This window comes from Gossypium arboreum, chromosome 2 (assembly GCF_025698485.1).
Source record: "Gossypium arboreum isolate Shixiya-1 chromosome 2, ASM2569848v2, whole genome shotgun sequence".
NCBI classification, from domain to species: Eukaryota; Viridiplantae; Streptophyta; class Magnoliopsida; order Malvales; family Malvaceae; genus Gossypium; species Gossypium arboreum.
Window position 1 is genome coordinate 18495649 of NC_069071.1, and position 1153433 is coordinate 19649081.

The 1153433-nt window shown below is 37.1% G+C and overlaps 3 protein-coding genes, 3 long non-coding RNA genes, 3 other non-coding genes and 2 pseudogenes across 9 annotated transcripts; 4 read left to right on the plus strand and 7 right to left on the minus strand.

The window, feature by feature from the left end:
* The first annotated feature begins 174180 nt into the window (after positions 1-174180).
* On the plus strand, positions 174181-174287 carry LOC128289955 (small nucleolar RNA R71). Its single transcript, XR_008279595.1, has one exon. It is a non-coding gene; the product is annotated as a small nucleolar RNA R71 (small nucleolar RNA).
* Positions 174288-206317: 32030 nt separating this feature from the next.
* Positions 206318-207945, minus strand: LOC128285541 (uncharacterized). The gene is made up of 3 exons (XR_008275968.1): positions 207874-207945; positions 207321-207406; positions 206318-206504 (listed from the first exon to the last, which is right to left on the minus strand). It is a non-coding gene; the product is annotated as an uncharacterized LOC128285541 (long non-coding RNA).
* Positions 207946-212433: 4488 nt separating this feature from the next.
* LOC128289741 (small nucleolar RNA R71) lies at positions 212434-212540 on the minus strand. The gene has a single exon (XR_008279385.1). It is a non-coding gene; the product is annotated as a small nucleolar RNA R71 (small nucleolar RNA).
* Positions 212541-372853: 160313 nt separating this feature from the next.
* Positions 372854-372960, minus strand: LOC128289668 (small nucleolar RNA R71). The gene has a single exon (XR_008279313.1). It is a non-coding gene; the product is annotated as a small nucleolar RNA R71 (small nucleolar RNA).
* Positions 372961-443108: 70148 nt separating this feature from the next.
* On the plus strand, positions 443109-451641 carry LOC108466992 (transcriptional corepressor SEUSS-like). Its single transcript, XM_017767424.2, has 10 exons — positions 443109-443674; positions 444106-445465; positions 445553-445672; positions 445842-445890; positions 446116-446330; positions 446419-446487; positions 447088-447185; positions 448929-449022; positions 449708-449777; positions 450282-451641. The coding sequence occupies exons 2-10, from the start codon at positions 444401-444403 to the stop codon at positions 451253-451255; spliced, it is 2754 nt and encodes a 917-aa protein (XP_017622913.1). The 5' UTR covers positions 443109-443674; positions 444106-444400; the 3' UTR covers positions 451256-451641.
* LOC108466993 (thioredoxin-like) lies at positions 451588-452637 on the minus strand (annotated as a pseudogene).
* A 1296-nt stretch (positions 452638-453933) lies between these two features.
* Positions 453934-454724, minus strand: LOC128283405 (uncharacterized). The gene is made up of 2 exons (XR_008273743.1): positions 454503-454724; positions 453934-454348 (listed from the first exon to the last, which is right to left on the minus strand). It is a non-coding gene; the product is annotated as an uncharacterized LOC128283405 (long non-coding RNA).
* Positions 454725-900687: 445963 nt separating this feature from the next.
* Positions 900688-902311, plus strand: LOC128283812 (uncharacterized). Its single transcript, XR_008274223.1, has 3 exons — positions 900688-900765; positions 901230-901315; positions 902133-902311. It is a non-coding gene; the product is annotated as an uncharacterized LOC128283812 (long non-coding RNA).
* Positions 902312-1086706: 184395 nt separating this feature from the next.
* LOC108466378 (uncharacterized) lies at positions 1086707-1088023 on the minus strand. The gene has a single exon (XM_017766702.1). The coding sequence runs from the start codon at positions 1088021-1088023 to the stop codon at positions 1086707-1086709; it is 1317 nt and encodes a 438-aa protein (XP_017622191.1).
* Positions 1088024-1103885: 15862 nt separating this feature from the next.
* On the plus strand, positions 1103886-1108803 carry LOC108467138 (ubiquitin carboxyl-terminal hydrolase 2). Its single transcript, XM_017767675.2, has 6 exons — positions 1103886-1104188; positions 1104268-1104314; positions 1106357-1106403; positions 1107463-1107509; positions 1107589-1107691; positions 1107774-1108803. Exons 2-6 carry the CDS (start codon positions 1104284-1104286, stop codon positions 1108548-1108550), a joined length of 1005 nt encoding a protein of 334 aa, XP_017623164.1. The 5' UTR covers positions 1103886-1104188; positions 1104268-1104283; the 3' UTR covers positions 1108551-1108803.
* A 3513-nt stretch (positions 1108804-1112316) lies between these two features.
* LOC128289542 (small nucleolar RNA R71) lies at positions 1112317-1112405 on the minus strand (annotated as a pseudogene).
* Positions 1112406-1153433: the final 41028 nt, after the last annotated feature.

Sequence of the window (1153433 nt, forward strand, 5' to 3'; positions counted from 1 at the left end):
AGGGGAGTAGAGTTGTAACGCCCCGATTTTTGGGCCTAGAAGGTTTTCTTCTTCCTCTATTTTTCCTCCATTTTCTTTGTTCCTATTTGATTTTTCTTCTAGTCGAAACCTTCTGATCACCTTACTCACCTCCTCTGTCAATCCCATCCTCCACAAAACCTCCATAGCCGATTGCAATAAAAGCCGAAATCTCAAAAACTCACTTATTGTGCCGATTTCTCCAAGCAAAAATCCTTTACTTTTTTTTGTTCTTTCTTATCAACTTTCATCTTCTCTAAACCCTTAGTATCTGTCGGCAACATTACATTACTTCAAAGTTATAGCCTCAAATCGTCATCTTCTTCATCACTTAAAAGCCGAAATACCATAGATTTAGGGACTCATAGCCAAAATTTAAGATCTCTTGGATTCGAGTTCTACTATAATTTAGAGGATAGATCTGCATCATATCTATGTAGAAATCAAAGAGGAATAAGTGGTAAGTGATCATCACCTCAGATCTAGTTTTATTTTACAATTTAGAAAAGCCGAAGTCCTTAAACTCTAGGGAGGCTGTCGATTTGGGCATAGAGCTTTAAGGGTCTTTAACCAACGATTTATTTTGGTGATTAGTGTCTTCTAGAGGTTTGATCGAAGGCTTGGATCTTTGGAACAACTAGACTTAGATCTAGTCATCGGTTTTCAGTAAAAAGGTAAGATTCTAAAGGCCTTAGGGGCATGGTTCGAATTTGGGTTGTGGGTTGCAATCTAAGAATTGTGGTAATCAATTTTAGGACATCGTAAGGGATCTCAATAGCAGTCGTCGCGAAATAGGTATGTATCGAACACCCTCTCATAGCTCAAATCGGTAAAAGCTGAAATGCTGAAAATCCGACATTCCGTGGGCTTGTGAGTGTGCGAGTGCTCACAAAATGTTTAGGAATCATTAGATCTGAAATCGCAAAGTGGTAAGTTAGTTGTGTGTGAAATTTTGTGCGCTTTGGTAATTGGGCCTCGATAGGCTAAAACTGGGCCCAATAAGCTTACGGGCCAATACGAGAAAAAAAGGAAAATAATAAAAAAATAGGCAATAAGTATGTTCTGTTAGACTGTAGAATCGAAACTACTTAAACCGGTAAATTGGTCATAAAACTTGGATTAAATGGGCTTAAATTGCTAGTGGACACTGTAGCGTCCATTAGGGGTTTTAGGGCCCAATGGATAAAATTGTGAAATTGAGACAAATAAATTATTGCTATGAAAAATGGGATAGCAAGGACAGTAACATTCGTGAGAACCCTTAAAACTGATAAAATTACTGAAATACCTTTATAGGTAGCAAAATTACTGATATACCTCTAGGGTTAAGGTTGACCTGAATGCATGTTTGACTGTTACTATTTACTGCATGCCATGTTATTATTATCTGATGCATGGGACTGGGTTATTAATGGTGGAAGTATCGAAAGTGGTTTGTCCACGTCTCGGAGGCTTTGCCTCAACTTATCGATAATCGAGCAAAGAATGTCGCAATCGTGGAGAGTAGGGTGGGTGGGTTGAGTTATTCCCCACATGGAGTGTAGGGCTGGTACGGGTGGAATGTAGCGGTTGGTTATAGGCTGGGTTGGGCTTGCATACACGAATATGTCTGATCTGTTCTGGAATGGGCCTCTGGGCCATGCTGTTATCTAAAAATGGGGCTAAGGTCCAGTTTATTGTACTCTGAAAAGGGCTTCAGCCCAATACCCACTGTTATCTGAATGGTCTTAGGCCCAATGGGCTTGAGCTAACTTGGGCTTTGGATGGGTTTTCCTTACACACCGAAGTTTTCCAAACTCACCCTTTCCCTTCCTACCTTGCGGTGAGCCCTAGTTGGTGGACTTGGAGTCAAGGGATTCGAGTGGCCACGAAGATTAATTTCTGTATTATTTTGTTTCTGGTTTAAGTTGTAAGAAGGCCACTCTTTTTATTATTTTATTTATTTTGGGTTATTAAATTGGTTGGCTTTAGTGCGCGTTTTATAAAAGTTTCCTATTTTCAAAATATCACGATAACCGAGCAAAGCTTCCGCAATATAAACGTTTTCAAAGGAAATGAATATTTTAAATAGACTTAAACTTAATTAATTATTCATGGACTAGTAACCGGCTTAAAGTGTGGCAATGGATGTGTGCATGTCTAGGATTGGATCCATGAAGATCTTGGTACTTAAACAGTCCAACAGACTCACCTCCTCTTTTCTGGCTTCCTACCTGGTGCACAGCTTCCGTTCACTTTAACTTAAAACAAAACATTCTTCAAACCCTAAGAAAGATTTTTAGATAAAACATAACTTCTTTAGTAACTTCCCCCATGTGACACGCTGAATTCGGCCGTAATGTCTCGGCCGGGTTTGGGGTGTTACATTTAGTGGTATCAGAGCCCGGTTACAACAACTCGGCTGTGGATTGGGTCCTAAAAGGCTTTCGATAATTTTTAAACCTAATAAGGGTATTTTTGGAAAAAACCTAATTTTCTGGAAAATTTTTATTTTAAAGAGACTTTTTTTTCTTTCAAACTTATCTTCTTCAAAATACACATGTTTTGAGAATTTGATTTTAAAGAGGTTAGATTCTTCTAAGTTTTCTGAAATCTGATGTGGCACATTGAATCCCTGGCACAAATTCTGTAAGTACTTTTGCCTTAAATACTGTACTGTACTCAAACCTTACTGTAGATAGGATTAAGACTTTACTATGATACTATAGCTTGGTTGATACTGAAACCATAGAGACTGAGACAGAAGGAATTAAAAACCCAAAAAGATTGAGACTGTAGCTAGGCTATGATTCTGTAAAGAGCAAAAACTCTAAAATACTATCTCTGGATAAGACATATGAATAAATAGTAAAATTTTTTAGATCTTTGTAGTTATTTGATATGTGTACTGGTAATGTAGAGTATTGATATGGATTCTGAGGGTAGGCAAAGTCTTCCAACTTCGGGTAGCGGCAACTCGGAGCTTGGTACTGAGGCACTGGCTGAGTTAGTAAGGAAAGTGGTAGAGGAAGTATTGGATACCAAAATTAAGGAAATTAGGGAAACCCTTCAAGTAGGGTGCTTGGAGTGTAAGAAAAGGAAAGATCCTAGTTCTTAGAGAATAGAGCCTCGTTTTGTGAATCATGTTAAGACACGACCAAACTTTCTGACCTGCAAGAATTGCAACAGGCGTCATCCGGGTGAAAGCTATGGGAAGACAGAAGCATGCTTTAGATATGGGTCCAAGAAGCATTGAGCTCAGGATTGCCAAGCTTATTTTATTTAAGTGTGTGTTACGAGTTGTATGCGTAGTTGATAGATGTTTCTTTACTTTGGTAATTAGACATTCTGGTTCGTACTAAGAATTATTTTTAATTAGAGTGCGCAGTAGAAGCATAGTGGTTTGACTTGAGTAATACGATTAGTTGATAGTTTGAAAATTTCGAGGATGAAATTTCTTTAAGGGGAGTAGAGTTGTAACGCCCCGATTTTTGGGCCTGAAAGTATTGGGCCTTGAGTCTGGGTTCGAGTGGAAAATGGCTCGAATAATTTGGATGTTATTATTATTTCATATGTTTAGTTTAGTAATTCAATAAATTACGAAGGGTTTATGGTGTGGGAAAAAAAGGCCCAAGAGTAAATTTAATTTGAGGCAATTCCTGAATTTTAATTTTGGGAGAAAGGGTTCTGGCGATATGGGCTTTTAAAGTTGAGGTGGTAAAATAGGACACAAATAAGGCCTTCGTAAAGTGGCAAGGTGGCGCCACTAAGTTCCTAAAAAAATGGCGTCTGGGAAGGAATTAAAGGTCCAGGGTTCAAGTTGCAAGGTAAGCATATTGTTATTTTTTAATTTTAGGCATGTGCTGGGCATGTGATCATTTAAGTGAATTTCAGCAAGGGCCTTAGGGAGGTTGGGCCGATTGTTTTAGTTGATATTAGGGTTAAGTTCTTTTCTTTTTCTGTCTTGGAGAATTAGGGTTAGCCACCTGAGAGCTTTCACTGCCATTCATCTTTTCTAAGTTCTCACAAAAGCCGAAAACGCAAATTCCTTCTCCTTGGTGCCGATTTCTTCTTCCTCAATTTTTCCTCCATTTTCTTTCTTCCTATTTGCTTTTTCTTCTAGCCGAAACCTTCCGATCACCTTACTCACCTCCTCTGTCAATCCCATCCTCCACAAAACCTCCATAGCCGATTGCCATAAAAGCCGAAATCTCGAAAACTCACTTTTTGTGCCGATTTCTACAAGCGAAAATCCTTTACTTTTTTTTGTTCTTTCTGATCAACTTTCATCTTCTCTAAACCCTTAGTATCTGTCGGAAACATTACTTCAGAGTTATAGCCTCAAATCGTCATCTTCTTCATCACTTAAAAAGCGAAATACCATAGATTTAGGGACTCATAGCCGAAACTTCAGATCCCCTGGATTCGAGTTCTACTATCATTTAGAGGATAGATCTTCATCAGATCTGCATAGAAATCAAAGAGGACTAAGTGGTAAGTGCTCATCACCTCAGATCTAGTCTTATTTTACAATTTAGAAAAGCCGAAGTCCTTAAAATCTAGGGAGGCTGTCGATTTGGGCATAGGGCTTTAAGGGTCTTTAACCTACGATTTCTTTTGGTGATTAGTGTCTTCCAGAGGTTTGATCGAAGGCTTGGATCTTTGGAACAACTAGACTTAGATCTAGTCATCGGTTTTCGGCAAAAAGTTAAGATTCTAAAGGCTTTAGGGGCATGGTTTGAATATGGATTGCTGAATATTGGGATTGGTTGTTGTGGGTTGCAATCTAAGAATTGTGGTAATCAATTTTAGGACATCGTAAGGGATCTCAGTAGCAGTCGTCGCGAAACAGGTGTGTATCGAACACCCTCTCATAGTTCAAATCGGAAAAAGCCGAAATACCAAAAATTTGGCATTCCGTGGGCTTGTGAGTGTGCGAGTGCTCACAAAACGTTTAGGAATCATTAGATCTAAAATCGTAAAGTGGTAAGTTAGTCGTGTGTGAAATTTTGTGCACTTTGGTAATTGGGCCTCGATAGGCTAAAACTGGGCCCAATGAGCTTACGGGCCCATACGAGAAAAAAAGGAAAATAATAAAAAAATAGGCAATAAGTATGTTCTGTTAGACTGTAGAATCGAAAATACTTAAACCGGTAAACTGGTCATAAAACTTGGATTAAATGGGCTTAAATTGCTAGTGGACACTGTAGGGCCCATTAGGGGTTTTAGGGCCCAATGGCTATAATTGTGAAATTGAGACAAATAAGTTATTGCGATGACAAATGGGATAGCAAGGACAGTAACATTCGTGAGAACCCTTAAAACTAATAAAATTACTGAAATACCTTTATAGGTAGCAAAATTACTGATATACCTCTAGGGTTAAGGTTGACCTGAATGCATGTTTAACTGTTACTATTTACTGCATGCCATGTTGTTATTATCTGATGCATGGGACTGGGTTATTGATGGAGGAAGTACTGAAAGTGGTTTGTCCACGTATTGGAGGCTTTGCCTCAACTTACTGATAACTGAGTTTTCCAAACTCACCCCTTTCCCTTCCGTCCTTGCAGGTGAGCCCTAGTTGGTGGACTTGGAGCTGGGCGAGATTCAGAGTGACCACGAAGATTAATTTCTATTTTTTTTGTTTAAGTTTTGCGATTATTATTTGATTATTTTGTTTCTAGTTTAAGTTGTAATAGGGCCACTTTTTTATTATTTTATTTATTTTGGGTTATTAAATTGGTTAGCTTTAGGGTGCGTTTCACGATAACCGAGCAAAGCTTCCGCAATATAAACGTTTTCAAAAGAAATGAATATTTTAAATAGACTTAAACTTAATTAATTATTCGTGGACTAGTAACCGGCTTAAAGTGGCAATGGATGTGTGCATGTCTAGGATTGGATCCGTGAAGAGCTTGGTACTTAAGCAGTCCAACAGACTCACCTCCTCTTTTCTGGCTTCCTATCTGGTGCACAGCTTCCGTTCACTTTAACTTAAAAGAAAACATTCTTCAAACCCTAAGAAATATTTTTAGATAAAACATAACTTCTTTAGTAACTTTCCCCATGTGACATGCTGAATTCGGCCGTAACGTCTGGGCCGGGTTTGGGGTGTTACACTTATCATTACAAGGTCATACATAATTTCATTTAGTCATTTTCCCGTTGAACACTTCGAATCGAGTCTCTAATACTTGGTGGTTTCAGCGTGTAGTTCCACCCATCACATAGTTCGACTCTCTTGTACACATGGTGAACATGAACACTTAGTACCACCCATGTGACCTAGCCATTTTATCTTGTAGCTCTCTTGTCTACATGGTGTCCTTCACCTAGAACCACACATGCGACCTAGCTACATTTATCCCGTAGCTCTCTTGTCTACATGGTATACATCCCGTATCACACATGTGACCTAGATACCACATAGTATCTCGTAGCTCTCTTGTACACATGATGTGCACTTGGCACTATACATGTAACCTAGCTACATACCATCTATATCTTTCGATTTTGAAGGTTCAACCAAGAAGCATTTCACTTTCTAATACTTATTTCCATTCTTCCTATAGTCAATTATGATTCAAAATCAGCTGCAATATATAATATGATGAAATATAAAAACATAAATAAAGATAATGTATTATTTACATACAAACTTACCTCGGTGCAAAATATGGAAATTTTGCAATTTAGTCCAAAATCTTTTCTTTCCCCTTTTCGAGGTCGATTCCATGCCTTTCTTGATCTATAACAACACATTTAGTTCATTTAACACTCATACTATCTATTTCAATCCAAAAATCACATTATGGAAAAATTATGTTTTTGCCCCCTAACTTTTACAAAATTGCGATTTTGCCCCTAGGCTCGAAAATTTAATTTCAGCCCTTATTCTTATGTGTTATGACACGGTGAACATTTTTCACTTCTATGAAAACATCAAATTCTCACTCTAACATGTACTTATGAACATTAGATATTTTTACCGATTATGCCATTTTGCTCGTTTTCGCTAAAAATCGCTTAGAAAAGATCGTTCTCCTAACTTGAAACATTCATATTCTACCATAAAACATCAAAATACATGCATGTCATTCATGTGTAAATTTTTAAACATAAACCGTTGTAATAGGGAATAGAGGGGCAAATTCGGATAAGAGAAAAGAGAAAGTAATCGAATAGCCGTTGTAATCATTCGGCAACATTCGAGGTAAGTTCTTAAGTGTTTAAGCTTGATTCCATTTTATATGCCCAAGAGTTAAATTAATATGGTATTGGGAATGTAAATTTTATTTAGTTAATGTGCCGAATATGTAATGATTTAAGGCTATAAGCCGATTATGGCTATTATGCTTAAGTTGAATTAGATTTGGAAATTTGATGCACTAAATGAGTGTTACAATGAATAAACTATGCCGTATATGTGCTGGTGGAGATATCACGATTTGTGATTATTAAATACCTAAAGGAAACCATGATGTGTATAAAATTATTATTATTAGTCCTTTGTGATAGCCGAATATGGCTTGGCACTAAAGTAATTAAATGTGAACTTCGATGAGGTAAACCATTAAAAGTATGGTGCTATAAGACTATGGGCTAATACGATATGTGGATTCGTTCCGTAAAGTAAATTATTCAGGTATGCGATATGTACTTAGGCATGTTAAATCGATTGGAATTGAATCATGAATGTGAATTGAGAAGCATAAGTAAAGATGCCTATGACATATATGTGAGTAAGGGTAAAACCATCGTAAATTATTGATAGGGATGGGCTATGTGCGGAACCATCTTATAATTTCTAATTTGAAAGGTTGTGTGCGAATCAGTGAGCAATATGTATATATTAGATGAATCGTGACCTTTTGGTTCTACTTGAACTAAGTTGCGCGATAAATAATTTATGCATATGACTTATAGTCGAATGGTCACTATGGGTTAAGTTTGAATGGTGAAATGGAAATGTGATATGTGGAATGAGATATGTTAATATATAATTAAATATACATGATATTTGATGTGTATCCGGGCTTAAAGACCCGCAGGCTTCGTGTTGGTAAAATATCCGGGTTAAATCCTGCAGGCTTCGTGCTGGTATTATATCTGGGATAAATCCCGCAGGCCTAGTGCTGGTATTATATTCGGGCCTTCGTGCCTAGCGTGCTTCGTGCTAGTGATGTGTATTCGCCTTCGTGCTCAACAAAGCTTCGTCTTGATGATGTGTATTCGCCTTCGTGCCTAGCGTGCTTCGTGCCGCTGATGTGTATTCGCCTTCGTGCCTCAGCGTGCTTCATGCCTGATGTGTATTCGCCTTCGTGCCTAGCAGGCGTAATGCCGGTGAAATGATATGTTATGTGAATTCGGTGTTCCTTGTAAGATAAGGGTTTAGCCAAATGTTAAAGATGAAATGATAGTGTATTGTATCATGCTTATATGGCCTAATGGCAAGTATAACATGTTGGTAAATATGCAATGTGCTTTTATAATCGAATGATAAGTTTGAAATGAATGTGAGTGAAATGTTATGCATAAGCTATCAAATGTTAAGTGTGAAAATGAGATGAAAGAAAAGTGTTTGAGATGTATAATTATATATACGTTCAATGATGTTAGTACTCAATTGATATGAATATGTTATATGGAACTTGTTGATTTGATTATTCGCCTTTGAGCTTAGCGGACTATAATGTCAAGAAGATACTATTTGGGCTTTCGAGCCTAGCGTGCTATAAAGTCGGTGAAATGATATCGGCCTCGAGCCTAGCAGTGCTAAATGCCTTGATTTGAGAAAAGCCTATGACTAAGGTACCTCGTGCTAGATTGTCAAATAAATACATTTAATACGTAAAGTGGGCCAAGTATGCGGTATGTACTTATATGTGAGTTTGATTTGAAGTGAATCATAAGGGAGTAATGTGATACGACGTGAATAAATGTTAAAACTATACCTATGATCATGATACACCGGTCGGGGTGTGAAAGTATGTGAGGGTATTTGATAAAAATATGTTATATGAATTGATTAAGTGTGATAAGAATGTGAACGTGCATTATGTGCTTGTGTATATTCGCCGATGGCAATATCCCTAGAATTTGGCCTCTTAAGAAATTAAATAATCAAGTATAATTGCATTTATTTGTTTGCATTGCTTAAGACTTACTAAGCTTATGAAAGCTACTCCGTTGTTACATTTCTCTGCTTTATAGATTGTTGACTTCGCCATTCGCTTTCGAGTTGGAGTTCGCGGAGATATTATCACACTGTCGAGCTCACATTATCGGTGTAAGTAAATCCTAGTATTTCGAGTCTATGGCATGTATAGGGTTTTAATGTTTTGGACCTTATAAGCTCATATATGGGATAGATTGCATGTGAAAAGAAAAGTTTTAAATTGATTGAAATTTTTCAGCACGATTTTTGTGTGATTGACTGAGTTTAAGTCGGGTAACACCTCGAACCCTGTTCCGGTGAGGGATACGGGCGAGGGGTGTTACAGTGGACACACTTTCCTGAGCATACTTGCTGAGTCTTACAAATTCGCGTTCATACTCTGCCACAGACATCTTGCCCTGCTTCAATTCAAGGAACTCCTTTCGTTTTTGATCAATAAATCGCTGACTTATGTATTTCTTTTTGAATTCTTCCTGGAAGAAATACCAAGTAACCCTTTCTTTTGGCACCACTGCTACCAAAGTCATCCACCAATGGTAGGCCGAATCTCTCAAAAGTGATACAGCACACTTTAAACACTCCTCAGGTGTACATGAGAGCTCATCAAATACACGGGTAGAATTTTCAAGCTAGAACTCCGCTTTCTCGGGATCATCATCGATCTTTGCTCTAAACTCTTCGGCCCCTTGTTTTCGAATCTTGTCGACTGAAGGCTTGTTCATTCTTACCAAATCTACGCCTTGAGCAGCTACAGGAACCGTCTGAGGTATGGGAGGGGGTGGAGGAGGTTGAGCATTTGGGTTTGCTTGAATAAACTCAATATAAAATTGTTCATCATTTGGAGAAAGGCATCCCGAGCCTCATCTCCCTGTCTCATTGTCTCAGGTCTACTTTCTACAAGCGCGGTCCTTCATGGAGTCAAGCGCATTACTAGCAAAGATCATCGCTTGCGCCCGTGGATCCATTACTATATTAAAACAAAACACAGTTTAGAATAATGAGGAGTCACCACACTATCACAGTATATTTATGGCATGTATAGCTAGACTTTTACACACACTATATTATTTCGAGAACCGACTAAACCATGGCTCTGATACCACTAAATGTAACACCCCTTACCCACATTCAACACCAAAATAGGGTACGAGGTATTACCAGAACATAACACGTACCATTAAATAAAATCGAGACAAAAATATGGCATCCAATTAGATCACGAATCGGTATAACATATGCCTTCAACAATATTAGCCAACTTTAATGGCTTTGTACAAAAATAATCGGTCAAATACTATAACCAATATTTTAAACCTAGGCAATTATGACACGTAACAAAATAACTAAGCCTACTATACATGCAATAATTCAAAATGTTTAGTTCAAATACAAAAAGTATTGATAGTGTGGGTATATCTTCAACGATCTCTAACTCCTGTGCTAGCTGGATGACACTATAAGACAAAAGAGAGAAAAGAAAGTAAGCTTATAGCTTAGTAAGTAAGTATATAAACAATAAATAAGAAATCTAATATGTTTACAAAATAACTCAATTATATCTATTTTTAATTTCACTATTTACTCCAATTTGATCAAACTGTCCCTCCTGCGTCATGTTCACTGAATAAATCATAAATCGAGTTACGAAACTCGAAACTCAAATCTGTGAAATTTTCCTGAAACTAGACTCATATTAATTCTTACTAAAAAGTTTCTAGAATTTTTGGTCAAAAAAATTAGTATAGTTTATTTGTTAAAGTTTCCCCTGTTATACAGCTCGACTGATCTAACCTGTTTTCACTACGAATTAATTTTATCCATATACAAAAGTCAAATAGCCATCAAATTTGTTTCATTTAAAACAAGACTCAAAATAGGAATCTAAGAATATAAACTATATTTCTTAATTAATTTTGTACAATTTTTAACGATTTTTCAAAGTTAGAACAGAAGATCACATAGTCATTCTGAACAAGTCTCACAAAAATATAAATATCTCAGAATATAGGATTCCTTTACTTGCTCTGCTTATTTTACATGAAAATAGACTCATTAAGATTTAGTTTGATATCTCATTCAGCCTTTAACTAAATTCCTACTATTTTTGGTGATTTTTCAAATTCACGTCTCTATGACTGTCCAAACAGTTTTATTATCAATTTTGATCTTTCACACTTTGGTTGCATTCTTTGCTTATCCTTAACAATTTTTCCAACTTCCAGTCACATATCAAGTTTATTACTCATACGTTACACATGTGTATTCTTACACTTATCATTACAAGGTCATACATAATTTCATTTAGTCAATTTTCCCATTGAACACTTCAGATCGAGTCTCCGATACTTGGTGGTTTCAGTGCGTAGTTCCACCCATCACATAGTTCGGCTCTCTTGTACACATGGTGAACATGAACACTTAGTACCACCCATGTGACCTAGCCATTTTATCTCATAGCTATCTTGTCTACATGGTGTCCTTCACCTGGAACCACACATACGACCTAGCTACATTTATCCCGTAGCTCTCTTGTCTACATGGTATACATACCGTATCACACATGTGACCTAGCTACCACATAGTATCTCGTAGCTCTCTTGTACACATGATGTGCACTTGGCACCATACATGTGACCTAGCTACATACCATCTATATCTTTCGATTCCAAAGGTTCAACTAGGAAGTATTTCACTTTCTAATACTTATTTCCATTCTTCCAATAGTCGATTATGATTCAAAATCAGCTACAATATATAAAATATGCTGAAATATAAAAACGTAAACAAAGATAATGTATTATTTACATACAAACTTACCTCGGTGCAAAATATGGAAATTTTGCAATTTAGTCCAAAATCTTTTCCTTCCCCGTTCGAGGTCGATTCCACGCCTTTCTTGATCTATAACAACACATTTAGCTCATTTAACACTCATACTATCTATTTCAATCCAAAATCTCATTATGGAAAAATTATGTTTTTGCCCCTAACTTTTACAAAATTACTATTTTTCCCCTAGGCTCAGAAATTTAATTTCAGCCCTTATTATTATGTTTTATGACATGCTGAGCATTTTTCTCTTTTATGACAACATCAAATTCTCACTCTAACATGTACTTATGAACATTAGGTATTTTTACCGATTATGCTATTTTGCTCCTTTTCACTAAAAATCGCTTAGAAAAGATCGTTCTCCTAACTTCAAACATTCATATTCTACCATGAAACATCAAAATACATGCATATCATTCATGGGTAAATTTTTAAACATAAACCCTAACCCGAAATAATGGTAGGAATAGGTAGACCGAGCTACGAAGATTTCAAAAATGTAAAGAACATTAAAAATGGGGCTTGAATGCACTTACTATAGAGCTTGAAAGCTTGGGAAAACCCTAGCTATGGTGTTTATGAGAGTTTCGGCCAAGCTTGGTGAAGATGATTCCAATTTTGGCTTTGTTTTCCCATTTTATTATTTTATTTACCAAATGACTAAATTGCCATTCATTAAAAACTATGGTGTTTTATCTTCCTTTAGGTATTTTTGTCCAAACTAGTATAATGGTCTAATTTCTATTTAAGGACCTCTACTTAAAACCCCCATTTCAATCAAGTACTTTATGAACTAGAACACACATTTTTCATCTAGTTCAATTTAGTCTTAAACATCAAATTAAACACCCCAGTCATAAAATTTTCAACCTCGGATTCGTGGTTTCGAAACCACTGTTCCATTTTGGCCCTAAATCGGGCTGTTACAGAATAAGTATCCATTGCCATAGATTGATGATTTTTTTGATCAATTGAAAGGGGCTACAGTGTTTTCGAATATAGATTTGAGATCCGGGTATTATTAGTTGCAAGTTAAAGACTCCGACGTGCCAAAGACTACTTTCGGAATGAGGTACGGACACTATGAGTTTTTAGTCATGCCTTTCGGACTTACTAATGCACCTACTATTTTTATGGATTTGATGAATCAAATCTTTAGACAGTATCTGGATCTGTTTGTTGTTGTGTTCATAGATGACATTTTGATTTATACCTGTGATGAAACCGAACATGCCGAACATCTGAGACTGGTGTTACAGACTTTGTGAGATAAATAGTTGTATACGAAGTTCAGTAAATGTGAGTTCTAGTTAAGCGAAGTCAGTTTTTTGGGCCATGTTGTATCAGCATCGGGTATTCAAGTGGATCTGAGCAAAATTTCAGCTATACTTGATTGGAAACCTTTGAGGAATGTTTCTGAAGTCCAAAGTTTTCTGGGACTTGCTGGTTATTATAGATAGTTCGTGAAAGGTTTATCTATGATTACAGCCCCAATGACGAAGCTATTGTAGAAAGATGTTAAGTTCGACTGGTCAGAAAAGTGTCAAAAAAGTTTTGATCAGTTGAAAGCCCTTTTGACCGAAGCTCCAGAACTAGTTCAGCTAGAATCGGGTAAAGAATTTATTGTTTATAGTGATGCTTCTTTAAATGGTTTGGGCTGTGTTTTGATGCAGGAAGGCAAAGTTATAGCTTATGCCTCGTGACAGTTGAAGCCACATGAAAAGAACTATCCGACACATGACCTAGAATTGGCAGCTATCACGTTTGCGTTAAAAATTTGGCATCACTATCTTTTCGGTGAAAAATGTCATGTTTATTCTGATCAAAAAAGCTTGAAACACTTGATAACTCAGAAGGACCTGAATTTGAGACAACGCTGATGGTTAGAATTGCTAAAAGACTACGAGCTTGTGATTGACTATCAATCCGGAAAGGCTAATGTAGTTGTTGATGCTCTAAGTCAAAAATCACTGTTTGTTTTGTGTGCAATGAATGCACATATGGCTATGTCTGATGATGGTTCGATAATAGATGAATTAAAAGCAAGACCATTATTTGTTCAATAAATCTGTGATGCCTAGAAAGTTGATGATGAAATGATTGCAAAACATCTCCAATGTAATTCGAATGATGATTTAGAGTTTCAAGTTAATAACGAAAGTTGTCTGAGCTTCAGAAACTGAATATGTGTTTCGAGAAATCCAGAGTTGATTCAGATGATTTTGAACGAAGCTCATAGTAGTCAGTTAGCAGTTCACCCAGGTAGTACAAAGATGTATAATGATCTGAAACAACATTATTGGTGGCAAGGTATGAAACGAGACATTTCTGACTTTGTTTCAAAATGTTTAGTCTGTCAGCAAGTAAAAGCCAAACATCAGGTACCTTCTGGATTGCTTCAGCCGATCATGATACCTGAATGGAAATGGGACAGAGTCACGATGGATCTTGTATCCGATTTACCGTTGACACCTAGCAAGAAAGATGCAATTTGGGTTATTGTAGATAGAATAACTAAATCTTCTCACTTTGTTCTGGTTTGTACAGATTATTTGCTCAAAAAACTTGCTGAGTTATATGTTTCTCAGATTGTGAGACTACTCGGAGTACCTATATCCATTGTATCGAATAGAGATCTGAGATTTACATCGCGGTTTTGGAAGAAACTGCAAGATGCACTAGGTACCAAATTGTATTTTAGCACTGCATTCCATCCCCAGATAGATGGTTAGTCTGAGCGAATCATACAAATACTTGAGGATATGTTGAGATGTTACATTCTCGAGTTTGACGGTACATGGGAACGATACTTATCACTGATTGAATTCGCATACAATAATAGCTTTCAATCGAGTATCAAAATGGAACCTATGAGGCTTTGTATGGTCGTAAATGTCGTACACCTTTGTATTGGACTGAGCTTAGTGAAAACAAGATACACGGGTTGATTTAATCAAAGAAACATAACAGAAAGTAAAAGTGATCCCTTAAAGTCTGAAAACAGCGTCAGATCATCAGAAATCATATGCGGATTTGAAATGTAAAGATATAGAGTGTTTTTGAAAGTCTAACCATGGAAGAAAATTGAGTCTCATATTTATTGGGCTGTATGAGGTTATATAACGTATCGGGCTAATTGCTTATAGACTGTTGTTGCCACCTGAGTTAGAAAAGATCCACGATGTATTTCATGTTTTGATGCTTCGTAGATATCGATCTGATCCTTCACATGTGATTAGCCTGACTGAGATTAAAATTAAGCCCGTTATGACGTACAAGGAAGAACTGATTCGTATTCTGGCTCACGAGATTAAAGAATTGCGAAATACGAAAATTTCGTTAGTTAAAGTGTTATGGCATAAACATGGAGTTGAGGAAGCAATGTGGGAGCCAGATGATGCAATGAAAGAACGTTATCCAAACCTATTCACTGGTAAAATTTCACGGACGAAAATCCCTAAGGGGGAGAGTTGTAATAGCCCGATTTAGACCCTATTCGAAACGGTGGTTTCGGGATCACAAATCCGAGTTAGAAAAATATTTAAAAATTAATTTCTGTGTTTATTATGTGTGAACTTGTGTGTGTGAAATTTTTGTGATTTAATTTTGTCGTTTGAGTGCCGATTAAATAAAAGGACTTAATCGCGTAAAATATAAAAGTGACTGGCTATTTATTAGAAGTGCTTAATTGTTAAGGCTTATTAAAGAGAAGGTTTTTATGTTGTAATTTGACCATTAAAATTTTAGTGGAATTTCTGGTTTGGCATTTTGGTAATTATAAATATTTTAATGGATGGTTAGGTAAATTGATTATTAATGTTAAATAAATAAAACAAATGGCATGAAAATAAAGCCATTTTATCATCTTCTTGAAAGAAAGAAAAAATACAAGCTTGGGGTTCGACTATTGTTTCTTTTGATTAGGGTATGGTTTTGACTCGGTTTTTGATAATTTTTACATTTTTGAGATCGTTGCTTAGTAATCTTCAAGACCCATGCTTTAATTTTTTATTTTGATGAATATTTTGAGTTATGCCGTTGATGAGAGTTTGTGATTTTTGTTGTTTGGGATGAAAAATGAAAGATATGTTTTAGATTAACATGTTTTGTATTGGAGTTTTTGATGTTGCAAAAATAATAAATTGAGGGACTAAAATGTCAAATAAATTAAATATATGGACTAGTATGAATATAAGGAAGATTTGGCCTAGCTATGTTGTTGTGAGATTTTGCATATTTTGTGTTTCGTGCAATAGGGACTAAATTGTGAAAAATGTGAAATATCAGGGGTAAAAGTGTAATTTGCCCATTTGTGTGTTTTTGGATAAATTTGATTGAATATTTGATTTAACAAGTTTAATTTATATTAATTTAGATAAAGAAAAGAGAAAATCAGATTTAGATTCAGGAAAAACTAAAGTTGTCGACTTGCAGATCCGTATCGGTTTTTCATCATCCGAGGTAAGTTTATAATCAAATAGACGTGTTTAATTGTAATTAAATACTAGATATATATGCTGTTATGAAATGTATGGATTTATATTTGTTATGGCCGAATATGAAAAAGCTTGACTACTACATTTCTGAAATCGTTTTGACCGAGTTACAACGTCTGAAATTCCCGTATGAACCTTAGGAATAGTTAGGATACATATGTCATGACATAGGATTCCGATTTATGTGTGTGAGTAAGACCATGGCATCAATATTTATGACTCCGAATATGTGTGCGAATAAGACCCTGTCTGGGACAGTGGCATCGATATGTGATTGCATGTAAGACCACGTTTGGGACGTTGGCATTGTACTATATGTGTGATTATCCGAGTGTCCTATCCAATTTCAAATGGTTCAACCGGCAACGATAAGTGTGATCAAATGTGTAAAACGAGCTAAATGATCATGTATGAATTAGGTTGTTACTTATTGAATTAAGGTAAGTGAGTAGTTTGATTATTTGCTACAAATTGCATTCGATAGAAATGAAATACATTGTGATTATAATATGTATATTCGGCCAAATAAGTAATAAATATACATGATGTTATATTATGATTCTTGAGTTTGTGTATTGAGCATATGTATGTTTGGTTATTTAATGACATTTTGACTATGAAAGTTGAATAACATTTGACAAATTTGATCACTTGAACATTCGGCCAAGGTGGAAAGTGGAGTATGAAATGTATTATATATGTAATTTTGTAGTTTGAGATTAATGATGAGTTTAATATAATTTGGTTAACTTAAATGAATTGATTATATAATTTGAATTGTTTAAGGAATGATGAGTTTAATATGTATAGGCTGGAACATACTTTTCAAATCTTGACTATGGTTTATATAAGGCCATGCGAAAATGGCTAAATTTCCATGTTTGATTTTGGTTAAGTTTGCTTATGGATTAAGTTCATTTTGGTTAAAATGGTATGTGATTTAAATAAGTGTTGTTTGAGTTATGTGTTATATGGTTTGGAATTAGCTTGATAATGGTGGTATATATGTAATTGATCATGTTTGACTTTGGAGTTTAATTATTACTTTTGTGAGTTATATGCTTTGAACAAATTTGGTTAATGGGAATTCAGGTTTTGGTGTATGTATAGTCAATTATAAACATGAGTTCAGATGTTAAGCTTATTTAGGGTATATTTAGATGTGCATGATATAGGGTATGTTATGTTTTAATGAATGAAACTTGGTTTTGGTTATTAATAGATTAAAAATGTCAATGATTTATGTGTATGTTTGAATATGCATAGATTTTGTTGGTTCTGTTTGCATGAAAAATGTATGTGTACTTAAAGTGTTTAAATGGTTAAATAAATAGGTATGGTGAATGAAGTTAAATAATGATTATCTATTGATATTTTTTGTTTAATATGGTATATAAGGGAGACGATAATAAATGACCAAATGAATAGTGATTTGAGCAATAGTAAACCATAGGAATTATATGAGTTTTAGTGTAATGTAATTTGCATGTTTTGCATATTATTTAATTTACATTAAATTTATATTTGGCTGTGTGGCATTTTTAATATATATATATAAGGATTGGTTGGTTTAAATGTTTGTGCAAGTGCATATTTATGATTGTTTGAAAATTTTGTCTTGTCCGGTAATACCTCATAACCCTATTCCGACGACGGATACGGGTTAGGGGTGTTACATATCAATACATCATTCAATCAAATGCTCAAAACTTACCAAAACTTCTCAACATTGACCATTTCTTTTGGCCAACCAAAACATACCACAATTTCACATTAGCATCACATATCATATACCATTATCAAACTAAAAGTTCAAACACAAACTAGCCATATCAAATGGCTAAATATGTATACGTCACAAAACATAATCCCACAACTTCTAGCCTATACATGCCATTCACAAAACATAATCCCACAACTTCTAGCCTAAACATGCCATACTTTAATATATACATTTTCAAAGTACCAAAATAAGGTTCAATAGTGTGGTGACGATCCTCGATGGTCCTCGAGCTCATAGTAGCTTCGATATCTATAAAACAATGCAAACACACACAAAGTAAGCATTCAAAAGCTTATTAAGCCATATACAAAAAAACATATCATTCAAAGCAAAAAAGTATTATCAAATCATTTATACCTTGTATACTAATGTTAACACAAATCTCATATTCAAATACTTACCTTTCATTCTCAAATAGGCTAAAAAAAGTAAACATACCTGAATTTGATATGATTTCACAAAGTTATTCATTTTCTCAGAATGCCCGTTTGAACTATTCGGAAACGTAAGGATACGCAGATAGATCAGAAAGCATATACAATGCCGACATCCCAAACGTGGTCTTACATGTAATCAAACATCGATGCCGCTATCCCAGACAGGGTCTTACACAAAATTAGATACGATGCCAATGTCCCAAACATGGTCTTACACGCAAAACAAATATTGGAAATCCTATGTCTTGACATATGTATCCTAACTATTCCTAAGGTTCGTATGGGCCTTTTCAGACGTCAGAACTTTGTCAATACTTTCTCAGATAGCATATATTTAGCTTGGACATTCATTCATCACAATTCAACATCAAATGAATAATAATAATTCAATTTAAACAAGCTTTTTGTATATCGACTTACCTCGTAGGGATTCGGATAGATGGAATCGGTTACTCGACGACTTTCGACTTTCCCCGATCTAATTTCGTATTCTTTATTTCTTGATCTATATCAATTCAAATTTAACTTATTCAATCACACATTCATTCCAAACAATCCAGATACACACAATTAGGGCGTTTTGCAACTAGCCCTCACATTTTTACATTTTGACACTTTAGTCCCTAATTCACAAAATCACAAAATACATATAATTTGCTTGTACACAAGCTTAGCCGAATTTTCATAGCTCTCATACAAGTCCATACATTTCATTTATTTCACATTTTAGTCCCTCAAAATAACATTTTTACAATTTAGCCCAAATTACTCAATTTCATAAAAAATCCAAAGATAAAACATGTAAACCCAACATCAAACTTTCATTTATCAACAAATAACTTCACAAAACTCATAATTTCATCAATGGAACATTTCAAAATCATGATCAAAATCAGAAATTGAGGCATGGGTTTGATAGTATACGAAGCAACGATTACAAAAACGTAGAAATTATCAAAAACCGAAATAAAAACGTACCTAAATTAAAGCTTAATATTGCCAAACCCCAGCAAGCCTTTTTCTTTTCTTTCCTTTGTGTTTTTTGGTCATGGATGAATAAATTATCATAATTTCATAAGTTTATTTTAGTTATAATTCATTTAATAATTGTTTTACCATTTTGCCCTTTCTTTAAAACATAAATAAACCATTATAATAAGGCCATATATGTCCACTCATGCTTTTAATGGTCAAATAACATAATAAGGACCTCTCATGTATAAAGCCAAATCAAATAAGCACTTTTAACAAGTAGCAAGCAGCATTTACATTTTATGTGATTAGGTCCTTTTATCAAATTGAGCACACAAATAATCGAATTTTCAGACGAAACTTTCAGATATGCTAATTCACACATCATAAGCACGAAAAATAATATTTAAATATTTTTTGACTCGGATATGTAGTCTCGAAACCACTGTTCTGGCTAGGGTCAAAACTGAATTGTTACAAGTAGCAAGATGATAAAGTACGCATATGGTTATACAAGTTTAATTATTTGATTGAGGTGCCTTTTTGGGCATATTGGTTGTATGCATATGTATCTTATTTGGATAGCTTGATGTTGTATGGTTTGATGTACTTTGGGATGCTTGATGTGGTAAATTGGTTATAGGTCTGTGCATGAATGGGTGAGAAAAATGGCTTGGAAATGGCCTATTTTTCGTCCACATGACCAGGCGACACAACCATGTGTCCCCTGTAGGTTTTTAAAGGTTTGATTTCGAGAGTTACATGGTTTGGCACACGGGCAGGTGGCTTGGTCTGTGACCCAAGTCAGAGAGTTACACGTGCTCGAATATGGTCACATGTCCCTACTTCAAATGTCCACACAGTTTGGCCATACACCCGTGTGACCCTTGTAGTTTTAAAAATTTTCATCTTTTCTCAAAAAATTCTAAATGTTTTTGATTTAGTCTCAATTTGATTTAGGGCCTCGAGGGCCCGTACAAGGGGCAATATTTATGTCATTGATGGAATTTTCTATGATTGATGTTGTGAAGTAAATGATTTATATTTTTGATGGTTTTGAAATGTAAACTCTAGTAATGCTCCATAACACTATTCCGACGATAGATACGAGTTAGGGGTGTTACACTTTCATTCAACCAGATACTATGGCTTGCTTTCATTATCAAATAGAGTCACTTTTTTAGAACTCATTCGAGTAACCTTTTATCTCTACTTTAACTCTAACATATCACTAAACCTTATTTCTTCAAGTATACTCACATATTTGTGTTTCCTTAATAGATAGAGTCATGAAACATACCTTCCTAGGAGGGAGCTTATTGGTAGAAAACCAGAGTTCCAGACTTGTCTTTTTGTGAGGCATCCCCTATCTTTTTAACCCCTCTGTCCTTAAGAAGAAGACAACTCTCCTTAACTTAATTTGAGTGTCCTTTTTACCTAACTGAAGTTTTCATAAGGACTTGATAAATGTCACGTCAAGATTCAATTGTCGTATTAAAAATCTACCACTCCTAAGAAACTTACCTAGTACTCCTTTAGCCTTTATCTCTTCCAGTTCACGTTTGGTTTGTTCCCAACTAGTTTTCCTTACAAATCAACTGGAATGAGACCACATTGGTCACTAGAGGTATTATGCCTTCTTCCATGGCCTCATACCTCATAACCATCCTTTTCGTAACCATCACTTTCGTTTTAGTTATCATCCTAATTTGACTAGGAATCCTTGTCTACTTATTTCCATATTAGGGCCCACCTATTCTATACGCCAGAAATGCATTTGGGCAACTACTAGTAGTTAGTCAAATATTCCTCTCTACGATTCCTTAACTATTCCCATTACAGATGGTTATATAAATAGGGCATTCTTGGTTCATCTATTCTTACACCAAAATGGGCCTTTTCAGATGAACACTTCTTCGCCTGTAATTTTTCTATATAACTATACGCCTAATTCAGAGACTTATACTCTCTTACCATTATTCCTTGAATCGTTTTCCTTAACTTAGGCATAAGTTTCGTTCTTCCAAAATACACTAGACTAAGGCGTTAAAAACATGTTTAGATAGCAACTTATAGTTAATCCCGTCTAACATTGGACACTTAAAACTATCCTTTTAAGCCTCATTCCTATGGACTATATTTCAAACTTTCATCACTTCACCCAATAGGGTTCTCATGAACTTCTCTTTCTGAAATTGATTCATCGCTTTACTTACTTAGAAATCATTCTAAAATTCATACTTCTAGAACAACACCAGATTACTAAGGCTTCATTGAGCGAGATGTTACAACTCTTCTCCTCTTAGGAAATTTTGTCCTCGAAATTTTTCATTCTTCTAATATCTCATTTGATAGCATTAGCTCATCAGAGACAACATTACTTCCTATTTTAAGTTACCAAGTCCATTACTGGCATATCCCTTGAAAATCTCCTTGGAAATCTTCACTTATTTGCTTTTGAATACAAAAATAAATTCTTGGTGACCAAGCACCTGAGTGTATATATTTCACGATTCATTTGGAGAACTGTCAAATTCATATTAGAGAATTTAAACCATTGTCTTAACTTACCTTATCACTAATGATTACCCCTATTTTAGCCTGCCATCTCACACTTATTTCCCTATAGCAGTTCTCATCAACTTACTTAGAGAAGCCAAATAGTTGCCACAGGTTAAACTTCTTATGCAAATGTAGTTTTTGTTTTAAATTGGGCATACATAGCACTTACCATTCCTTGAACTTACTCAAAATCCTTTCTTTACTCTATTAAATTTTCCTTTCGCTTTCATCGTTCGTTCTATAGTTTTCTTTTCTTCTCACTTTCATTTCTTACAAAAAAATTGCTTGATATCCTTTCACCAGGATGTCACCTTTATTCCAAGAAAACTTTGCCTTTAATCCAAGGCTACCCTTTTATCAAAGAAAATATCATTTCTAACCTTTCGGTCCTATATGAATCCCTCAGAGCTTGAGGTTACTTTCATCAAGAATAAGGTTCTTATCATGAAACTAAATAGCCACTTGGAAGCCATTAGAGCGACACTACTTAAAGCTTTATCCATTATTCATTAGTGCCTCGAAACCAAAAGAGACTCTTCAGAAGATCATATGAAATCTCGATAAATACCATGCCACTTGGTGTAAAAAAGACACAACACGCCCACCATGTTGTTTAGTGGCATTTCCTCCCCAATAGCCTACTGGTTGTTTCGTTTCATTTTTACCAACTCTACACAAAAGTAGAGTTTGCGGTACATATTTGAGAGACTAAGCCATGCGCGGCGTGTTATGGGTATAAGGTTCCTTTATCTGCCTTCGTGATTTGAGAATTTTTAGACCATGCTCTAATTGTAACACCCCTTATCCGTGTCCGACGCTGGGATAGGAGATGAGGCATTACCGGAGTTAAGCATAAACAAACATGCAAAACTGGGCCATAAAATTTCTTTTAATTCAAAACTTTTCATACTCATACACATCATCCCTTATTTGGGTCTACGAAGCCCAAAACATACTTTAGAGAGGGTTCGGGACTAAACCGAGAACTTTGGAAAGTTTTGAGAAAACTTAGAAAATTTTACCATAAAAAAGAGTCACACACCCGTGTGGACACAGGGACACGCCCGTATGCCTTTGACACACCCGTGTCCTCAGGCTGTGTAACTCTTTATTTATGATGTCATCACACAAATTGAACCACACGGCCAGGCTACACACTCGTGTCTTTAGACCGTGTCCCTCACACAGTTGTAACACACGGCCGTGTCTCAGCCCGTGTGGCTAACACTTAGCTATTTCCCAAGCATTTATGTTACTCACAATCCTTTACAACCTTGCACAAATCCAAATCACAATTCATGGCATCATTTTAATAAGTAAACACTTTTTATTTAAGACATATTTATCATACTAACATATCCTTTTTCATATAATGCACTTACTCATGAAATACCTAGTCCAAATTCATTAATCCCCATTCATAAGACTTGTCATTTTGATGCCCACTTTTACCATTAAACCAAGGTCAACTTATCCATCAAACACTCATGTTTAACCATCATCATCTAATTTCTAAATCATGCAATTACTTCAAAATTATGACCATCTCGAATGGTCATAAAACATACATCCAACACACATGACATACTATCAATCATGCAAGGCAACCACATAGTTCCGTCATCACATCATAAACATTAAACATAGCATAATTAGCTAAACTTACAAACCATAATCAATATGAGCCACATCTCATGGCCATATACAAATAACTCAATATAGCCAACATATTTGACTAAATCATAATAACACATATCATTTGTCTAGACCCTATACATGCCACTCACTTGAAATTATTAAATATGCATCAATACTCCAAAAGAGGTGACTTGATAGTGTGATGCTGCCTCCGACGATCTCCAACCCTGAGCTGACCTGACAACACTAAGAGAAAAGAAAAGGGGGAGTAAGCTTTACGCTTAGTAAGTTTGTATGAAAATAATAAGCAGATTATTAACAAGTTCTTGCCAATTTCTCATTATTTATTCATATTCTAGTCAGGCTATTTCTCGAGTCACAGTTGGTAAATCATTTATATCTAGAGCTACAAAACTCCAATTTTAGATCTGCTAATTTTTCTAGAAACTAGACTCACCTATATTCTTACCATAAAATTTTCAGAATTTTTGGTTTAGCCAATTAGTACAGTTTATTCATTAAATTCGCCTCTATTTCGCTATCTGATAGTTCTAATCTTTCTTTACTTAAAATTAATTATCTTATAATACGAGACTCAGATAAGTTCCTATCTATTTCTCTTGAAAATAGACTCATTAAGAATTTCAAGCATATAAATTATAACTCATAATTATTTTTTTATAATTTCTAATGATTTTCCCAAATCAAAATAGGGTATTCTGAATCATTCTAACTCTGTCTCTTATAAATTCAAATTTCACATAATATGAAATTCTTTTACTTACACTGTTTCTTCTTTGCAAAACTAGGCTCGATAATTTTTAATTTCATATTTTATCCACCCTCTAATTCAATTTCCAAATTTTTGGTGGATTTTAAAGTCGACTACATCTCTCGCCCAAGGTCATTTTAGTGTCACAATGATGTTAACTAAGTTCATACACCTTCATATACATATACACATGAACACATACATACTTATACACATAAACACATATATACATACCTTTCATAAAAACATCATTTTCCAAAGTACTCACATGAATTCAAATACGTACCTGTGCCCGTTCGCACATAATCATTTAGTACACTTATTTACCATCGAATTTCATATTACTTTTCTCTTTCTTTCCCGTTGAACACTCGAAATAAAGATTAGATATTCGGATGTAATGCACCAAAGTGCCTGAATGTAGCCTTGGCTACCAGAAAGGATGTGCACCGAAGTGCCTCATATCATAGAATCACATGCCGCTCTCAACGAGGGCTACTCAAAGAGCTAAAGAGTATCCGAACACAACTCAGAATACCCAGCACTTGGACCCTAGCATGTATCACATATCAAATAAGCTCATAAATGCTACTCACGGGGCTATTCAAAGAGCTAAAGAGTATCCGACACACTCAGGATACCCAGCACCCAGACCAAAGCATATATCACATATCTATCCTAGTGACATGTCACTTGTATCATAAGCTATTCCTAAGGTTCAAACGAGATTTTTAATTACAAATCTTCGTCGGACATATTCGGAATGTCCATCTCATCTCACATAGCAATTATCATATATTCATAAATCATTGAAATAACTTTCATCACATTAGCATAGCATGTTATATCATCAAGTAATCATATAAACACATTAATCATATAATCATCATATATTTCATGCATTACTAGTCATGTATCTTTATTTCATATCATATTTCCACATCATATACTCATTCCATCAACTTTTCAATATAGTCCATCATACAATTTATGCCATAATAACAAGGGATTTAATTCATACATAATAGTGCCTTATTATTAACAGAAAAACTTACATTAAATACGAAAATAACAAAATTACCAATTTAGCCCCTAACCTTGTACTTCTTCGATTTAAGCCCAAATCTTGGTTTCCTTGATCTTACATTTCAAATATAGCCTATTTAGGACTCACATTATTCAAATTGACCCACAAATCATATTTGAAAAATTTATAATTTTACCCCTAAACTTTCACATATTTGCAATTTAGTCCGTAGGCTCGTAAAATGAAATGTGTTCAATTTCTTGGTTACCCAAGCCTAGCCGAACCATATTCAAGCTTATGGCAGCCTACATTTCTCATTAAAATATATTTTTAGTTACCCATTTTACACCTTTTTCAATTTAGTCCTTTTTAGCCTTTTTCATGAAAAACACTTAGTAAAAGATGTTAAACACAGTCCAATCTTTCATATTCTACAGTTAAACATTAAAATACTAACATGTAATGCATGGGTAAATTTTTAAACATGAACCCTAGCTCAAAATAATGGTAAAAATAGATAGATCATGATATCGGGACTTCAAAAATGCTTAGAACATTAAAAACTGGGTTTAGAAGCACTTACTATTGAGTTTGGAAGTTTGGAAACCCTGGCAATGGTGTTTTTCATGAGAATTTCGGCCCTTAGGAAGAAGATAGACACATTTGGCTTTTAATTTTGTCTTTTAGTTCATTTTACCCCTAAATAACCAAAATGCCCTTTTTACTATTCTTTCAAATTATACCCTTTCAAGCCCATTTTTGTCCAAAATTTTTAAAACTTGGTCAAATTACTCATTAAAGACCTCTAATTAATAATCCAATACAATTTCATGCAAAATGCTTCTAGAACACAAGTTTTACAAATTATTTGATTTAGTCCTTAAAGTTCAATTAGGCACTTTTCACATAAAATTTCCTCATGAAATTTTCACACAAGCATAGAAACATATCATAGACTTTATAATAATCATAAAATAAATATTTCCACATCGGTTTTGTGGTCTTGAAACCACTATTCTGATTAGGCCCTAATTCAGGATGTTACACTAATACCAAATCTTGTAACACTCTCGACCTAACTCAATCTATCGAATCCAAATCTCGAGTGTTACCTCCTTCTATAGATGTAACTTAAATTTTTTTCTTCCTTATTCATTGTTGTAAATGTCTCTATAAGTGTAACATAATATTTTATTGAGGTAAATTGTATGGTTACATTTACATTTCGCCTATGTAAAAACTGCTATCTATGGCTACTATAGAGTTTGTTGTAAAAAGACAATGTAAGGTTATCATTTCGACTCAATAAAATTTTAGACTTTCCTACTTTATCTCTTAGTCTACTGGATTTACATTGGGATACTACTTATTAAACTTCAGCATAGACTCAGACACGACATTTAACTTCCTATGTATGCATAACAGGCCAGCACGTGGCTTCCTTGGCATAGCCCTGGCATCGTCTCTCAACACATATTCCTTTACAAACTTGGAAATAGAAACTATTGTTGTAAGTTCGTAACAACTTAGAGAGTTAAACCTTAGAATACCTTTTCATTTATTCTATGTTGAATATGTTATTTTGCACATCCTTGGGGTATTTCTTGACCTTCTTTCTTGGCAGGTACAATACTAAGGCTACCATCTTTATTTCTTGTGAACCATTTTCCCCTCTGTCGAGCGTACTATACTTAACCTCTCTTTACTTTCTATATTCTTTCTTAAGTTTTACCTTATTATCAGACTTAATATCTTTTTTCCATACTTACTAGTCTTACCATTTTCTTCGATCGAGGTAGACTACGCCCAATACTTAACTCAAAATTTGCCCAGATCCTCCTTACTTTAGTGCACTCTCTATACATAATTTCAACATATAACCTTCCCTCGCTGCATACATTATGTCACATCCCAAAATTTTAATAGCTAATTTTAGTTTATAGACAAGCTTGAGAAGCAACCTAGTGGTTAAACACCTTTTGTAACTCCTTAGTGAACCAAGTACAAGTCTCCATGTTCTCAATTTAAAAAAAAAATTGATTAAATGTTGTCAACCAAGCAATGCAGCTGTCCATGCACGCTTGTGTAATTTCTATTTCAAATTGCTTAGTAACTCTTTTTTTTAAAATTCCTAAGAGTAACTTCCATAGTAAAGTGTTATTAACTTTTCTAACACCTTTGTCCCCTCTTGATTGTTTTGCTGGAAGGTTGCTCACCTTGTGTAGTCCCACCTATCATCTCACCGCCTTTCATTATTTTTTCAATTTTCATTCATATTTTCTCTCTTTGCTCCTCCTTATTCACCACTTTTCATTGCCTAAGTTTGGTTGCTCCTCCTTGATCTTCTCATTTATTTGCTTCATTTTACCTTAACAAAATGAATCACCACCCATCAACCACCACTATTTCATTAAATCACCACCACCGAACCACCATACCAACACCCTTCAACTACCTTGAAACACTATTTTCTTCTATAGCTTTTCTTATTCTTTCTTTTTTTTATTCCAAAAAATCATTGACTTTTTTTTCCTTTCTTTTTTTCCCACACAATATTACTGTAACACCCCTAACTCGTATCCGTCACCGAAACAGGGTTACGGAGCATTACCAAAGTTTACAGAATAATTACGGATATTTCACATCATTTACTATTCATGTCCGATACTAATCATATTGTCCCTTAAAAGGGCCCTAGAGGCCTAAAATAAACATTAGAATTAAATCGGGAATTAAGCAGGATTTCAGAAAATTTTTCATGAAATGTCAAAATTTTTCCTAGATGTAAGGCTCACATGCCCGTGTGGCCAAGGGACACGCTTGTACATCAAGCCATGTCCTACCCCGTGTAACTCTCTGACTTGCATCACACAGCCAAGTCACACACCCGTGTGCTAAGCTGTGTTACCCACACGGCTGAGACACACGCCTATATCTCTGCCAGTGTGCTCAGTTCTAAGCATTCTGTTTCTAAAATTTAAGATGCAGGGGACACACGGCCAAACCACATGCCCATGTGCGAAGCCGTGTGTCACACACGGTCAAGACACACGCCCGTGTGTCTTCCTGTGTGGACAAAATAAAGCCATTTCCTAGCTTTATTTTTCACCCCTTTTAGCCTTGCACCTATACCAACGCTTATACAAAATTTATCACATTCACCGGCCACATTTTCATACCAAAATTTAAGTCTTATACATGTCAATTTATACTCATATTTATCTAGATACAATGTTCACATTTGTGCATATTGTATCAAATATGCTAATTTAATTCCTTCATACATATCTCATTATGATTCCTATTAATCAATCGTTTTCAAACATATACCATGATATAGTATTTTATACATAAACACCAAAAACATGTTCATAACTAGCCATTCCAATAGCTAGTCATTAACAAATATTTAAATGCCATTCCTTGGCCAATTTAACCTATACATGCCATTATACCACGATTGTTTTACCTTATATATCAAATTGAGTCGATGGATAGTGTGGGTGATCTCCGTCGGGCTTCCAATCTAACGAGCTTACGATTTACTATAGAATAGGGAAAAATAAAACAGAGTAAGCATATAGTGCTTAGTAAGTTCATATAACTTAGTAATTAACTTAACAACGATCTATGTTAAAGATAAACATGTAAATCACAATCAACCATTCAATCTCAAGCCCTAACACATATTCTCATCACCCTTATTAGTAACTTATTTCATATAAACATCAAGAAACACATATATGAGTTCAACAATATTTGGATTCTCATACACATATGTTTTCCACATCATGTATTCATATAACATATATACAAATTATTTTCATATTTTTCGAGTACATTCTATAATAATTCATCTCGAGTTTTAGTATATTTCATGTTAGAACTTTGCTCATTATTCAACTGAAATATTGATAATCACATAGATAATACACTCAGATGTACAAATCTATTATCATAGATGAATGTATTCATTAAACAAATTTCCATGTTCATATATCGTAATTTCATACTTTTATATTTCATAAAACATCATTTTCATGTACTTCATGCAAATACATGTAAAAACCCATTTCTTTTCATTCTAGGATTTTACCTATTGAATTATTGAAAATATCGATGGTTACTCAGGTGATACACACAAAGTGTACAAATCAGTAAATCCATCAATTCATATTTAGGAGTACCCATTTGGGCACTTAACCAGGAAACACACTCTCGAGCCACATTTCATATAACGGGATTTCCAGTCCAGGCTAAATCCTTTCTGTAACATATGCTCAGAAAAGCTCAATTTGTAACACCCCTAACTCGTGACCGACGCCGGTGTCGGACACGAGGGGTTAACGGCCAAACCCTCTCAAGATACCAACCAATTTGACATTTCCAGTCAGGCTGGAAAACTGCATCACCGTCGCCTTAAAAATCATATCTCGAGTTTCAAAACTCAGAAACTGGTTTTGTAAATTTTCCCTGAATTTAGACTCATATACCCATCCATGGATTTATTTTTAGAATTTTTGGTTGGGCCAATTGGTACAGTTTATTAGTTAAAGTCACCCATGTTACAGGGACCGACTGCTCTGACCTTCGCGCGTTACAACTTGAATATCTCCCTGTACAGGGCTTTAATACTGGTGCCGTTTGTTTCTAATGAAACTAGACTCAAAATGGAATCTTTACATATAAGGCATGACTCCTAATTCTTTCTGGATAATTTATGGTAAATTTTCAAAGTCGCGACAGGGGACCCAGAAACCGTTCTGGCCCTGTCTCACGAGAACCTTAATATTTCTCAGTATACCGCTCATATGGTCGTTTCGTTTCATCCATATAAAAATAGATTCATCAAGGTTCAGTTCCATAATTTACTCACTATTTAATTCTACTTCTACTATTTTTAGTGATTTTTCAATCTCATCTCACTGCTGCTGTCCTCAACAGTTACTGCAGTAGACTATGCCAATTTCATGAATTTTTCCTTGGCCTTAATCATCCATCATACATGACACAAATTATGGCCACCTTATCAAGATTTGAGTTTCTAAGACTCGTGGCTATAGGTTCTAGCATCCCACTCGACGACCACATGGGCCATTTTCACATGGCTTAAAGTTTACAACCCACAATTCGACAAAATATAATAGCCTATACATGCCAAATGTTCTTCAACAACAAAAACAATACCACAAGATTTCAGCGGTGTGATGACTTCAACGACGGTCCCGATCACGCAAACAATACGAGTCCGAGAGACCTAAAATGGGTGACAAGAAAACACCGAGTGAGTTTACAACTCAGAAGTCATAAGCATTCATCAATCCACGATAAAGTTACTACAACATGAAACAATAAACGAGGCTAGGTACTCATCCATATCGAATCTATACCATAATTCCTCGGACCTTTCGGTCCAATCTCATACCAAGTCATACATCCACATTTCATATTCTACACAACAAGATATTTGAGGCATTTTCACACACTAACTCATTTCCACCACAATCATACAATTTCAATCATCACATAGATTTAAGGCTTACCAAATTCAACCCCGAGCATGAACATATTTTCTATTCGTCAAGAGCTCGAGGTACTTACCCGATCCGCTTCGGATTAGCTCGATAATGTCGCACACTCAGTGCCAATTGTAATGCAAGAACATATAGTGAATCCGCACACTTAGTGCTATATGTATTCAACTCGCACACTTAGTGCTATATAATCAAACTCGCACACTTAGTGCTGTACAATTTTAAACCCGCACACTTAGTGCCAATCTTGTCACCGTGTCCATTTATACCCGCACACTTAGTGCCGAGACCAATACCTTATGTATTTTGCTGCCTTTATACATTCAACAATGGCATCATTCCATACACATACATTTCCATTTACACACCAACTCATTTAAACACATTTGCATATATATATTGATCATTTAAATCAACACCAAATATACGCTTAATGACTTACCTTGTGTTGGGTAAAACAGTCCAAGTCGGCTACTCGATGACCTTCGTCTTTCCCTTGCTTGATTCTCCTTCTTTAACTCCTTGAGCTTAATCAATAAATCAACTAGTTTAACCCTCTTGCTAAACATTCATAATTCAATTACACATGCATATGTATGTTTGTATATTTGGCAACCATCCTCACTTATTACCCATTTGGTCAACAATCTAAGCCAAGATAAGGCTTCAATATGGTTGCCTCTAAACGAATACATGCACACCAATCTACTTCCTTTGGCCGAATATGCATGTCTATGTGGAGGCTAACTTTACACTTAATACTACACAAAAAAAAAAAAACAGCATACATTTTCCTAATTAACGATTACATATTGTAGTTCTATACACATCTCTCATTTATTTCATAACCAAACAACATCACAAGCAAATAGACACCTTAAAATAGTATACATGTCATACCAATTCATCATGTGCAAACATATATTCATGTAGGTGCAATGGCGAATTCTCAAGTGGCTTATATCCAAATATACACACATATCCAAAGCTTAAATCTTACTTACCATGCAACATGCATGAATCATACTTATGGATACAACATGGCGAATACCACAACACCATACCGTTTCAATTTGGTCATGGTTAAACAAAGAACTTAGTATCTCATTCAAAATGCTAAAAGAAAATCTAAGAATCCTCAATCCACCATCACATGAATCATTATCAAGCTTGATATTTAGCATGCAATGGCATTAACACCATATCCACTTTGGCGAATTTCATTCCCATGACATAACAAAGATTTGAACCATGGGCTAACAAGAACATCAAGCTAGCAACTAAAATATACATGAATCTCATGGCAAAACATCAAACTTACCTTAATCTAGGTACAAGTATGGCCAAACCTCCTCCTAAACCTCTTCCAAACAAACATGAAACAAGAATTCCTTCCTTCTTCCTTAGAATTTTCAGCCCAAAGGAAATGAAAATGATGAACAAAAATTCTTCTTTCTTTCTCCACACTCACGACAATGGGCATGCATGAGACCATTTTTTCTTTTTTTTTTGTTCCTTTCATTATTAAATTCCCATGCTCACTATTTTATTTTTTCTTACATACACCATTGTCCCAACATGTTTTATGACATGTTTTACCCATAATCTCTTGTCATGGCCGGCCACTAACTATTAGGGGGAAATTTGACATGCAAGTCCTCCCCTTTGACTACATGCACTATTAGGTCCTTATAGATTAGCCTATCACTTTTCAAAAGTGTCACACAAGTCCTACTAACTGAATTCACAAGCTATCGGCTAAATCGAAGCTTGAAATTTTCACACATTCACAATTACATATTCTAGACAATAAATATTACGTTCAAACATTTCGGTGACTCGGTTTAGTGGTCCCGAAACCACTTCCCGACTAGGGTCAATTTTGGGCTGTCACACAATTAGGATTACCAGTCCAAGCTAAATCCTAATTTTAACATATGCTCAAGAGGGATTATATCAGGATTACCCGTCTGAGCTAAATCCTATCTGTAATGAGGTCAATAGGATTACTCGTCCGAGCTACATCCCATTAGCAACAAATGCAAGACCTTATTCATTTCGGGAAATCACATATCCACTGATTTTTCATTTATTCAAATGGAATTTGACATTTATCAGGAAATTGTTGGGTATGTGATCAATCTCATATATTTATGCATTTATGCAATTAAAATGTTCACATTCAACTCAAGCATAAAAATAACATTCCTATCATTTATCACTTATCGGGTATTATCATTTATTTCAGGCACTTTCATTTATCGGGCTTTAACAAATATGTGATCATTTCACATATTTATGAAATTTATACAATTTACATAAACAACATTTAATTCAAGCATATAAACATATACAATTTAGTTCTATGAACTTACCTCAATAAGTGTTCGTGTACATAAAGTCTACTAATCCGTCATTTTCTCCTTTCCTCGTTCTAACTCCATATTCGATTTATCTGGATCTATGCGAGTAAAATTTAAAATCAATTAAATGTAATTCATACTCAATTTCATACTCAATTTAGTCCAATTTGCACTTTAGGTAAAATTACCATTTTACCCCTAAACTTTAAATAAATGATGATTTCGTCCCTAGACTCAGAAAATAAAATTCATGAAATTTAATCCATGTTCCGAGCCTAACCGAATTTTTCATGTAATATTTTCAGCCCATATATTTCATAAAAATCAGATTTTTTTTTGTGGATTTCTCATTTTTACAATTTAGTCCCTAAATCAAGTTTTCATCAAAATTCACTTTGTAAAAGTTGTTTATCTATCAACAACCTTTCATTTTGTACCATAAATTTCATAATTTCAGCATATTCATCCATGGTAAAAATTCTATACTTTGATATATTTTCAAATTGATCCCCAAAATAAATAGATTAAGTTACCCCGATCTCAAAAATATAAAAATTACTAAAAACAGGGCTTGAATACTTACCTAATTTGACCAAGTCCTAAGGTTTCCATCCAAAATATTTGGGGAATATAATGATAAATGATGATATTTTCATCTTTTATTATTCATCACCTTTATTTTTTTATTCTTTCAATTTTGTCCTTTTCTTTAATTTTATTTTCCATGGATGAATCATCATCCTTAATGACTAAGCATTTTTAATGGTATAATTACCATATAAGGACCAACAATTTAAATTTCTATAGCTATTTAATCCCTTTAGCTATTAGAACTCAACTTTTGCACCTTGTGCAATTTGGTCCTTTTTCAATTTAAGCATGTAATCGATAAAATTTCTTTACGACATTATTATCATATTATAGACCATAAAATAATATTAAAATAAATTTTATTTCCGAAATTAGATTTATAGTCCCGAAATCACTGTTCTAATTTCTCTAAAAATGGGCTTTTACAATTACTTTTGTTATTCATAGTCCAAATCTTTCTCGTATAATTTTAATCTGTATATTGCCGTTTCTTCTCTTCATCTTGGAGTGGTTCATCATCATTCATCATTTGACATCTTTGGTAACCATTGTATTTTTTGTATCACCTTCTTCTATCTCTTTTTATCCATCCTATTTTTCTTTTTACATATCACTTTCATTTGTTTAATTCTTTCTTTTCCACCAATGATTAGATTCTCAAAATCCATTAGATCCTCAATAATCATAACATCCCTTTCTAATTTTTGGAAATAAGTGTGCAAGTAATAAGAGGAAGTATGTTTTATGACTTCTAAAAGAAACTGTTAGTTTTTGTCCAAAAATTTCTAATGTCATTAAGGATTGAATAAATACAATCTAACTATCATAGATGTGATAGAGAGTCCTAACCTTAGGAGTTTGTTCTATTTATTTCCTTTCCATATCTCACAAAAAATTTTAAGGACTATTTTCATCATTGGACTTCACAAAATTAGCTATCATGCAATCAACTCAATAATGATATAACAAGAAATTCTTATTACTTACTAGAAGGCATGAAATGCTATGGCAATTAAGTATGTCTATAAGGATAACATATAACAACGAATGATGCAATGTTACACTAAAATTTAAAATGGATGCTATACCCCCAAATTTAAGGGATGCATCGTCTTCAATGCATGAGACTTAAAATTAAAAAAATGCAGTGTGATTTATTTATTTAATAGAGGGAAAAAGAAACTCGCTAACGACTTGTGGTGATGGTACTCACTGCCTCCGGGTTGATTTTCTTGCCATACACTTTTATCTTAGCTTTCTTTTAAATGACTGAATGGGTGGTTCCTCCTCTTCCTTGTTAGACTCGATGATCTCATCAATGATTCGATGGATTTCACGATCTTGTTCAAACATGACTTGTGTTGGCGCAGGTGGGAAAACTTCAACACTGTCCTTTTGTGGTGTAGGTGTAGGGGTGGTTTCATTTTGTTTTTCTTCCTCGCCCTCAGTATTCACAAACTATATTTTCTTTGGTTCCTTTTCGGCTACTTTCCCTTTTTTAGGATTTTATCTCACAGTTGTAGATTTTGCTTGTAGCATCCTATACCTAGCCTAGTTGCGAAGCCCAAATATCCGAATGCCACACCACCATCTCAGGTTGTACTTACAGTAAATTGTCACGTTATTAAGAAATCATCCTCTTTATTAGTGATCTTATAATTTTTGCAATCAAACATATATCAATCATCATTGAAACATGTCAAACATACTTTAATTAAAATTATGTTAATAATTAAACATGCATTAGGACAACTTACAAAAATTTCCAAGACAATCACATAGGTATCAATATTGTAATAAAGGTATCGATACTGTATGAAAAATTTGTACCAAAATTGTTTACTATTTCTTGTTTAAAAACCCAAATCTCGAAACCTACCGATACCATTGCCAAAGTATCGATATTTCTACCCTGAGTATCAATACTCGTGATAGGGTATTGATACCAATTACAATCAATTACAATTCTGACTTCCTGCACATTTCAAATCACAGAGGTATCATTTTTGCAATACGAATATCGGTACTTTTGCTTCAGACCAGAAAAATACAACACACATATACATATAAGTAATTCCAACATGTACCAAATCATCATGCTATCATATCATCATCAAATAAATGTCAAAATGGCTGTAATACAAGTCTTAAACATCGAAAGTACGTCTGAGCTATAATCAACATAATACGAAATGAATCTCATAAACTTTGGAGCATATAGTCTATGGAAGCATCCAAGAAAACATGACAAATATCAGTAAAAGTCTACCACATTGCCTTATCCCCAAAACATAAACAAATAAAAATAACACCTATGAAATAATGAAAAATGACTTTCCTGGATCACCCCTTGGAGCCACACCGCTTACACCGGCACATAACTAATCTACAATGGTTTAAAAGGAGTGGGTGAGCTTAACAAGCTAAGTGAATGCTCAGAATAACCACAATGAAAATAATTCATTAAGCATCAATGAAACAACCATATAGCATAACCTCAACAATTCCAACTCTAGTCTCATATTATACTTACTCGTGCATTATTACTAGTGCTTTTATATGGTAATCATATCCACTTTTAAGCATATATCACATTACAAATATAATCACATAACATTCAAGAATTTATCGCAATACTCATAAACTTGTTTACGGATAAATTGGATAATGGTCACATGTCATATAAACACATATTCATAATTTAAGATAATTTGCCACTTAAGCTATAAAACAAAAAAAAATGAGTTTTATTATCACTTATTGGATGCACGGATCTCTAACACACCAATTAGAGTCATAGAGTCAAACATGTCCCAAAAGTAAAGCATAAAGCTAACACTCTCCTTATTTCCCCTCACATGTCCCGTTGAATGGAGCTAAGCTCACATTCTAAACACTCACCAGTTACGCTTCCACCGAAAAGGCGAAAGCTCAAACTAGCTTTTCCTTACTTTTATCTCTACCTGTAGAAAGTCTTATGAATCCTAAAGTTCAACACAACAATTCACACAACAATGAGTTCAATGATTAGTTAAGAACACACCACAAGCAATCAAAAACATAAGCCTAAGCTATGTTCCCATGTAACCAAAACTTATAACATAGCAAACTTTAAATTCAAATATCTTGATCTATACTTAATCTTTTCCCCTAAAACCAATTCCATTCATCTTATAATTCACTAATGACTAATCCCCAACCTTTAAACTACAATAAAATACTAAATTCATAGTATCAACTTTTTCGACATGTTTTGTGGCTATTTTTCGAAAATTCATTAGAACTTAAGAGATCTTTAACGAAACTTCAAAATAAGTTTAGAAACTTTCTAATTACATCAAAACTAACTTAAAAACACTTCAAAACTATATTTTTTTCTGATATCCCAAAATCCACCATTAATGACCTAATTTTTTATTTTTATTTAAAACATGTGATTTAATGGCTAAAAACTTAGTTTTAAAGACTAAATAACATTTAAAACTATTTAGGATTTGAATTTTTACCTTAGACTACGAAAAACTAAGTGTTTGATCAAAAAATTGAAAAACTCAAAAACATGACATTACAGAAAACTATGGTGTTTTCGGTTTTTTTCTTGGTTTCAATGGAGTTTTATGACTATGAGGATGATAGAAATCAAAGGAATAGAGTTTAGGAATCAAAATTGATTAGGAGAGCCTCCTTCAAACCAAGGACGAAAAAATACAATAATAGGGAAGAGACTAACATGAAATTTATAGGTGGGGGATGAAATTAGAGTGATTTTTAAAATTTGGTTTAATTGTCTTTTAAAAACTCACAAATTTGACCCTTTTACAAATTAGTCCAATTTTCAAATTTGAAGGTCTTTAAAACTATTTTTTTTTAAAAAAAAATTGATTTAATTTTCTAAAATCCATAGTAAAAAAACATTATCGATGAGCCATGGCACGAAATTTTGAGCACTTTAAGGCTAAAATTCCTAAACTACCCTCGAAACTTCTAAGCCCAATTTTGGGGTGTTACAATTCTCCCCCTCTAAAATAACCTCATGTATTCTCTTTGACGATCGTCTAGGTGCACCATCAGAAGTCCTTTTACCCGATTCAGTTGCCACAGAATGAGCTGGCTCAGCCAAATTCTACTAAAAAACCTTGGCCTTTTACACTAACTCACCAAATAACTCAATGTTCTAAGCTACCAAGTAAACCCTAATCTCATGATTAAGCCCAAAATGAAACCTCTTTCAATGGTCCCTCTCAAAAGGAGCCATATCTAGAGCATACTGACAAAGTTGCACGAACTCAACCTGTGATATCCCAAATTAGGGCCTAATCGGAATAATGGTTTCGGGACCACAAATCCAAGATAGAAATAATTATTTTATGATTATTTTGAGGTCTTTGATATGATTTCATGATTGTGCAAAAATTTCGTGAATAAATTTCATGCATAAAGTGCTTAATTTGAAGTTAGGGACTAAATTGAATAAGTTACAAAACTTGCATTCTAGAAGTTTCTAGTATAAAATTGCTTTGAAATATTAATTAGGAGGTCTTAAATAGCAATTTGACCAATTTATAAGTTTATGGACAAAAATTGGACATGGATGGAATTTTTGAAAGTTTAGTAAGGAAGGGCATTTTGGTCATTTGAATATTAAATGAAATAAAATGGGAAAAATAACACAAAAATGATCATCTTCTCCATAAGTTGCTGCCAAATTTTGCTCTCCACCATAGTTAGGGTTTCAACACTTTTAAGCCTTGATTGTAAGTGATTTCTATGCCCGTTTTTAATGTTCTTTACATTTTTGAAATCCTCGTAGCTCGGTTTACCTATTTCTACCAATATTTTGAGCTAGGGTTTATATTTAAAATTTTACCCATGGATGATATGTATGAATTTTGATGTTTTATGGTAGAATATGAAGTTTGAGATTGTGTTAAACAACTTTTGCTAAGTGATTTTCGTAAAAACGAGTAAAATGACATAATCAGTAAAAATACCTAATATTCATAAGTACATGTTAGAGTGTGAATTTGATGTTGCTATAGAAGGGAAAAATGATCAGCATGTCATAAAACATAAGAAAATAGGATGAGGTTTAATTTACGAGCCTTGGGGCAAAAGTGTAAATATGTGAAAGTTTAGGGGCAAAATGATAATTTTGCCAAAGTTCGTACTAGGGGCTATTTTGATGAATGTGTGTATTAAATAAATTAATTTGGTGAAAAGAGATTTGAGTCGAGATCGAGGGAAAATAAAGTTTACAAGGAATAGGCTCGACTATTCTCATTTTGTATCGAGGTAAGTTCATATATAAATATTGTGATATAACTGTTATTTTAAATCATTTAATGCTATTTATACGATATTATGATTGTTATCATGCAATTCTATGCTTTGTGGTCATTGTTGGACAACATGCAAAAATTTTATGAATTATGTGAAAAATGTGAAAGACTACCGAAGTATCATCATTGGTATTCCAAGGAGAATGGTAAAAGAGTGCGAACGAGGAAAGTCCCGTTGAACTTTAGGAATAGATTCAGATATTTGGGCATCCGAACTCGTTGAGTTGAGTCCGAGTTCGTGAAATGTAACTAGGCATTCGAGCTCATTGAGTTGAGTCCGGGTTCACTTATGGATGCGAACATCCGAACTCGTTGAGTTGAGTCTGAGTTCGTGAGATGTAACTAGGCATCCAAACTCATTGAGTTGAGTCCGAGTTCACTTATGGATGCGAACGTTCGAACTCGTTGAGTTGAGTCCGGGTTCGTGAAATGTAACTAGGCATCCGAACTCGTTGAGTTGAGTCCGAGTTCACTTATGGATGCGAACGCCCGAGCTCGTTGAGTTGAGTCCGAGTTCGCTTATGGGCGGGTTACATGGTAGCTTGGATACATATGTGGCACTTATGTGCAGACTTTCCATGTATCCGAGTTATATTCTGATGTATTCAACGGGTAAAATTCTAGTGAAATGGAAGAATACTCAAGATGCAAGTGACGTATTGGTAAGTGTTGTGGAATGGGCACTTTGGACAGGTATGTACTTAACCCTCGGGTTGAGACTTGATACGACAACAATAATGTAGTAAGAGATGAATGATGAATAGAAATGTGATATATGTTTTGGTGATATTATGCTAATGTTGGTTGGTATAATTGCTTTGTTAAGTTATTTGTTATTTGCATGTGAACTTACTAAGCATTTATGCTTACTCCCTCCCTTCCACTCTTTCTAGTTTTGACAAGCTGGTTTGGAGATCAGGACGGTCGGAGGCATGCTTACACTATCAACGGACCATCTCAGTATGGTGGCTTGCATATTTTGGGAATATGGCATGTATAGCATTATAATCCTTTTGTGTATATAATCTTATTATATAGATCATGGATGGCATGGAAATGTTTGAGAATGATTAGCTATTAGAGTGGCTAATCGAGATTATATTTGATAACACGAATGCTTTATGTGCTAACTAATCTATGGAAATCCATAAAATGGTGAAATTAGCTATAAAACAAAATCACACAGCAGCAGTGACGTGAGTTTGAAAAATCACTAAAAATAGTAGAGATAGTATTAGATTTTATGGAATTGAATCTTAATGAATATATTTTCATGTGGAAGAAACAAAATAGGTAAAAGAGTTGTATTTTATGAAATATTTACGTTTTGGTGAAATAGGGTCAGAGCAATTTCTGAATCCCCTATTCTAAATTTAAAAATTCACCATAAATTGTAACAAAAACAATTAAGAGTTGTACCTTACGTGTATGAAATCCCTATTGAGTCTAGTTTTGTGAGAAATAAACAGCATAGTCATTGAGACTCTGGACAGGGATATATCTGATCCGTAATACACAGGGGTCGGAGTAGCCGAACCCTGAAACAGGGGAGAATTTAACTAATAAACTGTACTAATTGGCCAAACCAAAAATTCTAGAAAAAATTTAGTAAGTAGATATATGAGTATATTTTCAGTGAAAATTTATGGAATTGGATTTCGAGTTTTGTAGCTCGAGATATGGATTTTTTAGCGACTGTGACGCAGTTAGCCAGCTTGTCTGGAAATTCTAAAATAAATTGTTTGAGTTGTTTAATTAATGAATTAAGTCCGTTAACACCTCGTGCTCGACTCTGGCGATGGTCTCGGGTACGAGGGCGTTACACAACCTGTAACACCCCTCAACTGTATTCAACACTAAAATAGGGTTACAGAGTATTACCAAACTTATAAAACTTTCAATTCACATATAATTTCACATTTCATGCAAACATTATTCAAACTCAAGCGTAATGCTCCTATAATGAGCCTATGAGGCCCTAAACATGCTTTGGGAGCAGTTTGAGACTAAATCAATAGCTCAAGATATTTTTATGAAACTTAGATAACTTTTCTCAAAGATAACTTTTTGCAAAACAGGGGACACACGTCCATGTGGCCCGGTCGTGTCTCTCACACGGCCAACAGACACGCCTGTGTCACAAGCCGTGTGGACATTTCAAATGGGAGCACATGGCCGTGTCCCAGCCCGTGTCCAACCACGTGTAATTCTTTGACTTGGGTCACATGGCCAACACACACGCCTACGTGGCTAGCCCCTGTGTCTTAAAAAAAGGCCATACATGCATGTGTGCTAGGCCGTGTGCTAACCCGTGCCAAACCTGTTTGGTATATTGACTTATGCCACAGGGCCAAGTCACACGCCCATGTGTGAGGCCGTGTGGAGCATACTGACTAGATTTTAATTTTAGCACCAGGGAACACACGACCATGTAACATGACCGTGTGTCACACACAGCTGAGACACACGCCCATGTTTCTACCCGTGTGGACAAAAATAATCTATTTACCAAGCCAATTTGCCGCCCAAATTTGAATATACCTACACCACATCAATTTGCACCATTCCATGGCATAAATAGGCATTTAAACCAGCCAATTCAAACCTAATTCATGCATAAAATTTCTCAATACACACAAGTTGCAAAATAGATCAATCCATTCATACCTAAAATCTTATAAACTTAGATCATCTATATGGCTACTCAAAACATGCATTCTTTACCTTGATTGCCAAACAAATAACATCCCTAATATCAACATTCACTTCCATAATACCAACTACTAATAAGCATCATCAAAATCAACCTCAATTTACATATCATAAACATTATGCACATACACATATACACAAGTAAATTTACTCAAAATAAGCCAACTCTCATGGCTATTATATACAAACTAAGACATATACATTACAAGCCATTCCAAATGGCCAAAGTCATTACCAAAACATAACCAACATGGTCAAAGTTTCTATACATGCCATATACTTAAAATACTAAGGTTCATAGGTACCGAGTGATAGGTGGATAGTGTGAAGCGATCCCTGACGATCCCCGAATTTGATCTAGCTTGATAACACTATAAAACAAGGAAAAAAATAAACAAAGTAAACTATAAAGCTTAGAAAGCTCGTATGAAATAATCTTAATATAATCATATCCACAAACTCAACAATTGATTATAGATACATGAATTCACATCAACTAACAAACCTTTCAATTACTCATTCACAAAACTATATACTTTTTCAACATTTCTTTCGATTCAAAGCTAATATGGTTTATGCACATTCCTGTACCATCTCGTACCAATCTCATCTCAACCATATCATTCATTTACCCGTTGAACCATTCGGAATAGAAGTCGGATACTCAGGAGTCTTGCACACTAAGTACCTATACTATAGCCCGAAGCCAAATTAAGGTAACTTATTTTTGAAGTGCTGATATCATGGCTCGAAGCCAAAATTATTACCAAAACATAACCAACATGATCAAAATCCCTATACATGCCATATACTGAAAATACCAAAGTTCATAGGTACCGAGTGATAGGTGGATAGTGTGAAGTGATCTCCGACGATCCCCGAATCCAAACTAGCTTGATAACACTGTAAAACATAGAAAAAATAAACAAAGTAAGCTCGTATGAAATAATCTCAATATAATCATATCCACATAACTCAACAATTGATTATAGATACATAAATTCACATCAACTAACAAACCTTTCAATTAGTCATTCATAAAACTATATATTTTCTTTATCATTTCTTTTGTTTCAAAGCTAATATAGTTTATGCACATACCTATAGCATCTCATACCAATCTCATTCTCAACCAAATCGTTCATTTACCTATTGAACCATTTGGAATAGAAGTCAGATACTCAGGAGTCTTGCACACTAAGTACCTATACCATGGCCTGAAACCAAATCAAGGTAACTTATATTCGAAGTATTGATATCATGGCCCAAAGCCAAATTTTCCGATAATCATGGCTCGAAGCCAAATCGGTATAACTCGCACCCAAAGTGCTAATATCATGGCCTGAAGCCAACTCAATGTCTCTCCTAATGACATGTCACTAGTGTCCTAAACTATTCCTAAGGTTCAATTGGGATTTTGAATGCCGAATAACATATCCAAAGTCTCGTATTCACAACTTATACAATATCAAAGCATTTAAAATACACTTATAATGAAATTTATCACATACGAACATACCTCAAATGTGAAAATGATGGAATAAGTCGATTAGTCGATAACTTTAGCTTTCCCCCGATCTAGACCTGAAATTCGCTTTTCTTGATCTAAATATATTCAAAATTGACTTATTTCATAATCTCTCTATTCACTTTAATCCAAAATACTCATTTAAGCACATTTACACATTTGCCCCTATTATTTCACCACTTTTACAATTTAGTCCTTATTCCATAAAATCACAAATTAATGGAATTTAAAATAAACCCATGCTAGCTGAATTACTATTATTCCACTAGAAGCCCATATTTTTCATTTATTTTAGATTTTAACCACAAATTTTCAACATTTCTGAATTTAATCCCTATTTTTGTATTTTCACTGAAATCACTTAACAAAACTTGTATATCTATCAACAAGCATTCATAATCTATCAAGAAACTTCAAAACACATGCTATTTCATCAACGGAAACATCTAAAATCTTTAACAGTTTTGTAAAATAGTCCCTAGGCTAGCTTGACCTAGTTGCAACGATCTCAAAAACATAAAAATCATAAAAGTGGGACAAAAATCGTACCTTAATGAGCTATATAACCATGGCCGGATGAAAACCTAGAAATTTTGGCTTTTCTTCCTTCTCAATTAGTTTGGAGAAGATGACCATGAATAAAAATTGTTTTTTGTTTTATTAATTTAACCTTTAATAACAAAATTACAAAAACAACCTTAATAAACCTTAATTATTTCAAATTTACCAAGCCACTATCATCCAATATTATAATAATGGTATAATTACTACCTGAAGACCTTAAATTTAAGGTTCTATAGCTATTATACACTTTTAACTAATAGAACAACACTGTTGCACTTTACGCGATTTAGTCATTTTTACCTAATTAAGCATTCAAACGATAAAATTTCTAAACGAAACTTTCACAAAATTATATATTCATGCTGTAGACCTTAAAATAATAATAAAATAAATATTTCAACCTCAGATTTGTGGTTCCAAAACCACTGTTTCGATTTGACTAAAAATGGGTTGTTGCACAGCCTTATAATCAGCCACTGACAAATCTTCATAAACCAAATCCAGAAACTCATGCTTACGAGGCACCATATGCTGCTTGCCCATAAAATTCCTCTTAAAAACCTCGAGAAAGTAATTCCAAGTCAATCTATCGAAAATAGTACCTCTTTTAATTGTATTCCACCAACGATGAGCCTCACCATCAAGTAAAGACACAGCACAACCCAACTTCTCCTCGTCAGAACAGGACATCTACTTGAGGATCCTTTCAACTCATTCAAAATCCTTTCAAACAATACTCAACTACGACCGAATAAGTACATTTTACTCTAGAAAACTCTTTACCACCCAATGCTCAAAGACCTTCAAGCGATAACCCATGACTAATAGTTGCAAGATTGGCAGGTGCATGAGCAGGGTTAGCACTAGCAATCCGCTGAAACGCTCCAATCATAACTTTCATCAGAGGGCCTACACCCTTATCAAGTATGTTCATTCTACACAGTGACACAGGAGGTGTAGAGGATGTACCATCCTCTTGAGCACTAGCTTTCGCATTCACATGTCTAGGAGGCATATCGAACTAATCTAACATACAAAAACAAATATAAGAGGTGTGAGTGGTTGAGGCAATGATCCAACTCTCGTTCCTACAAGAAAATTTTATGATTAAAGGCAATGTGCTCCCATTCCTCCCCACGTGCAATTCAATCAAGACATTTCCAACTTTCTCATGCAATTCAAACAAAGTTATATCAGAATTCCAAGAAAATTGAGAAATTTAGACTCATGAGTTTCGAAACTCCAAACACTCAACAATCACCTAGGTTCGAGAGTTAATGATCTTAGAGCTCTAATACCACCAAATGTAACACCTTATATCTGGTCTGGTTGCCAAGCCCGAATATCAAGATGTCACACCACCGTCTCATGCATACTCACAGTAAATTTTCACATTAATAAGAAATCATCCTATTTATTAGTGATCTTATAATTCTTTTAGTCAAACATATATCAGTCATTAAAACATGTCAAGCATGCTTTAAATAAACTTATCTTAATAATTAAACATGCATTAGGACACTTAGCAAAATTTCCAAGACAATCATGTAGGTATCGATACTGTAACAAAGGTATCGATACTATAACAAAGGTATCGATAATTCTCTCTATTGGTATCTATTCTGATTAGAATATTGGTACCAAAACTACTTATTATTTATCACTTAAAACCCTACACCTCAAAAACTATTAGTACCTCTTCCCAAGCATCAATATTTCTATCCTGAGTATCGATACTCGTGATAGGATATCAATACCAAATTATGATTCTGGCTTTCTACACATTTCAAATCACAGAGGTATTATTTTTGTAGCACGAATATTGATACCTCTACTTCATACTAGAAAAATACAACATACATAAGCATACAAGTCATTCCACCATATACCAAATCATCATGCTATCCTATCATCATCAAATAAATGCCAGAACGGCTGTAATGCTCGTCTTAAACATCAAAAGTAAGTCCGACCTTTAATCAACATAATACAAAATGGATTTCATAAACTTTGGAGCATATAGTCTATGGAAGCATCCAAAACATCATGAAAAATATTAGTAAAAGTCTACCATGTTGCCTTATCTGGAAAACATAAAAAAATAACAATAACACATATGAAATAATGGCAAAGGACTTGCTTGGATCACCTCTTGGAAACACACTGCTTACATCGGCACATATCTAATCTGTAATGGTTTGAAAGGACTGGGTGAGCTTAACAAGCACAGTGAATGCTCAGAATAACCACAATGCAAATTATTCATCAAGCATCAACGAAACAACCATATAGCATAACCTCAACAGTTCCAACTCTAATGTCATATTATACTTACTCGTGAATTATTACTAGTGCTTTTATACGGTAATTATATTTGCTTTTAAGCATATATCACATTACACATATAACCACATAACATTCAAACATATATTGAAATACTCATAAACATGTTTATAGATAAATTTTATAATGGTCACATGTCATATAAACACTTATTCAAAATTTAAAATAATTTGGCACTTGAGCTGTGAAACATAAAAGTGAGCTCTATCATCATTTATCAGATACACGGATCTTCAATACACTGCATAGACTCATAGAGTCAAACGTATCCCATAACCGAAGCATAAAGCTAATACTCTCATTGTTTCCCTTCAGATGTCCCGTTGAATAGAGCTTAACTCACATTCCCTTATCCCTCCAACATGTCCCAGGGCCTCAACGCCTAAAATCACTGTACATATAGGTGAATACTTACAATCGTATGGCATGCCAACTATATCCAACAGTTTCAAGATCATAAGGCCAAAATATCCAAAACAAACACATATCACTTACCGATTATTTGTGCACTATCACTGCATATTTGCATTTTTAGGAAAGCACTATCACTAACATTTAACATATACATAACACGAACACATTTGCAGTTCCACAATAGGTATAATAACCACATATCACATGTTATAACATCTTTTCCCAATTCACATATTCACATTCACACAAGTACATAATTCACAAGATAAACATAGGTATGATAAAGCTTACACTCGAAATTTAGAGTAGGGGTTTAAGCTACTGTAACGCCCCAATTTTCAGGATTTTCGGGATTTCTGTGATTTTTAATGAATTTTAGAAATTCTTTGTTTTTACAGTCTGTAGTAGGTCTGAGTATGTTAGTGGGCCTTTAAAAGGCCCAAGAGTAAATCCAATTTGAGGAAATTTCTGAATTCCCAATTTTAGAAAGAGAGAGTACTAGCGTTGAGGGCTCATAAATTAAAGATGGGGAAATAGGGCACAAGGGACTTATGGTAAATTAGCATGTGACGCCACATAAGGTATAGGGGGAGTGGCATGTAGATGTTTAGGGGGAGCCAAGGTTCGAGCCACAAGGTAAGCAAAAAGGGTATTTATTTTTTGTGAACAAAAAGGGGATGTGATGGAACTCAAGGGGGAACTCTGTTAGGGAGAGTTTAAGCTGGTAAAGGGATTGTGTAAGGATAAGATAAGGGAGGAAATTTAGGAGCTGATCAAGGAGCACGAGTTGGCCAGCCAAGGGTCTTTAGCATAGGAAATTCGGCTAGGTCATTTAGTGTTAGGAATTTCGGCTCTTGGATGGGTGGTTGCCGGATTCTTTTTGTTCTTTTGCTAGAAGCCGAACTTACACCCTACACCTATGCTGACTCCTCCTCTTTAGGAACCAAATTCTTGTATCTTCTTCCCTTTCTTTCGGTCATCTGTATCCTTTTTCCCCTATAGCCGAACTTGGAAGCCCTCACTATGCCGTTTCTCCATAACTGAATACTACTTCCCTTCTCATCTTATCTTTTATTTCATCTTTTCTTTTTTCCATAGTCGAACCCATACCATTCTCTTTCTGTCTATTCCCTTATTTTCCTTTCTTCATTATTTTTCAAAAGTCGAATCCTGCTATAGCCGAACCCCTTTTCCCTTTTTCTTTCAAAAGTCGAAAACCTTCATATCTGTGGTGTAGGAAGCTAAATCTTTGGCTATTTGAACCTGTCTCTTCTGACTACAGTAGATCGGGATTAGAATCATATATAAGAACACTCTCTTAGTGTAATATCCTAAATTAGGGCTTAATCGGAATAGTGGTTTTGTGACCACAAATCTGAGATAGAAATAATTATTTTATAATTATTTTGATGATTATGATATGATTGCACGATTGTGTGAAAATTTCGTGATGAAATTTTATGCCTAAAGTGCTTAAATTGAAAGTAGGGACTAAATCGAATAAGTTGCAAAATTTGTATTCTAGAAGTTTTTAGTATGAAATTGCATTGAAATATTAATTAGGAGGTCTTAAATAGCAATTTGACCAATTTTAAGTTCATGGAAAAAATTAGGACATGGAAGGAATTTTGAAAGTTTAGTAAGGAGGGGCATTTTGGTCATTTGGATATTAAATGAAATAAAATGGGAAAAATAACACAAAATTGGTCATCATCCTCCTTAGTTGCTGATGAATTCTCCCTCTCTCCATAGCTAGGGTTTCTTCAACTTTCAAGCTCCATAGTAAGTGATTCCAAGCCCCGTTTTTAATGTTCTTTATGTTTTTGGAATCCCGGAAGCTCGATTAAGCTTATGCTAGCAATAATTCAACCTAGGGTTTATATTTGGAAAAATACCCATAGGTGAAATTTGTGTATTTTGATGTTTTATGATTGAATATGGGGTTTTAAATTATGTTAGACAACTTGTGCTACTCGGTTTTGAGTGAAAACGAGTAAAAGGGCTTAATCGGTAAAAATACCTAATAGTCACAAGTATATGTTAGAGTGAGAATTTGATGTTGCCATAGAAGGGAAAAGTGATCAGCATGTTATAAAACATAGGAATAAGGAATAAAGTTTAATTCTCGAGCCTAGGGGCATAAGTGTAATTATGCAAAAGTTTAAGGGCAAAAGTGTAATTTTCTAAAGTTCGTATTAAATGCTGTTTTGATGAATGTATATATTAAATAAGATTAATTTGGTATTATAGATCAAGAGAAACGAGATTCAAGTCGCGATTGAGGAAAAGAAAAGATTGTGGACTAAATTGCAAAATCTTTATATTTTGGTACCAAGGTAAGTTCATGTGTAAATAATGTAGCATAATTGTTATTTTTAAGTTATTGATGTTAATTATATGATATGTTGATTTATAATCGTGAAATATTATGCTTTGTGGTTAATGTTGAGTAATATGCAAATTATGTTTACTACTTGATAAATATGAATTGCTACCGAGTATCGGTTCCGATATTCCATGGAAGATGACAAATGTGAGATCGAGGGAAAAAGCCCGTTTGAACCTTAGGAATATATTAGGATACAAGTGACATGTCACTAGGATGGTTGAGCATCCGAACTCGTTGAGTTGAGTCCGAGTTCACTTATGGATGTAAATGTCCGAACTTGTTGAGTTGAGTCCGAGTTCGTGAGATGTAACTAGGCATCCGAACTCATTGAGTTGAGTCCGAGTTCATTTATGGATGCGAACACCCGAGCTTGTTGAGTTGAGTTCGAGTTCACTTAGGGGCGGGTTACATGATTTCTTGATTTCATATGTGGCACTTATGTGCAAATTATCCATGTATCCGAGTTATATTCCGATGTGTTCAACGGGTGAAATTTCTAGTTTAATGAAGAGCACTTAAGATATAAGTGACGTTTTGGGTAAGTGTTGTGAAATGGACACTTTGGACAGGTAGGTTCTGAACCCTCGAGTTGGAAATAGATACAACAACGATAAGATCGTAAGATGATGAATGATATTTAGAAATGTGATAAATGTTTTGGTGATACCATGTTAAGGTTGTTTGGTATGATTGTATTATTATGTTACTTGTTATTTGCATATGAACTTACTAAGCATTTATGCTTACTCCTTCCTTTCCATTCACTGTAGTTTTGAACAAGCCGGCTCAAGAATCGGGACAGGTCGAAAGTTTGATCACACTATCCAAAGGACTTTTATCTTGGTAAATGGCTTGTACAACTACTTAAGTATGGCATGTATAGCAATATACCTATTTTGTGTAAATAATCTTATGATATGGCCATATTTGGTTGAGAAAATGTTTGATATTGATAAGTCATGGTGATGGCTAATTTAGATCATTTTTGATATCATGGAAGTTTAATAGGTTATCTAGTTCATAAAAATTAATGGAAAGATGAAACTTGCCTTAAAACAGAATATTACTGCAGCAATGACATGAATTTGAAAAATCACTAAAAATAGTATAAGTGGAACTAAATGATGAGTAAGTTATTAAATTAAAGCTTAATGAGTATATTTTCTTGTGGGTTGAACAAAACAGACATATAAATTATATTTTATGAGATGTTTAAACTTTTGTGAAACAGGGCCAGAGTGATTTCTGGATCCCCTGTTCTGAATTTAAAAATTCATAATAAATTTTAAAAAAATAATTAAAAGTTTTTCTTTATATTTACAGATTCCTTATTAAGTTAGTTTTAAGTGAAACAAACCTCATAGTCATTGAAATTTTGTATAGGGAGATATCTGATTCGTAATACAAAAAGGTCAGAGCAGTCGAACCCTGAAACAAGGGAGACTTTAATTAATAAACTGTACTAATTGGCCCAACCAAAAATTCTAGAAAAAAAATAGTAAATATATATATGACTCTAGATTCATGGAAAATTTACGGATCTTAATTTTGAGTTTCGTAACTCGAGATATGATTTTTCTTGTAACTGTGATGCGGGTAGCTAGAAGGCTGTGAATGTAGAAACAAATGATTTGAAGTTCTTAATTTGATAAATTATGTTCGGTAACCCCTCAAGCTCGACTCCGGTGATGGTCTTGGGCATGGGGGCGTTACATTTAGTGGTATCAGAGCAGGTTTAGTCAGTTCTTGGACTACGTGTTGTATGTACGATTTTTTGCTATACATGCCATATGTATGAATTGTGATAGTGTGACGATTTCTGACCTTTTTAAATGATTTTTATATAGTAAATGGATCCTGATCTAGCTGTGGCAAATGAAGTAGAGAGTAATGCACCAGCTCCAGCTGAAGGGGTAGCGCTGACTGAAAACCCACCTCCTAATGTTGATCAGGGAGGAGGAGAAAGGGATCGGGAAGCCTTTCTCCAAATGATGAGTGCATGGTACACTGAGTTCGTTCGTACGAACCCAAATGTACGACCTCCCCCACCTCCCCCAATTCCTCAACCTATGCCTCCGATGCCTCAAGGATTGGATATGATAAAATTTCACAGAACCCCCGTTGATAGAATTCGTAAACAAGGGGTGAAGAATTTAGAGCAAATATTGATGATGATGCAGAAAGCGAGTTCGCTTGAAAATTCTATCCGGGTATTTGATGAATTATCTTGTACACCAAGAATGTTTGAAATGTGCTACATCTTTGTTGAGAGATTCAGCCTATAATTGGTGGAAGACTTTGATTTCATGGTACCGAAAGAGAGGGTAACACAGGAATTCTTTCAAGAAGAGTTTGAAAGAAATATATTAGTGAAAGATTTATTGATCGAAATGTAAAGAGTTTCTTGAGTGAAGCAAGGTAATATGACAGTCTCGAATATGAAAGAGAGTTTGTTCGATTGAGTAAGTATGCCAGGGAATATGTTCCTACAGAAGCCAAGATGTGCCGACGATTTGAAGACGGACTCAACGAAGACATTAAGGTATTTGTCGGGATCCTTGAACTGAAAGAAATGGTAGTACTGGTTGATCGAGCTTGCAAGGCTGAAGAACTACTTAAAGAGAAGAGAAAGGTAGAGGCTGAGACACAAAATTGGAAGAAAAGGCCAATGAGTAAGGCACCTTCACAGCAACCCGGAAAGTCAAGAAATATGATTCCTCGTTCCCAAGTTTCGGGTGGGCAATCATATGGAAATTTTAAGAAGCAGAATGTGGGTCCTAAATCTCAGAATACTTCTGCAGCCAGTCTAGGGAACTCGAGATTTGTCAAACCTGAGTGCCAGCGGTGTGGTAGAAATCATTTTGGTCCGTGCAATCAAATGAATGTTTTCGATGTGGTTCTCCAGATCATTTTATTAGAGACTGCCCAGAGAGAGCTGAGAAAGAAAAATTTCAGAGTGTAAAAGCTAGTGGTGCAAACTTGAGGGGAAAGTATCCGAGAAAAGTTGGAAGTGAAACAAGCAGTAAGAATGTAGCCAGAGATGCAACAGTTAGATCTGAAGGAAGAGCTCCGGCTAGAACTTATGCTATTAAAGCACGTGAAGATGCTTCCTCACCCGATGTGATTACCGGTACATTTTCTCTTTATGATATTAATGTTATTGCTTTGATTGATCCTGGTTCTACTTATTCATATGTATGCATGAAACTGGTGTCTAGTACGAATATACCTATTGAGAACACAGAATTTATGATTAGAGTGTCAAACCCGCTAGGCAAATGCATGATAGTTGATAAAGTAAGCAAGAAATACTCTTTAATGATCCGAGGTCATTACTTTCTGGCCGACTTGATGTTGTTGCTGTTTGATGAATTTGATGTTATTTTGGGTATGGATTGGTTGTCATTGCATGATGCTATAGTAAATTGCAAAGAAAAGGTTATAGAATTAAAGTGTGAAAACGGTGAAACTCTGTGGGTTGAATCAGATAAATCAGAGGTATCGTCTAGTGTGATTTCTTCGATGTCAGCTCAGAGATATTTGAGAAAGGGTTATGAAGCTTATTTGGTGTATGTAATTAATATAAAAGAAGTTGAAAAGAAAGTTGAATCAGTGCCGGTTGTGTGTGAATTTGCGGATCTATTTCCAGAAGAATTTTCGGGTTTGCCTCCAGTCAGGGAAGTAGAATTTGGTATTGATTTGATACCGGGAATAGCTCCGATCTCGATTGCTCCATATAGAATGGCACCAACAGAGTTGAAAGAATTAAAGTTGCAGTTACAAGAGTTGACTGATAAAAACTTTGTGAGACTGAGTTTTTCACCTTGGGGTGCTCCCGTGTTATTTGTGAAAAAGAAGGATGGTTCTATGAGATTATGTGTTGATTATCGGCAGTTAAACAAGGTGACAATCAAAAACAAGTATCCATTGCCGAGAATTGATGATTTGTTTGATCAGCTAAAAGGAGCGACATGGTTTTTAAAGATTGACTTGAGATCTGGGTATTATCAGCTGCGAGTAAAAGAGTCAGATGTGCCTAAAACTGCTTTTAGAACAAGGTACGGTCATTATGAATTTTTAGTTATGCCATTCGGGTTGACAAATGCTCCTGCTGCGTTTATGGATTTAATGAATCGCATATTTCAACCATACTTGGATAGATTTGTTGTGGTGTTTATAGATGATATTTTAATTTATTCAAAAGATGAGACAGAGCATGCTGAGCATTTGAGGATAGTTTTGCAAACTTTGAGAGATAAGCAGCTGTATGCTAAGTTTAGTAAAAGTGAATTTTGACTCCGGGAAGTTGGATTTTTGGGTCGTATTGTTTCAGGTGATGGTATACGGGTTGATCCTAGTAAAATTTCAGCCATTGTTGATTGGAAACCACCAAAAATGTAACGAAGTTAGAAGTTTCTTGGGGCTAGCTGGGTATTATCGGCGGTTTGTAAATGGATTTTCTATAATTGCTGCTCCTATGACTAGACTACTCCGAAAGGATGTTAAATTTGAATGGACGGAAGAATGTCAATAGAGTTTCGAAGAATTGAAAAAGTTATTAACTGAAGCACCAGTGTTAGTACAACCCGAATTAGGTAAAGAATTTGTGGTGTATAGTGATGCTTCTCTAAATGGTTTGGGGTGTGTCCTCATGCAAGAAGGAAAAGTGGTGGCTTATGCTTCGAGACAGTTAAAACCTCGTGAGAGGAATTATCCTACTCACGATTTGGAATTGGCTGCGGTGGTATTTGTTTTGAAGATTTGGTGACATTATTTGTATGGTGAAAAGTGCCGAGTATATACCAATCACAAAAGTCTTAAATACTTGATGTCACAAAAATACTTGAATTTGAGATAGCGAAGATGGTTGGAGTTATTGAAAGATTATGAGCTTGTTATTGATTATCATCCGGGAAAAGCGAATGTGGTTGCCGACGCTTTAAGCAGAAAGTTGTTGTTTGCTTTGAGAGTTATGAACACTCAATTGAAAATTTTAGATGACGGTTCGATTCTAGCAGATTTAAGAGCAAGACCGATGTTTTTACAAGAGATTTCTGAAGCTCAGAAAAATGATCAAGATTTGCTAGCCAAAAGAAAACAGTGTGAAGTTGATACGGGATCAGATTTCAGAATCAGTTCTGATGGTTGTTTGATGTTTAAAAATCGAATTTGTGTACCGAAAAATGATGAGTTGATTCAAAAGATTTTGTATGAAGCACATAATGGTTGTTTAACGGTTCATCCAGGCAGTACAAAGATGTATAATGACTTGAAGAAAATGTACTGGCGGAGTGGAATGAAAAGAGATATTTCCGAGTTTGTATCAAAGTGCTTAGTTTGTCAACAAGTGAAAGTTTGAACACCAAGTACTGCGGATTACTCCACCTATTACGGTTCTGAATGGAAATGGGATCGGATTACTATGGATTTTATATCGGGGTTGCCGTTAACTCCAAGGAAGAAAAATGCCATCCGGGCAATAGTTGATGATCGACTAAATCGGCTCATTTTATTCGATACGCATGATTATTCTCTTAATAAGTTGGCTGAATTGTATATCAGAGATTGTTAGACTTCATGGGATACCTTTGTCAATCATTTCGGATAGAGATCCGAGGTTTACTTCATGGTTTTGGCAAAAGTTGCAAGAAGCATTAGGTACAAAGTTAAATTTCAGCACTGCCTTTCATCCACAAACTGATGGACAATCAGAGAGAGTAATTCAGATTCTTGAAGACATGCTCAGATGTTGTGTATTGGAATTTCAAGGTAGTTGGGAAAAGTATTTATCGTTGGTAGAATTTGCTTATAATAATAGTTATTAGACAAGTTTGAAGATGGCACCTTATGAAGCATTATATGGTCATAAATGTCGGACGCCATTTTATTGGACTGAACTCAAGGAAAATCAAATTTATGGAGTTGATTTAATAAAAGAAACCAAAGAAAAGGTGAAAGTGATTCGAGATTGTTTGAAAGCTGCTTCAGATAGACATAAATCTTATGCGGATTAGAAACGAAAAGAAATGGAGTTTCAAGTTGGTGATAAGGTATTTTTAAAAGTGTCTCCATGGAAGAAAGTCCTTAGATTTGGACGAAAGGGCAAGTTAAGTCCGCGTTTTATTGGACCGTATGAAATAATTGAAAAAGTTGGACCGGTAGCATATCGGCTAGCGTTACCACCTGAATTAGAGAAGATTCATGATGTGTTTCATGTATCTATGTTACGTCGGTACCGTTCGGATCCTTTACATATAATTTCACCGACAGAAATTGAACTACGACCGGATATGACTTATGAAGAAGAACCGAATAAGATTTTAGCTCGAAAAGTCAAACAACTAAGAAATAAAAGTGTTGCACTTGTGAAAGTGTTGTGGAAAAAGCATGGAGTAGAAGAGACTACATGGGAACTTGAAGAAACTATGAGAAACCAATACCCACACCTGTTTACCGATAAGATTTTCGAGGACGAAAATCCTTAAAAGGGGGGAGAGTTGTAATATCCTAATTTAGGGCTTAATCGAAATAGTGGTTTCGTGACCACAAATCCGAGATAGAAATAATTATTTTATAATTATTTTGATGATTATGATATGATTGCATGATTGTGTGAAAATTTCGTGATGAAATTCTATGCCTAAAGTGTTTAAATTGAAAGTAGGGACTAAATCGAATAAGTTGCAAAATTTGCATTCTAGAAGTTTTTAGTATGAAATTGCATTGAAATATTAATTAGGAGGTCTTAAATAGCAATTTGACCAATTTTAAGTTCATGGACAAAATTAGGACATGGAAGGAATTTTGAAAGTTTAGTAAGGAGGGGCATTTTGGTCATTTGGATATTAAATGAAATAAAATGGGAAAAATAACACAAAATTGGTCATCATCCTCCTTAGTTGCTGCCAAATTCTCCCTCTCTCCATAGCTAGGGTTTCTTCAACTTTAAAGCTCCATAGTAAGTGATTTCAAGTCTCGTTTTTAATGTTATTTACGTTTTTGGAATCTCGGAAGCTCGATTAAGCTTATGCTAGCAATAATTCAACCTAGGGTTTATATTTGGAAAAATACCCATAGGTGAAATTTGTGTATTTTGATGTTTTATGGTAGAATATGGGGTTTTAAATTATGTTAGACAACTTGTGCTACTTGGTTTTGAGTGAAAACGAGTAAAAGGGCTTAATCGGCAAAAATACCTAATAGTCACAAGTATATGTTAGAGTGAGAGTTTGATGTTGCCATAGAAGGGAAAAGTGATCAGCATGTTATAAAACATAAGAATAAGGAATAAAGTTTAATTCCCGAGCCTAGGGGCAAAAGTGTAATTATGCAAAAGTTTAGGGGCAAAGTGTAATTTTCCAAAGTTCATATTAAATGCTGTTTTGATGAATGTATGTATTAAATAAGATTAATTTGGTATTATAGATCAAGAGAAACGAGATTCAAGTCGCGATTGAGGAAAAGAAAAGATTGTGGACTAAATTGCAAAATCTTTATATTTTGGTACCAAGGTAAGTTCATGTGTAAATAATGTAGCATAATTGTTATTTTTAAGTTATTGATGTTAATTATATGATATGTTGATTTTTAATCGTGAAATATTATGCTTTTGTGGTTAATGTTGAGTAATATGCAAATTATGTTTACTACTTGATAAATATGAATTGCTACCGAGTATCGCCCGATATTCCATGGAAGGCGGCAAATGTGAGATCGAGGAAAAAGCCCGTTTGAACCTTAGGAATAGATTAGGATACAAGTGACATGTCACTAGGATGGTTGAGCATCCGAACTCGTTGAGTTAAGTCCGAGTTCACTTATGGATGCAAATGACCGAACTCGTTGAGTTGAGTCTGAGTTTGTGCGATGTAACTAGGCATCCGAACTCGTTGAGTTGAGTCCGAGTTCATTTATGGATGCGAACTCCCAAGCTCGTCGAGTTGAGTTTGAGTTCACTTAGGGGTAGGTTACATGATTTCTTGATTTCATATGTGGCACTTATGTGCAAATTATCCATGTATCCGAGTTATATTCCGATGTGTTCAACGGGTGAAATTTCTAGTTTAATGGAAGAGCACTTAAGATATAAGTGACGTTTTGGGTAAGTGTTGTGAAATGGACACTTTGGACAGGTATGTTCTTAACCCTCGGGTTGGAAATAGATACGACAACGATAAGATCGTAAGATGATGAATGATATTTAGAAATGTGTTAAATGTTTTGGTGATACCATGTTAAGGTTGTTTGGTATGATTGTATTGTTATGTTACTTGTTATGTGACATCCCTAATTTGACCCTAGTTGGAAAGTGGTTTCGGGACCACAAAACCGAGTCATAAAAATAATTAACCGTCATATTCTATGTTTATTTTATGTGAATATGAATGTGTGAAAGTTTCATGCATTAATTTTGTCATTAGTATGTGAAATTTTGAAGAAGGGACTTAGGTGAGACTTTTGTGAAATAGGATAGGTAATTATAAAAGGATCTAATTGTGCATGAGGTTAAAAAAATGTACTTGCATGTCAATTAGTCAAAATTTTTGTTAGTGGCCGGCCATGTTATGGATTTATGTATAAAATAATTATTTTTGCTAATAATTAATATTACAAAAATGAAATAATGAATAAAGATTAATAAAATATTGGGTGAGTGGGAGGAGAAACCAAAGTTGGTTCATCCTCACTCCACCATTGCCGTAACTTGAGGTGAGGAAGAGGAAAAATTTCTTTGTTTGATTTCGGCTTGGAGAACATTTAGAAAGAGGTAAGTACTTTGAAATTCTTGAAAATTTATGTATAATTTAGGTGATTTGTTCAAATTCTATTCATTCCATGAGTTAAATTTTTGGTTGTTTGGAGGTTTGATATTCGGCCAAGTAGTTTGAAACTCTTGGTAAATATTTCTTTTCTTTCTTTCTTTCTTTATGCCATTAAAAGGGATGGTATATTAGGATATGAAGAGTGATAAATTGTTGTTAACTTGAAGGTTGAGATTAGTGTATGTTGAGAGGGAGGTGCCGAATTTTTTTTTAAAAAAAAAAGTGTAATTGAGGTTATAACATTCAGTTAAGTAATATGGGTGCTAGAAAATTTAGTATATTGTATAGTTATTAATTGTCTTGTATTAGATGCTTTTTGAAGGCTAGTAAATGGCTAATAAGATGTTGTTAGGAAATTTTAGTTAGCTATGTTGAAGCATTCGGTATTTCTTATAATAATAGGTATAAGATTAGAAATTATAGTAAGTAAGTTGTAATCCTATAGGAGCAAGATAGAACCGGTTATTGAAGTAATGGAGTGAATCGGTCATTGTGTCGCATAGATAAAACCAATATGAAATGGTTACATTGATCATGGAATGAAAATCTTTATATAGAAGTTAAATTTGTTTGGTTAGGGCCGAATGGGGTTTATAAGTTAATGACATGTTAAATATTTATTTATGTGAATCCGAGGTTGTGCATAAGACTAGTAATCATTCAATTGTGATAGTCACACATAGGCATAGATATACGAATGCCTTGTGTATGTACCTTGAGTCGTAGAGGCATTTGGATACATATAGTTAAACTTGTGTATATAAAGCATGGTAAGTTATGTAAATTTTTGTTTGTTTATGCGAAATGGATGTCGGTGTAATAGGCATAAAATAATAACAACAATCGTAGCCTATTCTATAAAACATATTATGTTTCGAAGTTATATAATTGTTTAATGTGACTTATCAAGTACACAAATTTGAAAACGAATGATAATAGACTTAAGTGGTCAATTGATTCAAATGAATTGGTTTTAAAATGTATATGGATGCCGTATGACTATGTTTGATTGGGAAGTAAATTTGTTTGATTTAGCCCAAGAGCTTAGAGGATCAAAGTTGGATAGGGGAAAGGAAAAAGTAATCGAATAGCCGTTGAAATCGTTCGACAACATCCGAGGTAAGTTTCTAGCATATAAGTTTAGTTATAACAAAGAATGATATGGAATACGGGTAAAGATGGGACTATGAATTGGTGTAATTACCTATAGTATAATGATAAGGAATAAGTCACTTCTATGAGCCTTAGCCGATTGGTTATTATAAAAGTGATATTTAAATTATGATTTGTATGTGATAATAAGAAGTACTTATATATGATGATATGTTTTTAAACTTAATTGAATTGGTTTCCTAAGAACATACACTAAGTTAAGGTGTGGCAATGGTGGTGTGCATGTCTAGGATTGGATCCGAAGGGAGCTTGGTACTTAAGCAGTCCGATGGACTCACCTCCTCTTCTCCGATTTCCTACTTGGTGCTCAGCTTCTATTCACTTTAACCTATATAAAAAATACTCTCTAAACGCTACGAAAGATTTTAGATAAAACATGAGTTTTTCAGTAACGCTTCAACGTGACACGCTGGATTCGACTGTAATGTTTGGATCGAGTTTAGGGTGTTACATTTGGTGGTATCAGAGCTCGATTGCAACAACTTGGCTGTGGATGGGGTCTGAAAAGTTTTTTGAAAAACTTAGGCCCTAGAAGGGTATTTTTAGAAATGGTTTTGAAAAGATCTTTTCAAATACATTTTACAAGGTGTACATGTTTTAAGGTTTAAACTGAAAATAGTTTAAGTTTTTCTGGGTTTTTGAAATTTGACAACCGAAGAGGTGGCACACCGAATCTCCGACGCAAGTCTGTAAGTATTACTCTGAATTTTTCTGAATATTCCTAAATTATCAGCTATACAACTGTACTGAAACCCTATGATACTCTAGTTAGGATGATATGTAAACTGTAGGAACTTTTGATAAGTGGGCTAAAGACTGTAGCTAGGCTACGTTTTCGCGAAAAACAAACCCTGAATTACTGTCTGTTCATAAAACATCTGTAATAAACACTGAATATTTAATGGATACATAAAATTCGTAATCAGATAATACAACATGAGTACGAGGGCAGCACGTGGAAGGGGCCGTGGACATGGCCGAGGTAGTACACAGGCTAGATCTTTGTCTTCAGAGCATATGCCAGAAGCAGATGCATCAGTACCACCGGCAACGGAGGTGGAATCTCATGATCGAGGTGCAGGGGATGACGCCCTATCACAGGCAATGCTTCGTGTTCTGGAAAGGGTTACCAGGGCAAGCACGGGTAATGGAGTTCGAGGATCTATTTCTGAGCGACTCCGGGCTAACAGAGTGGAGATCTTTAGGGGTGTATCTGGTGTAGCCCCGAATGTGGCAGAATATTGGTTGGAGGCCACGGAATGGATTATGGATGATTTGGACTGCTCTATGGAGTAGAAGCTAAAGGGAGTCATCTCATTGTTACGGGATGAGGCTTATTAGTGGTGGCTCACTATGAGAGATGGGACCCCAGTTGACAGGGTGACTTGGAAGCTGTTTAAGACGGTCTTCAAGGGAAAGTATGTTGGGGCAAGTTATGTGGATGCCCACAGGAAATAATTCCTGAATCTGGTTCAAGGAGGTAAGATAGTTGCTGAGTACGAGGCTGAGTTTCTGAGGCTGAGCTGGTATGCCGTTGGGATAGTTGCTATGGAGTATGAACGTAGTGTGAGCTTCGAGGATGGTCTTAGAGATGAGCTGAGGGTGCTAATTACTCCACAGAGGGAGTGTAACTTTGCTGCTTTGGTGGAGAAAGCTAAGATAGCGGAGGAGGTAAAGCGCACCGAAAAAAAGAATCATGAAAAGGATCAAAATTGTTTCCAGAGGGATTCATGACCCTTGGGTGGTGCAAATAGGAGTGCTAAAAGGGCAAGAGTAGAAGAGCTAGTTCGAGCAGTACCGATGAATGTTGTTAGACCACAAGTTTGTAGGGACTGTGGTAAGGTACATCTGGGCTAGTGTAGGAAACGCTGTGGTGCTTGTTTCCGGTGGGGGTCTATGGAGCATAAAGTCAAGGACTGTCCTCAGAAAATAGATCAGGTTCAGGTTGCGGAATGGAGGGTTGCTCAACCAGCGAGAGCTGGACCACAACCACCAGAGGACGTGGTCAAGGTAGGGGCGGTAATGGAAATGGTCAGGGACGAGGAGCACCTGGCAAGGGTGCTAGAAATGCTAAGGCTCGACAGCCGGTGTTGGTGTATGCAGCTTGTCGTCGAGAGAAGGGTGATGCAGCCGACGTCATAACTGGTACGTTTTTTATTTCTAGCATGCCGTACACTGCTTTCATAGATATTGGATATACTCATCCGTTTGTTGCATGTGCCATATCTGGGTCGTTGGGTGTGCACTCTGAGGAGACTATGAGTGGGGTATCAGTACTAAGTCCTTTGGGTCACTCGGTTAGGGTAGACAAACTGTATAAGGACATACATCTAGAAACTCAAAGTATGATATTCGCTAGAGACTTAATGGAATTACCGTTCAGAGAGTTCGATCTCATATTGGGGATGGATTGGCTTGTTAAGCATAGGGCAACTTTGGACTGTGAAGCTAAGCGAATGGTGTTAAAAACCTCGAAGGGTGAGGAGGTTATGATGGTAGGTGAACGAAGGGATTATTTTTCCAATGTGGTGTCGGCGTTGAGAGCCGAGAAGTGGATTCGTAAAGGCTGTTAGGCGTATTTGGCATTTATAAGTCAGTCGGAGACTAGAGGTTTAACGGTGGATAAAGTTAGAACTGATAAGGAATTCTAAGATGTTTTTCCAGATGAGCTCTCGGGGTTGCCTCCGAACCGAGAAGTTGAGTTTGGAATTGACTTGTTGCCTGGAATGGCACCAGTGTCCATTGCACCATACAGGATGGCACCGAAGGAGTTAGTGGAGCTGAAAGCACAGATTCAAGAGTTGTTGGATAGAGGCTTCATTAGGCCGAGTGTGTCACCGTGGGGAGCACCAGTATTGTTTGTGAAGAAGAAGGATAGGACGATGCGGATGTGCATCGATTATTGGCAATTGAACAAACTAACGATTAAGAATAAGTACCCTTTGCCAAGAATCGATGACTTGTTCGACCAACTTAGAGGAGCTTCGGTATTTTCCAATACTGATCTTCGATCTGAATATCATCAATTAAGGGTCAAGGAGGTGGATGTTCATAAGACGGCATTCAAGACTCGGTATAGTCATTACGAGTTTTTGGTTATGCCATTTGGGTTGACGAATGCTCCTGCAGCATTTATGGATCTGATGAATCGGGTATTCCAACCATTCTTGGACCAATTTGTAGTCATTTTTATTGACGATATTCTAGTGTATTCCGAAACTGAAGAGAAACATGATGAACATCTCCGCATTGTGCTGCAAGTTTTGAGGGAGAGAGAACTTTATACAAAATTTAGTAAATGTGAATTCTGGTTGAGGGAAGTAACCTTCTTAGGTCATGTTGTCTCTGCTGAGGGGATCAAGGTGGACCCTCGAAAGATTGAAGCAATTTTGGAATGGAAGCCACCTAGGTCGGTGTCAAAAATTCGGAGTTTCCTGGGTTTGGCAAGGTACTATAGAAGGTTTGTGGAAGGTTTTTCTGTGTTGGCAATACTATTGACAAAGCTTATAAGGAAATGAGCACCATTTGTTTGGACCGAGAAGCAATAGGAAGCTTTTGAGAAGTTGAAGGAAGTTCTGACCAAGGCACTTGTTTTGATTCAGCCGGAGTTTGGGAAGGATTTTACCGTGTATAGTGACGCATCACATGTGGGTTTGGGCTGTGTGTTGATGCAAGAGGGTAAGGTGGTTGCTTATGCATCGCGACAGCTTAAGCCTCACGAAGGGAACTATCCTACTCACGGTTTAGAATTGGCAGTAGTAATCTTTGCACCTAAGATTTGGAGACACTACCTGTACAGAGAGAAGTGTGTCATATACACGGACCATAAGAGTCTCAAGTACCTACTAACTCAGAAGGAGTTGAATCTGAGGGAGCAAAGATGGATATAATTGCTTAAGGACTATGATTGTTTGATTGAGTATCACCCAGGGAAGGCTAATGTGGTAGCCGATGTTCTAAGCCGTAGAGCTATATCTGATCTGAGAGCAATGCTCGCTCATTTGAGTCTGTATGATGATGGTGGTCTGTTAGCTGAATTGCAAGTAAGGCCAACCTGGGTGGATCAGATTAAGGAAAAGCAGTTGAAGGATAAGTCCTTGGTTGGTAGGTTCCAGCAAGTTGAGAAAGGGGAAACTTTCAAGTTTGGGTTGAATAGTGAAGGAGTTCTGTGTTTTCGAGGGAGAATTTGCGTTCCAAAGGACTCTGACTGTAACACCCCGTACCCGAGTCCTTTACCGGAGTCGAACGCAAGGTGCACACAGACTTAACTTAATTATTTTCATAGTCCATTTAAAAATTTTCCAGACAAGCTGGTTACTGCATCACTGTTACATTAAAAATCATATCTTGAGTTTCAAAGCTTGAAAATAAGTTTCATAATTTTTCCCTGAAATTAGACTCATATTTCCATCTACATGTTTTTTTCTAGAATTTTTGGTCGGGCCAATTAGTACATTTTATTAGTTAAAATCTCCCCTGTTACAGGGATCGACTACACTGACCTTCGCGCATTACGACTTGGATATCTCCCTGTACAGGGATTCAATACTGATGCCGTTTGTTTCTATAGAAACTAGACTCAAAGATGAATCTATAAATATATAGCATGACTCATAATTATCTCTGGTTAATTTATAATAAATTTCCAAAGTCGGAACAGGGGATCCAGAAACCGTTCTGGCCCTGTTTCACGAGAACTTTAATATCTCTTAACATATAACTCATATGACTGTTTCGTTTCTTCCATATGAAAGTAGATTCATAAAGGTTAATTTACATAATTTATGCACTATTTAATTCCATTCCTAAAATTTTTAGTGATTTTTCAAATCCACACCACTGCTGCTGACAGCATCTGTTTTCAAGGTAAACTTTACCTATTTCGTGGTTTCCATGGACCAACTAGAGTTTTGTCATACATAGGTCCACATATAATCATATTTAGCCATTCCAATGGCTGATCATTTGCCCAAAACTTCCATTCCAGTCCATAGTCACATCATGAAACCATACATATATACATAAACACAAATGGTCTAATGCCATACTCCACTTTTACGAGCCATTTTCGCATGGTCGTACACACATACATCACAAAACGCGTACTTGAAAAAAAAAACAGCAAAGGGTAGTCCTATACATGCCATATCCGAGTTCAACTAAAAGAGTACCAAAAGGGCTTTGATAGTGTGGATGACTTCGACTTTGATGATCCCAAATCCGATAGCTAACGAGCAAAATCTATAAAACAGAGAGCCAAAGCAACAGGATAAGCATTTTAATGCTTAGTAAGTCTCAAGTAATGAAATCAGCTTTGACTAAAGTATTACATTCACATAGCTAAATGAATCACTTTAGTAATGCACATTCTCATAATCATACTTACTTCACACTTCATCAACACATACACACACAAGGTATCAACCTATCTAAGAGTCGAAAGTTCGTTAGTCGATTGAACGAATACTATTTCAAACGAATCGACTTTTCCGATGCACATGCAAACATACCTTATCGTTTGGGTTTTTCGAGCGTATTAATTGAATTTATTGCAGCACAAAACGCTCACCTTCAAACCAAGTTTCTTCAGAATTTAGCCAGATATAACCACAAGCACAATTGCCTTCGGGTCTTAACCCGGGTATAGCAACTCGCACAAATGCCTTCGGGTCTTAGCCCGGATATAACAACTCGCACAAATGCCTTCGGGTCTTAACCCGGATATAGCAACTTCGCACAAATGCCTTGGTCTTAGCCCGGATATAATCACTAGCATAAATGCCTTCGGGGCTTAGCCCGGGTATCATTCAAATGCTCATGCACACATATATTAATAATCACGACACATCCATATTTCACTTTCGTTAGTAAGGCTCAAACACAAAACATTTATCAAACCTTTCCAATTTCGCTCAATAGCCACACACAAAGAGCATGATTTCAATTGACTTTACAACGTAGTCCCTACGCACATTCGGCTATCCGCCATAATATGACAAATCATTTCAATATAATTCAAGTAGGGTCTTTACTCAAGACTTACCTCGGACGTGGTCGGCGATTTAACGACTATTCGACTACTTTTTCCTTCCCTTTATCGGATTTAGCTCCCTTTGCTCTTGAGCTTAATTTAACAAATAAATTGATTTAATCATTTGAGCATCGAAGAGGAATTCAAGGTACTTAGCCCACATATTTTCATTAGACATTAAAGTCACATATGTACGGAAATCATGAATCAAACTCAACACATTTGTTAGTACTCTCCTTAGCAAATTTTCTAAGCCAAGAATAGGCATCAATATGCTTGCCTCTAACCGAATGCATGCACACCAATCCCCTCATGTGGCGAATATGCATGTCCATGTTGAGGCCAATTATACACTTAATACCACACATAAATGGCATACATTTTACTAACTAATGCATTACATATTGTAGCTCAATACGCATCTATCATTTACTCCATAACCAAACATCATCATATGTAAATATATACCTTGAGATAGTATATATGTCATACCAATACATCATGTGCAAACATATATACATGTAGGTGCAAGGGCGAATCTCAAGTTGCTTATAACCAAATACAAACATATATCCAAAGCTCAAATCTTTCCTACCATGCAATATGCATAAATCATACTTATGGATACACCATGGCCGAATACACCACAACACCATACCGTTTCACTTTTGGTCATGGTTAAACAAAGAACTTAATGTCTCACTCAAAAATGCTAAAAGAAAATCCAAGAGCCATCAATCCACCATCACATGTATCATTAGCAAGCTTCATACTTAACATGCAATGGCATTAACACAAAATCCACCTTGGCCAAATACCATCCCCATGACATAGCAAGGATTTGAACCATAGGCTAATAAGAACATCAAGTTAGCAACCAAAAACATGCATGAATCTCATGGCACAACATCAAACATACCTTAATCTTGATACAAATATGGCCAAACCTCTTCCTAATCCTCTTCCAAACCAAACATGAAGCAAGAATTCCCTCCTCCTTCCTTAGAATTTTCGGCCAAGAGAGAATGAAAAGGATGAACAAATTTTTTTCTTTCTCTTTTCTTCAACTCACGGCAAGGGGGGGAAACACTCACCATTCTCTTTTTTTTTTTTTCTTCCCTTTCATTATTCAATTCCCATGCTCATTATTTTATTTTTTTCTTACATACACCATTGTCACAACATGTTTTATGACATGTTTTTGCCCATAATCCCTTGTCATGGCCGGCCACTACCAATTGGGGGGGGGAAATTTGACATGCAAGTCCCCTCTTTTGATTACATGCACTATTAGGTCCTTATAGATTAGCCTATCATATTTCAAAAGTGTCACACAAGTCCTAATAACTGAATTCACATGCAATCGACTAAATCGAAGCTTGAAATTTTCACACATTCATAAATACATATTCTAGACAATAAATATTACGTTCAAACATTTCGGTGACTCGGTTTAGCGGTCCCAAAACCACTTCCCGACTAGGGTCAATTTTGGGCTGTCACACTGACTTAAGGCAGTCAATACTGAAAGAAGCTCATGAAGGACTTTGTGCTATACATCCTGGAGGAAATAAGTTGTACCACGACTTGCGAGAATTGTATTGGTGGCCTGGGCTTAAGCGAGAAGTAACGGAGCTTGTTGGGAGATGCCTGACATGCTAGTAGGTAAAAGCTGAGCATCAACTACCTTCCGAACTTTTACAGCCAGTAAAGACACCACTTTGGAAGTGGGAGAGGGTAACCATGGACTTTGTGAGTGGGCTACCCTTGACACTGACAAAGAAGGACTCGGTTTGGGTGATCGTGGATAGGTTGACCAAGTCTGCTCATTTCATACCTGTCCGCACTGATTATTCACTTCAGAAGTTAGCCAAATTGTACTTGGCGGAGATTGTACGACTTTATGGAGTGCCAGTATTGATCATTTCTGATCGAGATCCTAGATTCACATCTCGGTTCTGGCAAAAGTTGTATGAGGCGTTGGGAACGCGACTGAACTTTAGCACGGCTTTTCATCCGTAGACAGATGGTCAGTCGAAAAGGGTTATTCAGATTTTGAAAGAAATGTTGAGGGGTTGCGTTATTGACTTACGAGGTAGTTGGGAAGATTACTTGCCGTTGGCAGAGTTTGCATATAACAACAATTATCAGGCGAATATCCAAATGGCACCATATGAACCGCTGTATGGACGTAGGTGTCGTACACCTAGTTGTTGGACTGAGTTGGGAGAACGACAGGTTCTTGGACCGGAGTTGGTAGCAGATACTGAAGATAAGGTCAGGGTAATCAAAGATCGGTTAAAGGAAGCATCTGATAGGCAAAAATCGTATGCGGATTTGAAGCGTAAGGAGATTGAGTACTCAGTAGGTGATATGGTCTTCTTGGAGGTTTCTCCTTGGAAGAAGATATTAAGGTTTGGTTATAAGGGCAAGTTGAGTCCGCGATTCATCGGGCCTTATTGGGTTCTTAAGCGAGTAGGTCCAGTGGCTTATCAATTGGAATTACCTCCGGAGTTAGACAAGATTCACGACGTTTTTCACGTCTCCATGTTAAGGCGATATCGTTCTGACCCTACTCATGTCATGCCGATTGTAGAGATTGAGGTGCGGCCAGATCTGACTTTTGAGGAAGAGCCTATGCAGATACTGGATTGTGATGTTAAGGTTCTAAGAAGGAAGTCAGTTCCCTTGGTAAAAGTGCTTTGGTGTAATCATGGCAGAAAGGAAGTCACTTGGGAGCCAGAAAAGGTGATGCGACAACAATACCCTCATCTGTTTGAATCAGGTAAAAATGTCGAGGACGAAATTTCTTTAAGGAGGGTAGAGTTGTAACGGCCCAATTTTTTGGATTCTCGGGATTTCTGTGATTTTCAATGAATTTTAGAAATTCTGTGTTTTAACTGTCTATAGTAGGTCTGAGTATGTTAGTGGGCCTTTAAAAGGCCCAAGAGTAAATCCAATTTGAGGCAATTTCTGAATTCCCAATTTTAGAAAGAGAGAGTACTGGCGTTGAGGGCTCATAAATTAAAGATGGGGAAATAGGGCACAAGGGACCTATGGTAAATTGGCATGTGACGCTACATAAGGTATAGGGGGAGTGCATGTAGATGTTTAGGGGGAGCCAAGGTTTGAGCCACAAGGTAAGCAAATAGGGTATTTATTTTTTGTGAACAAAAAGGGGATATGATGGAACTCAAGGGGGAACTCTGTTAGGGAGAGTTTAAGCTGGTAAGGGGATTGTGTAAGGATAAGATAAGGGAGGAAATTTAGGAGCTGATCAAGGAGAAAGAGTTGGCCAGCCAAGGGTCTTTAGTATAGGAAATTCGGCTAAGTCATTTAGTGTTAGGAATTTCGGCTTTTGGATGGGTGGTTGCCTAATTCTTTTTGTTCTTTTGCTAGAAGCCGAACTTACACCCTACACCTGTGCCGACTCATCCTCTTCAAGAACCGAATTCTTGTATCTTCTTCCCTTTCTTTCGGTCATCTGTATCCTTTTTCCCCCATAGCCAAACTTGGAAGCCCTCACTGTGCCGTTTCTCCATAACCGAATACTACTTCCCTTCTCATCTTTTCTTTTCTCCATAGTCGAACCCATACCCTTTTCTTTTTGTCCCTTCCCTTATTTTCCTTTCGTCATTATTTTTCAAAAGCCGAATCCTGCTATAGCCGAACCCCTTTCCCTTTTTCTTTCAAAAATCAAAAACCTTCATATCTGCAGTGTAGGAAGCAAAATCTTTGGCTATTTGAACCTGTCTCTTCTGACTACAGTAGATCGGGATTAGAATCATAGATAAGAACACTCTCTTGGGCAGAACAACGATTGGTAAGTATACGAATCACTTTCGTTAGTTATTCATGGTTTAAGAAAAAGCCAAAACCCCTTAAGGATGACTAACGTTGGGACTACGGGCATTTTTGCCTTTATTTTGGCTTTGTATGCGCTAGCATGGACAAGGGGGCATACAGTGAAGGGCTTGAAGGTTAACTCAGTTGGACATCTAGATCTAACCCATATTTCGGCAAAAAGGTAAGAACTTTAGGGTTTAAAGCATTGTTGGCCGAATATGGTAAGGGGTCTAGTACGTAGCTTGCTTTTGATATTTAGATTGACGTTTTAGTAACTTGATTGTAGGAAACTCGTGTGTGGATCTCGCCAACGTATCATTACAGAATAGGTGTGTAAACGACACTCACTCACAGACTAGATAGGCAAAAGCATAAAAGCCGAAATGCAGAAAAGTCGGTATTTTGTAGACTTGCGAGCGTGCGAGCGCTCGTAAGATGGTTCGGTTGTTAATCCTAGTAATCTCAAGTGATATGATTACAGAGTGCGCAATTTCATGCACTTCAGTATATTTGAGCTTAATGGGCCAAAAACGGGATAATGGGCCAACGCGCTCAATTCGGTAAGAACGCTTGGTAAGTGTTTCTGTTGATACAATAATTGCTGTAGTATGTATGTAAACCCTAAAATAGGTAAATTTACTAAAATACCCTACCATTATGCCCCTAGATGCAAAATGACCATTATACCCCTAGGGTTGATTTTGACTGAAATGCATGATATTCTGATTCTGTATGTTGCATGCCATGACATGTATATCTGTTGCATGGGATATGGGTTATAATGATGGAGAAAGCGTTCTGGTGGCTCTGGCACAAATATCTGTTTCTGGTGGCCCTGCCACAATTATCTGTATCTGGTGATTCTGTCACAATATCTGTTTTGGTAGCCATGCTACATACTTGTGACTTGTAGACGGATAGGTGGGTCGAGTAGTCTCCCCACATGGTGTAAGGTTGGCACGGGGGTACATACGGAAGGATATGGGTTGGGTTTTCTGCATGCTTGAAATATCTGCTACATTTACATTATGGGCCTATGGGCTTCATTCAGATCTCAGATAGGGCTAAGGCCCAACCTAATCTGTTTCGTGGTTTGAACCGATCTGGACTATGGTTGGGTTAATTTACACACTAAGTTTCTCCAAACTCACCCCTTAATTTTATCCATGCAGGTAACCCCCAACCATAGTGGACTTGGAGCTGTGAGGGATTCGGAGCGGCCACACTTATTGCAAATTTGATTTTCTTCTTATAATTTAATTAGTTTTCATTTACTTTTATGATTTGGGTTTTAGTTGTAATAAGGCCGCTTTAATTATTTTAAATGGTTTTAATATGTTTTACTAGAATAGGTATGATATTAAATTAATCATTGGCCGATTAGTTTTAGGCGCATTTTCAAAAACAAGAATTGATTTTAAAATATCCGACAACAAAGCAAAACTTCCACAACGCAACGTTTTCCAAAATTAATCATTTTTCCTTAAACTAGACTTAATTGAATTAGTTTCCTAAAAACATACACTAAGTTAAGGTGTGGCAATGGTGATGTGCATGTCTAGGATTGGATCCAAAGGGAGCTTGGTACTTAAGCAGTCCGATGGACTCACCTCCTCTTTTTTGGTTTCCTACCTGGTGCTCAGCTTCCATTCACTTTAACCTATATCAAAAATACTCTCTAAATGCTACGAAAGATTTTAGATAAAACATGAGTTTTTCAGTAACGCTTCAACGTGACACGCTGGATTTGGCCGTAATGTCTGGGCCAGGTTTGGGGTGTTACAGGTACTACCAAATTCCCATATAAGGCATTGAATCATGTTTGCAAGTAATTATTCCAAACACTCACCAATTACGCTTGCACTGAAAAGTTGAAAGCTCATACTTGCTTTTCGCTGCCGTTATCTTTACTCGTAAAAGGTCCTATCAAATCCGAAACTTAAACACAACAATTCACACAGTAATGCATTTAATAATAAACTAAGAACTTACCACAAGCAATCAAAAACATAAGCCTAAGCTATGTTCCCATGTAACCAAAACTTATAACATAACAAACTTTAAATTTGAATATCTTAATCTATACTTATTCTTTTCACCTAAAACAAATTCTATTCATCTTATAGCTCACCTACGACTAATTTCCTGTGACAGCCTTAAATTGACCCTAGTCAGAAAGTGGTTTCAGGACCACTAAACCGAGACATAAAAATAATTGACCGTTATAGTTGATGCTCAATAAATGTACATATACATGTGTGAAAATTTCAGGTTTGGATTTTGTTAATTGTAAGTGAATTTTATCAAATAGTGTAACACCCCTTACCCGTTACCGTCGCCGGAACAGGATACAAGGTATTACCAGAATATAATACATACCATTAAACATAACCGAGATATAAATATGTCATCCAATTTGATAGTGCATCGTATAACATATGTCTTGAACAATATTAGCCAATTTTAATGGCTTGTACAAAGTAGCTAGTCGAGTAGTGTAACTAATATTTTAAACCTAGACAAATATGACATGTAACAAAATAATTAAGCCTACTATACATGCCATAATTCAAAACGTTTAGTTCAAATACCCTAAAGTATGATAGTGCGGGTAGATCTTCACGATTCTTAACTCTGAGCAAGCCAAGGACACTATAAGACAAAGAGAGAAACAAAGTAAGCTTATAGCTTAGTAAGTAAGTATGTAAATACTAATTAAAGAATCTAACATGTTTACACAACAATTCAAGTATATCTACTTTAACTCCACTTTGATTAAGCTGTCTCTGCTGCGTCATATTCACTAAATAAATCATAACTCGAGTTACAAAACTCGAAATTTAAATCCGTAAAATTTCCCTGAATCTAGACTCATAAATATTTTTGCTAATTTTTTTCTATAATTTTTGGTTCAGCCGATTAGTACAGTTTATTAGTTAAAGTTTCCCTGTTACACAGCTCGACTGATCTGACCTCTATTCACTACGAATTGAATTTCTCTCAGTACACAATTCAAACAACCCTGAAGTCTGTTTCATTTAAAACTAGTCTCAATAAGGAATTTAGGCATGTAAACTATATTTCTTAATTTGCTTTGTACAATTTTAATGATTTTTCAAAGTTGGAACAGGGGATCACGTATTCATCCTGAGCAAGTCACATACAATTGTAAATATCTCAAAATATAGAATTCCTTTGCTTGCTCTGTTTCTTTTATATGAAAGTAGACTCATTAAACTTTAATTTCACATCTCATTCAACCTCTAATTATATTCCTCCTATTTTTGGTGATTTTTCAAAATCACGTCACTGCTACCATCTAAAAACAGTTTTAATGCTAATTTCACTCTTTCACACATTCTTTATGCTAACCTCATTTTATCTTATATATGTATATATCACAAATCATTTTCACTACATTTCATTCACCATAAGTGTAGGTCCAAACCACAATATCACCATAAAACCATCCCGTTGAACAATTCGGATCAATCCTCGATATTTAATGGTTTCAGCACACAGCCCCACCATCATACTTCGTTTAGTTCGGCTCTCTTGTACACATGGTGAACACTTAGTACCACTCATGCGACCTAACCGATTTGTCTCGTAGCTCTCTTGTCTACATGGTGTCCTTCACTTGGAATCACGCATGCGACCTAGCTACATTTATCTTTCACGTAGCTCTCTTGTCTACATGGGATACATCTCGTATCACACATGTGACCTAGCTACTCTGAGGTGTCTCGTAGCTTTCTTGTACACATGATGTGCACTCAAGATCATACATGTGACCTAGCTACGCCCTCTATTTCATTCGATCTCTCCAATGTTCAACCGGATCTCTCTATATTTATTTCCATTCTTCCAATAGTCGATTTACATTTTAACATCAGCTAGTATATTTATATAATAGGCTGAAATATAAGAATGTACATGAAATTATTGTAATATTTACATACAAACTTACCTTGGTACAAAATGTGGAAATTTTGCAATTTAGTCCAAAACTTTTCCTTCCCCATTCGAGATCAATTCGCGTCTTTCTTGATCTATAATAACACATTTAGCTCATTTAATCCTCATACTATTTATTTCAATCCAAAAATCACATCATGGAAAAATTACATTTTGCCCCTAACTTTACAAAATTACAATTTTGCCCCTAGGCTCGGAATTTAATTTCAGCCCTTATTCTTATATTTTATGATATGCTGAACATTTTCTCTTCTACAACAACATCAAATTCTCACTCTATCATATAGTTATGAACAATAGGTATTTTTACCGATTATGCTGCTTTTACTCGTTTTCACTTAAAACCGAGTAGCACAAGTTATTTAACATAATTTAAAACCTCATATTCTATCATAAAACATCAAAATACACAAATTTCACCTATGGGTATTTTTCCAAATACGAACCCTAGGTTAAATTATTACTAGCATAAGCTTAATCGAGCTTAAGGATTCCAAAAACGTAAAGAACATTAAAAACGGGCTTGGAATCACTTACTATGGAGCTTGAAAATTGAAGAAACCCTAGCTATGGAGAGAGGAGAATTCGGCAGCAACTAAGGAGGATGATGATCAATTTTGTGTTATTTTTCCCATTTTATTTCATTTAATATCCAAATGACCAAAATGCCCTCCTTACTAAACTTTCAAAAATTCCTTCCATGTCCTAATTTTGTCCATGAACTTAAAATTGGTCAAATTGCTATTTAAGACCTCCTAATTAATATTCCAAATCAATTTCATACTAAAACTTCCGGATGCAAATTTTGCAACTTATTCGATTTAGTCCCTACTTTCAATTTAAGCACTTTAGGCATAGAATTTCATCACGAAATTTTCACACAATCATGCAATCATATCATAAACCCCAAAATAATTATAAAACAATTATTTCTATCTCGGATTTGTGGTCACGAAACTACTATTCGATTAGGCCCTAATTCGAGTTGTCACAATTCTCCCCCTTTTGAGATTTTCGTCCCGAAAATCTTACCGAAAGAGGTTTGGGTACTGTTTCCTCATAGCTTCCTCGGGTTCCCACGTAGCCTCTTCTATCCCATGTCCGTGCCACAATACTTTCACTAAAGCTATACTTTTATTTCTTAAGCTGTTTAACCTCTCGAGCCAAAATCTTTATTGGTTTCTCCTCATAGGTCATATCCGATCGAATCTCAATTTCTGTTGGGAAATCACATGTGAAGGATCGAACGATAACGTCGTAACATTGATACATGAAACACATTATGAATTCTTTCTAACTCTGCGGTAAAATAACCGATATGCCATTGGTCCAATTCTCTCAAGAATCTCGTGCGCCCAATAAAACGCGGACTCAACTTGCCTTTTCGACTAAATCTCGAATCTTTTTCCATGGTGACACCTTCAAGAACACTTTATCACCCACGAAATTCAATCTCTTTTCTTTTTAAATCGCATATGACTTTTGTCGATCTGAAGCGACTTTCAAGCAATCCCGAATTACTTTTATTTTCTCTTGGTTTCTTTAACTAGATCAACTCCATGAATCTGCTTTCTCACTAAGCTCGGTCCAATATAAAGGAGTCCGACACTTACGACCATACAAGGCTTCAGACGGTGCCATTTGTATACTTGATTGATAACTGTTATTGTAGGCAAACTCAATCAAAGATAGATATTTCTCCCAACTACCTCCAAATTCTAAAACACAAGATCTAAGCATATCTTGAGTACCGGATTACTCTTTCCGTTTGACCATCTGTTTGTGGATGAAATACGGTACTAAAGTTCAATTTTGTACCCAAAGCTTCTTGTAACTTTTTCCAAAATCTCGAGGTAAATCTTGGATCTCTATCGATATTATAGACATAGGTACTCCGTGCAACTTCACAATTTCAGAATATATAATTCGGCTAATTTATCAAGTGAGTAATCAGTGCGTCTTGGTATAAAGTGGGCTGACTTTGTTAATCTATCAACCACTACCCAAACAAAGATCCTTCTTTTTAGGAGTTAAAGGCAAACCGGTTACAAAATCCATGGTAATCTTGTCCCATTTCCACTCGGGCACCATTACCGGTTGAAGTAATCTCAAGGCACTTGATGTTCAACTTTTACTTGTTGATGATCAAACACTTGGTTACAAATTCGAAATGTCCCTTTTCATACCGCCACCAATACAGCTTTTTAAATCATTATACATTTTGTGCTACTAGGATGAACTGATAAACAGCCATTGTGCGCCTCATGTAATATTTTCGAATCAATTTATCATTTTTAACACACATATCCTGTCTCGAAACATCAAATAGTCATCCGGTCCAACTCGAAAATCGAGTCGTAACTCGATTCGCATTGAGTTCTCTTGATCCGCAACTCACTATCATTCTTTTAAGCATCACAAATCAACTGGAGAAATAACGGTTTAGCTCTCATCTCTGCTAAGATTGACCCATCATCAGACAATGCTAACCCCGTGTTCATGGCTCTCAAAGTAAAAAGAAATTTTCTGCTCAAGGCGTCAGCAACTACATTTGCTTTTCCCGGATGGTAATCAATCACTAGATCATAATCCTTTAATAATTCAAGCCATCTTCGCTGTCGCAGATTCAGATCCTTTTGATTCATCAAGTATTTCAAACTTTTGTGATCAGTAAAAATTCGGCATTGTTCACCGTACAAATAATGTCGCCAAATCTTCAAGGCAAAAACAACAATGCCGTTCCAAATCATGTGTAGGATAGTTCTTCTCATGCGCTTTTTGTCTCAAGCATAAGCTACCACTTTACCCTCTTGCATCAACACACATCTAAGGCCCATCAATGATGCATCACTATAAATTACTGAACTCCTTTCCGACTCGGGCAGTACTAAAATTGGTGCTTCATCAATCGTCTTTCAAATTTTCAAAGCTTTGTTGACATTTATCATCCATTCGAACTTAACATTCTTTTGCAACAACTTAGTCATAGGAGAGGCAATCATCGAAAATCCTTCAACAAAACGTCTATAATACCCGGCTAAGCCTAAAAGCTTCTAACCTCGGATACATTCTTGGCGGTTTCTAATCAACGATCGCGAAATATTGCTTGGATCCACCGAATACCATCACCGAGACTATATGCCCCAAAAATCCGACTTCACGAAGCCGAACTCACTTTTACTAAACTTGGCAAACAGCTTCTTTTCTCTCAAGATCTGCAATATAGTTCTCAAGTGTTCGGCATGTTCGACTCATCTCGAGAATAAATTAAAATGTCATCTATAAACACTACTACAAACTTATCCAAATATGGCCTAAGATCCGATTCATTAAGTCCATAAATATAGCTGGAGCATTTGTTAAGCGAAAGGCATCACAAGAAACTCATAATGTCCATACCTTGTCCTAAAGGCGGTTTTGACATCGGACTCCTTAACTCTCAAATGGTAGTAACCGGACCTCAAATCAATCTTTGAAAATACATGGCCCCTTTAACCGATCGAATAAATCATCAATCCTCGAAGAATGGGTACTTGTTCTTTATAGTCACCTTATTAAGTCGACGGTAATCAATGCAAAGTCTCATTGAACCATCCTTCTTCTTTACTGAATAATACAGAGCACCCAGAGAGAGAAACTCGGTCTCACAAATCCCTTGTCTCGTTAACTCTTGCAATTGAGCCTTCAATTCTTTTAATTCGATCGAGCCATTCTATATGGAGCAATCGAGATTGGTGCGATGCAAGCAACAAATCAATGGCAAAATCTATCTCTCTGTTCGAGGCAACCTAGGCAATTCCTCCGAAATACATCCGAAACTCACAGACTATCGATCGATTCAAATTTCAGTTGAGGCAACTCAATATTCATTACATAAGCTAGATAAGCTTCACACCCTTTTCTCATGTATTTCTGTGCAGACATGTGCGAAATCACCATAGGCAATTTATTTGATTCATCTGTTTCAACCCACAGAATTTCTCCATTTTCACATTTCAACTCTAGTGTCTTTTGTTTACAATCTACCTTAGCATCATACAATGTTAACTAGTCCATTCCCAAGATAACGTCAAACTCACCAAATGGTAACAGCATCAAGTTGGCCGAAAAACAGTGACCTTGAATCATTAATGGGCAATTCTTGCAAACCTTGTCAACTAGCACATATTGGCCTAAGGGGTTCGACACTTTAATCGTAAACTCAAGAAATTCAATAGGCAACTTTTATTAGATACTAAATTCATGCAAATATAGGAATGAGTGGACCGGGATCAATCAATGCAATAACAATAGTATCATAGAGAAAATGTACCAAGAATGACATCGGAGATGATGCATCTTCTCGCACGCATAGCATAAGCTCTAGCAGTGCTCTAGCTTCGATCTTGCCGTTAAATCTTTCATCACGCTTTTACTACTAGTCCCACCTCCTATATTTCTCGGTGGTCTACCTCTACTAGCGGTGGTATTCATCTAGCACTCAAATCTTTCTTCTTTAACCTTCTCCGACAATCTCTAATAAAATGCTCATGAGAACCGCACTGTAAACAAGCTCGCTCGGTCCCCAACACTCACCATAATGTTGCTCGCCACATTGTCGACACTCGGGCTTTCTAGGTCGCACATTACCCACACTTGCCACCAAGTAGCTTGAGCTTTAGACCCGAATATGCTCTACCACGATCTCTGTGAATCCCCAATTGAAACTGTCATTCGAGGGTTTGTCTCTTTGGACCTCTTTGGTTGAGATTGAAATGGCTTGCTTATCTGTCTTTTTCGACATCTCGGGCCTCAATAGCGACTTTTCTTCTTTCTTTGTTCAATTCTTCTGCTTTAAGAGCTCGATCAACCAATACTACAAATTCTTTCAACTCCAAAATTCCTACAAGCACTTTAATGTCCTCATTCAGCCCATATTCAAATCTTCTACACATAATGGCCTCGGTGGACACACATTCTGGGCATACTTGTTTGAGTCTTACAAATTCGCGTTCATACTGCTACATGCACATTTTCCCTGCTTCAATTCAAGGAACTCCTTCCGTTTTTGATCAATAAATCGCGACTTATGTATTTCTTTCTAAATTCTTCCCGAAGAAATCCCAAGTAACTTTTTTCTTTTGGCACCATCGCAACCAAAGTCTTCCACCAAGTGGTAAGTCGAATCTCTCAAAAGTGATACAACACACTTTAAGCATTCCTCGGTGTACATGAGAGCTCATCAAATACACGGTAGAATTTTCAAGCCGAATTTCGCTTTCTCGGGATCATCATCGACCTTTGCTCTAAACTCTTGCCCCTTGTTTTCGAATCTTGTCAACCGGAGGCTTGTTCATTCTTACCAAATCTATACCTTGAGCAGCTACAGAATCGCCCGAGGTATAGGAGGGGTGGAGGAGGTTGAGCATTTGGATTTGCTCGAATAAATTCAGATACCAATTGTTCATCATTTGGAGAAAGGCATCCGAGCCTCATCTCCTTGTCTCAATGTCTCGTGTCTACTTTCCACAAAGTAGCGGTCCCTTGTGCGGGAGCCATGCATTACTAGCAAAGATCATCACCGCAGCCCTCAGATCCATTACTATATTAAAACAAAACACAGTTTAGAATAATCAGAGTCACCACACTATCACAATATTTTTATGGCATGTATAGCTAGACTTTTACACACACTTTATTAGTCCGAGAACAGACTAAACCATAGCTCGATACCACTAAATGTAACACCCTTACCCGCTACTGTCATTTGGAACAGGATACAAGGTATTACCGAATATAATACATACCATTAAACATAACGAGATATAAATATGTCATCCAATTTGATAGTGCATCGTATAACATATGTCTTGAACAATATTAGCCAATTTTAATGGCTTGTACAAAGTAGTGGTCGAGCATCTTGTAACTAATATTTTAAACCTAGACAAATATGACATGTAACAAAATAATTAAGCCTACTATACATGCCATAATTCAAAACGTTTAGTTCAAATACCCTAAAGTATGATAGTGCGGTAGATCTTCACGATCCTTAACTCCCGAGCAAGCCAAGGACACTATAAGACAAAAGAGAGAAACAAAGTAAGCTTATAGCTTAGTAAGTAAGTATGTAAATACTAATTAAAGAATCTAACATGTTTACACAACAATTCAAGTATATCTACTTTAACTCCACTTTGATTAAGCTGTCTCTGCTGCGTCATATTCACTAAATAAATCATAACTCGAGTTACAAAACTCGAAATTTAAATCTGTAAAATTTCCCTGAATCTAGACTCATAAATATTTTTGCTAATTTTTTTCTATAATTTTTGGTTCAGCCGATTAGTACAGTTTATTAGTTAAAGTTTCCCCTGTTACACAGCTCGACTGATCTGACCTCTATTCACTACGAATTGAATTTCTCTCAGTACACAATTCAAACAACCCTGAAGTCTGTTTCATTTAAAACTAGTCTCAATAAGGAATTTAGGCATGTAAACTATATTTCTTAATTTGCTTTGTACAATTTTTAATGATTTTTCAAAGTTGGAACAGGGGATCACGTATTCATCCTGAGCAAGTCACATACAATTGTAAATATCTCAAAATATAGAATTCCTTTGCTTGCTCTGTTTCTTTTATATGAAAGTAGACTCATTAAACTTTAATTTCACATCTCATTCAACCTCTAATTATATTCCTCCTATTTTTGGTGATTTTTCAAAATCACGTCACTGCTACCATCTAAAAACAGTTTTAATGCTAATTTCACTCTTTCACACATTCTTTATGCTAACCTCATTTTATCTTATATATGTATATATCACAAATCATTTTCACTACATTTCATTCACCATAAGTGTAGGTCCAAACCACAATATCACCACAAAACCATCCCGTTGAACAATTCGGATCAATCCTCGATATTTAATGGTTTCAAAGACACATTTCCCACCATCATACTTCGTTTAGTTCGGCTCTCTTGTACACATGGTGAACACTTAGTACCACTCATGCGACCTAACCGATTTGTCTCGTAGCTCTCTTGTCTACATGGTGTCCTTCACTTGGAATCACGCATGCGACCTAGCTACATTTATCTTTCACGTAGCTCTCTTGTCTACATGGGATACATCTCGTATCACACATGTGACCTAGCTACTACTGAGGTGTCTCGTAGCTTTCTTGTACACATGATGTGCACTCAAGATCATACATGTGACCTAGCTACGCCCTCTATTTCATTCGATCTCTCCAATGTTCAACCGGATCTCTCTATATTTATTTCCATTATTCCAATAGTCGATTTACATTTTAACATCAGCTAGTATATTTATATAATAGGCTGAAATATAAGAATGTACATGAAATTATTGTAATATTTACATACAAACTTACCTTGGTACAAAATGTGGAAATTTTGCAATTTAGTCCAAAACTTTTCCTTCCCCATTCGAGATCAATTCGCGTCTTTCTTGATCTATAATAACACATTTAGCTCATTTAATACTCATACTATTTATTTCAATCCAAAAATCACATCATGGAAAAATTACATTTTGCCCCTAACTTTACAAAATTACAATTTTGCCCCTAGGCTCGGAATTTAATTTCAGCCCTTATTCTTATATTTTATGATATGCTGAACATTTTCTCTTCTACAACAACATCAAATTCTCACTCTATCATATAGTTATGAACAATAGGTATTTTTACCGATTATGCTTGCTTTACTCGTTTTCACTTAAAACCGAGTAGCACAAGTTATTTAACATAATTTAAAACCTCATATTCTATCATAAAACATCAAAATACACAAATTTCACCTATGGGTATTTTTCCAAATCTGAACCCTAGGTTAAATTATTACTAGCATAAGCTTAATCGAGCTTCCGGATTCCAAAACGTAAAGAACATTAAAACGGGGCTTGGAATCACTTACTATGGAGCTTGAAAATTGAAGAAACCCTAGCTATGGAGAGAGGGAGAATTCGCAGCAACTAAGGAGGATGTTGATCAATTTTGTGTTATTTTTCCCATTTTTTTCATTTAATATCCAAATGACCAAAATGCCCTCCTTACTAAACTTTCAAAATTCCTTCCATGTCCTAATTTTGTCCATGAACTTAAAATTGGTCAAATTGCTATTTAAGATCTCCTAATTAATATTCCAAAACAATTTCATACTAAAAACTTCCGGGATGCAAATTTTGCAACTTATTCGATTTAGTCCCTACTTTCAATTTAAGCACTTTAGGCATAGAATTTCATCACGAAATTTTCACACAATCATGCAATCATATCATAAACCCCAAAATAATTATAAAACAATTATTTCTATCTCGGATTTGTGGTCACAAAACCACTATTCCGATTAGGCCCTAATTCGGGTTGTCACAAATAGGACTTATGTGAGAAAATCTAGAAATGTGCTAGGCAATTGTAAAGTGGGCTATTAATGCATAATGTGAAAATGATGGGTTTGCATGTCAATTTACCCAAAAGTTAAGCATGATGGCCGGCCATGCTAAGAGTGGAAACATGTTGCAAACATGTTTCGTTAGTGGTTATGTTAGAAAGAATAAAATAATAAAAAGGAATAGGATGAAAACAAAGAAAAGAAAAAAGTGTCCATCCTTTCATTTCTTTGCTTGGCCGAATGTCCTAAGAAGAAGGGGAAGAGCTTGAGAAAATCAGCCATGGTAGTTGCTAGACCAAGGTATGTTTGATGTTGTCCATGAGATTCATGCATGTTTTAGTTGTTAGTTTGAATTCTATCTATCCCATGGTTGGATTTGGGGTTGTTGGAGAATTGGGATTTGACAAAGAAGCTTAAAATTTTAGTTGATACCTTGAAGCTATTAACATGTTAGTTATATGGATGTGTTAAGTTGCTTGGGATGTTAGCATGAAAGTTGGAATTGTTAAGCTAATTTGTTGGAAGTGCCGAATTTAGGACTAAGAAGAGAATGAGTATTCGACAAACATAGTGAAAAGGTAGGTGTTGCCGATTGTTAGATTTAGACCATGGGAGTGGCTATAATGGGCATTAAGATGTAGAACTTAAGAAATGTAGTTATATGTGAATTTACATGATGATACAAATAGATGTGAAAATATATGCTAGATTAGGAAAATTTGATTAAGTGTTCATGAGATGAAATTAGGTGTTTAAAAGATGTTATAGTTGACATTGTATATATATACATACATTCGGCCATCTCATTGAGTTTGAAGGTGGTGTTAAATCTAATTGTGATGCCCATTTGAAGTGTATATATATATGTATAAATATACATAAGTATGCTCGTTCGTGATGTTACCTTTAATTATGTGTATAATCGACTAAATGGGTAATTAGTGAGGATGGTTGCGAATATACAAACATACATATGCATGTGTAATTGAATTATGAATGTTTAGCAAGATGGTTAAACTAGTTGATTTATTGATTAAGCTCAAGGAGTTAAAGAAGGAGAATCAAGCAAGGGAAAGACGAAGGTCATCGAGTAGCCGACTTGGAACTATTTTACCCAACACAAGGTAGGTCACTAAGCATATATTTTGTATTGATTTAAATAGACATAATGTCTATGTAATTATGCCGAAAGGAATGATAAATTTATACACATGTATGTATGTGGTGATGAAAGTATTGAATGAAAAGAAAAGAGGTGAGATGTATTGAGTTGTTGATTTCGGCACTAAGTGTGCAGGTATAAACATTTGTGATCATGAGAATGGCACTAAGTGTGCGGGTTTAAAATTTGTACAGCACTAAGTGTGCGAGTTGGATCATATAGCACTAAGTGTGCGAGTTGATTATATAGCACTGAGTGTGCGGACTCACTATATGCTTTTGAATCACTATTGACACTGAGTGTGCGACATTATTGAGTTGACCACGGACAGCGGGTCGGGTAAGTACCTTGAGTTCATGGCTTATAGGCACTATGTTTATATTTGGAGTTGAGCTTGGTAAGTTTTGAACCTATGTGACAATTTTAATTCAAGTCACGTACATAAGAATTATCGTGGAATAAGTGAAAGGTCATGTAGTTGTATGATTGTAACGAAAACAAAATGGTGTATAAAAATGCCTCAAATATCCTATTGATTTGTATATGGAATGTGAATGTGTAACTTGGTATGAGATTGAATCGAAAGGTCTAAGGAACTATGGTATAGTTCGGTTTGAATGGAGTAATTAGCCTCGCTCCATTTTGTTTCCTCTTGTGATAATGTTATTAATGGTTGGTAGTGCATTGCTTATGACTTCTTCGAGTTATATACTCATTCGGTGTTTGCTTGTCACCTATTTTAGGTTTCTTGGACTCAACTTTTTGCGTATTCGGGACCGTCATCGAAGTCATCACACCGACTAGTAACTTTTTGGTATCTTCTTCTTAGATGGTCTAAGAGAACATTTCGCATGTATAGGCTATTATGTTTGTTTGAACTTTGGTATGTAAAACTTTGGATAGCCATGCGAAAATGGCTTATATACGTTTTAGCATAGCACTATAATCGTTTGTATGTGGATCACTAAGAGGTATGGAAATGTTGGAAACGATTAGCCATTGAATGGTTAATCATGATTATACCTTGTGCTATGTATGCAAAAGGGCTAATTGAATCATGGAAACTATGAAATAGGTAAAGTCTACCTTAAAGGCAGATGCTGACAGCAGCAGCGATGTGGATGTGAAAAATCACTAAAAATAGTAGGAATGGAATTAAATAGTGAATAAATTATGTAAATGAACCTTTATGAATCTATTTTCATATGGAAGAAACGAAATGGTCATATGAGTTGTATGTTAAGAGATATTTGGGTTTTCGTGAAACAGGGTCAGAACGGTTTCTGGATTCCCTATTCCGACTTTGAAAATTCATTATAAATTAACCCGATACATTTAGAAGTCATACCATATATGTATAGATTCCTTTTTGAGTCTAGTTTCTATAGAAACAAACGGCATCAGTATTGAAGCCCTGTACAGGGAGATATCCAGGTAGTAATGCAGGAAGGTCAGTGTAGTCGTACCCTGGAACAGGGGAGACTTTAACTAATAAAATGTACTAATTGGCCCAACCAAAAATTCTAGAAAACAATTTTTCGATGGATATATGAGTATAGTTTTAGGGAAAAATCACGAAACTGATTTTCGAGTTGTAGAACTCAAGATATGATTTTTAAGGTGATAGTGACATAGTTAGCCAGCTGTCTGGAAATTTTTTTTTATGAACGGTGAAATTAAGTGAACGAAGTCTGTTAACCCCTCGTGTCCGACCCTGGCGACGGTCTCGGGTACAGGATGTTACAATTTAATTGGTATCAGAGCTATGGTTTAGTCGGTTCTAGGACTACCATAGCACGTATGAGTCTAGCTATACATGCCTTAATGTTAATGTTTAAATGTGTGATGACTTACGGCGGTTAAAATTTTTGTTTTGATTAGTAAATGGATCCCGTAGAGAGAACCTTGGTGGATGACGTTGAAAGTGTAGCGGCTGCTCTCGCACAAGGGACGCCACTGTTGAACCTCGGTCATCTGCGAATAATCAAGGTGAGGGGCTAAACAAGCCTTCTTTACCATTATGAATGAATGGGTCGCGCAATATGCCCGAACCAATCCGGTACATCCAACAATTCCGAATTTGAATAATCCACCCCAAGAGCCCGTAATGCCATCGATTCATCGATCCCGTGAGGTGAGTAAGCAACTCAGTAGACTTGATTAGGAAGCGGGGCTGAGGAGTTCAAGGCCATAGTTAATTGATGATGCCGAAAGGGCCGAAGTTCGCTTGATAACACCATTCGGTGTTTGATGAACTGTCATGCACACCGATGAATGTCTAAAGTGTGCTATATCCTTGTTATAGACTCAACTTACTATTGGTGGAGGACTTTGATTTCCATAGTCCCAAACGAACGAGTTACTTGGGATTTCTTTCAAATGAATTTCAAAGAAATACATTAGTCAACAGTTCATCGATCAAAAGCGTAAGGAATTCTTGGAACTCAAGCAAGGCCAGATGACAAGATCTCAATCTGAACATGAGTTCGTAAGACTCGATCGGTATGCCCGGAGTGTGTGGCTGATGAGGCTGCTATGTGCAAGAGATTTGAAGAAGGATTGAATGAAGATTTAAAGCTACTAGTGGGTATTTTGGAGATAAAAGAATTCGTAACACTAGTAGAACGAGCCTGCAAGGCGGAAGAACTTGGAAAGGAGAAGAAGAAGGCTGAGTTTGAAGCTAGAGACTATCGTAAAAGATCGACGGGTAAAGCTCCGTTCTCGGCTGTAAAGAAGTTCAGAGAGGACACTAATAAATCGAGGATGACTGCGGGAATTTCCATTAGAGCACGACCATCGATGGACTCCCGAGCTACTTCGGTAGCTAGTGTGGGCAATAACCGTCAAGAGAAACCTGAATGCCCCCAATGTGAAAGAAGACACATAGGTGAATGTTGCGGTAAGACTACTACCAGGGCCTGTTACCGGTGCGGTTCGAAGGACCACTTTATTAGAGATTGCACGGAGCTTGATGAGAAGAATAGGATGCAAGGTGCAAGACCTAGTGGAATGACAGCTAGAGGTAGACCACCGAGAATTTCAGAAGGTAGGGGTGGTAGTCAGAGAGGGGCCTCTGATACGGCTGTTCGATCCGAGACCAGACTCTGCTAGAGCATATGCCATTCACGCACGAGAGGAGGCATCCTCCCGATGTTATCACTTGGTACTTTCACTCTCTTTGATACTAGTGTGATTGCGTTGATTGACCTCGGATCTACTCATTCATATGTATGTGAAACCTTAGCATCCAAAGAAGACTCTACCCGTTGAGTCTCTCGAGTTCGTAATTCGAGTGTCAAATCCTTGGGTCAATATGCGCTTGTTGACAAAGTGTGTAAGAGATGCCTCTAATGATCCGAGAATCTGCTTTTGGCCGATTTGATGCTTTTACCATTTGGTGAATTTGATGTTATTCTTGGTATGGACTGGTTGACCGTATATGACGCAGATGGTGAGTTGCAAAAGAAAACCATTGATTTAAGGTGCGCAAATAACGAGATAATTCGAGTTGAGTCTACTGGACTTAAAGGGTTACCAATTGTAATATCATCAATGTTGGCTCGAAATATGTAAGAAAGGGTGCGAAGCATACCTTGCGTATGTACTTGATGACAAAGAGTTAGAAAAGAAACCCGAATCATGCTTGGTGGTTTGTGAATTCTGGACGTTTTCCCAAGAATTACCGGGTTTACCACCGTCCGGAGGTAGAGTTTGGTATTGAGCTTGTACCGGACTACGCCGATTTCGATAGCTCCGTGCCGTATGGCACCAACCGAGTTAAAAGAGTTGAAAGCTTCGATTGCAAGAATTGACGGATAGAGGTTTCGCTCGACCAAGTTTCTCACCTTAGGGTGCACCAGATTGTTTGTGAAAAGAAGGACGGAACCATAAGGTTGTGCATCGATTATCGTCGCTAAATAAGGTGACAATAAAGAATAAATATCCGTTACAGCGTATTGATGATTTGTTTGATCAACTAAAGGGAGCCTCGGTGTTTTCAAAGATAGATCCGAGATCGGGTTATTATCGATTCATGAATTCGAGATTCGGATATACCCAAACCGCTTTCGAACGAGATACGGCCACTACGAGTTCTTAGTGATGCCGTTTGGGCTCACTAATGCCCTACGGTATTTATGGATTTGATGAATCGGATCTTGAGCGATGATTTGGACCGGTTCGTAGTTGTGTTCATTGATGACATCTTGGTCTATTCAAGAGATGAGACCGAACATCTTGAGCACTTGAGATTAGTGTTGCAAATTTTATGGGATAAGCGGTTATATGCTAAGTTCAATAAGTGTGAGTTCGGTTAAGAGAGGTTAGCTTATTGGGTCATGTGGTATCCGCGACGGTATTCGAGTTGACCCGAGCAAAATTTCGCCATACTTAACTGGAAGCCTCAGAAATATTACGAGGTTCGAGCTTTTAGGACTCATGGGTTACTACCGACGGTTTGTAAAAGGTTTCTCGACGATAGCCACACCCATGACGGCTACTTGAAAAGATATTAAGTTGAATGGACGGAAAAATGTCGAAAAGTTTTGATCAATGAAAACTTATTTGATGAAGCCCCAATTTTAGTGTAGCCCGAATCAGGCAAAGAGTTTGTCATCTATAGTGACGCCTCCCTACTTGGGTTGGGTTGCGTATTGATGCAAGAAGGTCAAGTTGTGGCCTATGCGTCGAGGCAATTAAAGCCACATGAGAAAAATTATCCGACCCATGATCTCGAATTAGCTGCCATCGTATTCGCTTTGAAAATATGGCGACATTACTTATTTGGTGAGAAGTGCCATGTATTTTCGGATCACAAAAGTCTCAAATATTTGATGACTCAAAGAGACTTAAATCTGTGACAGAGACGTTGGCTCGAGTTGTTAAAAGATTATGAGCTTGTCATTGACTATCACCTGGGAAAGGCTAATGTGGTTGCGGATGCCTTAAGTCGTAAATCACTGTTTGCCTTACGAGCGATAAATGTACACTTGTCTGTTCTATCCGACAATATACTAGTGGCGGAATTAAAGGCCAAACCATTGTTGATTCATCAAATTCGTGAAGCTCAGAAAGTCGATGATGAATTGGTTGCAAAACGGGCTGAATGTGTTCCGAATATGGAATCAGAGTTTCAAATTGATGATGACGGTTGTTTGAGGTTCAGAAGTCAGTTGTGTGTTCCAAGAAATTCAGAACTCATTTCAATGATTCTGAACGAAGCTCATTATAGCCGAATGTCAATTCACCCGAGGAGTACGAAAATGTACAACGATCTGAGACGTCAGTTTTGGTGGCATGGTATGAAACGAGACATTTCCGATTTTGTTTTGAATTGTTTAATATGTCAGCAAGTAAAGGCGGAACATCAAGTGCCTACGGGTTTACTTCAGCCGATCATGATACCTGAATGGAAATGGGATCGAGTCATGATGGATTTTGTGTCTGGGTTGCCAGTGTCGACAAGTAAGAAAGATGCGATTTGGGTTGTTGTTGATAGAATGACTAAGTCGGCTCATTTTATCCCCGTACGTACAGATTTTTCATTGGATAAACTGGCTGAATTGTATGTTTCTCAGATTGTGAGATTACACGGAGTACCGATTTCTATTGTGTCGGATAGAGATCCGAGATTCACCTCACGATTTTGGAAGAAATTGCAAGAAGCTTTGGGTACCAAGTTGCATTTTAGCACCGCTTTTCATCCCCAAACCGATGGTCAATCCGAGCGGATAATTCAGATACTTGAGGATATGTTGAGATGTTGCATCCTCGAGTTTTGTGGTTCATGGAAAGATATTTGCCTTTGATCGAATTCGCCACAACAATAGCTTTCAATCAAGCATTAAGATGGCACCTTACGAGGCTTTGTACGGTCGAAAATGCCGTACGCCATTGTTTTGGACCGAGCTCGGTGAAAGTAAAATTTTCGGAGTGAATTTGATTAAAGATGCTGAACAGAAAGTAAAAATAATTCGTGAAAGTCTAAAGGCAGCCACAGACCGTCAGAAATCGTACGCGGATTTAAAACGAAGTGATATTGAGTATTATGTGGGAGACAAAGTGTTTCTTAAGGTATCGCCTTGGAAAAAGATACTCAGATTTGGCCATAAGGGCAAATTGAGTCCGAGATTCATTGGGCCGTATGAGATCTCCGAACGAGTTGGCCCAGTAGCATATAGGTTGCTTCTACCCCCTGAACTCGAAAGGATCCATAACGTTTTCCATGTTTCGATGCTTCGACGTTACCGATCAGATCCTTCGCATGTAATAAACCCCTCTGAGATTGAAATTCAAGACGATATGAGTTATGAAGAAGAACTGATCCGTATTCTAGCCCGTGAAGTGAAAGAGTTGCGAAACAAAAGGGTTCTGTTAGTGAAAGTGTTATGGCTCAAACACGGAATAGAAGAAGCTACTTGGGAACCTGAGAACTCTATGAAAGAACGATACCCAAACCTATTTACCGGTAAGATTTTCGGGGACGAAAATTTTTTAAGTGGGGGAGAGTTGTGACAGCCTCAAATTGACCCTAGTCGGAAAGTGGTTTCGGGACCACTAAACCGAGACATAAAAATAATTGACCGTTATAGTTGATGCTCAATATATGTACATATACATGTGTGAAAATTTCACGTTTGGATTTTGTAAATTGTAAGTGAATTTTATCAAATAGGACTTATGTGAGAAAATCTAGAAATGTGCTAGGCAATTGTAAAGTGGGCTATTAATGCATAATGTGAAAATGATGGGTTTGCATGTCAATTTACCCAAAAGTTAAGCATGATGGCCGGCCATGTTAAGAGTGGAAACATGTTGCAAACATGTTTAGTTAGTGGTTATGTTAGAAAGAATAAAATAATAAAAAGGAATAGGATGAAAACAAAGAAAAGAAAAAAAGTGTCCATCCTTTCATTTCTTTGCTTGGCGAATGTCCTAAGAAGAAGGGGGAAGAGCTTGAGAAAATCAGCCATGGTAGTTGCTAGACCAAGGTATGTTTGATGTTTACCATGAGATTCATGCATGTTTTAGTTGTTAGTTTGAATTCTATCTATCCCATGGTTGGATTTGGGGTTGTTGGAGAATTGGGATTTGACAAAGAAGCTTAAAATTTTAGTTGATACCTTGAAGCTATTAACATGTTAGTTATATGGATGTGTTAAGTTGCTTGGGATGTTAGCATGAAAGTTGGAATTGTTAAGCTAATTTGTTGGAAGTGCCGAATTTAGGACTAAGAAGAGAATGAGTATTCGCAAACATAGTGAAAAGGTAGGTGTTGCCGATTGTTAGATTTAGACCATGGGAGTGGCTATAATGGGCATTAAGATGTAGAACTTAAGAAATGTAGTTATATGTGAATTTACATGATGATACAAATAGATGTGAAAATATATGCTAGATTAGGAAAATTTGATTAAGTGTTCATGAGATAAATTAGGTGTTTAAAAGATGTTATAGTTGACATTGTATATATATACATACATTCGCCCATCTCATTGAGTTTGACGGTGGTGTTAAATCTAATTGTGATGCCCATTTGGAAGTGTATATATATATGTATAAATATACATAAGTATGCCCGTTCGTGATGTTACCTTTAATTATGTGTATAATCGACTAAATGGGTAATTAGTGAGGATGGTTGCCGAATATACAAACATACATATGCATGTGTAATTGAATTATGAATGTTTAGCAAGATGGTTAAACTAGTTGATTTATTGATTAAGCTCAAGGAGTTAAAGAAGGAGAATCAAGCAAGGGAAAGACGAAGGTCATCGAGTAGCCGACTTGGAACTATTTTACCCAACACAAGGTAGGTCACTAAGCATATATTTTGTATTGATTTAAATAGACATAATGTCTATGTAATTATGCCGAAAGGAATGATAAATTTATATACATGTATGTATGTGGTGATGAAAGTATTGAATGAAAAGAAAAGAGGTGAGATGTATTGAGTTGTTGATTTGGCACTAAGTGTGCGGGTATAAACATTTGTGATCATGAGAATGGCACTAAGTGTGCGGGTTTAAAATTTGTACAGCACTAAGTGTGCGAGTTGGATCATATAGCACTAAGTGTGCGAGTTGATTATATAGCACTGAGTGTGCGGACTCACTATATGCTTTTGAATCACTATTGACACTGAGTGTGAGACATTATTGAGTTGACCACGGACAGCGGGTCGGGTAAGTACCTTGAGTTCATGGCTAATAGGCGCTATGTTTATATTTGGAGTTGAGCTTGGTAAGTTTTGAACCTATGTGACAATTTTAATTCAAGTCACGTACATAAGAATTATCGTGGAATAAGTGAAAGGTCATGTAGTTGTATGATTGTAACGATAACAAAATGGTGTATAAAAATGCCTCAAATATCCTATTGATTTGTATATGGAATGTGAATGTGTAACTTGGTATGAGATTGAATCGAAAGGTCTAAGGAACTATGGTATAGTTCGGTTTGAATGGAGTAATTAGCCTCTTCCATTTTGTTTCCTCTTGTGATAATGTTATTAATGGTTGGTAGTGCATTGCTTATGACTTACTGAGTTATATACTCATTCGGTGTTTGCTTGTCACTTATTTTAGGTTTCTTGGACTCAAATTTTTGCGTATTCGGGACCGTCATCGAAGTCATCACACCGACTAGTAACTTTTTGGTATCTTCTTCTTAGATGGTCTAAGAGAACATTTCGGCATGTATAGGCTATTATGTTTGTTTGAACTTTGGTATGTAAAACTTTGGATAGCCATGCGAAAATGGCTTATATACGTTTTTAGCATAGCACTATAATCGTTTGTATGTGGATCACTAAGAGGTATGGAAATGTTGGAAACGATTAGCCATTGGAATGGTTAATCATGATTATACCTTGTGCTATGTATGGAAAAAGGGCTAATTGAATCATGGAAACTATGAAATAGGTAAAGTCTACCTTAAAGGCAGATGCTGACAGCAGCAGCGATGTGGATGTGAAAAATCACTAAAAATAGTAGGAATGGAATTAAATAGTGAATAAATTATGTAAATGAACCTTTATGAATCTATTTTCATATGGAAGAAACGAAATGGTCATATGAGTTGTATGTTAAGAGATATTTGGGTTTTCGTGAAACAGGGCCAGAACGGTTTCTGGATTCCCTGTTCCGACTTTGAAAATTCATTATAAATTAACCCGAGACATTTAGAAGTCATTCCATATATTTATAGATTCCTTTTTGAGTATAGTTTCTATAGAAACAAACGACATCAGTATTGAAGCCCTGTACAGGGAGATATACAGGTTGTAATGCAGGAAGGTCAGTGTAGTCGCACCCTGGAACAGGGGAGACTTTAACTAATAAACTGTACTAATTGGCCCGACCAAAAATTCTAGAAAACAATTTGTAGATTAATATATGAGTCTAGTTTTAGGGAAAAATCACGAAACTGATTTTCGAGTTGTAGAACTCAAGATATGGTTTTTAAGGTGACAAGGATACGCTTAGCCACCGTCTGGAAATTTTTTTATGAACGGTGAAATTAAGTGAACGAAGTCTGTTAACCCCTAGTGTCCGACCCCGGCGACGGTCTCGGTTATAGGGTGTTAAATTTCCAGCCTTTCAACTACAACAAAATACTCAATTCATAGTATCGAGTTTTTCGACATGTTTTATGGTTATTTTTCAAAAAATCATTAAAACTCAAGAAATCTTTAACGAAACTTCAAAGTAAGTTTAGAAACCTTTGAATTACATCAAAACTAATTGAAAAACACTTTGAAATCATGTTTTTATCCAAAATCTCAAAATCCACCATGAAAGACCGAATTTAAAACTATTCAGGAGTTGAATCGTTACCTTGGATGATGAAAAACTGGGCGTTTGATCAAAAACCCGTAAAACACGAAAGGTTGACAATGGAGAAAATTATGGTGTTTTTTCTTGGTTTCAATGGAGGTTTATGACTAATAGGATGATAAAAATCAAAGGAATAGAGTTTAGGAATCAATATCGATTGGGAGAGGCTTCTTCAAACAAGGGATGACAACACACAATATTGTGGAAGAGACTAACTTGAAATTTATAGGCGGGGGATGATATTAGGGTTATTTTTAAATTTTTGTTTAATTGCCTCTTAAAAACTCACAATTTCGACTCTTTTACAAATCAATCCAATTTTCAAAATTGAAGGTTTTTAAAACTCTTTTTTCAGAAATTGATTTAATTTTCTAAAAACCATAAGAAGAAAACTTTATTGATAAACCATGATGTGAAATTTCGAACACTCTAAGGCTAAAATTCCTAAAATACCCTCACAACTTCTAGGCCTAATTTTGGGGTGTTACACTGCCTTGTCAGATGACACTTCAACTGATTCCTCCTCAGCACATCCAGCCTAAGGAAGTGGTAGAAAATCCTTAGGGAAATCAGGAAATTTAGGCATTGGCTTAGTAAAGTTCTTCTGCAGGGATCTTTTCAGAGCAATATCTCGATCATTCACATAGGACCAATAGAGTGCCTACTATTTTTGAGCCTTTGTCATCTCTTCAACAATTTGATATTGTTGAATCTCGAATAGTGACATTCTTTGCTCCAGTTGGTCTAAGGACTGCATCACTTTTTTTTCAATTGAACTCCAAAAAGTTAAGGCTTCTGCTAAAGCAAAGTGCCTGGTGGAAAATGTAGGTGCCTTACTTTGTTGGTGTTGTTTTGGTGTTTCTACTCCTTGGATTTTTGCACATATAGATCGTGATAGTCCACCTTATTTGGGGTAACATCCTCATTGGCATTCAAAGGGACTTTAACCATTCTATAGAGAGTAGTGATTAGGGAAGGGAAATTTAGACTGCCCGCATTCTTTTCTATACATCGATGTACCTCATGAAAAATAACCTTGTCGATGTTGAGTTTCCTACCCATTATGATCGAATGCAAGAGTAGTATTCGTCTCTTAGACACTATGGAATTGTGGGTAGATGGCATTAACCTACTCTTGAGGAAGTGATACAAGACCTTACAAATGGTGTTTAGTCAAGTCTCCTCAATTGTGTCACATTCTTGGCTGGACACAATCCATCGAGTTCCTTCAACACACAAGTCTTTAACACCTAATTTAAGCCTTCAGCATTAATGTTTTCAGTGAACGGGGTATGCTGTCTTGAACATCTTTCAACCCAAATTGAGAATTGATTCTATCTTCATCAAATGGGACCAATTTTCCTCGAACATAGATTAAGCGGTTATCAAGGGAAGTTATTTGTGCATAGAATTCTCGAACAACTTTTCCCAAGACATCATCTATGTAACACTCCTAATCCGCCTCTATTGCCGGATTAAGGTTACAGAGCATTACCGTACAATAAAAAATATTAAAACATCATAACATTCAATAATTTAAATATATCACAAACCATTCATTCCCATACATTTTGTCCCTAAATCAAGCCCTCCAAGCCATAAAAATAGCTTTGAGGCAATTGAAAACTAATTTGAAACAAATCAGAAAGTTTAGGAAAAGGTAACAAAAATTGGAAACAGAGGTCATAGGCCCATGTGGTTAGGCCATGTGGAATCACCCCGGGCTGTGTAACTTTCGAATAAAGGGACATATAGTCGTGTCCCAACCTGTGTCTTCACTTATGTAACTCACTGAGTAGGGTCACACGGTCGTGTCACATGCCCGTGTGCCAAGCCATGTGCTAGGTCGTGTAACTCACTAACTTGAACCCTAAGAAATCCTCAGATGACACACGACCATGTCGTCTGGTCGTGTAGCTCACACGGCTGTGTGACAGCTCGTGTCCCAGGCCACGTGAACCCAAAATTTACCTATAATCAAGCCAATTCGAAACCATTTCATGCATAACTCTCCAAACCATTTAAGCAAACATTCAAAGGGTTCAAACACCATCCAAACTTGCATAAATATACCATTTCAAGCATCCTAAATCACCTAACCAATATGCAATTCAAAGGTATCACAATTTACCAAAACAAAACGAACCAAACCAAGTCAACATTACCTTATTCCAAGGATTATAATCTAGTTCAATTACTTACAAAACATACCACAAATTGGCCGTTATCAAACCATTCTAAACATACCATAAAGAGCCTTATTTACAAGCCTAAGCAAGTGACCAAAAATAACAAAGTTTGGTAAACACTCAAGTGCGCCAACCAAACATAATCTTTAAGACATAAACATAACAAGGTACCACTATAAAACATCTTATACATTTCAAAACCACACATTTATCTATATATACATGCCACTACCCTAAGAGACACAATAGCTACAAGATTGATTCTTTCAGTAATCTCGTACGGCTCGATAAATCTTGAACTCAACTTTCCTTTCTTTCCGAATTGTATCACTTTTTTCTACGGAGAAACTTTTATAAATACCCGATCGCCAATAGGAAATTCTATATCTTATCTTTTCAAATTCACATACGACTTTTGACGATCAGATGCAACTTTCAAACAATCTCGAATAATTCAAATTTTGTCTTCAGTTTCTCAAATCATATCAATCCCTACCATTTTGGATTCGCTTAGCTCGAAACAATACAATGGCATTTTATATTTTCTTCAGTATAAAGCTTCAAACGGTGCCATTTTAATACTAGATTGATAACTGTTATTATAAGCGAACTCAGCTAACGGTAGATATTTTTCCCAACTACTCTCGAACTCAAGAATACAACATCGTAGCATGTCTTTTAAAATCTAAATTACTCGTTTTGATTGTCCGTCCATCTAAGGATGAAGTGCTGTACTGAAATTGAGTTTATTGCCCAAAGCCTTGTGTAGTTTAGTCTAAAATCTCGATGTAAACCGTAGTTCACGATAGGAAATAATAGATGTCAGAACTCCGTGCAATCTTAAAATCTCTGACACATATAATTCGACTAGCCTCTTAAGTGAGTAATTTGTTTTGATTGGAATAAAATAGTCAAACTTAGTCAATCTGTCAACAATCACCCGGATCAAATCTTTCTTTTTTAGAGTTACAAGCAAACTAGATACGAAATCCTCCCAATTCAACTCAGGAATCAAAACAAGCTGTAATAATCTCGATGACACTTGATATTCTTCTTTTACCTGCTGACAAATCAAACATTTAGCTACAAACTCACAAACCACATGTTTCATACCCAGCCACCAATTCATCTGTTTTAAATCACAATACATCTTCGTGCTACTAAGATGAATGGAATATGTACTTTTGTGAGCCTCCAATAGAATATAATGTTTCAAATTTAAATTATTTGGAACATAAATTCTATCACGGTAATGCAGTGTACCATCATCACTAATACTGTATTTAGTAGTCAAATTATCCTAAACCATGTTTCATTTCTTTATCAACTTTGGATCAACATTTTGTGACTCCCAAATTTGTTGTAGAAACAAGGGTTTAGTCTTCAATTCTGCCAATACAGAACCATCGACATTCAAAGCCAAATGAGCATTCAACACTTGGAGTGCAAAAAATGATGACTTTCTATTGACTACATCCGTAACCACATTAGCTTTTCTCGGATGATAATCAATAATCAAGTCATAATATTATAATAGCTATAACCAACGTCGATGTCTCAGATTCAGTTCCTTCTAGGTCATTAAATATTTTAAGCTTTTGTGATTAGTATGCACGTGACATTTCTCACCGTATACATAATCCCTCCATATCTTCAAAGCGAAGACAATCGCAGCCAGCTCAAGATCGCTAGTAGGATAATTTCTTTCATGCAGCTTTAACTATTGAGAAACATAAGCTACTACTTTCCCTAACTACATTAACGTAACCTAAACCATTGAGAGACACATCACTGTAAACAACATATGACATTCTACATTCAGGCAGAGTTAATACTAGACCTTCTATTAACATGTTTTTTAACTGATCAAAACTCTGTTGACACTTATCAAACCAAAAAAATTCGATGTTTTTCTTTAGTAACCTGGTCATAGGTGAAGCAATGATTGAGAAATTTTTAACAATCACCGATAGTATCCGGCTAATCCCAAGAAACTTCGGACTTCAGAAACATTCTTCTGAATTTTCCAATCAACAATTATAGATACTTTATTCGGATTAACCCTAATTCCATTTGCAAAATAACATGTCCCAGAAAATTAACTTCCTATAGCCAGAATTCACATTTACTGAATTTCACATATAGTTGTTTCTCACGCAAAGTTTGCATCACAATTCTTAAATATTTTACATGATCTAACTTGTTTAGTGAACAAATCAAAATGTTTTCAATGAATAACACAACAAACCAATCTAAATATAGTTAAGATATCAAATTCATCAAGTCCATGAATGTCACAGGAGCATAAGTTAAACCAAATGGTATCACCAGAAATTCATAGTGACCATATCTAGTTCTGAATGCAATTTTCTGTACATCTTGTTCTTTAACCCACAGTTGATAATATCTAAATCTCAAGTCAATCTTCGAAAACACTATAGCTCTTTTTAACTGATCAAACAAATCAACAATATGAGGTAACAGGTATATATTCTTTATGGTAGCTCCATTCAGCTCTGATAATCTATACATAGTCTCATTGACCCATCTTTCTTCACGAACAAAATCGGAGCACCCTAAGGTGATACGGTCAGTTGAATAAATCCGTGATCTAAAAACTCTTGCAACTGTACTTTTAACTCTTTCAATTCTGTAAGGGCCATCCTTCATGGTGTTGTCAAAATTGGAGTTGTTCCAGGCACAAGTTCAATAACAAATTTTACTTTTCGAGTTGGTGGCAACCTGAGTAGTTCTTCAGGGAAAACATTAGCATACTCTTTGACTATCGACACTTGCTCAATTTTTGATTTAGAAACTTTTGAATCAAGAACGTAGGATATATAAACTTCACATCCCTTTTCAATCAATTTTAGAGCTAACAGTGCTGAAACTACATTTGTAATATAATCAACCCTATCTGCCCTAACACAAAAAAGTTTATCATTCGGACGCTTCAAACTAACTTGCTTCCTTCGGCAACTCATGATTGCATCATGCTCAGACAACCAATCCATTCCCAGAATGATATAAAATCATCAAAAGGTAACAGCATTAAACTAGATGGAAAATTGTAACCTCTAACTTTAAGTGGACACAATCTGCATATCTAATTAACTAAAACACACTGACCCAATAGATTTGTAACTTATATAGTATATTCAGTAAACTCAATAGGTAATTTTTTTTTTGTTTACTAATGCAGTGAATATATATGAATGAGTTGGTCTAGGATCAATCAATGCATATACATTAATATCAAAGAGAGAAAAAGTACCCGCAATAACCTTTGAGGTAGTAACTTCCTACGAGCTCTGATTGCATAAGCTATAATAGGTGTTTTCCCTTCAGGTCATTCATTCATCTTGCTATTGTAACACCACAAAAATATAGGGTCTGTAATTTTGCGTGATTTGGCATAAATTCCATGTTTACTTTAATGGCTAGGTGATTTGGGTGTGTTTGGAAGTGTCTAGGAAGTCCTGGGTTCAAGCTCCTGCTTTTGCAGAATTTTTTATTTTGCTCTTAAAAGAATCTAGATACTGGCACATGGGCTTTATAAATAATTGTGTTTGTTTTATGTCACAAAAATCCTTAGTCTTAGTGGCAAAAAGTGTGTGGAGCATCTGAGATGGCATGGGTTCGAATTCCAGCTATTGCAAAAGGGATTTTATTTTAAGTCTCTGTGGCGTGAGAGATGGAGTTTGATTCAAACTCTGCAGAGGTGGTTGGAGACTTGGTCAAAAGAGATTTGGATGAAGGTTGGTAGGGATTTGGAGGAGGAAAAGATGGAGAGAGAAGGGGGAGAAAATCGTAGAGTTTGGGTGGGAAGGTGTTGGCCGAATTTGAGACTCTTTGGGGTGTGTAGTCGGTACTTTGGGGGAACACTTTGGGGGAATTTCTCTTTTCCTTTGGTGGTGCCGAATAGGTATAGGAACAATAGGGCTTTTCATTTGTTTTTGGTAACTTTCCTCTTGAGTTTTTGTTGTTTCCTCTTTTTGTTTTTGGTACCTTTCTGACAATTTGAGTAATTCTTCTCTCAACTTTACATCCCGATTGTTTTGCCGAATACAAGTTAGAGTGTGCCAAATTTTCTTTTAAACCTTTTTCCCTTTCTTCTTCACATTTCCTCTCTGCCGAATTGGCATTCTTCTTCTCCTCTTTTCTAAACCAAATACCTTAGACCTTCAATCCCTCTCTTGGTGCTTGACCTAATATACTATCTTGGGATCAACTCTGCTTCCGTCTTTCCCTCTCTTCCTAGGAAATAGCTGAATAACATGTGTTTTCCTCACATCTTCTAAAATTCTGACAAGCTGACCACAGCATTGGCCGTCTCATACTCTCATTTTGTCACCTCATTTCTATTGCGAATCTATCATTACTTTTCTCGTGGTTACCAAGCCGAATATTGGTGGTAAGAAATTAAGTTGTATTTTTGGTTGCTTTGCGATTTTCCTTTCTAGGATTTTTGTTACTTTTATCTAATGATCTTCCTTTGGTTTACTCTTTTAGATCGAACGCTATACTCCGCTCACGTGTGCCACCCCTTAAGTTAGTATTCGGTTCTGAGGGATACAGTAAGTTGTCCTCTGTCTTGCTGAAGTTGTTGTTGATGGGTGTAAACTACATCCTTAATCAACCCTCTAATGAGATATGTTGTTATGCAGTTAGGGGTCAATCGACAATTGTGGGAGTCTAGCCAAGCGATTTAAGGGTTTAAGGCTACATTCCTATTTATCAAGGTTAGTGGTATGGATAGTATAGAGATTTAGGGTTGTGAATCTTATTATTAACGATTTAAGGGCTGATTGAATATCTGGAAGAATCTAGGTTAGTACTTTTGGGATTTTCGCAAGGGGTCACTTGAAGGTGTGTAACCGTACACCCAGTTTGGCTATTATCAAAAAGTTGAATAAAGGTTTGTATTCATACCACTTTGTTACGGTGAATCGGCAAAAGCCGAAAAGTTAAAACTTCGACATTTGAGGCATCACGAGAGTGTGGTAAACCGAGCCCACAAATCACTAGTGAGAGACTGTAGAGGCCGCCATGAGCGTTCTCGTGGGCTTGGGCCGTTAGAGGCCTCATTAGGCCAAGATGGGCCCTACGGGACCAATGGACTCGTGGGCCCCACACGGATAAAATTTACGGTAAGTGACAAATAATAGAGTGGGCTATGGACATCGCATAGTCGCGACTTAATTTGGGCTAAACGGGCCACACAAGCGTGTAGGTCCACTTAGGCCCATTTACACAGTTTTGGCCATATGGGTTATCTGAGTCGTTAAAGAAGATTGTAGACCTTTTGAAGGGTCGTTTACTGTACCGAGACCCCAAAATCAGTTAAATAACTGAGATACCCTTAAGAGGGAAAATTACTATTTTACCCCTAACCGACGAAATGACCATTATACCCTTAGGGGTAGGTTAATTGATGAGTGTATGACATTTATATATGACTGGTTTTGAGTATGACATACTGCATACACGTAATATTTATGACATGACATACTGCATAGGTTTGGGTTTCTGATTTGGAGGAAGTACTGTATTATTGGCTTTGACACTTAATTACTGCTCTGGTGGCTTTGCCACTTAATTATCATTATTAGCGCTTTTGTTTGCAATATTATAATTTCACGCGATATTAGTGTGTTGGCTGGGTGGGTCGATTTAATCCCCACATAGTGTGTTGGTTGGTAAGGGTGGTGTGTTGGTTGGATTGGGGTGGGGTGGGGTGGGGTGGGGTGGGTTACATGACCGCACAATTCTCACACTGAATTGGGCTTAGACCCACACTGTTACTATATAGGGCTAAGGCCCAGACTTTACTAATACTGAATAGATCTCAGGCCCAGACTGTTACTGCATGCACGGTTTACTGTTTGGCTGATAAGTGGTTACACACTGAGTTTTCGTAAACTCACCCTTTCTTTTTGTCTGTACAGATAATCCTCAGCCTTAGACGATTTGGGCCTGCGATGGACTTGGAGGTGGCCACACGACTGTTGTGTCTTACACTTGTCTTTATTTAATTTACGTTTCACTTTTGGGTTTTTCATTTTGTAATAAGGTCGTTTGTGGGTTTTAAGTTTTAATTGGGTTTTAATTTCTAATTTTAAACTGCTAGTTTAGGATAACACGAGTTTTCAAAATCGTGACGGTTTTCTAAAGAACACGAGCTTTCAACAATAAAGTTTTCAAAATGCTTCTGCGGTATAAGTTGAATAAATGTACTAATGTTAAATAAATTAGTAAACAATTTGATGAGAACTAATGTTAAATAATAATAAAAGGATTTAAATTCAGTAACGGTTTTTTACCGAAGAGATCAATTTTAGAAAGACACTTCGATGTGACATGCCAGATTCGGCCATAACGTATAGGTCAAGTTTGGGGTGTTACCTTTAGTGGTATTAGAGCCAGATTACAAAACCCGACTGTGTAATCGGATTTTGAAAATTTGATTTTCAAACATTGTGATTGGAAATGTGGCACGCCAAGTCTCTGGCACAAAATCTATAAGTTTTCTGACACTATTTATTGTTATAGATTGAAATGTATTACCGAGGGAGTACTATAGGTAGTAAGAATACACTGAAACTCTTTAGTTATTGTAGGTTGAGGCTATAGAAGACTGAAAACTGTAGTAAGATTTTGTTTTGTGGAAGCAAACCCTAATTACTGCCGCTCATAACACATTGTTAATAATTACTGAAATTATAAATTGATTCATAAGACTTTAAAACAGATAATTCACTATCGAAATGATCACAAGACGTATTGGCGAAAGGCGTACACGAGGCCGCGGTAGAGGCCGCGGTAGAGGCCGGGGAAGTACTAGAGCTGGGTCTTCAGCATCGGGTCACATGCCTGCTAGGGAGCCACCATGTAACACCCCTATAACCCGTATCCGTTTCCGAAGTGGGTTATGAAGAGTTACCAATCCAAAACACTACATTTGTACATTCACATTTACATAAGTTCATTTGCAATTATACGCATAGCCAAACACAATCAAAAATCAAAATTTAGACTTATACTGACATTCAAAAGTTACCATATTCACATGGCTTATATACAACAACATCTGAAAATATCATTCACTTAAGTCTATTCTATACATGCCATACGAATTCCAAAACATAATAGTACCAAAACGATAGATAGTGTGACGTTGACGATCCCTGAGCAAGTGGCTGGAGTCAACGATCTATAAAACAGAAAAACATAACAAACGGAGTAAGCTTTTATAAGCTTAGTAAGTTTTAAGCAATGCAAACAAATATACTCAATTATAAATCAATCATTCAATTTATCAAATAACATTTTCTAAGTATATTTCCATTTGGCCGAATATACACCAACACATATTGTACATTTAGCATTTTTATTTTACTTGAATCTGAACTCATATAACATAGGTAAATCAAATACCATCACATAATTTCACATCTTGACCGGATGTATCATGATTATATATATAGTCATAACTCTTATTCACATATGCATCACAGTATACACTTATGGTTCATTTCAATTCAAACTCACATATAAGTACATGATACGTACCTGGGCAACTTAATGTAATGAATGTATTCAATTGTCGTTCTATCACGAAGCATCATACTCTTAGACTGTTATCAAATCACCGGCAATTAGCCTGCTAGGTTTTAAACCCAAATTCATCACCGGCACGAAGCCTGCTAGACTTTAAGTCTGAATTCATTCACCGGCATTTGCCTGCTAGGCTCGAAGCCCGATATTATTTCACCGGCATTATAGCCTGCTAGGCTCGAAGCTTGAATTCATCATACGATAATTAATTCACCAAGTTTCATGCATATCAAATCATATGTTACTTGATTTCACATAGCACAAACACACTAATAATTTATTTCCTTCATTTGAATAAATGCACATATCACACACCTTATCATCATGTCATAATTCTCCTATTATACATTTTTCATATTACATTCAATTATAAACTATGTTTGATTACTCAAAACTTACCTCGAATATTTTCAACAACATGGATCGGCTATTCGCCATTTTAGCCTTGCCCTTATCTGAATTTTCCCTTCTATGCTCTTGAGCTAAAATCAACAAATTTAACTTCTCAATCAAACACATACGTACGGCAACCATATACATTTCAAAAGCTAATTCATTCGCATCATTTGTCCACTTAAGTCTATCACCAATTCATTTTCAAATTCATGTACTTTGTAATTCACATTCAAACACTCAATTATACCTTAACTTATCCATTTCTTTCATTTAAACCACCCATATAACTCATTCATTCATGAACACATTCAGCACTATGCATCTTTACAAATATTTCATTTAAACAATTTTGGCCACCTTAAAATCCATTCATGCACTCACAACTTAAATAGATTCACTACTCCACAATCGGTCAATTAATTATACAATTAACCATAGCCGAATACCAATCAAGTAGATATTTTTTCACATTTCTTTAACACATATTTATCAACTAGTCTATGTATTAGCTTTTAGCATATTCGGTCATTAGAGCAACCTATTTAATTTTCATGCATTCTTTTCTAAGGTTACCAAGACAATCCTATGATTAAATATATACATCATCTTTCATAATACATGAAATTCCTATTAAAACTCTCATACATATACATTTGGCCTAATATACTTCACAACTATACCCCTAGGCTGAATATTCACAAAGTTCTCAAAACAAATTTACTCAACTTCCAAGCCAAGTTATCTAAATAGACCATCTATACATAAATACCAAGCCTCAAACTTAATTTATAACTATTTAAATCATTTAAAACATCCAACACCAAATTTTCTTTGTATTTCATACTATAGCCGAATGTCCATTCCAAGCAATTGAGGCGCACATAGTACAAATTTCAAAATTTAAACTTATAAACTTACAATCACATGGATTTTAGCATTATAGTCCATCAAACTTTCATTCATCAATTTCTATCATCAAATACAAATTTTTGCAATTTCCTATCATGGCCGAATGCATAATTAACCACCATTTAACAAAATAATTCATGGGTTTAAAGTAGAACCAAGAGAAGAACTCAAAAACATGAATTTTCAACCAAACTACCATGAACTTAAATTTATCTCCCCAAATGACGAAATATTCAAGAGCTTCTCTTCTTCTTTTTGTTTTCTTTAGTTTCGGCTAAGTGATAAAACTAAAGCTCAACTTTGTTTTTATCACCTCATTTTATGTTATAAAATAACATATATTATTTTATACCATAATTTAAGTTTATAATTTATTATTATATAAAGCACATGATGCATTAAAACAACCCCACTATCGTACACTTAAATAAAGTGGTAAAATAGACATGCAAATCCTCTACTTTAATAATTTACAAAATTAATCACTTGGACATTCACCTACCACATTTTCAAAGTTTCTCAAACAAGTCCCTTTTAGCTAATTCCACATTCAAATGACAAAATTAAGACACGATACTTTCACACATGAAACTTCGCATATAATAAACATAGAAAAGAGCATTTAAATAATTTTGTGACTCAATTTTGTGGTCCTGAAACTACTTTTCAAAAATCTTACCAGCGAATAAATTAGGGTATCGTTCTTTCATGGAGTCTTCAAGCTCCCAAGTAGCTTCTTCAACCCCGTGTTTGACCCACAACACTTTCACTAACGAAATTGTCTTATTCCGCAATTCTTTCACCTTGTGAGCCAAAATACGAACCGGTTCCTCTTAATAACTCAAATCAAACCGAATTTCTATCTCTGATGGACTAATCACATGAGAAGGATCAAATTTGTACCGACGGAGCATCAAAAAATGAAAAACATCGTGAATCTTATCAAGTTCAAGTGGCAAAAGTAGTCTATAAGCAACCGACCCAATCCGTTCTGTAATTTCATATGGTCTGATAAATCTCAGGCTCAATTTGCCTTTACGGCCAAATCTGAGTACCTTTTTCCACGGTGAATCTTTAAGAAACATTTTGTCTCCAACTTGATACTCTATATCTTTCCGTTTCAAGTTCGCATACGATTTCTAACGATCTGATGCTGCCTTCAAACTTTCGCGAATCACTTTAACTTTCTGTTTTACTTCTTTAATCAAATCAACTCCGTAAATCTTATTTTCACTGAGCTCGGTCCAAAACAACGGTGTGCAACATTTACGACCGTACAAAGCCTCGTAAAGTGCCATCTTGATGCTCAATTGAAAATTATTGTTGAATGCGAATTCAATCAAAGGTAGGAACTTTTTCGACGAACTGCTAAACTCAAGGATGCAACATCTCAACATATCCTCGAGTATCTGAATAATTCGCTCGGATTGACAATCGGTCTGGGGATGAAAAGCGGTGCTAAAATGCAACTTAGTACCCAATGCTTCTTGCAATTTCTTCCAAAATCACGATGTGAATCTCGGATCTCTATCCGACACAATAGAAGTAGGTACCCCGTGTAACCTTACAATCTGAGAAACATATAGTTCGGCTAACTTATCAAGTGAATAATCCATACGTACGGGAATAAAATGCGTCGACTTTGTCAATCTATCAACAACAACCCAGATCGCATTTTTCTTGCTTGGAGACAATGGCAACCCAGATACAAAATCCATCGTGACTCGATCCCACTTCCACTCAGGTATCATGATCGACTGAAGTAATTCCGAAGGCACTTGATGTTTCGCTTTCACTTGTTGACATATCAAACACTTCGAAACAAAGTCAGAAATGTCTCGTTTCATACCGTGCCACCAATATTGACGTTTCAGATCATTATACATTTTCGTACTACCCAGGTGAACTGACATTCAGCTTCTATGAGCCTCATTCAAAATCATTGGAATAAGCTCTAAATTTCTCGGAACACATAATCGATTTTTGAACCTCAAACAATCATTGCTATCAATCAAAAAATCTAAATTCTCTTTCGAAACACATAGTGCTCGTTTTGCAACTAATTCATCATCAACTTTTTGAGCTTCACGGATTTGTTGCATCAATAACGGTTTTGCTTTTAACTCCGCTACTAACACCTAATCAGCAGATACAAACAGGTGCACATTCATTGCTCGTAAAACAAATAGTGATTTTTGACTAAGAGCATCAACAACCACGTTGGCTTTTCCCAGATGATAATCAATAACAAGCTCGTAATCTTTAAGTAATTCAAGCCACCGACGTTGTCTCAAATTCAGATCCCTCTATGACATCAAGTATTTAAGGCGTTTATGATCGGAATACAAGTGACATTTTTCCCCGAGCAAGTAGTGTCGCCAAATTTTTAAAGCGAAAACAATAGCAGCTAACTCGAGATCATGAATTGGATAGTTTTTCTCATGTGGCTTCAACTATTTCGAAGCGTACGCTACAACTCTACCCTTTTGCATCAATACACGCCCAAACCATTCAGAGATGCATCATTGTAGATCACGAATTCTTTAATAGACTCTGGCTAAACTAACACTGGAGCTTTAGTCAAAAGGGTTTTCAATTGATCAAAATTTTTCTGGCACTTTTCTGACCATTCAAATTTGACATATTTCTGTAGCAACTTTGTCATCGGTGTTGCTATCATCGAAAAGCCTTTCACAAACCGTCTGTAATACCCGGCAAGTCCCAAAAAGCTCCGAACTTCTAAAACATTTCTCAGAGGCTTCTAATCGAGTATAGCTAAAATTTTACTCGGATCAACTCGGATACCCAATGCGGATACAACATGCCCCGAAAAGCTGACTTCTCTCAACCAGAATTCACATTTACTGAACTTTGCATATAATTGCTTGTCTCGCAAAATCTGTAATACTAACTTCAAGTGCTCGGCATGTTCAGTTTCATCGCGTGAATAGATCAAAATGTCATCTATAAACACGACTACAAACTGATCCAAATACTGTCTGAAAATTTGATTCATTAGATCCATAAAAACTGCAGGGGCATTAGTAAGCACAAACGGCATCACTAAGAACTTGTAGTGTCCGTACCTCATTCTGAAAGCAGTTTTAGGCACATCAGAGTTCTAACTCATAACTGATAATAACCCGATCTCAAGTCTATCTTCGAAAATACTGAGGCTCCTTTCAGTTGATCAAACAAATCATCGATTCGCAGCAATAGATATTTATTCTTTATCGTTACTTTATTAAGTTAATAATAATCAATACACATTCTCATAGTTCCGTCTTTCTTTTTCATAAATAATACTGGCGCACCCCAGGGAGAAAAACTTGGTCGAGCAAAACCTTTATCTGTCAACTCTTGCAACTGAGATTTCAATTCTTTTAGTTCAGTTGGTGTCATACGATACGGAGCTATCGAAATAGGTGCAGTCCCTGGTACAAGTTCAATACCAAACTCTACCTCCCGAACAGGGGGTAATCCAGGTAATTCCTCGGGGAACACATCCAGATATTCACAAACCACGGACACAGTGTCAAGTTCTTTTCTGATTCTTTGCTATCCAATACGTATGCAAGATATGCTTCACACCCCTTTTTCACATATTTCTGAACCAACATCCAGGATATCATTGCTAGTAATCCATTCAAATCGGTAGACTCAACTCGAATTATCTCATTATTTGAACATCTCAAATCAATTGTCTTTCGCTTGCAATTCACTACTGCATCATGCAAAGTTAACCAATCCATATCGAGAATGATACCAAACTCGTCAAACGGTAATAACATTAAATCAGCCGGAAAGCAAGAATCTCGGATCATCAGGGAACATTTCTTACATACTTTGTCAACTAGCACATAACGACTCAAAGGATTCAACATCTGAATCACAAACTCAGTAGACTCAACAGGTAGAGTCTTACTGGATGCCAAATTTTCACATACATATGAATGAGTAGAACCGGGATCGATCAAAGCAATCACATCAATATCAAAAAGAGTAAAAGTACCGGTAATAACATTTGGCGAATAAACATCCTCGCGCGCTCTTATAGCATAGGCTCTGGCAGGAGCACGAGCCTCAAACTGTACAATAGTATCTTTGGTCCCTCTCTGATTTCCACTAGCATTACCCGCATGTCTAGGTGGTCTACCTCATGTTACAGTGTTACTAGGTCTCCCACTCGGATCAGTATTCTGTTTAGCTAATTTCGGACAGTCTTTGATAAAGTGATCAGCTGATCCACACTTGAAACACGAGCGGTCATGAAATCTACAGCTTCCTGAATGCCATTTACCACAATTCTTGCACTCAGATCTATCCTGACGATCATTGCCGACACTGGCAACAGAGGTGGCTCGTGTACTTACAGAAGGTCGATCACGATCCCATCTGGAAAAACCCGAAGTATTCTTAGATTGGGCTGAGTCATCTCTAAATTTCTTCGATTACTGATTAAAGGATTTTCCCAAAGATCTTTTACAGAACTCTCTAGCTCCATCATCAGCTTTTCTTTTCTCTTTACTGAGCTCTTCAGCTTTACAAGCTCGTTCGACAAGCACTACAAACTCTTTGATTTCCAGAATACCCATCAATAGTTTGATGTCTTCATTCAACCTGTCCTTGAAGCATTTACACATGATAGCCTCAGATGAAACACATTCTCGAGCATATCTACTAAGTCTGACAAACTTTTGCTCATAATTGGTAACTATCATAGAGCCCTGTTTGAGCTCGAGAAATTCCTTTCGTTTCTGATCGATGAATCTTTGACTGATATATTTCTTGCGAAACTCGGTTTGAAAGAATTCCCAAGTAACCCATTCTCTCGGTACAACTGAAATCAAGGTATTCCACCAATAGTAGGCAGAATCACGTAACAGAGATATAGCACATTTTAAGCACTCATCGGGTGTGCACGATAATTCATCAAGCACGCGAATCGTATTATCGAGCCAAAACTCAGCCTACTTGGCATCGTCATTGTCAGTAGCCTTGAACTCAATAGTCCTATGCTTTCGAATTCTATCAATCGGGGGCTTGCTCAACCTAACGGGTCAACTACAAGAGTTACCACAGTTACAGGGGTTGTATTAGTCGGGGGTAGGGGATGTGAAACAGCCGGATTAGTTCGAGCATATTGGGTAAACCAATCGTTCATCAAAGTATAGAAGGCTCATTTAGCCTCATCATTTTGATTACTAGCATTCAGTTGAGAGTCCATCGGCGCTGTCCCGAGAGCGGGAGAAGGCACTACACTCTCTACGTCGTCAGCTACCGCTCGATCGGGATTGGAATTCATTACTATACGAAAAACAGATTTCAACTATCAGAAATTATCACACTATCGTACTAACACTTTATGGCATGTATAGCTAGACTCACACACGCTACGTTAGTCCTAGAATCGACTAAACTGTAGCTCTGATACCAATAAAATATAACACCCCTATAACCTGTATCCGTTGCTGGAGTGGGTTATGAAGAGTTACCAATCCAAAACACTACATTTGTACATTTACATTTACATAAGTTCATTAGCAATTATATGTATAGCCAAACACAATCAAAGATCAAAATTCAAACTTATACCGACATTCGAAAGTTACCATATTCACATGGCTTATATACAACAACATCTCAAAATATCATTCACTTAAGTCTATTCTATACATACCATACGAATTCTAAAACATAATAGTACCAAAACGATAGATAGTGTGACGAGTTACTGACGATCCCCGAGCAAGTGGCTGGAGTCAACGATCTATAAAACAGAAAAACATAACAAACGGAGTAAGCTTTTATAAGCTTAGTAAGTTTTAAGCAATGCAAACAAATATACTTAAATATAAATCGATCATTCAATTTATCAAATAACATTTTCTAAGTATATTGCCATTTGGCCGAATATACACCAGCACATATTGTACATTTAGCATTTTTATTTTACATGAATCTGAACTCATATAACATAGGTAAATCAAATACCATCACATAATTTCACATCTTGATCGGATATGTCATGATTATATATATAGTCATAGCTCTTATTCACATATGCATCACAGTATACACTTATGAACAAATCAAACTCACATATAAGTACATGATTTGCACCTGGGCAATTTAATGTAATAAATGTATTCAATTGCCGTTCTATCACGAAGCATCATAGTCTCAGACTGTTATCAAATCACCGACAATTAGCCTACTAGGTTTTAAACCCGAATTCATCACCGGCACGAAGCCTGCTAGACTTTAAGTCTGAATTCATTCACCGCTTTTAGCCTACTAGGCTCAAAGCCCGATATTATTTCACTGGTATTATAGCCTGCTAGGCTCGAGGCCTGATATTATTTCACCGGCATTATAGCCTGCTAGGCTCGAAGCCCGAATTCATCATACAATAATCAATTCACCAAGTTTCATGTATATCAAATCATATGTTACTTGATTTCACATAGCACAAACACACTAATAATTGATTTCCTTCCTTCGAATAACTGCACTTATCACACACCTTATCATCATGTCATAATTCTCCTATTATACACTTTTCATATTACATTTAATTATAAACTATGTTTGATTACTTAAAACTTACCTCGAATATTTTCAACAGTCGCGGATCAGCTTGTAACACCCCAAACTTGGCCCAGACGTTACGGCCAAACCTGACGTGTCACATTAAAACATTACTAATGTAGTCATGTTTTGTTTAAAATCTTTTCTTAGAGTTCAAAGAATATTTTTGTTTTAAATTAAAGTGAATGGAAGCTGTGCACCAGGTAGGATACCAGAAAAGAGGAGGTGAGTCTATTAGACTGCTTAAGTACCAAGCTCTCCACGGATCCATTCCTAGACATGCACACCACCATTGCCACACTTTAACTAAGCGATTGTTTAGAAATAACCATTTTGTTTTATCCGTTTGAAACACTTATTATCTTTTTATTTTTATTTTTTGAAAACATTTTTGTGACGGAAGCTTTGTCTCATTTCACGATATTTTGAAATCGGATAATTTCTTTTAAAACGCGCCCTAGAGCTATTCAATTTCAAACATTTAAATCAATATCATGCCTAAGCTATTAAAACAAACCAAAACAATTAAAAATAGTTAAAGTGGCCTTATTACAACTTAAACCCAAAAGAATTAAAGTAAATAAAAACTAAGAAAAACAAGTTTGCAGTATATGTGGCCACTCCGAATCCCTCACAGCTCCAAGTCCACTATGGTTGGGGGTTACCTGCATGGATAAAATTAAGGGGTGAGTTTGGGAAACACAGTGTGTAAATTAACCTAACCATAGTCCAGTTCAGTTAAAACCACAAAAACAGATTAAGTTGGGCCTTAGCCCTATACAGAATTCAGAATGAAGCCTGTAGGCCCATAACGGAGACAGAACAAATATTTCAAGCATGCAGAAAACCCAACCCATATTCATCCGTATACACCCCCGTGCCAACCTTACACCATGTGGGGAGATTACTCGACCCACCCATTAGTCTGCACGTAACAAGTATGTAGCATGGCTGCCAGAACAGATATTGTAGCAGAGTCACCAGATACAGATAATTGTGGCAGAGCCACCAGAAACAGATATTTGTGGTAGAGCCACCAAAACGTTTCCTCCATCATTATAATCCATATCCCATGTAACAGATATACATGTCATGGCATACAACAAACAGAATCAGAATATCATGCATTTCAATCAGAATTAACCCTAGGGGTATAATGGTCATTTTGCACTTAAGGGTAAAATGGTAATTTCCATACCTAGGGTATTTTAGTAAATTTTCCTATTTTAGTGTTTACATACATATTACAGCCATTAATGCATCCATAGAAACACTTACCGAGCGTTCTTACCGAATTGGGCCCGTTGGCCCATTTACCTGTTTTTGGCCCATTAAGCCCAAACATACCGAAGTGCACGAAATTGTGCACTCTGCAATCATACCGCTTGTGATTACCAAAACTAACAAACAAACCACCTCACGAACGCTCGCACGTTTGCAAGTTCATAAAATACTGGCTTTTCGGCATTTCAGCTTTTCAGCTTTTGCCAATCTAGTCTATGACTGAGTGTCGTTTACACACCTGTTCTATAACGATACATTGGCGACATCCACACAAGAGTTTCCTACAATTGAGTTACTAAAACGTTAGTCTAAATATCAAAAGCAAGCTACGTACTGGACCCCTTACCATATTCGGCCAACAATGCCTTAAACCCCAAAGTTCTTACCTTTCTACCGAAATATGGGTTAGATCTAGATGTCCAATCGAGTTAACCTTCAAGCCCTTCGCTGTACGCCCCCTTGTCCATTCTAGTTCATACAAAGCCAAAAGAAAGAGGCAAAATGCCCTTAGCCCAGCGTTAGTCACCCTTAAGGGGTTTCAGCTTTTTTTAAACCATGAATAACTAACGAAAGTGATTCGAATACTTACCAATCGTTGTTCTGCCCAATAGAGTGTTCATATCCATGATTCTAACCCCGATCTACAGTAGTCTGAAGAGACAGGTTCAAATAGCCAAAGATTCGGCTTCCTACACCGTAGATATGAAGGTTTTTAGCTTTTGAAAGAAAAAGGGAAAAGGGGTTCAGCTACAGCAGAGTTCGGCTTTTGAAAAATAATGAAGAAAGGAAAATAAGGGAAGAGATAGAAAGAGAAGGGTATGGGTTCGGCTATGGAGAAAAGAAAAGATGAAAGAAAAGAAAAGATAAGAAGGGAAGTAGTATTCGGTTATGGAGAAACGACACAGTGAGGGCTTCCAAGTTCGGCTATGGGAGGAAAAAAAAGAAAATATGAATGAAATAGAGGGGAGAAGGGAAATAATATTCGTCAAGTAAAAATTAAAAAGCATCTAAACCTAGCAGAATTGCCTATACTTAAGACCCTTGGCCGGCCAACTATTGCTCCTCAAGAGTCCAATATTCGGCCAACACCAAGTCCTTGATCAGCTCCTAAATTTCCTCCCTTATTCATCCTTACCCAATCCCTTGATCAGCTCAAACTCTTCCATCGATTAGCAGCATCCTTATCCACCCCTTGCACCGCTTCAGTATGCTGCCAGGAGAGTCCGGATCAGACTCCAACTCCTTCCCCATGCGTGCAGCAAAAACCCAAACCTTTTGAGCGCGATGTGAGACTCGAACCCCAGACCTCCGTCCGCCTTTATGCCTACGCCCGCGCTACTAGCCACTACACCATGCTTCCTTCTTTACTAATATACGATCACAATTAATTATAAACCATATCTGCTGAAGCTCTGGTTACATGTGAAATAAAAGGAAATTTTTCCTACTATACCTCTCAAACCCGTGACTTGCTAAACATACACATACATTGTTTGCCACTACATCGAGGTTCCTTCCATGACATAATCCTCTTTCAATTATTTTATAACCCTTACCTACTTCAGTTCTGGCCCGCTTTAAAAATAAAACGGAGTTTGCCCGTTCAAGGAATCAAACCCGCGCCCTCTCCGCGTGCCCAGCACACTGCTGCCACTGCGCCACAGGCTCTCCTTGTGTTAGATTATGCTTGCAACTCCTCTTAAACCCTATTCTAATCGTAACCTGCATACTAAAAACAAAACCCAACTTGTGCGCACCGTGCCTTGAACCCAGGCACCTCCCACGCCCTCCTAACGTCCTTAGCCACTGGGCCAGATGCCTGCTTGTGCTAAAACTCAGCCCAAGTTATTAATAAGGCCTATTGCCCAGATTGCCTTAAGAGGCAAAATTTAAGAATTTTGCTAAAGCTATGGGCCGAGCCCTGGACCCTTTTTCCCACACCATAACCTTTCATAATTTATTTAATTGCTACACTAAACGTACGAAATAATAATAAAAATAATAATAATAATAACATCCAAAATATTAGGGTCGTCTTCTACCCGAACCCAGACTCAAGGCCCAATACTTCCAGGCCCAAAATCAGGGAGTTACAATTCTACCCCCTAAAAAAATTTCGTCCTCGAAATTTCAAACTACCAACTAACCGTATTACTCAAGTCATACCACTATGTTTCTGCTGCTCACTCTAATTAAAAATAATTCTTAGTACGAACCAGAACATCTAATTACCGAAGTAAATAAACATTTATCAAGCACGCATACAATTCGCAACACACATTTAAATAGAATAAACTTGGTAATCCTGAGCTCAATGCTCCTTGGACCCACATCTAAAGCATGCTCCTGTCTTCCTATGGCATTTACCCGGATGACGCTCATTGCAGTTCTTGCAGGTTGGAAAGTTTGGTCGTGTCTTAACATGTTTCACAGAACGAGGCTTGGTCTTCTAAAAACTAGCATCCTTCCTCTTCTTACACTTTAAGCACCCTGCTTGAAACGTTTCCCTAATTTCTTTAACCTTGGTCTTCAATACTTCTTCTACCACTTTCCTTATTAACTTGGCTAGTGCCACAGTCCCAAGCTCCGAGTTACCGCTACCCGAATTTGGCAGACTTCGCTTACCCTTAGAATCCATATCAATACTCTACATTATCAGCATGCATAACAAAAACTACCAAGATCTTAATTCAAAAATTTTAATACTTATTCATATGTTTTATGCAGAGATAGTATTTTAAAGTTTCTATTTTCACAGAATCATAACCTAGCTATAGTCTCATGTATTCTAGAGTTTTTAGTATTATCCTAGCTATAATTTCATGGCATGGTCTCAGTTCTATCTACAGTAATATCTTAATACAGTGTAGTATGAGTGACAGGAATACTTAAAGAATTGGTGCTGGAGATTCAGTGTGCCACCTCTTCGGTTATCAAATTTCAGAAACCCTTAAACCATGTGACATCCCTAATTTGACCCTAGTCGGGAAGTGGTGTCGGGACCATTAAACCGAGTCTTATAAGTAATTAAAAGTTATATTCTATGTTTATGATGTTAGCAAATGCATGTGTGAAAGTTGCATGCATTAATTTGATCATTTCTATGTGAATTTATTAAGATGGACTTATATGAAACATTGTTGAAAGGTGATAGGCCAATCTTCAATGGTCTAATAGTATATGCATGCAAAAGAATGGTTTTGCATGTCAATTTACCCAAAGAGAAGGAAGTGGCCGGCCATGGTGATGAAGATGGGCAAAAGAAAACATGTCTTAAACATGTTTTGCTAGTGGTGGATGTTAGAAATAATAAAATAAGAGCATGGGTAAAGAAATGAAAAAAATGAGTGTGGATGCTTTCCCCCTTGTGCCGTACATGAGAGAAACAAAACAAAGAAAAAATTTTTTTGTTCATCTATTTTCACTCTCCTTTTGGCCGAAAATACTAAGGATAAGGAAGGAGTTTTGCTTCATACTTGGTTTGGAAGAGGATTAGGAAGAGGTTGGCTATACTTGCATCAAGAGTAAGGTATGTTTGAGGTTGCGCCATGAGATTCATGCATGTTTTTGGTTGCTAGATTGATGTTCTTGTTAGCCCATGGTTCAAATCTTTGTTATGTCATGGGAATGAAATTCGCCCAAGTGAATATGGTGATAAAGCCATTGCATGCTAAGTGTGAAGCTTGATGATGATGCATGCAAAGATGGATTGTCTACTCTTGAAATTTCTTTGTAGCCATCTTGAGTAAGACTTTGAGTTTTCTTTTTTGTTTAACCATGATTGAAGTTGAAAGGGGCATGATTGTGATGTATTTGGCCATGATGCATTCATGAGCATGGTTCATGCTTCTTGCATGATAGTTAAAATTTGTGTTTTGGATGGCTATGGGCACCTTGAAATTCGGCCATGCACATATATGTATATATATGTTTGCACATGATGTTTTGGTTATGAAGTAAGTGATGAATATGTTTGTTTAAAGAAGAAAATGTTGAAGAATGTTTGTGAAATTGCAAGTATAATCGGCCACATGAGGGGAAATTGGTGTGCATGCATTCGGTTAGAGGCAAGCATATTGATGCCTATTCTTGGCTTAGAAAATTCGGCTAAGAGGAATATTAACTAATGTGTTGAGTTCGATTCATGATTTCGTACATATGCGACTTTGATGCCTAATGAGTATATATATTGACTAAGTACCTTGAATTCCTCTTTCGATGCTCAAATGATTAAATCGATTTATTTGTCAAATTAAGCTCAAGAGCAAAGGGGAACTAAATCCAATAAAGGGAAGGAAAAAGTGATCGAATAGCCGTAAAAGCCGTTCGACAACATCCGAGGTAAGTCCTCAAGAAGTGACCCTACTTGAATTATGTGAAATGAAATATGGATGTGTAATGATTATCGATTTATGTGTGTATGAGTATTTGAATGATACCCGGGCTAAGTCCCGAAGGCGATTATGCTAGTGATTACCTTTGTGTTTGAGCCTTAGTAACAAAAATGAAACATAAATGTCTAATGATTATTGATGTATGTGTGCATGAGCAATTGAATGATATCCGGCTAAGTCCCAAGACATTTATGCTGAAATTATATCCGGTTAAGACCAAGGCAATTGTGCTAGCGGCTACATCCGGCTAAGACCAAGGCATTCGTGCAAGTCGTTCTATCCGGCTAAGACCAAGGCATTCGTGCACGTGGTTATATCCGGTTGTATTCAAGAAGCTTGGGCTGGAGGTGAGTGTTGGTTGCTGTAATAAATTCAATTAGTACGCTCGAAAAGCCCAAAGAATAAGGTATGTTTATATGTGCATTGGAAAAGTCGACATTGTAACACCCCGAACCCGAGACCGTCGCCGGAGTCGAACGCGAGGTGTTAACAGACTTCAACCCACTTATTGACAATTTTCAGACAAGCTGCCAATCTGAGTACTAGTCGCTCCAAAATTCATAACTTGAGTTTTACAACTCGAAAATCAGTTCCGTAAATTTTTCCTGAAACTAGACTCATATGTCCATCTAAATATTTTTTTCTAGAATTTTTGGTCGAGCCAATTAGTACAGTTTATTAGTTAAAGTCTCGCCAGTTGTAGGGATCGACTACGCTGACCTTTGTGCGTTACGAATTGGATATCTCCCTGTACAGGGCTTCAATACTAATGCCGTTTGTTTCTATAGAAACTAGACTCAGAGAGGAATCTACACATATATGGAGTGACTCCTAATTATCTCTGGTTAATTTACAATGATTTTCCAAAGTTGGAACAGGGGATCCAGAAACCGTTCTGGCCCTATTTCACAAGAACTTTAAAATCTGTTAACTTATAACTCATATGACCATTTCGTTTCTTCCATATGAAAGTAGATTCATCAAGGTACACTTACATAATTTATTTGCTATTTAATACCATTCCTACTATTTTTAGTGATTTTTCACATCCACGTCACTGCTGCTGTCAGCATCTGCCTTTAGTAGGCTTTACCTATTTCATACTTTCCATGATTCAATTGGCCCTTTTACATACATAGCACAAAGCGTGATTATGATTAACCATTCCAATGGCTAATCGTTTCAAAATAATTCCATACCTCATAAGGGTCAACATACAAACGATTATAGTTCTATGCTAAAACGATATATAAGCCATTTTCGCATGGCTATCCAAGTTTACACAAACCGGAAGGTACATGACCTTCAACAAAGGATGGTCCTATACATGCCATTTCAAAGTTCAGCCAAAATTTGTACCAAAATGGGGCTTCGATAGTGTGGATGACTTCGACTTCTTTGATCCCGAATCCGACAGCTAACGAGCGAAACCTATAAAACAGAGAGCCAAAGCAACGGGTAAGCATTTTAATGCTTAGTAAGTCTCAAGCAATGAAATCAGCTTTGACTAAGGTATTTTATTCACATGGCTAATTAAACCACTTTACTAATTCACATTCCCATACTCATACTTATTTCACATCACCGACCCTTATGTTCATACACAAAGAACAACTTGGCCCAAGGCCGGTAGCTCGCTTATCAACTTAGCGCATACTTACTTGTAAGAATTCAATTAGTACAAGCACATACAAACATACCTCATTGCTGGAATTTTCACAAGTGTATAAGCTGAAATTTTCACAGCAAGATTGCTCACTTCGAATCACATACCTTCGGATTTAACCGGATATAGCGACTCGCACGATTTCCTTCGGTCATAATCCGGATTTGGTGACTTGCACAAAGGCCTTCGGTCTTAGCCGGATATATCAACTCGCACGAATGCCTTCGGTCTTAGCCGGATATATCAACTCGCATACGAATGCCTTCGGTCTTAGCCCGGATATATCAACTCGCACGAATGCCTTCGGTCTTAGCCCGATATATCAACTCGCATTTAATGCCTTCGTCTTAGCCCGGATATATTTCCAATGTTCATTTACATATATATCAATATTCAAGACACGCCCATAGTTCATTTTCGTTACTAAAGCTCTAACACAAAATATCTATCAACCTTTACTATTTCGCTCAATGGCCACACAAACAAGGAGCATAATTTTTATATAATTCAAGTAGGGTCATCACTCAAGACTTACCTTGGATGTTGTCGGCGATTTCGACGGCTATTCAACTACTTTTTCCTTCCTTTATCGGATTTAGCTCCCTTTGCTCTTGAGCTAATTTACACAAATTTAACTTATTAAAATCTCATCATGATAGCTTATGGCGAATATGACAAGGAGTGTAAATGGTCATATGGCCATCCTTTAGCTCAAATACACAATGGTCATGCACATTTTACATCACAACAAGCAATTCAATACATTCAAACATCAACGTGAAGTTCAAAGTACTTGGCCCTTATATACATTAGGCATCAAAGTTGTATATGTACGAAATCATAAATCGAACTCAACACATTAGTTAATATTCCTCTTAGCGAAATTTCTAAGCCAAGAATAGGCATCAATATGCTTGCCTCAAACCGAATGCATGCACACTAATTACCCCTCATGTGGCGAATATACACTTAATACCACAAAAAAACAGCATACATTTTACTACTAACACATTACATATCGTAATTCATTGCACATCTCTTATTTACTTCATAATCAACACATCATCACAAGCAAATATACACTTTGAATTAGTATATATGTCATACCAATCCATCATGTGCAAACATATATTCATGTAAGTGCAAGGGCGAATTCTCAAGTGGCTTATATCCAAATATATACACATTTCCAAAGCTTAAATCTTACTTACCATGCAACATGCATGAATTATACTTATGGATATATCATGGCGAATACCACAACACCACACCATTTCAATTTGGTCATGGTGAAACAAAGAACTTAGTATCTCATTCAAAAAGAATGCTAAAAGAAAATCTAAGAATCTTCAATCCTCCATCACATGTATCACTTTCAAGCTTGTTATTTAACATGCAATGGCATTAACACCACATTCACTTTGGCGAATTTCATTCCCATGACATAACAAGGATTTGAACCATGGGCTAACAAGAACATTAAGCTAGCAACTAAAAACATGCATGAACCTCAAACATACCTTAATCTTGATGCAAGTTTAGCCAACCTCTTCCTAATCCTCTTCCAAACCAAGTATGAAGCAAAACTCCTTCCTTAACCTTAGTATTTTCGCCAACAAGAGAGTGAAAAGAGATGAACAAAATTTTTTCTTTCTTCCTTTAGGACATTCGCCAAGCTATGGAGGAAGATGGACACTTTTTTTTTTTTTCTCATCTACTAACATTAATTGTTTATTCCATACCCTTATTTTATTCTTTCCATCATAACCCATTTACTAAACATGTTTCATGACATGATTTTTGCCCATAAATCCTTGTCATGGCGGCCACTAGCTATGGGGAAATTTGACATGCAAGTCCATTGTTTTGCATGCATCCTTTAATTAGTCATCACACATTTCCCTCACACTTTCAAAGTTTATTACTAGGTCCTTTCTAGTGAAATTCACATCTATAATTCTAAATCAAAGCATAAAAAATATCACACATGAGTTAACACACATTATAGGCAATAAAATAAATATCAAATTATTTTTATGCCTTGGTTTTGTGGTCCCGAAACCACATTTCGACTAGGGTCGTTTTAAGGCTGTCACAGACATGTTTGAGCAACATTCGCTCAATCGACTAACGAATATCAACTATTGAAGTGGTTGATACCTTGTGAAAGTATATAATGATGAAGTGTGAAGTAAGAATGATTATGTGAATGTGTATTAATGAAATGATGCATTTGGCTATGTGAATGTATTGCTTTAATTAAAGCTGATTTTATTCCTTGAGACTTACTAAGCATAAAAATGCTTACCCCGCTGCTTTGGCTCTCTGTTTATAGATTTTGCTCGATAGCAAACGGATTCGGGATCATTAAAGTCAAGTCATCTACACTATCAAAGCCTCCATTTTGGTATAATTTTGGTTGAACTTTGAAATGGCATGTATAGGACTACCCTTGTCGGTTCAATTGTGTTGTGATGTATATGTGTACGGCCATGCTAAAATGGCTCGTAGAAGTCAAGTACTGAACTTAGACCATTTGTGATTTGTATATATATATATGGTTTCATGATGTAATTATGGATTGGAAATGGGAGTGTTGGTCACATGATCAGCCATTGAATGGCTAAAATGGTCATAGGTGAACCTATGTATGGCAAGACTAGTTGGATCATGGAGACTACAAATAGATAAGACCTACCTTGAAAACAGATGCTGGCAGCAGCAGTGAAGTGGTTTTGAAAAATCACCAAAATTTTTAGGAATGGTATTAAATAGTGAATAAGTTATGTAAATGAACCTTGATTAGTCTACTTTCATATGGAAGAAACGAAACGGTCATAGGAATTACATGTTAAGAGATATTAATGCTATTGTGAGACAGGGCCAGAACGGTTTCTGGGCCCCCTGTCGCAACTTTAAAAATTTACTATAAATTATCCAGAAAGAATCAGGAGTCATGCCTTAGATGTACAGATTCAATTTTGAGTCTAGTTTCATTAGAAACAAATGGCACCAGTATTAAAGCCCTGTACAGGGAGATATTCAAGTTGTAATGCGCAAAGGTCAGAGCAGTCGATCTCTGTAACATTGGTGATTTTAACTAATAAACTGTACCAATTGGCCCAACCAAAAATTCTAGAAATAAATCCATGGATGGATATATGAGTCTAAATTCAGGAAAAATTTATGAAAACAGTTTCCAGTTTTGAAACTCGAGATATGATTTTTAAGGCTGACAAGGACGCAGTTTTCCAAATTGACCGGAAATGTCAAATTGATGGGCTAAACATGTGGATTTGGCTTGTTAACCCTCGTGTCCGACACGGCGATGGTCTCGGGTTCGGGTGTTACAATTTTATTGGTATCGAGCCACGGTTTAGTCGATTCTAGGACTACCGTGATGTGTTTGGGGTCTAGCTATACATGCCATTAAATGATGAATCGATAGTGTGGTGATTTCGACAATTTGACTTTGTGTTGTTTATTGTAATGGATCCCGATCCCAACCGAGCGATAGCTGATGATGTGGAGAGTGTGGCGCTGCTCCCGCCAAGCAAGGACAGCGCCATGGACTCCCAACCTATGGCCAACAATCCGAATGATGAGGCTAGGCAAGCCTTTTATAGTGTGATGAATGAATGGTTTAACCAATACATTCGAACTAACACTACTGTTCCACAACCTCCATTCCCGACAAATGCAACCCCAAGACCTACAATACCTCCGAATCGACCAAATAAGGTCAAGTAAGCCCCAATGATAGGATTCAAAACATGGGGCCACCGAATTCAAAGCTACGGATGATGATGCTTTGCGAAGCGAGCTGAATTTTGGTTGGACAACACTATCCGGTGCTCGATGAGCTATCTTGTACACCGATGAGTGCCTAAAGTGTACCATCTCCTTGCTACGCGATTCCGCCTACTATTGGTGGAGTACTCGACTTCGTGGTGCCTAGAGAGCAAGTGACTTGGGAATTCTTTCAAACCGAGTTCAAAAAGTATATCACCGAGATTCATCGACCAAAAGCGAAGGGAATTTCTTGATCTTAAGCAAGGTTCTATGTCGCCATCGATCACGAACGAAAATTTGTGAGGCTTAGCCAGACGCGAGAATGCATTTCGTCCGGCTATTATGTGTAAACGCTCGAGGATGGGCTGAATGATGATATAAGGATGTTCGTTGGCATTCTCGAAATACGAGAGTTCGTAGTACTTGTTGAGCGAGCTTGTAAAGTCAAGAGCTTAGAAAGGAGAAACAAAAGCTGATGTGGGAACCGAGAATTCGGAAGAGGTCCTTGGGAAAGTCTCTTCAACAGCATCGAAGAGATTTTGAGATGATGTGAGCCGGTCTAGAGGCGCCGGCTTTTCTAGACGAGGACGCGATCGACCCCTATGACCACACGAGTCACTTCGATCGCCATGGTGGAAATGATCGCGAGAGAGGGCGAGGTCTCGCATTGTGGCAAATGGCATTCGGGAGCTGTTGGTTCCGTGATCGCTCTGCTATAAGTGTGGATCGGCCGACCACTTTATGAAGGATTGCCCGAGGATGCTTGAACAAAATGTAAGTCAAAGTGGAAAGCCGGTGCTACCACCGCCGAGGTAGGCCACCTAGAAATATGGGCAATGTCGTTGGCGGTCGAGAGGATCTAGAGATGCTACCATCGATCCGAGGCTCGTGCTCTCGCTAGTACTTATGCCATACGCGCACGCCGAGGATGCTGCCTCTCCGGATGTCATTACGGTACTTTCACTCTTTTCAATACTAATGTGATTGCTTTGATTGACCCGGTTCTACTCATTCTTATATATGTGAAACCTTAGCATCCAAAGAAGACTTTGCCTATTGAGACTCATCGAGTTTGTAATTGGTGTCAAACCCTTGGGTCATTACGTGCTTGTCAACAAAGTGTGCAAGAAAAGTCCCCTAGTGTTCCGAGGTTCTTGTTTTCCGCAGACTTGATGCTTTTGCCGCTCGATGAATTGACGTTATTCTTGGTTTGGATTGGTTGACCATGTACGATGCGGTTGTAAATTGCAAAAGCAAGACTATCGATTTGAGGTGCGCGAATAATGAGATAATTCGGGTGAGTCTACGGACTTAAAGGGGTTGCCACCGTAATATCGCAATGTTGGCCCGGAAATATGTAAGAAAAGGGTGCGGCGTACTTTGCGTCGTGCTCGATGACAAGGAATCGTAAAAGAAACCCGAATCTGCGTCGTGGTTTGTGAATACCGGATGTTTTCCTCAAGAATTGCCAGTTTACCACTTGCTCGGAAATAGATTTTGGCATCGAATTGGTACCGTACCACTCCAATTTCGATAGCTCCGTATCATATGACACCAACGGAATTAAAGGAGTTGAAAGCTCGCTTGCAAGAATTGGTGGATAGAGGTTTTGCTCGCCTGAGTTGTTCACCTTGGGTGCGCCGGTGTTGTTTGTGAAAAGAAGGATGGAACCATGAGGTTGTGATCGACTATCGTCGCCTTAATAAAGCGACGATAAAGAACAAATATCCGCTACCACGATCGATGACTTGTTCAATCAACTCAAGGGAGCCTCGGTGTTCTCGAAAATAGATTTGAGATCGGGCTATTATCAATTGCGAATCCGAGATTCTGGACGCACTCCAAGACCGCCTTCGAATCGAGATATGGTCACTATGAGTTCCTAGTGATGCCGTTTGGGCTTACTAATGCCCTGCGGTATTTATGGATTTAATGAATCGGATCTTCGCACCATATTTGGATCGATTCGTAGTCGTGTTCATTGATGACATCTTGGTCTATTCAAGGAATGAGACCGAACATGCTGAACACCGAGGTTAGTGCTGCAAATTTTACGGGATAAGCAATTATATGCTAAGTTCAAGAAGTGTGAGTTCGGTTAAGAGAGGTTAGCTTCTTGGGTCATGTGGTATCAGATCGGTATTCGAGTCGACCGAATAAAATTTCAGCCATACTTAATTGGAAGCCTCAGAAATATTACGAGGTTCGAGCTTTTTGGGGCTTGCCGATTATTACCGACGATTTGTAAAGGTTTCTCAACGATAGCCACGCCGATGACGGCTTACTCCAAAAGGATGTTAAGTTCAATGGACGGAGAAATGTCGAAAAGTTTCGATCAACTGAAAACTTATTTGATGAAGCCCCAATTCTAGTGCAACCCGAATCCGAAAGAGTTTGTCATCTATAGTGACACCTCCCTATTTGGGTTAGGTTGTGTATTGATGCAAGAAGGTCGAGTTGTGGCCTATCGTCGAGGCAATTAAAGCCACATGAGAAAAATTATCCGACCCATGATCTCGAATTGGCGCCATCATATTCGCCTTAAAGATTTGGCGACATTACTTATTTGGTGAGAGGTGCCATGTGTACTCGGATCACAAAAGTCTCAAATATTTGATGACCCAAAGAGACTTAAATCTGCGACAAAGACGTTGGCTTGAGCTGTTAAAGGATTATGAGTGGTCATTGACTATCACCCGGAAAGGCGAATGTGGTTGCGGATGCCTTGAGTCGAAATCATTATTCGCTTCTGAGCGATGAATGTGCACTTGTCTGCTCGATCCGACAAAGTGTGTTAGTAGCTAAATTGAAAGCCAAACCATTATTGATACATCAAATTCGAGAAGCTCAGAAAGTCGACGACGAGTTGGCTGCAAAACGGGCTGAGTGTGTTCCGAACAAGGACTCGGAGTTTCAAATCGATGATGACGATTGTTTGAGGCTCAAAAGTCGTCTGTGTGTTCCAAAGAATTCGGAACTCATTTTGATAATTCTGAATGAAGCCCATTGTAGCCGAATGGCAATCCACCCGAGGAGTACGAAGATGTACAACGATTTGAAACGTCGGTTTTGGTGGCATGGTATGAAACGAGACATCTCCGACTTTTTTTCGAGATGTTTAATATGTCAACAAGTGAAAGCGAAACATCAAGTGCCTTCAGGATTACTTCAGCCAATCACGATACCCGAGTGGAAATAGGATCGAGTCACAATGGACTTTGTATCCGGACTGCCATTGTCGTGAGTAAGAAGGATGCGGTTTGGGTCGTGGTAGATAGATTGACTAAGTCGGCTCACTTTGTCTCCGTGCGCATGATTTTTCAATGGACAAATTAGCCAATTGTACGCTTCTCATTGTGAGATTACACGGGTGCCTATTTCCATCGTGTCGGATAGAGATCCGAGATTTACCTCGCGATTTTGGAAAAAGTTGCAAGAAGCTTTGGGTACCAAGTTGCATTTCAAAGACCGCTTTTCACCCCCAAACCGATGGTCAATCCGAGTGGATAATTCAGATACTTGAGGATATGTTGAGATGTTGCGTCCTCGAGTTTAGTGGTTCATGGGAACGGTATTTGCCGTTGATTGAATTCGCTTACAACAACAAATTTTCAATCAAGTATTAAGATGGCACCCTACGAGGCTTTGTACGGTCGTAAATGCCGTACACCATTGTTTTGGACTGAGCTCGGTGAAAGCAAGATTTTCGGGTGGATTTGATTAGAGATGCTGAACAGAAAGTGAAAGTAATCCGTGAAAGTCTGAAGATAGCCTCCGATCGTCAGAAGTCGTACGCGGATCTGAAGCGTAAGGATATCGAGTATCAGGTGGGTGATAAAGTGTTTCTCAAGGCATCGCATTGGAAAAAGATACTCAGATTTGGCCGTAAGGGCAAGTTGAGCCCGAGGTTCATTGGGCCATATGAGATATCCGAGCGAGTCGGTCCAGTGGCATATCGTTTGATTTTGCCCCCTGAACTCGAAAAGGTTCACGATGTCTTTCATGTTTCGATGCTTCGACGCTATAGATCCGATCCATCGCACGTGATTAGTCCATCAGAAATTGAAATTCAAGCTAATATGAGTTATGAGGAAGAACCGATTCGTATCCTATCACGGGAAGTGAAAGAGTTGCGAAACAAGCGGGTTCCGCTAGTGAAAGTGTTATGGCTCAAGCACGGGATAGAAGAAGCTACTTGGGAGACCGAGAACTCTATGAAAGAGCGATATCCAAACCTATTTATCGGTAAAATTTTCGGGGACGAAAATTTCTTAAGTGGGGGAGAGTTGTGACATCCCTAATTTGACCCTAGTCGGGAAGTGGTGTCGGGACCATTAAACCGAGTCTTATAAGTAATTAAAAGTTATATTCTATGTTTATGATGTTAGCAAATGCATGTGTGAAAGTTGCATGCATTAATTTGATCATTTCTATGTGAATTTATTAAGATGGACTTATATGAAACATTGTTGAAAGGTGATAGGCCAATCTTCAATGGTCTAATAGTATATGCATGCAAAAGAATGGTTTTGCATGTCAATTTACCCAAAGAGAAGGAAGTGGCCGGCCATGATGATGAAGATGGGCAAAAGAAAACATGTCTTAAACATGTTTTGATAGTGGTGGATGTTAGAAATAATAAAATAAGAGCATGGGTAAAGAAATGAAAAAAAATGAGCGGATGCTTTCCCCCTTGTGCCGTACATGAGAGAAACAAAACAAAGAAAAAAAATTTTGTTCATCTATTTTCACTCTCCTTTTGGCCGAAAATACTAAGGATAAGGAAGGAGTTTTGCTTCATACTTGGTTTGGAAGAGGATTAGGAAGAGGTTGGCTATACTTGCATCAAGAGTAAGGTATGTTTGAGGTTGCGCCATGAGATTCATGCATGTTTTTGGTTGCTAGATTGATGTTCTTGTTAGCCCATGGTTCAAATCTTTGTTATGTCATGGGAATGAAATTCGCCCAAGTGAATATGGTGATAAAGCCATTGCATGCTAAGTGTGAAGCTTGATGATGATGCATGCAAAGATGGATTGTCTACTCTTGAAATTTCTTTGTAGCCATCTTGAGTAAGACTTTGAGTTTTCTTTTTGTTTAACCATGATTGAAGTTGAAAGGGCATGATTGTGATGTATTCGCCATGATGCATTCATGAGCATGGTTCATGCTTCTTGCATGATAGTTAAAATTTGTGTTTTGGATGGCTATGGGCACCTTGAATTTGACCATGCACATATATGTATATATATGTTTGCACATGATGTTTTGGTTATGAAGTAAGTGATGAATATGTTTGTTTAAAGAAGAAAATGTTGAAGAATGTTTGTGAAATTGCAAGTATAATCGGCCACATGAGGGGAAATTGGTGTGCATGCATTCGGTTAGAGGCAAGCATATTGATGCCTATTCTTGGCTTAGAAAATTCGGCTAAGAGGAATATTAACTAATGTGTTGAGTTCGATTCATGATTTCGTACATATGCGACTTTGATGCCTAATGAGTATATATATTGACTAAGTACCTTGAATTCCTCTTTCGATGCTCAAATGATTAAATCGATTTATTTGTCAAATTAAGCTCAAGAGCAAAGGGGAGCTAAATCCGATAAAGGGAAGGAAAAAGTGATCGAATAGCCGTAAAAGCCGTTCGACAACATCCGAGGTAAGTCCTCAAGAAGTGACCCTACTTGAATTATGTGAAATGAAATATGGATGTGTAATGATTATCGATTTATGTGTGTATGAGTATTTGAATGATACCCGGCTAAGTCCCAAGGCAATTATGCTAGTGATTACCTTTGTGTTTGAGCCTTAGTAACGAAAATGAAACATGAATGCCTAATGATTAATGATGTATGTGTGCATGAGCAATTGAATGATATCCGGCTAAGTCCCAAGACATTTATGCTGAAATTATATCCGGTTAAGACCAAGGCAATTGTGCTAGCGGCTACATCCGGCTAAGACCAAGGCATTCGTGCAAGTCGTTCTATCGGGCTAAGACCAAGGCATTCGTGCACGTGGTTATATCTGGTTGTATTCGAAGAAGCTTGGGCTGGAGGTGAGTGTTGGTTGCTGTAATAAATTCAATTAGTACGCTCGAAAAGCCCAAAGAATAAGGTATGTTTATATGTGCATTGGAAAAGTCGACATGTTTGAGCAACATTCGCTCAATCGACTAACGAATATCAACTATTGAAGTGGTTGATACCTTGTGAAAGTATATAATGATGAAGTGTGAAGTAAGAATGATTATGTGAATGTGTATTAATGAAATGATGCATTTGGCTATGTGAATGTATTGCTTTAATTAAAGCTGATTTTATTCCTTGAGACTTACTAAGCATAAAAATGCTTACCCCGTTGCTTTGGCTCTCTGTTTTATAGATTTTGCTCGATAGCAAACGGATTCGGGATCATTAAAGTCGAAGTCATCTACACTATCAAAGCCTCCATTTTGGTATAATTTTTGGTTGAACTTTGAAATGGCATGTATAGGACTACCCTTGTCGGTTCAATTGTGTTGTGATGTATATGTGTACGGCCATGCGAAAATGGCTCGTAGAAGTCAAGTACTGAACTTAGACCATTTGTGATTTGTATATATATATATATGGTTTCATGATGTAATTATGGATTGGAAATGGGAGTGTTGGTCACATGATCAGCCATTGAATGGCTAAAATGGTCATAGGTGAACCTATGTATGGCAAGACTAGTTGGATCATGGAGACTACAAATAGATAAGACCTACCTTGAAAACAGATGCTGGCAGCAGCAGTGAAGTGGTTTTGAAAAATCACCAAAATTTGTAGGAATGGTATTAAATAGTGAATAAGTTATGTAAATGAACCTTGATGAGTCTACTTTCATATGGAAGAAACGAAACGGTCATAGGAGTTACATGTTAAGAGATATTAATGCTATTGTGAGACAGGGCCAGAACGGTTTCTGGGCCCCCTGTCGCAACTTTAAAAATTTACTATAAATTATCCAGAAAGAATCAGGAGTCATTCCTTTTATGTACAGATTCCATTTTGAGTCTAGTTTCATTAGAAACAAACGGCACCAGTATTAAAGCCCTGTACAGAGAGATATTCAAGTTGTAACGTGCAAAGGTCAGAGCAGTCGATCTCTGTAACATGGGTGACTTTAACTAATAAACTGTACCAATTGACCTGACCAAAAATTCTAGAAATAAATCCATGGATGGATATATGAGTCTAAATTCAGGGAAAATTTACGAAAACAGTTTCTGAGTTTTGAAACTCGAGATATGATTTTTAAGGCGACAGTGACGCAGTTTTCCAGCCTGACTGGAAATGTCAAATTGATGGGCGAAACATGTGGATTTGGCTTGTTAACCCCTCGTGTCCGACACCGGCGATGGTCTCGGGTTCGGGGTGTTACAAACCATTTTTAGTTTAAACCTTAAAACATGTACACCTTGTAAAATATCTTTGGAAAGAACTTTTCAAAACCGTTTCCAAAAATACCCTTCTTGGGCCTAAGTTTTTCAAAAAGCTTTTCGGACTTGATCCACAGCCGAGTTGTTTCAACCAGGCTCTGATACCACTAAATATAACATCCCAAACCCAGCCCGGACATTACGGTCGAACCCGACATGTCACATTAAAACGTTACTAGTGTAGTCATGTTTTGTTTAAAATCTTTTCTTAGAGTTCAAAGAATATTTTTGTTTTAAATTAAAGTGAATAGAAGCTGTGCACCAGGTAAGATACCAGAAAAGAGGAGGTGAGTCTATTAGACTGCTTAAGTACCAAGCTCTCCACAGATCCACTCCTAGACATGCACACCACCATTGCCACACTTTAACTGAGCGATTGTTTAGAAGTAACCATTTTGTTTTATCCATTTGAAACATTTATTATCTTTTTTTTTTTTATTTTTTGAAAACGTTTTAGTTATGGAAGCTTTGTCTTGTTTCACGATATTTTGAAATCGGATAATTTCTTTCAAAATGTGCCCTAGAGCTATTCAATTTCAAACATTTAAATCAAACAAACCAAAACAATTAAAAATAGTTAAAGCGGCCTTATTACAACTTAAACCCAAAAGAATTGAAGTAAATAAAAGCTAAGAAAAATAAGTTTGCAGTACGTGTGACCACTCCGAATCCTTCACAGCTCCAAGTCCACATGGTTGGGGGTTACCTGGATGGATAAAATTAAGGGGTGAGTTTGGAAAACTCAGTGAGTAAATTAACCCAACCATAGTCCAGTTCAGTTCAAACCACAGAAACAGATTAAGTTGGGCCTTAGCCCTATACAGAATTCAGAATGAAGCCCGTAGGCCCATAACATAGATAGAATAGATATTTCAAGCATGCAGAAAACCCAACCCATATCCATCCGTATACACCCCCGTGCCAACCTTACACCATGTGGGGAGATTATTCGACCCACCTATCCATCTACACGTCACAAGTATGCAACATGGCTACCAGAACAGATTTTATGACAGAGTCACCAGATACAGATAATTGTGGCAGAGCCACCAGAAACAGATATTTGTGGCAGAGCCACTATATCAGATATTTGTGGCAGAGCCACTAGAACACTTCCTCCATCATTATAACCCATATCTCATGCAACAGATATACGTGTCATTGTATACAACAAACAAAATCAGAATATCATGTATTTCAGTTAGAATTAACCCTAGGGGTATAATGGTCATTTTGCACCCAGGGGTAAAATGATAATTTTCATACTTAGGGTATTTTATTAAATTTACCTATTTTAGGGTTTACATACATATTACAGCCATTAATGCATCCACAGAAACACTTATCGAGGGTTCTTACTGAATTGGGCCTGTTGGCCCATTTACCCGTTTTCGGCCCATTAAGCCCAAACATACCGAAGTGTACGAAATTGTGCACTCTACAATCATACCGCTTGTGATTACCAAAAGTAACAAACAAACCACCTAATGAATGCTCGCACGTTCACAAGTCACAAAATGTCGGCTTTTCGGCATTTCAGCTTTTCGGCTTTTGCCGATCTAGTCTATGAGTGAGTGTTGTTTACACAACTGTTCTGCAACGATACGTTGGTGAGATCCACACACGAGTTGCCTACAATTGAGTTACTAAAACGTCAGTCTAAATATCAAAAACAATCTACGTACTAGACCCCTTACCATATTCGGCCAACAATGCCTTAAACCCCAAAGTTCTTACCTTTCTGCCAAAATATGGGTTAGATCTAGATGTCCAACCAAGTTAACCTTCAAGCCCTTCGCTACACGCCCCCTTGTCCACCCTAGTGCATACAAAGCCAAAAGAAAGAGGCAAAATGCCCTTAGTCCCAACGTTAGTCACCCTTAAGGGGTGTCGGCTTTTTCTTAAACCATGAATAACTAACGAAAGTGATTCAAATGCTTAACAATCATTGTTCTGCCCAAGAAAGTGTTCTTATCTATGATTCTAATCTCGATCTACCGTATTCTGAAGAGACAGGTTCAAATAGCCAAAGATTTAACTTCCTACACCGCAGATATGAAGGTTTTCACTTTTGAAAGAAAAAGGAAAGGGGTTCGCTATAGCGAAATTGCTTTTGAAAATAATGAAGAAAGGAAAATAAGGGAAGAGAAAGAAAGAGAAGGGTATGGGTTCGGCTATGGAGAAAAGAAAAGATGAAAGAAAAGAAATGATAAGAAGGGAAGTAGTATTCGGTTATAGAGAAACGGCACAGTGAGGGCTTCAAAGTTCGGCTATGGGAGGAAAAAAAAAGAAAAAGAAAAGAAAATATGAATGAAAGAGAGGGGAGAAGGGAAATAATATTCGTCAAGAAAAAATTAAAAAGCACCTAAACCTAGCCGAATTGCCTATACTTAAGACCCTTGGCCGGCCAACTCTTGCCCCTCAAGAGTCCAATATTCGGCCAACACCAAGTCCTTGATCAGCTCCTAAATTTCCTCCCTTATCTCATCCTTACCCAATCCCTTGATCATCTCAAACTCGTCCATCGATTAGCATTATCCTTATCCACCCCTTGTACCACTTCAGCATGCTGCTAGAAAGTCTGGATCAGACTCCAACTCCTTCCCTACGCATGTAGCAAAAACCCAAGCCTTCTGCATGCAAGGTGAGACTCGAACCCCAGACCTCCGTCCGCGCTTGTGCCTACGCCCGCGTTGCTGGCCACTGCACCACGCTTCCTTATTTACTAATATACAGTCATAATTAATTATAAACCTTACCTGCTGAAGCTCCGGTTACTTGCGAAATAAAAAAGAAATTTTGCCTGCTATACCACTCGAACCCGCGACCTACTAAACACACACATACACTTCATGCCACTGCACCGAGGTTCCTTCCATGACATAATCCTCTTTCAATTATTTTATAACCCTTACCTGCTTTAGTTTTGGCCCGCTTTAAAAATAGAACGAAGTTCACCCGCGCAAGGAATCAAATCCGCGCCCTCTCCGCGTACCCAGGACACTGCTGCTACTGCACCACAGGCACTCCTTGTGTTAGATTATGCTCACAACTCCTTTTAACCCTATTCTAACCGCAACCTGCATACTAAAAAAAACCCAACTTGCACGCGCCGTGCCTTGAACCCAGGCACCTCCCACGCCCTCCTAGTGTCCTTAGCCACTAGGCCAGATACCTGCTTGTGCTAAAACTCAGCCCAAGTTATTAATAAGGCCTATTGCCCAGATTCCCTTAAGAGGCAAAATTTAAGAATTTTGCTAAAGCTATGGGCCGAGCCCTGGACCCTTTTTCCCAAACCATAACCTTTCGTAATTTATTTAATTACTACACTAAACATACGAAATAATAATAAAAAAATAATAACAACAACATCCAAAATATTTGGGCCGTCTTCTACCCGAACCCAGACTCAAGGCTCAATACTTCTAGGCCCAAAAATCGGGGCGTTACGCGGCTATTCAATTACTTTAGCTTTTCCCTTGTCTGAATTTGCCCCTCTATGCTCTTGAGCTAAAATCAACAAATTTAACTTCTCAATCAAACACATACGTACGACAACCATATACATTTCAAAAGCTAATTCATTAGCAACATTTTTCCACTTAATTCTATCACCATTTCATTTTCAAATTCATGTACTTTGTAATTCACATTCGAACACTCAATAAATCCATTTCTTTCATATAAACAACCCACATAACTCATTAATTCATGAACACATTCGGCACTATGCATCTTTACAAATTAAACAATTTTGGCCACCTTAAAATCCATTCATGCACTCACAATTTAAATAGATTCACTACTCCACAATCGGTCAATTAATTATATAATTAACCATAGTCGAATACCAACCCAGTAGATATTTGTTCACATTTCTTTAACACATATTTACCAACAAGTCTATGTATTAGCTTTTAGCATATTCGGTCATTAGAGCAACCTATTTAATTTTCATGCATTCTTTTAAAGGTTACCAAGACCATCCTATGATTAAATATATACATCATCTTTCATAATACACGAAATTCCTATTAAAACTCTCATACATATACATTTGGCCTAATATACTTCACAACTATACCCCTAGGCTGAATATTCACAATGTTCTCAAAACATAATTTACTCAACTTCCAAGCCAAGTTATCTAAATAGACCATCTATACATAAGTACCAAGCCTCAAACTTAATTTATAACTATCTAAATCATTTAAAACATCCAACACCAAATTTTCTTTGTATTTCATACTATAGCCGAATGCCTATTCCAAGCAATTGAGCCACACATAGTTCAAATTTCAAAATTTAAACTTATAAACTTACAATCACATGGATTTTAACATTATAGTCCATTAAAATTTCATTCATCAATTTCTATCATCAAATACAAATTTTTGCAATTTCCTATCATGACCGAATGCACAATTAACCAACATTTAACAAATTAATTCATGGGTTTAAAGTAAAACCAAGAGAGGAACTCAAAAACATGAATTTTCAACCAAACTACCCTGAACTTACCTTGAATTTATCACCCCGAATGACCGGATATTCAAGAGCTTCTCTTCTTCTTTTTGTTTTCTTTAGTTTTAGCTAAGTGATAAAAATAAAGCTCAACTTTGTTTTTATCACCTCATTTTATGTTATAAAATAACATATATTATTTTATACCATAATTTAAGTTTATAATTTATTATTATATAAAGTACATGATGCATTAAACCAACCCCACTACCGTACACTTAAAAAAAGTGGTAAAATAGACATGCAAATCCTCTACTTTAATAATTTACAAAATTAATCACTTGGACATTCACCTATCACATTTTCAAAGTTTCTCAAACAAGTCCTTTTTAGCTAATTCCACATTCAAATGAAAAAATTAAGACACGATACTTTCACACATGAAACTTCACATTTAATAAACATAGAAAAGAGCATTTAAATAATTTTGTGACTCAGTTTTATGGTCCCGAAACTACTTTCTGACTAGGGTCAAATTAGGGCTGTCACACACCAGCCTCACCAGTAACTGAGACAGGGTCTCATGACCGAGCAGCTGGGGATAATAATTTATCCCAAGTAATGCTGCGTGTTCTTGAAAGGGTTGCTAGAGCAAGTAATGAATCAGTTGGCCAAGGGTCAATTTCTTTGCGACTCCGGTGTAATGGAGCGAAAATCTTCAGGGGTGCTTCTGGTGTAGCCCCAAATATGGCAGAGTGTTGGTTGGAGGCTACTGAGCGGATAATGGACGGCCTTGACTGTACTGTGGAGCAAAAGTTAGAAGGAGCAGTGTCATTACTGTGGGATGAGGCCTACCAATTGTGGCTCACTATGACAAAGGGTATGCAGGCTGACCGTTTGACATGGGATTCCTTCAAAGCAGCCTTTTCAGGGAAGTATGTTTGCGCGAGTTATGTAGATGCCCAAAGAAAGGAATTTCTAAACTTGACCCAGGGGAATAAGACTGTAGCAGAGTACGAGGCAGAGTTTCTGCGGCTGAGTCGGTATGCTTGCGGGATAGTCACAACCGAGTATGAGTGCTGTGTGTGGTTCGAGGATGGCCTCTGAGATGAGTTACGTGTACTGATAGCTCCATAGAGCGGGTGAAACTTTACAGCCTTTGTTGAGAAAGTAAAAATTACTGAGGATGTGAAAAGCGCTGAGTGCCAAAACCGCAAAAAAGATAGGGGCAACAATGAGAGGGATGTTGGACTCTCGGGTTCTTTTGGAAGGCCTATGTGCAGGGCCAAATTTGATGGGCCAATCCAAGCGGTTCCTGTTATTGCTGCAATACCACAGTCTTGTGCTGATTGTAGAAGAGCTCACCAAGGTGAGTGTTGGAAACAAACTGAAGCGTGTTTCTGGTGTAGGTCCATTGATCATCAGGTTAAAAACTATACTTAGAGTCCTATTCAGATGCAAGCTGTAGGCCAGGGCCAAGTTCAGCCAGGAAGAGGTGGTCAGCAGCCACCGAGAGGCCGTAGACAGGTCAGAGGTGGAAATGGTTTGGGACGAGGTCGTGAGTATTGGGTTGAGGTACTGGTAACACTGAGGCGAGACATCCAGCCTTGGTCTATGCTGCTCGTCCCTGAGAGGATGGTGACACCCCTGACGTCAGAACTGGTACATTCCTGATTTATAATGTACCATAGACTGCTTTAATTGATATTGGGTCTACACACTCGTATGTTTGAAAATACTATTAGTGAGATGACTGGGTTGAGTCTACTGGGACAGACGATTAGGGTGAATAAGTTGTTCAGAGACGTGCCCTTAGAGGTCCAAAGGGTTGTCTTTCTGGCGGATTTGATGGAACTACCGTTTAGTGAATTCAATATTATATTGGGCATGGATTAGCTAATGAAACACCGTGCGGAATTGGATTACGCTGCTAAGCGTATGGTGTTAAAGTCTACTGAGGATGAGGAGGTGACTTTGATAGGGGAAGAGATTATCTATCTAACGTAATTTCAGCGTTAAGGGCCGAGAAATTGGTTCGCAAGGGTTGTAAGACGTTCTTGGCTTACGTCAGCATTCTTGATTCTAAAGGTCCTGTTAGAGATGTCATAACTGTTAAGGAGTTTTTGGATGTATTTCTTGAAGATCTTCCTGGGTTACCTTCAAACCGTGAGGTCGAATTTGGTATTGAGCTCCTACTTGGAATAGCTCCGGTGTCCATCGCCCCTTACAGGATAGCACCAAAGGAGCTGGTGGAATAGATATCTGAGATTTGAAGCTTTCTGGGTCTGGCTGGGTATTACAGACATTTTGTTGACGGGTTTTCACTAATTGCTACACCTCTGACTAAGTTGCTGCGTAAAGGGGTACAGTTTAATTGGACTGATAAGTAGCAAGAGAGTTTTGAGAAACTGAAGAAAATTCTGACTAAGTCCCCTGTTTTAAAACAACCAGAGTCTGAGAAGGAATTCACAGTCTACAATGATGCATCACATATCAGATTGGGTTGTGTGTTGATACAAGAGGGTAAGGTGGTTGCTTACGAGTCTCATCGGCTTAAGCCCCACAAGGTGAATTACCCCACTCACGACTTGGAGTTAGCTTTGGTGGTTTTCACACTAAAGATTTGGAGGTATTACCTATACGGTGAGAAAACTATTATTTACACAGATCATAAAAGCTTCAAGTACCTCCATACTCAGAAGAAGTTGAACTTTAGGCAATAAAGGTGGATAAAGTTGCTTAAGGATTATGATTGTTCAATTGAGTATCACCCAGGTAAGGCTAACGCGGTTGCTAACGCACTAAGCCGTAGGGTTGTATCTGATTTAAGAGTAATGTTTGCTCGTCTCTGCCTATTTCATGATGGTAGCTTATTGGCTGAGCTTCAAGTGAGACTGACCTAGACTGATCAAATTAAGGAGAAACAATTGTTGGCTGAGTCATTGGTTCCCCATTTTGGATTAGTTAAGAATGGAGAGACTGCGAATTTTGGGCTGAATAGTGGGTGAGTACTATGTTTTCGTGAGAGATTTTGTATGCCGAGGGATTCTAATTTAAGGTAATCTATACTGCAAGAAGTGCATAGTAGTCCGTATGCTTGTATCCTAGTAGAAATAAGTTATATTGAGATCTTTATGAGTTGTAATGGTGGTCGGGGCTTAAGCGCGAGGTTACTGATTTTGTGGGTAAGTGCTTGACATGCCAGCAAGTTAACGTTGAGCATCAACTGCCTCCTGGATTACTGCAGCCAGTAAAGATTCCACTCTAGAAGTGGGAGAGGGTAACCATGGATTTTTTGAGTGGGCTACCCTTAATGCCGACTAAGAAGGATTCGTTATGGGTTATTGTAGACCAATTGACTAAATCTGCCTACTTTATATCGATCTGCACAGATTATTCATTGTAGAAGTTGGCTAAATTGTAAGTGGCCGAGATTTTGAGACTGCATGGGGTACCAGTTTCTATCATTTCAGGCAGAGATCCTAGATTTACATCTCGGTTCTAGAAGAAGTTACACGAGGCTTTGGGTACAAGGTTGGACTTCAGTACTGCGTTCCCTCCCAAAACAGATGGTTAGTCAGAGAGGGTGAATCAGATACTGGAGGACATGTTAGGATGTTGTGTATTGGATTTTCGAGGTAGCTGGGAGGACTACTTGTCGTTAGCGGAGTTCACATATAACAATAGCTATCAGTCCAGTATTCAGATGGCATCGTACAAGGCATTGTATGGTCTTATGTGTCATACTCCTACATGTTGGACTGATCTGGGTGAGTGGCGAGTTCTGGGGCCAAAGATGGTTTCTAATACCGGAGAAAAGGTGAATTTGATTTGAGATCGTGTAACACTCCAAACTCGGCCTGGACGTTTTGGCTACATCAGGCGGTGTCACATTGGAATGCTTTTCGAAAACTTGTTCTTGAAGAAAACCTGTTTGGAAATGTACAGCCTCTTTGTTAATTCTCGAATTATTCTAGATTATTCGTTATTCATTTAAAATTATCATTACTTTTAAAAGTCTTATTATTGCGGAAGCATTTCAAAAGCATTGCAAAGATGTATTTTTTTAAAGTAGTTATCGTTTCGAAAAATCGCATTTTACATTCTCAACAGATATAAATCGTAGTAACCAAAACCCATATTTAAACAAGAAAATTAAAGAGGCCTTATTACATAACCCAAAATGATGTTCAATAGCAAATAAAAAGAGAATAGAAATAGTGGTGTGGCCATCACTGAGGTCCTCACAGCACCGATCCGCCTAAGCATTACCTGCACAGTTAAGTAGAAAAGTGTGAGTATGAAACTAAGTGTGTAATCCCTAGCTAATGAGCAGTCAAACATACAATATCAAAATAGTCTAGGTTTAAGCCCATATCAAAGGCAATATCAGTGTGCGCCTTAGCCCATTGTAGTACAGTATCAGTAAGGCATAAAGAAACCCTACCAACCATCCTCTACACTCCATTTCGTCCAGCCCTGCACTTCATGTGGGGAATAAATCGACCCATCCATCCCTACACTCCAGAACAAAGAACCGATTTTGGCACTAACAGTATTTGTAGCAGAGCTGCTAGTAATAGGCTTATAGCCTTTCAGTACACTTCATCCAATAATATATATATATCCTACCCCATGCAATGCAACATAATATAAATGTATATACGATAAGAATGGCATGCTCAAATAGTTATACATCACATATGGGTATTTTGGTCATTCACCTTATAAGGGTAAAATAATCATTTCAAAAATTAGGGTTTAGGTAGACTTACCGACCCAACAGTAGGTCTAAAGTCGTCTCGTGCGACCTGTACAACCTTTAACAGTTAAACAGCACAAATGGGCCCGAGCCCACACGCTTGTGTGGCCCATTAAGCCCAAATAATGGCCCTAGCTGTGTACAGAACACAACCGGCCTAATATTTCCCATAAATCTTGTAGTTTGCCCGTACGGGCTCATAAGCCCATGGGGCCTACACGGGGCATTTCGGCCCATCGTTGCCCAACGTCGGCCTAAGCCCATGAAATGTTCATAGTGGCCTTTTCGATCGAATGCCTACACTTTGGGCATTCGGCTCACCACTCGAGCGAGCATACGCTCGTGTGGTGTCAATAGTTTTATACTTCCGGCTTTTTCCGATCCATGTTAAAACTAGAAAGTGCAAAAAGTGAAAGAAGTAATTAGTAAAAGTCGAATAAGCACAAAGCAAAACTCGAAAGAAAACCCTTTCCCAACACTAATCGGCCAAAAAGAAAAAAAAATAATGAAAACAGCCGCTATTGAGCAAAACCTTAGCTGAATTTCCTGACAGCCAAAACCCCTCATTCGGCACACTTCCCTCAAACTACCCAACTCCCCACAATTCTCCTAAAATCTCTCCACACATCACTCCACCTGTTCACTATCCACATCCCTGCAATATCTCCTAGCTTCTCTCTTCTCAACCACCTATTCAAACTCATTCAAACACTTCAATTTCAGTCAACCTAGGACACTACCACGGCATAACAGCAAAAAAGAACATCCATGTGTGCTACAAGGCTCAAGCTCAAGACCCCCAGTTATCCCAACATGCCACCTACCACCAGACTAACAAGCTCTTTATGACACACTCTTCCCAGATTTATTTAAGACTCTCACCACTAGCAAACGGGGTTTATTCATTACAAAACCAAAATTTTGTACAAGCCCAAGCTCAAACTCAGGACTTCTCCAGCACCCCTCAGGTTACTCAACCATTGGAATAGACACTTACTTAAGCAGCACAACACATAATAATTAAGACCTTATATTTCAGGGTGATACAGGTTGATTAAAGGAAACATATGATAGGCAGAAGTCTTTTGCAGACTTAAAGCATAAAGAGATCGAGTACTCTGTAGGCAATTATGTCTTTCTGAAGTTCTCACAATGGAAGAAAATTTTGAGATTTGGACGGAAAGGCAAACTGAGCCCTAGATTCATCGGACCTTACCGAGTACTGAAGCGTGTGGGACCGGTCGCCTATCAACTCGAGTTGCATCCTAAATTAGACAAAATTCATGATGTGTTCCATATATCCATGTTGAGGTGATACTGATCTGATCCCTCATACATAGTGCCAGCTGAGGAAATTGAGATTAGACCTGATCTAACTATTGAGGAAGAATAGGTACAGATACTGGATCGTGACATTAAGGTATTAATAAGGAAATCTATCCTACTGGTCAAAGTGCTATGGTGTAATCATGATTCAGAAGAAGCTACGTGGGAACCAGAGCAGGTGATGCGACAACAATACCCTCACTTATTCTAACCAGGTAAATTTTGAGGCCGAAATTTCTTTTAGGGGGTAGAGTTGTAACGCCCCAAAAATATAGGGTCTGTAATTTTGCGTGATTTGGCATAAATTCCATGTTTACCTTAATGGCTAGGTGATTTGGGTGTATTTGGGAGTGTCTGGGAAGTCTTGGGTTCTAGCTCTGGCTTTTGTAGAATTTTTGATTTTCTCTTAAAAGAATTTAGATACAGGCACATGGCCTTTTTAAATAATTGTGTTTGTTTTATCTCACAAAAAGCCTTGTGGCTGCAAGAAGCGTGTGGAGCATCTGAGGGGGCATGGGTTCGAATCCTAGCATTACAAAAGGGATTTTACTTTATGTCTCTGTGGTGTGAGAGGTAGAGTTTGATTCAAACTCTGCAGAGGTGGTTGAAGAATTGGTCAGAAGAGATTTGGATGAAAGTCGATAGGGATTTGGGGAGGAAAAGGTGGAGAGATAAGGGGGAGAAAATCGTGGAGTTTGGGTGGGAAGGTGTTGGCCGAATTTGAGACTCTTTGGGGTGTGTATTTGGCGCTTTGGGGGAACACTTTGGGGGAATTTCTCTTCTCCTTTAGTGGTGGAAAATAGGTATAGGAACAATAGGGCTTTTCATTTTTGTTTTCGGAAACTTTCCTCTTGAGTTTTTGTTGTTTCCTCTTTTTGTTTGGTACTTGTTTTACCATTCGGGTCTTCCTTCTTTCAACTTTTCTTCCCAATTATTTTACCGAATACAAGTTAGAATGTGCCAAACTTTCTTTTGAACCCTTTTCCCTTTCTTCTTCACATTTCCTCTCTACTAAATTGGCATTCTTCTTTTCCTCTTTTCTAAACCGAATACCTTAGACCTTCAATCCCTCTCATGGTGCTTGATCGAATATACAATCTCAGGATCAACTCTGCCTCCGTCTCTTCCTCTCTTCCTAGGTAATAGTCGAATACCTTGTGTTCTCCTCACATACTCTAAAACTCTGACCAGCCGACCATAGCATTGGTCGTTTCATGCTCTCATTTTGTCTCTCAATTTCTGTTGTGTATCTACCATTACTTTTCTCGTAGTTACCAAGCCGAATATTGGTGGTAAGAAATTAAGTTGTATTTTTAGTTGCTTTGCAGTTTTCCTTTCTAGGATTTTTGTTACTTCTATCTAATGATCTTCCTTCGGTTTACTCTCTTAGATCGAACGCTATACTCTGCTCACGTGTGCCACCCTTTAAGTTAGTATTTGGTTCTGGGGATACGGTAAGTTGTCCTCTATCTTGCTCAAGTTGTTGTTGATGGGTATAAACTACATCCTTAATCAACTCTCTAATGAGATCTATTGTTATACAGTTAGGGGTCATTCGACAATTGTGGGAGTCTAGCCAAGCGATTTAAGGTTTTAGGCTACACTCCTATTTATCAAGGTTAGTGGTATGGACAATATAGATATTCAGGGTTCTAAATGTTATTATTAACGATTTAAGGGCTGATTGAATATTTAGATTGAATTTAGGTTAGTGCTTTTAGGATTTTTGCAAGGGGTCGCTTAAAGGTGTGTAACCGTACACCCAATTTGGCTATTGTCAAAACGTTGAATAAAGGGGTGTATCCACACCAATTTATTACGATGAATCGGCAAAAGCTGAAAAGCTGAAACTTTGGCATTGGAGGCCTCAGAGTGTGTGAATGCTCATGTGGTAAACTGAGCCCACAAATCACAGATCATAGACTTAGAGGCTGCCATGAGCGTTCTCGTGCGCTTGGGCCATTAGAGGCCTCATTGGGCCGTGTGGGCCCAATGGACTCGTGGGCCCCACACAGATAAAATTCACAGTAAGTGACAAATAATGGAATGGGGTATGGACATCGCATAGTAGACACGAGCTGTGAGCCCACTTGGGCCAATTTACATAGTTTTGGCCATATGGGTTATCTGAGTCATACGAGACAACTGTAGACCTTTTGAAGGGTTTTTACCTGTACCGAGACCCTAAAATTAGTTAAATGACCGAAATACCCCTAAGAGGAAAAAGTACTATTTTACCCCTAATCGCCGAAATGACCATTATACCCCTAGTGGTTGGTTAATTGATATGTGTATGACATTTATATATGACTAGTTTTGAGTATGACATATTGCATACACGTAATATTTATGACACGACATACTGCATAGGGTTGGGTTTCTGATTTGGAGAAAGTATTGTATTAGTGGCTTTGGCATGTAATTACTACTTTGGTGGCTTTGCCACATTTACTATTATTAGCAGCTTTGTTGCATTACAGTTAGTAGCTTCGCTGCGAAATTGGTGTGTTGGTTGGGTTGGTCGATATAATCCCCACATGGTGTGTTGGTTGCTACGGGTGGTGTATTGGTTGGATTGAGGTGGGGTGGGTTAGATGACTGCACTATTCTGACACTGTATTGGGCTTAGAACCATGCTGTTACTATATAGGGCTAAGGCCCAGACTGTACTAATACTGAATAGAGTCAGGCCCAAATTGTTCCTGCATGCATGGTTTACAGTTTGGTTGATAGTGGGTTACACACTGAGTTTTTATAAACTCACCCTTTCTTTCTGTCTGTACAGGTAATCCCTAGCCATAGACAATTTGGTGTTGCGATGGACTTCGAGGTGGCCACATGACTGCTGTGTCTTACACTTGTCTTTATTTAATTTACGTTTCACTTTTGGGTTTTTCATTTTGTAATAAGGCCGTTTGTGGGTTTTAAGTTCTAATTGGGTTTTGATTTCTTATTTTAAACTGCTAGTCTAGGATAACACGAGTTTTCAAAATCGTGACGGTTTTCTAAAGAACACGAGCTTTCAATAACAAAGTTTTCAAAAAGCTTCTGCGGTATAAGTTGAATAAATGTACCAATGTCAAATAAATTGGTAAACGATTTGACAAGAACTACTGTTAAATAATAATAAAAGGATTTAAATTTAGTAACAGATTTTTACCGAAGAGATCAATTTTAGAAAGACACTTCGATGTGACATGCCAGATTTGGCCGTAATATCTAGGTCGGGTTTAGGGTGTTACAATTAGTGGTATCAGATTCAGGTTGCAAAACTCGGCTGTGGAATGCATTTTTGAAAATTTGATATTTAAATGCTGTGATTGGAAATGTGGCATACAGAGTCTCCGGCACCAAATCTGTAAGTTTTCTGACACTATTTATTGCTATAGATTGAAATGTATTACCGAGGGACTACTATAGGTAGCAAGACTACACTGAAACTCTTTAATTAGTGTAGGTTGAGACTATAGAAGACTGAAAACTGTAGTAAGATTCTGTTCTGCGGAAACAAACCCTAATTATTGTCGTTCATAACACATTGTTAATAATTATTGAAATTATAAACTGATTCATAAGACTTTAAAATAGATAATTTGCTATCAAATTGAGCATAAGAGGTACTCGTAGAAGGGGTACACGAGGTAGAGGAAGTGCTAGAGCTGGGTCTTTAGCATCGGGTCACATACCTGCTAGGGAGGCACCAGCCTCACCAGTAACAGAGACAGGGTCTCATGACCGAGCAGCTCGGGATGATGCTCTATCCCAAGCAATGTTACGTGTTCTTGAAAGGGTTGTTTGAGCAAGTACTGGATCAGTGGGTTGAGGGTCAATTTTTGAGCAACTCTGGTCTAATGGAGCGAATATCTTCAGGGATGTTTCTAGTGTAGCCCAAAATGTGGCAGAGCATTGGTTGGAGGCTACCGTGCGGATAATGGATGACCTTGACTGTACTGTGGAGCAAAAGTTGAAAGGAGCAGTGTCTTTACTGCGAGATGAGGCCTACCAATGGTGACTCACTATGAGAGAGGGTACACAGGCTGACCGTTTGACATGGGATTCCTACAAAGCAGCCTTTCCAAGGAAGTATGTAGGCCCAAGTTATGTGGACGCCCGAAGGAAGGAATTTCTGAACTTGACCCAGGGGACTAAGATTGTGGTAGAGTACAAGGCAAAGTTTCTGCGGCTGAGTCAGTATGCTCGCGGGATAGTTGCAACTGAGTATAAGCGCTGTGTGCAGTTCGAGGATGGCCTCCGGGATGAGTTACGTGTGCTGGTAGCTTCGTAGAGGGATTGAGACTTTGCTGCCCTTGTTGAGAAAGCAAAATCTGCTGAGGATGTGAAGCGCTCTGAGCGCCAAAATCGCGAGAAAGATAGGGGAAAAAATAAGAGGGATTTTGGACGCTTGGGCTCTTCTAGAAGGCCTATGAGGAGGGCCAGATTTGATGGGCCAGTCCAAGAGGTTCCTGTTATTACTGCAAGACCACAGTCTTACACTGATTGTGGGAAAGCTCACCAGGGTGAGTGTTGGAAATGAACTGGGGCGTGTTTTTGGTGTGGGTCCATGGATCATCAGGTTAAATACCATCCTTAGAGGCCTATTCAGATGAAAGCTATAGGTTAGGGCCAAGTTTAGACAAGGAGATGTGGTCAGCAGCCACCGAGAGGCTGTGGACAGGTCAAAGGTAGAATTGGTTTAGGACGAGGTCGTGGAGTACCGGATAGAGGTGCTGGTAACACTAAGGCGAGGCAGCCAGCCTTGGTTAATGCTGCTCGCCCCCGAGAGGATGGTGACACCTCTGATGTTAGAATTGGTACATTTTTTATTTATAATGTACCATACACTACTTTAATTGACATTGGGTCTAGACACTCGTATGTTGCATGCATTGTGTCTGAGGCGCTAGGTATTCAGTTTGAAAATACAATTAGTGAGATGACTGTGTTGAGTCCACTATGACAGCCGGTTAGGGTGAATAAGTTGTTAAGAGACGTGCCTCTAGAGATCCAAGGGGTTGTCTTTCCGGTGGATTTAATTGAACTTCCGTTTGGAGAATTCAATATTATATTGGGCATGGATTGGCTAGTGAAACATCGTGCGAAATTTGATTGCATTGCTAAGCATATGGTGTTGAAGTCTACTGAGGATGAGGAGGTGACTGTGATAGGGGAGCGAAGAGATTATCTGTCTAATGTAATTTCAGCATTAAGGGCCGAGAAACTGGTTCACAAGGGTTGTGAGACATTCTTAGCTTATGTCAACATTCCTGATTCTAAAGGTCCTTCTGTTGGAGATGTCAGAACTGTTAAAGAGTTTCCAGATGTATTTCCTGAAGAGCTTCTTGGGTTACCTCCAAACCATGAGGTCAAATTCGATATTGAGCTCCTACCTAGAATAGCTCTGGTGTCCATCGCCCCTTATAGGATGGCACCGAAGGAGCTGGTGTAGTTAAAGGCTTAAATTCAAGAGCTATTGGACCAACGATTCATCCGACCGAGTGTATCCCCATGGGGAGCACCAGTGTTATTCGTGAAGAAGAAGGATGGATCCATGCGCATGTGCATCGATTATCGTCAACTGAACAAACTGACTATCAAGAATAAGTACCCTTTACCGAGGATAGATTATCTGTTTGACCAGCTGCAGGGAGCTTCAATTTTCTCCTTGATAGATCTTCGATCTGGGTACCATCAGCTAAAGGTTAAGGAGGCTGATGTGTATAAGACGGAGTTTAGGACTTGTTATGGTCACTACGAGTTTCTAGTGATATTGTTTTTGTTGACGAATGCAGCAACGAATTTCATGGATTTGATGAACTGAGTATCCAGCCCTATCTGGATTAGTTCGTAGTTGTGTTTATAGATGACATATTGTTGTATTCAAGAACTGAGGTGGATCATGATGCACATTTTCGAATTGTTTTACAAATCGTGAGGTAAAAGTAGCTTTACGTAAAGTTCAGCAAGTGTGAGCTCTAGCTACGAGAAGTGACATTTCTAGGTCATGTATTCTAGCTATGAGAAGTGACATTTCTGGGACACGTAGTGTCTGCCGAGGGGATTAAGGTTGATCCTTGAAAAATTGAAGCCGTATTGGATTGGAAATCACCAAAGACGATATCTGAGATTCAAAGCTTTTTTAGTCTGGCTGGGCATTACAGACATTTTGTTGAGGGGTTTTCACTGATTGCTACACCTCTAACTAAGATGCTGCGTAAAGGGGTGCAGTTTAATTGGACTGATAAGCAGCAAGAGAGTTTTGAAAAAATGAAGAAAGTTCTGACTGAGGCCCCTATTTTAAAACAACCAGAGTCTGGGAAGGAATTCACTGTCTATAGTGATGCGTCGCACAACAGATTGGGTTGTGTGTTGATGGAAGAGGGTAAGGTGGTTGCTTACGTGTCTCGTTAGCTTAAGCCTCACAAGGTGAATTACCCCACTCACGACTTGGAGTCAGCTGTGGTGGTTTTCACATTGAACATTTGGAGGCATTACTTATACGGTGAGGAAACTATTATTTACACAGATCATAAAAGCCTCAAGTACCTTCTTACTCAGAAGGAGTTGAACCTTAGGCAACACAGGTGGATAGAGTTGCTTAAGAATTAGATTGTTCAATTGAGTATCACCCAGGTAAGGCTAACGTGGTCACTGACGCACTGAGCCATGATTTGAGAGCAATGTTTGCTCGTCTCATCCTGTTTGATGATGGTAGCTTGTTGGCTGAGCTTCAAGTGAGACTGACTTGGACTGATCAAATTAAGGAGAAATAATTGTTGGATAAGTCATTGGTTCCTCGTTTATGATTAGTTGAGAATGGAGAGACTGCGAATTTTGGGCTGAATAATAGGGAGTATTATGTTTCCGTGGGATAGTTTGTATGTTGAGGGATTCTAATTTGAGGCAATCTATACTGCAAGAAGTGCATAGTAGTCCGTATGCTATGCATCCTGGCGAAAATAAGTTATATGATATCTTTTTGAGTTGTACTGGTGGCCAGGGCTTAAGCGCGAGGTTACTGATTTCGTGGGTAAATTCTTGACATGCCAGCAAGTTAAGGCTGAGCATCAATTGCCTTCTGGGTTACTGCAGCCAGTAAAGATTCCACTCTGGATGTGGGAGAGGATAACAATGGATTTTGTGAGTGGGTTACCCTTAACGCCGACTAAGAAGGATTCGGTATGGGTTATTGTAGACTGATTGGCTAAATCTGCCCACTTTATACCGGTCTGCTCTGATTATTCGTTGCAAAAGTTAGCTAAATTGTTCATGGCCGAGATTGTGAGATTGCATAGGGTACCAGTTTCTATCATTTTGGACAGAGACCCTAGATTCACATCTCGGTTCTGGAAGAAGTTACACGAGGCTCTGGGTACAAGGTTGGACTTTAGTGCTACGTTCCATCCCCAGACAGATGGTTAGTTAGAGAGGGTGATTCAGATACTGGAGGACATGTTAAGATGTTGAGTACTGGATTTTCGAGGCAACTGGGAAGACTACTTGCCATTAGCAAAGTTCGCATATAACAACAGCTATCAGTCCAGTATTCAAATGGCACCGTACGAGGCAATGTATGGTTGTAGGTTTCATACTCCTACATGTTGGACAGAGCTGGGTGAGTGGTGAGTTCTGAGGCCAGAGTTGGTTTCTGATACCGAAGAAAATGTGAAGTTGATTCAAGGTCGTGTAACACCCCAGACCCGGCCTGGACGTTATGGCAACATCAGGCGGTGTCACATTAGAGTTCTTTTCGAAAACATATTCTTGAAGAAAACCAGTTTGGAAATAAAAAGCCTCTTTGTTAATTCTCAAATTATTTTAGATTATTCGTTATTGTAACACCACGAATTTGGGCCTAGAAGTATTGGGCCTTGAGTGGGGGTCCTTAAGGAGGTTGTATATAGGTATTTAATTGTGCAATGAAATGAAACAATTAAATGTTTGCTTTAGTGGTTAATGGCTTTGAGAAGTGTTGGAGAAATCTTAGGTTTAAACTTGGGCTTTAGCAAAAATTTTGATATTAAGTGAAAAAAAACTTGGATGCTTGGATGAGGGCCTTTTAAATTATTGTGGTAAATAAATGACACAAGGAAGCATGTAGTCTAGTGGTTGTCTTTATTAAGGTTGTATAGGAGCACGGGTTCAAGCCTTGGCTCTTGCAATTTATTTTGGTTTTTAGGAACCTAGACTTTGGCCTTTAGACCTTATAATTAATTGGGGATAAAATATGACACAAAAAGCCTTGTGGTTTAGTGGCAAGTAGCATGTGGAGCATCTGAGGGGAGGCATGGGTTCGAATCCCATGGCAAGCAAGGCATTTATTTTGCTAACAGGGGGCGGCAAGAGTTGGTGTTGAATTTAAACTCTGATGATGGAGGGATCCCACATCGGGAAGCTAGCATAAGAGTGGTTGCGAAGCTGGCTTTAAATAGAGGGAACCATCAGAAGAGTAAAGGTACCTTTTCTCGGCTGATCCCTTTCGCTGTATGGCGTGCTCGTTTGGGTTGGGCGTCGGCTAAGAGTGCTCGGGCGTGGATTAACTCCATCTCCTATCGTGTGTATTTTCTCGCTACTCTAGTCAGAAGATGGCTACTTCGGGCCGCGATGGGCCGAAAGGGGTCATGTGGGCCTAATGGGCCTACGGGCCCAATTAGATAAGATGTTTGATTGTGTAGTAAATATTGGACTAGGCTAGGTGAATCTCATATTTGTGACTAGATTTGGGCTAAAAGGGCCACACGAGCGTGTGGGCCCATTTAGGCCGAGAATAGGCTTTAGGCCCATTCGTATTGTTACCCCTGTTAAGAATACTTTAGTTTACCAAATTACTGAAATGCCCTCGATTTGTAGAATTACCATTTTACCCTCCATTTATAGAATTACAGTTTCACCCTCGATTTACAAAATTATAGTTTTACCCTCGATTTATAGAATTACCATTTTACCCTCGATTTATAGAATTACTGTTTTACCTTCGATTTACAAAATTACTATTTTACCCTCAGTTTACAAAATTACCATTTTACCCTCGATTGTGAAATTACTGAAATACCCCTATAGGATAGAATTACCAAAATACCCCTAGTTTGTAAAATTACCAAAATACCCCTAGTTTCTAAAATTACCGAAATACCACTGGTTTGTGAAATTACTGAAATACCCTTAATTTGTAAAATTACCAAAATACCTGTAAGACCCCGATCCCGAGACCATCACCGGTGTCGGACATGAGGGGTTAACAAGTCAAGTCCACATATTTTGCCCACCAATTTGACATTTCCAGTCGGGCTGGAAAACTGCGTCACTGTCGCCTTAAAAATCATATCTCGAGTTTCAAAACTCAGAAACTGGTTTCGTAAATTTTCCCTGAATTTAGACTCATATATCCATCCATGGATTTATTTCTAGAATTTTTGGTTGGGCCAATTGGTACAGTTTATTAGTTAAAGTCACCCGTGTTACAGGGATCGACTGCTCTGACCTTCGCGCGTTACAACTTGAATATCTCTCTGTACAGGGATTTAATAATGGTGCCATTTGTTTCTAATGAAACTAGACTCAAAATTTAATCTGCACATATAAGGCATGACTCCTAATTATTTCTGGATAATTTATAGTAAATTTTTAAAGTTGCGACAGGGGACCCAGAAACCATTCTGGCCCTGTCTCACAATAGCTTTAATATCTCTTAACAAGTAACTCCTATGACCATTTCGTTTCTTCCATATGAAAATAGACTCATCAAGGTTCATTTACATAGCTGATTCACTATTTAATACCATTCCTACAAATTTTGGTGATTTTTCACATTCACGTTACTGCAGCTGGCAGCATCTGTTTTTAAGGTAGGTCTTACCTATTTTGTAGTCTCCATGAACCAACTAGTCTTGCCATACATAGGTCCACATATGATCATTTTAACCATGCCAATGGCTGATCATGTGACCAACATTCCCATTTCCAATTCATAGTCACATCATGACACCATATATATATATACAAACCGCAAATAGTCTAAGTTCATTCTTCACTTTTACGAGCCGTTTTGCATGGCCGTACACATATACATCACCACATTTTTAAACCAACAAGGGTAGTCCTATACATGCCATTTCAAAGTTCAACCAAAATTTATACCAAAATAGAGGCGTTGATAGTGCGGATGACTTCGACTTTAATGATCCCGAATCCGATTGCTATCGAGCAAAATCTATAAGACAGAGAGCCAAAGCAACGGGGTAAGCATTTTTATGCTTAGTAAGTCTCAAGGAATAAAATCAGCTTTAATTAAAGCATTACATTCTCATAACCAAATACATCATTTCACTAATATACGCCTTCGGGACATAGCCCGGATATGGTAACCCGCACCAAGGCCTACGGGACTTAACCCGGATATCACGATTGCACAAATGCCTTGGTCTTAGCCCTGATAGAATGACTCGCATACGAATGCCTTCGGATCTTAGCCGGATATAGCCACTAGCACCATTGCCTTGGTCTTAACCCGGTTATAATTTCCAGCATAATTGTCTTCGGGCTTAGCCCGGATATCATTCAATTTCTCATGCACACATACATCAATAATCATTGGACATACATATTTCATTTTCGTTACTAAGGCTCAAACACAATTATAATCATTAGCATAATCGCCTTGGGACTTAGCCGGGTATCATTCAATACTCATACACACATAAATCAATAATCAATACATCCATATTTCATTCCACATAATTCAATTAAGGTCACTTCTTGAGGACTTACCTCGGATGTTGTCGAACGGCTTTTACGGCTATTCGATCACTTTTTCCTTCCCCTTGTCCAATTGTGGCCCTCTAAGCTCTTGAGCTAATTCAAACAAATTCAATTTATTAAAACCTCATTGTGCTAGCTTATGGCGAATATGACAAGGAGTTTAAATGGTCATATGGCCACCCTTTAGCTTGAATACACAATGGTCATGCACATTTTATACTACATCAAGCAATTCAATACAATTCATTCGAGCATCAAGGAAAAGCTAAGGCCTTCAATAGGCTACCCAAGGCCGAATATTCATGTCCATGTTGAGGCCAATTATGCACTTAATACCTCACAAAAACAGCATGCATTTTACTAGTTAATGCTTTGCATATTGTAGCTCAAAACTTATATTATAGCATCAAGCACTCATATGTGTGCTAGGCGAATGTGCTTGCAATTTCACAATCATTCTTCAACATCTTCTTCTTTAAACAAACATATTCATCCCTTAGTTCACAACCAAAACATCATGTGCAAACATATATATACATATATGAGCATGGCGAATTTCAAGGTGTCCATAGCCATCCAAAACACAAATTTTAACTAACATGCAAGAAGCATGAACCATGCTCATGAATGCATCATGGCGAATATGACAATCATGCCCTTTTCAACTTCAATCATGGTTAAACAAAAGAAAACTCAAAATCTTACTCATGAGTAGACAATCCATCATTGCATGCATCATCATCAAGCTTCACACTTAGCATGCAATGGCTTTATCACCATAACAACTTTGGCCAAATACCATTTCCATGGCATAACAAAGATTTGAGCCATGGCTAACATGCACATCAAGTTAGCAACCAAAACATGCATGAAACTCCTAACACAACCTCATACATACCTTAATCTTGATGCCAATTTAGCCAAATCACCTTCTAGATCTCTTCTAAACCAAGCATGAAGCAAAAATCCTCTTTCTTCCTCCTTATGATTTTCAGCCAAAAGATGAGAAAGGATGAACACAACAAATTTTTTCTTCCTTCTTTCTCAACTCACGGCAAGGGGGGGATTTCCACACTCACACAAATTTTTTTCATTCTTTTCTTACCCATGCTTATTTGTTTATTATTTCTCCCTAATGCCCAACAAAACATGTTTCATGACATGTTTAGCCCATATCTCTTTGTCATGGCCGGCCATCACTTGTACAAAGGGAATTTGACATGCAAGTCCATTATTTTGCATGCATGCTTTAATTAGTCATCACACATTTCCCATCATACTTTCAAAGTTCACTACTAGGTCCTTTCTAGTGAAATTCACCTTTATAACACTAAATCAATCATCAAAAATGTCATACATGAATACACACATATTATAGGCATCGAAATAAATTTTAAATTATTTTTATGCCTCGGTTTTGTGGTCCCGAGACCACCTTCCGACTAGGGTCAATTTTGGGCTGTCACAACTCTCCCCCACTTAAGAAATTTTCGTCCCCGAAAATCTTACCGGTAAATAGGTTTGGATATCGCTCTTTCATAGAGTTCTCGGTCTCCCAAGTAGCTTCTTCTATCCCGTGCTTGAGCCATAACACTTTTACTAGCGGAACCCGCTTGTTTCGCAACTCTTTCACTTCTCGTGATAGGATATGAATCGGTTCTTCCTCATAACTCATATTAGCTTGAATTTCGATTTCGATGGACTAATCACGTGCGATGGATCGGATCTATAGCGTCGAAGCATCGAAGCGTGAAAGACATCGTGAACCTTTTCGAGTTCGGGGCAAAATCAAACGATATGCCACCGGACCGACTCGCTCGGATATCTCATATGGCCCAACGAACCTCGGGCTCAACTTGCCCTTACGGTAGAATCGAGTATCTTTTTCCAAGGCGATACCTTGAGAAACACTTTGTCACCCACGATACTCGATATCCTTACGCTTCAGTCCGCGTATGACTTCGACGATCGGAGGCTATCTTGGACTTTCACGGATTACTTTCACTTTCATTCAGCATCTCTAATCAAATCCACCGAAAATCTTGCTTTCACCAAGCTCACCAAATCAATGGTGTACGGCATTTACGACCGTACAAGGCCTCGTAGAGTGCCATCTTAATACTTGATTGAAAGCTGTTGTTGTAAGCGAATTCAATCAACGGCAAATACCGTTCCCATGAACCACTAAACTCGAGGACGCAACATCTTAACATATCCTCAAGTATCTGAATTATCCATTCGGGTATCGTGATTGGCTGAAGTAATCCTGAAGGCACCTAATGTTCCGCTTTCACTTGTTGACATATTAAACATCTCGAAACAAAGTCGGAGATGTCTCGCTTCATACCATGCCACCAAAACCGACGTTTCAAATCATTGTACATCTTCGTACTCCCCGGGTGGATTGCCATTCGGCTACAATGGGCTTCATTCAGAATTATCGAAATGAGTTCCGAATTCTTTGGAACACACAGACGACTTTTGAACCTCCAACAATCGTCATCATCGATTTGAAATTCGAGTCCTTGTTCGAACACACTCGGCCGTTTTGCAGCCAACTCGTCGTCGACTTTCCGAGCTTCTCGAATTTGAGGTATCAATAGTGGTTTGGCTTTCAATTCAGCTACTAACACACTATCGGATCAAATGACAAGTGCACGTTCATCGCTCGTAAGCGAATAATGATTTACGACTCAAGGCATCCGCAACCACATTCGCCTTTCCGGGGTGATAGTCAATGACCAGCTCATAATCCTTTAACAATTCAAGCCAACGTCTTTGTCGCAGATTTAAGTCTCTTTGGGTCATCAAATATTTGAGACTTTTGTGATCCGAGTACACATGGCACCTTTCACCAAATAAGTAATGTCGCCAAATCTTTAAGGCGAACACGATGGCGGCCAATTCGAGATCATGGGTCGGATAATATTTTCTCGTGTGGCTTCAATTGCCTCGACGCATAAGCCACAACTCGACCTTCTTGCATCAATACGCAACCTAACCCAAGGAGGGAGGCGTCACTATAGATGACAAACTCTTTGCCAGATTCGGGTTGCACTAGAATTGGGGCTTCAGTCAAATAAGTCTTCGATTGATCGAAACTTTTTGGCATTTCTCCGTCCATTCGAACTTAACATCCTTTTTGGAGTAACCGTCATCGGCGTGGCTATCGTTGAGAAACCTTTACAAATCGTCAAGAATAATCGGCAAGCCCCAAAAAGCTCGAACCTCGGAATATTTCTGAGGCTTCCAATTAAGTATGGCTGAAATTTTATTCGGTCGACTCGAATACCCGTCTGATACCACATGACCCAAGAAGCTAACCTCTCTTAACCGTAACTCACCCTTGCTGAACTTAGCATATAATTGCTTATCCCGTAAAATTTGCAGCACTAACCGCAGTGTTCAAAGATGTTCGATCTCATTTCTTGAATAGACCAAGATGTCATCAATGAACACGACTACGAATCGATCCAAATATGGTCGAAGATCCGATTTATTAAATCCATAAATACCACAGGGCATTAGTGAGCCCAAACGGCATCACTAGGAACTCATAGTGACCATATCTCGCTCAAGGCGCCTTGGGTACGTCCAAATCTCGGATTTGCAATTGATAATAGCCCGATCTCAAATCTATTTTCGAGAACACCGAGGCTCCCTCGCTTGATCGAACAAGTCATCGATACGTGGTAACGAATATTTGTTCTTTATCGCCGCTTTATTAAGTCGACGATAGTCGATGCACAACCGCATGGTTCCATCCTTCTTCTTCACGAACAACACCGGCGCACCCAAAGGCGAAACTCAAGAGCAAAACCTCTATCCACCAATTCTTGCAACCGAGCTTTCAACTATTTTAATTTCGTTGGTGCCATACGATACGGAGCTATCGAAATTGAGTGGTACCAGTACCAATTCGATGCCAAATTCTATTTCCTAACAGTGGTAAACCCGCAATTCTTCGTGGAAAACATCCGGTATTCACAAACCATGGGCGAGATTCGGGTTTCCTTTCGATTCCTTGTCATCGAGCACATACGCAAGGTACGCTTCGCACCCTTTTCTTACATATTTCCGGGCCAACATTGCTGATATTACAGCTGGCAACCCCTTTAAGTCCGTAGACTCGACCCGGATTATCTCGTTATTCGCGCACCTCAAATCGATAGTCTTGCTTTTGCAATTTACGACCGCATCGTGCATGGTCAACCCATCCAAACCAAGAATAACGTCGAATTCATCGAACGGCAAAAGCATCAAGTCCACCGGGAAACAAGAACCTCGGAACACTAGGGGACTTTTCTTGCACACTTTGTTGACAAGCACGTAATGGCCCAAGGGTTTGACACCGAATTACAAACTCGAGAGACTCAATAGGAAAAGTCTTCTTTGGATGCTAAGGTTTCACATATATAAGATTGAGTAGAACCGGGGTCAATCAAAGCAATCACATTAGTATTGAAAAGAGTGAAAGCACCGTAATGACATCCGGAGAGGCAAGATCCTCGCGTGCGTATGGCATAAGTCCTCGCAGAGCACGAGCCTCGATCCGATGGTAGCATCTCTAAATCCTCTCGACCGCCAATCGACATTGCCCATATTTCTAGGTGGCCTACCTCGGCGATGGTAGCACCGGGTTTCCACTCGACTCACATTCATTCAAGCATCCTCGGGCAATCCTTCATAAAGTGGTCACCGATCCACACTTATAGCGAGAATGATCACGAAACCAACTGCTCCCGAATGCCATTTGCCACAATGTTGACACTCCGCCTCTCTCGGCGATCATTTCCACCATCGGCGATCGAAGTGACTCGTGGTCACAGGGGTCGATCGCGTCCTCGTCTAGAAAAGCCCAAAGCGCCTCTAGACCGGTTCACATCATCTCGAAATCTCTTCGATGCTGTTGAAGAGACTTTCCGAGGACCTCTTCGAATTCTCCGGTTCCCACATCAGCTTTTGTTTCTCCTTCCTAAGCTCTTCGGCTTTACAAGCTCGCTCAACAAGTACTACGAACTCTCGTATTTCGAGAATGCCAATGAACATCCTTATATCATCATTCAGCCCATCCTCGAAGCGTTTACACATAATAGCTTCGGACGAAATGCATTCTCGCGCGTATCGACTAAGCCTCACAAATTTTCGTTCATAGTCGGTAACCGACATAGAACCTTGCTTAAGATCAAGAAATTCCCTTCGCTTTTGGTCGATGAATCTCTGACTGATATACTTTTTTTTCGGAACTCGGTTTGAAAGAATTCCCAGGTCACTTGCTTTTTAGGCACCACAGAAGTCAGAGTACTCCACCAATAGTAGGCGGAATCACGTAGCAAGGAGATGGTACACTTTAAGCACTCATCGGGTGTACAAGATAGCTCATCGAGCACCCGGATAGTGTTGTCCAACCAAAATTCAGCTCGTTCGGCATCATCATCATCCGTAGCTTTAAATTCAGTGGCCCCATGTTTTGAATCCTATTGATCATGGGCTTACTTGACCTTATTTGGTCGATTCTGGAGGTATTGTAGGTCTTGGGTTGCATTTGTCGGGAATGGAGGTTGTGGAACAGTAGTGTTAGTTCGAATGTATTGGTTAAACCATTCGTTCATCACACTATAAAAGGCTTGCCTAGCCTCATCATTCGGATTGCTGGCCATAGGTTGAGAGTCCGCCGGCGCTGTCCCTTGTGCGGGAGCAGGCGCCACACTCTCCCCATCATCAGCTATTGCTCGGTTGGGATCGGGATCCATTGCTATAAACAAACTCAAAGTGAAATTGTCAGAAATCACCACACTATCGATTCATCATTTAATGGCATGTATAGCTAGACCCCAAACACCTCACGGTAGTCCTAGAATCGACTAAACCGTGGCTCTGATACCAATACAATTGTAAGACCCCGATCCCGAGACCATCACCGGTGTCGGACATGAGGGGTTAACAAGTCAAGTCCACATATTTTGCCCACCAATTTGACATTTCCAGTCGGGCTGGAAAACTGCGTCACTGTCGCCTTAAAAATCATATCTCGAGTTTCAAAACTTAGAAACTGGTTTCGTAAATTTTCCCTGAATTTAGACTCATATATACATCCATGGATTTATTTCTAGAATTTTTGGTCCGGCCAATTGGTACAGTTTATTAGTTAAAGTCACCCCTGTTACAGGGATCGACTGCTCTGACCTTCGTGCGTTACAACTTGAATATCTCTCTGTACAGGGCTTTAATACTGGTGCCGTTTGTTTCTAATGAAACTAGACTCAAAATGGAATCTGCACATATAAGGCATGACTCCTAATTATTTCTGGATAATTTATAGTAAATTTTTAAAGTTGCGACAGGGGACCCAGAAACCATTCTGGCCCTGTCTCACAATAGCTTTAATATCTCTTAACAAGTAACTCCTATGACCATTTCGTTTCTTCCATATGAAAATAGACTCATCAAGGTTCATTTACATAGCTGATTCACTATTTAATACCATTCCTACAAATTTTGGTGATTTTTCACATTCACGTTACTGCAGCTGGCAGCATCTGTTTTAAGGTAGGTCTTACCTATTTTGTAGTCTCCATGAACCAACTAGTCTTGCCATACATAGGTCCACATATGATCATTTTAACCATGCCAATGGCTGATCATGTGACCAACATTCCCATTTCCATTTCATAGTCACATCATGACACCATATATATATATACAAACCGCAAATAGTCTAAGTTCATTCTTCACTTTTACGAGCCGTTTTAGCATGGCCGTACACATATACATCACCACATTTTAAACCAACAAGGGTAGTCCTATACATGCCATTTCAAAGTTCAACCAAAATTTATACCAAAATAGAGGCGTTGATAGTGTGGATGACTTGACTTTAATGATCCCGAATCCGATTGCTATCGAGCAAAATCTATAAGACAGAGAGCCAAAGCAACGGGTAAGCATTTTTATGCTTAGTAAGTCTCAAGGAATAAAATCAGCTTTAATTAAAGCATTACATTCTCATAACCAAATACATCATTTCACTAATACACATTCACATAATCATACTTACTTCACCATCCCAACTCTTAGGTTCATACAAAATAACGGCTTCATTAAGGCCGATAACTCGTTCCATCATAGGAGCGGATATGCATACGCTCTTACTCCTAGCGCATAAAGCACACACCACACTTACCTTGTTATTGGGAAATTTCACAAGTGTATTAGCTGAAATTTTCCAGCAAGCTATAATTTTCAAATCACATACCTTGAGCTTAACCGGATACAGCTACTCGTTCAAACGCCTTGGGACATAGCCGGATATGGTAACCCGCACCAAGGCCTCACGGGACTTAACCCGGATATCACTATTGCACAAATGCCTTGGTCTTAGCCGGATAGAATGACTCATACGAATGCCTTGGTCTTAGCCCGGATATAGCCACTAGAACCATTGCCTTGGTCTTAACCCGGTTATAATTTCCAGCATAATTGTCTTGGGGCTTAGCCCGGATATCATTCAATTTCTCATGCACACATACATCAATAATCATTGGACATACATATTTCATTTTCGTTACTAAGGCTCAAACACAATTATAATCATTAGCATAATCGCCTTGGGACTTAGCCCGTATCATTCAATACTCATACACACATAAATCAATAATCAATACATCCATATTTCATTCCATATAATTCAATTAAGGTCACTTCTTGAGGACTTACCTCGGATGTTGTCGAACGGCTTTTACGGCTATTCGATCACTTTTTCCTTCCCTTGTCCAATTGTGGCCCTCTAAGCTCTTGAGCTAATTCAAACAAATTCAATTTATTAAAACCTCATTGTGCTAGCTTATGGCGAATATGACAAGGAGTTTAAATGGTCATATAGCCACCCTTTAGCTTGAATACACAATGGTCATGCACATTTTATACTACATCAAGCAATTCAATACAATTCATTCGAGCATCAAGGAAAAGCTAAGGCCTTCAATAGGCTACCCAAGGTCAATATTCATGTCCATGTTGAGGCCAATTATGCACTTAATACCTCACAAAAACAGCATGCATTTTACTAGTTAATGCTTTGCATATTGTAGCTCAAAACTTATATTATAGCATCAAGCACTCATATGTGTGCTAGGTCAATGTGCTTGCAATTTCACAATCATTCTTCAACATCTTCTTCTTTAAACAAACATATTCATCCCTTAGTTCACAACCAAAACATCATGTGCAAACATATATATACATATATGAGCATGGCGAATTTCAAGGTGTCCATAGCCATCCAAAACACAAATTTTAACTAACATGCAAGAAGCATGAACCATGCTCATGAATGCATCATGGCGAATATGACAATCATGCCCCTTTTCAACTTCAATCATGGTTAAACAAAAAGAAAACTCAAAATCTTACTCATGAGTAGACAATCCATCATTGCATGCATCATCATCAAGCTTCACACTTAGCATGCAATGGCTTTATCACCATAACAACTTTGGCCAAATACCATTTCCATGGCATAACAAAGATTTGAGCCATGGCTAACATGCACATCAAGTTAGCAACCAAAACATGCATGAAACTCCTAACACAACCTCATACATACCTTAATCTTGATGCCAATTTAGCCAAATCACCTTCTAGATCTCTTCTAAACCAAGCATGAAGCAAAATCCTCTTTCTTCCTCCTTATGATTTTCAGCCAAAAAGATGAGAAAGGATGAACACAACAAATTTTTTCTTCCTTCTTTCTCAACTCACGACAAGGGGATTACCACACTCACACACATTTTTTTCATTCTTTTCTTACCCATGCTTATTTGTTTATTATTTCTCCCTAATGCCCAACAAAACATGTTTCATGACATGTTTAGCCCATATCTCTTTGTCATGGCCGGCCATCACTTGTACAAAGGGAATTTGACATGCAAGTCCATTATTTTGCATGCATGCTTTAATTAGTCATCACACATTTCCCCATCATACTTTCAAAGTTCACTACTAGGTCCTTTCTAGTGAAATTCACCTTTATAACACTAAATCAATCATCAAAAAATGTCATACATGAATACACACATATTATAGGCATCGAAATAAATTTTAAATTATTTTTATGCCTCGGTTTTGTGGTCCCGAGACCACCTTCCGACTAGGGTCAATTTTGGGCTGTCACAATACCCCTGATTTACAAATTTATAGAAATACCCTTGACTTTCTAAAAATTATAAAAATACCATTGGTTTACAAAATTACTAAAATACCCTTGGTTTGTAGATTTACCGAAACACCCTGGTAGGATGAAATGACTAAAATACCCCTAATAGGTAAAAAGATCATAAAGCCCCTGTAGGGTAAAGGACCGTAATACCCTTGTATGGTAAAATGATGAATATGCCCTTATGTTCCGTATGACTGATGTGCTTAGGATTTACATATATTGATATTAGAATAGTTAAGTTTGAGTGACAGGTGGTGGTTATCGTAAGTGATTGATTATAGAAACGTTTCAACTTCAACCCGTAACAGGTGTGTACTAACCCTCGTAATAGCTTAGATGGTTTGTAGCTGCGAGGGACTCAGGGATGGCCACACTACTATTTTTGTTTCATTTAATTGCAATAAGTAGCCGATTTATTTCTTTATAAGTTTTATCTTATTAATATTATTATTTGGTTTTGGGTTGTAATAAGGCCATTTTAATTATTTTTCTGGGATTATTTATACCCTATATTTTACTGATAACAATCCAAAATGGGTTAGACTTAGGCCGCGTTTTCAAAATGATAATTGTTTTCAAAATAACACAACGTCACGAATATTCGATTTATCAAAGATATCTACTCAAAGAAATTTCAACTCGTTATAACCTAGTGTGGCAATGGTTGTGGGCATGTCTAGGATTGGATCCAATCGAAGAGCTTGATACTTAAGCAGCCTTTATGGCTCACCTCCTTTGTTACGGATTCCTACCTGGTGCTCAGCTTCCATTCACTTTGTTAGCTTAACAAAAGTCAGTTTTTAAACACTAAAACGAATCATGGATTTTTAGACTTCTATGTGGCACGTCAGATTCAGCCATAACGTCTGGACCGAGTTTGGGGTGTTACATTTAGTGGTATCAGGGCCAGGTTACAAAACTCGACTGTGGTATGGGTAGCAGAAAATTATTGTTATTTTTTCTTTTCTGTTCTTTTTTTAAAATTGGGGTATGAAAAGGGTTTTTCTAAAATTTTGTTTTGAAATCTCTTAAGGAAACTTGACTTGTTTCTAAAAAGATGTTATTGGAGGTGTGGCACACCGAGTCTCCGGTACCAAATCTGTAAGTTCTCTAACTCTGTTTACTGTTATAGATTGAAATGCTATATTGAGAAACTACTATAGATAGTAGCACAATACTGGAACTCTCTAGTTAGAGTAAATTGTAACGCTTGAATTAGATTTAGTATTTATTTGCTGTGCGTTCTGGAAATGTAGAAATTGTTTGCATGTGAAATCCATCCGCTCCGATGGATAAATGCTTTGGGTGTATGTTAGTATTGTTAGTATCAGAGTGCGCAGCGGAAATGTGGTGGTGTACTCTGAGAATGGAAAATTTCGAGGACGAAATTTCTTTAAGGGGGTAGAATTGTAACACCCCGAATTTGGGCCTAGAAGTATTGGGCCTTGAGTTGGGGTCCGTAAGGAGGTTGTATATAGGTATTTAATTGTGCAATGAAATGAAACAATTAAATGTTTGCTTTAGTGGTTAATGGCTTTGAGAAGTGTTGGAGAAATCTTGGGTTTAAACTTGGGCTTTAGCAAAAATTTTGGTATTAAGTGAAAAAAAAAATTGGATGCTTGGATGAGGGCCTTTTAAATTATTGTGGTAAATAAATGACACAAGGAAGCATGTAGTCTAGTGGTTGTGCCGTCATTAAGGTTGTATAGGACCCTGGGTTCAAGCCTTGGCTCTTGCAATTTATTTTGGTTTTTTTAGGGAACCTAGACTTTGTCCTTTAGACCTTATAACTAATTGGGGATAAAATATGACACAAAAAGCCTTGTGGTTTAGTGGCAAGTAGCATGTGGAGCATCTGAGGGGAGGCATGGGTTCGAATCCCATGGCAAGCAAGGAGCATTTATTTTGCTAACAGTGGGCGGCAAGAGTTGGTGTTGAATTTAAACTCGGATGATGGAGGGATCCCACATCGGGAAGCTAACATAAGAGTGGTTGTGAAGATGGCTTTAAATAGAGGGAACCATCAGAAGAGTAAAGGTACCTTTTCTCGGCTGATCCCTTTCGCTGTATGGCGTGCTCGTTTGGGTTGGGCGTCGGCTAAGAGTGCTTGGAGCGTGGATTAACTCCAGTCTCCTATCAGGTGTGTATTTTCTCGCTACTCTAGCTGTAGGATGGCTACTTCGGGCCGCGATGGGCCGAAAGGGGTCATGTGGGCCTAATGGGCCTATGGGCCCAATTGGATAAGTTGTTTGATTGTGTAGTAAATATTGGACTAGGCTAGGTGAATCTCATATTTGTGGCTAGATTTGGGCTAAGAGGGCCACACGAACGTGTGGGCCCATTTGGGCCGAGAATAGGCTTTAGGCCCATTCGTACTATTATCCCTGTTTAGAATACTTTAGTTTACTAAATTACTGAAATGCCATCGATTTGTAGAATTACCATTTTACCCTCGATTTATAGAATTACCATTTTACCCTCGATTTATAGAATTACCGTTTTACCATTTTACCATTTAGTCAAAAGGATAAAATTATAAAAAGTGCAAAACTTGATCTCTAGAAGCTAGAGGTGTCTAATTGCTATGAAATTTTAAATTGGAGATCCTTAAATGGTAATTAGACCATTGGTTAATTTTTTGGACAAAAATGGACATGAAATAGGTGAAATAGAATATTTTTTAAGTTAGGGGCATTTTGGTTATTTAGTATTTAAAATGAATTAAAAATAAAATTAAAAGCCAATTTTTGTCCATCTTCAACCCCATGGCCGAATTTCACAAGCCCAAACCTTGGCTAGGGTTTTTCAAGCTTTCAAGCTCGATTGTAAGTCCGTTCTAGCTCCATTTTTAATGATTTTCTTGTTTTTAAAATCCTCGTAACAAGATCTATCTATTTCTACCGCTAATTTGAGATACGGTTAAAGTCTAGGGTTTTGAACCATGATGAATATGTGTGTATTTTTGTGTTTAATGGTAGAAAATGCATGTTTATGGTTAAAGAAATGACTTTTACAAAGTGATTTTCGGTGAAAATGCATAAAAGGACTAATTTGTAAAAATTATGAAATATGTCATAAAAGTGTGATTTAATGAAAATTTTGGGCTGCTATAAGAATAGTAGAGGTTTTGCTAGGCTTGGGAATCGAATAAATTGAATAGATTTCATTTTTCACTTAGGGGAAAAATATAAATATGTTAAACTTTAGGGGTAAAAATGTAATTTTCCATAATATGATTTTTATGTCACATTGAATAATTTGAATAATAAGTGAGCTAAATTTGATATTATAGATCAAGAAAAATGAGATTCGGGCCTAGAACGAGGGAAAGCGGGTATTTGACGGTTAGGTCATTTTCACCATTTTTGGTATCGAGGTAAGTTCATATGTAAATAATGCAATGTTGTGATTATTTATTTAATGTTTTGATATTTTATGAATTGTATATTTGATTCTATGAATACATTCGACAAGTTTGACAAAGTTCTGACAAAAGAGAAAATCTTGTTTGAACCATAGGAATAGAATAGGATACGAGTGACATGTCACTAGGAACCCACGTGATATTTGTGTTTATGTGATCCGGGTGCTAGTCATGTATGTCCCACCGGTGGCTGTGTAGTCTAGCATGTGTTGCGGATACCTGATAGCTTGTGTGAGTAGCCCATGTAGCTATGTCTTGACTGACAACTTGTGTGAGTAGGCTTGTGATTAGCTCGAGAACGAGCATTTATGTGATACTAGATGTCAGGTAGCTTTAGTTACATATGTGGCACTTATGTGCAAAGACTTTTAGTGTATCCGATTAGTATTCCAAGTGGTTCAACGGGTAATTCAAAGATTATGTCAAATATACGAAAAGATATGACTATGTTATGAGCTCGTACAGGTATGTACGTAAAGCTTATAAGCATTGGCTTCATGATATTATGAGTTCATGATCACTATGAGAGCGACCTTAAGTTAATCTTGTGAATAATTATTTATGTTGATGATGTGTAAATTCAGTTGAGAATCATGTGTTAGGCTTTTGAGCCATATCAAATTGAGAGATAAGATGTTTAGTTCACTTGATTTGTGATTCATTGGATATGTGTGAAAAATGAAAGATTTGCATAATTGCCAATTAAAATGGTTATGAAAGTATGTGAAGTTAAGAGTTTAAGTCATTGAAAGATGTTAAGCTTTGGGCTTGAAAATATGAATACGCATAATTAATGTTCATGTTACTATGAGGCTTGAAATGATTTGTTAATGACTATTATGGTATGTTATATTGGAGATATTATGATCGTTTGGAAAATTTTAAGATGTATTAAATTATGCTTATAAATTGAAGTGGGTAAGCATTGTGATTGAGTAAGTTATGCATATGAAGATTTAATGACGTTTATGTTATGTTATGTTATGTTTGTTGTATGACAAATGTATGACTATTGTTGTTTATTATTTGCATATTAACTTACTAAACTTTGTAGCTTACTCCCCTTCCTTTCCCATATCTTATAGGGTTGTATGCTAGCTCGAGTTAGAGATCGTCGGAGATGCTATCACACTATCAAGCTATCATGTTGGGTAAATGAGCGCTTTCCTTTGAGTCTATGGCATGTATAGGGACTTAGTCATTTTGTATATCTATCGTTATGATATGGCCAATGAATGGCATGTAAATATTCGATAATGACTAGCTATTGGAATGGCTAGTTATGGATATGCTTTGGTGTTATGTATGTCTAAATGAAAGTTAATACAAAGAAATCATGAAAGAGTAAAATTAGCATTAAAACAATTTTGGACAGTAGTAGTAGTATAATTTTGAAAAATCACCAAAAATTGTGGAAATCAAATTAGACGTTGAATAAATTATGAAATTAAAGCCTATTGAGTCTAGTTTTACATCGAAGAAAGGTGTAAGCAAAATAATTTCGTTTTATGAGATAATTAAATTTTTGTGAGATAAGGTCGGAATGATTTCGGGTTCCTCTTTTTTGAATTTGGAAAATAATTAAAGATTTTATAAAAATACTTGGGAGTTCAAATTTATATGTTTAAATTATTAATGCGTTTATTTTCAAGAGAAGAACAAGAACATCATCTGAATCTTGTACTAAGAGATAATTAATTTTTAGTGAAGAAAAGTCAAAACTGTCAAACAGCAGAACAAGGATGAATTTGAAGAATTAACTTTACTTATTGGCTAAACCATAAATTCTGAAAATTTTATGGCATGAATATATTTGAGTCTAGTTTCAAAAAAATAAGCGGATCTTAATTTAGAATTCTGTAGCTTAAGATATAAAAAATTTAGTGACTATGACTCAAGTGGACAGTTTTGTTATGAACAGTAAATAATTGTTTTGATATGTTTAAGCCTTGATTATTGTTGTGTTGGTAGCTTAATTGTGCCATGTTAAGTTCCATTGAAAGTGTGTATGTAAGTGTGCAAATGACGATGGAAAATGGCTTGGTAAATAGCCATTTGCTTGGCTACACGGACAAAGACACGGCTGTGTGTCTCAGCTGTGTGAAGGACACGGCCCTGGGACACAGGCGTGTAACTTGGCCATGTGACCCGAAATTGTACATGACGAAATAAACAGAGAGTTACACAGGCTGAGGACACGGGCATGTGACCCCTGTTTTAATGAAAAAATTTTTGAGTTCTCCAAAGTTTCTGGTTTAGTACCAAACCACTTCCAATGCATGTTTTGGGCCTCGTGGGTCCATATAAGGGACGATATGCATGTGTATGAATGGTTTTAAACTGGACGCATTTTTATTACCCAGTTTGGTATGAATGTTTATGTTTAAGTCCGGGAATGCCTCTACCCTGTCCTGGTATCGAACATGGGTAAGGGGTGTTACAGGATGAACCTTAGGAATAGATAGGATACAAATGATATGTCATTAGGGTTTATCGTGTTTTGGGTGCTGGTCTTGTACGTTCTACAGATGGTTGAGTTTTCCGAAAAGTGTTGTAGTTACTCGTCAGCTTTTGTGAGCAGCACCGTGTAGCTACGTCTTAACCGTCGGCTTGTGTGAGCAGACCCAGTGATAGCTCGTGTAACACCCCAATCCCGTGACCGTTACTGGAAATCGAACACGAGGTGTTACCGAGCTTACTTCATTTATTTCCCCCTATTTATTTTTTTTTTTGTTCGAGCAAGTCGGCTAAGCTGTATCGTAGTCGCTTTAAAATCATATCTTGAGTTCTGGAACTCGAAATCCAATTCTGTAAATTTTCTCCGAAACCAGACTCATATATCAATATGGGGGAATTTTTGTAGAATTTTTGGTTGGGCCAATTAGTACAGTTTATTCATTAAATTCTCCCCTGTTCCAAGGTTCGACTACACTGACCTCTGTACCTTACGATTTAAATATCTCCCTGTAAAGGCTTCAATGCCTATGCCGTTTGTCTCTAATGAAACTAGACTCGATAACGAATCTGTACATATAAGGAACGACCTCTAATTATCTCGATAAAATTTACGGCGAATTTTCTAAGTCGAAATAGGGGATCCAAAAATCGCTCTGGCCCTGTTTCACAAGAATTTAATTATCTCCTAACATACAGCTCATATGGTAGTTTCGTTTCTTCCATATGGAAATAGACTCATCAAGCTTCGATTACATAATTTATTCATTATTTAATTCCATTTCTACTAATTTTAGTGATTTTCAATCTCACATCACTATCTGTCAAAGATCACATTACTAAAGCAAACTATGCCTATTTCATGATTTTCCTTGATCTAACTAATAATTCATCATACATATTACAAATTATGACCATGACTAGCCATGCCAAAGGTTAATCATCACCGAGCATCTCCTACTACACTATTACCAAATCATGAATTTAACACCGAAAATAATCACCATGACATATGGCATAATAATCGAGTAGGCCTCAACCAATACTCAACCAAAACCGAATTACCAAGACTTGTGTCCAAACATCATAGAACCAAATCCAACCGAACATTATGCCATTTTCGCATGGCTAAAGTTTACATACCAAATTTCAACAAAACATAATAGCCTATACATGCCGAAATGTTCTCCTAGACCAACTAAAAGAAGATACCAAAAGTTGCTAGCGGTGTGATGACTTGATGACGGTCCCGAGTACGCAAAAAGTCGAGTCCAAGAAACCTAAAATAGGTGACAAGCAAACACCGAATGAGTATATAACTCATGAAGTCATAAGCTTTACACTACCATCCATTAATAAAATTTTCCCAAGAGGAAACAACGAAATGAGGCTAAGTACTCCATCCATACCGAACTATGCCATAGTTTCTTAGACCTTCGATTCAATCTCATTCCAAGTCCTACATTGACATTTCATACGCTATTCAATAGAGTAATTGAGGCATTTCCATACATCATTTTATTTTCGTTACAATCATACAACTAAACGAACTTTCACCTATTCCATGATGAACCTTATGTACGTGACTTCAATTATAATCATCACATAGGTTCAAAACTTACCACGCTCAACTCCAAATATAAACATAGCACCTATTAGCCATGAACTCAAGGTACTTACCCTTTCCGCTGTCCAAAATCGACTCGGTAAGGTCGCACCCTTAATGTAAATAATCTATAGAAAATACATAGTGGGTTCGCACATAGTGCTTAATAATCACCAGCGCACACTTAGTGCCATATACTTTAAACTCGCACACTTAGTGCCATGCATTTCAAGCTCACACACTTAGTGCCAATCTCTCAACCGTGAACACTTATTGCCCGCACACTTAGTGCCGAAAACCAGCCACTCTATACGCTTCACTTCTTTTTTTTACATTCGACAATTTCATCTCTACATACATATACATTTGTATACATTTCACCTCATTAAACACAATTGCATAGGTATTACGATCGTTTAAATCAATACCAAATATATGCTTAATGACTTACCTTGTGTTGGGTAGAACGGTTCCCACTCGGCTATTCGATTGCTTTCTCCTTTCCTTTATCTGATTTAGTTCCCCTTTGCTCTTGAGCTTAATTTAACAATTAAATTGATTTAATCATTTTGAATATCAAAGAGAAATTCAAGGTACTCAACCCTTATTTTTAATAATAAGACCAACCATACATCTATAATAACATCCAATTCATTAATTATTTTAGCACATGCATGGCACATAAGGTTAACTAAAGCTACATTCACTTATAAGATAGCACCCTTAATGAGCTCATACCATGACTATACCTAACCGAATTCAAATAGAGAATTTAGTACAATTACACATTCTTACTAATGTATAATTCTAGCATGCTTCAATATTTTATACACCTCATTCGGCCCTAACCATTCACTTAACTTATATGTACAAATTCCATCTCAAAATTAAGAGTTGCAACTACAATTAGGTTACAACAATGCCCATCAATGACCGAATGCTTAAGCACAACTATACTAAAAATTTATCCAACATCATTTTAATTTTCCCTTCACTATTTTTTTTCTAATCATCAAATTCAAAGTGATTTACATATATATATAAACCAACCTTGTTAGCACACAATATTCCTTAACTGAATGTCATAAACCCAAGCCACACATTTTGTTCATTAAGACCCTTCAATGACCACATTCGTACCCCCTTATGAACAAACCAATTTCAACCTTCAAGAAAAAGTATATGTACCAAGAGCTTCAAACTACTTGGCGAATATCAAACCTCCAAACAACCAAACTTAATCCATGGAATGAGTAGAACTTGAACTAATCACCTTATTTATACCTAAATTTCCAAGAATTTCAAAGTGCTTACCTCTTCCTAAGCATCATCCAAGCGAATCATGAACAAAAGAATTCCTTTCTTCTTCCTCCCTCAAGTCATGGCAATGGAGAAGAAAGATGAGCATTCCTTCATTTTTTCATTTTACCTTCTTTTACTAACAATATTTTATCTCCAATAACCCAATTTCTTATTATAATATCTAATTAACATATATATTGCCCATCAACAATCCATCTTGGCCGCCACTACAAAGGAATTGGGGAATTTGACATGCAAGTCCACCCTTGTGTCATCATGCATTAACAAGCCATTTAAAATTAGCCTATCATATTTCACCATGTCTCATATTGATCCTTATTTAATAATTTCTCATGCAATTGGAAAAATTAGAGAATGAAACTTCCACATACTCATGTACACACATAATAAGCATAGAATATAGCAATTAATTATTTTTATGACTCGGTTTTGTGGTCCCGAAACCACTTTCCGACTAGGGTCACATTAGGACTGTCACAGCTCGAGTGTGAGCATCTATACGAGATATAAGATAGAGATGGTTTTGACCATGTATTGACATTTGGTTTACGAGATACCCGAGTATTCGATGTTATTCCAAATAGTTCATCGGGCATAGTGATGTTACGAAAATATATGAATTTAATATAAACGAATAAAGGTATGTACGTGAATCATGTGAGAATTGAATCTATGAGATTTGTGATTTCATGTCTATCTTTGTGGATGAATATATATTAAGCGTGTGGATCAAATTGAGTTGCATTATACTATGTTTAATTACTTAAATTGTGATTAAATGGTAACTTGAGTTTTATGCTATACGAACTTACTAAGCTTAATTGCTTACTCTATTTATTTTTCCATGCTTGATAGTGTTTCGGAAGCTCGCTCAGATTAGAAGTTGTTAGAGATTGCATCACACTATCAAACTCTCCTTTTGGTACTTTTGAACTTTATGCAACTTGGTTATAAGGCATGTATAGGTCTTTTGACTAATGAAAGCCTATATGTTTTGGTTATGTAATTAGTCATTTAATATGGCTTGATTTGGTATATGTTGGTATGTATATATATGTGAGGTTTGTCTCATGTTATATGTTGTTTGGATTGCCATGGGAATGCTTTGATTGAGTATTGGTAGATAGGTACTTAATAGGTAAACTTGATAAATTGTATGCATGTTGTGTGTTAGGTACAAATGTGCATATATTCATTTGACCATTTAGGTAACTTTTGGAAGTGATATTGATATGGTTTTGAATGGCTAGTTGTATGCTTTTAAGTGGTTAATTGAATGTGTGGATATGGCTTGCTATAGACTTGAAATTGGTTAGTCTTGAATGCTTATTTATGTCATGGTTTATGTACATTGTTTGGCTTAGGTTGGTACCACATTGGGTGAGAAATATGGCTTGGAAAATGGCCTATTTTTGTCCACACGGGCAGAGACAAGGGTTTATGTCTTAGCCGTATGTGACACACTGCCAAGTGACACGGCCATGTGTCTCTTGATATTTATTTAGAAACCAAGTCAGCAGCTTCACACAGCCTAGCACACGGCCTGGCACACAGGTGTGTGAAGCCATTTGGAAGGGTACACAGGCGTGTGGTCTGGTCATGTGACCCAAGTCAGTAAGTTACACGGGGTTGGACACATCCATGTGATCCCATTTCGAATGTCTACACAGCTTGTGACACGGGCTTGGCCACACCGGCGTTTGTCCTTTGCACTTTGAAATTTTTTCATGTTTTTCTAAAAAACTCTTAAGTACTCAGTTTAGTTCCTAACCACTTCTAATTCTTATTTTAGGCCTTGAGGGCTCGCGTTAGGGACTATATGATTGAATTTGAATGACTTTTGTTTAGATATGAGAAATGAATATAAAATGTATGATTGTTTAATTGATTAGTTCGGTAATGCTCTGTAACCTTATTTCGGCGACGGATACGGGGTAGGGTTATTTTGAAAGCGTTGGGGAAATGATGGCGGTGGGCAAACTTTACGTTATAATGATTTTTTTGCCTGGGCATTATATATCTGAGTTTTCTTCAGAATTTCTTGGTCCAGTTTTCTTAGTTTTGATGCTCTCGAGTTGTTTAAGGGTTTTACTCGTAATTTTTTCTGAATTTCCTGATTCAGGAACAACATTCTTGTCAACTTTATCTAGTTGTGGGCAACTTTTAAGAGTGATTACTTTACTATGTTCTTTCGCATGTGTTCTTGTATTCTCGATACCACTAAGCAAAGTTCCTTGTGTTCTTGAGTTCAAAGCATTAGCTATCTATGCTACTTGATTCTCTAAAACTTGTAATGATGATTCTTGGCTTTAGACCATAGTTGTAACACCCTAAAATATAGGAACTTATTTTCTGTATGTTGTGTAACTCAAATGCATGCTTGTCTCAATGGTTAAGTGTCTTGGGAAGCACCTGAGAAGTCTTAGGTTCAAGCTTGGGCATTTGCAAAAAGCTTTGCTTTTAGGAAATTAACCCTTGGCTATAGTTAGTAGACTTTTAAATTAATGTGAGTAGAGCATGACAGAGAGGGCCTGCTGATCAAGGGGTAAGTGCTGTGTCATTATTGCTAAAGGTCTTGAGTTCAAGTCCTATGTTGCACAGGTAGTGTTTTATTTTGTTGCTATGTCGTGTAGGAAGTTGAGTATCAGTAGAACTCTAAAGTTAGTAGGCGGTTGGACTGTTTAAAGGGGAGGGGAGCATGTGGCCGAATTCTAGGAGGAGTTTGAAAGGGATTTGAATTGGTCAGTTTAGGGACTAGAGGAGAGATTTGGGGAGATATTCGAGGAGTAGATCAAGGAGTAGGGGAGTGGTGGTGCCGAAGTGGGATTCTTCTCAACCATTCGGCTTGTTGTGGATTCCCATTAGGAAAATTTAGTCATAGGCACTTAGTGCCGAAATTGTCTAGTTTTGCTCTCTTCTTTTTTTTGGTAGCTATTCCCCTTTTGCTTCGTTTCACTCTTTAGTTTTGTTGCTTGTGTGATAGCCGAATTCTACTTGTGACCATTCAGGTGCGTTTCTTGTTAACCTACTTTGGTTTTGTTCTCTAATACTGTATTTTGATTGATCAACTTTCCTCTCTCCATCACGTTTCTTCTCTTAGTTTTCTTTGCCTTAGCTGAACCTTTATCCTTCCTCTCTTCTCCCTTTCTCTCAATCGACTTTTCCTTTGATTGAATACACCTTCTTCCCACTCTTCTCATTTGGATATTTGGGCCAATTTCTACCTAGCTCTCTCTCCATTTGTTTCGATTTTTGCAGTTCTTCTTTGAATAATCGATTGGTGCCTGATTCCTCTCTGTTCTCTCACTCTTTTTCTCTGTGTTGTAACATTGCTTCTAACTTTTTCCCTGCTGTCGTTTATGGTTAGAGACGTGTTGGTGCTAGCTTGCTTGCCTCGGTTGTGTGGGTATCCTTTTTGGAGATTGAAGGCCAATTATTCCCTTCACTAAAATCGGTCTTGCGATTTTTGGAAAGTGCTATATGTGTTAGTTCAAACTGTTATACGAAAATTTTTTAATAAAGATTAATAGGTTTCGGTTTGAGTGCAGATGGTTTGTAAGAGGCAATAATCAATCTTCGGCAACAATTGAAGGGTGAGGAGCCTTAATCATTCGATCAAGGCAAGTGCTGAATTATGGTTTGGTTAAGTGTTAATTAAGGGATTATTAACCCCATTAATTAAAGGACTGACATTGGGTTATGATTGAATCTAGGTCTGGTGTTCGTGGAGACTGTGCTCTTTCCGAAAATAGGTGTGTAACCACACTGCTATAAGCGTAGATCGAAAAAAGTTGGAAAAGTATGACCATTGACGCTACACGAGCGTGGGCTCGCTTGTGTGGTAATCTGAACGCGTAAAATGTGGTTGTTTGATCGTAGAGGCCTCCATGAGTAGTTTCATGGGCTTAGGCTATTTTGGGCCACGTTGGGCCAAAATTAGATGTGTGAGCCCCATGGGCTCGTAGGCTCCACACAGATGTGTGGAGTTTATTAGGCCAGGCTATGTGGTTTACGCGACCACAGCTATTTTTGGACTTTCTGGGCCACACGGGCATGTAGGCCCACATGGGTCATGTTATGAGCTTTTGGTCCCATTTTCACTGTTTGACCATTAAGGTTGCATGGGTCAACCGAGACGACTATGGACCTTCTGTTAGGTCGGTAAGTACACTTAGACCCCATACGGATGAAATGACTGTTATACCCCTATGAGGTAAAATGATTGATATACCCCGATGATATGTATGACTGTATTTGAGCATGACATTTTTGCATACATGTATGAAATTATGACAAGACATGTTGTATGGGGGTGGGTTTGATATATTTAGAGGAAGTGTACTGTACTGGCAGCTCTGCTGCAAATACTATTTAGTGTTGCAATCGGTGTTATGTTTTGGAGTGTAGGGATGGGTGGTCGATTTAATCCCCACATGGAGTGTAGGGCTAGACGGAGTAAAGTGTAGAGGATGGATGGGTAGGACTTTTGATTGCATATCTGTTACTATTACTGAATTGGGCTAAGGCCTACACTAATACTGATACTGTATTGGACTAAGGCCCTAACTATTACCGGACTGTTAATGAAACGGGCTTAGGCCTAGACTGTATTTGCCCATTGTATAACTGGTTGTTTGTTTAATAAGGGATTACACACTGATTTTATATAAACTCACCCTACTGCTTCTCTGCGCAGGTAATCCCTAGGTGGGTCGATGCTGCGAGGGACTCGATAGTAGCCACACAACCGCACATAATTCCACTCTTTAGCTTTTAATTAATAAGTAATATAATTTGGGGTTTTTTTGTAATAAGGCCTTTTTAAGTATTTATTTTGATTTTGGGATTTATTTACTTTGAATCATATATGTTAGAAGTAGGCCGTGGTTTTACAAAGAGATAAATGCATTTCAAAAACACCACACTATGCAACACAGTTTTAACAGCTTCAGCAATAATCATTGTTTTTAAAATACAACAGCAAAACAATATGATTAACATTTTGTTCAACCAACCTGAGTTTTAACAACGAGCAAGTTATTCTAAATTTTTCATAAGATCACATCGAGGTTTCAATATAGAGCGGACTTTTCAATGTAACTTTGATTTCAAAGTACACTTCAGTGTGATATCGCAGATTCAGCCATAACGTCTAGGTCAGGTTTGGGGTGTTACAACAGCATTGTTCTTTGCCATATACTCCTTTAGTGGAGACTCAATAGATAAGGAAAAAGATGATGTTTATCTTTTTTGAACTCACTGTTGAGGCAATATAGACTAATTGAAACTAGGTGAAACATTTATGGTATTGGGTCTAATAGCCGTGTTGGAATTTCCAACTCCTTGATTCTTCCACCCAAAATTTGGGTGTTCTTTCCAACCAGGGTTATATGTGTTGGAATAAGGATTATTGTTCATATTGAAGTTTCTCATATAGTAGACAGATGTTGGGTTCAAGGGACACTCTTCAAACACGTGGTCCTTACCATAATAAACATAAGATAACCTAGTTGCTTTCAACTTTTTCACCTCACTAGGCATCTGCATGGCCTTTATCATGTTGGCTAAAGAAGATACCTGAGTAGTAAGTGAGGTAATAACATCAAGTTCGAATGATCCAATCACTCTCCTATTAGTTTCAGCTCTTCTTGTGGTGTATTGATTATCATTATTGGTGATTCTATCCAAAATCTCATAAGCTTTATTGTAGGACTTATCCAACAAAGTTCCATTAGCTGAAGCATCAACCACCATTCGTGTCTGTGCATTCAAACCATTTTAGAACATATCCATTTAGGTCTAATGCTAAAATCCATGCATAGGACATTTCCTAAGCAAATCTTTGAACCTTTCACATGCCTTATACAATGTTTCATCCTCTAGTTTCTTGAAGGATGTTATGTTATTTCTCAGTTTGGCATTCATATTGGGTGGGTTTTATTGCAACAAAAATATTTGGCAGTGATCATTACATGATTTTACTATTCCAGATGGTAAAGTGTTGAGCCATGTTCTAGCACAATCTCTTAAAGAATAGGTAAACAGTTTGAGTTTTAAGGCATTTTTGGGGACATCTTGCTGTTTGAAAGAATTGCAGAGCTCCAAGAAAAGTCTCAAGTGTAATATGGGATCTTTAGTTGGAAAACCACCAAACTAACCAATTGGTTGAAGCATCTAAAACATTACATGTTTCAATTTAATGTGGAGAGCTTGAATTTGTGGACTGACTATTCCAGGATTTAGGCTGTCTAAGATAGGCACTACATGCTCTCGAATTGGCCTATCCTAATAATCAAACATCTGAGCAACAGGAGGATTAACATTCGGAGCTCCCGGTTTAAGTTGCTCTTTCAAGTAGGTGGATTGTTACCGTCTTGATTCATTGCTCTTTGTTCTCTTCTTCTTCTTAGCAAGGTCCTTTCAATTTTTGGATATAAGGGATAGAATCCTTTAGCAAGAGTGCCTCTATGCATATAGCTAGTAACAAACTCGTTGAGATCATGAAACAAACAAATTATAAACTCAACTATAAAAATTGCAATAACAAAAACTAAATTTACCAATCGCCAATCTCCAGAAACAGCGACAAAAACTTGTCGCGTGTGAATATGTTGTGCGAATTGTGCAAGTGTACTATCGAATCAAGTAATAAAGTGATGAGTGAGTACCATTCCCATGAGGACTAGATGAGTGTTCTTTGTCTAAGTTATCACAATTGAACAAAAAAGATAAATGTATCAAAATATGTTTAATGAAATTAAAATGGGATTAACACATTAGAAGTGAGAGTAATGAAGTATACTAGTAGAGATTACCATTGCAACAATTCAAACAATAGTACTAAGGAATTTAGCACGATTGGAATATTGGTTGTGAAGGTTGGATTACTAATGGATATGCTCTAACTTGTGAACAATGCTATACCAAAACTATGGTGAACTTACTATTTGATTAGGTACTAATATGGTTTACCTCTGCCGAAAGTAAGACATAGGGTTAGTCACCTCTAAGGAACTATATGTCTATAGGCTTGGGATTAGCGACTACTACTAAAGCTCAACCCTCTAAATCATATAAGATAAGGCTCTATGTCTAGAGTTTACATGAGTATTTCACTCAACACTCACTTATATTACCCAACTTTGGTCTAGGTAACCTAATCATGTTAGTGTCAAGATACTTTAAGACATATTGAGCTTTCATCAACACTCTCTTAAGCATTTAAACAAAAACAACCTTTGGGTAAAGTATTAATATGAACCATATTAATCCATGAACATTAATCCGTGTGTGAGGCCGTGTGGAGCATCTTGACTTGATTTTAATTTCAACACTAGGGGACACACGGCTGTGTAATGTAACCGTGTGTCACACATGGCTGAGGCACACGCCTGTTTTCCTGCCTGTGTGGACAAAAATAGGCTATTTACCAAGGCATTTTGCCACCCAAATATTCATATACCTACAACAATCCAATTGGCACAACACATATCATAATTTGACAATTAACCCAACCAATTTAAGCCTAATTCATGCTCATTCTATACCATCATCTTCAATACACATAAGTCACAAAAATATACCATACCCTTTATACCAAAATGACATTTACAATTCATCTAATTATATATTCCAAATTATACATCATTGTGCTCAATCTCACAAACCTACATGTTCTCTAATTTTAACCATTTAGCATCTACCATAACTACATCCATAAGCTTCATAATTTAAGCTATACTCAAATCCATCCATGAACTTACAATACAAGCCATATATATACACATATATTTACATAATCCAACCAACCAAATTAAACCAACTTTCAAGGCCATATATATATATATATAAACCAAAAACATAACAAATCACAAGCCAACTCAAATGGAAAAGTTCACAACCAAAACATAACCAATGTGACCAAAGTTCTTATACATGCCATATACTCAAAACATAAACTCAAAAGTACCAAATTGATAGTTGGATAGTGTGACGATGTCTCCGACGATCCCCGAATCTAAGCTAGCTTTGAAATAACTATAAAACACAGAGAAATACACAAAGTAAGCTTTATAGCTTAGTAAGTTTGTATAGCATTTATATCAACTCATCATATAAACTGAAATTAGACTAGAAACATAACATAACATATCTCATAATAAATCATTAACCTACCACATTTGCATCCATTAAATTAGATGTAATTTCCATAGTTTTCATCATTTTAGTGTATTACCCAGTTCCTGTACATACCTGTACCTTTTTATTTTTAACTCATACTCATTCACATCTTTGACATATTCGTTAAACCATTCAGAATATTTTTGGATACTCAAAAAACTTGTACACTTAGTGCCAAATAAATAGCCGAAGCTATATCAATCTTGGACACTAAGTGCCCATACATATATAGCTGAAGCTATCTTGATCTCGCACACTAAGTGCCCATAATTAGCCGAATCATCGTCAAACATGACTGTAGTCTAGTATACACAATTTATGCAATATCAAAGCATTTAAACATAATTATAACACTGCTTATTATATACAAAGTTACATCAGATGCAAAAACGGCTAGATCCGATCTAGATCCGAGTTTTACTTTTCTTAATCTATATGATATCAAATTCAGCTCATTTAATTATCCCTCTAGTCAATTTAGTCCAAAACACACTTTAAAGCACATTTACACTTTTCCCCTAATGTTTCACACATTTTACAATTTAGTCCTTATTTCATAAAAACACAAATTAATGAAATTCAATGCTAACCCATGCTAGCCAATTTACACATTAGTCCCTAGCAGCTCATATCTACCATTTAGTTCACATTTTAACCACAAAGTTTCAACATTTCACTATTTAATCTCTAATTTGCATTTTCACTAAAAATCATTTTATAAAACTTGTATAACTCACAACCAACATTCATAATCTATGAAGAAACTTCAAAATACATTCTTATTCATCAATGGAAACATTCAAAATCTTTAACAGTTTTACCAAATAGTCCCTAGGCTAGCTAGACCTAGCTGCAACGATCTCAAAAACGTAGAAATCATTAAAAACGAAAAAAAATACAGACCTTGTAAGGATTGAAGATGGCTGAACCCTAGCTTAAGAGAACCATGTATTTTCGGTGGTGTTGTGATGAAAATGAAGAAGATGAATGGTTTTTACTAATTTTAATTATCATGAAATTACCAAATTACTATTATAACATTTAAAAACTTTAAAAATTACACAAAATACCAAGCCACTATCATCCGTTATCTCATAAATGGGCTAATTACCTCTTAAGGACCTTTACTTTAAAGTTCTATAGCTATTAAACACCTTTAGCTAATAGAACTCAAGTTTTACACTTTACGTGATTTAGTCCTTTTTATCAAATTAACTAATCAAATGATAAATTTCTAAACGAAAATTTCACACAATTATTCAATCATATTATAAACATTAAAATAATAATAAAATAATTATTTTGACTTCAGATTTTTGGTCTCGAAATCACTGTTCTGATTTAACTCAAAACGAGTTGTTACACCCAGTCACCATCTTATGGGTTCTGTAACACCCCGAACCTGAGACCATCGCCGGTGTCGGACACGAGGGGTTAACAAGCCAAATCCACATATTGCACCCACCAATTTGACATTTCCAGACAGGCTGGAAATCTGCGTCACTGTCGCCTTAAAAATCATATCTCGAGTTTCAAAACTCGGAAACTGATTTTGTAAATTTTCCTGAATTTAGACTCACATATCCATCCATGGATTTATTTTTAGAATTTTTGGTCGGGCCAATTGGTACAGTTTATTAGTAAAAGTCACCCATGTTACAGGGATCGACTGCTCTGACCTTTGCGGGTTACAACTTGAATATCTCCCTGTACAGGGCTTTAATACTGGTGCCGTTTGTTTCTAATGAAACTAGACTCAAAATGGAATCTGAAAATATAAGGCATGACTTCTAATTCTTTCTGGATAATTTATAGTAAATTATTAAAGTCGCCACAGGAGACCCAGAAACCGTTCTGGCCCTGTCTCACAATAGCTTTAATATCTCTTAACATGTAACTCCTATGACCGTTTCGTTTCTTCCATATGAAAGTAGACTCATCAAGGTTCATTTACATAACTTATTCACTATTTAGTACCATTCCTACAAATTTTGGTGATTTTTCAAAACCACACCACTGCTGCTGCCAGCATCTGTTTTCACGGTAACCATTACCTATTTCATGATTTCCACGATTCAATTGGCCCTTTTGCATACATAGCACAAAGTGTGATCACGATTAACCATTCCAATGGCTAATCTTTTCAAACAATTCCATACCCCATAATGATCATCATACAAGCGATTATAGAACCATACTAAAACGATATAAGCCATTTTCGCATGGCTATCCAAGCTTACACAAAACCGAAAGGTACATGACCTTCAACAATAGGGTAGTCCTATACATGCCATTTCAAAGTTCAACCAAAATTATACCAAAATGGAGGCTTTGATAGTGTAGATGACTTGACTTTAATGATCCCGAATCCGATCGCTAACGAGTAAAATCTATAAAACAGAGAGCCAAAGCAGCGGGGTAAGCATTTTTTATGCTTAGTAAGTCTCAAGCAATAAAATCAGCTTTAACTAAAGCATTACATTCACATAGCCAAATGAATCATTTCATTAATACACATTCACATAATCATACTTACTTCACACTTCATCATTATACACTTTCACAAGATATCAACCAATTCAATAGCTGAAAACTCGTTAGTCGATTGAGCGAATGTTACTCAAACATATCGACTTTTCCAATGCACATATAAACGTACCTTATTCTTTGGGCTTTTCGAGCGTACTAATTAAATTTATTACAGCAACCAACGCTCACCTCCAGCCCAAGCTTCTTCGGAATACAACCGGATATAACCACATGCACGAATGCCTTGGTCTTAGCCCGGATAGAACGACTTGCACAAATGCCTTCGGTATTAGCCCGAATTTAACAACTTGCACGAATGCCTTGGTCTTAGCCGGATGTAGTCACTAGCACAATTGCCTTGGTCTTAACCGGATATAATTACTAGCATAAATGTCTTGGGACTTAGCCGGATATCATTCAATTGCTCATGCACACATATACATCAATAATCATTACACATCCATATTTCATTTTCGTTACTAAGGCTCAAACACAAACATATCACTAGCATAATCGCCGGGACTTAGCCCGGGTATCATTCAAATACTCATACACACATAAATCAATAATCATTACACATCCATATTTCATTTCACATAATTCGAGTAGGGTCATTTCTTGAGGACTTACCTCGGATGTCGTCGACGGCTTCAACGGCTATTCGACCACTTTTCCTTCCCTTTATCGGATTTAGCTCCCTTTGCTCTGAGCTTAACGAATACAAGTAGAAGTATTCAATATTTTTATCAATAATGTTTACTTGTCAATCATATTCGACATCTCATATCATCTCGCTTTATTATAATTTATCATTCAACCTTTAAACCAAAAGCCTTATATGACCACATATACATACATCCAATATTTAAGCTCAAGAATTTTAATATAACATCAAGTACTCAAATTACTCATGTGGCCGATTATACATGGTCATAATACACAAAAATCAAAAATAAATTCCAAGACTTTCACATCATATATGTACTAAGCGAATCGTTGGCCAAGTTCACATACATTCTTCAACAATTCCTTCTTTAAACAAACACATCTAAGCCTTCCTTTCATATTATCAACTCCAACCATATACATTATTCAAGTATAACATTTTCATATTCGGCAATAGTATTACACATAATAGCCAATTCTTCTTACTTTGTATTTATGCATCTACTTGATCATTCGTTTAGTTCAAGCACCCATACACCAAGATTCATCAAGTTTAGCATGAAACATAACCTTAATCCTCAATAACCATTATGGCCAAAAGTTCTAGTCACCCCAAAATCACAATTTCTAACATGGGTCACCTAAAAAAAATACTTGGTAACTAGCTCAATTTCATCTAAAATTTCAAGGATTCATATGAATTTCTCACCTTATTTATGGCTTAGAAACCAAATGGTTGCTCTCTTTTCTCCCTTAGAATCGGCCAAGAAGAATCAAGAACAAAGACTTGTTTCTTTCACCCATTTCTAATTATTCCTTAAATCATAAAGGCAACAACCATTTCCCTAAACATCTTCCATGGCGAACACTTGTATTACTACCACCTTCAAAATTTTTGACATGGGCAAGTAAAGGACTTAGTAACTAGCTTCATATATGCAAAGATTTCAAAGACTAACATGGATTCCATACCTTAGTTCAAGCTCAAGTGACCGAATGCTAACTCTTCCCTTTTCTTCTTGAAGGATCGGCTAAGCTAGGAGGAATATGAACCAAACTTTTTTTTTTCTTTGCTCAATACACGGCAATGGGGAGAGGGCAACCACACATACCCATTTTTTTTTCTTTTCTTCCTACTAACACCAATATAATAACCATTCTAACATCAACCATTAGCAAAACATGTTGGAAACATGTTCCCTTTGCCCATAATTTGTCATGGCCGGCCACTAACCTTAGGAAATGGGATAATTGACATGCAACTCCATTTATTTCACTTCATGCATTATTAGGCCACTTAAAAATTCACCTATCACATTTTCAAGTCCTAACACATGGGTTCTTTCTTATAAATTAGCACCTAATTAATAAAAATCAAGACACGAAATATTTACGCATACAAATTCCACATACAATAAGCACAGAATATAACACCTAATTATTCTTGTGACTCGGTTTTGTGGTCCCGAAACCACTCTCCGACTAGGGTCACATTAAGGGTGTCACAACTCTCCCCCACGTAAGAGATTTTCGTCCCCGAAAATCTTACCGGTAAATAGGTTTGGGTATCGTTCTTCTATAGAGTTCTCGGGTTCCCAAGTAGCTTCTTCTATCCCGTGTTTGAGCCATAACACTTTTACTAACGGAACCCTTTTTTTTCGCAACTCCTTCACTTCACGAGCTAGGATACGAATCGGTTCTTCTTTATAACTCATATCGGCTTGAATTTCAACCTCTGATGGACTAATCACGTGCGATGGATCAGATCTATAGCGTCGAAGCATCGAAACATGAAAGACATCGTGAATCTTTTCGAGTTCGGGGCAAAATCGACGATATGCCATTGGACCGACTTCGCTCGGATATCTCATATGGCCCAATGAACCTCGGGCTCAACTTGCCCTTACGGTAGAATCGAGTATCTTTTTCCAAGGTGAAACCTTGAGAAACACTTTATCTCCCACGATGCTCGATGTCTTTACGCTTGAGATCCGCGTCGACTTCGACGATCGGAGGCTATCTTGACTTTCACGGATTACTTTCACTTTCATTCAGCATCTCTAATCAAATCCACCGAAAATTTTGCTTTCACCGAGCTCGGTCCAAAACAATGGTGTACGGCATTTACGACCGTACAAAGCCTCGTAGGGTGCCATCTTAATACTTGATTGAAAGCTTTATTATGTGCGAATTCAATCAACGGCAAATACCGTTCCCATGAACCATTGAACTCGAGGATGCAACATCTCAACATATCCTCAAGTATCCGAATTATCCGCCGGATTGACCATCGGTTTGGGGTGAAAGGCGGTCTGAAATGCAAATTGGTACCCAAAGCTTCTTGCAACTTTTTCCAAAATCGCGAGGTAAATCTCGGATCTCTATCCGACACGATGGAAATAGGCACCCGTGCAATCTCACAATCTGAAAGCGTCTGATTCGGCTAGTTTGTCCATTGAAAAGTCCGTGCGTCGGGGACAAAGTGAGCCGACTTAGTCAATCTATCTACAACGACCCAAATCGCATCCTTCTTACTCACCGACAATGGCGGTCCGGATCACGAAGTCCATTGTGACTCGATCCCATTTCCACTCGGGTATCGTGATCGGTGAAGTAATCTCAAGGCACTTGATGTTCCGCTTTCACTTGTTGACATATTAAACACCTCGAAACAAAGTCGGAGATGTCTCGTTTCATACCATGCCACCAAAACCGATGTTTCAAATCGTTGTACATCTTCGTACTCTGGGTGGATCGCCATTCGGCTACAATGGGCTTCGTTCAAGATTATCGAAATAAGTTCGAATTCTTTGGAACACACAGACGACTCTGAACCTCAAACAATCGTCATCATCGATCCAAACACCGATTCCTTGTTCGAACACACTCGGCCCGTTTGCAACCAACTCACCGTTGACCTTCGAGCTTCAAAATTTGATGCATCAATAATGGTTTGGCTTTCAATTCAGCTACTAACACGTTGTCGATCGAGCGGACATGTGCACATTCATCGCTCGTAAAGCGAATAATGATTTACGACTCAAGGCATCCGCAACCACATTCGCCTTTCCGGGTGATAGTCAATGACCAGCTCATAATCCTTTAACAACTCGAGCCAACGTCTTTGTCGCAGATTTAAGTCTCTTTGGGTCATCAAATATTTGAGACTTCGTGATCCGAATACATGGCACTTCTCACCAAATAAGTAATGTCGCCATATCTTTAAAGCGAATCGATGGCGACCAATTCGAGATCATGGGTCGGATAATTTTTCTCATGTGGCTTTAGTTGTCTCGACGCATAGGCCACAACTTGCCCTTCTTGCATCAATCGCAACCCAACCCAAGTAGGGATGCGTCACTATAAATGACAAACTCTTTGCCCGATTCGGGTTGCGGTGAGAATTGGGGCTTCAATCAAATAAGTTTTCAGTTGATCGAAACCTTTCGACATTTCTCCGTCCATTCGAACTTAATATCCTTTTGGAGTAACCGTCATTGGCGTGGCTATCGTTGAGAAACCTTTACAAATCGTCGGTAATAATCGGCAAGCCCTAAAAAGCTCGAACCTCGATAATATTTCTGAGGCTTCCAATTAAGTATGGCTGAAATTTTGTTCGGTCGACTTGAATACCGATCTGCGATACCACATGCCCCAAGAAGCTAACCTCTCTTATCCGAACTCACACTTGTTGAACTTAGCATATAACTGCTTATCCCGTAAAATTTGCAGACTAACCTCGGTGTTCAGCATGTTCGGTCTCATTTCTTGAATAGACCAAGATGTCATCAATGAATCGACTCTGAACCGATCCAAATATGGTCGAAGATCCGATTCATCAAATCCATAAATACCGCAGGGTATTAGTAAGCATAAACGGCATCACTAGGAACTCGTAGTGACCATATCTCGCTCAAGGTAGTCTTGGGTGCGTCCGAATCTCGAATTCGCAATTGATAATAGCCCGATCTCAAATCTATTTTGAGAACACCGAGGCTCCTTCAGTTGATCGAACAAATCGTCGATCTGCTGATAACGGATATTTGTTCTTTATCGTCGCTTTATTAAGTCGACGATAGTCGATCTGCAACCTCATGGTTCCATCCTTCTTTTCACAAACAACACCGGCGCACCCAAGGCGAAAAACTCAAAGCGAGCAAAACCTCATCCACCAATTCTTGCAAGCGAGCTTTCAACTCCTTTAATTCCGTTGGTGCCATACGATACGGAGCTATCGAAATTGGAGTGGTACCGGTACCAATTCGATGCCAAACTCTATTTCCGAGCAGTGGTAAACCCGTAATTCTTGAGGAAAACATCCGGTATTCACAAACCACTGCATCGATTCGGGTTTCTTTTCGACTCCTTGTCATCGAGCACATACGCAAGGTACGCTTTGCACCATTTTCTTACATATTTCCGGGCCAACATTGCGATATTACGGTGGCAACCCTTTAAGTCCGTAGACTCAACCCGAATTATCTCGTTATTCGCGCACCTCAAATCGATAGTCTTGCTTTTGCAATTTACAACTGCATCGTGCATGGTCAACCAATCCAAACCAAGAATAACGTCGAATTCATCGAACGGCAAAAGCATCAAGTCCGCCGGAAAACAAGAACCTCGGAATACTAGGGGACTTTTCTTGCAAACCTTGTTGACAAGCACGTAATGACCCAAGGGGTTTGACACCGAATTACAAACTCGAGAGACTCAATAGGCAAAGTCTTACTGGATGCTAAGGTTTCACATATATAAGAATGAGTAGAACCAGGGTCAATCAAAGCAATCACATTAGTATCGAAAAGAGTGAAAGTACCGGTAATAACATCTGGTGAGGCAGCATCCTCGCGTCTTGGCGTATGGCATAAGTCCTAGCAGGAGCACGAGCCTCAGATCTGATGGTAGCATCTCTAGATCCTCTCTGACCACCACTAACATTGCCCATATTTCTAGGTGGCCTACTTCGAGCAGTGGTAGCACCCGGGTTTCCACTTTGACTTACATTTTGTTCGACCAACCTCGGGCAATCCTTGATAAAGTGGTCGGCCGATCCACACTTATAGCAGGAGTGATCACGGAACCTACAGCTCCCCGAATGCCACTTGCCACAATACAGACACTCCGCTCTCTCTCGGTGATCATTTCCACCACTGGCGATCAAAGTGACTCGTGTGGTCACAGGGGGTCGATCGCGATCTCGTCTAGAAAAGCCCGAAGCGCCTCTAGACCGGCTCACATCATCTCGAAATCTCTTGATGCTGTTGAAGAGACTTTCCGAGGACCTTTTCGAATTCTCCGGTTCCCACATCAACTTTTTATTTCTCCTTTCTAAGCTCTTGACTTTACAAGCTCGCTCAACAAGTACTACGAACTCTCGTATTTCGAGAATGCCAACGAACATCCTTATATCATCATTCAGCCCATCCTCGAGCGTTTACATAATAGCTTGGGACGAAATGCATTCTCGCGCGTCTGCTAAGCCTCACAAATTTTCGTTCGTGAGTCGATGGCGACATAGAGCCTTGCTTAAGATCAAGAAATTCCTTCGCTTTTGGTCGATGAATCTCGATGATATACTTTTTGAACTCGGTTTGAAAGAATTCCCAAGTCACTTGCTCTCTAGGCACCACAAGTCGAGTACTCCACCAATAGTAGGCGGAATCGCGTAGCAAGGAGATGGTACACTTTAAGCACTCATCGGTGTACAAGATAGCTCATCGAGCACCGGATAGTGTTGTCCAACCAAAATTCAGCTTGCTCGGCATCGTCGCTATCCGTAGCCTTGAATTCAAGGGCCCCATGTTTACGAATTACATCATTGGGGCTTACTTGACCTTATTTGGTCAGATTCTGGGAGGTATTGTAGGTCTTGGGGTTACATTAGTCGGGAATGGAGGTTGTGGAGCAGTAGTGTTAGTTCGAATGTATTGGTTGAACCAATCATTCATCACACTATAAAAGGCTTGCCTAGCCTCATCATTCGGATTGCTAGCCATAGGTTGAGAGTCCGCCGGCGCTGTCCCTTGCGCGGGAGCAGCGCCACACTCTCCACATCATCAGCTATTGCTCGGTTGGGATCGGGATCCATTGCTATAAACAAACACAAATTGATTGTCGAAATCACCACACTATCAATTTATCACTATATGGCATGTATAGCTAGACCCCAAACATATCACGGTAGTCCTAGAATCGACTAAACCGTAGCTCGATACCAATAAAATTGTAACACCCGAACCCGAGACCATCACCGTTAGTCGGACACGAGGGTTAACAAGCCAAATCCACATATTGCACCCACCAATTTGACATTTCAGACAGGCTGGAAATCTGCGTCATTGTCGCTTTGAAAAATCATATCTCGAGTTTCAAAACTCGAAACTGATTTTGTAAATTTTCGCCAATTTAGACTCACATATCCATCCATGGATTTATTTTTAGAATTTTGGTCGGGCCAATTGGTACAGTTTATTAGTAAAAGTCACCCATGTTACAGGGATCGACTGCTCTGACCTTTGCGGGTTACAACTTGAATATCTCCTGTACAGGGCTTTAATACTGGTGCCGTTTGTTTCTAATGAAACTAGACTCAAAATGGAATCTGAAAATATAAGGCATGACTTCTAATTCTTTCTGGATAATTTATAGTAAATTATTAAAGTCGCCACAGGAGACCCAGAAACCGTTCTGGCCCTGTCTCACAATAGCTTTAATATCTCTTAACATGTAACTCCTATGACCGTTTCGTTTCTTCCATATGAAAGTAGACTCATCAAGGTTCATTTACATAACTTATTCACTATTTAGTACCATTCCTACAAATTTTGGTGATTTTTCAAAACCACACCACTGCTGCTGCCAGCATCTGTTTTCACGGTAACCATTACCTATTTCATGATTTCCACGATTCAATTGGCCCTTTTTGCATACATAGCACAAAGTGTGATCACGATTAACCATTCCAATGGCTAATCTTTTCAAACAATTCCATACCCCATAATGATCATCATACAAACGATTATAGAACCATACTAAAAACGTATATAAGCCATTTTCGCATGGCTATCCAAGCTTACACAAAACCGAAAGGTACATGACCTTCAACAATAGGGTAGTCCTATACATGCCATTTCAAAGTTCAACCAAAATTATACCAAAATGGAGGCTTTGATAGTGTAGATGACTTCGACTTTAATGATCCCGAATCCGATCGCTAACGAGTAAAATCTATAAAACAGAGAGCCAAAGCAGCAGGGTAAGCATTTTTTATGCTTAGTAAGTCTCAAGCAATAAAATCAGCTTTAACTAAAGCATTACATTCACATAGCCAAATGAATCATTTCATTAATACACATTCACATAATCATACTTACTTCACACTTCATCATTATACACTTTCACAAGATATCAACCAATTCAATAGCTGAAAACTCGTTAGTCGATTGAGCGAATGTTACTCAAACATATCGACTTTTCCAATGCACATATAAACATACCTTATTCTTTGGGCTTTTCGGCGTACTAATTAAATTTATTACAGCAACCAACGCTCACCTCCAGCCCAAGCTTCTTGAATACAACCGGATATAACCACATGCACGAATGCCTTGGTCTTAGCGAATAGAACGACTTGCACAAATGCCTTGGTATTAGCCGGATTTAACAACTTGCACGAATGCCTTGGTCTTAGCCGGATGTAGTCACTAGCACAATTGCCTTGGTCTTAACCGAATATAATTACTAGCATAAATGTCTTGGGACTTAGCCGGATATCATTCAATTGCTCATGCACACATATACATCAATAATCATTACACATCCATATTTCATTTTTGTTACTAAGGCTCAAACACAAACATATCACTAGCATAATCACCTTGGGACTTAGCCCGGTATCATTCAAATACTCATACACACATAAATCAATAATCATTACACATCCATATTTCATTTCACATAATTCGAGTAGGGTCATTTCTTGAGGACTTACCTCGGATGTCGTCGGACGGCTTCAACGGCTATTCGACCACTTTTTCCTTCCCTTTATCGGATTTAGCTCCCTTTGCTCTTGAGCTTAACGAATACAAGTAGAAGTATTCAATATTTTTATCAATAATGTTTACTTGTCAATCACATTCGCATCTCATATCATCTCGCTTTATTATAATTTATCATTCAACCTTTAAACCAAAACGCCATTATATGACCACATATACATACATCCATATATTTAAGCTCAAGAATTTTAATATAACATCAAGTGCTCAAATTACTCATGTGGCCGATTATACATGGTCATAATACACAAAATCAAAAATAAATTCCAAGACTTTCACATCATATATGTACTAAGCGAATCGTTGGCCAAGTTCACATACATTCTTCAACAATTCCTTCTTTAAACAAACACATCTAAGCCTTCCTTTCATATTATCAACTCCAACCATATACATTATTCAAGTATAACATTTTCATATTCGCAATAGTATTACACATAATAGCCGATTCTTCTTACTTTGTATTTATGCATCTACTTGATCATTCGTTTAGTTCAAGCACCCATACACCAAGATTCATCAAGTTTAGCATGAAACATAACCTTAATCCTCAATAACCATTATGGCGAAAGTTCTAGTCACCCCAAAATCACAATTTCTAACATGGGTCACCTAAAAAAATACTTGGTAACTAGCTCAATTTCATCTAAAATTTCAAGGATTCATATGAATTTCTCACCTTATTTATGGCTTAGAAACCAAATGGTTGCTCTCTTTTCTCCCTTAGAATCGGCCAAGAAGAATCAAGAACAAAGACTTGTTTCTTTCACCCATTTCTAATTATTCCTTAAATCATAAAGGCAACAACCATTTCCCCAAAACATCTTCCATGGCCGAACACTTGTATTACTACCACCTTCAAAATTTTTGACATGGGCAAGTAAAGGACTTAGTAACTAGCTTCATATATGCAAAGATTTCAAACTAACATGGATTCCATACCTTAGTTCAAGCTCAAGTGACCGAATGCTAACTCTTCCTTTTCTTCTTGAAGGATCGGCTAAGCTAGGAGGAAGATGAACCAAACTTTTTTTTCTTTGCTCAATACACGGCAATGGGGAGGGGCAACCACACATACCCATTTTTTTTTCTTTTCTTCCTACTAACACCAATATAATAACCATTCTAACATCAACCATTAGCAAAACATGTTGGAAACATGTTCCTTTGCCCATAATTTGTCATGGCGGCCACTAACCTTAGGAAATGGGATAATTGACATGCAACTCCATTTATTTCACTTCATGCATTATTAGGCCACTTAAAAATTCACCTATCACATTTTCAAGTCCTAACACATGGGTTCTTTCTTATAAATTAGCACCTAATTAATAAAAATCAAGACACGAAATATTTACGCATACAAATTCCACATACAATAAGCACAGAATATAACACCTAATTATTCTTGTGACTCAGTTTTGTGGTCCCGAAACCACTCTCCGACTAGGGTCACATTAGGGGTGTCACAGGTTCAATCCAACCATTACAATTATAATAAATTTTCAAATCCAAACTAGTTAGGTTTCTTACACTGGTTTGGTGCGAATTGTATGCACGGACGCCTATTGACTTCTCTGTTGATTTGGGGCATTTAAGTTGACACCTAACATATTTAAATACTTAAAAATCAATAGCTATTCCAAGATTACAATCTTTACTTTGATCAATTAATTTTTTACCCAACATCTAAACCGAAATTACACACTAGCCCATAATCAACCACACTTACACTTCCCAAATTATCAGATCTGAGTCACTGATTTATCAAGATTGATATTTGATAATTTACACATTAAAGGCTTATTAGGAAGGGTTCAAAAACCCAAGAAATTTTTGGAAAAAATATGGGAAAAATTAAAGAAACAACAACCTCCTTTCTACCCTTTAAGTGCACAGACCACCACCACCAGTGACTAATTTAGGGCTAATTTGAAACCACATTTAAAATCACTTGGAAGGTTGGGAAAACTCTTTAAATCCTTAAAAATCATCTTAATTCTAGATCTTAAAATTTTAGTACTCAAGTTACAAGATACATCAAGAAATTAAAAGTAAATAAGAACTTACACAAGCTAGGTGAAATGGGAGACAATGGCTCTTCTTGCCAACAATGGGAATCATTCTTGGAGATTTAGAATTTTAGATACGGTTCAAGAAAATTAAGAGAAAAATGGAAGCAAGATGAAGGAGAGGATGATGCAAGATCTTGTGGCAAAAGAAAAGAAAAAAAGATGGTGGTTCAAGGGGTTTGGGCAGCAACAACAATGGAGAAAGAAAGAAAAAATTGAAAAGAAAATGAGAGAGGAAAAAGGAAGGGACGACTAAGGTGAAGAGAATAGTATTAAAGGCTAATAAAATTTTATAAAATTAATATTTATGCTTAGGTTTAATTAGGAATAGGCAGCACAGACATAAAAAAAAAGAGAAGGGATTTAGCAAATTTTAATTATTTTGCAAGGGAAGGGATTCGAACATGGAACCTTAATCTAATTTCCATGCTTTTTCCATTTATCAATTAGACACTGGGCTATTTCCTTATTTTTGTAATAATTTTTCATTCTTATTAATATATAATTCGATATGTTACCCTCAGTCTTAGGGTAGATTATAATCTAGTAACTATTGAAAGGGCTTCATTGAAACCGAATAGGAAAGTTTGGTATCATTTCTTGGAAAGTCAACTTATGCCATCCATGCACAACACCATCGTTTCCAAGGAAAGGATGTTGCTACATTTTATTATAAAATGAAGAACGGTTAATGTGGGAAGGATAATTTTTTCAAGAAGTCCATTGTTGTGTTGAGAAGAACGTCAGAAGTTTGAATTTTCCTTCTTTCATTTTTGCTTTATGCAAGACTACTAATGTTCCTCTTATTGATGCTGAAGATATTACCCCTAATAAGGGTGGACTAACAAGGGCAAATTTTGCCAAGATTTGAGGCATTGATACTACCTCGGCAAACTCAACAAAGTTAGGCTTCTACTACTATGCGCGTTCCGACAGTAGCACCTTCAGTCACTCGGGGCTCATTCGATTAGCAAATATTGAATTCCCTAAAGTAGTTAGAGAAAAGCATGTCCTGTTTGAAAGTTAGCGATACCAACTAGCTGAAGAGTTGGTCTAGGCTAAAGAGCAGTGGTTTCAATATTAGTCATATGCGAGAGTAGGGATTTGGTAGTTAACCAACCATTGCAAATTAATTTTTTGGAATCAATGCCAGGACTCCCTATCTTCCCCATAGTTTTGTTTTCATCTGCTAAGTTTGAAGCAGAACCAGCTCTATCTACTGTTAGAGCTGACTCAAAAAATGAAGAGACCATTGCTATGTTGGACAAGCTGTTAAGGAAATCCAGATGTCAACATCCGTTGAGCCTGGGAAGGATAAAGAAGAATGAAAGGAAGGAAAGAATAACCCTACTACTACAACTCTTGCTACTACAAAAGGCTAAAATCATATACCACCATCTCCACCAACTTTTGTGACTGCACAGGATCATTCGATTGATTAGTTGAGTGATGATCTCATGAAAATTGATAAGGAAAGCGAAGATGTCAACCCTTTGAAAAGGAATATGAGGTACAAGTTAAGTGCCCACAAGTCCACTCGAAGAACTGAATAAAGTACCTACAATATAGCTCAAGCCATATAAGTTTATTTATTTTTTCCTTTTGACAATCATGCATTTCATTTCATTTTTCCATGACATTTGTCTATTAATAGCTATATTTTTGTTGCATGGACATGCATTAAGGACAATGCATCCCTTAGGTTTGGGGATGTATTGTGCATTTAGGTTGCACTTTATATAATATGGATGTTTTGCCACTGCATTGTAACCACCGAAGTACTGTTGGTTTATAAGACATACAGTTTATACTCATGATGTTCGATGATGAGTTTATATTTTTTTCAATATACCTAGAACATATGAAAGTGGATTGGGTGAATTTTAGCTTAGGTTAAGATGCTTGAAAATGAATTCCTAAAAAGAGGATGTCCTATACTCAGTGTGTTTATTTTTTTGGGAGATATAGTAGGTATATTGTAATGAACTTAGGGAATTTTAACGTCGAGCTTTAGTTATATTACCACAACATTATGTAATAAAGGATAGTAAGCACTCTACTGTTTAGAATTTCCAAGTAGGTCAACATCACTTTGTTTGCTCCATCATATTGTTGATTAGAAAGGTGAATATAAGCCAGTGTGTGTTTCATGAAAATAAAAATTATGGGCACTCCGTTATAGCAAAAAAGGACTGAGTAGCTACCGAGGTAGTTGTATGCTCCATCCATCCTTTTAGTAAAAAGTTTGAGCTTCATGGGTGACTTTTGGTATAAATTGTGATGTGATTGAGTACTCGGCAATTCGGTGTATGCTCCACTGTTATTGTCAAGTCAAAAAATTTCATGACATGCTAAATCCCTAATAATAACAACAACAATAAAAAAATAAAAAAAAACCCATAAATATGATTAATATATTCTGAGTAGGCTTGAAGTAAGTAACTTATGTGTAGGTAATAAATGAAATATGTAAATTAGAAGATGGTTGCTATAGGCGAAAAAGAGAAAATACATAAGTACTTTGGAGATTTTATGTTTAGGGAAAATATTTGCACTACCTTTGTTGAACAAGCCTTTGATGCTAGAACAAGTTTTAGGAAAAAGGGAGATTGCTGAGAACTGATGTACTTGTTGTTCTTCGAATAGACTGGTAGTATGAGTTGGATTGGTGTGTAGGCAAAATGTTTGCATTTATGCATATTTTGCTTGAGGACAAGCAATAACTCAGGTTTGGGGGTGTGATAACTCTTGAAATGATTTATATTTTATGCCTTTAGGCCTAGTTAATTACATGTACTTAAGTACATCTAATTGCATTTTAGGACATTTTATTGGTATATTTTTGAGCATTGCATTAGAACTTGGGCCACGTTTAATTATTAGTTCTTTTAATTGCTCGTGGAAGGGTTGTGTTTTGTGGTATTGTCAGATGCGGGATAAGGAATAAGAAATAAGGGAGTGAAGTTTTGTTAAGGTAAAAGGACTATCAGATTACTAGCCAATATGCCGTGGCAATGACAGGAAGGTGACCAGTCAGCATTCAACACATATTAGTTTCAGCCCAACTCTACTTGTACCAGATAAATCTACCTAGAAAAGAAGAGAAGATAAATCTTGGGTTGGAATTATCCTAAGAAAAATCAAAGAAAGCATTTTAAAAAGAGGCAAAGGAGGAAACCCTAAGGAACGAAACAGCGGGTAGAGTACCTTAGGCAAATTAGAAGGTAGCTACTGAATAGAGATAGAAAGAGGAAAGACGCAGGAAAGCCCTCTCAGCCACCTTAGGGCACTATACAGTTGGAGTGTAGATTGGACAAGTGAGTGTTGTCTTCCCAACTTTTGTCCATTATTTCTTATATGATCCTTCGTGAATTACAGCAATGAAAATGATGTTTGAGTTTAATTTTATTTTCCAACCTATGAGTTAAATCTCAGAAGGTTGGGATTATTTTGATGAAACTTTAATTGTCTTTAATGGCTGCAGTAAAAATCTAAGTTATTTTACTATTTCATTGAATTATTTTATTCTTTATAATGTATGTGAGCAATCCCTTGACATAGTCAATTGTGCATCATACCCTTAATAGTCAATTATGCATCATACCCTTAAATTAATCTAAATTCTAAAAAGGTTGGATTAGTTAGACCGTGGTTGAATTATATGAGCAAGTACTAGATAGATACATGTCGTAGACTCTACACGTAGAGCAGCGTTCATACAGAAGGAAATAGTGCAGGGTGCCATATTAAATGCCTATAGACACGGGTAAGGTGAGGTTTTTCCTCTCAAAAGAGGCAGGCCACTTAATAACTCTTCTGAGCAGCAGGTTAAGTATGATTTTGCTGAGGCATTGCTGACAGGAAAAGTAGATTCTTAGTAATCTCGACCTTCACACTGGACATTGTATAACCCTTATCTTTGCCATAGTAGCTTTGCCATAGAATTCTTGGTCATCTATTTATTCATTTCATTTTATTCACATAGTTATTCTCATAATTGCCAATGCATTTCCAAGTATTCATCAATTGCACATATTGCATACATCACTATTCCTTTAATTGCCACTGCATACTTACGATAGCTTTACCATAGCATTAATTGCATTTTATTATAATAACATGACCACATTAGGTTCTTAATCTGATCCTCGTAGGAATGATACTCTCTCAGCAATGTATTACTTGATCCAACGTGTATACTTGCCCAATTCGTATATCATATTCACACACGAAAATGACATCTACTGAGCAGTCATTGAAACCTTCCAAAAGTATTATTAGAGATACCTTGTTCCAATAGTACATTCAGCTGTTAGCCAAACAAATGAAGGATTGGAACATGCGACAACATGAAGCGATGGCTACATCGACTTCATCACAGAGGTTGACACGAGCTTAACAAGACATTAGTCAAAGTAGTCATCCAAAGATTGATTGGATGATACAGTGGATGCAAGAGTCGGGACCAATATTCTAAGAATTTGCAAGGCAAAATAACATCTAGGTCCCCAATTATACACCTGACATGTTCGAGCTGATGAATTCAGAATAACAAGAAGAAGTGCATGAAAGCGAGGATGAAGAAGAAGATAAGGATGACGATTGAACTATTTTAATTTTATAAAGACTTGTATTAATTCTTGGTTGATTTTAATTTAGACTTTGTAGGAGTAGGAATAATAAATACATTTTTTATTTTGTTGCACTTTGTTAAATTTTCTATATAGGAGCCCAAACCAAAGGAGAGAAAAAAATTTTGAGCTAACACGATCAAAAGAGGAAGCACCCACTATTAGCAATTGCAGTGACCACAATCAATCGGGTAACTTTCTTCCTTATTTATTTATGGGCTACATATTGAGGACAATGTGTCAGCTAAATTGTGGGGGGTAACATAGAAAATTTAATTCAAATTTTTACATTTTCTTTGATTTTTCTTGTCTTTTGTGAGCTTGAGCTTATAGAAATACAAGTGATTGGTTAGGATCATATACATAGGTCACTTGTGTTTATGAATAAATTTGGCATGATGATAGGTGATTTTAAACTTTTGATTATTAGGCGACTAAGTTTTATATGTTGTATTATAAATAGGTATTAAGCAATCAACTATACCAAGTGATATAGAAATACAAGGAAACAAGCATGCTAGTATGAATGATAAATAGTTAATTTTGTATTTTTTTGGTTGATTAAATTTGAGCATGTTAAGATATTTAGGGATGACCTAAGGCATTGTTTGGAGCACATCTAGAGCCAAAAATTTGTCCTAATTATATTTCATCTTTAGTACCAATTTTTGAGCCAGTTAACACTTCGTGATGAACCATTTTACAAACCCCGAGTCTGAAAACTTCAATTTCTATTTGCCCTTATTCATTGGTCCTGCACTATACTATTACAGACATTTGGTCACATGTATTGAGGGTTAAGAGTGAAAATGGAAATATTAGTGTGCTATGGGAATTATAGGTTAGCCTGAAAGTGCAACACAAGAAGAAAAATCAAAAAAGAAAATCCATACGAGTAGAAAATTACCTAAAAAGCCAAAAAGCATTTTTCAGTGAGAATTTTTTTTTTAAAAAAAAGTAGTGTCAAAGTTACAACAACAGAAAAAAAACTAGTTTATTAGTGCACCGAAACTCTTTTGCTAGCCGTAGTTACTATGTCATGCTATGATTTCCTATATGGAGAGACAAGGAAGGTGAGAGAAGAATAAATAATGCAGTGAGCAGGTAACGGTCACTAAGGGGGAAGAATAGGGATCAATACTATATGCCAAACTATTTTTGTGTTTGTAACCCATTTGATGTTTACTATTTTTGAATTCCATACCTGTCCTAAGCTTTAGAACGTTACAAGTTAAAAAGTCTTATGTAACCTATATATCCTTATACATGAATGGACATCATACTAGACATGTGCATAAATGACTATTTTGTATTCTGCTCGGATAATCAAAGTACTAGTATGATTTTTTGATGGATTCCTATAGGAGAGACCCTTAATACTTGTATATTTTGTAACATACTAAACTTAGATGTTTGAAGTCAAAGGTGGTAAGTTAACTATTCATCATGTTGAAGTTGTTAGTAAGCATGAAATGCCTAAGTCATATGCTCCAAAGTCAATACTTGTATCATACTTGCTGAAGGGTCATCATGTTTACTTGTCATCTTTGTTTATGTTACTTAAGAACAAGCAATGACTTAAGTGTAGGGGAGTTCGATATGCCAAAATTCGGTGTGGCGGATTAAACTAGTTTTCACACTTAAGGAGCCTAAACACAAGCTCTTTCAGTACATTTTAGTTAAGTTTCTTTAGTTTTACTTCCATTCAAAAAAATGTGCTAATTGAGTCTTTTATTGACCCTAAGGGCTAAATGAGGACTAAAGGAGAACTACCTTACTTTGTGAGTGTGCAGTAAACCATCAAAAGGCATTTTAGGACAATACTGGATGCTATGTTGCAACACGAAAGGACTGATGTCGCAACATACGAAACAAAATGAAAAAAACTCAAGTCTACCTTCAATGTCGTGACACAGACTGAGGGTGTTGTGACAAACCCTTGAAGAAACTACAAAGAAGTATATTGGTTGCAATGTCGCGACACATGTCTTAGTGTGTAGCGACATCGACTCTGTGATAGAAATTAGACATGAATCAGGGGTGTTTTGGTCTTCACAATCGAACTTAAAGCTTGAGAACGTAAGCTAACCTAGGGTTAAGGATAGCGGCTACTTGAAGGCTATAAATACTCATTTGGCACATGTTAAAGACACCATTTGATTAACCTGGTTTCTTACTTTATATTTAGTTTTGTTTTCTTAAGGTTCTAGAGTTTAGTTTATTTGTTTGTTTTCTTTCAAGATATTTGGATTATGCAATCATTCAATTTTGTGAATTGGCGCTTAATATCAATACAATCAAGCTCTTTCATTTACTCTATCTTATCGATTTAATTAGCATGTTTTCTCTTTATATAGATTATATATTATTTATGAACGTCATGAGGAACTAATCCTTCTATAGGGGATTAGCGAGTGGAGGTATGATCTGTTAACTATTTTGTAGGGTTACTCAACGAATCAGTTATTCAGGAAAGGGAGAACGTGAAACAAGCCCTAGGCCTGGCAACCCCAAGAAGTCATCAAGGTGGGAATTAACCCAAAATTGGCTTTGCCCATCCGCAAACACCTTAACCGCAAGTCAGTCTGGACTGTGGGTTGGAAGATAAGTAGTTTTTGCTGACTCGTTATGTTAGTGGAAGATTGGAAGATCCTGCTAGAGTAGCAACTAGTTGATTGACAAGGAACCTGAAGCGATAGTTGATGGAGATTACAGAAGTGAGCTAATTATCCATGATCAAATTTGATTTATTCTTCCTTTTTAATCTCTTGAGTTTTATCTTTTTATGCTATTTTATTTTCATTATTATAAGAAACCCAAAAATCCTTTATTATATATCCTTCGTTCTATAACTAAATTTAAAAGTATTCGCTAGATCTTTTAGTGTTTAGGCTAGAATTGATCTAGCACTCGCCTCCCTTAGGTACGATCCTCGGAGTACTCATGTAACACCCCTAACCCGTAACCAACACTAGATTAGGTTTACGAGGCATTACCAGACAAACAAAACATTTCGGACCAATTCAGAATCACATATATCATATATTATTAATACATAAGCATTCATCGCCAATTTATTTATCAATATGGTCTAAGAGACCTAAAACATACATTTAAGGAAAGATCGGAACTAAACCGAACCTATTCAAAATTTTTAGAACTTAACCAATTCTTCCAAACTGTTAAAGTCACACGCTCGTGTGACTTGGCTGTGTGTCATACACGGGCACTAGGCACGCCCATGTGAACCAGCCGTGCCAAAAATAGGTCCTATACTAACTTTTTCACACGGCCAATAGGCACGCCCGTGTACTATGGACATGTGATACTTAGCTAGCTACTAACTTTAGCCCAAGGCCATATGACACGCCCGTGTGTCAATACCGTGTGGTTCTTAGGAGAATACTGCTTCTCTTACACGGCGACAAGGCATGCCCGTGTCCCCTAACCGTGTGGCACAATAAAGGCTTGGTTTAAGCCAGCTTGTCACCCCATTATGGGTCAACCTAAAAACAAGAAATCAAGCATATATGTACAACCCAATCAACCATTCTTATACCATGAACTCACCAAACTTACCTTCTCCTTTACCCGATTAAAACATACCATAATTGCAAATTAACATCACATATCATAAGACACTATCAATTATGAGTTCAAACACAAATTAGCCAAATCTTATGGCTAACTATATACATCACAAAACATATTTCCCAACTACTAGCCTATACATGCCAAACTTGAAATTTACATTTTGAAAAGTACCAAAATGAGATCGATAGTGTGGTGACGATCCTCGACTATCCCCGAGCCTTCAATAGCTACGATAACTATAAAACAGACAGTAATCACACAGAGTAAGCTTTCAAAAGCTTAGTAAGCTCGTACTCAAAACATTAATAGTATATGAACATAAAATGATAACTTATGAGTATTTGCACAATTTAAATCCTTATAACTATATCAACTCAATAAGAGTCATATACATAACATCATCTATCACTTAGGCATTATACATACCTGGAGCTTCCCGTACTTATTCACTTTTGTACTTACCTCATGTTGAATGTTATAAGACTTTCCATAAGTTATTCATATTTTATACATCAGCACACTTAGTGCTATAAGGTTAGCTAAATCTAAATATTTCTGCACACTTAGTGCCATCCCAAATAACCGAGACTAAGTTAGTATCACACACTTAGTGCCTCAAATAGCCAAACCTAGTTAAATCACACACTTAGTGCCCAAGCTAGTTTAAATCGCACACTTAGTGCCAAAACTTCTATTTCATCACCATATTATCAAATGCAATTATATACAGCCTATGTATAATAAATAGATCAAAACATATTTAACATCATATTTTAAGTATGAACTTACCTCGTACTTGGAATTTGTCGACTCGGACTATCTTCACTATAACCTTCAACTTTCCTCGATATAAGTTCGAATTCCTCCTTTCTTGATCTATAGATTTTCAAAATTAACCCTTTTATTCACCAATTAATACAATTCCATCTATAAAAACATATTTAGGGCATTTTACAATTTAGCCCTCATATTTTCACGTTTTGACACTTTAGTCCCTAATTCACAAAATCACAAAATACGCATAGTTTGCATATACTTATGCTTGGCCAAATTCTTCTAGTACTCATACTAGTCCACACGTTTCATTTATTTCACATTTTAGTCCCTCAAAATAACATTTTCACAAATTAGACCAATTTACTCAAATCCAACTAAAATCCAAAGACAAAACATGTAAACTCAATATGAAGCTTTCATATTTCACCATTTAACAACACAAAACTCATGAATTCATCCATGAAACATTTTCAAGTAATTTAGAAAATCAGAAATTGAGGCATGGGCTTTATAGTACACTTAGCAACGATCTCAAAAACATAGAAATTATCAAAAATTGAAGTAAAAACGTACCCAAATTAAGCTTCCAATGTGCCGAAACCTAAACGCCTATATTCTTTCTTTTTTTTTTTCTTCAATTTCGGTGGATGAACACATATATGACATGATTTTTCTAATTTGTTTTCATATAAATTACTTTAATAAACATTTTCCTATTTTGCCCTTTTATAAACAATTATAAATTCACCTAACACATGCCCTTATAAGTCCATTCAAACTTCCAATGGTCAAATAACCACATAAGGACCTTTACTCTAGAAAGCCAACTCAAATAAGCATTTAAACATCTAGCACACAGCTTTTATATTTTATGCGATTAGGTTCTTTTTACAAATTAAGCACACAAATAGTTAAATTTTCACACAAGACTTTCACACATGTCAATTCACTTGCCAAATACACTAAAATTAATATTAAAATATTTTTCTAACTCGAATTTGTGGTCCTGAAACCACTATTCTGACTAGGGTTAAAACTGAGCTGTTACAACTCACCCACTTTGTTATAAAACTATATTACAACTAGACCCATATACTTATGGATACCGCCTTACAATTAGCACGTCTAGAGGTGGTCATAACCCTACAAAACAATTAATGGATCATACCTCCACTCGCTAATCCCCTATAGAGGGATTAGTTTCTCATGGATTTTGTACACAATATAGAATCGATATAAAACGTAAACATGATAATTGAATCGAAAGTAAAAAGTTTAAGAAAAAACTTGATTTGAATTACGAAGAAGAATGAATCCAAAAAATGTTTCATAAACCTTTAATTCTAGAAAAAGGGTTGATTTGTAATAGAGACAAAATTGTGAGAATTTATGTTGCAATTTTACCAATTTTTAAAATTGAACCTAAAAAATCACCCCCACTTATAGTTTTCAGGTTATTTATATTCTTTTGCTTGTTAGTGTTGCCCTTTGCTCTCCTAACTTCTCATCCTCAATTTTCTTTCTTAAATCTTCACTCTTTTGACTTCCATCATTCCCCAAGTATTAAATCATTATAAATCCACAAGAAAACATCCCAAAACGCCATAGATTTCATCTTCTTCTTCACATGTGAGTTTTTTCTGTTTTCGACAAATATCTATTTTTCTTCCATCAAAGGTAACCATTCGTCTGCCCATTAGTTTTTAATGTTAATTAGTATTTCAAACTAAATTATTAGCCATTAAATCGCATGTTTTGATAAAAGCCGAAAATAAAGTCATTAATGGTGAATTTTAGGATTTTGAGTAAAAACGTGACTTCAAAGTGTTTATCAATTAGTTTTGATATGATTAAGAGGTTTGAAAACTTATTTTGAAGTTTCGTTAAAGATTTCTTGAGTTTTAATAAATTTTCAAAAATAGCCATTAAACATGTTGAAAAAGTTGATACCATGAATTGAGTATTTTTGTAGTTTAAAGGTTGGGAATTAGCCGTAGATGAATTATAAGATGAACAAAATTTGTTTTAGGAAAAAAAATGAGTATAGACCGAGATATTTGAATTTAAAGCTTGCTATGTTAAAGGTTTTGGTTACATGAGAACTTAGTTTAGGCTTATGTTTTTGATTGCTTGTGGTGAGTCCTTGGCTGATTTTTGAATGTATTGTATTGTGAATTTATTGAATTGAAGTTCTAGATTTTCTAGGACCGTTTACGAGCTAGGAAAATATAGATTGAGCTTTTAGCTTCTCGGTAAAAGTGTATTGGTAAGTGTTTGGAATCGTTGCTCGTATACACAAGTCATGTGTATTTGGGAATTTAGTAGTAGCCTAAACCCCTACTCTAAATTTTGAGTGTAAGCTTTTTCATACCTATGTTATCTTGTGACCTATGTGCTTATGTGGTTGTGAATATGTGAATTGACATGAGATGTTATAACATGTGATATGTGGTTATGATAACTATTGTAAAAGTGCAAATATGTACATGTTATATATATGTTAAATGTTAGTGACAATGTTGTGTTAAAAATACAAATATACAATGATAGTGCATAGATATTCGGTAAGTGATATGTTTTGATTTCGGATATTTTGGCCTTGTGATCTTGAAATAGTTGGATATGGTTGTCATACCATAGGATTGTGAGTACTCACCTATATGTAAAGTGATTTTGGGCATTGAGGCCCTGAGACTTGTTGGAGAGATAAGGGAATGTGAGCTAAGCTCCATTCAACGGGACATGTGAGGGAAATAATGAGTATGTTAGCTATATGGTTCACTTATGGGATATGTTTCACTTTATGAATCATTTGGTGTGATTGGAGATCCGTGTATTCAATGTGTGGTGATAGTGCCCACTTTATGTTTCATACCTCAAGTGTCAATTTGTTATTATATGTGATTGTGTGAAATGTACTACATGATTAATGGAATGTGTGTTATGTGATATATACTTGAATGAGTATGTAAATGCTCTATAAATGAACTAATAAATAATGAATGAATATCTATTATATGACACTATGCATAGGAATATTGTAGTTGTATATATATGGTTGTTGTGGATGCATGATGACATGTTCATGTGGTGGCTATTCTAATCATTCACTAAGCTTGTTAAGCTCACTCGCTCTTTTCAATATATGCAGATTAGTGACATTTTAGTGTGGGTGGTGTGGTTTTCTGAGGGAGTGATCCAAGGAAGACTTGTTAATATTTTGTAGGTGTTCATTATTTATTTACGTCTTGGGGAATAAGGCAATTTGGTAGACCTATTTATAGCCATGTTAGTTTTGAAAATTTTTCTGGTTATTGTTTTTATTTATGAGGTCTATGAGTTATAAATATGATTAGGTTTAAAAACTTTGATGATGGCATGATGTTTCTTGCTCAAACACATTTTTAACGTTTTGAATTGTTAAATTTAGTTGTTTGGATGATTATTTGTCAAAGTATTTGATGTGTGATGTTTTGAAACGTGAACGTAAGTCGTATAGAGATTTGGTATCGATACCTTTGCTTGAGTATTGATACTAGGGGTAAATATATTAATACTATATGAAAGGTACTAATAATTTTCGACTGTATGATTTTTGAGTGAGAAACATAATGCAAGTTTGGTATCAATTTTCCAGGTGGTATCGATACCACTTAAAGAAAATATCAATACCTTAGGGCCAATCTTAATACCTACGTGTCTAACTTTGAAATTTTGATAAGTGGTCCAAATGCTTGAATTTTTAACATGGTTAGTTAAATTGATGTATGTCCAGAATGATTTAATGGTGATTAATGTATGTATGTCTTAAAAGTTGTGCAAATGCGAAGAATAACATGTTTCTTCTTTAATAAAAATGAACACTATAATGTACAAGTAGTGAGACGATGGTGTGGCATCTTTATATTTGGGCTCAATGCCAGACCGGGTATAGGGTGTTACAGGACCTTCAGTTAATAGCTTTCAAATTCAAAACTTTGCTAACACTTAACGAACCATTCGAATTTTACATCTTTCTGAAGTAACTTCGTCAATGGTGTAGCAATCATCGAGAATCCTTTAAAAAATATTCGATAATACCCAGCTAAACCCAAAAAACTTTTAATCTCAGTGATATTTTTGGAGGCTTCCAATCCAAAATAACAGATGTTTTACTCGGATCCACTCTTATGTTGTCAACCGATACGATGTGACACAAAAATCCAACTTCTTGAAACTAGAACTCACATTTGCTAAACTTTACATATAATTGTTTCTCGTGCAAAGTCTCCAATACTATTCTCAAATGTTGGGCATGCTCAACTTCGACTCGGGAATAAATCATAATATCATCAATGAAAACAACCACAAATTTGTCTAAATAAGGCCAAAATATTCTATTCATCAAATCCATAAACATAATAGCTGTATTCGTTAAACCAAATGACATAACAAAATCTCATAATATCCGTACCTAGTCCTGAAAGTAGTTTTTGACAAATCAGAATCTTTAACCCAAAGCTAATAATATCCAGAATAGATTTGAATTTTAGGAAATACAGTTGCACTGTTTAACTGATCAAACAAATCATAATACATGGCAACGAATATTTTTTTTGTAACCTTATTAAGTTGTGGATAATCAATACATAACTGCATCAATCCATCTTTTTTCTTAACAAATAGTAAAGGTACACCCAAGGGAGAAATAGATCGAGCAAATACTCTATCTGTCAATTCCTATAACTGTGCTTTCAACTCCTTTAATTCTATCGATGCCACTTTATACGGTACAATAAATTTTAAAGAAGTTCCCGCTACTAACTCAATAGCAAATTCAACCTATTTGTCTGGTGGTAACCCTAGCAACTCTTCTAGAAACACATCTACAAACTCACAAATAGTCAGAACTGATTCCAAATTTGATTCTAAAGCTCAAGTATCTAATATATATGCTAGATATGCCTCACAACCTTTTCAAACACAATTCTGAGTAAACAAAGCTAAAATAATATTTAGTGTCACATCTATCTAATTCAACTATAACTATCTCACTGTTCTGACATTTCAACAGAATTTGCTTTCATCTACAATTTACAATAGCATCATGCAAAGTTAACCAATCCATGCCAAGAATCACACAAAACACATCAAACGGTAATAACATCAATTCAGCCAAAATGTTGCAATCCCATATTTTCGGGAGACAATTTCTACAAACTTTATCAACTAATACATACTGGCCTAACGAATTAGTTACTTTGACCACAAATTTAGTTGACTCAATAGGTATTTTCTTATTCGACACTAATGTTGTGCATGTATATGAGTGCTTTGATCTTGGGTCAATCAAAACATAAACATTAATATCAAATATAAAAATTGTATCAATAATCACATCATGTGCTAAAGCCTCTTCACGAGCTCAAATTGCATACGCCTTACCTAGTGCCTAAGCATCAAATCAAATTGTAGAATCTTTTGTTCCACTTCGACTATTCCTCATATTACCACTGTTTCTAGATGGTCTCCCATTCAAAGGCATGTTACTTCACCCTGTGTTCTGAGCTTTATATCTGTTAGACCTTTAATGGCAATCTCGAAGAAAATGTTCGTATGAACTATATTTAAAACATGATCCCTTTTTCAGTTAACATTCTCCAAAATGTCTTCTATCGCATTGCTGACACTTAAGCTTGTTATTATGAACACTCCTTACACTCCTATAGATGTAGCCTAGGTCTTGAACTAGCTTGCTTTCCTCTATCTCTCCCAGAAAATCCAGATGGAGCTGACATACAACTGTGAGATTTTTTTCGATTTCTTTCCTGAAGAAGAAAATGATTTTCTCATCAGTCATTTACATATGTCATGAGTTCTAGAATCTGCTTTTATTTTTGCTTTACTGAGTTCTTCAGCCTTATGCGCTCGATCTACCAAAACCACAAATTCTTTCAACTCAAGTATCCTAACAAGCAATCCGATATCTTCGTTGAAACCATCTTCAAACAGGGTACACATAATAGCTTCAGTTGGAATACATTCCCTAGCATATTTGCTAAGATGCACGAATTCTCTTTCATATTCAACTACAGATCTTCGACCTTGCTTCAATTCAAGAAATTCTTTCCTCTTCTTATCAAGATACCTCTGACTAACGTATTTCTTTTTAAATTCTGTTTGAAAGAAATCTCAATTCATGCTATCTTTCAATATGACTACTATAAGAGTATTTGACCACTAATACGCTGAGTCTTTTAACAAAGATATCACACATTTTAAACAATCAGCGGAAGAATAAGACAATTCATCAAAAACTCTAACGGTAATATCTAACCAAAACTCAGCTTTTTTCAAATTGTCTTTAGCTGTACCACGAAACTCTTCTACCCCATATTTACAAATTTTATCAATCGGAGGCTTATTTACAACTTTGAGGAAAAGGGTGTACTACCCCTAACCCGTATCCGACATTGAAATAGGGTTACGGAGCATTACCAGAGTTTACATTTTAGAACTATCAAAAATTTTAAAACATTTAATTTATATCATCAATCACAGAAAAACCAATCAATAGCATACATATTGTCCCTTATACGAGCCCTCGAGGCTCTAAAAACACATTAGAAGCAAATCAAGACTAAATCAGAAACATATATAAATTTCAGGGAAAATATGAAAATTTACCATCTACAGAGGTCACATGGAAGTGTTGTAACGCCCCCACACCCGAGACCGTCGCCGGAGTCGAGTATGAGGTGTTACTAAGCTTAGTTTAACATTTTTAGAACTTTGAATTATTTGTTTCTACATTCACAGCTTTTAAGCTACTTGCGTCACAGTCACAAGAAAAATCATATCTCGAGTTACGAAACTCGAAATTAAGATCCGTAAATTTTCCTGAATCTAGACTCATAAAACTATCTACTAATTTTTTTCTAGAATTTTGGTTGGGCCAATTAGTACAGTTTATTAGTTAAAGTTACCCCTGTTTCAAGACTCGACTGGTCTGACCTCTGTTTACTACGAGCCACATTTCTCTCTGTAAAAATTCATATGACTATGAGGTTTGTTTATACTAAAACTAGACTCAATAAGGATTCTGAGGATATAAAATACACCACCTAATTATATCCTTACAATTTATGGTGAATTTCTAAAGTAGGAACAGGGATTCAGAAACTGCTATGACTCTGTTTCACTAAAATTAAAATATCTTCTAACATATACTTCCTTTACTTGTTTCATTTGTTTCATGTGAAACTAGACATAATAAGCTTCAATTTGATATGTATTTCACCACCAAATTCAATTTCTATGATTTTAGTAAATTTTCAAGCTCGCGTTAGTGTTGCTGCGGTATTCTGTTTATGGTAAATTTCATCCTTTTATGAGTTTTTATGCACTAAGTATCTTAATAGTTTTCCTTAACATCAAACATAATCTAAACTAACCATTTTCATAATTTATCATTATCAAGCATTTCCTCAACCATTTCACAACCATACCTTAAGATCATTTACACAAAATGGGTATATTGCTATACATGCCATACTTAATTTTACAAGCCATTTACCAAAAATCTTCTGGATAGTGTGACTGAGCCTTCGACCTATCCCGACTCCTGAGCTGGCTTGTCCAAAACTATAATGAGTAAGAAGGAGGGAGTAAGCATAAATTCTTAGTAAGTTCATATGCAAATAATAAGTAACATAACAAACAGTTATACCAGTCAACATTAGCATACATCACTAAAACACATATCACATTTTTAATCATTCTTCATCATCTTATTACTTTATCGTGGTTGTATCAATACTCAACCCGAGGGTTAAATACATACCTGTCCAAAATATCCATTTCATATCACTTACCAATACGTCTCTTTACATCTCAAATTTTCCTCCATTTGAGTAGAACTTTACCCGTTGAACACATCGAATATAATTCGGATACATGGATAACTTGCACATAAGTGCCACATATTCAATCAAGCAATCATGTAACCCGCCCATAAGCGAACTCGGACTCAACTCAACGAGCTCGGGCTTTCGCATCCATAAGTGAACTCGGACTCAACTCAACGAGTTTGGATGCCTAGTTACATCTCACGAACTTGGACTCAACTCAACGAGTTCGGACATTCGCATCCATAAGTGAACTCGGACTCAACTCAACGAGTTCGGATGCTCAACCATCCTAGTGACATGTCACTTGTATCCTAATCTATTCCTAAGGTTCAAACGGGCTTTTTTCTCGAACACTTATCCTTGCCGTCTTCCGTAGAATGCCAAATCAATACTCTGGTAACAATTATATTTAATGTAGTTCACATAATTTACATATTATTTGAAATTAACCACAAAGCATACATTTCATAATAAAATTCAGCATAACACATAATTAATATCAATAACTTAAAAATAACAATTATGCTACATTATTTACACATGAACTTACCTTGGTACCAAAATACAAAGATTTTGCAATTTAGTCCACAATCTTTTCTTTTCCTCGATTGAGGTCGATTCCACGTCTTTCTTGATCTAAAATAACACATTTAGCTTATTTAATACTCACATTATCAAATTAATCCTTAACTCAAATTTTGGCAAAATTACAATTTTACCCCTAAACTTTTGCATATTTACATTTTTGCCCCTAGGCTCGGGATTAAACTTTATTCCTTATTCTTATGTTTTACAACATGCTGATCACTTTTCTCTTCTATGGCAACATCAAATTCTCACTCTAACATGTACTTGTGACTATTAGGTATTTTTACCGATTAAGCCCTTTTACTCGTTTTTGCTTAAAATCGAGTAGTACAAGTTGTCTAACATAATTTAAAACTTTATATTCTATCATAAAACATCAAAATACACAAATTACACCTATGGGTATTTTTCCAAATATAAACCCTAGGTTAAATTATTGCTAACATAAGCTTTATCGAGTTACCGAGATCTCAAAAACATAAAAATCATTAAAAACGGGGCTTGGAATCACTTACTATGGAGCTTGGAAGCTTGAAACAAACCCTAGCTATGGAGAACCCTTGAAATTTCGGCCTAATGAAGAAGATGGACAAAATTGGCTTTTAATTTTGTTTTTAATTCATTTTAATAACTAAATGACCAAAATACCCTTACTACTAAACTTTCCAAAATTCCTTCCATGTCCTAATTTTGTCCATGAACTTAAAATTGGTAAAATTGCTATTTAAGACCTCCTCATTAATATTCCAAAACAATTTCATACTAAAAACTTCTAGAATGCAAGTTTTGCAACTTATTCGATTTAGTCCCTACTTTCAATTTAAGCACTTTAGGCATAGAATTTCATCACGAAATTTTCACACAATCATGCAATCATATCATAAACATCAAAATCATTATAAAATAATTATTTCTATCTCGGATTTGTGGTCACGAAACCACTATTCCGATTAAGCCCTAATTTAGGATATTACAAGTGTGGCCAGGTCGTGTGACTCACACGGCCAAGAGACATGCCCGTGTCTTAGGCCTCGTAGGCATTTGAAATAGGGACAGACGGCCATGTCCCAACCTATTTCTGTACTCGTGTAACTCACTGACTTGGGTCACATGGCCAAACCACATGCCTATGTGCCAGGCCATGTAAAACTTGACTTGCAACCCTTTGAAACCTATAGGGGGCACAAGGCTATGCTACCTGGCCGTGTGTCACACACGGCTGAGATACATACCCATGTCTCTACCTGTGTGGGTGAAAATAGGTTATTTTACAAGCCATTTTTCTCACCCTTTTCAAGACGTATCTATAATCCCTTTTACAGATATACCTAAGCCCTAAAAAGGTACCAAAATCATGTAATATCAAGCCAAACACATATGGTATAATAACATCCAACCTATATGCCCAAAGGTACCTCAAATGACAACATTAAAACATGTATAACCAAGTACTCAATTCGGCCAAAATAAATGATTAACTTCCAACTAAGTTTGCATCATTACAGATTTACCAAAACATACCATTTGGTACCAACTATACCACACAATCATTAGCATCAAAATACATATATGCTTACTATGGCAAAACACCAATTCACAACAAGTTATATTTCATATCTAATATGCACATTCAACTACTTTTCTATCTACCATCATTTAGCCATAACAAGTCATATATCATACATTACAAGGCTACATATATACGCCTTATAATACATATCATTTTACCAACACAAGGCCAAAATGCAAACTAACCAAATAGTCATTTCCACAACCATAACACATAGGCTAACATTAGCCAAAATACCTATACATGCCATTATAACCTTAACCAAGATATCTAAATCTACTGATATAATTGCTGGATAGTGTGATAAATCTCCGACAAGCTTCCAACCTGACCGAGCTTCTGATAGTTTGAAAAGTAAAGAAAAATAACTATGTAAGCAATGAATGCTTAATAAGCTCGTATAAACTTTAATCATATCTATCCATTTCAAATAAGAAATTTATACAATTTAAGAATAATCATATACCAATACCACAAAATTCATGAAACCAAATTCAACAATTCACAAATTGAATAATTCCACAGCATTACTTATACATATCATCCCTAACAAAGTAGGATTTTATAAAAACTTTAAGTCTCTTTCAATTTTATTCCTTTCATTTGCATGTGATTACTTTCTATTACATTTACTTTATTTAGCTTAATTAACATCATCAATTCAACTCATCATTCCCTTTTTCATCACTCGCTTCATATGCATAATACACAAGACACAATCATAACATCAACCATAGCCACAAGCTAGTGCATTTAAACATAGCTCTTTTAGAATTAATCACATCATAAACCATTTCATAAGAATTTGCATAACTTAAACCTTACCACTTTTTCATGAGTACAAGCATATTTTCATTTTAGCACTTACCATTTCAATACGACTTATAAGTAAACATAATAACATTCAACCAACAGCTTGGCACTTGCCTAAGCATCAAACAACAACACTTGTTAGCGCACTTGAAGATATTTCATATAAATTCAACATTGATAACTTTATTTTCTTAAAATGTCACACTTGAGTTCATTACTCGTCTCAACTTACATAATTACCATGTACCAACATATCAAAGATATTCATATATGTACATGTCATGATACATATCATTATCTTACTATTTCATTATATATCATCCATTTATCATTTCCATGTATTTCATGTATATACTTGTATTAGTTCGTATCGAACTCATATTGCCTCGTAACAACACATTTCCCGTTGAACCACTTAGAATAATATTGGATACATGGGAAATCTCGCACACTATGTGCCAACACATGGTCGAAACCATATTTATCTCATATCTCATATAAATGCTCACTCTCGAGCTATCACAAGCTGACGGTCAAGGCGTAACTACAGGGTGCTGCTCACACAAGCTAATGAGTAACAGCAACACATGCTGGAAATCTCAGCCACCGGTAGAACGTACGGGACCAATACCCAAAACATGGTAACCCCTAATGACATTTCATTTGTATCCTAAATATTCCTAAGGTTCAAACAGGACTCGATAGTCGTTGTACGTCGTTGAATTTCCCTCGTCTCATTATTAGCCAAATTGTATAATAAAATATATATATATATCGATTCATTTTCAATAAAATTTCATATAATAACATTCAATTTAATAAACAATATACATAGTATAGTTCATACGAACTTACCTGGCTAAATTGCAGAAATACCAAAGTTTAGAGGAATTTTTGTAATTTTCCATTTTCCTTGATTTCCCCCTGATCTTGATTTAAATTAATAATTTCATTCAATATATTAATTTAGACAATAAAATAATTCATTTCATACAAATTTTCCCCTAAAGTTTTACTTTTATTCAATTTAGTCTCTAAGCCCAAAACATGCAAATTAACCGTTTTTACCCCAAATTGAGTTTAGCCGAATGTTCATGGTATCTAAAACAGCCCATTTATGCAACAATTTCACATTAAATCATTGTACTTTTATTACTTTAACAAATTAGTACCTAATTGAAAAATTCATGAAAATCACTTAACAAAATACTTTTAAATATAAATCAACATTCCAAATTCATCATCTAACATCAAATATCACAAGATTCATCAATGGCAACATTCAAAATCTTTAACAGTTTCAAAATCAAAGATACAGGTAGCTAGACCTAGTTGCAACGATCTCAAAAACATAAAAATTTAAAGAAACGGGTGAAAAATGGCTTACCGTGCATAAATAAAACCATTGCCACACCTTACACATCTTCCATGGAGTTTTCTACTTTCAAATTCGACTGAAACAAAAAAATGTAAAAGATGATATATTTAATGTATTTTTTTATCATTTAATTTTCTAATTTACTTTATCAACCTTTATTATAATTAAAAATTACAACATTTCCAAACCGCTATCATCCACTAATACATTAATGGTCTACTTACCATATAAGGACTTGCACTTTAAAGTTCTATAGCTATTTAATACCTTTAGCATATAGAACACAACTCTTTCACTTTACACGATTTAGTCTTTTTTTGCTTAATTAACTATCGAAATGACAAAATTTTCCAACAAAAAATTAATACCACTTTAATTACATTCCGTAAATATTTGTAAAAATATTTACGACTCAGTTTATAAAAAATGAGGTCCCGATACCTCAATTTCTAAAACCAATTGAACTTAATAAATCGATTATAAAACAAAAATCACAATATCAAAAGCTTTTTTTTTAAAATTACAATTGACTCATAAATATTAAATATAATATTTACAAACTTACTTGTCGAGTTTTGTGGCCCCAAAACCATTATTTTCGACACCACTAAAAACCGGGCTATTACCAAGGGGGAACTAGTTGGGTTGGAGGTCATTGAGCCATTGGGTTTGTTCATACAAACTTGACAATCCACTAAGACATCATATGGAAGAAGGCTTCTATTTAATTTTTAACTTAATTAATTTTTCTGTGATTATTTCAGGTGTTTATGAGTATTGATCGAATTATTGACCTACTCCCTATAGACATTGAGATTGAACTAACTTTCCGAAAGTGAAGAAGACAAGCAAATTAGAGGACTGAAGAAATGAACTTTGAAAATTCAAATCAAGGAAACGGAGCAAACCCCTGCTCAAAATCCTGCCCTTATTGCTGATGATAGGGATAGAGCTTTAAGACAGTATGCCATGCCAGTGTTTAATGATCTTAAGCTGTGTATTTGGAGACCCAAAATTGAGGAACAATGGTTCGAGCTAAAGTCAGTCATGTTCCAGATGCTTTGGACAGTGGGCCAATTCAGTGGAATGCCTATCGAAGATCCTCACCTACACTTAAAACTATTTATGGAGGTGAGCAATTCTTTCAAATTAGCCGGAGTACCCGAAGATGCATTACAATTGAAGCTGTTCCTGTATTCACTAAGGGACAGATCTCGAGCCTGGTTGAACTCATTACCACCAAACTCAATTTCCACATGGCAAGAGTTAGCAGAAAGATTCCTTATGAAGTATTTCCCATCTGGCAAGAATGCTATGTTAAGGAATGAGATCACTGCCTTCCAACAAATGGATGATGAGTCCTTGTATGAGGCATGGGAAAGGTACAAAGAGTTATTATGAAAGTGCCCTTATCACGGAATTCCATATTGCCTCACAGTTGAGGCATTTTATAATGGTCTAAATGCTCACATGAGGATGGAAGTGGATGCTTCTACTAATGGTGCTCTCTTTTCTAAGTCTTATAACGAGGCTTATGAAATTATTGAGAGGATTTCCAGCAACAACTATCAATGGCCAACCAAGCGAGCAACGTTAGAAAGATAAGTTGTTAGAATACATGAAGTAGACACTCTTACTTCACTCGCATCTCAGGTATCATCAATATCCTCAATGTTAAAAAATCTTACTGCTAATGGGTCTAATAGTTTTGCAGCATAGCCACCAAATCAATTTGAAAGTATAGCCTGTGTTTTTTGTGGGGAAGGACATTTGTTCGAAGAATGTCCATCAAACCCAGAATCCGTATATTACATGGGTAACCAGAACCAAAATCAAGGAAGGCAAGAACTGCAACCCAATTTCTATAACCCATCGTGGCGAAATCACCCCAATTTTTCCTAGAGTAATCAAGGGGCTAGGACCAGTAACACTTATGCCCAACCTAGACCAACCCAGCCGCCTAGTTTCCCCTAATAAGTTCGAAAACCAACTCAAGCTTAATCATCCAATAGCTTAGAGAATTTATCAAAGGCATACATGGTGAAAAACGACGCCACTCTAAGGAATTTAGAGAATCAAGTGGGCTAGCTTGCTACTGAACTCAGGAATCGACCACAAGGTGCTTTACCTAGTGATACGGAGAATCCGAGGAATTCGGGGAAGGAGCATTGCAAAGCATTGACATTGAGGAGTGGAAAGACAATAAAGCCCAACACCATCGAAGCTGAAAAAGAGCAACCTGATGCTTAAGGTTCAGAGGAAGTTCAACTGAGTGTTGAAATTCTAGTTTCACAAGAACCAAAATCTGTAAAACCCGACAAGGTAATTTCAGAACCAGCTAATTCTGATCAACTAATAACTTTGTTAGATGCAGAATTACCACAGAAGATGAATCAACCAATTCCAGTAAAGAAACCACCTCCACCCTACCCTCAAAGACTTCAAAAGTAGAAGCAGGAGATTCAATTCAAGAAGTTCTTAGATGTACTCAAGCAACTTTATATCAAGATCCCGTTGGTTAAACTTGAGCAAATGCCGAACCACATCAAATTCATGAAGGATATCCTGTCCAAAAAATGAAAACTTAGAGAATTTGAGATGGTAGCTCTAACAAAGGAATGCAATGCATGTCGCCAAGACAAATTTCCCCCAAAGTTGAAGGATCCTGGATATTTTACCATACCTTGCAACATTGGAGAAACATATTGCGGTAAGGCATTATGTGACTTAGGTGCGAGTATTAACTTGATGCCTATGTCAATTATTTAGGAAGTTAGGAATAGGTGAAGTTAGACAAACTACGGTTACACTTCAATTAGAGGATCTATCCTTAGCATATCCAGAAGGAAAAATTGAGGATGTATTGGTACGTGTAGATAAATTTATCTTCCCTACTGATTATGTTATTCTAGACTTTAAAACAGAAAAAGAAGTTCCAATTATTTTAGGAAGACCATTCTTAGCAACCGAAAAGACCCTTATTGATGTGTAGAATGGTGAGCTTACTATGTATGCTTAGGATGATCAGGTAACATTTAATATTTTCAAGTCTATGCGATTTCCTGACACAATTGATGATTGTTCTACAGTTCTGATTTAGAGGATTTAATAGTGGAGAAGGAGCTCAACTATGTTGAGGATCCATTGGAACAAATTTTGACATCAGATCCTCTGAATGATGAAGAGGAGGATGAATACTTAGCATTGTTAGAAGCTAATCAAAAGGGATTTAATCCAAAATCCCATTTTGAATCTTTGGAATTAGTGAAAAGGGATTATGCCCAACCAAAAGCGTCAATCGAGGAGCCACGTAAATTAGAACTCAAGGTATTACCATCACATCTAAAATATGTTTATTTAGGTAACATTTCTACTTTTCCTATGATTGTTTCAACATAATTGACTACTAAGAAAGAAGAGAAACTCATCCTGGTGTTGAAACAATTCAAGAAGGCTATTGGATGGACTATAGCCGATATTCGTAGAATTAGTCCATCTGTATGCATGCACAACGAAGACTGAACTCCATTATGAAGGATATAGTAAAGAAAGAAATCATCAAGTTGTTAGATGCGGGTATAATTTACCCCATCTCAGAAAGTTCATGGGTAAGTCTGGTCCAGTGCATGGCAAAGAAAGGAGGTATTACGGTCATTGAAAACAAGACGATTAGGCGACTAGGAAAGATCACTTTCCTTGGCCGTTTTTGGACCAGATGCTGGATAGACTCACAGGGTGAGACTTTTATTGTTTTCTTGATGGATACTAGGGGTATAATCAAATTACAGTAGCACTGAAAGATTAGCACAAGACAGCATTCACCTTCTTATACGGTACATTTGCATTTAAACGCATGCCATTTGGTTTATGTAATACACCTGCTACATTTCAAAGATGTATGATGTCTATTTTTACTAACATGGTTGAGAAATATTTAAAAGTTTTTATGGAGTATTTTTCAGTATTTGGAGATACATATGATGATTGCCTATCCAATCTATCCAAGGTACAAAGGCAATGTGAAGAAACAAACCTAGTACTCAACTGGGAAAAGTGTCATTTCATGGTACAAGAAGGGATTGTTCTAGGGCATCGGATAACACGACATGGAATAGAGGTTGATAAAGCAAAGGTAGATGTTATTGAGAAACTCCCACCTCCAACATCTGTAAAGGGTGTTAGGAGCTTTTTGGGCTACGCTAGTTTCTATCGAAGATTGATCAAGGACTTCTCCAAAATTACTAAACCCTTATGCAAATTATTGGAGAAGGACACGACGTTCAAATTTGATGAAGAGTGCTTAAGAGCTTTCAACGACTTGAAGAGTCGACTAGTTTCGGCACCCATAATCGTCACACCAGAGTTGGATTTTCCATTTGAATTGATATGTGATACAAGTGACTTTGCGATAGGAGCTGTCATCGGTCAGCGAAGGAACAAAGTTTTTCATCCCATCTACTATACAAGTTGAACTTTGAAATGAGCTCAATTGAATTATACAATAACAAAAAAAGAGTTACTTGCTATTGTGTTTGCTTTTGACAAGTTTCGATCTTATTTTGTAGGTAGAAAAGTGACTGTCTATACGGACCACTCGACAATTAATTACTTACTTTCCAAGAAAGATGCTAAGCCAAGGTTGATCTGATGGGTACTTCTACTTCAAGAGTTCAAGCCAGATTAGAGCCATAAGAAGGGAATTCTCCACTTATTCCCATTCAGGAGACATTTCCAGATGAACATATAGTAAAGGTAAATCATGTCCATAATACCCCTTGGTTTGCTGATATTGCTAACTATTTAGCTTGTGGTTTGATGCGATTGATAAGACGTATCATCAAAAGAAAAGTTTCTTCATGATGTGAAGTACTATTTCTGGGAAGAGCCGTACTTGTTTAAGTGTGTAGATCAAATGATCAGGAGATGTATGGCAGAAGATGAAGTACATAAGATTCTATATCATTATCACTCAGCTCCGAGTGGGGGACACTTTGGAGGTACACGTACCGCATCCAAGGTATTGCAAGTTGGATTCTTTTGGCCAACACTATTCAAAGATGCATATGCCTATGTAAAGAGTTGTGATAGATGTCAAAGTGTCAGAAATGTTACCAATAGAAATGAGATGCCTCGAACAAATATCATTAAGGTAGAATTATTCGATGTTTAGGATATTGATTTTCTCTGTCTTTTCCCTCCGCCTTTTGGTGACAAGTACATCTTGGTAGTTGTAGGCTACCTATCCAAGTGGATTGACATTGAAGCCTATCTGACAAATGATGCTAAGGTTCTGATAAAATTTTTGCAAAAACATGTGTTCACAAGGTTTGAAACCCCAAAAGCCATCATCAGTGATGAAGGGTTTCATTTTGTGAACAAGTGGTTGAAATGGTTATTAGATAAACATGGAGTGAAACACAAGGTCGCTTCAGCTTACTATCTGCAGACGAATGGGAAAGCTGAACTGGCAACAAGGAGATCAAAGGCATATAGTTTGCCCGAACCGATGAGATTGGTCCAATAGACTGGATGATGCTTTATGGGCTTACAGAACAACATACAAAACACCTTTAGGGATGTCACCCTATAGGTTGGTCTTTAGCAAAGCCTATCATTTGCCCTTGGAGTTAGAGCACAAAGCTTACTAGGCCCTTCAACAACTTAATGTGGATCTTAAGCTTTCTAAAGAGAAATGGATGCTCCAACTCAATGAGCTAGAGGAATTCCAAATGTTCTCGTGCAAAAGTATCAAATTACTCAAGGAGAGACTTAAGAAATGGCATGACAAGCACATTCGAGTTCGAGAATTTGAAGCAGGTCAGCAAGTCTTGTTATTTATTTCCAGATTAAGGTTCTTTCCAGGTAAACTAAAATCACGTTGGTCTGGTCCATTTATGATTCATCGCGTCTATCCATACAGAGTTTTTGAACTCCAAGGTAAGGGAGGTAATTTTCAAGTTAATACTCAGCGTCTGAAACATTACTGGGGAGATAAGATTGAACAGAATCAAATTTCTTTCATTTTATCAGATGTTTAAATTTTCTTATTTTCCTTTTTTAATAAATGATTTAGGGTATATTTTCGGGATTAGTATGTTTAAATAAATTTTGTCTAGGAGATTGAAACTTAAGCAGGACCGCTTGTGACCCCTCCAATCTTTCCTGGGAATTGATTTTAACATAACTTTTCGAGAAATTATTCCCTAAATAGAAAATTTAATTTTTGGTTTTTCAAATAAAAGGGTCAATTTTGATCCAAGTTTTAAATTGCAACTCAATTTCAAATTTTCATTAAGTCTAGGAACTTAATTGAATTATTTTTAAAATTTGGTAAGTCTTTTCGTAAATAATAAAAATTAGGTGCCTCTTTTGTAAATATTTTCGAAGGCATCTAAAATAAATGTTTTTAATAAAAAATTACAAATAATAATAATAAGATGATAATCTTTAATATATAATTGTATCTATTATAATTTATATATTAATTTTTATCAACTTAGCATGGAATTAGGATTAGTTTAATTTTAATCTTGTTTTAATAAATTAATAGCATTAATAATTTAATAAGCATATATTTGATTATTAATTGTTGTTAACTTGAGTAGAATTAGAATTAGATTTTTTTAATTGTTAAATTATACCAAGAATTCTACTCTAATTCCTACTACTCGCACTATAAATTCCACCTTTAGTTCCCTCAATGCATTCATCACTCAAAACCCCAAAGCACCAAATCCCTTAAGTGCCGCAAGCCCCTAGCCACAACATCACCCACCAGTCGGCCAACACATGCCCAGCAGAACTCACACACGCCTGCCCGTCACGCGCTGCATTGTGTGCCTGGCCCTGCTCAACGCATGCTTTGGCCCCAGCTGCCCAGGCCGTGTCCTGCATCTGCGCCTAGCACCTGGACGCTCACACCAGGCCTGCTCAACGAGGCTCCGCACATGCTCGCACACCAAGCCTAGCTCCCGCGCGCGTTGCTGGCTGCTCCCACGCCCTTCCACCCTCGCACCTAGCAGCATTGCAACACCCGAGCAGCACAAACCTTCACCCATCCTTAGCAAAATCCTTCAAACTACCTTAAGTCAACCTCTTTTCTTGCTAACTATTTTTTATGAGTTCTTAAAAAAGGTGGTAAGACCGAATTTCTCTTAAATTTTAATTTTATTCTATTATTTAATTTTTCAATTTATTAAATCATTAATTATTTTTATTAATTAAATTTTTGAGAAAATAATTTTTCCCATCTTTTGTTCAGGTTAATCATGCCTCACAAGAGAACTCATGGCTGTGCCCAAATTGATGAAACACAGAACAAGTTCCATTGTGAAGAAACCAAAGCAAGATACAAGAGTATCTTCAAAAATCATCAGATGCATCTAGAGAAAGGCTTTACATTAAAAGAGAGCAACTACAAAGACTTTATGGCACGTATTCGTCAAGTTGCTGAAGCCCTTAATTAGGAATTGTTTTGTGAGAAGAGACCTAGTGTGGATGAGGAGTTAGTGTGTGAATTCTATGCGAATTTAACCTCAAGCGAGTTGACAAAAGTTCCAGTTTGTGGAATCAAGGTACCAATAACTTCAAATGCTATTATTGAGTTCTTTGAATTGCCTAATTTCTAAAACGATGATTATTCTTCCTTGATGAGCAATATAAGGCCTGAAAATTTGCAAGACATTGTGATAGCCCTAAATTGACCCTAGTCGGGAAGTGGTTTCAGGACCGCTAAGCCGAGTCACCGAAGTATTTGAATGTGATAATTATTGTCTAGAATATGTGAATATGAATGTGTGAAAGTTTTAAGCTTCGATTTAGTCAATTGCATGTGAACTTAGTTAATAGGACTTATGTGTGACACTTTTGAAATGTGATAGGTTAATTTATAAGGACTTATTAAAGCATGTAGTGAAAATAATGGCTTTGCAAGTCAAATACTCTTTTTTTTTTATACATAGTGGCCGGCCATGATGGAGTATATATTAGAATATGTGGTAAATTTCCATGAAGTGGTCATTATTTTATGTAAAAGAAAGGAAATAATAAAAGAAATACTAAGGATAATAAAAGAAAAAAAAAAGGGGTTATCACCTTGTTCTTCTTAGCCGTACAAGAAGAAGAAAAAGAGGGGGGGCATTCGGCCTTTTGAATGAAGAGAAGGTTAGTAAATTTTGTTAATCTTTCTTTTGATATCTTAGTTTGTTCAGGTTAATCATCATGTTTTTCTTACCTAGCCATACTAAAATTTTGAATTTAGAGTGTTGGATGGAACTTTCGGTTATGGTATGTGTGAGAAGAACTTGATTTTTTTTTTCTTACCTTTAAGTTTTGATGGATAAAGAAACAAAAAGATTGTTGATGAAAGAAATTAATGTGTTAAGAGATTATATGAAACTTATTCATGTTTATATATGTTATATGCATTGAAAATGGTTGATGATTTTGGATGTGATTAGATTGAATCGGCCATGGTATATCCATAAGTATGATTTATGCTTGTTATGTTACTCATGGTTAAAACGATTCGGCTATGGTTCATGTAAAAATAAAATATACATGTGAATTTGGTTAATATATTTGGTTGAGGTGTTATACATGATTTGGTATTAAATGATATTAGGTTATATTCGAACATAGAAAGAGTTTATTTTGATATGCTTATTACATGGTAGGTAAGATTTGTGTTTTGGATATATGTTTATATCTGGTTAATGATTTATTCTTGTGAAGTATAAATTTGTGACATGAATTGAGTTGGAAGTTATTATAATGTACTTGTGCATTCGGGTATATGATGAAAATATATGAGATGGTTATAATCAACTTTGTGATTCGGCTCTTGCACATATATATATATATTTGCACATGATGTATTGGTATGACATATATATTATCTCAAGGTATATATTTATATATGGTGGTGTTTCAGTTATGGAGTAAATGATGGATGCGTATTGAGTTATAATATGTAATGCATTAGTTAGTAAAATGTATGTCATTTATATGTGGTATTAAGTATATAATTGGCCTCAACATAGACATGCATATTCAGCCACATGAGATGGATTGGTGTTGCATGTATTCGGTTAGAGGCAAGCATATTAATGCTTTTATCTTGGCTTAGATAATCGGCTAAAAGAGAGTGTGGGCTAAAATGTTGAGTTTGATTCATGATTTCATATATATGTGACTCTAATGTCTAATGTATATATGGGTTAAGTACCTTGAGTTCTCTTTTTGATGTTCAAATGATTAAATCAATTTATTTGTTAAATTAAGCTCAAGAGCAAAGGGGAACTAAGTCCGATAAAGGGAAGGAAAAAGTGATCGAATAGTCGTCGAAATCGTTCGACAACATCCGAGGTAAGTTTTCGAGTAATGAAACTTAGATTATGTTATAAGCAAATCAAAATCATGCCCTTTGTATGTAGCTATTGAGCCGAAAATGATAATGCATGATAAGTGACTTGTATTTAAATTCTAGTTATGAAAATGAAATATAGATGTGTCATGATTTATTGACACGTGCATGGATATTCAGATGATAACCGGGCTAAGTCCCGAAGGCATTTGTGCTAGTGACTAATTCCGGGCTAAGCCCGAAGGCATTCGTGAGAGTTACTATATCCAGGCTAAGTCCCAAAGGCATTTGTGCAAGTTACTATATCCGGGCTAAGTCCCGAAGGCATTTGTGCGAGTTACTATAACCGGGCTAAGTCCCGAAGGCATTTGAGCGAGTAGTTATATCCGGCTAAACTCCGAAGGTACCGGGTTGGGAATGAGCAATCTTGCTGTAATAATTTCAATTAATACGCTCGTAAACCCCAACGACGAGGTATGTTTCATATATGCATTGAATTAGTTGATCCTTATAAATAGTATTCGCTCAGTCAATTAATGAGTTTCCGGCCTTTGGCTAAGTTGATTCCTTATGTGTGAATATAAGGGTTGGAAATGTGGAGTAGGACTGATTTTTAAGAATATGTGTATATGAAATTATCCGTTTAGTTATATGAATCCTATACCTCAGTTGTGCCTAATTTCCATGTTCGAAACTTACTAAGCATTAAATGCTTACTCCGTTCTTTGAATCTCTGTTTTATAGATTTTGGTTCGTCAACTATCGGACTCGGGATTGTCGAAGTCGAAGTCGTCCACACTATCAAAGCCCTTTTGGTACACTTTTGGTTGAACTCTAAAAGTGGCATGTGTGACAGCCCAAAATTGACCCTAGTCGGGAAGTGGTTTCGGGACCGCTAAACCGAGTCATCGAAATGTTTGAACGTAATATTTATTGTCTAGAATATGTAATCATGAATGTGTGAAAATTTCAAGCTTCGATTTAGCCGATTGCATGTGAATTCAGTTAGTAGGACTTGTGTGACACTTTTGAAAAGTGATAGGCTAATCTATAAGGACCTAATAGTGCATGTAGTCAAAGGGGAGGACTTGCATGTCAAATTCCCCCCCTCAAGTTCTAGTGGCCGGCCATGACAAGGAATCATGGGCAAAACATGTCCTAGAGATGTTATGTTGGTACATCATGGGAGAAAAGAAATAAACAAATAAGTATGGGTAATAAAGAATGAAAAAAAAATGTGTGTGAGTGAACCCCCCCTTTGCCGTGAGTTGAAGAAAAGCAAAGAAAAAAAAAATTGTTCATCTTTTCTCATTCTTTTTGGCGAAAATACTAAAGAAGAAGGAAGGAATTTTGCTTCATGCTTGGTTTGGAAGAGGATTAGGAGGAGGCTTGGCCATACTAGTGTCTAGATTAAGGTATGTTTGATGTTGTGCCATGAGATTCATGCATGTTTTTGGTTGCTAACTTGATGCTCTTATTAGCCCATGGTTCAAATCTTTGTTATATCATGGGGATGGTATTTGGCCAAGGTGGATTTTGTGTTAATGCCATTGCATGTTAAATATGAAGCTTGCTAATGATATATGTGATGGTGGATTGATGGCTCTTGGACTTTCTTTTTAGTATTTTTGAGTAAGACATCAAGTTCTTTGTTTAATCATGACAAAAAAATTATGGTGTTGTGATGTATTCGGCCATGGTACATTCATAAGTATGAGTTATGCTCATTGCATGGAAAGTAAGATTTGTGTTTTGGATTTATGTTCATGTTTAGTTACCATCAACTTGAGATTCGGCTCTAACATATATATATGAATATATGTTTGCACATGATGTATTGGTATGACATATATACTATTTCAAGGTGTATATTTGCTTGTGATGATGTTTCGGTTATGAAGTGAATGAGAGATGTGTATTGAGCTACAATATGTAATGCGTTAGTTAGTAAAATGTATGCTGTTTTTTTGTGTGGCATTAAGTGTATAATTGGCCTCAACATGGACATGCATATTAGGCCACATGAGGGGAGTTGGTGTGCATGCATTCGGTTAGAGGCCATCATATTGATGCCTATTCTTGGCTTGGAAAATTTGGCTAAGCAGAGTACTAACTAATGTGTTGAATTCGATTCGTGATTTCGTGCACATGTGACTCTAATGTCTAATGTATATGTGGGCTAAGTACCTTGAATTCCTCTTCGATGCTCAAATGATTAAACCAATTTATTTGTTAAATTAAGCTCAAGAGCAAAGAGGAGCTAAATCCGATAAAGGGAAGGAAAAGTAGTCGAATAGCCGTCGAAATCGTTCGACCACGGCCGAGGTAAGTTCTCGAGTAATGGAACTTAGATTATGATTTGATTAGATCATGCTCTTTGTGTGTGGCTATTGAGCTGAAATTGCAAATGTGATAAGTGACTTGTGTTTGAATTTTGCTAATGAAAATGAAATACGAATGTGTCATGTTTTATTGATAATTGTGCTTGGCTATTTGAATGATGTCCGGCTAAGTCCCAAGGCTTTGTGCTAAGTGACTATATCCGGACTAAGATCCGAAGCGTTAAATGCGAGTTAATAAATCCGGGCTAAGCCCGAAGGCATTTGTGCGAGTTACTAAACCCGGGTTAAGTCCCGAAGGCATTCGTGCGAGTTACTATAACCGGGCTTTGTCCCGAAGGCATTTGAGCGAGTCGTTATATCCAGTTAAATTCCGAAGGTACGTGATTCGAGAACGAGCAATCTTGCTGTAAAAATTTCAGTTTATACACTTGTGAAAATTCCAGCAATGAGGTATGTTCGTATGTGCTTGAAATTAGTTGATTCCTTGAATGATGTTCGCTCGATCAAGTAATGAGCTTCCGTATTTGGCTAAGATGATCCCTTATGTACGAATATAGGGGTTGGAATGTGAAATAAGTATGATATTGAGAATTTGTGCATACGAAATTATCCGTTAGCTATATGAATGCTATGCTTTTGTTGTCTTGGAATCCTTGCTCAAACTTACTAAGCATAAATTGCTTACTCCGTTTCTCTGTTTCTCGGTTTATAGATTTTGCTCGTTAGCTATCGGATTCGGGATCATCGAAGTCAAGTCATCCACACTATCAAAGCCCCATTTTGGTACAATTTTGGTTGAACTTTGAAATGGCATGTATAGGACTACCCTTTTGTTGTAGGTCATGTACCTTTCGGTTTTGTGTAAACTTGGATAGCCATGCGAAAATGGCTTATATACGTTTTTAGCATAGTGCTATAATCGTTTGTATGTTGATCATTATGAGGTATGGAATTGTTTTGAATGATTAGCCATTGGAATGATTAATCATGATCACACTTTGTGCTATGTATGCAAAAAGGGCCAATTGAATCATGGAAATCATGAAATAGGTAAAGCCTACCTTAAAGGTAGATGCTGACAGCAGCAGTGACGTGGATGTGAAACATCACTAAAAATAGTAGGAATGATATTAAATAGTGAATAAATTATGTAAATGAACCTTGATGAATCTACTTTCATATGGAAGAAACGAAACGGTTATATGAGTTATATGTTAAGAGATATTAAAGTTCTCATGAAACAGGGCCAGAACGGTTTCTGGATCCCCTGTTCCGACTTTGGAAATTCATTGTAAATTAACCAGAGATAATTAGGAGTCATGCCATATATGTATAGATTCCTCTCTGAGTCTAGTTTCTATAGAAAGAAACGGAAACAGTATTGAAGACCTGTACAGGAAGATATCGAATTCGTAATGCATAAAGGTCAGTGTAGTCGAACCCTGGAATAGGGCAGACATTAACTAATAAACTGTACTAATTGGCCTGACCAAAAATTCTAGAAAAAATATGTAGATGGACATATGTGTCTAGTTTCGGGGAAAAATTACAAAACTGATTTTCGAGTTTTGAAACTCAAGATATGATTTTTAAGGCGACAGTGACGCAGTAACCAGCTTGTCTGGAAATTTTTAAATGGACAGTGGAAATGATTAAGTCAAGTTTGTGTGCACCTTGTGTTCGACTCCGGTAACGGACTCGGGTACGGGGTGTTACAATTTTATTGGTATCAGAGCTACGGTTTAGTCGATTCTAGGACTACCGTAATACGTTTGGGTCTAGCTATACATGCCATTTTGTGATTAATTGATAGTGTGGTGATTTCGACATTTGAATTTGTGTTTATTTATAGTAATGGATCCCGATCCCAACCGAGCGATAGTGATGATGTGGAGAGTGTGGCGCTGCTCAAGACAAGAGAGCAGCGCCAATGACTCTCAACCTATTGCTAGCAATCCGAATGATGAGGCTAGGCAAGCCTTTTATAGCGTGATGAATGATTGGTTCAACCAATACATTCGAACTAATCTGGTGTTCCACAACCTCCATTCCCGACTAATACAACCCCCGCACCTACAATGCCTCCGGTAATCGACCAAATAAGGTCGAATAAGCCCCAGTTGATGTAATCCGAAAACATGGGGCTACTGAATTTAAAGCTACGGATAACGACGATGCCGAGCAAGCTGAATTTTGGTTGGACAACACTATCCGATACTCGATGAGCTATCTTGTACACCCGATGAATGCCTAAAGTGTGCTATCTCCTTGCTACGTGATTCTGCCTACTATTGGTGGAGCACTCTGACTTCTGTTGTGCCCCGAGAGCAAGTAACTTGGGAGTTTTTCCAAACTGAGTTTCGGAAAAAGTATATCAGTCAGAGATTTGTTGATCAAAAGCGGAAGGAATTCCTTGAGCTTAAGCAAGGTTCTATGCGATTCATCGATTCTGACGAAAATTTGTTAAACTTAGTAGATACGCGGGAATGTGTTTCGTCAGAGGTGTCATGTGTAAACGCTTCGAGGATGGGCTGAATGAAGACATAAAAATGTTCGTTGGCATTCTTGAAATCGAGAGTTCGTAGTACTTGTCGAGCGAGCTTGTAAAGCCAAAGAGCTTAAAAAAGAAAAACAAAAAGTTGATGTGGGAACTGGAGAGTTTAAGTAAAAGATCCTCGGAAAGTCTCTTCAACATGCATCGAAGAAATTTAGAGATGATGTGGGCGGTCTAAAGGCACTTCGGCCTTTTAGACGAGATCGTGATCGACCCACAATGGGTACACGAGGCACTTCGATCGCCAAAGGTTGGGAATGAGCGTCGAGACGAGCGGAGTGTCGACATTGTGGCAAATGGCATTCGGAAGTTGTAGGTTCCGTGACCGCTCTGTTACAAGTGCGGATCGGTCGACCACTTTATTAAAGACCGCCCGAGGTTGCTGAGCAGAATACAAATCGAGTGGGAAGCCGGGTGCTACCACCGCCGAGGTAGACCATCCGGAAATACGGGCAATGCTAGTGGTGGTCGAGAGGATCTAGAGATGCTACGACCAGATCCGAGGCTCGGCGCTCTGCTAGGGCTTATGCCATACGCGCGCGTAAGGATGCTTCCTCGCCGGATGTTATTACCGGTACTTTCACTCTCTTTGATACTAATGTGATTGCTTTAATTGACCTGGTTCTACTCACTCTTATATATGCGAAACCTTAGCATCCAAGAAGACTTTACCTATTGAGTCTCATCGAGTTCGTAATTCGGTGTCAAATCCCTTGGGTCGTTACGTCTTGGTCGACAAAGTGTGTAAGAAATGTCCCTAGTAATTCGAGGTTCTGTTTCGGGGAGGACTTGATGCTTTTGCCTTCGATGAATTTGATGTTATTCTTGGGTTGGATTGGTTGATCGTGCATGATACGGTTGTGAATTGCAAAAGCAAGACTATTGATTTGAGGTGTGCAAATAACGAGATGATCTGAGTTGAATCTACGGACTTGAAGGGGTTGCCACCGTAATATCATCAATGTTGGCCCGAGTGTGTAAGAAAGGGTGCGAAGCATACCTTGCGTATGTGCTTGATGATAAGGAGTTACAAATAAAACCCGAGTCATGCTTGGTGGTTTGTGAATACGGGATGTTTTTCCCAAGAATTACCGGTTTGCCACTGTTCGGAGATAGAGTTTGGTCTTGAGCTTGTACACAGACCACACCGATTTCGATAGCTCATGATCGTATGGCACCAACGAATTAAAGGATTTGAAAGCTTCGGTTGCAAGAGTTGGTGGATAGAGGTTTTGCTTTCCGAGTTTTTCACCTTGGGGTGCACCGGTGTTGCTTGTGAAAAGAAGGACGGAACCATGAGGTTATGCATCGACTATCGTCGACTTAATAAAGTGACAATAAAGAACAAATATCCGTTACTATCGTATCGATGATTTGTTTGATCAACTAAAGGAGCCTCGGTGTTCTCAAAAATAGATTTGAGATCGGGCTATTATCGATTCTTGAATCGAGATTCGGATATACCCAAAGCGCCTTGAGCGAGATATGGTCACTCGAGTTCTTAGTGATGCCGTTTGGGCTCACTCTGCCCTGCGGTATTTATGGATTTGATGAATCGGATTTTTAGACCATATTTGGATCGGTTCGTAGTTGTGTTCATTGACGACATCTGGTCTATTCAAGAGATGAGACCGAACATGCGAGCACCGAGATTAGTGTTACAAATATTACGGATAGGCGGTTATATGCTAAGTTCAAGCAAGTGTGAGTTACGGTTAAGAGAGGTTAGCTTCTTAGGTCATGTGGTATCTGCGACGGTATTCGAGTCGACCGAGCAAAAATTTCAGCCATACTTAACTGGAAGCCTCCAAGAAATATTCTTGAGGTTGAGCTTTTTGGGACTTGCTTTACTACCGACGGTTTGTAAAAGGATTCTCGATGATAGCCACACCCATGACGAAACCGCTTGAAAAGATTTCAAGTTTGAATGGACGAAAAAGTGTCGAAAAAGTTTCGATCAATTGAAAACTCATTTGACTAAGCTCCAGTAATAGTGCAGCCCGAATCGGCAAAGAGTTTGTCATCTATAGTGACGCCTCCTACTTGGGTTAGGTTTCGTATTGATGCAAGAAGGTCGAGTTGTGGCCTATCGTCGAGACAATTAAAGCCACATGAGAAAAATTATCCGACCCATGATCTCGAATTGGTCGCCATCGTATTCGCTTTAAAGATATGGCGACATTACTTATTTGGTGAGAAGTGCCATGTGTATTCGGATCACAAAAGTCTCAAATATTTGATGACTCAAAGAGACTTAAATCTGCGACAAAGACGTTGGCTCGAGTTGTTAAAAGATTATGAGCTTTTCATTGATTATCACCGGGAAAGGCTAATGTGGTTGCGGATGCCTTAAGCGAAATCACCGCTTGCTTTTACTGACGATGAATGTACACTTGTCTATTCTACCCGACAATGTGTTAGTAGCGAATTAAAGGCCAAACCATTGTTGACTCATCAAATTCGTGAAGCTCGAAAAGTTGACGATGAGTTGGTTGCAAAAGCAAATGAGTGTGTTCCAAACAAGGAATCGGAGTTTCAAATTGATGATGACGATTGTTTGAGGTTGAAGTCGTCTGTGTGTTCCAAGGAATTGAACTTATTTCGATAATTACGAGCGAAGCCCATTGTAGCCGAATGGCAATCCACCCGAGAGTACGAAGATGTACAACGATTTGAAACGTCGGTTTTGGTGGCATGGTATGAAACGAGACATCTCCGACTTTGTTTGAGATGTTTAATATGTCAACAAGTGAAAGCGGAACATCAAGTGCCTTGAGGATTACTTGACCGATCACGATACCGAATGGAAATGGGATCGAGTCACAATGGACTTTGTGTCCGGACCGCCATTGTCGTGAGCAAGAAGGATACGATTTGGGTTGTTGTTGATAGATGACTAAGTCGGCTCACTTTATCCCTATCGTCACGGATTTTTCATTGGATAAATTAGCTGAATTGTATTATGCGTTTCTCGATTGTGAGATTACACGGGTACCGATTTACATTGTGTCGGATAGAGATTCGAGGTTCACCTCGCGATTTTGGAAGAAATTGCAAGAAGCTTTGGGTACCAAGTTGCATTTCAGACCGCTTTCACCCCAAACCGATGGTCAATCCGGCGGATAATTCAGATACTTGAGGATATGTTGAGATGTTGCATCCTCGAGTTCGGTGGTTCATGGGAACGATATTTACCTTTGATAGAATTCTCTTACAATAATAGTTTTCAATCAAGTATTAAGATGGCGCCTTACGAGGCTTTGTGCGAGCGTAAATGCCGTACACCATTGTTTTGGACCGAGCTCGGTGAAAGCAAAATTTTGAGTGGATTTGATTAAAGATCTTTGAGCAGTAAAAGTAATCTGTGAAAATCAAGATAGCCTCCGATCGTCGAAGTCGTCGCAGATCTGAAACGAAAAGACATTGAGTATCGGTGGGAGATAAAGTGTTTCTTAAAGTTTCGCCTTGGAAAAAGATACTCGATTTGGCCGTAAAGGCAAATTGAGTCCGAGGTTCATCGGGCCATATGAGATATCCGAACGAGTCGGTCCGGTTGCATATCGTTTGATTTTGCCCCGAACTCGAAAAGATTCACGACGTCTTTCATGTTTCGATGCTTGACGCTATAGATCTGATCCATCGCACGTAATTAGTCCATCGAGGTTGAAATTCAAGCCGATATGAGTTACGAAGAAGAACCGATTCGTATCCTAGCTCGTGAAGTGAAGGAGTCTGCGAAACAAAAGGGTTCATTGGTGAAAGTGTTATGTCTCAAACACGGATAGAAGAAGCTACTTGGGAACCCGAGAACTCTATGAAAGAGCGATACCCAAATCTATTTACCGATAAGATTTTCGGGACGAAAATTTCTTAAGTGGGGAGAGTTGTGACACCCAAAATTGACCTTAGTCGGAAGTGGTTTCGGACCGCTAAACCGAGTCACCGAAATGTTTGAGCGTAATATTTATTGTCTAGAATATGTAATTATGAATGTGTGAAAATTTCAAGCTTGATTTAGCCGATTGCATGTGAATTCAGTTAGTAGGACTTGTGTGACACTTTTGAAAAGTGATAGGCTAATCTATAAGGACCTAATAGTGCATGTAGTCAAAGGGAGGACTTGCATGTCAAATTCCCCCAAGTTCTAGTGGCCGGCCATGACAAGGAATCATGGGCAAAACATGTCCTAGAGATGTTATGTTGGTACATCATGGGAGAAAAGAAATAAACAAATAAGTATGGGGAATAAAGAATGAAAAAAAATGTGTGTGAGTGAACCCCCCTGTCATGAGTTGAAGAAAAGCAAAGAAAAAAATTGTTCATCTTTTCTCATTCTTTTGGCCAAAATACTAAAGAAGAAGGAAGGAATTTTGCTTCATGCTTGGTTTGGAAGAGGATTAGGAGGAGGCTTGGCCATACTAGTGTCTAGATTAAGGTATGTTTGATGTTGTGCCATGAGATTCATGCATGTTTTTGGTTGCTAACTTGATGCTCTTATTAGCCCATGGTTCAAATCTTTGTTATATAATGGGGATGGTATTTGGCCAAGGTGGATTTTGTGTTAATGCCATTGCATGTTAAATATGAAGCTTGCTAATGATATATGTTATGGTGGATTGATGGCTCTTGGACTTTCTTTTTAGTATTTTTGAGTAAGACATCAAGTTCTTTGTTTAATCATGACAAAAAAATTATGGTGTTGTGATGTATTCGGCCATGGTACATCCATAAGTATGAGTTATGCTCATTGCATGGAAAGTAAGATTTGTGTTTTGGATTTATGTTCATGTTTAGTTACAATCAACATGAGATTCGGCTCTAACATATATATATGAATATATGTTTGCACATGATGTATTGGTATGACATATATACTATTTCAAGGTGTATATTTGCTTGTGATGATGTTTCGGTTATGAAGTGAATGAGAGATGTTTATTGAGCTACAATATGTAATGCGTTAGTTAGTAAAATGTATGCTATTTTTTTGTGTGGCATTAAGTGTATAATTGGCCTCAACATGGACATGCATATTCGGCCACATGAGGGGAGTTGGTGTGCATGCATTCGGTTAGAGGCAATCATATTGATGCCTATTCTTGGCTTGGAAAATTTGGCTAAGGAGAGTACTAACTAATGTGTTGAATTCGATTCGTGATTTCGTGCACATGTGACTCTAATGTCTAATGTATATGTGGGCTAAGTACCTTGAATTCCTCTTTCGATGCTCAAATGATTAAACCAATTTATTTGTTAAATTAAGCTCAAGAGCAAAGAGGAGCTAAATCCGATAAAGGGAAGGAAAAAGTAGTCGAATAGCCGTCGAAATCGTTCGACCACGGCCGAGGTAAGTTCTCGAGTAATGGAACTTAGATTATGATTTGATTAGATCATGCTCTTTGTGTGTGGCTATTGAGCTGAAATTGCAAATGTGATAAGTGACTTGTGTTTGAATTTTGCTAATGAAAATGAAATACTGAATGTGTCATGTTTTATTGATAATTGTGCTTGGCTATTTGAATGATGTCCTGCTAAGTCCCAAGGCTTTGTGCTAAGTGACTATATCCGGACTAAGATCCGAAAGCGTTAAATGCGAGTTAATAAATCCGGCTAAGCCCAAAGGCTTTTGTGCGAGTTACTAAACCCGGTTAAGTCCCGAAGGCATTCGTGCGAGTTACTATAACCGGCTTTGTCCCAAGGCATTTGAGCGAGTCGTTATATCCAGTTAACTTCAAGGTACGTGATTCGAGAACGAGCAATCTTGCTGTAAAATTTCAGTTTATACACTTGTGAAAATTCCAAAGAATGAGGTATGTTCGTATGTGCTTGAAATTAGTTGATTCCTTGAATGATGTTCGCCGGTCAAGTAATGAGCTTCGGTATTTGGCTAAGATGATCCCTTATGTACGAATATAGGGGTTGGAATGTGAAATAAGTATGATATTGAGAATTTGTGCATACGAAATTATCCGTTAGCTATATGAATGCTATGCTTTTGTTGTGCTGGAATCCTTGCTCAAACTTACTAAGCATAAATTGCTTACTCCGTTTCTCTGTTTCTCTGTTTTATAGATTTTGCTCGTTAGCTATCGGATTCGGGATCATCGAAGTCGAAGTCATCCACACTATCAAAGCCCCCATTTTGGTACAATTTTGGTTGAACTTTGAAATGGCATGTATAGGACTACCCTTTTGTTGTAGGTCATGTACCTTTCGGTTTTGTGTAAACTTGGATAGCCATGCGAAAATGGCTTATATACGTTTTTAGCATAGTGCTATAATCGTTTGTTTGTTGATCATTATGAGGTATGGAATTGTTTTGAACGATTAGCCATTGGAATGATTAATCATGATCACACTTTGTGCTATGTATGCAAAAAGGGCCAATTGAATCATGGAAATCATGAAATAGGTAAAGCCTACCTTAAAGGTAGATGCTGACAGCAGCAGTGATGTGGATGTGAAAAATCACTAAAAATAGTAGGAATGATATTAAATAGTGAATAAATTATGTAAATGAACCTTGATGAATCTACTTTCATATGGAAGAAACAAAACGGTTATATGAGTTATATGTTAAGAGATATTAAAGTTCTCATGAAACAGGGCCAGAACGGTTTCTGGATCCCCTGTTCCGACTTTGGAAATTCATTGTAAATTAACCAGAGATAATTAAGAGTCATTCCATATATGTATAGATTCCTCTCTGAGTCTAGTTTCTATAGAAAGAAACGGAAACAGTATTGAAGACCTGTACAGGAAGATATCGAATTCGTAATGCATAAAGGTCAGTGTAGTCGAACCTCGAATAGGCGGACTTTAACTAATAAACTGTACTAATTGGCCTGACCAAAATTCTAGAAAAATATGTAGATGGACATATGTGTCTAGTTTCGGGAAAATTTACAAAACTGATTTTCAAGTTTTGAAACTCAAGATATGATTTTTAAGGCGACGGTGATGCAAGAACTAACTTTGTCTGGAAATTTTTAAATGGACGATGGAAATGATTAAGTCAAGTTTGTGTGCACCTTGTGTTCGACTCGAGAACGGACTCGAGTGCACGGGTGTTACAATTTTATTGGTATCAGAGCTATGGTTTAGTCGATTCTAGGACTACCGTAAAATGTTTGGGTCTAGCTATACATGCCATTTTGTGATTAATTGATAGTGTGGTGATTTCGACATTTGAATTTGTGTTTATTTATAGTAATGGATCCCGATCCCAACCGAAGCGATAGTGATGATGTGGAGAGTGTGGCGCTGCTCCCAAGACAAGAGACAAATACCGGACTCTCAACCTATTGCTAGCAATCCGAATGATGAGGCTCGGCAAGCCTTTTATAGCGTGATGAATGATTGGTTCAACCAATACATTCGAACTAATCTACTGTTCCACAACCTCCATTCCCGACTAATACAACCCCGCACCTACAATGCCTCCCAGAATCGACCAAATAAGGTCGAATAAGCCCCAGTTGATGTAATCCGAAAACATGGGACTCATGAATTTAAAGCTACGGATAACGACGATGCCGAGCAAGCTGAATTTTGGTTGGACAACACTATCCGGCACTTTCGATGAGCTATCTTGTACACCGATGAATGCCTAAAGTGTGCTATCTCCTTGCTACGTGATTACGCCTACTATTGGTGGAGCACTCGACTTCTGTTGTGCCGAGAGCAAGTAACTTGGGAGTTTTTCCAAACCGAGTTTGGAAAAAGTATATCGATCGAGATTTGTTGATCAAAAGCGGAAGGAATTCCTTGAGCTTAAGTAAGGTTCTATGTCGCCATCGATTCGAGCGAAAATTTGTTAGACTTAGTAGATACGCTTGGGAATGTGTTTCGTCCGAGGTCATCATGTGTAAACGCTTCGAGGATGGGCTGAATGAAGACATAAAATGTTTGTTGGCATTCTTGAAATACGAGAGTTCGTAGTACTTGTCGAAGCGAGCTTGTAAAGCCAAAGAGCTTAAAAAGAAAAACAAAAAGTTGATGTGGGAACCGGAGAGTTTCGTAAAAGATCCTCGGAAAGTCTCTTCAACATGCATCAAGAAATTTAGAGATGATGTGGGCGGTCTAAAGGCACTTCGGCCTTTTAGACAAGATCGTGATCGACCCACAATGGTACACGAGGCACTTGATCCGCCGGTGTTGGGAATGAACGTCGAGACGAGCGGAGTGTCGACATTGTGGCAAATGGCATTCGAAGTCTGAGGTTCCGTGACCGCTCTGATAAAAGTGCGGATCGGTCGACCACTTTATTAAAGACCGCCCGAGGTTGCTGAGCAGAATACAAATCGAGTGGGAAACCGGTGCTACCACCGCCGAGGTAGACCATCCGGAAATCGGGCAATGCTAGTGGTGGTCGAGAGGATCTAGAGATGCTACGACCAGATCCGAGGCTCGCGCTCTGCTAGGGCTTATGCTATCTGCCGCGTGAGGATGCTTCCTCGCCGATGTTATTACCGTACTTTCACTCTCTTTGATACTAATGTGATTGCTTTAATTGACCCTGGTTCTACTCACTCTTATATATGCGAAACCTTAGCATCCAGTAAGACTTTACCTATTGAGTCTACTGAGTTCGTAATTCGGGTGTCAAATCCCTTGGGTCGTTACGTGTTGGTCGACAAAGTGTGTAAGAAATGTCCCCTAGTAATTCGAGGTTCCTGTTTTCCGGCGGACTTGATGCTTTTGCCTTTCGATGAATTTGATGTTATTCTTGGGTTGGATTGGTTGACCGTGCATGATGCGGTTGTGAATTGCAAAAGCAAGACTATTGATTTGAGGTGTGCAAATAACGAGATGATCCGAGTTGAATCTACGGACTTGAAGGGGTTGCCAGCTGTAATATCATCAATGTTGGCCCAGAAGTGTGTAAGAAAGGGGTGCGAAGCATACCTTGCGTATGTGCTTGATGATAAGGAGTTAGAAATAAAACCCGAGTCTGTGCCGGTGGTTTGTGAATACCCGGATGTTTTTCCCGAAGAATTACCGGGTTTGCCACTGTTCGGAGATAGAGTTTGGTCTCGAGCTTGTACACAGGACCACACCGATTTCGATAGCTCATGTCGTATGGCACCAACGGAATTAAAGGAGTTGAAAGCTCGATTGCAAGAGTTGGTGGATAGAGGTTTTGCTCGCCCGAGTTTTTCACCTTGGGGTGCACCAGTGTTGCTTGTGAAAAAGAAGGACGGAACCATGAGGTTATGCATCGACTATCGTCAGCTTAATAAAGTGACAATAAAGAACAAATATCCGTTACCGCGTATCGATGATTTGTTTGATCAACTAAAGGAGCCTCGGTGTTCTCAAAAATAGATTTGAGATCGGGCTATTATCGATTCTTGAATCGAGATTCGGATATACCCAAACGCCTTGAGCGAGATATGGTCACTACGAGTTCTTAGTGATGCCGTTTGGGCTCACTACGCCCTCGCGGTATTTATGGATTTGATGAATCGGATTTTTAGACCATATTTGGATCGGTTCGTAGTTGTGTTCATTGACGACATCTGGTCTATTCAAGAGATGAGACCGAACATGCGAGCACCGAGATTAGTGTTACAAATATTACGGGATAGGCGGTTATATGCTAAGTTCAAGAAGTGTGAGTTCGGTTAGAGAGGTTAGCTTCTTAGGTCATGTGGTATCTCAGATCGGGTATTCGAGTCGACCGAGCAAAAATTTCAGCCATACTTAATCGAAAGCCTCCAAGAAATATTCTGAGGTTCGAGCTTTTTGGGACTTGCGGTTACTACCGACGGTTTGTAAAAGGATTCTCGATGATAGCCACACCCATGACGCCGCTTGAGAAAGATGTCAAGTTTGAATGGATGAAAAGTGTCGAAAAGTTTCGATCAATTGAAAACTCATTTGACTAAGCTCCAGATTAGTGCAGCCCGAATCGGCAAAGAGTTTGTCATCTATAGTGACGCCTCCCTACTTGGGTTAGGTTTCGTATTGATGCAAGAAGGTCGAGTTGTGGCCTATCGTCGAGGCAATTAAAGCCACATGAGAAAAATTATCCGACCCATGATCTCGAATTGGTCGCCATCGTATTCGCCTTAAAGATATGGCGACATTACTTATTTGGTGAGAAGTGCCATGTGTATTCGGATCACAAAAGTCTCAAATATTTGATGACTCAAAGAGACTTAAATCTGCGACAAAGACGTTGGCTCGAGTTGTTAAAAGATTATGAGCTTTTCATTGATTATCACCCGGAAAGGCTAATGTGGTTGCGGACGCCTTAAGCGGAAATCACCGCTTGCTTCTGACGATGAATGTACACTTGTCTATTCTACCCGACAATGTGTTAGTAGCAATTAAAGGCCAAACCATTGTTGACTCATCAAATTCGTGAAGCTCGAAAAGTTGATGATGAGTTGGTTGCAAAAGCGGCTGAGTGTGTTCCAAACAAGGAATCGGAGTTTCAAATTGATGATGACGATTGTTTGAGGTTCAGAAGTCGTCTGTGTGTTAGAAGGAATTCGGAAATTATTTCGATAATTCTGAACGAAGCCCATTGTAGCCGAATGGCAATCCACCCGGGGAGTACGAAGATATACAACGATTTGAAACGTCGATTTTGGTGGCATGGTATGAAACGAGACATCTCCGACTTTGTTTCGAGATGTTTAATATGTCAACAAGTGAAAGCGGAACATCAAGTGCCTTCAGGATTACTTCAGCCGATCACGATACCCGAATGGAAATGGGATCGAGTCACAATGGACTTTGTGTCCGGACTGCCATTGTCAGCGAGCAAGAAGGATACGATTTGGGTTGTTGTTGATAGACTGACTAAGTCGGCTCACTTTATCCTGTATGTCACGGATTTTCATTGGATAAATTAGTGAATTGTACGTTTCTCAGTTGTGAGATTACACGGGTACCGATTTACATTGTGTCGGATAGAGATCCGAGGTTCACCTCGCGATTTTGGAAGAAATTGCAAGAAGCTTTGGGTACCAAGTTGCATTTCAAAGACCGCCTTTCACCCCCAAACCGATGGTCAATCCGGCGGATAATTCGGATACTTGAGGATATGTTGAGAGGTTGCATCCTCGAGTTCGATGGTTCATGGGAACGATATTTACCTTTGATAGAATTCGCTTACAACAATAGTTTTCAATCAAGTATTAAGATGGCGCCTTACGAGGCTTTGTACGGCGTAAATGCCGTACACCATTGTTTTGGACCGAGCTCGGTGAAAGCAAAATTTTGAGTGGATTTGATTAAAGATCTTGAATGTAAAGTAAAAGTAATCTGTGAAAATCAAGATAGCCTCCGATCGTCGAAGTCGACGCAGATCTGAAATGAAAAGACATTGAGTATCAGGTGGGAGATAAAGTGTTTCTTAAAGTTTCGCCTTGGAAAAAGATACTCAGATTTGGCCGTAAAGGCAAATTGAGTCCGAGGTTCATCGGGCCATATGAGATATCCGAACGAGTCGGTCCAGTTGCATATCGTTTGATTTTGCCCCCTGAACTCGAAAAGATTCACGACGTCTTTCATGTTTCGATGCTTCGACGCTATAGATCTGATCCATCGCACGTAATTAGTCCATCAGAAGTTGAAATTCAAGCCGATATGAGTTATGAAGAAGAACCGATTCGTATCCTAGCTCGTGAAGTGAAGGAGCTGCGAAACAAAAGGGTTCATTGGTGAAAGTGTTATGGCTCAAACACGGGATAGAAGAAGCTACTTGGGAACCCGAGAACTCTATGAAAGAGCGATACCCAAATCTATTTACGGTAAGATTTTCGGGACGAAAATTTCTTAAGTGGGGAGAGTTGTGACAGCCCAAAATTGACCTTAGTCGGAAGTGGTTTGGGACCGCTAAACCGAGTCACCAAATGTTTGAACGTAATATTTATTGTCTAGAATATGTAATTATGAATGTGTGAAAATTTCAAGCTTCGATTTAGCCGATTGCATGTGAATTCAGTTAGTAGGACTTGTGTGACACTTTTGAAAAGTGATAGGCTAATCTATAAGGACCTAATAGTGCATGTAGTCAAAGGAGGACTTGCATGTGAAATTCCCCCCCCAAGTTCTAGTGGCCGGCCATGACAAGGAATCATGGGCAAAACATGTCCTAGAGATGTTATGTTGGTACATCATGGGAGAAAAGAAATAAACAAATAAGTATGGGTAATAAAGAATGAAAAAAAATGTGTGTGAGTGAACCCCCTTTGTCATGAGTTGAAGAAAAGCAAAGAAAAAAATTGTTCATCTTTTCTCATTCTTTTGGCCGAAAATACTAAAGAAGAAGGAAGGAATTTTGCTTCATGCTTGGTTTGGAAGAGGATTAGGAGGAGGCTTGGCCATACTAGTGTCTAGATTAAGGTATGTTTGATGTTGTGCCATGAGATTCATGCATGTTTTTGGTTGCTAACTTGATGCTCTTTTTAGCCCATGGTTCAAATCTTTGTTATATAATGGGGATGGTATTTGGCCAAGGTGGATTTTGTGTTAATGCCATTGCATGTTAAATATGAAGCTTGCTAATGATATATGTTATGGTGGATAGATGGCTCTTGGACTTTCTTTTTAGTATTTTTGAGTAAGACATCAAGTTCTTTGTTTAATCATGACAAAAAAATTATGGTGTTGTGATGTATTCGGCCATGGTACATCCATAAGTATGAGTTATGCTCATTGCATGGAAAGTAAGATTTGTGTTTTGGATTTATGTTCATGTTTAGTTACCATCAACTTGAGATTCGGCTCTAACATATATATATGAATATATGTTTGCACATGATGTATTGGTATGACATATATACTATTTCAAGGTGTACATTTGATTGTGATGATGTTTCGGTTATGAAGTGAATGAGAGATGTTTATTGAGCTACAATATGTAATGCGTTAGTTAGTAAAATGTATGCTGTTTTTTTGTGTGGCATTAAGTGTATAATTGGCCTCAACATGGACATGCATATTCGGCCACATGAGGGGAGTTGGTGTGCATGCATTCGGTTAGAGGCAATCATATTGATGCCTATTCTTGGCTTGGAAAATTTGGCTAAGGAGAGTACTAACTAATGTGTTGAATTCGATTCGTGATTTCGTGCACATGTGACTCTAATGTCTAATGTATATGTGGGCTAAGTACCTTGAATTCCTCTTTCGATGCTCAAATGATTAAACCAATTTATTTGTTAAATTAAGCTCAAGAGCAAAGAGGAGCTAAATCCGATAAAGGGAAGGAAAAAGTAGTCGAATAGCCGTCAAATCGTTCGACCACGGCCGAGGTAAGTTCTCGAGTAATGGAACTTAGATTATGATTTGATTAGATCATGCTCTTTGTGTGTGGCTATTGAGCTGAAATTGCAAATGTGATAAGTGACTTGTGTTTGAATTTTGCTAATGAAAATGAAATACTGAATGTGTCATGTTTTATTGATAATTGTGCTTGGCTATTTGAATGATGTCCGGCTAAGTCCCAAGGCTTTGTGCTAAGTGACTATATCCGGACTAAGATCCGACGGCGTTAAATGCGAGTTAATAAATCCGGGCTAAGCCGAAGGCATTTAATGCGAGTTACTAAACCGGGTTAAGTCCCAAGGCATTCGTATGCGAAGTTACTATAACCGGCTTTGTCCCAAGGCATTTGAGCGAGTCGTTATATCCAGTTAAATTTCAAGGTACGTGATTCGAGAACGAGCAATCTTGCTATAAAAATTTCAGTTTATACACTTGTGAAAATTCCAGCAATGAGGTATGTTCGTATGTGCTTGAAATTAGTTGATTCCTTGAATGATGTTCGCTCACCAAGTAATGAGCTTCGGTATTTGGCTAAGATGATCCCTTATATACGAATATAGGGGTTGGAATGTGAAATAAGTATGATATTGAGAATTTGTGCATACGAAATTATCCGTTAGCTATATGAATGCTATGCTTTTGTTGTGCTGGAATCCCTTGCTCAAACTTACTAAGCATAAATTGCTTACTCCGTTTCTCTGTTTCTCTGTTTTATAGATTTTGCTCATTAGCTATCGGATTCGGGATCATCGAAGTCGAAGTCATCCACACTATCAAAGCCCCCATTTTGGTACAATTTTGGTTGAACTTTGAAATGGCATGTATAGGACTACCCTTTTGTTGTAGGTCATGTACCTTTCGGTTTTATGTAAACTTGGATAGCCATGCGAAAATGGCTTATATACGTTTTTAGCATAGTGCTATAATCGTTTGTATGTTGATCATTATGAGGTATGGAATTGTTTTGAACGATTAGCCATTGGAATGGTTAATCATGATCACACTTTGTGCTATGTATGCAAAAAGGGCCAATTGAATCATGGAAATCATGAAATAGGTAAAGCCTACCTTAAAGGCAGATGCTGACAGCAGCAGTGACGTGGATGTGAAAAATCACTAAAAATAGTAGAAATGGTATTAAATAGTGAATAAATTATGTAAATGAACCTTGATGAATCTACTTTTATATGGAAGAAACGAAACGGTCATATGAGTTATATGTTAAGAGATATTAAAGTTCTCGTGAAACAGGGCCAGAACGGTTTCTGGATCCCCTGTTCCGACTTTGGAAATTCATTGTAAATTAACAAGAGATAATTAGGAGTCATTCCATATATGTATAGATTCCTCTCTGAGTCTAGTTTCTATAGAAATAAACGGCAACAGTATTGAAGACCTGTATAGGAAGATATCCAATTCGTAATGCATAAAGGTCAGTGTAGTCGAACCCTGGAATAGGGGAGACTTTAACTAATAAACTGTACTAATTGGCCTGACCAAAAATTCTAGAAAAAAATCTGTAGATGGAAATATGAGTCTAGTTTCGGGGAAAAATTACGAAACTGATTTTCGAGTTTTGAAACTCAAGATATGATTTTTAAGGCGACAGTGATGCAGTAACCAGTTTGTCTGGAAATTTTTAAATGGACAGTGGAAATGATTAAGTCAAGTTTGTGTGCACCTTGTGTTCGACTCCGGTAACGGACTCGGGTACGGGGTGTTACATCATGTATAGGACTACCCCTTTTGATGTTGGTCATGTACCTTTCGGTATTGTACAAATTTGGATAGCCATGCGAAAATGGCTTATATATATATTTTGAGCATAATGTTATAATCATCTTGTATGTATATGGTTATTGAGAGGTGTGGATATGCTTCGCAATGATTGGCCATTGGAATGGTTAATCACGATCATATTTTGTGCTATATTTGCTAAAGGGTTAGTTGAATCATGGAAACTATGTAATAGGTAAAGTCTACCTTAAAGGCAGATGCTGATAGCAGCAGTGGTGTGAATTTGAAAAATCACTAAAAATAGTAGGAATGGAGTTAAATAGTTAATAAATTATGTAATCGAACCTTGATGAATCTACTTTCATATGGAAGAAACGAAAAGGTCATATGAGTCGTATTTCAAGAGATATTTAAGTTTTCGTGGAACAGGGCCAGAGCGATTTCTGGATCCCCTTTTCGAGTCTAGTTTCTATAGAAACAAACGGCATTAGTATTGCAGCCCTGTATAGGGAGATATATAAGTCGTAATGCATGAAGGTCGAGCGATGAACCTGAAACAGGGAGACATTAACTAATAAACTGTACTAATTGGCCTGACCAAAATTCTAGAAAAAATTTGTAGATGAATATATGAGTCTAGTTTCAGGAAAAATTTACGGAATCGGTTTTGAGCTTGAACTCGAGATATGATTTTTAAAGCGACTGTGATGCAGTTAGCCAGCTTGTCTGGAAAATTTTTGGACTGTGAAAATAAATGAGTTAAGTTCGTTCACACTTCGTGTCCGACTCCGGAAACGGTCACGGGTACGGGGTGTTACATAAATTCTCGAGGAACTTACAGTTCCAGGTTCTAAGTGGACTATGTCAAAGCAAGGAATCCATACTTGTCAAAGAGAATACCTGACACCACTCGCAAAGGTATGGTTCTATTTCATCCATTTCAGCCTTATGCCTAGCTCACATGGGACTACAATTTCATTATAGGGAATGGTCTTATTATACTCGATTTTAACTGGAAAGACCATTGATGTGGGAAAAATCATCCTAAAAGAGATGCGAAATTGTGTCGTTATACGTTCTGGCTACTTTCCTTTTATAATAACAAATCTGTGCTTGAAAGTTAAAATTCTTGCAAACGTAAAGACGACAGATTATAGCCAGGGCACAATCACAGATTGAGACCTCTATCAAATAGCTGGAGAATCTGTTCTAAAGCAACAAGTACAAGAAAGTGAGGACCCTGAAGAAGAAGAAGAAGATCCTACAATGCAATCAGCTGAAATCCCAGATAACGTGGAACCAATGGAACTAGAAGCTAAACCTGATGCAGAAACTTTAATGTTTAGAGCTCAATCACCTCGCCCAGATCTTCGAGATGAGCTGTCAAAATTGATAGACATAATGCAGCATATGCAATGGCAACAACAAGCTTACTAGAGATACTAAAAAATAAGGGATTGCTGGATGAGAAGTGCTCTAAAGAAAACTTACAATGACCCATTTATTTTTGTGCCTAAATTTCCATATTTTATATTTGAACCATGGAGTCCATTATTCAAGAAGGAGTGAAGCGATTCATGCAAAGGCAATAATGATGGAGCAAAAGATGAGTCGAATTTGGAAGGATCTGTAAATAAATAAAAGGGGGTATCTTGACTTTATGTTATTTCAGTTCTTAGGTCATTTTAGGATTAAGTTTAATTAGGAATTTTTATTTTTGCATAATAAAGTAAGAGATGGAAATCATGAATAATGAACAAGTTGCAAAGTATAAAGTGTGGCAATAGGTATATACATGTCTAGGATTGGATCTAGAGAGAGCTTGGTACTTAAGCAGTCAATTTGATTCACCTCCTCTTTTCTAGAATCCTACCTGGTGTATAGTATCTATTCACTTTAAACAATGAGAACATTGTTCATCTTAAGTAGGGGGGACCGAAAAATTGAATTATTTCCACTTAGAATAATTTTTTCTTTTAGAATAATTTTTCTTTTAATTATGATTAGGATATCTTTTGTTAATTGGAAATTTTGTTAAGTATGCAAAACTTCAGTATAAATAAAGTTCTATTATTTCAATAAATTATTATGTTAGCTTAATAATGTTATGAATGTATTTCTAATAAAGTATGCAAATCGTACCATAAATTTTTAGTTCCTTACAAAAGTTAGGCATGCATGAAAGTTTAAGTCTTTAGAACTAACTTAGTAGTTTCTTAAGGTGAAATCTTAGGAAGCATGGAACATTGAAAATGATTTAGGTAACTTTTGTCTGGACCGTTTGAGCCTTTCAAGCCAACCATGATGAAATTTTTATCTTTTGAAACCCAACTTTGAGACTATATGGCCTAATTTTATTTGAACCCTTGCAAATTTAGGCATCACTTCTCTCTTAACTATCTTAAAATTGTCCCAAACACTAGAATCAATACTATTCAAAGTATTCTTTAAAAATAAGTTTGGGGGAGTTGAAAAGAAATATCAAATGCTCTAAAATTGTAGTACAATCAGTAAAATGCTCGTGTTAAAAAAAAAAGCATGAGTTCTTAAAAGAAGATGTACAAAAGAGCATATGAAAGCAAAGTAAGTTGGTGTATTGAGGGAAATTATTCCAAAGGTCCAATTGAAGCTGAGTCTAGGGTTTAAAAGCCTAAATTTATCTATCTTTTACCTACCGCTAACCCAACCACGTTACAACCTTGTGAAAGACCTATTGATTCAAAGTTCCAATGCTACCTACATTAGTGGAGAGAAATTGTTACGTTCAACATATGAAGGCATAAGTTACACTTAATGATTGCAGCTTAATCTTGAATAAGGGAATAAAATTAAATTGGTAAGCTTTAATGTGACTTTATTAGGAAGCATTTAGTCTAATTTTTGCTATCATAAGAATGGTTGACATTAATTTTAACGATATGTATACTAAAGTAAGTATAACTATCAAATTTCTTATTTTTGAGCATAAGTATAATAAATTCATAATTCTGGGAAGAATGTTATTTTGAAGAAATTTTTCAAAGGTGTTTATGAGAAATTCTTTTCAATTTATGCATTACTTGGGACGAGCAATGAACTAAGTTTGGGGTTGTGGAAACACAAAAATTTACACACTTTTTCATACCCTTTTTAACTTAAATTCATGCGAATTAGGTTAAATTCTTGTCGAAAAATAATTAATTTTTATAAAATAATTAAAGTGCACTTAAAATATGTGCATGTTAAATTTTATTTAATTTTATTATTATTTTTTATGAATTTTGGTTATTTTCGACAGATTTGCACAAAGGGCGAAAAATGGCTTGACGGACACTACTAGAAGCACGAAATCGTGAAGCAATTTGAAGTATCAAGGCAAATTAAATTTAAGCCGAAGATAGTCCAAAATTATATGTATTTATTCATAATATAATTAATTTTAATTTTTATCCAATTTAATTTGGGTTAATAAATTATAGTAAAGTAATTATGAAGAAGTGGTCCGATTAAACCGAACCGAGTAAACTAAACCGGCCAAGAAAAGGACAGCCCAAAACTGTCCAAGTGCTGATCCAATTCAGCTCATTAGCTAATTATTTAAGCTGCAAAGAAGCCCTTGAATACTTGTTCAAATTGCAATTAAACCTTTCCAAAATTGGTGGTTTGTAGATTAGCCCCAAGCCATTTTTAGCAAAGTTGAAGCCATCAACTTTGCCACATAGGAGGCCGACCAAGGGGTGGCTCTTTGGCTGCTATTTTTAGCAAATTTCAGCTGCCACATTCAGCTATAAAAAACCCCATTGGCTGATCATTCAACACATCCCACATTCACATCTCTTCTCTCACAATTCTTCTATCCTCTTTCACTTTTTCTCTCATTTTCCCATTCAAAGTTCCTTGCTCTTTTGCCTATTTCTCCTCTTGAGAAAGGGATATTCTTCACACATTTTGAGCATCAATTGAGTGTTCATAGCAGCCTTGATCAGCAAGGACAACAAAGAAGGAAGAATGGAGCAACCTAGTCAAGCCACGGAAAAACACCAGATTTGATTCTTGTTCCTTATCTCTTTAAATTTTGTTGTTTTTGTGATGAACATATCTATGAATATTTATGTTGTTGGAATGGTTAATTTAATCAGTTTATCTTGAATTTAATTCGTGGTGGGTTGATTGCATTTCGTCCTCTCAAATTATTAAAATTGTGTTTATGCTATTATAGGCCTCGGTAAAATGCTTGATTAAGTAAAATCATGCCTAAGTTATTCTTACATTATAATTGTGAGGGAACTAATGAATTAATTATTTAAATGGATTGAAATTGTAATTAATTGACACAATACTTAATCAGTGCATGTTTATTTTTCTAAGGTGACTGAAGATTAAATTAGCATTGTATCTAGCGATACATTTGCTTTGCATAACTTGCAAGATTATTGTGATTAAACTATTTCAAGGTAAGGATACCTTGTTACCTCACATAGTCTTTTATGTGTTTATGTGATTTAATTAATCATTTGAATTAACATAGAAATATGCAAGAGATTAGTTCAATTTAATGAGTATGTATGTGCAATAGCATGTTTGCTTATTAGAATCTATTTAATCGATTGAATTAGCATATGGATATGTTAAGAGATTAATGGATTGTGTAGGTGAGTATGTTAATAAGTTAGCAAATTACCGAGTTCCCGTGAATTTATTCGTAATAACATAAACATGAGTTTAATAATTCTAAGTTAAAGAGATGTAATTAATCCAACACAATTATGTCATCTAGATTAAATCATATTTTGAAATCGTGCACTAGAACTTTTATTTTTATTTAGTTTAAAATCTTTTTTTTAATCACCTTTTTTAAAACAAAATATTTTTTTTCACCAAATTGTTTTAAATTGCATTCATAAATAATTCTTTCCATAGTCCCTGTGGGTACAATAACTCGACATTTACTTATCACTTCATTACTTGTTGCAATTGTGTATTTCCGTCATTCCAAGGAACCCAACATGAAGGAGGCACAAACAATTCAAGCTTTAATTAATCAAAGAAGGAAGCACCCACCAATAGCCTATGGAACTATCGCGATCAATCGGGTAACTTCTTTCCTTATCTTTCCACCATAGAAAATTTTTGTTTTCAACATTCATGCTTTTCTTTGATTTTTCTTGTCATTTGTGTGCTTGAGCTTGTAAAAATACAAGTGATTGGTTAGCAACATTTGCATATGTTACTTGTATTTACAATAAATTTGGCATGAGGATAGGTGATTTTAATTTTTTTATTATTATTAAACTACTAAGTTCTATATATTACACTATAAATAGGCATTAAAAGAATTAAATATTCCAAATGATATAAAGAATACAAGTGTAACACCCTATACCCGTAACCCATGCTGGGGCGGAGTACAAGGCATTACCTAACATGATGTCATGCATTGGAATAATCTCAAGTCACCGAGACTTGATCCAAGTTAAAACTATTTCAATTTCTACCTTAAACTTCTTATTATGGGTCTACGAGCCCCAAATCGACCATTGAAACTATTTGGAACCATTTCGGGGCCGTAAAGCAACCTTAAGAAATTTGCCTTTAGAACAGGGCACACACCTGTGTGGAAGGGTAACACGCCCGTGTGGGAGGGTAACACGACCTGCCCCACACCCGTGTGGAATTAAATTCTAAATCACACCTACAGGGGTTTTCACACGGCCAGACCCACGCCCGTGTCAATGGCCCATGTCCCTCACACGGCCATGACACGCCCGTGTCTTAGCCCATGCGCAAAAACTTGGGTATTCTGTTTCTGACATCAGCAACCCCAAAATATCACACGGCCATGGCACACGCCCATGTACTAGGCCTTGTCCTCCACACGGCTAAGACACACGGTCGTGTCTCTACTCGGGTGTTTATTATCATGCATACTGACTTGAAATTTTTACGTGCAGGGGACAGACGGCTGGACCACACGCCCATGGGGCTGACTGTGTGTCACAAACGGCCCAGACACACACTCGTGCACCTACCCGTGTGGACAATATAAGGCTATTTACCAAGCCTCATTGCCACCCTTGCATACCAATTTTCATGCAAATGCCAACCAACCAAATCAAGCATAATTTCCATAATCAAATCAGCCACAATAGAAATTTACTTAACCATGAGCATGCATCTTTTATAAGCCCAAAATAAATATTAGCCATCAGTCATAGCTCAATACAAAATGTGGGATCTATCCCAAGCCAACATATTTGGCCAATTCTCAAAGATCAAAATAATAAATTCTAACCGTATACATGCCATATTCAAAAATATAAATCCAACTATACCGATTGTTTTGGCTGATAGTGTGATCGATATCTCTGACTTCTGGTGATCCCTGAGCTAGTTAGGCGGCACTGAAAGGAAAGGGGAAGAAAAGGGAGTAAGCATAAAGCTTAGTAAGTCACATATAAATAAGCATACCACAACATTTATTCGTAATCAACATGCTCATAACACCAAAGTAGGCATAGGTGTAACTTACTCACTACCATCCATACAAGTCACATTATATATATATTGAGCTCATATCTCATACATACCAATTAGGTACCTGCATCATTCACAACACGGTTATACTTTCCTCATTAGCTCAAGAACATAACACTCATTGTTAAACCATTCGGAATATCACCGGGTATTCATTAAGCCTCAGACATGGGTTAAGTGCCAATGTCATGTCCCAGACATGGTCTTACACTGACTATTATCACTTAGCCGATGCATGTCCCGAACATGTCTTACACTAGCTTATGTCCCGAGGCCGGTGCATGTCCCAGACATGTCTTACACTAGCCCTTGTCTCAATGCCGATGTCATGTCCCAGACATGGTCTTACACTGGCTCATAGCTCAAGTCAATGCCATGTCCTAGACATGGTCTTACGCAGACTATCATCTCTTCGCCGATGTATGTCCTAGTCATGTCTTAAACTGGCTTACATCTCAAGGCCGATGCATGTCCTAAACATGTCTTACACTAGCTCTCGTCTCAATGTCGATGCCATGTCCCCGACATCATCTTACACTGCTTACACGAGTGACCCTAATGTCACAGCATGAACATCCAGTTTATTTCCTATGTTCAATGGGAGCTCTACTATCTCTATTATCATCCTAATTTCTCAAGTCCACAATCAAGCAATTCATGCTATATTAAATTTAAAAGCAAATTGACACATACATTAGCAATGTAGTTGCATCATTCATATACAACTTACCTCTGATTACAAAATGTACACGACTGGTTGGTTTAGTCGTTTTGCTTAGCTTTCCCCCGATGTAGGTTCGGATTTGGAAAATCTTGATCTATATTAGAAAAATACACTCATTTAATCACTAAATAAAATCAGGCAATCCAAAATTCAAGTATTAGGTAAAACGACTATTTTGCCCCTAGACCTTGGCAAAATGACTATTTTGCCCCTATGCTCAAAAATTGATTTTTATCGAATTTCATTGTATTTTAGGCCTAGCCAAACTCTTTTTACTCTTATAGCCACTCCAAAATCCTACTATTTCACACACTTATCACCTATTTTGCAACTTATGCAAAATAGTCCCTTTAGGTATTTTCATGCTAACACCTCTCACAAAAGTTGTTTATAACTCAACTAGGACCCATTTTCTTCTATAAAAACTCAACAAACACTACAAATCCATTCATGTAAAAACCCTAAACACTTAATCATTTTGCAAAATAAACTCCTCATTTGAAAGCTTATGCTTTAAGGAGTCCAAAAATCTAAAAATCATTAAGAGAGACTATCAAAATCACTTACTTGAGACGGCTCAAAGTTGCTGCAAATTTTGAATCTCTTAAATGTGACAGCCCTAAAGTGACCCTAGTCGGAAAGCGGTTTCGGGACCACTAAACCGAGTCACCAAATTATTTGAATATAATGATTATTGTCTAAAATATGTGAATATGAATGTGTGAAAGTTTTAATCTTCGATTTAGTCAATTGCATGTGAATTTAGCTAATAGGACTTATGTGTGACACTTTTGAAATGTGATAGGTCGATCTATAAGGATCTATTAGTGCATGAGATCAAAAGGGTGGACTTGCATGTCAATTTCCCCCTTAATTAGTAAGTGGCCGGCCATGACAAGGAGGGTGGACAAAATGTTATGGGTAAAACATGTCATAAACATGTTCTGTTAGTGATTTATGTTAGGAAAAATAAAATAAGGAGTATGGGCAATAAAATAATAATGGGAAGGTAAATGATGATGAAAAAAAAAAAGAAAGAAAAAAAACTCTCATGTTGTTCTTGGCCAAATAGAAGAAAGAAAAAGAAGGAAAAAGAGCTTTGAGGAAATCGGCTATGGTGGTTTGCTAGACTAAGGTATGTTTGATGTTGTTTCATGAGATTCATGCATGTTTTTAGTTGTTAGTTTGAGTTCTACCTAGCCCATGGTTTAAATCTTTGCTATGAGATGGAGATGATATTCGGCCATGGGTGTTGTCTTCTTGGTTGGTGTTTGATGTTGTGGTGATGAGGCATGAAGATGAGTTAAGTTTCGGCTAAGGTGGATTTGTGTTGATGTCATTTGCATGCTAAGTGTGAAGCTTTGTAATGATACATGTGATGGTGTTTGATGACTCTTGGATTTTCTTTTTGGCATTTTGAGTTAGACATTAAGTTCTTTGTGTAACCCATGACCAAAATTGAAATGGTATGGTGTCTTGATGCATTCGGCCATGGTAGGAAGTAAATGAGAAATGGTAGTAAGGTGAAGTGCAAAATGTTAGTATTTGATTACTAGTGTATATATGTGTATTAGCCGAGTTTTGAACTTGAAACAAAATGATATATAGTCAATACAAGTAACAATACTTGTAGGAAGTATTAAGCATATAATCGGCCTCAACATAGACATGCATATTCGGCCACATGAGGTACATTAGTGTTGCATGTATTCGGCTAGAGGCGAGCATAATGATGAATCTATCTTGACTTAGGTACTCGGCTCAAGGAGAATTTTGTTAAAGTGCTCAGATAATTGATATTAGGTTAATGATGTGTGTATTCGGTAATAAACGTGCACATGAGGAAATGTTAGATTAATTGTATTAAATTGCTCAATGTGATTAAAAATGCGTATGACCATTTTGTAGTTGAGCTAAAGGTGGCCATATGACCTATCAAATTCATTGTCATATTCGGCCATAAGCTAGCATAATGAGACTTTAATAAGTTAAATTTGTTTGAATTAGCTCAAGAGCTTAGAGGACCAAAGTTCGACAAGGGAAAGGAAAAAGTGATCGAATAGCCGTCGAAATCGTTTGACAACATCCGAGGTAAGTTTTCGAGTAATGAAACTTAGATTATGATTCGATTAGATTATGTTATAAGCAAATCAAAATCATGCCCTTTGTACGTAGCTTTTGTGCTGAAAATGATAATGCTTGATAAGTGACTTGTGTTTGAATTCTAGTTACGAAAGTGAAATATTGATGTGTCATGATTTATTGATATGTGCATGGATATTCGGATTGATAACGGGCTAAGCCCAAGGCATTTGTGAGAGTTACTATATCCGGCTAAGTCCCAAGGCATTTGTGCGAAGTTATTATAACCGGACAAGTCCCAAGGCAATTGTGTGAGTTACTATAACCGGTAAGTCCCAAGGTAATTGTGCGAGTTACTATAACCGGCTAAGTCCCAAGGCATTTGAGCGAGAAGCTATATCCGCTAAACCTCAAGGTACTTGGTTTGGGAATGAGCGATCTTGCTGTAATAATTTCAATTGATACGCTCGTAAAATCCCAATGATAAGGTACGTTTCAGATATGCATTGGAGTAGTGATTTCGTTTAAATATTATCCGCTCACCGATTAGTGAGTTTTCGGCCTTTGGGTAAGTTGATCCCTTATGTATGAATATAAGGGTTGGAAATGTGAAGTAGGACTGATTTTTGAGAATATGTATATTTGAAGTTATCCGTTTAGTTATATGAATGCTATACTTCAGTTGTACCTAATTTTATTGCTCAAAACTTACTATGCATTAAATGCTTACTCCGTTCTTTGAATCTCTGTTTATAGATTTTGGTGCGTCAGCTATCGGACCGAGGATTGTCAAGTCAAGTCGTCCACACTATCAAAGCCCTTTGGTACACTTTTGGTTGAACTCGAAATGGCATGTATAGGACTACCCTTTTGTTGTTGGTCATGTACCCTTTGGTTTTGTATAAATTTGGATAGCCATGCGAAAATGGCTTATATATATTTTGAGCATAATGTTATAATCATTTTGTACGTATATGGTTATTGAGAGGTGTGGATATGCTTGGCAATGATTGGCCATTGGAATGGTTAATCATGATCATACTTTGTGCTATATATGCTAAGGGGTTGGTTGAATCATGGAAACTATGTAATAGGTAAAGTTTACCTTAAAGGCGGATCTTGACAAAGAAGAGTGTTGTGAATTTGAAAAATCACTAAAAAAAGTAGGAATGGAATTAAATAGTGAATAAATTATGTAATCGAACCTTGACGAATCTACTTTCATATGGAAGAAACGAAACGGTCATATGAGTCGTATTTTACGAGATATTTAAGTTTTGGTGGGACAGGGCCAGAGCGATTTCTGGATCCCCTGATCTGACTTTGGAAATTCATTATAAATTAACCAGAGATAATTAGAAGTCATGCCATATATGTATAGATTCCTTTGTAGATGGATATATGAGTCTAGTCTCAGGGAAAATTTACAAAACTGATTTTCGAGTTTTGGAACTCAAGATATGATTTTAAGGTGACAAGGACGCAGCTTAGCCGCTAGTCTGGAAATTTTAAAATGGACTGTAAATAAGTGAATTAAGTCTTAACCCTCGTGTCCGACTCTAAACGGTCTCGGTATGGGGTGTTACAATTTTATTGGTATCAGAGCTACGGTTTAGTCGATTCTAGGACTACCGTAATACGTTTGGGTCTAGCTATACATGCCATTTTGTGATTATTTGATAGTGTGGTGATTTCTGACATTTGCAAATGTGTTTATTTATAGTAATAGATCCCGATCCCGACCGAAGCGGTAGTGATGATCTTGAGAGTGTAGCGCTGCTCCCGCACAAGAGACAATACCGACGGACTCTCAACCTATTGCTAGCAATCCGAATGATGAGGCTAGGCAAGCTTTTTATAGCATGATGAATGATTGGTTTAACCAATACATTCGAACTAATACGGCTATTCCACAACCTCCATTCCCGACTAATACCACCCCAAGATAGGACAAATAAGCCCTAGTTGATGTAATCCGAAAACACGGGCTATCAATTTAAAGCTACGGACAATGATGATGCCGAGCAAGCTAAATTTTGGTTGGACAACACTATTCGGTACTCGATGAGCTATCTTGCACACCCGATGAGTGCCTAAAGTGTACTATCTCCTTGCTACGTGATTCGCCTACTATTGGTGGAATACGTTGACTTCACAGCCCAAAGATCAAGTAACTTGGGAGTTTTTCCAAACCGAGTTTGAAAAAAGTATATCAGTCAGAGATTCATGGATCAAAAACAGAAGGAATTTCTTGAACTTAAACAAGGTTCCATGTCGGTTACCGACTATGAATGAAAGTTTGTAAGGCTTAGCCGGTATGATCGAGAATGCATTTCCTCAGAAGCCGTAATGTGTAAACATTTCGAGGATGGACTGAATGATGATATAAAGCTGTATGTTGGCATTTTAGAAATCCGAGAATTTGTGGTACTTGTCGAGCGAGCTTGCAAAGCCGAGGAGCTCAGTATGGAGAAAAGAAAAGCTAATATGGGAGCAAAGGAGTTTCGTAAGAGGTCTTCGGGGAGGCCCTATCAACAGTCATCGAAGAAATTTAGAGATGATTTGGGCCGATCTAGAGACACTTCGGGTTTTTCTAGACGAGACCGTGATCGACCCCTTGTGAGTGCACGAGTCACTTCGGTCGCCTGTGTTCGAAATGATCGTCGAGACAGAACGGAGTGTCCGTATTGTGGTAAATGGCATTCGGGGAGTTGTAGATTCCATGACCGCTCCTGTTACAAGTGCGGATCAGTTGACCACTTTATTAAAGATTGCCCGAGGTTGTCTCGCATGAATGTAAATCGAGTGGGAAACCTGGTGCTACTACTGCTCAGGGTAGACCATCTAGGAATACGGGCAATGCTAGTGGCGGTCAGAGAGGATCAAGAGATGCTACAACCAGATCTGAGGCTCGTGCTCCTGCTAGAGCTTATGCTATTCGCGAACGCGAGGATGCTTCTTCGCCAGATGTTATTACCGGTACTTTCACTCTCTTTGATACTAATGTGATTGCTTTGATTGACCCTGGTTCTACTCATTCTTATATATGTAAAACCTTAGCAACCAGTAAGACTTTACCTGTTGAGTCTACTGAGTTCGTAATTCGGGTGTAAAATCCCTTGGGTCGTTATGTGCTTGTCGACAAAGTGTGTAAGAAATGTCCCTTAGAAATTTGAGGTTACTGCTTTCTGGCCAATTTGATGCTTTTTCCGTTTGATGAATTTGATGTTATCCTCGGTATGGATTGGCTAACCGTTCACGATGCAGTTGTAAATTGCAAAAGAAAAACTATCGATTTGAGGTGTGCAAATAATGAGATGATTCGAGTTGAGTCTACTGACTTGAATGGGTCGCCAGCTATAATATCCTCGATGTTAGCTCATAAATATGTGAGAAAGGGGTGTGAAGCGTATCTTGCATACATACTTGATAATAAAGAGCCAGAAAAGAAACTTGAATCTGTGCCGGTGGTTTGTGAATACCCGGATGTTTTTCCCGAAGAATTACCGGGTTTACCACCTGTTCGGGAGGTAGAGTTTGGTATTGAGCTTGTGCCTGGGACTACGCTGATTTCGATAGCTTCGTATCATATGGCACCAACCGAGTTAAAAGAGTTGAAAGCTCAGTTGCAAGAGTTGACGGATAGAGGTTTCGCTCGACCAAGTTTCTCACCTTGGGGTGCACCAGTATTGTTTGTGAAAAAGAAGGACAGAACCATGAGGTTGTGCATCGATTATTGTCAGCTGAATAAGGTGACAATAAAGAATAAATATCCGACACCGCGTATTGACGATTTGTTTGATCAACTAAAGGGAGCCTCAGTGTTTTCAAAGATAGATTTGAGATCGGGTTATTATCAGTTGTGAATTCGAGATTCGGATATACCCAAAACTGCTTTCAGAACGAGGTACGGTCACTACGAATTCTTAGTGATGCCGTTTGGGCTCACTAATGCCCCCGCAGTATTTATGGATTTGATGAATCTTATTTTCAGACCGTATTTGGATCGGTTTGTAGTTGTGTTTATCGATGATATTTTGGTCTATTCGAGAAATGAAACCGATCATGCTGAACACCTAGGATTAGTGTTGCAAATTTTACGGGATAAGTAGTTATATGCTAAGTTCAGTAAGTGTGAGTTCTGGTTAAGAGAGGTTAGCTTCTTGGGTCACGTGTTATCTGCATCGGGCATTCGAGTGGATCCGAACAAAATTTCGGCCAAACTTAACTGGAAGCCTCCGAGAAATATCACTGAGGTTCAGAGCTTTTTGGGACTTGCCGGTTACTACCGACGATCTGTAAAAGGTTTCTCGATGATAGCCACACCGATAACGAAGCTACTTCGAAAAGATGTTAAGTTCGAATGGACGGAAAAATGTCAGAAAAGTTTTGATCAACTGAAAACTTATTTGACTGAAGCTCCAATTCTAGTGCAGCCCGAATCAGGCAAAGAGTTTGTCATCTATAATGATGCCTCCCTACTTGGGTTGGGTTGCGTATTGATGCAAGAAGGTCGAGTTGTGGCCTATGCGTCGAGACAATTAAAACCACATGAGAAAAATTATCCGACCCATGATCTTGAACTAGCTGCCATTGTGTTCGCCTTGAAAATATGGCGACATTACTTATTTGGTGAGAAGTGCCATGTATATTCGGATCACAAAAGTCTCAAATATTTGATGACTCAAAGAGACTTAAATCTGCGACAAAGACGTTGGCTCGAGTTGTTGAAAGATTATGAGCTTGTCATTGACTATCACCCAGGAAAGGCTAATGTGGTTGCGGATGCCTTAAGTCGTAAATCACTGTTTGCTTTACGAGCGATGAATGTACACTTGACCGTTCTATCCGACAATGTGTTAGTGGCAGAATTAAAGGCCAAACCATTGTTGATCCATCAAATTCGTGAAGCTCAGAAAGTCGATGATGAATTGGTTGCAAACCGGTGAATGTGTTCAAAATGTAATCGAGTTTGAAATTGATGATGACGATTATTTGAGGTTCAGAAGTCGTTTATGTGTTCCAAGAAATTCAGAACTCATTTCGATGATTCTGAACGAAGCTCATTGTAGCCGAATGTCAATTCACCCGGGGAGTACGAAAATGTACAACGATCTGAGACGTCAGTTTTGGTGGCATGGTATGAAACGAGACATTTTCGATTTTGTTTCGAAGTGTTTAATATGTCAGCAAGTGAAGGCAGAACATCAAGTGCCTAAGGGTTTACTCCAGCCGATCATGGTACGTGAATGGAAATGGGATTGAGTCACGATGGATTTTGTGTCTGGATTGCCATTGTCGACAAGTAAGAAAGATGCGATTTGGGTTGTTGTTGATAGACTGATTAAGTCAGCTCATTTTATTCCCGTACGTACGGATTTTTCATTGGATAAACTAGCTGAATTGTATGTTTCTCAGATTGTGAGATTACACGGGGTGCCCATTTCTATTGTGTCGGATAGAGATCTGAGATTCACCTCGCGATTTTGGAAGAAATTGCAAGAAGCTTTGGGTACCAAGTTGCATTTTAGCACCGCTTTTCATCCCCAAACCGATGGTCAATCTGAGCGGATAATTCAGATACTCGAGGATATGTTGAGATGCTACATCCTTGAGTTTAGTGGTTCATGGGAACGGTATCTACCTTTTATTGAGTTCGCTTACAACAATAGTTTTCAGTCAAGCATTAAGATGGTGCCTTACGAGGCTTTGTACGGTCGAAAATTCCGTACACCATTGTTTTGGACCGAGCTCGGTGAAAGAAAAATTTTCGGAGTTGACTTGATTAAAGATGCCGAAAGCGTAAAGTAAAATAATTCGTGAAAGTCCAAGGCGAGATCGATCGTCGAAGTCGTACGCGGATTTGAAACGAAAGGACATTGAGTATCAGGTGGGAGATAAAGTGTTTCTTAAAGTTTCACCTTGGAAAAAAAATACTCAAATTTGGGCGTAAGGGCAAGTTGAGTCCGAGATTCATTAGGCCGTATGAAATCTCCGAACGAGTTGGTCCAGTTGCATATAGGTTGCTTTTACCCCTTGAACTTGAAAGGAGCCACAACGTTTTTCATGTTTCGATGCTTCGACGTTACAGATCTGATCCCTCGCACATAATAAGTCCCTCCGAGGTTGAAATTCAAACCGATATGAGTTATGAAGAAGAACCAATTCGTATCCTAGCTCGTGAAGTGAGAGAGTTGCGAAACAAAAAGGTTCCTTTAGTAAAAGAGTTATGGCTCAAACACGGGATGGAAGAAGCTACTTGGGAACCCGAAAACTCTATGAAAGAACGATACCCAAACTTATTTACCGGTAAGATTTTCGGGGACGAAAATTTCTTAAGTGGGGAAGAGTTGTGATAGCCCTAAAGTGACCCTAGTCGGAAAGCGGTTTCAGGACCGCTAAACCGAGTCACCAAATTATTTGAATATAATGATTATTGTCTAAAATATGTGAATATGAATGTGTGAAAGTTTTAAGCTTCGATTTAGTCAATTGCATGTGAATTTAGCTAATAGGACTTATGTGTGACACTTTTGAAATGTGATAGGTCGATCTATAAGGATCTATTAGTGCATGAGATCAAAAGGGTGGACTTGCATGTCAATTTCCCCTTAATTAGTAAGTGGCCTACCATGACAAGGAGGGTGGACAAATGTTATGGGTAAAACATGTCATAAACATGTTATGTTAGTGATTTATGTTAGGAAAAATAAAATAAGGAGTATGGGCAATAAAATAATAATGGGAAGGTAAATGATGATGAAAAAAAAAAGAAAGAAAAAAAGCTCTCATGTTGTTCTTGGCCGAATAGAAGAAAGAAAAAGAAGGAAAAAGAAGGAAAAAGAGCTTTGAGGAAATCGACTATGGTGGTTTGCTAGACTAAGGTATGTTTGATGTTGTTTCATGAGATTCATGCATGTTTTTAGTTGTTAGATTGAGTTCTACCTAGCCCATGGTTTAAATCTTTGCTATGAGATGGAGATGATATTCGGCCATGGGTGTTGTCTTCTTAGTTGGTGTTTGATGTTGTGGTGATGAGGCATGAAGATGAGTTAAGTTTCGGCTAAGGTGGATTTGTGTTGATGTCATTTGCATGCTAAGTGTGAAGCTTTGTAATGATACATGTGATGGTGTTTGATGACTCTTGGATTTTCTTTTTGGCATTTTGAGTTAGACATTAAGTTCTTTGTGTAACCCATGACCAAAATTGAAATGGTATGGTGTCTTGATGCATTCGGCCATGGTAGGAAGTAAATGAGAAATGGTAGTAAGGTGAAGTGCAAAATGTTAGTATTTGATTACTAGTGTATATATGTGTATTAGCCGAGTTTTGAACTTGAAACAAAATGATATATAGTCAATACAAGTAACCATACTTGTAGGAAGTATTAAGCATATAATCGGCCTCAACATAGACATGCATATTCGGCCACATGAGGTACATTGGTGTTGCATGTATTCGATTAGCGGCGAGCATAATGATGGATCTATCTTGACTTAGGTACTCGGCTCAAGGAGAATTTTGTTAAAGTGCTCAGATAATTGATATTAGGTTAATGATGTGTGTATTCGGTAATAAACGTGCACATGAGGAAATGTTAGATTAATTGTATTAAATTGCTCAATGTGATTAAAAATGCGTATGACCATTTTGTATTTGAGCTAAAGGTGGCCATATGACCTATCAAATTCATTGTCATATTCGGCCATAAGCTAGCATAATGAGACTTTAATAAGTTAAATTTGTTTGAATTAGCTCAAGAGCTTAGAGGACCAAAGTTGGACAAGGGAAAGGAAAAAGTGATCGAATAGCCGTCGAAATCGTTCGACAACATCCGAGGTAAGTTTTCGAGTAATGAAACTTAGATTATGATCCGATTAGATTATGTTATAAGCAAATCAAAATCATGCCCTTTGTACGTAGCTTTTGAGCTGAAAATGATAATGCTTGATAAGTGACTTGTGCTTGAATTCTAGTTACGAAAGTGAAATATTGATGTGTCATGATTTATTGATATGTGCATGGATATTCGGATTGATAACGGGCTAAGCCCAAGGCATTTGTGAGAGTTACTATATCCAAAGCTAAGTCCCAAGGCATTTGTGCGAGTTATTATAACCGGACAAGTCCCAAGGCAATTGTGCGAGTTACTATAACCGGCTAAGTCCCAAGGCATTTGAGCGAGAAGCTATATCCGCTAAACCTCAAGGTACTTGGTTTGGGAATGAGCGATCTTGCTGTAATAATTTCAATTGATACGCCAGTAAAATCCCAACGATAAGGTACGTTTCAGATATGCATTGGAGTAGTGATTTCGTTTAAATATTATCCGCCAATCGATTAGTGAGCTTTCGGCCTTTGGGTAAGTTGATCCCTTATGTATGAATATAAGGGTTGGAAATGTTAAGTAGGACTGATTTTTGAGAATATGTATATATGAAGTTATCCGTTTAGTTATATGAATGCTATACTTCAGTTGTGCCTAATTTTATTGCTCAAAACTTACTAAGCATTAAATGCTTACTCCGTTCTTTGAATCTCTGTTTTATAGATTTTGGTGCGTCAGCTATCGGACTCGGGATTGTCGAAGTCGAAGTCGTCCACACTATCAAAGCCCCTTTGGTACACTTTTGGTTGAACTCTGAAATGGCATGTCTAGGACTACCCTTTTTGTTGTTGGTCATGTACCCTTTGGTTTTGTATAAATTTGAATAGCCATGCGAAAATGGCTTATATATATTTTGAGCATAATGTTATAATCATTTTGTATGTATATGGTTATTGATAGGTGTGGATATGCTTGGCAATGATTGGCCATTGGAATGGTTAATCATGATCATACTTTGTGCTATATATGCTAAGGGGTTGGTTGAATCATGGAAACTATGTAATAGGTAAAGTCTACCTTAAAGGCAGATGCTGACAGCAGCAGTGGTGTGAATTTGAAAAATCATTAAAAATAGTAGAAATGTAATTAAATAGTGAATAAATTATGTAATCGAACCCTGACGAATCTACTTTCATATGGAAGAAACGAAATGGTTATATGAGTCGTATTTTACGAGATATTTAAGTTTTCGTGAGACAGGGCCAGAGCGATTTCTGGATCCCCTGATCTGACTTTGTAAATTCATTATAAATTAACCAGAGATAATTAGAAGTCATATCATATATTTATAGATTCCTTTTTGAGTCTAGTTTCATTAGAAACAAACGGCATAAGTATTGAAGCCCTGTACAAGGAGATATATAAGTCGTAATGCATGAAGGTCAGAGCAGTCGAACCCTGAAACAGGGGAGACTTTAACTAATAAACTGTACTAATTGGCCTGACCAAAAATTCTAGAAAAAAAATTTGTAGATGGATATATGAGTCTAGTCTCAGGGAAAAATTACGAAACTGATTTTCGAGTTTTGGAACTCAAGATATGATTTTTAAGGTGACAGGACGCAGTTAGCCAGCTAGTCTGGAAATTTTAAAATGGACTCAAATAAGTGAATTAAGTCTGTTAACCCCTCGTGTCCGACTCCGGCAACGGTCTCGGGTACGGGGTGTTACATTAAACCCCAACAATGGCTGAAATTTTCGGTGGTGTAGGAGAGAAAAAAAGAGAAGATGACAACTTTACTTTATTTTTAGTTAAAATTAAGTCACCTAACACACCAAACTTAAAGATTTTGTCCCCTCTCTTTGACACTATGGCTGGCCAAGCACTTTCAAAAAGGGATTAATTGCCCTTTGAAAACCCCCAATTTTGGTTCTTTAACTATTTAACACTCCTAGCTATCAATTTAAAACTTTTTCACTATATGCAATTTAGTCCTTTTTTCGAATTGGCTCGCAAATGTTAAAATTAGCTCACCAAAATTTTCATGAACTAATATATTAATGCTAGAACATCAAAATAATAATAAAATAGTCTTGTTAACTTTGAATTTGTGGTCCCGAGACCACTGTTCTGACTAAGCCCTAAATCGGATTGTTACATTTCTCTCCCCTTAGGGATTTTCGTCCCTAAAAATCTTACCGGCGAATAAGTTTGTGTACTGCTCTCTCATAGACTCTTCGAATTCCCACGTGGCTTCCTCGACTCCATGTCTATGTCACAAAACTTTCACAAGTGCTATACTCTTATTTCTCAATTGTTTGAATTCCCGAGCTAATATTCTGACCGGCCCTTCGCCATAAGTCATGTCCGGAAGAATTTTAACCTCTGTCGGCTCAATCACATGCGAAGGGTCTGATCTATATCAACCTAGCTTGGACACATGAAACACATCGTGAATCTTCTCCAACTTTGGTGGCAAATCCAATCAGTAGGCAACTGGTCCTACTTTCTCAGTAACCTCATAAGGTCCTATGAAACGAGTACTCAACTTGCCTTTTCTACCAAATCTGAGAACTTTTCTCCACGGAGATACTTTCAAAAATACTTTATCACCGACATTGAAACTCAATTTCCCTTCTTTTCAAATCCTCATATGATTTCTGTCTATCTGAGGTGACTTTCAAGCAGTCATAAATCACTTTAACTTTTTCTTCAGTTTCTTTGACTAAATCGACCCCGTGAATTTGACTCTCTCTAAGCTCATTCCAATATAAGGGCGTTCGACATTTTCATCCATAAAAAGCCTCATAGGGCACCATTTTAAGACTTGTCTAATAACTGTTATTATAGGCGAATTCAACCAACAGTAGATACTTTTCCCAATTGCCTTGGAACTCAATGACGCAACACCTTAACATGTCCTCTAATATCTGTATTACTCTCTCTGACTGTCCATCGGTTTGCGGATGAAAAGCTGTGCTAAAACTCAACTTGGTTCCCAATGCCTCTTGTAACTTTTTCCAAAAGCTCAAGGTAAATCTTGAGTCTTTGTCTGCAATAATCGATATGGGCACCCCGTGCAGTCTCACAATCTCGAAAATGTGCAAGTCATTCTAGTCTCTCAATAAAGTAGTTGGTACGAACTGGAATGAAATGTGCCGACCTTGTTAGCCTATCCACAATAACCCATACTGCATCTTTCTTTTTCGGGGTTACTAGCAAACCCGTCACAAAGTCCATAGTGATCCGATCCCACTTCCACTCTTGGACCATCATAGGCTGAAGTAGACCAGAAGGTACTTGATGTTCAGCCTTTACTTGTTGACATACTAGGCACTTGGAGACAAACTCAGAAATGTCTCTTTTCATACCTGACCACCAATACATTTTCTTAAGGTCATTATACATTTTCACACTACCCAAGTGGACGGACAAACAACCACTATGTGCCTCTCTTAGGATCTTCTGAATAAGCTCATTGTTCTTGGGTACAGAAACTGTGACAGCCCAAAATTGACCCTAGTCGGAAAGTGGTTTCGGGACCACGAAACCGAGTCTTATAAATAATTAATTGTTATATTCTATGTTTATGATGTTAATAAATGCATGTATGAAAGTTTCATGCATTAATTTGATCATTTCTATGTGAATTTATTAAAAATGGACTTATATGAAACATTGTAGAAATGTGATAGGTTAATCTATGAGGACCTATTAAAGCATGTAGTGAAAATAGTGGTTTTGCACGTCAAATACTCCTTTTCTTATGCATAGTGGCCGCCATGATGGAGCATATATTACAATATGTGGTAAATTTCCATGAAGTGGTCATTATTTTATGTAAAAGAAAGGAAATAATAAAAGAAATAGAAAAGAAAAAAAAAAAGTGTGTGTGGATGCCTTTCCCCATTTGCCGTGAATTGAACAAGAAAAACAAAAAAATGCTCATCCTTCCTCAAATTTCTTTCAATTGCCGTGAGTGAGAGAGGGGGGTTTGGAGAAGCTTGGCCATACTTGCAACTAGAGTGAGGTATGTTTGATGTCATTCTTTAAGATTCATGCATGTTTTAGTTGTTAGTTTGAAACCTACCTAGCCCATGGCTTAGATTTCTTTGCTATTTGATGGAGATGAAGTTCGCCATGGAGGTTGTCTTTTTTGGTTGGTTGTTTAAATGTTGTTGTGATGAAGCATGAAGAGAAGTGAGATGAATGTTTAATAAAAGGAGATTTTTAGATCCTTGAGTTCTTGTTGTTATGTGTATGTGCATGAGTATTCGCCATGCTATAGAATCTATGTGCAAATGATAAATGCTTGGTACATTCGGCTACATGGGATAATGAAAGTTGTATTAAGTTAAGGTGCATACTTTAATCTAAGTGTTGAGAAGTATTCGCTAAGATAGCTAAAAGGTGGGTGTTGCCGATTTTAGATTTAGATTATGAGAGTGGTTATAATGGGCATTAAGATGGTAATCTTAAGAAATGATAAGTAGATGATATAATTGAAGGGTGAAGTGGCTAATAGGGACTTTTAATGAAATTATGTCAAGGCCGAATGTATCATGAAATAAATAAAAAAATGCTAAATTGTGCTTGTATGTGTGTTCGCCAAGGAAGTGTGATATGAAGCTTTGATAGGTTTGAAAGATTAATGACCGAATGAGCTATAGGTCATGTATGGGTTAATTTTATGCATATAGTGTGTGGCATTAGTAGTTAATGGCATTCGGCATTGTTTAACTAAAATTAGAAATGAATCTTAAAAGTTAAATAGGTTGCCCTAGTGGCCGAATGTGTTAAAACTAATGCATGGACAAATGATATGAATGAATTGATTTAAATGTGTATGGTTGCCGTATGTATGTGTTAGATTGAGAAGTAAATTTGTTTGATTTAGCTCAAGAGCAAAGGGGAACTAGATTGGATAAAGGAAAGGAGAAAGCAAACGAGTAGCCGATTTGGAACCGTTCTACCCCAAACAAGGTAAGTCATTAAGCACGTATTTGATATTGCTTAAATGATTGTAAAATTTATGCAATTGTGTTTAATGGGATGATATATATATATATATATATATATATATATATATATAAATTAAAATGTATGTGTATGGAGTGATGACATTTGTTGAATGTAAAAGAAATAGTGAAATGTGTAGAAAGTTTGCTTTCGGCACTAAGTGTGCGGGCAATACGTGTGTACGGTGATGAGATCGGCACTAAGTGTGCGTGCTGGAAATATATGGCACTAAGTGTGCGTGCTGGAAATATAAGGCACTAAGTGTGCATGCTGGAAAAATATGACACTATGTGTGCAAGCTGGAAAAATACGGCACTGGGTGTGCGAGCTCGGAGGGTATGGCACTGTGTGTGCGGGCTTAAATTACGTGGCACTAAGTGTGCGAAATCGAGTAGTAAGCACTGTGTGTGCGTACTCTATATATATGGAGGGTGTGTCTCCATTGAATTGAGTATGGACAGCGGATAGGGTAAGTACCTCGAGCTCATGATTTAATAGAGAATACGTTCATGCTTGGGGTTGAACTTGATAAGCCTTAAATCTATGTGATGATTGAAATTGTATGGTTGTGCTGGAAAATGAGTTAATGTGTAAAAATGCTTCGATTATCTTGTTGTGTAAAATATGAAATGTGGATGTATGATTTGGTACGAGATTGGACCGAAAGGTCCGAGGTATTAAGGTATAGATTCGATATGGATGAGTACCTAGCCTCGTTTGTTGTACATGTTGTAGTAACTTTATCAGTGGATTGATGAATGCTTATGACTTACTGAGTTGTAAACTCACTCGGTGTTTTTCTTGTCACCCATTTTAGGTCTCTCGGACTCGTATTGTTTGCGTGATCGGGACCGTCTCTGAAGTCATCACAACGGCGGAAATCTTGTGGTATTGTTTTTGTTGTTGAAGAACATTTGGCATGTATAGGCTATTATATTTTGTCGAATTGTGGGTTGTAAACTTTAAGCCATGTGAAAATGGCCTATGTGGTCGTCGAGTGGGATGCTAGAACCTATAGCCACGAGTCTTAGAAACTCTAATTTTGATAAGGTGGCCATAATTTGTATCATGTATGATGGATGATTAAGGCCAAGGAAAGATTCATGAAATTGGCATAGTCTACTGCAGTAACTGTTGCGGACAGCAGCAGTGAGATGAGATTGAAAAATCACTAAAAATAGTAGAAGTAGAATTAAATAGTGAGTAAATTATGAAATTGAACCTTGATGAATCTATTTTTATATGGATGAAACGAAACGACCATATGAGTAGTATACTGAGAAATATTAAAGTTCTCGCGAGACAGGGCCAGAACGGTTTCTGGGTCCCCTGTCGTGACTTTGAAAATTTTTCATAAATTATCCAGAAATAATTAGGAGTCATTCCTTATATGTACAGATTCCATTTTGAGTCTAGTTTCATTAGAAACAAACGGCACCAGTATTAAAGCCCTGTACATAGAGATATCCAAGTTGTAACGCACGAAGGTCAGAGCAGTCGATCCCGGTAACATGGGTGACTTTAACTAATAAACTGTACCAATTGGCCCAACCAAAAATTCTAAAAATAAATCCATGGATGGGTATATGAGTCTAAATTCAGGGAAAATTTACGAAACCAGTTTCCGAGTTTTGAAACTCGAGATATGATTTTTAAGGCGACGGTGATGCAGTTTTCCAGCCTGACTGGTAATGTCAAATTGGTTGGTATTTTGAGAGGATTTGGCCGTTAACCCCTCGTGTCCGACACCGGCGTCGGTCACGAGTTAGGGGTGTTACAGAAACTCTGTCTTTGAACATCATACATCCATCGGTACTAATACTAAAATCTGATTTAATTCCTGACTCACATTGAGTTCTCTTGGCTTGCAATTTCTCATCACCTTTCTAAGCTTCTAAGATCTCTTGAAGAAACGTCGGTCTAGCTCTCAACTCTGTTAGAACTGAACCATCATCAGACAAAGCCATATTGGCATTCATTGCTCTCAGCGCAAATAATTATTTTCTACTCAATGCATCTGCGACAACATTCGCCTTCCCTGGATGGTAGTCAATAATCAACTCGTAATCCTTTAACAGCTCTAACCATCAGCGTTGCCGCAAATTCAACTCCTTTTGAGCCATCAAGTACTTTAAGCTCTTATGGTAATTGAATACCCGACATTTCTCTCCATACAAATAGTGTCTCCAAATCTTCAACGCGAACACTACAGTTGCTAGTTCCAAGTCATGGGTCGGGTAATTTCTCTCGTGTAGCTTTAGTTATCTCGAGACATAGGCTATAACATTGCCTTCTTGCATGAGTACACACCCCAAACCATTCAAGGAAGCATCGTTATATATCACAAATTCCTTGCCTGACTCCGGTTGCACTAACACTGGTGCTTCGGTCAACAAAGCCTTTAATTGGGTCAACTCTGATCCCATCACACTTGACATCTTTTTGCAGCAGTCTTGTCATCGGCGTAGCTATCATAAAAAATCCATCTACAAATCGTCTGTAGTATCCGACCAAACCCAAAAAGCTTCAAACTTCAGTTACATTCTTCGATGGTTTCCATTCTACAATAGCGAAGATCTTGATTGGGTCAACTCTAATCCCATCACCCGACACAATGTGCCCTAGAAATCTGACCTCTTTAAGCCAAAATTCACTCTTACTAAACTTCGCATATAACTGCTGATCACTTAAGATTTGTAACACAACTCTTAGAGCGTGCTCACTCTCATCTCATGAATAAACCAATATGTTGTCAATAAAGACGACGACAAACTTATCTAGAAACGGTCGAAAAATGCAGTTCATCAAATCCATAAACACTGCCGGGGCATTAGTTAAACAAAAGGGCATGATGAGAAACTCATAATGTTCATATCTTGTTTGAAATTCAATTTTCGACACATCTTGCTCTTTAACCCTTAATTGGTAATATCCGGACCTCAAGTCAATCTTGGAAAATACTGTGGCTCCCTTTAACTGATCAAACAAGTCATCGATCCTTGGAAAGGGATATTTGTTCTTCACTATTACCTTGTTGAGCTGCCTGTAGTCGATGCATAACCTTATCGACCCATCTTTCTTCTTCACAAAGAGTACTGGAGTACCCTACGCTGAAAAACTCAGTATAGCAAAGCCCTTATCCATTAGCTCTTACAACTGTACTTTCAACTCTTTCAACTCTGTTGGAGCCATCCTAAATCGAGCAATCAAGATGGGTCTCGTACCGAGAACCAACTCAATTCCAAATTCAACTTCCCTCCCTAGAGGTAATCCGGGTAACTCCTCTGGGAACACATCTGCAAACTCACAAACTATCGGCACTAACTCAATCTTTAACTCAGTCACTTGAGTATTCAGCACAAATGGTAAGTAAGTCTCATATCCTTTTCCCAAATATTTCTCAACAATCAAAAATGATACTATTGCGGGTAATTTATCCGACTCATCTGGTCCAACCCGAAGAACATTCCCGTCTTCACATTTCAACTCAATAACTTTTCTCCCACAGTCCACTACAACACAATGCGACGTCAACCAGTCCATCCCAAGGATTACATCAAATTTATTAAATGGCAATAACATCAAGTTAGCTGGGAAATAGTGACTTCTAATTGTCAAAGGGCAATTTCTACATACTTGGTCCACTAATACATGCCTGCCTAAAGGATTGGACACCTTTATTACAAATTCAGTGGATTCTACTAACATACTCATATGAGGTATCAATTCCATATAAATATAAGAGTGGGTAGATCCCGGGTCAATTAAAGTAATAACAGATATATCATAGATAGAAAAGGTACCCGTGATCATATCGGGAGACTCTGCCTCTTCCCGGGCTCATATAGCATAAGCCTTTGAAGGTGCTCTGCCCTCAGACCTCACTGTGGTATCTCTTATCGTACCCCTACTGCTAGCCCTACTTCAAGGGTTCTTTTATGGTCTACCCCTCAATGGTGCACTACTTGCCTTCACTTCTTGCTTCTTTTCACTCTCTTTCATTTCAGGACAATCACAGATAAAGTGGTCTAGTGACCCACACTTGAAGCAGCCTCTTTTATTTCCTCAGCACTCACCGAAGTGACGTCTTCTACCTTACGAACACTCCGATTTATTTGGTCAAGCACTACCGACACTCGTGCCCAAAGCGGTCTGGGCTCTAGATGCCGTGTTATGCTGGGTGTTGTTTCTATTTGAATACCCCATTAAAGCATTCGATCGGGTAAAGAATTCCTTTGATTTCTTGGATGAGGATTGATGTGATTTCCCCATTTGTGTCTTCTTCGAATCACGCATCTCAAAATTCAATTTCCTCTTTTCTTTAATCAACTCTTCGGCCTTACAGGCTCTTTCGACAAGGGCTACATATTCCCATAGCTCTAAAATGGCAACAAATTCCCGTAGCTCTAAAATGGAAACAAACACTCGGATGTCTTCTTTGAGGCCATCCTCAAACCTCTTACACATGGTGGCTTCTGTAGATACGCACTCTCGTGCATACTTGCTGAGTCTCACAAATTCCTGCTCATATTCTGTCATTGACATTCGGCCTTGCTTTAACTCTAGAAACTCCTTTATCTTTTGATCTATGAATCTTCGACTAATATAATTTTTTCGAAACTCTATTTGGAAAAATTCCCATGTTATTCTCTCTCTCGGTACAACTGACACGAGAGTATTCCACCACTGATAAGCCGAGTCTGATAGAAGTGACATGGCACACTTTACGCACTCTTCAGGTGTGCATGACAGTTCATCGAATACCCTTATGGTATTTTCGAGCCAAAACTCTGCCCTTTTCGGGTCATCATTTATATTAGCCCGAAATTCTTAGGCCCCTTGCTTTTGAATCTTGTCTATTGGAGGTTTCTCCCTCTTAACCATATCCGCATCTTGTAGAGCTACCGGGGTATACTGAGGAATTAGAGGAGGTGGGGGAGGTGGAGTGTTCGGGTTCGCACGAACGAACTTTGTGTACCAAGCATCCATTATCCAGGGGTAGGCTTCTCTAGCCCCTCTGCCTTGGCACATAGTCACAAGCTCGCTCTCAACCGGTGCGGTCCCTTCAGCGAGAGCCGGCGCGTTACTTTCCACGTCATCTGTCGTGGCTACATCAGGATCCATTTACTATATAAAAACATAATTTATAATAGTCATAATTCATCATACTATCAATGTACAACTATGGCATGTATAGCTAGACTCGTACTCTCGCTAGGTTAGTTTTAGAATCGACTAAACCATAGCTCTGATACCACTAAATGTAACACCCTATACTCGTAATCCACGCTGGGGCGGAGTACAAGGCATTACCTAACTTGATCTCATGCATTGGAATAATCTCAAGTCATCGAGTCTTGGTCCAAGTTAAACCTTTTTCAATTTCTACCTTAAAATTCTTATTATGGGTCTACGAGCCCCAAATCGACCATTGAAAACTATTCGGAACCATTCCGATCATCAAACCAACCTTAAGAAATTTGCCTGTAAAACAAGGCACACGCCCGTGTGGAAGGGTAACACGCCCGTGTGGGAGGGTAACACTCCCGTGCCCCACACCCGCGTGGAATTAAATTCTAAATCACCCATACAAGGGTTTTCACATAGCCACGACACGCCCGTGTCTTAGCCCTTGGGCAAAAACTTGGGTATTCTGTTTCTGACGTCAGTAACCCCAGAATATCACACAGCCATGGCACACACCCGTGTACTAAGCCGTGTCCTCCACAAGCCTGAGATACACAGTCGTGTCTCTGCCCGTGTGTTTAGGCATTCATCGGGTGTGCAAGATAGTTCATCGAGTACCCGAATAGTGTTGTCCAACCAAAATTCAGCTTGCTCGCATCATCACTATCCGTAGCCTTAAATTCAGAGCCCCATGTTTTTGGATTCTATCAATCGGGGCTTATTTGACCTTATTTGGTCGAGCCACGGAGGCATTGTAGGTGCGGGGTTGTGTTTGTTGGGAATGGAGGTTGTGGAACACCAGATTAGTTCGAATGTATTGGTTGAACCAATCATTCATCACGCTATAAAAAGCTTGCCTAGCCTCATCATTCGGATTGCTAGCAATAGGTTGAGAGTCCGCCAGCATCGCCCCTTGTGCGGAGCAGCGCCACACTCTCCACATCATCGCCTATCGCTCGGTTGGGATCGGATCGATTACTATAAATAAACACAAACTCAAATGTCGTAAATCACCACACTATCAATTAATCACATAATGGCATGTATAGCTAGACCCAAACGTATTACGGTAGTCCTAGAATCGACTAAACCGTAGCTCTGATACCAATTTAATTGTAACACCCCGTACCCGATACCGTTGCCGGAGTCGAACGCGAGGTGCTAACAGACTTGATTACTTTGTTTTCACAGTCCATTTAAAAAAAATTTCCAGACAAGTGGCTAATCTGCGTCATCGTCGCTTTAAAATCATATCTCGAGTTCCAAAACTCGAAAACCGATTCCGTAAATTTTCCCTGAAATTAGACTCATATATCCATCTGTGGATTTATTTCTAAAACTTTTGGTCAGGCCAATTGGTACAGTTTATTAGTTAAAGTCTCCCCTGATTCTGGGTTCGACTACTCTGACCTTCATGTATTACGACTTGGAGATCTCCCTGTACAGAGCTTCAATACTCATGCCGTTTGTTTCTAATGAAACTAGACTCAAATGGGAATCTATAAATAAAAGGCATGACTTCTAATTGTCTATGGATAATTAATGGTAAATTTTCAAATTCGAAACAGGGGATCCAGAAACCGTTCTGGCCCTGTTTCACGAGAACTTTAATGTCTCTTAATATACTATTCATATGATCTTTCGTTACTTTCATATGAAAATAGATTCATCAAGGTTCGATTACATAATTTATTCACTATTTAATTCCATTCCTACAAATTTTAGTGATTTTTCAAATCCACACCACTGCTGCTGTCAGCATCTGTTTTCAAGGTAAACTTTACCTATTTCGTGGTTTCCATGGACCAACTAGAGTTTTGTCATACATAGGTCCACATATGATTATATTTAGCCCTTCCAATGGCTGATCATTTGCCCAACACTTCCATTCCAGTCCATAGTCACATCATGAAACCATATATATATACATAAACACAAATGGTCTAATGCCATACTCCACTTCTACGAGCCATTTTCGCATGGTCAGCACACACATACATCACAAAAGTACTTGAAAAACAACAAAGGGTAGTCCTATACATGCCATATCCAGAGTTCAACTAAAAGAGTACCAAAAGGGCTTTGATAGTGTGGATGACTTCGACTTGATGATCCCAAATCCGATAGCTAACGAGCAAAATCTATAAAACAGAGAGCCAAAGCAACGGGGTAAGCATTTTAATGCTTAGTAAGTCTCAAGTAATGAAATCAGCTTTGACTAAAGTATTACATTCACATAGCTAAATGAATCACTTTATTAATACACATTCTCATAATCATACTTACTTCACACTTCATCAACATATACACACACAAGGTATCAACCTATCTAAGAGCCGAAAGTTCGTTAGTCGATTGAACGAATACTATTTAAAACGAATCAACTTTTCCGATGCACATGCAAACATACCTTATCGTTTGGGTTTTTCGAGTATTAATTAAAATTATTATAGCACAAATTGCTCACCTTCAAACCCAAGTTTCTTCGAGATTTAGCGGATATAACCACACGCCTAATTGCCTTCGGTCTTAACCTGCATATAGCAACTCGCACAAATGCCTTCGGGTCTTAGCCCGGATATAACAACTCGCACAAATGCCTTCGGGTCTTAGCCCGGATATAACAACTCGCACAAATGCCTTCGGGGCTTAGCCCGGATATCATTCAAATGCTCATGCACACATATATCAATATTCATGACACATCCATATTTCATTTCCGTTACTAAGGCTCAAACACAAATCATTTATCAAACCTTTCCAATTTCGGCTCAATAGCCACACACAAAGAGCATGATTTCAATTGGCTTTATAACATAGGCTCTATGCACATTTGGCTTGTGACAGCCCAAAATTGACCCTAGTCGGAATGTGGTTTCGGGACCACAAAACCGAGGCATAAAAATAATTAAAAATTTATTTTGATGCCTATAATATGTGTGTGCTCATGTATGACATTTTATGTTGATTGATTTAGTGTTATAAAGGTGAATTCCACAAGAAAGGACTTAGTAGTGAACTTTGAAAGTACGATAGGGAAATGTGTGATGACTAATTAAAGCATGCATGCAAAATAATGGACTTGCATGTCAAATTCCCTTTTACAAGTGATGGCCGGCCATGACAAAGAGATATGGGCTAAACATGTCATGAAACATGTTTTGTTGGGCATTAGGGAGAAATAATAAACAAATAAGCATGGGTAAGAAAAGAATGAAAAAAAATGTGTGAGAGAGTAGCATTCCCCATTGCTTGCAGTGCAACCAAGAAGAGAAAACAAAAAATTTGTTCATCCTTGTTCTCTCCTTTTGGCCAAAAATACTAAGAGGAAGAAGAGATTTTGCTTCATTTCCTTTGTTTAGAAGAGATCTAGAAGGATATTTGGCTAAACTTGCATCAAGATTGAGGTATGTATGAGGTTGTGTCATGAGATTCATGCATGTTTTAGTTGCCAACTTGATGTTCATGTTAGCCATGGTTCAAATCCTTGTTATGCCATGGAAGTGGTATTTGGTCAAGGTTGGTATTGTGATAAAGCCATTGCATGTTAAGTGTGAAGCTTGATGATGATGCATGCAATGATGGATTGTCTACTCTTGAAATTTCTCTCAGAGCCATCTTGAGTAAGACTTTGAGTTTTCTTTTTGTTTAACCATGATTGAAGATAAAAGGGGCATGATTATGATGTATTCGCCATGATGCATTCATGAGCATGGTTCATGCTTCTTGCATGTTAGTTAAAATTTGTGTTTTAGATGGCTATGGACACCTTGAAATTCGCCATGCTCATATATGTATATATATGTTTGCACATGATGTTTTGGCTATGAAGTAAGTGATGAATATGTTTGTTTAAAGAAGAAGATGTTGAAGAATGCTTATGAAATTGCAAGCACATTCGCCTAGCACACATATGAGTGCTTGATGCTATATTATAAGTTTTGAGCTACAACATGCAAAGCATTAACTAGTAAAATGCATGCTGTTTTGTGTGGTATTAAGTGCATAATTGGCCTCAACATGGACATGTATATTCGGCCTTAGGTAGCCTATTGAAGGCCTTAGCTTTTCCTTGATGCCCGAATGAATTGTATTGAATTGCTTGATGTAGTATAAAATGTGCATGACCATTGTGTATTCAAGCTAAAGGGTGGCCATTTGACCATTTAAACTCCTTGTCATATTCGCCATAAGCTAGCACAATGAGGTTTTAATAAATTGAATTTGTTTGAATTAGCTCAAGAGCTTAGAGGGCCACAATTGGACAAGGGAAGGAAAAATGATCGAATAGCCGTAAAAGCCGCTCGACAACATCCGAGGTAAGTCCTCAAGAAGTGGCCTTAATTGAATTATGTGAAATGAAATATGGATGTATTGATTATTGATTTATGTGTGTATGAGTATTCGAATGATACCCGGCTAAGTCCCAAGGCGATTATGCTAGTGATTATAATTGTGTTTGAGCCTTAGTAACGAAAATGAAATATGTATGTCCAATGATTATTGATGTATGTGTGCATGAGAAATTGAATGATACCCGGGCTAAGCCCCGAAGACAATTATGCTGGAAATTATATCCAGGTTAAGACCCGAAGGCAATTGTGCTAGTGGCTACATCCGGGCTAAGACCAAGGCATTCGTGCACGTGGTTATATCCGGTTGTATTCAAGAAGCTTGGGCTGGAGGTGAGTGTTGGTTGTGTAATGAATTCAATTGGTACGCTCGAAAAGCCCAAAGAATAAGGTATGTTTATACGTGCATTGGAAAGTCAAGTCATCCACACTATCAACGCCTCTATTTTGGTATAAATTTTGGTTGAACTTTGAAATGGCATGTATAGGACTACCCTTGTTGGTTTAAATATGCTGTGATGTATATGTGTACGGCCATGCTAAAATGGCTCGTAAAAGTGAAGTACGAACTTAGACTATTTGCGGTTTGTATATATATATATGGTGTCATGATGTGATTATGGATTGGAGATGGGAATGTTGGTCACATGATCAGCCATTGGTATGGTTAAAATGATCATATATGAACCTATGTATGGCAAGACTAGTTGGTTCATGGAGACTACAAAATAGGTAAGACCTACCTTAAAACAGATGCTGCCAGCTGCAGTGACGTGAATGTGAAAATCACCAAAATTTGTAGGAATGGTATTAAATAGTGAATAAGCTATGTAAATGAACCTTGATGAGTCTATTTTAATATGGAAGAAACGAAATGGTCATAGGAGTTACATGTTAAGAGATATTAAAGCTATTGTGAGACAGGGCCAGAACGGTTTCTGGGTCCCCTGTCGCAAATTTAAAAATTTACTATAAATTATCCAGAAAGAATTAGGAGTCATGCCATATATTTACAGATTCCATTTTGAGTCTAGTTTCATTAGAAACAAACGACACCAGTATTAAAGCCCTGTACAGAGAGATATTCAAGTTATAACGCGCGAAGGTCAGAGCAGTCAATCCCTGTAACATGGGTGACTTTAACTAATAAACTGTACCAATTGGCCCTACCAAAAATTCTAGAAATAAATCCATGGATGGATATATGAGTCTAAATTCAGGGAAAATTTACGAAACCAGTTTCCGAGTTTTGAAACTCGAGATATGATTTTTAAGGCGACAGTGACGCAGTTTTCCAGCCTGACTGGAAATGTCAAATTGGGGGCAAAATATGTGAACTTGGCTTGTTAACCTCGTGTCCGACAATCGGCGATGGTCTCGTGTTCGGGTGTTACAATTTTATTGAATCAGAGCCACGGTTTAGTCGATTCTATGACTACCGTGATGTGTTTGGGGTCTAGCTATACATGCCATTAAATGATGAATCGATAGTGTGGTGATTTCGACAATTTGACTTTGTGTTTGTTTATAGCAATGGATCCCGATCCCACCGAGCAATAGCTGATGATGTGGAGAGTGTGGCGCCTGCCTCACAAGAAGGGACAGCGCCGGCGACTCTCAACCTATGGCCAGCAATCCGAATGATGAGGCTAGGCAAGCCTTTTATAGTGTGATGAACGAATGGTTTAAACAATACATTCGAACTAACACTACTGTTCCACAACCTCCATTCCCGACAAATGCAACCTCAAGACCTACAATACCTCCGTGGATCGACCAAATAAGGTCAAGTAAGCCCCCAATGATAGGATTCAAAACATGGGGCCACCGAATTTAAGGCTACGGATGATGATGATGCCGAAGCGAGCTGAATTTTGGTTGATAACACTATCCGGTGCTCGATAAGCTATCCCGCATAACCGATGAGTGCTTAAAGTGTACCATCTCCTTGCTACGCTGAGTCCGCCTACTATTGGTGGAGTACTCGACTTCTGTGGTGCCTAGAGAGCAAGTGACTTGGGAATTCTTTCAAACCGAAGTTCAAAAAAGTATATTAGTCGAGATTCATCGACCAAAAGCGAAGGGAATTCCTTGATCTTAAGCAAGGTTCTATGTCGCCATCGACACTACGAACGAAAATTTGTGAGGCTTAGCCAGATATCTTGCGAGAATGCATTTCGTCCGCCATTATGTAAACGCTTCGAGGATGGGCTGAATGATGATATAAGGATGTTCGTTGGCATTCTCGAAATACGAGAGTTCGTAGTACTTGTTGAGCGAGCTTGTAAAGTCAAGAGCTTAGAAAGGAGAAACAAAAGTTGATGTGGGAACCGGAGAATTCGAAGAGGTCCTCGGAAAGTCTCTTCAACAGCATCAAGAGATTTCGAGATGATGTGAGCCGGTCTAGAGGCGCTTTGGGCTTTTCTAGACGAGGACGCGATCGACCCCGTGACCACACGAGTCACTTCGATCGCCAGCAGGGAAATGATCGCCGAGAGAGGCGGAGTGTCTACATTGTGGCAAATGGCATTCGGGGAGCTGTTGGTTTCGTGATCGCTCCCGCTATAAGTGTGGATCGGCCGACCACTTTATGAAGGATTGCCCGAGGATGCTTGAATGAATGTAAGTCGAGTGGAAACCCGGGTGCTACCAACGCCGAGGTAGGCCACCTAGAAATATGGGCAATGTCGTTGGCGGTCGAGAGGATCTAGAGATGCTACCATCGATCCGAGGCTCGTGCCCTAGGACTTATGCCATACGCCGACGCGAGGATGCCGCCTCTCCGGATGTCATTACCGGTACTTTCACTCTTTTCAATACTAATGTGATTGCTTTGATTGACCCCGGTTCTACTCATTCTTATATATGTGAAACCTTAGCATCCAAAGAAGACTTTGCCTATTGAGTCTCATCGAGTTTGTAATTCGGTGTCAAACCCTTGGGTCATTACGTGCTTGTCAACAAAGTGTGCAAGAAAAGTCCCCTAGTGTTCCGAGGTTCTTGTTTTCTGGCGGACTTGATGCTTTTGCCGTTCGATGAATTCGACGTTATTCTTGGTTTGGATTGGTTGACCATGCACGATGCGGTTGTAAATTGCAAAAGCAAGACTATCGATTTGAGGTGCGCGAATAATGAGATAATTCGGGTTGAGTCTACGGACTTAAAGGGGTTGCCAGCTGTAATATCAGCAATGTTGGCCCGAAAATATGTAAGAAAAGGGTGCAAAGCGTACCTTGCGTACGTGCTCGATGACAAGGAATTAGAAAAGAAACCCGAATCTGTGCCCGTGGTTTGTGAATACTTGGATGTTTTCCCTGAAGAATTGCCGGGTTTACCACCTGTTCGGGAAATAGAATTTGGCATCGAATTGGTACCTGGTACCACTCCAATTTCGATAGCTCCGTATCGTATGGAACCAACGGAATTAAAGGAGTTGAAAGCTCAGTTGCAAGAATTGGTGGATAGAGGTTTTGCTCGCCCGAGTTGTTCGCCTTTGGGTGCGCCAGGTGTTGTTTGTGAAAAGAAGGATGGAACCATGCGGTTGTAGATCGACTATCGTCGCCTTAATAAAGCGACGATAAAGAACAAATATCCGTTACCACGATCGATGACTTGTTCGATCAACTCAAGGGAGCCTCGGTGTTCTCGAAAATAGATTTGAGATCGGCTATTATCAATTGCGAATTCGAGATTCTGACGCACTCCAAGACCGCCTTCGAATCGAGATATGGTCACTATGAGTTCCTAGTGATGCCGCTTTGGGCTCACTAATGCCCTCGCGGTATTTATGGATTTAATGAATCGGATCTTCGCACCATATTTGGATCAATTCGTAGTCGTGTTCATTGATGACATCTTGGTCTATTCAAGAAATGAGACCGAACATGCTGAACACCGCGTTAGTGCTGCAAATTTTACGGGATAAGCAATTATATGCTAAGTTCAAGAAGTGTGAGTTCGTTAAGAGAGGTTAGCTTCTTGGGGCATGTGGTATCTCAGACGGGTATTCGAGTCGAATTCAATAAAATTTCAGCCATACTTAATTGGAAGCCTCCGAGAAATATTACCGAGGTTCGAGCTTTTGGGGCTTGCCGGTTATAACCGACGATTTGTAAAGGTTTTCAACGATAGCCACGCCGATGACGGTTACTCCAAAAGGATGTTAAGTTCGAATGGACAGAGAAATGCCAAAAAGTTTCGATCAATGAAAACTTATTTGACTGAAGCCCCAATTTAGTGCAACCCGAGTCCCGCAAAGAGTTTGTCATCTATAGCGACGCCTCCCTACTTGGGTTAGGTTGTGTATTGATGCAAGAAGGTCGAGTTGTGGCCTGCGCGCCGAGGCAATTAAAGCCACATGAGAAAAATTATCCAACTCATGATCTCGAATTGCCGCCATCGTGTTCGCTTTAAAGATTTGGCGACATTACTTATTTGGTGAAAGGTGCCATGTGTACTCGGATCACAAAAGTCTCAAATATTTGATGACCCAAAGAGACTTAAATCTGTGACAAAGACGTTGGCTCGAGCTGTTAAAGGATTACGAGCTGGTCATTGACTATCACCCGGGAAAGGCGAATGTGGTTGCGGATGCCTTGAGTCGTAAATCATTATTCGCTTTACGAGCGATGAACGTGCACTTGTCTGTTCGATCCGATAGTGTGTTAGTAGCTGAATTGAAAGCCAAACCACTATTGATACATCAAATTCGAGAAGCTCAGAAAGTCGACGATGAGTTGGCTGCAAAACGGGCTGAGTGTGTTCCGAACAAGGACTCGGAATTTCAAATCGATGATGACGATTGTTTGAGGTTCAGAAGTCGTCTGTGTGTTCCAAAGAATTCGGAACTCATTTCGATAATTCTGAATGAAGCCCATTGTAGCCGAATGGCAATCCACCCGTGTAACACCCCAAACCCGAGACCATTGCCGGTGTCGGACCCGAGGGGTTAACAAGCCAAGTTCACATGTTTTTGCCCACCAATTTGACATTTCCAGTCAGGCTGGAAAACTGCGTCACTGTCGCCTTAAAAATCATATCTCGACTTTCAAAACTTGGAAACTGGTTTCGTAAATTTTCCCTGAATTTAGACTCATATATCCATCCATGGATTTATTTCTAGGGTTTTTGGTCGGGCAAATTGGTACAGTTTATTAGTTAAAGTTACCCATGTTACAGGGATCGACTGCTCTGACCTTCCCGCGGTATAAGTTGAATATCTCTCTGTATAGGGATTTAATGCTGGTGTCGTTTGTTTCTAATGAAACTAGACTCAAAATGGAATCCGTGCATATAAGGTATGTCTCCTAATTCTTTTTGGATAAATTATAGTGAATTTTTAAAGTTGCGACAGGGAACCCAGAAACCATTCTGGCCCTGTCTCACAATAGCTTTAATAACTCTTAACCTGTAACTCTTATGACCATTTCGTTTCTTCCATATGAAAATAGACTCATCAAGGTTCATTTATATAGCTTATTCACTATTTAATTCCATTCCTATGAATTTTGGTGATTTTTCACATTCACGCCACTGCAGCTGGCTGCATCTGTTTTTAAGGTAGGACTTACCTATTTGGTAGTCTCCATGATTCAACTAGTCTTGCCATACATAGGTTCATATATGATCATTTTAACCATGCCAATGGCTGATCATATGACCAACATTCCCATTTCCAAGCCATAGCCACATCATGACACCAAATATATACATACAACCCACAATTAGTCTAAGTTCATGCTCCCCTTTTTGAGCCATTTTCGCATGGCCGTACATACTTACATTACAACGTATTTAACAAACAAGAGGTAGTCCTATACATGCCATCTCAAGTTCAATCAAAAAAATTTATACCAAAATGGAGGCTTGATAGTGTGGATGACTTCGACTTCAACGATCCCAAATCCGATTGCTTCGAGCGAAATCTAGAAAACTAAGAGCCAAAGCAACGGGTAAGCATTTTATGCTTAGTAAGTCTCAAGGAATATAATCAACTCTAATTACAGCAATACATTCACATAGCCAAATGCATCATTTCATTAATACACATTCTTACTTCATACTTCATCATTATATAAGTTCGCAAAGCATCAATCAATTCAATAACTGAAATTCATTAGTCGATTGAGCGAATGTTGCTCAAGCACGCCGACTTTCCAATGCACATATAACGTGACTTTATCCTTTGGGCTTTCCGAGTGTACTAATTGAATTCATTTCAGCAACCAACACTCACCTCCAGCCCAAGATTCTTCGAATATAACCGGATATAATCACGCAGCACAAATGCCTTCGGTCTTAGCCCGGATAGAATAACTCGCGCACGAATGCCTTTCGCCTTAGCCCTGATATAGCCACTAGCACAATTGCCTTCGGTCTTAACCCGGATATAATTTCCAGCATAATTGTCTTCGGCTTAGCCCGATATCATTCAATTTCTCATGCACACATACATCAATAATCATTGGACATACATATTTCATTTTCAAGCATTAAGGCTCAAACACAATTATAATCATTAGCATATTCGCCGGACTTAGCCCGGTAGAATTCAAATACTCATACACACATAATCAATAATCATACACAACCATATTTCATCTCACATAATTCAAGTAAGGTCACTTCTTGAGGACTTACCTCGGATGTTGTCGAACGGCTTTTTCGGCTATTCGATCACCTTTTCCTTCCCTTTGTCCAATTGTGGCCCTCTTAGCTCTTGAGCTAATTCAAACAAATTCAATTTATTAAAACCTCATTGTGCTTGCTTATGGCCGAATATGACAAGGATTTTAAATGGTCATATGGCCACTCTTTAACTTGAATACACAATGGTCATGCACATTTTATACTACATCAAGCAATTCAATACAATTTATTTGAGCATCAAGGAAATGCTAAGGCCTTCAATAGGCTACCCAAGGCGAATATTCATGTACATGTTGAGGTCAATTTTGCACTTAATACCTCACAAAAACAGCATGCAATTTACTAATTAATGCTTTGCACATTGTGGCCCAAAACTTATAATATAGCATCAAGCACCTACATGTGTGTTAGGTCAATTGTGCTTGCAATTTCACAAGCATTCTTCCACATCTTCTTCTTTAAACCAATATATTCATCACTTAGTTCATAACCAAAACATAATGTGCAATCATATATATGCATATATGAGCATGGCCAATTTTCAAGGTGTCCATAGCCATCCAAAACACAAATTTTAACTAACATGCAAGAAGCATGAATCATGCTCAAGAATGCATCATGGCCAATATGACAATCATGTTCCTTTTCAACTTCAATCATGATAAAACAAAGAGAAAACTCAAAATCTTACTCATGAGTAGAAAATCCATCATTGCATGCATCATCATCAAGCTTCACACTTAGCATGCAATGGCTTTATCACCATAACAACTTTGCCCAAATACCATTTCCATGGCATAACAAAGATTTGAGCCATGGCTAACATGCACATCAAGTTAGCAACCAAGTCATGCATGAAACTCCTAACACAACCTCATACATACCTTAATCTTGATGTAAACTTAGCCAAATCTCCTTCTAGGTCTCTTCCAACCCAAGCATGAAGCAAAAATCCTCCCCTTTTCCCTTAGTAATTTCGCCAAGAAGATGAGAAAGGATGAACAAATTTTTCTTTTCTTTCCTTAGTACATTCGCCAAGCCTATGGAGAAGGATGAACATTTTTTTCTTTTTTTTTCATACTCTTATTTTATTATTTCAAACATGCACCACTAGCAAAACATGTTTAAGACATGTTTTCTTTTGCCCATATTCATCACCATGGCCGCCACTATAGTCAAATTTGGGGAATTTGACATGCAAGGACAACATTTCCTAGTGTGCATCAATAGGCCACTTCCACATTTGCCTATCTCAAATTCTAAATTTTCTCACACAAGTCCTTTCTAGTGAAATTCACCTTTATAACACTAAATCAATCATCAAAAATGTCATACATGAATACTCACATATTATAGGCATCAAAATAAATTTTAAATTATTGTTATGCCTCTGCTTTTGTGGTCCCAAACCACATTCCTGCTAGGGTCTATTTTGGCTGTCACAACTCCCCCTCTTAAGGAATTTTCGTCCCCAAAATCTTACGGTAAATAGGTTCGATATCGCTTCTCTCATAGAGTTCTCGGTCTCCCAAGTAGCTTCTTCTATCCCGCGCTTGAGCCATAACACTTTCACTAGCGGAACCCGCTTGTTTCAGTAATCTGAAGGCACTGATGTTCGCTTTCACTTGTTGACATATTAAACATCTCGAAACAAAGTCGGAGATGTCTCGCTTCATACATGCCACCAAAATCGGCGTTTCAAATCATTGTACATCTTCGCCTCCCGGGTGGATTGCCATTCGGCCTACAATGGGCTTCATTCAGTTATCGAAATGAGTTCGAATTCTTTGGGACACAGAGACGACTTTTGAACCTCAAACAATCGTCATCGTCGATTTGAAACTTGAGTCCTTGTTGAACACCGCGGCCGTTTTGCAACCAACTCGTCATCGACTTTACTGAGCTTCTCGAATTTGGTGTGTCAATAATGGTTTGGCTTTCAATTCAGCCACTAACACCTTTGTCGGATCGGATAGACAAGTGCACATTCATCGCTCGTAAAGTGAATAACGATTTACGACTCAAGGCATCCGCAACCATTACGCCTTTCGGGTGATAGTCAATGATCAGCTCATAATCCTTTACTAGCTCGAGCCAGCGTCTTTGTCGCGATTTAAGTCTCTTTGGGTCATCAAATACTTGAGACTTTTGTGATCCAGTATACATGGCACCTTTCACAAATAAGTAATGTCGCCAAATCTTTAAAGGCAAATCGATGGCGGCCAATTCGAGATCATGAGTCGGATAATTTTTCTCATGTGGCTTTAATTGCCTCGACGCGCAGGCCACAACTCGACCTTCTTGCATTGTCGCCAACCTAACCCAAGTAGAGAGGCGTATAGATGACAAACTCCTTGCCGGACTCGGGTTGCACTAGAATTGGAGCTTCGATCAAATAAGTTTTCGATTGATCGAAGCTTTTTGGCATTTCTCGTCCATTCGAACTTAACATCCTTTTGGAGTAACCGTCATCGGCGTGGCTATCGTTGAGAAGCCTTTTACAAATCGTCGGTAATAACCTGAAGCCCCAAAACTTGAACCTCATTAATATTTCTCGAGGCTTCCAATTTAGTATGGCTGAAATTTTATTGAATTGACTCGAATACCGATCGCGAATACCACATGACCCAAGAAGCTAACCTCTCTTAACCGAACTCACTTGCTTGAACTTAGCATATAATTGCTTGTCCGTAAAATTTGCGGCACTAACATAGTGTTCAGCATGTTCGGTCTCATTTCTTGAATAGACCAAGATGTCATCAATGAACACGACTACGAATCGATCAAATATGGTCTAAAGATTCGATTCATTAAATCCATAAATACGGCGAGGGCATTAGTGAGACCAAGCGGCATCACGAGGAACTCATAGTGACCATATCTCGCTTAAGGCGATCTTGGAGCGCGTCCCGAATCTCGGATTCGCAATTGATAGTGCTTAGATCTCAAATCTATTTTCGAGAACACGAGGCTCCTTGATTGATCGAACAAGTCATCAATACGTGGCAATGGATATTTGTTCTTTATCGTCGCTTTGTTGGTGATGATAGTCGATGCAGATCGCATGGTTCCATCCTTCTTCTTCACGAACAACAAAGCACCCAAAGGAAAAACTCGGGCGACAAAACCTCTATCCACCAATTCTTACTGGCTGAGCTTTCAACTCCTTCAATTCCGTTTGGTGCCATACGATACAGAGCTATCGAAAATGGAGTGGTACCGGGTACCAATTCGATGCCAAATTCTATTTCGAGCGGTTAGTAAACGAGCAATTCTTGGGAAAACATTGAATATTCACAAACCACGGGCGCAGATTAGGTTTCTTCTCAGTTCCTTGTCATCGATGCGTCGCATGAGTAACCGCCACTTTCTTACATATTTACGGGCCAACATCGGCGATATTACGGTGGCAAGCCCTTAAGTCCGTGGACTCGACCCGAATTATTTCATTATTCGCGCACCTCAAATCGATAGTCTTGCTCTTGCAATTTACAACCGCATCGTGCATGGTCAGCCAATCCAAACCAAGAATAACATCTAACTCATCGAGATGGCAAAAGCATTAAGTCATGTAGGAAAACAAGAACCTCGGAACACTAGGGGACTTTTCTTGCACTTTGTTAACAAGCCGTAATGACCCATGAGGGTTTGACACGAATTACAAACTCGGTAACTCGATGGGCAAAGTCTTCTTTGGATGCTAAGGTTTCACATATATGAATGAGTAGAACCAGAAGTCAATCAAAGCAATTACATTTGTATTGAAAAGAGTGACCCAAGTCACTTGCTCTTGGCACCACAGTGAGTACTCCACCAATAGTAGGGACTCTCAAGGAGATGGTACCTTTAAGCACTCATCTTTGGGATAGCTCATCAAGCACCGGATAGTGTTATCTAACCAAAATTCAGTTTCGGCATCATCATCATCCGTAGCCTTAAATTATGGTGTTTTGAATCCTATCTGGGCTTACTTGATATTTGGTATCAGGAGGTATTGGTCGGGGGTTGCATTTGTCGGGAATGGAGGTTGTGGAACAAGTGTTGGTTGAATGTATTGATTAAACCATTCGTCATCACACTATAAAAACGCTTAGCCTCATCATTAGGATTGCTGGCCATAGGTTGAAGTCGGCGCTTCCCTTCTGGGAGGCGCGCCTCTCCAATCATCACTATCGCTTTCGGTTGGGATCGGGATCCATTGCTATAAACAAACACAAAGTCAAATTGTAAATCACCACACTATCGATTCATCATTTAATGGCATGTATAGCTAGACCCCAAACACATCACGGTAGTCCTAGAATCGACTAAACCATGGCTCGATACCAATAAAATTGTAACACCCCAAACCGAGACCATTGGAGTTACCGGACGAGGTTAACAAGCCAAGTTCACATGTTTTTGCCCTAATTTGACATTTCCAGTCGGGCTGGAAACTGGTCACTTGGCCTTAAAAATCATATCTCGAGTTTCAAAACTTGGAAACTGGTTTCGTAAATTTTCCTGAATTTAGACTCATATATCCATCCATGGATTTATTTCTAGGGTTTTTGGTCGGGCAAATTGGTACAGTTTATTAGTTAAAGTTACCCATGTTACAGGGATCGACTGCTCTGACCTTCCGCGGTATAACGAATATCTCTGTATAGGGATTTAATGCTGGTGTCGTTTGTTTCTAATGAAACTAGACTCAAAATGGAATCCGTGCATATAAGGTATGTCTCCTAATTCTTTTGGATAAATTATAGTGAATTTTAAAAGTTGCGACAGGGAACCCAGAAACCATTCTGGCCCTGTCTCACATGCTTTAATAACTCTTAACCTGTAACTCTTATGACCATTTCGTTTCTTCCATATGAAAATAGACTCATCAAGGTTCATTTACATAGCTTATTCACTATTTAATTCCATTCCTATGAATTTTGGTGATTTTCACATTCACGCCACTGCAGCTGGCTGCATCTGTTTTAAGGTAGGACTTACCTATTTGGTAGTCTCCATGATTCAACTAGTCTTGCCATACATAGGTTCATATATGATCATTTTAACCATGCCAATGGTTGATCATATGACCAACATTCCCATTTCAAGCCATAGCCACATCATGACACCAAATATATACATACAACCCACAATTAGTCTAAGTTCATGCTCCCCTTTTTGAGCATTATTTTAGATGGTCATTTATTATACTATACATTACAACGATGCAATAAACAAGAGGTAGTCCTATACATGCCATCTCAAGTTCAATCAAAAATTTATACCAAAATGGAGGCTGATAGTGTGGATGACTTCGACTTCAAGCGATCCCAAACCATTGCTTGAGCGAAATCTAGAAACTAAGAGCCAAAACAACGGGTAAGCATTTTTATGCTTAAGTCTCAAGGAATATAATCAACTCTAATTACAGTACATTCACAGCCAATGCATCATTTCATTAATACACATTCCACTTCATACTTCATCATTATATAAGTTCGAAGCATCAATCAATTCAATAACTGAAATTCATTAGTCGATTGAGCCGAATGTTGCTCATAACGCCGACTTTCCAATGCACATATAACGTACTTATCCTAGGGCTTCCGGTGTACTAATTGAATTCATTTCAGCAATTAACACTCACCTCCAGCCCAAGATTCTTGAATATAACGGATATAATCATGCACAAATGCCTCTAAGTTTAGGGATAGAATAACTTCGCACGAATGCCTTGGCCCATGGCCGGATATAGCCACTAGCACAATTGCCTTCGGTCTTAACCTGATATAATTTCCAGCATAATTGTCTTGGCTTAGCCCGATATCATTCAATTTCTCATGCACACATACATCAATAATCATTGGACATACATATTTCATTTCACTTTAAGGCTCAAACACAATTATAATCATTAGCATATTCTCGACGAACAGCGGGTAGAATTCAAATACTCATACACATAATCAATAATCATACACAACCATTTCATCTCACATAATCAAGTAAGGTCACTTGAGGACTTACCTCGGATGTTGTCGAACGGCTTTTTTACTATTCGATCACCTTTTCCTTCCCTTGTCCAATTGTACCCCTTAGCTCTTGAGCTAATTCAAACAAATTCAATTTATTAAAACCTCATTGAAGTTTGCTTATGGCCTAATATGACAAGGATTTTAAATGGTCATATGGCCACTCTTTAACTTGAATACACAATGGTCATGCACATTTTATACTACATCAAGCAATTCAATACAATTTATTTGAGCATCAAGGAAATGCTAAGGCCTTCAATAGGCTACCCAAGGTCGAATATTCATGTACATGTTGAGGTCAATTTCGCACTTAATACCTCACAAAAACAGCATGCAATTTACTAATTAATGCTTTGCACATTGTATTAAAACTTATAATATAGCATCAAGCACCTACATGTAGGAATAATTGTGTTGTTTCACAAGCATTCTTCCACATCTTTTCAAACCAATATATTCATCACTTAGTTCATAACCAAAACATAATGTAATCATATATATGCATATATGAGCATTAGAATTTTCAAGGTGTCCATAGCCATCCAAAACACAAATTTTAACTAATATGCAAGAAGCATGAATCATGCTCTCAAGAACATCATGAATATGACAATCATGTTCTTTTCAACTTCAATCATGATAAAACAAAGAGAAAACTCAAATCTTACTCATGAGTAGAAAATCCATCATTGCATGCATCATCATCAAGCTTCACACTTAGCATGCAATGGCTTTATCACCATAACAACAATTTGCCCAAATACCATTTCCATGGCATAACAAAGATTTGAGCCATGGCTAACATGCATCAAGTTAGCAACCAAGTCATGCATGAAACTCCTAACACAACCTCCTACATACCTTAATCTTGATGTAAACTTAGCCAAATCTCCTTCTAGGTCTCTTCCAACCCAAGCATGAAGCAAAAAAATCCTCCTTTTCCCCTTAGTAATTTCGCCAAGAAGATGAGAAAGGATGAACAAATTTTTCTTTTCTTTCCTTAGTACATTCCAAGCCTATGAGAAGGATGAACATTTTTTCTTTTTTTTTTCATACTCTTATTTTATTATTTCAAACATGTACCACTAGCAAAAACATGTTTAAGACATGTTTTCTTTGCCCATATTCATCACCATGGTCGGCCACTATAGTCAAATTTGGGAATTTGACATGCAAGGACAACATTTCTAGTGTGCATCAATAGGCCACTTCCACATTTGCCTATCTCAAATTCTAAATTTTCTCACACAAGTCCTTTCTAGTGAAATTCACCTTTATAACACTAAATCAATCATCAAAAATGTCATACATGAATACTACATATTATAGGCATCAAAATAAATTTTAAATTATTGTTATGCCTCGGTTTTTATGGTCCCGAAACCACATTAGGCTTAGGGTCTATTTTACCGTCACAACCGGGGAGTACTAAGACGATAATGATTTGAAATGCGGTTTTGGTGGCATGGTATAAGCGTAGACATCTCCGACTTTGTTTGAGATGTTTAATATGTCAACAAGTGAAAGCGGGACATCAGTGCCTTCGATTATCAGACCAATCACGATATTCAGTGGAAATGGGATCGAGTCACAATGGACTTTGTATCCGGACCGCCATTGTCGCAAAGTAAGAAGGATGGTTCGTGGTAGATAGATTGACTAAGTAGGCCAACTTTGTCCCCGACGCACGGATTTTTCAATGGACAAATTGAATAATTGTACGCTTTCTCTGATTGTGAGATTACACGGGTGCCTATTTCCATCGTGGTCGGATGAGATCCGAGATTTACCTCGCGATTTTGGAAAAAGTTGCAAGAAGCTTTCTTTAGGTACCAAGTTGCATTTTAGCACCGCTTTCCACCCCCAAACCGATGGTCAATCCGGGCGGATAATTGAGATACTTGAGGATATGTTGAGATGTTGCGCCCTCGAAGTTTAGTGGTTCATGGGAACGGTATTTGCTGTTGATTGAATTAAATATACAACAGCTTCAATCGAGTATTAAGATGGCACTTTATTGAGGCTTTGTACTTACCGAAATGCCGTGACACCATTGTTTTGGACCGAGCTTGGTGAAAGCAAGATTTTCGGGGTGGATTTGATTAGATGCTGAACAAAAAGTGAAAGTAATCCGTGAAGTCTCGAAGATACCCGATCCGGGAAGTCGTGACGCGATCTGGGCGTAAGGATATTGAGTATCGTGGGTGAGTGTTTCTGTAACGCTTTTGAAAAGATACTCGATTGGGTAGGTGGGAGTCGAGCCCGAGGTTATCGGGCCATGAGATATCCGAGCGCAGTCACCAAAGTGGCATATCGTTTGATTTTTGCCCCCGAACTCAAAAGGTTCACGATGTCTTTCATGTTTCGATGTGACGCTTATAGATCCGATCCATCGCACGTGATTAGTCCATCGAAATTGAAATTCAAGCTAATATGAGTTATGAGGAAGAACGGATTCGATCCTATCAACGGAAGTGAAAGAGTTATAAACAAGCGTGTTCGCTAGTGAAAGTGTTATGGCTCAACACGGATAGAAGAAGCTACTTGGGAGACCGAGAACTCTATGAAAGAGCGATATCAAATTGGGGGCAAAATATGTGAACTTGGCTTGTTAACCCTCGTGTCCGACACACGGCGATGGTCTCAGGTTCGGGGTGTTACAATTTTATTGGAATCAGAGCCACGGTTTAGTCGATTCTATGACTACCGTGATGTGTTTGGGGTCTAGCTATACATGCCATTAAATGATGAATCGATAGTGTGGTGATTTCGACAATTTGACTTTGTGTTTGTTTATAGCAATGGATCCCGATCCCAGTAGAGCAATAGCGATGATGTGGAGAGTGTGGCGCTGCTCAGCGCAGGGACAGCGTGGACTCTCAACCTATGGCCAGCAATCCGAATGATGAGGCTAGGCAAGCCTTTTATAGTGTGATGAGCGAATGGTTTAAACAATACATTCGAACTAACACGAGTACATTCCACAACCTCCATTCCGACAAATGCAACCCCTTCTACAATACCTCCGGTGGCTGACCAAATAAGGTCAAGTAAGCCCCAGATCGATAGGATTGAAAACATGGGGCCCCGAATTTAAGGCTACGGATGATGATGATGCCGAAGCGAGCTGAATTTTGGTTGGATAACACTATCCGGGTGCTCGATAAGCTATCTGTACACCGATGAGTGCTTAAAGTGTACCATCTCCTTGCTACGAGTCCGCCTACTATTGGTGGAGTACTCGACTTCGTGGTGCCTAGAGCAAGTGACTTGGGAATTCTTTCAAACCGAGTTCAAAAAAGTATATTAGTCGAGATTCATCGACCAAAAGCGAAGGAATTCCTTGATCTTAAGCAAGGTTCTATGTCGATTCTCGACTACTGAACGAAAATTTGTGAGGCTTAGCCGGTATGCTGAAATGCATTTAAATCAAAGCCATTATGTATGGCAACCTTGAGGATGGGCTGAATGATGATATAAGGATGTTCGTTGGCATTCTCGAAATCGAGAGTTCGTAGTACTTGTTGAGCGAGCTTGTAAAGTCAAGAGCTTAGAAAGGAGAAACAAAAAGTTGATGTGGGAACAGGAGAATTCGAAGAGGTCCTCGGAAAGTCTCTTCAACAGCATCGAAGAGATTTGAGATGATGTGAGCCGGTCTAGAGCGTTTGGCTTTTTCTAGACGAGGACGCGATCGACCCTGTGACCACACGAGTCACTTCGATGCCGATGGTGGAAATGATCGCCGAGAGGGCGGAGTGTCTACATTGTGGCAAATGGCATTCAGGGAGCTGTTGGTTTCGTGATCGCTCTGCTATAAGTGTGGATCGGCCGACCACTTTATGAAGGATTGCCCGAGGATGCTTGAGCAGAATGTAAGTCGAGTGGAAACCGGGTGCTACCACTTGCTCGAGGTAGGCCACCTAGAAATATGGGCAATGTCGTTGGCGGTCGGAGAGGATCTAGAGATGCTACCATCGGATCGAGGCTCGTGCCCTGCTAGGACTTATGCCATCGCACGCGCGAGGATCTTGCCTCTCCGGATGTCATTACAGGTACTTTCACTCTTTTCAATACTAATGTGATTGCTTTGATTGACCTGGTTCTACTCATTCTTATATATGTGAAACCTTAGCATCCAAGTAAGACTTTGCCTATTGAGTCTCTTGAGTTTGTAATTCGGTGTCAAACCCTTGGGTCATTACGTGCTTGTCAACAAAGTGTGCAAGAAAAGTCCCTAGTGTTCGGGTTCTTGTTTTCGGCGGACTTGATGCTTTTGCCGTTCGATGAATTGACGTTATTCTTGGTTTGGATTGGTTGACCATGCGATGCGGTTGTAAATTGCAAAAGCAAGACTATCGATTTGAGGTCTTGCGAATAATGAGATAATTCGGGTTGAGTCTACGGACTTAAAGGGTTGCAAATGTAATATCGCAATGTTGGCCCGAAAATATGTAAGAAAAGGGTGCAAAGCGTACCTTGCGTCGTGCTTTCGATGACAAGGAATTAGAAAAGAAACCCGAATCTGTGCGTGGTTTGTGAATACTTGGATGTTTTCCACTGAAGAATTGCAGGGTTTACCACTGTTCGGAAATAGAATTTGGCATCGAATTGGTACTGGTACCACTCAATTTCGATAGCTCCGTATCGTATGGAACCAACGGAATTAAAGGAGTTGAAAGCTCGATTGCAAGAATTGGTGGATAGAGGTTTTGCTGCTTGAGTTGTTACGCCTTGGGGTGCGCCGGTGTTGTTTGTGAAAAGAAGGATGGAACCATGCGGTGCAGTGCATCGACTATCGTCGACAATAAGCGGCGATAAAGAACAAATATCCGTTACCACGTATCGATGACTTGTTCGATCAAGCTGAAGAGCCTCGGTGTTCTCGAAAATAGATTTGAGATCGGGCTATTATCAATTGCGAATTGAGATTGGGACGTACCCAGGCGCCTTGAGCGAGATATGGTCACTATGAGTTCCTAGTGATGCCGTTTGGGCTCACTAATGCCCTGCGGTATTTATGGATTTAATGAATCGGATCTTGAGACCATATTTGGATCAATTCGTAGTCGTGTTCATTGATGACATCTTGGTCTATTCAAGAAATGAGACCGAACATCTTGAACACTGCGGTTAGTCTGCAAATTTTACGGGATAAGCAATTATATGCTAAGTTCACAAGTGTGAGTTCGGTTAAGAGAGTTAGCTTCTTGGGGCATGTGGTATCACGCCGGATATTAGTCGAATTCAATAAAATTTCAACCATACTTAATTGGAAGCCTCAGAAATATTCTTGAGGTTGAGACTTTTGGGGCTTCTTAGGTTATAACCGACGATTTGTAAAGGTTTCTCAACGATAGCCACGCCGATGACGGTTACTCCAAAAGGATGTTAAGTTCGAATGGACGGAGAAATGCCAAAAAGTTTCGATCAACTGAAAACTTATTTGGTGAAGCCCCAATTCTAGTGCAACCTTAGTCCCAAGCAAAGAGTTTGTCATCTATAGCGACGCCTCCCTACTTGGGTTAGGTTGTGTATTGATGCAAGAAGGTCGAGTTGTGGCCTGTCGTCGAGGCAATTAAAGCCACATGAGAAAAATTATCAACTCATGATCTCGAATTGGCCGCCATCGTGTTACGCCTTAAAGATTTGGCGACATTACTTATTTGGTGAAAGGTGCCATGTGTACTCGGATCACAAAGTCTCAAATATTTGATGACCCAAAGAGACTTAAATCTGTGACAAAGGCGTTGGCTCGAGCTGTTAAAGGATTACGAGCTGGTCATTGACTATCACCGGGAAAGGCGAATGTGGTTGCGGATGCCTTGAGTCGTAAATCATTATTAAGCTTCTGACGATGAGCGTGCACTTATGCATTCGATCCGATAGTGTGTTAGTAGCTGAATTGAAAGCCAAACCACTATTGATACATCAAATTCGAGAAGCTCGAGAAAATCGACGATGAGTTGGCTGCAAAAGCGAAATTTGAGTGTGTTCGAACAAGGACTCGAATTTCAAATCGATGATGACGATTGTTTGAGGTTGAAGTGTCATGTGTTCCAAAGAATTGAACTCATTTCGATAATTCTGAATGAAGCCCATTGTAGCCGAATGGCAATCCACCCGTGTAACACCCCAAACCCGAGACCATTGCGTTAGTCGGACCCGAGGGGTTAACAAGCCAAGTTCACATGTTTTGCCCACCAATTTGACATTTCCAGTCAGGCTGGAAAACTGCGTCACTATCAGCCTTAAAATCATATCTCGACTTTCAAAACTTGGAAACTGGTTTCGTAAATTTTCCCTGAATTTAGACTCATATATCCATCCATGGATTTATTTCTAGGGTTTTTGGTCGGGCAAATTGGTACAGTTTATTAGTTAAAGTTACCCATGTTACAGGGATCGACTGCTCTGACCTTCCCGCGGTATAAGTTGAATATCTCTCTGTATAGGGATTTAATGCTGGTGTCGTTTGTTTCTAATGAAACTAGACTCAAAATGGAATCCGTGCATATAAGGTATGTCTCCTAATTCTTTTTGGATAAATTATAGTGAATTTTTAAAGTTGCGACAGGGAACCCAGAAACCATTCTGGCCCTGTCTCACAATAGCTTTAATAACTCTTAACCTGTAACTCTTATGACCATTTCGTTTCTTCCATATGAAAATAGACTCATCAAGGTTCATTTATATAGCTTATTCACTATTTAATTCCATTCCTATGAATTTTGGTGATTTTTCACATTCACGCCACTGCAGCTGGCTGCATCTGTTTTAAGGTAGGACTTACCTATTTGGTAGTCTCCATGATTCAACTAGTCTTGCCATACATAGGTTCATATATGATCATTTTAACCATGCCAATGGCTGATCATATGACCAACATTCCCATTTCCAAGCCATAGCCACATCATGACACCAAATATATACATACAACCCACAATTAGTCTAAGTTCATGCTCCTTTTTGAGCCATTTTCGCATGGCCGTACATACTTACATTACAACGTATTTAACAAACAAGAGGTAGTCCTATACATGCCATCTCAAGTTCAATCAAAAAATTTATACCAAAATGGAGGCTTGATAGTGTGGATGACTTGACTTCAACGATCCCAAATCCGATTGCTTGAGCGAAATCTAGAAAACTAAGAGCCAAAACAGCAGGGTAAGCATTTTTATGCTTAGTAAGTCTCAAGAATATAATCAACTCTAATTACAGCAATACATTCACATAGCCAAATGCATCATTTCATTAATACACATTCTTACTTCATACTTCATCATTATATAAGTTCAAAGCATCAATCAATTCAATAACTGAAATTCATTAGTCGATTGAGCGAATGTTGCTCAAGCACGTCGACTTTCCAATGCACATATAACGTACCTTATCCTTTGGGCTTTCCGAGTGTACTAATTGAATTCATTTCAGCAACCAACACTCACCTCAGCCCAAGATTCTTGAATATAACCGGATATAATCACGTGCACAAATGCCTTGGTCTTAGCCGGATAGAATAACTTCGCACGAATGCCTTGGGCCTTAGCCGGATATAGCCACTAGCACAATTGCCTTGGTCTTAACCGGATATAATTTCAACATAATTGTCTTGGGCTTAGCCCCGATATCATTCAATTTCTCATGCACACATACATCAATAATCATTGGACATACATATTTCATTTTTAGTTACTAAGGCTCAAACACAATTATAATCATTAGCATATTACGCCGGGACTTAGCCGGGTAAATTCAAATACTCATACACACATAATCAATAATCATACACAACCATATTTCATCTCACATAATTCAAGTAAGGTCACTTCTTGAGGACTTACCTCGGATGTTGTCGAGCGGCTTTTTGGCTATTCGATCACCTTTTCCTTCCCTTTGTCCAATTGTGGCCCTCTTAGCTCTTGAGCTAATTCAAACAAATTCAATTTATTAAAACCTCATTGTGCTTGCTTATGGCGAATATGACAAGGATTTTAAATGGTCATATGGCCACTCTTTAACTTGAATACACAATGGTCATGCACATTTTATACTACATCAAGCAATTCAATACAATTTATTTGAGCATCAAGGAAATGCTAAGGCCTTCAATAGGCTACCCAAGGCGAATATTCATGTACATGTTGAGGTCAATTTTGCATAATACCTCACAAAAACAGCATGCAATTTACTAATTAATGCTTTGCACATTGTGGCCCAAAACTTATAATATAGCATCAAGCACCTACATGTGTGCTAGGCGAATTGTGCTTGCAATTTCACAAGCATTCTTCCACATCTTCTTCTTTAAACCAATATATTCATCACTTAGTTCATAACCAAAACATAATGTGCAATCATATATATGCATATATGAGCATGGCGAATTTTCAAGGTGTCCATAGCCATCAAAACACAAATTTTAACTAACATGCAAGAAGCATGAATCATGCTCAAGAATGCATCATGGCGAATATGACAATCATGTTCCTTTTCAACTTCAATCATGATAAAACAAAGAAAACTCAAAATCTTACTCATGAGTAGAAAATCCATCATTGCATGCATCATCATCAAGCTTCACACTTAGCATGCAATGGCTTTATCACCATAACAACTTTGCCCAAATACCATTTCCATGGCATAACAAAGATTTGAGCCATGGCTAACATGCACATCAAGTTAGCAACCAAGTCATGCATGAAACTCCTAACACAACCTCATACATACCTTAATCTTGATGTAAACTTAGCCAAATCTCCTTCTAGGTCTCTTCCAACCCAAGCATGAAGCAAAATCCTCCCCTTTTCCCTTAGTAATTTCGACCAAGAAGATGAGAAAGGATGAACAAATTTTTCTTTTCTTTCCTTAGTACATTCGTTGAAGCCTATGGAGAAGGATGAACATTTTTTCTTTTTTTTCATACTCTTATTTTATTATTTCAAACATGCACCACTAGCAAAACATGTTTAAGACATGTTTTCTTTTGCCCATATTCATCACCATGGCCGGCCACTATAGTCAAATTTGGGGAATTTGACATGCAAGGACAACATTTCCTAGTGTGCATCAATAGGCCACTTCCACATTTGCCTATCTCAAATTCTAAATTTTCTCACACAAGTCCTTTCTAGTGAAATTCACCTTTATAACACTAAATCAATCATCAAAAATGTCATACATGAATACTCACATATTATAGGCATCAAAATAAATTTTAAATTATTGTTATGCCTCGGTTTTATGGTCCCGAAACCACATTCCGCTAGGGTCTATTTTGGGCTGTCACAACTCCCCCTCTTAAGGAATTTTAGTCCCAGAAAATCTTACCGTAAATAGGTTCGGATATCGCTCTCTCATAGAGTTCTCGGTCTCCCAAGTAGCTTCTTCTATCCGTGCTTGAGCCATAACACTTTCACTAGCGGAACCCGCTTGTTTAGTAACTCTTTCACTTCTCGTGATAGGATACGAATCGGTTCTTCTTCATAACTCATATTAGCTTGAATTTCAATTCTTGATGGACTAATCACGTGCGATGGATCGGATCTATAACGTCGAAGCATCGAAGCGTGGAAGACATCGTGAACCTTTTGAGTTCGGGGGCAAAATCAAGCGATATGCCCTTTGACCGACTCGCTCTCGATATCTCATATGGCCCAATGAACCTCGGGCTCAACTTGCCCTTACTGTAGAGAACACGAGTATCTTTTTCCAAGCGATACCTTGAGAAACACTTTATCACCCACGATACTCGATATCCTTACGCTTCATATCCGCGTCGACTTCGACGATCGAAGGCTATCTTCAAACTTTCACGGATTACTTTCACTTTACATTCAGCATCCTAATCAAATCCACCCGAAAATCTTGCTTTCACCAAGCTCGGTCAAAACAATGGTGTACGGCATTTACGCCCGTACAAAGCCTCGTAAGGTGCCATCTTAATACTCGATTGAAAATTTGTTGTTGTGGCGAATTCAATCAACGGCAAATCTGTTCCCATGAACCACTAAACTCGAGGGCGCAACATCTTAACATATCCTCGAGTATCCGAATTATCCGCTTCGGATTGACCATCGGTTTGGGGGTGAAAAGCGGTCTGAAATGCAACTTGGTACCCAAAGCTTCTTGCAACTTTTTCCAAAATCGCGAGGTAAATCTCGGATCTCTATCCGACACGATGGAAATAGGCACCCGTGTAATCTCACGATCCGAAAGCGTACAATTCGCTAATTTGTCCATTGAAAAATCCGTCGTCACGGGGGACAAAGTGGGCCGACTTAGTCAATCGATCTACCACGACCCAAACCGCATCCTTCTTACTTGTCGACAATGGCGGTCCGGATACAAAGTCCATTGTGACTCGATCCCATTTCCACTGGGTATCGTGATTGGTGAAGTAATCTGAAGGCACTGATGTTCGCTTTCACTTGTTGACATATTAAACATCTCGAAACAAAGTCGGAGATGTCTCGCTTCATACCATGCCACCAAAATCGGCGTTTCAAATCATTGTACATCTTCGCCTCTCCGGGTGGATTGCCATTCGGCTACAATGGGCTTCATTCAGAATTATCGAAATGAGTTCGAATTCTTTGGGACACACAGACGACTTTTGAACCTCAAACAATCGTCATCGTCGATTTGAAACTTGAGTCCTTGTTCGAACACACGCAGCCCGTTTTGCAACCAACTCGTCATCGACTTTCGAGCTTCTCGAATTTGGTGTGTCAATAATGGTTTGGCTTTCAATTCAGCCACTAACACCTTTATCGGATCGGATAGACAAGTGCACATTCATCGCTTCGTAAAGTGAATAACGATTTACGACTCAAGGCATCCGCAACCACATTCGCCTTTCCGGGTGATAGTCAATGATCACTCATAATCCTTTAACAACTCGAGCCAACGTCTTTGTCGCAGATTTAAGTCTCTTTGGGTCATCAAATACTTGAGACTTTTGTGATCCGGTATACATGGCACCTTTCACCAAATAAGTAATGTCGCCAAATCTTTAAGGCAAATCGATGGCGGCCAATTCGAGATCATGAGTCGGATAATTTTTCTCATGTGGCTTTAATTGCCTCGGCGCATAGGCCACAACTCGACCTTCTTGCATTAATCGCAACCTAACCCAAGTAGAGAGGCGTCGCTATAGATGACAAACTCCTTGGGGACTCGGGTTGCACTAGAATTGGGGCTTCGATCAAATAAGTTTTCGATTGATCGAAGCTTTTTGGCATTTCTCGTCCATTCGAACTTAACATCCTTTTGGAGTAACCGTCATCGGCGTGGCTATCGTTGAAAGCCTTTTACAAATCGTCGGTAATAACCTGCAAGCCCCAAAAGCTTGAACCTCGATAATATTTCTGGAGGCTTCCAATTTAGTATGGCTGAAATTTTATTGAATTCGACTCGAATACCGTCGCGATACCACATGACCCAAGAAGCTAACCTCTCTTAACCGAACTCACACTTGCTGAACTTAGCATATAATTGCTTGTCCCGTAAAATTTGCGGCACTAACGCGCAGTGTTCAGCATGTTCGGTCTCATTTCTTGAATAGACCAAGATGTCATCAATGAACACGACTACGAATCGATCCAAATATGGTCTAAAGATTCGATTCATTAAATCCATAAATACCGAGGGCATTAGTGAGACCAAGCGGCATCACCGGGAACTCATAGTGACCATATCTCGCTTAAGGCGATCTTGGGCGCGTCCCGAATCTCGGATTCGCAATTGATAGTAGCCCGATCTCAAATCTATTTTCGAGAACACCGAGGCTCCCTTGATTGATCGAACAAGTCATCAATACGTGGCAATGGATATTTGTTCTTTATCGTCGCTTTGTTAAGGCGATGATAGTCGATGCACGATCGCATGGTTCCATCCTTCTTCTTCACGAACAACAAAGCACCCCAAGGCGAAAAACTTCGGGCGACAAAACCTCTATCCACCAATTCTTGCAACTGAGCTTTCAACTCCTTCAATTCCGTTGGTGCCATACGATACGGAGCTATCGAAATTGGAGTGGTACCGGTACCAATTCGATGCCAAATTCTATTTCGAGCGGTGGTAAACGGCAATTCTTGGGAAAACATTCGGTATTCACAAACCACGACGCAGATTGGGTTTCTTCTCGATTCCTTGTCATCGATGCGTCGCAAGTACGCCGCACCTTTTCTTACATATTTACGGGCCAACATCGGCGATATTACGGTGGCAACCCTTTAAGTCCGTGGACTCAACCCGAATATTTCATTATTCGCGCACCTCAAATCGATAGTCTTGCTCTTGCAATTTACAACCGCATCGTGCATGGTCAACCAATCCAAACCAAGAATAACATCTAACTCATCGAATGGCAAAAGCATTAAGTCCGTGGGAAAACAAGAACCTCGGAACACTAGGGGACTTTTCTTGCACTTTGTTAACAAGCACGTAATGACCCAAGGGGTTTGACACGAATTACAAACTCGATGAGACTCAATGGGCAAAGTCTTCTTTGGATGCTAAGGTTTCACATATATATGAATGAGTAGAACCGGGGTCAATCAAAGCAATTACATTTGTATTGAAAAGAGTGAAAGTACTAGGTAATAACATCCGGAGGCGGCATCCTCGCATGCAGCGTATGGCATAAGTCCTAGCAGAGCACGAGCCTCGAGATCGATGGTAGCATCTCTAGATCCTCTCGACCGCCATTTGCCCATATTTCTAGGTGGCCTACCTCGGCGATGGTAGCACCGGGTTTGCACTCGACTTGCATTACATTCATGCATCCTCGGGCAATCCTTCATAAAGTGGTCGGCCGATCCACACTTATAGCGGAGGCGATCACGAAACCAACAGCTCCCCGAATGCCATTTGCCACAATGTGGACACTCGCCCTCTCTCGGCGATCATTTCCGCCACCGTGATCGAGGGTGACTTCGTGTGGTCACAGGGGTCGATCGCGTCCTCGTCTAGAAAAGCCCGAAGCCTCTAGACCAGCTCGTATCATCTCAAAATCTCTTGATGCTTGTTGAAGAGACTTTCCGAGGACCTCTTTGAATTCTCCAATCCCCACATCAGCTTTTGTTTCTCCTTTCTAAGCTCTTCGCTTTACAAGCTCGCTCAACAAGTACTCTGAACTCTCGTATCTCGAGAATGCCAACAAACATCCTTATATCATCATTCAGCCCATCCTCGGCGTTTACACATAATAGCTTGGACGAAATCATTCTCGCGTCGTCTGCTAAGCCTCACAAACTTTCGTTAAGTAGTCGATAACGGACATAGAACCTTGCTTAAGATCAAGAAATTCCCTCGCTTTGGTCGATGAATCTCGGTGATATACTTTTTGAACTCGGTTTGAAAGAATTCCCAAGTCACTTGCTCTCTAGGCACCACAGTGAGTACTCCACCAATAGTAGGCGGACTCGCATAGTAAGGAGATGGTACACTTTAAGCACTCATCGGATTATGCAGGATAGCTCATCAAGCACCGGATAGTGTTATCTAACCAAAATTCAGCGCTTTCGGCATCATCATCATCCGTAGCCTTAAATTCAGTGGCCCCATGTTTTCGAATCCTATCGATTGGGGCTTACTTGACCTTATTTGGTCATCCACCGGAGGTATTGTAGGTCTGGGGTTGCATTTGTCGGGAATGGAGGTTGTGGAACAGTAGTGTTGGTTCGAATGTATTGATTAAACCATTCGTTCATCACACTATAAAAAGCTTAGCCTCATCATTAGGATTGCTGGCCATAGGTTGAGAGTCATGGCGCTGTCCCTTCTTGGGAGGCGGCGCCACCTCTCCACATCATCAGCTATCGCTTTCGGTTGGGATCGGGATCCATTGCTATAAACAAACACAAAGTCAAATTGTCGAAATCACCACACTATCGATTCATCATTTAATGGCATGTATAGCTAGACCCCAAACACATCACGGTAGTCCTAGAATCGACTAAACCATGGCTCTGATACCAATAAAATTGTAACACCCCAAACCGAGACCATTGGGTTAGCCGGACAGAGGTTAACAAGCCAAGTTCACATGTTTTTGCCCACCAATTTGACATTTCCAGTCAGGCTGGAAACTGCGTCACTGTCGCCTTAAAAATCATATCTCGAGTTTCAAAACTTGGAAACTGGTTTCGTAAATTTTCCCTGAATTTAGACTCATATATCCATCCATGGATTTATTTCTAGGGTTTTTGGTCGGGCAAATTGGTACAGTTTATTAGTTAAAGTTACCCATGTTACAGGGATCGACTGCTCTGACCTTCCGCGGTATAACTTGAATATCTCTCTATAGGGATTTAATGCTGGTGTCGTTTGTTTCTAATGAAACTAGACTCAAAATGGAATCCGTGCATATAAGGTATGTCTCCTAATTCTTTTGGATAAATTATAGTGAATTTTAAAAGTTGCGACAGGGAACCCAGAAACCATTCTGGCCCTGTCTCACAATAGCTTTAATAACTCTTAACCTGTAACTCTTATGACCATTTCGTTTCTTCCATATGAAAATAGACTCATCAAGGTTCATTTACATAGCTTATTCACTATTTAATTCCATTCCTATGAATTTTGGTGATTTTCACATTCACGCCACTGCAGCTGGCTGCATCTGTTTTAAGGTAGGACTTACCTATTTGGTAGTCTCCATGATTCAACTAGTCTTGCCATACATAGGTTCATATATGATCATTTTAACCATGCCAATGGCTGATCATATGACCAACATTCCCATTTCAAGCCATAGCCACATCATGACACCAAATATATACATACAACCCACAATTAGTCTAAGTTCATGCTCCCCTTTTTGAGCCATTTTAGCATGGTAGTACATACTTACATTACAACGTATTTAACAAACAAGAGGTAGTCCTATACATGCCATCTCAAGTTCAATCAAAAAATTTATACCAAAATGGAGGCTTGATAGTGTGGATGACTTGACTTCAGCGATCCCAAATCCGATTGCTTGACGAAATCTAGAAAACTAAGAGCCAAAACAGCGGGGTAAGCATTTTTATGTTAGTAAGTCTCAAGGAATATAATCAACTCTAATTACAGCAATACATTCACATAGCCAAATGCATCATTTCATTAATACACATTCTTACTTCATACTTCATCATTATATAAGTTACAAAGCATCAATCAATTCAATAACTGAAATTCATTAGTCGATTGAGCGAATGTTGCTCAAGCACGTCGACTTTCAATGCACATATAACGTACCTTATCCTTAGGGCTTTCCGGTGTACTAATTGAATTCATTTCAGCAACCAACACTCACCTCCAGCCCAAGATTCTTGAATATAACGGATATAATCACGTGCACAAATGCCTTGGTCTTAGCAGGATAGAATAACTTCATACGAATGCCTTGGACCTTAGCCGGATATAGCCACTAGCACAATTGCCTTGGGTCTTAACCGGATATAATTTCCAGCATAATTGTCTTGGGCTTAGCCGGATATCATTCAATTTCTCATGCACACATACATCAATAATCATTGGACATACATATTTCATTTTTCGTTACTAAGGCTCAAACACAATTATAATCATTAGCATATTACGCCGGGACTTAGCCCAGTAGAATTCAAATACTCATACACACATAATCAATAATCATACACAACCATATTTCATCTCACATAATTCAAGTAAGGTCACTTCTTGAGGACTTACCTCGGATGTTGTCGAGCGGCTTTTTTACTATTCGATCACCTTTTCCTTCCTTTGTCCAATTGTGGCCCTCTTAGCTCTTGAGCTAATTCAAACAAATTCAATTTATTAAAACCTCATTGTGCTTGCTTATGGCGAATATGACAAGGATTTTAAATGGTCATATGGCCACTCTTTAACTTGAATACACAATGGTCATGCACATTTTATACTACATCAAGCAATTCAATACAATTTATTTGAGCATCAAGGAAATGCTAAGGCCTTCAATAGGCTACCCAAGGCCGAATATTCATGTACATGTTGAGGTCAATTTAGCATAATACCTCACAAAAACAGCATGCAATTTACTAATTAATGCTTTGCACATTGTATTAAAACTTATAATATAGCATCAAGCACCTACATGTGTGCTAGGCAGAATTGTTGCAATTTCACAAGCATTCTTCCACATCTTCTTCTTTAAACCAATATATTCATCACTTAGTTCATAACCAAAACATAATGTGCAATCATATATATGCATATATGAGCATGGCGAATTTTCAAGGTGTCCATAGCCATCCAAAACACAAATTTTAACTAACATGCAAGAAGCATGAATCATGCTCAAGAATGTATCATGGCGAATATGACAATCATGTTCCTTTTCAACTTCAATCATGATAAAACAAAGAAAACTCAAAATCTTACTCATGAGTAGAAAATCCATCATTGCATGCATCATCATCAAGCTTCACACTTAGCATGCAATGGCTTTATCACCATAACAACTTTGCCCAAATACCATTTCCATGGCATAACAAAGATTTGAGCCATGGCTAACATGCACATCAAGTTAGCAACCAAGTCATGCATGAAACTCCTAACACAACCTCATACATACCTTAATCTTGATGTAAACTTAGCCAAATCTCCTTCTAGGTCTCTTCCAACCCAAGCATGAAGCAAAAATCCTCCCCCTTTTCCCTTAGTAATTTCGGCCAAGAAGATGAGAAAGGATGAACAAATTTTCTTTTCTTTCCTTAGTACATTCGGCCAAGCCTATGGAGAAGGATGAACATTTTTTTTTTTTTCATACTCTTATTTTATTATTTCAAACATGCACCACTAGCAAAACATGTTTAAGACATGTTTTCTTTTGCCATATTCATCACCATGGTAAGCCACTATAGTCAAATTTGGGGAATTTGACATGCAAGGACAACATTTCTAGTGTGCATCAATAGGCCACTTCCACATTTGCCTATCTCAAATTCTAAATTTTCTCACACAAGTCCTTTCTAGTGAAATTCACCTTTATAACACTAAATCAATCATCAAAAATGTCATACATGAATACTCACATATTATAGGCATCAAAATAAATTTTAAATTATTGTTATGCCTCGGTTTTATGGTCCCGAAACCACATTAGGCTTAGGGTCTATTTTGGGTCACAACCAGGGAGTACGAAGACGTATAATGATTTGAAATGCGGTTTTGGTGGCATGGTATGAAGCGAGACATCTCCGACTTTGTTTGAGATGTTTAATATGTCAACAAGTGAAAGCGGGACATCGAGTGCCTTGAGGATTACTTGACCAATCACGATACAGAGTGGAAATGGGATCGAGTCACAATGGACTTTGTATCCGGACCGCCATTGTCGACAAGTAAGAAGGATGCGGTTTGGGTCGTGGTAGATAGATTGACTAAGTAGGCCCACTTTGTCCCGTCGTCGTCGGATTTTTCAATGGACAAATTAGCGAATTGTACGTTTCTCAGTTGTGAGATTACACGGGTGCCTATTTCCATCGTGTCGGATAGAGATCCGAGATTTACCTCGCGATTTTGGAAAAAGTTGCAAGAAGCTTTAGGTACCAAGTTGCATTTTAGCACCGCTTCCACCCCCAAACCGATGGTCAATCCGAAGCGGATAATTCGGATACTTGAGGATATGTTGAGATGTTGCGTCCTCGAGTTTAGTGGTTCATGGGAGCGGTATTTGCCGTTGATTGAATTAAACACAACAACAACTTTCAATCGAGTATTAAGATGGCACCTACGAGGCTTTGTACGGTCGTAAATGCCGTACACCATTGTTTTGGGTGAGCTTGGTGAAAGCAAGATTTTCGGGTGGATTTGATTAGAGATCTTGAACAAAAGTGAAAGTAATCCGTGAAAGTCGAAGATAGCCTCCGATCGTCGAGGAAGTCGTGCAGCGGATCTGAAGCGTAAGGATATTGAGTATCGGTGGGTGATAAAGTGTTTCTCAAGGTATCGCCTTGGAAAAAGATACTCGATTAACCGTAGTAGTGGGCAAAATTGAGCCCGAGGTTCATTGGGCCATATGAGATATCCGAGCGAGTCGATCCGGTGGCATATCGTTTGATTTTGCCCCGAACTCAAAAGGTTCACGATGTCTTTCATGTTTCGATGCTTCGACGCTATAGATCCGATCCATCGCACGTGATTAGTCCATCGAAATTGAAATTCAAGCTAATATGAGTTATGAGGAAGAAGCGATTCGTATCCTATCACGAGAAGTGAAAGAGTTGCGAAACAAGCGGGTTCCGCTAGTGAAAGTGTTATGGCTCAAGCACGGGATAGAAGAAGCTACTTGGGAGACCGAGAACTCTATGAAAGAGCGATATCCAAACCTATTTACGGTAAGATTTTGGGACGAAAATTTCTTAAGTGGGGAGAGTTGTGACAGCCAAAATTGACCCTAGTCGGAATGTGGTTTTGGGACCACAAAAACCGAGGCATAAAAATAATTAAAATTTATTTTGATGCCTATAATATGTGTGTGCTCATGTATGACATTTTATGATGATTGATTTAGTGTTATAAAGGTGAATTCCACAAGAAAGGACTTAGTAGTGAAATTTGAAAGTACGATAGGAAATGTGTGATGACTAATTAAAGCATGCATAAAATAATGGACTTGCATGTCAAATTCCCTTTTACAAGTGATGGCCGCCATGACAAAGAGATATGGGCTAAACATGTCATGAAACATGTTTTGTTGGGCATTAGGGAGAAATAATAAACAAATAAGCATGGGTAAGAAAAGAATGAAAAAAAAAAATGTGTGTGAGAGAGTAGCATTCCCCCATTGCCGTGCAACCAACAAAAAAATTTGTTCATCCTTGTTCTCTCCTTTTTGGCCAAAAATACTAAGAGGAAGAAGAGATTTTTGCTTCATTTCCTTTGTTTAGAAGAGATCTAGAAGGATATTTGGCTAAACTTGCATCAAGATTGAGGTATGTATGAGGTTGTGTCATGAGATTCATGCATGTTTTAGTTGCCAACTTGATGTTCATGTTAGCCATGGTTCAAATCCTTGTTATGCCATGGAAGTGGTATTTGGTCAAGGTTGGTATTGTGATAAAGCCATTGCATGTTAAGTGTGAAGCTTGATGATGATGCATGCAATGATGGATTGTCTACTCTTGAAATTTCTCTGTAGCCATCTTGAGTAAGACTTTGAGTTTTCTTTTGTTTAACCATGATTGAAGATAAAAGGGCATGATTATGATGTATTCGGCCATGATGCATTCATGAGCATGGTTCATGCTTCTTGCATGTTAGTTAAAATTTGTGTTTTAGATGGCTATGGACACCTTGAAATTGACCATGCTCATATATGTATATATATGTTTGCACATGATGTTTTGGCTATGAAGTAAGTGATGAATATGTTTGTTTAAAGAAGAAGATGTTGAAGAATGCTTGTGAAATTGCAAGCACATTCTACCTAGCACACATATGAGTGCTTGATGCTAAATTATAAGTTTTGAGCTACAACATGCAAAGCATTAACTAGTAAAATGCATGCTGTTTTTTGTGTGGTATTAAGTGCATAATTGGCCTCAACATGGACATGTATATTCGGCCTTAGGTAGCCTATTGAAGGCCTTAGCTTTTCCTTGATGCCCGAATGAATTGTATTGAATTGCTTGATGTAGTATAAAATGTGCATGACCATTGTGTATTCAAGCTAAAGGGTGGCCATTTGACCATTTAAACTCCTTGTCATATTCGGCAATAAGCTAGCACAATGAGGTTTTAATAAATTGAATTTGTTTGAATTAGCTCAAGAGCTTAGAGGGCCACAATTGGACAAGGGGAAGGAAAAAGTGATCGAATAGCCGTAAAAGCCGTTCGACAACATCCGAGGTAAGTCCTCAAGAAGTGGCCTTAATTGAATTATGTGGAATGAAATATGGATGTATTGATTATTGATTTATGTGTGTATGAGTATTCGAATGATACCCGGGCTAAGTCCCGAAGGCGATTATGCTAGTGATTATAATTGTGTTTGAGCCTTAGTAACGAAAATGAAATATGTATGTCCAATGATTATTGATGTATGTGTGCATGAGAAATTGAATGATACCCTGCTAAGCCGAAGACAATTATGCTGGAAATTATATCCGGGTTAAGACCGAAGGCAATTGTGCTAGTGGCTACATCCGGGCTAAGACCAAGAAGGCATTCGTGCGAGTCATTCTATCCGGTTAAGACCAAGGCATTCGATGCGTGGTTATATCCGGTTGTATTCGAAGAAGCTTGGGCTGGAGGTGAGTGTTGGTTGCTGTAATGAATTCAATTGGTGCGCTCGAAAAGCCCAAAGAATAAGGTATGTTTATACGTGCATTGGAAAGTCGACATGTTTGAGCAACATTAAGCTCGATCGACTAACAATTTCAGCTATTGAATTGGTTGATACCTTGTGAAAGTATATAATGATGAAGTCAAGTAAGAATGATTATGTGAATGTGTATTAATGAAATGATGCATTTGGCCATGTGAATGTATTGCTTTAATTAAAGCTGATTTTATTCCTTGAGACTTACTAAGCATAAAATGCTTACCCGTTGCTTTGGCTCTCTGTTTTATAGATTACGCTTCGATAGCAATCGGATTCGGGATCATTAAAGTCGAAGTCATCCACACTATCAACGCCTCTATTTTGGTATAAATTTTGGTTGAACTTTGAAATGGCATGTATAGGACTACCCTTGTTGGTTTAAATATCTTTGTGATGTATATGTATACGGCCATGCGAAAATGGCTCGTAAAAGTGAAGTCTGAACTTAGACTATTTGCAGTTTGTATATATATATATGGTGTCATGATGTGATTATGGATTGGAGATGGGAATGTTGGTCACATGATCAGCCATTGGTATGGTTAAAATGATCATATATGAACCTATGTATGGCAAGACTAGTTGGTTCATGGAGACTACAAAATAGGTAAGACCTACCTTAAAACAGATGCTGCCAGCTGCAGTGACGTGAATGTGAAAAATCACCAAAATTTGTAGGAATGGTATTAAATAGTGAATAAGCTATGTAAATGAACCTTTATGAGTCTATTTTCATATGGAAGAAACGAAATGGTCATAGGAGTTACATGTTAAGAGATATTAAAGCTATTGTGAGACAGGGCCAGAATGGTTTCTGGTTCCCTGTCGCAACTTTAAAAATTCACTATAAATTATCCAAAAAGAATTAGGAGACATACCTTATATTTACAGATTCAATTTTGAGTCTAGTTTCATTAGAAACAAACGGCACCAGCATTAAAGCCCTGTACAGAGAGATATTCAAGTTATACTACGCGAAGGTCAGAGCAGTCGATCCCTGTAACATGGGTGACTTTAACTAATAAACTGTACCAATTGGCCCGACCAAAAATTCTAGAAATAAATCCATGGATGGATATATGAGTCTAAATTCAGGGAAAATTTACGAAACCAGTTTCCGAGTTTTTGAAACTCGAGATATGATATTTAAGGCGACGGTGACGCAGTTTTCCAGCCTGACTGGAAATGTCAAATTGGGGGGCAAAATATGTGAACTTGGCTTGTTAACCCCTCGTGTCCGACACCGGCAATGGTCTCGGGTTCGGGTTGTTACATGGCTATCCGCCATAATATGACAAATCATTTCAATATAAATCAAGTAGGGTCATTACTTGAAGACTTACCTCGGATGTTGTCGAATGATTTCGACGGCTATTCGATCACTTTTTCCTTCCCCTTATCCAACTTTGGTCCACTAAGCTCTTGAGCTTAATTCAAACAAATAGAGCTTATTTAATAATTTATCAATTTAACAATCCGATTAAATACATTCATATTATACAATTAAGTAGCGAATAGCTTTATTGACTAGTTATTCAAGCATTATACATGTGCTCTACTCATGCACCACCGAATAATAGGACTAGCTTAATACCTTGCATATTCGAATTCATAGACATCATTTCGTTCCTCACAACACACATTTTGTCCCTAACCATCATAAGAGCCCAAGGCATAAACACAATGCCAATTCCAATTAAGTCTACCATCATAGCATTATCATATTTATGCACTTGGTAAGTTAACGTCGAACACATTCGGCACTAGGTGTCCAAACCAATGTTCCTCGAACATTAAACTCAATTTATAACCCATTCAAAATTCCTTAGCAACAATCATTTAACAACAATGTACTTAACCAATTCCTTAGCACACATTCGACAACATATATATATATATATATATATATATATATATGTCAATGACTAAAACACTTAGGCCGATTCTTTCCATTTTGTATCTATGCACCTATTTGATCATTAGTTTAGTTCAAACACCCTTACACCAAGATTCATCCAATTTAACATGAAACACAAACCTAAATCCTCAATAGCTACCATGGCCGAAAGTTCTAGTCATCCCAAAATTCAAAATTCTTAGCATGGGCTACCTAGAGGATTTGATGACTAGTTCAAATCTCAAACCATTTAACATACTTATCAAAATATATAACATTACCACCATTTTTCTTTAACCTCTACCATGGCGAATGTTCATATCACCATCCATTTCAAAGATTTCGGCATGGTTAAGTAAGGGACTTAGAATCTAGCTTAAAACCATGCTAAGATTTTAAAGGACTAGCTTGAGTTTCTTACCTTAATGAAGGCCTACCATGGACGAATGGCTCCTCCTCTTCCTCTCTTAGAATCGACCAAGAAGAAAACATGAGAAAGACTCCTTTGTTTCTTTTCTCTTTTCCTTATTTTATTTACTTATGTTATAAAATATAAGCTACTAACTAATAATTAATACATATTATGTGCATATAAGCCCATCATGGCGGCCACTACTTATGATATATGGGAAATTTGACATGCAAACCCTCATTTTTGCATGCATGATCCACTAGTCATCACACATTTCCCCATCATACTTCCAAAGTTTACTACCAGGTCCTTTCTAGTGAAATTCACATTTATAACTCTAAATCAAAACATCAAAATGTCACACATGAGTTAACACATATTATAGGCATCAAAATAAATTTTAAATTATTTTTATGCCTCGGTTTTGTGGTCCCGAAACCACATTCAGACTAGGGTCATTTTAAAGGTGTCACAACTCTCCCCGCTTTAGAAACTTTCGTCCCGAAAATCTTACCGTAAATAGGTTTGGGTATCGCTCTTTCATAGAGTTCTCGGGTTCCCAAGTAGCTTCTTCTATCCGTGTTTGAGCCATAACACTTTCACTAGCGGAACCCTTTTGTTTCGCAACTCTTTCACTTCACGTGCTAGGATACGAATCGGTTCTTCTTCATAACTCATATTGGCTTGAATTTCAACCTCGATGGACTAATTACGTGCGACGGATCGGATCTATAACGTCAAAGCATCGAAACATGAAAGACGTCGTGAATCTTTTCGAGTTCGGGGCAAAATCAAACGATACATAATCGGACCGACTCGTTCAGATACTTCATATGGCCCGATGAACCTCGGACTCAATTTGCCTTCGGCCAAATCGAGTATCTTTTTCCAAGCGAAACTTTAAGGAACACTTTATCTCCCACGATACTCAATGTCTTTTTGTTTGAGATCCGCGTCGACTTGACGATCGGAGGCTATCTTGGACTTTCATGGATTACTTTTACTTTACATTCAGCATCTTTAATCAAATCCACTCGAAAATTTTACTTTCACCGAGCTCGGTCCAAAACAATGGTGTACGGCATTTACGCCCGTACAAAAGCCTCGTAAGGTGCCATCTTAATACTTGATTGAGAACTATTATTGTAGGCGAATTCAATCAAAGGTAAATACCGTTCCCATGAACCACTAAACTCGAGGATGCAACATCTCAACATATCCTCAAGTATCGAATTATCCGCCGGATTGACCATCGGTTTGGGGATGAAAAGGCTAAAATGCGGTTTGGTACCCAAAGCTTCTTGCAATTTCTTCCAAAATCGCGAGGTGAATCTCGGATCTCTATTCGACACAATAGAAATCGGTACCCCGTGTAATCTCACAATCTGAGAAACATACAATTCAGCTAGTTTATCCAATGAAAAATCCATGCGTACGAGGATAAAGTGAGCCGACTTAGTCAGTCTATCAACAACGACCCAAATCGCATCTTTCTTACTTGCCGACATTGGTAACCCAGATACAAAATCCATCGTGACTCGTTCCCATTTCAGGTATCATGATCGGCTGAAGTAAACCCGTAGGCACTAGATGTTCTGCCTTTACTTGCTGACATATTAAACACTTCGAAACAAAATCGGAAATGTCTCGCTTCATACCATGCCACCAAAACTGACGTCTCAGATCGTTGTACATTTTCGTACTCCCCGGGTGAATTGATATTCGGCTACAATGAGCTTCGTTCAGAATCATCGAAATGAGTTCTGAATTTCTTGGAACACACAACCGATTTCTATACCTCAAACAATCGTCATCATCAATTTGAAACTCTGATTCCACATTGAACACATTCACTGTTTGCAACCAACTCATCGTCGACTTTACGAGCTTCACGAATTTGATGAATCAATAATGGTTTGGCCTTTAATTGACTACTAACACATTGTCGGGTAGAATAGACAAGTGTACATTCATCGCCCGTAAAGCAAATAGTGATTTCCGGCTTAAGGCGTCCGCAACCACATTAGCCTTTCCCGGGTGATAATCAATGACAAGCTCATAATCTTTTAACGACTCGAGCCAACGTCTTTGTCGCAGATTCAAGTCTCTTTGAGTCATCAAATATTTGAGACTTTTGTGATCCGAAAATACATGGCACTTCTCACCAAATAAGTAATGTCGCCATATTTTCAAGGCGAATACGATGGCAGCTAATTTGAGATCATGGGTCAGATAATTTTTCTCATTGTCTCGATGCATAGGCCACAACTCGACCTTCTTGCATCAATACGCAACCTAGCCCAAGTAGGGAGGCGTCACTATAGATGACAAACTCTTTGCACGATTCGGGCGCACTAAAATTGAGCTTCGTCAAATAAGTTTTCAGTTGATCAAAACTTTTCGACATTTTCCGTCCATTCAACTTAACCTCTTTTGAAGTAGCCGTCATGGGTGTGGCTATCATCGAGAAACCTTTTACAAACCGTCGGTAGTAACCCAAGCCCCAAAAAGCTCGAACCTCGATAATATTTCTCGAGGCTTCCAGTTAAGTATGGCGAAATTTTGCTCGGGTCAACTCGAATACCGTCGGGATACCACATGACCCAAGAAGCTAACCTCTCTTAACCAAAACTCACACTTACCGAACTTAGCATATAACTGCTTATCCCGTAAAATTTGCAACACTAATCTCGTGTGTCAAAGATGTTCGGTCTCATCTCTTGAATAGACCAAGATGTCATCAATGAACACAACTACTGAACCGGTCCAAATATTGTCCGAAGATCCGATTCATCAAATCCATAAATACCGTAGGGCATTAGTGAGCCCAAACGGCATCACTAAGAACTCGTAGTGGCCGTATCTCGCTTACGAAGCGCTTTTGGGTATATCCGAATCTCGAATTAAATCGATAATAACCCGATCTCAAATCTATCTTTGAAAACACTTGAGGCTCCCTTTAGTTGATCAAACAAACCATCAATACGCTGATAACGGATATTTATTCTTTATCGTCACTTTATTCACCGACGATAGTCAATGCACAACCTCATGGTTCCGTCCTTCTTTTCACAAACAATACTGGTGCACCCCAAGGTGAGAAACTTGGTCGAGCGAAACCTCTATCCGTCAATTCTTGCAATGAGCTTTCAACTCTTTTAACTCGGTTGGTGCCATACGATCTGGAGCTATCAAAATCAGCGTAGTCCTGTACAAGCTCAATACCAAACTCTATCTCCCGAGCAATGGCAAACCCAGTAATTCTTCGGAAAAACATCCGGTATTCACAAACCACCGGCACCGATTTGGGTTTTATTTCTAACTCCTTATCATCAAGTACATACGCAAGGTATGCTTCGCACCCTTTCTTACATATTTTTGGCCAACATTGATGATATTACAGCTGGCAACCCCTTTAAGTCCGTAGACTCAACTCGGATCATCTCGTTATTTGCGCACCTCAAATCAATAGTCTTGCTTTTGCAATTCACAACCGCATCATGCACGGTCAACCAATCCAAACCAAGAATAACATCAAATTCATCGAGCGGCAAAAGCATCAAGTCCATGGGAAAATGCAGGAACCTCGAATTACTAGGGGCATTTCTTACACACTTTGTCGACAAGCACGTGACGACCCAAGGATTTGACACCAATTACTAACTCGAGAGACTCAATAGGTAAAGTCTTCTTTGGATGCTAAGGTTTCGCATATATAAGAATGAGTAGAACCGGGGTCAATCAAAGCAATCACATTAGTATCAAAGAGACCGAAAGTCGGTAATAACATCCGGCGAGGAAGCATCCTCGCGTGGGCGATAGCATAAGCCCTAGCAGAGGCCTTGAGCCTCGGATCTGGTCGTAGCATCTCTAGATCCTCTCGATCACCACTAGCATTGCCGTATTTCTAGATGGTCTACCTCGGCGGTGGTAGCACCCGGTTTTCCACTCGATTTACATTCATTCGAGCAACCTCGGGCAATCTTTGATGAAGTGGTCAACTGATCCGCACTTGTAACAGAGCGGTCATGGAATCTACAACTTCCAGAATGCCATTTGCCACAATACTGGCACTCCGTTCTATCTCGACGATCATTTCCAACACTGGCGATCGAAGTGACTCGTGTACTCACAGGGGGTCGATCACGATCTCGTCTAGAAAAGCCTGAAGTGTCCCTAGACCGGCCCAAGCCATCTCTAAATTTCTTCGATGACTATGGGAAGGGCTTCCCGAGACCTCTTCTGAAACTCCCTTGCTCCCACCTCGACTTTTCTTTTCTCCATACTGAGCTCCTTGGCCTTGCAAGCTCGCTCAACAAGTACTATAAATTCTCAGATTTCCAAGATGCCAACATACAGCTTTATATCATCGTTTAGTCCATCCTCGAAACGTTTACACATTACGGCTTCTAAGGAAATGCATTCTCGTGCGTACCGGCTAAGCCTCACAAATTTTCATTCATAATCGGTAACCGACATGGAACCTTGTTTGAGTTCAAGAAATTCCTTCCGTTTTGGTCAATGAATCTCGACGATATACTTCTTTCAAACTCGGTTTGGAAGAACTCCCAAGTTACTTGCTCTCGGGGCAACAAGTCGAGTACTCCACCAATAGTAGGCGTAATCGCGTAGCAAGGAGATAGTCTGATTTAGGCATTCATCGGGTGTGCAAGATAGTTCATCGAGTACTCGAATAGTGTTGTCCAACCAAAATTCAGCTTGCTCGGCATGATCACTATCCGTAGCCTTAAATTGATAGCCCGTGTTTTCTGGATTCTATCAACTAGGGCTTATTTGACCTTATTTGGTCGGGCCATCAAGGCATTGTAGGTGCGGGGGTTGTGTTTGTGGGGAATGGAGGTTGTGGAACAGCTGTATTAGTTCGAATGTATTGGTTGAACCAATCATTCATCACGCTATAAAAAGCTTGTGACAGCCCAAAATTGACCCTAGTCGGAAGGTGGTCTCGGGACCACAAAACCGAGGCATAAAAATAATTAAAAATTTATTTTGATGCCTATAATATGTGTGTGCTCATGTATGACATTTTATGATGATTGATTTAGTGTTATAAGGGTGAATTCCACAAGAAAGGACTTAGTAATGAACTTTGAAAGTATGATAGGGAAATGTGTGATGACTAATTAAAGCATGCATGCAAAATAATGGACTTGCATGTCAAATTCCCCCTTTTATAGGTGGTGGCCGGCCATGACAAGGGAGGATGGGCTAAACATGTCATGAAACATGTTTTGTTGGTGCATTAGGGTGAAATAATAAACAAAGGTGTATGGGTGATAAAAAAATGAAAAAAAAAATGTGTGTGAGTGTGGTAACCCCCCCCCCAATTGCCGTGAGTTGTAGAGAAGGAAAGAAAAAAATTTTGTTCATCCTTTCTTTGAGCCAAAACTAAGGAAGAAGGAGGATTTTTGCTTCATGCTTGGTTTGGAAGAGATCTAGAAGGAGATTTGGCTAAGTTTGCATCAAGATTAAGGTATGTATGAGGTTGTGTTAGGAGTTTCATGCATGTTTTGGTTGCTAACTTGATGTGCATGTTAGCCATGGCTCAAATCTTTGTTATGCCATGGAAATGGTATTTGGCCAAAGTTGTTATGGTGATAAAGCCATTGCATGCTAAGTGTGAAGCTTGATGATGATGCATGCAATGATGGATTGTCTACTCTTGAGTAAGATTTTGAGTTTTCTTTTTGTGTTTAACCATGATTGAAGTTGAATGGAGCATGATTTTCATATTCGGCCATGATGCATCCTTGAACATGGTTCATGCCTCTTGCATGTTAGTTAAAATTTGTATTTTGGATGGCTATGGACATCTTGAAATTCGGCCATGCTCATATTGTATATATATGTTTACACATGATGTTTTGGCTATGAAGTAAGTGATGAATATATTGGTTTAAAGAAGAAGATGTGGAAGAATGCTTGTGAAATTGCAAGCACAATTCGGCCTAGCACACATATAAGTGCTTGATGCTATATTATAAGTTTTGGGCCACAATGTGCAAAGCATTAACTAGTAAATGCATGCTGTTTTTGTGAGGTATTAAGTGCAAAATTGGCCTCAACATGTACATGAATATTCGGCCTTGGGTAGCCTATTGAAGGCCTTAGCCTTTCCTTGATGCTCAAATAAATTGTATTGAATTGCTTCATGTAGTATAAAATGTGCATGACCATTGTGTATTCAAGCTAAAGAGTGGCCATATGACCATTTAAATTCCTTGTCATATTCGCCATAAGCTAGCACAATGAGGTTTTGATAAATTGAATTTGTTTGAATTAGCTCAAGAGCTAAGAGGGCCACAATTGGACAAGGGGAAGGAAAAAGTAATCGAATAGCCGTAAAAGCCATTCGACAACATCCGAGGTAAGTCCTCAAGAAGTGACCTTACTTGAATTATGTGGAATGAAATATGGATGTATTGATTATTGATTTATGTGTATGAGTATTCAATGATACCCGGCTAAGTCCCCAAGGCGATTATGTTAGTGATTATAATTGTGTTTGAGCCTTAGTAACGAAAATAAATATGTATGTCCAATGATTATTGATGTATGTGTGCATGAGAAATTGAATGATATCCGGGCTAAGCCTCAAGACAATTATGCTGGAAATTATAACCGGGTTAAGACCGAAGGCAATTGTGCTAGTGGCTACATCCTGGCTAAGACCAAGGCATTCGTGCGAGTCATTCTATCCGGCTAAGACCAAGGCATTTGTGCAAATCGTGATATCCGGGTTAAGTCCCGTAGGCCTTGGTGCGGGTTACCATAACCGGCTATGTCCCAAGGCGATTGATCGAGTAGCGACATCCGGTTAAACTCAAGGTATGTGATTTGAAAATTATAAGCTTGCTGGAAAATTTCAGCTAATGCACTTGTGAAATTTCCCAATGACAAGGTAAGTGCGGTGTGCTTTTTGCTGCTAGGAGTAAGAGCGTGTGAATATCCGCTCCTATGATGGAACGAGTTATCGGCCTTAATGAAGCCGTTATTTGTGTATGAACATAAGAGTTGGGATGGTGAAGTAAGTATGATTATGTGAATGTGCATTAATGAAATGATGCATTTAACTATGTGAATGTATTGCTGTAATTAGAGTTGATTATATTCCTTGAGACTTACTAAGCATAAAAATGCTTACTCATTGCTTTGGCTCTCGCTTTTCTAGATTTCGCTCGACAAAGAATCGGATTCGGGATCGTTGAAGTCAAGTCATCCACACTATTAAGCCCCATTTGGTATAAATTCTTGGTTGAACTTGAAATGGCATGTATAAGACTACCCCATGTTGGTTAAATATGTTGTGATGTATATATGTACGGCCATGCGAAAATGGCTCAAAAAGGAAGCATGAACTTAGACAAATTGTGGTTTGTATGTATATATTTGGTGTCATGATGTGGCTATGGCTTGAAATGGGAATGTTGGTCATATGATCAGCCATTGGCATGGTTAAAATGATCATATATGAAGCTAGGTATGGCAAGACTAGTTGGTTCATGGAGACTACCAAATAGGTAAGACCTACCTTAAAACAGATGCTGCCAGCTGCAGTGACGTGAATGTGAAAATCACCAAAATTCGTAGGAATGGAATTAAATAGTGAATAAGCTATGTAAATGAACCTTTATGAGTATATTTTCATATGGAAGAAACGAAATGGTCATAGGAGTTACATGTTAAGAGATATTAAAGCTATTGTGAGACAGGGCCAGAATGGTTTCTGGTTCCCTGTCGCAACTTTAAAAATTCACTATAAATTATCCAAAAAGAATTAGGAGACATACCTTATATTTACAGATTCAATTTTGAGTCTAGTTTCATTAGAAACAAACGGCACCAGCATTAAAGCCCTGTACAGAGAGATATTCAAGTTATACTACGCGAAGGTCAGAGCAGTCGATCCCTGTAACATGGGTGACTTTAACTAATAAACTGTACCAATTGGCCCGACCAAAAATTCTAGAAATAAATCCATGGATGGATATATGAGTCTAAATTCAGGGAAAATTTACGAAACCAGTTTCCGAGTTTTGAAACTCGAGATATGATTTTTAAGGCGACAGTGATGCAGTTTTCCAGCCTGACTGGAAATGTCAAATGGATGGGCAAAACAAGTGAACTTGGCTTGTTAACCCCTCGTGTCCGGCAATCGCGATGGTCTCGGTTCGGGTGTTACAATTTTATTGGTATCAGAGCCACGGTTTAGTCGATTCTAGGACTACCGTGAGGTGTTTGGGGTCTAGCTATACATGCCATTAAATGATGAATCGATAGTGTGGTGATTTACGACAATTTGACTTTGAGTTTGTTTATAGCAATGGATCCCGATCCCAACCGAGCAATAGCTGATGATGTGGAGAGTGTGGCGCTGCTCCCAAGACAAGGGACAGCGCGGTGGACTCTCAACCTATGGCCAGCAATCCGAATGATGAGGCTAGGCAAGCCTTTTATAGTGTGATGAACGAATGGTTTAATCAATACATTCGAACTAACACGGCTGTCCCACAACCTCCATTCTCGACAAATGCAACCCGCAAGACCTACAATACCTCCGTGAATCGACCAAATAAGGTCAAGTAAGCCCCAATCGATAGGATTCAAAACATGGGGCCACTGAATTTAAAGCTACGGATGATGATGATGCCGAACGAGCTGAATTTTGGTTGGACAACACTATCCGGTGCTCGATGAGCTATCTTGTACACCGATGAGTGCTTAAAGTGTACCATCTCCTTGCTACGTGATTCCACCTACTATTGGTGGAGTACTCATTGTGGTACCTAGAGAGCAAGTGACTTGGGAATTCTTTCAAACCAAGTTCAAAAAAAAAAAGTATATCAGTCAGAGATTCATCGACCAAAAGCGAAGGGAATTTCTTGATCTTAAGCAAGGTTCGATGTCAGTTATCGACTACGAACGAAAATTTGTGAGGCTTAGCTGGTACGCTGCGAGAGTGCATTTCGTCCGGGCTATTATGTAAACGCTCGAGGATGGGCTGAATGATGATATAAGGATGTTTGTTGGCATCCTCGAGATACGAGAGTTCGTAGTACTTGTTGAGCGAGCTTGTAAAGCGTAAGAACTTAGAAAGGAGAAACAAAAAGCTGATGTGGAACCGGAGAATTCGAAGAGGTCCTCGGAAAGTCTCTTCAACAGCAATCAAGAGATTTCGAGATGATGTGAACCGGTCTAGAGGCGCTTTGGGCTTTTCTAGACGAGGACGCGATCGACCCCTGTGACCACACGAGTCACTTGATTGCCGATGGTGGAAATGATCACGAGAGAGGCGGAGTGTCAACATTGTGGCAAATGGCATTCGGGGAGCTGTTGGTTTCGTGATCGCTCTGCTATAAGTGTGGATCGGCCGACCACTTTAGGAAAGATTGCCCGAGGATGCTTGAATGTAATGTGAGTCGAGTGGAAACTCGGTGCTACCATCGCCGAGGTAGGCCACCTAGAAATATGGGCAATGTCGGCGGTCGAGAGGATCTAGAGATGCTACCATCGGATCTCGAGGCTCGTGCTCCTGCGAGGACTTATGCCATACGCACGCGCCGAGGATGCCGCCTCCGATGTCTTTACCGGTGCTTTCACTCTTTTCAATACTAATGTGATTGCTTTGATTGACCCGGTTCTACTCAATCTTATATATGTGAAACCTTAGCATCCAAGAAGACTTTGCCTATTGAGTCTCTTGAGTTTGTAATTCGGTGTCAAACCCTTGGGTCATTACGTGCTTGTCAACAAAGTGTGCAAGAAAAGTCCCCTAGTGTTCCGAGGTTCTTGTTTCCGGCGGACTTGATGCTTTTGCCGTTCGATGAATTCAACGTTATTCTTGGTTTGGATGGGTTGACCATGCACGATGCGGTCGTAAATTGCAAAAGCAAGACTATCGATTTGAGGTGCGCGAATAACGAGATAATTCGGGTTAAGTCTACGGACTTAAAGGGTTGCCACCGTAATATCGCAATGTTGGCCCGAAAATATGTAAGAAAAGAGTGCGAAGCGTACCTTGCGTCGTGCTCGATGACAAGGAATCGTAAAAGAAACCCGAATCTGTGCCGTGGTTTGTGAATACCCGGATGTTTTCCTCAAGAATTGCCGGTTTACCACCGTGCTCGAAATAGAATTTGGCATCGAATTGGTACCGTACCACTCAATTTCGATAGCTCCGTATCGTATGGCACCAACGAATTAAAGGAGTTGAAAGCTCGATTGCAAGAATTGGTGGATAGAGGTTTTGCTCACTTTGAGTTTTTCGCCTTGGGTGCGCCAAGATTGTTCGTGAAGAAGAAGGATGGAACCATGCGGTTTGCATTGACTATCGTCGACTTAATAAAGCGACAATAAAGAACAAATATCCGCTGCCACGTATTGATGACTTGTTCGATCAATCAAGGGAGCCTCGGTGTTCTCGAAAATAGATTTGAGATCGGGCTATTATCAATTGCGAATCCGAGATTCGGACGCACTCAAGACCGCCTTCGAACGAGATATGGTCACTATGAGTTCCTAGTGATGCCGCTTGGGCTCACTAATGCCCTGCAGATTTATGGATTTAATGAATCGGATCTTTAGACCATATTTGGATCGATTCGTAGTCGTGTTCATTGATGACATCTTGGTCTATTCAAGAAATGAGACCGAACATCTTTGAACACCGCGGTTAGTGCCGCAAATTTTACGGATAAGCAATTATATGCTAAGTTCAAGAAGTGTGAGTTCGGTTAAGAGAGGTTAGCTTCTTGGGTCATGTGGTATTCAGATCGGTATTCGAGTCGACCAAATAAAATTTCAGCCATACTTAATTGGAAGCCTCAGAAATATTCTTGAGGTTCGGAGTTTTTGGGGCTCGCGGTTATTACCGACGATTTGTAAAAGGCTTCTCAACGATAGCCACGCGATGACGGTTACTCCAAAAGGATGTTAAGTTCGAATGGATTGAGAAATGCCAAAAAGTTTCGATCAATCTGAAAACTTATTTGACTGAAGCCCCAATTCTAGTGCAACCCGAGTCCGCAAGGAGTTTGTCATCTATAGTGACGCCTCTCTACTTGGGTTAGGTTGCGTATTAATGCAAGAAGGTCGAGTTGTGGCCTGTCGCCGAGGCAATTAAAGCCACATGAGAAAAATTATCCGACTCATGATCTCGAATTGGCGCCATCGTATTCGCTTTAAAGATTTGGCGACATTACTTATTTGGTGAAAGGTGCCATGTATACTTGGATCACAAAAGTCTCAAATATTTGATGACCCAAAGAGACTTAAATCTGCGACAAAGACGTTGGCTCGAGCTGTTAAAGGATTATGAGTGATCATTGACTATCACCGGAAAGGCGAATGTGGTTGCGATGCCTTGAGTCGTAAATCGTTATTCACTTTACGACGATGAATGTGCACTTGTCCGTCCGATCCGACAGGTGTGTTAGTGGCTGAATTGAAAGCCAAACCATTATTGACACACCAAATTCGAGAAGCTCGTAAAGTCGACGACGAGTTGGTTGCAAAACGGGCTGCGTGTGTTCAACAAGGACTCGGAGTTTCAAATCGACGATGATGATTGTTTGAGGTTCAAAGGTCGTCTGTGTGTCCCAAAGAATTGAACTCATTTCGATAATTCAATGAAGCCCATTGTAGCCGAATGGCAATCCACCCGGAGTACTGAAGATGTACAATGATTTGAAACGTCGGTTTTGGTGGCATGGTATGAAGCGAGAGATGTCTAATATGTCAACAAGTGAAAGCGGAACATCAGTGCCTTCGTGGATTACTTGACCAATCACGATACCCGAGTGGAAATGGGATCGAGTCACAATGGACTATGTATCCGGACTGCCATTGTCGCAAGTAAGAAGGATGCGGTTTGGGTCGTGGTAGATCGATTGACTAAGTCGGCCCACTTTGTCCCCAGACGCACGGATTTTTCAATGGACAAATTAGCGGAATTGTACGCTTTCGATTGTGAGATTACACGGGTGCCTATTTCCATCGCCTCGGATAGAGATCCGAGATTTACCTCGCGATTTTGGAAAAAGTTGCAAGAAGCTTTGGGTACCAAGTTGCATTTCAAGACCGCCTTTCACCCCAAACCGATGGTCAATCTGAGCGGATAATTCGGATACTTGAGGATATGTTAAGATGTTGCGTCCTCGAGTTTAGTGGTTCATGGGAGCGGTATTTGCCGTTGATTGAATTCGCTTACAACAATAGCTTTCAATCAAGTATTAAGATGGCACCCTACGAGGCCTTATACGGTCGTAAATGCCGTACACCATTGTTTTGGACCGAGCTCGGTGAAAGCAAGATTTTCGGGTGGATTTGATTAGGGATGTTTGAATGTAAAGTGAAAGTAATCCGTGAAAGTCTCAAGATAGCCTCCGATCGCCGTAAGTCATACGCGATCTGAAGCGTAAGGATATCGAGTATCGTGGGCGATAAAGTGTTTCTCAAGGTATCGCCTTGGAAAAAGATACTCGTGTTCTACCGTAAGGGCAAGTTGAGCCCGAGGTTCATTGGGCCATATGAGATATCGAGCGAGTCGGTCCAAAGTGGCATATCGCTTGATTTTGCCCCGAACTCAAAAGGTTCACGATGTCTTTCACGCTTCGATGCTTCGACGCTATAGATCCGATCCATCGCACGTGATTAGTCCATCGAAATTGAAATTCAAGCTAATATGAGTTATGAGGAAGAACCGATTCGTATCCTATCACGAGAGTGAAAGAGTTATAAACAAGCGGGTTCCGCTAGTGAAAGTGTTATGGCTCAAGCACGGGATAGAAGAAGCTACTTGGGAGACCGAGAACTCTATGAAAGAGCGATATCCAAGCCTATTTACCGTAAGATTTTCGGGACGAAAATTTCTTAAGTGGGGAGAGTTGTGACAGCCCAAAATTGACCCTAGTCGGAAGGTGGTCTCGGGACCACAAAACCGAGGCATAAAAATAATTAAAATTTATTTTGATGCCTATAATATGTGTGCTCATGTATGACATTTTATGATGATTGATTTAGTGTTATAAGGGTGAATTCCACAAGAAAGGACTTAGTAATGAACTTTGAAAGTATGATAGGAAATGTGTGATGACTAATTAAAGCATGCATGCAAAATAATGGACTTGCATGTCAAATTCCCCTTTATAGGTGGTGGCCGGCCATGACAAGGAGGATGGGCTAAACATGTCATGAAACATGTTTTGTTGGTGCATTAGGGTGAAATAATAAACAAAGGTGTATGGGTGATAAAAAATGAAAAAAAAATGTGTGTGAGTGTGGTAACCCCCCAATTGCCGTGAGTTGTAGAGAAGGAAAGAAAAAATTTTGTTCATCCTTTCTTTGAGCCAAAACTAAGGAAGAAGGAGGATTTTTGCTTCATGCTTGGTTTGGAAGAGATCTAGAAGGAGATTTGGCTAAGTTTGCATCAAGATTAAGGTATGTATGAGGTTGTGTTAGGAGTTTCATGCATGTTTTGGTTGCTAACTTGATGTGCATGTTAGCCATGGCTCAAATCTTTGTTATGCCATGGAAATGGTATTTGGCCAAAGTTGTTATGGTGATAAAGCCATTGCATGCTAAGTGTGAAGCTTGATGATGATGCATGCAATGATGGATTGTCTACTCTTGAGTAAGATTTTGAGTTTTCTTTTGTGTTTAACCATGATTGAAGTTGAATGGAGCATGATTTTCATATTCGCCATGATGCATCCTTGAACATGGTTCATGCCTCTTGCATGTTAGTTAAAATTTGTATTTTGGATGGCTATGGACATCTTGAAATTCGCCATGCTCATATTGTATATATATGTTTACACATGATGTTTTGGCTATGAAGTAAGTGATGAATATATTGGTTTAAAGAAGAAGATGTGGAAGAATGCTTGTGAAATTGCAAGCACAATTCGCCTAGCACACATATAAGTGCTTGATGCTATATTATAAGTTTTAATACACAATGTGCAAAGCATTAACTAGTAAATGCATGCTGTTTTTGTGAGGTATTAAGTGCAAAATTGGCCTCAACATGTACATGAATATTCGCCTTGGTAGCCTATTGAAGGCCTTAGCCTTTCCTTGATGCTCAAATAAATTGTATTGAATTGCTTCATGTAGTATAAAATGTGCATGACCATTGTGTATTCAAGCTAAAGAGTGGCCATATGACCATTTAAATTCCTTGTCATATTCGCCATAAGCTAGCACAATGAGGTTTTGATAAATTGAATTTGTTTGAATTAGCTCAAGAGCTAAGAGGGCCACAATTGGACAAGGGAAGGAAAAGTAATCGAATAGCCGTAAAAGCCATTCGACAACATCCGAGGTAAGTCCTCAAGAAGTGACCTTACTTGAATTATGTGGAATGAAATATGGATGTATTGATTATTGATTTATGTGTGTATGAGTATTCGAATGATACCCGGGCTAAGTCCCAAGGCGATTATGTTAGTGATTATAATTGTGTTTGAGCCTTAGTAACGAAAATAAATATGTATGTCCAATGATTATTGATGTATGTGTGCATGAGAAATTGAATGATATCCGGCTAAGCCTCAAGACAATTATGCTGGAAATTATAACCGGTTAAGACCAAGGCAATTGTGCTAGTGGCTACATCCGGGCTAAGACCAAGGCATTCGTATGAAGTCATTCTATCCGGCTAAGACCAAGGCATTTGTGCAAATCGTGATATCCGGGTTAAGTCCCGTGAGGCCTTGGTGCGGGTTACCATAACCGGCTATGTCCCAAGGCGATTGATCGAGTAGCGACATCCGGTTAAACTCAAGGTATGTGATTTGAAAATTATAAGCTTGCTGGAAAATTTCAGCTAATGCACTTGTGAAATTTCCCAATGACAAGGTAAGTGCGGTGTGTGCTTTGCGCGCTAGGAGTAAGAGCGTGAATATCCGCCCTATGATGGAACGAGTTATCGGCCTTAATGAAGCCGTTATTTGTGTATGAACATAAGAGTTGGGATGGTGAAGTAAGTATGATTATGTGAATGTGCATTAATGAAATGATGCATTTAACTATGTGAATGTATTGCTGTAATTAGAGTTGATTATATTCCTTGAGACTTACTAAGCATAAAATGCTTACTCATTGCTTTGGCTCTCGCTTTTCTAGATTTCGCTCGACAAAGAATCGGATTCGGGATCGTTGAAGTCAAGTCATCCACACTATTAAGCCCCATTTGGTATAAATTCTTGGTTGAACTTGAAATGGCATGTATAAGACTACCCCATGTTGGTTAAATATGTTGTGATGTATATATGTACGGCCATGCGAAAATGGCTCAAAAAGGAAGCATGAACTTAGACAAATTGTGGTTTGTATGTATATATTTGGTGTCATGATGTGGCTATGGCTTGGAAATGGGAATGTTGGTCATATGATCAGCCATTGGCATGGTTAAAATGATCATATATGAAGCTAGGTATGGCAAGACTAGTTGGTTCATGGAGACTACCAAATAGGTAAGACCTACCTTAAAAACAGATGCTGCCAGCTGCAGTGATGTGAATGTGAAAAATCACCAAAATTCGTAGGAATGGAATTAAATAGTGAATAAGCTATGTAAATGAACCTTTATGAGTATATTTTCATATGGAAGAAACGAAATGGTCATAGGAGTTACATGTTAAGAGATATTAAAACTATTGTGAGACAGGGCCAGAATGGTTTCTGGGTTCCCTGTCGCAACTTTAAAAATTCACTATAAATTATCCAAAAAGAATTAGGAGACATACCTTATATTTACAGATTCAATTTTGAGTCTAGTTTCATTAGAAACAAACGGCACCAGCATTAAAGCCCTGTACAGAGAGATATTCAAGTTATACCACGCGAAGGTCAGAGCAGTCGATCCCTGTAACATGGGTGACTTTAACTAATAAACTGTACCAATTGGCCCGACCAAAAATTCTAGAAATAAATCCATGGATGGATATATGAGTCTAAATTCAGGGAAAATTTACGAAACCAGTTTCCGAGTTTTGAAACTCGAGATATGATTTTTAAGGCGACAGTGATGCAGTTTTCCAGCCTGACTGGAAATGTCAAATGGATGGGCAAAACAAGTGAACTTGGCTTGTTAACCCCTCGTGTCCGACACCGGCGATGGTCTCGGGTTCGGGGTGTTACAAAGCTTGCCTAGCCTCATCATTCGGATTGCTAGCAATAGGTTGAGAGTCCGTCGGCGCTGTCCCTTGTGCGGGAGCAGGCCCCACACTCTCCACATCATCAGCTATCGCTCGGTTGGGATCGGGATCCATTACTATAAATAAACACAAACTCAAATGTCAGAAATCACCACACTATCAATTAATCACATAATGGCATGTATATCTAGACCCAAACGTATTACGGTAGTCCTAGAATCGACTAAACCGTAGCTCTGATACCAATTTAATTGTAACACCCCGTACCCGATACCGTTGCCGGAGTCGAACACGAGGTGCTAACAGACTTGATTACTTTGTTTTCACAGTCCATTTAAAAAAAAAAAATTCCAGACAGGCTAGCTAACTGCATCACTGTCGCCTTAAAAATCATATCTCGAGTTCCAAAACTCGAAAACTGATTCCGTAAATTTTCCCTGAAATTAGACTCATATATCCATCTGTGGATTTATTTCTAAAATTTTTGGTCGAGCCAATTGGTACAGTTTATTAGTTAAAGTCTCCCCTGATTCTGGGTTCGACTACTCTGACCTTCATGTATTACGACTTGGATATCTCCCTGTACAGAGTTCAATACTCATTCCGTTTGTTTCTAATGAAACTAGACTCAAAGGGGAATCTATAAATATAAGGCATGACTTCTAATTCTTTCTGGATAATTAATGGTAAATTTTCAAAGTCGAAACAGGGGATCCAGAAACTGTTCTGGCCCTGTTTCACGAGAACTTTAATGTCTCTTAATATACTGTTCATATGATCTTTCGTTACTTTCATATGAAAATAGATTCATCAAGGTTCGATTAAAAAATTTATTCACTATTTAATTCCATTCCTACAAATTTTAGTGATTTTTCAAATCCGCACCACTGCTGCTGTCAGCATCTGTTTTCAAGGTAAACTTTACCTATTTCGTGGTTTCCATGGACCAACTAGAGTTTTGTCATACATAGGTCCACATATGATCATATTTAGCCCTTCCAATGGCTGATCATTTGCCCAACACTTCCATTCTAGTCCATAGTCACGTCATGAAACCATATATATATACATAAACACAAATGGTCTAATGCCATACTCCACTTCTACGAGCCATTTTCGCATGGCTGTACACACATACATCACAAAAAGTACTTGAAAAACAACAAAGGGTAGTCCTATACATGCCATATCCAGAGTTCAACTAAAAGAGTACCAAAAGGGCTTTGATAGTGTGGATGACTTCGACTTCGATGATCCCGAATCCGATAGCTAACGAGCAAAATCTATAAAATAGAGAGCCAAAGCAACGGGGTAAGCATTTTAATGCTTAGTAAGTCTCAAGTAATGAAATCAGCTTTGACTAAAGTATTACATTCACATAGCTAAATGAATCACTTTATTAATACACATTCTCATAATCATACTTACTTTACACTTCATCAACATATACACACACAAGGTATCAACCTATCTAAGAGCCGAAAGTTCGTTAATCGATTGAACGAATACTATTTAAAACGAATCAACTTTTCCGATGCACATGCAAACATACCTTATCGCTTTGGGTTTTTCGAGCGTATTAATTAAAATTATTATAGCACAAATCGCTCACCTTCAAACCCAAGTTTCTTCGATTTAGCGGATATAACCACACGCCAATTGCCTTGGTCTTAACCGGACATAGCAACTCGCACAAATGCCTTCGGTCTTAGCCCTGATATAACAACTTCGCACAAATGCCTTCGGTCTTAGCCCGATATAACAACTCGCACAAATGCCTTGGCTTAGCCGGATATCATTCAAATGCTCATGCACACATATATCAATATTCATGACACATCCATATTTCATTTCACACTAAGGCTCAAACACAAATCATTTATCAAACCTTTCCAATTTCGGCTCAATAGCCACACACAAAGAGCATGATTTCAATTGGCTTTATAACATAGGCTCTATGCACATTCGGCTATCCGCCATAATATGACAAATCATTTCAATATAAATCAAGTAGGGTCATTACTTGAAGACTTACCTCGGATGTTGTCGAATGATTTCACGGCTATTCGATCACTTTTCCTTCCCTTATCCAACTTTGGTCCTCTAAGCTCTTGAGCTTAATTCAAACAAATAGAGCTTATTTAATAATTTATCAATTTAACAATCCGATTAAATACATTCATATTATACAATTAGGCGCGAATAGCTTTATTGACTAGTTATTCAAGCATTATACATGTGCTCTACTCATGCACCACCGAATAATAGGACTAGCTTAATACCTTGCATATTCAATTCATAGACATCATTTCGTTCCTCACAACACACATTTTGTCCCTAACCATCATAAGAGCCCAAGGCATCGCACAATGCCAATTCCAATTAAGTCTACCATCATAGCATTATCATATTTATGCACTTGGTAAGTTATGCTCGAACACATTCGGCACTAAGTGTCCAAACCAATGTTCCTCGAACATTAAACTCAATTTATAACCCATTCAAAATTCCTTAGCAACAATCATTTAACAACAATGTACTTAACCAATTCCTTAAGCACACATTCGGCAACATATATATATATATATATATATATATATGTCAATGACTAAAACACTTAGGCCGATTCTTTCCATTTTGTATCTATGCACCTATTTGATCATTAGTTTAGTTCAAACACCCTTACACCAAGATTCATCCAATTTAACATGAAACACAAACCTAAATCCTCAATAGCTACCATGGCCGAAAGTTCTAGTCATCCCAAAATTCAAAATTCTTAGCATGGGCTACCTAGAGGATTTGATGACTAGTTCAAATCTCAAACCATTTAACATACTTATCAAAATATATAACATTACCACCATTTTTCTTTAACCTCTACCATGGCCGAATGTTCATATCACCATCCATTTCAAAGATTTCGCATGGTTAAGTAAAGGACTTAGAATCTAGCTTAAAACCATGCTAAGATTTTAAAGGACTAGCTTGAGTTTCTTACCTTAATGAAGGCCTACCATGGCCGAATGGCTCCTCCTCTTCCTCTCTTAGAATCGGCCAAGAAGAAAACATGAGAAAGACTCCTTTGTTTCTTTTCTCTTTTCCTTATTTTATTTACTTATGTTATAAAATATAAGCTACTAACTAATAATTAATACATATTATGTGCATATAAGCCCATCATGGCCGGCCACTACTTATGATATATGGGAAATTTGACATGCAAACCCCTCATTTTTGCATGCATGATCCACTAGTCATCACACATTTCCCATCATACTTCCAAAGTTTACTACTAGGTCCTTTCTAGTGAAATTCACATTTATAACTCTAAATCAAAACATCAAAAATGTCACACATGAGTTAACACATATTATAGGCATCAAAATAAATTTTAAATTATTTTTATGCCTCGGTTTTGTGGTCCTGAAACCACATTCCGACTAGGGTCATTTTAAGGCTGTCACACACATGGTCTTACACTGGCTTACATGAGTGACCTAATGTCATGGCATGAACATCTGGTTTATTTCCTATGTTCAATGGGAACTCTACTATCTCTATTATAATCCTACTTTCTCAAGTCCACAATCAAGCAATTCATGCTATGTTAAATTTAAAAGTAATTTGACACATACATTAGCAATGTAGTTGCATTATTCATATACAACTTACCTCGGATTACAAAATGTACACAATTGGTTGGTTTAGTCGTTTTGCTTAGCTTTCCCCCGATCTAGGTTTGAATTTGGAAAATCTTGATCTATATTAGCAAAATACACTCATTTAATCACTAAATAAAATCAGGCAATCCGAAATTCACGTATTAGATAAAATGACTATTTTGCCCCTAGACCTTGGCAAAATGACTATTTTGCCCCTATGCTCAAAAATCAATTTTTATCGAATTTCATTGTATTTTAGGCCTAGGCAAGCTCTTTTTACTCTTATAGACACTCCAAAATCTCACTATTTCGCACACTTATCACCTGTTTTGTAACTTATGCAAAATAGTCCCTTTAGGTGTTTTCATGCTAACACCTCTTACAAAAGTTGTTTATAACTCAACTAGGGCTCATTTTCTTCTATAAAAACTTAGCAAACACTACAAATCCATTCATGGCAAAACTCTAAACTCTTAATCATTTTGCAAAATAAACCCCTCATTTGAAAGCTTATGCTTTAAGGAGTCCAAAAATGTAAAAATCATTAAGAGAAACTATCAAAATCACTTACTTGAGAGGGCTCAAAGTTGCTGAATGGCTGAAATTTTCGGTGGTGTATGGGAGAAGAAAAGAAAAGATGTCAACTTTTCTTTATTTTTAGTCAAAATTAAGTCACCTAACACACCAAACATAAAGATTTTGTCCCCTCTCTTTGACTCTATGGCCAACCAAGAACTTTTAAAAAGGGATTAATTGCCCTTTAAAATCCCTCAATTTTGGTTCTTTAACTATTTAACACCCTTAGCTATCAATTTAAGACTTTTGCACTTTATGCGATTTAGTCCTTTTTCGCAATTGGGCTCACCAACGTTAAAATTAGCTCACCAAAATTTTCATGCACTAATATATTAATGCTAGAACATCAAAATAATAATAAAATAGTCTTGTTAATGTTGGATTTGTGGTCCTGAGACCACTGTTCCAACTAAGCCCTAAATCGGGCTGTTACAATAAGGAAATGAGCATACTAGTATGAATGATAAATTGTGAATTTGTGGTTGTTTGGTTGATTAGAGTTGTGAACATTGAGATACCTAATGATGACCTAAGGCATTTTTTGGAATACAACCAAAGCTAAAAAGCTAACCCTGTTATTTATCCTTAGTGTAACACCCCTAACCCATGTTCGTCATCGAAATAGGGTTTCAGAGCATTATTAGAACTTTCAAAATATTTTACAAATAATTTATGTAAATTACTATTCATTTACCAAGATCATTCATATTGTTCCTTGATCGGACCCTCAAGGCCCAATACGAGCATTAGAATCGAGTCGAGACTTAATCAAGAACTTTAAGAATTTTTTGCAACATTTCAAAATTTTTCCAAGGTGCAGGGCTCACATGCCTGTGTGGTCCAAGGGACACGCCCATGTGACCCTGGGACGCTCCCGTGTTGGTGGCCGTGTTCGGACCCCTGTAACTCTCTGACTTGCACACACGACCATGCCACATGCTCGTGTGCTATGCCGTGTGGTTAATTAATTCAATTCAAAAATAGGTGTAGGTGTCACACGGCAAGACACAGGCTCGTGTTCTAGGCCGTGTGGCACACACGGCTAAGAAAAACGCCCGTGTGTCTGCCCGTGTGCTCAATTATGAGCATTTTGTTTCTCAAAATTAAGGCACAGGGGACACACAGCCTAACCACATGCCTATGTTGCCAGATCGTGTGTCACATACAGTCTAGACCTACGCCCCTGTGTCTACCCATGTGGACAAAATGAAGCCATTTCTAGCTTCATTTCTCACCCAAAATTTCACTCAAGGCCTGCACTTAAGACACACATCCAATACCAACCAATCCAAGCATTCAAATTAAACAATTTCATCATTCATCACGGCATACCATTACATGCATATGTGTTTATAAACTTACCTTGGATTAACTTAGGCATCAACATCATTTGATCACATATACTTAACTTATATTTAACCACCATAATATGACATTACAAGTATATCAAAACAACCATTACTAGCCATTCCAATGGCTAGATTACAAGCATCATTATCAAGCTACTAATGGTTAAGTCATCTTATACATGCCATTATACCAAAATGATTTTACTAAATATACCCAAAATGACTAGCTGATAGTGCGACGATGCTCCAATGATCTTCCAAGCTTCACAAGCTTCCAAGCATTATAAAACAGGAAAAATTAAATGGAGTAAGCATTACATGCTTAGTAAGTTCGTATAACAGAAACTAAACTTACAAATCTTGCTTATTAAAGCGAGGTATAAATGTTATGTTTCCATCCATTTTACTAAATTGCCTAATCACACACACACAATCAAACATGTTAGTCACCAAAATCTTCATATCAATCAAGTAACATAAATGAGCTCATGACGCAATACTCTTTCAAGATATTATCAATTCATCTCAAAGTTCTCATGCCATGTCTTTATGTCCATTGAATCATTAAATTTCGATGGATGTCCTTATTCAAGGGTACCCATTAGGGCACTTAACCAAGAAACACTCTCTCAAGCCACATATCGTATAACAGGATTACCACTCTAGGCTAAATCTTTTATATAACGTATGCTAAGATGAGCTCGATTAGGATTACCAGTCTAGGCTAAACCCTAATCATAACGTATGCTCGAAAGGTATTATATTAGGATTACCTGTTTGAGCTAAATCCTCTCTATAAGAAGGTCAATGGGATTACTTGTTCGAGGTAAATCCCGTCTACAACAAATGTAGGACCTTATTAGTTTCGAGAAAGACAAAATATACTCATTGGAAATTCAACATCCAATCGGGACTTAACCCCTTTTTCACCTTTTCAAGCATGTATCAATTTTCTATCATAGCATACAAGTAAAGCACATTAACATAAATCACATTACATACAAACACAACATTCAATTAACATAATTACATGCCCAATTAAGTTACACGAACTTACCTCGACCCATGTTCGCGTAAAAAATTTACTAATCCGAAACCTTTTCTTTCCCTCGATCTAACCTCGAATTAGTGTTATCCAGATCTATATAAATGAATTTAACCATCAATTTCACATATTTCATATTTAAATGGACTCAATTTACGTCCTAGGTAAAATTACCATTTTGCCCCTAACTTTTCCATAAATTCTTATTTTGTCCCTATGTCCGGAAAATGAAACTTGTGCAAATTGCTCCCTATTACAAGCCTAACCAAAGCCCCATTACAAACTTTACAGCACATGTATTCATAAAATTTTAGAATTTCTCATCAAATTTTACAACTTTTCATTTTAGTCCCTAAATCATGTTTTAATCAAAAATCACTTTGTAAAAGTTGTTTATCTATCAATAACCTTTCATTTTATACCTTAAATTTCGAATTTCCAGCATATACATCCATGGCCCATTTCTCATACCTTGATAATAGAGAGATTAAGATGTCTCGGTTTCAAAAATACCAAAATTACTAAAAACGGGACAAGGAAACTTACCCAATTAGGCCTTAAAAGTTTCTTTTCTCTCACCTAGGTTTTCCATGTGTTTTTAGGTTTGAAGATGATGAAAATAAGATGATATAATTTCTTTTCATGTTTTAATTAATTAGGTATTTTGTTATTTCTAATTTAGTCCTTGCCCTTTTTCTATAATTCCATGGATGAGTCACCAAGAAAAATCTACATACTTTTCTTAATGGTCTAATTACCACCTCTAGTTTTGAATTTTATAGCTATTTGATCCTTATAGATACTAGAATTTAACTTTCACATTTTATGCGATTTAGTCCTTCTCGTAATTAAGCACTTAATCGATAAAATTTTTGTGTCAAAATTTTCACACGACATTCCTATTATAATATGGACCATACAATGGAAAAAAAATAAACCTTATTTTCGGATTAGATTTGTAGTCCCGAAACTTATAACAGCCTGTTTTTAGGGTTAATCAAAACAGTAGTTTTTAGACCACAATCTAAAGTAAAAATAATTATTTTATTATTTTATTAATGTTTACAGTATGATAGAATTTTTGTGTGAAAATTTCGTAAAGAAATTTTACCGTTTGAATGGTTAATTCGGTAAAAAGGACTAAATCGTGTAAAGTGTAAAACTTGTGTTCTATTAGCTAAAAGTGTCAAATAGCTATTGAAAATTAAAGTAAAGGTCCTTAAGTGGTAAATAGGCCATTTATGAGATAGTGGAACATGATAGCATGGCAAATGGTGTAATTATTAAATGTTTTAAAGGTTAAAATGGTAAATAGGTAATTAAAGTTTAATTAATTAAAACAAAACCATAATTTTGGGTTATCATTGTGACAGCCCTAAAGTGACCCTAGTAGGAAAGCGGTTTCGGGACCGCTAAACCGAGTCACTAAATTATTTGAATATGATATTTATTGTCCAAAATAAATGTGTGAAAATTTTAAGCTTCGATTTAGTAAATTGCATGTGAATTTAGTCAATAGGACTTATGTGTGACACTTTTGAAATGTGATAGATCAAAACATAAGGACCTATTAGTGCATGTTGAAAAAGGGGGGGACTTGCATGTCAATTTCCCCCCCATCTAGTAGTGGCCGGCCATGACATTAGGGTGGACAAAGGATGATGGGCAAAACATGTCATAGACATGTTGTGTTGGTGCATCATGGGAGGAAACAATAAAATAAAGTTAGTAATAAAGAAATGGGAAAAAAAAAAGAAAGGAGAAAGAAAATGATGAAAACAAAAGAAAAAAAAATGTGTCCATCCTTTTTCCATTCTTCTTGACCGAAAATTCAAAAGAAAGAAGGGAGGAAATGTTGAAGAGATTTGGCCATGCTTGTAGCTAGGTGAAGGTAAGTTTGATGTTGTGCCATGAGATTCATGCATGTTTTTTTTTGTTAGCTTGAGTTCTAACTAGCCTATGGTTCAAATCTTTACTATGTCATGGAGATGATATTCAGCTAAGGTGGATTTGTGTTGATGTTATTTGCATGTTAAAAGTGAAGCTTGTAATGATGCATGTGATGGTGGATTGATGACTCTTGAATCTCCTTTTTAGCATCCTTGAGTGAGACATTAAGTTCCTTGTTCAACCATGACCAAATTGAAATGGTATGGTGTTGTGATGCATTCGGCCATGGTAGGAAGTAGAAGAGAAATATGTTGTTGTTCACGTTATTGGATGAGAAATGGTAGTAAGGTGAAGTGCAAATGCTAGTGTTTGATTTACTAGTGTATATGTGTGTATTAGCCAAGTTTTGAACTTGAAACAAAATGGTGTTTAGTCAATACAAGTGACCATACTTGTAGAAAGTATTAAGTGTTGCAATCGGCCCCAACATAGACATGTATGTTCGCCACATGAATGAGTACATGAGTTGATGTGTATGTTCGGCCATAGGTAGCCTATTGATGGCTTTAGCTTGACTTAGAAAATTCGGCTAAGGGGAAATATTAGCTAGTATGTTGAATTCGATTCGTGATTTCGTACATATGTGACTCTAATGTCTAATGTATATATGGGCTAAGTACCTTGAGCTTCTCTTTTGATGTTCGAATGAATTGTATTAAATTGCTTGATGTGATTAAAAATGCGATGATCATTGTGTATTTGAGCTAAAAGGTGGCCATATGACCTATCAAACTCCTTGTCATATTCGCCATAAGCTAGCAAAATGAGACTTTAATAAGTTAAATTTGTTTGAATTAGCTCAAGAGCTTAGAGGACCACAGCTTGGATAAGGGAAAGGAAAAGTGATCGAATAGCCGTTGAAGCCGTTCGACAACATCCGAGGTAAGTTTTTGAGTAATGGAGCTTAGATTATGATTTGATTAGATCATGTTTTAAGCAAATCAAAATTCTGCTCTTTGTATGTGGCTATTGAGCCGAAATTGCAAGTGTGATAAGTGTCTTGTGTTTGAGCTTTGGTAATGAAAATGAAATACGGATGTGTCATGATTTATTGATAAATGTGCATGGTTATTCGAATGATGTTCGGGCTGAGTCTCAAAGGCTTTATGCTAAGTGACTATATCCGGACTAAGATCCGAAGGCATTTGTGCGAGTTACTAAATCCGGACTAAGATCCGAAGGCATTTGTGCGAGTTACCAAATCCGGGTTAAGTCCCGAAGGCATTTGTGCGAGTTACTATAACCGGGCTATGTCCCGAAGGCATCTGAACGAGTAGCTATATCCGGTTAAATTCCGAAGGTACGTGATTTGGGAATGAATAAACTTGCTGTAAAAATTTCAGTTAATACGCTTGTAAAATCCCATCAATGAGGTATGTTTCGTATGTGCTTTGAATTAGTTGAGCCCTTACAAATAAGTATTCGCTCAGTTGATAAATGAGCTACCGCCTTTGGCTAAGTTGATCTTTGTGTAAGAATATAAGGGTTGGTAATGTGAAATAAGTATGATATTGAGAGATTGTGCATATGAAATTATCTGTTTAGTTACACGAATGCTATACTTTGATTGTGTCTAAATTCATGACTCAAACTTACTAAGCATTAAATGCTTACTCCGTTTCTTTGATTTTCTGTTTTATAGATTTTGGTTCTTCAGCTATCGGACTCGGGATTTTGAAGTCGAAGTCTCCCACACTATCAAAGCTCCTTTTGGTATACTTTTGGTTGAACTTTGAAATGGCATGTATAGGACTACCCTTTTGATGTAGGTCATGTACCTTTCGGTTTTGTGTAAATTTGGATAGCCATGCGAAGATGGCTTAAATATACTTTGATCATAGCATTATAATCGTTTTGTATGTTGTCCGTCGAGAGGTAAGGAAATGTTGGTAACGGTTAGCCATGGGCATGGTTATTCATGATCACTTTTGATATATGTATGAAAAACTCTAGTTGATCCATGGAGGATCATCAAATAGGTAAAGTTTACCTTAAAAATAGATGCTGGCAGCAGCAGTGATGTGGATGTGAAAAATCTCTAAAAATAGTAGGGATGGAATTAAATAGTGAATAAATTATGTAATCGAACCTTGATGAATCTATTTTCATAGGAAAGTAACGAAATGATCATATGAACAGTATATTCTGAGATATTAAAGTTTTCGTGAGACAGGTCCAGAACGGTTTCTGGATCCCCTGATCTGACTTTGGAAATTCATTATAAATTAACCAGAGACATCTAGAAGTCATGCCATATATTTATAGATTCCTATTTGAGTCTAGTTTCTATAGAAACAAACGGCATCAGTATTGAAGCCCTGTACAGGGAGATATCCAAATCGTAATGCATGAAGGTCATTGTAGTCGCACCCTGTAACTGGGGAAACTTTAACTAATAAACTGAACTAATTGGCCCAACCAAAAATTCTAGAAAAAAATATGTACATGGACATATGAGTCTAGTTTCAGGGAAAAATTACGAAACTGATTTTCGAGTTTTGGAACTCAAGATATGATTTTTAAGGTGTCAGTGATGCAGTATCCAGCTTGTCTGGAAAATTTTCAAATGGACTGTGAGAGAAAAATGAATTTAGTCGGTTAGCACCTCGTGTTCGACTCGCAACGGTCTCGCGTGTACGGGGTGTTACAATTAAATTAGTATCAGAGCTACGGTTTAGTCGATTCTAGGACTACCGTAATACGTGTGGGTCTAGCTATACATGCCATTTTGTGATTATTTGATAGTGTGGTGATTTCTGACATTTGCAAATGTGTTTATTTATAGTAATGGATCCCGATCCCGACCGAGCGGTAGCTGATGATCTTGAGAGGGTAGCGCCTGCTCCCGCGCAAGGGACAGCACCGTCAGACTCTCAACCTATTGCTAGCAATCCGAATGATGAGGCTAGGCAAGCTTTTTATAGCGTGATGAATGATTGGTTCAACCAATACATTCGAACTAATACTGCTGTTCCACAACCTCCATTCCCGACAAACACAACCCCAAGACCTACAATACCTCCGGAACTAACCAAATAAGGTCAAATAAGCCCCAGCTGATGAATCCAAAACATGGGGCTACCGAATTTAAGGCTACGGACAAATGATGATGCCGAGCAAGCTGAATTTTGGTTGGACAACACTATCCGGCACTCGATGAGCTATCTTGCACACCGATGAGTGCCTAAAGTGTACTATCTCCTTGCTACGTGATTCTGCCTACTATTGGTGGAATACGTTGACTTCTGTTGTGCCTAGAGAGCAAGTAACTTGGGAGTTTTTCCAAACCGAGTTTCAGAAAAAGTACATCAATCAGAGATTTATGGATCGAAAATGGAAGGAATTTCTTGAACTTAAACAAGGTTCCATGTCGGTTCTCGACTATGAACGAAAATTTGTGAGGCTTAGCTGATGCATGCGAGAATGCATTTCCTCGAAGTCGTAATGTGTAAACGTTTGAGGATGGACTAAATGATGATATAAAGTCGTATGTTGGCATCTTGGAAATCCGAGAATTTGTGGTACTTGTTGAGCGAGCTTGCAAAGCCGAGGAGCTCAAGATGGAGAAAAGAAAAGGCGATATGGGAGCAAAGGAGTTTCGAAGAGGTCTTGGGAGGCCCTTTCAACACCATTGAAGATATTTAGAGAGGATTTGGGGCGATCTAGAGACATATTGGGTTTTCTAGACGAGACCGTGATCGACCCCGTGAGTGCACGAGTCACTTGATCGCCAGATGTTGGAAATGATCGTCGAGACAGAACGGAGTGTCGGTATTGCGGTAAATGGCACTCGAGGAGCCGTAGATTCCATGACCGCTCCTGTTACAAGTGCGGGTCAGCCGACCACTTTATCAAAGATTGCCCGAGATTGTCTGAACAGAATGTAAATCAGAGTGGGAAACCGTGTGCTACCGCTTGCTCGGGTAGACCATCTAGGAATACGGGCAATGCTAGTGGCGATCGAGAGGATCTAGAGATGCTACCACCAGATCCGAGGCTCGTGTTCTGCTAGGGCTTATGCCATACGCGCACGCGAGGATGCTTCCTCACCGGATGTTATTACCGTACTTTTACTCTCTTTGATACTAATGTGATTGCTTTGATTGACCCCGGTTCTACTCATTCTTATATATGCGAAACCTTAGCATCCAAAGAAGACTTTACCTATTGAGTCTCTCGAGTTCGTAATTCGGTGTCAAATCCCTTGGGTCATTACGTGCTTGTCAACAAAGTGTGTAAGAAATGTCCCTAGTACTTGAGGTTCTGTTTTCCACGGACTTGATGTCATTGCGCTTTGATGAATTTGATGTTATCCTCGGTTTAGATTGGTTGACCGTGCATGATGCGGTTGTGAATTGCAAAAGCAAGACTATTGATTTGAGATGCACAAATAACGAGATAATCCGGGTTGAGTCTACGGACTTAAAGGGTTGCCAATGTAATATCGCAATGTTGGCCCGAAATATGTAAGAAAGGGTGCGAAGCATACCTTGCGTATGTCCTTGATGACAAGGAATTGGAAAAGAAACCGAATCTGCGCCGGTGGTTTGTGAATACCCGGATGTTTTTCTCGAAGAATTACCGAGTTTACCACCTGTTCGGGAAGTCGAGTTTGGTATTGAGCTTGTACCTAGGACTACGCCAATTTCGATAGCTCCGTATCGTATGGCACCAACCGAGTTAAAAGAATTGAAAGCTCGGTTGCAAGAGTTGACGGATAGAGGTTTCGCTCGACCAAGTTTCTCACCTTGGGGTGCACCAAGATTGTTTGTGAAAAGAAGGACGGAACCATGAGGATGTGCATTGACTATCGTCGCTAAATAAAGTGACGATAAAGAATAAATATCCGCTTCAGCGCATTGATGATTTGTTTGATCAACTAAAGGGAGCCTCGGTGTTTTCAAAGATAGATTTGAGATCGGTATTACCATTCATGAATTCGAGATTCGGATATACCCAAAACCGCTTTCAAAACGAGATACGACCACTACGAGTTCTTAGTGATGCCGCTTTGGGCTCACTAATGCCCTATGGTATTTATGGATTTGATGAATCGGATCTTGAGACGATGATTTGGACCGGTTCGTAGTTGTGTTCATTGACGACATCTTGGTCTATTCAAAAGATGAGACCGAGCATGCCGAGCACACGAGATTAGTATTGCAAATTTTACGGGATAAGCAATTATATGCTAAGTTCGAAGTGTGAGTTCGTTAAGAGAGGTTAGCTTCTTGGGTCATGTGGTATCCGCGACGGTATTCGAGTTGACCGAGCAAAATTTCAGCCATACTTAACTCGAAGCCTCAGAAATATTACGAGGTTCGAGCTTTTGGGACTTACCGGTTACTACCGACGGTTTGTAAAGGTTTCTCGATGATAGCCACACCCATGACGAAGCTACTTCAAAAGATGTTAAGTTCGAATGGACGGAAAAATGTCGAAAAGTTTTGATCAATGAAAACTTATTTGACTGAAGCTCTAATTTTAGTGCAACCCGAATCAGGCAAAGAGTTTGTCATCTATAGTGACACCTCCCTACCTGGGTTAGGTTGCGTATTGATGCAAGAAGGTCGAGTTGTGGCCTATGCGTCGAGACAATTAAAGCCACATGAGAAAAATTATCCGACTCATGATCTCGAATTAGCTGCCATCATATTCGCTTTGAAAATATGGCGACATTACTTATTTGGTGAGAAGTGCCATGTATTTTCGGATCACAAAAGTCTCAAATATTTGATGACTCAAAGAGACTTGAATCTGCGACAAAGACGTTGGCTTGAGTTGTTAAAAGATTATGAGCTTGTCATTGATTATCACCCGGGAAAGGCTAATGTGGTTGCGGACGCCTTAAGCCGAAAATCACTGTTTGCTTTACGATCGATGAATGTACACTTGTCTGTTCTACCCGACAATGTGTTAGTAGCCGAATTAAAGGCCAAACCATTATTGATTCATCAAATTCGTGAAGCTCAGAAAGTCGATGATGAGTTGGTTGCAAAACGGACTGAATGTGTTCCGAATGTGGAATCGGAGTTTCAAATTGATGATGATGATTGTTTGAGGTACAGAAATTGGTTGTGTGTTCCAAGAAATTCAGAACTCATTTCGATGATTCTGAACGAAGCTCATTATAGCCGAATGTCAATTCACCCGGGGAGTACGAAAATGTACAACGATCTGAGACGTCAGTTTTGGTGGCATGGTATGAAGCGAGACATTTTCGATTTTGTTTCGAAGTGTTTAATATGTCAGCAAGTGAAGGCGGAACATCAAGTGCCTACGGGTTTACTCCAACCGATCATGATACCTGAATGGAAATGGGATCGAGTAACGATGGACTTTGTATCTGGTTTGCCAGTGTTGGTAAGTAAGAAAGATGCGATTTGGGTCGTTGTTGATAGATTGACTAAGTCGGCTCACTTTATCCCTGTACGCACGGATTTTTCAATGGATAAATTAGCTGAATTATATGTTTTTCAGATTGTGAGATTACACGGGGTACCTATTTTTATCGTGTCGGATAGAGATCCGAGATTCACCTCACGATTTTGGAAGAAATTGCAAGAAGCTTTGGGTACCAAGCTGCATTTTAGCACCGCTTTTCATCCACAAACCGATGGTCAATCCGAGCGGATAATTCAGATACTTGAGGATATGTTGAGATGTTGCATCCTCGAGTTTAGTGGTTCATGGGAACGGTATTTACCTTTGATTGAATTCGCTTACAACAATAGTTTTCAGTCAAGTATTAAGATGGCACTTTACGAGGCTTTGTATGGTCGAAAATGCCGTACGCCATTGTTTTGGACCGAGCTCGGTGAAAGTAAAATTTTTGGAGTTGATTTGATTAAAGATGCTGAACGGAAAGTAAAGGTAATCCGTGAAAGTCTGAAGGCAGCCACAGATCGTCAGAAATTGTATGCGGATTTGAAACAAAAAGATATTGAATATCAGGTGGGAGATAAAGTGTTTCTTAAAGTTTCGCCTTGGAAAAAGATACTCAGATTTGGCCGTAAGGGCAAGTTGAGCCCGAGATTCATTGGGCCGTACGAAATCTCCGAACGAGTTGGTCCAGTTGCGTATAGGCTGATTTTGCCCCCTGAACTTGAAAAGATTCACGACGTCTTTCTGTTTCGATGCTTCGACGTTATAGATCTGATCCATCACACGTAATTGATCCATCAGAGGTTGAAATTCAACCCGTTATGAGTTATGAAGAATAACCGATTCGCATCCTAGCTCGTGAAGTGAAAGAGTTGCGAAACAAAAGGGTTCCGTTGGTAAAAGTGTTATGGCTCAAACATGGAAACGAAGAAGCAACTTGGGAAACCGAGAACTCTAAGAAAGAGCGATACCCAAAACTATTTACCGGTAAGATTTTCGGGGACGAAAATTTCTTAAGTGGGGGAGAGTTGTGACAGCCCTAAAGTGACCCTAGTAGGAAAGCGGTTTCGGGACCGCTAACCCGAGTCACTAAATTATTTGAATATGATATTTATTGTCTAAAATAAATGTGTGAAAATTTTAAGCTTCGATTTAGTAAATTGCATGTGAATTTAGTCAATAGGACTTATGTGTGACACTTTTGAAATGTGATAGATCAAAACATAAGGACCTATTAGTGCATGTTGAAAAAGGGGGGGACTTGCATGTCAATTTCCCCCCCATCTAGTAGTGGCCGGCCATGACATTAGGGTGGACAAAGGATGATAAGCAAAACATGTCATAGACATGTTGTGTTGGTGCATCATGGGAGGAAACAATAAAATAAAGTTAGTAATAAAGAAATGGGAAAAAAAAAAGAAAGGAGAAAGAAAATGATGAAAACAAAAGAAAAAAAAATGTGTCCATCCTTTTTCCATTCTTCTTGACTGAAAATTCAAAAGAAAGAAGGGAGGAAATGTTGAAGAGGTTCGGCCATGCTTGTAGCTAGGTGAAGGTAAGTTTGATGTTGTGCCATGCGATTCATGCATGTTTTTTTTTTGTTAGCTTGAGTTCTAACTAGCCCATGGTTCAAATCTTTACTATGTCATGGAGATGATATTCGGCTATGGTGGATTTGTGTTGATGTTATTTGCATGCTAAAAGTGAAGCTTGTAATGATGCATGTGATGGTGGATAGATGACTCTTGAATCTCCTTTTTAGCATCCTTGAGTGAGACATTAAGTTCCTTGTTCAACCATGACCAAATTGAAATGGTATGGTTTTGTGATGCATTCGGCCATGGTACGAAGTAGAAGAGAAATATGTTGTTGTTCACGTTATTGGATGAGAAATGGTAGTAAGGTGAAGTGCAAATGCTAGTGTTTGATTTACTAGTGTATATGTGTGTATTAGCCAAGTTTTGAACTTGAAACAAAATAGTGTTTAGTCAATACAAGTGACCATACTTGTAGAAAGTATTAAGTGTTGCAATCGGCCCCAACATAGACATGTATGTTCGGCCACATGAATGAGTACATGAGTTGATGTGTATGTTCGGCCATAAGTAGCCTATTGATGGCTTTAGCTTGACTTAGAAAATTCGGCTAAGGGGGAAATATTAGCTAGTATGTTGAATTCGATCCGTGATTTCGTACATATGTGACTCTAATGTCTAATGTATATATGGGCTAAGTACCTTGAGCTTCTCTTTTGATGTTCGAATGAATTGTATTAAATTGCTTGATGTGATTAAAAATGCGTATGATCATTGTGTATTTGAGCTAAAAGGTGGCCATATGACCTATCAAACTCCTTGTCATATTCGGCCATAAGCTAGCAAAATGAGACTTTAATAAGTTAAATTTGTTTGAATTAGCTCAAGAGCTTAGAGGACCACAGTTGGATAAGGGAAAGGAAAAGTGATCGAATAGTCGTTGAAGCCGCTTTGACAACATCCGAGGTAAGTTTTGAGTAATGGAGCTTAGATTATGATTTGATTAGATCATGTTTTAAGCAAATCAAAATTCTGCTCTTTGTATGTGGCTATTGAGCCGAAATTGCAAGTGTGATAAGTGTCTTGTGTTTGAGCTTTGGTAATGAAAATGAAATACGGATGTGTCATGATTTATTGATAAATGTGCATGGTTATTTGAATGATGTCCGGCTGAGTCCCAAGGCTTTATGCTAAGTGACTATATCCGGACTAAGATCCAAGGCATTTGTGCGAGTTACTAAATCCGGACTAAGATCCGAAGGCATTTGTGCGAAGTTACCAAATCCGGGTTAAGTCCCAAGGCATTTGTGCGAGTTACTATAACCGGCTATGTCCCAAGGCATCTGAACGAGTAGCTATATCCGGTTAAATTCAAGGTACGTGATTCGAGAATGAATGAACTTGCTGTAAAATTTCAGTTAATACGCTTGTAAAATCCCATCAATGAGGTATGTTTCAGTATGTGCTTTGAATTAGTTGAGCCCTTACAAATAAGTATTCGCCGGTTGATAAATGAGCTACCAGCCTTTAGCTAAGTTGATCTTTGTGTAAGAATATAAGGGTTGGTAATGTGAAATAAGTATGATATTGAGAGATTGTGCATATGAAATTATCTGCTTAGTTACACGAATGCTATACTTTGATTGTGTCTAAATTCATGACTCAAACTTACTAAGCATTAAATGCTTACTCCGTTTCTTTGATTTTCTGTTTTATAGATTTTGGTTCTTCACTATCGGACTCGGATTTTGAAGTCGAAGTCTCCCACACTATCAAAGCTCCTTTTGGTATACTTTTGGTTGAACTTTGAAATGGCATGTATAGGACTACCCTTTTGATGTAGGTCATGTACCTTTCGATTTTGTGTAAATTTGGATAGCCATGCGAAGATGGCTTAAATATACTTTGATCATAGCATTATAATCGTTTTGTATGTTGTCCGTCGAGAGGTAAGGAAATGTTGGTAACGGTTAGCCATGGGAATGGTTATTCATGATCACTTTTGATATATGTATGAAAAACTCTAGTTGATCCACGGAGGATCATCAAATAGGTAAAGTTTACCTTAAAAATAGATGCTGGCAGCAGCAGTGATGTGGATGTGAAAAATCACTAAAAATAGTAGGGATGGAATTAAATAGTGAATAAATTATGTAATCTAACCTTGATGAATCTATTTTCATAGGAAAGTAACGAAACGATCATATAAACATTATATTCTGGGATATTAAAGTTTTCGTGAGACAGGGCCAGAACGGTTTCTGGATCCCCTGATCTGACTTTGGAAATTCATTATAAATTAACCAGAGACATCTAGAAGTCATGCCATATATGTATAGATTCCTCTTTGAGTCTAGTTTCTATAGAAACAAACGGCATCAGTATTGAAGCCCTGTACAGGGAGATATCCAAATCGTAATGCGTGAAGGTCAGTGTAGTCGCACCCTGTAACTGGGGAGAATTTAACTAATAAAATGTACTAATTGGCCCGACCAAAAATTCTAGAAAAATATCTGTAGATGGACATATGAGTCTAGTTTCAGGGAAAAATTACGAAACTGATTTTTGAGTTTTGGAACTCAAGATATGATTTTTAAGGTGTCAGTGACGCAGTATCCAGCTTGTCTGGAAAATTTTCAAATGGACTGTGAGAGAAAAATGAATTTAGTCGGTTAGCACCTCGTGTTCGACTCCGGCAACGGTCTCGGGTACGGGGTGTTACAATCATCTTTGCAAATTGATTTGAGAAAATAAAAATCAGCCATTTTTGTGCTTCTTATTCGGCCAAACTTCGTTTGTCCATTAGGGTACAGTCTTGACTCAGTTTTTAATGATTTCTACGTTTTTGAGCTCGTTGCAGCTTGATCTAGCTAGCCCGTACCTTCGTTTTCGAAACTGCTATAGATTTTGAAAGATGTAATTGTTGAACGCTTGGTTTTTTAGATGTTTTATGATAGATTATTAATGTTTGAAGCTAGATTAACAAGTTTTATAAAGTGATTTTTGACAAAAATGTCAATTAAAGACTAAATTGAGAAAAGTGTAAAATTCATGATTAGATGTGTGATTAAATTGAAAATATAGGCTGCTAGTAGTATGGGTAAAATTCGGCTAGCATGGGTTGTCCTTAAATTGCATGAATTTGCAATTTTACGTGATAAGGACTAAATTGTAAAAATGTAAAATATTAGGGGAAAAAGTGTAATTTTGCCAAAATATGTATATAGTGTCAAATTGAACAGAAAGGGAAGTTAATATGCTGAATTTGATATTATATATAGATCAAGATAAGCAATTATCGGAACTAGATCGGGGAAAACGAAAAGTGGACGACTAGCCGATAGTTTTATTTGAGCGACACGAGGTAAGTTCGTATAGCTAGAATCGAACTATAAATACTTGCAATTGTTTAAGTTGAATGAATAACTCAATTGAAATTCAAATTACTGATTATATAATTAAAAATTGTTGTTTACATGAATGAAAGTGAAATGCTACAATTATTATATATGTTACATGGATTCAGTACACTACAGCAAAACAAGTTTTTAGCAATGTTTTTTTGGGCCTATAGTGGCGCTTATAAGTGCTGCTAAAGCTATTTGCAGCGCTTTTACAAATGCCCTAAAAAACACCGCTAAAGACAACGTCACTAACATTTTGTGGCGTTTATGAAAAAAAGGCCGCTATAGAACATGATCTTTAGCAGCGCTTTCCCACAAACGCTGCTAAAGAACATCACATTAGCGGCGTCTTTCCCAAAAGCGCCGTTAAAGAACATGACCTTTACTGGCGCTTTTCCCACAACGCCGCTAGAGAAAATGACTTTTAGCGGCACTTTTCCTACAAACGATGCTATAGAATAGACCTTTGGCAGTGCTTTTGCCATAAACGCCACTATAAATAGACCTTTAGCGGCGCTTTTCCCTCAAACACCGCTAAATAACATGACCTTTAAAAAATTATTTTATTTTAATTAAATAATATTTATTTCTATGTTAAATATTATATTATGTTTAATTTTGACATTTGAACTTTAAACTATATACTTTTAAGGATAAATAAAAATATTAATTAAATTAAATTTTTATTAAAATTTAAACTTCAAAACTAAATATAAAAATTAATGAATTTAATTTTAATACATAAACATTGATTCAATATGTAATTTAATACATAAAAAAGCAGACAGACAGACACAATCACAAAGTATTACAATTTCTAAAAAAAAAATTCATCCTGGTGAGAAAAGAATGTGAAATCATCATCACCTCTCATTAATCAAAGGAAAAAGATCAGAAAAGAAGAAGAAACAATATACAACAAAGGGTTGGTTCAAGCTTAGATGAAGCCAAAGTATTGCAATGCCTGTATATATAACTTAGTGAAGTCCTTTGAACTTGATCTTGGTTAGTTAAGCGGGACATTATTGCATTATAGATTAGGTGGACATAAGGTTTAAAATTAAAACCAAAACCTATAACAAACAATCACAATTGTAATCAATAACTCAAATGAAACATGGAATTACCAAAATAGATACATTAGGTTTATATCAGGATAAGACTTGTTCCAGCAATAAAGAAAATTGTTAAATGGAATCTCAAATTGCAAGAGAAAGGTTCCACCTCAAGATTTGGGCACACTACGCGAACAACTTCCCCACATACTATTAATGCCTCAGCTGTGACTTTGTAGTAACGCTCACTGACAGCAGATAAAACAGGACTAGGAATATCCTGAATGACATATTTACCAACTTGTTATCATAGAAAAAATTAATATTGGTCACCAAAAACAAGATAAAACAAAAGGGAAAGAACTATGACCTCAGGAATATTGTATAGACGATAAGCTTATCAAGACACCCAAAGTTAAAAAATAATTAATGATAAAACATCATGGTCGTTATTAAGAATAGATAAAGGAACTGAAATTACAACAGCAGCAAAACTTTTTATAATAGTTTTAAGTAGATATCAAACTGTTCATGGATTAACACAGTTTCTCAACATTGTTTTAGGCAAAAAATTCCAAAAAATATATTTATAGTAGTCTTTATGTGACAGCCCAAAATTGACCCTAGTCGGAATGTGGTTTCGGGACCACAAAACCGAGGCATAAAAATAATTAAAAATTTATTTTGATGCCTATAATATGTGTGTGCTCATGTATGACATTTTATGATGATTGATTTAGTGTTATAAAGGTGAATTCCACAAGAAAGGACTTAGTAGTGAACTTTGAAAGTACGATAGGAAATGTGTGATGACTAATTAAAGCATGCATGCAAAATAATGGACTTGCATGTCAAATTCCCTTTACAAGTGATGGCCGGCCATGACAAAGAGATATGGGCTAAACATGTCATGAAACATGTTTTGTTGGGCATTAGGGAGAAATAATAAACAAATAAGCATGGGTAAGAAAAGAATGAAAAAAAATGTGTGTGAGAGAGTAGCATTCCCCATTGCCGCAGCAACCAAGAAGAGAAAACAAAAAATTTGTTCATCCTTGTTCTCTCCTTTTTGGCCAAAAATACTAAGAGGAAGAAGAGATTTTGCTTCATTTCCTTTGTTTAGAAGAGATCTAGAAGGATATTTGGCTAAACTTGCATCAAGATTGAGGTATGTATGAGGTTGTGTCATGAGATTCATGCATGTTTTAGTTGCCAACTTGATGTTCATGTTAGCCATGGTTCAAATCCTTGTTATGCCATGGAAGTGGTATTTGGTCAAGGTTGGTATTGTGATAAAGCCATTGCATGTTAAGTGTGAAGCTTGATGATGATGCATGCAATGATGGATTGTCTACTCTTGAAATTTCTTTGTAGCCATCTTGAGTAAGACTTTGAGTTTTCTTTTGTTTAACCATGATTGAAGATAAAAGGGCATGATTATGATGTATTCGGCCATGATGCATTCATGAGCATGGTTCATGCTTCTTGCATGTTAGTTAAAATTTGTGTTTTAGATGGCTATGGACACCTTGAAATTCGCCATGCTCATATATGTATATATATGTTTGCACATGATGTTTTGGCTATGAAGAAAGTGATGAATATGTTTGTTTAAAGAAGAAGATGTTGAAGAATGCTTGTGAAATTGCAAGCACATTCGCCTAGCACACATATGAGTGCTTGATGCTATATTATAAGTTTTGAGCTACAACATGCAAAGCATTAACTAGTAAAATGCATGCTGTTTTTGTGTGGTATTAAGTGCATAATTGGCCTCAACATGGACATGTATATTCGGCCTTTGGTAGCCTATTGAAGGCCCTAGCTTTTCCTTGATGCCCAATGAATTGTATTGAATTGCTTGATGTAGTATAAAATGTGCATGACCATTGTGTATTCAAGCTAAAGGGTGGCCATTTGACCATTTAAACTCCTTGTCATATTCGCCATAAGCTAGCACAATGAGGTTTTAATAAATTGAATTTGTTTGAATTAGCTCAAGAGCTTAGAGGGCCACAATTGGACAAGGGAAGGAAAAAGTGATCGAATAGCCGTAAAAGCCGTTCGACAACATCCGAGGTAAGTCCTCAAGAAGTGGCCTTAATTGAATTATGTGGAATGAAATATGGATGTATTGATTATTGATTTATATGTGTATGAGTATTGAATGATACCGGGCTAAGTCCCGGCGATTATGCTAGTGATTATAATTGTGTTTGAGCCTTAGTAACGAAAATGAAATATGTATGTCCAATGATTATTGATGTATGTGTGCATGAGAAATTGAATGATACCCGGGCTAAGCCCCGAAGACAATTATGCTGGAAATTATATCCGGGTTAAGACCCGAAGGCAATTGTGCTAGTGGCTACATCCGGGCTAAGACCCGAAGGCATTCGTGCGAGTCATTCTATCCGGGCTAAGACCCGAAGGCATTCGTGCACGTGGTTATATCCGGTTGTATTCCGAAGAAGCTTGGGCTGGAGGTGAGTGTTGGTTGCTGTAATGAATTCAATTGGTACGCTCGAAAAGCCCAAAGAATAAGGTATGTTTATACGTGCATTGGAAAGTCGACATGTTTGAGCAACATTCGCTCGATCGACTAACGAATTTCAGCTATTGAATTGGTTGATACCTTGTGAAAGTATATAATGATGAAGTCTTGAAGTAAGAATGATTATGTGAATGTGTATTAATGAAATGATGCATTTGGCCATGTGAATGTATTGCTTTAATTAAAGCTGATTTTATTCCTTGAGACTTACTAAGCATAAAAATGCTTACCCGTTGCTTTGGCTCTCTTTTATAGATTACGCTCGATAGCAATCGGATTCGGGATCATTAAAGTCAAGTCATCCACACTATCAACGCCTCTATTTTGGTATAAATTTTGGTTGAACTTTGAAATGGCATGTATAGGACTACCCCTTGTTGGTTTAAATATCTTGTGATGTATATGTATGCGGCCATGCGAAAATGGCTCGTAAAAGTGAAGTACTGAACTTAGACTATTTGCGGTTTGTATATATATATATGGTGTCATGATGTGATTATGGATTGGAGATGGGAATGTTGGTCACATGATCAGCCATTGGTATGGTTAAAATGATCATATATGAACCTATGTATGGCAAGACTAGTTGGTTCATGGAGACTACAAAATAGGTAAGACCTACCTTAAAAACAGATGCTGCCAGCTGCAGTGACGTGAATGTGAAAAATCACCAAAATTTCTAGGAATGGTATTAAATAGTGAATAAGCTATGTAAATGAACCTTGATGAGTCTATTTTCATATGGAAGAAACGAAATGGTCATAGGAGTTACATGTTAAGAGATATTAAAGCTATTGTGAGACAGGGCCAGAACGGTTTCTGGGTCTCCTGTTGCAACTTTAAAAATTTACTATAAATTATCCAGAAAGAATTAGGAGTCATTACTTATATTTAAAGATTCCATTTTGAGTCTAGTTTCATTAGAAACAAACGGCACCAGTATTAAAGCCCTGTACAGAGAGATATTCAAGTTATAACGCGCGAAGGTCAGAGCAGTCGATCCCTGTAACATGGGTGACTTTAACTAATAAACTGTACCAATTGGCCCGACAAAAAATTCTAGAAATAAATCCATGGATGGATATATGAGTCTAAATTCAGGAAAATTTATGAAACCAGTTTCGAGTTTTGAAACTCGAGATATGATTTTAAAGCGACGGTGACGCAGTTTTCCAGCCTGACTGGGAATGTCAAATTGGGGGCAAAATATGTGAACTTGGCTTGTTAACCCTCGTGGCCGACACGGCGATGGTCTCGAGTTCGGGTGTTACAATTTTATTGGTATCAGAGTCACGGTTTAGTCGATTCTAGGACTACCGTGATGTGTTTGGGGTCTAGCTATAATGCCATTAAATGATGAATCGATAGTGTGGTGATTTACGACAATTTGACTTTGTGTTTGTTTATAGCAATGGATCCCGATCCCACCGAGCAATAGCTGATGATGTGGAGAGTGTGGCGCTGCTCCGCGTAAGGGACAGCGCCGTGAACTCTCAACCTATGGCCAGCAATCCGAATGATGAGGCTAGGCAAGCCTTTTATAGTGTGATGAATGAATGGTTTAATCAATACATTCGAACTAACACTACTGTTCCACAACCTCCATTCCCAACAAATGCAACCCCGCACCTACAATACCTCCGGTGATGACCAAATAAGGTCAAGTAAGCCCCGATCGATAGGATTCAAAACATGGGGCCACTGAATTTAAGGCTACGGATGATGATGATGCCGAGCGAGCTGAATTTTGGTTGGATAACACTATCCGGGTGCTCGATGAGCTATCCTGTACACCCGATGAGTGCTTAAAGTGTACCATCTCCTTGCTACGCGAGTCCGCCTACTATTGGTGGAGTACTCTGACTTCTGTGGTGCCTAGAGAGCAAGTGACTTGGGAATTCTTTCAAACCGAGTTCCGAAAAAAGTATATTAGTCAGAGATTCATCGACCAAAAGCGAAGGGAATTCCTTGATCTTAAGCAAGGTTCTATGTCAGTTACTGACTACGAACGAAAATTTGTGAGGCTTAGCCGGTACGCGCGAGAATGCATTTCGTCCGAAGCCATTATGTGTAAACGCTTCGAGGATGGGCTGAATGATGATATAAGGATGTTCGTTGGCATTCTCGAAATACGAGAGTTCGTAGTACTTGTTGAGCGAGCTTGTAAAGCCGAAGAGCTTAGAAAGGAGAAACAAAAAGTTGATGTGGGAACCGGAGAATTCCGAAAGAGGTCCTCGGAAAGTCTTTTCAACAGCATCGAAGAGATTTCGAGATGATGTGAGCCGGTCTAGAGGCGTTTGGGCTTTTCTAGACGAGGACGCGATCGACCCCTGTGACCACACGAGTCACTTGATCGCCGATGGTGGAAATGATCACCGAGAGAGGCGGAGTGTCTACATTGTGGCAAATGGCATTGGGAGCTGTTGGTTTCGTGATCGCTCCTGCTATAAGTGTGGATCGGCCGACCACTTTATGAAGGATTGCCCGAGGATGCTTGAGCAGAATGTAAGTCGAGTGGAAACCCGGTGCTACCATCGCTCGAGGTAGGCCACCTAGAAATATGGGCAATGTCGTTGGCGGTCGAGAGGATCTAGAGATGCTACCATCGGATCTGAGGCTCGTGCCCTGCTAGGACTTATGCCATACGCCGCACGCGAGGATCTCGCCTCTCGGGATGTCATTACTGGTACTTTCACTCTTCTCAATACTAATGTGATTGCTTTGATTGACCCCGGTTCTACTCATTCTTATATATGTGAAACCTTAGCATCTAGTAAGACTTTGCCTATTGAGTCTCTTGAGTTTGTAATTCGGTGTCAAACCCTTGGGTCATTACGTGCTTGTCAACAAAGTGTGCAAGAAAAGTCCCCTAGTGTTCCGAGGTTCTTATTTTCCGGCGGACTTGATGCTTTTGCCGTTCGATGAATTGACGTTATTCTTGGTTTGGATTGGTTGACCATGCGATCACGGTTGTAAATTGCAAAAGCAAGACTATCGATTTGAGGTCTTGTGAATAATGAGATAATTCGGGTTGAGTCTACGGACTTAAAGGGTTGCCACCGTAATATCGCAATGTTGGCCCGAAAATATGTAAGAAAAGGGTGCGGCGTACCTTGCGTCGTGCTTTCGATGACAAGGAATCGAAAAAGAAACCCGAATCTGTGCCCATGGTTTGTGAATACCGGATGTTTTCCACAAGAATTGCGGGTTTACCACCGTTGGAAATAGAATTTGGCATCGAATTGGTACCGGTACCACTCAATTTCGATAGCTCCGTGTCGTATGGCACCAACGGAATTAAAGGAGTTGAAAGCTCGATTGCAAGAATTGGTGGATAGAGGTTTTGCTCGCCTGAGTTATTCGCCTTGGGGTGCGCCGGTGTTGTTTGTGAAAAGAAGGATGGAACCATGCGGTTGTGCATCGACTATCGTCGACAATAAGCGGCGATAAAGAACAAATATCCGTTACCACGTATCGATGACTTGTTCGATCAAGCTGAAGGAGCCTCGGTGTTCTCGAAAATAGATTTGAGATCGGGCTATTATCAATTGCGAATCCGAGATTGGACGTACCCAAGACCGCCTTGAGCGAGATATGGTCACTATGAGTTCCTAGTGATGCCGTTTGGGCTCACTAATGCCCTACGGTATTTATGGATTTAATGAATCGGATCTTGAGACCATATTTGGATCGATTAGTAGTCGTGTTCATTGATGACATCTTGGTCTATTCAAGAAATGAGACCGAACATCTTGAACACTGCGGTTAGTCTTTGCAAATTTTACGGGATAAGCAATTATATGCTAAGTTCAGCAAGTGTGAGTTCTGGTTAAGAGAGGTTAGCTTCTTGGGTCATGTGGTATCTGCATCGGGTATTCGAGTCGACCCGAATAAAATTTCAGCCATACTTAATTGGAAGCCTCCGAGAAATATTACTGAGGTTCGAGCTTTTTGGGGCTTGCCGGTTATTACCGACGATTTGTAAAAGGTTTCTCAACGATAGCCACGCCGATGACGAAGCTACTCCAAAAGGATGTTAAGTTCGAATGGACGGAGAAATGCCAAAAAAGTTTCGATCAACTGAAAACTTATTTGACTGAAGCCCCAATTCTAGTGCAACCCGAGTCCGGCAAAGAGTTTGTCATCTATAGCGACGCCTCCCTACTTGGGTTAGGTTGTGTATTGATGCAAGAAGGTCGAGTTGTGGCCTATGCGTCGAGGCAATTAAAGCCACATGAGAAAAATTATCCGACTCATGATCTCGAATTGGCCGCCATCGTGTTATCCTTAAAGATTTGGCGACATTACTTATTTGGTGAAAGGTGCCATGTGTACTCGGATCACAAAAGTCTCAAATATTTGATGACCCAAAGAGACTTAAATCTGCGACAAAGACGTTGGCTCGAAATGTTAAAGGATTACGAGCTGTCATTGACTATCACCGGGAAAGGCGAATGTGGTTGCGGATGCCTTGAGTCGTAAATCATTATTCGCTTCTGACGATGAGCGTGCACTTATGCATTCGATCCGATAGTGTGTTAGTAGCTAAATTGAAAGCCAAACCACTATTGATACATCAAATTCGAGAAGCTCGAGAAAGTCGACGACGAGTTGGTACAAAAAACGGGCCGAGTGTGTTCGAACAAGGACTTGGAATTTCAAATCGATGATGACGATTGTTTGAGGTTCGAAGTCGTCTGTGTGTTCCAAAGAATTGAACTCATTTCGATAATTCTGAATGAAGCCCATTGTAGCCGAATGGCAATCCACGGGGAGTATGAAGGCGTACAATGATTTGAAACGCGGTTTTGGTGGCATGGTATGAAGCAAGACATCTCGACTTTGTTTGAGATGTTTAATATGTCAACAAGTGAAAGCGGAACATCGGTGCCTTGAGATTACTTGACCAATCACGATACAGAGTGGAAATGGGATCGAGTCACAATGGACTTTGTATCCGGACCGCCATTGTCGACAAGTAAGAAGGATGCGGTTTGGGTCGTGGTAGATAGATTGACTAAGTCGGCCCACTTTGTCCCCGTCGTCGGATTTTTCAATGGACAAATTAGCCAATTGTATGCGTTTCTCAGTTGTGAGATTACACGGGTGCCTATTTCCATCGTGTGGGATAGAGATCCGAGATTTACCTCGCGATTTTGGAAAAAGTTGCAAGAAGCTTTGGGTACCAAGTTGCATTTTAGCACCGCCTTTCACCCCAAACCGATGGTCAATCCGAGCGGATAATTCGGATACTTGAGGATATGTTGATATGTTGCGTCCTCGAGTTTAGTGGTTTATGGGAGCGGTATTTGTCGTTGATTGAATTCGCTTCAACAACGACTTTCAATCGAGTATTAAGATGGCACCGACGAGGCTTTCTACGATCGTAAATGCCGTACACCATTGTTTTGGTGAGCTTGGTGAAAGCAAGATTTTGAGGTGGATTTGATTAGAGATCTTTGAGCAGTAAAGTGAAAGTAATCCGTGAAAGTCGAAGATAGCCTCCGATCGTCGAAGTCGACGCGGATCTGAAGCGTAAGGATATTGAGTATCGGTGGGTGATAAAGTGTTTCTCAAGGTATCGCCTTGGAAAAAGATACTCGATTCGTACCGTAAGGGCAAGTGAGCTCGAGGTTCATTGGGCCATATGAGATATCCGAAGCGAGTCGGTCCGTGGGCATATCGTTTGATTTTGCCCCGAACTCAAAAGGTTCACGATGTCTTTCATGTTTCGATGCTTGACGCTATAGATCCGATCCATCGCACGTGATTAGTCCATCGAAATTGAAATTCAAGCTAATATGAGTTATGAGGAAGAACCGATTCGTATCCTATCACGAGAAGTGAAAGAGTTGCGAAACAAGCGGGTTCCGCTAATGAAAGTGTTATGGCTCAAGCACGGGATAGAAGAAGCTACTTGGGAGACCGAGAACTCTATGAAAGAGCGATATCCAAACCTATTTACGGTAAGATTTTCGGGACGAAAATTTCTTAAGTGGGGGAGAGTTGTGACAGCCCAAAATTGACCCTAGTCGGAATGTGGTTTCGGGACCACAAAATCGAGGCATAAAAATAATTAAAAATTTATTTTGATGCCTATAATATGTGTATGCTCATGTATGACATTTTATGATGATTGATTTAGTGTTATAAAGGTGAATTCCACAAGAAAGGACTTAGTAGTGAACTTTGAAAGTACGATAGGGAAATGTGTGATGACTAATTAAAGCATGCATGCAAAATAATGGACTTGCATGTCAAATTCCCCTTTTTACAAGTGATGGCCGGCCATGACAAAGAGATATGGGCTAAACATGTCATGAAACATGTTTTGTTGGGCATTAGGGAGAAATAATAAACAAATAAGCATGGGTAAGAAAAGAATGAAAAAAAATGTGTGTGAGAGAGTAGCATTCCCCCATTGCCGTGCAACCAAGAAGAGAAAACAAAAAAATTTGTTCATCCTTGTTCTCTCCTTTTTGGCCAAAAATACTAAGAGGAAGAAGAGATTTTTGCTTCATTTCCTTTGTTTAGAAGAGATCTAGAAGGATATTTGGCTAAACTTGCATCAAGATTGAGGTATGTATGAGGTTGTGTCATGAGATTCATGCATGTTTTAGTTGCCAACTTGATGTTCATGTTAGCCATGGTTCAAATCCTTGTTATGCCATGGAAGTGGTATTTGGTCAAGGTTGGTATTGTGATAAAGCCATTGCATGTTAAGTGTGAAGCTTGATGATGATGCATGCAATGATGGATTATCTACTCTTGAAATTTCTTTGTAGCCATCTTGAGTAAGACTTTGAGTTTTCTTTTGTTTAACCATGATTGAAGATGAAAGGGCATGATTGTGATGTATTCGCCATGATGCATTCATGAGCATGGTTCATGCTTCTTGCATGTTAGTTAAAATTTGTGTTTTGGATGGCTATATGGACACCTTGAAATTGGCCATGCTCATATATGTATATATATGTTTGCACATGATGTTTTGGTTATGAAGTAAGTGATGAATATGTTTGTTTAAAGAAGAAGATGTTGAAGAATGTTTGTGAAATTGCAAGCACATTATTTCTAGCACACATATGAGTGCTTGATGCTATATTATAAGTTTTGAGCTACAATATGCAAAGCATTAACTAGTAAAATGCATGCTGTTTTTGTGTGGTATTAAGTGCATAATTGGCCTCAACATGGACATGTATATTTGGCCTTAGGGAGCCTATTGATGGCCTTAGCTTTTCCTTGATGCTCGAATGAATTGTATTGAATTGCTTGATGTAGTATAAAATGTGCATGACCATTGTGTATTCAAGCTAAAGGGTGGCCATATGACCATTTAAACTCCTTGTCATATTCGCCATAAGCTAGCACAATGAGGTTTTAATAAATTGAATTTGTTTGAATTAGCTCAAGAGCTTAGAGGGCCACAATTGGACAAGGGAAGGAAAAAGTGATCGAATAGCCGTAAAAGCCGTTCGACAATATCCGAGGTAAGTCCTCAAGAAGTGACCCTACTTGAATTATGTGAAATGAAATATGGATGTATATTGATTATTGATTTATGTGTGTATGAGTATTTGAATGATACGGGCTAAGTCCCGGCGATTATGCTTGTGATTATATTTGCGTTTGAGCCTTAGTAACGAAAATGAAATATGAATGTCTAATGATTATTGATGCATGTGTGCATGAGCAATTGAATGATATCCGGCTAAGTCCGAAGACATTTATGCTGGAAATTATATCCAGGTTAAGACCGAAGGCAATTGTGCTAGTGGCTACATCCGGCTAAGACCGAAGGCATTCGTGCGAGTCATTCTATCCGGGCTAAGACCGAAGGCATTCGTGCGTGGTTATATCCGGTTGTATTCGAAGAAGCTTGGGCTGGAGGTGAGTGTTGGTGGCTGTAATAAATTCAATTAAATGCGCTCGAAAGGCCCAAAGAATAAGGTATGTTTATATGTGCATTGGAAAGTCGACATGTTTGAGCAACATTCGCTCAATCGACTAACAATTTCAGCTATTGAATAGGTTGATACCTTGTGAAAGTATATAATGATGAAGTGGGAAGTAAGAATGATTATGTGAATGTGTATTAATGAAATGATGCATTTGGCCATGTGAATGTATTGCTTTAATTAAAGCTGATTTTATTCCTTGGGACTTACTAAGCATAAAAATGCTTACCCCGTTGCTTTGGCTCTCTGTTTTATAGATTTTGCTCGATAGCAATCGGATTTGGGATCATTAAAGTCGAAGTCATCCACACTATCAACGCCTCCATTTTGGTATAAATTTTTGGTTGAACTTTGAAATGGCATGTATAGGACTACCCTTTGTTGGTTTAAATATCTTTGTGATGTATATGTGTTCGGCCATGCGAAAATGGCTCGTAAAAGTGAAGTCTGAACTTAGACTATTTGCGTTTTGTGTATATATATATGGTGTCATGATGTGATTATGGATTGGAAGTGGGAATGTTGGTCACATGATCAGCCATTGGTATGGTTAAAATGATCATATGTGAACCTATGTATGGCAAGACTAGTTGGTTCATGGAGACTACAAAATAGGTAAGACCTACCTTCAAAACAGATGCTGCCAGCTGCAGTGACGTGAATGTGAAAAATCACCAAAATTTTTAGGGATGGTATTAAATAGTGAATAAGCTATGTAAATGAACCTTGATGAGTCTATTTTCATATGGAAGAAACGAAATGGTCATAGGAGTTACATGTTAAGAGATATTAAAGCTATTGTGAGACAGGGCCAGAATGGTTTCTGGGTCCCCTGTCGCAACTTTAAAAATTTACTATAAATTATCCAGAAAGAATTAGGAGTCATACCTTATATGTAAAGATTCCATTTTGAGTCTAGTTTCATTAGAAACAAACGGCACCAGTATTAAAGCCCTTTACATAGAGATATTCAAGTTGTAACGCGCGAAGGTCAAAGCAGTCGATCCCTGTAACATGGGTAACTTTAACTAATAAACTGTACCAATTGGCCCGACCAAAATTCTAGAAATAAATCCATGGATGGATATATGAGTCTAAATTCAGGAAAATTTACGAAACCAGTTTCGAGTTTTGGAACTCGAGATATGATTTTAAGGCGACGGTGACGCAGTTTTCCAGCCTGACTGGAAATGTCAAATTGGTGGGCAAAATATGTGGACTTGGCTTGTTAACCCCTCGTGTCCGACACCGGCGATGGTCTCGGGTTCGGGGTGTTACAGCAAAATAGTCCCCTCATTTGAAAGCTCATGCTACAAGGGTTCTAAAAGTACAAAAATCATCTAAAAAGACCATCAAAATCACTTTCTTGAGAGGGCTACAAGTTGCTGAAATTTTGAAGCTCAAAAACCCCTAAAATGGCTACAATTTCAGTGGTGTAGAGAAAAGAGAAAAAATATGACAACTTTTCTTTATTTTACTCAAATAGCTCATGTCATCAAATACCAACCCTACTACATTTTTTACTTTTTGACTCTCATTGTCTCTATGGACAGCCATGCCATAAATAAGGTCTTGTTTGCTTCTTAAAAACCCTTAATTTTGGTTCTCTAGCTATTTGGTATGTCTATCAAGTGAAATTAAACTTTTACCCTTTATGCGATTTAGTCTTTTTTCACAATTAAGCTCTCAAACCCTAAAATTTATTCTCCAAATTTTCATGCACTTTTATAATCATGCCATCACACATAAAAAAATATTAAATTAATTTCTCTGACTTTGGAATAGTGGTTTCGAAACCACTGTTTTGACTAGGCCCAAAATCAGGCTGTTACATAGTTAGCATGCCATAGGATTGTAAGTACTCACATGTATGTGTTATGTGATTTGGGCATTGAGGCCCTAGGGCATGTTGGAGAGATAAGGGAATGTAAGCTAAGCTCCATTCAACGGGACATGTTTGGCGTGATGGAGAGTGTTAGTTATACACTTCACTTTTTGGGATATGTTCGACTTTATGAGTCATAATTTATTTATGTTTAATAAAAGGGTAAAATTGGTATTTTGCCTATTATGTTAATTATATGAAAACAAAATAGAAAATGAAGCCATTTTATGCTTAGCTTTGCTAAAAATCACAAGGAAAGATAAAGAAGAAAGAACACTAGGGTTCGGCCATTGATTTTCTTCGATTAAGGTTTGTGTTTTGTTCGGTTTTTGATAATTTCTATGTTTTTGTAATCGTTGCTTTGTATGCTATCAAGCCCATGTCTTAATTTCTGATTTTTTTTTATGATTTTGAAATGTGTCATGGATGAAATCATGAGCTTTATGTTGTTATATGATGAAATATGAAAGTTTGATGATGGGTTTATATGTTTTGTCTTTGGATTTTGATGAAATTGAGTAATTTGGGCTAAATTGTAAAAATGTTATCCTGAGGGACTAAAATGTGAAATAAATGAAATGTATGGACTTGTATGGGAGATATGAAAATTTGGCTAAGCTTGTGTACAAGAAAATTATGTGTATTTTGTGATTTTGTGAATTAGGGACTAAAGTGTCAAAATGTAAAAATGTAAAAATGTGAGGGATAGTTTGCAAAATGCCCTAATTGTGTGCATATGGATTGTTTTGAATGAATGTGTGATTGAATTAGTTAAATTTGAATTAATTTAGATCGAGAACTAAAAAATACGGAATTAGATCGGGGAAAGTCGAAAGTCGTCGACTAACCGATTCAATCTATCCAAATCCCTACGAGGTAAGTCAATATACAATAAACGTGTTTAAATTGAATTATTATTGTTCATATGAGATGAATGAATATTCAAGCTCAAAATGTGCTATTTGAGAAAGTATCGACAGAGTTCTGATGTCTAAAAAGCCCCATACGAACCCTAGGAATAGTTAGGATACATATGTCATAAAATAGGATTCCGTTATATGATTTCATGAAAGACCACGTCTGGGACATTGGTATCGACTTCTGTTTTATGTGTAAGACCATGTCTGGAACATCGGCATCGTATTTGATTTCGTGTAAGACCCTGTCTGGGATAGTGGCATCGATGTTTGATTACATGTAAGACCGCGTCTGGGACGTTGGCATTGTATATGTTCTCTGAGCTATCCACGTATCCTTACATTTTTTAACAGTTCAACGGGTATTCCAAGAAAATGAATGAATAAGTGAATATGTATTTGATTCAGGTACATTCAAATTGTGTACTATATTTGAAAAAGAAAGGTAATTATATTTGCAAATGATGATCTATGATCCAAGCATATGAATATGAGGTTTGTTTTGGTATTTGGCTCCAAATTATAAATAAATTGATGATGTTTATATGCTTTAAATGATAAGTTTAATTGTATATGGCTTACTAAGCTTTTGAAAGCTTACTTTGTGTGTGTTTGTATTGATATCAAAGCTACTGTGAGCTCGGGGATTGTCGAGGATCGTCACCACACTATCGAACCTTATTTTTGTACTTTGAAAATGTATATATTAAAGTATGGCATGTATAGGCTAGAAGTTGATTATGTTTTGTGATGTACATATCTAGCCATGTGATATGGCTAGTTTGTGTTTGAACTTATAATTTGATAATGGTATATGATATGTGATGCTAATGTAAAATTGTGGTATGTTTTGGTTGGCCAAAAGAAATTGTCAATGTTGAGAAGTTTTGGTAAGTTTTGAGCATTTGATTGAATGATGTATTGATCATATGCTTAGGTATGATTTTGGTTCAAGTTTTGGTATGAATTTATTTATGAATTGAGATTTGAAATGATTGATAATGTTATAGCATGAATTATGTATAGTTTGGTATAGATATTGGTTGAAATGGTTGTGCATATATGCTTGGTTTGGTACTTGTAGGTTGACCCAAATTGGGGTGGCAAATTGGCTATTCAAATGGCCTATTTTTGTCCACACGGGCAGAGACACGGGTGTATGTCTCAGTCGTGTGTCATACACGATCATGTTACACGGCCATGTGTCCCATAAGGTACCTTACGAATTAAAGTCAGTATACCTCCAGTTTTGACACGGCCTAGACACACGGACGTGTCTACTGGTCGTGTGTGGCACACAGGATGGAACATAGGTGTGTGGTCGGCCATGTGGCCAAGTCAGTAGCCTCTTAAATTTTCACACAGCTTGGAACATGGGCGTGTCTTATGGCCATGTGGGTAAGTCAATATGTATGCCCTGTTTTGCCACGGCTTAGACATACGGGCGTGTCTAAGGCCGTGTGAGGCACACGGCCTGTTCACACGAGCGTGTGACCTTTTAAAAGTTGAAAATTTTCTAAGTTTCTAAAACTTTTATATGTTATCAGATTGGTCCTGAATGCATAAGTTAGGCTTTGTATGCTCAATTTAAGTTCTTATTGAATGTGAATGAATGACATTTACTGTAATGATATGATTATTTGATAATGATTGTTCTGAATGTTGTATAAGTCTGGTAATGCCTCTTAACCTATTCCAGCCACAGTTACGGGTTAGGGGTGTTACATTTTAATCCATTGCAGATTAGTAGCATTCTAATGTGAGTGGTGTGGTTCCAAGGGATTGATCCAAGCGAGACTCTAGTAATTCTTCACAGGTGATTTATTATTTGTTTATAATTTGAGAAATAAAAACAATTTGGTAGATTTTTTGCTGGTATTTGCCATGATATTTTGGATGTTTCCATAGCTTATTTGTTATTAGGATTTAAGGATTTGAGTCATGATATGTTGATTATTACTCTAACTTATTCTTGATGCTTGAAAATGTTACTATAGTCGTTGTGGCGTTTACTTGATATGGTAAAAGATGTATGCTGAATAGACTTGTGTTGGAATGGTTTGTCTGCTCAAATATGCTGAATTTTTACTGTCTAGAGCAAATGTATTAATATTTGAGTTTTAAAAATGATATCTCTATGATTTTCAAATGTGCAGGAAGTCAGAATAGTAATTTGGTATCGATGCCATATCATGAGCATCGAAACTCGGGGTAAAATTACCGATACTTATTGAAGATACCGATAATTTTTGGTGTCTCATTTTTAGGCAAGAAACAGAATGTTGTTTTGGTACCGATTTTCCAATTGGTATCAATACCGTGTAAGGGAAATATTGATACCCATGTTCCAATATCGATACCAACGTAGTCAATTTTGAAAATTTTCTAAGTGACCCTCATGTATGTGCAGCTATTGTTATATTATCAATTAAAATGTGTGTAGCAAGTCTTAATGATAATTAGGAGTATATTTGACTTAAACTTGTGGAAATGCTAAAATGGAAGGTGTTTCTTTAGGGATGAGCTCATTTGTTGTAACATCCTATACCCAGCCTGGTCGCTGAGCCTGAATATTAGGATGTCACAGCACCATCATACATCATACGCAATATAAATAATCTCATTATTAAACAAACATATTCTATTTTAGTTTTTGATTGATGATAGGTCATACGTATTCTAATCATCATTAAAAACATGTTAAATGATAAACCATAAATTATACATATTTTTACCCCATGTTTAATGCATTTTATAGATGATTTCTCATTAGAATTGGTGAATTCAATGATCCTAATGCTTTATGTAACACCCCTTACCCGTTACCGTCGCCGGAACAGGATACAAGGTATTACCAGAACATAACACATACCATTAAACATAACCGAAATATAAATATGTCATCCAATTTGATAGTGCATCGTATAATATATGTCTTGAACAATATTAGCCAACTTTAATGGCTTGTACAAATTAGCTGGTCGAGTCTTTGTAACTAATATTTTAAACCTAGACAAATATGACACGTAACAAAATAATTAAGCCTACTATACATGCCATAATTCAAAGCGTTTAGTTCAAATACCCTAAAGTATGATAGTGCGGGTAGATCTTCACGATCCTTAACTCCCGAGCAAGCGAAGAACACTATAAGACAAAAGAGAGAAACAAAGTAAGCTTATAGCTTAGTAAGTAAGTATGTAAATACTAATTAAAGAATCTAACATGTTTACACAACAATTCAAGTTTATCTACTTTAACTTCACTATTCATTCCACTTTGATTTAGCTGTCTCTACTGCATCATATTCACTAAATAAATCATAACTCGGGTTACAAAACTCGAAATTCAAATCCGTAAAATTTCCTGAATCTAGACTCATAAAGATTTTTCTAATTTTTTCTATAATTTTTGGTTCAGCCGATTAGTACAGTTTATTAGTTAAAGTTTCCCTGTTACACAGCTCGACTGATCTGACCTCTGTTCACTACGAATTGAATATCTCTCAGTACACAATTCAAACAACCCTGAGGTCTGTTTCATTTAAAACTAGTCTCAATAAGGAATTTAGGCATGTAAACTATATTTCTTAATTTTCTTTGTACAATTTTTAATGATTTTTCAAAGTTGGAACAGGGGATCACGTATTCATCCTGAGCAAGTCACATACAATTGTGAATATCTCAAAATATAGAATTCCTTTGCTTTCTCTGTTTCTTTTATATGAAAGTAGACTCATTAAACTTTAATTTCACATCTCATTCAACCTCTAATTATATTCCTCCTATTTTTGGTGATTTTTCAAAATCACGTCACTGCTACCATCTAAAAACAGTTTTAATGCTAATTTCACTCTTTCACAAATTCTTTATGCTAACCTCATTTTATCTTATATTTGTATATACCACAAATCATTTTCACCACATTTCATTCACCATAAGTGTAGGTCCAAACCACAATATCACCACAAAACCATCCCGTTGAACAATTCGGATCAATCCTCGATATTTAATGGTTTGACACACACCCCACCATCATACTTCGTTTAGTTCGGCTCTCTTGTACACATGGTGAACACTTAGTACCACTCATGCGACCTAGCCGATTTGTCTCGTAGCTCTCTTGTCTACATGGTGTCCTTCACTTGGAATCACGCATGTGACCTAGCTACATTTACCTTTCACGTAGCTCTCTTGTCTACATGGTGTCCTTCACTTGGAATCACGCATGCGACCTAGCTACATTTATCTTTCACGTAGCTCTCTTGTCTACATGGGATACATCTCGTATCACGCATGTGACCTAGCTACTACAGGGTGTCTCGTAGCTTTCTTGTACACATGATGTGCACTCAGCATCATACATGTGACCTAGCTACGCTCCCTCTATTTCATTCGATCTCTCCGAATGTTCAACCGGGATCTCTCTCTCTATATTTATTTCCATTTTTCCAATAGTCGATTTATATTTTAACATCAGCTAGTATATTTATATAATAGGCTGAAATATAAGAATGTACATGAAATTATTGTAATATTTACATACAAACTTACCTTGGTGCAAAATGTGGAAATTTTGCAATTTAGTCCAAAACTTTTTCCTTCCCCCGTTCGAGATCAATTCCGCGTCTTTCTTGATCTATAATAACACATTTAGCTCATTTAATACTCATACTATTTATTTCAATCCAAAATCACATCATGGAAAAATTACATTTTGCCCCTAACTTTTCAAAATTACAATTTTGCCCCTAGGCTCGGGAATTTAATTTCAGCCCTTATTCTTATATTTTATGATATGCTGAACATTTTCTCTTCTACAACAACATCAAATTCTCACTCTATCATATAGTTATGAACAATAGGTATTTTTACTGATTATGCTGCTTTTACTCGTTTTCACTTAAAACCGAGTAGCACAAGTTATTTAACATAATTTAAAACCTCATATTCTATCATAAAACATCAAAATACACAAATTTCACCTATGGGTATTTTTCCAAATGTGAACCCTAGGTTAAATTATTACTAGCATAAGCTTAATCGAGCTTAGGATTCCAAAAGCGTAAAGAACATTAAAAGCGGGGCTTGGAATCACTTACTATGGAGCTTGAAAATTGAAGAAACACTAGCTATGGAGAGAGGAGAATTCGGCAGCAACTAAGGAGGATGATGATCAATTTTGTGTTATTTTTCCCATTTTATTTCATTTAATATCCAAATGACCAAAATGCCCTCCTTACTAAACTTTCAAAATTCCTTCCATGTCCTAATTTGTCCATGAACTTAAAATTGGTCAAATTGCTATTTAAGACCTCCTAATTAATATTCCAAAATAATTTCATACTAAAACTTACGGGACGCAAATTTTGCAACTTATTCGATTTAGTCCCTACTTTCAATTTAAGCACTTTAGGCATAGAATTTCATCACGAAATTTTCACACAATCATGCAATCATATCATAAACCCCAAAATAATTATAAAACAATTATTTCTATCTCGAATTTGTGGTCACGAAACCACTATTCCGATTAGGCCCTAATTCGGGTTGTCACAATTCTCCCCCTTTTGAGATTTTCGTCCCGAAAATCTTACCTAGAAAGAGGTTTGGGTCTTGTTTCCTCATAGCTTCCTCGGGTTCCCACGTAGCCTCTTCTATCCCATGTCGTGCCACAATACTTTCACTAAAGCTATACTTTTATTTCTTAACTGTTTAACCTCTCGAGCCAAAATCTTTATTGGTTCCTCCTCATAGGTCATATCCGATCGAATCTCAATTTCGTTGGAGAAATCACATGTGAAGGATCGAACGATAACGTCGCAACATTGATACATGAAACACGTTATGAATTCTTTCTAACTCTCGGGTAAGGCCAACCGATATGCCATCGGTCCAATTCTCTCAATAATCTCAGACGCCCAATAAAACGCGGACTCAACTTGCCTTTTCGACTAAATCTCGAATCCTTTTCCATGGTGACACCTTCAAGAACACTTTATCACCCACCGAAATTCAATCTCTTTTCTTTTAAATCAGATATGACTTTTGTCGATCTGAAGCGACTTTTAAGTAATCCCAAATTACTTTTATTTTCTCTTCGGTTTCTTTAACTAGATCAACTCCATGAATCTGTTTCTCACTAAGCTCGGTCCAATATAAAGGAGTCCGACACTTACGACCATACAAGGCTTCAATGACGGTGCCATTTGTATACTTGATTGATAAGCTTTATTGTAGGCAAACTCAATCAAAGATAGATATTTCTCCCAACTACCTCCAAATTCTAAAACACAACATCTAAGCATATCTTGAGTACCGGATTACTCTTTCTGTTTGACCATCTGTTTGTGGATGAAATGCGGTACTAAAGTTCAATTTTGTACCCAAAGCTTCTTGTAACTTTTTCCAAAATCTCGAGGTAAATCTTGGATCTCTATCGATATTATAGACATAGGTACTCCGTGCAACTTCACAATTTCAGCAACATATAATTCGCTAATTTATCAAGTGAGTAATCGGTGCGTCTTGGTATAAAGTGGGCTGACTTTGTTAATCTATCAACCACTACCCAAACAAAGATCCTTCTTTTTAGGAGTTAAAGGCAAACCGGTTACAAAATCCATGGTAATCTTGTCCCATTTCCACTCAGGCACCATTACCGGTTGAAGTAATCCTAAAGGCACTTGATGTTCAGCTTTTACTTGTTGACAGATCAAACACTTGGTTACAAATTCAGAAATGTCCCTTTTCATACCTGGCCACCAATACAACTTCTTTAAATCATTATACATTTTTGTGCTACCAGGATGAACTGATAAACAGCCATTGTGCGCCTCATGTAATATTTTCTGAATCAATTTATCGTTTTTCGGTACACATATCCTGTCTCGAAACATCAAACAGTCATCTGGTCCAACTCGAAAATCGAGTCGTAACTTTGATTCGCATTGAGTTCTCTTGATCCGCAACTCACTATCATTCTTTTGAGCATCACAAATCAACGGAGAAATAACGGTTTAGCTCTCATCTCTGCTAAGATTGACCCATCATCGACAATGCTAACCCGTGTTCATGGCTCTCAAAGTAAAAAGTAATTTTCGCTCAAGGCGTCAAGAATTACATTTGCTTTTCCGGATGATAATCAATCACTAAATCATAATCCTTTAATAATTCAAGCCATCTTCATTGTCATGATTCAGATCCTTTTGATTCATCAAGTACTTCAAACTTTTGTGATCGGTAAAATTCGGCATTTTCACCGTACAAATAATGTCGCCAAATCTTCAAGGCAAAAACAACAATGCCGCCCAAATCATGTGTAGGATAGTTCTTCTCATGCGGTTTTAACTGTCTCGAAGCATAAGCTACCACTTTACCCTCTTGCATCAACACACATCCAAGGCCTGTCAATGATGCATCACTATAAATTACGAACTCCTTTCCTGACTCGGGCTGTACTAAAATTGGTGCTTCAGTCAATCGTGCTTTCAACTTTTCAAAACTTTGTTGACATTTATCAGTCCATTCAAACTTAACATTCTTTTGCAACAACTTAGTCATAGGAGAGGCAATCATCGAAAATCCTTTAACAAAACGTCTATAATACCCGGCTAAGCCTAAAAAGCTTCTAACCTCGGATACATTCTTGGGCAGTTTCCAATCAACAATCGCAGAAATCTTGCTTGGATCCACTCGAATACCATCACCTGAGACTATATGCCCCAAAAATCCGACTTCACGAAGCCAGAACTCACTTTTACTAAACTTGGCAAACAGTTTCTTTTCTCTCAAGATCTGCAATATAGTTCTCAAGTGTTCGGCATGTTTAGACTCATCTCGAGAATAAATTAAAATGTCATCTATAAACACTACTACAAACTTATCCAAATATGGTCGGAAGATCGATTCATTAAGTCCATAAATATAGTTTGGAGCATTTGTTAAGCGAAAGGCATCACAAGAAACTCATAATGTCCATACCTTGTCCTAAAGGCGGTTTTCGCACATCGACTCCTTAACTCTCAATTGGTAGTAACCGGACCTCAAATCAATCTTTGAAAACACTGGGCCCCTTTAACCGATCGAATAAATCATCAATCCTCGGCAATAGGTACTTGTTCGTATAGTCACCTTATTAAGTCGACGGTAATCAATGCAAAGTCTCATTGAACCATCCTTCTTCTTCTGAATAATACAGAGCACCCAGGAGAGAAACTCGGTCTCACAAATCCCTTGTCTGTTAACTCCTGCAATCGAGCCTTCAATTCTTTTAATTCATCGAGCCATTCTATATGGAGCAATCGAGATCGGTGCGATGCAGCAACAAATCAATGGCAAAATCTATCTCTCTGTTCGGAGGCAACCTGCAATTCCTCGGAAATACATCCGAAACTCACAGGACTATCGATGCTTGATTCAAATTTCAGTTGAGGCAACTCAATATTCATTACATAAGCGGATAAGCTTCACACCTTTTCTCATGTATTTACGTGCGAGACATGTGCGAAATCACCATAGGCAATTTATTTGATTCATCTGTTTCAACCCACGAATTTCTCCATTTTCACATTTCAACTCTAGTGTCTTTTGTTTACAATCTACCTTAGCATCATACAATGTTAACGGTCCATTCCCAAGATAACGTCAAACTCACCAAATGGTAACACATCAAGTTGGCGGAAAAATGTGACCTTGAATCATTAATGGGCAATTCTTGCAAACCTTGTCAACTAGCACATATTGGCCTAAGGGTTCGACACTTTAATCGTAAACTCGAGAAATTCAACAGCAACTTTTTATTGGATACTAAATTCATGCAAATATAGGAATGAGTGGACCGGGATCAATCAATGCAATAACAATAGTATCATAAAGAGAAATGTACCAAGAATAACATCGGGAGATGATGCATCTTCTCGAACACGTATAGCATAAGCTCTAGCAGTGCTCTAGCTTCGATCTTGCCGTTAAATCTTTCATCACGCTTTTACTACTAGTCCCACCTCCAGATTTCTCGGTGGTCTACCTCTACTAGCGGTGGTATTCATCTAGCACTCAAATCTTTCTTCTTTAACTTTTTCCGGACAATCTCTAATAAAATGCTCATGAGAACACTTTGAAACAAGCTCGCTCGGTCCCCAACACTCACCATAATGTTGCTCGCCACATTGTTGACACTCGGGCTTTCTAGGTCGCACATTACCCACACTTGCCACCGAAGTAGCTTGAGCTTTAGACCCCGAATATGCTCTACCACGATCTCTGTGTGAATCCCCAGTTGAAACTGTCATTCGAGGGTTTGTCTCTTTGGACCTCTTTGGTTGAGATTGAAATGGCTTGCTTATCTGTCTTTTTCTGACGTCTCGAGCCTCAATAGCAGCTTTTCTTCTTTCTTTGTTCAATTCTTCGGCTTTAAGAGCTCGATCAACCAATACTACAAATTCTTTCAACTCCAAAATTCCTACAAGCACTTTAATGTCCTTATTCAGCCCATCTTCAAATCTTCTACACATAATGGCCTCGGTAGACACACATTCCTGAGCATACTTGCTGAGTCTTACAAATTCGCGTTCATACTCTGCTCTGAGACATTTTCCCTGCTTCAATTCAAGGAACTCCTTCCGTTTTTATCAATAAATCGTGACTTATGTATTTCTTTCTAAATTCTTCCTGGAAGAAATCCCAAGTAACTTTTCTTTTGGCACCACTGCAACCAAAGTCTTCCATCGGTGGTAAGTCAATCTCTCAAAAGTGATCTGACACTTTAAGCATTCCTCGGGTGTATATGAGAGCTCATCAAATACACGGGTAGAATTTTCAAGCCGAATTCCGCTTTCTCGGGATCATCATCAACCTTTGCTCTAAACTCTTCAGCCCCTTGTTTTGAATCTTGTCAACCGGAGGCTTGTTCATTCTTACCAAATCTATACCTTGAGCAGCTCTGAGAATCGCCGAGGTATAGGAGGGGTGGAGGAGGTTGAGCATTTGGATTTGCTCGAATAAATTCAAGATACCAATTGTTCATCATTTGGAGAAAGGCATCCCGAGCCTCATCTCCTTGTCTCAATGTCTCGGGTCTACTTTCCACAGTAGCGGTCCCTTGTGCGGAGCCAGCGTATTACTAAACATCATCACCGCAGTTCCTTCAGGATCCATTACTATATTAAAACAAAACACAATTTAGAATAATCGAGTCACCACACTATCACAATATTTTTATGGCATGTATAGCTAGACTTTTACACACACTTTATTAGTCCGAGAACCGACTAAACCATAGCTCGATACCACTAAATGTAACACCCTTACCCGTTACTGTCATTTAACAGATACAAGGTATTACCGAACATAACACATACCATTAAACATAACCGAAATATAAATATGTCATCCAATTTGATAGTGCATCGTATAATATATGTCTTGAACAATATTAGCCAACTTTAATGGCTTGTACAAATTAGTTGGTCGAGTATCTTGTAACTAATATTTTAAACCTAGACAAATATGACACGTAACAAAATAATTAAGCCTACTATACATGCCATAATTCAAAACGTTTAGTTCAAATACCCTAAAGTATGATAGTGCGGGTAGATCTTCACGATCCTTAACTCTGAGCAAGTCAAGAACACTATAAGACAAAGAGAGAAACAAAGTAAGCTTATAGCTTAGTAAGTAAGTATGTAAATACTAATTAAAGAATCTAACATGTTTACACAACAATTCAAGTTTATCTACTTTAACTTCACTATTCATTCCACTTTGATTTAGCTGTCTCTACTGCATCATATTCACTAAATAAATCATAACTCGGGTTACAAAACTCGAAATTCAAATCCGTAAAATTTCCCTGAATCTAGACTCATAAAGCTTTTTGCTAATGTTTTTCTATAATTTTGGTTCAGCCGATTAGTACAGTTTATTAGTTAAAGTTTCCCCTGTTACACAGCTCGACTGATCTGACCTCTGTTCACTACGAATTGAATATCTCTCAGTACACAATTCAAACAACCCTGAGGTCTATTTCATTTAGAACTAGTCTCAATAAGGAATTTAGGCATGTAAACTATATTTCTTAATTTTCTTTGTACAATTTTAATGATTTTCAAAGTTGGAACAGGGATCACGTATTCATCCTGAGCAAGTCACATACAATTGTGAATATCTCAAAATATAGAATTCCTTTGCTTTCTCTGTTTCTTTTATATGAAAGTAGACTCATTAAACTTTAATTTCACATCTCATTCAACCTCTAATTATATTCCTCCTATTTTTGGTGATTTTTCAAAATCACGTCACTGCTACCATCTAAAAACAGTTTTAATGCTAATTTCACTCTTTCACAAATTCTTTATGCTAACCTCATTTTATCTTATATTTGTATATACCACAAATCATTTTCACCACATTTCATTCACCATAAGTGTAGGTCCAAACCACAATATCACCACAAAACCATCCCGTTGAACAATTCGGATCAATCCTCGATATTTAATGGTTTCAAACACACCCCACCATCATACTTCGTTTAGTTCGGCTCTCTTGTACACATGGTGAACACTTAGTACCACTCATGCGACCTAGCCGATTTGTCTCGTAGCTCTCTTGTCTACATGGTGTCCTTCACTTGGAATCACGCATGTGACCTAGCTACATTTACCTTTCACGTAGCTCTCTTGTCTACATGGTGTCCTTCACTTGGAATCACGCATGCGACCTAGCTACATTTATCTTTCACGTAGCTCTCTTGTCTACATGGGATACATCTCGTATCACGCATGTGACCTAGCTACTACAGGGTGTCTCGTAGCTTTCTTGTACACATGATGTGCACTCAGCATCATACATGTGACCTAGCTACGCTCCTCTATTTCATTCGATCTCTCAGAATGTTCAACCGGATCTCTCTCTATATTTATTTCCATTTTTCCAATAGTCGATTTATATTTTAACATCAGCTAGTATATTTATATAATAGGCTGAAATATAAGAATGTACATGAAATTATTGTAATATTTACATACAAAATTACCTTGGTGCAAAATGTGGAAATTTTGCAATTTATTCCAAAACTTTTACTTCCCGTTCGAGATCAATTCGCGTCTTTCTTGATCTATAATAACACATTTAGCTCATTTAATACTCATACTATTTATTTCAATCCAAAAATCACATCATGGAAAAATTACATTTTTGCCCCTAACTTTTCAAAATTACAATTTTGCCCCTAGGCTCGGAATTTAATTTCAGCCCTTATTCTTATATTTTATGATATGCTGAACATTTTCTCTTCTACAACAACATCAAATTCTCACTCTATCATATAGTTATGAACAATAGGTATTTTTACTGATTATCTTGCTTTTACTCGTTTTCACTTAAAACCGAGTAGCACAAGTTATTTAACATAATTTAAAACCTCATATTCTATCATAAAACATCAAAATACACAAATTTCACCTATGGGTATTTTTCCAAATGTGAACCCTAGGTTAAATTATTACTAGCATAAGCTTAATCGAGCTTAGGATTCCAAAAGCGTAAAGAACATTAAAAGCGGGGCTTGGAATCACTTACTATGGAGCTTGAAAATTGAAGAAACCCTAGCTATGGAGAGAGGGAGAATTCGCAGCAACTAAGGAGGATGATGATCAATTTTGTGTTATTTTTCCCATTTTATTTCATTTAATATCCAAATGACCAAAATGCCCTCCTTACTAAACTTTCAAAATTCCTTCCATGTCCTAATTTTGTCCATGAACTTAAAATTGGTCAAATTGCTATTTAAGACCTCCTAATTAATATTCCAAAACAATTTCATACTAAAAACTTCTGGGACGCAAATTTTGCAACTTATTCGATTTAGTCCCTACTTTCAATTTAAGCACTTTAGGCATAGAATTTCATCACGAAATTTTCACACAATCATGCAATCATATCATAAACCCCAAAATAATTATAAAACAATTATTTCTATCTCGGATTTGTGGTCACGAAACCACTATTCCAATTAGGCCCTAATTCGGGTTGTCACACTTTAATTTCATGTTTTGTACTTAGGAGAGCACCAAGAGCCAAAAGGAGCCAAAAACGAGCCAAAAAGGGACAAAACGGACCAAATCGAGAAGATGACACGGCTTAAGCCTTGCCACACGGGCAGCTCACACGCCCGTGTCTTTCGAGGGTGTCGACCAAGGCTTTCACGATTCACACAGCCGTGTCCAATTTAACGGATCGAACACGGCCTGGCAATCACGTCACACGGGCGTGTCCCTACTGAGCCCAAGTTAAGTCCAATTAGGAAAAGGCCACTTTGGAGGGTTTCTAGGCATTCCAAAGCCTATAAATACGCACTAGAGGAGGAGAAAAAGGGAGACGGAGAAGAGGGGTAAGGAATTACCCCAAGGAAGCCGATTGATCCATCTCAGAAGTCGGATTCATCATCAAGACTGAAGATCTCTCCTCAATTCCCCTTCAGGAGTTTTGGGTTTTCTTTATGTTTTGTATTCTTTATTCTTCTGAGATGTTTTCTTATTTAGTTATGAACTAAATCCCCTAAATACCTAAGGGGAATGAAACCTAAGACGAATCTTATTATTATATTCTGAATCGTATGATAAATATTTAACTTGTTCTTAATTATGTGTTATTAATTCTTGTTTTGATATACCAGGATACTGATTCAAGATACGCTCTTATTCAGAGGAGGAATAGACCCTGTCTAAGAGTACATTTTCCATAATTAAGCAGAGTTGATTGCGCGCCTAAAAATAAGGTGAGAAGATTTTTCCGGATTAGGGTGAAACCCAATAAGGGGATCCATAGATCGAGTTAATGCAACCCTAGAGTGTTAATTAGAGAAAAGTCTCGGTTATTCAATCTAGGGATTAGATGTTATTTGTCTTGAATATGGATAATAACATAACTTAGGGATCTCTACGGAACAAGTTGAATGAATAAATCGTCCGATTTGGAGCCAGAATAACAAGTAAAGTCTAGGTGGATTTTTCCTTAGGTATTGTCTCAAGTCAATCGATTTTCCCAAAAGCAATCCCCAATTCTTTTCTCTGTGCATTTTTAGTTTAAATAATTAGTTAATTAAAACAAACCCCTTGGGTACGATATCCCGGTCTTGCCATTACTATACTATTGTTCGATAGGTGCGCTTGCCTTTTCGTCGTGATAATAGTTAGTCTAGGTTTGATCTTCATTATAAATATTTATTACTTGTTACGAATCACGCAATCAAGTTTTTGGCGCCGTTACTGAGGATCTGAAATATTAGGAACACTAAATTTTTATTACTTTAGCCATTTATTTTTCTTGCAATTTTATTTTATTTTATTATTTATTAATTTACTTTTTTTTCTTTCTCTTGACAGGTTTTTATAGTTTATGACTAGAAGAAACCCACCAGGACCATTACTCTTTGATGAAGAAATCGATCGTACAATTCACAAAAAATAAAAGAGAAATAAGGCGTAGTTTATGCTACACGGAGAACGAGAAAGAAGACGATACTCAAACCCCAACCGACAAGATGGCGGAAAACCCAGGCGATCAGCTGCCTCCTGCAATTGCAGCTAATCAAAATCCTGCTCCACGTACTATGTATGACTATGCTAAACCTTCTTTAACAGGAACTGAGTCTAGTATAGTTAAACCTGGTATTGTTGTGAATAATTTCGAACTAAAACCTAATACAATTCAGATGATACAGCAGTTTATTCAGTTTGATGGTTTGCAGGATGAGGATCCCAATACGCACTTGGCGAATTTTCTTGAATTTTGCGATATATTCAAAATCAATGGCATTTTTTATGATGCCATTCGTCTTCGGTTATTTCCCTTTTCACTGAGAAACAAAGCTAAACAGTGATTGAACTCGTTACCACGAGGGTCTATCACTACTTGGGAACAAATGACCGAGAAGTTTTTACTAAAATATTTTCCATCGGCTAAAATGGATAAATTGCGTAATGATATCTCTTCTTTTGTGCAGATGGATTTAGAAACACTTTATGATGCATGGGAGAGATACAAGGACTTACTGAGAAGGTGCCCTCACCATGGGTTACCACTTTGGCTGCAAGTTCAAACGTTCTACAATGGTGTGAATCCCTCGACAAGACAAATGATTGACGCAGCTGCTGGCGGAACCATCAACAATAAAACACCGAAAGATGCCTATGAATTTATAGAGGAGATGTCACTGAATAACTATCAGTGGCAAGTTATGAGGACAAAGCCAACGAAAATAGCCGGCGTTTATAACATCGATTCAGTCACTATGCTCTCTAATCAAGTAGAACTTCTCAATAAAAAGATTGATAGTTTTCTTGGTTCTACGCAGGTACGTCTAGTAATGAGGTGTGACTCAAGCAGAGGAGGTGTGCATACAGAATACCAATCCTTCAATCCTACAACTGAAGAAGAACAAGTCAACTATATGGGTAACAATAACTTTAGATCTCAAAATAACCCATACAGTAATATTTATAATGCAGGTTAGAGGAACCACCCCAATTTTTCCTGGGGAGGTCAGGGAAATCCAAAGCCACAAAATCCTTAGGGTTTTCAGTAGCCACCTTATCAACAGGAGAAAAAACCAAACCTTGAAGAGATGCTTTCTAAATTCATCTCAGTGTCAGAAACCCATTTCCAAAATACTAAGACAGCACTTAAGAATCAATAAGCATCGATCCAAGGACTCGAAACTCAGATAGGCCAGCTGTCCAAACTAATCTCCGAACGACCACAAGGTAGCCTACCAAGTAATACTGAACCTAATCCGAGGGAACACCTCAATGCAATTAGCACTCAAAATAAGGACGGACTCATTGCACCTGAGCCAGAAATACAGCAAGACAACGCGATGAACAAAGGACGAGAAGAGGTAAACAATAATGATCCCAAACAGGTAAGTACAAATCATGAACCTCGTGTGCCATATATCCTAAAGCGATGACGAAAGACAGAACAGAAGAACAATTCGGTAAGTTTATCAAACTCTTAAAGAAATTACATATTAACTTACCCTTTATTGAAGTTCTTTCGCAGATGCCCAACTCAGCAAAATTCTTAAAGGAACTTCTGAGCAATAAAAGGAAATTGAACGCTACATCGCACATGGAACTCAATGCAGTCTGCTCAACTATTCTAAAGAATGAGCTACCTAACAAATTAAAAGATCCAGGGAGTTTTACAATTCCTTGTTTAATTGGTAGTCTATCTGTGAATAATGCTTTAGCTGATTTAGGAGCAAGTATAAATGTTATGCCGTATAAAATGTTTAAACGACTAGGTCTCGGTAAACCCAAACAGACTAGGATGAGCATACAATTGGCTGACAAAATAGTTAGACTTCCTAAGGGTATTACTGAAGACATTCTTGTTAAAATTGATAAATTTATTTACCCAGTAGACTTCGTTGTCTTAGATATGGATAAGGATAATGAGGTACCTTTAATTTTAGGACGACCCTTTTTAACAACTGCTAGAACCATTATTAATGTAGGCACCGGAGAGCTAACACTTCGTGCAGGTGACGATGCAGTAACACTTCAAGCACGCGACTCAGTCAAAACCTCTAAGACTCAAGTTAATGCTATAAAACTTATCAATGATAAAACTAATATTCACTAGTCCTTGCAGGAATTTCTTCGAACCAAGACAACAGAGACAGTGCGCCACTATCATGAAGAGAACAAAGACTTCCATGAAGAACGAAGACTATGGATAGAGGAGCTAGACGAATGGCGAGAACAAAAACTGAGAACACATGATAAACCGAAACTATGCAAAAAGAAGCCCGATACCTCTCTTAATCAACTTAAGGTTGGCGATACAGTCGTCCTAGTTGCCGTTGATCCTCACATTGTCACTACCACACCAAATGAGGAAATCCCTCTTACGGTACTCAATATTTTCCCATTCGGTACAGTTGAGGTGAGTCATCCCAAGTTCGGCACTTTTAAGGTAAACAACACCAGATTAAAACCTTATTTTAAAATTGACAACAAGAATGAGGAGTATGAACTCCTCGAACCACCATGATCATTCAACAGAGAGGTAAGTCGAGCTTAGACTATAAATAAGCGCTTCTCGGGAGGAAACCCGAGCACTAACATTATTAATTTCTTTAAATTCTTATATCTAACTCCTAACCTACTAATAGAAATCTTGAAAACAGGTGTTTCCATAGAGACACGGCCAATCACACAGACGTGCTTAAGGCCGTGTAAAAATAGGGCAAAAGATTTCCCCAACACGGGCTACGATAAAACGCCACAGCCGTGTGACATGGCCGTGGTCGAGCATGCCAAATCAACACGGGCGTGCGACACGCCCGTGTGGAGGAATCGTGGATGGACCTGTTAAAATAGCACGGGCGTGCGACACGCCCATGTCGAACACCCGTGGTCAAACCTGTCAAATTTACACAAGCGTGGGGGTAGAACTCACAGGCGTGGGAGAAGCGAATGAAGCTAGACACGGTCGTGCGACACGGCCGTGTGTCAAATTTCAGACGCGCCAAAATAGGAAAAACGCGAAACACGGGCTAAAATTGGGGCACACGGGCGTGTCTCATGGCCGTGTGTCCCAAAATCTATAAACAGGCTGCACTATTCATTGTCTTCTCCATTTAAAAACCCTAACCCTAGCCGCTGCAACTCCACACGGCCCCCTGCCACGCCCGTGCGCCGCCTCCAACTTCGTTTTTAAAGCTCAATCTCTCTCCCTTATCGTTTGTTTACTCCTTTCACTTCTATTGTACTCATTATTCATGCTTATTATTACAATAATCTCCATTACTTTTGAACTAGTTTTCATTTTTATTCATTACTTTATCATTTAGTTTGCATTTATAGGTTCTGTGACAGCCTTAAAACGACCCTAGTCGGAATGTGGTTTCGGGACCACAAAATCGAGGCATAAAAATAATTTAATATTTATTTTGATGCCTATAATATGTGTTAACTCATGTGTGACATTTTTGATGTTTTGATTTAGAGTTATAAATGTGAATTTCACTAGAAAGGACCTAGTAGAAAACTTTGAAAGTATGATGGGGAAATGTGTGATGACTAGTTGATCATGCATGCAAAAATGAGGGGTTTGCATGTCAATTTCCCCTTTAATTTGCTAATGGCCAGCCATGACAAAGAATTATGGGCAAAACATGTCATAGACATGTTTTGTTGGTACATCATGGGTGGAAAAATAAATTAATGAGAAGGGGAAATAAAGAAATGAAAAAAAAAAGTGTGCGTAGTTGTTTCCCTCCCCATTGCCGTGAATGTAAGAAGAAAAACAAAAAAAAAGTGTCCATCTTTCTCTCATCTTCTTGGCTGAATGAAGAGGAAGAAATAAGGGGAACTTACTAAAAGAAATTCGGCATTCTTCTTTAGCTAGTAAGAGGTAAGTTTTGAATTGTTGATTTAGTTTTATGATAGGTTAAGTTAGTAATTGGAGGCACTCTTAGTAATGTTAAGAAAGTTGGAGCTTTTATGGTGGTTTGGGCATCATGCCGTGAATCTAAGTGCTAACATTGGAGGTCACTTGCATGTTGTTTGGGTTAGAAGGGGGATGATAGTATGGAATGAAGATTTTTGAATAAGTAAGGTTAAATTTAATTTGGTATAATCGGCCATATAGGTGTATATGTTTGTGAAAATATATTTTTTCTTTTTGTTAACTCTTTACAATCGATTGAAGGAGTAATATTGGCTTATAAGGTTGAGTTGATTCATAATGTTGTATATTAGGATTAAAAATACTTGAGACTAGGTTAACTTAATAGTGATAATACATTCGACCTTGAAGCATTAATCGAATAATGGTTGAGGTTTTGATATTTTGAACAAGGATAGTTGTGAAATGGGGTGAAAACCATTAAATTATACACATAAGTATCCAGCAAGAAAATTAAACTACTAAATGTATTTATTTTAGATCAAGACATCAAAGAGGGAGAATCAAACAAAGGCAAAGCAAAGATAATCGAGTAGTCGATTGGGAATCATTTCATCCAATATAAGGTAAGTCATTAAGCATATATATTGTATTAATTTAAATGGTCATAACGTCTATGTAATGATGCTGAATGGAATGATAAATATATATATATATACATGTATGCATGGGGTGATGAAAGTATTGAATGAAAAAGAAAAGAGGTGAGATGTAACACCCCAAACCCGAGACCATCGCCGGTGTCGGACCCGAGGGTTAACAAACCAAGTTCACATGTTTTTGCCCACCAATTTGACATTTCCAGTCAGGCTGGAAAACTGCGTCACTGTCGCCTTAAAAATCATATCTCGAGTTTCGAAACTCGGAAACTGGTTTCGTAAATTTTCCCTGAATTTAGACTCATATATCCATCCATGGATTTATTTCTAGGATTTTGGTCGGGCCAATTGGTACAGTTTATTAGTTAAAGTTACCCTGTTACAGGGATCGACTGCTCTGACCTTCGCGCGGTATAACTTGAATATCTCTCTGCACAGGGCTTTAATGCTGGTGTCGTTTGTTTCTAATGAAACTAGACTCAAAATGGAATCTGTACATATAAGTTATATCTCCTAATTCTTTTGGATAATTTATAGTGAATTTTAAAGTTGCGACAGGGAACCCAGAAACCATTCTGGCCCTGTCTCACAATAGCTTTAATATCTCTTAACCTGTAACTCCTATGACTGTTTCGTTTCTTCCATATGAAAATAGACTCATCAAGGTTCATTTACATAGCTTATTCACTATCTAATTCCATTCCTATGAATTTTGGTGATTTTTCACATTCATGCCACTGCAGCTGGCAGCATCTGTTTTAAGATAGGACTTACCTATTTGGTGGTCTCCATGATTCAACTAGCCTTACCATACATAGGTTCATGTATGATCATTTTAACCATGCCAATGGCTGATCATATGACCAACATTCCCATTTCAAGCCATAGCCACATCATGACACAAAATATATACATACAACCCACAATTAGTCTAAGTTCATGCTTCCTTTTGAGCCATTTTCGCACGGCCGTACATACTTACATTACAACATATTTAACAAACAAGGGTAGTCCTATACATGCCATCTCAAGTTCAACCAAAATTTATACCAAAATGGAGGCTTGATAGTGTGGATGACTTCGACTTCAACGATCCCAAATCCGATTGCCTCGAGCGAAATCTATAAAACTAAGAGCCAAAGCAACGGGTAAGCATTTTTATGCTTAGTAAGTCTCAAGGAATATAATGAACTATAATTTACAGCAATACATTCACATAGCCAAATGCATCATTTCATTAATACACATTCTTACTTCATACTTCATCATTATATAAGTTCGCAAAGCATCAATCAATTCAATAACTGAAATTCATTAGTCGATTGAGCGAATGTTGCTCAAACACGTCGACTTTCCAATGCACATATAACGTACCTTATCCTTTGGGCTGTCCGAGTGTACTAATTAAATTCATTTCAGCAACCAACACTCACCTCCAGCCCAAGATTCTTGAATATGACCGGATATAATCACGTGCACAAATGCCTTGGTCTTAGCCCGGATAGAATAACTTCATACGAATGCCCTCGGGCCTTAGCCCGGATATAGCCACTAGCACAATTGCCTTGGTCTTAACCCGGATATAATTTCCAGCATAATTGTCTTGGGCTTAGCCGGATATCATTCAATTTCTCATGCACACATACATCAATAATCATCGGACATACATATTTCATTTTCGTTACTAAAGCTCAAACACAATTAATATCATTAGCATATTCGCCTTCGGGACTTAGCCCGGGTGGAATTCAAATACTCATACACACATAATCGATAATCATACACATCCATATTTCATCTCACATAATTCAAGTAAGGTCACTTCTTGAGGACTTACCTCGGATGTTGTCGAATGGCTTTTTCGGCTATTCGATCACCTTTTCCTTCCCCTTGTCCAATTGTGGCCCTCTTAGCTCTTGAGCTAATTCAAACAAATTCAATTTATTAAAACCTCATTGTGCTTGCTTATGGCCGAATATGACAAGGATTTTAAATGGTCATATGGCCACTCTTTAGCTTGAATACACAATGGTCATGCACATTTTATACTACATCAAGCAATTCAATACAATTTATTTGAGCATCAAGGAAATGCTAAGGCCTTCAATAGGCTACCCAAGGCCGAATATTCATGTACATGTTGAGGTCAATTTTGCACTTAATACCTCACAAAACAGCATGCAATCTACTAATTGATGCTTTGCACATTGTGGCCCAAAACTTATAATATAGCATCAAGCACTTATATGTGTGCTAGGCGAATTGTGCTTGCAATTTCACAAGCATTCTTCCACATTTTCTTCTTTAAATCAATATATTCATCACTTAGTTCATAACCAAACATAATGTGCAATCATATATATGCATATATGAGCATGGCGAATTTTCAAGGTGTCCATAGCCATCCAAAACACAAACTTTTAACTAACATGCAAGAAGCATGAATCATGCTCAAGAATGCATCATGGCCAAGTATGACAATCATGCTCCTTTTCAACTTTAATCATGATAAAACAAAGAGAAACTCAAAATCTTACTCATGAGTAGAAAATCCATCATTGCATGCATCATCATCAAGCTTCACACTTAGCATGCAATGGCTTTATCACTATAACAACTTTGGCCAAATACCATTTCCATGGCATACCAAAGACTTGAGCCATGGCTAACATGCACATCAAGTTAGCAACCAAAACATGCATGAAACTCCCAACACAACCTCATACATACCTTAATCTTGATGCAAATTTAGCCAAATCACCTTCTAGATCTCTTCTAAACAAAGGAAATGAAGCAAAATCCCTTCTTCCTCTTAGTATTTTCGGCCAAAAAGGAGAGAGCAAGCATGAACAAAATTTTTTTTTTGTTTTTCTCTTCTTGGTTGCACTGGCAATGGGGTATGCCACTCTCTCACACATTTTTTTTCATTCTTTTCTTACCCATGCTTATTTGTTTACTATTTCTCCCTAATGCCCAACAAAACATGTTTCATGACATGTTTAACCCATATTCTTTGTCATGGCGGCCATTACTTGTAAAAAGGGGGAATTTGACATGCAAGTCCATTATTTTGCATGCATGCTTTAATTAGTCATCACATATCTCCCTATCGTACTTTCAAAGTTCACTATTAAGTCCTTTCTTATAAATTAGCACCTAATTAATAAAAATCGGGACACGAAATATTTACGCATACCAATTCCACATACAATAAGTACGGAATATAACACTTAATTATTCTTGTGACTCGGTTTCGTGGTCCCGAAACCACTCTCCGACTAGGGTCACATTCGGGGTGTCACATGAGATGTATTGAGTTATTGGTTTCGGCACTAAGTGTGCGGGTGTAAACATTTATGATCATGAATTGGCACTAAGTGTGCGGGTTCAAATTGTGTAGCACTAAGTGTGCGAGTTTGATTATATAGCACTAAGTGTGCGAGTTTGACTATTAAGCACTAAGTGTGCGGGCTTATTATACATTCTCTAATAAATATACATGCTCTAAGTGTGCGGCCTTATCGAGTCAATCATGGACAGCGGTACGAGTAAACACCTTGAGCTCATGAGGAATAGACATTTTATTTATATTTGGGATTGAGCTTGGTAAGTCTTGAACCTATGTGGTGATTATACTTGAAGATAAATGCATCCAATGTCATATGGTGTAATGTATGAAATATTAAAGTAGGGCTTGGTATGAGATTAAACCGAAATGCCTAAGGAATTATAGCACAGTTTGGGTGTGGATGGAGGATTTTAATCCCGCATTATTTATTTTCTCTTATGATATATTATTACTGAACGGCAATGTAATGCTTATGACTTACTGAGTTATATACTCACTCGGTGTTTGCTTGTCACCTACTTTAGGTTTCTTGGACTCGTCTTTTTGCGTGCTCGGGATTTGTCATCGAAGTCATCACACCGGCTAGCAACTTTTGGGTATCTTCTTTTTAGTCAGTCTAGGAGAACATTTCGGCATGTATAGGCTAATATGTTTTGTTGAAATTTGGTATGTAAACTTTTAGCCATGCGAAAATGGCATAAATGTTCGGTTGGATTTGGTTCTATAATGTTAGGTCGCAAGTCTCGGTGATTCGATTTTTATGCCATATGTTATGGTTGATTATTTTTGGTGTTAAAATTCATGATATGGCAATAGTGTAGTAGGGAGATATTTGACAATGATTAGCCTTTGGTATGGCTAGTCATGATCATAATTTGTGATATGTATGATGAATTACTAGTTAGGTCAAGGGGAAATCACGAAATAAGCATAGTTGCTTTAGTAACAGATTCTGGCAGCAGCAGTGATGTGATATTGAAAAATCACTAAAAATAGTGGGAATGGAGTTAAATAATGAATAAATTATGTAATCGAAGCTCGATGAGTCTATTTTCATATAGAAGAAACGAAGCGACCATGTGAGTCGTATGTTAAGAGATATTTAAGTTTTCGTGAGACAGGGCCAGAACGGTTACTGGAGTCCCTGTCCTGACTTTGGAAATTCATCGTGAATGGACCAGAGATAATTAGAAGCCATGCCATATATGTACAGATTCCTTTTCGAGTCTAGTTTCTGTAGAAACAAACGGCATCAGTATTGAAGCCCTGTACAGGGAGATATCCAAGTCGTAATGCGCAAGGGTCAGTGTAGTCGATCCCTATAACATGGGGGACTTTAACTAATAAACTGTACTAATTGGCCCGACCAAAAATTCTAGAAAAAAATTTGTAGATGCATATATGAGTCTAGTTTCGGGAAAAATTTACGGAAATGGATTTTGAGTTTCAGAACTCAAGATATGATTTTTAATGCGACTCGTATGCAGCTTGGCAGCTTGTCTGGGAAATTTCTATTAAGTGGTTTGAAGTCTGTTAACACCTCGTGTTCGACTCCGGCGACGGTCTCGGGTTCGGGGTGTTACAGGTTCTTTATTATACATTTCAAATTAAATCAAGTTATTAGACACCCCTCATATCCATGACATTACTTTTCTTATTTTCATGCTAATATCTATCATTTAAATTGCAGTCTTAGGTTAGTTACCATACAGTTTATGTTAGATTGAGACGAGGAAAACCTTATACCCATTACATTTTATTCTTATTCTCATGATTATTGTGGTTGAGTTTGCTTCATATTAGTAGTCTTGGCTGAAATAGTTTACTTCCCCTTCGAATATGTTTACCTATTATTCGTCACCCTCGTACCAGCCTCGAAGAAGAGGAAGGGAGCGTCATTCTCCGCGGGCCCAACCGCAAAAATTCGTCACCCTCTCTTACAGTTTCCACGAGGGCCCCAAGAAGAGCTCTTCCAAATACTTCGGGCCTGACCTTTAGCAGTGGGCCGCTACATCGACTGGGCTACCGTAGAATAAGTCCAGAGGGCTGATGCAATTCGGGCTCTCTTAACCATCGACCCATGGGACCTGTCTTCGGGATTATCGAGCCAACATACCTCGAGCTCACGATGGAACTCTGCTCAACGTTCCATCTCCAGACCGTAATGACAAGGTACGATGATCCTGGCACGGTCCAGTTTCGCCTAGGCAGATTAAGCCTCCAGCTAAGCGTCCCTGAGTTTGGTGCTACACTAGGCCTATATACGGAGTAGTTTAGGGAGGAGAATGAACTACATGCTCTCAGTCGCCACATACATTTCTCTCCTCGAAGTGCTGGCACACTTTGGCCCCTAGCATGGCCTCGTACAATCCTAGCCGCTCCAAGGCATCAGTTCTCCCACCATCCCTGAGGTACTTACACGCTATTTTAGCTCACACGATTACAGGGAGGCGAGAGAGCATCGGCATCGTCAACACCCACGACGTCTACTTCTTATGGTGCATGTCGCAAGGGCATGTCATCGACCTTGCCTATTTCATAGCCCTCGCAATTCAGCACCAGACGAAGCGGCATCGAAGGGGGTCATCTCCATTGGCCCCTACGTGACTCGGCTGGCGAGACACTTCGGGCTCCTCAACACCGCGGCCCAAGAATCATCCCTCACCCTCATCGGCCAGATGTCTCCACAAGGTATCTCGAGCATGCTTAGCATGAGGATGATCGAGAGGTGCCAAGGAACCTACCCTCCCCAGTATCGTCTCGCCCAATATATCTAGGAGGAGGCCTACGAGGACATTCCTAATGATGTCCCCCTACAGCACGAAGACCCACCGACTCAATCACCACCACCTTCCTGTCCAGTTCATGCGGCGCTTCATATGCTAACATCTATGAGTGCCTCACCCGATTCGAGCATCAGTGTTTTCAACGATTTGACAACATTGATGCTACTCTATAGCAGATTTTCCAACACCTCCACATCTCATCGCTAGTCCCACCTCACGAACCATCTAACGATGAAGATATTTAGAAATATTTATTTATTATTTTATGTTTTTAATTGAAACTACTTTTTTTTCTTTAGATTTTAGAATTTTATTTTTAATCATGAATCTCGGTTATTCCTTTTTGAGCACTTATTCTTCCTAATATCCCTAAAAAGTTGCTAATTTTATCACAGTTATATAGAGCTCTTAAGCTCATCATCACAGAGGAACTAAAACTTCACTGGAAAATGGTTCTCCACGACTGCCATGTCTTGCTCGACCACAACCATAGCTACCACTAGATATAATACTCTTTTGGCGCAGGACTTATTGCCTAATGAACCTCTACGATCGCAGGAGTATCCTCTTCCACTCTCAAACCGATCACTCTCCAAAACTCTAAATTCAAGGAATTCATCATACATGAAGTTTCACTTCTCTCCCTATCTTATTTTTATTCTCTAAATATCTATCTTTGTACATTGAGGGCAATGTACATCTTAAGTGTGGGGGGTATTTATTAATGATTGCCTTGTTCTCTTGAAAAGGTCTCATATCATATTTAGGATAAATTTTAATTGATTTATGATTTTGATTGATATATCTTGAATTAAAACATAGGGATTTATGCATTTATTATTTAAACTTTAAGACGTTAGAGAATCAAGCATGATAAGTTGATTTTTAAGAAAGTAAAATTATAGGCTGTTTCCCCAAGTCTAGGTCTTACTTTGAATTAGAATTCACGAGTCTAATCATCAAAAAGCTATAATTTTTGTGAGATTTTTGAGCCTTTTGAGCATCTATTCATCCTTTCATGCTCACTTTTATTATTTCTTTGAGTACATCAGTATTGAACTGTTATTCTAGAACTTGCTTGATTATGCATGTTGAGACCACACCATTTGATTTGATATATCAAAATTATTAAGGCACTTAGGATTAACCCACTCATGCCATGAAAAGCCTACCTCCACGATTAACCCCTAGTAAACCCCCTTGAGCCTAACAAGCCATTCCTTGTATTACCCTTAATATTAACCATTAACCCATTATTGTTGAACTCCCTCAAATTAATTTAATCCCTATTTTTGTCAAGATCTGAGTTGGAAAAGTTGCTTAGCTATGTTTTTCTTCTTTATTTAACTTGTTCTAAAAAAAAAACTATGTATGCAATTCTGTAATTTCATATTCTGAGAGAAGCTCTGTTGTACGCAAGTGAAGATTAACTCTTTTTCTAGTTAGGCAACTTTTCAATTCAATCTCGATTCTAACCCTTTCTTTCAGCTTGTGACCACATCCCCAAACCAAGCCTCATTACAACCCTCTAAAGACCTTTTGATTGATGTATCATCTTAAAATTAAAGTGGTGGAGATTTGATTTTCATGCAAGCATATGGTAATAACTTTCCATTATTGACTATTGAGTGCTTCTTTTATTGTCCTTAAAACACCTTGAGTGATTTGAGTGAATCTTTAATGAGGATGTAAAACTCTGTGATATTCTGAATTAAATGTAATTACTTAGATGAGGGAAGACACCTATATTTTCGGGATAAAATGCTCAACTTGGAATGATTGAAACTTTTATGTTCTTTTAGTTAAATTCTAAATGTATGATTACCTATGGATTAATTTGAGATATTATTGATAGAAATTATAAGTTGAGAAGGATTTATTTTGATTATGAGTTGAGAATTTTGCTTGAGGACAAACAAATGCTTAAGTGTTGGGGTATTTGATAAACCGTAAATTATATATATTTTTATCCCATGTTTAATGCATTTTATAAATGATTTCTCATTAGAATTGGTGAATTCGATGCTCTTAATGCTTTAATTTCATGTTTTGTACTCAGGAGAGCACCAAAAGTCAAAAGGAGCCAAAAAAAAGAGCCAAAAATGGACAAAACGGACCAAATCGAGAAGATGACACGGCTTAAGCCTTGCCACACGGGCAGCTCACATGCCCGTGTCTTTCGAGGGTGTCGATCAAGGCTTTCACGATTCACACAGCCGTGTCCAATTTAACGGATCAAACACGGCCTGGCAATCGCGTCATACGACTGTGTCACACGGGCGTGGCCCTGCTGAGCCCAAGTTAAGTCCAATTCAGAAAAGGTCACTTTGGAGGGTTTCTAGGCATTCCAAAGCCTATAAATACGCACTAGAGGAGGAGAAAAAGGGAGACTGAGAAGAGGGGTAAGGAATTACCCCAAGGAAGCCGATTGATCCATCTCAGAAGTCGGATTCATCATCAAGACTGAAGAACTCTCCTTAATTCCCCTTCAGGAGTTTTGTGTTTTCTTTATGTTTTGTATTCTTTATTCTTCTGAGATGTTTTCTTATTTAGTTATGAACTAAATCCCCTAAATACCTAAGGGGAATGAAACCTAAGACGAATCTTGTTATTATTTTTTGAATCGTATGATAAATATTTAACTTGTTCTTAATTATGTGTTCTTAATTCTTGTTTTGATATCCAGGATACTGATTCAAGACACGCTCTTATTCAGAGGAGGAATAGACCCTGTCTAAGAGTACATTTGTCATAATTAAGCAGAGTTGATTGCGCGCCTAGAAATAGGGTGACAAGATTTTGTCGGATTAGGGTAAAACCTAATAAGGGGATCCATAGATCGAGTTAATGCAACCCTAGAGTGTTAATTAGAGAAAAGTCTCAGTTATTCAATCTAGAGATTAGACGTTATTAGTCTTGAATAGGGATAATAACATAACTTAGGGATCTCTACGGAACAAGTTGAATGAATATATCGTCCGATTCGGAGCCAGAATAACAAGTAAAGTCTAGGTGGATTTTCCTTAGGTATTGTCTCAAGTCAATCAATTTCCCAAAAGCAATTCCCCAATTCTTTTTTCTGTGCGTTTTTAGTTTAAATAATTAGTTAATTAAGACAAACCCCTTTTATTCTTAGGCTAGATAATAAAAAGATAGTTATTACTAGTACTTTTGGTTCCCTAGGGTATGATATCCTGGTATTGCCATTACTATACTATTGTTCGATAGGTGCGCTTGCCTTTTCGTCGTGATAATAGTTAGTCTAGGTTTGATCTTCATTATAAATATTTATTACTTGTTACGAATCACGCGATCACTAAACATACACCAAATGAACTTATAACAAAGAATCAAACATACATTAGAACCACTTAGCAAAATTCCAACACAAATTACATAGGTATCAATACTGAATCAAAGGTATCGATATTTTCCTTAGATGGTATCGATATTGCTTGGAAAATTGATACCAAATTAGTATTTTGTTTCTTGTTTAAAAATCAATACCATAGAAATTATCGGTACCTTTCATAAAGTATCGATTATTTTACTCTGGCTATCGATTATTTTACTATGAGTATCAATACTCATGATATGGTATTGATAACAAATTGAGTTACTGACTTCGTGCACTTTCAAAAACTCATGGAGGTATCGTTTTTAAAATCCAAATATCGATACCTCTACTCTAGACTGCAAATATAGAGCATTTTAAAACAATCAACTCAACCTATCTTAAATCCAATCAACATGCAACCTTCACATCTTCAAACAATCATTGAAACAACTATAATAATAGTTCAAAACATCAAATTATGTCCAAGCAAGAATCAACATATCAAGGTCCAAGTCCTTAAATCCTTAATGCAAATAAGTTACGAAAATACTCAAGACATCAAGACAAAATCAGCTGAAACATCATGGCAATATAATGAAACATTTCTACCACATTACCTTATTCCCACGATTCAGCACAATAATTATAAAACACCTACAAAATAAAGCTAATGTCTTGCTTGGGTCACTCTTTTGGAACCACGCCGCTCACACCAAAACACAACTAATCTGCAATGATTTAAAAAGGAGCGGGTAAGCTTAACAAGCTCAATGAATGTTAGAGTAACCACAGTGTATACACAATATTAAAGGTTAAACAATAGCATACTACAACACATTCACAACGACATTTTAATCAAGTCAGAATTACATGTTCATGCTTCATTAATTCATTTTACAATAATTCATCAAGACTAAAAAATGTATACATGCTTCAAAAACTCACAAGTTTAGTTTATATATTCACATGCATTCAAAGTTAAATGAGAATGACTCAAACCACAATTACATACGCAATTTACTATAAGAACATACTAACATCTTCATGAAACTTAAATAAACTCATTTAACATATTATTCACATGATTATGTGTCCATCTCACGTCGTATTATCACAACAAATAAGATCACATATAAACAATAATTTGGCACTTAAGGCTATGAAACATAAAAGTGGGCTCTACCACCACACATCAGACACACAGATCTCTAACATACCAAATGACTCGTAGAGTCGAACATATCCCAAAAGTGTAGCATATAGCTAAACTCTCCAACACGCCAAACATGTCCTGTTGAATAGAGCTTAGCTCACATTCCCTTATCTTTCCAACCTACCCCAGGGCCTTAATGCCCAAAAACACAATATATATAGGTCAGTACACACAATCCCATGGCATGCCAACTATATCCAATGGTTTCAAGAGATCACAAGGCTAAAATATCCATAATTACACTTTTTTAATTACTGATTTAATGCACATCATCTCTATTCATATTCATCAGTTTACATCACAACTTGTACATAATGCATGCTTATCATATTCACATTTAATTGCACTTTAAGTGCCACAAAAATGCTCATTGAGCCATCACATATCTGACCATATATGTGTGCATTAAAATCAGTACATCATATATACATATGAGTATTTTCACATATTACCTATCATAATAATATCACATTCCACAATTCAACACATATATACTTACTGAAATTCCACTCACTTTCGTTACATATTTACATTATTAACATATCATTATCTCTATCATTTGGCATGTATATCATGCCCAAAACACAACAATTCACAATAGTCATCACACATGTCTCATATCTCAATATTGTATCATGATAATCAATCCACAATTATTCACATAATCACATAATTTTCCAAGATAAGGCATGGGAAATAGAAAGCTTACACTCAGAACTTAGGATAAGGGTTTAGGTTTTTCATAAGCTCCCAATTAACACTATGAATCGTGTCTACAAGTGGCGATTCCAAACACTCATCAATACGCTCTCTTCGAAATGTCGAAAGCCCAAACTAGCATTTCCTTAACTCTTAGATGGTCTTAATGAATCTGAAGCTTTAACACAACAAATCACACAACAACACATTCAAAAATTAGCTGAGAACTCAACTCATGCAATCAAATACAAGCCTAAGCTATGTTCTCAAGTAACCAAAACCTTTGACATAGCAAACTTGATATTTAAATATCTCGATCTATACTCATTATTTTTTCTTAAAATGAATTCCATTAATCTAATTATTCACCATTCTCAACCTTTAAACTATGCAAAATTACCCAGTTCATGGTATCGAAATTTTCAACATGTTTATGGTAATTTTCATGAAAATTCATTCAAACTCAAGAAATCTTTCAAAGTAAGTTTAGAAACTTTCCTATCATGTCAAAACTAATTGAAAGACACTTTGAAACCATGTTTTTACTCAAAATCCCAAAATCCACTATTAACAATGCAATTTTCGGCTTTTATTTAAAACATGCGACTTGATGGCTAAAAAATTAGTTTAAAGGATCAAACAACGTAAAAAACTAACATGGAATCAAACTGTTACCTTAGTTGATGAAAAACCAAGTGATAAAAAAACCCCAAAACCCCAAAAGCTTAACAATGGAGAAATATATGGTAATTTTGTGTGTTTTTCTTGATATTTCATAGAGGTTGGGTGATGATAGAAATCAAAAGGAATCAAGTTTGTAAAAGCAAACTAAATGGGAGAGACTTGGGAGAGAAATGGACGGTAAGATAATTGAATGGAAAGAAAAATGAAACTTATAGGTAGGGGAAGATATTAGGTTGATTTTAAAGTTTTGGTTTAACTGCTTCATAAACACACAGAATTTTGCCCCTTTAACAAATCAGTCCCTATTTTAAAATTGAAAACCTTTTCAACATTATTTTTAAAAATTGATTGGATTTTCTAAATATCATAAAGAAAAACGTTTCTAAATGCCATGCTAACGAATTCCCGAGCACCCTAACGCTATAATCCCTAAAATACCCCTAAAACTCCTAAGCTCTATTTTAGGGTGTTACATTTGTACTGTGTATGATATGAAGGTTGTATGGCATCTTGGTATTCGAGCTCGATGACTAGGCTGGGTATAGGGTGTTACACATCAAAAGTGGATCATGGGAGTAAAAAAGGGAGAAATTTGGGAAGGTTGCCCTTGTAATTAAGGAAAGAATGTTCCCTTGTACGGTAAGAGTGTTCACACTAGCTGAAAATTGTCAAAAAAAATTTAATTAAAAGATGTGCTTGTGAGGGCTTGAACTTGGGACATTATGGAAACAACTAGCACACTTAAGCACTGGACCATTAATTCCCTTCTAACATAAACCAGTGCACATAAATAAATGAAATCTAGAGTGTAACAACTCTACCCTCTTTAAAATATATTTTGTTCTCAAAATTTACATGATTCGAACAAGTAAGGATAGTAGTGACGCATCGATTTTCTGGGTTCCTAAGTGGCTTCGCTAACACCATGGTTTTTCCATAGGACTTTCACAAGAGGAATCTACTTCTTCCTCAATTTTTGACCTCGCAGTCCAAAATCTGTACCGGCTCTTCCTCGTAAGTTAAATCAGGCCTAACCTCGACCTCATCGATCAAAATCACATGGGATGGATCAAAATGATATCTTCTCAACATAGAAACATGGAACACGTCAAGTATGCAGTCTAGTTCCGAAGGAAACTTTAACTAGTAAGCCACTGGTCCAACCTTCTTAAGAACTCTATACGATCCAATGAACCTAGAGCTCAACTTGCCCTTACGTCCAAACCTCAACACCTTTTTACATGGTAAAACCTTCAGGAAGACTTGATCCCCAACACTAAACTCAATATCTCTCCACCTTAGGTCGACGTAAGACTTCTATCGATCAGATCCTACTCTTAATCGATCCTAAACCAGCTTTACCACATTATTAGTTTCTTGCACCAAATTTGGGCCCAATACCTAATTTTCCCCTAATTCTATCCAACATAGAGGTGTACAACATTTACGACCATACAATGTTTCATAAGGAACCATTTGGATGCTCGACTAAAAACTATTATTGTACGTAAACTTGACCAACAAGTCCCTAAAGCCTCGTCTAACTTTTTTCAAAATTGAAATATAAACCAGGGTCCTAATAAAAAATAATGGATAACGGTACACCATGAAGTCCCACAATCTTCGAAATGTATAACCTCGCCAACCTATGTAGAGAATAGTCAGTACAGATAGGTAAAAAGTGGGCTAACTTGGTCAGTCGATTGACTATAACCCAATCTAAATCTTTCTTAGTAGGTGTCAAAGGCAGCCCACTAACAAAACACATGGTCACACGCTCCCATTTCCACTAAAGGATTTGAGTAGGATGTAGCAAACACGAAGGAATTTAATGCTCAGCCTTAACTTGCTGGCACATCAAACACTTACTCACATACTCGATCACATCCTGCTTAAACCCTGGCCACCAATACAACTCTCTTAAGTCTCAGTACATCTTATTCCTTCCAAGATGCATAGTGTAAGTGCTACTATACACTTCCCGAAGTATAGACATTCCTTAACTCTTGATCATTGGGCACACAATATCTCCTACGGAAGCACAGAACTCCGACAGAATTAAAGCTAAAGTTGGTAGTCTTACCTTCCTCAGCCTATTTAAAGCGAGGTGCAAGAGACTCGTCAGTAGATTGCTTCAACTGAATCTCATCCACTAAGATAGGCCTTACTTGCAATTCTGTAAGTAAACCTCCATCATCAGTCAAACTCAACTTTGCGAACATTTCGCTCAAATCAGCCATCAACTTCCTACTCAGATTTAGAATATATTAGAATGTCATCGATGAAGACCACAACAAATTGATTGAGGTAGGGTTGAAAAACCCAATTCATTATGTCCATAAAAGTTTTCGAAGCATTCATAAGACCAAAAGGCATCACAAGGAACTCATAATGACCATACCAAGTCCTGAAAGCAGTCTTAGGAATGTCTGTCTCTTTCATTTTCAACTGATAGTAAATGGATTTCAAGTGAATCTTAGAGAACACTTTTGCACACCTAAATTAATCAAATAGGTCATCGATCCTCAGTAAAGGGTGTCAGTTCTTTACGATCAACTTGTTTATTTGTCGGTAATCGATGTATAACCTCATGGACCCATCCTTCTTCTTAATAAAAAAAACTAGACCTCCCCATGAGGACACACTCAATCTAATAAATCCTTGGTTCAGAAGTTCTTGAAGTTGCACCTTTAGTTCCACTAGCTCTTTAGGGGCTATGCAATATGGAGCAATAGACACCAGAGCTATTCCTGGTAATAATTAATGCCAAACTCTACCTCATGCTCTAGAGGTAATCCAGGTAACTCCTCTAGACAGAAATCGGAATAGTCCTTCATAGTACGGATGTTCTCAATAGAAGGCCCATTGACACTCGTATCCATAATGTAAGCCGAATATGCCTCGCATCCCTTGCGTACCAATTTTTTAGCCATTAGGGCGGAGATCATATTAGATAAGTAATAATTATGCTCTCCAACCACGACTATCTCATTCCCATCTAGTGTCTTTAGAGTGACCCTCTTAGTAGCATAATCCAATATGACTTGATGTTCTACCAACCAGTTCTTTCCCAGAATGAGATCGAATTCGTCGAAGGGTAATTCCTCAAATCTGCCGGAAATATTTCTCCTTGAATATCTAACAGACACCACTTGTACACTTTATTAATAGAAACAACTTATCCTAAGGGACTAAAGGCAGTCACGTTACTAACATTATCCTTTACCTCAATACCCATTTTATCAGCCATTTAACATGAAACATACGAATAGGTTGATCCAATGTCAATCAGAGCAAAATATGGTACAGTGTTAATAGTAAAGGTACCTTCTATGACGTCGGCAACGTCATGGTCCTTTCTACACCTAGCTGCGTACAACTATGTAGGTTGTTTGGCATCAGCTCGGTCAGTACCCTGACCTTGGGCTCTCTACCTCTACCTACATTACCACCTCTATCCGGACCTTGACCTCTCGAATGCTACTATCCCACTCCTGATTCTGAATACAAATCTGATTCGGTGCTTCCATCTGCTTATTACAAAGTGGACAATCCTTGATATTATGCTCTAAAAATCCACATATTAGGCATGCGCCCAAACTCGTCTAGCATTCTCTCGGATGCCTCTTACCACAAGTGGCACAATATTGGACTCTCCCTCTATCTGCAACAGCAGCAACATTTTACCTAGGTCGATTATCTTAGGCTCATTCATTAGGTCGCAGAGCCTGAACAGTGGGACCGACATCTCTCTTGGTAGGGATTCTAGCTTTATCCCTTTATTTGTATTCCAAACGCTTTACTTTCTCCATAATTTTGGTTTTATCCACTAACGTTTAGAAAACCCTTTCTTGTAGAGAAGCCACTTGCATCATTAACTCATATCTCAACCCGTTCTCAAATATGACACACTTGTCTTGCTCAGTCGCAACCATCTCCTGGGCATAGTGACTTAATCGCAGAAATTCGGCCTCATACTCAGCCACAGATCTATCTCTTTGCTTGAGCTTAATATGCTTCGACAGGCCTCAACATATCGCTAACCCATATACTTATTCTAGAAAGCCTTAAAAAAATAATCCTAAGTCAATCTCCTAGCCTGGGTACCTGTAACACCCCTAACCTATATCCATCGCCAGAATAGGGTTACGGAGCATTATCGGAGCTTACAGTTTAATTATAATTAATATATGTAATTTACTATTCATTTTCAAAAATCAATCAAAATCATTCATAATGTCCCTTATATGGGTCATCGATGCCCAAAATACTTATTTGAATAGAGCCAGGACTAAACTGGAATCACATAAAATTTTTTGCAAAATCTCAAAAATTTTCCTAGGTGAGGGGACACGCGCTCGTGTGGCCAGGCCGTGTGGCTCACACGGCCAATGGCACGCCTGTGTCTCAGGCCTTATGGGCATTCGATGTGAGGCACATGACCCTGTCCCAGCCCATGTTGAAATTAGGGTAGCTACTGACTTGGATCACACGGCCAGCTACACGCAGTGTGCTAGGCCAAATGGACAATTTAAATTTTAAAAAAATAGGTGCAGGATTCACACGGCCATGTCAAACACCCGTGTGCTAGGCCATGTGACTCACGCAGCTGAGACACACACCTGTGTGACCAATTCTGAGCATTCTATTTCTAAACTTTTAAGATGTAGGGGACACACGACCAAACCACACGCCTATGCGTATGGCCGTGTGTCACACACGGTTGAGACACACGCCCATGTGTCTACCCATGTGGACAAAATAAATCCATTTTCTAAGCCTTATTTCTCGCTATTTTTACCTAGCACCTACATCAAGACTTCAATGTATTCAACAACCAATTCAAAGCATATAAATCAAACTAATATTTAAGTTTTATGCATGACATGTTTTCCCACACTTTCAAGTATTCATCTTACTCTTTCCTAATCATATACTTACCCAAGTGTGATTATATCTAAGTTACTAATTCAAGCATACTCACATATCAAGCATGATATAACTTTATTCATAATTATATTAAATATGTTTTCACTAGTTATTCCAATGGCTAATTACAACCAAAACATTTATATACCCTTAATTTTCACCATTAGCCTATACATGACATTATCCCAAAGTAGGTTTCCTATTTATATCAAAACAAGCTAGAGGATAGTGTGATGATGCTCAGACTGATGTCCAACCTTTGCGAGCTTTCAAGTACTATAAAACAGAGGAAAATAAAATAGAGTAAGCATTTAATGCCTAGTAAGTTCGTAGAACAAGAGTTTAACTTACCATGTATCTACATTTAAGATTGTCATACAAAACATGCATCCAATCATTTTGACCAATTACCTAATCACATATACTCATCAAAATAGTTAGTCATGTAATTCACATGAATTTCAAGAAAATAGAAATGAGCTCATCAAACATAGATTTACAAATATTTCAGGAATTTCTGAGATATAACCCATTTAGGTCTTACATTTTTCTCACATCAGAAATTGTGTCCACTGAATTATTGAAATGTCAATGGATACCCAGGTAGTATACTTAAGGTATACAAACCAATGATCCGTCAACTCATGTTCAGGGGTACCCATAAGGGCACATAATCAGGAAGCACACTCTCTCAAGATGCTCATGTGAGCCATGTAACAGGAAGCTTATTCGAGCTAAATCAGGAAACTCATAAGAGTTTTAATCAGGAAGCTCATTGAGCTTAACAGGTAACTTCGTAGAGTTATTAACAGGGAGTTCCAGATAGCATAACAGGAAGTTCAAGCAAGCCATGTCAGGAAGCTTATAAGAGCTTATATCAGGACACTCATGAAAAGATGCGTTTGTGTCTGTAATAAATGCTAGATCACAACAGATCAAATTATGTAGCAGGACGCTCACAAAGAGCTGCAGCGGTGCGCAACACATACAAGATCACAACCGATCAGGATGCTCACAGGAACTATATAATAGGACGCTCAAGAGGGCTTATAACAGGATTGATCGTCTGAGCTATAATGTCCGTAACATATGCAATACTATAACCAATACGAGAATACTGTATCCATCACATTTTATTATTCAAACGGAACTTATCATTTATCGAGCAATATCGGCATGTGATTAATTTCATACATTAAACATTTATGCAATTCACACAAATACAAAATTCGATTCAGACATATTAATGCACATAATTAATTTACGCGAACTTACCTCGATACTTGTTCGTATATAGAAATCTACTAATCCAGTACTTTTTCCTTTCCTCAATCTAACTTCATATTTGAGTTTTTCGGATCTAAATAAATGAATTTAACATCAATTTAATCCATTTCATACACAATTGAACTCAATTCACTTCCTAGGCAAAATTATTATCTTGTCCCTATACTTTTCAAAAATGACGATTTCGTCCCTAAGTTCGGAAAATGAAATTCATGCAATTTAATCCTTATTTCATGCCTAACCGACTTTTGCATGTTACAATAACAGCCCATGAATTTCACAAAAATCAAAATTTTTCCATGAGTTTTACTACTTTTCAATTTAGTCCCTAAATCATAATTTCATCAAAATTCTCTTTGTAAAAGTTGTTTATCTATTAACAACCTTTCATTTTCAACCATAAATTTCAAATTTTCAGCATATTCAACCATGGAAAATTTTCAATACTTTGATAACTTTATAAATTGATCCCTAAAATAGATATATTAAGCTATTCTGAATTCGAAAATATAAAAATTACTAAAAACAGGACAAGATTACTTACCCAACTAAGCCAAGAAAGCTTGCTTTCTCTTTCCTAGGGTTTCCATGTATTTTTGGGGATGAAGATGATATAAAATGATGATATTAAACATTTATTTAATTTATCATCTTTTAATTTTTCCACTTTCCAATTTAGTCCATTTCTTTTTCTAACTTTCCATGGATGATTCACCAAAAAATATCTACTAACTTTTCTATAATCATCTAATTACCATATAAGGACCTCAAATTTTGTATTCCATAGCTATTTGATACTTGTAGCTACTAGAATTCAACTTTTGCATTTTATGCAATTTGATCCTTTCCACAATTAAACATGCTTAAACTTACCATTTCCTCAACTTAGCATATTTCAAAATGACCACCACATACAAGGCCATATAACCATTACAAGCATACACAATTTGGCATCACAAACCATTTACCAAAACTAAGCACAAACATACCATTTGCTAGCCAACTCTCATGGCATAACATATATACATATCAAAGCTTAAATACATAGACATTTTAGCCTATACATGCCATACTTAAAAATAGTTACACTTTCAAAGGTACCAAAATGATTTTGATAGTATGGTGACAATCTTCGACTATCCCCGAGCCTTCAGTAGCTACGATAATTGTAAAACAGACAGCAATCACACAGAGTAAGCTAAAAAGAGCTTAGTAAGCCAAATACAACTAGTCTAACTATTAAAGCATATAAACTAAAAGTCAATAGCAAGAACTCATAGCCATTTCACAGAGTAATTCATGAGCCTAACCATGCTCATTTGCTTGTATACATGTCATGTTTCATCTTCAATAATTTCATACATACTTTGCATTCATTATTTCACAGAAACAGAGTCTTTCATATTCAAAAATTTAGTACGATACAAATGTACCTGTATAGATTATACATTTCATATATTCATTCCTATATCTCGTACTCTATCATCAAACGGTTCAGAAACGATACAGATACTCATAAACGGGTACAATATTGACATCCCGGACGTGGTCTTACATGTAATTTAGTATCGATGCCTCTGTCCCAGACAGGGTCTTATACGAAATCAGATACAATGCCGATGTCCCAGACATGATCTTACAGGAAATCAGATACGATGCCGATGTCCCAGACATGGTCTTACAGGAAATCAGATACGATGTCGATGTCTCAGACATGGTCTTACACGTAAATATCAAATCGAGGCCTATGTCCTAGACACAGTCTTACACGATATCTCAGATCTATGTCAACGTTCCTTTAGAAACATACATAGCTTTTCAGATACTAGCATATTATCGGAATTTACTCGGAATTCATTCATTAGGCTCTCACAGCCGTCTAATACAGATTATAACTAGTATATACAACATTCAATCAATTTAACACGTAATTGTATTTTGACTTACCTCGTATGAATTTCAGACAAAAACGAGTCGACTATTCAACTATTTTGGACTTCCCTTGATCTAAGTCTAATTTTCTTTGTTCTTGATCTAATACAATTTAAATTCAACCATTCAATCATTCATTTCATTCAAAATAATCCATGAACACATATTTAGGGCACTTTGCATTTTAGCCCTTACATTTTCACACTTTGACAATTTAGTCTATTTTTCACAAAATCACAAATATGAAAAATTCGCCAAGACTATAGCTTGGCCGAATATACATATCTTCCATACAAGCCCAAATAACATATTTAATTCAAAATTTATTCTTTTAAAACCTATTTTTCACAAATTAGCCCAAATAGCTTTATTCCATCAAAAATTCAAGAATAACGCATGATAATCTCACATATATCTTTCATAACCCATAGAAAAACATTACAAAGCTCATATTATCATCAATGGCACATTTCATAATCTTCAACAAAAATAGAAATTCAAACATGGGTTTTGAAGAACACGAAGCAATGATCACAGAAACGTAGAAATTATCAAAAACAGACGAAATTTCATACCTTAATCAAGCTCAACAATGGCCGAAACTTTGAAAACCTTATTCTTTCTCTTTTCTTTTAACATTCGGCTCTCCCAAAATCAACATGCATGGCTTTTAATCATTTTATGTTTTATACAATATAATTTAATAATTATTTTACAATAACATCCTTTATAATATAATAACTAACATATATATATATATCAAGGTTACAACCGTCCACCACTAACCCCAATGGCATTATTGAAACATAAGTACTTCATAAAATAAACACAATATCAATTTGGCCTTTTTACAATTAACCACCAAGTCTTCACTTTACACGATTAAGCCCTTTTTTCAATATTCAGTGCGGAAACAGACAAATTAAATCACAGAAATTTCATAGATGCAAATTCATTCATCATGGACTCAGAAAATAATATTAAAATATTTTTGGACTCAGATTTATGGTCCCGAAACTACTATTTCGACTAGGGTCTAAACTGGGCTGTTACAATTCTCCCCCTTAGGGATTTTCGTCCCCAAAAATCTTACCGTTGAACAGATTCGGATATTGCAGTCTCATTGAATCTTTAGGCTCCCATGTAGCCTCTTCAATACCATGTCGATGCGACATCACTTTGACTAACAGAATTTTCTTATTTCGTAACTCTTTAACCTCATAAGCTAAAATACAGATTGACTTTGCTTCATAAGTCATATCAGATTGGATTTCAATATCAGACAGAGAAATTATATGCGAAGGATCAGATCTGTATCGTCGAAGCATCGATACACGAAACACATTGTGAATCTTTTCTAACTCTGGTGGCAATGACAATCTATATGCTACAAGCCCAATACGCTCGATAATCTCATACGACCTGATGAATCTCGGACTCAACTTACCTTTTCTACCAAACTGAAGCACTTTCTTCCATGGAGATACTTTCAAAAATAATTTATTGCCGATCTCGAACTCAATGTCTTTTCTTTTCAAATCTGCATATGATTCCTGACGATCGGAAGCTGCTTTCAAACTATCTCAGATTACTTTGACTTTCTGTTTAGTTTCTTTTATCAAATCAACTCCGTGAATCTTATTTTCGCTGAGCTCAGTCCAATACAAAGGTGTAGACATTTGCGACCATATAAAACTTCATATGGTGCCATTTTAAAGCTCGACTGAACTGTTATTATAAGTGAATTCAATCAAAGGTAGATATTGTTCCCATGTACCTTCAAACTCAAGAATGCAACATCTCAACATATCCTCGAGTATCTGAATAATCCGTTCAGATTGACCATCTGTTTGTGGATGAAAAGCAGTGCTAAAATGCAATTTAGTACCCAAAGCATCTTGCAATTTCTTCCAGAATCGCGATGTAAATTCCAGTCTCTATTTAACTCTATCGACAATGGCACACCATGCAATCTCACGATACTAAAAATGTATAACTCAGCTAATTTATTGAGTGAGTATCAAATCGAATCGGAATAAAATGAGATAATTTCATTAATCTGCCAACTACAACCCAGATCAAATCTTTCTTTCTCGGGGACAGAGGCAAACCTGAAACAAAATTCATGGTTACTCAATCCTACTTCCACTCAGGAATCATAATCGGTTGTAACAAACCAGATGGCACCTGATGCTCAGCTTTAACTTGCTGACAAATTAAACATCTCGAAACAAAGTCAGAAATATCTCTTTTTATTCTCAGCCACCAGTATAGTTGTTTCAAATTGTTATACATTTTCGTACTTCCCAGATGTACAGAAAATCTACTACTGTGAGCTTCACTCAAAATTGTTTGAATTAACTCTGGATTTCTCGAAACACAAAGTGTATTTCTGAATCTCAAACAATCATTAACATCCACTCGAAATTTAGAATCACACTAAGCTTGTTTTGCTATTAATTCATTGTCAAACTTTTAAGCCTCACAAATCTGTTGTATAAACAAGGGTTTTGCTTTCAGATCGGTGCAAACCAAGATATCATCAGACAGTGCTAAATGACCATTCATCGCACGCAACACAGACAATGATTTCCGACTCAGAGTATCTACTACCACATTTGCTTTGCCCAGATGATAATCAATAACCAGCTCGTAATCTTTTAATAGTTCTAACTATCTTCTATGTCGCAGATTCAAATCTTTTTGCATCATTAAATACTTCAAAATTTTATGATCAGAAAACACGTGACATTTCTCACCAAATAGATAGTGACGCCAGATCTTCAAGGCAAACACAATAGTAGCTAACTCGAGGTCGTGAGTTGGATAGCTCTTCTCATGCGGCTTCAACTATCTCGAAGCGTAAGCAACAACTTTTCCTTCTTGCATTAGAACACAACCCAGACCAATCAACGAAGCATCACTATAAATCACAAATTCTTTCCCTGATTCAGGTTGTACTAAAACTGGAGCTTCAGTCAATAAAGCTTTCAACTGATCAAAGCTGTTCTGACACTTTTCAGACCACTCAAACTTCACATCTTTCTGGAGCAATTTTGTCAATGGAGTCATAATCATCCAGAAACCTTTTACGATAACCAGCAAGTCCCAGAGAACTGCAGACTTTTGAAACATTCTTCGGAGGTTTCCAATCCAAAATAGCTGACATTTTGCTCGGATCAACTCGAATACAGGAGGCTGATACAATATGACCCAGGAAACCAACTTCTCGCAACCAGAATTCACATTTACTAAACTTTGCATACAACTGTTTATCTCGCAAAGTCTGTAGCACTATTCTCATATGTTCGACATGCTCAGATTCATCACGTGAATAAATCAATATGTCATCAATGAATACCACAACAAATTAATCTAGATACGGTCTGAAAATTCTATTCATTAAATCCATAAATACAGCAAGTGTATTCGTTAATCCAAAAGGCACAACTAAAAATTCATAATGCTCATACCTCATTCTAAAAGTAGTTTTTGGAATATCAGAGTCCTTTACTCACAACTAATCGTAACCCGATCTCAGATCTATCTTTGAAAACACAGTAGCACCTTTCAACTGATCGAATAAGTCATCAATTCTGGGCAAAGGATATTTGTTCTTTATAGTCACTTTGTTAAGCTGATGGTAATCAATACACATTCTCATTGTGTCATCTTTCTTTTTCACAAACAGAACAGGAGCACCCTATGGTGAAAAGCTCGGTCTAGCAAATCCTCGATCAGTCAATTCTTGCATCTGAGATTTTAATTCCTTTAACTCGGTCAGATCCATTCTATACGAAGCTATCGAAATTGGAGTGCTAATTCAATGCCAAACTCGAGTTCTCGAATCAGAGGCAAACTCGGTAGTTCTTCAGGAAACACATCAGAAAATTTACAGGCAACAGGCACTGATTCAACTTTCTTATCATTCACTTTCAAGTCTAACACATAAGCTAAGTAGGCTTTACAGCCTTTCTTCACATATTTTCATGCTTTCATTACAGGTATCACAGCTGGTAGTCCATTCAGATCACTAGACTCAATTCAAATTATCTCAACATTCTTACACCTTAAATCAATGACTTTTCGTTTGCAATGCACAATAGCATAGTGCAAAGTTAACCAGTCCATTCCCAGAATTATATCAAATTCATCAAAACGTAATAGCATTAGATTAGTCGAAAAATAATTATCTCAAAACATTAACGGGCAATTCTTGCAGACTTTATCAACCAAGATAGTTTTGCCTAAGGGGTTCAAAACTTTAATTACAAATTCAGTAGACTCTACAGGCAAAGTCTTACTGTGCACTAAATTCATACAGATATAAGAATGCGTTGATCCCGGGTCAATCAATGTAATCACAGAAGTATCATACAGACTAAAAGTACCAGTAATCACGTCTGGAGACGAGGCTTCCTCACGAGCTTGGATAGCATAGGCTCTGGTAGGTGCTTTAGCCTCAAATCTAACAGTAGTATCCCTAGTAGCTCTTTGACCACCACTTGCATTTCTCGTATTTCTGGAAGGTCTACCTCTAGATGAGGTGTTGTTCGGTCCCAGATTCTGTGCATTCTCTTGCTCAGCAGGTTCAGAACAATCTCTTACAAAATGGTCCAGAGATCCACATCGGAAACAGGCTCGGTCATTCAATCTACAATTTCCCAGATGTCTTTTACCACAGTATTTACATTCAGGTTTCTCAGATCAGATATTCTTGACACTTGCAACAGAGGTAGCAGGAGCTTTGAAATTCGAATGCGGTCTAGCTCAATCTCGATTCGAATGTACTATATCAGCCTTTGAACTGCTATGATCATCTCAGAATTTCTTTGACACAGACTGAAATGATCTACTCGAAGATCTCTTTCTAACAACTCTAGCTTCAGAATCAGCTTTTCTTTTCTCTTTACTTAATTCTTCAGCTTTACAAGCTCGCTAAACAAGCACTACCATTTCTTTAATCTCCAAAATGCCAACCAACAGACGAATATCCTCATTTAATCTATTTTCAAACCTTTCGCACGTTATTTCTTCATTTGACACACATTTCTGATCATACTGGCTCAAACTCACAAATTCACGTTCATATTCAGTAACAGACATACGGTCTTGTTTAAGCTCTAGAAACTCTTTACGTTTCTGATCGATGAATCTCTGACTAATGTATTTCTTCCGAAATTTAGCTTGGAAGAAATCCCAAGTAACCCGTTCACTCGGAACCACTAAAATTAAAGTTTTCCACCAATGGTACACTGTATCTCTCAGAAGTGAAACGACACATTTTACACATTCCTCAGGATTCAGAGACATTTCATCAAACACTCGTATTGTATTCTCTAACCAGAATTTGGCTCTTTCAGCATCATTATTCGTTGTAGCTCGGAACTCTTCAGCCCCATACTTTCTAATCTTATTAACTAGTGGTCTATTTAACTGAACTGGATTCACTGAGGGCATAACAAGAATTTAAGAATGATTAACCGGGGGTGGAGGTTGTTGTACAACCGGATTGGTTCTAATGTATTGGGTGAACCAATCAGTCATCATCTGATAGAAGGTTTTTTTAGCCTCACTATCATGGCTACTCGTAGCAAGTCGAGAATCAGCTTGCACCATCCCTTGCGCAGGAGCAGGCGCATTGCTTTCAACATCATCAGCTACAGCTCTATCGAGATCCATTTGCAATATAAAAGCATATTTCAATGCCAGGATTTATCACACTATCACAGTTCATAAATATAACATGTATAGCTAGACTCACATATGCTATGGTAGTCCTAGAACTGACTAAACCATAGCTCTGATACCAATAAAATGTAGCACCCCTATCTTGTAACCGTCGCTAGAATAAGTAAGGGGCATTACTAGATAGACAGAACATTATAGATCAATACAAAATCACAGATATCACGTAATAATTATGCATAAGCAAATCAACAATTCATCCCTTATGGAGGTCTCTAAGACCTAAGACATACTTTTAGAAAAGGTCGGGACTAAACCGAGCACATTCAAAATTTTTAGAACTTAGAAAAAAATTTTCAATTCTGTTGAGGTCACACGCCTGTGTGACCAGGCCGTGTACCTTACACGGGCACCAGACACACTCATGTAATCCAGCTGTGCCAAAATAGACTATATATACTGACTTTTACACACGACCAACAAACACGGCCGTGTGCCATGACCGTGTGATACTTAGATGACTACTGACTTAAGCTCATGGTCTTATGACATGCCCATGTGTCTTAACCGTGTGATCTTAAGAGGTTACTGCTTTGTGTACACGGCCACAAGGCACGCCCGTGTTCCCTGACCCTGTGGCACAATACAGGCTTGGTTTAAGCCAACTTGCCGCCCCTTTTTGGGTCATTCCTACAAGCAATATCAAACAACATTTTTACTAAAATTTTTAGCCAATTCCGTGCTCAAAACATGCCTAAACTTACCATTTCCTCAACTTGGCATATTTCAAAATGACCACCATATACAAGTCCATATAACCATTACAAGCATACACAATTTGGCATTACAAACCATTTACCAAAACTAAGCACAAAAATACCATTTGCTAGCCAACTCTCATGGCATAACATATATACATTTGCTGAGCTACAATAAGCTCAGTAAGCCAAATACAACTAGTCTAACTATTAAAGCATATAAAATAAAAGTTAATAGCAAGAACTCATAGCCATTTCACAGAGTAATTCATGAGCCTAACCATGCTCATTTTCTTGTATACATGTCATGTTTCATCTTCAATGATTTTGTACATACTTCGCATTCATTATTTCACAGAAACAGAGTCTTTCATATTCAGAAATTTAGTATGATACAAATGTACATGTATAAATTATACATTTCATATATTCATTCCCATATCTCGTACTTTATCATCAGACGGTTCAGAAATGATACAGATACTCATAAACGGGTACAATGTCGACGTCTCAAACGTGGTCTTACATGTAATTCAGTATCGATGCCTCTGTCCCAGACAGGGTCTTATATGAAATCAGATACAATGCCGATGTCCCAGACATGGTCTTACATGAAATCTGATATGATGTCGATGTCCCAGACATGGTCTTACACGAAATCAGATACGATGCCGATGTCTCAGACATGGTCTTACATGTAAATCTCAAATCGAGGCCTGTGTCCCAGACACGGTCTTACACGATATCTCAGATCGATGTCAACGTTCCTTTAGAAACATACATAGCTTTTCAGATACTAGCATATTATCGGAATTTACTCGGAATTCATTCATTAGGCTCTCACAGCCGTCCAATATAGATTATAACTAGTATACAACATTCAGTCAATTTAACACGTAATTGTATTTTGACTTACCTTGTACGAATTTCAGACGGAAACGAGTCGACTATTCAACTATTTTGGACTTCCCTCGATCTAAGTTCGATTTTCTTTGTTCTTGATCTAATACAATTTAAATTCAACCATTCAATCATTCATTTCATTCAAAATAATCCATGAACACATATTTAGGGCACTTTGCATTTTAGCCCTTACATTTTCACACTTTGACAATTTAGTCTATTTTTCACAAAATCACAAATATGAAAAATTCACCAAGACTATAGCTTGGCCGAATATACATATCTTCCATACAAGCCCAAATAACATATTTAATTTATAATTTAGTCCTTCAAAACCTCATTTTCACAAATTATCCCAAATAGCTCTATTCTATCAAAAATTCAAGAACAAAACATGATAATCTCACATATATCTTTCATAATCCATATAAAAACATTACAAAGCTCATATAATCTTCAATGGCACGTTTCATAATCTTCAACAGAAACAGAAATTCAGACATGGGTTTTGAAGAACACGAAGCAACGATCACAGAAACGTAGAAATTATCAAAAACAGACGAAAATTCATACCTTAATCAAGCTCAACAACGGCAAAAACTTTGAAAACCTTATTCTTTCTCTTTTCTTTTAACATTCGGCTATCCCAAAATCAACATGCATGGCTTTTAACCATTTTATGTTTTATACAATATAATTTAATAATTATTTTACAATAACATCCTTTTATAATATAATTACTAACATATATATATCAAGGTTACAACCGTCCACCACTAAACCCAATGGCGTTATTGCAGCATAAGTACTTCATAAAATAAGGACAATATCAATTTGGCCCTTTTACAATAAACCACCAAGTCTTCACTTTACACGATTAAGCCCTTTTTAATATTCAGTGCGGAAACAGACAAATTAAATCACAGAAATTTCACAGATGCAAATTCATTCATCATGGACACAGAAAATAATATTAAAATATTTTTCAGACTCAGATTTGTGGTCCCAAAACCACTATTCTGACTAGGGTCTAAATCGGGCTGTTATAGAACCATCATTTAACAATGACAACTGGGTATTCGTTGCTCGCAAAGAAAACAAAGACTTTTTGCTTAAAGCATCAGCAACCACATTGGCTTTTCCCGGATGGTAATCAATAACCAAATCATAATCTTTTAACAATTCAAGCCATCTTCATTGTCTCAGATTCAAATCTTTCTGTGACATCAAATACTTCAAACTTCTATGATCAGTGAACATGTGACATTTTTCACCAAAAAAGTAATACCGCTAGATTTTCAATACAAATACAATAGCTGCTAGCTACGAATCATGTATCGGGTAATCTCTTTCATATGGTTTTAGCTATCTAGAAGCATAGGCTATTACTTTAACTTCTGACATCAATACATAGCCTAAACCATTCAAGCATGCAATACTATAAATTACAAATTCCTTACCTGATTCAAACTGGACTAATATTGGTGCTTCAGTCAACAAGGCTTTCAACCTGTCAAAAATCTACTGGCATTTATCAGACCACTCAAATTTCACATCTTTCTGCAATAAACGAGTCTTTAGAGAAGCTATCATTGAAAACTCTTGAACAAATCTCCAATAATATCCTACTAGTCCGAGAAAACTTCTGACTTCAGAAACATTTTTCTGTGGTTTCCAGTTAACAATAGCTGAAATTTTATTTGGATCCACTCTGATGCCTTCAGCAAATACTATATGCCCAAGGAAATTGACTTCTTGAAGCCAAAATTCACACTTACTAAATTTGGCATATAGTTGTTTTACACGAAAAGTTTGTGGTACAATTCTCAAATGATCAACATGCTTATTTTCATCTCAGGAATATACCAAAATATCATCAATAAACACCACTACAAACTTGTTTAAATATGGTCTAAAAATTCTATTCATTAAATCCATGAATACTGCAGGTTCATTCGTCAAACCAAAAGGCATCATAAGGAGCTCATAATGTCCATACCTGGTTTTGAAAGCTATCTTCTGTACATTTGAGTCTTTCACTTGCAACTAATAGTATCAGAACGAAGATCTATTTTAGAGAGCATAGTGGCACCTTTCAGTTGATCAAACAGGTCATCAATTCGAGGCAATGGATACTTGTTCTTTATCATGACTTTGTTGAGCTGTCTGTAATCAATGAATCACCTCAGAGATTCATCTTTCTTCTTTACAAACAAAAATGGTGCACCCCATGGTGAAAAACTAGGTCGAGCAAATACTCTGTCAGTAAGTTCTTGCTGCTGTACTTTCAACTCTTTCAATTCAGTAGAAGCTATTCTGTAGGGTGCTATAGATATCAGAGTTGTTCTTGGAACAAGATCTATAGAAAATTCTACCTCTCTAATCGGTGGTAAACCAGGTAATTCCTCCGGAAACACATAAAAAAACTCACAAATAATCGGTACTGATTTAATCTTTGATTCTGATAACATCCTAAACTAGGACCTAGTGGAACAGTAGTCTCGAGACCACAAATTTGAGATGAAAATAATTACTTTATGGATGTTATGAGGTCCATGATATATATGCATGCCTGTGTGAAAATATCGATGAGAAATTTTACCGATAAGATGTCCAATTGAGTTATTAGAACTAAATTGCAATAAGTGAAAAAAACGTGTTCTAGTTGATTTAAGGGCTTAATTGTGATGAGATTTGAAATTTGAAGTCCTTATTTGGCAGTTAGACCATTATATGTCATTATGGACAAAAATGATGTAGGAGGGATAAAATATCAAAGTTTTAATGTAAAGGCATTTTGGTCCATTGATTATTAAAAGAATTAAAAGGGAAAAATAGTCAAAATTTGTGTTCATATTCATCCCTCTTGGGCGAATATCATAAGGAAGCCATAACTAGGGTTTCTTTCATCTTCAAGTTTCAAAGTAATTGATCTTAGCCCCGTTTTTAACGTTCTTTATATTTTTAAAATCCTCGTAGCTCGATTTAGCATTTCCCTTAATTTGAGCTAGGATTCAAGTTCAAAAAATATACCTATGAATGACATGCTTGTGCATTGATGTCTAATGGAAGAATATGAAAGTTTGATGGGTGATAAACAACCTTTACTAGGTGGTTTTTGGTGAAATTGATAAAAAGGACCTAATTGTAGAATTTGTAAAAACTATGTGTAAATGTGTGAATAAATGAAAATGTGGGTTGGTATAAGAGAGGAAATAATGCGGCTAAGCTTGAATAATGAGAAAAATGGATAATTTCCATTTTACGAGCCTAGGGGCAATTTTGTAATTTTGTGAAATTTTAGGGGCAAAATTGTAATTTTGGCATATCGTGATTTTTGGACTGAATTGAATAGTGCATGTATTAAATAAGCTAAATGTGCGATTATAGATCAAGAAGGACAAGGGATAGACCTTGACCGAGGAAAAGGCAAGGTTGTGGATTAAACCACAAATTGTCATATTTTGCACTGAGGTAAGTTAGGTGTAAGTATTTTAACAATTCCATTATTATGCATTTAATAATTGATATTCTATAATATATTTATGTATGGCTTAATGAAATTGGCTTGTGACGATTTAATAAAAGTTTGGTGATAGCTTTATATCTCGGAAGTCCCGGTGACCCTGAGGAATACTTAGGATTCGGATATCATGACACCACGATTTATGAGATCCCATGTAAGACCATGTTTGGGACATGGCATCAGCATTGATATGTGTGCTGGTGTAAGACCATATTTGGGATATGGCATCGGCCTCGGTATGCGATTTCATGTAAGACCATATCTAGGATATGGCGTTGATATGAGATTTCGTGCAAGACCATGTCAGCGACATGGCATCGATATGAGGTCCCGTATAAGACCATGTCTGGGACATGGCATCAGCACTGACATGAGACTTCGTATAAGACCATATCTGGGATATGGCATCGGTATGTAGACCCATGTAAGACCATGTCGAGGACATGGCTTTGGCATTTTATGTGGTGTATGATGATTCTGAACGACTTTTAGTATTCTGGGTAATTCAACGGGCCATTCAAGATTATGATTAAGAATGTGGGGTAGAATGAGTAATAATGCATAGTACAGGTATGTACATAAACTACATGAGTTTTGGACTCGATTCACATTGGGAAATTTGGTATTGGTATGAAAGAGTAAGATAAACATGATGTTCAAATACATTTATTATCAATTCTCAATATGTTCATTATGTGTAATATAACAATGTGGTGGTAATTGATAGTATATGTAATCTATGAGTTTTATGACCTAAGTTGTTTATTATTTACAAACGACTTACTAAGCTATATGCTTACCCCTCTCTCTTTTCCTCTTTCTTATAGCATCGCCAAGCTAACTCGGGAATCGTGGACGTCGTAGTTCAATTCACATTATCAATGACTCTTTTGGGGTATATTTGACTTGATACATTTAATTATGGCATGTATAGGGGACTTAGTATTTTGTTATATGTGTCATATTTTTTAGCCAAAGTGATGGCTCATTTTGGTATATTATTTCATTTTATATATAGCCAAGAAATATGGCTCATATTGATTATAGGGTTAAAATCCCTAAATATTGATACATGCATGAAATGTGTTATTATTCTTATGGTGTGTGCCCAATTGGTTGTTAACAATGGATGTTGAAATGTGGAATTTATGCTTGATGGATAAAAGGTGTTAATTAGCATGGTCATAATATGAATAAAGGCAAAGAGATGGCTTGAATAAACCTAACAAGTCATGGAGTCCCAATTATGTATACTTGACATAAATTTATCATGCATGAGTTAAAGTTATGGATGTCTAAATAGTCCATTTATGCCATGATAATCACTATTGTCATATAAGTGTGTGTATGGGTTTTTGAAGGTGACAAGAGGGCTTGGAAAATAGCCTCAAAGTTGTCCACACAGGTAGACGCACGGGCGTGTGTCTAGGCCATGTAAGACACATGCCCAGCACCATGAGCGTGTTGTCCAGCCGCGTGTCTCTTGCACCCAAATTGTTCAAGTCAGTATGCATGGTAATAAACACACAGGCAGAGACACGGCCATGTGTCTCAGCCGTGTAGAGGACACGACCTTAGGACATGGGCGTGTGCCCAGGCCGTATGAAGTCTGCACTTTAAATACCAAAATTAAATTAGCCACACGGCCTAGCACACGGGCATATGACTTGGCCGTGTGATCTTAAACTGATGTTGACATCATAAACAGAGAGTTACACGGCCTAGGGACACAAGCATGTTAAAGGCACACGAGCATGTCCTTGTGTTCGCACGAGCGTGTAACCTTGTTTAATGAAAAATTTTCCAAAATTCACGGTTTAACCTCGAACCACCCCCAATGCATGTTTTGGGCTTGTAGGCCTGTTACAGGGACGATAAGAATGTATGTGAAAAGTTTTAAATTTGATGGAGATTTCTATCTCAGTTTTATATGCTTACTTATGTTTGAGTCCAGTAACGCCTCATACCCTGTTCCAGCATCGAATACAGGTAAGAGGTGTTACATTTATTGGTATCAGAGCTACGGTTTAGTCAGTTCTAGGACTACGTGGCGAGTTTGGAAGTCTAGCTATACATGTCATACATATATTATGATAGTGTGACAACTCCTGACAAGTGAAATTGTGTTTTATATAGTAAATGGATCCCAAACTAGCAGTTGCTGACGATGTAGAAAGTAACGCGCCTCCTGCTGCTGAAGGAGCAGTGTCATCTGATAGTAGACCCGAGATGGTTAGTAGAGGAGAAGGAGGTAGAGAAGCCTTTCTCTACATGATAAATAATTGGTACACCGAGTTTGTTCAGATAAACCCGGGTGTTCAACCTCCCCCACCCCCTCCTATTCCTCAGCCTACCCCTGTAGCTTCTCAAGTTGTTGAGATGGTGAGAAGGGAAAGGCCTCCGTTTGATCAAATTAGAAAGAAATGAGTTGAAGAGTTCCAAGCTAACATTGATGATGATCCGAAAAGAGTGGAGTTTTGGCTTGAGAACACCATCTGAGTCTTTGATGAGTTGTCATGCACATCGAAAGAGTGCATGAAGTACGTAGTATCGCTTCTAAGAGATTCAGCCTACCAATGGTGGAACACCCTTGTATCAGTTGCACTGAAAGAGAAAGTGACTTGGGAGTTTTTCCAAGAGGAATTTCGCAAGAAGTATACCTGTCAAAGGTTTATGGATCAAAAGAGGAAGGAGTACCTCGAGTTGAAACAGGGTAAAATGACAGTTACCGAGTATGAGCGTGAGTTTGTGAGGCTTAGCAAATACACTCAGGAATGTGTATCTACTAAAGCCATCATGTGAAAAAGATTTGAAGATGGGTTGAACGAAGACATTCGATTTTTGGTTGGTATCCTTGAGTTGAAAGAGTTTTTTGTGTTGGTCGAGAGAGCATGCAAGGCTGAAGAATTGGCTAAAGAAAAGCGAAAAGCTAATCTGGAATCTCGAGACTCGAAGAAGAGGCAACTGAAAAAATCTTTTCAATCTTTATTTAAGAATTTTCGAGAGAGTTTACTACTCGATCTAATGCCTCTACTGGGTACTCCAGCAATAACAGGAGTAAACAGTACTCAGTTTCGAAGCTCAGACTACCTCAATTGCTAGTATCGGTAATGCTCGACCTAATAGATCAAGATGTCCCCAATGTGGGAGACGCCACTTCAGCGAGTGTCGAGGGAGTGATAGGACTTGTTTTAAGTGCAGCTCCCCTGATCACTTTGTTAGGGATTGCCCCGAGAGGATGGAAAGTGGAAATTTCCAAAGAATAAGGTTAGATAGCACTGCCAATAAGGGAAGACCCCAGAGGAATCCGGGTAGTGGAACAAGTAGTAAGGGTGCACCTAGAGACACTACTATGAAACCCGAGGGTAGGGTACCTGCGAGGACCTATGCCATTGGCGTTCATGAAAAGGCCTCATCTCCTGATGCAATTACGTGTACATTTTCTATCTATGAAACTTCTATTGTTGCTTTGATTGATCCAGAGTCTACCCATTTGTATATTTGCATGAAGTTGGTGTTTGATATGAACTTGTTTGTTTAATCTATTGAGCTCGTAATAAATGTGTCAAACCCGTTAGGCAAGTATGTGTTAGTTGATAAAGTGTGTAAAATTGCCCTTTAATGATTAGAGGACATTGTTTTTCGGCTAATCTCATGTTATTGCTGTTTGATGAATTTGATGTAATTCTTGGTATAGATTGGTTGACCACTCATGATGTGGTAGTGAATTATGGAAGAAAGTTTATTGAACTGAAATGTGAGAATGGTAATGTTCTTCGGGTTGAACCAGATGAATTAAATGGCATACTTGTAATGATTTCTTCCATGTCTTCTCAGAAATGTGTAAGAAAGGGGTACGAAGTTTACCTTGCCTTTGTGTTGAACACTAAAGAGTCTGAGTTAAATATTGAGTTGATACTGGTAGTATGTGAATATTCGGATGTGTTCCCGGAAGAATTGTCGGGGTTACCTCCTATTAGGGAAGTAGAGTTTGGCATTGATTTGACTCCTGGTACTGCTCCTATTTCGATTGCCTCGTATTGGATCGCCCCAACAAAATTAAAAGAGTTGAAGGTTTAGTTACAGGAGTTGACTGATAAGGGTTTCGAGAGACTGAGCCTTTCACCTTGGGGTGCTCCCGTATTATTTATGAAAAAAAAGATGGTTCGATGAGACTATGTATAGATTATCGAAAGCTCAACAAAGTGACAATAAAGAGCAAGTATCCTTTGCCAAGGATTGATGATCTATTTGATCAATTGAAGGGAGCCACGGTATTTTCAAAGATAGACCTGAGGTTCGGTTAATATCAGTTGCAGGTTAAAGAATCAGATGTGCATAAGACTGCCTTTAGAAAGTGGTATGGCCACTACAAATTCCTCGTTATGCCATTTGGGTTAACAAATACTCCTACCGTGTTTATGGATTTAATGAATAGAATATTTCAGCCTTATTTGGATAAATTTGTTGTGGTGTTTATTGATGATATTTTGATTTATTCAAGAGATGAGGCAGAGCATGCCGGGCACTTGAAAACCGTTTTGCAAACTTTGAGGGACAAGCAGTTGTATGTCAAGTTCAGTAAAAGCAAATTTTGGCTTCGTGAAGTCGGGTTTTTAGGACACATTGTTTCGGGAGACGGTATTAGAGTTGACCGAAGTAAGATTTTAGCCATTGTTGACTGGAAAACGCCGAAGAATGTGACAAAGGTCAGAAGCTTTTTAGGCTTTGTCGGCTATTATAGATGTTTTGTTAAAGAATTTTTGATGATTGCCCTCCAATGATGAGGTTGTTACAAAAGGATGTTTAAGTTCGAATAGACAGAGAAGTGCCAACAGAGTTTTGAGAAACTGAAAGCATTGTTGACTGAAACTCCAGTGTTAGTTCAACTAGAGCCAGGAAAGGAGTTCATGATCTTTAATGGTGCATCCTTGAATAGATTGGGATGTGTGCTTATGCAAGAAGGCAAAGTGATAGCTATGCATCTAGACAATTGAAATCGCATGAGAAAAATTACCCGACACATGATTTAGAACTAGCCGCCATTGTGTTTGAATTATAGATTTGGAGACACCATTTGTATGGTGAGACTTGCCGAATATTCACGGATCACAAGAGTTTGAAATATCTGATGACTCAAAAGGATTTAAATCTTAGGCAACGAGGATGGTTAGAGTTGATAAAAGATTATGAGTTAATAATCGACTACCATCCGAGAAAGGCGAATGTGGTCACCGATGCTCTAAATAGAAAATCCTTGTTTGCTTTGAGAGCCATGGATGCTCGGATTGCTTTATCAAATAATGGCGCAGTTGTAGCAGAGTTAAGAGCTAGGCCGATGTTTCTTTAAGAAATTTTTGAAGCTCAAAGTAACAACAATAAATTGCAAGCTAAGAGAACTTAATGTGAGTCGGGTTCTGAATCTGATTCTCGGGTTGATTCCGATGGTTGCTTGATGTTCCAAGATAGGATTTGTGTTCCTAAAGACACCGAGTTAATTCATAAGATTTTGAATGAGGCACACAATGGTCCTCTGTCAGTACACCCCGGTAGTACGAAAATGTACAACGACTTGAAGAAAATATATTGGTGGAACGGTATGAAGAGAGATATTTCCGAGTTTGTTGCGAGATGCTTAATTTGTCAACAAGTAAAAGCTGAGCACCAAGTACCTTCAGGATTACTACAACCTATCATGGTTCCCGAGTGGAAATGAGACTGAACTACCATGGATTTTGTATCGGGCTTACCTTTTACACTGAGTAAGAAAGTTACGGTGTAGGTCGTAGTTGATCAATTAACGAAGTCGGCTCATTTTATCCCAGTACTTATCGACTACTAGCTTGATAAATTGGCTGAGTTATATGTTTCTGAAATTGTGAGACTTCACGGAATACCTTTATCAATCATATCGGATAGAGATCTGAGGTTTACGTCGTGGTTTTGGAAAAGGTTGCAAAAAGCCTTGGGTACGAGATTGAATTTTAGTACCGCTTTCCATCCACAAACCGATGGTCAATTTGAGAGAGTGATTCAAACCTTGGAAGACATGTTGAGATGTTGTGTCCTAGAATTCCAAGGTAGTTGGGAAAAGTACTTACCTTTGGTTGAGTTTGCCTATAACAATAGTTTTCAGACTAGCCTAAAAATGGCACCTTATGAAGCACTGTATGGCCAGAAGTGTCGTATTAGACAGAGCTCAAGGAAAATAATTGCACGGGTTTAACTTGGTTAAGGAAACCGAAGACAAAGTAAAAGTAATTAAAGATTGTTTGAGAATGGTATCAGATAGACAAAAGTCTTATGCAAATTTAAAAAAGAAAGAAATTGAGTTTCAAGTCGGTGATGAGGTATTTTTGAAAGTATCCCCATGGAAAAAGGTTCTGAGATTCGGCAGGAAGGGCAAGTTAAGTCCTCGTTTCATAGGACCTTACGAGATCACTGAAAGGATAGGGCCTATAGCTTATCAGTTAGTGTCGCTGTTAGAATTGGAAAAGATCCATATTGTATTCCACGTGTCTATGTTGCGCCATTATAGATCCAACCCCTCACATGTGATATCACCGATAGAAGTTAAGATTCAACCAGACATGACTTATGGTGAAAAGCCATTCAAGATTTTGGATCGGGAAGTCAAACAGTTGAGAAACAATAATATTGCCTTAGTAAAAGTGTTATGGCATAGACATGGGATAGAGGAGGCTACATGGGAGCTCGAGGAAGCCATGAGAAATCAATACCCACACTTGTTTACCGGTAAGATTTTCAGGGACAAAAATCCCTAAGGGAGGAGAATAATAACATCCCAAACTAGGGCCTAGTTAGAACAGTGGTTTCGAGACCACAAATCTGAGATGGAAATAATTACTTTATGGATGTTATGAGGTCATGATATATATGCATGCCTGTGTGAAAATATCGATGAGAAATTTTACCGATAAGGTGTGCAATTGAGTTATTAGGACTAAATTGTAATAAGTGAAAAACATGTGTTCTAGTTGATTTAAGGGCTTAATTGTAATGAGATTTGAAATTTGAAGTCCTTATTTGGCAGTTAGACCATTATATGTCATTATGGACAAAAATAGACATACGAGGGATAAAATATCAAAGTTTTAATGGAAGGGCATTTTGGTCCATTGATTATTAAAAGAATTAAAAGGGAAAAATAGTCAAAATTTGTGTTCATCTTCATCCCCCTCAGCCAAATATGATAAGGAATCCATAGCTAGGGTTTCTTTCATCTTCAAGCTTCAAAGTAAGTGCATCCTAGCCCCGTTTTTAATGTTCTTTATATTTTTGAAATCCTTGTAACTCGATTTAGCTATTTCTACCCTTAATTTGAGCTAGGGTTCATGTTCAAAAATATACCCGTGAATGACATGCTTGTGCTTTGATGTCTAATGGAAGAATATGAAAGTTTCATGGGTGATAAACAACTTTTACTAGGTGGTTTTTGGTGAAATTGATAAAAAGGACCTAATTGTAAAAGTTGTAAAAACTATGTGTAAATGTGTGAATAAACGAAAAATGTGGGTTGGTATAAGAGAGAAAATGATGCACCTAGGCTTGAATAATGAGAAAATTGGGTACTTTTCATTTTACGAGCCTAGGGGCAATTTCATAATTTTGTGAAATTTTAGGGGCAAATTGTAATTTTACCATATCGTGATTTTTGGACTGAATTGAATAGTGCATGTATTAAATGAGCTAAATGTGCTATTATAAACCAAGAGGGACGAGGAATAGACCTTGACCAAGGAAAAGGCAAGATTGTGGATTAAATCTCAAATTGTCATATTTTGCATCGAGGTAAGTTGGGTGTAAGTAATTCAAAAATTTCATTATTATACGTTTAATAATTGATATTCTATGATATATATATGTATGCCTTAATGAAATTGGCTTGTGACGATTTAATGAAAGTTTGGTAATAGCTTTATATCTCGGAAGTCCTGGGTGACCCTGAGGAATGCATAGGTTCAGATATCATGACACCATGATTTATGAGATCCCGTGTAAGACCATGTTCGGGACATGGCATCGGCATTGATATGTGTGCCGATGTAAGACCATATCTGGAATATGGCATCAGCCTCAGTATGAAATTTCATGTAAGGCCATATCTGGGATATGGCATTGATATGAGATTTCGCTTAAGACCATGTCGGGGACATGGAATCGATATGAGGTCCTGTATAAGACCATGTCTGGGACATGACATCGGCACCGACATGAGACTTCGTATAAGACCATATCTGGGATATGGCATCGGTATGTAGACCTATATAAAACCATGTCGGGGACATGGCTTTGGCATTTTATGTGGTGTATGATGATTCTGAATGACCTTTAGTATTCTGGGTAATTCAACGGGCCATTCAAGATTATGATTAACAATGTGGGGTAGAATGAGTAATAATGCATGGTACAGGTATGTCCGTAAACCTCATGAGTTTTGGACTTGATTCATGTTAGGAAATTTTGTACGGGTATGAAAGAGTAACATAAGCATGATGTTCAAATACATTTATTATCAATTCTCAATATGTTCATTATGTGTAATATAATAATGTGGTGGTAATCGATAGTATGTGTAATCTATGAGTTTTATGACCTAAGTTTTTTATTATTGGCAAAAGACTTACTAAGCTATATGCTTACCCCTCTCTTTTCCTCTTTCTTATAGCATCGCCAAGCTAGCTCGGGGATCGTGGACATCGGAGTTCAAGTCACACTATCAGTGACTCTTTTGCAGTGTATTTGACTTAAAATATTTAAGTATAGCATGTACAGGGGACTTAGTATTTTGTTATATGTGTCATATTCATTAGCCGAAGTGATGGCTCATTTTAGTATATTATTTCATTTTATATATGGCCAAGAAATATGGCTCATATTGATTATGGGGTTGAAATCCCTAAATATTGATACATGCATGAAATGTGTTATTATTCTTATGGTGTGTGCCTAATTGGTTATTAACAATGGATGGTGAAATGTGGAATTTATGCTTGACGGATAAAGGGTGTTAATTGGCATGGTCATAATATGAATAAAGGCAAAGAGATGGATTGAATGAACCTAACAAGTCATGGAGTCCCAGTTATGTATACTTGACATAAATTTATCATGCATGAGTTAAAGTTATGGATGTCTAAGTAGTCCATTTATGCCATGATAGCCACCATTGTCACATGAGTGTCTGTATGGGTTGTTGAGGGTGACAATAGGGCTTGGAAAATAGCCTCAAAGTTGTCCACACAAGTAGACGCACGGGCGTGTGTCTAGGCCATGTGGGACACACAACTAGCCCCATGGGCATGTTGCCCGGCTGTGTGTCCCTTCCACCAAAATTTTTTAAGTTAGTATGCCTGGTAGTAAACACACGGGCAGAGACACGGTCGTGTGTCTCAACTGTGTAGAGGACACGGCCTTAGGACATGGGCGTGTACCTAGGCCGTGTGAAGTCTGCACCTTAAATGCAAAAATTAAATTTGCCACACGGCCTAGCACATGGGTGTATGACTTGGCTATGTGATCTTAAATTGATGCTGACGTCATAAATAGAGAGTTACACGGCTTGAGGACACGGACGTGTCAAAGGCACACCGGCGTGTGACCCTGTTTAATGAAAAATTTTATAAAATTTACGGTTTAGCCACCAACCACCCCCGATGCATGTTTTGAGCTTGTAAGCCCGTTACGGGGACGATAAGAATGTATGTGAAAAGTTTTAAATTGGTTGGAGATTTATATCTCGATTTTATATGCTTGCTTATGTTTGAGTCCGATAACTCCTCGTACCCTGTTCCGGCATCAAATACGGGTAAGGGGTGTTACAACTTTAGTATCCAATACATTTCCAGGATAAGCATCATACCTTTTCTGACATGTTTCTATGCTGATATAGCTAAGATTACATTAAATAACCCAACAGGTTTATCAGATTGAACCTGAAGTAATTCACTATTCTAACATTTCAATACAATGTATTTTTGCTTACAATTCACCGTCGCATCATGTTGAGTTAGCCAGTCTATTCCTAAAATTACATCAAATTCATCAAAAGGCAGTAGCATCAAATCAACTGAGAAACAATAACCCTTTACCATCAATGGACAGTTTTTACAAATTTAATCCATAATAACATATTGGCCCAGGAGGTTCGAAACTTTAACCACAAATTCATTGAACTCAATAGGTAAATTTTTAACAGACACTAAATTTGTGCATATGTATGAATGTATTGAACCAAGATCAATTAAAGCAGTAATATCAGTATTAAGAAGAGAAAATGTACCAGTAATGATGTCTAGTGCAGAGACATTTTCTCTTGCACGAATAGCATATGTCCTTGCGGGTGCTTGTGCTTTAGACTTAACTATTGAATCTTTTGTAGCGCCTCAGCTACCACTAACATTGTCGGATTGATGAGATGGTCTACCTCTCAAGGCGGGGTTACTCAGCTTCGGAATCTGATTAGTATCTTTTTGAATCCTTTCTGGACAATCTTTAAGATAGTGGTCAAGAGAACCACAACTATAGCAGGCTCTACTTCTCATACGACACTCCCCAAAATGAAATTTTTTACAATGTTTACACCTCATTTTGGGGTTACCAACACTTCCAACACTTGTTACAAATGGAGACGAAGATCTTAGATTAGAACGTTGAGAGCCTCGTTCTTTTCCGAAATATCTCACAGATGCGGTAAAACAATCATAGTATTTCTTTGATTTCTTTGAAGCAGATGATTGTGACTTGCCCATAAATATTTTACCAGAAATTTGGGCTTCTCTTTTTGCTTGTTTCTTTTCTTTACTTAATTCATCGGCTTTGTGTGCTTGATCGACCAATACCACAAATTCGCTTAATTCAAGAATTCCAATCAATAGCTTGATGTCTTCATTTAATCCTTTTTCAAAACGTTTGCACATATCAGTCTCAATCGGAACCCATTCTCTGGCATACTTACTCAATCTAACGAATTCTCGTTCGTATTCAGATACTGTCATGTTTTCTTATTTAAGCTCTAGAAATTCTTTCTTTTTCTGATTAGAAATCTCTGGCTAATATACTTCTTTCTGAATTCTGTTTGGAAAAACTCCCATGTAACATTTTCTCTTGGTACAACAGAAGTTATGGAAAGACACCACTGGTAAGTTGTGTCTTTCAACAATGATGCAACACATTTTAAGCATTCAGCTGATGTGCATGATAATTCATCCAAAACCCTGATAGTATTTTCCAGCCAAAATTCAGCCCGTTTCGGATCATGTTCGACAGTATCCCTAAATTCTTCTGCCTCATATTTACGAATTTTATCTACCGGAGGCTTACCAGTTCTATAAGGTTCAGCACCTTATGGCATGTCAGGAACCGGTTGAGGAACAGGAGGGGAGGTTGTTGTACAGTAGGATTTGTTCTTATGAATTTTGTGAACCACTCATTCATCATTTGGAAGAAGGCTTCTTTTTCCTCCTCACCTCGGCCATCAGATACAGGCCTTCTACTACTATTAGATGCAGCTCTTTGAACTGAAGCTTGAGCAGTGCTCTCAGCTTCCTCAGATTTAGCTCTAGCTTGGGTGGATGATATTACTATATGAAAACATGTTTAAAATGGTCAGGAGATATAACACTATCACAAATTATATAATGGCATGTCTAGCTAAACTCTTACCTGCTACATTAATTCGAGAATCAACTAAATCGTAGCTCTGATACCAATGAATGTAACACTCCTAACCCGTATCCATCGTCAGAATAGGGTTGTGGAGTATTACCAGAGTTTACAGTTTAATTACAATTAATTTTATGTCATTTACTATTCATTTACAATCATTCATAATGTCCCTTATATGGGTCTTCGATGCCCAAAATACATATTTGAATCAAGTCAGAACTGAACTGGAATCACATAAAAATCTTCTCAAAATCTGAAAAATTTTCTTAGGTGCAGGGGACATACGCCCATGTGTTCAAGCCATGTGGCTCACACGACATGCCCGTGTGGCCATTCAATGTAAGGAACACAGCCGTGTCCCAGTCTATGTTCAAATTAGGGTAGCCACTGACTTGGGTCACACAGCCAGCTACACGCCCATGTGCTAGGCCGTGTGGACAATTTAAATTTAAACAAATAGGTGCAGGATCCACACGGCCATGTCACAAGCCCGTGTGCTAAGTTGTGTAACTCACACGACTGAGACACATGCCCGTGTCTCTACCTGTGTGACCAACTCTAAGCATTATGTTTCTAAATTTTTAAGATGCAGGGGACACACGACCAAACCATACGACCGTGCGTATGGCCATGTGTCACACACGATTGAGACACACATCCGTGTGTCTACCCGTATGGACAAAATAAGGCCACTTTCTAAGCCTTATTTCTCACCATTTTTATCTTACACCTACATCAACACTTCAATATATTCAACAACCAATTCAAATCATATAAATCAAACTAATATTTAAGTTTTATACATGACATGTTTGCCCACACTTTCAAGTATTCATCTTACTCTTTCCTAATCATATTGTAACACCCCTAACCCGTAACTGTCGCCGGAATAGGCTAAGAGGCATTACCGGTCTTATAATAATATTCAAAACAATCATTATTAAATAATCAAATCATTACAGCAAATGTCATTCATTCACATTCAATAAGAACTTAAATCGAGCATACAAAGCCTAACTCATGCATTCGGGACCAATCTGATAACATAGAAAAGTTTCAGAAACTTAGAAAATTTTCAACTTTTAAAGGTATCACACACCCGTGTGAACAGGCCGTGTGACATGCCCGTGCGTCCAAGTCGTGGCAAAATAGGGCATACATACTGACTTATCTACACGGCCGCAAGACACGCCCGTGTTCCAGGCCAGCCCATGTACCACACACGACCAATAGACACGCCCGTGTGTCTAAGCCGTGTCAAAACTGGAGGGTATACTGAATTTAATTCGTAGGGTACCCCAAGGGACACACGGCCGTGTAACATGACCATGTGTCTCACACGGTTGAGACACACGCCCGTGTCTCTGCCCGTGCAGACAAAAATAGGCTATTTGAATAGCCAATTTGCCACCCCAATTTGGGTCAACCTACAAGCACCAAACCAAGCATATATGCACAACCATTTCAGTCAATATCAATACGAAACCATACATAATTAATGCTATAATATATTACCAATCATTTAAAATCTCAATTTATCAATCAATTCATACCAAAACTTGAACTAAAATCATACCTAAACATATGATCAATACATCATTCAATCAAATGCTCAAAACTTACCAAAACTTCTCAACATTGACCATTTCTTTTGGCCAACCAAAACATACTACAATTTCACATTAGCATCACATATCATATACCATTATCAAACTATAAGTTCAAACACAAACTAGCCATATCACATGGCTAAATATATAGATCACAAAACATAATCCCACAACTTCTAGCCTATACATGCCATACTTTAATATATACATTTTTAAAGTACCAAAATAAGGTTCGATAGTGTGGTGACTATCCTCCACGATCCCCGATCTCAAGTAGCTTCGATATTTAGAAAACAATGTAAACACACACAAAGTAAGCTTTCAAAAGCTTAGTAAGCCATATACAAATAAACATATCATTCAAAGCAAATAAGTATCATCAAATCATTTATACTTTGTATAACAATGTTAACACAAATCTCATATTCTTTCATTCTCAAATAGGCTATACAAAGTAAACATACCTGATTCTGATATGATTTCACCAAAGTTATTCATTTTCTCGGAATGCCCGTTTGAACCATTCGGAAATGTAAGGATACGCAGATAGCTCAGAGAACATATACAATGCCACCGTCCTAAACGTGGTCTTACATGTAATCAAACATCGATGCCACTATCTTAGACAGGGTCTTACACGAAATCAGATATGATGCCGATGTCCCAGACATGATCTTACACATAAAACAGAAGTTGATGCCAACATCCCAGACGTGGTCTTACACAAAATCAATGATGAAATCCTAAGTCATGACATATGTATCCTAACTATTCCTAGGGTTCGTACAGGGCTTTTCAGACGTTGAAACTTTGTCGATACTTTCTTGGATAGCATATATATTTAGCTCAAACATTCATTCATTATAATTCAATATCAAATGAATAATAATAATTCAATTTAAACAAGCTTATTTGTATATCGACTTACCTCGTAGGGATTCGAATAAATGGAATCGATAACTCGATGACTTTCAACTTTCCCCGATCTAATTCTGTGTTCTTTAGTTCTCGATCTAAACCAATTCAAATTTAACTTATTCAATCACACATTCATTCAAAACAATCCAAATACACACAATTAGGGCATTTTGCAAACTAGCTCTCACATTTTTACATTTTGACACTTTAGTCCTTAATTCACAAAATCACAAAATACTCATAATTTGCTTGTACACAAGCTTAGCCGAATTTTCATAGCTCTCATACAAGTCCATACATTTCATTTATTTTACATTTTAGTCCCTCAAAATAACATTTTTACAATTTAGCCTAAATTACTCAATTTCACCAAAAATTCAAAGACAAAACATGTAAACCCAACATCAAACTTTCATTTATCAACAACTAACTTCACAAAACTCATAATTTCATCAATGGCACATTTCAAAATCATGATCAGAACCAGAAATTGAGGCATGGGTTTGATAGTATACGAAGCAACGATTACAAAAACATAGAAATTATCAAAAACCGAAACAAAATCCATACCTTAATCAAGGAATTCAATGGCCGAACCCTAGGAAGCTTTTCTCTTCTATGTTCTTTGTATTTTAGACAATAATAAGCATGAATGAACTAAATTTCATGCATCTGTTTTATTAATTAAACATAATTTATCAAATACCATTTTTAACCTTAATGAAATAATAATAAAAGCTTATAATGGTTGCCCATAAAATTCCATTAACCATGTTAATGGTCCAATTGCCACATAAGGACCTCTCATCAATAAAGCCAAATCAAATAGGCACTTTTAACAAATAGCAGGAAACTTTTATATTTTATGCGATTAGGTCCTTTTTCAAAATTAAGCACACAAACATTCAAATTTCCATACAAGACTTTCACACATGCTCATTCACATATCATAAACATGAAAAATAATATTTAAATATTTTTTTCTGACTCGGATATGTGGTCCCAAAACTACTATTCTGACTAGAGTCTAAACCGGACTATTACACATATACTTACCCAAGTGTGATTATATTTAAGTTGCTAATTCAAACATTCTCACATACCAAACATGATATAACTTCATGCATAATTATATTAAATATGTTATCACTAGCCATTCCAAGGGCTAATTAAAACCAAAACATTTATATACCTGTAATTGTCACCATTAGCCTATACATGCCATTATCCCAAAGTAAGTTTCCTATTTATACCAAAACAAGCTGGAGGATAATGTGATGATGCTTCGACCGATCTCCAACCTTTACGAGCTTTCAAGTAATATAAAACAGAGTAAGCATTTAATGCTTATTTAACTTATCATTTATCGAGCAATATTAGCATGTGATTAATTTCATACATTAAACATTTATGCAATTCACACAAATACAACATTCGATTCAAACATATTAATACACATATTAAGTTACACGAACTTACCTCAATACTTGTTTGTATACAGAAATCTACTAATCTAGCACTTTTTTCTTTTCCTCGATCTAACTTCATATTTGAGTTTTCCATATCTAAATAAATGAATTTAACATCAATTTAATCCATTTCATACTCAACTAAACTCAATTCACTTCCTAGACAAAAGTACTATTTTGCCCCTATACTTTTCATAAAGGACGATTCCGTCCCTAAGCTCGAAAAATGAAATTCATGCAATTTAATCCTTATTTCATGCCTAACTAAATTTTACATGTTACAATAACAACCCATGAATTTCACAAAAATCAGAACTTTTCCATGAGTTTTACCACTTTTCAATTTAGTCCCTAAATCATAATTTCATCAAAATTCTCTTTGTAAAAGTTGTTTATCTATTAACAACCTTTCTTTTTCTACTATAAATTTCAAATTTTCAGCATATTCATCCATGGAAAAATTTCAATACTTTGATAACTTTACAAATTGATCCCTAAAATAGATAGATTAAGCTATTTCGAACTAAAAAATATAAAAATTATTAAAAACGTGACAAGATTACTTACCCAATTAAGCTAAGAAAGCTTGCTTTCTCTTTCCTAGGGTTTCCATGATTATATGAAACATTTATTTAATTTATCATCTTTTAATTTATCCACTTTCCAATTTAGTCCTTTTCTTTTTTTTTTAATTTTCCATGGATGATTCACGAAAAAATATCTACTAACTTTTCTATAGTCGTCTAATTACCATATAAGGACCTCAAATTTGAATTCCATGCTATTTGATACTTATAGCTACTAGAATTCAACTTTTGCATTTTATACAATTTGATCATTTCCAGAATTAAACATGAAATCGATAAAATTTTCTTTATGACTCAGATTTGTGGTCCCAAAACCACTGTTTCGATTTCACTAAAAATGGGCTGTTACAACACTCCTCGCAATAACTTTCGACCAGCAGTAAGCCCCACCCCTCAGTAGTGAGATCATACCCTTTAGGTTTTGCTCTAGTGTACACTCTATATCATATAGAATCCTTTACGTAGCCTCTAACCAATACTCTACACAATGGGGATCATTCCAACAACGCCTTTGAATAACTCAGCTTTGTTAGTTTGGAGTCTCTCAACAATGGTATCACGTTTTCCAAATCCACTTTGGGTCCTAGCAACACGCTGTAGCACCCTAAGCATGGTCTGTGACACAACATCGTGAGTAGGCTCCTAATGGTCCTTCTCCATAGTTGGTGTGTTCTCGACCTGATTAGCCACTAACTCAGGTTCGATAATGGTCTTAGGTGTGTGCATTCGTCACATAGATGAATCTATTTGGGTCCCTAGACCCTGCTCTCCGCAAGCTCTCATACCCCTAGTACGAACGCCTTGAGTACTCATCTTTTTGTTATCGAATTCTTAAGTTTTATATAGTTTTATCTAACAATTAGAACTAGCTTTAATTATCAATCCAAAATGTTACAATTCTAAAGTTTTGTCACTAGAGTATCAGTGTCAATAATTTTTAGAGTCTAGAGTTTCAAATTTTCAGAATCTATAGTTTCAGAATCTACAGTATACTACAATCTCATATAAAAACTTAGTAAGGTAGTACTTATCTGGGCCAGCTCCGGAGTCTCGGTATTTTCATAACAGAATAAAAAATTTTAACTAAAGTATGGATTTTTCCCAAAATACCCTTTTTCATTAATATGCATGTATTTTTTTAAAATAAACCATAATATAAGTTTTTTAACTAAGCTATGATACCACTAAATGTAACCCCCTAAACTCAGCCTAAACGTTATGGCCAAATTTCAAAGATCACATTGGCCATGACAATGGTGCTGTAAAAACATTTAGAAGTCTTTCTCTTTTAGAATCCGCCTTTGCAAAACATCTTTGAGTCTTGTTTTAAGTAAAACCAAAATTTAGTTGATATCGTTTAACTTTAGAAAAACTTAACTATTGAGAGTGTTTTAGGAAAAGACGTGATTCAATTAAAACATCATAGTGAACAAATTTTTATATCTAAAACTCATTTGTTGTTTTAAAAACATTGATTAACATACATTTCATAAAATATCAATTTCGTAAGCAGATTGTGTCGTGTAATGGAAACTTAGTGTTGAATTTTTGAAAACATTGATATTGAGCTTTTTATTATTTTGTATAAAATCCATTTTAAGTTGTTAATTTCGTAAATCATTTATATGATCATTTTTAAAACATAAACCATATAGAAAAATTCCAATCCAAAATTCAAAGTCCAAAAAAAAAAACCATAGTCCAAGTCCAAAGTAATAGAACAAATCTCAGAATATCAAATACCAATAAATTTAAAGTTTTTTTTTTTAAAAATGACCAAGAGCTCCTCTATAGCCGAGCCCATCCAAATCTCGATTATCTAAAAAATCAGAATTTAAAAGGGTGAGATTAAAAAGCCTAGTGTGAGTTACCATAATAACAATAACAGAACTTAACTCATAACAATATTAATTAAAGTAGATCATAACATGCCAAATATTCATTCACAGAATCAGATATGGAAGAATGCACAATGACGATGTCTATGCAACTCTTTCCAGAAAACAGTACAGATTTTTAGAAAACAGATCTTGTCACATGTAGCACCCCCAACCCGGCCTCAACACTATGACCAAATTCAGAAAGCTACATTGGCCACTGCAATGGCTCAGAAAATCTTTTGTTGTTTTCAAACATACTTTTTTTTAACTATTTGTGTAAATCATTTCAAACTATTGAAATCGAGAAATTTTAGAAATCGATGACTTCGGTATTTTGATTTTTAAAAGTTTGATCGTTGTTCAAAACTTTCGTAATTTCAATCATATTTCAAAATCATTTATTCAAAACTAAAGTACTTGACTATTTGTCACTATTTAAAAAGAACATGTTAAATTCATAAAATCAAAGGTCTTTAGAAATTTCATTTGTACACATTATAAATTTTAAAATTAAGTCTAATTTTATTAAAAACTTATTTCTCCGATTTGCAGCAAAAAAATGTAATATTGATATGTTTTTACAAAAATCACAATGAACCATTTTGCTAAAACCATATTTTACTAAAAATCAATATTTCATGTAAATTCAATAAAACACCAATAGGCATTTTAAAACCTTAAAACAATATATTAAAAGAGTGGGAGGGTTCGGTCACAATATTAAGAGAAAAGAGAAAAGAAAAGGAATAGTGGAGGAAGGTTTCCTGTGATGGTTTGCGACGGATCACAGAGGTGACGGTGGCGGTGAAGGGTGGTGATTGAAAGAAAAAGAGGAGGAGAAGAGAACCTTGGATGGTGGTGTGGAGGTGGTGAAGCTATAACTTGCAGTGGAGGAATTTTAGGTGGTAGTTGAATATGGTGGTTGTTTGTCAAAAAGGAGAGAAAATTAAAAAGGAAGAAATGAAAAAAAAATGAGAATATGGGAGCAAATGAATGGTATGGAAGGTAAGGAGGTGGGGTAAAGTAACACCCTTTACCCGTGTTCGACGCCGGAACAGGGTACGAGGCATTACCAGACTTAATCACTAATCATCGTATAAAAATCGATTCATAATTTCACTCTAATTTAAAACTTTTTCAAACACATCAAGTTGTCCCTTCAAAAGAGCTTACAAGGCCCATATCATGCTTTAATTCAACCACACACATAGGCAAGCATGCACATTCATAAATTGCATCATTTAATTAATAACATAATCAAGACTATCTACATTAAATGACTTTATACAATAGAGACCTTCAAATAACATAGGTCAGTATTTTAAGCCAATTCCTAGCAACTTAATAACAATTAAACGAGTCTCCATACATGCTAAAGACTTAAAATACTTTAAAACCTTTACATATCGATCAATAGTTTGATAGTGTGATTTAACCTCCGGCGACCTCCAACTCGAGCTAACATCTTCGACACTATAGGAAAAAGGAAAGGAAGGGAGTAAGCATTATAGCTTAGTAAGTAAGTATGTAAATATTATTAAAAAATACATTATCATACTTTAAACAAAGTCACAATATGTTCCCAGAAAATTACCATCACAAACACACATTCTTTCATTATTACAATCATAAACAGGTTCAAAATAAGTTGTCTAGCAGAGTACCAGCAACTAAATTATTTATTTCTGAAGCTATAGAACTCCAAATTACAAACCGTTAATTTTCCTTGAAACTAGATTCACATATATTCTTACCATAAAATTTTCAAAATTTTTGGTCTAGCCAATTAGTACAGTTTATTCATTGAAGTTAAACCTGTTTCACTGCTCAACTGTTCTAACCACTCTTCACTACCAATCAATTAGAACTCAAATGATGTTCTCGTTTATTTCAATTCACACTAGACTCATTAAAGATTTCAAGCATACAAATTATATCCCATAATTATTTTTTTACAATTTTTAATGATTTTTCCAAGTCAGAACAGGGGATCACATAGTCATTCTGAACCAGTCTCTCAAAAACTTAAATATCTCATAATATAGAATTCCTTTGCTTGTTCTGTTTTTGTTATATGAAAATAGACTCATTAAGCTCTAATTTGATATCTCATTCAGTCTCTGATTCAATTTCTACTATTTTTGGTAAATTTTTAGATACACGTTCTCGCAACTATCCGAATGCAGTTTTATTGTCAATTTTGATCTTTCACACTTCAATTGTATTCATCACTTTCCCATAACAATCTTTCCAATTTCCAATCACATATCGAGCATATTGCTCATAAGCTACCCACGTTTATACTTACACTTATCATCACAAAGTCATACACAATTTCATTTAATCAATTTCCCAGTTAAACGCTTCAGAATAATAATAGATACGCGATGGTATCGCACACAGCCCACCTTTAAAATCGAAGCTCTCTTGTACACATAGTGGCCTTTACTTAGCACCATTCATGTGACCTAGCTCAATTGTACACATAATTTTGGCTCTCTTGTACACATGGTGAATACTTAGTACCACCCATATGACCTAGCCAGTTTATCTCGTAGCTCTCTTGTCTACATGGTGTCCTTCACCTGGAACCACGCATGCGACCTAGCTATATATATCCCGTAGCTCTTTGTCTACATGGTGTACACATAGTATCACCCATGCGACCTAGCTACATCATAATGTCTCGTAGCTCTCTTGTACACATGATATGCACTCTGCACCATACATGTGACCTAGCTACATACCATCTGTATTATCCAATCTTTTCGAAGGTTCAACTGGGATTTCTCTCTCTTTCTAATACTTGATTCCATACTTCCAATAGTCAATTATGATTCAAAAATCAGCTACAATACATAAAATATGCTGAAATACAAAAACATAATAAAGATAATGTATTATTTACATACAAACTTACATATTTTCTCATTTCTATGTCGAATTAATATTGAACATTTAAATCATCATAATTATACTTACTTTCAACACCTCGGCAATCATAGTAAATATATCAATTTTACATTGAAACATGCATAAATTAATGCTTATTATACATATGAACTTACCTCGATACTAAAACGGCCATTTTACCAACTTTCCCGATTTTTTATTTTTCTCCCATTCTAGATTCAAATCTCATTTTCCGGGATCTAAAACATCATATTTTACTTATTTAATTAATGTACTATTCAAAACAGTCCTTAACTCAAACTTTGGCAAAATTATAATTTTGCCCCTAAACTTTTGCATATTTACACTTTTGCCCCTAGGCTCGGGAATTAAAATTCATCCATTTTTCTTATGTTTTATGACATGATCATCATTTTTCCCTTCTATTACAACATCAAATTCTCACTCTAACACATAGTTATCAACAATAACAACTTTTACCGATTAAGCCGTTTTACTCATTTTTGCTTAAAACTGCTTAGCAAAAGTTGTTTAACATAATTTCAGCCTTCATATTCTACCATAAAACATCAAAATAAACACATTTCACCTATGGGTATTTTTCCAAATATGAACCCTAGCTTAAATTATTGCTAGAATAAGCTTAATCAAGTTACCGGGATTCCAAAATCATAAAAAACTTGAAAAACGAGGCTAGAACGGACTTACTATTGAGCTTGGAAAGCTTGAAAACCCTAGCCATGGCTTCCCCCATGCTAATTTCGGCCTCCATGAAAAAGATGAGTCAATTTTGGCTTTATTTTCCCTTTTTATTTCTTTTAATTACCAAATGACTAAAATGCCCTTAAGGCCTTTCTTTAAAATTTTGTCCTATTCATGCCCATTTTTGTCCAAACGAATTATAATGGTCTAATTTCCATTTAAGGGCCTCCTCTTTAAACCCCCATTTCAATCAAGTACTTATGAATTAGAACACATATTTTGCAACTTTTGCAATTTAGTCCTAAAAGTCCAATTAAGCACTTTATCAGTAAAATTACTTAACGATATTTTTACACAAAATTTTAATCAATAAATAAACCTTAAAACTTAATCCAAATAAATTTTTTGACTTCAAATTCGTGGTTCCAAAACCATCATTCCGTTTAGGCCCTAATTGGGTTGTTACAACAACTTCTGTAAATAAGCCCTAATAGGCAAATTAAACATGCAATCTATAAATTTTTTTATCAATACTCTAACACATGCATCTAATCACTCAGTAAATCATAAAAATTAATTGAAATAAACTTTTCTATCTTAGATTTGTGGTTTCGTAACCACTATTCCATTTAGACCCTATTTCGAGATGTTACATTTGCTTGGTCAACTGTGACCAGGTTCATTGAATCAGAGTAAATAGGCAAGAATGAAGTGAAAGGAAAGAGAGGGAACATAGAAGCATAAAGGGGGATCATGTTACCTCAACATATGGTAAGTTTAGCTCATAAAGAGGGAAAGGAATCCTCCTAAACATGGTAACGATAGGGTGGATGGCAAGCACATTATGCACATGGAAATTGTGTTAAAAAATTAAATAAAAAATGAAAACAAGGGGACTTTAACTTAGGACCTCTAGGATAGCTTAAAAACACTTGACCACTTCACCTCCTTATTTTAATTCCTACCACATTTATTTTAAAAACATGGTGTGACCTTTATTAAGGTTTGAGGCAAAATTGCACGATATAGAAAATAGTGTGAGAGAAAGGATCTGAACGCAAGTCATCATGGACAACTCCACCACTACTCAACCACTATACTTAATATTTATTAATATCAAAAGATTAGCTAAAATAAATAAATAAAATTTGGGTGACCACTCTCTCAGTTCATTAACCTAATTTCTACTAACCCAGTTTTTGGTATGTGACATCACACCCCAAAATTGGGCCTATAAGTTTTGAGGGTAAAATGGAAATTATGTCACAGATTAGGTTCAAAAGTTTTAAATTGTGGTAACCCAAAATTATTTTTGTCTATAGGTTTTTGAAAATTAGAATAATTTCTAAAAATAATGTTTAAAATACTTTCAATTTTGAAATAAAGATTGACTTGTAAAAGGGTCTAAATTATGAGTTTTTAAAAGGCAACTAAACCAAATTCTAATTTTCACCTTATTCTCCCCCTTCATCTTTATAAAACTCGCGTTAGTCTCTTCTCTATATCTTTGTTTTGCCATCCATTGCATTCAAAAACTTATCTCATTTAATTTTGATTCCCAAACTTAATTCCTTAAATTTCTATCATTCCCCAAGCTATAAATCTCTATAGAATTTCAAGAAAAAATCTAATAACACCATAGATTTCTCCATTGTTGAATTTTTGAGTTTTTTGGGTTTTCGATCAAACGTTCGGTTTTTTTCAAATAAGGTAATGATTTGATTCCTTATTAGTTTTTGATGTTATTTGGTCCTTTAAATTGAGTTTTTAGCGGTTAAATCGTATGTTTTAAATAAAAGCTGAAAAATAGGTCGTTAATTTTGGATTTCGAGATTTTGGGTAAAAATGTGGTTTCAAAGTGTTTTTCAATTAGTTTTGACATGATTAGAAGGTTTCTAAACTTACTCTAAAGTTTCGTTGAAGATTTCCAACATTTTAATGAATTTTCGTGAGAATTATCATAAACATGTCGAAATTTTTGATACCATGAATTAGGTAGGTTTACATAGTTTAAAGGTTGATAATATATCATAGGTGAATTATTAGATGAATGGAAATTTTTTTAGGTAGAAAGATTAAGTATAGATCGAGATATTTGAATTTCAAGTTTGTTATGTCAAAAGTTTCGATTACAAGAGAATTTAGTTGAGGCTTGTGTTTTGATTGTTTGAAGTGAGTCTTAGGCTGATTGTTGATTGTGTTGTTTTATTTACCTTGTTGAAGCTTCAAAATTGTTAGAATCTTCAATGCGTAAAACATAAGGCAGGGAAAAGCTAGTTTAAGCTTTCGGCAACTAGTTGAAAGCGCGAATGGTGAGTGCTTGGAATCGCTACTTGTAGACATGATTCATAGGGTTAGTTGGGAGCTTAGGAATAACCTAAACCCTTATCCTAAGTTTCGAGTGTAAGCTTTCTATTTCCTCTGCTTTATTTTGGAAATTGTGTGATTATGTGAATAATTGTGATTGATTATTACGATACGATATTATGATATGAGATATGTGTGACGACAATTGTGAATTACGTTGAGTTGTAGGCATGATATACATGCCAAATGATAATAATAATGATATGCTAATAATGCAAATATGTAGTGAAAGTAAGCAAAATTTTGGTAAGTATATATGTGTTGAACTGTGGAATGTAATATTATTATAATAGGTAATATGTGAAAATAATTGTATGTTCTATATAATGTTTTGATTTTAATGTACACATATGTGGTCAAATATGTGATGGCTCAATGGCTATTATTGTGGCACCTAAACTGCAAGTAAATGTGAATCCAATAAGCATGCATTATGTACAAGTTGTGATGTAAATTGATGAATGTGAATAGAGATGATGCGCATTAAATCGGTAATTAAAAATGTGTAATTGTGGATATTTTGGCCTTGTGATCTCTTGAAACCATTAGATATAGTTTGCATGCCATAGGATTGTGATATCTTGAAGCATGTATATGTTGTTTAGTCTTAATGAATTATTGTAAAATGAATTACATATATAAGCGAGTTGAGTGTAATTGCATGTAGGAGTATATGTTAGTTTTATGATTTAATGAAATGTGAATATGTTATTTTGACTAGGTTAGAATATGGTTGTGAACGTGTTGTAGTATTCTCTTGTTTAACCTTTTATATTGTATATACTTTGTGGTTACTTCAACATTCACTGAGCTTGTTTAAGCTCATCTATTCTCTCTAACCATAGTAGATATTTAGCATTTTTGGTGTGAGCAGTGCAGGGATACCAAGGAAGTGATCCAAGTTAGGTTTTAATATTTGCGTAGGTGGTACTAGTATTATTTTTTATCTATGGGGATAAAGCAATTTGGTTAGACTTTGATAGATTATTATTGTGGTCCTCATGGTATTTTATAGGTTTAGTTCTCTAGCACTGTTGATGGATGTTATAATTGTTTCATTGATATTGTTTTAGGTTGAATATTTTCTACGTTGAAGTGTCATGAACGGTATGTATAGTCAATGGGCATTGAATAATGTAGTAGAATTGTTGCATGAACTTTGCCATAATGTTTTGACTACTTTCATAGCTTATTTGTTCTTAGGATTTATGGATATTGTTCTTGTTATATTGTTTGCTTACTCGGACATGTTTTCGATGACTGAATTGTTATTATGGTCAGTGATTACTTGATAAGGAAAAAGTTGAATCTTGAGTAGTTATTTTTAATGGATTATATGCCTTAAACTATTGAATTTTTATGGCTTGAAACAGATGTATTGATATTTGTGCTTTAAAAATGATACCTCCATGATTTTTGAAGGTGCAAGAAGTTAGTAACGTAATTTGGTTTCGATACCATATCATGAGTATCGATACTTAGGGTAGAATAATCGATACTTTATGAAAGGTACTGATAAATTCTAAGATTTTGATTTTAAGCAAGGAACATAATGCAGTTTTGGTGTCGATTTTCCAAGCAATATCGATACCATTTGAAAGAAATATCGATACCTTTGGTTCAGTATCGATACCTACGTGAATAATTCTAAAATTTTGTTTGGTGGTCTAAAAGCATGTTTAATTCTCGTTTTAAGTTTGTTTGGTGAATGTTGAGCATGTTTTAATGATGATTAGAATATGTGTGACTTGTAATTATTCAAAAGCTAAATTGGAAGATGTTTGCTTAATAATGAGACCATTTGTAATGCTTATTATATGTGACGATGGTGTGACATCCTAATATTCAGGTTCGGTGACTGGGTCGGGCATAGGGTGTTAGAAATCTTACCCCAACTTCGCTACACACCATAAAGAGTTCCTCAGAACTCATCTATCCAATAACACACCAATAATATGGACTAGCCACCAGATAGTGCAGTCGAGCTGCTAGAAATAAAATAATGTGGTCAAACCACTAGATATTACAAATTCACTGCCAGATACAAAATATTATGGATAAGCCACCAGATAATGCAGATTTACTACCAGATACTTTCTCCGTATATTTTTCCCAACACTATGCATGTGATATGGCATACAGAACAAATTTTTAGTAAGCATGCTTTACATGCGAATCAAAATATTGGAATATGGCATGGTTAACATACTGATAAAATCTCGTATATATTTTATCACAATGCCATGCTTAACATGCAAATCAGAACAAGAAATATGACATGCTTAACATGCTAATCAAAAGATCAGAACAGTAACATATTTTTCACATCATTTGCACATACATAATCTAATAGCCATAAATCATGTAACACCCCTTACCCATTCCCGAGACCGGGACCAGGGATGAGGTATTACCAGACACAAACTCGAATATTTTCGGGAAATACGAGTTATAAAATTTCGTTCCAATTTGAACCCAATCAAACAACATCTTAATGTCCTTATTAGGGGCCTACGAAGCCCAAAACATACATTGAAAATGGTCCAGGACTAAACCAAAGACCTAAGAAAATTTTAAGAAAAATTCTAGGTTAATGTCTCACATGCCCGTGTGGAGACAATGCACACGCCCTTGTGCTTTGGGACACGCCCATGTCCCCTATTTCCTATTTCGAACCTACAAGGGTTTTCACACGGCCAAGCACATGCCTGTGTCCCTCACACGACCTAGACACGCCCGTGTGATCGCCAGCGTCCAAGAACTTGGACATTCTGCTTATGACATCAGCATGCATTTAAGGGCACACAACCAAGACACAAGCCCGTGTGCTAGGCCGTGCCCTCCACACGGTTGAAACACATGGCCATGTCTCTACCCGTGTGTTTACTACCATACATTCTGACTTAAAATTTTTAGGTGCAAGGGACACACGGCCATATCACACGCCCATGAGGCGGTCCGTGTGTCGCGCACGGCCTAGACACACGCCCTTGTGTCTACCCGTGTAGACCTTGTTAGGCTATTTTCCAAGCCTTTAGTCACCTTCTATCATCCCCATCTCCTATAGATTACCATAATACATAACAAGGCCTAATTATACATCCCAAATGACCTTGATATATCTCATTGCATGTACACCTTATCTCATCAGTTTTATACATGCTAGGTTATTCCTTCTTCTTCTTTTTTGTATTAAGGATTTCTATGTCTTATAACACAATTAAGATTGGCCCATTATCTTAACTCAATTCCAATTATAACCTAGCCATCCCTTGTGATTTGGTCACATTACATATACTTAATTGTAATATTCCATATTTAATTATCACAAGAACATTTGGACATAAACATGCACAAATCTGTAGGTCATAACCTAAATCAAAATGAGCCAATTTCCATGGTCATATACAAGTGAACACGTATATTTTTATAAGCCTTCATGTTGGCGCTAATCAAATGACACATATAATAAAATATCAAAAGTCCTATACATGCCATTGAACAAAATAAAAGTATCTATATACCAATGCTGAATAAGATGATAGTGTGTTGATTCTCTAATCTTCTTCCAACCTCTACGAGTCCTCGAGCTTTGTAAGACAGGGAAAAGAGAGGGGTAAGCATTTACATGCTTAGTAAGCCCGAATAACTGGAAAGTAAACTTACCGATTAATTAGCATACATCCATATTAGGCAATAAAACCAACAAGCATGTAATAGTTTCCCTATCACATGCACTCAATCAACAAGTTAGTCCCATAACAATATACTATGTGAAGTAAATATAGATGATGGAATGGTAAGTGAGTTCGGTCATGCATTAACTGAAATTGTAAGTATGATTTATGGTATAATTTGTGTGATGGAATGGTCTTGAGAGTTGGCTTGATTAAATGGGTAAAATGCTAAGTGTTTTAAAGATGATGTAATGGTTATTTCGGTTTATGTGAAGTAAATATAGATGATGGTTATAAGCTGTTTTATGATTTGATAATGGTGATTAAATCTTGTAGTTAAGTGTTTAGATATATATATATATTAATAATGAATTTAGTTGTACTTGCTATGTGAGAAATGTGCAATGCTATAGGTATTTGATTATTAGATATGGTTATTTTAAGTTGATTTGTGATGGTATGATTGCATTGATGAAGTGGTGGGAAGAATTAGCTATTATGCTTGATACTAATGCCGAAAATGAGAATGTTGTACTTGAAAAATGTAGGTGAACATGACAAGTGTATTCGCTTAGGGCCTAGAGGATATGAAAAATTGGTATTTATTTTTTATTGTGTGTGTATGACCATGGATAATTGGCTGCACAAATATTATGAATACATAATGTATGATAAGTTTATTAAGTTACAAAACATTATACATGATCGGCTAATGTAAATTATTTGAGTAAAGTATATCTTGATGGTACATTTCGCTAGTATAAAATGTATATGGATGTCGATGACTATGTTTAATTTGGGAAGTAAATTGTTTGATCTAGCTCAAGAGCCTAGAGGATCAAAGTTGGATAAGGGAAAGAAAGAGGTGATCGAATAGCCGTCGTAATCGTTCGCAAACGTCCGAGGTAAGTTTTAAGTGATCAAACGTTGAGTAAATTCAATCAAAATAGGACATAATGAGTTGATTTAATAAGATATGATGTGGTCATGATATGTTTAAAACTCAAATGGTAAGTTCATAAGTGTTTGGACTTGGAAATTTAAGAGCAAATTGTAATAATTTGCTTAGGACAGCAACAGTAACGTGATTTTAGAAAATCACCATAAATTGTTGGTGTGGAATTATAGGCTGAATAAAGTATGTAATCAAAGCTTAATTAGTCTAGTTCCTTATAAAAGAGGCCGTGTGAGCAAAGAAATTTCCTATAAAGAGATATTTAAAGTTGTGCAGATTAAGTCGGAATGACTCGAAATTCCCTATTCTGTTTTTGGAAAATCATTATAATTTGTACAAAAATGGTTATGAGATAAGATTTATATGCTTAGACTCCTTAATGAGTCTAGTTTCAAATGGAACCAAATAGAACACATTATGAATTCCGTACAATGAAAAATTTGATTCAGTAGTGAAGGGTGGTCAGATTAGTCACACAGTGAAACAGGGAAACTTTAAGAAAAATCTGGTATTGATTGGCCAAACCTAAAATTCTGAAAATTTTATGGGTGGAAGATACATGAGTCTACATTCGGGAAAATTAACGGCAATTGATTTTGAGTTTTGTAGCTCAGTTATAAACAACTTAGTGACTGTTGTTCAGGAAAACTGCTTGTAGTGAATATGTGATGTTGTTGTAAACTTGATGAAACTATTTGAGTTGCTTATAGGCTATTGCTGAAATTGATGTACAAGAAAATATGAAATTTGTATGAGATATATATATGTGATAAGGCCTAATGGCTGATGTGATGAATGTGAAAGTGTGTATATATGTGATAAGGCCTAATGGCCGATGTGATGAATGTGAAAGTGTGTATATATGTGATAAGGCCTAATGGCCGATGTGATGAATGTGAAAGTGTATAAATGTGATAAGTCCCGAAGGGCATTTGTGTCAGTACTATATCCGGGTTAAAACCCCGCAGGCTTTATGCGAGAATATTATCCTGATTAATGTCCGTAGGCTTCGTGCTCGTACTATATCCGAGCTTTAAAGACCCGACGGCTAAATGCTAGGATTCAAGTAAGACTTTGATATTGAGTATCAACATTAAGTTATCATCAAATAAGTATTATGTATTTAAGATGTTCAGTACGTATCACTTACTCATCGGTGGAGTGATTTCGAGGTGAATTATCAGATCAAAGAGGTAAGGATTATGATTTGTAAGCTTAAGTATGGATGTGATTATGAACAAATGGAAAGGATTATTGAAAGGCGATAATCGATGAAGCATGTGCTTTCAAATATTTGACCATCTAGGTCATTATTATTCAAAGTATATATGTGGCAGCCAAGTGTTGCGTTTAATGACATTATAGATCGAGATGAAGCTCTAGATTAACTTCATCGAACAGTTGAAATGAATGACCAATGATAGTGATTGAGAACACTTTGTTTTGCTTAAAACTTACTAAGCATAAATTGCTTACTCCGTTTCTTTGTTCTCTGCTTTATAGATTTTGCTCGTTAGCTATCGGATTCGGGATCATTGAAGTCGAAGTCATCCACACTATCAAAGCCCCCATTTTGGTACAATTTTGGTTGAACTTTGAAATGGCATGTATAGGACCGCCTTTTGTTGTAGGTCATGTACCTTTCGGTTTTGTGTAAACTTTGATAGCCATGCGAAAATGGCTTATATACGTTTTTAGCATAGTACTATAATCGTTTGTATGTTGATCACTATGAGGTATGGAATTGTTTTGAAACGATTAGCCATTGGAATGGTTAATCATGATCACACTTTGTGCTATGTATGCAAAAAGGGCCAATTGAACCATGGAAATCATGAAATAGGTAAAGCCTACCTTAAAGGCAGATGCTGACAGCAGCAGTGATGTGGATGTGAAAAATCACTAAAAATAGTAGGAATGGTATTAAATAGTGAATAAATTATGTAAATGAACCTTGATGAATCTACTTTCATATGGAAGAAACGAAACGGTCATATGAGTTATATGTTAAGAGATATTAAAGTTCTCGTGAAGCAGGGCCAGAACGGTTTCTAGATCCCCTGTTTCGACTTTGGAAATTCATTGTAAATTAACCAGAGATGATTAGGAGTCATGCCATATATGTATAGATTCCTCTCTGAGTCTAGTTTCTATAGAAACAAACGGCATCAGTATTGAAGCCTTGTACAGGGAGATATCCAATTCGTAACGCACGAAGGTCAGTGTAGTCGATCCCTGCAATAGGGGAGACTTTAACTAATAAACTGTACTAATTGGCTCGACCAAAAATTTTAGAAAAAAAATATGTTGATGGACTTATGAGTCTAGTTTCAGGGAAAAATTACGAAACTGATTTTCGAGTTTTAAAACTCAAGATATGATTTTTAAGGCGACAGTGATGCAGTAACCAGCTTGTCTGGAAAAAAAAATTTTTTTTATGGACTGTGAAAACAATTAAGTTAAGTCTGTGTGCACCTTGTATTCGACTCTGGTAACGGACTCGGGTACGGGGTGTTACATAGCATATTTCTACAAATGGAATACGATTCCAGGATTTTTGAATGGCACTTCATGAAGGTGCGGTAAATAAAGTGTTAGTAACATCCTAATCAAAATAATAGTTGAAAAAAATGTTAGTAACATCCTAATCAAAATAATAGTTGAAAAAAAGTCATGAACCAGAAGATTCTTCCATACTTACATAATAATGGAGGGAAAAGGTTCAACAATATTTCTTGAAAAGCTGACTAAAGAGGAGGATTCGACATTAAAACGCAAAAAATAATGAGTTAAAAAGATAAGATGAGAAATGATATTTTAATAAATAAATATAAGCATTAATGGATTATAGAGATGAGTTTCAAAAATAGGAGAAGAAAAGAAAAAAATAGAGAATTTTGGTGGTGGCTAACGACGACAATGGTGGCGGAAGTGAGGTGGTGGTGTGGTGGAGTGTGACGAAATTGCATGGTGGTGGAGTGGAAGAGAAATGATGAAAAGGGACTTTTAAAGTGGTAAAAAGGAAGAAAAGGAGAGAAAAATGGAGGAGCAAAATGGTGGCGCGGCTAAAGGAGAGGAGGAGAGAAAAAGGGAGGAAATAAAAATGAAATGGGGAGTGTTTAGGTTCAATGGTCAGCCAAGGTAAGGTAAATGACAGGTTTTGGCAAGTTGAGGGGACAATGGCACCAAAAGTGGATCATGGGAGTGAAAAGGGGAGAACTTTGGGAATGTTGATCTTGTAATCAAGGAAAGAATCTTTCCTTGTATGGAAATATGTGTTGGACGGCAAGAGTGTCCACTCTGGCTCAAAATTGTCAAAAAATTAAATTAAAAGATGCACTTGTGAGGGCTTGAACTTGGGACATTATGGAAACAACTAACACACTTAACCACTAAACCATTAATTCCTTTATGACATAAACTAACAGAGATAAATAAATAAAATCTAGGGCGTGACATGGATTGTCCCCAGAGCTTACACTATCCAACAACTCTTTTGGTAGACTTTTTTTCATTTTTGCTCCGATTATAAGAGGCATGTAAATAGGTGATAATGGCAATGTATATATATAAGTGGTTGAATTATGTTTTGTGCCATTTTGATGTGAACTATATGTTTTGTTGTAAGCCTTAATGGTTGTTTTGGTTTGTTGTGACATGTGATGGTATAAGTATGCTTTGGTACTTATGGTGCATTTTGCTTGTTGAATTTGGCATGTGAGAATGATGAATTGTTGACATGTGAATGGTTGACTATGAATTGTTGAATTGAGGTGTTAATTGTGGCATATTAGTTAGGCACTCAGGGTGATGTTATGAGTTGTGCTTTTGGTATATTTTTTGTGCATTTGAATAGGTTTGAGGAATGGTATAATACATGCTTGTGGCATAAGTGAACATAGGGTCTTATAACTTATTCTAAAAGGTTCTTTTGGTATACACAGTTTGACGTATGGCCGTATGCCACACATGAGCATGTGGCACAACCGTGTGGTCTTTATGTTTTAGGAGGTGATTGGTGTACATGGCCTTAATGAGTTACATGGTCTGGATACACGACCGTGTGGCTCCAGTTTACATGGCCTTAGTCTATTACATGGTCTAAGAACACGAACGTATGGCTTTAAGTTGAAATTTTGCATTTAGGTCCACATGACTTCAATTGGTTACACGGTTGTGTGACATTCTTTTACACAAGTTCAGTTAGTGGCAAAATTTGGTGATACGATCATTTGACTTAGTCACACACAGCCTAAGCATGTATTATTGAATGTTTTCAATTAAGTTCTTATTTGATTTCTGATTGATTTGAGAGATGTCGCAAGCTCGTTTGAGACTTAGTTTTAGATGTAAATTATATTATATTTAGAATATCAAATGTTTCATTGTAAATTGAATATTAAGCTAAAATCGTAGGTGATAATTGTTGTTAACTGTTGTAGCCTCCTATAGCTCAAGTTCGACGACTGGACCAGGTGTAGGGTGTTACAGCCGCCATCTCTCGAAGCAAAAACCATCACCAACCATTAGTCCATCTTCTCAACCGCACTTTCACTAACTCCCTATTACAGCCGTCCTACCCTACCTTTGTCGCACAAAGCTGTCACCATCTTCTCACGGTTTCACTTAACCTATCGTTGACTAGCTTGTGTAATTGTTTGAGGTAAATTACAATTTACTAGTGTTGTTTTTTTTTATGGCCATCTGTTTGAGTATAGACTTGCACACAAACTGTTTGCAAAAAAGTTGAATTTACCATGTCTCTAAGAGTAAGAGAAAAGTCATGTTGTTCAATCCATCAATTTTCAAGCCTAATTCCATAATGATGAAGCAAGTGAGAGATCTGATTCTATTTTCAAGAATCAACCCAAGAATCAATCCATGCTCTCAGATAAAGGGTTTATGTTGACGAGTAATGACAGTGCTGTAATCTCTTCACTTATTCAGAAAATAGTAAACGAGCTAAAATAAAAAACAATTCTTCTAGCTCCTTCATGTCATTGTGATTAAACTTGTGTTAGTGTATATTGCTTATTATTCTGTGTTAACATTCTCATTTGTCTTGCATACTTAGTAATCTTAATTAAGTTAATTAGTTAACTCAATTCACTTTTAATTATTTCAATCACCAAGTTGTTAATTGATAGTTTCACAATTTTTGCCTTACTTATATAATCTCTATGGAGATGATAACTCTATACTTACTACTTTATTACTTGTTGACAATTGTGTACACTTACAAATTGTTCAATAATCTCATGATAAAACCTAGTAATCTATATTACTAAAATTGAAATCAATCTTCATTTCTTCTTTTATAGTTCAATTTTGATTCCAAAACCCGAAAATCGTTCACCTATTCTATTTTGTATCTATTCATAAATATGCATGATAGGTTCTTTTCTTTCTTCTTTGCTGTAACATTGTTCTTAGGTTGGATTTTTAGTGGGGTATATTTTGCAGTCCTCGGAAAAAGATCAAATGAGTTAACTATTTTTTTTTCCTTTTTCCTAATTTTTTTTTTGTTTTTAAGGAGTTGGGTATAGTTAATAGTATAGAAGAGATGGTGATTTGTACCTTCAAATTGCAATTTGAGCACTTATTTACTATGATTGGTTTGTTTTTTGAATTTCATATTATTGGCAATTTGACATCTTTCGTGACTAATCTGTTTTCAGCATTACTTTTCATTTGAAAGTTTTTATAAAAATGCTAAGGCTTCAATGTTTTAACACCACCATTAATGAAGTTATGTTGGTTGAGAATAGAAGCTACTAAAGAAGCATTTGGTGGGTGTAGTGGTAGAAGATGAAGACTAAAAATATTGGAAAAACTTAAAAGGGTGAATTTGAAGAAGTGATTACATATTTGATTTACTTAGTCGAATTAGAGTTAAAATCAGTTGCCCTTCTATTAATATGAAATTGATTCAAATCAAAATTAAAGTATTTGACATAAACCAATATGAAGAAATTGAAGGTGAAATGGGTTTTAAGAGAATTTTTTTTTTTTTGAAAAAAATAGCCATAAACTTGGCATCATTTGATTAGTGCAATTTTTTTAAACATCCATCTAATGAATGTGGATTAAAATCTATAACGTTAGCATACATTAGATATCTAATTGAAATAAAAAGTATAAATACTAAAAGAAAATTTAAAAGTTAAAGTGTGAATTAAACCTTATTATTAAAACACACAAAATAGAACTCAAAATCAATGTGTCACTTTAATAACATTCCATCATCCTCATGATGGATGTATGTAATCATGATGCATGCATATGCTACCATCACCGTACCATGGAAACAAAAAGAAAAAGGAACCCGCAAAAACAAGCGAAGGGAAAGAGTTACATTTGACTTGATTTCACCAAAAATAAAAAAGAATTCAATCAAATTGAATACAAATTTGACGTCCGCAAGGGCAAAGCAAAATCTCTTATTCTTTCTCTCTCTAAAAACTTTTCTCTGTCTTTTTTTTTCCTTCGAGTTCTCTCTCTAGATACAGCGAGGAAGAACAGGGCACATACTGAAACAAGAAATATAAATTATTAAGTGAAATATATAAAAAAAACAGAAGCTGAGAAGAGAATAAGAAGAATATTTGATTGAAGAGGAGAGGAAAGAAAGTTTTTCTTTTCCCTTCTTTTTTGTGTAGTGAGGGGTATAAAGATATTTTATTGGTCCGGTTTATCGAAGCAAAAAACTAGAAGAATCGAAGAGAAAGAGAGTTAAGAAATTTGGGGTTTTTTGGGTTCTTGTTTTGATTGAAATCAAAGCTTTGTAGATTTGAGTAACTCTCTTTTTCTTTTGTTTCTCCTTTGACTCTGTACCTGTTGGGATTTTCTTAAAACTCTGGTGAGTCTTCTATGAAGTCTTTTCTAGTCTTAACCCTTTTTTTATTTTCTTGTTTAGCTTGAATACCCATTTTCTGGTTTGCTCGTTCAATGTTTAGGATCAACGATTTTTGGTGTTCAGGTGCGATCGAGATGGTTTTATTTGGTTAGAATTGTTTTGTTTAGTGTAGTAAAATTGCAATTTTGAGTTTTTCTGTACGGTATGTATTTGGGGGTTTTTCTGGGTTTTCTTTAATTTTAACTAAATTTTTGTTGGATTTAATGACCATTTCTGAGTTCTTGAGATTTGGGTTTGCTTTTTAGATTTGATTGGAGTTTAATTGATGAGTTCTTTGGTGAAAGTTTTACTTCTTTTTATGTTTTTAAAAATATTCGCTAGGATATATGTTGTAGTGGATCTGAAAATTCTGTTTTTTTTTTTTTTTTGTATAGGGATTCATGCGAAAGCCATTCCATTGCTGCTTTGAAGAGATTGAAAATCTAAACTCCTTGCTTGGCTTCGGTTTTCAGAGCTATAAGTTCAGGAACAGAACTTACTCTTTCTTATTTGGGTACAATGAAGAGCATGAAGCTAAAAGCAAGCAGCCAAGTTGGGGATAAACTGCTGATTGCCTTGAGCTATAAAACTGAATATTTGTGCTTTTCTTTGTCATTGTAGTTTACTTAATATTCATGTTGTTTTAGGTAGTGGCTGCAGTTTTATGAGTGAGTATTAGATAAGTTAAGTATGGTACCATCGGGGTCTTCTACTCCTATAGGTGGTGTGCACTCTGTTACGCCTTCTCTTTTGCGGTCGAGTTCTGGGATGCTAGGAGCCCAAGGGGGTAGCCTTCCTTCTCAAACTGGCTACCCTTCATTAGTGTCGCCTCGCACTCAGTTTGGTAATATGAATATGCTTGGCAATGTGCCAAATGTGTCTTCCCTTCTTAGTCAGTCCTTCGGGAATGGGGTTCCAAACCCTCAGCTTTCTGGTCCGGGGAGTAGCCAGCGTGGAGGAATTGACTCAGGGGCTGAATCTGATCCACTTTCAAATGTAGGTAATGGGATGGGGTTTAATGCTCCCTCATCATCGTTCGTTCCATCAAACATGGCAAACCCTGGTTCATCCGGTCAAGTTCAAGGTCAGCAATTTCCAAACATTTCTGGTAACCATATGTTACCGGACCAGCAGCACTCCCAACACCTCGAATCACCACATTTCCAACATGGTCAACAAGCATTGCAACAGTTCTCTGCTCCTCAAAACACCCAGCAAGGACAACAGCAGCAGCAGTTTCAGTCTATTAGAGGAGGGTTGGCTGGTGTTGGTGGGGCGGTCAAATTGGAGCCACAAGTGACTAATGATCAGCTTGGCCAGCAGCAACATCAACAGCAACAACAGTTGCAATCACTAAGGAAGCTTGCTCCTGTGAAATTGGAACCACAACAAATACCACCCATGAGAACTTTGGCACAGGTAAAAATGGAACCCTCACATTCAGATCAGTCCTTGTTTTTGCACCAACAACAACAGGAGCCGCAGCAGCAACAACAACAGCAACAGCAGTTACTCCACATGTCGAGGCAGCCCTCACCAGCCCAAATTAATCTTTTGCATCAGCAAAGGCTGTTGCAGCTACAACAACACCAACAGCAACTTTTAAAAGCAATGCCTCAACAAAGGTCTCAATTGCCACAGCAGTTTCAACAGCAGAATTTGCCTTTGAGATCACCTGTGAAACCAGTGTATGAGCCTGGGATGTGTGCCAGGCGTTTGACACATTACATGTATCAACAACAACATAGACCTGAAGTAAGATATCTCTGGTTTGAAGATCTGTTTATTTTTTCACATGTATTTGGTTGCTTTGGGTAGGTAACATGCCTGTTTTTCATGTAGGACAACAATATTGAATTTTGGAGAAAATTTGTTGCCGAGTACTTTGCTCCAAATGCGAAGAAGAAGTGGTGTGTTTCTATGTATGGAAGTGGCCGCCAAACAACTGGTGTTTTCCCTCAGGTCTGTTTCTAAGAAAAACTTGCAGAAATTTCCAACTGTGATCCTCAGTTAGCATATTTTGTGATTGACCAAGGTCAATTATCTTTAGAACTTCTCTTCTTTGTCTTCATTTATTTGTTGTGTTCCCTCCCCATGCAATTGATAATTGTATTGTTTAAAAATTTTCCAGGATGTATGGCATTGTGAAATATGTAATCGCAAACCAGGACGTGGTTTTGGTGAGTCTTTTATTTTTAATTGTTTGACTGTTGTTCCTCCTTTTGGGTTACAGTCAGCTATTGCCATCTTAAATTGGCACCTTCAATATATATTAGTTATCCTTTTTGAGGTGTCAATGTACTAGCTTGTTTTCTTATTTTAGCCTAAATGTGCATGTATAGCGGTTTCTTGTATCTAATTTATCCATCACTGCTATATGTCTAATATCTTACTACTGCTCTCAGAGGCGACTGTTGAGGTTCTCCCTAGGCTTTTCAAAATTAAATATGAGAGTGGTACTCTGGAAGAACTTCTTTATGTTGATATGCCCCGTGAGTACCAGAATTCATCTGGTCAAATTGTCCTGGACTATGCTAAAGCAATACAAGAAAGTGTTTTTGAGCAACTTCGTGTTGTTCGTGATGGTCAGCTTCGGATAGTTTTCTCGCCCGATCTGAAGGTTATAAATTGAAATAATGGCTTTCTCCCAACTTTGAAAATTGACGCTGTATTAACATAGTTTTTTTCCCTTTCATTCCTTTTGCCAGATATGTTCTTGGGAATTTTGTGCTCGACGTCATGAAGAACTTATCCCTAGAAGATTGTTGATACCTCAGGTTGTGATCAAATGAATTTTCTCTGTAGCCTGAGAATGTAACATATATGCTATTGACCTGTGTGCATTGTATGTCTAAACCGAATGAAACTTATAGAGCCTGGTTGATTGAGTTTATTTGCAATCTTGCATGCCTTCTTTATTACATTTGCTGTTTTTCAAGTGGTACAAGGTGAAAATCTTCTAGTAGAATATAACAGTTTCATCATTTTCATTGTCAGAAATATAATGCAAGTTTATGACTATGATGGAACTAAAATTTTCATCCTAGGTTATGATGAAGAATCGGTTCCATCTACCTATGCCATTTATTTATGCTGCTGTTGCAATATTGTTATCTCTAGATGTTGGGATGGCTTTCTATTTTATGATTGGCTGCTTGTGATTTTCCTTTTGCACCATGCCTGTAATCTTGAAATATCATTTGAATGTTGATGCTGGATTTTCATCATAGTTTTTTTCTCCTTATTTTCCCTAAAATTATGAGTAGATTTTTTTCACATTCTCTTACTGGTTGTTATTATACATTCTTTTGATTGTTAAAGAGTATGGTTGCTACTTGTACTAGTTGTATTTAATGATGGTAGTTTGCCTTGTACAGGTTAGTCAGCTTGGGGCTGCTGCTCAGAAGTATCAAGCAGCAACTCAAAATGCATCAACAAATTTATCTGCTCCAGATTTGCAGAATAACTGTAACTTGTACGTCCTTTATTATTTTGCTCTTTGTTTTTTTGATAGAATTGAGTAATCGTTCCTTTTTATATGGTAGCTGGATTGGTAGCTTTTTCCCTTTCATTTTTTCTTTTCTAGAGTGTGATGCATTATGCTTTCCTCTTGCTCATACCTAGCTGTAGTCACTTACACTCGGTGTATTGATGTTGCCAGTTATGTTTGTTTGGGAACTCTTTCTTTGGGTAAACATTTTGTTTTTCCACTTTTATTTATTATGTTTGACACAAGTTATCTTGCCAGTTAGAAATAGACATCTAGTTTGCAGAGAATATATACAGATTGAAACCTGTTTCTTTTTCCTGCTCAAGTTTCCAAGTTTGAGTAACAGCATATTAGGTAGTTGTCATACTCTTCCTTGAGGACATACTTTTGGTTTTCCTGATTAGATGATCCGCACTGAAAGCCACGGAGAGGAATATTTATAGATGTGTGTCTGTGTTTTCTTTCTTTTTTAATTTTCTAGATGAGTATTTTAGTTATGACCTGATGTGGTTCCTTTTATACATGGTGTGCAATGGATGCATGCTACTTTTTCACACTTCGTAGGCTGCAGTAAATGTTGCCCTCAAGGGCATAACATGATGAAGTCTGGGGTTCAAATCTTAGCACTTGCAACCTCTTTCCTTATCCCCAGCTTGTGGCCTCCTTTGTACCCAAAAAAGAAAAATAAATGTTGGATATGTGGTGAGCTATAATATATGATTTTAAGGTTTATTTTAATGAGAGAATATGGTTCTTATAGGTAATGGTTGAATTAAGATGGAAATGATTGAGCTTTTAATGTATTAAAGTAAATAGGATAACCCATATCTGCCACTGAGCTACAAAGAAATTTTATGAATATAAACCAGGCTTAAGGTGGGAAGTTATTCTGTATTGTTGTCGGACTGTTCAGTTCTGCTTATAAGGACTTGCTTGGTTTCCATCTGAAGCTGGTTGTAAATCCAAGTTTGTGCTGGAATTGAAAGATTGATAAAGAAGATAAAAGATCTGGGTGTCATGCATAATTTGTTTCTTCAGAGGCTTTACATGATAACTGTTTTGAAGGCTTTAGACCTAGTGTAGCATTGTAAGTTCTGCTTCTGATAGTCCAAAAGAGAGCCTGGAAGATGGTGAAAATCTTGTGCACTTGTCCTTTTATTAATTGAACAAAGTTATGTACAAATTTGTAGAGTTTTAGTTATCTTATTCCTATAATGGGATCAATATTTGGACACCACCTTACATAAATAATTCCTCAACTGAAGACGAAATTGTGTAATGTAAGAGAACCTAAAATGAGGCTCTTAAATTGGAACCTGTAACGTCTATTGAACCTTAAAATTACCAGAATAATGATGCTTGGGATCAAGAAAAAATGGTATAGAATGAATGCAATCGCCTACCATCTTAAAGATGGTAGAAATATGAATGACTGATATCAATTAGCTTAAATAGTGCCATAAATCGGTCGTAACTAAAAAAAGGAAGTACAAAATTGTGGATGGTTTTATTTGACATTGTCTATTGCATAGGCCTGATTTTTGTACTCCAGTATAGTTACAATTATGTTAGATGTGCCATTTTGTTAGATACTTATTAGGAATCTGGGTTACACTTGGACATGCACTCTTACTTGGGCAAGCATATAAAATCAACTTGCATTATTTTCTCTATATCTGTGATCATTACTGGGTGCATGGATTTCTAATTAGCTATTGACAAACTTAGGTTTGTAGCATCAGCTCGGCAACTGGCAAAAGCCTTGGAAGTGCCTTTGGTAAATGATTTGGGTTACACAAAGAGATATGTACGTTGTCTTCAGGTAATTTCCTACACCTGCTTAGAATAATTTGGATATGTGATGATGTATTCTTATATTTTGGAAACTTTTTGCTATAAATTTCCACTTCACCTAGTTAATATTTGTTATTAATCTGCTTTGTGCTTCTTGCTGCTCTCATTTCTATTCTGAACTTATATTGAGACAGTGCTTTTCTTTTATTGTTTCTCTGGTACAATTTGTTAATGAGAAAATTTGTGCTATCATGTACTTAGGTCTTTCTCCTAGTGGTGGCCAGGTAAAGGCTGAAAAGAAAATGTGTACTGAAAATTTATTGGTATCTGTGCTGGCATCTTGTTCTTTTTGGAGAGCAGAATCAGAGATAAAATGCTACATCAACTAAGCTTTTGATAGATTGTTCTTTGTTGAACCAAGCACTATCTTTTCCAAAAATTTCCTTTTCTTTCTAATGCAGATTAATGTCCTTTAACTCCTTTCATGTTACCCGGCAATTCTTTCCCCAATGCAAATTGCTAATTTCCATCCTCTTCCAAAGTTCTTGTGGACCCATTTGGATGTTCTTGTTTCTTTTGAAGTCCTCTAACAGTTGCACTTTCTAGTACTAAATTAGCAAGATGTACTTTAATGAGTTTTTTGATGGACTAATGCACCGTTTCTGTTTTTTTTTTCTTTTTTGTGGATTGGGGGGATGGGGGTGGTCTAACAGATATCCGAAGTCGTTAATAGTATGAAGGACTTGATTGATTACAGTAGAGAGACGAAGACTGGACCTATGGGTAAGTTTTGACAATATTTCCCTAGCTAAATTTGTTTTATTTTCTCATTGGAAGTTTCTTTTGAAATGCTTGGAAGTACGGATCCAAGCATCCTACAATAGCACCTGAGGGTTTGTAGTCCTCTCATGTTGGTTTACTGTAAGCTAGTTTCAATTGAGAATTTTATAAGCCAGTTGACAGCTGTTGATGTGGTAGCCCTTTGTTAGCTTGTGACCATTTGATGTAATAATTATTTTCTAATTTCTTATGGTTAAGCTTTGTTTCTAGCTATTAGCAGCCCAATGCAATTTTTTTTTTCATTTTATCTGTGCCATTGGAAATAGTTTAGCATGATATAACTAATTACCTACTGATTTGGCATACTGCAACTTGCGCTTTTTTAAAATTAGTGTTACAAGTCTTTTGCTGATTTTACCTTATAATAAACCTGTCGTCTTGTAGCTTTATTTATTAACACCCTATATGTGAGCAGGGTGGTTATCTAATTTATTTGTTTTTTATCAGAGAGTTTGGCCAAGTTCCCTCGAAGAACAAGTACTTCATTTGGTATTCAAGCACAACAGCCTGAGGAACAACTACAACAGCAGCAGCTGACACCACAACAGCAAACAGTGGCCCAGAACACCAGTAGTCAAAGTTCTACCCAGGTTTCCGGGATGCATCTCGTTGCTAACAATGGTGGAGCTAACATAAATAACTCTCTTAGTGCTGCATCTGCATCAACATCTGCTGTTACAGTTGGGCTTCTACCCCAGAATTCCATGAACTCCAGGCAGCAGAATTCTATGAATAATGCAAGCAGTCCCTATGGTGGAAACTTTGTTCAGATTGCTTCCCCTGGATCATCTAGTACAATTCCACAATCACAAGCGAATCCTTCTCCATTTCAGTCACCAACGCCCTCATCTAATAATCCTACTCAAGTTCCTCATGGTACTTTAGCAGCTACTAGTCACATGAACTCAGCAAATTCTCCCGTGAATATGCCTGTGCAGCAGACAGCTCTTTCCAGTGAGGCTGACCCAAGTGAATCGCAAAGCTCTGTTCAGAAAATCATTCATGAAATAATGTCTGGCCAACTGAATGGTACGGGAGGTATGGTTGGTGTTGGCACTCTAGGCAATGATGTGAAGAGTTTAAATGGAATGTTGCCAGCAGGTAACAGTGCAGTTGTCAATGGTGGCAACAGTATGGTGGGTAATGGAACTGTCAACAATAGTTCAGGTATAGGTGGTGGTGGGTTTGGCACGATGGGTGGTGGGCGGCTTGGCCAATCTGCTATAGTGAATGGAATCAGAGCTGCCATGGGTAATAACTCGATGATGAATGGAAGGGTAGGTAATGGCATGGCATCAATGGCTCGGGATCAAGGTATGAATCACCAACAGCAACAGGATTTGGGGAACCAGCTACTGAGTGGACTAGGAGCAGTTAATGGTTTTAATAGTCTTCAATATGATTGGAAAACTTCTCCATGAAAGATGGCCAAAATGAAAGGTGATGGATGTTGGGGTGTAGCTGCTGTGTTTTGCAGCCATGAAAACCCGCGGGTGGCCTCTGGCGCAGCACTGTATGATAGGAGATAGATGAAAGGGCTGCTTCCCTCCCACTTTGTACCAATTTCAGTAAAGTGAAACATATAACATAGTGTTTTTATCAAATGAAATGTTTTAAAGCATCTCATCTTTAAGTTGCTCCATTTTCTTATTATATTGTTTACCTTAAATTGTTTTTAGGGTTAATGCAAACCTTTTGCACCATGGTTGAAGCCAAAGATGTACAGAAAGATTGATATGCATGAAGACGAGGATTGAACCCAACTTTTTTTCAGGAAATTTACTATCAGAATAAGCCTTTTCTGAAACTAGATTTAATTCGTTTACACAATAATTCTGATACTAATTCGGATCAATAGGTTGACACTTACTTTTGGTATGAAGATACTGTACTGTATTTTACCATCACAAGCCAAGTACTCAAGTAACCATGGCATGGCATAAATAAGCCACGTTTGCTCTTACATTATTCGAGCAGGCAAGCCAGCTTTGGTTTTGTTTTGTATTCTGCTATATATATATATATATATATTTCGATTATCAATAAATTTTTCAATGGAAGCAGCCAAGGAAGACTTGGGTACTGCACCAATGATGCACTCCTCCCCGTTCTTGAAAAACAACATGGTCGGGATGCTCCTGATTCCGAACTGCGTCGCAATGTTTGGGCTGTCATCAGTGTTGAGCTTGTTACGAGAAATCTTTCCAACATATTCCCTTGCTAATTCAGCGATAACTGGCTCAATCATCCGACAGGGTCCACAACATGGTGCCCAAAACTCCACCAAAACTGCTGTGTCACTGCTAACCACAAGCTTTGTCCAGGTCGCTTCGGTAACCTCTTCAACTGCAGATTATAAATATCTCTTAGGCAAGGGCTTTGAGTGTTGCAATAATGATGCTAAAAGTAACGAAAAGAAACAGCTGCATATACCTGCAATTGCTTCACTATCTTTGCAGATGAGCCTGGATTTTTGGGGTTTGCCAGTAAATGAATGTGAAAAAGATGAAGATGATTTGAATGATAAATTGGGTTTATTGGGTCCTCTAGATGTCGGCAAATGGACCTTCTCAAGAGAAGAAAAATGAAGGTAGCTTTGCAGCACATTACTCTAGTGGTATTGCGAACTGAGCTCAATTGAAAACAGTGTTCCAGAGCCATCTCTAGCTCTTCCCTGAGACTTCGAAAAATGATAAAATGTTAAAGCAAGTGAATTTTTTCCCCTTTTTGGGGGCTTTTTGAAATTTCTGGCCTAGATATTCTTTTGGCAAATAAAATAAAAATTATGAGTTGGTGGCAAGAGTGCAAAATTCATGTGAATAATATTTGATACTAGAGTGAAATTTACATCGAGAAAAGGAAATAAGGCGCTTGAGAGTATTCAGGAGTTTCATTTGTATTAGACATTGATTGATCACAAAATTCTCATCCATTGTGCAAATGGGGTGAACCCCCTAGGCCGTTAAGCCTTTTTTTTTTCTTTAATGTATAAAAACATAAATTGGAATGCATTTATTACATAAATATAACGCCATTAATTACATATTTTCTTTGGCATCTTTTCTAGTCAAATTCTATGTTTAATAACGATAAACTTAATGATGCATGTTCTATGGTACAAACCAGTTTAAATCTAATTATGTGTTTAATTTGAAGTATTATTTGAAAAATGACTTCAAGATAATCAAAATTATAAGTCTTTGTTCTAAAATTTTTATTTTTATTTTGTTCTCATCTATTCTTGTTAGGGATGAGGGTGGAATTCAGGTAAAATTCTTCCAACAACGACAACTCGAAGATAATCAAATGCTGGAGGTGGGGTGGGGTGGGACAAGTCCATTTCCCACTCCTTTCAATAACTTGGTAAAATATTATTTAAATCACTTAGTTGATAAGAGTTGGTATATATATTAGTTGATACAATGTAATCGATTAACATTTAACCAATTTTGATTAGGTGTTTATGAAGAGAGAAAATTTAAGATTTTCATATTATTTTGTATAAGATTCTCTCATTTAGATTTATTAGTCAATTTTAGATAATTGTGTTATATTTTTAGAAAATTTAATGTAAGATTCGAAAAGTGTTAAGATTGATTGAAAATGTTGGTTAATAAGAAAGTAAGGAAAGAAGTTCAAGCTTATAGAATCCTATATTGCTAAGGTGCTGTAAGTCTATAGAAGAAACTCAAGTCTTTAGTTTTCTAATGCAACAAGTCAAATATTAGTATTTTTCTCGTGTTTGAGAGCATTTTCTCTTATTTTAAAGTGTTTGATACGTATAGTTAAATATTTTGGGGACAATGACAAAAAATCTCATTGTACCTTAATAAAAATAACAATGTGATAATCGTATTTTTAATTTATATAATTTAATATCTCATATTTTTTTTTTCATATAACGTTTTAAAAATTTAGACTAACAGTATTGATTTCTATGAGATCTTAACACGTGTGCGAATGAATGTATATCACGCGATAGAATGAGTCAAGTCTAAATTGGTAAACAATCGGGAAGGACAACATGCAAATAATTTTTTTTTCTTTTTAGCTCAACTATATTAAAAAAATTATTAAAAAATATTTTAAAATACTTAGATTAAAATAAAAGTACAAGTCCATCTTATTTTCATTTGAAACAAGTCAATATTCTCACATTTTCAATCTTTTACTTTTTAGGTGGAAAATGTTGCAGCCTATAGTTTTTCTCATTTTAAACAAATAAATTTTCTACAACCCATTGCTTTTTTATTATCATCGTCTTCTTTTTCTTTTACAACCCCCTGCATTGGTTAAGTCTTGACATGCTCAGAACTTAAGACAAGTCAAGTTCCAGCAACACTCCGAAATTTGAACAAGCGCTTCATCGTTGATGCTAACAGATCTACGGTCACATTTTAGACCAAGTGAGGCCAAAGCCCTCACTGCCTGTTAGAAACACCAATCTCCATGGTCCGAAACTAGAATCAATCCCTATTTCAGACCCAAATTCCGCACAACATCCCTATTGACACCTGCAAGAAAAGAAGTCAAAACTAAAACTAGAAACCAAAACCCAGTACCCACACCATTCATTTACAGCAAAAGAAGTCGAAACCAAGAGGGGGAAGAGAGAGGATAGAAGAAGAAGACGAAGAAGAACAAAAATAAAAAATAAAAAGAGAGTACAGAAGAAGAATCTTCTTCACTGGTCCAAGGTTTAGTCTACGCTCCAAGACGTTTTAAGCCTATCTGAATGGTTAGGTGTTGCATCTCAGGGAAGGGAAGCTTTGCCTGGAACCCCATGTCGATCTAACGGTGAAGCACGATGGTCAGAGGGTTCATCGTGGAAGAGAAGAAGAACAAAGAATAAGAGAGAGAGAGAGAGTGGAAGAGAAAAATAAAAATAAAAATGTTGAAAATGGAGAAGAAAAAAAAGATTTAATTTTTATTACAATATAAAATTCTATTTTTTTATAAAAAAATCTATTTACATATTTTAATATTTTGATTTAATAATTTATGTAAATCCCGGCTAAGGCTTCGATTGGGGTGGTGGTGCGGTGCGTTTAACTTACTTTTTGTCTCACACTACAGTATCTAATCTCACCGCCACCGTTGTTTTTACACTAACCCCAGGTAAATGCACCGCCCATCAAAACTCACTCTAAATTAGCCTTAAAGGCTGTTGTCTTTTTTAATCAGGGTTTTAGTTTTTTTTTAATTTAAAGAAATAGGTCATTTTTAAGAGAGAGAAATGGAAAGCACGTTCAGCTGGGTACGCTTTTTGCACGGGCGACAAGATAGCGTAGCCAGCTGGACGCGTTTTCCTTTGACGGAAAAAAATCAACGACTTTTTTGAACATTGGCACTATAACGATAAAAAAAAATTAAGGGGGAAACGATCAATTTTTTTAACCTATAAATACGTTCTTTCATTCACATCCTTCTTTCAACTCTCTCAATCTTTTTGTTCTAAATTTATCGATATTCTCACCCTAAAAATATTATTATTTAATTATCTCGTATTTTATTCGTTCAAATTAATTTCTCATGAATGAATGCCTTTCTAATTTGTTTCAACGACAAACATATTTCCGCCACCCAACTAGCAATGGTACGACAAAATTTTAAATTTCGCTATTTTCAATTATGTTAAGTTTAATTATTTTTTTGATAATTTGAAATATTTTTTTTTTTCATGTTATAAATAGGCATATGATCATATTTTGGGGAGATTCATACATAATATGGGAAAGCCTTTGATTCTTTAAATTCGTGGCTACTTGCAAGAGGCTGGATTCTTTCATATGTCTCACATGCTCATGGACTGCAGACTCAATCCTACACAAATCAATGTGTTAGTGGAAAGATGGAGGCCCGAAACACACACTTTCCACCTTCCATGCAGGGAGTGTACAATCACACTCAAGATGTAGCGTTACAACTCATTCTGTCGGTGGATGGATCAGTCATCATAGGATCAATGATCGTTCCTAGTAAAGTGGACCTATGCAAAGTAATATTGGGGAAGGTCTAGTTGGAAGATAATTTCAATGAGCTTATTGAAGACCTAACGGAGGAGATCATAGAACAATACGCCCGAGCATTTATCATGAGGTTAATTTGAGGCATTTTAGTGCCTGATAAATCTCGAAATTTGGTGCACGTAAGGTAGTTACTACATCTAGTGGATTTCAATCAATACGGAAAACTAAGTTAGGGATTTGCCGTGTCCACTTTATACTGGGAGCTGTGTTGGGCTACGGTATCGAATATGATGTCAATCAGTAGTGGCCTGCTCTTGTTGTAGTCGTGGGCCTAGTGGCGACTACCGTTTCTACATCCCAAAGTGACTGATCCATACATGTTCTCATTGGTGACAGGGTAAACATCATTTATTAATAAATACATAGTTTGTACAGTAAATATTTTTATTTATTATATGTTTTGACTAATATATCACTTATACAGGTGGAAACATGGGCCGAGTCATGTGGGATTGCCTGAGGGGTTGAAAGATTTTAGGCTACTATTAGATCAACGTTTCGAAGCCGAGGTTAGTTACTTATTCTTTCGAGCCTATATTAATTATGCAATGATTCGTAAAAGAAAAAATTCATACATAACGATATATACAATTTTGCTTTTTAGTTTGAATGGATGTCGTACGTTGACACCAAAGCCATATCTTGCATCCCGCTGGAAGTGTTTGTCAATCAGGAGATATAGGACGCGAATGTGTAGTTGATAGTGTATACGATAGTGGAAATGCACGAATTGAACCAGGTGCTGTGGCAGTTTGGGTAGAGGCAATGAATTCCGTCGCCACTACGAGACATGAAGGAGCTGCTGTAACACTCCTACTCGTATCTGTCGCCGAATTAGGGTTCTGCGGCATTATCGATCAAGACATAGTCATACACATTTTCAAACTCTTAAACCAACCATATTTTAAATCAAAAAGTCTAATATAACTATTAGCTAATCATTTCATATCGTAAGTCATTTCAAAACTCGGCCAAGCACAAGGTGCACAATAATATTGCTACATTTATCAATTACACATAGTATAAGTGCATGTCAAATTTAATACAAATAACTCAATCAAAGATTTCATCCATGAGGCCTATTAAACATACAAATTCATATACATGACATTTTAAATAACTCAAATCGGCATGTTAATTACTATTTGCGGAATACAATTAACCATTTAAACATAAGCAAAACTACTATTCAAATGGTCATTTTAATTTGCTTTAGCAGAATATGCAATTACTTCTTACAATATCACTTCCAACTTTATTTTATTACTAAACAAATATACAATTATACAATTACACATGGAAGCATACATAAACATAATATAATTTTCACTTTATAAATAAAATGTATCATTCATATATATATATATCATATCCAGTATGTATAACTTCAAAGCTAAATCAAAAGGCGTATAAAAAATCATACCACCGAGTCTCAAACTCATTTTATAATCATATAAATCAATCAATCCATCTTAAGTTACATTACTAGTGCCGAATCAATACATGTTTATTTCACCTATTTGTAATGTACCGAAATGTCATACCCAAAACCAATCTATTCAATACATGGTTGGCTATAATAATTAAATCAATACATTACCACAAGTAGCTCTCATCAACCAAGTTTATGAAGTTAAAATCCATCTTCAAAACATATTTAATATATCATCTCTTTACATTTTATAAATAAATACTTCCAAACATAACATAAACCATAATTTAATAAACACATACACAACCATTAACTTAGACATTTCAGACCACACTTCAATCAAATGTAACAAATGCATTTTTTTTATAACTAAGTTTAAACTATCTATCTATATCCGTACCTATTGGTCAAATTTTTTAACAGTGATACAAACATCACTTAACCTATTTAACGTATACCAAATATCTAACATACATCCAAATTTTAACTCGTTTCCAAGCCAAATTATAAATCTATACATAACACCAAGCATAACTTTATAATCATCTATTCAATTAAACTATCTTCATAACCAAACATCACAAGCATGATCATAATAAAACATACCTTTAAAATGAGTTAAAACACAACCAGATTTCACAACATTAATTTCATAATGAAGCCATTTTTGCATGGCTATGATATATATATACTCCAAAATCAAACATAACAGAAACCAACCTATACATGCCATAGGTTAAAATTTAATTTTATATAAGTACCGAAAACAAACGATAGTGTGATAGACTTCGCAGACGATCCTCTAGCCTGTTACTACCTTCCAAAATCTATAAAATAGAAAATAAACATACACACAGTAAGCTATCAAAGCTTCGTAAGTCATAACCAAATAAAACATTTAATAACATAAATTAACTAAACCAATTTATGCAATTATAATCACTTAATATAACATATACATCCATAAACAACTTAACGTAGCCGAATATACACTTGTATATACATTACTAATACATTTTCCAATTTCAAAGTCATGTTGGCATAAAGATCCGATTATTCACATGTATTCATCTAAACCTACTCATAGATCAAGCTTTTAAATCACATACTTATAGCTATCATAAGGCCGAATATGTATATCATAATCACACATATACTTATAATAATATTTTGAATTATTTTTATTACATATAAATTAACTAACTTACCCTATTGTCAAATAGGTAACCAAACATCACATACCTGATCGTTTTAGCTCGTTAAACTCAATAATTCATAGTTTATCATTGCCCATTGAACCGTTCAGAATCGAATAGGATACTCGAATAATCACACATAATGTACAATGCCAACGTCCCAGACGTGGTCTTACATGTAATCACATATCGATGCCACTGTCCCAGACAGGGTCTTACACGAATTACATATACGATGCCGATGTCCCAGACATGGTCTTACACACAATCACATATCATAAATCCTATGTCATAACATACGTATCCTAGATATTCCTAAGGTTCATACGGGGTTTTTCAGACGTCATAACTCGATCGAATCGAACTTGAACATATTATTTCTATGCATAATCACATTCGAAAATCTCAATTATAAATCCATAATATTCAAATCAGCATATCAAGTTAATTTACATTCAAAATTAACAACGTTTATTTCCTTATAGACTTGCCTCGGATATCGGTGAATGGTATAAAACAACTATTCAACTATTTTTGTTTTCCCCTGATCCAAGTCCGATTTCTTTAGTTCTTGATCTAAATATATTCAAAATAAAATAATTCAATATAATTTCATTCAATTTAATCCAAAAACACATAAATGAGAAAATTACTATTTTGCCCCTAACATTTTACACTATTTACAAATTAGTCCAAATTACACAAAATACAAAATATACAAAATTTGACCACACTATGCCTAGGCCGAATCTTCCTTATACTCATCAAAGTCCATACATTTCATTTATTTCTCATTTTAGTCCCTCAATTTATAAATTTTGCAATTTAGCCCTAATTACTCAAATTAATTAAAAATTCCAATACAAAACATATTAATCCAAAACATATATTTCATAATTCATCATCAAACATCACAAAACACAAATATTCATCAATGGCATAACTTAAAATATTCATCAAAATTAGAAATTCTAGCATGGGTCGGATAGTATTCGAAGCAACGATCACAAAAACGTAAAAATGATAAAAAACTGAGTTAAATACATACCTTAATCAAGCTTGTTTATGGCCGAACTAGGTTTTCTTTTCTTTTTTCTTTCTTATTTTTGGTTTCGATCAAAATAACATAAAATGAACAAGGCTTATTTTATGATATATTTATAATATATTAACTTATTAATTAATTTACCTAATTAACCTTTGAATTAAAATATAAAATAATGATATAATAAGGCCATTACCATACATTGCATGTTATCATGGGTTAATTACCACATAACTACCTCCATTTAGAAAGCAAACACATTTCGATCCTTACACATTAAACCGTTAAATTTTCACTTTACGCAATTAAGCCCTTTTTTAAATCAGGCACCCAAACGATAAAATTTTAAAACGAAAATTTAGCACACACAAGTTCACACATTATAAACACCAAAAATAATTTTAAAAAATTTTTCTAACTCGGATTCGTGGTCCCAAAACTGCCGTTCCAAATAGGGTCAAAATCGGGCTGTTACAGTTGCACAAGGTGGACATACGGGGTAAGAACGACAATGATTGAGCAAAGAAGTGCAAGGAGCACATCCAGGCTTGGGATCATAGGATGAAATACTTACCAGTCTGCGAACCATTTTTCTTAATGCACACAGCGGTAGATATTGATTACTTGACGTGGTTCAAAGTTGCCAACAAGCCGTATCTGCTATCGCCAGAGGCAAGGAGTAGGCAAATTTGACAGAAGAGGCAATGATGACCGCCACAGTAGTAGCATAGGGGGGACACGATCGCACGACGAGTTCATCATTGGCTCTGGAAAAAGAAGCGTCGCTTATGTCTATGAAAAAATCAGGTTAGTTCACTTCACTTATTCCTCTTCATTTCACTAACCCCAAGTTTTTTTCACAAAGCACTGCCTTACGCATCATCGCCTCATGTGGCTAGTTCTTTTGTTTCTATAGGTATATATTTTGAGGCATTGACATCTCCCTCATTCTTCACCCCCATGCTAACGTTGAAGTCGACCCAAATGTCGGGCCAGATGCCGGTGCATGCACCACCATGATAACAACATTGATACAAATGCCCATGCAGTAGTCGATGCCAGTGTCGATGCTTGGGACAATACCGATGTAGCTGGGATTTGGGGCACCTTATGGTTACACGCTGATTGTGACAAAGACGCCACTCTTATTATTATTTTATCGGGGTGGCTCATTGGTGCAACCATTGGCCGCGATAGTGGAGGATACACGATGGGAGGCTAAGATGACACAACAGTTGACTGCGGAGGATGATGATGACGCTGGTGAAGTCGAAGACAAAACCCAGAAGGATGTGCTAGGTGGGAGTGAAGGCGATGATAACATTGATGAGGAAGTCTATAGGTCCGCACCTTCGGTTGTACATAGAAATCCTCCACGCAACCGTCATCCACCATTTTGCAGCGGCACACATTCTCCTGGACAACACGATTGATGTATTTTTCTCTAAATAATGTAATGTAAATATTTATATGACGTAAATAAATGAACTGTGGTTTTTCAGTCGAGCATCACATTTGTCTTCATTACTGTCTAATGTGAGTTATGCGTAAGTTAATAATAATTAACAAATTTGGAACACCTGAATAATGGAAGCATTGTAATGAATATATTATTTGGAAGAAAATAATGATATCGACACTGAGGCCCCAATGTACCCCTGCACAGAGGACATGTTGCCTTTGTATGCCCTAGGTTTCTACAGTGCCTGCATAATTTTTGTTGATTGTCCCTCTCCCGAATATCCATATTGTTCCTTATCCAGGTGGAATTCGAACAAACTTTCGGGACATGACGAAGTCCTTGTTTGGTGCCAACTCGTACGATACGCTGGACACCTGCGGCCCTGTACTCTCATCTAAGACAGGTGGGAATTCAGGATTCCATATACTATGAATGTGTTCTAGTTAGTAGACGTCATTGATGTAAGGCGCATACTCAATTCGTACTTTCCTATATACGGTAATAGTAGTGTGCATGGGAACTAAAGTGCTTGGAATCTCCCACAATCGTAAGTCCCTACTATTAGGTTCACACGATAGGATGCCACTGACATGTCGTGGTTGAGCCTAGCTTGCTCCATGACTCAAAAATCGAGGCTCTAACATGAGTGGCACACTATATACATCGTGTTCACCCTCTCTATATTTCATTGAATCTTTTTCAGGATGTCATTGCACCAAGTAGTACTGCCCGTTATCTATCCAACATACACTGTCCCCCTCTTTGGAAACAAGGCTGCCAGGCGAAAGTATGTATCTTTGACAATCGAGGTTACTGAAAAATGATGTATCCCCTTCAGTATGAAATTGATGCACTCGGCTAAGTTTGACGTCATGTACCCGTATCATAGACCTCTACCATACAATTGCATCCACTATTCGAATGGTATATTCATTAGGTACGTCGCACTGTAGGTGTTGATGGTGCTCAGGTTGTTCAACATTTCATGGAATTAATGTTGGAATAGCTTGTAACCTGTCGAGAAATGCCTACTGTCGAAACCATTTTTTAAAAAAAATGCGGGGATCGACTTTGTTTGAAAATAAAAATTAAAACGGGAGTCGCCACCGATCTTTATTAGGTGTGATCGGATTACCCTTGTGACAGCCCAAAATTGACCCTAGTCGAAATGTGGTTTCGGGACCACAAAACCGAGGCATAAAAATAATTTAAAATTTATTTTGATGCCTATAATATGTGTGTGCTCATGTGTGACATTTTTTGGTGATTGATTTAGTGTTATAAAGGTGAATTTCACTAGAAAGGACTTAGTAGTGAACTTTGAAAGTACGATAGGGAATTGTGTGATGACTAATTAAAGCATGCATGCAAAACAATGGACTTGCATGTCAAATTCCCTTTTATAGGTGGTGGCGGCCATGGCAAGGAATTATGGGCAAAGAAAACATGTTATGACATGTTTTGTTAATGCATGATGTATTAAGTGATAAAATAATTAGATGTGGGAAGAGAAATAAAAAAAATGTGTATGAGAGTGTAGCAATCCCCATTTCCGTTCAAGTGAAAGAAAAACAAAAAAATTGTTCATCCTTGTTCTCTCCTTCTTTGGCCGAAAATTCTAAGAGGAAGAAGAGATTTTGCTTCATTTTCTTTGTTTAGAAGAGATCTAGAAGGAGATTTGGCTAAACTTGCATCAAGATTAAGGTATGTATGAGGTTGTGTTATGAGTTTCATGCATGTTTTAGTTGCTAACTTGATGTTCATGTTAGCCATGGTTCAAATCCTTGTTATGCCATGGGAATGGTATTTGGCCAAAGTTGTTATTGTGTTAAAGCCATTGCATGCTAAATGTGAAGCTTGCTAATGATGCATGCAATGATGGATTGTCTACTCTTGAAATTTCTTTGTAGCAATCTTGAGTAAGACATTGAGTTTTCTTTTGTTTAACCATGACCGTTGAAAGGGGCATGATTGTGATGTATTCGCCATGAAGCATTCATGAGCATGGTTTATGCTTCTTGCATGTTAGTTAAAATTTGTGCTTTGGATGGTTATGGACACCTTGAAATTCGCCTTGCACCTATATGTGTATATATGTTTGCACATGATATTTTGGTGATGAAGAAAGTGATAAATATGTTTGTTTAAAGAAGAAATTTGTTGAAGAATGTTGTGAAATTTGCATGTACATTCGGCCTAGTACATGTATAGGGTGAAAACCTTGAAATTATTTTTGATTTTGTGTATTTATGATCATGTATAATCGGCCACATGAGTAATTTGAGCACTTGATGTTATGTTAAAATTCTTGAGCTTAAATATATGGATGTATGTATATGTGGCCATATAATGGCGTTTTGGTTCAAAGGTTGAATGATAAATTATAATAAAGTGAGATGATATGAGATGCCGAATGTGATTGACTAGTAAACATTATTGAGAAAATATTGAATACTTCTACTTGTATTCGTTAAGCTCAAGAGCAAAGGGAGCTAAATCCGATAAAGGGAAGGAAAAGTGATCGAATAGCCGTTGAAGCCGTTCGACAACATCCGAGGTAAGTCCTCAAGAAATGACCCTACTCGAATTATGTGAAATGAAATATGGATGTGTAATGATTATTGATTTATGTGTGTATGAGTATTTGAATGATACCCGGCTAAGTCCCAAGGCGATTATGCTAGTGATATGTTTGTGTTTGAGCCTTAGTAACGAAAACGAAACATGGATGTGTAATGACTATTGACGATGTGTGTGCATGAGCAATTAAATGATATCCGGCTAAGTCCCAAGACATTTATGCTAGTAGTTAAATCCGGTTAAGACCAAGGCAATTATGCTAGTGACTAAATCCGGGCTAAGACCAAGGCATTCGTGCAAGTTGTTAAATCCGGCTAATACCAAGGCATTTGTGCAAGTCGTTCTATCCGGCTAAGACCAAGGCATTCGTGCATGTGGTTATATCCGGTTGTATTCAAGAAGCTTGGGCTGAAGGTGAGCGTTGGTTGCTGTAATAAATTTAATTAGTACGCTCGAAAAGCCCAAAGGATAAGGTATGTTTATATGTGCATTGGAAAAGTCGATATGTTTGAGTAACATTCGCTCAATCGACTAACTAATTTTCAGCTATTGAATTGGTTGATATCTTGTGAAAGTATACAATGATGAAGTGTGAAGTAAGTATGATTATGTGAATGTGTATTAATGAAATGATTCATTTGGCTATGTGAATGTAATGCTTTAGTTAAAGCTGATTTTATTGCTTGAGACTTACTAAGCATAAAAATGCTTACCCCTGCTGCTTTGGCTCTCGCTTTATAGATTTTGTTCGTTAGCGATCGGATACGGGATCATTGAAGTCGAAGTCATCCACACTATCAAAGCCTCCATTTTGGTATAATTTTGGTTGAACTTTGAAATGGCATGTATAGGACTACCCTTGTTGGTTCAAATGTGTTGTGATGTACATGTGTACGGCCATGCGAAAATGGCTCAGAGAAGTAAAGTACTAACTTAGACCATTCGTGATTTGTATATATATATGGTTTCATGATGTGATTATGGATTGGAAATGGGAGTGTTGGTCACATGATCAGCCATTGAATGGCTAAAATGATCATAGGTGAACCTATGTATGGCAAGACTAGTTGGTTCATGGAGACTACAAAATAGGTAAGACCTACCTTAAAACAGGTGCTGCCAGCTGCAGTGACGGGAATGTGAAAAATCACCAAAATTGTAGGGATGGTATTAAATAGTGAAAGAATTATGTAAATGAACCTTGATGAGTCTACTTTCATATGGAAGAAACGAAACAGTCATGGGAGTTACGTGTTAAGAGATATTAAAGTTATCGTGAGACAGGGCCAGAACGGTTTCTGGGTCCCCTGTCGCGACTTTGAAAATTTATCATAAATTATCCAGAATGAATTAGAAGTCATGCCTAATATGTGCAGATTCCTTTTTGAGTCTAGTTTCATTAGAAGCAAACGGCATCAGTATTGAAACCCTGTACAGAGAGATATTCAAGTTATAACGCGCGAAGGTCAGTGTAGTCGACCCCTGTAACATGGGTGACTTTAACTAATAAACTGTACCAATTGGCCCGACCAAAAATTCTAAAAATAAATCCATGGATGGATATATGAGTCTAAATTCAGGAAAAATTTACAGAATCAGTTTCCGAGTTGTGAAGCTCGAGATATGCTTTTTAAGGCGACAGCAACGCAGTTTTCCAGCTTGCCTGGAATGTCAAATTGGTCGGTGCCATAAGTGGTTTTGGCTTGTTAACCCCTCGTGTCCGACACCGGCAACGGTCTCGGGTTCGGGGTGTTACAACCCTTGCTTTAATAAAATGTTTTAGTTTATTCAAATGATGTTTTGGTCCACGAAATTCAAGAGAACAAGTTCGGGAGTTGGTTACGTGCGAGGAAGGATTAGCACCCCCGACACGCCCAAAAATTGGTACCGAATTGATTAGTTAGTGTCTTAATGTCGAAAATTGAAAATCGGGAATGGATTTGAAATACGATCTTTTCTATTAATATCGATTTTAAAATTCTTGAATTTGTTCAAAACGATTGCTAAAGACTTCCTCGTCTCAAGATATCGGAGCATCACATCCCGTAAGTTAGGACACAATACCATGAACTCTCGAGCACAACTTTGTCTTTAATTTTAATTGGAAATCCGTGTATTTCAAAACTCAAAAGGATATTTAGCTATTTAGAACCAACGAGAGAACTGAAACCCCGTAAGTTAGGGCACAATTCTTCGATGTTCCAAAATGCGAGACATTGCCTTACTTTGAAATTTTTTGAATAGTAGCAAATTTGATACTTAAACAACGTGCTATTCGTTTGGATTCACATAAAATAATTTATTGGATGAATGTAACGAGGTTTGATTTATGGGGCGATGATATGAAATAAAGTATAGTGCGACATAGAACAATGATTCACGCATAAAATATTCCACAAGCGCATGGCAATAAGATGAACACGAGTAAGCAGATTAATGTACATGCAATAACGATAATTTCACAACATACATTATTTAACATTAAACTTGATAAACATAGAAATGAAGCATAGTTTAAAAGAACTTCACATAAATATATATCTAAAGAAATGTATAAAGAGTTTAAAATAAAACATATGAAAATTTGAAAATAAATGATCCATAAAAAGAAAGTTCAAGAATAAACATTCTATAAATTTAAAATAATAAGCAACTTAAAAGTAATATATAAAAAAGGGTTTAAAATAAATAAAAAAGCAACTGAAATAATTAATATATACATAATAATTCAAAATGTCATGGAAAACATTTTAAAAGGAACATTATATAAAAAAAATTAAAATAAACAATGTAGAACAATTTAAAATAACTAATAAAGAGGGTTTAAAATAAATAATATATAAAATAGTTTAACTACATAATGTATTTAAATTTAAGATAAATAATATGTAAAAGTTTAAAATAAATAACGATATAAAAAGAAAATCATAAAGTAAATAATATACAAGATAATTTAAAGTAATATATAATAAAACCGTTTAAAGTAGCTAATTAAGAAAATATACTGTAACCTAAAATAATAATAACAATTTGAAAAGAATACCATAAATCAATCTTAAATAAATGGTTCCTAAAATAATTTTAAGAGAATTAATATATATATATATATATATATATATAAAAGATCTAAAGCAAAATATATATATAATTGTTTAAATACATGTTTTTCTAAAGAATAAACAAACAAAATATGCTGAATAGTTTGCCATTAGAAGGTTTATGACCAAATTAAAAACAAAATTAAATTAAAGGGACAAATTTAAAAGAGAAAGGACCCGAATGGAATGCATGCAAAGAAAGAGAGACTTATAAGGAGAATATCCCCACCCTTATACGCTTTATATCATGCAGGATCAAAATGCGACTAGTGTAAAATCCATGGGGCCAAATTAAAGCACAAAATTAAGAGACAAAGGGGGTGTTGAAAGCGGGTAGTAAAACTGAAGGACCCATAGTGCAAATGCCCCACTTTTGCCTTGAAAACAACTCTGCCGTTTCATGTTTTTTTTTATTAAGGCCAATTTTCATTTTTATTTTTATTTTTTTGCATTCTTTTTTCTTTTAGAAAGAAACAGAGAGTTCTTTTAACTCTCTTCCTCTCCCTTTTCCTTTGGCCAAAGGGCTACGACCGTCCGTCGTACCACCGCACCACCATCAAATCCGGTGACCGGTGATGCGCAATAAGGGACCTTTAGCCCCCTTTTGAACAGATCCGAGGATGAACCCCTCCATGCCCGCGATCGAAAGAAAAAGGCCCACTTTCACTCCTTTCATGCCCGATTCTGACCGTGGAAAGAAATTTCCGATGACGGGCCACGAGGTAACTCAGGTGAGCCTTTCCTTTTTCTTTTATTCTTTATGCCCACTTTTGTTTAATAGATTTGTAAGTACAGATAAAAAAGAAATTAAAAAGGAATTGAAACAAAAAAAAAAAAACAGAGAAGATAAACTCGAATATCAACCTTTTGTATTTATTTTTTGATTGCTGGTGTTCATTTTTTTTTACAAAATTTCTCCTTTCGGTTTTATAACTGATTACAATAATAATAAATAAATGCTCCCATTCCTCTGTTGCGGCTGTTGTTTTTGTTGTTTGTGTTTGTAGGGTATGGGTGTGTCAGACGCATGGAGGGAGCATATGCCAGTGGTGGTACGTGAGGCAGCCATTGGTTGGCCAAGTGTGTTGCTGAGGCTTGAGGGCTGCTGCTGTTTTCTCTTCTCTGCAGGGGGCTAGGATTTGGGCTTTAGGGTTTGTATTTAATTGGGTTTGGTCTTTTAGTTTGGGCCGGGCATAATTGGGCTTGTACAGCTGCCCCTCTTTACTCATTGTCGTGTAACGAGAATAGAGCAAAGACTTTCAGGAAAGACCAATTTGCCCGGTCCCAGAGTCTGACTTCTTTGGTGCTTATTATTCTTCAGGTAGTTTTATTATGCTCCACTGCAACTTCGGGGAGATAAGTCTTGCTATTTTCAATCTACTTAAACTTCAAGGAGATCTGTTGTAGCTTTTAGCCACTCCAACGCCATTTCAGGGAGAGGATATTTGATTTCCAGCTTGTTACCCTACTACTTAGGGGGTTAAGATCTGTAAATTCAGCCCGTTACCCTACTGCTTAGGGGGTTAAGGCCCTTCGTCTTCGATCTGTTTCCCTCGCTTGGGGGTTAAGATCAGAATTCACTGTTACCCTACCGCTTGGGGGTTAAGGCCCTTCGCCTTCGATCTGTTTCCCTACTGCTTGGGGGGTTAAGATCTGTAAATTGAGCCTGTTACCCTACTGCTTAGGGAGTTAAGGCCCTTCGTATTCGATCTGTTTCCCTACTGCTTAGGGGGTTAAGATCTGTAAATTGAGCCTGTTACCCTACTGCTTAGGGGGTTAAGGCCCTTCAGATTCGATCTGCTTCCCTCCGCTAGGGGTTAAGATCTGTAAATTCAGCCTGTTACCCTACTGCTTAGGGGGTTAAGGCCCTTCGTCTTCGATCTGTTTCCCTACTTCTTAGGGAGATAAGATCTGTAATTCAACCTGTTACCCTACTGCTTAGGGGTTTAAGGTTCTTCGTCTTCGATCTGCTCCACTACTACTTAGGGAGATAAGATCTGCAATTCAACCTGTTACCCTACTGCTTAGGGGTTTAAGGTTCTTCGTCTTCGATCTGCTCTACTACTGCTTAGGGAGATAAGATCTGCAATTCGGTCTGTTACCCTACTGCTTAGGGGTTTAAGACCCTTCGTCTTCGATCTGTTACACCATTCTTTGGAGAACATGACCTGTTGAATTCGTTTCATGGACCTATTTATGCCAAATGATTAGGATGTCATGATCAGAATGAATCAAATTCTCCTAGCTAGACGTGTATGAATGACGTTTGCATGAATGCAAATGTCCCCTTTTTAATCACTCGTTGTTCATCGAGATTTTATTATTAACGATTATTCTATCTTTTCTTGATCGGTATCTCCGCGTAATACCCAAGGATAATCGTAATCGGGCTATTCTTTCCCCAACTTTTCTAATCCTTGAATTTGGGCGATTCAAACTAATTAGTCCCGCTTGTGTCCTTGTATCATTTAGAAGAATTTTAGAGTAATATGCAGAACTCTTTTTGAATATTATTAGTCCATTAATCATTAACTTAATGAAAGACGCTTGAAAAAGATTATCGCAATAGGCAAGATGGAATTTTATTGAGAGCGAAGCTCAAGATGAACAAGGTAATTAAGATAGCACATTTGCTAAGGTACAAAATGTGAACCTACGAATTAATTAAGATGGCACATTCTGCTAAACAAAATGAATAAGATAAGAATAGGTGCCCCAGATATCGCAGTATGAGCTTCGTTGCACAAACTTCTCGAGGACTCTTTGAACTCGGAATATGCTTGGAAGACCAAGAGTACTTTGTTGATGCCCCAATATGTAGCATTCCTCCTTCCTATTAATTCAGAGAAGACAAAACTGCCGCATGCCCTATGTTTGATCAAAATTTGAATTGCCCATTCCTGGGTTTTCAATTCAAACCCCTTTGGTCTTAAAGCGCCCTTTCGCGGGTTTTCACCTTGGCCTCTTCATTTTTTTTTAGGTAAAATACCTCTTGACTGAATCCGAATTCACAAGATTAGGCAGGCTTTTACCATCCATCTCGGTCAAAATCAGAGCCCCTCCAGAGAAAGCCTTCTTTACCACATAAGGTCCCTCCCAATTTGGCATCCATTTCCCTCTGAAGTCCTTTTGTATGGGGAGGATCTTTTCAATACGAGGTCTCCTTCATAGAATTCTCTAGGGCAAACCTTCTTATTATAAGCCCGCATCATTCTCTTTTGATACATTTGACCATGACGGATAGCCTTTAACCTTTTTTCTTCAATCAAGTTCAATTGGTCGTATCGAGACTGGATCCATTCTGCTTCATCTAATTTTAGTTCTGAAAGCACGCGTAGAAAGGGAATCTCGACCTCAATAGGCAGAACTGCTTCCATTCCATAAACTAAAGAAAAAGGTGTTGCCCCGATAGAGCTTCTGACTGACGTCCGGTAGGCATATAGGGCGAATGGTAATTTCTCGTGCCAATCTTTATAAGTCTCAGTCATTTTTCCTATGATCTTCTTGATGTTCTTATTGGCTGCTTCCACTGCACCATTCATCTTTGGGCGATACGGTGACGAGTTATGATGTTTGATCTTGAATTGGCTACAGACTTCTACTATCGTGCTGTTGTTCAAGTTCAGTGCATTGTCTGATATGATCCTTTCAGGCATCCTATATCGACATATGATTTCTTTCTTTAAGAATCTACTGACTGCTAACTTTGTGACGTTAGCATAAGAGGTGGCCTCTACCCATTTGGTGAAATAATCTATAACGACAAAGATGAATCGATGTCTATTAGATGCCTTTGGTGAGATTGGCCCAATGACATCCATGCCCCACATTGAGAAAGGCCATGGAGAAGTCATGACATGAAGGGGTGAAGGAGGTATATGAATTTTATCTCCATAAATTTGACATTTATGGCACTTCTTGGCATATTTGATGCAATCTCCTTCCATAGTGGACCAATAATATCTGAATCGCATGATCTGTCTGGCCATGGTGAAACCATTAGCATGTGTTCCACAGACACCCTCATGAACCTCTTCCAGGATTTGCTTAGCCTCGATAGCATCTACACATCTCAGGAGTACCTGATCCTTCCTTCTTTTGTATAGAATCTCTCCATCTAAGAGATAGTCACCAACCAGTCTTCTTAATGTCCTTTTATCATTCTCAGTCGCTTGATTTGGGTATTCACGACTCCTCACATATCGTAAAATATCCTGGTACTAAGGATGATCATCTTTCTTTTCTTCTTCTTCAATATTGCAGCAATGAGCCGGAGCCTCATAAATACTCATTTGGATAGGCTTTATGTCCTCTTGTTTATTCACTTTGATCATAGAAGCTAAGGTTGCCAAAGCATCAGCCATCTGATTTTCGTCTCGTGGGAGGTAGCAGAATGTGATATCGTCAAACTCCTCGATTAACTCAAGAACCAGCCTTCGATAATTGATCAACTTAGGGACTCTTGTCTCCCATTCACCTTTAAGCTGATAGATCACTAATGCAGAATCTCCATATACCTCTAACATTTTGATCTTGCGTTCAATGGCTGCACGGATGCCCGTGATACATGCTTCGTATTCAGCCATATTGTTTGTGCAATCAAAATCCAATTTACTGGTGAAAGGATAATGATCTCCATTTGGGGATACCAAAACTGCCTCAATTCCATTCCCTACAGCATTGGAAGCTCCATCAAAATTCAACTTCCAGGGGTGGCCTTCTTGAGAGTCTTCCTCCATGGTTGCCAGGTACATTAGATCCTCATTTGGGAAGTCAAAGCTTAACGGTTCATAATCTTCTAGATCCTTACTGGCTAGAAAATCTACTATTGCACTCCCCTTTATAGCCTTTTGGTTCACGTAGACTATGTCAAACTCAAAAAGAAAAATTTGCCACCGAGCCATTCTTCCATTCAAAGCATTTGATTCCATCATATACTTCAGAGGGTCTAGTTTTGAGATGAGCCAAGTTGTGTGGTACAACATGTATTGTCTCAGCCTTCGGGTTGTCCAAATCAAAGTACAACACAACTTCTCGATCGACGAATATCTTGTCTCACATTCGGTGAATTTCTTGCTGAGATAGTATATCGCTTTCTCTTTTCTTCCTGACTCGTCATGTTGGCCCAACACGCATCCCATGAAGTTTTCGAACACTGCCAAGTATAGTATCAGTGGTTTATCCGGGCAAGGTGGCATCAGTACTGGGGCATTGGACAAATAATGCTTAACCTTATCGAAAGTTTTCTGGCATTCCTCATCCCAAACACCTGGATTATGCTTCCTAAGGAGACGAAATATGGGGTCGCATTTTTCCGTCAATTGCGAAATGAAACGGGCAATGTAATTCAGTCTTCCTAGGAAAGCTCAAACTTCTTTTTGAGTGCGTGGTGGAGGTAATTCTTGTATAGCCTTGACTTTATCCGGGTCAATCTCGATCCCTTTTTCACTGACCACGAATCCCAACAACTTTCCTGACCTGGCCCCGAAGGTACACTTTGCGGGATTGAGCTTTAGTTGGTACTTCCTTAACCTTAAGAATAGTTTCCTTAGGACCTGCACATGCTCCTTCTCGGTTTTGGATTTTGCAATCATGTCATCAACGTAAACTTTGATCTCTTTGTGCATCATGTCATGGAACAAAGTTACCATGGCTCTCTGATATGTTACTCCTGTGTTCTTTAATCCAAATGGCATTGCTTTATAACAAAACGTTCTCCACATGGTTACAAATGTTGTCTTTTCCATGTCTTCAGGTTGCATTTTTATCTGGTTGTATCCCGAGAAGCCGTCCATGAATAAGAAAAGTGAGTAACCTGTCATGTTGTCCACTAGTGTATCAATGTGAGGCAATGGAAAATTATCTTTGGGGCTGGCCTTGTTCAAATCCCGATAGTCCACGCACATCCGTACCTTCCCATCTTTCTTAGGAACTGGGACTATGTTGGCTACCCATTCTGAGTACTTGACCACTTGTAAGAAACCGACGTCGAATTGCTTCTTGACCTCTTCCTTTATCTTCAACAAAATATCGGGTCTCATCCTTCGGAGTTTCTATTGTGCTGGCCTGCATTCTTCTTTTATGGGGAGTTGATGTACCACGATATCAGTATTCAACCCAGGCATGCCTTGATATGACCATGCAAAGACATCCTTAAATTCCTGGAGTAACTCGATGAGGTCCTGCTTTGTTTCTGCAGCGATACTAGCTCCTATTTTCACCTCTTTTCCTTCTCCTAAGCTAACAATTTCCACCAGCTCCTTATGAGGTAGGATTTGTTTCTCCTCTTGATCTATCATCCTTAACAAATCAGGAGATAGGCTACAATTTTGGTCATATTTAAAATCCTCAGTGTCCTTCATACACAAATCTTGCTCGAAAGGAATTTCCGAGTCATTGGCAACGTTGCTCATGTCATTGATATCTAGAGACCTGTTATGGATGAAAAAGAAATCCAAAGAACAAAAGAATCTAAGAATATTTTATTTGTGTGGTATGATTATGAATGAAGTGGAAAGAACAAAAGAATGTTTACTCTAATTGATACGCAAAGATGCATTTTTATTGAAATGACGATACTGGATAATAGCCTATTTCACAAAAGGATTCTTATTGCCCCTAGGCTTAGAGCGATAAGCTTGTTTTCAACATTACTCTAAATTAATTTTAAAAGTTACGGGGATCTCTTCCGCGGTCTAATTGTTTAAAACGCTCCCAGACACGTATGGGCAAATGTCTAATTGATCCCCTTCTGTTGTTTTTTCTTCGGATATGGCATTATGCTCAAACTTCCCAATATCTCCTCGGAAAACCCCTTCTTCATCGATCTTTCTTCAGAATAAATGGTCCCTCCTGACACGAATGTTCTGGATATGTGAGGAAAGGCCATTGGTTCCCATTTGACCTCTTCTCCATTCAAACGCGCTCTCCTCCTTTCTTATTTTTTCTCTATTTCCTTCTTCCTCTGCCTTGTATCTGGCTTGTACCCTAAGCCAAAACGATCTTGTTTGTCGGCGAGCATAGGTGCCTTTATCCTTCCTTGTAGATTTCTTCCAAGCCCCTTTCCGGGCACAGCTCCTTTCCCAACTGTCAATAGCAAACCCATATTGGTAGTTTTGGAGATTTTGGGCACCGAGACCTTGTTCCTTTCGACAATAAATGTTGCATTCACAAATTCTAACGATCGAAAAGAGCATTCTATTACTTCATCATCTGTCCCTACATAAGGTGCGTCGTTAGTAACAGACGCAATGATATCCTCTTCTGCGTTTATAGTCACCAATCGCCCCTCTGTTATAAATTTGAGCTTCTGATGCAGCGATGACGGTACTGCCCCTGCCGAGTGAATCCACGGCCTTCCCAACAAGCAATTGTAAGAAGGCTTGATGTCCATTACTAAGAAATCTATCTTGTATGTACTTGGACCGATTAAAAGGGGTATTTCAATCCTCCCCATTACCTTCCTTTCAGTACCATCAAATAACCTCTCTATATTCTGGCATGTCTTCATATGGGATCTATCTACTGGCAGCCTCTTCAGCGTAGACAGGGGTAGGACATTTAGTGCAGACCCATTGTCGATCAACACTCCTGGTAGTGTATGTCCTTTGCAGCGGGTTATGATATGTAGCGCTTTTGTTGATCCTATTCCTCCCGGTGGTATTTCATCGTCATTGAAAAATATGAAATTATCGGCGCTTATATTATTGACGAGACGGTCCAGCTTGTTGACAGAGATATCATTCGTGACGTAAGTTTCATTAAGCACCTTCATTAACGCGCTTCGATGTGTCTCCTAACTCAAGAGCAAAGGTAATACTGAGATGCGAGCTGGTTGCTTATGTAATTGTTCAACCACGCTGTACTCACTGTGCTTTAAGAATTTTAGAAATTCTCTAGCTTCTTTCTCAGTTACTGGCTCGTTGATTGGTGATTCGAACCTGACCATTTTTCCTTTCTTTGCTAAGCTATTGGGGTTTTTTCCTTAACAGTTTCAGTTTCTGTACTTGCAGGGTCATAACGTCTTCCGCTACGTGTATAGAAACCTATATTTTGGTTTTCTCTTGAAACATTGGCCGAACTCTCTCCACCCTGGATCATCACGTTGCAGTCATAATTCTAGGGAACCATTTTACTATCCTTGTAAGGAAAGGATACCGGTTTCAGAATTATGACTCTTGGCACCATTTGTACCCCTGCTTCATTGTTCTTTGGTCGCGAAATTATCACTACAGGGTGATTGACTCTTTGGATCTCTTCTGTTGTTCTTTCTTCTGAGGCGTAGACCTCTCCTTCTTTTGACCCTTCAATTTCTTCGTAAAATTTAATTTCTTTATTGTCCATTAGATTTTGCACTATGGACCTGAACTTACTGCACTCTTGGATGTCATGACCTCCATCGGCATGAAACTTGCAGTATCTTCTTGCTTCTTTAGGCCTTTCCTTTGAATCTTGTGTGATCAAACCTCCTTCCATCATCTTCTTCCAAACCCATTTCAATGGAGTTTTTACCTCGAGACATCTATCTTAGTTTTCTTTCCTTTACCTCTGAGACATCTATCTTAGTTTTCTTTCCTCCACTTTCGACTATCGCATTTACCCCATCGTCTGAATGACTGGGTAACGTGTTTTTCGCCACATTAGGTTTTATGGGATCATCGAACTTCACAACGCCCATCTTTATGAACCTTTCGACTAATTTTTTAAAGGTCGTGCAATTCTCAATTGTGTATCCTGCAGTTCCTGCATGGTATTCGCATTGTGCGTTTGCGTCATACCACTTTGGGAATGGAGGTTGCATGGGTTTCAGGTAAAATGGAGACACCACATGCGCATCGAACATATTGTGGTAAAGCTTCCTATACGTCATAGAGATTGGCATGAACTGAACTCTTTCCGTGTTAGGCCTTGGGTTGGAATCTTGACTCGCAGAGCCCTGATGGCTAGTAGTCACTGCCCTCGGCTGGCTTACTGTGATTGGCTTGGAATAACCCTTATGATATGCGCTTGCATTATTCACCTCATTTTCTTTCCTTCTTGGAGCCGATCTTTTGACACTTTCTCCCGCTTCAATTTTCCCACATCTTACTGCGTTTTCTATCATCTCCCAGACATCACTATGTCAGAGAAGCTCTTAGTAGCGCTTCCCAACATGTGGTTAATAAATGGGGCCTTCAGGGTATTGATAAAAAGCATGGTTGTTTCCTTTTCCAAGAGAGGTGGTTGGACCTGCATTGCCATCTCCCTCCACCATTGTGCATACTGCCTAAAGCTCTCACTCGGCTTTTTTTTCCATATTTTGTAGGGTAATTCTATCGGGTTCTATGTCCATCACGTTACCGTATTGTTTCATGAAAGCTTGAGCCAAGTCCTTCCATGAACCAATTTTGGCACGGCTGAGCTGGTTATACCACTTGGCCGCACATCCGATCAGACTATCTTGGAAACAGTGGATCAACAGCTGATCATTGTTAACATACCCTGTCATTCTTCGATAGAACATCGTAATATGAGCTTCAGGGCAGCTCGTCCCGTTATACTTTTCAAACTCCGGGGTTTTAAATTTTGGTGGGAGCACTAGGTCTGGGACTAAGCTTAAGTCCTTAGCGTCAATCCCACCTCGGTAATCGATAGTCTCCATTGCTTTGAATTTTTCTTCAAGCCATTTACAACGATCATCGAGTTGTTTTGCCAGGTCTACTTTTTCTTTCTTCCTTTCCGTCACGTCGTCAAGGTCCGGGACAAATGGGTTAGCTGGATTATCTTCGGGCTTAGAACTCGAACCTATGGGGATATTCAAAAGTATTGAGGCATTGGCCTGGTATTGCTGGGGCCTGATAGTGACGGGTACCGTTTGTGGGTGTACCTCCAGAGCAAAGTCTGGAGGGTAGATAGGGTCTTCATTATCGTTCCCCATGGTGCTCTTCCCTTTCTTGCGTTCTCTAGCCAGCAACTACGCCAACTGGTCTATCAGATTATTTTGGGATTCTTCCATTTTTTCCTTCATATCTTGTTGTATCTTAGCCAGTTGCTCTTGCATCTGTGCTTGTAATTGCTCTTGCATTTCCCTTTGCATTTGTTTTATTCTTTCTAATATCTGATCCATTGCTTTGGTTTTACGGCGAGTATAGTAGCTATGTTCGGTCGGTTGATTCTCATTGGTTTTTAGATTAACTGAAATAATTTGGATTAATCAGGGTCTTTTCGTGAAATTTAATGCACATGATGAAATGTAATGCAAAAAGAAGTGTTGATTCTAATTCAATTTCATTAGAAGAACTTCACTAGAAGAAAAATTTCTTTACATAGAACGGATGATTACATATATGACTTCGCCCTAATGCCTAAAGCCTTAATTTTCCTAAGAAGCCAAGCTAAGTTTCAGCCTCGATCTGATTCTGACTCGTACTTTAAGCTCAATACATCAGCCTGAACTGTCAAGGTTTGCAAGTGATCGGCTACCTCCTGAACCTGAGCCACAACTTCGCCTATGACATAGTCTCTTTCTCTAATCTGGTCTTGAGAGCGGTGAAGCTGTTCCCTACAATGGTCGTTGTTTGCCTCAAGAAGTTCTACTTGAATTTTGCTATCTCGCAGTGCAGTCTCGAGTTCCTCTACTTTCCCTTTCAACTCTCCCATCCTACTCAGACTAGCTTTCAGCTCAATTACGGAATTACGACTACGATGTTGATGTAGAGATCTTTCCATTTCAGCCACCCGAGCTCGTAGCTTCTCCCTTTCATTTTGGGTTTCTAACAAACTCTTCTTCAAAGTTTCCTCTCGTACTCGGGCATCTTGAAACCTTTTCTCCCATTGCTCGGCTCTAGTCTTTTCCTCTTTGATCTCTTGGCACCATTGCTCTGACGTTTTACCTAAACCGACAGTTCTTATCGACATGCGCAACTTCTTATAATCAGTTTTCAGACTATCCAAATCTTTCTCGACCTTGTTTTTTCCTTTCCTTAACTTCTCGGCCTCTAGCTTGAGGATATCGACGTCTAATCCCAGCTTCATTTTCTCTTCTTCTAGCTGTTCTATCTTCTTTCCCAACTCAGAATTCCTTTTCTCGAAGTCTTGCTTAATAATCTCTAACCCAGATGGGATGACTCGTAAATGCTCCCCTATTGGTTGAGTATTCCCTTGATTCGGTTTAGGGATGTTGTCGTTGACTCTCCTACCCTGCCACCATTCATACTCGGGGGTTGTTATCGGGCCTGTGGTGAATCCTTTCATTCTTCGAGTTTGGTTCCAAGCATCTGATATGTTGCGAACCCTCCTCTTATAATTGTCGTCTTTATAGGAGAACTCACATTGTGCCAACCCCTGTGTCACCGGTATAAACTGCCTTGACCGGTACTGCCTTAGCACCATCAGTGGAGCGTATCCAATGGCTCCCCATATTCTAGCCAGAGGGACCCAGTCAAAATCACCGCACCTATATAAGATCTTGTCAGGAATCAACCACGAAGCTCTCCATTCAACGTCTTCGGCCCGCAAATTTTGGAGAATAGTTATCTACTTCTCTTCTGAGATGTCGTCTCTCCTCAATGTGGCCACTAATTCTCTTAATGGGGAATAATCCTTAGAGAATACCCGGTAAAAGACCTTCTCCACCTTCAAAAAATGACTGTGGAACCAAGCCAAAAGAAGCTGTGCACAACCAATAAATCTTCCTTCGCCCGCTCTCTGGCATGCATTCAAGGATCTGAAAGTTTCTGCTAGGATTGCCAGGACAGGTGTAGTACTTTTATCAAGCCGATCAAATAGATCTGAGACAGCTTCATCTATGTGTCCTAGCGCCTTAGGAAAGATAATCAAACCGTAAAGGCTTAAGGCAAAAACATCAACCCTTTTCTTCGAATCCGGGTGTGCAAAGATCAAGTCCCTCAAATTCCTCCAAGGAATACAGTTATTATCCCCTTTTTGCTTGATGTGAGTTGCAACCCATTGCTCGCTCATCCCCGTGATGTTCATCAATTTCTTCAATAAGGGAGGGACGTTGACAGGTCTTGAATAGGCCCTATCGGCCTGAATCTTCGGGCAATTAAGTAGCGCCATGTATTCCTCCATAGTAGGTACTAAGTCGACTCCTCCGAAGGTGAAGCAACTGTAAGCGGGGTTCCAAAACTGTGCGAGGGCCCGGAACAAGTACTTGTCCACCTTTATATCGAGCAAATAGGGTAGACCGCCATAGTTACAGTAAAAGAGTTGCTTGACTTCGCCATTCCAACTATTCCATATATCCCTTAACTCTTGTAGGTCGTTCTGAGTTACACTAATGCGAGTGAAATCCTACAACTCCGACTCATATCCCTCGGTCAAACTATCTCCTTTCTCTTGTTGCATTCTCTCCAACCACACTCGGACGGCCGCATTATCCTCCACTCTATCAAGAAATTCTTTTTCCATGTCAAACTCTCCTATCTAGTAACCGAACGTGAATCAACACCCTTTTATGATGAAATGCTATGCGAAAACAATCAAAACACCACAAGTCAGTGTTATATACAAAGAATAGAATTCAAAGAAAATAAAGAGTAAATAAGCACCTACTAGGATAACCACTAGGGTTCGGTGTGGTTCTACCTAGGGTAGGCTCTTAAGGCTCATTACATGTGGTTTGGTTCTAAAGTAAAGGTACCTAAACTAGCAGATTCCTCGATCTTCACCCATTATAGGTTCATACAGACTGAGTTCAATTCAGGGGAATACATTTCCCTACGGCTATACGGAGATGAAAATCTCACGAAGACGCAGGTACGGATGTATCCCGAAAGCGATCCACTATCCTATACGGAGGTGAAGACCTCACGAAGGAGTAGTTTCTCACTTCCACTTAAGAGGGTGAAGTTGACCGGTAATGCAATGCGATATGCAAAGATACATCAAATATTTAAACTACTTAAAGCAGCATATTATGAAGAAAGCCACGAAAGTAACAGACAACATGTAATGTAAAAAACCGATTTTTAATTTTTGACGAAAGACAATAAATAATCAATTTAAGGCTTAACTCTCGATGTCCCTAGTGGAGTCGCCAAGCTGTTGAAACCATTTTTTTGAAAAAACGCAGGGATCGACTTTGTTTGAAAATGGAAATTAAAACGGGAGTCACCACCGATCTTTATTAGGTGTGATCGGATCACCCTTGCTTTAATAAAATGTTTTAGTTTATTGAAACAATGTTTTGGTCCACGAAATTCAAGAGAACAAGTTCGGGAGTCGATTACGTGTGAGGAAGGATTAGCACCCCCGACACGCCCAAAAATTGGTACCGAATTGATTAGTTAGTGTCTTAATGTCGAAAATTGAAAATTGGGAATGGATTTGAAATACGATCTTTTCTATTAATATCAATTTTAAAATTCTTGAATTTGCTCAAAATGATTGCTAAAGACTTCCTCGTCTCAAGATATCGGAGCATCACATCCCGTAAGTTAGGACATAATACCACGAACTCTCGAGCACAAGTTTGTCTTTAATTTTAATTGGAAATTCGTGTATTTCAAAACTCAAAAGGATATTTAGCTATTTAGAACCAACGAGAGAGCCGAAACCCCATAAGTTAGGGCACAATTCTTCGATGTTCCAAAATGCGAAACATTGCCTTACTTTGAAATTTTTTGAATAGTAGCGAATTTGATACTTAAACAACGTGTTATTCGTTTGGATTCACATAAAACAATTTATTGGATGAATGTAACGAGGTTTGATTTATGGGGCGATGATATGAAATAAAGTATAGTGCGACATAGAACAATGATTCACGCATAAAATATTCCACAAGCGCAAGGCAATAATATGAACACGAGTAAGCAGATTAATGTACATGCAATAGCGATAATTTCACAACATACATTATTTAACATTAAACTTGATAAACATAGAAATGAAGCATAGTATAAAAGAACTTCACATAAATATATATATAAAGAAATGTATAAAGAGTTTAAAATAAAACATATGAAAATTTGAAAATAAATGATCCATAAAAAGAAAGTTCAAGAATAAACATTCTATAAATTTAAAATAATAAGCAACTTAAAAGTAATATATAAAAAGGGTTTAAAATAAATAAAAAGCAACGTGAAATAATTAATATATACATAATAATTCAAAATGTCATGGAAAACATTTTAAAAGGAACATTATATAAAAAAAATTAAAATAAACAATGTAGAACAATTTAAAATAACTAATAAAGAGGGTTTAAAATAAATAATATATAAAATAGTTTAACTACATAATGTATTTAAATTTAAGATAAATAATATGTAAAAGTTTAAAATAAATAATGTATATAAAAAGAAAATCATAAAGTAAATAATATACAAGATAATTTAAAGTAATATATAATAAAACCGTTTAAAGTAGCTAATTAAGAAAATATACTGTAACCTAAAATAATAATAACAATTTGAAACGAATACCATAAATCAATCTTAAATAAATGGTTCCTAAAATAATTTTAAGAGAATTAATATATATATATATATATATATATATATAAAGATCTAAAGCAATATATATATATATATATATATATAATTGTTTAAATACATGTTTTTCTAAAGAATAAATAAACAAAATATGCCAAATAGTTTGACATTAGAAGGTTTATGATCAAATTAAAACAAAATTAAATTAATGGGACAAATTTAAAAGAGAAAGGACCCGAATGGAATGCATGCAAAGAAAGAGGGACTTATAAGGAGAATATCCCCGCCCTTATACGCTTTATATCATGCAGGACCAAAATGCGACTAGTGTAAAATCCATGGGGCCAAATTAAAGCGCAAAATTAAGAGCCAAAGGGGGTGTTGAAAGCGGGTAGTAAAACTGAGGGACACATAGTGCAAATGCCCCAGTTTTTCCTTGAAAACAACTCTGTCGTTTCATGTTTTTTTTTAAGGCCAATTTTCATTTTTTTTATTTTTTTGCATTCTTTTTTATTTTAGAAAGAAACAGAGAGTTCTTTTAACTCTCTTCCTCTCCCTTTTCCTTTGGCCAAAGGGCCACAACCGTCCATCGCACCACCGCACCACCATCAAATCCGGTGACCGGTGATGCGCAATAAGGGACCTTTAGCCCCCTTTTGAATAGATCCGAGGATGAACCCCTCCATGCCCGCAAAAATCGAAAGAAAAAGGCCCACTTTCACTCCTTTCATGGCCGATTCCGACCGTGGAAAGAAACTTCCTACGACGGGCCACGAGGTAACTCAGGTGAGCCTTTCCTTTTTCTTTTATTCTTTATGCCCACTTTTGTTTAATAGATTTGTAAGTACAGATAAAAAAGAAATTAAAAAGGAATTGAAATGAAAAAAAAAAACAGAGAAGATAAACTTGAATATCAACCTTTTGTATATTTTTTTTGATTGTTGGTGTTCGTTTTTTTTTTACAAAATTTCTCCCTTCGGTTTTATAACCGATTACAATAACAATAAAAAAATGCTCCCATTCCTCTGTTGCGGCTGCTGTTTTTGTTGTTTGTGTTTGCAGGGTATGGGTGTGTCAGACGCATGGAGGGAGCATATGCCGGTGGTGGTGCACGAGGCGGCCATTGGTTGGCCGAGTGTGTCTTCGAGGCTTGAGGGTCTTCTTTGTTTTCTCTTCTCTGCAGGGGGCTAGGATTTGGGCTTTAGGGTTTGTATTTAATTGGGTTTGGTCTTTTAGTTTGGGCCGGGCATAATTGGGCTTGTACGCCTACCCATTAGTGCAAGGAACAAACCCAATATGGTTATTTGATGTGCTGTGATTAAATAGTTCAAACTACAAACCCATGTCAATGACTATATCTTGTTTAGTTTTCAAAGGATATTTATGGTGGTAGTGAGATCCCACTTGTCGTAAGTAGTACCAATGATGAGTGTGATCCTAGAGGCTACCATGATGCTCAATTGAAGACAGTATTTTGGTTCTACTGTTGGATATGACACATATGTCGGGCTGTTAACAAACGCAACGGTGCAATGGCTTTGGAAGAAATCCAGTCATCTGTCATTTCTCTAGGAGTTATTACAAACGCTATCGGCAGAATCTTTTGATTACCGTCCTAAGCAACGAAAATCAACAAATGATATTGATACCTTCCTCACAACCGGGTGTCGTCAATTTGAACCAAGGGCTTGCAGTGCCAAAAAGCCTCTCTGCATTGCTCAAAGGTCCAAAAGATTTGATGGAATACTCTTTTCCCAAGGACCAATCATCACCGAAGTACGTTGGGTGCATTTCTAGATCAGTTATAGAACCTGGTATGTATAGATCCAATACCTTATTCCATTTCCATAAATAGTTGTACGAATCGTCCCACCCGTGATGCAACTTATCCATATCCTTTTGTTTTACAACCCACGCTTTGTAGTACGTTGGAGTGTACTTGTACTGGCTACGGATATTTGCAATCAACACTGGATGAGAATCCTAGGGCTCACCTTCATATCGGTAGAATATTATTCAAAATCATGTTCGAGTCTAGCCTTAGACAGTCCTGACTTGCACCTTCTCCAACATATGTATATGGACTGGAATACTTTTTTATCATCCATAGCCCAATTTTCTTATGGAAAGACGTCATTATTTTCCACTTTCACCTCCTGTCTCGCATTGCGCACTATCATATCCCATATTTTTCTAAAATTGTAGCGCAAAAAAAAAAAAAAAAAAAAAAAGAAAAAGGAAAGGTGTAGTCTAGTGGTAACAAACCCCTAAGCCATATAGGAGGTCTTTAGTTTGAATCCCCTTACTACCTTATTTTTATTAAATTTTTACACACTTTTCCCAAGTGAATTAAAGCATTTTCGTCCCACCCCCCTTTGTTGCCTTAATTGGTTAGATTATTTTCCCCTTTTGTCAATCAAACTTTCTATAAGTTGAGGAGCATGATCCCTCTTTATGCTCCTATGTTCCCTCTCCTTCCTTTCACCTCATCCTTGCTAAAAATCAAGTGTTAACCACCCCAAAACACCCCATTGCCATCCACCCCTCTCATTCCCTCTCTTTTTTTTCCCCTCTCTTCTCCACTTTATTTTCTCTTCTTTTTGTCAAAACAACCACCACCTAAAATTCCTCCACTACGAGCTATAGCTTCACCACCTCCACACCACCATCCAAAGTTCTTTTCTCATCCTATTTTCTTTCGACCACCGCCAGACCATCGTCGCTGCTCATGCCGTTTTTCGTCGGGATTCAGCTTTTCCCTTTTTCTTTCTCTTTTGATCTTTTCCATCTCTTCTAAGGATTTAATCATCCTATCTTATTTATTTTGTGTTCAAACTCATTGATCATATAATCTTTGTAGATTGTTAAACCTATCCACTCATTCGTTAAGATTCATCATTGATTTCGTTGTGTTATTTAGTAGTGTAAGTACAAGAGGAGAATTGAGATAATTCTCTTCTCTTCTCTTTATATTTTTTTCCTATAACTGAATAGTAATGGAATATTTATATCTTTCATGTTTTAACATTTTGTGTAGGAGCCTGATTTTGGGCCTAGTCGGAATAGTAGTCTCAGGATCATAAATCCGAAGTCAGAGAAATTAAATTATTATTATGATATTAAAATATGTTTTTATTAGTGCATGAAATATTTGGTGAAGTAATTTTAACGTTTGCGAGTCTAATTGCGAGAAAGGACTAAATCGCATCAAATGCAAAAGTCCTAAATTGATAACTAAAGGTGTCAAATAACTAAAGAATAAAATTTGGGGGTCTTTAAAGGGAAATTAGACCCTATTGTGATAGCTTGGCCGGCCATGGGTGATGAAAATGTTGAAAAGTCAACATTAGGTAATTTGATGACATAATGTATGATATAATAATGCCAAAAAGCACTGCAGCAAAATTGACTTTTAGCGGCGGTTTTAAGGTCTTTAGCGATGCTTTTAAGCGCCGCTAAAACTATTAGCGGCGCTTTTACAAGCGCCGCAAAAAAAGCCTCTATAGATGGCGCCACTAAAGTTTGCGGCACTTTTTCCACAAACGCCGCTAAAGATCATGACCTTTAGTGACGCTTTTTCCACAAACGCCGCTAAAAATCAAGACCTATAGCTGTGCTTTTCCTACAAACGCCGCTAAAGATCACGACCTTTAGCGGTGCTTTTCTCAAAAACGCCGCTAAAAGTCATGAAATTCAAAAAAATATTACAAAATATTATAAAAGTCAAGAAAAATATAAAAATTTAAAATTCATTATCAAATTAAATTTTCTATTAAAAATTGAACTTTAAAACTAAATACAAAAATTAATGAATTTGAATTTAGAATTTAAAATAATAAATTAATAACACAATTAAAATCCAAAAGTTAGAACTCAAGTTATCTTAAATATTAAAATAAAAATAAAAATTTAGAATCAAAACTAAAATAAATAATAAAATTAGATTAAATATAAAGATATCAATAAAATAAGATATTATAATGAAGTTCTTTAAATGAAATAAGGACTTAATTCCCATGTGAAATATCAACATTGATTATTTAAATTGATTAACTAAGTCAAAATTGCAATTTGTGTTTTCTTCTTTCAACTCAAATAAAAATAAAATGTTGAAACAAAACAATTAAATAAAAATTAGAATAATTAGTTGATGAGATTATTATTAAGTATATGCAAATATGCAAGTAGACGATTACAAAATAGGGTTTAGAAGGACAACAACAAAATTAACATAGTTACTCACAAAGATCTTCTCTGTTGAACCAAGGTCATACCTTCAAAGAAGAATATGTCGCAACAAGGAAGTACTTTAGGTTTAGTTTTTAGGGACATGAGAAAGAAGATCAATTGGTTTGCGTAATAGAGAAAACAAAATATTCAGACTGCTTGAATACATTAGCAACAGCTCCAAGCCTCGAGGTATTTTACAATAAAGCCTGTACATCCTAGAAAGATCCTCCACCTACAGAGTGTAAAGAAGGCCAAGTTAATATCTAACGATACATTTGCTGAAGCTAATAGCAAGAAGAGTAAGCATTGCTAGAAAAGAAAAGATTGAACAATACCTTGTCATCTCTAAACAAGGCCTCAGATCCTGAATGCTCCTTTTCAAGTAGCCGATTTGCATATGTGACCAACAACTCATGTTGCACTTTCTAGATAAAGAACAAACAAGAATAAATAGAATGCTCTAGGAATTATAAAACTATCTTTATAAGAACTTATTGTTAATTCTTATCACATAATTCCATGTCAATTCATACGTCAAAACATGCAATCTCAATGCCTAGGTAGCTAGAAGGAAACATATAAAACAACAACCAGATCTTTCCACTCAAAGAGAATTCACGCAGCTTCTATTGTTACATCTAAGTGACTACTTTCATTCATCAAACACTATTCATCCGAAAGACTGTCTTTGAGCAAAGAATTAACGAAATTCACTAAGAAAAAAAATCACCATCAAGCCAAAATTAAGCTCACGTAAAAAGGCTCTTCATTAACCTATTCCACCATTTCACTTACCTCTAACAATCTTGTCTCACCGCTTGAATGCGGTAATGAGACACTCTCGCCTTTCCTTTCTCAAGCATTCTTCAGATCGCAATTAACATTAAAGTAAATAAAACAATTAGAACCATCTCAATTAATCGAGTAAAAACTTAAAACCTATAAAATTAAATTAAATTTTCTATTAAAACTTTAACTTTAAAACTAAATATAAAATTGATGAATTTAAATTTAGAATTTAAATATTATGTTTAAATAAATGGGCAATTTACCAGCAACAGAGAGATAATACAATTTAATAGGGTTTGTCTGCCTCAAAACTTGGTTTTCAAATTCAATGTCCAAATCTTTTCTTCAATACGCCAACAAAGAAACGATTTTAACCGGAAAAAGACAAAAGAGTGGAAGAAATGAATAAACACACAATATGCATGCAAAAAACGCTATCCCAGATTCGGTAGTTTATCGAAAGAATTTATATTAATCTTTTCTCAGTAAGGGCACAAACAAACCTGTGCATAACAGTCTTCAATTGAACTATTTTTGATTCTGCATCCAAAGCTTGTTTCAACCTTTCTTCACTTATTTTGTTTGTCTTTTCAAACTTTTTCTTTGTTTCATCAATTTTCTTTTCCAATGAACTCACTAATGCGTGAAAGTAGCAAGCATATGAGAAATATCATTATGAAATTAGTGTTCTCTAAGAAAACATCCCCAAGGTATCCTATATATCATTGTACATTCACCGTATCTTTATGCCAATATAGATTTTAGACGCAACCTACTCACCTTCAGTTTTTCATTCTCATTTGTAAGCTTCTCCAACATCACAGGGTCCACCACCGAAACCTCCTGAATTATAGAGACTACCTCTGCTGCCTTTTTGGCAGCTTCACGTTCCTTGGCAAGCAATTCTTTGGTTTCTTTAAACTGAAGTTGTATGTCTTGCAAAGCAGACTGCAGTTTTGCATTTTCCTGTGTTTTAGCTTCTTCCAGGTCAACCTACAGAGTAAGACAAGAAATTATAAATAACAAGACAAAAATCATACAAAAATCAGGGCCCTCTCTCCATAACATGACACATAAAATAAAAAACACTATGTTTTGATAGAGGCCAAGAACAAACACAGAATAATAATAATACATGCTTACCCTCATCTGTTTCTCCAGTTGTAATCTCCATGTCAGTTCCTCAACTTGCTTTTCCAGTTTGTTCTTTGCAGCTTGCAGAGCTCCCGTCTCCCTAGTAGCCTGTAAACAAAATAATAACAGAAAATCTGAGGGATGTATTCATAAAAAAAAATATTATCATACTTAAAGGTCTTAGAAGTACTACATTGTTTCAGAAAACAAGGTCTGCATATAGAGAAAAATAAGTAACCCCCTAACCCACACACACAAAAAAATATTTATGTAAAAGATTTAGTAGATTTTAGATAAGATTTCGCCAGAGCATGGATATCTTGAATAGGCTTTAATTGTCCGTATCACTTTCTCTGTTTGAGGCGCCAATTCTCTTGTAGGTGACAATATCAACGCTTGAACCCTAAAATAACACTACTTAGCATATTCACAATTCATACTTCAAAATAAATTATATAAATTATAGATTAATCCTAAACAAAATTCAAGCCTCAAACACCTTCCCTAATTTACCATCTTTCAATAGCATTATTTTTTACTCTTCGAATAAGAAACATCTCAAATTTAAGGTTTTAGCTATGAGGTATCTAAAAATTAGGGCTTTGCAAAAAATTACATGAAATCGATATCAGAACACATTCAAATCTATCAAAAACAACTATTTTTAAAACAGGTCAAAGAATTGAAATAAAAAACATACTCTTTGCTAGCGGTATCGACCACTTGACAAATAGTGAGAGCAATCATGGAAGTTTTTCTGGTACCAGATTGGGCTTGAGAAATCACATCGCGGCCATTGATTATCGGCATAACGGCTCTCTGCTGAATAGCCGACGGCTTTTCAAAGCCGTAATTGTAGATTCCATGGAGGAGATCGTCTTTTAACCCCATCTGATCGAAACTCAATAACGGCTCGATTCCTTCCGTCGTCTTGAACACTAGCTTCTCATCCTTAGCTCACATCTGCCGAGCCGCTCTACTCTTCGTAGCCGCTGCCATCCCTATTTTTTCGGCCTTCGCTAAGCTGTGATTGTCTAGCAGGGAAAGTTAATTGAAAAGAAAAGAGTAAATATAAAAGATTATTAAAAATAGAAATTTAACTTTCTATCAAATCCCCCATTTTTTTAACTTTCTCAGCAGGATCATCAACACCACTGAGTTCAGCTTTTGCCTCGCGTTCCATTTCTTCCTCGAATCACCTGAACTTATCCACGACGGTTTCCATGACTGAGTCAAAATAATCCTCTGCTTGTTGCATGGTTATTTCAGCTCCTTTCACTTGTTTTTCTTCCTCTAGCTCCAAAGTTGCCCATGCTTTGTAAGATTCGATCTCGAAAAGCTTCATTAGGTCTTCGATGGCGGATGGATCGAAATTCTTGTTGCCTTGTAAAGCTTGATCTGAGAGGAAAGTGAATTGAGAGAGGAGAGCTTCCATGGCTGTTTGATGAATTCAAATGCAGATCTACCTGGGAAAATTGGAAAGTAGCAAAAGCGGTAGAGAGAAACACCTAAAGGGTTTTGAGGATACAGATTTTAGGGGGAAAATTAGAGGTTTCAGGAGGCAATTTGGGGATAAAAGGGCGCCACTTTTTATTGCAGTTTTTTGTAGTGTTTTTATAAAAAAACGCCGCTATTGCATATTTTTTGCAGCGTTTTTCATAAAAACGCCACTAATCTCTATTTTATATTTTATTTTTATTTTTGTATTTCATTTTATTTGTTATCAATGTTGTTATTTATTTATCAATGTTTTTTAAATCTAATATTTAAATATATCAAATGGTTTAGATTAAATATTTTTAAAATAAAATATTAATTGGTTGTATAAAATTTTATCATTTAACAAATATCAAGTAAACCTTAAATCCTAAATCATTTAATATATATAAAGTTTATCTATTATCTCTTAAATAATTTAAACTATAATCATAATTTTAAGATATTAAAATTAAAATTATCTCTTTACAATCATATAAGAAATTATTTAATATATAAATTAAAAACACTAATTAATCTAAACCCTTAATCCCTAAACTCTAAACTCTAAAATCCTAAAATATAAACCATTAACCCATAACCCATAACCCTTAACCCTTAAACTTTAAACCCGTTGCCTTAAACCATAATACATAAACCTTAAAATAGTAACTCATAAACCTTAAACCCTCAATCATATACCCTAAATCGTAAATCCTAAACTATAATGATTAATTGATTCAATATTTTTAAATTAATATTATCTTTTTACAATTATATAAGAAAATATTTATCATATGAATTAAAAACATTAATTAACTAAACCCTAAACTCTTAATCCTTAATCCCTAGACCCTAAATTATAAATCCTAAAATATAACTCTTAATCCTAGACCCCTAACCCTTAAACCATAATCCCTAAACCCATAATCCATAAAACTTAAAATAGTAACTCAGAAACCTTAAACCCTTAACTATATGCCCTAAATCATAAACCTTAAACTATAATGATAATTAATTCAATATTTTAAAATTAATACTATCTCTTTTACAATTATATAAGAAAATATTAAACATATGATGTACATCAACATCCATGTGATGTTTTTTGGGGTTTAGTATTTTAGGGGTTATAGTTTAGGGTTTAAGATTTTTTAAGGTTTAGGAGTTTAGTGTTTTAAGGATTATAGATTAATGTTTATGATTTTTTTGGGGGTTTAGGTTTTTAGGGGTTATATGACTTTTAGCGGCGTTTTACCGAAAGCGCCGCTATTTCTCTATTTTTAGCGATGTTTTACCAAAAACGCCACTATTGCTCTGTTTTTAGAGGCGTTTTTGGTAAAATGCCGCTAAAAATGCCGCTAAAGCCCTGTTTTCCTGTAGTGAAGCCTAGCTATCATTTTCCTTTCTCCATCCTTTCTTTTAATCTAAATTTTTAGCAAAGAAATGGGGTTTTAAGATCTTGAAATTTCAACAACTTTAACCTTCACAAGTAATTGATTTTAATGGCTTCTTGAATATTTTTGTACTTTTGAGACCCTTGAAGTATAAGCTTTCAAATAAGGGTACTATTTTGAAAAATGATTAAGAGTTTAGGGTTTTTCCATGAAAGGATTTGTAATGTTTGTTGAGTTTTTATGGAAGAAAATGAGTCTTGGGTGTCTTATAAACAACTTTTATGAAAGGTGTTAGCATAAAAACACCTAAAAGGACTATATTGCATAAGTTGTAAAATAGGTGTTATGTATGTGAAATAGTGGGATTTTGGAGTTTCTATAAGTGTGAAAAGGGTTTAGATAAGCTTAATATGCGAAGAAATTCGATAAAAATTGATTTTCGGTCCTAGGGGTAAAATGGTCATTTTGTCAAAGTTTAAGGGCAAAATGGTCATTTTACCAAAGATATGAATTTTCGATTGCTAAATTTTATTTAGTGACTAAATAAGTAAATTTTGCTATTATAGATCAAGAAATACCAAATTTGAACCTAGACCGGGGGAAAGCCAAGCAAATCGATTAAATCGACTAGTTGCCACATTTTGTAATCCGAGGTAAGTTGTATGCAAATAATACAACTATAATGTTAATATATGTGTTGAATTGTATTTGAATTTAATGTAGCATGGATTGTTTGATTGTGGAATTGAGAAAGCATGATGGTAATAGAGATAGTAGAGTTCTCGTTTGAACCTAGGAAATAAATCGAATATTCATGCTATAACATATAGGTTATTGTGAGCTAGTGTAAGACATGTCTGGGACATGCAACGGCCACATTATCAGAGCTTGTGTAAGACCATGTCTGGGACATGGCATCGGCTTTGAGACGAGTGCTAGTGTAAGACATGTCTAGGACATGCATCGGCCTCGAGACGTAAGCCAATGTAAGACATGTCTGGGATATGCATAGACTACGAGATGTGTCAGTGCAAGACCATGTCTGGGATATGGCATCGGCACAGATATGCTAGAACTTATGTAAGTCTATGTCTGGGACATGGCATCAACACCTGACCCCATGTGTGAGGCTAAATAAGTATCCAATAATGTTCCAAATGGTTCAACGGTGAAAGTATGATTTCAAGTTAACAAGGAAAGTATAACTATATTGTGAGTGGTACAGGTACCTATATGATATGTATGAAATGTGAGCTCAATATATGCTATATGAGGTGCATTAAATATTGATGAGTAAGTTTTGCTTATGCCACTTGTGTATTATGATACTTGTTGATGAATGGTAAAGTTATGTTGTATATTTATTTATATGCAACTTATTAAGCTTTATGCTTACTTCCTCTCCCTTCCATTTTCTTATAGTGCCGCCTATCTAGCTTAAGGATCAAAGGAAGTTAGAGATATCGATCACACTATCAATCAAAGTTCTCGGTATAGTTTGATTCATATTTTTGAATATAGCATGTATTGGGCTTAGACTTTACTTTTTTTGTGTCATTGAGAACTGGCCAAATGTGTTGGCTTGGGTTAGTAACCCTTCATTTTGTATTAAGCCTTGAATGGTGGCAAATATTCGTTTTGATTTATATGGAAAGATGTATTTTCATAGATGAATAAAATGCACTATTGGAATGTTATCTATTGTGGCTGATTGGTTTAAATAAGTTATCCTTGTATTGGTTTGGTTGCTTTTGTGTAGTTGTGTAAGTAAGGGTGGAAAATAGGCTTGGTAAATAGCCTTATATTGTCCACATAGGTAGACACACAGGCGTGTGTCTAGGCTGTGTGTCACACACGGTCTGCCCTATGGGCGTGTGGTCCGACCGTGTGTCCCCTGTACGTAAAAATTTCAAGTCAGTATGCATGATAGTAAACACACAGGTAGAGACACAGTTGTGTGACATTTTGGGCATGCTGACATCAGAAATAGAATGTCCAAGTTTTTACACACGGGCTAGGACATGGGCGTGTCATGGCCGTATGAAGGACACGGGCCAGGGACACGGGTGTGTACCAGGTCGTGTGAAAACTCTTGTAGGTGTGCATTTCAAATTAATTCTACACGGGCATGTTACCCTTCTACTAGGGCGTGTGCCTTGTTTCAAAGTTAAATTTTTCTGTAGATGGTTTAAGGACCCGGGTTGACCCTGAATAGTTTTCAATGGTTGATTTGGGGCTCGTAAGCCCATAATAAGAAGTTTAAAGTAGAAATTGAAAAGTTCTAATTTGGACCAAGTTGCGGTGACTTGGGGAACATTTGTGTCCATGAGATCGAGTTAGGTAATGCCTCGTATTTTGCTCCAGCTTGGGTTATGTGTATGGGGTGTTACATTTTGTCCCTATGTTTTTGAAGGACCAAACAATGCCAACTCAAGAAATCCTTAGTGTGATAATAAAGACATCAAATCCAAGTGTTGATCCAAGGGTAAGTAGTTGGTAGGATTTATTTCAATAAACAATCTTTAAGTAATAAACCATATCCGATACATCTGTAACTAAAATACTTATTTTGTGCGTTAGAATCATCTACCAGGTTTAAATCCAAGCGAAATCTCTTCTAATAGGATTGTGACATCAGATCTACACAAAAGCTTGTGTAATATGTCAATTTCATTTTTAATAATGCTATTAAATAATTATTTGAAAGTACACAAAGTACTGTTGAAAAACTCATCGAAAGGAAATCCAAGTAAGTGATCTTAATCCTTTGGTTTCATGAAAAGCATGATTTGTGATGTGTTGATGTATGTGATGATGACATGTGTGCAAATCTCATTTCTATGTTATGTGATACATGACTTGATTGATATGTTGATGATTTAAATATGTGTTATATATATGTGTGTCATGATATCCATGATTAAATATGAAACATATATTAAAGCATGCTAAAGTGTATAAAAAGTGAATAATACGTGATATAATAAAATGTGAGCATGTTTACACGAAAATGTGTAAAATTGAGAAATGTGTTATGTGAGATTATGAGCATGATTATATGAAAAATGTGAAAAATGATTATGTGTTAAAATTGTTATATCACGTGCATGGCATGGGTCTTATGAAAGGTGGAAGTCATTGATACGATCTCGTCTCATGAGTTGATTTCAAATCGTAGTGTTGGCCAATCGTAAAATAGAGAAGTTTTGTTCAATTTGAAGTTGAGTGAATTCAGCTAAGTGTAGGCTAAAGCAAAGATGGTTTTTAAGTGTTTTGGAATAGTCTAAATGAATGTTTTAGTTAAACAAATAAATATAAGATAACATTAAAAGGAATAATTCTGATTATGGAAAAAGGCTTAACGTCCAAAAAAGAACCAATACTATAAGGAGTATTGACCCGAATCTTATATTGAATTTAAGGTGGAAAGGTTGATAGTTAAAAAGGACATTGACCCACTATCTATGAGGAGATAGGAACCAAAGGTATCCAGGTTGAACGCCACACTCAAAGAGTGATAAGTTCACAAAGAAAACAAGTTGGATGCCACTAGCAATGTTAGAGAAGTCAGCTTGAGTCTCAGAAGAACAATGAGAGTTGAATTAAACTTACGAAAATGTAAAAATTCATAAAAGTATCAAATTTCTTAACCAAAATAATGTCTTCTTACAATCTATTTATAGGCACTATTATGACTATTCGAATGCCTATTTGTGACCTGTCACCATTCGCAATTAACTAAGGTTATTACAAGATTTAATTTCGTTTTTAAGTCATGTAGGAAATCCAATGGTCATGTCTCTTCATTTGGTCCTGGTGTAGATGAAAAGGCATGACTCTATCCATTAATTAAGACTTAATATGTTCTTATTGTGCTTAGTTGATGTCCCTTCAACTCCCTTGTAACCGAATCATAAAGCTTGTGTAACTTCCTCTTTTAATGGCGTCATAAGGAAGGAAAAGGACTCCAAAAATTGATCAAACTTGAAGAGATACTCTTAGTCCATTTGAAAAGCCACCATAATGAGCTTTGAGTGCTTCAATATCTAACAAAAACGTTCCCTTTATGCACTAGCTATTAAGTGACCAAATGCACACTCTTTTATGCCAAAATTGAACAGCTATTTGAATGTGACAGCATTTGATTCTTCTTGGAAAATGAACAGCCCTATTGGAGCTTTAAAATATGTGTCCAACCTTTTGAACTGTCCTACAACAAAAATTGAACACACAATTAAGTTTATTTAAGAAAAATTAAACACACTATAACTTATGCATTAAAAAGTAACAGTCAAATTAAATAACACTCTAATACAAACAGATAAGATGTTTAAATGCATAATTCAATTAAGATGTAAACTAAATGAACAAATGAGTTACTTAATGCATGACTTAATTTAATGATACAAACTTAACTAACATGAAAGTTACATAATGCATGACTTTATTAAATGCAGAACACATATTAATGATATTCAAACTATGACATAATTAAAAACTCATATTAATGATGTTCAAACTATGACATAATTAAAGACACAAACTAAAATAACTAAAATGGATTGAAATCCTTATTTCCAACAACAAAATATTGCTAAGTTAAAAATGAGCTGGAGTTGAGCTCAATGGGCTATGAATGAACAATATGGGCTTGTAGAAGGTTGCAAGGCTTGCTCAGGTGACTTGTACAGGTTTGTTTAATTAGCCCAGCAACATTCTCTCCCCATACTGGATCAGCTAAAGTCGAAATAGCCTATTTGAATCTTTTGGCTCAAGCTCAAGTTATCAGTCCTAAGGCTAGCTCCAAAGGTTCCTTGTCAGCCCTTGATGAGTCTCGGGGCTTGGCCGTATCAGTTATGTGGTAGTTCATCTACGATTATGTGGCTATTTTCGGCAAGTATGTGGTAGCTTGTCCATAATGCTTTATGTGGTTGTTTATCAGCATTAATGTGGTGGCTTGTCCACAAATGTTGTTATTGGATGAACGAATTTTGGGGAACTCGATATTGGTGTGTAACGAAGATGGGTAGAAAATTCTTCAAAATGTGCATTGTTACATAAGCATGCCTCGATATATTCATATATGTGTATATGTGATGGTCTTATATTTTTACGAATATGATATAGATATTGAAATAGATGTGTTTATTTGATGTGTTGTTATGTATGTTACAATATTTTGATGATTTCACACTAGGTTTGTAAGCTTACCCATCTTATGTGTATGTTTTAGGTAATCCTTGTAAATAGGATTTAGATGTAGATTTTTGGTGATGCTCTCGGATGTGAAAGTTTTTTTTTTAAAAATAAGTAATGGACTTGATATTATTTTATGGATTTTGATTTGGGGTTGTTTTAATAAATTTTTTAGACGTTATTTTAAATTGTGTACTGTGGCATGGGATTTTTCTTTTTGATATTTTGGAATTATTGCATGGATTGCTTATGTTGGATTTCAATTTTAAATAATCATTAAACATTTTTAAGAATTAGTATCCGCTGCAAATGTGTTTTCAAAACTAAGTTATAATACAAATATTTTAATAAAAAAGAACAAATAAATTTTATTGAAAAATAACATGATATTTTCAAAATGACATGGTTTAAGGACAAATGGACTTTTCTTATGAAAATGTTTTGGCCATCTTCATAGCCCATTTAATTGCTCAGATTAGGTTGTAATGTTTAGGCCCAGTTTGAGGGGTTACATTTAGTGGTATCAGAGCCCGATTCAAAACTAGGACCATGGGAAAAATATTTTCGAAAAACTTCATGGATTATAAAAAGAGTATTTTGGGAAAAACATGTCACGTATTATAAAATTCAAGACTCCCAAAGTCGATCGGAGGTAAGTGCTCTTTTGATGTGAAACTATAGATTGTGAAAACTATAAGAAACTATAGATTGAGACAAACTTTAGATCATGAAAAACAATAAAAATTGAAACTCGTGTAAACCAATAAAATGAAACTTTGATTGAAAACATTGAAGTGATAACGATAAAAATTTACCTCTATTGACAGCATTCATAAAACTTAAAATGAGTACTTGTGGAGTTAAGCCGGGCCAGGAACCCAAGTCAACTAATCCACATCCCAAGTGAGAACCCTTGAGCCTGTAGTAGAAAATGTCGAATGCACACCCACTGTTAAGGAGAGTCAACAAGAGCCTGCAAACGAGACTGTATTGTAGGCTATGTTACGATTATTGGAGCAAGTGGTGGGTGCCCAAACTCGAGCTAAAAGTCGTGGCACTATTATTGAGAGGCTCTATTCGAATAGGGTTGAGTTGTTTAGGGGCGTTGCTGGGATGACCCCAACTGTAGCCGAATACTGGTTAGAGGCTAAAGAGAGGATTTTAGACGATATAGAGTGCGCCCCTGTGACAGCCTTAAAACGACCCTAGTCGGAATGTGGTTTCGGGACCACAAAACCGAGGCATAAAAATAATTTAAAATTTATTTTGATGCCTATAATGTGTGTTAACTCATGTGTGACATTTTTGATGTTTTTATTTAGAGTTATAAATGTGAATTTCACTAGAAAGGACCTAGTAGTAAACTTTGAAAGTATGATGGGGAAATGTGTGATGACGAGTTGATCATGCATGCAAAAATGAGGGTTTGCATGTCAAATTTCCCCATTTAAGAACTAGTGGCCGCCATGACAAGGGGATGGGCAAAACATGTCATGAAACATGTTTTGTAAGTGGTTTATGTTGGAATAAATAAAATAAGTTGTATGGTAATAAAAAATGAAAAAAATGTGTGTGAAGGCTTCTCCCCTCCCCTTTGCGTGAGTTGAAGAAAAGCAAAGAAAAAATTGTTCATCCTTTTTCATTTCTTTTGGCCGAAAATACTAAGGAAGAAGGAAGGAGTTTTGCTTCATGCTTGGTTTGGAAGAGGATTAGGAGGAGGTTTGGCCATACTTGTATCTAGATTAAGGTATGTTTGAGGTTGTGCCATGAGATTCATGCATGTTTTTAGTTGATAGCTTGATGCTCTTATTAGCCCATGGTTCAAATCTTTGTTATATCATGGGGATGATATTTGGCCAAGGTGGATTTTGTGTTAATGCCATTGCATGTTAAATATGAAGCTTGCTAATGATACATGTGATGGTGGATTGATGGCTCTTGGACTTTCTTTTTAGTATTTTTGAGTAAGACATTAAGTTCTTTGTTTAATCATGACAAAAATTATGGTGTTGTGATGTATTCGGCCATGGTACATCCATAAGTATGATTTATGCTCATTGCATGGAAAGTAAGATTTGTGTTTTGGATTTATGTTCATGTTTAGTTACAATCAACTTGAGATTCGGCTCTAGCATATATATATATATATGTTTGCACATGATGTATTGGTATGACATATATACTATCTCAAGGTATATATTTTCACATGATGATGTTTCGGTTATGAAGTAAATGATTGATGCGTATTGAGTTACAATATGGAATGCGTTAGTTAGTAAAATGTATGCCGTTTATGTGTGGTATTAAGTGTATAATTGGCCTCAACATGGACATGCATATTCGGCCACATGAGGGGGATTGGTGTGCATGCATTCGGTTAGAGGCAAGCATATTGATGCCTATTCTTGGCTTGGAAAATTCGGCTAAGGAGAGTACTAGCTAATGTGTTGAATTCGATTCGTGATTTCGTACACATGTGACTCTAATGTCTAATGTATATAAGGGCTAAGTACCTTGAGCTTCACTTTGATGTTTGAATGAATTGTATTGAATTGCTTGCTGTGATTAAAAATTGTGCATGACCCTTGTGTATTTGAGCTAAAGGATGGCCATATGACCATTTAAACTCCTTGTCATATTCGGCCATAAGCTATCATAATGAGATTTTAATAAGTTAAATTTGTGTGAATTAGCTCAAGAGCTTAGAGGACCACAGTTGGATAAGGGAAAGGAAAAAGTGATCGAATAGCCGTCGAAATCATTCGACAACATCCGAGGTAAGTCTTTGAGTAATGACCCTACTTGAATTATATTGAAATGATTTGTCATATTATGGCGGATAGCCGAATGTGCGTAGGGACTACGTTGTAAAGTCAATTGAAATCATGCTCTTTGTGTGTGGCTATTGAGCCGAAATTGGAAAGGTTGGATAAATGTTTTGTGTTTGAGCCTTAGTAACGAAAATGAAATATGGATGTGTCGTGATTATTGATATATGTGTACATGAGCATTAGAATGGTACTCGGGCTAAGTCTCGAAGGCATTTATGCTAGTGATTATATCCGAGCTAAGACCAAGGCATTCAGACGAGTTGTTATATCCGGCTAAGACCAAGGCATTCGTATGAAGTTGTTATATCCGGCTAAGACCAAGGCATTCGTGCGAAGTTGTTATATCCGCTAAGACCAAGGCATTTGTGCAAGTTACCAAATCCGGTTAAGACCAAGGCAATTGTGCTTGCGGTTATATCGGCTAAATTCTCAAGAAACTCGGTTTGAAGGTGAGCGTTTTGGTGCTGTAATAAATTCAATTAATACGCTCGAAAAACCCATACGATAAGGTATGTTTACATGTGCATCGAAAAGTCGATCCGTTTGAAATAGTATTCGCTCAATCGACTAACGAACTTTCGGCTCTTAGATAGGTTGATACCTTGTGTGTATATGTTGATGAAGTGTGAAGTAAGTATGATTATGAGAATGTGTATTAATAAAGTGATTCATTTAGCTATGTGAATGTAATACTTTAGTCAAAGCTGATTTCTTTACTTGAGACTTACTAAGCATTAAAATGCTTACCCGTTGCTTTGGCTCTCTGCTTTATAGATTTTGCTCGTTAGCTATCGGATTCGGGATCATCAAGTCAAGTCATCCACACTATCAAAGCCCCTTTTGGTACAAATTTTGGTTGAACTTTGAAATGGCATGTATAGGACTACTTTTTCGTTTGTTGGTCATAGACCCCTTTGATTTTGTATAAATTTGGATAGCCATGCGAAAATGGCTTATATACACTTTGGCATGGTATCATAATCATTTTGTATGTTGTTCATTAAGAGGTATGGAAATGTTTGGAAATGATTAGCCATTGGAATGGTTAATCATGATCATTCCTTGTGCCATGTATGCTAAAAGGGCTAGTTGAATCAAAGAAATTATGAAGTAGGTAAAGGTTACCTTGAAAACAGATGCTGACAGCAGCAGTGATGTGGATGTGAAAAATCACTAAAAATAGTAGGAATGGAATTAAATAGTGAATAAATTATGTAAATGAACCTTGATGAATCTACTTTCATATGAAAGAAATGAATCGGTCATATGAGTTATATGTTAAGAGATATTAAAGTTCTCGTGAAACAGGGCTAGAACGGTTTCTGGATCCCCTGTTCCGAATTTGGAAATTCATTGTAAATTAACCAGAGATAATTAGAAGTCATTCCATATATGTATAGATTCCTCTTTGAGTCTAGTTTCTATAGAAACAAATGGAATCAGTATTGAAGCCCTGTACAGGGAGATATCCAAGTCGTAATTCGCGAAGGTCAGTGTAGTCGATCCCTGTAACAGGGGAGACTTTAACTAATAAACTGTACTAATTGGCCTAACCAAAAATTCTAGAAAAAAATTTGTGGATGGACATATGAGTCTAATTTCAGGGAAAAAATTACGAAACTGATTTTCGAGCTTTGAAACTCAAGATATGATTTTTAAGGCGACAGTGATGCAGTAACCAGCTTGTCTGGAAAATTTTAAATGGACTGTGAAAATGATTAAGTCAAGTTTGTGTGCACCTTGTGTTCGACTCCGGTAACGGACTCGGGTACGGGGTGTTACAGCCCCTGAATAGAAGCTTAAGGGGACTGTGTCACTGTTACGAGATGAGGCCTATCACTGGTTGTAACACCCCAAACCCATGACCGTCACCGGATTCGACCACGAGGTGTTACCGGGCTTACTTCCCTTATTTCCCTCTTGGAAATTATGAAATTTTTGTTTCAGGCAGGCTAGCTAACTGCATCACTGTTACCTTAAAAATCATATCTCGAGTTCCAGAACTCGAAAACCAATTCCGTAAATTTTCCCTGAAACTATACTCATATATCCATCCATGGATTTATTTCTAGAATTTTTGGTCGGGCCAATTGGTACAGTTTATTAGTTAAAGTCACCCATGTTACAGGGGTCGACTACACTGACCTTCGCGTGTTCCAAATTGAATATCTCTCTGTACAGGGCTTTAATACTGATGGAGTTTGTTTCTAATGAAACTAGACTCAAAATGGAATCTGCACATATAAGGAATGACTTCTAATTCTTTCTGGATAATTTATAGTAAATTTTCAAAGTCGAGACAGGGGATCCAGAAACTGTTCTGGCCCTGTCTCACGAGAACTTTAATATCTCTCAGTATACTGCTCATATGGTCGTTTCGTTTCATCCATATGAAAATAGATTCATCAAGGTTCAATTTCATAATTTATTCACTATTTAATTCTACTTATAATATTTTTAGTGATTTTTTAATCTCATATCACTGCTGCTATCCGCAACAGTTACTGCAGTAGACTATGCCAATTTCATGAATCTTTTCTTGACCTTACTAATCATCCATCATACATGACACAAATTATGGCCACCTTATCAAAATTAAAGTTTCTAAGACTCGTGGCTATAGGTTCTAGCATCCCACTCAACGACCACATAGGCCATTTTCACATGGCTTAAAGTTTACAACCCATAATTCAACAAAACATAATAGCCTATACATGCCAAATGTTCTCCTAGTTCAACTACGAAGACAATACCAAAAGATTTCCAGCCGGTGTGATGACTTCAACGATGGTTCCGAGCACGCAAAACAATACGAGTCCAAGAGACCTAAAAGGGGTGACAAGAAAACACCGAGTGAGTTTATAACTCAGTAAGTCATAAGCATTCAACCACCATCCATTAATAAAGTTATCACAACATGAAACAATAAACGAGGCTAGGTACTCATCCATACCGAAACTATACCATAATTCCTCGGACCTTTCGGTTCAATCTCATACCAAGTCATACATCCACATTTCATATTCTACACAATAAGATATTTGAGGCATTTTCACACACTAACTCATTTTCACCACAATCACACAATTGCAATCATCACATAGATTTAAAGCTTACCAAGCTCAACCCCGAGCATGAACATATTGCCTATTCGTCATGAGCTCAAGGTACTTACCCGATCCGCTGTCCGGGATTAACTCGATAATGTCGCACACTCAGTGCCAATTGTAATGCAAGAGCATATAGTGAATCCGCACACTTAGTGCTATAAAATCAGCTCGCACACATAGTGCTATATAATCAAATTCGCACACTTAGTGCTGTACAATTTTAAACCCGCACACGTAGTGCCAATCTTGTCACCGTGTCCATTTATACCCGCACACTTAGTGCCAATCTTGTCACCGTGTCCATTTATACCCGCACACTTAGTGCCGAGACCAATACTTTATGCAATTTACCACCTTTATACATTCAACGATGGCATCATTCCATACACATACATTTCCATTTACACATCAATTCATTAAACACAATTGCATATATATTATGATCATTTAAATCAATACCAAATATATGCTTAATGACTTACCTCGGATGTTGTCGAATGTCTTCAACGGCTATTCAATTACTTTTTCTTTCCCCTTGTCCAACTTCGATCCTCTAAGCTCTTGGGCTAATTCAAACAAATTTATCTTATTAAAGTCCCATCATGCTAGCTTATGGCCGAATACCCATATCAAATAAGCAATTTACCTTAACTCGTAACCCACATAGCCAAGTTACACACATATAACCCTTATGACCGAATATGAATATCACCAAAATCTCTATGACTTAACCTTCAGCCTTCATAGCCGAATATATATATAGCTTATCAAATAGACATTTATTCACCTTCCCTTAACACATATTAATCAATTAGTCCATGCATTATCCCTTGACACACCGGTCATTAAAGCAATAACCTATTAACATCCAAGCATATTATACTAAAATTTCTTCTAAGGCGAATTCATGTACCATCCTTAATACTCATACAATTATTTTATTTTAAATAATTTACACACACCATTTACCTAACATCAATTAACTAGACACTTTAAGGATTTCTTCTTTGACTATACACACATTCGGCAACTATCCATACACACACAAGCCGATTTTTTTCCTATCACCCAAACCATCTACATGAACACTTAACTAACTCAAACTTCACCCATCCACAAATACTCATTACAACACAAAGACAACAATCCTTTTCCTCAATTTCTTCCATGGCCGATTACCCAATATTACCACACAACCAAGATTTTGACATGGCTAAGTAGGAAATTTTAGTAGCTAGCTTAAAGTATGCTAACCTTTCAAGAACCAACATGAACTCACTTACCTTAATTCAAGCTCAAGGGTGACCAAACCTTCTCTTGCTTTCTTCTTCAATTCGGCCAAGCATGTTCAAAGATGAACACTTTTTTTTTTTTTCTTTGTTCACTTCACGGCAAATGGGGGGGGAGGCATCCACACACTTTTTTTGCTATCATCATTTTCCTTTTTTTTCCCTTTCTTTATTACTAGCTTTTATTCTATTGTTTTCTACATACCCCACTAACATAACATGTTGGAAACATGTTTCCTTGCCCATAATTTTGTCATGGCCAGCCACTATCCTTGTCAAATGGATTATTTGACATGCAACTCCATTTATTTTACTTCATTCCTTTATTAACCTCTTAAAATTAGCCACATATAATTGAATCCTTTCACATGAGTCCCTTTTCTTTCAATTCACATTCAAATTAACTAAATCAAAGAATTAAAAATTCACACATGCATTTTCACATATTTAGACAGTAACTATCATACTCAAATGATTTAGTGACTCGGTTTAGCGGTCCTGAAACCGCTTTCCGACTAGGGTCACTTTAGGGATGTCACACTGGTGGTAGGCCATTATGAGAGGTACCCACGCTGATCGACTGAAGTGAGAATATTTTCTGGAGGCCTTCCAAATGAAATATATAGAAGCGAGGTACGTAGAGGCCAGAAAGTGAGAATTTACTAAGCTTAAATAGGGGGATATGTCCGTGGCTGATTATGAAACTGAGTTCTTCAGGCTTAGCCATTATGCTTCAGGTATGGTAGCAGATGAGCAAAATAAGTATGCCCGATTTGAGTTTGGGGTAAGATCTGACTTCATGATGCAAGTAGCTCTCCTTCAAAAGAGGGTCTTCGAAGCTTTGATGGAGAAGACTATGATTTGTGTGGAGGTCAAGCACATTGAGTGTAAACAAAAGGAGCAAGCAAAAGTTCATGCAAAGAGAGATTTCGGCCCTAGTGGGAAGACTCAACGCCTAGTTAAACGAGCTAGAGATGATCGACCCTACCAGAACTTTGTCACAGTGGGAGGTAGAAACCAGAATTGTGCCACCTGTGGCAAGAGACATTCGGGTCAGTGTTGGTGAGGCATGGGTACACACCTAAAATATGGATAATTGAATCATAAGATTTGTGGTTGTCTTCAATTGAATGAGCAGATGCAAGCACAAGCTCAGAATTGTGCATCAAATCAGAGAGCTAGTCAGCAACGACACCTAGCTCAGGGTCAAAACTGAGGCGGTAATGCTGGGCAGAGACAACGATCACCAGGCCAAGGTGCTAACCAAGTTGATGCGATGCAACCAAGAATTATGTATGCGGCTAGACGTCGAGAGGATCGTGATACAGCCAATGTCATAGTAGGTACCTTTACTGTTAATGCTATTCGTTACTTTGCATTGATAGATAATGGCTCTACCTATTCATATGTATCTTGTGTGATGGCTAAAAACTTGGGTGTTCGGGTAGAGGAAGCTATTGGTGATGTGACCACTCTGAGCCCTTTAGGAGAATCTATACATGTGAATAATATCTATAAGCATGTCCGTTGTAGGTCCAAGGCGAGGTATTTCCTGCCGACCTAATGGAACTACCCTTTAGATAATTTGATCGCACTTTGGGAATGGATTAGCTGTGAGAGCATCAGGTTATCCTTGATTGTGACACTAAACATGTTACTCTGAGGACTTTTGTTAGGAATGAGATAATCTTGGTTGGAGAACATCGAAATTATCTATCTAATGTGATCTCTACCTTAGTAGTGGAGAAATTGGTTCGTAAAGGGTGTGACACTTATCTCGCGTACATTTTGGATACGAATGTAGATAGTGTGGCATTGTAGAATATTCGTGTGGTGAAATAATTTCCCGACGTCTTACCTGAGGAGATGCCCGGTTTACCTCTAGAGCGTAAGGTTGAGTTTGGAATTGAGTTGTTACCAAGGACAGAACCAGTGCCCATTGCACCCTACTGTATGGTACCGAAGGAGCTCAAGGCATAGTTACAAGAGTTACAAAATTGTGGCTTCATAAGGCCAAGTGTGTCATCGTGGGGAGCTCTAGTACTTTTTTGAAAAGGAAGGATGGGACTATGAGGCTGTGCATTGATTATCATCACCTGAATAAGCTGACTGTGAAAAATAAGCATCCATTGCACAGGATTAATGACCTATTCGATCAATTCTGAGGTTAGGATACTATTAGTTGTGTAACAGCCCAATTTCAGGGTTAATCAGAACAGTGGTTTTGGGACCACAGATTCGACGTTAAAAAAATTATTTTATTATTATTTTAATATTTACAGCATGATTTTAGTCTTGTGTGAAATTTTCGTGAAGAAATTTTACCGTTTGAGTGGTTAATTCGGTAAAAAGGACTAAATCGCGTAAAGTGTGTTCTATAAGCTAAATATGTCAAATAGCTATAGAACTTTAAAGTGAAGGTCCTTATGTGGCAAATAACCCATTTTTAAGTTAGTGGCTGATAATGGAGTGGCACTTGGTGTAATTTCAAACATTTTTAATGGTTTAATAGGTAAATAATTAATTAAAGTTAAAAATTAATAAAACTAAAAGCTATATTTTTATTTCCATCATCTTCCCCACCAAAATTTCAACCTAAAATCGGCCATGGGAGAAGCTTTTGGTTTGGCCAAGCTTTAAATGCTTGATTAGGTACAGTTTTAGCTTCGTTTTTGATAATTTTTACGTTTTTGAGATCGTTACTTTGTAATCTAGCTAGCCCTACCTCTGATTTCAAAACTGTTAAAGTATTTGAATGTTGCCATTGTTGAATGCATAACTATTTTGATAGTTGATGATGGAAAATAAATTATTATTGTTGAATATACATGTTTTGTAAAGTGAATTTGTAACACCCCACATCTATACCCTACGCCGGGATGGAATACGAGGTGTTACCCAACTCGGTCACATACAAACACACATTTCTTAATCATCAAAATTTATTCAAATTTAAAATTTTTTTGATGCTTTATCAAGAACATCATAACAAAGGTCTACGAGGTTCAATCCATCATTTAAAATCGTTCAGGAATGATTTGAATCTTCCCACAAACTCTAAATGATATTGTTAGATATAGGGGCACACGCCCGTGTGGGAGGGACAACACGCCCGTGTGACCAACTCGACATTGTCGTGCTGTTGGCCTATGTGCCTCACACGGCCTAGGCATTAAAGGGACACACTCATATCCTCTACCCATGTGGAAATAATTTTAAATGGACACCTACAGGGGGTTTTTAAACGGCCTGGCACACGCTCGTGTCCCTGGCCTGTGTCCTTCACACAACTGTGACACGCCCGTGTCCTAGCCCGTGTGCAAAAACATGGACATTCTGTTTCTAAAGTCAGCATCCCCAAAATGTCACACGGCCAAGGCACATGCCCATGTGCTAGGCCGTGTCCCTCACACGGCTGAGACACATGGCCGTGTCTCTGCTTGTGTGTTTACTATTATGCATACTGTCTTGAAATTTTTACGTGCAGGGGACACACGACAGGCCTACATGCCCATAGGACAGATCGTGCGTCACACACGGCCTAGACACACGTTCGTGTGTGTACCCGTGTGGAAAATATTAGGCTATTTGCCAAGCCTATTTTTCGCCCTTACTTATACAACCTACACAAAAACAACCAAACCAATGCAAGGACAACTTATTTAAACCAATCAGCCTGTTCAGACGGGCGTATGACCTTTATAACTAAGAAAAATTGTTAAGTTTTGGAAAATAAAGATTTTGTATGTGTTCGATTTAGTCCCGACCTCTTCCTAACGCATGTTTATGGTCTCATTGACCTAAGAAAGGGACTTAATATTTATGTTTGACTATAATATAACGATGCTTGATTTTTTGATTGTGAAATGATTGCAAAATGTTTCGATATGTCTGGTAATGCCTCTTAACCCTAGTCCGGTGATGGATACGGGATAGGGGTGTTACACCCGTCACAAAATCCATGGTGATCCGAGTGTGTTTTTGGCCGTGTGGTAGAAGTCAATATGTATGCCCTGTTTTCACACGACTTGTGACACTGACGTGTCTGGCGGCCGTGTGCTGTTCACACGAGCATGTGGAACTTGTATGCATGAAAATTTTCTAAGTTTCCTAAAGTTTTCAAATGTTATCGATTTAGTCCCGAACCTCTTCTAAGCATGATTTAAGGTCTCGTAGAGCCTTATAAGGGACAAGTGATTATGTTTGAAGGATGATTATGTGCTAATGGATTTTCATGTGAGAAATGTAAGATGTATGCTGTAATTGATCAATGATGCCTCGTAACCCTATTCTAGTGACGGATACAGGTTAGGGGTGTTACAAGTTGCAAGTGAAGGAAATTGATGTGCCAAAAGCTACTTTCAAGACTCGATATAAGCACTACGAGTTTTTTGTTATGCCCTTTGGTCTTACGAAATCTCTCACCGTTTTTATGGACCTAATTAATAGAGTCTTTTAGCCTCATCTTGATCAATTTTTTGTAGTTTCATTTGATGACATCCTGATTTACTCCAAGTTTGAGTTGGAGTATGAGGAACATTTAAGGTTAGTTCTTCAAACCTTACGTAAAAAAACAACTATATGTGAAGCTCAGTAAGTGCGAGTTTTGGCTCAGAGATGATGTTTTTGGGACATGTACTATCCATTGAGGGTATTCACGTGGATCCGAAAAAAATCGAGGCTATCTTGGATTGGAGGCAACCTAAGAGTGTTAGTGAGATTTGAGGTTTTTTCAAACTTACTGGCTATTATTGGAGGTTTGTTGAGGGATTCTCGTTGATTGTAGCTCCCATAAGTAAGTTATTGAGAAAGACTGCACTGTTTAAGTGGACTGATGAGTAGCATGCTAGTTTCGAGAAGCTTAAGGCAGTTTTGACTCAAGCACCTGTGTTGATACAACTGGAGTCTAGGAAAGATTATGGGGTCTACAGTGATGCTTCTCATTTCGGTCTTGGTTGTGTGTTCGTACATGACGAAAAAGTTGTGGCCTATTCTTTGAGACAACTCAAAGCACACGAGTGCAATTATCCGAAACATGATCTGGAGTTGACTATTATAGTTTTTGCTCTAAAGATATGGAGGCATTATATGTATAGGGAGAAATGTGTCATCTATACAGATCATCAGAGTCTTAAGTATCTCCTCACCTAGAAGGAGTTGAACTTAAGACAGAGACATTGGATCGAACTTTTGAAAGACTATGACTATACCATCGAGTACCATCCAGGTAAGGCCAATGTAGTGGTAGATGCATTGAGTAGGAAGTCTATGTCTGAGTTGAGGGCATTTGTTGCTAGATTTAGTTTATTTGGTGATGTGGGCCGACTTGCGGAATTACAGGTGCAACCAACCTTGATTGAGGAGATTAAGTTGAAACAAACTTTATATTTGTCTTTAGAGCCTCATTTGAAACTTGTTGAAGAGGGTAAAACTTTAGATTTCACTTTTAACTCTGATAGAGTTTTGTATTATCGTGAGAGATTATGTGTACCTTCTAATTCTAAGTTGAGGCAGTCCATACTTTGGCAAGTGCATAGCAGCCCCTATGCTATGCATTTTGGAGGTAGTAAGATGTATTGGGATCTTTGTGAGTAGTATTGGTGGTCGGGACTTAACCGTGATGTGATGGACTTTGTGACAAGATGCTTGACTTGCCAACAAGTCAAGGCTGAACACCAATTTCCTTTTGGTTTTCTTTAGCCTATTCAAGTCCCTTAGTGAAAATGGGAGCGTATCACCATGAGTTTTGTTAGTGGGATACCTTTGATGCCATCAAAGAAAGACTCCACCTGGGTATTAGTTTATCAGTTTACAAAGTCCACTCGTTTTCTGCCAGTGCGTACCGATTATTCCTTGAAGAGGTTGGCTAGATTATTAATCACTGAAATTTTAAGACTTCATGGAGTACTAGATCGTATCATATCAGATCGGGATCCTCGCTCCTCTTTTCACGTCACAATTTTGGAAGAGTTTGTATGAGGCCCTTGGTTTGAGATTGAAATTTAGTATAGCTTACCATCCGCAGTCTGATGGACAGTCTAAGAGGGTTATGCAAATTGTCAAGAACATGTTACGAGGTTGTGTGATCAATTTTTGAGGTATTTGGGAGGAACATCTACCACTTGCGGAGTTTGCACATAATAACAGTTTCAATTTGAGCATTCAGATAACTCCGTATGAGGCACTTTATTGGCACAAGTGTAACACACCTTTGTGTTGGAAAAATTTAGGGGAAAAGAAAGTGTTAGGACCAGATCTAGTACAAGAAACTGAGAACAATGTGAAAATTATTTGGGATCGGTTGAGAGCCGTATTAGATTGCAAAAGTCTTATTTCGACTTAAAGAAGAGGGATATTGAGTTCAATATGGGTGACCTAGTCTTCCTTAAGGTTTAACTTGGAAGAATGTGCTAAGATTTGGCTGCAAGGGAAAATTAAGTCCAAGGTTCATTGTACCCTATCGCATCGTCAAAAGAGTTGGACTAGTGACATATCAATTGGAGTTACCTCTAGAATTGGACCACAATTACGATGTTTTCCACGTATCTATGTTGCGACGACATCGATTAAGACGTAAAAGTGTTGAAAAGGAAACAAGTTTCACTAGTAAAATTTTTGTGGAGGAATCACGGTTCTAGCAAGGCTATTTGTGAGCTGGAAGGTGCGATGCGAGAACAATATCCCACCTTTTCTCACTAGGTAAATTTCAATGATGAAATTTTATTTTAAGGAGAGAAGAGTTATCATATCCCATATTTTTTAAATTGTAGTGCAAAAACAAATTCAAGGTTTGGTGTAGCCTAGTGGTAGCAAGCCCCTAATGTAACACCCCTTACCCGTATCTGATGCCGGGACAGGGTTTGAGGCGTTACTGGACTTAAACATACACTATTTCATAAAACTGGGCCATAAAATTTCATTTAAATTAAAAAAATTCAATCAATATGCATGATATCCCTTAAACGGGCCTACGAGGCCCTAAATGTACTTTGAGAGTGGTTAGGGACTTAACCGGGTACTTTCGAAAGATTGGGGAAAACTTAGGAAAATTTTCCAAGAAATAGGGTCACACGCCCGTGTGGGCATAGGGACATACCCGTGTCCTTAGGCCATGTAACTTTCTGACTATGACGTCAGCAAAAAAAATTTAACCATAGGGCCAAGCCACACACCCGTTTGCTAGGCCATGTCATCCACACGGCTGAGACACATGGCCGTGTCTCTGCCCGTGTGGCTAATACTTAGGCTATTTTCCAAGACTTCTGTTACCATTAATCCCTCACATCTTTACACACATCAAAGTCATACATCATGGTATCATTTTAATGATATAGCATACTTCACTAAGGTGTATTCTTAACTTTAACATGCTATCATTCACAAGTTTCACATACTCATATAATATCATGTCTAGACACAATAATCCATATTCATTGACCTTGTCAAGTGACCTTGTTTAAAAATTAAGCATTCATGTTCAATCATCATTCTCTTATTTCTATACCATATAATTACTTCATGGCTATGACCAATTTGATTGGTCATGAAGCATTTACCATACGCACATGTCTTAACCCTAATCATGCATGTCTCACAAGCATAAACACATCATCGCATCACGAGCATTAGAACTTATCATGGATAACTAGGCTTACAAGCCACATCTCATGAATATATACAATGAATCAATATAAGCCAATACATTTGGCTAATCATAACAACATCTATCATAAAAACTAAGTCCCAAAACATGCCACTCACTTGAAGGTGCTTAATACACATATGACAATACTTCCAAGGTGATGGCTTGATAGTGTGATATTGCCTCCGACGATCTCCAACCTCAAGCTGACTTGGCAACACTAAAGAAATGGAGAGGAGGGAGTAAGCTTAAAGCTTTGTAAGTCCATATGAAAATAATAAGCAATATGCCAACATGCTTCTCAAGGTAATACAACCATAATTACACTTTTACTTATGTTCTGGTCAAGCTATTTTCTCCAGTCATAGTTACCAAATTATTTATATCTAGAGCTACAGAACTCCAAATTATGATCTGCTAATTTTTTCTAAAACTAGACTCACATATATTCTTACCATAAAATTTTCAGAATTTTTGGTGTAGTCAATAAGTATAGTTTATTCTTTAAAGTCTCCTCTGTTTTTCTTTTTGACAGCTTCGACCTTTCTTCACTAAATTTTATTTATCTCTTAGTACAGAATTCAGATAATGTTCTTGTCTATTTATCTTAAAAATATACACTTTAAGGACTTAGTCATATAAATTCTAACCCATAATTAATTCTTTAAAATTTCTATTTATTTTCCCAAGTCAGAACTGGGGATTCCGAACTTATTCTGACTTTGTCTCACCAAAATTCAAATATCTCATAATATGAAATTCTTTTGCTTACAACATTTCCTTTATATGAAACTAGACTAAATAAGCTTTAATTTCATATTGTATTTAACCTCTAATTTGATTTCCACCATTTTTCGTGGATTTTCAAATTCTGACGACTGCTGCTGTCCAAAACTATTTCAGTGCAATATAATGATCACTATCATAAGATCATTTTCAACTAGTCATGAACTCACCATACAATAGAGATTAATATAAATGTTGTTAAATCTCATGGCATACTTAATCATACAAGTTAGTTACATAACAATACATGACGTTAATGGTCTTAGATGAGCTTATCATTACAAGCATTTCAATTCCATTTCTCATATTAATCCCGTTGAATTCCTTGGATCCTCTACGAATATTCCATAGTACACTTATAGCGTACTAACTCATTTATCTTCAATTCATGTTAGTGACCTTTTCAATGAATGCACTTCCGTGAACCTCAATCCTTACGGCGAGATTACTAGTCCAGGCTAAATCCCTCATAGTATAAACTCATAGAGTAATGTCGGGATTACCAGTCCAGGCTAAATCCCCTGCAATGACAATTACTCTAATGAGCTCGGACCTGAATTACCAGTCCAGGCTAAATTCATATCCTAGTTTGGATTACTCGTCCGGGCTAAATCCATTTAAACACATATTCTTCGGGAGGCTAGATCACATAAGGAACACCCGTCCGGGCTAGATCCTTTTTACCGTCAATTTCTTTTCTAGGAAAATCCATCGGACATCCTTTTCATTCAACCGGGACTTTTAGTCCTCTTTTCATCATTTCATTCATATATCATGAATTATTATACCATGAATATCTAAATTTCATCACATCAAAAAGCACACATTTTTAAGTGTTAAAAGTATACACTCGAGTTACATGAACTTAATTGTCGAATCCTCGTCGGGTACAACCGTGTAGCAATTCATACAACTCATGTAATAGTAATTTAACATTACAATTCAAGTGTAACATTATATTATTATTATTATCACACAAACTTACCTCGAATGCAATTACAGCCAACTATTCCAATTTAGTCCATAATCTCGAACTTTCCTGATTTAAGCCCAAATCTAAATTTTCTTGATCTAACATTTCAAATATAGCTCATTTATTATTCACATTATTCAAATTAACCCAAAAATAAAACTTTTACAAATTCTCATTTTTACCCCTAAACATTTACTATTTAGACTTTGGTCCCTAGGCTCGTAAAATGCTTTTTATTCAATTTCTTGCATTTAAAGCCTAGCCAAATCATTTTAATAACTATAGCAGCCCGAATTTCGACTAAATCACACTTTTATGACAAATTTTATAACTTTTACAGAATAGTCCTTTTAAGCATTTTCACCGAAAATCACTTAGCAAAAGTCATTTATTTAACACCCAACATTCATTTTCTACCATTAGACATAAAAACAAATGCATATCACTCATGGGTAAATTTTTAAACATGAACCCTAGCTCAAAATAATGGTAGAAATAGGTAAATCGAGTTACCGGGTCTTTAAAAATGTAAAGAACATTAAAAACGGGGTTCGAGATCACTTACAAATGAGCTTGGAAGCTTGAACCAAACCCTAGCCATGGCTTCCATGGTAGATTTGGCTGGTACATGAAGAAGATGGACAATGTGGCTTATTTTGGCTTTTTAATTCTTTTAATTATTAGATTACCAAAATGCCTCTAACTTAAAAATATTCTATTCCACCGATTTCATGTCTATTTAATTCCAACAATTAACCAATGGTCTAATTACCATTTAAGGACCTCCAATTTAAAATTTCATAACAATTAGTCACCTCTAACATGTAGAACTCAACTTTTGCACTTTTTACAATTTAGTCCTTCTGACTAAATTGAGTGTCCAAACGTCAAAATTTTCAAACGAGACTTTCACGAAATCATTCCGTGAAATTGTATACCATATAAGTATAATAAAAATGAATTTTCTTAGGTTAGATTTGTGGTCTCGAAACCACTATTTCGACTAGGCCCTAATTCAAGATGTTATAATTCTCCCTCTTTAGGGATTTTCGTCTTCCAAAATCTTACCAGAAGAGGGGTTTGGTTTTCTCATAAACTCCACTATCTCATAATCATTTCTAAAGAACTTTCACCCAGACTATGCTTAACACCCTGCTCTTTAATTTCTCATACTAGAGTCATGAGCAATTCTTCACCATACGACATATCAATTGAATCTTGATCTCAATCCGCTTAAAGAGAACTATCATACTAAGAAATCTGACAACTTCGGAGATACATGATTCCATTGATTCGTTAAGCGAAAATTCAACACATACTGAAATGATTTGCAGATTTCATCAAACATTTAGCAACAAGCCACAAAACATTTTTCTCTTCCAAAGACAAGAAAAATCCTGATAACAATTCATGTATCCAAACACAAGGATCAGAAATGTCGAGTTTCAAACTCAAGTATCAATACATCACTCCTGTGAGTTTTCTTGCAAACTAACTATATAAGCTTCAGATTTTCTACCCAAGCACTTGTAACGACATTTTTTTTTTCTCAAAGACCATACAATAACTAACTCAAGTCATCTACGCTATCACAAACTCAGATCTGGCTATAACATCATATACGTTGAGCTATTACACTGTCTTTTTGTTTTATAACGCATCATAAACCATTTAACAACATATCACTAAAAATCCAGAAGTCTCTGTCCAATGTAGACTGAACCAGTTTAAAGGCTTCGGTTAACAATGTTCTTGTCTATTCAAAGCTTTACTAACATGTAATAAACCTTTCGACTTTCACAAGACGAAAATTTTATCATTCAAAGTAGCTTTAAAACATATCGAAGTCTTCTAAGATATATACACTCTTCATTCAGACTATCTGTCTTTTACCCGAAAAGAAATAAAATCTTATTCTCATACATCTATATCCCATTGAATCTTTCAAACAATAACCAATTTCGATTGAACAACCAAGTCAATTTTAATCATCAATAAATGACATTTCAAGAAATCTTCTCTTCCAGTCGATAAAATGATTCAACAAGTAATCATTCAAAATTCACTTATCATGCCAATCAAAGTCCATTTCAATTGTATTAACTCATAATAACAAGAATATCCCGACTAAAAGCATTAACTTGATTAACTTACTTGAGAAAAGAAATCTAGATACTAGAATCATCATGTTGCTATAATCAAACCGAAATCATAGTCATAATTGACATAATCGTCAGGCCAAAGAACTCACTTCAGATATAAGTTATCTTTAATAATTTATGGAATAAAAATGACAAGAAAACAAAATAAAGAAGTCCAAGACAGAGAAATCCAAGATAAAGAAACTCCAAAATTCAGAAATCCAAGATACAATACCATAATGGTATATCGTGAACAAAACTCATAAGAAAACATGAAAGATCTTGATAATTCCTCAGAGAAAAGAAATCCGGAAGAATACATCATTCAGACCCACTAGGAATAGATACGACAAGAATAATATACTTCCCATATATGTCTATATATCAGACAGAGTAATAATTAGAAGAAACAGAATCATAACGTCTGTGTATTTTCTCATAAAGTCTCATTAGATGAAATGTCACAGAATACCCGGGAGAAATAGAACAACACTGATTATAAACCAATCAGGTTATCAATGCTTGTGTCAAACATCAAGATTAGAAAACATTCTTGTACAATAACAATTTATCAGAAGATAGATAGTCATAATAACACTTCTGAGAACAAATGAATCCTTAGGGTACCTCAAGAGGAACAGTCATAATCCACTCACTGTAAGCTGTTACACTCAAATAACATACATTTCAAATATTATTCCTTCGATTATTTCTGTCATCACTAATCCCGTATTTTTGCTTTCACTAAAGAAAATAAATTTAGAAGGAATTTTGATTACCACCTTCTTTCAACCTCGTGTCTAAATCAGTCGATTTACCAAAGTTAATTTCTTCTCTCATTATGATATTTCGTAAACCGAATAATCTTTAAATCAACTTGATACCTTTCTAGTTTTATCTTTACTTATCAACTCATTCTCAAACTCTGACCATATTTACAATCATTCTACCGCTGAACTCTTTTGGTCTCATAGTCGTGAGCTTATTTCAGCACAATTCTCATGAAATCCTGTATAAACACCACTCTAGTAAGGGGGTGAGGTCGTAAGATCCCTGACTCGTCTCTCATACACATATACATATAACACTATTTCATCCTTATGGTAACATTTTTACATGTATATCATTCACTTCAGGTAAACTACTACTCGCATTTGTATGACGCGAATTTTCCAATTATCTTATTTAAACCAGTGCATCTATGCATGCATTCTACTGACTCAGGATAACTTTACTTATCCCATTCATTCTATCCAACAAGTCATGCACATAGTATCTTATAAAGGCCAAACAAACATGGATAAGTGTATTACAATCTAAGCTCCTATCTATGTAACATCCTGATTTTCGGGTTTATTCGCGATTTTCAATATTTTGTAAAGATTTTTAAAAAATTTGTATTTGGATGTGGAATTAGTATTTTGAGTAGGTAAATGGGCTTATAGAAGGCCCATGAGTTGGCCAAAACCCAGTTGAATTTTTGGAATTTTAGACTTAGGAGTTAGGGGTTCTGGCTAAGTGGCCTTAAGTGGAGTGATGGGTAAATTGCATCACAAAAAGAGCCTTGGTTAAGTGGCAAGGGTGACGCCACTAGGCTCCTAGAAAAGTGGCGTGTGGAGCTTTGGGAAGGCAAGGGATCGATTCCCTGTGTTGGCAAATAGATGCATTTATTTTTTAGTGCGGGAGGGTAAGTGTTGGAGTTCGGTGGATTCTGCTAAAGGAGAGTTGGATCGGTTTAAATGCTTGGATTAAGGAGGGATAAGGGAGAGATTTAAGGATTTGGATGAGGCTAGGAGTTGGCCGAATTATGGGAATTGAAGAGGGAAAAATCGGTAGGGGGCTATGTTGTTAGTATTTCAGCACTTAGGGTATTGAGTGGTGCCGTTTTTCTTCTACTTTAACACCTTAGGGTTGTTTTTCCTCTCTTTTTTCCTCTCTAGCCAAACTACCACCTCCCTATTCCTCTTCTTCTATTTTTCTTTCTTTTCTTCAAAACTATTCATCATACCGCTATTCATCAATACTTTTGCCGAATCCATAAAAGCCGAAATCCTGTGATCATTGCTTGTGCCGATTTCTTCAAAGCCGTGTTCTCCTATGTTCTTTTGTTTTTATTAATTTGAAATTATCTTTTCTTAATCCTAGATCTCATCGCAATTCTACTTCAAGGTTGTAGCCCACATTATCATCTTCTTCATCACACAAAAGCGAAAAACCATAGATTTGGGGGCTTATAGTCGAAACTTCAAGACTTTGGGGAATCGAGTTCTACCATCATTTGATAGATAAATCTACACTAGATTGCGTGGAAATCAAGTGGGAGTAAGGGTAAGTACGTATCATCTCGGATCTGTTCTTATTTTGCAAAGTTAAGAAAAGTCAAGTCCCTAAAATTAGGGAGGTCATCGATTTGGGCATATGGCTCTAAGAGTCTTTAACGATGTTTTCTTTCGGTGACTAGAGTCTTCTTAAGCGTTGAATCTAAGACGTGGTTCATTGGAGCAATCGGATTCGAGCTAACTATCGATTTTGGCAAAAAGGTAAGGTTTCAAAGGTTTTAGGGATATGGTTCGATCATGGATAAGTAAGTTTTGGGGTTTAGTGATTATGGTTTGTAAATAAGAACTGTGCTAATAAATTGTAGGACATCGAAGGGATCTCGAAAGCGGTCGTCATGAATCGGTGTGTACTAACACCCTTTCTTAGTTCAATTCGGCAAAAGTTTAAATGTCAAATTCCGCATTTCATGGTCATGTAAGTATGTGAATGCTCTCAAGTCATAGAGGATTTGTTAGATCTGCACCGCAAGGTGGTAAGCACGTTCAGCGTGATGTTTTAGCGTATTTCGAAAAAGGGGCTCGATGGGCCAAAATTGGGCCCAATGGGCTTACGGACCAATATGGGTAAGAGATGGGCAAATTAGCCTCATTAGGTAGATGGTGGAATCAAATTGCATAAAACTGATAAAATTATGAATTAGCTTGCGATGGCGTGAGATCACGAAATTACCCTAAAGAGCAAAATTACCAAATTACCCTAAAGAGTAAAATTACCGATATACCCCTAGGGTTTTAAATTGGTGAATCGCATGATTGATCAATGTTGTATTTTACATGATATGCTTTTATTAATATCTGTTGCATGGGGTTGGGGTATTAATGGAGGAAGTATCGAAAGTGGTTCATCCACGATTTGAGGCTTTGCCTCAATCGATCGAATTTGAGTGTTCTTTTAACTGTGGTGTGTGTAAATTTGGGTGGGTTGAGATATTCCCACATGGTGTGTAGGGCTGGTACGAGGCAAAGTAGCGGTTGGTGGGTTGAGTTGTCTCCCGGATGGGCTTGCATTCATTATTTCTGTTGATACTCATATTCTTGAACGGGCCTATGGGCCACATTTGTTATGTAAAAGGGCTAAGGCCTTGCTCTCAGTGATTCGAAAAAGGCTTGACCATCGTAATCTTTATCTGAATAGGGCTTAGGCCCAATGGGCTCGAGTGAATTGGGCTTTGGATGGGTTTCAGATACACCGAGTTTTCCAAACTCACCCCTTCCTCTTCCCTCCTTGCGGTGAGCCCTAGTTGGTGGACTTGGAGTCAAGGATTCAGAGTGGCCATGAAGATGGATTGCCAATTTTAAATAAGTTTAGCATTTAATTTGGATTATTTTATTTTTATTATGTTTAAAGTTGTAATAAGGCCGCTCTTTTTAATTATTTTTATTTTGGGGATTATTAAACTGTTAGCACTAGGGTTCGTTTTATAAAAACTACTTGATTTTTAAAAGATCACGATGACGCGCAAAGTTTCCATAAAGTAAATGTTTTTCCAAGGAAATAAATATTTTAAACAAACGTTTTCAACTTAAACATATTCTTAAGACGGACATAATCAAACGATTTTCTCAAAATTATACGAGATGTTAGAGTGTGGCAATGGTGGTGTGCATGTCTAGGATTGGATCCGGAAGAGCTTGGTACTTAAGCAATCAAGCGGACTCACCTCCTCTTTTCCTAGTTTCCTACCGGTGCATGACTTCTATTCACTTTAACCTACCTTTAAAAGTGTCTTTACAACACCAACTCACTTTTCCAAACTAAGTAATACTGAATGTTTTGAACGCGTCAATGTGGCGCATCAGATCCGGTCATAACGTCCAGGCCGAGTTTGGGGTGTTACATTTAGTGGTATCAGAGCCAGGTTGCAACAACTCGGCTGTGGATCGGGTCCGAAAATCTTTTCAAAAACTTGGGCCTAAGAAGGGTATTTTTTAGAAATGGTAAGTTTTTCAAAGATGTTCAAGTTTTTTTTCTATTTGTTAAACGGGGTTAAATCAATAGTTTTAAAATAAAAGTGTTTTCAAATGAAATCTTTTTATTTTCGGTAAACAAAAACATGGTATTTGAAATTTTAAATAGATCGATAAATGAGTGGCACATCGAATCCCCGCACCAAGTCTGTAAGTATCTTTCGCTTCTATATATATCTTGTCTTCGCATCAGAAATAATAATCAGATAGTCTTGAGCCTTAGAGATAGAGCTATTGATGATGTAGTATTAGGACTACAAGATGGAACCATAGCTAAATTATGATTGCGCGAAATAACTTTAAAACTTTATCTGCTCATAAGACATTCGGTATTAAACAAAGAAACCAAGAAACTAATGTCATAAAATTCGTAATCGATAAATCGTTATGAGTACAAGGGCTACTCGAGGAAGAGGCCGTGGTCGAGGCCGAGGTAGCACTCAAGCTGGATCGGCGTCATCTGAACACGTGCCAGCTGGCGGGGTACGTCCACCACCGATTAATGAAAATGGGCCGTATGACCGGCCGCAGGGGATGACGCTTTGTCTCGTGCCATGTTGAGGGTTTTGGAAAGGGTGGCCGGAGCTAACGTCGGGCCCATGAATAGGGGGTCCATTTCTGAACGACTTTGGGCCAACGGAGCTGAGATTTTTAGGGCGTGTCTGAGTGGCCCCAAATATGGTCGAGTCTCGGTTGGAAGCCACAGAGCGGATCATGGACGACTGGACCGCTTCAGAGAGCGAAGTTGAAAGGGCAAAGTCGTTCTTTGCGGGATGAAGCGTATCAGTGGTGGATTACTGTGAGAGAAGGTACCCCAGCTGAGAGGGTAACATGGGAGCTGTTCAAACAGACCTTTAAGGCGAAATATGTTGGAGCTAGCTATGTAGATGCACGCAGAAAGGAGTTCCTGAATCTGACTCAGGGAAATAAGACCATTGCTGAATATGAGGCGGAGTTTCTACGATTGAGTCGGTATGCTAATGGCATCGTTTCCACTGAATATGAGCGCAGCGTACGTTTTGAGGATGGCCTTAGAGATGAGTTAAGGGTGCTCATAGCTCCGCAGAGGGAGCGAGATTTCACTTACTGGTAGAGAAGGCTAAGATAGCCGAGGAAGTGAAGCAAACCGAACGGAGGAATCGTGATAAGGACCGGAATTGGTTCAGGAGGGATCTTGGACCGGTAGTCTCAGAATCGAAATGTTAAGAGAGCTAGGATGGGGGAACCGGTTCGAGCAGTTCCGGTGAACACAGGTAGACTGCAAGCTTGTGGAGATTGCGGCAGAATGCATCAAGGTGAGTCTTGAAGCGTTAAGGGCTTGTTTTCGTTGTGGGTCTAAGGAGCATAGGATTAAGGATTGTCCTAGGAGGCCACTCCAGCTCAAGTGGCGAACAAGGGGCTGAGCGACCGGCTCAACTCAGTGAGGATGGACCACCGCCCAAGAGGTCGTGGACAAGGTCGCGGAGGTAATGGCCGTGGGCGTGGGGCACCCGCGGGGTATTGGTAACGCGATGCTCGTCACCACTTTGGTGTATCTTTGCTCGTCGCCATGAGGAGGGTGACGACTTGATGTCATAACGGTACGTTTTTTATCTATGGTGTACCTTATAATCGCTCGATTGATGTGGGATCAACCCATTCGTATGTGGCATATAACATTTACGGGCACCTGGGCGCACTTCGAGGAGACCGTATGTGGGGTGTCTGTGATAAGTCCTTTAGGTCATTCGGTTAAGGTAGAGAAACTCTTCAAGGAGGTGCCTCGGAGATTCAAGGCAAGGTTTTCGTGGGGATTTGATGGAGTTACTGCTTTGAAGAATTCGATCCGATCCTAGGGATGGATTGGTTGACCAAGCATAAGGCAACTTTGGATTGTGCAACTAAGAGGATGGTGTTAAGAATCACAATGATGAAGAGGTTATGATCATTGGAGAACGAAGGATTACTTATCCAATGTAGTATCGGCGTTGAGGGTCGAGAAACGATGCGCAAGGGATGCGAGGCATATCGGCTTTGGTAAGTCAAGTGGCCGAGGATCCGATTGTGGAGACCATCGAATCGTTAGGGAATTTCGGGATGTTTTCCGGAAGAGCTTCTGATTACCTCCCAATCGGAAGTTGAGTTTGGAATCGATTTGTTACCGTGACGACTCCGGTCTCTATTGCACCCTATAGGATGGCACCAAGGAGTTGGTGGAATCAAGGCTCAAATTCAAGAGCTATTAGATAGAGGCTTCATTAGGCCTAGTGTGTCTCCTTGGGGAGCACCGGTCTGTTGTAAAGAAGAAGGACGGAACGATGCGCATGTGCATCGATTATCGCCATTGAACAAACCGACGATTAAGAATAAGTATCCACTACCAAGGATTGATGACCTGTTCGATCAATTTAGGGAGCTTCGTATTCTCCAAAATCGATCTTCGCTCGGATACCATCACTAAGGGTAAAAGAAGGGATATTCATAAGACAAACATTTCGAACTCGATATGGACATTATAAGTTTGTGGTCATGCCGTTTGGGCTAATGAACGCACTGCAGCTTTTATGGATCGATGAATCGAGTATTCCAACCTTACTTGGATCGGTTTGTAGTCGTCTTTATCGATTTATATCTTGGTATACTCAAACGGAGGCGAAGCATGATGAGCATCTCCGTATTGTCTGCAAGTGTTAAGGGAGAAGGAGCTCTATGCGAAATTTAGCAAGTGTGAATTCGGTGAAAGAGGTAACCTTCCTAGGGCATGTGGTCTCTACCGAGGGATTAAGGTGGATCCTCGTAAAATTGAAGCTATTCGGAATGGAAGCCACCTAGGTCAGTATCGGAAATTCGGAGTTTCCTAGGGTTGGCAGGTTACTACAGAAGGTTTGTGGAGGGTTTCTCGGTGATGGCGGCGCCTTTGACAAAGCTCATAAGGAAAGGAGTACCATTTGTCTGGACCGAGAAACAGCAAAAAGCTTTTGATCGGTTGAAAAAGGTATTGACCGAAGCGCCAGATTGATTCAACCGGTGTCTGGGAAGGACTTCACCGTATATAGCGATGCGTCGCATGTGGGGTTAGGTTGCGTACTGATGCAAGAGGGCAAGGTGGTCGCTTATGCATCACGACAGCTTAAGGCTCATGAGGTGAATTACCCTACGCATGATTTGGAGCTAGCAGCGGTGATTTTTGCGTTAAAAATTTGGAGACATTACTTATATGGGGAGAAGTGCATCATATACACAGATCATAAGAGCTTAAAGTATTTGTTGACTCGTAAGGAGTTGAACCTTAGGCAACGAAGGTGGGTGGAGTTGCTTAAAGACTACGATTGCTCGATAGAGTACCACCCAGAAAGGCTAATGTGGTGGCGGATGCATTGAGTCGAAGGGTTGTTACGGATTTGAGAGCCTTGTTCGCACGATTAAGTCTATTCGATGATGGAAGCTTGTTGGCGAATCGCAAGTAAGGCCTACTTGGACCTAACAGATTAAGGAAAAATAGTTGAAGGACGATTCATTAGCTCTTGGTTCCAACAAGTTAAGAGTGGTGAGAACGAGGATTTTGGGTTGAACAAAGAAGGAGTTCGTGTTTTCGTGGAAGGGTTTGTATTCCAAAGGATCCTAAATTGAGGCGATTAATTCTAAAAGAGGCTCATGGTGGACTCGTGCCATGCATCCTGGAGGGAATAAGTTATACCGAGACTTGCGAGAGGTGTCTTGGTGGCCCTGATTAAAACGAGAGGTGACCGAATTTGTTGGGAAATGTCGGCGTGCAAGCAGTTAAGGCTGAGCACCAACTGCCGTCGGGATTACTACAACCAGTGAAAATTCCACTATGGAAGTGGGAAAGAGTAACAATGGACTTTGTGAGTGGGTTACCTTTGACACCCACCAAGAAAGATTTGGTGTGGGTAGTTGTGGATAGGTTAACAAAATCTGCTCATTTCATACCTGTTCGTACCGACTACTCACTACAAAAGTTGGCTAAGCTATATGTGGCGGAGGTAGTGCAACTGCATGGGGTGCCAGTGTCAATAATCTCTGATCGAGACCCTAGGTTTACGTCTCGATTTTGGCGGAAGTTGCAAGAAGCGTTGGGAACACGATTGGATTTTAGCACCGCTTTTCACCCACGCATGATGGACGATCGAAAGGGTTATTCGAGTTCGGAAGATATGTTGAGAGGTTGTATCATCGATTTTCGTGGAAGTTGGGAGGACTACTTACCATTGGCGGAGTTTGCGTACAATAACAGCTATCAAGCAAGTATTCAGATGGCACCATATGAAGCGCTTTATGGGCGAAGATGTCGTACACCGACGTGTTGGACAGAGTTGGGTGAACGACGAGTGCTTGGACCAGAATTGGTGGCAGACACTGAAAGTAAGGTTAAGCTGATAAGGGGTCGGTTAAAGGAGGCATCCGATAGACAGAAGTCGTATGCGGATTTGAAGCGCAAAGAGATTGAGTTCGCTGTGGGGGATATGGTTTTCTTAAAGGTTTCCCCTTGGAAGAAAATTTTGAGATTTGGTAAGAAGGGTAAGCTGAGCCCACGGTTTATTGGGCCTTACCGAGTTGTTAAGCGGGTTGGACCAGTGGCTTATCAGCTAGAGTTGCCACTAGAACTGCATCGTATCCACGACGTTTTTCATGTATCCATGTTGAGGCGGTATCGATCTGACCCAACTCATATCATACCAGTTGCTGAAATTGAAGTACAGCCAGATTTAACCTTCGAAGAGGAACCTGTGCAAATACTTGATCGTGACGTCAAGATGTTGAGAAGGAAATCAATTCCACTAGTGAAAGTACTTTGGAGAAACCATGGCAAGGAGGAAGCTACCGGGAGACCGAAGGAGGCTATGCAGCAACAATACCCTCAACTGTTCTGATAAGGTAAAATTTCGAGGTCGAAATTTCTTTAAGGAGGGTAGAGTTGTAACATCCTGATTTTCGGGTTTATTCGCGATTTTCAATATTTTGTAAAGATTTTTAAAAAATTTGTATTTGGATGTGGAATTAGTATTTTGAGTAGGTAAATGGGCTTATAGAAGGCCCATGAGTTGGCCAAAACCCAGTTGAATTTTTGGAATTTTAGACTTAGGAGTTAGGGGTTCTGGCTAAGTGGCCTTAAGTGGAGTGATGGGTAAATTGCATCACAAAAAGAGCCTTGGTTAAGTGGCAAGGGTGACACCACTAGGCTCTTAGAAAAGTGGCGTGTGGAGCTTTGGGAAGGCAAGGGATCGATTCCCTGTGTTGGCAAATAGATGCATTTATTTTTTTAGTGCAGGAGGGGTAAGTGTTGGAGTTCGGTGGATTCGCTAAAGGAGAGTTGGATCAGTTTAAATGCTTGGATTAAGGAGGGATAAGGGAGAGATTTAAGGGATTTGGATGAGGCTAGGAGTTGGTCAATTATGGGAATTGAAGAGGGAAAAATCGGCAGGGGGCTATGTTGTTAGTATTTCGGCACTTAGGGTATTGAGTGGTGCCGTTTTCTTCCGCTTAACACCTTAGGGTTGTTTTTCCTCTCTTTTTCCTCTCTAGCCGAAACTACCACCTCCCTATTCCTCTTCTTCTATTTTTTCTTTCTTCTTCTTCAAAACTATTCATCATACCTTTATTCATCAATACTTTTGCCGAATCCATAAAAGCCGAAATCTGTGATCATTGCTTGTGCCGATTTCTTCAAAGCCGTGTTCTCCTATGTTCTTTTGTTTTTATTAATTTGCAATTATCTTTTCTTAATCCTAGATCTCGACCGCAATTCTACTTCAAGGTTGTAGCCCCACATTATCATCTTCTTCATCACACAAAAGCCGAAAACCATAGATTTGGGGGCTTATAGCGAAACTTCAAGACTTTGGGGAATTGAGTTCTACCATCGTTTGATAGATAAATCTACACTAGATTGCGTGGAAATCAAGTGGGAGTAAGGGTAAGTACGTATCATCTCAGATCTGTTCTTATTTTGCAAAGTTAAGAAAAGTCAAGTCCCTAAAATTAGGGAGGTGTCGATTTGGGCATATGGCTCTAAGAGTCTTTAACGATGTTTTCTTTCGGTGACTAGAGTCTTCTTAAGCGTTGAATCTAAGACGTGGTTCATTGGAGCAATCGGATTCGAGCTAACTATCGATTTTGGCAAAAGGTAAGGTTTCAAAGGTTTTAGGGATATGGTTCGATCATGGATAAGTAAGTTTTGGGGGTTTAGTGATTATGGTTTGTAAATAAGAACTATGCTAATAAATTGTAGGACATCGAAGGGATCTCGAAGCGCTGTCATGAATCGGTGTGTCTAACACCCTTTCTTAGTTCAATTCGGCAAAGCCGAAATGTCAAATTCGGCATTTCATGGTCATGTAAGTATGTGAATGCTCTCAAGTCATAGAGGAATTGTTAGATCTGGCACCGCAAGGTGGTAAGCACGTTCAGCGTGATGTTTTAGCGTATTTCGGAAAAGGGCTCGATGGGCCAAAATTGGGCCCAATGGGCTTACTGACCAATATGGGTAAGAGATGGGCAAATTAGCCTGTTAGGTAGATGGTGGAATCAAATTGCATAAAACTGATAAAATTATGAATTAGCTTGTGCAAGAGCGTAGATCACTTAAATTACCCCTAAAGAGCAAAATTACCGAAATTACCCTTAAAGAGCAAAATTACCGATATACCCCTAGGGTTTTAAATTGGCTGAACTTTTAGTTTTACAATGTTGTATTTTACATGATATGCTTTTATTAATATCTGTTGCATGGGGTTGGGGTATTAATGGAGGAAGTACTGAAAGTGGTTCATCCACGATTGGAGGCTTTGCCTCAATCGACTGAAATTTGAGTGCGTGCTGTTTAACTGTGTGTGTGTAGGGTGGGTGGGTTGAGGTATTCCCCACATGGTGTGTAGGGCTGGTGCAGGCGGTGTAGCGGTTGGTGGGTTGAGTAGTCTCCCCAGATGGGCTTGCATTCATTATTTCTGTTGATACTCATGTTACTGAACTGGGCCTATGGGGCACACTGTTATGTAAAAGGGGCTAAGGTCTTGCTACTGTATTCTGAAAAAGGCTTCGGCCTACTGTGTATTGTTATCTGAATAGGGCTTAGGCCCAATGGGCTTGAGCTGAATTGGGCTTTGGATGGGTTTCTCAGATACACCGAGTTTTCCAAACTCACCCCTTCCTCTTCCCTCCTTGCGGGTGAGCCCTAGTTGGTGGACTTGGAGTCAAGGGATTCAGAGTGGCCATGAAGATGGATTGCCAATTTTAAATAAGTTTAGCATTTAATTTGGATTATTTTATTTTTATTATGTTTAAAGTTGTAATAAGGCCGCTCTTTTTAATTATTTTTATTTTGGGGATTATTAAACTGGTTAGCACTAGGGTTCGTTTTATAAAAACTACTTGATTTTTAAAAGATCACGATGACGCAAAAGTTTCCATAAAGTAAATGTTTTTCCAAGGAAATAAATATTTTAAACAAACGTTTTCAACTTAAACATTTTCTTAAGACGGACATAATCAAACGATTTTCTCAAAATTATACGAGATGTTAGAGTGTGGCAATGGTGGTGTGCATGTCTAGGATTGGATCCGGAAGAGCTTGGTACTTAAGCAAAGCCGGCTGACTCACCTCCTCTTTTCCTAGTTTCCTACCGGTGCACAGCTTCTATTCACTTTAACCTACCTTTAAAAGTGTCTTTTACAACACCAACTCAGCTTTTCCAAACTAAGTAATACGAAATGTTTTGAACGCATCAATGTGGCGCATCAGATCCGGTCATAACGTCCAGGCCGGATTTGGGGTGTTACAATCTAGCACATCATTATATACTTACCATTATAACCATATAACTTAATTCAATCAATCTAGCATATTTACTTAAGCTATGCGAGTTTTCCAATCATACTTATTCAAACAAGCATACGTAGATATTTATTCCATCAATATTTATGATAAGTCACTCAAACACATGCATTCGTTCAAGTAAATCAATCATATGCATCGTGGAATAATCTTTTTAGCATAGGTAAGCTCATCATAATATAATCCTTTATTCATACCTTTGAGGATTTCTATTTATCACATTCACTTAATCAAATAAGTCAAGTGTACAACATCATATGAGCATCAAACAAGCATGGGTAGTCATCACAACATGAATTTTCGTCTCACATGTTATCACGTATATCATGAACTTTTATTCATAATTTTCTGAATCCAGGCTTATCATGACTATTCTTTACCTGAATACCTTAGCATCGCATTTAACATGGTCGGTGTAGCTCGATCGGAGAGTGCCTCTGTCCAAACAAGATGGTTCTCATTTGCATCGGGATACATCACACTATCACGGATTGGTGGCATATGTAGCTAGACTCTCACTCATGCTAGGTTAGTCTGAGAATTGACTAAACCATAGCTCTAATACCACTAAATGTAACACCGCTTACCAATATCCGATGCCGGGACTGGATTTGAGGCGTTACCAGACTTAAACATACACCATTTCATAAAATCGAGCCATAAAATTTCATTTAAATTAAAAACATTCAATCACATATGCATGATATCCCTTAAACAGGCCTACGAGGCCCTAAACATACTTTGTGAGTGGTTAGGGACTAAATCGGGTACTTTAAAAAGATTTGGGAAAACTTAGGAAAATTTTTCAAGAAATAGGGTTACATGCCCGTGTCCTCAGGCTGTGTAACTCTCTGAATATGACGTCAGCAAACAAAATTTAACCACATAGCCAAACCACACACCCATGTGCTAGGCCGTGTCATCCACACGGCTGAGACACATGGCCGTGTCTCTGCTCGTGTGGCCAAATTTAAACATGATAATAACACATAAATTCGTAAGTTAATAACATGTATAATCATTATTTTGTCAAACAATCTTTTAACCATTTTTAAACATAATTAACAGATCAAAACATACCAAAATGTATATGCTAGCGTAATTACCAAATTACAAATACACAACATATTCACTTGTTCATCTATTCGACTATCAAAAATCAACCAATTTAGTCATACCAATTCCACCATTACTTTTAAGTTAAACTAACCATATAATATCTGAATACATGAATCAACTTGTCATATAAATATCAAACTACCACATATATGTCATATGCATACATATCTAATGTATCTATCAATAGCCGGATATGCATACTTAACATTTACCGTTCCAAGCAAAGTTTATAAAACAAATTATATATCAAATTATATATCAATAATAATCCACTCCAAATAATCAAATTCATAATATAACAAAGTCATTTCATAGCTTACCAAAACATATAAAACATATAACATATTAATCCATTTTCAAATGTAATTGCCGAATACATCCATTCTTGATAACATACATATCACACACATATTTTATATCATTAAGACATACATTATCTTTGGACATGATCAGCTAATTAACATTATTAATTAATTACATTTTTCTTACTCCAACTTCACGAACAATCACATATACATAACATAGCTTATAAAGACATATGTAAATTGTGGCCAAAAACACATCCATCAAGTAAATATTTACTCAAGCCGATTCTTATAGCCAAGCACACCACACACATATACTATGAACAGAATTACCAAAATGAGCTAAATACATGATCGATTACACATCATAACTAACATCATTATCGAGCCATTTCCAAAGCATATAACACCTATAGCAAATACCATTCATTCATAGCACATAACATAATAACCAAAATGAACTTAAACCATAATCAAACAAAACCAAATTCAAGTATAGAAGTTAAGTCATTTTTGTATGGCTCAAATTATACAAAAACCAAAATCCAAAATTTCAAACTATTATCTAGCCTATACATGCCATAAGTTCAAAAATTCGACTTATAATGTGACAGCCCTAATTTGACCCTAGTCGGAAAGTGGTTTCGGAACCACAAAATCGAGTCTTAAAAATAATTAACTGTTAAATTCTATGCCTATTATATGTGTAAATGCATTTGTGAAAGTCTCATGCTTTGATTTTTGTCATTTGTATGTGAAAATTTTAAATAGGACTTATGTGAGACAATTGTGAAATGTGATGGGTAAATTTTAAGGTGGTCTATTTATGCATGTTGTTAAAAAGGTGGTCTTGCATGTCTAATTAGCCATTTAGAGATAGTGGCCGGCCATGATAATGATTAACACATATTATATGCATTTTTTTATTTGTTTATTAACATTTTAATATACAAAATGAATTAATGAATAAAGAAATAAGTGAAAATTTGGGTGAAGAAAACAAAGCTTCATCCTTGTTCTTCTTGGCCGAACTGAAAGGAAGAGAAGGGGGAAGACTTTCGGCCATTTGAAACATAAGAAAGGTTAGTGAATGGTGTTAGATTTTTTGAAATTTAAGTTTGTTTTAGGTTAATTATCTTGTTTCTTACTTAGCCCATGCCAAAAAATTTTTGAATCTTGATGGATGGATTACACATTCGGTTATGGTTGATGAGGAAATAATTTGATTATAGCCTTTAAGTTTTGATGAAGAATTTGTTGTTGCAAGAAGTTGAGCTTATTAATAGTATGAATTGTTAATTCTCATATGTGTAATAGCCGAACATGTAGTTGCTTAATGTCTTGAACAAATGCCGTTTAGGTGTTTTGAATTGATTAAATTAGATGTTTGATCATCTAAAGGTTCGGCATTGTGAATTATTGTTAAGAGTTTGATTTTTGAATCATAAGATTTTGAAGACTTGTGTTTAATGGCATCGGCCAAGGTCTATAGGTGTTTGCTAATTCGATTTAAGTGCATAGGTGCTAAATACTTCGTATTTGAAATTTTGATGAATAAGTAGAAATTAAGTAAGATGATGTTGGGTAAATTCTTAGCTTAGTTGTGTTAAGTATTCGACAATACTTATAATAATGGATATGAGAGTGTGAAAGACTAGAAGTTATTTGAAGTGAGTTATAATCTTAATATGAACAAGATAGAATCGGCTATAAATGCGATTGAGTGATTCGATCATTGTTTGGCATAGGTGAAACTAATATGATAATTGCTACATTGGTCATGAAATGGAAATTTAAATGGAAGCAGAATTTTGTTTAGCTAGGGCCGAATGAGATTTATACGATATCAAGGCAATCATTATATATATATGTGTGTGTGTGTATACATGTTTGTCCATAACATGAGTAATCGACTAAATTATGATAATCACACATAGGTATATATGTATATGTATGTTAATGCCTTATGGATACACCTTGTGTCATTGAGACATTCGAATATATATATATATATATATATATATATATATATATGTATATTAGATATATAGTTAAATTCATGTTTAAGGTAGCATAAAGTTATGTAAATCCTTGTTGTGCATGAGAATTAGGTAGAGAATAAATAAGCATAAAATTGAGTCATGGCACATTTTATAAAATATAAATATGTATTAAAGTTATATATATGATTGTTAAATGTGACTTACCAAGTACAAAAATTTGAAAACGAAATGGTGATAGACTTAAGTGGACAATTGATTCAAATGAATTGGTTTTGAAATGTATATGGATGCCGGATGTCTATGTTTGATTGAGGAGTAAATTTGTTTGATTTAGCTCAAGAGCTTAGAGGATCAAAGTTGGATAGGGGAAAGGAGAAAGTAATTGAATAGCCATTGAAATCGTTCGACAACATCCGAGGTAAGTCTTTGAGTAATGGAACTTAGCTTATGATTTGATAAAATTATGATATATATAAGTATAAAAATAAATCGTGATCTAATGGTTCTATTTGAATTACGTAGTGAGATAAATGATTTGTGCATATGACTTGTAGCCGAATAATTATAGAAATCATGTAGAATAGCGAAATGAAATTGTGTTAATTGTATGTGACTATTGAGCCTAAAGTGGAAGGGTTGATAAGCATGTTGTGCTTGTGTTCTAGTAATGTAATTGAAATGCTAATGTGTTATGATATATTTATGTGCATGATAATTGAGGATTATATCCGGGTTAAGTCCCGAAGGCTTTCGTGCTGGTTGTTATATCCGGGTTAAGTCCCGAAGGCATTTGTGCTGGTTGTTATATCCAGGTTAAGTCCTGAAGGCATTCGTGTTGGTTGTTATATCTGGGCTAAGTCCTGAAGGAATTCGTGCTGGTTGTTATATCCGGGCCAAGTTCCGAAGGCACTCGTACTGGTGTTATATCCGGGCTAAGTCCCGAAGGCATTTGTGTTTGGAAATGTGCGATCCTACTATAATAATTCTAATTAATGTGTTCACAACCCTAAGATGATCAGGTTTGTGTCGTATATACATTGGAAAATTTGATTCGGTATAAATTGTGGTCATTCAATTGAATAGTGCTCTCCCGGCCATTACTTAGGGTTGTATGAAGTCTATAGCTTATTCGGGATACATAAATTTGATTTAAGTGAAATTTAGTTAAGTTTGACTCTGAGCATGTGAGTATATTGGTTGAAGTGTGAAGTAACATGATTTTGGGATTTTGCGTATATGTATTTATTTAGCCTTATGAATGCTATGCTTAAGTTTTAAATGATTTCATTACTTAAAACTTACTAAGCATCGAAATGGTTACTCTGTCGTTTAAATTCTCTATTTTATAGATCTCGTTCGTTAGCTATCAGTCTTGGGATTCTCAAAGTCGAAGTCATCCACACTATCTAAACCCATTCGGTACCCTTGTAGCTGAACTTTGATAATGGCATGTATAGGATTGGCTTTTGATGTTAAATAAGTATCTTTTTGGTGATGTATATATGTATAGCCATGCGAAAATGGCTTGTTAAGTTATTATATGTGTTTCATTTGGTTAACATAAATGTTTGGCTGATATTCCATTTATGTTATAAATGTTTTAACGTGAATTGAAATTAAGAATGAATCAATGTATCCATTAACTTAAGATGGCTCTTTTGAATATAGTCAAATGAAATTTTGTGCTTGTTTGGTAATACTCTTTAACCCAAATCGGCGATCAGACTCAGGTTTGGGGTGTTACATTTTATTGGTATCAGAGCTACAGTTTAGTCGATTCTAGGACTAAGGTAGCATGTATGAGTCTAGCTATACATGCCATAAAGTGTTAAACGATAGTGTGATGATTTCTGATAGTTAAAAATGTGTTTTCGTATAGTAATGGATCCCGATCCAGATCGAGTGGTAGCTGATAATGTTGAGAGTGTAGCGCCTGCTCCCGCGTATGGGACAGCGCCGATGGACTCTCAACCTATCACAAGCAATCAGAACGATGAGGCTAGACAGGCTTTTTATAGTGTGATGAATGATTGGTTCAACCAATACATTCGAACTAATGCGGCTGTTCCACAACCCCCACATTCGAATAATACGCCCCCTGCACCCACGATGCCTCCGGTAATTGATCATATGAGGTTGAATAAACCCCCGGTTGACAAAATTCGAAAGCACGGGGATACTAAATTTAAAGCTACAGATAGTGATGATGCCGAACAAGCTGAATTTTGGTTGCACAACACTATTCGGGTACTTGATCATCTATCTTGCACACCCGATGAATGCCTGAAATGTGCTATATCTTTTCTACGTGATTCTGCCTATTATTGGTGGAATACATTGGTTTCTATTGTACCCAGTGAGCGGGTAACGTGGGAGTTCTTCCAAACTGAGTTCCAAAAACAGTGTATCAGTCAGAGGTTCATCGATCAGAAACGAAAAGAATTTCTTGAGTTTGTCAGACTTAGTAGATATGCTCGAGAATGTGTATTGTCTGAGGCTATTATGTGTAAACGTTTTGAAGATGGGCTGAATGAAGATATAAAAATGTTTGTTGGCATTCTTGAAATACGAGAGTTCGTAGTACTTGTCGAGCGAGCTTGCAAAGCCGAAGAACTTAGTAAAGAGAAAAGAAAAGCTGATGTCGGAGCTAGAGAATTTCGTAAAAGATCTTCAGGAAAGTCTTTTCAGCAATCATCGAAGAAATTTCGAGATGATTCAGGCCGATCAAAGAACACTTCGAGTTTTTCCAGACGAGATCGCGATCAACCCCCTGTGAGTACACTAGCCATTTCAGTTGCCAGTGTTGGAAATGATCGACGGGATAGGACTGAGTGCAAGTATTGCGAAAAATGGCATTCGGGGAGCTGTAGATTTCATGACCGTTCCTGTTATAGATGCGGATCAGCCGACCATTTTATCAAAGACTACCCGAGATTATCTGAGCAAAATGTGAACCAAAGTGGGAAATTGAGTACTAATACAACACGAGGTAGACCACCTAGGAATACGGGAAATGCTAGCAGCGGTCAGAGAGGGTCTAGAGATGCTACAACCAGATCTGAGACTCGTGCTCCTGCTAGAGCTTATGCTATACACGCACGCGAGGATGTTTCTTCGCCTGATGTTATTACCAGTACTTTCACTCTCTTTGATACTGAAGTGATTGCTTTGATTGATCCTGGTTCTACTCATTCATATGTATGTGAGACTTTAGCATCCAGTAAGACTTTACCTGTTGAGTCTACTGAGTTTGTAATTCGAGTGTCGAATCCCTTGGGTCGATATGTGCTTGTTGATAAGGTGTGTAAGAAATGCCCCCTAATAATTCGAGGTTTCTGTTTTTCGGCCGAGTTGATGCTTTTACCATTTGATGAATTTGATATTATTCTCAGTATGGATTGGTTGACTGTATATGATGCAGTTGTAAATTGCAAAAAGAAGACCATTGAGTTGAGATGTGCAAATGATGAGATAATCCAAGTTGTGTCTACTAACTTGAACGGATTGCCAGCACTGATATCCTCAATGTTGGCTCAGAAATATGTGAAAAAGGGATGTGAAGCATATCTTGTGTACATGCTTGATAGCAAATAGTCAGAAAGGAGACTTGAATCAGTGCCAGTGGTTTGTGAGTATTCAGATGTTTTTCCTGAGGAGTTACCGGGATTACCACCTGTTCGAGAGGTAAAATTCGGCATCGAACTTGTACCTGGGACTACACCAATTTCGATAGCTCCGTACCATATGGCACCAACGGAATTAAAAGAATTGAAAACTCAGTTGCAAGAATTGACGGATAGAGATTTCGCTCGACCGAGTTTTTCACCTTGGGGTGTACCAGTATTGTTTGTGAAAAAGAAAGACGGAACCATAAGAATGTGCATCGACTATTGTCAATTGAATAAAGTGACAATAAAGAATAAATATCCGTTATCACGTATTGATGATTTGTTTGATCAGCTGAAGGGAGCTTTAGTGTTTTAAAAGATAGATTTGAGATCGGGTTATTATCAGTTGCGAGTTCGAAACTCAGATATACCTAAAACTGCTTTTAGAACGAGATACGATCACTATGAGTTTTTAGTGATGCCGTTTGGGCTCACTAACGCCCCTGCAGTATTTATGGACTTGATGAATCAGATCTTTAGACCGTATTTGGACCGGTTTGTAGTTGTGTTTATCGACGACATTTTGGTCTATTCGCGAGATGAAACTGAACATGCCGAGCACCTGAGATTAGTGTTGCAGATTTTACGGGATACGCAGTTATATGCTAAGTTCAGTAAATGTGAGTTCTGGTTGAGAGAAGTTAGCTTTTTGGGACATGTAGTATCCGCATCGGGTATTCGAGTTGATCCGAGCAAAATTTCAGCCATACTTGATTGGAAGCCTCCGAGAAATATTACTGAAGTTCAGAGCTTTTTGGGACTTGCTGGTTACTACAGACGGTTTGTAAAAGGTTTCTTGATGATAGCCACACCAATGACGAAGCTACTTCAGAAAGATATTAAGTTTGAATGGTTAGAAAAGTGCCAGAAAAGTTTCGACCAACTGAAAACGGTTTTGACGGAAGCCCCAGTGTTAGTGCAGCCCGAATCCAGTAAAGAGTTTGTCATATACAGTGATGCGTCCTTACATGGGCTGGGTTGTGTATTGATGCAAGAGGGTCGAGTTATAGCTTACGCATCGAGGCAATTGAAGCCACATGAGAAAAACTATCCGACTCATGATCTCGAATTAGCTGCCATAGTATTTGCTTTGAAAATATGGCGACATTACTTGTTCGGAGAGAGATGTCATGTATATTCAGATCATAAAAGCCTCAAATATTTAATGACTCAAAAAGATTTGAATCTGCGACAAAGACGTTGGCTTGAATTGTTGAAAGATTATGATCTTGTTATTGACTATCACCCTGGAAAGGCTAACGTGGTTGCCGATGCTTTGAGTCGCAAATCACTGTTTGCTTTGCGGGCGATGAATGTTCACTTGACAGTTTCATCCGATAATGTGTTGATAGCAGAATTAAAAGCCAAACTGTTATTGATTCATCAAATATGTGAAACTCAGAAAGTTGATGATGAATTGGTGGCTAAACGAGCTGAATGTGTTTCGAATGTGGATTCAGAGTTTCAAATTGATGACAACGATTGTTTGAGGTTCAGAAGTTGATTGTGTGTTCCAAGAAATTCAGAACTTATTTCAATGATTTTGAACGAAGCTCATAATAGCTGAATGTCGATCCATCCTGGTAGTATGAAAATGTACATCAATCTGAAACGTCAGTTTTGGTGGCCTGGTATGAAACGGGACATTTCTAACTTTGTTTCGAAGTGTTTGGTATGTCAACAAGTGAAAGCGGAACATCAAGTGCATTCAGGATTACTTCAGCTGATCATGATACCCGAATGGAAATGGGATCGAATTATGATGGATTTTGTATCTGGGTTGCCATTGTAGTCAAGTAAGAAAGATGCGATTTGGGTTGTTGTTGATAGACTGACAAAGTCGGCTCATTTTATTTCCGTACGTACGGATTATTCACTTGACAAGCTAGCCGAGTTGTATGTTTCTCAGATTGTGAGGTTACACGGGGTACCTATTTCTATTGTGTCGGATAGAGATCGGAGATTCACATCGCAATTCTGGAAGAAGTTGCAAGAAGCATTGGGTACCAAGTTACATTTTAGCACCGCTTTTCATCCCCAGACTGATGGTCAATCTGAGCGGATCATTCAGATACTCGAGGATATGTTGAGATGTTGCATCCTTGAGTATAGTGGTTCATAGGAACGGTATTTGCCTTTAATTGAATTCACTTACAACAATAGTTTTCAATCAAGCATTAAGATGGCGCCTTACGAGGCTTTGTACGGTCGTAAATGCCGAACACTGTTGTTTTGGACCGAGCTTAGTGAAGGTAAAATTTTCGAGGTTGATTTGATTATAGATGCTGAGCAGAAAGTAAAAGTAATCCGAGAAAGTCTGAAAGCAGCTTCAGATCGTCAGAAGTCGTATGAAGATTTAAAATGAAAAGACATTGAATATCAGGTCAGAGACAAAGTGTTTCTTAAAGTTTCACCTTGGAAAAAGGTGCTCAGATTTGGTTGTAAAGGCAAATTGAGTCCGAGGGTCATCGGGCCGTATGAAATATCCGAATAAATTGGGCCAGTCGCATATAGATTGATTTTTCCCCCTGAACTTGAAAAGATTCACAACGTTTTTCATGTCTTGATGCTTCGACGTTATAGATCTGATCCATCGCACATAATTAATCCATCAGAGGTTGAAATTCAATCTGATTTGAGTTATGAAGAAGAACCGATTCGTATCCTAGCTCGCGAGGTGAAAGAGTTGCGAAACAAAAAGGTTCCGTTAGTAAAGGTATTATGGCTCAAGCACGGGATCGACGAAGCTACTTGGGAACCCGAGAACTCTATGAAAGAACGATATCCTAACTTATTCATTGGTAAGATTTTCGGGGATGAAAATTCCTTATGTGGGGGAGAGTTGTGACAGCCCTAATTTGACCCTAGTTAGAAAGTAGTTTCGGGACCACAAAACTGAGTCTTAAAAATAATTAACAGTTAAATTCTATGCCTATTATATGTGTAAATGCATTTGTGAAAGTCTCATGCTTTGATTTTTGTCATTTGTATGTGAAAATTTTAAATAGGACTTATGTGAGACAATTGTGAAATGTGATGGGTAAATTTTAAGGTGGTCTATTTATGCATGTTGTTAAAAAGGTGGACTTGCATGTCTAATTAGCCATTTAGAGATAGTGGCCGGCCATGATAATGATTAACACAAATTATATGCATTTTTTATTTGTTTATTAACATTTTAATATACAAAATGAATTAATGAATAAAGAAATAAGTGAAAATTTGGGTGAAGAAAACAAAGCTTCATCCTTGTTCTTCTTGGCCGAATTGAAAGGAAGAGAAGGGGGAAGACTTTCGGTCATTTGAAACATAAGAAAGGTTAGTGAATGGTGTTAGATTTTTTGAAATTTAAGCTTGTTTTAGGTTAATCATCTTGTTTCTTACTTAGCCCATGCCAAAAAATTTTTGAATCTTGATGGATGGATTGCACATTCGGTTATGGTTGATGAGGAAATAATTTGATTATAGCCTTTAAGTTTTGATGAAGATTTTGTTGTTGCAAGAAGTTGAGCTTATTAATAGTATGAATTGTTAATGCTCATATGTGTAATAGCCGAACATGTAGTTGCTTAATGTCTTGAACAAATGCCGTTTAGGTGTTTTAAATTGATTAAATTAGATGTTTGATCATCTAAAGGTTCGGCATTGTGAATTATTGTTAAGAGTTTGATTTTTGAATCATAAGATTTTGAAGACTTGTGTTTAATGGCATCGGCCAAGGTCTATAGGTGTTTGCTAATTCGATTTAAGTGCATAGGTGCTAAATACTTCGTATTTGAAATTTTGATGAATAAGTAGAAATTAAGTAAGATGATGTTGGGTAAATTCTTAGCTTAGTTGTGTTAAGTATTCGACAATACTTATAATAATGGATATGAGAGTGTGAAAGACTAGAAGTTATTTGAAGTGAGTTATAATCTTAATATGAACAAGATAGAATCGGCTATAAATACGATTGAGTGATTCGATCATTGTTTGGCATAGGTGAAACTAATATGATAATTGCTACATTGGTCATGAAATGGAAATTTAAATGGAAGCAGAATTTTGTTTAGCTAGGGTCGAATGAGATTTATACGATATCAAGGCAATCATTATATATATATGTGTGTGTGTGTATACATGTTTGTCCATAACATGAGTAATCGACTAAATTATGATAATCACACATAGGTATATATGTATATGTATGTTAATGCCTTATGGATACACCTTGTGTCATTGAGACATTCGAATATATATATATATGTATATTAGATATATAGTTAAATTCATGTTTAAGGTAGCATAAAGTTATGTAAATCCTTGTTGTGCATGAGAATTAGGTAGAGAATAAATAAGCATAAAATTGAGTCATGGCACATTTTATAAAATATAAATATGTATTAAAGTTATATATATATGATTGTTAAATGTGACTTACCAAGTACAAAAATTTGAAAACGAAATGGTGATAGACTTAAGTGGACAATTGATTCAAATGAATTGGTTTTGAAATGTATATGGATGCCGTATGTCTATGTTTGATTGAGGAGTAAATTTGTTTGATTTAGCTCAAGAGCTTAGAGGACCAAAGTTGGATAGGGGAAAGGAGAAAGTAATCGAATAGCCATTGAAATCGTTCGACAACATCTGAGGTAAGTCTTTGAGTAATGGAACTTAGCTTATGATTTGATAAAATTATGATATATATAAGTATAATAAATAAATTGTGATCTAATGGTTCTATTTGAATTACGTAGTGAAATAAATGATTTGTGCATATGACTTGTAGCCGAATAATTATAGAAATCATGTAGAATAGCGAAATGAAATCATGTTAATTGTATGTGACTATTGAGCCGAAAGTGGAAGGGTTGATAAGCATGTTGTGCTTGTGTTCTAGTAATGTAATTGAAATGCTAATGTGTTATGAAATATTTATGTGCATGATAATTGAGGATTATATCCGGGTTAAGTCCCGAAGGCTTTCGTGCTGGTTGTTATATCCGGGTTAAGTCCCGAAGGCATTCGTGCTGGTTGTTATATCCGGGTTAAGTCCCGAAGGCATTCGTGCTGGTTGTTATATCCGGGCCAAGTTTCTAAGGCACTCGTACTGGTGTTATATCCGGGCTAAGTCCCGAAGGCATTTGTGTTTGGAAATGTGTGATCCTACTGTAATAATTCCAATTAATGTGTTCATAACCCTAAGATGATCAGGTTTGTATCGTATATACATTGGAAAATTTGATTCGGTATAAATTGTGATCATTCAATTGAATAGTGCTCTCCCGGCCATTACTTAGGGTTGTATGAAGTCTATAGCTTATTCGGGATACATGAATTTTGATTTAAGTGAAATTTAGTTAAGTTTGACTCTGAGCGTGTGAGTATATTGGTTGAAGTGTGAAGTAACATGATTTTGGAATTTTGCGTATATGTATTTATTTAGCCTTATGAATGCTATGCTTAAGTTTTAAATGATTTCATTACTTAAAACTTACTAAGCATTGAAATGCTTACTCTGTCGTTTAAATTCTCTGTTTTATAGATCTCGTTCGTTAGCTATCGGTCTTGGGATTCTCAAAGTCGAAGTCGTCCACACTATCTAAACCCATTCGGTACCCTTGTAGCTGAACTTTGATAATGGCATGTATAGGATTGGCTTTTGATGTTAAATAAGTATCTTTTTGGTGATGTATATATGTATAGCCATGCAAAAATGGCTTGTTAAGTTACTATATGTGTTTCACTTGGTTAACATAAATGTGTGGTTGATATTCCATTTATGTTATAAATGTTTTAACATGAATTGAACTTAAGAATAAATCAATGTATCTATTAACTTGAGATGACTCTTTTGAATATAGTCAAATGAAATTTTGTGCTTGTTTGGTAATACTCCTTAACCCAAATCGACGATCGGACTCGGGTTTGGGGTGTTACATATAAAATACCGAAGGCAGTTGATAGTGTGATAGACTTTGACGATGATTCCTGAGCTCGTAACTTGACTGCAAAATCTATAAAACAATGCAAACAAACACATACAGTAAGCTATCATAACTTAGTAAGTCATAAGTAAATAAACAACTCAATGTTAACATCAACTCAACTTAACCAAACTAATTTATGCTATCATATTCACATTTATTTTCAAGATGATAATTACATATATAACATATACTTCCATATAGAATTTCACATTAGCCGAATATACCTAATCTTATATACACATATTCAAGAATCATTTCAAAAACATTCAGATTATATATTATAAAGGCCGAATAAACTTTCCATATTCACATACATTATCCAGTTACATCATACATATTTTGTAACAAATAATAAGTAACTTACTTACCTTATTTCAAGTAGGTAATAAGCTAACTCATACCTGGTCATTTTAGCTTGTTTTACACATTTGATCACAACTTATCGTTGCCCGATAAACCATTCAAAATTAGATAGGACACTCAAAGAATCACATATATCATACAATGCCAACGTCCAAGACGTCGTCTTACATGTAATCACATATCGATGCCACTATCCAAACAGGGTCTTACTCGCACACATATATCTGAGTCACATATCGATGCCAACATATAAAACGTGGTCTTAATCGCACACATATATCGAAGTCACATATCGATGCCAACGTATAAAACGTGGTCTTACTCGCACACATATATCGATGCCATGGTCTTACTCGCACATCACATATCGGGATCCTATGTCATGACATATGTATCCTAGCTATTCCTAAGGTTCATACGGGGCTTTTGGATGTAAGTCAATCGAAACGAATTCATAAACATAGATGCCAAGCTTGTAAACATTCGGATAACATTTATATATATTCACATATTTCATTTCAGCATATATAAAATTAACAATTTCTATTTGCTTATAAGCTTACCTCAGACGATGAAAAATCGAAAAGGGACGACTAGTCAAAAACTTTAGTTTCCCTCAATCCAAATCCAATTTTCTCTTTTCTTGATCTAAATTAATATAAATTAAACTTATTTAATCAAATATTCAATTAAATTCATCCAAAAACACATAAATGGGCAAATTACCATTTTACCCCTGACATTTTACACTTTTTACAATTTAGTCCAAATTGCACAAAACACAAAACATGCAAAATTTGCACACACCATGCTTAGGCCGAATACTCCTAGTGTTCATGCAAGTCCATATTTCATTTATTTCACATTTTAGTCCCTCAATTTATTATTTTTGCAATTTAGTCGTAATTACTCAAAATCATCAAAAGTTCCAATACAAAACATATCAATCCAACACATATCTTTCATATTTCACCAGCTAACATCACAAAACTCAAATATTCATCAATGGCATAACTCAAAATATTTACCAAAATTAGAAATTCGAGCATGGGCTTTGTAAATAACTTAGCAACGATCTCAAAAAAGTAAAAATTATCAAAAATCGAGCTAGAACTTACCTTGAATCAAGCTTGAGAATGGCTGAACCTAAGGAAGCTTTATTTTTTTTCTTTTCTTTATATTCGGTCATGCAAAGTGTATGAACACTTTTGTTTTATTTTTATGTTTTATTATTACTTGTTATTATACATTTTACAAATATAACCTTTATTAATTAATACAAAACCATTATAACTTAAGGTCTTTACCGTCCATTACTTATTATCATGGACAAATTGCATATTAAATACTCAACTTACAAAGACAAACACAATTCTATCCTTACACATTAAACCATTAAATTTTCATTTTACGCGATTAAGTCCTTTTATGTAATCGGGAATTCAAACGATAAAATTAAAGCACGAAAATTTCACACAAATAAATTCACACATAATAAACATGTAAAATAATTTCAAAATATTTTTTTGACTCAGATTCATGGTCCCAAAACCATCATTCCAAATAGGGTCTAAATCGGGCTGTTACAACTCTCCTCCTTAAAGATTTTCGTCCCCGAAAATCTTACCGGTGAATAGGTTCGGATAACGTTCTTTCATTGCGTCGTCTGACTCCCACGTTGCTTCCTCAAATCTGTGTTTATGCCACAGTACTTTAACTAACAAAATTTTCTTTTTTCACAATTCTTTAACCTCGCGAGCCAGAATGCGAATTGGTTCTTCCTCATATGTCATATCGGGCTTAATCTTAATTTTCAACGGCTTAATCACATGTGAGGGATCAGATCGATATCTACGAAGCATCAAAACTTGGAATACATTGTGGATCTTTTCTAACATAGGTGGCAACAGCAATTTGTAAGCAACCGGCCTGATACGCTCTATAATCTCATACGACCCGATAAATCTCAGACTCAATTTTCCTTTACGACCGAATCTGAGTATTTCCGTCCACAGTGAGATTTTCAAAAATATTTTGTCTCCAATCTGAAACTCTATATCTTTTCATTTCAAGTCCGCATACGATTTCTGACGATTTGATGTTGTTTTCAAACTTTCACGGATTACTTTCACTTTTCGTTTAGTCTCTCTGATCAAATCAACCACGTGTATCTTAGTTTCACTGAGCTCAGTCCAATACAATGGTGTATGACAATTACTACCGTACAAAGCCTCATAAGGTGCCATTTTGATACTCTATTGAAAACTATTATTGTATGCAAATTCAATTAGAGATAAGTATCGTTCCCACGTACCTTCGAACTCGAGAATGCAACATCTCAACATATTCTCAAGCATCTGAATGATTCGTTCGAATTGACCATCTGTTTGCGGATGGAAAGCAATGCTGAAATGTAATTTTGTACCTAGTGCATCTTGCAGTTTCTTCCAAAACCGTGATGTAAACCTCGGATCTCTATCCGAAACAATAGAAATAGGCACACCGTGTAATTTTAAAATCTGAGAAAGATACAATTCAGCTAGCTTATCAAGCGAGTAATTTATACGAACCGGAATAAAATAAGCCGATTTAGTCAATCTATCTACAATAACCCAGATTGCATCTTTCTTGATCAGTGTCAATGGTAAACTGGATAGAAAATCCATCATGACTCTGTCCCATTTCCACTTAGATATCATGATCAGCTGAAGCAATCCAAAAGGTACCTGATGTTTGGCTTTTACTTACTGACAGACTAAACATTTTGAAACAAAGTCAGAAATGTCTCATTTCATACCATGCAACCAGTAAAGCTGTTTTAGATCATTATACATCTTCTTACTACCCAGGTGAATAGATAACCGATTGCTGTGAGCTTCGTTTAAAATTATTTGAATCAACTCTGAATTTCTTGGAACACATATTCTATTTCTGAACCTCAAACATCCCTCAGCATAAACTCTAAACTCGAATTCAACATTCGATTCACATTGAGCTCACTTTGCTAACAAATCATCATAAACTTTCTGAGCATCACAAATTTGTTGAATAAATAACGGTCTTGCTTTTAATTCAGCTATTATCAAACCATCATCAGACATAGCCATATGCGCATTTATTGCATGCAAAGTAAACAGTGATTTTCAGCTTAGAGCATCAGCAACAACATTAGCCTTTCCCGGATGGTAGTCAATTACAAGCTCGTAGTCTTATTATGACAACTCTAACCATCGACATTGTCTCAAATTCAGATCTTTCTGAGTCATCAAATACTTCAGGCTTTTGTGTTCAGAATAAACATGACATTTCTCACCAAACAGATAGTGACGCCATATCTTCAATGCAAACACAATAGCTGTCAATTCCAGGTCGTGTGTCGGATAGTTTTTTTCATGTGGCTTTAACTGTCTCGAGGCATAAGCTATGAATTTGCCTTCATGCATCAAAACACATCCCAAATTATTTAAAGATGCATCATTATAGATAACAAATTCTTTACCCGATTCTGGCTAGACTAGCACTGGAGCTTCGGTCAAAAGGGCTTTCAACTGATCAAAACTTTTCTAGCACTTTTCTGACCACTCAAACTTAACATCTTTTTGTAATAGCTTTGTCATCGGAGTTGCAATCATAAAGAAACCTATCATGAACCTTCTATAATAACCAGCTCGTCCCAGAAAACTTCAAACTTCAGAAACATTTCTCGGAGGTTTCTAATCAAGTATAGCCGAAATCTTACTCGGATCAACCCAAATACCCGATGCTGATACAACATGGCCCAAAAAATTGACTTCGCGTAACTAGAACTCACATTTACTAAACTTTGCATACAACTGTTTATCTTCTAAAGTCTATAACCCAAATACCACTTGCTTCTAAGGAAACTAGACTCAAAAAGGATTCTGTACATATATGGCATGACTTCTAATTATCTCTGGTTAATTTATAATAAATTTCCATAGTCGAACAGGAATCCGAAACCGTTCGCCCTGTCTCACGAAAACTTAAATATCTCTTAACATACTGTTCATATGATCGTATCGTTACTTTCCTATGAAAGTAGATTCATCAAGGTTCGGTTACATAATTTATTAGCTATTTAATTCCATTCCTCCTATTTTTAGAGATTTTTCACATCCACATCACTTCTGCTGCCAAGATCTATTTTAAGGTAAACTTTACCTATTTCATGATCCTCCATGGATCAACTAGAGTTTGTCATACATATACCAAAGGTGATCATGAATAACCATTCCCATGACTAACCGTTACCAACATTTCCATACCTCTCGACGGACGACATACAAAACGATTATAATGCTATGATCAAGTATACTTAAGCCATTTTCGCATAGCTATCCAAATTTACACAAAGCGAAAGGTACATGACCTACAACAAAGGGTAGTCCTATACATTAACCAAAATATCCTCTCACTACTAGTCTATTCTATACATGCCATAAGATATTCCAAAACGTAGCAGATACCAAGCAAAGGATAGTGATAGTGTGACTAGTCACGACGATCCCCGAACACAGTAGCTTCCAAATGAGATCTATAAAACAGAGGAACAAAGTAAGCGGAGTAAGCATTACAATGCTTAGTAAGTTTTAAGCAGTGTCAACAGATAACAATCAAATTATAACATAGTTGTTCGTATTTTATTTCACTCTTCCTTCTACATACCATCCCCTTTTCCGAATATGCACATCTCATCATATGTAATAGGCGATAAATTCTCACTTGATGGTGACCTCTTATGATCACAGGTACATTACATATTTTTACCTGACTTCCCACATTGACCAAATGCACAATAATCATAGAACAGTCTTATTGCTTTACTCACATGTGCATCACATAACGACCTTGTGATTTAGTCTAAATCAAGCTTAAATATAATCTCAAAATACATACCTGACCAACTTAACGCATTGAGCGTATTTATTACTAATTGTCACTGTGAAGTCGCATAATCTTACGCTTTACTTGAATCTTCAGCAAAACCTTTAGTTCGGGGCTTACTCGGACAAAATCTCCACACGTAGTCATCGGGTCATTAGAGCTCGGATATAGTACGAGCACGAGGCCTACGGTCATTAATCGGTGATAATATTCTCGCATAAAGCCTGCGGGGTTTTAACCCGGATATAGTACTAACACAAATGCCCTTCGGGACTTATCACATTTATACACTTCCACATCCATCACGTTGGCCACTCGGCCCTATCACATATATACACTTTTACATTCATCACATTGGCCATTCGGCCTTATCACATATATACACCTTCACATTCATCACATCGGCCACTAGGCCTTATCACATATATACACACTTTCACATTCATCACATCGGCCATTAGGCCTTATCACATATATACACACTTTCACATTCATCACATCGGCCATTAGGCCTTATCACATATATATATCTCATACATATTCCATATTTTTTTTTTCTTGTACATCAATTTCAGCACTAGCTTATAAGCAACTCAAATAGTTTCATCAAAGTTTACAACAAAATCACATATTCACTACAAGCAGTTTTCCTGAGCAATAGTCACTAAATTGTTTATAAATGGAGCTACAAAACTCAAAATCAATCGCCGTTAATTTTCCCCGAATGTAGACTCATGTATCTTTCATCCATAAAATTTTCAGAATTTTAGGTGTGGCCAATCAATACCAGATTTTTCTTAAATTTTTCCCCTGTTTCACTGTTCGACTAATCTGACCACTCCTCACTACGAATCAGATTTCTCATTGTACAGAATTCAAAATGTGTTATATTCAATTTCATTTGAAACTAGACTCATTAAGGAGTCTAAGCATATAAATTTTACCTTATAACCATTTTTGTGCAAATTATAAAGATTTTCTAAAAACAGAACAGGGATTTCGAGTCATTCGACACCGTCTCACACAACTTTAAATATCTCTTTATAGGAAATTTCTTTGCTCACATGGCCTCTTTTATAAGGAACTAGACTAATTAAGATTTGATTACATATTTTATTCAGCCTATAATTCCACACCAACAATTTATGGTGATTTTCTAAAATCACGTTACTGTTGCTGTCCTAAGCAAATTATTACAATTTGCTCTTAAATTTCCAAGTCCAAACACTTATGAACTTACCATTTGAGTTTAAAACATATCATGGCCACATCATATCTTATTAAATCAACTCATTATGTCCTATTATGATTGAATTTACTCAACGTTTAATCACTTAAAACTTAGCTCGGATGTGGTCGAACGATCTCGTGGCTATTCGATCACTTTTTCCCTTTCCTTATCCAACTTTGGTCCTCTTTGCGCTTAAGCTTAAGTAAAACAATAGATTTGCTTAAGTACTTAACTAATATTATTCACTTAACAATCACATTTGGCAATCACATATCATTTAATCTATATCTAGAACAATAGATTTAAATATGTATCATATTTATGGTCAAACATAGCAAGAAAACTAAATAGGCTTTACTAGCCATACTTAGTTCTATTATAACATAACTTCACTTACTTATATGCACATTAACTAAGCACTTAACAATTTTAGTTAGCCAAGAAACTCATTCGCACAAGCCTACTTCATTTCAATTTTGTCACTCTTGAACTTATCCATAATATCCTAAGTTCATTTAGTAGCTAGGCAACAATTATACAAAACAACAAGCATTTAACAACAATGTACTTAACCAATTCCTCAGGCATACCTTCTGCATTATATATATATATGTTAATGATGAAAACACTTAGGCCAATTCTAAAACATCCACGAATCATACTTCCAAAATGAGCTACTTCAATGGCCGATTATATTTCATCATTAACATACCTCATTTTTGAATCATATAATCAACATCACAACACATCTCCAAAACACAAATCATGCCAATCATATTTACTCATATGGCCGAATATACATACCCCCATATAATATCATTTTCATTTCATTTAACAGTTAATTTCCACCATATAAACACTTGGCCGAATAATCCTAAACTAGCAAAACTCCACATTTGTTCATACCATCTTTTAAATTCACATATATCTATTTAGGTAGCTCATACTTTCCCCTTTCTAATATTTCTATCCAAAACATCAAAACACTATCCTTTTTTGCATTTACCCCATAATACCGTATGCACAATTTGTCACCAAAACTAAAGAAAAATCAACATATGGGTTGCAATAAGAGCTTGACTACTAGCTAGATTCTCATAAAAATCAATAGAAATAACATGAACTCCTACCTTATTTAACCTCCAAGATAGCCGAATGCCCTAGACAAGTTCCTTCCTCTTTCCTTTTTTGTTTCTTTGTGCAAGAAGGTAAGGAAGATGAACACTCTTACCTTTATTTCCTTAAAGGTGACCCATGCCTTAACTTCAATTTCTTCTCTTTTGGTACGGCAATGGGGGAAAAGGAGGATGAACATACCTTGTTTCTATCACTCTTCCATTCTTTTAATTATTCTTTCTTCCATACTATAAAGCCATTAACTATTATCATGCTAAAATAAAATGCATATAATATCTATCAACCATCATCATGGTAGGCCACTAAATTAAAAGTGGTCCATTTGACATGCAAGTCCCTCATGTCAATAACTCACGCATTATTTGGCCACTTTAAATTTCACCTATCACATTTTCAAGTCCTATCACATGGGTCCTTTCTTATAAATTAGCACCTAATTGATAAAATCAAGGCACGAAATATTCACACATACAAATTCCACATACAATAAGCACAGAATATAACATCTAATTATTTTTGTGACTCGGTTTTGTGGTCCCGAAACCCCTTTCCGACTAGGGTCACATTAGGGGTGTCACAAAAATCTTTAACTCGTAACTGATAGTAGCCTGATCTCAAATCTATCTTTGAAAACACTGTAGCCCCTTTCAGTTGATCAAACTAATCGTCAATCCATGGCAACGGATACTTATTCTTTATAGTCACCTTATTGAGCTGTCTATAATCGATACACAATCTCATAGTTCCGTCTTTCTTTTTCACAAACAAAACAAGTGCACCTCAAGGAGAGAAACTCAGTCGTACGAAACCTCTATTTGTCAACTCTTGCAACTGAGCTTTCAATTCTTTTAATTTAGTAGGTGCCATTCTGTATGGAGTTATCGATACTGAAGTCGTCCCCAGTCTAACTCAATACCAAACTCTACCTCTCGAATAGGTGGCAAACCCGGTAATTCTTCAGGGAACACATTCGGATACTCACACAAAACAGATACTGATTCAATCTTTCTTTCGGTTACTTTACTATCAAGCACATATGCAAAGTAAGTTTTGCAATCTTTTCTTATATGTTTCTGAGCTAACATCGAGGAAATCACTGCTGGTAAACTGTTCAGATCATTAGATTAAACCTGAATAATCTCATCATTTTGGCACCATAAATCAATAGTCTTTCTTTTACAGTTTACAACAATATCATGCAAAGTCAACCAATCTATAACCAAAATTATGTCGAACTCATCGAATGGCAACATCATCAAATCAGCCGGAAAACACGAATCTCAAATCATCAAAGGACAATTCCTACATACTTTAGCAACCATTACACACCTGCCCAAGGGGTTTGATACTCTAATCACAAACTCAGTAGACTCAACAGGCAAAGTCTTACTGAATACTAAAGTCTCACACAAATAAGAATGAGTCAAACCAGGATCAATCAATGCAATTACACTAGTATCATAAAGAGTGAATGTAGTATTAATAACATCAGGGGATGAGGCCTCCTAGTGTGCGTGAATAGCATAGGCTCTGGCAGGTGCTCGAGCCTCAGATCTAACTATTGTATCTTTAGTCCCTAGCTGACTGCTACTCACATTACCCGTATTTCTTGGTGGTCTGCCTCGAGCTGCAGTGTTACCCGATCTCGTATTTTTCACTGTATCTTGCTCGACCAACTCAGGACATTCACGGATGAAGTGATCCATCGATCCACATTTAAAACAGTCCTGATTAAAGAATCTACAACTGTCAGAAGGTCGATTACCACAATGTTTGCACTTAGGTTGATTTGATCTGACATTACCCATGCTAGCTACTAAGGTAGCTCTCGAACTCACAGGTGGTCTATCTCGATCCCGTCAAGAATAACACGAAATAACCTTAGAACTACTAAAATTATCTTGGAACTTCTTCGATGCCGACTGAAATGACTTATTCGACGATCTCTTACATGAATCTCTAGCTTCAAAATCATCTTTTCTTTTCTCTTTCCCAAGCTCTTCGGCTTTGCAGGCTCGCTCAACTTGTAACACCCCTTACCCGTATCTGTCTCCGGAACAGGGTACAAGGTATTAACAAATTACAGTATATACTATTAAATAAAACCCAACAAAAATATGGCGTGCAATTTGATCATGGATCATTATAACATATGCCATTAACAATACAAACCAACTTCAAAGGCTTCGTACAAAATGATTAGTTTGATACTATAAGTAGTAATTTGAACCTAGACAATTATGACATGTAACAAAATAACTAAGTCTGGCTATACATGCCATATTTCAAAATGTTGAGTTCAGATACCAAGATTATGATTAGTGCGGCAAGATCTTCTACGATCTCGACTCCTATGCTAGCTGGATGACACTATAAGACAAAGGAGAGAAAAGAAAGTAAGCTTATAGCTTAGTAAGTAAGTATATAAATAACAAATAAGGAATCTAATATGTTTACAACATAACTCAATTATATCATATTTTTAATTTTACTGTTTACTCCAATTTGATCAAGCTGTCCCTCCTGCGTCATGATCACTAAATAAATCATAACTCGAGTTATGAAACTCGAAATTCAAATCCGTAAAATTTACCTGAATCTAGACTCATAAAACTTCTTACTAATTTTTTTGTAGAATTTTTGGTTCAGCCAGTTAGTACAGTTTATTAGTTAAAGTTTCCCCTATTACACAGCTCAACTGATCTGACCTCTGTTCACACGAACTGAATTTCTCTTAGTACACAACTAAAATAACCATGAAATCTATTTCATTTAAAACTACACTCAATAAGGAATTTAGGCATATAAACTATATTTCTTAATTTGTCTTGTACAATTTTTAATGATTTTTCAAAGTTGGAACAGGGGATCACATAGTCATCCTGAGCAAGTCACACACAATTGTAAATATCTAAAAATATAGAATTCCTTTGCTTGCTCTGTTTCTTTTATTTGAAAATAGACTCATTAAGATATAATTTCACATCTCATTAAACCTCTAATCAAATTCCTTCTATTTTTGGTGAATTTTCAAAATCATGTCACTGCTACAGTCCAAAACAGTTTTAATGCTAATTTCACTCTTTCACACATTCTTTATACTAACCTCATTTTAACTTACATATATATATACCACAAATCATTTTCACTACATTTCATACATCATAAGTGTAGGTCCAAGACTACAATGTCACCACAAAACCATCCCGTTGAACAATTCGGATTAATCCTCGATACTTGATGGTTTCAGCACACAGCCCCACCATCATATTTCATTTAATTCGGCTCTCTTGTACACATGGTGAACACTTAGTACCACTCATGCGACCTAGCTGATTTGTCTTGTAGCTCTCTTGTCTACATGGTGTCCTTCACTTGGAATCACGCATGCGTCCTAGCTACATTTATCTCTCACGTAGCTCTCTTGTCTACATCCCGTATCACACATGTGACCTAGCTACTATATAGTATTTCGTAGCCTTCTTGTACACATGATGTGCACTCGGCACCATACATGTGACCTAGCTACGCTCCCTCTATTTTATTCGATTTTTCCGAATGTTCAACCAGGATCTCTCTCTCTATTACTTATTTCCATTCTTCCAATAGTCGATTTATACTTCAACATCAGCTAATATATATATAATAGGCTGAAATATAAAAATATGGGAATTTTGCAATTTAGTCCAAAACTTTCTCCTTCCCCCGTTCGAGGTCGATTCCACGCCTTTCTTCATCTATAACAACATATTTAGCTCATTTAACACACTAACTATTTATTTTAATCCAAAAATCACATTATACAAAAATTACATTTTTGCCCCCTAACTTTTACAAAATTACGATTTTGCCCCAAGGCTCGGAAATTTAATTTCAGCCCTTATTCTTATGTTTAATGACCTACTGATCATTTTTTTCTTCTATGGAAACATCAAATTCTCAGTTTAACACATAATAATATACAATAGGTATTTTTATCGATTATGTTGTTTTGCTCGTTTTCGTTTAAAATCGCTTAGAAAAGGTCGTTCTCCTAACTTCAAACATTCATATTCTACCATCAAACAACAAAATACATGCCTATCATTCATGGGTAAATTTTTAAACATAAACCCTAACTCGAACTAATGGTAGAAATAAGTAAACCGAGCTACGAGGATTTCAAAAATGTGAAGAACATTAAAAACGGGGCTTGAAATCACTTACTATGAAGCTTGAAAGTTGAAGAAACCCTAGCTATGGAGGAAAGCAATTTTCGGCAGCAACTAATGAAGATTATAACCAATTTTGTGATATTTTTCCCATTTTATTTCATTTAATATACAAATGACCAAAATGCCCTTACTACTAAACTTTCAAAAAAATTCCCTCCATGTCCAACTTTTGTCCTTAACTTAAGAATGGGTAAAATTGCTATTTTAGATCTCCTAGTTAATATCCCAAAGCAATTTCATACTAAAAACTTCTAAAACACGAGTTTTACAATTTATTCGATTTAGTCCCTAATCTCAACTTAAGCGCGAAATGCATAGAATTTCATCACGAAACTTTCACGAAATCATGAAATCATATCATAAACCCCAAAATAATTATAAAACAATTATTTCTATCTTGAATTTGTGGTCACAAAACCACTATTCCGATTAGGCCCTAATTCGGGTTGTCACAATTCTCCCCCCTTTAGAGATTTTCGTCCCCGAAAATCTTACCGGTAAAGAGGTTCGGGTACTGTTTCCTCATAGCTTCCTCGAGTTCCCACGTAGCCTCTTCTATCCCATGTCTGTGCCACAATACTTTCACTAAGGCTATAGTTTTATTTCTTAACTTTTTAATTTCTCGAGCCAAAATCTTTATTGGTTCCTCCTCATAGGTCATATCCGGTCGAATCTCAATTTCTGTTGGAGAAATCACATGTGAAGGATCAGAACGATAACTTCGCAACATTGATACATGAAACATGTTATGAATTCTTTCTAACTCTGCTGTTAAGGCCAACCGATATGCCACTGGTCCAATCCTCTCAGTAATCTTGTACAGCCCAATAAAACGCGGACTCAACTTGCCTTTTTGGCTAAATCTCAGAATCTTTTTCCATGGTGACACCTTCAAGAACACTTTATCACCCACCTGAAATTCAATCTCTTTTCTTTTTAAATCAGATATGACTTTTGTCGATCTGAAGCGACTTTCAAGCAATCCCGAATTACTTTTATTTTCTCTTGCTTTCTTTAACTAGATCAACTCCGTGAATCTGCTTCTCACTAAGTTCGGTCCAATATAAAGGAGTTCGACACTTACGACCATACAAGGCTTCAGACGGTGCCATTTGTATACTTGATGATAAGCATTATTGTAGGCAAATTCAATCAAAGATAGATATTTCTTCTAACTACCTCCAAATTCTAAGACACAGCATCTAAGCATATCCTCGAGTACCTGGATTACTCTTTCCGACTGACCATCTGTTTGTGGATGAAACGTTGTACTAAAGTTCAATTTTGTACCCAAAGCTTCTTGTAACTTTTTCCAAAATCTCGAGGTAAATCTCGGATCTCTATCGATATTATAGACATAGGTACTCATGCAACCTCACAATTTCAAAGAATATATAATTGCTAATTTATCAAGTGAGTAATCAGTGCGTCTTGGTATAAAGTGGGTGACTTTGTTAATCTATCAACCACTACCCGCACAACATCCTTCTTTTAGGAGTTAAAGGCAAACCGGTTACAAAATCCATGGTAATCTTGTCCCATTTCCACTCGAGCACCATTACTGGATGAAGTAATCCTGATGGCACTTGATGTTCACTTTTACTTGTTGATGATCAAACACTTGGTTACAAATTGAAATGTCCCTTTTCATACCTAGCCACCAATACAACTTCTTTAAATCATTATACATTTTTGTACTACGGGGTGAATCGATAAACAGCCACTATCGCCTCATGTAATATTTTACGAATCAATTCATCGTTTTCGGTACACATATCACATCTCGAAACATCAAGCAGTCATCCGGTCCAACTCAAAAATCGAGTCGTAACTCGATTCGCATTGAGTTCTCTTGGTTCGCAACTCACTATCGTTCTTTTGAGCATCACAAATCAAGCTGGAGAAATAACGGTTTAGCCCTCATCTCTCGCTAAGATTGACCCATCATCGACAATGCTAACCCCGTATTCATGGCTCTCAAAGTAAAAAGAAATTTCACCTCAAGGCGTCAAGAACTACATTTGCTTTTCCGGATGATAATCAATCACTAGATCATAATCCTTTAATAATTCAAGCCATCTCCTCATCAGATTCAAATCCTTTTGATTCATCAAATACTTCAAACTTTTGTGATCGGTAAAAATTCGGCATTTTCACCATACAAATAATGTCGCCAAATCTTCAAGGCAAAGACAATAGCGGCCAATTCCAAATCATGTGTAGGATAGTTCTTCTCATGCGGTTTTAAGCGTCTCAAGCATAAGCTACCACTTTACCCTCTTGCATCAACACACATCCAAGGCACATCAATGATGCATCACTATAAATTCGAACTCCTTTCTGGATCGGGTTTGTACTAAAATTGGTGCTTCAGTCAATCGTGCTTTCAACTTTTCAAAACTCTGCTGACATTTATCAGTCCATTCAAACTTAACATTCTTTTGCAACAACTTAGTCATAGGAGAGGCAATCATCAAAAATCCCTCAACAAAACGTCTATAATACCCGGCTAAGCCTAAAAAGCTTCTAACCTCGGATACATTCTTTGGCGGTTTGCAATCAACGATCGCAGAAATCTTGCTTGGATCTACCCGAATACCATCACCTGAGACTATATGTCCCAAAAATCCGACTTCACGAAGCCAGAACTCACTTTCACTGAACTTAGCAAACAGTTTCTTTTCTCTCAAGATCTGCAATATGGTTCTCAAGTGTTCGGCTTCAGATTCATCCCAAGAATAAATTAGAATGTCATCTATAAACACTACTACAAACTTATCCAAATATGGCTAAAAGATTTGATTCATTAAGTCCATAAATATAGCTGGAGCATTTGTTAAGCCGAAAGGCATCACAAGAAGCTCATAATGTCCATACCTTGTCCTAAAGGCGGTTTTCGGCACATCTGACTCCTTAACTCTCAATTGGTAGTAACCAGACCTCAAATCGATCTTTGAAAACACTGTGGCCCCCTTTAACTGATCAAATAAATCGTCAATCCTCGGCAATGGGTACTTGTTCTTTATAGTCACTTTATTAAGCTCACGGTAATCAATGCAAAGTCTCATTGAACCATCCTTCTTCTTTACGAACAATACAGGAGCACCCCAGGGAGAGAAACTCGGTCTCACAAATCCTTCTCTGTTAACTCCTGCAATCGAGCCTTCAATTCTTTTAATTCATGAGCCATTCTATATGGAGCAATCAAGATCGATCGATGCAAGCAACAAATCAATGGCAAACTCTATCTCTCTGTTCGGAGGCAACCCAGGCAATTCCTCTGGAAATACATCTAGAATGTAACACCCCGCACCCGAGACCGTTGCCGGAGTCGAACACGAGGTGCTAACAGACATAATTCATTTATTTTCACAGTTCATTTTAAAAATTTCCAGACAAGCTGGCCAACTGCGTCACTATCACCTTACAAATCATCTCTCGAGTTTCGAAGCTCAAAAACTGATTCCGTAAATTTTTCCTGAAACTAGACTCATATATCCATCTACAACTTTTTTTCTAGAATTTTTGATAGGGCCAATTAGTACAGTTTATTAGTTAAAATCTCCCCTATTTCAGGGTTGTACTGCTCTGACCTTCATGCATTACAACTTATATATCTTCCTGTACAGGGCTTCATTACTTATTCAGTTTGTTTCTAAAGAAACTAGACTCGAAAAGGAATCTGTACATATAGGGAATGACTTCTAATTATCTCTGGTTAATTTATAGTGAAATTCCAAAGTCGGAACAGGGGATCCAGAAATCGCTCTAGCCCTGTTCCACGAAAACTTATATATCTCTTAAAATACGACTCATATGATCGTTTTGTTTCTTCCATATGAAATTAGATTTATCAAGGTTCGATTACATAATTTATTCACTATTTAAATCCATTCCTACTATTTTTATTAATTTTTCAAATCCACACCACTGCTGCTGTCAGCATCTGTTTTTTTGTTTTTAGGTAAACTTTACCTATTTCATGGTTTTCCATGAATCAACTAGAATTTGTCATACAAAGCACCAAAATGATCATGATTAACCATTCCAATGGCTAATCGTTACCAAACATTTCCATACCTCTCAATGAACAACATACAAAACGATTATAATGCTATGCTCAAAGTGTATATAAGCCATTTTCGCATGGCTATCCAAATTTATACAAAACCAAAGGGTACATGACCAACAACAAAAGGGTAGTCCTATACATGCCATTTTCAGAGTTCAACAAAAGTGTACCAAAAGGGCTTTGATAGTGTGGAAGACTTCCACTTGACAATCCCGAGTCCGATGGTGACGAACCAAAATCTATAAAACAGAGAATCAAAGAAACGGAATAAGCATTTAATGCTTAGTAAGTTTTGAGCAATGAAATTAGGCACAATTGAAGTATAGCATTCATATGACATATGGATAATTTCATATACACACATTCTCAAAATCATACCTACTTTACATTACCAACCCTTATACACATACATAAAAGATCAACTTAACCAAAAGTCGGAAGCTCATTAAACGACTGAGCGAATACTATTTAAAAGGGATCAACAATCCAATGCATATACGAAACGTACCTCATCGTTGGGATTTTACGAGCATATTAATTGAAATTATTACAGCAAGATCGCTCATTCCCAAACCAAGTACCTTCGGGATTTAACCGGATATAGCTACTCGCTCAAATGTCTTCGGGACTAGCCCGGTTATAGTAACTCGCACAAATGCCTTCGGGACTTAGCCCGGATATAGTAACTCGCACAAATGCCTTCGGGACTTAGCCCGGATATAGTAACTCGCACAAATGCCTTCGTTATCATCCAAATATTCATGCACATGTCAGTAAATCATGACACATCTTTATTTCGTTTTCATAACTAGAATTCAAACACAAATCAACTATTAAGCATTCCCATTTTCGGCTCAATAGCCACATACAAACAGCATGATATGGTTTGCTTTGTGACATGATCTCTATGCACATACGGCTACCCATCATACGTATAGACTAATTAACTCAACATATAATTCAAGTAGAATCATTATATCACCGTATATTTGTTATGATTATATGTCATGACTTAATCAAATCGTGGCCGAGTTTCATTACTCGAAAACTTACTTTGGATGTTGTCGAGCGATTTAACGGCTATTCGATCACTTTTTCCTTCCCTTTATCGGTTTAGTTCCCTTTGCTCTTGAGCTTAATTTAACAAATAAATTGATTTAATCATTTGAACATCAAAAGAGAAACTCAAGGTACTTAACCCATATATACATTAGACATTAGAGTCACATATATATGAAATCATGAATCAACTCAACATATTAGCCCACACTCTCTTTTAGCCGATTATCTAAGCCAAGATAAAAGCATCAATATGCTTACCTCTAACCAAATACATGCAACATCAATCTACCTCATGTGGCCGAATATGCATGTCTATGTTGAGGCCGATTCTATACTTAATACATTCTACAAATATGGTTACTTGTATTGACTAAATACCATTTTGTTTCAAGTTCAAAACTCGGCTAATACCCATATGTACACTAGCAATGAAATACTAACATTTGTACTTCACCTTAATAGCTAGCTTAGCAAACCTCAATTTAACATATAATTGTTCATAACACAATTAAAGCATCCTCTCCATTCCATCAATTCAAAACACATACATTAACCTAATATCAATTAACTAAGCACTTTAACAATTTTTTTTTCTTTAACTACACACATTTGGCAATGACAAAGACAATTTAACAAACCTTAAATTCAACTTATAACAACATATACTCAATATTCAAAGCATTTAACATCACTTCATCATGCTTTTACATCATGGCCGAATGCTCCTTTTAACCCATTTACCCTCACAAAGCATGAATTTCATCATCCAACTTACAAGCTTACAATCCCATGAATTTTAACCTCATAATATCTATCCAACTCTCACTCATTAGCTTCTATCATCAATCTCCAACAACACTAAATAAAAATATACTTCGTGGGTCTAAGGTAGAACCAAGAGAGGAACTCATAAATAAAAAGATGTAAGCAACTACCATTGTTCATCTAAATTTAGCATGAAACAACAACCATCACCCTTATTAATCTCCATAGCCGAAAACCTTACTCATTCCACACTCAAAATTTCAACATGGGTTACAAAAATAACTTGACATCTCACTCCATATCAACTAAAATTTGAAGAACTAGTATAAACTTTCTTACCTTAATATTGACCTAGGATAACTTAATGCTTCACTCCCTTCTTCCTCTTTTCATTTCGGCCAAGAAGAACTGATTTCTTCTTTTCTTTCTTCCTCAAGTCACGGCAATGGGGGGGGGGGAACATGGATGAGACAACTTTGTTTTCATCACCCCTCCCTTTTCATTACTTTATTACTAACCTTTTATTTTATTCTTTCTCCCATAAAACACTAACTCCAAATGTTTATAATAGGCTTTAACTTATAGCATGGCCGGCCACCATCTTGTTCTTTGGTTAATTTGACATGCAAGTACAATTATTTTGCAACAAGCATAAATAGGCCACTTTACATTTGCCTAGCACAATTCTAAATTTTCCCACATAAGTCCTATTTAATAAAATTCACTTACAATTAACAAAATTCCAATATGAAATTTTTATACATGCATACATACATATAATAAGCATCAACTATGACGGTTAAATATTTTTTTATGACTCAGTTTAGTGGTCCCGAAACCACTTTCCGACTAGGGTCACTTTAGGGCTGTCACAACTCTCCCCCACTTAAGAAATTTTTGTCCCCGAAAATCTTACCGGTAAATAGGTTTGGGTATCGTTCTTTCATAGAGTTCTCGGGTTCCCAAGTAGCTTCTTCCATCCCGTGTTTGAGACATAACACTTTTACTAAAGGAACCTTTTTGTTTCGCAACTCTTTCACTTCACGAGCTAGGATACGAATTGGTTGTTCTTCATAACTCATATCGGCTTGAATTTCAACCTCGGAGGGACTTATTATGTGCGAAGGATTAGATCTGTAACGTCGAAGCATCGAAACATGAAAAACGTTATGGATCCTTTCAAGTTCAGGGGGTAAAAGCAATCTATACGCAACTGGACCGACTCGTTCAGATATTTCATATGGCCCGATGAACCTCGGACTCAATTTGCCCTTAGCCCAAATCTGAGTATCTTTTTCCAAGGTGAAACTTTAAGAAACACTTTATCTCCCACCTGATACTCAATGTCCTTTCGTTTCAAATCCGCGTACGACTTCTGACGATCTGATGCTGCCTTCAGACTTTCACGAATTATTTTTACTTTCTGCTTAGCATCTTTAATCAAATCAACTTCGAAAATTTTACTTTCACCGAGCTCGGTCCAAAACAATGGTGTACGGTATTTTCGACCGTACAAAGCCTCGTAAGGTGCCATCTTAATACTTGATTGAAAATTGTTGTTGTAAGCGAATTCAATCAAAGGTAAATACCGTTCCCATGAACCACTAAACTCAAGGATGCAACATCTCAACATATCCTCGAGTATCTGAATTATCCGCTCGGATTGACCATCGGTTTGGGGATGAAAAGCAGTGCTAAAATGCAGCTTGGTACCCAAAGCTTCTTGCAATTTCTTCCAAAATCGCGAGGTGAATCTCGGATCTCTATCTGATACAACAGAAATAGGTACCCCTTGTAATCTCACAATCTGAGAAACATACAATTCAGCTAGTTTATCCAATGAAAAATCCGTACGTACGGGGATAAAGTGAGCCGACTTAGTCAGTCTATCAACAACAACCCAAATCGTATCCTTCTTACTTGCCGACACTGGCAATCCAGATACAAAATCTATCGTGACTCGTTCCCACTTCCATTCAGGTATCATGATCGGCTGAAGTAAACCTGTAGGCACTTGATGTTCCGCTTTCACCTGTTGACATATTAAACACTTCGAAACAAAATTGGAAATGTCTCGCTTCATACCATGCCACCAAAACTGACGTCTCAGATCATTGTACATTTTCGTACTCCCCGAGTGAGTTGACATTCGGCTACAATGAGCTTCGTTCAGAATCATCGAAATAAGTTCTGAATTTCTTGGAACACACAAACGACTTCTGAACCTCAAACAATCGTCATCATCAATTTGAAACTCTGATTCCATATTCGAAACACATTCAGCCCGTTTTGCAACCAGTTCATCATCGACTTTCTGAGCTTCAAGAATTTGATGAATCAACAATGGTTTGGCCTTTAATTCTGCCACTAACACATTGTCGGATAGAACAGACAAGTGTACATTCATCGCTCGTAAAGCAAACAATGATTTACGACTTAAGGCATCCGCAACCACATTAGCCTTTCCCGGGTGATAGTAAATGACAAGCTCATAATCTTTCAACAACTCGAGTTAACGTCTTTGTCGCAGATTCAAGTCTCTTTGAGTCATCAAATATTTGAGACTTTTGTGATCCGAATATACATGGCACTTCTCACCAAATAAGTAATGTCGCCATATTTTCAAAGTGAACACGATGGCAGCTAGTTCAAGATCATGGGTCGGATAATTTTTCTCATGTGGCTTCAGTTGTCTCGACGCATAAGCTACAACTCGACCCTCTTGCATCAATCGCAACCCAACCCAAGTAGGGATGCATCACTATAAATGACAAACTCTTTGCCCGATTCGGCTGCACTAGTCTTGAGCTTGATCAAACAAGTTTTCAGTTGATCGAAACTTTTCGACACTTTTACATCCATTCAAACTTAACATCTTTACGAAGTAGTTTCGTCATTGGTGTGGCTATCATCGAGAAACCCTTTACAAAGCGTCTAGTAATGGCGGCAAGTCCCTAAAAGCTCGAACTTCAAGAATATTTCTGAGGCTTCCGCTAAGTATGGCGAAATTTTGTTCTGGATCAACTCGAATACCCGTCTGAGATACCACATGACCCAAGAAGCTAACCTCTCTTAACCGAACTCACACTTCTCGAACTTAGCATATAACCGCTTATCCGTAAAATTTGCAACACTAATCCCGGTGTTCAAGATGATCGGTTTCATTTCTCGAATAGACCAAAATATCATCGATAAACACAACTACAAACCGATCCAATTACGATTCGAAGATCCGATTCATCAAATCCATAAATACTGGTGGGGCCATTAGTGAGCCCAAACGGCATCACTAAGAATTCAGTAGTGACCGTATCTCGTTCGGAAGCGGTTTTGGGTATATCCGAATCTCGAATTCATGAATCGATAATATCCCGATCTCAAATCTATCTTTGAAAACACCGAGGCTCCTTTAGTTGATCAAACAAATCATCAATACGCTGTAACGGATATTTATTCTTTATTGTCACTTTATTCAATGACGATAGTCGATGCACAACCTCATGGTTCCATCCTTCTTTTCACAAACAATCTTGGTGCACCCAAGGTGAGAAACTTGGTCGAGCGAAACCTCTATCCGTCAACTCTTGCAACCGAGCTTTCAACTCTTTTAACTTTCGGTTGGTGCCATACGATCGAGCTATCCAAATCGGTGTAGTCCCAGGTACAAGCTCAATACCAAACTCTACCTCCCGAATAGGTGGTAAACCCGGTAATTCTTCGGGAAAAACATTCGGGTATACACAAACCACTGGCACAGATTCAGGCTTCTTTTCTAACTCTTTGTCATCAAGAACATATCCAAGGTATGCTTCACACCCCTTTCTTACATATTTCTGAGCCAACATTGATGATATTACCGCTGGCAACCTATTCGAGTCAGTAGACTCAACTCGGATTATCTCGTTATTTACACACCTTAAATCGATGGTTTTTCTTTTGCAATTTACAATAGCATCATGTACGGTCAACCAATCCATACCGAGGATAACATCAAATTCGTCAAACGGTAAAAGCATCAAATCGGCCGGAAAATAGGAACCTCGGATTATTAGGGGACATTTCTTGCACACTTTGTCGACAAGCACGTAACGACCCAAAGGATTTGACACCCGAATTACAAACTCAGTAGACTCAACAGGTAGAGTCTTACTGGATGCTAAGGTTTCACATATATAAGAATGAGTAGAACCAGGGTCAATCAAAGCAATCACATTAGTATCAAAGAGAGTAAAAGTACCGGTAATAACATCTGGCGAGGAAGCATCCTTGCGTGCACGTATAGCGTAAGCTCTAGCAAGAGCACGAGCCTCAGATCTGGTTGTAGCATCTCTAGATCCTCTCTGACCTCCACTAGCATTTCCCGCATTTCTAGATGGTCTACCCCAAGCAGTAGTAGCACCAGGTTTCCCATTCTGATTTACGTTCTATTCAAACAATCTCGGGCAATCTTTAATAAAGTCGTCAGCTGATCCGCACTTGTAACAGGAGCGGTCATGGAATCTACAACTTCCTGAATGCCATTTACCACAATCATCGACACTCGCTTCGTCTCGACGATCATTTCCAACATCGGCGATCAAGTGACTCGTGCACTCACGGGGTCGATCGCGATCTCGTCTAGAAAAACCCAAGTGTCTCTAGACCGGCCTAAGTCATCTCTAAATTTCTTCGATGATCTTGGAAGGGCTTCCCAAGACCTCTTCTGAAACTCCTTTGCTCCCACCTCACTTTTCTTTTCTCCATCTTGAGCTCCTCGACTTTGCAAGCTCGCTCGACAAGTACCACAAATTCTCGGATTTCCAAAATGCCAACATACAGCTTTATATCATCATTCACCCATCCTCGAAACGTTTACACATCACGGCTTCTGAAGAAATACATTCTCGAGTGTACCGGCTAAGCCTTACAAACTTTCGTTCATAGTCAGTAACCGACATGGAACCTTGTTTAAGTTCAAGAAATTCCTTCCGTTTTTGATCCATGAATCTCTGACTGATATACTTTTTCCGAAACTCGGTTTGGAAAAACTCCCAAGTTACTTGCTCTCTGGGCATAACAAGTCAATGTATTCCACCAATAGTAGGCGTAATCATGTAGCAAGGAGATAGTACACTTTAGGCACTCATCGGTGTGCAAGATAGCTCATCGAGTACGAATAGTGTTGTCCAACCAAAATTCAGCTTGCTCGGCATCATCATTGTCCGTAGCTTTAAATTGATAGCCCCTGTTTTGATTACATCAACTGGGGCTTATTTGACCTTATTTGGTCGATTCTTGGAGGTATCGTAGGTCTTGAGGGTGGTATTAGTCGGGAAGGAGGTTGTGGAACAGTAGTATTAGTTCGAATGTATTGGTTGAACCAATCATTCATCACACTATAAAAAGCTTGTCTAGCTTCATCATTTGGATTACTAGCAATAGGTTGAGAGTCCGCCGACGCTGTCCCTTGCGCGGGAGCAGGCGCTACACTCTCAAGATCATCAGCTACCGCTCGGTTGGGATCGGGATCCATTACTATAAATAAACACATTTTCAATTGTCAGAAATCACCACACTATCAAATAATCACATAATGGCATGTATAGATAGACCCAAACGTATTACGGTAGTCCTAGAATCGACTAAACCGTAGCTATGATACCAATAAAATTGTAACACCCCGCACCCGAGACCGTTGCCGGAGTCGAACACGAGGTGCTAACAGACATAATTCATTTATTTTCACAGTCCATTTTAAAAATTTCCAGACAAGCTGGCCAACTGCGTCATTGTCACCTTAAAAATTATATCTCGAGTTTCGAAGCTCAAAAACTGATTCCGTAAATTTTTTCTGAAACTAGACTCATATATCCATCTACAAATTTTTTTCTAGAATTTTTTATCAGGCCAATTAGTACAGTTTATTAGTTAAATTCTCCCTGTTTCAGGGTTCGACTGCTCTGACCTTCATGCATTACAACTTATATCTTCCTGTACAGGGCTTCATTACTTATGCCGTTTGTTTCTAAAGAAACTAGACTCGAAAAGGAATCTGTACATATAGGGAATGACTTCTAATTATCTCTGGTTAATTTATAGTGAATTTCCAAAGTCGGAACAGGGGATCCAGAAATCACTCTGGCCCTGTTCCACGAAAACTTAAATATCTCTTAAAATAAGACTCATATAATTTTTTCGTTTCTTCCATATGAAAGTAGATTCATCAAGGTTCGATTACATAATTTATTCACTATTTAATTCCATTCCTAATATTTTTAGTAATTTTTCAAATCCACACCACTTCTTCTTTGTCAAGATCTGTTTTTTTTTTAGGTAAACTTTACCTATTTCATGGTTTTCCATGAATCAACTAGAATTTGTCATACAAAGCACCAAAATGATCATGATTAACCATTCCAATGGCTAATCATTACCAAACATTTCCATACCTCTCAATGAACAACATACAAAACGATTATAATGCTATGCTCAAAGTGTATATAAGCCATTTTCGCATGGCTATCCAAATTTATACAAAACCAAAGGGTACATGACCAACAACAAAAAGGGTAGTCCTATACATGCCACTTTCAGAGTTCAACCAAAAGTGTACCAAAAGGGCTTTGATAGTGTGGAAGACTTCGACTTCGACAATCCCGAGTCCGATAGCTGACGAACCAAAATCTATAAAACAGAGAATCAAAGAAACGGAATAAGCATTTAATGCTTAGTAAGTTTTGAGCAATGAAATTAGGCACAATTGAAGTATAGCATTCATATGACATACGGATAATTTCATATACACACATTCTCAAAATCATACCTACTTCACATTACCAACCCTTATACTCATACATAAAAGATCAACTTAACCAAAAGTCGAAGCTCATTAAGCGGTCGACGAATACTATTTAAAAGGGATCAACAATCCAATGCATGTACGAAACGTACCTCATCGTTGGGATTTTATGAGCATATTAATTGAAATTATTACAGCAAGATCGCTCATTCCCAAACCAAGTACCTTCGGGATTTAACCGGATATAGCTACTCGCTCAAATGTCTTCGGGACTAGCCCGGTTATAGTAACTCGCACAAATGCCTTCGGGACTTAGCCCGGATATAGTAACTCGCACAAATGCCTTCGTTATCATCCAAATATTCATGCCCATGTCAGTAAATCATGACACATCTTTATTTCATTTTCATAACTAGAATTCAAACACAAATCAACAATTAAGCATTCCCATTTTCGGCTCAATAGCCACATACAAACAACATGATTTGGTTTGCTTTGTGACATGATCTCTATGCACATACGGCTACCCATCATACGTATAGACTAATTAACTCAACATATAATTCAAGTAGAATCATTATATCACCGTATATTTGTTATGATTATCGTCATGACTTAATCAAATCGTGGCCGAGTTTCATTACTCAAAACTTACTTCGGATGTTGTCGAGCGATTTGAAGGCTATTCGATCACTTTTTCCTTCCCTTTATCGGATTTAGTTCCCCTTTGCTCTTGAGCTTAATTTAACAAATAAATTGATTTAATCATTTGAACATCAAAAGAGAAACTCAAGGTACTTAACCCATATATACATTAGACATTAGAGTCACATATATATGAAATCATGAATCAACTCAACATATTAGCCTACACTCTCTTTTAGCCGATTATCTAAGCCAAGATAAAAGCATCAATATGCTTGCCTCTAACTGAATACATGCAACATCAATCTACCTCATGTGGCCGAATATGCATGTCTATGTTGAGGCCGATTCTATACTTAATACATTCTACAAATATGGTTACTTGTATTGACTAAATACCATTTTGTTTCAAGTTCAAAACTCGGCTAATACCCATATGTACACTAGCAATCAAATACTAACATTTGTACTTCACCTTAATAGCTAGCTTAGCAAACCTCAATTTAACATATAATTGTTCATAACACAATTAAAACATCCTCTCCATTCCATCAATTGAAAACACATACATTAATCTAATATCAATTAACTAAGCACTTTAACAATTTTTTTTTCTTTAACTACATACATTCGGCAATGACAAAGACAATTTAACAAACCTTAAATTCAACTTATAACAACATATACTCAATATTCAAAGCATTTAACATCACTTCATCATGCTTTTACATCATGGCCGAATGCTCCTTTTAACCCATTTACCCTCACAGAGCATGAATTTCATCATCCAACTTACAAGCTTACAATCCCATGAATTTTAACCTCATAATATCTATCCAACTCTCACTCATTAGCTTCTATCATCAATCTCCAACAACACTAAATAAAAATATACTTCGTGGGTCTAAGGTAGAACCAAGAGAGGAACTCATAAATAAAAAGATGTAAGCAACTACCATTGTTCATCTAGATTTAGCATGAAACAACAACCATCACCCTTATTAGTCTCCATAGTCGAAAACCTTACTCATTCCACACTCAAAATTTCAACATGGGTTACAAAAATAACTTGACATCTCACTCCATATCAACTAAAATTTGAAGAACTAGTATAAACTTTCTTACCTTAATATTGACCTAGGATAACCGAATGCTTCACTCCCTTCTTCCTCTTTTCATTTCGGCCAAGAAGAACCGATTTCTTCTTTTCTTTCTTCCTCAAGTCACGGCAATGGGGAAACATGGATGAGACAACTTTGTTTTCATCACCCTCCTTTTCATTACTTTATTACTAACCTTTTATTTTATTCTTTCTCCCATAAAACACTAACTCCAAATGTTTATAATAGGCTTTAACTTATAGCATGGCCGGCCACCATCTTGTTCTTTGGTTAATTTGACATGCAAGTACAATTATTTTGAAACATGCATAAATAGGCCACTTTACATTTGCCTAGCACAATTCTAAATTTTCCCACATAAGTCCTATTTAATAAAATTCACTTACAATTAACAAAATTCCAATACGAAATTTTTATACATGCATACATACATATAATAAGCATCAACTATGACGGTTAAATATTTTTTTATGACTCGGTTTAGTGGTCCCGAAACCACTTTTCGACTAGGGTCACTTTAGGGCTGTCACATGGAAACTCACAGACTATCGGTACTGATTCAAAATTCAGTTGAGGCAACTTAGTATTCATTACATAAGCCAGATAAGCTTCACACCCTTTCCTCATGTATTTCTGTGCAGACATGTGCGAAATCACCATAGGCAATTTATTTGATTCATCTATTTCAACCCACAGAATTTCTCTATTTTCACATTTCAACTCTAGTGTTTTTTTGTTTACAATCTACCTTGGCATCATACAATGTCAACCAGTCCATCCCCAAGATAACGTCAAACTCATCAAATGGTAACAGCATCAAATTAGCCGGAAAACAGTGACCTTGAATCATTAATGGGCAATTCTTGCAAACCTTGTCAACTAGCACATATTGGCCTAAGGGTTCGACACTTTAATCGTAAACTCAAGAAACTCAACAGCAACTTTTTATTAGATACTAAATTCATGCAAATATAGGAATGAGTGGACCCGGGATCAATCAATGCAATAAAAATAGTATCATAAAAAGAAAAAGTACCAGTAATGACATTGGGAGATGATGCATCTTCTCGGGCACGTATAGCATAAGCTCTAGCAGGTGCTCTGGTTTCTGATCTTGCCGTTGAATCTTTCATCGCAGTTTTACTGCTAGTCCCACCTCCAGTATTTCTCGGTGGTCTACCTCTACTAGCGGTGGTATTTTGTCTAGCACTCTGAAATCTTTCTTCTTTAACTTTCTCCGGACAGCCTCTAATAAAATGCTCGCTAGAACCGCACCTGAAGCAAGCTCGCTCGGTTCCCCAACACTCACCATAATGTTGCCTGCCACATTGTTGACACTCGGGCTTTCAAGGTCGCACATTACCCACACTTGCCACCGAAGTAGCTTGAGCTTTAGACCCCGAATATGCTCTACCACGATCTCTGTGTGAATCCCCAGTTGAAACTGTCATTCGAGGGTTTGTCTCTTTGGACCTCTTTGATTGAGATTGAAATGGCTTGCTTATCGGCCTTTTTCTGGCATCTCGAGCCTCAATAGCAGCTTTTCTTCTTTCTTTGTTCAATTCTTCGGCTTTAAGAGCTCGATCAACCAATACTACAAATTCTTTCAACTCCAAAATTCCTACAAGCACTTTAATGTCCTCATTTAGCCCATCTTCAAACCTTCTGCACATAATGGCCTCGGTGGACACACATTCCTGGGCATACTTGCTGAGTCTCACAAATTCGCGTTCATACTCTACCACAGACATCTTGCCCTGCTTCAATTCAAGGAACTCCTTCCGTTTTTGATCAATAAATCGCTGACTTATGTATTTCTTTCTAAATTCTTCCTGGAAGAAATCCCAAGTAACTCTTTCTTTTGGCACCACTGCTACCAAAGTCTTCCACCAGTGGTAGGCCGAATCTCTCAAAAGTGATATAGCACACTTTAAGCACTCCTCGGGTGTACATGAGAGCTCATCAAATACATGGGTAGAATTTTCAAGCCAGAATTCCGCTTTCTCAGGATCATTATCGATCTTTGCTCTAAACTCTTCGACCCCTTGTTTTCGAATCTTGTCAAACAGAGGCTTGTTCATTCTTACCAAATCTATGCCTTGAGCAGCTACAGGAATCGTCTGAGGTATAGGAGGGGGTGGAGGAGGTTGAGCATTTGGATTTGCTCGAATAAATTCAGTATACCAATTGTTCATCATTTGGAGAAAGGCATCTCGAGCCTCATCTCCCTGTCTCAATGTCTCAGGTCTACTTTCCACAGGAGCGATCCCTTGTGTGGGAGCCGGCGCATTACTAGCAACATCATCAGCCGCAGTTCCTTCAGGATCCATTATTATATTAAAACAAAACACAGTTTAGAATAATCAGGATTCACAACACTATCACAATATTTTTATGGCATGTATAACTAGACTTTTACACACACTTTATTAGTCCGAGAACCGACTAAACCATAGCTCTGATACCACTAAATGTAACACCCTTACCCGTAAATCACGGAACAGTAGTACGAGGTATTAACAAATTATAGTATATACTATTAAATAAAACTCAACAAAAATATGGCGTGCAATTTGATCATGGATCATTATAACATATGCCATTAACAATACAAACCAACTTCAAAGGCTTCGTACAAAATGATTAGTTTGATACTATAAGTAGTAATTTGAACCTAGACAATTATGACACGTAACAAAATAACTAAGTCTCTATACATGCCATATTTCAAAATGTTGAGTTCAGATACCAAGAGTATTGATAGTGCGGGCGGATCTTTTACGATCTCGACTCTGTGCTAATTGGATGACACTATAAGACAAAGGAGAGAAAAGAAAGTAAGCTTATAGCTTAGTAAGTAAGTATATAAATAACAAATAAGGAATCTAATATGTTTACAACATAACTCAATTATATCATATTTTTAATTTTACTGTTTACTCCAATTTGATCAAGCTGTCCCTCCTGTGTCATGATCACTAAATAAATCATAACTCGAGTTACGAAACTCGAAATTCAAATATGTAAAATTTCCCTGAATCTAGACTCATAAAGATTCTTACTAATTTTTTTCTATAATTTTTGGTTCAGCCAATTAGTACAGTTTATTAGTTAAAGTTTCCCTTGTTACACAGCTCAACTGATCTGACCTCTTTTCACTACGAACTGAATTTCTCTCAATACAAAATTCAAATAACCATGAAAACTATTTCATTTAAAACTAGACTCAATAAGGAATTTAGGCATATAAACTATATTTCTTAATTTAACTTGTAAAATTTTAATGATTTTTCAAAGTTGGAACAGGGGATCACATAGTCATCCTGAGCAAGTCACACACAATTGTAAATATCTCAAAATATAGAATTCCTTTGCTTGCTCTGTTTCTTTTATTTGAAAATAGACTCATTAAACTTTAATTTCAAATCTCATTCAACCTCTAATTAAATTCCTTATATTTTTGGTGAATTTTCAAAATCACGTCATCTGCTATGATCCAAAGCGGTTTTAACGCTAATTTCACTCTTTCACACATTCTTTATACTAACCTCATTTTAACTTACATATATATATACCACAAATCATTTTCACTACATTTCATACATCACAAGTGTAGGTCCATGACTACAATGTCACCACAAAACCATCCCGTTGAACAATTCGGATTAATCCTCGATACTTGATGGTTTCAGCACACAGCCCCACCATCATATTTCATTTAATTTGGCTCTCTTGTACACATGGTGAACACTTAGTACCACTCATGCACCTAGTCGATTTGTCTCGTAGCTCTCTTGTCTACATGGTGTCCTTCACTTGGAATCACGCATGCGACCTAGCTACATTTATCTCTCACGTAGCTCTCTTGTCTACATGGGATACATCCCGTATCACACATGTGACCTAGCTACTATATAGTATCTCGTAGCCTTCTTGTACACATGATGTGCACTCGGCACCATACATGTGACCTAGCTACGCTCCCTCTATTTTATTCGATTTTTCCGAATGTTTAACCGGGATCTCTCTCTCTATTACTTATTTCCATTCTTCCAATAGTCGATTTATACTTCAACATCAGCTAATATATATATAATAGGTTGAAATATAAAAATATGGGAATTTTGCAATTTAGTCCAAAACTTTCTCCTTCCCCCGTTCGAGGTCGATTCCACGCCTTTCTTCATCTATAACAAAATATTTAGCTCATTTAACACTCTAACTATTTATTTTAATCCAAAAATCACATTATACAAAAATTACATTTTTGCCCCCTAACTTTTACAAAATTACGATTTTTCCCCAAGGCTCGGAAATTTAATTTCAGCCCTTATTCTTATGTTTAATGACCTACTGATCATTTTTATCTTCTATGGCAACATCAAATTCTCACTCTAACACATAGTTATGAACAATAGGTATTTTTATCGATTATGCTTGCTTTTGCTCGTTTTCGTTAAAAATCGCTTAGAAAAGACCGTTCTCCTAACTTCAAACATTCATATTCTACCATAAAACAAAAAAATACATGCTTATCATTCATGGGTAAATTTTTAAACATAAACCCTAACTCGAACTAATGGTAGAAATAAGTAAACCGAGCTACGAGGATTTCAAAAATGTGAAGAACATTAAAAACGGGGCTTGAAATCACTTACTATGAAGCTTGAAAGTTGAAGAAACCCTAGCTATGGAGGAGAGCAATTTTCAGCAGCAACTAATGAAGATGATAACCAATTTTGTGTTATTTTTCTCATTTTATTTCATTTAATATACAAATGACCAAAATGCCCTTACTACTAAACTTTCAAAAAAATTCCCTCCATGTCTAACTTTTTTCCATAACTTAAGAATGGGTCGAATTGCTATTTAAGACCTCCTAGTTAATATCCCAAAGCAATATCATACTAAAAACTTCTAAAACACGAGTTTTACAATTTATTTGATTTAGTCCCTAATCTCAACTTAAGCGCGAAATGCATAGAATTTCATCACGAAACTTTCACGAAATCATGAAATCATATCATAAACCCCAAAATAATTATAAAACAATTATTTCTATCTCGGATTTGTGGTCACGAAACCACTATTCCGATTAGGCCCTAATTCGGGTTGTCACACAACTAGTACTATGAACTCTTTTATCTCAAGTATGCCAACAAGCAGTTTAATGTCTTCGTTCAAAGCATCTTTGAATCCTTTACACATGATAGCTTTGGTTGAAACACACTCGCAGGCATATCAACTGAGTCTCACAAATTTCTACTCATATTTTGTCACGGTCATCCAACCCTGCTTCAACTCCAGAAATTCTTTGCATTTCTGGTTGATAAATCTCTGGCTGATGTATTTCTTATGAAACTCAGTCTAAAAGAAGTCTCAGGTCACCCGTTCTTTCGGAACAACCGATACTAGTGTATTCCACTAGTGATATGTGGTGTCTCATAACAAAGATATAGCACATTTCAAACATTCATCCGGGGTATAAGACAGCTCATCAAACACACGGATAGTAGTATCAAGCCAGAATTCAGCTCGCTCAGCATCATTATCATCAATAGCTCTGAATTCTTCAGCCCCGTGTTTTCTGATTTTATCAACAGTAGGCTTAAGCAATCTCAATGGATCACTCACTTGAGGTATAACAGGTATCGAAGATGGATTAATCGAGGATGGAGGTTGTTGTGCAACCGGATTAGTCCGGATATATTGAGTAAACCAGTCATTCATCATTTCATAAAAAGCTTGCTTAACCTCTCCCTCTTGATTACTCGAGGTTGGTTGAGAATCAACCAATACCCTTCTTGCGCGGAGCGGTGCTATACTCTCAACAAAGATCACTACTGCTCATCGGGATCCATTTACTATACAAAACACATTTTCAAATGTCAGAAGTCATCACACTATCTTAGTATATAATATGGCATGTATAGCTAGACTCACATGCGCTACGTTAGTCCTAGAATCACTAAACGTAGCTCTGATACCAATCAAATATAACACCCTTAACCTATATCCGTCGCCAGAATGGGGTTACGAGGCATTACTGGAAAAGATACAACTTTCATTCATTCATACAATCACTCATATCAAAATCAAAGGCTTACATTTGTAACTTTAGTTTTAACAATTTTGGATTTATTAATACACATGACATAAACAATTTTATTAAATTCGCATAACCAAACCAATATGTCAATCTACATTTGCATTTCACATTAAATGCATCACAAAATTTTGTGTTTATATATATATATATATAACATAACAAACACTTACCTAGTAATATAAGATATAAAAGTCAAATTTAAACATGATAATAACACCTAAATTCACAAGTTAATAACATGTATAATCATTATTTATTCAAACAATCTTTTAACCATTTTTAAACATAATTACCAAATCAAAACATACCAAATGTATATGCTAGCATATACCAAATTACAAATACACAACCTATTCACTTGTTCATCTATTTGACTATCAAAAACCAACCAATTTAGTCATACCAATTCCACCATTACTTTTAAGTTAAACTAACCATATAATATCTGAATACATGTATCAACTTGTCACATAAATATCAAACTACCACATATATGAATACATATCTAATGTATCTATCAATAGCCGAATATGCATACTTAAGATTTACCAGTTCTAAGCAAAGTTTATACAACAAATTATAAATCAAATTATATATCAATAATAATCCACTCCAAATAATCAAATTCATAATATAGCAAAGTCATTTCATAGCTTATCAAAACATATAAAACATATAACATATTAATCCATTTTCAAATGTAATTGCGAATACATCCATTCTTGATAACATGCATATCACACACATATTTATATCACTAAGACATACATTATCTTTGGACATGATCAGCTAATTAACATTATTAATTAATTACATTTTTCTTACTCAAATGAGAAACTTCACGAATAATCACATATACATAACATAGCTTACAAAGACATATGTATATTGTGGCCAAAAACACATCTATCAAGTAAATCTTTACTCAAGCCGATTCATATAGCCAAGCACAAATGAGCTAAATACATGACCGATTGCACATCATAACTAACATCATTATCAAGCCATTTCCAAAGCATATAACACCTATCACAGATACCATTCATTCATAACACATAGCATGATAACAAAAATGAACTTAAACCGTAATCAAACAAAACCAAATTCAAGCATAGAAGTTAAGCCATTTTCGCATGGCTCAAATTATACAAAACCAAAATCCAACATTTCAAACTATAATCTAGCCTATACATGCCATAAGTTCGAAAATTCAACTTATAAAATACCGAAGGTAGTCGATAGTGTGATAGACTTTGACAATGATTCCCGAGCTCGTAACTTGACTGCAAAATTTATAAAACATTGCAAACAAACACATACAGTAAGCTATCATAGCTTAATAAGTCATAAACAAATAAATAACTCAATGTTAACATCAACTAAACTTAACCAAACTAATTTATGCTATCATATTCACATTTATTTTCAAGATCAACTAAACTTAACCAAACTAATTTATGCTATCATATTCACATTTATTTTCAAGATCATAAGTACATATATAACATATACTTCCATATGAAATTTCACATTAGCCGAATACACATATTCAAGAATCATTTCAAAAACATTCACATTATCTATTATAAAGGCCGAATACACTTTCCATATTCACATACATTCTCTATTTACATCATACATATTTTGTAACAAATAATAAGTAACTTACTTACCTTATTTCAACTAGGTAATAAGCTAACTCATACCTGGTCATTTTAGCTCGTTTTACACATTCGATCACAACTTATCGTTGCCCGATGAACCATTCAGAATTAGATAGGACACTCGGATAATCACATATATCATACAATGCCGACGTCCTAGACGTGGTCTTACATGTAATCACATATCGATGCCACTGTCCCAGATAGGGTTTTACTTGGACACATATATTGGAGTCACATATCGATGCCAACGTATAAAACGTGGTCTTACTCACACATATATATCGATGCCATAGTCTTACTCGGACATCACATATCGGAATCCTATGTCATGACATATGTATCCTAGCTATTCCTAAGGTTCATACGGGGCTTTCGGACGTCGTAACTCAATCGAAACGAATTCATAAACATAGCTGCCAAGCTTGTACACATTCGGCTAACATTTTTATGTATTCACATATTTCATTTTGGCATATGTAACTCACATTTAATTAAAATTAATAACGTCTATTTGCTTATAAGCTTACCTTAGACGATGAAAAACAGGAACGGAACGACTAGTCAACAACTTTAGTTTCCCTCGATCCAAATATGATTTTCTCTTTTCTTGATCTAAATTAATATAAATTAAACTTATTTAATCAAATATTCAATCAAATTCATCCAAAAACACATAAATGGGCAAATTACCATTTTTACCCTTTACATTTTACAGTTTTTACAATTTAGTCCAAATTGTACAAAACACAAGACATGCAAAATTTGCACACACAATGCTTAGGCTGAATACTCCTAGTGTTCATACAAGTCCATACATTTCATTTATTTCACATTTTATTCCCTCATTTATTATTTTTGCGATTTAGTCCTAATTACTCAAAATCATCAAAAATTCCAATACAAAACATATCAATCCAAAACATATCTTTCACATTTCACCAACTAAAATCACAAAACTCAAATATTCATCAATAGAATAACTCAAAATATTCATAAAAATTAGAAATTAGAGCATGGACTTTGTAAATAACTTAACAACAATCTCAAAAACTTAAAAATTATCAAAAACCTAGCTAGAACTTACCTTGAATCAAGCTTGAGAATGGCCGAACCTAAGGAAGCTTTATTTCTTTTTCTTTTCTTTATATTCGGTCATGCAAAGTGTATGAACACTTTTGTTTTATTTTTATGTTTTATTATTACATGTTATTATACATTTTACAAATATAACCTTTATTAATTAATACAAAAATATTATAACTTAAGGTCTTTACCGTCCATTACTTATTATCATGGACAAATTGCATATTAAATACCTCAACTTACAAAGACAAATACAATTTGGTCCTTACACATTAAACCATTAAATTTTCATTTTACGCGATTAAGTCCTTTTATGTAATCGGGCATTCAAACAATAAAATTAAAGCACGAAATTTCAGACAAATAAATTCACACATAATAAACATAGAAAATAATTTCAAAATATTTTTTTGACTCAAATTCGTGGTCCTGAAACCACCATTCGGAATAGGGTCTAAATCGGGTTGTTACAATTCCCTTTACCATTCATTAATCAAATTTTAGATAGATTAGCGGGGAAAGCCTTCTATTGCTTCTTGGATGGTTATTCAGGGTATAAGGAGATTTCCATAGCTCCTACTGATTAAGAAAAGAAAACTTTCACATGTTTGTATGGAACCTTTGCTTTTAGACAAATGCTATTTGGGTTATGCAATGCCCCAACTGTAACACCCCCATCCCGTAATCGTCGCCGGAATAGGTAAGGGGCATCACCAGACAGACAGAGCATTTCAGAACAATACAGAATCACAGATATCAAATAACATTAATACATAAGCATTCAACCACAATTCACACGTTAAGATGGTCTACGAGACCAAAAATGTACAATCAGAAGGGATCGGGACTAAATCGAACCCATTCAGAATTTTCAGAGTTTAAACAAACTTTTCAAAACTGACAAAGTCACACGCTCTGTGGCTGGGCCGTGTGACTCACACGGGCAAAAGACACGCCCATGTGGTCCAACCGTGCCAAAAAGAGGTCCTATACTGACTTTTTAACACGGCCGATAGGCACGACCGTATGCCATGACCGTGTAAAATTTAGCTAGCTACTGACTTTTTCACACGGCCAGAAGGCACGCCTGTGTTCCCTGACCGTGTGGCACAATGCAGGCTTGATTTAAGCCAATTTCCACCCCTTTTTTGGTCTTTCCTACTAACATTGTGAAGTAACAACATACAACAATTTTCAGCCAATTTCATACTTAAAGATGACCAGTTCATTTTAGAACATGGCACATTACAAAAAATACACCACAACTATGCACAAACTTATCATTTACTAGCCAATTAATATGGCATAACTTATATACATATAAAGATTACAAACTTAGACATTCTAGCCTATACATGCCATACTTAACAATATTTACACCTTCAAAAGTACCAAAATGAGTTTGATAGTGTGGCGACGATCCTCGACTATCCCCAAGCCTTCAGTAGCTACGATAACTATAAAACAAATAGAAATCACATAGAGTAAACTACAAAGAGCTTAGTAAGCCAAATTCAATGGATCTAATTACTAAAGCATATATAGTACAAAACAACAATAAGAATTCATAGCCATTTCTCAGAGTAGTTCATAAGCTTAACCATGATCGTTTATTTGTATTCATATCATATTCATTTCCATGATTTCGAACCTACTTCGCATTTGCTATTTCGCAGAAACAGAGTCTTTCATATTCAAAAATTAAGTACGATACAAACGTACCTGTATAGATTATACATTTCGTATATTCCTTTCCATACCTCGTACTATGTCATCAGATAGTTTAGAAACGATACAGATACTCATAAACGGGTATAATGCCAACGTCCCGGACGTGGTCTTACATGTAATTCAATATCGATGCCTCTGTCCCAGACAGGGTCTTATACAAAATTAGATATGATGCCGATGTCCCGGACATGGTCTTACACGTAAATTTCAATTTGATGCCTGTGTTCCAGACACGGTCTTACACGATAATTCAGATCAATACCAACGTTCTTTGAAAGGCATACAGAACTTTTCAAATACTAGCATATTATCAAAGTTTACTCAAAATCTATTCATCAGGCTCTCAAGGCTGTCCAATACAGATTACAATTTATATACACAGAATTTATTCAATTAACATGTAATTGTAATTTGACTTGCCTCGTACAGATTTTAGTCGAACCGAGTCAACTATTCAACTACTTTAGACTTCCATCGATCTAAATCCAATTTTCTTTGTTCTTGATCTATCCAATTCAAATTCAACCATTCAATAATTCATTTCATTCAAAATTGTAACACCCCGTACCCGAGACCGTCGCCGGAGTCGGACACGAGGGGTTAACGGGCTTAATCCACTTACTTGCAGTTCATTTTAAAATTTCTAGGCAGTAGGCTAAGCGTGTCACTATCACCTTAAAAATCATATCTTGAGTTCCACAACTCGAAAATCAGTTTCGTGATTTTTCCCTGAAACTAGACTCATATATGCATCTACAAATTTTTTTTCTAGAATTTTTGGTCGGGCCAATTAGTACAGTTTATTAGTTAAAGTCTCCCCTGTTACAGGGTGCGACTACACTGACCTTCGTGCATTACGATTTGGATATCTCCCTGTACAGGGCTTCAATAATTATGTCGTTTGTTTCTACTGAAACTAGACTCGAAAAGGAATCTGTACATATATGGCATGACTTCTAATTATCTTTGTTAAATTTATAATGAATTCCAAAGTCGGATCAGAGACTCCAGAAACCGTTCTGGCTCTGTCTCACGAAAACTTAAATATCTCTTAACATACTGTTCATATGATCGTTTCGTTACTCTCCTATGAAAATAGACTCGTCAAGGTTAGTTTACATAATTTATTCACTCTTTAATTCCATTCCTACTATTTTTAGTGATTTTTCACATCCACGTCCACTGCAATTGTCAAGATCTGTCTTTAAGGTAGGCTTTACCTATTTCATAGTTTCCATGATTCAACTAGCCCTTAAACATAAATAGCACAAAATATGATCATGATTAACCATCCCAATGGCTAATCGTTTCCAAACATTTCCATACCTCTTAATGAACAACATACAATGATTATAATACCATGCCCAAAGTATACTTAAGCCATTTTCGCATGGCTATCCAAATTTACACAAAACCGAAAGGTACATGACCTACAACAAAAGGGTAGTCCTATACATGCCATTTCAAAGTTCAACCAAAATAGTATACCAAGAAGGAGCTTTGATAGTGTGGGCGACTTCGACTTCAAAATCCGAGTCCGATAGTGAAGAACCAAAATCTATAAAACAGAGAATCAAAGAAACGAGTAAGCATTTAATGCTTAGTAAGTTTGAGTCATGAATTTAGACACAACCAAAGTATAGCATTCATGTAGCTAAACAGATAATTTCATATGCACAAATTCTCCATATCATACTTACTTCACATACCAACCCTTATATTCATGCACAAAGATCAACTTAGCCAAAGGCCGGTAGCTCATTCATCAACCGAATACTTATTTGTAAGGGCTCAACTAATTGAGCACATCTGAAACATACCTCATTGTTGGGATTTCACAAGCGTATTAACTGAAATTTTTACAGCAAGATCATTCATTCCCGAATCACGTACCTTCGGAATTTAACCGGATATAACTACTCATTCAAATGCCTTCGGGACATAGCCCGGTTATAGTAGCTCGCACAAATGCCTTCGGGACTTAACCCGGATTTAGTAACTCGCACCAATGCCTTCGGATCTTAGTCTGGATTTAGTAACTCGCACAAATGCCTTCGGATCTTAGTCCGGATTTAGTAACTTAGCACAAAGCCTTCGGGACTTAGCTCAGACATCAATCGAATAGCCAAGCACAATTATCAATAAATCATGACACATTCGTATTTCATCTTCATTAGCAAAACTCAAACACAAGACACTTATCACACTTGCAATTTCGGCTCAATAGCCACACACAAAGAGCATGATCTAATCAAATCATAATCTAAGTTCCATTACTCAAAAACTTACCTCGGATGTTGTCGAACGGCTTCAACGGCTATTCGATCACTTTTTCCTTTCCCTTATCCAACTGTGGTCCCCTAAGCTCTTGAGCTAATTCAAACAAATTTAACTTATTAAAGTCTCATTTTGCTAGCTCATAGCCGAATATGACAAGGAGTTTGATAGGTCATATGGCCACCTTTTAGCTCAAATACACAATGATCATACGCATTTTTAATCACATCAAGCAATTTAATACAATTCATTTGAACATCAAAAGAGAAGCTCAGGGTACTTAGCCCATATATACATTAGACATTAGAGTCACATATGTACGAAATCACGAATCGAATTCAACATACTAGCTAATATTTCCCTTAGCGAATTTTCTAAGTCAAGCTAAAGCCATCAATAGGCTACCTATGGCCGAACATACACATCAACTCATGGACTCATTCATGTGGCCGAACATACACATCTATGCTAAGGCCGATTGCAACCCTTAATACATTCTACAAGTATGGTCACTTGTATTGACTAAACACCATTTGTTTCAAGTTCAAAACTTGGCTAATACACATATATACACCATTAAAGCATCCTCTCCTTTCCATTAATTCAACACATGCATTACCCATAATATACAAAATTATACTCGGCCTTAGCACACAACTTGCTAGCTGATTCTTCTCCATCTAGCAACTAATGCACATACGAGCTCATTTGTTAGACTCTACTTCATCTAACAACAACCTTATTTCTCTTCTATTTCCTACCATGGCCGAATGCTCAAGATACCTCAATATCAAAACTTTTAACTTGGGTTGCTTAAAGAGCTTGGTGATGAGTTCAAATTTATCTAACACCTCAAGCAACATAACACATCCCTTAATCTAGTGAACCACCATAACATCAAACACCAACCAAGAAAACAACACCCATGGCCGAGTACCATCTTCATCACATAGCAAGATTTAGACCATGGGTTAGGTAGAACTCAAGCTAACAACTAAAACATGCATGCATTTCATGGACAACATCAAACATACCTTAGTCTAGCAAATCACCATAGCCGATTTTCTCAAGCTCCTCCCCTTCCTTTCTTTCCTCTATTCGGCCAAGGATGAACCAAAGGATGAACACTCTTTTTTTTTTTTTCTTTCCTTCAACTCACGGCAATAGGGGGGCATGGATGAGACCCCCTTTTTTTTTCTTCCCTTTTTTTTATTACTAACTTTATTTTATTGTTTCCTCCCATGATGCACCAACACAACATGTCTATGACATGTTTTGCCCATCACCCTTTGTCATGGCCGGCCATTAGTAATTAGGGGGGGAATTTGACATGCAAGTCCTCCCTTTTGATTACTTGCACTATTTGATCCTTGTAGATTAGCCTATCATATTTCAAAAGTGTCACACAAGTCCTATGTACTACATTCACATGTAATTAACTAAATCGAAGCTTAAAAATTTTTGAACATTCATATTCACATATTTTAGACAATAAATATCACATTCAAATAATTTGGTGACTCGGTTTAGCGGTCTCGAAACCACTTTCTAACTAGGGTCACTATAGGGCTGTCACAACTCTCCCCCACTTAAGAAATTATCGTCCCCAAAAATCTTACCGGTAAATAGGTTTGGGTATCACTCTTTCATAGAGTTCTCGGGTTCCCAAGTAGCTTCTTCTATCCCGTGTTTGAGCCATAACACTTTTACTAAAGGAATCTTTTTGTTTCGTAACTCTTTCACTTCACGAGCCAGGATACGAATCGGTTCTTCTTCATAACTCATATCGGCTTGAATTTCGACCTCGGAGGGTTTATTACGTGTGAAGGATCGGATCAGAACGTCAAGCATCGAAACATGAAAACGTTGTGGATCCTTTCGAGTTCAAGGGTAAAAGCAACCTATATGCAATCGGGCCAACTCGTTCGGAGATCTCATACGGCCCAACAAATCTCGGACTCAATTTGCCCTTACGGCCAAATCGAGTATCTTTTCCAAGCGACACCTTAAGAAACACTTTGTCTCCCACGATACTCAATATCTCTTCGTTTTAAATCAGCGTCGACTTCTCGACGATCGATGTCGCCTTCAGACTTTCACAAATTATTCTTACTTTCGCTCAGAACTTTAATCAAATCCACTCGAAAATTTTACTTTCACCGAGCTCGGTCCAAAACAATGGCGTCGGCATTTTCGATCGCATAAAGCCTCGTAAAGTGCCATCTTAATACTTGACTGAAAACTATTGTTGTGGCGAATTCAATCAAAGGTAAATACCGTTCCATGAACCACTAAACTCGAGGATGCAACATCTCAACATATCCTCAAGTATCTAAATTATCCGCTCGGATTGACCATCTGCTTGTGGATGAAAAGCGGTGCTAAAATGCGCTTGGTACCCAAAGCTTCTTGCAATTTCTTCCAAAATCGTGAGGTGAATCTCGGATCTCTATCCGACACGATAGAAATAGGTACCCGTGTAATCTCACAATCGAGAAACATACAATTCAGCTAATTTATCCATTGAAAAATCCGTGCGTCACGGGATAAAGTGAGCCGACTTAGTCAATCTATCAACAACGACCCAAATCGCATCTTTCTTACTTGCCGAAACCTTTGCAGCCCAAATACAAAATCCATCGTTACTCGATCCCATTTCCATTCGGTATCATGATCGGTTGGAGCGGACCGTAGGCACTTGATGTTCCGCCTTCATTTGTCGACATATTAAACACTTCAAACAAAATCGAAATGTCTCGTTTCATACCATGCCACCAAAATCGACGTCTTAGGTCGTGGTACATTTTGTACTCCCGGGTGAATTGACATTCGGCTACAATGAGCTTCGTTTAGAATCATCGAAATGAGTTCTCAATTTCTTGGAACACACAACCGATTTCGTACCTCAAACAATCGTCATCATCAATTTGAAACTCCGATTCCACATTCTAACACATTCAGCCGCCTTGCAACCAACTCATCGTCGACTTTACGAGCTTCACGAATTTGATGAATCAATAATGGTTTGGCCTTTAATTGGCTACTAACACATTGTCGGGTAGAATGCACAAGTGTACATTCATTGCTCATAAAGCAAACGGTGATTTTCGGCTTAAGGCGTCCGCAACCACATTAGCCTTTCCCGGGTGATAATCAATGACAAGCTCATAATCTTTCAACAACTCAAGCCAACGCCTTTGTCCCAGATTCAAGTCTCTTTGAGTCATCAAATATTTGAGACTTTTGTGATCCAAAAATACATGGCACTTCTCACCAAATAAGTAATGTTGCCATATTTTCAAGGCGAATCGATGGCGACTAATTTGAGATCATGGGTCGGATAATTTCTCTCATGTGGCTTTAATTGTCTCGACGATAGGCCACAACTCGACCTTCTTGCATCAATACGCAACCTAACCGAAGTAGGAAGGCGTCACTATAGATGACAAACTCTTTGCCCGATTTGGTCTGCACTAAAATTGAGCTTCACAAATAAGTTTTCGTTGATCAAAACTTTTTGACATTTTTCCGTCCGTTCGAACTTAACATCTTTTGAAGTAGCCGTCATGGGTGTGGCTATCATCGAGAAACCTTTTACAAACCGTCGGTAGTAACCGCAAGTCCCAAAAAGCTCGAACCTCGGTAATATTTCTGAGGCTTCCAGCTAAGTATGGCTGAAATTTTGCTCGGGTCAACTCGAATACCGATGTGGATACCACGTGACCCAAGAAGCTAACCTCTCTAACCGTAACTCACACTTCTCGAACTTAGCATATAACCGCTTATCCGTAAAATTTGCAACACTAATCTCGTGTGCTCAAGATGTTCGGTCTCGTCTCTTGAATAGACCAAGATGTCGTCAATGAACACAACTACGAACCGGTCCAAATCTTGTCAAGATCCAATTCATCAAATCCATAAATACCGCAGGGCATTAGTGAGCCCAAACGGCATCATTAAGAACTCGTAGTGGCCGTATCTCGCTCGAAAGCGGTTTTGGGTATATCCGAATCTCGAATTCAAGAATCGGTAATACCCGATCTCAAATCTATCTTTGAAAACACCAAGCTCCCTTTAGTTGATCAAACAAGTCATCAATACGCGATAACGGATATTTATTCTTTATCGTCACTTTATTCACCGACGATAGTCAATGCACAACCTCATGGTTCCGTCCTTCTTTTCACAAACAATACTGGTGCACCCTAAGGTGAGAAACTTGGTCGAGCGAAACCTCTATCCGTCAACTTTGCAACTGAGCTTTCAATTCTTTTAACTCGGTTGGTGCCATACGATACGGAGCTATCGAAATTGGCCTAGTCCCAGGTACAAGCTCAATACCAAATTCTACTTCCCAAACAGGTGGTAAACCCGGTAATTCTTCGGGAAAAACATCCGGGTATTCACAAACCCCCGGCACAGATTCGGGTTTCTTTTCCAATTCCTTGTCATCAAGTACATACGCAAGGTATGCTTCGCACCCCTTTCTTACATATTTCTGGGCCAACATTGCTGATATTACAGCTGGCCACCCCTTTAAGTCCGTAGACTCAACTCGAATTATCTCGTCATTTGCGCTCCTCAAATCAATAGTCTTGTTTTTGCAATTCACAACCGCATCATGCACGGTCAACCAATTCAAACCAAGAATAACATCAAATTCATCAAACGGCAAAAGCATCAAGTCCGCCGGAAAACAGGAACCTCGAATTACTAGGGGGCATTTCTTACACACTTTGTCGACAAGCACGTAACGACCCAAGGGATTTGACACCGGATTAACGAATTCAGTAGACCCATAGGTAAAGTCTTCTTTGGATGCTAAGGTTTCACATATATAAGAATGAGTAGAACCGTGGTCAATCAAAGCAATCACATTAGTATCAAAGAGAGTAAAAGTACCGGTAATAACATCCGGCGAGGAAGCATCCTCGCGTCGCGTATAGCATAAGCCCTAGCTGGAGCACAAGCCTCAGATCTGGTCGTAGCATCCTTAGATCCTCTCTGACCACCACTAGCATTGCCCGTATTTCTAGATGGTCTACCTCGAGCAATGGTAGCACCCGGTTTCCCACTCGATTTGCATTCTGCTCGCACAACCTCGGCAATCTTTAATGAAGTGGTCAATCGACCGCACTTGTAACAGAGCGGTCATGGAACCTACAACTCCCGAATGCCGCTTACCACAATCACGGCATTCCGCTCTGTCTCGACGGTCATTTCCAACACCGGCGATCGAAGTGACTCGTGTGCTCATAGGGGTCGATCGCGATCTCGCCTAGAAAGGCCCGTAGTGTCTCTAGATCGGCCTAAGCCATCTCTAAATTTCTTCGATGATCGTGGGAAGGGCTTCCCGAAGACCTCTTCTGAAACTCCCTTGCTCCCATATCGCCTTTTCTTTTCTCCATACTGAGCTCCTCGGCTTTGTAAGCTCGCTCAACAAGTACCACAAATTCTTGGATTTCCAAGATGCCAACATACAGCTTTATATCATCATTTAGTCCATCCTCGAAACGTTTACACATTACGACTTCGAGGAAATCCATTCTCGTCGCATCTGGCTAAGCCTCACAAACTTTCGCTCATAGTCGAGAACCGACATGGAACCTTGTTTGAGTTCAAGAAATTCCTTCCGCTTTTGGTAAATGAATCTCGATCGATATACTTCTTTCAAACTCGGTTTGGAAAAACTCCCAAGTTACTTGCTCTCTAGGCACAACAGAAGTCAACGATTCCACCAATAGTAGGCGTAATCACGTAGCAAGGAGATAGTACACTTTAGGCACTCATCGGTGTGCAAGATAGCTCATCGAGTACGAATAGTGTTGTCCAACCAAAATTCACTTGCTCGGCATCATCGCTATCCGTAGCCTTAAATTCAGAGCCCGTGTTTTGGATTCTATCAATCGGGGCTTATTTGACCTTATTTGGTCGATTCTGGGAGGCATTGTAGGTGCGGGGTGGTATTTGTCGGGAATGGAGGTTGTGGAACAGCCGTATTAGTTCGAATGTATTGGTTGAACCAATCATTCATCACGCTATAGAAAGCTTGTCTAGGTTCATCATTTGGATTACTAGCATTAGGTTGAGAGTTCGCCAGCAATGTCCCTTGTGCGGGAGCAGGCGCTACACTCTCAAGATCATCAGCTACCGCTCGGTCGGGAACGGGATCCATTACTATAAATAAACACATTTGCAAATGTCAGAAATCACCACACTATCAAATAATCACATAAAATGGCATGTATAGCTAGACCCAAACGCATTACGGTAGTCCTAGAATCGACTAAACCGTAGCTCTAATACCAATAAAACTGTAACACCCGTGCACTGAGACCGTCATTGGAGTCGGACACGAGGGTTAACGGCTTAATCCACTTACTTGCACAGCTCATTTTAAAATTTCTAGACAGCCGGCTAACTGTGTCACTGTCACCTTAAAATCATATCTTGAGTTCCACAACTCGAAAATCAGTTTCGTGATTTTTCCCTGAAACTAGACTCATATATGCATCTACAAATTTTTTTCTAGAATTTTTGGTCTGGCCAATTAGTACATTTTATTAGTTAAAGTCTCCCCTATTACAGGGTACGACTACACTGAGCTTCCTGCATTACGATTCGGATATCTCCCTGTACAGGGCTTCAATAATTATGCCGTTTGTTTCTACAGAAACTAGACTCGAAAATGAATCTGTACATATATGGCATGACTTCTAATTATCTCTGTTAAATTTATAATGAATTTCCAAAGTCAGAACAGGGACTCCAGAAACCGTTCTGGCTCTGTCTCACGAAAACTTAAATATCTCTTAACATACTGTTCATATGATCATTTTGTTAATCTCCTATGAAAATAGACTCGTCAAGGTTCATTTACATAATTTATTCACTATTTAATTCCATTCCTACTATTTTTGGTGATTTTTCACATCCACGTCACTGCAGCTGTCAGCATCTGTCTTTAAGGTAGGCTTTACCTATTTCATAGTTTCCATGATTCAACTAGCCCTTAAACATAAATAGCACAAAATATGATCATGATTAACCATCCCAATGGCTAATCGTTTCCAAACATTTCCATACCTCTTAATGAACAACATACAATGATTATAATACCATGCCCAAAGTATACTTAAGCCATTTTCGCATGGCTATCTAAATTTACACAAAACCGAAAGGTACATGACCTACAACAAAAGGGTAGTCCTATACATGCCATTTCAAAGTTCAACCAAAATAGTATACCAAGAAGGAGCTTTGATAGTGTGGGCGACTTGACTTCAAAATCCCAAGTCCGATAGTGAAGAACCAAAATCTATAAAACAGAGAATCAAAGAAACGGAGTAAGCATTTAATGCTTAGTAAGTTTGAGTCATGAATTTAGACACAACCAAAGTATAGCATTCATGTAGCTAAACAGATAATTTCATATGCACAAATTCTCCATATCATACTTACTTCACATACCAACCCTTATATTCATGCACAAAGATCAACTTAGCCAAAGGCGGTAGCTCATTTATCAACCGGCGAATACTTATTTGTAAGGGCTCAACGATTGAGCACATACTGAAACATACCTCATTGTTGGGATTTCAAGCGTATTAACTGAAATTTTTACAGCAAGATCATTCATTCCCGAATCACGTACCTTCGAATTTAACCGGATATAACTACTGCTCAAATGCCTTCGGACATAGCCCGGTTATAGTAGCTCGCACAAATGCCTTCGGACTTAACCCGAGTTAGTAACTCGCACCAATGCCTTCGGATCTTAGTCCGGATTTAGTAACTCGCACAAATGCCTTCGGATCTTAGTCCGGATTTAGTAACTTAGCACAAAGCCTTCGGACTTAGCCCGGACATCATTCAATAACCAAGCACAATTATCAATAAATCATGACACATTCAGATTTCATCTTCATTAGCAAAACTCAAACACAAGACACTTATCACACTTGCAATTTTGGCTCAATAGCCACACACAAAGAGCATGATCTAATCAAATCATAATCTAAGTTCCATTACTCAAAAACTTACCTCGGATGTTGCCAAACGGCTTCAACGGCTATTCGATTACTTTTTCCTTTCCCTTATCCAACTGTGGTCCCCTAAGCTCTTGAGCTAATTCAAACAAATTTAACTTATTAAAGTCTCATTTTGCTAGCTCATGGCCGAATATGACAAGGAGTTTGATAGGTCATATGGCCACCTTTTAGCTCAAATACACAATGATCATACGCATTTTTAATCACATCAAGCAATTTAATACAATTCATTCGAACATCAAAAGAGAAGCTCAGGGTACTTAGCCCATATATACATTAGACGTTAGAGTCACATATGTACGAAATCACGAATCGAATTCAACATACTAGCTAATATTTCCCCTTAGCCGAATTTTCTAAGTCAAGCTAAAGCCATCAATAGGCTACCTATGGCCGAACATACACATCAACTCATGGACTCATTCATGTGGCCGAACATACACATCTATGCTAAGGCCGATTGCAACACTTAATACATTCTACAAGTATGGTCACTTGTATTGACTAAACACCATTTGTTTCAAGTTCAAAACTTGGCTAATACACATATATACACCATTAAAGCATCCTCTCCCTTTCCATTAATTCAACACATGCATTACCCATAATATACAAAATTATACTCGCCTTAGCACACAACTTGCTAGCCGATTCTTCTCCATCTAGCAACTAATGCACATACTGAGCTCATTTGTTAGACTCTACTTCATCTAACAACAACCTTATTTCTCTTCTATTTCCTACCATGGCCGAATGCTCAAGATACCTCAATATCAAAACTTTTAACTTGGGTTGCTTAAAGAGCTTGGTGATGAGTTCAAATTTATCTAACACCTCAAGCAACATAACACATCCCTTAATCTAGTGAACCACCATAACATCAAACACCAACCAAGAAAACAACACCCATGGCCGAGTATCATCTTCATCACATAGCAAGATTTAGACCATGGGCTAGGTAGAACTCAAGCTAACAACTAAAACATGCATGCATCTCATGGACAACATCAAACATACCTTAGTCTAGCAAATCACCATAGCCGATTTTCTCAAGCTCCTCCCCTTCCTTTCTTTCCTCTATTCGGCCAAGGATGAACCAAAGGATGAACACTCTTTTTTTTTTTGTTTTTCTTTCCTTCAACTCACGGCAATAGGGGGGGCATGGATGAGACCCCTTTTTTTTTCTTCCCATTTCTTTATTACTAACTTTATTTTATTGTTTCCTCCCATGATGCACCAACACAACATGTCTATGACATGTTTTGCCCATCACCCTTTGTCATGGCCGGCCATTAGTAATTAGGGGGGGGGAAATTTTGACATGCAAGTCCTCCCTTTTGATTACATGCACTATTTGATCCTTGTAGATTAGCCTATCATATTTCAAAAGTGTCACACAAGTCCTATGTACTACATTCACATGTAATTAACTAAATCGAAGCTTAAAAATTTTTGCACATTCATATTCACATATTTTAGACCATAAATATCACATTCAAATAATTTGGTGACTCGGTTTAGCGGTCCCGAAACCGCTTTCCGACTAGGGTCACTATAGGGCTGTCACAAAAATAATCCATGAACACATATTTAGGGCACTTTACATTATAGCCTTTACATTTTCACACTTTGACAATTTAGTCCATTTTTCACAAAATCACAAAATTTACCAAGACTATAGTTTGGCCAAATATACATGGCTTCCATAGAAGCCCAAATAACATATTTAATTCACAATTTAGTCCTTCAAAACCTCATTTTCATAATTTAGCTCAATTAGCTCTATTTCATAAAAATTCAAAGACAAAGCTTAATATTCGCACATATATCTTTCATAATCCATATAAAATATCACAAAACTTATATAATCATCAATGGCACATTTCATAATCTTCAACAAAAAATAGAAATTCAAACATGGGTTTTGAAGAACATGAAGCAACGATTACAGAAATGTAGAAATTAACAAAAAACTAAACAAAATGGACTAACCTATCCACTCATGCAATGGCCGAATACTTTGAAGCTTCAATGGCTTCTTTTTCTCTTAATTTTCGGCTGAACAAGGTGAAAGTATGGCCAATTTCATGTTAGAATTCTCTTATTATGCAATTCTTTAATCTCACGAGTTAGTATTCAAATCGACTTTTCTTCATAAGTCATATCAGAATGGATTTCAATATCAAACGAAGAAATTACATACGAAGGATCAGATCTGTATCATTGAAGCATCGATACATGAAATACATTATGAATCTTTTCTAACTCAGATGGTAGCTTCAATTTATAAGCAATCGGCCCAACTCGCTCAATGATTTCATACGGTCCGATGAACCTCGGACTCAGCTTGCCTCTTTTTCTAAATCGGAACAGTTTCTTCCACAGAGATACTTTAATAAACACTTTATCACCGATCTCATATTCGATATCCTTTCATTTTAAATCCGTATAAGATTTTTGACGATCAGAGGCAGCTTTCAGACTATCTCGAATTATTTTCACTTTTCGTTCTGTTTCTTTTATCAGATCAACCTATAAATCTTATTCTCACTGAGCTCAGACTAGTATAACAGAGTTCTACACTTTCTACCATATAAGGCTTCATACGGTGCCATTTTAATGCTCGATTGAAAACTATTATTACAAGCAAATTCAATCAAAGGTAGATATTGTTCCTACGTATCTTCAAACTCAAGAATGCAACATCTCAACATATCCTCGAGTATCTGAATAATCCGCTTAGATTGACCATCTGTTTGCGGATGAAAAACAGTGTTGAAATGCAATTTAGTATCCAGAGCATCTTGCAATTTCTTCTAGAATAGCGATGTAAATCTCGGATCCCTATCTGACACAATCGACAATGGTACACCATGCAATCTCACAATATCAGAAATATAAAGCTCAACTAACTTATAAGTGAAAGATCAGATCCCAATGGAATAAAATGAGCTGACTTCATTAATCTGTCAACTACAACCCAGATCGAATCTTTCTTTCTCGGAGACAGGGGCAAACCCGAAACAAAATCCATGGTCACTCGATCCCATTTCCATTCCGGAATCATAATCGGTTGCAACAGACCTGATGGCACTTGATGTTCAGCTTTAACTTGTTGACAGATCAAACATTTAGAAACAAAATTAGAAATATCTCTTCTCATTCCTAGCCACCAATATAGTTGCTTCAAGTCATTATACATTTTCATACTCCCCGGATGTACAGAGAATCTACTACTGTGAGCCTCACTCAAAATCAAATGAATTAACTCTGGATTTCTTGGAATACAGAGTCTATCTCTGAATCTCAAATAATCATTAACATCAACCCAAAATTCAGAATCACACAGAGTTCGTTTAACTATCAATTTATTGTCAGGTTTCTGAGCCTCGCAGATTTGTTGTATAAATAAGGGTTTTGTTTTCAGTTCTCATAAAACTTAACCATCATCAGACAGATTCAAATGAGCGTTCATTATACGCAACGCAAACAACGATTTTTGATTTAAAGCATCAGCAACAACATTTGCTTTTCCCGGATGATAATCAATAACTAGCTCATAGTCTTTTAACAATTCCAACCATCTTCTCTGTCGTAGATTCAAATCTTTTTTGCATCATTAAATACTTTAGACTTTTATGATTAGAAAGCACATGACATTTCTCGCCAAACAAATAGTGACACCAATTTTTCAAAGCAAACACATTAGTAGCTAACTCAAGATCGTGTGTCGGATAGTTCTTTTCATGTGGCTTTAACTGTCTTGAAGCATAAGCAATGACTTTACCTTCTTGCATTAGCATACATCCCAGACCAATCAACGAAGCATCGCTGTAAATTATAAATTCTTTACTCGATTTAGGTTGTACTAATACCGGAGCTTCAGTCAACAAAGTTTTCAACTGATCAAAACTATTCTGACACTTTTCTGACCACTCAAACTTCACATCGTTTTGGAGCAATTTCGTCAATGGAGTAGCAATCATCGAAAAACCTTTCACAAATCTTCTATAGTAACCAGCAAGTCCCAGAAAACTACGGACTTCATATACATTTCTTGGAGGTTTCCAATCCATAATAGCTGAAATTGTGCTAGGATCAACTCGGATACTAGAGGCTGATACAATATGACCCATAAAACCAACTTCTTGCAACCAAAATTCACATTTATTGAACTTCGCATACAACTATTTATCTCGCAGTGTCTGTAGCACTATTCTCAAATGCTCGGCGTGATCACGTGAATAAATCAATATGTCATCAATAAATACAACAACAAATTAATCTAAATACGGTCTGAAAATTCTATTCATCAAATCCATAAAGATAGCAGGCGCATTCATTAATCCAAAAGGTATAACTAAAAATTCATAATACCCGTACCTTGTTCTAAAAGCAGTTTTCAGAATATCAGAGTCCTTTACTTGCAAATGATAGTAACCCGATCTCAAATCTATCTTTGAAAACACAGTGGCACCTTTCAACTGATCGAATAAGTCATCGATCCTAGGCAGAGGGTATTTGTTCTTTACAGTCACTTTATTAAGTTGACGGTAATCAATACACATTCTCATTGTGCCATCTTTCTTTTTCACAAACAGAATTGGAGCACCCCAAGGTGAGAAACTCGGTCTAGCAAATCCTCGATCGGTAAACTCTTGCAACTAAGATTTTAATTCTTTTAGTTCAGTCGGAGCCATTCTGCACGGAGCTATCTATATCAGAGTAGTACCAGGTACCAATTCAATGCCAAACTCAACTTCTCGAATCGGAGGCAAACCAGGTAGTTCCTCAGGAAACACATCGGAGAATTCACAACCTTTCTTTACATAATTCCGTGCTTTCATTGCATATATCACAGCTGGTAGCCCATTTAGATCACTAGACTCAATTTGAAATATCTCATCATTTTTACACCTTAAGTCAATGACTTTTCTTTTGCAGTTCACAATAGCATCGTGCAATGTTAACCAGTCCATCCCCAAAATTATATCAAATTCGTTGAAAGGAAATAGAATCAGATCAGTAGGAAAATAGGTATCTCGAATCATTAACGGACAGTTCTTGCAGACTTTATCAACTAAAACACTCTTGCCTAAAGGGTTCGATACTTTAATTACAAATTCAGTAGACTCTATAGGTAAAGACTTACTGCGCACTAAATTCATATAGATATAAGAATGCGTTAAGCTAGGGTTTATCAATGCAATCCTAGAAGTATCATAAAGAGTGAAAGTACCAGTAATCACTTCTAGAGATGAGGCTTCCTTACGAGCTTTGATTGCATAGGCCCTAGCAGGTACTCTGGCCTCAGATCTAACAGTAGTATCACTAGTAGCTCTTTGATCACCACTTGTATTTCTCGTGTTTCTGGAAGGTCTACCTCTAGCAGAGGTGTTACTCGGTCTCGGATTCTGTACATTCTCTTGCTCAGCAGGTTCAGGACAATCTTTTACAAAATAATCCAGGGACCCACATCAGAAACAGGCTCGGTCATTCAATCTTTATTTTCTCGGATGTCTTTTACCATAATGTTTACACTCAGGTTTCTCAGATTGGAGATTTCCAACACTTGCAACAGAAGTAACAGGGGCTCTAGTGTTCGAATATGATCTAGCTCGATCTCGGTTTGAATGTCCCACATTAATATTCGAATGGTTCTGATCATCTTGGAATTTCTTTGATCTAGACTGAAATGATTTACTCGAAGATCTTTTTCTAGCATCTCTAGCTTCAGAATTAGCTTTTCTTTTCTCTTTGCTTAATTCTTCAACTTTACATGCTCGCTTAACGAGCACTACCATTTCTTTAATCTCCAAAATCCCCACTAGCAGACGGATATCTTCATTTAGTCCATCTTCAAATATTTTTCACTTTATTGCTTCATTTGATACACATTCCCAAGTATATTGGCTCAATCTTACAAATTCTCGTTCGTATTCAGTAACGGACATACGACCCTATTTAAGCTCGAGAAACTCTTTACATTTCTGATCAATGAATCTCTGACTAATATATTTCTTCTGAAATTTGATTTGGAAGAAATCCCAAGTAACCTGTTCACTCGAAACCATAGATATTAAAGTTTTCCACCAATGGTACGTCGTATCTCTCAAAAGTGAAACGACATATTTAACACATTCCTCCAGATTCAGAAACATTTCATCAAACACCCGTATCATATTCTCTAACCAAAATTCGGCTCTTTCAGCATCATCATTCGTTGTAGCTTGGAATTCTTCAGTCCCATACTTCCTAATCTTGTCAACTGGTGGTCTACTTGACTGAACTAGGTTCACGGAAGTTATAACAGGAATTTGAGAAGGATTAATCGAGGGTGGAGGTTGTTGAACAGCCGGGTTGGTTCTAATATACTGAGTGAACTGATCATTCATCATCTCATAGAAGGCTTGCTTAGCCTCGCTATCACGGCTACTTGTAGCTGGTTGAGAATCATCTTGCAGCGTCCCTTGCGCGGGAGTAAGCACATTACTCTCAACATCGTCAGCTACGACTCTATTGGGATCCATTGCTATATAAAAGCACATTTCAATGTCAAGATTCATCACACTATCATAATTTCAGACATATGGCATGTATAGCTAGACTCATAAAAGCTATGGTAGTCCTAGAACCGACTAAACCATCGCTCTGATACCAATAAAATGTAACACCCCTATCTTGTAACCTTCGCCGGAATAGGTAAGGGGCATCACCGGACGAACAGAGCATTTCAGAACAATACAGAATCACAAATATCAAATAATATTAATACATAAGCATTCAACCACAATTCACACATTAAGATAGTCTACGAGACCAAAAACATACATTCAGGAGGGATTAGGACTAAATCGAACCCATTCAGAATTTTTAGAGTTTAAACAAACTTTTCAAAACTGACAAAGCCACACGCCCGTGTGGCTAAGCCGTGTGACTCACAAGGGAAAAAGACACGCCCTTGTGGTCCAACCGTGCCAAAAAGAGGTCCTATAATGACTTTTTAACATGGCTAATAGGTACGGCCTTGTGCCATGATCGTGGAAAATTTAGCTAGCGACTGACTTTTTCACACGGCCACAAGGCACGCCCGTGTTCCCTGACTGTGTGGCACAACGTAGGCTTGATTTAAGCCAATTTGCCACCCATTTTTGGGTCTTTCCTACTAACAATGTTAAGTAACAAACATTTTCAGCCAATTTCATACTTAAAGATGACCAATTCATATTAGAACATGGCACATTACAAAAAATACACTACAACTATGCACAAACTTATCATTTGCTAGCCAATTAATATGGTATAACTTACATACATATAAAGATTACAAACATAGACATTCTAGCCTATACATGCCATACTTAACAATATTTACACTTTCAAAAGTACCAAAATGAGTTCGATAGTGTGGCGACGATCCTCGACTATCCCCGAGCCTTCAGTAGCCACGATAACTGTAAAACAGACAGAAATCACATAGAGTAAGCTACAACATAGTAAGCCAAATTCAATGGATCTTATTACTAAAGCATATATAGTACAAAACAACAATAAGAATTCATAGCCATTTCTCAAGGTAGTTCATAAGCTTAACCATGCTCGTTTATTTGTATTCATATCATATTCATTTCCATGATTTCGAACCTACTTCACATTCGCTATTTCGTAGAAATAGAGTCTTTCATGTTTAGAAATTAAGTATGATACAAACGTACCTATATAGATTATACATTTCATATATTCCTTTCCATACCTCGTACTTTGTCATCAGACAGTTTAGAAATAATACAGATACTCATAAACGGGTATAATGCCAATGTCCCGGACGTGGTCTTACATGTAATTCAGTATCGATGCCTCTGTCCCAGACAGGGTCTTATACGAAATTAGATACAATGTCGATGTCCCGGTCATGGTCTTACACATAAATTTCAATTCGATGCCTGTGTCCCAGACATGGTCTTACATGATAATTCAGATCAATATACCAACGTTCTTTTAAAGGCATACAGAACTTTTCAAATACTAGCATATTATCAAAGTTTACTCAAAATCTATTCATCAGGCTCTCAAGGGCGTCCAATACAGATTACAATTTATATACACAGAATTTATTCAATTAACATGTAATTGTAATTTGACTTACCTCGTACAGATTTCGGACGAACTGAGTCAACTATTGAACAACTTTAGATTTCCCTCGACCTAAATCTGATTTTCTTTGTTCTTGATCTATCCAATTCAAATTCAACTATTAAATAATCCATTTCATTCAAAATAATCCATGAACACATATTTAGGGCACTTTACATTATAGCCCTTACATTTTCACACTTTGACAATTTAGTCCATTTTTCACAAAATCACTACTATGCAAAATTTACCAAGACTATAGTTTGGCAGAATATACATGGCTTCCATACAAGCCCAAATAACATATTTAATTCACAATTTAGTCCTTCAAAACCTCATTTTCACAATTTAGCTCAATTAGCTCTATTTCATAAAAATTCAAAGACAAAGCTTAATATTCTCACATATATCTTTCATAATCCATATAAAACATCACAAAGCTCATATAATCATCAATGGCACATTTCATAATCTTAAAAAAAAAGTAGAAATTCAGACATGGGTTTTGAAGAACACGAAGCAACGATCATAGAAACGTAGAAATTATCAAAAAAACGAGCAAAATAGACTAAACTATCCACTCATGCAATGGTCGAATACTTTGAAGCTTCAATGGCTTCTTATTCTCTTAATTTTCGGCTGAACAAGGTCAAAGTATGCCCAATTTCATGTTTTCATTTTATTATTGTATCTTAAATAATCATTTTTCCCATTTTGCCCTTTGTTATAAAATTATCCATTCATCTAACCCATGTCCAACATTGTCCACTTACTATATCAATGGTTTACTTGACATGCAAGGACCCTTATTTTAAAAGCCAAGCCAAATAGGTGTTTTAACATTTAGCACTCAACTTTTACACTTTACGCGATTAAGTCCTTTTTCGTAATTAAACACAGAAACAGACAAATTAAATCACAGAAATTTCATAGATATAAATTCACATATCACGGACACATAAAATAATATTGAAATATTTGTTAGACTCAGATTCGTGGTCTCGAAATCACTACTCTAACTAGGGTCGAAACCGGATTGTTACACCAACAGCATTTCAGTGCTGCATGATGGCAATATTTTCGGATATGGTGGAGAAATTCTTAGAAGTTTTCATGGATGACTTCACTGTGTTTGGCGATACTTTCAAAGTTTGTTTGAAGAACCTAGAGCTAGTTCTTTGACGTTGTAAAGAAACTAATGTTGTTCTGAATTGGGAGAAATGTCATTTCATGGTATGTGGAGGCATTGTTTTGGGTCATAAAATTTCAAAGCAAGGGATTGCCATAGACAAAGAAAAGATTGAGGTTATTGAGAAATTGCCACCACCTACTATGGTTAAAGGTATTTGAAGTTTCCTTGGCCATGCAGGATTTATTGACACTAAATTAAGGATTTTTTAGAAATATCCAAACCGATGTGTGCATTGTTAGAGCATAATAGATCTTCCAAGTTTGATGAGTCTTGTTTACAAGCATTTGAAGAATTAAAAAAAAAAAGCAACTAGTGACAACACTGATTGTCATAGTGCCGAACTGGACACTACCTTTTGAACTTATGTGCAATACCAATGATTTTGTTGTAGGATCAGTTTCTGGGCAAAGGAAGAATAAAGTGTTTCACGCCATTTATTATGCAAGTAGAACCATGATAGATGCTCAGCTGAATTACATGACTATTGAGAAAGAGTTATTGGCTGATGCTCAGCTAAATTACATGATTATTGAGAAAGAGTTATTGGCTATGGTATTTGCAATTGACTAATTCAGATCTTATTTAGTTGGTACCAAAGTTACAGTTTATACAAACTATTCTATGATTAAGTATTTGGTGACTAAGAAAGATGCCAATCCAATGTTAATTCGGTGGATCTTATTGCTACAGGAATTTGGAATTAAAATATGAGATAAGAAGGGAATCGAGAATCAAGTGGCTGATAACTTGTCGATACTTGAAGCAGACAATGAAGAAGGTAATATTCAACTCAATAAGGAGGATTTTTCTAATGAGCAACTACTGTTTACCACAGCATTACCTTGGTATGCCGATATAGTCAATTTCCTAGTAAGTAGGATTCTGTCAACCGAGCTTAATGATCATAAACGAAGGAAATTTCTCCATGATACATTACAATATTACTGGGATGAGCCTTTCTTATTTAAACATTGTGCAGAACAAATAATTCGAAGGTGTTCCGGATGACGAGATTCAAAGTATTTTACATCACTGTCATTTTCCACCATACGGAGGACACCTTGAGGGAATTTGAATTGCTAAAAAAGTTCTCCAATTTGGCTTTTATTGGCCGAGTATGTTTAAAGATACTCATGAATTTTACTAGGCTTGTGATAGTTGTCAAAGAACTAGGAACTTATCAAGGAGGCATGAAATGCCGCTGCAAATTATTTTAAAAGTTCAGTTATTTGATGTGTGGGGAATTGATTTTATGGGTCCATTTCCACCTTTTTAGGTCAACATGTACATACTTGTGGCTCCCATTTTGATACCAAATATATTTTAAAATATTTTAAAAGTTGTCTCTCTCCCTACAAATGATACCAAATCAGTCCTGAAGTTCTTGCATCAGAATAGTTCCACTAGGTTTGGTATACCTCGAGCACTTATTAGTGATAAAGGCTCCCATTTTGATCGCAAATTAGTTGCTACTACCTTGAAGAGATATAGGGTAAAGCATGAGATTGCTACGACATACCACCCTCAAACAAATGGACAAGCTGAAGTCTTTAATAGAGAAATTAAGCAAAATTTGAAGAAAGTGGTGAATCCAACTCGCAAAGATTGGTCATCAAGATTAGGTGAAGCTTTATGGGTGTATCATACTACATTTAAGAAACCATTGGGAATGTCTCCTTTCAAGCTTGTATATGGAAAACCTTTCCATTTTCCTATTGAACTTGAACACAAGGCATTTTGGGCAATTAAGAAATTGAACATAGATTGGATTAATGTTGGCAATAACCGACTATTGGAGCTAAATGACTTGGATGAGTTTAGAGCTTAGGCTTATGAGAATGCTAAACTTTATGAAGAAAGGACAAAGCGATGGCATGATAAGAAGATTTTGACATGGCAATTTGAACCAAGACAGCAAGTGCTGTTGTTCAATTTCAGATTGAAATTGTTTCCTGGGAAATTAAAGTCTCATTGGTCTGTCCCATTTGAGATAATGCATGTCTACCCTCATATAGTTGTATAACTCAAAGATGGAAAGACTGGCCTAAATTTTAAAGTCAATGCCCAACGTTTGAAGCATTATTGGAGTGTCCCTATAACTTGAGGTTGACATTCCATTGCTCTTTGAAATACTTTAGTTCCCACCTCTACATTAGTTTCTTTGTTTTATTAATTTTTTCTTTATTTGTTTTTCTTTATTTGATTGGGATAATTATTTTTTTTATTTTTTTTCCTTTGCAGGTATACTAAGGGTTGGGCTTGGTAGAATAGTAGATAGTGTAATAGCCCGATTTAGACCCTAATCGGAACGGTGGTTTTGGGAGCATGAATCTGAGTCAAAAAAAATTTAAAAATTATATTCAGTGGTTATTATGTGTGAAATTTTCGTGACTTAATTTTGTCGTTTGAGTGCCCGATTAAATAAAATGGCTTAATCGCGTAAAATGAAAATTTGATGGTTTAATGTGTGATGACCAAATTGAATGTGTCTTTATAATTTGAAGCATTTATGTTTCAATTATGCCATTGAATAAGCGATGGACGGTAAAAACCATGAATTATAATGGTTTTATATTTTAATATAAATGTTATATATGTAATTTGGTTAATAAATTATATTAGTATAAAACATAAAAATAAAAGCCATAGCTTATATTTTTCTTCCGTGACCGAATATCAAAATAGGAAAGAAAAGAGTAAGGTTTCAAAGTTTCGGCCACCTTCCAAGCTTGATTCAAGGTTCGTTTTTACTCAGTTTTTGATAATTTTTACATTTTTGAGATCGTTGTTAAGTTATCTACAAGACCCGTGCTTGAATTTTTGATTTTGATGAATATTTGGAGTTATTCCATTGTTGAAAGCTTGTGATTTTTGTTGTTTGATGATGAAATATGAAAGATATGTTTTGGGTCAACATGTTTTTTATTGGAGTTTTTGATGATTTTGAGAGATATATTTTGAGTTTTTGATGATGATCGAGAAGGTTGGAAAAGGTAAGAGCGTGATTCTTGGCATTCACGGTAAGTTGGGCCTCGAAGAAATGAAAGAGGCCCGATGGGCATTCGGGCCCATTTGAGTAAAATTGGTAGAATATGGAAACTTGTTAAATTGCATAGAGACCGATAAAACCGTTATGGAATATAGGCTGAATAGGACTAGATGACAAAATCGGCTAAGTAGGGCCATTAGGGGTTTTAGGCCCAATAACTCGATTTCGCTAAAAAATGGGCCAGAATCAGTGTTTGCACCCATGAATTGTTAGTAACCGTTAATGGACATGGGAACCCTAATTTTTGGTAAAATTACAAGATTACCCTTATAACATGAAAATGACCGTTTTGCCCTAGGTAAAATGACCATTATACCCCTAGGGTTTATGTATGATCTTAATGCATGGGATTTTGATAAACATGATATGTATGATATGCACATGACATGTATGATATGCACATGATATGTATGATATGCACATGAGATGTTCATAAATGCATTGGGTTGGGAATTTATATGGATGGAAGAAGTGCAAAGGGCTTATGCCCGATTATTAAAGGGCTTATGCCCGATTATCAAAAGGGCTTATGCCCCGATTATCAAAAGGGCTTATGCCCCGATTATTAAAGGGCTTATGCCCGATTATTAAAGGGCTTATGCCTAGTTATTAAAAGGGCTTTTGCCCGATTATTAAAAGAGGCTAGGCCTCTAGTTATATGATAAAGCATTATCTTTGCCAAGTGGAGAGTTATGGCGGGGTGGGTCGAGTTAATCCCACATGGTGTGTTGGTTGGTGCGGTGGAGAGTAGCGGATGGTGGGTTGAGTAGTCTCCCCAAATGGGTTGCATTCTTTCATTTGACATTACATGTGTTATAAAAATGGGCCTATGGGCCATACCATTTCTGATAAAGGCTTGGCCCAAGAATATGAAACTTGAAAAGGCTTGCCCATGATATGAAATATGAAATATGAAAAGGGCTACTGCCCGAGGCATGATTGAGATTGGATTTGGGCTTAGACCCAACAGTCGTTATTGTTTTGGGCTCGAAAGGGCTTGTTGCTGTGAGTTTCCAAACTCACCCCCTTTCCTTAACCTTGCAGTGAGCCTTGATGTGGGGACTTGGGCGGAGGGATTCAGAGTGGCCACGGTGATTGTCTTTGGACTTTTAAATAAGTGTTGGTTTTCATTTAATTTCCTTTAATTATTATTTATTTTTGGGTTGTAATAAGGCCAATTTTAACTTTCCTTTTATTTCTTTTGAATTATTTTAATTTTAATAACTTTAAAATTGGTTAATAATTATTCAAATGGGCTAGACTTAGGGCGTGTTTTCAAAATGATACTTGTTTTCAAAATATCTCAACACCACGATTAATCGATTTATCAAAGACGTCCACTTAAACAAATTTAAACTCGATATAAAAAGTGTGGCTATGGTTGTGGGCATGTCTAGGATTGGATCCAATTAAAGAGCTTGGTACTTAAGCGACCTTCATGGCTCACCTCCTCTCTCGGATACCTACACGGTGCCCGACTTCCATACACTTTGTTAACTCAATAAAATGTATGGTTTTAAAACACTAAAACGGGCGTGGGTTTTCAACTCTAATGTGGCACGTCGATTCGGCCATAACGTCTGGGCGGGTTTGGGGTCTTACATTTAGAGGTATCAGAGCTAAGTTGCAACAACTCGGTTGTGGATCGGTCCGTAAATTTTCAAAAATTTAGGCCTAAGAAGGGTATTTTGGAAATGGATTTTGAAAAGTTCATTTTAAAGATGTTTTCTGAGTATATATGTTAAAATGGTCCAAGTTTTTCTGTTTTAAATCAAGAGTTTCAAAATAAAGGGTGTTTTCAAATCAAAGTTTTAAATTTCTATTTTGGTGATCAAAAATATGGTTTTCGAGTTTTAAATAGATTGAGAAAGAAGTGGTGCCTTGAATCCCTGCACCAAGTCTGTAAGTATTTCATTCCTCATATTAGACCGTATTAAGATATTATTGTAGATAGAACGAGACCATATCATGACATTATAACTAGGGCAACCATAAAACTCTAGAATACCGAGGCTGTAGCTAGGCTATGATTACGTGAAAATAGAAACTTTAAAATACTATCTCTGCATAAGACATGTGAATAAATAGTAAAATTTTTAGATCTTTGTAGTTAATTGATATGTGTCTTGGCAATGTAGAGTATTGATATGAATTCGAGGGTAAGCAAAGTCTACCAACTTGGGTTCTGTAACTTCGGAGCTTGGTACTGAGGCACCGCCGAGTTAGTAAGGCAAGTGGTAGAGAAGTATTGGATACCAAACTTAAGGAAATTAGGGAACGCTTCAAGCGGGGTGCATGGTGTGTAAGAAAAGGAAGGATTCTAGTTCTTAGAAAACCAAGCCTCGCTTACGTGAAACATGTTAAGGCACGACCAAACTATCCAATCTGCAAAAGATCGCAGCGGACGTCATCCGGGTGAATGCCATAGGAAGGCAGGAGCATGTCTTAGATGTGGGTCCAAGGAGCATCGAGCTCGGGATCGCCAAGTTTATTTTATTTAAATATGTGTTACTGAATTGTATGCGTGCTTGATAAATGTTTCTTTACTTTGGTAATTAGATGTTCAGGTCGTACTAAGAATTATTTTTAATTAGAGTGCGTGGCGGAAGCATAGAGGTTTGACTTGAGTAATACGGTTAGTTGATAGTTGGAAATTTCGAGGACGAAATTTCTTTAAGGGGAGTATAATTGTAACACCCCGAATTTGGGCCTAGAAGTATTGGGCCTTGAGTGGGGGTCCGTAAGGAGGTTGTATATAGGTATTTAATTGTGCAATGAAATGAAACAATTAAATGTTTGCTATTAGTGGTTAATGGCTTTGAGAAGTGTTGGAGAAATCTTGGGTTCAAACTTGGGCTTTAGCAAAAATTTTGGTATTAAGTGAAAAAAAAAACCTGGATGCTTGGATGAGGGTTTTTAAATTATTGTGTTAAATAAATGACACAAGGAAGCTTGTAGTCTAGTGGTTGTGGTGTCATTAAGGTTGTATGGGAGCACAGGTTCAAGCCTTGGCTCTTGCAATTTATTTTGTTTTTTTTAAAGGGAACCTGGACTTTGGCCTTTAGACCTTATAATTAATTGGGGATAAAATATGACACAAAAAGCCTTGTGGCTTAGTGGCAAGTAGCGTGTGGAGCATTTAAGGGGAGGCATAGGTTGAATCCATGGCAAGCAAAGAGCATTTATTTTGCTAACAGGTGGTGGCAAGAGTTGGTGTTGAATTTAAACTCTAATGTTGGAGGGATCCCACATCGGGAAGCTAACATAAGAGTGGATACAAAGTCGGCTTTAAATAGAGGAACCATGAGGAGAGTAAAGGCACCTTTCTTGGTGATCCCTTTCATTGTATGGCGTGCTCGTTTGGGTTGGGCGGCTAAGAGTGCTCGAGCGTGGATTAACTCCAGTCTCCTATCGGTGTGTATTTTCTCGCTACTCTAGCTGTAGGATGGCTACTTCGGGCCGCGATGGGTCGAAAGGGGTCATGTGGGCCTAATGGGCCTACAAGCCCAATCGGATAAGTTGTTTGATTGTGTAGTAAATATTGGGCTAGGCTAGGTGAATCTAATATTTGTGGCTAGGTTTGGGCTAAAAGGGCCACACGAGCGTGTGGGCCCATTTGGGCCGAGAATAGGCTTTAGGCCCATTCGTATTGTTATCCATGTTTAGAATACTTTAGTTTACCAATTCTTGAAATGCCTCGACTTGTAAAATTACCAAAGTACTCTCGATTCTGAATTACCGTTTTACCCTCGGTTTATAAATTCTTGTTTTACCCTCGATTTGTAAAATTATCGTTTTACCCTCGATTTATAGAATTACCGTTTTACCCTCGATTTGTAAAATTACCGTTTTACCCTCGATTTATAGAATTACCGTTTTACCCTCGGTTCTGTAATTACTATTTTACCTCGATTTATAGAATTACTGCTTTTACCCTAATTTACATAATTACCATTTTACCCCAAATTTACATAATTATCGTTTTACCCTCGATTTACGAATTACTGCTTTTACCCTCGATTTACGTAATTACCATTTTACCTTCGATTTATAAATTCTTGTTTTACCCTTGATTTACAAAATTCTTGTTTTACCCTTGATTTACAAAATTCTTGTTTTACCCTCGATTTACAAAATTACTAAAATACCCTTGGTTTGTGAAATTACCGCAATACCCTCAATTTGTAAAACTACCAAAATACCTGTATGGTAAAATGACGAATATGCCCTTATGTTCCGTATGGTGATGTGCTTAGGATTTACATATATTGATATTGGAATAGTTAAGTTTGAGTGATGTGGTGGTTATCGTAGGTGATTGATTATGGAAACGTTTCAACTTCAACCCGTAATGTGTGTACTAACCTCGTAATAGCTTAGATTAATATTTCTTTGAAAAGCCGAAAGCTTCATATTTTAGTGATTTGGGAATTAATATTTAGATCTATTTTCACGCATGTTTAAGTTGGATTCTACAACGGATATGGGGTAGGAAGGTATTTGGAATGTTCTTCAACGAGTAGATCTCTTGGTAAGTATTGAACCTTCTTTCCATTTGTATCTTGTGGTTTAAGAAAAGCTGAAAACCCCTCTGTCGACTAAGGCTAAAAGGGTTTTTGGTGTTATTTGGTTTGTTGGTGCTTGTAAGGATTAAAGGCTACCGATCGAGGAGTGTGTGAAAAGCTTGGATCATCGGAGTGACTAAATCTAGTCATCAACTTCGGCAAAGGTATGAACCCAAGGGCCATTGGGGATGGTGGCCGAATGTGTAAGTGATGATAATAGGTAGTTTTTGATTTGGTTTAATATTAACATGGTCTAATCTATAAGTGGTTGATTATAGGAGAAATCGCATAGGAGATCTCGTCAAGGAATATTGCAAATCAGGTGTGTAACGAACCTTTTTTCATAGCTTAAAGCGATAAATGCCGAAAAGCCGAAATGCCAAAACTCTAGCATTTCGAGAACTTGTGGAGCAAGCGAACGCTCATTAGTCAGTTAGATTCGTTGAGATGATGATCGGGAAGGTTGGAAAAGGTAAGAGCATGATTCTTGGCATTCACGGTAAGTTGGGCCTCGAAGAAATTTGAAACAGGGCCCGATGGGCATTCGGGCCCATTTGAGTAAAATTGGTAGAATATGGAAACTTGTTAAATTGCGCATAGAGACCGATAAAACCGTTATGGAATATAGGTTGAATAGGACTAGATGACAAAATCGGCTAAGTAGGGCCATTAGGGTTTTAGGCCCAATAACTCGATTTCGCTAAAAATGGGCGGAATCACTGTTTGCACCCATGAATTGTTAGTAACCATAATGAACATGGGAACCCTAATTTTGGTAAAATTACAAGATTACCCTTATAACATGAAAATGACCGTTTTGCCCCTAGGTAAAAATGACCATTATACCCCTAGGGTTTATATATGATCTTAATGCATGAGATTTTGATAAACATGATATGTATGATATGCACATGACATGTATGATATGCACATGATATGTATGATATGCACATGAGATGTTCATAAATGCATTGGGTTGGGAATTTATATGGATGGAGGAAGTGCAAAAGGGCTTATGCCCGATTATTAAAGGGCTTATGCCCCAGTTATCAAAAGGGCTTATGCCCCAGTTATCAAAAGGGCTTATGCCCCAGTTATTAAAGGGCTTATGCCCCAGTTATTAAAGGGCTTATGCCCCAGTTATTAAAAGGGCTTTTGCCCCAGTTATTAAAAGAGGCTAGGCCTCGGTTATATGATAAAGCACTATCTTTGCCGTGGAGAGTTATGGCGGGGTGGGTCAAGTTAATCCCCACATGGTGTGTTGGTTGGTACGGGTGGAGAGTAGCGGATGGTGGGTTGAGTAGTCTCCCCAAATGGGTTGCATTCTTTCATTTGACATTACATGTGTTATAAAAATGGGCCTATGGGCCATACCGTTTACAGTAAAGGCTTTGGCCCAGTAATATGAAACTTGAAAAGGCTTCGGCCCAGTATTATGAAATATGAAATATGAAAAGGGCTACGGCCCAGTGCATGATTGAGATTGGATTTGGGCTTAGACCCAACAGGCCGTTATTGTTTTGGGCTCTGAAAGGGGCTTGTTGCACATTGAGTTTCCAAACTCACCCCCCTTTCCTTAACCTTGCAGGTGAGCCTTGATGTGGGGACTTGGGCGGAGGGGATTGAGTGGCCACGGTGATTGTCTTTGGACTTTTAAATAAGTGTTGGTTTTCATTTAATTTCCTTTAGTTATTATTTATTTTGGGTTGTAATAAGGCCAATTTTAACTTTCCTTTTATTTCTTTTGAATTATTTTAATTTTAATAACTTTAAAATTGGTTAATAATTATTCAAATGGGCTAGACTTAGGACGTATTTTCAAAATGATACTTGTTTTCAAAATATCTCAACACTACGATTAATCGATTTATCAAAGACGTCCACTTAAACAAATTTAAACTCGATATAACAAAGTGTGGCTATGGTTGTGGGCATGTCTAGGATTGGATCAATTAAAGAGCTTGGTACTTAAGCAGCCTTCATGGCTCACCTCCTCTGTCTCGGATACCTACCTGGTGCCCAGCTTCCATACACTTTGTTAACTCAATAAAATGTATGGTTTTAAAACACTAAAACGGAACATGGGTTTTCAACTCCAATGTGGCACGTCAGATTCGGCCATAACGTTTGGGCCGGGTTTGGGGTGTTACATTGTGTTTTGTGCAATAGGGACTAAATTGTAAAAAGTGTAAAATATCAGGCGTAAAATGGTAATTTTTCCATTTATGTGTTTTTGGACTAAATTGAATGAAAATATGTTTGAATTAGTTTAATTTGAATATGTTTAGATCAAGAACCAAAGAAATCGAACTAGGATAGGGGGAAAACTAAAGTAGTCGACTAGTCGTCCCGTTCTGTTTTACATTGTTCGAGGTAAGTTTATAATCAAATAAGTGTGAATAATTTTGAATACATATATGTATTAAATGATGAACTGGATTTTATGGTTTTATATACTTTATGACCGAATGTGTATATGCTTGAGAATTAAGTTTACGAGTTCGATTCGATCGAGTTATGACGTCCGAAAGCCCCGTATGAACCTTAGAATAGCCAGGATACATATGTCATTACATAGGATTTTGATATGTGATGTGCGAGTAAGATCATGGGATCGATATGTGATTTCGATATGTGTTTACGAGTAAGACCCTGTCTGGGACAGTGGCATCGATATGTGATTACATGTATGACCACGTCTGGGACGTTGGCGTTGTACAATATATGTGATTATCCGAGTATCCTATCCAATTCCGAATGGTTTGTTAAAATTCTTAGGTTCGGTTTCAATGTTTGGTTGAATCATGGTTATGTTTGGCTGTGATTTAGTGATTTAGCTATGGTTTATACATAGATAAATATATGTGAACTTGTTGTTATGTTTGGTCATGGTGTTATTAAGTGATTAGGTATTAAGGTAAATTCGGTTATGACATTTAGAAGAAGTGAAGATGATGTAAAACCCCAAACCCGGCCCAGATGTTATGATCGGATCCAGCATGTCACATTGAAGTGTTTTATCGAAAACCATGTTTTCATTGAAAACCCTTCTTTAGAATGAAAAAGCTTAATTACTGTGTAAAGTCTCTTTTCAGTTGCGGAAGCTTTATTTAAAACATATGATTCATGGAAACTTGTCATTTACAAATTTAGTTGCGAAAACGTAGTATTTCAAAAACTATGGTTTGGGGAACCCATGTTCAACTTCTCACAAATATAATGCATGAAAATAATAATTCTAATTTGAACAATAACCAGAGGGAGGGCCTTATTACAATCTAGTCTGAAATAACTTAATAAACTAGAAACTATATGTTTTTCAAAACAAAAATCAAGTCCAAGTCGTCTTACTAGTTGGCCACCACAGAGTCCCTCCAACTGTCGATCATCCTACTGAGCATCACCTGAGAAAAATAAAAGAGGGGGTGAGTTTTCAAATACTCAGTGTGTACAACCCTCAAAGAGTCTTAAGCAAACATCAATCACCATAATGTCATACATGCAATGCTGTGCAACCCACCCCAACATTCCAATCGCTATACACCAACTCCGTCCCCCGATACACATCATGTGGGGATATAAATATCGACCCACCCATCCAATACACATCAATGGTAGCCCGGTTGTGGTATTACCTTAATTGCAGCAAGCTGCTAATCACATATTGGGCTTAATAGCCGTCGGTGGATCCACGGTTGTCAAGCAACCATGCGATCCTCATATACTTCCTCCGTTCTGTAATTCCCTATCAAACACAACCTAAACAGAATATCATATGAATGCAACATATATACATGTAACATTTGTAAATCTTACCTTCAACACATAGGGGTATTTTGGTCATTTTTTGCCTTTAGGGGCATTTCGGTAATTTCTCTTTATTATGGGTTTATTACTTACCTTGTCCTGTTAACAAGTCCTCGTTGGCTAAAGTGAACAGATATTATGCTCTAGGTAGGATTTAAAAAAAGAGGAGGTAAGTCATTAAGACCGCTTAAGTACCAAGCTCTCTCTAGATCCAATCCTAGACATGCAAACACCCATTGCCACACCTTAACCTTATGACTCGTCCATAGTCGCAATTAATTAACTTAACTTTTATGTCTGTTTAAGCAGTTTCAGATACTAAGCCCAAAACCCCTTACAAAGCCCAAACAAGTCTACAAACATGCATATGGCCCACCAGGCCCAATCTCATTTATATGGCCCATTAGGCCCAAATCACATTCGTATGGCCCATTAGGCTGAAATCACATTCGTATGACCCATTAGGCCCAAATCACATTCATAGTCATGCTGTCATACAATTTCTCATCACTTAGTATCAAGTTTCCAATTCTGCCTAATATGGGCCCTACAGCCTACCGGGCCCATTTAGCCCATTTGGCTCGGTTGGCCAATACACGGCCCAAGTCCATGGTATCACTCATGGGGCCTCTGATAACCTATCGGTTTCCCCTTACGAGTGTTCGCGCACTGGCAAGTCTATTGTAGCCAAAATTTTGGCTTTTCGGCATTTCAGGATTTGCCGATCTACTGTGTATGTGCAGTGTATGTACACACCTGGTAATAAAGCGTGTTGCGATCTCCCTAGCCACGAACCTACAATCAATGTGACTTAATGATTAATCACACATACTTATCAAATACTTTTACCAAAAGCTGAAATCTCACCTTAACCTTACTTGAAACGCCCAGCCTTAATAGCTTTTCTTTGATCACTAATCATGAGTACTTCCCAGATTTGCATTAACCTTTATTGATAAAAAAAAGATATAATGGGTGACTTGTATCCAAAATAAGCCACCCTTCCCTACTAAGGACCATTAGGCCAATCCTTACCAAAGTGAAGAACACTTACCAAAGTCCCAACACCTAAGGAGCAAATCGGTAGAGCTCCAAAAGACTGAGATTGGATACTAATCCCCTACCGAAACCGATTTAGAAAGAGTAAGGGATAGGAGTGATCGATACTAGCAAAAACTGACTGAAAGAGCAAGTACTTACACTAGAATTGGCCGAAGTAGAGGGAGTAATGGCGGCACAGAAGGAATTCAGCTTTTGGAATTTGTATGGTGAAAAAGGTTATTTGGCACAAAAATAAGAGAAGAAGAAAACCAAAGGTGACTCAAAAGAGAATCGAGAAGAGAAAAGAAAGCAAAAAGCAAGGAATTCTGCTTCTGAGCACTAAGACTGAAAAGTGTTTCGGCAACACAAAATGAAGAATTTGGCTAAAGAAAGGGAAATAGTTTTGGCACCTACATATATAACAACCAAATTTCCTATCCCCAACTTCCCAATTCGGCTCCACCTCTCTTCTCATCTCTCATTCCCTAATTTTTCTCCTTGATAACTCCTTAATCCCTTCCTCAAATTTCTCCTCTTATCACTCGCTACAGAGTTCATACCAACGCCACTACTGATCATCTATAGAGCAAAAATAAATCCTCTTTTTGAGCAAGGAGGGATTCGAACCCCAAGCCTCCTTGTCATGCATGTGATGCCACCTCTGGGCCCTACATGTGACGCCATTTGCCACTCCAACACAAGGATTTATGGGTCCAATCTCTCCTTCATTTATTTAAAAACTAACCCACTAGCCAACAAGGTTTTTTTGGTTATTAAAATATAATTTCCTTCACCCCTAAGTTCGAACCCCAAAAGTAAATCAAGCCTATTAACACATAATTAGCAGTTAACTAGGAATATTAAGCATACATTTTATCAAAACTGAAATAATAAGAAAGTTCAGGATTTTGGGGCTTTACAACTCTACCCTTTAAAAAAAATTTCATCCTCAAAATTACCTGATCCAAATAGTTCAGGGTATTGATGTCGCATTGCTTCCTCAGGTTCCCAAGTAGCCTCCTTAGCCTTGTGATTATGCCAAAGCACTTTGACTAGTGGAATAGACTTCCTTCTCAATACCTTAACGTCACGTCCAATTATTTGTATGGGCTCCTCCTCGAAAGTTAGGTTTGGCCTAACCTCGATTTCCTCAACTCCCACAACGTGTGAAGGATCCGAGCGATACTGTCTTAGCATGGAAACATGAAACACGTCGTGAATTTGGCTTAGTTCAGAAGGTAATTCCAGCTGTTAAGTGACTGGCCCAATCCGCCTCACAACCCGATATGGCCCAATGAACCTTGGGCTTAGCTTCTCGTTCCGTCCAAACCTTAACACCTTCTTCTACGGAGAGACCTTAAGAAAAACTAAGTCCCCCACTGCATACTCTATCTCTCGACGCTTAAGGTCAACATACGAGTTCTACCTATCTGAGGCCTCCTTCAACCGATCCTGAATCAATTTTACCTTATCTTCAGTATCTACTACTAACTCTGGGCCCAAAATTCTTTGTTCGCCCAATTCCGTCCAACATGTTGGAGTTCGACACCTTCATCCATACAGTGCTTCTTACGGAGCCATCCCAATACTCGCTTGATAACTATTATTGTACGCGAATTTAGCTAACGGCAAATAGTCTTCCCAGCTACATCAGAACTCAATTACACACCCTCTCAACATACTTCCAAAACTTGGATCACCCTCTTCGATTGTCCATCATTTTGAGGGTGGAATGCCGTACTGAAGTTCAACCTAGTACCCAACGGCTCATGCAGCTTCTTCCAAAATCGTGAAGTGAAACATGGGTCCCTATCAGATATTATAGAAACTGGCACTCCATGCAATCTTACAATCTTTGCTACATACAATCTAGCCAGCTTTTGTAACGAGTAATCAGTGCGGACCGATATAAAATGGCTAGACTTATTTAACCAATCCACTATAACCCATATTGAGTCTTTCTTATTAGGCATCAAGGGTAGCCTACTAACAAAGTCCATAGTAATCCTTTCCCACTTCCAGAGTGGAATCTTTACTGGTTGAAGCAATCCTGAAGGCAACTGATGCTCCGCCTTCACCTTTTGACAAACCAAGCATTTACTTACGAACTCCATAACCTCGTGCTTAAGTCCAGGCCACCAATAAAGCTCACGCAAATTATGATACATCTTGTTTCCACTAGGATGCATAGTATAGAGACTGCTATGTGCTTCCTGCATAATAGACTGCCTTAGAAAATCGTCCTTTGGTATACACATTCTCCCACGGAAACACAACACTCATTCACTATTTATCCCATATTCTAACGTCTCCCCATTCTCTACTTGTCTAAAACGAGCACCCAAATTCTCATCCACTAATTTCTTACTCCTTATCTGCTCAACCCACACCGGCTTTACTTGAAGCTCACCTAACAAGCTACCATCATCTAACAAACTTAAACGGGCGAGCATAGCCCTCAAGTCCAACTTAACCTTACGACTCAATGCGTCAGCTACCACATTTTTCTTTGCCAGGGTAGTATTCAATCGTACAATCATAATCCTTCAACAATTCCACCCACCTGCGCTGCTTAAGGTTTAGCTCCTACTGGGTGAGGAGGTACTTCAAACTCTTATGGTCCGAATAAATTATGCACCTCTCTCCGTATAAATAATTCCTCTATATTTATAGCGCGAAGACCATCGCGGCCAGTTCCAAGTCATGGGTTGGGTAATTCACCCCGTGAGTCTTAAGTTACCGTGACGCATACGCAACCACCTTTCCTTCTTGCATCAATACACAACCCAAGCCCACATGCGACGCGTCACTAAAAATCGTAAACTCCTTCCCAGGCTCTGGCTGAATCAACACAGGGGCCTCAATTAAAACCTTCTTAAGCCTTCCCAAACTTTCCTGCTGCTTGTCCATCCATTCAAATAGTACCCCCTTCCTCAACAACTTAGTTAACAATGTAACAATTAATGAAAAGCCCTCAACAAACCGCCTATAGTATCCTGCCAAGCCTAGAAAACTTTGGATATCCGACACTGACTGTAACACCCCACACCCGAGACCATTTCCGGAGTCGAACACGAGGTGCTAACAGACATAATTCATTTATTTTCACAGTCCATTTTAAAAATTTCTAGACAAGCTGGCCAACTGCATCACTGTCACCTTAAAAATCATATCTCGAGTTCCGAAGCTCGAAAACCAATTCCATAAATTTTTCCTGAAACTAGACGCATATATCCATCTACAATTTTTTTCCTAGAATTTTTGATCGGGCAAATTAGTAAAGTTTATTAGTTAAAGTCTCCTCTGTTTCAAGGTTTGACTGCTCTGACCTTCATGCATTACAACTTATATATCTTCCTGTACAGGACTTCATTACTTATGCCGTTTGTTTCTAAAGAAACTAGACTCGAAAAGGAATCTGTAAATATAGGGCATGACTTTTAATTATCTCTGGTTAATTTATAGTGAATTTCCAAATTCGGAACGGGGGATCCAGAAATCGCTCTGGCCCTGTTCCACGAAAACTTAAATATCTCTTAAAATACGACTCATATGATCATTTCGTTTCTTCCATATGAAAGTAGATTCATCAAGGTTCGATTACATAATTTATTCACTAGTTAATTCCATTCCTACTATTTTTAGTAATTTTTAAAATCCACACCACTGCTGCTGTTAGCATCTATTTTTTTCTTTTAGGTAAACTTTACCTATTTCATGGTTTTCCATGAATCAACTAGAATTTTCATACAAAGCACCAAAATGATCATGATTAACCATTCCAATGGCTAATCGTTACCAAACATTTCCACACCTTTCAATGAACAACATACAAAACGATTATAATGCTATGCTCAAAGTGTATATAAGCCATTTTCGCATGGCTATCCAAATTTATACAAAACCAAAGGGTACATGACCAACAACAAAAAGGGTAGTCCTATACATGCCATTTTCAGAGTTCAACCAAAAGTGTACCAAAAGGGCTTTGATAGTGTGGAAGACTTGACTTTGACAATCCCGAGTCCGATAGGTGACGAACCAAAATCTATAAAGCAGAGAATCAAAGAAACGGAATAAGCATTTAATGCTTAGTAAGTTTTGAGCAATGAAATTAGGCACAATTGAAGTATAGCATTCATATGACATACGGATAATTTCATATACACACATTCTCAAAATCATACCTACTTCACATTACCAACCCTTATACTCATACATAAAAGATCAACTTAACCAAAAGTCGGAGCTCATTAAGCGATGAAATAATACTATTTAAAGGGATCAACAATCCAATGCATATCTGAAACGTACCTCATCGTTGGGATTTTACGAGCATATTAATTGAAATTATTACAGCAAGATCGCTCATTCCCAAACCAAGTACCTTGAGTTTAACGGATATAGCTACTCGCTCAAATGTCTTGGGACTAGCCGGTTATAGTAACTAGCACAAATGCCTTGGGACTTAGCAGGATATAGTAACTCGCACAAATGCCTTGGGACTTAGCAGGATATAGTAACTTCGCACAAATGCCTTACGGACTTAGCCCGAATTAGTCACTAGCACAAATGCCTTCGTTATCATCCAAATATTCATGCACATGTCGAGAAATCATGACACATCTTTATTTCATTTTCATAACTAGAATTCAAACACAAATCAATTATTAAGCATTCCCATTTTCGGCTCAATAGCCACATACAAATAGCATGATTTGGTTTGCTTTGTGACATGATCTCTATGCACATACGGCTACCCATCATACATATAGACTAATTAACTCAACATATAATTCAAGTAGAATCATTATATCACCGTATATTTGTTATGATTATCGTCATGACTTAATCAAATCAATGGCGAGTTTCATTACTCGAAAACTTACCTCGGATGTTGTCGAGCGATTTCGACGACTATTCGATCACTTTTTCCTTCCCTTTATCGGATTTAGTTCCCTTTGCTCTTAAGCTTAATTTAACAAATAAATTGATTTAATCATTTGAACATCAAAAAGAGAAACTCAAGGTACTTAACCCATATATACATTAGACATTAGAGTCACATATATATGAAATCATGAATCAACTCAACATATTAGCCCACACTCTCTTTTAGCCGATTATCTAAGCCAAGATAAAAGCATCAATATGCTTGCCTCTAACCGAATACATGCAACATCAATCTACCTCATGTGGCGAATATGCATGTCTATGTTGAGGCCGATTCTATACTTAATACATTCTACAAATATGGTTACTTGTATTGACTAAATACCATTTTGTTTCAAGTTCAAAACTCGGCTAATACCCATATGTACACTAGCAATCAAATACTAACATTTGTACTTCACCTTAATAGCTAGCTTAGCAAACCTTAATTTAACATATAATTGTTCATAACACAATTAAAGCATCCTCTCCATTCCATCAATTCAAAACACATACATTAACCTAATATCAATTAACTAAGCACTTTAACAATTTTTTTTTCTTTAACTACACACATTCGGCAATGACAAAGACAATTTAACAAGCCTTAAATTCAACTTATAACAACATATACTCAATATTCAAAGCATTTAACATCACTTAATCATGCTTTTACATCATGGCCGAATGCTCCTTTTAACCCATTTACCCTCACAAAGCATGAATTTCATCATCCAACTTACAAGCTTACAATCCCATGAATTTTAACCTCATAATATCTATCCAACTCTCACTCATTAGTTTCTATCATCAATCTCCAACAACACTAAATAAAAATATACTTTGTGGGTCTAAGGTAGAACCAAGAGAGGAACTCATAAATATCAAGATGTAAGCAACTACCATTGTTCATCTAGATTTAGTATGAAACAACAACCATCACCCTTATTAATCACCATAGCCGAAAACCTTACTCATTCCACACTCAAAATTTCAACATGGGTTACAAAAATAACTTGACATCTCACTCCATATCAACTAAAATTTCAAGAACTAGTATAAACTTTCTTACCTTAATATTGACCTAGGATAACCGAATGCTTCACTCCATTCTTCCTCTTTTCATTTCGGCCAAGAAGAACTGATTTCTTCTTTTCTTTCTTCCTCAAGTCACGGCAATGGGGGGGGGGGAACATGGATGAGACAACTTTGTTTTCATCACCCCTCCCTTTTCATTACTTTATTACTAACCTTTTATTTTATTATTTCTCCCATAAAACACTAACTCCAAATGTTTATAATAGGCTTTAACTTATAGCATGGCCGGCCACCATCTTGTTCTTTGGTTAATTTGACATGCAAGTACAATTATTTTGCAACATGCATAAATAGGCCACTTTACATTTGCCTAGCACAATTCTAAATTTTCCCACATAAGTCCTATTTAATAAAATTCACTTACAATTAACAAAATTCCAATATGAAATTTTTATACATGCATACATACATATAATAAGCATCAACTATGATGGTTAAATATTTTTTTATGACTCGGTTTAGTGGTCCCGAAACCACTTTCCGACTAGGGTCACTTTAGGGCTGTCACACTGACTTGGGTGTTTTCCAGTCTAACATTGCTTCAATTTTCTGGGGATCCACTTTAATCCCCTCAGCTGACACCACATGCCCTATAAAAGTAACCTTTTTTAGCCAAATTTCACACTTACTAAATTTGGCATACAGTTGCTTCTCCCTCAAAGTCTGCAACACAATCCTAAGTGTGCATCATGCTCATCCTCATCTCTTGAGTACACTAAAATGTCATCTATAAAAACTACCACGAACCAATCCAGGTATGGTTGGAAGACCCGATTCATAAGATCCATGAAAGCGGCAGGTGCGTTCATTAGCCCGAATGGCAGCACCAATAATTTGTAGTGCCCATCTCGAGTTCTGAAAGCTGTCTTATAAACATCTGCCTCCTTAACCCTCAATTGGTGATACCTCGAACGTAGATCAATCTTCGAGAAAACGGAAGCTCCCCTAAACTGATCAAAAAGGTCATCGATTCTTGATAGTGAGTACTTGTTTTTAATAGTTAACTTGTTCAATTGTCGGTAATTGATACACATTCACAACGTCCCATCTTTCTTCTTTACGAATAACACCGGTGCTCCCCACGAAGACACACTTGGTCGGATGAATCCTCGATCCAACAATTCCTAAATCTATTCCTTAAATTCTACCAACTCCTTTGGTGCCATCCGATAAGGGGCGATGGACACTGGAGCCGTACCAGGTAATAACTCGATTCCAAATTCTACTTCTCTGCTGGGCGGCAGGCCTATCAGCTCCTTGGGAAAAACATCAGGAAATTCCTTAACTATTGTCAACTCCTTAACAGTAGGGCTCTCAACCTCCATATCACTAATTTAAGCCAAATAGGCTTAACATCCCTTTCGTACCAACTTCTCAACCCTTAATGCCAAAATAACATTCGACAGATAATTCCGGCATTCCCCAATCACCACCACCTGCTTATCCTCCGTCATTCTTAACACCATTCGCTTTGCAGCACAATCTAAGGTGGCTCGGTGTTTCACCAGCCGATCCATACCCAAGATTAAATCAAACTTGCTAAACAGTAGTACCATTAAATCAGCTAAAAAGGTAACCCTTTGGACTATTAAGGGTACCTCCTTAAACAACTTATTCACTCCTACTGACTGACCTAACAGACTTATCACAGTAATCTCATTCGCAGTAATTTCAAACATATTACCCAAAGGTTCAGTCATATTGCATGCAACATATGAATGCATCGATCCAGTATGAATCAATGCAGTGTAAGGTAACTCATGTATAAAGAACATACCCATTATCACATCTGGGGCATCCCCGTCTTCTCGGCGACGAGCAGCATAAACCAAAGCTGGCTGTCTCGCCTCAGCATAGCCTGCATTTCCGACTGGTGCTCCACGTCTATGTCTATTGCCGTCATCCATCACAAGGCACTTTTAAGGTAAATGGACATCGTCTCAAAATGTATAACAGTGAGAATTTCAAAGATGATAAAGAGGAGCTACAGCTTTACAAAGTTACCTAAATATACCCACAAGGTAGAGTTGAGCTTAGACTATAAACAAGCGCTTCTCGGGAGGCGCCCCAAGCACTAACAGTGTTAACTTCTTTAAATTTTAGTTTTTAACATTTAATTCACTAACTGAGTCACTGAACACAGGATTTTCAAAACCACATAGGCGTGCCGTAGGACGTGCACATACCACGGGATGCAACATGGCCGTGTGATACGGTCGTGTGAAAACAGAGCACAAAATATTTCCCCAACACAGGATCCGATAAAGTTTCCATGACCGTGCGACACGACCGTGGCCGAATCTGTCAAAATAACACAGGCGTGTGCCTGCATACACGGGCGTGGGAAAAGTGAAAAAAGATTGACACGGCCGTGCAACATGGCCGTGTACACCAATGGGCCCAATTTTGAAAACCACGAAATGCATGGGCTGAAATGATGGCACACGGGCGTGCCCCACGGCCGTGTGCCCCAATTTCTCTACAAACACCTATTATTTATTTTATTTTTATCTTTATATTTTGAAATTAATTTTTATTTCCTTTTAATACTATTTTATCTTGAGTTTTTATAATTTTTATTTTTGGCTATTTCATTACGAGTAATTATGCTCCATTATATTTCTAAAGAGTTCTTGATTTTATCACAGTCATAAAGAGCTCCAAAGCTCATCATCAAATAGGAACTAAAAACTGAAATGGCAAGACTTATGGACTAATGAACCTCTACCACCACTGGAGTATCCTCCTCCACTCTCATCATTGCCTTTGCCGATTAATCTTCATAACTCCAATTCAAGGAATTCATTCATCATTCAAGAAGTTTCACCCCTCTCCCTATCTTATGATCATTTATTTATATTTTTCACTATATATCTTTGTACATTGAGGGCAATGTACATCTTAAGTGTGGGAGGTCTCTTATATCACCATTAGAAATCCCTGAATTTTGACATATTCTTACGTGAATTACTCATATCACTATTAGGATGAATTTTAATCAATTTATGATTTTTATTGATATGTCTTGAATTAAAACATAGACATTTATGCATTAATCGTTTAAACTTTAAGACATTAGGGAATCAAGCATGATAAGTTGATTTTTGAAGAATTATAAACTTTTAGGTTGTTTTCCTAAGTTTAGGTATTATCGTGAGTTGAAATTCACAAGTTTAAACATCAAAAGGCCATAATTTTTGTGAGATCTTGAGCCTTTAGAGCATATTTTATTTCTTTCATGCTCACTTTTATTATGAGTGTGTCAATATTGATTTGTTATTCTAGAACCTGCTTGATTATGCATGTCAAGACCACACCATTTGATTTGATATGTCAAGATGATAAAGGCACTTAGGTGTAACCCACTCACTCCACAAAAGCCTACTGATCGTGTGATTCGTAACAAGTAATAAATATTTATAATGAAGATTAAACCTAGACTAACTATTATCACAATGAAAAGGCAAGCGCACTTATCAAACAATAGTATAGTAATGGCAAGATCATTATATCGTACCCAAGGGAACCAAAAGTACTAGTAATAACTATCTTTTTATTATCTAACCTAGAAATAAAGAGGGGTTGTTTATTAAACTAATTAACTAAACTAAGAACGTACAGAGAAAAGAATTGGGGAATTGCATTTGGGAAAATCGATTGACTTGAGACAATACCTAAGGAAAAATCAACCTAGACTTTACTTGTTATTCTGGCTCCAAAACGGACGATGTATTCATTCAACTTGTTCCGTAGAGATCCCTAAGTTATGTTATTATCCCTATTCAAGACTAATAACGTCTAATCCCTAAATTGAATAACTGAGACTTTTCTCTAATTAACACTCTAGGGTTGCATTAACTCGATCAATGGATTCCCTTATTAGGTTTCACCCTAATCTGGCAAAATCTTGTCACCCTATTTCTAGGCACGCAATCAACTTCGCTTAATTATGAAAAACGTACTCTTAGACAGGGTCTATTCCTCCTCTGAATAAGAGCATGTCTTAAATCAGTATCCTGGGATATCAAAACAAGAATTAAGTACACATAATTAAGAACAAGTTAAATATTTATCATACGATTCAGAAAATAATAACAAGATTCGTCTTAGGTATCATTCCCCTTAGGTATTTAAGGGATTTAGTTCATAACTAAATAAGAAAACATCTTAGAAGGATAAAGAATACAAAACATAAGGAAAACCCAAAACTCCTGAAGGGAAATTGAGGAGAGATCTTCAGTCTTGATGATGAATCTGGCTTCTGAGATGGATCAATCGGCTTTCTTGGGGTAATTCCTTACCCCTTCTCCGTCTCCCTTTTTCCTCCTCTCCTAGTGTATATTTATAGGCTTTGGAATGCCTAGAAACCCTCAAAAGTGGCCTTTTCTAAATTGGACTTAACTTGGGCTCAACAAGGACGCGCTCTTGTGACACGGCCGTGTGACTTGATTGCCAAGCCATGTTCGATCCGATAAATTGCACACGGCCGTATGGGTCAATGGCCAGGCCATACAAATCGTAAAAGCCTTGGTTGACACCCTCGAAAGACACGAGCGTGTGAGCTGCCCGTATGACAAGGCTTAGGCCGTGTCATCTCCTCGATTTGGTCTGTTTTGTCCCTTTTTGGCTCATTTTTGTCTCCTTTTGCCTCTTGGTGCTCTCCTGAGTACAAAACATGAAATTAAAGCATTAGGAGTATCGAATTCACCAATTCTAATGAGAAATCATCTATAAAATGCATTAAACATGGGGAAAAAATATTTATAATTTACGGTTTATCACCTACCTTCATAATTGACCCTTAGTGAACCCCTTTGAGCCTAACAAGCCACTAATTAATTTACCCTTAATATTAACCCATAACCCATTATTGTTAAAATCCCCTAATTTGATTCCTATTTTTGTCGAGATTTGATTTGAACAAATTGCTTAGCTATGTTTTGATCTTCTATGTATTTGACTTGTTCTAAAAAAACAATACTTACATACATATTAGTAGTAATTTGTCGTTTATGAGCTTAAGTGTTAATTCCATATTTTGAGAAGAAGCTCACTTGTATTCAACTGATGACTAGTTATTTTTCTAGCTAGGTAATTTTTCAATTCAATCTCAATTCTAACCTTTTCCTTCAGCTTGTGACCACACCCCCTAACCAAAGCCATGTTACAACCTTCTAAGGACCTTTTTGATTGATGTATCAGCTCAATATATAGTGGTGGAGTTTTGATTTTCAAGCAAGCCTATGGTAATAACTTTTCATATTGACGAATGAGTGCTTTAATTGATGTCCTTAAACACCTTGAGTGATTTGAGTGAATCTTTAGTAAGGATGCTAAACTTTGTGATATTTTGATCAAAGGTAATCACTTAGATAATCGGAGACACCTATGTTTTCGTGATAAAATACTCAACTTGGAATGTTTCAAACTTCGATCTACTTTTAGCTGAATTTTCAATGTATGAATACTTATGGATTATTTTGAGATATTTTTAATAGGGATTATAAATTGAAAAGAATTTATTTTGATTGTGAGTTGAGGATTTTGCATGAGGACAAGCAAACGCTTAAGTGTGGGGGTATTTGATAAAACGTAATTTATACATGTTTTTATCCCATGCTTAGCACATTTATGGATTGTTTCTCCTTATATTTGGTGAATTCGATGCTTCTAATTCTTTAATTTCATGTTTTATACTTAGGTGAGCATAGGAGAGTGAAAGGAGCAAGAAACGGGCCAAAAACAGAGAAAATGGACCCACATGGGAAATCAACACGACCTGGACTTCCTCACACAGGCGTGTTCCTTAGCCGTGTCCCTTTGGTAGGATCGAAGCACGACTTACACGGGTAGACTACACGGTTGTGCCTATTCAACAGCCTTGACCATGGGCTGGCGTAATCGTACACAGGCGTGTCCTTGCCGAACCCAAGTATAACCCTATTTGAAAAAGGCCAATTTTGAGGGCTCTTAGGCACTCTAAAGCCTATTTAAACACCTGAGGAGGCACTTAGGAGGGGGACGCAGAGTAGGAAGTAGGGAATTACTCAAGGAAAGCTGATTGATCCATCTCAGAAGCCAGATTCATCAAGACTGAAGATCTCCCTTCAATTTCCATTCAGGGGTTTTGGGTTTTCTTTATGTTTTGTATTCATTATTCTTCTGAGATGTTTTCTTCTATAATTATGAACTAAACCCCCTAAATACCTAAGGGGAATGAAACCTAAGACGGGTCTTGTTATTATTATCTGAATTGTATGATAAATATTTGACTTGTTCTTAATTAAGTGTTCTTAACTCTTGTTTTAATATTCCAGGATATTGACTCGAGTTAATGCTATTATTCAGAGGAATAATAGACCTTGTCTACGAGTAAATTTGTCATAATTAAGAAGAGTTGATTGCACGCCTAGAAATAGGGTGATAAGATTTTGCCAGATTAGGGTGAAACCTAATAAGGGGATCCATAGATCGAGTTACTGCAACACTAGGGCAATAATTAGAAAGAGACTTCAATTAATCAACCTAGGTTTAGACGTTATTAGTCTCGAGAGAGATAATAATATAACTTAGGCATTTCAATTGATCAAGTCAAGTGAATAAATCGTTTGATTCAAAGTCAAAAAATAAGTGAAGTCTAGGTGAATTTTTCCTTAGGTATTGTCTTAATCAATCGAATTTTCTAAAAAGTATTTTCCCAAATTTTCTTTCTGTGAATTCTTAGTTTAGTAATTAGTTTAGATAACCAAAACTTTTAATTTTTAGGCTAGATAATAAAAAGAAGGTAATTACTAGTACTCTTGGTTCCTTTGGGTTTGATAATCCGGTCTTACTAGAGCTATACTACTGTTTGATAGGTACACTTGCCTTCATCGTGATAATAGTTAGTTTCAAGAACGATTAATTATAAATATTTAAAACCTGTCACGAATATCACTACCAAGCATCATCTAAGAAAAATAAAAGAGGGGGTGAGTTTTCAAAAACTCAGTGTGTACAACCCTCAAAGAGTCTTAAGCAAACATCAATCACCATAATGTCATACATGCAATGCAGTGCAACCCACCCCAACATTCCAACCACTATAGACCAACTCCGTCCCTCGGTACAAATCATGTGGGGATATAAATATTGACCCACCCATCCGATACACATCAATGGTAGCCAGGTTGCGGTACTACCTTAATTGCAGCAAGCTGCTAATCACATATTGGGCTTAATAGCTGTTAGTAGATCCACGGTTGTCAAGCAACCATGTGATCCTCATATACTTCCTCCATTCCATAATTCCCAACCCATATGCAACCTAAACAGAATATCATATGAATGTAGCAGATATACATGTAACATTCGTATGCCTTACCTTCAACACATAGGGGTATTTTGGTCATTTTTTCCCTTAAGGGCATTTCGGCAATTTCTCTTTATTATGGGTTTATTACTTACCTTGGCCCGTTAACAAGTCCTTGTTGGCTAAAGTGAACAAATACTATGCACCAAGTAGGATTCCAGAGAAGAGGAGGTGAGTCTTTAAGACCGCTTAAGTACCAAGCTCTCCCTAGATACAATCCTAAATATGCATAAACCCGTTGCCACACCAAAAGCTTATGACTTGTCCACAGTCACAATTAATTAATAAAGTTTTATGTCTGTTTAAGCAGTTTCAGATACTAAGCCCAAAACCCTTTACAAAGCCCAAACAAGTCTACATACCTGCATATGGCCCACTAGGCCCAATCTCATTCATATGGCCCATTAGGCCCAAATCACATTCGTATGGCCCATTAGGCCCAAATCATATTCATAGTTCTTCTTTCATACAATTTCTCATCACTTAGTATCCAGTTGCCAATTCTGCCTAATGGGCCCTACAACCCATCGGGCCCATTTAGCCCATTCTGGCCCGGTTGGCCAATACACGTCCCAAGTCCATGGTATCGCTCATGGGGCCTCTGATAACCTATCGGTTTCCCCTTACGAGTGTTCACGCACTCGTAAGTCTATTGTAGCCAAAATTTTGGCTTTTCGGCATTTTGGGATTTGCCGATCTACTCTCTATGTGTAGTGTATGTACACATCTAGTAATAAAGTGTGTTGTGATCTCCCTAGCCACAGACCTACAATTGTTGTCACTCAATGATTAATCACACATACTTATCAAATACTTTTACCAAAAGCCAAAATCTCACCTTAACCTCACCTGAAACGCCAAGCCTTAATATCTTTTCTTTGATCACTAATCACGAGTACTTCCCAGATCTGCATTAACCTTTATCATTAAAAAAATACATAATGGGTGACTTGTATCCAACATAAGCCACCCTTCCCTACTAAGGCCTATTAGGCCAATCCTTACCAAAGTGAAGAACACTTACCAAAGTCCCAACACCAAAGGAGCAAATCGGCAGAGGTCCAAAAGACTGAGATTCGATACTAATCCCCTACCAAAACCTATTTAGAAAGATTAAGGGACAAGAGTGATCGATACTAGGAAAAACCAATTGAAAGAGCAAGTACTTACACTAAAATCAGCCAAAGTAGAGGGAGTAGTGGCAGCACAGATGGTATTCGGCTTTTGGGATTTGTATAGTGAAAAAGTCTATTCGGCACAAAGAAGAAGAGAAGAAGAAATCAGCTAAACCAAAGGTGCATCAAAAGAGAATTGAGAAGAGAAAGGCAAGCAAAGAGCAAGGAATTCGGCTTCTAAGCACTTAGACTGAAAAGTGTTTCAGCAACACAAAATGAAGAATTTGGTTAAAGGAAGGGAAATAGTTTTTGGCAGCTACATATATAACAGCCAAATTTCCTATCTCCAACTTCCCAATTCGGTTCCACCTCTCTTCTCATCTCTCATCCCCTAATTTTTCTCCCTGATAACTCCTTAATCCCTTCCTTAAATTTCTCCTCTTATCACTCCCTATAGAGTTCATATCCAACGCCACTACTGACCATCTATAGAGAAAAAATAAATCCTCTTTTTGAGTAAGGAGGGATTCAAACCCCAAACCTCCTTATCATGCATGTGACGCCACCTCTGAGCCCCACATGTGTGCCACTTGCCACTCCAACACAAGGCTTTTTGTTTCCAAATCCTCCTTCATTTATTTAAAAACCAACCCACTAGCCAACAAGGTTCTTTTGATTATTAAACTATAATTTCCTTCACCCCTAAGTTCGACCCCCAAAATTAACCCAGGCCTATTAACACATAATTAGCACTTAACTAGGAATATTTAGCACACATTTTATCAAAACCAAAATAATAAGAAAGTTTGGGATTTTGGGACGTTACAAATGATATGTTTATTAATATTGAGGTTTATTAAGTTGATCATGGATGAGTTTATTTTGGAAAAAAGGTTAAAGATATATGTGTATTTGGTAAATATTTGTTTGACTATGAAATTTGACTATCTATGTTCGGTTATGATAGTTAGAAATGATGTCTAAGCTTAGGTGATTTTGATGATGATATATATGTAACACCCCATTCCCGATACGGTCGCCGGAGTCAGACACGAGGGGTTCTCAGACCAACTCTCATGTGTCACACAGACTATTTTTCACATTTCTAGTCCAGCTGGCAAACTGCGTCCCTGTCACCTTAAAAATCATATCTAGAGTTCCAGAACTCGAAAACCAATTCCATAAATTTTTCCCAAATTTAGACTCATATATCCATCTGTGGATTTATTTCTAAAATTTTTGGTTGGGCGAATTGGTACAGTTTATTAGTTAAAGTCACCCCTGTTTTGGGGTTCGACTACACTGACCTTTGCGCATTACGACCTGGATATCATCTCGTACAGAGCTCCAATGCTCATGCCGTTTGTTTCTAATGAAACTAGACTCAAAGGGGAATCTATGCATATAAGGCATGACTTCTAATTGTTTCTGGATACTTTATGGTAAATTTTCAAAGTCGAAACATAGAATCCAGAAACTGTTCTGGCCCTATCTCACGAAATCTTGAATATCTCTTAAAATACAGCTCATATGGTCGTTTCGTTTCATCCATATGAAAATAGACCCATCAAGCTTCGAGTGCGTATTTTTTTATCAATTAATTCCACTTCTACTATTTTTAGTGATTTTTCGATCTCATATCACTGCTGCTGTCCGCAACAGTTACTGCAGTAGACTATGCCAATTTCATGAATCCTTCCTTAGCCTTACTAATCATCCATCATACATGACACAAATTATGGCCACCTTATCAAAATTAAGGTTTCTAAGACTCGTGGCTATAGGTTCTAGCATCCCACTCAAACGACCACATAGGCCATTTTCACATGGCTTAAAGTTTACAACCCAAAATTTAACAAAACAAAATAGCCCATACATGCCAAATGTTCTCCTAAGTTGACTAAGAAGACAATACCAAAATTGCTCGCGGTGTGATGACTTAGTTGACGGTTCCAAGCACCCAAAAGGAGACGAGTCCAAGAAACCTAAAATGGGTGACAAGAAAACACCGAGTGAGTTTATAACTCGATGAAGTCATAAGCATTCCACAACCATCCATTAATAAAATTATCATAAAATGAAATAATGAAACAAGGCCAAGTGTTCCACCATACCGAACTATACCATAGTTCCTTAGACCTTCGGATCAATCTCATACCAAGTCATACATTTACATTTCATATACTATTCAATAGGATATTTGAAGCAATTTCCATACATCATTTCATTTCCGTAACAATCATGCAATCAAATGAACTTTCATCTATTCCACGATACCTTATTTACGGAATGCAATTGAAATCATCACATAGATTTAAATCTTACCAACTCCACCCGAGCATGAACATAGCATCTATTAGCCATGAACTCAAGGTACTTACTCTTTCCGCTGTCCATACTCATCTCGATAAAGTCACACCTCCATATAAATATTCAATCGGAGATATGTGTAGAGTTCGCACACATAGTGCTTAATACTCAATCACGCACACTTAGTGCCATGTGATTCAAGCCCGCACACATAGTGCCATATAGTCCAAACTCGCACACTTAGTGCCATACATTACAAGCTCGCACACTCGATTGCCAATCTCGTCACCGTACACATCTATTTCTCGCACACTTAGTGCCAAGCAAACTTCCTACACATTTCACTATCTCTTTTCGTTCAACAATATCATCTTTTCATACACATACATTTGTACATATTTCATCTCATTAAACACAATTGCATAGATATTACAATCATTTAAGCAATATCAAATATATGCTTAATGACTTACCTTGTATTGGGTAAAATGGTTCCAACTCGGCTACTCGATGTTCTTTCCTTTGCCTTTGCTTGATTCTCCACCTCTAGCTTCTTGAGCTTAATCAATAAATTAACTAGTTTAACTGTCTTGCCACATATTTATACATGACATCAACTATACTATCATCATTAATTCATCAAATCACAAAATTTTATCTCATGAACATTTAACACTTAACATTTACCCTATCTAGGCCGACTTTGCTAGCACACAAGCCTTTGGCGAATGTCCTTGACCTATAGTCACCCAAAATTTCTTTGTTCTTTAAAATTCATCCAAGACCACATTCGGCACCTCCAACTAATAATTTAGATACTCTCAAGCTCATTCATAAGTACTATTATATATCACATTAAGCATTAATTATTTTGCAACATGGATTCTATAGCATGGCGAATACTCATGCACATACACATATAACAACAAGAACTCAATGGCACAAAAATCTCCTTTTATTAAACATTCATCTCACTTCTCTTCATGCTTCGTCACAACAACATTAAAATACCAACCAAGAAAGACAACCTCCATGGCGAACTTCATCTCCATCAAATAGCAAAGAAATCTAAGCCATGGGCTAGGTAGGTTTCAAACTAACAACTAAAACATGCATGAATCTTAAGGAATGACATCAAACATACCTCAATCTAGTTGCAAGTATGGCCAAGCTTCTCCAAACCCCCTCTCCCTCACTCACGGCAATACAAAAATTTGAGAAAGGATGAGCACTTTTTTTCAATTCTTTAATGCTAGCTTTTATTTTATGGCTTCCTACATACACCACTAACCTAACATGTTGGAAACATGTTCCTTTGCCCATAATCTTGTCATGGCGGCCACTATCCTTAGGAAATGGACTATTTGACATGCAACTCCATCTATTTTACTTCATTCTTTTACTAACCTCTTAAAATTAGCCACATATATTTAAATCCTTTCACATGAGTCCTTTTCTTTCAATTCACGTTCAATTTAACTAAATCAAAGAATTAAAAATTCACACATGCATTTTCACATATATTTGGCATGGAATAAGGTATTTAAATGTTTTTGTGACCCAATTTTGTGGTCCCGAAACCACTTCCCGACTAGGGTTAAATTAGGGATGTCACAATATATATATATTCATAAGTATATTTAGTTGATTCGGCTTTGGTATTTGCATAGATAAAATATGTGTGAAGTTGGTTGTTGTGTTTGGTTAAGGTACTACAAATAGCGTATGATTAATTCATCTCTGGTAAGTTTTATGTGTGATATGCTATGTCTTTGAAAATGCTTTTTATAAATTAGTTAGAAAATGAGTGAAATAACAATTATATATATTTGACTATGTATTGGATATTTTGGTTTGGTTTGACAATGCAATGTATGCGCTTAGGTTATGCTTAAGTGGTTGGTGGAAGTAAATGATGTAATGTTAACCATAATCTTATATATTAACGAATATTATGCTATTTGATATGGTTGTATGAGTTAAAATGCGGATGTGTATAGATAAATGAATGAATATGTTTAGTATTTAGTAAAAGTAATGAAATTGTACTAAAGAGAGTATTAATGCATATTTGGTACATGGCATGAAAAATGTTGGTTAATGAATTAGTTATTCGCATGCTATAAAATTTGATATTCATAATGTTCGAATTATATATTTATTAAGCATATGTAGTATAGTTTTGATGCAAGTCTAATTGGTTCAAATATTTGATTAAAATCCATGATATTGATATGGTTGAATTTTGAAGCATGGTTCGTATATGCAACATGATTAATAGTGCATTTTTTTCTTTTAATTGGTTATGTGTTTTATACAAACGAACTTGATTTGTATGAATAAGAGGATGGTTATTAATTTGAGTATGGAAAAAATCTGTAAAGGAAAATCTATCACTTTATGCATGAGTAGTAATTAATAATTGTTCAGAACTGTGTTTTGATTGGTAATGCCTCGTAACCCTAATCCAATGACGGATACAGGTTAGGGGTGTTACATTTGATTGTTATCAGAGCTATGGTTTAGTTAGTTCTAGGGCTACAATAGAGTATGTGAGTCTAGCAATACATGCCATATTTAACCTATGATAGTGGGATATCGCCCGACTCTGACAAAAATTGTTTTGATGAGACAGATAAGTTTTCCAATCGAGATAATTCTGATAGTACGGAATGTGTACTCAAATGTTTGATTGGAAATGTGTGGATGATGTGTTGAAACTTATAAATGTATGGATCAAATTATATGATATGTTGTTATTGATAAATGTTATAATTATATGAGCATATGAGTTATGATATTTGGATTATGATTATTATATGGAATGCTTTGATCGTGAATTAGTAATTTGAGTTGGCATATAAATTATGTCTTAAGAGCAAAGGTAATTAGAAGCAAATGTTTATTAAATGTTTTGAGAATGTGAAATTAGAAATGAACTGGCTATTTGTGATAGTATGTGTTATGTACATTATGTGTAAGTTAAATTTGAGGCTTTACTACCCTCAACCCCTATTAGTGAAATGTTTAAATGAAATCTGTAAGATTTGGGTTGAATAAGCTCAAGAGTGAGAAGTTACAGAAGTTTGTGTTCGGAAGATTAATAATGTGGTGAGAAAAGAGATTGAATCAGCAAATGAAGACAATATTAAAAGAGATATTGGATAGTTCTAAAAACTATTTAGATTATGTAAGGTCACTGTTAAAGAAGAAGTAAACTCCAACTAAATGACCTATTCAGGTATGTTGTCTAAAGAAAGTATTAACTAGAAGCTTTTTTGAATTAATTTCTGTCAGTGAAGGGATAATATTTGAATTGTATTGATGGCTGAGTGTAGCGGTTATAATTGGGCTGTTATTATTATTTCTTTTGGGCATTCTATGTGTACATTTATTCTCAGAAGTATCTGTGACTGTTTAATTTCAGAAGGAATTCTTATCGTATGAGAATACTAACTAAATATGCTAATAGACGAAAGTATTGGTTAGTCTGTTTGAGTTATGTTTGACATTGTTATGTCTTTCTCTGGTATTTATTCCATTGTGTGGACATGAAAGTCGACGGTGAAATTTGTATTATGCTAATACTTTGTTTCTGCTAGCTATTGTTCTATTAAAAAATATGAAGATTATATTGCTTTTGTTACTGTAGATTTCAGTGTTTACGAGTAATATTGTTCTTTCTGGACATTTTCTAAATTATTATCGGGGTTGATATCATTTTATATGGGTTGTAATTTCCTGATATTCTATGCAGCTTTAGATGTTGAAAATTTCATTATTCTGGTTTTCTCATGATTCTATGTGATTATCTGTAAGAGATGTCTATTTGAAGGAAATGGTTATATATATTATAATTATAATTTCTGTTCTAAAATTTGGGACTACTATATTACCGTTATTAGAGTTATAAAAGTTGTGCTTCTGCATTAGTTGCTGTTCAAATCATATTTGATTTTCTTCTGAGCTCAGATGATACATTAACAGTAGGGATATTATCTATTGTTACGGGTAAGACGACAATCTTATTATGACATTATGATTTCTATTTGATGACTATGGCATCTATATAACGATATGTCTGGATTATTCTTTCTAACGAGAAGAAAGAATTTCTTCAAAAAGATCGATTCTGTGGTTTAATCTGATATGAAATTATTTGATTGAAAATGTAACTGGGTTATATGAGTTTGAATCTATCCACCAGATCAAAAATAAACTTAGAATGTACATGTGATCTAAAGGGTAGTATAGAATAAGAACTTGTATTCTTGAGGACTTGACATAGAATTATGTCTATCAGAATAATTCTATCTGAGAAATGTTGTGGTTTCTTTTGCATGAAGACATTATCCACTGAAATATTAGTTCTAATTTAGCCTAAATTGAATAAAGAGTTTACAAACCTCAATCATGTGTCAATGAACGGGTTGAAGTATGTTCTAATAATAGAGTATACAAAGATATCCTGTAATTCCATATGGTTAGAGCTGTTAAAAGACTATGAGCTTGTGATTGACTATCATCAGGGAAAGGCTAATGTTATTTCTGATGTTCAAAGCTGAAAATCACTGTTTCCTTTGTGTGTAATGAATGCACATATGGCTATGTCTAATGATGGTTCAATAATAGTTGAATTAAAAGCAAGACCGTTATTTATTCAACAAATTTGTGATACTCAAAAAGTTGATAATGATTTGTTAGCAAAACAGGTCCAAGGAGATTCGAAGGTTGATTCAGAGTTTCGAGTTGATGCTGAAGGTTGCCTGAGGTTCAGAAATCAAATATGTGTTTCGAGGAATTCAGATGTTGATTCAAGTGATATTGAATGAAGCTCAAAGCAATCGGTTATCTGTTCACCAGGTAGTGCAAAAATGTATAATGATCTGAAACAGCTTTACTGGTGCCACAACATGAAACAAGACATATCTGACTTTGTTTAGAAATATTTAGTTTTTCAACAAGTAAAAGTCGGGCATCAGGTACCTTCCGGATTGTTTCAGTCGATCATGATACCTGAGGGGAATAGGATAGAGTCATAATTGATTTTGTATCCGGTTTGCCGTTGACACCGAGCAAGAAAGATGCAACTGGGTTATTGTGGGTAGATTGACCAAATACGCTCATTTTGTTCCAATTCATACAGATTACTCACTCAGTAAGTTAGCTGAATTGTATGTTTCTCAGATTGTGAAATTATATGGAGTACCTATTTCTATTGTTTTGGGTAGAGATCCGAGGTTTACATCGTGATTTTGGAAGAAACAGCAAGATGCACTAGGTACGAAATTACATTTCAGCACTGCTTCCATCCACAAACAGATGGTCAGTCCGAATGAATCATTCATATATTTAAGGATATGTGGAGATGTTGTATTCTCGAGTTCGAAGGTATGTGGGAATGATACTTACCTCTAATTGAATTTGCATACAATAATAGTTTTCAATTGAGTATAAAAATGGCACTTTATGAGGCTTTGTATGGTCGTAAATGTCATACACCATTGTATTGAACCGAGATCAGTGAAAAAAAGATACACGAGGTTGATTTGATCAGAGAAACTGAATAGAATGTGGAAGTGATCTGTGAAAATTTGAAAACAATGTCACATCATCAGAAATCGTATACGGACTTGAAACAAAAAGATATAGAGTTTCAGATTGGGAAGAAAGTACTTTTGAAAATTCTCATCGTGGAATAAAATACTCAGATTTAGTCATCAAGGAAAATTGAGTCTGAGATTTATTGGGCCATATGAGATTATAGAGCGTATTGGGCCAATTGCGTACAAATTATTATTGCCACCTGAGTTAGAAAAGACCGATAATGTATTCCATGTTTCGATACTTCGTATATATTGATCTGATCCCTCACATGTGATATGACATATGAAGAAGAACTAATTCATATTCTGGCTCGCGAAGTTAAAGAATTGTGAAATAAGAAAAATTCCATTAGTTAAAGAGCGTTATCTGAACCTATTCACCGGTAAGATTTTTGGGGGCGAAAATCCCTGAGGGGGGAGAGTTGTAACAACATGATTTAGACCCTATTTGGAATGGTGGTTTTGGGAGCATGAATCTGAGTCACAAAAATATTTAAAAATTATTGTCAGTGTTTATTATGTGTGAATTTATATGTGTGAAATTTTCGTGACTTAATTTTGTCGTTTGAGTGCCCGATTAAATAAAAGGGCTTAATCGCATAAAATGAAATTTGATGGTTTAATGTGTGATGACCAAATTGAATGTGTCTTTATAATTTGAAGCATTTATGTTGCAATTATGCCATTGAATAAGTGATGGACGGTATAAACCATGAATTATAATGGTTTTATATTTTAATATAAAGGTTATAAATGTAATTTGGTTAATAAATTATATTAGTATAAAACATAAAATTAAAAACCATAGCTTATATTTTTCTTCCATGACCGAATATCAAAAAAAGAAAGAAAAGAATAAGGTTTCAAAGGTTTGGCCACCCTCCAAGCTTGATTCAAGGTTCAATTTTACTCGGTTTTTGATAATTTTTACGTATTTGAGATTGTTACTAAGTTATCTACAAGACCAATGCTTGAATTTTTTATTTTGATGAATATTTTGAGTTATGCCATTTGAAAGCTTGTGATTTTTGTTGTTTGATGATGCAATATGAAAGATATGTTTTGGATTAACATGTTTTGTATTGGAGTTTTTGATGATTTTGAGTAATGAGGACTAAATTGAAAATATAATAATTTGAGGGACTAAATGTGAAATAAATGAAATATATCGACTTGTAAGAATATGTGTAACATTCGGCCTAACATGGATGTAGTGAAATTTTGCATATTTTGTGTTTTGTGCAATAGGGATTAAATTGTAAAAAGTGCAAAATGTCAGGGTAAAATGGTAATTTTCCCATTTATGTGCTTTTGGTGCTTCACCGGTAACTGAGATGGGATCATACTATCGAGCAGCTGGGGATATTGCACTATCCCAGGCTATGCTCCGAATTCTGGAGAGCGTTGCTGGAACCAATACGGGTGCTGTGGGTCGTGGGTTAATTTCTGAACGACTCCGGTCTAATAGAGCAAAAATTTTTAGGGGTATTTCTGGAGTAGCCTCTAATGTGGTTGAATACTAGTTGGAAGCTACAGAGAGGATAATGGATGATCTCGGCTGCACCTCTGAGAAAAAATTAAATTGTGCAGTGTCATTATTGCGAGATGAGGCCTATCAGTGGTGGCTTATCGTGAGAGAGGGTACTCAAGTCGATCGGATAACATGGGATTTCTTTAAGGTGGCTTTTCAAGGGAAATATGTGGGTGTGAGTTATGTGGTCGCCCGAAGAAGGGAATTTTTAAGCTTGACCCAGGGGAGTAAATCTGTGGTAAAATATGACTTAGCTGCTATGCCCGTGGGATAGTGGCGACTGAATATGAACGCTGTATGTGGTTCAAGGATGGCCTACGAGATGAGTTATGAGTCTTGATATCTCCGCAAAAGGGAGCGAGATTTTGTTGCCCTTGTAGAAAATGTGAAGATTGCTGAAGATGTGAAGCACTCTGAGTGCGAGAACTGAGAAAAGGATAGGGGCAGAAATAAGAGGGATTCAGGGCCCTCGGGTTCATTTGGTGGGTCTAGAAAGAAGGTCAAGTTTGATGGGCCAGTCCGAGTTGGGGTTCCTATTGCAAGAACGCGACCTTGTACAGATTGTGGGAGACAACACTTGGGTGAGTGCTGGAAGAAGATGGAAGTGTGTTTCAGATGTGGGTCTATAGAGAATCAAGTTATGAATTGTCCTTAGAGACCTATTCAGATACAAGCTGTAGGATAGGGTTATGTGCAACCAGTAAGAGGTTCTCAACAGCCACTGAGAGGCCGGGGTAAGGCCAAAGGTGGAAATGGTACGGGGCGAGGTCGTGGAGCACCAGGCAGAGGTGCTGCTAATTTTGAGGTGAGACAGCCAGCTCTGGTATATGCTGTACATCACCGAGAAGACGGAGATGCCCTAGATGTTATAACCGGTACGTTCCTAATCCATAATGTTCCATATACTGCTTTAATTGATATTGGGTTTACGCACTCATACATTGTATGCACTGTGTCTAGAACCTTGGGTATCTTGTCTGAGGGTACTGTTAATGAGATGACTGTGATAAGTCCACTGGGACAGTCAGTAAGGGTTGTTCAGGAATATGCCCCTAGAGGTTCAAGGAGTAATCTTTCCAACAGATTTGATGGAGCTATCATTTGGTGAATTCGTCCTTATCTTGGGGATGGATTGGCTGGTTAGATATCGTGCAAGTTTGGATTCTGCTGCTAAGCATATGGTGTTGAAGACTACTGAGGATAAGGAGGTGATTGTGATTAGAAAGCGAAGGGATTATCTATCTAATGTGATCTCTGTATTAAAAGATGAGAAATTTGTTTGCAAGGGTTGTGGGTCGTTTCTAAACTACATTGGTGTATTTGATTCTGAGGGTTCTTAGGTCGAAGATATTAGAATTGTTAAGGATTTTCCTGATGTATTTCCTGATGAACTCCCTGGGCTACCTCCATACCGTGAGGTCGAGTTTGGTATTGAACTCCTACCGGGAACAGCTCTAGTGTCCACCGCCCCTTATAGGATGGCATCGAATGAGCTGGTGGAGTTAAAAGCTCAAGTTCAAGAACTACTAGACCGAGGGTTCATTCGACCCAGTGTGTCTCCGTGGGGAGCACCAGTGTTGTTTGTGAAGAATAATGATGGATCTATGCGTATGTGCATTGACTATCGACAGTTGAACAAGCTAACTATCAAGAATAAGTACCCTTTGCCGAGAATAGATGATTTATTTGATCAGCTACGTGGAGCTTCAGTTTTCTCCAAAATAGATCTTCATTCTGGGTATCATCAGCTGAGAGATAAAGAGACTGATGTGTACAAGACATCGTTTAAGACTCGTTATGGTCATTATGAGTTCCTAGTGATGCCGTTTGGGTTGACGAATGCACCAGATGCCTTTATGGATTTGATGAACCGAGTGTTCCAGCCCTATTTAGTTCGGTTCGTGATTGTATTTATAGATGATATTCTGATGTATTCAAGGACTAAGGTGGAACATGATGCGTACATCCGTATTGTTCTGTAGATTTTGACGGAGAAGCAGTTATACGCTAAGTTCAACAAATTTGAGTTTTGGCTACGCGAGGTGACATTTTTGGGTACGTGGTATCTGCCGAGGGGGTAAGGGTTAATCCTCGGAAGATCGAAGCTATTCTGGATTGGAAACCACCTAAGACCGTATCTGAGATTCAAAGCTTTCTGGGTCTGGCTAGGTATTACAGATGTTTTGTGGAGGGGTTTTCATTGATTGCTTCACCTCTGACTAAGTTATTACGTAAAGGAGTATCATTTAATTGGACTGATAGGCAGCAAGAAAGTTTCAAGAAACTGAAGAAGGTTTTGACTGAGGCCCCTGTGTTGATACAGCCAGAACCTGGGAAGGAATTCACTATTTTTAGCAATGCATCGCACGTTGGTTTTGGTTGTGTGTTGATGCAAGAGGGTAAGGTGGTTGTTTATGTGTCTCATCAGCTTAAAACCCATGAGGCGAATTACCCTATTATTGACTTGGAGTTAGCCACGGTGATGCTTACTCTAAAAATCTGGAGGCATTACTTGTATGGTGAAAAGTGTATTATTTAAACTGATCATAAAAGCCTTAAGTACCTCCTCACTCAGAAGGAGCTAAATCTTAGGCAGTGGAGGTGGATAGAACTGCACAAGAATTATGACTGCTCAATTGAAAACCATCCTGGTAAGGCTAACGTGGTAGCGGATGCACTAAGCTATAGGGCTATATCTGATTTAAGAGCGACTCGTCTCAGCTTGCTTGGTGATGGTAGCTTATTGGATGAGCTGCAAGTTAAACCGACGTGGACTGAGCAGATTAAGGGTAAGCAGTTGATGGATGAGCCATTGGTTCCTTGTTTTTGACAAGTTGAGAATGGGGAGATTTTAGACTTTGGACTAAATAGTGAAAGGGTACTGTGTTTTCGTGGGACAGTCTGTGTACCGAGGCATTCTGATCTGAGGTAGTTGATACTGCAAGAGGCATATAGTAGTCATATGCTATGCATCCTGGCGAAAACAAGTTATACCGAGATCTTCGTGAGCTGTACTGGTGGTCAAGACTTAAGCGCAAAATTATCGAGTTTGTAAGTAAGTGTCTGACATGCCAGCAAGTTAAGGCTGAGCATCAACTTCCTTCAGGTTTACTGCAGCTAGTTAAGATTCCACTCTAGAAGTGGAAGAGGATAACCATGGATTTTGTGAGTGGGCTGCCCTTAACACCTACAAAGAAGGATTCAGTATGGGTTATCGTAGACTGATTGACTAAATTTGCCTATTTTATACCGGTTCGTACTGACTATTCATTGCAGAAGTTGGCTAAGTTGTATGTGGCTGAGATTGTGAGACTGCATGGGGTACCAGTTTCCATTATATCCGATAGAGATCCTCGCTTTACGCCTCGGTTCTGGAAGAAGTTGCATGAGGCACTGGGTACAAGGTTGGACTTTAGTACTACATTCCATCCTCAGACAGATGGTCAGTTAGAGAGGGTGACTCAGGTACTGGAGGACATGTTAAGAAGTTGTGTGATTGACTTCCGGGGCAGCTGGGAGGATTTCTTGCCATTGGCAGAGTTCACATATAACAATAGCTACTAGTCCAGCATCCATATGGCACTGTACGAAGCATTATATGGTCGTAGGTGTCGTACTCCAACGTGTTGGATTGAGTTAGGGGAGAGGCGAGCTCTAGGGCCTGAAATAGTTTCTGATACTAAGGACAAGGTAAGGCTAATTTGAAACCATTTAAAGATAGCGTCAGACAGACAGAAGTCGTATGTAGACTTGAAGCGTAAGGAGATTGAGTACTTTGTGGGGGATTATGTCTTTCTTAAAGTCTCACCATGGAAGAAGATCCTGAGGTTTGGATGGAAGGGCAAGTTAAGCCCTAGGTTTATTGGGCCTTATCGTATACTGAAGCATGTGGGACTGGTTGCCTATCAACTTGAGTTTCCTCCAAAGTTGGACTAGATCCATGATATATTCCACTTCTCCATACTGAGGCTTTACTGCTCTGATCCCATGCATATAGTGCCAGTTGAGGAGATCGAGGTTAGGCCAGATTTGACCTTCGAGGAAGAGCTAGTGCAAAATTTTGATCATGAGGTTAAGGTATTGAGGAAGAAATCTATTCCACTGGTTAAAGTGCTTTGGCATAATCACAGCTCAGTGGAAGCCACGTGGGAACCTGAGGAGGCTATGCGTCATCAATACCCTTATCTATTCTGATCAGGTAAATTTTGAGGTTGAAATTTCTTTTAGAGGGTAAAGTTGTAATGCCTCAAAAATTTAAAGTCTTTTAATTTTGTATTATTTGATGCAAATGTCATGTTTGCTTTACTGGTTAAGTGATTTGAGTGGCTTTGGAGTGTTTGGAAAGCCTGGGTTCAACTCGTGGTTTTGCAAAATTTTCAGTGTTGCTCTTAAATGAATCTGGACACTGTCATATAGGCCTTTTAAATAGTAATGCTTGCTTTATGACACAAGAAGAGCGTGTGGTTTAGTGGCAAGGTGGCATGTTGCTTCTGCTGAGGGACTTGAGTTCGAGTCCTGGGTTACACAATGGAGTAATTATTTTGCTGATGAGCTGAGTAGGTAGTGGAGTTGGACTGAGACTCTGAGGTTGAATTGGTCATAAGAGTTCGAATAGAGTTTGAATAGGATTTGAGGGATTTGGGGAGAGATAATGGGAGAGATTTTAGGAGAAGAATATGGGAGTTGAGGTGTGAGGTGGTTGTTGCCAAAAGAAGGACTCTTCTAGTGCAAAAATCAGTCATAGAATGACCGAATTCTTTTAGGGATTTTTGTACTCTCATCTGTGTTAGCCCTACCCTTTCTACTTTTCATTTTCTTGTTTCTCATTTCTCGGTTTTGTGGTGTGACCTGTGAACTTTTGCGATTCTGACTGTCTGGGCGGCTCTGCAAGTGTACCACTTTCTTTATCCTAAATCTTGGCCGAACCTCCCCTTGTTCTTATTTTTTCTGTCGGCCTTCAACATCTTTTGTTTCGATCGAGTGTTGGCTTTTCTTTTCTTCTCTTCTGTATTCATGGTTTCACTTCAACTCTCTCTATTCCTCTTCTTTAAGTTTGGCTGAATATCACTGCTCCTCTCCCTCTCAACCCATTCGATTTTCATTGTTAGCTGATTATACTTTCGTGTTTTTTTTTGTGAGTCGAATCTCTCTGCATTTTGGGTAAGGAACTGATCCTCTTTCTCCGCTGTCGGCATAAGCTACCTTTCTAATTCTATCTTCTATCCACGTTTTTGTTAGTGGCGTAACTATTCTTCGTGAGACTCTATCCTAGAGTGTGCCCTTGCAGGCCGAATACTTCTAAGAAGTGGTAAGTGGTTGATTTTTTGGTCTTAATCTTTTAACTCACAGTTTTAGTTAACAAGGTGGTAATACTATATAGATTTTGTCAGGTTTGGAAGGCAGGTTCGATCAGTGATTAAAGAGAGCAATCGTTTGCTATTCAGGGTAGGCAACCATTACCATTGTTGAGATTTTAGTACTTTGTGAGATTGGTAACCTTATTGGGTTAAGGTTTAACACGGGGCTATGTTTGAATCTAGGTTTGAGTTGTAGAGAATTTCCCACTTATCGCAAAAAGGTGTGTAATCACACCCCCTTCCAAGTGTAAATCAGCAAATGCTGAAAGCCAAAAATACGACGTTTGAGGTCACATGGGTGTGCGATCGCTTGTGAGGTAAGCCGAGCCCAGGAAACATGGGTGTTAGATGATAGGGGCAACCATGAGCATTCTCATGGGTTCGGGTCGTTCTGGACCATGTTAGGCCAAAATGGGTCGTGTGAGCCTAATGGGCTTGTGGGCTCCACACGAATAAATTCTTCAAAATATAATAATTACTGGACTGGGCTGTGTAATTCGCATGGCCATAGTAAATTTTGGGCTTGATGGGCCACACGAGCGTGTGGGCCTACTTGGGCCATTACTATTATGCGAGTCGCTCGGGGCAACTGAAGACCTTTTGATGGGTCGATAAGAGTACTTAGACCTCAAAGCAGGTAAAATCACCAGAATACCCCTATAGGGTAAAATGACTATTTTACCCCTCGAGGGCAAGTGACTAATTTGTGCTATGGTATAACTGTTCATTTTGAGCATGACATTCTGCATACACATATGATTTATGACATGACATTTTGCATGGGGTTAGGATTTTGTTAAGGAGGAAATATCATCATCTTCGGGGCTTTGCCACATATAATGAATCTTGGCGACTTTCTTTGCGTTCTTATCTTGGTAGCCTTGCTGCGATATTATTACTAACAGCTTTGCTGTGATACTAGTGGTTGGCTGGGTAGGTTAAATTTGTCCCCACATGGTGTGTTGGTTATTTAGAGTGGTATGTTGGCTGGATTGGGATAGGCTACATTACTGCTACTGTTATGGGCTAAGGCCCACTCTGCACTATTTCTAAATAGGGTTCAGGCCCAGACTGTTACTGTGTGTGGTATACGATTGACTGAAAGGGGTTACACACTGAGTTTTCATAAACTCACTATTTCTTTTTTACTGTGTAGGTAATCCCTAGCTATTGACGATTTGGTGCTGCGAGGGATTCAAAGGTGGCCACACTACTACTCCTGTTTTCTTTAATTTTGGCGTTTCATTTGCTATTAAATTTCGTTTTGGGTTTTAAATTAAGTAATAAGGCCACTCTAATTATCTAGTTTTTAATTTGGGATTCTAGTTTACTATTTTTTATATATGTAAAAAGTAGAATGCGGTTTTTCCAAAATGATAACTGCTTTCAAAACACTACGTCTTTGCAACACTTTTGAAATACTTTCGCAACAAACAGAGTTTTAAAAGTAATGAAAACTTAAAATGAATAATAAATGGCTAGAATGACTAGAGTCCTAACAAAGAGGCTTTGGTTTTCGAAATAGGTTTTCATCAACAAAGAGCAAGTTTTAAAAAGGCACTCCAATGTGACTTCACCAGATTCATCCATAACGTCTAGGCCGGGTTTGGGGTGTTACAATTGCATTGAATAATAATTGGTGTTAGCCAACATTCATGGTCTATACAAAATGAATATCATTTTTATCATATGAGCCAACACATTATGGCTAACTAACAAAATAATAAACAAAAGACTCAAGTCCCTATACATGCTAGAAAACACAACAATTAAACTAGCTATACCAAGGTCTTAAGTGATAGTGTGATCGAAGCTTTGAGGCGTCATTGGATCCCCGATGTTAGCTTGGCGGCACTATAAGGAAAGAAAAGAAAGGAGGGTAAGCATGGGAGCTTAGTAAGTACATATATGCAAATAAAGTGTAATTAAAAGAAAATCATATCGTCAAACAATGACTTATCACGCTCTAAAGATATAAATCACTTAACATCTTTATCTTACTCTTTACTCAGGTCTTAACCATGAGTTCAATATACATACCTCATCAAGGTTTCCATCAACTAAGTCCTTGAGTTACCTGTTGAACTCTTGAAATACATACGGATACGCGAGGAGTTTACATTTAAATGCCATATAAGTAGTTAGAGCTACCTCGTGCTATGAAACACTCACTTTTGAGCTACTCACGGGTCTTTTATCAAGTCAGGACCCGAACTCCATAGCTATTATGTAACGTTTGCTCATTGAGCCACTCACGGGTCTATACACAAGGTCAGTTATCTCATGAACTCAGACTCAACTCATGAGTTCAGGCTACATAATCCTTAGAACATACCCCTTTGTATCCTATGTTATGTCTACGGTACAATGGGGTTTCATAACTAGCCGAATAGCATTGTACTTGCTCACAATGTACTTTATTCACATAACATGTCATTTATAGATTCATGGCGAGAAATATAATTTAGATACATAACAACAATGAGCTAATTACACATGTATATTATCAAAATATTCCAAAGTAAGCTTCAATAACACATTATTCACATATGTACTTACCTCAATAAAAAATGATGAAGATGAGCTTAATCCTCGTAAACTTTGTTCTTACCCCAATCAAGACCCGAATCACGTTTCTATTGATCTAAATTAATAAAATTCATTTATTACATCAACACATCAATTTAGACACTCCAAATTTCATAATTAGGCAAAATGACTATTTTGCCCTTAGACTTTCACAAAATGACCATTTTGCTCCTATGCTCGAAAGTTAACTTTTATCTAATTTCTCCCTATTATAAGCCTAGCCGAACCCTTTTTACTCTTATATCAATCCAAAATTTCCTATATTTCACACATTTATCTACTATTTTACAACTTATACAAAATAGTCCTTATTAGGGTTTTCAAGAGAATCCCTTCACAAAAGTTGTTTATTACTCACCTAAGACTCATATTCTGCCACAAAAATTTAGCAAACAACCTAAATGTTCTCATTGAAAAACCCTAGAATTTCAACCATTTTTGTAAAATAGTTCCCTCATTAGAAAGCTCATGACACAAGGGTCTTAAAACTGTAAAAATCATTAAGAAAACTCATTAAAGTCACTTACTTGTAGGGAGACTAAGTGGCTGAAAATTTTGAAGTTCAAAAACCCTCTAATGGCTGCATTTTTCAGTGATAATGAAGAAGAGGAAAAGATGATATCTTTTTCTCTTTATTTTATTCTTATTCTAGTCAAAATTGGTCACCAGTCCACCTAATTTTGACCATTTTTCTTTCTTTTGTCTCCTATGGCTGGCTGGCCTAAGCATTGAGGGTCTAATTGCTCTTTAAAGGCCCCCAATTTAGGTTATTTAGCTAATTGACACTCTTATCTAATAAAATAGGACTTTTTCACTTTATTCGATTTAGTCTTTTTTCTCAATTTAAACAAGCAATCTCTAAAATTATTTCACCAAAATTTTCATGCACTTATCTAATCTTGCTACAATACATAAAATAATATTTAAAATATTTTCCTCGACCTCGGGATAGTGGTTTCAAAACTAATTTTTTGACTAGCCCCAAAATCGACCTGTTACAATTTCACATTTATTTCACATTTCAACTCCATATTTTCATCTTTTCACAATTTAATCCCTAATTTGTATTTTCTCTAGAAATCACTTAACAAAACATATTAATCTATCAACAATTATTCATTTCCCATCATCAAAATTCAAAAACATCAAGTATCATCAATGGCAACTCACAAATTCATCAACAAATTCATAAATTCGGGTACAGGCTAGCTAGATTACTAAGCAATGATCTCAAAAACATAGAAATCATAAAAAATCGAGCTCAAAACATACCTCAATCAAGCTATGTGTGTGTGCCGAACCTTAAAGGAACAAAATGAGTTCTTTTCTACTTCAATAATCGGCCAACAAGAAGAAAGATGGACACAATTCATGTTTTGTGGTATTTTAATTAACATATTTACAAAATTACTTATTTACCCTTAATGAATAAACATTAAAAACAAGTAATGGTTGTCCATAATAGTCCACTATCATTTAAAATGGTTTAATTACTATTTAAGGTCATTATATTTAAAATCCAAGGCAATTTGACACCTTTAACTAATAGCATACAATTTTTACATTTTACGCGATTTAGTCCATTTATCAAATTAAGCATTTAAACGCAAAAATTATTTCACGAAACTTTCACACATACATATTCACATGCTATAAATACCAAAAATAATATTAAAATAATTTTACGACCTCGAATTTGTGGTTCCAAAATCGTTCTTCTGATTTAGCTAAAATTGGGCTCTTACAACTCTCCCCCCTTAGGGATTTTGGTCCCCTAAAATCTTACCAGTGAATAGGTTTGGGTATTGCTTTCTCATAGCATCCTCAGGTTCCCACGTAGCTTCTTCAACCCCATGTCGATGCCATAATATTTTCACTAATGCTATTCTTTTATTTCTCAACTCATTGATCTCACGAGCTAGAATCCGGATTGGTTCTTCACTGTACGATAAATCTGACTGAATCTCAACTTCGGTCGGGGAAATAACATGCGAGGGATCAGATCTGTATCTTCGTAGCAGTGATACATGAAATACATTATGAATTTTCTCTAACTCAGATGGTAACGCTAACCGATATGCCACTGGTCTAACTCGCTCAATAATTTCATAAGGTCCGATGAATCTTGGGCTCAACTTTCCTTTTCTGCCAAATCTGAGTATTTTCTTCTATGGTGAGACTTTTAAAAACACTTTATCCCCGATCTGATATTTAGTGTCTCTCCATTTCAACTCTGCGTAAGATTGTTATCGATCTGAGGCCACTTTCAAACTATCTCGTATTACTTTCACTTTTTCTTCTGTCTCTCTAATTAGGTCAACCCCGTGAATCTTATTCTCACTAAGCTTTGTCTAGTAAAAAGGTGCTCGAAATTTACCGTTGTATAGAGCTTCATATGGTGCCATTTTAATACTTGATTGAAAACTATTGTTATAAGAAAATTCAATCAGTGGAAAATACTTTTCCCAAGTACCTTCGAACTCAAGATACAACAACGCAACAAATCCTCGAGTACCTGAATAACTCGCTCGGATTGACCATCCGTTTGAGGGTGAAATGCCGTACTAAAATGCAGCTTTGTACCTAAATCTTGTTGCAATTTCTTTCAAAATCGCGAAGTGAACCTCAGATCTCTCTCTGACACAATAGGTAGTGGCACTTCATGCAATCAAACAACCTCAGAAATGTACAACTCGACAAGCTAGTAAAGCTAATAATCCGTACGCACCAAAATGAAATGAGTCGATTTTTTCAACCTGTCAACAACAACCCAGATTGTATCTTTCTTACTCGGAGATACTGTATCCCATTTCAACTCAGAAATCATGATAGGCTGTAATAAACCTGATGGTACTTGATGTTCAACTTTGACTTGCTGACAAATCAAACATTTTGAAACAAATTCTGAGATGTCATGTTTCATGCCAGGCCACCAATAGAGTTGGTTCAAGTCATTATACATTTTCGTGCTTCCAGGATGAAAAGATAAACGACTACTATGTGCTTCGTTTAAAATCATCTGAATCAACTCTGAATTTCTCAGAACACATATTCAGCCTCTGAATCTTAAACAATCATCAACGTCAACTTGAAATTCTGAATCAAGGTTTGAATCACATTAAGCTAGTTTTGCTAACATCTTATTATCAACTTTCTAAGCTTCACAAATCTGTTGTAAAAATAATGGTCTTGCTTTCATCTCAGCCACAATTGAACCATCATTACACAAAGCTATTTGAGTATTCATTGCACGTAGAGTGAATAGGGATTTCCAGCTTAATACATCAGCAACAACATTTGCTTTTCCTGGATGGTAGTCAATCACTAGCTCGTACTCTTTTAGCAAATCTAACCATCTCTATTGTCGTAATTTCAAATCTTTCGAGTCATCAAATATTTCAAACTCTTATGATCTGAATAAACATGACATTCCTCACCGAACAGATAATGGCACCAAATCTTCAATGCAAACACAATAGTTGCTAACTCTAAATCGTGCGTCGGGTAATTCTTTTCATGTGACTTCAACTGTGTCGAGGCATAAGCTATGACTTTGACTTCTTGAATCAAAACATAGCCCAGACCATTCAATAATGCATCACTATATGTCACAAATTCTTTACCCGATTCTGGCTGTACTAACACTAGAGCTTCAGTCAAAAGAGCTTTCAATTGATCAAAACTTTTCTGACATTTATCTAACCACTTGAACTTAACATCCTTCTGAAGCAATTTTGTCATCAGAGTTGCAATCATAGAAAATCCTTTCATGAACCGTCGGTAATAGCCGGTTAGTCCCAGAAAACTACGAACTTCGGACACATTTCTCAGAGGCTTCCAATCTATAATCGCAAATATCTTACTTGGGTCAACTCGGATACCATTAGTTGAAACAATATGTCCCAAAAATCCAACCTCTCATATCCAAAACTAAATAACTATTTATCTCGTAGAGTTTGTAGTACAATTCTCAAATGCTCGGCATGCTCGGATTCATCATGTAAGTAAATCAAAATGTCATCAATGAATACAATGACAAATTGATCTAAATATGGTCTAAAAATCTGATTCATGAAGTCCATAAAGACAGAAGGTGCATTCGTTAATCCAAAAGGCATAACTAAGAATTCATAATGATCATACCTCATTCTAAATGCAGTTTTTGGCATATCAGAGTCTTTAACTCCCAATTGGTAGTAACCCGATCTTAAATCTATCTTTGAAAACACTGCAGCCCCTTTCAATTGATCAAATAAATCACCAATCCACGGTAAAGGGTATTTATTCTTTATTGTCACTTTGTTAAGCTGTCTATAATCAATACACATTCACATCGTGCCATCTTTCTTTTTCACAAACAATATCGGAACACCCCAAGGCGAGAAACTCGATTTAGGAAAAGCTCCCTTCCTCAGTTCTTGCAACTGAGCTTTCAATTATTTTAACTCTATTGGTGCCATTCGGTATAGAGCTATTGATATCAGTGTAGTTCTTGGTACTAACTCAATGCCAAACTCAACCTCTCAGATCAGAGGTAAACGCGACAATTCTTCAGGAAACACATTCGAATACTCACACTCAATTGGCACTGATTCAAACTTCTTTTCAGTCACTTTTGTATCAAGCACATAAGCAAAATAAGCTTCGCAACCCTTTCTCACATATTTCTGAGTTAACATTGACGAAATCACTGCTGGTAAACCGTTCAAATCATCTGACTCAATCCTGATAATCTCATTATTCTGACATCTTAGATCAATCATCTTTCATTTACATTTTACTATAGAATCATGTAGCGTTAGCTAATCCATACCAGAATTATATTAAATTCATCAAATGGTAGCAACATCAGATTGGCCGGAAAGCAGAAATCTTGAATCATCAACAAACAGTTCTTGCACACTTTATCAACTAACACACACTTGCCTAAGGGGTTCGATACTCTAATAAAAAATTTAATAGACTCTACAGACAAAGTCTTACTAGATACTAAATTTACACATACATATGAATGAGTTGATCCTGGATCTATCAATGCAATCACATTAGTATCATAAAGAGTGAAAGTACCCGTAATAACATCTAGAGATGACCCTTTTTCATTAGCATAAATAGCGTAGGCTCGTGCAAGTTCTCTAGACTCTGACCTCACAGTAGAATCTTTAGTTGTTCTCTGGCTACCACTCACATTTCCCGTGTTTCTGGGTGGTCTACCTTTAATTGTAGTGTTACTTGGCTTCGTGTTTTGTACTGTATCTTGCTAAGCCAACTCAGGGCAGTTCAAAAGAAATGATCTAACGATCCACATCTAAAACAGGCTTGATCATTCAATCTACAATCACAGATATGCTATTTTCCACAATGTTTACACTTGGGTCAGTTTTTTCTCACACTGCCAACACTAGCTGTAACAGCCCGATTTTAGTTAAATAAGAATAGTGGTTTTGGAACCACAAATCTGAGGTTGGAAAATTATTTTAATATTATTTTTTATGTTTACAGTAAGTGATTATATATGTTGGAAAGTTTAGTGAAATAATTTTATTGTTTAAGTGGTTAATTTGAGAAAAGGACAAAATCGGGTAAAATGAAAAGGTTGCATTCTATTTGATAAAGGTTTCTAATGCCTATGGCTTATTAAATGAAAGGTCCTTATGTTGTTATTAGACCATTGAAAGTGGAAATTGTCATAAATGGGCTTGTATTAGGTGATTTCATAATGTTTTCAATAAGGGTGAATTAGTAAAAAAGTTAATTAACATAACATAAATAAAATAAAAGCCATAATTTTGAATTATCATCTTTGTTCTAGCTGAAAATAAGAGGAAAAATAAAGCCATTTAGGGCTTGTGATATTCAGCCAACACTAAGCTTGATTAAGGTACGATTTTAGCTTTATTTTTTATGATTTCTATGTTTTTGTGATCGTTGCTTTATGTTATAGCTAGCCCATGCCCTAATTTTTAAGTTTTTTTAGTGATTTTGTAAAATTCCATTGATGATATCTTGATTTTTTTAAGTGTTGACGATGAAATATGAAAGCTTGGTGTTTGATATACATGTTTTGTAAGGTGATTTTGAGTAAAAATGCATATTAGGGATTAAATTGAGAAAAGTGTAAATTGAGGGGTTAAATTGTGAAATAGATGAAAAATATGGGCTGCTAGAGACTTATAAAGAATTTGGCTAGCATGAAATTAGAAAAAAAATTCTGTTATTTGTGTTTTTATGGAATAAGGATTAGATTGTAAGAAATGGGAAAGTTTTGGGCTGATGTGTGAAAAATGCCCAAATATGTGTTTGTGGGTTTAATTGAATGAATCAATGAATCAGTGAATTAATTTTGAATGTATATAGATCAAGAACGAAAGAAATCATATTTAGATCGAGGGAAATCGAAAGTTATCGAATAGTCGATCCAATCCCTCTATTCCGACTACGAGGTAAGTTCATATGTAAATAAATGTCTTTAAATTGAATTATATGTGTTTACTTGTCATTGAATTTTTATGAATGTTGAAAGAATAATTACGAATAAGAATCGATAGAGTTACAACATCCAAAAGTCCTGGATGAACCTTAGGAATAGTATAGGATACGAATGACATGGCATTAAGTTACCGAGAAGAGATTAGATGTAAGACCATGTCTAGGACATTGGCATTGTATTGTGGTTATGTGTATGACTATGTCTGGGAAATTGGCATCGTTAATCGATTATGTGTAAGACCCTGTCTAGGACAGTGGCATCGATATGTGATAACATGTAAGACCATATCTAGGATATGGTATTAGACGAGCTATATGTGAGTACCAAGTATCCTTACTGATTCCGAATGGTTCAACGGGAAAATTCAAGTCGAGAAAGAATATATGAATGAGCTAAGTGACTCAGGCATGTACAAAATTCATATGAGTATTGAAAAAGGGAATTATTTGACGACCTCAATTAAGACATTGAATATATGTTAAATGAGAAAGGTTTGTGAGTTTGAATGGGATTAGCTATGTTTAGCATATTTGAATTGATATGCAAGTATTCATTTGTTGACTTTATTTGTATGTAGCTTACTAAGCTTTTAAAGCTTACTGTGTTTAATTTTCACTGTTTTATAGATTATCAAAGTGAAGCCAGACTCAGGGATCGTTGGGAAAATGTCATCACAGTATTGATCATCTCGTTGGTACTTTTGGGAGTTTTTTATATATGGTATATGGCATGTATAGGCTAGTGTCATATTGGCATGGTTTGAGCTATGTTTTAGCCATGATATTTGGTTTGTAAATGTTGGTGTGTATGGCCATTTAAGTTGTCTTGAATTACATGTTTGATAAGTGATATATGTGATGTATATAATGCATTATATGCTGGCTTGTTTTGGTATGTTTGCCATAGTTGTTGATATAGTTAAATGGTTGTTCATTTGGTTAAGTATAGTATATGTATGAATACTTAGAAGATTGGCATATTGTGGTTTGATTTTGAAATGATGATATGGTTCAATTTGTGTCATGATATAGATGATAATTTGATGAGGAAATGCATTTAGAACTTATGTAAGTCTTGATGATTTTGACAAATTGATTTGGTATGTTTTGAATATGGAATTGAGTAGTTAAAATGGTTGAGGATAGATGGCATGATATGTGTATGAATTGGCATGTTTTGGCTACCTATATATGTATTGAAATGGTAGTATTTTGGTTACTATGTGTGTACGAGATAAGGGTAGAAAATTGGCTTGTCAAATGGCCTATTTTTTTTGTCCACCCGGGTAGAGACACGGGCGTGTGTCTTAGTCATGTGTGACACACGATCATGCTACACGGTCATGTGTCCCCTGGGGTAACCCTTCGAATTGAAGTCAGTATACTCTATAGGTTTGGCACGGTCTAAACACATGGGCGTGTCTACTAGTTGTGTGTGGCACACGGGCTGGTACACGATCGTGTGGTCGGCCATGTGGCCAAGTCAGTAACCCTCTCTAGATTTCACATAGCCTAGCACATGGGCGTGTCTTCAGCTGTGTTGTACAAGTTAGTATGTATGCCTTGTTTTCACATAGCCTGTGACATGGGTGTGTCTGGTGACCGTGTGAGGCACACAGCCTATTCACACAGGCATGCAACCCTTTAATGTTGAAAATTTTTTAGGTTTCTCATAGTTTGCAAATGTTATCAATTTAGTCCTGAACCATTTCTAATTATGTTTTAAGGTCTCGTAAAGCCTTATAAGGGACAATGTGAATGATTTGAATGGATTTTATATATGAATGCATAAATGTATATGTTATGCATGTGAACGATGTGTATTGATCGGTATTGCCTTGTAACCCTATTTGGGCGATGATACGGGTTAGGGGTGTTACATGCCATATATATAAACTGCGATAGTGTGATGATTCCTGATAGTTAAAATGTGTTTTTCGTATAGTAAATAGATCCCAAAAAAGAGCTGTAGCTAACGATGTGGAAAGTAATGCACCCATTCCCGCTCAAGGGGAAGTGCAATCTGATTCTAGCCTTGTAACTAGTAGTCACAAGGGAGAGGCTAAACAAGCCTTCTTTCAGATGATGAATGAGTGGTTTACAGAATTCGTACGAATGAATCTGGCAGCTCAACAACCTACACCCCCACCTGTTCCTCAACAAACCCCTGTAGTTCCTCAAGCTATAGACAAGATGCGATTGAATAAGGTGCCAATGGATAAGATTCAAAAACATGGGGCTGAAAAGTTTCAGGCTATAGTTGATGATGATGCTGAGAGAGCTGAGTTTTTCCTCGAGAACACGATCAGAGTATTCGAGGAATTATCATGTACTTCCGAATAAGATTGGGTCTAGTAGGCCATATGCATGTATGTAGGGGTATTGGGCCTAGTATATGATGACTACATAAAACTTAATTAATTAATTAAGACCGTGGACAAGTCATAGGGTTAAGGTGTGGCAAAGGGTATATGCATGTCTTGGGTTGGATCTAGGGAGAGCTTGGTACTTAAGCAGTCTTAATGACCTACCTCCTCTTCTCTGGAATCCTACCTGGTGCATAGCATTCGTTCATCTTAGCTCACGGGACTTGTTCATGGGCCAAGGTAAGTGAAAACCGTAATTAAGGAAAAATTATCGAAATGCCCCTAAGGGAAAAAATGACCAAAATACCCCTAGGTGTTGAATATAAGTTTTGTGGATGTGACATTAATACATATGATGTTCTCCTTAGGTTGCATATGGGGAGGGAATTATGGTACGGAGGAAATGTATGAGGATCTTATGGTTGCCTGACATCGTGGATCCACCGACGACTTTTAAAGCCCAATATGTAAATGAAGGTAGTTCCGCAACTGGGCTACCATTGATGTGTGGGCTAGGCTGGTGTGTAGCGGATGGATAATTTGAATGGGATTGCATTGCAAGTTTGATGTATAATGATTTTTGAATGCTTGTTTTCTGTCGAGGGTTGTAATCATTGAGTTTGCGAAAACTCACCCCCTTTTTTTATTTTATTTTAAGAAGTTGAACATGGGTTTCCTAAATTATAGTACGTTTTCTACATTTCCACAACTTAAGTTCTAAATGATAAGTTTTCTTAAATCAAATGCTTAAAATGAGGCTTTCACAACTGAAATGTGTGTATTAAGGTTTCTTTTGTTTTAGAAGGGTTTTCAATGAAAATACAGTTTTCACTAAAACACTTCAATGTGACACGTTAGATTTTGCCATAGCGTCTGGGTCGGGTTTGGGGTGTTACATTTAGTGGTATCAGAGCCCAGGTTACAAAACTCGGGCAGTGAATTAGGCCTTATTACTTGGTTTTCTTTTGTGTTTTAAAAAAATATTTTTGATTGGATCACAATGTTTTGGAAAAAGGGAAGTCTTGCTGAGCGGCACACCGAGTCTCCAACGTAGAACCAAGTAAGTACTTTTACTCATAAATTTGTTTAAATTATTATAAAGTAAACAGTTAGAGGGCTACTCTAGATGATTTTGTTAGAATGGAACCAAAGCTCGCAGGAACTTGAAACTGAATAGGATTTTCGAAAATAATCTTCTCTTTAATTACTTCCATAAAACATTGGATTAATTATTGAAACTAACTAAGACTTCATAAAATTTCTAATCCAGATAATACACGAATGGACGATGAGTGCTAGAAGAGGTGCAAGGGGCCGTGGTCGAGGCCATGAAAGTTTTAGGGCTGAATCGTCGGCATCGGGCCATGTACCCAATGTTGGAGTAGAAGAGGTTCCGGCCTCACCTATGGCTGGGAAAGGACCGTATGATCGGGCCACGAAAGAAGATGTATTGTCATAGGCAATGCTGAGAATTTTGGAAAGGGTCGCTGGGTGCAATAATGGCAGTGGAAATCGGGGGTCCATTCCAGAGCGACTTTGTTCTTTAAGGGCTTGGCTGGCGTGGCTCCTGATGTGGCAGAATATTGGTTAGAGGCCACTGAAAGAATAATGGAGGACCTAGACTGCTCACATGAGAAAAACTTGAAAGTAGCAGTGTCACTGCTTAGGGAAGAAGCCTACTAGTGGTGGCTGACAGTGAAAGAGGAAACACAAACGGAACGGGTCACTAGGGATTTTTTTCAAAGCTACATTCCAAGGGAAGTATGTGGGTGCAAGCTATGTGGATGCTAGAAGGAAGGAGTTCTTGAATTTGACCCAAGGGAACAAATCGGTGGCGGAGTATGAGGCGGAGTTTTTATGCCTTAGTAGGTATACAAGAGTAATGGTGGCAACGGAGTATGAGCATTGCGTGAGATTTGAGGATGGACTTAGAGATAGCCTCAGGGTACTGATAGCTCCAAAAATGGAGCGGGTTTTCTCGGAGTTGGTGGAGAAGGCAAAGATAGCGGAGGAGGTAAAGCGCACTGAGTGCTTAAATCGGGAGAAAGAAAGGGGTAGGAATAAGAGGGAAGCTAAGACTCCTGGTGTAGGACAGATGCCTAGGGCTAGGCTAGAGTTAATGGGCCAGATAGAGCAGGGCCTCCTTCTGTTAATCCAGGGGTGCCACATTGTGATGATTGTGGGAAAGGTCATGTAGGTGAGTGTTGGAAGAGGACGGGAGCTTGTCTAGCTTGTGGATCTATGGAGCATAGAATCAGAAATTGCCATAGAATGTCAGCTCAGGTGCCAGTCGTGGACCGAGGTGGTGTCTGAGGGGTGATCAGCTACCGCTGAGAGGCCGTGATGAGGACAGGGGTGGAAACGGCTTGGGTCGTGGAGCACCAGGCAGAGGTGCTAATCATGCTGAGGCGAGGTAGCCAGCTTTGGTCTATACAGCATGTCATCAAGAGGATAGAGACGCTCCAAAGGTGAATAATGGTACATACTTTCCCATAGTATGCTATTTACCTAAGTTGGAATTAGAGTGCGCAGCGGAAGTGTGGTGTGGTAGTCTATGTTAGTAGTTAAAAATTTCGAGGATGAAATTTCTTTTAGGGGGTAGAGTTGTAATGCCCCAAAAATCTCGAAATCCAAAAATCCCAAAATTTTGAATTTTTCTTTTTGTGCTTAATAATTCCAGTTAAGTGCTAATTACACAAAGGTAGGTCTTGGTCAAGGTTTGAGTTTGAATTAAGGGGTAGAAGAAATTATAAGTTAATTATTAAAAGAATTAGTGCTGGCAAGTAGTTGGGCTTTTAAATAAAGTTAGGGGAAAATCGTATCAAAAAGCCTTGTAGAAGAGTGGCTAAGTGACGCCACTTAGACTGTAGGGAGGTGGCGTTGATAGCTAGCAAGGAGGTTCAAGGTTCGAATCCTAGCTTAGTGTTTTTAGAAGTTTAATTTTGGCCTTCTAGAAGGATGGAAGTGGCGTGAAAATGGACTCCAAGGGAAGTGTTCAGGAGAGAAAATTAAGGAAAGGATCAATGGGTTGTTAGGGAGAAAAACGAGGAGATGTGAAGGGAGAAGTGATAGAGCCGAATGGGGAATTGGGCATGGGAAAATTCGGCTATAAGGCTTATAAATAGGTGTCGAATGCTAGGGTATGAAGCTAATGCCGAATTTCCTTCACCCTGTTACCAGAAACTCTTTTCTCTAAAACCCGAAAACCCTCTACTTTTTTTTGTCTTCTTCCTTGTGCCGAATTCTATTCTTCCTCTACCTTATTGCTGACTTTTCTTTCTTTTTCCTTGGAGCCGAATAACTCTCTTTTACCATACAAATCGCACGGGTAGAAATCTTTTTGGACTCTTAGTGCTGCCAGTACCCTTTCTAATCGGTCAAGCCTAGTGTAAGTGCTTTGTTCTCATAATCGGGTTTTGCTAAGTATTGAGTATATAGTCCCTCACTTCTTCTAATCAGTTTTGGGTCGGAATAGGTAATGAATCTCAGTCCTTGGATCTCTGCCGATTTGCTCCTCCAGTGAGAGACTTTGGTAAGTGCTCTTGATCTTGGTTGGCCAAATGTTCATAGTTAAGGTAAGAGGACTTGTGTTGGATATGAGTCATCTATTATTCCAGTTTAATTGTTAAGATTAATGCAGATCTAAGGAGTACGTGATCAAGGAGAAGCTATTTGGGATTTGTGTTCAAGGTAAGGTTAAGGTGAGATTCTGGCTTTTGAGAAAGTATTCAATAAGTATGTAAGATTAATCTTTGAGTGATATCGATTGTAGGTTTGGGATAAGGAGATCGCATCATGCTTGCTTACCAGGTGTGTACATACACTGCACACACACAATGAATCGACAAAAGTCGAAATGCCGAAAAGCTGAAAGTTGGGCTACGATAGTCACACGAGTGCACGAACACTCGTGGAGTGGAAACCGATACGTTACCTAAGGCCCACGGGCAATTCCGTGGACTTGGGTTGAAAATTGGCCAAATGGACCGAAATAGGCTAAATGGGCTTGATGGGCTGTTGGGCCCATAATAGGGAAGGATTGATAAGTGATGCTATGTGTTAGGAAATTTGTATGTGAGCATGAATATAATATGATTTGGGCCTAATGGGCCATATGAATGTGAATTGGGCCTAGTGGGCCATAAGAATATAAATTGGGCCAGATGGCCCATTTGAATAAGATTGGGCCTAGTGGGCCTAGTGGGCCATATACATGTATGTAGTGGGCCAGATGGATAATTTGAATGGGATTGCATTGCATGTTTGATGTATGATGATTTTTGAATGCTTGTTTTTCATTGAGGGTTGTACACATTGAGTTTTCGAAAACTCACCCACTCTTTTATTTTATTTATAGGTGATGCTCAGTAAATGGTTCGATGTTTGGAGGGACTCTGGGTGGCCAGCTAGCAAGACAAATTTGGACTTTTTTTAAGCTTATAAGTTTTATTTTATTAAGTATGTTTCAGACCATATTGTAATAAGGTTTTCATTATGCTATTATTACTTGAAGTATTATTATTTCCATTATAACTACAAGAAGTTGAACATGGGTTTCCTAAATTATAGTATGTTTTCTATGTTTCCGTAACTTAATTTCTAAATGATAAGTTTTCTTAAATCAAATGCTTAAAACAAGGCTTTTGCAACTGAAAGGTGTGTTTATTAAGGTTTCTTTTGTTTAAGAAGGGTTTTCAATGAAAACACGATTTTAGCTAAAACGCTTCAATGTGACACATCAGATTCAACCATAGCGTCTGGGCAGGGTTTGGGGTGTTGCAAGGCCACTCGATTTAGTAAATTCTAATATTATAATTTAAGTTTATTTTGGGTAGTCTTATGTAATAAAGCCGCTTTAAGTTTATTTTTAATTTGGGGATTTAAATATATATTGGTTTATACCTGTTAGTAGTAGGACTCGAGCTTTCAAAAGGCAAATGATTTTCATCTATCACGGTTACATAACTTATTCTAAAAGCTTCTGCAACAAACACTGTCTTTCTAAAAAAAAAGGGTAATAACAATCTAAGATATAGTTAAATGGTTGTTCATTTGGTTAATTATAGTTGATGTATTAATGCTTGGAAGATTGCAATATTGTGGTTTGATTTTGAGATGATGATATGGTGGAATTTGTGTCATGATATAGATGATAATTTGATGAGGAAATGCATTTAGAACTTATGTAAGTCTTGATGATTTTGGCATATTGATTTGGTATGTTTTTGAATATGGATTTGAGTAGTTGAAATGGTTGAGGATAGATGGCATGATATGTGTATGAATTGTTATGTTTTGGCTGCCTATATATGTATTGAAATGGTACTATTTTGGATACTATGTGTGTATGAGATAAGGGTGGAAAATTGGCTTGTCAAATGGCCTTTTTTTTGTCCACATAGGCAGAGATATGGGCATTTGTCTCAGTCGTGTGCGACACATAGTCATGCTACACAACTGTGTGTCCCCCTGGGGTAATCCTTTGAATTAAAGTTAGTATACCTTACAAGTTTGGCACGGCCTAGACACACGGGCATGTCTACTGGTCGTGTGTGGCACACGGGCGTGTGGCCAAGTCAGTAACCCCCTCTAGATTTCACACGGCCTGGCACATAGGCATGTCCTCAGCTGTGTGGTACAAGTCAGTATGTATGTCTTGTTTTCACACGGTCTGTTCACACGGGCGTGTGAGCCTTTAATGTTGAAAAATTTTCTAGGTTTCTCATAAATTTCAAATGCTTTCGGTTTAGTCCCAAACCACTTCTAAGTATGTTTTAAGGTCTCGTAAAGCCTTATAAGGGATAATGTGAATGATTTGAATGTGTTTTATATATGAATGAATAAATGTATATGTTATGTATGTGAATGATGTGTATTGATCGATAATACCATGTAACCCTATTTCGGTAACGGTTACAGGTTAGGGATGTTACACTAGGAATAGACGTAGCTTGAGCTTTCGAACTCACAGGTTGTTTTTCACGATCTCTGCTTGTATATCTCATCAATGCATTAGAACGATTAAACGAGTCTCAAAATTTCTTTGATGCATGTAAAACACTTAACCTATATCCGACGCCAGAATAATGTTACGAGGCATTACTGAATAACACATCTCATTCACATACATTTATTGTAACACCCCGAATCCGAGACCGTCGCCGGAGTCGAACACGAGGTGTTAACAGACTTCAACCCACTTATTGAGAGTTTCCAGACAAGCTGCCAATCTGTGTACTAGTCGCTCCAAAATTCATAACTTTAGTTTTACAACTTGAAAATCAGTTTCGCAAATTTTCCATGAAACTAGACTCATATTTCCATCTACATATTTTTTTCTAGAATTTTTGGTCGAGCCAATTGGTACAGTTTATTAGTTAAAGTCTCCCCTGTTGCAGGGATCGACTACACTGACCTTTGAGCATTACGAATCGTATATCTCCCTGTACAGGGCTTCAATACTGATGCCGTTTGTTTCTATAGAAACTAGACTCAGAGAGGAATCTACACATATATGGAATGACTCCAAATTATCTCTGGTTAATTTACAATGATTTTCCAAAGTCGGGACAGGGGATCCAGAAACCGTTCTGGCCCTGTTTCACAAGAACTTTAATATCTGTTAACTTATAACTCATATGACCATTTCGTTTCTTCTATATAAAAGTAGATTCATCAAGGTACATTTACATAATTTATTTACTATTTAATACCATTCCTACTATTTTTAGTGATTTTTCAATCTCACGTTACTGCTGCTGCCAGCACCTGTCACTAAAGCAACTATGCCTATTTCATGATTTCCCTTTGATCTAACTAGTGATTCATCATACATGTCACAAATCATGATCATGACTAGCCATACCAGAGGCTAATCATTATCCAACATCTCCCTACTACACTATTGCCATAACATGCATTTTAATACCAAAATAATCAACCATGGCATAAGACATGGAAATCGAATTACCAAGACTTGTGACTTAACATTGGAGAACTAAATCCAACCGAGCATTTATGCCATTTTCGCATGGCTAAAAGTTTACATACCAAAGTTCAACAAAGCATATTAGCCTATACATGCCAAAATGTTCTCCTAAACCGACTACACAAAAGATACCAAAAGTTGATAGCCGGTGTGATGACTCAATGACGATCACGAGCACGCAAAAAGGACGAGTCCGAGAAACCTAAAATGGCGACAAGCAAACACCGGGTGAGTATATAACTCAGTAAGCCATAAGCATTATATTGCCGTTCAGTAATAATATACCATAAAAGAAAATAATTAAGGCGGGATTAAAATCCTCCATCCACACCCCAAACGGTACTATAATTCTTTAGGCATTTCGGTTTGGTCACATACCAAGCCCTACTTGATATTTCATACATTACGCCATATGACATTGCATGCATTTATTTTCGAGTAATATCACCACATAGATCAAGACTTACCAAACCAAAATTCCAAATATAAATAAAATGTCCATTTCTCATAAGCTCAAGGTGTTTACTCGTACCGCTGTCCATGATTGACTCGGTAAGGCCGTGCACGTAGAACGTGTACGTTTATTAGAGGATGTGCCATAAGCCCGCACACTTAGTGCTTAATAGTCGAACTCGCACACTTAGTGATATATAATCAAACTTGCACACTTAGTGCTGTATAATTTGAACCCGCACACTTAGTGCCAATTTGTGATTATAAATGTTTACACCCGCACACTTAGTGCCGAACCGATCATTCAATACATCTCACCTCTTTTCTTTCAATTCAATATTTTTATCACCACATACATACATGTATATATATATATTCTACCATTCCATTCAGCAACATTACTTAGACATTACGACCCCTTTAAATTAGTACAAATAAGTGCTTAATGACTTACCTTATATCGGATGAAATGATTCCCAATCTACTACTCGATTATCTTCGCTTTGCCTTTGCTTGGTTCTCCCTCTTTGAGGTCTTGATCTAAAATGAATACATTTAATAGTTTAATCTTCTTGCTGGATTTTTATGTGTATAACTTAATGGTTTTCACCCCATTTCACAACTATCTTTGTTCAAAATATCAAAATCTCAACCAACCTTTGTTTAATGCTTCAAGGCCGAATGCATGGTCACCATTAAGCTAATCTAGTCTCAAGTATTTTAATCCTAACATACAACATCATGAATCAACTCAACCTTATAAGCCAATATTACTCCTACAACCGATTGTAAGGAGTTAACAAAGAAAATATATTTTTACAAACATATACACCCATGTGGCCGATTTTACCAAATCAAATTTAACCTTACTTATCTCAAATTTTCATTTCATACTATCATCCCCATGACATAGCAAGGTTTTGAATCATGGACTAATTAGAACTAAAACTAGCAACTAAGAACATGCATGAGTCTCATGGCACCATATTAAACATACCTTAATCTAGCTACAAGGATGGCCAACCTATTCCAAACCAACCATGAGCAAGGACCCTTTCTTCTCCTTGAGATTTTCGGCCAAAGGATGGAAAAAAAAGATGAACAAAGCTTTTTTTTGTTTGTTTTTCTTTCTCACTTGCACGGCAATGGGGAGGGAGGAAAGCCTTCACACACACACTTTTTTTTACTCATGCACCTTATTTTATTTATTTCAACATAAACCACTCACCCAACATGTTTCATGACATGTCTTGCCCATGCTTCCTTGTCATGGCGGCCACTAGCACTTGGGGGAATTTTGACATGCAAGTCCTCCTCTTGACTACATGTACTATTAGGTCCTTATAGATTAGCCTATCATTTTCAAAAGTGACATACAAGTCCTACTAACTGAATTCACATGCAATCGACTAAACCAAGCTTGAAATTTTTACACATTCGTAAATACATATTCTAGACAATAAATATTACGTTCAAACATTTCGGTGACTCGGTTTAGTGGTCCCGAAACCACTTCCCGACTAGGGTCAATTTTGGGCTGTCACATTTATACATTCATAATAAAAAAACATTCACAAACATTCACATTGTCCCTTATAAAGTTCTACGAGACCTTAAAATATGCTTAAGAGTGGTTTGGGACTAAACCGATCACATATAAAAAATTTAGAACACTTAGAAAAATTTTGCATTCATAGGTCACACGCCCGTGTAAGCAGGCCGCATACCTCACACGGCTACCGGACACGCTTGTGCCCTTGACTGTGTGGAAATAGAGCGTACATACTGACTTGCACCACACTGCCTGAGACATGATCGTGTATTTTGGCAGTGGGAAAACTGGAGAGGTTATTGACTTGGGTCACACGGCCAACCACACGCTCGTGTGTCTAGGCCATGCTCGAGACTGACTTAAATTTGTAGGGCTACCCCAGGGGACACACCGCTGTGTAACACAGTCGTGTGTTGTACACGGCTAAGACACATGCCCGTGTCTCTACCCGTGTGGACAAAAATAGGCCATTTGTAAAGCCAATTTGCCACCCTAATTTCATGCTTACATTGCAACCAATTTGAAATCATTTTAATACACTTATAGGTAGCCCAAAACATACCAAATTCACACACATATTATACCATCTATTATCAACCATTTTAACTACTTGATTCCACATTCAAAATATACCAAATCATTATGCCAAAATCATCACAGGCTTGCATAAATTCCATATTCACTAATTCATCATAATGTCTTCTATTTCATATCACAAAACACACCATATTATCATCTCAACCAAATCAACTCATAAAGAATTATATTCATCACACATAACACTTACCAAACACATAATTCAAACCAACTTAAATGGATATACTTACCAATTTAAGAGCCAAATCTCATGGTTAATATCATGACTCAAAACATACTAAAATAACACTAGCCTATACATGCCATATACCAAATATAGAAAGCTTCAAAAGTACCAACAAGATGAACGATAGTGTGATGATAGTTCCCGATGATCCCCAATATCTAAGCTAGCTTCGATACTCTATAAAACAAAGACAAATATCACACAGTAAGCTTCATAACTTAGTAAGTTCGTACCAAATATACTCAACAATTTATATAATACCAATCATCAATTAATAAACACTTAGTAGTTCTTATATCATCATTCAATTCTAATCCATCACGATTTAACATGTATATACAAATTCATCAAGCTTCATAAACATAGTATCAACTACCACATAGGTATCGTCCATACCTGAACTTTCCCGTATTTATTTATTTCATTCTTACCTCTTTGTTCAATACATTAATTCATTTGGAAGTCTTTCAATGTTCCAAGAATTCATACACTTAGTACATCAATGATTAGCTAAAGCTATAATGATCTCGTACACTTAGTGCCATCAAATTAAACCATATCTATCTCGATATCGCGCACTTACTGCTTCATATGGCCAAAGCTATTCCAATTCGCACACTAAGTGCTATTTATAGCCAAAGCTATTTTGAAACGCACATTAAGTGCCAAACATAATCAATTTATCTTCATACACAATTGTAGTCACATATATACAATTTATGCATTATTAAAGCATTAAGAACATAATTGTAACTTCATTTATCACGTAAGAACCTACCTCATACTCGAAATTGATGAATTAGATGAATTACTCGATAACCTTTGATTTTCCTCGATCTAAATCTGAGTTCTTCCTTTCTTGTTCTATATGTATTCAAAATTAGCCTATTTAATCACCAATTCATTCAATTTAATCCATTAAACATATTTTGGCATTTTTGCACTTTAGCCCCTAAAGTTACACATTTATTCAATTTAGTCCCTATTTCACAAAAAACATAATTTACACAAAAATTAATTTCACCCAAGCCTAGCCGAATTTTCTAGGGACCCCTAGCAGCACAAAACTTTCATTTATTTTACAATTTAACCCCTCAATTTATACTTTTCTCAAATTAATCCGTAATTGACATTTTTGTAAAAAAATCTCTTTACAAAACTTGTACATCAAGCACCAAGCTTTCATAATTCATCATCAAACATCATAAAGCTCAAGCATTCATCAATGGAAACTTTGAAAATCATCAACACTTTTGTAACGCCCCAAAAACCTAAGTATCTATTTTTGTATGTTGTGTGCATAAATGTATGCTTGCTTCAGTGGTTGAGTGTCTTGAGGAGTGTTGGAGAAGTCCTGAGTTCAAGCTTTGGTTTGTACAAAATTTTGGTTTCTCTTGAATAAACCTTGGCCTCTTAGCAGCAGGGTTCTTAAATAATTTTTGGTAAATCATGTCAATAGAAAGCCTACTAATATAATGGTTGAAGTAGTGTGGAGTGTTCTAGGGGATCTGAGGTTTGAGGATTGGTAACGCGGGAGGAGTTTTTTATTTTGCTGTTAACATTGGGGAGGTGTTGTTGTTTGATTGAAATTAAATGCTTGAGAAGTAGGGGAAGTTGTGGCCGAATTCTAGGTGCATGTTGGAGAGAATTTTGGCTAGTTGGGATATGGATAGGTGGGATATGTTTGAGAAATCTTAGGAGTGTTATGGGGAGAGAAGTTAGGAGAGTTTGTAGGAAGTGAGGAGGGTGTACTGAAGTGGTACTCTCCTTTTTAGCAAAATTAGGCTTTAGCAGTTTGTAGGTGTGATCATTTTGGTTTTTCGGTTTTGTCTTACTTGCTGTCGAATTCTATCATAGGTATTGTATTTTCTTCCTTTCTTCGAGTTTTCTTTAGTGGTACTCTTCTTGGAGGCAGATTTAGCATAGAACCATCGGGGTTTGACAAGTTTCTTCTCTTGGTTTCTTTTCTTAACTGAACTCCACCATCCTCTGCCTCTCTTATTTGTTTTGCTTAAGTGAATACCTCTTTTTGGTCCCTTCTCCACTTTTTCTTCCTTCTCTCAATTTTTTTTTTCTTCTTTGTGTTTTGGCCGAATATCACTTACGTCCTCTCCCTTTCTATCCATTCCATTTTCATTGCTAGCCGATTGCTCTTTTTCTTGTTGGAGTCGAATCTCTCTACAATTGTGTAAGGTAACTGATTTTGATTGTTTGGGTTGTTGAATCCATGGCTTACAGTTAGACTTACTATTGCCGCTATGTTGGGGTTATTCTTTTCCCTCTTCTTCTCTTTGTCGACATAAGCTTCCTCTTTGACACTATCTTTTATCCACCGTTTCTGACAGGGGTGAGACAGTTCGTCGTGGGACTCAATCCTGGAGTGTACCTTTGCAGGACGAATACTTCTAAGTAGTGGTAAGTTTCTGTTCTTTCGGTTCTAATCATTTTCATTCGCATTCTTAGTTAACAAGGTCGTAATGGTATACAATTTTGTCAAGGTGTGGAAGGCAGCTTTGATCAATGGTTAAAAAGAGAAACAGCTTGCTATTCAAGGTAGGAACAATTACCATTTTGAGTTAGGTGCTATGTGTGGATGTTAATTTTAACAATTTAAGGACTAACATGGGGTTATGACTGAATCTAGGTTTGGCATCATAAGGCTTTGCTCACTTTTCACAAACATGTGTGTAATCACACTACTTCTATTGTGAAACGGCAAAAGCTAGAAAATTGGCTTCATCGATGTCACACAAGAGTGGGCTTGCTCGTGTGGTCATCTAAACACAAAACCACCATGAGCGATTTCGTGGGCTTAGGTTGTTTTGGGCTACATTAGGCCGAAAAGCGCCGTGTGGGCCTCATGGGCTTATGGGCCCTACACGAATAAACCGCATGGATGTGTGGAGATTATTAGGTCGGTTATGTTGTTTACACGGCCAAGGAAATTATTTGGGTTTATTGGGCCACATGAGCAAGTGGGCCCACAAGGGCTATATTATGGGCTTGGGCCTATTTTCTCTGTTTAATTATTAAGGTTGCACGGGTCACACGAGTTGACTGTGGACCTACTGTTGGGTCGGTAAGTACACCTAGACCCTAATTTATGTTATGATTGTTATACCCCTATGAGGTAAATGACGAAAATACCTCTGTGTGATATATGAATGTTTGAGCATGCCATCTTATTTATATATGTACATTTATATTATGTTGTATTGCATGGGGTGGGACATATGATATTGGAGGAAGTGTACTGAAAGGCTATAAGCCTATTACTGGCTGCTTTGCTGCAAATACTGTTAGTGCCACAACCGGTACTATATTCTAGAATGTAGGGATGGATGGGTCGATTTTATCCCCATATGGAGTGTAGAGCGGGACGGAGTGGAGTGTAGAGGATGGATGGGTAGGATCTTTGTATGCATTTCTGATACTGTACTGAAATGGGCTAAGGCCCACACTGATACTATTACCGTATTGGGTTAAGGCCCACACTGATACTGCGACTGATATAGGCTTAAGCCTAGATTGTTCAACACTGTATGTTTGACTTTTAATAAACATGGATTAGACACTGAGTTTTCATAAACTCACCTTTTCTACCTATCTGTGCAGGTAATCCTTAGGCAGGTCAGTGCTATGAGGGACTCAGAGATGGCCACACATTGATTATGTTTTTGTTTTGAATTTAGAAAAAGTAGTTTTATATGTGTAAATTTTATGTAATAAGGTCATTTTAAAGTTTCATTTTATTTGGGGATTTATTTAAATTGACTTATACCTTCTAGCAGTAGGACTTGGGTTTTCAAAAGGCAAATGGTTTTCAATTGCTATGCCATGTAACTGGTTTCAAAAGCTTCCGCAACGAACAATGTTATAAAGCGTAATAAATATTTTGTACGGGACATGTTTTGCTTAACGAACCTGTAATTTAACAAATAAATTAAATAAGATAGCTCTTCATAAAGATCACAAACAAGGTTTTAACACAAGGGGACTTTTCTAATAGAACTACTTTTTTTCAAAACTCACTCCAACGTAACATCACGGATGCGGCCATAACATCTAGGCCGGGTTTGGGGTGTTACATTTAGTGTTATCAGAGCTAGGTTGTAAAACTCGGTTGTGGGTTTGGGTTTTTTTCCTAAAAACGTAAATTCCAAAAGAAATTGTTTCAAATGATGAAAAATATTTTGAGGTTTTGTTCTGAATGTGTGGTCTACCGAGTCTTCAGCGCCGAATCTGTAAGTTCTCTAAAAGTATTGTTTGATTTGATTGAAATACTAAGAATACTGTAGATAATAGACTATACTGAAATCTTTATTGGGTAACCTTAAACTGTAGTGAGACTACGATCTGCGTAAACAAAAAACTCTGAATTATTGATGCTATTTTTCATAACACATCTATTTATAAACACTGGAACTGTAAAAATGATGCATAAAACTATTAATATAGATAATATGCAAATCGATAATGAGAACCAGAGGTAATCGTAGAAGGGGTACTAGAGGCCGCGGCGGAGGCCATGGTGGTGCTCGGGCTGGGTCTTCGGCATCGGGCCATATGCCTAATGTTGAGGCAAGAGAGGCACGGGCTTCACCGGTGACTGAGACTAGGTCACACGATCGGGTAGCTGGGGATGACACACTGTCCCAAGTTATGCTATGAATTCTGGAAAGGGTCACTAGGCCCAATATTGGTTCTGTGGGTCGTGGGTCGGTAACGGAACGACTTAGGTCTAATGGGGCTGAGATATTTAGGGGTATCACTAGAGTTGCCCCTAATGTGGCTGAATATTGGATAGAGGCCACAGAGAGGATCATGGATGACCTCAACTGTGCCTTAGAACAGAAACTAAAAAGTGCAGTGTCGTTGTTGAGAGATGAAGCCTATCAGTGGTGGCTTACTGTGAAAGAGGGTACTCAGCCCGATCGATTGACTTGGAAGTTTTTCAAGAATGCATTCTAAGGGAAATATGTTGGTGCTAGTTATGTGGATGCCTGTAGGAGAGCGTTTCTGAGTTTGACCCAGAGGGATAAGTCCGTGGCTGAATATGAGGTGGAATGCTTGCGATTAAGCCGCCATGCGCGAGGCATGGTGGCAACTCAGTATGAGCACTGTGTATGTTTTGAGGATGGCCTCAGAGATGATCTACAAGTTTTGATAGCTCTATAGAGGGAGTGAGATTTTGCTGTATTAGTAGAAAAGGCGAATATCACCGAGGATGTGAAACGCGTTGAGCGCCAAAATCGTGAGCCAAACAGGGGAAGGAACAAGAGGGTTTAGGAGCCCTCAAGTTCAGCTTTGAGGCCTAAGAAAAAGGCCAAAGTTGATGGGCTAGTCAGAGTTGGGCCCTTGTTGCTACTTTTGGGTCGTAGCCTTGTACTGTTTGTGGGAAACGCCATTAGAGTGAGTGCTGGGTACGATTAGGGGCATGTTTGAGGTGCAGATCTGTGGAGCACCGTATCAGGGATTGTCCACAAAGGCCGGATTAGATGCAAGCTATTGGTATTGGTACTATTCAGCTGTAGAGAGGTTTTCAGCAGCCATAGAGAGGCCGTGGTCAGGTTAGAGGTGTAAATGGTATGAGCCGTGGTCGTGGAGCACCGAGCAAAGGTGCGGGTCATACTGAGGTGAGGCAGCCAGTATTGGTTTATGCTGCATGTCGTCGAGAGGATAGAGACGCCCCAGATGTGATTATGAGTACATTCTTTATTCGTAATGTAGCTTATACTGTATTGATTGATGTTGGATCTACGCACTCTTATATAGCATGCACTGTGTCTGAGACTTTGGGTATAACAGTTGAAAACACTACAAGTGAGGTTACTGTGTTGAGTCTATTGGGGTAGTCAGTGAGGGTGAATAAATTGTTTAAGGATGTACCTTTGGAGGCTCAGGGAATGATCTTTTTAGCGGACTTAATGGAACTTCCTTTTAGGGAATTCGACTTAATATTGGGCATGGATTGGCTGGTTAAGCATCAGGCAAATTTGGACTGTACTGCAAAACTGGTGTTACTGAGAACTGAAAAGGGTGATGAGGTAATTGTGATTGGAGAGCGTCGAAATTATCCGTCAAATGTGATTTCAGTACTTAGAGCTAAGAAGTTGGTTCGTAGGGGTTGTGAGGTGTATTTAGCTTATGTTAGTGCTTCGAGTTTAGAGGTTTCGTCTATGACAGATATCAGAATAGTTAAGGACTTTTCAGACGTCTTTCCTGATGAGCTTCCTGGATTACCTCCAAGTCGGGAAGTTGAATTTGGGATTGAGCTCCTACCTGGTATAACTCCGGTGTCCATTACCCCTTATAAGATGGCACCGAAGAAGCTTGAGGAGCTTAAAGCGCAAATTCAAGAGTTGCTGGATCGAGGGTTTATTTGCCCTAGTATGTCTCCGTGGGGAGCACCGATTTTATTTGTGAAGAAGAAGGACAGAACCATGTGTATGTGCATTGATTATCAGCAACTAAAAAATTTGACTGTTAAGAATAAATACCCCCTACCGAGGATTGACAATTTATTCGACCAGTTTCGAGGAGCATTGGTTTTCTCCAAGATTGATCTTCGAACGGGGTACCATCAACTGAGGGTCAAGAAAGTTGGTGTTTACAAGATAGCATTCAGGACTCGTTATGGTCATTATGAGTTTCTAGTAATACCGTTTGGACTGAAAAATGCACTAGTTGCTTTTATGGATATGATGAATCGAGTGTTCTAGCCCTATCTGGATCGGTTCGTAGTGGTGTTTATAGAAGACATTCTGGTGTATTTGAGGACTGAGGAGGAACATGATGCACATCTCTGAGTTGTTCTATAGATATTGAAGGAGAAATAGTTATTTGCTAAATTCAGTAAGTGTGAATTCTGGCTACGAGAGGTAACTTTTCTGGGTCATGTGGTGTCTGTTGAGGGGATTAGGGTTGATCCTTGAAAAATTGAAGCTATTTTGGATTGGAAGCATCCTAAGTAAATATCTGAGATTCATAGTTTTCTGGGTCTTACAAGGTATTATAGACGGTTTGTTGAGGGGTTTTCGTTGATTACTGCACCTCTGACTAAGTTACTGCGTAAAGGGTACCGTTTAACTAGACTAATAAGTAGCAGGAAAGTTTTGAGAGACTTAAGAAAGTTCTGACTGAGGCCCCTATCTTAATATAGTCGAAATCTGGGAAGGAATTCACTGTCTATAGTGATGAGTCACATGTTGGCTTGGGATGTCTGTTGATGCAAGAGGGTAAGGTAATGGTATATGCGTCTCGTCAGCTTAAGACGCATGAAGCGAATTACCCAACCCATGACTTGGAGTTAGCTGCAGTGGTTTTTGCACTGAAAATTTGGAGGCATTATTTGTATGGTGAGAAGTGTATCATTTACATGGACCATAAAAGCCTTAAGTATCTCCTCACTCAGAAGGAGCTGAACCTCAGGTAGTGCAGATGGATTGAACTGCTTAAGGATTATGACTGTTCGATTGAATACCATTCTAGTAAGGCTAATGTGGTAGCCGATGCATTGAGTCGTAGGGCTGTTACTGATTTGAGGGCAATGTTTGCTCGTCTCAGTTTATTCGACGATGGTAGTTTACTGGCTGAACTTCAAGTTAAACCGAGGTGGATTGAATAGATTAAAGTTAAGCAATTAGAGGATGAGTCACTGGGTTCTCGTTTTTGACAGATAGAGAATAGGGAAACTTCAGATTTTGGACTAAATAGTAAAGGGGTACTCTGTTTCTGTGGGAGAATCTGTGTATTGAAAGATACTGATCAGAGACAATCTATAATACAAGAAGCTCATAGTAGCCCTTTCACTATGCATCCTGGAGGGAATAAGATGTACAAAGACCTTCGGGAATTATATTGGTGGCCAGGTCTTAAGCTAGAAGTTACTGATTTCGTGAGTAAATGCCTGACTTGCCAGCAGGTTAAGGCGGAGCATCAGTTGCCTTCAAGGTTACTTCAGCTAGTTAAGATTCCATTGTGGAAGTGGGAGAGAGTGACTATGGACTTTGTTAGTGGGCTACTCTTAACGCCTACTAAGAAGAATTTAGTATGTCATTGTTGATCGACTGATTAAATTTTCCCATTTCATACATGTTTGTACTGATTACTCATTGCAGAAACTGGCTAAGCTGTATGTGTAACACCCCTAACCCGTATCCAACACCGGGACGGGGCTCGAGGCATTACAGAAACTTTACACTTTCAATATACTAACTTGGGTCACAAAATTTCATTTGAATTTAAAACCTTTCAATCATGAACATCTCGTCCCTTGTATAGGCTTTCGAGACTTATAACATATCGGAAGGAAATGCAGGACAAATACGAGCACGTTCGATTAACCTTGGGCTCCTCAAAAAGTTTTCCTTAACATAAAGGGACACACGCCCGTGTAAGTGGGCCGTGTGGACTCACACGCCCATGTATCTTGGGGCACGCCTATGCTCTTCGACCGTGGGCAACACTGACTGATCAACATGGCCATGGAACACGTCCATGCTGCCTGCCCATGGATGAAACTATCATTTTAACACGGCCATGGCGCACGCCCGTGTGGCCTACCCGTGTACAACTTTGAGCTAAAATTTTAAATGCAGAGGACACACGGCCATAACACATGCCTAAGGAAGAGAACCGTGTGTCCCACACGGCCTAGACACACTCCCGTGTGTCTAACCATGTGGACCTTAATAGGCTATTTTCTAAGCCTTTAGTCACCCATTTCTACTACTTGTGCCTAATGGTTACCAAGTTTAAGAGAAAGCATGATTATTCACTTGTAAATAATCTAAATGAAAATAGTTGTATGAAAATCTCATATCATTGATTTCATACATAAATGGTTATTTCCTATTTAGTGTCATGGGTTTCCATATTCATTAATCCATCTGAAATTGGCTCATTCATGTGATTCATTGCCAATTGATAGTAACCCATCATTTGTAATTAAAACCATGCATAAAATCGTAGGTCATAGCCTACTTAAATTAAGCCAATTTTCATGGCCATATACAAAGAGATAAACATATTTTTACATGCCTTTACTGGGAAATTCAAATGACACATATAACAAAATACTCAAAAATACTATACATGCCATTGAACAAAATAAACAGAGTCTTTATACCAAAGCTTGTTTAGTTAATAGTGTGTTGCTTCTCCCACCCGTCTTCCAATCCTTATGAGTCCTCGAGCTTTGTAAAATAGGGAAAAGAGAGGGGTAAGCATTTTGATGCTTAGTAAGCTCGAATAACCGAAGAGTAAACTTACTAAGTAATTAGCATAGATCCATACTTAAATCATGAAATCATCAAATATGAAATGATTTCCTATCACATGCACTCAATGAATGAGTTAGTCACATAATCATGTATCATGTAATTTAACTAGATGATCTCATCATTCAACATTTCATTCATACATGTATCCTACGTTAATCTCGTTGAGTTTCTAGGAAATCTCGATGGAATACCCATTACTCGTCAATTCATTCAAATGATCTTTCCATATATGCACTCCTGCGAACCTCACATCATATGGCAGGATTACCAGTCCAGGCTAAATCCCCCATATTATATGAACTCCTAAGGTGATGTCGGGATTGCCAGTCTAGGCTAAATCCCTTATAATGAGAAACACCCTTAATGAGCTCGGATCTGAGTTACCATTCTAGGCTAAATTCAGATCCTAATCGGATTACCCGCCTGGGCTAAATCCACAATGCACTCATATTCTTCGGGAGGCTTGATCATTCATGGAACAGTCATCCGAGTTAGATTCCTTTCCATACTCGAGATCACGGATTACCCGTCTAGGGTAAATCCTTGCTGCAACACATGCAGGATCTCCTTTCAGATGTAAAACAGGGTTTATCCATCGAATTCCCTTTTTAACCTCAACTGAGACGGTTATCAACAAGTCATTATCAAAGACGCATTTTATGCATTTTCATGCCATTAATAATGCAATCATCATGCATTCATAAATCATACAATCATGCATATTAGGGGTGTACTTTAAGTTATCCGAACTTACCTGGTAACAGTTTCAGAGTTATGTTTCGGTTATTCCGAAATCTTGCATTTACCTCGATCGGTCACCAGAATTTGTTCCCCGGGGCCTATAACAACAAAATTAGCTCATTAATACCCCACATTATACATTTTATGTTTAATATCTACCCCCAGTCCAAATGACCGTTTTGCCCCTAACCTTTGACATTTTTACGATTTAGTCCCTAGGCTTGTATAATGAAACACATGCAATCTCTATCTTACCCAAGCCTAACCAAACATTTTTCTCTCTTATGGCAACCCACATTTTCATTATTTTCCTCATTTCTACCACACATTTACATCTTTTAAAAAATAGTCCCCATAAGGGTTTCTCATGAAAACCAACTTGGAAAAGATGTTTAACACACATTTATCTTTCATATTCCTCCATAATCCATCAAAATACCAATAACTCATGCGTGGGTAAATTTTTGAACATGAACCCTAGCATGAAATATGGGTAGAAATGGAGAGAGCAAGCTACCAGGATTTCAAAAATACAAAGAACATGAAAAACGGGGCTTGGGAGCACTTACTATTGAGCTTGAAAATTAAAGAAACCCTAGCTATGGTGTCCTCTAAATTTCGGTAGCTATGGGAAGAAGATGAGCATATTTTTGCTCCATTTTCCCTTTTTATTTCATTAAAATCACAAATGACCAAAATGCCCTTATGCCCTTTCTTTAAAATTTCATCCATGCAAACCCATTTTTGTCCAAAAATTTAGAATTTGGGCAAATTGATCTCCAGGACCTTCTAATTCATAATCTATAGCAATTTCATACAATTTTCTTCAACAATCCAAGTTTTTTAATTTATTCAATTTAGTCCCTAATTTCCAATTGGACACCTTATACTTAGAATTTCTTCATAAAACTTTAACACATGCATATGCTCATATTCTAGGCCTCATAATAATCATAAAATAAATATTTTTGCTGTCGAACTTGTGGTCCTGAAACCACTATTCCGACTAGGCCCTATTTCGGGATGCTACAATATGTGTCTGAGATAATGCGACGGTAACATCCCAAAATAGGGCCTAAACAGAATAGTGCTTGCGAAACCATGAATATGAGATAGAAAATTTTATTCTGATTAATATTTATAATTTATCAAGTGATTAGATGCATGTGTTAGAGTATCGATGGAAAATTTTTTAGATAGCATGCTTAATTTACCACCAGTATAGTTGTTTCAAATCATTATATATTTTCGTACTTCCCGAATGTACAGAAAATCTACAACTGTGAGCTTCACTCAAAATCATCTGAATTTACTCTGGATTTCTCAGAACACAAAGTCTATTTCTGAATCTCAGACAGTCATCAGCATATATTCGGAATTCAGAATCAGAATCAGAATTACACTGAGTTTGTTTTACTATTAATTTCATATCAACCCTCTGAGCTTCGAAAATCTGTTGTCAGAACAAAGGTCTCACTTTTAATTCAGCTAAAACTAAATCATCATCAAACAAAACTAAATGAGCATTCATCGCACGCAAGGCAAACAATGATTTTCGACTCAGAGCATCAGCGACAACATTTGCTTTTCCTGGGTGATAATCAATCACAAGTTCGTAATCTTTTAGTAGTTCTAACCATCTTCTCTGTCGCAGATTCCAATCTTTTTACGTCATTAAATACTTCAGACTTTTATGATTAGAAAACACGTGACATTTCTCACCAAATAGATAGTAACGCCAGATCTTCAAGGCAAACACAATAGCAGCTAACTCGAGGTCATGTATCGGATAGTTCTTTTCATGCGGCTTTAGTTGTCTCGAAGCATAAGCAATAACTTTTCCTTATTGCATTAAAACACAACCGTTTCCTTTCAATGAAGCATCACTGTAAATAACGAATTCTTTAGCCGATTCAGGTTGCACCAATACTGGAGCTTCAGTCAATAAAACTTTCAACTGATCAAAACTATTCTGGCACCATTCAAACCACTCAAATTTCACATCTTTTTGAAATAACTTTGTCAACGGAGTTGCTATCATAGAAAAGTATTTTACAAATCTTCTATAGTAACCTGAAAGTCCCAGAAAATTGTGGACTTCAGAAACATTTCTCGGAGGCTTCCAATCCATAATAGTAGAAATTTTACTTAGATCAACACGGATACCAGAGGCGGATACAATATGACCCAGGAAACAACTTCTCGCAACCAGAATTCACATTTACTGAACTTTACATACAACTGTTTACCTCGTAGAGTCTGTAGCACTATTCTCAGATGTTCAGCATGCTCAGATTCATCACGTGAATAAATCAATATGTCATTAATGAATACAACAACAAATTGATCTAGATACAGTCTAAAAATTCTATTCATCAAATCCATAAAGATAGCAGGTGCATTCGTTAATCCAAAAGCCATAACTAAAAATTCATAATGCCCTTACCATGTTTTGAAAGCAGTTTTTGGAATATTAGATCCTTTACTCGCAAATGATAGTAACCCGATCTTAGATCTATCTTTGAAAACACAGTAGCACCTTTCAACTTATCGAATAAGTCATCAATTCTGGGCAGAGGATATTTGTTCTTTATAGTCATTTTTTTAAGCTGACGGTAATCAATACACATTCTCATTGTACCATCTTTCTTTTTCACAAACAGAACAGGAGCACCCCATTGTGAAAAGCTCGATCTAGTAAATCCTCGATCGGTCAATTATTGTAACTTAGATTTTAATTCTTTTAACTCATTCGGAGCCATTCTATGCGGAGCTATCAAAATCGGAGTAGTGCCAGGTACTAATTCAATGCCAAACTCGACTTCTAGAATCGAAGGTAAACCCGGTAATTCTTCAGGAAACACATCAGAGAATTTACAGACAACAGGCACTGATTCAACTTTCTTATCATTCACTTTTGAGTCTAGCACATAAGCTAAGTAGCCTTCACAACCTTTCTTTACATATTTTCGTGCTTTCATTGCAGATATCATAGCTGGTAGTCCATTCAAATCGCTAGACTCAATTCGAATTATCTCATCATTCTTACACCTTAAATCAATGACTTTTCGTTTGCAATTCACAATAGCATCGTGCAAAGTTAACCAGTCCTTTCCCAGAATTATATCGAATTTGTCGAAAGGCAAAAGCATTAGATCAGCAGGAAAACAGATATCTCGAATCAATAACGGACAATTGTTGCAGACTTTATCAACCAATACACTTTTTCCTAAGGGGTTCGATACTCTAATTACAAATTCAGTAGACTCTACAGGAAAAGTCTTACTGTGTACTAATTTCATACATATATAAGAATACGTTGATCCAGGGTCTATCAATGCAATCACAGAAATATCATAAAGAGTAAAAGTACCAGTAATTACGTCAGAAGATGAGGCTTCCTTATGAGCTCGGATAGCATAGGCCCTGGCAGGTGCTCTGTGTAACACCCCGAACCCGAGACCATCCCCGGTGTCGGACACGAGGGGTTAACGAGACAAATCCTCTTAAAGTGCCGACCAATTTGGCCTTTCCAGACAGGCTGGAAAACTGCATCACTGTCGCCTTAAAAATCGTATCTCGAGTTTCAAAACTCGGAAACTGATTCCGTAAATTTTCCCTGAATTTAGACTCATATATCCATCCATGGATTTATTTCTAGAATTTTTCGATGGGCCAATTGGTACAGTTTATTAGTTAAATTCATCCATGTTACAGGGGTCGACTACACTGACCTTTGCGCATTACAACTTGAATATCTCTCTGTACAGGGCTTTAATACTGGTTCCGTTTGTTTCTAATGAAACTAGACTCAAAATGGAATCTTCACATATAAGGCATGACTTCTAATTCTTTCTGGATAATTTATAGTAAATTTTCATAGTCGCTACAGGGGACCCAGAAACCGTCCTGGCCCTGTCTCACGAGAACTTTAATATCTCTTGGTATACTGTTCATATGATCGTTTCGTTACTTTCATATGAAAATAGACTCGTCAAGGTTCGTTTACATAACTTATTCACTATTTAATACCAATCCTACAAATTTTGGAGATTTTTCAAATCCGCACCACTGCTGCTGCCAGCATCTATTTTCAAGGTAAACTTTACCTATCTTGTGGTTTCCATGGGCCAACTAAAATTTTGACATACATAGGCCCACATATGATCATATTTAGCCATTCCAATGGCTGATCATGTGACCAACACTCTCATTCCAAACCATAATCACATCATGAAACCAAATATAATTACAAAGCACAAATGGTCAAATTCCATCCTCCACTTTTACGAACCATTTTCGCATGGCCGTACACATATACATCACAAAGAACTTAAAAACAATCGAGGGTAGTCCTATACATGCCATATCCAATGTTCAACCAAAAGAGTACCAAAAAGGGGGTTTGATAGTGTGGATGACTTCACTTCAATGATCCCGAATCCGATCGCTAACGAGCAAAATCTATAAAACAGAGAAACAAAGGAACGGAGTAAGCAATTTATGCTTAGTAAGTTTGAGCCATAATTTACACACAACCAAAGCATAGCATTCAAGTAGCTAAACAATAATTCATATGCACAATTTCTCAATGACATGCTTACTTCACAATCCCAACTCTTATATTCATACACAAATAACGGCTTAGTTAAGGCCGATAACTCGTTTATCATTGGAGCAAATATTCATACGACTTACTCCTAGTGTGCAAAGCACACACAACACATACCTTGTTGTTGGGAATTTCACAAGTGCATTAACTGAAAATTTTCCAGCAAGCTTATAATTTTCAAATCACATACCTTCGAGTTTAACCGGATATAGCTACTCGTTCAAACGCCTTGGGACATAGCCCTGTTATGGTAACCCGCACAAATGCCTTCGGACTTAACCCGGATATCACAACTCGCACAATTGCCTTGGGCTTAGCCCGATATCATAGCTCGCACCATTGCCTTTGGGCTTAGCCCGATATCACAACTCGCACAATTGCCTTGGGCTTAGCCCGATATCACAATCGCACATTCATACACATCTTTGTTTCAATTTCATAACAAACTTTTATGCACAATTTACTTAATCAAGAATATCATTTCGGCTCAATGGCCACATACAAGGGCACAATTTCGATTGCTTATTACTTCGTTCAATCGAATCAAAATCTAAGTTTCGATACTCAAAAACTTACCTTGGAGATTATCGAGCGCTTCCAACGGCTATTCAATCACCTTTTCTTTTCCTTTATTGGAGCTAGTTCCCTTTGCTCTTGAGCTTAATGTTAACAAATAAATTGATTTAATCGTTTTGAATATCAAAGGGAATCCAAGGTACTTAGCCCTTATAAGGCCGTACACACTTACATCCACATACTTAAGCTCAATAATTATAACATAGCATCAAGCACTCATATGGCCGATTATACTTAGTCATACTTGCACAAATCAACAATAAATTTGAGATTTTCACACCATATAAGTACTAGGCGAATATACATGCAAGTTTCACAAACATTCTTCAACCATTTCTTCTTTAAACAAACATATTTATCATTTACTTCATAACCAAATCATCATGTGCAAACATATATACACATATAGGTGCAAGGTCAATTTCAAGGTGTTCATAACCATCCAAAACACAAATTTTAACTAACATGCAAGAAACATAAACCATGCTCATGAGCATGCCATGGCCGAATACCTCACACACCATACTCCTTTTAAATTTTTGGTCATGGTTAAACAAAGGACTCAATGCCCTACTCAAGAATACTAAAAAGAAATTTCAAGAGTAGTCAATCCATCATTACATGCATCATTAGCAAGCTTCACATTTAGCATGCAATGGCTTCAACACAATATCAACCTTGGCCAAATACCATTTCTATGGCATAACAAGGATTTGAACCATGGCTAGCATGAACATCAAGTTAGAAACTAAAACATGCATGAATCTCATGACACAACCTCATACATACCTTAATCTTGATGCAAGTATAGCCAAATCTCCTTCTAGATCTCTTCTAAACCAAAAAATGGAGCAAAAATCCTCCCTTTTTCCTTAGTATTTTCGGCCAAAGAAGTGAAAAATGGATGAACAAAATTTTTTTCTTTCTTTCTCTACAACTCACGGCAAGGGGGGGCATCCATGCTCATCTTTTTTTTTTTGTTCATTTCTTTAATGCTAATTCTTATTTTATTTCTTCATACATAACTCACTAACCAAACATGTTGGAAACATGTTTCCCTTGCCCATCAACACCTACCTTGGCGGCCACTATGCTTCTTTTGGGGAAATTTGACATGCAAATCCCTTATTTTTGCATGCATGATCAATTAGTCATCCCACATCTTCCCATCATACTTTCAAAGTTTACTACTAGGCCCTTTTCTAGTGAAATTCACATTTATAACACTAAATCAAATCATCAAAAATGTCACACACAATTTAACACATATCATAGGCATCAAAATAAATTTTAAATTATTTTTATGCTTCGGTTTTGTGGTCCCGAAACCACATCCCAACTAGGGTCAATTTTGGGCTGTCACAACTCTCCCCCACTTAAGAAATTTTCGTCCCCGAAAATCTTACCGGTAAATAGGGTTGGGTATCGCTCTTTCATAGAGTTCTCGGTTTCCCAAGTAGCTTCTTCTATCCCGTGTTTGAGCCATAACACTTTCACTAGTGGAACCCGCTTGTTTCGCAACTCTTTCACTTCACGTGATAGGATACGAATCGGTTCTTCCTCATAACTCATATTGGCTTGAATTTCAACCTCGATGGACTAATCACGTGCGATGGATCGATCTATAGTGTCGAAGCATCAAAACATGAAAGACATCGTGAATCTTTTCGAGTTCGGGGCAAAATCAAGCGATATGCAATCGGACCGACTCGCTCGGATATCTCATATGGCCCAATGAACCTCGGGCTCAACTTGCCCTTACGGTAGAATCGAGTATCTTTTTCCAAGGCGAAACCTTGAGAAACACTTTATCCCCACCGATGCTCGATGTCTTTACGCTCAGATCCGCGTCGACTTCGACGGTCGAAGGCTATCTTCGACTTTCACGGATTACTTTCACTTTCTGCTCAAAGATCTCTAATCAAATCCACCCCAAAATTTTGCTTTCACCGAGCTCGGTCCAAAACAATGGTGTACGGCATTTACGACCGTACAAAGCCTCGTAGGGTGCCATCTTAATACTTGATTGAAAACTATTGTTGTGCGAATTCAATCAAAGGCAAATACCGTTCCCATGAACCATCGAACTCGAGGATGCAACATCTCAACATATCCTCAAGTATTTGAATTATCCGCCAGATTGACCATCGGTTTGGGGGTGAAAGGCGGTCTTTGAAATGCAACTTGGTACCCAAAGCTTCTTGCAACTTCTTCCGAATCGCGAGGTAAATCTCGGATCTCTATCCGACACGATGGAAATAGGCACCCGTGTAATCTCACAACTGAGAAAGCGTACAATTCGGCTAGTTTGTCCATTGAAAAATCCGTGCGTCACGGGGACAAAGTGAGCCGACTTAGTCAATCTATCTACCACGACCCAAACCGCATCCTTCTTACTCACGACAATGGCAATCCGGATACAAAGTCCATGGTGACTCGATCCCATTTCCACTCGGGTATCGTGATCGGCTGAAGTAATCCTGAAGGCACTTGATGTTCCGCTTTCACTTGTTGACATATTAAACATCTCGAAACAAAGTCGGAGATGTCTCGTTTCATACCATGCCACCAAAATCGACATTTCAAATCGTTGTACATCTTCGTACTCCCCGGGTGGATTGCCATTCGGCTACAATGGGCTTCGTTCAGAATTATCGAAATAAGTTTCGAATTCTTTGGAACACACGGACGACTTTTGAACCTCAAACAATCGTCATCATCGATTTGAAACTCCGAGTCCTTGTTCGGAATACACTCAGCCCGTTTTGCAGCCATCTCGTCGTCGACTTTCTGAGCTTCACGAATTTGATGTATCAATAATGGTTTGACTTTCAATTTAGCTACTAACACATTGTCGGATCGAACAGACAAGTGCACATTCATCGCTCGTAAAGCGAATAATGATTTACGACTTAAGGCATCCGCAACCACATTCGCCTTTCCCGGGTGATAGTCAATGACTAGCTCATAATCCTTTAACAGCTCGAGCCAACGTCTTTGTCTCAGATTTAAGTCTCTTTGAGTCATCAAATATTTGAGACTTTTGTGATCCGAATACACATGGCACTTCTCACCAACTAAGTAATGTCGCCATATCTTTAAAGCGAATCGATGGCGACCAATTCGAGATCATGGGTCGGATAATTTTTCTCATGTGGCTTTAATTGCCTCGACGCGCAGGCCACAACTCGACCTTCTTGCATCAATACGCAACCTAACCCAAGTAGGGAGGCGTCACTATAGATGACAAACTCTTTGCCGATTCGGGTTGCACTAGAATTGGGGCTTCACCAAATAAGTTTTCATTGATCGAAACTTTTCTCGACATTTCTCCGTCCATTCGAACTTAACATCCTTTTGGAGTAGCCGTCATTGGCGTGGCTATCATTGAGAAACCTTTACAAATCGTCGGTAATAACCGCAAGCCCAAAAAGCTCGAACCTCGGTAATATTTCTGGAGGCTTCCAGTTAAGTATGGCTGAAATTTTGTTCGGTCGACTCGAATACCCGTCTGCAGATACCACATGCCCCAAGAAGCTAACCTCTCTTAACCGAACTCACACTTGCTGAACTTAGCATATAATTGCTTATCCCGTAAAATTTGCAGACTAACCTCGGTGTTCAAAGATGTTCGGTCTCATTTCTTGAATAGACCAAGATGTCATCAATGAACACGACTACGAACCGATCCAAATATGGTCTGAAGATCCGATTCATCAAATCCATAAATACCGCAGGGGCATTAGTAAGCCCAAACGGCATCACTAGGAACTCGTAGTGACCATATCTCGCTCAAGGCGGTCTTGGGTATGTCCGAATCTCGAATTATGAATCGATAATAGCCCGATCTCAAATCTATTTTCGAGAACACTGAGGCTCCCTTCAGTTGATCAAACAAATCGTCGATACGCGGTAACGGATATTTGTTCTTTATCATCGCTTTATTAAGCTGACGATAGTCGATGCACAGCCTCATGGTTCCATCCTTCTTTTTCACAAACAACACTGGCGCACCCCAAGGTGAAAAACTCGGACGAGCAAAACCTCTATCCACCAATTCTTGCAACTGAGCTTTCAACTCCTTTAATTCCGTTGGTGCCATACGATACGGAGCTATCGAAATTGGAGTGGTACCAGGTACCAATTCGATGCCAAACTCTATTTCCGAACAGTGGTAAACCCGCAATTCTTCAGAAAAACATCCGGTATTCACAAACCACCGCACAGATTCGGGTTTCTTTTCGACTCCTTGTCATCGAGCACATACGCAAGGTACGCTTCGCACCCTTTTCTTACATATTTCGGGCCAACATTGCGATATTACGGTGGCAACCCTTTAAGTCCGTAGACTCAACCCGAATTATCTCGTTATTCGCGCACCTCGGATCGATAGTCTTGCTTTTGCAATTTACAACAAAGATCGTGCATGGTCAACCAATCCAAACCAAGAATAACGTCAATTCATCGAACGGTAAAAGCATCAAGTCCGCCAAAAACAAGAACCTCGAAATACTAGGGACTTTTCTTACACACTTTGTTGACAAGCATGTAATGACCCAAGGGTTTGACACCGAATTACAAACTCGAGAGACTCAATAGGCAAAGTCTTCTTTGGATGCTAAGGTTTCGCATATATAAGAATGAGTAGAACCAGGGTCAATCAAAGCAATCACATTAGTATCGAAAAGAGTGAAAGTACCGTAATGACATCGGTGAGGCAAGATCCTCGCGTCTTGGCGTATGGCATAAGTCCTAGCAGAGCACGAGCCTCGGGTCTTGTTGTAGCATCTTTCAACCCTCTCGACCACCACTAGCATTGCCCGTATTTGGATGGCCTACTTGACGTTGGTAGCACCCGGTTTCCACTCGACTTACATTTTGTTCAAGCAACCTCGGGCAATCCTTGATAAAGTGGTCGGCCGATCCACACTTATAGCAGAGCGATCACGGAACCTCTGACTCCCGAATGCCATTTGCCACAATGTTGACACGCCATTCGGTTTCGACGATCATTCCCAACATCGGAGACCGAAGTGCCTCGATACCCACGGGGGTCGATCACGATCTCGTCTAAAAGGCCCGGCGCCTCTAGACCGGCTCACATCTTCTCGAAATCTCTTCGATGCTGTTGAAGAGACTTTCCGAGGAGCTTTTTCAAATTCTCCGTTCCCACATCAACTTTTGATTCTCCTTTCTAAGCTCTTGACTTTACAAGCTCGCTCAACAAGTACTACGAACTCTCGTATTTCGAGAATGCCAACAAACATCCTTATATCATCATTCAGCCCATCCTCGGCGTTTACACATAATAGCTTCGACGAAACACATTCCCGGCGTATCTCTGAGTCTAACAAATTTTTGCTCGTAGTCGAATCGGACATAGAGCCTTGCTTAAGATCAAGAAATTCCTTTCGTTTTTGGTCGATGAATCTCGATCGATATACTTCTTTGAACACGGTTTGGAAAAACTCCCAAGTTACTTGCTCCTAGGCACAACCGAAGTCAGAGTACTCCACCAATAGTAGGCGAATCGCGTAGCAAGGAGATAGTACACTTTAAGCACTCATCGGGTGTACAAGATAGCTCATCGAGCACCCGGATAGTGTTGTCCAACCAAAATTCAGCTTGCTCGGCATCGTCGTCATCCGTAGCTTTAAATTCAATGGCCCCATGTTTTCAATCCTGTCGACTGGGGACTTACTTGACCTTATTTGGTCGATTCATCGGAGGTATTGTAGGTGAGGGGTTGCGTTAGTCGGGAATAGAGGTTGTGGAATAGTCGTGTTAGTTCGAATGTATTGGTTGAACCAATCATTCATCACGCTATAAAAGGCTTGCCTAGCCTCATCATTCGGATTGTGGCCATAAGTTGAGAGTCCGCGCCACTGTCCCTTGCGCGAGCAGCGCCACCACACTCTCCACATCATCGCTATTGCTCGGTTGGGATCGGGATCCATTGCTATAAACAAACACAAATTCGTAATGTCGTAAATCACCACACTATCAATTATCACTTAATGGCATGTATAGCTAGACCCCAAACATATCACGGTAGTCCTAGAATCGACTAAACCGTAGCTCGATACCAATAAAATTGTAACACCCGAACCCGAGACCATCGCCGTTATCGGACACGAGGGTTAACGAGACAAATCCTCTTAAAGTGCCGACCAATTTGGCCTTTCCAGACAGGCTGGAAAACTGCATCACAGTCGCCTTAAAAATCGTATCTCAAGTTTCAAAACTCGGAAACTGATTCCGTAAATTTTCCCTGAATTTAGACTCATATCTCCATCCATGGATTTATTTCTAGAATTTTTGGTCAGGCCAATTGGTACAGTTTATTAGTTAAAGTCACCCATGTTACAGGGGTCGACTACACTGACCTTTGCGCATTACAACTTGAATATCTCTCTGTACAGGGCTTTAATACTGGTCCGTTTGTTTCTAATGAAACTAGACTCAAAATGGAATCTGAAAATATAAGGCATGACTTCTAATTCTTTCTGGATAATTTATAGTAAATTTTCAAATTCGACACAGGGGACCCAGAAACCGTCCTGGCCCTGTCTCACGAGAACTTTAATATCTCTTGGTATACTGTTCATATGATCGTTTCGTTACTTTCAGGTGAAAATAGACTCGTCAAGGTTCGTTTACATAACTTATTCACTATTTAATACCAATCCTACAAATTTTGGCGATTTTTCAAATCCGCACTACTGCTGCTGCCAGCATCTATTTTCAAGGTAAACTTTACCTATCTTGTGGTTTCCATGGGCCAACTAAAATTTTGACATACATAGGCCCACATATGATCATATTTAGCCATTCCAATGGCTGATCATGTGACCAACACTCTCATTCCAAACCATAATCACATCATGAAACCAAATATAATTACAAAGCACAAATGGTCAAATTCCATCCTCCACTTTTACGAACCATTTTCGCATGGCCGTACACATATACATCACAAAGAACTTAAAAACAATCGAGGGTAGTCCTATACATGCCATATCCAAAGTTCAACCAAAAGAGTACCAAAAAGGGGGTTTGATAGTGTGGATGACTTCACTTCAATGATCCCGAATCCGATCGCTAACGAGCAAAATCTATAAAACAGAGAAACAAAGGAACGGAGTAAGCAATTTATGCTTAGTAAGTTTGAGCCATAATTTATACACAACCAAAGCATAGCATTCAAGTAGCTAAACAATAATTCATATGCACAATTTCTCAATGACATGCTTACTTCACAATCCCAACTCTTATATTCATACACAAATAACGGCTTAGTTAAGGCCGATAACTCGTTTATCATTGGAGCAAATATTCATACGCACTTACTCCTAGTGTGCAAAGCACACACAACACATACCTTGTTGTTGGGAATTTCACAAGTGCATTAACTGAAAATTTTCCAGCAAGCTTATAATTTTCAAATCACATACCTTGAGTTTAACCGGATATAGCTACTCGTTCAAACGCCGGGGACATAGCCCGGTTATGGTAACCCGCACAAATGCCTTCGGACTTAACCCGGATATCACAACTCGCACAATTGCCTTGGGCTTAGCCCGATATCATAGCTCGCACCATTGCCTTGGGCTTAGCCCGATATCACAACTCGCACAATTGCCTTCGGCTTAGCCCGATATCACAATCGCACATTCATACACATCTTTGTTTCAATTTCTTAACAAACTTTTATGCACAATTTACTTAATCAAGAATATCATTTCGGCTCAATGGCCACATACAAGGGCACAATTTCGATTGCTTATTACTTCGTTCAATCGAATCAAAATCTAAGTTTCGATACTCGAAAACTTACCTTAGAGATTATCGAGCGCTTCCAACGGCTATTCAATCACCTTTTCTTTTCCTTTGTTGGAGCTAGTTCCCCTTTGCTCTTGAGCTTAATGTTAACAAATAAATTGATTTAATCGTTTTGAATATCAAAAGGGGAATCCAAGGTACTTAGCCCTTATAAGGCCGTACACACTTACATCCACATACTTAAGCTCAATAATTATAACATAGCATCAAGCACTTATATGGCCGATTATACTTAGTCATACTTGCACAAATCAACAATAAATTTCGAGATTTTCACACCATATAAGTACTAGGCCGAATATACATGCAAGTTTCACAAACATTCTTCAACCATTTCTTCTTTAAACAAACATATTTATCATTTACTTCATAACCAAATCATCATGTGCAAACATATATACACATATAGGTGCAAGGCCGAATTTCAAGGTGTTCATAACCATCCAAAACACAAATTTTAACTAACATGCAAGAAACATAAACCATGCTCATGAGCATGCCATGGCCGAATACCTCACACACCATACTCCTTTTAAATTTTTGGTCATGGTTAAACAAAGGACTCAATGCCCTACTCAAGAATACTAAAAAGAAATTTCAAGAGTAGTCAATCCATCATTACATGCATCATTAGCAAGCTTCACATTTAGCATGCAATGGCTTCAACACAATATCAACCTTGGCCAAATACCATTTCTATGGCATAACAAGGATTTGAACCATGGCTAGCATGAACATCAAGTTAGAAACTAAAACATGCATGAATCTCATGACACAACCTCATACATACCTTAATCTTGATGCAAGTATAGCCAAATCTCCTTCTAGATCTCTTCTAAACCAAAAATGGAGCAAAATCCTCCCTTTTCCTTAGTATTTTCGACCAAAGAAGTGAAAAATGGATGAACAAAATTTTTTCTTTCTTTCTACAACTCACTGCAAGGGGGGCATCCATGCTCATCTTTTTTTTTGTTCATTTCTTTAATGCTAATTCTTATTTTATTTCTTCATACATAACTCACTAACCAAACATGTTGGAAACATGTTTCCTTGCCCATCAACACCTACCTTGGCCGCCACTATGCTTCTTTTGGGGAAATTTGACATGCAAATCCCTTATTTTTGCATGCATGATCAATTAGTCATCCCACATCTTCCCATCATACTTTCAAAGTTTACTACTAGGCCCCTTTCTAGTGAAATTCACATTTATAACACTAAATCAAATCATCAAAAATGTCACACACAATTTAACACATATCATAGGCATCAAAATAAATTTTAAATTATTTTTATGCCTCGGTTTTGTGGTCCCGAAACTACATCCCAACTAGGGTCAATTTTGGGCTGTCACACTCTGCCCTCAGATGTAACAGTGGTATCCCTAGTAGCTTTTTTACTACGACTTGCATTTCTCGCATTTCCGAAACGCTTACCTCAAGCTGAGGTGTTGCTTGGTCTCTACATTCTCTTGCTTAGTAGGTTCAGAACAATCTTTTACAAAATGGTCTAGAGATCCACATTAGAAATAGGCTTGGTCATTCAATCTACAATTTCCCGGATGTCTTTTACCATAATGTTTACATTCAGGTTTCTCAGACCGGACATTCCCAACACTTGCAATAGAAGTAGAAGGAGCTCTGGAATTCGAATGCGATCTAGCTCGATCTTAGTTCAAATGTCCTACATTAGCCTTTGAACGGTTATGATCATCTCAGAATTTCTTTGACACAGACTGAAATGATCTACTCGAAGATCTCTTTCTAACATCCCTAGCTTCAGAATCAGCTTTTCTCTTCTCTTTACTTAACTCTTAAGCTTTACAAGCTCGCTCAACAAACACTACTATTTTTTAATCTCAAAAATCCCAACTAACAGATGGATATTTTATTTATTCCATCTTCAAACCCTTTACACATTCCGAAGCATACTGGCCCAATCTTACAAATTCATGTTCTTATTCAGTAACTAAGCTCGAGAAACTCTTTACGTTTTTGATCAATGAATCCTTGATTGATATACTTCTTCTGAAATTCAGCTTGGAAGAAATCCCAAGTAACCCGTTCACTCGGAACCACAGATATTAAAGTTTTCCACCAATGGTATGTCGTATCTCTCAGAAGCGAAATGACACATTTTACACATTCCTCAAGATTCAGAGACATTTCATCAAACACTCGTATTGTATTCTCTAACTAGAATTCGAATCTTTCAACATCATCATTCGTTGTAGCCCAGAACTCTTCACCCCCATACTTTCTAATCTTATCAACTGGTGGTCTACTTATCTATATCAGATTCACTGGTGGCATAACAGGAGTTTGAGAAGAATTAACTAGGGGTGGAGGTTGTTGCACAGTTGGTCTGGTTCTAATATACTGGGTGAACTAATCATTCATCATCTGATAGAAGGCTTACTTAGCCTCACCATCACGACTACTTGTAGCCAGTCGAGAATCAGTTTGCATCGTCCCTTGCACAGGAGCAGGCGCATTGCTTTCTACATCGTCAACTACAGCTCTATCGTGATTCATTTGCTATATAAAAGCACATTTCAATGTCAGAATTCATCACATTATCGCAGTTTCAGATATATGGCATGTATAGCTAGACTCACATACGCTATGGCAGTCTTAGAACCGACTAAACCATAACTCTGATACCAATAAAATGTAACACCCTAAACCCGTAACTGTCTTCAAATTAGGTTTACGAGGTATTACCAGACAGATAGAACATTTTAGACCAAATTCAGAATCATCACATAACATTAATAGATAAGACATTCATCTCTTTTGATGGTTTACGAGGCCTAAAACATACTTTTAAGGATAGTTGAAACTAAACTGAACACATTAATAAAATTCAGAACTAAATTTTTTTTTTAATTCTGTTGAGGTCACACGCCCGTGTGGCCAGACCGTGTGCCTTAAACGGGCATCAGACAAACCCATGTGAACCAGTCGTGCCAAAACAAAGCACAAATACTAACTTTCACCTACCGCCACGTTCGTGTGCTATGGCCATGTGATACTTTCTAGCTACTGACTTAAGCCCACGGCCATATGACATGCCCGTGTTCCCTGACCATGTGGCACAATGCAGGCTTGGTTTTAGCCAACTTGCCGCCCTTTTTGGGCCATTCTTACAAGAAATATTAAACAATATTTATACCAAAATTTCAGCCAATTCCACGCTTAAAACATACTTCATTATAACTAAGTCATCATCATTCAATAACCGATTCAAATCCATACCAAAACACAATAAAAATCTTATTACAACTACATGCCAAAATGCTCATTTCATAGCTCACTAATGGCACCTTTCAACTCATGCTTAACTTACCATTTCATCAACTTGACATATTTCAAAATGACCAACACATACAAAGCTGTATAAGCATTACAAGCGTACACGATTTAGTATCACAAACCATTTACCAAAACTAAGAACATACATACCATTTGCTAGCCAACTCTCATGATATAACATATATACATATCAAAGCTTAAATACATAGACATTCTAGCCAATACATGCCATACTTGAAAATATTTACACTTTCAAAAGTACCAAAATGAGTTCTATAGTGTGATGACAATCCTTGACTATCCCTGAGCCTTCAGTAGTTATGATAACTGTAAAACAGACAGAAATCACACAGAGTAAGCTACAAAGAGCTTAGTAAGCCAAATACAATTGGTCTATCTACTAAAGCATATAAAGTAAAAGTCAATAGCAAGAATTTATAGCCGTATCATAGAGTAATTCATGAGCCTAACCATGCTCATTAGCTTGTATACATTTCATGCTTCAATTCCAATTTCCATACATACTTCACATTTATTAATTCATAGAAATAGTATTTTTCATATTCAGAGATTTAGTACGATACAAACATACCTGTACAGATTATACATTTCATATATTCATTCCCCTATCTCGAACTCTATCATTAGATGGTTTAGAAACAATACAGATACTCATAAACAGGTACAATACCGACATCCCAGACGTGGTCTTACATGTAATTCAGTATCAACGCCTCTGTCCCAGACAGGGTCTTACACGAAATCAGATACGATGTCGATGTCCCAGACATGGTCTTACACATAGATCTTAAATCGAGGCTTGTATCCCAAACATGGCCTTACATGATAACTCAGATCGATGTTCACATTCCTTTAGATACATATAGAGCTTTTTAGATACTAGCATATTATTAGAATTAATCAGAATTCATTCATCAGGCTCACAAGGCCTTCCAATACAAATTTTAGTTTGTATGCGCAGAATTTAGTCAATTTAATATGTAATTGTAATTTGACTTACCTCGTACGGATTTCGGACGGAACGAGTCGACTATTCAACTATTTTGGACTTCCCTTAACCTAAGTCCAATTCTCTTTGTTCTTGATCTACTACAATTCAAATTCAACCATTCAATTATTTATTTCATCCAAAATAATCCATGAACTCATATTTAGGGCACTTTGCATTTTAGCCTTTACATTTTCACGCTTTGACAATTTAGTCCATTTTTCACAAAATCACAAATATGCAAAATTCACCAAGACTACAGCTTGGCCGAATATACATAGCTTCCATACAAGTCCAAATAACATATTTATTTCACAATTTAGTCCTTCAAAACCTTATTTTTACAAATTAGCCCAAATAGCTCAATTCCATCAAAAATTCAAGAACAAAACATGATAATATCACGTATAATCTTTCATAATCCATATAAAAACATCACAAAGATCATATAATCATCAATGGCACATTTCATAATCTTCAACAAAAAGAAAAATTCTAACACGGGTTTTGAAGAACACGATGCAACGATCACAGAAACAGAGAAATTATCAAAAATCGAGAAAAACTCATACCTTAATCAAGTTCTTCAATGGCCGAATGTTAAAACATGAAAACCTAGCTTTTCTTTCTTCAATTTCGGTATGACCAAAGTGAAAATGGCCATTTGCATGCTTTGTTTTATTATATTAAGCATTATAATCAACTTTTACCATTTTACCCTCAATGAAATAACATTAAATTTACCAACTACATGTCCATATTTGTCCACTATTAAAAAAATGGTACATTTGACATGCAAGGACTTTTATTTTAAAAGCCAAGCCAAATAGGTGCTTTGACATCTAGCACACAACTTTTACACTTTAAACAATTAAATCCGTTTTCATAATTATGCGCAGAAACATACAAATTAAATCACAGAAACTTCGCAGATATAAATTCACATATCACAGACACAGAAAATAATATTAAAATATTTTTCAAAATTAATTACGTGGTCTCGAAACTACTATTCCAACTAGGGTCACAACCGGACTGTTACAATTCTCCTCCTTAGGGATTTTTGTCCCTGAAAATCTTACCGTTAAACAGATTTGGATATTGTTGTCTCATTAAATCTTCAGGTTCCCATGTAGCCTCTTCAATACCATGTCGATACCACATCACTTTAACTAATAGAATTTTTTTATTTCGTAATTCTTTAACCTCACGAGCTAAAATACGGATCGGCTTTTCTTCATAAGTCATATCAGATTTGATTTCAATATCAGACGGGGTAATCACATACAAAGGATCAGAATTGAACCGTCGAAGCATCGATACATGAAATACATTATGTATCTTTTCTAACTCAGATGGTACCCTCAATCTATAAGCAACTGGCCCAACTCGCTCGATGATTTCATACGGTCCGATGAACCTCGGACTCAACTTGCCCTTTTTACCAAATGAAAACAGTTTCTTCCACGGAGATACTTTCAGAAACACTTTATCCCCCATCTCAAATTCAATATCTTTTCGTTTTAAATCCACATTAGATTTCTGACGATCAGAAGCAGTTTTCAGACTATCTCGGATTACTTTCGCTTTCTGTTCTGTTTCCTTTATCAGATCAATATCGTAAATCTTATTCTTACTGAGCTCAGTCCAGTATAACGGAGTTCTACACTTTCTACTGTATAAGGCTTCATACGGTGCCATTTTAATGCTCGACTGAAAATTGTTGTTATAAGCAAATTCAATCAAGGGTAGATACTGATCCCACATACCTTCAAACTCAAGAATGCAACATCTCAACATGTCCTCGAGTATCTGAATAATCCGTTCAGATTGACCATCTGTTTGAGGATGAAAAGCAGTGCTGAAGTGCAATTTTGTGCCCAAAGCCTCTTGTAATTTCTTCCAGTAACGCAAAGTGAATCGTGGATCTCTATCAGACATAATAGATATAGGCACACCACGTATTCTCATGATATTAAAAAAATATAACTCAGCTAATTTATCGAGTGAGCGCTCAAATTGAATCAGAATAAAATGAGCTGATTTCGTCAAACGATCAACTACAACCCAAATTGCATCTTTCTTTCTCGGAAACAAGGGCAAACCCGAAACAAAATTAATTGTTACTCGATCTCACTTCCACTCAGGTATCATAATCGGTTGTAACAAAAAAGATGGCACCTGATGCTCAGCTTTAACTTGCTGACAGATTAAACATCTTGAAACAAAGTCAAAAATATCTCTTTTCATTCTTGGCCACCAGTATAGTTGTTTCAAATCGTTATACATTTTCGTACTTCTTGGATGTACAGAAAACCTACTACTGTGAGCTTCACTCGAAATCGTCTAAATTAACTCCGGATTTCTTGGAACACAAAGTCTATTTCTGAATCTCAGATAGTTATCAACATCTATTCAGAATTCAGAATTAGAATCAGAATTACACTGAGTTTGTTTTACTATTAATTTATTATCAACCTTCTGAGCTTCGATAATCTGTTGTAAGAACAAAGGTCTCACTTTTAATTAAGCTAAAACTGAATCATCATCAGACAGAACAAATGAGCATTTATCGCATGCAAGGCAAACAACGATTTTCGACTCAGAGCATCAGTGACAACATTTGCTTTTCCCGGCTGATAATCAATCACAAGTTTGTAATCTTTTTGTAGTTCTAACCATCTTCTCTATCGTAGATTCAAATCTTTTTGCGTCATTAAATACTTTAGACTTTTATGATCAGAAAACACGTAAAATTTCTCACCAAATAGATAGTGACACCAGATCTTCAAGGCAAACACAATAGCAGCTAACTCGAGGTCATGTATCGGATAGTTCTTTTCATGCGGCTTTAGTTGTCTCGAAGCATAAGCAATAACTTTTCCTTCTTGCATTAAAACACAACTGAGTCTATTCAATGAAGCATCACTGTAAATAACGAACTCTTTACCCGATTCATGTTGCACCAGTACTGGAGCTTCAATCAATAAAACTTTCAACTGATCAAAACTATTCTAGCACCTTTCACACCACCCAAATTTCACATCTTTTTGAAGTAACTTTGTCAACGGGGTTGCTATCACAAAAAAGTCTTTTACAAATCTTCTATAGTAACCGACAAGTCCCAGAAAACTATGGACTTCAGAAACTTTTCTTGGAGGCTTCCAATCCAAAATAGCAGAAATTTTACTCGGATCAACTCGGATACCAGAGGCGGATACAATATGACCTAGGAAACCAACTTATTGCAACCAGAATTCACATTTACTGAACTTTGCATACAACTTTTTACCTCGCAGAGTCTATAGCACAATTCTTAGATGTTCAGCATGCTCAGATTCACCACGTGAATAAATCAATATGTCATGAATGAATACAGCAACAAATTGATCTAGATACAGTCTGAAAATTCTATCCATCAAATCCATAAAGATAGCAGGTGCATTCGTTAATCCAAAAGGCATAACTAAAAATTCATATGCCCATACCCCGTTCTGAAAGTAGTTTTTGGAATATCAGAGTCCTTTACTCGCAAATGATAGTAACCCGAACTCAGATCTATCTTTGAAAACAAAGTAGCACCTTTCAACTGATCGAATAAGTCATCAATTCTGGGCAGAGGATATTTGTTCTTTATAGTCACTTTTTTAAGCTGACGGTAATCAATACACATTCTTATTGTACCATCTTTCTTTTTCACAAATAGAACAGGAGCACCCCATGGTGAAAAGCTCGGTCTAGCAAGTCCTCGATCGGTCAATTATTGTAACTGAGATTTTAATTCCTTTAACTCGGTCGGAGCCATTCTATAGGGAGCTATCGGAATCGGAGTAGTACCAGGTACTAATTCAATGCCAAACTCGACTTCTCAAATTGGAGGTAAACCTGGTAATTCTTCAGGAAACACATCAGAGAATTCACAGACAACAGGCACTGATTCAACTTTCTTATCATTCACTTTCGAGTCTAACACATAAGCTAAGTAGCCTTCATAGCCTTTCTTCACATATTTTCGTGCTTTCATTGCAGATATCATAGCTGGTAGTCCATTCAGATCACTAGACTCAATTCGAATTATCTCATCATTCTTACACCTTAAATTAATGACTTTTCATTTGCAATCCATAATAGCATCGTGCAAAGTTAACCAGTCCATTCCCAGAATTATATCAAATTTGTCAAAAGGCAAAAGCATCAGATCAGCAGGAAAACAGATATCTCGAATCAATAATGGACAATTCTTGCAGACTTTATCAACCAATACACTTTTTCCTAAGGGGTTTGATACTCTAATTACGAATTCAGTAGACTCTACAGGCAGAGTCTTACTATGTACTAATTTCATACAGATATAAGAATGCGTTGATCTAGGGTCTATCAATGCAATCACAGAAGTATCATAAAGTGTGAAAGTACCAGTAATCACGTCAGGAGATGAGGCTTCCTCATGAGCTGGGATAGCATAGGCCCTGGCAGGTGCTCTGGCCTTAGATCTAACAGCAGTATCCCTAGTAGCTTTTTAACCACCACCTGCATTTCCCGCATTTTTTGGAAGCCTCTAGCTGAGGTGTTGCTCGGTCTCAGATTCTGTACATTCTCTTGCTCAGCAGGTTCAGAACAATCTCTTACAAAATGGTCCAGAGAACCACATCAGAAACAGGCTCGATCATTCAATCTATAATTTCCTAGATGTCTTTTACCACAATGTTTACATTCAAGTTTCTCAGATTGGACATGCCCAACACTTGCAATAGAAGTAGCAGGAGCTCTGAAATTCGAATGCGATCTAGCTCGATCTCGGTTCAAATGTCCTACATTAGCCTTTGAACAGTTATGATCATCTCAGAATTTCTTTGACACAGATTGAAATAATCTTCTCGAAGATCTCCATCTAACATCTCTAGCTTTAAAATCAACTTTTCTTTTCTATTTACTTAACTCTTAAGCTTTACAAGCTCGTTCAACGAGCACTACCATTTCTTTAATCTCCAAAATCCCAACTAACAGACGGATATCTTCATTTAGTCCATCTTTAAACCTTTTACACATTATTGCTTCATTTGATACACATTCCCGAGCATACTGGCTCAATCTTACAAATTCATGTTCGTATCCAGTAACTGACATACGAGCTTATTTAAGCTTGAGAAACTCTTTACGTTTCTGATCAATGAATCTTTGACTGATATACTTCTTCCGCAATTCAGCTTGGAAGAAATCTCAAATAACCCGTTCACTCAGAACCATAGATATTAAAGTTTTCCACCAATGGTATACCGTATCTGTAACACCCCCTCACCAGAGACCGTCACCGGAGTCGAGCATGAGGCGTTAACAGACTTAAATTATCACTTAAACAATTTCAAACAATTTATTTCACCTTTCGTAATAAACTTCCCATCTGCGTCACAGTCACTAAAAAAAATCATATCTCCTGTTACGAAACTCGAAACTAAAATCCATAATTTTCCATGAAACTAGACTCATATATCTATTTACTAATTTGTTTCAAGAATTTTTGGTCAGGCCAATTAGTGCAGTTTACTAGTTAAGGTTTTCCTATTTCAGTGTTTGACTTCTCTGACCTCTGTTCAATACAAATCACTTTTCTCTATGTACAGAATTCATATGACTATGTCATTTGTTTCTCTTAAAATTAGACTCAATAAATAATCTATACATATAACGTATCACTCCTAGTTATATTTTTACTATTTTTAGTGAATTTCTAAAGTCAGAACAGAGGATTCAGAAATTGCTCTGACCCTATTCCACCAAAACTCAAATTTCTCATAAAATATAACTCATTTACCAATTTCGTTTCGTCCATATGAAAATAAACTCAATAAGCTTCAATTTTATATTTTATTCATCATCTAATTCTGTCTCTACTATTTTTAGTGATTTTTCGAACTCACGTCATTGTTGTTGTATGATACTATTTTATAGCAAATTTCACCTTTTTATGAATTTCCATGGATTAGATAGCACATTAAGTATACATAACACCAAATATGATCTTGATTAGCCATTCCAATGGCTAATAATTACCAAACATTTCCTTACACCCAATAGCCATATCATAAGATCATATACACAAAATTATTATAATGTTGTACATGCCATACTCAAAATATACAAGTCACTATACCAAAATGGTCCACAGATAGTGTGAGCGAGTCTCTGACCTTTCCCAATTTCTGAGCTGGCTTGTCAAAACTACAAAGAATGGAAAGAAGGAAGTAAGCATAAATGCTTCGTAAGTTCACATGTAAATAGCAAGTAATACAATCATGCAATCCAACATAAAACATCATTTGTATAAATATCACCAAGACATTCATGTTACATTTGCATTTACTATCTTACCACGAATTCATCATACCAAGTTCTCAACCCGAGGGTTTAAGCGCATACCTGCCCAAATTTTCTCATTCACCACACTTACCAACATGTCACCTTCATCTTAAGTATTCTCCTTATTCACTTAAGATTCACCCATTGAACACATCGGAATATAATTTGGATACACGGATTGCATGCACATAAGTGCCATACCCGCAACTAGACAAACTCAATAGCCTGCGAAAATTATGTAGCCAAGCTATCATGTAACATGCCCATAAGCTAACTCGGACTCAACTCAATGAGCTCAGGCATTCGCATCCATAAGTGAACTCAGACTCAACTCAACGAGTTCGGATGCCTAGTTACATCTCACGAACTCGGACTCAACTCAACGTGCTCAGAACTCAAATATCCTAGTGACATGTCACTTGTATCCTAATCTATTCCCAAGGTTCAAATGGGATTTTCCTCAATCACACATCTTTCCTGTCTTCCACGGAATGTCGGAACCGATACTTGATAGCATTTCATATTTATCAAGTAGCTCACATAATTTGCATATTACTAAATAATAATCCAAAAAGCATAATATTTCATGATAATAATCATCATATCATATAAATAACATTAAATTACTTAAAATGACAATTATGTTACTACATTTACACCTAAACTTACCTCGGTACAAAATGTTAGAAATCGAGTCTATTCCTCGTAAACTTTATTTTTCCCTCGATCACAACTCGAATCTTGTTTCTCTTGATCTAAAATAAAAAAATTTAGCTTATTTAATACTCACATTTATTAAAACAGTCCTTGACTCAAACTTTTTCAAAATTACATTTTTCCCTAAACTTTTACATATTTACACTTTTTCCTCAAGGCTCGGAATTTAAAATTCATCCTATTTTCTTATGTTTTATGACATGCTGATCATTTTTCCCTTCTATGGAAACATCAAATTCTCAGTCTGACATGTACTTATGAACATTAGGTATTTTTACTGATTATGTCGTTTTACTCGTTTTCACGTAAAATCGCTTAGCAAAAGTTGTTTAACACAATTTCAAGCTTCATATTCTACCATAAAACATAAAAATAAACACATTTCACTTATGGGTATTTTTCCAAATATAAAACCTACGTTAAATTATTGCTAGAATAAGCTTAATCAAGTTATCGGGACTCCAAAAACGTAAAGAACATTAAAAATGGGGCTAAAATGGACTTACATCGAGCTTGGAAGCTTGAAAAACCCTAGCTATATCTTCCTCATGTGAAATTCGGCCAAGGGGTTGAAGATGGAAAAAAATTGGCTTTTACTTTTGTTTTTAATTCATTTTAATAACTAAATGACCAAAATGCCCTTAATTAGAAACTATGGTGTTTTGTCTTCCTTTAGGTATTTTTGTCCAAACTAGTATAATGGTCTAATTATTATCCAAGGACCTCCACTTTAAAAACCCATTACTCACAAGTACTTAGTACCTTTGTGAACTAGAACACACATTTTACAACTTTTGCAATTTAGTCCTAAATATCAAATTAGACCCTTTATCGATAAAATTTCTAAACAAAATTTTCACACAATCATGAAATCATGCCATATACCTTAAATGATAATAAATTAATTATTTCTATCTCGAATTTGTAGTCCCAAAACCACTATTCTGATTAGGCCCTAATTCAGGATATTACAGTATCTCTCAGAAGTGAAATGGCATATTTTACACATTTCTCAGGATTCAGAGACATTTCATCAAAAACTTGTATTGTATTCTTTAACCAGAATTTGGCTCTTTCAGCATCATCATTCATTGTAGCTCGAAACTCTTCACCCCCATACTTTCTAATCTTATCAATCGGTGGTGTACTTATCTATACCGGATTCACTGGTGGCATAACAGGAGTTTGAGGAGAATTAACCGGGGGTGGAGGTTGTTGTACAGTTAGACTGGTTCTAATATACTGATTGAACCAATCATTCATCATCTGATAGAAGGCTTGCTTAGCCTCACCATTACGACTACCCGTAGCCAGTCGAGAATTAGCTTGCACCGTCCCTTACGCGGGAGTAGGCGCATTGCTTTCTACATCATCAGCTATAGCCCTATCAGGATCCATTTGCTATATAAAAGCACATTTCCATGTCAGAATTCATCACATTATCGCAGTTTCAGATATATGGCATATAGCTAGACTCACATACGCTATGGTAGTCCTAGAACCGACTAAACCATAGCTCTAATCTAATAAAATGTAACACCCTAAACTCATAACTATCTTCAGATTAGGGTTACGAGGTATTACCAGACAGATAGAACATTTCAGACCAAATTCAGAATCACAAACATCATATAACATTAATACGTAAGCTACATCAGCAATTCATCTCTTTTGATGGTTTACGAGACCTAAAACATACTTTTAGGGACAGTTGAAACTAAACTGAACACATTAATAAAATTCAGAACTCAGAAATTTTTTTTCATTCTATTGAGGTTACACGCCCATGTGACCAGACTATGTGCCTTACACGGGCATCAGACACACTAAATCAGTAGCTAGCCAAGTCTCACACGACCATACCACACGGGCGTGTCTATTTGCCATATGACACGCCCGTGTTCCCTGACCGTGTGGTACAAAGCAGGCTTGGTTTAAGCCAACTGGCCACCCCTTTTTGGGTCATTCCTACAAGCAATATTAAACAATATTTATACCAAAATTTCAGCCAATTCCATGCTTAAAACATACTTCGTTATAACTAAATCATCATCATTCAATAACCTATTCAAATCCATAAAACATAATAAAAATCTTGTTACAACTACATGCCAAAATGCTCATTTCATAGCTCACTTATTGCACCTTTCAACACATGCTTAACTTACCATTTCATCAACTTGACATATTTCAAAATGACCAATACATCCAAGGCTATATAAGCAACACAAGCATACATGATTTAGTATCAGAAACCATTTACCAAAACTAAGCACATACATACCATTTGCTTGCCAACTCTAATGGCATAACATATATACATATCAAAGCTTAAATACATAGACATTCTAGCCTATACATGCCATACATAAAAATATTTACACTTTCAACAGTCCCAAAATGAGTTCGATCGTGTGATGACAATCGTCGACTATCCCCGAGCCTTCAGTAGCTACAATAACTGTAAAACAAACAGAAATCATAGAGAGCAAGCTACAAAAAGCTTCATAAGCCAAATGCAATTGGTCTATCTACTAAAGCATATAAAGTAAAAGTTAATCGCAAGAATTTATAGCCGTATCACAGAGTAATTCATGAGCCTAACCATGTTCATTAGCTTGTATACATTTCATGCTTCATTTCCAATTTCCATACATACTTCACATTTATTATTTCACAGAAACAAAATTTTTCATATTCAGAGATTTAGTACGATACAAACGTATCTGTACAGATTATACATTTCATATATTCATTCCCCTATCTCGCACTCTATCATCAGACGGTTTAAAAACAATACAAATACTCATAAACAGGTACAATACTGACATCCCAGACGTGGTCTTACATGTAATTTAGTATCGATGCCTTTGTCCCAGACTGGGTCTTACACGAAATCAGATACGATGCCGATGTCCCAGACATGGTCTTACACATAGATCTCAAATCGAGGCCTGTATCCCAGACACGGTCTTACATGATAACTCAGATCGATGTTCACATTCCTTTAGATACTTACGGAGCTTTTTAGATACTAGTATATTATCAAAATTTAATCGGAATTCATTCATCAGGATCTCAAGGCCTTCCAATACAGATTTTAGTTTGTATGTGTAGAATTTAGTCAATTTAACACGTAATTGTAATTTGACTTACCTCGTATGGATTTCGGATGGAACAAGTCGACTATTCAACTATTTTGGACTTCCTCCGATCTAAGTCCGATTTTCTTTGTTCTTGATCTATTATGATTCAAATTAAACCATTCAATCTTTTATTTCATTCAAAATAATCCATGAACACATATTTAGGGCACTTTGCATTTTAGCCCTTACATTTTCACACTTTGACAATTTAGTCCATTTTTCACAAAATCACAAATATGCAAAATTTACCAAGACTACAGCTTGGCCGAATATACATAGCTTCCATGCAAGTCCAAATAACATATTTATTTTACAATTTAGTCCTTCAAAACCTCATTTTTACAAATTAGCCCAAATAGCTCAATTCTATCAAAAATTCAAGAACAAGACATGATAATCTCACGTATAATCTTTCATAATCCATGTAAAAAAATCACAAAGCTCATATAATCATCAATGGCACATTTCATAATCTTCAACAAAAACAGAAATTCAGACACGGGTTTTGAAGAACATGAAGCAACGATCACAGAAACATAGAAATTATCAAAAACCGAGAAAAACTCATAGGTTAATCAAGTTCTTCAATGGCTGAATGTTAAAAAATGAAAACCTAGCTTTTCTTTCTGCAATTTCAGTATGAACAAAGTGAAAATGGCCATTTGTATGCTTTGTTTTATTATATTAAGCATTATAATCACCTTTTACCATTTTGCCCTTAATGAAATAACATTAAATTTACCAACTACATGTCCATATTTGTCCACCATTAAAATAAATGGTACATTTGACATGCAAGGACCTTTATTTTAAAGCCAAGCCAAATAGGTGCTTTGACATCTAGCACACAACTTTTACACTTTAAACAATTAAATCCTTTTTCATAATTAAGCACAAAAACAGACAAATTAAATCACAGAAACTTCGCAGATATAAATTCACATATCACAGACACAAAAAATAATATTAAAATATTTTTTAAAATCGGTTACATGGTCTCAAAACCACTATTTTGACTAGGGTCAAAACCGGACTGTTACAAATGGTAAGTTTAAAAAGGAAAGCTACCGGTGTATCCTTAGTATTCCAAGTGGTTCAACAAAAAAATTAAAGAGTGTACCGAAGGGAAAGTGAGATAAGTCTGGTAACGCCTCGTGCTCAACTCCGACGATGGTCTCGGGTAAGGGGTGTTAGATTTATTGGTATCAGAGCAAGAGTTTACTTGGTTCTCAAAATATTTTCTATGAGTAAGAGTCTAGCTATACATGCTATACTTATATTTTGATAGCGTGATGACTCCAGCGATTTTAAAATGTTTTTCTTTTATAGTTATGGATCCCGAATGAGTTGGTACAGATGATATAGAAAGTAGTGCACCCGCTCCTGTAGAAGGGACTGTGCCACCGGATAATAGTGAAAGGCCGGTTACAGTTAGTCAGGGAGGAGGGGCTTGAGAAGCCTTCTTGCAAGCTATGATTGAATGGTTTGCCAAGTTTGTTCGTACAAATTCAGCCGTTAGACCTCCACCCACTCATGATCCTCAGACTACCCATGTAGCTTCCCTAGTCACAGATACAGTCATAAGAGAGAAGCCAACAGTTGATAAATTAGAAAACAGGGGGGCGAAGAGTTTCAGGCTACTAGAGATGACAATGCAAAGAAAGTTGAATTTTGGCTCGAGAATACTATCAGAGTCTTTGATGAGTTATCCTGCACACCTGAAGTGTGCATGAAGTGTGTTATATCACTTTTACGAGACTCGGCCTAACATTGGTGGAAGACACTTGTGTCAGTAGTACAGAAAGAAAGGGTTACTTGGGATTTCTTTCAGGAGGAGTTCCGTAAGAAATACATTAGTCAGAGGTTCATCGACCAGGAAAGAAAAGAATTCTTTAACTAAAGCAGGGTAAGATGACAGTGACTGAATATGAACGTTAATTTGTCAGACTCAGTAATTATTCTCGGGAGTGTGTGTTTACTGAAGCTATTATGTGCAAGAGATTTGAATATGGGCTCAATGATGATATTCGACTGTCAGTCGGTGTTTTAGAAATAAAAGAGTCTGTTATTTTAGTTGAAAGAGCTTGTAAGGGAGAGGAGTTGCTAAAAGGAAAAGGTAAAGCTGAAATTGAGATGCAAGACATGAAGAAAAGACAGATGAGCAAGTTGTTTCAGTCTACATCCAAGAAGCCTAGAGAGTTCTCTACGAGATCTAATTTTTTAGAAGGTATTCTAGCCGAAACAAAGGTAGAAGATTTATTGGTCAGAAAGCTCAGGCCACTTCAATTGCGAGTGTTGGTAATATTTAGCCTGATAGACCCGAGTGTCCTCAATATGGTCGACGACATCCAGGTCAATGTCGAGCAACTGAGACTGGTTATTTTCGATATGGTGCATCGGATCATTTCATTCAGAAGTGTCTTGAGATGGTTAAAAGAGAAGTAATACCGAGTGAAGATCAGGCAATGCCCCCATTAAAGGCAGACCTCAGAGAAGTTTGGGAATAGGGGCAGGTAGGGTGCATCTACAAATTCAACAGTGAGACCAGATGTTAGAGCACCTGCAAGGACCTATGCTATCCGTGCTCATGAAGAGGCATCCTTCCCCGATGTAATTATGGGTACATTTTCTTTTCATGATGTTAATGTTATTGCTTTGATTGATCCGGGTTCGACCCATTCCTATGTTTGCATAAAATTAATGCCTAGTATGAACATGTCCATAGAGTCTACCTGATTTGTGATTAAAGTATTGAATCCATTGGGTCAGTATCTATTAGTAGACAAAGTTTGTAAAAATTGCCCTTTGATGATTAGAGGTTACTGTTTTCCTATCGATCTCATGTTATTTCCATTTGATGAGTTTGATGTGATTCTTGGTATGGATTGGTTGACTGCGCATGACGTGATAGTGAATTGTGGAAAGAAATTCATTGAGTTGAAATGCGAAAATGGTGAAATTATTTGGGTTAATTCAGATGATTCAGATAGTTCAATTGCCATGATTTATGTTATGTCTACTCAGAAATGCTTGAGAAAAGGACATGAAGCTTATCTTTTTTTTGTGTTGAATACTAAAGATCCAGAGTTGAAAATTGAATCAGTGCCTATGGTATGTAAATTTCCTAATTTGTTTCCAAAAGACCTACCAGGTTTGCCTCCTATCAGAGAAATTGAGTTTGGTATTGAATTGGTTCCAGGTACAACACCAATTTCTATTGCTCCTTATAGAATGGCTCCAATAGAATTGAGAGAATTGAAAGTTCAGTTGTAGGAACTAACGGAGAACGGCTTTGCAAGACCTAGTTGTTCACCATGGGGTGCACCAATGCTCTTTGTGAAAAAGAAAGATGGTTTGATGAGATTGTGCATAAATTATCGATAGCTTAACAAGATGACTATTAAGAACAAGTATCCACTGCCAAAAATTGATGATTTTTTTGATCAATTGAAGGGAGCTGCTGTGTTCTCCAAGATAGATTTGAGATCCGGATATTATCAGTTGTGAGTTAAAGAGTCAGATGTTCCGAAGACTGCTTTCCAGGCTACGTATGGCCATTATGAGTTCTTTGTGATGCCATTTGGCTTGACTAATGCTACTACCATTTTCATTGACTTAATAAATTTAATTTTCAGACCTTACTTGGATAAATTTGTAGTTGTGTTCATTGATGATATCTTGATTTATTCTCATGATAAGACTGAGCATTCAGAGCATTTGAGAATAGTTTTACAAACTTTGAGAGATAATCAGCTTTATGCCAAGATTAGAAAAAGTGAGTTCTGGTTACAGAAAGTTGGTTTTCTTGGACATATAGTCTCAGGTGAAGGTATTAGAGTTGATCCAAGCAAGATTTTAGCCATTGTTGATTGAAAGCCTCCAAGGAATATATTAGAGGTCAGAAGTTTTCTTGGTCTTTCCAGTTATTATAGATGATTTGTAGAGGAATTTTCCATGATAGTTGCTCCATTGACAAGATTGCTACAGAAAGATGTCAAGTTTGAATGGACTGAAAAGTGTCAGCAGAGTTTTGACAGCAGAGTTTTAACAAGTTAAAGGCATTATTGACTGAAGCTCCTGTCTTAGTACAACCAGAACCGGTAAAGAGCTTGTGATTTATAGTCATGCATCTTTGAATGGACTAGGTTGTGTACTTATGCAGGAAGGAAAGGTAATTGCTTATGCCTCTAGACAGCTAAAGCCACATGAGAAAAATTATCCGATACATGATTTAGAACTAGCTGCCATTGTATTTGCATTGAAAATCTAGAGACATCACTTGTATGGTGAGAAGTGCCGAATATTTACTGATCATAAAAGTTTAAATACTTGATGACTTAGAACGATTTGAACTTGAGGCAAAGAAGATGGATAGAGTTGATTAAAGATTATGAACTAGTGATCGATTATCACCCGGGTAAGGCAAACGTAGTTGCTGATGCTTTGAGTAGAAAATCTTTATTTGCATTAAGAGATTTAAACACTAGTTTAACCTTATCGGATGATGGTTCTATCTTATCCGAATTAAGAGCTAAGCCAATGTTTCTTGAAGAAATTTGTAAAGTTCAGAAAGATAATAGTGAGTTGCAAGCCAAAAGAGCTCAGTGTGAGTCGGATATAGAGTCAGACTTTTAGGTTAGTTTTGACAGTTGTTTAATGTTCAAAAATCAGATATGTGAACCAGAGAATGATGAGCTTATTCGAAAGATTTTAGAAGAAGCACATAGCAGTTCCTTGTCTATTCATCTGGGTAGTATAAAGATGTATAATAATTTGAAGAAAATGTATTGGTTGGTGGGAATAAAGAGAAATATCTCAAAGTTTGTTTCTAGATGCTTGATTTGTCAGTAGGTAAAAGACGAACATCAAGTACCTTCAGGTTTATTACAACCTGTGTTAGTTCCTAAGTGAAAATGGGACCGAGTTGCCATAGATTTTGTGACAAGATTGCCGTTGACACTGAGAAAGAAAGATACAGAATGGGTTGTGATTGATAAGCTAACAAAGTCGGCTCATTTTATTCCAGTTCATATGGATTATTCACTTGACAAGTTGTCCGAGTTGTATATTTCAGAGATATTCAGACTACATGGAGTACCGTTATTGATTATTTCAAATAGAGACTCAAGATTCACTTTATGATTTTGGAAGAAGTTACAGGATGCTTTGGCCACAAAGTTGAGTTTTAGTACAGCCTTCTATCCTCAAACCGATGGTCAGTCAGAGAGAGTTATACAGAAACTTGAGGATATGCTCAGATGTTGTATCTTAGAATTTCAAGGTAGTTGGGAGAAATATTTGCCGTTGATAGAGTTTGCTTATAATAATAGTTACCATTCAAGTTTGCAAATGGCACCTTATGAAGCTTTGTAAGGATGTAAATGTCACACACCTTTGTATTGGACAGAGTTTAAAGAAAATCAGATTTACAGGGTTGATTTAGTTAAATAAACTGAAGAGAAAGTGAAAGTTATCAGAGATTGCTTGAAAGCAACTTCAAATAGATAGAAGTCCTATGTAGACTTGAAAAGAAAAGTGATTGAGTATCAAGTTGGTGACAAAATATTCTTGAAAGTATCCCTGTGGAAAAAAGTCTTTAGATTTGGAAAGAAAGGCAAACTAAGTCCACGTTTTATTGGACCGTTTGAGGTGACTAAAAGAGTTGGACCATTAGCATATCAGTTAGCTTTGCCGCCAGAGTTATAGAAGATTCATGATGTGTTCCATGTATCCATGTTACATTGTTACCATTCTGATCCTTCGCATGTAATTTCACAGACAGAGGTTGAGATTCAGCAAGATATGACTTTTGGTAAAGAATCAGTAAAGATTTTAGTTCAAGAGGTCAAGCAACTAAGGAACAAAAGTATTGCACTTGTGAAAGCATTATGGAATAGGCATAGGGTAGACGAGGATACATGGGAGCCTGAAGAGATTATGTAAAAACAATATCCAAATCTTTTCACAGATAAGATTTTTGAGGACGAAAATCCCTAAAGGGGCGAGAAATGTAACATCCCAAAATAGGGCCTAAATGGAACAGTGGTTGCAAAACCATGAATCAGAGATAGAAAAGTTTATTTCAATTAATTTTTATAATTTACCAAGTAATTAGATGCATGTGTTAGAGTATCGATGGAAAATTTTATAGATAGCATGCTTAATTTACCTACTAGGGCTTAATTTCAAAAGTTGATAAATCTGAGTTTTAGATGCTAAAGGATTAAATTGAAAAGTATAATTGAAGTAGAGGTCCTTAAATGGTAATTAGACCATTAGGTTTTCATGTAAAAAAATGGACATACATAGATTAAAAAATAACTAAAGTTTTAATGAAGAATATTTTAATCATTTGGTAATTAAAAGATTAAAAAAGGGAAAAAGATGGCAAAATGTTCCCATCTTCTTCATTAGGCTGAAATTTCAATGTTTCTTCATAGCTAGGGTTTTGTCAGGCTTCCAAGCTTCATAGTAAGTGATTCCAAGCCCTGTTTTTTATTTTTTTACGTTTTTGAAGTCCTGGTAACTTGATTTTGCTTATTCTAGCTATAATTTAACCTAGGGTTCATATTTGGAAAAATACCCATAGGTGAAATGTGTTTATTTTGATGTTTTATGGTAGAATATGAAGCTTGAAATTATGTTATACGACTTGAGCTAAGCGATTTTAAGCAAAAACGAGTAAAACGACATAATCGATAAAAATACCTACTGGTCATAAGTACATGTTAGAGTGGGAATTTGATGTTTCCGTAGGTAAATAAATGATATGCATGTCATAAAACATAAGAATTAGGGATAAAGTTTCATTTCTGAGCCTTAGAGCAAAAGTGTAAATATGCAAAAGTTTAGGGGTAAAATTGTAACATCCTAAAATAGGGCCTAGACGGAATAGTGGCTGCAAAACCCCGAATCCAAGGCCAAAAAAAATTATTCCAATTAAGTTTTAAGGTTTATTCATTGATTGAATAATTGTGTGAAAAGTTCGTGAAGAAATTTTATGTATAAGTGCCTAATTTGATAATTAGGACTAAATTGTAAAATTAGCAAAATGTGTGTTCTAGATAATAAAAGGGATTTAATTGAAATAGGTTCTTAAAGTGGAGGTTCTTATTTATTAATTAGACTATTATATTTAAAAATGGGAAAGAATAAGACAAATTTGAAAGAAAAGCCTTTTAGGGCATTTTGGTCATTTAGTAATTAAAAGAATTAAAAAGGGAAAATAAAGCCAAAATTGGTCCATCTTCTTCATGGAGGCCGAATATAGCATGGGGGAAGCAATGGCTAGGGTTTCCAAGCTTTCCAAGCTTAATAGTATGTCTGTTGTAGCTTTGTTTTTAATGTTCTTTACGTTTTTGGAGTCCTAGTAACTTGATTTAGCTTATTCTAGCAATAATTCATGCTAGAGTTCATATTTGGAAAAATACTCATAGGCTAAATGTGATTATTTTGATGTTTTATGGTAGAATATGAAGCTTGAAATTATGTTAAATAACTTTTGCTTAGCGATTTTAAGTGAAAACGAGTAAAATGACATAATCGGTAAAAATACCTAATGTTCATAAGTACATGATAGAGTGGGAATTTGATGTTTCCATAAAAGGGAAAAATGTTCAGCATGTCATAAAACATAATAAAAATGGATAAATTTTAATTTTCGAGCCTAGGGGCAAAATCATAATTTTGCAGAGGTTTAGGGGCAAAATTGTAAATTTTATAAAGTTTGAGTTAAAGAATGTTGTGAATAGTATATTAATTAAATAATTGAAATATGATGTTTTAAATCCCGAAAAGTGAGATTTGGACCTAGAACGAGAGAAAAATCGAAAATCAAGAAAGTTGGTAAAATGGTCGTTTTGGTATCGAGGTAAGTTCATATGTTTAATAAGCATTTAATTATGCATATTTGAATGGTAAATTGATATGTTGGCCATAAATACTTTAGTGTTGAGTTTCAGATATAATGATTAATGTTCGATAATAATTCGATGTTGGAAAGAGAACTTGTATAATTTATATGTAAGACCATATTTTGTATTATGGCTTTGTATGATAACAAGAAAGTATTGACTAGCATAGTTTGATGAGAATAAGTTAAGTTGATGATATGATGAGATTGAGAATATAAGTATGTAAGTTGAGTAACATTTTATTATTATACAATTATTGTTATTAGTATTGTTATTATTGAGTTATGCGACTAACCTTGAGAATTTCAGCAAGTATGTTTCAGCTATGACTTGACAAGGCATTCATATCTCAAAATTAATGGTTGTACCATGGTAATTAAGGAAGAATTGATGGGAAATTCCATGTTCATAACATGGCATTTAAGGAGGAACTGACGGTTAAGGATACCATGTAAGACCATGTCAAGACATGGCATTTGTAAGGCAAGGATCCCGTGTAAGACCATGTCAAGACATGGCATCGGCATTGATTAAGGACTCCATGTAAGACCACATCAAGATGTGGCATTGGCACTTGTACAAGGATACCATGTAAGACCATGTTTGGAACATGACATTTGGTAAGATAAGGATATCATGTAAGACCATGCCAAGGCATGACATTGATAAGTTCTATAAGGCAATGAAATCATGTAAGACCATGTCAAGACATGACATTGATGAGTTACTATAAGGCAAAGGTCCCATGTAAGACCATGCCAAGGCATAGCATTGGTGAGTTCATAAGGCAAGGATACCACGTAAGACCATGTCAAGACATGGCAATGGTAAGTTCAGAAAGGAAAAGGTTCTCGAGTAATCCAAAGAGTAAGCCAAAGAAACGACAAGGTGAGAACATGAAGAAAGAGTACAGGTATGCATTTAAGGCTTATTTAATATTGAGATTGTAAGTAATTGAGATTATCAAGTATTAAGTAACTGATGAGTTTTTAGTTATGCTTGTGACACTTTATCACATGATTGGCAATATGCCTATATTATGAAAGAGTACTCATGTGTTAAGTGAGATGTTGTAGGTATGTAGCAAGCTATTAAGTAAGGTGCCTTTTTTATTTTGAGCCTTTGGTAAGGTTACCGATGAGTAAGATGGAAAAGTAAGAACTAAACATTATTTAAGCAAATTATGACAGCATAGTAGTAAACTAAATTGATTGCTAATGCTTATTATTTTACATGTGAACTTACTAAGCTTTATAAGCTTACTTCTTTCACTTTCCCATGTTTCAGATTACTTAAAAGCAAGCTAGGGTTGGAGTTCATCAGAGATCACTTCAGACTATCGACTATCAAGGTACCTAATGGGTATCTTCGTTTACAAATGTTCTAGTTTATGGCATATATAGGGACTTAGCTATTTTGTGTGTATGTCCTTATGATACGACTAAAGAATGGTATGTAAATATTTGATAATGATTAGCTATTGAAATGGCTAATGAAGAACTTGTTTTGGTGTTATGTATGCCTAAATGGTAGTTAATACAAAGAAATCATGAAAAAGTGAAATTAGCATTAAAACAGTATTGAACAACAACAGTGACGTGGTCTTGAAAAATCTCCAAGAATAGTAGAAATGGAATTAGGTGATGAATGAGATATAGAATTAAATCTTATTGAGTCTATTTGCATATGAAAGAAACAGAGTAAGCAAAAGATCAAGAGATATTTGAATTTTAGTGAGATAGGGTTAAAGCGATTTCTAAATCCCCTATTCTGAGTTTATAAATTCACTAAAAATTTTGCACAAATAATTAGAAGTTATAGTTTATATTTCTAGATTCCTTAGTGAATCTAATTTCAAGATAAACAAACAGCATAGTCATTTGAATTCTTTACAAGGAGAAAATTGATTCGTAGTGAGGAGAGCTCAGAGTAGTCAAATAGTGCAATAGGGAAAATTTTACCTAATAAACTGTACTAACTGGCTAGACCAAAAATTCTAGAAAAAAATTAGTAAGAATATATATGAGTCTAGTTTCAGGGAAGATTCACAAATTTAAATTATGAGTTTGGTGACTCGACTTATGATTTATTTAATGACTATGACGCAGATGGGCAGTTTTATAATGAATAATGAAATAAATGTTTTGATTTGTCTAAGTATTCAGAAAATTTTTAATGTTCCCGGTTTGGTCCTGAACTGTTTCAATTGCATGTTTTAGGGTCTCGAGGGCCCTTTTTAGGGACATATTGAATGAATGTAAATAAATTAATTTTAAAAGAAAATTTTATGCCCTGAATTAGTAAGTTAAGTTAGGTAACGCCTCATGCTCGACTCCGGCGACAGTCTCGGGTAAGGGGTGTTACAAAAATTGTAATTTTGCCAATGTTAGAGTTAAGGACAGTTTTGATAAATGTAAATATTAAATAAGCTAAATTTGCTATTATAGATCGAGAAGAATGAAATTTGGGGTTAGACAGAGGAAAGAAAACGGTTGAGGACTAAATCAAAATATTTGATCGTATTTTGTATGGAGGTAAGTTTGCAGTAAATAAATGCAATGTTTTATTATTTATAATTAATGATTTTATTTTTCAGAATATATATATATTTATTTTTTAAATTTATTCCTTGATGATTTAAGCAAGAATTGAAAGAGAAATGATACTTAAAAGTCCCGGTTGAACCTTAGGAATGTGTAGGATACAAATGTCATGACATTAGGGTTTAAGGATACCAAGTAAGACCATGGCAAGGCATGACATTGGTAAGTTTTACAAGGCAAGGAAATCATATAAGACCATGTCTAGACATGACATTGATAAACTACGATAAGGCAAAGATCCCATGTAAGACCATGCCAATGCATGGCAATGGTGAGTTCATAAGGCAAGGATACCACGTAAGACCATGTCAAGTCATGGCAATGGTAAGTTTAAAAAGGAAAGGAAAGGGCCCATTTTCGTTGTTTAATTGTTAAGGTTGCACGGGTTCCATGAGTTGACTGTGGACCTACTGCTGGGTCGGTAAATACAGCTGACCCTAATTTATGTTATGACTGTTATACCCCTATGAGGTAAATGACGGAAATACCCTTATGTGATATATGAATGTTTGAGCATGCCATCTTATTTATATATGTACATTTATATTATGTTGCATTGAATGGGTTGAGACATATGATATTGGAGGAAGTGTACCGAAAGGCTATAAGCCTATTACTGGCAGCTCTGCTGCAAATACTGTTAGTGCCGCAACTGGTACTATATTCTGGACTGTAGGGATGGGTGGGTCTATTTTATCCCCACATAGAGTGTAGGGCTAGACGGAGTGGAGTGTAGTGGATGGATGGGTAGGATCTTTGTATGCATTTTTGATACTGTATTGAAATGGGCTAAGGCCGTAATAGCACAAAATTGGGTCTAGTTGGAACAGAGGTTTCGGGACCACAAAATTTGAGATATAAATAATTATTATATGATTATTTTGAGGACTATGATATGATTGCATGATTGTGTGAAAATTTCGTAAAGAAATTCTATGCATAAAGTGCTTAATTCGAAGTTAGGGACTAAATTAAATAAGTTGCAAAACTTGCATTCTAGAAGTTTCTAGTATGAAATTGATTTTAAATATTAATTAGGAGGTCTTAAATAGAAATTTGACCAATTTCTAAGTTATGGAAAAAAATTGGACATGGATGGAATTTTTGGAAAGTTTAGTAGTAAGGGTATTTTGGTCATTTAGGGATAAAATGAATTAAAATACAAAATTAAAAGCCAATTTTGCTCATCTTCTTCACCATGGACGTGTATACCAAGGGAGACTCCATGGCTTGGGTTTTCAAGCTTCCCAAGCTCAATTGTAAGTCCGTTCTAACCCCATTTTTCAAGTTCTTTACGTTTTGGAGTCCCGGTAACTTGATTTAGCTTATGCTAGCAATAATTCAACCTAGGGTTCATATTTGGAAAAATACCCATAGGAAAAATTTGTGTATTCTAGTGTTTTATGATACAATATGAGATTTTAAATTATGTTAGACAACTTGTGCTACTCGGTTTTAAGTGAAAACGAGCAAAAGGGCTTAGTCGGTAAAAATACCTAATAGTCATAAGTATATGTTAGAGTGAGAATTTGATGTTGCCATAGAAGGGAAAAGTGATCATCATTTCATAAAACATAAGAATAAGGGATGAAGTTTAATTCCCGAGCCTAGGGGCAAAAGTGTAAATATGCAAAAGTTTAGGGGCAAAATTGTAATTTTTCCAAAGTTTGAGTTAAGGACTGTTTTGAATAGTACATTAATTAAATAAGTAAAATATGATGTTTTAGATCCTGAAAAACGAGATTTGAACCTAGAATGAGAGAAAAATCGAAAATTGGGAAAGTTGGTAAAATGGCCATTTTAATATCAAGGTAAGTTCATATGTATAATAAGCATTAATTTATGCATGTTTCAATGTAAAATTGATATATTTACTATTATCTACGAGGTGTTGAAAGTATGTAAGTTGGTATGATAATAATACAACAATAATGTCAGTAATTTATATTTGAAAGTTAAATTTAGTGAATTAATTGAATTATGTTAAATTAAATGATTATGGTGCCAAGTTTATGAATTGATTTAAAAATATGTCTATGGTACATGAAGTGCATTGAATTATCATACATAAATGTGATTTCTATGATTATGGATATTATGGGAAATTGTAAGTTCATATGATTTTAATAAGACAATGTGTAATTTAATGTTATTGCATTGATATTAAATGAGATGTAAGTTTATATGTAAGTAATACATCACTATTACTTGTATTATGATATTTTATAAAAATATTGGAAATATGTTTGTGGATAATTACTTGATTGGTGAAATTGTTGGAAAAGAGAGAAAATCTGGTTGAACCTTCTGAAAGATTGGATGATACAGATGGTATGTAGCTAGGTCACATGTATAGTCTTTGAGTCTGAGATCATGTGTACAAGAGAGCTACAAGACATTATGATGTAGCTAGGTCACATCGGTGGTACTATGTGTACACCATGTATAAAAAAGAGCTACGGGATATATGTAGCTAGGTCGCATGCGTGGTTCCAAGTGAAGGACACCATGTAGACAAGAGAGCTACGAGATAAACTGGCTAGGTCACATGGGTGGTACTAAGTGTTCACCATGTGTACAAGAGAGCCGAACTATATGATGGGTGGAGCTATGTGCTGAAACCACAAAGTATCGAGGATTGATCCGAAGTGTTCAACGGGAGACTCTCTATGTATTGCTTTGTGAGTTTTGTGATGAATATGTGCAGGAACTTTGTTATGTGAATGATGTGTTCATTAAGTGACCAGGATGTGGTAAGGTTATAAACAAGTAAGTTATACATGAGGATAATTTTATGGTGACCTTGTGATCATGGGCCTATACTTGTGATGTATGAAATGTGGTGAAAATGATTTGTGATATGTATGTTAAAATGAGGTTAATACAAAGAAAGTGTGAAAGAGTGAATTAGCAATAAAACTGTTTTGGACAGTAGTAGTGACGTGATTTTGAAAAATCACCAAAAATAGTATAAATTGAATCAGAGACTGAATGGGATATCAAATTAAAGCTTAATGAGTCTATTTTCATATAAAAGAAACATAGAAAGCAAAGGAGTTCTATATTTTTATATATTTATGTTTTTGTGAGACTGATTCAGAATGATTACGTGATCCCCTGTTCTGACTTTGGAAAATCACAAAAATTTGGAGAAAAATAATTAGAGGCTCAAAATTTATATTTTTAAAATCCATAATGAGTTTATTTTCAAGATAAATCAACAAGAACATTATCCGAGTTCTGTACTGTGAGATAATTATTTTTTAGTGAAGAGAGGTCAGAACTGTCCGAAAGTGAAACAGGGGAAATTTTATTGAATAAACTATACTAATTGGCTAAACCAAAAATTATAAAAATTTTATGGTGGAACGATATGTGAGTCTAGTTTCAGTGGAAATATACGAATCTTAATTTGGAGCTCTGTAGCTCGAATTATAAATAATTAAGTAACTATGACTCGTGTGGACAGTTTGATGTGAACATTTATTAGTAAACTGTGAAATCGTACTTACAAGAATGCTATATACATTAAGGATGTGGAATGGAGAGGAGGAGGAGGAAAATAAATATATGTGGAATACATGGAAACTATGGTATATGAAATATTGATATAATGAAATAAATGATATGTGTTTATAAGAAAACAAAAAGAGAATGTTATGTATCATGACATGTATATATATATATATATATATGACTAGTCTCAATGTAATGCTTGTTGGGTATGGAATTGAATTGAAATGTTTCAGGAAAACATGTTATCCTGCGCATCTGAATCGTGGTATTTTATAAAGATGTGATCTAGCTTTAAATATGAATGCTTGATGATTAAGCTGAAGATATTTGGTAAGATGATAATCTTGGTATAAATGTATAAGTGGTACTATAATAAACAAGGTAAAATGAGTATGAGTGTAACATCCTGATTTTCGGGTTTTTCGCGATTCTTGATATTTTAAGTAAATTTCTAAAATTTGGTATGTGATGATGGAATTCATAATTTGGGTATGTAAATGGGCTTATGGAAGGCCCATGAGTTGGCCAAAACCTGGTAGAATTTTTAAATTTTGGACTTAGGAGTTAGGGGTTCTGGCTAGGTGCCCTTATATTAAGTGTGGGTAAAATGTATCACAAAAAGAGCTTTGGTGGTGACGCCACTAAGCTCCTAAAAAGGTGGCGTGTGGAGCATAGAGGAGGACCTGGGTTCGATTCCCTGTGTTGGCAAATAAGAGTATTTATTTTTATGTGCAGGAAGGGTAAGTGTTGGAACCTAAGTGGATTCTGTAAGAGGAGAGTTGGATCAAGTCAAATGCATAAATTAAGGAGGGATAAGGGGAGATATTTTAGGGATTTGAGAGAAGGATAGAGCTTAGCCGTTTGGAAGGGGTTAGAGAGGGAATTGGCGGGAGGGTATTAGGTTAGTAATTTCGGCATTAGGGTCTTAGGCATGCTGCTTTCTCTCTCAGTATTAGTTTTCTCTTCTTATTTTCTTCCCTAGCCGAATCTACCATCTTCCCTCTCATCTTTTCTCCCGTTTCTTTTTTCAAAAACAGCCCATTATTTTCCTCCACTCATTTATTATTTCCTTCCCTTATCTCTATTTCTGAGAAGTCATAAAAAGTCAAATCGGTGAAGATAGGGGTGCCGATTCTTTGTGACCAGCAACCTTTTATTTCCTTTTCAATATTTGGCGTTCGATTCCTTTACCTTTTAGGCATCCGGATTCAAGAGGAGAAAGACTGTGGTAAGTGTTCAAACTCTAAACAATTCCTAGTGTAACTTTGGCCAAAAGTCGAAACCCCAAATTTAGGGAGATGGCCGAATATGGGTATAGACTTATGGGGTCTTCTTTTAATATTTTTGTGGTTTATTTAGTGGAGGAGCAGCAAGGTGTAGTGTCGACTTGGAGTAGCTTGGATCACCGGAGTGGCTAGACCTAGTCATCAATCGCGACAAAGGTAAGATTCCTAAGGCCATTATGGATGGTGGCCGAATGTGTAAGTGACGATAATAGGAAGTTTTCGATTTGGTTTAATATTAACATGGTCTAATATTTAAGTGGTTGATTATAGGAGAAATCGCATAGGAGATCTCGTCAAGGAATATTGCAAAACAGGTGTGTAACGAACCCTTTTTCATAGCTTAAAGCGATAAAATGCCAAAAAGCCGAAATGCCGAAATTCTGGCATTTCGAGGACGTGTGAGCAAGCAAACGCTCACTAGTTAGTTAGAATCGATGAGATGATGATTGGGAACAATGGAAACGGTAAGGACGTGATTTTGGCGTTCACGGTAAGTTGGGCCTCGAGGGTCAATTAGGGCCCAATAGGCTTTCGCCCATTTAGGTAAATTTGGTAGAAAATGGAAATCTATTAAATTGCATGATAAGACTGTTAAAACCGTTATGGAATATAGGCTAAATGGGCCTAGATGACGAATCGGCTAAGTAGGGCCCATTACGGGTTTTTGGCCCAATCACTGCTTTAAGCTAAAAATGGGCCGTAATCACTTGTTTGCACCCATGAATTGTTTGTAATCATTAATGAACATGGAAACCCTAATTTTGGTAAAATTACAAGATTACCCTTATAATATGAAAATGACCGCTTTGCCCTAGGTAAAAATGACCATTATACCCCTAGGGTTTATACATGAATTTAGTGCATGGGATTTTGATAAACATGGTATGTATGATATGCACATGACATGTATGATATGCACATGATATGAATGACATGCACATGATGTATTTATGAATGCATTGGGTTGGGTTTTATATGGATGGAGGAAGTGAAAAAGGGCTTATGCCCCGCTTATTATATTAAAGGGCTTATGCCCCAGATTATTAAAAAGGCTTTGCCTAGTTATTAAAAAGAGGCTAGGCCTCGGTTATATGATAAAGCACTATCTTTGCCAAGGAGAGTTATGGCGGGGTGGGTCGAGTTAATCCCACATGGTGTCTTTGGTTGGTACGGGTGGAGAGTAGCGGAAGGTGGGTTGAGTAGTCTCCCAAATGGGTTGCATTCTTCCATTGACATTACATGTGTTATAAAAATGGGCCTTTGGGCCTAACGTTCTGATAAAAGCTTGCCCAAGAATATGAAATATGAAAAGGCTTGACCAGTGTTATGAATTATGAAATATGAAAAGGGCTATGGTCCAAGACATGTTTGAGATTGGTTTTGGGCTTAGACCCAACAGTCGCTATTGTTTTGGGCTCTGAAAGGGCTTGTTGCACACCGAGTTTCCAAACTCACCCTTTCCTTAACCTTGCGTGAGCCTTGATGTGGGGACTTGGTAGGAGAGGATTCAAAGTGGCCACGGTGATCGCCTTTGGGCTTTTAAATAAGTGTTGGTTTTCATTTAATTTCCTTTAATTATTATTTATTTTTGGGTTGTAATAAGGCCAATTTTAACTTTTCTTTTATTTCTTTTCGGGATTATTTTAATTTTAATAACTTTAAAATTGGTTAATAATTATTCAAATGGGCTAGACTTAGGGCGTGTTTTCAAAACGATAATTGTTTTTAAAATATCTCTAACGCCACGATTAATTGATTTATCAAAGACGTCCACTTAAACAAATTTAAACTCAAGATAACTAAGTGTGGCTATGGTTGTGGGCATGTCTAGATTGGATCCACCAAAGAGCTTGGTACTTAAGCAACCTTCATGGCTCACCTCCTCGCCTCGGATACCTACACGGTGCCTAGCTTCCATACACTTTGTTAACTCAAAGAAAATATATGGCTTTTAAAACACTAAAATGAAACGCGATTTTCAACTCCAATGTGGCGCGTCGATTTGGCCATAACGTCTGGGCCGGGTTTGGGGTGTTACATTTAGTGGTATCGAGCCTAGGTTGCAACAACTCGGTACTGTGGATCGGGTCCAAAATGTTTTCAAAACTTAGGCCTAAGAAGGGTATTTTTGGAAATGGTTTCAAAAGTTCATTTTAAAGATGTTTTATGGAGAATATATGTTAAAAGGTACCAGTTTTTCTGCTTTTAAATCAAGAGCTCAAAATAAAGGAGTTTTCAAATCAAAGTTTTCAAATTTCTATTTTCGATGATCAAAAACATGGTTTTAAGTTCTAAATGGATTGGAGAAAGAAGTGGCATACTGAATCCCGGCACCAAGTCTATAAGTATATTTTCTTTACCATATATGATATTATGAATAGTCTTGAGACCCTACTATGATACTTTAGTGGGTAGAGTCAGTAATGCGGTAGGAATGAGACTGTAGTTAGGCTACGATGATACGAAAACAATCCTTGAACTGCTATATCTTCATAAGACATTTTCTTAATAAATAGTGGAACGTTATACTAATTTCAAAAAACTCGTAAATAGAAACTTCGAAATGAGTACAAGAGGAGCTCGTGGACGAGGCCGCGGACGTGGTCGCGGAAGGGTGCAAGGTGAATCTTCATCCTCAGGGCATAGGCCAGCTGAGGAGCCATCTGTGCCGCAAGCAACGGAGACTGGGTCTTATGATCGAGCTGCGGGGGATGACGCTTTATCCCAAGCCATGTTAAGGGTTTTAGAAAGAGTGGCTGGAGCTAGTACTGGGACGGTGAATAGGGGGTCTATATCGGAGCGACTCCGGGCCAACGGAGCAGAAGTATTTAGGGGTGTATCTGGAGTAGCCCCAAATGTGGCAAAATATTGGCTGGAAGCAACAGAACGGATCATGGACGATCTAGACTGCTCAGTGGAGCAAAAGCTGAAAGGAGCTGTGTCGCTGCTACGTGACGAGGCATACCGATGGTGGATCACCGTAAGGGAGAGTACCCCGATTGAGCAAGTAACCTGGGAATTGTTCAAAACTGCTTTTAAAGGGAGGTATGTTGGAGCAAGCTATGTGGATGCTCGTCGGAAGGAATTCTTAAATCTGACTCAAGGTGATAAGACTGTAACAGAGTATGAGGCAGAATTTTTGAGGCTGAGTCGATATGCTAGTGGCATAGTGGCAACCGAATATGAGCGTAGTGTCCGATTTGAGGATGGTCTCCGCGATGAGCTTAGGATATTGATAGCTCCACAGAGGGAGCGTGGTTTTGCTGCATTGGTAGAAAAGGCTAAGATAGCCGAGGAGGTGAAGCCGATCGAGCGACGAATCGTGAGAAGGATCGACCAGATTCAAGAGGATTTTAGACCCTCAAGTGCCGTGAATCGAAATGTTAAAAGAGCAAGGATGGAGGAACTAGTGCGAACAGTGCCAGTAAATACTTATAGACCGCAAGTTTGCAGGGACTGTGGTAAAGTGCATATGGGGTCTTTGAAACGAATCGGAGCATGTTTTCGATGTGGGTCTAAGGAGCATAAGTTCGAGAGTGTCCTTGGAGGACATTTCGAGAGCTAGCGGCAGAAAGCAAAGGGATGTCCAACCACGGCGAGGAGGACCACCACCACAGAGGGGTCGTGGGCAAGGTAGAGGTGGTAATGGTAATGGACGAGGACGTGGGGCACCTGGCAGAGGTGCTGAACATACTGAAGCTAGACAACCGGCGTTGGTTTATGCTGCACGACGTCGTGAGGAGGGTGACGCTCCTAATGTTATAACTGGTACGTTCTTCATTCATAGCATGCCTTACACTGCTTTGATTGATGTAGGTTCTACCCACTCGTATGTTGCTTGTGATGTATCTGGGGCTTTGGATGTGCTTCCTGAGAAGACTGTGAGTGGGGTATCGGTGATAAGTCCATTGGGACATTCGGTTAAGGTAGATAAAATTTTTAGGCGATCAGATTAGTGACACAAGATAAAATCTTTGAAGGAGATTTGATGGAGCCGCCATTTTGGGATTTTGATCTTATCTTGGGAATGAATCGGTTAACTAAGCACAAGGCGACGTTGGATTGTGCGGGAAGAGGATGGTACTAAGAACCGCCAAGATGAGGAGGTAATGGTCATAGGGGAACGAAGGATTATTTGTCCAATGTTGTTTCGGCTTTAAGAGCCGAGAAGTTGATTCGGAAAGGTTGTGAGGCGTACTTGGCCCTTGTAAGTCAAACGGGACTTGAGGAGATAACGGTAGAGTCGGTTAGGACTATTAAGGAATTTCAGGATGTATTCCCAGATGAACTTCCTGGATTACCCCCGAACAGAAAAGTCGAGTTTGGAATCGACTTACTACCTGGAACAGCTCCTGTGTCCATTGCGCCTTATAGGATAGCACCAAAGGAGTTGGTAGAATTGAAAGCTTAGATTCAAGAGCTGTTGGATAGAGGGTTTATAAGATCAAGTGTTTCCCCGTGGGGAGCACCAGTTCTGTTCGTAAAGAAGAAAGATAGGACTATGCGAATGTGTATTGACTATCGGCAGTTGAATAAGCTGACTATCAAGAACAAGTATCTGTTACCAAGAATCGATGATCTGTTCAACCAATTAAAATGAGCCTCAAGTTTTCTAAGATCGACCTTCGATTGGATATCATCAATTAAGAGTTAAAGAGGGGATATTTATAAGACGGCGTTCAGACTCGATACGGTCATTACGAGTTTCGTAATGCCATTTGGGTTGACTAATGCACCGGCAAAGATTCATGGATTTGATGAATCGGGTATTCCAACCATACTTGGATCGGTTCGTAGTCGTTTTATTGATGATATCTCGATGTATTCGGAAACGGAAGAGAAGCATGATGAGCATCTTCGTAGTCTTGCAAGTGTTAAGGGAGAAGCAACTTTATGCAAAGTTTAGTAAGTGCGAGTTTTGGCTGAAGGAAGTTACCTTCTTGGGGCATGTTGTGTCTGCCGAGGGGATCAAGGTAGACCCTCGAAAGATTGAAGCAATTTTGGAATGGAAGCCACCAAGTCGGTATGAGATTCAAGTTTTCTGGGGTTGGCAGGTTATTATCGGAGATTCGTGGAAGGATTTTTTGTGTTGGCAGCACCGTTAACGAAACTTATAAGGAAGGGAGCACCTTTTGTTTGGACAAATAAGCAGCAAGAGGCTTTTGAGAAGTTGAAGAAGGTTTTGACGGAAGCGCCAGTTTTGATTCAGCCAGAGTCTGGTAAGGATTTCACTATGTACAGTGATGCGCCACATGTAGGTTTGGGTTGCGTGTTGATGCAAGAGGGTAAAGTGGTCGCGTATGCTTCACGACAGCTTAAGCCACATGAGGTGAACTACCCTACGCATGACTTGGAATTGGTAGTGGTAATCTTTGCACTTAAGATATGGAGGCATTACTTGTATGGAGAGAAATGCATCATATATACGGATCACAAGAGTCTTAAGTACTTGCTGACTCAAAAGGAGCTGAATCTTAGGCAGCGAAGGTGGATAGAGTTGTTAAAGGACTATGACTGTTCGATCGAGTATCATCCAGGTAAGGCGAATGTCGTGGCTGATGCGCTAAGTCGAAGAGCTGTGGCGGAATTAAAGGCGATGTTTGCTCGTCTAAGTTTGTATGACGACGGAAGTTTATTGGCGGAGTTGCAAGTAAGACCGACTTGGGTAGAACAAATTAAGAAGAAACAGTTGGAGGATGAGGCGTTGGTTTCTTGGTTTCAGCAAGTTAAGAAGGGGGAGAATCCTGACTTTGGGTTAAATAGTGAGGGAGTTCTTTGTTTTCGAGGAAGAATTTGTATGTCGAAAGACTCCGACTTGAGATTGATGATTTTGAAAGAGGCACATAATGGACCTTGTGCTATGCATCCAGGAGGGAGTAAGTTGTATCGCGACTTGAGAGAGCAATATTGGTGGCCTGGGCTTAAGCGAGAAGTGACCGAATTTGTAAGAAGATGTTTGACATGTCAACAAGTGAAGGCCGAGCATCAACTACCTTCGGGATTGTTACAGCCGGTAAAGATACCACTTTGGAAGTGGGAAAGGGTAACTATGGACTTTGTGAGTGGGTTGCCATTGACACCTTCTAAGAAGGATTTGGTTTGGGTGATTGTGGATAGACTCACGAAATCTGCTCATTTCATACCTGTCGGAACCGATTACTCACTTCAGAAGTTGGCCAAATTGTATGTGGCGGAAATAGTACGGTTGCATGGTGTGCCAATATCGATAATTTCGCATCGAGACCCAAGGTTTACATCTCGCTTTTGGCGAAGTTGCATGAGGCATTGGGAACGCGATTGGATTTCAAGACGGCTTTTCACCCTCGATCGGATGGGCGATCGAGAGGGTTATTCAGATTTTAGAGGATATGTTGAGGGTTGTGCTATTGAGTTTAGAGGCATTGGGAGGACCATTTGCCATTAGCGGAGTTCACAGATAACAACAGCTACCAAGCAAGTATTCGATGGCTCCATATGAGGCACTATATGGGCGAAGGTGTCGTTCGCCTACTTGTTGGGCAGAATTGGGGGAAAGGCAAATACTTGGACCAGAGTTGGTAGCAGATACTGAAGACAAGATTAAGGTGATCAGGAAGCGGTTAAAAGAGGCGGCGGATCGACAAAAGTCTTATGCCGATCTGAAGTGTAAGGATATTGAATATGCGGTAGGGGACATGGTCTTTTTGAAAGTTTCGCCTTGGAAGAAGATTTTGAGATTTGGTAAGAAGGGTAAGTTGAGCCCACGGTTTATTGGGCCTTACCGAATCATCAAGCGGATAGGGCCGGTGGCTTATCAGCTAGAGTTACCTCCAGAACTGGATCGCATTCACGATGTCTTCCATGTGTCCATGCTAAGGCGATATCGTTCTGACCCAACTCATATCGTGCGATTCGCGAAATTGAGGTACGATCGGATTTGACCTTTGAAGAGGAACCTGTGCAAATACTTGATCATGATGTCAAGGTGTTGAGAAGGAGGTCAGTCCCGTTAGTGAAGGTACTTTGGAGGAACCATGGCAAGGAAGAAGCTACAGGGAGACCAAGAGGCAATGCGTCGTGATACCCTCAACTGTTTGGATCGGTAAATTTTGAGGCTGAAATTTCTTTAAGGAGGGTAGAGTTGTAACATCCTGATTTTCGGGTTTTTCGCGATTCTTGATATTTTAAGTAAATTTCTAAAATTGGTATGTGATGATGGAATTCATAATTTGGGTATGTAAATAGGCTTATGGAAGGCCCATGAGTTGGCCAAAACCCGGTAGAATTTTTAAATTTTGACTTAGGAGTTAGGGGTTACGGCTAGGTGCCCTTATATTAAGTTGTGGGTAAAATGTATCACAAAAGAGCTTTGGTGAAGTGGCAAGGGTGACGCCACTAAGCTCCTAAAAAGGTGGCGTGTGGAGCATAGAGGAGGACCTGGGTTTGATTCCCTGTGTTGGCAAATAAGAGTATTTATTTTTATGTGCAGGAACGGTAAGTGTTGGAACCTAAGTGGATTCTGTAAAAGGAGAGTTGGATCAAGTCAAATGCATAAATTAAGGAGGGATAAGGGGAGAGATTTTAGGGATTTGAGAGAAGGATAGAGCTTAGCCGTTTGGAAGGGGTTAGAGAGGGGAATTCGGCAGGAGGGTATTAGGTTAGTAATTTCGGCATTAGGGTTTAGCTGTGCCGTTTTCTCTTCTGTATTAGTTTTCTCTTCTTATTTTCTTCCCTAGCCGAATCTACCATCTTCCCTCTCATCTTTTCTCCCGTTTCTTTTTCAAAAACAACCTATTATTTTCCTCCACTCATTTATTATTTCCTTCCTTATCTCTATTTCTGCCAAGTGCATAAAAAGCGAAATCGGTGAAGATAGGGGGTGCCGATTCTTTGTGACCAGCAACCTTTTCTTTCCTTTTCAATAGTTGGCGTTCGATTCCTTTACCTTTTAGGCATCCGGATTCAAGAGGAGAAAGACTGTGGTAAGTGTTCAAACTCTAAACAATTCCTAGTGTAACTTTGGCCAAAAGCCGAAACCCCAAATTTAGGAAGATGGCCGAATATGGGTATAGACTTATGGGGTCTTCTTTTAATATTTTTGTGGTTTATTTAGTGGAAGAGCAGCAAGGTGTAGTGTCGACTTGGAGTAGCTTGGATCACCGGAGTGGATAGACCTAGTCATCAATCGCGACAAAGGTAAGATTCCTAAGGCCATTATGGATGCTGGCCGAATGTGTAAGTGACGATAATAGGAAGTTTTCGATTTGGTTTAATATTAACATGGTCTAATCTTTAAGATGTTGATTATAGGAGAAATCGCATAGGAGATCTCGTCAAGGAATATCGCAAAACAGGTGTGTAACGAACCCTTTTTCATAGCTTAAAGCGATAAAATGCCGAAAAGCCGAAATGCCGAAATTCTGGCATTTTGAGGACGTGTGAGCAAGCGAACGCTCACTAGTTAGTTAGAATCGATGAGATGATGATTGGGAACAATGGAAATGGTAAGGACGTGATTTTGGCGTTCACGGTAAGTTGGGCCTCGAGGGGCTGAATTAGGGCCCAATAGGCTTTCGGGCCCATTTGGGTAAATTTGGTAGAAAATGGGAAATCTGTTAAATTGCATGATAAGACTATTAAAACCGTTATGGAATATAGGCTAAATGGGCCTAGATGACAGAATCGGCTAAGTAGGGCCCATTACGGGTGTTTTTGGCCCAATCACTCGTTTTCACTAAAAATGGGCCAGAATCACTGTTTGCACCCATGAATTGTTTGTAACCGTTAATGAACATGGAAACCCTAATTTTTGGTAAAATTACAAGATTACCCTTATAATATGAAAATGACCGTTTTGCCCCTAGGTAAAAATGACCATTATACCCCTAGGGTTTATACATGAATTTAGTGCATGGGATTTTGATAAACATGGTATGTATGATATGCACATGACATGTATGATATGAACATGATATGAATGACATGCACATGATGTATTTATGAATGCATTGGGTTGGGTTTTATATGGATGGAGGAAGTGCAAAAGGGCTTATGCCCCAGTTATTAAAAGGGCTTATGCCCCAGTTATTAAAAGGGCTTATGCCCCAGTTATTAAAAAAAGGCTTTGCCCCAGTTATTAAAAGAGGCTAGGCCTCTAGTTATATGATAAAGCAGCTATGCTGCCAGTGGAGAGTTATGGCGGGGTGGGTCGAGTTAATCCCCACATGGTGTGCTAGTTGGTACGGGTGGAAAGTAGCGGACGGTGGGTTGAGTAGTCTCCCCAAATGGGTTGCATTCTTCCATTGACATTACATGTGTTATAAAAATGGGCCTTTGGGCCACAACATTTACAGTAAAGGCTTCGGCCTAGTAATATGAAATATGAAAAGGCTTCGGCCCAGTGTTATGAATTATGAAATATGAAAAGGGCTATGGTCCAGTACATGTTTGAGATTGGTTTTGGGCCTAGACCCAACAGGCTGCTATTGTTTTGGGCTCTGAAAGGGGCTTGTTGCACACTAAGTTTCCAAACTCACCCCTTTCCTTAACCTTGCAGGTGAGCCTTGATGTGGGGACTTGGGCCGGAGAGGATTCAGAGTGGCCACGGTGATCGTCTTTGGGCTTTTAAATAAGTGTTGGTTTTCATTTAATTTCCTTTAATTATTATTTATTTTTGGGTTGTAATAAGGCCAATTTTAACTTTTCTTTTATTTCTTTTCGGGATTATTTTAATTTTAATAACTTTAAAATTGGTTAATAATTATTCAAATGGGCTAGACTTAGGACGTGTTTTCAAAACGATAATTGTTTTTAAAATATCTCTAACGCCACGATTAATTGATTTATCAAAGACGTCCACTTAAACAAAATTTAAACTCTGTATAACTAAGTGTGGCTATGGTTGTGGGCATGTCTAGGATTGGATCCAACCAAAGAGCTTGGTACTTAAGCAGCCTTCATGGCTCACCTCCCCTGCCTCGGATACCTACCTGGTGCCTAGCTTCCATACACTTTGTTAACTCAGCAAAATATATGGCTTTTAAAACACTAAAACGAAACGCAGATTTTCAACTCCAATGTGGCGCGTCAGATTTGGCCATAACGTCTGGGCCGGGTTTGGGGTGTTACAATGAGGGACACATGTATGATGACATACAAATGCTATGTTTGTGGTTTAATTGAGGATGTTTAATCATTAAATGAATACTATGTTATATGCTTTTGATTTTGTATAAGTGTGTAAGAGATCAAGGTTGACTAAAGCTTGGAAAATAGCTTAGGTATATTCCACACAGGCAGAGACACGACCATGTGTCTCAGTCGTGTATGGAACACGACTTTGCGACACTGGCGTGTGGAGCCTTAAAGCATGAAATTTCCAAGATTTTCATAAGTTCTCGGTTTAGTTCCAAACCCTTTCTAAAGTATGTTTTAGGCTCCGTAGACTCAAATAAGGGACTATGTGTAAGAGAATGAACGCTTTGAAATATGAATAAAATTTTATGGCTCGTATTTTAGTTTAATATTTGTATGTTTTTCTGGTAACGCCTCGTACCTTAGCCTGGCCTCGAATACAGGTAAGGGGTGTTACAAAAGCCCACACCGATACAGTTACTATATTGGGCTAAGGCCCACACTGATACTACGACTGATATGGGCTTAAACCCAGACTGTTCAACATTGTATGTTTGACTGTTGATAAACATGGATTACACATTGAGTTTTCATAAACTCACCTTTTCTGCCTATCTGTGCAGGTAATCCTTAGGCGGGTCGGTGCTGCAAGGGACTTGGAGATTATGTTTTCGTTTTGAATTTAGTAAAAGTAGTTTTGTATGGGTAAATTTTATGTAATAAGGCCCTTTTAAAGTTTCATTTTATTTTGGGATTTATTTAAATTAACTTATACCTGCTAGCAATAGGACTTGGGTTTTCAAAAGGTAAATTGTTTTCAATTGCTATGCCACGTAACTGGTTTCAAAAGCTTCCGTAACGAACAATGTTTTAAAGAATAATAACAATTTTGTACGGGACATGTTTTGCTTAACGCACCTGTAATTTAAGAAATAAATTAAATAAGATAGCTTTTCATAAAGATCACAAACAAGGTTTTAACAACTTGTCTAATAGAGCTACATTTTTTTCAAAACTCACTCCAACGTAACATCACAGATGCGACCATAACGTCTAGGCCGGGTTTGGGGTGTTACAACTTTAAAATTTTTTTGACATGGACTAGCTAGAATACATAGCAACGACCACAAAAACATAGAAATCATCAATAACTGATCAAAAGTTGTACCTTAATTAAGCTATGCAATAGCCGAACCCTAAAAACAACTTCTTGGCTTTCTTTTCTTTTGATTTTCGGCTAGGGATGATAAAAGATGATAGAAATTTTGATTTTGTTTTATTAATATTTACTTAAAAACCAATTTAGCATTTTATCCCTTAATTAAAACATTTTAAATTACATAATTCAAGGCCATTTATGTCCATCTCCACTATCAATGGACTCATTACATCATAAGGACCTCTCATGTAATAAGCCATGACAATTAGACACCTTTATCAAATAAAATGTGACTTTCATATTTTACGCTATTTAGTGCTTTTTTTTTCAAATTGAGCTATTAAACGATAAAATTAACTCGCAAAATTTTCACACATATAAATTCACATACTGTAAACACCAAAAATAATATTAAAATAATTTTATGACCTCAAATTTGTGGTCTCGAAACCACTATTTTGATTTAGCTAAAACTGGGCTGTTACAACTCTCCCCTTTAGGGATTTTTTTCCCGAAAACCTTACTAGTGAATAAGTTTGGATATTGCTTTCTCATAGCATCCTCGGTTTCCCACATAGCTTCTTCAACCCCATGTCGATGCCACAATACTTTCACTAACGCTATTCTTTTATTTCTTAGCTCTTTGATCTCATGAGTTAAAATCTGTATCGGTTCTTTATCATAAGACATATCAGGCTAAATTTCAGCCTTAGTTGGGGAAATGACATGCGAAGGATCTGATTTGTATCTTCGTAGCATCGATACATGAAATACATTATGAATCCTTTCTAACTCAGGTGGCAACAACAATCTATAAGCAACCGACCCAATACGTTCAACAATCTTATACAACCCGATGAATCTCAAACTTAACTTGCCTTTACAACTGAACCAAAGTATTTTCTTCAACAGAGGTACTTTCAGAAACACTTTATCTCCGATCTGAAACTCAATATCTTTTCTTTTTAAATCTGCATATGATTTTTGACTATCCAAAATCACTTTCAGACTATCACGGATTACTTTTACTTTCTCTTTAGTCTCTTTGATTAGATCAACCATGTGAATCTTATTCTCGCTAAGTTTAGTCCAGTACAATGGTGTTCGACACTTCCAACTGTATAAAGCTTCATACGGTTCCATTTTAATGCTCGATTGAAAACTATTGTTATACGCGAATTCAATCAACGGCAAATACTTTTCCCACGTACCTTCAAATTCAAGAATACAACATCTCAACATGTCCTCAAGTATTTCAATATCTCGTTCGGATTGACCATCCGTCTGAGGGTGAAATATAGTACTGAAATATAGCTTTGTACCTAGCGCATCTTGTAGTTTCTTCCAAAACCTCAATGTGAATCTCAGATCTCTGTCCGATACAATGGAAATAGGTACCCCATGTAATCCCACAACCTCAGAGATATATAACTCAGCTAACTTATCAAGCGAGTAATCCATACGTACAATAATGAAATGAGCTGATTTCGTCAATCTGTCAACAATAACCTAGATTGCATATTTCTTACTCGAAGATAGAACCCGAAACAAAATCCATAGTCACTCTATCCTATTTCCACTAGGGAATAATAATAGGTTGCAATAAACCTAACGGTACCTGATGTTCAGCTTTAATTTGCTGACAAATTAAACACTTAGAAACAAACTCTGAAATGTCATGTTTCATACCATGCCACTAATAAAGATGTTTCAAATCATTATATATTTTTTGTACTTTCCGGATGTACAGATAACTGACTACTATGAGCTTAGTTTAAAATCATCTGAATCAACTCTGAATTTTTCAGAACACAAATTTGACCTCTGAATCTTAAACAGTCATCATCATCAATTCAAAACTATGAATTAGAATTCAAATCACATTGAGCTCTTTTAGCTAACAATTCGTTATCAACTTTCTGAGCTTCACAAATCTATTGTAAAAACAATGGTCTCGCTTTCAACTCAACTACAATCGAGCCATCATAAGAAGGAGTCAACTGAGTATTCATTGCACGTAGAGCAAACAAAGATTTTCAACTTAAAGCATCAGCAACAACATTCGCTTTTCTCGGATGGTAGTCAATTATTAACTTGTAATCTTTTAACAATTCTAGCCATCTCCGCTCTCGCAAATTCAAATCTTTCTGAATCAACAGATGTTTCAAATTCTTATGATTTGAATAAACATGGCATTTCTCACCAAACAAATAATGATGCCAAATCTTCAGACCAAATACAATGGCTGCTAACTCTAAATCGTGCGTCGGGTAATTCTTTTCATGCGGCTTCAACTATCTCAAGGCATAAGCTATGACTTTGCCTTCCTTCATCAAAACACAGCCAGACCATTCAACGATGCATTACTATAGATTACAAATTCTTTACCTGATTCTGACTAAACTAACACTGGAGCTTCAGTTAAAAGAACTTTTAGATGAGCAAAACTTTTCTGACGTTTATCTGACCATTCAAACTTTACATCTTTCTGAAGCAGTCTCGTCAACAGAGTCACAATCCTCGAAAAGTCTTTCACAAATCACCTATAGTAACTAGCTAGTCCTAGAAAACTGCAGACTTTATATACATTTCTCGGAGGCTTCCAATCCATTATCACAGAAATCTTGCTCGGATCAACACAAATACCCGATGCTGACACAATATGCCCCAGAAAACCAATCTCACGCAACTAGAATTCACATTTACTGAACTTTGCATATAACTATTTATCACGCAAAGTCTGCAATACGATTCTCAAATGCTCGGCATGCTCAATTTCACCTCTCGAATATATCAATATATCATCAATGAACACAACAAAAAATTGATCTAGGTACAGTCTGAAAATTCGGTTCATTAAGTCCATAAAGATAGTAGGTGCATTCGTTAGTCCGAAAGGCATAACCAAAAATTCATAATGACCATACTTCGTTCTAAATGCAGTCTTTGGCACATGAGAGTCTTTAACTCATAACTGGTAATAACTCGATCTCAAATCTATTTTTGAAAACACAGTAGCCTATTTTCGATTGATCAAAGAAATTGTCAATTCTGGGTAAAGGATATTTGTTCTTGATCATCACTTTATTAAGCTATCGGTAGTCTATACACATTCTCATCGTGCCATCTTTCTTTTTCACAAACAACATAGGAGCACCCTAGGATGAAAAACTCAGTCGTGCAAATCCTCTATCAGTTAATTCTTACAACTGAGCTTTTAATTCTTTTAACTCTATCGGAGCCATTCTGTACGGATATATTGATATAGACGTTGTTCCCGACATTAATTCAATGCCAAACTCAACCTCTCGGATAGGTGGTAAACCTAGTAACTCTTCAGGAAACACATCTGGATACTCATATACAACCAACACTGGTTCAATCTTCTTTTCAGTCGCTTTCGTATCAAACACATAAGCAATATAAGCTTCGCAACACTTTCTCACATATCACTACTCGTAAACCATTCAAATCATCTAACTTAATTCGGATAATCTTATTATTCTAACATCTTAGATCAATTGTCTTTCTTTTGCAATTCACAACAGCATCATGCAGCGTTAACCAATCCATACCCAAAATTATATCAAATTTGTCAAATGGTAACAACATTAGATCAGCCAGAAAATAATTGCCCTGAATAAACAATGGCTAGTTCTTGCACACTTTATCAACAAAAACACACTTGCCTAAGGGGTTCAACACTTTAATTACAAATTGAGTAGACTCTACAGACAAAGCCTTACTGGATACTAAGTTCACACATATATACGAATGAGTTGATCCTCGATCTATCAATGTAATAACTTTAGTATCATAGAGAGTAAAAGTACGGGTAATAACATTTAAAGATGATACTTCTTTGCGAGTGCGAATAGTGTAGGCTCGTGCAGGTGCTCTGGCATTAGATCTCGGAGCAGTGTCTTGTGTTACACCTCTACCACCACTCACATTACTTGACTTTCTGGGTGGTCTACCTCTAGTTGCAATGTTACTCAGCCTCGTGTTCTGAACATTATCTTTTTCAGCTAAAATTGGACAATTTTTAATGATGTGATCTCATGAACCACAACTGTATCAAGTCTATTATTACTTTTCCCCCAACAATCTCCATAATGTCGTCTTCCACATTATTGACACTTGGGCTTAACATCTTTTATGTTACCAACACTCGATACTGATGTGGCTTGAGCTTTAGGGTTGGTGTATTGCTTTCCATGATCTCTATTATGATATCCAGCTAAAGCTATCAATCGGTTAAAATAATCCTGTGACATCCCTAAATTGACACTAGTCAAAAAGTGGTTTCGGGACCACTAAACCGAGTTATAATAATAATTAACCATCATAATTGATGCTCATTATATGTATATATGCATGTGTGAAAATTTCATGTTTGGATTTTGTTAATTGTAAGTGAATTTTTATCAAATAGGACTTATGTGAGAAAATTTAGAAATGTGCTAGGAAAATGTAAGGTGGCCTATTAATACATGTGGGAAAGTGTTGTCCTTGCATGTCAAATTAGCCAAAATGAAGCATGATGGCCGGCCATACTATGGGTGGAAACATGTCTCCAACATGTTAGACTAGTGATGCATGTAGGAAACAATAAATTAAGAAAGTTAGCATTAAAGAAATGGAAAAAAGAAAATGATGATAACAAAAAAAAAGAGTGTGGATGCTTTCCCCCCTTGCAGTACATGAGAGAAACAAAAACAAAGAAAGAAAGAAAAAAAATGTTCATTCTCTCATTTTCTCCTTGCTTGGCTGAATGTACTAAGAAGAAAGGGGAAGCTTGAGAAAATCAGCCATGGGAGTTTGCTAGACTAAGGTATGTTGATGTTATCCATGAGATTTATGCATGTTTTTAGTTGATAGTTTGAGTTCCACCTAACCCATGGTCTAAACCTTTACCATGAAATGGGGATGATATTCGCCATGGGTGTTGTCTTCTTGGTATCATTGATGTTTGATGTTTGATGTTGTGGTGGTGAGGCATGAAGATGAGTTAAGGTTCAACTAAGGTGGATTTGTGGATGTTATTTGCATGCTAAAGGTAAAGCTTGTAATGATGCATGGTATGGTGTTGTATGGCATTTGGCCATGGTAGGGAATAAAAGGAAACTATGTTCGTTGTTCATGTCATTTGAATGAGAAGTGCTAGTAAGGTGAAGTACAAATGTTAGTGTTTGATTTACTAGTGTATATATGCATACTAGCCTAGTTGTGAACTTGAATCAAATTGGTGTTAAGTCGATACAAGCGACCTTACTTGTTGAATGTATCAAGTGTGGAAATCGGCCTTAACATGAATGTGTATGTTCGGCCACATGAACGAATACATATGTTGATGTGTATATTCGGCCTTAGGTAGCCTATTGAGGGCCTTAGCTTTTCCTTGATGCTTGAATGAATTGTATTGAATTGCTTGATGTAATATAAAATGTGCATGACCAATGTGTATCCAAGCAAAAGGGTGGCCATATGACCATTTAAACTCCTTGTCATATTCGCCATAAGCTAGCATAATGAGGTTTTAATAAGTTAAATTTGTGTGAACTAGCTCAAGAACTCAAAGGATCAAAGTTGGACAAGGGAAAGACAAAGTAATTGAATAGCCATTGAAAACGTGCGACAACATCCGAGGTAAGTCATTAAGCATATATTTGGTATTGATTTAAATGATCATAATATATATGCAATTGTGTTTAATGAATTGATGTGTAAATGAAAATGTATGTGTATGGAATGATGCCATTGTTGAATGTATAAAGGCAGCAAAATGCATAAGGTATTGGTCACGGCACTAAGTGTGCGGGTATAAATGGACACGGTGACAAGATTGGCACTAAGTGTGCGGGTTTAAAATTGTACAGCACTAAGTGTGCGAGTTTGATTCTATAGCACTAAGTGTGCGAGCTGAAAATATATAGCACTAAGTGTGCGGATTCACTATATGCTCTTGTATTACAATTGGCACTGAGTGTGCGACATTATCGAGTTAATCCCGGACAGCGAATCGGGTAAGTACCTTGAGCTCATGACGAATAGGCAATATGTTCATGCTCGGGGTTGAGCTTGGTAAGCTTTAAATCTATGTGATGATTGCAATTGTGTGATTGTGGTGAAAATGAGTTAGTGTGTGAAAATGCCTCAAATATCTTATCGTATAAATATGAAATGTGGATGTATGGCTTGGTATGAGATTGAACCGAAAGGTCCGAGGAATTATGGTATAGTTCGATATGGATGAAGTACCTAGCCTTGTTTCATTGTTTCACTTTGTGATGAATTTAGCTAATGGATAATTGTAAAGTGCTTATGACTTACTGAGTTATAAACTCACTCGGTGTTTTCTTGTCACCCATTTTAGGTCTCTTGGACTCGTATTGTTGCGTGCTCGGAACCGTCGTTGAAGTCATCACACCGGCTGAAATATTTTGGTATTGTCTTCGTTGTTGAAGAACATTTGGCATGTATAGGCTATTATATTTTGTTGAACTGTGGGTTGTAAACTTTAAGCCATGTGAAAATGGCCTATGTGGTCGTCGAGTGGGATGCTAGAACCTATAGCCACGAGTCTTAGAAACTTTAATTTTGATAAGGTGGCCATAATTTGTGTCATGTTTGATGGATGATTAAGGCCAAGGAAAGATTCATGAAATTGGCATAGTCTCATGCAGTAACTGTTGCGGACAGCAGCAGTGAGGTGAGATTGAAAATCACTAAAAATAGTATAAGTAGAATTAAATAGTGAATAAATTATGAAATTGAACCTTGATGAATCTAGTTTAATATGGATGGAACGAAACGACCATATGAGCAGTATATTGAGAGATATTAAAGTTCTCGTGAGACAGGGCCAGAAAGGTTTCTGGGTCCCCTGTCGTGACTTTGAAAATTTACTATAAATTATCCAGAAATAATTATAAGTCATTCCTTATATGTACAGATTCCATTTTGAGTCTAGTTTCATTAGAAATAAATGGCACCAGTATTAAAGCCCTGTACAGAGAGATATTCAAGTTTTAACGCGTGAAGGTCAGTGTAGTCGACTTCTGTAACATTGGTGACTTTAACTAATAAACTGTACCAATTGGCCCAACCAAAAATTCTAGAAATAAATCCATGGATATATATATGAGTCTAAATTCAGGGAAAATTTACGGAATCAGTTTCCGAGTTTCGAAACTCGAGATATGATTTTTATGGCGACAGTGATGCAGTTTTCCAGCCTGTCTGAAATGCCAAATTGGTTGGTACCTTGAGAAGATTTGGCCCATTAACCCTCGTGTCCGACACGGCGACGGTCACGGGTTCGGGGTGATACATTTCATTGGTATCAGGGCTATGGTTTAGTCGGTTCTAGGACTACCATAGCGCGTGTGAGTCTAGCTATACATGCCAAATTGTTAGTGCTTAATAATGTGATGACTTCGACGGTTGAAATTTTTGTTTTGATTAGCAATGGAACCCGGGTAGAGAGACCCTTGGCGGATGACGTTGAAAGTGTAGCGGCTGCTCTGCGCAAGGGACACCGCCGTTGAGCCTCGATCATCCGCGAATAATCAAAATGAAGGGGCGAAACAAGCCTTCTTCACCATGATGAATGAGTGGGCAGCAATATGCGAACCAACCCGCTGTCCAACCATTCCCGAATTTAAATACTCCACCCAAGAGCCCGCAATGCCTCCATTCATCGATCCTGTGAGGCTGAGTAAACCACCGTGGACTTGATTAGGAAGCGTGGGGCCGAGGAGTTCAAGGCCATAGTTCTTGATGATGCCGAAAAGGCCGAGTTCGCTCGATAACACCATTAGAGTGTTAGATGAACTGTCATGCACACCGATGAATGTCTTAAGTGTGCTATATCCTTGTTAAGAGACTCGACTTACTATTGGTGGAGGACTTTAATTTCCATAGTCCCAAATGAACGAGTTACTTGGGATTTCTTTCAATCCAATTTCAAAGAAATACATTAGTCAACGGTTCATCGATCGAAGCGTAAGGAATTCTTGGAACTCAAGCAAGGCGGATGATCAGATCTGAATCTGAACATGAGTTCGTAAGACTTAGTCGGTATGCTCGGGAGTGTGTGGCTGATGAGGTTGCGATGTGCAAAAGATTTGAAGAAGGATTGAATGAAGAGTTAAAGTTACTAGTGGGAATTTTGGAGATAAAGGAGTTCGTGACACTAGTCGAACGAGCTGCAAGGCGGAAGAACTTGGGAAGGAGAAGAAGAAGGCTGAATTTGAAGCAAGAGATTACCGTAAAAGATCGACGAGTAAAGCTCCGTTCTCGGCTGTAAAGAGGTTCGGGGAGGACACCATGAAGTCGAGGACGATCGGGAATTTCCATTAGAGCCCGACCATTGACGGACTCCCGAGCTACTTCATAGCTAGTGTGGGAAATAATCGTCAAGAGAGACCGAATGCCCCCAATGTGGAAGACGACACCTAGGTGAATGTTGGGGTAAGTCTGTTAATAGGGCTGTTATGGATGCGGTTCAAGGACCACTTCATTAGAGATTGCACGGAGCTAGATGAGAGGAATAAGACGCAAGGTGCAAGACCTAGTGGAACGACGGCTGGAGGTAGGCCCCCGAGAATCTCTGGAGGTAGGGGTGGTAATTAGAGAGGAGCCTCTAATACGATTGTCATATCCGAGACCCGTGCTCCTGCTAGAGCATATGCCATCCGCGCACGAGAGGAGGCATCCTCCCCTGACGTTATCACTGGTACTTTTACTCTCTTTGATACTATTGTGATTGCATTGATTGACCCCGCTCTACTCACTCATATGTATGTGAAACCTTAGCATCCAAGAAGACTCTACCGTTGAGTCTCTGAGTTCTTAATTCGAGTGTCAAACCCTTTGGGTCAATACGTGCTCGTTGATAAAGTGTGCAAGAGATGCCCCCTAATAATTCGAGAATCCTATTTTCCGGCCGATCTAATGCTTCTACCATTTCATGAATTCGATGTTATTCTTGGTATGGATTGGCTGACCGTACATGATGCGAAGGTGGATCGCAAAAGGAAAACCATTGATTTGAGGAGTGCAAATAATGAGGTAGTCCGAGTCGAGTCTCTTGATTTAAAAGGAGCGCCAATGATAATATCTTCTATGACCGCTCGGAGGTATGTGAAAAGGGTGTGAAACATACCTTGCGTATGTGTTTGGAAGTAAAGAGACGGAAAGGAAACTCGAATCGGTACCAGTGGTTTGTGAGTATTCGGATGTTTTTCCCGAGGAGTTACCGGATTGCCACCGGTTCGAGAAGTGGAATTGACATCGGTTGTACCGGTACTACGCCGATTTCAATAGCCCGTGTCGTATGGCATTAACGGAATTAAAGGAATTGAAGGTTCAATTGCAAGAATTGACGGATAGAGATTTCGCTCGACCGAGTTTTTCTCCATGGGCGCTTTGTATTGTTTGTGAAGAAGAAGGACGGAACCATGAGGTTGTGCATCGGCTATCGTCAACTCAATAAAGTGACGATAAAGAATAAATATCCATTGCCACGAATTGACGATTTGTTTGATCAATTAAAGGGAGCCTCGGTGTTTTCAAAGATAGATTTGAGGTCGGGTACTATCGGTTGAGGGTCCGAGAATCGGACATACCCAAAACCGCTTTTAGAACGAGGTACGGTCACTACGAATTCTTGGTGATGCCGTTTGGGCTTACTAATGCCCTGCGGTGTTTATGGATTTAATGAATAGAATTTTCAGGCCATACTTGGATCGGTTCAGTAGTTGTATTTATCGATGACATTTTGGTCTATTCGAGATGAAACCGAACATCTTGAACACCGAGGCTAGTGTTGCAAATCTTACGAGATAAGCAGTTATACGTAAAGTTCAAGAAATGTGAATTTTGGTTGAAAGAGGTTAGCTTTTTAGGGCACGTGGTGTCCGTGATCGGTGTCGGTGGACCCAACAAAATTCGCCATAGTCGATTGGAAACCACCAAGGAATGTTACCGAAGTTAGGAGCTTTTAGGGCTTGCGGTTATTACCGACGATTTGTAAAGGTTTCTCGACAATAGCCACGCCAATGACGGTTACTCCAAAAGGATGTTAAGTTCGAATGGACGGAGAAATGTCGAAAAGTTTCGATCAACTGAAAGCTTATTTGATCAAGCCCCAATTCTAGTGCAACCCGAATCGGGCAAAGAGTTTGTCATTTATAGTGACGCATCCCTACTTGGGTTGGGTTGCGTATTGATGCAAGAAGGGCGAGTTGTGGCCTATGCTTCGAGACAATTAAAGCCACATGAGAAAAATTATCCGACCCATGATCTCAAATTGGTCGCCATCGATTCGCCTTAAAGATATGGCGACATTACTTATTTGGTGAGAAGTGCCATGTGTATTCGGATCACAAAAGTCTCAAATATTTGATGACCCAAAGAGACTTAAATCTGCGACAAAGGCGATGGCTCGAGTTGTTAAAAGATTATGAGCTCGTCATTGATTATCACCCGGAAGGGCTGATGTGGTTGCGGATGCCTTAAGCGGAAATCACTTTGTTTGCTGAGAATATGAATGTACACTTGTCTATCCTACCCGACAATGTGTTAGTAGGTGAATTGAAAGCCAAACCATTATTGATACGTCAAATTCGTGAAGCTCGAGAAAGTCGACGATGAGTTGGTTGCAAAACGGGATGAGTGTGTTCGAACAAGGACTCGAATTTCAAATCGATGATGACGATTGTTTGAGGTTCGAAGTCGTCTGTGTGTTCCAAAGAATTGAACTTATTCCAATAATTTTGAACGAAGCCCATTGTAGCTGAATGGCAATCCACCCGGGGAGTACGAAGATGTACAACGATTTGAAACGTCGGTTTTGGTGGCATGGTATGAAACGAGACATCTCTGATTTTGTTTCGAGATGTTTAATATGTCAACAAGTGAAAGCGGAACATCAAGTGCCTTCAGGATTACTTCAGCCGATCACGATACCCGAGTGGAAATGGGATCGAGTCACAATGGACTTTGTATCCGGACTGCCATTGTCAGTGAGTAAGAAGGATGCGATTTGGGTCATTGTCGATAGACTGACTAAGTCGGCTCACTTTATCCCCGTACGTACGGATTTTTCAATGGACAAACTAGCCGAATTGTACGTTTCTCAGATTGTGAGATTACACGGGGTGCCTATTTCCATCGTGTCGGATAGAGATCCGAGATTTACCTCGCGATTTTGGAAGAAGTTGCAAGAAGCTTTGGGTACCAAGTTGCATTTCAGCACCGCCTTTCACCCCCAAACCGATGGTCAATCCGAACGGATAATTCAAATACTCGAGGATATGTTGAGATGTTGTATCCTTGAGTTTAGTGGTTCATGGGAACGGTATCTGCCTTTGATTGAATTCGCTTACAACAATAGCTTTCAATCAAGTATTAAGATGGCGCCTTACGAGGCTTTATACGGTCGTAAATGCCGTACCCATTATTCGGACCGAACTTAGTGAAGGTAAATTCTTGAGGTTGATTTGGTTAAGGATGCCGAGCAAAGAGTTCGAGTAATTCGTGAAAGTTTGAAAGCGCCGGATCGCCAAAAGTCGTATGCGGATTTGAAAAGAAAAGATATTGAATATCAGGTTGGAGACAAGGTCTTTCTCAAAGTTTCACCTTGGAAGAAGGTGCTTAGATTTGGTCGTAAGGGCAAATTGAGTCCGAGGTTCATCGGGCCATATGAAGTATCCGAACGAGTTGGGCGATCGCATATCGATTAATTTTGCCCCGAGCTCGAAAGGATTCACAACGTTTTCATGTCTCGATGCTTGACGATATAGGTCTGATCCATCGCACGTAATTGCTCCATCTGGGATTGAGATTCAGCCTAATTTGAGCTATGAAGAGGAACCGGTTCGCATTATGAGGCGTGAAGTAAAAGAGTTGCGCAATAGGAAAATCCCGTTAGTGAAGGTGTTGTGGCATAAACACGGAATGGAAGAAGCCACTTGGGAACTTGAGGACTCTATGAAAGAGCGATACCGAGCCTATTTACGGTAAGATTTTCTGGGACGAAAATTTCTTAAGTGGGGGAGAGTTGTGACATCCCTAAATTGACCCTAGTCGGAAAGTGGTTTCGGGACCACTAAACCGAGTCATAATAATAATTAACCATCATAATTGATGCTCATTATATGTATATATGCATGTGTGAAAATTTCATGTTTGGATTTTGTTAATTGTAAGTGAATTTTTATCAAATAGGACTTATGTGAGAAAATTTAGAAATGTGCTAGGCAAATGTAAGGTGGCCTATTAATACATGTGGGAAAGTGTTGTCCTTGCATGTCAAATTAGCCAAAATGAAGCATGATGGCCGGCCATACTATGGGTGGAAACATGTCTCCAACATGTTAGACTAGTGATGCATGTAGGAAACAATAAATTAAGAAAGTTAGCATTAAAGAAATGGAAAAAGAAAATGATGATAACAAAAAAAAAGAGTGTGGATGCTTTCCCCCCTTGCCGTACATGAGAGAAACAAAAACAAAGAAAGAAAGAAAAAAATGTTCATTCTCTCATTTTCTCCTTGCTTGGCGAATGTACTAAGAAGAAAGGGGGAAGCTTGAGAAAATCAGCCATGGGAGTTTGCTAGACTAAGGTATGTTGATGTTATCCATGAGATTTATGCATGTTTTTAGTTGATAGTTTGAGTTCTGTAACACCCCAAACCCGAGACCATCGCCGGTGTCGGACCCGAGGGTTAACAAACCAAGTTCACATGTTTTTGCCCACCAATTTGACATTTCCAGTCAGGCTGGAAAACTGCGTCACTGTCGCCTTAAAAATCATATCTTGAGTTTCAAAACTCGGAAACTGGTTTCGTAAATTTTCCCTGAATTTAAACTCATATATACATCCATGGATTTATTTCTAGGATTTTTGGTCGGGCCAATTGGTACAGTTTATTAGTTAAAATTACCCAAGTTACAGGGATCGACTGCTCTGACCTTCGCGCGGTATAACTTGAATATCTCTCTGCACAGGGCTTTAATGCTGGTGTCGTTTGTTTCTAATGAAACTAGACTCAAAATGGAATCTGTACATATAAGGTATATCTCCTAATTCTTTTGGATAATTTATAGTGAATTTTAAAGTTGCGACAGGGAACCCAGAAACCATTCTGGCCCTGTCTCACAATAGCTTTAATATCTCTTAACCTGTAACTCCTATGACCGTTTCGTTTCTTCCATAAGAAAATAGACTCATCAAGGTTCATTTACATAGCTTATTCACTATTTGATTCCATTCCTATGAATTATGGTGATTTTTCACATTCACGCCACTGCAGCTGGCAGCATCTGTTTTAAGGTAGGACTTACCTATTTGGTAGTCTCCATGATTCAACTAATCTTGCCATACATAGGTTCATATATGATCATTTTAACCATGCCAATGGCTGATCATATGACCAACATTCCCATTTCCAAACCATAGCCACATCATGACCCCAAATATATATACATACAACCCACAATAAGTCTAAGTTCATGCTCCCTTTTGAGCCATTTTCGCATGGCCATACATACCTACATTACAACGTATTTAACAAACAAGAGGTAGTCCTATACATGCCATCTCAAGTTCAACCAAAATTTATACCAAAATGGAGGCTTGATAGTGTGGATGACTTGACTTCAACGATCCCGAATCCGATTGCTATCGAGCGAAATCTAGAAAACGAGAGCCAAAGCAATGAGTAAGCATTTTTATGCTTAGTAAGTCTCAAGGAATATAATCAACTCTAATTACAGCAATACATTCACATAGTTAAATGCATCATTTCATTAATGCACATTCACATAATCATACTTACTTCACCATCCCAACTCTTATGTTCATACACAAATAACGGCTTCATTAAGGCCGATAACTCGTTCCATCATAGGAGCGGATATTCACACGCTCTTACTCCTAGCGCAAAGCACACACCGCACTTACCTTGTCATTGGGAAATTTCACAAGTGCATTAGCTGAAATTTTCCAGCAAGCTTATAATTTTCAAATCACATACCTTGAGTTTAACCGGATGTCGCTACTCGATCAATCGCCTTGGGACATAGCCCGGTTATGGTAACCCGCACTAAGGCCTACGGGACTTAACCCGGATATCACGATTTGCACAAATGCCTTGGTCTTAGCCCGGATAGAATGACTTCGCACGAATGCCTTGGTCTTAGCCCGGATGTAGCCACTAGCACAATTGCCTTCGGTCTTAACCCGGTTATAATTTCCAGCATAATTGTCTTCGGGCTTAGCCCGATATCATTCAATTTCTCATGCACACATACATCAATAATCATTGGACATACATATTTATTTTCGTTACTAAGGCTCAAACACAATTATAATCACTAACATAATCGCCTTGGGACTTAGCCCGGTATCATTCAATACTCATACACACATAAATCAATAATCAATACATCCATATTTCATTCCACATAATTCAAGTAAGGTCACTTCTTGAGGACTTACCTCGGATGTTGTCGAACGGCTTTTACGGCTATTCGATTACTTTTTCCTTCCCTTGTCCAATTGTGGCCCTCTTAGCTCTTGAGCTAATTCAAACAAATTCAATTTATCAAAACCTCATTGTGCTAGCTTATGGCGAATATGACAAGGAATTTAAATGGTCATATGGCCACCCTTTAGCTTGAATACACAATGGTCATGCACATTTTATACTACATCAAGCAATTCAATACAATTTATTCGAGCATCAAGGAAAAGCTAAGGCCTTCAATAGGCTACCCAAGGCCGAATATACTTGTCCATGTTGAGGCCAATTATGCACTTAATACCACACAAAACAGCATGCATTTAATGCTTTGCATATTGTAGCTCAAAACTTACAATATAGCATCAAGCACTCATATGTGTGCTAGGCCGAATGTGCTTACAATTTCACAATTTTTCTTCAACATCTTCTTCTTTAAACAAACTTATTCATCACTTCCTTCATAACCAAAACATCATGTGCAAACATATATATACATATATGAGCATGGCCAATTTCAAGGTGTCCATAGCCATCCAAAACACAAATTTTAACTAACATGCAAGAAGCATGAACCATGCTCATGAATGCATCATGGCGAATATGACAATCATGCTCCTTTTCAACTTCAATCATGATAAAACAAAAAGAAAGCTCAAAATCTTACTCAAGAGTAGACAATCCATCATTGCATGCATCATCATCAAGCTTCACACTTAGCATGCAATGGCTTTATCACCATAACAACTTTGGCCAAATACCATTTCCATGGCTTAACAAAGATTTGAGCCATGGCTAACATGCACATCAAGTTAGCAACCAAAACATGCATGAAACTCCTAACACAACCTCATACATACCTTAATCTTGATGCAAACTTAGCCAAACCTCCTTCTAGATCTCTTCCAAACCAAGCATGAAGCAAAAATCCTCCTTCTTCCTTAGTTTTGGCTCAAAGAAAGGATGAACAAAATTTTTTCTTTCCTTCTCTACAACTCACGGCAATGGGGGATTACCACACTCACACACATTTTTTTTCATTTTTTATCACCCATACACCTTTGTTTATTATTTCACCCTAATGCACCAACAAAACATGTTTCATGACATGTTTAGCCCATCCTCCTTGTCATGGCCGGCCACCACCTATAAAAGGGGAATTTGACATGCAAGTCCATTATTTTGCATGCATGCTTTAATTAGTCATCACACATTTCCCTATCATACTTTCAAAGTTCATTACTAAGTCCTTTCTTGTGGAATTCACCCTTATAACACTAAATCAATCATCATAAAATGTCATACATGAGCACACACATATTATAGGCATCAAAATAAATTTTAATTATTTTTATGCCTCGGTTTTGTGGTCCCGAGACCACCTTCCGACTAGGGTCAATTTTGGGTGTCACAACTCTCCCCACTTAAGAAATTTTCGTCCCGAAAATCTTACCGTAAATAGGTTTGGATATCGCTCTTTCATAGAGTTCTCGGTCTCCCAAGTAGCTTCTTCTATCCCATGCTTGAGCCATAACACTTTTACTAGCGGAACCCGCTTGTTTCACAACTCTTTCACTTCTCGTGATAGGATACGAATCGGTTCTTCCTCATAACTCATATTAGCTTGAATTTCAATTTCGATGGACTAATCACGTGCGATGGATCGGATCTATAGCGTCGAAGCATCGAAGCGTGAAAGACATCGTGAACCTTTCGAGTTCGGGGCAAAATCAAACGATATGCCACCGGATCGACTCGCTTCGGATATCTCATATGGCCCAACGAACCTCGGGCTCAACTTGCCCTTACGGTAGAATCGAGTATCTTTTTCCAAGGTGATACCTTGAGAAACACTTTATCACCCACCGATACTCGATATCCTTACGCTTCAGTCCGCGTCGACTTCGACGATCGAAGGCTATCTTCAGACTTTCACGGATTACTTTCACTTTCATTCAGCATCCCTAATCAAATCCACCCGAAAATCTTGCTTTCACCGAGCTCACAAAACAATGGTGTACGGCATTTACGACCGTACAAGGCCTCGTAGGGTGCCATCTTAATACTTGATTGAAAGTTTGTTGTTGTAAGCGAATTCAATCAACGGCAAATACCGTTCCCATAAACCACTAAACTCGAGGACGCAACATCTTAACATATCCTCAAGTATCTGAATTATCCGCCGGATTGACCATCGGTTTGGGGGTGAAAGGCGGTCTTTGAAATGCAACTTGGTACCCAAAGCTTCTTGCAACTTTTTCCAAAATCGCGAGGTAAATCTCGGATCTCTATCCGACACGATGGAAATAGGCACCCGTGTAATCTCACAACGAGAAACGTACAATTCACTAATTTGTCAATTGAAAAATCAGACGTCGGGGGACAAAGTGGGCCGACTTAGTCAATCGATCTACCACGACCCAAACCGCATCCTTCTTACTTGCGACAATGGCGGTCCGGATACAAAGTCCATTGTGACTCGATCCCATTTCCACTCGGGTATCGTGATTGGTCAAGTAATCCTCAAGGCACGATGTTCCGCTTTCACTTGTTGACATATTAAACATCTCAAACAAAGTCGGAGATGTCTCGCTTCATACCATGCCACCAAAACCGACATTTCAAATCATTGTACATCTTCGTACTCCCGGGTGGATTGCCATTCGGCTACAATGGGCTTAATTCGAATTATCGAAATGAGTTCAATTCTTTGGAACACACAGACGACTTTTGAACCTCAAACAATCGTCATCATCGATTTGAAACTCAATCCTTGTTCAAACACACTCAAATTCGCTTTTCTGACCAACTCGTCGTCGACTTTCGAGCTTCTCGAATTTGATGTATCAATAGTGGTTTGGCTTTCAATTCAGCTACTAACACACTATCGGATCGAGCAGACAAGTGCACGTTCATCGCTCGAAGCGAATAATGATTTACGACTCAAGGCATCCGCAACCACATTCGCCTTTCCGGTGATAGTCAATGACCAGCTCGTAATCCTTTAACAGCTCGAGCCAACGACTTTGTCGCAGATTTAAGTCTCTTTGGATCATCAAATATTTGAGACTTTTGTGATCCGAGTATACATGGCACCTTTCACCAAATAAGTAATGTCGCCAAATCTTTAAAGGCGAATACGATGGCGCCAATTCGAGATCATGAGTCGGATAATTTTTCTCATGTGGCTTTAATTGCCTCGACGCGCAGGCCACAATTCGACCTTCTTGCATTAATACGCAACCTAACCCAAGTAGAGAGGCGTCGCTATAGATGACAAACTCTTTGCGGATTCGGGTTGCACTAGAATTGGGGCTTCATCAAATAAGTTTTCATTGATCGAAACTTTTTGGCATTTCTCCGTCCATTCGAACTTAACATCCTTTTGGAGTAGCCGTCATCGGCGTGGCTATCGTTGAGAAGCCTTTACAAATCGTCGGTAATAACCGCAAGCCCCAAAAGCTCAGAACCTCAAGAATATTTCTGGAGGCTTCCAATTAAGTATGGCTGAAATTTTATTCGGTCGAATCGAATACCGATCGCAGATACCACATGACCCAAGAAGCTAACCTCTCTTAACCGAACTCACACTTGCTGAACTTAGCATATAATTGCTTATCCCGTAAAATTTGCAGCACTAACCGCAGGTGTTCACATGTTCGGTCTCATTTCTTGAATAGACCAAGATGTCATCAATGAACACGACTACGAATCGATCCAAATATGGTCTCAAGATCCGATTCATTAAATCCATAAATACCGCGAGGGCATTAGTGAGCCCAAACGGCATCACTAGGAACTCATAGTGACCATATCTCGCTCAAGGCGGTCTTGGGTGCGTCCAATCTCGGATTCGCAATTGATAATAGCCCGATCTCAAATCTATTTTCGAGAACACCGAGGCTCCTTCAGTTGATCGAACAAGTCATCGATACATGGTAACGGATATTTGTTCTTTATCGTCGCTTTATTAAGGCGACGATAGTCGATCTGCACCGCATGGTTCCATCCTTCTTTTCACGAACAACACCGGCGCACCCAAGGCGAAAAACTCGAGCGAGCAAAACCTCTATCCACCAATTCTTGCAACTGAGCTTCCAACTCCTTTAATTCCGTTGGTGCCATACGATACGGAGCTATCGAAATTGGAGTGGTACCGGTACCAATTCGATGCCAAATTCTATTTCCGAACAGTGGTAAACCCGACAATTCTTCGTGGAAAACATCCGGTATTCAAAACCACGGGCATAGATTCGGGTTTTTTTCGATTCCTTGTCATCGAGCACGTCGCGCAAGGTACGCCGCACTCTTTTCTTACATATTTTCGGGCCAACATTGCGATATTACAACCGGCAACCCTTTAAGTCCGTAGACTTAACCCGAATTATCTCGTTATTCGCGCACCTCAAATCGATAGTCTTGCTTTTGCAATTTACGACCGCATCGTGCATGGTCAACCCATCCAAACCAAGAATAACGTCGAATTCATCGAACGGCAAAAGCATCAAGTCCGTAGGAAACAAGAACCTCGGAACACTAGGGGACTTTTCTTGCACACTTTGTTGACAAGCACGTAATGACCCAAGGGTTTGACACCGAATTACAAACTCGAGAGACTCAATAGGCAAAGTCTTCTTGGATGCTAAGGTTTCACATATATAAGATTGAGTAGAACCAGGGTCAATCAAAGCAATCACATTAGTATTGAAAAGAGTGAAAGCACCGTAATGACATCGGAGAGGCAACATCCTCGCGTCGCGCGATGGCATAAGTCCTCGCAGAGCACGAGCCTCGGATCGATGGTAGCATCTCTAGATCCTCTCGACCGCCAACGACATTGCCCATATTTCTAGGTGGCCTACCTCGAGCGATGGTAGCACCCGAGTTTCCACTCGACTCACATTCTGCTCAAGCATCCTCGGGCAATCCTTCCTAAAGTGGTCGGCCGATCCACACTTATAGCGAGAGCGATCACGAAACCAACAGCTCCCGAATGCCATTTGCCACAATGTAGACACTCCGCCCTCTCGGCGATCATTTCCACCATCAGCGATCAAGTGACTCGTGTGGTCACAGGGGGTCGATCGCGTCCTCGTCTAGAAAAGCCCGAAACGCCTCTAGACCGGCTCACATCATCTCGAAATCTCTTCGATGCCTGTTGAAGAGACTTTCCCGAGGCCTCTTTCGGAATTCTCCGGTTCCTACATCAACTTTTTGTTTCTCCTTTCTAAGCTCTTCGACTTTACAAGCTCGCTCAACAAGTACTACGAACTCTCGTATTTCGAGAATGCCAACGAACATCCTTATATCATCATTCAGCCCATCCTCGAAGCGTTTACACATAATAGCTTCGGACGAAATGCATTCTCGCGTGTATCGGCTAAGCCTCACAAATTTTCGTTCATAGTCGGTAACCGACATAGAACCTTTCTTAAGATCAAGAAATTCCCTTCGCTTTTGGTCGATGAATCTCTGACTGATATACTTTTTTTTTTTTTTTTTTTTTTTTTTTTTTCGGAACTTGGTTTGAAAGAATTCCCAAGTCACTTGCTCTCTAGGTACCACAGAAGTCAGAGTACTCCACCAATAGTAGGTGGAATCACGTAGCAAGGAGATGGTACACTTTAAGCACTCATCGGGTGTACAAGATAGCTCATCGAGCACCCGGATAGTGTTGTCCAACCAAAATTCAGCTCGTTCGGCATCATCATCATCCGTAGCTTTAAATTCAGTGGCCCCATGTTTTCGAATCCTATCGACTGGGGGCTTACTTGACCTTATTTGGTCAGTTACCGGAGGTATTGTAGGTGCGGGGGTTGCATTTGTCGGGAATGGAGGTTGTGGGACAGCCGTGTTAGTTCGAATGTATTGATTAAACCATTCGTTCATCACACTATAAAAGGCTTGCCTAGCCTCATCATTCGGATTGCTGGCCATAGGTTGAGAGTCCGCCGCGCTGTCCCTTGTGCGGGAGCAGCGCCACACTCTCCACATCATCAGCTATTGCTCGGTTGGGATCGGGATCCATTGCTATAAACAAACTCAAAGTCAAATTGTCAGAAATCACCACACTATCGATTCATCATTTAATGGCATGTATAGCTAGACCCCAAACACCTCACGGTAGTCCTAGAATCGACTAAACCGTGGCTCGATACCAATAAAATTGTAACACCCCAAACCCGAGACCATCGCCGTGTCGGACCCGAGGGTTAACAAACCAAGTTCACATGTTTTTGCCCACCAATTTGACATTTCCAGTCAGGCTGGAAAACTGCGTCACTGTCGCCTTAAAAATCATATCTTGAGTTTCAAAACTCGAAACTGGTTTCGTAAATTTTCCTGAATTTAGACTCATATATACATCCATGGATTTATTTCTAGGATTTTGGTCGGGCCAATTGGTACAGTTTATTAGTTAAAATTACCCAAGTTACAGGGATCGACTGCTCTGACCTTCGCGCGGTATAACTTGAATATCTCTCTGCACAGGGCTTTAATGCTGGTGTCGTTTGTTTCTAATGAAACTAGACTCAAAATGGAATCTGTACATATAAGGTATATCTCCTAATTCTTTTGGATAATTTATAGTGAATTTTAAAGTTGCGACAGGGAACCCAGAAACCATTCTGGCCCTGTCTCACAATAGCTTTAATATCTCTTAACCTGTAACTCCTATGACCGTTTCGTTTCTTCCATAAGAAAATAGACTCATCAAGGTTCATTTACATAGCTTATTCCCTATTTGATTCCATTCCTATGAATTATGGTGATTTTTCACATTCACGCCACTGCAGCTGGCAGCATCTGTTTTTAAGGTAGGACTTACCTATTTGGTAGTCTCCATGATTCAACTAATCTTGCCATACATAGGTTCATATATGATCATTTTAACCATGCCAATGGCTGATCATATGACCAACATTCCCATTTCCAAACCATAGCCACATCATGACCCCAAATATATATACATACAACCCACAATAAGTCTAAGTTCATGCTCCCCTTTTCGAGCCATTTTCGCATGGCCATACATACCTACATTACAACGTATTTAACAAACAAGAGGTAGTCCTATACATGCCATCTCAAGTTCAACCAAAAATTTATACCAAAATGGAGGCTTGATAGTGTGGATGACTTCGACTTCAACGATCCCGAATCCGATTGCTATCGAGCGAAATCTAGAAAACTGAGAGCCAAAGCAGCGGAGTAAGCATTTTTATGCTTAGTAAGTCTCAAGGAATATAATCAACTCTAATTACAGCAATACATTCACATAGTTAAATGCATCATTTCATTAATGCACATTCACATAATCATACTTACTTCACCATCCCAACTCTTATGTTCATACACAAATAACGGCTTCATTAAGGCCGATAACTCGTTCCATCATAGGAGCGGATATTCACACGCTTACTCCTAGCGGCATAAAGCACACACCGCACTTACCTTGTCATTGGGAAATTTCACAAGTGCATTAGCTGAAATTTTCCAGCAAGCTTATAATTTTCAAATCACATACCTTCGAGTTTAACCGGATGTCGCTACTCGATCAATCGCCTTGGGACATAGCCCGGTTATGGTAACCCGCACCAAGGCCTCACGGGACTTAACCCGGATATCACGATTTGCACAAATGCCTTGGTCTTAGCCGGATAGAATGACTTCGCACGAATGCCTTCGGGTCTTAGCCCGGATGTAGCCACTAGCACAATTGCCTTCGGGTCTTAACCCGGTTATAATTTCCAGCATAATTGTCTTCGGGGCTTAGCCCGGATATCATTCAATTTCTCATGCACACATACATCAATAATCATTGGACATACATATTTATTTTCGTTACTAAGGCTCAAACACAATTATAATCACTAACATAATCGCCTTCGGGACTTAGCCCGGTATCATTCGAATACTCATACACACATAAATCAATAATCAATACATCCATATTTCATTCCACATAATTCAAGTAAGGTCACTTCTTGAGGACTTACCTCGGATGTTGTCGAACGGCTTTTACGGCTATTCGATTACTTTTTCCTTCCCCTTGTCCAATTGTGGCCCTCTTAGCTCTTGAGCTAATTCAAACAAATTCAATTTATCAAAACCTCATTGTGCTAGCTTATGGCCGAATATGACAAGGAATTTAAATGGTCATATGGCCACCCTTTAGCTTGAATACACAATGGTCATGCACATTTTATACTACATCAAGCAATTCAATACAATTTATTCGAGCATCAAGGAAAAGCTAAGGCCTTCAATAGGCTACCCAAGGCCGAATATACTTGTCCATGTTGAGGCCAATTATGCACTTAATACCACACAAAAACAGCATGCATTTAATGCTTTGCATATTGTAGCTCAAAACTTACAATATAGCATCAAGCACTCATATGTGTGCTAGGCCGAATGTGCTTACAATTTCACAATTATTCTTCAACATCTTCTTCTTTAAACAAACTTATTCATCACTTCCTTCATAACCAAAACATCATGTGCAAACATATATATACATATATGAGCATGGCCGAATTTCAAGGTGTCCATAGCCATCCAAAACACAAATTTTAACTAACATGCAAGAAGCATGAACCATGCTCATGAATGCATCATGGCGAATATGACAATCATGCTCCTTTTCAACTTCAATCATGATAAAACAAAAAGAAAGCTCAAAATCTTACTCAAGAGTAGACAATCCATCATTGCATGCATCATCATCAAGCTTCACACTTAGCATGCAATGGCTTTATCACCATAACAACTTTGGCCAAATACCATTTCCATGGCTTAACAAAGATTTGAGCCATGGCTAACATGCACATCAAGTTAGCAACCAAAACATGCATGAAACTCCTAACACAACCTCATACATACCTTAATCTTGATGCAAACTTAGCCAAACCTCCTTCTAGATCTCTTCCAAACCAAGCATGAAGCAAAAATCCTCCTTCTTCCTTAGTTTTGGCTCAAAGAAAGGATGAACAAAATTTTTTCTTTCCTTCTCTACAACTCACGGCAATGGGGGATTACCACACTCACACACATTTTTTTTCATTTTTTATCACCCATACACCTTTGTTTATTATTTCACCCTAATGCACCAACAAAACATGTTTCATGACATGTTTAGCCCATCCTCCCTTGTCATGGCCGGCCACCACCTATAAAGGGGAATTTGACATGCAAGTCCATTATTTTGCATGCATGCTTTAATTAGTCATCACACATTTCCTATCATACTTTCAAAGTTCATTACTAAGTCCTTTCTTGTGGAATTCACCCTTATAACACTAAATCAATCATCATAAAATGTCATACATGAGCACACACATATTATAGGCATCAAAATAAATTTTTAATTATTTTTATGCCTCGGTTTTGTGGTCCCGAGACCACCTTCCGACTAGGGTCAATTTTGGGCTGTCACAAGTTCCACCTAACCCATGGTCTAAACCTTTACCATGAAATGGGGATGATATTCGGCCATAGGTGTTGTCTTCTTGGTATCATTGATGTTTGATGTTTGATGTTGTGGTGGTGAGGCATGAAGATGAGTTAAGGTTCAACTAAGGTGGATTTGTGGATGTTATTTGCATGCTAAAGGTAAAGCTTGTAATGATGCATGGTATGGTGTTGTATGGCATTTGGCCATGGTAGGGAATAAAAGGAAACTATGTTCGTTGTTCATGTCATTTGAATGAGAAGTGCTAGTAAGGTGAAGTACAAATGTTAGTGTTTGATTTACTAGTGTATATATGCATACTAGCCTAGTTGTGAACTTGAATCAAATTGGTGTTAAGTCGATACAAGCGACCTTACTTGTTGAATGTATCAAGTGTGGAAATCGGCCTTAACATGAATGTGTATGTTCGGCCACATGAACGAATACATATGTTGATGTGTATATTCGGCCTTAGGTAGCCTATTGAGGGCCTTAGCTTTTCCTTGATGCTTGAATGAATTGTATTGAATTGCTTGATGTAATATAAAATGTGCATGACCAATGTGTATCCAAGCAAAAGGGTGGCCATATGACCATTTAAACTCCTTGTCATATTCGCCATAAGCTAGCATAATGAGGTTTTAATAAGTTAAATTTGTGTGAACTAGCTCAAGAACTCAAAGGATCAAAGTTGGACAAGGGAAAGACAAAGTAATTGAATAGCCATTGAAAACGTGCGACAACATCCGAGGTAAGTCATTAAGCATATATTTGGTATTGATTTAAATGATCATAATATATATGCAATTGTGTTTAATGAATTGATGTGTAAATGAAAATGTATGTGTATGGAATGATGCCATTGTTGAATGTATAAAGGCAGCAAAATGCATAAGGTATTGGTCACGGCACTAAGTGTGCGGGTATAAATGGACACGGTGACAAGATTGGCACTAAGTGTGCGGGTTTAAAATTGTACAGCACTAAGTGTGCGAGTTTGATTCTATAGCACTAAGTGTGCGAGCTGAAAATATATAGCACTAAGTGTGCGGATTCACTATATGCTCTTGTATTACAATTGGCACTGAGTGTGCGACATTATCGAGTTAATCCCGGACAGCGAATCGGGTAAGTACCTTGAGCTCATGACGAATAGGCAATATGTTCATGCTCGGGGTTGAGCTTGGTAAGCTTTAAATCTATGTGATGATTGCAATTGTGTGATTGTGGTGAAAATGAGTTAGTGTGTGAAAATGCCTCAAATATCTTATCGTATAAATATGAAATGTGGATGTATGGCTTGGTATGAGATTGAACCGAAAGGTCCGAGGAATTATGGTATAGTTCCGATATGGATGAAGTACCTAGCCTTGTTTCATTGTTTCACTTTGTGATGAATTTAGCTAATGGATAATTGTAAAGTGCTTATGACTTACTGAGTTATAAACTCACTCGGTGTTTTCTTGTCACCCATTTTAGGTCTCTTGGACTCGTATTGTTGCGTGCTCGGAACCGTCGTTGAAGTCATCACACCGGCTGAAATATTTTGGTATTGTCTTCGTTGTTGAAGAACATTTGGCATGTATAGGCTATTATATTTTGTTGAACTGTGGGTTGTAAACTTTAAGCCATGTGAAAATGGCCTATGTGGTCGTCGAGTGGGATGCTAGAACCTATAGCCACGAGTCTTAGAAACTTTAATTTTGATAAGGTGGCCATAATTTGTGTCATGTTTGATGGATGATTAAGGCCAAGGAAAGATTCATGAAATTGGCATAGTCTACTGCAGTAACTGTTGCGGACAGCAGCAGTGAGGTGAGATTGAAAAATCACTAAAAATAGTATAAGTAGAATTAAATAGTGAATAAATTATGAAATTGAACCTTGATGAATCTAGTTTAATATGGATGGAACGAAACGACCATATGAGCAGTATATTGAGAGATATTAAAGTTCTCGTGAGACAGGGCCAGAACGGTTTCTGGGTCCCCTGTCGTGACTTTGATAATTTACTATAAATTATCCAGAAAGAATTAGAAGTTATTCCTTATATTTGCAGATTCCATTTTGAGTCTAGTTTCATTAGAAACAAACGGCACCAGTATTAAATCCCTGTACAGAGAGATATTCAAGTTTTAACGCGCGAAGGTCAGTGTAGTCGACTTCTGTAACATTGGTGACTTTAACTAATAAACTGTACCAATTGGCCCAACCAAAAATTCTAGAAATAAATGCATGGATAGATATATGAGTCTAAATTCAGGGAAAATTTACAGAATCAGTTTCCGAGTTTCGAAACTCGAGATATGATTTTTATGGCGACAGTGACGCAGTTTTCCAGCCTGTCTGGAAATGCCAAATTGGTTTGTACCTTGAGAAGATTTGGCCCATTAACCCCTCGTGTCCGACACCGGCGACGGTCACGGGTTCAGGGTGTTACAAATCCCTAGATTTCTTCGACAAAGAATGATAAGATTTATTCATTAATCTCTTCATCAAATCCCTTGCCTCTGAATCAGCTTCTCTCTTTTCTTTGTTGAGATCTTCAGCTTTACAAGCCCTCTCAACCAATACTACAAATTCTTTCAGTTCAAGTATCCTAACTAACAGCTTTATATCTTCATTCAACATGTCAACAAATCTTTTACACATGATCTCCTCACTAGACACATACTCTTGGGCATATTTGCTTAACCGTACGAATTCTCTTTCGTACTCAGTGACAGTCATTCGGCCCTACTTCAATTTTAGAAACTCTTTATGTTTCTGATCAAGGAATCTCTGGCTTATGTACTTCTTCCTGAACTCAGTCTGAAAGAATTCCCAGGTAACCCGTTCTCTAGGAACTTCTGATGTCAATGTTTTCCACCAGTTATATGTATTATCTCTAAGAAAGGATAATACGCATTTGATACATTCATCTAGAGTACAGGACAATTCATTGAATACTCGAATAGTGTTCTCAAGCTAGAACTCAGCTCTCTTAGCATCATTATCAACAGTAGCCCAAAACTCTTCAGCCTTGTGTTTACGTATCTATCCACAAGTGGCTTACTCAATCGAATCAGATCTATCACTTATGGTACAATTGAGACTTGTTGAGGAACAGGCGGGGGTAGAGGTTGTTGAGCAGTCAAATTCGTTCGAATGAATTCCGTAAACTACTCACTCATCATTTGGAAGAAGGCTAGCTTAGCCTCTCCTCTTTAACTACTAGAAATAGGCCTAAAATCGGTCGGCACTACCGTTTGAGTGGGAGTGGGCGCATTACTTTCAACATTGTCGGCTATTGCTTGTTTGGGATCCATTTACTATATAAAAACACATTTTAACTGTCAGGAATCATCACACTATCGCAATTTATAGATATGGCATGTATAGCTAGGCTCTCACTCGTTACGCTAGTCCTAGAATCGACTAAACTGTAGCTCTGATACCAATTAAATGTAACACTCGTAACCATATCCAATGCCAGAATAGGGTTACGAGGCAAGGCATTACTAAATAACATATCTCATTCACATACGTCTATACATTTATTATCAAAAACCATTCGCAAATATTCAATTTGTCCCTTATGAAGTTCTACGAGACCTTAAAATATGCTTAAGAGTGCTTTGAGACTAAACCGATCACATATAAAAAAGTTAGAACACTTAGAAAAATTTTACATTCATAGGTCAAACGCCCGTGTCCTAGAACTTGTGAAAACAGAACGTACATAATGACTTCCACCACACTGTCAGAGACATGCCCATGTGCCTTGGCAGTGCGAAAACTAGAGAGGTTACTGACTTGGGTCACACGGCCAACCACACGTCGTGTGTCTAAGCCGTGCTCGAGACTGACTTAAATTTGTAGGGCTACCCTAGGGGACACACAGCCGTGTAACATAGTTGTGTGCCGCACACAGTTGAGACACACACCCGTGTCTCTGCTCGTGTGGACAAAAATAGGCCATTTGCAAAGCCAATTTGCCACCCTAATTTTATGCTCACATTGCAACTAATTTGAAATAATTTTCATACACTTATAGGTAGCCCAAAACATACGAAATTCACACACATATTATACCATCTATTATCAACCATTTTAACTACTCAATTCCACATTCAAAATATACCAAATCATTATGCCAAAATCATCACAGGCTTGCATAAATACCATATTCACTAATTCATCATAATGTCATATATTTCATATCACAAAATACACCATATCATCATCTCAACCAAATCAACTCATAAAGCATTATATACATCACACATAACACTTACCAAACACATAATTCAATCCAAATTAAATGGATATACTTACCACATTTAATAGCCAAATCTCATGGCTAATATCATGACTCAAAACATACTAAAATAAAACTATCCTATACATGTCGTATTCCAAATATACAAAGCTTCAAAAGTACAAACAAGATGATCGATTGTGTGATGATAGTTCCCGATGATCCCCGATATCTGTGCTAGCTTCGATACTCTATAAAACAAAGACAAATATCACACAGTAAGCTTCATAGCTTAGTAAGTTCGTACCAAATATACTCAACAGTTTATATAATACCAAACATCAATTAATAAACACTTAGTAGTTCTTATATCATCATTCAATTCTAATCCATCACCATTTAACATGTATATACAAATTCATCAAGCTTCATAAACATAGTATCAACTACCACATAGGTATCGTACATATTTGAACTTTCCTGTATTTATTTATTTCATTCTCACCTCTTTGTTCAATACATTATTTCGTTTGGAAGTCTTCCAATGTTTCAAGAATTCGTACACTTAGTACATCAATGATTAGTCGAAGTTATAACGATTTCGCACACTTAGTGCCATCACATTAAATCGTAGCTATCTCAGTATCGCACACTTAGTGCCTCATATAGCCAAAGCTATTCAAATTCGCACACTAAGTGCTATTTATAGCAGAAGCTATTTTGAAACGCACACTAAGTGCCAAACATAATCAATTTATCGTTGTACGCAAGCGTAGTCACATATATGCAATTTATGCATTATTAAAGCATTAAAAACATAATTGTAACTTCATTTATCACCTACGAACTTACCTCGTACTCGGAATTGACGAATTAGATCAATTACTCGATAACCTTTGATTTTCCCCAATCTAAATCCGAGTTCTTTCTTTCTTGATCTATATGTATTCAAAATTAACCCATTTCATCACCAATAAATTCAATTTAATCCACAAACATGTATTTTGGCATTTTTGCACTTTAGCCTCTAAAGTTACACATTTATTCAATTTAGCCCGTATTTCACAAAAATACAATTTACACAAAAATTAATTTCACCCAAGCCTAGCCAAATTTTCTAGAGACCCCTAGCAGCTCAAAACTTTCATTTATTTCACAATTTAACCCCTCAATTTACACTTTTCTCAAATTAATCCCTAATTGATATTTTTGTAAAAAAAATCTCTTTACAAAACTTGTATATCAAACACCAAGCTTTCATAATTCATCATTAAATATCATAAAGCTCAAGCATTCATCAATGGAAACTTTGAAAATCATCAACACTTCCAAAATTTGAGACATGGGCTAGCTAGAATGCAAAGAAACGATCACAAAAACATAGAAAACATCAAAATCTGATCAAGAATCGTACCTTAATTAAGCTATGTAATGGAAGAACCCTAAAAACAACTTCTTGGCTTTCTGTTCTTTTGATTTTCAGCTAGGGATGATAAAAGATGATAGAAATTTTGATTTTGTTTTATTAATATTAACTTAAAAACCAATTTAGCATTTTATCCCTTAATTAAAACATTTTAAATCACATAATTCAAGGCCATTTATGTCCATCTCCACTATCCATGGACTAATTACATCATAAGGACCTCTCATTTAATAAGCCATGGCAATTAGACACCTTTATCAAATAGAATGTGACTTTTTCATTTTATGTGATTTAGTCCTTTTTCTCAAATTGAGCTATTAAACGACAAAATTAACTGACGAAATTTCCACACATATAAATTCACATACTGTAAACACCAAAAATAATGTTAAAATAATTTTACTACCTTGAATTTGTGGTCTCAAAATCACTATTCTGATTTAGCTAAAACCGAGTTGTTACAATGCAGATTGATAAGATTTACTAGTTGAACTTTTTCTCGAATCTCTTGCTTCAAAATCATCTTCTCTCTTTTCTTTACTGAGATCCTCAGCTTTACAAGCCCTCTCAACCAGAACGACGAATTCTTTCAACTCTAGAATTTCAACTTGTAACTTTATATCCTCGTTCAGTCCATTAACGAATCGTTTACACATGATTTTTTTAGTGGAAACATATTCTCAAGCATACTTGCTTCAACGTACGAATTTTCTTTTGTACTCTGTAATAGTCATCTGACCTTGTTTCAATTCTAGAAACTTTTTATGCTTCTGATCTAAAAATCATTGACTTATGTACTTTTTTCAAAATTCAGATCGAAAGAACTCCTAGGTAACTCGTTCTCTTGGAACCACATATATCAACGTTTTCCACCAATGGTACGTATCATCTCTAAGTAAAGATACCACAAATTTGATACATTCTTTAGGAATACAAGACAATTCATCAAATACTCGGATCGTGTTTTTGAGCCGGAACTTAGCTCTCTCCGCATCATCATCAATGGTAGCCCAGAACTCCTCAGCCCCGTGTTTACGTATCTTATCCACTGGCGGCTTGTTCAACTATATCGGATCTATGACTTGAGGATTAATAGGGATTTGTTGAGGAACAGGTGGGGGTGGAGCTTGTTGAGCAGTAGGATTCGTTCGAATGAACTCCGTGAACCACTCACTCATCATTTGGAAGAAGGCTTGCTTAGCCTCTCCCCCTTAACTACTTGAAATTAGCTTAGAATTAGCCAACACTGTCCCTTGAGTGTGAGCAGGTGTATTACTTTCCACATCATTAGCTACTGCTTGTTTGGGATCCATTTACTATATGAAAACACACTTTAAGCTATCAAGAATCATCACACTATCATGGTTTATATATATGACACGTATAGCTAGACTCTCACTCGCTACGTTAGTCCTAGAATCGACTAAACTGTAGCTCTGTGATGTGCATGATAAGTTTTATATTTATGATTGATCGTACTTAAAAACTAACTATTATCACGATAAAGACAAGTGCACCTATCGAACAATAGTATAGCTTATAGCAAGACCGGAATGTCGAACCCACAAGAACTAAAAGTACTAGTATGAACCTTCTTTTTATTAACTAGCCTAAAAATAAGGGGATTTGCTTTATCTAAACTAATTAACTAAACTAAGAATGCACAGGAAGTAAATTGGGGAAATACTTTTGGGAAAACTGATTGATTTAAACAATACCCAAAGAAGAATCCACCTAGACTTCACTTGTTATTTGACTCTAAACAAGACGATTAATTCACTTGACTCGATCCATAATAATCCCTAATGTATATTATTATCTCTCTCTAGACTACCAACGTCTAACCGTAAGTTGATTAATTGAAATCTCTTTCTAATTAGAACCCCTAGTGTTGCATTAACTCGATCTATGGATTCCCTGATTAGGTTTGACCCTAATCCGGCAGATTTATGTTGGCCTATGTCTAGGGGTGCAATAAACTCCGCTTAATTATGCTAAATCTACTCTTAGACAGGGACTTTTGCTCTTCTGAATAAGCACATCAATACTTGAATCAATATCCTGGAATATTAAAGAAAGAATTAAGAACACATAATTAAGAACAAATCAAGTATTTATCATATAATTCAGAAAATAGTAACAAGATTCGTCTTAGGTTTCATCCCCCTTAGGTATTTAGGGAATTTAGTTCATATGTGTAAAAGAAAACATCTTAGAAGAATAATAATAACAAAACATAAAGAAACCCAAAAACCCATAAAGGAAATTGAAGGGAGATCTTCAGTCTTGAAGGAGAATTCGGCCTCTGAGATGGATCAATCAGCTTTCTTCGAGTAATTCCTTGCCTTCCACTCTGCGTCTTCTTCCTAGGTGCCTCCTCTAGGGTGTTTATATAGGCTTTAGAATGCTTCAAAACCCTCAACAGTGGCCTTTTTCGAGTAGAACTAGACTTGGGCTCGACAGGGACACTCCCATGTGGGGTGGCTTAGGCCGTGTTAAAATCTACTAAATAGACATGGTCGTGTGGTCTACCCGTGTGAGGAAGTCCAGGCCGTGTTGATTTCCCACATTGACCCATTTTCTCCGTTTTTGGCCCGTTTCTCGCTCTTTTTACACTCCTATGCTCACCTAAGTATAAAACATGGAATTAAAGGATTAGGAGCATCAAATTCCACAAATCTAATGATAATTCATCCAAAAATGTGCTAAGCATGGGATAAAAATATGTATAAATTACGACTTGTCACTCTGATACCAATAATATGTAACACCCCTAACCCGTATCCGTTGCTAGAACAGGGTTTCTAGGCATTACAGATCAATCACAACATAAATCATACATTTTTTTACACAATCAAATATTATCACATGAACATCAATCAAATATAGACACATTGTCCCTTATAAGGTTCTACGAGACCTTAAACATGTTTGGAATAAGTTTGGGACTAAACTGATAACATTTGAAAACTTTAGGAAACTTATAAAATTTTCATGCATTCAAGGGTCACACGCCTGTGTGAATAGACCATATGCCTCACATGGCCACCAGAAACGTCTGTGTCACAGGCTGTGTGAAAATAGGGCATACATACTGACTTGCACCACACGGCTAAGGACACGCTCGTGCGCCAGGCTGTGTGAAATTTAGAGGGGTTATTGACTTGGGCCGCATGACCATGTGCCAGCCCGTGTGCCACATAAGGCCAATAGACACGTCTGTGTGTCTAGGCCGTGCCAAACCTGTAGGGTATACTGACTTAATTCAAAGGGCTACCCCAGGGGACACATGGCCTTGTACCAAGGCCATGTGTCACACACGGTCAAGCCACATGCCCATGTGCTTGGCTGTGTGGAGTGAAAATAGGCTTGGTTGAAGCCACATTTCTCACCCTTTTTCAAGCAAACCTAAACCACAACACTTGTACCAATTCAATACATTAATAGGCAACCAAAACATGCTATTTCATACACATTTCATGCTATTTATAAATCATCCTCTTAACTACTCAAATCCATAGCCAAAACATACCAAATCAATATGCTAAATCCAAATATTACTTTAATAATATCCACATTTAGACATAACCCAAATCATCAAGCATTTACTAAACCAAAATGGCATCCAAACATCATCTTAATTTATACCAAAACTTACCCTTTCTCAAACCATAACACACCATTAACAATTTACTAAATACTTAGCCATCAACCTATCAAAATCACCATATCAAGCCTACCAAAACATAAGGAATCATAAATACATCACATATCATATATTAACTCATAATATAGGCCAAATTCAACTTCATCAACAACACCATTTACAAGCCAACTTACATGGCTAAATTTAAAGTTCAAAACATGCCAAGATAACACTAGCCTATACATGCCATATACCACATATATACATAGCTTCAAAAGTACCAACAAGATGATCAATAGTGTGATGACGTTTCCCAATAATCCCTGAGTTCGAGCTAGCTTTGATAATCTATAAAACAGGGAAAAACACACAAAATAAGCTTTAAAAGCTTTGTAAACCATATAAAAGTAAAGTCATCATATGAATATTTGTATATCAATTCAAATATGCTAAGCATATCTAAACACATACAAGTTCACAAACTTTTCTCATTGTACACATATTCAATATCATAATTGAATTCATCAAATACTTCCCTTTTCAATACTTGTATGAATCTCGTACGTACTTGAGTCACTTAACTTATTCACACATTCTTTCATAACTAGACTTTTCCCATTGAACCGTTTGGAATTGTTAAGGATACACAAAAATCACATAAAGCTCGTACAATGCCATATCCCAGATATGCTCTTACATGTTATCACATATCGATGCCTATGTCCCAGACAGGGTCTTACACGAAATCAAATCACGATTCCAATGTCCCAGACATGGTCTTACACATAATCACAATACAATGCTAATGTCTCAGACATGGTGTTACACGTAATCACATCTCGGTAACCTAATGTCATGACATTCGTATCCTATACTATTCCTAAGGTTTATATGGGACTTTCGAATATCGTAACTTCTTCGATTCTTGTTCGTATTTTCTCGTTCAACATTCGTAGAAATTCAATGATAATAAAACATATATAATTCAATTTAAAGACATTTATTGCAATATGAACTTACCTCGTATCGGGATAAATGGACTGGATTGACTATTCGACAACTTTCGTTTTCCCACGATCTAAATCCGATTTATTTCATTCTTGATCTATATATATTCAAAATTAATCCATTTAATCACCAACTTATTCAATTCAGTCCTCAAACACACATTTGGGCATTTTTACACTTTAGCCTCTAAAGTTTCACATTTATTCAATTTAGTGCTTATTACAGAAATACACAAAATTTCACAAAATTCAATTTAACCCGTGCTTGGTCGAATTACCATAGTACCCTTAGCCATCCATATTTCACATTTATTTCACATTTTAACCCCATATTTCATCTTTTCACAATTTAATCCCTAATTTATATTTCTCTAAAAGTCACTTAACAAAACATATTAATCTATCAACAATTATTCATTTTCCATCACCAGCATTCAAAAAAATCAAGCTATCATCAATAGCAACTCACAAATTCATCAACAAATTCAGAAATTAGGGTACGAGCTAGATTACTAAGCAACAATCTCAAAAATATAGAAATCATAAAAAATCGAGCTCAAAACATACCTCAATCAAGCTATGTGAGTGTGCCGAACCCTAAAAGAACAAAATGAATTCTTTTCTACTTCAATATTCGGCCAACAAGAAGAAAGATGGACAAAATTCATGTTTTGTTGTATTTTAATTAACATATTTACAAAATTACTTACTTACCCTTAATGAATAAACATTAAAAACATGTAATGGTTGTCCATAATAGTCCACTATCATTTAAAATGGTTTAATTACCATTTAAGGCCATTATATTTAAATCCAAGGCAATTTGATACCTTTAACTAATAGCATACAACTTTTACATTTTACGCGATTTAGTCCTTTTATCAAATTAAGCATTTAAACGCTAAAATTATTTTACGAAACTTTCACACATACTGTAACACCCCTTACCCGTACCCGAGGCCGGGATAAGGTACGAGGCATTACCGGACAAACATACAACATTAAACTAAAATACAGGCCAAAAAATTTCATTATATTTTTCAAAACGTTCATTCACTTACACATAGTCCCTTATTTGAGTCTACGAAGCCCAAAACACACTTTAGAAAGGGTTCAGGACTAAACTGAGAACTTACAAAAATCTTGAAAATTTCATGCTTTAAGGCTCCACACGCCCGTGTCCCAAAGTCTTGTTCCATACACGGCTGAGACACATGGTCGTGTCTTTGCCTGTGTGGAATATACCTAGGCTATTTTCCAAGCTTTGGTCAACCATAATCTCTTACACACTTATAAAAAATCAAAAGCATATAACATGGTATTCATTTAATGATTAAATATTCTCAATTAAACCACAAACATAGCATTTGTATGTCATCATACATGTGTATCTCATACTCATTTTACCTTGTTTATTATAGTACCACTTATACATTTATACCAAAATTATCATCTTACCAAATATCTTCAGCTTAATATCAAGCATTCATATTTAAAACTAGATCATATCTTTATAAAATACCACAATTCAGATGCGCAAAATAACATGTTTTCTTGAAACATTTCAATTCAACTCCATACCGAACAAGCATTACATTGAGACTAGTCATATATATATACATGTCATGATACATATCATTCTCTTTCTGTTTTCTTATAAACACGTATCATTTATTTCATTATATCAATATTTCATATACCATAGTTTCCATGTATTCCACAGATATTTATTTTCCTCCTCCTCCTCTCCATTCCACATCCTTAATGTATATAGCATTCTTGTAAGTACGATTTCACAATTTACTAATAAATGCTCACATCAAACTATCCACACGAGTTATAGTCACTTACTTATTTATAATTCGATCTAAAGAGCTCCAAATTAAGATCCATAAATTTCCCCTAAAACTAGACGCACATATCTTTCCACCATAAAATTTTCATGATTTTTGGTTTAGCCAATTAGTACAGTTTATTCATTAAAATTTCCCCTGTTTCACACTCTGACAGTTCTGACCTCTCTTCACTAAAAATTAATTATCTCACAGTACAGAACTCGGATAATGTTCTTGTTGATTTATCTTGAAAATAAACTCATTATGGATTTTAAAAATATAATTTTAAGCCTTTAATTATTTTTATCCAAATTTTTATGATTTTCCAAAGTCAGAACAGGGAATCACGTAATCATTCTGAACCAGTCTCAGAAAAACATAAATATATCAAAATATAGAACTCATTTTCTTTCTATGTTTCTTTTATATGAAAATAGACTCATTAAGATTTAATTTGATATCTCATTCAGTCTCTGATTCAAGTTCTACTATTTTTGGTGATTTTTCAAAATCACATCACTGCTACTATCTAAAACAATTTTATTGCTAATTCACTCTTTCACACTTTCTTTGTATTAACCTCATTTTAACATACATATCACAATCATTTTCACACATTTCATACATCACAAGTATAGGCCCATTATCACAAGGTCACCATAAAATCATCCTCATGTATAACTTACTTGTTTATAACCTTACCACATCCTAGTCACTTAATGAACACATCATTCACATAACCAAGTTCCTACACTTATTCATCACAAAACTCACAAAGCAATACATAGAGAGTCTCCCGTTGAACACTTCGGATCGATCCTCGATACTTGGTGGTTTCAGCACATAGCTCCACCCATCATATAGTTCGGCTCTCTTGTACACATGGTGAACACTCAGTACCACCCATGTGACCTAGCCAATTTATCTCGTAGCTCTCTTGTCTATATGGTGTCCTTCACCTGGAACCACGCATGCGACCTAGCTACATATATCCCGTAGCTCTCTTGTCTACATGGTGTACACATGTATCACCCATGCGACCTAGCTACATCATAATGTCTTGTAGCTCTCTTGTACACATGATGTGCACTCAGTACCATACATGTGACCTAGCTGCATACTATCTGTATCATCCAATCTTTCCGAAGGTTCAACTGGGATTTCTCTCTCTTTTCCAACAATATCACCAATCAAGCAATTATCCGCAAACATATTTCCAATATTATTATAAAATATCATAATACAAGCAATATTGATGTATTACTTACATATAAACTTACACCTCATTTAATATCAAGGCAATAACATTAAATTACACATTGCCTTATTAAAAATCATTTGAACTTACAATTTCCCATAATGTCCATAATCATAGAAATCACATTTATGTATGATAATTCAATGCACTTCATGTACCATAGACATATTTTTAAATCAATTCATAAACTTGGCACCATAATCATTTAATTTAACATAATTCAATTAATTCACTAAATTTAACTTTCAAATATAATTTACACATTATTACTATATTATTATCATACCAACTTACATACTTTCAACACCTCGAACTTATAATAAATATATCAATTTTACATTGAAACATGCATAAATTAATGCTTATTATACATATGAACTTACCTTGATACTAAAACAACCATTTTACCAACTTTCCCAACTTTCGATTTTTCTCTCATTCTAGGTTCAAATCTCATTTTCCAGGATCTAAAACATCATATTTTACTTATTTAATTAATGTAATATTCAAAACAGTCCTTAACTCAAACTTTGGAAAAATTACAATTTTGCCCCTAAACTTTTGCATATTTATGCTTTTGCCCTTAGGCTCGAGAATTAAACTTCATCCCTTATTCTTATGTTTTATGACATGCTGATCAGTTTTCCCTTCTATGTAAACATCAAATTCTCACTCTAACATATAATTATGACTATTAGGTTTTTTTACCGATTAAGCCCTTTTACTCGTTTTCACTCAAAACCGAGTAGCAGAAGTTGTCTAACATAATTTAAAACCTCATATTCTATCATAAAACAGAAAAATAAACACATTTCACCTATGGGTATTTTTCCAAATATGAACCCTAGCTTAAATTATTGCTAGAATAAGCTTCATCAAATTACCGGGATTCCAAAAACATAAAGAACTTGAAAAACAGGGTTAGAACGGACTTACTATTAAGCTTGGAAAGCTTGAAAAGCTTGAAAACCCTAGCCATGGCTTCCCCCATGCTAATTTCGGCCTCCATGAAAAAGATGAGTCAATTTTAGCTTTATTTTCCCTTTTTATTTCTTTTAATTACCAAATGACCAAAATGCCCTTCCTTACTAAACTTTCAAAAATTCCATCCATGTCCAATTTTTGTCCATCACTTAGAAATTGGTCAAATTTATATTTAAGACCTCCTAACTGATATTTCAAAGCAATTTCATACTAGAATCTTCTAGAATGCAAGTTTTGCAACATATTCAATTTAGTCCCTAACTTCAAATTGACCACTTTATGCATAAAATTTCTTCACGAAATTTTCACACAATCATGCAATCATATCATAGACCTCAAAATAATCATAAAATAATTATTTCTATCTTGGATTTTATGGTCCCGAAACCTTTGTTCCAACTAGACCCAATTTTGGGCTATTACAACTCTGATACCACTAAATGTAACACCCCTTACTCGTACCCGAGGCCGGGATAAGGTACGAGGCATTACCGGACAAACATACAAACATTAAGCTAAAATACGGGCCATAAAATTTCATTATATTTTTCAAAACGTTCATTCACTTATACATAGTCCCTTATTTGAGTCTACGAAGCCCAAAACATACTTTAGAAAGGGTTCGGGACTAAACTGAGAACTTACAAAACTCTTGAAAATTTCATGCTTTAAGGCTCCACACGCCTGTGTCCCAAAGCCGTGTTCCATACACGGTTGAGACAAATGGTCGTGTCTTTGCCTGTGTGGAATATACCTATGCTATTTTCCAAGCTTTGGTCAACCTTAATCTCTTGCACACTTATACAAAATCAAAAACATATAACATGGTATGCATTTAATGATTAAATATTCTCAATTAAACCGCAAACATAGCATTTGTATGTCATCATACATGTGACAGTCCTCAGTAGACCCTAGTCGAAAAGTGGTTTCGGGACCACGAAACTGAATTTTATAAATAATTGAAAGTTATATTCTATGTTCATGATGTGAGTAAATGCATGTGTAAAAATTTCAAGCATTAATTTTGCCATTTGTATGTGAAATTTTGAAACGGGACTTATGTGAAACATTGGTAAAATAGGTTAGGTAAATATATAAAGTGATCTAATAGAGCATGTATTCAAAAATGTTGGCTTGCATGTCAAATTACCCACTTTTGAGATGGTGGCCGGTCATGATATGGTGTTATATATATAATATGTATTGTGATTTAAGATATTATATTACGAATGAATTAATAAAAGAAAAAAAAAAGAGATATTAGATAATAGTTAGTGGGAGGAGAAACCAAAGTTGGTTCATCCTTGTCCTCCATTGCCGTAGCCTAAAGGGAGGAGAAGAAAGTTTGGTTGCTTTAATTTTGGCTTAGAAGATGGCTAGAATGAGGTATGTATTGAATGATTCTTGAAAATCTATGCATGTTTGAGATGATTAGTTCAAATTCTACTTATCACATGGATTAAACTTAGAATTTTGAGGTTTGAGATTCGGTCAATAAGCTTGAAACTCATAGTAGTTTGTTTTGGTAAGCTTGGTATACGGATGATAGATGTGTTTTGGTTTTGGTTTGATAATGATGTTAATGATGGTGATTTTCGGTCATGTATTAACTTAAATTGTAAGTATGATTTATGGTATAATTTGTGTGATGGAATGGTCTTGAGATTTGGCTTGATTAAATGGGTAAAATGCTAAGTGTATTAAAGATGATGTAATGGTTATTTCGGTTTATGTGAAGTAAATATAGATGATGGTTATAAGCTATTTTATGATTTGATAATGGTGATTAAATCTTGTAGTTAAGTGTTTAGATATATATATATATATATTAATAATGAATTTAGTTGTACTTGCTATGTGAGAAATATGCAATGCTATAGGTATTTGATTATTAGATATGGTTATTCTAAGTTGATTTGTAATGGTATGATTGCATTGATGAATTGGTTTGGAAATGGTGGATAATATGTACATGAATATTAGGATAGGGCTCTAAGTTCATATTGATAAGTATGCAATATAGGTATTTGGTATATATATATTGTTGATGTCGTATGCATTGGTCATTTTTTTATGATTTGTAATGGTAAAAATAAATTTGTATCACTTTGTGTTATTTATATAAGTGGCTGTATGTTCGCCATGGTAATTGGCTATCTAGGTTCCATTTACAATGGCAAGTAATGTGAATTCTTGTTTGTGCATGTGAATTAGGTATTAGTGAAATAAACATAAAAGTTAGTCATGGTATATTTCATAAACACATTATGCACTGAAGTTATACGATTATCAACTGTGACTATTAAAGAAGTAATGTTGAATAAGTAATGAAACAAATTCATTTGTTTTAATTAAGCTCATGAGCAAAGAGGATCTAAATCAGATAAGGGGAAAGAGAAAGCCGTCGAGTAGCCTATCCGCAGCTTGCTCAAAAAATAAAGTAAGTTCTTAAGTAATTGAGTTTGATTCCTTTGTAAGTTTTAAGTTTTAAAACGGGATGAATATGAATTATGTATATACGTTAAGGTCAATGACTTTTCTAAATGACGGCATATATGATATTATGTTTTAAATATGTGAATGAGAACTTTACAGAGTAAATTGTATAAATCTGCTAGGGACAGCAGCAGTAGCGTGTTTTGCAAAAATTACCATAAATTGTGGAAGTTGAGTTAAAGGCTGAATAAATTATGTAATTAAAGCTTGATGCGTCTAGTTTCGTATAAAAGAAATCTTCTAAGTAAAGGGGTTGCCGATAATGAGATTTTCAAAGTTGTGTGAGATAGAGTCAGAACAGCTCCGAAATCCCCTGTTCAGTATTTGGAAAATCATTATAAATCGTACAAAAATGATTATAAGATAAAATTATATGTTTAGACTCCTGAATGAGTCTAGTTTCAAACAAAATAAATGAAAACATATTTTGAATTCTTTACATTGAGAAATTAAATTCTTAGTGAAGAGTAGTCAGAGTAGTCAAGCAGTAAAATAGGGGAAATTTTAAGAAAAATCTGGTATTGATTGGACAAACCAAAAATTCTGAAAATTTTGTGGATAGAGGTTATACGAGTCTATTTTCATTGAAAATTAACGGCACATAATTTGGAATTTCGTAGCCCCAGTTACAAATAATTTAATGACTGTTGCTCAGGAAAACAGCTTGTAGAGAAATTGTGGTTATGTTGTAAACATGGATAAAACTTGTTTTAGTTGCTCATAAGCTATTGATTAAACCCATACGTGAATTCTAAATTGTGATATTATAAAATGATATATGAGTGTTAGATGGATCTTTGATATTAAAATTTGTGAAATTGTAAGTTTATAAGTATTCGAATATGAAATGATAGTATGGCTTGAAATTGAATTATTCATTGGAAAATGATAGATGTAGATTCAGCCAAGACAAAGTGTATACAAGAAAGTATATGTGGTATGTGAAGTATATTTGGATAATTGTGATGTGAATACATGAAAATTTATATTTTGATTTAGGATTTTATGTGATGAATGTGAATGTGTATATATGAGATAAGGCCGAATGGCAAATGTGATGAATGTGAACATGCATATATGAGACAAGGCCAAATGGCCAATGTGATGAATGTGAACATGCATATGTGTGATAAGGCCGAATGGCCAATGTGATGAATGTGAACATGCATATGTGTGATAAGGCCGAATGGCCAATGTGATGAATGTGAATATGCATATATGTGATAAGGCGAATGGCCAATGTGATGAATGTGAACATGCATATATGTGATAAGGCGTAATGGCCAATGTGATGAACGTGGAAGTGTATATATGTGGTAAAGCCGAATGGCTAATGCGAAATGTGTATGAGATGGATATGAGGTAAAGCCGAATGGCTAATGCGAAACGTGTATGAGATGGATATGAGGTAAAGCCGAATGGCTAATGCGAAACGTGTATGAGATGGATATGTGGTAAAGCCAAATGGCTAATGTGAGATATGTATGAGATGTGTATATATATATATTGTGGCCAAATGACAAACGGCGGAAGGTGTGTTTTATTAGATATTTGATGAGGTAAATGAATTACAAATATGATAGTCGATGTGAATGTTGTAACATGTGAATAAATATGCATGAAACTCTATGATGTAAACCCGGGATTAAAGACCAGATGACCATATGTGGTGACTATGTCTGGGTTAAGACCCGCTGACTCGTGTGGAGATTTCATCTGAGCTAAAGGTCTCGCCGATAATCCGAGTAGAGTTTAAAGCTATAAGACTTCGCAATAAGAATTGCTTATAAATATATTCAATGCGAAAGGTTAAACAGGTATGTACTCCAAGTTTATATGTGAGCTTGATTTGAACTAAATCATAAGGTAGTTATGTGATGCATACGTGAGCAATCTATGAGACTATTCCTATGATTATGTGACATCGGATCAGTGTGAGAGGTTGTAACACCCCGAACCCGAGACCGTTGCCGGTGTCGGACACGAGGGGTTAACAAGCCAAAACCACTTATAGCACCGACCAACTTGACATTCCCAGGCAAGCTGGAAAACTGCATCACTGTTGCCTTAAAAAGCATATCTCGAGTTACAGAACTCAGAAACTGATTCCGTAAATTTTCCCTGAATTTAGACTCATATATCCATCCCTGGATTTTTTTCTAGAATTTTTGGTCGGTCCAATTGGTACAGTTTATTAGTTAAAGTCACCCATGTTACAGGGGTCGACTACACTGACCTTCGCGCGTTACAACTTGAATATCTGTCTGTACAGGGTTTCAATACTGATGCTGTTTGTTTCCAATGAGACTAGACTCAAAAAGGAATCTGCACATATAAGGCATGACTTCTAATTCATTCGGGATAATTTATGGTAAATTTTCAAAGTCGCGACAGGGGACCCAGAAACCGTTCTGGCCCTGTCTTACGAGAACTTTAATATCTCTCAGTATACTGTTCATATGATCATTTCGTTACTTTCATACGAAAATAGACTCGTCAAGGTTCGATCAAATAATTTATTCACTATTTAACACCATTTCTACAAATTTTGGTGATTTTTCACATCCAAGTCACTGCAGCTGGCAGCCTCTGTTTTTAAGGTAGGCTTTACCTATATTGTAGTTCCCATGGACCAACTATAGTCTAGTCATACTTAGGTCCACATATGATCATATTCCATTCCAATGGCTGATCATGCGACCAACACTCTCATTCCAAACCATAATCACATCATGAAACCAAATATAATTACAAACCACATATGGTCAAATTCCATACTCCACTTTTACGAACCATTTTCGCATGGCCGCACACATATACATCACAAAGTACTTAAAACAACCGAGGTGGTCCTATACATGCCATATCCAAAACTCAACTAAAGGAGTACCAAAAAGGGCTTTGATAGTGTGGTTGACTTCAACTTCTATGATCCCGAATCCGATCGCTAACGAGCAAAATCTATAAACAGAGAAACAAAGAAACGGAGTAAGCAATTTATGCTTAGTAAGTTTCGAGCCATAATATACACACAACCAAAGCATAGCATTCAAGTAGCTAAACAATAATTTATATGCACAATTTCTCAAAGACATGCTTACTTCACAATCCCAACTCTTATATTCATACACAAATAACGGCCTAGTTAATGCCGATAGCTCATTTATCATTAGAGCGAATATTCATACGCACTTACTCATAGTGTGCGGCACACACAAAACGCACCTTGTTGTTGGGAATTTCACAAGTGCATTAACTGAAAATTTTCCAGCAAGTTCAAAGTTCTCGAATCACATACCTTCGAGTTTATCCGGATATAGCTACTGTTCAAACGCCTTCGGACATAGCCCGTTATGGTAACCCGCACAAAGGCCTTCGGGACTTAACCCGGATATCACAATTTGCACAATTGCCTTGGGCTTAGCCCGATATCATAACTCGCCTAATTGCCTTCAAGCTTAGCCCGGATATCATAACTCGCACAATTGCCTTCGGGCTTAGCCCGATATCACTCGAACATTCATACACATCTTTGTTTCAATTTCATAACACAACTTTTATGCACAATTCACTTAGCAAAATATCATTTCGGCTCAATGGCCACATACAAAGGCACAATTTCGATTGCTTATTACTTCATTCAATCGAATCAAAATCTAAGTTTCGATACTCAAAACTTACCTCGGACGTGGTCGAACGATTTCGACGGCTATTCGACGACTTTTTCCTTCCCTTATCGGATTTAGCTCCCTTTGCTCTTGAGCTTAATTTAACAAATAAATTGGTTTTATCATTTGAGCATCGAAGAGGAATTCAAGATACCTAGCCAATATATATGCTCATTAGGCATCAAAGTCGCATATGTACGAAATCACGAATCGAACTCAACACATTAGTTAATATTCCTCTTAGCAATTTTCTAAGCCAAGAATAGGCATCAATATGCTTGCCTCTAACCGAATGCATGCACACCAATTTCCCCTCATGTGGCCGAATATGCATGTCCATGTTGAGGCCAATTATGCACTTAATACCACACAAAACAGCATGCATTTTACTAACTAACGATTACATATTGTAGCTCAATACACATCTCTCATGTACTTCATAACCAAAACATCATCACAAGCAAATATATACCTTGAAATAGTATATATGTCATGCCAATACATCATGTGCAAACATGTATACACATATATGTGCAAGGCCGAATCTCAAGGGGTTCATACCCATCCAAACACAAATTTTTACCAATCAAGTAACAAGCATAAATCATGCTCATGAATGCACCATGGCCGAATACATCACAACCATACTCTTTCAACTTCGGTCATGGTTAAACAAAGAATTCAATGTCTTACTCAAGATTGCTACAAAGAAATTTCAAGAGTAGTCAATCCATCATTGCATGCATCATTAGCAAGCTTCACATTTAGCATGCAATGGCTTCAACACAATAACAACCTTGGCCAAATACCATTTCCATGGCATAACAAGGATTTGAACCATGGCTAACATGAACATCAAGTTAGCAACTAAAACATGCATGAATCTCATGACACAACCTCATACATACCTTAATCTTGATGCAAGTATAGCCAAAATCTCCTTCTAGATCTCTTCCAAACCAAAAATGGAGCAAAAATCCTCCTTCTTCCTTAGTTTTGGCTCAAAGAAAGGATGAACAAAATTTTTCTTTCTTTCTCTACAACTCACGGCAATGGGGGAATACCACACTCACACACATTTTTTTTCATTCTTTTCTTACCCATACACCTTTGTTTATTATTTCTCCCTAATGCACCAACAAAACATGTTTCATGACATGTTTTGCCCATCCTCTCTGCCATGGCGGCCACTTCATGTTGGGGGAAATTTGACATGCAAATCCTTATTTTTGCATGCATGAGCAACTAGTCATCACACATTTCCCCATCATACTTTCAAAGTACACTACTAGGTCCTTTCTAGTGAAATTCACATTTATAACACTAAATCGAAACATCAAAAATGTCACACACAAATTAACACATATCATAGGCATCAAAATAAATTTTAAATTATTTTTATGCCTCGATTTTGTGGTCCCGAAACCACATCCCGACTAGGGTCAATTTTGGGCTGTCACAACTCTCCCCCACTTAAGAAATTTTCGCCCCCGAAAATCTTACCGGTAAATAGGGTTGGGTATCGCTCTTTCATAGAGTTCTCGGTTTCCCAAGTAGCTTCTTCTATCCCGTGTTTGAGCCATAACACTTTCACTAGCGGAACCCGTTTGTTTCGCAACTCTTTCACTTCACGTGATAGGATACGAATCGGTTCTTCCTCATAACTCATATCGGTTTGAATTTCAACCTCTGATGGACTAATCACGTGCGATGGATCAGATCTATAGCGTCGAAGCATCGAAGCATGAAAGACATCGTGAATCTTTTCGAGTTCGGGGGCAAAATCAAATGATATGCCATCGACCGACTCGCTTCGGATATCTCATATGGCCCAATGAACCTCAGGCTCAACTTGCCCTTACGGTAGAATCTGAGTATCTTTTCCAAGGCGAAACCTTGAGAAACACTTTATCTCCCACGATACTCGATGTCTTTTCGTTTCAGACCAGCGTATGACTTCGACGATCGGAGGCTATCTTGAGACTTTCACGGATTACTTTCACTTTCATTCAGATCTCTAATTAAATCCACCCGAAAATTTTGCTTTCACCGAGCTCGGTCCAAAACAATGGTGTACGGCATTTACGATCGTACAAAGCCTCGTAGGGTGCCATCTTAATACTTGATTGAAAACTATTGTTGTGGCGAATTCAATCAAAGGCAAATATTGTTCCCATGAACCATCGAACTCGAGGATGCAACATCTTAACATATCCTCAAGTATCTGAATTATCCGCTCGGATTGACCATCGGTTTGGGGGTGAAAGGCGGTCTGAAATGTAGCTTGGTACCCAAAGCTTCTTGCAACTTCTTCCAAAATCGCGAGGTAAATCTCGGATCTCTATCCGATACGATGGAAATAGGCACCCGTGTAATCTCACAATCTGAGAAACGTACAATTCGGCTAGTTTGTCCATTGAAAAATCCGTACGTACGGGGATAAAGTGAGCCAACTTAGTCAATCTATCTACCACGACCCAAATCGCATCCTTCTTACTTGCTGACAATGGCAGTCCGGATACAAAGTCTATTGTGACTCGATCCCATTTCCACTCGGGTATCGTGGTCATCAAGTAATCTGAAGGCACTTGATGTTCCGCTTTCACTTGTTGACATATTAAACATCTCAAAACAAAGTTGGAGATGTCTCGTTTCATACCATGCCACCAAAATCGACATTTCAAATCGTTGTACATCTTCGTACTCCCCGGGTGGATTGCCATTCGGCTACAATGGGTTTCGTTCAGAATTATCGAAATAAGTTCAATTCTTTGGAACACACGAACGACTTTTGAACCTCAAACAATCGTCATCATCGATTTGAAATTCGAGTCCTTGTTCGGAACACACTCAAATTTCCGTTTGCAACCAACTCATCGTCGACTTTCTCGAGCTTCATGAATTTGACGATCAATAATGGTTTGGCTTTCAATTCAGCTACTAACACATTGTCGGGTAGAACGAGACAAGTGTACATTTATCACTCGTAAAGTGAATAATGATTTACGACTTAAGGCATCCGCAACCACATTCGCCTTTCCCGGGTGATAGTCAATGACCACTCATAATCCTTTAACAGCTCGAGCCAACGTCTTTGTCGCAGATTTAAGTCTCTTTGAGTCATCAAATATTTGAGACTTTTGTGATCCGGATACATGGCACTTCTCACCAAATAAGTAATGTCGCCATATCTTTAAGGCGAATCGATGGCGCCAATTCGAGATCATGGGTCGGATAATTTTTCTCATGTGGCTTTAATTGTCTCGACGCATAGGCCACAACTCGCCCTTCTTGCATCAAGACGCAACCCAACCCAAGTAGGGATGCGTCACTATAAATGACAAACTCTTTGCCCGATTCGGGTTGCACTAGAATTGGGGCTTCATCAAATAAGTTTTCATTGATCGAAACTTTTCGACATTTCTCCGTCCATTCGAACTTAACATCCTTTTGGAGTAACCGTCATTGGCGTGGCTATCGTTGAGAAACCTTTCACAAATCGTCGGTAATAACCGCCAGCCCCAAAAAGCTCGAACCTCGGTAATATTTCTGAGGCTTCCAGTTAAGTATGGCTAAAATTTTGTTCGGTCGACTCGAATACCCGATCAGATATCACATGCCCCAAGAAGCTAACCTCTCTAACCGAACTCACACTTGCTGAACTTAGCATATAATTGCTTATTCCGTAAAATTTGCAAACTAACCTCGGTGTTCAGCATGTTCGGTCTCATTTCTTGAATAGACCAAGATGTCATCAATGAACACGACTACTTAATCGATCCAAATATGGTCTAAAGATCCGATTCATTAAATCCATAAATACCGCAGGGCATTAGTAAGCCCAAACGGCATCACTAGGAACTCGTAGTGACCATATCTCGCTCAAGGCGGTCTTGGTACGTCCAATCTCAATTCGTAATTGATAATAGCCCGATCTCAAATCTATTTTCGAGAACACCGAAGCTCCTTCGATTGATCGAACAAATCGTCGATACGCTGATAACGGATATTTGTTCTTTATCGCCGCTTTATTAAGTCGACGATAGTCGATGCACGACCTCATGGTTCCATCCTTCTTTTTACAAACAACACTGGGCGCACCCCAAGGCGAGAAACTCGGGCGAGCAAAACCTCTATCCACCAATTCTTGCAACTGAGCTTTCAACTCCTTTAATTCCGTTGGTGCCATACGATACGGAGCTATCGAAATTGGAGTGGTACCAGGTACCAATTCGATGCCAAATTCTATTTCCCGAATAGGTGGTAAACCCGGCAATTCTTCAGGAAAAACATCCGGGTATTCACAAACCACTGGCACAGATTCGGGTTTCTTTTCTGACTCCTTGTCATTGAGCACATACGCAAGGTACGCCGCACCCTTTTCTTACATATTTACGGGCCAACATTGCGATATTACACCGGCAACCCTTTAAGTCCGTAGACTCATCCTCGAATTATCTCGTTATTTGCGCACCTCAGATCAATAGTCTTGCTTTTGCAATTTACAACCGCATCGTGCATGGTCAACCAATCCAACCAAGAATAACGTCGAATTCGTCGAACGGCAAAAGCATCAAGTCCACCGGAAAACAAGAACCTCGGAATACTAGGGGACTTTTCTTACACACTTTGTTGACAAGCACGTAATGACCCAAGGGGTTTGACACCCGAATTACAAACTCAGTAGACTCAATGGGCAAAGTCTTCTTGGATGCTAAGGTTTCGCATATATAAGAATGAGTAGGACCGGGGTCAATCAAAGCAATCACATTAGTGTAAAGGAGAGTAAAAGTACCGGTAATAACATCGACGAGGAAGCATACTCACGTCGGCGTATGGCATAAGTCCTAGCAGAGCACGAGCCTCGAATCGATGGTAGCATCTCTAGATCCTCTCGACCGCCACTAGCATTGCCCATATTTCTAGGTGGCCTACCTCGAGTTGTGGTAGCACCCGGGTTCCCACTTTGATTTACGTTTTGTTCAGATAAACTCGGGCAATCCTTAATGAAATGATCGACTGATCCGCACTTGTAACAGGAGCGGTCACGGAGTCTACAACTCCCAGAATGCCATTTGCCACAATATTGGCACTCCGTTATGTCTCGACGATCATTGCCAACACTGGCGATCGAAGTGACTCGCGTGCCCATAGGGGGTCGATCGCGGTCTCGTCTAGAAAAGCCCGAAGTGTCTCTAGACCGGCCTAAGCCATCTCTAAATTTCTTTGATGATGTGGGAAGGGCTTCCCAAGACCTCTTACTGAAACTCCTTGCTCCCACTTCACTTTTCTTTTCTCCATCTTGAGCTCCTCGGCTTTGCACGCCGCTCGACAAGAGCCACAAACTCTCGGATTTCCAAAATGCCAACATACCGCTTTATATCATCATTCAGTCCATCTTGAGCGTTTACACATCACACTTCGAAGAAATGCATTCAGCTGCATCTGGCTAAGCCTCACAAATTTTCGTTCGTAGTCGAACCGACATGGAACCTTGTTTAAGTTCAAGAAATTCCTTCCGCTTTTGATCCATAAATCTCGAGTGATATACTTCTTTGAACTTGGTTAGAAAGAACTCCCAAGTTACGTGCTCCTAGGCACAACAGAAGTCGAGTACTCCACCAATAGTAGGCGGAATCGCGTAGCAAGGAGATAGTACACTTTAAGCATTCATCGGTGTACATGATAGCTCATCGAGCACCGGATAGTGTTGTCCAACCAAAATTCAGCTTGCTCGGCATCGTCGCTATCCGTAGCTTTAAATTCAGTAGCCCCATGTTTTCAAATTCATCGACTGGGGCTTACTTGACCTTATTTGGTCGGGCTACTGAGGTATTGTAGGTGCGGGGTTGCATTAGTCGGGAATGGAGGTTGTGGAACAGTAGTGTTAGTTCGAATGTATTGGTTGAACCAATCATTCATCACGCTATAGAAGGCTTGCTTAGCCTCATCATTCGGATTGCTAGCAATAGGTTGAGAGTCCGCGGCGCTGTCCCTTGCGCGAGCAAAGCGCCACACTCTCGACATCATCAGCTATTGCTCGGTTGGGATCGGGATCCATGGCTATAAACAAACACAAATTTCAAAATGTCAGAAATCACCACACTATCAATTATCACTTAATGGCATGTATAGCTAGACCCCAAACATATCACGGTAGTCCTAGGATCGACTAAACCGTAGCTCTGGTACCAATAAAATTGTAACACCCCGAACCTGAGACCGTTGCCGGTGTAGGACACGAGGGGTTAACAAGCCAAAACCACTTATAGCACCGACCAACTTGACATTCCCAGGCAAGCTGGAAAACTGCGTCACTGTTGCCTTAAAAAGCATATCTCGAGTTACAGAACTCGGAAACTGATTCCGTAAATTTTCCCTGAATTTAGACTCATATATCCATCCCCGGATTTGTTTCTAGAATTTTTGGTCGGGCCAATTGGTACAGTTTATTAGTTAAAGTCACCCATGTTACAGGGGTCGACTACACTGACCTTCGCGCGTTACAACTTGAATATCTCTCTGTACAGGGTTTCAATACTGATGCCGTTTGTTTCTAATGCGACTAGACTAAAAAAGGAATCTTCACATATAAGGCATGACTTCTAATTCATTCTGTATAATTTATGGTAAATTTTCAAAGTCGCGACAGAGGACCCAGAAACCGTTCTGGCCCTGTCTCACGAGAACTTTAATATCTCTCAGTATACTGTTCATATGATTGTTTCGTTACTTTCATATGAAAATAGACTCGTCAAGGTTCGATCAAATAATTTATTCGCTATTTAACACCATTTCTACAAATTTTGGTGATTTTTCACATCCGCGTCACTGCAGCTGACAGCCTCTGTTTTTAAGGTAGGCTTTACCTATATTGTAGTTCCCATGGACCAACTATAGTCTAGTCATACTTAGGTCCACATATGATCATACTTAGCCATTCCAATGGCTGATCATGCGACCAACACTCTCATTCCAAACCATAATCACATCATGAAACCAAATATAATTACAAACCACATATGGTCAAATTCCATACTCCACTTTTACGAACCATTTTCGCATGGCACACATATACATCACAAAGTACTTAAAACAACCGAGGGTGGTCCTATACATGCCATATCCAAAACTCAACTAAAGGAGTACCAAAAAGGGCTTTGATAGTGTGGTTGACTTCAACTTCTATGATCCCGAATCCGATCGCTAACGAGCAAAATCTATAAACAGAGAAACAAAGAAACGGAGTAAGCAATTTATGCTTAGTAAGTTTCGAGCCATAATATACACACAACCAAAGCATAGCATTCAAGTAGCTAAACAATAATTTATATGCACAATTTCTCAAAGACATGCTTACTTCACAATCCCAACTCTTATATTCATACACAAATAACGGCCTAGTTAATGCCGATAGCTCATTTATCATTAGAGCGAATATTCATACGACTTACTCATAGTGTGCGGCACACACAAAACGCATCTTTGTTGTTGGGAATTTCACAAGTGCATTAACTGAAAATTTTCCAGCAAGTTCAAAGTTCTCGAATCACATACCTTCGGAGTTTATCCGGATATAGCTACTCGTTCAAACGCCTTCGGGACATAGCCCGGTTATGGTAACCCGCACAAAGGCCTTCGGACTTAACCCGGATATCACAATTTGCACAATTGCCTTCGGCTTAGCCCGGATATCATAACTTCGCCCAATTGCCTTCAGCTTAGCCCGGATATCATAACTCGCTGACATTGCCTTCGGCTTAGCCCGATATCACTCAACATTCATACACATCTTTGTTTCAATTTCATAACACAACTTTTATGCACAATTCACTTAGCAAAATATCATTTCGGCTCAATGGCCACATACAAAGGCACAATTTCGATTGCTTATTACTTCATTCAATCGAATCAAAATCTAAGTTTCGATACTCAAAACTTACCTCGGACGTGGTCGAACGATTTCGACGGCTATTCGACGACTTTTTCCTTCCCCTTATCGGATTTAGCTCCCCTTTGCTCTTGAGCTTAATTTAACAAATAAATTGGTTTTATCATTTGAGCATCGAAAGAGGAATTCAAGATACCTAGCCAATATATATGCTCATTAGGCATCAAAGTCGCATATGTACGAAATCACGAATCGAACTCAACACATTAGTTAATATTCCTCTTAGCCGAATTTTCTAAGCCAAGAATAGGCATCAATATGCTTGCCTCTAACCGAATGCATGCACACCAATTTCCCCTCATGTGGCCGAATATGCATGTCCATGTTGAGGCCAATTATGCACTTAATACCACACAAAAACAGCATGCATTTTACTAACTAACGATTACATATTGTAGCTCAATACACATCTCTCATGTACTTCATAACCAAACATCATCACAAGCAAATATATACCTTGAAATAGTATATATGTCATGCCAATACATCATGTGCAAACATGTATACACATATAGGTGCAAGGTCAATCTCAAGGGTTCATACCCATCCAAACACAAATTTTACCAATCAAGTAACAAGCATAAATCATGCTCATGAATGCACCATGGTCGAATACATCACAACCATACTCTTTCAACTTCGGTCATGGTTAAACAAAGAATTCAATGTCTTACTCAAGATTGCTACAAAGAAATTTCAAGAGTAGTCAATCCATCATTGCATGCATCATTAGCAAGCTTCACATTTAGCATGCAATGGCTTCAACACAATAACAACCTTGGCCAAATACCATTTCCATGGCATAACAAGGATTTGAACCATGGCTAACATGAACATCAAGTTAGCAACTAAAACATGCATGAATCTCATGACACAACCTCATACATACCTTAATCTTGATGCAAGTATAGCCAAAATCTCCTTCTAGATCTCTTCCAAACCAAAAATGGAGCAAAAATCCTCCTTCTTCCTTAGTTTTGGCTCAAAGAAAGGATGAACAAAATTTTTCTTTCTTTCTCTACAACTCACGGCAATGGGGGAATACCACACTCACACACATTTTTTTTCATTCTTTTCTTACCCATACACCTTTGTTTATTATTTCTCCCTAATGCACCAACAAAACATGTTTCATGACATGTTTTGCCCATCCTCTCTTGCCATGGCCGGCCACTTCATGTTGGGGGAAATTTGACATGCAAATCCCTTATTTTTGCATGCATGAGCAACTAGTCATCACACATTTCCCCATCATACTTTCAAAGTTCACTACTAGGTCCTTTCTAGTGAAATTCACATTTATAACACTAAATCGAAACATCAAAAATGTCACACACAAATTAACACATATCATAGGCATCAAAATAAATTTTAAATTATTTTTATGCCTCGGTTTTGTGGTCCCGAAACCACATCCCGACTAGGGTCAATTTTGGGCTGTCACAGAGGTTATGTGAAATTATACAATATATCTATGTCACATGAGCTCACTTTTATGTGAAAGTTTATCTGCCTATTGTATATGATGAGATGTGCATATTCGGTAAAGGGATGGTATGCCCGAAGGAAGAGTGAAATAAAAATACGAACAACTATGTTATAATTTGATTGTTATCTGGTGACACTGCTTAAAACTTACTAAGCATTGTAATGCTTACTCCGTTTACTTTGTTTCCTCTATTTTATAGATCTCATTTGGAAGCTACAGACTCAGGGATCGTCAACAACTAGTCACACTATCACTATCCACTGCTTGTTACTGTTATGTTTTGAATTATTTTATGGCATGTATAGAATAGACCAAAGGGTCAAGAATATTTTGGTTAATGTATATAAGCCATGCGAAAATGGCATCTTTTGAATGTGTACTTATAGAAGTTTAAATTTGTATCCCTGACTGTCTTTAGTATTTATCTAAAGGAATGTTCTTAAAAAAAAAAATTTACTGTTCTGATATGAGTTTCAAGTTTGGTAATGCCCCTTCACCTATTCTGGCGACGGATACGGGATAGGGGTGTTACATTTTATTTGGTATCAGAGCCACGATTTAGTCGATTCTAGAACTAACGTAGCACGTGTGAGTCTATTTATACATGCCATAAAGTGATAAAATGATAGTGTGATGATTTTTGACTATTAAAATGTGTTTGTTGTATTGTAATGAATCTTGATGCCGATCGAGCTGTAGCAAGCTTCTGACTATGAGAATTTCCGATATAACTTCACTTGGACATGCTCGAATTATTAAGTTGATCAGGTACATATCATGTACTCGTATTTGAATTTTGATTTGGATTGAATTATAAGGGTATAAGTGATGCAATTTTGAAAGAGTGTTATGACTATAAATGTGATCTTTGTATGTGGTTATGGAACTGAAAGTTGAATGGTCGATAAGCATGTTGTGTTTGTATTCAAGTAATGTAAATGATATACTAATGTGTATTGTTATATATGTATATATACATGAGAATTGAGAGTTATATATATCCTGCTAAGTCCCAAAGAGCATTCGTGCTAGTGATATATCCTGCTAAGTCCCAAGAGCATTCGTGCTAGTGATATATCCGGCTAAGTCCCGAGGAGCATTCGTGCTAGTGATGTATCCGGCTAAGTCCCAAGAGCATTCGTATAGTGATATATCCGGCTAAGTTCAAGAGCATTCGTGCTAGTGATATATCCGGGCTAAGTTCCAAAGAGCATTCGTGCTAGTGATATATCCGGGCTAAACCTCGAAGGCATTCATACTGGAATTATGAGGCACTGTGTGTGCAAGTTCTCCAACCGAGCACTATGTGTGCTAGATCAGTAGTTGAGGCACTATGTGTGCGAGTTCTTCAATCGAGCACTATGTGTGCGAGATTGGTAATTGAGGCACTATGTGTGCGAGTTCTTTAATCGAGCGCTATGTGTGCGAAATCAATCAGTGGGCACTGTGTATGCGAAGTGTGTTTCATGTATGACCTCGTGTGAGACGATGGCATTGATTTGTAATAGTAAGTAAGACCTAAAGAGAAAATTCGTTAAACGGACTAAACACTGGTGAACTAATTAGAGTCGAAGATTATACAACATTGTGCTAAATTGGTAATGAAATAAGTTCGAGACATTAAATTGACAAGGTATGTGATATATATATACATTATAAATACGAGATTCTCGGTATATGCAGTTATATGTGCTATTGTGAATAAACACTATTTTGTTAATCATGTTCAAGAAATTATTTTGACTAAGTTTCGACATTTGAAAGTTGGTAAGAATTTCTGATGAATGGTGATAATTTTGGATATATGAGTTATGTGCTAGAATAAATCTCATGCCAAGATATTATATTAGGCTTTATGCTTATTCGATTTGTATACTGTAACGTTAACTATGAAAGAATGTACTAAATGAAATAAATGTTCAGTACGTGGAAGTTGATTTTCCTTTGGAAATAAGTTAAGTTAAATATTGATGCAAGATGTTAACATAATCTCGTATTAGCTTATATATGTTACTGAATTGAGAATTTAAAACCTTCAGCTACTGTATCAGTGGTTACTTGAAATAGCCGAAGATAAAGGATAGTATTAAATTCTTATTAATAGTGTTTTATTGATGAATGGGTGTGTGAAAGATTATCTAAGTTACATGTATAAAAAAAATATTTTCATAAGATGTTAAATGAGTGTTGTCATGAACCAAATGAATATATATATATTTGAGTTATTCAGGCCTTGTGCCTAGTAGGTTTGGGACCGGTGAAGTGTATACTAGGCTAATAGCCTAATTAGTTGATGGTCACGAGTTTATTCGGACTTTGGGTTAAGTAGGCTAGAACACGTGTGTGGGGTTCGAGCCTATACCTAGTAGGTTCGCACCGATGAGTAAATCGTGTTATACCTATGTGTGTTATTACCGAAATGAAAAGTAAGTGAGTAAATGTCAATTTTGTGGATTTCTGTGATTTATTATGATCAAACTAAGAAAGTTTTGTTAGTTAAAGCACTGAAGCGTAAGTTTGGAGTTGAGGAAACTAGGTGGGATCTAGAGAACTCAACGAGAGAAAGTTACCCTATCCTATTTGCCGGTAAGATTTTCGGGGACGAAAATCCCTAAAAGAAGGGAGAGTTGTGACAGTCCTCAGTAGACCCTAGTCGAAAAGTGGTTTCGGGACCACGAAACTGAGTTTTATAAATAATTGAAAGTTATATTCTATGTTCATGATGTGAGTAAATGCATGTGTAAAAATTTCAAGCATTAATTTTTCCATTTGTATGTGAAATTTTGAAACGGGACTTATGTGAAACATTGGTAAAATAGGTTAGGTAAATATATAAAGTGATCTAATAGAGCATGTATTCAAAAATGTGGGCTTGCATGTCAAATTACCCACTTTTGAGATGGTGGCCGGTCATGATATGGTGTTATATATATAATATATATTGTGATTTAAGATATTATATTACAAATGAATTAATAAAAGAAAAAAAAAGAGATATTAGATAATAGTTAGTGGGAGGAGAAACCAAAGTTGGTTCATCCTTGTCCTCCATTGCCGTAGCCTAAAGGGAGGGAGAAGAAAGTTTGGTTGCTTTAATTTTTGGCTTAAAAGATGGCTAGAATGAGGTATGTATTGAATGATTCATGAAAATCTATGCATGTTTGAGATGATTAGTTCAAACTCTACTTATCACATGGATTAAACTTAGAATTTTGAGGTTTGAGATTCGGTCAATAAGCTTGAAACTCATAGTAGCTTGTTTTGGTAAGCTTGGTATACGGATGATAGATGTGTTTTGGTTTTGGTTTGATAATGATGTTAATGATGGTGATTTTCGGTCATGTATTAGCTTAAATTGTAAGTATGATTTATGGTATAATTTGTGTGATGGAATGGTCTTGAGATTTGGCTTGATTAAATGGGTAAAATGCTAAGTGTATTAAAGATGATGTAATGGTTATTTTGGTTTATGTGAAGTAAATATAGATGATGGTTATAAGCTGTTTTATGATTTGATAATGGTGATTAAATCTTGTAGTTAAGTGTTTAGATATATATATATTAATAATGAATTTAGTTGTACTTGCTATGTGAGAAATATGCAATGCTATAGATATTTGATTATTAGATATGGTTATTCTAAGTTGATTTGTAATGGTATGATTGCATTGATGAATTGGTTTGGAAATGGTGGATAATATGTACATGAATATTAGGATAGGGCTTTAAGTTCATATTGATAAGTATGCAATATAGGTATTTGGTATGTATATATATTGTTGATGCCGTATGCATTTGTCATTTTTTTTATGATTTGTAATGGTAAAAATAAATTTGTATCACTTTGTGTTATTTATATAAGTGGCTGTATGTTCGGCCATGGTAATTGGCTATATAGGTTCCATTTACAATGGCAAGTAATGTGAATTCTTGTTTGTGCATGTGAATTAGGTATTAGTGAAATAAACATAAAAGTTAGTCATGGTATATTTCATAAACACATTATGCACTGAAGTTCTACGATTATCAACTGTGACTATTAAAGAAGTAATGTCGAATAAGTAATGAAACAAATTCATTTGTTTTAATTAAGCTCATGAGCAAAGAGGATCTAAATCAGATAAGGGGAAAGAGAAAGCCGTCGAGTGGCCTATCCGCAGTTGCTCAAATAAATAAAGTAAGTTCTTAAGTAATTGAGTTTGATTCCTTTGTAAGTTTTAAGTTTTAAAATGGGATGAATATGAATTATGTATATACGTTAAGGTCAATGACTTTTCTACATGACGGCATATATGATAATATGTTTTAAATATGTGAATGAGAACTTTACAGAGTAAATTGTATAAATCTGCTAGGGACAGCAGCAGTAGCGTGTTTTGGAAAAATTACCATAAATTGTGGGAGTTGAGTTAAAGGCTGAATAAATTATGTAATTAAAGCTTGATGCGTCTAGTTTCGTATAAAAGAAATCTTCTAAGTAAAGGGGTTGCCGATAATGAGATTTTCAAAGTTGTGTGAGATAGAGTCAGAACAGCTCCGAAATCCCCTATTCAGTATTTGGAAAATCATTATAAATCGTACAAAAATGATTATAAGATAAAATTATATGTTTAGACTCCTGAATGAGTCTAGTTTCAAACAAAATAAACGAAAACATATTTTGAATTCTGTACATTGAGAAATTAAATTCTTAGTGAAGAGTAGTCAGAGTAGTCAAGCAGTAAAATAGGGGAAACTTTAAGAAAAATCTGGTATTGATTGGCTAAACCAAAAATTCTTAAATTTTTTTGGATAGAGGATATATGAGTCCATTTTCATGGAAAATTAACGGTATATAATTTGGAATTTCGTAGCCCCAGTTACAAATAATTTAATGACTTTTGCTCAGGAAAACAGCTTGTAGAGAAATTGTGGTTATGTTGTAAACATGGATAATGTGACAGCCCAAAATTGACCCTAGTCGGGATGTGGTTTCGGGACCACAAAACCGAGGCATAAAAATAATTTAAAATTTATTTTGATGCCTATGATATGTGTTAAATTGTGTGTGACATTTTTGATGATTTGATTTAGTGTTATAAATGTGAATTTCACTAGAAAGGGCCTAGTAGTAAACTTTGAAAGTATGATGGGAAGATGTGGGATGACTAGTTGATCATGCATGCAAAAATAAGGGATTTGCATGTCAAATTTCCCCAAAAGAAGCATAGTGGCCGCCAAGGTAGGTGTTGATGGGCAAGGAAACATGTTTCCAACATGTTTGGTTAGTGAGTTATGTATGAAGAAATAAAATAAGAATTAGCATTAAAGAAATGAACAAAAAAAAAGATGAGCATGGATGCCCCCCCTTGCCGTGAGTTGTAGAGAAAGAAAGAAAAAAAAATTTTGTTCATCCATTTTTCACTTCTTTGGCCGAAAATACTAAGGAAAAAGGGAGGATTTTTGCTCCATTTTTTGGTTTAGAAGAGATCTAGAAGGAGATTTGGCTATACTTGCATCAAGATTAAGGTATGTATGAGGTTGTGTCATGAGATTCATGCATGTTTTAGTTGCTAACTTGATGTTCATGCTAGCCATGGTTCAAATCCTTGTTATGCCATAGAAATGGTATTTGGCCAAGGTTGATATTGTGTTGAAGCCATTGCATGCTAAATGTGAAGCTTGCTAATGATGCATGTAATGATGGATTGACTACTCTTGAAATTTCTTTTAGTATTCTTGAGTAGGGCATTGAGTCCTTTGTTTAACCATGACCAAAAATTTAAAAGGAGTATGGTGTGTGAGGTATTCGGCCATGGCATGCTCATGAGCATGGTTTATGTTTCTTGCATGTTAGTTAAAATTTGTGTTTTGGATGGTTATGAACACCTTGAAATTCGGCCTTGCACCTATATGTGTATATGTGTTTGCACATGATGATTTGGTTATGAAGTAAATGATAAATATGTTTGTTTAAAGAAGAAATGGTTGAAGAATGTTTGTGAAACTTGCATGTATATTCGGCCTAGTACTTATATGGTGTGAAAATCTCGAAATTTATTGTTGATTTGTGCAAGTATGACTAAGTATAATCGGCCATATGAGTGCTTGATGCTATGTTATAATTATTGAGCTTAAGTATGTGGATGTATGTGTGTGCGGCCTAATAAGGGCTAAGTACCTTGGATTCCCCTTTTGATTTTCAAAACGATTAAATCAATTTATTTGTTAACATTAAGCTCAAGAGCAAAGGGGAACTAGCTCCAATAGAGGAAAAGAAAAGGTGATTGAATAGCCGTTGGAAGCGCTCGATAATCTCCAAGGTAAGTTTTCGAGTATCGAAACTTAGATTTTGAGTCGATTGAGGGAAGTAATAAGCAATCGAAATTGTGCCCTTGTATGTGGCCATTGAGCCGAAATGATATTCTTGATTAAGTAAATTGTGCATAAAAGTTTGTTATGAAATTGAAACAAAGATGTGTATGAATGTGCGAATTGTGATATCGGGCTAAGCCCAAGGCAATTGTGCGAGTTGTGATATCCGGGCTAAGGTCAAGGCAATGGTGCGAAGCTATGATATCGGGCTAAGCCCAAGGCAATTGTGCGAGTTGTGATATCCGGGTTAAGTCCCAAGGCATTTGTGCGGGTTACCATAACCGGGCTATGTCCCGGCGTTTGAACAAGTAGCTATATCCGGTTAAACTCAAAGGTATGTGATTTGAAAATTATAAGCTTGCTGGAAAATTTTCAGTTAATGCACTTGTGAAATTCCCAACAACAAGGTATGTGTTGTGTGTGCTTTGCACACTAGGAGTAAGTGCGTATGAATATTTGCTCCAATGATAAACGAGTTATCGGCCTTAACTAAGCCGTTATTTGTGTATGAATATAAGAGTTGGGATTGTGAAGTAAGCATTTAGCTACTTGAATGCTATGCTTTGGTTGTGTGTAAATTATGGCTCGAAACTTACTAAGCATAAATTGCTTACTCCGTTCCTTTGTTTCTCTGTTTTATAGATTTTGCTCGTTAGCGATCGGATTCGGGATCATTGAAGTGAAGTCATCCACACTATCAAACCCCCTTTTTGGTACTCTTTTGGTTGAACTTTGGATATGGCATGTATAGGACTACCCTCGATTGTTTTTAAGTTCTTTGTGATGTATATGTGTGCGGCCATGCGAAAATGGTTCGTAAAAGTGGAGGATGGAATTTGACCATTTGTGCTTTGTAATTATATTTGGTTTCATGATGTGATTATGGTTTGGAATGAGAGTGTTGGTCACATGATCAGCCATTGGAATGGCTAAATATGATCATATGTGGACCTATGTATGTCAAAATTTTAGTTGGCCCATGGAAACCACAAGATAGGTAAAGTTTACCTTGAAAATAGATGCTGGCAGCAGCAGTGGTGCGGATTTGGAAAATCGCCAAAATTTGTAGGATTGGTATTAAATAGTGAATAAGTTATGTAAACGAACCTTGACGAGTCTATTTTCATGTGAAAGTAACGAAACGATCATATGAACAGTATACCAAGAGATATTAAAGTTCTCGTGAGACAGGGCCAGGACGGTTTCTGGGTCCCCTGTCGTGACTTTGAAAATTTACTATAAATTATCCAGAAAGAATTAGAAGTCATGCCTTATATTTTCAGATTCCATTTTGAGTCTAGTTTCATTAGAAACAAACGTGACCAGTATTAAACCCCTGTACAGAGAGATATTCAAGTTGAAACGTGCGAAGGTCAGTGTAGTCGACCCCTGTAACATGGGTGACTTTAACTAATAAAATGTACCAATTGGCCCGACCAAAAATTCTAGAAATAAATTCATGGATGGATATATGAGTCTAAATTCAGGGAAAATTTACAGAATCAGTTTCCGAGTTTTGAAACTCGAGATATGATTTTAAGGCGACAATGACGCAGTTTTCCAGCCTGTCTGAAAGGCCAAATTGGTCAAGACTTTAAGAGGATTTGTCTCGTTAACCCCTCGTGTCCGACACGGCGATGGTCTCGGGTTCGGGTGTTACAATTTTATTGGTATCGAGCTACGGTTTAGTCGATTCTAGGACTACCGTGATATGTTTGGGGTCTAGCTATACATGCCATTAAGTGATAATTGATAGTGTGGTGATTCGACATTCGAATTTGTGTTTGTTTATAGCAATGGATCCGATCCTAACCGAGCAATAGCTGATGATGTGGAGAGTGTGGCGCTGCTCCGCGCAAGGGACAGCGCCGGCGGACTCTCAACCTATGGCCAGCAATCCGAATGATGAGGCTAGGCAAGCCTTTTATAGCGTGATGAATGATTGGTTCAACCAATACATTCGAACTAACACGGCTGTTCCACAACCTCCATTCCCGACTAACGCAACCCCCGCACCTACAATACCTCTAGTAACTGACCAAATAAGGTCAAGTAAGCCCCCAGTCGACAGGATTCGAAAACATGGGGCCATTGAATTTAAAGCTACGGATGACGACGATGCCGAGCAAGCTGAATTTTGGTTGGACAACACTATCCGGGTGCTCGATGAGCTATCTTGTACACCCGATGAGTGCTTAAAGTGTACTATCTCCTTGCTACGCGATTCCGCCTACTATTGGTGGAGTACTCTGACTTCGGTTGTGCCTAGGGAGCAAGTAACTTGGGAGTTTTTCCAAACCGAGTTCCGAAAGAAGTATATCAGTCAGAGATTCATCGACCAAAAACGAAAGGAATTTCTTGATCTTAAGCAAGGCTCTATGTCCGTTATTGACTACGAGCGAAAATTTGTTAAACTCAGTAGATACGCTTGGGAATGTGTTTCGTCCGAAGCTATTATGTGTAAACGCTTCGAGGATGGGCTGAATGATGATATAAGGATGTTTGTTGGCATTCTCGAAATACGAGAGTTCGTAGTACTTGTTGAGCGAGCTTGTAAAGCCGAAGAGCTTAGAAAGGAAAATCAAAAAGTTGATGTGGGAACTGGAGAATTTCGAAAAAGGTCCTCGAGAAAGTCTCTTCAACAGGCATCGAAGAGATTTTGAGAAGATGTGAGCCGGTCTAGAGGCGCTTCGGGCCTTTTTAGACGAGATCGTGATCGACCCACAATGGGTATCTGAGGCACTTCGGTCTCCGGTGTTGGGAATGATCATCGAAACCGAATGGAGTGTCAGCATTGTGGCAAATGGCATTCGGGGAGCTGTAGGTTCCGTGATCGCTCCTGCTATAAGTGTGGATCGGCCGACCACTTTATCAAGGATTGCCCGAGGTTGCTTGAACAAAATGTAAGTCAGAGTGGAAACCCGGGTGCTACCATTGCTCGAAGTAGGCCATCCATAAATACGGGCAATGCTAGTGGCGGTCAGAGAGGGTCGAGAGATGCTACAACAAGACCCGAGGCTCGTGCTCCTGCTAGGACTTATGCCATACGCGCACGCGAGGATGCTGCCTCACCAGATGTCATTACCGGTACTTTCACTATTTTCGATACTAATGTGATTGCTTTGATTGACCCTGGTTCTACTCATTCTTATATATGCGAAACCTTAGCATCCAGTAAGACTTTGCCTATTGAGTCTACTGAGTTTGTAATTCGGGTGTCAAACCCCTTGGGTCATTACGTGCTTGTCAACAAAGTGTGTAAGAAAAGTCCCCTAGTATTTCGAGGTTCTTGTTTTCCGGCGGACTTGATGCTTTTACCGTTCGATGAATTGACGTTATTCTTGGTTTGGATTGGTTGACCATGCACGATCTTTTTGTAAATTGCAAAAGCAAGACTATCGATCGAGGTGTGCGAATAACGAGATAATTCGGGTTGAGTCTACGGACTTATAGGGGTTGCTAGTGTAATATCGCAATGTTGGCCCGAAATATGTAAGAAAAGGGTGCGGCGTACCTTGCGTATGTGCTCGATGACAATGAGTCGAAAAAGAAACCCGAATCTGTGCGCTGGTTTCGAATACCGGATGTTTTCCACGAAGAATTGCGGGTTTACCACTGTTCGGAAATAGAGTTTGGCATCGAATTGGTACCTGGTACCACTCCAATTTCGATAGCTCCGTATCGTATGGCACCAACGGAATTAAAGGAGTTGAAAATTCAGTTGCAAGAATTGGTGGATAGAGGTTTTGGTCGTCCGAGTTTTTCACCTTGGGGTGCGCTAGTGTTGTTTGTGAAAAAGAAGGATGGAACCATGAGGCTGTGCATCGACTATCGTCAGCTTAATAAAGCGACGATAAAGAACAAATATCCGTTACCGCGTATCGACGATTTGTTCGATCAACGAAGGAGCCTCGGTGTTCTCGAAAATAGATTTGAGATCGGGCTATTATCGATTCTTGAATTCGAGATTCTGACGTACCCAAGACGCCTTGAGCGAGATATGGTCACTACGAGTTCCTAGTGATGCCGTTTGGGCTTACTAATGCCCTGCGGTATTTATGGATTTGATGAATCGGATCTTCGGACCATATTTGGATCGGTTCGTAGTCGTTTTCATTGATGACATCTTGGTCTATTCAAGAAATGAGACCGAACATGCTGAACACCGAGGTTAGTCTTTGCAAATTTTACGGATAAGCAATTATATACTAAGTTCAGCAAGTGTGAGTTACGGTTAAGAGAGGTTAGCTTCTTGGGGCATGTGGTATCTGCATCGGTATTCGAGTCGACCGAACAAAATTTCAGCCATACTTAACTGGAAGCCTCAGAAATATTACCGAGGTTCGAGCTTTTGGGGCTTGCTTAGGTTATTACCGACGATTTGTAAAGGTTTCTCAACGATAGCCACGCTAATGACGGCTTACTCCAAAAGGATGTTAAGTTCGAATGGACGGAGAAATGTCGAAAAAGTTTCGATCAACTGAAAACTTATTTGATGAAGCCCCAATTCTAGTGCAACCCGATTACGCAAAGAGTTTGTCATCTATAGTGGCCTTTGCCTACTTGGGTTAGGTTGCGTATTGATGCAAGAAGGTCGAGTTGTGGCCTGTCGTCGAGGCAATTAAAGCCACATGAGAAAAATTATCCGACCCATGATCTCGAATTGGTCGCCATCGTATTCGCCTTAAAGATATGGCGGCATTACTTAGTTGGTGAGAAGTGCCATGTGTATTCGGATCACAAAAGTCTCAAATATTTGATGACTCAAAGAGACTTAAATCTGCGACAAAGACGTTGGCTCGAGCTGTTAAAGGATTATGAGTGGTCATTGACTATCACCCGGAAAGGCGAATGTGGTTACGGATGCCTTAAGTCGTAAATCATTATTCACTTTACGAGCGATGAATGTGCACTTGTCCGTTAGATCCGACAATGTGTTAGTAGCCGAATTGAAAGCCAAACCATTATTGATACATCAAATTTGTGAAGCTCAAAAAGTCGACGATGAGTTGGTTGCAAAGCGGGTGAGTGTGTTCGAACAAGGAATCGAGTTTCGGATCGATGATGACGATTGTTTGAGGTTCGAAGTCGTCGATGTGTTCCAAAGAATTGAACTTATTTCGATAATTCGAACGAAGCCCATTGTAGCCGAATGGCAATCCACCCGGGAGTACGAAGATGTACAATGATTTGAAACGTCGGTTTTGGTGGCATGGTATGAAGCGAGACATCTCGACTTTGTTTTGAGATGTTTAATATGTCAACAAGTGAAAGCGGAACATCAAGTGCCTTGAGATTACTTCACCGATCACGATACCCGAGTGGAAATGGGATCGAGTCACAATGGACTTTGTATCCGGACCGCCATTGTCGTGAGTAAGAAGGATGCGGTTTGGGTCGTGGTAGATAGATTGACTAAGTCACTCACTTTGTCCCGTCGTCGCACGGATTTTCAATGGACAAACTAGCCGAATTGTACGTTTCTCAGTTGAGATTACACGGGTGCCTATTTCCATCGTGTCGGATAGAGATCCGAGATTTACCTCGCGATTTTGGAAGAAGTTGCAAGAAGCTTTGGGTACCAAGTTGCATTTCAAAGACCGCCTTTCACCCCCAAACCGATGGTCAATCCGGCGGATAATTCAAATACTTGAGGATATGTTGAGATGTTGCATCCTCGAGTTCGATGGTTCATGGGAGCAGTATTTGCCTTTGATTGAATTAAGCACAACAATAGTTTTCAATCAAGTATTAAGATGGCACCCTACGAGGCTTTATGCGATCGTAAATGCCGTACACCATTGTTTTGGACCGAGCTCGGTGAAAGCAAAATTTTTGGGGTGGATTTGATTAGAGATCTTGAACAAAAAGTGAAAGTAATCCGTGAAAGTCGAAGATAGCCTTCGACCGTCGAAGTCGTGCGGATCTGAAGCGTAAAGACATCGAGCATCGTGGGGGATAAAGTGTTTCTCAAGGTTTCGCCTTGGAAAAGATACTCGATTCGCCGTAAGGGCAAGTTGAGCTGAGGTTCATTGGGCCATATGAGATATCCGGCGAGTCGGTCCGCTTGCATATCGTTTGATTTTGCCCCGAACTCGAAAAGATTCACGATGTCTTTCATGTTTCGATGCTTCAACGCTATAGATCTGATCCATCACACGTGATTAGTCCATCAGAGGTTGAAATTCAAGCCAATATGAGTTATGAGGAAGAACCGATTCGTATCCTATCACGTGAAGTGAAAGAGTTGCGAAACAAGCGAGTTTCGCTAGTGAAAGTGTTATGGCTCAAACACGGGATAGAAGAAGCTACTTGGGAAACCGAGAACTCTATGAAAGAGCGATACCCAACCCTATTTACGGTAAGATTTTCGGGACGAAAATTTCTTAAGTGGGGAGAGTTGTGACAGCCAAAATTGACCCTAGTCGGGATGTGGTTTCGGGACCACAAAAACGAGGCATAAAAATAATTTAAAATTTATTTTGATGCCTATGATATGTGTTAAATTGTGTGTGACATTTTGATGATTTGATTTAGTGTTATAAATGTGAATTTCACTAGAAAGGGCCTAGTAGTAAACTTTGAAAGTATGATGGGAAGATGTGGGATGACTAGTTGATCATGCATGCAAAAATAAGGGATTTGCATGTCAAATTTCCCCAAAAGAAGCATAGTGGCCGGCCAAGGTAGGTGTTGATGGGCAAGGGAAACATGTTTCCAACATGTTTGGTTAGTGAGTTATGTATGAAGAAATAAAATAAGAATTAGCATTAAAGAAATGAACAAAAAAAAAGATGAGCATGGATGCCCCCCCTTGCCGTGAGTTGTAGAGAAAGAAAGAAAAAAAATTTTGTTCATCCATTTTTCACTTCTTTGGCCGAAAATACTAAGGAAAAAGGGAGGATTTTTGCTCCATTTTTGGTTTAGAAGAGATCTAGAAGGAGATTTGGCTATACTTGCATCAAGATTAAGGTATGTATGAGGTTGTGTCATGAGATTCATGCATGTTTTAGTTGCTAACTTGATGTTCATGCTAGCCATGGTTCAAATCCTTGTTATGCCATAGAAATGGTATTTGGCCAAGGTTGATATTGTGTTGAAGCCATTGCATGCTAAATGTGAAGCTTGCTAATGATGCATGTAATGATGGATTGACTACTCTTGAAATTTCTTTTTAGTATTCTTGAGTAGGGCATTGAGTCCTTTGTTTAACCATGACCAAAAATTTAAAAGGAGTATGGTGTGTGAGGTATTCGCCATGGCATGCTCATGAGCATGGTTTATGTTTCTTGCATGTTAGTTAAAATTTGTGTTTTGGATGGTTATGAACACCTTGAAATTGACCTTGCACCTATATGTGTATATGTGTCGCACATGATGATTTGGTTATGAAGTAAATGATAAATATGTTTGTTTAAAGAAGAAATGGTTGAATAATGTTTGTGAAACTTGCATGTATATTCGGCCTAGTACTTATATGGTGTGAAAATCTCGAAATTTATTGTTGATTTGTGCAAGTATGACTAAGTATAATCGGCCATATGAGTGCTTGATGCTATGTTATAATTATTGAGCTTAAGTATGTGGATGTAAGTGTATGCGGCCTTATAAGGGCTAAGTACCTTGGATTCCCTTTTGATATTCAAAACGATTAAATCAATTTATTTGTTAACATTAAGCTCAAGAGCGAGAGAACTAGCTCCAATAAAGGAAAAGAAAAGGTGATTGAATAGCCGTTGGAAGCGCTCAATAATCTCTAAGGTAAGTTTTGAGTATCGAAACTTAGATTTTGATTCGATTGAGCGAAGTAATAAGCAATCGAAATTGTGCCCTTGTATGTGGCCATTGAGCGAAATGATATTCTTGATTAAGTAAATTGTGGATAAAAGTTTGTTATGAAATTGAAACAAAGATGTGTATGAATGTGCGAATTGTGATATCGGGCTAAGCCCAAGGCAATTAATGCGAGTTGTGATATCCGGGCTAAGGCCAAGGCAATGGTGCGAAGCTATGATATCGGGCTAAGCCCAAGGCAATTGTGCGAGTTGTGATATCCGGGTTAAGTCCGAAGGCATTTGTGCGGGTTACCATAACCGGCTATGTCCCAAGGCGTTTGAACAGTAGCTATATCCGGTTAAACTCGAAGGTATGTGATTTGAAAATTATAAGCTTGCTGGAAAATTTTCAGTTAATGCACTTGTGAAATTCCCAACAACAAGGTATGTGTTGTGTGTGCTTTGCACACTAGGAGTAAGTCGTATGAATATTTGCTCCAATGATAAATGAGTTATCGGCCTTAACTAAGCCGTTATTTGTGTATGAATATAAGAGTTGGGATTGTGAAGTAAGCATGTCATTGAGAAATTGTGCATATGAATTATTGTTTAGCTACTTGAATGCTATGCTTTGGTTGTGTGTAAATTATGGCTCGAAACTTACTAAGCATAAATTGCTTACTCCGTTCCTTTGTTTCTCTGTTTTATAGATTTTGCTCGTTAGCGATCGGATTCGGGATCATTGAAGTGAAGTCATCCACACTATCAAACCCCTTTTGGTACTCTTTTGGTTGAACTTTGGATATGGCATGTATAGGACTACCCTCGATTGTTTTAAGTTCTTTGTGATGTATATGTATACGGCCATGCGAAAATGGTTCGTAAAAGTGGAGGATGGAATTTGACCATTTGTGCTTTGTAATTATATTTGGTTTCATGATGTGATTATGTTTGGAATGAGAGTGTTGGTCACATGATCAGCCATTGGAATGGCTAAATATGATCATATGTGGACCTATGTATGTCAAAATTTTAGTTGGCCCATGGAAACCACAAGATAGGTAAAGTTTACCTTGAAAATAGATGCTGGCAGCAGCAGTGGTGTGGATTTGAAAAATCTCCAAAATTTGTAGGATTGGTATTAAATAGTGAATAAGTTATGTAAATGAACCTTGACGAGTCTATTTTCATATGAAAGTAACGAAACGATCATATGAACAGTATACCGAGAGATATTAAAGTTCTCGTGAGACAGGGCCAGGACGGTTTCTGGGTCCCCTGTCGCGACTTTGAAAATTTACTATAAATTATCCAGAAAGAATTAGAAGTCATTCCTTATATTTTCAGATTCCATTTTGAGTCTAGTTTCATTAGAAACAAACGTGACCAGTATTAAAGCCCTGTACAGAGAGATATTCAAGTTGAAACGCGCGAAGGTCAGTGTAGTCGACCCCTGTAACATGGGTGATTTTAACTAATAAAATGTACCAATTGACCCAACCAAAAATTCTAGAAATAAATTCATGGATGGATATATGAGTCTAAATTCAGGGAAAATTTACATAATCAGTTTCCGAGTTTTGAAACTCGAGATATGATTTTTAAGGCGACAGTGACGCAGTTTTCCAGCCTGTCTGGAAAGGCCAAATTGGTCAGCACTTTAAGAGGATTTGTCGCGTTAACCCCTCGTGTCCGACACGGCGATGGTCTCGAGTTCGGGTGTTACAATTTTATTGGTATCGAGCTACGGTTTAGTCGATTCTAGGACTACCGTGATATGTTTGGGGTCTAGCTATACATGCCATTAAGTGATAATTGATAGTGTGGTGATTCGACATTCGAATTTGTGTTTGTTTATAGCAATGGATCCGATCCTAACCGAGCAATAGCGATGATGTGGAGAGTGTGGCGCTGCTCCCGCGCAAGGGACAGCGCCGCGGACTCTCAACCTATGGCCAGCAATCCGAATGATGAGGCTAGGCAAGCCTTTTATAGCGTGATGAATGATTGGTTCAACCAATACATTCGAACTAACACTACTGTTCCACAACCTCCATTCTCGACTAACGCAACCCCGCACCTACAATACCTCCGATGAATCGACCAAATAAGGTCAAGTAAGCCCCAATCGACGTGATTCAAAACATGGGGCCATTGAATTTAAAGCTACGGATGACGACGATGCCGAGCAAGCTGAATTTTGGTTGGACAACACTATCCGGGTGCTCGATAAGCTATCTTGTACACCCGATGAGTGCTTAAAGTGTACTATCTCCTTGCTACGCGATTCCGCCTACTATTGGTGGAGTACTCTGACTTCGGTTGTGCCTAGGGAGCAAGTAACTTGGGAGTTTTTCCAAACCGAGTTCCGAAAGAAGTATATCAGTCAGAGATTCATCGACCAAAAACGAAAGGAATTTCTTGATCTTAAGCAAGGCTCTATGTCCGTTATTGACTACGAGCGAAAATTTGTTAAACTCAGTAGATACGCTCGGGAATGTGTTTCGTCCGAAGCTATTATGTGTAAACGCTTCGAGGATGGGCTGAATGATGATATAAGGATGTTTGTTGGCATTCTCGAAATACGAGAGTTCGTAGTACTTGTTGAGCGTGCTTGTAAAGCCGAAGAGCTTAGAAAGGAAAATCAAAAAGTTGATGTGGGAACTGGAGAATTTCGAAAAAGGTCCTCGGGAAAGTCTCTTCAACAGGCATCGAAGAGATTTTGAGAAGATGTGAGCCGGTCTAGAGGCGCTTCGGGCCTTTTTAGACGAGATCGTGATCGACCCCACAATGGTATCTGAGGCACTTCGGTCTCCGGTGTTGGGAATGATCGTCGAAACCGAATGGAGTGTCGACATTGTGGCAAATGGCATTCGGGAGTCAGAGGTTCCGTGATCGCTCTGCTATAAGTGTGGATCGGCCGACACTTTATCAAGGATTGCCCGAGGTTGCTTGAACAAAATATAAGTCAGAGTGGAAACCCGGGTGCTACCATTGCTCGAAGTAGGCCATCCATAAATACGGGCAATGCTAGTGGCGGTCGAGAGGGTCGAGATGCTACAACAAGACCCGAGGCTCGTGCTCTGCTAGGACTTATGCCATACGCCAAGACGCGAGGATCTTGCCTCACCGGATGTCATTACCGGTACTTTCACTATTTCCGATACTAATGTGATTGCTTTGATTGACCCCGGTTCTACTCATTCTTATATATGCGAAACCTTAGCATCCAAAGAAGACTTTGCCTATTGAGTCTCTTGAGTTTGTAATTCGGTGTCAAACCCTTGGGTCATTACGTGCTTGTCAACAAAGTGTGTAAGAAAAGTCCCCTAGTATTTCGAGGTTCTTGTTTTCCGTGGACTTGATGCTTTTACCGTTCGATGAATTCGACGTTATTCTTGGTTTGGATTGGTTGACCATGCACGATGCTGTTGTAAATTGCAAAAGCAAGACTATCGATCTGAGGTGCGCGAATAACGAGATAATTCGGGTTGAGTCTACGGACTTATAGGGGTTGCTAGCTGTAATATCAGCAATGTTGGCCCAGAAATATGTAAGAAAAGGGTGTGAAGTGTACCTTGCGTATGTGCTCGATGACAATGAGTCAGAAAAGAAACCCGAATCTGTGCCAGTGGTTTCTGAATACCCGGATGTTTTCCCTGTAGAATTACCGGGTTTACCACCTGTTCGGGAAATAGAGTTTGGCATCGAATTGGTACCTGGTACCACTCCAATTTCAATAGCTCCGTATCGTATGGCACCAACGGAATTAAAGGAGTTGAAAATTCAGTTGCAAGAATTGGTGGATAGAGGTTTTGCTCGTCAAGTTTTTCACCTTGGGGTGCGCCGGTGTTGTTTGTGAAAAGAAGGATGGAACCATGAGGTTGCAGATCGACTATCGTCGACTTAATAAGCGGCGATAAAGAACAAATATCCGTTATCACAGTATCGATGATTTGTTCGATCAATGAAGAACCTCGGTGTTCTCGAAAATAGATTTGAGATCGGGCTATTATCGATTCTTGAATTCGAGATTCGGACGTACCAAGACCGCCTTGAGCGAGATATGGTCACTACGAGTTCCTAGTGATGCCGTTTGGGCTTACTAATGCCCTGCGGTATTTATGGATTTGATGAATCGGATCTTGAGACCATATTTGGATCGGTTCGTAGTCGTGTTCATTGATGACATCTTGGTCTATTCAAGAAATGAGACCGAACATCTTTGAACACCGAGGTTAGTCTTTGCAAATTTTACGGGATAAGCAATTATATGCTAAGTTCAAGAAGTGTGAGTTACGGTTAAGAGAGGTTAGCTTCTTGGGGCATGTGGTATCTCAGATCGGTATTCGAGTCGACCGAACAAAATTTCAGCCATACTTAACTGGAAGCCTCCGAGAAATATTATCGAGGTTCGAGCTTTTGGGGCTTGCGGTTATTACCGACGATTTGTAAAGGTTTCTCAACGATAGCCACGCTAATGACGGCTTACTCCAAAAGGATGTTAAGTTCGAATGGACGGAGAAATGTCGAAAAGTTTCGATCAACTGAAAACTTATTTGATGAAGCCCCAATTCTAGTGCAACTTGAATCGCAAAGAGTTTGTCATCTATAGTGGCCTTTGCCTACTTGGGTTAGGTTGCGTATTGATGCAAGAAGGTCGAGTTGTGGCCTATCGTCGAGGCAATTAAAGCCACATGAGAAAAATTATCCGACCCATGATCTCGAATTGGTCGCCATCGTATTCGCCTTAAAGATATGGCGACATTACTTAGTTGGTGAGAAGTGCCATGTGTATTCGGATCACAAAAGTCTCAAATATTTGATGACTCAAAGAGACTTAAATCTGCGACAAAGACGTTGGCTCGAGCTGTTAAAGGATTATGAGCTGGTCATTGACTATCACCCGGAAAGGCGAATGTGGTTGCGGATGCCTTAAGTCGTAAATCATTATTCGCTTCTGACGATGAATGTGCACTTGTCCGTTAGATCCGACAATGTGTTAGTAGCGAATTGAAAGCCAAACCATTATTGATACATCAAATTTGTGAAGCTCAAAAAGTCGACGATGAGTTGGTTGCAAAACGGCCGAGTGTGTTCGAACAAGGAATCGAGTTTCAGATCGATGATGACGATTGTTTGAGGTTCAGGGGTCGTCGGTGTGTTCCAAAGAATTCGGAACTTATTTCGATAATTCTGAACGAAGCCCATTGTAGCCGAATGGCAATCCACCCGGGGAGTACGAAGATGTACAATGATTTGAAACGTCGGTTTTGGTGGCATGGTATGAAACGAGACATCTCTGACTTTGTTTTGAGATGTTTAATATGTCAACAAGTGAAAGCGGAACATCAAGTGCCTTCAGGATTACTTCAGCCGATCACGATACCCGAGTGGAAATGGGATCGAGTCACAATGGACTTTGTATCCGGACTGCCATTGTCAGCGAGTAAGAAGGATGCGGTTTGGGTCGTGGTAGATAGATTGACTAAGTCGGCTCACTTTGTCCCCGACGTCGGATTTTTCAATGGACAAACTAGCCAATTGTACGTTCTCAGATTGTGAGATTACACGGGTGCCTATTTCCATCGTGTCGGATAGAGATCCGAGATTCACCTCGCGATTTTGGAAGAAGTTGCAAGAAGCTTTGGGTACCAAGTTGCATTTCAAAGACCGCCTTTCACCCCCAAACCGATGGTCAATCCGGCGGATAATTCAAATACTTGAGGATATGTTGAGATGTTGCATCCTCGAGTTCGATGGTTCATGGGAACGGTATTTGCCTTTGATTGAATTCGCACAACAATAGTTTTCAATCAAGTATTAAGATGGCACCCTACGAGGCTTTGTACGATTAGTAAATGCCGTACACCATTGTTTTGGTGAGCTCGGTGAAAGCAAAATTTTTGGGGTGGATTTGATTAGAGATGCTTGAACAAAAGTGAAAGTAATTCGTGAAAGTCTGAAGATAGCCTTCGACCGTCAGAAGTCGTACGCGGATCTGAAGCGTAAAGACATCGAGCATCAGGTGGGGGATAAAGTGTTTCTCAAGGTTTCGCCTTGGAAAAAGATACTCAGATTCGGCCGTAAGGGCAAGTGGAGCCCGAGGTTCATTGGGCCATATGAGATATCCGAGCGAGTCGGTCCAGTTGCATATCGTTTGATTTTGCCCCCTGAACTCGAAAAGATTCACGATGTCTTTCATGTTTCGATGCTTCGACGCTATAGATCTGATCCATCGCACGTGATTAGTCCATCAGAGGTTGAAATTCAAGCCAATATGAGTTATGAGGAAGAACCGATTCGTATCCTATCACGTGAAGTGAAAGAGTTGCGAAACAAGCGGGTTCCGCTAGTGAAAGTGTTATGGCTCAAACACGGGATAGAAGAAGCTACTTGGGAAACCGAGAACTCTATGAAAGAGCGATACCCAACCCTATTTACCGGTAAGATTTTCGGGGACGAAAATTTCTTAAGTGGGGAGAGTTGTGACAGCCAAAATTGACCCTAGTCGGGATGTGGTTTCGGGACCACAAAAGCGAGGCATAAAAATAATTTAAAATTTATTTTGATGCCTATGATATGTGTTAAATTGTGTGTGACATTTTGATGATTTGATTTAGTGTTATAAATGTGAATTTCACTAGAAAGGGCCTAGTAGTAAACTTTGAAAGTATGATGGGAAGATGTGGGATGACTAGTTGATCATGCATGCAAAAATAAGGGATTTGCATGTCAAATTTCCCCAAAAGAAGCATAGTGGCCGGCCAAGGTAGGTGTTGATGGGCAAGGAAACATGTTTCCAACATGTTTGGTTAGTGAGTTATGTATGAAGAAATAAAATAAGAATTAGCATTAAAGAAATGAACAAAAAAAAGATGAGCATGGATGCCCCCTTGCGTGAGTTGTAGAGAAAGAAAGAAAAAAAAATTTGTTCATCCATTTTTCACTTCTTTGGCGAAAATACTAAGGAAAAAGGGAGGATTTTTGCTCCATTTTTGGTTTAGAAGAGATCTAGAAGGAGATTTGGCTATACTTGCATCAAGATTAAGGTATGTATGAGGTTGTGTCATGAGATTCATGCATGTTTTAGTTGCTAACTTGATGTTCATGCTAGCCATGGTTCAAATCCTTGTTATGCCATAGAAATGGTATTTGGCTAAGGTTGATATTGTGTTGAAGCCATTGCATGCTAAATGTGAAGCTTGCTAATGATGCATGTAATGATGGATTGACTACTCTTGAAATTTCTTTTTAGTATTCTTGAGTAGGGCATTGAGTCCTTTGTTTAACCATGACCAAAAATTTAAAAGGAGTATGGTGTGTGAGGTATTCGGCCATGGCATGCTCATGAGCATGGTTTATGTTTCTTGCATGTTAGTTAAAATTTGTGTTTTGGATGGTTATGAACACCTTGAAATTGACCTTGCACCTATATGTGTATATGTGTTTGCACATGATGATTTGGTTATGAAGTAAATGATAAATATGTTTGTTTAAAGAAGAAATGGTTGAAGAATGTTTGTGAAACTTGCATGTATATTCGCCTAGTACTTATATGGTGTGAAAATCTCAAATTTATTGTTGATTTGTGCAAGTATGACTAAGTATAATCGGCCATATGAGTGCTTGATGCTATGTTATAATTATTGAGCTTAAGTATGTGGATGTAAGTGTGTGCGGCCTTATAAGGGCTAAGTACCTTGGATTCCCCTTTTGATATTCAAAACGATTAAATCAATTTATTTGTTAACATTAAGCTCAAGAGCAAAGGGGAACTAGCTCCAATAAAGGAAAAGAAAAGGTGATTGAATAGCCGTTGGAAGCGCTCGATAATCTCCAAGGTAAGTTTTCGAGTATCGAAACTTAGATTTTGATTCGATTGAACGAAGTAATAAGCAATCGAAATTGTGCCCTTGTATGTGGCCATTGAGCCGAAATGATATTCTTGATTAAGTAAATTGTGCATAAAAGTTTGTTATGAAATTGAAACAAAGATGTGTATGAATTGTGATATCCGGGCTAAGCCCGAAGGCAATTGTGCGAGTTGTGATATCCGGGCTAAGCCCGAACGCAATGGTGCGAGCTATGATATCCGGGCTAAGCCCGAAGGCAATTGTGCGAGTTGTGATATCCGGGTTAAGTCTTGAAGGCATTTGTGCGGGTTACCATAACCGGGCTATGTCCCGAAGGCGTTTGAACGAGTAGCTACATCCGGTTAAACTCCGAAGGTATGTGATTTGAAAATTATAAGCTTGCTGGAAAATTTTCAGTTAATGCACTTGTGAAATTCCCAACAACAAGGTATGTGTTGTGTGTGCTTTGCACACTAGGAGTAAGTGCGTATGAATATTTGCTCCAATGATAAACGAGTTATCGGCCTTAACTAAACCGTTATTTGTGTATGAATATAAGAGTTGGGATTGTGAAGTAAGCATGTCATTGAGAAATTGTGCATATGAATTATTGTTTAGCTACTTGAATGCTATGCTTTGGTTGTGTGTAAATTATGGCTCGAAACTTACTAAGCATAAATTGTTTACTCCGTTCCTTTGTTTCTCTATTTTATAGATTTTGCTCGTTAGCGATCGGATTCGGGATCATTGAAGTGAAGTCATCCACACTATCAAACCCCCTTTTTGGTACTCTTTTGGTTGAACTTTGGATATGGCATGTATAGGACTACCCTCGATTGTTTTTAAGTTCTTTGTGATGTATATGTGTACGCCCATGCGAAAATGGTTCGTAAAAGTGGAGGATGGAATTTGACCATTTGTGCTTTGTAATTATATTTGGTTTCATGATGTGATTATGGTTTGAATGAGAGTGTTGGTCACATGATCAGCCATTGGAATGGCTAAATATGATCATATGTGGACCTATGTATGTCAAAATTTTAGTTGGCCCATGGAAACCACAAGATAGGTAAAGTTTACCTTGAAAATAGATGCTGGCAGCAGCAGTGGTGCGGATTTGAAAAATCGCCAAAATTTGTAGGATTGGTATTAAATAGTGAATAAGTTATGTAAACGAACCTTGACGAGTCTATTTTCATATGAAAGTAACGAAATGATCATATGAACAGTATACCGAGAGATATTAAAGTTCTCGTGAGACAGGGCCAGGACGGTTTCTGGGTCCCCTGTCGCGTCTTTGAAAATTTACTATAAATTATCCAGAACTAATTAGAAGTCATGCCTTATATGTGCAGATTCCATTTTGAGTCTAATTTCATTAGAAACAAACGGTACCAGTATTAAAGCCCTGTACAGAGAGATATTCAAGTTGAAACGCGCGAAGGTCAGTGTAGTCGACCCCTGTAACATGGGTGACTTTAACTAATAAACTGTACCAATTGGCCCGACCAAAAATTCTAGAAATAAATCCATGGATGGATATATGAGTCTAAATTCAGGGAAAATTTACGGAATCAGTTTCCGAGTTTTGAAACTCGAGATATGATTTTTAAGGCGACAGTGACGCAGTTTTCCAGCCTGTCTGGAAAGGCCAAATTGGTCAGCACTTTAAGAGGATTTGTCTCGTTAACCCCTCGTGTCCGACACCGGCGATGGTCTCGGGTTCGGGGTGTTACAGATAAAACTTGTTTTAGTTGCTCATAAGCTATTGATTAAACCCATACGTGAATTCTAAATTGTGATATTATAAAATGATATATGAGTGTTAGATGGATCTTTGATATTAAAATTTGTGAAATTGTAAGTTTATAAGTATTCGAATATGAAATGATAGTATGGCTTGAAATTGAATTATTCATTGGAAAATGATAGATGTAGATTCAGCCAAGACAAAGTGTATACATGAAAGTATATGTGGTATGTGAAGTATATTTGGATAAGTGTGATGTGAATACATGAAAATGTATATTTTGATTTAGGATTTTATGTGATGAATGTGAATGTGTATATATGAGATAAGGCCGAATGACAAATGTGATGAATGTGAACATGCATATATGAGACAAGGCCGAATGGCCAATGTGATGAATGTGAACATGCATATGTGTGATAAGGCCGAATGGCCAATGTGATGAATGTGAACATGCATATGTGTGATAAGGCCGAATGGCCAATGTGAGGAATGTGAACATGCATATGTGTGATAAGGCCGAATGGCCAATGTGATGAATGTGAATATGCATATATGTGATAAGGCCGAATGGCCAAAGTGATGAATGTGAACATGCATATATGTGATAAGGCAGAATGGCCAACGTAATGAACGTGGAAGTGTATATATGTGGTAAAGCCGAATGGCGAATGCGAAATGTGTATGAGATGGATATGAGGTAAAGCCGAATGGATAATGCGAAACGTGTATGAGATGGATATGAGGTAAAGCCGAATGGCTAATGCGAAACGTGTATGAGATGGATATGTGGTAAAGCCAAATGGCTAATGTGAGATATGTATGAGATGTGTATATATATATTGTGGCCAAATGACAAACGGCGGAAGGTGTGTTTTATTAGATATTTGATGAGGTAAATGAATTACAAATATGATAGTCGATGTGAATGTTGTAACATGTGAATAAATATGCATGAAACTCTATGATGTAAACTCGGGATTAAAGACCAGATGACCATATGTGGTGACTATGTCTGGGTTAAGACCCGCTGACTCGTGTGGAGATTTCATCTGAGCTAAAGGTCTCGCTGATAATTCGAGTAGAGTTTAAAGCTATAAGACTTCGCAATAAGAATTGCTTATAAATATATTCAATGCGAAAGGTTAAACAGGTATGTACTCCAAGTTTATATGTGAGCTTGATTTGAACTAAATCATAAGGTAGTTATGTGATGCATACGTGAGCAATCTATGAGACTATTTCTATGATTATGTGACATCGGATCAGTGTGAGAGGTTATGTGAAATTATACAATATATCTATGTCACATGAGCTCACTTTTATGTGAAAGTTTATCTGCCTATTGTATATGATGAGATGTGCATATTCGGTAAAGGGATGGTATGCCCGAAGGAAGAGTGAAATAAAAATACGAACAACTATGTTATAATTTGATTGTTATCTGTTGACACTGCTTAAAACTTACTAAGCATTGTAATGCTTACTCCGTTTACTTTGTTTCCTCTGTTTTATAGATCTCATTTGGAAGCTACAGACTCGGGGATCGTCAGCAACTAGTCACACTATCACTATCCACTGCTTGTTACTGTTATGTTTTGAATTATTTTATGGCATGTATAGAATAGACCAGTGGCCGAAGAATATTTTGGTTAATGTATATAAGCCATGCGAAAATGGCATCTTTTGAATGTGTACTTATAGAAGTTTAAATTTGTATCCCTGACTGTCTTTAGTATTTATCTAAAGAAAAGGAATGTTCTCAAAAAAAAAAAATTTACTGTTCTGATATGAGTTTCAAGTCTGGTAATGCCCCTTCACCTATTCTGGCGACGGATACGGGATAGGGGCGTTACAATACATGTGTATCTCATACTCATTTTACCTTGTTTATTATAGTACCACTTATACATTTATACCAAAATTATCATCTTACCAAATATCTTCAGCTTAATATCAAGCATTCATATTTAAAACTAGATCATATTTTTATAAAATACCACAATTCAGATGCGCAAAATAACATGTTTGCCTGAAACATTTCAATTCAACTCCATACCCAACAAGCATTACATTGAGACTAGTCATATATATATACATGTCATGATACATATCATTCTCTTTCTGTTTTCTTATAAACACGTATCATTTATTTCATTATATCAATATTTCATATACCATAGTTTCCATGTATTCCACAGATATTTATTTTCCTCCTCCTCCTCTCCATTCCACATCCTTAATGTATATAGCATTCTTGTAAGTACGATTTCACAATTTACTAATAAATGCTCACATCAAACTGTCCACACGAGTCATAGTCACTTACTTATTTATAATTCGAGATAAAGAGCTCCAAATTAAGATCCGTAAATTCCTTCTAAAACTAGGCTCACATATCTTTCCACCATAAAATTTTCATAATTTTTGGTTTAGCCAATTAGTACAGTTTATTCATTAAAATTTCCCCTGTTTCACATTCTGACAGTTCTGACCTCTCTTTACTAAAATTAATTATCTCACAAGATGAACTCGGATCATGTTCTTGTTGATTTATCTTGAAAATATACTCATTAGGGATTTTAAAAATATAAGTTTAAGTCTCTAATTATTTTTATCCAAATTTTTGTGATTTTCCAAATTCAGAAGAGGGGATCACGTAATCATTCTGAACCAGTCTCACAAAAACAAAAATATCTCAAAATATAGAACTCCTTTTCTTTCTTTGTTTCTTTTATATGAAAATAGACTCATTAAGATTTGGTTTGATATCTCATTTATCTCTGATTCAATTTTTACTATTTTTGGTGATTTTTCAAAATCACATCACTGCTATTGTCCAAAACAGTTTTATTGCTAATTCACTCTTTCACACTTTCTTTGTATTAACCTCATTTTAACATACATATCACAAATCATTTTCACTACATTTCATACATCACAAGTATAGGCCCATGATCACAAGATCACCATAAAATCATCCTCATGTATAACTTACTTGTTTATAACCTTACCACATCCTGGTCACTTAATGAACACATCATTCACATAACCAAGTTCCTGCACTTATTCATCACAAAACTCACAAAGCAATACATTGAGAGTCTCCTGTTGAACACTTCGGATCGATCCTCGATACTTGGTGGTTTAAGCACATAGCTCAACCCATCATATAGTTCAGCTTTCTTGTACACATGGTGAACACTCAGTACCACCCATGTGACCTAGCCAATTTATCCTGTAACTCTCTTGTCTACATGGTGTACACATAGTATCACCCATGCGACCTAGCTACATCATAATGTCTTGTAGCTCTCTTGTACACATGATGTGCACTCAGCACCATACATGTGACCTAGCTACATACTATCTCAGATCATCCAATCTTTCCAAGGTTCAACCGGATTTCTCTCTTTTCCAACAATATCACCAATCAAGTAATTATCCACATACATATTTTCAATATTATTATAAAATATCATAATACAAGCAATATTGATGTATTACTTACATATAAACTTACATCTCATTTAATATCAAGGCAATAACATTAAATTACACATTGCCTTATTAAAAATCATATGAACTTACAATTTCCCATAATATCCATAATCATAGAAATCACATTTATGTATGATAATTCAATGCACTTCATGTACCATAGACATATTTTTAAATCAACTCATAACCTTGGCACCATAATCATTTAATTTAATAAAATTCAATTAATTCACTAAATTTAACTTTCAAATATAAATTATAGCATTATTATCTTGTATTATTATCATACCAACTTACATACTTTCAACACCTCGGAAATTATAATAAATATATCAATTTTACATTGAAACATGGATAAATTAATGCTTATTATACATATGAACTTACCTCGATACTAAAACGGTCATTTTACCAACTTTCCCAACTTTCGATTTTTCTCTCATTCTAGGTTCAAATCTCATTTTTCGGGATCTAAAACATCATATTTTACTTATTTAATTAATGTAATATTCAAAACAGTCCTTAACTCAAACTTTGGAAAAATTACAAATTTGCCCCTAAACTTTTGCATATTTACGCTTTTGCCCCTAGGCTCGGGAATTAAAATTCATCCCTTATTCTTATGTTTTATGACATGCTGATCAGTTTTCCCCTCTATGGCAACATCAAATTCTCACTCTAACATATACTTATGACTATTAGGTATTTTTACCGATTAAGCCCTTTTACTCGTTTTCACTCAAAACCGAGTAGCAGAAGTTGTCTAACATAATTTAAAACCTCATATTCTATCATAAAATAGAAAAATAAACACATTTCACCAATGGGTATTTTTCCAAATATGAACCCTAGCTTAAATTATTGCTAGAATAAGCTTAATCAAATTAAAGGATTCCAAAACGTAAAGAACTTGAAAAACGGGGTTAGAACGGACTTACTATTGAGCTTGGAAAGCTTGAAAACCCTAGCCATGGCTTCCCCCATGCTAATTTCAGCCTCCATGAAAAAGATGAGTCAATTTTGGCTTTATTTTCCCTTTTTATTTCTTTTAATTACCAAATGACCAAAATGCCCTTCCTTACTAAACTTTCAAAAATTCCGTCCATATCCAATTTTTTTCCATCACTTAGAAATTGGTAAAATTTATATTTAAGACCTCCTAATTAATATTTCAAAGCAATTTCATACTAGAATCTTCTAGAATGCAAGTTTTGCAACTTATTCAATTTAGTCCCTAACTTCAAATTGAGCATTTTATGCATAGAATTTCTTCACGAAATTTTCACACAATCATGCAATCATATCATAGACTTCAAAATAATCATAAAATAATTATTTCTATCTCAGATTTTGTGGTCCCGAAACCTCTGTTCCAACTAGACCCAATTTTGGGCTATTACACATACATATTCACATGCTATAAACACAAAAAATAATATTAAAATAATTTTACAACCTCAAATTTATGGTTTCAAAACCACTATTCTGATTTACCTAAAATTGGGCTGTTACAAGTAATAATAGAGCTTGTTACAGTTGTGGTTCGCAAGATCATTTTATCCGAGATTATCCTAAGTAAAATGAAAAAGATAAATTTCTGAATGCTAGATCAAGTAATACAACTACGAGAGGTAGATCACCGGGAAATACGAGGAATGTTTCCAGTGGTAGAGGTGTGACTAGGGATTCAACTGTGAGATTTGAAGCTAGAGCACCAGCCAGAGCTTACACTATTCATGCCTGTGAAGATGCGTCACCACTAGATGTTATTACGGGTACATTTTCTCTTTACAACACTAATGTTATTGCATTAATTGATCTTGGATCGACTCATTCATATATACATATGAATATGGTGTCTAATAAGTGTTTGCCTATTGAGTCTACTGAGTTTGTGATTAAAGTATCGAACCCCTTAGGCAAGTATGTTCTAGTTGACAAAGTATACAAGAACTGTCCTGTAATGACTTGGGGTTACTATTTTCTAGCTAACTTGATGCTCTTACCATTTGATGAGTTCGATGTGGTTCTGGGCATGGATTGGTTGACTTTACATGATGCTGTTGTGAACTATAGATGAAAGACTATAGAATTGAAGTGTCAAAATAATGAACTTCTTCGAATTGAATCGAATGAATTGCCTGTTGTGATTTCGTCTATATTAGCTCAGAGATGTGTGAGAAAAGGGTGCTAGGCTTATCTTACCTATGTTTTAGATACCAAGGTGTCTAAACAAAAAGATTGAATTGGTGCTTATAGTTTGTGAATATCTGGATGTCTTTCTAGAAGAAATGCCTGGCTTGCCACCAGTCAAAGAAGTTGAATTTGCTATTGAATTAGTTCCAGGAACTTCACCGATATCTATAGCTCTGTATAGAATGGCTCCGACAAAGTTGAAAGAGTTGAAAGCTCAATTGCAAGAGTTAACAGATAGAGGTTTTGCACGACTGAGTTTTTTTCCCTTGGGTGCACTTGTATTGTTCGTAAAGAAGAAAAATAGATCAATGAGAATGTGTATTGATTATAGACAGCTCAATAAGGTTACAATAAAGAATAAGTATTCATTTTCGAGAATAGATAATTTGTTTGATCAATTGAAAGGTGCAACATTGTTTTCAAAAATTGATTTGAGATTGGGTTATTATTAGTTGTGAGTTAAAGACTCAGATGTGCCGAAGACTACCTTCAGAATGAGGTACGGATACTATGAATTTCTAGTTATACCTTTTGGACTAACTAATGCTCCTGCCATTTTTCTGGATTTTATGAATCAGATTTTTAGACTGTATTTAGACAGATTTGTTGTTGTGTTCATTGACGGCATTTTGATCTATTCACGAGATGAGTCTGAGCATGCCGAGCATTTGAAGATTGTGTTGCAAACCTTGAGAGATAAGCAATTGTATGATAAATTTAGCAAATGTGAGTTTTGGCACCGAGAAGTCAGATTTTTGAGACATATTGTATCGACAGATGGCATTCGAGTTGATCCAAGCAAGATTTCTGCAGTTATTGACTAGAAACCACCTAGAAATGTATCTGAGGTTAGAAGTTTTATAGAATTAGTGGATTACTATAGACGCTTTGTAAAAGGGTTCTCGATGATTGCTACACCGATGACTAGATTGCTACAGAAAGATGTCATGTTTGAATGGTCTTAGAAATGTCAACAAAGTTTCGGTCAATTAAAAGCATTGTCAACTGAGGCACCAGTGTTGGTTCAACCTGAATCGGGTAAACAATTTGTGATTTATAGCGACACGTCATTAAACAGTTTGGGTTGTGTATTGATGCAAGAGGGAAAAGTCGTAGCTTATACCTCTAGACAATTGAAACAACACAAAAAGAATTATTCGACGTATGATTTACAGTTGGCTGCGATTGTATTTGCATTGAAAATTTGGAGACATCATTTGTACAGTGAAATATGTCACATCTTTACTAGTCATAAAAGCTTAAAGTAAATTATGACTTAAAAAGATTTGAATTTACGACAACGGAGATGACTTGAGTTACTTAAAGACTAATAGTTAGTAATTGATTATCACCCGCGGAAAGCGAATGTAGTCGCGGATGCTTTGAATAGAAAATTGTTGTTTTCTTTGAGAGAAATGAAAACACAGTTGACACTATTTGATGATGGATCAATTCTAGTTGAGCTAAAAGCTAAACTGGTTTTTCTTTAGCAAATTTGCGAAGCTAAGAAATGTGATAGTGAATTGCAAGCTAAAAGATTGCAATGTGAGTCGACTAGTGATTCAGAGTACCAAATCGGATCTGATGATTATTTGATGTTCCGAGATAGAATTTGTGTACCGAAAAATCCAGAGTTGATTTAGAAAATTTTATACAAGGCACATAGTGGTTGCTTATCCGTTCATCCTGGGAGTACCAAAATGTACAATGATTTGAAGAAGTTGTATTGGTGGTCAGGTATGAAATGAGACATTTCTGAGTTTGTATCAAAGTGTTTGATTTATCAGCAAGTGAAAGCCGAACATCAAGTGCCATCGGGTTTGCTTCAGCTTGTGATGATACTAGAGTGGTAATGGGATAGAGTGACTATGAATTTCATATCGAGATTACCTCTGTCTTCGAAGAAAAAAGATGCAATTTGGGTTGTGGTTGATCAAATGACGAAATTCGCACATTTCATTCTGGTACGTACTGATTTTTCGCTTGAAAATTGGCTAAGTTTTACATTTCTGAGATCGTTAGATTGCACAGGGTGCCAATTTCAATTATTTCGGATAGGGATTCGAGGTTTATGTCGCGGTTTTGGAAGAAATTGCAAGAAGCTATGGGTATGAGGTTGAATTTTAGTACAAATTTTCATCTGCAAACTAACGATCAATCTGAACGAGTAATTCAGATTCTTGAAGATATGCTCCGATGTTGTGTTTTAGAGTTCAAAGGTAACTGGGAGAAATATTTGTTGTTGGTTGAATTTGCATATAATAACAGCTTTCAATCGAGCATAAAGATGGCTCCGTATGAAGCATTGTATAGTCGCAAATGTCAAACTCCTTTGTATTGGACCGAGTTGAGTGAGAAAAAGATTCACGGGGTTGATTTGATCCGAGAAACCGAAGAAAAGTGAAAGTAATTCGCGATTGTTTGAAAGCAGCTTCAGATCATCAGAAATCGTATGCGGATTTGAAATGAAAAGATATTGAATTTTAGGTAGGTGATAAAGTATTTCAAAAAGTGTCTCCTTTGAATAAAATACTTCATTTCGGTCGCAAAGGCAAATTAAGTCCGCGATTCATCGGGCCGTATGAGATTATTGAACGAATAAGGCCAGTGGCATATCAGCCAACTTTACCATCGAATTTAGAAAAGATGCATAACATATTTCAATTATCAATGTTGCATCGGTATAGATCCGATCCATCGCATGTTATTTCTCCATCAGATATTGAAATTTAACTCGATATGACATACAACGAAGAACCGATTAGGATTCTAGGTCGAGAGAGTAAAGAATTGAGAAATAAATGCATTGCTTTAGTAAAAGTCTTGTGGCATCATCACGATATCAAAGAGGCTACGTGGGAGCCCGAGGAATCTATGAGAAAACAAACCCTAACCTATTCACGGTAAGATTTTCGGGGACAAAAATCCCTAAAGGGGAGTTATAATAGCCTATTTTTTGTCAAATTGGAACAATGGTTTTGGGACCACAAATCTGAGATCAAAATATTTATTTTATTATTATTTTAATGTTTACAGCATGATAGCATGTAAGTGTGAAAATTTCGTAAAGAAATTTTATCGTTTAAATGGTTAATTTGATAAAAAGGACTAAATCGCGTAAAGTGAAAAAGTGGAGTTCTTTTAGCTAAAGGTATCTAATAGCTATAGAACCTTAAAGTTAAGGTTCTTCAGTCATAATTAGACCATTATTATGATAGTGGATGACAATGGCATGGCATAATTGAAATTTTGAATTACTAATAAGGTTAAATAGGTAATTAAGCAATTAAAGGTTAATTAAATAAAACAAAATCCATTTTATATTATCATCATCTTCTTTAGCCGAATTTGGCAAGAAGAAAAGCCAAAGTTCTAGGTTTTCTATTCGGCCTTGGTTAAATTGCTCATTAAGGTATGGTTTTTGTCTCGTTTTTAATGATTTCTATGTTTTTGAGATCATTATAGCTAGTATTAGCTAGCCTAGGGACAATTTTGCAAAACTGTTAAAGATTTTGAATGATGCCATTGATGAATACATGTGTATTTTGAATTTTCTTGATAGATTATGAATGTTTGTTGATAGATATACAAGTTTTGTAAAGTGATTTTTGGTGAAAATGCAAAATATGGATTAAATTGTGAAATGTGTAAAGTTTAGGGGCAAATGTGTAAAATAGCCCTAATGTATATTTTGGATTGAATTGAATAAATAGTTGATTAAAGGAGTTAATTTTGAATATTTTTAGATCAAGAAAAATAGAATTCGAATCAAGATCGGGCAAAAACGAAAGTTATCGACTAAACGACTTATTTCATCGTTTACACATTCGAGGTAAGTTCGTATGGAATAAGCTTTGTTATAATTATACTTTAAATGCTTTGATATTGCATAAATTGTGTATATGAGACTACAGTTATATTTGATGACAATTTGGTTATATATGGCACTTAGTGTGCGATTCGAGATAGGTTCAGCTATATATGGCACTAGTGTGCGATTCAAGATAGCTTCGGCTATGTACGGCACTTAGTGTGTGATTTGAGATAGCTTCGGATTAGTGTGCGAGATTTAAATAGCTTCTACTATGTATTGGCATTTGGTGTGCGAGAATTTGAGTATTTGACATTTGTTCGTTTGGGTATGAGTTTATTATGGATTGGTTCAGGTATGTATATGAATCCGACGAGCTTTAAATTGAAGAAGTTAGGAAGTATGCATACAAGTATATGATTAAGCATGTGGAAGGTTTGTTAGTATTTATGAATTATGTATTAACAAGTCAAATTGATGAATTATGTATTTATGATTAGTTGATTTTATTTTATACGAGCTTACTAAGCTATAAAGCTTACTTTGTTTATTTTTCTCATGTTTTATATTGATTTCAAAGCTAGCTCAAATCTGGAAATTGTCAAAGACTACGTCACACTATCCAACCATCACTTTGGTACTTTTGAGCTTTTGGTTTGGTCATATGGCATGTATAGGATTATGGTCATTTTGATATGTATCTTGGTAGTGGGTTTTTCTATTTCAAATGGTTTATGAATGGTTATGTTTTGGTTTGTACATATGTAACCATGAGACTTGGCTTAATTTGGCTAATTTGGTTATGTATATATAAGTGTGCATATAGTTTATGTAACACCCCAAACCCGTGACCGTCACCGGATTTGAACACGTGGTGTTACCGGGCTTACTTCCCTTATTTCTCTCTTTGTAATATCTGATTGCTGTTCCAGGCAGGCTAGCTAACTGCGTCACTGTCGCCTTAAAAATCATATCTCGAGTTTCAAAACTCGGAAACTGATTCCGTAAATTTTCCCTCAATTTAGACTCATATATCTATCCATGGATTTATTTCTAGAATTTTTGGTCGGGCCAATTGGTACAGTTTATTAGTTAAAGCCACCCATGTTACAGGAGTCGACTACACTGACCTTCGCGCGTTACAACTTGAATATCTCTCTGTACAGAGCTTTAATACTGGTTCCGTTTGTTTCTAATGAAACTAGACTCAAAATGGAATCTGAACATATAAGCATGACTTCTAATTATTTCTGGATAATTTATAATAAATTTTCAAAGTCGAGACAGGGGACCCAGAAACCATTCTGGCCCTGTCTCACGAGAACTTTAATATCTCTCAGTATACTGCTCATATGGTCGTTTTGTTTCGTCCATATTAAAATAGATTCATCAAGGTTAAATTTCATAATTTATTCACTATTTAATTCTACTTCTACTATTTTTAGTGATTTTTTCAATCTCATCTCACTGCTGCTGTCCGCAATGAGCTACTGCGATGAGACTATGCCAATTTCATGAATCTTTCCTTGGCCTTACTAATCATCCATCATACATGACACAAATTATGGCCACCTTATCAAAATAAAAGTTTCTAAGACTCGTGGCTATAGGTTCTAGCATCCCACTCGACGACCACATAGGCCATTTTCACATGGCTTAAAGTTTACAACCCACAATTCAACAAAACATAATAGCCTATACATGCCAAATGTTCTCCTAGTTCAACTACGAAGACAATACCAAAAGGTTTCCAGCCGGTGTGATGACTTCAACGACGGTTCCTAGCACGCAACAATACGAGTCCAAGAGACCTAAAATGGGTGACAAGAAAACACCGGGTGAGTTTATAACTCAGTAAGTCATAAGCATTCATCAACCATCCATTAGTAAAATTTTCACAACATGAAATAGTAAACGAGGCTAGGTACTTCATCCATATCGGAACTATACCATAATTCCTCGGACCTTTCGGTTCAATCTCATTCCAAGTCATACATCCACATTTCATATTCTATACAATAAGATAATTGAGGCATTTTTACACACCAACTCATTCACACCACAATCATACAATTGCAATCATCACATAGATTTAAAGCTTACCACGCTCAACCCCGAGCAAGAACGTATTGCCTATTCGTCATGAGCTCAAGGTACTTACCCGATCCGCTGTCCATACTCAACTCGATGGAGACACACCTTCCATATAATTATTCGATCGGAGATATATATATATATATAGAGTACGCACACACAGTGCTTAATACTCGATTTCGAACACTTAGTGCCATGCGATTTAAGCCCGCACACACAGTGCCATACCCTTCGAGCTCGCACACTTAGTGCCATATATTTCCAGCATGCACACTCAGTGCCATATTTTTCCAGCATGCACACTTAGTGCCATATATTTCCAGCATGCACACTTAGTGCCATATATTTCCAGCATGCACACTTAGTGCCAATCTCACACCGTACACTCGTATTGCCCAAGACACTTAGTGCCGAAAGCAACTTTCTACACATTTCACTATTTCTTTTACATTCAACAAATGTCATCATTCCATACACATACATTTTCATTTGTAAATATATATATCATCCCATTAAACACAATTGCATAAATTTTAAAATCATTTAAGCAATATCAAATACGTGCTTAATGACTTACCTTGTTTGGGGTAGAACGGTTCCAAATCGGCTACTCGTTTGCTTTCTCCTTTCCTTTGTCCAATTTAGTTCCCCTTTGCTCTTGAGCTAAATCAAACAATTTACCTCTCCATCAAACACAAACATACGGCATTCACATGCATTATTATGATTATTGCCGAATACTTAACACAACTAAGCTGAAAATTTACTCAATCTCATCTTAATTTATTGCTACTTATTTATCAAAATTTCCAATACAAGGTATTTAACACCTATGCCCATTTATACCCCATATGGCCGAATGCTTCATTCATTACCCAATTAACCATTCAACAATTTTCAACCTCATTACCACCCTTTTTATGTCTAATTGTTTAAATACCCTCAAGCTCATTCACAAGTACTATTATACATCTCATTAAGCATTAATCATTTTGCAACATAAATTCTATAGCATGGCCGAATACTCATGCACACACACACATAACAACAAGAACTCAATGGCACAAAATTTCCTTTTTGTTAAACATTCGAACTCACTCATCTCCATGCTTTCATCACAACAACATCAAAACACTCACCAAGGAGACAACATTCATGGCGAAATTTAACTCACCTAACAACCTAGTTTCGATTCAAGATTCAAGGAAAATTTTGAACCAATCCTCCAAATCATGCATGCATTTTCAAGAGTGGCATAAAACATACCTTCTTGTATCAAAACACCTTAGTCTAGTAAGCTCCCATGGCTGATTTTCTCAAGCTTTTCCCCCTTTCTTCTTAGTATATTCGCCAAGCAAGAAAAAGATGAGAGAATGGACACTTTTTTTTCTCTTTGTTTTCATCATATCCCTTTTTTTCAATTTCATTTCTTTATTCTTTCAAGCATAATCCATTAACTAAACATGTTTGAAACATGTTTTCCCTTGCCCATCACTCTTGACATGGCCGCCACTAACCTTAGGAATGGGCTATTTGACATGCAAGTCCATTTATTTTACTTCATCCTTTTATTAATCTCTTAAAATTAGCCACATATATTTAAATCCTTTCACATGAGTCCTTTTCCTTCAATTCACAATCAAATTAACTAAATCAAAGAATTCAAAATTCACACATGCATTTTCACATATTCTAGACAATAAATATTACGTTCGAACATGTCGGTGACTCGGTTTAGCGGTCCGAAACCACTTCCGACTATGGTCAATTTTGGGATGTCACAACTCTCCCCACTTAAGAAATTTTCGTCCCGAAAATCTTACCGTAAATAGGCTCGGTATCGCTCTTTCATAGAGTCCTCAAGTTCCCAAGTGGCTTCTTCCATTCCGTGTTTATGCCACAACACCTTCACTAACGGGATTTTCCTATTATGCAACTCTTTTACTTCACGCCTCATAATGCGAACCGGTTCCTCTTCATAGCTCAAATTAGGTGAATCTCAATCTCGATGGAGCGATTACGTGCGATGGATCGACCTATATCGTCAAGCATTGAGACATGAAAACGTTAGAATCTTTTCGAGCTCGGGGCAAAATTAATCGATATGCGATCGCCCAACTCGTTCGGATACTTCATATGGCCCGATGAACCTCGGACTCAATTTGCCCTTACGACCAAATCTAAGCACCTTCTTCCAAGGTGAAACTTTGAGAAAGACCTTGTCTCCAACCCGATATTCAATATCTTTTCTTTTCAAATCCGATACGACTTTTGGCGATCCGGCGACTTTCAAACTTTTGCTCGGCATCCTTAACCAAATCAACCTCAAGAATTTACCTTCACTAAGTTCACCCGAATAATGGGGTACGGCATTTACGACCGCATAAAGCCTCGTAAGGCGCCATCTTAATACTTGATTGAAAGCTATTGTTGTAGCGAATTCAATCAAAGGCAAATACCGCTTCCCATGAACCACTAAACTCAAGGATGCAACATCTCAACATATCCTCGAGTATTTGAATTATCCGTTCGGATTGACCATCGGTTTGGGGGTGAAAGGCGGTGCTGAAATTCAACTTGGTACCCAAAGCTTCTTGCAACTTCTTCCAAAATCGCGAGGTAAATCTCGGATCTCTATCCGACACGATGGAAATAGGCACCCCGTGTAGTCTCACAATCTGAGAAACATACAATTCGGCTAGTTTGTCCATTGAAAAATCCGTACGTACGGGGACAAAGTGAGCCGACTTAGTCAATCTATCTACAACGACCCAAATCGCATCCTTCTTACTTGTCGACAATGGCGGTCGGATACAAAGTCCATTGTGACTCGATCCCATTTCCACTCGGGTATCGTGATCGGTGAAGTAATCTCAAGGCACTTGATGTTCGCTTTCACTTGTTGACATATTAAACATCTCAAACAAAATCGAGATGTCTCGTTTCATACCATGCCACCAAAACCGACGTTTCAAATCGTTGTACATCTTCGTACTCCCGGGTGGATTGCCATTCGGCTACAATGGGCTTCGTTCGAATTATCGAAATAAGTTCGAATTCTTTGGAACACACAGACGACTTCGAACCTCAAACAATCGTCATCATCAATTTGAAACTCCGATTCCTTGTTCGAACACACTCACCCGCTTTGCAAGCAACTCCTCATCAACTTTACGAGCTTCCGAATTTGATGAGCCAACAATGGTTTGGCCTTTAATTCGACTACTAACACATTGTCGGGTAGGATAGACAAGTGTACATTCATCGTCAGAAAACAAACAAAGTGATTTCCGACTTAAGGCATCCGCAACCACATTAGCCTTTCCGGGTGATAATCAATGACGAGCTCGTAATCTTTTAACAACTCGAGCCATCGCCTTTGTCGCAGATTTAAGTCTCTTTGGGTCATCAAATATTTGAGACTTTTGTGATCCGAATACACATGGCACTTCTCACCAAATAAGTAATGTCGCCATATCTTTAAGGCGAATACGATGGCGACCAATTCGAGATCATGGGTCGATAATTTTTCTCATGTGGCTTTAATTGTCTCGACGCATAGGCCACAACTCGCCCTTCTTGCATCAATACGCAACCCAACCCAAGTAGGGATGCGTCACTATAAATGACAAACTCTTTGCCCGATTCGGGTTGCACTAGGATTGGGGCTTCACCAAATAAGTTTTCAGTTGATCGAAACTCTTCGACATTTCTCCGTCCATTCAACTTAACATCCTTTTGGAGTAAGCTTCGTCATTGGCGTGGCTATCGTTGAGAAACCTTTACAAATCGTTGGTAATAACCGCAAGCCCCAAAAAGCTCGAACCTCAATAATATTTCTGAGGCTTCCAATTAAGTATGGCTAAAATTTTATTCGGTCGACTCGAATACCGATGCGAGATATCACATGACCCAAGAAGCTAACCTCCTCAACCGAACTCACACTTGTGAACTTAGCATATAACCGCTTATCCGTAAAATTCGCAACACTATCCTCGGTGTTCAGCGTGTTCGGTCTCATTTTGCGAATAGACCAAAATGTCATCAATGAAGACAACTACGAACCGATCCAGATATGGTCTGAAGATCCGATTCATCAAATCCATAAATACCGCAGGGGCATTAGTAAGCCCAAACGGCATCACTAGGAACTCGTAGTGACCATATCTCGCTCAAGGCGCTTGGAGTGCGTCCAATCTCAATTCTCAATCGATAATAGCCCGATCTCGGATCTATTTTCAAAACACCGAGGCTCCTTCAGTTGATCGAACAAATCATCGATACGCGTAATGGATATTTGTTCTTTATCGCCGCTTTATTAAGTCGACGATAGTCGATGCACAACCTCATGGTTCCATCCTTCTTTTCACAAACAACACGGCGCACCCAAGGCGAAAAACTAAGGCGAGCAAAACCTCTATCCACCAATTCTTGCAACCGAGCTTTCAACTCCTTTAATTCCGTTGGTGCCATACGATCTGAGCTATCGAAATTGGAGTGGTACCGGTACCAATTCGATGCCAAACTCTATTTCCCGAACAGTGGCAAACCCGCAATTCTTCGTGGAAAACATCCGGTATTCACAAACCATCGCACAGATTCGGGTTTCTTTTCGACTCCTTGTCATCGAGCACATACGCAAGGTACGCCGCACCCTTTTCTTACATATTTCTGGGCCAACATTGTTGATATTACAGCTGGCAACCCCTTTAAGTCCGTAGACTCAACCCGAATTATCTCGTTATTCGCGCACCTCAGATCGATAGTCTTGCTTTTGCAATTTACAACCGCATCGTGCGTGGTCAACCAATCCAAACCAAGAATAACGTCGAATTCGTCGAACGGAAAAAGCATCAAGTCCGCCGGAAAACAAGAACCTCGAAACACTAGGGGACTTTTCTTACACACTTTGTTGACATGCACGTAATGACCCAAGGGGTTTGACACCCGAATTACAAACTCAGTAGACTCAATAGGCAAAGTCTTACTGGATGCTAAGGTTTCGCATATATAAGAATGAGTAGAACCAGGGTCAATCAAAGCAATCACATTAGTATCGAAAAGAGTGAAAGTACCGGTGATAACGTCAGGGGAGGATGCCTCCTCTCGTGCGCGGATGGCATATGCTCTAGCAGGAGCGCGGGCCTCAGATCAAACAGCCGTATCAGAGGCTCCTCTCTGATTGCCACCCCTACCTCCAGAAATTCTCGGGGGCCTACCTCTAGCCATTGTTCCACTAGGTCTTGCACCTTGCATCTTATTCTTCTCGTCTAGCTCCGTGCAATCTCTAATGAAGTGGTCCTTCAAACCGCATCCATAACAGGCCCTATTAACAGACTTACCCCAACATTCACCTAGGTGTCGTCTCCCACATTGGGGGCATTCAAGTCTCTCTTGACGATTGTTGCCCACACTAGCTACCGAAGTAGCTCGGGAGTCCGTCGACGGTCGGGCTCTAATGGAAATTCCCATAGTCGCCCTCAACTTACTGGTGTCCTCCCTGAACCTCTTTACAGCTGATAACGGAGCTTTACTCATTGATCTTTTACGGTAATCTCTTGCTTCAAATTCAGCCTTCTTCTTCTCCTTCCCAAGTTCTTCCGCCTTGCAGGCTCGTTCGACTAGTGTCACGAACTCCTTTATCTCCAAAATTCCCACTAGTAACTTTAACTCTTCATTCAATCCTTCTTCAAATCTTTTGCACATAGCAACCTCATCAGCCACATACTCCCGGGCATACCGACTAAGTCTTACGAACTCATGTTCGTATTCAGATACGGACATCCGGCCTTGCTTGAGTTCCAAGAATTCCTTACGCTTCTGATCGATGAACCGTTGACTAATGTATTTCTTTCGAAATTTGAATTGAAAGAAATCCCAAGTAACTTGTTCATTTGGGACTATGGAAATTAAAGTCCTCCACCAATAGTAACCTGAGTCTCGCAACAAGGATATAGCACACTTAAGACATTCATCGGGTGTGCATGACAGTTCATCTAACACCCAAATGGTGTTATCGAGCCAGAATTCGGCTCTTTCAAAGATCATCGATGACTATGGCCTTGAACTCCTCGGCCCGCTTCCTAATCAAGTCTACAGTGGTTTGCTTAGCCTCACAGGATCAAGAACTAGAGGCATTGTAGACTCTTGGGGCAGAGTATTTAAATTCGGGAATGGTTGGACAGTAGGGTTGGTTCGGGCATATTGTGCGACCCACTCATTCATCATGGTGAAGAAGGCTTGTTTCACCCTTCATTTTGATTATTCGCGGATGATCGAGGCTCAACAGCGGTGTCCCTTGCGCGGAGCAGCCGCTACACTTTCAAAGTCATCCGCCAAGGGTCTCTATCCTGCTCCATTGCTAATCAAAACAAAAATTTCAACCGTCAAGTCATCACATTATTAAGCACTAACAATTTGGCATGTATAGCTAGACTCACACGCCTATGGTAGTCCTAGAACCGACTAAACCATAGCTCTGGTACCAATAAAATGTAACACCCCAAACCCGTGACCGTCACCGGATTTGAACACGTGGTGTTACCCGCTTACTTCCTTATTTCTCTCTTTGTAATATCTTATTGTTGTTCCAGCAAAGCTAGCTAATCAAGTCCACTGTCGCCTTAAAAATCATATCTCAATTTAGACTCATATATCTATCCATGTATTTATTTCTAGAATTTTTGGTCGGGCCAATTGGTACAGTTTATTAGTTAAAGTCACCCATGTTCCAGAAGTCGACTACACTGACCTTCGCGAGTTACAACTTGAATATCTCTCTGTACAGAGCTTTAATACTGGTACCGTTTGCTTCTAATGAAACTAGACTCAAAATGGAATCTGAACATATAAGGCATAACTTCTAATTCTTTCTAGATAATTTATAGTAAATTTTCAAAGTCGCGACAGGGGACCCAGAAACCGTTCTGGCCCTGTCTCACGAGAACTTTAATATCTCTCAGTATACTGCTCATATGGTCGTTTCGTTTCGTCCATATTAAAATAGATTCATCAAGGTTAAATTTCATAATTTATTCACTATTTAATTCTACTTCTACTATTTTTAGTGATTTTTTCAATATCATCTCTCTGCTGCTGTCATAGCGAATCTTTGCGCAGAGACTATGCCAATTTCATGAATCTTTCCTTGGCCTTACTAATCATCCATCATACATGACACAAATTATGGCCACCTTATCAAAATAAAAGTTTCTAAGACTCGTGGCTATAGGTTCTAGCATCCCACTCGACGACCGCATAGGCCATTTTCACATGGCTTAAAGTTTACAACCCACAATTCAACAAAACATAATAGCCTATACATGCCAAATGTTCTCCTAGTTCAATTACGAAGACAATACCAAAAGGTTTCCAGCCGGTGTGATGACTTCAACGACGGTTCCGAAACGCAACAATACGAGTCCAAGAGACCTAAAATGGGTGACAAGAAAACACCGGTGAGTTTATAACTCAAGAAGTCATAAGCATTCATCAACCATCCATTAGTAAAATTTTTACAACATGAAACAAGAACGAGGCTAGGTACTTCATCCATATCGAACTATACCATAATTCCTCGGACCTTTCGGTTCAATCTCATTCCAAGTCATACATCCACATTTCATATTCTATACAATAAGATAATTGAGGCATTTTACACACCAACTCATTCACACCACAATCATACAATTGCAATCATCACATAGATTTAAAGCTTACCACGCTCAACCCCGAGCAAGAACGTATTGCCTATTCGTCATGAGCTCAAGGTACTTACCCGATCCGCTGTCCATACTCAACTCGATGGAGACACACCCTCCATATAATTGTTCGATCGGAGATATATATATATATAGAGTACGCACACACGTGCTTAATACTCGATTTCGCACACTTAGTGCCATGCGATTTAAGCCCGCACACACAAAGGCCATACCCTTCGAGCTCGCACACTTAGTGCCATATATTTCCAGATGCACACTCAAGTGCCATATTTTTCCAGCATGCACACTTAGTGCCATATATTTCCAGCATGCACACTTAGTGCCATATATTTCCAGCATGCACACTTAGTGCCATATATTTCAAAGATGCACACTTAGTGCCAATCTCGTCACCGTACACTCAGATTGTTCGCACACTTAGTGCCGAAAGCAACTTTCTACACATTTCACTATTTCTTTTACATTCAACAAATGTCATCATTCCATACACATACATTTTCATTTGTAAATATATATATCATCCCATTAAACACAATTGCATAAATTTTACAATCATTTAAGCAATATCAAATACGTGCTTAATGACTTACCTTGTTTGGGGTAGAACGGTTCCAAATCGGCTACTCGTTTGTTTTCTCCTTTCCTTTGTCCAATTTAGTTCCCCTTTGCTCTTGAGCTAAATCAAACAATTTACCTCTCCATCAAACACAAACATACGGCATTCACATGCATTATTATGATTATTGCCGAATACTTAACACAACTAAGCTGAAAATTTACTCAATCTCATCTTAATTTATTGCTACTTATTTATCAAAATTTCCAATACAAGGTATTTAACACCTATGCCCATTTATACCCCATATGGCGAATGCTTCATTCATTACCCAATTAACCATTCAACAATTTTCAACCTCATTACCACCCTTTTTATGTCTAATTGTTTAAATACCCTCAAGCTCATTCACAAGTACTATTATACATCTCATTAAGCATTAATCATTTTGCAACATAAATTCTATAGCATGGCCGAATACTCATGCACACACACACATAACAACAAGAACTCAATGGCACAAAATTTCCTTTTGTTAAACATTCGAACTCACTCATCTCCATGCTTTCATCACAACAACATCAAAACACTCACCAAGGGAGACAACATTCATGGTCAAATTTAACTCACCTTACAACCTAGTTTCGATTCAAGATTCAAGGAAAATTTTGAACCAATCCTCCAAATCATGCATGCATTTTCAAGAGTGGCATAAAACATACCTTCTTGTATCAAAACACCTTAGTCTAGTAAGCTCCCATGGCTGATTTTCTCAAGCTTTTTCCCCTTTCTTCTTAGTATATTCGCCAAGCAAGAAAAAGATGAGAGGATGGACACTTTTTTTTTCTCTTTTGTTTTCATCATATCCCTTTTTTTTTTCAATTTCATTTCTTTATTCTTTCAAGCATAATCCATTAACTAAACATGTTTGAAACATGTTTTCCCTTGCCCATCACTCTTGACATGGCCGGCCACTAACCTTAGGAATGGGCTATTTGACATGCAAGTCCATTTATTTTACTTCATCCTTTTATTAATCTCTTAAAATTAGCCACATATATTTAAATCCTTTCACATGAGTCCTTTTTCCTTCAATTCACAATCAAATTAACTAAATCAAAGAATTCAAAATTCACACATGCATTTTCACATATTCTAGACAATAAATATTACGTTCGAACATGTCGGTGACTCGGTTTAGCGGTCCCGAAACCACTTCCCGACTATGGTCAATTTTGGGATGTCACAGTTTATATTGAGTGATTGAAGTTGGTTTGAAATGTTATTGATAGTTGGTATTATAGATGTCAAATGGTTGATAATTGAGAAGCTATGTGCTAGTAAATTGATGTATGATGATACATGTTTGGAAAATGTTTAATTAGATGATTTTAATATGTAAAGCTGTTATGATCTAAATGAGTAAAACATGATGTAGTAAGCGAGCTAGTTGTTGGAGTTGAAATGGTACCTTCTAGTCTTGATTTTGGTTGAATTGGATGACCATTCATGTTATGAGTTAGTACCATTTGAATTGTATAGGTCTGCAAAAAATTTAGGTGGCAAATTGGCTTGGTAAATAGCCTATTTTCGTCCACATGGGCATATGTCTCAATCGTGTGTGACACACAATCTTGTTATACGGTTGTGTGTCCTCTCGTGTTGAAATTTAAATCAAGTCAGTATGCTCCATATGGCCTCACACACTAGCGTGTGACTTGGCTGTGTGGCATAAGTTAGTATACCCTACAGGTTTGGCACGGCCTAGTACATGGCCGAGGACACGGGCATGTGTGGCCATTTTTAGGGCACATGGGATAGCCACACGGGCATCTGTGTTGGTAGTGTGACCCAGGCTAGAGAGTTACATGGGGTAGGACACAGGCTGGGACACAGCCATGTGCTCCCATTTCGAATGTCCACACATCCTATGACACGGGCGTGTCTAGTGGCCGTGTGAGACACACGGCTTGGCCACACGGGCGTGTGTCCCCTATTTTGATAAATATTTTCTATGTGTTTCAAATGTTTCTAAAGATATCAGTTTAGTCCCGAACCAAATCCAATGTACGTTTAGGGCCTCGTAGGCTCGTATTTGAGACAAATTGATTGAGTTTGAATGATGAATGTATGAAATGATGTTATGTTAGTTAAATGGTTGTTTAATTGTTCTGTAACTTCGGTAATACTCTGTAACCCTATTCTGGCGTTGAACACGGGTGAGGGATGTTACATGGCTAGCTCTGCCTCGATGGTCACTTCTCTGATGAGTCTAAATATGTAGCTCTAATACCAACCAATGTAGCACTCAAACCCAGTCGGAAAGGGTTGACCCGAATCCAACGTGTCACATTAGCCATCGAAGTGACTTTCCATTAACTCCCAACCAAACCTCCAACACGCCACTTATACATAGCACACGAACATAGTGTTAATCATCAACTAAGCAGCAGAAGCACACACATAAAACACAGGGGTTCGCATGCAAAACACATCAGAGTTCACTACTATGCGAAATAATAATTCCAAACACTTAGAAATATTTATAGGTTCGCATCACAGATAAAGGTTTCGCATCACAATTAGACATAGCTTGCATTCCTTATAATCACAAGAGATCATGGACTAACAAACAAATATAGGTTTTCGTATTAATATAAGCTTGAACAAAACTTGAGTTCACAAAGCACAACAGCTCACATATAATGATTTTTAAATCTTAAGTTCTCAAAATAGTAATAGTTCACTTAACACTTAAATTGCTCATACATCGTAGATTCACTAATTATCAGGCTTCACAAATAAAGAAAAACATGCATCCAAAAAACTATCACAGTTAAGGTTTCACACACATAAATCCATAGGTTTGCACACATGTAAGGGTCTGCAAAGCTAAGGGTGCGTATGTAATTATATCTAAGGTTTTACGTGTAATAATAGTAACACTGCAATGGTACACAAGTAATTTACAAATAGACATGCATGAATAACATCAATTTATTACTTATAAAACAGAATTCAAAATCCATAACAAGTTTGTAGAAATAAAATAAATTTAATAACATGGCATATTGTACCTTTATACTAAGAAAATAATTCGAAAATCAATTAATGTTGTAATTTATTGTTTTAAATAGCATAACAAAAGTCCATCGCCCATCTTTATGGTTCACTTGTATTAGTCAGGTGCCTCATTGGATCATCGACCTCGCCTATGCTACCCGCGATCTACTTACTTAAGAAGTAAGAAACGAGTGGGTGAGTTTGGGGAGAACTTAATGAATAATCAAAAACCATTAGGTTATGCTTAAAAATATTTAAACTCAATGAATAATCAAAAACCATTAGGTTATGCTTAAAAATATTTAATATCAATAGAAGACTTAGTTGAAAAACATTTTTACGTGTTGGGTTCGTAGGTGAGGATTCGAGACCCAGTTCGCATTTGAAAACATATTTTGTGAAAATAGTGTAAAAGCAATGCTTGCAAATCCTTTCTTTCAAAAACTTTTTCTTAAAAAAGGGGCTCGCATTAAAATCTTGCGAGGTCATATTTCTTTCAAAAACCAAATTGAATCTGATTTTATAGCAAAGTCGCAAGATCAGCTCGCACATAACAAATTTCATGAACTAAGTCGGCCTTAGGTCTCATAACTGGTTCATCAAATAGAAGACATCTCTCATGGAATAACTTATATCCAACCTAGTTCGTAAGGAGAATGTAGAATGAGACATATCATAATTCTTACAAAAGCCCATGCTCTTAATGAGTACATAGAGTGAGGCTTACAAAAGCTCATGCCCTTAAAGGGACACGCAGAGTGAGACTCACAATGGGTGAGTACTAGAACGATAGAAATGTGCAAGTGTACACAATCATAACAAGTAATAAAGTGACAAGTATGTCGAGTTATCGTACCCACAGGGACTGCACAAGCAAGTATTTATGAAATGTAAATTTAAGCAACTTGGTAGAGGGAAAATATATTCTTTGGAAAAAAGTGAGCTATAAATTAAAAATTAACTAAGTAATCAACTAAAATGAAAAGTGAAATTCTGATGCACGATTTCTAGAAATGGTTTTAATCAATATGAAATAAGTGTGTTACTTTAATTTTATTCTTTAACTTTGAATTATTAAAACTGTGTTCATGTTGTTACGAATAATTTCATGGAAACTTGGTCTTTTGTTAACTATTGCACATACATATTAAATTAATTAATCTTTCAAACAAATTCCTATGTTGGATTAATTAAAAAATTTTCATAAGCAAGTATAAGACGGAGTGAAGTAAATATATTTCTATACTGAACAATTTAATCACAGCAATATTTCAAGTTATGCAATACAAGAATATTGTTTAATACAATTGCTAATTTAACCCATTTTTACACTTAGTGGATTAAACATGCACCAATTAGATACTCTATCTAATTGAACAAATTATCAAGGCCTATAACAACACAAACTCATTTTTTATAATTTAAGCAAACAGAACACAATCAATCTAACACGAACACGAATTAACTCATTTTAATTAAAATAGAAGCATCAAAACAATAAGTATTCATGTTTATGATCATAAAATAAACTAAAAGGATAAAGAGAAGGGAACTAAAAAGCAAATCTCGGTGAATCTCTAGAGTCAGACTAGAGTGGATCTCTTCCTCTCTGCTTGTTTTGACGATCAACGGCCTTCTAGAATGCTAATTGCTACTCCTCCAGGAGGTGTGTTAGCTCTTTCTCAAAAAGAAAAATTGGAAAAGGAAAGGGGAAAAAAATGAAAAGCAAAGGAGAGTGAAAAAGATAAGTGGTGTAACAACCCTAACTCGTACCTATCGCCGGAATAGGGTTACGAAGTATTACCTTACAATCAAAAACATTTAAACTTAACTTCATTCAATAACATAAAAAAATCATAAACAAATTATATACATAAATTCCATCCTTAAATCGAGCCCTTAAGGCCTTAAATATACCTTAGAAATGATTCGAGACCAATCTGAAACAATTTGGAATATCTTGGAAAAAGTCACAAAATTTTGAAAAACATGTGTCACACAGCTTGTCTCCAAGCCGTGTGCCTCACACGACTAAGAGACACGCCCGTGTCTCATGTCGTGCAACAATTGAACCCATCCTGTGTTCTCACTGTGTAACTCTCTAAGTTGGGTCACACGACCATGTCACACGCCCGTGTGCTAGGCAGTGTAACTCTCGAAATTGCCTTACATGCCTACGTGTCAAGCCGTGTTTTAGGCCATGTAACTCATGACTTGCATGCAAAGGAAACCTCAGATGACACATGGTCGTGTTGCCAGGCCGTGTGTCTCACACGGCTGAGTCACACGCTCGTGTCTCAGACCATGTGAACTCAAAATGTATCTAAAATCTAGTCATTTCCATACAAGTTCATACATGAACATTTAGTCTTTAATGCACATTTTCAAGGCATCAAAACCCTGCCAAAACATACATATATTTGCTATTCCAAAAGTCCTAATTAAACTAACCAATATGCCATTGAAAGGTGCCTCAAATGCAAACATCAAAAAACATATCAACTTTACCTAATTTCAAACATCAGTATCTAGTTCAAAAATTTCCAAAACATACCATAAGTTGACCATAATCAATCCAATTCAAAACATGCAATGTAACACCCTTTACCCGTATTCGTCACCGGAATAGGGTTATGGAGCATTACCGGACTTATTATACAATCGAACATACATTTCTCATACAATTATCAAACTTCAATACAAGTCATTCATAATCCTTCATCAAGTCCCTAATACGAGCCTACAAGGCCCAAAACATACTATAGAAGTGGTTCGGGACTAAACCGATAACTAGGGAAATTTTCAAAAAACTTAGAAAATTTTATTAAATAAAGAGGACACATGCTCGTTTGGCCTGACCGTGTGTCTCACACGGCCAAAGACACGCCCATGTCATAGGTCATATGGACATTCGAAATGGGATCACATGGCTGTGTCCCAGCCTGTGTCAGACCCCCAGTAACTCTTTGACTTGGGTCACATGGCCAACCACATGCCCGTGTGACCGGCCCGTGTGCCCTTCGAAATGGGTTCACACGCCCATGTGCCAAGCCGTGTGCTAGGTCGTGCCAAATCTGTAGGGTATACTAACTTATGCCACATGGCCAAGACACACGCCCGTGTGCTGGCCCGTGTGGAGCATACTGACTTGATTTCTAATTAAATACCAGGGGACACACGGCCGTGTGACTTGTCCGTGTGTCACACACAGTTGAGACACACGCCTGTGTCTCTACCCGTGTTGAAAAAAATAAGCTATTTACCAAGCCATCTTTCTCACCCAAATTTGCATTCCAAATGGCACCTAATATGGCATAAATAGGAATTCAACCAACCTCAACCAAACATAATTCATACCATTTCCATACCAAAAACAGCAAGGCACACAAATACCACATTAGGCTATTCAAATTTTTACCAAATTCACATTCTCAATTCACTTAACTAGTTAACTTCATATATGCACTTTCCTTCATACATCACTTTACCTAAATCACAAGCATACCAATTCTCAATTCTCAATTATATGATACTCAAATTACCAAATGCATAACAAAGGCCATTTCCACATATATATACATCACCAAATATGCCAAAATAAGCCAAATCTCATAGCTATACACAAGACCAAACACTTAACATTTACAAGCCAATTCAATTGGCTAAATTCATTACCAAACCATAAACCAAAACTAACCATAAGTGCTATACATGGCATATAACCAAAACATAAGCTCAAACGGTACCTAAGTGAAAGCTTGATAATGTGATGAGATCTCTAACGATAACCAATCTGAGCTGGCTTCGATAAACACTATAAAACACGGAAAAGTAAACATAGTAAGCTATAAAGCTTAATAAGCTCGTATAGTTAGTAAACTCAACTTACCATACATGTACAATTAATGCAATTAAACATATCATAAATAATTTCATATAGTTCCACAAACCTATCACATGCTCATTCACAAGATTAGATATGAAATTCAAAAGTTTCTGCAATTCAATGCTTGTATGGTTCATGTACATACCTGTACCAACTCATAGCACTCTCATACTTATCCATATCCTTGATATACTCATTGGACCATTTGGAATACTATCGGATACTTGGGAATCTCGCACCCTAAGTGTCAATACATAGTCAAAGCTATCTCAATCTCATATCACATATAATGCTCACCCTCGAGCTATCAACGAGTTTGCTCACACAAGCTGACGGTCATGATGTAGCTACATGGTGCTGCTCACATAAGCTGATGAGGATTTACAACACATGCCGGATAACTCAGCCATCGATAGGACATTCGGACCAACATCCAAATCACATAACCCCTAATGACATGTCATTCGTATCCTAATCTATTCCTAAGGTTCAACCAAGATTTCTTAATGCTGAATCTTTGTCAAATATATCTTCAATGTCATATTTCACAAATAATTTAATAATAAGAATTTAAAACATAATTCTATTAATGCTTATTAACATACAAAGTTACCACGAATGCAAAAATGATGAAATGAATCGATTAGTCCAACATTTTGTTTTTCCCCCGATCTAAATCTGAATTTCACTTTTCTTGATCTATATGTAATCAAAATTAACTTATTTAATTATCATTCTATTCAATTTAGCCCAAAATACATATTATGGCAACTTTACACCTTTGCCCCTAATATTTCAACATTTTTACAATTTAGTCCTTATCTCATAAAAACACAAATTCATGCAATTAGGCCCCTACCCATGCTAGCCGAATTTCATATAGCCCCAAAGTAGTCCATATTTTTCATTTATTTCACAATTTAACTACAAAATTTATTCATTTCACAATTTAATCCCTAATTAACAATTTTATCAAAAATCACTTTACAAATGTTGTTTACCTAACAACAAGCATACATTTTCTATCATCAAACATCAAAATACACATGTATTCATCAATGGAAATATAACACCTCTAACCCATAACCGTCGCTGAAATAGGTTAAGAGGCATTATCGAACTTATAACTTAATTCAGAACAATTATTTATCAAATGTCATCTCATTTTAGTAATTATCATTCATTCATAATCAATATTTACCCAAATCAAGCATAGAAAGCTTTAATCATGTATTCAAGACTAAATCCTAACATATTAAAAATTTCAGAAACTTAGAAAAATTTTCACATTTCATGTGTCACACGCCAGTGTGAACAGGCCGTGTGCCTCATACGGTTACCAGACACACCCGTGTCACAGGCCTTGTGAAAACAGGACATACATACTGACTTGTACCATACGTCGAGGATACGTCCATGTGCCAGGCCATGGGAAAATTAGGGAGGTTACAGAGTTGGGTCACGCGGCTAGCCACACGCCCATGTGCCAACCCGTGTACCACACATGGCTTGTAGACACGCTCGTGTCAAACCTGTAGGGTATGCTGACTTTAATTCGAAAGGGCACCTTAGAGGACACACGGCCTTGTAGCGTGACAGTGTGTTGCACATGGCTGAGACACATGCCCGTGTCCCTGCCCATGTCGAAAAAAATAGGCTATTTACAAAGCCATTTTGCCACCTTAAAAACACAAGCATTTATAAGCATAATTGACCACATTTTTACAGCTCAATAGGCACCTAAAATACTCATTTTAGTACGCATTATAAGCCATATTAAACCTACCAATTACATATCCAAATACCTATCTAATAACATGCATAATCCATTCATTAAACAAACACATATTAGGACTTTACTTACATAATTTCATCCAATCATTCCTTACCCAAAACACACCATAATTGAGCACTTCAATTCAACCAAAACATAACATCAAAATAAGCCAAATTACATGGCTTACTTATACAAAAAATATACCAAAATCATGATATCAAGTAAAATAACTATCATTCTTTAAATTATCCTATACATGCCATATTTACAAATTCACAAGTTCAAAAGTACCAATCGGAAATTGGTTAGTGTGATGTGCAGCTCCAACTTGTCTGAAACAAGAGAGCTAACGAACCTCTATAAAACATAGAAAAAGAAGTAGAGTAACCATTATAGCTTAGTAAGCTTGTATAATTTAGAATTAAACTTACCATTATACATAATCAAAGAAATACAAAAATGCAACCAATTCAATTAACCAGAACCTAAACACAAGTATTCATCACATATTAGTCATTGTAAAAATATATGAAACCATCCATTAATACAACGCTTATCATCATTCCAAATTCATATATCATGTATAACATTAGTAACATTTATAAACCGTAACTCATCCGTATAACATTATTTAGGGCCGTTGAACCTATTAGAACTTCAAAGGATAATCAAGTGAGCAATGTTAGAAATCCATCAATTCATTATCATATATGCTCTTTTGAGCCATGATTGGTAAGCTCCTCCTGAGCTACTAAATAGTAAACTCTATTAAGCTAAAACAGTAAGCTTTATCGAGTTGAAAAATAAGCTCATACGAGCTTAAACAGTAAGCTCTATCAAGCTGAAACCAGTAAGCTCTCTCAAGCTGATATATCGATAAGCTCATATGAGCTGTGGTGAGTCCGCAACAAATGCAGGAGCTTGACCAAAACGGTAATCCTAGTATTATGTCACTCGTATCCAATGAATTCATATGGTTCATATAGAGCTCAGTAACATACACATTAAATCATTAAATCATTCATACTTCAAGTATTTCAATTATACATATTCATTTCAATAATTACAAGTATAGAAAAGTTCGATTCTAATTATATAAACTTACCTTGAGTTGCTCGAATGAAAACTATCGTCTATTTGTCAACCTTTCTTTTTCCCCTATCTAGTTCCAGTATTTGTTTATCTTGATCTATATAATATCAAATTAACTCATTCGAACTTCCATTCAATTCGATTTAACCTAAAACATTCATTTTGGCTAATTTACAATTTTACCCCTAGACTTTTAACTACTTTGCAATTTAGTCCTTAATATATAAAAATGCAAAATTACACAATTAAACCATAATCCCATGGTAGCCGAATTTCATAGGGACTTCTAGTAGCCCATTTCTTTCATTAATTCACACTTTTAACCACCACATTTTTTAACTTCACAATTAAATCCCTATTTGACATTTTTATCAAAAATCACTTTATAAAACTTGTATATTTATCATTAAACCTTCATAATCATCCATTAAACATCAAAGAACTCATGTATTCAATAATGGAACTTTTTTAAAATCATGAACAAATTCAAAAATTAAAGCATGGGCTAGCTAGAATACGAAGCAACGATCTCAAAAACGTAGAAATCAATAAAATCGAATAAAAAAATGAGCTTACATGTAAGGATGAACTCTAGCCGAACCTTCAAGATTCAAATATGGTGTTTCTTTGTTTCATTTTCGGTGGATGATGATAATTAGGAAGAAAACCATTTGTTTTTATTAATTTTGTTAGGTTATTTAATAATTTACCATATTAACCTTATAAATATAACTTATAAATCACTTAAATCATGGACATAATGTCCACTAACCTTAATCATGGTATAATAACATTATAAGGACCTTTTATTTAATAAATCATAGCAATTAAACACTTTTAACAATTAGAATTCAACTTTTACGCGTAACGCGATTTAGTCATTTTTACCAAATTAAGCATTTAAATAGTAAAATTTCTTTACGAAACTTTCACATAATTAATCTATCATGCTGTAGACCTTATTAAAATAATAAAATAAATATTTTGACTTCAGATTTGTGGTCCCAAAACTAATATTTTGATTTGACCTAAAAATGGGCTGTTACAACTCTCCCCTTTAGGGATTTTTGTCCTCGAAAATCTTTCCGGTAAAGAGGTTAGGGTACTGTTTTCGCATAGCTTCTTTGGGTTCCCACATAGCTTCCTCAAGCTCATGTTTATGCGAAAGAACCTTCACTAGAGCTATACGTTTATTTCTCAATTCTTTAATCTCACGAGCCATAATTCTGATTGGTTCTTCGTTATATGTCAAATTAGCTTGTATTTCAACATCTATCAGTGAGATCAGAAGTGACGGATCAGATCTGTATCAATGTAGCATAGAAACATGAAAGACATATGAATCTTTTCAAGTTCTAACGGTAAAGCTAGTCGATATGCTACAGGCCCTATTCTCCCAGTAATCTCACACGGCCCGATAAACGAGGACTCAACTTTCTTTTATGACCGAATAGAAGAACCTTTTTCCACAGTGATACTTTTAAAAACACTCTGTCTCTGACTTGAAATTCAATTTCTCTACGTTTCAAATCTACATAGGATTTCTGTCGATCTGAAGCTGCTTTTAAACTTTCTCAAATCATTTTCACTTTTTCTTTAATCTCTCTGATCAATTCAACCCCATGAATCTTTTTCTCACTCAATTCAGTCCAGTATAGCGGAGTTCGACATTTGCGGCCATATAAAGCTTAGTACGGTGCCTTCTTTATACTCGTTTGGAAACTGTTGTTATACACAAATTCAATCAAAGGTAAATATTTTTCCCAATTGCCTTCAAACTCTAGAATACAACCTCTCAACATGTCATCAAGAATTTGAATAACTCTTTCATTCTGACCATCAGTTTGAGGGTGAAAAGTAGTACTGAAATTCAATTTTGTACCTAAGGCTTCTTTCAATTTCTTCCAAAATCGCGACATAAATCTCAGATCTCTATCAAAAATAATAGATAATGGAACACCATGTGTAACACCCTTAACCCGTATCCGTCGCTGGAATAGGGTTACAAGGCATTGCCGATCAATGCACATCATTCACATACATAACGAATTCATTTATGCATTCATATATAAAACTCATTCAAATCATTCACATTGTCCCTTATATTGCTCTATGAGACCTTAAAAGATGCTTAGAAGAGGTTTGGGACTAAACAGATAACATTTGCAAACTTTGGGAAATATAAAAAGTTTTCAAACATTTAAGGGTCACACGCCTGTGTGAACAAGTCGTGTGCCTCACACGGCTACCAGACACGCTCTTGTCACAGGCCTTGTGAAAATAGGGCATACATAATAACTTGTACAACACGGCTAAAGACATGCCCGTATGCCATGGCGATGGGAAAATTACGAAGGTTACTGACTTGGCCACACGGCCTGTAACACCCCTTACCCGAGACCGTCACTGAAGTCTAGCACAAGGCGTTACCAGACTTACCTTACCTGTTTGGGGCATAAAAAAATTTACTTTTTTAAAAAAATATTAATTCGCTCACATTCATCCAATAAATCCCTAAAAAGGGCCCTCGAGGGCCTAAAAAGTGCAATTAGAACGGTTCGGGACTGAACCGAGAACATTAAAAATTTTTCGATTACTTACACAAATCTAAACAATTTATTTCACTATTCATAATAAAGCTGACCATCTGCATAATAGTCACTAAATTAATTATAACTCGAGTTACGAAACTCAAAATTTAAATCAGTAAATTTTCTCTGAATCTAGACTCACATATCTTATCATAAGTTTTTCAGAATTTTTGGTTTGGCCAATTAGTACAGTTTATTTATTATGTAACACCCCAAACCCAGCCCAGACGTTATGGCCGAATCTGACATGCCACATTGAAGTTAAAAATCCATGTTTCATTTTAGTGTTTTATAAACCGACTTTTGTTGAGCTAACCAAGTGAATAAAAGCTGGGCACCAGGTAAGAATCCGTAACAAAGGAGGTGAGCCATGAAGGCTGCTTAAGTACCAAGCTCTTCGATTGGATCCAATCCTAGACATGCCCACTACCATTACCACACTTGGTTATAACGAGTTAGAATTTCTTTGATAGATATCTTTGATAAATCGAATAATCGTGACGTTGTGTTATTTTGAAAACAAGTATCATTTTGAAAATGCGTCCTAAGTCTAGCCCATTTATTACCAACCAGTTTAAAGTTATTAGAAACAAAATAGTTCTAGAAAAGAAAGAAAAATAATAAAGTTAAAATGGCCTTATTACAACCCAAAAGTAAGTAATAAATAAAATAAACTAAAGAAAACCAAACACTTATTTCGAAAGCCCAGAAGCAATCACTGTGGCCACTCTGAATCCCCTCCTACTCCAAGACCCTAAATCAAAGCTCAACTGCAAGGTTAAGAAAAGGGGGTGAGTTTGGAAACTCAATGTGCAACAAGCCCCTTAGAGCCCAAAATAATATCAGCCTACTGGGCCTAAGCCCAAATTCCATCTCAGCATATATTGGGCCGAAGCCTTTTCATATTTCATATTTCATAACACTGGGCCGAAGCCTTTTCATATTTCATATGACTGGGTCGAAGCCCTTACTGTAAACGGTATGGCCCATAGGCCCATTTCAATATCACATGTAATGTCAATGAAAGAATGCAAGCCCATTTGGGGAGACTACTCGACCCACCATCCGCTACTCTCTACCCGTACCAACCAAGCTCTCCATGTGGGGAATAACTCAACCCACCCAGCCAAAACTCTCTACTGGCAGCACTGCTGCGTTATCATATAACTGGAGGCCTAGCCTCTTTCAATAACTGGGGCAAACCTTTTTGATAAACTGGGGCAAAAGCCCTTTTAATAAACTGGGCAAAAGCCCTTTTCGGTAAACTGGGGCATAGCCCTTTTTGCACTTCCTCCATCCATATAAACCCAACCCAATGCATTATGAATGCATCATGTGCGTATCATACATATCATGTGCATATCATACATATCATGTGCATATCATATCAATCATGTATATCAAATCCCATGTATCAAATTCATAATTAAACCCTTGGGGTATAATGGTCATTTTTACCTAGGGGCAAAACAGTCATTTCCATAATATAAGGGTAAGTTCGTAATTTTACCAAGTTCATTATCAGTTTCTAACAATTCATGTGCTTAACCAACGATTCTGGCCCATTTCTAGCGAAACCGAGTTATTGGGCCAAAAACCCCTAATGGGCCCTACATAGCCGAATTAGTCATCTAGGCCCATTTAGCCTATATTCCTCAACGGTAATAACGGTCTTAACATACAATTTAACAGAATTCCTTTTTCTCCCAAATTTACCCAAATGGGCCCAGAAGCCCATTGGGCCCGATTTCAGCCCATCAAGGCCCAACTTACCGTGATGCCAAAAATCGTGCTCTTACCTGTTCCAACGATCTCAATGATCAACTTAGCAAATCCAACTAACAAATGAGCGCTTGCTTGCTCCCAAGTCCTCGAAATGCCAGAATTTCGGCATTTCGGCTTTTTGGCATTTATCGATTTAAGCTACGAAAGGAGGTTCGTTACACACCTGATTTGCAATATTCCTCGACGAGATCTCCTGCACGACTTCTCCTACAATCAACCGCTTATAGATCAGCTCATAATAATTAAACCAATTTGAGAACCATCCATTATCCATACTTACACATTCGGCCACCATCCATAATGGCCTCAGAATCCATACCTTTGCCAAAATTGATGACTAGATCTAGTCACACTGATGATTCAAGCTAATCCAAGTTGACCATTCGCCTTGCTGCTCCTCCACTGTACAAACCATAAAAAGTTTAAAAGAAGAACTCAATCAGGCCTATATCCACATTCGGCCACCTCCCTAAACTATAGGGGTTTCGGCTTTTGCCAACAGTTACTATAGAAATCATTTAGAGTTTGGGTACTTACCACAGTCTCTCTTCTTGAATCTGTTTATGCCTAGAAGATAAGGGTATTGACCACCAAAAAGTGAAAAGAAACAAAAAGAGGGTTGCTGGTCAACAAAGAATCGACACCACCTAGCTTCACAGATTTCGGCTTTTGCGGTATTTCGGCAGAAGTGGAGGTAGGGGAAGGAACAATAGATGAATGGAGGGAAGTAGTGGGCTAGTTTGGAAGAGGGAAAAGGAAGAAAAGATGAAAAGAAGGGTGGTAGATTCGGCTAGGGAAGAAGAAAGAAGAAAAAAGAAGACTAACCCTATGGTTACAAAGAAGAAAACGGCACGACAAGTACCCAAGTGCCGAAAATCCCTAACTAAAATCCCTCTGCCGAAATCCCCTCTCTAATCCCCTCAAATTGGCTAACTCCATCCCCCTCTCAAATCCCTAAAATCTCTCCCCATATCCCTCCTTAATCCATGCATTTTACTGTTTCAAACTCTCCCCCATAGAGTTTCATTTAACTACAACTTCTGCATGCTCAAAGCATAAAAATTAGCATCACATTTGCCATCATAGGGAATCGAACCCAAGTCTTCCCCCAACCACTTACACGCCACCCTTTTTAGCTCCCTAGTGGCGTCACTTAGCCACTTTACCAAAGGCTCATTTGTGATACATTTTACCCACAAATTTTAATAAGACCACCCATCTAAGGCCCCTAACTTCTTAAGTCCAAAATTTAAAAATTCTACCTGGTTTTGGCCAACACATGGGCCTTCCATAAGCCCATCTACGTACTCAAATTATGAATTTCACAACCAAATACCAAATTTTAAAAAACTTTACCAAAATATCGAGAATCGCAAAAAACCCAAAAATCAGGATGTTACAACTTTACCCTTTTTAAAGAAATTTCGGCCGCAAAATTTACCTGATCCAAACAGTTGAGGGTATTGTTGATGTATTGCTTCCTCGGTTTCCCAAGTAGCTTCTTCCTTGCCATGGTTTCTCCAAAGTACCTTCACTAATGGAACTGACTTCCTTCTCAGCACCTTGCCGTTGCGATCAAGTATTTGCACAGGTTCTTCTTCAAAGGTCAAATCCGACCGTACTTCGATTTCTGCAACTGGCACGATATGAGTTGGGTCAGAACGATATCGCCTTAGCATGGACACATGAAAAACATCTTGAATATGATCCAGCTCTGGAGGTAACTCTAGCTAATAAGCCACGAGCCCTATCGGCTTAATAATTTGATAAGGCCCAATAAATCGTGGACTCAACTTGCCCTTCTTACCAAATCTCAGTATATTCTTCCAAGGCGAAACTTTCAAAAAGACCATGTCCCCAACCGCATATTCAATATCCTTACGCTTCAGATCGGCATAAGACTTTTGTCGATCCGCTGCCTCCTTTAACCGATTCCTGATCTCCTTAATATTGTCTTCAGTATCTGCTACAAACTCTGGCCGAAGTACTTGCCTTTCCCCCAACTCTGCCTAACAAGTAGGCGAACGACACCTTCGCCCATATAGTGCCTCATAAGGAGCCATCTGAATACTTGCTTGGTAACTGTTGTTATATGCGAACTCCGCCAATGGCAAATAGTCCTCCCAACTGCCCCTAAATTCAATAACACAACCTCTCAACATGTCTTCTAGAATCTGAATGACCTCTCGATCGCCCATCCGATCGAGGGTGAAATGCAGACTAAAATCCAATCGCTTTCCCAACGCCTCATGCAACTTCTGCCAAAATCGAGATGTAAACCTTGGGTCTCAGTCAGAAATTATCGATATTGGCACCCCATGCAACCGCACTATCTCCGCCACATACAACTTGGCCAGCTTCTGGAGTGAGTAATCGGTTCGGACAGGTATGAAATGGGCAGATTTCGTGAGCCTATCCACAATTACCCAAACTGAATCCTTCTTGGAAGGTGTTAATGGCAACCCACTTACAAAATCCATAGTTACCCTTTCCCACTTCGAAAGTGGTATCTTTACTGGCTATAACAATCCTGAAGGTAGTTGATGCTTGGCCTTTACTTGTTGACACGTCAAACATTTCCCCATAAATTCGGTCACTTCTCGCTTAAGCCCAGGCCACCAATATAGCTCTTGCAAGTCTCGATACAACTTACTCACTCCTGGATGCATAGCACAAGGTCCATTATGTGCCTCTTTCAAGACCATGAATATCAAGTTAGAGTCCTTTGGCATACAAATTCTTCCTCGAAAACAAAGAACTCCATCATTATTTAACCCAAAGTCAGGTTTCTCCCCCTTCTCAACTTGCTGAAACCGAGAAACCAATGACTCATCCTCCAACTGCTGCTTCTTAATCTGCTCCACCCAAGTCAGTTTCACTTGTAACTCTACCATTAAGCTTCCATCGACATACAAACTTAAACGAGCAAACATTGCCTTCAACTCTGCTACCGCCCTTCGACTTAACGCATCAGCCACAACATTTTCCTTACCTGGATGGTACTCAATCGAACAATCATAGTCCTTTAACAACTCTATCCACCTTCGCTGTCTAAGATTCAACTCCTTCTGAGTCAGCAAATACTTAAGACTCTTGTGATCCTATAGATAATGCATCTCTCCCTATACAAGTAATGCCTCCATATCTTAAGCGCAAAAATCACCGCTGCCAACTCTAGGTCATGTGTAGGATAGTTTACTTCGTGAGGCTTAAGCTGTCGTGAAGCATAAGCGACCACTTTACCCTCTTGCATCAACACGCAGCCTAAACCTACATGTGACGCGTCGCTGTACACAGTGAAATCCTTACCAGACTCTGGCTGAATCAACACTGGCGCTTCTGTCAAAACCTTCTTCAGTTTCTCAAAAGCCTCTTGCTGCTTATTAGTCCAAACAAAAGGTGATCCCTTCCTTATAAGTTTCGTTAAAGGTGCTGCCAACACGGAAAATCCTTCCACAAATCTCCGGTAATAACCTGCCAACCCCAGAAAACTTCAGATTTCTGTTACAGACCTCGGTGGCTTCCATTCCAGAATTGCCTCAATCTTTTGAGGGTCCACCTTGATCCCCTCAGTAGACACAACATGCCCCAAGAAAGTGACTTCCTTTAGCCAAAACTTACACTTACTAAACTTCGCATAAGGTTACTTTTCCCTTAGCCCTTGTAGCACAACACGAAGATGCTCATCATGATTCTCTTTCATTTTCGAATACACCAAGATATCATCGATAAATAAAACCACAAACCGATCCAAGTACGCCTAAAACACTCGATTCATTAAATCCATGAATGCTGCCGGTGCATTAGTCAAACCAAAAGGCATCACCAGAAACTCGTAATGACCATATCGAGTCCTGAATGCCGTCTTGTAAATATCCGCTTCTTTGACTCTCAACTGATGATATCCTGATCAAAGGTCGATCTTAGAAAATACTGAGGCTCCTCTTAGTTGGTCGAACAGGTCATCGGTTCTTGGTAACAGATACTTGTTCTTGATCGTCAGTTTATTCAACTGCCAAGAGTCAATACACATTCGCATGGTCCCATCTTTCTTCTTTACGAACAACACTGGGGCGCCCCATGGGGAAACACTTGGTCTTATAAACCCTCTATCCAACAGTTCCTGAATCTGAGCTTTCAATTCTACCAACTCCTTTGGTGCCATCCTATAAGGCGTAATGGACACAGGAGCTGTTCCAGGTAACAAGTCGATTCCGAACTCGACTTCTCTGTTCGGAGGTAATCCAGGAAGTTCCTCCAGAAATACATCTTGAAACTCTTTAATGGTCCTAACCGACTCCACAGTTATCCCCTCAGGTTCAACTTGACTTACAAATGCCAAGTACGCCTCACAACCTTTCCGAATCAACTTCTCGGCTCTTAAAGCCGAAATAACTTTGGACAAATAATTCCTTCGTTCCCCTATGACCATTATCTCCTCATCTTCGGTAGTTCTTAGTACCATTCTCTTAGCAGGACAATCCAATGTCACCCTATGTTTAGCTAGCCAGTCCATTCCTAAGATAAGATCAAAATCCCCAAATGGCAGCTCCATCAAATCTCCTACAAATATCTTATCTTGTGTCTCTAAAGGCACTACCCTAAAGAGTTTATCTACCTTAACCGAGTATCCTAAAGGGCTTATCACCGATACCCCACTCACCGTCTCCTCGGGAAGCACTCTCAAAGCCCCAGATACATCACAAGCAACATACGAGTGAGTGGAACCCATATCAATCAAAGCAGTGTAAGGTGTGCTATGAATGAAGAACGTACTGGTTATAACATCAGGAGCGTCACCCTCCTCATGGTGTCGTGTAGCATAAACCAACGCTGGCTGTCGAGCTTCAGCATGCCCAGCACCCCTGCCAGGTGCCGTACGTCCTCGTCCATTTCCATTGCCACTTCTACCTTGCCCACGACCTCTCTATAGTGGTGGTCCTCCTCGCTGTGGTTGAACATCCCTTTGTTCCGCAGCTAGTTCCTGCGCTGTTCTCCGAGGACATTCTCTGAACTTATGCTCCTTGGACCCACATCGAAAACATGCTCCAGTTCGTTTCTAGCACTCCCCCATATGCACCCTACCATAGTCCTTGCAAGCCTGCGGTCTAAAACTATTCACTGGAATTGCTCGAACCGGTTCCTCCATTCTAGCTTTTTTAACATTCCTATTCATAGCACTCAAGGGTCTAAAATCCCTCTTAAATCTGGGTCGATCCTTCTCACGATTCTGCCGCTCAGTCCGTTTTACCTCCTCGGCTATCTTAGCCTTTTCCACCAATGCAGCAAAATCACGCTCCCTCTGTGGAGCTATCAATATCCTAAGCTCATCGCGAAGACCATCCTCAAATCGAACACTGCGCTCATATTCAGTCGCGACTATCCTACTGGCGTATCGACTCAGCCTCAAGAATTCTGCGTCATACTCCGCAATAGTCTTATTACCCTGAGCCAGATTCAAGAATTCCTTTCGACGGGCATCCACATAACTAGCTCCAACATACCTCCCCTTAAAAGTAATCTTGAACAATTCCCAGGTTACTCGTTCAATCGGGGTACTCTCCCTCACGGTGATCCACCACCCGTATGCCTCGTCTCGTAGCAACGACACAGCCCCCTTCAACTTTTGCTCCACAGAACAATCCAAATCGTCCATAATCCGCTCTGTTGCCTCTAGCCAATATTCGGCCACATTTGGGGCTACTCCAGATACGCCCCTAAAAACTTTTGCTCCGTTGGCCCGGAGTCGCTCTGATATGGATCCCCTATTTACTGTCTTGGTGCTAGCTCCAGCAACTCTTTCTAAAACCCTTAACATGGCTTGGGACAAGGCATCATCCCCTGCAGCCCGATCATACGACCCAGTCTCAGTTGCCTGTGGCACGGATGCCTCCTCAGCTAGCCTATGCCCTGAGGATGAAGATTCAGCTTGCACCCTTCCGCGACCATGTCCGTAGCCTCGTCCACGAGCTTCTCTTGTACTTATATCGAATTATCTGATTACGAATTTTATGATATTAGTTTAATGTTCAATTGTTTATTACGAGATGTCTTATGGAAATATAACAGTTCAAGGATAGTTTTCACAACGTCGTAGCCTAGCTACAGTTCTCACTCCTACCGTTTTACAGTTCTACCCTATCTAAAGTATCATAGTAGGGTCTCAGTTCTATTCATAATAGTATATCAATATCACATAACGTAAAAGAGAGTATACTTATAGGCTTGGTGCCGGGGATTCAGTGTGCCACTTTTTTCTCAAAACCCTTTTAAAACCATAAACCATGTATTTAGTCACGGAAAATAGAAAAATTTGAAAAAAATACTTTTGTTTTGAAATTCTCGATTTTAGCTCCGTAAAAAAAAAACAGAAAAACTAAACCATTTTATCATATATACCTTGTAAAATATCTTTGAAAAGAACTTTTCAAAACCATTTCCAAAAAAATACCCTTCTTGGTCTAAGTTTGAAAATATTTTTTTCGAAAAGTTTTTCAGACCCGATCCACAGCCGAGTTGTTGCAACCTAGGCTCTGATACCACTAAATGTAACACCCCAAACCCGGTCCAGACGTTATAGCCGAATCTGACGTGCCACATTGAAGTTAAAAATCCATGTTTCATTTTAGTGTTTTATAAACTGACTTTTGTTGAGCTAACCAAGTGAATGAAACCTGAGCACCAGGTAGGAATCCGTAACAGAGGAGGTGAGCCATGAAAGCTGCTTAAGTACCAAGCTCTTCGATTGGATCCAATCCTAAACATGCCCACTACCATTACCACACTTGGTTATAACGAGTTAGAATTTCTTTGATAGATATCTTTGATAAATCGAATAATCGTGATGTTGTGTTATTTTGAAAACAAGTATCATTTTGAAAACGCGTCCTAAGTCTAGCCCATTTATTACCAACCAGTTTAAAGTTATTAGAAACAAAATAGTTCCAGAAAAGAAAGAAAAATAATAAAGTTAAAATGGATTTATTACAACCCAAAAGTAAGTAATAAATAAAATAAACTAAAGAAAACCAAAAACTTATTTCGAAAGCCCACAAGTGATCACTGTGGCCACTCTGAATCCCCTCTGGCTCCAAGTCCCTAAATCAAAGCTCACCTGCAAGGTTAAGGAAAGGGGGTGAGTTTGGAAACTAAATGTCCAACAAGCCCCTTTCAGAGCCCAAAATAATATCAGCCTGCTGAGCCTAAGCCCAAATTCCATCTCAGCATATACTGGGCCAAAGCCTTTTCATATTTCATATTTCATAACACTGGGCCGAAGCCTTTTCATATATCATATGACTGGGCCGAAGCCTTTACTATAAACGGTATGGCCCATAGACCCATTTCAATATCACATGTAATGTTAATGAAAGAATGCAAGCCCATTTGGGGAGACTACTCGACCCACCATCCGCTACTCTCTACCGTACCAACCAAGCTCTTCATGTGGGGAATAACTCAACCCACCCAGCCAAAACTCTCCACTGGTAGCATAGCTGCTTTATCATATAACTGGAGGCCTAGCCTCTTTTAATAATTGGGGCAAACCTCTTTTGATAAACTGGGGCAAAAGCCCTTTTAATAAACTGGGCAAAAGCCCTTTTCGGTAAACTGGGGCATAGCCCTTTTTATACTTCCTCCATCCATATAAACCCAACCCAATGCATTATGAATACATCATGTGCATATCATACATATCATGTGCATATCATATCAATCATGTATATCAAATCCCATGTATCAAATTCATAATTAAACCCTAGGGGTATAATGTTCATTTTTACCTAGGGGCAAAACAGTCATTTCCATAATATAAGGGTAAGTTCGTAATTTTACCAAATATTAGGGATTTTCCAAGTTCATTATCAGTTTCTAACAATTCATGTGCTTAACCAACGATTTTGGCCCATTTCTAGCGAAACCGAGTTATTGGGCCAAAAACCCCTAATAGGCCCTACATAGCCGAATTAGTCATCTAGGCCCATTTAGCCTATATTCCTCAATGGTAATAGTGATCTTAACACACAATTTAACAGAATTCCTTTTTCTCCCAAATTTACCCAAATGGGCCTGGAAGCCCATTGGGCCCAATTTCAGCCCCTCGAGGCCAAACTTACTGTGATGCCAAAAATCGTGCTCTTACCTATTACAACGATCTCAATCATCAACTTAGTGAATCCAAATAACCAATGAGCGTTCGCTTGCTCACAAGTCCTCGAAATGCCGGAATTTCGGCATTTTAGCTTTTCGGCATTTATCGATTTAAGCTACGAAAGGAGGTTCGTTACACACCTGATTTGCGATTTTCCTCGACGAGATCTCCTACACGACTTCTCCTACAATCAACCACTTATAGATCAGCTCATAATAATTAAACCAAATTGAGAACCATCCATTATCCATACTTACACGTTCGGCCACCATCCATAATGGCCTTAGAATCCATACCTTTGCCGAAATTGATGACTAGATCTAGTCACTCCGATGATTCAAGCTAATCCAAGTCGACCCTTTGCCTTGCTGCTCCTCCACTATACAAACCATAAAAAGATTAAAAAAAGAACTCAATCAGGCCTATACCCACATTCGGCCACCTCCCTAAACTATAGGGGTTTCGGCTTTTGCCAACAGTTACTATAGGAATCGTTTAGAGTTTGGGCACTTACCACAGTCTCTCTTCTTGAATCCGTTTATGCCTAGAAGATAATGGTATTGACCACCAAAAAGTGAAAAGAAACAAAAAGAGGGTTGCTGGTCAACAAAGAATCGGCACCACCTAGCTTCACAGATTTCGGCTTTTGCAGTATTTCGGCAGAAGTGGAGGTAGGGGAAGGAACAATAGATGAATGGAGGGAAGTAGTGGGCTAGTTTGGAAGAGGGAAAAGGAAGAAAAGATGAAAAGAAGGGTGGTAGATTCGGCTAGGGAAGAAGAAAGAAGAAAAAAGAAGACTAACCCTATGGTTACAAAGAAGAAAACGGCACAACAAGTACCCAAGTGCCGAAAATCCCTAACTAAAACCCCTCTGCCGAAATCCCCTCTCTAATCCCCTCAAATCGGCTAACTTCATCCCCCTTTCAAATCCCTAAAATCTCTCCCCTTATCCCTCCTTAATCCATGCATTTGACTGTTTCAAACTCTCTCCCACAAAGTTTCATTTAACTACAACTTCTGCATGCTCAAAGCATAAAAATTAGCATCACATTTTCCATCACAGGGAATCGAACCAAGGTCTTCCCCCAACCACTTACACACCACCCTTTTTAGCTCCCTAGTGGCGTCACTTAACCACTTTACCAAAGGCTAATTTGTGATACATTTTACCCACAAATTTTAATAAGACCACCATTCAAGGCCCCTAACTTCTTAAGTCCAAAATTCAAAAATTCTACCGGGTTTTGGCCAACACATAGTCCTTCCATAAGCCCATCTACATACTCAAATTATGAATTTCACAACCAAATACCAAATTTTAAAAAATTTTACCAAAATATCGAGAATCGTGAAAAACCTGAAAATCAGGATGTTACATATTAAATGTTCCCCTGTTTTGCAGTTCAGTGGGTCTGACCTCTATTCACTAAAAATAGATTATCTCATTATACAGAAATTAGATAACATTTCTGTTTGTTTCCAATGAAAATAGACTCATTAAAGAATCTATACATATAAACTTTGACTTATAATTCTTTTTTTACAATTTCTAGTGATTTTCCAAGTTTGGAATAGGAGATCACGAAGTCACTCTGAACCAGTCTTACAGAAATTTAAATGTCTTAGAATATAGACTTACTTTTCTTGCTCTGTTTCTTTCCTATGAAAATAAACTTAATAAGCTTTAATTCGATATCAAATTAATAATTTAATTCCATTTCTAAAATTTTTAGTGATTTTTCAAATCCACATCACTACTTCTGTGTCCTAACTGTTCCACGACCAACTCTTACTCTTTCATAATTTCTTTGCTCAAACCTCATTTAGGCATACATAATACCAAAACATGTTCTTATTTAGCTATATCATAAGCTAATCATTACCGAGTATTCACATGCCATTCTTTAATCATATCATAAGGACATACACACAAAATAGCCAAGTCCCTATACATGCCATAACCTAAAGTATTTTAGTCACAAAATACCGAGATAGCTTGTTGATAGTGTGAGGCGATCTCCGACGTCCTTACGATTTTTCGAGTTAGATTTGTGATACTATAAAAAAGAGAGAAAATAAAGGAAGTAAGCATAAAGCTTAGTAAATTTGCATGTAAATAAATAACAACATTCTAAATGAATTATCAAGATAACCTGAACCTCTCGAACATGGACTTATCTTATCTTTCCTTTGTTACACTCTTTAAATTTTTCGTTGAACCACTTCGAATACTAAGGATACATAGGTACCTTTCCTTTTTAAACTTACCATTGCCATGTCTTGACATGGTCTTACGTGGTATCCTTGCCTTATGAACTCACCATTGCCACGCCTTGGCATGGTATTACATGGGATCTTTGCCTTATCGTAGTTTATCAATGTCATGTATTGACATGTTCTTACATGATTTCCTTTCCTTGTAAAACTTACCAATGCCATGCCTTGGCATGGTCTTATTTGGTATCCTTAAACCCTAATGTCATGACATTTGTATCCTACACATTCTTAAGGTTCAACCTGGACTTTTAAATATCATTTCTTCATCAATTCTTGCTTGAATTATCAAGGACTAAATTTACAAAATAAATATATAGATGCTGAAAAATAACATCATTAATTATAAATAATAAAACATTGCATTTATTTACCGCAAACTTACCTCGATACAAAATACGATCAAATATTTTGATTTAGTCCTCAACCTTTTTCTTTCCTCAGTCTAACCCCGAATTTCGTTCTTCTTGATTTATAATAGCAAATTTAACTTATTTAATATTCACATTTATCAAAACAGTCTTTAACTCTAACTTTAGAAAAATTATGATTTTGCTCCTAAACTTTTTCCTATTTACACTTTTGCCCCAAGGCTCGGAAATGAAACTTTATCCCTAATTCTTATGTTTTATGACATGCTAATCATTTATTTACCTACGACAACATCAAATTCCCACTCTAACATGTACATATGACCATTACGTATTTTTATTGATTATGTTGTTTTACTCGTTTTCGATTAAAATCACTTAGCTCAAGTCGTTTAACATAATTTCAAGCTTCATATTCTATCATAAAACATCAAAATAAACACATTTCACCTATGGGTATTTTTCCAAATATGAACCCTAGGTTAAATTATTGCTAGAATAAGCTAAATCAAGTTAGTGAGACTTCAAAAACATAAAGAACAATAAAAACGGGGCTTGGAATCACTTACTATGAAGCTTCGAAGCTTGAAAAAACACTAGCTATGAAGAACCCTTGAAATTTTGGCCTAATGAAGAAGATGGGCACATTTTGCCATCTTTTTCACTTTTTCAATCTTTTAATTAACAAATGACTAAAATACTCTTCATTAAAACTTTAGTTATTTTTATCTATGTATGTCCATTTTTGTCCATGAAAACCTAATGGTATAATTACCATTTAAGGACCTCTACTTCAATTATACTCTTCAATTTTATCCTTTAGTATCTAAAACTCATATTTATCAACTTTTGCAATTAAGCCCTAGTAGGCAAATTAAGCATGCTATCTATAAAATTTTCCATCGATACTCTAACACATGCATCTAATCACTTGGTAAATTATAAAAATTAATCAGAATAACTTTTCTATCTCGAATTCATGGTTTCAGAACCATTGTTCTGTTTAGGCCCTATTTTGGGATGTTACATTTCTCCCCCCTTTAGGGATTTTCGTCCTTGAAAATCTTACCTGTAAAAGATTTGGATTCTGTTTTCGTATAACCTCTTCAGACTCCCATGTAGCCTCGTCTACCCCATGCCTATTCCATAAATCTTTCACAAGTGCAATACTTTTGTTCCTTAGTTGCTTGACCTCTTGAGCTAAAATCTCTATCGGTTCTCACCATAAGTCATATCTTGCTGAATCTCAACCTTTGTCTGTGAAATCACATGTGAAGGATTAGAATGGTAACGACATAACATGGACACATGGAGAACATCATGAATCTTCTCTAACTCTAGTGGCAAAGCTAACCGATATACTAATGGTCTAACTCTTTCAGTCACCTCAAACGGTCCAATAAAACGTGGACTTAGTTTTCCTTTCTTGCCAAATCTAAAGACTTTCTTCCACGGGGATACTTTCAAGAAAACTTTGTCACCAACTTGATACTCAATCTCTTTTCTTTTCAAGTCTGCATAAGAATTCTGTCTTTCTAAAGCTGCTTTCAAGCAATCTCTGATAACTTTCACTTTCTCTTCAGTTTCTTTAACTAAATCAACCCCGTAAATCTGATTTTCTTTAAGCTCTGTCCAATACAAAGGTGTGCGACATTTACATCCATACAAAGCTTCATAAGGTGCCATTTTCAAACTCGACTAGTAACCATTATTATAAGCAAACTCTACCAACGGCAAATATTTCTCCCAACTACCTTGAAATTCTAAGACACAACATCTAAGCATATCCTCAAGTATCTGAATAACTCTCTCTGACTGACCATCGGTCTGAGGATGGAAAGCTGTACTAAAACTCAACTTTGTGCCCAAAGCTTCCTATAACTTCTTACAAAATCACAAAGTGAATCTCGAGTCTCTATCTGAAATAATCGATAATGGTACTCCATGTAGTCTGACTATATCTGAAACATACAACTCGCCCAACTTGTCAAGTGAATAATCCATACGAACTGGAATAAATGAGCCGACTTCGATAGCTTATCAATCATAACCCATACTGTATCTTTCTTTCTCAGTGTCAAGCGCAATCCTATCACAAAATCCATGGCAACTCGGTCCCATTTCCACTCAGGAACTAACACAGGCTGCAATAAACCTGAAGGTACCTGATGTTTGGCTTTTACCTACTGACAGATCAAGCATCTAGAAACAAACTCTGAGATATCTCTCTTCATTCCTACCCACCAATACATTTTCTTCAAATCATTATACATCTTTATACTACCTGGATGAATAGACAAGGAACTATTATGTGCTTCCTCTAAAATCTTTCAAATAAGCTCATCATTCTTTGGTACACATATCCAATTTTTGAACATTAAACAACTGTCAGAACTGATCTAAAAATATGACTCTATACCCGACTCACACTAAGCTCTTTTGGTTTGCAACTCACTGTCATCTTTCTGAACTTCACAAATTTCTTCAAGAAACATTGGCTTAGCTCTTAATTCAGCTTAGATAGAACTTTCATCCGATAAGGTTAAACTAGTGTTCAAAGCTCTTAATGCAAATAAAGATTTTCAACTCAAAGCATCAACAACTACGTTTGCCTTACCCGGATGATAATCGATCACTAGTTCATAATCTTTAGTCAACTCCAGCCATCTTCTTTGCCTCAAGTTCAAATGTTTTTGAGTCATCAAGTATTTCAAACTTTTATGATCAGTAAATATTCAGAACTTCTCACCATACAAGTGATGTCTCCAAATTTTCAACGCAAATACAATGGCAGCTAGTTCTAAATCATGTATCAGATAATTTCTCTCATGTGGCTTTAGCTGTCTAGAGGTATAAGCAATTACCTTTCCTTCCTATATAAGTACACAGCCTAGTCCATAATGCCTGGTTCTAGTTGTACTAAGACAGGAGCTTCAGTCAATAATGCCTTTAACTTGTCAAAACTCTGCTGACACTTTTCAGTCCATTCAAACTTCATATCTTTCTGTAGAAATCCTGTCAATGGAGTAGCTATCATGGAAAATCCTTCTACAAATTGTCTATAATAAACGGTGAGACCAAGAAAACTTCTGACCTTTGAAACATTCCTAGGAGGCTTCAAATCAACATTGGCTGAAATCTTGCTCGGATCAACTCTAATACCTTCACTTGAGACTATATGTCCAAGAAAACCAACTTCCCGTAACCAGTAAAGCTGATTATCTCTCATTGTCTGTAAAATTGTTCTCAAATGCTCTGAATGCTTAGTCTTTTCATGAGAATAAATCAAGATATCATCAATGAACACAACTACAAATTTATCCAAGTAAGGTCTGAAAATTCGATTCATTAAGTCCATGAAAATGGCAGGAGCATTAGTCAAGTCAAATGGTATCAGAAGGAACTCATAATGGCCATACCTAGTCTGGAAAGTAGTCTTCAAAACATTTGACTCTTTAAATCCAGATCTCAAATCTATCTTGGAAAACACAGTAGCTCCCTTCAATTAATCAAACAAATCATCAATTCTAGGCAGTGGATACTTGTTCTTAATAGTCATCTTGTTAAGCTACCGATAATCTATGCACAATCTCATCGAACCATCTTTCTTTTTCAGAAAGAGCACTGGTGCACCCCATGGTGAACAACTATGTCTTGCAAAGCCTTTCTTTGTTAGTTCCTGCAATTGAACATTCAATTCTCTCAATTCCATTGGAGCAATTCTATAAGGAGAAATAGAAATGGGTGTTGTACCTGGAACCAATTCAATACCAAACTCACATCAAACTCATCAAATGGCAATAGCATGAGATCAGCCGGAAAATAGTAACCGCTAATCATCAAAGGGTAATTTTTACATACTTTGTCTACTAATACATACTGACCCAATGGATTTGATACTTTAATCACAAATCCCGTAGACGCTATGGACATGTTCATACTAGGCATCAATTTCATGCAAACATAAGAATGGGTCAAACCCGGATCAATCAAAGCAATAACATTAACATTATGAAGAAAGAATGTACCTGTAATTACATCGAGGAAGGATGCCTCTTCATGAGTATAGATAGCTTAGGTCCTTGCAGGTGCTCTAACATCTGGTCTCGCTGCTGAATCTCTAGATGCACCTCTACCTGCCCCTATTCCCAAACTTCTCTGAGGTCTGCCTCTAACGGGGGCATTTCCTGATCTTACACTGTGTATTACTTCTCTTTTAACTATCTCAGGACACTCCTGAGTGAAATGATCCAATGCACCACATCGAAAACAACCAGCCTCATTTGCTCGACATTGACCTGGATGACGTTGACCAAATTGAGGACACTCGGGTCTATCAGGCTGAATACTGTCAACACTCGCAATTGAAGTGGTCTGAGCTTTCTGACCCATAAATCTTCTACCTCTATTTTGGCTAGAATACCTAGTTGAAAAATTAGATCTTGTAGAGAAATCTCTCGGCCTCTTGGATTTAGATTGAAATGACTTGCTCATTTGTCTTTTCTTCGTGTCTTGCATCTCAATTTTAGCTTTACCCTTTCCTTTCAGCAACTCCTCTACCTTGCAAGCTCTTTCAACTAAAATAACAAACTCTTTTATTTCTAAAACACTGACTTACAGTCGAATATCATCATTGAGCCCATCTTCAAATCTCTTGCACATAATAGCTTCAGTAGACACACTCTCTCGAGCATAATTACCGAGTCTGACAAATTCGCGTTCATATTCAGTCAATGTCACCTTACCCTGCTTTAGTTCAAGGAATTCTTTTCATTTCTGGTCGATAAACCTCTGACTAATGTATTTCTTACGGAACTCCTCTGGAAAGAAATCCCAAGTAACCCTCTCTTTTGGTACTACTGACACAAATGTCTTCCACCGATGGTAGGCCAGGTCTCGTAAAAGTGATACAACACACTTCATGCACTCCTCAGGTGTGCAAGATAACCCATCAAAGACCCTAATAGTATTCTCGAGCCAAAATTCAGCTTTCTCTGCATCGTCATCTTTAGTAGCCCGAAACTCTTCAGCCCCTTGTTTTCTAATTTTATCAACTGGTGGCTTCTCTCTTCTGACTGTATCTGTGATTGGGGGAGCTACATAGGTAGTCTAAGGATCATGAGGGGGGAGGTTTAACGGCTGGATTAGTACGAACTAGCTCAGTAAACCATTCATTCATAGCTTGGAAGAAGGCTTCTTGAGCTCCTCCTCCTTGACTAACTATAACGGGCCTTTCACTACTATCTTGTGGCATCGTACCTTCTACAGGAGCGGGTTCATTACTTTCTACATCAGCTGCACCAACTCGTTTAAGATCCATAATGATAAAAGAAAAACATTTTAAAATCATCAAGAGTCGTCACACTATCAAAATATAAGTATGGCATGTATAGTTAGACTCTTACTCATACTGACTATTCCGAGAATCGACTAAACTCTTGCTCGGATACCAACACCTTACCCGAGACCGTCGTTGGAGTCAAGCACGAGGCGTTACCAGACTTATCTCACCTGTTCAGGGTATAAAAAAATTTACTTTTTATAAAAAAATATTAATTCGCTCACATTCATCCAATAAATCCCTAAAAAGGGCCCTTGAGGCCCTAAAACATGTAATTGGAATGGTTTGGGACCAAATCGGGAACATTAAAAATTTTTAGATTACTTACACAAATCTAAACAATTTATTTTACTATTCATAATAAAACTGTTCACCTGCGTAACAGTTACTAAATTAATTATAACTCGTCAAACTTTAAATCCGTAAATTTTCCTTGAAACTAGACTCATATATCTTCTTACCATAATTTTCCAGAATTTTTGGTTTGCCCAATTAGTACAGTTTATTCATTAAAGGTTCCCCTGTTTCGCAGTTCAGCGGACCTGACCTCTCTTCACTAAAAATCAATTATCTCATTATACAGAAATTGGATAACATTTTCGTTTGTTTCTAATGAAAATAGACTCACTAAGTAATCTAGACATATAAACTTTGACTTATAATTATTTTTTTAAAATTTCTAGTGATTTTCCAAAGTTGGAACAGAGGATCACGAAGTCACTCTGAACCAGTCTTACAGAAATTTAAATATCTCAGAATATAGACTTCCTTTGCTTTCTCTGTTTCTTTCCTATGAAAATAAACTCAATAAGCTTTAATTCTATCCATTCACCATTTAATTTCATTTCTACAATTTTTAATGATTTTTTAAAACCAGGTCACTACTGCTGTTTCCTAACTATTCCACGGCCAACTCTTACTCTCTTATAATTTCATTGCATCAAACCTCATTTAGGCATACGTAATACCAAAACATGTTCTTATTTAGCTATATAATAAGCTAATCATTACCAAGTATTCACATGACATTATTGAATCATATCATAAGGACATACACACAAAATAGCCAAGTCCCTATACATGCCATAACATAAAGTATTTCTAGTCACAAAATACCGAGATAGCTCATTGATAGTGTGAGGCAATCTCCAACGTCCTTACAATTTTTCGAGTTGGCTTTGTAATACTCTAGAAAGGAGAGAAAATAAAGGGAGTAAGCATAAAGCTTAATAAGTTTGCATATAAATAAATAACAACATTCTAAATGAATTATCAAAATAACCTGAACCTTTCGAACATGGACTTATCTTATTTTCCCTTTGGTACACTCTTTAAATTTTTTTATTAAACCACTTGGAATACTAAGGATACATGGGTACCTTTCCTTTTTAACCTTACTATTACCATGTCTTGACATGGTCTTACGTGGTATCCTTGCCTTATGAACTCACCATTGCCATGCCGTGGCATAGTCTTACATGGGATCTTTCCCTTATCTTAGTTTATCAATGCCATGTCTTGAAATGGTCTAACATGATTTTCTTACCTGGTAAAACTTGCCAATGCCATGCCTTGGCATGGTCTTACTTGGTATCCTTAAACCCTAATGTCATGACATTTGTATCCTACACATTCCTAAGGTTCAACCGGGACTTTTAATTTTCATTTCTCCGTCAATTCTTGCTTGAATTATCAAGGAATAAATTTACAAAATAAATATATATATGATGAAAAATAACATCATTAATTATAAATAATAAAACATTGCATCTATTTACCGTAAACTTACCTTGATATAAAATACGATCAAATATTTTGATTTAGTCCTCAACCTTTTTCTTTCCTCGGTCTAACATTGAATTTCATTCTTCTTGATCTATAATAGCAAATTTAAATTATTTAATATTCACATTTATCAAAATAGTCTTTAACTCTAACTTTGGAAAAATTATGATTTTGCCCCTAAACTTTTGCATATTTACACTTTTGCCCCAAGGCTCGAAAATGAAACTCTATCCCTAATTCTTATGTTTTATGGCATGCTGATCATTTATTTACCTACGACAACATCAAATTCCCACTCTAACATGTACTTATGACCGTTAGGTATTTTTACCGATTATGTTGTTTTACTCGTTTTTGCTTAATATCGCTTAGCTCATGTAATATCCCGAATCAGGGCCTAATCGGAATAGTGGTTTTGTAACCACAAATCCGAGATAGAAATAATTATTTTATAATTATTTTGATGATTATGATAGGATTGCATGATTGTGTGAAAATTTCGTGATGAAATTCTATGCCTAAAGTGCTTAAATTGAAAGTAGGGACTAAATCGAATAAGTTGTAAAATTTGCATTCTAGAAATTTTTAGTATGAAATTGCTTTGAAATATTTATTAGGAGGTCTTAAATAGAAATTTTACCAATTTTAAGTTCATGGACAAAATTAGGACATGGAAGGAATTTTTGGAAAGTTTAGTAGTAAGGGTATTTTGGTCATTTAGTTATTAAAATGAATTAAAACAAAATTAAAAGCCAATTTTGTCCATCTTCTTCATTAGGCCGAAATTTAAAGGGTTCTCCATAGCTAGGGTTTGTTTCAAGCTTCCAAGCTCCATAGTAAGTGATTCCAAGCCCGCTTTTAATGTTCTTTACGTTTTTGGAATCCGTTAGCTCGATTAAGCTTATGTTAGCAATAATTCAACCTAGGGTTTATATTTGGAAAAATACCCATAGGTGAAATTTTTGTATTTTGATGTTTTATGATAGAATATGAGGTTTTAAATTATGTTAGACAACTTGTGCTACTCGGTTTTGAGCGAAAACGAGTAAAAGGGCTTAATCGGTAAAAATACCTAATAGTCATAAGTACATGTTAGAGTGAGAATTTGATGTTGCCATAGAAGAGAAAAGTGATCAGCATGTTGTAAAACATAAGACTAAGGAATAAAGTTTAATCCCGAGCTTAGGGGCAAAAATGTAAATATGCAAAAGTTTAGGGGCAAAATTGTAATTTTGCCAAAATTTGAGTTAAGGATTAATTTGATAATGTGAGTATTAAATGAGCTAAATGTGTTATTTTAGATCAAGAAAGACGTGGAATCGACCTCAATCGAGGAAAAGAAAAGATTGTGGACTAAATTGCAAAATCCTTGTATTTTGGTACCAAGGTAAGTTCATGTGTAAATAATGTAGCATAATTGTTATTTTTAAGTTATTGATATTAATTATGTGTTATGCTGAATTTCATTATGAAATGTATGCTTTGTGGTTAATTTCAAATAATATGTAAATTATGTGAGCTACTTGTTAAATATAATAGTTACCGAGTATTAATTTCGGCATTCTACGGAAGACGGCAAGGATAAGTGTTCGAGAAAAATCCCGTTTGAACCTTAGGAATAGATTAGGATACAACTGACATGTCACTAGGATGGTTGAGCATCCGAACTCGTTGAGTTGAGTCCGAGTTCACTTATGGATGCGAATGTCCGAACTCGTTGAGTTGAGTCCGAGTTCGTGAAATGTAACTAGGCATCCGAGCTCGTTGAGTTGAGTCCGAGTTCACTTATGGATGCAAACGCCCGAGCTCGTTGAGTTGAGTCCGAGTTCGCTTATGGGCGGGTTACATGATTGCTTGATTGTATATATGGCACTTATGTGCAAGTTATCCATGTATCTGAATTATATTCCGATGTGTTCAACGGGTAAAGTTCTACTCAAATGGAGGAATATTCGAGATGTAAAGAGACGTATTGGTAAGTGATATGAAATGGATATTTTGGACAGGTATGTATTTAACCCTCGGGTTGAGTATTGATACAACCACGATAAGGTAATAAGATGATGAAGAATGATTAAAATGTGATATGTGTTTTAGTGATGTATGCTAATGTTGATTGGTATAACTGCTTGTTATGTTACTTATTATTTGCATATGAACTTACTAAGCATTTATGCTTACTCCTCCTTCTTACTCATTGTAGTTTTGGACAAGCCAGCTCAGAGTCGGGATAGGTCGAAGGCTCACCACACTATCCGAAGACTTTTGGTAAATGGCTTGTAAATTTAAGTATGGCATATATAGCAATATACCTATTTTGTGTAAATGATCTTATGGTATGGTTCTGAAATGGTTGAGGAAATGCTTGATAATGATAAATTATGAAAATGGTTAGTTTAGATTATGTTTGATGTTAAGGAAAACTATTAAGATACTTAGTGCATAAAACTCATAAAAGGATGAAATTTACCATAAATGAATCTTGCAGCAACACTAACGCGAGTTTGAAAATTTACTAAAATCAAAGAAATTTAATTTGGTGATGAACTACATATCAAATTGAATCTTATTATGTATAGTTTCACATGAAACAAATGAAACAAGTAAAGGAATTATATGTTAGAAGATATTTGAATTTTAGTGAAACAGAGTCATAGCAGTTTCTGAATCCCCTGTTCCTACTTTATAAATTCACCATAAATTGTAAAGATATAATTAGGTGGTGTATTTTATATCCTCAGAATCCTTATTGAGTCTAGTTTTAGAAGAAATAAATCTCATAGTCATATAAATTTTTTACAGAGATAAATGTGGTTAGTAGTAAACAGAGGTCAGACCAGTCGAGTCCTGAAACAGGGGTAACTTTAACTAATAAATTGTACTAATTGGCCCAACCAAAAATTCTAGAAAAAAATTAGTAGATAGGTATATGAGTCTAGATTCAGGGAAAATTTACGGATATTAATTTCGAGTTTCGTAACTCGAGATATGATTTTTCTTGTAACTGTGACGCAAGTAGCTTAAAAGCTGTGAATGTAGAAACAAATAATCCAAAGTTCTAAAAATGTTAAACTAAGCTTAGTAACACCTCATACTCGACTCCGGCGACGGTCTCGGGCATGGAGGCGTTACAGCTCAAGTCATTTAACATAATTTCAAGCTTCATATTCTACCATAAAACATCAAAATAATCACATTTCACCTATGGGTATTTTTCCAAATATGAGCCTTAGGTTAAATTATTGCTAGAATAATCTAAATCAAGTTATCGGGACTTCAAAAACGTAAAGAACATTAAAAACGGGGCTTGGAATCACTAACTATAAAGCTTGGAAGCTTGACAAAACCCTAGCTATGAAGAACCCTTGAAATTTCGGCCTAATGAAGAAGATGGGCACATTTTGCCATCTTTTTCCCTTTTTTAATCTTTTAATTAACAAATGACTAAAATACTCTTCATTAAAACTTTAGTTATTTTTATCTATGTATGTCCAATTTTGTCCATGAAAACCTAATTGTATAATTACCATTTAATGACCTCTATTTCAATTATACTCTTCAATTTAATCCTTTAGTATCTAAAACTCATATTTATCAACTTTTTCAATTAAGCCCTTGTAGGCAAATTAAGCATGCTATCTATAAAATTTTCCATCGATACTCTAACACATGCATCTAATCACTCGCTAAATTATAAAAATTAATTGGATTAAACTTTTATATCTTGGATTCGTAGTTTTGTAACCATTGTTCCGTTTAGGCCTTATTTTTGGATGTTACACGGTCGGCCGCATGCCCATGTGCCAGCTCGTGTGCCACACACAGCCAGTAGACACGCACGTTTGTCTAGGCCATGCCAAACCTGTAGGGTATACTAACTTAATTCAAAAGGGTACCCCAAGGGACACACGGCCGTATAACATGACCGTGTGCCGCACACGGCGGAGATAAACGCACATGTGGACAAAAATAGGCCATTTGTAAAGCCAATTTGCCACCCTACTCTTAAGCACACAAAGTAACCAAATTTGGTACTGTTTTAATACATTAATAGGCAACCAAAACATGTTATTTCATACACATTTCATACCATTTATACATCATCCTTGTCACTACTAAATTCCAAAACCACAAACATGCCAAATCAAATTGATACTTTAACTAATATCCACATTTAGACATAACCCAAATCATCAAGTATTTACTAAACCAAATTGGCGTCCAAACATCATCTTAAATTATACCAAAGCTTACCATATTATGCCATTACACAAGGAAAATTACACATCAAACAGAAGTTATTAATAAGCTATATAAAATGACCAAATACGTCACCAAAACTTTTATCAAAAAGACTCAAGCCTATACATGCCGTATAACCAAATCACAAGTGTAAAAATACCGAAATAAAAAATGCGATCTCCGTTGACTACTAACCCTAGCGAACGTCTGAATCACTATAAAACATAAAAAAAATAACACAAAGTAAGCTATAAATCTTAGTAAGCTCTTATGGTAATAAACTCATATTATGAAATAACCGCATTTTAAATAATTGCTCAAAACATGATATAATTCATATGATTTCACCATTCAATCTCGAATTCATGCACACAGATGATCAATATTTTCATGAGTTTATTCATTCAAAACACATATGGTTTGAATACTTCTTATCAATTCATTCACATTTTCATATGCACAAGCAACTATATATAAACTTTATTCAATCGATATTCATCACCTTTTCTTAGCCAAATGAATTATGTGAAATATCATCAATTAATGGTGTTTCGCACACTATGTTCCATATGTATATTTAGTTAAAATAACTATAACTCATATCTCACATATCATTCAATTCATACCCATTATAGCCAAACAAACACATTTTGGCATGGAACATACTTAAACATAAATCTTTCTCATTTCATATACATGATACACTAAAAACTTACCAAATTACCTTTATTTGATTCTCATATAAGTTCTGTACGAACCTGTATCACTTAACTCAATTGTACTTTCCTTCTCGTCTTGACTCTGCCCTTTGAACCATTCAGAATCATTAAGGATACTCAAAAATTGTAACATCCTGAATTAGGGTCTAGTCAGAACAGTGATTTTGAGACCACAAATCTAAAATAAAAATAATTATTTTATGATTATTTGATGGTCCATGACATGATTGCATGTTTGTGTGAAATTTTCATGAAGAAATTCTATGCGTAAGATGTCCAATTTGACTTTAGGAACCAAATTGAATAAGTTGTAAAAATTGTGTTCTAGAAGCTTTAAGCATGAAATTGCATTGGATTATTAATTAGAGGTCCTTAAATGGCAATTTGACCAAGTTCTAAAATTTTGGAAAAAAATGGGCATGAATAGGAAAAATTTGAAAGAAAGGCCTTTAGGGCATTTTTGTCTTTTAGTAAATAAAAGAATAAAAAGGGAAAAAGAAAGCAAAATTTGTCCATCTTCTTCTTTCTTGTGCCGAAATTCCAAGGGTCACCATAGCTAGGTTTATTCATCTTTTCAAGCTTGATTGTAAGTGCTCCCTAGCCCCATTTTTAATGTTTTTTACATTTTTGAAGTTGTCATCAATCGATCTAGCTATTTCTACCATTATTTTGAGCTAGGGTTCATGTATGTAATTTCACCCATGTGTAACATTGTTGTATTTTGATGTTTAATGGAGGAATATGAATGTTTGATCTGTGATAAAGATCTTTTACTAAATGATTTTTAGTGAAAACACCTAAAAAGGTCTTGTTTGTAAAAGGTGTAAAAATGATTAGTAGAAATGTGAAATAAAGGAAATATGGGCTGATATAAGATAGAATATGATTCGGCTAGGCTTGGGTAACCAAGAAATTGCATGCATTTCATTTTACGGGCCTAAGGACTAAAGTGTAAATAAGTGAAAAGTTAGGGGTAAAAAGGTAATTTTACCAAGTGTGTTATGGGTCGATATGAGCAATGTATTATTGAACAAGTTGAATTTGGTGTTATAGATAAAAAAAAAGTGATTCGAGTCTTGATCGGTGGAAAAATAAGGTTTACGAGGATTAGGCTCGTTTATATTATTTTTGTACCGAGGTAAGTTTGTTTGCGAATAATGCAACATGTACCATACTTTGAATGCTCTAATATTGCATGTATGATAAATACTTACATAATTGATATGTTGTTGTATTATGTGTTGATTGCCTAAATTTTATCATGAAATATACTTTGATTATTTCATGAGTATGTGTTGGTGCCATGAATATTGAAATCGACATTACGAGCAAGCTTAACCAAAAACTGGTATCGAAGAATCCCGTTTGAACCTTAGGAATAGTTTGGATACAAGTGACATGTCACTAGGAATTATGTAATCTGAACTCATTCAGTTGTGGTTTGATTTCATGATATATGTGACATCCGAACTCATTGAGTTATGGTCTGAGTTCGTGATATATGTGACACCTGTTTTGGAGTTTGGGTACTGGTCTCGTATATTTTATTGATGGCGAGGTAGTCCGGCATGTGTTGCAAATACCTGACAGCTTACATGAGTAGACTTGTGAGTAGCTCGTAAACGAGCAACGCGTGATCTGAGATTTGAAGTAGCATTGGCTACATATAAGGCACTTAGGTGCAAACTTTAGATGTATCCGATAGTATTCCGAGTGTTCAACGGGTAGTTTAAAGAACTACTATGAGTAATCGTAACGACTGCATCAAGACACGAAAGTAAGTTATAATGTGCAAGTGGGCACAGGTATGTACATTGAACTCATTTGAATGACATGAAATATGATGAGCTCGTGGTAAGAACATGCATTTATATATATATGAGGAATAAGTTTATGAGAATTGATAAAATTCAAGATTATGTCTGTTATGTTAAATTCATGATTTGAGCTTGTTTAAGTTGTCTTTTATTTGCATGTGAACTTACTAAGCTTTATGCTTACCCCTTTCTTTTCCATCTCTTATAGTTTCGCCAAGCTAGCTCAGGGATCAGAGAACGTCGGAGACTCGATCACACTATCAGTTGAACATTTGGGTATAGTTAGCTTTATCATTTTGGATATGGCATGTATAGGGACTTGGCCTTTTTGTTATGTGTCATATTGATTAGCAAATGTGCTAGCTCATGATGTTATTATGACTATTTCGTATATGGCCATGAGATGTGGCTCATATTGATTATTTTGGGTTGTAACCCTTATTATTGATGCATGCATGCAAATGTGCTTATGCTTTAATGTGGTTATAGTTGTTTATGTCTAATGAGTGTGATGGATGGCATGTATGTTGGGTGTATGAAATATAATTAATGTGTTTGATGATAAATGTAGTGTAAAAGTATAACTTAAAAATAGGTTAGTAACGATAATAGTCAAATATGAAATTGGTGCAGGATCCCATATGAAAGTATAATAATTTGGATAAGTGAAATGTTGACATTGTCAAGTCATAATTTAACCATGAATGTGTTTGCTTAAGTGATTAGAGGTGTCATATTGCTTATCATGAAGTGGATCTACATCTGTAAGTGCTTAAGGGTGGCAAATGGCTTGGAAAATAGCATAGAAATTGTCCACACGGTTAGACACATGTGCATGTGTCTAGGCCATGTGTGACGCACTGTCTGCCCTATGGACGTGTGATCCAGCCGTGTGTCCCTTGCACCCTAATTATGAAAAATAGAATGCCCAGTAGTAAACACACAGGCAGAGACACAGCAGTGTGTCTCAGCCGTATAAAGGACACGGCCATAGGACATAGGCATGTGCCCAGGCCGTGTGAAGTCTGCGCCTAATTTTTGGAATTTAATTCACCACACAGCCTCAGTACATGAGCGGGTAACTTGTTCTTGTGACCTTATTTGCTTGATGACGTCATAGTTAAACAGTTATACGAGCTAATGACACAAGTGTGTCCCATGTCACACAGGCGTGTGTGACCACACGGCCTACCTACATGGGTGTGTGACTCTCCAAAACAAGAAAATTTTCTAACTGTTAAAAAGGATTCAAAAGTTTTCGATTTAGTCCCAAACCACTTTCTATGTATGTTTCGGGTTTTGTAGACCTTTATAGGGGACAATTTGCATGTGATATACAAAGTTTTAAATGTGGATGAAACTTTGTGGCTCAATTTTGTATGTTTATTTACATTTAAGTCTGGTAATACCTTGAACCCTATCCCGGCTTTGGATACGAGTAAGGGGTGTTACATTTAGTGGTATCAAAACTATAGTTTACTCAGTTCTCGAACTAACGTAGCATGTGTATGAGTCTAGCTATACATGCCATATATATATTATGATAGTGTAACGACTCCTGATGATTTAAAAATGTGTTGATAGAGCAGTGGTGGATAATGTTGAAAGAATGCGCCTGCTCTCGTTGAAGGAGCATTGCTGTCTGATAGTAGACGCATAGCTATTAGTAGAGGAGAATGAGGCAAAGAGCCTTTCTCCACATGATGGATGTCTAGTACACGGAGTTCGTTCGAACAAACCTGAACTCTCAACCTCATCCACCCCTCCAAATCCCCAAACTGTACCTGAAGTGCCTCAAGGTATGGATTTTATGAGGTTTCATAGAACCCCAGTTGATAGAATTCAAAAGTAAGAAGCTGAGGAGTTTAGGGTCAATGCCGAAGATGATCCCGAAAGGGCAGAAATTTAGCTCAAGAATTCCATTTGGGTATTCGATGAGCTATCTTACACATCTGATGAATGTTTGAAGTGTTCTATTTCCTTGTTGAGAGATGCAACATATTATTGGTGGAAAATGCTAACTTCGGTGGTACTGAGAGAAAGGGTCACATGGGAATTCTTTCAAGAAGAGTTCTGAAAGAAATACATCAGTGAGTGGTTCATTGATCAGAAGCGTAAAGAATTTATCAATTTGAAACAAGGGCGCATTTCATTTACTGAGTACAAAAGAGAGTTTGTTCGGCTTAGTAAATATGCTCGAAAGTGTGTATCCTTTGGGGCTAAAATGTGTAGAAGATTAGAAGATGCACTTAATGAGGACATTAGAGTGTTAGTGGGTATTCTTGAGCTAAAGGAATTTGTTATGCTCATTGATCGGGCTTGTAAAGCTGAGGAGCTGACCAAGGAGAGGAAAAGAGCCGAATATGAGGCTAGAGATATAAGGAAGAGACCGATGAGCAAGTCACTTCCATCTCAATCTAAGAAATCTAGAGATATGTATTCTTATTCTCATGTGTCGGCTCGACATTCGTACAAAAACTGTAAGAAGCATAATTTGGGTTTTAGATCTCAGACTACGTTTGTGGCTAGTGTAGGTAATGATAGAGATCCTAGACCCGAGTGCCAAAAATGTGGTAGAGGTCATTTTGGTAAGTGTAGGGTGAGCGATGGATCTTGTTTCCGATGTGGTTCTGAAGAACACTCTATCAAAGACTTTTCTGAGACGGTCAAGAAAGAAAAATTTTAGAGTACATGGTCAGGTAGTATGGCTACAAAAGGGAGACCCTCGAGAAATGTCAGTAATGGGTCTAGTAGTAAAAATGTAACAAGGGATACAGTAGTGAGATCTGAAGCTAGAGCTTCAGCTAGAGCCTATGCTATACGTACGCGTGAGGACACATCTTCTCCCGACGTGATTACAGGTACTTTTTCTCTCTATGACACTTCTGTTATTGCCTTGATTGACCCTAGTTCTACTTATTCATATGTGTGCATGAAATTGGTATCTAGCATGAATATGCCTGTTGAGTATACGAAATTTAAGATTAAAGTTTCAAACCTATTAGGAAAACATGTTTTAGTTGATAAGGTATGTAAGAAATGTCCTTTGATAATTAGAGATCATTTTTTTCCAGCTGACTTGGTGTTATTGCCGCCCGATGAATTTGATGTTATATTAGGGATGGATTGGTTGACAATTCATGATGCTATAGTGAATTGTAGACAAAAATTTATTGAATTGAAATATGAAAATGGTGAAATTCTCCAGGTTGGATCAGATGAGTCAGATAAGTTTCCAATTGTGATTTCTTTGATGTCTAATTAGAAATGTATTAAAAAGGGATGTGAAGCTTATTTGGCTTATGTGTTAAATACGAAAGAGTCTGAATCAAAGATTGAATCTGTGCCTGTTGTATGTGAGTATTCAGATGTGTTCCCGGAAGAGCTACCTAGATTACCTTCTGTTAGGGAAGTTTTGTTTGGCATTGAGTTAGTCCTTGGTACAACACCTATCTCGATTGCTCCATATAGAATGGCCCTGACTGAATTGAAAGAACTGAAGTCACAGTTGCAAGAATTGACTGAAAAGGGTTTTGTGAGACCGAGCTTTTCGTCGTGGGGTGCTCTAGTATTATTTGTGAAAATGAAAGACGGATCTATGAGGTTATGTATAGATTACCGACAGCTCAATAAAGTAATAATTATGAACAAGTATCCTTTGCCAAGGATTGATGACTTGTTTGACCAGTTAAAATGAGGGACATGGTTTTCAAAGATAGACTTGAGGTTCGGTTACCACCAGTTGAGTGTGAAAGAATCGGATGTGCCAAAAACTGCTTTTCGGACGAGGTATGGTCATTATGAATTTCTTGTCATGCCTTTTGGTTTAACAAATGCTCCTGCTAAATTTATGGATTTGATGAACCATATTTTTTGACCGTATTTGGATAAATTTGTTGTCATTTTTATTGATGACATATTTCTTTATTCTCACGATGAATCCGAGTATGACGAACACTTGAGAGCTGCTTTGCAAACCTTGAGAGACAAGTAGTTGTATGCTAAGTTTAGTAAAAGTGAGTTTTGGCTTCGAGAAGTTGGATTCTTGGGCCACATTGTTTCAGGCAATGGTATTAGAGTAGACCCAAGTAAGATCTCAACTATTGTCTAATAAAAACCGCCAAGGAATGTAACTGAGGTTAGAAGCTTTCTAGGCTTGGCCAATTATTATAGACGGCTTGTTAAATGATTCTCCATGATTGCTAGTCCAATGACGAAGTTGATACAGAAAGATGTTAAGTTCGAATGGATAAAAAAGTGTCAACAGAGTTTTGAGAAATTAAAGGCATTGTTGACAGAGACCCTAGTTTTGGTGCAACCCAAGTCAGGTGAAGAACTTGTGATTTATAATGATGCTTCCTTGAATGGTTTGGGATGTGTACTTATGCAAGAGAGTAAGGTCGTAGCTTACGCTTCTAGACAGTTGAAGCCTCACGAAAAGAACTATCCAACACATGACTTAGAATTGGCCGCCATAGTTTTTGCTTTGAAGATTTGGTGACATTATTTATTTGGTGAGAAATGCCATGTCTATACCGATCATAAAAGTCTTAAGTATTTGATGACACAAAAGGATTTGAACTTGCAGCAACAAAGATGGTTGGAACTGCTAAAAGATTATGAACTTGTGATCGATTACCATCTAGGTAAGGTGAATGTGGTGACTGAAGCTTTGAGTAGGAAGTCATTGTTCGCCTTGAAGGCTATGAATACACGATTGACCTGGTCCGATGATGGTTCGATTCTAGTTGAGTTGAAAGCTAGACTGACTTTTCTTGAACAGATTTGTGATGCTCAGAAAGTTGATAAAGAGTTACAAGCTAAGAGAATTCAGTGTGAGTCTAGCAGTATCCAATACATATGCAAAATATGCATCATAGCCCTTTTTCAAGTATTTTTGAACTAAAATAGATGATATCACAACCGATAATTCACTCGAATCATTAGACTCAATCTGAAGAATCTCACTATTTTGAAATTTCAATTAGATAGTCTTTCGTCTACAATTCACAACTACATCATGCATAGTTAGCCAATCCATTCCCAAAATCACATCAAACTCATCGAAGGATAAAAGCATCAAGTCAGCCCAAAAATAGTAACCCCGGATCATCAGAGGACAATTCTTACAAATTTTATCAACTAAAACAAATTTGCCTAAGGAGTTCGATACTTTAATTACAAACTTTGTGGACTCGACATGCAAACTCTTTTTAAATACTAAATTCATACAGATATATGAATGAGTTGATCCAAGATCTATCAATGCAACTATATCAGTATTAAAAAGAGAAAAAGTATTGGTAATAACATCTGACAATGATGCATCTTCTCGTGCACGAATAGCATAGGCTTTGGCAGGTGCTCGCGCCTTAGATCTCACGGTCGAATCTCTCGGAGTACCTCAATTACCACTCACATTGCCAGTGTTTCGAGGCAGTCTGCCTCTAGTAGCCATGTTACTAACTTTCACTGGTTGTTCTATTTTAGCTATAAACTTTTCTGGACAATCATCAAAAGATCCACATTTAAAGCAAGCTCCACTCACTAATCTGCATTCACCATAATGCTTCTTATTGCAATGTTTACAATTAGGTCCAGTATTTCTAGCGCTTCCCACACTAGCAACGGATGTCGCCTGAGGTTTAGAACTAAAATGTCTCACATCTCTGTCTCTAATCGAAATTCCTGTAGAAGTCGTAGAACGAGGATGATAATCATTAAATTTTTTTGATGCAGACTGATGTGATTTTCCTGCAAATCTCTTTCTAGAATCTCTAGCCATAGAATTGGCTTTTCTTTTCTCTTTGCAAAGCTCTTCAGCTTTACAAGCTTTATCAAACAAAACAACAAACTCTTTCGGCTAAAGAATTTCGACTAACACTTTGCTTTCTTCATTCAATCCATCCTCGAATCTTTTACACATTATAGCTTCAAAATAGATGCATTCACGAGTATATTTTCTGAGTCATACAAACTCTCTCTCATATTCTGTGACTGACATATGACCCTACTTCAATTCAAGGAATTCTTTCCTCTTCTGATCGATGAACCTTTGGCTGATATATTTCTTTCTAAATTCAACTAGAAAGAAATCTCAAGTGACTCATTCTTGCAGAAATATGGATATCAATGTATTCCACCATTGATATGTGGTGTCTCTTAGCAACGATATGACACACTTTAAACATTCTTCAAGTGTGCAAGATAATACGCCGAATACCTGAATCGTGTTCTCAAGCCAAAATTTGGCTCTCTCAAAGTCATCATTAATAGTGGCTCTGAATTCCTTAGCTTCGTGTTTTCGTATCTTATCAATAGCTGGTTTATTTAATCGTAGAGGATCAACACCATAAGGAATTACAGGATCAGTTTGGGAACAGGTGGGGCTAGAGGTTGCAGAACAGCTGGGTTTGTACGAATGTATTGTGTGAACCACTCATTCAATATCTAAAAGGCTTCTTTAGCCTCACCACTGTGACTACTCGTCACGGGTCTAGATTCCGTAGGTACTGTCCTTGAGTGGGAGCTGGTGCGTTACTTTCTACATTATTTGCTACAGCTCGTTTGGGATCCATTACTATATAAAAACACATTTGGAAATGTTAGGAGTCATCACACTATTATAGTTTTATTTATGGCATGTATAGCTAGACTTATATATACTACGTTAGTGCTAGAATCGACTAAACCATAGCTCTGATACAAATAAATGTAACACCTCTAACCCGTAACCGTCGCTGGAATAGTTTAAGAGGCATTACCAGACTTATAACTTAATTTAGAACAATCATTTATCAAATTTCATCTCATTTTAGTATTTATCATTCATTCATAATCAATATTTACAAATATCAAGCATACAAAGCTTTAATCATGTATTCGGTACTAAATCATAACATATTAAAATTTTCAAAAACTTAGAAAAATTTTCACATTTCAAGTGTCACACTCCCATTTGAACAAGCCGTGTGCCTCACATGGTTACCAGACACACCCGTGTCACAGGCCGTGTAAAAAATAGGGCATACATACTGACTTGTACCACACGGCCGAGGACACGCCTGTGTGCCAAGCCATGGGAAAATTAGGGAGGTTACTGACTTGGGTCACACGGCTGGCCACACGCCCATGTGCCAGCCCTTGTACCACACACGACCACTAGACACGCCTGTATGTCTAAGCCGTGTCAAACCTGTAGGGTATACTGACTTTAATTCGAAAGGGTACCCCAGGGGACACACGACCGTGTATCATGACCGTGTGTCCCACACAATTGAGACACACGCCCATGTCCTTGCCCCTGTGGACAAAAATAGGCTATTTACAAAGCCATTTTGCCACCCTAAAAACACAAGCATTTACAAGAATAATTGACCACATTTTAACAGCTCAATAGGCAACCAAAATAATCATTTTAATATACATTATAAGCCATATCAAACCTACAAATTACATATCCAAATACCTATCTAACAACATGCATAATCCATTAATTAAACAAACACATATTAGGACTTTACTTATATAATTTCATTCAATCATTCCTTGCCCCAAACACACCATAATTGAGCACTTCAATTCAACCAAAACATAACATCAAAATATGCCAAATTACATGGCTTACTTATATACAAAATATACCAAAATCATGATATAAAGTAATATAACTAAAGTAATATAACTATCATTCTTTAAACTAGCCTATACATGCCATATTTACAAATTCACAAGTTCAAAAGTACCAATTAGAAATTGGATAGTGTGCTGTGCAACTCCAACTTGTCTGGAACAAGCAAGCTAACAAACCTCTATAAAACATAGAAAAGGAAGCAGAGTAAGCATTATAGTTTAGTAAGCCTGTATAATTTAGAATTAAACTTACCATTATACATAATCGAAGCAATACAAAAATACAACCAATTCAATTAACCAATAGCTAAACACAAGTATTCATCACATGTTAGTCATTGTAAAAATACATGAAACCATCCATTAATACAATACTTATCATCAATCCAAATTCATATATCATGTATAACATTAGTAACATTTATAAACTATAACTCATCCGTATAACATTATTTAGGCCCGTTGAACCTATTAGAACTTCAAAGTATAATTGAGTGAACACTGTCAGAAATCTGTCAATTCATCATCATATATGCTCTTTTGAGCCAAGATCGGTAAGCTCCTCCTAAGCTGCTGAACAGTAAGCTTATCGAGCTGAAACAAGAAGCTCTATCGAGCTGAACAGTAAGCTCATACGAGCTGAAAATAGTGAGCTCTCTCGAGCTAATATATCGGTAAGCTCATAGGAGCTGTGGTGAGTCCGCAACAAATGTAGGAGCTCGACCAAAATGGTAATTCCAGTATTATGTCACTCGTATCCAATGAATTCATACGGTTCATACAGTGCTCAATAACATACACATTAAATCATTAAATCATTCATACTTCAAGTATTTCAATTATACATATTCATTTCAATAATTATAAGTATAGAAAAGTTCGATTCTAATTATACGAACTTACTTTGAGTTGCTCGGATGAAAACTATGGTCTATTCGTCAACATTTCTTTTTCCTCGATCTAGTTCCAGCATTTGTTTATCTTGATCTATACAATATCAAATTAACTCATTCGAACTTTCATTCAATTCAATTTAACCTAAAACATTTATTTTGGCTAATTTACAATTTTACCCCTAGACTTTTGACTACTTTGCAATTTAGTCCTTAATTTATAAAAATGAAAATTTTCACAATTAAACCATAATCCGATGGTAGCTGAATTTCCTAGGGACTTCTAGCTGCCTATTTATTTCATTAATTCACACTTTTAACCACCACATTTTTTAACTTCACAATTAAAACCCTATTTGAAATTTTTATCAAAAATCACTTTATAAAACTTGTATATTTATCATTAAACCTTCATAATCTTCCATTAAGCATCAAAGAACTCAAGTATTCAACAATGGCATTTTTTAAAATCATGAACAGATTCAAAAATTAAACTATGGGCTAGCTAAAATACTAAGCAACGATCTCAAAAACGTAGAAATCATTAAAAACGGATAAAAAAATGAGCTTACATGTAGGGATGAACCCTAGCCGAACCTTGAAGCTTCAAATATGGTGTTTTTCTGTTTCATTCTCGGTGGATGATGATAATTCGGAAGATAACCATTTGTTTTTCATTAATTTAGTTAGGTTATTTAATAATTTACCATATTAAATATAACTTATAAATCACTTAAATCATGGACATAAATGTTCACTAACCTTAATCATGGTATAATAACATTATAAGGACCTTGGATTTACTAAATCATATCAATCAAACACTTTTAACAATTAGAATTCAACTTTTACGCGTTACGTGATTTAATCCTTTTTTTACCGAATTAAGCATTTAAACGATAAAATTTCTTTACATAACTTTCACATAATTAATCTATCATGCTATAGACCTTATTAAAATAATAAAATAAATATTTCTACTTCAGATTTGTGGTCCCAAAACAACTATTCTAATTTGACCTAAAAACAGGTAGTTACAGGAAAAACCCTAAACCTTTAACAGTTTTACATATTAGTCCCTGGGCTAGCTAGATTAATCCACAATGACTCCGAAATCATAGAAATCATTAAAAACCGAGTCAAACTCACTTACATGCAAGCTATGGAAGGTGCCAAATGCTTCAAGCTATTTCAATGGCTTTTTCAACCCTAATTTTTTGCTATGAAGAAGTTGAATGAATAAAATTTTCATTTCTTTTATTTAATTTACGTTTAATAACCAAAATTACCTATTTAACCTTAAGTTAAAACATTAAAATTCACTTAAATAATGTCCAATAATGTCCACTAACTTTAATAATGGGCTAATTACCACATAAGGACCTCCACTGTAATATTTCATAGCTCTTAGACACCTTTAGCTAATAGAACATAAGTTTTACATTTTACGCGATTTAGTCCTTTTTATCAAAATAAGCATTTAAAGATATTAAAATAATAATAAAATAAATATTTTGCCTTAGATTTGTGGTCCCAAGACCATTTTTTTTATTTGACTAAAAACGGGCTGTTACAACTCTCCCCCTTAGGAATTTTCGTCCTCGAAAATCTTACCAGAAAAGAGGTTAGGGTACTATTTTTTCATAGCTTCCTCGGGTTCCCACGTAGCTTCTTCGATACCATGACATTGCCACAGAACCTTCACTAAAGCTATGCTATTATTTCTCAACTCTTTAATCTCTTGAGCCAGAATTATGATTGGTTCTTTGTTATACGTCATATCAGGTTGAATTTCAATCTCTGCCAGAGAAATTACGTGTGAAAAATTTGATCTATATCGACGTAACATCGAAACATGAAACACATTGTGGATCTTTTCTAACTCTGATGGTAAAGCTATTTGTTATGCTACTGGCCCTATTCTTTTGATAATCTCATACGGCTCGACAAATCACGGACTCAATTTGCCTTTGCATCCAAATCTAAGAATCTTCTTCCACGGAGATACTTTCAAAAGTATTTTGTCTCCGATTTGAGATTCAATGTCTTTACGTTTCATATCCACGTAAGATTTCTATCGATCTAGAGCTGCTTTCAAACTATCACAAATTACTTTCACTTTATCTTTAGTCTCTCTAAGCAAATCAACCCTGTGAACTTTTTTCTCACTAAAAGCTCAGTCCAATACAACGGAGTTCTTCATTTTCGACCATACAAAGCTTCATACGGTGCCATCTTCATACTCGATTGAAAACTGTTGTTATACGTGAATTCAACTAACGGTGAATATTTCTCCCAATTGCCTTCAAACTCTAAAACAGAGCAACGAAGCATATCTTCGAGAATCTGAATGTAACAACCCGATTTAGACCCTATTCGAAATGGCGGTTTCGAGACCATGAATCCAAGTCAAAAAATATTTAAAAATTATTTTTAGTGTTTATTATGTGTCAATTTATATGTGTGAATTTTTCGTGCTTTAATTTTATCATTTGAGTGTCGATTTAATTAAAAGGACTTAATCGCATAAAATAAAAATTTAATGATTAAACGTGAAAGATGCCGAATTGATATTGTCTTTATAATATGAAGTACTGATGTTGTAATAAGGCCATTTATTATATGTGTGGATGGTTTTAGATATGTTTTATATGGTTTTCTAATTAAACTTTAAAGGTTAAATATGTAAAATAGTAAATAATATATATAATATATTATAACATAATTAAAATCCATGTGAATGCGTTCATACTTTTGACCGAAAATAAAAAATAAAGAAAGAAAAGAAAAATTTAGGTATTCGGCACTTTGGAACCTTAATCAAGGTATGTAACTAGCTCGGATTTTGATAATTTTTTATGTTTTTGAGATCGTTGCTAAGTTATCTACAAAACCCATGCTTGAATTTTTTATTTTGATGAATATTTTAAGTTATGCCATTGTTGAAAACTTGAGATTTTTTCTATTTGATGGTAGAAAATAAAAGATATGTGATAGATTAACATGTTTTGTATTGGAATTTTTGATGATTTTGAGTAATTAGGGATAAATTGTAAAAATAATAAATTGAGGGACTAAATTGTGAAATAAATGAAATATATGGACTTATATGAACCCAAGGAAGATTCGGCCCAAGCATGATATGTTGAAATTTTGCATATTTTGTGTTTTGTGCAATATGGACTAAATTGTAAAAAGTGTAAAATGTTAGGGGTAAAATGGTAATTTTCCTATTTATGTGTTTTTGGACTAAAATGAATGAAAATATGTTTGAATAAGTTTAATTTTTATATGTTTAGATCTAGAACCAAAGAAATCAGATTTGGATTGGGGGAAAAATAAAGTTGTCGACTAGTTGTCCCGTTCCGTTTTTCATCGCCCGACGTAAGTTTATAAGCAAATAAGTGTTAATAATTTTGAATATATATATATATATATATATGTTTTAAATCCTGAATCAAATTTTATAATTGTATATCTTGATGACCGAATGTGTATATGCTTGAAAATTGAGTTTACGAGTTTAATTGGATCGAGTCACGACGTCCAAAATCCCTGTATGAACATTAGGAATAACCAGGATACATATGTCATGACATAGGATTCCGATATGTGATGTGTGAGTAAGACCATGGCATTGATATGTGACACCGATATATGTGTGCGAGTAAGACCACGTTTAATACGTTGGCATCGATATGTGGTTCTGATATATGTGTGCGAGTAAGACCCTGTCTTGGACAGTGGCATCAATATGTGATTACATGTAAGACCACGTCTGGGACGTTGGCATTGTACAGTATATGTGGTTATCTGAGTATCCTATCCAATTCTGAATGGTTCAACGGGCAATAATAAGTTAAGATCGAATGAAAAATTGAGTTAAAAAGTTCAGGTATGTATTCATACTAAGTTATGAAATTATGGCAGGTTAGATGCTTGAAACAATGATATAAATGTTTTTTGTTATTGTGAACTGCATATATGCATATGTAAAAGTATACATTCGGTTTAATGATGCAAATAAAAGTATATGTGTATATGAAAAATATAATTGGTTAAATGTTTAGTATATGCGACCTTGTAAATATGATTTATGTATATCCATATATGAATAAGTATATTCACCAAGGGTTTTAAATGTGATCTTAGAAGTGAAAAATAATTATGATATTAACTACATGTGTATTCAGTCTATTTAGATTTGATGCATAGTTATATGTTTGATAAATGCATTATTTTGCAAGTTTGAAAATGTATATGAGTATAATATAATGATTCCATTTTGTTTTAATGAAATATAAATGTTATTGAGATACTTAATTGCTTATGACTTACTAAGCTATGATAGCTTACTCTGTGTGTTTATGTTTATCTTTGTTTTATAGATTTTGGAGTCTAATTATGAGCTCAGGGATCATCAGCAAAATCCATCACACTATCGACTGTTTTTGGTATTTTATAAGTTTAAACTTGGATCTATGGCATGTATAGGCTAGATTATATTTAGTTAAGTTTGAATTTGAGTACATATTAAGCCATGCGAAAATGGCTTGTTTATTTTATTAGGTTCGATTTTAAGGTTTAATCAAATTTTGGTTATATTTGATATGGTTGGAGTTTATTTTGGTATGCATATTTAATGAGATGTATGGTTTGTGTTTTGGTGATATGTTAGTGATGCTGATTGTATGATTGAAAATGAGATGTGTTAATGATGAATCATAATCGGCCATGAAAGTAGCTCATTTTGGATGTATGATTTGTGGTATATTTTGTGAGGTGATTGATTATAAAATTTGGCTTAAGTGAGGTTAATATGGTTAATAGATATGGCTAGGTATGATGTTTAAGCATAAGCAAGTTTCGATTTTGATATATATATGTGTGAAGTGGTTGGCACATTTGCTAATGGTTGTCCAAATATGGTTATGGTTTAAGTCTATTTTGAAAACATCGAGCATGCTATATGTATTGATATATTTGACATATTGATGATGATACAGTCATATGATTTAATATGATTAAATAGGTGAAATGTTTATGTTAAATATGTATGGTATGATTTAATATCTTTGTTTGAGTATGATTCAGATTGATATAATTATTTGAGCATAGATTTGTGATAAGTAAAAGGAATATTTGATTTTAATATATTGCTTGTTATGTGATATAAATATGAATGTATATTTAACATGCCGTGTGGATGCTATAATATAGAATAACATATATGTGTGAAACATGATTGATACATATAGTAATGTAATGAGGTTATGCCAAAGAATTTGTAAATGGTATATTTGGTTTGAATGAAATTGTGGATGTATATTTTTGAAGTGTGGATGGATATAAATATAATTTTATTACCTTTAATCATTGTTTATAAATGAGATGTTAAGCATAATTAATAGCTTGTGAGATGACTATGTTTAGGTTTGGCAAACAAGTTGAATTAAATTTCGATGGTTGTATAATAATTGAGGTATCATGTATTTGATGAAAATGTTAGATTTATAACACCCCAAACCCGGCCCAGACATTATGGCCGAATTCAACGTGCCACATTGAAGTTAAAAAAAATCCACGCTTTGTTTTAGTGTTTTAAAAAAAACCGTCGTTTGATAAGGCTTAACCAAGTGAATAGAAGCTGCGCACCAAGTAAGTATCCAAAAACAGAGGAGGTGAGCCATGAAGGCTGCTTAAGTACCAAGCTCTTCGATTGGATCCAATCCTAGACATGCCCACAACCATTGCCACACTTTGGTGCGAGGTTAGGTTTTGAGAAAAACAAGTTGGAATTCATTTAAGTAGATATTTTTGATAAACCGATTAATTGTATCGTTGCGTTATTTAGAAAACAATTATCATTTTGGAAACGCGCCCTAAGTCTAACCCATTTTGGATTGTTATCAGTAAAATATAGGGTATAAAATAAAATAATCCCGAAAAAATAATTAAAATGGCCTTATTACAACCCAAAACCAAATAATAATATTAATTAAGATAAAACTTATAAAGAAATAAATCGGCTACTTATTGCAATTAAAAGAAACAGAACCGATGGTGTGGCCATCTCTAAATCCTCGCAGCTCCAAACCATCTAAGCTTAGGGATTACCTTACGATTAGAAACGGGTGAGTTTACGAAAACTCAAGTGTGTAATCCCAATAACAAACAAACAGTGAAAACACAGTATCAGTACAATCTGGGCCAAAGCCCTATTCAGTCTCGACATATACTGGGCCAAAGCCTTTCGTTTAACGGTCACTGGGCCGAAGCCTTTTCATAAATCATATCACTGGGCCGAAGCTTTTATTGTAAATGGTATGGCCCATAGGCCCATTTCAATAACACATGAAATATCAATGAATGTATGCAAGCCAATTTCAATATCACATGAAATACCAATGAATGTATGCAAGCCCATTTGGGGAGACAACTCAACCCACCATCCGCTACTCTCCACCCGTACCAACCAAGCTCTCCATGTGGGAATAACTCAACCCACCCAACCAAACTCTCCACCGGCAAGCATAGTCGCTTTATCATATAACCGAGGCCTAGCCTCTTTTAATAATCGGGCAAAGCCCTTTTGATAATCTGGGCAAAGCCCTTTTCGGTAAATTGGGGCAAAGCCCTTTTGATGGCCCAGGGCAAAGCCCTTTTAGCACTTCCTCCATTTATAAAACCCAAACCATGCAACATGTCATGTATGCAGAATGTCATGCCCATATTTGAACCAAACAATCACAGTCAAGTCATTCATATCACCAATATATATTCACAATCAAATTCGTCAACCACACAGTCCAAGTCAGTCACTTGCCCACAAGGGCAAAACAGTCATTTTTCACATTATAAGGGTAATTTCGTAATTTTACCAAATATCAGGGTTTTCCATGTTCATCGACAATTATCAATATTTCTGAGTGTTTAAACAATGATCTTTAACCCACTTTATCAATCGGGCTTTTGGGCCCAAAACCTCTAATGGGCCCTACGAATGCCGATTTAGCCCATTAAGCCCACATAATCCAAATTTTACAATAGTACTAACCGTGTTAACATGCAACTTTTCCATACTCAAATTTCTATCAATTTTACCTAAATGGACCCGAAAGCCCATTAGGCCCAATTCCAGCTCCTTGAGGCCCAACTTACCATCGTGCACAAAATTGCGCTCTTACCTGCTCCATGATTCAAACACCGACCATATCATTTTTATCGTATCTAAAACCACATGCAAAATCTCAAGTTCCCGAAATACCGGGATTTTAGCATTTCGGCTTTTCAGTGAATATTATTCTAAGCTACTACGAGGGTTGTTACACACCTGTTATGGGTTGAAGTTGAAATGTTTCCGAAATCAATCACCTACGATAACCACCACCTATCACTCAAACTTAACTAATCCAATATCAATATATGTAAATCCAAAGCACATCAGTCATACGGAACATAAGGGTATATTCGACATTTTACCATACAGGGGTATTACGGTCACTTTACCATACAGGGGCTTTATGGTCTTTTTACTTATTAGAGGTATTTTAGTCATTTCATCCTACAAGGGTGTTTTGGTAAATCTACAAACCAAGGGTATTTCAGTAATTTTGTAAACCAATGTTATTTCTATAATTTTAGAAAGTCAAGGGTATTTCTGTAATTTTGTAAATTAGGGGTATTTTGGTAATTTTACAAATTGAGGGTATTTCGGTAATTTCACAAACCAGTGGTATTTTGGTAATTTTACAACTAGGGGTATTTTGGTAATTCTACCCTACAGAGGTATCTCAGTAATTTCTCAGTCGAGGGTAAAACGGTAATTTTGTAAATCGAGGGTAAAACAGCAATTGTATAAATCAAGGGTAAAACAGCAATTGTATAAATCAAGGGTAAAACTAAAGTATTCAAAACAGGATAACAATACAAATGGCCCTAAAGCCAATTCTCGGCCCAAATGGGCCCACACGCTCGTGTGGCCCTTTTAGCCCAAATCTAGCCACGAATATGAGATTTGTAACACCCCAAACCCGGCCCAGACGTTATGGCCGAATCTGACGTGCCACATTGGAGTTGAAAACCCACGTTCCGTTTTTAGTGTTTTAAAACCATATATTTTGTTGAGTTAACAAAGTGTATGGAAGCTGGGCACCAGGTAGGTATCCGAGATGGAGGAGGTGAGCCATGTAGGCTGCTTAAGTACCAAGCTCTTTAATTGGATCCAATCCTAGACATGCCCACAACCATAGCCACACTTTGTCATATCGAGTTTAAATTTGTTTAAGTGGACGTCTTTGATAAATCGATTAATCGTCGTGTTGAGATATTTTGAAAACAAGTATCATTTTGAAAACACGTCCTAAGTCTAGCCCATTTGAATAATTATCAACCAGGTTTAAAGTTATTAAAATTAAAGTAATCCGAAAAGAAATAAAAGGAAAGTTAAAATGGCCTTATTACAACCCAAAAATAAATAATATTTAAAGGAATTTTAAAGAAAACCTACGCTTATTTAAAAGTCCAAAGACAATCACCGTGGCCACTCTGAATCCCTCCTACCAAGTCCCCACATCAAGGCTCACCTGCAAGGTTAAGGAAAGGGGTGAGTTTGGAAACTCAGTGTGCAACAAGCCCTTTCGAGCCCAAAACAATAATAGCTGTTGGGTCTAAGCCCAAATCCAATCTCAAACATGTCTTGGGCCATAGCCCTTTTCATATTTCATATTTCATAACACCGGGCAAGCCTTTTCAAATTTCATATTCTTGGGCAAGCCTTTACAGAAACAGTATGGCCCATAGGCCCATTTCAATATCACACATAATGTCAATGAAAGAATGCAAACCCATCTGGGAGACTACTCAACCCACCATCCGCTACTCTCCACCGTACCAACCAACACACCATGTGGGATTAGCTCGACCCACCCCACCATAACTCTCCACCGGCAAATTTAGTCAGCTTTATCATATAACCGAGGCCTAGCCTCTTTTAATAATCGGGCAAAAGCCCTTTTTATAATCGGGGCATAAGCCCTTTAATAAGCGGGCGTAAGCCCTTTTGATAATCGGGGCATAAGCCCTTTTGATAATCGGGGCATAAGCCCTTTAATAATCGGGGCATAAGCCCTTTTCACTTCCTCCATTCATATAAAAACCCAACCCAATGCATTTATGAACATCTCGTGTGCATATCATACATATCATGTGCATATCATACATGTCATGTGCATATCATACATATCATGTTTATCAAAATCCCATGCATTAAGTTCATATATAAACCCTAGGGGTATAATGGTTATTTTTACCTAGGGGCAAAACGGTCATTTTCATATTATAAGGGTAATCTTGTAATTTTACCAAAAATTAGGGTTTCCATGTTCATTAACGGTTACAAACAATTCATGGGTGCATACAGTGATTCTGGCCCACTTTTAGCGAAAACGAGTTATTGGGCCAAAAAACCCCTGATGGGCCCTACTCAGCTGATTTTGTCATCTAGGCCCATTTAGCCTATATCCATAACAGTATTAACAGTCTTAACATGCAATTTAACATATTTCTATTTTCTACCAATTTTACCCAAATGGGCCCGAAAGCCCAATGGGCCCCACTTCGGCCCCTCGAGGCCCAACTTACCAAGAACGCCAAAAATCACATTCTTACCGTTTCCATCATTCTCGATCATCGTCTCATCGATTCTAACTAACTAGTGAGCGTTCGCTTGCTCACAAGTCCTCGAAATGCCAGAATTTCGGCATTTCGGCTTTTCGGCATTTTATCGCTTTAAGCTATGAAAAAGGGTTCGTTACACGCCTTGTAACACCCCGAACCCGAGACCATCGCCGGTGTCGGACACGAGGGGTTAACGACACAAATCCTCTTAAAGTACCGACCAATTCGGCATTTCCAGACAGGCTGGAAAATTGCGTCACCGTCTCCTTAAAAATCATATCTTGAGTTTCAAAACTCGGAAACTGATTCCGTAAATTTTCCCTGAATTTAGACTCATATATGCATCCGTGGATTTATTTCTAGAATTTTTGGTTGGGCCAATTGGTACATTTTATTAGTTAAAGTCACCCATGTTACAGGGGTCGACTATGCTGACCTTCGTGCGTTACAACTTAAATATCTCTCTATACAGGGCTTTAATACTGGTGCCGTTTGTTTCTAATGAAACTATACTCAAAATGGAATCTGCACATATAAGGCATGACTTCTAATTCTTTCTGGATAATTTATAGTAAATTTTCAAAGTCGCGACAGGGGACCCAGAAACCGTTCTGGCCCTGTCTCACGAGAACTTTAATATCTCTCGGTATACTGTTCATCTGATCGTTTCGTTACTTTCATATGAAAACAGACTCGTCATGGTTCGTTTACATAACTTATTCACAATTTAATACCCTTCCTACAAATTTTGGTGATTTTTCACATCCACGTCACTGCAACTTGGCAGCATCCGTTTTTAAGGTAGGCCTTACCTATTTTGTAGTTTCCATGGACCAACTATAGTCTAGTCATACATAGGTCCTCCTATGATCATGTTTAGCCATTCCAATGGCTGATCATGTGACCAACACTCCCATTCCAATCCATAATAACATCATGAAACCATATAAAATTACAAACCACAAATGGTCTAATTCAGTACTCCACTTTTACGAACCATTTTCGCATGGCCGTACATATATACATCACAAAAGCACTTGAAAACAACCGAGGTAGTCCTATACATGCCATATCCAAAGTTCAACTAAAAGAGTACCAAAATGGGGCTTTGATAGTGTGGATGACTTGACTTCAAGGATCCCGAATCCGATAGCTAACGAGCAAAATCTATAAGACAGAGAAACAGAGGAAACGGAGTAAGCAATTTATGCTTAGTAAGTTTGAGCAAGAAATTCCAGCACAACAAAAGCTTAGCATTCATAAAGCTAACGGATAATTTCATATGTACAAACTCTCAACATCATACTCATTTCACATTTCAACCCCTATGATCATACATAAGGGATCACCTTAGTCACATACCGAAACTCATTACTCGATCGGCGAATATTATTCAAGGAATCAACGATTCAAGCTCATATGAACATACCTCATTGCTGGAATTTTCTCAAGCGCATTAACTGAAATTTTACAGCAAGATTGCTTATTCTAGAATCACGTACCTTGAATTTAACCGGATATAACGACTCGCTCAAATGCCTTCGGACGAAGCCGGTTATAGCGACTTGCACGAATGCCTTCGGGACTTAACCCGGGTTTAGTAACTTGCACAAAGCCTTCGGGATTAGCCCGGATTTATTAACTCGCACGAATGCCTTCGGATCCTAGTCCGGATATAGTCACTTAGCACAAAGCCTTCGGGACTTAGCCCGACATCATTCAATAACCGAGCACAATTGTCAATAAATTATGACACATTCAGTATTTCATTTTCAATAGCAAAACTCAAACACAAGGCACTTTTTACACTTGCAATTTCGGCTCAATAGCCACACACAAAGAGCATGATTTTAATTTGCTTTAAACATGATCTAATCATTTCGAATTTAAGCTCTATTACTCAAGAACTTACCTTGGATGTTGTCGAGCGATTTCGACGGCTACTCGACTACTTTTTCCTTCCCTTTATCGGATTTAGCTCCCCTCTGCTCTTGAGCTTAATTTGACAAATAAATTGATTTAATCATTTGAGCATCGAAGAGGAATTCAAGGTACTTAGCCAATATATATACTCATTTGGCATCAAAGTCGATATGTACGAAATCATGAGTCGAACTCAACACATTAGTTAATATTCCTCTTAGCGAATTTTCTAAGCCAAGAATAGGCATCAATATGCTTGCCTCTAACCGAGTGCATGCACACCAATTTCCCTCATGTGGCCGAATATGCATGTCCATGTTGAGGCCAATTATACACTTTATACCACACCAAAAAAACAGCATACATTTTACTAACTAATGCATTCCATAATGTAACTCAATACACATCTATCATTTCCTTCATGATCGAAACATCATCACAAGCAAATATACACCTTGAAATAGTATATATGTCATACCAATACATCATGTACAACATATATACATATATATATGCTAGAGCCGAATCTCAAGTTGATTGTAACTAAACACGAACAAAATTTCAAAACACAAATCTTACTTTCCATGCAATGAGCATAAATCACACTTTTGGATGTACCATGGCCGAATACATCACAACACCATAATTTTGGTCATGATTAAACAAAAACTTAGCATCTCATTCAAAATGCTAAAAGAAAATCTAAGAGTCCTCAATCCCCCATCACATGTATCATTATCAAGCTTGATATTTAGCATGCAATGGCATTTACACCACATTTACTTTGGCCGAATTTCATTCCCATGACATTGCAAAGATTTGAACCATGGGCTACCAAGAACATCAAGCTAGCAACTAAAAACATGCATGAATTTCATGGCACAATCTCAAACATACCTTAATCTTGATGCAAGTTTAGCCAACCTCTTCCTAATCCTCTTCCAAAACAAACATGAAGCAAAATTCCTTCCTTCCTCTAGTATTTTCGGTCAAGAGAGAATGCAAGGTTGGATGAACAATTTTTTCCTTTTTCATCTACAATACATGGCAATGGGGTTTCACACTCACACTCACATTTTTTTTTCTTTTCTTTCTTTATTACCCATGCTTATTTGTTTATTATTTCTCCCTAATGCCCAACAAAACATGTTTCATGACATGTTTAGCCCATGATTCCTTGTCATGGCCGGCCACTACAACTTGGGGGAATTTGACATGCAAGTCCTCCCCTTTGACTACATGCACTATTAGGTCCTTATAGATTAGCCTTTCACTTTTCAAAAGTGTCACACAAGTCCTACTAACTGAATTCACATGCAATCGGCTAAATCGGAACTTGAAATTTTTACACATTCATAATTACATATTCTAGACAATAAATTTTACATTCAAACATTTTGGTGACTCGGTTTAGCGGTCCCGAAACCACTTCCCGGCTAGGGTCAGTTTTGGGCTGTCACAACTCTCCCCCACTTAAGAAATTTTCGTCCCCAAAAATCTTACAGGTAAATAGGGTTGGGTATCGCTCTTTCATAGAGTTCTCGTTTTCCCAAGTAGCTTCTTCTATCCCGTGTTTGAGCCATAACACTTTCACTAGCGGAACCCGCTTGTTTCGCAACTCTTTCACTTCACGTGCCAGGATACGAATCGGTTCTTCCTCATAACTCATATTGGCTTGAATTTCAACCTCTGATGGACTAATCACGTGCGATGGATCGATCTATAGCATCAAGCATCGAAACATGAAAGACGTCGTGAATCTTTTCGAGTTCGGGGGCAAAATCGACGATATGCCACCGGATCGACTCGCTCGGATATCTCATATGGCCCAATGAACCTCGGCTCAACTTGCCCTTACGGCCAAATCGAGTATCTTTTCCAAGGTGAAACCTTGAGAAACACTTTATCTCCCACGATACTCGATATCTTTACGTTTCAAATCCGCGTCGACTTCTCGACGATCGAGGCTATCTTCGACTTTCACGGATTACTTTCACTTTCATTCAGATCTCTAATCAAATCCACCCCGAAAATTTTGCTTTCACCGAGCTCACTCCAAAACAATAGTGTACGGCATTTACGACCGTACAAAGCCTTGTAAGGTGCCATCCTAATACTTGATTGAAAACTATTGTTATAAGTGAATTCAATCAAAGACAAATACCGTTCCCATGAACCACTAAACTCGAGGATGCAACATCTCAACATATCCTCAAGTAGTTGAATTATCCGCTCGGATTGACCATCGGTTTGGGGGTGAAAGGCGGTGCTGAAATGCAACTTGGTACCCAAAGCTTCTTGCAACTTCTTCCAAAATCGCGAGGTAAATCTCGGATCTCTATCCGACACGATGGAAATAGGCACCCCGTGTAATCTCACAATCTGAGAAACGTACAATTCGGCTAGTTTGTCCATTGAAAAATCCGTACGTACGAGGACAAAGTGAGCCGACTTAGTCAATCTATCTACCACGACCCAAACCGCATCCTTCTTACTCACGACAATGGCGGTCGGATACAAAGTCCATTGTGACTCGATCCCATTTCTACTCGGGTATCATGATCGGTGAAGTAATCCTCAAGGCACTTGATGTTCCGCTTTCACTTGTTGACATATTAAACATCTCAAACAAAGTTGGAGATGTCTCGTTTCATACCATGCCACCAAAACCGACGCGTTTCAAATCATTGTACATCCCGGGTGGATTGCCATTCGGCTACAATGGGCTTCGTTCGAATTATCGAAATAAGTTCAATTCTTTGGAACACACGACGACTTCGAACCTCAAACAATCGTCATCATCAATTTGAAACTCCGATTCCTTGTTCGAACACACTCATTCGTTTTGCAAGCAACTCCTCATCAACTTTCGAGCTTTCCGAATTTGATGAGCCAACAATGGTTTGGCCTTTAATTCGGCTACTAACACATTGTCGGGTAAGATAGACAAGTGTACATTCATCGTCAGAAGCAAAACAAGCGGTGATTTCGGCTTAAGGCATCCGCAACCACATTAGCCTTTCCGGGTGATAATCAATGACGAGCTCATAATCTTTTAACAACTCGAGCCAACGTCTTTGTCGCAGATTTAAGTCTCTTTGGGTCATCAAATATTTGAGACTTTTGTGATCCGAATACACATGGCACTTCTCACCAAATAAGTAATGTCGCCATATCTTTAAAGGCGAATACGATGGCAACCAATTCGAGATCATGGGTCGATAATTTTTCTCATGTGGCTTTAATTGTCTCGACGTATAGGCCACAACTCGCCCTTCTTGCATCAATACGCAACCCAACCCAAGTAGGGATGCGTCACTATAAATGACAAACTCTTTGCCCGATTCGGGTTGCACTAGAATTGGGGCTTCACCAAATAAGTTTTCGTTGATCGAAACTTTTCGACATTTCTCCGTCCATTCAAACTTAACATCCTTTTGGAGTAGCCGTCATTGGCGTGGCTATCATTGAGAAACCTTTTGCAAATCGTCGGTAATAACCTAAGCCCCAAAAAGCTCGAACCTCGAGAATATTTCTGAGGCTTCCAATTAAGTATGGCTGAAATTTTGTTCGGTTCGACTCGAATACCGATCTGAGATACCACATGCCCCAAGAAGCTAACCTCTCTTATCCGAACTCACACTTGTCAACTTAGCATATAACCGCTTATCCCGTAAAATTTGCAGCACTAACCTCGGTGTTCAAGATGTTCGGTCTCATTTCTTGAATAGACCAAGATGTCATCAATGAATACGACTACGAACTGATCCAAATATGGTCTGAAGATCCGATTCATCAAATCCATAAATACCGCAGGGCATTAGTAAGCCCAAACGCGCATCACTAGGAACTCGTAGTGACCATATCTCGCTCAAGGCGGTCTTGGGTACGTCCGAATCTCGAATTCGCAATTGATAATAGCCCGATCTCAAATCTATTTTCGAGAACACCGAGGTTCTTCGCTTGATCGAACAAATCGTCGATACGCAGAACGGATATTTGTTCTTTATCGTCGCTTTATTAAGCTGACGATAGTCGATGCACAGCCTCATGGTTCCATCCTTCTTTTTCACAAACAACACTGGCGCACCCCAAGGCGAAAAACTCGGCGAGCAAAACCTCGTCCACCAATTCTTGCAATCGAGCTTTCAACTCCTTTAATTCCGTTGGTGCCATACGATACGAAGCTATCGAAATTGGAGTGGTACCAGGTACCAATTCGATGCCAAATTCTATTTCCCGAACAGGCGGTAAACCTCGCAATTCTTCACGGAAAACATCCGAGTATTCACAAACCACTAGCACAGATTCGGGTTTCTTTTCTGACTCCTTGTCATCGAGCACATATGCAAGGTACGCTTCGCACCCTTTTCTTACATATTTCTGGGCCAACATTGCGATATTACGGTGGCAACCCTTTAAGTCCGTAGACTCAACCCGAATTATCTCGTTATTCGCGCACCTCAAATCGATAGTCTTGCTTTTGCAATTTACAACCGCATCGTGCATGGTCAACCAATCCAAACCAAGAATAACGTCAATTCATCGAACGGCAAAAGCATCAAGTCCGCCGGAAAACAAGAACCTCGGAACACTAGGGACTTTTCTTACACACTTTGTTGACAAGCACGTAATGACCCAAGGGGTTTGACACCGAATTACAAACTCAGAGACTCAATAGGCAAAGTCTTCTTGGATGCTAAGGTTTCACATATATAAGAATGAGTAGAACCGGGGTCAATCAAAGCAATCACATTAGTATCGAAAAGAGTGAAAGTACCGGTAATAACATCCGGTGAGGCAAAGATCCTCGCGTCTTGGCGTATGGCATAAGTCCTAGCAGGAGCACGAGCCTCGGGTCTTGTTGTAGCATCTCTTGACCCTCTCTGACCGCCACTAGCATTGCCCGCATTTCTGGATGGCCTACCTCTAGCAGTGGTAGCACCCGGGTTTCCACTTTGACTTACATTTTGTTCAAGCAACCTTGGGCAATCCTTGATAAAGTGGTCGACCGATCCACACTTATAGCAGGAGCGATCACGGAACCTACAGCTCCCCGAATGCCATTTGCCATAATGCAGACACTCCGCTCTCTCTCGGCGATCATTTCCACCACTGGCGATCGAAGTGACTCATGTGGTCACAGGGGGTCGATCGCGATCTCGTCTAGAAAAGCCCGAAGCGCCTCTAGACCGGCTCACATCATCTCGAAATCTCTTCGATGCCTGTTGAAGAGACTTTCCTGAGGACCTTTTTCGAAATTCTCCAGTTCCCACATCAAATTTTTGTTTCTCTTTTCTAAGCTCTTCGGCTTTACAAGCTCGCTCAACAAGTACTACGAACTCTCGTATCTCGAGAATGCCAGCGAACATCCTTATATCATCATTCAGCCCATCCTTGAAGCCTTTACACATAATAGCTTCGGACGAAATGCATTCTCGCGTGTACCGGCTAAGCCTCACAAATTTTCGTTCGTAGTCGGTAACTGACATAGAGCCTTGCTTAAGATCAAGAAATTCCTTCGCTTTTGGTCGATGAATCTCGACCGATATACTTTTTTCGGAACTCGGTTTGAAAGAACTCCCAAGTTACTTGCTCTCTAGGCACCACAGAAGTCAGAGTACTCCACCAATAGTAGGCGGAATCGCGTAGCAAGGAGATTGTGACAGCCCTAAATTGACCCTAATCAGAAAGTGGTTTCGGGACCACTAAACCGAGTCATAAAAATAATTAATTGTTATATTCTATGCTTACTATGTGTGTGCATGCATATGTGGAAGTTTCATTCTCTAATTTTACCAATTTTGTGAGAAATTATTAAATAGGGATCAATGTGAAACATGGTGAAATATGATAGGCTAATTTTAAATGGCTTATTAGTGCATGTTAACACAAAGGTGGAGTTGCATGTCAAATAACCCATTTCTTAAGGTTAGTGGCCGGCCATGACATGATGATGGGCAAAGAAAACATGTCCTAGACATGTTGGCGTAGTGCATTATGGAAGGAAATAAAGAAATGAAAAAAAAGGGAAAATGATGAAGAAAAATGTGTGTATGGATACTCTTGTGCCGTGACAAAACAAAAAAAAAAAAGGGGAAGAAAATTGGTTGTTCATCCTTCCTCATTTTTGTTACAATTGCTATGACTTGAAAAGATGAAGGAATAGGGGAAATCTCCCTAAAGCAAATCGGCATTCTTCTTTAGCTAGCAAGAGGGTGATGAAAACAAAGCTTGGAACTTAAGCTCTTCTTGGCGAATGTAAAGAGGAAGAGGGAGAAAGACTTTCGGTCATGGAAGGAGAAGAAAGGTTAGTGAAAAGTGTTAGATTTGTTTTGAAATTCAAGCTTGTTTTAGGTTAATCATCTTGCTTCTTACTTAACCCAAGCCAAAAAAATCTTGAAATCTTGATGGAGGTATGGTACATTCATTTATGGTTAATGGGAGAATAATTTGATTTTAGCCTTTAAACCTTGAGGAAGAAATTGTTGTTGCCAAAAGTTGAGCTTATTGATAGTATAAATTTCTAATGCACCTAAGGTAATAGCCGAACATGTAGTGGTTTAATGCCTTGAACAAGTGTCGTTTAGATGTTCTAAGATTGTCTAAATTAGATGTTTAATCATCTAAGGGTTCGGCATGGTGCATTCTTGAGAAGAGTTTGATTTGAAATCATGAGATCTTGTTGACTTGTGTTTAAGTTGTAATCGGCCATGGGCTATGGGTGTTTGCTAATCCGGTTTTGTTGCATAGGTGTTAAATACCTTGTATTGGGAATTTGATGAATAAGTAGCAATAAATTAAGATGAGATTGAGTAAATTTTAGCTTAGTTGTGTTAAGTATTCGCAATAATCATAATAATGTATATGAATGCCGTATGTTTGTGTTTGATGGAGAGGTGAATTGTTTGATTTAGCTCCAGAGCAAAGGGGGACTAAATTGGACAAAGGAAAGGAGAAAGCAAACGAGTAGCCGAATTGGAACCGTTCTACCCTACATAGTGTAAGTCATTAAGCATATATTTGGTGTTGATGTAAATGACCATAATATATACTCAATTGTGTTTAAATGAGTTGATGTGTAAATGAAAATGTATGTGTATGGAATGATGCCATTCTTGAATGTATAAAGGCAGCAAAATGCATAAGGTATTGGTCTCGGCACTAAGTGTGCGGGTATAAATGGACACGGTGACAAGATTGGCACTAAGTGTGCGGGTTTAAAATTGTACAGCACTAAGTGTGCGAGTTTGATTATATAGCACTAAGTGTGCGAGCTGAAAATATATAGCACTAAGTGTGCGAGCTGAAAATATATAGCACTAAGTGTGCGAGCTGAAAATTATATAGCACTAAGTGTGCGAGCTGAAAATATATAGCACTAAGTGTGCGGATTCACTATATGCTCTTGCATTACAATTGGCACTGAGTGTGCGACATTATCGAGTTAATCCCGGACAGCGGATCGGGTAAGTACCTTGAGCTCATGACGAATAGGCAATACGTTCATGCTCGGGGTTGAGCTTGGTAAGCTTTAAATCTATGTGATGATTGCAATTGTTTGATTGTGGTGTGTAAAAAAAAATGCCTCAAATATCTTATGGTATAGAATATGAAATGTGGATGTATGACTTGGTATGAGATTGAACCGAAAGGTCCGAGGAATTATGGTATAGTTTCGATATGGATGAAGTACCTAGCCTCGTTTATTGTTTGATGTTGTGAAAATTTTATTAATGGATGGTTGATGAATGCTTATGACTTACTGAGTTATAAACTCACTCGGTGTTTTCTTGTCACCCATTTTAGGTCTCTTGGACTCGTATTGTTGCGTGCTCGGAACCGTCGTTGAAGTCATCACACCGGCTGGAAATCTTTTGGTATTGTCCTCGTAGTTGAACTAGGAGAACATTTGGCATGTATAGGCTATTATGTTTTGTTGAATTGTGGGTTGTAAACTTTAAGCCATGTGAAAATGGCCTATGTGGGCGTTGAGTGGGATGCTAGAACCTATAGCCACGAGTCTTAGAAACTTTAATTTTGATAAGGTGGCCATAATTTGTGTCATGTATGATGGATGATTAGTAAGGCCAAGGAAAGATTCATGAAATTGGCATAGTCTACTGCAGTAACTGTTGCGGACAGCAGCAGTGATATGAGATTGAAAAATCACTAAAAATAGTATAAGTAGAATTAAATAGTGAATAAATTATGAAATTGAACCTTGATGAATCTATTTTCATATGGATGAAACGAAACGACATATGAGCAGTATACTGAGAGATATTAAAGTTCTCGTGAAACAGGGCCAGAACGGTTTCTGGATCCCCTGTCTCGACTTTGAAAATTTACCATAAATTATCTAGAAGGAATTAGAAGTCGTTCCTTATATTTGCAGATTCCCCTTTGAGTCTAGTTTCATTAGAAACAAACGACATGAGCATTGAATCCCTGTACGAGAAGATATCCAGGTCATAATGCGCGAAGGTCAGTGTAGTCGACCCCTGTAACATGGGCGACTTTAACTAATAAACTGTACCAATTGGCCCAACCAAAAATTCTAGAAATAAATCCAGGGATGGATATATGAGTCTAGTTTCAGGGAAAATTTACGGAACTGATTTTCGAGTTCTGGAACTCGAGATATGATTTCTAAGGTGACAGTGACGCAGTTAGCTAGCCTGCCTGGAACAGAAATCAATTATTTCAAAGAGAGAAATAAGGGAAGTAAGCCCGGTAACACTACGTGGTCAAATCCGGTGACGGTCACGGGTTTGGGGTGTTACAGAGATGGTACACTTTAAGCACTCATCAGGTGTACAAGATAGCTCATCGAGCACCCGGATAGTGTTGTCCAACCAAAATTCAGCTTGCTCGGCATCGTCATCATCCGTAGCTTTAAATTCAGTGGCCCCATGTTTTCGAATCCTGTCGACTGGGGGCTTACTTGACCTTATTTGGTCAGTTACCGGAGGTATTGTAGGTGCGGGGGTTGCATTAGTCGGGAATGGAGGTTGTGGAACAGCCGTGTTAGTTCGAATGTATTGGTTGAACCAATCATTCATCACACTATAAAAGGCTTGCCTAGCCTCATCATTCGGATTGCTGGCCATAGGTTGAGAGTCCGCCGGCGCTGTCCCTTGCGCGGGAGCAGGCGCCACACTCTCCACATCATCAGCTATTGCTCGGTTGGGATCGGGATCCATTGCTATAAACAAACACAAATTCAGATTGTCAGAAATCACCACACTATCAATTTATCTCTATATGGCATGTATAGCTAGACCCCAAACATATCACGGTAGTCCTAGAATCGACTAAACCGTAGCTCTAATACCAATAAAATTGTAACACCCCAAACCCAAGACCATCGCCGGTGTCGGACACGAGGGGTTAACGAGACAAATCCTCTTAAAGTACCGACCAATTCGGCATTTCCAGACAGGCTGGAAAACTGCGTCACCGTCGCCTTAAAAGTCATATCTTGAGTTTCAAAACTCAGAAACTGATTCCGTAAATTTTCCCTGAATTTAGACTCATATATCCATCCATGGATTTATTTCTAGAATTTTTGGTCGGGCCAATTGGTACAGTTTATTAGTTAAAGTCACCCATGTTACAGGGGTCGACTACGCTGACCTTCGCACGTTACAACTTGAATATCTCTCTGTACAGGGCTTTAATACTGGTGCCGTTTGTTTCTAATGCAAATAGACTCAAAATGGAATCTACACATATAAGGCATGACTTCTAATTCTTTCTGGATAATTTAGAGTAAATTTTCAAAGTCGCGACAGGGGACCCAGAAACCATTCTGGCCCTGTCTCACGAGAACTTTAATATCTCTTGGTATACTGTTCATATGATCGTTTCGTTACTTTCATATGAAAATAGACTCGTCAAGGTTCGTTTACATAACTTATTCACAATTTAATACCCTTCCTACAAATTTTGGTGATATTTCACATCCACGTCACTGCAACTTGGCAGCATCCGTTTTTAAGGTAGGCCTTACCTATTTTGTAGTTTCCATGGACCAACTATAGTCTAGTCATACATAGGTCCTCCTATGATCATGTTTAGCCATTCCAATGGCTGATCATGTGACCAACACTCCCATTCCAATCCATAATAACATCATGAAACCATATAAAATTACAAACCACAAATGGTCTAATTCCAGTACTCACTTTTACGAACCATTTTGGCATGGCCGTACATATATACATCACAAAAGCACTTGAAAACAACCGAGGGTAGTCCTATACATGCCATATCCAAAGTTCAACTAAAAGAGTACCAAAATGGGGGCTTTGATAGTGTGGATGACTTCGACTTCAAGGATCCGAATCCGATAGCTAACGAGCAAAATCTATAAGACAGAGAAACAGAGGAAACGGAGTAAGCAATTTATGCTTAGTAAGTTTGAGCAAGAAATTCCAGCACAACAAAAGCTTAGCATTCATAAAGCTAACGGATAATTTCATATGTACAAACTCTCAATATCATACTCATTTCACATTTCAACCCCTATGATCATACATAAGGGATCACCTTAGTCACATACCGGAAACTCATTACTCGACTGAGCGAATATTATTCGAAGGGAATCAACTGATTCAAGCTCATATGAACATACCTCATTGATGGAATTTTTCTCAAGCGCATTAACTGAAATTTTACAGCAAGATTGCTTATTCTAGAATCACGTACCTTCGGAATTTAACCAGATATAATAACTCGCTCAAATGCCTTCGGGACGAAGCCCGGTTATAGCGACTTGCACGAATGCCTTCGGGACTTAACCCGGGTTTAGTAACTTGCACAAAGCCTTCGGGATTAGCCCGGATTTATTAACTCGCACGAATGCCTTCGGATCCTAGTCCGGATATAGTCACTTAGCACAAAGCCTTCGGGAGTTAGCCCGGACATCATTCGAATAACCGAGCACAATTGTCAATAAATTATGACACATTCGTATTTCATTTTCAATAGCAAAACTCAAACACAAGGCACTTTTTACACTTGCAATTTCGGCTCAATAGCCACACACAAAGAGCATGATTTTAATTTGCTTTAAACATGATCTAATCATTTCAGAATTTAAGCTCTATTACTCAAGAACTTACCTTGGATGTTGTCGAGCGATTTCGACGGCTACTCGACTACTTTTTCCTTCCCTTTATCGGATTTAGCTCCCCTCTGCTCTTGAGCTTAATTTGACAAATAAATTGATTTAATCATTTGAGCATCGAAAGAGGAATTCAAGGTACTTAGCCAATATATATACTCATTTGGCATCAAAGTCGCATATGTACGAAATCATGAGTCGAACTCAACACATTAGTTAATATTCCTCTTAGCCGAATTTTCTAAGCCAAGAATAGGCATCAATATGCTTGCCTCTAATCGAGTGCATGCACACCAATTTCCCCTCATGTGGCCGAATATGCATGTCCATGTTGAGGCCAATTATACACTTTATACCACACCAAAAAAAACAGCATACATTTTACTAACTAATGCATTCCATAATGTAACTCAATACACATCTATCATTTCCTTCATGATCGAAACATCATCACAAGCAAATATACACCTTGAAATAGTATATATGTCATACCAATACATCATGTACAACATATATACATATATATATGCTAGAGCCGAATCTCAAGTTGATTGTAACTAAACACGAACAAAATTTCAAAACACAAATCTTACTTTCCATGCAATGAGCATAAATCACACTTTTGGATGTACCATGGCCGAATACATCACAACACCATAATTTTGGTCATGATTAAACAAAAAACTTAGCATCTCATTCGAAAATGCTAAAAGAAAATCTAAGAGTCCTCAATCCCCCCCATCACATGTATCATTATCAAGCTTGATATTTAGCATGCAATGGCATTTACACCACATTTACTTTGGCCGAATTTCATTCCCATGACATTGCAAAGATTTGAACCATGGGCTACCAAGAACATCAAGCTAGCAACTAAAACATGCATGAATTTCATGGCACAATCTCAAACATACCTTAATCTTGATGCAAGTTTAGCCAACCTCTTCCTAATCCTCTTCCAAAACAAACATGAAGCAAAATTCCTTCCTTCCTCTAGTATTTTCGGTCAAGAGAGAATGCAAGGTTGGATGAACAATTTTTTCTTTTTTCATCTACAATACACGGCAATGGGGTTTCACACTCACACTCACATTGTTTTTCTTTTCTTTCTTTATTACCCATGCTTATTTGTTTATTATTTCTCCCTAATGCCCAACAAAACATGTTTCATGACATGTTTAGCCCATGATTCCTTGTCATGGCCGGCCACTACAACTTGGGGGAATTTGACATGCAAGTCCTCCCCTTTGACTACATGCACTATTAGGTCCTTATAGATTAGCCTTTCACTTTTCAAAAGTGTCACACAAGTCCTACTAACTGAATTCACATGCAATCGGCTAAATCAGAACTTGAAATTTTCACACATTCATAATTACATATTCTAGACAATAAATTTTACATTCAAACATTTCGGTGACTCGGTTTAGCGGTCCCGAAACCACTTCCCGGCTAGGGTCAGTTTTGGGCTGTCACACGCCTGATTTGCGATATTCCTTGACGAGATCTCCTATGCGATTTCTCCTATAATCAACCACTTATAGATTAGACCATATTAATATTAAACCAAATCGAAAACTACCTATTATCATCACTTACACATTCGGCCACCATCCACAATGGCCCTTGGGTTCATACCTTTGCCGAAGTTGATGACTAGATTTAGTCACTCCGATGATCCAAGCTTTTCACACACTCCTCGATCGGTAGCCTTTAATCCTCACTAGTACCAACAAACCAAATAACACCAAAAACCCTTTTAGCCTTAGTCGACAGAGGGGTTTTCAGCTTTTCTTAAACCACAAGATACAAATGGAAAGAAGGTTCGAATACTTACCAAGAGATCTACTCATTGAAGAACGTTCCAAATACCTTCCTACCCCATATCCGTTGTGAATCCAACTTAAACGTGCGTAGAAAATAGATCTAAATATTAATTCCCGAATCACTAAAATATGAATGTAATATCCTAAATTAGGGCTTAATCGGAATAGTGGTTTCGTGACCACAAATCCGAGATAGAAATAATTATTTTACAATGATTTTGATGTTTATGATATGATTGCATGATTGTGTGAAAATTTCGTGATGAAATTCTATGCCTAAAGTGCTTAAATTGAAAGTAGGGACTAAATCGAATAAGTTGCAAAACTTGTATTCTAGAAGTTTTTAGTATGAAATTGTTTTGGAATATTAATGAGGAGGTCTTAAATAGCAATTTTACCAATTTTAAGTTCATGGACAAAATTAGGACATGGAAGGAATTTTTGGAAAGTTTAGTAGTAAGGGTATTTTGGTCATTTAGTTATTAAAATGAATTAAAAACAAAATTAAAAGCCAATTTTTGTCCATCTTCTTCATTAGGCCGAAATTTCAAGGGTTCTCCATAGCTAGGGTTTGTTTCAAGCTTCCAAGCTCCATAGTAAGTGATTCCAAGCCCCGTTTTTAATGATTTTTACGTTTTTGAGATCCCGGTAACTCGATAAAGCTTATGTTAGCAATAATTTAACCTAGGGTTTATATTTGGAAAAATACCCATAGGTGAAATTTGTGTATTTTGATGTTTTATGATAGAATATGAAGTTTTAAATTATGTTAGACAACTTGTACTACTCGATTTTAAGCAAAAACGAGTAAAAGGGCTTAATCGGTAAAAATACCTAATAGTCACAAGTACATGTTAGAGTGAGAATTTGATGTTGCCATAGAAGAGAAAAGTGATCAGCATGTTGTAAAACATAAGAATAAGGAATAAAGTTTAATCCGAGCCTAGGGGCAAAAATGTAAATATGCAAAAGTTTAGGGGTAAAATTGTAATTTTGCCAAAATTTGAGTTAAGGATTAATTTGATAATGTGAGTATTAAATAAGCTAAATGTGTTATTTTAGATCAAGAAAGACGTGGAATCGACCTCAATCGAGGAAAAGAAAAGATTGTGGACTAAATTGCAAAATCTTTGTATTTTGGTACCAAGGTAAGTTCATGTGTAAATAATGTAGCATAATTGTTATTTTTAAGTTATTGTTATTAATTATGTGTTATGCTGAATTTTATTATGAAATGTATGCTTTGTGGTTAATTTCAAATAATATGTAAATTATGTGAACTACTTGTTAAATATAATTGTTACCGAGTATTGATTTCGGCATTCTACGGAAGACGGCAAGGATAAGTGTTCGAGGAAAAGCCCGTTTGAACCTTAGGAATAGATTAGGATACAAGTGACATGTCACTAGGATGGTTGAGCATCCGAACTCGTTGAGTTGAGTCCGAGTTCACTTATGGATGCGAATGTCCAACTCGTTGAGTTGAGTCCGAGTTCGTGAGATGTAACTAGGCATCCGAACTCGTTGAGTTGAGTCCGAGTTCACTTATGGATGCGAACGTCCGAGCTCGTTGAGTTGAGTCTGAGTTCGCTTATGGGCGGGTTACATGATTGCTTGATTGAATATGTGGCACTTATGTGCAAGTTATCCATGTATCCGAATTATATTCCGATGTGTTCAACGGGTAAAGTTCTACTCAAATAGAGGAAAATTTCAAGATGTAAAGAGACGTATTGGTAAGTGATATGAAATGGATATTTTGGACAGGTATGTATTTAACCCTCGGGTTGAGTATTGATACAACCACGATAAGGTAATAAGATGATGAAGAATGATTAAAAATGTGATATGTGTTTTAGTGATGTATGCTAATGTTGACTGGTATAACTGTTTGTTATGTTACTTATTATTTGCATATGAACTTACTAAGCATTTATGCTTACTCCCTCCTTCTTACTCATTGTAGTTTTGGACAAGCCAGCTCAGGAGTCGGGATAGGTCGAAGGCTCAGTCACACTATCCAGAAGATTTTTGGTTTAAGTATGGCATGTATAGCAATATACCCATTTTGTGTAAATGATCTTATGGTATGGTTGTGAAATGGTTGAGGAAATGCTTGATAATGATAAATTATGAAAATGGTTAGTTTAGATTATGTTTGATGTTAAGGAAAACTATTAAGATACTTAGTGCATAAAACTCATAAAAGGATGAAATTTACCATAAATGAATACATAGCAGCAACACTAACGCGAGTTTTAAAATTTACTAAAAATCATAGAAATTTAATTTGGTGGTGAAATACATATCAAATTGAAGCTTATTATGTCTAGTTTCACATGAAACAAATGAAACAAGTAAAGGAAGTATATGTTAGAAGATATTTTAATTTTAGTGAAACAGAGTCATAGCAGTTTCTAAATCCCCTGTTCCTACTTTAGAAATTCACCATAAATTGTAAAGATATAATTAGGCGGTGTATTTTGTATCCTCAGAATCATTATTGAGTCTAGTTTTAGTATAAACAAACCTCATAGTCATATGAATTTTGTACAGAGAGAAATATGGTTCGTAGTAAACAGAGGTCAGACCAGTCGAGTCTTGAAACAGGGGTAACTTTAACTAATAAACTGTACTAATTGGCCCAACCAAAAAATTATAGAAAAAAATTAGTAGATATTTTTATGAGTCTAGATTCAGGGAAAATTTACAGATCTTAATTTTGAGTTTCGTAACTCGAGATATGATTTTTCTTGTGACTATGACGCAAGTAGCTTAAAAGCTGTGAATGTAGAAACAAATAATTCAAAGTTCTAAAAATGTTAAACTAAGCTTAGTAACACCTCATACTCGACTCCGGCGACGGTCTCGGGTGTGGGGGCGTTACATTTAGTGGTATCAGAGCAGGTTTAGTCAATTCTCGGACTACGTGTTGTATGTACGGATTTTGCTATACATGCCATATGTATGAATTGTGATAGTGTGACAACTTCGACCTTTTAAATGAAATTTTTTATATAGTAAATGGATCCCGATCTAGTGTGGCGATGAAGTCTGAGTAATGCACCAGCTCCGGCTGATGGAGCAGCGCCGACTGAAAACCCACCCCCTACTGTTGGTCAGGGAGGAGGGGAAAGGGATCGGGAAGCCTTTCTCCAAATGATGAGTGCATGGTACCCTGAGTTCGTTCGTACGAACCCAAATGTACGACCTCCCCCACCTCCCCCAATTCCTCAACTTATGCCTCCAATGCCTCAAGGAGTGGATATGATAAAATTTCACAGAACCCCCGTTGATAGAATTCGTAAACAAGGGGCTGAAGAATTTAGAGCAAATATTGATGATGATGCAGAGAAAGCAGAGTTCTGGCTTGAAAATTCTATCCGGGTATTTGATGAATTATCTTGTACACCTGAAGAATGTTTGAAATGTGCTACATCTTTGTTGAGAGATTCAGCCTATAATTGGTGGAAGACTTTGATTTCGGTGGTACCGAAAGAGAGGGTAACCCTGGGAATTCTTTCAAGAAGAGTTTCGGAAGAAATATATTAGTGAAAGATTTATTGATCGAAATGTAAAGAGTTTCTTGAGCTAAAGCAAGGTAATATGACAGTCTCAGAATATGAAAGAGAGTTTGTTCGATTAAGTAAGTATGCCAGGGAATATGTTCCTACAGAAGCCAAGATGTGCCGACGATTTGAAGGCGGGCTTAACGAAGACATTAAGGTATTTGTTGGGATCCTTGAACTAAAAGAAATGGTGGTACTTGTCGATCGAGCTTGCAAGGTGAAGAATTCTCAAGGAAAAGAAAAAGGTAGAATCAAACACGAAATTGGAAGAAAAGACCAATGAGTAATGCACCCTCACAAAGAAACCGGAAAGTCAAGAAATATGAATCCTCGTTCCCAAGTTTCAATTGGGCAATCATATGGAAATTTTAAGAAGTGAAATGTGGGTCCTAAATCTCGGACTACTTCGCGGCTAGTGTGGGAAATACGAGATTTGTTAAACCCGAGTGCCGTGTGTGGTAGAAATCATTTTGGTCCGTGCAGAGCAAATGAATGTTTTCGATGTGGTTCTCCGGATCATTTTATTAGAGACCCCAGAGAGAGTGAGAAAGAAAAATTTCGAATGTAAAAGCTAGTGGTGCGGACTCGAGGGAAGGTATCCGAGAAAAGTTGGAAGTGAAACAAGCGAAGAATGCAGCGAGGATGCACCTTAGAACTGAAGGAAGGGCTCGGCTAGAACTTATGCTATTAAAGCGTGAAGATGCTTCCTCACCTGATGTGATTACCGGTACATTTTCTCTCTATAATGTTAATGTTATTGCTTTGATTGATCCCAGCTCTACTCATTCATATGTGTGCATGAAATTGGTGTCTAGTATGAATATACCTATTGAGAATACAGAATTTATGATTAGAGTGTCGAATCCGTTAGGCAAATGTGTGACTGTTGATAAAGTATGTAAGAAATGTCCTTTAATGATTCGGGATCATTACTTTTCGGCCGACTTGATGTTGTTGCCGTTTGATGAATTTGATGTTATTTTGGGTATGGATTGGTTGACATTGCATGATGCTATAGTAAATTGCAAAGAAAAGGTTATAGAATTAAAGTGTGGAAATGGTGAAACTCTGCGGGTTGAATCAGATAAATTAGAGGCATTGCCTAGTGTGATTTCTTCAATGTCGGCTCAAAGATATCTGAGAAAGGGTTATGAAGCTTATTTGGCATATGTAATTAATACAAAAGAAGTTGAAAAGAAAGTTGAATCAGTGCCGGTTGTGTGTGAATTTGCGGACGTATTTCCAGAAGAATTGTCGGGTTTGCCTCCAGTCAGGGAAGTAGAATTTGGTATTGATTTGATACCGGGAACAGCTCCGATCTCGATTGCTCCATATAGAATGGCACCAACAGAGTTGAAAGAATTAAAGTCGCAGTTGCAAGAGTTGACTGATAAAGGCTTTGTGAGACCGAGTTTTTCACCTTGGGGTGCTCCCGTGTTATTTGTGAAAAAGAAGGATGGTTCTATGAGATTATGTGTTGATTATCGGCAGTTAAACAAGGTGACAATCAAAAACAAGTATCCGTTGCCGAGAATTGATGATTTGTTTGATCAGCTAAAAGGAGCGACATGGTTTTCAAAGATTGACTTGAGATTTGGGTATTACCAACCTGCGGGTAAAGGAGTCGGATGTACCTAAAACGCTTTTAGAACAAGGTATGGTCATTATGAATTTTTAGTTATGCCATTCGGATTGACAAATGCTCCTGCTGTGTTTATGGATTTAATGAATCGCATATTTCGGCCATACTTGGACAAATTTGTTGTGGTGTTTATAGATGATATTTTAATTTATTCAAAAGATGAGATGAGAACATCTTGAGCATTTGAGGATAGTTTTGCAAACTTTGAGAGATAAGCAATTGTATGCTAAGTTTAGTAAAAGTGAATTTTGGCTCCGGAAGTTGGATTTTTGGGTCATATTGTTTCGTGATGGTATACAAGTTGATCCTAGTAAAATTTCAGCCATTGTTGATTGGAAACCACCAAAAACGTGAATCGAAGTTAGAAGTTTCTTGGGGCTAGCTGGGTATTATCGGCGGTTTGTAAATGGATTTTCTATAATTGCTGCTCCTATAACTAGATTACTCCGAAAGGATGTTAAATTTGAATGGACGGAAGAATGTCAACAGAGTTTTGAAGAATTGAAAAAGTTATTAACAGAGGCACCGGTGTTAGTACAAATTCCGAATCGTAAAGAATTTGTGGTGTATAGTGATGCTTCTCTAAATGGTTTGGGGTGTGTGCTCATGCAAGAAGGAAAAGTGGTGGCATATGCTTCGAGGCAGTTAAAACCTCATGAGAGGAATTATCCTACTCACGATTTGGAATTGGCTGCAGTGGTGTTTGCTTTGAAAATTTGGCGACATTATTTGTATGGTGAAAAATGTCGGGTATATACCGACCACAAAAGTCTTAAGTACTTGATGTCACAAAAAGACTTGAATTTGAGACAACGAAGATGGTTGGAGTTGTTGAAAGATTACGAGCTTGTTATTGATTATCATCCGGGAAAAGCGAATGTGGTTGCTGATGCTTTGAGCAGAAAGTTGTTGTTTGCTTTGAGAGTTATGAACACTCAGTTGAAAGTGTCAAATGATGGTTCGATTCTAGCAGAGTTAAGAGCAAAACCAATGTTTTTACAAGAGATTTCAAACTCGGAAAATGATCAAGATTTGCTAGCCAAAAGAAAACAGTGTGAAGCTGATACGGGATCAGATTTCAGAATTGGTTCTGATGGGTGCTTAATGTTTAAAGATCGGATTTGTGTACCGAAGAATGAGGAATTGATTCAAAAGATCCTACAGGAAGCACATAGTGGTTATTTCTCGATTCATCCGGGTAGTACGAAAATGTATAATGACTTGAAGAAAATGTATTGGTGGAATGGAATGAAAAGAGATATATCAGAGTTTGTGTCCAAATGCTTAATTTGTCAACAGGTGAAAGCTGAACACCAAGTACCTTCAGGATTACTCCAGCCTATTATGGTTCCTGAATGGAAATGGGATCGGATTACTATGGATTTTGTTTCAGGATTGCCATTGACTCCGGGAAAGAAAGATGCCATCTGGGTAATAGTTGATAGATTAACTAAGTCGGCTCATTTTATCCCGGTACGTACGAATTATTCTCTTAACAAGTTGGCTGAACTGTATATTAAAGAAATTGTTAGATTACACGGAATACCATTATCGATTATTTCAGATAGAGATCCAAGGTTTACCTCGCGGTTTTGGCAAAAGTTGCAAGACGCGTTAGGTGCAGTTAAATTTCGATCTTGCTTTTCATCCACAAACCGATGGACAATCGAGAGAGTAATTGATTCTTGAAGACATGCTCAGATGTTGTGTATTGGAATTTCAAGGAAGTTGGGAAAGATATTTGCCGTTGGTAGAATTTGCTTACAACAATAGCTATCAGACGAGCTTGAAAATGGCACCTTATGAAGCATTGTATGGTCGCAAGTGTCGAACGCCTTTGTATTTGGTGAACTCAAGGAAAATCAGATTTATGGAGTTGATTTAATAAAAGAAATCAAGAAAAAGTGAAGATAATTGAGATTGTTTGAAAGTCGCTTGAGATAGATGTAAATCTTATGCAAACCTAAAGCGAAAGGACATTGAGTTTCAAGTTGGTGATAAGGTATTTTTGAAAGTGTCTCCATGGAAGAAAGTCCTTAGATTTGGACGAAAGGGCAAGTTAAGTCCGCGTTTTATTGGACCGTATGAAATAATTGAAAAAGTTGGACCGGTAGCATATCGGCTAGCTTTATCACCCGAATTAGAAAAGATTCATGATGTGTTTCACGTATCTATGTTACGTCGGTATCGTTCAGATCCTTCACATATAATTTCACCGACAGAAATTGAACTGCGACCTGATATGACTTATGAAGAAGAACCGATTAAGATTTTAGCTCGAGAAGTCAAACAACTAAGAAATAAAAGTGTTGCACTTGTGAAAGTGTTGTGGCAAAAGCATGGGGTAGAAGAGACTACATGGGAAACTAAAGAAACTATGAGAAACCAATACCCACACCTGTTTACCGGTAAGATTTTCGAGGACGAAAATCTTTAAAAGGGGGGGAGAGTTGTAATATCCTAAATTAGGGCTTAATCGGAATAGTGGTTTCGTGACCACAAATCCGAGATAGAAATAATTATTTTACAATGATTTTGATGTTTATGATATGATTGCATGATTGTGTGAAAATTTCGTGATGAAATTCTATGCCTAAAGTGCTTAAATTGAAAGTAGGGACTAAATCGAATAAGTTGCAAAACTTGCATTCTAGAAGTTTTAGTATGAAATTGTTTTGGAATATTAATGAGGAGGTCTTAAATAGCAATTTTACCAATTTTAAGGTCATGGACAAAATTAGGACATGGAAGGAATTTTGGAAAGTTTAGTAGTAAGGGTATTTTGGTCATTTAGTTATTAAAATGAATTAAAAACAAAATTAAAAGCCAATTTTGTCCATCTTCTTCATTAGGCCGAAATTTCAAGGGTTCTCCATAGCTAGGGTTTGTTTCAAGCTTCCAAGCTCCATAGTAAGTGATTCCAAGCCCGCTTTTAATGATTTTTACGTTTTGAGATCCGGTAACTCGATAAAGCTTATGTTAGCAATAATTTAACCTAGGGTTTATATTTGGAAAAATACCCATAGGTGAAATTTGTGTATTTTGATGTTTTATGATAGAATATGAAGTTTTAAATTATGTTAGACAACTTGTACTACTCGATTTTAAGCAAAAACGAGTAAAAGGGCTTAATCGGTAAAAATACCTAATAGTCACAAGTACATGTTAGAGTGAGAATTTGATGTTGCCATAGAAGAGAAAAGTGATCAGCATGTTGTAAAACATAAGAATAAGGAATAAAGTTTAATCCAGAGCCTAGGGGCAAAAATGTAAATATGCAAAAGTTTAGGGGTAAAATTGTAATTTTGCCAAAATTTGAGTTAAGGATTAATTTGATAATGTGAGTATTAAATAAGCTAAATGTGTTATTTTAGATCAAGAAAGACGTGGAATCGACCTCAATCGAGGAAAAGAAAAGATTGTGGACTAAATTGCAAAATCTTTGTATTTTGGTACCAAGGTAAGTTCATGTGTAAATAATGTAGCATAATTGTTATTTTTAAGTTATTGATATTAATTATGTGTTATGCTGAATTTTATTATGAAATGTATGCTTTGTGGTTAATTTCAAATAATATGTAAATTATGTGAACTACTTGTTAAATATAATTGTTACTGAGTATTGATTTGGCATTCTACGGAAGGCGGCAAGGATAAGTGTTCGAGGAAAAGCCCGTTTGAACCTTAGGAATAGATTAGGATACAAGTGACATGTCACTAGGATGGTTGAGCATCCGAACTCGTTGAGTTGAGTCCGAGTTCACTTATGGATGCGAATGTCCGAACTCATTGAGTTGAGTCCGAGTTCGTGAGATGTAACTAGGCATCCGAACTCGTTGAGTTGAGTCCGAGTTCACTTATGGATGCGAACGCCCGAGCTCGTTGAGTTGAGTCCGAGTTCGCTTATGGGCGGGCTACATGATTGCTTGATTGAATATGTGGCACTTATGTGCAAGTTATCCATGTATCCGAATTATATTCCGATGTGTTCAACGGGTAAAGTTCTACTCAAATGGAGGAAAATTTCGAGATGTAAAGAGACGTATTGGTAAGTGATATGAAATGGATATTTTGGACAGGTATGTATTTAACCCTCGGGTTGAGTATTGATACAACCACGATAAGGTAATAAGATGATGAAGAATGATTAAAATGTGATATGTGTTTTAGTGATGTATGCTAATGTTGATTGGTATAACTGTTTGTTATGTTACTTATTATTTGCATATGAACTTACTAAGCATTTATGCTTACTCCCTCCTTCTTACTCATTGTAGTTTTGGACAAGCCAGCTCAGGAGTCGGGATAGGTCGAAGGCTCAGTCACACTATCCAGAAGATTTTTGGTAAATGGCTTGTAAATTTAAGTATGGCATGTATAGCAATATACCCATTTTGTGTAAATGATCTTATGGTATGGTTGTGAAATGGTTGAGGAAATGCTTGATAATGATAAATTATGAAAATGGTTAGTTTAGATTATGTTTGATGTTAAGGAAAACTATTAAGATACTTAGTGCATAAAACTCATAAAAATGATGAAATTTACCATAAACAGAATACCGCAGCAACACTAACGCGAGTTTGAAAATTTACTAAAATCATAGAAATTGAATTTGGTGGTGAAATACATATCAAATTGAAGCTTATTATGTCTAGTTTCACATGAAACAAATGAAACAAGTAAAGGAAGTATATGTTAGAAGATATTTTAATTTTAGTGAAACAGAGTCATAGCAGTTTCTGAATCCCTGTTCCTACTTTAGAAATTCACCATAAATTGTAAAGATATAATTAGGTGGTGTATTTTATATACTCAGAATCCTTATTGAGTCTAGTTTTAGTATAAACAAACCTCATAGTCATATGAATTTTTTACAGAGAGACATGTGGTTCGTAGTAAATAGAGGTCAGACCAGTCGAGTCTTGAAACAGGGTAACTTTAACTAATAAACTGTACTAATTGGCCCAACCAAAATTCTAGAAAAAAATTAGTAGATATTTTTATGAGTCTAGATTCAGGGAAAATTTACGGATCTTAATTTTGAGTTTCGTAACTCGAGATATGATTTTTCTTGTGACTGTGACGCAAGTAGCTTAAAAGCTGTGAATGTAGAAACAAATAATTCAAAGTTCTAAAAATGTTAAACTAAGCTTAGTAACACCTCATACTCGACTCCGGCGACGGTCTCGGGTGTGGAGGCATTACAATGAAGCTTTCGGCTTTTCAGCAAATATTAATCTAAGCTATTTAGAGGGTTAGCACACACCTGTTATGGGTTGAAGTTGAAACGTTTCCAAAATGAATCGCCTACGATAACCACCACCTGTCACTCAAACTTAACTAATCTAATATCAATATATGTAAATCCTAAGCACATCAGTCATACGGAACATAAGGGCATATTCGTTATTTTACCATACAGGGGTATTTTGGTAGTTTTACAAATTGAGGGTATTGCGATAATTTCACAAACCAAGGGTATTTTAGTAATTTTGTAAATCGAGGGTAAAACAGTAATTCTGTAAATCAAGGGTGAAACAGTAATTCTATAAATCGAGGGTAAAATGGTAATTCTGTAAATCGAGGGTAAAACGGTAATTCTGTAAATCGAGGGTAAAACGATAATTATGTAAATCGATGGTAAAACGGTAATTATGTAAATTGGGGGTAAAACGGTAATTCTGTAAATTGAGGGTAAAATAGTAATTCTGTAAATTGAGGGTAAAACAGTAATTCTGTAAATCGAGGGTAAAACGGTATTTTTACAAATTGAGGGTAAAACGGTATTTTTACAAATTGAGGGTAAAACGGTAATTTTGTAAATCGGGAGTACTTTGGTAATTTTACAAGTCGAGGGTATTTCAGTAATTGGTAAACTAAAGTATTCTAAACATGGATAACAATACGAATGGGCCTAAAGCCTATTCTCGGCCCAAATGGGCCCACCCGCTCGTGTGGCCCTTTTAGCCCAAACCTAGCCACAGATATGCAATTCACCTAGCCTAGTCCAATATTTACTACACAATCAAACAACTTATCCAATTGGGCCCGTAGGCCCATTGGGCCCACATGGCCCCTTTCGGCCCATCGCGACCCGAAGTAGCCATCCTACAGCTAGAGTAGTGAGAAATACACACCTGATTGGAGACTGGAGTTAATCCACGCTCCGAGCACTCTTAGCCGACGCCCAATCCAAACGAGCACGCCATACAGCGAAAGGGATCAGCCAAGAAAGGTACCTTTACTCTCCTCGTGGTTCCCTCTATTTAAAGCCAGCTTCGCAACCACTCTTATGTTAGCTTTCCGATGTGGGATCCCTCCAACATCAGAGTTTAAATTCAACACCAACTCTTGCCGCCCCCTGTTAGCAAAATAAATGCTCGTTGCTTGCCATGGGATTCGAACCCAGGCCTCCCCTCAGATGCTCCACACGCTACTTGCCACTAAGCCACAAGGCTTTTTGTGTCATATTTTATCCCCAATTAATTATAAAGTCTAGAGGCCAAAGTCCAAGTTCCCTTAAAAAAAAAACCAAAATAAATTGCAAGAGCCAAGGCTTGAACCCAGGCTCCCATACAACCTTAATGACGCCACAACCACTAGACTACAAGCTTCCTTGTGTCATTTATTTAACACAATAATTTAAAAGCCCTCATCCAAGCATCCAGGTTTTTTTTTTCCACTTAATACCAAAATTTTTGCTAAAGCCCAAGTTTGAACCCAAGATTTCTCCAACACTTCTCAAAGCCATTAACCAATAAAGCAAACATTTAATTGTGTCATTTCATTGCACAATTAAATACCTATATACAACCTCCTTACGGACCTGCACTCAAGGCCCAATACTTCTAGGCCCAAATTCGAGGTGTTACAAGATTGTTTTGGCTATATGGATTTATATATAAACTTAGTCGAAAATATGGCTATTAAATTAGTTTGAGTATAACGTTTGTTAATTTAATTGATATGTGCTACTAGCATGTCCAAATTTGAGTTGGAATGCTATATAAGCTGGATGAATAATTAATATATATTATATATATATAATTGATGTGTTGGTGTGAAGGATAAAATAAAATGTTTGATTATTCAGTCAGGTAATTTGGCAAATGTTTCATATGTATAAAGTGATTGAGCATAATAGAAGTAGACAACAAATAAGACATATGTGTTTGCATGTTATATATATGTTTGGTTAAAGATTTAACAAATGACCATATGAATAGTAACTTAGGTTTTTAATAAGTTGCATGTATGTTTGATCTAAGTAATTAATAATGAGATGTATATTTCCATGTGATTATATCCAACCATTTGATAATGATTATGGTTGTATGTTATCTAATTGATGTGTAACCTGTAATATTTGGTTTGATTTAATATATGTTCGGTTGTGATAATTTAATATGATTAATTTCTATGTGTTTTTATAATTATCCGAAAGTTGTGTTTAGTTAGTAATACCTTATAACCCTTTCCGACAATGATTACAGGTTAGGAGTGTTACATTTGATTGGTATCAGAGCTACGGTTTAGTCGGTTCTAGGATTAACGTAGCACATGTAAGTCTAGCTATACGTGCCATAATTATAAACTGCGATAGTGTGATGATTCTTGACAGTTACGAAAAATGTATTTTCTTATAAAAATGGATCTCGATCGAGCTGTAACGGATGACGTAGAAGATAATGCGCCCGCTCCTACTCAAGGGGCAGCACCTGCTGATTCAAGGCCAATTTTGAGTAATATAGAGCGAGAGGCTAAGCAAGCCTTCTTCCAGTTAATGAATGAGTGGTTTACGAAGTTCGTTCGAACAAATCTGGCTGCTCAACAACCTTCACCCCTTCAAGTTCTTGTAACTTCACAAGTTAAATGGAAAGAAAAGAAAAGAAAACTGATTTTGAAGCCAAAGATTTTCGTGAGAGACCGTTAGGTAAATCATTTCAGTTTTCAACAAAGAAATTTTGAGATGATTTTAGCCGCTCAAAGGCTAATGTGGGACACTCGAGTAGAGATCGTGCTAGGTCACATTCAAGCTTTAGAGCTTCAACTACTTTGATCGCTAGTGTTGAAAATATCATATCAGATAGACCTGAGTGCAAACATTATGGTAAAAGACATCTGGGTATTTGTAGATTGAATAATCAAGCTTGTTTTAGATGTGGATCCTTAGATCACTTTATCTGAGATTGTCCCGAGTCTGTTGAGTAAGAGATTGTGAAAAATCTGTGATCAAGTAACACTTCAGCCAAGAGTAAATCTCCTAGAAATGCAGGAAATATGAGTAGCAGTCCGAGAGGAACTAAAGACACAACAGTTCAATCTGAGGCTCATGCATCTATCAGAGATTATGCTATTCACACTTGTGATGAGGTTTCAACCACAAATGTTATTACTGGTATATTCACTCTTTATGATACTAGTGTAATTGCAGTGATTGATCTTGGTTTGACTTATTCTGATGTATGTGAGACTTTAGTATCCAGTAAAACTTTACTTGTAGAGTTTGCTGAGTTTATGATTAGAATATCGAACCCTTTGGGCCGGTGTATTATGGTTGATAAAATGTGTAAGAATTGTCTGTTGATGATTCAAGATTCAAGTTTTCCGGTTGATTTGATGTTGTTATCATTCGATAAGTTTGATATAATTCTGTGTATAGATTGGTCGATTTTGCACAATGCTGTTGTAAACTGAAAATGAAAGACTATTGATTTTAGATGCCAAAATGGTAAGATTAATCAGATTGAGTCTAATGATCTATATGGTTTACCAGTAGTGATATCTTCGATGTTAGCTCAGAAATATGTGAGAAAGAGCTGTGAAGCTTACTTTATTTATGTGCTTGATTCTAAATTAACTAAAAAGAAAATTGAATAAGTACCAATTGTGTGTGAGTATCTGGATGTGTCACCTGAAGAATTAACGGGTTTGTCACCGATCTGAGAGGTAAAGTTTGGTATTGAGTTAGTGCCTGGGACGACTCCGATATCGATAGCTCCATACAGAATGGCATCTACTAAATTAAAAGAATTGAAAGTTTAGTTTCAAGAATTGACAGATAGAGGTTTTGCGCGACCGAGTTTTTTTCTTGGGGTGCACCAGTTTTATTTGTGAAAAAACAAAGAAGGAACTATGAGAATGTGTACCGATTATAGACAGCTCAATAAGGTGACTATAAAGAATAAATATCCTTTGCCACAGATTGACGACCTAATCGATTAACTGAAAAGGGCTACAGTGTTTTCAAAGATAGAATTGAGATCAGATTACTATTAATTGCGAGTTAAAGACTCTGATGTGTCAAAGACTACTTTCCAAACAAGGTACGAATTTACCAATGCACCTGCTATATTCAATGAAAACCCAAATAGCATGTTTCTTTTTTAGAGATAGGGGTAATCTCGATACAAAATCCATCGTAACTCTATCCCATTTTCACTCTGGTATTATCACAGGTTGAAGTAATCCCGAAGGCACTTGATGTTCGACTTTGACTTGTTAACAAACTAAGCATCTCGACACAAACTTTGAAATGTCTCGTTTCATGCCCGACCACCAGTACAACTGTTTCAAATCATTGTACATCGCCCGTAAAGCAAATAAAGATTTTCTACTCAAAGCTACTACATTCGCTTTCCCCGGATGATAATCAATCACCAATTCATAGTCTTTTAACAACTCTAGTAATCTTCATTGTTGCAAATTCAAATATTTATGAGTTATTAAATACTTTAAACTTTTGTGCTCAATAAAGATATGGCACTTCTCACCGAATAAATGATGTTGCCAAATTTTCAAAACAAAGATAATAGCGGCCAACTCTAAATCGTGCGTCGGATAATTCCCTTCATGCAGTTTCAACTGTCTAGAAGCATAAGCTATCGCTTTGCCCTCTTGCATTAAAACACATCCCAAACTATTCAATGACGCGTCGCTGAAAATCATAAACTCTTTACCCGACTCAGATTGAACTGAAACTGGTGCTTCAGTTAACAATGCTTTCAGCTGTTCAAAACTATGTTTACATTTCTCAGGCCATTTAAACTTCACATCTTTCTATAGCAAACGAGTCATCAGTGTAGCAATCATTAAGAATCCTTTTACAAAACACCAATAGTAACCAGCTAATCCAAGGAAACTTCTAACTTCGGACACATTTCTTGGTGTTTTCCAGTCAACAACTGCTGAAATCTTGATCAGATCAACTTGTATACCTTCCGCTGAAACAATATGCCCCAAAACTCCAACCTATCAGAGCCAAAACTCACATTTGTTGAATTTAGCAAACATTTGCTTATCTCTCAATGTTTGTAATACAATTCTTAAATGTTCAGCGTGCTCAGACTCATCTCAAGAATAGATCAGAATGCCATCAATTAATACAACAACAAATCTATCTAAATACGGTCTAAAGATTCAATTCATCAAACCCATAAAAGCTGCAGGAGCATTAGTTAATCCGAAAGGCATAACAAGAAATTCATAATGCCTGTACCTTGTTCTGAACGCAGTCTTCGACACATCCGAACCTTTAACTCGCAAGTGATAATAGCCAAATCTCATATCAACCTTCGAAAATATAATGGCTCCTTTCAACTGATCAAACAGATCATCAATTCTCAGCAAAAGGATACTTATTCTTAATTGTAACCTTGTTGAGCTGACGATAATCGATACACATTCTCATCGACCCATCTTTCTTCTTTACAAACAGAAATGGTGCACCCCAGGGTGAAAAACTAGGTCGCACAAAGCCTCTATCTGTTAACTCTCGCAACTGAGATTTCAACTCTTTCAATTCTATAAGGTGCTATTGATATCGGTGATGTTCTTGGCACTAATTCAATTGTAAACTCAACTTCTCTGATCGGTGGCAACCCAGGCAATTCTTCTGGAAATACATCCAGATATTCAAAAACTACTAGTACTGATTCAATCTTTGATTTAGACATTTTTGTATCTAGTACATATGCAAGGTAAGCATCACAACCTTTCCTCACATATTTCTGAGCTAACATCGACGATATCACAATAGGTAATCCACCCGACTTATCATATTCAATTCAAAGGATTTCATTATTCTGACATTTCAATTCAATAGCCTTTCATTTACAATTCACAACAGCATCATGTAGAGTCAACCAATCTGTATCCAGAATCACATCGAATTCATCAATTGGTAAAAGCATCAAATTAGCCGAAAAATAGTAACCCCGAGTCATCAAAGGACAATTCTTGCAAACTTTATCAACTAGGATATACTTGCCTAAGGGGTTAAATACTTTAATCACAAATTCGGTAGACTCAACAGGCAAACTCTTACTAGACACTAGATTTTTACAGATATATGAATGAGTAGATTCAGGATCAATCAAAGCAATTACATCAATGTCATAAAGAGAAAATATATTGATGATAACATCTGGTGATGACGCGTCTTTTCGAGCGTAAATAGCATAAGCTTTGGCTGGTGCTCTAGCCTTGGATCTCACAACAGTCCTTTTTCTTTCCTTTACTACTAGACACATTTCTCGTATTTCTAGGTGGTCTCCCTCTAGCAACTGTGTTACTAGGTCTTGCACTCTGATATCTATCTTTCTCAAGTAACTTAGGACAATCTCGAATGAAATGATCTTGCTAGCCACATTTAAAACAACCTTTATTATTCATCCAATAGTCTCCAAAATGTCACCTTCCACACATTGACACTCGGGTTTATTATTTCTCACACTACCCACACTTGATATTGAAGTGGCTTGGGCTTTGGGACTCGTATATTGCTTCCCACAATCTTTATTAAAATACCCACAGAAGCATTCAGATGACTATACAAATCCCGTGATTTCTTTGACGAAGTGTGATATGGTTTATTCATCGATCTCTTTCTCGAATCTCTAGCTTCGAAATCAGCTTTTCTCTTTTCTTTGCCCAGTTCCTCGGCTTTGCATGCTCTGTCGACTAACACAAAAAATTCCTTCAATTCCAGAATCCCGACTAATAGTCTGATGTCTTCATTTCACCCATATTTGAAATCGTTTACACATAATTACTGTAACACCCCGAGCCCGAGACCGTCGCCGGAGTCGAACACGAGGTGTTAACAGACTTCAAACCACTTATTGAGAAGTTCCAGACAAGCTGCCAATCTGTGTACTAGTCGCTTCAAAAATCATAACTTGAGTTTTACAACTCGAAAATCAGCTTTGTAAATTTTTTCTGAAACTAGACTCATATTTCCATCTACAGATTTTTTCCTAGAATTTTTGGTCAAGCCAATTAGTACAGTTTATTAGTTAAACTCTCCCATGTTACAGGGGCCGACTACACTGACCTTCATGCGTTACAACTCGAATAACTCCCTGTGCAGGGCTTCAATACTGGTGCCGTTTGTTTCTATAGAAACTAGACTCAAGGAGAAATTTATACATATATGGTATGACTCCTAATTATTTCTGGTTAATTTATAATGAATTTTCAAAGTCGGAACAGGGAATCCAGAAACCGTTCTGGCCCTGTTTCACTAAAACCCAAATATCTCTTAACATACAACTCATATAACCGTTTCGTTTCCTCCATATGAAAATAGATTCATCAAGGTTCATTTACATAATTTATTCACTATTTAATTCCATTTCTACTATTTTTAGTGATTTTTCAGATCCACGTCACTGTTGCTGCCTGCATCATTTTCTAGGGTAGACTTTCTCTAACACATAGTTTCTATGATTCAACCACCCCTTTTTCATATATGGTCCAAAATATAAGCATGATGACCCATTCTAATGGCTGGTCATTGCCAAACACTTCCATGCCTCTTAATGAGCATATACATACCAAATGATTATAACATTATGCTCAAAACATTTATAAGCCATTTTCGCATGGCTATTCAAAATTTTACATACCAAGTTCAAACAAAACATAATAGCCTATACATGCCGAAATGTTTTCTTAAACCATCTAAGAAGAAGATACCAAAAAGTCGCTAGATGGTGTGATGACTTCGATGACAGTCCCGAGCACATAAAATGGATCAAGAACCTAAATAAACAACAAATAAGCACACCACATGAGTACATAACTCAGTAAGTCGTAAGCACTACTCTACCATCCAACAATAACAATCATAAGTGAATAAACAAATAATACAAAATCGATGTTTCCAACCATAACAATCTATACTACAATTTCTTAAATTTTGGTTCGATCTCATGCCAAGTCCTTCAACCAAATCAAACGCCAAGTCAGCCCAATCGATTTGGATCCGTTTCCACAAGTTGGAACAACAATGTACTAGATAATTTTATGCATACACCGTACAATCCCAATTTCGATATCTAGTTAGTAGCTTAATCACTTACCTCGTTCATGCACAATTTATTTCCACAACCGAATGTGGCACACATAGTGCTTATTATGTTCGCACACATAGTGCCATAGCGAATCGCACACATAGTGCCATAGTAAATCGCACACATAGTGCCATAGTAAATCGCACACATAGTGCCATAGTAAATCGCACACATAGTGCCATAGTAAATCGCACACATAGTGCCATAGTGGATCGCACACATAGTGCCATAGTAAATCGCACACATAGTGCCATATATTTCCAGCACGCACACTTAGTGCCAATCTCGTCACCATACACACGTATTGCCCGCACACTTAGTGCCGAAGCAAACTTTCTACACATTTCACTATTTCTTTTACATTCAACAATTGTCATCACTCCATACACATACAATTTCATTCATACATATATAGCATTCCATTAAACACAATTGCATAGATTTTCCAATCATTTGAGCAATATCAAACATATGTGCTTAACGACTTACCTTGTTTGGGGTAGAACGGTTCCAAATCGGCTACTCATTTGCTTTCTCCTTTCCTTTGTCCAATTTAGTTCCCCTTTGCTCTTGAGCTGAATCAAACAATTTACCTCTCCATCAAACACAAACATACGGCATTCACATGCATTATTTTGGTTATTGCCGAATACTTAGCACAACTAAGCTGAAAATTTACTCAATCTCATCTTAATTTATTGCTACTTATTATCCAAATTTCCAATACAAAGTATTTAACACCTATGCCCATTCATACCCCATATGGCCGAATGCTTCATTCCTTACCCAATTAACCATCCAACAATTTTCAACCTCATTACCACACTTTTTATGTCTAATTGTTTAAATACCCTCAAGCTCATTCACAAGTACTATTATACATCTCATTAAGCATTAATCATTTTGCAACATAAATTCTATAGCATGGCGAATACTCATTCACACACACACACATAACAACAAAAACTCAATGGCACAAAATTTCCTTTTGTTAAACATTCGAACTCACTCATCTCCATGCTTTCATCACAACAACATCAAAACACTCACCAAGGAAGACAACATTCATGGCCGAAATTTAACTCACCTAACAACCTAGTTTTGATTCGAGATTCAAGGAAAATTTTGAACCAATCCTCCAAATCATGCATGCATTTTCAAGAGTGGCATAAAACATACCTTCTTGTATCAAAACACCTTAGTCTAGTAGGCTCCCATGGCTGATTTTTCTCAAGCTTTTCCCCTTTCTTCTTAGTATATTCGCCAAGCAAGAAAAACATGAGAGGATGGACACTTTTTTTCTCTTTTGTTTTCATCATATCCCTTTTTTTCAATTTCATTTCTTTATTCTTTCAAGCATAATCCATTAACTAAACATGTTTGAAACATGTTTTCCTTGCCCATCACTCTTGACATGGCCGGCCACTAGCCTTAGGAATGGGCTATTTGACATGCAAGTCCATTTATTTTACTTCATCCTTTTATTAATCTCTTAAAATTAGCCACATATATTTAAATCCTTTCACATGAGTCCTTTTTCTTTCAATTCACAATCAAATTAACTAAATCAAAGAATTCAAAATTCACACATGCATTTTTCACATATTCTAGACAATAAATATTACGTTCGAACATGTCGGTGACTCGGTTTAGCGGTCCCGAAACCACTTCCCGACTATGGTCAAATTTTGGGATGTCACAATTACCTCAGTGGAAATACATTCTCGAGCATATTTACTGAGTCTCACAAACTCTCTTTTGTACTCATTCATAGACATTCGACCCTGTTTAAACTCCAGAAACTCTTTTCGCTTTTGATTAATAAACCGCTGACTGATGTATTTCTTTCTAAACTCGGCTAGAAAGAATTCCCATGTGACCCGTTCTTTAGGCACCACAAATATCAAAGTATTCCTCCACTGATATGTAATGTCTCTGCATTTTACACATTCAATTGGTTTGCAAGATAGTTTATCAAATACTTTGATCGTGTTCTCAAGCCAAAACTCGACTCTCTTATATCGTCGTCAGCTATAGCTCTGAACTTTTCAGCCCCGTATTTTTAGATTTTATCAACTGGTAGCTTGCTCAATCGTAAAGGTTCCAAACCTTGAGGAGCTACGGGGACCGGTTGGGGAATAGGTGGGGGTGGGGGTTGCTAAGCAGTCGAATTTGTTCGGACCAACTCAGTAAAACACTCATTCATCATTTGGAAAAAGGCTTCCTTGGCCTCTCCTCCCTGACTACTCGATACGGGTCTCAACTCAAACTGTGCTACTCCGTGAATGGAGGTTGGCGCATTACTCTCAACATCATCAGCCATAGCTTGATTGGGATCCATTACTATAAGAAAACACATTTTAAACAGACAGGAGATATCACACTACACAAGTTATATATGGCATGTATAGGTAGACTCTCACACACGCTATGTTAGCTCGAGAATTGACTAAACCGTAGCTTTGATACCAATAAATGTAACACCCCTCACCCGTATTCATTGCCAAAATAGGGTCATGGAGCATTACCAGAATTATTACACAATCGAACATACATTTCTCATACAATTATCAAACTTAAATACAAGTCATTCATAATCCTTCATCAAGTCCTAATACGAGCCTACGAGGCCCAAAACATACTTTAGAGGTGGTTAGAGACTAAACTGATAACTCATGAAATTTTTAGAAAACTTGGAAAATTTTACAAAATACTGGGGAGACACGCCCGTGTGGCCCGACCGCGTGTCTCACACGGCCAAAGATACGCCCATTACATAGTCGTGTCCCAACCCATGTCCAACCCATGTAACTTTCTGACTTGGGTCACACGGCCAACCACACGCCCATGTGACTAGCCCGTGTTCCCTTCGAAATAGCTTCACATGCTCGTGTGCCAAGCCGTGCCAAACCTATAGGGTATACTGACTTATGCCGCAAGGCCAAGATACACACCCGTGTGCTGGGCCGTGTGGCGCATGCTGAATTGATTTCTAATTAAACACCAGTGGACACACAGTCGTGTCACCTAACCATGTGTCACACTTGGCTGAGACACATGCCTGTTCTCTGCCCGTATGGATAAAAATAGGCTATTTATCATGCCATCTTTCTCACCCAAATTTGCATACACCTATACAATTCAAATGGCACCTAATATGGCATAAATAGGCCTTCAACCAACCTTAGCAAAACATAATTCATACCATTTCCATACCAAAAAAAAACAAGGCACACAAGTGCCACATTAGGCTATTCAAATTTATACCAAATTCACATTCTCAATTCACTTAACTAGTTAACTTCATATATGCACTTTCCTTCATACATCACTTTACCTAAATCATAAGCATACCAATCCTCAATTATTAACTATATGATACTCAAATTACCAAATGCATAACAAAGGCCATTTGCACATATATATACATCACCAAATATACTAAAATAAGTCAACTCTCATGGCTATACACAAGACCAAACACTTAACATTTACAAGCCAATTCAATTGGCTAAATTCATTACCAAACCATAAACCAAAAAAGACCATAAGTCCTATACATGCCATATAACCAAAACATAAGCTCAAAAGGTACCAAAGTGAAAGCTTGATACTGTGATGAGATCTCCAACGATATCCAATCCGAGCTAGCTTCGATAAACACTATAAGACACAAAAAAGTAAATAGAGTAAGCTATACAGCTTAGTAGGCTCGTATAGTTAATAAACTCCACTGACCATACATGTAGAATTAATGCAATTAAACATATCATAAATAATTTCATATAAACATATCATTAATAATTTCATATAGTTCCACAAACTTATCACATGTTCGTTCACAAGATTAGATATTAAATTCACAAGTTTCTTAAATTCAATGCTTGTACGGTTCATGTACATACCTGTACCAACTCGTATCAATGTCATACTCATCCATATCCTTGATATACCCGTTGAACCATTTGGAATACTATCGGATACTTGAGAATCTCGCACCCTAAGTGCCAATACATAACCGAAGCTATCTCAATCTCATATCACATATAATGCTCACTCTCGAGTTATCAATGGGTCTGCTCACACAAGCTGACGGTCATGACGTAGCTATACGGTACTGCTTACACAAGCTGACGAGAATCCTCAACACATGCCGTAGGACATTCGGACCAAAACTCAAATAACAAACCCCTAATGACATGTCGTTCGTATCCTAATCTATTCCTAAGATTCAACCGGATTTCTTAATGCCGAATCTTCTTCAAATATATCCGTAATGTCGTATTTCACAAATAATTCAATAATAAGCATTTAAAACACAATTATATTAATGCTTATTAACATACGAACTTACCTTAAATGCAAAAACGATTAAATAAGTCGATTAGTCCAACACTTTGTTTTTCCCCCAATCTATATCCGAATTTCATTTTTCTTGTTCTATATGTATTCAAAATTAACTTATTTAATTATCATTCTATTCAATTTAGCCCAAAATGCATATTATGACAACTTTCCACCTTTGCCCTTAATATTTCAACATTTTTACAATTTAGTCCTTATCTCATAAAAACACAAATTCATGCAACTAGGCCCCTACACATGCTAGTTGAATGTCATATAGCCCCAAAGCAGTCCATATTTTTCATTTATTTCACAATTTAACCATAAAATTTACACATTTCACAATTTAATCCCTAATTAACAATTTTATCAAAAATCACTTTACAAATGTTGTTTATCTAACAACAAGCATACATTTTCTATCATCAAACATCAAAAATACACATGTATTCATCAATGGAAAAACCCTAAACCTTTAACAATTTTGCAAATTAGTCCCTGGGCTAGCTAGATTAAGCTACAACGACTCCGAAAACATAGAAATCATAAAAAATCGAGTCAAACTCACTTACATGCAAGGTAAGGAAGATGTTAAATGCTTTAAGCTATTTCAATGGCTTTTTAAACCATAATTTTCGGCTATGAAGAAGATGAATGAATAAAATTTTCATTTCTTTTATTTAATTTACCTTTAATAACCAAATTACCTATTTAACCTTAAGTTAAAACATTAAAATTCACTTAAATAATGTCCAAGAATGTCCACTAACTTTAAAAATGAGCTAATTATCATATAAGGACCACCACTTTAATATTCCACAACTATTAGACACCTTTAGCTAATAGAACACAAGTTTTACACTTTACGCGATTTAGTCATTTTTATCAAATTAAGCATTTAAACGATAAAATTTCTTAACAAAATTTTCACACAATCATACTATCATGTTGTAGACATTAAAATAATAATAAAATAAATATTTTGACCTAAAATTTTTAGTCTTGAAACCACTATTCCGATTTGACTAAAAACAGGTTGTTACATGCAACATAAGATAGCCACAATGATACAAACTAGCAAGGCATCAAATGTACCAACAAAGTTAACTTACACAACTTATACATACCAAAGCATCAACTAAATACCATTACAAGTCCACCTATACATGTCATTATAACCTTGTCCAAAACATTCAAAAACTACCGATAAAACTTCTAGATAGTGTGATAGATCTCCGACAAGCTTCTAACCAGATTGAACTTCTAATAATCTATAAGACATAGGAAAGAAACTACGTAAGCAATTAATGCTCAGTAAGCTCTTATAAGTCAAACACAACTTATCATTTCATTTGCATAATGTAAATAGCATAATTGTAATACCAACTAAACCATAAGCTTAGCATAATTCCTATACAACATCATCAAATACACAAGTTAGTGCATTTATACATGGTTCAAAAGAATTCATCTATATCAAGAAATATACACATGTATTCACATCATTTAGATCACCATTTCCTTTTCATAAGTTCATGATAAATTCCATCTGAACACTTACCATTTCATTTCATTTTCATACCCGTTAAACAATCCAGAATTACATTGGATTCTCGGGAAAGCTCACACAAAGTGTGCCTTTACATAACTATAATATTTCCTTTTCATCATTGCTCACAAAAACTGTGAAATGGGACTACTCACACGAGTTGTGGGTCAGAATGTAAGCTACACGATGTTGTTCATACGAGCTTTGGAGTATCTGCAACAAATGCATGACCTCAGCCATTGGTAGGACATTCAAGACTAGCACCTAAAACATGAAATCCCTAATGACATGTCATTTGTATCCTATAAATTCCTAAGGTTCAACTGAGACTCGTTATCCGTCAATTCATCATAGCATTTATATGTTCATATATCAATCCATTTGCAATATAAATAACATGATAATAATCAATGTAATTAACATTAATATGATAATCGTTCACCTTGACGTCAAGGGCGTAGAAACGAAGTCGAGCTAATCCAAGGCTTTTGTTTTTCTCCATTCTATATCCGTACATGATTTATCTTGATCTAAATAGATAATTATATTCAATTAGGTACTTTAATTAACCTCTAACATTCACTTCAATCCATAATTCACATTTATGCTTAATTACCATTTTGCCCTAATATTTTAACTTTTTACAATTTAGTCTTTAAGTTTATTACTTGAAATCTAACAATTTTAATCTAAATCCATGTTAATCTAACATGCAAAGGACCTTGAAAAAACTCATATTCACCACCATTTCACAATAAAACCCTATACTTTATGCCTTCAACAATTTAGTCCCTAAATGCCATTTTCATCACTAGTCACTTTACAAAACTTGTTTATTTTTCAACAAGAGTTCATAATCTAAAATTTAACATCAAAACCATTCAAGAATAATTCATGGCATAACCCTCAACCTTTAAAAGTTTTATAAATTAGCCCTCGAGCTAGCTAGATTAGGCTAAAACGATCTCAAAAACATAAAAATCATTAAAAACAAATCAAAATCACATACCATGCACTCAAACAAAGCTTGACTGAACAAACCTCTCATCTATAGAGTTTTTTCTTCTTTAAAATTGGTTTAGGTTAAGAAAATAAAGATGATACATTGTTTATTTTGTTTTAGTTTTAAGTTTAATTATTTAACTACCATAATAATCTTTAAAATCTAACAAAATTTTAATAAAACCATGCCGTGTAATTCCACTAACTAATAAAATGGTCTAATTGTCATTTAAGTCCATTTACATCCATTTCCATAGTCATTTATCCCTTTTAACTAATAGAACTCCTCTTTTTCATCTTTTACGATTTAGTCCTTTTTACTTAATTAATCAAGAAAACAACAAAATTTCTGAACGAAATTTTAATAAGACCTTACTATAATCCCATAGACATTAAAATAATAATAATAAAATAAGAATTTACTTGTTGGATTTTTCATCCTAAAACCACTATTCTGATATCGCAAAAAACAATTTGTTACAACTGTTCCCCCCAAGAGGAATTTTCATCCCTGAAAATCTTACCAGAAAATAGGTTCGGGTATTCACTTTCATAGCTTCTTTCGATTCCCAAGTGGCTTCTTGAATCTTGTGTCATTTCCAGAGAACTTTAACCAAAGCTATACTTTTATTTTTCAATTCTTTAACTTCCCGAGCTCAGATTCTGATTGGTTCGTCACTGTACATCATATCTGGCTAAATCTCAACATCGACAAGTGAAATCTCATGCGAAGGGTCTAACCGATACCGTCATAACATCGATACAAGAAAGACATTATGATTTTTTTCTAATTTAGACAGTAATGCCAATCGATATGCCGCTGGTCCAACTCTCTGGTTGATCTTATACGACCCGATGGATAGCAGACTAAGTTTCCCTTTTCGACCAAACTAGAGAACTTTTCTCCATGGTGGTACTTTCAGAAGTATTCTGTCCCCGACCTGAAATTCAATATCTTTTCTTTTCAAATATGCATAGGATTTCTGACGACCAAAAGTAGCTTTCAAACTGTCATGTATCACTTTGACCTTTTCTTCAATTTCTCAAATCAAATCAATACCAAATAACTTTTTCTCACTCAAATCAGTCTAGTAGAATGGGGTTTGACATTTTCGACCATACAAAGCTTCGTATGGTGTCATTTTAATGCTCGCTTGATAATTGTTATTGTATCCAAATTCAACCAATAGCAAAAAAATTTCCTAGTTACCTTCGGGTTCCAAAACACAACATCAAAGCATATCTTCGAGTACCTGAATAACTTGCGCAGACTGACCATCAGTCTGTGGATGAAACATTGTACTGAAATGTAGTCAAGTTCCCAATACTTTATGTTTACTCCAGAATCAATAAGTAAACTGTGAATCCCTATCATAAATAATAGATACCATCACACAGTGCAATCTAACAATCTCAAAAACATACAATTCGACTAATTTTTCAAGTGAATAATCCATATGCACCAGAATAAAATGTGTGAATTTTGTCGAACGATCTACAATAACCCATACAACATCTTTTTTTCTCGGAGATAGAGGCAATCCTAATACAAAATCCATCATGACACGTTCCCATTTCCACTCTGGAATCATCACATGTTGTAATAAACCAACAGTACCTGATGTTCAGTTTTAACTTGCTGGCAGATCAAACATCTTGATACTAACTCTAAAATCTCGCGTTTCATACCTAGCCACCAGTACATTTGTTTCAAATGACCATACATTTTATTGCTACCAAGATGTATCAATAAGCTACTACTGTGAGCTTCCTGCAAAATCTTCTGAATGAGATTAGAATTCTTCGGAACACATATTCTGCTTTTGAAGTACAAACTATTGTCAACACCAACATGAAAATTTGGATCAGGTGTCAACTCAATCTATTTCTATTTAGATATCAAATTAGCATCACATTTTTTAGCGTCACAAATCTGTTGAAAAACCGTCAGTCTTGCTTTCAATTCAGCTAAAATTGAACCATCATTAATCAACGTCAACTGTGTGATCAAAGCTCGCAAAGTAGACAAAGACCTTTCCCTAGTGATATTCGATGATCATATCATAATCTTTCAACAACTCAAGCCATCTACGCTATCTCAAATTCAAATCTTTCTGTGACATCAAATACTTCAAGCTTTTGTGATCTGTGAAGATATTGCATTTTTCTCCGTACAAATGGCATCATTAAATCTTTAAAGCAGACACAATAGTTGCAAGCTCTAAATCATGAGTCGAATAACTTTTTTCATGCAATTTCAACTGTCGAGAAGCATACACTATCACTTTGCCTTCTTGCATCAATACATAACCTAAATCATTCAATGAAGCATCACTATAAATCACAAATGCTTTATTGGGATCTAGCTGAACCAACAAATGTGCTTCGGTTAATAACGCTGTCAACTGGCTAGGAAATCTCTAAGGTAATGGTCGTAAGAACCGCATTTAAAACATGACCCATCTTTCAATCTGCATTCACCGAAGTGTCGCCTATTACATTGTTGACATTTAGGCTTGTTGTTCCTGACACTACCCACTTTGCTAAAGAGGTAGCCTATAACACCCCTAACCCATATCTGTCACCTAATTAGGGTTACAAAGCATTACCCTACAAACAAAACCTTAATACATTCATTTCATACATCATCACAAACATAATCCAAATACATTCATTTCATACATACATAACAATTCAGGACCAAATTGGAATCAATTAGAAAATACAAGAAAAAGTTAGCAATTTTGAACTGCAGGGGTCACACGGCCGTGTGCCTTACACGGTTGAAACACACGCCCGTGTCTCAATCCATGTAACAATCAAAATACGGACACACGGCTATGTACCATCCCATGTCCATGCCCGTGTAACTTACTGAGTTGGGTCACACGGCCAAGCCATAAGCCCGTGTGATGGCGGTGACACACTCAAAATGGCCCCCACACGCCCATATGTCAGGCCGTGTGTTAGGCTGTGTAACTGCCTAACTTATGTGCCTTAAAAACCTACAGGGGACACACAGTCATGTCACATGGTCGTGTGTCACATACGGCTGAGTCACATGCCCATCTCTCAGGCCATATGGACATGAAATTGGCCAAAATCAAGCTATTTCCATCACCAAATCAAACATTTACCTAAAAGCATTTTCTGAACACATTCAAAGCATCAAAACCTTACCAAAACATGCATGAAATGACCAATTTAATATACCAAATTCATTCAACCAATATGCCATACAAGGCATCTCAATTTCAAATATACAAACTTATACAAACTAACATACATACATACTTGACCGTATTACATTCCACACCTAGTTCATTTTCATCTCAAAACATACCATAATTTGACTTATACCATTTCAACATAAACTTAACATTTGAACCATACCATACCATTCATGCATTATAAGTACCAAACTAACATAATACAACCATCATCAAAATGGTACCAAAACAACCAACTTATACATATCAAAATCAAAATCTAAACATTTAACCAAACATCAAACACAAGTCCACCTATACATGTCATTATAACCTTGGCCAAAACATTAAAAGCTACCAATATATTTGCTAGATAGTGTGACAGATCTTTGATGAGCTTTCAAACCGATTGAGCTTCCAATTATCTATAAAACATAAGAAAGAAAAACTATGTAAGCACATAATGCTTAGTAAGTTCATAAAACATGAAATGTAAGTTATCGTTTCACTAATAAACATTAAAAATAAGCATTATATAATCCAACCAAAAGCTTGGTACAAGCCTAAGCACCATCAACAACACATGTTAGCATTTTCAAATATAATTCACTTGAATTTAACACAAGGTAAGCCATTATACATAAACATACTTCATTTGAATTCGTCATTTTCTTTAACATAGACATATTTCCATCGAAGCTTACCATTTCAATCCTTTTCACATTTACATGATATAGTTAATTTGAACACTTACTGTTCCTTTCATTTCCATGCCCATTGAACCATTTAGAATATCTTCAGATACTCAGGAAAGCTCAGACAAAGTGTGCTAAACATATAAACGTAACATTTCCTTTACATCATTGCTCACACACGACCTGTGGGTCAGAATGTAAGCTACATGATACTGCTCACACGAGCTGTGGAGTATCTGCAACAAATGCAGGACCTCAGCCATCGGTAGGACATTCAAGACCAGCACCAAAACATGAAAACCCTAATGACATGTCATTTGTATCCTACGAATTCCTAAGGATCAAACAGGGCTCGATAACCGTCACAGCATTGTTGGATATTTATCAATTAATTATATTCTACTTAACATAATAACACATAATCGGAAATAGCATTAGAATCGATACATATTCATATGAACTTACCTCGAGAACTAGAGCCTAGAAACGAAATTGACTAATACAAAGCTTTAGTTTTTCCCCAATCTAAATCTGCACGAGGTCTATCTTAATCTAAATATACAAATTCAATCCATTTAATACTTCTATTATTCATTCAATTCATATTTCATATTTTGCAAATTTACAATTTTGCCCCTAACATTTTAACCTTTTTACAATTTAATCCTTAAGCTCGTAAATTGAAATCTAAACATTTTCATCCTCATAACATGCTAGTCGGATTCACTAGGATCTATATCAACGCATACAAATCAGCATTTCACAAATTCACTATGTACTTTTACTACTTTTACAAATAAGTTCCTGAATGACAATTCCATCAAAAATCACTTTACAAAACTTATATATTTATAAAAAATGACTCATAATGTTTCATAAAACATCAAGAATCATGCAAGAACGTCCATGGAAAAACCCTATATCTTTAACAGTTTTGCAAATTAATCACTGGGCTAGTTAGATTAAGCTAAAACGACTTCGAAAACATAGAAATCACTAAAAACAAGGCCAAAACCACTTACATGCTGGTGAACTTAGCTTGACTGAACCCTAGCTATGGCTTCCTTGATAAATTCAATTGAGGGATGTCAAAATGAAGGAGATGGATACATTTTGTTTAAGTTATTTTAACTTTAATTACGTATTTACCATATTATCCATTAAAACCAATCATAATTTCAATAAAATCAAACCCATAAATATCCGCTATCACCTCAATTGGTCTATTTACCATCCAAGTCCCTTAGCTTAAAATTTCATAGCACTTTCATACCTTTCACAATTATAACTCTACTTTTGCACCATTTATGATCTAGTCCTTTTTACAAAATTAAGCATGCAAACATCAAAATTTCAGAATGAAATTTTAACACGACTCTAATATGGTTCCGTAAACATTAAAATAATAATAAAATAAATATTTACTCGTCAGATTTGTGGTCCCAAAATCACTGTTCTGATTTTATTGAAAACAGGCTATTACAACTCTATCCCTAAAGAAATTTTCATCCCTAAAAATCTTACCAGAAAAGAGGTTCGGGTATTGCACTTTCACAGCTTCTTCTGGTTCCTATATGGCCTCTTCTAAACCATGATGTTGCTAGATAACTTTTACTAATGCTATGATGTTATTTCTTAATTATTTAACCTCTCGAGATAGAATTCTGATCAGTTCTTCATTGTACGTCATATCTGGCTGAATTTCAACATCAATAGGTGAAATTACGTGTGAAGGATCTGATTGACACCATCGTAACATTGACACATGGAATACATTGTGAATCTTTTCTAACTCTAACGACAAAGCTAATCTGTAAGCTACTGGCCTCATTCTCTCAATAATTTCATACAGCCTGATAAATCTACGTAACATTGACACATGGAATACATTGTGAATCTTTTCTAACTCTAAGTTTTTCTTTCTGGCCAAATCGAAGAACCCTCTTCCACGGGGACACTTTCAAAAAAACTTTGTTGCTAACTTGAAATTTAATGTCTTTTCTTTTCAAATCTAAGTAAGATTTCTGTCGATCTGACACTGCTTTCAAACTGTCACAAATCACTTTAACCTTTTCTTCGATTTCTCAAATCAACTCAACACCAAATAAATTTTTATCACTGAGTTCAGTCCAGTACAACGAAGTTTGACACTTTTGACCATACAAAGCTCCATACGGTGCCATTTTAATGCTCACTTGATAATTGTTCTAGTATGTTGTAACACCCTAACCCGTATCCGTCACCGAAATAGGGTTACAAAGCAATACCAAACTAATATCATAAACAATCATACAATTCAAATCACAATTCTCATACAAATTAAAAACCATTCAAATACAATTATATGGTTCCTAATATGGGCCCTCGAGGCCAAAACAAGCATTAGAAGTGGTTCAGGTCTAAATCAAATACTCAAGAAAAGTTTGGAAAAATATTGAAAATTTTCAAAGTGTAAGGGACACACGCTTGTTTGGTCAGGCCGTGTATCACACACGGCCAAGAGACACGGCCGGTCACAGGCCGTGTTGACATTCAAAATGGGATCATATGGCCGTGTCCTACCCCGTGTCTGACCTCATGTAACTCTCTAACTTGGGTCACACGGCCAACCACACGCCCATATGACTAGCCCGTGTGCCGTTCAAAATGGCCTCACACACCCGTGTATCAGTCCGTGTGCTAGGCCGTGTGAAAACGTAAGGGTATACTGACTTATGTCACATGGCGAAGTCACATGCCTGTGTGCTAGGCCGTATGAAGCTACTGACTTGGTTTCTAAAGAAATATTAGGGGATACACGGCCGTGCCATCTGGTCGTGTAACACACACGGCTGAGACCCCGTGTGGACAAAAAATAAGCTATTTCTAAAGCCATTTATCTCACCCAAATTACAACAACCTGTAACACCCCTTACCCGAGACCATTGCCGGAGTCGAGCATGAGGCGTTACCTGACTTAACTTACTAATTCGGGGCATAAAATTTGGTTTTAAAATTAATTTATTTACATTCATTAAATATGTCCCTAAAAAGGGCCCTCAAGACCCTAAAACACGCAATTGAAATAATTCGGGACCAAATTGTGAACATTAAAATTTTTTTGAATACTTAGACAAATCAAAACAATTTATTTCATTATTCTTTATAAAACTGCCCACCTACGTCATAGTCACTAAATAAATCATAACTCGAGTCAAAAAACTCAAAATTTAAATTCGTGAATTTTCCCTGAAACTAGACTCATATATCTTCTTACTAATTTTTTTCCAGAATTTTTGGTCTGGCCAATTAGTACAGTTTATTAGTTAAAGTTTCCCCTATGGCTCTGTTCAACTACTCTTACCTCCCCTCACTACGAATCAATTTTCTCCCTATACAGGACTCAAATAACCATGCCATTTGTTTCTCTTGAAAGTAGGAATCTATAAATATAAACTATAACTCCTAATTATTTTTGTACAATTTTTAGTGAATTTATAAATTAAGACCAGGGGATTCAGAAATTGCTCTGACCCTGTCTCACTAAAATTCAAATATCTCTTAATATACACTTCTTTTGCTTACTCTATTTCTTTCATATAAAAATAGACTCAATAATATTTAATTCTACATCTTATTCATCACCTAATTCTATTTCAACTATTCTTGGTGATTTTTCAAGATCACGTCACTGCTGTTCAATACTATTTTAATGTTAATTTCACTTTTTCATGATTTCTTTGTATTAACTATCATTTAGGCATATATAACACCGAAACATGTTCTTCATTAGCCATTTCAATAGTAATCATTATCAAATATTTACATACCATTTTTTAGCCATATCATAAGGACATACACACAAAATGGCTAAGTCCCTATACATGCCATAAACTAGAACGTTTGTAAACGAAGATACCCATTTGATAACTTGATAGTCGATAATGTAAAGTGATCTCCGACGACCTCCAACCCGAGCTTTCTTTTAAGTACTCTGAAACATGGGAAAGTGAAAGAAGTAAGCTTATAAAGCTTAGTAAGTTCACATGTAAGATAATAAGTATTAGCAATCAATTTAGCTTACTACTATGTTGTCATAAGTTGCTTAAATAATGTTTAGTTCTTACTTTCCCATCTAACTCATCAGTGACCTTACCAAAGGCTTAGAATACAAAAGGCACCTTGCTTAATAGCTTGCTTACATACTGCAACATCTCACTTAACACATGAGTACTCTTTCATAATATAGGCATATTGCCAATCATGTCATAAAGTGTCACAAGCATAACTGAAAAATCATCACTTACTTAATACTTGATAATCTCAATTACTTACAATCTCAATATTAAATAAGCCTTAAATGCATACTTGTACTCTTTCTTCATGTTCTCACCTTGTCGTTTCTTTGACTTACTCTTTGGATTACTCGGGAACCTTTTTCTTTTTGAACTTACCATTGCCATGTCTTGACATGGTCTTAAGTGGTATCCTTGCCTTATGAACTCACCAATGCCATGCCTTGGCATGGTCTTACATGGGACCTTTGCCTTATAGTAACTCATCAATGCCATGTCTTGACATGGTCTTACATGGTATCCTTGCTTTATGAACTCACCAATGTCATGCATTGGCATGGTCTTACATGGGACCTTTGCGTTATAGTAACTCATTAATGCCATATCTTGACATGGTCTTACATGATTTCCTTGCATTATAGAACTTATCAATACCATGCCTTGGTATGGTCTTACATGATATCCTTATCTTACCAAATGTCATGTTCCAAACATGGTCTTCCATGGTATCCTTGTCTTACCAAATGCCATGTTCAAAACATGGTCTTACATGGTATCCTTGTCTTAGTGCCAATGCCACATCTTGATGTGGTCTTACATGGAGTCCTTAATCAATGCTGATGCCATGTCTTGACATGGTCTTACAGGAGATCCTTGCCTTACCAATGTCATGTCTTGACATGGTCTTACATGGTATCTTTAACCGTTAATTCCTCCTTAAATGCCATGTTACGAACATCAAATTTTTCGTCAATCTTCCTTAATTGCCATGGTACAACCATGGACTTTGAGATATCAATGTCTTGTCAAGTCAGAGCTGAAACATACTTGCTCAAATTGTCAAGGTTAGTCGCGTAACTCAATAATAACAATACTAATAACAATAATTGCATAATAATAAAATTCTACTCAACTTACATACGTACATTCTCAATCTCATCATATCATCAACTTAACTTATTCTCATCAAACTGTGCTAGTCAATACTTTCTTGTTATCATACAAAGCCATAATACAAAATATGGTCTTACATATAAATTATACAAGTTCTCTTTCCAATATCGAATTATTATCGAACATTAATCATTATATTTGAAACTCAATACTAAAGTATTTATGGCCAAAATATCAATTTATCATTCAAATATTCATAATTAAATGCTTATTAAACATATGAACTTACCTCGATACCGAAACGACCATTTTACCAACTTTCTCGATTTTCTGTTTTCTCCCGTCCTACGTCCAAATCTCACTTTTCGGGATCTAAAACATCATATTTCACTTATTTAATAATGTACTATTCAAAAAATTCCCTAACTCAAACTTTGGAAAAATTACAATTTTGCCCCTAAACCTTTGTAGAATTATAATTTTGCCTCTAGGCTCAGAAATTAAAATTTATCCATTTTTCTTATGTTTTATGACATGCTGAACATTTTTCCCTTCTATGGTAACATCAAATTCCCACTCTATCATGTACTTATGAACATTAGGTATTTTTACCGATTATGTCGTTTTACTCGTTTTCACTTAAAATCGCTTAGCAAAAGTTGTTTAACATAATTTCAAGCTTCACATTCTACCATAAAACATCAAAATAAACACATTTAACCTATGGGTATTTTTCCAAATATGAACCCTAGCATGAATTATTGCTAGAATAAGCTAAATTAAGTTACCGGGACTCCAAAAACGTAAAGAACATTAAAAAAGAGGCTAAAACGGACTTACTATTGAGCTGGGAAAGCTTGGAAACCCTAACCATGGCTTCCCCCATGCTATATTCGGCCTCCATGAAGAAGATGGACCAATTTTGACTTTATTTTTCCTTTTTAATTCTTTTAATTACTAAATGACCAAAATGCCCTTAAAGGCTTTTCTTTCAAATTTGTCCTATTCTTTTTGTCCAAACTTAAATATAATGGTCTAATTTCTAAATAAGGACCTCCACTTTAAGAACCCATTTCAATTAAATCCCCTTTATTATCTAGAACACACATTTTGCTAATTTTACAATTTAGTCCTAATTATCAAATTAGGCATTTATACATAAAATTTTTTCACGAAATTTTCAAAAAATTATTCAATCAATGAATGAACCTTAAAACATAATCAGAATAATTATTTTTACCTCAAATTCATGGTTTCACAACCACTATTCCGTTTAGGCCCTAGTTCGGGATGTTACACAACCTAAACCCATCAAATAGCGTATGACCATATCATCAAATGACATTCAAACCAATCTCAACCAAGCCCAAATCATACAATACCTATACAGATAACCACAAGACACATAAGCATCACAATTAACCATTCAAAAACATACCAATATTACCTTCAAAAGTCACATAAATAATCAAACTTACTTAATAGACTTTGTACCTAAATCAACATGCATACCACATCTCAAATTCAACTATTTGGTACTCAAAATAACAATTACTCAATCAAGGCATTTCCACAGCAATCCAAATACATACAAAATGAGAATAGCCAAATATATACATACATATTGTAACACCCTATACCCATAACCCACGCCGGGTTGGAGTACGAGGCATTACCTAACTTTATCTCACGCCAACATATTTGGCCAACACATTTTGCCAAATCTCCAAGACTCAAAATAATAAGTTCTAATCTTATCCATGCCATATTCAAAAATATAAATCCAACTATACTGAATGCTTCGACTAATAGTGTGATCGATATCTCTGACTTCCGGTGATCCTTGAGCTAGTTAGGCGGCACTGAAAAAATTGAAAGGAAAGGGAGAAAACATAAAGCTTAGTAAGTTGCATATAAATAAATATACAACAATAAGTCTACAATTTACCAACAACTTATGATATCAAAGTGGGCATAAGCATGACTTACTCTTTACTTCATACGAATCACATAGCATATACAATCAGTTCACATCTTATACATATATATCACGTAGGTACCTGTAATACTCACAATATTGTTATACTTTTCTCATTAACTAAAATTTATAACTCTCGCCATTGAACTATTCAAAACACTACCAAATATTCCATAGGCCTCAATCATGGGTAAAGTGCCGATGCCATATCCCAGACATGGTCTTACACTGGCTATCATCTTCGAGGCTGATGCCATGTCCCAGACAGTCTTACACTAGCTCTCACATAATTGTGCCGATGCCATGTCCCAGACATGGTCTTACACTGACACATCTTGTAGCCGATGCATGTCCCAGACATGTCTTATACTGGCTTACGTCCCGAGGCTGATGCATGTCCTAGACATGCCTTACACTAGCACTAGTCTCAATGTCGATGCCATGTTCCATACATGGTCTTACACTGGCTCTCATAATGTGGTCGATATATGTCCCAGACATGTCTTAACTAGCTCACACAAATGATCCAAGTGATATGGCATGAATATCCGGTTTACTTCCTAAGGTCCCAACGAGAATTCTACTATCTCAATGATCATTACATATTCTCAATCTCGAAATCAAGCAATTCATGCCGCATCTATTCAATGAAAATTTAAATACGAATAGTAGCAATGTAGTTATATTATTAAATACAACTTACCTCAGATTTCAAAATGTAACGACTATACAGTTTAGTCGATTTGCTTCGCTTTCCCCAGATCTTGGTTTGAATTTGACAATTCTTGATATATATTAGAAAAATACACTCATTTAGTCACCGAGTACAATTAGGCAATTGAAAATTCACATTTTCAGTAAAATAACCATTTTGCCCCTAGGCTTTGGCAAAATGACCATTTTACCCCTATGCCCGAAAATCAGTTTTTATTGAATTTCTTCACCTCTTAAGCGTAGATGAACTCTTTTTACTCTTATAGCAACCTAAAATTCCCACTATTTCACACACTTATCATTTATTTTGCAACTTATGCAAAATAGTCCCTTTAGATGTTTTCATGCTAACACCTTTCACAAAAGTTGTTTATAAGACAACCAGGACTCATTTTCTTCCATAAAAACTCAGAAAACAACACAAATTATTTCATGGAAAAACCCTAAACTCTTGATTATTTTTCAAGATAGCACTCTTATTTGAAAACTCATGCTTCAAGGGTCTCAAAAGTACAAAAATATTTTAGAAAAGCCATTAGGATCACTTACTTGTGAGTGCTTCAAGTTGCTAAAAATTTTTAAAGCTTAAGACCCCAACAATGGCTGATATTTTCAGCTAAGAAGAAATGGGAAATAGGGTGATATCATTTCCTTTTTCTATTTTCTATTTTAGTCAAAATTGGCCACCTAATCCCACCAAAAATTGGAATTTTTTACCACACATGTCTCCTATGGCCGGCCACCCTATTTCTAGCGGTCTAACTGCCCTTTAAAGACCCCAAATTTAGGCTCTCTAGCTATTTAACACCTTCAGCTATCAATTTAGGACTTTTACACTTTATGCGATTTAGTCTTTTTTCACAATCGGGCTCACAAACGTCAAAATTAACTCACCAAATTTTTCATGTACTAATATAAACATGCTATGACTCCAAAATAATAATAAAATAATTTCTCCAACTTTAGATTTGTGGTCCCAAAACCACTATTCTAACTAGGCCCTAAATCAGGCTGTTACATTTCTCCCCCTAGGGATTTTCATCCTCGAAAATCTTACCAGCAAATAAGTTCAGGTACTGATCTCTCATAGTCTCCTCGAGTTCCCATGTGGCTTCCTCGACTCCATGTCTATGCCACAAAACCTTCACAAGTGCTATATTCTTATTTCTCAACTATTTGACTTCCCGGCCAAAATCTTGACTGGCTCCTCATCATAAGTCATGTCCGAAAGAATTTCAACCTCTGTCGGTTTAATCACATGAGAAGGGTCTGATCTATATCGACGTAGCATGGACACATGAAACAAGTCGTGAATCTTTTCCAATTCCAGTGGCAAATCCAATCGGTAGGCAACTGGCCCTACTTTCTCGGTAACTACATAAGGTCCTATGAAACGAGGACTCAACTTGCCTTTTCTACCAAATCTGGGGACTTTTCTCCATGGAGATACTCTTAAGAATACCTTATTACCGACTTGAAACTCAATTTCATTTCGTTTCAAATCTGCGTAAGAATTCTGTCTATCCGAGATAGCCCTCAAGCAGTCACGAATCACTCTAACTTTCTTTTCAGTCTCCTTAATTAATTTGACCCCGTGAATCTGACCCACTTTAAGCTCAGTCCAATATAAGGGTGTTCGGCACTTTCGCCCATGTAATGCCTCATAAGGCACCATTTTTAGACTTGTCTGATAATTATTATTATAGGCGAATTCAACCAACGGAATATCTGTTATCTGAATTACTCTCTCTGATTGACTATCGATTTGTGTATGGAAAGTTCTGCTAAAATTCAACTTTGTTCCCAGAGCCTCTTGTAACTTTTTCCAAAACCCCAAGGTAAATCTCGGGTCTCTGTCTGAAACAATTGATATGGGCACTCCATGTAGTCTCACAATCTTGAAAACATACAAGTCGGCTAATCTCTCAAGGGAGTAATCGGTACGTATTGGTATAAAATGTGCCGACTTTGTTAGCCTATCCACAATAACCCAAACAGCATCCTTTTTTTTGGGGTTACCGGTAAACCCCTCACAAAGTCTATAGTGATTCGATCCTACTTCCACTGGGGGACCATGATAGGCTGAAGTAAACTCGAAGGCACTTGATGTTCAGCCTTTACTTTTTAACATACCAGGCACTTAGACACAAACTCTGAAATATCTCTTTTCATACCTGACCACCAATACATTTTCTTAAGGTCGTTGTACATTTTCACACTGGCCGGGTGGACGGACAAACAACCACAATGTGCTTCTCTCAAAATCTTCTGAATAAGCTTATTGTCCTTGGGTACACAAACTGTGACAGCCCAAAATTGACCCTAGTCGGAATGTGGTTTCGGGACCACAAAATCGAGGCATAAAAATAATTTAAAATTTATTTTGATGCCTATAATATGTGTGTGCTCATGTGTGACATTTTTTGGTGATTGATTTAGTGTTATAAAGGTGAATTTCACTAGAAAGGACTTAGTAGTGAACTTTGAAAGTACGATAGGGAATTGTGTGATGACTAATTAAAGCATGCATGCAAAACAATGGACTTGCATGTCAAATTCCCCTTTTTATAGGTGGTGGCCGGCCATGGCAAGGAATTATGGGCAAAGAAAACATGTTATGACATGTTTTGTTAATGCATGATGTATTAAGTGATAAAATAATTAGATGTGGGAAGAGAAATAAAAAAAAATGTGTGTGAGAGTGTAGCAATCCCCTATTGCCGTGCAAGTGAAAGAAAAACAAAAAAAAAATTGTTCATCCTTGTTCTCTCCTTCTTTTGGCCAAAAATTCTAAGAGGAAAAAGAGATATTTGCTTCATTTTCTTTGTTTAGAAGAGATCTAGAAGGAGATTTGGCTAAACTTGCATCAAGATTAAGGTATGTATGAGGTTGTGTTATGAGTTTCATGCATGTTTTAGTTGCTAACTTGATGTTCATGTTAGCCATGGTTCAAATCCTTGTTATGCCATGGGAATGGTATTTGGCCAAAGTTGTTATTGTGTTAAAGCCATTGCATGCTAAATGTGAAGCTTGCTAATGATGCATGCAATGATGGATTGTCTACTCTTGAAATTTCTTTGTAGCAATCTTGAGTAAGACATTGAGTTTTCTTTTTGTTTAACCATGACCGAAGTTAAAAGGGGCATGATTGTGATGTATTCGGCCATGAAGCATTCATGAGCATGGTTTATGCTTCTTGCATGTTAGTTAAAATTTGTGCTTAGGATGGTTATGGACACCTTGAAATTCGCCCTTGCACCTATATGTGTATATATGTTTGCACATGATATTTTGGTGATGAAGAAAGTGATAAATATGTTTGTTTAAAGAAGAAATTTGTTGAAGAATGTTGTGAAATTTGCATGTACATTTGGCCTAGTACATGTATAGGGTGAAAAACCTTGAAATTATTTTTGATTTTGTGTATTTATGATCATGTATAATCGGCCACATGAGTAATTTGAGCACTTGATGTTATGTTAAAATTCTTGAGCTTAAATATATGGATGTATGTATATGTGGCCATATAATGGCGTTTTGGTTCAAAGGTTGAATGATAAATTATAATAAAGTGAGATGATATGAGATGCCAAATGTGATTGACTAGTAAACATTATTGAGAAAAATATTGAATACTTCTACTTGTATTCGTTAAGCTCAAGAGCAAAGGGGAGCTAAATCCGATAAAGGGAAGGAAAAAGTGATCGAATAGCCGTTGAAGCCGTTCGACAACATCCGAGTAAGTCCTCAAGAAATGACCCTACTCGAATTATGTGAAATGAAATATGGATGTGTAATGATTATTGATTTATGTGTGTATGAGTATTTGAATGATACCCGGGCTAAGTCCGAAGGCGATTATGCTAGTGATATGTTTGTGTTTGAGCCTTAGTAACGAAAAGCGAAACATGGATGTGTAATGACTATTGATGTATGTGTGTGCATGAGCAATTAAATGATATCCGGGCTAAGTCCGAAGACATTTATGCTAGTAGTTAAATCCGGTTAAGACCCGAAGGCAATTATGCTAGTGACTAAATCCGGGCTAAGACCCGAAGGCATTCGTGCAAGTTGTTAAATCCGGGCTAATACCCGAAGGCATTTGTGCAAGTCGTTCTATCCGGGCTAAGACCCGAAGGCATTCGTGCATGTGGTTATATCCGGTTGTATTCCGAAGAAGCTTGGGCTGAAGGTGAGCATTGGTTGCTGTAATAAATTTAATTAGTACACTCGAAAAGCCCAAAGGATAAGGTATGTTTATATGTGCATTGGAAAAGTCGATATGTTTGAGTAACATTCGTTCAATCGACTAACGAATTTTCAGCTATTGAATTGGTTGATATCTTGTGAAAGTATACAATGATGAAGTGTGAAGTAAGTATGATTATGTGAATGTGTATTAATGAAATGATTCATTTGGCTATGTGAATGTAATGCTTTAGTTAAAGCTGATTTTATTGCTTGAGACTTACTAAGCATAAAAATGCTTACCCGTTGCTTTGGCTCTCGCTTTATAGATTTTGTTAGTTAGCGATCGGATACGGGATCATTGAAGTCAAGTCATCCACACTATCAAAGCCTCCATTTTGGTATAATTTTGGTTGAACTTTGAAATGGCATGTATAGGACTACCCTTGTTGGTTCAAATGTGTTGTGATGTACATGTGTACGGCCATGCGAAAATGGCTCGTAGAAGTAAAATCTGAACTTAGACCATTCGTGATTTGTATATATATATATGGTTTCATGATGTGATTATGGATTGGAAATGGGAGTGTTGGTCACATGATCAGCCATTGGAATGGCTAAAAATGATCATAGGTGAACCTATGTATGGCAAGACTAGTTGGTTCATGGAGACTACAAAATAGGTAAGACCTACCTTAAAACAGGTGCTGCCAGCTGCAGTGACGGGAATGTGAAAATCACCAAAAATTGTAGGGATGGTATTAAATAGTGAAAGAATTATGTAAATGAACCTTAATGAGTCTACTTTCATATGGAAGAAACAAAACGGTCATGGGAGTTACGTGTTAAGAGATATTAAAGTTATCGTGAGACAGGGCCAGAACGGTTTCTGGGTCCCCTGTCGCGACTTTGAAAATTTACCATAAATTATCCAGAATGAATTAGAAGTCAAGCATAATATTTTCAGATTCCTTTTTGAGTCTAGTTTCATTAGAAACAAACGGAATCAGTATTGAAACCCTGTACAGAGAGATATTCGAGTTGTAACGCGCGAAGGTCAGTGTAGTCGACCCCTGTAACATGGGTGACTTTAACTAATAAACTGTACCAATTGGCCCGACAAAAAATTCTAAAAATAAATCCATGGATGGATATATGAGTCTAAATTCAGGGAAAATTTACGGAATCAGTTTCCGAGTTGTGAAGGTCGAGATATGCTTTTTAAGGCGACAGCAACGCAGTTTTCCAGCTTGCCTGGAATGTCAAATTGGTCGGTGCCATAAGTGGTTTTGGCTTGTTAACCCCTCGTGTCCGACACCGGCAACGGTCTCGGGTTCGGGGTGTTACAATTTTATTGGTATCAGAGCTACAGTTTAGTCGATTCTAGGACTACCGTGATATGTTTGGGGTCTAGCTATACATGCCATTAAATGATGAATTGATAGTGTGGTGATTTCTGACAATTTGACTTTGTGTTTGTTTATAGCAATGGATCCCGATCCCAACCGAGCAATAGCTGATGATGTGGAGAGTGTGGCACCTGCTCCCGCGCAAGGGACAGCGCCGACGGACTCTCAACCTATGGCCAGCAACCCGAATGATGGGGCTAGGCAAGCCTTTTATAGCGTGATGAATGATTGGTTCAACCAATACATTCGAACTAACATGGCTGTTCCACAACCTCCTTTTCCGACTAATGCAACCCCCGCACCTACAATACCTCCGGTAACTGACCAAATAAGGTCAAGTAAGCCCCCAGTCGACAGAATTCGTAAACATGGGGCCACTGAATTCAAGGCTACGGATAGCGACGATGCCGAGCAAGCTGAATTTTGGTTGGACAACACTATCCGGGTGCTCGATGAGCTATCTTGTACACCCGATGAGTGCTTAAAGTGTACCATCTCCTTGCTACGCGATTCCGCCTACTATTGGTGGAGTACTCTGAGTTCTGTGGTGCCTAGAGAGCAAGTGACTTGGTAATTCTTTCAAACTGAGTTCCGAAAAAAGTATATCAGTCAGAGATTCATCGACCAAAAGCGAAGGGAATTTCTTGATCTTAAGCAAGGCTCTATGTCAGTTACCGACTACGAACGAAAATTTGTGAGGCTTAGCCGGTACGTGCGAGAATGCATTTCGTCCGAAGCTATTATGTGTAAGCGCTTGAGGATGGGCTGAATGATGATATAAGGATGTTCGTTGGCATTCTCGAAATCGAGAGTTCGTAGTACTTGTTGAGCGAGCTTGTAAAGCGAAGAGTTTAGAAAGGAGAAACAAAAGTTGATGTGGGAACTGGAGAATTTGAAAGAGGTCCTCGGAAAGTCTCTTCAACAGGCATCGAAGAGATCTCGAGATGATGTGAGCGGTCTAGAGGCGCTTGGGCTTTTCTAGGCGAGATCGCAATCGACCCCTGTGACCACACGAGTCACTTGATCGCCGATGGTGGAAATGATCGCCAGAGAGAGCGGAGTGTCTGCATTGTGGCAAATGGCATTCGGGGAGCTGTAGGTTCCGTGATCGCTCCTGCTATAAGTGTGGATCGGCTGACCACTTTATCAAGGACTGCCCGAGGTTGCTTGAACAAAATGTAAGTCAAAGTGGAAACCCGAGTGCCACCACTGCTCGAGGTAGGCCATCCAGAAATGCGAACAATGCTAGTGGCGGTCAGAGAGGGCCGAGAGATGCTATAACAAGACTCGAGGCTCGTGCTCCTGCTAGGACTTATGCCATACGTGCCGCGAGGATCTTGCCTCACCGGATGTTATTACCGTACTTTCACTCTTTTCGATACTAATGTGATTGCTTTGATTGACCTGGTTCTACTCATTCTTATATATGTGAAACCTTAGCATCCATAAGACTTTGCCTATTGAGTCTCTTGAGTTTGTAATTCTGTGTCAAACCCTTGGGTCATTACGTGCTTGTCAACAAAGTGTGCAAGAAAAGTCCCTAGTATTCCGAGGTTCTTGTTTTCCGCGGACTTGATGCTTTTGCCGTTCGATGAATTGACGTTATTCTTGGTTTGGATTGGTTGACCATGCGATGCGGTTGTAAATTGCAAAAGCAAGACTATCAATCGAGGTGCGCGAATAACGAGATAATTCGGGTTGAGTCTACGGACTTAAAGGGTTGCCGGTATAATATCGGCAATGTTGGCGGAAATATGTAAGAAAAGGGTGCGGCGTACCTTGCGTATGTGTTCGATGACAAGGAGTCGAAAAAAAACCCGAATCTGTGCGATGGTTTGTGAATACCGGATGTTTTCCACGAAGAATTGTCGGGTTTACCACTGTTCGGAAATAGAGTTTGGCATCGAATTGGTACATGGTACCACTCCAATTTCGATAGCTCCGTATCGTATGGCACCGACGGAATTAAAGGAGTTAAAGCTCGATTGCAAGAATTGGTGGATAGAGGTTTTGCCCGCCGAGTTTTTCACCTTGGGGTGCGCCGGTGTTGTTTGTGAAAAGAAGGATGGAACCATGAGGTCGTGCATCGACTATCGTCGACTTAATAAGCGGCGATAAAGAACAAATATCCGTTACAGCGTGTCGATGATTTGTTCGATCAACTGAAGAACCTCGGTGTTCTCGAAAATAGATTTGAGATCGGGCTATTATCGATTCATGAATTTGAGATTGGACGTACCCAAGGCGCCTTGAGCGAGATATGGTCACTCTGAGTTCCTAGTGATGCCGTTTGGACTTACTAATGCCCTGCGGTATTTATGGATTTAATGAATCGGACCTTGGACCATATTTGGATCGGTTCGTAGTCGTGTTCATTGATGACATCTTGGTCTATTCAAGAAATGAGACCGAACATCTTTGAACACCGAGGTTAGTCTTTGCAAATTCTACGAGATAAGCAATTATATGCTAAGTTCAAAGAAGTGTGAGTTACGGTTAAGAGAGGTTAGCTTCTTGAGGCATGTGATATCGGCATCGGGCATTCGAGTCGACCGAACAAAATTTCAGCCATACTTAGCTGGAAGCCTCAGAAATATTACCGAGGTTGAGCTTTTTGGGGCTGGCGGTTATTACCGACGATTTGTAAAGGCTTCTCAACAATAGCCACGCCAATGACGAAGCTACTCCGAAAGGACGTAAGGTTTGAATGGTCGGAGAAATGTCAGAAAAGTTTCGATCAACTAAAAACTTATTTGGCTGAAGCCCCAATTCTAGTGCAACCCGAATCGGCAAAGAGTTTGTCATCTATAGTGACGCCTCCCTACTTGGGTTAGGTTGCGTATTGATGCAAGAAGGTTGAGTTGTGGCCTATGCGTCGAGGCAATTAAAGCCACATGAGAAAAATTATCCGACCCATGGTCTCGAATTGGCTGCTATCGTATTCGCCTTAAAGATTTGGCGACATTACTTATTTGGTGAGAAGTGCCATGTGTATTCGGATCACAAAAGTCTCAAATATTTGATGACTCAAAGAGACTTAAATCTGCGACAAAGACGTTGGCTCGAGCTATTAAAGGATTATGAGCTGGTCATTGACTATCACCCGGGAAAGGCGAATGTGGTTGCGGATGCCTTGAGTCGTAAATCATTATTCGTTTTACGAGCAATGAATGTGCACTTGTCCGTTCGATCCGACAACGTGTTAGTAGCTGAATTGAAAGCCAAACCATTATTGATACATCAAATTTGTGAAGCTCAGAAGGTCAACGATGAGTTGGTTGCAAAACGGGCTAAGTGTGTTCCGAATAGGGAATCGTAGTTTCAGATCGATGATGACGATTGTTTGAGGTTCAGGAGTCGTCTGTGTGTTCCAAAGAATTGAACTTATTTCGATAATTCGAGCGAAGCCCATTGTAGCCGAATGGCAATCCACCGAGAGTGCGAAGATGTACAACGATTTGAAGCGTCGGTTTTGGTGGCATGGTATGAAGCGAGACATCTTGACTTTGTTTGAGATGTTTAATATGTCAACAAGTGAAAGCGGAACATCAAGTGCCTTGAGGATTACTTGACCGATCATGATACCCGAGTGGAAATGGGATCGAGTCACAATGGACTTTGTATCCGGACCGCCATTGTCGACAAGCAAGAAGGATGCGATTTGGGTCGTGGTAGATAGGCCGACTAAGTCGGCTCACTTTGTCCCGTCGTGCGGATTTTTCAATAGACAAATTAGCGAATTGTGCGTTTCTCAGTTGTGAGATTACACGGGTGCCTATTTCTATCGTGTCGGATAGAGATCCGAGATTTACCTCGCGATTTTGGAAGAAGTTGCAAGAAGCTTTGGGTACCAAGTTGCATTTCAAAGACCGCCTTTCACCCCAAACCGATGGTCAATCCGAGTGGATAATTCGGATACTTGAGGATATGTTGAGATGTTGCATCCTCGAGTTCGATGGTTCATGGGAGCGGTATTTGCCTTTGATTGAATTAAGCTTATAACAATAGTTTTCAATCAAGTATTAGGATGGCACCTTACGAGGCTTTGTGCGATTAAGTAAATGCCGTACACCATTGTTTTGGACCGAGCTCGGTGAAAGCAAAATTTTCGGGTGGATTTGATTAGAGATCTTGAGCGAAAGTGAAAGTAATCCGTGAAAGTCTGAAGATAGCCTCCGATCGTCGAGTCGTCGCAGCGGATCTGAAGCGTAAAGACATCGAGCAACAGTGGGAGATAAAGTGTTTCTCAAGGTTTCACCTTGGAAAAAGATACTCGATTCGGTAGTAAGGGCAAGTTGAGCCGAGGTTCATTGGGCCATATGAGATATCCGGCGAGTCGGTCCGTGGCATATCGTCGATTTTGCCCCCGAACTCGAAAAGATTCACGATGTCTTTCATGTTTCAATGCTTGACGCTATAGATCGATCCATCGCACGTGATTAGTCCATCGGAGGTTGAAATTCAAGCCAATATGAGTTATGAGGAAGAACCGATTCGTATCCTATCACGTGAAGTGAAAGAGTTGCGAAACAAGCGGGTTCCGCTAGTGAAAGTGTTATGGCTCAAACACGGGATAGAAGAAGCTACTTGGGAAACCGAGAACTCTATGAAAGAGCGATACCCAACCCTATTTACCGGTAAGATTTTCGGGGACGAAAATTTCTTAAGTGGGGGAGAGTTGTGACAACCCAAAATTGACCCTAGTCGGAATGTGGTTTCGGGACCACAAAATTGAGGCATAAAAATAATTTAAAATTTATTTTGATGCCTATAATATGTGTGTGCTCATGTGTGACATTTTTTGGTGATTGATTTAGTGTTATAAAGGTGAATTTCACTAGAAAGGACTTAGTAGTGAACTTTGTGATCGATAGGGAATTGTGTGATGACTAATTAAAGCATGCATGCAAAACAATGGACTTGCATGTCAAATTCCCTTTTATAGGTGGTGGCGAGGCCATGGCAAGGAATTATGGGCAAAGAAAACATGTTATGACATGTTTTGTTAATGCATGATGTATTAAGTGATAAAATAATTAGATGTGGGAAGAGAAATAAAAAAATGTGTGTGAGAGTGTAGCAATCCCCCATTGCAGTGCAAGTGAAAGAAAAACAAAAAAAATTGTTCATCCTTGTTCTCTCCTTCTTTTGGCGAAAATTCTAAGAGGAAGAAGAGATTTTGCTTCATTTTCTTTGTTTAGAAGAGATCTAGAAGGAGATTTGGCTAAACTTGCATCAAGATTAAGGTATGTATGAGGTTGTGTTATGAGTTTCATGCATGTTTTAGTTGCTAACTTGATGTTCATGTTAGCCATGGTTCAAATCCTTGTTATGCCATGGGAATGGTATTTGGCCAAAGTTGTTATTGTGTTAAAGCCATTGCATGCTAAATGTGAAGCTTGCTAATGATGCATGCAATGATGGATTATCTACTCTTGAAATTTCTTTGTAGCAATCTTGAGTAAGACATTGAGTTTTCTTTTTGTTTAACCATGACCGAAGTTGAAAGGGGCATGATTGTGATGTATTCGGCCATGAAGCATTCATGAGCATGGTTTATGCTTCTTGCATGTTAGTTAAAATTTGTGCTTTGGATGGTTATGGACACCTTGAAATTCAGCCTTGCACCTATATGTGTATATATGTTTGCACATGATATTTTGGTGATGAAGAAAGTGATAAATATGTTTGTTTAAAGAAGAAATTTGTTGAAGAATGTTGTGAAATTTGCATGTACATTTGGCCTAGTACATGTATAGGGTGAAAAACCTTGAAATTATTTTTGATTTTGTGTATTTATGATCATGTATAATCGGCCACATGAGTAATTTGAGCACTTGATGTTATGTTAAAATTCTTGAGCTTAAATATATGGATGTATGTATATGTGGCCATATAATGGCGTTTTGGTTCAAAGGTTGAATGATAAATTATAATAAAGTGAGATGATATGAGATGCCAAATGTGATTGACTAGTAAACATTATTGAGAAAATATTGAATACTTCTACTTGTATTCGTTAAGCTCAAGAGCAAAGGGAGCTAAATCCGATAAAGGGAAGGAAAAAGTGATCGAATAGCCGTTGAAGCCGTTCGACAACATCCGAGGTAAGTCCTCAAGAAATGACCCTACTCGAATTATGTGAAATGAAATATGGATATGTAATGATTATTGATTTATGTGTGTATGAGTATTTGAATGATACGGGCTAAGTCCGAAGGCGATTATGCTAGTGATATGTTTGTGTTTGAGCCTTAGTAACGAAAACGAAACATGGATGTGTAATGACTATTGATGTATGTGTGTGCATGAGCAATTAAATGATATCCGGCTAAGTCCCAAGACATTTATGCTAGTAGTTAAATCCGGTTAAGACCGAAGGCAATTATGCTAGTGACTAAATCGGGCTAAGACCGAAGGCATTCGTGCAAGTTGTTAAATCCGGCTAATACCAAAGGCATTTGTGCAAGTCGTTCTATCCGGGCTAAGACCGAAGGCATTCGTGCATGTGGTTATATCCGGTTGTATTCGAAGAAGCTTGGGCGGAAGGTGGCGTTGGTTGCTGTAATAAATTTAATTAAATACGCTCGAAAAGCCCAAAGGATAAGGTATGTTTATATGTGCATTGGAAAAGTCGATATGTTTGAGTAACATTAGTTCAATCGACTAACGAATTTTCAGCTATTGAATTGGTTGATATCTTGTGAAAGTATACAATGATGAAGTGTGAAGTAAGTATGATTATGTGAATGTGTATTAATGAAATGATTCATTTGGCTATGTGAATGTAATGCTTTAGTTAAAGCTGATTTTATTGCTTGAGACTTACTAAGCATAAAAATGCTTACCCGTTGCTTTGGCTCTCGCTTTATAGATTTTGTTAGTTAGCGATCGGATACGGGATCATTGAAGTCGAAGCCATCCACACTATCAAAGCCTCCATTTTGGTATAATTTTGGTTGAACTTTGAAATGGCATGTATAGGACTACCCTTGTTGGTTCAAATGTGTTGTGATGTACATGTGTACGGCCATGCGAAAATGGCTCGTAGAAGTAAAATACTGAACTTAGACCATTCGTGATTTGTATATATATATATGGTTTCATGATGTGATTATGGATTGGAAATGGGAGTGTTGGTCACATGATCAGCCATTGGAATGGCTAAAAATGATCATAGGTGAACCTATGTATGGCAAGACTAGTTGGTTCATGGAGACTACAAAATAGGTAAGACCTACCTTAAAAACAGGTGCTGCCAGCTGCAGTGACGGGAATGTGAAAAATCACCAAAAATTGTAGGGATGGTATTAAATAGTGAAAGAATTATGTAAATGAACCTTGATGAGTCTACTTTCATATGGAAGAAACGAAACGGTCATGGGAGTTACGTGTTAAGAGATATTAAAGTTATCGTGAGACAGGGCCAGAACGGTTTCTGGGTCCCCTGTCGCGACTTTGAAAATTTACCATAAATTATCCAGAAAGAATTAGAAGTCATGCCTAATATGTGCAGATTCCTTTTTGAGTCTAGTTTCATTAGAAATAAACGTAATCAGTATTGAAACCCTGTACAGAGAGATATTCAAGTTGTAACACGCGAAGGTCAGTGTAGTCGACCCCTGTAACATGGGTGACTTTAACTAATAAACTGTACCAATTGGCCCAACCAAAAATTCTAAAAATAAATCCATGGATGGATATATGAGTCTAAATTCAGGGAAAATTTACGGAATCAGTTTCCGAGTTGTGAAGGTCGAGATATGCTTTTTAAGGCGACAGCAACGCAGTTTTCCAGCTTGCCTGGAATGTCAAATTGGTCGGTGCCATAAGTGGTTTTGGCTTGTTAACCCCTCGTGTCCGACACCGGCAACGGTCTCGGGTTCGGGGTGTTACACAAACTCTGTCTCTGAACATTAAACATCCTTCGGTACCAATAGGGAAATCTGATTTAATTCCCGACTCACATTGAGTTCTCTTGGTTTGCAATTTCTTATCACCTTTCTGAGCTTCTCGAATCTCTTGAAGAAACGTCAGTCTAGTTCTCATCTCTATTAGAATTGTACCATCATCAGACAATGTCATATTGACATTCATTGCTCTCAGTGCAAATAACGATTTTCTACTTAAAGCGTCGGAAACTACATTTGCCTTTTCCTGACGGTAGTCGATAATCAATTCATAGTCCTTTATCAGCTTTAACCACCGTCGTTGCCCTAAATTCAATTCCTTTTGAGTCATCAAGTACTTTAAGCTCTTATGTTCGGTGAATACCCGACATTTCTCCCCATATTTGGTGTCTCCAAATTTTCAATGCGAACACGATAGCGACCAACTCTAAATCATGCGTCGGGTAGTTTTTCTCATGTGGCTTCAGTTGTCTTGAAGCGTAAGCTATGACCTTACCTTCTTGCATAAGCACGCACCCCAAACCATTTAAGGAGGCATCGCTATATATTACAAACTCCTTGCCCGACTCCAATTGCACTAACACTGGAGCTTCGGTCAACAAATCCTTTAATTTCTCGAAACTCTGCTGGCACTTTTCTGTCCATTCAAATTTGACATTCTTTTGTAGTAGTCTTGTCATCGGTGTAGCTATCATAGAGAATCTATTTACAAACCGTCTATAGTACCCGACCAACCCCAAAATGCTTCGAACCTTTGTCACATTCTTCAGAGGTTTCCATTCAACAATACTTGAGATCTTACTTGGGTGAACTCGAATCTCGTCTCCTGACACAAGATGTCCTAGAAAATCGACCTCCTTAAGCCAAAATTCACTCTTACTGAACTTCGCATACAATCTCTTGTCTCTAAAGGTTTGCAAAACAACTCTTAGATGCTCTGCATGCTCACTCTCATCACATGAATAAATCAATATATCATCGATAAAGACGACGACAACATTATCCAAATATGGCCTCAAAATGCGGTTCATCAGATCCATAAATACTGCCGGGGCATTAGTCAAACCAAAAGGCATAACAAGGAATTCATAATGCCCATATCTCATCCAAAAAGCAATCTTTGGTAAATCTTGCTTTTTTACTCTCAACTGGTAGTACCCGGATCTTAGATAAATCTTGGAAAATACAGTATCCCCCTTCAACTGACCGAACAAATCATCGATTCTTAGCAAAGGATATTTGTTCTTCACCATCACCTTATTAAGCTGTCTATAGTCGATACATAATCTCATCGACCCGTCTTTCTTTTTCAAGAAAACTACCGAAGCACCCCATGGTGAAAAACTTGGTCTCGTAAATCCCTTATCCGTTAGCTCTTGCAACTGTGCTTTCAACTCTTTCAACTCGGTTGGAGCCATCCTATATGGACCAATTGAGATGGGTGTCATACCGGGAACCAACTCAATTCCAAACTCGATTTCCCTCACTGGAGGTAGTCCAGGTAATTCTTTCAGGAACACGTCTGTAAACTCATAAACCACTGGTACCGATTCAATCTTCAACTCAGACACTTGACTATTCAACACAAAAGCTAGATAGGCCTTATATCCTTTCTTCAAATATTTCTGAGCAGTTAAAGACGATATTACTACAGGCAGATTATTTGATCCATCTAGTCCAACTCAAAGAACATTCCCATCTTTACATTTCAACTCAATAACTTTCCTCCCACAGTCCACTACAACACTATGAGAAGTCAACCAATCCATCCCAAGGATTACGTCAAATTCATTAAACGGCAATAATATCAAGTGAGCCGAAAAACAATGACCTCTAATTGTCAAAGGACAATCCTTACATACTTGGTCCACTAGTACATACTTGCCTAAAGGGTTAGACACTTTGATCACAAACTCAGTGGACTCTACTAGCATGCTCATACGAGGTACCAATTCCATAAAAATATAAGAGTGGGTAGATCCTGGGTCAACTAATGCAACAACAGATATATCATTGATAGAAAAATTACCCGTGATCACCTTGGGAGACTCTACCTCTTCACGAGCTCGAATAGCATAAGTCTTTACAGGCGCTCTGCCTTCGGACCTCATTGCAGCGTCTTTGGGTGCACTTCTGCTAGAAGCCCCGCTTCTTGGGTTCTTTTGTGGTCTACCCCTCAATGGAGCACTGCTTGCCTTTAATTCTTATTTTCTCTCTCCCATCTCAAGAAAATCATGAATAAAGTGGTATAGTAACCCATACTTGTAGCAACCTCTCTTATTTCCTCGGCACTCGCCAAAATGATGCCTGCCACACTGCGAGCATTTTGGCCTATTTGGCTGAGCACTACCAACATTGGCGACAGAAGCGGTCTAGGCTCTAGAAGTTGCGTTCTACCAGTTCTTGTTTGTATTTGAAAACTCCACCGAAACATTCTATCAGGTAGCAAACTTTTTTGATCTTTTAGATGAGAACTAATATGATTTCCTCATCTGTCTCTTCTTTGAATCCCGTGACTCAATAGTTGTTTTTCTCCTTTCTTTTACTAGCTCCTCAGTGTTGCATGCTCTCTCAACGAGTACTACAAATTCTCTTATCTCTAAGATGCCAACAGACACTCGGATGTCTTTATTAATTTCATCATCAAACTTCTTACACATGGTAGCCTCCATGGATACGCATTCTCGTGCATATTTGCTGAGTTTCATGAACTCACATTCATACTCCGTCACAGCCTTATTACCTTACTTCAACTCTAAAAATTCCTTTCTTTTTTGATCCATGAACCTCTAGCTGATATACTTTTTTTGAAACTCTTCTTGGAAAAATTCCCAAGTTACTCTTTCTCTCGGTACCATGGACACGAGAATATTCCACCACTGATACGTCGAATCCCATAAAAGTGACACCGAACACTTCACACATTCTTCAGGTGTGCATGATAATTCATCAAATACCCTGATGACATTTTCTAACCAAAATTTTGCTCTCTCCGGATCATCATCTATGCTAGCCCGAAATTCATCAGCCTCTTATTTTCAGATATTATCTACCGGAAGCTTCTCTCTTCTAAACATGTCTACGCCTTGCGGAGCTACTTTGGCATATTGAGGAATCGGGGGAGGTGGGGGGAGGTGGAGTGTTCGGGTTCGCACGAACGAACTCCGTGTACCAAGCATACATCATCCAGAGGTAGGCTTCTCTAGCCCTTTTGTCTTGGCCCATAGTCACGGGCTCACTCTCAACCGGCGCAGTCCTTTTGGCGGGAGCCGGCTTATTTCTTTCCACATCATCCGCCGTGGCTCTATCAGGATCCATTTACTATATAAAAACATAATTTATAATCATCAGAATTCGTCACACTATCAATGTACAATTATGACATGTATAGCTAGACTCGTACTCTTGCTACGTTAGTTCTAGAACTAACTAAACCATAGCTCTAATACCATCGGGTTGGAGTACGAAGCATTACCTAACTTTATATCATGCATACAAACAGTCTTAAGTCACCGAGACTTGGTCCAAATTAAAAATTTTACAATTTCTACTTTAAACTTCTTATTATGGGCTTATAAGCCCCAAATCGACCGTTAAAAACTATTCAGAAACATTCTGGGTCCTTAAACCAACCTTAAGAATTTTGCCTTAAAATAGGGCACATGCCCATGTGGAAGGGTAACATGCCGTGTGACCATTTTGACATGGTCTTGCTGGTGGTCCGTGTGGCTCACACGGCCTAAACACCCTGGGACACGCCCGTGTCCCATACCCGTGTGGAATTAAATTCTAATCACATCTACAGGGGTTTTCACAAGGCCAGGCACTCACCCAAGTCAATGTCCCGCGTCCCTCACACGGCCACGACATGCCCGTGTCTTAACCCGTGTGAAAAAACTTGGGTATTATGTTTCTGACGTCAGCATTCCTAAATTGTCACATAGCCAAGGCACACGCTCGTGTACTAGGCCGTGTCCTCTATACGACCGTGTCTCTTGCCTGTGTGTTTATTATCATGCATACTGACTTGAAATTTTTATGTACAGGGGTCACACGATCGGAGCATACGCCCATAAGGCTGACTGTGTGTCACACACAACCTAGACACACGCCCGTGTGTCGACCCTGTGGGCAATATAAGGCTACTTACCAAACCTCATTGCCACCATTGCATACCTATTTTCACGCAAATACCAGCCAATACCAAAACAAGCATAATTTCCAAAATCAAATCAGCCACAATAGACATTCATTCAACCATGTAGATGCAACTTTTATAAACTCAAAATAAATATTAGCCATCATTCATGGCTTATTACTACGTGTGGGATCTATCCCAAGCCAACACATTTGGCCAAATCTCCAAGACTCAAACTAATAAGTTCGAATCCTATACATGTCATATTCAAAAATATAAATCCAACTATACTAAATGTTTCGGCCGATAGTATGATCGATATCTCTGACTTCTGGTGATCCTTGAGCTAGTTAGGTTGCACTGAAAGAAATGGAAAAGAAAGGGAGTAAGCACAAAGCTTAGTAAGTTGCATATAAATAAATATACAATAATAAGTCTACAATTTACCAACAACTTATGATACCAAAGTGGGCATAAGCATGACTTACTCTTTACATCATATGAATCACATAGCATATACAATGAGTTCACATCTTATACATATGTATCACTTAGGTACCTGTAATACTCACAATATGGTTATACTTTTCTTATTAACTTAAATTTATAACTCTCATCGTTGAACCATTCAGAACACTACCGGATATTCCATAGGCCTCAATCATGGGTAAAGTGTCAATGCCATGTCCCAGACATGGTCTTACACTACCTATCGTCTTCGAGGCCGATGTCATGTCCCAAACATGGTCTTACACTAGCTCTCACATAACCGTGACGATGCCATCTCCTAAACATGGTCTTACACTAATACATCTCGTAGCCAATGTATGTCCCAGACATGTCTTATACTGGCTTACGTCCCAAGGCTGATGCATGTCCAAGACATGTCTTACACTAGCACTGTCTCAATGCTGATGCCATGTCCTAGACATGGTCTTACACTGGCTCTCACAATGTGGCCGATACATGTCCCAGACATGTCTTACACTAGCTCAAACAAATGACCCAAGTGAAATGGCATGAATATTCGGTTTACTTCCTAAGGTCCCAACGGGAATTCTACTATCTCAATGATCATTACATATTCTCGATCTTGAAATCAAGCTATTCATGTCATATCTATTCAATGAAAATTTAAATATGGATAGTAGCAATGTAGTTATATTATTTACATACAACTTACCTCGGATTTCAAAATGTAATGACTATACAGTTTAGTCGATTTGATTGGCTTTCCCCCGGTCTTGGTTTAGATTTGACAATTCTTGATCTATATTAGCAAAATACACTTGTTTAGTCACTGATTACAATTAGGCAATTGAAAATTCACATTTTTGGTAAAATGACCATTTTGCCCCTAGACTTTGGCAAAATGACAATTTTACCCCATGCTCGAAAATCGACTTTTATCAAATTTCTTCACTTCTTAAGCTTAGCTGAACTCTTTTTACACTAATAGCAACCTAAAATTCCCACTATTTCACACACTTATCATTTATTTTGCAACTTATGCAAAATAGTGCCTTTAGATGTTTTCATGCTAACACCTTTTACAAAAGTTGTTTATAAGACAACCAAGACTCATTTTTGTAACGCCCTGATTTTTGGGATTTTTTCAGGTTTCTGCGATTTTTGGTAAATTTTGGAATTTTGGTGTTCTGAATATTGGAATTGTGTTCAAATGTGTTAGTAGGACTTTAGAAGGCCCAAGCCTAGGTTAAACATGGTAAAATATCAAGGTTGAATTTTAAGCGAATAGGAGACTAGGTTAAGTGGGCTTTAAAAAGAACTTCGTAAGTCATGAAACAAATAAGGCTTTGGTAAAGTGGCAAGGTGGCGCCACTAGATTCCTAAAAAAATGGCGCATGGGAAGGAATTGAAGGTCTAAGGTTCGAGTCGCAAGGTAGGCATGTAGTTACTTTTTAATTTTGGACATGTGCTGGGCACATGATCACTCAAGAGATATTCGGCAAGGGCCTTAGGGAGGTTGGGCCGATTACTTTAGTTGATATTAGGGTTAGGTTTTCTTCTTTTTCTATCTTGGAGGATTAGGGTTAGCCACCTGAAAGTTTTCATTCATCCATTCTGAGTTCTCACAAAAGTCGAAAATGCAAGTTCCTCTTTTTGATGCTGAATTCTCTCCCTCTCTTTTCCCCATTTTCTTTCTTCCCTTATGCTTCTTCTGTTAGTCAAAACCTTTTGATCACCCTACTCACCTTCTCTGTCGATCCCATCCTCCACAAAACCTCCATAGCCGATTGCCATAAAAGCCGAATCCCGAAACTCACTACTTGTCCCGATTTCTTCAAAGCCAAAATCCTTCGGTATTTTTGTTTCTCTTGATCAACATTCATCTTCTCTAAACCCTTGGTACCGGTCGACGGCATTATTCCAAGGTTATAGCCTCAAATCGTCATCTTCTTCACCACTTAAAAAGCCAAAATACCATAAGACTTAGGGGCTTATAGCCGAAACTTCAGATCTCCTGGACATTTAGAGGATAGATCTACATCAGATCTGTATAGAAATCAAAGAGGAATAAGTGGTAAGTGCTCATTACTTCAGACCTAGTCTTATTTCTTTCAAGTTAGAAAAAGCCGAAGTCCCTAAAGGTTAGGAAGGCTGTCAATTTGGGCTTGTAGCTCTAAGGGATGTTATAATTGTTTTATTTTGATAATAGTGTGATCTAGAGGCTACTGATCGAAGGCTTGGACAAGTGGAATGACTGGATCTAAACCTAGTCGCTAATTTCAGGAAAGGTAGGATCGCTAGTGCCTAAGGTGCTTTTGGCCGATTATGGTAAGGGGGTTAATACGTAGTTCATTTTTGATACTTAGATTAACGTGTTAGCAATCCAATTGTAGGCAGTTCTTGTGTGTGGATCTCATTAGCATATCATCCAAACAGGTGTGTATCTGCCACCCTTTCATAGTCTAGATCGGCAAAAGTCAAAAAGCCGAAATGCCGAAAAATCGGTATTTTGTGGACTTACGAGTGTGCGAATGCTCGTGAGGCAAATCGATTAACATTTTTGGTAAACTACAATGTTTAGACTGCAGAGTGCATGATTTCTGTGCCTTCGATATTTTTGGGCTTTATGGGCCAAAATTGGGATAATGGGGCAGCGGGCTCAATTCAGTAAGAACCCTCGATACGTATTTTTGTTAGTACGTGAAAGGTGGGAATATGCATGAAAACCTTTTAAAACTGATAAAATTACTGAAATACCTTTATAGGTGGACACTTTACAGATTTACCCCTAGGAGTAAAATTACTGATATACCCCTAGGGTTAAGGTTGACCTGAATACATGTTTGACTGCTATTATTTACTGCATGCCATGTTATTATTATTATCTGATGCATGGGACTGGGATATTGATGGAGGAAGTACTGAAAGTGGCTTGTCCACGTACTGGAGGCTTTGCCTCAACTTACTGATAACTGAGCAGCAATGCTACAACTGTGGAGTGTAGGGCTAGGTGGGTTGAGTTATTCCCCACATGGAGTGTAGGGCTGGTACGGATGGAGTGTAGCGGTTGGTTATAGGCTGGGTTGGGCTTGCATACACGAATATGTCTGATCTGTTCTGGAATGGGCCTCTGCGCCATATCTTGTTATCTGAAAATGGGGCTAAGGTCCGCTTTATTGTATTCGAAAAGGGCTTGACCCAATACCCACTGTTATCTGAATGGGCTTAGGCCCAATGGGCTTGAGCTGACTTGGGCTTTGGATGGGTTTTTCTTACACACTGAGTTTTCCAAACTCACCCCTTTCCCTTCCATCCTTGCAGGTGAGCTCTAGTTGGTGGACTTGGAGCTGGGCGGGATTCAGAGTGGCCACGAGGATTAATTTTTGTTTTTTTAAGTTTTGCAATTATTATTTTGATTATGTTGTTTCTGGTTTAAGTTGTAATAAGGCCGCTCTTCTTATTATTTTATTTATTTTGGGTTATTAAATTGTTTAGCTTTAGGGCGCATTTTATAAAAGTTTTCTATTTTCAAAATATCATGATAACCGAGCAAAGCTTCCGCAGTGTAAACGTTTTCAAAGGAAATGAATATTTTAAATAGACTTAACTTAATTAAATATTCATGGACTAGTAACAGGCATAAAGTGTGGCAATGGATGTGTGCATGTCTAGGATTGGATCCGTGAAAAGCTTGGTACTTAAGCAGTCCAACAGACTCACCTCCTCTTTTCTGGCTTCCTACCTAGTGCACAGCTTTCATTCACTTTAACTTAAAACAAAATATTCTTCAAACCCTAAGAAAGATTTTTGGATAAAACATAACTTCTTTAGTAACATTCCCCATGTGACATGCTGAATTCGACCGTAACGTCTGGGCCGGGTTTGGGGTGTTACATTTAGTGGTATCAGAGCTCGATTGCAATAACTCGGCTGTGAATCTGGTCCAAAAAGGTTTTCAAAACTTTGAGCCAAAAGAGGGTATTTTTGAAAAATCTGATTTTTGAAAACAAATTTTTTGTTGAAAGGAGATAATTTCCAAACCTGTTTTCTTTAAATCAAATGTGTGAGAAATGGATCTCAAAAAGGCTTAAATCTTTTGAGTTTGTCTGAAAACTGATAAGGTGGCACACTGAATCCCCGACACCAAGTCCGTAAGTATCTTTTTGTTTTATATACTGAACTGTACTGTAAATAGTACTGAGCCTTAGAGATGGTACTATAGATAATGTAGCATTAAGGCTACAAAACTGATACTATAGGGTAAACTAAGCCCTAGGGAACTGAGACAGTAGCTAAAACTGCGGTCGTGTGAGAACAACTCTGAAACTTTATCTGTTCATAAGATATTTTGTAATAAACAGTGGAAACAATAAACTAACGGCATAAAATTCGTAAACAGATAAATCGATATGAGTACGAGAGCTACTCGGGGAAGAGGTTGTGGTCGAGGCTGAGGTAGTACTCAAGCTGGATCATCGTCTTCTAAACACATACTAGCTGGAGTTGCACGACCACCACTGGTGGATGAAAATGGGCCGTATGATAGGGCCACGGGGGAAGACGCTCTGTCCCAAACCATGTTTTGGAAAGGGTGGCTGGAGCTAATGTCGGGCCCATGAATAGGGGGTCCATTTCTGAGCGACTCCGGGCCAACGGAGCGGAGGTTTTTAGGGGTATATCTGGAGTAGCCCCAAATGTGGCTAAGTACTGGCTAGAAGCCACAGAGCGTATTATGGATGACCTGGACTGCTCAGTGGAGCAGAAGTTAAAAGGGGCGGTGTCATTACTGCGGGACGAGGCATATCAGTGGCGGGTCACTGTGAGAGAGGGTACCCTAGCTGAGAGGGTAACTTGGAAGTTGTTCAAGCAATCCTTCAAGGCGAAATATGTCAGAGCTAGCTATGTAGATGCACGAAGAAAGGAATTCCTAAACCTGACCTAGGGTAGTAAGACCGTTGCTGAATATGAGGCAGAGTTTCTGCGATTGAGCCGGTACGCTAGTGGCATTGTCTCCACCAAATATGAGCGCAGTGTTCGTTTTGAGGATAGCCTCAGGGATGAGCTAAGGGTGCTCATAGCTCCGCAGAGAGCGCGATTTTGCTGCACTGGTGAAGAAGGATAAGATAGCTGAAGAGGTGAAGTAAGCCAAACGAAAGAATCGCGACGAGGATCGGCTGGTTCAGAGGGATCTTTGGACCACCGGTCCGCAAACTGAAATGTTAAGAGAGCTAGGACGGAGGAACCAGTTCGAGCGGTTCTGGTGAGCACGATTAGACCACAAGCTTGTGGAGATTGTGGTAGAATGCATCTGGGGGAATACTGGAAACGTTCTGGGGCTTGTCTTCATTGTGGATCAAAGGAACATAGGATCAAGGATTGTCCTAGGAGGCCAGCTCAGACTCAAGGGGCTGAACAAGGGGCTGTGCAACCTGTCCAACCAGCGCGAGGTGGACCACCACCGCCGAGAGGTCGTGGCCAAGGTCACGGTGGCAATGGCCGTGTACGTGGGGCACCTGGCAGGGGTACTGTTAATGTTGATACTCGTCAGCCAGCTTTGGTATATGCTGCTCGTCGTCGCGAGAAGGGTGACGCACCTAATGTTATAACTGGTACGTTTTTTATCTCTGGCGTACCTTATACTACTCTGATAGATGTGGGGTCAACTCATTCGTATGTTGCATGTGACATTTCTGAGGCATTGGGTGTTCACTTTGAGGAGACTGTGTGTGGGGTAACTGTGATAAGTTCTTTAGGTCACTCGGTTAAAGTAGAGAAACTCTTTAGGGAGGTGCCTTTAGAGACTCAAGGTAGGATTTTCTGCGGAGACTTGATGGAGTTACCGTTCGGAGAATTCGATTTGATCCTAGGGATGGATTGGTTGACCAAGCATAGGGCAACGCTGGATTGTGCAGCTAAAAGGATGGTGTTAAGGACTATTGAGGATGAAGAGGTAATGATTATTAGAGAACGAAGAGATTACTTGTCCAATGTAGTATCAACTTTGAGGGCTGAGAAACTGATACGTAAAGGATGCGAGGCATATTTGGCTTTTGTAAGCCAAGTTGAAACTAAGAATCAATCGTGGAGACCGTCGAATCGTTAGGAATTCGGGATGTTTTCCCAGAAGAGCTTCCTGGATTACCTCCGAATCGGAAAGTTGAGTTTGGAATCGATTTTCTGCCTAGAACAGCTCCAGTACCCATTGCACCCTATAGGATGGCAACGAAGGAGTTAGTGGAACTGAAAGCTCAAATCCAAGAGTTGTTGGATAGAGGCTTCATTAGACCTAGTGTGTCTCCATGGGGATCACCGGTCCTGTTTGTGAAGAAAAAGGATGGGACGATGCGCATGTGCATCGATTATCGCCAGTTGAACAAACTGACGATAAAGAACAAATACCCACTGCCAAGGATTGATGACTTATTTGACCAACTTAGTAGAGCTTCGGTATTTTCCAAGATTGACCTTCGATCTGGATACCATCAGCTAAGGGTAAAGGAAGTGGATATTCATAAGACAACATTCAGAACTCAATATGGTCATTACGAGTTCCTAGTTATGCCGTTTGGGTTGACGAACGCACCTGCCGCTTTCATGGATTTGATGAATCGGGTATTCCAACCTTATTTGGACCAATTCATGGTAGTTTTCATCGATGATATTCTGGTATATTCGGAAATTGAGGAGAAACATGAGGAGCATCTACGTATTGTGCTACAAGTGCTGAGAGAGAAGCAACTGTACGCGAAGTTTAGTAAGTGTGAATTCTGGTTGCGAGAAGTGGCTTTTCTAGGTCATGTGGTTTCTGCTGAAGGAATTAGAGTGGATCATTAGAAAATTGAGGCAGTTCTGGGATGGCAACCACCGAAGTCAGTATCAGAAATTCGGAGTTTTCTAGGTTTGGCAGGCTATTACAGAAGGTTCGCAGAGGGATTTTTTCTGATTGCTGCACCATTGACTAAACTGTTGAGGAAAAGGGTAGCATTTGTCTGGACTGAGAAACAGCAAAAAGCTTTTGACCATTTGAAAAAGGTATTGACTGAAGCACCAGTGTTGATTCAACTGGAGTTTAGAAAGGACTTCACTGTGTACAGCGATGCGTCACATATGGGGTTAGGATGTGTACTGATGCAAGAGGGTAAGGTGGTCGCTTATACTTCGCGATAGCTTAAGCCTCATGAAGTGAACTACCCTACGCACGATTTAGAGCTAGCAGCAGTGATCTTCGCGTTGAAAATCTAGAGACATTACTTATATGGAGAAAAGTGTATCATATACACAGACCATAAGAGCCTAAAGTATCTGTTGATTCAGAAGGAGTTAAACCTTAGGCAACAAAGATAGGTAGAGTTGCTTAAGGATTACGACTGTTCGATTGAGTACCACATAGGTAAGGCTAATGTGGTGGTTGATGCTTTGAGTCGAAGGGTTGTTACCGATTTGAGAGCATTGTTTGCATGTTTGAGTCTGTTCGACGATAGAAGTCTATTGGCAGAATTGCAAGTAAGGCCTACTTGGACTGAGCAGATTAAAGAAAAATAGTTGAAGGATGATTCGTTAGTTCTTCGGTTTCGGCAAGTTGAGAATAGTGAGAATGAAGATTTTAGACTGAACACTGACGGAGTTCTGTGCTTTCGTGGAAGAGTTTGTATTCCGAAAGACCCTGAATTGAGGCGGTTAATTTTAAAGGAGGCTCATGGTGGACCCTGTGCCATGCTTCCTGGAGGGAATAAGTTATATCGAGATCTACGAGAGGTGTATTGGTGGCCTGGATTGAAACAGGAGGTGACTGAATTTGTTGGGAAATGTCTGACGTGCCAGCAAGTTAAGGCCGAGCACCAATTGCCTTCTTGATTACTGCAACCGGTGAAAATTCCACTATGGAAGTGGGAGAGGGTAACTATGGACTTTGTGAGTGGGCTACCTTTGACACCCACCAAGAAAGATTTTGTGTGGGTTGTTGTGGATAGGTTAACAAAATCTGCACATTTCATACCAGTTAGTACTGATTACTCATTGCAAAAATTGGCCAAGTTGTATGTGGCAGAGATAGTGCGACTGCATGGAGTGCCAGTGTCGATTATTTCTAATCGAGACCCTAGGTTTACATCTCGGTTCTGGCAGAAGTTACAGGAGGCATTGGGCACACGATTGGATTTCAGTACTGCCTTTCACCCTCAGACAGATGGACAGTCGGAAAGGGTTATTCAAATTTTGGAGGATATGTTAAGAGGTTGTATCATCGATTTTCATGGTAGTTGGGAGGACTGCTTTCCATTGGTAGAGTTTGCGTACAACAACAGCTACCAAACAAGTATTCAGATGGCTCCATATGAGGCACTTTATGGGCGGAGATGTCGTACGCCTACGTGTTGGACAAAGCTGGGTGAACGACAAGTGCTTGGGCCGGAGTTATTGGCAGATACTGAAAGTAAGGTTAAGTTGATAAGAGATCGATTAAAGGAGGCATCTGATAGACAGAAGTCGTATGCGGATCTAAAGCGCAAAGAGATTGAGTTCGCTGTTGGGGATATGGTTTTCTTGAAGGTTTCACCTTGGAAGAAGATCTTGAGGTTCGGCAAGAAAGGCAAATTGAGTCCGCGATTTATAGGGCCTTATCAGTTTCTTACACGGGTAGGGCCAGTAGCGTATCAGTTAGAATTACTACCAGAGTTGGACAGAATCCATGACGTCTTTCATGTGTCTATGTTGAGACAATATCGATCGGATCCTTCACATGTCGTGCCAGTGGAGGAGATTGAAGTAAAGACTGATTTGACCTTTGAAGAAGAACCCGTACAAATTTTATATCGAGAGGTTAAAGTTTTAAGAAGGAAGTCGGTTCCATTAGTAAAAGTACTGTGGCATAATCATGGAAGGGAAGAGGCTACTTAGGAGTCAGAAGAGACTATGCGTCAACAATACCCTCAATTATTTAGATCAGGTAAATTTCGAGGCTGAAATTTCTTTAAGGGGGTAGAGTTGTAACGCCCTGATTTTCAGGATTTTTTCGGGTTTCTGTGATTTTTTGTAAATTTTGGAATTTTGGTGTTCTGAATATTGGAATTGTGTTTAAATGTGTTAGTAGGACTTTAGAAGGCCCAAGCCTAGGTTAAACATGGTAAAATATCAAGGTTGGATTTTAGCCGAATAAGAGACTGGGTTAAGTGGGCTTTAAGAAGAACTTCGTAAGTCATGACACAAATAATGCTTTGGTAAAGTGGCAAGGTGGCACCACTAGATTCCTAAAAAAATGGCGCATGGGAAGGAATTGAATGTCCAAGGTTCGAGTCGCAAGGTAGGCATGTAGTTACTTTTTAATTTTGGACATGTGCTGGGCACATGATCACTCAAGAGAATTTCGGCAAGGGCCTTAGGGAGGTTGGGCCGATTGCTTTAGTTGATATTAGGGTTAGGTTTTTTTCTTTTTCTGTCTTGGAGGATTAGGGTTAGCCACTTAAAAGTTTTCATTCATTCATTCTGAGTTCTCCAAAAAGCCAAAAACGCAAGTTCCTCTTCTTGATGCCGAATTCTCTCCCTCTCTTTTTCACCATTTTCTTTCTTCCCTTATGCTTCTTCTGTTAGCCGAAACCTTCTGATCAACCTACTCACCTTCTCTGTCGATCCCATCCTCCACAAAACCTCCACAGCCGATTGCCATAAAAGCAGAATCCCGAAACTCACTACTTGTGCCGATTTCTCCAAAGCCAAAATCCTTCAGTATTTTTGTTTCTCTTGATCAACATTCATCTTCTCTAAACCCTTGGTATCGGTCGGCAACATTATTCCAAGGTTATAGCCTCGAATTGTCATCTTCTTCACCACTTAAAAAGCCAAAATACCATAAGACTTAGGGGCTTATAGTCGAAACTTCAGATCTCCTGGATTCGGGTTCTGCCATCGTTTAGAGGGTAGATCTACATCAGATCTGCATAGAAATCAAAGAGGAATAAGTGGTAAGTGCTCATTACTTCAGATCTAGACTTATTTCTTTCAAGTTAGAAAAAGCCGAAGTCCCTAAAGGTTAGGGAGGCTGTCGATTTGGGCTTGTAGCTCTAAGGGATGTTATAATTGTTTTGTTTCGATAATAGTGTGATCTAGAGGCTGCTGATCAAAGTCTTGGACAAGTGGAACGACTGGATCTAAACCTAGTCGCTAATTTCGACAAAGGTAAGATCGTTAGTGCCTAAGGTGCTTTTGGCCGATTATGGTAAGGGGGTTAATACGTAGTTCATTTTTGATAGTTAGATTAACGTGTTAGTAATCCAATTGTAGGTAGTTCATGTGTGTGGATCTCCTCAGCATATAGTCCAAACAGGTGTGTAACTGACACCCTTTCATAGTCTAGATCGGCAAAAGCTGAAAAGCCAAAATGCTGAAAAATCGGTATTTTGTGGACTTACGAGTGTGCGAATGCTCGTGAGGTAAATCGATTAACATTTTTGGTAATCTACAATGTTTAGACTGTAGAGTGCATGATTTCTGTGCCTTCGATATTTTTGGGCTTTATGGGCCAAAATTGGGATAATGGGCTAACGGGCCCAATTCGGTAAGAACCCTCGGTAAGTGTTTCTGTTAGTACGTGAAAGGTGGGAATATGCATGAAAACCCTTTAAAACTGATAAAATTACTCAAATGCCTTTATAGGTGGACACTTTACAGATTTACACCTAGGAGTAAAATTACTGATATACCCTTAGGGTTAAGGTTGACCTGAATGCATGTTTGACTGCTATTATTTACTGCATGCCATGTTATTATTATTATCTGATGCATGGGACTGGGATATTGATGGAGGAAGTACTAAAAGTGGCTTGTCCACATACTAGAGGCTTTGCCTCAACTTACTAATAACTGAGCAGCAATGCTGCAATTGTGGAGTGTAGGGCTGGGTGGGTTGATTTATTCCCCACATGGAGTGTAGGGCTGGTACAGGTGGAGTGTAGCGGTTGGTTATAGGCTAGGTTGGGCTTGCATACACGAATATGTCTGATCTGTTCTGGAATGGGCCTCTGGGCCATACTGTTATCTGAAAATGGGGATAAAGTCTAGTTTATTGTATTCTGAAAAGGGCTTCGGCCCAATACCCACTGTTATCTGAATGGACTTAGGCCCAATGGGCTTGAGCTGACTTGGGCTTTGGATGGGTTTTCCTTACACACTGAGTTTTCCAAACTCACCCCTTTCCCTTCCATCCTTGCAGGTGAGCCTAGTTGGTGGACTTGGAGCTGGGCGGGATTCAGAGTGGCCACGAGGATTAATATTTGTTTTTTTAAGTTTCTCAATTATTATTTTTATTATTTTGTTTCTGGTTTAAGTTGTAATAAGGCCGCTCTTTTTATTATTTTATTTATTTTGGGTTATTAAATTGGTTAGTTTTAGGGCGCGTTTTATAAAAGTTTCCTATTTTTAGAATATCACAATAATCGAGCAAAGCTTCCGCAATGTAAACATTTTCAAAGGAAATGAATATTTTAAATAGACTTAACTTAATTAAATATTCGTGTACTAGAAACAGGCATAAAGTGTGGCAACAGATGTGTGCATGTCTAGGATTGGATCCGTGAAGAGCTTGGTACTTAAGCAGTCCAACAGACTCCTCTCCTCTTTTCTGGCTTCCTGCCTGGTGCACAGCTTCCGTTCACTTTAACTTAAAACAAAACATTCTTCAAACCTTAAGAAAGATTTTTGGATAAAACATAACTTCTTTAGTAACATTCCCCATGTGACACGCTGAATTCGGCCGTAACGTCTGGGCCGGGTTTGGGGTGTTACAATTTTCTTCCATAAAAACTCAGAAAATAACATAAATTATTTCATGGAAAAACCCTAAACTCTTGATCATTTTGCAAGATAGCACCCTTATTTGAAAACTCATGCTTCAAGGGTCTCAAAAGTACAAAAATATTTTAGAAAAGCCATTAGGATCACTTACTTCTGAGTGCTTCAAGTTGCTGAAAAATTTTGAAGCTTAAAACCCCAAAAATGGCTGATATTTTCAGCTAAGAAAAAATGGGAAATAGGGTGATATCATTTCCTTTTTCTATTTTCTATTTTAGTCAAAATTGGTCACCTAATCCCACCAAAAATTGAAATTTTTTATCACACATGTCTCCTATGGCCGGCCACCCTATTTCTAGTGGTCTAATTGCCCTTTAAAGGCCCCCAATTTAGGTTCTCTAGCTATTTAACACCTTTAGCTATCAACTTAGGACTTTTACACTTTATGCGATTTAGTCCTTTTTCACAATCGGGCTCACAAACGTCAAAATTAACTCACCAAATTTTTCATGTACTAATATAAACATGCTATGACTCCAAAATAATAATAAAATAATTTCTCCAACTTTGGATTTGTGGTCCCGAGACCATTATTCTGACTAGGCCATAAATCGGGCTGTTACACATATACCAACATATGCCAATTCAAGTCATATTAAATGACTAATTACATAACCAAAACATATGATTACTTACAAGCCAATTCATTTAGCCAAAGTTCATCAAAACATAAAGGCTACAGTAGCCAAAAAAGACCTATACATGCCATATAACAACAATACACAAAGTTCAAAAGTACCAAAACAATAGCTGGATAGTGTGATGAGATCTCCGACAACTTCTAATCCGAGCAAGCTTCGAAATCACTATAAAACATGGAAAAGTAAACAAAGTAAGCTATTAAGCATACTTAACTCGTATGGCTAAAACAAAACTTACCATTTAATCATAATTTAAGGAAATAAATATAGCATAATGTAATTTAATTTGAATCCCAAAAGCCTAACACATATTCAATCAAAAGGTTAGACATGAAGTCACAATTCTCATAGATTCAATGCTTATACAATTCATGAACATACTTGTACCAATACAGATCAATCTCATGTTCTATCATTAGTATACCTATTGAATCATTTGGAATAATGTTGGATACTCAGGAATGTCACACACTAAGTGCCAATACATGGTCGAAACCATCTCAATCTCAGATCTCATATAAATGCTCACCTTGAGCTATCACAGGGTCTGCTCACACAAGCTGACGGTCAAGACGTAGCTACATGGCGTTGCTCACACAAGCTAACGAGTAACCGCAACACATGCCAAAAACCTCAGCCACCAATAGAATATATGGACAGAACACAAAACACGGTAACCCCTAATGACATGTCATTTGTATCATAATCTATTCCTTAGGTTAAAATGGGATTAATAAATTACTGATAACTCATCGAGAATTTCTGTAGTATCGTATCATCACAATTATATCAATTTAGCATTTAAACATATATAGTTAAATGTTTATTAAACATATGAACTTACCTCGTATTAATACGGAGAAAATTGAGAAATCAATCTACTACTTTGTTTTTGTGACAGCCCAAAATTGACCCTAGTCTGGAAGTGGTTTCGAGACCACAAAATCGAGGCATAAAATAATTTAATATTCATTTTGATGCCTATGATATGTGTTAATTTGTGTGTGACATTTTTGATGATTTGATTTAGGGTCATAAATGTGAATTTCACTAAAAAGGACCTAGTAGTGAACTTTGAAAGTAGGATAGGGAAATGTGTGAGGACTAATTAAAGCATGCATGCAAAACAATGGTCTTGCATGTCAAATACCCCCCTTTTTATAAGTGGTGGCCGGCCATGACAAGGGAGGATGGGCAAAACATGTCATAGACTTGTTTTGTTGGTGCAATATGGGAGGAAAAATTAAACTAAGGTCAGGAATAAAGAATTGAAAAAAAAAAAAAGGGAGAGAAGGTGTAATCCCCCCCATTGCCGTGAGTTGAAGGAAAAGAAAGAAAAAAAAAATTTGTTCATCCTTTCTTTGAGCCAAAACTAGGAAGAAAATACAAAGAAGAAAAAGAAATGTGTGTGTTCATCCTTGAACATCTTTTGGCCGAAAATTGAAAGAAAAAGGGAAGAAGGGAGTGAAGCATTCGGCTATCCTAGGTCACTATTAAGGTAAGTTTGATGTTTTGCCATGAGATTCATGTATATTTTAGTAGTTAGCTTGAGTTCTAACTAGCCATGGTTCAAATCCTTACTATGTCATGGAGATGATATTCGGCTAAGGTGAGATTGTGTTGATATCATTTGCATGCTAAAAGTGAAGCTTTGAAATGGTGCATGTGATGGTGGATTAATGATTATTGAATATTCTTTTTAGCAATTTTGAGTGAGAGTTTGATAGATACTATGAGGTTAAACTTCATGACATTGTAAGCTTGTAAGTTGGATGATGAAATTCATGCTTTGTGAAGGTAAATGGTGTAGAAGGAGCATTCGGCCATAATGAAGATATATGAGATAATCATAATCAACCTTATGATTCGGCTCTTGCATGTATATATATATATGTTTGCACATGATGTATTGGTATGACATATATACTATCTCAAGGCATATAATTACATATGATGGTGTTTCGGTTATGAAGTAAATGATTGATGCGTATTGAGTTACAATATGGAATGCGTTAGTTAATAAAATGTATGCTGTTTTTGTGTGGTATTAAGTGTATAATTGGCCTCAACATGGACATGCATATTCGGCCACATGAGGGGAATTGGTGTGCATGCATTCGGTTAGAGGCAAGCCTATTGATGCCTATTCTTGGCTTAGAAAATTCGGCTAAGAGGAATATTAACTAATGTGTTGAGTTCGATTCATGATTTTGTACATATGTGACTTTGATGCCTAATGAGTATATATATTGGCTAAGTACCTTGAATTCCTCTTTCGATGCTCAAATGATTAAATCAATTTATTTGTTAAGTTAAGCTCAAGAGCAAAGGGAGCTAAATCCGATAAAGGGAAGGAAAAGGTAGTCGAGTAGCCGTCGAAATCGCTCGACCACGTCCAAGTAAGTCTTGAGTAATGACCCTACTTGAATTATATTGAAATGATTTGTCATATTATGGCGGACAGCGAATGTGCGAGGGACTAAGTTATAAAGTTAATTGAAATCATGCTCTTTGTGTGTGGCTATTGAGCCGAAATTGGAAAGGTTTGATAAATATTTTGTGTTTGAGCCTTAGTAACGAAAATGAAATATGGATGTGTCGTGATTATTGATATATGTATACATGAGCATTTGAATGATACCCGGGCTAAGTCCCGAAGGCATTTATGCTAGTGAATATATCCGGGCTAAGTCCCGAAGCCATTTATGCTAGTGATTATATCCGGGCTAAGACCCGAAGGCATTTGTGCAAGATACTAAATCCGGGTTAAGACCCGAAGGCAATTGTGCTTGTGGTTATATCCGGCTAAATTCTGAAGAAGCTCGGTTTGAAGGTGAGCGTTTTGGTGTGGTAATAAATTCAATTAATACGCTCGAAAAACCCATATGATAAGGTATGTTTACATGTGCATCGGAAAAGTCGATTCGTTTGAAATAGTGTTCGTTCGATCGACTAACGAACTTTCGGCTCTTAGATAGGTTGATACCTTGTGTGTGTATATGATTATGAGAATGTGTATTACTAAAGTGATTCATTTAGCTATGTGAATGTAATACTTTAGTCAAAGCTGATTTCATTACTTGAGACTTACTAAGCATTAAAATGCTTACCCCGTTGCTTTGGCTCTTTGTTTTATAGATTTTGCCCGTTAGCTATCAGATTCGGGATCATTGAAGTCGAAGTCATCCACACTATCAAAGCCCCCTTTTTGGTACAAATTTTGGTTGAACTTTGAAATGGCATGTATAGGACTACCCTTTTGTTGTAGGTCATCTACCTTTCGGTTTTGTGTAAACTTAGATAGCCATGCGAAAATGGCTTATATACGTTTTTAGCATAGTACTATAATCGTTTGTATGTTGATCATTATGAGGTATGGAATTGTTTTGAAACGATTAGCCGTTGGAATGGTTAATCATGATCACACTTTGTGCTATGTATGCAAAAAGGGCCAATTGAATCATGGAAATTATGAAATAGGTAAAGTCTACATTAAAGGCAGATGCTGTCAGCAGCAGTGGTGTGGATGTGAAAAATCACTAAAAATAGCACGAATGGAATAAATTGGTGAATAAATTATGTAAATGAACCTTGATGAATCTACTTTCATATGGAAAAAACGAAACAGTCATTTGAGTTGTATGTTAAGATATATTTAGGTTTTCGTGAGACAGGGCCAGAACAGTTTCTGGACCCTCTGTTCCGACTTTGGAAATTCATTTTAAATTAACCAGGGATAATTAGGAGTCATGCCATATATGTATAGATTCCTCTTTGAGTCTAGTTTCTATTGAAAGAAACGGCATCAGTATTGAAGTCCTGTACAGAGAGATATTGAAGTTGTAACGCGTGAAGGTCAGTGTAGTCGACCCTTGTCACATGGGAGACTTTAACTAATAAACTGTACTAATTGGCCTGACAAAAAATTCTAGAAAAAAATATGTAGATGGAAATTTGAGTCTAATTTCAGGGAAAAATTACGAAACTTATTTTTGAGCTTTGAAACTCAAGATATGATTTTTAAAGCGACAGTGATGCAGTAACCAGCTTGTCTGGAAATTTTTAAATGGACTGTGAAAATGATTAAGTCAAGTTTGTGTGCACCTTGTGTTCGACTCGTAGAACGGACTCTGCACGGGTGTTACAATTTTATTGGTATCAGAGCTACGGTTTAGTCGATTCTAGGACTACCGTAATGCGTTTGGGTCTAGCTATACATGCCATTTTATGTGATTATTTGATAGTGTGGTGATTTGACGCTTGAATTTGTGTTTATTTATAGTAATGGATCCCGATCCTAACCGAAGCGATAGTGATGATGTGGAGAGTGTGGCGCTGCTCCCACACAAGGGACAGCCATGACTCTCAACCTGTTGCTAGCAATCCGAATGATGAGGCTAGGCAAGCTTTCTATAGCGTGATGAATGATTGGTTCAACCAATACATTCGAACTAACACAATTGTTCCACAACCTCCATTCCCGCTAATACAACCCCGACCTACAATGCCTCCGAGAATCGACCAAATAAGGTCGAATAAGCCCCAGCTGATGTAATCGAAACAATGGGGCTACTGAATTTAAAGCTACGGATAGCGACGATGCCGAGCAAGTCGCATTTTGGTTGGACAACACTATCCGGCACTCGACGAGCTATCTTGTACACCGATGAATGCCTAAAGTGTACTATCTCCTTGCTACGTGATTCTACCTACTATTGGTGGAGCACTCGACTTCTGTTGCCCCGAGAGCAAGTAACTTGGGAGTTTTTCCAAACCGAGTTTGGAAAAAGTATATCACCGAGATTTGTTGATCAAAACGGAAGGAATTTCTTGAGCTTAAGCAAGGTTCTATGTCGCCATCGATTACGAGCGAAAATTTGTTAGACTTAGTAGATACGCCAGAATGTATTTCGTCCGAGGCTACCATGTGTAAACGCTTGAGGATGGGCTGAATGAAGATATAAAATGTTCATTGGCATTCTTGAAATACGAGAGTTCGTAGTACTTGTCGAGCGAGCTTGTAAAGTCAAGAGCTTAGAAAAGAAAAACAAAAGTTGATGTGGGAATCGGAGAGTTTCGTAAAAGATCCTCGGAAAGTCTCTTCTACAGCAAAGAAAGAAATTTCGTGATGATGTGGGCGGTCTAGAGGCACTTCGGCCTTTTTAGACGAGATCGTGATCGACCCCTATGGGTACACGAGGCACTTTGCGCCAAGTGTTGGGAATGAACGCCGAGACGTAACGGCGTCGATTGTGGCAAATGGCATTCGAAGTTGTAGATTCCGTGACCGCTCCTGTTACAAGTGCGGATCGCTTGACCACTTCATTAAAGATTGCCCGAGGTTGTCTGAACAGAATGTAGATCAGAGTGGGAAACCGGGTGCTACCACTACTCGAGGGAGACCATCTAGAAATACGGGCAATGCTAGTGGTGGTCAGAGAGGATCTAGAGATGCTACAACCAGATCCGAGGCTCGTGCTCCTGCTAGGGCTTATGCTATACGCGCACGTGAGGATGCTTCCTTGCTAGATGTTATTACCGGTACTTTCACTCTCTTTGATACTAATGTGATTGCTTTGATTGACCCTGGTTCTACTCACTCTTATATATGCGAAACCTTAGCATCCAGTAATACTTTACCTATTGAGTCTACTGAGTTCGTAATTCGGGTGTCAAATCCCTTGGGTCGTTACGTGCTTGTCGACAAAGTGTGCAAGAAATGCCCCCTAGTAATTTGAGGTTCCTGTTTTCCGACGGACTTGATGCTTTTGCCGTTCGATGAATTTGATGTTATTCTTGGTTTGGTTGGTTGACCGTGCATGATGCGGTTGTGAATTGCAAAAGCAAGACTATTGATTTGAGGTGTGCAAATAACGAAATGATCCGAGTTGAGTCTACGGACTTGAAGGGGTTGCCAGCTGTAATATCATCAATGTTGGCCCAGAAATATGTAAGAAAAGGGTGCGAAGCATACCTTGCATATGTACTTGATGATAAGGAGTTAGAAATAAAACCGAATCTGTGCGGTGGTTTGTGAATACCGGATGTTTTTCCCAAGAATTACCGGGTTTGCCACCGCCGGAGATAGAGTTTGGTATTGAGCTTGTACCGGACCACACCGATTTCGATAGCTCCGTGTCGTATGGCACCAACGGAATTAAAGGAGTTGAAAGCTCGGTTGCAAGAGTTGGTGGATAGAGGTTTTGCTCGCCGAGTTTTTCACCTTGGGGTGCACCAGTGTTGTTTGTGAAAAGAAGGACGGAACCATGAGGTTGTGCATCGACTATCGTCGACTTAACAAAGTGACAATAAAGAACAAATATCCATTACCGCACAGACGATGATTTGTTCGATCAACTCAAGGAGCCTCGGTGTTCTCAAAATAGATTTGAGATCGGGCTATTATCGCCATGAATCTGAGATTCGACATACCCAAAACCGCCTTGAATCGAGATATGGTCACTACGAGTTCTTAGTGATGCTGTTTGGGCTCACTAATGCCCTGCGGTATTTATGGATTTGATGAATCGGATCTTCGACCGTATTTGGATCGGTTCAGTAGTTGTGTTCATTGACGACATCTTGGTCTATTCAAGAGATGAGACCAACATGCGAGCACCCGAGATTAGTGTTGCAAATTTTACGGATAAGCGCTTATATGCTAAGTTCGCAAGTGTGAGTTCGGTTAAGAGAGGTTAGCTTCTTGGGTCATGTGGTATCTCATCGGGTATTCGAGTCGACCCGAGTAAAATTTCAGCCATACTTAACTGGAAGCCTCGAGAAATATTACCGAGGTTCGAGCTTTTGGGACTTTCCTACATTACCGACGGTTTGTAAAGGATTCTCGATGATAGCCACACCCATGACGAAACCGCTTCGTAAAGATGTCAAGTTCGAATGGACGGAAAAGTGTCGAAAAGTTTCGATCAATTGAAAACTCATTTGACTAAGCTCCAGATTAGTGCAGCCCGAATCGGCAAAGAGTTTGTCATCTATAGTGACGGCTCCCTACTTGGGTTGGGTTGCGATATTGATGCAAGAAGGTCGAGTTGTGGCCTATCGTCGAGACAATTAAAGCCACATGAGAAAAATTATCCGACCCATGATCTCGAATTGGCGCCATCGTATTCGCCTTAAAGATATGGCGACATTACTTATTTGGTGAGAAGTGCCATGTGTATTCGGATCACAAAAGTCTCAAATATTTGATGACTCAAAGAGACTTAAATCTGCGACAAAGACGTTGGCTTGAGTTGTTAAAAGATTATGAGCTTGTCATTGATTATCACTCGGGAAAGGCTAATGTGGTTGCGGACGCCTTAAGCCGGAAATCACTTTTTGCTTTACGAGCGATGAATGTACACTTGTCTATTCTACCCGACAATGTGTTAGTAGCCGAATTAAAGGCCAAACCATCATTGATTCATCAAATTCGCGAAGCTCAGAAAGTCGACGATAAGTTGGTTGCAAGACGGGCTGAATGTGTTCCGAATGTGGAATCAGAGTTTCAAGTTGATGATGACGATTGTTTGAGGTTCAGAAATCGTTTGTGTATTCCAAGAAATTCAGAACTTATTTCGATAATTTTGAACGAAGCCCATTGTAGCCGAATGGCAATCCACCCGGGAAGTACGAAGATGTACAACGATTTGAAACGTCGATTTTGGTGGCATGGTATGAAACGAGACATCTCCGACTTTGTTTCGAGATGTTTAATATGTCAACAAGTGAAAGCGAACATCAAGTGCCTTTAGGATTACTTCAAATTTGCCATTTATACCCGAGTGGAAATGGGATCGAGTCACAATGGACTTTGTGTCCGGACACCATTGTCGCAAGTAAAAGAATGCGATTTGGGTTGTTGTTGATAGATCGACTAAGTCGGCTCACTTTATCCCCGTCGCATTTTACTCTTCATTGGATAAACTTGCTGAATTGTATGTTTCTCGATTGTGAGATTACACGGGGTACCTATTTCTATTGTATCGGATAGAGATCTGAGATTCACCTTGCGATTTTGGAAGAAATTGCAAGAAGCCTTGGGCACCAAGTTGCATTTTAGCACCGCTTTTCACCCCCAAATCGATGGTCAATCCGAGCGGATAATTCAGATACTTGAGGATATGTTGAGATGTTGCATCCTCGAGTTCAGTGGTTCATGGGAACGGTATTTACCTTTGATTGAATTCGCTTACAATAATAGTTTTCAATCAAGTATTAAGATGGCACCTTACGAGGCTTTGTACGGTCGTAAATGCCGTACACCATTGTTTTGGACCGAGCTCGGTGAAAGTAAAATTTTCGGAGTTGATTTGATTAAAGATGTGAATGAAAAGTAAAAGTAATCCGTGAAAATCAAGATAGCCTCCGATCGTCGTAAGTCTTACGCGATCTCAAACGAAAAGACATTGAGTATCGTGGGAGATAAAGTGTTTCTAAAGTTTCACCTTGGAAAAGATACTCGATTTGGGCGTAAGGGCAAATTGAGTCCGAGGTTCATCGGGCCATATGAGATATCCGAACGAAGTCGGTCCAGCTTATGCCTTGTTTGATTTTGCCCCCTGAACTTGAAAGGATTCACGATGTCTTTCATGTTTCGATGCTTCGACGCTATAGATCTGATCCGTCGCACGTAATTAGTCCATCAGAGGTTAAAATTCAAGCCGATATGAGTTATGAAGAAGAATCGATTCGTATCCTAGCTCGTGAAGTGAAGGAGTTGCGAAACAAAAGGGTTTCGTTAGTAAAAGTTTTATGGCTCAAACACGGGATGGAAGAAGCTACTTGGGAAACCGAGAACTCTATGAAAGAGCGTTACCCAAACCTATTTACCGGTAAGATTTTCGGGGACGAAAATTTCTTAAGTGGGGGAGAGTTGTGACAGCCCAAAATTGACCCTAGTCTAGAAGTGGTTTCGGGACCACAAAACCGAGGCATAAAATAATTTAATATTCATTTTGATGCCTATGATATGTGTTAATTTGTGTGTGACATTTTTGATGATTTGATTTAGGGTCATAAATGTGAATTTCACTAAAAAGGACCTAGTAGTGAACTTTGAAAGTAGGATAGGGAAATGTGTGAGGACTAATTAAAGCATGCATGCAAAACAATGGTCTTGCATGTCAAATACCCCCCTTTTTATAAGTGGTGGCCGGCCATGACAAGGGAGGATGGGCAAAACATGTCATAGACATGTTTTGTTGGTGCAATATGGGAGGAAAAATTAAACTAAGGTGAGGAATAAAGAATTGAAAAAAAAAGGAGAGAAGGTGTAATCCCCATTGCCGTGAGTTGAAGGAAAAGAAAGAAAAAAAAAATTTGTTCATCCTTTCTTTGAGCCAAAACTAGGAAGAAAATACAAAGAAGACAAAGAAATGTGTGTGTTCATCCTTGAACATCTTTTGGCCGAAAATTGAAGGAAAAAGGGAAGAAAGGAGTGAAGCATTCGGCTATCCTAGGTCACTATTAAGGTAAGTTTGATGTTTTGCCATGAGATTCATGTATATTTTAGTAGTTAGCTTGAGTTCTAACTAGCCATGGTTCAAATCCTTACTATGTCATGGAGATGATATTCGCTAAGGTGAGATTGTGTTGATATCATTTGCATGCTAAAAGTGAAGCTTTGAAATGGTGCATGTGATGGTGGATTAATGATTATTGAATATTCTTTTAGCAATTTTGAGTGAGAGTTTGATAGATACTATGAGGTTAAACTTCATGACATTGTAAGCTTGTAAGTTGGATGATGAAATTCATGCTTTGTGAAGGTAAATGGTGTAGAAGGAGCATTCGCCATAATAAAGATATATGAGATAGTCATAATCAGCCTTATGATTCGGCTCTTGCATGTATATATATATATATATGTTTGCACATGATGTATTGGTATGACATATATACTATCTCAAGGCATATAATTACATATGATGGTGTTTCGGTTATGAAGTAAATGATTGATGCGTATTGAGTTACAATATGGAATGCGTTAGTTAGTAAAATGTATGCTGTTTTTGTGTGGTATTAAGTGTATAATTGGCCTCAACATGGACATGCATATTCGGCCACATGAGGGAATTGGTGTGCATGCATTCAGTTAGAGGCAAGCATATTGATGCCTATTCTTGGCTTAGAAAATTCGGCTAAGAGGAATATTAACTAATGTGTTGAGTTTGATTCATGATTTTGTACATATGTGACTTTGATGCCTAATGAGTATATATATTGGCTAAGTACCTTGAATTCCTCTTCGATGCTCAAATGATTAAATCAATTTATTTGTTAAGTTAAGCTCAAGAGCAAAGGGAAGCTAAATCCGATAAAGGGAAGGAAAAGGTAGTCGAGTAGTCATTAAAATCGCTTCGACCACGTCCAAGTAAGTCTTCGAGTAATGACCCTACTTGAATTATATTGAAATGATTTGTCATATTATGGCGGACAGCCGAATGTGCGAGGGACTAAGTTATAAAGTTAATTGAAATCATGTTTTGTGTGTGGCTATTGAGCCAAATTGGAAAGGTTTGATAAATATTTTGTGTTTGAGCCTTAGTAACGAAAATGAAATACGGATGTGTCGTGATTATTGATATATGTATACATGAGCATTTGAATGATACCCGGCTAAGTCCCAAGGCATTTATGCTAGTGAATATATCCGGCTAAGTCCCAAGCCATTTATGCTAGTGATTATATCCTGCTAAGACCAAGGCATTTGTGCAAGATACCAAATCCGGGTTAAGACCCGAAGGCAATTGTGCTTGTGGTTATATCCGGCTAAATTCTGAAGAAGCTCGGTTTGAAGGTGAGCGTTTTGGTGCGGTAATAAATTCAATTAATACGCTCGAAAAACCCATATGATAAGGTATGTTTACATGTGCATCGGAAAAGTCGATTTGTTTGAAATAGTGTTCGCTCGATCGACTAACTAACTTTCGCTCCTAGATAGGTTGATACCTTGTGTGTGTATATGATTATGAGAATGTGTATTACTAAAGTGATTCATTTAGCTATGTGAATGTAATACTTTAGTCAAAGCTGATTTCATTACTTGAGACTTACTAAGCATTAAAATGCTTACCCGCTGCTTTGGCTCTTTGTTTTATAGATTTTGCCCGTTAGCTATCGGATTCGGGATCATTGAAGTTGAAGTCATCCACACTATCAAAGCCCCCTTTTTGGTACAAATTTTGGTTGAACTTTGAAATGGCATGTATAGGACTACCCTTTTGTTGTAGGTCATCTACCTTTCGGTTTTGTGTAAACTTAGATAGCCATGCGAAAATGGCTTATATAATGCTTTTAGCATAGTACTATAATCGCTTGTATGTTGATCATTATGAGGTATGGAATTGTTTTGAAACGATTAGCCATTGAATGGTTAATCATGATCACACTTTGTGCTATGTATGCAAAAAGGGCCAATTGAATCATGGAAATTATGAAATAGGTAAAGTCTACCTTAAAGGCGATGTCACAAGAAGAAGGGTGTGGATGTGAAAAATCACTAAAAATAGCACGAATGGAATAAATTATGTAAATGAACCTTGATGAATCTACTTTCATATGGAAGAAACGAAACGGTCATATGAGTTGTATGTTAAGAGATATTTAGGTTTTCGTGAGACAGGCCGAACGGTTTCGGACCCCTGTTCCGACTTTGGAAATTCATTGTAAATTAACCAGGATAATTAGGAGTCATGCCATATATTTATAGATTCCTCTTTGAGTCTAGTTTCTATAGAAATAAACGGCATCAGTATTGAAGTCCTGTACAGAGAGATATTCAAGTTATAACGCGCGAAGGTCAGTGTAGTCGACCCTTGTCACTTGGGAGAATTTAACTAATAAACTGTACTAATTGGCCCGACCAAAAATTCTAGAAAAAAATATGTAGATGCAAATGTGAGTCTAATTTCAGGGAAAATTACGAAACTGATTTTCGATCTTTGAAACTCAAGATATGATTTTTAAAGCGACAAGGACGCAAAGAATCAACTTGTCTCGAAATTTTAAATGGATCGTGAAAATGATTAAGTCAAGTTTGTGTGCACCTTGTGTTCGACTCCGAATTGGACTCTGCACGGGTGTTATAGTTTTTCCCTCGATCTAATTCTGAACGTTACTTTTATTGATCTATATAATCAAATTTAACTTTTTTAAATATCATTCTATTCAATTTAATCCTAAATTCATATTATAACAAAATTACTATTTTCCCCTAAACTTTTGACTTCTTTACAATTTAGTCCCTAGCTCGTAAAAAATGCAAATTCATGCAATTGATTCCACACCTATGCTAGCCAAATTTCACCTATACTCATAGCAGCCCACACATTTCATTATTTCATACTTTACCACACAATTTATCACATTTCTCAATTTAATCCCTAATTTGCAATTTCATTCAAAATCACTTAACAAATTGTTGTTTACCTAACAACAACCATTCATTATCTACCATTAAACTTCAAAACAAATACACATTCAACAATGGTGAAACCCTAATACTTTAACAGTTTTGCAAATTAGACCCTGGGCTAGCTAGCTTAAGCTACAACGACTCCAAAAACATAAAAATTATTAAAAACGGATCAAAATTCACTCACCAATTTAGCTTGTAAGCTTGGCCCAACCTAGCATGCATCCATGGAGATTTTTTCTTCTTAATTTCGGTGGTGAAAAAGAGAAAATGATGATATTTTTATGTTATTCATTATTTTACTTAAGTTATTTACTAATTTACTATATTAACCTTAACTATTAACCTTTGAAAACACATATATCATGCCCATGTAAGTCCACTCACTTTATGGATGGTTTAATTACAACATAAGGACCTCCACTTTAAAGTTCCATAGCTATTAGACACCTTTAGCTATTAGAACACCAGTTTTGTACTTTACGTGATTTAGTCCTTATCGAATTGAGCATGCAAACGATAAAATTTCTTAACGAAATTTTTATACAATCATACTATCATGTTGTAGACATTAAAATATTAATAAAATAAATATTTCTACTTTAAATTTTGGTTCTAAAACCACTGTTCCGTTTTCACTGAAAACAAGCTGCTATATATGCAAATTCAACCAACCATAAAAATGTAACAGCCCGATTTTAGCTAAATCTGAACAGTGGTTTTGAAACCACAAATGTAACACCCCTAACCCGTATCGAAACATTTACAGATTAATCAAAACATTACTATTCACTTTCTGAGATCATATATATAACGACCTTTATTTGGGCCCTCGAAGCCCAACATTAACATTAAAATCAAGTCGAAACCTAATCAATTTCTCATAAAAATTTTGGCTTAATTTTTTTAAAAATTTTACTTGTGAACAGTACCCACATGCCCGTGTGATTAGGCCGTGTGGATTCCACACGCTCGTGTGGCTTGGGACACGCCCATGTCCCTTGTCCGAGGAGCTTTCTGTTTATGACATCATCATCAATTTAGGGGCACACGGCCACATCGCATGCCCATGTCCTAAAGTCGTGTTCCATACACAGCTAAGTCACACGGTCGTGTCTTTGCCTATGTGGTCAATACCTAAGTTATTTTCCAAGCCTTGGTTAACCTTAATCTCTCACACTCTCATACAAAATCAAAAGCATATAACATGGTATTCATTTAATGATTAAACATTCTCAATTAAACTACAAACATAGTATTTGTATGTTATCATATATGTATCTCTCATACTCATTTTACCTTGTCTATTATGGTACCACTTATACTTTTATACCATGATTATCATCTTACCAAATATTTTCAGCTTAATCATCAAGCATTCATATTTAAAGCTAGATCATATCTTTATAAAATACCACATTTCAGATGCGCAGAATAAAATACTTGCCTGAGACATTTCAATCCAACTTCATACCCAACAAGCATCATATTGAAACTAGTTATATATATACATGTCATGATATGTATCATTCTCATACTATTTTATTATAAACATATATCATTTATTTTCCTCCTCCTCCTCTCCATTCCACATCCTTAATGTATATAACATTCTTGTAAGTACTATTTCACAATTTACTTATTAATGCTCACATCAAGCTGTTCACAAGAGTCATAGTCACTCAATTATTTATAATTCGAGCTACAGAGCTTCAAATTAAGATCTGTAAATTTTCTATAAAACTATACTTACATATCATTCCAGCATAAAATTTTCAGAATTTTTAGCTTAGCCAATTAGTACAGTTTATTCATTTAAGTTTCCCCTATTTCACTATCTGACAGTTCTGACCTCTCTTAACTAAACATTAATTATATCATAGTACAGAACTTGGATAATGTTCCCGTTGATTTCTATTGAAAATAAGACTCATTAAGGATTCTAAGCATATAAATTTGAGCCTCAAATAAATTTTCTCCAATTTTTTGTGATTTTCCAAAGTCAAAATAGGGGGACCCAAATTCATTCTGGCCTTGTCTAACAAAATTCATTATATCTCATAATTTACAATTCAATTGCTTACACCGTTTCTTCTATAAGAAACTAGACTCAATAAGCTTTAATTAAATATTTTTTTCATCCTCTAATTCAATTTTTACAATTTATGGTGATTTTTCAAAGTTAACCTACTGTTACTGTCCAAAACTGTTTTAGTTCAAGATGTTTATTACCATTCTTCCTCTAAATTTCACAGGTCATACAATTCAGTCCTTGCTCAATTAGCCCATCTATTAAGCTAATTTTTCTCAATTAACATTTTATTCCATCATTCTAAACTATTTCACAACCTTTGAAAATCATAATTTTAACACTAAACCTTAATTCACAACTTTTTCACAATTAGGTCCTAAAATCAATTTCTATTGAAATTACTTCATACAATCATCAGACAACAAAATCAAAGCTTGAAATTCATTTTATTTCATCATAAACAGCCAACACTTATCAATGGTAGCTTTCAATTTTGTCCATAAGATCAAAAACTAATGAATTAAACACTTGGACCTAATTGTAAAAGTCACAAAAACATAAAAATCTCAAAGAAAAGGGCAAGAATTGAACTCACATATGTCAAAATATGAAAAACCAGCAACTTTCAGACCTCCCATGGCGTTTTTGCTGAAGAAAAATGACGATATCTCTAGATTTTTCAATTTTGTCTTGTTTTATATGTTTAATTTGAAAAATTTCCCATTTTGCCCTTTGTTTCTCCTTGTCTTTTTGCTGATTTTCTTGCCCAACCGTCTAGCCCATACAATTTGGGTCCAATTCCTTTTAAATCCCTCCTTTTTAATCACTTATACTATTTAATCACAATTTAACAAATTTTGCACTATTTTTAATTTAGTCCTTTTTAATTAATTGACTAACCAAACCTTAAAATTTTCTAATGAAACTTTAATACTAAGTTAATAACACTCCATAAATATTTATAAAAATATTTATGGCTCGATTTATGAATCTGAGGTCTTGATACCTCGTTTTCAACCCAATTTACTTGATTAATTCTTTTAAAATCGCAAAATTCACTAATTAAAAAAAATTCTTTTAAGTTTGCACTTGGCCCATAATTATTATTTATTAAAATTTCTAAACTTACTCATCGAATTTAGTGATCTCGAATCACTGTTTCCGACACCACTGAAAATTTGGCTGTTACAACAAATCTGATGTTGGAAAATTATTTTAATATTATTTTTGGTGTTTTCAGCATGATGGCATGTATGGGTGAAAGATTCGTGAGCTAATTTTATCGTTTAATTGCTCAATTTGAGAAAAATGACTAAATCGCGTAAAATGCAAAAGTTGTATTCTACTTGTTAAAGGTTTCAAATAGCTTTGGCATTTCAATATGATTACCTTAAATTGTAATTAGACCATTTTAAATGTTAGTGGACTTTTATGGACATGTATTAAGGTATTTTGATAGTTATTTACTAAGGTTAAAAAGGTAAATTAGTTAATTAAGTTATAATTAAATTAAAAAAAAAGCTAAAAATTCATCTTCATTCATCTTTGGCAACCAAAAATTAGAAAACAAAGATAGGGTTTGAAGCTTTTGAATTTCGGCACACTTCTAGCTTGATTAAATTACAGTTTTAGCTTTGTTTCTGATGATTTCTTTGTTTTTGTAATCGTTGCAGCTCAATCTAGCTAGCTCGTACCTTTAATTTCAAAAATACTAAAGATTTTGAGAGTTTCCATTGTTGAATCTATGTGTTCTTTGATGTTTAATGTTGAAATATGAAAGCTTGATGGTAGTTTTACATGTTTTGTTAAGTGATTTTTGACACAAATGTCAAAAAGGGATTAAATTGTGAAATATGCAAATTGAGTGGTTGATAGGTGAAATAAATGAAAGTTTTGGGCTGCTAGGGGCACTATGGTAATTTGGCCAAGCATGGATTTTATTGAAAATATGTGAATTTTGTGTAATTATGAAATAGGGACTAAATTGTTAAAAGTGTAAAAGTTTAAGGGCTAAAGTGCAAATAGGCCTAAATGTATGTTTTGGACTAAATTGAATGAGTGTTTGATTAAAGAAGTTAATTTTGAATATATTTAGATCAAAAAAAGAGGAATCCAGAATTAGATCGGGGGAAAGGCTATATTATCGAGTAATTGACTTATTTCACTGTTTTCATACTCGAGGTAAGTTCGTATGCAGTAATTTCATTATAAAAGTATGCTAAAAGCTTTGATAATGCATAAACTGTGATTATGAGATTATGGATTATGTTTGAATTGTAAAACGACTCTACGAATGCATTCGATGATAGAAACGGAAAGTGTGAAGTCTCGGTTGAACTTTAGGAGTGGATTTGGATACTAGTGTCTTGTTATTAGTTGATAAGTTGAGTTGGCTTTGGGCCATGATATTAGCACTTCAGGTGCGAGTTATACCGATTTGGCTTCGGGCCATGCATATCAGATGATTTGGCTTCGGGCCATGATAATTGTTTTTCGGATAAGTTACCTTGATTTGGCTACGGGCCATGGTATAGGTACTTACCGTATGAGACTATTGAGTATCCAATTTCTATTCCGAATGGTTCAACGGGTAAACGAATGGTATGGTTGACAAAGAGGTTAGTACGAGGCGATACAGTATGTACAAAACCTATTCGAGTATTAAATAGAGAAAGTTCAATGAGATGGTATTTAATCATGTTTTAAGACATGAGAAAGGTTTGTAGTTAATGTGAAATTGGTTGATTTACATTTATTTGATGAATTAAGTTATTTACATACGAGTTTACTAAGCTATGAAGCTTACTTCGTGTTATTTTTCTATGTTTTATAGTGAATCAAGGCTAGCTCAGATCCGAAAGTCGTCGAGAACATCCTCGCACTATCAAACATCAATTTGGTACTTTTGAGTTGTGTATATATGGTATATGGCATGTATAGGCTAGATGTGGTAGTTTAGTCGTGTTTATAGCCATGAGAGTTGGCTGGTAAATGATATTAATGTTTATGTGTGTTTGGCCATTAGAAATGTCTTGTAAATGTAAATGTTTGTTTTGTATATATAGCCATGAAAGATTACTTACTTTAGCACATTTGGTATGAATATGGTTAAATGACTTATGAAGTATAAATGCTTGAGAAATGCTTTGATGAAGTATGATTTTATAAGTTGTGTTGATAAAGTATTTGATTAGGTAAATGGCATTGAGTTGAATATTGAAATTGGTTGAAATGGATATTGTATGAATGGTACATTTGGTTGATGTTTTGGCTGCCTAATTGTATGATAAAATGGAACCATTTTGATTGTTTAGGTGTGCATGAATAAGGGTGGTAAATTGGCCTTGCAAATGGTCTATTTTTGTCCACACAGGCAGAGACACGGGCGTGTGTCTCAGCCATGTGTGACACACGATCATGTTACACGACTGTGTGTCCCCTGGTGTTGAAATTGAATTCAAGTCAGTATACCCCCTAATTGGCACACGGCATAGCACATGGGCGTGTGTAGCCACTTTGAAGGGTACACGGGCTAGACACATGTTGTGTAGTTGACCGTGTGACCCAAGTCAGTATGTATGCCCTGTCTTCACATGGCCTAAGACATGGGCGTGTCTGGAGCAGTGTGAGGCACACGGCCTGTTCACACGAGCGTGTGACCCCTATATGTTTAAAATTTTACTAAGTTTTCAAATTTTTTGTATGATATCAGTTAGTCCTGAACCACTTCTAAAGCATGTGTAAGGCCTTGTAGGCCTTATAAGGGACAATATGATTGTATTGAATGAGTTATGAAAATGAATGTTTTATGGTTGATAAATGTATGCTATACGTTGTGCATTGATCGGTAATACCTATTAACCCTACTCCTACAATGGATACGGGTTAGGGGTGTTACAAAAAATCTCTCCCAGATACCTTAGAACTCTAAAACACAACATCAAAAAATATCTTCGAGTATCTGAATTACTCGCTCGGGCTGACCATCGGTCTGTGGATGGAATGATGTGCTAAAATTTAATCGAGTGCCTAGAGCTTCATGTAACTTGCACTAGAATTGAGACATAAATCACAGATCTTTATAAAATATAATAGAAACTGGCACCCCATGCAATCTGACAATCTCAACAACATATAACTCTACCAATCTCTCGAGTGAATAATTTGTACACACTGGAATGAAATGTACAGAGTTTGTCAATCGATCTATAATGACCCACACAGCATCTTTTTTCTCAGAGATAGAGAAATTTTAACACGACTCTAATATAGTCCCGTAAACATTAAAATAATAATAAAATAAATATTTACTCATCAGATTTGTTGTCCCGAAACACTATTATAATTTTACCAAAAACGGGTTGTTACATAACCTAAGGTTTCAAGCTTGAATGGTGCTTTCATTTATCTATTCTAGAATAACCTACTGAAGCTGATGAGCGACTATGAAATTCTTTTGACTTCTTCGATGGAGATAAGAATGATTTTTCCATATGTCGTTTTCCCGAATCACAAGCCTCGAAATCTTCTTTTCTTTTTGCCTTGCTAAGTTCCCCGGCTTTTTGAACTCTATCAAATAAAACTACAAATTCTTTTAACTCAAGAATCCTGACTAACAACTTAATATCTTCATTTAGACAGTCTTCAAACAGTGTACACATGACAGCCTTAGTTGGTATACACTCTCGAGCATATTTGTTGAGTCGTACAAATTCTCTCTCATACTCGGCCATTATCATTCGACCCTGCTTCCTATCGAGGAACATTTAACTTAAATATTTCTTTTTGAACTCTGTTTAGAATACTTCCCAAGTTACACGATTCCTTGCTACTACCGCAATCAAAGTGTTCCACCACTGATAAGCTAAATCTTTCAATAAATAAATAGCACATTTCAAGCATTCAATCAATATACAAGACAATTCATCGAAAACCCTAATTGTGTTTTCTAACTAGAACTCGACTCTCTCTTGATCATCTTTAGCTGAACCACAAAATTTTTCAGCCCCATATTTACAGATTTTATCAATTGAAGGCTTGCTTATATGTATTTGTTCCATACCCTGAGGAATAAAGGGAATCGGTTGGGGTATGGGTGGGGGTGGAGGTTGTTGAGCCAACGGGTTCATTCTTACCAACTCAATAAACTATTCAGACATCATCTGGAAGAAGGCTTCTTTAGCCTTGCTTCTTTGACCCAAAATTACGGGCCTACTACTAGTCAAAGCTTCCCCATAAACGGAGGCTTGCGCATTACTTTTGCCCTAATTGGAATTGACTCAATTGGATGACATTTTATCTATAGAAAAACATAGTTCAATTTGGGTCAGGAGTTATCATACTATCATAGGTTATATAATGGCATGTATTTTTAGACTCCATACATGCTACGTTCAGTCCGAGAACTAACTAAACTATAGCTCTAAACCACTAAATGTAACACTTCTAACCCGTATCCATCGCTGAAATAGAGTTACGATGTATTACCATACAATTGGAAACATTTAAAATTAACTTCATTCAATAACATAAACAAATCATAAACCAATTATATACATAAATTTTATCCCTAAATCGAGCCCTCGAGACCCTAAAAATACCTTAGAAACAATTCAAGACTAATTTGAAACAATTTCAAAAATCTTGGAAAAAGTCACAAAATTTTGAAAAACAAGGGTCACACGGTAGTGTGGCTTGGCCATGTGCCTCACATGGATAAGAGACATGTCTGTGTCTCTAGCTATGTAACAATCGAACTAGGGACACAGAGTCATGTCCCAACCCGTGTCCTCACCCGTGTAACTCTCTGAGTTGGGTTACACGGTCGTGTCACACGCCTGTGTACCAGGTCGTGTAACTCTCAAAATTTCCCCACATGCCCGCATGGTAGGCCGTGTGTTAGGACATGTAAATCATTGACTTGCATGCAAAGGAACCCTCAGATGGCACACGGTCGTGTCGCCAGGCCATGTGTCTCACATGGCTAAGTCACACAACCGTATCTCAGACCGTGTGGACTCAAAATATACCTAGTCTAGCCATTTCCATACCATTTCATTCATGAACATTTAGGTCTTTTGTGCACTTTTCAAGGCACCGAAACATACATATATTTGCCATTCCAAAAGTCCTACTTCAACTAGCCAATATGTCATTCAAAGGCACCTCAAATATAAACATCAAAACTTACCTAAACCTATCAACTTTACCTGATTTCAAACATCAGTGTCTAGTTCAATACTTTCCAAAACATACCATAACTTGACCATAATCAATCCATTCAAAACATGGAACATCAGATAGCCACAATGACACAAACCAGCAAGGTATCAAATGTACCAACAAAGTTAACTTACACAACTTATACATACCAAAACATCAACTAAATACAATTATAAGTCCACCTATACATGCCATTATAACCTTGGCCAAAACATTCAAAAACTACATATAATACTTCTAGATAGTGTGATAGATCTCTGACGAGCTTCCAACCAAATCGAGCTTTTGATAATCTATAAAACATAGGAAATAAACTACGCAAGCAATTAATGCGTAGTAAGTTCGTATAACCTAAACACAACTTACCATTACATTTGCATAATGTAAATAGCATAATTTTAATACCAACTAAACCATAAGCTTGGCATAATGCCTATGCAACATCATCAAATACACAAGTTAGTGCATTTATACATGGTTCAAAAGAATTCATCTATATCAAGTAATATACACATGTATTCATATAATTTAGATCACCATTTCCTTTTCATAAGTTTATGATACATTCCATTTGAACACTAACCATTTCATTTACTTTTCATACCCATTGAATACAATTTTATTTCCTTTTCATACCCGTTGAACCATCTAGAATTACATCGGATACTCAGGAAAGCTCACACAAAGTGTGTCTTTACATAACCGTAATCTCTCCTTTACATCATTGCTCACACGAGCTATGAAATCGGCCAACTCACACAAGTTGTGGGTTGAAATGTAAGCTACACGATGTTGCTCACACAAGCTGTGGAGTATTCGTAACAAATACAGGACCTTAGCCGTTAGTAGGAAATTCAAGACCAACACCCGAAACATAAAATCTCCAATGACATGTCATTTGTATCCAATGAATTCCTAAGGTTCAACCGGGAGTCATTATCTATCAATTCATCATAGCATTGATAAGTTCATATATCTTTCCATTTGTGATATAAATAACATAATAACAATCAATGTAATTAACATTAATATGATAACCATTCATATGAACTTACCTCGACGTCTAGGACGTAAAATGCAGGACCTTATCCGTTAGTAGGAAATTCAAGACCAACACCCGAAACATAAAATCCCCAATGACATGTCATTTGTATCCAATGAATTCCTAAGGTTCAACCGGGACTCATTATCTATCAATTCATCATAGCATTGATAAGTTCATATATCTTTCCATTTTTGATATAAATAACATAATAACAATCAATGTAATTAACATTAATATGATAACATTCATATGAACTTACCTCGACATCTAGGACGTAAAAACGAAGTCGAGCTAATCCAAAGCTTTTGCTTTTCCCCGTTCTAGATTCGTACGTGATTTATCTTGATCTAAATAGATAATTATATTTAATTAAGTACTTTAATTAACCTCAAACATTCAATTCAATCCATAATTCACATTTATGTTTAATTACTATTTTTCCCCTAACATTTTAACTTTTTATAATTTAGTCCTTAAGTTATAACTTTAAATCTAACCATTTTAATCTAAATCCATGTTAATATAACATGCAAGAGACCTTGAAAAAACTCATATTCACCACCATTTCACAATAAAACTCTAGATTTATGCCTTTAACAATTTAGTCCCTAAATGTCATTTTCATCCCATATCACTTTACAAAACTTGTTTATTTTCCAACAAGCGTTCATAATCTAACATTTAACATCAAAACCATTCAAGAATCATACATGGCATAACCCTCAACGTTTAATAGTTTTACAAATTAACCCCCAGGCTAGCTAAATTAAGCTAAAACGATCTCAAAAACATAAAAATCATTAAAAACGCGGCAAAATCACATACCATGCACTCAAACAAAGCTTGACTGAACAAAGCTCTCATCTATGGAGTTTCTTCTTCTTTAAAATTGGTTTAGGTTAAGAAAATAAAGATGATACATTTTTATTTTGTTTTAGTTTTAGGTTTAATTATCTAATTACCATAATAACCTTTAAAAACTAACAAAATTTTAATAAAACCATGCCATGTAATTCCACTAACTACTCAAATGATATAATTTCCATTTAAGTCCATTTACTTCCATTTCCATATTCATTTAGCCCTTTTAACTAATAGAACTCCTCTTTTTCATCTTTTACGATTTAGTTTTTTTTTTACTTAATTAATCAAGCAAACATCAAAATTTATTAACACAATTTTAATACAACCTTGCTATAATAATAATTTACTTATAAAATTTTTGGTCCCAAAACCACTATTTCGATATCGTAGAAAAAGGGTTGTTACAAGTGGGTGAAGAGATGTGTGGGATGAATGAGCTGATGAGAAATGAGGAGGTAAGGAAAGGCATTTATAGCGGAAGATGGTAGCTTTTATTAGCTAAAAATATCAGCCAATTCCCCTTCCCATGGCTGGCCCTTGATAGTAGGGAGAGGGGTTGAGATGGCTTTTGCTAATTTTAGCTTAATGCCACAAGTGAAAATGCACCAAAAGTGGAGGGGTTAAAACAGGTTTAGGCAAAAGTTAAGGGTTGTTTTGAAAATATTATAATATGATTAATTAACTGAGTTGGGAAATAATTGGGTCGGTGTTGGGCTATTCTCTTGGGCACGTCAACCTTCCCTCTTCAATTGTTCAATTTAGACTGTGACAGCCCTAATTTGACCCTAGTCGAAAAATGGTTTTGGGATCACAAAATTGAGTCAAAAAATTATTTAAATGCTCTTTTATATGTTTATTATATGTGAAGTTTCATGTGTGAAAGTATCGTGTCTTAATTTTGTCATTTGAATGTGGAATTAGCTAAAAAGGACTTGTTTGATAAACTTTGAAAATGTGGTAGGTGAATGTCCAAGTGCTTAATTTTGTAAATTATTAAAGTAGAGGATTTGCATGTCTATTTTACCACTTTATTTAAGTGTACGGTAGTAGGGTTGGCTTAATGCGTCATGTGCTTTATATAATAATAAATTATAAACTTAAATTATGGTATAAAATAATATATGTTATTTTATAACATAAAATGAGGTGATAAAAACAAAGTTGAGCTTTATTTTTATCACTTAGTCAAAACTAAAGAAAACAAAAAGAAGAAGAAAAGCTCTTGAATATTCAGTCATTTGGGGAGATAAATTCAAGGTAAGTTCATGGTAGTTTGGTTGAAAATTCATGTTTTTGAGTTCCTCTCTTGGTTCTACTTTAAGCCCATGAATTAATTTGTTAAATGTTGGTTAATTGTGCATTCGGTCATGATAGGAAATTGCAAAAATTTGTATTTGATGATAGAAATTGATGAATGAAAGTTTCATGGACTACAATGTTAAAATCCATATGATTGTAAGTTTATAAGTTTAAATTTTGAAATTTGAACTATGTAACGCCCCGTACCCGAGACCATTTCCGGAGTCGAACACGAGGTGTTAACGGACTTAATTCATTACTTAAACAGCTCATACAATTCATTTTAAAATTTCCAGTCAAGCAAGCAATCTGTGTCACAGTCGCTTAAAAATTCATATCTTGAGTTCTGAAATGCAAAATTCAATTCCATAAATTTTTCCTAAAACTAGACTCATATATCTATTTACTAATTTTTTTCTAGAATTTTTTAGTATGGCCAATTAGTACAGTTTATTAGTTAAAGTCTCCCCTATTTCAGGGTTCGACTACTCTGACCTCCGTGTGTTACAAATCAGATTTCTTCCTGTACAGAGCTTCAATGACTATTCCGTTTGTCTCTAATAAAACAACACTCAATAAGGAATCTGTACATATAAAGCATGACTTCTAATTATCTTTGTAAAATTTATGGTGAATTTCCAAAGTCAGAAAAGGGGATCCAGAAATCGCTCTGGCCCTGTTTCACAAAAATTTAAACATCTCATAAAATATAGCTCATATACATGTTTTGCTTCCTCCATATGAAAATAGACTCATCAAGATTCGATTCCATAACTTATTCATTATTTAATTCCATTTCTACTATTTTTAGTGATTTTTCAAATTCACGTCACTACTGCTGTCTGAATCTATTTTATGGTAAATTTTACCTATTTCATGGTTTCCATGGATTAGCTAGCAATTTGACATACATAACACCAAATATGATCATGATTAGCCATTCCAATGGCTAATCATTACCAAGCATTTCCATACCACTCAATAACCATATCATAAGACCATATATACAAAATGATTATAATGCTATACATGCCATACTCAAAATATACAAGCCATTATGCCAAGATGGTATACTGGATAGTGTAAGCGAGCCTCCGAATCGCTCCCGATTTCCGAGCTGGCTTGTCAAAACTACAAGGAATGAAAAGGAGGGAGTAAGCATAAATGCTTAATAAGTTCACATGCAAATAGCAAGTAACATAACCATATAAGCAAACATAAAACATCATTTGCATAATCATCACCAAGACATTCATATCACATTTTCATTTATCATATTACCATATTGTTGTTATATCGATTTTTCAACCCGAGGGTTAAGTACATACCTGTTCAAAGTACCCATTTCACAACACTTACCAATACGTCACTTTCATCTTGAGTATTCCTCCATTTCAGTAGAACTTTACCCGTTGAACACATCAGAATATAATTCGGATACATGGAAAGTTTGCACATAAGTGCCACATATGTAGCCAAGCTACCATGTAACCCGCCCATAAGTGAACTCGGACTCAACTCAACGAGCTCGGGCCTTCGCATCCATAAGTTTACTCAGACTCAACTCAACGAGCTCGGATGCCTTGTTACATCTCACGAACTCGGACTCAACTCAACGAGTTCGGACATTCGCATCCATAAGTGAACTTGGACTCAACTGAACGAGTTCGAATGCCCAAATGTCCCAGTGACATGTCACTTGTATCCTAATCCGTTCCTAAGGTTCAACGGGACCTTTTTCCCAATCATGTGTCTCAACCATCTTCACGGAATGTCGATACCGAAACTCAGTAGTATTTCACATTTTCCAAGTATATCACATAATTTGACATATTATCAAACAATTATCACAAGTATAATATTTCATAATAATTATCATATCATTTAAATAACATTAAAACATTTAAAATAATAACTATGTTACCAACATTTACATATGAACTTACCTCGTATGCGAAAATGGCTACTTTTACCATTTCGTCCACAACTTGGTATTTTCCCCATTTTAGCCCGAATTTCAGTTTTTCTTGCTCTATCATTTAAAATATAGCTAATTAGGACTCACATTATTCAAATTGACCCAAAATCATATTTTGGAAAAATTACAATTTGCCCCTAAACTTTCGCATATTTACACTTTTGCCCCAAAGCTCAGAATTAAACTTTAGCCTATTTTCTTATGTTTTATGACATGCTGATCATTTTTCCTTCTATGGAAACATCAATTTCTCACTCTAACATGTACTTATGACTATTAGGTATTTTTACCGATTAAGCCCTTTTGCTCGTTTTCACTTAAAATCGAGTAGCACAAGTTGTCTAACATAATTTAAAACCTCATATTCTATCATAAAACACCAAAATACACGAATTTTACCTATGGGTATTTTTCCAAATATAAACCCTAGGTTAAATTATTGCTAGCATAAGCTTAATCGAGCTACCGGGACTCCAAAAACGTAAAAATCATTAAAAACGAGGCTAGAACGGACTTACAATCGAGCTTGAAAGCTTGAAAAACCCTATCCATGGTTTCTCCTTGCTATATTCGGCCATGGGGTTGAAGATGAGCAAAATTGGCTTTTAATTTTGTATTTTAATTCATTTTACCCCTAAATGACCAAAATGCCCTTACTACTAAACTTTCCAAAAATTCCATCCATGTCCAATTTTTGTCCATAGACTTAGAAATTGGTAAAATTGCTATTTAAGACCTCCTAATTAATATTTCAAAACAATTTCATACTAGAAACTTCTAGAATGCAAGTTTTACAAATTATTCGATTTAGTCCCTAATTTCAATTTAAGCACTTTATGCATAAAATTTCTTCACGAAATTTTCACACAATCATGCAATCATATCATAGACCTCAAAGTAATCATAAAATAATTATTTCTATCTCGGATTTTGTGGTCACGAAACCGCTATTCCGACTAGGCCCAAAATCAGGATATTACAACTCTCTCCCCCTTCAGGGATTTTCGTCCCCTAAAATCTTACCAGAAAAGTGGTCTTCACTTTTAATCTTATATTCGGTGCCGAAGAACTTGCACTTAGACTTTACCTCCAATACATCTCTTCAATTTCTCATATGATCTAAAAGCTTACAGTCTCAACTCTCAACTGTTCTTAAATTTTCAACCCTTCACAGTTTCCCATGATATCATGACATAAAACTTGGATCTTAACTTGATTAATGGAGACCGGAATTCCAAGAAAACCAACAATCAAAGAGACCTAAAATTCCATGAATCTAATGAGTAGGAATTCATTCAATACAGATATGATTTATAGATCTCGCCAAACATTTAACAATAGGATACATCACATTTTCCTCTTTCCGCCATGGAATTAATTCTGATATGGCCTCAAGAATAATCCTTCTCATTTCCATCCCAATATCAACACTGACAAGGATAATTTTGATAGATTCTAATGCTCGGCTTTAACCCCTTTAACAACTCCGATTTTATGTAACATCGAAAGCTCTGAACTATCATATTACCTCACTGTCTTGAAACACATCACAATTCATACAAAGGTACATTACTGAAAGTCAGGAAGTCTTTGCTCAATGTAGACTAGTCTAGTTCAGATGCTTTGGTTACCAATATTCTCATCTATCCGAACTCTGTCAACATGTAATAAACTTTTCAGCTTTCACAAGATGGAAACCTTATCATTCGTAGTGACTTAAACTAATATCCAACTCTTTCTAATAAATATACACTTCTCGTTCAAACTATTTACTCTTTTATCCATACAAAATGAAATTCTATTATCAGACCTGGGAAAAAATAATCCTGACATAATTGTCACATGAAATCTTTCAAATAAATAATTTACCATACCGACTGAAACTCGCGCTTTTATCACCTATGCCTTTACTGATGTCAAATCCTTACACAGAAATTAGAAAAAATCCCAATACTAAAATCACCACATTACTAAGATCAAATTAGAAGTATAGTCATATTTGACATGATTATCACAAGCTGAAGAACCCACTTCGAACATGAGTCATAATTGACAAATTATGGAACAAAGATAACAGGAAAATCGAATAAAGAAATCCAAGATAAGAAACCCAGAATAAAGAAATCTAGAATAAAGAGATCCAGGATAAAGAAACCCAAGATACGATACTATGCTGGAGAATCGAAAACCAAACTCATAGAGAAAATACGGAATACCCCGATAATTCTTCAAAGAAAGAAAGTCCGAAGAAAACATTATTTAATCCTATCAAATCAAATATAACAAGATCAATATATCTTCCCATACATATATATCGATGAAGCATCAAGTAGAAGAAACAGAATCATAATATCATACGTATTCTTCATCAATTCTTATCGATTTAAATGAAATAGAATACCCGATAAAATAGAGCAATATAAATTATAAACCAATCAGACTACCAATGCTTTCATCCAACACCGAATTAGAAGACATTCCCATATAACAAGAATTTCTTCGAAGATCAATAGCCATAGAAATATTTCGAGAACGGTAAACACATAGAACATCTCAAAAGAGATCGCTAAATCATGTCCATCATAACTGTCACACTCGGATAGTTCACATTTCAATTATCATTTCCCCAACTAGTTCTGCCGTCACAAATTTCATATTAAACCATTCACTAAAGAAGGCTAGTTCTAAATAAATTTTGATTTACACTTTTCTCAACCTTGCACCTGAGTAATTCGATTTACCAAAGAGAATTCCTTTTCTAACTGGGACAGTGCATAACTCCAATAATCTTTACGTCAATCCCGATACTTTACTGGCTCTGACTTTATTTATCAGCTCATTTTCAATCTCTGATCATACTTATAATTATTCTATCACTGAACTCTTTCGGTTATCAACTGGAAACTTATTCAATACAAATCTCATGAAATTCCATTATAAGTACCACTTCGATAAGGGGGAGGGGTTGTAGGACCTCTGACTCGACTTTCTTATACATACACATATGACACAACTTCCATCATCATAGTAACATCATCAAAATCATGTCATTCATTCATGTTGGCTTATACCAATTTTCCTATTGTCCTATTTAGACAATATACTTATGCATACATTCTATGTTTTCTAGATAGCTTTACTTATCCATTCATTTAATTAAATTAATTCATGCTCATGACATTATATAAGGCCAAACAAACATAGATATTTGCATCACAATCACAACTTTCATTTCGTGCATCATCATGTACATATCATTACAATCATATAATTCAGTCCAACAATTTAACATAGATAAGTTCATTTCATTATAATCCTTTATCTCATAAAAATTATATATCATTAACATTTATCAACATTCGACGTCCAAATCAAGACAAGGACAATTTCACTCTATCATAATATTATGACCTTTATTCATACCTCTACTACTTTCTATTTATTCCGTTCATCTTATCAAGTAAGCCACATACACTACATCATATGAGCATTAAGCAAATATGAATATTTATCACATATGTATCATAAACCTTTATTCATACTTTTCTGAATCGAGACTTATCATAATCATAATTTTACTCAAATACCTTCACATAACATTGAACATGGTCAGCGCAGCTCGGTTGGAGAGTACTCTGTCTAAATAAGAGGTACTTATACGCGTCGGAAGACATCACACTATCACAGATCAATGGCATGTATAGCTAAACTTTTACACATGCTAGGTTAGTTCGAGAACCGACTAAACCTACTCTGATACCACTAAATGTAACGCCCCGTGCTCGAGACCGTTGCCGGAGTCGAACACGAGGTGTTAACGGACATAATTCATTACTTAAACAGCTCATACAATTCATTTTAAAATTTCTAGTCAAGCTAGCAATTTGCATCACAGTCGCTTAAAAATTCATATCTCGAGTTTTGAAATGCAAAATCCAATTCCGTAAATTTTTCCTAAAACTAGACTCATATATCTATTTACTAATTTTTTTCTAGAATTTTTTGGTCAGGCCAATTAGTACAGTTTATTAGTTAAAGTCTCCCCTGTTTCAGGGTTTGACTACTCTGACCTCTGTATGTTACGAATCAGATATCTTCCTGTACAGAGCTTCAATGACTATGCCCTTTGTCTCTAATAAAACTAGACTCAATAAGGAATATGTACATATAAAGCATGACTTCTAATTATCTTTGTAAAATTTATGGTGAATTTACAAAGTCATAATAGGGGATCCAGAAATCGCTCTGGCCCTGTTTCACAAAAATTTAAACATCTCATAAAATATAGCTCATATACCTGTTTCGCTTCTTCCATATGAAAATAGACTCATCAAGATTCGATTCCATAACTTATTCATTATTTAATTCCATTTCTACTATTTTAGTGATTTTCAAATTCACGTCACCACTGCTGTCTAAATCTATTTTATGGTAAATTTTACCTATTTCATGGTTTCCATGGATTAGCTAGCAATTTGACATACATAACACCAAATATGATCATGATTAGCCATTCCAATGGCTAATCATTACCAAGCATTTCCATACCACTCAATAACCATATCATAAGACCATATATACAAAATGATTATAATGCTATACATGCCATACTCAAAATATACAAACCATTATGCCAAGATGGTATACGGATAGTGTGAGCGAGCCTCCAACCGTTCCCGATTTACGAAATGGCTTGTCAAAACTACAAGGAATGAAAAGGAGGAGTAAGCATAAATGCTTAATAAGTTCACATGCAAATAGAAAGTAACATAACCATATAAGCAAACATAAAACATCATTTGCATAATCATCACCAAGACATTCATATCACATTTTCATTTATCATCTTCCCATATTGTTGTTATATCGATTTTTCAACCCGAGGGTTAAGTACATACCTGTTCAAAGTACCCATTTCACAAAACTTACCAATACGTCCCTTTCATCTTGAGTATTCCTCCATTTCAGTGGAACTTTACCCGTTGAACACATCGGAATATAATTCGGATACATGGAAAGTTTGCACATAAGTGCCACATATGTAGCCAAGCTACCATGTAACCCGCCCATAAGTGAACTCAGACTCAACTCAACGAGCTCGGATGTTCGCATCCATAATTGAACTCGGACTCAACTCAACGAGTTCGGATGCCTTGTTACATCTCACGAACTCGGACTCAACTCAACGAGTTCGGATGCCCAAATATCCCAGTGACATGTCACTTGTATCCTAATCCATTCCTAAGGTTCAACGGGACCTTTTTCCCAATCATGTGTCTCAACCATCTTCTACGGAATGTCGATACCGATACTCGGTAGTATTTCACATTTTCCAAGTATATCACATAATTTGACATATTATCAAACAATTATCACAAGTATAATATTTCATAATAATTATCATATCATTTAAATAACATTAAAACATTTAAAATAATAACTATGTTACCAACATTTACATATAACTTACCTCGTATGCGAAAATGGCTACTTTTACTATTTCGTCCACAACTTGGTATTTTCCCCATTTTAGCCTGAATTTCAGTTTTCCTTGCTCTATCATTTAAAATATAGTCTAATTAAGACTCACATTATTCAAATTGACCCAAAATCATATTTTGGAAAAATTACAATTTTGCCCCTAAACTTTCGCATATTTACACTTTTCCCCAAACCTTGTAAATTAAACTTCAGCCTATTTTCTTATGTTTTATGACATGCTGATCATTTTTCTCTTCTATGGCAACATCAAATTCTCACTCTAACATGTACTTATGACTATTAGGTATTTTTACCGATTAAGCCCTTTTGCTCGTTTTCACTTAAAACCGAGTAGCACAAGTTGTCTAACATAATTTCACCTATGGGTATTTTTCCAAATATAAACCCTAGGTTAAATTATTGCTAGCATAAGCTTAATCGAGCTACCGGGACTCCAAAAACGTAAAAATCATTAAAAACGAGGCTAGAACGGACTTACAATCGATCTTGGAAGCTTAAAAAACCCTAGCCATGGTTTATCCTTGCTATATTCGGCCATGGGGTTGAAGATGAGCAAAATTGGCTTTTAATTTTGTATTTTAATTCATTTTACCCCTAAATAACCAAAATGCCCTTACTACTAAACTTTCCAAAAATTCCATCCATGTCCAATTTTTGTCCATAGACTTAGAAATTGGTAAAATTGCTATTTAAGACCTCCTAATTAATATTTCAAAACAATTTCATACTAGAAACTTCTAGAATGCATGTGACAGCCCTAATTTGACCCTAGTCGGAATGTGGTTTCGGGACCACAAAAACCGAGTCATAAAATTTAGTTAAAATTTTAATTGCATATCTTATATGTGTGATAGTACTTGTATAAAAATTTGATGTTTTAATTTTATGTTAGGAATGTGAATTTTGCTTGAAAGGATCTAGTTGAGAGACTTAGAAAATTATGATAGGTAAATAAGTAAGGACCAAATAGTATTAAAATAGGAAAGTTTGGGTTTGCATGTCAAAGTGCCCAATTCATGTTAAGTGGCCGGCCAAGCATGGTTCCATTCCTCCAAGTTTATGTTGTTTATTATTTAATATTGGTAAGTAAATTAAAATAAATTAAAGAAAGTAATTAAAAGGAAAAGATGAATAAAATAAGGAGGGAAGAGGAGTGTTCATCTTTTTTTCTTTGGCTATTGCCGTGAGTGAGGAGAAGGAAGGAGATTTGGTTATTTGATTTTGGCTTGAAGATGGCTAGAATGAGGTATGTATTGAATGATTCTTGAAAATCTATGCATGTTTGAGATGGTTAGTTCAAATTCTACTCATCCTATAGATTAGACTTAGGATTTTGAGGTTGAAATTCGCCAAGAAGCTTGAAACTCTTAGTAGATGTGTTAATGTCATTAAAATGGATAGTAATGTAGGATATGGTGAGTGGTTAATTGCTTTTAACTTGAAAGTTGAGGTGAAAATGGGTTAAGTGATTGCGAATCTAATTTAGGGGTGGAGGATTGTGTTCATGTTATATTGGATAGGTAGAGGTTGTAATGAGGTTGAAATTGTTGAATTGTTAGTTGGGTAACAAATGAAGCAATCGGCCATATGGGGTAAAAATGGGATGTTCATTTTAGTTGTTGTTTCATTTTGTGAGAAATGGGTCAAGTGTTCATGAGATGAAATTTTGTGATTAGATGAATTAAAAGTAATAGTATAGTTGATATATATATATATATAGATATACATATTCGCCATCACTTAGAAGCTTATGTGATGTTGAGTTTAAGCTTTGCATATTCGGCTATATATACATATATATGTAAGCCCATTCGTGATATTACCTTAGGACTATGTATATATAACCCAAAAAAAATGGGAAAAACTAGCAAAGGTGATTGCCGAATGTCCAAGTATACATATGCATGTGTGATTGGATTATTGAAAGTATGGTAATTGCATAAGGTTATTAGCCGAATAGCTAAGAACATAAGGTAGCAAGATAAAAATTTTACCATGCCGTTCCGTATGTCATAAAATCATTAAAATGTGAATACCAATATATGTAGCAAAGCGGTTGACTGAGTTAATTTATTTGTTTAAGCTCAAGATCCTAAAGGAGAGGCGTCCAACAAGGGAAATCAAGGTCATCGAGTAGCCGACTTGGAATTATTTTACCCAACACAAGGTAAGTCATTAAGCATATAGTTGGTATTGATTTAAATGATCGTAATACCTATGCAATTGTGTTTAATGAGATGAAATGTATACAAATGTATATGTATGTAGAGATGAAATTGTCGAATGTAAAAAGGAAGTGAAGCGTATAGAGTGGCTGGTTTTCGGCACTAAGTGTGCGGGCAATAAGTGTTCACAGTTGTGAGATTGGCACTAAGTGTGCGGGCTTGAAATGCATGGCACTAAGTGTGCGAGTTTAAAGTACATGGCACTAAGTGTGCGTGGTTGATTATTAAGCACTATGTGTACGAACCCACTATATATATATATATATTTTCTATCAATTATTTATATTAAGGGTGCGACCTTACCGAGTCGATTTCGGACAGCGGAAAGGGTAAGTACCTTTAGTTCATGGCTAATAGGTGCTATGTTTATATTTGGAGTTGAGCGTGGTAAGTTTTGAACTTATGTGATGATTATAATTGAAGTCACGTACATAAGGTTCATCGTGGAATAGGTGAAAGTTCGCTTAGTTGTATGATTGTAACGAAAATAAAATGATGTATGGAAATGCCTCAATTATTCTATTGAATAGCGTATGAAATGTCAATTTAGGACTTGGAATGAGATTGAATCGTAAGGTCTAAGAAACTATGGCATAGTTCGGTATGGATGGAGTACTTAGCCTCATTTCGTTGTTTCCTCTTGTGAAAATTTTATTAATGGATGGTAGTGTAATGCTTATGACTTCTTGAGTTATATACTCATTCGGTGTTTGCTTGTCACCTATTTTAGGTTTCTTGGACTCGACTTTTTTCAGATTCGGGACCGTCATCGAAGTCATCACACCGCTAGCAACTTTTGGTATTTTCTTCTTAGTTGGTCTAGGAGAACATTTCGCATGTATAGGCTATTATGTTTTGTTGAAATTTGGTATGTAAACTTTTAGCCACGCGAAAATGGCATAAATGTTCGGCTGGAATTGGTTTTATGATGTTTGGACACAAGTCTTGGTAATTCGGTTTTGGTTGAGTATTGGTTGAGGCCTACTGATTATTATGCCATATGTCATGGCTGATTATTTTCGTGTTAAATTCATGATTTGGTAATAGTGTAGTGGGGAGATGCTCGGTGATGATTAGCCTTTGGCATGGCTAGTCATGGTCATAAATTGTGACATGTATGATGAATTATTAGTTAGATCAAGGAAAAATCATGAAATAGGCATAGTTTGTTTTAGTAACAGATGCTGACAGCAGCAGTGATGTGAGATTGAAAAATCACTAAAAATAGTAGAAATGGAATTAAATAATGAATAAATTATGAAATCGAAGCTTGATGAGTCTATTTTCATATGGAAGAAACAAAATGACCATATGAGCTGTATGTTAGGAGTTAATTAAATTCTTGTGAAACAGGGCCAGAGCAATTTCTGGATCCCCTGTTTTGATTTAGAAAATTCACCGTAAATTTTATCGAGATAATTAGAGGTCGTGCCTTATATGTACAAATTCATTATCGAGTCTAGTTTCATTAGAAACAAATGGCATAGGCATTGAAGCCCTGTACAGGGAGATATTTAAAACGTAAGGTACAGAGGTCAGTGTAGTCGAACCTTGAAACAGGGGAGACTTTAACAAATAAACTGTACTAATTGGCCCAACAAAAAAATTCTAGAAAATTTCCCCCATATAGATATATGAGTCTAGTTTCGGGGAAAATTTACGGAATTGGATTTCAAGTTTCAGAACTCAAAGTATGATTTTTAAAGCGACCACGATACAGTAGCCAGCTTGCCTGGAACAAAAAAAAATAGGGGGAAATAAATGAAGTAAGCCGGTAACACCTCGTGTTCGATTTCCGGTAACGGCCATGAGTTCGGGGTGTTACAATGCAAGTTTTACAAATTATTCGATTTAGTCCTTAATTACAATTTAAGCACTTTATGCATAAAATTTCTTCACGAAATTTTCACACAATCATGCAATCATATCATAGACCTCAAAATAATCATAAAATAATTATTTCTATCTCAGATTTTTTGGTCACGAAACCGCTATTCCGACTAGGCCCAAAATCAAGATATTACAAACTATGTGTGGCTCAATTGTTTGGAATGGGCATTCGGCTATAGTATGAAATGCAAAGAAAATTTGGTGTTGGATGTTTTAAATTATTTAGATAGTTATAAATTAAGTTTGAGGCTTGGTACTTATGTATAGATGGTCTATTTAGGTAACTTGTCTTGGAAGTTGAGTAAATTATGTTTTGAGCACTTTGTGAATATTCAGCCTAGGGGTATAGTTGTGAAGTATATTAGGCCAAATGTATATGTATGAGAGTTTTAATAGGAATTTCATGAATTATGAAAGATGATGTATATATTTAATCATAGGATGGTCTTGGTAACCTTAGAAAAGAATACATGAAAACTAAATAGGTTACTCTAATGACCGAATATGCTAAAAGCTAATACATAGACTAGTTGATAAATATGTGTTAAAGAAATGTGAACAAATATCTACTTGATTGGTTTTCGGCTATGGTTAATTGTATAATTAATTGACTGATTGTGGAGTAGTGAATCTATTTAAATTGTGAGTGCATGAATGGATTTTAAGGTGGCCAAAATTGTTTAAATGAAATATTTGTAAAGATGCATAGTGACGAATGTGTTCATGAATGAATGAGTTATGTGGGTGGTTTAAATGAATGAAATGGATAAGTTAAGGTATAATTGTGTGTTCAAATGTGAATTACAAAGTACATGAATTTGAAAATGAAATGGTGATAGACTTACGTGGACAAATGATGCGAATGAATTAGCTTTTGAAATGTATGTGGTTGTCGTACGTATGTGTTTGATTGAGAAGTTAAATTTGTTGATTTTAGCTCAAGAGCATAGAGGGGAAAATTCAGATAAGGGAAAAGCTAAAGTAACTGAATAGCCGATCTGCGACTGTTGAAAATATTCGAGGTAAGTTTTGAGTAATCAAACATAGTTTATAATTGAATGTAATATGAAAAATGTATAATAGGAGAATTACGACATGATGATAAGGTGTGTGATATGTGCATTTATTCGAATGAAGGAAATAAATTATTAGTGTGTTTGTGCTATGTGAAATCAAGTAACATATGATTTGATATGCATGAAACTTGGTGAATTGATTATCGTATGATGAATTCGGGCTTCGAGCCTAGCAGGCTATAATGCCGGTGAAATAATATCGAGCCTCGAGCCTAGCAAGCTATAATGCCAGTGAAATAATATCGGGCTTCGAGCCTAGCAGGCGAAATGCCGGTGAATGAATTTAGACTTAAAGTCTAGCAGGCTTCGTGTCGGTGATGAATTTACGTTTAAAACCTAGCAGCCTAATTACCGGTGATTTGATAACAGTCTAAGACTGTGATGCTTCGTGATAGAACGACAATTGAATACATTCATTTCATTAAGTTGCCCAGGTACGTATCATGTACTTATATGTGAGTTTGATTTGAAATGAACCATAAGTGTATCCTGTGATGCATATGTGAATAAGAGTTATGACTATATATATAAGCATGATACATCCGGTCAAGATGTGAAATTATGTGATGGTATTTGATTTACTTATGTTATATGAGTTCAGATTCAAGTAAAATAAAAATGCTAAATGTACAATATGTACTGGTGTATATTCGGCTAAATGGAAATATACTTAGAAAATATTATTTGATAAATTGAATGATCAATTTATAATTGAGTATATTTGTTTGCATTGCTTAAAACTTACTAAGCTTATAAAAGCTTACTCCGTTTGTTATGTTTTTCTATTTTATAGATCGTTGACTCCAGCTACTTGCTCGGGGATCGTCAGCAAATCGTCACACTATCTATCGTTTTGGTACTATTATGTTTTGGAATTCGTATGGCATGTATAGAATAGACTTAAGTGAATGATATTTTGAGATGTTGTTGTATATAAGCCATGTGAATATGGTAACTTTTGAATGTTGGTATGAGTCTGAATTTTGATCTTTGATTGTGTTTGGCTATGCATATAATTGCTAATGAACTTATGTAAATGTAAATGTACATTGGTAACTCTTCATAACCCACTCCGGCGACGGATACGGGTTATAGGGGTGTTACATTTTATTGGTATCAGAGCTATGGTTTAGTCGATTCTAGAACTAACGTAGCGTGTGTGAGTCTAGGTATACATGCCATAAAGTGTTAATACGATAGTGTGATGATTTTTGACAGTTGAAATGTGTTTTTCGTATAGTAATGAATTTCGATCCCGATCGAGCGGTAGCTGACGACGTAGAGAGTGTAGCGCCTGCTCCCGTGCTCGGGACAACGCCGATGGACTCTCAACCGAATGCTAGTGATCAAAATGATAAGGCTAAACAAGCCTTCTATGCTATGATGAATGATTGGGTTACCCAATATGTTTGAACTAATCCGACTATTTCACATCCCCCACCCCCGACTAATACAACCCTTGTACTTGTGGTACCTCCTGTAGTTGACCCGTTGAGGTTGAGCAAGCCCCCGGTTGATAGAATTCGAAAGCACAGGGCTACTGAGTTCAAGTCTACTGATAGTAATGATGCCGAGCAGGCTGAGTTTTAGCTCGATAATACCATTCGCGTGTTTGATGAATTATCGTGCACACCCGATGAGTGCTTAAAAATGTGCTATATCTCAGTTACGTGATTCTGCCTGCTATTGGTGGAATACCTTTATTTTAGTTGTACCGAGAGAACGGGTTACTTAGGAATTCTTTCAAACCGAGTTTCGCAAGAAATATATCAGTCAAAGATTCATCAATCAGAAACAGAAGGAATTTCTCGAGCTCAAACAGGGCTCTATGACAGTTACCGATTACAAGCAAAAGTTTGTCAGACTTAGTAGATATGCTTGGGAATGTGTTTCGTCTGAGGCTATCATGTGTAAATGCTTCGAGGACGGGTTGAATGAAGACATCAAACTATTGGTGGGTATTCTGGAAATCAAAGAGTTTTCAGTGCTGGTCGAGCGAGCTTGTAAAGTCGAAGAGCTCGGTAAAGAGAAAAGAAAAGCTGATGATGGAGCTAGAGAGTTTCGTAAAAGATCTTCGGGAAAATCCTTTCATCAGTCATCGAAGAAATTTAGAGATGACTTAGCCCAATCTAAGAATACTTCAGGTTTTTCCAGACGGGATCGTGATCGACCTCCTGTAAGTACACGAGCCACCTCTGTTGCCAGTGTCGGCAATGATCGTCATGACAAATTTGAGTGCAAGCATTGTGGTAAATGGCATTCAGAAAGCTATAGATTTCATGACCGCTCTTGTTTCAAGTGTGGATCAGTTGATCACTTTATCAGAGACTGTCTGAAATTAGCTGAATAGAATACTGATCCGAGTGGGAGACCTAGTAACACTGCAACACGAGGTAGACCACCTAGACATGCGAGTAATGCTAGTGGAAATCAAAGAGGGACTAAAGATACTGTTGTACGTTCTAAGGCTTGTGCTCTTGCCAGAGCCTATGCTATACGAGCGCGCGAGGATGCTTCTTCGCCAGATGTTATTACAAGTACTTTTACTCTTTTTGATACTGATGTGATTGCTTTGATTGACCCCAGTTCTACTCATTCATATGTATGTGAAACTTTGGCATCTAGTAAGACTCTACCTGTTGAGTCTACTGAGTTTGTGATTCAGGTGTCGAATCCTTTGGGCTGTTATGTGCTAGTTGACAAAGTATGTAAAAAATGTTCCCTAATGATTCGAGATTCTTGCTTTCCGGCTGATTTAATGTTATTATCATTTAACGAGTTTGATATCATTCTCGGTATAGATTGGTTAACTGTGTATGATGCAGTAGTGAATTGCAAGCGAAAGACAATTGATTTGAGATGTTCAAATAATGAGATAATTTGAGTTGAGTCTACCGATTTAATGGATTACCGGCAGTGATATCCTCGATGTTGGCTCAAAAATATGTGAAAAATGGGTGTGAAGCATATCTTGCATACGTATTGGATAGTAAAGAATCAGAAAAGAAACTTGAGACTGTGCCCGTAGTTTGTGAATATCCGGATGTGTTCCCCGAGGAATTACCTGGATTACCCCCTGTTTGGGACGTAGAGTTTGGTATTGAACTTGTACCAGGGACTACACCTATTTCGATAGCTCTGTATCGTATGGCACCAACCGAACTAAAAGAATTGAAATCTCAGTTGCAAGAGTTGCCAGATAGAGGTTTTGCTCGATCGAGTTTTTCTCCCTAGGGTACGCCAGTATTGTTTGTGAAAAAGAAAGACGAAACTATGAGAATGTGTATTGATTATCGTCAACTTAATAAAGTAACGATAAAGAATAAATATCCGTTGCCGTGAATCGATGATTTGTTTGATCAACTGAAAGGAGCCTCAGTATTTTCGAAGATAGACTGAAGATCGGGTTATTATCAGTTGCGAGTTAGAGACTTTGATGTACCTAAAACTACTTTCAGAACGAGGAACAGACACTACAAGTTCTTAGTGATGCCGTTTGGGCTTACTAATTCCCCTGCAGTTTTTATGGATCTAATGAATCAGATTTTCAGACAGTATTTGGATCGGTTTTTAGTCATGTTTATAGATGAAATTTTGATCTATTCACGCGATGAAACTGAACATGCCAAGCATTTAAAGTTAGTATTGCAGATTTTACGAGACAAACAATTATATGCGAAGTTCAGTAAATGTGAATTCTGGTTGAGAGAAGTTAGCTTTTTGGGGCATGTTGTATCCGCATCGGGTATCCGAGTTGATCCGAGTAAAATTTCAGCTATACTCGATTAGAAGCCTCTGAGAAATGTTTCGGAAGTTTGGAGCTTTTTGGGACTTACCGGGTATTACAGACAGTTTGTGAAAGGCTTTTCGATGATAGCAACACCAATGACAAAGTTACTACAGAAAGATGTCAAATTTGAATGGTCAGAAAAGTGCCAGAAAAGTATTGATAAAGTGAAAACCCTTTTGACCGAAGCTCCAGTGTTAGTTCAGCCAGAGTCTGGTAAAGAATTCGTGATCTACAGTGATGCGTCTCTGAATGGTTTGGGCTGTGTATTGATGCAAAAGGGTAGAGTTGTAGTGTACGCTTCGAGATAGTTGAAGCCACACGAGAAAAACTATCCAACTCATGATCTCGAGTTAGCTGCTATTGTTTTCGCTTTAAAATTGTGGTGACACTACTTGTTCGGCGAAAAATGTCACGTGTATTCTGATCATAAAATCCTTAAATACTTGATGTCACAGATTTGAGACAACATCGGTGGCTTGAATTACTTAAAGATTAGGAGCTTGTTATTGATTATCATCCGGGAAAAGCCAATGCGGTTGCTGATGCTCTTAGTCGAAAATCACTGTTTGTTTTGCGAGCAATGAATGTGCACCTGTCTGTGTCCGCTGATGATGTGTTAGTAGCAGAGTTAAAAGCAAAAATCGTTATTGATGCAACAAATCCGTTAAGCTCAAAAAGCTGATGATGAATTAGTTGCAAAACGAGCACTATGTGTTTCGAAAGAGAATTCAGAGTTTTTGATTGATAGTAATGATTGTTTGAGGTTCAAAAATCTATTATGTGTTCCGAGAAATTCAGATCTTATTCCGATTATTTTGAACGAGGCTCATAGCAAGCGAATGTCAGTTCACCCGGGTAGTACGAAAATGTATAATGATCTGAAACGTCAGTATTGGTGGCACGGTATGAAACGTGACATTTCTGACTTTGTTTCGAAGTGTTTGATATGTCAACAAGTGAAAGCGGAACATCAAGTTCCTTTGGGATTACTTCAGCCAATCATGATACCCGAGTGGAAGTGGGATCAAGTCACGATGGATTTTGCATCTGGGTTGCCATTGTCTCCGAGCAAGAAAGATGCGACCTGGGTTGTTGTTGATAGATTGACATAGTCAGCTCATTTTATTCCCGTACGTACGGATTATTCACTTGATAAGTTAGCCGAACTGTATGTTTCTCAGATTGTAAGGTTACACGGGGTACCTACTTCTATTGTGTCGGATAGAGATTCGAGATTCACATCGCAGTTTTGAAAGAAATTACAAGAAGCATTGGGTACTAAGTTGCATTTTAGCACCGCTTTTCATCCCCAGACTGATGCTCAATCTGAGCGAATTATTCAGATACTCGAGGATATGTTGAGATGTTGCATCATTGAGTTTAGCGGTTCATGGGAAAAGTTCCTACCTTTGATTGAATTCGCATACAACAATAGTTTTCAATCAAGCATCAAGATGGCACCTTACGAGGCTTTGTACGATCGTAAATGTCGTACACCGTTGTTTTGGACCGAGCTCTGTGAAAATAAGATTTACGGAGTTGATTTGATTAAAGAAGCTGAACAGAAAGTTAAAGTGATTCGTGAAAGTTTGAAAGCAGCATCAGATCGTCAGAAATCGTATGCGGACTTGAAACGGAAAGATATAGAGTATCAAGTTGGAGACAAAGTGTTTCTTAAAGTTTCACCGTGGAAAAAGGTACTCAGATTTGGCTGTAAAGGCAAATTGAGCCCGAGATTTATCGGACCATAGAAAATTACAGAACGGATTGGGCTGGTTACTTATAGAGTACTTTTGCCACTTGAACTTGAAAAGATTCACGACATTTTTCATGTTTCGATGCTCTGTCGATACAAATTCGATCCTTCTCATGCGATTAGTCCATCAGAGATAGAAATTCGGTCTGGTTTGAGTTATGAAGAGGAACCAGTTCATATTTTGGCTCACGAGGTGAAAGAATTGCAGAAAAAGACAATTTCGTTAGTGAAAGTGTTGTGGGTAAAATACGGGGTTGAAGAAGCTACTTGGGAGCTTGAAGACTCCATGAAAGAACGATACCCTAACTTATTCGCTTGTGACAGCCCAAAATTGACCCTAGTCGGGATGTGGTTTCGGGACCACAAAACCGAGGCATAAAAATAATTTAAAATTTATTTTGATGCCTATGATATGTGTTAATTTGTGTGTGACATTTTTGATGTTTCGATTTAGTGTTATAAATGCGAATTTCACTAGAAAGGACCTAGTGGTGAACTTTGAAAGTATGATGGGGAAATGTGTGATGACTAGTTGCTCATGCATGCAAAAATAAGGGATTTGCATGTCAAATTTCCCCCCCAACATGAAGTGGCCGGCCATGGCAAGAGAGGATGGGCAAAACATGTCATGAAACATGTTTTGTTGGTGCATTAGGGAGAAATAATAAACAAAGGTGTATGGGTAAGAAAAGAATGAAAAAAAATGTGTATGAGTGTGGTATTCCCCCCCCATTGCCGTGAGTTGTAGAGAAAGAAAGAAAAATTTTGTTCATCCTTTCTTTGAGCCAAAACTAAGGAAGAAGGAGGATTTTTGCTTCATGCTTGGTTTGGAAGAGATCTAGAAGGAGATTTGGCTAAGTTTGCATCAAGATTAAGGTATGTATGAGGTTGTGTTAGGAGTTTCATGCATGTTTTGGTTGCTAACTTGATGTGCATGTTAGCCATGGCTCAAATCTTTGTTAAGCCATTGAAATGGTATTTGGCCAAAGTTGTTATGGTGATAAAGCCATTGCATGCTGAGTGTGAAGCTTGATGATGATGCATGCAATGATGGATTGTCTACTCTTGAGTAAGATTTTGAGCTTTCTTTTTGTTTTATCATGATTGAAGTTGAAAAGGAGCATGATTGTCATATTCGGCCATGATGCATTCATGAGCATGGTTCATGCTTCGAGCATGGTTCATGCTTCTTGCATGTTAGTTAAAATTTGTGTTTTGGATGGCTATGGACACCTTGAAATTCGGCCATGCTCATATATGTATATATATGTTTGCACATGGTTGTTTAAAGAAGAAGATGTTGAAGAATGATTGTGAAATTGCAAGCACATTCGGCCTAGCACACATATGAGTGCTTGATGCTATATTATAAGTTTTGAGCTACAATATGCAAAGCATTAACTAGTAAAATGCATGCTGTTTTTGTGAGGTATTAAGTGCATAATTGGCCTCAACATGTACATGAATATTCGGCCTTGGGTAGCCTATTGAAGGCCTTAGCTTTTCCTTGATGCTCGAATAAATTGTATTGAATTGCTTGATGTAGTATAAAATGTGCATGACCATTGTGTATTCAAGCTAAAGAGTGGCCATATGACCATATATGAACAGAATTAGGAGATATGCCTTATATGTATTGCTTTAATTAAAGCTGATTATATTCCTTGAGACTTACTAAGCATAAAAATGCTTACCCCGTTGCTTTGGCTCTCTGTGTTATAGATTTCGCTCGATAGCAATCGGATTCGGGATCAATAAAGTCGAAGTCATCCACACTATCAACGCCTCTATTTTAGTATAAATTTTGGTTGAACTTTGAAATGGCATGTATAGGACTACCCCTGTTAGTTTAAAAATGTGGTGATGTATATGTATACGGCCATGCGAAAATGGCTCGTAAAAAGGAAGCATGAACTTAGACTATTTGTGGTTTGTATGTATATATTTGGTGTCATGATGTGGCTATGGATTGGAAATGGGAATGTTGGTCACATGATCAGCCATTGGCACGGTTAAAATGATCATATATGAACCTATGTATGGCAAGACTAGTTGGTTCATGGAGACTACCAAATAGGTAAGACCTACCTTAAAACAGATGCTGCCAGCTGCAGTGACGTGAATGTGAAAAATCACCAAAATTTGTAGGAATGGTATTAAATAGTGAATAAGCTATGTAAATGAACCTTGATGAGTCTATTTTCATATGGAAGAAACGAAATGGTCATAGGAGTTACATGTTAAGAGATATTGAAGCTATTGTGAAACAGGGCCAGAACGGTTTCTGGGTCCCCTGTCGCAACTTTAAAAATTTACTATAAATTATCCAGAATGAATTAGGAGACATACCTTATATGTACAGATTCCATTTTGAGTCTAGTTTCATTAGAAGCAAACGGCACCAGCATTAAAGCCCTGTACAGAGAGATATTCAAGTTATACCGTGCGAAGGTCAGAGCAGTCGATCCCTGTAACATGGGTGACTTTAACTAATAAACTGTACCAATTGGCCCGACCAAAATTCTAGAAATAAATCCATGGATGGATATATGAGTCTAAATTCAGGAAAATTTACGAAACCAGTTTCCGAGTTTTGAAACTCGAGATATGATTTTTAAGGCGAAGGTGACGCAGTCTTCCAGCCTGACTGGAAATGTCAAATTGGTGGGCAAAACATGTGATCTTGGCTTGTTAACCCCTCGTGTCCGACACCGGCGATGGTCTCGGGTTCGGGGTGTTACAATTTTATTGGTATCAGAGCCACGCTTTAGTCGATTCTAGGACTACCGTGATGTGTTTGGGGTCTAGCTATACATGCCATTAAATGATGAATCGATAGTGTGGTGATTTCTGACAATTTGACTTTGTGTTTGGTTATAGCAATGGATCCCGATCCCAACCGAAGCGATAGCTGATGATGTGGAGAGTGTGGCGCTGCTCCGCGCAAGGGACAGCGCCGGACTCTCAACCTATGGCCAGCAATCCGAATGATGAGGCTAGGCAAGCCTTTTATAGTGTGATGAACGAATGGTTTAATCAATACATTCGAACTAACACTACTGTTCCACAAACTCCATTCCCGACAAATGCAACCCCGCACCTACAATACCTCCGTGGATGACCAAATGAGGTCAAGTAAGCCCCGATCGATAGGATTCAAAAACATGGGGCCACTGAATTTAAGGCTACGGATGATGATGATGCCGAGCGAGCTGAATTTTGGTTGGATAACACTATCCGGTGCTCGATGAGCTATCCTGTACACCGATGAGTGCTTAAAGTGTACCATCTCCTTGCTACGCGAGTCCGCCTACTATTGGTGGAGTACTCGACTTGTGGTGCCTAGAGAGCAAGTGACTTGGGAATTCTTTCAAACCGAGTTCAAAAAGTATATTAGTCGAGATTCATCGACCAAAAGCGAAGGAATTCCTTGATCTTAAGCAAGGTTCGATGTCGATTCTCACTCACTGACGAAAATTTGTGAGGCTTAGCCAGACGCACGAGAATGCATTTCGTCCAAGCCATTATGTGTAAACGCTTCGAGGATGGGCTGAATGATGATATAAGGATGTTCGTTGGCATTCTCGAGATACGAGAGTTCGTAGTACTTGTTGAGCGAGCTTGTAAAGCAAAGAGCTTAGAAAGGAGAAACAAAAAGCTGATGTGGGAGCTGGAGAATTCCGAAAGAGGTCCTCGGAAAGTCTCTTCAACAAGCATCAAAGAGATTTCGAGATGATGCGAGCCGGTCTAGAGGCGTTTCGGGCTTTTCTAGACGAGGACGCGATCGACCCCGTGACCACACGAGTCACTTCGATCGCCATGGTGGAAATGATCACGAGAGAGGCGAGTGTCCACATTGTGGCAAATGGCATTCGGGAGCTGTTGGTTTTGTGATCGCTCCTGCTATAAGTGTGGGTCGGCCGACCACTTTACGAAGGATTGCCCGAGGATGCATGAACAGAATTAGGAGATATGCTTTACGAGCGATGAGCGTGCACTTGTCTGTCCAATCCGATAGTGTGTTAGTAGCTGAATTGAAAGCCAAACCATTGTTGATACATCAAATTCGAGAAGCTCAGAAAGTCGACGACGAGTTGGCTGCAAAACGGGCTGAGTGTGTGCCGAACAAGGACTCGGAATTTCAAATCGACGATGACGATTGTTTGAGGTTCAAAAGTCGTCTGTGTGTTCCAAAGAATTCGGAACTCATTTCGATAATTCTGAATGAAGCCCATTGTAGCCGAATGGCAATCCACCCGGGGATTACGAAGATGTACAATGATTTGAAACGTCGGTTTTGGTGGCATGGTATGAAGCGAGACATCTCCGACTTTGTTTCGAGATGTTTAATGTGTCAACAAGTGAAAGCGGAACATCAGGTGCCTTAGGATTACTTCAGCCAATCACGATACCCGAGTGGAAATGGGATTGAGTCACAATGGACTTTGTATCCGGACTGCCATTGTCAGCAAGTAAGAAGGATGCGGTTTGGGTCGTGGTAGATAGATTGACTAAGTCGGCCCACTTTGTCCCTCAGACGCACGGATTTTCAATGGACAAATTAGCCGAGTTATACGCTTTCTCGATTGTGAGATTACACGGGTGCCTATTTCCATCGTGTCGGATAGAGATCCGAGATTTACCTCACGATTTTGGAAAAAGTTGCAAGAAGCTTTGGGTACCAAGTTGCATTTCAAAGACCGCCTTTCACCCCCAAACCAATGGTCAATCCGGCGGATAATTCGGATACTTGAGGATATGTTAAGATGTTGCGTCCTCGAGTTTAGTGGTTCATGGGAACGGTATTTGCCGTTGATTGAATTCGCTTACAACAACGACTTTCAATCAAGTATTAAGATGGCACCCTACGAGGCCTTGTACGGTCGTAAATGCTTGTACACCATTGTTTTGGACCGAGCTCGGTGAAAGCAAGATTTTCGGTGGATTTGATTAGAGATGCTGAATGAAAGTGAAAGTAATCCGTGAAAGTCGAAGATAGCCTCCGATAGTCGTAAGTCGACGCGGATCTGAAGCGTAAGGATATCGAGTATCGTGGGTGATAAAGTGTTTCTCAAGGTATCGCCTTGGAAAAAGATACTCAGATTCGGCCGTAAGGGCAAGCCGAGCCCGAGGTTCATTGGGCCATATGAGATATCCGAGCGAGTCGGTCCAGTGGCATATCGTTTGATTTTGCCCCCTGAACTCAAAAAGGTTCACGATGTCTTTCACGTTTCGATGCTTCGACGCTATAGATCCGATCCATCGCACGTGATTAGTCCATCAGAAATTGAAATTCAAGCTAATATGAGTTATGAGGAAGAACCGATTCGTATCCTATCACGAGAAGTGAAAGAGTTGCGAAACAAGCGGGTTCCGCTAGTGAAAGTGTTATGGCTCAAGCACGGGATAGAAGAAGCTACTTGGGAGACCGAGAACTCTATGAAAGAGCGATATCCAAACCTATTTACGGTAAGATTTTCGGGACGAAAATTTCTTAAGTGGGGAGAGTTGTGACAGCCAAAATTGACCCTAGTCGGGATGTGGTTTCGGGACCACAAAATCGAGGCATAAAAATAATTTAAAATTTATTTTGATGCCTATGATATGTGTTAATTTGTGTGTGACATTTTGATGTTTCGATTTAGTGTTATAAATGCGAATTTCACTAGAAAGGACCTAGTGGTGAACTTTGAAAGTATGATGGGGAAATGTGTGATGACTAGTTGCTCATGCATGCAAAAATAAGGGATTTGCATGTCAAATTTCCCCCCCCAACATGAAGTGGCCGGCCATGGCAAGAGAGGATGGGCAAAACATGTCATGAAACATGTTTTGTTGGTGCATTAGGGAGAAATAATAAACAAAGGTGTATGGGTAAGAAAAGAATGAAAAAAATGTGTATGAGTGTGGTATTCCCCCATTGCCGTGAGTTGTAGAGAAAGAAAGAAAAATTTTGTTCATCCTTTCTTTGAGCCAAAACTAAGGAAGAAGGAGGATTTTGCTTCATGCTTGGTTTGGAAGAGATCTAGAAGGAGATTTGGCTAAGTTTGCACCAAGATTAAGGTATGTATGAGGTTGTGTTAGGAGTTTCATGCATGTTTTGGTTGCTAACTTGATGTGCATGTTAGCCATGGCTCAAATCTTTGTTAAGCCATTGAAATGGTATTTGGCCAAAGTTGTTATGGTGATAAAGCCATTGCATGCTAAGTGTGAAGCTTGATGATGATGCATGCAATGATGGATTGTCTACTCTTGAGTAAGATTTTGAGCTTTCTTTTGTTTTATCATGATTGAAGTTGAAAAGGAGCATGATTGTCATATTCGCCATGATGCATTCATGAGCATGGTTCATGCTTCTTGCATGTTAGTTAAAATTTGTGTTTTGGATGGCTATGGACACCTTGAAATTCGCCATGCTCATATATGTATATATATGTTTGCACATGATGTTTTGGTTATGAACTAAGTGATGAATATGGTTGTTTAAAGAAGAAGATGTTGAAGAATGATTGTGAAATTGCAAGCACATTCGCCTAGCACACATATGAGTGCTTGATGCTATATTATAAGTTTTGAGCTACAATATGCAAAGCATTAACTAGTAAAATGCATGCTGTTTTTGTGAGGTATTAAGTGCATAATTGGCCTCAACATGTACATGAATATTCGGCCTTGGGTAGCCTATTGAAGGCCTTAGCTTTTCCTTGATGCTCGAATAAATTGTATTGAATTGCTTGATGTAGTATAAAATGTGCATGACCATTGTGTATTCAAGCTAAAGAGTGGCCATATGACCATTTAAACTCCTTGTCATATTCGCCATAAGCTAGCACAATGAGGTTTTAATAAATTGAATTTGTTTGAATTAGCTCAAGAGCTAAGAGGGCCACAATTGGACAAGGGAAGGAAAAAGTGATCGAATAGCCGTAAAAGCCGCTTCGACAACATCCGAGGTAAGTCCTCAAGAAGTGACCTTAATTGAATTATGGGGAATGAAATATGGATGTATTGATTATTGATTTATGTGTGTATGAGCATTCGAATATACCCGGCTAAGTCCCGGCGATCATGCTAATGATTATAATTGTGTTTGAGCCTTAGTAAAGAAAATGAAATATGTATGTCCAATGATTATTGATGTATGTGTGCATGAGAAATTGAATGATATCCGGCTAAGCCCCAAGACAATTATGCTGAAAATTATATCCGGGTTAAGACCAAGGCAATTGTGCTAGTAGCTATATCCGGCTAAGACCAAGGCATTCGTGCAGGTTGTTAAATCCGGGCTAAGACCCAAAGGCATTTGTGCAAATCGTGATATCCGGGTTAAGTCCGTAGGCCTTGGTGCGGGTTACCATAACCGGCTATGTCCCAAGGCGATTGAACGAGTAGTGACATCCGGTTAAACTCAAGGTATGTGATTTGAAAATTATAAGCTTGGTGGAAAATTTCAGCAAATGCACTTGTGAAATTTCCCAATGACAAGGTAAGTGCGGTGTGTGCTTCGCGCGCTAGGAGTAAGAGCGTATGAATATCCGCTCCTATGATGGAACGAGTTATCGGCCTTAATGAAGCCGTTATTTGTGTATGAACATAAGAGTTGGGATGGTGAAGTAAGTATGATTATGTGAATGTGCATTAATGAAATGATGCATTTGATTATGTGAATGTATTGCTTTAATTAAAGCTGATTATATTCCTTGAGACTTACTAAGCATAAAAATGCTTACCCCGTTGCTTTGGCTCTCTGTGTTATAGATTTCGCTCGATAGCAATCGGATTCGGGATCAATAAAGTCAAGTCATCCACACTATCAACGCCTCTATTTTGGTATAAATTTTGGTTGAACTTTGAAATGGCATGTATAGGACTACCTGTTAGTTTAAAAATGTGGTGATGTATATGTATACACCATGCGAAAATGGCTCGTAAAAAGGAAGCATGAACTTAGACTATTTGTGGTTTGTATGTATATATTTGGTGTCATGATGTGGCTATGGATTGGAAATGGGAATGTTGGTCACATGATCAGCCATTGGCATGGTTAAAATGATCATATATGAACCTATGTATGGCAAGACTAGTTGGTTCATGGAGACTACCAAATAGGTAAGACCTACCTTAAAAACAGATGCTGTCAGCTGCAGTGATGTGAATGTGAAAAATCACCAAAATTCGTAGGAATGGTATTAAATAGTGAATAAGCTATTTAAATGAACCTTGATGAGTCTATTTTCATATGGAAGAAACGAAATGGTCATAGGAGTTACATGTTAAGAGATATTGAAGCTATTGTGAAACAGGGCCAGAACGGTTTCTGGGTCCCCTGTCGCAACTTTAAAAATTTACTATAAATTATCCGGAATGAATTAGGAGACATACCTTATATGTAAAGATTCCATTTTGAGTCTAGTTTCATTAGAAACAAACGGCACCAGCATTAAAGCCCTGTACAGAGAGATATTCAAGTTATACCGTGCGAAGGTCAGAGCAGTCGATCCCTGTAACATGGGTGACTTTAACTAATAAACTGTACCAATTGACCTGACCAAAAATTCTAGAAATAAATCCATGGATGGATATATGAGTCTAAATTCAGGGAAAATTTACGAAACCAGTTTCCGAGTTTTGAAACTCGAGATATGATTTTTAAGACGAAGGTGACGCAGTCTTCCAGCCTGACTGGAAATGTCAAATTGGTGGGCAAAACATGTGATCTTGGCTTGTTAACCCCTCGTGTCCGACACCGGCGATGGTCTCGGGTTCGGGGTGTTACACGCTGGTAAGATTTTCGGGGACAAAAATTCCTAAGGGGGGAGAGTTGTGACAGCCCTAATTTGACCCTAGTAGGAAAGTGGTTTCGAGACCACAAAATCGAGTCACAAAATTATTTAAATGCTCTTTTCTATGTTTATTATATGTGAAGTTTAATGTGTGAAAGTATCATGTCTTAATTTTGTCATTTGAATGTGGAATTAGCTAAAAAGGACTTGTTTGAGAAACTTTGAAAATGTGGTAGGTGAATGTCCAAGTGATTAATTTTGTTAAATTATTAAAGTAGAGGATTTGCATGTCTATTTTACCACTTTATTTAAGTGTACGGTAGTGGGGTTGGTTTAATGCATCATGTGCTTTATATAATAATAAATTATAAACTTAAATTATGGTATAAAATAATATATGTTATTTTATAACATAAAATGAGGTGATAAAAACAAAGTTGAGCATTATTTTTATCACTTAGTCGAAACTAAAGAAAACAAAAAGAAGAAGAGAAGCTGTTGAATATTCAGTCATTTGGGGAGATAAATTCAAGGTAAGTTCATGGTAGTTTGGTTGAAAATTCATGTTTTTGAGTTCCTCTATTGGTTCTACTTTAAACCCATGAATTAATTTGTTAAATGTTGGTTAATTGTGCATTCGATCATGATAGGAAATTGCAAAAATTTGTATTTGATGATAGAAATTGATAAATGAAAGTTTCATGGACTATAATGTTAAAATCCATGTGATTGTAAGTTTATAAGTTTAAATTTTGAAATTTGAACTATGTGTGGCTTAATTGCTTGGAATGGGCATTCGACTATAGTATGAAATGCAAAGAAAATTTGGTGTTGGATGTTTTAAATGATTTAGATAGTTATAAATTAAGTTTGAGGCTTGGTACTTATGTATAGATGGTCTATTTAGATAACCAAGCTTGGAAGTTGAGTAAATTATGTTTTGAGAACTTTGTGAATATTCAGCCTAGGGGTATAGTTGTGAAGTATATTAGGCCAAATGTATATGTATGAGAGTTTTAATAGGAATTTCGGGTATTATGAAAGATGATGTATATATTTAATCATAGGATGGTCTCGGTAACCTTAGAAAAGAATGCGTGAAAATTGAATAGGTTGCTCTAATGACCGAATATGCTAAAAGCTAATACATAGACTAGTTGATAAATATGTGTTAAAGAAATGTGAACAAATATCTACTTGATTGGTATTCGGCTATGGTTAATTGTAAAATTAATTGACCGATTGTGGAGTAGTGAATCTGTTTAAATTGTGAGGGCATGAATGGATTTTAAGGTGGCCAAAATTGTTTAAATGAAATATTTGTAAAGATGCATAGTGCCGAATGTGTTCATGAATGAATGAGTTATGTGGGTTGTTTAAATGAAAGAAATGGATAAGTTAAGGTATAATTAAGTGTTCGAATGTGAATTACAAAGTACATGAATTTGAAAATGAAATGGTGATAGACTTAAGTGGACAATGATGCAAATGAATTAGCTTTTGAAATGTATATGGTTGCCGTACGTATGTGTTTGATTGATAAGTTAAATTTGTTGATTTTAGCTCAAGAGCATAGAGGGGCAATTTCAAATAAGGGAAAAGCTAAAGTAACTGAATAGCCGATCCGCGACTGTTGAAAATATTCGAGGTAAGTTTTGAGTAATCAAACATAGTTTATAATTGAATGTAATATGAAAAATGTATAATAGGAGAATTATGACATGGATAAGGTGTGTGATATGTGCATTTATTCGAATGAAGGAAATAAATTATTAGTGTGTTTGTGCTATGTGAAATCAAGTAACATATGATTTGATATGCATGAAACTTGGTGAATTGATTATCGTATGATGAATTCGGGCTTCGAGCCTAGCAGGCTATAATGCTGGTGAAATAATATCTGGCCTCGAGCCTAGCAGGCTATAATGCCGGTGAAATAATATCGGGCTTCGAGCCTAGCAGGGGAAATGCCGGTGAATAAATTCAGACTTAAAGTCTAGCAGGCTTCGTGCCGGTGATGAATTCGGGTTTAAAACTTAGCAGGCTAATTGCCAGTGATTTGATAACAGTCTAAGACTATGATGCTTCGTGATAGAACGACGATTGAATACATTCATTACATTAAGTTGCCCAGGTACGTATCATATACTTATATGTGAGTTTGATTTGAAATGAACCATAAGTGTATCCTGTGATGCATATGTGAATAAGAGTTATGACTATATATATAATAATGATACATCTGGTCAAGATGTGAAATTATGTGATGGTATTTGATTTACCTATGTTATATGAGTTTAGATTCAAGTAAAATAAAAATGCTAAATGTACAATATGTGCTGGTGTATATTCGGCCAAATGGAAATATACTTCGAAAATGTATTTGATAAATTGAATGATCAATTTATAATTGAGTATATTTGTTTGCATTGCTTAAAACTTACTAAGCTTATAAAATCTTACTGCGTTTGTTATGTTTTTCTGTTTTATAGATCGTTGACTCCAGCCACTTGCTCGGGGATCATCAGCAACTCGTCACACTATCTATCGTTTTGGTACTATTATGTTCTGGAATTCGTATGGCATGTATAGAATAGACTTAAGTGAATGACATTTTGAGATGTTATTGTATATAAGCCATGTGAATATGGTAACTTTTGAATGTCGGTATAAGTCTGAATTTTGATCTTTGATTGTGTTTGGCTATGCATATAATTGCTAATGAACTTATGTAAATGTGAATGTACAAATGTAGTGTTTTGGATTGGTAACTCTTCATAACCCACTCCTGCGACAGATACGGGTTATAAGGGTGTTACATATACCGTTTTCATCATCTTCAAGTTGTTAGAATTTTCCCGATAAAATTCACATGGACCAATTGATTCAAATAAGTCTGAAAGGATGAATTTTGGTCCTCCATGGTTTTTAATTCATCTTCTTGAACTCCCAAGGTGCCTTGGTACTTGAATCATTTAAGGTAACTTCCGAGTTACTTTTTCACCCCTTGTGCAAAACTATAAAAAATTATCCAAATAATGCAAATTTAGTATAAAAAGAACTAAAATTTGAAATAAAATATAATTTAAGCTTGATTTTATTATTGTATAATAAAATTATAAAATTAGATAGAAATTACATAGAATTTGCATGAATTCATGTTCAAAAGGTGCTAAAAAGTCTATATATTTTAGTCTTTCCAAGTACTCACATTATTGGTATACCAATCATAAAGCTCGCTAAGGAGAACACAAAAAAAAAAGCTCCCACTAAGGCAAAGTTAAACAGAGAGCTCGTATAGAGTAGACCAAAAAGAGAACTCGCATAAAGCAGAGCCAAATAGAAAGCTCACACAAAGTAGAGCCAAATAGAGAGCTCACACAAAGCAAAGCCAAATAGAGAGCTCGTATAAAGTAGAGATAAATAGAGAGGTTGCATAAAGTAGATCTAAATAGAGAGCTCACACAAAGTAGAGCCAAATAGAGAGCTCGCATAAACAGAGCTAAAACATTTACTTATAAAATGCTCTCACGTTAAGTGCCTTTCAAAAAAAAGTTTAAAACCATTCTTTCAAAACATTCTTATTATCAAAAGCTTTCATAAAATTTTGCATTAAAATCATCTTTTAAAAATCATAATTTGGAAAACGGAGGTCGTAGCTTAAAACAGAGCTTCTTAGAAATCTTACTTTTGGGTTTTGTAAACAACGTTTCCTTTAGAAAACCATAGCCATTGGTGATCATAATCAAAATACCTTTGAAAACCCATAAACTAACAGTTACCAACCACTCACACTTTTAAAAATTTAGTAAGGAATATACTCATAACAGAACCTGACCACTCACCAAAAATGAAGGACTTCAACGATTTTGGCTTTGCCTTTATCCTTGCTAGAAGATGGTACAATTGGTTTACGACAAACAAACATATTACTAACAGAACTGTAACATCCCTAGCCCGAATCCAACACCGAGATAGGGCTCGAGGCATTACCAGAATTTTACACTCTCAGTATACTAACTTGGATCACAAAATTTCATTTGGATTTAAAACCTTTCAATCATGAACACCTCGTCCCTTGTATAGGCCTTCGAAACCTATAACATATCGGAGAACAATGCGGGACAAATACGGGCACGTTCGATTTACCTTGGGCTACCCAAAAAATTTTCCTCAACATAAAGGGGCACACGCCCGTGTAGGTGGGCCGTGTGGACTCACACGCCCATGGGCTCATTCCGTGTCTAAAACTTGAGCATTCTGTTAAATTAACATGGCCAAGACACACGCTCGTGTGTCCTACCCGTGTGCTAATTTAGCTTAAAGTTTTAGGTGCAGGGGACACACGATCATACCACACGCCCATGTGGATGGACCGTGTGTCTCACACGGCCTAGACACACGCCCGTGTATCTAACCATGTGGACCTTAATAGGCTATTTTCCAAGCCTTTAGTCACCCCTTTCCTACTGCTTCTTCTTAATAGATACAAAATTCAAAGTAAAACATGATTATATACTTGTAAATGATCTTGATGAAGTTAGTTGCATTGAAACCTCATATCATTGGTTTCATGAAAAAGGTTATTTCCCAACTAGCATTTATTGGTTCTTATGTTATTGCAATACATTCAAGACTTGGCTCGTTTTTGAACTCATTGCCACTTGTAGCAACCCATCGTGATGGAGCATAAACATGCATATAAAGGCAAGTCATAGCCTACTTTCAAACATGCCATTTTCCATGGCCTTATACAAAAAGATGAATGCATCTTTACATGCCTTCATTTGGAAATTCAAATGACACATATGACAAAATACTCAAAGCCCTATACATGCCATTTACAAAATAGAAGTATCTTTATACCAAAGCTTGACTAGCTGATATTGTGTTGACCCTCCAATTGTCTTCCAACCCTTATAAGTCCTCGAGCTCTGAAAAATCGAGAAAAAGACAGGGGTAAGTATTTACATGCTTAGTAAGCTCGAATAACCGGAAAGTAAACTTACCGAGTAATTAGCATACATCCATACTTAAATCATGGAATCATCTATTATAAAATGATTTCCTATCACATGCACTCAATTAATGAGTTAGTCACTTAACAAAACATCATGTAACTTATCTAGATGAGTTCATCATTCATCACCTTGTTAGCATACATCATATTAACCCCGTTGAGTTTTTAGGAAATCTCGATGGAATACCCAGTATCCGTCAATTATCACAAATGATCATTTTACATATATGCACTCCCTTGAACCTCACATTTCATGGCGAAATTACCAGTCCAGGCTAAATTCCCCATATCATAAACTTATAAGGTGATGTCAGGATTACCAGTCCAAGCTAAATCCCTTATAGTGACAAACACCCTTAATGAGCTCGGATCTGAATTACCAGTCCAGGCTAAATTCAGACCCTAATCGGATTACCCATCTGGGCTAAATCCATAGTGCACACATATTCTTCGGGAGGCTTGATCATTCAAGGAACACCCGTCCGGGCTAGATTCCTTTTCGTACTTGAGATCACGGATTATCCGCCCGAGCTAAATCCTTACTGCAACACATTCAGGATCTCATTCCACATGTAAAACATAGTTTATCCATCGAATTCCCTTTTTAACCTCAACTGAGACGGTTATCAATAATTCATTATCAAATATGCATTTCATACATTTTCATGCCATCAATAAATGCAAATATCATGCATTCATAAATCATGCAATTATACATATTAGGGGTTTACTTTAAGTTATCCAAACTTACTTGGTATTCTTTTTGGGATTATGTTTCGATTATTCCGAAACCTTGCGTTTACCACGATCGACCTCTAGATTTTGTTCCTCGGGGTCTATAATAGCAAAATTAACTCATTAATACCCCACATTGTACATTTCAAGTTTAATATCTACCCTTGGTTCAAATGACCGTTTTGCCCCTAACCTATCACATTTTACGATTTAGTCCCTAGGCTCGGATAATGAAACACATACACTTTGTATCTTACCCAAGCCTAGCCAAACACTTTTCCTTCTTATGGTAGCTCACATTATCCATTAATTTCTCATTTCTACCACACATTTACATCTTTTGCAAAATGGTCCCTATAAGGGTTTCTTATGAAAATCAACTAGAAAAAGATGTTTAACACACATTTATCTTTCATATTCCTCCATAATCCATCAAAATACCAATAACTCATGAATGGGTAAATTTTTTAACATAAACCCTAGCATGAAACATGGGTAGAAATACGAAGAGCAAGCTACCGAGATTTCAAAAATACAAAGAACATAAAAAAGGGGCTTGGGAGCACTTACTATTTAGCTTGGAAAGCTTGAAAACCCTAGCTATGGTGACCCTTGAAATTCAACTGGATGAAGAAGAAAATGAGCTGATTTTGATTCATTTTTTCCCATTTTATTTCATTAAAATGATAAATGACCAAAATGCCCTTATGCCCTTTCTTTAAAATTTCATCCATGCAAGCCCATTTTTGTCCAAAAATTTAGAATTTGGGTAAATTTCTCTCCAAGACCCTCTAATTCATAATCTAGAGCAATTTCATACAAATTGCTTCTAGAAACCAAGTTTTGCAATTTATTCAATTTAGTCCCTAATTTCCAATTGAACATCTTATGCTCAGAACTTCTTCATGAAACTTTAACATATGCATAAACTCATATTCTAGGCCTCATAATAATCATAAAATAAATATTTTGACATAGGATTTGTGGTCCTGAAACCACTATTCCGACTAGGCCCAATTTCAGGATGTTACAAGAACAATCATAAATCACACATGCATGCGAACCCAGCTCTAAGGGCAATCAAACCTAATAAGACAAAGGCTTACCTGGATTGCTATGGACAGAATTTTTAGAATAGAGACTCATCAACAGAATATTCAATAAAATTTTTCACCTAATCAAGTGTCTTATTTATAGACCTAAGAGTCGTAGATATTTTTGGATACTTTATCTAATTTAGGAAAGACGTTACTTGCACATAAAGTATTCCTAGATACACTAAGACACTTTTTCCTAATTTGAGTCTGACTATATCTTTGACCAAAGAACCCAATTTGCACCTTGACTGGTGAACCCAGTTTACAACTTACATGGAGAACCCAATTCGCCACACAGACTGCTGAACCCAAATTTGCCAACACATTAGCAAACATACCTCGCAGTGAAACTAGCGAACCCCTTACCACTTCATTTGGTGTACACTGCAGCTCAGCGAACACCCTTACTAAAATTTCATTGGCAAGCACCAGCTTGCCTGAATCTTGGCAAACGCACAATTCAACCTATTTTAGCAATCCTAGTTTGCTCCATAAATAACATATTTATGTTTATAAATTATATTAAGATTGTCAATATTGGTTGTTGTTGGATTAAAATTATGATGTATTTCAAAGTATATCCTGATGAAATAAGTAAATGCTTGTATATAGGTCTTTAAGTTTACCCAAGTTTCGAGCTCCTGCATATGTTGCACACTTGAGAATACATGAATAGGTTCTGAGTTCCTTCATATGTTGTGGACTCAAAAATACAGGATTAGGTTCTGAACTCCTGCATATGTGATCTATCGTAATTCGGTGTAGCATATTAAACTAGTTTCTGCACTTTAGGAGCTTGAATATAAGCATTTTAGTTATGTTTTAGTTACACTTCAACAAGTATAGTTAAGTATAATACAATGTGTAATTTGAGTCTTTTATTGACTTTAAGGGTCGAATGAACCCTAAGGGTGAGCTAATATACTTTACAAGTGTGCAGGAGACCATTAGAAGGCATATTAACTTAATATTGGTTGCTAGGTTACAACACGAAGCATTTGATGTTGCAACTGAATAAGTCTAAAATTGTCTTTGATGTTGTGACATAGCATGAGGATGTCGTGATATACCCCTGAAGATACCCTGAAGAAGAGTATACTACCATCGATGTCGAAACACATGACATCACCTCTGTGTGGGAAACTAATATGAACCATGGGAATTTTGGTCTGTACAATCCAACTTTCAGCTCGAAAACGTCAGCTGACTCAGGGTTAAGGATTACGACCACCCTAAACCTATAAATAGGCTCGGTTAACACATGTGAAGGACACCTTTTTTGCTATTGTATAAGTTTCTCTTTAAATTTTAGTCTTTAGTTTTCTTTTTCCTTTAGGATTTAGGTTTTAGATTTTTTTCTTAATCACTTCTAGGGAGAAATCAAATTCTGAAATTATTCTCAAACTCTGTGAGGATTTTACACTTAAATTCAATACAATCAGGCTTCTTCTAAACTCTATTCTTGAAACTGTTCTTTATGTTCAGTCTTTTGCTCAAGATTATATTGTTTATTAGATCCATGAGGAGCTAATCCTCTTGTGGGGGATTAGCAAGTTGAGGTATGAATAATAAACTATTTTATTAGGATTTCTTAACGAATCAGCTATTCAAGAAAAGAAGAACCTAAACCTGACAACCCTAGGAAGTAATCAAGGTGGGAATTAACCCAAGATTGGTACGGCCTATTGATGAACACCTTAACCCTGACTGGACTGTGAGGTTGGAAGATAAATAGTTCTTGCTAACTCAGTATTTAAGTTGTGACAGCCCTAATATGACCCTAGTCGGGAAGTGGTTTCGGGACCACAAAACCGAGTCATAAAAATAATTAGCTGTCATGTTTGATGCTTACTATATGTATATATGCATGTGTGAAAATTTCATATTTGAATTTTGCTAATTGTAGGTGAAATTTAGTAAATAGGACTTATGTGAGAAAATTTAGAAGTGTGCTAGGCAAAAGTAAAGTGGCCTGTTAATGCATGTTATAGAAGTGAGGGGTTTGCATGTCAAATTGCCCAAAAAATTGAGCTAGTGGCCGGTCATGCTATGGGTCATAGCATATTTTAAGCATGGTGTGCTAATGTTCATGTTGGAAAGAATAAAATAATGAGTTAGTAATAAAATAAGGGGGATGAAGGGTGAAGGAAAGAAAAAAAAGGCATCACATTGTTCTTCTTAGCCGTACAAGAAGAAGAAGAAAGAAGGAAAGGGGTGAAAGAAACAAGTCTTTATTCTTGTTTCTTCTTGGCCGATTCTAAGAGGGAGAGAGGGAGCAACCATTCGGTGATTCTGTGACAGCCCAAAATTGACCCTAGTCGGAATGTGGTTTTGAGACCACAAAACCGAGGCATAAAAATAATTAAAAATTTATTTTGATGCCTATAATATGTGTGTGCTCATGTATGACATTTTATGATGATTGATTTAGTGTTATAAAGGTGAATTCCACAAGAAAGGACTTAGTAGTGAACTTTGAAAGTACGATAGGGAAATGTGTGATGACTAATTAAAGCATGCATGCAAAATAATGGACTTGCATGTCAAATTCCCTTTTACAAGTGATGGCCGGCCATGACAAAGAGATATGGGCTAAACATGTCATGAAACATGTTTTGTTGGGCATTAGGAGAAATAATAAACAAATAAGCATGGGTAAGAAAAGAATGAAAAAAATGTGTGTGAGAGAGTAGCATTCCCCATTGCCGTGCAACCAAGAAGAGAAAACAAAAAATTTGTTCATCCTTGTTCTCTCCTTTTGGCCAAAAATACTAAGAGGAAGAAGAGATTTTGCTTCATTTCCTTTGTTTAGAAGAGATCTAGAAGGATATTTGGCTAAACTTGCATCAAGATTGAGGTATGTATGAGGTTGTGTCATGAGATTCATGCATGTTTTAGTTGCCAACTTGATGTTCATGTTAGCCATGGTTCAAATCCTTGTTATGCCATGGAAGTGGTATTTGGTCAAGGTTGGTATTGTGATAAAGCCATTGCATGTTAAGTGTGAAGCTTGATGATGATGCATGCAATGATGGATTGTCTACTCTTGAAATTTCTTTGTAGCCATCTTGAGTAAGACTTTGAGTTTTCTTTTGTTTAACCATGATTGAAGATAAAAGGGCATGATTATGATGTATTCGGCCATGATGCATTCATGAGCATGGTTCATGCTTCTTGCATGTTAGTTAAAATTTGTGTTTTAGATGGCTATGGACACCTTGAAATTCGCCATGCTCATATATGTATATATATGTTTGCACATGATGTTTTGGCTATGAAGTAAGTGATGAATATGTTTGTTTAAAGAAGAAGATGTTGAAGAATGCTTGTGAAATTGCAAGCACATTCGCCTAGCACACATATGAGTGCTTGATGCTATATTATAAGTTTTGAGCTACAACATGCAAAGCATTAACTAGTAAAATGCATGCTGTTTTTGTGTGGTATTAAGTGCATAATTGGCCTCAACATGGACATGTATATTCGGCCTTAGGTAGCCTATTGAAGGCCTTAGCTTTTCCTTGATGCCCGAATGAATTGTATTGAATTGCTTGATGTAGTATAAAATGTGCATGACCATTGTGTATTCAAGCTAAAGGGTGGCCATTTGACCATTTAAACTCCTTGTCATATTCGCCATAAGCTAGCACAATGAGGTTTTAATAAATTGAATTTGTTTGAATTAGCTCAAGAGCTTAGAGGGCCACAATTGGACAAGGGGAAGGAAAAAGTGATCGAATAGCCGTAAAAGCCGTTCGACAACATCCGAGGTAAGTCCTCAAGAAGTGGCCTTAATTGAATTATGTGGAATGAAATATGGATGTATTGATTATTGATTTATGTGTGTGAGTATTCGAATGATACCCGGCTAAGTCCCGAAGGCGATTATGCTAGTGATTATAATTGTGTTTGAGCCTTAGTAACGAAAATGAAATATGTATGTCCAATGATTATTGATGTATGTGTGCATGAGAAATTGAATGATACCGGGCTAAGCCCAAGACAATTATGCTGGAAATTATATCCGGTTAAGACCGAAGGCAATTGTGCTAGTGGCTACATCCGGCTAAGACCAAGGCATTCGTGCGAGTCATTCTATCCGGCTAAGACCAAGGCATTCGTGCACGTGGTTATATCCGGTTGTATTCAAGAAGCTTGGGCTGGAGGTGAGTGTTGGTTGCTGTAATGAATTCAATTGGTACGCTCGAAAAGCCCAAAGAATAAGGTATGTTTACACGTGCATTGGAAAGTCGACATGTTTGAGCAACATTCGCTCGATCGACTAACGAATTTCAGCTATTGAATTGGTTGATACCTTGTGAAAGTAAATAATGATGAAGTGCGAAGTAAGAATGATTATGTGAATGTGTATTAATGAAATGATGCATTTGGCCATGTGAATGTATTGCTTTAATTAAAGCTGATTTTATTCCTTGAGACTTACTAAGCATAAAAATGCTTACCCGCTGCTTTGGCTCTCTTTTTATAGATTACGCCGATAGCAATCGGATTCGGGATCATTAAAGTCAAGTCATCCACACTATCAACGCCTCTATTTTGGTATAAATTTTGGTTGAACTTTGAAATGGCATGTATAGGACTACCCCTTGTTGGTTTAAATATGCTGTGATGTATATGTGTACGGCCATGCGAAAATGGCTCGTAAAAGTGAAGTACTGAACTTAGACTATTTGCGGTTTTATATATATATATGGTGTCATGATGTGATTATGGATTGGAGATGGGAATGTTGGTCACATGATCAGCCATTGGTATGGTTAAAATGATCATATATGAACCTATGTATGGCAAGACTAGTTGGTTCATGGAGACTACAAAATAGGTAAGACCTACCTTAAAACAGATGCTGCCAGCTGCAGTGACGTGAATGTGAAAAATCACCAAAATTTGTAGGAATGGTATTAAATAGTGAATAAGCTATGTAAATGAACCTTGATGAGTCTATTTTCATATGGAAGAAACGAAATGGTCATAGGAGTTACATGTTAAGAGATATTAAAGCTATTGTGAGACAGGGCCAGAACGGTTTCTGGGTCCCCTGTCGCAATTTTAAAATTTACTATAAATTATCCAGAAAGAATTAGGAGTCATGCCTTATATGTACAGATTCCATTTTGAGTCTAGTTTCATTAGAAACAAACGGCACCAGTATTAAAGCCCTGTACAGAGAGATATTCAAGTTATAACGCGCGAAGGTCAGAGCAGTCGATCCCTGTAACATGGGTGACTTTAACTAATAAACTGTACCAATTGGCCTGACCAAAAATTCTAGAAATAAATCCATGGATGGATATATGAGTCTAAATTCAGGGAAAATTTACGAAACCAGTTTCCGAGTTTTGAAACTCGAGATATGATTTTTAAGGCGAAGGTGACGCAGTCTTCCAGCCTGACTGGAAATGTCAAATTGGGGGGCAAAATATGTGAACTTGGCTTGTTAACCCCTCGTGTCCGACACCGGCGATGGTCTCGGGTTCAGGGTGTTACAGATTCTAAGTCATGAATAAGGTGAGAAATTCATGTTAGCTTATGGATTTTTTTTTTAGCATATTTTGAGTTAGATGTTAAGTTCATTACATAGCCCATGACAAAATTTTTAGTTTTATGGTGTCTTGAGCATTCGGCCATGGGGGAAAATGGTAGGGGATAGATTGATGTTTTAAGGTTTAATAGAGTTTAAGCTACTAATACTTAATTTTTGGTATTTATATGTGAAAGAGATGAACTTGAAATTTTTGAATTTACATGAATAAATCTTTTGGTTTGTCTTAGTATTAAATTGAAGGGAATGCCGTAGGTGCTTGAATGTACTAACTAGATATTGTTTTATATACATATCTCAATAGGTTCGGCTTTGTGCATGAATTTAGGGGATTAAACCTCGAATGATGTTATGTATAGGTTTCGGCTATGAATCTTTGTGTTTAATTTCTTTATGTGTTGATGTTCGAATTGAAAAGGGGATGTTAGTTATGTTATAACATTTGCTTAATAATGAAAGGACATGAGCTTAAAGCTTGAGTAGTATTCGGTATTAGAGTAAGTTAAAATTTGTTAGAAAATAACTCCCAAGTTAGTGAATCATGAGTTGAGAAATGATTTCTCGAATGTCTAAAAAAATATTCAGCCTAGGCTTGTAAACATGTCTAATCGGTGTTAAATGTTTTAATTAGGAAAGATTATAAATTGAGTTTAGTGTTCAAGGAATATTTGGTTGGACACCTAGTGCCAAGCGTGTTCAAACCCAACTTACCAAGTACATAAATATGATAATGCTATAATGGTAGACTTAATTGGATTTCGGCATTTTTAGTGATGCGTTTGACTCTTGTGTCGATTTGGGACAATATGAGTACTATGTGAAACTAAATGATGTCTATGAAATCCTAATATGCAAAGTATTAAGCTAGTATTATGTTCGATGGGGCATGAGTAGAGCATATGTATAATGCTTGAATAACTAGTTAATAAAATCATTCACACTTAATTGTATAATATACATGTATTTAATCGAATAGCTAATTTGATAAGTTATTAAATAAGATCTATTTGTTTGAATCAAGCTCAAGAGCTAAGAGGGTCAAAATCAGATAAAGGAAAAGAAAAAGCAATCGAGTAGCCTATCCGCAACTATTCAAAATATCCGAGGTAAGTTTTAAGTGATTAAACGTTGAGTAAATTCAATCATAATAGAACATAATGAGTTGATTTAATAAGATATGATGTGGCCATGATATGTTTTAAACTCAAATGGTAAGTTCATAAGTGTTTGGACTTAGAAATTTAAGAGCAAATTGTAATAATTTGCTTAGGACAGCAACAGTAACGTGATTTTAGAAAATCACCATAAATTGTTGGTGTGGAATTATAGGCTGAATAAAATATGTAATCAAAGCTTAATTAGTCTAGTTCCTTATAAAAGAGGCCGTGTGAGCAAAGAAATTTCCTAGAAAGAGATATTTAAAGTTGTGTGAGACGGTGTCAGAATGACTCCGAAATCCCCTGTTCTATTTTTAGAAAATCGTTATAATTTGCACAAAAATGGTTATAAGGTAAAATTTATATTCCTAGACTCCTTAATGAGTCTAGTTTCAAATGAAATTGAATATAACACATTTTGAATTCTGTACAATGAGAAATCTGATTCATAGTGAGGAGTGGTCAGATTAGTCGAACAGTGAAACAGGGGAAAACTTTAAGAAAAATCTGGTATTGATTGGCCACACCTAAAATTCTGAAAATTTTATGGATGAAAGATACATGAGTCTACATTCGGGGAAAATTAACGGCAATTGATTTTGAGTTTTGTAGCTCCAGTTATAAACAATTTAGTGACTGTTGCTTAGGAACACTGCTTGTAGTGAATATGTGATTTTGTTGTAAACTTTGATGAAACTATTTGAGTTGCTTATAAGCTATTGCTGAAATTGATGTACAAGAAAAATATGAAATATGTATGAGATATATATATGTGATAAGGCCGAATGGCCAATGTGATGAAAGTGAAAATGTATATATGTGATAAGGCCTAATGGCCGATGTGATGAATGTGAAATTGTATATATGTGATAAGGCCTAATGGCCGATGTGATGAATGTGAAAGTGTGTATATATGTGATAAGGCCTAATGGCCGATGTGATGAATGTGAAGGTGTATATATATGTGATAAGGCCTAATGGCCGATGTGATGAATGTGAAGGTGTATATATGCGATAAGGCCGAATGGCCAATGTGATGAATGTGAAAGTGTATATATGTGATAGGGCCGAGTGGCCAACGTGATGGATGTGGAAGTGTATAAATGTGATAAGTCCCGAAGGGCATTTGTGTTAGTACTATATCCGGGTTAAAACCCCGCAGGTTTTATGCGAGAATATTATCACCGATTAATGACCGTAGGCTTCGTGCTCATACTATATCCGAGCTCTAATGACCCGATGACTACGTGTGGAGATTTTGTCCGGGTAAGCCCCGAACTAAAGGTTTTGCTGAAGATTCAAGTGAAGCGTAAGATTATGCGACTTCACAGTGACAATTAGTAATAAATACGTTCAATGCGTTAAGTTGGTCAGGTATGTATTTTGAGATTATATTTAAGTTTGATTTAGACTAAATCACAAGGTCGTTATGTGATGCACATGTGAGTAAAGCAATGAGATTGTTCTATGATTATTGTGCATTTGGTCAATGTGGAAAGTCAGGTAAAAAAAATATGTAATGTACCTATGATCATAAGAGGTCACCATCAAGTGAGAATTTATCTGCCTATTACATATGATGAGACGTGCATATTCGGAAAAGGGGATGGTATGCCCGAAGGAAGAGTGAAATAAAAATACGAACAACTATGTTATAATTTGATTGTTATTCGTTGACACGGCTTAAAACTTACTAAGCATTGTAATGCTTATTCCGTGTACTTTGTTTCCTCTGTTTTATAGATCTCATTTGGAAGCTACAGGCTCGGGGATCGTCAGCAACTAGTCACATTATCACCATCCACTGTTTGGTACTACTACGTTTTGGAATATCTTATGGCATGTATAGAATAGACTAGTAGTGAGAGGATATTTTGGTTAATGTATAGGACTACCCTTTTGTTGTAGGTCATGTACCTTTCGGTTTTGTGTAAATTTGGATAGCCATGCGAAAATGGCTTAAGTACACTTTGATCATAGCATTATAATCGTTTTGTATGCCGTCCGTCGAGAGGTATGGAAATGTTGGTAACAGTTAGTCATGGGAATGGTTATTCATAATCACTTTTGGTATATGTATGACAAACTCTAGTTGATCCATGGAGGATCATGAAATAGGTAAAGTTTACCTTAAAAATAGATGCTGGCAGCAGCAGTGATGTGGATGTGAAAAATCTCTAAAAATAGTAGGAATGGAATTAAATAGTAAATAAATTATGTAATCGAACCTTGATGAATCTATTTTCATAGGAAAGTAACAAAACGTTCATATGAACAGTATATTATGAGATGTTAAAGTTTTCGTGAGACAGGGCCAGAACGGTTTCTGGATCCCTTGATCTGACTTTGGAAATTCATTATAAATTAACCAGAGACATTTAGAAGTCATTCCATATATGTATAGATTCCTTTTTGAGTCTAGTTTCTATAGAAACAAACGGCATCAGTATTGAAGCCCTGTACAGGGAGATATCCAAATCGTAATGCATGAAGGTCAGTGTAGTCGCACCCTGTAACAGGGGAGGCTTTAACTAATAAACTGTACTAATTGGACCGACCAAAAAGTTTTAGAAAAAAATCTGTAGATGGATATATGAGTCTAGTTTCGGGTAAAAATTACGAAACTGATTTTCGAGTTGTGGAACTCAAGTTATGATTTTTAAGGTGACAGTGACGCAGTTAGCCAGTCGTCTGGAAAATTTTTAAATGGACTGTGAGAGTAAATGAATTAAGTCGGTTAGCACCTCGTGTTCGACTTCGGCAACGGTCTCGGGTACGGGGTGTTACATAAGTGGACATATCGGAAGATCCTGCTGGGGTATTGACTAGTTGATTGAATGAGAAAACCTAATACGACAGTTAATTACAATTACTAAAGTGAGCTAATCACCCATGCCCAGATTTGATATATATTCTCTTATTTGATTTCTTGCTTTTTGTTTATTTAGTTTTCATTTATTTCTTTTCTTACTATTTTTATTATAATTTATCCAAAACTTTTCTTTTAATTCTTTGTACTATAATTCAATTAAAGTATTAATTAGATCTATATCTATTTAAATTAGGATTAATCTAGTGCTCACCTCTTTTGGGTACGATCCTTGGAGTACTTACCTACTCCTATAACTATATTACAACCTGACCCGTATACTTGCGAATATCACTTTTTCACATCTTTTGTGCAAGATTTTTATTCTAGATGTTGGTAAGTCTGGAAGTGGTCAATAAGTTACGAACTTGAGAATACAAAAATAGGTTATGAGTCATTGTATTTGTTGTAGACTCAATAATACAGAGATATTAAGCCCTGGCCAGGCATTTTATAGTGCAGGTTTACCCGATTGGGTAACTAAGCACTACTGTTTTCATCTGGGTCTTTTACAAAATTTCATTGGGAAGGTTTGCTATTAAAGTCTAGGATACCTATCTATGAGATTGGCTAAATGACTTTTATAATTTGGTTATGATACTATAGTTTGTTTACTTTCAAACGAAAATACTTATGGATGCTCATATGATTGAGCTCAAAGAATGTCGTTTATATTAATGATATGGGTTGAATTTTGATAAGTTTAATTGTATCTCAAATTGAATTTTGTATATGATAGGAATTTGAGGTAAGAAAAGTTTAAATTGTATGAGCTTACTATGTAGTTGATATACTTATCTGTATTTTTTTGTTTATTTTGGGAAGTTCGAGACGGGTTGATCAGATCAACAAGGAGCTCACACCTACCGTCAATCAACTCGGTAATTATTTTTGAAGTTTAATAGATGGTTATATGGCATGTATATAGGATGTTTATGTTGCAAGCTAATGATCAAGTTTTAGTATTTTGGTTGTGAATGAAATGTTTAGTTCCTTTTTTATTCATGATAATGAGATGGTATTAGTAAAGTTTTGAATGGCTTTATGATTTATGTAATAAAATGTTTTCGTAAGGAATGTTGGTAATTATTGATGTGGAATGATTAACTTGAATAGCATGAATGGTTAATGTTTCATGTTTAAATTGTGGTGCCAAGTGAGGGCATATTTGTTAGGCACTTAGGTTCAACTTTATTTAGTATGTTTTAGCTTTTTTTGTGTGTTTTGTATAGGTAAATGAAAGAAAATGGGATGGCTTGGGACTTAAGTAAATGTAGATGAATTGGCTTGTTTTTCAAGGTATTTTAGGTGCACACGGTCTACCACACAGTCGTGTGCCACACACAGCTACCCCACATGACTGTGTGGTCTTTTAATTTTTGCACAAGTTTGTTCACATGGCTACAAAGAGTAATAAGGCCATGTGACCCTAATTTACATCGGAAAGGTTTGTTACATGGTTTGGCCACACAAGCTGAGTTTTGTCAAGTGGCTTTGTAACCTCTGTTTACACTTTTTACTAAAATTTCTATAAAAGTTTCATTTTAATATAGAATTATTCCCGATTTATTTTAAATGTTTCGTAAGCTCAATTTAAGTTTTATTTTAATTGAATGACATGGAAAGCAATTGCAAATTAATTATTCGATTATTTTTTATTAAATTGTGAATGATGTCAAAGTTTTATAGTTGTAATATCTTATAGCTCAGGTCGGGCAACTGAATTGGGCATAAGGTGTTACATTAGTGGTATCAGAGCTACGATTTAGTTGATTCTAGGACTGAACATAGCATGTAATGTGTCTAGAAAACATTTTTTATTTCACTTGTTTCTTTTTCAACTTCTCACGAAAACAAAAGGAGAAAAGCTAGGTTGTGTATTCAAGGTTTTGATCTTGGATTGAGTAAGTTATTCTAGTTCATTTCTTTTATTTTTTGTATTTTTAGAATCTTGTGAGCCTGATTTAGCTAACCCAGGAACTATTTCACGAAACTGTTAATTTGTTTTAAAGTTACTATTGATGTTTGATTGATGTTTTTGTGGTTATTTGGTTAGTTTTGAAGCTTAGATATGTTAATATACTAGTTTGTAAAGTAAAAGTTGTTAATCTTTAACATAGGGACTAAAATGCAATAAATCTAAATTGTGTTGGAAAATTTTGAATTTTTATGTTTTAGTGGACTATTGGAGGACTAAATTGAATTGACTTTGAAATTGAAACTTAAATGTGAGAATTATAATAGTTTTGACTTTAGGGACTGAATTGTGGTGAATGTAAAACTTGAGGAATTTTTAGTATAAATGAAATTGAGTTAGAACATGATGCTTTTAATGTTGTTTTATGTTGTCTGGATTGGTTAATTAAATCAAATTATACTTTAGATCAAGAATCTTAGCGACCAAAGGACGTACGAACAAAAGGAAAAATTCCCAACTAGCCCCTAATAGTTGAACCGTTACCATTTCGATAGGTAAGTTCATACACTATGAATCTACTCATTTATATTTATCAATTATATTAAGATTGTAAATATTGGTTGTTGTTGGATTGAAATTATGATGTATTTCAAAGTATATCTCGATGAAATGAGTAAATTCTCTTATACAAGTCTGTGAGTTTGCCTAGGTTCGGAGCTTGCGCATATGTTGTAGACTAAGAATACAAGATTAGGTTTCGAGCTCCTGATATGTTGCAGACTCGAGAATACAAAAATGGTTTCTAAGCTCATGCATTTGTTGTAGACTCGAAAAACCAAAGATATTAAGCCTTGGCCGAGAATTTTATCATGTAAGGTCTCCCGATTGGGTAACCAGGTACTACTATTTTCATCTATACACAGCCCTATTTTACGAAATTTAATCGGGAAGTTTTGCTATTAAAGTTTTGGATACTTATTTGTGAGATTAGCTAAATGACTTTTATAATTCGGTTATGATATTATAATTGGTTTACTTTCAAACGAAAATACTTTTGGATGTTCATATGATCGAGCTCAAAGCATGTTGTTTATATTAATGATGTGGGTTGAATTTTGATATGTTTAATTGTATCTCAAATTTAATTTTGTATATGATAGGATTTTGAGTTATGTGAAGTTTAAATTGTATGACCTTACTAAGTATTTAATATACTTATCCGTATTATTATTTTTCTATAGATTTTGGGAAGTTTGGGTCGGGTTGATAGGATCAACAACAAGCTCACACCAACTGTCAGTAGTTGCTTTTGAATTTTAATGGATGATTATTTGTGGCATGTATATAGGATGTTTATGTTGCAAGCTAAAGATTAAGTTTTGGTATTTTGGTTGTAAATGAAATGTTAGTACCTTTCTTATTTATGATAATGAGATAGTCTTAGTCAAGTTTTGAATGGGTTTATATATGTTTAGGTAATAGCATGTTTTGGCAACGAATGTTGGTAATTCTTTTATGTGGAATGATTAACTTGAAAAGCATGAATGGTTGATTTTTCTATTTGAATTATGGTGCCAAGTGAAGGCATATTGGTTAGCCACTTAGGTTGAATTTTATTTAGTATGTTTTGGTTGGTTTTAGTGTGTTTTGTATAGGTAAAATGGATGCAAATGGTATGGTTTAGGACCTAAGTAAATGTAGATGAATTGGCTTGTTTTTTTAAGGTATTTTAGGTGCACGACGGCCTATGACACAATCTGCCACACGATCATGTGCCACACACGATCACCCTACATAGTCGTGTGGTCTCTTGATTTTTGGTACAAGTTTGTTCACACGGCCTTAGAGAGTTACATAGTCATAGACCCTGATTTACACAGGCAAGGATTGTTACACAATTTGGCTAGACGACATTATTCTTAAGCCACATGAGTTGAGCTTTGTCACGCAGCCTGACACACAGTCGTGTAACCACCTTCTACATTTTTTACTCATTTTTTTGGAAAAGTTTCATTTTAATCTAGAATTATTCTCGGGTTTTTTTAAATGTTCCGTAAGCTCAAATTAAGTTTTTTTTAATTGAATAACATGGAAAATGATTTCCAATTAATTATTTGGTTATTTCTTATTAAAGTGTGAACAATGTCAAAGTTTTATAGTTGTGATACCTTATAGCTCGGATCGGATGACTGAACCAGGTATAGGGTGTTATAGTGCCTAGGCCTGTTCTTGGTTAGATTAGCTCAGTTGAGCATTTTGGCCTGTCTTGGATGGATAACCATGTATTTGTATCTGTTTATGTAACAGCCTAATTTTGATGAAATCGGAATAGTGGTTTTGAGACCATAAATCCGAGCCGAAAATAAAATTTATTTTTATTTTATTATATAGTCCGTATTATGTTAGAAATGTCATGTGAAAATTTTGAAAAGAAAATTTTATTGATTATATGCTTAATTACAAAAAGAACCAAATCGCATAAAATGTAAAAGTTGAATTCTAGTAGCTATAAGGATTAAATAGCTATGGAATTCAAAACTTGAGGTCCCTATATTAAAGAAAAGTATGTAGATATTTTGGTGACTCATCCATGTAAATTTAGAAAAAGGGCAAGGACTAAATTAGAAAGTGAAAATATTTAATTAATTAAAATATGATAAAAGAGATATCATCTTATTTACTCATCTTCTTCCCTAAAATAATACACGGAAATCGTAGGAGAGAGAGAAGAAACTTTCATGGTCAAATTGGGTAAGTTTCCTTGGCCCGTTTTTAGTAATTTTTATATTTTTGAAACTGGGATAGTCTGATCTATCTATTTGGGGGATTAATTTGAAAAGATATCAAGGTATGAAATTTGGGTCATGGATGAGTATGCTGAAAATTAGAAATTTATGGTAGAAAATGAAAGGTTGTTGTTAGATAAACAACTTTTACAAAGTGATTTTTGATGAAAACATGATTTAGGGACTAAAATGTGAAGTTGTGAAATTTGAAGAAAAATGCTGAATTTTTATGAATACATGTGTTGTAAATTTTGTAATGGGATTTTGGTTACGCTTGGAATAGGGAGTAAATTGTACAAATTTTATTTTCCGAGCCTATGGACGAAATACGAATTTATGGAAAAGTTAAGGGCAAAATGGTAATTTTGCTTAGGATGAAAATTAAGTCCACTTGAAAGTGAAATGTAATAAATTGACATTAAATTTACTCATATAAATTCGGATAGACCAAATTCAGAGTTAGAACGAGGAAAAGAGGAAAATGTCGAATTAATAGATTTATGTACACGAACATTTATGGAGGTAAGTTCGTGTAACTAAATTGTATATGTTTTTATTCTTGAATTAAATGTTGTGTTTGGGAATAGTATAAATGTCATAAATATGTGAAATGATCACATACTCGTTGTAACACCCCTTACCCGTTACCGTCGCCAGAACAGGATACAAGGTATTACCAGAACATAACACATACCATTAAACATAACCGAGATATAAATATGTCATCCAATTTGATAGTGCATCGTATAACATATGTCTTGAACAATATTAGCCAACTTTAATGGCTTGTACAAAGTAGCTGGTTGAGTACTGTAACTAATATTTTAAACCTAGACAAATATGACACGTAACAAAATAATTAAGCCTACTATACATGCCATAATTCAAAACGTTTAGTTCAAATACCCTAAAGTATGATAGTGCGGGTAGATCTTCACGATCCTTAACTCCTGAGCAAGCCGGAGGACACTATAAGACAAAATAGAGAAACAAAGTAAGCTTATAGCTTAGTAAGTAAGTATGTAAATACTAATTAAAGAATCTAACATGTTTACACAACAATTCAAGTATATCTACTTTAACTTCACTATTCATTCCACTTTGATTAAGCTGTCTCATTGCGTCATATTCACTAAATAAATCATAACTCGAGTTACAAAACTCGAAATTCAAATCCGTAAAATTTCCTGAATCTAGACTCATAAAGCTTTTTGCTAATTTGTTTCTATAATTTTGGTTCAGCTGATTAGTACAGTTTATTAGTTAAAGTTTCCCTGTTACACAGCTCGACTGATCTGACCTCTGTTCACTACGAATTGAATTTCTCTCAGTACACAATTCAAACAACCCTGAAGTCTGTTTCATTTAAAACTAGTCTCAATAAGGAATTTAAGCATGTAAACTATATTTCTTAATTTGCTTTGTACAATTTTTAATGATTTTTCAAAGTTGGAACAGGGGATCACATATTCATCCTGAGCAAGTCACATACAATTGTAAATATCTCAAAATATAGAATTCCTTTGCTTGCTCTGTTTCTTTTACATGAAAGTAGACTCATTAAACTTTAATTTCACATCTCATTCAACTTCTAATTATATTCCTCCTATTTTTGGTGATTTTTCAAAATCACGTCACTGCTACCATCTAAAAACAGTTTTAATGCTAATTTCACTCTTTCACACATTCTTTATGCTAACCTCATTTTATCTTATATATGTATATACCACAAATCATTTTCACCACATTTCATTCACCAAAAGTGTAGGTCCAAACCACAATATCACCACAAAACCATCCCGTTGAACAATTCGGATCAATCCTCGATATTTAATGGTTTCAAAGACACATCCCCACCATCATACTTCATTTAGTTCGGCTCTCTTGTACACATGGTGAACACTTAGTACCACTCATGCGACCTAGCCGATTTGTCTCAGTAGCTCTCTTGTCTACATGGTGTCCTTCACTTGGAATCACGCATGCGACCTAGCTACATTTATCTTTCACGTAGCTCTCTTGTCTACATGGGATACATCTCGTATCACACATGTGACCTAGCTACTACTGAGGTGTCTCGTAGCTTTCTTGTACACATGATGTGCACTCAAGATCATACATGTGACCTAGCTACGCTCCTCTATTTCATTCGATCTCTCCAAATGTTCAACCGGATCTCTCTCTATATTTATTTCCATTCTTCCAATAGTCGATTTATATTTTAACATCAGCTAGTATATTTATATAATAGGTGAAATATAAGAATGTACATGAAATTATTGTAATATTTACATACAAACTTACCTTGGTGCAAAATGTCGAAATTTTGCAATTTAGTCCAAAACTTTTTCCTTCCCCGCTCGAGATCAATTCCGCGTCTTTCTTGATCTATAATAACACATTTAGCTCATTTAATACTCATACTATTTATTTCAATCCAAAAATCACATCATGGAAAAATTACATTTTGCCCCTAACTTTACAAAATTATAATTTTTCCCTAGGCTCGGAATTTAATTTCAGCCCTTATTCTTATGTTTTATGATATGCTGAACATTTTCTCTTCTACAACAACATCAAATTCTCACTCTATCATATAGTTATGAACAATAGGTATTTTTACCGATTATCTTGCTTTACTCGCTTTTCACTTAAAACCGAGTAGCACAAGTTATTTAACATAATTTAAAACCTCATATTCTTTCATAAAACATCAAAATACACAAATTTCACCTATGGGTATTTTTCCCAATATGAACCCTAGGTTAAATTATTACTAGCATAAGCTTAATCGAGCTTAGGATTCCAAAACGTAAAAACATTAAAAGCGGGCTTGAAATCACTTACTATGAAGCTTGAAAATTGAAGAAACCCTAGCTATGGAGAGAGGAGAATTCAGCAGCAACTAAGGAGGATGATGATAAATTTTGTGTTATTTTTCCCATTTTATTTCATTTAATATCCAAATGACCAAAATGCCCTCCTTACTAAGCTTTCAAAAATTCCTTCCATGTCCTAATTTTGTCCATGAACTTAAAATTGGTCAAATTGCTATTTAAGACCTCCTAATTAATATTCCAAAACAATTTCATACTAAAACTTCCGGATGCAAATTTTGCAACTTATTCGATTTAGTCCCTACTTTCAATTTAAGCACTTTAGGCGTAGAATTTCATCACGAAATTTTCACACAATCATGCAATCATATCATAAACCCCAAAATAATTATAAAACAATTATTTCTATCTCGGATTTGTGGTCACGAAACCACTATTCCGATTAGGCCCTAATTGTGTTGTCACAATTCTCCCCCTTTTGAGATTTTCGTCCCAAAAATCTTACCTAGAAAGAGGTTTGGGTCTTGTTTCCTCATAGCTTCCTCGGGTTCCCACGTAGCCTCTTCTATCCCATGTCTGTGCCACAATACTTTCACTAAGGCTATACTTTTATTTCTTAACTGCTTAACTTCTCGAGCCAAAATCTTTATTGGTTCCTCCTCATAGGTCATATCCGATCGAATCTCAATTTCATTGGGAAATCACATGTGAAGGATCGAATGATAACGTCGCAACATTGATACATGAAACACGTTATGAATTCTTTCTAACTCTGCGGTAAGGCCAATCGATATGCCACCGGGTCTAATTCTCTCAAGAATCTCAGACGCCCAATAAAACGCGGACTCAACTTGCCTTTTGACTAAATCTCGAATCTTTTTCCATGGTGACACCTTCAAGAACACTTTATCACCCACCGAAATTCAATCTCTTTTCTTTTTAAATCGCATATGACTTTTGTCGATTTGAAGCGACTTTCAAGCAATCCCGAATTACTTTTATTTTCTCTTGGTTTCTTTAACTAGATCAACTCCGTGAATCTGCTTTCTCACTAAGCTCGGTCCAATATAAAGGAGTCCGACACTTACGACCATACAAGGCTTCAGACGGTGCCATTTGTATACTTGATTGATAACTGTTATTGTAGGCAAACTCAATCAAAGATAGATATTTCTCCCAACTACCTCCAAATTCTAAAACACAAGATCTAAGCATATCTTCGAGTACCGGATTACTCTTTCCGCTTTGACCATCTATTTGTGGATGAAATGCGGTACTAAAGTTCAATTTTGTACCCAAAGCTTCTTGTAACTTTTTCCAAAATCTCGAGGTAAATCTTGGATCTCTATCGATATTATAGACATAGGTACTCCATGCAACTTCACAATTTCAGCAATATATAATTCGCTAATTTATCAAGTGAGTAATCGGTGCGTCTTGGTATAAAGTGGGTGACTTTGTTAATCTATCAACCACTACCCAAACAAAGATCCTTCTTTTTAGGAGTTAAAGGCAAACCGGTTACAAAATCCATGGTAATCTTGTCCCATTTCCACTCGTGCACCATTACGGTTGAAGTAATCCTCAAGGCACTTGATGTTCACTTTTACTTGTTGACGATCACACACTTGGTTACAAATTCGAAATGTCCCTTTTCATACCGCCACCAATACTGACTTTTTAAATCATTATACATTTTGTGCTACCAGGATGAACGATAAACAGCCATTGTGCGCCTCATGTAATATTTTCGAATCAATTTATCGTTTTTCGGCACACATATCCCGTCTCGAAACATCAAGCATCATCCGGTCCAACTCAAAATCGAGTCGTAACTCGATTCGCATTGAGTTCTCTTGATCCGCAACTCACTATCATTCTTTTGAGCATCACAAATCAACTGGAGAAATAATGGTTTAGCTCTCATCTCTGCTAAGATTGACCCATCATCGACAATGCTAACCCGTGTTCATGGCTCTCAAAGTAAAAAGAAATTTTCGCTCAAGGCGCCAAGAACTACATTTGCTTTTCCCGGATGATAATCAATCACTAGATCATAATCCTTTAATAATTCAAGCCATCTTATTCGCAGATTCGGATCCTTTTGATTCATCAAGTACTTCAAACTTTTGTGATCGGTAAAAATTCGGCATTTTCATTTGTACAAATAATGTCGCCAAATTTTCAAGGCAAAAACAACAATGCCGATTCCAAATCATGTGTAGGATAGTTCTTCTCATGCGGTTTTAACTGCCTCAAGCATAAGCTACCACTTTACCCTCTTGCATCAACACACATCCAAGGCACATCAACGATGCATCACTATAAATTACGAACTCCTTTCCGACTCGGGCAGTACTAAAATTGGTGCTTCATCAATCGTGCTTTCAACTTTTCAAAACTTTGTTGACATTTATCATCCATTCAAACTTAACATTCTTTTGCAACAACTTAGTCATAGGAGAGGCAATCATCGAAAATCCTTCAACAAAACGTCTATAATACCCGGCTAAGCCTAAAAGCTTCCAACCTCGGATACATTCTTGGCGGTTTCCAATCAACGATCGCAGAAATCTTGCTTGATCCACCGAATACCATCACCGAGACTATATGTCCCAAAAATCCAACTTCACGAAGCGAACTCACTTTTACTAAACTTGGCAAACAGTTTCTTTTCTCTCAAGATCGCAATATAGTTCTCAAGTGTTCGGCATGTTCGGACTCATCTCGAGAATAAATTAAAATGTCATCTATAAACACTACTACAAACTTATCCAAATATGGCCTAAGATCCGATTCATTAAGTCCATAAATATAGTGGAGCATTTGTTAAGCGAAAGGCATCACAAGAAACTCATAATGTCCATACCTTGTCCTAAAGGCGGTTTTCAGACATCCGACTCCTTAACTCTCACCGGTAGTAACCGGACCTCAAATCAATCTTTGAAAACACTGTGTTCCCCTTTAACCGATCGAATAAATCATCAATCCTCGGCAATGGGTACTTATTCTTTATAGTCACCTTATTAAGTCGACGGTAATCAATGCAAAGTCTCATTGAACCATCCTTCTTCTTTACGAATAATACAGAGCACCCAGGAGAGAAACTCGATCTCACAAATCCCTTGTCTGTTAACTCCCTGCAATCGAGCCTTCAATTCTTTTAATTCAATGAGCCATTCTATATGGAGCAATCGAGATCGGTGCAGATGCAGGCAACAAATCAATGGCAAAATCTATCTCTCGTTCGGAGGCAACCTGTGCAATTCCTCCGAAATACATCCGAAACTCACAGACTATCGATCGATTCAAATTTCATTGAGGCAACTCAATATTCATTACATAAGCCGGATAAGCTTCACACCCTTTTCTCATGTATTTACATGCGGACATGTGCGAAATCACCATAGGCAATTTATTTGATTCATCTGTTTCAACCCACGAATTTCTCCATTTTCACATTTCAACTCTAGTGTCTTTTGTTTACAATCTACCTTAGCATCATACAATGTTAACCAGTCCATTCCCAAGATAACGTCAAACTCACCAAATGGTAACAAAGATCAAGTTGGCGGAAAAGCAGTGACCTTGAATCATTAATGGGCAATTCTTGCAAACCTTGTCAACTAGCACATATTGGCCTAAGGGTTCGACACTTTAATCGTAAACTCAAGAAATTCAACAGCAACTTTTTATTGGATACTAAATTCATGCAAATATAGGAATGAGTGGACCCGGATCAATCAATGCAATAACAATAGTATCATAGAGAAAATGTACCAAGAATGACATCGGAGATGATGCATCTTCTCGAACACGTATAGCATAAGCTCTAGCAGTGCTCTAGCTTCGATCTTGCCGTTAAATCTTTCATCACGCTTTACTACTAGTCCCACCTCCAAGATTTCTCGGTGGTCTACCTCTACTAGCGGTGGTATTCGCATCTAGCACTCAAATCTTTCTTCTTTAACTTTCTCCGGACAATCTCTAATAAAATGCTCACGAGAACCGCTTTGAAACAAGCTCGCTCGGTCCCCAACACTCACCATAATGTTGCTCGCCACATTGTTGACACTCGGACTTTCTAGGTCGCACATTACCCACACTTGCCACCAAGTAGCTTGAGCTTTAGACCCGAATATGCTCTACCACGATCTCTGTGTGAATCCCCAATTGAAACTGTCATTCGAGGGTTTGTCTCTTTGGACCTCTTTGGTTGAGATTGAAATGGCTTGCTTATCTGTCTTTTTCGACATCTCGAGCCTCAATAGCGACTTTTCTTCTTTCTTTGTTCAATTCTTCTACTTTAAGAGCTCGATCAACCAATACTACAAATTCTTTCAACTCCAAAATTCCTACAAGCACTTTAATATCCTCATTCAGCCCATCTTCAAATCTTCTACACATAATAGCCTCGGTGGACACACATTCCTGGGCATACTTGCTGAGTCTTACAAATTCGCGTTCATACTCTGCTACAGACATTTTCCCCTGCTTCAATTCAAGGAACTCCTTCCGTTTTTGATCAATAAATCGTTGACTTATGTATTTCTTTCTAAATTCTTCCTGGAAGAAATCCCAAGTAACTTTTTCTTTTGGCACCACTGCAACCAAATTCTTCCACCAGTGGTAAGCCGAATCTCTCAAAAGTGATATAGCACACTTTAAGCATTCCTCGGTGTACATGAGAGCTCATCAAATACACGGTAGAATTTTCAAGCCGAATTCCGCTTTCTCGGGATCATCATCGACCTTTGCTCTAAACTCTTTGGCCCTTGTTTTTGAATCTTGTCAACCGGAGGCTTGTTCATTCTTACCAAATCTATACCTTGAGCACTCTGAGAATCCTCCGAGGTATAGGAGGGGTGGAGGAGGTTGAGCATTTGGATTTGCTCGAATAAATTCAAGATACCAATTGTTCATCATTTGGAGAAAGGCATCCCGAGCCTCATCTCCTTGTCTCAATGTCTCAGTCTACTTTCCACAAAGCGGTCCCTTGTGCGGGAGCCGCATTACTAGTAGCATCATCACCGCAGATTCCTTCAGGATCCATTACTATATTAAAACAAAACACGCTTTAGAATAATCGAGTCACCACACTATCACAATATTTTTATGGCATGTATAGCTAGACTTTTACACACACTTTATTAGTCCGAGAACCGACTAAACCATAGCTCGATACCACTAAATGTAACACCCTTACCCGTTACTCGTCGCTTAACAGATACAAGGTATTACCGAACATAACACATACCATTAAACATAACCGAGATATAAATATGTCATCCAATTTGATAGTGCATCGATAACATATGTCTTGAACAATATTAGCCAACTTTAATGGCTTGTACAAAGTAGCTGGTCGAAATCAGTAACTAATATTTTAAACCTAGACAAAGATGACACGTAACAAAATAATTAAGCCTACTATACATGCCATAATTCAAAACGTTTAGTTCAAATACCCTAAAGTATGATAGTGGGTAGATCTTCACGATCCTTAACTCCCGAGCAAGCCGGAGGACACTATAAGACAAAAGAGAGAAACAAAGTAAGCTTATAGCTTAGTAAGTAAGTATGTAAATACTAATTAAAAAAATCTAACATGTTTACACAACAATTCAAGTATATCTACTTTAACTTCACTATTCATTCCACTTTGATTAAGCTTGTCTCTGTTGCGTCATATTCACTAAATAAATCATAACTCGAGTTACAAAACTCGAAATTCAAATCCGTAAAATTTCCTGAATCTAGACTCATAAAGCTTTTTGCTAATTTTTTCTATAATTTTTGGTTCAGCCGATTAGTACAGTTTATTAGTTAAAGTTTCCCTGTTACACATCTCGACTGATCTGACCTCTGTTCACTATGAATTGAATTTCTCTCAGTACACAATTCAAACAACCCTGAAGTCTGTTTCATTTAAAACTAGTCTCAATAAGGAATTTAGGCATGTAAACTATATTTCTTAATTTGCTTTGTACAATTTTTAATGATTTTTCAAAGTTGGAACAGGGATCACGTATTCATCCTGAGCAAGTCACATACAATTGTAAATATCTCAAAATATAGAATTCCTTTGCTTGCTCTGTTTCTTTTACATGAAAGTAGACTCATTAAACTTTAATTTCACATCTCATTCAACTTCTAATTATATTCCTCTTATTTTGGTGATTTTTCAAAATCACGTCACTGCTACCATCTAAAAACAGTTTTAATGCTAATTTCACTCTTTCACACATTCTTTATGCTAACCTCATTTTATCTTATATATGTATATACCACAAATCATTTTCACCACATTTCATTCACCAAAAGTGTAGGTCCAAACCACAATATCACCACAAAACCATCCCGTTGAACAATTCGGATCAATCCTCGATATTTAATGGTTTCAGCACACATCCCCACCATCATACTTCATTTAGTTCGGCTCTCTTGTACACATGGTGAACACTTAGTACCACTCATGCGACCTAGCCGATTTGTCTCGTAGCTCTCTTGTCTACATGGTGTCCTTCACTTGGAATCACGCATGCGACCTAGCTACATTTATCTTTCATGTAGCTCTCTTGTCTACATGGGATACATCTCGTATCACACATGTGACCTAGCTACTACTGGGTGTCTCGTAGCTTTCTTGTACACATGATGTGCACTCAAGATCATACATGTGACCTAGCTACGCCCTCTATTTCATTCGATCTCTCCAATGTTCAACCGGATCTCTCTCTATATTTATTTCCATTCTTCCAATAGTCGATTTATATTTTAACATCAGCTAGTATATTTATAGAATAGGTGAAATATAAGAATGTACATGAAATTATTGTAATATTTACATACAAACTTACCTTGGTGCAAAATGTCAAAATTTTGCAATTTAGTCCAAAACTTTTTCCTTCCCCGTTCGAGATCAATTCGCGTCTTTCTTGATCTATAATAACACATTTAGCTCATTTAATACTCATACTATTTATTTCAATCCAAAAATCACATCATGGAAAAATTACATTTTGCCCCTAACTTTTACAAAATTATAATTTTTCCCTAGGCTTGGGAATTTAATTTCAGCCCTTATTCTTATGTTTTATGATATGCTGAACATTTTCTCTTCTACAACAACATCAAATTCTCACTCTATCATATAGTTATGAACAATAGGTATTTTTACCGATTATCTTGCTTTTACTCGTTTTCACTTAAAACCGAGTAGCACAAGTTATTTAACATAATTTAAAACCTCATATTCTTTCATAAAACATCAAAATACACAAATTTCACCTATGGGTATTTTTCCCAATATGAACCCTAGGTTAAATTATTACTAGCATAAGCTTAATCGAGCTTAGGGATTCCAAAACGTAAAGAACATTAAAAGCGGGCTTGAAATCACTTACTATGAAGCTTGAAAATTGAAGAACCTAGCTATGGAGAGAGGAGAATTCGCAGCAACTAAGGAGGATGATGATAAATTTTGTGTTATTTTTCCCATTTTATTTCATTTAATATCCAAATGACCAAAATGCCCTCCTTACTAAACTTTCAAAAATTCCTTCCATGTCCTAATTTTGTCCATGAACTTAAAATTGGTCAAATTGCTATTTAAGACCTCCTAATTAATATTCCAAAACAATTTCGTACTAAAAACTTCCGGGATGCAAATTTTGCAACTTATTCGATTTAGTCCCTACTTTCAATTTAAGCACTTTAGGCATAGAATTTCATCACGAAATTTTCACACAATCATGCAATCATATCATAAACCCCAAAATAATTATAAAACAATTATTTCTATCTCGGATTTGTGGTCACGAAACCACTATTCCGATTAGGCCCTAATTCGTGTTGTCACACTCGTCAAATCCCGATAAATGAAAGTGTCTGATCAATTATAATGCCCAACAAATGATAAATGATAAAAATGATAATTTTATGCTTGAGTTGAATGTGAACATTTGAATTACATAAATGCATACATATATGAGATTGACCACACGCTTGATAATGCTTGAAAGATGCTAAATTCCATTTGAATAAATGGAAATTTTGATGGATTTGTGATTTCCCGAAATGAATGAGGTCATGCATTTGTTGCAGATGGGATTTAGCTCAGACGGGTAATCCTGATATGAGCCCTCTCGAGCATATGTTATGGATTGGATTTATCCCGGACGGGTAATCCAGATCAAGCTTTTTAGTGCATATGTCATAAAAAGGATTTAGCCTGGACTGGTAATCCTGTAGTATACATGTGTGGTTTGAGAGTGTACTCTCTGATACAGTACCTTATGGTACCATTGGACATGAATTAACATATTCTAATTCGTACACCTCGAGTGTACTACCTGCGTATCCATCGATATTTCAAATAAATTCAGCGGGTAAAAGCTCTTGACATGAGAAGATATGATTAAGAAATGAGTTATTACACATATCGGCCTGAAATACATGAAAATGAAAATAAGTGATAATTGATATATGGAAATATGAAATGATGATATTGTACATGGAATTTATTTAATGAGTATGTACATCTTTGATTCTAGACTTGTACACCTTGAATGTACTAATCGTGACCATGATATTCCGAGTAATATGGGTAAAGTTCTGATATGAAACGACCTGAACTCGAGATGAACTATTATGAAATTATACTTGTAATATAAAGAGATGATTTATACATGTTAAATGAATACATGTTGTGGAAAGCATCTGTGCATGGAAACTTGATTACTATTGAGCCCATATATGTTTGTGATGTTATTATGGATTATATGACTAACAAGGGAAATGAGGATATGTGTAGAGCTTGAAGGCAAATTGATTGAATATGCCTTACATAGTTACCTCAAAATAAATGAATGCTAAGTTAAGTACCATGTTATACGAACTTACTAAGCATTTTATGCTTACTTAGTTTTATTTCCCTGTTTTATAGTAAATCGGAAGCTCGTTAGATTGGAAGCTTGGCGGAGATCACTCACACTATCGGTCAGCCCATGTCGGTATAATTTGGTAAATCAATGATGGTTGTAATGGTATGTATATGATATATTGGTCATGTTGGCATGTAAATGTAAATGATGCTTGTAATCTAGCCATTGGAAGGGCTAGTAATGGTTTTTTTTGGATATATTTGTAATGTCATACTAATGTGTTACGTAGATTATCTATTATGTCTAACATATGGACTAACTAAGGCAAGGTTATGAACATGTACGCATGTAATGGTATGCCATGTTGAATGATAGAATTTATTTAATTTGAATGCTTGGAATGGTTGGAATTAGATGTGTGTTTCAAGTGCAGGTCATGGATGTGATTTTGGGTGAGATATGAAGCTAAAAATGGCTTTATTTTGTCCACACGGGCAGACAAACAGGCGTGTGTCTAGACCGTGTATGACACACAACTAAATACATGGGCATGTGGTTAGGCCATGTGTCCTCTGCACCCTAAATTTTGAGAAACAGAATGCTCAGAATTGAGCACACGGGTAGAGACACGAGCGTCTGTCTTAGCCGTGTGTGCTATACGACCAGAACACGAGCGTGTGTTTTGGCTGTGTGAAACCTACTCCTAATTTCGAAAAGAATTAATTAACCACATGGCCTAACACATGGGCGTGTGGCATGGCCATGTGGACAAGTTAGAGAGTTACATGAGGTCGAACACGGCCTGCAGCATGGGCATGTTCTAGGGTCACACGGACATGTGAACCCTGCACCTTGGAAAAGTTTTGAAATGTCACGAAAAATTCTTAGAGTTCCTGATTAAGTCCCGACTCGATTCTAATGCTCGTTGTGGAAACTTGATTGATATTGAGCCCATATATGTTTGTGATATTATTATGGATTATATGACTAACAAGGGTTGTAACAGCCCGTTTTTGGGTCAAATCTGAACAGTGGTTTTGAGACAATAAATCCTAAGTAGAAATATTTATTTTATTATTTCTTTAAGGTCTACAGCATGAAAGAATAATTGTGTTAAAATTTTATTAAGAAATTTTATCGATTGAGTGCTCAATTTGACTAGAAGGACTAAATTTCAATAACTGCAAAATTTGAGTTTTATAAGTTAAAGGTAGTAAATTGTTATGAATTTTTAATTTGAGGTCCTTAAATGGCAATTAGACCATTATACTGTGGACAAAAATGGGCATGGAGTAAGTGAATTTATAAAGTTTAAGTGAAGGGTAATTTGGTAATTTAGTAAATAAAGACAAATTAACTAAAATAAAAGTGTCCATCTTCATCAATTTAGTCCCCCTAGCCAAAATTTGGAGGAGAAGACATAACTAGGGTTTGGCCAACTTTCAAGCTCGATTGTAAGTCCGTTCTTGTTTCGTTTTTAATAATTTCTATGTTTTTTATGTCGTGGTAACTTGATCTACCTATTTCAAGGACTAATTTGGGAGAAAGTTAAAGCCTAAAACTTTGCCCATGTTGGATGTGCTTGTATTTTGATGTTTGATGGTAGAAAATGCATGTTAGTTGTTAGTTAAACAACATTTGTAAAGTGATCTTCGGTAAAAACGTCAAATAACGACTTATTTGTAAAAGATTATAAAATGGGTGGAAAAATGTGAATAAACAAAAAAATGCGGGCTGTTATAAGTAAGGGTAAGGTTCGATAGGCTTTGGTTGAGAAGAAATTTAAATAAATTCATGTTACGAGCTTAGGGACTAATTTGTAAAATGATGAAATGTTAAGGGAAAAAATGTAATTTTTGCCATAATGTGATTTTTGGACTGAATTAAATAGCTTGATGATTAAATGAGTTAAGTGGTATTATAGATCAAGAAAAATGAAGTTCGGGTCTAGATCGATGGAAAAATAACTTTCGCCATTTTTGTGATCTAGGTAAGTTCGTATGTAAATGAGCTTTGTTATAATTTTATTTTAAATGTTTTAATTTTGTATAAACTTTGTAAACAACTCTAAAGACACGTTTGGTTACGTTTGGCAAGCGAGAAATCCCAATCGAGCCTTAGGAATAGAGTAGGATACAACTGACATGACACTAGGGTATTATGTTATGTGATCTGGGTGCTAGTCTTATACGTCCTACTGATGGCTGAGTATACCGGCATATGTTGCGATTACTTGACAGCTTGTGTGAGCAGCACCGTGTAGCTATGTCTTGACTGACAGCTTGTGTGAGCAGGCCCGTTGATGGCTCGAGAGCGAGCATATATGTGTTATGAGATAAAGGTAGCAATGGTTACATATGTGATACCTTGTGTGCAAGGTTTCCCAAGTATCCAATATTATTATTCCAAGTGGCTCATTGGGTATGCCTATGATGAGGATAAGTATGAAATTATTACGAGATGGTACAGGTATGTATATAAAGCTTATGATTATTAAATTCATGAAATGATTATTTCAAGGTAAGTTTGTAATGGAATGAATTATGGCCATGAGACTATGGTAAATTACGTTATCTTATATTATATTACTTGAATGTAAAATGTATGGTAAGATTTGCTTATTTCTTTCATATAATCTTACTAAGCTATATAGCTTACTCCGTTTATCTTTCTATATTTTATAGTGTTACCAAGCTAGCTCGGATTGGAGATTGTTAGAGATCGCATCACACTATCAAATTGTCATTTTGGGTATCGATGATTTTAAACATTTTGAGTATATGGCATGTATAGGGACTTGGTCATTTTTGGTATATGTGTTATTATGAATTTTGGCCAAATGTTTTGGCTTATATTTGTTTAAGGTGATTTGGTATTTAATTGGCTTATGTTGGCTAAAATGCTTGTAAGCCTATTTATATAAATATGTGTGCCAATGCCTTTTGTTTATGTGTTTTGTAATGGTTCTCTATATGCTTATTTATGGCTATATAGCTTGTTGTTAAATAATTGGGTTTGGTTCATTAGTATGCTAGAAGATCTATATGATACAATGCGTATTAATGGTAGTTATATTGAAGCTTGAGGAATGTGAGTTTGGTATGGTTTGGTTTAGTTAAATATGATGTTGTAATTATGTTAGGTATTGAAATGACATGTTTTAGCCTTGATTGTGGATGTTTTGGTGTCTAGGTATGCTATGAATTTATGTGTATGCAATGAGGGTGGCAAATTGGCTTGGTAGATAGCCTTTATTTTTGTCCACATGGGTAGACACACGGGCGTGTGTCTAGGCTGTGTGCGACACACGGCCTTCGGTCGTGTGTCCCCTGCACATATTTTATGAAAATTAATTAATCACATGGCCTAGCTCACTGGCGTGTGGCTTGGCCGTGTGACTTCAATTTGTTCATGCTTTGCAAAACAGAGAGTTACACGGGTTAGGGACACGGACGTGTGTGACCACGTGGCCTGGCCACACAGGCGTGTCCCAAACCACAAGGGCGTGTGACCCCTGTACATGGAAAAAATCTTCTAAATTTTGTAAAAATTTCCTAAGTTCTCGGTTTAATCCCGAACCACTTCCAACACATGTTTTGGGCCTCGTAGGCTTGTATTAGGGACTTTATGACTGAAAGTAAATGGTTTTAATTTGATTGAAATTTTATGACTCAAAATTGTATGATTGTTGCGATGTAAGTTTGGTAACGCCTCATAACCCTGTTCTGGCGTCGAATATGGATGAGAGGTATTACATTTTGTGGTATCAAAGCTACGGTTTAGTCGATTCTTGGAATAACGTAGCGTGTGTAAGAGTCTAGCTATACATGCCATATATAATTGATGATAGTGTGACGACTCCTGACAATTTAAATTGTATTTTCATATAGTAAATTGATCCTGACCGAGATGTAGCTAATGATGTTGAAAGAAATACGCCGGCTCCCGCCCAAGGGATAGCACCATCTGAAAGTAGACCAATAACGGTTAGTCAATGAGGAAAGGCTAGGGAAGCCTTCTTCCAAAGGATGAATGAGTGGTTTGCTGAGTTTGTTCGAACAAATTCAGCTACTCAATATCCTCCGCCCCCACCTAACCCTAACCAGTTCCTGTAGCTCCTCAAGGTGTGGAATTATTAAAATTGAATAAGCCTCCAGTTGATAAGATTAGAAAATAAGGGGCTAAAGAATTTAGAGCTAATGTTGACGTTGATCCCGAGAGAGTGGAGTTTTGGCTTGAGAACTCTATCAGGGTATTTGATGAGCTTTCTTACACACCAGATGAGTGCTTAAAATGTGTTATATCACTTCTGAGGGACTCGGCATATCAGTGGTGGAATACTCTCGTATCTCTGGTATTGAGAGAAAAAGTTACCTAGGAATTCTTTCAAGATGAGTTTAGAAAGAAATATATCAGTCAACGGTTCATTAATCAGAAGCGCAAAGAGTTTTAAGAACTGAAATAGGGCCATATGTCTGTGACTGAATATAAAAAAAAGTTTGTTAGGCTCAATAAGTATGCTCAGAAATATGTTTCCACCGAGGCCATAATGTGTAAAAGATCCGAAGATGGGTTGAACGAGGATATCAGATTGCTAGTAGGGATTCTAAAATTGAAAGAATTTGTTGTGCTAGTCGACCGAGCTTGCAAAGCTAAAAAGTAGAGCAAAGAAAAGAGAAAAGCTGAGTTTGAGAGTAAAGACTCGAGAAAAAGAACGCTGAATAAGTCGTTTCAATCTTTGTCAAAGAAATTGATGGATTTGTATAATCGTTCAAATGTTTCAACTGGGTATCCCAACAGAGATCATGGGAAGCAATATTCGGGTTCTAAGGCACAAACTACGTCAATAGCAAGCATTGGTAATGCTAGGTCTAATTGGCCTGAATGTCAACACTATGGTAGACGACATCCCGGTGAATGCAGAATGAATAACCGGGCTTGCTTTAAATATGGCTCCCCAGATCACTTCATTCGAGATTGCCTTGAGATGGCTAAGAAAGATAATTTTCAGAATGCAAGACCAAGCTACACTGCCACTAGAGGGAGGCCATCGAGAAATACGAGAAATGGGAACAGTAGCAGAGGTGTAATGAAATATTTAACTGTGAGATCAGAGGTCAGAGCACCCACTAGAACTTATGCTATTCGCGCTCGCGAAGATGCATCATCCCCTGATGTTATCACTGGTACATTTTCTCTCCATGAAACTAATGTAGTTGCGTTGATTGATCCTAGATTGACTCATTCTTATATTTGCATGAATTTGGTATCTAGTAAGAATTTTCTTGTTGAGTCTACTGAGTATGTTATTAAAGTGTCGAACCCCTTAGGCAAATATATTTTAGTTGATAAAGTTTGCAAGAGTTGTCCTTTAATGATTCGGGGTCACTATTTTCCAGCTGACTTAACGCTTTTACCATTTGATGAGTTTGATATAATTCTTGGAATGGATTGGTTGACTTTACATGATGTCATAGTGAATTGTAGACGAAAGATTATTGAATTGAAAAGTCAAGATAATGAAATTCTTTGGATTGAATCAGATGAGTCGAGTGAGTTGCCTACTGTAATTTCATCGATGTCGGCTCAGAGGTATGTAAGAAAAAGGTGTGAAGCTTATCTTGCGTATGTATTGAATACGAAAGTGCCAGAATTGAAGATTGAATTTGTGCCAGTAGTTTGTGAATATCTAGATGTGTTTCCAGAAGAGTTGCCTGGGTTACTACCGATTAGAATAGTCAAGTTTGCTATTGATTTAGTACTGAGAACTTCACCAATATCGATTGCTCCATATAGAATGGCTCTGAATGAATTGAAAGAATTGAAATCTTAGTTGCAAGAGTTGACAGATAAGGGTTTTGCGAGACCGAGTTTTTCGCCTTGGGGTGCACCAGTGTTATTCATCAAGAAGAAAGACGGATCCATGAGACTTTGAATTGATTATCGTCAGCTTAACAAGGTTACAATAAAGAACAAGTATCCCTTACCAATAATTGATGATTTTTTTGATCAGTTGAAAGGGGCAACAGTGTTCTCGAAGATAGACTTGAGATCAGGCTATTACCAGTTGAGAGTTAAAGATTCGGATGTGCTGAAGACCGCATTCAGAACAAGGTACGGGCATTATGAATTCCTTGTTATGTCGTTTGGGTTAACAAATGCTCCTTTAGTTTTTATGGACTTGATGAATCGAATATTCTGACCATATTTAGATAAGTTCGTGGTTGTATTTATTGATGACATCCTAATTTATTCCCGAGATGAGTTTGAGCATGCTGAACATTTAAGAATTGTATTATAGACTTTGAGTTGTTTGCTAAATTCAGCAAAAGTGAGTTTTGGCTCCAAGAAGTCAAATTTTGGGGACACATTGTTTCAGCGAAAGGTATACGGGTTGATCCGAGTAAAATTTTGGCAGTTCTTGATTGGAAACCACCGAGAAATGTATCTGAAGTTAGAAGCTTTTTAGGCCTGGTCAGTTATTATCAACATTTTGTTAAGGGATTTTTGATGATTGCTACACCTATGACCAAATTGTTACAAAAAAATGTGAAATTCGAGTGGTCTTAGAAATGTCAACAGAGTTTCAAGCAGTTGAAAGCGTTGTTGACTAAAGCATCAGTGTTACTGCAACATGAGTTGGGAAAAGAGTTTGTGAATTTCAGTGCGTGTCATTGAACAATTTAGGTTGTGTGTTGATGCAAAAGGGTGATAGCTTATGCCTCGAGGCAGTTGAAACTGCACGAAAAGAACTATCCGATGCACAACTTGGAACTAGCTACTATTATGTTCGCTTTAAAAATTTGGAGATACCATTTATTCGGTCAGAAGTGTCACATTTTTATCGATCACAAGAGTTTAAGGTATTTAATGACTCAGAAAGATTTGAATTTACGATAATAGAGATGGCTCGAACTATTGAAAGATTATGAGTTAGTGATCAACTATCACCCACGAAAAGCGAACGTAGTTGCAGATGCTTTAAGTAGAAAGTCTTTGTTTGCTTTGAAGGCAATGAATACACGGTTAACCTTATTTGATGATGGATCGATTTCGGTCTAGTTGAAAGCTAAACTAGTATTTCTTCAGCAAATTTGCGAAGCTCAAAAAGGTGATAATGCGTTACAAGCCAAAAGATTTCAATGCAAATCAAATAGTGATTCAAAATATCATATTGGATTCGATGATTGTTTGAGGTTTCGAGGTAGGATTTGTGTATCAAGAGATACTGAACTGATTCAAAAAATTCTTCATGAGGCACATATGATTGTCTATCTATTCATTCTGGCAGTACAAAGATGTACAATGATATGAAGATATTGTATTGGTGGTCAAGAATGAAACGAGACATTTTAGAGTTTGTAACGAGATGCTTGATTTGTGAACAAGTGAAGGTTGAACATCAAGTGCCTTTAGGTTTACTTCAGCCTGTAATGATACCCGAGTGGAAATGGGGTAGAGTTACGATAGATTTTGTATCGGGGTTACCTCTGACTCCGAAAAAGAAAGATGTTGTTTGGGTTGTTATTGACAGGTTAAGGAAATCGCCTCATTTCATTTTGGTACGTACCGATTATTCACTTGATAAACTAGCTAAATTGTGCATTACTAAGACTGTTAGATTGCACGAAGTGCCTACTTCTATTATTTCGAATAGAGATTCGAGGTTCACATCGTGATTTTGGAAGAAATTGAAAGTAGAGTTGGGTACAAAGTTGATTAATAGTTTCGTATTTCATCTGCAAACCGACGATCAATCTGAAAGGGTAATCCAAATTCTAGAAGATATGCTTCACTGTTGTGTTTTAGAGTTCGAAAGCAGTTGGGAGAAATATCTACCGTTGGTCTAATTTGCTTATAACAACAGTTTTCAATCGAGTATAAAAATGGCACCTTACGAAATATTGTATGGTCACAAAATGCCGAACACCATTGTATTGGACCGAGCTTATTGAGAAATAGATTCACAGGGTTGATTTGATTAGAGAAGCCAAAGAGAAAGTGAAAGTAATTCGTGATTGTTTGAAAGCAGCTTCGGATCAACAGAAATCATACGCAGATTTGAAACGGAAGGAGATTGAATTTCAGGTTGGTGATAAAGTGTTTTTGAAAGTGTCTCCATGGTTATTAGATTTGGTCGCAAAGGCAAGCTGAGTCTGCATTTCATTGGGCCGTATGAGATTATTGAAAGAATAAGGCCAGTGGCATATCGACTAGCTTTGCCGTCGGAGTTAGAAAAGATCCACAATGTATTTCATGTGTCAATGTTGCGACAATATCAATTAGATCCATCGCATGTAATCTCACAGTCAGAGATTGAGATTCGACCCGATATGATATACAGTGAAGAACTGATCAAATGTTAGTTCGAAAGGTTAAACAGTTGAGAAATAAAAGGATAGCTCTAGTGAAAGTTCTGTGGCAACGACACGGGGTTGAAGAGGCTACGTGGGAAACCAAAGAAGCTATGATTTTCGGGGACAAAAATCCTTAAGGGGTAGAGTTGTAACAACTCATTTTTGGGTCAAACCGGAACAATGGTTTCAAGACCACTAATCCAAAGTAGAAATATTTATTTTATTATTTCTTTAAGGTCTACAGCATGAAAGAATAATTGTGTGAAAATTTCGTTAAGAAATTTTATTGATTGAGTGCTCAATTTAACTAGAAGGATTAAATTTCAATAGGTGTAAAATTTGAGTTTTATAAGTTAAAGGTAGTAAATTGTTATGAATTTTTAATTTGAGGTCCTTAAATGGAAATTAGACCATTATACTTTCGGGTGGACAAAAATGGGCATGGAGTAAGTGAATTTATAAAGTTTAAGTGAAGGATAATTTGGTAATTTGGTAAATAAAGGCAAATTAACTAAAATAAAAGTGTCATCTTCATTAATTTAGTCCCCCTAGCCGAAATTTGGAGGAGAAGACATAGCTAGGGTTTGGCCAACTTTCAAGCTCGATTGTAAGTTCATTTTTGTTCCGCTTTTAATGATTTCTATATTTTTAAGGTCGTGGTAACTTGGTCTATCTATTTTAAGGACTAATTTGAGAGAAAGTTAAAGTCTAAAGTTTTACCCATGGTGGATGTGCTTGTATTTTGATGTTTGATGGTAGAAAATGCATGTTAGTTGTTAGTTAAACAACATTTGTAAAGTGATTTTTGGTAAAAAGACCAAATAGGGACTTATTTGTAAAAGGTTATAAAATGTGTGGAAAATGTGAATAAATAAAAAATATGAGCTGTTATGAGTAAAGGTAAATTGAGAAGAAATTTAAAGAAATTCATTTTACGAGCCTAAGGACTAATTTGTAAAATGATGAAATGTTAGGGGCAAAAAAGTATTTTTTCCATAATGTGATTTTTGGACTGAATTGAATAGCTTGATGATTAAATGAATTAAATGTGGTATTATAGATCAAGAAAAACAAAGTTCGAGTCTAGATCGGGGGAAAAACAAAGTAATTGACAAATAGATCCTTTCGTCGTTTTTGTGACCAGGTAAGTTCGTATGTAAATAAGCTTTGTTATAATTGTATTCTAAATGCTTTCATTTTGTATGAATTGTGTAAACGACTCTACGGGCACGTTCGATGACGTTTGGCAAGCGAGAAATCCCAATCTAGCCTTAGGAATAAAGTAGGATACAAATGACATGTCACTAGGGTATTATGTTATGTGATCTGGGTGTTGGTCCTGTACGTCCTACAGGTGGCTGGGTATACCGGCATATGTTATGGTTACTTGATAGCTTGTGTGAGCAGCACTATGTAGCTACATCTTGACTGACAGCTTGTGTGAGCAAGTTCGTTGATGGCTTGAGAGCGAGCATATATGTGTTATGAGATAGAGGTAGCAATGGCTACATATGTGATACCTTGTGTGCAAGGTTTCCCAAGTATCCGATATTATTATTCTGAGTGGTTCATTGGGTATGCCAACGATAAGGATAAGTATGAAATTATTACGAGATGGTATAGGTATGTATATAAAGCTTATGATTATTAATTTCATGAAATGATGATTTCAACGTAAGTTTGTGATGGAATGAATCATAGTAATGAGATTATGGTAAATTACGTTATCTTAGATTATATTACTTGAATGTAAAATGTATGGTAAGATTTGTTTATTTCTTTCATACGAGCTTACTAAGCTATATAGCATAGTGTTACCAAGCTAGCTCAGAATAAAGATCGTCGGAGATCGCATCACACTATCAAGCTGTCATTTTGAATATCGAAGATTTTAAACATTTTGAGTATGTGGCATGTGTAGGGACTTGGTCATTTTGGGTATATGTGCCATTATGAATTTTGGTCAAATGTGTTGGTTTATATTTGTTTAAGGTGATTTGGTATTTAGCCATGTAATTGGCTTATATTGGCTAAAATGGTTGTGAGCCTATTTGTATAAATATATATGTCAATGCCTTTTGTTTAAGTTTTTTTTTGTAATGGTTTGCTATATGCTTATTTATGGCTATATAGTTTGTTGTTAAATAATTGGGTTTGGTTCATTGGTATGCTAGAAGATTTATATGATACAATGCGTATTAATGGTAGTTATATTTAAGCTTGAAGAATGTGAGTTTGGTATGATTTAGTTTAGTAAAATATGATGTTGTAATTATGTTAGGTATTGAAATGACATTTTTTAGCCTCGATTGTGGATGTTTTGGTTGTCTAAGTATGCCATAAATTGTTCCATTTGTTGTTGTATATGTGTGTGCAATGAGTGTGGCAAATTGGCTTGGTAGATACCTTTATTTTTGTCCACACGGGTAGACACACAGCCTTCCCCATGGGCATGTGTTTCGGCCGTGTGTCCCCTGCACCTATTTTATGAAAATTAATTAATCACACGGCCTAGCACACGGGCGTGTGGCTTGGCTGTGTAACTTCAATTTGTTCATGCTGTAACACCCCTTACCCATATCCGTTGCCGGAACAAGGTACGAGGTATTAACAAATTATAGTATATACTATTCAATAGAACCCAAACAAAAATATGGCGTGCAATTTGATCATGAATCATTATAACATATGCTAGTAACAATACAAACCAATTTCAAAGGCTTTGTACAAAATGATTAGTTTGATACTATAATTAGTATTTTAAACCTAGACAATTATGGCACGTAACAAAATAACTAAGTCTGCTATACATACCATATTTCAAAATGTTGAGTTCAAATACCAAGAGTATTGATAGTGCGGGCGGATCTTCAACGATCTCTAACTCCTATGCTAGCTGGATGACACTATAAGACAAAGGAGAGAAAAGAAAGTAAGCTTATAGCTTAGTAAGTAAGTATATAAATAACAAATAAGGAATCTAATATGTTTACAACATAACACAATTATATCATATTTTTAATTTTACTATTTACTCTGATTTGATCAAGCTGTCCCTCCTGCGTCATGATCACTAAATAAATCATAACTCAAGTTATGAAACTCAAAATTCAAATCCGTAAAATTTTCCTGAATCTAGACTCATAAATATTCTTATAAATTTTTTTTAGAATTTTTGGTTCATCCAATTAGTACAGTTTATTAGTTTAAGTTTCCCCTGTTACACAGCTCAACTAATCTGACCTCTGTTCACTAGGAATTGAATTTCTCTCAGTACACAATTCAAATAACCATGAAATCTATTTCATTTAAAACTAGACTCAATAAGGAATTTAGGCATATAAACTATATTTCTTAATGTGTTTTGTACAATTTTTAATGAGTTTCAAAGTTGGAACAGGGGATCACATAGTCATCCTGAGCAAGTCACACACAACACACACAATTGTAAATATCTCAAAATATAGAATTCCTTTGCTTTCTCTATTTCTTTTATATGAAAATAGACTCATTAAGCTTTAATTTCACATCTCATTAAACCTCTAATTAAATTCTTTCTATTTTTGGTGATTTTTTAAAATCACGTCACTGCTACTGTCCAAAACAGTTTTAGTGCTAATTTCACTCTTTCACACATTCTTTGTACTAACCTCATTTTAACTTATATATATATCACAAATCATTTTCACCACATTTCACACATCGTGAGTATAGGCCCATGATTACAATGTCACCACAAAGCCATCCTGTTGAACAATTCGGATTAATCCTCGATACTTGATGGTTTCAGCACACAGCCCCACCATCATATTTCATTTAATTTGACTCTCTTGTACACATGGTGAACACTTAGTACCACTCATGCGACCTAGCCAATTTGTCTCGTAGCTCTCTTGTCTACATGGTGTTCTTCACTTGGAATCACGCATGCGACCTAGCTACATTTATCTCTCCCGTAGCTCTCTTGTCTACAGGGGATACATCCCGTATCACACATGTGCCTAGCTACTACATAGTATCTCGTAGCTTTCTTGTACACATGATGTGCACTCAGCACCATACATGTGACCTAGCTACGCTCCCTCTATTTTATTCGATCTTTCCGAATGTTCAACCGGGATCTCTCTCTATTACTTATTTCCATTCTTCCAATAGTCGATTTATACTTCAACATCAGCTAGTATATATATATATATATATAATAGGCTGAAATATAAGAATGTAAATGAAATTAATGTATTATTTACATACAAACTTACCTCGGTGCAAAATATGAGAATTTTGCAATTTAGTCCAAAACTTTCTCCTTCCCCTGTTCGAGGTCGATTCCATGCCTTTCTTGATCTATAACAACATATTTAGCTCATTTAACACTAGAACTATTTATTTTAATCCAAAAATCACATTATACAAAAATTACATTTTTGCCCTTTAACTTTTACAAAATTATGATTTTTCCCCAAGTCTCGAAAATTTAATTTCAGCCCTTATTCTTATGTTTAATGACCTACTGATCATTTTTCTCTTCTATGGCAACATCAAATTCTCACTCTAACACATAGTTATGAACAATAGGTATTTTTATCGATTATGCCGTTTTCCTCGTTTTCGTTAAAAATCGCTTAGAAAAGATCGTTCTCCTAACTTCAAACATTCATATTATACCATCAAACAACAAAATACATGTCTATAAGTCATGGGTAAATTTGTAAACATAAACCCTAACTTGAAATAATGGTAGAAATAGGTAAACCGAGCTACGAGGATTTCAAAAATGTGAAGAACATTAAAAACGGGGCTTGAAATCACTTACTATGAAGCTTGAAAGTTGAAGAAACCCTAGCTATGGAGGAGAGCAAATTTCGACAGCAACTAGTGAAGATGATGACCAATTTTGTGTTATTTTTCCCATTTTATTTCATTTAATATACAAATGACCAAAATGCCCTTACTACTAAACTTTCCAAAAATTCCCTCCATGTCCAACTTTTGTCCATAACTTAGGAATGGGTCAAATTTCTATTTAAGACCTCCTAGTTAATATCCCAAAGCAATTTCATCCTAAAAACTTCTAAAACACGAGTTTTACAATTTATTCGGTTTAGTCCCTAATCTCAACTTAAGTGCTTAATGCATAGAATTTCATCACGAAATTTTCACGAAATCATGAAATCATATCATAAACCCCAAAATAATTATAAAACAATTATTTCTATCTCAGATTTGTGGTCATGAAACCACTATTACGATTAGGCCCTAATTCGGGTTGTCACAATTCTCCCCCCTTTAGAGATTTTCGTCCCCGAAAATCTTACTGGTAAAGAGGTTCGGGTACTGTTTCCTCATAGCTTCCTCAAGTTCCCACGTAGCCTCTTCTATCCCATGTCTGTGCCACAATACTTTCACTAAGGCTATACTTTTATTTCTTAACTGTTTAATTTTTCGAGCCAAAATCTTTATTGGTTCCTCCTCATATGTCATATCCGGTCGAATCTCAATTTCTGTTGGAGAAATCACATATGAAGGATCAGAACGATAACGTCGCAACATTGATACATGAAACACGTTATGAATTCTTTCTAAGTCTACCGGTAAGGCCAACCGATATGCCACTGGTCCAATCCTTTCAGTAATCTCGTACGGCCCAATAAAATGCAGACTCAACTTGCCTTTTTGGCTAAATCTTAGAATCTTTTTCCATGGTGACACCTTCAAGAACACTTTATCACCCACCTGAAATTCAATCTCTTTTCTTTTTAAATCTGCATATGACTTTTGTCGATCTGAAGCAGCTTTCAAGCAATCCCAAATTACTTTTACTTTCTCTTCGGTTTCTTTAACTAGATCAACTCCGTGAAACTGTTTCTCACTAAGTTCGGTCCAATATAAAGGAGTCCGACACTTGCGACCATACAAGGCTTCGTACGGTGCCATTTGTATACTTGACTAATAACTGTTATTGTAGGCAAATTCAATCAAAGATAGATATTTCTCCCAACTACCTCCAAATTCTAAGACATAGCATCTAAGCATATCCTCGAGTACTTGGATTACTCTTTCCGACTGACCATCTGTTTGTGGATGAAACGCAGTACTAAAGTTCAATTTTGTACCCAAAGCTTCTTGTAACATTTTCCAAAATCTCGAGGTAAACCTCGGATCTCTATCTGATATTATAGACTTAGGTACTCCGTGCAACCTCACAATTTCAGCAATATATAATTCAGCTAATTTATCAAGTGAGTAATCAGTATGTACTGATATAAAGTGGGCTGACTTTGTTAACCTATCAACCACTACCCAGACAGCATCCTTCTTTTTAGGAGTCAAAGGCAAACCGGTTACAAAATCCATGGTAATCTTGTCCCATTTCCACTCAGGCACCATTACCGGTTGAAGTAGTCCTGAAGGCACTTGATGTTCAGCTTTTACTTGTTGACAAATCAAACACTTGGTTGCAAATTCAAAAATGTCCCTTTTCATACCTGGCCACCAATACAACTTCTTTAAATCATTATACATTTTTGTGCTACCGGGTGAACGATAAACGACCATTAGACGCCTCATGTAGTATTTTCTGAATCAATTCATCGTTTTTCGGTACACATATCCTGTCTCGAAACATCAAACAGTCGTCTGGTCTAACTCGAAAATCTGAGTCGTAACCTGATTCGCATTGAGTTCACTTGGTTCGCAACTCACTATCGTTCTTTTGAGCATCACAAATCAATTGGAGAAATAACGGTTTAGCCCTCATCTTTGCTAAGATTGACCCATCATCAGACAATGCTAACCCCATATTCATGGCTCTCAAAGTAAAAAGAAATTTCCTGCTCAAGGCATCAGCAACTACATTTGCTTTTCCTGGATGATAATCAATCACTAGCTCATAATCCTTTAATAATTCAAGCCATCTCCGCTGTCGCAGATTCAAATCCTTTTGATTCATCAAATACTTCAAACTTTTGTGATCAGTAAAAATTCGGCATTTTTCTCTATACAAATAATGTCGCCAAATCTTCAAGGCAAAGACAATAGCGACCAATTCCAAATCATGTGTAGGATAGTTCTTCTCATGCGGTTTTAACTGTCTCGAAGCATAAGCTACCACTTTACCCTCTTGCATCAACACACATCCAAGACCTGTCAATGATGCATCACTATAAATTACTAACTCCTTCTCTGGCTCGGGCTGTACTAAAATTGGTGCTTCAGTCAATCGTGCTTTCAATTTTTCAAAACTCTGCTGACATTTATCAATCCATTCAAACTTAACATGCTTTTGCAACAACTTAGACATAGGAGAGGCAATCATCGAAAATCCCTCAACAAAACGTCTATAATACCCGGCCAAGCCTAAAAAGCTTCTAACCTCGAATACATTCTTTGGGCAAAATTGTATTTGTAAAACGACATAATGACTTGTATTGAGACTTGGTGATAATGTCTTGTTAATGACTTGAAAATATATGTTCATGATTATGGATGATATGTAGTGACTTGATATGGAATGATCTTATTTAACTTGGATGGTTATTTGAATTGTGTACTATGAACTCACCTCTTAATATAGTTGTGATGACAAGATTGTGTTCTAGTTAATGATTATGTTAAATTATAAATATGATCATAAGGTAAGGTATGTTATTTTGTTTCTAACTTATGAACTTACTAAGCTCAATTGAAGCTTACTCATGTTGTTTCCCTGTTTCCTTGTAGATAGCGTTTAGAAGAACCGAGCAATCAAATCAAATTGAAGATCACACTATTCAGCTATCTTTTGGTAGACTTTGAAAATGTTTTATTTTGGTTATGTGGTATTTAATGGGAGTTAAGTTGTATATAAGTGTTTGATGTAACTAAAGTGTGTTTTGAGATTTCATAATCATATGGACTTGTTAAACTAATGATGTGGTTGATCATAATTGATTTGGTATGTAATGATATAATGGTTGGAATTGTTTTGAAAGGTTAATTACATGGTAGATAGAATGGTTGAGTGTCAAAGATATATATTTGGTCATTGGATACTTGGTTAATGGTAATGATTATTGTATTATACTTTAATTGTTGATTTTGAAATGTTAGTTGATTAAGAAAATTGGTATATGTTGTTGAGTGCATACCTAGATATACATTGTTATATAGCTTGCTAGTTGTTAAAAGAATTGATGGCATTTGACATTTTGTATGGCATTGTTTAGGTAAGTTTAAGTTTGTTAGGAAATAAAATTGAACATTTGATTTGAACATTGTGTGTAAAGGTGGCCTATGGCACATTGGTTAGAACTAGGCAAATGACATGTTTTGGCATGATTATGGCATGTTTTGAATAGGTTGATTGATTGGTTAATGGTATACTTGTGGCTTAAGTAAGCATAAATATGTATGGCTTGCATTTGAAGGTACTTTTACACACACACAGATGCTACCACATGGTTGTGTGCCCCACACGGGCATGTGGCACTGTCATGTGCTCTGTTTGATTTTGGTGACTTAAGGTATACACGACATCAATCTGTTGCACGGTATGAGTACATGACTATGTGCCCTATCTCCACAAGGACGTATGACACATGTTTTCTATTTTTACCTTGTTTTTATGTTATGTTTGGAACTAGTCCCTGCTTGTTTTTTAATTGATTTTAGAGCTTCATAGACTCAATTTAAGATTTGTTTTTGTATGAATAACACAATTATTTATTGATCATTGATGAATGATTGTTTTACAATAAATTTTGAATTAAAATGGCATATACTTGTCTTGTTAATTGTTGTATCATTCTGTGAACCTAATTCAATGATAGAGATGGGTAAGGGCCTCTATTTTGTTTCTCCCATTAGTATTCCCCCACATAGCAACTTCAACATCATGTAATGCATTAGAATGGGTTAGAAGGGGATGATTTTGGACTTGCACCTTGGCCGAACTCATCTCTAATTGATTGAGCCTTTTAAAGACTTTTGATACTTGTCATCTCTACCGACCACATTCATGGTCAATTGTTTGGCTCTATATGTGAACCACTCAAGGGCCAATATAAGAATTCATTATCATGTCTTCGACGAGTTGGCAAGCCTCAGCATATGTCTTTAACATGAATGGCCCCGTGGATGCTCCGTCAAGACTAGAACACAAGTTTTCATCAAGCCCATTATTAAAAAAAAAAACTTGAAGTTGCAGCCAATCTTGCAATCCATGATATGGGCACTTACGTAACATGAATTTAAAGCACTCCCAAGCCTCGTATAGTTACTCCCATTCCAATTGCTGAAAATTTGTAATATTCATACGAAGTTTCACTGTTTTGCTCGGGGTAAAATATTTTGCCAAGCACTTGCTCGCTAGCTCATCCCAAGTGTTGATGGAATCTACTGGCTGTGAATCTAACCACATAAATGCATCATTAGTACAAGAGATAGGGAATAACTAAATATAGAAAACGTTATTGGATACCACATTATATTTAAAAGCATCATAAATGGTTAGAAATCACTTAAGATGTTGGTCCAGATCCTCATTCACTGACCCTCGAAATTGAAGGCTCACTTGTATCATTTGGGTCATTTTCAGTTTGATTTTGAAGTTGTTAGCATTAATAGTTGGGCGATTAATGCTCCCTCGAACAACATCAAGATTGGGCATTGTATAGTCATGCAAGGTATGTTGCTCCATGGGTAAGTGTAAAGGTGGTGTAATCTCCACTCATGGTTTTTCGATGGGCTCGTCTCTTTGTGAAGGTTGGGTGTCTCTCTAATTTTGCATCCTCCTCACATGTCTAATTATACATTTCTGTTCTGACCCAAATGGTAAGACATCATTACCGGTATGGGTTATACAATGCCTCCTACAAGTACAAAAGAGTGAAACAAATTAACCAAAAATTACAAATGAAATAAAAACAAGGTCGTATCTATAACTTCGACTTTCATTGATTATATCTCTTAAGTACACACAACAGAAATAAAAGTAGTTCAATCAATGTCGATTCCCTGGCAACAACGCCAACAACTTGACTGCCTCTCTCCCTCAACCAACAAGAGAGAGATATTTGATCAACTTTCGAGAATTAAAATAAAATATAATTATCGCGGCTTTACTGCAAATGTGACAGGTCTGTTGTGATATTTGTATTGTTACAATGAAACACTAGAGTATTCCAAGGATCGAACTTAAGAGAATCGTGGTTTGAACAATTTCTAAATAACATGCGTGTAAAATAAAGAGTCTAATCAACTAAACACAAAAATTTATATTATGAACATTCACAAAGTCAAGAGAAATTAAACTAATTTACTATCTAGCTAAAAAAGACTAAATTGTAAAATGTGCGAAATTATGAAACAAACAATTAAATAACAGATGGTGGTTGGTTTATCCTAATATGGTTCATTAATCCACGAATTAGGGATCCAAATCGCTTAAACTCCCAAAATGGGTTCATCCTACATCTCGGTCTCAATTTTACCAACTTAGACAAATTAATATGGATTATCTCTCGGTCTCACTAGTTAACCTGGGACTAATGAATTGGTGCTCAACAAGATCTCCTCTCGGTCACAATTGCCTAAATATTTCTTGAGGGTCGTCAATCCTAAGTTTTTATATTCATTCAAATTATTACAATTTATTACAATTTGGTCCCTTGTCCAAAAATCAGCTTACCGCATCTTTATCAACCAACCCTCTTAAACGTTTAACTACTCATACTAAAAATAAAGCTAATAAACATAGGAAGGAAAAACATGGAAGCCATAAAGAAAACTTGAGAAAAATATGAAAGTTGAGACTTTTATACAAGAAAACTTAAAGGGCATATAAATAAAAGCATTCAACAAGAAAATCTAAAGCAGTAAACATAAAAGGAACAAATTTTAACAAGTGCAAAGTAAAAGAAACTGAAGTACATTAAACTAAGGCTTCATTTGTTACAACGTAAAAGCTTTTACGAAAAATATTTTCAACCTTTTTCAATGTTTGTTTCATGTAAATTAAGATGGTCAACATAAAAGGTTTTCCAATCAACTTAAAATTACCTCCTTATTCTTGTAAAATGTCTTACCAATTTTTTTCCTGTAAGACCCTTTCCAAGTTGTTAATGCTATGTTCACTGTAACACCCCTGTACTCGACCCGAACACTGGATCAAAGCACCAGGATCTTACATTCTCTTCTACATTCTTCACCTATCAAATATTTTTTTATAAACTTTCATAACATTTCAATTTAATCCATTTTTTTCATAAAAGTTCAATATTCACTAATTAATCATATTAAATCAATTTTCTTTTTTGTTACACTTTAATCACATAATTTATCTCAATATCTTATTTCACATATCAAATTTCTATGTATTTCACTTCTATTATTTCATCTACATATTTTCTCAAGTTTAACAATTTAGTTCTTGTCATCATAAAAATTCCATATTTCTCCACAATTTCACTTTTACAATACTTTATCCATATTTTATCATCTCTTAGCACATCCATTAAAATTTTATCATAATTTCCTTATTCACATATTAAATTGTTTCATAATTAAACTTTTCTACATTTTTCAATTTAGTCCCTATTGCCATGTAATTTATTTTTCACTATATAAGCACTTTGATCAAATAATTCATTATAATATCTTATTTCACATAACAAATTTTCATACATATCACTTCTCTTGTTTCAACTATAAACTTCACAAAGCTTACAATTTAATGCTTAACATCATAAAGTTTCATTATTTACTATAATTTCACATTAACATCACTTTGTAATCAATTCACTACTTATCATAAATCTCAAATGTATGTTTGTTTAAATGAAAACAACTTCTATGAAATATTTTCTGGAAACCTGCCAAATAAAATAAAATATTTTACACAGATTCATCCAATCACCAGAAAATATTAGCTTTTCCAGAAAAATAAGTCATTTTCCAAAAAATCATTTTCAGAGAAACAAATGGGGCCTAAATTTAAAAATGTCTTGTGACCAAAATACTATAACACCCCAAACTCAACCTAGATGTTATGGCCAAATCTAGTGATATCACAAGGATTGAGTTTTGAAAATAGTGTTGTTTTGATAAATCATCCAAGTTTTATAACTATCATTGAGAACGTTATTTAATTAATTCATTTTATCCAAAAAATAGTTGAAGTGGAGGTTTTAAAACCATTACATTTTGAAAAAAATCCAGTTCGGACTTTCAGAAAAACCTTTGATTTCATAAAAACGTATTTTTAGTCAAACGCCGCTTTAAAAGTTGAAACATAACCAAAACCAAATAAAAATTTAAATAGTCCAGAGAGTCCAACAATTACAAAACTCCCAGAAATAATTCGAAATTAAATAAACCATTGTTTAAAGTCAATTCATAAACTTGTGGTCACCATGAGACTCTGTCGCACCGATCTGCCTAAGTTTGTGGATTACCTCACAAAACGACAAACAGAAGTGAGTTTATGTAAACTCAGTGTGTAACCTAACAAAATTAAGCATGCAAACAAACAGATTTATAAACACAGTGAGAAGCAGATACAGTTTCAGATTCAGAATCAGATCCAGAAGCAGACATGCATAAATCCCACCCCCATCCTCTACACACCATCTCCTGCCATCCCTGTAACACCTCTAACCCGTATCCATCGTCGAACTAGGGTTAAAGGCGTTACCAAACAAAATAGAACATTTAACTTTCATTTCATAATCATCAATGCATCAGAGATCAACATCAATATAGAGTCCCTTATATAGGTCATCGAGACCTTAAACATGCTTTAGAAAGGGGTCGGGACTAAACCGAACACATACAAAATTTTTCCAAAATTTAAACATTTTTCAAACATGAACAAGTCACACGCCCGTGTGAACAGGCCGTGTGCCTCGCCCGGTATTAGACACGCTCGTGTGTCTAGGCCTGTCAAAACAGGACATACATACTGACTTGATCACACGGCCACAAGACACACCCGTGTGCCTTGGCCATGCTCGAGCCTGACTTATAATTGTAAGGTACCCCAGGGGAAACACGGCTGTGTAACATAGATGTGTGTTACACACGGCTGAAACACACACCCGTGTCTCTGCCCATGTGGACAAAAATAGGCCATTTGAATAGCCAACTTGCCACCCCCAATTGGGTCAAACCTACAAGAAATAAAACAAGCATACTTGCCCTACCAATTCAGCCAAATTCAATATCAAAACATAAGCGATTCATATAATATATTAGTCACCCAAATCCATACTCATAAGCCTTACTAATCTATGTCCAAACATATGTCAAAAGCCTATCAAGCATTTCTTTCCATACATCATTCAATCTCATGCTAAAACTTACCAAAACTTACCAACATTTATCATTTCTTTTGTCCAACCATAACACACCACATTTACACATTAGTATCACATACCATAAGCCATTATCAACTATGAGTTCATACACAAACTAGCCAAATCACATGGCTAAGTATATACATCACAAAACATAATCTCAAAACTACTAGCCTATATATGCCATCTTTAATATATACATTTTCAAGTACCAAAATGAGGTTCGATAGTGTGGTGATGATCCTCAATGATCCTTGAGCTCATAGTAGCTTTGATATCTATAACACAATGCAAACACACACAAAGTAAGCTTTCAAAAGCTTAGTAAGCTCGTACCAAAAATCATAAACAATATATAAAATATGAAACATCAATACATAAGTATTTATAATTTCTCAAGTCTTCTATCAATTCTATGCCAAAACAGTTCATATGTTCATACCAATTCAATAAACTTCACATACATAATATCATCTACCACATAGGTATCATATACCTGAACCTTCCGTACTAATTATTTTCATTCTCACCTTCCATTCGGATATTTTAAGACTTTCTGTGAATTACTATTGCTTCAAACATCTGCACACTTAGTGCTTTAAAGGTTAGTCGAAGCTAGAACAATTCCACACACTTAGTGCTATCTTAATTAACCAAAACTATCTTGGTATCGCACACTTAGTTCCTCATACAGCCGAAGCTATACCATTTCGCACACTTAGTGCTATTTATAGCGAAAGCTATTTTGAATCGCACACTTAGTGCCAAATGCAGTTGATTTATTATTGTATTCATTCCATAATCAAATATATACACAATTTATGTATAATTAAAGCATCAAAAATATACTTGTAACATCATTTATTACGTATGAACTTACCTCTTACTCGGAATTTTCGATTTGAACCATCTACTCGATTATCTTCGACTTTCCTCGGTCTAAATCTGAATTCCTCTTTTCTTGATCTATATGTATTCAAAATTAACCCTTTTTGTTCAATAAATCATTCAAACCAATCCATAAACACATAATTAGGACATTTTGCAAACTAACCATCACATTTTCACATTTTGACACTTTAGTCCCTAGATCACAAAAACACAAAATACACATAATTTGCTTGTACACAAGCTTAGCCGAATTCTCCTAGTACTCATACTAGTCCACACATTTTCATTTATTTCACATTTTAGTCCTTCAATTTACCATTTTCACAATTTAGCCCATTTTACTCAAATTCATCAAAAATTCAAAGACAAAATATACTAACCCAATACATATCTTTCATTTTTCATCCATTAACATCACAAAACTCATAGTTTCATCATGGCCCAACTCAAAATCATTAACAAAATCAGAAATTAGGGCATGGGCTTGATAAAATACAGTGTAACGATTTCAAAAACGTAGAAATTATAAAAAACGGAACAAAATTCAAACCTCAATTAAGCTTTAGCATAGCCAAACCCTAGATGGTTCTTTTTCTTTCCTTTTTCTTTTATTTTTGGTTGAGGAAGACTTAAAATGAGCAAATTTTAGTATTTCTTTTATTTAATTCATCATTTATACATAGATTACCATTATGTCCTTAATTAATAAACATTTAAATCATTAACATATAAGGTTATTAATGTTCACTCATACTTCTAATGGTCAAATATTAGCATAAGGACCTTTCATTTACAAAGACATATCAAATAGGCACTTTAACAATTAGAAGGCCACTTTTACAATTTATGCGATTAGGTCTTTTTATCAAATTAAGCACACAAATAATTAAATTTTCATACGAAACTTTCACACATGCTACTTAACATATCATAAGCGCAGAAAATAATATTAAAACATTTCTCTGAAGCAAATTTGTGGTCCTGAAACCACTGTTCCGACTAGGGTCAAAACCGAACTATTACAATCTCATCACATCGTGTAGGCCCACCCATCCCTACACACCTACTTTTGTCATTACGACACATATCAGAATATATGCAGCCATGCTGCCAGAGTATAGGCGATTAACGCCGATCAGAATACTTTATCCTCAAATACAAATCCCACCCTAAATCAGATATAGAAAATTAAATACAAAATTATCAAATTAAACATGCTCGACATGATTTTAAACAAATAACAAATATACATATGGCAGTACAGTCAGACATATATTTAGTATCCTACTCAAATCAGTCTATCAGAGTATCATATCATTCAAAATAAGGTTTAAATAGCCCTTACCGACCCTACAGTAGGCCCACAGTCAAGCAACCCGTGTGACCCTAGGGATAATTTTAGAATTATAGGCCCACTTGCCTGTATGGCTTGCCCGTGCGGCCCACATGGCCTGGCCCAAAGTCCACATGCCTGTTTGGCCCACACATCGGCCACACTCGAGCCACCACATGGCCGTGTGCTAGCACGACCTTGCCTTCATCAACCACACTATCGTGTCTCACACAAGGCCATCCACATGGGCGACCACACGCCTATGTGGCGTCGACAGTGCAGTTTTTTTATTTTCGCTGAAACTCAGATTTTTGCACTTTGGGAACACACCTAGTATGATTTTGACGCAACAACACCTCCAAGATACTCAGCACCTAAAATTGTGCAAAATCACCAAATTAGCCACTTAAATCGACACCATTCCAAACTACAACGAGATAAACAACCATTTAATTCCACCAACAACCTTACCTTCAATCGAATAACTGGGATTTCGCACAACTAGGTTGCTGATTGAAAACCCCTAACCCCTTGATCTTCTCTTATAAACCAAACAAATCTCATTAACTGATGATCTATCTAACCAACACACAAACGTACCTACCAAAGTTACCAATAACGTACAAAGAGAGTCGAAATAGCAGAATACAGAAATTTGGTAGCAAAAAGATAGCAGGAATAAAAACGGTGACAAGAAGGGGAAAGGGAAAAAATGGTAGAGAGTAAAAAAAGAATAGGAATAAGTCAGATTGTTGGGAATTTCTAAAAGAGAGAAAATTTGAGAAAAAGGATAAAAATAAAATATATCATATAAGTTATCAGGAATCCCCCAAATTCCTCTCCACTATCCCACTGACAACCACTTTCTTATAAACCCAATTCCATCGAAACTCTACAGATAACAAAGCAAAAACAATACCCACGCTTATACAGGGATTCGAACACAGGACTTCCAACACACCAATTCCCTTACCACTTGAACCAGCAGGCTCATTCCAATATGAATTTACAGGCAATTAAATATAAGTCCATTGAACAAAGATAGGGCTTAGATCTAAAAATAACAAAAATTGCTAAAGATAAGACTTGAACTTGGGACCTCTCACACACACCCTAGAACTTAACCATTGAAGTAAATACATGGTTGTGTTAGATTTTACAGAAGCAGAAATAAATTATTTGGGGCTTTACAACTCTACCCCATAAAAGAAATTTCGACCCCAAAATTTACCTGATCTGAACAAATAGGGATACTACTGTCGCATCGAGTCCTCAGGTTCCCATGTGGCCTCTTTGGTACCATGATTCTACAACAGAACCTTCACTAAAAGAATAGACTTCCTCCTCGGAACCTTAACGTCTCGCTCCAGAATCCAAATCAGCTTATCCTCAAAAGTCAAGTCTAGCCTAACCTCAATTTCCTCAGCAGAGACAACATGAGATGGATTCGAATGATACTGCCTCAACATGGAAACATGAAAGACATCGTGGATACGGTCAAACTCTGGGGGTAACCTTAACTGATAAGTGATCGGTCCCACACGCTTCAGAATCTGATGCGGCCCAATGAACCTAGGGCTCAACTTGCCCTTGTGACCGAATCTCAAAGCTTTCTTCCATGGACAAACCTCAAGAAACACAAAGTCCCCCATAGAGTATCTCTCCTCTTCAGACCCGCATAAGACTTTTGCCTATCATAAGCCACTTTCAAATGATCCTGAATTAGTCTAACCTTATCTTCAGTCTTAGAAACCAACTCAGAACCCAAAACCTGACATTCACCCAACTCAATCCAACATAGTGGAGTACGACACTTACGGCCATATAAAGCCTCATAAGGTGCCATCTGAATGCTAGACAGAAAGTTGTTGTTGTAGGCGAACTCAGCTAATGGCAGATAATCCTCCCAACTACCTCGAAAGTCAATCACGCAACTCCGAAGTATGTCCTCCAGTATCTGAATCACCCTCTCAGATTGACCATCGGTTTGAGGATGGAACGTAGTACTGAAGTCCAACCTCAAACCTAGAGCCTCATGCAACTTCTTCTAGAGCCTAGATGTGAAGCAAAGATCTCTATAAGAAATGAACAAAACAGGAACCCTATGCAATCTCACAATCTCATAAATATAGAGCTTTGCTAACTTCTGTAGAGAATAGTCCGTCCAAACCGAAATAAAGTGAGTAGCCTTGGTCAATCGATCCATGATGACTCAAACAGAATCCTTCTTAATGGGTGTCAAGGGCAACCCACTAACGAAGTCTGTCGTCACACGTTCCCCTTTCCATAAGGGAATATTAACTAGCTGCAACAAACCCGAAGGCAACTGGTATTCAGCCTTAACCTGCTGGCACGTCAGACATTGAGCCACAAAATCTGTAACCTCCCACTTCAAACTTAGCCACCAGTACAACTCATGGATATCGCGGTTCATCTTATTACCACCTGGATGTGTGGCATATGGGCTACTATGCGCCTCCCTCAGAATCGACTGTCTCAAATCTGAATTATTCAGCATACTAATCCGTCCTCAAAAACACAAAACACCATCATTATTTAACTCAAAATATAAAGTGCTGCCACTCTCAACCTCACGAAACCGTAAACCCAGAGACTCATCCCTCATCTGTTTATCTCGAATCTGATCAATCCAAGTCGTCTTAACTTGTAACTCGACTAACAAGCTCCCATCATCGAACAAACTAATATGAGTGAACATCACTCACAAATCAGTTATCGCTCTAGGACTTAGAGCATCAGCCACCACATTGGCCTTACCAAGAAGGTACTTTATCGTACAGCCATAATCCTTAAACAACTCAATCCATCGACGCTGCCTAAGATTCAACTCCTTCTGAGTGAGGAGGTACTTGAGGATCTTGTGATGGTGTGGATGATACACCTCACACCATACAGATAGTGGCTCCAGATTTTCAACGCAAAGACTACAACAGCCAACTCGAGATCATGTGTCAGATAGTTCTATAACAGCTCGATTTTGGGCCTGGTCGAAATAGTTGTTTCAGAACCACTAACCCGAGGTCAGAGAAATTATTTCTTATATTATTTTATGTGTTATTGTATGTTTATATGAGTGCATGAAAATTTTGGTGAAATAATTTTAGCAATTGCATGCTCAATTACGAAAAATGACTAAATCACATTAGGGACAAAAGTTCATTTCATTAGCTAAAGGTGTCAAATAGTTAGTGTAGCACCCCAAACCCGGCCCAGACGTTATGGTCGGATCCGACATGCCACATCGAAGCATTCAAAACATTTTATATTATTGGTCTAGAAAAAAACTTATTTAGTGTTTTAAAAGATAATTTCATTATAGGTTAAAGTGAATGGAAGCTGTGCACCAGGTAGGAAACCGGAAAAGAGGTGGTGAGTCTGTAATATCCTGATTTTGGGCCTAGTCGGAATAGTGGTTTCGTGACCACAAAATTCGAGATAGAAATAATTATATTATGATTATTTTGAGGTCTATGATATGATTGCATGATTGTGTGAAAATTTCGTGAAGAAATTTTATGCATAAAGTGCTTAAATTGAAATTAGGGACTAAATCGAATAATTTGTAAAACTTGCATTCTAGAAGTTTCTAGTATGAAATTGTTTTGAAATATTAATTCGGAGGTCTTAAATAGAAATTTTACCAATTTCTAAGTCTATGGACAAAAATTGGACATGGATGGAATTTTTGGAAAGTTTAGTAGTAAGGGCATTTTGGTCATTTAGGGGTAAAATGAATTAAAATACAAAATTAAAAGCCAATTTTGCTCATCTTCAACCCCATGGCCGAATATAGCAAGGAGAAACCATTTCTAGGGTTTTTCAATCTTCCAAGCTCGATTGTAAGTTCGTTCTAGCCTCGTTTTTAATGATTTTTACGTTTTTGGAGTCCTGGTAGCTCGAATAAGATTATGCTAGCAATAATTCAACCTAGGGTTCATATTTGGAAAAACACCCATAGGTGAACTTTGTCTATTTTGGTGTTTTATGATAGAATATGAGGTTTTAAATTATGTTAGACAACTTGTGCTACTCGGTTTTAAGCGAAAACTAGCAAAAGGGCTTAATCGGTAAAAATACCTAATAGTCATAAGTACATGTTAGAGTGAGAATTTGATGTTGCCATAGAAGGGAAAAATGATCATCATGTCATAAAACATAAGAAAATAGGCTGAAGTTTAATTTATGAGCTTTGGGGCAAAAGTGTAAATATGCAAAAGTTTAGGGGCAAAACTATAATTTTTCCAAAATATGATTTTGGGTCAATTTGAATAATGTGAGTCCTAATTAGACTATATTTTAAATGATAGAGCAAAGAAAACTAAAATTTGGGCTAAAATGGGGAAAATACCAAGTTGTGGACGAAATGGTAAAAGTAGCCATTTTCGCATACGAGGTAAGTTCATATGTAAATGTTGGTAACATAGTTATTATTTTAAATGTTTTAATGTTATTTAAATGATATGATAATTATTATGAAATATTATCTGTGATAATTGTTTGTTAATATGTCAAATTATGTGATATACTTGGAATATGTGAAATACTACCGAGTATCGATAACGGCATTCCGTAGAAGATGGTTGAGACACATGATTGGGAAAAACGTCCCGTTGAACCTTAGGAATGGATTAGGATACAAGTGACATGTCACTAGGATATTTGGGCATCCGAACTCGTTGAGTTGAGTCCGAGTTCACTTATGGATGCGAATGTCCGAACTCGTTGACTTGAGTCCGAGTTCACTTATGGATGCGAACGCCCGAGCTCGTTGAGTTGAGTCTGAGTTCACTTATGGGCGGGTTACATGGTAGCTTGGCTACATATGTGGCACTTATGTGCAAACTTTCCATGTATCCGAATTATATTTCGATGTGTTCAACGGGTAAAATTCTACTAAAATGGAGGAATACTCGAGATGAAAGGAGGAATACTCGAGATGAAAGGGATGTATTGGTAAGTGTTGTGAAATGAATACTTTGAACAGGTATGTACTTAACCCTCGGGTTGAAAACTTGATATAACAACAATATGGTAAGATGATAAATGAAAATGTGATATGAATGTCTCGGCGATGATTATGCAAATGATGTTTTATGTTTGCGTATATAGTTGTGTTACTTGCTATTTGCATGTGAGCTTACTAAGCATTTATGCTTACTCCCTCCTTTTCATTCCTTGTAGTGTTGACAAGCCAGCTCGGAAATCGGGAATGGTCGGAGGCACACTCACACTATCCGTATACCATCTTGGCATAATGGCTTGTATATTTTGAGTATGGCATGTATAGCATTATAATCATTTTGTATATATGGTCTTATGATATGGTTATTGAGTGGTATGGAAATGCTTGGTAATGATTAGCCATTGGAATGGCTAATCATGATCATATTTGGTGTTATGTATGCTAAATTGCTAGCTAATCCATGGAAACCATGAAATAGGTAAAATTTACCATAAAATAGATTCAGACAAAGACAGATGACGTGAGTTTGAAAAATCACTAAAACTAGTAGAGATACAATTAGATGATGAATAAAATATGCAATTGAATAATTATGAGTCTATTTTCATATGGATGGAACAAAACAGGTATATGAGTTATATTTTATGATATGTTTAAATTTTTGTGAAACAGGGCCAGAGCAATTTCTGGATCCCCTGTTCTGATTTTGGAAATTCACCATAAATTTTTCAAAGATAATTATAAGTCATGATTTATATGTACAGATTCCTTATTGAGTCTAGTTTTATTATAAACAAACAACATAGTCATTGAAACTCTGTACAAGGAGATATCTGATTCGTAATACACAGAGGTCAGAGCAGTCGAACCCTGAAATAGGGAAGACTTTAACTAATAAACTGTAATAATTTGCTAGACTAAAAATTCTATAAAAAAATTAGTAAATATATATATGAGTCTAATTTCAGGAAAAATTTACAGAATTAGATTTCGAGTTTTGTAACTCGAGATATGAATTTTTAAGCGACTATGATGCAGATTGTTAGCTTGACTAAAAATTTTAAAAATAAATTGTTTGAGCTGTTTAAGTAATGAATTAAGTCTATTAACACCTCGTGTTCGACTCCGGCGATGGTCTCGGGTACGGGGCTTTACATTTGGTGGTATTAGAGTAGGTTTAGTCGGTTCTCGGACTAACCTAGCATGTGTAAAAGTTTAGCTATACATGCCACTGATCTGTGATAGTGTGATGTCTTCCGACGCGTATGAGTACCGTCTTATTTAGACAGGGTACTCTCCAACCGAGCTGCGCTGACCATGTTCAATGTTATGCTAAGGTATTTGAGTAAAGTTATGATTATGATAAGTCTCGGTTCAGAAAAGTATGAATAAAAGTTTATGATACATATGTGATAATATGTGAGATGAAAGTTCATGTTGTGATAAATATCCATATTTGCTTAATGCTCATACGATGTAGTGTATGTGGCTTACTTGATAAGATGAACGGAATAAATAGAAAGTAGTAGAGGTATGAATAAAGGTCATAATATCATGATACGAATGAAAATGTCCTTGTCTTGATTGGACATTGAATGTTGATGAATGTTAATGATATACAATTTTTTATGAGATAAAGGATTATAATGAAATGAACTTATCTATGTTAAATTGTTGGACTGAATTATATGATTGTAATGATATGTACATGATGATGCACGAAATGAAAGTTGTGATTGTGATACAAATATCTATGTTTGTTTGGCCTTATATGATGTCATGAGCATGAATTAATTTAATTAAATGAATGGATAAGTAAAGCTATCTAGAAAACATAGAATGTATGCATAAGTATATTGTCTAAATGGGACAATAGGAAAATTGGTGTAAGCCAACATGAATGAATGACATGATTTTGATGATGTTGCTATGATGATGGGAGTTGTGTCATATGTGTATGTATAAGAAAGTCGAGTCAGAGGTCCTACAACCCTCCCCTTACCAAGTGGTACTTATAATGGAATTTCATGAGATTTGTATTGAATAAGTTTCGGTTGAGAACCCAAAGAGTTTAGTGATAGAATAATTATAAGTATGATCAGAGATTGAAAATGAGCTGATAAGTAAAGTCAGAGCCAGTAAAGTATCGAATTGACTTAAAGATTATTGGAGTTATGCACTATCCCAATTAGAGAAGGAATTCTCTTTGGTAAATCGAATTACTCGGTGCAAGGTCGAGAAAAGTGTAAATCGAAATTTATTCGAACGCCTTCTTTAGTGAATGGTTTAATATGAAATTTGTGGCGGCAACACTAGTTGGGGAAATGATATTTGAAATGTGAACTATCTGAGTGCAAATGATTATGACCGGATGATTTAGCGTCTCTTTTGAGATGTTCTATGTGTTTACCCGTTCTCAGAAATATTTCTATGGCTATTGATCTTCTGAAGAAATTCTTGTTATATGGGAATGTCTTTTAATCCTGGTGTTGGATGAAAGCATTGGTAGTCTGACTGGTTTATAATTTATATTGCTCTATTTCATCGGGTATTCTATTTCATTTAAATCGATAAGAATTGATGAGAGAATACATATGATATTATGATTCTGCTTTCTTCTACTTGATGCTTCATCGATATATATGTATAGGAAGATATATTGTTCTTGTTATATTTGATTTCATGGGATTAAATGATGTTTTCTTCGGACTTTCTTTCTTTGAAGAATTATCGGGTATTCTGTATTTTCTCTATGAGTTTGGTTTTCGATTCTCCGGTATAGTATCGTATCTTGGGTTTCTTTATTCTGGATTTCTTTATTCTGGATTTCTCTATCTTGGTTTTCTTTATTTGGTTTCCTTGTTATCTTTGTTCCATAATTTGTCAATTATGACTCGTGTTCGAAGTGCGTTCTTCAGCTCGTGATAATCATGTCAAATATGACTATACTTCTAATTTGATCTTGGTAATGTGGTGATTTTAGTATTGGGATTTTTTCTAATTTCTGTGTAAGGATTTGACATCAGTAAAGGCATAGGTGATAAAAGCGCGAGTTTTAGTCGGTATGGTGAATTATTTATTTGGAAGATTTCATGTGACAATTATGTCAGGATTATTTTTCTCAAGTCTGATAATAGAATTTCATTTTGTACAGATAAAAGAGTAAATAGTCTGAACGAGAAGTGTATATTTATTAGAAGGAGTTGGATATTAGTTAAAGTCACTACGAATGATAAGGTTTTCGTCTTGTGAAAGCTGAAAAGTTTATTGCATGTTGACAAAGTTTAGATAGATGAGAATATTGGTAACCAAAGTGTCTGAACTAGACTAGTCTACATTGAGTAAAGACTTCCTGAGTTTCAGTAATGTACTGTTGTATGAATTGTGATGTGTTTCAAGACAGTGAGGTAATGTGATAGTTTAGAGCATTTGATGTTACATAAAATCGAAGTTGTTAAAGGGGTTAAAGCCGAACATTGGGATCTATCAAAATTATCCTTGTCAGTGTTGATATTGGGATGGAAATGAGAAGGATTATTCTTGAGGCCATATCAAAATTATTTCCATGGCGGAAAGAGGAAAATGTGATGTATCCTATTGTTAAATGTTTGGCGAGATCTATAAATCATATTGGTATTGAATGAATTCCTACTCATCAGATTCATGGAATTTCAGGTCTTTTTGATTGTTGAATTTCTTGGAATTCTAGTCTCCATTAACCAAATTGAGATCTGGTTTTATGTCAAGATGACAAGGGAAACGGAGAAGGGTTGAAAATTTAAGAACAATTAAGAGATGAGTTCGTAAACTTTCAGAATATATGAGAAATTAAAGAGATGTATTGGAGGTACAGTCTAAGTGAAAGTTCTTCGGCACCGAATATGAGATTAAAAGTGAAGACCACTTTTCTGGTATGATTTTCGGAGACGAAAATCCCTAAATGGGGGGAGAGTTGTAATATCTTGATTTTGGGCCTAGTCAGAATAGTGGTTTCGTGACCACAAAATCCGAGATAGAAATAATTATTTTATGATTATTTTTAGGTCTATGATATGATTCATGATTGTGTGAAAATTTTGTGAAGAAATTTTATGCATAAAGTGCTTAAATTGAAATTAGGGACTAAATCGAATAATTTGTAAAACTTGCATTCTAGAAGTTTCTAGTATGAAATTGTTTTGAAATATTAATTAGGAGGTCTTAAATAGAAATTTTACCAATTTCTAAGTCTATGGACAAAAATTGGACATGGATGCAATTTTTGGAAAGTTTAGTAGTAAGGGCATTTTGGTCATTTAGGGGTAAAATGAATTAAAATACAAAATTAAAAGCCAATTTTGCTCATCTTCAACCCCATGGCCGAATATAGAAAGGAGAAACCATGGCTAGGGTTTTTCAAGCTTCCAAGCTTGATTGTAAGTCCGTTCTAGCCTCGTTTTTAATGATTTTTACGTTTTTGGAGTCCCGGTAGCTCGATTAAGCTTATGCTAGCAATAATTCAACCTAGGGTTCATATTTGGAAAAATACCCATAGGTGAAATTTGTGTATTTTGGTGTTTTATGATAGAATATGAGGTTTTAAATTATGTTAGACAACTTGTGCTACTCGGTTTTAAGCGAAAACTAGCAAAAGGGCTTAATCGGTAAAAATACCTAATAGTCATAAGTACATGTTAGAGTGAGAATTTGATGTTGCCATAGAAGGGAAAAATGATCATCATGTCATAAAACATAAGAAAATAGGCTGAAGTTTAATTTATGAGCTTTGGGGCAAAAGTGTAAATATGCAAAAGTTTAGGGGCAAAACTATAATTTTTCCAAAATATGATTTTGGGTCAATTTGAATAATGTGAGTCCTAATTAGACTATATTTTAAATGATAGAGCAAGGAAAACTAAAATTCGAGCTAAAATGGGGAAAATACCAAGTTGTGGACGAAATGGTAAAAGTAGCCATTTTCGCATACGAGGTAAGTTCATATGTAAATGTTGGTAACATAGTTATTATTTTAAATGTTTTAATGTTATTTAAATGATATGATAATTATTATGAAATATTATACTGTGATAATTGTTTGTTAATATGTCAAATTATGTGATATACTTGGAATATGTGAAATACTACCGAGTATCGATAACGGCATTCCGTAGAAGATGGTTGAGACACATGATTGGGAAAAACGTCCCGTTGAACCTTAGGAATGGATTAGGATACAAGTGACATGTCACTAGGATATTTGGGCATCCGAACTCGTTGAGTTGAGTCCGAGTACACTTATGGATGCGAATGTCCGAACTCGTTGAGTTGAGTCCGAGTTCACTTATGGATGCGAACGCCCGAGCTCGTTGAGTTGAGTCCGAGTTCACTTATGAGCGGGTTACATGGTAGCTTGGCTACATATGTGGCACTTATGTGCAAACTTTCCATGTATCCAAATTATATTACGATGTGTTCAACAGGTAAAATTCTACTAAAATGGAGGAATACTCGAGATGAAAGGAGGAATACTCGAGATGAAAGGGACGTATTGGTAAGTGCTGTGAAATTATATAATCATTTTGTATATATGGTCTTATGATATGGTTATTGAGTGGTATGGAAATGCTTGGTAATGATTAGCCATTGGAATGGCTAATCATGATCATATTTGGTGTTATGTATGCTAAATTGCTAGCTAATCCATGGAAACCATGAAATAGGTAAAATTTACCATAAAATAGATTCAGACAGCAGTAGTGACGTGAGTTTGAAAAATCACTAAAAATAGTAGAGATACAATTAGATGATGAATAAAATATGGAATTGAAGAATTATGAGTCTATTTTCATATGGATGGAACAAAACAGGTATATGAGTTATATTTTATGATATGTTTAAATTTTTGTGAAACAGGGCCAGAGCAATTTCTGGATCCCCTGTTCTGATTTTAGAAATTCACCATAAATTTTTCAAAGATAATTATAAGTCATGATTTATATTTACAGATTCCTTATTGAGTCTAGTTTTATTAGAAACAAACGGCATAGTCATTGAAACTCTGTACAAGGAGATATCTAATTCGTAATACACAGAGGTCAGAGCAGTCGAACCCTAAAATAGGGAAGACTTTAACTAATAAACGGTAATAATTTGCTAGACCAAAAATTCTAGAAAACAAGTAGCAAATATATATATGAGTCTAATTTTAGGGAAAATTTACGGAATTAGATTTCGAGTTTTGTAACTCGAGATATGAATTTTTAAGCGACTATGACGCAGATTGTTAGCTTGACTGAAAATTTTAAAAATAAATCGTTTGAGCTGTTTAAGTAATGAATTAAGTCTATTAACACCTCGTGTTCGACTCCGGCGACGGTCTCGGGTACGGGGCGTTATAGAGTCCATCTGACTGCTTAAGTACCAAGCTCCCTTCGGATCCAATCCTAGACATGCATACCGCCATTGCCACACCTTAACGTCATGGATATTTCTAGGAAACCGATTTGATTAAGTCATTTCTAGGAAAAGTGATTAATTTTGGAAAATACTTTCATTGCGGAAGCTTTGCTTGTTGTCGTGTTATTTTGAAATCAATTGTTGTTTTTGAAAACGCGCCCTAAAGCTATCCAATTTCAACAGTTAAAATAAGTAATACCTATCTTAGTAATACATATTAAAACCATCAAAAATAATTAAGCGGCCTTATTACATTTAAAAACCCAAAACTTCAAACGTAAATAAAAGGATGTCCAGTTCACGAAGAAAATCAAACTTTCGAGCGGGTGGCCACTCAAATTCCTCACAACTCCAAGCCCACTATGGTTTGGGATTTCCTGCGTGGATGAAAATAAAAGGGGTGAGTTTGGGGAAACTCAGTGTGTAAGGAAAACCCATTCAAAGCCCAAGTCAGCTCAAGCCCATTGGGCCTAAGCCCATTTAGGTAACAGTGGTACTGGGCCAGAGCCCTTTTCAGATTACAACAAAATGGGCCTTAGCCCCTTATTCAGATAACAATATGGCCCATAGGCCCATTTCAAAATACATGCAACATCAGTAAACATATGCAAGCCCATTTGGGGAGACTACTCAACCCACCAACCACTACACTCCACCGTACCACCCATACACTCCATGTGGGGAATAGCTCAACCCACCCACCCAACACTCCACAAAGGCGACCTTTGCTGCTCGATTAACAATAAATTGAGGCAAAGCCTCCATCGTGGACAAGCCACTTTCAAGACTTCCTCGTCAATATCCCAGTCCATGCATCGATAATAACAACATGGCATGCAATAAATAACAACAATCAAACATGCATTTAGGTCAATCTAACCCTAGGGTATTTCGGTAATTTATCTCCGAGGTAAAACTATAAATTTTCCACTTTTAAAGGTATTTCAGTAATTTATCTATTTTAGGGTTTTCATGCATATTCCTACCTTTCAAGTACTAACGTAATCACTACTGAGGGTTCTTACCGAATTGGGCCGTTGGCCCATCATTCCAATTTTGGCCCATTAAGCCCAAAAATATCGAGGGCACGTAAATCATGCACTTTGCAGTCCAAATTTTGCAGCTTACCAAAAACATTAATCGATTTACCTCACGAGCATTCGCTTTTCACTCAAATCTACAAAATACCGGTTTTCGGCATTTCACTTTTTCGACTTTTGCCGATCCGACTAAGAAAGAGGGTGTTAGTTACACACCTATTTGCGACGATATCTTGACGAGATCCACACACGAACCGCCTACAATTGGATTACTAACACGTTAATCTAACTATTCAAATACAAACTACGTATTAACCCCTTACAATATTCGGCCAACCACACCTACAGATCATAGTAAGCTTATAAGAAATCAATAAGCAACTCATTAACAAATTTTTGTCAATGTTTACCTCATAATATAATTTCACTGCAAGCTGTCTTCGTGAGCAACAGTCACTAAATCATTTATAACTGGAGCTATGAAACTCCAAATCAAGTGCTGTTAATTTTCCCTGAAAATGGACTCATATATCTTATATCCATAAGATTATCAGAATTTTTGGTTTGGCCAATCAATACCAGATTTTTCTCAAAGTTTCGCATGTTTCACTGTTTGACTAATCTGACCACTTTCCATTATGAATCAAATTTCTCATTGTACAGAATTCAAAATATGTTCTCGTTTATTCCATTTGAAACTAGACTCATTAAGCTTTAATTACATAATTTATGCAACTTCTAACTCATCTCCCACAATTTATGGTGATTTTCCAAAGTCACGTTACTGGCTGCGGTCTCAAGCGATTTATTACCAAATCACTCTTTCACACATAACTTGCATGCATGTTATTTAAACATGTATATCACCAATCAATCATCACATATCTATGATTTTTACTCAAGCATAATCTCCATTTCATCATTTTAAAGCACAACATGTTAGCCGATTTTTCCCTTTAGCATCTAAGGCACATGCATGCTCATTTGTTTGGCTCAACTTCACATATCTTCCATTTTTCATCAAAAGAACATGAAACAACAACCTTTTCCTTCATTTTAATTCATGACCAAATGCTCACAACACAACTAAAAACCAAAATATGCTTCAAGAGTTAAGGTAGAATCAAGAAGAACTCATGAACCTCAAAATAGAAGCAAGGTACCAAGAACTTACCTTCAATTTTCCTCCTCCTAATGACCGAATACTCAAGAGCTTTCTCCTCTCCTTTCTCTTCTCTAACTTTCAGCTATGATGAACAAAGATGGACAAAACTTTGTTCTTTTCACCCCTTTTTCTTTTAATAAAACTTCATATTTCATCCATTTAATTCTTTAATACAAAAGACATGAAATTCTTATCATGAAACATTTACCTAACCCATTATCATGAAACATTTACCTAACCCATTATCATGGAACATTTACCTAACCTATTATCAATTTGTATCAATTTGTACCATAAATTATGGATATCAAGTGCACATTTTGTCTACAACAACATGATGGCTGGCCACTTCATGTAAAATGGGAGGTTTGTCATGCAAATCCTCCTATTTTGCACTCCTATTTATTTGGCCACTTCAATTTAGCCTATAGCATTTTCAAACATTTTCACATAGGTTCTATTTCATAATTTCACCCCCTTTTTCTTATGGAACAAAAATTAACTAAAATTGTTGGGTTCTATCTTAAGTTTGGGCTTTCTAGAGGCCCACTAACATAATTAAACCTATGACAACATTCACAGGATTCCCGAAAATTGGGGCGTTACAGTTAGAGAACCAAAATTAAGGGTATTTAAAGAGAAAATAGGCCTTTATTAATGGCATGGCCAGTCATAGGTACAAGAAAATCAAAAAGGTCAAAATTAGGTGAAATTTGGTGATCAATTTGACTAGAATAAAATAAAATAATGAAAAGCTATAATCTTTTTTCTCTTCTTCTCTTCTCCACCAAAATTTTCAACAAGGAAGAGGTCTTGAAAGCTTGAAGTTTTCAGTCATTAAGTTCTCTCATAAGTAAGTGATTTTGATGACTTTTCTTGATATTTTTTGTACTTTTGGGACCCTTGTAGCATAAGCTAACTAATGAGGGGACTATTTTGCAAAATGGTTGAGGGTCTAGGGTTTTTACATAAGATTATTCATGTTGTTTGCTGAATTTTTATGGAATAAAATGAATCTTGGTTGTTAAACAAACTTTTGTGAAGTAGTTTTCATGGAAACTCTAACTAAGGACCATTTTGCATAAGTTATAAATAATGAGGTAAATGTGTGAAATAATGGGAATTGTGGGCTGCTTCTTGTATAAAAAGAATTCGGCTAGGCTTGGGTGTGTGAAAATTCAATAAAAATCGATTTATGAGCCTAGGGGTAAAATAGTAATTTTGTGAAAGTCTAAGGACAAAATGGTCATTTTGCCAAATATGAATTAGGAAATGCATTGATTAATATGATGATTAAATTAGTGAATTTTTATCATTTTAGATAAAGAAATACGAAATCTGGACCTAGATCGAGGGAAGGCCAAGCAAGTAGACTAAAGCCAATTAGTCGTCCACTTTTTGTATACCGAGGTAAGTTGTACGTAAATAAGTCAACTTTATCGTTATTATGTGTTGAATGATTGATTTTGCATAATATGTTTGAACATGATTATGAATAATACTTGATGAAATTAATGTGGTAAATTCCTGGTTGAGCCTAGGAATAGATTGGATATCCATGCCATGACATTTGGGTGATATGTCTGTCAGTGTAAGAGCATGTCTGGGACATGGCATCGGCCACGATATGAGAGCCAGTGCAAGACAATGTTTGGAACATGGCATCGGCAATGTAATGAGAGCCAGTGTAAGACCATGTCTGGGGCATGGCATCAGCATTGATATGTGCGCTAGTGCAAGACCGTGTCAGAGACATGGCATCGGCATTGAGATGAGAGTTAGAGTAAGACCATGTTTGGGACATGGCATCGGCCTCGACATGTGAGCTAGTGTAAGACCATGTTTGGAACATGGCATCGGCAATTCACCCTTTTGTGTAAAGCTTGTCAGATATCCTTTAGTATTCCAAATGGTTTCACAAATTATTTTAAAGCTTATGTGATGGGCGTCGAATCCACCAAAAATAATTCCTACAAAACAGCTCTAATTAGTAGTAGAGTGGTAGTAGGGTCGAGTCCACAGGGATTGGATGCGATAATCAACTTTTGAGTCTAGCTTATGAATAGGATGTCGTGTCAAGGGTCGTGGCTAGAGTCGTGCCCACGACTCAAAACGTACCAGCCGAAAAAGAATCAAATAAATAAGTAAAGTAGGGGATTTTGAAATTGATTAGAAATTAAATAATTAAAACTGCTAAGATAAATAATTAAATAAATCAAAAATTAAATTGGGATTTGCAGTCAAATGTAATGAGCCTTAGCCTTAGACTCGGTCAATTCTGTGTTGAGAATCGATCCTCGAAAATTAATTTTCTCCTCCGATCGATAAGCTGGTTATAGCAGTTAAGAACGTCCTAACCAAAAATTCTTCCTCTAGTAGCTGGTTCCGGTATGACCTGCAAACCAACCCTTACCAATTATCTAACCGAGATACACGTGTTCTCGATTCAAGATTCCGACAGCCTTGCATTCTAAATAACCCAACTCGAATCAACAGCCTCAACCATGTGGGTTGTTTAAACTCGATCACCTCTTTCTCGATTTGTTTTCAGAAATTTGAATATAGCACGGCCGACTCAAATTTCCAACTGTAAGCAAACACGACTCCAACCCAACGTACACTTTGACTTGAAATCGAATTCAACTTTAAGTGATGATTGGTCTATCCCGATACTTAGGAAAAAGGTGAATACAGACTGGAAGGATTTTAGGCGCGAATATAAATCTCACAATTCTCAACCGAAAAGAACACCGGCATAAAGCTAAGATGGAATTTAGTGGAGCATGAATTTATTCATGCTTGAAAGTGATGATGATGGATTTATGGGAAAGATTATGGAAATTGGAAAGGAAAAGCACTTGGAAGGCAATTAGCCCAATTTGACAAAAGAAACAAAACCAAATGAAAAAGTGGCAGAATGCTAAACTCCAAATTGAAAAGGGAAAACAAGAGTATTTCTATTCCAAATAGAAGTAGGAATACAAAGACAATGGATGATTTCCTAAGAAATAAAAGGCCCTATTTATATAGATAGGGTTTACTAAAAATAGCTTAATCCTAAAATAATAAAATCAAATGATAATAAATAATTATAATAATAAAACAAAATAAAATAAAATCTTCTATTTTTAGCTTTTTACAAAGTTAAAATTGATGTTAAATCCTTGGCCTTCCCATCTTTATGATTTGGCCCTAACTCAATGATTTATCTTTCAATTTGGCCCCTTTTTGCTCGTTCTTGACCAATTGCATCCCTGACAAGATTAAATCATAAAAACACCAATTAAGCAGGGATTAATTCAAAAATAAGTCAAATTAAACACAAGAAATATGCAAATTAACATGTTTATCAAATCCCCCCTACTTAGCTCATGCTTGCCCTCAAGCATGTTGTTCTTTCAAACATTAGAATCCATTCTATAATTTATTAAAAATCGAGCCTCTTTTTTTGCATACATAATCAATGTAAACAACTTAGGCAAAAATAAATAAATGCTCAAGATATAAAGTTTGATCAACAAGTGTCATAAAATTGAAATATGTGAACTAAATAATTTTATTAAATTGAGTTTGAATCCAATAACTTGTAAGGCATTATTAATTAACTACGCATTAGAAAAATAAAATTATTGACGTGATCAAACCTTTTTACGCGAACTAGGATGACAACCCAAGCATCCTAGCCCAGTTACTCAGTTCAAACAGTCTTAAAATTTTATTTATTTATTTATTATATATATAATTTTTTGAAAGCTCAGTTAGCGGAATGTTTATAAGTTATCGACTTGTCAATCGAACCTTTTTACGCGAGATAAGATGACAACCCAAGCACATTACCCCGGTTACTCAATCCGGTCACATTTTCGAAACTTCACTCATAACTTGAACCTTAATTTATTCACTTATTTATTAATGCACAAGCAAATATAATTTTCCAAACAATCAATTTATACGAAAAAAAATCTAGCTACATATATCAATTTTAAGACACAAATTTTAAGACACAAATGTTGATCAAACTATATACTTGAACATTTTAATTCAAACCTTGCCCAATTGTCCAAATTAACTAAGTATGAGATTAAAGGCTCAACGTTTAAATAAACTATTGAATGAATTTAACATAAGATTGAACACATGCAAAAGAGAGACATGCAGCAAAAGTCATGCATATTTACTTACCAACTCAACCCCCCTACTTAATCTATGCTTGTCCTCAAGCATGTGTTATATGCAATAAAGTTTAGTAACTCAAACAACAAAGAGAAAGGTTAAGAATACTCCCCATGTGTTTCAACTGATGTTGTTGGTGTTGGGAAATAATTGTCAGCATTTAGCACGGCGTGCCCACGCTACCATCATTATTTGACTTCTGCAAAACCTCCATTACGTTCCTGAAAATAGAAAATTCACTAGATTAAATAAAAATTTATTTACAACCTAAATCTTACTAAAACTCAAAATTAAATAAATGAAAATAAATTTGGGTTGCCTCCCAAAAAGCGCTTTTGTTTAACGTCGTTAGCTCGACGACCATAAATGTTATCCGTTTGGCTCATTGAGACTTAATTTTTCCATCCCGTGCACTTGGATGTTCTTGCAGAAAAGTTTTGACTTTTGCCCATTATCTTTGAAGCCCTTCCTGGATTCCTTTATCATTAGTGGATTAAGGTGTCTTTGAGCTTCTCTGTTCAAGTTTCCATTGTTCTCTGTCGGAATTCTTGTACGTTCTGGAAACGGATTTAACTCTAATTTTGAGGCCTTCATTACAGCTTCACGTATTGGTTTTTGGATCATCGATAATTCCTCTTGCTTAACATCGAGATCTACATTCCTACAAGGCACGATTTGTGACTTACCATTGGGATGTCCCATATCCTCATAAACATTAAACTTGACCATTTTATTGTCAAATTCCATGGTGAGTGTTCCACTCCAAACATCAATTTTCGTTCATGCTGTACTCAAGAATGGTCTCCCGAGAAGTATCTCAGACAAATTGGCCGAGTTGTCATCCTGCATGTCGATAATGTAGAAGTCTGCAAAAAATATTAGCTCGTTTACCTTAACAAGAACATCCTCCAGCACTCCTTCCGGATGCACTACGGATCTATCTGCAAGCTGAATAATCACACCTGTTTCCTTTAAAGGACCCACGCTAAGTAGTTTATAAATTGACAAAGGCATAACATTAATTGATGCGCCTAAGTCGCACATTGCTTTTCTAATACCGACACTACCTATTTTACAAGATATGAAAAACATACCTTGGTCCTTACATTTGGGCGGTATTTTCCGTTGCAGAACGGCGGAGACATTTTCTCCAACACTTACCTTTTCATTGCCCAGAAGTTTCCTTTTACTTGTGCATAACTCTTTTAAGAATTTTACGTATCGTGGGATTTGCTTAATTGCATCGAGAAGAGGTATGTTAATTTCCACTTTTTGGAAGGTGTCGAGGATCTCTTTCTCGTCTTGCTCCTTCTTGCATTGGACAAGTCTTCTGAGAAATGAAGGTGGTACTACAAATGACTTTTGTGGTGCTGACTCTACTAGAGCCTCTGTGTCAAATTTTTTCTCATCTCGACCAGTGTCGTGGGCAAGACTCGTGCCAGGTACGGGCACCAAAACCTTCCCGCTCCTCAAAGTTATAGCACTTACATTATGTCGAGGATTTAGGTCAGTTTGGGACGGTAACTTACCTTGGGACTCCAAACGGCTAACCGTGAGCACAAGTTTGCTCACTTGCTTGTCCAACTCCTGCAAAAGCATGTCAGTTTTTTGTTGGAATTTCTCAGTACTATTGGCTAACCTTTCCACTATGGCTTCCAAAGATGACTTTGGGATTGGTATCTGTTGATTCTGCGGTGACCTCTGTTCAAATGGTTGATTGAACCATGGATTCGTCCCATAACTGAGATTCGGGTGATCTTTCCACCCTACATTATACGAGTTCGAGTAGGGGTCATACCGTCTTTGGGGTGGTCCTGGAAAGTTCCCGACAGTATTCGCTTGTTCTGTCGAATCCTCCTGTAAAATCAGGCATGAGTCTGTTGGGTGGTCTGGCTTGGGGCAAATTCCGCATAACTGTGCTGGGCTTATTTTATCTGAAAGCAAAGTTTGAACAACATTAGTCAGCTTATCAATCTTATCTTCCAAAGACAAAGAACTTAATCCATGAACCCGTCTCGTGGGTTCTGTAACAGGTCGAAATTGTTGAGAGTTGGCATCCGTGGTTGAAATCAACTCTCTCGCTCTCTGAGGCGTCATGTTAACAAGCGCCCCCCACTTGCAGCATCTATCATTTTCATTTCCATCGGGAGTAAACCCTCATAAAAATAGTGCAATAGTGACTGCTCAGTCAGTCCATGTTGTAGGCAGCTTGCACACAACTTTTTATATCGCTCCCAGTAATCGTAGAGTGACTCAGTGTCTTTCTGACGGATTCCTACGATGTCCCTCCTTAGTTTGGTTAATCGGGCTACAGGGAAGAACCTGTCAAGAAACAAGTGAGACATGTCAGACCATGTGTTGACAGATCCCAGAGGCAAATAAAATAGCCACTCTCTAGCAGAGTCGACTAATGAAAACGGAAAAGCACGAAGTTTGATTTGGTCTTCTGTTACTCCTTGAGGCTTCATGCTTGTGCAAACCATATGGAACTCCTTAAGGTGGGTGTGCGGATTTTCATTTTGTAGTCCACGAAAAGTGGGCAGTAGATGGATCAAACCCGACTTTAGCTCGAACAGCGTTCCTCCTACTGGATAAGTTATGTATAAAGGTTGTTGTTCATCCGGTGCCGCTGTGAGCTGGTGTATCGTTTGTTCAGCCATCTCGTCTGGTTCGTCAAAAAATTCTTCGCTGTAAGATATAGTTTCAAATCCGGGATTTGGCCATTTACCACGTCGTATGGCTTCTCTTCGTAGTTGTCGGGCCAATTTCTCAATTTCTGGCTCAAACTCTAGATTTCCCAATTCTGATCTGGTCATAAGGTAGACAAACAAAAGTTAGAAAATATCTCCAATCCCCGGCAACAGCGCGAAAATTTCATGGGTGTCGAATCTACCAAAAATAATTCCTACAAAATAGCTCTAATTAGTAGTAGAGTGGTAGTAGGGTCGAGTCCACAGGGATTGGATGCGATAATCAACTTTAGAGTCTGGCTTATGAATAGGATGTCGTGTCAAGGGTCGTGGCTAGAGTCGTGCCCACGACTCAAAATGTACCAACTGAAAAAGAATCAAATAAATAAGTAAAGTAGGGGATTTTGAAATTGATTAGAAATTAAATAATTAAAACTGCTAAGAAAAATAATTAAATAAATCAGAAATTAAATTGGGATTTGCAGTCAAATGTAATGAGCCTTGGCCTTAGACTCGGTCCATTCTGTGTTGAGAATCGATCCTCGAAAATTAATCTTCTCCTCCGATCGATAAGCTGGTTATAGCAGTTAAGAACGTCCTAACCACCAATTCTTCCTCTAGTAGATGGTTCTGGTACGACCTGCAAACCAACCCTTACCAATTATCTAACCGAGATACACGTGTTCTCGATTCAAGATTCCGACAGCCTTGCGTTCTGAATCACCCAACTCGAATCAACGGTCTCAACCGCGTGGGTCGTTCTCGATCACCTATTTCTCGATTTGTTCTCAGAAATCTGAATACAGCACGGCCGACTCAAATTTCCAACTGTAAGAAAACACGACTCCAACCCAACGTGTACTTTGACTTGAAATCGAATTCAACTTTAAAGGATGATTGGTCTATCCCGACACTTAGGAAAAAGGTGAATACCGACTGGAAGGATTTTAGGCGCGAATACAAATCTCACAATTCTCGACCGGAAAAAACACCGGCCTAAAGCTAAGATGGAATTTAGTGGAGCATGAATTTATTCATGCTTGAAAGTGATGATGATGGATTTATGGGAAAGATTATGAAAATTGGAAAGGAAAAGCACTTGGAAGGCCTAAACCAAATGAAAAAGTGGCAGAATGCTAAACTCCAAATTGAAAAGGGAAAACAAGAGTATTTCTATTCCAATTAGAAGTAGGAATACAAAGACAATTGATGATTTCCTAAGAACTAAAAGCCGCTATTTATATAGATAGGGTTTACTAAAAATAGCTTAATCCTAAAATAATAAAATAAAATAATAATAAATAATAATAAAACAAAACAAAATAAAATCTTCTATTTTTAGCTTTGTACAAAGTTAAAATTGATGTTAAATCCTTGGCCTTCCCATCTTTATGATTTGGCCCCAACTCAATGATTTATCTTTCAATTTGGCCCCTTTTTGCTCGTTCTTGACCAATTGCATCCCTGACAAGATTAAATAATAAAAACACCAGTTAAGTAGGGATTAATTCAGAAATAAGTCAAATTAAATAACAGAAATATGCAAATTAACATGTTTATCATTATGATAATGATATGGAATGATATAATCATGTTGTGAGTGGTACAGGTTCTTATTCGAAATTCATGAGATATGTGTCTAGTTATGTTGCATTGATGGTAAGAATGACATGAGTAAGTTCCAGCTGTGAAATGATTTTGGGACGATATTGAAGTCTTTGGTTTATACTTATGATATATAAGCATGTAGTGATATATACCCATGTTCACTCAAGAATGTTGTATTGATTTATAATATCAATGGCTGATGTTGTTACTTATTTATATGCAACTTACTAAGCTTTATGATTACTCCCTCTCCTTTCCATTTTCTTATAGTGTCGCCAAGCTAGTATCTGGGATCAAAAGACGTCGGAGGCACCAATCACACTATCACCTGAAGCTTTTGGTATTGCTAGTTTAAATGTTTTGATTGTGGCATGTATGGGGACTTGAATCTTTTGTTTAGAGTCTTGTTAGTTTAGCCACAATCATTGACTCATATGATGGATGTGATATTTGTTTTGTATAGGGCATTAATGTTGGCTAATATTGATTATTATTAAATGCATTTGATGCAAATTTCTCATGGTTGTGGTTGATTTAGTTATAGGTGTTATGCTTGGATTGGTTGGTTAATATTGTGTAGGTTGGTGCATGTAAAGGTGGCAAAGAGGCTTGGTAAATAGCCTTATTTTTGTCTACACAGGCAGACACACGGGAGTGTGTCTAGCCCGTGTGTGACATACGGTCTGCCCCACCGGCATGTAGTCTGGCCGTGTGTCCCCTGCACCTTAATTTTACAAGTCAGTATGCATGGTAGTAAACACACGAGCAGAGATACGGCCGTGTGTCTCATCCGTGTGGAGGACACCGCCTAACACACCGGCGTGTGCCTTAGTCGTGCGCCCTTAATTGGTTGGTGACGTTAGAAATAGAATGTTGAGGGTTTTGTACATGGGCTGAGACATAGGAGTGTCATGGCCGTGTGAGGGACACGGATGTGTGCCAGCCATGTGAAAACCCCTGTAGGTTCGAATCAAAAAATAAATCCACACAGGTTAGGGACACGGGCGTGTCCAAATATGCCCAAGCCATGTGAGCTACACGGGCTTTCAGCACGATCATGTTAAGACGACACACGAGCGTGTCACTTTGACAAACAGAAGAACACCCAGAATTAGAAACACTAACGTAAGCCAAGTACGCCTCACACCTTTTTCGAACCAATTCCTCAGCCACAAAAGAGAAGATCACATTCGACAAATAATCTCGACGCTTACCAATCACAACCACCCAAATCTTCTTTAGTCCTCAGAGCGACCCTTTTAGACACGCAGTCCAAACTGACCCGGTGCTCAAACAACCAGTCCATACCCAGGATTAGATCAAATTCCCCAGACGAAGCTCCATCAGATTTGCCAAAAAAACAGCCCCTTGCACCATTAGAGGAACATCCCTATAAAGTTTACTAACCCGAACAGACTGCCCCAACGGACTTAGTACAGTAACCTCACTAGAAGTGCTCTCTACAAAAATTCCCAAGGTTTCAGATACAGTACTAGCTACGTAGGAGTGTATAGAACCTATATCTAGCAAATCAATATAAGGTACATCAAATATAAGAAACGTACCGATAATGACATCAGGAGCATCTCTATCCTCTCAACGTCGTACAGCATAAACCAGTGCAGGCTGCCTCGCCTTAATCTGACTAGTACATGTGCCCGGTGCTCTCTGCCCACGACCTATATCGTTACCACCTCTAGCCTGTCCATGGCCCCTAGATGGCTACTGAACTACCCTCTGAGGCTATGCAGAACCCAGTGCCGAAGCTTGTATCTGATCAGCCCTTTGTGGAAACTCCCTAATATGGTGCTCCAGAGACCCACACGTTAGACAAGCCCCTATCCTCCTCTAACACTAGCCTGGATGATGCTTACCACAATCACTGCATGGCTGTAACCCAGTAGGAGCAATAGGGGCCCCTACTCTAATAGGCCCATCAGATCTGGCCTTTTTCTTAGTTCTCTGATCAGAACTAGAGGGCTTCGAATCCCTCTTGTTCTTACCCCTCTCATGATCCCTATTGTGGCGCCCGCGCTTAACATTCAGAACTGCAAAGTCTCGCTCCCTTTGTGGAGCTATTAGCACTTTCAAATTATCCCTTAAGCCATCCTCAAATTAAATGCACCTCTCATATTCAATTGCCACCATACTTTGAGTGTAGTGGCTCAACCTCAGAAACTCAGCCTCATACTCAGCCACAGATCTATCGCCTTGTGTAAGATTCATGAACTCATGCCTACGAGCATCCACATAACTAGCTCCCACATACTTGCTTTGGAAGGTAGTCTTAAAGAAATCCCAACTCAGACAATTAGGCTAGGTACCCTCTTCAACTGTCAACCACCATTAATAAGCCTCATCACAAAGCAAGAAGACTACACCTTTTAGTTTCTACTCAGGAGTGCAGTCAAGATCATTCATGATCCTCTTGGTGGCCTCCAACCAATATTCGGGCACATTAGAGGTGACTCCAATGACGCCCCTAAACAACTTAGCCCCATTAGACTGAAGTCATTCAATTACTGACCCTTTGCCCCCAGTTCTAGAATGGGGTCCAGCAACCCTCTCCAAGATCCTTAGCATGGCCTGGGATAGTGCGTCATCCCCAGCCGAGCGACTTTGAGACCTAGTCGCAGTAGCAGGCGAAATTAGTGTCTCACTTGTATCCAAGTTCAACATACTACCCAGAGAGGAAGACTTAGCCCGAGCCCCCTACAGCCTCTACCTCGGCCTCAAATACCATGTCCGTGAGTTCCACAAGTGCTCATCGTATAATTCATGTTTTATCTACATTATAAAATTTTATACATCAGTTCCAGTATTTATTAAGAAATGTTCTATGTATAAATAATCAAAAGTTCAGAATTGTTTTTAGAGATTTTAGTCTTTAGCTAACTCAGTACAGTTTCAGAAGATACTATCTACAGTGCTTCAGAGCAATTCTAACTAAGTTTTAGAAATACTTACAAGACCAACGCCGGAGACTCAATGTATTACATACTACTTTTCCTTTTCAAATTATTTAGGATATTTGAAGACCAATTCTTTTTAAAACAAAATTTTGGAACCCAAAATTCGCAGTCGAGTTTTACAATCTGGCTCTGATACCATTGGATGCAACATCCCAAACTCGGCTTAGACGTTATGGCTGTATCTGGTGATGTCACAAGGATTGAGTTTTGAAAACAGTGTTGTTTCGATAAATCATCCAATGTTTATAACTATCATTGAAAACATTATTTAATTAATTCATTTTATCCAAAATAATATTTGAAGTAGAGGTTTTAAAATCGTTATATTTTGAAAAAAATTCAGTTCGTACTTTCAGAAAAACCTTTGATTTCGTAAAACTGTATTTTTAGTCAAACGCCATTATAAAAGTTAAAACATAACCAAAACCAAATAAAAATTTAAACAGTCCAGAGAGTCCAACAATTACAAAACTCCCAGAAATAATTCGAAATTAAATAAACCATTGTTTAAAGTCAATTCACAAACCCATGGTCACCGTGAGACTCTGTCGCACCGATCCGCCTATGTCTATGGATTACCTAACAAAACAGACAAACAGAAGTGAGTTTACGTAAACTCAGTGTGTAACCCAATAGAATTAAGCATGCAAATAAACAGATTTATAAACAAGTCAAAAGTAGATACAGTTTCAAATTCAGAATCAGATTCAGAAGTAGACATGCATAAATCCTACCCCTATCCTCTACACACCATCTCCGACCATCCATCACACCATGTGGGGTTAAAAAAACCCACCCATCCTTACACACCAACTTGTGTCATTATGACACATATCAGAATATATGCAGTCATGCTTGCAGAGTATAGGCGAATAACGCCGATTAGAATACTTCTTCCTCAAATACAAATCCATCCCAAATCAGACACAGAAAATCAGATACAGAATTATCAGATTAAATATGCTTGACATGCTTTTAAACAAATAATAGATATACATACGGCAGTACAGTCAGTCATACATTTAGTATCCTACTCAAATCAGTCTATCAGAGTATCATATCATTCAAAATAGGGTTTAAATAACCCTTACCGACCCTACAGTAGGTCCATAGTAGATTGGAGTGGCCCATGCAACCCTAGGGAAAATTTCAGAATTATGGGCCCATTTGCCTGTGTGGGCCTACACGCCCAGATTAGCCTTTGCCCGTGCGGCTCAAATGGCCTGGCCCAAAGTCCACACACCCGTATGGCCCACACGCCAACTAGTCCACATAGCCGTGTGCTACACATGACCTTGCCTTCGTCAACCACACAACCGTGTCTCGCATACGGCCATCTATAGAGGTGACCATACGCCCGTGTGGCGTCGACAGTGCAGTTTTTCAGCTTTCGTCGAAACTCATATTTTCGCGCTTTGGGAACACACCTGGTACAATTTCGATGCAACAACACCCCCGAGACACTTAGCACCTAAAATCGTCTAACAAATCACCAAATTAGCCACTTAAATCGACACCAATTCGAACTACAACGAGATAAACAATCATTTTATTCCACCAACACCCTTACCTTTAATCGAATAACGGAGATTTCGCACAACTAGGCTGCTGATTAAAAACCCACAGCCCCTTGATCTGCTTCTATACACCAAACGAATCTCATTAACAAATGATTTACTTAACCAACACACAAATGTACTTACCAAACTTACCAGTACCGCACGAAGAGCACTGAAATAGCAAAATATGAAAATTAGAAGCAAAAAGATAACAGGAATAAAAACAGCCACAAGAAGGAGAAAGGGAAACAGTGACAGAGAACAAAAAAAGAACAGGAATAACGCAGATTCTTGGGAATTTTTAAAAAAAGAGAAAATTTGAGGAAAAAGATAAAAATAAAATATACTATATAAGTTATCAAGAATCTACCAAATTCTTCTCTACTATCCCACTGACAACCACTTCTTCAGAAACCCAATTCCACCGAAACTCTAGAGATAACAAAGCAAAAACAATACCCGCGCTTGCATAGGGATTCGAACACAAGACCTCCAACACACCAATCCCCTTACCACTTGAACCGGTAGGTTTATTCTAATATGAAATTACAGGCAATTAAATATAAGCCCACTGAACAAAGATAGGGCTTAGATCTAAAAATAACAAAAACTGCTAAAGATAAGACTTGAACTTGAGACCTCACACACACCCCCCAGAACACTTAACCACTGAAGTAGATACACAGTTGTGCAAAATTTTACAGAAGTAGAAATAAATTATTTGGGGCGCTACAATACCCTTGAACGGGCCTGCAATGATTGGGGCTATGAATAGACAAAGACTACAATTTTTTCTCATTTGTGTCCCCTTACGAAAATGTTATCGCTATACCTCGGACAATTTCGAACTTGGGGTGTTTCTTGGTAGGTGGACATCACAATACCTCTGAAGGATGGTCTCTAATCTTATGTCTATGGGAGGTATTGTGATTCTAAGGTTTGGATATCGCAATACCCTCTCCTCTGGTGCCGTTCTTACTCGATTTTAGCCTCCAACATGTCCTTATATCACTCAACCATAAGTTAGTGCCCCAATGGCACTATTGGCCAATTTGGGTCTCCAAATAAGTAAAAATAAGACATTTACACTTATTAACTTAAAACTTAAAAATTACGAAAAACTAAAAAAAAGACACTACTTTGCTTGAGAATAAGCTTCTACAGCGTATCGAGAAAGCCTTATTTGCCATATCAAATTACGAAAGTTCAATGATCTCAAGTCTAATGATCATACATACAATTATTACTATGAGAAATGTTGTGACTATGACATAATATTCTAAGAAACATTTTCATGGTGAGTTAGTCCAATATATTGTTCGCTAAGATATACTTATGAGTTGAATTGATATCACATATCTATGACAACACTTGCTATTAATAAAGCACACATCAGTCTCAATGCATTATTGTTGTTGTTAAGCTAAGCTTTATTTGATAAATGTTTTGATATAAAAAAAACATAATGTTTTTGAACAAAACTTGATAAATTTCAAGTGACAATTTGTTTCAAAATATTTCTAAAAGATAAACTTTTAAATCTATCTTTCAAACACTTAGAAAATATTTTCAACTTGTTCAAAATGGTAAACAATTTTTCAAACATTTTTATCAGTGTCAAATTGCTCCCAGGGATCAAAGTATCGGTACCTCTTATATGGTATTGATACCCTAGCCCAAGTACCGATACCCCTGTCTGGTATCGATACTACTTTGAGATTTGAAGTTTCAAAAAATTAAGCAAAAATGAAAAGTATCGATACTTTTCACAAAGTATTAATACACTATACTTGTATTGATATCGTTTTAAGTTCAATGTTTTAAAAATTAAAGAAATATTACCTGAGTATCGATACACTCCCCAAGGTATCGATACCTCATAGCAAGTATTGATATAGTCCCAATTGGATCTATATTATAGGCTTAATAGGTAACTGAATTTAGGCATTAAATGCCTAAAGTATTGATACCCTTTCAAATGTATCGATACATTTTGTAGTAGGAGTCATTAACGCTTTGGTTTTTACACCTCCAATAACTCAATTCATTTTCACAACAACCCCAACGGTTGGAAATCAATAAGAGGCTATAAATACTAGCTTCCAAAGGTTCTACAACAATAAGAGAGATCATAAGAGATCAAGAACTATCAAGAAACATTAAGAAATCTATTACCAACCATTTGTGCTTAAATTCTTCATCTTTTTCTTGTAAACACTTGTGAGCATTCAGAATGTTCTCTTATTTATTAATACAAGGTTTTATATTTTTTTAATTCAATAATACTACTAAGGTTTTAAATTGATTAAATTATGCTATTAGTCTATATATTTTGCAAAAGTTATGGATTTAATCTTTAAACTTTAATTTTATCAATTTTAGTCTCTGAACTTTTTGATTTTTTAAATTTTAGTCATGGCTGGAACAATTACAATTAAATACGTTTGGTTAAATTCAATTACTAGTCTTGTGCTATGCATACAATTGTAGATTTAGTCTGTATTTTCCAACTAAATATTCAAAGTCCCTATACTTTTGAATTTTAAAATTTCAATCTTAACACAAATAACAATCATTAATCAATTAACTAGATTTTTAGTGAGTAATATGTGAAAATAACAAATTGACATTGTATTACACATATATATGTTTGCCATATTAGATTTTAGAAATCGCAGAACTTAAAGAATTTCATAATTATCATTTGATGACGATTGAATTTTTTTTTTAAATATAATATTTGGATATTTATTCATAATAAAACAAGCCCAAAATTAACAAGTTGAGTTGTTAACAAGAAGACCAAATACCTAAAACAGCCCAAAAAACAAAAACTTAGATCCAGTTTGCTAAACAAGGAAGCTTTAGAGACATCTCCTATGCCATCTGTTATCCATTAATCAACCCCTCTCTTGAAAAGCAACATAAAGGCTTGGGAAACCGTAAAAATATCTTCATCATTATGCTCCTTTACTCTTTCATCAGAAATAATAACTCTCTTCAATGTATATATGTATTCATCTATCCATTCAAGACTATATTGAGTCTCTCCTTGAACACTCTTGTATTTTCATTCCTTTATGGACCCCGTCCATCTTCAACCGGCATCCACCACTTCCTTTGCGACAAAAGGAACCATATTCATTAGACAAGTTGTCTCTCTTTTTCTTATTCCCTCTGTAGCTAGGATATGGGCTACCTTGTTAGATTTTCTATGGGTAAATCAAAAGACATAAGACCTAAAGCTTAAACTTAGTTTCTTAGAATCTTTAATATAAACTTTAATATCAGATCTGTCTTCTTCCTCTGCTTGCAGTTTATGAATCACCGAATAAAAATCTCCTTTAATTTCAATCACCCTCAATCCGAGATTTAACCCTAGATTGATTGTTTGGAGACACACTATCGCTTTTGCTGCAAAAACAGATAATATGTTCTCATGCATGACTGTTTTTGAACAAATAACTCCTACTCTTTCGTTTTGAACCACTAACCTGGAGCAAGACTCATTTTTTTACTTGTTAAACGCAACATCAAAGTTGATTTTTACCATCAACCCTTTCGGAGCTACCCATCTGTCCGTGTGTATCCTTCTCATTGGTAAGTATGTATTCAACCCATCAAGTTCCTTAAGGTAGTTGATCACAAAATCTGATAATTGAAAACCTAATTTTTGCTCTTCTTCATGAATGAATCTGTTTCTTGATGTCCATATCACCCACATTGCATACGCTATCAACCTACACTTAGCCATAGAATTTGAATAAAAAATGTTTCTAATCCATTCTTTAAACTTAGTATTTGCATCTACAATAGGCCAAGTAACATTTAACTTCTCACATGTCTCCTTTGTTGTAGAACACTCATAAAACATGTGTTCCCTCATTTCTGCTCCAGTCTGACATCTTTAGCAAGTGGCAGAGCCCATCATTCTTCTAAAGTGTAGATTACTAAAAGTAGGCAAATAATTATAGGAAAACCTCCAATTTGTAATTTAAATTTTTGGGGGTAGATCTAAATTCCACAATTTCTTGTAAAATTGTTTGTAATTTAACTGTCTTTGGCTCTGTCCATCTTGTAAAAGAAATTTATGCCCACTACGAACCGTATACTCCCCCAGTGACTCACCACGCTAGATGATATGGTCTTTATGCAGATTCATGGACAATGGAATGCATAAAATCCTCTTCGCATCCTTCTCCATAAAGGTATTACGAATCAACTTAGCTTTCCATTTTCTTGTATTAGCATTAATCAAGTTTGCAACTGTACTTAGACTCAAATTAGAATCCATGTACTGAGCTTTCAAATCATCATTTCCAGGAACCTAAGGATCTCCACAGATAGATACTTTTCTCCCATCACCAATCCTCCAATCCAAACCCTTCAGAAGGAGCCCTTTTGCAGTCCATAAACTCTGCCAGGTAAAAAAAGGTAAATTTCCTAACCTGGAATTTAAAAAATTAGAGTCTTTAAAATATTTGGCTTTCTATGTTCGCGCTAGTAAATAATTAGGATTACATAACAAACGCCAACCCTATTTGGCCAATAATGCAATGTTAAAAAAAGAAAAATTACAAAATCCTATACCACCCTCTTCCTTAAGCGCACATAAAGACCTTCAATCATACTAGTGCATGCCTCTCTTCTCATGACTTTTTTTCCACCAGAAAGACCCTATTATGTTCTTCATTTCCATACAAAATGGTTTTGGCAAAAGAAAACAAAACATCGTGTATGTAAGGATTGATTGCGAAATAGCTTTGATAAATACCTCTTTTCCACCTTGTGAGATATGCCTTATACTCTAGCTATTTATCTTCTGCTTCAGTCTATCTTTCAAACCTTGGAATGCCATTTTCCTTCTTTGACCCACCATATTCGGTAATCCCAAGTATTTTTCTGGATATGATGCCATTTTTCTTCTTTGACCCACCATGTTCGGTAATCCCAAGTATTTTTCTGGATATGTCGAACAACGAACATGGAGTACCTAGAAAGCTAAGTTTTTATCCTAATCATTCACATTCATACTGAAAAATGCCGTGGATTTGTCAAAGTTCACGCATTATCCTGAACAAGACTCATATTCACTTAGAATATTTTTAAGCACATTAATCCCCCTTTTCGAAACCTCGCCAAGTATACAATTATCTGCAAACATAAGGTGGGTGATTGGTGGGGTAGATCTACAAACCTTTGCTCCTAAGATTTTCCTTTCCTGACTTGCTAATCTCATTAGTGAAGATAACCCTTCTCTACAGAACAAAAATAAGGAAGGGCTTAAGGGGTCCCCCTATCCCAGTCTTCTAGATAGTTTAAAACTTACTCCTTCTCCATTTAGTACAATTGAATATTGAACTATACTAATACAATGGAGAATAAAATCAATAAAAGGATAAGCAAAGCCCATATTTGATATCTTACCTTTAAGGAAAGGTCATTCCATGGAATCATAAGCCTTGCTCATATCTAACTTTAGAGCCATGAAGCCTTTTTACGCTGATATTTTATTCTTGAAAGAATAAAGCATCTCATACGCTAGCAACACATTGTCAATTATGAGTCTGCCCGGCACAAAAACGCTCTGAGAATCATCAATACAAACATCCAGAACCTTTTGTATTCGATTGGAAACTATCTTGGCAATAGTCTTACAGATAACCGTACAAAGACTAATAAGACAAAAGTTTTCAGATTCGGAGGATTTGGAATTTTTAGAATTAAAACCAAGTGAGTTTTGTTTACTTCTTCCAAAGATTTTCCATTATTTAGAATAACCAAACAGAAAGCACTGGTATCTTTACCAATAATATGCCAATACTTTTGATAAAATAATGTCAAAAATCCATCTAAACTCGAAGCTTTTATAGGACCTATTCCTTTCAATTCCTCAACAATTTTGTCCTTTGTGTATGTAGCCATCAAACTTTGATTCATACTTTTTGAAACACAATAAGGTACCCTCGCTAGAAAATGATCCAAATTGCCAGTCTCCTAGAAGTAAATAAATCAGTAAAATAGTCACGAACAATATTCCTAATATCAATACGACCCATAGGCAGAGAACTATCATTCCTTTGTAACCCTCGAATATGATTAATACATCATCACTAAGAAGCATAATTGTGGAAAAATAAGGTGTTCTTATCTCCCATTTTCAGCCAATTCACTCTCGCTCGTTGTTCTCAATACCTCTCCTCCTTATGCATCTCCCTATTCAGATGTAGTTTGACAACAACAAGCTCAGTCAAAGTTTCTTCTGATCTATTATAACTATTCAAATCTTCAAGTCTCCTTGTTAATCGTTTTACATCTCATCCTCTTTTGTGCTTAATCTTACCCGCCTAATTTTGCAAACCAATAGTGAGAGCTGAAATGCGATTTTGAAAATAACCTGAGCTTTCTTCCCACAATTTTCTTATCTTTTCCTTACATGACTCCTCTAAAACCCATCAAGCTTCAAAGTGAAGCCTTCTAGGTCTTTTACCCATTCCTTCAGCCTCCGTCTCAATAAGCAAAGGACAATGATCTTAGAAAGAATGAGGTAGATGGCTTAATGAATAAGTTGGGAAAAGTTGTAACCATGCATCAGTAGCAACCCTTTTGTCGATTCTTTCTTTAATATTTCTTTCCACTATGCATCCCCTCTCCCATGTAAACCATGTCCCAAAAAATCCAATGTCTCCCAATTGACATTCTTTTAAAGTTCTACAAAATACCTCCATTCTAGCCTCCTCCCTTAACAACCCTCATTGTTTTTCATATGCAAAGAGAATATAATTGAAGTCACCACCAACCAGCCATGGTAGCCTATCATTTCCCCCCAAACATTGAAGTAAGTCCCACATCACTAATTTATCCCTTCCATCCGGTGCCCCATAAAACCCGTAAACCTCTATCGTGGACTTTCCTCCGCTTCTTGAATTTTAACATCGATATGATTTTTTAAGAGGCTTCTAAGAGTAACTAAATGTCCATCATTCTATCCTATGCTTAAACCCATTAGCAAGAATGTTAACATCATTAAAAAAACCACACCGTCTCCTAACGTTCTCTATTATGTTTGCATTTAGTTTTGTCTCCATAAAGAAGACAATTGGGGGATGATAAATTTTCAGCATATGCTGAAGTCTTCTAACTGCTCACGGACTCCCCAATCCACGAACATTCCAGCAAAATATATTCATTTCTTTCGGTCGGCATACCCACTGGCAGTTGCCGATATTTGTTGAGAATGAGCTGAATGCCCATCAATAATCTCTAACGAATCCTGGACAGTAGAAACGTTAGAGATCAAAGAATCAAACCTTTGTCTCTTTTTCCCTTCCTCATTGAAAATTGGATCATCTTCTAAGTCACAATCTATAATCATCAAATCCAGCATATTAGAAGGGCCTACTACAACCGGATCTTTCCTTAATTCATCACCATTCGAATTAAACCCTATATGTTGACTTTTGCTTACCATTAAATCTTTCCCAACATTGTGGCGTGATTCTCGCCCTTTTTGTTGACCAATCAAATCATTTGTAAATTTGGTGCCTTCCAAATTGATTCCAAGAATTGTATTAACATTAGCCCACAATTTTCTCCCCTGGTTTTGCCTTGAATTTTGGCCAAGTTGCTACCCAAACATGTCTTTCCAAAAAAATTATCCTCTCCCTCCCCCCTTAGCCATATGTTGTTTACTGTAGTAGTCTTCCGTGGCTGAGCCCGCAACGACAAGTCCCAACCCATTTCCATTTCCTGCATCCCATATTTTAATCTCATTGGGCAGAAATTGTCTCCATGGCCTAGGCAGCCACATAAGAAATAAAACAAAGTTAATTTTTCATATTTGAACTTTGTATAAGTAAAATTTGAGCTAGAGATCATAATTTTCTTTCTTCTTTTCAGAGGCTTTTGGGCATCGATCTAAACTCGAATGCGTAGATAATTTTCGTAGCCGTTGGATAACTGCTTCATATCATATTCCAGATATTTGCCAATGAAATTTCCAAATTACACCGCCATGGAATCTCTGAAAAGCCCCGGTGGCAAATCATGAATCTGAACCCACCAGTCTGAGTACACCAATGGAATAGACATCAGATCTTCATTCTCCTAAATCCTATGGATAATCAACAGGTGATTATTGAAAGTCCAGGAAGCGCCTGTAATTACCCGATTAATATCCAATTCGTTAAAGAATTTGAATAGAAAACGTTTTTCACCCAAATCCGATATTTGCACACCCTTCAAAGGGTGCCAAATATTTGTCATCGTATTTCTCATGTCTGGGAAATGGACTACACTAACAGTTAGAAAGCATCCCATCAAGCAAAAACTGCACGTTGAGCTCTGTGATTCAACATCATCTAGAATAGAAAAAGCTTCTTCTTCTCCATCCTCTAAACTCAGATTCGCTAATCCCTATTCCATCACTTTCCCGCAGCAAAGATAAGCTACTTTCCACGAAACAGAATAACAAATACGAAGAGTAAAGAAGCACAAAGAAAAACACAATTGAAAGGAAAAAAAAAAAGTGTACCAGTTGGCAGATAAAGACGTGCCAGAAGACAAAATTATTCTTTCTAGCAGGATTGAAATTTTAAAATGTGAATAAAAAATATAGAAACTAAAAATAACCAAATTAAAGTAATAAATTAAATCCACAACTTTCATAAATTATAAGGACTAATAACAAATTTTAACAAAATAAAATAAAATTTAACCTTTTAAATTAATCTAAACTGAACCCATTTTTAAATTTAATTGAATAAACAACTCTCAAATTATACTCTCTTTTAGTTAACTATCTAAATTTTTTTGGTCAAACTAGATACCTAATAAAACTCTTTTTTTTTTTAGCTGCTGTGAATAAAAGGAAGAGAAAGTAATATGAGAGATAAAATAAGATCAAGATGGACGGGGAGAGAGAAAAGAGACTGGAGAAGAGAGAAGAGAAGTATGATATTGAATAATAATTTAATTTAATATTAAATTTAAAATTTTATGTTATTAAAATGATTAAAGGGTTCTTTTAATAGAAATAAGAGTAGGGATTATAATAGTTACAAAATTATAATTTAAGTATTTGATTTGATAAAACAAAAATTAAATAGCTAACTAAAGAAGGCGATATAATTTGAGGGATTCTTATTCGGTTAAGCCTTTTTCTCTTTTTAAAGAGAATAAAACTGAAAAAAAAAAAAGCAGGTTCGGACAGAAAACCCGACCCATGAGCACTCTTACTTTAAGTTTGAGATGGACGGAGTGCCTAGTACTTGAAGTTGGAACCAACGGTTGAGATTCATTTGATAGATTAGAAAGCGCAGTGCTTAAAAGCTCACAGCTGAAGTAGCCCTACGAAGCCTTTTAGCCATTAGGGTTGAGGAAGAAGAAAGACCTCAGCCAGGAACGAACCTCTCTTTCTTTTCTGACAGACTTGGTGAGTTTTGGGTATTTCTTATATATTATGTTAGGCTGTTTCGCCTTTTTTAAAAAAATTACCTTTTTGTTTGTGGCAGCTGCTAAATTCTAATCATGTCTTGGTGCACAATTGAATCGGATCCAGGTTTTGCCTCTCTCTCTCTCTCTCTCTCTCTCTCTCTCTCATATTTTCGAACATTAAGTTTGTTTATTTGTTTGGAATTACTCTTAAATTATAAGGTGAACAACTTTCTTATTCATTTAATTTGTTGATGAGTTTCTTTTCTTCTTAAGAAAATTGTGTACTTATCTTAGAGGAAAGTTTTCTTCAATTTTTTCTTATTTTGTCTCTGGTTACAGTTTCATATTCTCTGAATTGGGGGTGGGGGGGTGGGGATGAATTAATATAGTTGAGATATTCATTTAAATTTTTATCAAAACATAAGGATGTTGCGGATTTCATTGTAATTCAATCTCTTTGTCTGAATGTGTTTTTTTTATAGTGCCATTGGAGGGTGGTTTGGGTAAATATTTTGTTAACGATCCCGACGCATCACGCTTGCAGAGAACAATCATAAGCTTGATTGTTATCTGGTTATTTCTCACATGTTAGATTATTGAATCACTGTGTGCAATTCCTTAGAGGCTTATGATCTTGAAAATACAGCATAGTATATGCATGTTATACCTGGTGGAATTTAAAATAATAATAAAAAGAATATTGATGTTTTGTTCATGATAGTGCTAGAAACAATCTCCGCTTTTTAAAGATTCTATAATAAGATAGATTGAAGCCTTAATTGTTGCCAATAATTAGAGGTAGAACTTACATTTTCCTAAGGTTTATCTTTAATCCTGAGGAAATTTTTTGCCCCTTCATTGGTCGTATAACCCTGTGATGTCAAGTTGTGTGCCTAGGCATCTAGGTGTGGCGAAAAGAAAAGAAAAAAAAAATGCTTCAGAGCCTTCTAGATGAGGCGACTTCAAACAGGCAAGTGCCTTTTGTGCTTTGTTGTGTCTTCTGTTCCAGTCCAAGGAGTTCGAAAGGCTAGCTTCAGTTAACTTTTCAATTTCCCTTTTTTTTTTTTGAGTTAAAATGCCACATTTACTCTTTTTCTTTTTCATTATTATAAACTCAGTCACCGATTTGATTAGGTTAAAGCATACAATCAAATATCTCCCTTTTTTTCCCTTCTTGTAATTCTTTTCTTCCTCTTATAAAGCATATTTATTTGTTAAAAAACAGAGAAGTTGCTCTGTTTTAGTTTTCAAAAACAGACCAACATCCACTCTTTCTCTGCTTTAAACTTCTTGTTGTAATTTATTTATTTATCGTTTAATCACATTTGTAATCTGCCTCCTCCTTTGTCATGGAAGTTTGTGTCAGCCACCTTGTGTGTTTGAAAACTGTAATTCGACACTTGAAGAAGGCAGAAGCTGAAATTTGTTGGATGCTTGGACCTGATATGGTTTGCAAATGAAGTAATAAATAGAAGAAAACCAAGCCAAGCAAATACTATGGAACTTGCCCTTAATTTTATTGCAAGGATAATGATTCAAAAGATCATATATGGAAGTGAAGGAAATTTAGAGCTATTGTCAATTTTTAATTACATATCTTGTTTTATTTTGTAATAAATTAGTGAATGAATTATCCGACTTGAGCAATAACTTGAATTTATAAAATGAAGTATCTTAAAATTTACTTATTATTTACTGTTTACACAATACATAATTTTTTTAATATATATAGTACACATATATCTTTATTTATAAGTATGTGCCTTATTTAACTTGGACGAGCCTCTTTTTACACCTTGCACCTTAGGTGACATAGAGGTCTTAGTGCCCTTGGCAACACTGTTGAACCGTTTTTGGAGGCCTAACAAAGGCAACATAGTTCAGATTGGGCATTTCGCAGTTGCTTTTTTCTCCCCCCACTCCCTCCTTTTTTCTTCTGAGTATAATGCTTTCAGCATCGAGTTGTGTTGTACTATGTTCTGCCATATGATTTCTTATGAATATCTTGGATCTATTAGTTGAGATCGAACATGTTAACATCTTGCTGCATCAAATGATTAACCGTCTTTTAGTGCTCTTATTGCTTACTTTAGATCATCATGCTTTCTGGATGATATGTACTGAGATTTAAGCTTGACATGATCATTTTCTGCCATGTCTTTTCAGGTGTTTTTACAGAACTTATACAGCAGATGCAAGTTAAAGGCGTACAAGTAATACTCTTTTATGTCATAATTGGCTCCTTATGTTTGCCTTGTAGCTTTGCTTATAATTTCCTCTATTATTTAGATGCATGCATTCCAATACTGTTGGAAGTTCTTTTAATAAAAATGAATATCAGTCTCTATGTTAATTATCTTGTGTCTCTTCTGTACGGTGCTATTTAAACAATGTTGTTGTTGTTGTGGACAAGGCATTGGTATGTTGATGGTTTTATGCATACTCAGTCAGTGTGTGAAAGGCACAAGGGTTCCTATAAGATATCCCCTTAAACCTCCATTTGCATCGTGTTTCTCTTGGTTTGGTAGAAACTCATTCAATGACTGTTGTTGGAAGATAAGAGGAAGAAAAGTCGGGGGAAGGAAACCACTGAATTAGTTCTACGAGAACAATTAATACCTGAACATTTTGTGAGAAATCAACTCTATGAAGCAAAACTGAGAAATATAAATAGGCACCAATTAAATTCTTAACTTGTCGTAATGGATTAGGATTCTTAAAATCAACAAACTTGGGAGTTATTAGAGTAATTTGAGCTAAGGACTCCATTTAAAACCTTCAATGAACTAAACCCAAAACAAGACCCAATCAACCATATAACCAATGCCCTATCTAGAAAACAGAAAATTACCAAATTGTACTTCAGCGAAGCATTTCTTGGATCAAAAGGACTTCTTTGACAATGCAAAAGACATGATCTTTGCTTTTGACTTCCAAAAAAGATATCTTCTTTCTAACCTAGCATTGATCAACCACCAGCATGCCTTGAAGCTGCTGTATTAACCTGTTTAGTTTGACCCTACTTGAGTGGATCTGGTTAGGTTGGTTTTGTATAAAATTGTGGCCAGTGCCATCCCTATCTACTGTCTGTACTATTTTGTTTGTTCTTTGCCCCTATGTTAAACCCTGTGTGCAGCTATCAAAGTCTTTCCTTGTGTAAGTGTGTTGGTGGTTGCTTAGGTGTGGATATTAATTTTCATATCTGAATAAGTACTATTATAGTTTTTGTTTTTGATATGCTTATACTGTCATGATGGATCATGTCTTATCAGGTAGAGGAATTGTATTCATTGGATCTCGATTCTCTAAACAATCTTAGGTCAGTTCTTGCTTATACTGGCCATTTCACGTTTCAGCGTTTGAATCTCTTCCTTGCGTGATTATTCTTTCCATGATAGGCCTGTGTATGGGTTGATTTTCCTTTTCAAATGGCGCCCAGGGGAGAAGGATGAACGTCTTGTAATCAAGGACCCGAACCCTAATCTGTTCTTTGCTAGTCAGGTTGGTTTCAGTTTAATTTATTAGTTTCTCAAGTCTGATATATTGCAAATCTTCCAAACTTATTTCTTCTACATTTTCATAGGTCATCAATAATGCTTGTGCTACACAAGCTATATTGTCTATTCTCTTGAACTGCCCTGATATTGACATTGGCCCAGAACTGTCAAAGTTGAAAGAATTCACTAAAAACTTCCCTCCAGAGCTCAAGGGTCTAGCTATAAATAACAGTGAAGCTATACGTACAGCCCATAATAGTTTTGCAAGGCCTGAGCCTTTTGTTCCAGAGGAGCAGAAAGCTGCTGGGAAAGATGACGATGTCTACCATTTCATAAGCTACATACCAGTTGATGGAGTACTTTACGAACTTGATGGACTGAAGGAGGGACCCATTAGCCTTGGTCAATGCCCTGCTAGTCCAGGTGACATGGAATGGTTGAAGTTGGTGCAACCAGTAATCCAAGAACGAATTGAGAGATACTCCCAAAGTGAAATAAGATTTAACCTCATGGCAGTTATCAAGAACAGGAAAGAGTTGTACACCGCTGAACTTAAGGAGCTCCAAAAGAAGAGGGAACGCATCTTGCAGCAGTTGGCTACCATACAGTCTGAAAGACCCACAGACAAAACCAGTTTTGAAGCACTAAACAAGCAACTTTCAGAAGTTAATTCAGGGATTGAGGGTGCCACTGAGAAAATTTTGATGGAGGAGGAGAAATTCAAGAAGTGGAGAACCGAAAACATTCGAAGGAAACACAACTACATACCCTTCTTGTTCAACTTCCTTAAAATTCTTGCTGAAAAGAAGCAACTGAAACCCCTTATTGAGAAAGCTAAGCAGAAGAATAGCAGCTCTAGGTGAAGTGTATCTTGTTTTGTTTTTATTTTCTTGGTTGACAAGATGCTTAGTGCAAATCCAAAGAAAACTGGAGTCACGTAAAGGACCTTTTATGATAAAATCAACTCTACTGTTTCCAAATGACTTTCTTCTTGGATTTTGTCATGGTCTTTTCTTCCAGTCCCATATTTGTTGATGAAAATACTCTGCTCTTTAGATAAGCATCTTCTATGTTACCCAGACTTGGTTGAGAATCGGATATGGATTTGTGTTGAAACAGTTATGTTCAAGTTTTTAGAAGTTTATTTATTTGGAAGTCACTTGGAAGTTAATGTCATTTTCATGTTATAATATGAATTGGGAACTAGTATATCAAGGAAGTTTAAAGGGTCAAAGCAGCATAGAGCACTTTAGGTGATGGAAAATGTTACCAAGTCAAATAGATTGGTGCCATTTTAGCTCATGACTTGGTTTGTAGTGCATCTATCAATTTAAAGTGGAAAATGGAATCCGGTTCTTTTGGATATTTTGGGTAAATTGCATCCTAAGTTATTAAACTATTAGTAAGTTTACATATTAGTCACTCAAATTTAGAAAGTTACAGAACGATTACTAAATTATTTAAAAGTTTTTAGTCTTTGAGTTGTAAAAATTGTGATTGTATGGCTTTCTCTGTAATTTTCTTATGGTCACTCAAATTTAGAAAGTTACAGAATGGTCACATTCTTTTATGTAGTTTAGTTTTTTTTCATGAAAAAATTTTGAATGTGACAAATTTGTGAGCCAAAATCCGAACAGTTTTCTTTTTCGATCTTCGGCACTGACCATCAGATTTGTTTTGATTTAAGATAAGTTTTTCTCCTCGTTGATGCGTATTGTTGCACCGTATTGGTCGTCGAATTATTACTCGAAGCTAACTGGTCGGACTTAAATAAATGATTTAACAACCTAATACTTAAATGAAAATATTTGAGTAATTCAATAACTATTTGTAACTTTTTAAAAATTAACTGATTGAAATGCAAATTTATTAATAATTTAATAATGTTGGGTATAGTTTTTATTTTTGGGTGTTAGTGCAATGCTCTTTAATCATGCTTGGATTTAAATCATTTTAGTTTTTATTGAACAAACGTTCTTTTGTGAAGCCTTTGGTACGACAGTTACATCACTAACAAGATTGGCAAATCATAATATGAAATTTTAGTGTAAGACATTGAGGTTAAGACTCATGGCATCATATGATATGAGAACACTCATGGTGTAGCCTCTAGTAGGTTGAAAACTGGATTGACAGATCATAGTATATGAATGTATATATGTCCATGTGGCTGAGACCCATGGCAATACATGTCTGTATGTATGTTTATGGTGTAGCCTTTGATAATGTGTAAATCAAATTGACAGATCACGATAAAATAAATTATGTATAAATCCATGAGGGAGACACCCATGACACCTTATGTGAAAGTCTGTTGGGACAATAAACACGTTAATCTGTATGATGCCTTTTTGTTTGGCCCTTGTGGCGCACTCTGTTAAGTCTATTTGGTAAGGTAAGATTATTCGCTCTTTTAGTAAGTTTTGGACAAATTCTGATTATTTTGTGATAGATACTTTTATGGTAAGGTTATGAAACATTGATAACTATTGAAAAGAGTTATATTTTAGGCCTTTATATGAAATTAATTGTTTGTAATTAAGTAAATACATTTGCACTTTTAGGATAATTTTAGAATATTGCATAACAAAGCTTGGACTGCGCTATAATGGTCATCTTTTATTACTTTTATTACTTGGGGAAGGAAAATTTGTGGTTGTGGTTGGACACATGTACAGGTAGAAGTAAAGGATGAAGCGGATGTAGAAGGAAAATAAGAGAAGTGAAACATTACCGTGGTAAATGGTAAGATTGATTGTTAACACAATTGCCATGGCAATTTCAGGAAAATGACTCAGCATTCTATCCATGTCACTCTTAGCCAGCTGGCGTATACCAGAAAGACCACCTCAAAAAAGAGGGGAAAAAATGTATGCTGAGAGGGACGGATCCACCCAATAAAAGAAGGGGAGAGAAGAAAAAAGAGGAGGGAGGAGAATTGGTGTGAGAAGAAAATTGGTGACAGCAGTTTTTCTCTCTATTGGAGAATTTTAGAGAAAGAAAGGATAGTAGCTTAAGAGAGAAAAATAAAGACATGAAGAAGGTGGAGTGAGAGCTATCCTGGATTCACATGTAATCTGAAAATCAAAGAGAAGCTAGAGTGTAGCGAGAATTCCTACATTTATGCCTTTATTTTCCTGATTTCTGTGATTCGAACTTATTTGAGAATGTTAATGAATTATTTTATTTTGATGTTAACTTTTCCACCTATGAACTAAATCTTTTTTTGGGTTGGAGTTATTTTGGTGAATGTTTTATCATCTTTAATGCCTATGATTTGAGATTGTTTATGTCACTGTTTCATTCAATTTATGCTTATTTTAAATACATGCATGCAAGCTTTAGACATAGTTTATTGTGTGTTGTGTTATTAGATGTATTTTTAATTCTAAAAAGGTTAAATATATTGAATCTTGAGTCGTTTGATACAAGCGAATACTCGACAGAATATTCGTACCACTCTAGACATAGATGTTGCAAGTTGTACAGAGAAAAATGTTCAATGTAGTTATTAATCCAGAGTTCTATAGACATACAGTAACTTAGATTTCTAGCTTAAGATTTAGCTATTGAAAGAAGCAAGTTACAGTAGTGACTCTTTGAGGAGTTGATTAGACAATATTTTACCATGACATTATTTTGATATGAACATTTCACCTGAATAATTCCAGCTCTATTCATTCAACAACGAAAATACTCTTGGTTTTCTCTGTAATTTGTCACATCATTTATTTGCCATATCAACTCTTTGTTTTTAGCATTTGATTTCATTAATTCATTATACAAATATCTTATTCAACTTGAGAGTAATTCTTGCTATTCAGTATAGTCAATAGGATTATAATAACTTACTCAATTTCTTACCAATTTTTGATCCATGTAGAGAAGACAATTACTTATCACTTTATTACTTGAATGACATGTACACTTGCACAATTACATTAATTATTTACACGCAACAGCTTTTTGGTGTCGTTGCTGGGGATCGACAATATTGGTGAAAATTTTATTTGTTATTATTCTTGTTATTTTTTAGGGCAATTAATTAGTATTTTATTTTAGTTTTCAGGTTTGTATTAGTGCATGAGAAGAAGTACTCAAGATGATACAAAACGTTATTTTGATCCTAAAATTGAAAGGACATTAAGGCAAAGAAGAAAAGAGTTAAGAGAGATGAAAAGAATTAGAAATGATCTATTAGAGAAGATCAAGTACTTCAGAAGGAAAGGAATAATGGTATTCCTCGAATCATAGATGACAGAGATAGATCCATCAGAGAACATATAGTGCCTATTTTAGATGATCTAAATCTAGGAATTGTTAGGCCACATATTCAAACTCAACACTTTGAATTAAAACCAGTAATGTTTTAGATGCTGTAAACAGTATGGCAGTTTAGTGGTTTACCTACTGAAGATCCAAGATTGCATTTGAGACTTTTTCTTGAAGTTTGTCTCATTCAGGCAACAAGGTGTCCCTGAGGATGCCCTTAGATTACAATTTTTCCCTTATTCATTGTGAGATCATGCCAGATCATGGTTGAATGCGTTACCATCAAGTACGGTGGTATCTTAGAATGAACTGTGTCAGAGATTTCTACTTAGGTATAATCCTCCCAACATGAATGCCAAGCTTAGTAACGATATTACATCGTTTAGGCAATCGAAAGATGAAACATTATATGAAGCATGGGATCGTTTCAACACGATGCATGGTTTTTAGCATTGGACACAAATGGAAATGTTCTACAATGGATCAAATACTCGTACGCGAATGGTGGTGGACGCATAGGCTAATGGGATGTTTCTTGAAAAATCCTACAATGAAGCATGCGAAATTTTGGAAAGAATAGCAAACAATGATTATCATTACCCTACTACTAGAGTTGGTATTGGTAGAATAGTTGCAAGAGCAATGCAACTTGATGCAATTACATCTTTAACAGCTTAGGTATCTTCTTTAACAAATATGATTGAAACTTTGAAAAGACCCTTTGCAGTGCAGGAGATGAAAGTTGCAGAACTAGCATGCATATACTATGGAGAAGATCATGTTTTTGATGAATGCCTATCCAATCCAGCATCTGTGTATTACATAGGGAATTTTAATCGTAGCAACAACAATCCCTACTCCAACACATACAATCTAGGGTGGAAACAACATCCAAATTTTAGCTAGCATAATCAAGGAATGGGAAATGCCAACAATGTTAATCGACAGAATTTGGCCGGTGTACCACCTAGATACAGTCAACCAATGCTGCAACAAAATGTGCAACAAAATTCATCATCTTCAACATCAAATATGGAAGCTCTATTAAAGAAGTATATGGCTAAGAATGATATGATTATTCAGAGCCCGATAGTTTCCTTAAGAGCTCTGGAGAATCAAGTGGGACAAACTGAATTAAGTTCTAGACAACAAGGAGCTTACCTAGTGACACAGAAAGTTCTCGATCTCAAGGAAAGGAACAATGTAAGGCCATAACACTCTGAAGTGGCACTCAGCTGCCAGGAGTTGTGAATGATGCCCTTACCGAGGATGAAAGTTCAGAAGTTCCTGAAAGAACAACTTTTGAGCCATAGTGGAACAAACTACAAAAGATGGGAGTAAATAAAAACATACAGGAGAAAATTCATCTTGTAATGCCTATACACATTCCATGGAAAAACAACCTCAACAAATGGAAGGAAGGCCACTGCCACCTTTTCCCCAGCGTTTCCAAAAGTTGAAGCAAGATGCTTAATTCAAGAAATTTTTGGAGTTCTTGAAGCAATTCCAAATCAATATACCTTTGGTGGAAGCATCAGAACAAACGCCTAACTACGTGAAATTCATGAAAGATATCCTATCCAAAAAGAAAAGGTTAGACGAGTTTGAAACTATTGCACTTACTGAAGGGTGCACAACAATGTTGCAGAGCAACTGCCACCAAAAGTAAAAGATCCAGGGAGCTCCACTATGCCCTGCTCGATAGGAAACCATTATGTAGGCAAAGCATTATGCAATTTAGGTGTAAGTATCAATCTAATGTCTATGTCTGTTTTCAGGAAATTTAGGATAAGAAAGGCAAGACCTACTACAGTCACACTACAACTAGCTAATAGATCATACATCCATCTAGAAGGTAAAATTGAAGATATAGTGATAAGATTTGACAAGTTCATTTTTCCAGTAGATTTTATTATTCTGGAATGTGAAACAGATAAAGAGGTGCCCATAATACTTGGACTACCTTTCCTAGCAACTAGTAGAACATTGATTGATGTACAGAAAGGTGAATTAACCATGAGAATTAATGATCAATAGTTGACATTTAAGTGTTTGATGCTTTAAAGTGTACAGACCCAGATGAAGAATGCCATGCTGTTGAATTTGTTGACATTGTAATTCAAGAAGAATTTGTAAGACATATGCACAACAATTCTAATGCCGACTTTGTCAAATTAAATGAAACAAAATTGACTGAAGAATTTGGAGAACTGATGGAAACTCAGCAATCTAGAAATGGATTCAGGAGGATCTTTGAATCATTAGACTTATCAGGTTGGTCTTTCAACCTTCCCCGATCATCAATAGAAGATTCACCTGTGGTGGTTTTGAAGCCATTACCAGTGCATTTGAAGTATGTTTATTTGGAAGATAACGATGCACTGCCTATAGTTATCTCTGTCGAGCTTACAATAGATTAGGAGATGCAATTATTGGAAGTCTTAAAAAAATCCAAGAAAGCTTTAGGATGGACAATTGCGAATATTAAAGGAAGTAGCCCAACAGCCAACATGCACAAAATAATACTTGAAAATTGCCATGACAAATCTATTGGACAGCAAAGGAGATTGAATCCTGTCATGAAGGAAGTAGATAAAAAAGAGATTATCAAATGGTTGGATGTTGGAATTATATACCCAATTTTGGGTAGCTCTTAGGTAAGCCCTGTTCAGTGAGTACCCAAGATAAGAGGGTCATCGTAGTCAGCAATAATAACAACGAACTCATTCCCACACGTACTGTCATAGGTTGGAGAGTTTGTATGCGTTATCGAAAGCTTAACAAAGCAACGAAGACGGATCATTTCCCTCTGCCTTTTATAGATCAGATGTTGGATAGACTAGAAGGGAAAGCCTTTTACTATATTTTAGATGGCTACTTAGGGTACAACCAAATTGCCATATCTCCTACTGATCAAGAAAAGACTACATTCACCTGTCCTTATGGAACATTTGCTTTCAGAAGAATGCCATTTGGGTTACGTAACGCCCCTGCAACATTACAGCATTGCATGATGGCAATATTTTCCGACATGGTGGAGAGATTCCTTGAAGTATTCATGGATGATTTCTCAATATTTGGCGACACTTTTGAAGATTGTTTGAAAAATTTGGAGTTAGTACTTTGCCGATGTCAAGAAACAAATCTTATACTGAATTGGGAAAAATGCCAGTTCATGGTTTGTGAAGGCATTATTTTGGGCCACAAGATCTCACAGCAAGGAATTGTCATCGACAAAGCAAAAATAGAAGTCATTAAAAAGTTGTCGCCACCCACTTCAGTGAAAGGAATCAGAAGCTTCCTTGGTCATGCTGGATTTTACTGTCTATTTATCAAGGAATTTTCTAGGATATCCAAACCTCTATGTCATTTGTTGAAACAAAACAAATCATTTCATTTTGAAGAGTTATGCTCAAAAGTGTTCAAAAAGTAAAAGGAGTGATTAACACAACACCTATAGTAACTGCACCAAACTGGACTTTACCATTTGAACTGATGTGTGATGCAAGTTACTTTGCTGTAGGGGCAATTCTGGGGCAAAGAAAATCCAAGACATTTCATGCTATATATTATGCCTATAACACCCCTAACTCATATCTGACGTCAGAATAAGGTTACGAGGCATTACCAAAAATCACACACAATTCACATACATTCATACATTCATAACCAAAATCTATTCATATCAATCACATTGTCCCTTGTAAGGTCCTACGAGACCTTAAAACATGCTTAGAAGGGGTTCAAGACTAAACCGTTAACATTCACAAACTTTATGAAACATAGAAAATTTTCAAAGATATAAGGGTTATACACTCGTGTGAATAGGCTGTGTGCCTCACACGGCTACCAACATGCCCGTGTCACAGACCGTGTGAAAATAGGGCATACATACTGACTTGCACCACACGATCGAGGACACGCCCGTGGGAAAATTAGGGAGGTTACTGAATTGGGTCACATATTCGACCACACGCCCATGTGCCAGCCCGTGTGCCACACATGGCCAATAGACATGCCTGTGTGTCTAGGCCGTGACAAACCATTAGGGTATACTAATTTTAATTCGAATGGTACCCTAGGGGACACACGGCCGTGTAACCATGTGTCACACACGGCTGAGACAAACGCCCATGTCTCTTCCCGTATGGACAAAAATAGGCTATTTGTAAAGCCAATTTGCCACCCTAATCTTAAGCACACAAAGTAACCAAATTTGGTACCATTTCATCACATATATAGGCATTCAAAACATGCAATTTCATATACATTTGATGCCATTTATACATCATCTTTTTCACTACTCAATTACACAACCAAACACATGCCAAATCAAATTGATACTTTAACTAATATCCACATTTAAATACAACCCAAATCATCAAACATTTACTAAACCAAAATGGCATCCAAACTTCATCTTAAATTATACCAAAACTTACCATTTCTCAAACATAACACATCATTAACAATTCACTAAATATTTATTCATCAACACATTCAATTTCATCCTCAAACACGTATTTGGGCATTTTTACACTTTAGCCCCTAAAATTACACATTTATTCAATTTAGTCCCTATTTCATAAATACACAAAATTCACAAAATTTGACAAAACTCATGCTTAGCTGAATTCTCTATAGGTCCCTAGCAGCCCATATTTTTCATTTATTTCACAATTTAACCCCTCAATTTACACTTTTCTCAATTTAATCCTATTTAAGCATTTTAATTAAAAATCCCTTTACAAAACATAGATATCTATCATCAAGCTTTAATAATTCATCATCAAACATTCAAAAACACATGAACTCATCAATGTTAATTTTGAAAATCACCAACAAATTCAGAAATTAAGGTACGGGCTAGCTAGTACTCAAAACAACAATCACAAAAACATAGAAATCATTAAAAACCGAGCTCAAAACATACCTTAATCAAGCTGTATGCTAGCCGAACCCTAAAACACCAAAAATGGCTTCTTCTTCTTCAATAATCAGTGGTGAAAGATTATAATAAGGCTTTTTTTTGTTTTGTTTTATTAATATTAACCTTATTAACCAATTTACCTTTTTAACCTTAATTAAAACCATTTAAAAACATTCTTTTAATGGCCATTTATTTCCATTAACATTATCAATGGGTTAATAACATCATAAGGACCTCATAATAACAAACCATAGTAAATAAACACTTTTAACTTATAGCATGCCACTTTTGCATTTTACTCGATTAAGTCCTTTTATCAAATTGAGCTATTAAATGATAAAATTAGCTCACGAAATTTTCACACATATATAATCACATGCCATAGACACTAAAAAAATAATATTAAAATAATTTTACGACCTTGAATTTGTGGTTCCGAAACCACAATACCAGTCGTATGTTGACAGATTCACAGCTCAGTTATACCATCACGGAGAAAGAATTGTTAGCGATGGTATTTGCCTTTGAAAAATTTAGAGCTTATCTAGTGGGCACCAAAGTCACAATTTATATAGACCATTCTGCCATTAAATACTTGGTGACGAAAAAAGAGGCCAAGCCTAGATGCATTAGATGGATATTGTTGCTGCAGGAATTTGATTTAGAGATTAAAGATAGGAAAGGCACTAAAAATCAAGTGGTTGATCACTTGTCACAATTGGAAGCAGGGATTAATTATGGTGATAGTAAAATGATTAAAGACGAATTCCCCGATGAGCAGTTATTTTTGGCTATGGCATTGCCATGGTATACTAATATTGTTAACTTTCTAGTCAATGGGTTGTTGCCACCTGCATTCAATCATCAAGGACAAAGGATATTCCTTCACGATGTCAAGCAATTACTGGAATGAGCCATTTCTATTCAAGTAGTGTGCAAATCAAGTAATTCGGAGATGTATTCCAGATGATGAAATTCAAAGCATCCTGCATAGCTGTCATTTTGCACCTTATGGCAGACATTTTGGAAACATGCGAAATGCTACAAAGGTTCTCCAATCTAGTTTTTATTGGCCCACCATGTTTAAAGATGCTCATGTGTTCTGTCAAAGCTGTGATTACTATTAAAGAACTGGTAACTTATCAAGGAGACACAAAATGCCGCTGAAAAATATTTTAGAAGTGGAATTATTTGATGTATGGGGAATTGATTTCATGGGTCCATTTCCACCATCTTAAGGCAATAGCTACATTCTTGTCGCTGTGGATTATGTCTCCAATTAGGTTAAAGCTGTGGCTTTACCTACAAATAATGCCAAATCAATTTTGAGATTCCTTCATTCAAATATTTTTACCAGGTCTGGTACCCCTCATGTGTAACACCCCGTACCCGAGACCGTTGCCGGAGTCGAACACGAGGTATTTACGGACTTATTTCATTGACTTACACAGTTTATTTATTTATTTTTTTTCCAGACAAGCTGGCTAACTGCATCACAGTCACTTTAAAAATCATATCTCGAGTTCCGAAGCTCGAAAACTGATTCCGTAAATTTTTCCTGAAACTAGACTCATATATCCATTTACAAATTTTTTTCTAGAAATTTTAATCAGGCCAATTAGTACAGTTTATTAGTTAAACTCTCCCCTGTTTCGGGGTTCGACTGCTCTGACCTTCATGCATTACGACTTATATATCTCCCTGTACAGGGCCTCAATACTTATGCCGTTTGTTTCTAAGGAAACTAGACTCAAAAAGGAATCTATAAATATATGGCATGACTTCTAATTTTCTCTGGTTAATTTATAGTGAATTTCCAAAGTCAGATCAGGGGATCCAGAAATCGCTCTGGCCCTGTTCCACGAAAACTTAAATATCTCTTAAAATACAACTCATCTGATCGTTTCGTTTCTTCCATATGAAAGTAGATTCATCAAGGTTCGATTACATAATTTATTCACTATTTAATTCCATTTCTACTATTTTTAGTGATTTTTAAAATTTACAACCCTGCTGCTGTCAGCATCTGCCTTTAAGGTAGACTTTACCTATTTCATAGTTTCCATGATTCAACTAGCCCTTTAGCATATATAGCACAAAATATGATCATGATTAACCATTCCAATGGCCAATCATTGCCAAGAATATCCACACCTCTTAATGACCATATACATACAAAATAATTATAACACTATGCTCAAAATATATAAGCCATTTTCGCATGGCTATCCAAATATATACAACACCAAAGTACTTGACTAATAACACAAGGGCAGTCCTATACATGCCATTAACAGAGTTCAACTAAAAGAGCACCACAAGGGTTTTGATAGTGTGGACGACTTCAACTTTGACAATCCTGAGTCCGATAGCTGACGAACCAAAATCTATAAAACAGAGAATCAAAGAAACAGAATAAGCATTTAATGCTTAGTAAGTTTTGAGCAATGAAATTAGGCACAATTGAAGTATAGCATTCATATGACTAAACGGATAATTTCATATACACACATTCTCAAAATCATACCTACTTCACATTACCAACCCTTATACTCATGCATAAGAGATCAACTTAACCAAAAGCCTAAGCTCATTAATCGATTGGCGAATACTATTTAAAAGGAATCAACTAATCCAATGCATATACGAAACATACCTCATCGTGGGATTTTACGAGCATATTAATTGAAATTATTACAGCAAGATCGCTCATTCCCAAACCAAGTACCTTTGGGATTTAACCGGATATAGCTACTCACTCAAATGCCTTCGGGACTTAGCCCGGATATAGTAGTTCGCACAAATGCCTTCGGGACTTAGCCCGGATATAGTAACTCGCACAAATGCCTTCGGGACTTAGCCCGGAATTTGTAACTCGCACAAATGCCTTCGGGACTTAGCCCGGAATTAGTCACTAGCACAAATGCCTTCGGGACTTAGCTCGGAATTTGTCGCTATTAAGCATTCCCATTTTCGGCTCAATAGCCACATACAAACAGCATGATTTGATTTGCTTTATGACATGATCTCTATGCACATACGGCTACCCATCATACGTATAGACTAATTAACTCAACATATAATTCAAGTAGAATCATTATATCACCGTATCTTTGTTATGATTATACGTCATGACTTAATCAAATCGTAAACTAAGTTTCATTACTCGAAAACTTACCTCGGATGTTGTCGAACGATTTCGATGGCTATTCGATCACTTTTTCCTTCCCTTTATCGGATTTAGTTCCCCTTTGCTCTTGAGCTTAATTTAACAATAAATTGATTTAATCATTTGAACATCAAAAAGAGAAACTCAAGGTACTTAACCCATATATACATTAGACATTAGAGTCACATATATATGAAATCATGAATCAACTCAACGTATTAGCCCACACTCTCTTTTAGCCGATTATCTAAGCCAAGATAAAAGCATCAATATGCTTGCCTCTAACCGAATACATGCAACACCAATCTACCTCATGTGGCGAATATGCATGTCTATGTTGAGGCCGATTATATGCTTAATACTTCCTACAAATATGGTTACTTGTATTGACTACATACCATTTTGTTTCAAGTTCAAAACTCGCTAATACACATATATACACTAGTAATCAAATACTAACATTTGCACTTCACCTTACTACCAATTCTCATCTACTTCCTACCATGGCGAATGCATCAAGACACCATACCATTTCAATTTTGGTCATGGGTTAAACAAAGAACTTAATGTCTAACTCAAAAATGCTAAAAAGAAAATCCAGAGTCATCAATCACCATCACATGTATCATTACAAAGCTTCACACTTAGCATGCAAATGACATCAACACAAGTCCACCTTAGCCGAAACTTAACTCATCTTCATGCCTCATCACCACAACATCAAACACCAACCAAGAAGACAACACCCATGGCCGAATATCATCTCCATCTCATAGCAAAGATTTAAACCATGGGCTAGGTAGAACTCAAGCTAACAACTAAAAATATGCATGAATCTCATGGAACAACATCAACATACCTTAGTCTAGTGAACCACCATAGCTGATTTTCTCCAAGCTCTTTCCCTTCTTTTTCTTTCTTCTATTCGGGCTGTCACTTTCCGACTAGGGTCAATTTAGGGCTGTCACAACTCTCCCCCACTTAAGAAATTTTCGTCCCCGAAAATCTTACCGGTAAATAGGTTTGGGTATCGTTCTTTCATAGAGTTCTCGGTCTCCCAAGTAGCTTCTTCCATCCCGTGTTTGAGCCATAACACTTTTACTAAAGGAACTTTTTTGTTTCGTAACTCTTTCACTTCACGAGCCAGGATACGAATCAGTTCTTCTTCATAACTCATATCGGGTTGAATTTCAACCTCTGATGGATTAATTATGTGTGATGGATCAGATCTATAACGTCGAAGCATCGAAACATGAAAGATGTCGTGAATCTTTTCAAGTTCAGAGGGCAAAATCAATCTATACGCAACTGGACCGACTCGTTCGGATATTTCATATGGCCTGATGAACCTCGGATTCAATTTGCCCTTACGCCCAAATCTGAGTATCTTTTTCCAAGGTGAAACTTTAAGAAACACTTTATCTCCCACCTGATACTCAATGTCCTTTCGTTTCACATCCGCGTCGACTTGACGATCCGATCTTTGCTGCAGACTTTCACGAATTATTTTTACTTTCGCTCAAAGATCTTTAATCAAATCAACTCGAAAATTTTACTTTCACCGAGCTCGGTCCAAAACAATGGTGTACAGCATTTTCGACCGTACAAAGCCTCGTAAGGCGCCATCTTAATGCTTGACTGAAAACTATTGTTGTAAGCGAACTCAATCAAAGGTAGTTACCGTTCCCATGAACCACTAAACTCAAGGATACAGCATCTCAACATATCCTCGAGTATCTGAATTATCCGCTCGATTGACCATCAGTTTGGGGATGAAAAGCGGTGCTAAAATGCAACTTGGTACCCAAAGCTTCTTGCAATTTCTTCCAAAATCGCGAGGTGAATCTCGGATCTCTATCCGACACAATAGAAATGGGTACCCCGTGTAATCCCACAATCTGAGAAACATACAATTCAGCTAGTTTATCCAGTGAATAATCCGTACGTACGGGAATAAAATGAGCCGACTTAGTCAGTTTATCAACAACAACCCAAATCGCATCTTTCTTACTTGTCGACAATGGCAACCCAGGCACAAAATCCAGCATGACTCGATCCCATTTCCATTCAGGTATCATGATCGGCTGGAGTAAACCCATAGGCACTTGATGTTCCGCTTTCACTTGTTGGCATATTAAACACTTCGAAACAAAATCGGAAATGTCTCGTCTCATACCATGCCACCAAAACTGATGTCTCAGATCGTTGTACATTTTCGTGCTCCCGGGGTGAATTGACATTCGGCTACTATGAGCTTCATTCAGGATCATCGAAATAAGTTCTGAATTTCTTGGAACACACAAACGACTTCTGAACCTCAAACAATCGTCGTCATCAATTTGAAACTCTGATTCCCTATCCGAAACACATTCATCCCATTTTGCAACCAATTCATCATCGACTTTCTGAGCTTTACGAATTTGATGAATCAACAATGGTCTAGCCTTTAATTCTGCTACTAACACATTGTCGGATAGAACAGACAAGTGTACATTCATCGCTCGTAAAGCAAACAGTGATTTACGACTCAAATCATCCGCAACCACATTAGCCTTTCCCGGGTGATAGTCAATGACAAGCTCATAATCTTTTAACAACTCAAGCCAACGTCTTTGTCGCAGATTCAAGTCCCTTTGAGTCATCAAATATTTGAGACTTTTGTGATCCGAATATACATGGCACTTCTCACCAAATAGGAAATGTCGCCATATTTTCAAAGCGATTACGATGGCAGCCAGTTCGAGATCATGGGTTGGATAATTTTTCTCATGTGGCTTCAGTTGCCTCGACGCATAAGCTACAACTCGACCTTCTTGCATCAATACACAACCCAACCCAAGTAAGGATGCATCACTTTGTAAATGACGAACTCCTTGCCCGATTCGGTTTGCACTAGTATCTTTGGAGCTTAGTCAAATGAGTTTTCAATTGATCGAAACTTTTCGACACTTTTCCGTCCATTCAAACTTAACATCTTTCAAAGTAGTTTCGTCATTGGTGTGGCTATCATCGAGAAACCTTTACAAATCGTCGATAGTAACCGACAAGTCCCAAAAGCTCGAACCTCGATAATATTTCTGAGGCTTCCAGTTAAGTATGGCTAAAATTTTGCTTGGATCAACTCGAATACCCGATGCGGATACCACATGACCCAAGAAGCTCACCTCTCTTAACCAGAACTCACACTTACTGAACTTAGCATATAACTTCTTATCTCGTAAAATCTGCAACACTAATCTCAGGTGCTCAGCATGCTCGGTTTCATCTCTTGAGTAGACCAAGATGTCATCAATAAACACAACTACAAACCGGTCCAGATACTGTCTGAAGACCCGATTCATCAGATCCATAAATACCGCAGGGGCATTAGTGAGCCCAAACGGCATCACTAAGAACTCGTAGTGACCGTATCTCGTTCTGAAAGCTGTTTTGGGTATATCCGAATCTCGAATTGGCAACTGATAATAACCCGATCTCAAATCTATCTTTGAAAACACTGAGGCTCCCTTTAGTTGATCAAACAAATCGTCAATACGCGGTATCGGATATTTATTCTTTATTGTCACCTTATTCAGCTGACGATAGTCGATGCACAACCTCATGGTTCCGTCCTTCTTTTTCACAAACAATACTGGTGCACCCCAAGGTGAGAAACTTGGTCGAGCGAAACCTCTATCCGTCAACTCTTGCAATTGAGCTTTCAATTCCTTTAATTCTGTTGGTGCCATACGATACGGAGCTATCGAAATCGGTGTAGTCCCAGGTACAAGCTCAATACCAAACTCTACCTCCCGAACAGGTGGTAAACCCCGTAATTCTTCGGGAAAAACATCCAGATATTCACAAACCACCGGCACAGATTCAGGCTTCTTTCCTAACTCTTTGTCATCAAGTACATACGTAAGGTATGCTTCGCACCCCTTTCTTACATATTTCTGAGCCAACATCGATGATATTACAGCTGGTGACCCATTCAAGTCAGTAGACTCAACTCGAATCATCTTATTATTTGCACACCTCAAATCGATAGTTTTTGTTTTGCAATTTACAACTGCATCGTGAACGGTTAGCCAATCCATACCGAGGATAACATCAAATTCAGCAAACGGTAAAAGCATCAAATTGGCCGGAAAGTAGGAACCTCTGATTTCTAAGGGACATTTCTTACACACTTTGTCGACAAGCACATAACGACCCAAGGGATTTGACACCCGAATTACGAACTCAATAGACTCAACAGGTAAAGTCTTACTGGTTGCTAAGGTTTCACATATATAAGAATGAGTAGAACCAGGGTCAATCAAAGCAATCACATTAGTATCAAAGAGAGTGAAAGTACCGGTAATAACATCAGGCGAAGTAGCATCCTCGCGTGCACGTATAGCATAAGCTTTAGCAGGCGCACGAGCCTCAGATCTGGTTGTAGCATCTCTAGATCCTCTCTGACCGCCACTAGCATTGCCCGTGTTTCTAGACGGTCTACCCCGAGCAGTAGTAGCACCTGGTTTCCCACTCTGATTTACATTTTGTTCAGACAGTCTCGGGCAATCCATGATAAAATGGTTCGCTGATCCGCATTTATAACAGGAGCGGTCATGGAATCTACAACTCCCCGAATGCCATTTACCACAATACTGGCACTCCGTTCTGTCTCGACGATCGTTTCTAACACTGGCGACCAAAGTGACTCGTGTACTCACAGGGGGTCGGTCACGATCTCGTCTAGAAAAACCCGAAGTGTCTCTAGACCGGCCTAAGTCATCTCTAAATTTCTTCGATGACTGTTGGAAGGGCTTTCTCGAAGATCTCTTACGAAACTCCTTTGCTCCCATATCAGCTTTCCTTTTCTCCTTACTGAGCTCCTCGGCTTTGCAAGCTCGCTCGACAAGTACCACAAATTCTCGGATTTCTAAAATGCCAACATACGACTTTATATCATCATTCATCCATCTTGAAACGTTTACACATCACGACTTCGAAGAAATGCATTCTCGTGCGTCTGGCTAAGCCTCACAAATTTTCGTTCATAGTCGATGAACCGACATGGAACCTTGTTTAAGTTCAAGAAATTCCTTCCGTTTTTGGTCAATGAATCTCGATGATATACTTCTTTCAAACTCGGTTTGGAAAAACTCCCAAGTTACTTGTTCTCTGGGCACAACAAATCAACGTATTCCACCAATAGTAGGCGAATCACGTAGCAAGGAGATAGTACACTTTAAGCATTCATCGGTGTGCGGGATAGTTCATCAAGTACCGAATAGTGTTATCAACCAAAATTCACTTGCTCGGCGTCGTCATTGTCCGTAGCTTTAAATTCATAGCCCGTGTTTTGATTCTACATTATCGGGGCTTATTTGACCTTATTTGGTCGATGATGGAGGCATTGCAAAAGGGGGTTGTATTAGTCGGGAATGGGGTTGTGGAACAGTAGTATTAGTTCGAATGTATTGGTTGAACCAATCATTCATCACGCTATAAAAAGCTTGTCTAGCTTCATCGTTCGGATTACAAGCAATAGTTTGAGAGTCTGCCGGCACTGTCCCTTGCGCGGGAGTAGGCGCTACACTCTCAAGATCATCAGCTACCGCTCGGTTGGGATCGGGATCCATTACTATAAATAAACACATTTTCAATTGTCAGAAATCACCACACTATCAAATAATAGCAAAATGGCATGTATAGCTAGACCCAAACGTATTACGGTAGTCCTAGAATCGACTAAACCGTAGCTCTGATACCAATAAAATTGTAACACCCCGTACTCGAGACCGTTTCCGGAGTCGAACACGAGGTATTTACGGACTTATTTCATTGACTTACACAGTTTATTTATTTATTTTTTTTCTAGACAAGCTGGCTAATTGCATCACAGTCACTTTAAAAATCATATCTCGAGTTCCGAAGCTCGAAAACTGATTCTGTAAATTTTCCCTGAAACTAGACTCATATATCCATCTACAAATTTTTTTCTAGAAATTTTAATCAGGCCAATTAGTACAGTTTATTAGTTAAAGTCTCCCCTGTTTTGGGGTTCGACTGCTCTGACCTTCATGCATTACGACTTATATATCTCCCTGTACAAGGCTTCAATACTTATGCCGTTTATTTCTAAGGAAACTAGACTCAAAAAGGAATCTATACATATATGGCATGACTTCTAATTATCTCTGGTTAATTTATACCGAATTTCCAAATTCAGATCAGGGGATCCAGAAATCGCTCTGGCCCTGTTCCACGAAAACTTAAATATCTCTTAAAATACGACTCATCTGATCATTTCGTTTCTTCCATATAAAAGTAGATTCATCAAGGTTAGATTACATAATTTATTAACTATTTAATTCCATTCCTACTATTTTTAGTGATTTTTAAAATTTACAACTCTGCTGCTGTCAGCATCTGCCTTTAAGGTAGACTTTACCTATTTCATAGTTTCCATGATTCAACTAGCCCTTTAGCATATATAGCATAAAATATGATCATGATTAACCATTCCAATGGCCAATCATTGCCAAGCATATCCACACCTCTCAATAACCATATACATACAAAATAATTATAACACTATGCTCAAAATATATAAGCCATTTTCGCATGGCTATCCAAATATATACAACACCAAAGTACTTGACTAATAACACAAGGGCGATCCTATACATGCCATTAGCGAGTTCAACTAAAAGAGTACCACAAGGGCTTTGATAGTGTAGACGACTTGACTTTGACAATCCCGAGTCCGATGGTGACGAACCAAAATCTATAAAGCAGAGAATCAAAGAAACGGAATAAGCATTTAATGCTTAGTAAGTTTTGAGCAATGAAATTAGGCACAATTGAAGTATTGCATTCATATGACTAAACGGATAATTTCATATACACATTCTCAAAATCATACCTACTTCACATTACCAACCCTTATACTCATACATAAGAGATCAACTTAACCAAAAGCGGAAGCTCATTAATCGTTGAGCGAATACTATTTAAAAGGAATCAACTAATCCAATGCATATCTGAAACATACCTCATCGTGGGATTTTACGAGCATATTAATTGAAATTATTACAGCAAGATCGCTCATTCCCAAACCAAGTACCTTGAGGATTTAACCAGATATAGCTACTCGCTCAAATGCCTTGGGACTTAGCTTGGATATAGTAGTTCGCACAAATGCCTTGGGACTTAGCAGGATATAGTAACTCGCACAAATACCTTCGGGACTTAGCCCGGAATTTGTAACTCGCACAAATGCCTTCGAGACTTAGCCCGGAATTAGTCACTAGCACAAATGCCTTCGGGACTTAGCCCGGAATTTGTCGCTATTAAGCATTCCCATTTTCGGCTCAATAGCCACATACAAACAGCATGATTTGGTTTGCTTTATGACATGATCTCTATGCACATACGGCTACCCATCATACGTATAGACTAATTAACTCAACATATAATTCAAGTAGAATCATTATATCACCGTATATTTGTTATGATTATACGTCATGACTTAATCAAATCGTAAACTAAGTTTCATTACTCGAAAACTTACCTCGGATGTTGTCGAGCGATTTCGACGGCTATTCGATCACTTTTTCCTTCCCTTTATCGGATTTAGTTCCCCTTTGCTCTTGAGCTTAATTTAACAATAAATTGATTTAATCATTTGAACATCAAAAGGAGAAACTCAAGGTACTTAACCCATATATACATTAGACATTAGAGTCACATATATATGAAATCATGAATCAACTCAACGTATTAGCCCACACTCTCTTTTAGCCGATTATCTAAGCCAAGATAAAAGCATCAATATGCTTGCCTCTAACCGAATACATGCAACACCAATCTACCTCATGTGGCCGAATATGCATGTCTATGTTGAGGCCGATTATATGCTTAATACTTCCTACAAATATGGTTACTTGTATTGACTACATACCATTTTGTTTCAAGTTCAAAACTCGGCTAATACACATATATACACTAGTAATCAAATACTAACATTTGCACTTCACCTTACTACCAATTCTCATCTACTTCCTACCATGGCCGAATGCATCAAGACACCATACCATTTCAATTTTGGTCATGGGTTAAACAAAGAACTTAATGTCTAACTCAAAATGCTAAAAAGAAAATCCAAGAGTCATCAATCACCATCACATGTATCATTACAAAGCTTCACACTTAGCATGCAAATGACATCAACACAAGTCCACCTTAGCGAAACTTAACTCATCTTCATGCCTCATCACCACAACATCAAACACCAACAAAGAAGACAACACCCATGGCGAATATCATCTCCATCTCACAAAGAAAGATTTAAACCATGGGCTAGGTAGAACTCAAGCTAACAACTAAAAATATGCATGAATCTCATGGAACAACATCAACATACCTTAGTCTAGTGAACCACCATAGCCAATTTTCTCCAAGCTCTTTCCTTCTTTTCTTTCTTCTATTCGCCAAGTTGAACAATATGAGAACTTTTTCTTTTTTTTCTTCATCATTTTCCTTTTCATTATTTTATTACCATGCTCCTTATTTTATCATTCCTCCCATGAAACACTAACATAGCATGTTTATAATACCTTTTTACCCATAGCATGGCCGGCCACCATCCCAAGTTTTGGGTATTTTGACATGCAAGGACAGCATTTTCTAGCATGCATCAATAGGCCACTTTAACATTTGCCTAGCACATTTCTAAATTTTCTCACACAAGTCCTATTTAGCAAAATTCACTTACAATTAACAAAATTCAAACATGAAATTTTCACACATGCCTATATACATATAATAAGCATCAAATATAATGGTTAATTATTTTTATGACTCGGTCTTGTGGTCCCGAAACCACTTTCCGACTATGGTCAATTTAGGGCTGTCACATCATGCCTTAATTAGTGATGAAGGTTCATATTTTGACTACAGATTAGTTGTTAATGCTTTAAACATGTAACAACCCGTTTTTAGTGAAATTAGAGCAGTAGTTTCGGGACCACAAATTTGAGATCAAAATATTTATTTTATTATTATTTTAATGTTTACTGCATGATATCATGTATGTGTGAAAATTTCGTAAAGAAATTTTATCGTTTAAATGATTAATTTGATAAAAAGGACTAAATCGCGTAAAGTGAAAAAGTGGAGTTTTATTAGCTAAAGGTATCTAATAGCTATAGAACCTTAAATTTAAGGTTGTTAAGTGATAATTAGACCATTATTATGATAGTGGATGACAATGGGATGGCATAATTGAAATTTTGAATTACTAATAAGGTTAAATAGGTAATTAATTAATTAAAGGTTAATTAAATAAAACAAAATCCATTTTATATTATCATCATCTTATTTAGCTGAATTTGGAAAAAAGAAAAGCCAAAGTTCTAGGTTTTCCATTCAGCCTGGTTAAATTGCTCATTAAGACACGGTTTTTACCCCGTTTTTATGATGTCTATATTTTTGAGATCGTTACAGCTAGTATTACCTAGCCCAGGGACTATTTTGTAAATTTTTAAAGATTTTGAATGATGCCATTGATGAATACATGTGTATTTTGAAGTTTCTTGATAGATTATGAATGTTTGTTGATAGATATATAAGTTTTGTAAAGTGATTTTTGGTGAAAATGCAAAATAAGGATTAAATTGAGAAATGTGTAAACTTAGTGGTTAAAATGTGAAATAAATGAAAAATGGGCTACTAGGGGCATATTAGTAATTTGGATAGCATATGAAATAAGGACTAAATTGTGAAAAATGTGAGTTTAGGGGAAAATGTGTAAAATAGACCTAATGTATATTTTGGATTGAATTGAAAAAATTGTTGATTAAAGGAGTTAATTTTGGATATATTTAGATCAAGAAAAACAAAATTCAGATCTAGATCTAGGAAAAACAAAAGTTATCAACTAAACGACTTATTTCATCGTTTACACATCCGAGATAAGTTTGTATGGAATAAGCGTTGTTATAATTATACTTTAAATACTTTGATATTGCATAAATTGTTTATATGAGACTACAATTATATTTGACAACAATTCGACTATATATGGCACTTAGTGTGCGATTCGAGATAGCTTCGGCTATATATGGCACTTAGTGTGCGATTTGGGATAGCTTCAGCTATATATGGCACTTAATGTGCGAGATTAAAATAGCTTTTGCTATGTATTGGCACTTAGTGTGTGATAATTCTAGTAAACGAAATTTGTCCGTTTGGGTATGAGCTTATTACGAATTGGTTCAGGCATGTATATGAATCATACGAACTTTAAATTGAAGAAGTTATGAAGTATGCATACAAGTATATTATTAAGCATGTGGAAGGTTTGTTAGTATTTATGAATTACGTATTAACAAGTTCAAATTGATGAATTATGTATTTAAGATTAGTTAAGTTTATTTTATACGAGCTTACTAAGCTATAAAGTTTACTTTCTTTATTTTTCTCATGTTTTGTAGTGATTTCGAAGCTAGCCTATCTAACCATCACTTTGGTACTTTTGAGCTTTTGGTTTGGTCATATGGCATGTATAGGATTATGATCATTTTGATATGTATCTTGGTAGTGAGTTTTTCCATTTGAAATGGTTTATGAATGGTTATGTTTTGGTTTGTACATCTATAGCCATGAGACTTGGCTTAATTTGGCTAATTTGGTTATGTATATATAAGTGTGCATATGGTTTATATTGAGTGATTGAAGTTGGTTTGAAATGTTATTGATAGTTGGTATTATAGATGTCAAATGGTTGATAATTGAGAAGCTATGTGCTAGTGAATTGATGTATGATGATGCATGTTGGAAAATGTTTAATTAGATGATTTGAATATGTAAAGTTGTTATGATTTGAATGAGTAAAACATGGGATAGTAAGCATGTAACACCCCGTACCCGAGTCCGTTACCGGAGTCGAACACAAGGTGCACACAAACTTAACTTAATCATTTTCACTGTCCATTTAAAAATTTCCAGACAAGCTGGTTACTGCATCACTGTCGCCTTAAAAATTATATCTTGAGTTTCAAAACTCGAAAATCAGTTTTGTAATTTTTCCCCGAAACTAGACTCATATGTCCATCTACAGATTTTTTTCTAGAATTTTTGGTCCAGCCAATTAGTACAGTTTATTAGTTAAAGTCTCCCCTATTCCAAGGTTCGACTACACTGACCTTTATGCATTACGAATTGGATATCTTCCGGTACAGGTCTTCAATACTGATTCTGTTTGTTTCTTAGAAACTAGACTCAAAGAGGAATCTATACATATGTGGCATGACTCCTAATCATCTCTGGTTAATTTACAATGAATTTCCAAAGTCGGAACAGGGGATCCAGAAACAGTTCTGGCCCTGTTTCACGAGAACTTTAATATCTCTTAACATATAACTCATATGACCGTTTCGTTTCTTCCATATGAAAATAAATTCATCAAGGTTCATTTACATAATTTATTCACTATTTAATTCCATTCCTACATATTTTAGTGATTTTTCAAATGCTCACCACTGCTGCTGTCCGTATCTGTTTTCAAGGTAAACTTTACCTATTTCGTGGTTTCCATGGACCAACTAGAGTTTTGTCATCGTGGGTCCACATATACTCATATTTAGCCATTCCAATGGCTGATCATTTGCCTAACACTTCCATTCCAGTCCATGCTCACATCATGAAACCATACATATATACATAAACACAAATAGTCTAATGCCATACCCCACTTTTACGAGCCATTTTCGCATGGTGTACACATACATCACAAAACGTATTTGAAAAACAGCAAAGGGTAGTCCTATACATGCCATATCCGGAGTTCAACTAAAAGAATACCAAAAGGGCTTTGATAGTGTGGATGACTTGACTTGATGATCCCGAATCCGATAGCTAACGAGCAAAATCAGTAAAAGAGAAACAGAGAAAGCGGAGCTTAGTAAGTTTGAGCAAGGATTCCAGCACAACAAAAGCATAGCAATCATATAGCTAACGGATAATTTCGTATGCACAAATTCTCAATGTCATACTTATTTCACATTCCAACCCCTATATTCATACATAAGGGATCATCTTAGCCAAATACGGAAGCTCATTACTCGATTGAGCGAATATCATTCGAAGGAATCAACTAATTTCAAGCACATACGAACATACCTCATTGCTGGAATTTTTCAAGCGTATTAACTGAAATTTTACAGCAAGAACGCTCGTTCACGAATCACATACCTTGAATTTAACGGATATAACGACTAGCTCAAATGCCTTGGGACAAACCCGGTTATAGTAACTTCATACGAATGCCTTCGGGACTTAACCCGGTTTAGTAACTTCAGACGAATGCCTTGGGCTTAACCCGAATTTATTAACTAGCACAAATGCCTTCGGCTTAACCAGATTTATTAACGAACGCCGGATCTTAGTCGAGATATGGTCACTTAACACAAAGCTTTGGGACTTAGCAGGACATCATTCAAATAGCCAAGCACAATTATCAATAAATCATGACACATTCAGTATTTCATTCTCATTAGCAAAATTCAAACACAAGTCACTTATCACATTTGCAATTTGGCTCAATAGCCACACACAAAGAGCATGATCTAATCAAATCATAATCTAAGTTCCATTACTCGAGAACTTACCTCGGACGTGGTCGAACGATTTAACGGCTATTCGACGACTTTTTCCTTCCCTTATCGGATTTAGCTCCCTTTGCTCTTGAGCTTAATTTAACAAATAAATTGGTTTTATCATTTGAGCATCGAAGAGGAATTCAAGGTACTTAGCCCACATATTTTCATTAGACATTAAAGTCACATATGTACGAAAATCATGAATCAACTCAACACATTAGTTAGTACTCTCCTTAGCCGGATTTTCTAAGCCAAGAATAGGCATCAATATGCTTGCCTCTAACCGAATGCATGCACACCATTTCCCCTCATGTGGCCGAATATGCATGTCCATGTTGAGGCCAATTATACACTTAATACCACACAAAAAAAAACAACATACATTTTACTAACTAACGCATTCCATATTGTAACTCAATACACATCTATCATTTCCTTCATAACCGAAACATCATCACAAGCAAATATACACCTTGAAATAGTATACATGTCATACCAATACATCATGTGCAAACATATATTCATGTAGGTGCAAGGGCCGAATCTCAAGTTGCTTATATCCGAATATAAACACATATCCAAAGCTCAAATCTTACTTACCATGCCACATGCATGAAAAATACTTATGGATATACCATGGCCGAATACACCACCACACCATACCGTTTCAATTTGGTCATGGTTAAACAAAGAACTTAGTATCTCATTCAAAAATGCTAAAAGAAAATCTAAGAGTCCTCAATCCCCCATCACATGTATCATTATCAAGCTTGATATTTAGCATGCAATGGCATTAACACCACATCCACTTTGGCCGAATATCATTCCATGACATAGCAAAGATTTGAACCATGGGCTAATAAAAACATCAAGCTAGCAACTAAAAACATGCATGAATCCCATGGCACAACCTCAAACATACCTTAATCTTGACACAAGTATGGCCAAACTTCCTCCTAATCCCCTCCAAACCAAGCATGAAGCAAGAACCCTTCCTTCTTCCTTAGAATTTCAGCTCAAAGAAAATGAAAAAAGATGAACAACAATTTTTTCTTCTCTTTTCCTCTACTCACGGCAATGGGGAGGGAGAGCCTTCACACACAATTTTTTTTATTTTTATTACCCATGCATCTTATTTTATTTCTCCTTACATAATGCACTTACAAAACATGTTTCATGACATGTCTTGCCCATATTTCCTTGTCATGGCGGCCACTAGCTATTAGGGGAATTTGACATGCAAGTCCATTGTTTTGCATGCATGCTTTAAATTAGTCATCACACATTTCCCCATCATACTTTCAAAGTTTTCTACTAGGTCCTTTCTAGTGAAATTCACATTTATAACTCTAAATTAAAACATCAAAAATGTCACAAATGAGTTAACACATATTATAGGCAATAAAATAAATATTAAATTATTTTTATGCCTCGGTTTTGTGGTCCCGAAACCACATTCCGACTAGGGTCGTTTTAAGGCTGTCACAAAGCAAACTAGTTGTTAGAGTTGAAATGGTATGTTTTAGTCTTGATTTTGGTTGAATTGGATGACCATTTATGTTATGAGTGAGTACCATTTGAATTGTATAGGTATGCACAAAATTTGGGTGGAAAATTGGCTAGGTAAATAGCCTATTTTTTTCCATACGGGTAGAGACACGGGCGTGTGTCTCAGTTGTGTGTGTGTGACAGTCCTAAGTAGACCCTAGTCGAAAAGTGGTTTCGGGACCACGAAACCGAGTTTTATAAATAATTGAAAGTTATATTCTATGTTCATGATGTGAGTAAATGCATGTGTAAAAATTTCAAGCATTAATTTTGCCATTTGTATGTGAAATTTTAAAACGAGACTTATGTGAAACATTGGTAAAATAGGTTAGGTAAATATATAAAGTGATCTAATAGAGCATGTATTCAAAATGTGGGCTTGCATGTCAAATTACCCACTTTTGAGATGGTGGCCGGTCATGATATGGTGTTATATATATAATATGTATTGTGATTTAAGATATTATATTACAAATGAATTAATAAAAGAAAAAAAAAAGAGATATTAGATAATAGTTAGTGGGAGGAGAAACCAAAGTTGGTTCATCCTTGTCCTCCATTGCCGTAGCCTAATGGGAGGGAGAAGAAAGTTTGGTTGCTTTAATTTTTGGCTTAGAAGATGGCTAGAATGAGGTATGTATTGAATGATTCTTGAAAATCTATGCATGTTTGAGATGATTAGTTCAAACTCTACTTATCACATGGATTAAACTTAGAATTTTGAGGTTTGAGATTCGGTCAATAAGCTTGAAACTCATAGTAGTTTGTTTTGGTAAGCTTGGTATCTGGATGATAGATGTGTTTTGGTTTTGGTTTGATAATGATGTTAATGATGGTGATTTTCGGTCATGTATTAACTTAAATTGTAAGTATGATTTATGGTATAATTTGTGTGATGGAATGGTCTTGAGATTTGGCTTGATTAAATGGGTAAAATGCTAAGTGTATTAAAGATGATGTAATGGTTATTTCGGTTTATGTGAAGTAAATATAGATGATGGTTATAAGCTGTTTTATGATTTGATAATGGTGATTAAATCTTGTAGTTAAGTGTTTAGATATATATATATATATATATTAATAATGAATTTAGTGTACTTGCTATGTGAGAAATATGCAATGCTATAGGTATTTGATTATTAGATATGGTTATTCTAAGTTGATTTGTAATGGTATGATTGCATTGATGAATTGGTTTGGAAATGGTGGATAATATGTACATGAATATTAGGATAGGGCTTTAAGTTCATATTGATAAGTATGCAATATAGGTATTTGGTATGTATATATATTGTTGATGTCGTATGCATTGGTCATTTTTTTTATGATTTGTAATGGTAAAAATAAATTTGTATCACTTTGTGTTATTTATATAAGTGGCTGTATGTTCAGCCATGGTAATTAACTATCTAGGTTCCATTTACAATGGCAAGTAATGTGAATTCTTGTTTGTGCTGTGAATTAGGTATTAGTGAAATAAACATAAAAGTTAGTCATGGTATATTTCATAAACACATTATGCACTGAAGTTATCGATTATCAACTATGACTATTAAAGAAGTAATGTTGAATAAGTAATGAAACAAATTCATTTGTTTTAATTAAGCTCATGAGCAAAGAGGATCTAAATCAGATAAGGGGAAAGAGAAAGCCGTCAGTAGCCTATCTGCAGTTGCTCAAATAAATAAAGTAAGTTCTTAAGTAATTGAGTTTGATTCCTTTGTAAGTTTTAAGTTTTAAAATGGGATGAATATAAATTATGTATATACATTAAGGTCAATGACTTTTCTAAATGACGGCATATATGATATTATGTTTTAAATATGTGAATGAGAACTTTACAGAGTAAATTGTATAAATCTGCTAGGGACAGCAGCAGTAGCGTGTTTTGGAAAAATTACCATAAATTGTGGGAGTTGAGTTAAAGGCTGAATAAATTATGTAATTAAAGCTTGATGCGTCTAGTTTCGTATAAAAGAAATTGTGTAAGTAAAGGGGTTGCCGATAATGAGATTTTCAAAGTTGTGTGAGACAGAGTCAGAACGGCTCCGAAATCCCCTGTTTAGTATTTGGAAAATCATTATAAATTGTAAAAAAATGATTATAAGATAAAATTATATGTTTAGACTCCTGAATGAGTCTAGTTTCAAACAAAATAAACGAAAACATATTTTGAATTCTGTACATTGAGAAATTAAATTCTTAGTGAAGAGTAGTCAGAGTAGTCAAGCAGTAAAATAGGGGAAACTTTAAGAAAAATCTGGTATTGATTGGCCAAACAAAAAATTCTGAAAATTTTGTGGATAGAGGATATACGAGTCTATTTTCATGGAAAATTAACGGCACATAATTTGAAATTTCGTAGCCCCAGTTACAAATAATTTAACGACTGTTTCTCAGGAAAATAGCTTGTAGAGAAATTGTGGTTATGTTGTAAACATGGATAAAACTTGTTTTAGTTGCTCATAAGCTATTGATTAAACCCATACGTGAATTCTAAATTGTGATATTATAAAATGATATATGAGTGTTAGATGGATCTTTGATATTAAAATTTGTGAAATTGTAAGTTTATAAGTATTCGAATATGAAATGATAGTATGGCTTGAAATTGAATTATTCATTGGAAAATGATAGATGTAGATTCAGCCAAGACAAAGTGTATACATGAAAGTATATGTGGTATGTGAAGTATATTTGGATAATTGTGATGTGAATACATGAAAATTTATATTTTGATTTAGGATTTTATGTGATGAATGTGAATGTGTATATATGAGATAAGGCCGAATGGAAAATGTGATGAATGTGAACATGCATATATGAGATAAGGCCAAATGGCCAATGTGATGAATGTGAAGATGCATATGTGTGATAAGGCCGAATGGCCAATGTGATGAATGTGAACATGCATATGTGTGATAAGGCCGAATGGCCAATGTGATGAATGTGAATATGCATATATGTGATAAGGCCGAATGGCCAATGTGATGAATGTGAACATGCATATATGTGATAAGGCAGAATGGCCAATGTGATGAACGTGGAAGTGTATATATGTGGTAAAGCTGAATGGCTAATGCGAAATGTGTATGAGATGGATATGAGGTAAAGCCGAATAGCTAATGCGAAACGTGTATGAGATGGATATGAGGTAAAGCCGAATGGCTAATGCGAAACGTGTATGCGATGGATATGTGGTAAAGCCAAATGGCTAATGTGAGATATGTATGAGATGTGTATATATATATATTGTGGCCAAATGACAAACGGCGGAAGGTGTGTTTTATTAGATATTTGATGAGGTAAATGAATTACAAATATGATAGTCGATGTGAATGTTGTAACATGTGAATAAATATGCATGAAACTCTATGATGTAAACCCGAGATTAAAGACCAGATGACCATATGTGGTGACTACGTCTGGGTTAAGACCCGTTGACTCGTGTGGAGATTTCATCTGAGCTAAAGGTCTCGCCGATAATCCGAGTAGAGTTTAAAGCTATAAGACTTCGTAATAAGAATTGCTTATAAATATATTCAATGCGAAAGGTTAAACAGGTATGTACTCCAAGTTTATATGTGAGCTTGATTTGAACTAAATCATAAGGTAATTATGTGATGCATACGTGAGCAATCTATGAGACTATTCCTATGATTATGTGACATCGGATCAGTGTGAGAGGTTATGTGAAATTATACAATATATCTATGTCACATGAGCTCACTTTTACGTGAAAGTTTATCGCCTATTGTATATGATGAGATGTGCATATTCGTAAAGGGATGGTATGCAGAAGGAAGAGTGAAATAAAAATACGAACAACTATGTTATAATTTGATTGTTATCTGTTGACCTTGCTTAAAACTTACTAAGCATTGTAATGCTTACTCCGTTTAGTTTGTTTCCTCTGTTTTATAGATCTCATTTGGAAGCTACAGACTCGGGGATCGTCAGCAACTAGTCACACTATCACTATCCACTGCTTGTTACTGTTATGTTTTGAATTATTTTATGGCATGTATAGAATAGACCAGTGGCTGAAGAATATTTTGGTTAATGTATATAAGCCATGCGAAAATGGCATCTTTTGAATGTGTACTTATAGAAGTTTAAATTTGTATCCCTGACTGTCTTTAGTATTTATCTAAAAGAATGTTCTAAAAAAAAAAATACTGTTCTGATATGAGTTTCAAGTCTGGTAATGCCCCTTCACCTATTCTGGCGACGGATACTGGATAGGGGTGTTACAGTGTGACACACGGTCTTGTTACATGGTCGTCTGTCCCCTAGTGTTGAAATTTAATTTAAGTCAGTATGCTCCAAACGGACTCACATACGGGCGTGTGACTTGGCCATGTGGCATAAGTTAGTATACCCTACAGGTTTGGCACAGCCTGGTACACGGGCGTGTGTGGCCATTTTTAGGGCACACGGGATAGCCACAAGGGCGTGTGTGTTGGCCGTGTGACCCAAGTCAAAGAGTTACACGAGGTAGGACACAGGCTAGGACATGGCCATGTGCTCCCATTTTGAATGTCCACACGGCCTATGACACGGGTGTGTCTAGTGGCTGTGTGAGACACACGGCTTGGCCATACAGGCGTGTGTCCCCTGTTTTAAGAAAATTTTTCTATGTGTTTCAAATGTTTCTAAAGATATAGGTTTAGTCGTGAACCAAACCCAATGTATGTTTAGGGCCTCTTAAGTTCGTATTAGGAACAAAATTGATTGAGTTTGAATGATGAATGTATAAAATGATGTTATGTATGCTAAATGGTTGTTTAATTGTTTCGTTAGTCCGGTAATACTCCATAACCTTATTCCAACGTTGAATACGGGTGAGGGGTGTTACAAAATAGATATGATGTTAAACATAAAATTGCCACGGCATACCACCTATAGACAAATGGATAAGCTAAAATTTCCAATAAAGAAATCAAGCAAATTTTGGGAAAAGTTGTCAATCCCAACCACAAGGATTGGTTAGCAAGGTTTGATAAAGCCTTGTGGGCTTATCGCAGAGCTTTTAAGACACCATTCAAAATGTCACCTTTCAAGCTTGTCTATGGCAAACCATGTCAATATATCACAAATCATTTTGGGCAATCAAGAAACTAAACATGGCCTAGGATGCTGCTGCAAGTCATCGCTTACTAGAGCTGACTGAGATGGTTGAATTTCAAGCTCAAGCTTTTGAGAATGCTAGACTGTACAATGAAAAGGCAAAGCGATGGCATGACAAGAAAATTTTGCCACGGAAATTTGTACCTAGACAACAAGTCTTGCTCTTCAATTCTAGACTTAAACTATTTTTTAGAAAATTAAAGTCGAGATGGTCCAGACCATTCGAAGTCGAGCATATGTACCCTCATGAAACTGTCGAAATTAAAGATGGAAAAATAGGATCCTATAACACCCTAATTTTGGGCTTAGTCAGAACAGTGGTTTCGGAACTACAAATTCGACGATGAAAATTTTATTTTTTATTATATTTTTATGGTATACAATTTCATAGAATAATTTCGTGAAAATTTCGTTCGAAAATTTTGACATTCGGGCACTTAATTTAGTCAAAAGGACTAAATCGTAAAAAGTGAAAAAGTTGAGTTCTACATACTAGAGGTGTCCAATTGTTATGAAATTTTAAATTGAAGGTCCTTAAATGGTAATTAGACCATTGGTTAATTTCTGGACAAAAATAGACATGAAATGGGTGTAATAAAATAATTTTAAGTTAGGGGTGTTTTGGTAAACTAATAATTAAAAGAATTAAAAAGGGAAATAAGCCAAATTAGCTATCATCTTCTTCATTCAATCGTTTCTACCAGAAGCAGCCATGGTTAAGGTTTGTTCAAACTCCCAAGCTCGATTGTAAGTGCTCCTTAGCCCCGTTTTTAAAGTTCTTTACATTTTTGAAATCTCGGTAACTTGGTTAAGCTTATTCTAGCAATAATTTAACGTAGAGTTTATATTTGGAAAAATACCCATAGGTGATATGTGTTTATTTTGATGTTTTGTGGTAGAATATGAAGCTTGAAATTGTGTTAAACAACTTTTACTAAGCGATTTTACGTGAAAACGAGTAAAACGACATAATCGGTAAAAATACCTAATGTTCATAAGTACATGTTAGAGTGTGAATTTGATGTTGCTATAGAAGGGAAAATTGACCAGCATGTCATAAAACATAAGAAACTGGGATGAAGTTTAATTTACGAGCCTAGGGGCAAAAATGAAATTTTGACAAAGTTTAGGGGTAAAATTGTAAGTTTTCCAAAATATGATTTTGGGTCAATTTGAATAATCTGAGTCCTAAATAGGCTATATTTGTAATGATAGAGCAAGGAAAGTTGAAATTTGGGCTAAAATCGGCAAAATACCAAGTTGTGGACAAAATGGTAAAAATGACCATTTTCGTATACGAGGTAAGTTTGTGTGTTAATAATAATGCAATACCATACTTGAATTGTAGTTTTCTATTGTTATGGCATAAATTGTATGGTTTAATATGTTTAGGAGAAGTTGATGGATGGTGTGTATGATATGGATAATGTGATGCTTATTGTGTCATGTGAAATTGAATGGCGAATTATTGTTACATGAATTGAATGTTAAATTACTATTACATGGGTTGTATGAATTGCTACACGGTTGTACCTGATGAGATTTCGACAAGTTTGTACGTAAATAATTTATCGATTCTTTTTATTTTATTATATTTTGTTATCATATGAAATGTGGTTGCCTATAGAATGATTATTTGTTGTAAATTGCAAATTGAAAAAGGACTATGAATAAATTTGTAACATGTTGGAAAGTGAAGAATTTCCTGGTTGAGCCTTCAGAATAAAAACGATACGAATGATCTATTGTGAGGTCACGTGTGTAGTACTAAGTGCAGACTACTACGTGTACCAGATAATTGGTCGCATGTGTAATACTAAGTGCAGGCTACTACGTGTATCAGATGGTTAGGTCACGTGTGTAGTACTAAGTGCAAGCTACTACGTGTATCAGATAATTTGTCGCATGTGTAGTACTAAGTGCAGGCAACTGAGTATTAGTTATTATTTCGAAGAGTTCAACGGGAAAATCTATTAAGTAAAAATACATGTGAACATGATTATATGATGAATAAGTGCAGGTACATGCTTATGAAAATTATGAGCAATGTGCTCGATATTTGAGTGAACTTCGATAAGACAAAATGGATTGAGTGAAATTATGTAAGAGTGAATTTTAGTAGTAAAATAGTGTTGGACAGCAGCAATTGCGTGATTTTGAAAATTCAAAAAAATTTGTGTAAGTTGAATTTAATTTTAAAAAATTATGGAATTAAATATCAATGAGTATATTTTCATATAAAAGAAACTGGAGGAGAAAAAGGGTTCTATATTATGTGATATTCTAATTTTTGTGAGATAGTGTCAGAATGAATTCGAGATCCCCTGTTCTAACTTGGAAAAATCATTAAAAATTGTACAAAAATAATTATGAGTTATAATTTATATGAATAGAATAATAAATGAGTCTCATTTTAGGAGGAATGGGCAGAAACATCATGTGAGTCCTGAAATATGAGATAAATAATTTTTAGTGAAGATAGGTCAGAACTGTTGGACAACAAAACAGGGGAAACTTTAATGAATAAAATGTACTAATTTTATAAATAAAAAATTCTGGAAATTTTATGGGAGAAAGGTATATGGGTATATTTTCAAGGAAAATTAACAAAACTAAATTTGGAGTTTTTTAGCTCTATATATGAATGATTTAGTAGCTATAACTCGATAAAACAGATTAACCTGAACATGTGTAATTGTACAATTATAGTGTTTTATCTTGAAAAGCATGTTAGTAATTGCCTATTAATTTCATATGGACTTACTAAGCGTAAAGCTTACCCATCCTCTCCATTTCTTTAGTATTTGCAGGTCGGCTCGGGGTTGGAGATCGTCAGAGGTAAATTCACACTATCAAACTATCAGTTTTGGGAGAATTAATTCAAATATTAGAAATATCAAGTGAGTGGCATGTATAGGAAGTTGGTTTGTGATATGGATGTTTAATGGACAAATTGGTAACTACATTATGATGGTATAAAATGAGAATAAGATTTAGCATGTCTAGTTCTAGTTAATGTAAGAATGTATATTATTTACAGGATGGTAAGCAAATATGTTTAAAGTAAATGACATGTTATTGCATGATTATGGACGTGTAAGTGCTCATTTATGCCACGTTATATGTCTTTAAATATGAGTCTATGCATGTGTTCGAAAAGTTTTGAATTAAATGAAATTTTATGGCCCGGTTTTCGTCTATGTGTATAGTTAAGTCTGGTAATGCCTCGTACCCTGTTTTGGCCTTGGATACGGGTAAGGGGTGTTACAGATCCACTTTAAAAGTCAATGAACAACGCCTGAAACATTATTTTGGAGCTCTTATAATGCGCTACAAAAAAATTATTTCTCTTCGAAATACTTAATATTGTTCTCTCGCAGAAATTTTCTTTGTTTATTTTATTTTTACTTTTTCTTATTTGTTATCCAACAAATTTATTTAACTGTTTAATTTCTTTTTTTTACAAGTTTCTTTTTATGCTAGAGTACATGCATATTGAAGCCATTAGCCTAATTATTTCAATTTTCTCAAATTTGTGCTAAATACATTTTCTTTTCCCGCTAAATGCCTTTTGTTTTCCCTTGTCAGACCATGATTAAGGCCAATCTTATCACACATGTCATAATTTCTTCTCTCCCACGTTTTAACATAGCTGATCCTGTTTCTTCTCACATTTTTATCTCGTTCATTTTCTTCTTTTACTCTTTGTTTCATTCATAACCGCAATAAAATCTACTTTTTCATTTTCAAGCTTTTTATCTTTTCTTCAATGGCTTCCCAAATAGCTTCTACTTCGACATCTGGCTCTCCACGCACCTTTTTCAGTAAACTTGCTGAAGATAAATACCATAAAAATATTTCTAAAAGATAATTCTGCCTGGAAAAAGGATTTCTTTTTCAAGATACTCCCTTCATGGGGTATACAGAGGCCATCTCATCAGTTGTCGAAAAGTATGGATGGGGAATCTTCTGTCTCTATCTTGGCTATGTCTTCCCAAAGGTAGTGAAAGAGTTTTATGTCCATATTACTTCTTTTGAGAGTGCATTTATATACGTGTGTGGCACATCAGCTCTATTTGATGAGGACTCCATCAATGCCCAATATGGATCGTTTGAAGGTCTTGACGAGCATACCGACTTTATGAAGACAATGTACCCAAAGCACTTGAACTAGATTCTCACTAATGTTTGTGTGGAAGGTATACAATGCTCAATTTCAAGAAATGACTGTTACACCATTGATAGAGTCTTATTGAAGACTCAATGCAAGATTTGGTACAATTTCTTGAAAACCCGTCTCATTCCTTATACACATAATACTACAATCTCAAAGGATCAATTATTACTTCTCCACTCCATAATAATGGGCCGAAAGATTAGTGTTGGAAACATTATCTTTCGTGAAATTCATTGTTGTGCCCAAAAGAATGCTAGCAGATTAAATTTCCCCTCACTGATCATTGCACTTTACCAAAGAGTCAAGGTTGCCTTGTCACCAAATGAAGATCGCCTTCCAAACAAAGGGGCTATTACTATGCACATTGTGCAGAAATTAGCTGGTGAGGAAATGCCAAGGCAAACTGGCATGCCTCTATATTCTCCTCCTTGGACTACTTCTGCTGTCCCTCAACTTCCCATACTGATTTTGAGCAGCAAATGATTAAAGTTGTAGAGGGTTTGAAATAGCAGTTCTGTGTGATGGAAAAACATCAGAAAATGATTATCACTAACTTTGGCAAAGCTCAAGGGGAGATGGTCATCTTTGGGAATATGTGCACCAATATGATATTGCCATTCGTAAATCCCTACAAAAGAACTTCTCACACCCAATGCCACAATTTCTTGTTTTTCCTAAGGAACTGCTATTGAATCCTAAAGTAGAAAATGAAAAACCTACTACTACTACCACGCATAACCAACAGCCAGAGAGAGATAAAGCCAAGACAGAATTTGTCCACATTGAATCTGATGATGATGGAATGGATACCATTCAGACTACTGCACTTGCACCACAATCCAAGGCCCCTATGTGTAACACTCCTCACCTGTATTCAACATCGGAATAGGGCTACAGAGTATTACCAGACATATTATACAATTAAACATACATTTCACACACATTTTCAAATTTTGTAATCATCATTCAAAATCATTCACTTTGTCTTTAATACAAGCCTACGAGACCCAAAACATGCAGTAGGAGTGGTTCCGGACTAAACCGATAACTTAGGAAAATTTCTGAAAACTTATAAAATTTTCCAAAATACATGGGACATACACCTGTGTGGCCCGGCCGTGTGTCTTACAGGGCCAAAGACACACCCGTGTCACAGGCCGTGTGCTAGGCCGTGCCAAACTTGTAGGGTATACTGACTTATGCCACACGGCCAAGTCACACGCCCATGTGCTAGGCCGTGTGGAGCATACTAACTTGATTTTTAATTCAACACTAGGGGACACACGGCCGTATAACCTGATCGTGTGTCATAGACGGCTGAGGTACATGCCCTTATCTCTGCCTGTAACACCCTTAACCCATATCCATTCTCCAATTAGGGTTACAAGGCATTACCGAACGATTCACAGCTTAAGGAAGTCATTCATTACTATACATGTTTAAGATAATATAAACTCAATTATATGAATTATATATATCTCCTTTATAATGTTCAAATAATCAAATTTTAAAATAAATACTTTCATGACAAATTCTATATACAAACATTAAGACTTTCAAACTCATACATCAAATACATGCCATTAAATCTGTCTAACTTGGTAAAGATCAAACATATCTTTATGAACCATTAATTGAGCAAAACATACAAACTAAATTACATCTCATTCACATACCAAAAATCATTCATTAATTAATCTTATGTAGCCAAATACACATGATCATACTATTCCATCACATAAATATGCCATAAACACTTATAAAATGATTTAATACTACAGCTGCATATACATTATACTTAATTTTACCCATTTTACCGAAACTTATAACAAACATGATAAACATATATTCCCTGTATTAAATTTAATAACTTAAACTAATTCATAGTACAAATCATGCGTTTCAAGTAAACCAAATTTTAAGACACAACCGAAGTACATATATGTATATACATATATCTAATATGAAAAGCTTCCCAAAATGATTAATCATGATCTATCTGCATCATTACTTTAAAATCGTGAGCATATACCAAGCACACTATATATATATATATATATATATGGCATACATATTACTAACTAATACGTTACATATTTTAACTCAATAACATCTATCATTTATTCCATTACCGAAGTACATGATCAAGTACCACAACACATATATACCTTGAGATAACGTATATGCATATATCATCACCACATTATGTGCCAAAATATATTTATATGTGCAAGTACCAAATCATTAATCAAGTATATTCCTTACCTAATTTCATCATTTAACCGAATACATTCCACAACCAAGTTAAACCATTCCTACCAAATACTAGTCAAAATTGAATCATTTTAATCATGAATAAATAAAAAACATATTTCATACTTATGTATATGCCATGGCCGATTCAAACAAACCACATCCAAAATCATCAACCACTTTCCATGTATAAAACACTTATCTACTTGACTAAAGTTTCATATACTCACATATCATATTAGCCATTTTCGCATGGCTTAATATATACACAGCTTCAAAATCAAACATATTAACTAGCCTATACATGCCATAGGTTCAAATTTGAACTTATCAAATACCAAAAATAATCGATAGTGTGATAGACTTTGCTGACAATCCCCGAGCTCGTAACTAGATTTTGAAAGCTATAAAACAGAGGCAAACATAACACACAGTAAGCTATTAAAGCTTACTAAGTCATAAGCAAATAACAATTCAATGACATTATCAACTTATTTTAACCAAACCAAGGTATACTACCATAGTCACATTTAATCTCAAGTTTAACATTTCATAATTAACATATGCTTTTAAATAACCTTATCTTAATCGATTGTACATATATACATATTCCAAGTATCATTCAATTTCAAAGACATAACATCATTATCTAACCGAATGTATTTACACACGTATACATATACTCATGAATCAAAATATAACATCACATGCATATAAATAACATATAGCCTAATATACTTTGCAAGTGCACATATGTTCACATTAATAACTTATATAATTTGCATCATATATTAAATGGCCAACTTACCTTATTTTCGAATAGGTAATCAACTAACTCATACCTGATCGTTTTAGCTCATTTTACACCTTCATTCACAACTTATCATTGCCTGTTGAACTATTCGGAATTGAATAGGATACCCGGATAATCACATATATCAACAATGCCAACGTCCCAGACGTGGTCTTACATGCTATCTCATATCGATGCCACTGTCCAAGATAGGGTCTTACACGAATCAAATACGATACCGATGTCCCAGACATGGTCTTACATGTAATCACAGATCGATGCCAACGTCCTAGACGTGGTCTTACACGAAAACACATATCGGATCCTATGTCATGACATATGTATCCTAGCTATTCCTATGGTTCGTACGGGACTTTCGGATGTCGTAACTCGGTCGGAACAAATTCGTAAACATAATTCCCTATCATATTCACATTTGGCTAACAACATATACACTTCATATAATTCATTTCAGCATAATAAGCTCATATTTATTTAAGATAAATAACATTTATTTGCTTATAAACTTACCTTTGACGATGAAAATTGGAACAGGACGGCTAATCGATAGCTTTAGTTTCCCCCCGATCCAAATCTGATTTCTTTGGTTCTTGATCTAAACATATTCAAATTAAACTCATGCAAACATATTTTCACTCAATTTAGTCCAAAAACACATAAATGGGCAAATTACCATTTTACCTTGACATTTCACACTTTTTACAATTTAGTCTAAATTACACAAAACACAAGACATGCAAAATTTGCACATATTACGCCTAGGCTGAATACTACCCATATTCATACAAGTCCGTACATTTCATTTATTTTACATTTTAGTCCCTCAATTTATTATTTTTTCAATTTAGTCCTAATTACTCAAAATCATCAAAAATTCCAATACAAAACATGTTAATCTAAAACATATATTTCATATTTCATCAACTAATATCACAAAACTCAAATATTCATCAATGACATAACTCAAAATATTCATCAAAATCAGAAATTCAAGCATGGGCTTTGTACATTACACTGCAACGATCTAAAAAACATAAAAATTATCAAAAACCGAGCTAGAACTCACCTTGAATCAAGTTTGCTAATGGCTGAACCTTTAAACCCTTTAATTTCTTTTTCTTTTCTTTAGTTTCGGTCACATGAAAAGATGAACACAAAATGGATTTAATTTTTTATGTTTTACGTTATTATAACTTATTAATTAATTTACCTAAATAACCCTTATAATAAAATAAAAAACCATTATAAGTCATGGTCATTACTGTCCATGACTAATCCATATGGTCAAATTGCAACATAAATACCTCAATTTAAAAAGACAACAGAAATTTGACCCTTTTTACATTTAACCATCAAATTTTCATTTTACGCGTTTAAGCTTTTTTATTTAATAGGGCACTCAAACGACAAAATTAAATCACGAAAATTTCACACATAATAAACACATAAAATAATTTTTAAATATTTTTCTAACTCAGATTCGTGGTCCCAAAACCACCATTCCGAATAGGGTCTAAATCAGACTGTTACACTGCTTGTGCAGACAAAAATAGGCTATTTACTAAGCCATCTTGCCACCCAAATTTGTAGACACCTACACAAAACTCAAATGGTACATAATAACGCATAATTAGGAATTCAAAATAATCTCAATCAAGCATAAATCATGCAAATTATATACCATCATCCACAATACACGCAAATATCAAAATAGGCTTTTCCATTCATGCCAAATTCTACATTTTCACATCAACTAAATGATCATTTTCAATAATGCACTATTTGACCTAAATTCACAAACATACAAAATTCAAATCTCAACCATTTAGTATCCCTAATTACCAATTATCAACAAGCATTACATATCCATCATCAAACATATTACAAAGCCATATGCACATATATATACATCACCAAACATATCAACATAAGCCAACTCTCATGGCCATATACAAAGCCAAACATTAAACATTTACAAGCAAATCCAAATGGCTAAATTCTTTACCAAACTACATACCAAAATGACCAAAGTTCCTATGCATTCCGTATAACCAAAATCATAGATTCAAAAGTACCAAAGGATCACCAACGATTCCTGAATCCGAGCTAGCTTTGATTTCACTATAAAAACACAGAAACATAAACAATGTAAGCTATAAAGCTGAGTAAGTTCGTAGAATAATAAACTTAGCTTACCATACAAATACAATCCAAACAATTTAACATACCATGGTATAATTCATAATGATACACAACCTACCATATTATGCTTTTCAAGATTCACAACTTTCATTGATTTAGTGCTTGTACGGTTCATGTACATACCTATGCCATCTCGTATTAATCTCATACTCATCTGTATCTTTGATATACCCATTGAACAATTTGGAATACTATTGAATACTCAGGAATCTCACACCCTAAGTGCCACATACATAGCCAAAGCTATCACAAGCTCATATCACATATAATGCTCAGTCTCAAGCTATCAACGAATCTGCTCACACAAGCTGACGGTCATGACGAAGCTATACGGTGCTGTTCACACAAGCTGATGAGAATCTGTAACACATGTTGGATAACTTGGCTACCGGTAGGATGTACGGACCAGCACCCAATCACATAACCCCTAATGACATGTCATTCGTATCCTAATCTAGCCTAAGGTTCAACCGGGATTTCACATTTGTTAAATCTTCGTCGAATGTGTCTGCAAGGTCATATTCACAATTTATGCAATATTAATGCATTTTAAACACAAGTATAATAATGCTTATTACATACGAACTTACCTCAATTGCAAAAAGGGTGAAATAAGTCGATTAGTCCGATACTTTGTTTTTCCCCCGATCTAAATTCCAGTTTCACTTTTCTTGATCTAAATGTAATCAAAATTAACTTACTTAATTGTCATTCTATCCAATTTAATCTAAAAAACACACTAAGACAACTTTACACTTTTTCCCCTCATATTTCAACATTTTTACAATTTAGTACTTAGCTCATAAAAATACAAATTCATGCAATTCAACCTATAACCATGCTAGCTGAATTTCAAATAAGTCCCTAGCATCCCATATCTTTCATTTATTTAACAATTTAACCATAAAAGTTCAACATTTCTCAATTAAATCCCTAAATGACAATTTTGTCAAAAATCACTTTAAAAATGTTTTTATCTAACAACAAGCATGCATTTTCTATTATCAAACATCAAAATACACATGTATTCATCAATGGAAAAACATAAGTCTTTAAAAATTTTGCAAATTAGTCCATGGGCTAGTCAGATTAAGCTGAACAATCTCAAAAACATAAAAATCATTAAAAATAGGACAAAATAATAATTACATGCAAAGAAATAGCTTGATCAAACTTATCTTTCCCTTTAATGGTGTATTTTAGCCATAGTTTAAGGAAACAAGAAAGATGAAAACCTTTTCATCTTTTAATTCTTTTACATTTTCAATTATTTATCAAATTACTTTAATAACCTTTTTAATTAACCTTAAAAATCACATAATTTGTGTCCATATTTGTCCACTAACTTTATAAATGGGCTAATTACTACTTAAGGACCTTTAATTTAGTATTCCATAGCTATTAGATACCTTTAGCTAATAGAACACAAGTTTTACACTTTATGCGATTTAGTCCTTTTTATCAAATTAACCATTCAAACGATAAAATTTCTTAAAGAAATTTTCAAACAATCATATTATCATGCTTTAGACATTAAAATAATAATAAAATAATTATTTTGACCTCATATTTGTGGTCCTGAAACCACTGTTCTGATTTGACTAAAAAGGGGCTATTACACTATGACTACTCAAGAATGAGCAATTCTTCAACTAATTGATGAACTCACAAAGTCAAATACTGATGATGATGAGGAAGAGGTGCCCATCAACCAGATTAAAAGAAAAAGATGTAAGAAGGTTGCTGGCAAAACCGTTCAAGCTGATAGTGGTGACCAAGACAGGCCGCAATGTTACAAACGAGCTGCAAGGAAATCTACACAACCCAAGTAAAGTAACATTCTCCCCATCCAAGCTTTGATTTTAATAATTTTCATTCACTTTAGTTCATATATGTTAATTTCATTCCTGTAGCTTTTATTCATTTAATTCTTTCATGTTCATGCATTGAGGACAATGCATCCCTTAGGCTTGGGGGTGTGTTGTGCATATAGAATGCATTGTTAAATGTTCATACAGTCCTTTTTCCATAACATTCAATTGCCTGATTATGTGAGTATATGGTTGTCAATATGTTCAATGAGGATAATAACTCTTTTTTGTAAACTTAGAAAATATTGTGATAGTTGTTTAGGCATGTTTAGCATAGGATAGTTGTTGAAAATGAATCTGTAAAAGTAGAATAACTGAAATATAAATGCAATTAGGCTATAGTAGCATTCTTTGAATAAATTTAGGACTTCTTGACTTAAATTTAGTATAGTAATAGTGTATAATTTATGTCATGGTAGAATATATGAATACTCCAATGTTTGAATATGTTGAGTAGGTCGGTAATATTTTCCTTGCTCTATTATATTGTTGACTAGAAAAATGAGTTTAGATATGAGTGTTTGTTTTAAAAAAAGTACATATTTTAGGGACACTCCATTGAGTTTTAAGGTTAAATTGCTAAGAAGGTAGTTGTTTGCTCCATCCATCTTTTTAGTTAAAAGCTTTTGTTTCATGAGTGATTAATATTCAAATTGTGACATGATATAATATATGGAAGTCTAGTGTATGCTCCATTGAGGTTGTCAAGTCTAAAATCATGTGACAATATGAATTCCCTAGAAAAATTTTGTGCTAGAAATTGAATAATGTGTCTAAAAAAATGAATTTAGAAGAGAGATAACCTAATTATATTCAGAATAAATCTACTATAGTTTTAATTGTTGAAATATTTTGGAACTTTTACCTTTAGGAAATATTTTTTGCACTTCAGTCGCTAAATAGGTTTACAAGAATTGTAAGTAATTCTTCTTTGTTTCAGTAGAAGACTGCTGAGAATAGAGGTACACAATATGCTCATTATGATTTGGCAGTATAATTGGAGATTGATTATTTTGGAAATTCCTTGGATTCATGCATATTCATACATTATTTGCTTGAGGACAAGCAATAATTTAGATTTGGGGGTGTAATAACTCTTGAAAGGAGTTATATTTTAGGCCTCTAGATGGAATTAATCGTTTGTAATTAAGTATATGCATCTGCACTTTTAAGATAATTTTAGAACATTGTACTTGGATTGCGCTATAATGGTCATCATTTATTACTTTTATTACTTGGAAAGTTGTGGATGTGGTTGGACACAGGTGCAGGTAGAAGAAGAGGATGAAAAGGATGCAGAAGGAAAATAAGTGAAGTGAAACATTACCATGGAAAATGGGGAGATTGATTGTCAATACAATTTCCATGGCAATTCCAGGAAGATGACTCAGCACTTTATCTATGTCACTCTCAGCTAACTGAACGTGTACTAGAAAAACCAGCTTGAAAAAGACGAGAAAAAAATGTGTGCTAAGGGGGATGAATCCACCCAATAAAAGAAGGGGGGGAAGAAGAAAGAGGAAAGAGGAGAATTGGTGTGAGAAGAAAATTGGTGACAATGGTTTTTGTCTCTATTAGAGAATTTCAGAGAAAGAAAGGATAGTAGCTTAAGAGAGCAGAATACATATGTGAAGAAGGGGGAGAGATAACTATCTTGGTTTCATGTACAATCTAAATAACTATCTTGGTTTCATGTACAATCTAAAAATTGAAGAGAAGCTGGAGTGTGGTGAGAGTTCTTACATTTCTGCCTTTATTTTCCTGATTTTTGTGATTCGAACTTATTAGAGAATGTTGATGAATGATTTTATTTTGATGTTAACTCTTTCACCCATGAACTAAATCTTTTCTGGTTTGAAGTTATTTAGGTGAATGTTTTAACATCTTTAATGCCTGTGATTTGAGATTGTTTATGTCACTGTTTCATACAATTTATGCTTATTTTAAAAACATGCATTATAATAGCCTGATTTTGGGGCTAGTCAGAATAGTGGTCTTGAGGCCACAAATCTGAAGTCAGAGAAATTATTTTATTATTAATATAGAGTCATAGCATGTTTATATTAGTGCATGAAAAATTTGGTAAGCTAATTTTAAAGTTTGTAAGCCCAATTGCAAAAAAGGACTAAATCGCATAAAGTGCAAAAGTCCTAATTTGATAGCTAAAGGTGTTATTTTATTAGAGAATCAAAATTAGGGTATTTTAAAGGGAAATTAGACCCTTTTAAAGGAGCATAGCCAGCCATAGAGTTAAACAGGAGACAAAATCTTAAAATTTGGTGGGTTAGGTGGCTTAGTTTGACCAAAAATAGAAATAGATAAAAGAAGGATGATACATCCCTTTTCATATTCTTCCCCCATAGAAATTTCCAGCCAAGAATGGGGTTCTAAGAGATTGAAATTTCAGCAACTTTAAGCCTTCACAAGTAAGTGATCTTAATGGCTTTTCTTAAGTATTTTTGTACTTTTGAGGCCATTGAAGCATGAGCTTTCAAATGAGGGTACTATTTTGCAAAATGATTAAGAGTCTAGAGTTTTTCCATGAAAGGATTTATGATGTTTGCTGAGTTTTTATGGAAGAAAATGAGTCATGGGTGTCTTATAAACAACTTTTGTGAAAGGTGTTAGCATGAAAACACCTAAAAGGACTAATGTGCATAAGTTGTAAAATAAATAATAAATGTGTGAAATAGTGGGAATTTGCAGTTGCTATAAGAGTCAAAGAGGTTCGATTAGTCTTGAGAA

Excerpts from the sequence above, each read along its gene's own strand:
- LOC108466992 (XM_017767424.2), top strand. The coding sequence starts at position 444,401 with ATGGTACCATCGGGGTCTTCTACTCCTATAGGTGGTGTGCACTCTGTT. Across the intron at positions 445,466-445,552 it reads AACAACAACATAGACCTGAA|GACAACAATATTGAATTTTG; the intron begins GTAAGATATCTC and ends TTTTTCATGTAG. Across the intron at positions 445,891-446,115 it reads CAAACCAGGACGTGGTTTTG|AGGCGACTGTTGAGGTTCTC; the intron begins GTGAGTCTTTTA and ends TACTGCTCTCAG.
- LOC108466378 (XM_017766702.1), bottom strand. The coding sequence starts at position 1,088,023 with ATGACGCCTCAGAGAGCGAGAGAGTTGATTTCAACCACGGATGCCAAC.
- LOC108467138 (XM_017767675.2), top strand. The coding sequence starts at position 1,104,284 with ATGTCTTGGTGCACAATTGAATCGGATCCAG. Across the intron at positions 1,107,510-1,107,588 it reads GATTCTCTAAACAATCTTAG|GCCTGTGTATGGGTTGATTT; the intron begins GTCAGTTCTTGC and ends TTTCCATGATAG. Across the intron at positions 1,107,692-1,107,773 it reads ATCTGTTCTTTGCTAGTCAG|GTCATCAATAATGCTTGTGC; the intron begins GTTGGTTTCAGT and ends ACATTTTCATAG.